We start from the raw sequence: 1,153,433 nt of genomic DNA on the forward strand, positions 1-1,153,433 counted from the left end.
ATGATATTGGGAATGTCCTGGCTGGAGACCCACAATCCCAGGATTGACTGACGTAAACGAGTTTTGACCTTTCCCCAAGACTGTGCCGACACCTGTTATAGCAAGGGATGCTCATTACAAAGTCTTACCAACCAAGGTTCGTCGAAGAAAGAAACCATACTGGGCCTCACCAGTTCACTACCACCTGAATACCTGGATTACCAAGATGTCTTTCAAAAAGAGCAAGCAAACACCCTACCTCCGCACAGACCGTATGACTGCCAAATTGATCTGGTACTTGGAGCTTAAGCTCCCTGCAGCCGGATTTATGCCCTAACAGAACAGGAAAACCAGCATCTAAAAACTTACCTCGATCAGTATCTGGCGAATGGCTTCATTCGTCCGTCCAAGTCCCCTGCATCCTTGCCCCTCTTTTTTGTGCCTAAAAAGGAGGGAGACCTGAGAACTTGCATTGACTACAAAGCACGTAACCAGATCACGGTAAAAAAATGGTACCCGTTACCGCTTATCCCCGCGCTCTTGGATCAAGTCAAAAACGCTCAGATATATACAAAACTAGATTTACGAGGGTCCTACCATCTAGTAAAAGTCAAAGAAGGAGACAAGTGGAAGACAGCCTTTTGGACGAAATATGGCCTTTATGAATATCAGGTTATGCCCTTTGGACTATGTAATGCCACGGAAGCGTTCCAATTTTTCATGAATGACGTGCTCTGCGAACTGTTGGACGTCTGCGCTCTTGTCTATATTGAGGACATTCTTATCTATTTGACCACTGTGGAGGACCACGTCAACCATGTCCAAGCAGTTTTGGAGAAACTGCGACAACACCGGCTATATGCCAAATTGGAGAAATGCTTCTTTCGTGTGACAGAGGAATAATTCCTCTGCATTATTCTCACACCACAGGGCGTACGCATGGACACACGCAAGGTAGACTCTATCCTTACCTGGCCCTCACCGAGATAGATGCTATCCTTAACTGGCCCTCACCAACATCCATAAAGGGAGTATAGAGTATAGTCGGGTTCGCCAACTTTTAGCGCCGGTTCATTCCTGGGTTCTCCTAGATAGTCCACCCAATCACCTCTTTACTACGGAAAAATAAACAATTTCATTGGTTCGCAGAGGCAGAGAAAGCCTTCCAGGAGCTAAAACAAGCATTTACCACAGCACCAATTCTATGGCATCCCCGACCAGAACTACCATACGTGGTCGAAACTGATGCTTCCAACATAACAATGGGAGCAGTCCTGTCACAACGAGACCCCAGAACAGGTCACTTGCATCCCGTGGCATTCTGGTCTCGCAAGTTTTCTGCACCTGAATTGAATTATACAATCACTGATAAAGAACTGCTAGCAACTAAGGCAGTGTTCAAAGCCTGGAGACATTATCTTCTTGGAGCTAGACATACAGTCACCGTCATCATGGATCAACGCAATCTACAATATCTGAAGACCGCTAAAGCGCAATCATCACGCCAACTCCACTGGGCTTTCTTCTTCGCGGAATACGACTTTGTCATCACCTATAGCCCTGGAGTACGCAATGGAAAAGCAGATGCCATGTCTCGCATGAGTGAGGGAGAAGAGGCATTCACTACACCAGACCCCGTGGCCATCATCCCTGAAGGACAAATCCAAGGCATGATTGCCGCAACCACCACCCTAGACAATTTAAAATCTGACCTGCAACACTTGATGAGTCCACCAGCGCAACAGGAATGGCTAGGGAAGGGAGACCGGTATACGATCGTGGACAACCTACCATACTACCAAGGACGATTGTACATCCCGGATAAGAAATTACAGAATCAAATCTTCGCAAACTATCACGATTCATTAGCAGAAGGGCATCCAGGAATAGCCAAAACCCAAGCTAATATAAAGAAGAATTACTGGTGGCCAACTTGGTGAAAGGACATTATCCAGTTCATCGCAACCTGTGGCACCTGTGCACAACACAAGTCCCAAAAACAAAGTCCTGCAGGTCTGCTACGTCCTTTAGAAGTATGCCCAGCACCTTGGCATACGCTATCAATGGATTTAATACAGACCTTCCCTCCTGGAACGGATACAATACCATCTTAGTCATCGTAGATCTGTTTTCCAAAATGGCCCACTTTATTCCCCTGAAAGGACTCCCAACTGCTTTTTCCCGAGCTACCGTGTTTTTGGAACAGATTGTCCGGCTACACAGGTTCCCATCAATATTGATATCAGACTGAGGAACTCAGTTTGTTTCTGCATTCTGGAAAAGGTGTTCTAAAATTGCCAAAATTGACCTCCGGTTATCTACAAGCCATCACCCCCAAACTGACGGCCAGACCGAACGGACTAACCAGACCCTCAAGCAATACATAAGGTGTATGCTGCAACAAACCTAGTATACCTGGAAGGACATACTTTGGTTAGCAGAATACGCATATAACAACTCCATTCACACCAGTACGGGACAAAGCCCATTCTACATAGTGTACGGTCGACATCCACGGACATACATTTTTGACCCACTCGAATCATTAGAAATGCCTGTTGTAACGACCTTACACAAAACCATCACCCAGGTTTTTAAGGAAGCAGCAGCGCATCTTGCCAGAGCCAAAGAGAAACAGAAGCAGTTTGCGGATTGACACTGAAGGGAAGCTCCAACTACCAACTCGGAGACAAGGTTTGGTCAACATCCAAAAACATCCCCCTGGAAGGACCACAGGCGTTGTGTCCCAAATATCTGGGACACTACACTATCAAGGCTGTGATCAACCCTGCGGCCATGAAATTAGAATTACTGGCCCACATGCGGATCCATCCAGAGTTTCATGTCTCCCTCCTAAAACCATTGAGACCAGGTACGCGGATCGATACTCCAAAGGATACCAAAATAATTGAAGCAGAACCAGAATACGAAGTTAAAAGGATCCTAGACTCTAAGATGGTCCGGTCCAAGTTGTACTACCTTATAGACTGGAAAGGTTCTGGAAGGGGATCAGGTGCACAAGCTGGCATACTTACGCCCCCTATTCTCCACGCAGGAGCAGTCCCGAGCAGCATCACCTATTACCACCAGTCACCACAGAGGTGCAGAGGGCGAAGTCGGACCCGAGTGACCTCACCCCGGGAGGGCTGCAACTGTGCCCCAACGCCTCCGCAGAGACCAGGTGAGCCTAACACCAGGGTTTCTCTTCTGGATTGGTGGTAATGGACAGGACTGGACACTGTGAAGGCATCAGAAAGCAGGCACAGACAACTTAGTACAGCTTGGGCTACAAACGTTTATTAAAATCAAAAGGAGGGTAGGAAAAAGCCTTAGCTTGCTCTATGCCAAGGTATGATTTCCCTCCCTAACTGAAACTAAGGATAGTGTGTGTCAGGAAGTCCAAAGTAAATGCCTGTTTGTTTCTAAAACCTATACTTGCCCTCACACCTACTTGTACATAAAGTGTAGGGATGTCAGCATCAAAATAAGTGTCCAAATGCTAGTTCAGAGCTTCTTCCAGCTCTTGGTTCAAAAGGGGTTCTCCCTTCCCCAGGATTCAGGATAGTTCACCATATCAAAAGGAGGGGTTCCCTTCCCCAAGTTTTCAAGTTTCTCAATGTTCAAAACCAACACAATTCCTTGGGATCCTTCCCAGCTTTTCAGGGTTCAGTGTCTTTCTCCAATTTCACCAATGTCACAAAGTTCAGTTTAAAATACACACGTTTTCCTTGGCTTTCAATCACAAACTTATAGATGCATTAAGTGGCTTTTCCTTTAGATGGGTGTACTCGGTTTAGGCGCAGTTGTCGGACCACACTGGCCACACATCACAGGTCACGCAACTTACACACCATACTTGCTTATTCTTTACAGTTACAATGCCACTGTTTCAGCTTCACAGTCGAATTGGCCTTATCCTTTTGCAGCTTTCTCAATACTTGTTTTACCACCATTCACTTGTTAGATTATCAAATCTTCTCAAAGCTTTTGCCACTGCTTATTCCTTCAAATTACACAATTTCTTTTATTCGTGTGGCACTTGCCAATGCTTGTTCCTTTCAGCTTAAACAGGTCACCGTTCCTTTTTATCAGGGAACTCCACTAATTGCTTTCAATTCAGTCACACTTGCTTTCTTTCAGTTCTGTATTCAAAAATAGTACAGCCACCTAAAATTCTCAGTTTACTCTCATGCTGGGAAATTGCACCCAGTTCACTGGCTTATTCACGCTTTCAAAGTTCACTGTTTCGCTGGCCCTTCCTTGGCCTTGTTAGTTTCATTTCATACCAGGTTCGGTATTCACAGAAATCCTTTCATTCATCTATTTCCGCCTTCAGAATATCCTATTTATCAATCATCTGTATTTGAAGGTGTACCGGCATTCCGACTGCTTACACGGCCCCTTGCTCACTCGCGAGTGATCCAACCTGTATAAACCATGCGGTTCGCACCACAGCATCCTGGAGTCATTCAGCCTGCTTTGACTTGCCGGGTACGCTTTCTCCGGCGTGTTGCTCTCTGTAGCTGTCGCTGTTCCCGGCTCGGCAATCCTCTATTTTAGGGTCTCCGTCACATCGGGTTAACAGAGAGGGAGCCTCCCTGACTCCAAGAGGTAGGCCAGCAAGCCCTGCCACCGGAGACCTGGAATCTCCCGCCACAATCTACTTCAGCTGCAATGACTCTGCAACTCCTTGGCGCTTCGGGGACACGTCTCCCTTCCTTCTTCTTCGGCTTCTCTTGCAGGTGTTCCACAGGTAATCTCTTTTGCCTCACCTGAGTGGGCCATTTGTACCACCCTCTAGGCCCCACGTGCAGGCAATGTTCCTCTACTGCATCCCTCTTCCTCGTCCCAGTACCAGAGTGGTGTTTGTGTATGTCTGAGTTAATAAAGGAAGGATGTATGACTCTGTGTTGTCTCTTCCTTGTCATAGTACGAGGTTGGTGTGTTTTGGGAGAGTGTTTTCTGGAATTAAAGGGAAGAGATTGGTAATACCCTATAAATGCCTGGGAGACATTCAACTCCTTATAAAAGGGAAATGGGGGATATTGTGTTTCACCCAAGAGTGCCTCATCCCCAGTCCCAAGTCTCCTGTACCTAGGTGATCCTGCCTCGCATATACACCCCCAGGATCAGGATCCGAAAGTGATGGACTTTCCCTGTGCCACCTGTGAGGAGGATACATTTGGGGAAAGAAGTGAGGACACCCTCAGATTCCTCACCACACATCAGAGACCCCTCTGGGCTGTCCTAATCCTGGTACATATTAGCCCCGGGAGCAAAAAAGTACTCCCTCCAAAAATACTTGCTCCAGTGTAGTGAGTAATCGTTCCTCGGGTTAAAGGATGTTTCGTCCATGTCTGTACTGGTCCTTATGCTGGCATGGTCAGTGGGAACCCATGGGTCTGTTCAGCCCCGGTCACTGGGATCTGTTCAACCCATGCTTGCTGTGATTGCACAGGGTCTGGGGCATATTGCAGGGTCGGGGATTGCATCTGCTGAGCTCCCAGGTTAAAATACTGTGACCGGTTTTGAAAATCTCGTGACACGTGACCCAACCTACCGCACAACCAACACTGAATTCTATAGAACCCGCCATTGTTTCTTCCCATTGAACCGGGGTACCTTTCCTCTGAACCCACCAAATGACCCACTTCCTTATGGAAATTAAATGATATTTTATTTATATCGCTCTCGTACACAAGTGCTTAAATCCTCCTCTACTCCTTGGAAACCCTCTCAATTGCCTTGGACCGGGGGCATACCCGTCCATCCAACCCTGTGTCATACCCGATTTACCCTGACCCTGTTGTCCCAATTGCCCCTGCTGTCGCTCCATGGAGTTGGTAATTACTGCCTCTTCCAAACAAATCTTCGCCAATTGTTTATGAACAATCTTGGCATCTGCCTTTTGTGCCTGTTTTATACCCTCCATTTCCTGCCTCCCTTTACAAAAATGCACAATGTGGCCAACTGTTGCCCTCCATCCCTACCACTTTATCTGAATCATGCTGAACTTCCTTGGAAAGTCCTTTCTTTAGCATGTGGTACAAAAATCCCCACATTCTTGTGCCATGCTTCTCACGTCTCTGCCCTCCACATCTTCTGAATTAACTAGATGTGTGCAGCAGGATCATCATCCAATTTCATCGTTTTGGCTAGAATTGAATTTATATCAGGTGTATCGGGATACATAATCCGCAAGGTCCCCCATACCTGCACCCTGCAATTATTCAAAGCTTTGCCATTGTGGGCATTTGTATCCAATGGAACTCCCGGATACCCTAATCTCCTCCAAAGCTCACCTGACCGCTCCACTATTAGGGCCATGAATAAGCTCTTCATGTCCCCTATGGCCCACATGACAGCAACAGTGAGTTTCTCTAATGCATAAATCCGCTTCCCCTCCCCTCCAGTGAGTGAAGGGAGCGTCATCAAGTTATTCTAGTCCATGTGTGACCACGGGACATATATGCCTTTCCCAGGCCCTTCGGGGGTAATGAAAACTGAGTTACACCTGCTTTCACTGGGGCTTCCCCCATCTCTCCTGCTACTTGCTACGGCAATGCGAGTACCCAGGCACATCTCTGTTGTTGCTACTGGAGCGGGATGCAAGGCTGGCCATCTGAGGATTAAAAACTGCAAAAATGGGGGAAATTGGCAGAAATGTCCTTCAGAAAGTCGGCAGACCAGCTTCTTCCAGGTTCCAGAAATAACAGTCAAGAGAGGGAGGCAGGAACTAGGCAGGGGCTCAAGTAGCACTGCCAAAGGGTTGCTGGTGGAAGGCCAGCCCATCAATCACTATAGGGGCCTGATGGCAAAGAGTCTAGACTACGCTTACAGGAAGTGAGAGGGAGAGCACAGGGACCTACAGTGGTCTAACCCAATTTAAACCATTATAGGGGCTGCCATGTGGGCTCACAAAAGGCCCAGGTGGTCAGAAAAGACATTTTGTGCCTGCCTCTTGGCTGATCTGAACAAAGGAGCTCCAACATACACAGAGAAGTATTTAAAAAACATGGTACTCAAATTTCTACCAAAAAGCCAATGAGTTACTAATGCAGTGATATGAGATTTGTGGCCTGACCCTCAGTCCAATCGGGTCCAGGCCTTCTTCCCACTTGCCCCAGCACCCCCTCCACCTCCTGCACTGCCCTCATGACCCATACTTGCCTGTCTGGTAGTTTGCCGCCACCTTGCACTTACCTGTTGGGCCGAAGACCTGGTATGTCCACCCATGCACTTACCTGTTGACTCCCCAATGGACACCTATGGTACTTCCTCCCCTAGGGTTCCCTAATTAGCACTTACCCACACCCCCACAGGGGACCCTAATAAGCACTGACCCCCCAGACCTCCTTTTCCTTTTCACTGCACTTGCACACTCCGAATGTCACAAGGCCTAGTAGGATCGCTGTTCGCTTCTAATTACTCATTGTCATTTTCATTATTTATTTACTCCCTGTTCCCTGCCCTTGTGGCACTTTGAAACAGGGTATTGTTGTATAAGTGCCTTATACATAACCTATAAATAAATATGGCTTGCACCCCTCATGAAACCAAGACTAAACTACAGCTGCCACCAGCTTACTCCATAAAACCAATGTAGGGTGAGAAAATCATCCTAGTGGAAAAGGTGGGATGAGTCAGAGGCACCTCTGGGACTGGGTATCTCAGGAGTGACCCATGCCATATTCCTTAAGTAAGGTTGAAAGTGTTGCAATGGCAGGCGGACTTCAGGAGAAGTCCCTCTTGCCACCCAAAGAATAAAGGGAAAAATCAAAGAGTTGATGGACCCTAAAATGTGCCCTTAGAATAGCAAAAATAGGAATGCTGTCTTAACAATAGGGAACGGGAATATTTAGTTGTGTTGCAAAAGTCTTGCAATTTGAAAATGTAGCTGCAGGACGACACAAGGATTGTTGAACCAAGTTCCTTCACAATTGTGGTCCACATGTGCAAATGAAGTGGGGCGTATATTGACGATGGGACCAGTACATATTACTCTGAGCCCAGCGAAACCTCTTCCATAGATCCGGCAGTGCTCCATTTCATAAGAAGCAGAAGAGGGTATAAAAAGTGTCATGGAGTCATTGCCACCTAAGCAAGGAATTATTTGTTGTGCATACCCGTAACTCATGTAGTACTGCTACTTTACCTGACAAGAAACTTTGGACAGAAACATCGATTTGTACAAAATCTCCATGATGTTAACACAGCTGTTCGACCTGCTTTCCCAATTTTCCCCATTCCTGCAAAAATGTTATCTGACATTCCTGCCACTGCAACACACTTTACAGTAGTGGATTTATGTTCTGCATTCTTTTTTTAAATTATTAATACCTGTGCCCCCGTCAATGAATATGTATTCACTTTTACTTATAATCCCTTATACAATTGTTTCATTTGTTTACCACAGGGGTATATGGAAAGTCTGTGAGCCTCATCATAAGTTGGGTGGAGCTGCAAAAATGTGCGGTAACGCTATTACCACTGCATTACTGCACTTTCCAACTATGAGTTGGGTGGAAAGTCGCCCAACTTTACCTCCAGCTTTGAGTTGGAGGTAAATCTGGTGAGTTTCTACCCATTTGAGGCACTATTACCGCGGTGCAAATTGTGCTGCAGTAATAGCACCCAGCATGTCGTATGGACTCTAGAAAAAATGGGGACTTACAGCCTTACCGCAACTCGGATCCCGCGCTAATAGTGCTGGACTGAGTTGCGGTAATGCTATTTGCATTGGCAGTATCCCTGTGGATTTACCGCCAGGATACCGCCCAGCTTCTGATAAGGCACCAAGAGACCAGATTTGAAAGCAAGATTTTGATTCTCTGGTGATAAAAGGGAGGGTCTGTTTTAATCCACTATGTTGATGACAGGTTTTTGGTGCCTCCACCATTGGAAGACTGCGAACAAGATTCTCTTAATTTGTTGTCAACTTTTGCTCTGAAGGAACATAGCGCCTCTAAACAAACCCCCCAATTATCAGACCCAAGACTATTATCTTGGTCATGATATCCCCCCTGGGGAGAGATGCATACTTTAAATATTGAATTGATGTAATTCTGCAAGTATCCCGACCTCAAATCTAAGAGCATATGAGAGGATTTCTTGGAATTGCTGGCTGCTGCCGCCAATGGATAACCCCTGCAGAACCTCACTCTCGATTCAACTCACGATCCCTTTGCATGGTACCTGAAATTGAAGAGGCCATTTTGAGAATCAAGCAAGAATTGTGAAAGGTTCCAGCTGTAGGTCAATTGATGTATCAGAAATCTTTCACTTTATATTGTAATGAATGTGAAGGAGGTGTTTCTCTGTATTGACTCAAATGCATGATGATGACCACCGTCCTATTTTATATTGCAGTGCAGCGTCGGAACCTTTGGTTGCTGGTTTATTATCTTGTTCACATGCTCTGATGGCAATTGCATTGTTAGTAGAGAAATATGATACTCTGGTTCAGGGCACACTGCACTGTGATGGTGAAACATGCTGCTCAGGCGCTATTTTGAAAGGAAAAAGCCAGCACATATCAAGTTCATGGTTAAATATGACAAGTTGTTGATCTGCTGCTAATAAAATGGGTGAGACAACCGTTTTATTTTAATACTGCCTCTTTGCTGCCAATTCCCTCAGATGGGAGCCACATGACTGTTAATTGGTGACCAAATTGATTTAAAGGATGCATCACTGCAAAACCCTAAAATCATTCTGTTTGTTGTTTGTTGTTTGTTGTTTATGTAATATTCTGGGTAGGATTTCCTCAGATTATGCAGTTTGTAACATGAGGTTTAGAGGCATACCAATTGGCAAATGTTCATTCTGATGAAGTTACTGAATTGATTGCTCTCACCCGTGCATGTATGCTCTCTAAGGGAAAATCTGCCATGATTTATATTGATTCCCGCTAATCCCATGGCGTGGTTCATGACGTAGTCATTTTATGGAAGAAATGTGGGTATTTGACATCTGCAAGTACTCCTATTTGAAATTATGTCTGTTTCTGCCTTGCTGGAACCTCTTTTATTACCCTCTCAGCTAGCCATAGTTAAAGGCGAAGGACTCAATGTGACCTACTCAGTGATTGCAACTGGAAATCCCTTTGCTGACAATACAGTGGGAATTGCAACCCTATGGAGCTGCTTGTCTCTAACAGTGCCCTTGTTTGTGTTTCAGTGACATGGCCATCAATTGCAATCTTTCTAGCCTGGCTGTACTGCAGGACCAAGGACCTAAGTCTGAAAAGGAACATTGGTCCAGAAAGAACCGTACGCTGGCATATGATTCTGTTTGGCACTTTCCAGATGGCCAGCTGGTAGCGCCCAGATAGATTCTCCTTTATTTTGCCAGAATGAGGCATTCTGTGGCTTAGTTGGCAAATGGGGTCATGCTTGCTGTTGTTAATAAGGATTGTTTTGTGCCATACCTACCTACAGTGGTCCAAATCTTATGTTGTAACTGTGCGTTTGGATGGTCCATAACATGGGAAAAGCTGTAAGGACTTTGTGTTGTGTACATCCAGCACCACATGACCCATTCATCAACATTCAAGTGGATTTCATGCAACTTCCTCAATATCTTTATTTTAAAAACTGCTTGCTAATAGGGGTCACATTCTCTGGTTAGTACAAGCCTACCCATGGCAAAAGGCTGACTTTGTCACAGTCGCTAAAAAGCTACTCAAAGAATGCATACCTCAACTTGGTCTTCCTGCAGTTATCGACAGTGACACAAGTACACATTTCACTGGGCAGGTGGTACGCAACATCGGCAACCCTTTAAATAATTTCCCGGCATGTTCATTGTGCATATCTGTCAGGATAGTGGGGGGGACAGAGGGGAGCTAGCGCCAGGCCATCAGGGGGCCTCTGAAACCATTGGAGCTGGAGTGATAGACCGAGCTGTTGCCTGGCTGGACACTTGTACCAACAGACTGCACTGGCCAAAGACAAAGATTCCCAAGAGATATAAGAATCCCCAAGAACCAAGATGATTTTCCCAAAATCTCAAGAGACTTGATGGATCTTGCGTGGCTTCTTGCTTTTGTAGGAAGAGGCAGCTGTAAAGTGTCAGGTCCAGCCAAGCCTGTTCCAGTCTTTGAAGATCAAGGAGCTCCCCTAAAGCTCTCTGGTTTCAATATGGGAAGACCCTGCAACAAGAAACAAAACAACCAGGGGACGAGGCAACCACAGGAAGCAAAGGCCTTACCTGTGATTTCTGGTGGGTTTGGGGTCATTCATCAGTATGGAAGCTGCAGTGAGTTCAGAACTGTGTTATATCGGCTTTGCAGCAACCTGGAAGTGAGAGGATGATCATCAGTGGGCATTCCAAGTGAGGTAACTTGATGCAATGAAAAGTAGATTATTAAAGACCTGTGCAAACTAGAGAACTGAGAACTAAAAATAGGACCACATTATGTGGCTGGTACAGACGTGATAAATCCCTCATTGAATCCCTGCCTAAAGTCTCCTCCCAGGTGGCCAGGGAAAGGCAGACGCTTCCTGACCTTGGGGGTGGTACCCTGCCAGAGGATCACCTGAGAGGAGAAAAGGCTCAGGGAGGTGAGAGCAATCCAGGAGATGAGACATGGTATTTGTCTTCTTTTAAAGGAGAAATGTTTCCAGTCCCACAACATATAATGGCTTGTAGCCAACATAACCCCTCTTTTGTATGGGTTAGCCACCTCAGTGTGGGTGAAAGTAGTCAGAATCCCTGCAAGAATAAAACAGATAAACTTCTCTCAAATTCCGGGAACTCAGACAATTAAAAAAAAATGCATTTCCAAAAGTGCAATGGAAAAAGGTTTGTAAATGGTAACCACATTTCATCTAAAAACCTATATTCCTCTTTACCAACCAGTCTGATGACTGATTAATGTAATACTCCCTTAATCAAATTCCGGGAACTCAGACAATTAAAAAAAAAATGCATTTCCAAAAGTGCAATGGAAAAAGGTTTGTAAATGGTAACCACATTTCATCTAAAAACCTATATTCCTCTTTACCAACCAGTCTGATGACTGATTAATGTAATACTCCCTTAATAAAGACTGTTGGGAAAAGAGAGTCAAATTTAAGAAGGAACCCAGTTAAGAAACCTAATTGTGTTATTTGGGACTCCAAAGCCCATAATTCTGCAGATATGCAAAGTTGTAGTGGTCAGCTAATTAGCTTAACTGACCCACACCTGAGGGAGACTTGGATGCTTAAATGGCCCCCTCCGATGCGGGCTATAGAGAAGTTGGAGAAGTTGAAGCTAGAGAAGCTGCAGAAGTCAGAGAGGCCAAAGCAGAGGAAGCAGTCATGCAGTAAGGCTGTGTCTGCAGGTGGAGGCAGGATTTCGAGAAGATGTCAGCACCACTAATGGTTCTGAGAGGGATGGTGCCTCTACTCATCCCCCTTCTGGAGGTTGTGCAGCAGAAAGTTAGTGTGTTAGAAGATGCCGAAGGATCTCCGGTGACTGGGTCACACAGGAGATTCGTAAGAGCTTGGGGAGCTCCGAGTTGGTGTGGAGGCGGAGAGACCGAATGGCCAGAAACTGTTGGTTGGGTCCAGGAGAGCCACAGAAGTTAGCGGCCAGCGAGCACAGAGCAGGACTGACTTATCCAGTGAGTTCTCCACTTGCCAGTGGTGGCACAGCGCTTGGATGCTGCTCGCGTATGCCAGGCAATCCGTGTTGCTGGCGTGTGCATGACAGAGGCTTCTCTATTGAATACCGAACTATTATAAACCCACAGACGTGGCGGTTAATGAAACATAGTAGCTGTGATGTGCCTTTTGTGAGTTTTTAGAGATCCCAACAACCCGATGGGAAATCAATATTAAGAACTAAGGCATGCAAGCAATCCCAAAGCCAAAAGAGAGCTAGACCTGGGCTATGTGAATACACCAAGCAATGCTAAACCCATAAGAGAGCTACACCTGGGCTAATTTAATTCACCAAGCGTTGCCAAAAGCCAGAAGGGAGTAATAAGAATCCCAAGGGTTGTAAGGAGCGCTACTCCTTTGTTGAAAAGAATGTGCTTAATCTAAACTAACGTTGCCAAAACCAAGGTAGCCACAGGAGAAGACAGTCTCTCTGGCTACTGTTTAACTGTTGGTGCAGAAGGGAAAGAAAGGTGGCAAACAAGCTGCCCTTCTGGAAGAAACTTTCCAGAGTGAGATGAGCATCGTTGGTACAGGGAAAGTTCTATTACCTGGAAGCTGCCAACATTTTGATACCAAGAAAAACTATTGAAGTTGTTGGTATTCTAAAGTTGAAGCTACCATTGAAGCACTTTTCTCATTTGTTGTTGAAGAAGTAGACGGGCAGGCGAGTATACCCGTATGGCAAGAAGTGATTGCCCAGAAGAAACCTAGAAAAGGATAAGCCAGGTAGTAGATGGTGCAAGTGCTGAAGAGTATTAATAATAGAGACCAACATATTGAGTTGTGACATTTGCGGAAGAGTTGTGAAAGCTGGCTGAAGAAAAGTTACAATTCTTTCTGCAGTTAAAAATTGTGGTAAACCGGATTCCAAGATGGCTGCTGGGAAGTAGGGAGGTGCGTTCCTAGGCTCTGCTCCGGCCCGAGACAATAGATGCCCTTTTGCCTAGCTCAGAGGTTGTTAGGGTACCAGAAAAGAGTGAACAGACTCCTTGGAAGTAGAAGGCACCGGCAAAGAGAACTAATCCTACCCCTTTAGTGCAGGAAGATATCGGCTCGACGGAAGGGAGACTGGGCGTCGCCCACACTGTCAATCTGGAAAAATGAATACCCTTCATTTGAATGACAGACGTAACTTGATGGCAGTGGGCCAACCGTCTTATGCACCGAATTATAGAAATCTAGACTGTTATGCTTGAGCAACAAGCGGCCATTTTAAACGTAGCAGAATCGCCATTTTGCTTGTTAACCATTGCTCATTGCTTTCTGTCTAAAAACTGCTTTGCAGCTTGCAATTCTTGCGGATTCTGCTTACTCTGCTCAACTGTTAACATTGTTGTCTGAATATGAAAGGACAAGGTCAGGGGACTGAAGAGTTTGCTGAACTCCTCATGAGCAGCCCAGAAAGGAATGCCCACGCTCCCTCTCTGTAGCCTTGGGAGGAAGCTGCAGGGCATTTAATCACTTCACAGCTGCCAGCCAGTCTCATACGATGGTAGAATATGTTAGAATAATACAGTTAAAGGCTTGAATTATGCTTCTCTTACGGCCCCCCTTCGCGAAACCCCTTAGAACGTGTCGGCTCCCAGGACACGAATAGTACCTCATAGATAGCAAAGCTTGGAATGTGGCTCTTCCCCCGTGTACAGATTGCTTCCAAGAACAGAACCACCGTGTTCTAAAAGATCCCTCTGCACTTTCTAAATTGCACATTGTTACTAGAATAGACATCGAAAGCATTATGATCGTCATACTCGTCGGATATGTCCATCGTCATCCCGAGTTCAAAGGAACTGAATACAGAGGGGTGTTGAACATGACTTTGCTGATTGTATGATATGCATTTTGTATATATGTAACTGATGTACGTAATTCACTCTCTTGTGTCCCTCGAGGTCCAGGAAACTCATGTCGCGGGGCGTGAGATCAGAATTGGCCAATTGATACTATCTTTTGCTTGCAATAAACCCTAGCATTGGGAATTTGAAAACTTGTGTCTGGCGCATCTTTTCGTGTATGGTCATTGCCTTGTTTCCATAGCACGAGGGACCCCTAGGGGCCCCTTTCAAGATGGTGCCCGAATAGGGACCCTCCCCCACTTGCCCTATCGTATACGTTGTAACGGAGTAAAGGCGGAAGAACAGCGAGGACGGGACGGTCGAGCCGGGATCAAGAAGTGTACGGGGCGCCCTGTAGAAGAGAGGAGAGATTCCTTCCGCAGATCTGCACACATCTGATCCCTGATCGACGTACCGGGCCAGAGGGCAAAGGAGGCAAGGGTCCCGAGACGAGGCAGAAGCCAGAGAAGCACAGACACGACGTGGGGAGAGGGTGCGTTAGAACAGGCGACTTGTTTTATCAGGTGAGTCATTCCCCGATTCAAAGAGAACCCTGATTTTTGGTAGAGTGTTGATTTTGCAAACTCAAACGTCCAGATAAAGTTGGCTAACCAAAGGGGAAGGTTAAAGAAACATGCCTGGAGTACTGTCCACCTTAGCGGGGCTTTTCGGCTGCGGTAGACAGTCCTTGGAATATGGCCAAAGTGCAACCCCTTGGGGAACGCCGGCTTATGATATGTATGCGAAATATGGTGTGGGTGCGATAATATTTTGTGAAATTTGGCATAGGCAAACTAGAAAGCAACCCGACCATCAGTGGCCGATTAATGGTAGTTTTGAGATGGGGAGGATAGATAACCTAGAGAGGGTGCTGATTAGAAAGAAAGCGCGACCTGCAGCTTTTGAGACCGTCAAAGATTGGAGGAGGGAAGCGATGCTCCGATTAAGGAGTAGAGAGAAGCATGGCGTAGGCATAAAACGAAGCTTGAGATAGCAGAAGAGAAGGAAGAGGAGGAGTGGACTGAGAGTCTAAGACAGGAAGGGAGACGGGACCAGATGAACATAGACAGAATATATCCGCAGCGGGAACTACACATAGCAGATGAATTCATGGAACATTTGTTAACTAACACGGGTCGAGGCCCAAAACCAGAATCAAAACCAAACACGCCAGCAGTGACTGCGCGGGCCCAACCAATAGCTCTCATACCCCCTCCCGCAGCCCGAGCACTTCCCCTCACGCAAGCGTTAACCCAAGCCCCGCCCACAGCATGAGCACTCACACAAGCGCAGACCGCGGACACAGAATTTCACAGCACCCAGCAAGGCCCTTCACAGTTGCCACCTGTGTCACTTGTCCCATCCGCACCTCCCGAAGTCGAGATTGAGACTGGGGAGGAGAGAGGCGGGGTTGAAGGAACAGGACGGGTAACTCGAAGCACGATCAGCTAAGATAGAAAGATTGAATTACGGCAAGAGGCAGAAATGTACATAGAAGGAAATGATGAGACGGCAGCATTGGCCTCATTCTATGGGTACCGAAGAGGAGACGAGAGACAGGTAGTGTTGGAATGCATGGGGGAGATTCTGGTGGGAGAGTGGAAAAAGATACTTGGGAATTTACCGCCACAGCGGTTGTTAGATTTGAATAAGTTAGCACGCAGTGAGCAAAGAGATGAGGATGTAAGAGAACATGTGCACAAACTGATTGAAGTAAAGAATGAAATGGAAGACAGATATGCTGAAATGTTTGCTATACCTGAGTATAGTAGAGAGTTTATTAAGAAAGGTAGGAAGGAGGCATCAAGGTTGAGTGTGAAAAAATCATGGCTGAGAGTTTTTCCAGGTGGTACAAAGCATTTGCCGATACCGGGACAGATAGGCGATAAACAAAGATTGCAGGTATGGGTAGGGGAAACAATGCGATGGATGTCGAACAAAAGAACGTCAGTAAAAGAAGTAAGTGAGATATGTAATGGGTACCCATTGGAGATGAGGAAGGAAGCGATGCAAACGATAGTAGGGGTGTTGCTGCAGCAGGTCATTGGATACAATAGAAGTAGAGGTAATGCACAAGGCCGGGGAAATTTGAATAATATGCACGGGGTGTCATTGGGAGTAAATCAATGTGCGTACTGTAAGGAGGAAGGACACTGGCGAGCGCAATGCCCGCACCTACAGAATAGAGGTGGGTTTGGTCAGAGAAGGCCTCATAGAGGACATTAGGGGTCGAATGGCCCAAGCAGAAGTAACATGCAGCAGCAGAGGGATATACCAATGGAGGTACTCAAACCCAATCATATGGCCAAAACCAAGCACAGCAGAACCAGACCAGACGTTTCGAATCAAAATCAGGGCGGGCAGGGCCAACAGAGAAATGATCAGAGTGGAGGACATCGAGGGGGAAATGGGAATATTTTTGATACACAACCAAACACGTATTATAGCAGTAGCGGGGACTACACATCGAAAGATGTGTTATTTTCGCGATAGGACAGCCCACGACAGGGGTCGGAACCAGTGTCTATTCCCTTGAATCAGAGAGGACCCTACATAGAAATGAAAGTCGGGAATAAGGAGCACCGTTTCCCTGTAGATACAGGGGCACAGAAGTGTTCGATAGACCACCACTTGGTTCCGGAGATACCACTGTCGGGGAGGTAGAATGTTTCTGTAGGGTTCCCAGGTACACCAATAATTAACCCCATGTCCGAAGCTGTCCCAATTACAATAGGACCATTTACGGGACAGTGTCCATTTCTTTTGACAGAGAATTGTGGAGAGAACTTGCTAGGATTAAATTTGTTGAGAAAATTGGGGGCAGTCATACATTGTACGGCAGACGGGGTGTTCCTCACGATGTGGCCTCACGATGCACCAGTGACGGAATTTATGTCAAAAGAGTTGCCAGAAGAGCTAAGTAGAGTACCAACCTGTCTGTGGGCAATGCATGATAATGATGTAGGATGCTTGAAAATAGAGCCAGCAAAAATAACTTTGAAAGAAAGTGTAACACTACCACGAATTCCCCAGTATAAGATTTCTGTTGAAGGGGAGAAGGGATTGAAAAGCATTGTTACTGACCTGGTGAGCTTGGGGGTGGTTGAGGAAATTGCAGGAAACACGTGCAATAGCCCGATTCTTCCAGTTTACAAGAAAGGAGCCAATGAAGTACCCTATCGTTTCATAATTGATCTGCGTGCATTAAACAAAGTGGTAGACCCACAATTCCATTTGGTCCCAGATGTCACAACAATACTGACAATGATACCGGCCACTGCAGAATACTTAAGTGTAGTTGATTTGAAGAACGCATTCTTTAGTATTCCAGTGGATAAAAGCAGTAGATATCTGTTCGCGTTCACTCTAGGAGGTCGATCATTCACATTCACACGCATTCCACAAGGATATACAGAAAGTCGAGCATTTACAGCAGAGCGCTAAAAGAGCAGCTAGACATGCTAGAATTACCCGAAGGTTGCGTACTCTTGCAATACATAGATGACTTGTTATTAGCTGTTGACACGAAAGAGATCTGCAAAGAAAGTACTCTATTACTCTTGACACATTTAGCGACCCATAGTCATAAGGCAAGTTTGAAGAAATTCCAGTATAATCAAAAGGAGGTGTCTTATTTGGGATACCTACTTTCGAAAGAAGGGAGAAGATTAACACCAGAACGCATAGAAAGTATTTCTAGTATGCCTATTCCAAAAACTCAAAAAGGAGTGAGAGCTGTAATAGGCATGGCCTCTTATTGTCGGCAGTGGATCAGTAATTTTGCGTTGATTGTGAAGCGATGATAAAGTTGGCTAAAAAGGATGCAGAGATGCCTTTACAGTGGGATGAGGAATGTCAGAAAGCGTTTGAGCAATTGAAAGCTGCATTGTGTGCTGCGCCAGTTTTAGGCACTTCTAACTATAAAAAGATCTTCAGACTATTTGTGAGTGAGAGTGAAGGATGTGCATTGGCAGTTTTGACACAGGAACAAGGTGGAAGAAATAGGCCGTGCGGCTATTTTTCTTGCACACTGGACCCTGTAGCGTACGCACTACCACGATGTTTGCGATCCGTCGCAGCGGCTGCTGCGTCAGTGAAACAAACGGAAGGAATGGTATTGGGGCACACTTTAATTCTGATGGTGTCACATGCTATAGACGTTCTATTAAATAGGACGCAGACGCAACACCTTACCTCAGCTAGACTGACAAGATATGAGCTCATCTTGTTTGCACCCCACATCCAAATTATGAGGTGTAGCGCATTGAATCCTGCAGAATTAATGCCACTGCCCATAGCAGAAATTGGTGACAACGAATCACCCCCCCATGATTGTTTAGTGATCACTGAAGAAGAAACAAAGGGAAGGATTGATTTGAGTGATATCCCGCAAAAAGAGCCAGATGGGGAGTTATTTTGCGATGGCTCTTGTTTTAAATTACCTGATGGCACATCAACAGCTGCATATGCAATTACTACCCTAAAGAGAGTTGTAGAGAGCAGAAGGATCCCCTACAATTCGGCACAAGCCGCCGAAATAATAGCACTGACCCGAGCCTGTGAACTCTCTGAGAATCTGAACGTAAATATTTATACTGACAGCCAGTACGCCTTTGGCGTGGTTCACAATTTTGGCCGACTTTGGGCTGAGAGGGGTTTCTTGACAACACATGGAGCCAGAATTCAGCATGGCCCTTTGATTGTGCGATTGTTGTCTGCGCTCACGTTTCCAAAACGCCTAGCTATAGTAAAGTGCGAGGCGCATAAGAAAGTAACATGCAGAGTGGGAGAGGGAAACGCGTTTGCAGACAGGATTGCGAAGCAAACAGCCACAGATTTGAGGAATAAAATGATGACAGTACAGACTGAGGAAGTACCTTGTATGATAGAGAATGGAGTTGCCACAGTCAAAGAAATGCAGGCTGAGGCCACGACCGAAGAGATTCAGGGGTGGGCCAAGGGCTCTGCTGAGTTAGATTTGGGTGGACAAGGAAACAAAGAACTGGATGTTGCCAAATTGTTACGTAACTGCAATGGTTATAATGGCGCATAGCCCTACCCACATTTACGCAAAGAAAATGGTACAGCATTTATCCACAGTATGGAAGAATGAGCACATAAAAAAGAATTCAGAAAGGCTAGTGCAGAATTGCATCACGTGCCAGCAACACAATGTAGGAAAGGGAACCGTGACTCCAGCAGGTAGTTTCGGCCCACCCTCTATGCCGTTTGAGGTGTTCCATTTTGATTTCATAGAAATGGAAAGGTGCCAGAATTACAAGTACGTGTTAGTGGTAATCTGTGCATTCAGCAAGTGGGTGGAGGCATATCCTTTAAAAGACTGTACTGCCATGTCCACAGCAAAAGTAATGCTGAAGGAGTATTTCTCCCGGTTTGGGTTGCCTTGTGTCCTGTGGTCAGACAACGGCCCCCACTTTGTGGGCGCAGTAGTGCTACAGATCTGTGCAGGTCTGCAAATAGAGAAGCGATTCCACAGTTCCAGGCATCCCAGTTCTGCCGGGCTTGTGGAGAGACGCAACGGAATCCTGAAGTCAAAGATAGCGAAAATTTGCGCTGGGAGCAAGTTGAGTTGGGTGGATGCATTACCCCTAGCGCTGTTGTGTATGCGCACGTCTGTGCAGGCTAAGACTGGGCTCTCCCCTTATGAGATTATAATGGGGAGACCAGCAAATGTATGGTGCGCACCGCAGCCTAGAAAATTATGTGAGGTTGAGCGTCCTATGTTAAGCACTTACTGTGGACTTTTAATACAAAAGTTTTGTTTGATTCATCAGCAGGTGCAGGAGGCGTTGCCGATGCGATATACAGGACCAGGACACTCACTGGAGCCTGGGAGCTGGGTGCTAATCAAGAACTTTGAACTGAAGACAGCACTGGCACCCAGGTGGCGTGGCCCCTATCAAGTACTTTTGGCAACACAGACGGCCATCCGAGTGGACGGACGTAAATCATGGATCCATGCTACCCATGCCAAAAGGTTCCCAGCGTCACTGAAAACTTTGCCTGATCCAGATGACGAGGAAAAGACAACAGTCTCTGGAACGAAAGAAACTATTGCCAGTCCAGTGCCACAGCATCAGCCTGAGCGAGAAGTGAAAGTTGAAACAAAGCGCAAACGAGAAGTGAAACTCGAAACAGAGTTTGAGGAGGCTGCCAGTAAGGGGGAAGGGCAAAAAGTGCCCCAACGTTGCTCAGCGGAAACAACATCACTGCCGAGCGACACAAACCTTGCATTACAAACACAAGCAGAAACAACGCGTGTACCCCTTTGGCGCCCACCAGTTCTCGCGAATGCACCAAAGCCAGAGAAAGAAACTACATCATTGCCACGACGCCCATCGCTACCCATCATTGTGCCACAGGCTGACACTGAGCCTGACACTGGAAATGCAAGGGCACTATTCACAGATCATACAATAGCAGGAGTGAATCGATATAATATGCGGCCTCGACAGGCAAAGTGATCTACAGATCTTTGGTGCTTTTCTTTTTGGCCTTTGGTTCTACTCACGGATGGAGTAGGAACCAGGGGCGTAGAGGAGAGAAGTGTGAGAATTGTGCAAGTCGGATAATTCAAAACTCACGGCTCCTCGGTGCGCTTATAGAGTACCTGTGTCCTAAACCATAGCGGGACAAGCTGGATGCACATGGTACTCTATCAATAAAGAACTGTTCAGAAATCGTCTGAGCAGTGGGAGAAAGAACAACTAATCTTGCTCGGGAGTGGATAAATGATCCAGGCTGTGAAAAGGCTGGGAGAATTGAACTGTGACATTTTTCGTTGAACTTTTCTGGCATCAAGAACAAGAGACATTCACGACGAACTTCGCCAGCAAGAAGACGGATGATGAAGAACAAGTCAAGACCGGTTTCAGCTGTAACGCTCACCTGATTCCCGCAGAGGCGCCGGTCTTGACTGGGTGAATGCCGTATCTTCAAAGGTGATGTGTAACACACGGTTGGTTCTTTGGGCTGGACCTCTGTGCACTGTATGTCTGACTCGAAGAGTAAGATGTCTGCAGATAGAAAATATGGAATTAATGAACTGGGGTTATTGGGTGCCTCTTCCCTTTCTCTTCTCCTGTAGAACCCCAAAGGTTAACGCCCTCACCTTAGGTAAGTGAACGCCGAGCTCTCCATCTGCCTCGGGGCAGGGTGCCGTAACCAGTTTCTTCACTGGATAAGGGTGCAGGCCTCTTGACCTCAGAGGACTGCTGTCCGTCGTTAACTGCACGAACGGTAAGTTCTGGGCACTTCAAATGTCTTAAAAGTCTTTTGTAATGATATCTCTTGTTTTGCAGGGTTCCGGCCATGGCGGATGGCGGGCTGATGAGAGTTGAGGATCGAACCCGCGTGAGGAATAGAAGCGCCTGGAAGCACGTAAGTAAGCGCTTGTAGCCTGCTTCACGATGCGCACTAACTGTCCCTTTTATCTTGCAGGTACAAGTTCGAAGCTTTAGAGAAGCTGAAGGGTGCTGGAATACCCACTGGATTCGGCGTGGGAAGGAGTAATGGCACGTGAGTAATAAAGTTGCCCAATGTCTTTAAACGCACCTTCTTTTGTCTTTCAGATGCGGGATGCAGCGCCGAAGGCCTCCGGAGCGTGCGAAGAGCTGGTAAGCTTTTTGTCTTTCAGATGCCGGAATGCAGTGCGAAGACCTCCGGAGCATGCGAAGAGTAGGTAAGCCTTTGTCTTTCAGATGCCGGAATGCAGCGCGAGGCGTTGGTGACAGCCGATGGACCAGGTAAGAGATGCGCTGCCACTGAAGACCGTAGTGCTAACCTGTTCTTTCTTTGTCTTTACAGGTGCTGCTGAAGACTGGATTCCAGGATGCTAAGCCTTTGTTCCCTTAGGCCCAGGATCAGAAGCAGAAGACACGATGAGCGTTCTGCTGCAGAGAATGCAGAATAACGCAAAGCAAGATTCATCCATCGGGTGTGGTTTAAATAGCCTCCTGTAGTGCTTAGGTGTCTCCTTCCACAGCCACGCCTAGGTAAGAAAAGAGTTCCTGCTTTCCAGAAGAGTTCCAGTGTTCTGAACCTAGGGAGTGGCTCCTGCCCCACCCAACAGGAAACGTAGTCCCAAACAGAAGAGGATCAGGGGTTCAACTGGCAGGTAAGTAAGCAGCATGGTCTGCTGCAGGTAAGTCCACCCAAGCATTATGAGCCCGGCGCTTCCAGCGCTGGGACTGGGCATCTTTATGAGCCTGGTGCCACTGGCGCCAGGACAGGGTCCAAAAGGTCCCAATTGGGACTGGCTGGCACTCGGAACCGGAGTTATGGGTCTGCTTCCAAGGGAGCCGGGCAAGTCCTGATCTTTTGGAAGCAGAGATCATGACATCAGCCTCCTCCTGCACCCCTGCTGAAAAGATAATAGATTTAGAGACTGTAAATTTAGGGAAAAAGCATGATGAGAAGAATAAGGTACTAATTTGGACATTGGTCCTATGTTTCTTAAGTATGATAGTACCAACAATAACAGCTATTACATTATGGTTCCTGGAGTACGTAATCCCATTAGAAACACTTTTGCCAAAAACAGCTACTGAAAGCCCGGTTCATGTAATCACTGGTACTTTGTCCCCAATGGAAGAAAGACATAGAGAAGGTTACGACAACAATACATTGTTGCTCATCATGAACATGACCCATGCGGTGTTAAAGAAAAAAGATTGCTGGGTTTGAGCCCATTTACCACAGCACGGTGGGAAAGGGATAGGATGGTATGCACAACCATTGCCATTGATTTATTCCTGTGAAATAACGTTAAGTGCAATGTGCTTTGGGAAATGGAACAAGAGTAATACGGGTCAGCTGGATGAGACCAATATGAATGAATTTGAGGAAGTAATCATGAGACCTGTGGGTTGTTCCATGTTCCAAAAAGCTCGCGTATTTGAACTAGAACCCGTGAGAAAGAATACACGAAAAATAACAAGACTAGATAGATTACATAGGCATAATAGACCAACCCCGCCAGCAGAAAGAGCATCAGTAATGACATTTCGGATGAGGGATGAATGGAACAAAGATGCTGTGCCCCCTGCCTATGCAGTGGATCACATCCCCAAAACTGCTCCCCTATGTCTACAGAAAAAGGGTTCCTATAAAGTAGGAACGTTTAGTAACTGCCTGAACACAGTGGTTTTAAAACATGAAATAGAACCCGTTTACGTGGGAGACCCTGTTTATTTTTTATGTGGAGAAAAAGCATATCCATGATTACCTAGGAACTGGGGAGGTACATGCTACCTAGGTCTACTGCTTCCAGGAGTGTTCCTCTTGGAGACAGCATAAGTAGCCAGAGGAACAAAAGGTAGAACTCAAAGGAGTAGTGAGGATGGAATGATAGCAATGGATATAGCCAAATCATTTATACCATTCTTGTCCCCAAACTGTCTGGAATATTACAAAAAACAATAGATTCCACAACGGATATTTTATTGAATATGACGTTAGAAGAAAAAGGAATAAGACTGATGGCACTTCAAAACAGGATGGCTCTCGATATAATATTAGTTGATCGTGGGGGAGTTTGCAAGCTCGTAAAAACGGCATGCTGTGTGTATATTGATGATTACTCCCCTACGATATTTAAAGCAATCCAGAAATGACATGTCATAAGTTCCACACTCTCTACTGATGCAGGGGGTTGGGGGATAGAATCCTGGTTATGGGGATTATTGCGGTCTTGGGGATGGAAGTTAATTTCAATACTAATGATGGTACTTGGGATATTCATAACATGTTGTTGTTGCATACAATGCTTACCAATAATATGCACTGAAATAACTGATGGATGTACTAAGGGATGTATGCACATGGTGTTGAGAGGAAAACAAACGCATGGCCAGAATAACAGAGACACTGAGGAAACAAAGATAGTAAAACAATTCATGGCGATAGACATTAATGATGGAGATGATTCAGATGCAGATACCCCAGACTCCTCCTCCGAAGAGGAGGATACAATGAATAAATAAGGCGCTTGGCACATGGCCAAAAGGAGGGTTTGTCAATCTGGAAAAATGGATACCCTTCATTTGAATGACAGACGTAACTTGATGGCCGTGGGCCAACCGTCTTATGCACCGAATTATAGAAATATAGACTGTTATGTGTTAAGTCAGGAGATATTCCTTGACAAAGTAACCTGAATCCTGACTTCAAGATTTTGAACTCGTCGTGTAGAGGACGAATTCTTTTTGTCAATGTACCCAACAGAGAGGTAGAAGAAACTCTCTGACCAGTCAATTGACCAAAAGATGAGAGGACGTCACAGGAACCAGTCAACCTGCAAAGGAACCGTACATTAGTGACAGAAGACAACTTGAATAGCAATGCTCAGACAACCCAACCTCAAGTACCTGAAAATAGACTATAGTCGACTGACTGGCAAATCAGAATGGGAAGGTGGCGTCAGAATTCTAAGGGGACAAGAATAACCAGTAACTAACCGGAAACCATACAAGGACCAAAAAGTAGAATAGAAAGAAAGGAACAGTCTTACCGGATGAGAGTTTCCAAGGAAGTCCAAACACTGAAGGAATAAATGAAGAGCAGGAGTAATCCGCAAGCAGGAGTGATCCACCTACCCACCGCCGGCACGAGGACGCCTAAACAAGAATCCGGTAAACAGCAATGTCCACCTGAAACCGACGGCACGCGGACGCCTAGTATAAAGTCTCCAGTTCCAATGGGAAACGAGGAAGTCCGTAGAAAAGTTCCAGTAGCAGCAGAATGGATGACGTAGATGGTAGCACCAGCCAAAATATTGACAAGAAAAAATCTGTGAACTGTTCCAGGAGTCGAAAACCAAGCGGGCAAAATTCGAGCAGACGTCCGTGATCCGTAACAGTTCCAAATAGCAGTTCCGAGGGTCGAGACAACAACAAGAGGGGCACACAAGCAGGAATCCAGTAGGCGGTCCGGGTCAAAACACTAAATTCAACAGGAGTAAAGTCAGATACGTAGCGGCAAGAGAAATAACAATTTCAGAAGCAGCGAGTAGCGGGGAGGCGGGGCATAAGAACGAAAACCAAAAAGTCACGTGAGGTTCTAACAATGTGTAAAGACACGTGACCTCAAGTACACAGAGTGACTGCGTTTCCATGGTAAAGCCCAGCGCTGCTTAAAGAACACAGAACGAACTGGCTGAGCAAACTTCCATGTTCTGAAGCAGCGTCTTCGTGACAAAAGCGAAGGAACCCCAGGTGAGGAAAGTAAGCGAGTAGGAAAGGAAAGATTGCCAGTATGCCTCCCTTATTTACGAATCCTGACATTATGCTTGACCAACAAGCAGCCATTTTAAACGTAGCAGAATCGCCATTTTGCTTGTTAACCATTGCTAATTGCTTTCTGTCTAAAAACTGCTTTACAGCTTGCAATTCTTGCGGATTCTGCTTACTCTGCTCAACTGTTAACATTGTTGTCTGAATATGAAAGGACAAGGTCGGCGGACTGAAGAGTTTGCTGAACTCCTCATGAGTAGCCCAGAAAGGAATGCCCACGCTCCCTCTCTGTAGCCTTGGGAGGAAGCTGCAGGGCATTTAATCACTTCACAGCTGCCAGCCAGTCTCGTACGATGGTAGAATATGTTAGAATAATACAGTTAAAGGCTTGAATTATGCTTCTCTTACGGCCCCCCTTCGCAAAACCCCTTAGAACGTGTCGGCTCCCAGGACACGAATAGTACCTCATAGATAGCAAAGCTTGGAATGTGGCTCTTCGCCGTGTACAGATTGCTTCCAAGAACAGAACCACCGTGTTCTAAAAGATCCCTCCGCACTTTCTAAATTGCACATTGTTACTAGAATAGACATCGAAAGAATTATGATCGTCATACTCGTCGGATATGTCCATCGTCATCCCGAGTTCAAAGGAACTTAATACAGAGGGGTGTTGAACATGACTTTGCTGATTGTATGATATGCATTTTGTATATATGTAACTGATGTACGTAATTCGCTCTCTTGCGTCCCTCGAGGTCTAGGAAACTCACGTCGCGGGGCGTAAGATCAGAATTGGCCAATTGATACTATCTTTTGCTTGCAATAAACCCTAGCATTGGGAATTTGAAACCTCGTGTCTGGCGCATCTTTTCGTGTATGGTCATTGCCTTGTTTCCATAGCACGAGGGACCCCTAGTGGCCCCTTTCAACACATGCGGATGGTGATTGTTCAGGACAGGTTCCTGCAGCTGTGGAAGAAAATGAGGGACGGAGTGTTGTGAAGGAAACAGAAGAGGGAACCCTGGTGCTTGTGGTGCTGCCCCGTGTGGGACGCGCACGCGGCGGAGTGACGTTGCACGTCGCCGCATGCAAGTTAAATAAACAGGGCGTTTCCGGACGTCGCAGAGCGACCGGGGAGCCCGAACTAGATAGACGTGTATCGTGTGTGGTCTGTCTAGTGTGGGGGCTCACGGGCACGCATGGGGGCCAGGACTCACCCCCAACAGTGGCGACGAGTGCAGACGGATGCCCGGGCCCGGCGGTGAAAGGCATTCCGAAAATTTTCTCCATGATACGGAAGGTTCGTGAGTGTTTCGTTTCACGCCGTGGCTGCGGACCGTACACGCGGCTGGCGGCCATTTTGTTTATGAGGCCGTGGAAATTCACCAGGCTCTGGTTTGGAGGGTGAAAGCGATCCAGGTCCAATTTTTGGATATTCTGATTGCAGGCAGCATAACCTGCATGCCCATGTCTGATTTGTATATTTTACTCCAGTTTTGGGATTCCTACGTCGAGTGAAAGCTAGGGGAAGGACCAATATGGCTGGGCCGGATTAGTCCACTCCACCATCTCAGCTTAATTTTTGGGACATCCACACCACTGTGGCCTGCAGCAAGGTGGAGACACGGCTCTTCTTTGTTCTCTTCATCATCAGGACGCTGTGGCTTCTTCTTTGTCTCCTTCATCATCACGAGGTTGGCTGCAGTGGATGCTCCTCCTCTCGTCTGGTGGCTCGTGGTTGGAAGCGATCCCAGGTGAGCTTGGGGACTAATTATCATCACCTCTCCCCCAGTTTGGACTGCCATTGTGTCTTGAGAGGGTGAGGAGGTCTGTTGGTGTGGTGCTGAGGGGCAATTGAGTTGCGGCCCCCAGGACACAAGGTGGGGGTGCCTGTGTGCTCAAGCCCATGAGTGACTCTGATGATCAGGAGGGTGGGGCCGCCGCAGCTGCTGAAGATCCTAAAGACGGTGACTAGGTGGACACGGGGCCTCAGTCAATGTCATGGCGAGGGGACACTACGATACCATGGACCCGCCACCAGTCTTGGCCACACCGAGAGCCCGCATATTTGCCTTTGTAGGGCTGGAGCCTATACCGCTGGACGGTGCATTTGTGGCGAAGGTGGAGCATGAGGGCTCGACAATCAAGGCTCGGTTCTATGTCACCCCTGTGAGTAACAACACTCTCCTGCCGCTGCAGAGGCCCTGGGGATAGTCACTTTCGCGTATTCGGTGTACTTGGAGGACATCAATGACCTGCTCGACAAGTACACTGCCCTCTTTAACGGCATTGGGATGATGACTGGTGACCCGGTCAGGCTGCATATCGACGAGTCTGTACAACCCATTGTCCTAAAGCACCGGAGGGTGCCGTTTCATCTGAGGGAGCAGGTTGACAAAGAGCTAGACAACCTGGTGAATCTGGATATTATTGAGAAAGTCGAGGGCCGAAGCCGTGAGTATCCCATATTGTTGTGGCAAGGAAACCGAAACAACCAGACTCTGTTCGTATTTGTGTGGACATGAGGCTGCCCAACAAGGCCATCAAGAGAGAGCGGCACCTCACCCCTACCATCGATGACATTATCGCCGAAGTGCAAGGGGCCCGATTTTTCTCCAAGCTAGATCTGCGAGCAGGATACCATCAAGTTTTCTTCCACCCTGAATCCCGGTACATAACCACGTTCACCACCCACCGGGGGCTGTACAGGTACAAGAGGTTGAGCTTTGGGGTGTCATCGGCTGCGGAAGTATTTCAAAACATCATACGGGGCACCCTCGCTGATCTGGAGGGTGTCCTCAACATTAGCGATGACATTCTGGTATTTGCCAAGACGGAGGTGGACCATCTGAGGAGGCTGGCAAAGACCTTTGAGAGGCTGCAGTCGCTGGACCTCACCCTTCACAGGGACAAATGTGAGTTCCTGCGCCCCTCCATTGAGTTCTTCGGGTACGTGTTCAAGGAGGGGGGGTGTCACCAGATCCAAGGAAGGTCCAGGACATTAAGAAGGCGCAGCCCCCGGAGTCGGTGTCGGACGTGAGAAGCTTCCTTGGCATGGTGACCAACTGCGGGCGCTTCATCCAAAATCTCGCCTCGAGGTCCGAGCCGCTCAGGGCGTTGACGAAGAAGGAGACAGTCTGGCATTGGGGCCCACTGGAGCAGTCGGCCTTTGAGGACATCAAGCGCGCACTAACAGTGGAAGACACCATGGCGTTCTTCGACCCGGCGCTGCCGTCAGAGATCATGGTGGACGCGAGTCCATTTGGCCTGGGGGCTGTTCTAACTCAGGTGGACCGGGATGGGAGCGTTCGCCCAGTGGCGTATGCCAGTAAGGCGCTCTCGGACACGGAGCAAAGATACTCCCAAATTGAGCGGGAGGCCCTGGCGGTCCTCTGGGGATGCAGACATTTTCGACTCTATGGGGGTCATTCCGAGGTTGGAGGTAAGGGATTACCGGCGCCTGTAAGGGCACCGATGGCGGTAATCCCTTACCTCCGTATTCCGAGTTCCCTTTGCGGGTCCCTCTTTACCTCCTGCTTTTAGCAGGAGTAAATTACGGGACCCGCAAAGTGACCTTGGAGTAAATTACGGCACCGTAATTTATGGTGCCGTAATTACCTCCTTCCCCATTCCCATTGAGCCCTATGGGGGCAGAAATGGGGATGGGGAAGGGCTATAGTGAATGGGGAATTACCGGTCCATCCAACCTTGGAATGGACCGGAAATTACTCCATTCACCATGCCGGTATTCCATGGAGTAAATAGCTCCATGGTTGCCAACCGTGGAGCTATTTACTCCATGGTGTAGTCCTAACTCGGAATGAGGGCCTATGTCTTGGGGCGTCCTGTGACCGTGGTGACTGACCACAAGCCCCTGCTTCCGATTCTGGCTGGATCATCCTCAAAGCCCCCGGCCAGGATTGAGAGATGGATGCTCGCCCTGCTCGAGTATGGAGTCACCCTGGTGTACCGGCCGGGGGCCAACAATGCAGCGGACTACCTCACCCGACATCCCGGAGTGCACAAGGGAGAGGAGTATGACACCTGTGCAGAGGAGGCCGATGACCATGTCCGGATGGTGGTGGAAGGGGCCACGCCAAATGTGATGCCCCTGTCGGAGCTGGAGGCTGCAGCGGCAGCGGATGAGTGCTTTCAGATCCTAAAGAACTCGATGCAGCACGGCTCCTGGAAATCCATCTTGGAGGCTCTGGCAGGGCGGACCCAGGAGGCCAAGACTGGACTCGAGCAGTTGTGGAAGGTGAAGGACGAGTTGTCCTTCTCGACGTCGGGCTTGCTGCTCCGAGGTGATCGCATCGTGGTCCCCCAGTGCAAGGTACAGGTGGTGATCACTCTGGCCCACCAGGGACACCAGGGTGCTGTCAAGACCAAGGCGAGGCTGCGGCTGAAAGTCTGGTTCCCGGACTTGGAAAGAAGGGTGGATGAGTTTGTGGTGGCGTGTGTGTGGTGCCAGGCGGCCTCCCCGTGCAGCGAGAGCGGACCATCGAGGCGATGCCCCGGGAGACCCTCCCATGGGAGGTCGTCCATGCGGACTTTGGGTCAACGGCCGTGGGAACCCACTTCATCGCAATTGTTGATGAGTACTCACGGTACCCGGAGGTGGAGTTCGTGGAGTCGGTGGCCTTCGAGCATGTGATCATAGCGGTGGAAAAGATATTTGCGGCCCATGGGTTCCCTGTGACTCTGTGTTCGGACAATGGATCGCCATTTCAAAGTGAGCGGTTCTCTGAGTTCATGGAGAGCTGCGGAGTCAAGCACAGGAAGATATCCCCGTTGTGGCCTTGCGCTAATGGAGACGCTGAAAGGCTGATGCGGACCCTGAATAAGACCTTCAGGATTGCTCAGGGACAAGGGCAGCCCCTCCAACGCGCCCTTTATCAATTCCTGCGGGTGTACCGCACCACTCCACATGCCTCCACCGGGGTCGCCCCTGCGGAGGCTCTGTTCAAGCGATGCCCCCGGGGTCTACTGCCTGAGGTCCGGGAGAAGGAGCCCGGGGTGATCGACACTCAGCAGGTTGAGGCCGGTAGGAGGACCAGGATTGACCAGGAGAACCTGCGAACGGGTCTTCGCCCCCAGCGGCTGGAACCGGGGGACGAGGTGCTCATTCGAAACAGACACCCCCATGGCAAGCTCTCGCTCCCCTACGAACCGGAGCCACTGGACATGGTGGCTGTGAAAGGGTCCATGGTGACGGCATCGGATGGACGATCTGCTGTCACCCGAAACGTCAGCTTCTACAAGAAGCTGGGGGACTCCCGAACTGAACCACCCCTGGACCCTGACATGGCAGAGGTGCCTGAGGACGTTGGAATCCCTGTGAGCACCCAGAGCTCTCCGGTCCGGGGAGCTGTGACTGGTGGACTTCCCGTGCGGAGGTAAGCGGGAGGTACCCCCAGAGGGCTGGGCGAGGGAAACCCGCTTATCTCAGCGAATACATGTTGGGACATGTGGAGAGTCAACCGGAGTGAGGGGATCCGGGCGGCTGACATTAAAGGGGCCTGGGCTCATCATATTGGTGTTATTTTGTGTGTGTGGTTTGCAGTGTTTAATAAAAGCAATTGTGTTTCCTCCCGAAAAAGGAGGAGTGTGGCGCTGCCCCGTGTGGGACGCGCACGCAGCAGGGTGACGTTGCACGTCGCCGCGTGCAAGTTAAATAAACGGGGCGTTCCCGGACGCCGCAGAGCGACCGGGGAGCCCGAACTAGATAGACGTGTGTCGTGTGTGGTCTGTCTAGTGTGGGGGCTCACGGACACGCATGGGGGCCAGGACTCACCCCCAACAGTGCTGTGGTCACTGATTAAGGAGACCCAGAAAGCGCTGCACGGCATAAGTGTAAAGGGTCTGTGACCGGTAAGCATTGCCTGCTTTAACTTGAAAGGCACTGCGGGAGCAGCGCGTTGACTGTATTAACTTGAAAGGCACTGCGGGAGCAGCTGACCATGTGGGGGGAGTGTAACGATCTGTGTCTCCTTCGGAGGAAAGTAAATGCCAGCTGAGAAGTTGATCGGCACAAGGGGAGTAGCATAGAACAAAATAATTTTGACACCACTCCTAATAAGGAGATATTAGTAGAACGTTCTTTTAACCAATATATATTCGGCCCGTGATTGAAGGATATTGCAGCAGATTTAGAATCCCTGTCAGGCAATTGAGAGGCCTATATAGCCTGTGTCCTTCATGGGCCCCACATTAGAACCAAGGTGGGAGGAGTGGAGTTAACACATAGTTGGTGACCAGGGAACAGCAAACCACCCCAGAATTGCAGGAGGAGGGGCCAAATGTTGCTACATGAGGGAACTTCAGCACTACCAGGGTGTGACGAGGAGCATCTAGCGCACTGAGGTTTGACAGGGACATAATTAGCTAAGAGACCGGGTGGAGAGTGTGCTGCAAGCAACAGAGATCTCTAAGTGATGCACCCTCTATCTTGATGCAGAGAACGAGACAAGGTTGATAGGCTGACTGTGTGAGAGAGAACAAGTCTAATAGCAGCAGGGGCATAAAAACCAAAATGGAGCATAAATGCTCTACTGCTCCAGAAAATAGGGGACCGGTTTGTCTTGCCAGCGGTGAAAAATATACAAAGTGGTTCTCCCCTGAATAGCTACAAGCAACTCTACTTCCTATACAGATAATACTTCCTATACAGATAATAGAGGATGATGGGTGTTCGGACGGCAGGGAAAGAAATACCGATATATGAGTGCTATAGCAACAAGGCTGGGACATGGGTATCTCACTAAGTAACGTACAGTAACCAGGAGAGCGAGACAAACACGAGCACTGAGTACCAGAGACGATAACTTCACTGATCCTAATGCCAAAAACTAAAGAGAAGAGCACTCAGGGTAAAAGGAGGCTACCACATGCTGAGCAAGAGAGTCAATTGGAAAGCTGTTGGAAACAAAGTTGGGAAACAGGAAGAGGAAACACTAAGCAAGGCGCGGCAGAAGGGGAGCCAAGGGATATCTCGGAAGAATCAACAATGGCGCTTAGCAAAGAAGACCTCAAAGATTGCTTGAGAGAAATAGAAGGGTGATTGACGGATAACTTCCAGCAGCAATTCACATTGCTACGTGAAGAATTGAGATCCTCTCTGACATGAAGTGAGAAGTGAAGGAGCTGGGTGAAAGAGTAGTAGTCAGTGAACAAGGACTGGCAGTGACATCTGAGGAAGTCCGACAAAATAGTGAATTGCTGGAACACTTGGCGAGAGTGTCACATAATTTAGAAACGCAGGCGGAAGATTTGGAGAACCGTTCAAGAAGATCTAATACTCGTATTAAAGGTATGAGTGAGGCAGTTTTGGATTCTGACCTAAAAACAACGGTGTAACAATGCTTCGGGACTTTGGTGATGGATCTCCAACCAGACGACGTTTGGATTGATTGAATTCATAGAGTAGGCCAGAGGATAAGAGAACCTGACGCTAGAACTAGAGATGTCCTGGTTGCAATGACTTTGTTTGCCTTAAAAGAAAGCATTTTTTACGGCAGCCAGAGAAGAAGGAGATGTAACTATTAATGGGACACAAGTACAATTGTTTCAAGACTTGGCTGTAGCAACACTTCAGAAGCGACGAGAAATGGGACAGGTAACGCGGGAATTGGTAGCGAAACAGATCCCGTACAAATGGACGTTCCCATTTGGGCTACTATTCACCCTGGAAGGTTTGCAACATCGTGTAACCACGAGTACGGAAGGACTGGCTTTGTTGAATGTCGAGGAAGAAGCTTGACAGGATGGGCGGAGGGCTGGACCATCTGGACAACAAGGAATGCGACGATGGAACTGATCACTGGTAACGGGGAAGAAGGGAGGACAAGGAGTGTATTTGTCGGGACCGAGAGGGAAGGGGTAGGATGGAGGAGCGGAAAAGGGGCATGAAGGAACCTCGTAAAAGTATGCATCTGGAAACAAACAAAGGGCAGGGATAACAATTTTTTCTGGCTCAAGGGAAGGCCGGAGAGCGGGGCTGGCGGAGGATGTCTTGGAATTCAAGGAAGGTGGTAGGATACTTCCCAGAGGGGGTGACCCCAGGTGTACACAGGGTCTTTGCTTGGGGGTTGTCTCCCGGGAATATCATAGGATCAGAGACCTGGGCCTGGTATGGGTTGGGGGATGTGGGGGAGTGTTGGGGAAGAGGGAGGGAGTGGTTAAAGGGGGGCAGGGGCTTCAGAGTACAAACATACGTGTTAGCAATTTTGGTAAGGGAATTCTTAGATTGGGATAGGGTATATTTCAGCATCATCTACATTCAAGGTTTTATCATACAACGTTAGAGGGTTAAATTCCCCTGTGGAGACCATATTAAAAAAAGGAAAAGGTGGATATCATTATGTTACAGGTGACTCATATCAGGAAGATGAATAGGCTAGTCGGTAAACTGCGTTTGTTCTCCAGGTTATTACAATCCAATGCAGATGGGAAAACAGTGGGGGTTCTAATAGGAATCAGAGACACATTAAGGGCATTGGTGGTGTGCTATGACACAGATAAGGAAGGTAGATATGTTTTTGTTTTGTTGCAAATGGAACATAGATTATACACGCTGGCAACGGTGTACACGCATAATATTAAACAGGGGACTTATTTACGGGCAGTGGTTAGTAAATTAGAAGATTTTGCAAGAGGGGAAATAATATTTACTGGAGATTTTAATATGGCTTGGGAACCAAAAATGAACAGGAGTGGAGGTGGAGGTAAAGGAGCGGCACAACCCTCATGTATATTAAAAAGAAGTTTTGAAAATGTAACACTGAGGGATGTTTGGCAAAATTAAGAGGGGGGATGAACAGGGATATACCTGTTTCTTACATTTATATCAATCTTTGTCAAGGATAGATTATGTTTGAGTATCAGCCAGATTGATGGGAGAAGTGAAAGGAATTGAGGTGGGATCGATAGCGTTGTTGGATCATGCCCCCTTATAGTAAAATTTGGAGAGCAGGGTCCACGAGTGGAGCTATGCGCTTGGACGTTTCCCAGAGAAGTAGTGAACGACGATGTAACGGCTGAGGAATTAAAGGTTAAAATAGAAGAGAACTTCTCGATGAACAGTAATCAGGCAGTTTCCCCAGAGGGAACATGGGATGCTTTCAAAGCAGTGATACAAGGCAAGCTTATAGCTCTTAAAGTACGGCGGGAGAGACAGAGGGCCAAGATAGAAAAAGATTTGGGGTCCCAAATACGGGACATTCAATTGGCCATAGCAACACATAGGAAGAGGGCCTTGTCCCTTAAATTAAGAGTTGAACAGCCAGTTGAATATGCTACAGACCCGGAAAGCAGAGCGTTCACTACTTTTGACTAAACAAAGATATTATGTTTGTGCTAATAAAGCGAACAAACTGCTGGCCTGCCTGTTGAAAGGGATGGAGGCGGCAAAACTGGTACAGCAAATATCACGGAGCGATGGGTCAATGGTGACTGAGACAGAGGATATAACAGAAACTTTTGCACTGTTTTATGAAGTATTATACTCGTCTAGTCACCCTGAATATCAAGGAAACAACAATATATTCAACGAATAAATATGCCCAGTATTATGAAAGAGGAACATGATAACTTAGATAGGGAAATTAGCGAGGAAGAGGGGAGGGAGGCAATAAAGGTGTTACCGACCAACAAGGCACCCAGCCCAGATGGCTTTCCGCCTATCTTTTGCAAGAAATATGCAAGCACATTGGTCCCGATATTAAAGGAATTATTTAACATGATGGGGGTCAATGGGGCAGTTACACCTACTATGTCTGAGGCGAAGGTAGTGGTGATTGGCAAACGTGGGAAAGATCAGACGAATTGTGGGTCTTATAGACGCATAGCATTGTTAAATATAGATGCCAAGTTGTTTACAAACATCTTGGCAAGTAGGCTAGCGCAGCTCCTACCAGAATTGATACATATGGATCTATCAGGGTTTATAGTGGGTAGACAGATGTCAGATAATATCAGAAGAGTCTCCCACTTAATCGAAGAGATTAATATAAAACAGGATCCTGCGGTTTTAATGTCTCTGGACACTGAAAAGGCATGTGATCGAGTAGAATGGGCTTTTTTATTTTATGTGATGGAACAGATGGGCATGGGGGGCTTCATTTATTCGGATGGTACGAGCCAACTATTAAGACCCCACGATACGGGTGGTTATTAACAAACCCCTATCTCGCTATATAAAGGTGACCAGGGAGACCTCTGCTATTTATTTGGAACCATTTCTGTGTAAAATTAGAGAGAGAAGAGATATATGTGGGATTACATTTGGGAGTGAGGAACATAAGATAGCAGCATTTGTGGAAGATATGTTGTTGGTATTGAGGGAACCGGAACAATCGATACCTGCATTGATGGCAGAGCTGGTAGAAGTGGAGAATGTTGCAGGTCTTAAAGTTAACATGGGGAAGTCAGAGCTTTTGGAATTGGGCCTATCTGAACCACAGAAGCAGATATTACCCTCGTATTCGCAATTTAAAGTGGTGGAAAGTTATATTAAGTATTTAGGGGTTGATATAACAAAGAAGGTCTCCCTCTTGTTCGATAGCAACTATCTGCAACTTTGCAAAGGGTAAAAGAAGATTAGGAAATTTGCATTGTATTCCTTTTTCCTAGGTTAGGAAGGATTGCTACTATTAAAATGGTAACCCTCCTGAGATTACTTGACACATTTCAAGCCCTACCAATTAGGGTTCCTCCCGCATATTTTAAGGTGTTGAATAAAGAAATAAGGAGATTTATGTGGCGTAATAAAACTCTGAGAGTCGCATATCGTATTCTGATGACACCCAGAGAGAGTGGGGGAATGGGTCTACCAAATTTTTAAGTATATTACAAGGCAGCACAGCTATGGGTACTTCTGGAATGGTTTGCGGCAGATAGCAGGAAGTTGTGGGTGAAAATGGATATGGCAGTAGTGTGTTACCCATTGAAAGGAGTATTGTGGCTCAATAGACAAGATAGACCTAGGAACAATCAGACCAGTCAGATTATTGCAGTCATTTTTGACATATTGGTTTATAAAGCGCCTTGGTGTAAGGCGCTTTATAAATCAATAAATACAAATAAATACAAATACATATGGGATCGTCTATTAGATAAAGATGCTTTATCTACAGGCCCTTCACCATGTACCCCCTTATTTGGGAATCCCCAATTTAAACCCGGGATGAAAATGATAATGATGTGTTATTTATATAGCGCCTTAATCCAAATAACTTTACAGAGCACATATTTGCATACAATATCACCCAACCGAAATTGGTACTCATTTATCGACCTCAGAAGGATGAAAGGCTGAGTTGGCCTTGCTGGGATTCGAACCTGCGACCTGCAGATCACGCTCAGATTGCAGCAACAAGCGCTCAACCAGCTGAGCTATGTTCGCTACGCTAAGCAATCTTCAATTCTCATCCTCCTTGACCTCTCTGCTGCTTTTGATACCTTAGATCACCCCTTACCTCTTAGTACTCTGTCCTCCTTTGGCTTCAAGGGCTCTGTCCTCAGCTGGCTCTCCTCTTACCTCTCCAATCGATCCTTTGCTGTCTCCTGGGGCGGCCACACCTCCCCCAACCTCACCTTGAACTTTGGTCTCCCCCATGGCTCTGTACTTGAACCTTTTCTTTTCTCTCTTTATACCTCCCTTCTCGTCCCCGTTATCTCTTCTTTCAGCATGTCCCATCATTTCTACGCTGATGACACCCAACTCTTTCTCTCCTTCTCTTCTTTCACTCCTGACCTCCATCACACTCTATCTTCCTGCCCGCAATCTTGGTCTCCACATTGACTCCTCCCTCTCCTCTCGTGCCTGTCGGCACCACCTCTTCAATATCCGCAAGATCCGCCCCTCCCTCACGTTCCACGCTTCTAAACTCTTAATCTCCTCCCTTATTTTCTCCCGCCTCATCTACTGCTCTTCTCTCCTCTTTGGACTCCCTGGGCCTCATTATGAGTCCGGCGGCAACGGCAACCAGCTGGTTTTTCCGGCTCTGTTACCGCCGGACTCCTATTACCATTCCGCCTCCGTGACTCCCGGAATTACCAGGGCATTTCTACCAAGGTGTCCCGGGAATTCCGGAGGCGGAATTCGGTAAATCCCCATTCCCATTGAGTCCTATAGGACTCAATGGGAATGGGGAATTGGAAACACCGGCACCATCTCGTGATGGTGCTGGTGTTTCCACGTCCGCCTGCAGGTGGAACACCACCTCCCGCCTGCAGGACTCGAGATCGGGCAGTCCAGAATTAACAGTGGCGGAGGGTTTACGCCACTGTTATTTCCAGACCGCCCAACCCGTAATGAGGCCCCCTGTCTCTCATCTGACTCCCCTAAAAACACTTGTGTATAGGCGCGTTACAAATGCCATATCATAACATATCTACCACTCCTCTATCCGCACTCTCTGTCTCCTTGGTCCCCGAGATTCCATTTCCACCTCACTCTCTCAACTTGGTTGGCTTCCCTTCCTCTCACAACAAAAATTTCACTTCCTCTGTCTGGTCTTCAAATCCCTCCATGATCTCGCCCCCCCTATCTCTCTTCCCTCCTCTCATTTTACTCTCCCTCCCGCTCTCTCTGCTCAGCTGATCTCTTCTTACTCACTGTACTCCCTGCCCCATGTGCCTTCTCACGCTTCCGTTCCTTTAATTCTTGGCCCCCCTACATTGAAACTCCTACCACTTTCTAACCGTTCCACCCCTACCTACTCATCCTTCCGCTCCTACTTGAAAGCCCTTCTTCTCCACTCCCCACCTGATTTTCCTTCCCTACCTTCTCTCCTCCCCAGTTCCCCCGTCCCCTTTCCCATTCCCTCCCTTCCTTCCCCTTCTTCTCGCTCCCACTGATCTCAAATCAGACATTTGAAACTTTCCTTACCTACCTCGTCTCCCCTCCCTTCCCCCTTCCCCTCTTCCCCTCCATCTAAGTAAATTGTTCTGCATATTGTATCACTGGTTTGTTTCATAATTATAAATATGCTTCTTTCATTATTGTTCCTTGTTGGTATACTGTAAATCGCTTTGGATTGAAGCGCTATATAAACCTAATAAACATAAACATCTCACCGGCCTATTATACGGCCTATGATACGAGGTGCATTCAAACAATGGCGGATAGGGGGATGCAAAAAGATATGGGACATTATACAGGAGGAGATATTTACTCATTTGTGGAATGTAAACAAATATTGGGACTCACGGAAAAAGATAGATTAGAGTATTACCAATTGAGACATTGGCCCTCATTAGGACTCCGGCGCTAAACCATGGTGCTATTAGCACCATGGTCCATGGCGGAGTCCGCCATGGAGAAAGGGGGAATTACCACCCCATTCCAAGGTTGGCGGGCGGTAATTTCCCCTTTCTCCATGGCCCTTCTCCATTCCCATTTTTGCCCCATAGGGCTCAATGGGAATGGGGAAGGCGGCAATTACAGTACTGCAAATTGCGGTACCATAATTGCCATCGAGGTCCCTTTGCGGGTCCCTACTTTAACGGCTGGTCCAGACCAGCCATTAGGGTCGGGAGCCGCAAAGGGACCTCGTAGTAAGGCGTTAAGGGGTTAACGGCACCGCAGCCTTTTACGGCACCGTTAACCCCTTAACGCCGGGGTCGTAATGACCCCCATTGGTTTATAGGATTAGGTGGACAAGAATTGGCAGGGAGGGAGCTTACTACATTTGAAAAGTTCATAACTACGCATTCAGGGAATAAACAAATGGTGTCAAAACTATATTGGATCCTTATGGAAGAAGATAAGGATCAGGCCTGGGGAGATATGAGTAAATGGGAAAGAACTTTGGGGATAGACCTGCCGAGAAGCTATTGGGAACATTTATGGAGGAATATTCCTAAATTAACTAGGTCTATCTAGATTAGGGAAGCATGGTACAGGGTTATGTATAAATGGCATTTTACCTCCGAATAATTGCACAAAATGTACCCAATTTCAATGGGCCACTGTTGGGAGGATGTGGAGTAAAAGGGTAATTGGTGGCATATAAGGTGGGACTGCCCAAAATTGAGATTGTTCTGGGAAGAGGTTGTAAACCAGATTAAAAAGGTGGTATCCTCTGAAATACTTTGGCCACCTAAAGAATGGATGTGTGGTTTATTTGACCCAGAGAAATGTTTGCCTACTAAAATACAAAGCAAAGCATTCATACTAATGGTAATAGGCGCTCGGCTGGTCGTGCGTGGAAACAAAAGAAACCACCAGGAATAAGAGACTGGCTGATTAAACTTTGGGGGTTCATCGCTTTAGAGTTGATGACGAATAATATTCAAGGGGAACTGGACACATTTCGAAAGGAATGGGCTGTGGTCTTGGACTTTCTTAATGGCGATTTTGTGTTGCAATGGTGTCCACATAATATAAGAATTCTGAATATTATGTAAACAAATGTATTTGTTGATGGAAGATATCTGTTAACAAGTAATATTATCTGTGCCCGGAGGGGGGATTTGGGGTAGTGGGGGTAAGGGGAATGGGACCGGGAGTATAGAGAGGGGAGAAAACATGTGTATTTGGAAAATGATAATACAAATATATTTTAAAAAAAACATTTGTGGTAAGCCATCCTGACAAAAGGACTTATTGTTACTACAAATATGTGACAGTTCTTATTCCAGGAGGAGTGATAATGTATGCCTTTCTCAAGAATGGTGGTAAATCATCATGACCAAACTATTTGTTGTTTTCACGAATGTGAGACCGTTTTTTTTCCAGGAGGAGTGAGAGCTTGTGACTTTCTTTCAAGATACTTTATTGAACCAGAGGAACTTTGTGAAATTGAGTACAAAAACGTATGAACTGTACTGGAACTTTGTGTTGAATCAGATTTCATTGTTTTTTCCTTTTCTTTGGAGGAAACCCTTGTTTGGATCTGGGGAAGGGGAGTTCGCCCAGACCACGACAAGAGACATTGATCATATTGAGAATCAGGTCATATGTTATTTAATGTTGTTGATTTGAATTGCCATATATTTCCTTTTGCTTTGATTGTTGTAGAAATGTGAGGGTAAGATATCCCATGTTTAGAGTGTTCCCTTTAGTTTGCTTTAGGGATGGAAATCCTCTTTAGGGTAGGGATAGTGAGATGTTTATTCAACCTGTTCTATTTAAATAAAATGGCAAGAGTTGAAACTTCTATACAAAGTTGTCCGCCTCACATTTCTGACCCCTCACACAGGGTCATGGCCCTGTCAAAGGGGGGCAGGGGTCAATGACCCCTCTCAACCTGGGGCAGGAGGCTCACCAGAACAAAATCCAGAGCCAGCCCTGTCTTAGATTGGGGAGTGGATGTTGGGAAGGGGGGGGTATCACTGAAAGACCCCAGGTGCCCCAAATGTCACCACTGGTACTGATCTTTATCTCCCAATACCTCCCATTACATTTTCTGACCAGTGTTCTCTTTTCCATTTTGTAACTTCAACCCCACAGTGCACCTGGGAGGAAATGGGAAATACCAGACGGGTGCCAAGAGAAATGACTCAAGAATAGCCAGGAAATAGACTTGGAATTCCCCAGCCAAACTGGAATGGGATGCCCAATACCGTCCTGATAACTCCAATGGACCCCAGGTGCATGGTGGTGCAGCAGAAAATGAGCTGGAAGGGAGGAGAGACTGCAGGGGACAGGCGAGACACAGAACCCATCCCCCAAACTGAATTGACAACAAAGGTCACCAACAATGGAGGAAAGCCACAGGGAGAGCACGTAACCTGAGCCCCGAGCTGCTATAACCCAGTCTCTGTGGAAAAGACAGGCACAGATTGGTTCCTAGAGTCAGGTTAGCATTGCAGACACTGGAAGGTGGAAGTGGAGACAGCATCAGTAGGACAACAGTATAAAAGCAGACAGAAGAAGAGGTACAGTGTGCCTTGTAGGGGTGAGGTCAGACCGAGGGACGAGGCAGAGGATGCACAAAAGAGTGCTGGAGATTTAGTGGCAGAATTTGAGCAGAATGCAGATGAGGTATTTGTGATAGAATGGTATCAGTTGTGTGGGAGTAGCACAGTATGAGGAGTGGGCTGTGTAGAAGGCGAGTGAGAGATACTAAAATAGAGAGGGGGAAGTGTAGGGGGAGTGATTGAGTGTGTATGATGGGGTGGTGGAGAGCGTGCTGGTAGACGAGAGGGAGGAGTGAAGCAGGAGGGTGGTGAGGTAGTGGTAAGTGATGGGCAGAGAGAGTCTGCTAAAGGGATGGATAGAGAGGATGGGTGTAATAGGAATAAGATTGGAGGGTGGAGGTAGATGATAGAGCGTGGGGAGTATTGTACGGATAGAGAAGGAAGTGTGAGAAGAGATGTTTGGTGCAGTAGGAGGCAGAGAGTAGGGAGAGCGCAACAGAGAAACATAGGGAGATGAAAATTAGAGCAGGGAAGGATGAGAGCAAGTGGGGCCTGGATATCTGTAAGGCACAAACTCTTACGTTGCATCACATTGGGGAACTTAGAGCAGGGTCAAACTAGATTGTTCCCAGAGGAAAACAGACACATAAGGTGCTTCCCTGTAGGCCACCATGAAATGCTTTACATGACGTTATACAGTAGGGGTTAGCAATATATAGATACCATCTTGGGATTGATGGAAGCCTAGGCTAGGGAGGGAATGGCCTAGGAGAGGGAGGGATGGCTCTTAGTGGGCCAACCGTCTTTTCCAATCTGGTACATTTCATTGACCAGATACACTTGTCTATAAATTGATCCATCTGCCTGTCCTAATACAGAATAATCTAATTGCATAATGATATACCAATCTGCTCATATTTGAACAATCTGCACTTCTTAAGTTGCTTAGAGACATACAAATCCTTGAACCTTTTTGGTGACTCTATTAGTTAAGGCCTTCTGTGACATATGATTGTGGGATCATCCAATCCCCAATACAGATGTCACCCACTACTCAGGAGGAAGATACTAAAAGTGGTGTGTATCACCTCAACAACAGCAGGCTGCGCCTTACATAGGTATGAGGAGGTGGTCGTCCCACTGAGGGGAAGGCACTGGTCAGGGCTGGTCTGCGTGACGAGGTTCCTCAAGGAACATGCATGAGAATCACCCCAAAGGGAGGCACTTGGGGAACGAGAGAGACCTGTAAAGGAGAGAGACCTGGGGAATGGTCGAGGCAGGGACCAGCAGGAAACTCCAGAAGACTGGAGGCAGCCGTGATGCCGGCCGACATCCCCAAGTCGTGGAGAGCCTCTGATGTGAAGTGGGAGCAAACAGAGTTGCGGCGAGTCCAGAACGAAGAGGACACCATGCTTGTCCTCGCAGAGGCATAGATGTCACAGGCACCATCCGAGCTCCAATTAGCAGGTGAGTGGGGCTCACGGAAACAGAAGTCACAACTGGAGCATAGGAGACAAGCAGCGAGAGCCACTGGAGGAGGAGGAAGCTGATGACTGGTGAGGGCTGGGGAAGCCACCCATAGCCCGGGGACCTCCGGGCAGGCTAGACAAGCATAGAGCAGCGCCACAGGGATAAATGCTTCAGTTACAGATGATTAAATAATACTAAGTAAATGCAAGAAAGGCAAGTGGTGCGAGGCACAGTAACTGCCAATATTGAATACCGAACTGAAAGAAAGTAGCAAATCAAGTCAAACTAAGGACTCTAACTACAGAGTTGAAGTCAAGTCTGAGAAACCATTTGTTTATTGTACAGCAAACAGATGAAACCCTAAAACCGTGCTTAAAAGACAGTAACCTACACAATTGAAAGAAGCCAAGCAGGAAGGGGGGAAAGGGTCACAAAAAGTGAAGTGTGAATAAGACCGTGTACAGCGAAACATTGAATGTATATAGAACTAGGACGCCAAGGACTGTCTCAGAGAGATTTGTTACTTTATGGAAAACTATTCAGTTTATGGTTGACATCCGTATACATTGTTTTACTTTATGTGTGAGGGCAAACACAGGTTTTGGACACAGACAGACTTTTAAGTTGAATTTACTGATGCAGACTTTCCTTAGGTAGGGCAATCCCACTTTAACATAGGGCAAGTCAGGCCTCAAACCATCCTGACATTTAAGATAATAAAAGTATTTTTGTTAAATATTGAATCTGTTGTCTGTGTTGTACTTCATGATGCCTTCACATGGTGGAGACTCCTAAATAGAAAGAAATCTCATCAGGGTTATATAAGTACTTCACAGCTGAGATTGACGGAGGCCCAACAGATGCACTGCTTATTGGAGAAGACTAGGAAAGAGCTGATACCCAAGTAAGGAAATTGCAAACTGGAATATGGTCATCTACGACAATTAGCAGACCAGAAACACTTCCAAGTGCGGTAACTTGGAATCAAAAGTTGAAGTTGTTTGTTGTTACTCAACTGCTCAAGTGGCCCAGCGGTTCAGCTGGACAATCATTCTTCATACCTCATCATTCAGTGGCAAGACAGACAGGGTCCAGAAGGTGAGATGGTAAAATGGGAAGAAGCAGTGGCAGTGTTGATCAGTGCAGGGAGAGGTAACCACTTTTACCTTCTCATTCCCGGTATCATCACAGCTAGACTAGTGAAGCTCTGTGCAAGTGAAACTGTACAGTTACATTCTACCAACCACCCTCTTCCCCAGGGGAATTCCTTAGGGTTTGTCCGCTCAGGCCCTATGTGGAATTCTGGATGGGGAATTGTGTTTTGTTCGTGTCTGCAGTGCCTAGGCTGTCCACGGACGAGTACAGATGGGCCCTTATTACAGATCATCTCCAATCTAGTAGAACAGCAAAATGCTGTAACAGAGACATCAAGAACCATGTATCCAAATGATGTAAAGAGAATGGCATTAGATGGCCCAAAGCCCTATTATTGGTTTTGTTGCATATGCAAAATAATTAGATTAAGAAGCATGGGCTGTCACCACACAAGGTTTTGGCTGGGGGCCCTATTGTAAGTGACTTCAATTTAGCAATCCCACTAAGTCAATACCTAGTCTGGAATGCCCAATGGAAGCCCTTATTTATATATTTTCATGTCAAGTTCTTAAATCTGGATGATGAACCCTTATATAACGCCCTTCTCTTTGACTCCCCCTGACCTCACTGAGCCAAGAAGTAGGTTGTTTTGCAAATTAAAAGGTTTATTGGACAAATTAAACAATATATATATCTCACTTTTATGAATAAATTAATACTTGATAGCACGCTTATGAATATGACAGTGATCAACAGTGGATAATATTACAGTAGCACAATTCTTTAATGACTTAGGAGTTGGTATAGAAAGAATAAGGTAGCCGAGAATACTTTGTATGGTTTCAATGAAAAGCAATGATGGAAAGAATGCAGCACAGAAATAAACTGATATGGTTTCAACAATAGATAAGATGATCACTTTTTCCCCTGTGACAATTCACTCCCGTCCCCTTATGCAATAGAAAGAGATGGAAAGAAGAGCACACAGTTTTCAGGAATACAATCAAATGCAGTTCAAATTCCAGTTCTCCCCAGCAAGCTTAGATAAACAGGTATGATTTTAAAACACAGGGCAAATACTTTTAAATGTGATTGCAATGAAGTAAAAAATATGCTAAAAATGATTTTAATTCCCTATGGGAGATTCAGGGTAGGTGACAGCTACTTTGAATTAGTTCAGGTCAGCACTAGCAATGATTCATGAATGATTTATCAGAGTGAAAATGAATTTCAGCAGTGGAAAGCAAGAAGCAGCTATTTTTACAAGTGGTGAATCGCAGTGCAAGTGCAAGTGGGCCAACTTGCAATTCGCTGCACTTTTTCCGAGTGCGTGAACCGCGATTACGGAAAAACTATAAGGAGTTGAGAGGTTGTTTTAGGTTTGTTGGAAAGCTGATGTTTCAAAAGATACGGACGTTTTTGTGGAGGTAGATTTTCAGAAATGAAGTCAAGATTTCAGAATGACAGATGACACTTTTGCAGCTTTGAAATCACAGAATGGACACATGATTTCTATGCAGTTCTTGACAGGTTGAAATGGTTTGAATAAGATTACTTTAAACTAAGAGATGGGTTCTGGACAGTTCTAGATACTCACTCCTAGTTTTGGAAGGGAATGGACCTCATCACAGATCTTGTCAGGTTTGGGCTGTGGTTCTCTCGCCACGGGACGGTCTCTGGCACTGGTTCTGCTCACAGCAGGGCCTCTGGTCTGTTATCGGCACTGCACGGCGGTCTGGTCTGGGTCTGGATATAGCTCTGCCTTCTCGGTCTGGATATGGTTCTGGCACCGGGTTCTAGCCAGAATCAAACAGCTCGCTCGGCTGTTGAATAGTTGAGTTAGGTTGCTGGATTCTGAGGCCTGCTGAGAAGGGTTCAGCTTTTGGGTTAGGCCCCTGCTTAAGTTTCTAGAGCTGGGGTCTAGATTCTGGTCTCTGGATCTATCTGGGTTTGAAGTCGTCCAGCAAAGTGTTGCGCAAGAAATCGATTGAAGAGTGGAAAATAAAGTCCCTATCTGGGTCTCAGCAGTCTCTTTTTATGTCTTTTGAAAGTGGGTGGGATGGCTGACTTTCTATGCCCAACCCTCTGAGGATGCTGATAGGTTAAAGGATTTACTGTGACCTGACTGGAGAACGGAGTAGTGAGTCAGAATGAGTCAGAGCGATGCTATGTTTATGGCTTGGCTGAAAGAACACTCCCCCTTGCATTTACTTAGAAAACAATTTTTCATAACCAAACATACTTCCCAGATACACAAGTTGTTGAAATTACATGTACACTTCACAAATTAATTAAGACAGGTCTCTGTTCAACCGTGCTCTTTCTAAGAGCTTGGGTTCAGAAATGACAACTTATTTGCGATTTTCTGGGGTTTTGCAATATTGGGTTCGCCCCAAACCTAACACAGAGGTACACACCCTCTCTGCGCATATGACAGTAAATTCTTAGGTTTCTAGCATAAACACAGCAGTGACAATGTTAATAATTATGGGGTTTGGTCTCAGAACATCCCACAGCGTCCAGCTTAGTCTCAAATTGTGGGTACATTTTTCATGTTAAGAATCTCCAAATTGTACATTTTTGTCCGCTTGGTGTAATTAGTTATCAGTATTCTTATAAAACATACATTTGCTCTCAATTCAGTATTCCCAATGGTTTGTCCCCGCCCCTAGAAACTTGGCTTGACTCAGAGGTCAAATGTCTTGCCTTCCCCCAGAGCAGTGTTGACAGTTCACACCCAAAATCAGCATACCCTATTCAGCTGAAGGAATCTTTTGTCCTGTTTTTCCTGCTAGCAGGGCATCAGTCCAGAGTGCCACTCTCCATCTGATTAACAGAACCATATGATTTCCTGCCTTGTTGCTGAGAAGACTAGGGGGTCGATTCATGGAAATAATGTGCGCCGAAAATTCCTGCGCAGAGGTGCCAAAACGTGTGAATCGCAGTGCAAGTGCAAGTGCGAAAATCGCAGGGAAACCAGCGCACATAGATTCATGGAAGTCCGTGCGCGAGAAAAACATTGGATGTGTGCTAAAAATGTGCGCGGCGCACAGGTCATCCGACAGCGTGCACCACGGCCACTGCGAAATCACACATAGCGCGGCGCACATCACAAAAGTAGGCGGAACACGGGGCGTAACACTCGGAATGGGGAACAACGCGTGAAAATGTGGGCGTCACGGGGGAAGTACAGGAGGCAAGTGCGCGGAACGCCCACACGCTCGCCTACAACCCGTATTCATGGAATCGAATAGGGCAAACCAGCGCATAGTCAAAGAGGCGCACAGGGCCAAACAAGTACGCCACAAGAAAGCAGGCCGTCGCACCCCTGCGACTGAAAAAAATGTGCGCCAAAATGTGCGCTAACAAAAAGCACCCATATACAGCCATGATGAATGGGCCATACAGTAGCCCTCTAGGACAAATGAGGTGCAAAGGGGTACCGACAAATACGGATACCCGCTGTGTTAAAAATAGCGTGTGCGTGTGTTCCTGGGTGCGTGGGAAGTTCCACACGCGATTGTCCTGGGTATGTGTACTTCGGGGTGCGCGGGAAGTTCCACACGCGATTAGCCTGGGTACGTGTACTACGGAGTGCGCGGGAAGTTCCACACGCGATTGGCCTGGGTACGTGTACTTCAGGGTGCGCGGGAAGTTCCACACGCGATTGGCCTGGGTACGTGTATTCCGAGGTGCGCGGGAAGATTCACACGCGATTTTCAGCAGGGTATGTGTATTTCGGTGGTGCCGTGGAATGCTACACGTGATTTGGCCATGTGGGTCCTCCCAGGTGTTCCCTCTACACCCTCCACAGCCCATGCAGGCAGCCCACACCACAGGGGACTACCCTGCACCCCTGCACATGTCCCACAGGCAACCCATCCACCATGGCCATGCCCCACATGTCACCTTGCACTACTGATCACCAACACATGTCTCCCATCACCCCCACCCCCCAGCAGTGCAGGGGCACCCTCCACCAGGCCCCCAAACATGTCCAACTCATGTCTCCCTGCACCCCCACACCCCAGCCACCAGGGGCAGCCTCCACCAGGTCCCCACACATGTCTACCACCACCCCCACCCCCCAGCCACCAGGGGCACCCTCCACCAGGCCCCCACTCATGTCTCCCACCACCCCCACCCCCCAGCAGAGCAGGGGCAGCCTCCACCAGGCCCCCACTCATGTCCAACTCATGTCTCCCTGCACCCCCAGCCCCCAGCCACCTGGGGCAGCCTCCACCAGGCCCCCACACATGTCTACCACCACCCCCACCCCCCAGCAGTGCAGGGGCACCCTCGACCAGGCCCCCCCACATGTCCCCCTGCACCCCCACCCCCCAGCCACCAGGGGCCGCCTCCACCAGGCCCCCACTCATGTCTCCCACCACCCCCACCCCCCAGGGGCAGCCTCCACCAGGCCCCCTCTCATGTCCTCCTGCACCCCCACCCCCAGCAGTGCAGGGGCAGCCTCCACGAGGCCCCCACTCATGTCTCCCACCACCCCCACCCCCCAGCCACCAGGGGCACCCTCTACCAGGCCCCCACACATGTCCCCCTGCACCCCCACCCCCCAGCAGTGCAGGGGCAGCCTCCACCAGGCCCCCACTCATGTCCCCCTGCACCCCCACCCCCGAGCCACCATGGGCAGCCTCCACCAGGCCCCCACACATGTCTACCACCACCACCACCCCCCAGCAGTGCAGGGGCAGCCTCCACCAGGCCCCCACTCATGTCCAACTCATGCCTCCCTGCACCCCCAACCCCAGCCACCAGGGGCAGCCTCCACCAGGCCCCCACACATGTCTACCACCACCCCCAGCCACCAGGGGCACCCTCCACCAGGCCCCCACTTATGTCTCCCACAACCCCCACCCCCCAGCAGTGCAGGGGCAGCCTCCACCAGGCCCCCACTCATGTCCAACTCATGTCTCCCTGCACCCCCACCCCCCAGCTACCAGGGGCAGCCTCCATCAGGCCCCCACACATGTCTACCACCACCCCCACCCCCCGGCAGTGCACGGGCAACCTCCACCAGGCCCCCACACATGTCCCCCTGCACCCCCAGCCACCAGGGGTAGCCTCCACCAGGCCCCCACTCATGTCTCCCACCACCCCCAACCCCAGCCACCAGGGGCAGCCTCCCCCAGGCCCCCACTTATGTCCCCCTGCACCCCCACACCCCAGCAGTGCAGGGGCAGTCTCCACCAGGCCCCCACTCATGTCCCCCTGCACCCCCATCCCCCAGCCACCATGGGCAGCCTCCACCAGGCCCCCACCCGTCTACCACCACCCCCACCCCCCAGCAGTGCAGGGACACCCTCCACCAGGCCCCCACACATGTCCCCCTGCACCCCCCACCCCCCAGCCACCAGGGGCACCCTCCACTAGGCCCCCACTCATGTCTCCCACCACCCCCACCCTCCAGCCACCAGGGGCAGCCTCCACCAGGCCCCCATTCATGTCCCCCTGCACCCCCACCCCCCAGCAGTGCAGAGGCAGCCTCCACCAGGCCCCCACCCATGTCCCCCTGCACCCCCACCCCCCAGCCACCATGGGCAGCATCCACCAGGCCCCCACACATCTACCACCACCCCCACCCCCCAGCAGTGCAGGGGCACCCTCCACCAGGCCCCCACACATGTCCCCCTGCACCGCACCCCCCAGCCACCATGGGCAGCATCCACCAGGCCCCCACACGTTTACCATCACCCCCACACCCCAGCAGTGCAGGGGCACCCTCCACCAGGCCCCCACACATGTCCCCCTGCACCCCACCCCCCAGCCACCAGGGGCACCCTCCACCAGGCCCCCACTCATGTCTCCCACCACCCCCACCCCCAGCCACCAGGGCCTGCCTCCACCAGGCCCCCACTCATGTCCCCCTGCACCGCCACCCCCCAGCAGTGCAGGGGCAGCCTCCACCAGGCCCCCACTCATGTCTCCCACCAGCCCCAACCCCCAGCAGTGCAGGGGCAGCCTCCACCAGGCCACCACTCATGTCCAACTCATGTCTCCCTGCGCCCCCACCCCCCAACCACCATGGGCACCCTCCACCAGGCCCCCACTCATGTCTCCCACCACCCCCACCCCCCAGCAGTGCAGGGGCAGCCTCCACCAGGCCCCCACTCATATCCAACTCATGTCTCCCTGCAACCCTATCGCCCAGCCACCAGGGGCAGCCTCCACCAGGCCCCCACACATGTCTACCACCACCCCCACCCCCCAGCAGTGCAGGGGCACCCTCCACTAGGCCCCCACACATGTCCCCCTGCACCCCCACCCCCCAGCCACCAGGGGCAGCCTCAACCAGGCCCCCACTCATGTCCCCCTGCATCCCCACCCCCCAGCCACCAGGGGCAGCCTCCACCAGGCCCACACTCATGTCTCCCACCACCCCCACCCCCCAGCCACCAGGGGCAGCCTCCACCAGGCCCCCACTCATGTCCCCCTGCACCCCCACCCCAAGCAACCAGGGGCACCCTCCACCAGGCCCCCACTCATGTCTCCCACCACCCCCACCCCCCAGCAGTGCAGGGGCACCCTCCACTAGGCCCCCACACATGTCCCCCTGCACCCCCACCCCCCACCCACCAGGGCCAGCCTCCACCAGGCCCACACTCATGTCTCCCACCACCCCCACCCCCCAGCCACCAGGGGCAGCCTCCACCAGGCCCCCACTCATGTCTCCCACCACCCCCACCACCCAGCAGTGCAGGGGCAGCCTCCACCAGGCCCCACACATGTCCCCCTGCACCCCCACCGCCCAGCCACCAGGGGCACCGTCCACCAGGCCCCCACTCATGTCTCCCTCCACCCCTTCCCCAGCCACCAGGGGCAGCCTCCACCAGGCCCCCACTCATGTCTCCCACCACCCCCACCCCCAAGCCACCAGGGGCAGCCTCCACCAGGCCCCCACTCATGTCTCCCACCACCCCCATCCCCCAGCCACCAGGGGCAGCCTCCACCAGGCCCCCACTCATGTCCCCCTGCACCCCCACCCCCCAGCAGTGCAGGGGCAGCCTCCACCAGGCCCCCACTCATGTCCCCCTGCACTCTCACCCCCCAGCCACCATGGGCAGCTTCCACCAGGCCCCCACACATGTCTACCACCACCACCAACCCCCAGCAGTGCAGGGGCAGCCTCCACCAGGCCCCCACTCATGTCCAACTCATGTCTCCCTGCGCCCTCACCCCCCAGCCACCAGGGGCAGCCTCCACCAGGCCCCCACACATGTCTACCACCACCCCCACCCCCCAGCCACCCGGGGCACCCTCCACCAGGCCCCCACTCATGTCGCCCACCACCCCCACCCCCCAGCAGTGCAGGGGCAGCCTCCACCAGGCCCCCACTCATGTCCAACTCATGTCTCCCTGCACCCCCACCCCGAGCCACCAGGGGCAGCCTCCACCGGGCCCCCACACATGTCTACCACCACCACCACCCCACAGCAGTGCAGGGGCACCCTCCACCAGGCCCCCACACATGTCCCCCTGCACCCCCACCCCCTAGCCACCAGGGGCAGCCTCCACCAGGCCCCCACTCATGTCTCCCACCACCCCCAACCCCCAGCAGTGCAGGGGCAGCCCCCACCAGGCCCCCACACATGTCCCCCTGCACCCGCACCCCCCAGCCACCAGGGGCACCCTCCACCAGGCCCCCACTCATGTCTCCCACCACCCCCACCCCCAGCCACCAGGGGCAGCCTCCACCAGGCCCCCACTCATGTCTCCCACCACCCCCACCCCCCAGCCACCAGGGGCAGCCTCTACCAGGCCCCCACTCATGTATCCCACCACCCCCACCACCCAGCAGTGCAGGGGCAGCCTCCAGCAGGCCCCCACTCATGTCTCCCACCACCCCCACCCCCCAGCCACCAGGGGCAGCCTCCACCAGGCCCCCACTCATGTCTCCCACCACCCCCACCCCCCAGCCACCAGGGGCAGCCTCTACCAGGCCCCCACTCATGTCTCCCACCACCCCCACCACCCAGCAGTGCAGGGGCAGCCTCCACCAGGCCCCGACTCATGTCTCCCACCACCCCCACCCCCCAGCCACCAGGGGCAGCCTCCACCAGGCCCCCACTCATGTCTCCCACCACCCCCACCCCCCAGCCACCAGGGGCACCCTCCACCAGGCCCCCACTCATGTCTCCCACCACCCCCACCCCCCAGCCACCAGGGCCTGCCTCCACCAGGCCCCCACTCATGTCCCCCTGCACCCCCACCCCCCAGCAGTGCAGGGGCAGCCTCCACCAGGCCCCCACTCATGTCTCCCACCAGCCCCAAACCCCAGCAGTGCAGGGGCAGCCTCCACCAGGCCACCACTCATGTCCAACTCATGTCTCCCTGCGCCCCCACCCCCCAACCACCATGGGCACCCTCCACCAGGCCCCCACTCATGTCTCCCACCACCCCCCCCCAGCAGTGCAGGGGCAGCCTCCACCAGGCCCCCACTCATATCCAACTCATGTCTCCCTGCAACCCTATCGCCCAGCCACCAGGGGCAGCCTCCACCAGGCCCCCACACATGTCTACCACCACCCCCACCCACCAGCAGTGCAGGGGCACCCTCCACTAGGCCCCCACACATGTCCCCCTGCACCCCCACCCCCCAGCCACCAGGGGCAGCCTCAACCAGGCCCCCACTCATGTCCCCCTGCATCCCCACCCCCCAGCCACCAGGGGCAGCCTCCACCAGGCCCACACTCATGTCTCCCACCACCCCACCCCCCAGCCACCAGGGGCAGCCTCCACCAGGCCCCCACTCATGTCCCCCTGCACCCCCACCCCTAGCAACCAGGGGCACCTGTTACACAGTTGCTGGTCGTGCAGAGTATGGGCTATCCCTCTGTCCCCAAGTATCAAACTGACATCCACGACAACACCTGCCAGAATGAAATTTAGGGCCAAAGGTGGTAGTCCGTGGAGTCAGGACGCGGAAACAACCGGAAGAACCCCTGGAGCACTGCAAGTGAAAGTATATCGTTATGAAATGGTACAGTGTGCAGTTACCAAAGTATAAACGTCTGAAACACTGAAATACCTGTAAGTGTTGACCCAGATAGGGGTTCTAGTGGCAAGTGGTCTGTATAGCTGTGTAGAGCGTGAGGATAATTCCTGGCAGGCAACCACCTAAGGTAGGACCGAGGTCCCAATGAAACACGTGATCCGTAGGATATACTGGAGCAGTCCGAGGTCAAAAAACAGGAGATCCAAGATTGAGGAGGGCTAAGCAAAAGCAGTCCGTAAGGCAGAGCGTAGGTCGGCAACAGCTGATCAAAGTTCCAAATCCAATGATGGCAAGACACGAAGCAATCCGTTATGGGAAAACCAGTTCGGCAGCCGAATGTATCCAAAGTTCCAAAAAGCAGACAAGGGCTAGACAAAAAGCAATCCGTAGTACAAGGCCGTGATCAAAGTAAGAGTCCTGAACAAAGCGATAGCAACACGTGATCCAAAAGAACAGCTGTGAAGCAACGCCTTCAGTAACTGGACTCCTTTTATCCGAGTTAAGGAAAACACGTGACAACGGTCACGTGACGAAAGTTACTAAAGCGTTGCCGTATTGCTAGACAACGAGTCACGTGATCCTTGCCGTGCTGTGTCGGACAGTCCTCCGTGGATGGTGTGATCTTTTGTGATGAAGGAGCCTCCAACTCACTTGCCATAAACGTGAAGGGCAATAAACTCCCGTTTTGTCAGGTATGCCATGTCGTGCCCTACAATGTGAAACCTGCTGAGGCAATAAGGCACCTCTATCGGGACGTGTGTTTTTGAGTGCTGCTTGGGATGAGAGTGTGGACGTGGAAAGGCGTGTCTTTTGTGCGGGGGGCGGTGTGACAGCACCCTCCACCAGGCCCCCACTCATGTCTCCCACCACCCCCACCCCCCAGCAGTGCAGGGGCAGCCTCCACCAGGCCCCCACTCATGTCCAACTCATGTCTCCCTTCACCCCCACCCCCCAGCCATCAGGGGCAGCCTCCACCAGGCCCCCACACATGTCTACCACCACCCCCACCCCCCAGTAGTGCAGGGGCACCCTCCACTAGGCCCCCACACATGTCCCCCTGCACCCCCACCCCCACGCACCAGGGGCAGCCTCCACCAGGCCCACACTCATGTCTCCCACCACCCCCACCCCCCAGCCACCAGGGGCAGCCTCCACCAGGCCCCCACTCATGTCTCCCACCACCCCCACCACCCAGCAGTGCAGGGGCAGCCTCCACAAGACCCCACACATGTCCCCCTGCACCCCCACCCCCCAGCCACCAGGGACACCGTCCACCAGGCCCCCACTCATGTCTCCCACCACCCCTTCCCCCAGCCACCAGGGGCAGCCTCCACCAGGCCCCCACTCATGTCTCCCACCACCCCCACCCCCCAGCAGTGCAGGGGCAGCCTCCACCAGGCCCCCACTCATGTCTCCCACCACCCCCACCCCCCAGCCACCAGGGGCAGCCTCCGCCAGGCCCCCACTCATGTCTCCCATCACCCCCACCCCCCAGCCACCAGGGGCAGCCTCCACCAGGCCCCCACTCATGTCTCCCATCACCCCCACCCCCCAGCCACCAGGGGCAGCCTCCACCAGGCCCCCACACATGTCTACCACCACCCCCACCCCCCAGCAGTGCAGGGGCACCCTCCACCAGGCCCCCACACATGTCCCCCTGCACCCCCACCCACCAGGGGCAGCCTCCACCAGGCCCCCACTCATGTCTCCCACCACCCCCAACCCCCAGCCACCAGGGGCAGCCTCCACCAGGCCCCCACTCATGTCTCCCACCACCCCCACCCCCCAGCCATCAGGGGCAGCCTCCACCAGGCCCCCACTCATGTCCCCCTGCACCCCCACCCCCCAGCAGTGCAGGGGCAGCCTCCACCAGGCCCCCACTCATGTCTCCCACCACCCCCACACCCCAGCCACCAGGGGCACCCTCCACCAGGCCCCCACACATGTCCCCCTGCACCCCCCACCCCCCAGCAGTGCAGGGGCAACCTCCACCAGGCCCCCACTCATGTCCCCCTGCATCCCACCCTCCAGCCACCATGGGCAGCTTCCACCAGGCCCCCACTCATGTCTCCCACCACCCCCACCCCCCAGCCATCAGGGGCAGCCTCCACCAGGCCCCCACTCATGTCCCCCTGCACCCCCACCCCCCAGCAGTGCAGGGGCAGCCTCCACCAGGCCCCCACTCATGTCTCCCACCACCCCCACACCCCAGCCACCAGGGGCACCCTCCACCAGGCACCCACACATGTCCCCCTGCACCACCAACCCCCAGAAGTGCAGGGGCAGCCTCCACCAGGCCCCCACTCATGTCCAACTCATGTCTCCCTGCGCCCTCACCCCCCAGCCACCAGGGGCAGCCTCCACCAGGCCCCCACTCATGTCTACCACCACCCCCACCCCCCAGCCACCCGGGGCACCCTCCACCAGGCCCCCACTCATGTCGCCCACCACCCCCACCCCCCAGCAGTGCAGGGGCAGCCTCCACCAGGCCCCCACTCATGTCCAACTCATGTCTCCCTGCACCCCCACCCCCGAGCCACCAGGGGCAGCCTCCACCGGGCCCCCACACATGTCTACCACCACCTCCACCCCACAGCAGTGCAGGGGCACCCTCCACCAGGCCCCCACACATGTCCCCCTGCACCCCCACCCCCCAGCCACCAGGGGCAGCCTCCACCAGGCCCCCACTCATGTCTCCCACCACCCCCAACCCCCAGCAGTGCAGGGGCAGCCCCCACCAGGCCCCCACACATGTCCCCCTGCACCCGCACCCCCCAGCCACCAGGGGCACCCACCAGGCCCCCACACATGTCCCCCTGCACCCCCACCCCCCAGCCACCAGGGGCAGCCTCTACCAGGCCCCCACTCATGTCTCCCACCACCCCCACCACCCAGCAGTGCAGGGGCAGCCTCCACCAGGCCCCCACTCATTTCTCCCACCACCCCCACCCCCCAGCCACCAGGGGCAGCCTCCACCAGGCCCCCACTCATGTCTCCCGCCACCCCCACCCCCCAGCCACCAGGGGCAGCCTCTACCAGGCCCCCACTCATGTATCCCACCACCCAGCAGTGCAGGGGCAGCCTCCACCAGGCCCCCACTCATGTCTCCCACCACCCCCACCCCCCAGCCACCAGGGGCAGCCTCCACCAGGCCCCCACTCATGTCTCCCACCACCCCCACCCCCCAGCCACCAGGGGCAGCCTCTACCAGGCCCCCAGTCATGTCTCCCACCACCCCCACCACCCAGCAGTGCAGGGGCAGCCTCCACCAGGCCCCCACTCATGTCTCCCACCACCCCCACCCCCCAGCCACCAGGGGCAGCCTCCACCAGGCCCCCACTCATGTCCCCCTGCACCCCCACCCCCCAGCAGTGCAGGGGCAGCCTCCACCAGGCCCCCACTCATGTCTCCCCCCACCCCCCAGCCACCAGGGGCAGCCTCCACCAGGCCCCCACTCATGTCCCCCTGCACCCCCACCCCCCAGCAGTGCAGGGGCAGCCTCCACCAGGCCCCCACTCATGTCTCCCACCACCCCCACCCCCCAGCCACCAGGGGCAGCCTCCACCAGGCCCCCACTCATGTCTCCCATCACCCCCACCCCCCAGCCACCAGGGGCAGCCTCCACCAGGCCCCCACTCATGTCTCCCATCACCCCCACCCCCCAGCCACCAGGGGCAGCCTCCACCAGGCCCCCACACATGTCTACCACCACCCCCACCCCCCAGCAGTGCAGGGGCACCCTCCACCAGGCCCCCACACATGTCCCCCTGCACCCCCACCCCCCAGCCACCAGGGGCAGCCTCCACCAGGCCCCCCTCATGTCTCCCACCACCCCCACCCCCCAGCCTCCAGGGGCAGCCTCCACCAGGCCCCCACTCATGTCTCCCACCACCCCCACCCCCCAGCCACCAGGGGCAGCCTCCACCAGGCCCCCACTCATGTCCCCCTGCACCCCCACCCCCCAGCAGTGCAGGGGCAGCCTCCACCAGGCCCCCACTCATGTCTCCCACCACCCCCACACTCCAGCCACCAGGGGCACCCTCCACCAGGCCCCCACACAGTGTCCTGTCCCCCTGCACCCCCACCCCCCAGCAGTGCAGGGGCAGCCTCCACCAGGCCCCCACTCATGTCCCCCTGCACTCCCACCCACCAGCCACAATGGGCAGCTTCCACCAGGCCCCCACACATGTCTACCACCACCACCAACCCCCAGCAGTGCAGGGGCAGCCTCCACCAGGCCCCCACTCATGTCCAACTCATGTCTCCCTGCACCCTCACCCCCCAGCCACCAGGGGCAGCCTCCACCAGGCCCCCACACATGTCTACCACCACCCCCACCCCCAGCCACCAGGGGCACCCTCCACCAGGCCCCCACTCATGTCTCCCACCACCCCCACCCACCAGCAGTGCAGGGGCAGCCTCCACCAGGCCCCCACTCATGTCCAACTCATGTCTCCCTGCACCCCCACCCCTGAGCCACCAGGGGCAGCCTCCACCGGGCCCCCACACATGTCTACCACCACCCCCACCCCACAGCAGTGCAGGGGCACCCTCCACCAGGCCCCCACACATGTCCCCCTGCACCCCCCAGCCACCAGGGGCAGCCTCCACCATGCCCCCACCCATGTCCCCCTGCACCCCCACCCCCCAGCCACCATGGGCAGCATCCACCAGGCCCCCACACGTCTACCACCACCCCCACCCCCCAGCAGTGCAGGGGCCCCCTCCACCAGGCCCCCACACATGTCCCCCTGCACCCCACCCCCCAGCCACCATGGGCAGCATCCACCAGGCCCCCACACGTCTACCACCACCCCCACCCCCAGCAGTGCAGGGGCACCCTCCACCAGGCCCCCACACATGTCCCCCTGCACCCCACCCCCCAGCCACCAGGGGCACCCTCCACCAGGCCCCCACTCATGTCTCCCACCACCCCCACCCCCCAGCCACCAGGGCCTGCCTCCACCAGGCCCCCACTCATGTCCCCCTGCACCCCCACCCCCCAGCAGTGCAGGGGCAGCCTCCACCAGGCCCCCACTCATGTCTCCCACCACCCCCACCACCCAGCAGTGCAGGGGCAGCCTCCACCATGCCCCCACTCATGTCTCCCACCACCCCCACCCCCAGCCACCAGGGGCAGCCTCCACCAGGCCCCCACTCATGTCTCCCACCACCCCCAGCCACCAGGGGCACCCTCCACCAGGCCCCCACTCATGTCTCCCACCACCCCCACCCCCCAGCCACCAGGGCCTGCCTCCACCAGGCCCCCACTCATGTCCCCCTGCACCCCCACCCCCCAGCAGTGCAGGGGCAGCCTCCACCAGGCCCCCACTCCTGTCTCCCACCAGCCCCAAACCCCAGCAGTGCAGGGGCAGCCTCCACCAGGCAACCACTCATGTCCAACTCATGTCTCCCTGCGCCCCACCCCCCAACCACCATGGGCACCCTCCACCAGGCCCCCACTCATGTCTCCCACCACCCCCACCCCCCAGCAGTGCAGGGGCAGCCTCCACCAGGCCCCCACTCATATCCAACTCATGTCTCCCTGCAACCCTATCGCCCAGCCACCAGGGGCAGCCTCCACCAGGCCCCCACACATGTCTACCACCACCCCCACCCCCCAGCAGTGCAGGGGCAACCTCCACCAGGCCCCCACTCATGTCCAACTCATGTCTTCCTGCACCCCCAGCCCCGAGCCACCAGGGGCAGCCTCCACCGGGCCCCCACACATGTCTACCACCACCCCCACCCCACAGCAGTGCAGGGGCACCCTCCACCAGGCCCCCACACATGTCTCCCACCACCCCCACCCACCAGCAGTGCAGGGGCAGCCTCCACCAGGCCCCCACTCATGTCCAACTCATGTCTCCCTGCACCCCCAGCCCCGAGCCACCAGGGGCAGCCTCCACCGGGCCCCCACACATGTCTACCACCACCCCCACCCCACAGCAGTGCAGGGGCACCCTCCACCAGGCCCCCACACATGTCCCCCTGCACCCCCCAGCCACCAGGGGCAGCCTCCACCAGGCCCCCACCCATGTCCCCCTGCACCCCTACCCCCCAGCCACCATGGGCAGCATCCACCAGGCCCCCACACGTCTACCACCACCCCCACCCCCCAGCAGTGCAGGGGCACCCTCCACCAGGCCCCCACACATGTCCCCCTGCACCCCACCCCCCAGTCACCATGGGCAGCATCCACCAGGCCCCCACACGTCTACCACCACCCCCACACCCCAGCAGTGCAGGGGCACCCTCCACCAGGCCCTCACACATGTCCCCCTGCACCCCACCCCCCAGCCACCAGGGGCACCCTCCACCAGGCCCCCACTCATGTCTCCCACCACCCCCACCCCCCAGCCACCAGGGCCTGCCTCCACCAGGCCCCCACTCATGTCCCCCTGCACCCCCACCCCCCAGCAGTGCAGGGGCAGCCTCCACCAGGCCCCCACTCATGTCTCCCACCAGCCCCAACCCCCAGCAGTGCAGGGGCAGCCTCCACCAGGCCACCACTCATGTCCAACTCATGTCTCCCTGCGCCCCCACCCCCCAACCACCATGGGCACCCTCCACCAGGCCCCCACTCATGTCTCCTACCACCCCCACCCCCCAGCAGTGCAGGGGCAGCCTCCACCAGGCCCCCACTCATATCCAACTCATGTCTCCCTGCAACCCTATCGCCCAGCCACCAGGGGCAGCCTCCACCAGGCCCCCACACATGTCTACCACCACCCCCTCCCCCCAGCAGTGCAGGGGCACCCTCCACTAGGCCCCCACACATGTCCCCCTGCACCCCCACCCCCCAGCCACCAGGGGCAGCCTCAACCAGGCCCCCACTCATGTCCCCCTGCATCCCCACCCCCCCAGCCACCAGGGGCAGCCTCCACCAGGCCCACACTCATGTCTCCCACCACCCCCACCCCCCAGCCACCAGGGGCAGCCTCCACCAGGCCCCCACTCATGTCCCCCTGCACCCCCACCCCTAGCAACCAGGGGCACCCTCCACCAGGCCCCCACTCATGTCTCCCACCACCCCCACCCCCCAGCAGTGCAGGGGCAGCCTCCACCAGGCCCCCACTCATGTCCAACTCATGTCTCCCTTCACCCCCACCCCCCAGCCATCAGGGGCAGCCTCCACCAGGCCACCACACATGTCTACCACCACCCCCACCCCCCAGCAGTGCAGGGGCACCCTCCACTAGGCCCCCACACATGTCCCCCTGCACCCCCACCCCCCACCCACCAGGGGCAGCCTCCACCAGGCCCACACTCATGTCTCCCACCACCCCCACCCCCCAGCCACCAGGGGCAGCCTCCACCAGGCCCCCACTCATGTCTCCCACCACCCCCACCACCCAGCAGTGCAGGGGCAGCCTCCACCAGGCCCCACACATGTCCCCCTGCACCCCCACCGCCCAGCCACCAGGGGCACCGTCCACCAGGCCCCCACTCATGTCTCCCACCACCCCTTCCCCCAGCCACCAGGGGCAGCCTCCACCAGGCCCCCACTCATGTCTCCCACCACCCCCACCCCCCAGCAGTGCAGGGGCATCCTCCACCAGGCCCCCACTCATGTCTCCCACCACCCCCACCCACCAGCCACCAGGGGCAGCCTCCGCCAGGCCCCCACTCATGTCTCCCATCACCCCCACCCCCCAGCCACCAGGGACAGCCTCCGCCAGGCCCCCACTCATGTCTCCCATCACCCCCACCCCCCAGCCACCAGGGGCAGCCTCCACCAGGCCCCCACACATGTCTACCACCACCCCCACCCCCCAGCAGTGCAGGGGCACCCTCCACCAGGCCCCCACACATGGCCCCCCTCACCCCCACCCCCCAGCCACCAGGGGCAGCCTCCACCAGGCCCCCACTCATGTCTCCCACCACCCCCACCCCCCAGCCACCAGGGGCAGCCTCCACCAGGCCCCCACTCATGTCTCCCACCACCCCCATCCCCCAGCCACCAGGGGCAGCCTCCACCAGGCCCCCACTCATGTCCCCCTGCACCCCCACCCCCCAGCAGTGCAGGGGCAGCCTCCACCAGGCCCCCACTCATGTCTCCCACCACCCCCACACCCCAGCCACCAGGGGCACCCTCCACCAGGCCCCCACACATGTCCCCCTGCACCCCCACCCCCCAGCAGTGCAGGGGCAGCCTCCACCAGGCCCCCACACATGTCTACCACCACCCCCACCCCCCAGCCACCATGGGCAGCTTCCACCAGGCCCCCACACATGTCTACCACCACCACCAACCCCCAGCAGTGCAGGGGCAGCCTCCACCAGGCCCCCACTCATGTCCAACTCATGTCTCCCTGCGCCCTCACCCCCCAGCCACCAGGGGCAGCCTCCACCAGGCCCCCACACATGTCTACCACCACCCCCACCCCCCAGCCACCCGGGGCACCCTCCACCAGGCCCCCACTCATGTCGCCCACCACCCCCACCCCCCAGCAGTGCAGGGGCAGCCTCCACCAGGCCCCCACTCATGTTCAACTCATGTCTCCCTGCACCCCCACCCCCGAGCCACCAGGGGCAGCCTCCACTGGGCCCCCACACATGTCTACCACCACCTCCACCCCACAGCAGTGCAGGGGCATCATCCACCAGGCCCCCACACATGTCCCCCTGCACCCCCACCCCCCAGCCACCAGGGGCAGCCTCCACCAGGCCCCCACTCATGTCTCCCACCACCCCCACCCCCAGCCACCAGGGGCAGCCTCTACCAGGCCCCCACTCATGTCTCCCACCACCCCCACCACCCAGCAGTGCAGGGGCAGCCTCCACAGGCCCCCACTCATGTCTCCCACCACCCCCACCCCCCAGCCACCAGGGGCAGCCTCCACCAGGCCCCCACTCATGTCTCCCACCACCCCCACCCCCCAGCCACCAGGGGCAGCCTCCACCATGCCCCCACTCATGTCTCCCACCACCCCCACCCCCAGCCACCAGGGGCAGCCTCCACCAGGCCCCCACTCATGTCTCCCACCACCCCCAGCCACCAGGGGCACCCTCCACCAGGCCCCCACTCATGTCTCCCACCACCCCCACCCCCCAGCCACCAGGGGCAGCCTCCACCAGGCCCCCACTCATGTCCCCCTGCACCCCCACCCCTAGCAACCAGGGGCACCCTCCACCAGGCCCCCACTCATGTCTCCCACCACCCCCACCCCCCAGCAGTGCAGGGGCAGCCTCCACCAGGCCCCCACTCATGTCCAACTCATGTCTCCCTTCACCCCCACCCCCCAGCCATCAGGGGCAGCCTCCACCAGGCCACCACACATGTCTACCACCACCCCCACCCCCCAGCAGTGCAGGGGCACCCTCCACTAGGCCCCCACACATGTCCCCCTGCACCCCCACCCCCCACCCACCAGGGGCAGCCTCCACCAGGCCCACACTCATGTCTCCCACCACCCCCACCCCCCAGCCACCAGGGGCAGCCTCCACCAGGCCCCCACTCATGTCTCCCACCACCCCCACCACCCAGCAGTGCAGGGGCAGCCTCCACCAGGCCCCACACATGTCCCCCTGCACCCCCACCGCCCAGCCACCAGGGGCACCGTCCACCAGGCCCCCACTCATGTCTCCCACCACCCCTTCCCCCAGCCACCAGGGGCAGCCTCCACCAGGCCCCCACTCATGTCTCCCACCACCCCCACCCCCCAGCAGTGCAGGGGCATCCTCCACCAGGCCCCCACTCATGTCTCCCACCACCCCCACCCACCAGCCACCAGGGGCAGCCTCCGCCAGGCCCCCACTCATGTCTCCCATCACCCCCACCCCCCAGCCACCAGGGGCAGCCTCCGCCAGGCCCCCACTCATGTCTCCCATCACCCCCACCCCCCAGCCACCAGGGGCAGCCTCCACCAGGCCCCCACACATGTCTACCACCACCCCCACCCCCCAGCAGTGCAGGGGCACCCTCCACCAGGCCCCCACACATGGCCCCCCTCACCCCCACCCCCCAGCCACCAGGGGCAGCCTCCACCAGGCCCCCACTCATGTCTCCCACCACCCCCACCCCCCAGCCACCAGGGGCAGCCTCCACCAGGCCCCCACTCATGTCTCCCACCACCCCCATCCCCCAGCCACCAGGGGCAGCCTCCACCAGGCCCCCACTCATGTCCCCCTGCACCCCCACCCCCCAGCAGTGCAGGGGCAGCCTCCACCAGGCCCCCACTCATGTCTCCCACCACCCCCACACCCCAGCCACCAGGGGCACCCTCCACCAGGCCCCCACACATGTCCCCCTGCACCCCCACCCCCCAGCAGTGCAGGGGCAGCCTCCACCAGGCCCCCACACATGTCTACCACCACCCCCACCCCCCAGCCACCATGGGCAGCTTCCACCAGGCCCCCACACATGTCTACCACCACCACCAACCCCCAGCAGTGCAGGGGCAGCCTCCACCAGGCCCCCACTCATGTCCAACTCATGTCTCCCTGCGCCCTCACCCCCCAGCCACCAGGGGCAGCCTCCACCAGGCCCCCACACATGTCTACCACCACCCCCACCCCCCAGCCACCCGGGGCACCCTCCACCAGGCCCCCACTCATGTCGCCCACCACCCCCACCCCCCAGCAGTGCAGGGGCAGCCTCCACCAGGCCCCCACTCATGTTCAACTCATGTCTCCCTGCACCCCCACCCCCGAGCCACCAGGGGCAGCCTCCACTGGGCCCCCACACATGTCTACCACCACCTCCACCCCACAGCAGTGCAGGGGCATCATCCACCAGGCCCCCACACATGTCCCCCTGCACCCCCACCCCCCAGCCACCAGGGGCAGCCTCCACCAGGCCCCCACTCATGCCTCCCACCACCCCCACCCCCAGCCACCAGGGGCAGCCTCTACCAGGCCCCCACTCATGTCTCCCACCACCCCCACCACCCAGCAGTGCAGGGGCAGCCTCCACAGGCCCCCACTCATGTCTCCCACCACCCCCACCCCCCAGCCACCAGGGGCAGCCTCCACCAGGCCCCCACTCATGTCTCCCACCACCCCCACCCCCCAGCCACCAGGGGCAGCCTCTACCAGGCCCCCACTCATGTATCCCACCACCCCCACCACCCAGCAGTGCAGGGGCAGCCTCCACCAGGCCCCCACTCATGTCTCCCACCACCCCCACCACCCAGCAGTGCAGGGGCAGCCTCCACCAGGCCCCCACTCATGTCTCCCACCACCCCCACCCCCCAGCCACCAGGGGCAGCCTCCACCAGGCCCCCACTCATGTCTCCCACCACCCCCACCCCCCAGCCACCAGGGGCACCCTCCACCAGGCCCCCACTCATGTCTCCCACCACCCCCACCCCCCAGCAGTGCAGGGGCAGCCTCCACCAGGCCCCCACTCATGTCTCCCACCAGCCCCAAACCCCAGCAGTGCAGGGGCAGCCTCCACCAGGCCACCACTCATGTCCAACTCATGTCTCCCTGCGCCCCCACCCCCCAACCACCATGGGCACCCTCCACCAGGCCCCCACTCATGTCTCCCACCACCCCCACCCCCCAGCAGTGCAGGGGCAGCCTCCACCAGGCCCCCACTCATATCCAACTCATGTCTCCCTGCAACCCTATCGCCCAGCCACCAGGGGCAGCCTCCACCAGGCCCCCACACATGTCTACCACCACCCCCACCCCCCAGCAGTGCAGGGGCACCCTCCCCTAGGCCCCCACACATGTCCCCCTGCACCCCCACCCCCCAGCCACCAGGGGCAGCCTCAACCAGGCCCCCACTCATGTCCCCCTGCATCCCCACCCCCCAGCCACCAGGGGCAGCCTCCACCAGGCCCACACTCATGTCTCCCACCACCCCCACCCCCCAGGGGCAGCCTCCACCAGGCCCCCACTCATGTCCCCCTGCACCCCCACCCCTAGCAACCAGGGGCACCCTCCACCAGGCCCCCACTCATGTCTCCCACCACCCCCACCCCCCAGCAGTGCAGGGGCAGCCTCCACCAGGCCCCCACTCATGTCCAACTCATGTCTCCCTTCACCCCCACACCCCAGCCATCAGGGGCAGCCTCCACCAGGCCCCCACACATGTCTACCACCACCCCCACCCCCCAGCAGTGCAGGGGCACCCTCCACTAGGCCCCCACACATGTCCCCCTGCACCCCCAACCCCCCACCCACCAGGGGCAGCCTCCACCAGGCCCACACTCATGTCTCCCACCACCCCCACCCCCCAGCCACCAGGGGCAGCCTCCACCAGGCCCCCACTCATGTCTCCCACCACCCCCACCACCCAGCAGTGCAGGGGCAGCCTCCACCAGGCCCCACACATGTCCCCCTGCACCCCCACCCCCCAGCCACCAGGGGCACCGTCCACCAGGCCCCCACTCATGTCTCCCACCACCCCTTCCCCCAGCCACCAGGGGCAGCCTCCACCAGGCCCCCACTCATGTCTCCCACCACCCCCACCCCCCAGCAGTGCAGGGGCAGCCTCCACCAGGCCCCCACTCATGTCTCCCACCACCCCCACCCCCCAGCCACCAGGGGCAGCCTCCGCCAGGCCCCCACTCATGTCTCCCATCACCCCCACCCCCCAGCCATCAGGGGCAGCCTCCACCAGGCCCCCACTCATGTCTCCTATCACCCCCACCCCCCAGCCACCAGGGGAAGCCTCAACCAGGCCCCCACACATGTCTACCACCACCCCCACCCCCCAGCAGTGCAGGGGCACCCTCCACCAGGCCCCCACACATGTCCCCCTGCACCCCCACCCCCCAGCCACCAGGGGCAGCCTCCACCAGGCCCCCACTCATGTCTCCCACCACCCCCACCCCCCAGCCACCAGGGGCAGCCTCCACCAGGCCCCCACTCATGTCTCCCACCACCCCCACCCCCAGCCACCAGGGGCAGCCTCCACCAGGCCCCCACTCATGTCCCCCTGCACCCCCACCCCCCAGCAGTGCAGGGGCAGCCTCCACCAGGCCCCCACTCTTGTCTCCCACCACCCCCACACCCCAGCCACCAGGGGCACCCTCCACCAGGCCCCCACACATGTCCCCCTGCACCCCCACCCCCCAGCAGTGCAGGAGCAGCCTCCACCAGGCCCCCACTCATGTCCCCCTGCACTCCCACCCCCCAGCCACCATGGGCAGCTTCCACCAGGCCCCCACACATGTCTACCACCACCAGCAACCCCCAGCAGTGCAGGGGCAGCCTCCACCAGGCCCCCACTCATGTCCAACTCATGTCTCCCTGCGCCCTCACCCCCCAGCCACCAGGGGCAGCCTCCACCAGGCCCCCACACATGTCTACCACCACCCCCACCCCCCAGCCACCCGGGGCACCCTCCACCAGGCCCCCACTCATGTCGCCCACCACCCCACCCCCCAGCAGTGCAGGGGCAGCCTCCACCAGGCCCCCACTCATGTCCAACTCATTTCTCCCTGCACCCCCACCCCCGAGCCACCAGGGGCAGCCTCCACCGGGCCCCCACACATGTCTACCACCACCTCCACCCCACAGCAGTGCAGGGGCACCCTCCACCAGGCCCCCACACATGTCCCCCTGCACCCCCACCCCCCAGCCACCAGGGGCAGCCTCCACCAGGCCCCCACTCATGTCTCCCACCACCCCCAACCCCCAGCAGTGCAGGGGCAGCCCCCACCAGGCCCCCACACATGTCCCCCTGCACCCGCACCCCCCAGCCACCAGGGGCACCCTCCACCAGGCCCCCACTCATGTCTCCCACCACCCCCACCCCCCAGCCACCAGGGGCAGCCTCTACCAGGCCCCCACTCATGTCTCCCACCAGCCCCACCACCCAGCAGTGCAGGGGCAGCCTCCACCAGGCCCCCACTCATGTCTCCCACCACCCCCACCCCCCAGCCACCAGGGGCAGCCTCCACCAGGCCCCCACTCATGTCTCCCACCACCCCCACCCCCCAGCCACCAGGGGCAGCCTCTACCAGGCCCCCACTCATGTATCCCACCACCCCCACCACCCAGCAGTGCAGGGGCAGCCTCCACCAGGCCCCCACTCATGTCTCCCACCACCCCCACCCACCAGCCACCAGGGGCAGCCTCCGCCAGGCCCCCACTCATGTCTCCCATCACCCCCACCCCCCAGCCACCAGGGGCAGCCTCCACCAGGCCCCCACTCATGTCTCCCATCGCCCCCACCCCCCAGCCACCAGGGGCAGCCTCCACCAGGCCCCCACACATGTCTACCACCACCCCCACCCCCCAGCAGTGCAGGGGCACCCTCCACCAGGCCCCCACACATGGCCCCCCTCACCCCCACCCCCCAGCCATCAGGGGCAGCCTCCACCAGGCCCCCACTCATGTCTCCCACCACCCCCACCCCCCAGCCACCAGGGGCAGCCTCCACCAGGCCCCCACTCATGTCTCCCACCACCCCCATCCCCCAGCCACCAGGGGCAGCCTCCACCAGGCCCCCACTCATGTCCCCCTGCACCCCCACCCCCCAGCAGTGCAGGGGCAGCCTCCACCAGGCCCCCACTCATGTCTCCCACCACCCCCACACCCCAGCCACCAGGGGCACCCTCCACCAGGCCCCCACACATGTCCCCCTGCACCCCCACCCCCCAGCAGTGCAGGGGCAGCCTCCATCAGGCCCCCACACATGTCTACCACCACCCCCACCCCCCAGCCACCATGGGCAGCTTCCACCAGGCCCCCACACATGTCTACCACCACCACCAACCCCCAGCAGTGCAGGGGCAGCCTCCACCAGGCCCCCACTCATGTCCAACTCATGTCTCCCTGCGCCCTCACCCCCCAGCCACCAGGGGCAGCCTCCACCAGGCCCCCACACATGTCTACCACCACCCCCACCCCCCAGCCACCCGGGGCACCCTCCACCAGGCCCCCACTCATGTCGCCCACCACCCCCACCCCCCAGCAGTGCAGGGGCAGCCTCCACCAGGCCCCCACTCATGTTCAACTCATGTCTCCCTGCACCCCCACCCCCGAGCCACCAGGGGCAGCCTCCACTGGGCCCCCACACATGTCTACCACCACCTCCACCCCACAGCAGTGCAGGGGCATCATCCACCAGGCCCCCACACATGTCCCCCTGCACCCCCACCCCCCAGCCACCAGGGGCAGCCTCCACCAGGCCCCCACTCATGTCTCCCACCACCCCCAACCCCCAGCAGTGCAGGGGCTGCCCCCACCAGGCCCCCACACATGTCCCCCTGCACCCGCACCCCCCAGCCACCAGGGGCACCCTCCACCAGGCCCCCACTCATGTCTCCCACCACCCCCACCCCCAGCCACCAGGGGCAGCCTCTACCAGGCCCCCACTCATGTCTCCCACCACCCCCACCACCCAGCAGTGCAGGGGCAGCCTCCACCAGGCCCCCACTCATGTCTCCCACCACCCCCACCCCCCAGCCACCAGGGGCAGCCTCCACCAGGCCCCCACTCATGTCTCCCACCACCCCCACCCCCCAGCCACCAGGGGCAGCCTCTACCAGGCCCCCACTCATGTATCCCACCACCCCCACCACCCAGCAGTGCAGGGGCAGCCTCCACCAGGCCCCCACTCATGTCTCCCACCACCCCCACCACCCAGCAGTGCAGGGGCAGCCTCCACCAGGCCCCCACTCATGTCTCCCACCACCCCCACCCCCCAGCCACCAGGGGCAGCCTCCACCAGGCCCCCACTCATGTCTCCCACCACCCCCACCCCCCAGCCACCAGGGGCACCCTCCACCAGGCCCCCACTCATGTCTCCCACCACCCCCACCCCCCAGCCACCAGGGCCTGCCTCCACCAGGCCCCCACTCATGTCCCCCTGCACCCCCACCCCCCAGCAGTGCAGGGGCAGCCTCCACCAGGCCCCCACTCATGTCTCCCACCAGCCCCAAACCCCAGCAGTGCAGGGGCAGCCTCCACCAGGCCACCACTCATGTCCAACTCATGTCTCCCTGCGCCCCCACCCCCCAACCACCATGGGCACCCTCCACCAGGCCCCCACTCATGTCTCCCACCACCCCCACCCCCCAGCAGTGCAGGGGCAGCCTCCACCAGGCCTCCACTCATGTCCAACTCATGTCTCCCTTCACCCCCACACCCCAGCCATCAGGGGCAGCCTCCACCAGGCCCCCACACATGTCTACCACCACCCCCACCCCCCAGCAGTGCAGGGGCACCCTCCACTAGGCCCCCACACATGTCCCCCGGCACCCCCACCCCCCACCCACCAGGGGCAGCCTCCACAGGCCCACACTCATGTCTCCCACCACCCCCACCCCCCAGCCACCAGGGGCAGCCTCCACCAGGCCCCCACTCATGTCTCCCACCACCCCCACCACCCAGCAGTGCAGGGGCAGCCTCCACCAGGCCCCACACATGTCCCCCTGCACCCCCACCCCCCAGCCACCAGGGGCACCGTCCACCAGGCCCCCACTCATGTCTCCCACCACCCCTTCCCCCAGCCACCAGGGGCAGCCTCCACCAGGCCCCCACTCATGTCTCCCACCACCCCCAACCCCCAGCAGTGCAGGGGCAGCCTCCACCAGGCCCCCACTCATGTCTCCCACCACCCCCACCCCCCCAGCCACCAGGGGCAGCCTCCGCCAGGCCCCCACTCATGTCTCCCATCACCCCCACCCCCCAGCCACCAGGGGCAGCCTCCACCAGGCCCCCACTCATGTCTCCCATCACCCCCCACCCCCCAGCCACCAGGGGCAGCCTCAACCAGGCCCCCACACATGTCTACCACCACCCCCACCCCCCAGCAGTGCAGGGGCACCCTCCACCAGGCCCCCACACATGTCCCCCTGCACCCCCACCCCCCAGCCACCAGGGGCAGCCTCCACCAGGCCCCCACTCATGTCTCCCACCACCCCCACCCCCCAGCCACCAGGGGCAGCCTCCACCAGGCCCCCACTCATGTCTCCCACCACCCCCCACCCCCCAGCCACCAGGGGCAGCCTCCACCAGGCCCCCACTCATGTCCCCCTGCACCCCCACCCCCCAGCAGTGCAGGGGCAGCCTCCACCAGGCCCCCACTCTTGTCTCCCACCACCCCCACACCCCAGCCACCAGGGGCACCCTCCACCAGGCCCCCACACATGTCCCCCTGCACCCCCACCCCCCAGCAGTGCAGGGGCAGCCTCCACCAGGCCCCCACTCATGTCCCCCTGCACTCCCACCCCCCAGCCACCATGGGCAGCTTCCACCAGGCCCCCACACATGTCTACCACCACCAGCAACCCCCAGCAGTGCAGGGGCAGCCTCCACCAGGCCCCCACTCATGTCCAACTCATGTCTCCCTGCGCCCTCACCCCCCAGCCACCAGGGGCAGCCTCCACCAGGCCCCCACACATGTCGTCCACCACCCCCACCCCCCAGCAGTGCAGGGGCAGCCTCCACCAGGCCCCCACTCATGTCCAACTCATTTCTCCCTGCACCCCCACCCCCGAGCCACCAGGGGCAGCCTCCACCGGGCCCCCACACATGTCTACCACCACCTCCACCCCACAGCAGTGCAGGGGCACCCTCCACCAGGCCCCCACACATGTCCCCCTGCACCCCCACCCCCCAGCCACCAGGGGCAGCCTCCACCAGGCCCCCACTCATGTCTCCCACCACCCCCAACCCCCAGCAGTGCAGGGGCAGCCCCCACCAGGCCCCCACACATGTCCCCCTGCACCCGCACCCCCCAGCCACCAGGGGCACCCTCCACCAGGCCCCCACTCATGTCTCCCACCACCCCCACCCCCCAGCCACCAGGGGCAGCCTCTACCAGGCCCCCACTCATGTCTCCCACCACCCCCACCACCCAGCAGTGCAGGGGCAGCCTCCACCAGGCCCCCACTCATGTCTCCCACCACCCCCACCCCCCAGCCACCAGGGGCAGCCTCCACCAGGCCCCCACTCATGTCTCCCACCAACCCCACCCCCCAGCCACCAGGGGCAGCCTCTACCAGGCCCCCACTCATGTATCCCACCACCCCCACCACCCAGCAGTGCAGGGGCAGCCTCCACCAGGCCCCCCACTCATGTCTCCCACTACCCCCACCCCCCAGCCACCAAGGGCAGCCTCCACCAGGCCCCCACTCATGTCTCCCACCACCCCCACCCCCAGCCACCAGGGGCAAGCCTCTACCAGGCCCCCACTCATGTCTCCCACCACCCCCACCACCCAGCAGTGCAGGGGCAGCCTCCACCAGGCCCCACTCATGTCTCCCACCACCCCCACCCCCCAGCCACCAGGGGCAGCCTCCACCAGGCCCCCACTCATGTCTCCCACCACCCCACCCCCCAGCCACCAGGGGCAGCCTCCACCAGGCCCCACTCATGTCCCCCTGCACCCCCACCCCCCAGCAGTGCAGGGGCAGCCTCCACCAGGCCCCACTCATGTCCTCCCTCCACCCCCAGCCACCAGGGGCAGCCTCCACCAGGCCCCCACTCATGTCCCCCTGCACCCCCACCCCCCAGCAGTGCAGGGGCAGCCTCCACCAGGCCCCCACTCATGTCTCCCACCACCCCCACCCCCCAGCCACCAGGGGCAGCCTCCACCAGGCCCCCACTCATGTCTCCCATCACCCCCACCCCCCAGCCACCAGGGGCAGCCTCCACCAGGCCCCCACTCATGTCTCCCATCACCCCCACCCCCCAGCCACCAGGGGCAGCCTCCACCAGGCCCCCACACATGTCTACCACCACCCCCACCCCCCAGCAGTGCAGGGGGACCCTCCACCAGGCCCCCACACATGTCCCCCTGCACCCCCACCCCCCAGCCACCAGGGTCAGCCTCCACCAGGCCCCCACTCATGTCTCCCACCACCCCCACCCCCAGCCTCCAGGGGCAGCCTCCACCAGGCCCCCACTTCATGTCTCCCACCACCCCCACCCCCCAGCCACCAGGGGCAGCCTCCACCAGGCCCCCACTTCCACTTATGTCCCCCCTGCACCCCCACCCCCCAGCAGTGCAGGGGCAGCCCTCCACCAGGCCCCCACTCATGTCTCCCACCACCCCCACACCCCAGCCACCAGGGGCACCCTCCACCAGGCCCCCACACAGTGTCCTGTCCCCCTGCACCCCCACCCCCCAGCAGTGCAGGGGCAGCCCCACCAGGCCCCCACTCATGTCCCCCTGCACTCCCCAGCCACCAGCCACCATGGGCAGCTTCCACCAGGCCCCCACACATGTCTACCACCACCACCAACCCCTAGCAGTGCAGGGGCAGCCTCCACCAGGCCCCCACTCATGTCCAACTCATGTCTCCCTGCACCCTCACCCCCCAGCCACCAGGGGCAGCCTCCACCAGGCCCCCACACATGTCTACCACCACCCCAACCCCCAGCCACCCAGGGGCACCCTCCACCAGGCCCCCACTCATGTCTCCCACCACCCCCACCCACCAGGAGTGCAGGGGCAGCCTCCACCAGGCCCCCACTCATGTCCAACTCATGTCTCCCTGCACCCCCACCCCCGAGCCACCAGGGGCAGCCTCCACCGGGCCCCCACACATGTCTACCACCACCCCCACCCCACAGCAGTGCAGGGGCACCCTCCACCAGGCCCCCACACATGTCCCCCTGAACCCCCACCCCCCAGCCACCAGGGCAGCCTCCACCAGGCCGCCACTCATGTCTCCCACCACCCCCACCCCCCAGCAGTGCAGGGGCAGCCCCCACCAGGCCCCCACACATGTCCCCCTGCACCCCCACCCCCCAGCGACCAGGGGCACCCTCCACCAGGCCCCACTCATGTCTCCCACCACCCCCACCCCCCAGCCACCAGGGGCAGCCTCTACCAGGCCCCCACTCATGTCTCCCACCACCCAGCAGTGCAGGGGCAGCCTCCAGCAGGCCCCCACTCATGTCTCCCACCACCCCCACCCCCCAGCCACCAGGGGCAGCCTCCACCAGGCCCCACTCATGTCTCCCACCACCCCCACCCCCTAGCCACCAGGGGCAGCCTCAACCCAGGCCCCCACTCATGTCCCCCTGCATCCCCACCCCCCAGCCACCAGGGGCAGCCTCCACCAGGCCCACACTCATGTCTCCCACCACCCCCACCCCCAGCCACCAGGGGCAGCCTCCACCAGGCCCCCACTCATGTCCCCCTGCACCCCCACCCCTAGCAACCAGGGGCACCCTCCACCAGGCCCCCACTCATGTCTCCCACCACCCCCACCCCCCAGCAGTGCAGGGGCAGCCTCCACCAGGCCCCCACTCATGTCCAACTCATGTCTCCCTTCACCCCCACCCCCCAGCCCATCAGGGGCAGCCTCCACCAGGCCCCCACACATGTCTACCACCACCCCCACCCCCACCCACCAGGGGCAGCCTCCACCAGGCCCACACTCATGTCTCCCACCACCCCCACCCCCCAGCCACCAGGGCAGCCTCCACCAGGCCCCCACTCATGTCTCCCACCACCCTCACCCCCCAGCAGTGCAGGGCAGCCTCCACCAGGCCCCCACTCATGTCCAACTCATGTCTCCCTTCACCCCCACCCCCCAGCAGTGCAGGGGCACCCTCCACTAGGCCCCCACACATGTCCCCCTGCACCCCCACCCACCACCCACCAGGGGTAGCCTCCACCAGGCCCACACTCATGTCTCCCACCACCCCCACCCCCCAGCCCACCAGGGGCAGCCTCCACCAGGCCCCCACTCATGTCTCCCACCACCCCCACCACCCAGCAGTGCAGGGGCAGCCTCCACCAGGCCCCACACATAGTCCCCCTGCACCCCACCCCCCAGCCACCAGGGGCACCGTCCACCAGGCCCCCACTCATGTCTCCCACCACCCCTTCCCCCAGCCACCAGGGGCAGCCTCCACCAGGCCCCCACTCATGTCTCCCACCACCCCCACCCCCCAGCAGTGCAGGGGCAGCCTCCACCAGGCCCCCACTCATGTCTCCCACCCACCCCCACCCCCCAGCCACCAGGGGCAGCCTCCGCCAGGCCCCCACTCATGTCTCCCATCACCCCCACCCCCCAGCCACCAGGGGCAGCCTCCACCAGGCCCCCACTCATGTCTCCCATCACCCCCACCCCCCAGCCACCAGGGGCAGCCTCCACCAGGCCCCCACACATGTCTACCACCACCCCCACCCCCCAGCAGTGCAGGGGCACCCTCCACCAGGCCCCCACACATGTCCCCCTGCACCCCCACCCCCCCAGCCACCAGGGGCAGCCTCCACCAGGCCCCCACTCATGTCTACCACCACACCCACCCCCAGCCACCAGGGGCAGCCTCCACCAGGCCCCCACTCATGTCTCCCACCACCCCCACCCCCCAGCCACCAGGGGCAGCCTCCACCAGGCCCCCACTCATGTCCCCCTGCACCCCCACCCCCCAGCAGTGCAGGGGCAGCCTCCACCAGGCCCCCACTCATGTCTCCCACCACCCCCACACCCCAGCCAGTAGGGGCACCCTCCACCAGGCCCCCACACATGTCCCCCTGCACCCCCACCCCCCAGCAGTGCAGGGGCAGCCTCCACCAGGCCCCCACTCATGTCCCCCTGCACTCCCACCCCCCAGCCACCATGGGCAGCTTCCACCAGGCCCCCACACATGTCTACCACCACCACCAACCCCCAGCAGTGCAGGGGCAGCCTCCACCAGGCCCCCACTCATGTCCAACTCATGTCTCCCTGCGCCCTCACCCCCCAGCCACCAGGGGCAGCCTCCACCAGGCCCCCACACATGTCTACCACCACCCCCACCCCCCAGCCACCCGGGGCACCCTCCACCAGGCCCCCACTCATGTCGCCCACCACCCCCACCCCCCAGCAGTGCAGGGGCAGCCTCCACCAGGCCCCCACTCATGTCCAACTCATGTCTCCCTGCACCCCCCCCCCCGAGCCACCAGGGGCAGCCTCCACCGGGCCCCCACACATGTCTACCACCACCTCCACCCCACAGCAGTGCAGGGGCACCCTCCACCAGGCCCCCACACATGTCCCCCTGCACCCCCCACCCCCCAGCCACCAGGGGCAGCCTCCACCAGGCCCCCACTCATGTCTCCCACCACCCCCAACCCCCAGCAGTGCAGGGGCAGCCCCCACCAGGCCCCCACACATGTCCCCCTGCACCCCCACCCCCCAGCCACCAGGGCACCCTCCACCAGGCCCCACTCATGTCTCCCACCACCCCCACCCCCCAGCACCAGGGGCAGCCTCAACCAGGCCCCCACTCATGTCCCCCTGCATCCCCACCCCCAGCCACCAGGGGCAGCCTCCACCAGGCCCACACTCATGTCTCCACCACCCCCACCCCCCAGCCACCAGGGGCAGCCTCCACCAGGCCCCCACTCATGTCCCCCTGCACCCCCACCCCTAGCAACCAGGGGCACCCTCCACCAGGCCCCCACTCATGTCTCCCACCACCCCCACCCCCCAGCAGTGCAGGGGCAGCCTCCACCAGGCCCCCACTCATGTCTCCCACCACCCCCACCACCCAGCAGTGCAGGGGCAGCCTCCACCAGGCCCCACACATGTCCCCCTGCACCCCCACCCCCCAGCCACCAGGGGCACCGTCCACCAGGCCCCCACTCATGTCTCCCACCACCCCTTCCCCCAGCCACCAGGGGCAGCCTCCACCAGGCCCCCACTCATGTCTCCCACCACCCCCAACCCCCAGCAGTGCAGGGGCAGCCTCCACCAGGCCCCCACCTCATGTCTCCCACCACCCCCACCCCCCAGCCACCAGGGGCAGCCTCCGCCAGGCCCCCACTCATGTCTCCCCATCACCCCCACCCCCAGCCACCAGGGGCAGCCTCCCCAGGCCCCCACTCATGTCTCCCATCACCCCCACCCCCCAGCCACCAGGGGCAGCCTCAACCAGGCCCCCACACATGTCTACCACCACCCCCACCCCCCAGCAGTGCAGGGGCACCCTCCACCAGGCCCCCACACATGTCCCCCTGCACCCCCACCCCCCAGCCACCAGGGGCAGCCTCCACCAGGCCCCCACTCATGTCCTCCCACCACCCCCACCCCCCAGCCACCAGGGGCAGCCTCCACCAGGCCCCCACTCATGTCTCCCACCACCCCCACCCCCAGCCCCCAGGGGCAGCCTCCACCAGGCCCCCACTCATGTCCCCCCTGCACCCCCACCCCCCAGCAGTGCAGGGGCAGCCTCCACCAGGCCCCCACTCTTGTCTCCCCACCACCCCACACCCCAGCCACCAGGGGCACCCTCCACCAGGCCCCCACACATGTCCCCCTGCACCCCCACCCCCCAGCAGTGCAGGGGCAGCCTCCACCAGGCCCCACTCATGTCCCCCTGCACTCCCACCCCCCAGCCACCATGGGCAGCTTCCACCAGGCCCCACACATGTCTACCACCACCAGCAACCCCCAGCAGTGCAGGGGCAGCCTCCACCAGGCCCCCATCTCATGTCCAACTCATGTCTCCCTGCGCCCTCACCCCCCAGCCACCAGGGGCAGCCTCCACCAGGCCCCCACACATGTCTACCACCACCCCCACCCTCCAGCCACCCGGGGCACCCTCCACCAGGCCCCCACTCATGTCGCCCACCACCCCCACCCCCCAGCAGTGCAGGGGCAGCCTCCACCAGCCCCCACTCATGTCCAACTCATTTCTCCCTGCACCCCCACCCCCGAGCCACCAGGGGCAGCCTCCACCGGGCCCCCACACATGTCTACCACCACCTCCACCCCACAGCAGTGCAGGGGCACCCTCCACCAGGCCCCCACACATGTCCCCCTGCACCCCCACCCCCCAGCCACCAGGGGCAGCCTCCACCAGGCCCCCACTCATGTCTCCCACCACCCCCAACCCCCAGCAGTGCAGGGGCAGCCCCCACCAGGCCCCCACACATGTCCCCCTGCACCCGCACCCCCAGCCACCAGGGGCACCCTCCACCAGGCCCCCACTCATGTCTCCCACCACCCCCACCCCCCAGCCACCAGGGGCAGCCTCTACCAGGCCCCCACTCATGTCTCCCACCACCCCCACCACCCAGCAGTGCAGGGGCAGCCTCCACCAGGCCCCCACTCATGTCTCCCACCACCCCCACCCCCCAGCCACCAGGGGCAGCCTCCACCAGGCCCCCACTCATGTCTCCCACCAACCCCACCCCCCAGCCACCAGGGGCAGCCTCTACCAGGCCCCCACTCATGTATCCCACCACCCCCACCACCCAGCAGTGCAGGGGCAGCCTCCACCAGGCCCCCACTCATGTCTCCCACTACCCCCACCCCCCAGCCACCAAGGGCAGCCTCCACCAGGCCCCCACTCATGTCTCCCACCACCCCCACCCCCCAGCCACCAGGGGCAGCCTCTACCAGGCCCCCACTCATGTCTCCCACCCGCCCACCCACCCAGCAGTGCAGGGGCAGCCTCCACCAGGCCCCCACTCATGTCTCCCACCACCCCCCACCCCCCAGCCACCAGGGGCAGCCTCCACCAGGCCCCCACTCATGTCTCCCACCACCCCCACCCCCCAGCCACCAGGGGCAGCCTCCACCAGGCCCCCACTCATGTCCCCCTCTGCACCCCCACCCCCCAGCAGTGCAGGGGCAGCCTCCACCAGGCCCCCACTCATGTCTCCCCTCCACCCCCAGCCACAGGGGCAGCCTCCACCAGGCCCCCACTCATGTCCCCCTGCACCCCCACCCCCCAGCAGTGCAGGGGCAGCCTCCACCAGGCCCCCACTCATGTCTACCCCACCACCCCCACCCCCCAGCCACCAGGGGCAGCCTCCACCAGGCCCCCACTCATGTCTCCCATCACCCCCACCCCCCAGCCACCAGGGGCAGCCTCCACCAGGCCCCCACTCATGTCTCCCATCACCCCCACCCCCCAGCCACCAGGGGCAGCCTCCACCAGGCCCCCACACATGTCTACCACCACCCCCACCCCCCAGCAGTGCAGGGGGACCCTCCACCAGGCCCCCACACATGTCCCCCTGCACCCCCACCCCCCAGCCACCAGGGTCAGCCTCCACCAGGCCCCCACTCATGTCTCCCACCACCCCCACCCCCCAGCCTCCAGGGGCAGCCTCCACCAGGCCCCCACTCATGTCTCCCACCACCCCCACCCCCCAGCCACCAGGGGCAGCCTCCACCAGGCCCCCACTTCCACTTATGTCCCCCTGCACCCCCACCCCCCAGCAGTGCAGGGGCAGCCTCCACCAGGCCCCCACTCATGTCTCCCACCACCCCCACACCCCAGCCACCAGGGGCACCCTCCACCAGGCCCCCACACAGTGTCCTGTCCCCCTGCACCCCCACCCCCCAGCAGTGCAGGGGCAGCCTCCACCAGGCCCCCACTCATGTCCCCCTGCACTCCCAGCCACCAGCCACCATGGGCAGCTTCCACCAGGCCCCCACACATGTCTACCACCACCACCAACCCCTAGCAGTGCAGGGGCAGCCTCCACCAGGCCCCCACTCATGTCCAACTCATGTCTCCCTGCACCCTCACCCCCCAGCCACCAGGGGCAGCCTCCACCAGGCCCCCACACATGTCTACCACCACCCCCACCCCCAGCCACCAGGGGCACCCTCCACCAGGCCCCCACTCATGTCTCCCACCACCCCCACCCACCAGGAGTGCAGGGGCAGCCTCCACCAGGCCCCCACTCATGTCCAACTCATGTCTCCCTGCACCCCCACCCCGAGCCACCAGGGGCAGCCTCCACCGGGCCCCCACACATGTCTACCACCACCCCCACCCCACAGCAGTGCAGGGGCACCCTCCACCAGGCCCCCACACATGTCCCCCTGAACCCCCACCCCCCAGCCACCAGGGGCAGCCTCCACCAGGCCGCCACTCATGTCTCCCACCACCCCCACCCCCCAGCAGTGCAGGGGCAGCCCCCACCAGGCCCCCACACATGTCCCCCTGCACCCCCACCCCCCAGCGACCAGGGGCACCCTCCACCAGGCCCCCACTTATGTCTCCCACCACCCAGCAGTGCAGGGGCAGCCTCCAGCAGGCCCCCACTCATGTCTCCCACCACCCCCACCCCCCAGCCACCAGGGGCAGCCTCCACCAGGCCCCCACTCATGTCTCCCACCACCCCCACCCCCTAGCCACCAGGGGCAGCCTCAACCAGGCCCCACTCATGTCCCCCTGCATCCCCACCCCCCAGCCACCAGGGGCAGCCTCCACTAGGCCCACACTCATGTCTCCCACCACCCCCACCCCCCAGCCACCAGGGGCAGCCTCCACCAGGCCCCCACTCATGTCCCCCTGCACCCCCACCCCTAGCAACCAGGGGCACCCTCCACCAGGCCCCCACTCATGTCTCCCACCACCCCCACCCCCCAGCAGTGCAGGGGCAGCCTCCACCAGGCCCCCACTCATGTCCAACTCATGTCTCCCTTCACCCCCACCCCCCAGCCATCAGGGGCAGCCTCCACCAGGCCCCCACACATGTCTACCACCACCCCCACCCCCCACCCACCAGGGGCAGCCTCCACCAGGCCCACACTCATGTCTCCCACCACCCCCACCCCCCAGCCACCAGGGGCAGCCTCCACCAGGCCCCCACTCATGTCTCCCACCACCCTCACCCCCCAGCAGTGCAGGGGCAGCCTCCACCAGGCCCCCACTCATGTCCAACTCATGTCTCCCTTCACCCCCACCCCCCAGCAGTGCAGGGGCACCCTCCACTAGGCCCCCACACATGTCCCCCTGCACCCCCACCCACCACCCACCAGGGGCAGCCTCCACCAGGCCCACACTCATGTCTCCCACCACCCCCACCCCCCAGCCACCAGGGGCAGCCTCCACCAGGCCCCCACTCATGTCTCCCACCACCCCCACCACCCAGCAGTGCAGGGGCAGCCTCCACCAGGCCCCACACATGTCCCCCTGCACCCCACCCCCCAGCCACCAGGGGCACCGTCCACCAGGCCCCCACTCATGTCTCCCACCACCCCTTCCCCCAGCCACCAGGGGCAGCCTCCACCAGGCCCCCACTCATGTCTCCCACCACCCCCACCCCCCAGCAGTGCAGGGGCAGCCTCCACCAGGCCCCCACTCATGTCTCCCACCACCCCCACCCCCCAGCCACCAGGGGCAGCCTCCGCCAGGCCCCCACTCATGTCTCCCATCACCCCCACCCCCCAGCCACCAGGGGCAGCCTCCACCAGGCCCCCACTCATGTCTCCCATCACCCCCACCCCCCAGCCACCAGGGGCAGCCTCCACCAGGCCCCCACACATGTCTACCACCACCCCCACCCCCCAGCAGTGCAGGGGCACCCTCCACCAGGCCCCCACACATGTCCCCCTGCACCCCCACCCCCCAGCCACCAGGGGCAGCCTCCACCAGGCCCCCACTCATGTCTACCACCACCCCCACCCCCCAGCCACCAGGGGCAGCCTCCACCAGGCCCCCACTCATGTCTCCCACCACCCCCACCCCCCAGCCACCAGGGGCAGCCTCCACCAGGCCCCCACTCATGTCCCCCTGCACCCCCACCCCCCAGCAGTGCAGGGGCAGCCTCCACCAGGCCCCCACTCATGTCTCCCACCACCCCCACACCCCAGCCAGTAGGGGCACCCTCCACCAGGCCCCCACACATGTCCCCCTGCACCCCCACCCCCCAGCAGTGCAGGGGCAGCCTCCACCAGGCCCCCACTCATGTCCCCCTGCACTCCCACCCCCCAGCCACCATGGGCAGCTTCCACCAGGCCCCCACACATGTCTACCACCACCACCAACCCCCAGCAGTGCAGGGGCAGCCTCCACCAGGCCCCCACTCATGTCCAACTCATGTCTCCCTGCGCCCTCACCCCCCAGCCACCAGGGGCAGCCTCCACCAGGCCCCCACACATGTCTACCACCACCCCCACCCCCCAGCCACCCGGGGCACCCTCCACCAGGCCCCCACTCATGTCGCCCACCACCCCCACCCCCCAGCAGTGCAGGGGCAGCCTCCACCAGGCCCCCACTCATGTCCAACTCATGTCTCCCTGCACCCCCACCCCCGAGCCACCAGGGGCAGCCTCCGCCGGGCCCCCACACATGTCTACCACCACCTCCACCCCACAGCAGTGCAGGGGCACCCTCCACCAGGCCCCCACACATGTCCCCCTGCACCCCCACCCCCCAGCCACCAGGGGCAGCCTCCACCAGGCCCCCACTCATGTCTCCCACCACCCCCAACCCCCAGCAGTGCAGGGGCAGCCCCCACCAGGCCCCCACACATGTCCCCCTGCACCCCCACCCCCCAGCCACCAGGGGCACCCTCCACCAGGCCCCCACTCATGTCTCCCACCACCCCCACCCCCCAGCCACCAGGGGCAGCCTCAACCAGGCCCCCACTCATGTCCCCCTGCATCCCCACCCCCCAGCCACCAGGGGCAGCCTCCACCAGGCCCACACTCATGTCTCCCACCACCCCCACCCCCCAGCCACCAGGGGCAGCCTCCACCAGGCCCCCACTCATGTCCCCCTGCACCCCCACCCCTAGCAACCAGGGGCACCCTCCACCAGGCCCCCACTCATGTCTCCCACCACCCCCACCCCCCAGCAGTGCAGGGGCAGCCTCCACCAGGCCCCCACTCATGTCCAACTCATGTCTCCCTTCACCCCCACCACCCAGCCATCAGGGGCAGCCTCCACCAGGCCCCCACACATGTCTACCACCACCCCCACCCCCCAGCAGTGCAGGGGCACCCTCCACTAGGCCCCCACACATGTCCCCCTGCACCCCCACCCCCCACCCACCAGGGGCAGCCTCCACCAGGCCCCCACACATGTCCCCCTGCACCCCCACCCCCCAGCCACCAGGGGCAGCCTCCACCAGGCCCCCACTCATGTCTCCCACCACCCCCAACCCCCAGCAGTGCAGGGGCAGCCCCCACCAGGCCCCCACACATGTCCCCCTGCACCCCCACCCCCCAGCCACCAGGGGCACCCTCCACCAGGCCCCCACTCATGTCTCCCACCACCCCCACCCCCCAGCCACCAGGGGCAGCCTCAACCAGGCCCCCACTCATGTCCCCCTGCATCCCCACCCCCCAGCCACCAGGGGCAGCCTCCACCAGGCCCACACTCATGTCTCCCACCACCCCCACCCCCCAGCCACCAGGGGCAGCCTCCACCAGGCCCCCACTCATGTCCCCCTGCACCCCCACCCCTAGCAACCAGGGGCACCCTCCACCAGGCCCCCACTCATGTCTCCCACCACCCCCACCCCCCAGCAGTGCAGGGGCAGCCTCCACCAGGCCCCCACTCATGTCCAACTCATGTCTCCCTTCACCCCCACCACCCAGCCATCAGGGGCAGCCTCCACCAGGCCCCCACACATGTCTACCACCACCCCCACCCCCCAGCAGTGCAGGGGCACCCTCCACTAGGCCCCCACACATGTCCCCCTGCACCCCCACCCCCCACCCACCAGGGGCAGCCTCCACCAGGCCCACACTCATGTCTCCCACCACCCCCACCCCCCAGCCACCAGGGGCAGCCTCCACCAGGCCCCCACTCATGTCTCCCACCACCCCCACCACCCAGCAGTGCAGGGGCAGCCTCCACCAGGCCCCACACATGTCCCCCTGCACCCCACCCCCCAGCCACCAGGGGCACCGTCCACCAGGCCCCCACTCATGTCTCCCACCACCCCTTCCCCCAGCCACCAGGGGCAGCCTCCACCAGGCCCCCACTCATGTCTCCCACCACCCCCACCCCCCAGCAGTGCAGGGGCAGCCTCCACCAGGCCCCCACTCATGTCTCCCACCACCCCCACCCCCCAGCCACCAGGGGCAGCCTCCGCCAGGCCCCCACTCATGTCTCCCATCACCCCCACCCCCCAGCCACCAGGGGCAGCCTCCACCAGGCCCCCACTCATGTCTCCCATCACCCCCACCCCCCAGCCACCAGGGGCAGCCTCCACCAGGCCCCCACACATGTCTACCACCACCCCCACCCCCCAGCAGTGCAGGGGCACCCTCTACCAGGCCCCCACACATGTCCCCCTGCACCCCCACCCCCCCAGCCACCAGGGGCAGCCTCCACCAGGCCCCCACTCATGTCTACCACCACCCCCACCCCCCAGCCACCAGGGGCAGCCTCCACCAGGCCCCCACTCATGTCTCCCACCACCCCCACCCCCCAGCCACCAGGGGCAGCCTCCACCAGGCCCCCACTCATGTCCCCCTGCACCCCCACCCCCCAGCAGTGCAGGGGCAGCCTCCACCAGGCCCCCACTCATGTCTCCCACCACCCCCACACCCCAGCCAGCAGGGGCACCCTCCACCAGGCCCCCACTCATGTCCCCCTGCACTCCCACCCCCCAGCCACCATGGGCAGCTTCCACCAGGCCCCCACACATGTCTACCACCACCACCAACCCCCAGCAGTGCAGGGGCAGCCTCCACCAGGCCCCCACTCATGTCCAACTCATGTCTCCCTGCGCCCTCACCCCCCAGCCACCAGGGGCAGCCTCCACCAGGCCCCCACACATGTCTACCACCACCCCCACCCCCCAGCCACCCGGGTCACCCTCCACCAGGCCCCCACTCATGTCGCCCACCACCCCCACCCCCCAGCAGTGCAGGGGCAGCCTCCACCAGGCCCCCACTCATGTCCAACTCATGTCTCCCTGCACCCCCACCCCCGAGCCACCAGGGGCAGCCTCCACCGGGCCCCCACACATGTCTACCACCACCTCCACCCCACAGCAGTGCAGGGGCACCCTCCACCAGGCCCCCACACATGTCCCCCTGCACCCCCACCCCCCAGCCACCAGGGGCAGCCTCCACCAGGCCCCCACTCATGTCTCCCACCACCCCCAACCCCCAGCAGTGCAGGGGCAGCCCCCACCAGGCCCCCACACATGTCCCCCTGCACCCCCACCCCCCAGCCACCAGGGGCACCCTCCACCAGGCCCCCACTCATGTCTCCCACCACCCCCACCCCCCAGCCACCAGGGGCAGCCTCAACCAGGCCCCCACTCATGTCCCCCTGCATCCCCACCCCCCAGCCACCAGGGGCAGCCTCCACCAGGCCCACACTCATGTCTCCCACCACCCCCACCCCCCAGCCACCAGGGGCAGCCTCCACCAGGCCCCCACTCATGTCTCCCACCACCCCCAACCCCCAGCAGTGCAGGGGCAGCCCCCACCAGGCCCCCACACATGTCCCCCTTCACCCCCACCCCCCAGCCACCAGGGGCACCCTCCACCAGGCCCCCACTCATGTCTCCCACCACCCCCACCCCCCAGCCACCAGGGGCAGCCTCTACCAGGCCCCCACTCATATCTCCCACCACCCCCACCACCCAGCAGTGCAGGGGCAGCCTCCACCAGGCCCCCACTGATGTCTCCCACCACCCCCACCCCCCAGCCATCAGGGGCAGCCTCCACCAGGCCCCCACTCATGTCTCCCACCACCCCCACCCCCCAGCCACCAGGGGCAGCCTCTACCAGGCCCCCACTCATGTCTCCCACCACCCCCACCACCCAGCAGTGCAGGGGCAGCCTCCACCAGGCCCCCACTCATGTCTCCCACCACCCCCACCCCCCAGCCACCAGGGGCAGCCTCCACCAGGCCCCCACTCATGTCTCCCACCACCCCCACCCCCCAGCCACCAGGGGCAGCCTCCACCAGGCCCCCACTCATGTCCCCCTGCACCCCCACCCCCCAGCAGTGCAGGGGCAGCCTCCACCAGGCCCCCACTCATGTCTCCCCCCACCCCCCAGCCACCAGGGGCAGCCTCCACCAGGCCCCCACTCATGTCCCCCTGCACCCCCACCCCCCAGCAGTGCAGGGGCAGCCTCCACCAGGCCCCCACTCATGTCTCCCACCACCCCCACCCCCCAGCCACCAGGGGCAGCCTCCACCAGGCCCCCACTCATGTCTCCCATCACCCCCACCCCCCAGCCACCAGGGGCAGCCTCCACCAGGCCCCCACTCATGTCTCCCATCACCCCCACCCCCCAGCCACCAGGGGCAGCCTCCACCAGGCCCCCACACATGTCTACCACCACCCCACCCCCCAGCAGTGCAGGGGCACCCTCCACCAGGCCCCCACACATGTCCCCCTGCACCCCCGCCCCTCAGCCACCAGGGGCAGCCTCCACCAGGCCCCCACTCATGTCTCCCACCACCCCCACCCCCCAGCAGTGCAGGGGCAGCCTCCACCAGGCCTCCACTCATGTCTCCCACCACCCCCACACCCCAGCCACCAGGGGCACCCTCCACCAGGCCCCCACACATGTCCCCCTGCACCCCCACCCCCCAGCAGTGCAGGGGCAGCCTCCACCAGGCCCCCACTCATGTCCCCCTGCACTCCCACCCACCAGCCACCATGGGCAGCTTCCACCAGGCCCCCACACATGTCTACCACCACCACCAACCCCCAGCAGTGCAGGGGCAGCCTCCACCAGGCCCCCACTCATGTCCAACTCATGTCTCCCTGCACCCTCACCCCCCAGCCACCAGGGGCAGCCTCCACCAGGCCCCCACACATGTCTACTACCACCCCCACCCCCAGCCACCAGGGGCACCCTCCACCAGGCCCCCACTCATGTCTCCCACCGCCCCCACCCCCCAGCAGTGCAGGGGCAGCCCCCACCAGGCCCCCACACATGTCCCCCTGCACCCCCACCCCCCAGCCACCAGGGGCACCCTCCACCAGGCCCCCACTCATGTCTCCCACCACCCCCACCCCCCAGCCACCAGGGGCAGCCTCTACCAGGCCCCCACTCATGTCTCCCACCACCTCCACCACCCAGCAGTGCAGGGGCAGCCTCCACCAGGCCCCCACTCATGTCTCCCACCACCCCACCCCCCAGCCACCAGGGGCATCCTCCACCAGGCCCCCACTCATGTCTCCCACCACCCCACCCGCCAGCCACCAGGGGCAGCCTCTACCAGGCCCCCACTCATGTCTCCCACCACCCAGCAGTGCAGGGGCAGCCTCCACCAGGCCCCCACTCATGTCTCCCACCACCCCCACCCCCCAGCCACCAGGGGCAGCCTCCACCAGGCCCCCACTCATGTCTCCCACCACCCCACCCCCCAGCCACCAGGGGCAGCCTCTACCAGGCCCCCACTCATGTCTCCCACCACCCCCACCACCCAGCAGTGCAGGGGCAGCCTCCACCAGGCCCCCACTCATGTCTCCCACCACCCCCACCCCCCAGCCACCAGGGGCAGCCTCCACCAGGCCCCCACTCATGTCTCCCACCACCCCCACCCCCCAGCCACAAGGGGCAGCCTCCACCAGGCCCCCACTCATGTCCCCCTGCACCCCCTCCCCCCAGCAGTGCAGGGGCAGCCTCCACCAGGCCCCCACTCATGTCTCCCCCCACCCCCCAGCCACCAGGGGCAGCCTCCACCAGGCCCCCACTCATGTCCCCCTGCACCCCCACCCCACAGCCACCAGGGGCAGCCTCCACCAGGCCCCCACTCATGTCTCCCACCACCCCCATCCCCCAGCCACCAGGGGCAGCCTCCACCAGGCCCCCACTCATGTCTCCCACCACCGCCACCCCCCAGCCACCAGGGGCAGCCTCCACCAGGCCCCCACTCATGTCCCCCTGCACCCCCACCCCGCAGCAGTGCAGGGGCAGCCTCCACCAGGCCCCCACTCATGTCTTCCACCACCCCACCTCCCAGGGGCACCCTCCACCAGGCCCCCACACATGTCCCCCTGCACCCCCCCCAGCAGTGTAGGGGCAGCTTCCACCAGGCCCCCACTCATGTCCCCCTGCACCCCCACCCCACAGCCACCAGGGGCAGCCTCCACCAGGCCCCCACTCATGTCTCCCACCACCCCCATCCCCCAGCCACCAGGGGCAGCCTCCACCAGGCCCCCACTCATGTCTCCCACCACCGCCACCCCCCAGCCACCAGGGGCAGCCTCCACCAGGCCCCCACTCATGTCCCCCTGCTCCCCCACCCCGCAGCAGTGCAGGGGCAGCCTCCACCAGGCCCCCACTCATGTCTTCCACCACCCCACCTCCCAGGGGCACCCTCCACCAGGCCCCCACACATGTCCCCCTGCACCCCACCCCGCAGCAGTGCAGGGGCAGCCTCCACCAGGCCCCCACTCATGTCTTCCACCACCCCACCTCCCAGGGGCACCCTCCACCAGGCCCCCACACATGTCCCCCTGCACCCCCCCTAGCAGTGTAGGGGCAGCTTCCACCAGGCCCCCACACATGTCCACCACCACCACCACCCCCCATTAGTGCAGGGGCAGCCTCCGCCAGGCCCCCACTCATGTCCAAATCATGTCTCCCTGCATCCGCACCCCCCAGCCACCAGGGGCAGCCTCCACCAGGCCCCCACACATGTCTACCACCACCCCCACCCCCAGCCACCAGGGGCACCCTCCACCAGGCCCCCACTCATGTCTCCCACCACCCCCACCCCCCAGCAGTGCAGGGGCAGCCTCCACCAGGCCCCCACTCATGTCCAACTCATGTCTCCCTGCACTCCCACCCCCCAGCCACCAGGGGCAGCCTCCACCAGGCCCCCACACATGTCTACCACCACCCCCACCCCCCAGCAGTGCAGGGGCACCCTCCACCAGGCCCCCACACATGTCCCCCTGCACCCCCAGCCACCAGAGGCAGCCTCCACCAGGCCCCCATTCATGTCTCCCACCACCCCCACCCCCCAGCAGTGCAGGGGCAGCCTCCACCAGGCCCCCACACATGTCCCCCTGCACCTCCACCCCCCAGCCACCAGGGGCACCGCCCACCAGGCCCCCACTCATGTCTCCCACCACCCCCACCCCCCAGCCACCAGGGACAGCCTCCACCAGGCCCCACTCATGTCTCCCACCACCCCCACCACCCAGCAGTGCAGGGGCAGCCTCCACTCATGTCTCCTGTTAGGCGGAAACCTGTGCAGTTCCCTCTGGGACCACTGCAAAAGATTTAGGACTACAGGCGTTTGGCGGTGAACCCACTTGGTAGCAGTTTGTACCACACAGATTCACTTGGTAGCTGTGGCTGAGCAGTCAGACTTCTCTCAAGAAAAGTTGAGCAGTATGTGGAGTATACAATTTAGGACAATTCTTCACAGTAAGACAAGCAAACACGCAACAAGGCTTCAGTGTAAAGATATTAAGGTATTTATTTATAACGGAACATCTATGGAAAACACTAAGGCACTACCACGGCAAACAATTCAATTACAATTACTCTACGAAGAAGAACACGATCAATCCCCCTAACAATATTTCGACAAGGCTAGGTTCTACCGGTATCACTTATTTTCAGACAGAGGTGTATACCTCAACCTAGATGGCACTCTAATATCAGTTAGGACGGGAGAGAAAAATAGGCAGGTTATGAAATCAACACAGTTCAATACTTCACGGATAAAATGCAAGGCAGGAAGGCAAGAACCACAATAGATCATAAAGTTCAGAGGCCAGGCCCACTCGGAGAGGGGCAAGGCGATATGTCCCAAAAAGTCTCTAGTGTAGATGCGTTCGAGTCTTTGTAGCAAATTGTTATCGGCAGATTGAACCAGTTCAGAACAACACGTTAGAAAAAGCTTGGAGGCGACCCAACGGAAAGGCGAGGATTAAGACACCTCACTCGAACCGATCGAAAGGGAAGCCAGGCGGACACGGTACCTTGTTGTGGGGAGACAGCTCCGGCGGGGGCAGTTGTTCCTGGTGGTGGATGCACGTCAGGTCTTTGCCAAGAGTAGAGATGATCTCGTCGTCGAAGAAAAGTGAAGTTCGGTGCACCACCAGGGAAGAGACCAGCCGCGGAGTGCTCCGTCACAAGGCACCACCTTTTGGTCGCGGTACAGGGGTAGTGGCTATCCGGTTGCCGGGGTGCTCTGCACGGGTAATTCGACCACCGGGTCCTGAGGCAAAGAAAAAGCAAAGGGGACTGGTTGTTCCCACCAGTCAGGGGAAGTGACTCTCCGGCAGGGAGATCTCCTCTGTCGTCGGGAAGTGGTGAGTCGGTTCAGCAGGGCTCCACCGGAGGTGTCGTCGTGCAGGTCGGCTCAGCGTTACCCTCGTCGGATTCTTAGATCCTGTGGCGACTTCTGAAGATCCAGTCCCAAAAGCCCTGCTTTTATGCAGAAAACCCCCATTCATTCAGCCTAGCTGTCAATCAACACATGCTAAGTGGTGAGCGGGGAGGCTCACCACTTGGGCCAATCACTCGGGAGTGCGACCGGAGTTGGCAAGGCAACTCGGTCCAGGGTGCCTAAACCCCCTCCCAAACCCCTGTGGTAACCCAGACAGAATGGCACCACTTTGGAGGGTCTCTGTCCAGAGGCCCGCCAAAAGTGGAACAAAGGGCTCAACCTTTGGTTTAGGAGTCACAGAGACGAACACAGACGCCATTTAAAAAAACCGAGTTCTGGCAGAAAATACCATCCGATAAACTTATTTAAGATAAGTAGATCGATGGTAAGTTAGAGATTAACAAGAAAAAGTATCAATCTCCAACAATGGGACGAATCCCATAGGGTTATGTCCGGGGTCGAACATAACAAGTAGTTTCCACTGCCACCAGCCAAAACTCGATGAGGGGGGACGGGACAGTGCCCCCTCGAGTAACAGATCCAGGAGTAATCGAATTACCCCTACTAGAACGTCCACAATAAGATGGTTTGTACTAGTTCTGTTAGTAAATTTAGGTCTAGTAAAGCCAATGGTGACTTTACATGCCCGGGGAGACAGTAGTCAGTCCCCGGGTATGGAGTCTATGGTGGAGGTCCGCTAGGACGCCCCAGTGTTACGGCACGTAGGGTGCGGTGTAACACACATAGAAAAACATATGAGACCCTATGGAGTAAAAGACCCCATAGAACACATTGAGATTCAAAGGAATTACACACATACATGTTCAAGAGTGGGAGGAAAAAGTGTCTCACTCTTGGCAGGATGGAAAAAACAAACTCCAGAAATCCAGCAAAGCTGCTGGGGGACTCACTAGGTTAGGAAATTCAGCCTAAACAGAGAATTCTCCCTAACATCTCCCACCACCCCCACCCCCCAGCCACCAGGGGCAGCCTCCACCAGGTCCCCACTCATGTCTCCCACCACCGCCACCCCCTAGCCACCAGGAGCAGCCTCCACCAGGCCCCCACTCATGTCCCCCTGCACCCCCACCCCACAGCAGTGCAGGGGCAGCCTCCACCAGGCCCCCACTCATGTCTCTCACCACCCCCACCCGCCAGGGGCACCCTCCACCAGGCCCCCACACATGTCCCCCTGCACCCCCACCCCCCAGCAGTGCAGGGGCAGCCTCCACCAGGCCCTCACTCATGTCCCCCTGCACCCCCAGCCACCATGGGCAGCCTCCACCAGGCCCCCACACATGTCCACCACCACCACCACCCCCCCAGCAGTGCAGGGGCAGCCTCCACCAGGCCCCCACTCATGTCCAACTCATGTCTCCCTGCACCCCCACCCCCCAGCCACCAGGGGCAGCCTCCACCAGGCCCCCACTCATGTCTACCACCACCCCCACCCCCAGCCACCAGGGGCACCCTCCACCAGGCCCCCACTCATGTCTCCCACCACCCCCACCCCTCAGCTGTGCAGGGGTAGCCTCCACCAGGCCCCCACTCATGTCCAACTCATGTCTCCCTGCACTCCCACCCCCCAGCCACCAGGGGCAGCCTCCGCCAGGCCCCCACATATGTCTACCACCACCCCCACCCCCCAGCAGTGCAGGGGCACCCTCCACCAGGCCCCCACACATGTCCCCCTCCACCCCCACCCCCCAGCCACCAGAGGCAGCCTCCACCAGGCCCCCACTCATGTCTCCCACCACCCCCACCCCCCAGCAGTGCAGGGGCAGCCTCCACCAGGCCCCCACACATGTCCCCCTGCGCCCCCACCCCCCAGCCACCATGGGCACCATCCACCAGGCCCCCACTCATGTCTCCCACCACCCCTACCCCCCAGCCATCAGGGGCAGCCTCCACCAGGCCCCACTCATGTCTCCCACCATCCCCACCCCCCCAGCAGTGCAGGGGCAGCCTCCACCAGGCCCCCACTCATGTCTCCCACCACCCCCACCCCCCAGCCACCAGGGGCAGCCTCCACCAGGCCCCCACTCATGTCTCCCATCACCCCCACCCCCAAGCCACCAGGGGAAGCCTCCACCAGGCCCCCACACATGTCTACCACCACCCCCACCCCCCAGCAGTGCAGGGGCACCCTCCACCAGGCCCCCACACATGTCCCCCTGAACCCCCACCCCCCAGCCACCAGGGGCAGCCTCCACCAGGCCCCCACTCATGTCCCCCACCACCCCCACCCCCCCAGCAGTGCAGGGGCAGCCTCCACCAGGCCCCCACCCATGTCTCCCACCACCCCCACCCCCCAGCCACCAGGGGCAGCCTCCACCAGGCCCCCACTCATGTCCCCCACCACCCCCACCCCCCAGCAGTGCAGGGGCAGCCTCCACCAGGCCCCCACTCATGTCTCCCACCACCCCCACCCCCCAGCCACCAGGGGCACCCTCCACCAGACCCCCACACATGTCCCCCTGAACCCGTACCCCCCAGCAGTGCAGGGGCAGCATCCACCAGGCCCCCACCCATGTCCCCCTGCACCCCCACCCCCCAGCCACCATGGGCACCCTCCACCAGGCCCCCACTCATGTCTCCCACCACCCCCACCCCCCAGCCACCAGGGGCAGCCTCCACCAGGCCCCCACTCATGTCCCCTATCACCCCCACCCAGGGTGCGCGGGAAGTTCCACATGCAATTGGCCTGGGTACGTGTACTATGGGGTGCGTGGGAAGTTCCACACGCGATTGGCCTGGGTACGTGTACTTCGGGGTGCGCGGAAAGTTCCACACGCGATTGGCCTGGGTACGTGTACTACGGGGTGCGCGGGAAGTTCCACACGCGATTGGCTTGGGTACGTGTACTTCGGGGTGCGCGGGAAGTTCCACACGCGATTGGCCTGGGTACGTGTACTTCGGGGTGCGCGGGAAGTTCCACACGCGATTGGCCTGGGTACGTGTACTACGGGGTGGGCGTTAAGTTCCACACGCGATTGGCCTGGGTACGTGTACTTCGTGGTGCGCTGGAATTTCCACACGCGATTGGCCTGGGTACGTGTACTACGGGGTGCGCGGGAAGTTCCACACGCGATTGGCCTGGGTACGTGTACTACGGGGTGCGCGGGAAGTTCCACACGCGATTGGCCTGGGTGCGTGTACTTTGGGGTGCGTGTGAACTTCCACACGCGACTGGGCCTGGGAGAGCGTGCTACGTGTATTCCTGGGGTGGGCGGGAAGATTCACACGTTCGCCTACGACGCGCCGAAAAATAAATGGTCCAATCCTGAAACACGTACGCCAGCATGAAGCAGGCGTACGTCGACCCGCGCAGCTTAAAAGTGCGTGCAAACAACAAACAAGCTCAGATGCCAGGATGAATATACCGTTCCTAGCAGCAGTGGCCGTGGGTTACCAAAGGAGGAGGAGGAGGATAGTGAGGGCCAGAATTTTCACTCCCAGAACCAGCCTTTTTGGGATGCCTGTGGACCAGGTGTATGGGAGGTACAGGTTTCCACCACACATAATACTGGACCTGGTCAGTGAGTGGGAGGATGACCTCACATCACCCACCCTGTGCTCCCAAGCACTCTGCCCCCTGGAGAAGGTCCTCAATGTACTGCACTTCTTGGCCACAGGATCATTTCAGCGGACAAGTGCCAAAGTGGGTGGGGTGTCACACGCCACGCAGTCACGCTGCCTACACCAGGTCTTGAACATCATCACTGCACGCCCATCAGTCCATAGGCACATATACCTGCCCAGGACACCTGCAGAAAGGCAGGCTGCCACCCTCGATTTCTATGGTGTGGCACAATTCCCAAAAATGCTAGGTGCCATTGACTGCACCCATGTGGCACTACGTCCCCTCAGGGCATCTGAGCACATCTATAGGAACCTCAAGCACTGGCATTCCATCAACGTGCAGGTAGTATGTAATGCCAAGGGAATCATCACCTCAGTATATGCTAACTATCCAGGGTCCACCCACGACAGCTTCATTTACCGAATGTCTACCCTAAGCCGGGACCTAGAAGCTGGGCGGCATGGCGATACATGGCTGCTTGGTGAGTATGAATGCCACTGCACATGCATGCATGTCAGATGCAGAGTTATGTCACTACCCCACTAATGATACCCATCACCTACTCACCAGGGGACAGTGCCTACCCTCTGAGCACCCACATGCTGACGCCAATTCGGAACCCCATCACGCCTCCAGAGGTAAGATACAACACAGCCCATATTGCAACCTGGGGCATAGTGGAGCGCACATTCGGAGTGCTCAAGTCACGCTTTCGCTCCCTTGACCGTTCTGGCGGGCAGCTGTTATATGCGCCCCCAGTAGTGTGCAGGATCATAGTGGCAGCATGTGTCCTGCACAATGTTGCAACACGCCGGGGCCTGGCTGTGGACATGGTGGTGCCCCCACATCCCCAACCACATGCACGCCTGCTGCGCATGGGAGGGGAGAGGGCACGGGGTGAGGCAGCCCGTACGCAGCTGGTGGCTAATTACTTCACATAGAAATCACACCCCAGTGGAGTGCACACAGCCCTGGCACATACCATCTGATAAACAATGATGACTCGACCTGACAATTAAGACGAACAAAGGGACAGTCAACTGTCAGAACCATAGCAGCCTGAGATTGTTCATGTGGAAGTGTCACAATGTGTGCATCCCTACCTACACAAACACCACCAATGCAGTGTCATCAAAAGACACTTCCATGCTGCAGAAATGAATACCCACTCGCAAAATACTACATGAAAACAGTGCCATGTCACCCAACCCCTCCCCGGCACGGCCACACAACACACCATGGCATGTCATGCAATGTGAGAGGAAACAAATTAATCCCCACAACATGCCCCAAGTGTCACCAGCTACAGTGTCCCTAATGGAAACATGTCCACACATGAAATGCTCACAGTAATGCAGGACCTACAACACACATTACCAAATACTTACCAAGAATACCAATCACCTACACAACCTCCAACCTACCTTAAACATGACATTACAGACTTCAAAATTTGCTAGCCTCACTACCTGATGATGCCAGCCCTCCGAACACTTCCAAGTATACAGTGTTAGCACCACGCAAGAGTGTAGGTGCACTGCTTACAACATGGACTCCAGTTTCAAGGTGGACCGCATTGTGAAGACATGAGGAATGGACCTGCAAATTAGGAGGATGAGATGGATGCAGAGGCACATATCAATACACCATGCAGTGTACAATACAACAATATGCACTATGAATGTATACACAGTATTGACTACAGACTGCCCACACATCGAATGGGAGTCCAATGTCACCATGTACGTCAATGTCACTTGAGCACACCCTTTGCAAGCCCATGGAAACGGGAAGCAGGAGGGGTGTGTGTCACAAAAACCCAAGCATCTGAACCAAATTCATGACAAGCCTGCATGTGTCCAGCCACAATGCAGCGTATGCCCACGGGAGCCACACAAGGGAACACACTGTCCCAAAAAAAAAAAAAAAAATCAAAAATGGCCATTAATGGGCCCGGGGGGGGGAGGCCACCCAGGAGGTCCGAGGACAGGGTGCACACCAAGACCCACATGTGTGGATCTTGCGAAAAAAAAAAACACCTCCATGGGCTCATGGCCTACACGGCTACCCTATTGTGGGAGTATCACTGCTGTCGCTCCCCTCACCCTATGCAGCTGCATCAGGAGGTGGTGGCACTATGGGAGGCAGCCCACGCAAAGCCTTAGTCTGTTCCTCCATGGCTGCAAGCATGCAGGTGTGATAGGTCTCGTTCTGGAGGATAAGTGTGCGGAGGTCCCCATGCAAACACTCACGGGATGCCCGGACCTCCGCCCTAGTTGCCTGCATCTCAGCTGAGAGCGTACGTGTGAGACGCTCCCGCTGCTGTTCTGTCCTTCTGTTTGTTGAAGCCTCAAGCTCAACAAGAGTCGTCCTGAGGTGAAGGAGTTCCACCCTCAGGGCTTCCCTGTGGCCCTGGAACTCTATGGAAATGGCTTCCTGCAGAGTCGCCAGTGCCGCCCGCCTGTCCCTGTCGGAAGCCAACATGTCCTCCCTGTGTGACTGGCAGATGGAGTCAGTTGCCTGCTGTAGTCGCTCCATCAGCCTTTCGGGGGGGGACAATGAAAGTGGCCACCCTATCCATGGCCTGAGCCATCATCTCTGATGATGCTGCCTGTTGGGTTGCCATACCGTATATGGATTGCTCCCATGCGGTATTGCCAGGTGGCTGACGGCCACCACGTCGGCGGGCACCACACCTGTCTGGGGCAAGGCAAACTGAGCCTTGCTGTGCCGGCACTGCCTGAGGCTGCAGGACTACATTCCCCCTCTGATCTTCTGGCCCAGGAACAGGATCAGATGTCACGGAGTGTGACCCTGCATCCGTAACCACCAAAGGCGTACCTGCCAACACTGACATCCCCATTGAGGGTTCTAACCCTGGTGCAGGTGGGTCGGACAGAACAGAATCCCTCCCAGGAACACTCACCTGCGACGGCACATAGGTCTCATCATCCGAATCGACACCTGAATACAACTCGGGGGAGGTGCAGCCAGAGACACCCCTTGAGAGCACGACCTGCAGCAGTTGTGGGTTCTCACCCACCACCACACCACGTCCCTCACTGGTGGTCAGTCGGCCCTCAGACCCCTCCTGGGTCTGCACCATCTCCACAACCCCAGCAGTATCAAGTGCGTCATCCCCTGCAAAGACATAAAAGAAAACAAATGGAAACAGGCATTAGCACTATGGAACACAATTAGGGCTGAGAGGCTAAAGAAACAGTACTTGATTGACACATGTCCCACATGACTAAAACCCTCCCATGCATGCACCGTCACTGCGTGTGAAGGGGAGGCAGATGGCACACATTGATGACACCAACATGGAAGATGAACACATTTGCTGCATGCTGCCTAGCAGTGGCATCACACATTGGTCAGTGATTGGCAGGTCTAATACACATGCCATCACACAGATGGCATGTACCCTAGCCATGAAGTGAAGAGGGAGAGGAGGTCACCAATTGTTCATTCAGTCCAGTTTGCTAATGTAATTGATTTTTTCATTGAAATGGTTCAAATGTTTAACTTGCAGCTGCCAGTCCAAAATGGTCCTATAGCACAGGGACATGTCTAAACAAATCATGTCCAGGAAACTAAGCCAGTCCACTGTACCATAGCCATGCAAGACATGTGACAATAGGACTGAGAAATCCTGAGTGAAAGTGGTGGTATGCAAACAATCTGCCTGAATAAACAGAGGTAAATAAGCAACAATGTTGTGGCAAGATGACACTCCAAGGGCAACTGGCGTGGTGTTGGGCTGGATGTCTAATGTTGGCAGAAGGGATGCTGCTATACCCAAATGCTGGTGCGCAGAATGTATAGGAAGAGGCACATGGATGACCCAAACCACTCAGGCACACACACCCTCACCTGGCACCCAAACAGAAGCCCTCCCACACACACCATGCACATGGATGACACACACATGCATGTGCACTCACCGGACAATGCCTCGTAATCTGCCAGTTCTCCCACTCCTTGGATCTGTTCCTCCGTGACGTAGGTCCCAGCAGCCTGCTCATGTGGAGTGAGTTCTATGTCGTCTGCTGGAGACCCACCTCCAGTCACTAGAGTTGCGGCATGACTTGAGGCCAGCTTATTCTTTGCCCTGCGCTTCACGTCATTCCAGCGCTTGTAGCATTCAGTAGCTGTGCGCCTCACGATTCCAAGGGCACTCAGGATGTCCGCAATGGTCTGCCAGTGTGCCTGACGTTGTGCAGGTGTGGTCTTGGATCCTGCAACAATCACCATTTCGCGGTCATGTGCGGACACATACTCTACAAGTGCATTCAGTTCGGCCTCATTGAAGCTGGGCTTCCTTGATGGGCCGGACTGTGTAGCCGTGTCTGGGGCATCAGCCTCTACTGGACGAGCACTCTTCCTCTTCCGCTTGGAAGGTGGTGGGGATCCTGAGTGTCCTACGTCGCTCTGGACACTAGGGGCAGGAGCCCCCGTGGACTCTGTACTAGGAGTATGGGATTGCACACTCAGCATGGGAGTTGGTGCAGGCATTAGCTCAAGTGTGATGGTGTCAGGGGGAATGTCAGCATGATGGACTTGGACCGACACTGTCCTGGCTGGGTGTGTGAGAGGTGGGGTAGATGGAGCCGCAGCTGCCCCTGCAGCCTCCCCAGCCTGCCTAGGCGGGGCAGCAGATGACCTAGCTGCCCCTGATCCACGTGGCCTGATGACACCAACGTTCACCGGTGCACGTGGCCTAGACCTGCTGACCTGGAAGTCAGCCACGGAGTCACCCTGTGCCAGGTCTGGTTCCACAGTGGGCTAGTCCAACAAGGGCTGAGCATGGATGGTGTCAGCCACGTTAACCTCAACCAGGGGGGGGGGCATGGGTGGCCCTGACTGCTCCTCCACACATGGGGGGCTAGGGGCACCCTGCAAGTCACGGCCACGTCCCCTACCGGATCCACCACGGCCACCACTTGGGGCTCGGCCACCTTTGCCACCCTTACGGCTTGTTCGCCTCCCAGCCATGGCACTGATGTTATTGTGCGTATGGGAGTCGATGTGAACTATTGTCCTGGGCAATTGGGGGTCAAAGGGGTTGGGTACCAGATGGTAATCGTACCCTAGTGCTCTAGCAAGGCTGTATGTCACCCCTGGGGAAAGATGACGGGTCACGCAACGCACAGGCACCCCAAAAAACGGAAGTAAGATGCACGCAACCCCTCCTAGACCACGTGTGTGGAAAAATAAACCTGCACGTAAATCGCGTGTGAACCGACAAGAAGTACAGATTTCACCCACTCGCTCTCCACGAAAAGCACGTACAAGGAAATGGCGTTCTACACGTACCTTTTATACACACGTCACAGACGCGCATACGCGATGAGGCCATTTCCACCAATTACGCGCTTTGACACTCGGACGTGTATCTCTTTTTTTTACACGCGCCATTTTCTACGGCCATGCACGTGACGTCACAGCTGCGCATGGTGGCCTTTGGGCCAATGAAATCGCATATGCGACCACACGTGGTAAAACTGCACGTCCGAGTGTCATCACGTGTAATCGGAGGGAAGTGAGCGTACAAACGATTGGCCTGGGTACGTGTATTTCTGGGGTGCGCAGGAAGTTTCACACGCGATTGGTGGAAATCCACGTGTGCTCTGTCATCACCTGTAATGAGGGAAACACCCGCACGGTCACGTCACAGACGCGCTTACGCGCTAAGGGCCTTTGGTCCAATGAAATCGCATATGCGTGCTGACGTGCGTACGCGCTAAGGGCCTTTCCTCGATTTACACGCAGACGTGCAGGATTTTCACGTGCAAAATCACTCCGTATCAAGCTGGCCACGTGTAAGCACTCGGAAGACCACGCTCCTGCCGACAAGGCTGAATTACTGCCCCCCAGAACACCGAGCACGCTCCCTCCTGCCATCTGCTGCTGCCTGACTGCCTGCTGCCCACATGCCCTGCCATTTGCTGCCTGCACACCAGCCAGGGGTGCTGTTGCTGTGACCACCCCTGCTGGAACTGAAGACTCCCGACTGGGATTCCATTGCTCCACAGCCCAGCCCCAGGACCCAGTTGCCCACCCACTCCTGCCTCTGGAGTTGTCATGTCCGGCACTGCAACATCTGGCACCACTGACAACCCCCGGCCAGAGAGGCAGAGGGGCACCAGCTTCAGTGCCAGGGAAGTTGGTGTCCTGGTGGAGCAAGTCCTGGGGCAGTATGATGCCCTCTACGGATGTGTGCGTGCCGACAAGGAAGGACGGACTCGGATCTGGACGGACATCGTGACTGCCATCAACGCGGAGGGGGTGGCAGTCCGCGACTTCCAACATGTCAAGAAGCGCTGGGAGGACTTCAGGTCCAGGACCCTGAACAAGGCCCGGCGCCTCTTGAAGGCAGCGGATGCTAAGGGGCGCCGGGGCCACTTGTCGGAAGATCAGATGAGGGTCCTGGAACGCATATCCCGAGCGCTCCATGTCCAGGTCCTTGAGAGGCAGACCCGTCTGGAGTCGAGCGGTAAGTGTACATGCATCATGATTGTAAGCTGTGCGTGTGGTGATGTGCCAGTAGTGTGCCGGTTGCACATATGTTTGTAAGGGGCCGAGTATGGGTGGGGGTGTACAGGGCCGTGCGGCTAACACATGCGAGGGCTGTCATGTGTGAGACATGGATGGTGCTTGTGTGTGTAGGCTTGCATGCCAAATGCATTTGCGTGGGCACACATGTTTGGATGAATGTGTATGTAAGTGGGCATGGTCGTGATGTCACGCATGTATGTTGTTTTCAGCAGCATGTATCAGCACTGTGTACATGTGCATGTGTGTGTATTTGACAAGGGTGCAACAGTGATGCAACATGGATGCATGTGACAGCGGGATGTGGAAGCCTGATTGGCAGATGTGACATGGATGCCCATTGGAACACTGCGACAGTTGGTTGAGGTGTACACATGCATGCAAGTGTGGTGGTGTGCGTGCATGTGTAGTGCACTCCCTGCGTTGCATGTGATGTCTGGCTCACCTTTGCCTGCTCATGCTGTTGTATGTGTATGGATGGTGCTGGCAGTTGCGATGTGGCTGTGGTACGGCTCATGTGTGCAAGTTGAAATGACATGTGTGTTGCCGATTGTGATGCCATGTCTGAGGTTTGCCAATGCCACTCATGTGCAACTGTCATGTGTGTATGTGTCCATTGTACAGTGCCCTGATGCCTGCGTTTCATTTCTCCCTGTCTGCAGCGTCAACTGATGAAGAGGGCGGAGAAGGTGCTGTGGAGCACAGCGGTGGGGATCGCACCATGAGCCGGATACGCAAGGCCTGGCTCCCCTCCCAGGTTGTGATCTCGTCGGTGAGTGAGGAGTCCGGTGCCGCGTCCCAGGCCGCAGCTGCCGGGGGGAGGTCCAAGAGGCGGAGGTCGGAGTTGGACTCCTCGGCAGCAGAAGGGGCAGCTGGGACCCCACAGGGCCCAACGGGGGAAGATGGCACGGAGTCATCCAGGTTGGTGGGGGGTTTGGTTGAGGAAGAGGCCGTGCAAGCAACAGAGACGGGGTCTGGAGGTGGGGATTCCACTGGTGCTAGTGGTGCAGTGCAGGACCAGGGACAGGAGGCAGCACAGGTCGCCGCGGAGGTGCCTGTGTGCAATCCTGTCCCTGATCCTGTCACTGCATCATCTTGCACCAGCAGGGATGCCTACGTCCAGACCCGTTTTCAGGCAGGGGATGAGCTCACGACAACTGGCCTTCCTCTGCCTGCGGACGTGGCTATCCGGGTCCGGGTTGAGCCTGTCCTGACTGGTGTGGTGTTGCGTCAACGGGCCATGCGAGGTGACCTGCAGTCTTTTCATGAGGAGACTGCACGTCATCTCGAATGGCTTGTTGACCGCGTCGGCCTACTGGGACAGGTCACCCAGGCAGGATTCCTCCGTTTGATGGGGCTTGCTCAGACCCCCTCCTCAACTGAACCCCCTATGCGCCAGTCGTCCTCCGTGCCATCTTCCCACCCATCAGTCACCTAGGTGCCCTGTGGAGCTGCCTCTGACGGTGCGGCCAGGCTGGTGGAGGAGGCATCCCTGCCACAGTCGGGAGTCGGACGTCCAGCAGGGGTGGCCACATCAACAACTGCACCCCAGCCAGCGGAGGATGTGCAGGCAGCAGGAGGCAGTGCACGGGCAGAGGCGCAGCAGCAGCAGCAACGTGGTGGGAGCCATGATGGCTCGGGGCCTTCGACATCGGAGGGGCAGGCATCGGCCGGAGGGCAGGAGGACCCAGGACAGGAAGTGTCTTCCGTGTGGCAGAGGTTGGGCCACGCCATAGATGGGGAGCGGCAGCGGGCGGAAGAGGCATGGCTCACGATGGTCAGGGTGGAGAACTCCATGCGGAGGGCACTGAGGCGTGCCGAGTGCCTCGAGGCAATCCGCAGGGAGTTTGGGGGGGAACATGTGGACGGCCTTGCGGACCCTCGGGGCCATGGAGGAGGACCGCCTCCGGGGCATTGAGCAGGAGTTCGATGATGCCCTAGCCCGGAACATCCCGAAGTGAGCCGTCGGACTAGCCCGCTGCCCTTGTAAATAGTTCTGTAGTTAGTGTTAGGTTTCCTTTGGTTTAGCATTTTTTTTGGACCTTTTGGACAATGGCCCACATTTTTGTATATAGTTTATTTTTTTAGGTAGTGTTATTAGATAGGTTTCATTTCTTCGGTTGGGATCATGGACCCTGGATTGTTTATCTGTATATAGTTGACTTTTGGATTTTCATTTTTTTTAATGATTTCCCCATGGAGCAATGGTTTTCGATTTTAATTTTCCATTGGATTAACTTTTGTGGACTGTGACTTTGGACACCTTTCGTTTGCATTATGATTTGTGGTTTTGCATTATTTCACGTACCTGCTGGTTTATTTTTAAAAAATGTCTATTATTGTTTCTTTATTTTTGATTCAATTTATGTTGCGTTTAATACATATTTTTTCTTCAAATTTCAATGTGTAGTATCATCTCATTGGTTTCATGCATATCATGATATGGGTTTTGACATTCACTGACACCCATTGGGAGTATGTGAGGGACATGTGTTCATTTGCAAACTTGCAATTGTGGTTCTATCATGTTTTTGCCATTTCTAAGTGGGTGGATGCAATACTCAGGTGGGTGTTTGGCATTTGGAGGCTGACCATAAGGGCCAGGGATCTAGATTGTGGTGACATGTTGGCTGGGGGACATGAGTGGGGGCCTGGTGGAGGCTGCCCCTGCACTGCTGGGGGGTGGGGGCGATGGGAGACATGAGTGGGGGCCTGGTGGAGGCTGCCCCTGCACTGCTGGGGGGTGGGGGTGATAGGGGACATGAGTGGGGGCCTGGTGGAGGCTGCCCCTGGTGGCTGGGGGGTGGGGGTGGTGGGAGACATGAGTGGGGGCCTGGTGGAGGCTGCCCCTGGTGGCTGGGGGGTGGGGGTAATGGGAGACATGAGTGGGGGCCTGGTGGAGGCTGCCCCTGGTGGCTGGGGTGTGGGGGTGCAGGGAGACATGAGTTGGACATGAGTGGGGGCCTGGTGGAGGCTGCCCCTGGTGGCTGGGGGGTGGGGGTGGTGGGAGACATGAGTGGGGGCCTGGTGGAGGCTGCCCCTGCACTGTTGGGGTGTGGGGGTGATGGGAGACATGAGTCGGGGCCTGGTGGAGGCTGCCCCTGGTGGCTGGGGGGTGGGGGTGCAGGGAGACATGAGTTGGACATGAGTGGGGGCCTGGTGGAGGCTGCCCCTGGTGGCTGGGGGGTGGGGGTGGTGGGAGACCTGAGTTTGGGCCTGGTGGAGGCTGCCCCTGCACTGCTGGGGGGTGGGGTGATAGGAGACATGAGCGGGGGCCTGGTGGAGGCTGCCCCTGGTGGCTGGGGGGTGGGGGTGATGGGAGACATGGGTGGGGGCCTGGTGGAGAATGCCCCTGGTGGCTGAGGGTACAGGGGGACATGCGTTGGTGGGCAGTAGTGCAAGGTGACATGTGGGTTGGCTGGGGGGCATGGCCATGGTGGATGGGGTGCCTGCAGGACATGTGCAGGGTAGGCCCCTGTGGTGTGGGCCACCTGCAGGGGCCGTGGAGGGTGTAGAGGGAACACCTGGGAGGACCCACACGTGCAATTCATGTGTGGTGCTCTCCCCGCACCCCTGTGATACACGTACCCTGATGGAATCGCGTGTGATACTTCCTGCGCACCCCTGAAATACACGTACCCTGCTGCTTTTGCGTGTGATACTTCCCGCGCACCCCTGGAATACACGTACCCTGATGGAATCGCGTGTGATACTTCCTGCGCACCCCTGAAATACACGTACCCTGCTGATTTTGCGTGTGATACTTCCCGCGTACCCCTGAAATACACGTACCCTGCTGCTTTTGCGTGTGATACTTCCCGTGCACCCCTGGAATACACGTACCCTGCTGCTTTTGCGTGTGATACTTCCCGCGCACCCCTGGAATACACGTTCCCTGATGGAATCGCGTGTGATACTTCCCGCGCACCCCTGCGATGCACGTACCCTGCTGCTTTTGCGTGTGATACTTCCCGCGCACCCCTGAAATACACGTACCCTGCTGCTTTTGCGTGTGTTACTTCCCATGCACCCCTGATGCACACGTACACAGGACAATCGCGTGTGGAACTTCCCGCGAACCACTGAAATACACGTTCCCCGCTTGGCGTTTGCTGTTTGCCAGCCCTGTGAACTGGTCCAGGGTTAGCGCAGCCCTTTGCGATTATTTGGGAATTTTGAAGGCTTTTCCTTGCGCGAGGCGTTCTTGGGGGTGTAACTGGCGCTGCTGCAGGGTCGCTGCGCCATGCTGCGCCACGGCTGGTTTAGGTGCGAAAATCCATGAATACGCTGTGCGCGGAAATCTATTTTAGCGCACGCGGCTGGCGCAGACATTCGCACGGGCACGCTGTGCGCCAGCCGCGTGCGACACTTTTGTGCGAAATTCCATGAATTACCCTGTATGTGTTAAGACTTCTCAGGGACAGCCAGCCTTTGAAGTCTCAGCTAACTCCGGGTACAGTTTAGCTTCAGAAATACAGGTCTCCTGTCGGAATTTAGATCACCAGCGGCGGTCAGTGGCAAGCACCAGTATTGCACCCATTTTTAACAGCTGCCTTACCAGTAAGCAATCCTCAAAATATACTTTGTTCAAATATGGATGCACTTCTGTGGACCTCAGATTCATGTAGATTCTTGCGGGAGAATGATGTTGACCCCCCCCCCAACAAGGAGATGTGCTCTTTTTAGTGGTTTTGGTGAGCCCTAATTTTAGCAATTTTTGACATAAAACAATGAATTCCCCACAGCTCTGGGTTGCTTTTAGCAATCAGTATTGCTATTCCCAAATGGTTTCAGGCTACTGTGTGTGTAGCCCAATGGTGGTTTTAGGCAGTGACCTCCTGTGCTCACTAATATAGGCAAAAGTGGATGGCAGCCTATTCTTCAGATTTTTACTGTGCATTTTTGGCTGGTTTTGAGCGAGCAGCATGCTTTCCAGTGGCCATTCTGATGGTTCCGCTGCCAGTAATGCACAATGATGTTGCAGGGCTTAGATGTGTGGGTTGAAACATCCCACACTATGCACATTGTCACAGCCCCTCTGTTGGCAACACAGTGTTTAGATCTATTCTTGGAATATAACCCTGTATTAAACTAATGTAAGTCACTTGTGAAGGCTGTCAGATTTCTTTATCCACAGGTCAAGGAAGCACTGCTGGATCCTGCAGCAATATTCTGCCATTCCCTTCAGCCTGGTGACTGGGTCTACTTGGTAGTGCATCAGAGAAAGTCAGTACTACAGCCACATTGGCAGGGACCGTTTCAGATCCTTTTCAACATGGACTGCCATCAAATGCGAGGGGCATTTTACGCAGAGCGAATAATGAACTGAGACGTTCCCGGAGTCCTCAGTGGCCCGGGGTCATCATCAGTGAATGCTGACACATACACAGAAGAGAAGCAGCCACAAACTGTGTCTGCTTTCCAAGGTCCTAATTCTACCATTCTAGGGAAATATCATTTCAGTCCATACCGAGGTGAGAGCAGTATTTAAGTAATTTAAAAGGAAACATACACACAGTTCTTTGCAGGTTGTAGTTAAGGTACTATGCTTTCATTTCAATAAGGTGAAGTTGACTACCAGAGAACCTGTTAAAAAGGTCATTTGCTCGAGACTCTTTTGGTTCCCTTTCTACAATCTTGCCAAAGTGTTATTCATTTTTATAATTGGTATCTGGTCTTCATACACATGTATGAGCATCTCTGACTATGCACAATGCTTCTGACCATTCTGTTCATCCATTGACATATCATGACAAAAACGACTGTTTTCTGATTCCATTTTTGTTCTTTTTCTTTCTAAGGCTGTATGCAGAATATCAATTTCTTCAAAACCTGTGGACAAAGAACAGACATTTGCACTGTATCCTTTATCCTGTAGTAAGGAAGGCATGGTTCCAAACAGTAAGACAGACACAAGTGATCACTGTTCAAGGGTGTTTCTTGAACTTCAAGCAAGCTATGATCATCAGATAATAATAACGCTGTCCTACCCGAGTCTGTCAAAAGAAAAGAGCCTATACTAATAGAGCTATTGCCAATCAGTACTTCTAAATACAAATAGTGTGGGAAACATTGTTATGCAAAAGAAAGGTGTTCAAGAAATGATATGTCAGGATATCTGAGCCATTGGCTTTCCTTCCCCATGTTATCAGCAGGGGACAAGGTGGCACACTCGAGTTTAGCACATTCTCTGGCTCCTCTAACACAAGGATGCAGTTCAAAACCTCAGGATCAGGGCCTTCTGTGCCAAAGTCTCTTTGCCATTCAAAGTTTCTTAGATCACAGGGCCTGATGTGGCCAACAAACATCAAAGTTCCTTTCTTCATAGGATTTCACATGTAGAAATGTCTCAGATGATTCACTTTTCACCCTGTGTCCACCACCGCCGGGCTCAGACCCACTTTGGCACAATGTTCTCTGGATTTTCACATATTCAGTGTCTCGGGTGGTCCACTGTCCACCCTGGGTCCCCCTCTGCCGGACTCAGACCCACTTTAACACAAAACATTCATTCAGTCTCTCTCCACTGGGCTTGGACCAATTTATCTACTTTAACACATGCTTTCTTTACTGCATCAACATTGAAGACTTTCGACTGTGTGCAGGATTTTGCTTGACCCATCGCAGGACCACTTTGATTCAAATGTACTTGTTCTCTTCTTTGTATAACCTTTTCCTCACTTTCACTTTTGCCACTTCTCAGCTGGATACCTTACAGACACCTTCAATTAAGAACATACACAGTACCGGACCGCTCTGTCAAAGGTATTGTATCTTTGTTTTAAAGTTCAATCACTCAGCAGCAGTTCAACTTTACTTGCGTCTTTTATCAACAGGTTTTTAACAATGTTCGTTCCAACCGGGGGCGTGGCCTGCACACGAATGATGTGGACGTGAACCCGCTGTGCTCCCGCAGGCGCCAAATAGATCCTGCATTAACATCCTGATTCTGGTGGATTATGAACCAACCAAGCACCTCGACCGACTCAGCAAGGAGCAGAGCGCTGCCCGACCAACGTTAAGATCTCCAACTGGATAGGCGACCGATTAATTCGATAGAACGCCGAGGGCTGGAACCCCGGCACCCAGACACCTAAAATGGCCACCACCGCCTGAGTGCAGCGTCCTTCCAGCTCTGTGAAATCGCTGCGACTTCGTGCTGCGGAAACTAGAGGAAGCATTAGAGGCTGCCCCGGACTGCCGGATCAACAGACACCCACCCACCGGAGACCCGCCGGGAATCAGAGGACATCCCCGAGGCGAACTCCCTGCCGGGGTTGCGCAAGCCGAGAGGCAGAGGGTAAAAGACCCAAACCCCTGCCAGGAGAACATTCCGACAGTGCTGGCATGCACACCTCCCCCGCACCTCCTTTGACCACATGCAGCAAGTGAGCTGGGTCCCCGTGGTGACCACAACTGCGCACCGTCTCTCCAGTGACGGCTCGGCGCGGAAGGGACTACGCAAGGAAAAGATCATCCAGCACCCGTGGAACAGGGGAAGCCAGCACTGGATCCGCTGGTGAAACTGCAGCACACGGCAAGTAAGGGCCTCCCCGCTGAACTATCCTCCTGGTTGGACCTGGTGGTGGCGTCCGTGGTGCCCGGGGCCCGGTGTCATGATGCCTACCCCCAAGGAGCCAGACCGGGCCCAGCAACCCCAGAGGCAGACATCATGTTCCCGAGGGAAGTCCCAGCGGCCCCAGGTAGGGGCCCTCTGGACTCAGTCCTGGCGCCTTTGGCGCCAGGCTCATGTTGGACAACAGTTCAGGCGCCATAGGCGCCAGGCTCATAAAGGATGACTTTGTGTTAAGAAGTGCTTGGTCTGAACTTACCTGATGCAGACCGTGCTGCAACATCCAGGCCACCTAGAGGCCTGAATGGGACTATTTTACCTATGGGACTACTTTACCACACGGGTGTGGCCAGAGGAAGAATACATACCTTAGAGGAAGAATACATACCTGGAACTACTTTGAAGGCTATTTAAGCCCCGCCCAAGCAGCAACTCACGCTTCGCGTTGTTCTGCACCTAGCAGCTGGACGCCCACCGTGTCTGCTCCTGCCTCCGGACTCCAGCCACGCCCGACAGCATCCTGGAACACCTGTAAAGGGAGAAGAGAGGAGAACAGGAGAAAGAAGAGACATTACCTGCTTAATCCGCATTCCAGAGGCATCTCGCCGACGATCCTAAAGGGAAGACATTCATTTTTAAAAGCACATCTCATAGCTCGCTGCAGCGCAGCATTCCACTCACCTTTACTAGGCGCCTTCTTGCCCATCTGCGACCATCTGGATCTTCCGCCGCATTTCAGCGCCTAAAGGAGAAAAAGACAAGAACAAAGGTGAGCTAGGGAAGAAAGGCTTAATTTCCACCATAAGAGTTACCTGTTGGGTCAATCCCTCTTCACTTCGGGTCGGCGCCGTTTCTTCGGCATTTCCGAACCCCGGCCCCTAAGGGGAAAAAGACATTAGCATTAGTGAGCGAATGCAAGGACATTAGCGGAACGCTCATCAAAGAATTACCTGATATGTATTGGGACATCTCTTCTCACTTAGGGTCGGCGCCGTATCTTCGGCATTTCCGAACCCCGGCCCCTAAGGGGAAAAAGACACAAGCATTAGTGCATTAATGCAAGAACACTAGAGGAACCACTCATCAAAAACTCACCAGAAGTTTCCTTCGACGGTTCCATTCCCTAACTCGGAATCTTCATTCAGCACCTGAAAAAGAGAAAACAGACAATGGTTATTTAAAGCTTGAACTTGCAACAGAATTCTTACGATACCTTACTGGAAAAGTCAAGCGAACTTGAACTCTCACCAATCCGAGATCCAGTGAAGTAACTGGATAACAACGCGCCCCTGCATCAGAAGCAGGATGGAGAGCTCGTCCTTTCAGACCCTAAGGTGAGACTTCACGGGGAATCACAGAGGGGTTTCGTGGAGGGTGAGAAGGGGAGTGGGAGGCCTACGCATTATCCCGCAGATTGTTAATACTCCCTTTTCACACACAGAAGGATATTTCTACGAGCCAGACAAGCCAGATTTGGGGGTCCGGTCCATTCCATCTTCCGAGTCCTGCGCATCACCCTAGAAGAGGCCACAGCAATCCAAACCAGGCCAGTGCCTCCGTGGGAGTCAGGTGAGCGTTACACCCGGCCTCAGGGGAGACGCGGAAGAGGAGACATCGGAGTTGGAGGGCAGGTCACCCCCTTCCTCGGGAAACGCATGGGAGTGGCGGGGCTCCATAAATACTGACTGGTGAAAAGAGGACTAACAAATGGCACGGGGCTCCAGCTGAAACGCCCTGTTGGGAATTACTACCACTGCCGTTGAGGAAGGGGTTTCTCCCCCAGCTGCGAACGCTTTGAGTAACATTAGGCTTGCCACAGTCTAAGGCCATACACGGCGCCTCTTTGTGCGAATCCGCGGGGTGCCGCCACCGAGACACACAACGCTACCCCATAGAAGCAGCGGCGCATACACCAGCGGACCTCCCGGGGGAAAGTAAAAGGAAGAGGAGGGATAACTATCGATCCCTGCCACCCTTGGCCCAACAAAATTGACACTACGGGCACACCCGATCCGGCTCACAGGCAACTCCATACCGGTCTAGCCACCAAGCATAAGCTTCACAACCTCCATAAAGATAGGCAAAGACAGACAAAAGAAGACTTCCACTCAGAGTAGTATGGACCAATTTGCGGTCGCCACCACTCCAGCCCTGACCGACCAACCAACACGATCAAACTTCCCCACGGGAGAATAGGTTCTCTCACTACGAGATGTGATGGTGGCCATTGCCAGTTCCCGCTCCTCAATGGAGATTAAAATGGATAGCATAGCGGTGGATGTCTCCTTCTTGCGCCACAACCTACAGAAGCTGACTTCTAGAACCGGGGAAGCGGAACACCGTATCTCTGAGGTAGAGGACAACATTACTGGGATCAACAAGCAGCTATCACAAGCCTTAAACCGCCTCAAAACCCTAGAATCAAGGGTGGACGAGGGAGAGGGAAGGTCTCGCCGCAAAAATGTGCGTATTCTCGGATTACCGGAGGGAGAAGAGGGACAATGCATGGAACTATTCCTTGAACAATGGGTTATGGACACCTACAAACCCCACTCCTTCTCAACATTTTTCTCGGTGGAAAGAGCCCATAGGATGCCCTCGGGCAAAAGGATCCCTGGTGCACCACCCCGAACAATAATCGCTCGATAACTTAACTACCGCGACAGGGATGCTCTCCTGCAGATGTCGCGCTCCGAGGGAAGATCACCCATAATGGCTCGAGAATCACAATATTCCCCGATTATACCCGAAAAGTACAGCGGGCACGACAATCGTTTGAACCGCTCAAGAAACAGCTGGCACACATGAACGTGAAATACGGCCTGCTCTTCTCGGCACAACTAAAGATTTATCATAAGGGAACCACAGTACACTTCTCTGACCCACAGGAGGCCTGGAAATGGGCAGAGGCCCATATCGAGGGAGACTGGACCACGGGACCAAGGAGACAGAAAGGAAGACCCTGAACTGGACCAAAACGGGCCTCCCCGAGGAGGTATCCAGAACTGGCGGGACAGGACGCCCCAGAACAGGCAGCGGAACAAAACGAATGATGAACAGGCTACGAGCCTTCACCTGAAGGGGAAGGCGACCTACCGCAATCCAATGATACGCCGGTCCTGGGCCTCTGGCCCCACCAAACGAAGTAACCCACCAAGAATTACTCTAACAGCTGGCGCAGGAGAAGGGACTCCGGGATGGGCTCCCCCCAGCCCTCGGTAGGTATTCCGACTCTTATTGAGCTCTACTTAAAGGTTTGGATTTTGAGCTGACTGTTAGGAAAGATTTCGTAATTGTAGGTAATTTTCCTTCCATGTGGCAACCCCTAAACTTTTTGCTGTTGTTTTTCACCTTGTTCTCGACTTTGCCAGAGAAGTGCAGCCTTCTGCCGCACTCCTCTGGGCTTTCGCTCCTTTCTTACGGGGAAACTGACATGCCCTTAAAACAGTCAGTACCGGGGAACGCTGTTTCCCGTAGTTTCTTTTATCATGTTGCGGCTTTCGTGCAACATGACACAAGAGGGCACTGTAAGGTAAGTTAAAGCTCTCTTGGGTCTCTAGCCTTCTACAGGCCCTAGATACTCGTTTAGGATTGTAACTGATCGGTGCAAGTGATTCAGGGACGGGAATGGTGGCAGCGATGATCTTTCTTGTTTTGAGCTCCTTTTGGCGTTCTAAGCACGTTACTCGCGCTTAACCCAAAATGGTGGCCTGGCTCCCAAAATGGCCAGACCACGAGGCTCCTTTGTCCTGTCCACTGACCATCTTGCTCCCTTCACCTTCCCCAGGTCGAGCCGACCCGGGGCCTTCCTTATTTGGGCATGTACTTTCCCGCGAAACACGGATGCTTTCGCGGGCTTCTACATGTCTTGTGTGTGCCTCCAGGATGTGGGCTGGGATGTCTGGTCCCAATACACATCCTGGGTGCCAGAGAGTCTAGGGTGGTGTGAATGCCTGGGACCACTGTGGTCCGTGATTGGTCCACGAATGGTGTGAGTGTTGATGAGCGGATCTCCCATTGGGTCCCCTCCGTTTTGGCGCGAAGGGAACCGTGGATAAGAGGGGGCTGGAAACACCACTACCATGTCGATCTCCTGAGTTCTCACGAACGAAGGAATACAGGAGCCAAGTATCCTGCAACCAAGAGGCTGAACCGAGGAATCGCTGGTGACCCGCTGAAGGACTTCTCCTCTGCACTGCTGTCGCCTTGTGAAACCCTTTTTACCTTTGATCGAACCAGAAGGCCTGTACTGGTACTTCGACCCTTGGAATAGCGGGAACAGCTATTCTCGGCATCTTCACCATCTCCTGCCAGTAAGCCTTCGGAAGCGTCTCTGGACCATCCAGCTGACTGACTAGCTTACACGGGAGTCTTGCTCTGTAACCGCCGCCAGGTTGTGTAGTATTTCGAGTCCTTGTCACTCTCACACGCTTCGTACACTTGGCGTTCCCAGGTCTGAAGTGAGTAGAGTACATTTGGCTCAGATACACACGGCCGCTCCATTGCCCTGCTGTGGTCACAAACTGTGCGGGTTTCTTCGATTGGGACGTCTTTTACTCAACACGACGACGAGACGTTCCCTGCTCTTCTGAACCTGCCAGCTACTGAAACTGACGCGGAGAAGCCTGGGTCTGCTTGCATGGGGGACCGGTGAGTAGCATAGCTAGGAACTGGTCGCCCTCCTGCAGGAGCCCATAGCTTTTCCCCGCTGTGTCAAAACAGCGCCCTTTTCCGTACTCGTGCTCTGCTTCTGCCCACAGTAGAGGCTGCGCTTGAGTCGCGGAACCTGTTCTTCTTCTTTTGTGCACTAAACTGAACTGCCTGACTTCCTTCGAAGAGACTCCCCTTTTGCCCGTTGGTACCAGCGTGTGCAGGTACTTTTGAGCACAAGGCTCCACTCTTCGCAGGGCACGGACTTCCTTTTAGTTAGGTGCCTCTGAAGGCGGACTGGGTCTAAGCATTATTTTGCACTGCCTGTTTTCCTTCCCTTTTAGGTGGACTACACATTTCGTGCATCTAACGCTTGAGACTTGTTGTATTTGTATGTATATTGTATTGGTATGGTATGTGTTGGTTTACTATTGTTATATTGTGATTTTCTCGCTACGGTCATTGTTTTAAAGGCCTTGGAATAAATGTGTATATATTTTTAATATAACACCTGTTTGGAGTAGTTTGTAAGTGTCCTTGCTTTGTGTGCTCATTGCGGGCTTTCAGTCACCCTCACCCTTCTTGAGACCTAGTCTTGACCGCCGCGATCGCTACCTTGATTGGTCTGGCTCGTCCAGAGGTTACCCTGTTCCAAGTAATTAGGTTGGCCTTCTGAACTTCTGCGCCACCAGGACAGAGTTCAGAAATCCGTCTTAACAAATTGGTGTACAGCGGTGGGATACGACTGAAGGTATCCAGTGTTGCACACGAACTAAGGCATTTCAGGTTATTCCAACCAGGACACGTAGTGAATTGTTGTAGTATAACTTTAAAAAGGCCATAGTCCTATCTAACAGTATGGAAACAAATACCTTGTTAACTTTAAATGCTTCCAAATCAGAAACATTAAAAAAGATGTGTGCGGAGAGAGGTGTTTCCTCTCAAGGCACGAAATTGGAAATGATCCAAAGAATCGTGGCGTGGCAAGAAGCGCAGCTTGACGCTATAACTTCTGAGGACAGTGCGGAAGGAGGTGGGGCTGCTCTCACTGGTAGAACCGACGGTTCTGCCGCTGCACTGATCCATCGCGACCACGAGGACAGGGAGGATGAGATGTCTAATGTTTCCTCTGCCAGTGCTGATGGGGAGGCTATGCTTGAATTCAAGAAGCAAGAGCTGCGGTTTAGGCAGCAGGAGCTTGAATTCAGCATAGCCAAACTAAAAATCGAATAGGCAGAAAAACAAAAAGACAGGGATCACCAGTTGGAACTGGCCAAGCTTCAGGTTGCAAATGGGTCCAAGGGTCCTGGACATGGGTCTGGGGCCTCCTCTCATCCACGGTTTCCGAAAGATCTGCTCAGTGTGTATGAAGAAAGGAATGACATTATGGACTGGCTGAATGCGTATGAGTATGCATGCGAAGTTCAACAAGTTGACAATGCTGATAAGATTGCCTGGTTACTCAGCAGACTGCCTCATTCTGGTTGTAGTGCCATTATGGAAATGTCGAAGGCTGAGCGAGCTGATTTCGCAATGTTAAAGCAAACTCTCATTTTAAAGTTTGGGAAGACTCCGGCCCAATATTTGAAACGTTTCAGAGAGTATAAGAAAAAGGAAGGTGGTACTTGGGTATCTTATGTCACTGAATCCTTGAAAAACTTAACTGGTTGGGTCGAAGGTTATAAGGTTTCTACCTTCGAAGGCATGATAAATCTTGTCATGCTGGAACACATTTTTGCATCTTCTTCCCCGGAGCTTAAGCAGCATTTGGCCGATTCGAAGGAGATAGATCCTAAGAAGCTGGCCATTGCAGCAGACTTATGGGTGTCACATCGAGTGTCCCATAAGGACAACACTCATCCTGGTAAGCAGGAGGAAGGGAAAAAGTCCAAAGATATGGAGGGTGGAGAATCTGATAAATCTTCTTCCCATAAGGGCCACAAAAAGAAAAATAAGGGTAAGACACAAGAGAACTCACAGGGTAGTGGAGGTCAGCCTCCGAAACAGAACTCTGGTTACAATAAGCCTCCCTATGTAAACAGACCCAATGGATCTTGTTTTGCTTGTGGAGCAACTGACCACGTGAAGGGGGATCCCCGGTGTAAGGTTAGACCTTTGGGGGTCCACTCCGCTAATCTGGCCTTCTCCTCCTACGAGGAAGAAGAGATTACAGGAGCATCCTTCTCCTCAGACTCATTTCCCAGCGGGATAGAGGCTGAGGTAGTTTTAGTTTCCCTGGGTTCCTGGGAGCCTAAAGTCGCAGAGGCTTATGCTAGGATTCCAGATAATACCAAGCACTACTTTAAAGACAGTGTGCTGATCAATGGAGTAGATACTCCAGCTCTTAGGGATAGTGGGTGCAGTCGCACTGTAGTGGATTCTACCTTGGTAGACTCAGAGGAAGTTGCCAGAGCTACTCTGATGCCCACTAAGTTGGCTGACGGCCCACTCCGTATGTTCCCAGTAATACCTGTAAATCTTACTTTAAATGGTACAGCAGTCAGGATTCCAGTGAGCATTCAGAGAAATGTCCCGGGAAAGGTCTTGTTAGGTAATTATCTCAGAGCTTTAGGGCTCGTAGGAGACACTGCCGGAGACCCTACACACGGTCTCAAGCACGGGCAGCATTGGCCAAGACCAATACGCCGCCCCAGCCGAAGGGGAAACCCAAGGCGAAAGGAGTCGACAAGTCAAGACGAGGGAAAGAGAATATTCCCCCGAGCTCGCCTACCACTGCGGTGGAGGAATTTGGTCAATCGCCCGGGCCTGACGAGGAGGTGGCGATGCCTGAAGTATTTGACCCCAACGATCATCCAGAACTAAAAGACTTGTTAGTTGAAGGAGGTCCTGATAGGGACGAATTCAGTAAAGGCCAACGTGAGTGCCCATCTCTGGAAGGCCTAAGGGACAGGCCTGCTCCCAGCTTGAGGGTGAACCTCCTGGGACGCATAGGATTTATTGGGAAGGTGGACTCCTGTATAGTGAGCCCACAGAGTCTACAGAAGGAGACCATAGGAGGTTGGTGGTTCCCCTTGCTGTTAGGCCCTTCCTCCTGCAGTTGGCACATGAAGTTCCCCTTGCTGGTCACCTTGGTATGAAAAGGACCAAGCAAAGGTTATGCATGCACTTCTACTGGCCCAAGATGGGGGTGCAAGTAGAAAGTCACTGCAGGAGTTGTGCCTCCTGCCAGTTGTCTGGTAAGGTTGGCGCAACAATCCAAGCTCCGTTGGTACCGCTCCCAGTTGTGGGGGTACCATTTGAAAGGGTAGGGATCGACATCATTGGTCCCCTTGACCCGCAAACATCCTCAGGCAATAGGTTTATCCTGGTGCTGGTCGACCATGCAACCAGATATCCTGAGGCCATCCCATTGAAAACTGTAACTGCCAAGTCAGTTGCAAAAGCTTTACTTGGCATATTTACTAGGGTTGGCTTCCCTAAAGAAGTTGTGTCGGATCGTGGCAGCAACTTTATGTCGAAGTATATGCAGGCTATGTGGAAAGAATGTGGGGTCACCTACAAGTTCTCTTCTGCATACCACCCCCAGACCAATGGTCTGGTGGAACCTTTCAACAGAACGTTAAAGAGCATGATTGGGGCCCTGGAGGAACCTCAGAGAAGAAAATGGGATCTTCTTTTACCATGCTTACTGTTTGCCTACCGAGAGGTACCACAGGAGGGTGTTGGCTTCAGCCCCTTCGAACTTCTGTTCGGTCATCCTGTACGGGGACCCTTAGCCATCGTCAAAGAGGGATGGGAGATGCCCACTCCCCCTGTTACTACCAACGTAGTTGATTATGTGCTAGGACTCAGAAAACGGATGGTACTTCTGATGGGCTTGGCTAGTGATAAATTGAAGGCAGGACAAGCGCTGGTGAAACATTGGTACGACCAGAAAGCTTCCCTCATCAACTTTACACCTGGTCAGCAAGTCCTGATCATGAATCCCATAAGGCCTCGAGCTTTACAAGACAAATGGTCAGGCCCTTACACAGTGGTGGAGCCCCTGGGTGAGGTTAACTATTTAGTGGACCTTGGAAGGCCTGGACAGGCTCCAAAAGTGTTTCACGTGAATAGGCTGAAGGCTTTCGTCCCAAGAGTCAAAATCGCAGCACTGCTACTGGCTTCAGATGTTGAGGAAGAGGAGTCTGAACCTCTCCCCGACCTGTTCCAAAGCGGTCCTTCAGATAGCTCCTTTGAGGGTGTCCAAGTGGCCCCTCACCTGACTTCTGATCAGCAGGCTGAGGTGAAAAGTTTGCTTAGGCAGTTTTCCCCCCTGTTTTCACAGTCGCCTGGTTTGACACCTTGGTGCAAACATAACATTGACACAGGAGACAGTGTACCTACCAAAAGTAGGGGATACAGGATGTCAGACAAAGTACGGTCTTATATTAAGACCGAGGTCAACAAGATGTTAGACCTTGGGGTGATTGAACCCTCTAGTAGTCCTTGGTCCAGCCCTGTGGTTTTGGTTCCAAAGGCAGGCACTTCTGAATTGAGGTTCTGCGTGGATTACAGGGCTCTGAATGCTGTCACCAAGACAGATGCACACCCCTTGCCTCGAACAGATGAGCTGGTGGATACTTTGGGTGCCTCCAAGTACCTCAGCATGTTTGACCTCACTGCTGGCTATTGGCAAATAGCTTTAGCAGAACATGCCAAGGAGAAGACAGCATTTTCTACTCCAGACGGCCTTTACCAATTCCGGGTAATGCCGTTCGGGTTGAAGAATGCACCTGCCACTTTCCAGAGGCTTGTGAATCATGTTTTGAATGGGTTGGACGAATTCTGTCTTGCATATCTGGACGATATAGCAGTTTTCAGTGCCACCTGGGAAGACCATGTGAAACACCTCGGGATTGTGCCTCAGGCTCTTCAGAAAGCACATTTGACCATAAAGGCTAGTAAATGCCAGATTGGACAAGGCTCAGTGGTTTACCTTGGACATGAAGTAGGTGGAGGGAGGATACAACCTCTTCCCAGTAAAGTACAAGCAGTACAAGACTGGCCTACCCCCACTACACAAACCAGAGTGAGAGCCTTCTTAGGGCTCATGGGGTATTACCGCTATTTTGTGGCAGACTATGGCACCATAGCTGCCCCTCTGACTGCCCTCACAACTCCGAAGAAACCCAAGAAGGTAACTTGGACCGACGAGTGTGAGAAGGCCTTCAATGGCTTAAAAGACTCCTTATGCCAGGCCCCTGTCCTCAGGGCCCCTGATTATCAAAGACCTTTTATCGTGCAGACGGACGCCTCTGACACTGGGATAGGAGCTGTACTATCACAAGTAGATGAGAAGGGTAAGGAACACCTTATTGGTTTTATTAGCCGCCAGCTTAAGGACAAAGAGCTCAGATGGTCCACGGTAGAGAAAGAATGTTTCTCTGTTGTGTGGGCCCTAAGGAAGCTGAGGCCCTACCTCTATGGGACCCACTTCACTGTGCAAACTGACCATAAGCCCTTAAAGTGGCTAATGAACATGAAGGGGGAGAATCCAAAGTTGCTTAGGTGGTCCATAAGTCTACAAGGCTTCGACTTCACTATTGAGCATAGGCCAGGTGTCCAACATAGCAATGCTGATGGGTTGTCCAGAATGTTTAACTGACCTGAACAAGAGACTCATCCAGGGGTGGATTAGTTCCCCCTGTCCATAGTCTGGGAGGGGCGAGTGTTAGGAAAGATTTCGTAATTGTAGGTAATTTTCCTTCCATGTGGCAACCCCTAAACTTTTTGCTGTTGTTTTTCACCTTGTTCTCGACTTTGCCAGAGAAGTGCAGCCTTCTGCCGCACTCCTCTGGGCTTTCGCTCCTTTCTTACGGGGAAACTGACATGCCCTTAAGACAGTCAGTACCGGGGAACGCTGTTTCCCGTAGTTTCTTTTATCATGTTGCGGCTTTCGTGCAACATGACACAAGAGGGCACTGTAAGCTAAGTTACAGCTCTCTTGGGTCTCTAGCCTTCTACAGGCCCTAGATACTCGTTTAGGATTGTAACTGATCGGTGCAAGTGATTCAGGGACGGGAATGGTGGCAGCGATCGTTTCTTGTGTTTTGAGCTCCTTTTGGCGTTCTAAGCGCGTTTCTCGCGCTTAACCCAAAATGGTGGCCTGGCTCCCAAAATGGCCAGACCACGAGGCTCCTTTGTCCTGTCCACTGACCGTCTTGCTCCCTTCACCTTCCCCAGGTCGAGCCGACCCGGGGCCTTCCTTATTTGGGCATGTACTTTCCCGCGAAACACGGATACTTTCGCGGGCTTCTACATGTCTTGTGTGTGCCTCCAGGATGTGGGCTGGGATGTCTGGTCCCAATACACATCCTGGGTGCCAGAGAGTCTAGGGTGGTGTGAATGCCTGGGACCACCGTGGTCCGTGATTGGTCCACGAATGGTGTGAGTGTTGATGAGCGGATCTCCCATTGGGTCCCCTCCGTGTTGGCGCGAAGGGAGCCATGGATAAGAGGGGGCTGGAAACACCACTACCATGTCGATCTCCTGAGTTCTCACGAATGAAGGAATACAGGAGCCAAGTATCCTGCAACCAAGAGGCTGAACCGAGGAATCGCTGGTGACCTGCTGAAGGACTTCTCCTCTGCACTGCTGTCGCCTTGTGAAACCCTTTTTACCTTTGATCGAACCAGAAGGCCTGTACTGGTACTTCGACTCTTGGAATAGCGGGAACAGCTATTCTCGGCATCTTCACCATCTCCTGCCAGAAAGCCTTCGGAAGCGTCTCTGGGCCATCCAGCTGACTGACCAGCTTACACGGGAGTCTTGCTCTGTAACCGCCGCCAGGTTGTGTAGTATTTCGAGTCCTTGTCACTCTCACACGCTTCGTACACTTGGCGTTCCCAGGTCTGAAGTGAGTAGTGTACATTTGGCTCAGATACACACGGCCGCTCCGTTGCCCTGCTGTGGTAACAAACGGTGTGGGTTTCTTCGATTGGGACGTCTTTTACTCAACACGACGACGAGACGTTCCCTGCTCTTCTGAACCTGCCAGCTACTGAAACTGACGCGGAGAAGCCTGGGTCTGCTTGCATCGGGGACCGGTGAGTAGCATAGCTAGGAACTGGTCGCCCTCCTGCAGGAGCCCATAGCTTTTCCCCGCTGTGTCAAAACAGCGCCCTTTTCCGTACTCACGCTCTGCTTCTGCCCACAGTAGAGGCTGCGCTTGAGTCGCGGAACCTGTTCTTCTTCTTTTGTGCACTAAACTGAACTGCCTGACTTCCTTCGAAGAGACTCCCCTTTTGCCCGTTGGCACCAGCGTGTGCAGGTACTTTTGAGCACAAGGCTCCACTCTTCGCAGGGCTCGGACTTCCTTTTAGTTAGGTGCCTCTGAAGGCGGACTGGGTCTAAGCATTATTTCGCACTGCCTGTTTTCCTTCCCTTTTAGGTGGACTACACATTTCGTGCATCTAACGCTTGAGACTTGTTGTATTTGTATATATATTGTATTGGTATGGTATTTGTTGGTTTACTATTGTTATATTGTGATTTTCTCGCTATGGTCATTGTTTTAAAGGCCTTGGAATAAATGTGTATATATTTTTAATATAACACCTGTTTGGAGTAGTTTGTAAGTGTCCTTGCTTTGTGTGCTCATTGCGGGCTTTCAGTCACCCTCACTCCTCTTGAGACCTAGTCTTGACTGCCGCGATCGCTACCTTGATTGGTCTGGGTCGTCCAGAGGTTACCCTGTTCCAAGTAATTAGGTTGGCCTTCTGAACTTCTGCGCCACCAGGACAGAGTTCAGAAATCCGTCTTAAAACTGACACCCTAAGTTTTGAGTGTCAGCAATGCTGGGACGACAGGTACTTCGAGTTGGGGTGGAGTATAGGGAGCGGGAGGGAAGGGAAAGTTTGCAGGGTTTTTTGTTGTTTCAGGGCTATCGCATGTTCATAAGATGATTTATTCACTACCCCCCACAGGGACCACCTCGTATCACTCGACACAGGAACCTCACTCCCACGACACATGTTAAAGGAATATCGCCCCTTCTTTGGGGTCACAACACCCTGAAAACCTCTAACACGCAATGTAAATGACATCTACACAAGCCCAAGCACTACCCACACAACGCTCCAGGTCTCTTAAACTGCTCACCTGGAATGTGAATGGCATGGGTTCTGGGATCAAAAGGCGCCTCATCATGCAATTCTTGAATAGACACTCCCCCGACATGGCTCTGATAACTTAGACACATCTAGCGGGTTCAAAATGTGCCTTCTTCCAGAGAACCAATTATCGGCCCGCATTCCATGCAGGGAATACAATGGGATCCAGAAGCACCCTTATTCTTATACACAAACATACCCCGTTCATTCCGCAGATGATAGAACAGGACCCCAGGGGTCGATACGTGTTCATCCTGGGAACGCTCTGGGGTGAGAAGCTGGCTATTGCTTCAATCTACTCTCCACCCGGGCTGGGACAGGAACTTCCAAGTGACCTTACCACTCTTATTGGGAAACATCGACCTGATATGTACATCCTAGGGGGAGACTTTACTGACGCAATGTGCAACAACGCTGGCCGCACCCACCTCAGGAACAGGAATCCAGACACCCCCCCAAAGTTGGCTAACTTCAAATCAGCTTTAGGCCTCCGGGATGTGTGGCTGGTACTACACCTCAGAACCAGAGAATACTCGTTCCACTCGGGAGCCCACGGCTCCATGTCTAGGTTGGACTACTTCTTCCTCCCGAACACCGACCTCTACAGGATAATGTCCGCAGAGATGCTTCCTCAAGGCATCTTGGATCATTTGCCACTGACAAGGGAACTGATTATGCAGGGTGTCCTGCCCCCCTAGAACATGGAGACTGATTAACTACTACCTTGGGTTCCCCGAGCTGATTGATCGCCTAACTGATGTGTCCAACGAATACTTCAAACTCAACAAGGACACAGTAGATAGCCCCGTGACAGTGTGGGAAGCCTACAAAACGGTGCTGAGGGGAGAGGTGATCTCCTGGACGGCAAACAAAAGGAAAGAACGGCTCCAAAAGATAGTGGAAGCCGAGGGGGAAGTGAAGACCTGGGAGAATAAACACATTCTTGATCCCACCCCTGAGACTCACGGGTCCCTTAAACGCACCCAAGAGCGCCTCTGGAATAGGGTGATGGATAACGCTAAGCAGGCCCACTGGCACTCCAGAGCAAGAATATATGAACTCAGGGACAAGGCGGGCAAAATGCTTGCCTGGCTTGAGAAAAGAGATGAGGGACAATGCCACGTAAGGGAAATAGTCACTTCACATGACAAAAGGTGCCAATCAGACGCTGAAATAGCAGAGGCCTTTGCCGAGTTCTATGCAGACCTATACCAAGGCCCAACTCTCCCGCTAGACCCATCCCTCCTAGATAACGTCACACTGCCAACCCTCTCAGCACAACAAAAGGAACAATTGGACGCTGCTCTATCGGACGCGGAAATCACAGAAGCCATAGCACAACTACAGACAGGGAAAACACCGGGTCCTAACAGATTCCCAGTAGAAACCTGGCAAAAACTAGGTGGAGACAAAATAGCGGCGCCCCCTTCATAGAATGTTCCCCCGCGCCCGTGAGCAGGGGGCCCTTCCACCAGACTTATGCAGGGCAACCATAGTAGTCATCCCCAAGCCAGATAAACCTCCTGAACAATGTGCCTCCTACAGACCCATATCTCTAATTAATAGCGAAGCCAAAGTTCTCGCCAAACTCCTAGCTAACTGGTTACAATTGGTCGCACTCACCCTGGTCCATCCGGATCAATGCGGCTTAATGCCTCACAAGTCGACCCAAATGAATCTGCGACGTCTCCATCTGGCACTAGAGCATGCTCCTATTATAGACGGACCATTGGCCCTACTGGCAATAGATTTTGAGAAGGCGTTCGACTCGATCCGATGGGACAGCCTCTAGGAAATCGTGCAGCATATGGGATTTGGGGAGACCTTTCTGGGATGGGTGCGATTGCTATACACCAACACCCAGGCAGAAGTGAAGGTAAATGGATGGTCATCCCGATCCTTCCCTCTTGGCAGGGGCACCTGACAAGGCTGCCCACTATCCCCCCTTCTCTTCGCCCTCACGATAGAGCCGCTCGCTTTGTGGCTTCGCCAGAATGCAGACTGGATAGGGTTCAGATGGCCAGAGGGATACGAAGCCTGGACATCCTTATACGCAGACGACCTCCTGGTATACCTGGGGGACCCAACGCGATCCTGCCCCAGAGTGACGCAGATGCTCATCCACTTGGGCAGGTTTAGTGGACTGCGAATCAGCTGGGGAAAATCTGTTTTCTTTCCGGCAAAAGGTGGGGGACAGGCCATCCCTCAAGATTGCCCGTACAGGGTGGAACGACAGGGCTTCCGATACCTGGGAATCTGGATATCCGAGGACCTGACGGGGTATATAAAACACAATCTCCAACCGATTACGGACCGGTTTCTTAACGATGTCAACATTGGAAACTCCTCCCCGTGACTCTTATGGGCAGAGCCGCACTTTTCAAAATGATGACCCTCTCAAGATTTCTCTACATCCTGCAAAATGCCCCGCTCAAGATCCCAAACTTGGAATTCGACCAGGTAGAGATACTCCTCAGGGAACTCATATGGGGTGGAAACCAACCACGCATCGCGTTAGCCACGCTCCAGAGGTCGATATGGGAAGGGGGGATAGGAGTACCCCGCCTCCAAACCTACTATTGGGCTTCACAATTAGCAGTGGTTAACGACCTACTCCATGGGGACCAGGATCTACCCCACATACGGGGCGAGATAGCCACCATTCACAACGTAGACCCACTTAGTCTCCTATATCAGCCCCCTCCGAGATCCTCTCAACACACAACCACAACTCACATCATTACAGTTTGGAAACAGGCACATACGTTTGTAGGATGGAAAAACAAAATTACTGCTGCACAACCCCTGTGGCAAAACAGCAATCTGACCGAAATAGAGAAGTTTGAGCCATGGCCCAAATGGGTAAGGGCGGGAATCCTGAAGGTGGGGGATATTCTTGCAGGCGGGAAATTGGCCACATTTGACACTCTGAGATCGCAATTCCAAATCCCAGGTACAGAGCGATATCACTGTATGCGAATGGCCCACGCCCTGAAAACCCACATACCAGCAGACACTATTGTACCGGAATACACTCCTATAGAACGCAACATGCTGCCCGCATATATCCCTACCAAATGCACTTCCATCCTATATAACGCTATATCATCCTTTGCAACCCCCGAATTGAACAGTCTAAAGGTGAAATGGGAAGTAGATGTGGGGGAAATGGATCCAGAGGACTGGATACAAGTGCTCATGCATCTCCGGGAGATCGCTATCTTCTCCAGGCTCCGCCTAGTACAACTGAAAATACTCCACCGAGTATATTATCTCAGGACACGCTTGTACGGCTGGAAACGAGCCCCAAATCCAAATTGTCTTCGATGTGGAGAGGAAATAGGTTCCTTCATACACATCCTATGGACATGCCCCTGGATACAGGCCTTTTGGACTGCATGCTGTAACAAACTCACTAGAGTCCTGACCCGGCCCATACCACTGGACCCAAGGGCTTTACTCCTAGGTATACCCATCTAAATAGATGTTAATAAATGGGAGAAACTGCTTCTACACACAGCAATGGGGCTGATCAAACTCAACATAGCACAGAAATGGGGAGCTCCAGAACCCCGGACGCTGGACCAATGGATAACGGAGATGGACACATGCGCCATGATAGAGCGCAGATCTAAAATGCAAGGGGCTGCCCCAACAAAGCCTCGAAAATATGGGAAAGGTGGGAAGAGGGAGTGACTTAGGACTATCTGCCACATGTGATACGAGCACAAACAATACATATAAGTACTCATGTAAAGACTCTCTGGAGATGGACAACATGTGTAATACCTTTTGATAGTGAATGAACATGATAGTCCCTGTCAGATCTCTCTGCCATCCCAATACGGCATTAGGGAATGGAAGTGCAGTATCACCAATTAAGTATAGACGCCTCCGCAATCAAAACATGCTTAAATGCAAAATAGATGTGAGCCGTAGGAAAGGAGCACTCGGCTTACCCAGAATGCAGCCTGGGGCCTGGAAGGTAGCCTGGCAACGTTGGCGTCCTCTGCACTGCAGGATGTCTCGCCCTGCTCTGACGGTATAACGCAAACGTAGTCACCTGATACATCCTTCATAAGCTCATGCCGGTGCTTCTGAACAAACTTCAGTGGTGCTACGGATTTTGCTATCCTGTTTCCTGAATTCTTTGATTCCTGTTTCCTGACCCTCATTACCTCTATCATTGCCCTCCTTGTTATGACCACGGACCGCTACTATTTTGCCTTCTGAACTTCAGATTTGCTCTCGCTGCCTATTCCCTTTCTGACCACGGACCGCTACCGTTTTGCCTTGGATTCTGATTCTGCCTGCACTGCCCGCACCCTGCCAGATCACGGACCGAATTTGGAATTGCCTTTGATTACGTTAGGTACTTTGCTGCCTGCACATTGCCAGACTTTGGACCGTCCTGAACCACTTTGGATTCTGTTTCATCTATTGCTCCACACGGAACATTGTACTGGACTTGGGTGGTGCCTTCTTTTCTGGGACTCACGAGTACACGGACTAGAGACTTTCGGGTGTACTTCCTGGGTTTGTTTTGTTCTTCTGAAATTCAACGAGGGATCTAGCCACAAATTTCTGCAGTTTCTGAACTCTATGTTACCGTCGGACAGGAGTCCAATACGGTAACACTGCTAAACCTGATATTAGGGATCTCCTAGTATTAGCTGACATTAGTTGTTGCCATAGTCAGTTGTTTATTACTCTGCTTTCTTTGTTTAGACATCAGGTGCCTGCATCATATCAACCGAATCTAACACTGCTATATCTGATTTAGCAGGTTAGTGGTACATTGTGTGTGGTATTACTGTATTGGCTTACTTGTCTAGGCATTACTGATAACCTGCCTTGTTTTCAGCTGGTGGTGTGTCCTCCTGCCTATTGTATCTCCACTTCTACGGCGCCTGGGTCATCGGTCTCCTGTCTTTCCATTAATAGACCATTCTGGTTGTATATTCTAAACAATCAGACAGATACATTATTTGGAAGACTTCCTCATCTACACGACGAGGCAACTCGCTCCATTTCAAGTATTTCATTGCTCTGACAGTCCCTATGTTGATCTTGTTTTGTTGTTTGTTGTCTTAAAACAATAAAAAATGTTTTATAAAAAAAAAACAATGTTCGTTCCGGCGCTCACCATACAATATTGCTGCTTGCAAACTTGGCTTCAACACAAACCGGTCTTGTATTCGTCTCCACTCACCGGCTGTGTTGATTTCACTGCTGCTGCTTTGTTCTTGAAGCCAAGGATGGTACCACGGCAGCTGCTGCTTCTCCCCACCTTGATTATTGATGCAAGAGGGCTCTGGGTATCTACGACACACAATGCAGGATTCTTCAGCCTGGTTTCCTGGTCTTACGCTTTCTAATCTTGAGGGCTCGTGAAAGTAACAGTTCCTTGTCAGAAAGGTCAAGGGAATTTCCCTTCTTGTGATCCCCTCCTGTCTTGCCATCTTTCTCCTCTCAACCAGCTGCCGTCTCGAAACTGCTGTTTCCTTGTGTGCTTTGCCTTGCTCAGAGTGTGCTCTCATGCTCTGCCTTTTATCCGTGCGTGGAAATTTAATGGAAGTCAAGTGTGTGTGATGGTCAGTAATTGCCTGTCCTCCCCTGACCATTGTATTGTGACACGTCAGGTATACTGCTCGGGTGTTAATCTGTTTTCTCTCGTAGCGGTCTGTCTGTGTGAAAGTGTTTGTGTTGTAAAAGGGGGGAGGGGAGAGTTCCCAAATGTCTACTAGGGAGAGTTGTCACCCAAATGCTAAATTCCCTCTACCTTAGAGCCCTACAGCTCTTTTGCTATATTTTGGGACTTTGAACTTTTCATTTTCAATGTGTTTTACTTTTGTGTTCTTTGGATATGGAGTTTTAAAACAATTCCATAAGCATCATCTTGTTCTTGTGTGTCACACAGCACCTTCAGTGCTGTGGCACAGGGATGTCTTTCAGACTTGCCTTCTCTGGGACTGACTACTGTCTCCCAGAGCATGTTAAGTTAAATTGACTTTACTAGTCTTTTTTAATTTACAGACCCAACACCCACTATCTTACTATAGAGTGCTGGAGGGGTTGCCTAGCATCACCTGAGTCTAAACAATCATGTAACAGTCAAATGTTACCCTTTTCCTCTGGAAATGGCTGGTGGCAGTGGTTTAAAACAAACTACCAGGATTTTTCCTGACCGCAAACACCGGTAGCTAAAAATCGGGTCAGCCATGTTTTTCAATATGGCGCCCCAGACCTATCTGTGAAAACAGACTCCAGGCATCTTATTTTGCCGTTTCTTTTTTGAAAGGTTCTTCTTGTGTTTATCTCTGTGCGCCAAACCAGGTTTGGTCCCTTTGTTCATCGTCCTTTGGCGGGCTTCAGTGCTGAAGCCCTCCTCTTGCGCATGAGTGTCTGGGGTGGACAGGATGTGAGGAAGGTGCCCGAAACTCCCTGTGCTTAATCTCCTAGGAGACCTGAATGCACTCTGGTGTGATTAGCCGGCTGGCTGTCCGGCGAGGACAGCCACCCTGCTGGGTGAGTGACAGCCAGGCTGGAATGAATGGGGGAAAACTGTTTAAAAGCAGGCCTCTGGGACTTGGAAAGCGGAGTCGACCACTGGAACGAAAGAACCGAAGACGAGCTGAAGGAAGACGACTGCTGCAACTCCTGGTCCAACGGTGAAGCCTTGCAGCAAATCCGAATTGCCTGAAACTCCATCGACAGAGAAGCCCTTCAAGGTTAACTTCTTCCCTTGAGTTTGGTGGGAACAACCAACTCGCAAGACACCGTCTCCAAACTGGTCCAATTATCTTCAGATTGCTGTTGAAAACTGGATAGCCAGTGAGAAGGATACCAGTTTGTGTTCTTTAAGGCACTTGCACCTTGAACCAACGTTTCACAACCAAGCTTGTGGCCTCTTCCCTGGGCAGTGCAGGAACCTCCCGATGTCCTCCTTCTTGTACCCATGACTGAAGTGCAGGAACAGCGAAATCTGCGGAACTGCCAGGAACAACTGCCTTAGCTACAGCTCTTCTTCATTTAAAAAGGTACTGTCCTTCCCTAAACCGACATCTGACTTTTCGTCTGACCAGCTCCTTCTAAAAACCGTGGCAAAGACTTAACCTTTTACTACCAGAACTGTGCATTCCTATCTAAGACTCTGAACCATTGACTTTGGCCCAGGCCTATTGAATTGTATTGCTGGTTGTAGTGAACTGAAACTATTTGCCCTACCTCTGAAAGTATTTGTGTTTTAATTCTTTTAACCTTTCTTTTTACCCCTTTTTAAAGTAACTGAAGTGCCATTTTGCTTCCACTTCAGGGGAGCTGAACTTGTTCAGGAAATGATTGGTTGTGTATTGTAGTATATTAGCTTTTGATATTGAGCTGCTCCTACTAGTGGACTGTTTTCCAACTGACTGTGTAAATAAATGTATATTCTTTTACCAAGAAACCTTGAGTAAGTGTTTGTTTGAATCACTGTGATTGCTAGTCCTTTGGGTAACCCCTTGTACTGCTCACTTTACTCTTGAGATAAGTCTGGCTGCTCAGCCATTGCTACCACTTTAGTGTGTAGTACGGGCTTGTACCAAAGGTGAAATTGCACTTGTAGTCTAAATTATGTGTAGTTTTCCCAAAGGGTACTGCATGCGATTCTGCCTAACAATATACTACCTGGTAGGATGGGGTAAAGGTGTTGTAGGGAAGGGGATACCACGTCTCACCATCCGGTGTCCCACTCTCGGAAGGCCCTCGCCCAGTTGATTCTCCCACACTTGTCCACCCCAGGAACTGGATCCAAAAGCGACAGCCGTGTCCTGGCCAACTGGATGACATATACCCGGGGACAAGTGGGTGAGACACCTTCTGGTTTCTCACTCTGTGCACTAAGAACATTTCTAAGTGAAGTGGATCTGATTTGTCAAACTGATTCTTACATGTTTTCTGAGGCTGGCATGTCTTCTTCCAGTTGGAACATGTAATACTACTTGTTATGAATCACAGGGCCCTAAGGCTCATACTTGGATAGAATGTAACAACACATTTCTACATGATACGGGGCAATATGCCTGCATTCAGAATGTCTCCAACTGTTGGGTCTGTGCCCATCTCCCACATGGCCTAGCCTCATGTTTTCCTGTGGCACCAGCTACCTTTAGCTGGGGAGACATATTTATTGATTTGAGATTGTTTTCAAGATCTAATGGCCCTACACCCTGTCCTGGCCATTATTCCAAGATGGGTTCCTCACGCCCTCTAAATTGTCTTCATCCAGGCCAGCTTCAAAAGAAACCTGATGCAATGTTTGTCTTCTAGGAAAATAGGCCTTCTCTCTTACAGTAATCATGGTTAACTGTTTATCGGTACTAGTAGGTGTAGATGTTCTCCATCTATCAGCACTAGTTTTATTATTAACAATGGTGCTTTCTCATTTGATAAAGGATTCTCTTGTGGTAACTCTGGTTATGCTAATTATAATGAGACCTATTTCATCTGTGTGATTTCAGTCTATAGTTAGTTAATTATGGATTGGGGTGGGTGTTGTTATATGGGATGTGTCCCACCCACTATCAGACACTCCTCTAAATGGCCATCACAAAGGGAGTCTGGCTGGGAAACAGTGATTGAAGGCATGGGATATTTAATGCCTGGAATAGGCATCAAGCTAAACCAAGATATGATCGTGAAGGTATTGATGCTGCTGGAGAAAGTGATGAATTGTACCTCAATTTTCCTTCAATCGATTACCCATGAACAGGTACTATTATGCACTATAGTACTGCAGAACCGAATAGCTTTACATACTAGCCTGCCCCAAGGGGATATGTTTCCTCCCTTGTTGGACCAGAATGCTGTACATTACACACGAAATATGACAACAGCCTTAGTAATCTTGTCTCCCACATTAGGGAATCTGTGGCTATATTACACGTAGAGAATATGCACACTGGGTGGACCCTTTGGTCTTGGCTGACCAGTTCGGTTGGCTCGTTAAGAGCCTCTATAATTCAGAGTTCTGGTGATTTTTGAAGTCTTTCTGGGAATTTATTGGATATATTTCTAAATGAAATGTGTTTTTAAATGTTTGGAAAAGAAGACTGTTAATACCCTGAAAGTTCATGAAAAGCTTTTACTGATGAAGACTTCCGAAGAGATGGTTGGGAAACATGCTAGTCCATTTGAGTTGGTACTCCAAAGTATTTAGAGGTGTCAAGCTAATGCAGGATTGTATAACTCCAAGTCTCGAGGGCCGGAATCCTGTTGGGTGTTCAGGATATCACTCATTCATATTTATGAGAAAAAATGTGCGTTCATTTCGAATCACCGTATTCAAATATATTTCATGAATATTATTGAGGTGTATGCTTAAAATACGACATGTTTCTGACCCTCGAGGCATGGAGTTGGACAACCCTGGGGTAGTGGCATTTAGTCTTAAAGAGGTATTCCTGTGGAGGACAAATGCATAGGTATGCAAATGATTGCCTAAAGAATGTAGATGTGAAATGTAACTGTAAATGAACTCCAACTGAAATGAGAAATGTATACCAATGAAACAAAACTAGGCCTTGTATTCAGCATTTAGGCCTAGTGTAGCTTACAGATACTCCATTTCGATTCATATGCTTGCTATCAGAATGGAGAAAAGAAATTTGGCACACTGAAGTGGTCACAAGGTAGCTTTGTGCAGTTTCAGCAAAATTGTTACATAACTTGACTTAATCTGCTAGGAGAATATATATATATATATATATATATATATATATATATATATATATATATATATATATATATATATATATATATATATATATATATATATATATATATATATATATATTACATGGCCACGGTAGTGGTCATGTAGTTATGGTTAAGTTGGTGTTTCCATAGGAAGAGCACTTTTTGGGCGGCTTATAACTCGCTCTCCCTGGACAAATCCTCACCAAACTTTGCTAAAAAAGGATTTGGGTCACTCTGAATATTTTTGCAAAGTTTGGTGAGGATTCGTCCAGGGGGGGCAAAGTTATAGGGGGGTCCCAAAACTTTTTTTTTCCAAAAGACTGAATGGGAAAAAATATTTGCTCGCGTCTACAGCCCAAACCGCTGGACGGATTTTTACCAAATTTGGACCAGGAGAAGCAGCTTGGTCCCAATTGGGTGAAAATCCATCCAGTAGTTTTTTTTAAAATGACCAAAAAGTAGGTCAAAAAAATTAGTGATATCTGTGTTCGGTCCGCGGACACACTTCCCTGTTCGCTCCGCGGACAGTGTCCTGATTGGCCAATCGGCTTGCATGTTCGTTGATTGGACGGCGTGGAGCGTGAAGCGTGTCAGATTTTCGGTAGCGCCCGCCATCTTGGATTCGCAGACGTCCGGGGACAGCGCGGTGAAATTTTGTTCAAAATTTGTATTTAGTACAGTTTGTTGGTGTGTAGGAGTGTTTGGGGAGGGTGGGAGTGTATGAGATAGGATGAAAGTTGTGTTTTATTATGTGTTAGATGTTCTTTTTGTGTTCAATTTGTCTGCGGACATCACGGGTGTTCTGAAATGTTCTAAATAAACTGAATGGGGGTGTTCTGAGGACTCAATATGTGTCCGTTTTGTTCGCAAGCAAGCTGAAACTGTTCTAAGAACACTCGCGGTGTCCTGAAATGTTCGCAAATAAACAAAATGGGGGTGTCCTGAGGACGCTGTCCGTATTGTTCGTTGTCAATTTGAATGTGTTCTAAGAACACTCGCGGTGTCCTGAAATGTTCGCAAATAAACAAGATGGTGGTGTTCTGAAGACGCTTCTAAGAACACTTGCGGTGTCCTGAAATGTTCGCAAATAAACAAAATAGGGGTGTCCTGAGGACGCTGTCTGTATTGTTCTCTGTCAAGTTGAATGTGTTCTAAGAACACTCGCGGTGTCCTGAAATGTTCGCAAATAAACAAGAAGGTGGTGTTCTGAAGACGCTTCTAAGAACACTCGCGGTGTCCTGAAATGTTTGCAAATAAACAAAATGGGGGTGTTCTGAGGACGTTTCTAAGAACACTCGCGGTGTCCGGGGAATGTTCGTAGGGGGTGTCCTGAGGATGCTGTCCGTATTGTTCTCTGTCAAGTTGAATGTGTTCTAAGAACAATCGATGTGTGTCCTGAAATTTGTGTAAATAAACAAAATGGGGGTGTCCTGAGGACGCTGTCCGTATTGTTCTCTGTCAAGTTGAATGTGTTCTAAGAGCACTTGCGGTGTCCTGTTTGTTTGTTTGTTTGTTTTATTCACTTTTTATGCACGCCAGACCCTGGGGTAGCAGGGCGCAGTGATAAGAAAATGCGAAGCTTACATGGTTACAATAATGGTCTGAAATCACAAATAATTACATAATATACAATGGTACAAGGAATGGTCAAATTGGAATTGCATAAAATATACAGTGGAGATAGATGCAAACGATTACAGTGGGATGTAGATGACAGTTCAGCTGAGGTCAGTAGAGGTTAGGAGCTGAATAACATTTTTTCTGAAACAGAGGTAGGGCAAATCCACTCTTAAGTCTTGTGGCATTGAATTCCAGGTTTTTGCAGCCTTTACAGGGAAGCTATTTCCTCTGATCATGGTGAGTCTGAAGTTAAGTATTGTCAAGCAGTTGGCGTTGACAGCTCTGGTCGGTCTGATAGATGTTCGCCTATGGAATTTGTCAATCAAGTATCTAGGGGTGGAGTTGTTAAGGGCTTTGTGGGTCAGAGATAGCATCTTGAGTTGTATTTTATTGTCAGTGGTCAGCCGTTCGTGATGGCGTCTAGCGGAGGAGATATGGGTTCTTTTATCTATACCTAATGCTGCTCTCAATTCTCAGTTATACCTAGTGCTGCTCTCAATTGCAGTAATCAATTCTGGAGAGTATTAAGGCTTTGGCCAAGATTAAGCAGCTATTATTGGAAAGGAATGGTTTACCAGCTCTTATCAATTTGCAGGTGTAAGCCGTGGAGGAGGCCAAGGATTTTACCTGTTTATCAAGTGATAAGGTGGAATCAAGATATAATCCAAGGGTTTTTACATCCTTGGACACTTGGATGATATTCCCGTCTATATTGAAGGAGGAGAATTCCTGGCCTAGTTTTTTGATATTGGCTTGGGAGCCCAGGATTATCAACTCAGTCTTATCATCGTTTAGACAGAGGCCATGAGTAGCCATCCATGCCTGGATGATATGATATACTTTGTCCACCAATTCCGTGTCCTTTTCATGATCCCTAGAAAGTGGGAGGAGGATCTGTGTATCATCTGCATAGTTAGTGTAGGTGATACCGAGATGGTCCAGATCATCAAACAGGGGCTTGGTGAAGATGTTGTATAGAGTTGGGGAGACGCAAGAGCCTTGGGGGACACCACATGAGATGGGGATGGGATCTGCCGCTGCTGAGGGAGAGAAGACTCTCATGGTTCTTTCACTCAAGAATGACTCAATCCATTTAATGGCTTCCGGGGAAAAGTGGGCGGCAGAATCCAGATGACTACAAAGGACTTTATGATCCACTAAATCGAAGGCGGCTGAGAGGTCCAGGAGTAGCAGGAGTACTGTCCTACCTTTGTCCCTCAGCTCATCGATTTGGGATTTCGAATCAATTAAGGCAGTTTCTGTTCCATGTAATGGACGGAATCCCGATTGTCTCACTCCTAAAAGGTTATGTAGTTCAAGATGTTTTTGAATTTCGTTATATACAGCTTTGTCAAGTATCTTGAGAAGAAACGGTACTGTAGTGATGGGGCGGTAATTAGTAGGGATGAGGGGGTCTAAGGTCTGCTTTTTAAGGAGGGGGAGCACCCAGGACTGTTTAAGGTTGGCCGGGATGGTGCCTGAGGCAAAGGAGGAGTTAATCAATTTGGTGATAAAGGGAGATAGTTCTCTGGCAGCGTCCTTTATTAGTTGCGCTGGGCAGATGTCACCTTTTCAATTGGAAGATTTAAGTGAAAGGATATTTTTTTCTACTTCCATGGTAGTCATTTTGGAGAAGTGGAAGGAATTGCCATGCACCAATAAATTATTGGTGTGAGGCATTTTAGGCGAGTCCTGAATTTTAAGCGTTTCTTTTTTTTGCTGAATTTTATTTTGGAGTGTGATCATTTTATTTCCTAGGGCTAGTTGGATATCTGTGCATCAGGATTTATCCTTGGTGCAGGTATCCTGTGTGGCGATAGGGGACTCGAGTTCCTTTAGGATGGAAAAGAGCTCCTGAAATGTTCGCAAATAAACAAGATGGTGGTGTTTTCAAGACGCTTCTAAGAACACTCGCGGTGTCCTGAAATGTTCGCAAATAAACAAAATGGGGGTGTTCTGAGGACGCTGTCCGTATTGTTCTCTGTCACATTGAATGTGTTCTAAGAACACTCGCGGTGTCCTGAAATGTTCGCAAATAAATAAAATGGGGGTGTTCTGAAGACATTTCTAAGAACACTAGCGGTGTCCGGGGAATGTTCGTAGGGGGTGTCCTGAGGACGCTGTCCGTATTGTTCTCTGTCAAGTTGAATGGGTTCTAAGAACACTCGCGGTGTCCTGAAATGTTCGCCAATTACACAAAATGGAGGTGTTCTGAAGACGTTGTCGAACACTCGCTGTGTCCTGAAATGTTCGCAAATATGAATGGGGGGTTGTGGCTGGCAAGTTGAATGTGTTCTAAGAACACTCGCAGTGTCTTGAAATGTTCGCAAATAAATAAAATGGGGGTGTTCTGAAGACATTTCTAAGAACACTAGCGGTGTCCGGGGAATGTTCGTAGGGGGTGTCCTGAGGACGCTGTCCGTATTGTTCTCTGTCAAGTTGAATGTGTTCTAAGAACACTCGCGGTGTCCTGAAATGTTCGCAAATACACAAAATGGGGGTGTTCTGAAGACGTTGTCAAACACTCACTGTGTCCTGAAATGTTCGCAAATATGAATGGGGGGTTGTGGCTGGCAAGTTGAATGTGTTCTAAGAACACTTGCGGGGTCCTGAAATGTTCGCAAATAAACAAAATAGGGGTGTCCTGAGGACGCTGTCCGTATTGTTCTCTGTCAAGTTGAATGTGTTCTGCGAACACTCGATGTGTCCTGAAATGTTCGCAAATATGAATGGGGGGTTGTGGCTGGCAAGTTGAATGTGTTCTAAGAACACTCGCGGTGTCCTGAAATGTTCGCAAATAAACATAATGGGGGTGTCCTGAGGATGCTGTCCGTATTGTTCTCTGTCAAGTTGAATGTGTTCTAAGAACACTCGCGGTGTCCTGAAATGTTCGCAAATAAACAAGATGGTGATGTTCTGAAGACGCTTCTAAGAACACTCGCGGTGTCCTGAAATGTTCGCAAATAAACAAAATGGGGGTGTCCTGAGGACGCTGTCCGTATTGTTCTCTGTCAAGTTTAATGTGTTCTAAGAACACTTGCGGTGTCCTGAAATGTTCGCAAATAAACAAAATGGGGGTGTTCTGAAGACGTTTCTAAGAACACTCGTGGTGTCCTGGAATGTTCGTAGGGGGTGTCCTGAAGGCGTAGTCCGTATTGTTCTCTGTCAAGTTGAATGTGTTCTAAGAACTCTTGCGTTGTTCTGAAATGTTCTTAGGGGGTGTCCTGAAGATGCTGTTCGTATTGTTCGATGGCAAGTTGAATGTGTTCTTAGAACACTCGCGGTGTTCTGAAATGTTTGCAAATAAACTAAATGGGGGTGTTCTGAGGACACTGTCCGTATTGTTCACTGGCAAGTTGAAAGTTTGCTAAGAACACTCATAATGTCCGCGGACATTAAAAGTTTCCATAGACCATAGTTGAAATGTTTGACTCTATGGATGTGATATGCTGCAGTGGTTGTGGCCAGGGCATAGAGTCTTGGGTGCATGGCCATTTGGCCATGCACCCAAGACTCTATGCCCTGGCCACAACCAGCGCAGCATATCACATTCATATTTGCTTATAACTTTGGGTGAAAAACAAATGTATAAGGAACAAAGGTATTAGATACTATGGATGTGATATGCTGTGATGGTTCTCCTTATTATTGTATATTTACTGTTTGGTCTAGTAACCGGAGTACATGTATTTCTTGTTAATTTCTGTGATAAAAAAAATAGCATGTTAGTATTAGTATTTTGTAATGACTTATTACATTGTATAATCAACATACTTTTTTTTTGGACCCTCATATTTAGTAGATTACAAATCAGAGTACTGTGCAATTTGCTCAGTTTCTGTATTTGTTGCTAAAATCATTGGGTCTGTGGGAGAAAAAAAAATCCATGTTGGATTAAAAAAAAACTTTTTCTGTTATGCTTCAGTTTATTTGTTTGTTTGTTTTCAGTGTTCACTTGTTGTTTCTGGCTAATGCTTTATACTTTGGCTTGTTGCATTTTTTTGGAGCAGTAACATATTATTTATTTGTTTGGATATTATAAAATTTTGGAGCAGTTAGATACCAATTGGCGTATTCTAACTGTCTATTTTTTTTATATATTTTAGTGGTATTGATTTATCTTTTCGGATATTGTTAAATTTTGGGACAGTTAGATACCAATTGGCGTATTCTAACTGTGTATTTTGTGGTCTAATTTAGTGGTATTCATTTATCTGATTTGTTGTTGTAGAATCTTTGAGCAGTTAGATAGCTTTTGGAGTATTCTAACAGTTTATATTTTTTTAACACAAGTTTACTTAGGGTTTAAATATAGTTTAGTTATCAAATTTTGGTTTTAAGAACATCAAATAAGCGTTTATAAGATTTGCTGGTAATCTCTGCTTTAGAGTAATGGTACTATCATTACATTCAAACCATCCACATTTCTTTTTTATATATGCAGTGTAGTGCCCTGAATTGGTTGTGGCTCCTGCGTGGTAGATTATACATATTGTTGTGAAAGTTTTCTTACCAAGTGATATTTGACCATGTGTGAATCCAGTCAGCTTGCAGTTGTTTTTGGTACCATCTGCATTGTAACATAGAAGCATTAATATTATGTATTTACTATGTGTTTGTATTACTAATGTGGAGCGATTATCTGAATTGCAGGTAGAGCATAATGGTTTGCATGTTGTACAAGTCGTTGAAATGGAATGGATTCACAATTGGGTATTGCTATATATATGAAGCGTTCATTGGGGATTTCTTCTTGTGTCACATTGTTGCAGAGAGTGCATGTATGTTTCCACATGTATGAAATCTGAAAGATTTCATTTATAGGTATGTTTTTGTTTTCCAGTACTTGTAGTAAGTACATTAGAAATTCTTGTGGATCTTCCTGTGAGTTTATAGTGAATTTCACCATTCCAGCACAGTCATCCAATTGTTGTCTTATTCCATAAACACTATACGTGTTGTCAGGATTGTTTGCTGCATTTCTGTGAAGTACTAACATTTGCAAACACAATGGGTCTGTACTGTGTAAGTAAATGTTGTCAAAAATTGGCGGTAATTGAAATAGAATAATCGTTGCTACATTTGCGTAGCAACTTACACCAACTATATTTGAGAATTTAAATGGTCCAGGTAGTTCTGTATCTAACTGCTTTTTTTGGTGTTTGTCTTCCTTCCTTAAAGAAGTACCTGGTGTACTTTCCCTAATTGATTTTTTTTTTGCTTGTGGTACTTGATGAAGTATTAGTTTCTTTTACTCTATTTGGAGGATTTGCAGTGACATCCTGTTGCATTTCTGTTTGATTTATTTTTCTTTTATAACGTTTTACTTTTTGTGGAACAGAATATGTGTCTAGGTGGGGGGTGTATAGTGAGCGAAGTCTATTGTATTCTAAAATGCAAGGAATATCAGCGTTTATTTTACTTGCATCAAAGTTGATTAGAAATAGACCGTCAAGTGTACGTAAGCGTGTTAGTGCTACGTAGCTCATGCCTTCTTTAAAGACTGTGTTACCAATATCTATCATTGCTTTGTCTAGGGTAAGACCTTGTGATTTATGAATCGTGACTTCGTATGCAAGAGTTAGAGAAAATTGTTCTCTGCGTACATACATATCTTTGAAGAGAAGGAATCTAGCTGTTGAGCGTCCTATCCTTTTTACTTCTGAAAGAGTATATTGACAAACTAAATTTTGTTGTCGCGTGGGTATGTTTGAAAGCCAACAACTGTACCCAGTGCTCCATTAACTAGTCCTTGGTCCATGTCAAGGTTACGTTTAAGCATTACTCTGCAATTTAAGGATAATTTTAATATCTTTTCTAAGCCTGCTGTGTTTGAGATTGATTTTTCTAAACTATTTAGTCTTGTTGTGGCTTGGTCACACATGGGTAGTGTCATACCATGTACATCTAGTTTGTCTGTGGCGCTAATTTCCATGATTGGTTGCATTTCTTTACTTAGCATGATTTCATTGAATTTGAAACAGCTTGCAAGAGTTGGCATTAAGGCCATACAATTGACATTTTTGTGGGCTAATTGTTCCATAACATCTGTAGCACATGCATTATCGCCATAAAGTGCATTAATGTGCCGGGTTTTCAATATTGCTTCTGCTTCTTTAGAAAGTATACCAACTCTGATACTTTTTTAAATGTTGGCATAAGTGAGATCTGCAGATTGCCGCATGTTTTCTGTTAATTCTCTGTATTGGAAATGTTGCCAAAGGTTGACATTTCCAATGCTGCCAACAGTTTTACGGCAGAGTTTGTGTCCTAATGTTTTAAAAATAGGCTCACCTTTTACTGGTGTTAATTGAAGCAGATCTCCAAAAACAATAATGTGTTTTCCTGCAAAGAGCTCTTCATAGTCTGTTTTGAGTACTTCTTGTAATCTGAGGTGAATCAAAGCTAACATCAGGTTGGAGACCATGCTCACTTCATCTATTAGTAGCATTTCAATACTCTGCGTAGTTCCATTGCAGCTTCTGCAGAAAGTTTGTAATAGTCTAATTTGTTCCGTTGTTCTACTGGTAATAGTAGTAATCGGTGTAATGTAATACCACCTATGTTGTAGGCAGCTAAACCTGTGGGGGCAGTGACAACAGCTGACAGTTTGTTGTTTGTCAATTGTTGAAGGAACTTACTAATGATTTTGATTAGGAATGTTTTGCCAGAACCAGCTTCACCACTGACGTACAGTAGTATAGGTTTATAATTATGGCAGGAACATTCTTTATTTTCATGTTTTACACCATGTGCAATTTGTTTTGTTACTTCTTGAAAAATGCTACGTTGCTCATTGTTTAGTTTTGATTGTAGTATAGTTAAGTCTTCTTTATCTTCATACTGACACATGGTGTTTTCTACTTCTATCATAGTTAATTCTGCCTCATTAATTATTAATGGTTCTCCCAGTGGTTCTTGGCTTCCTGTTACAGAAGGTTGACTAATGTCAGGAGTGTCCTTATCTAGTTGGGCTTGGAGTTCTTCTTCGTGTTGCTGTTCATTGTGCAACATTGTTTTGTACTCTGTAAAGTTTACATCAGTTATAGTGCTTTCATTTGCTTTGAAAGCATCCTCATATGAGTCATAGTTATCTAGTATTTGTTCTTCTTTTCTCCATGGTTTGAAGAGTTGTAGCAGGGACATGTAATATACTTCTTTATGTTGAGGAGTCTTTAATGACAATTTGATATGATTAATTAAATTTGGTTTAGTGAGTTTAACTAAGCTGCCTTCACAGTTTGTCACTCTATATTTACCTTTTTTTCATCAGGTTTCATATTATTTTTGTATGTGTAGTTTTGGGCTATGTGGTATAGACACATGTTTTCCAAAGTATTACTTCTGTTTGGGTAGTATGTGCCAATAAATTGTTTTTAAAAATGTCTTGGCTTTTGGAATCACGTTTGGCTATTGTTTCTATATCTTCATATGATTTTAGAACTCTTTTTCTAGATTCAGCTGGACCAAGACTTAGCCATACTATATTTTCAGATTTACCATACAATGCAGTACCAGTTAAACGATCAGCTGCTTCATATGATCCACATTCTCTATGGGTGAGCATTTTTATGCCCAAGCTGTATAATTTCTGAGACACTGTTTTATCTGATGACAGGTCATTCCAGAGGTCTTGGAGCTCTGTCTTTTCTGCTTTAGTTAAGTATGCTGTGACATATTGTGCAACTGCAGTAGAATTGTCTGCAATGTACTGCACATCTATGTTTGGATTCCATAAGTGCGCAATGATTGCATTATAATCATTGATATATTTTTCTTCTTCTTTTCTTTTTATGTAATATGTATTTTTAGGTGACTTACCTTTAACACTATGTCTAACTGAAGACATGAGGTTGTTCACTTGACCTGTATTTGTAACTGGCCTAGGGAAACCAAATCGGCATTTGGTGTAGTATTTCCCTTTGTTTTTGTATTTGCAACAACAATATTTTCCACATTTGTGTCTTTGAAATTGTAAACTTTGGGCATGATGATCACTATTTGTGGCTTCTGATGGAATTTCACAAGTGACATCTTTTTCAATAAACTGTAAAACAGTGGCATCACTGTCTTGACCAAATTTAGGAGCATCTTTAATCCATAAAAGCATGTGGGTATGTGGTGCTCCTCGGGCTTGGTATTCTTTTCTCCAAAAGAAGTGTTGCACTTCTCCAAGGGGAGGAACATTTTTTATTACAAATACAACGTAGCATAGCAATGAAGCGATGGTGAAAATATCTTGAAACATTAACAGGATCCAAAGAACAAAGTTCTCCAGGTGTTAGTATATCTATGTTTGTTTTGTTTTTATTTGATATGCGTAGAAAATCATGTAAATCTTCCCATGCATATTCTGCACAGCTCAATGTAACAAACCAAGTGGGTGGGCCAAGGTTTCTGATCATACAACGTATATCTCCATGACGTCAAAACCAGTACTCTTTAGTACCACGCATATTTGCTAATAGATTTGTAATATTTGATCGTAAAACCTCATCCTTTTGTTGCACTTTTCCTAATAATTGTGTAGCTGTCATATTTTGAAAGTGTGATCCTGATTTTAATATGTGTGCAACTCCGTAACATAAAGTTGCTGGTTCACTTTCAAACAGTAGGTGGAATATGTATTCCACATTTTGTCTAAATCTGGGATCTTCAGAATACATCCGTAATGAGCGGTATTCTGAAGCTGATATTTGAATAGGTCTATCATCATACCTTCCTCCTTTGCCAGTAGGAAAGAGTAGAGGAAAAGCACTTGCTTCTATACTTTTTTCCCATATGCTGATTGGCGGTCCTTTTGTTTGACACATTTGCTATGTTTCCAGTACATCTTCTATGGTGTCATTAGAGTGCAAAGGATGAATTGTATAATGGTCTAAAGTATTTGATATTGCAGCAGGATCTAGTAGCTCAAATTGACCAGCTTCTTGTGTTTCTTGAATTATTTCAGTTGTATCTTTCAAGTTTTCTTCAATATTAATTTCTTTGTAATATTCATTATTCTCTTTAAGATATTGGAAGGCTTGTCTAACTTTATGTAAATCTACCAGCTGTTGCCATATTCTTTTGTCTTTTGTAGGTACTCCATTTACTAATATAATTAAAGATTGCTGCATTGGACGTTGCACTCCTAGAGTATGCACATTTTCTTTTAGATCTATTGGTAAATAAACTACTTTCCACTAATGCCTTTTACCAATTCAGAGGGAGGTAATTTTGCTGTTTTTGGTTGAAGGAGTATTATTGCTTGAAATGGGTGTAATGTTTGAATTATGATGCTCTCATATAAATGAAGTTGTTGTAGGGGTTTTGGTACTGGGTATAATTCCAAATTATTTGTGATAGCACGTGAAGGAGTTTGGTTGTTGTCAAGTTTTGTAGTGCAGTAACAGCAAAGTATTAAGGGCTCAGTTATTTCGTATTTGTTTTCTGCTACAAGGTAGAGAGCTAATTCAAACCATTTAGAATCTTCATTGTCTTCTATTTTGTATGATAGTTTTACAGTTTTTGTGTTACTTTTATAAAAAGTTCTACGGCAACATACACATACATGGTTTGGTACTTCATTTTAGTATTTCGTTTTTGTATGTGTTTAGCAAAAGGTTGCCATGTGTGGTTGCCATGTGTAGAATTGTTGCTTAATTGGTTCAAAGCTATTTCATTCTGTAAATGGCTTTCACTTCCAAAATATTTTTTCTGGATATAGTCAATTTCTTCAAGTAGGTCTTTTGCTGTACCATGTAGAAGGACGTTATTTAAATTAGCTAGTGCTAAAGCAGGACTTTTAACATAGTACAGTTTATAGACTAGATTTCTTATAGTTGAATGATGTGTTGATATCCTTTTGATATCATGGAAAGTGGTTTTACAAGTAGCTCCTGTAATGGAGGCCAATGAATGTCCTTGTAGTCCTGTGTACTTGCGCACTGGACAGGTATCCATATTTTGCAGTAATTTAATTTTGATTTTGTCTTTGCTTTTTACATATTTATTGAGAAATTGGCATAAAGATTTGAAACATTGTTTGTGAATATTACACATTGACGTGCATGGCCATTTGTACACTAGACGTTCTGATTCAGTTGAATGGAGGGGTAATTCTAGGTTTTCAGGGCATATTTTTGTAAGGAGTACTTCTTGTTCCATTATGGTATTATTCACTTCTTCATAACCTCGACCACTGCTATGTATGGCAAATGTATTTGTTTGCTTTTGTTTGTACGCTTCTTCATTAAAATATGGGTCTGTGCTCGTAGTGTGATTCCATTCACCTCCGCAGATACTTAAGAAGTTCTTTCTGTTGACATTTCGGTTATTGAGAACACTTTTTTGTAATTTAGTTATGAGTTTTGTTAGTGGTTTCATTTTGTTTAACAGTAAAATAAATAACTTTCTTTTGAGAAGAATTGCACTGTCCATCAACGCTTCTAAGATTAATTTCCTATGCTAGGTTTTAAGCATTGAACGTGATTTCTCTCCTGTTTTATAATATTTTGAAGGACTTTGTGACGGTACATTATGGCTAAAATACTTTTCTTGCTATGCTTACTTTGCACTATATTATAATTTAAAGACATAGTGTTATCTGTAGTGATAGCTGATTTTCTGTTAATTGTTTTTTGGTTTGTTTTACATTTTGATAGAGGAGGCAAAGTTTTTGTACTTGAAACTTCTTGTGTTTCACTAAATGACTGTATTAGCTGTTTTGTTTCAACTTTTTCTACAAATTCTGCTAGAGATGGATGCTTATGTTGGACACTTTTATTTTCATTTGCTCTACTTCTGCGTTGCTTTCTACTGACTTGACCTTTGGTAGGCATTCTTTAGGGTCTGTTGAAAAAAATAAAGAAGGTATGGGTTGGGGTGTTCTGCAATGTATGTGTGCTGTGTGCATGAGTGTTTGAATAAGATGGTAAAGATGTATGCAATGGTGTGTGATTGTGCATTGGGAACTACAACTAGTAGGGATAGGTATTCTTGAATTTATGTGTTACTAAACTGGGGTTCAGATGACAAAAAAAAGTAAGCTAGTGGTGTGGAAAAGTACAAATAGTAAATCTAATGTATACAATTAAAACAGTTGTTTGTTCTATAATATGAAAATTGTAGCGGTTCAGTTGGATAATTTGTTTGTCCAAAAATAGGAATTTGCGGGCCATTCTAGCTGTAAATCGCTGTTTAAGACATGGAGATTTCTGGACAAAATGGTACACAATCTCTATTTTTAGGCACAGAAATAGCTTGTATTAACTCTATAGTATGTTTGAGTAATAATACAAATATTATGGTGATATTCTACTTACTTTTTTTCTTAAATTAACAGGTAACTTCTTAGTTCTTCTTTGTTCTTCGAATTCGGCTGCTTCTTTTCAGGAGACTGGTCTTCACTGCAATTGTAAAAGATTCAAATTAGTAACTTTGTATATAGCGCTGTTTTTAATTTAGATATTGATTTTTTTAATTGAAATCCTCAGCGCCTTCTTGAAAACCATTAAACTAATTTATTTACATAAGATACATTGCATCAGTTCAGTACATTTGATATGTTCTTAATGAACAAATTGTATTGAATGACTAACTGTAGCAAAAAAAATATCTTTACTATGTCTTGTGAAATTTATAATATACCAGTGAATACCACTATTTCTGTAACTAAGCTGTTCTAGGTAATAGCGCCTCAATGTCATGTCTAAATTAAAGTAATTTAGTAAATAAATAAAAAACAAAAAAATATGAAATTGTATAAGTATTTTTTTTAAAGATTTAAACATAGATTGTGCTTGCATGCAATTTTGTTTGAATATATGTAGTCTATATATTTCATTTAAAAAATGTTAGTTTAACATGATTTGAGTGTGTGTGTATGAAGAAAGTAAATAGTATAAAGTTTTATAAGTGATAGTTGATTTTAGGAAATTGAAAAAAATACAGTAAATTCATTTTACAGATTACACAAGCTAAAGGTCTGTTTGAAAATGTGTTTATCTACTGTACAGAAAATATGCATACCTGAAGTTTGTGTTCATGCATATGGATATGCATGGAGCTGCAAGTAGAAATCTTGGAGATGTGTACAGTATTTCTGGTAGATGGTGCTTGCCAATGATATGACACTTGTACTCAGAGAGATTCACAGTACATTTGCAGTGCTGATCTATGATGATGCAGTTAGATGTAGAGGTCTTGAATGTGATTGGTGCATGGGCATGTGACTTTTTAGCTACATCCAATGAGGGAATGGCAGAGAGAGTGAAGTGGAAATGGTAGAAGGACTGTTCATGTTACGATATGTCCGCGGACATGGCGGTAGATCGCGGACATCGGGAGTTACATCCGGGGATTTTTGGGTTCAGAAGTCATGCAAATGAGAATGAGTACTGAAAGGGATTGGTCAGGAAAGTTTAGTGGGTGTGTTGTGCCAGAAGAGAGTTTCTCATATACTGTTTTTGCTGAGAGAACAACAGATAGCTATGTCTGTGTGTTTTAGGAAAAAGATTGTATGGATTTTGGGAGATTCATGGATATGTTGGTTGAAGGTTCATGCAGAAAGCTGTGGAGTAGCTGTAGATCTTGGATTCCTACATGTGGAAGTACACTGGCATGGAGTACGTGGAATGAAGTGGTTGGACTTGCTACCTCTCTGTGCTACTTTGGAGACAGAGCAACATCCAGACATAATTGTAGCTCATTGTGGAGGGAACAGTTTAGGACATGTGACTGGAATTTGTTTGCAATTTGCTATGAAAGAAGGACTTGGGAAGGTTATGGACATGTTTCCTAATTCTTAAGTGATATTTTCACGGATTGCGCAGAGACAAATGTGGCTCCGTTCTTCTTCATTTGGTCCACAAATGGAAAAAGCAAGGCGCAATGTTAATAAAGCTGTTTGTGCCTTTCTAAAAGATTTTGGCATGTCTTCTTTTCACAATGAAAATATTCTGTTTCGTAGTACAAACATTTTTCGCAGAGATGGAGTCCATCTTACTTATGGTGGCAATCAGATTTTTCTGAGAAATGTACAAAATGCATTGCGACCTTTTTTGGAATTACAACATCCATTTTGAAGTAGGGGTTAAGCATTTATAATTTTTGACTTACAAACACCTCCCAAAGACTCTTTTCACAGCCACTACTTCCTCCCAGAGAAAATTGCAATGTTTGTGATAGGGTAGTAACCCAATTTTTTAAATGTTCGCGAACTGTACGCGGACTTCTAAAAAATACAAAGGGCCCTGCTTCATTTATTTTCACTTCTATTTTTTAACTGTGAAAGGCGGCTCTGAAAAGAGCCTCATTTTTTGGGATTTTTGATATTTTGTATTTTTTTGGTTTTTTATGCACGACACACTAGGAGAGGATGGGAAAGGAAGGTAAAGGGGGGGTCACCAACCACAGGGATAAGAAACGGCGAGCTGAGAGAGGAAGATGTAGAGTGGGTTTTATTTGGGTACTGAGCAGATCTTCTCGTGCTCTGAGACGATAGTCTCAAAAGCACTCCGAAGTCGCTCCCCCCTGCAGAGTACTGTGTCACAGTACATACATACAACTGTGACCCTCGAAAGGTAAAGTAAATCAGCATTCTGTATGGCCTGTGAGGCAGCTTGAGGAAGACGCTGTCCCACAGAGGTGGTCCTTGTGGTGACAGGATCAGAAACAGAGGATGAAGTAGAGGAAATCAACCTGCTACGTTCTTCGCAAGGTACAACCCTGCGAATAGCCCCAGAGTGAAATGACCTCAGGTGTCGCTTCATAGTAGTGGTCCCAAAGCTGTACTTACCGTGCTTCCCGCGACTGAGTATCATTTTGCACTCATTGCAGGTAACATGGTTCGCACAAGCCTTAGGACCATTCCCATGAATGGTAAATAACCGCCACACCCAAGACTCACACCTAGTGCGGGTAGTAGGGATTTCCTCTACCTCATTCTCATCATCCTCTTCTTCCTCCTCTGCATCCTCACTCCTGTTCCCCTCTTCAGGCCCTTGGGGAGGTGGTGGTGGTGGAGGGGGTGGGGGTGGTGCTGAAGCAGGTGCAGCACCAGGTGGCAGTTCAGCAGCCAGGGATGCCATCTCGATGATGGTGTAATCTGCAGGTGGCAGCAAAAATTCCTGTGTTCTGAAGAATAGACAGAAACACAATGAGAATAAGCTCTAGGGCGTGGTCTTTTATAGGGGTGCTTGTGCAGCCTTTTACGGCGCCGTTAACCCCTTAACGCCGGGGTCGTAATGAACCCCATTGGTTTATAGGATTCGGTGGACGAAAATTGGCAGGGAGGGAGCTTACTACATTTGAAAAGTTCATAACCACGCATTCAGGAAATAAACAAATGGTGTCAAAACTATATTGGATCCTTATGGAAGAGGATAAGGATCAGGCCTGGGGGATATGAGTAAATGGGAAAGAACTTTGGGGATAGACCTGCCGAGAAGCTATTGGGAACATTTATGGAGGAATATTCCTAAATTAACTAGGTCTATCCAGATTAGGGAAGCATGGTACAGGGTTACGTATAAATGCCATTTTACCTCCGAAAAATTGCACAAAATGTACCCAACTTCAACGGACCACTGTTGGGAGGATGTGGAGTAAAAGGGTCATTGGTGGCCTATATTGTGGGACTGCCCAAAATTGAGATTGTTCTGGGAAGAGGTTGTAAACCAGATTAAAAAGGTGGTATCCTCTGAAATACTTTGGTCACCTAAAGAATGGATGTGTGGTTTATTTGACCCAGAAAAATGTTTGCCTACTAAAATACAAAGCAAAGCATTCATACTAATGGTAATAGCTGCTCGGCTGGTCATTGCAAGTGCGTGGAAACAAAAGAAACCACCAGGAATAAGAGACCGGCTGATTAAACTATGGGGGTTCATCGCTTTAGAGTTGATGACGAATAATATTCAAGGGGAACTGGACACATTTCGAAAGGCATGGGCTGTGGTCTGGCACTTTCTAAATGGCGATTTTGTGTTGCAATGGTGTCCACACAATATAAGAATTCTGAATATTATGTAAACAAATGTATTTGTTGATGGAAGATATCTGTTAAAAATTAATATTATCTGTGCCCGGAGGTGGGAGGGGGGGGTTGGGGCAGTGGGGGTAAGGGGAATGGGACGGGGAGTATACAGGGGGGGGAGAAAACATGTGTATTTGGAAAATGATAATACAAATATATTTAAAAAAAACATTTGTGGTAAGCCATCCTGACAAAATGACTTATTGTTACTACAAATATGTGACAGTTCTTATTCCAGGAGGAGTGATAATGTATGCCTTTCTCAAGAATGGTGGTAAATCATCATGACCAAACTATTTGTTGTTTTCACGAATGTGAGACCGTTTTTATTCCAGGAGGAGTGAGAGCTTGTGACTTTCTTTCAAGGTACTTTATTGAACCAGAGGAACTTTGTGAAATTGAGTACAAGAACGTATGAACTGTACTGGAACTTTGTGTTGAATCAGAGTTCCTTGTTTTTTCCTTTCCTTTGGAGGAAACCCTTGTTTGGATCTGGGGAAGGGGAGTTCGCCCAGACCACGACAAGAGACATTGATCATATTGAGAATCAGGTCATATGTTATTTAATGTTGTTGATTAGAATTGCCATATATTTCCTTTTGCTTTGATTGTTGTAGAAATGTGAGGGTAAGATATCCCATGTTTAGAGTGTTCCCTTTAGTTTGCTTTAGGGATGGAAATCCTCTTTAGGGTAGGGATAGTGAGATGTTTATTCAACCTGTTCTATTTAAATAAAATGGCAAGAGTTGAAACTTCTATACAAAGTTGTCCGCCTCACATTTCTGATCCCTCATACGGGGTCATGGCCCTGTCAAAGGGGGGCAGGGGTCAATGACCCCTCTCAACCTGGGGCAGGAGGCCCACCAGAACTAAATCCAGAGCCAGCCCTGTCTTAGATTGGGGAGTGGATGTTGGGAAGGGGGGGGGGGGGTCACTGAAAGATCCCTGGTGCCCCAAATGTCACCACTGGTACTGATCTTTATCTCCCAATACCTGACCAGTGTTCTTTTCCATTTTGGAACTTCAACCCCACAGTGCACCTGGGAGGAAATGGGAAACACAAGACGGGTGCCAAGAGAAATGACTCAAGAATAGCCAGGAAATGGACTTGGACAGCAGAAAATGAGCTGGAAGGGAGGGGAGACTGCAGGGGACAGGCGAGACACAGAACCCATCCCCCAAACTGAATTGACAACAAAGGTCACCAACAATGGAGGAAAGCCACAGGGAGAACAAGTAACCTGAGCCCCGAGCTGCTATAACCCAGTCTCTGTGGAAAAGACGGGCACAGATTGGTTCCTAGAGTCAGGTTAGCATTGCAGGCACTGGAAGGTGGAAGTGGAGACAGCATCAGAAGGACAACAGTATAAAAGCAGACAGAAGAAGAGGTACAGTGTGCCTTGTAGGGGTGAGGTCAGACTGAGGTACGAGGCAGAGGATGGACAAAAGAGTGCTGGAGATTTAGTGGCAGAATTTGAGCAGAATGCAGATGAGGTATTTGTGAGAGAATGGTATCAGTTGTGTGGGAGTAGCACAGTATGAGGAGTGGGCTGTGTAGAAGGCGAGTGAGAGTTACTAAAATAGAGAGGGGGAAGTGTAGGGGGAAGTGATTGAGTGTGTATGATGGGGTGGTGGAGAGAGTGCTGGTAGACGAGAGGGAGGAGTGAAGCAGGAGGGTGGTGAGGTAGTGGTAAGTGATGGGCAGAGAGAGTCTGCTAAAGGGATGGATAGAGAGGATGGGTGTAATAGGAATAAGATTGGAGGGTGGAGGTAGATGATAGAACGTGGGGAGTATTGTACGGATAGAGAAGGAAGTGTCAGGATGTGTGAGAAGAGATGTTTGGTGAAGTAGGAGGCAGAGGGTAGGAAGAGCGCAACAGAGAAACATAGGGAGATGGACATTAGAGCAGGGAAGGATGAGAGCAAGTGGGGCCTGGATATCTGTAAGGCACAAACTCTTACGTCGCATCACATTGGGGAACTTAGAGCAGGGTCAAACTAGATTGTTCCCAGAGGAAGACAGACACATAAGGTGTTTCCCTGTAGGCCACCATGAAAAGCGTTAAAGGATGTTAAACAGTAGGGGTTAGCAATATATAGATACCATCTTGGGATTGATGGAAGCCTAGGCTAGGGAGGGAACGGCCCAAAGTAGATGAGAGAGAGGGATGGCCCTTAGTGGGCCAACCATCTTTTCCAATGTGGTACATTTCATTGACCAGATACACTTGTCTATAAATTGATCCATCTGCCTGTCATAATACAGAATAATCTACTTGCATAATGATATACCAATCTGCTCATATTTGAACAATCTGCACTTCTTAAGTTGCTTAGAGACATACAAATCCTTGAACCTTTTTGGTGACTCTATTAGTTAAGGCCTTCTGTGACATATGATTGTGGGATCATCCAATCCCCAATACAGATGTCACCCACTACTCAGGAGGAAGATACTAAAAGTGGTGTGTATCACCTCAACAACAGCAGGCTGCGCCTTACATGGGTATGAGGAGGTGGTTGTCCCACTGAGGGGAAGGCACTGGTCAGGGCTGGTCTGCGTGACGAGGTTCCTCAAGGAACATGCATGAGAATCACCCCAAAGGGAGGCACTTGGGGAACGGGAGAGACCTGGAAAGGAGAGACACCAGGGGAATGGTCGAGGCAGGGACCAGCAGGAAACTCCAGAAGACTGGAGGCAGCCGTGATGCCGGCCGACATCCCCAAGCGTGGAGAGCCTCTGATGTGAAGTGGGAGCAAACAGAGTTGCGGCAAGTCCAGAACGAAGAGGACACCATGCCTGTCCTCGCAGAGGCATAGACGTCACAGGCACCATACGAGCTCCAATTAGCAGGTGAGTGGGGCTCACGGAAACAGAAGTCACAACTGGAGCATAGGAGAGAAGCAGCGAGAGCCACTGGAGGAGGAAGCTTCTGACTGGTGAGGGCTGGGGAAGCCACCCAGAGCCCGGGGACCTCCGGGCAGGCTAGACAAGCATAGAGCAGCACCACAAGGATAAATGCTTCAGTTACAGATGATTCAATAATACTAAGTAAATGCAAGAAAGGCAAGTGGTGCGAGGCACAGTAACTGCCAATACTGAATACCGAACTGAAAGAAAGTAGCAAATCAAGTCAAACTAAGGACTCTAACTACAGAGTTGAAGTCAAGTCTGAGAAACCATTTGTTTATTGCACAGCAAACAGATGAAACCCTAAAACCGTGCTTAAAAGACAGTAACCTACAGACTTGAAAGAAGCCAAGCACGAAGGGGAGAAAGGGTCACAAAAAGTGAAGTGTGAATAAGGCCGTGAAATGCAGCGAAACATTGAGTGTATATAGAACAAGGACGCCAAGGACTGGCTCAGAGTGATTTGGTACTTTATGGACAACTATTCAGTTTATGGTTGACATCCCTATACATTGTTTTACTTTATGTGTGAGGGCAAACATAGGTTTTGGACACAAACAGACTTTTAAGTTGAATTTACTGACGCAGACTTTCCTTAGGTAGGGCAATTCCACCTTAACATAGGGCAAGTCAGGCCTTAAACCATCCTGACTTTTAAGATAATAAAAGTATTTTTGTTAAATATTGAATCTGTTGTCTGTGTTGTACTTCATGATGCCTTCACATGGTGGAGAATCCTAAATAGAAAGAAATGTCATCTGGGTTATATAACTACTTCACCGCTGAGATTGACAGAGGCCCAACAGATGCACTGCTTATTGGAGAAGACTAGGAAAGAGCCGATACCCAAGTAAGGAAATTGCAAACTGGAATATGGTCATCTACGACAATTAGCAGACCAGAAACACTTCCAAGTGAGGTAACTTGGAATCAAAAGTTGAACTTGTTTGTTGTTACTCAACTGCTCAAGTGGCCCAGCGGTTCAGCTGGACAATCACTCTTCACACCTCATCATTCAGTGGCAAGACCCACAGGGTCCGGAAGGTGAGATTGTAAAATGGGAAGAAGCAGTGGCAGTGTTGATCAGTGCAGGGAGAGGTAACCACTTTTACCTTCTCATTCCCGGCATCATCACAGCTAGACTAGTGAAGCTCTGTGCAAGTGAAACTGTACAGTTACATTCTACCAATCACCCTCTTCCCCAGGGGAATTCCTTAGGATTTGTCCCACTCAGGCCCTATGTGGAATTCTGGATGGGGAATTGTGTTTTTTTCTTGTCTGCAGTGCCTAGGCTGTCCACAGAAGAGTACAGATGGGCCCTCATTACAGATCATCTCCAATCTAGTAGAACAGCAAAATGCTGTAACAGAGACATCAAGAACTATTTATCCAAATGATGTAAAGAGAATGGCCTTAGATGGGCCAAAGCCCTATTATTGGTTTTGTTGCATATGCAAAATAATTAGAAGAAGAAGCATGGGCTGTCACCACACAAGGTTTTGGCTGGGGGCCCTATTGTAAGTGACTTCAATCTAGTAATCCCACTAAGTCAATGCCTAGTCTGGAATGCCCAATGGAAGCCCTTATTTATATATTTATATGTCAAGTTCTTAAATCTGGATGATGAACCCTTATATAACGCCCCTCTCTTTGAATCCCCCTGACCTCACTGAGCCAAGAAGTAGGTTGTTTTGCAAATTACAAGGTTTATTGGAAAAATTAAACAATATATATATCACACTTTTATGAATAAATTAATACTTGATAGCACGCTTATGAATATGACAGTGATCAACAGTGGATAATATTACAGTAGCACAATTCTTTAATTACTTAGGAGTTGGTATAGAAAGGATAAGGTAGCAGAGAATACTTTGTATGGTTTCAATGAAAAGGAATGATGGAAAGAATGCAGTACAGAAATAAACTGATATGGTTTCAACAATAGATAAGATGATCACTTTTTCCCCTGTGATAATTCACTCCCCCCCTTATGCAATAGAAAGAGATGGAAAGGAGAGCACACACAAATGCAGTTCAAATTCCAGTTCCCCCCAGCAAGCTTAGATAAACAGGTATGATTTTAAAACACAGGCCAAGTACTTTTAAATGTGATTGCAATTAAGTGAAAAATATGCTAAAAATGATTTTAATTCCCTATAGGAGATTCAGGGTGGTTGACAGCTACTTCGAATTAGTTCAGGTCAGCACTAGCAATGATTCATGAATGATTTATCAGAGTGAAAACGAATTTCAGCAGTGGAAAGCAAGAAGCAGCTATTTTTACAAGTGGTGAAATTGAGCCAACTTGCAATTCGCTGCACTTTTTCCGAGTGCGTGAACCGCGATTACGGAAAAACTATAAGGAGTTGAGAGGTCGTTTTAGGTTTGTTGGAAAGCTGAGGTTTCAAAAGATACAGACGTTTTTGTGGAGGTAGATTTTCAGAAATGAAGTCAAGATTTCAGAATGACAGGTGACACTTTTGCAGCTTTGAAATCACAGAATGGACACACGATTTCTATGCAGTTCTGGACAGGTTGAAATGGTTTGAATAAGAATACTTTAAACTAAGAGATGGGTTCTGGACAGATCAAGATACTCACTCCTAGTTTTGGAAGGGAATGGACCTCATCACAGATCTGGTCAGGTTTGGGCTGCGGTTCTCTCACCACGGCACGGTCTCTGGCACTGGTTCTGCTCACAGCGGGGCCTCTGGTCTGCTACCGGCACTGCACGGCGGTCTGGTCTGGGTCTGGATATAGCTCTGCTTTCTGGGTCTGGATATGGTTCTGGCACTGGGTTCTAGCCAGAATCAAACAGCTCGCCAGGCTGTTGAATAGTTGAGTTAGTTTGCTGGATTCTGAGGCCTGCTGAGAAGAGTTCAGCTTTTGGGTTAGGCCCCTGCTTAAGGTTCTAGAGCTGGGTTCTAGAGTCTGGTCTCTGGATCTATCTGGGTTTGAAGTCGTCCGGCAAAGTGCTGCGCAAGAAATCGTTTGAAGAGTGGAAAATGAAGTCCCTATCTGGGTCTCAGCAGTCTCTTTTTATGTCTTTTGAAAGTGGGTGGGAAGGCTGACTTTCTATGCCCAACCCTCTGAGGATGCTGATAGGTTAAAGGATTTACTGTGACCTGACTGGAGAACAGAGTAGTGAGTCAGAATGAGTCAGAGTGATGCTATGTTTATGGCTTGGCTGAAAGAACACTCCCCCTTGCATTTACTTAGAAAACAATTTTTCATAACCAAACATGCTTCCCAGATACACAAGTTGTTGAAATTACATGTACACTTCACAAATTAATTAAGACAGGTCTCTGTTCAACCCTGCTCTTTCTAAGAGCTTGGGTTCAGAAATGACAACTTATTCGCGATTTCCGTGGGTTTTGCAATATTGGGATCACCCCAAACCTTACACAGAGGTACACACCCCCTTTGCGCATATGACAGTAAGTTCTTAGGTTTCTAGCATAAACACAGCAGTGACAATATTAATAATTATGGGGTTTGGTCTCAGAACATCCCACAGCATCCAGCTTAGTCTCAAATTGTGGGTACATTTTTCATGTTAAGAATCTACAAATTGTACATTTTTGTCCGCTTGGTGTCATTAGTTATCAGTATTCTTATAAAACATACATTTGCTCTCAATTCAGTACACCCATTGGTTTGTCCCCGCCCCTAGAAACTTGGCTTGACTCAGAGGTCAAATGTCTTGCCTTCCCCCAGAGCAGTGTTGACAGTTCACACCCAAAATCAGCATGCCCTATTCAGCTGAAGGAATCATTTGTCCTGTTTTTCCTGCTAGCAGGGCATCAGTCCAGGGTGCCATTCTCCATCTGATTAACAGAACCATGTGATTTCCTGCCTTGTTGCTGAGAAGACTAGGTGTTAAGACTTCCCGGTGACAGCCAGCCTTTGAAGTCTCAGCTAACTCCGGGTACAGGTTAGCTTCAGAAATACAGGTCTCCTGTCGGAATTTAGATCACCAGCACCGGTCAGTGGCAAGCACCAGTATTGCACCCATTTTTAACAGCTGCCTTACCAGTAAGCAATCCTCAAAATATACTTTGTTCAAATATGGATGCACTTCTGTGGACCTCAGATTCATGTAGATTCTTGCAGGAGAATTATGTTGACCTCCCCACCCCCAACAAGGAGGTGGGCTCTTTTTAGTGATTTTGGTGAGCCCTAATTTTAGCAATTTTTGACATAAAAAAATTAATTCCCCACAGCTCTGGGTTGCTTTTAGCAATCAGTATTGCTATTCCCAAATGGTTTCAGGCTACTGTGTGTGTAGCCCAATGGTGGTTTTAGGCAGTGACCTCCTGTGCTCACTAAAATAGGCAAAATTGGGTGGCAGCCTATTCTTTAGATTTTTACTGTGCATTTTCGGCTGGTTTTGAGCGAGCAGCATGCTTTCCAGTGGCCATTCTGATGGTTCCGCTGCCAGTAATGCACAATGATGTTGCAGGGCTTAGATGTGTGGGTTGAAACATCCCACACTATGCACATTGTCACAGCCCCTCTGTTGGCAACACAGTGTTTAGATCTATTCTTGGAATATAACCCTGTATTAAACTAATGCAAGTCACTTGTGAAGGCTGTCAGATTTCTTTATCCACAGGTCAAGGAAGCACTGCTTGATCCTGCAGCAATATTCTGCCATTCCCTTCAGCCTGGTGACTGGGTCTACCTGGGAGTGCATCAGAGAAAGTCAGTACTACAGCCACATTGGCAGGGACTGTTTCAGATCCTTTTCAACATGGACTGCCATCAAATGCGAGGGGCATTTTACGCAGAGCGAATAATGAACTGAGACGTTCCCGGAGTCCTCTGCTTTGGTCACTTCTGTAGGGGGGCGGGAACAGGATCATCCGCATCCATATCTGCATCTGTAGATAGCACTACTGGCATGTGTTACATATCTTCTATGCCTGTTCAGAGCAGTACTAAGATTTTACCGCAGAGAGCTTATGTCAGTGGCCCGGGGTCATCATCAGTGAATGCTGACACATACACAGAAGAGAAGCAGCCACAAACTGTGTCTGCTTTCCAAGGTCCTACTTCTACCATTGAAGGGAGATATCATTTCAGTCCATACCGAGGTGAGAGCAGTATTTAAGTAATTTAAAAGGAAACATACAGACAGTTCTTTGCAGGTTGTATTTAAAGTACCATGCTTTCATTTAAATAAGGTGAAGTTGACAGAAATTACCAGAGAACCTGTTAAAAAGGTCATTTGCTCGAGACTCTTTTGGTTCCCTTTCTACAATCTTGCCAAAGTGTTATTCATTTTTATAATTGGCATCTGGTCTTCATACACATGTATGAGCATCTCTGACTATGCACAATGCTTCTGACCATTCTGTTCATCCATTGACATATCATGACAAAAACGACTGTTTTCTGATTCCATTTTTGTTCTTTTTCTTTCTAAGGCTGCATGCAGAATATCAATTTCTTCAAAGCCTGTGGACACAGAACAGACTTTTGAACTGTATCTTTTATCCTGTTGTAAAGAAGGCATGGTTCCAAACAGTAAGACAGACACAAGTGATCACTGTTCAAGGATGTTTCTTGAACTTCAATTGGGTTTGAAAAACACATATCTAATCCTAAATCTAAAGATGGGAGCAAGCTATGATCATCAGATAATAATAACGCTGTCCTACCCGAGTCTGTCAAAATAAAAGAGCCTATACTAATAGAGCTATTGCCAATCAGTACTTCTAAATACAAATAGTGTGGGAAACAATGTTATGCAAAAGAAAGGTGTTCAAGAAATGATATGTCAGGATATCTGAGCCATTGGCTTTCCTTCCCCATGTTATCAGCAGGGGACAAGGTGGCACACTCGAGTTTAGCACATTCTCTGGCTTCTCTAACACAAGGATGCAGTTCAAAACCTCAGGATCAGGGCCTTCTGTGCCAAAGTCTCTTTGCCATTCAAAGTTTCTTAGATCACAGGGCCTGATGTGGCCAACAAACATCAAAGTTCCTTTCTTCATAGGATTTCACGTGTAGAAATGTCTCAGGTGATTCACTTTTCACCCTGTGTCCACCACCGCCGGGCTCAAACCCACTTTGGCACAATGTTCTCTGGATTTTCACATATTCAGTGTCTCGGGTGGTCCACTGGCCACCCTGGGCCCCCCTCTGCCGGACTCAGACCCACTTTAATGCAAAACGTTCATTCAGTCTCTCTCCACTGGGCTCGGACCAATTTATCTACTTTAACACATGCTTTCCTTACTGTATCAACATTGAAGACTTTCGACTGTGTGCAGGATTTTGCTTGACCCATCGCAGGACCACTTTGATTCAAATGTACTCGTTCTATTCTTGATATAACCTTTTCCTCACTTTCACTTTTGCCACTTCTCAGCTGGATACCTTACAGACACCTTCAATTAAGAACATACACAGTACCGGACAACTCTGTCAAAGGTATCGTATCTTGGTTTTAAAGTTCAATCACTCAGCAGCAATTCAACTTTACTTGCGTCTTTTATCAACAGGTTTTTAACAATGTTAATTCCAACCGGGGGCCTGGCCTGCACGCGAACGATGTGGACGTGAGCCCGCTGAGCTCCCGCAGGCGCCAAATAGATCCTGCATTAACATCCTGATTCTGGTGGATTACGAACCAACCAAGCACCTCGACCGACTCAGCAAGGAGGAGGGCGCTGCCCGACCAACGTTAAGATCTCCATCTGGACAGGCGACTGATTAATTCGATAGAACGCTGAGGGCTGGAACCCCGGCACCCAGACACCTAAAATGGCCACCACCGCCTGAGTGCAGCGTCCTTCCAGCTCTGTGAAATCGCTGCGACTTCGTGCTGCGGAAACTAGAGGAAGCATTAGAGGCTGCCCCGGACTGCCGGATCAACAGACACCCACCCACCGGAGACCCACCAGGAATTGGAGGACGTCCCCGTGGTGAACTCCCTGCTGGGGTCGTGCAAGCCGAGAGGCAGAGGGTAAAAGACCCAAACCCCCACCGGGAGAACACTCCGACAGTGCTGGCACGCACACCTCCCCCGCACCTCCTTTGACCACACGCAGCGAGTGGGCTGGGTCCCCGTGGCGGCCACAACTGCGCACCGTCTCTCTGGCGACGGCTCGGCGCGGAAAGGACTACGCAAGGAAAAGATCATCCAGCACCCGTGGAACAGGGGAAGCCGGACTGGATCCGCTGGTGAAACTGCAGCACACGGCAAGTAAGGGCCCCCCCGCTGAACTATCCTCCTGGTTGGACCTGGTGGTGGCGTCCCTGGTGCCCGCAGCCCGGCCTCTGGGGAGACGCGGAAGAGGACACATCGGAGTTGGAGGGAAGGCCACCCCCTTCCTCAGGAAACGCATGGGAGTGGCGGGGCTCCATAAATACTGACTGGTGAAAAGAGGACTAACAAATGGCACGGGGCTCCAGCTGAAAGGCCCTGTTGGGAATTACTACCACTGCCGTTAAGGAAGGGGTTTCTCCCCCAGCTGTGAACGCTTTGAGTAACACTTAGCCTGCCACATTCTAAGGCCATACACGGCGCCTCTTTGCGCGAATCCACGGGGTGCCGCCACCGAGACACACAACGCTACCCCATAGAAGCAGCGGGGCATACACCAGCGGACCGCCCGGGGGAAAGTAAAAGGAAGAGGGAGAACTATCGATTCCTGCCACCCTTGGCCCGACAGAATTGACACTACGGGCACGCCCGATCCGGCTCACAGGCAACTCCATACCGGTCTAGCCACCAAGCATCAGCTTCACGACCTCCATAAAGATGGGCAAAGACAGACAAAAGAAGACTTCCACTCAGAGTAGTATGGACCAATTTGCGGTCGCCACCACTCCAGCCCTGACCGACCAATCAACACGATCGAACTCCCCCACCGGAGAAGAGGCTCTCTCACTACGAGATGTGATGGCGGCCATTGCCAGTTCCCGCTCCTCAATGGAGATTAAAATGGATAGCATAGCGGCGGATGTCTCCTTCTTGCGCCACGACCTACAGAAGCTGACTTCTAGAACCGGGGAAGCGGAACATCGTATCTCTGAGGTAGAGGACAACATTACTGGGATCAACAAGCAGCTATCACAAGCCTTAAACCGCCTCAAAACCCTAGAATCAAGGGAGGACGAGGGAGAGGGAAGGTCTTGCCGCAACATTGTGCGTATTCTCGGATTACTGGAGGGAGAAGAGGGACAATGCATGGAACTATTCCTTGAACAATGGCTTATGGACACCTACGAACCCCACTCCTTCTCAACAAGCCCATAGGATGCCCTCGGGCAAAAGGATCCCTGGTGCACCACCCCAAATGATAATCGCTTAACTACCGCGACAGGGATGCTCTCCTGCAGATGTCGCGCTCACGAGGGACGATCACCCATAATGGCTCGAGAACTGCAATAATCCCCGATTATACCGGAAAAGTACAGCGGGCACGACAATCATTTGAACCGCTCAAGAAACAGCTGGCACACATGAACGTGAAATACGGTCTGCTCTTCCCGGCACAACTCAAGATTTATCATAAGGGAACCACAGTACACTTCTCTGACCCACAGGAGGCCTGGAAATGGGAAGAGGCCCATATCGAGGGAGACTGGACCACGGGACCAAGGAGACAGAAAGGAAGAACTCGAACTGGACCAAGACAGGCCGCCCCAAGGAGGTATCCAGAACTGGCGGGACAGGACGCCCCGGAACAGGCAGCGGAACAAAACGAATGATGAACAGGCTACGAGCCTTCACTAGAAGGGGAAGGCGACCTACCGCAATCCAATGATACGCAGGTCCTGGGCCTCTGGCCCCACCACACGTAACCCACCAAGAATGACTCTAACAGCTGGCACAGGAGAAGGGCTCCCCCCATCCCCCGGTAGGAATTCCCACTCTTCTTGAGCTCTACTTAAAGGTTTGGATTTTGAGCTGACACCCTAAGTTTTGAGTGTCAGCAATGTTGGGACGATAGGTACTTCGAGTTGGGGTGGAGTGTAGGGAGGGGGAGGGAAGGGAAAGTTTGCAGGGTTTTTTGTTGTTTCAGGGCTATCGCATGTTCATAAGACGATTTATTCACTACCCCCCACAGGGACCACCTCGTATCACTCGACACAGGAACCTAACTCCCACAACACATGTTAAAGGAATATCGCCCCTTCTTTGGGGTCACAACACCCTGAAATCTCTAACACGCAATGTAAATGACATCTACACAAGCCCAAGCACTACCCACACAACGCTCCAGGTCTCTTAAACTGATCACCTGGAATGTGAATGGCCTGGGTTCTGGGATAAAAAAGGCGCCTCATCATGCAATTCTTGAATAGACACTCCCTCGTCATGGCTCTGATAACTGAGACACATCTAGCGGGTTCAAAATGTGCCTTCTTCCAGAGAACCAATTATCGGCCCGCATTCCATGCAGGGTATACAATGGGATCCAGAGGCACCCTTATTGTTATACACAAACGTACCCCGTTCATTCTGCAGATGATAGAACAGGACCCCAGGGGTCGATACGTGTTGATCCTGGGAACGCTCTGGGGTGAGAAGCTGGCTATTGCTTCAATCTACTCTACACCCGGGCTGGGGCAAGAACTGCTAAACGACCATACCACTCTTATTGGGAAACATCAACCTGATGTGTACATCCTAGGGGGAGACTTTACTGACGCAATGTGCAACAACACAGACCGCACCCACCTCAGGAATCCAGACACCCCCACAAAGTTGGCTAACTTCACATCGGCTTTAGGCCTCCGGGTTGTGTGGCTGGTACTACACCTCGGAACCAGAGAATACTCGTTCCACTCGGGAGCCCACGGCTCCATGTCCAGGTTGGACTACTTCTTCCTCCCGAACACCGACCTCTACAGGGTAATGTCCGCAGAGATGCTTCCTCAAGGCATCTCGGATCATTTGCCACTGACAATGGAACAGATTATGCAGGGTGTACCCCCCCCCTAGAACATGGAGACTGAATAACTGTGACAGTGTGGGAGAATAAACACATTCTTGATCCCACCCCCGAGACTCACAGGTCCCTTAAATGCGCCCAAGAGCGCCTCAGGAATAGGGTGATGGATAACGCTAAGCAGGCCCACTGGCACTCCAGAACAAGAATATATGAACTCGGGGACAAGGCGGCCAAAATGTTTGTCTGGCTTGAGAAAAGAGATGAGGGACAACGCCACATCCGGGAAATAGTCACTTCACATGACAAAAGCTATGAAATAGCGGAGGCCTTTGCCGAGTTCTATGCGAACCTATATCAAGGCCCAACTCTCCCGCTTGACCCATCCCTCCTAGATAACGTCACACTGCCAACCCTCTCAGCACAACTAAAGGAACGATTGGACGCCGCTCTATCGGACGTGGAAATCACAGAAGCCATAGCACAACTACAGACAGGGAAAACACCGGGTCCTAATGGATTCCCAGTAGAAACCTGGCAAAAACTAGGTGGAGACAAAATAGCGCCCCCCCTTCATAGAATGTTCCTCCGCGCCCGTGAGCAGGGGGCCCTTCCACCAGACTTATGCAGGGCAACCATAGTAGTAGTCTCCAAGCCAGATAAACCCCCTGAACAATGTGCCTCCTACAGACCCATATCTCTAATTAATAGCGAAGCCAAAGTTCTCGCCAAGCTCCGAGGTAACTGGTTACAATTGGTCGCACCCACCCTGGTCCACCCCGATAAATGCGGCTTTATGCCTCACAAGTCGACCCAAATGAATCTGCGACATCTCCATCTGGCACTAGAGCGCGCTCCTATTATAGATGGACCATTGGCCTTACTGGCAATAGATTTTGAGAAGGCGTTCGACTCGATCCGATGGGGCAGCCTCTGGGAAATCGTGCAGCATATGGGATTTGGGGAGACCTTTCTGGGATGGGTGCGATTGCTATACACCAACATCCAGGCAGAAGTGAAGGTAAATGGATGGTCATCCCGATCCTTCCCTCTTGGCAGCCCACTATCCCCCCTTCTCTTCGCCCTCGCGATAGAGCTGCTCGCTTTGTGGCTTCGCCAGAATGCAGACTGGATAGTCTTCAGTTGGCCGGAGGGATACGAAGACCGGACATCCCTATACGCAGACGACCTCCTGATATACCTGGGGGACCCAACGCGATCCTGCCCCAGAGTGACACAGATGCTCATCCACTTCGGCAGGTTTAGTGGACTGCGAATCAACTGTGGAAAATCTGTTTTCTTTCCGGTAAAAGGTGGGGCACAGGCCATCCCTCAAGATTGCCCATACAGGGTGGAACGACAGGGCTTCCGATACCTGGGAATCTGGATATCCGAGGACCTGACGGGGTATATAAAACAAAATCTCCAACCGATTTCGGACCGGTTTCTTAACGATGTCAACATTGGAAACTCCTCCCCCTGACTCTTATGGGCAGAGACGCACTTTTTTCAAAATGATGACCCTCCCAAGATTTCTCTACATCCTGCAAAATGCCCCGCTCAAGATCCCAAACTTGGAATTCGACCAGGTAGAGATACTCCTCAGGGAACTCATATGGGGTGGAAACCAACCACGCATCGCGTTAGCCACGCTCCAGAGGTCGATATGGGAAGGGGAGATAGGAGTACCCCGCCTCCAAACCTACTATTGGGCTTCACAATTAGCAGTGGTTAACGACCTACTCCATGGGGACCGGGATCTACCCCACATACGGGCCGAGATAGCCACCATTCACAACATAGACCCACTTAGTCTCCTATATCAGCCCCCTCCGAGATCCTCTCAACACACAACCACAACTCACATCATTACAGTTTGGAAACAGGCACATAGGTTTGTAGGATGGAAAAACTAAATTACTGCCGCACAACCCCTGTGGCAAAACAGCAACCTGACCGAAATAGAGAAGTTTGAGCCATGGCCCAAATGGGTAAGGGTGGGAATCCTGACGGTGGGGGATATTCTTGCAGGCGGGAAATTGGCCACATTTGACACTCTGCGATCGCAATTCCAAATCCCAGGTACAGAGCGATATCACTATATGCGAATGGCCCACGCCCTGAAAACCCACATACCAGCAGACACTGTACCGGAATACACTCCTATAGAACGCAACATGCTGCCTGCATATATCCCTACCAAATGCACTTCCATCCTATATAACGCTATATCATCCTTTGCAACCCCTGAATTGAACAGTCTAAAGGCGAAATGGGAAGTATATGTGGGGGAAATAGATCCAGAGGACTGGATACAAGTGCTCATGCATCTCCGGGAGATCGCTATCTCCTCCAGGCTCCGCCTGGTACAGTTGAAAATACTCCACCGAGTATATTATCTCAGGACACGCTTGTACGGCTGGAAACGAGCCCCAAATCCAAACTGTCTTCGATGTGGAGAGGAAATGGGTACCTTCATACACATCCTATGGACATGCCCCCGGATACAGGCCTTTTGGACTGCATGCTGTAACGAACTCACTAGAGTCCTGACCCGGCCCATACCACTGGACCCAAGGGCTTTACTCCTAGGTATACCCATCGAAATAGATGTTAATAAATGGGAGAAACTGCTTCTACACACAGCAATGGGGCTGATCAAACGCAACATAGCACAGAAATGGGGAGCTCCAGAACCCCCGATGCTGGACCAATGGATAACGGATATGGACACATGCGCCATGATAGAACGTAGGATCTACAATGCAAGGGGCTGCCACAACAAAGCCTCGAAAATATGGGAAAGGTGGGAAGAGGGAGTGACTTAGGACTCTCTGCCACATGTGATACGAGCACAAACAATACATTTAAGTACTCATGTAAAGACTCTCTGGAGATGGACAACATGTCTAATACCTTTTGATAGTGAATGAACATGATAGTCCCAGTCAGATCTCTCTGCCATCCCAATACGGCATTAGGGAATGGAAGTGCAGCATCACCAATTAAGTATAGACGCCTCCGCAATAAAAACATGCTTAAACGCAATATAGATGTGAGTCGTAGGAAAGGAGCACTCGGCTTACCCAGAATGCAGCCTGGTGCCTGGAAGGTAGCCTGGCAACGTTGGCGTCCTCTGCCCTGCAGGAAGTCTCGCCCTGCTCTGACGGTATAACGCAAACGTAGTCACCTGATACATCCTTCATAAGCTCATGCCGGTGCTTCTGAACAAACTTCAGTGGTGCTACGGATTTTGCTATCCTGTTTCCTGAATTCTTTGATTCCTGTTTCCTGACCCTCATTACCTCTATCATTGCCCTCCTTGTTATGACCACGGACCGCTACTATTTTGCCTTCTGAACTTCAGATTTGCTCTCGCTGCCTATTCCCTTTCTGACCACGGACCGCTACCGTTTTGCCTTGGATTCTGATTCTGCCTGCACTGCCCGCACCCTGCCAGATCACGGACCGAATTTGGAATTGCCTTTGATTACGTTAGGTACTTTGCTGCCTGCACATTGCCAGACTTTGGACAGTCCTGAACCACTTTGGATTCTGTTTCATCTATTGCTCCACACGGAACATTGTACTGGACTTGGGTGGTGCCTTTTTTTCTGGGACTCACGAGTACACGGACTAGAGACTTTCGGGTGTACTTCCTGGGTTTGTTTTGTTCTTCTGAAATTCAATGAGGGATCTAGCCAAAAATTTCTGCAGCTTCTGAACTCTGTTACCGTCGGACAGGAGTCCAATACGGTAAGACTGCTAAACCTGATATTAGGGATCTCCTAGTATTAGCTGACATTAGTTTTTGCCATAGCCAGTTGTTCATTACTCTGCTTTCTTTGTTTAGACATCAGGTGCCTGCATCATATCAACCGAATCTAACACTGCTATATCTGATTTAGCAGGTTAGTGGTACATTGTGTGTGGTATTACTATATTGGCTTACTTGTCTACGCATTACTGATAACCTGCCTTGTTTTCAGCTGGTGGTGTGTCCTCCTGCCTATCGTATCTCCACTTCTACGGTGCCTGGGTCATCGGTCTCCTGTCTTTCCATTTATAGACCATTCTGGTTGTATATTCTAAACAATCAGACAGATACATTATTTGGAAGACTTCCTCATCTACACGACGAGGCAACTCGCTCCATTTCAAGTATATCATTGCTCTGACAGTCCCTATGTTGATCTTGTTTTGTTTGTTGTCTTAAAACAATAAAAAATGTTTTATCAAAAAAAAAAACAATGTTCGTTCCGGCGCTCACCATACAATATTGCTGCTTGCAAACTTGGCTTCAACACAAACCGGTCTTGTATTTGTCTCCACTCGCCGGCTGTGTTGATTTCACTGCTGCTGCTTTGTTCTTGAAGCCAAGGACGGTACCACAGCAGCTGCTGCTTCTCCCCGCCTTGATTATTGATGCAAGAGGGCCCTGGGTATCTCCGACACACAATGCAGGATTCTTCAGCTTGGTTTCTAATCTTAAGGGCTCGTGAAAGTAACAGTTCCTTGTTAGAAAGGTCAAGGGAATTTCCCTTCTTGTGATCCCCTCCTGTCTTGCCATCTTTCTCCTCTAAACCAGCTGCTGTCTCGAAACTGCTGTTTCCTTGTGTGCTTTGCCTCGCTCAGAGTGTGCTCTCATGCTCTGCCTTTTATCCGTGTGTGGAAATTTAATGGAAGTCAAGTGTGTGTGATGGTCAGTAATTGCCTGTCCTTCCCTGACCATTGTATTGTGACATGTCAGGTATACTGCTCAGGTGTTAGTCCGTTTTCTCTTGTAGCGGTCTGTCTGTGTGAAAGGGTTTGTGTTGTAAAAGGGGGGGGGGGGAGTTCCCAAATGTCTACTAGGGAGAGTTCTCACCCAAATGCTACATTCCCTCTACCTTAGATCCCTACAGCTCTTTTGCTATATTTTGGGACTTTGAACTTTTCGTTTTCAATGTGTTTTACTTTTGTGTTCTTTGGATATGGAGTTTTAAAACAATTCCATAAGCATCATCTTTTTCTTGTGTGTCACACAGCACCTTCAGTGCTGTGGCACAGGGATGTCTTTCATACTTCCCAAGGTTTAAATGCCTTCTCTGGGACTGACTACTGTCTCCCAGAGCATGTAAAGTTAAATTGACTTTACTAGTCTTTTTAAATTTACAGACCCAGCACCCACTATCTTACTATAGAGTGCTGGAGGGGTTGCCTAGCATCCCCTAAGTCTAAACATTCATGTAACAGTCATATGTTACCCTTTTCCTCTGGAAATGGCTGGTGGAAGTGGTTTAAAACAAACTACCAGGATTTTTCCTGACCGCAAACACCGGTAGCTAAAAATCGGGTCAGCCATGTTTTTCAATATGGCGCCCCAGACCTATCTGTGAAAACAGACTCCAGCCATCTTTTTTTGTCGTTTTTTTTTTTTAAAGGTGGTTCTTGTGTTTAACTCTGCGCGCCAAACCAGGTTTGGTCCATTTGTTCGTCGTCCTTTGGCGGGCTTCAGTGCTGAAGCCCTCCTCTGGCGCATGAGTGTCTGGGGTGGACAGGATGTGAGGAAGGTGCCCGAAACTCCCTGTGCTTAGTCTCCTAGGAGACCTGAATGCACTCTGGTGTGATTGGCCGGCTGGCTGTCCGGCGAGGACAGCCACCCTGCTGGGTGAGTGACAGCCAGGCTCAAATGAATGGGGGAAAACTGTTTAAAAGCAGGCCTCTGGGACATGGAAAGCGGAGTCGACCAATGGAACGAAAGAACCGAAGACGAGCTGAAGGAAGATGACTGCTGCAACTCCGGGTCCACCAGTGAAGCCTTGCTGCAAGTCCGAATTGCCTGAAACTCCATCGACAGAGAAGCCCTTCAAGGTTAACTTCTTCCCTTGAGTTTGGTGGGAACAACCAACTCGCAAGACACCGTCTCCAAACTGGTCGAATTTTCTTCATAGTGCTGTTGAAAACCGGATAGCCAGTGAGAAGGATACCAGTTTGTGTTCTTTAAGGCACTTGCACCTTGAACCAACGTTTTGCCAAGCTTGTGGCCTCTTCCCTGGGCAGTGCAGGAACCTCCCGATGTCCTCCTTCTTGTCCCCACAACTGAAGTGCAGGAACAGCAAAATCTGCGGAACTGCCAGGAACAACTGCCTTAGCTACAGCTCTTCTTCATTTAAAAAGGTACTGTCCTTCCCTAAACCGACATCTAACTTTTCGTCTGACCAACTCCTTCTAAAAACCGTGGCAAAGACTTAACCGTTTACTACCAGAACTGTGCATTCCTATCTAAGACTCTGAACTATTGACTTTGGCCCAGGCCTATTGAGTTGTATTGCTGGTTGTAGTGAACTGAATCTATTTGCCCTACCTCTGAAAGTATTTGTGTTTTAATTCTTTTAACCTTTCTTTTTACCACTTTTTAAAGTAACTGAAGTTCCATTTTGCTCCCACTTCAGGGGAGCTGAACTTGTTCAGGAAATGGTTGGTTGTGTATTGTAGTATATTAGATTTTGATATTGAGCTGCTCCTACTAGTGGAATGTTTTCCAACTGACTGTGTAAATAAATGTATATTCTTTTACCAAGAAACCTTGAGTAAGTGTTTGTTTGAATCACTGTGATTGCTAGTCCTTTGGGTAACCCCTTGTACTGCTCACTTTACTCTTGAGATGAGTCTGGCTGCTCAGCCATTGCTACCACTTTAATGTGTAGTACGGGCTTGTACCAAAGGTGAAATTGTACTTGCACTTGTAGTCTAAATTATGTGTAGTTTTCCCAAAGGGTACTGCATGCGATTCTGCCTAACAGTATACTACCTGGTAGGATGGGGTAAAGGTGTTATAGGGAAGGGGATAACACGTCTCACCATCCGGTGTCCCACTCTCGGAAGGCCCTCGCCCAGTTGATTCTCCCACACTTGTCCACCCCAGGAACTAGATCCAAAAACGACGGCCGTGTCCTGGCCAACTGGATGACATATACCCGGGGACAAGTGGGTGAGACACCTTCTGGTTTCTCACTCTGTGCACTAAGAACATTTCTAAGTGAAGTGGATCTGATTTTTGTCAAACTGATTCTTACATGTTTTCTGATGCTGGCATGTCTTCTTCCAGTTGGAACATGTTATACTACTTGTTATGAATCACAGGGCCCTAAGGCTCATACTTGGATAGAATGTAACAACACATTTCTACATGATACGTGGCAATATGCCTGCATTCAGAATCTCTCCAACTGTTGGGTCTGTGCCCATCTCCCACATGGCCTAGCCTCATGTTTTCCTGTGGCACCAGCTACCTTTAGCAGGGGAGACATATGTATTGATTTGAGATTGTTTTCAAGATCTAATGGCCCTACACCCTGTCCTGGCCATTATTCCAAGATGGGTTCCTCACGCCCTCTAAATTGTCTTCATCCAGGCCAGCTTCAAAAGAAACCTGATGCAATGTTTGTCTTCTTGGGAAATAGGCCTTCTCTCTTACAGTAATCATAGTTAACTGTTTATTGGTACTAGTAGGTGTAGATGTTCTCCATCTATCAGCATTAGTTTTATTATTAACAATGGTGCTTTCTCATTTGATAAAGGATTCTCTTGTGGTAACTCTGGTTATGCTAATTATAATGAGACCTATTTCATCTGTGCGATTTCAGTCTATAGCTAGTTAATTATGGATTGGGGTGGATGTTGTTATATGGGATGTGTCCCACCCACTATCAGACACTCCTCTAAATGGCCATCACAAAGGGAGTCTGGCTGGGAAACAGTGATTGAAGGCATGGGATATTTAATGCCTGGAATAGGCATCAAGCTAAACCAAGATATGATCGTGAAGGTATTGATGCTGCTGGAGAAAGTGATGAATTGTACCTCAATTTTCCTTCAATCGATTACCCATGAACAGGTACTATTATGCACTATAGTACTGCAGAACCGAATAGCTTTACATACTAGCCTGCCCCAAGGGGATATGTTTCCTCCCTTGTTGGACCAGAATGCTGTACATTACACACGAAATATGACAACAGCCTTAGTAATCTTGTTTCCCACATTAGGGAATCTGTGGCTATATTACACGTAGATGTACACTGGGTGGACCCTTTGGTCTTGGCTGACCAGTTCGGTTGTCTCGTTAAGAGCCTCTATAATTCACAGAGTTCTGGTGATTTTTGAAGTCTTTCTGGGAATTTATTGGATATGTTTGTAAATGAAATGTGTTTTTAAATGTTTGGAAAAGAAGACTGTTAATACCCTGAAAGTTCATGAAAAGCTTTTACTGATGAAGACTTCTGAAGAACGAACACAACAAGAGAGGAAGGCAAAGTAACACTGTGAATTCAGAGTCGGTAGGCCGGATCCGCTTTAAGAGGATCAAAACGAAATGTGTCCAAGGTCACACGGTTGCAGTGCACAAAAGTCTTGTAACATTTCAAAAAGGAGTTGGACGAAAGAAAGGGACCAGTTAGAGGGTCAAGGCGGCCAGCCCAGTCCAGAAAGTTAAGGGGTTTTTATTACCTTGTAGCAATCTTTAGAAAGGGAGGCCTGGCGGACACGGTACCTTAAAGTGGTGAGAATACTCCAGCGGAGGCAGTTGTTCCTGGCAGTGGATGCAAGTCCGTGCTTCGTCCGGGGGAAGAGAGGATCTCGTCGAGGAGGAAGACAGGAGTCCGTTGCACTGCCAGGGAAGAAACAAGCCGCAGAGTTTCTTAGGTACAAGGAGCGGTCCTTTGATTCGCGGTCCAGTGGTAAGTGGCTATCCGGCTGCCGGGGTGCTTGGCACGAGCAATTCGACCACAAACCGGACTGGGGTGCGAAGAGAAGAAGGTAAACTGGTTGTGCCCACCAGTCAGGGGAAGAAGCTTCTCCAGCCGGGAGATCTTCTCTGTCGTCGGGAAGTGGTGAGTCGGTTCCGCAGGGCTCCACCGGTGGTGTCGTCGTGGTAGGTCGGCTCAGCTTCTCCCTCGTCGGATTCTCAGGTTCTGTGGCGACTTCTGACGTTCCAGTCCCCAAAGCCCTGCTTTTATGCAGCATACCCCCATTCACTCAGCCCAGCTGTCAATCAAACATGCTAAGTGGTGAGCCGGCTGGCTCACCACTTGGGCCAATCACACAAGAGTGCGACTTGAGTTACCAAGGTAACTCAGTCCAGGGTGCCTAAACCCCCTCCCACATCCCCTGTGGTACCCAGACAGAGTGGCACCACTTTTGGATGCTTCTGTGGAGAAGCCCGCCAAAAGGTGGAACAAAGGGCTCGACTTGGGTTGGAGTCACAGAAGAGAACATAAACGCCATTTTAGAATCGAGTCCTGGCAAAAAATACCAACCGGCGAATTAATATTAAATAAATAAACCGGCGGTATGTTCGAGGCTATATTAAATAATTAACGTTGGTAGCCTCGAACAATGGGAAAATCCCATAGGGAAATATTTGCGGTCGAATATAAAAAGTCGTATCCACTGCCACCAGCCAAAACTCGATCAGGGGGGGCGGAGACGTGCCCCCTCGACTAACAGATCCCGGGGCAATCGAATTGCCCCGACCAGTACACCCACAATATGATGGTTTGTACTGGTTTCTGTTAATAATTTGGGACTAGTAAAGCCAATGGTGACTTTACATGCCCTGGGAGACAGTAGTCAGTCCCAGGGTATGGAGTCTATGTTGGGGTGTCACTATGACACCCCTGTGTCCCTGCATGGAGGGTGCTGTGTAACACACATAGTAAAAACACATGAGACCCTATGGAGTAAAGGACCCCATAGCCCATAAAACACATTAACAGTCAAAGGAACACCATAAATCATGTCCAAGAGTGGGAGAAAAAGATTCTCACTCTTGGCAGGAGAAAAAAACAAACTCCAGAAATCCAGCAAAGCTGCTGGGGGACTCACTAGGTTAGGAAATTCAGCCTAAACAGAGAATTCTCCCTAACAACCTATGTATGTTCTTGGACAATGGCTGGGGATACCACAGCTTTGGAATTGCTTGGCAATCATATGCTGACTGTTTTTGCTCCTCCTGCAATGCTGCTATTAAAGATTTACCAAAGTAACCTCCCCTAAGATTTTAGTCCAGAGTTGGATTTCTTTCACACAGATTGTGAAGGTGATGCCCACACCTCTTACCAGAATTGCGGTTTATTTGTATCCGGATAACTAGAGCTTACTAAATAGATTTGAAGTCTACACAATTGATTAGTACAGTTAGGTCTATTTTATTGTGTTCCTTGGTGGTCAGCCATCATGTGTTTTGACCTCTCAGGGTCTTTATCAAGGCTAGAGCGAGATTAGCTGTGTGCCAATTTGCGATCTCAGAGAAAGTTTTCCTGTGGAATTTTCAGGAGACCAGATAGGCTAAAGTTTGTCGTTTGGTCTGGAGCGCCTGCTGCGGTATAGTCCGGTCCCTGAGAGGCTAAAACATGTGTCGACTGACCACCAAGGAACACATTAAAATACAATTTAGTATACTAATCAATTGTGTAGACTTCAAATCTATTTAGTAAGCACTAGGTATCTGGGTACAAACAAACCTCAATACAATAACACTTTTGATTATCTTCTTTGTACGGCATTCATACCAACTCTCATCAAACATCAGAATCTAACCTCTGATGCAAATGACAAAAAAGAACTCTTTTTATATATAGTCTTCTCCAACTATTCTTACCATTGTGAAAATATGATGAACTGTTTGGACCATATAAGTATTAGAAAGAGGCTTTCAACCACAAAAAATAACACCTATGATGTGCACAATTCCAAAGCTACTTACAAGCGCTTAGTAATAACATTGAGCAAGACAAATTGCTGGTAAAATAATTACAAAAAAGCAGTCAGTGGGGGGGGCGTGTCTAAGATGCTGGAGTGAGCAGACATCTCTGGGTCTGCTTCTGTTTCCCCTACTCCTGGTATAGATTGCAATTTATATGTGCCTCAAAATGGCATGCACTGTGTCCTCTAAGAAAAAGGGGGAGTGCTCTTGTTGATGAAAAGATCTGCTTGTGGCATTGACATCAATTTGCCAGAATTCTGGAGCCTGGAGGCCAAAGTAGGGAGGAACAGTGTAAGGGAGTTATCAGCTGCTTGGCCTTGAGACTTAGTGAGGGCACAGACAGTAGCCAACATGATCTTCGATGGTGGCAGGCAAGGAACACACCTGCTCACTAGGGAAGAAGGGGTTGAGTGGGAAATGTGAGAATCCAGTCAGACATTGGGCGATGCCACTCCATGTTGGGGGTACAGGCTGGGTCTGTAGTACTGGAGAAGATAAAGAACACAATTAAGAACTTCTTACATCTGAACTCATCAAGGGATAACACTCAAGGGATCTGGTGGTACACTTTAAAGGCTACTGTTGGTGGATTCCTGATTTCGCTATTGAAATCTTTGAAAGGCATTTGGGGCAAGACAGAAAAGTCCCTTCAGTGGGACCTGAGACATGTAGAAGAGCACTATAAACACATTCCCACAAGACAAACTCTCCACAAACACTATTATGGCTGAAATACTGCTGCTGAGAGCAAAACAATGAGCAAGGCAATAGTACTTGGCATGTACCATATGAAATAAAAGCTCACAAATCTAGGTCCCTCAGCGGTACTGTTATTGCTGCTAAAGTCACACAAAGCATGGTATTTGTATTTTATTTAGATTTCTACAGCTCCTAATGCCTAAGCGATTTACAAAATCTTCATATGGTACAATCCAAAGAAGTGGTTATAGAAAAATGTGAACACGAAAAGGAGTAAATGAAGTGATAGGCAGGAAATGACATTGATTCTATTTTGAGGAATTGGAAAGACTCATTTCACCAAGAACAGAAGCTTTTTTCTGTTGTTGAAACTTTAGTTGAAAAAACTTTACTTTGACATTGAAGAAGCTAAGAACCAAATTGAGAATGTATTACAACAATGGATTTCCTTGTTTCTTTTCTTTTATTCTTTTATTGAACATTGGAGTTGAATATATCTTGAAATCTGGGGAAGGGAAATTCACCCATGTTACCACGAGAAACAGTGAGTATCATTGTGATGTTATTATGAACTGCCATATATTTTCTTTATGTATGTGATATTTAAGAGTGAGGGTCTGATATCCTATGTTAGAGTGTTTTCCTTTAGTTTTGATAGGCAGGGAAATCCTCGTTAGAATAGGGATACTGAGGCGTTTGATAACATTTATGATTTAATAAAAATGGCGTATTTAAAATCATTCAAAACTTGTCCACCTTGCATTGCTGACCCCTCACAGAAAGGATAGTGTAATCCACCATGTCAAATGGTGCAGACAGGTCAAGCAAAATAAGCAAAGATGATGGTTTATTATAGTGAGAGGATAGAAGAGAATCTGTGACAGAAAGCAAGGCTGTTTCAGTCGAATGGAAGTGCTGGAAACTAGAGTTGGAGTAGAGGAACAAGAGAGTGGGAATTCGGAAAGGAGGACACCTGAGCGTAGACTACTATTTTGAGAATCTTAGAAATAAAAGTCAGAAGAGAGCCTGGATGGAAGTTTGATAGAATCGAAGAATCGAATAAAGGTTGATTTAGAATGGCCATAATGTTTGCATGCTGGAAATGGTGGAAAAACAGGAGCAGAATTCCTAAAGAAACTTCTCACACCTTACAAAAAGATGAGGGGATTAGTGAGGCTGATCAGACAGATTACCTAAGCATATATATTAACCCAGTATTACAGAAATTCAGAAGCAACAATTGGACTGATCCATTTACATAATAGAGGTTATTGAGGTGATTAGGAACTTTGAAAACAAAAATAAAGCATGAGCTGTGGTGGTTTAACAGCCTCATCTTATAAATTCAGTGGTTTTATAATTGTTTTGCTGCTGGTGGAGCTATTTAACTACTTCTGACAGGGGACTCTATGAAGGAGGCACTGGTGACGGTAATCCGCAAGAAGCATAAGGACTCAAAGTGTTGTTCTTTATATTGGCCCTTAGCCCTTTTAGGTCTAGATGTAAAGTTATTTACATGTATTCTAGAAAACGGGTTAGATCGAATTATGCTTTTTCTAATAGACCTGGACCAGTTGAGTTTTATTAGCCGAAGAAATATCAATTTCATAAAATGGGTGTTACTTCTAATAGGTATGCCTAACCGATCCATTCCTGGATTTGACGCTCAATGCCAAAACGGCTTTTTTTTCATCACTTTATTTATTGAGTTTTAAAATGACCACAGAACAAAGAAACAGTACATCTTAAACATCAACACAGTGGATACATCTTATAACTTAGAAAATCTTATTTCACAGTAAAATCATATTTACAGTACCTAATACTATCCACTATAACTCATCAACTATATTATGGCATTTAACAGGGTAGACTGGGGCTTTCTTGAAGCCACACATTTATTTGTGGGCTGAACATAATGGAGAAGATTATGGCAAATTATATACACCCTATCTCCAGGTTTGTGAAAAATAGAGCAATATCAGAAAAGATGGATTTTGGCTGGTGCAGCAGACAGGGTTGCCCCTGTCACTTATGTTGTTTGCACTATCCATGGCCCTGCTGGAGGACAGAATGTAGGACTGCATACATTCATGGGGAACAGGGTTAGGGATTACCAACACACAAATCAGCCTGTTTGTGGATGATAGCCTTCTGATGCCTACTGACCAAATGACTTTGTTAGAATATCATTCTGAATTAGATTAGTTTTCATAAGGTATCCATGTTTAAAATTACCACCTGCAAATCAGAGATTGTGAACCTAACAGTCCAAGAGCCTAGGGCAATCTTGTTTAAATGGGCAGAGATTTCTATTAGATATTAGAAGCTGGGCAGAGAGATCCATGAGGATAGGCAGAGAGGGAGAGAAAAAGAGAGCTAGGGGGCTATGGAAAGAGAAACCCAGGAGGTGGAGGAGAGATAACTCCAGGAGGCTGGGAAAAGAGAGGCCCAGGAGATTAGGATGAGTGCATCAGGATTATGTGGCGTACAGGCCCAGTAATTTGAAGTTAGATCTGGTTACAGAGGTGTCTAGGGAGGTGGTGGTGAGACACAATAAGGAGGAGGTGATGAGAGAGGCTAAGAATAAGGTGGTATGAGACATTGAGGAGGTGCTGAAAGCAACCATAGAGCAGGGGTAAGGAAACCATCCATAATATAGAGGTACCTAAGGAGGAGTCCAAAGAGTCAAAGATGGCTTCAATAATCTCCAGATGTCAAATGATGGCTCAAGGGTTTTATGAACCCTTTGCACAAAGATGATTTCTTCTGATCTTGGCACACTGTCAGTGGTTAATGAGTGAATGGTTTACCCTAACTGGACCCTCAACTTCCTGTGGTCTCTGTGAGGAGTCAGAAATTACAGTTGTACACAAAGTTGTCATGTTTTTGGTTAAAGACTTTTATTAACTAAAATGGGTTGGGAAAAATGCCTCCCTGACCCTGCTCTAAGGGGAATTTGCCTTCTTAAAACCAAAAAATAAGGATCTGTCCATGTCAAGATCTCTAAATCAAAACTGTCCTTGTGTCTAAACGGTCTATCGTGACCCTCACACTACAAACCAGATCATAAGGTGAAAAGGGAGATGTCTTTAACTAGGTGATTGCAAAAAGAGTTCATAAATGAAATCTAGAACAACTCTGACATAAAAGTTCTCCAGGGTAAAAGAAACTTGGTTCCAGAAGGTGATTCACTTCCCCTTGATTCTTTAACACTATGCCAATGATTCTTGGTTTAGCAGTTCTTTGTGTCTTTCTTGGCGCACAACATTCCTTAGCCTACTAGTTCCTTCTTTCAAAAGTTCCTTTTTTTGTTCAACAAACACAGACCTTTCTTGGGGCTTTCTGTAGATTTGTAACTGCCTAGTTTACCCCCATGCCAGGAATGTGCATGTACTTGTAGCTGCCTGGTTTACTCGCCTGCCAGCTCTTCTCACATTAATAGGTAAACAGTTCCTCATTTAATTCCACAATTGCATATATCTTCTTGGTTTCTGTATATCTGGTTGTTTCAACATTCGCTCTTCGTTTCCCCCAAATCTGCCTTCCATACTCTCATATATGGCTTGGGCTTGTATTTGCCATATCCCTTCTTGGCATGCAAACAATATTTTTAATGTATCTGTGTCCGTGGCTTTAAAGTTTACAAATTGTATTTGGCATGGTCGACGAAATGCCCTGGGGTCCCCAATTTGTTTGGGTAGACTCACTGGCTCTATGTGCGTCTTCGGTCCCATTCACTCTTACGTGACAAAGCTTTGCTACCCGATTTCCACTCTGGACAGCTTTCACGTCATTCTGGTTCCTCTCACAGCTTTCCATCACCACGACCGCCTTCCTTCAGGTCCCGGTAAGTGAAGCGTTGCTTTCTCCGGCTGCCGAACACCCAGGAATCTTCCCTCTATTCCAGGTGTATCTGTGACACGTCCTGCTCGTGAAATGTTTCTCCGCCTCCTTGCTGTTGGGACCCTTGGCCCCGTCGCACTGGTCTTTGCTCCCAGGGACCACACACTTCGCAGAGAGGTACGACAACTTCTTTCAAACATCAGCAGCCTCTTGCAATTGTTTTTTTCGATGTTCAAATGTCCCACGCACAGGTACATTATGAAAAATACTACCACACTCATTGAGCTTGAGGCTCTTTCCGCTCTGTATTGCTTCCTTCTTCCTCCCTTCTTCCTCCTCATCCCAGTACTTGGGTAATTTTGGGAGATAAAGTCCATTCATGATGACTGATGCATATTACTTGAAACTAACTTACAATCTTTCCAAATGATGAGCCAGTTCTGCATGGATGACAAATAGAACTAGAAAGACAGTCTTGGAGCTTTTGTCTCTTTTGTCCAGGGATGGAAGTTTGGTTAGAAAAGCTTTGGGAAAAGGTTTTCTTATTTTACCTAAAAGGGGGTACAGCTCCATGGCAATAGGCCATTCGGGTATCGATTATCAAGGGGTCTTCTTCATGGGAAAATGGGGGATACAAGGTCTCATCCAATGAAGCCATGGCATCTCCCCAGAGGCTGTCTCCTCCCATGTGATTCTCCATCATATAACCTCCCCCAGGGTCAGAGTCAGGATCAGGTAGCAGCTGCCGTCCCCTGACTACAAGGGAGGAAGTTACTGCTATGGGATCCATGATGACACCATTGGACTCATCACAGCTCCCTCCACCCTAGCCCACCAATTCCTATTCCCCAATGTAATAGCAAAGACCAGCGATGGGTTACCCGTACTTTCTAATCTAACCCAAACCTAAGGGGAGGGCCTAAAAACCAAGGTTTTCTCTATCTTACTCCCTCTAGGACTTTCTAAAGCTTCCCTAATTTACTGCTCTCTCCAAAATTGTATCAGTATGGTTCAAGTCTGTGCCTGTATTTCCCAGACTCGCCCTCCTGCTCTCTTTCTCTCCTGTCGCTAATCTTACAATGCCTCGCTCTACCTCCCAATCCCTCCTTGTATAGATACCCTCTCCCTTGACTCTCGCCACATTTCTTATTCCCCTCTCTATCTTCTCTCTCCTCTCATCTTCTGTCCCTCCAATTTTCTCACACTTCCCTTTCTCTCGCTTACCTCTCCACCAACTACTCCCTCCTTTCTCCATACTCCCTACTACATCCATTATGTCTCACCTTCCCTTCTCTACCTTCACTCTCTCTACTAATCCCCACACTCCTCTCATTCAAAACTTACTTTCATACACTCTCACAATCACAGCTTCACTCTTTTAACTTGGTACTAATGCAAGCTCATGCAACACAGAGACTCATCAGTACTTTTCCCCATCTTCCGTCATTTGCGTGGTCTCTCAGTCTACCTCCACACCTCCTGGCCTCACCAGATCACCTTCCACTCTGTCTTGCTCCTGCGGGTCTTATCTACTTGAGACGCCCTCTGCTGCCCTCTACTCCCCCCTCCATTAGTTCTATGTCACACCTGACTCTTTAGTACAATCAAAGTATGTTCTTTTCCCTGTGGTTGGATCATCACATGGCATATCTTTATAAACCCCCTCTTAGCCCTGCTGTCTTTTTGTGTGCAGCATTTCATGCAGTCTGTGGTTTGTTTAACTGCATATTTGTACAGTGATTCATTCTTACTGGGTTGTGGTAAGCTGCCTTTCCTCTGTCAATGTTGGGGCTTGATGGGTGCTGGAATCTTAAAAGCTGTATTGTGGCCAGAAGCTTCTTTCATTAGTCTGTATGGTATTGTGGATCTTCCGATCCTAAAACAAAACAAAGAGAACTGTGGATAGAAATTAAGTTGTAAGGTGATCGGCAGTGGTATATCAACATTCAAGGCACATAGGGGACTGTAGCCCTCCTTACTCCCTAATAGCCTTACCTGTGGAGTTGGATCAGCTTTGGCATCCTCCCTGGTATGGCGCCTACCCCAGGTTGGGAGGGGTGTCACCCTTCTCCATGAGCAGAACCTTATATGGTTGTGGTTGAGACTCCTATGTTACTCTGGGAATCCTGCACTGAGGTCTAGTTGTTTCCAAGAAGGCTGACACTGTGCATATGTTTCCCATAACATAACCAGAATATCTTTCAAGAGGAACCGGAGCATGTCGCATCACTTCAGGCTCCAGTGTGTGGTGAGACGTTTGTTCCTTGTTTCTGCACACTTCTTCCTGTGTCCTTGGCTTTATCCTTTCTTGCCACTGTACTATTCTGCTTCCTCCTGCTCCCACTTCTTTCCTGCTCTTGCTATGGCCGGATCCTAGGTCAGCCTGCTCCTCATCACCTCTGCTCTGTTGCTCCTCCTGCATTTTGAAGATCTGTTCTGCAGTATTACTTCATCCATTCATCTCCAGCGATGAGGATTTTTCCCTCTTGGGTTTTTCCTCGGGTTCAATCTTCCTTTAATGAGCCATCTGATGGCCTTTGTGATTCATTTATTTATTTATTGGATATTTATAAGGCGCTGGATATTCATACTGCATAGCACAGGCTTGTACTGTATAGGGATCAACCCTACCTCTTCAAGTCCTACTGTCGCCTTTAACAGTCGGTAGTGATACTACTGACAGTTTGGGACGCCAAGAAGAGATGGACCAGATTCAAAAATTAACGGACTCGGTCCAGGAACTTTCCACTGACATGAAACAGTAAAGACTAGTAAACCATACATTGCACCAAGCAGTGGCTGTTTATTAGTCCCTCACAATCAAACTTCTCAGGTTGCCCCTCCAAGAACCGCATGCTCTTGCTTTGCTCAGGAAATTATCTGAATGTAATTTACGCTCTTAATATATATAGAAACAACTTATTGAACAATGTTTTCATTGTTTTTTAGAGAAAATATCAGATCAAAATATATCACACAGTTAGTTTTAATTAAAAAGTTAGGCCGTTTTGGTACACTGGTTCAAAATCGACTATGTATTTCGGATAAAAATCTGTCTTCAGGGCTGAGCCCTTAGCAAACACTCCTTGATCAAACTGTGTCTTAGTCGCTCCTGCTTAGTGTACATGATATGCTTAATGTCACCAGCATCTTGACTCCTGCGTTTGCGGTTTAAATGGGTGGAGCCCATCTCCACAAGTATGCCATTACGACCATTGGAAGTATATTAGTCCCTAACATTGGAAGCACCATGAAGTGGTTCGGGGACTCAGTCTCAGGAGGATAGCTCAGGGGCAACACGCTCGTCTTAGAAGCAAGACGACGAGGAGCAACACAGGTTCATTCCCCGCGACCGTGCTTTAAAACCTCTGGGTCTTGTAAGGATGGCATGTTATCAACATTAAGACAGACACAAGTGACCACAGTTCAAGGGTGTTTATTGAACTTCAATTGGGTTTGAAAAAGCCTATCTAAACCTAAATCTAAAGAAGGGAACAAGCTACGACCATCAAATAATAACATATTCCTAGTGGTGTCTTATCAAAATAAAAGGGCTTATACTAATAAACCTACAGCCAATCCTTACCTCTACTTACAAATAGTGGGGGCAGCAATGTTATGCAAAAGAAAAGTGTTCAAGAAATCATACGTTAGGATATATGAGCTGTTGGCTCCCTTTCGCCATGTTTTAAGCACGGGACAAGGCGGCACACTCGAGCTTAGCACAGTCTGTTTTCTAGCATGAGCACAAAACATCAGCATCAGGGCCTTTTGTGCCCAAGTCTCTTTACCATTCAAAGTCTCTTCCTTCAGAGGGCCTGATGCAACAAACAAACAATAAAGTTCCTCTCTCAGTATTTCACAAGTACACAATCTTCTTAGGTGATTACTATTCACCCCGGAGTCAGATCCACTTTATTCTGCCAGGCTCAAATCCACTTTAACACAATCACAATGTTCTCAGGATATTCACGTATCCAATTTCTCAGGTGATTCATTGTTCACCCCGGATCCCCCTTTGCCGGGCTTTTATCCACTTTGACACAAACTTGTTCTAACCCAAAGCTTTCAATTGATCTCCCCCCGTCGGGCCCGTACCAACTTTATCTACTTTGCCATAAACTTTCTTTACTGTATCAACATCGAAAACTTTTAATTGTGCACAGGATTTGGCTTGACCCGTCACAGGACCACTTCGATTCACAATCCTTTGCCACTCTTTCACTTTTGTCCATGAGCACACACGCTGGACCACCCTATCAAAGGTATTGTAGCTTGGTTTCAAAATTCGCTCCCTCATCAGCAGTTCAACTTTACTTGCATTGGTTATAACACGCATTTCAAACAATGTTTGTTCCAGTGCTTGCCATACAATGTTGCCACTTGCAACCTTGGCTTCAACACAGACCGGTCTTGTATCGGTCTCCTCAACTCACCGGCTGTGTTGATTTCACTGATGCTGCTTTGTTGTTGGATCCAAGGACAGTACCCCGACAGCTGGCCATTCTCCCCACCTTGATTATCGATGCAGGAGGGCCCTGTGTACCTCCGACACAAAATACAGGAATTGCAATAGTTCTTTAAGCAACCAGTAACCGGGTTCTCCATTTCAGTACACAAAAGATTCTCCAAGGCCCTGGCCCATCACCTTGCTGGGGTCTATATGATATAGTAGAGGGTGAGGGGATCCTGACATCTTTTTTTAGAGGCAATGATATCGATAATTCAAAAGGATGGGGAAAACGCTAAAGAATGCTCATGTTAGAGACCTGTATCCCACCTCAATTCAGATGGGAAGATCTTGTAAAAAATCCTGGCATCACGACTTGACTACATGCTGCCCAAGTCATTTCAATTCGATGAAGTGGTGTTTATATGGAGTATACGAAAGACCCTTAATTTAACAGCTGCCCTGGGTGGGTTCCATGTTGAGCCGTGGCCCTGCTGTTATTGGATGCTGAAAATGCATTTAATTGGGTCTGCAGGCACTGTATGCAAGAGGTGCTCACTCGGGTGTGGTTTGGAGAAAGTGGATGGGGTGAACAGGGGCCCTTTATTTGGACTTTCCACAAAAGTAGTAGTGAATAGAGTGAGGTGTGATGTGTTTAGGTTGGGTTGGAGAACACAGTGGGTGTGTCTTCTCTGCCATCTGTTGTTTGATTTGGTTCTGGAGCCTCTGCCAACATAAATTCAATTGAACCCAACTATTTGGAGCTTTAAGATGGGATGGAATGAGCACAAATGATGCCTATTTGCAGATGGAATGCTACCAGTGGACCCCCTTATGTATGTACCAAAGCTTTTAGAGGAAATAGAAGTATATAGACATTTCTAAGGATTTAAAGTTAATTAAGGAAAATCCATTATTTTCCCCTTGAGGTGGGATTTGGGAGAAGGTATCATCAATCTACAGTCCTTTCGTTTCGAGATCCGAAGGGAATTGGGTATTCGGTGTACTAAATCCCTGGAGGGCATATGTGCTGCTAACTTCCCACTGTTACGTGTGAAGATCAAGGGGGACCTACAAATTTGGTCTAAACTCACCCGGTCTTGGATGGGCAGATTGAATGCTGTGAAAATTAACAACTTGCTTAGGTTGTTCCTTTTATTCCAGATGCTGCCAGTTTGAGTTTCAGATTCAGCCTCCAATGAGCTGAAGGGTGCTTGGGGGAATGTGGTATTGAGATTTCTTTGGATATGAAAGGGGGTGAGTACATCATATCAGGAACTAGTACTTCCACTGAGGAAGAGGGACGGGCTCCCGGTTTTGCTGGGCGACCTGAGGAAAAATGGGGGAAAACAGTGGGTTTGCATCGAAAAGCCAAGTCCTTGAGCCTGTGAAGTTGGGGGAATGGTTGTGGATCCTGAGGGAGAGACTACCAGGTAAAGTAAGAGAGCATCCGTTGCTTGGGGTACTATACAAAATATGGATGAAATGCAAGAACACTAGAAACGTATCCTTGTGACTCTCTGTTTTATTAGCTTCATCTGGGCTCCTCCACATAAGGATGACATTAAGGGGCCATCAGATATTTCAGAGGCAGTATGAGGGGGGCTTGAAAGATCGGGTCAGCTGTGGGATGGGGCACACTTGGTGAACGTTCTGCCTTTGGAGGAGGAATAGGGCCACTATCGCTCTTTCATTATCTCCAAATGCAGGTGGTGCTCTCTGCCTCCGAATGGGGGAGCGAATTGGATAGAGAATTGACATCATTTGAGAAGATACAAGACACACATACAGTAACAAGAATGTTTATATCGCTACTGTACAGAACACTGGTTATGTCTGAGCAGAGGCATTCCTAAGAGTGGTTTGAGGGGGCTATAGTTTTGTTTGGAGCCCCGGATACAAGCTCAGGGGCTAACTCCAAAAGGCTGGCTAGCCCCGAATCCCGACAGTCCCAACATTAGCGTAGCCCCAAATCTTTTGCAGACCTAGCAACACCCCGGTGTCTAAGTTTACTGGATTAAATGTGGCCAGGGTGAACTGGGAGAGGGATGAGGGAGAATCATTTTCAGGTGCAGTGTGGGCTTTGTTGTGTTCAAAAGCCTTCAAAACATCTCTATTCTACCACTACAAGCTCCACAGGATTATATTGATCATAGATCGAAATATGCTCCCCTTCAGCTCCAAGGTTTTCAAAAGCCTTCAAAACCTCTCTAATCTACCACTACAAGCTCCACAGGATTATATTGATCATAGATCGAAATATGCTCCCCTTCGGCTCCAAGGTTTGTTTGTTTATTTATTTATAGCGTGCGCCAGACCCGAAGGTATCCATGCACGTGTTCCCAAATATGAGCCCCCTGGACTCCTGGCACAAACGATGGAAGTGTGGTAGAATCCAAGCTTATTGGAAGGCAGTGCTAGGTGGATGTGAAAGGATGAAGGCACAACGAGGGAACTGAATCCCATGTTGATTCTCTGAGATAATAACTTCTCCTTTAGTAAATGAGGCTTAAACAGGAAGCCTCCGGTGTGGACACATAATTTGATGTCAATTTGATAGATATAGTGCTAAGGCTGTGGGCCTGGTGAATGCATTGCCAGTCACTCCCACCCATCCTTTGTTCTATTTCTGAGCCAATTGTGTAGACAGTTTCTCATAATATACCATTGTCTAAAGGATTATGGTCTAGCTATAAATGGCGTGAGTGTCTGCATTTGGGCTCAAGGCTGTCTAATCTTTCACTTGATGGGAGAAACAGGGGGCGGTTAAACTGTCGATCATTCCCACGCGCCGTCATAAGAATGGGAATGTAAAACCTAAAATCAATGTTGGGCTTTTCCTCGTGAGAGAGAAACATGACGTGGAATGAAGAAGGGTGTGGGCAGCCAATGAGGCGTCTAGTGGTGGTCCGAGGGACGTCTGGTTGAATGTTCCTGCGCCTGGGCCGAGAAAGAACAGAGAAATGCATGGGCTAAGCAATGTATGTTAATGGATATTTGTACCGTGCACTATCAACACCGGAGTGGTCCCCTGGCACTCTGGCGGCTCTGAAAAAGGGAAGGGGGTGAGTTAATGGGAATAAGCTGGAAAAGTGCAAGAGAGCAGTGATGTGCTGTTGGCAGCCTCAGCCCGGTGGGTCTGTTGGCTGGGCTTGGGGTGTTTTACAGTCGGTAGTCGTTGTGTGCTGCTGTGCGAGTCTATGGGGCTGATTCATGGAATTCTTTGCACATAAAAACGGGGATTTGTGCGCCATTCTGCCCGCAAATCCCTATTTCTTAAACAGGGATTTACGGGCAGAATGGCGCACAAATCCCCGTTTTTCGGCGCAAATAATTCCATGAATCAGCCCCTTTTTGTGGTTTGTTTTGTTGTTGCAGTGTAGTGAAATGTGTGCAGATTGTTGTGTTGTAGGCTTGTGGTTGTGTTTGGTTAGAGTTTGAGAGGTGTATGCAGAGGGGTGAAATTGTTAGTGGATCGGTTAATTGGCATTGCTGTCCTTGCAAAATGCGGAATGCGTCACCGAGACATGACAGCGCAGGATGTGACTGGCCAGGTGCACCCTGTAATCCATCTGGGTTTAGGCCAAACCACAGCACTGAAACAGCTCTACTGGACCTCAAAATCCAGATGGACGCAATTAGAGATTCAGGCAAACTATGTATCCTCCTGCTATTAGACCTTTCTGCTGCGTTTGACTTAGTGGATCACGATAAACTCTGTGCCACATTAGCAAATGACTTTAACTTCTCCACGGATGCAACTATGTGGATTAAATCCCTCCTAGCTGACAGCACATCTTGAGTCACTATAGGTAAGGAAGCAGCCGACCCCATCCCTGTCCCCATTGGAGTGCCACAAGGCTCTTGCCTTTCACCCACACTCTACAACGCATACACAAAGCTCCTCTTCTCAGCCTTAGACGATATGGGTGTCATCTACACCAACTTTGCGGAATGACACCCAGATCCTCATCCCACTCTCAGCTAATTACACCCAAGACACCTTACTCATTAACACAATCTATGCTATTATCCAAAACTGGCCCTAAATAGCCTTTGTCTCAATGATGAGAAGACCGAAATTCTGATCGTGGGCTCCCAATCTAACATTAGTGCCCTCCACCTTGACTATGCATCCATCAACATCGATGGTACCATGATACCAGTCCTGAAACAAGTAAAAACTCTAGGAGTTTACTTGGATGCTAATCTCACCCAGACTAAACACATCAATAGCCTCCCGTCCACCACATGATACACAGCGAAATTAATTGCGTTAAGCAGACACTTCCTCACCCCTGCTAACTGCGTTACTCTAGCTGGAGCGCTGATTCTCTTGCGACTTGACTATTGTAATGTTTTACTATTAGGTACTTCAAAATCTAACTTAAAAAAATGTCAATTTATACAAAATAAAGCCCTAAAAGCAGCCTTAGCCATCAGGAAATCAGACCATATATCCAAGATCAGGAAAGATCACCATTGGCTACCTATTGCAGAAAGAATCATCTTTAAAACACTGTGTATAACCTACAAATGCCATCAGGACACGACCCCTAAGTATTTAATTAAAGCCATTAAAAAAAAAGTATCCACAAGAACACCAAGGTCCAACAACCTCCGACTTCTAGAGATACCCCGTTACAAGAATACTAAAGCAGGGGACAGCAGCTTCCAATACTTAGCCCCCAAACATTGGAACTCCCTCCCCAATAGTATCAAAGAAGAGGGCTCCCTCTCAGGATTCAAAAAATCACTCAAAACATGCCTCTTTTTATTAGAAGAAAGGATAACTGTATTGAGTGGGTGTAAATATGCTCTAGTAAACTTGTGTAACTGAATATAAACATGCTTTTAATGTCTGTACTGTGCAATATGTGAATAATTGTGTGTAATATGTGAATTTTTGCTCTGCAACCACGCTGTGATACCTAGGGGTCTGGGCGTGTAACAAATGTAATAAATAAATAAATTGAAGCTCCAGTCTGGTCCAATGGGAATTGTGGTTGTGCTTGTGGGAAGGCTGTGTTGTTTTTCCTGGACCCGTTTAAAATCAACTTTCTCCGTTCTCTGATACACAATAAACGCAACGTGATTCGATGGATTATTGTATTCCAACTGCGTCATGGACATTCGCTTGAATTCCTGTGTAGTAACGTCCAATGTAGCATAAGAAAGGTGGCAGACTTTCTTTGTTATACTGTGTACAGTATTAGAAGAGAACGCCGTGTCTTTATTGTTTGGACGTGTTCACTGCAGTAGTTCAGTAGGGTGGTTTGGTTTCTTGATGGGGTGTGTGTACATAACAGGGAGATTTATTTTCACATTAAACAGACGGTGTATTGTCAACGTACTACCTTAGTGGTGTGCTTTTCTGTCAGAGTGCGCATACGTTCCCAGCATGCTATCAAAACAGGTGCTGTGCTGAATGAGTGAGTACATACCTCACTGTACTTTTCGCGCCCTCCTATGTCATTAGAGGTTTGTGTACTTGTGCTATTCAGAGGGAAGAGGACTAGTGATTGTTCTGCCTCAGTAGGACACAAGGGTGTACTTTTCCCACTCCCACGTAGTCTGCGGTGCTCATTAGAGCAGCTGGGAGGAGGCCGCGCTGGAGCTGCAATGTTTATCCGTGGGGGGGTGTTTCCCAGAGCTGAAAAGTTTTGGTGACTTTGCAACTATAATAAGGGCACGCCAGGAAATGACTGCGGCAAACGGGCAAAGTCCAGTTTGACGAGAAATCGCCGCGCCTTGTCGATGTATTCCCATCTGCAAGGGTTTATAGTGCTTGTAGAAACTACATAAAACAAGGGAACTGCTGATTAATTGCCTGCTTCCTACCAGCAGTCAATGTAATGTACAGAGGGTCCTGTGCAACGGAATACTTCGCATCATGATTCCGTGATCCTTACTAAGTAGTTGTCAAAAGGATCCTGTGTAAAGACATGAGTATAGGGTCAGGGCGTGGGTATGGGATTTGATCACTGGTAGTGAGTCTAGTGACTGGGTTTCGCATTAGGGTTACCTGTGCTGTGTGCGAGGTTAATGTGCGGAGATCCTGCGCAACGAGTACTGCTTTTATGTGATCCTTTTAATAGGGAAGCCACCTGGGGGAAGGATAGGTCTGTATTTTGAACATCCCACGCCGGGCAGCCCTGTGCACTGCTCCTTCCGCCCTCTGCTGCCTGGGCGGTGCAGGAGCCCCACAGTCAGTCAGTCACTCACTGGCAGCGAGTGGGCGGGGAGGGCTGATCCTCAGTCTCGCAGCCTGGGGTCAGATACTAGAGCCGGGAGTGGTGACGTCAGCCAGGAATGAGGGAGCTGGGCGGGGAGGGGGCCGTGTTCCGGGTCAGCCCAGATCCGCAGGAGTGAAATGAAAGGATAGTGAGTGAGGACAAAACAAGCAGGGGAGGGAGAGCGCCGCCGCCAGGAACGGGGGAGACTCGCCACTAGGAACCAGAACTGTCTCGCCAGTGTGTGGGAGCTCCCGATGCTTGGTCCCAGCCGGGGGTTACTGGGCTGGGAGGAGGTGCTGCGCCACCACCCCGCGGGAGGCTGGGGGCCGGGGACGCCGCGGCGACGCCTGCACTGCCCCGCCGGGGGCGCTCCGGGCCGCGCCGCCTGCTGCTCCGGGCCGGGGCGGGCATGTTTAACTGCATCCCACTGTGGCGGTGTAACCGTCACGTCGAGAGCATCGACAAGCGGCACTGCTCGCTGCTGGCCGTGCCCGAGGACACCTACCGCTACAGCCGCAGCCTGGAGGAGCTGCAGCTGGACGCCAACCAGCTGCGGGAGCTGCCCAAGGTGAGGGGCTGTCCGTCTGCCAGGAAGGGCCACCCTGAGGATTTACACCAGAGGAACTAGCAGTGAAGTGGCTGCTGCCTGGTGGTGGTAGTGGGATGTGCATGTGGTGGGCTCGGATTTCTGTGGGATTCTCATTGGAACCTCATATTCTAGCTAGAAATAGTTATCACCGAGGAGTGCTCACCTCATAACAGAGTGCACTCAAAAGTATCACCCCCATCCAGCATTTGCTCGCCACAACCTGACAGCTGCCCGCCTAACGCCCCCTCCCCGCCCCCCCCCCGTATTCCCGCAATAGCATTAGACTGCACGTCGCTGTCAGTGGTCGATCAATATCCGGCCCCATGCTGTAAGCTTGCTCATTTCAGGGGAGAGCCTGGGGGTGTGCGAGGGGGGGCGGGTACTTTATTTCCATGTGTCAAAAGAAGGAACTGCAATTGCATGCAACTGAAATGTATTTATTTTTGTGACAAATATTGTGTGAGGTTTTAGGTATATTTCTGAACCAATTCACTAAAAAACATATAGCAAACAGAATGTTTTGTTGTAATATATACTGTTTTCAGCGGTAGCCAATATATTCTACCGTTTGTGTTCAGATTAGACCGTAGTACAATCTGTCGCTGCTTTTCCTGTTTGGGTGTAAATTTAACTAAGCGGGTCCAATGCAGGATTGGGTTTAGCAACCCGTATTAACCACCCCTTTTTGGGTGGCGTGGGTATTGGGAGGTTGCAGGATGCATAAAATGACCACCCTCCCCCTTTTTGTTTTCTTTTTTTTTTTTACAAAGTATTTTGTGCCTGCGTGCTCGTATCCCGCACCCTGCGTACAATATGGCCAGGTTGTTTAGCACTCCCATGTTCAACGTGCATAACCGAGTTTCTTAAACCCACTTACTTCACAGGACCATACAAAGATGTGTTTATATTTATTTATTTATTGATAACATGCATAAAGCTTGTATCTTTACACATAAACATCATTATCCATATTAACATGTTTCCCTGAATTCGAACATTGCTCAACATGCATCTCATCACCAGAATATCAACAATAAAACAAATATTCATCATAAAAAAACTTTAAAACAGTGTGCCCTTAGACAATCCCATTACTACCATTAAAATCAGTTCATAAAATTTCATCATATGATAAATACCATTTAAATCATTCCCTTGCATTAAAATTTTCCATAATCTGTGTATATTTGCTACCTCAAACCCATTATTATACGCCTTCACATATCTTGTAAAACAGCAATTGGGGCACTAGAATATGTGGATGGCTGTGCTTTATTGGATAAAATTGGTGGCACCCTGCTGCGTGTGTTGTGGTTCTGGTGGGAAGGTGCCCTTCTGTCCCTGGTGAGGTTTCAACAATTGGACAAGTGGGAACCCTTATCACATGCGCTGGGTAATAGTTCAGTCCATGGTGGGTGGTTTGTGATCTTATCAAATCATAGTCTGTCTGTTTTTGAGCGGCCTATATTTATTCTTATAGCCAAGTGTTTAGACCCCTGCGCCCCACTGGTCAGTTTCCAGGATTTTAATGTATGGAATATAGTACTCGATGCATGGTCAATTTCCGAAGCTAGTGGGAGAAGCGCTCAGGATTTGTTAAGGTTGCTTGTGGGCGTTTGTGATCCTAAGTCCTTCGGAGTGGACAATCCATATTGATGATGTCCCCCTTAGTTAAACGAGTAAGGCCGGTCTGGGTTCTGGTGAGGCCGTGTCGGACCCCAGAACCCAGACGAACATTACTTGTCAGTATCCATTATGCAACTGCTTTTAGGGTGCCTTTTTTGATACTCCAGCCTGCATGATTTAACCCTTTTTATTTATTTTTGTTTTTAGTACTGCTGAATGTTGTAGCAAATTTGATGCACGTCTCCCTGCCTTCCCCAGCTTCACGGGAGGAGTGATTTATTTAGCAAACACCTTTTGTTACAAATTTGCCCCAATTCTTATGTCAAATCTATTCACTTCACAATGTAGTTTGTTTGATTAAGGGCTGCTAAAGTATTTGAGGTCTGGGGAAAAATATTTGGTGAATTCTCCCTTGCTATTTATTGCACTGCACCTGAGACACCAGGAATAGGAGACACAAAAACTAACCATTTGAGTTTGTGTGGGGAGCTTGGACATTGTGATGAGGCTCTCTGCATGCAGCTGAGCTAAGCTTAACAACTTGCTGTTGGTCCTTTGCACTTACCATTAAAACGATTTGAAAGGTAAATCTGGAGACAGGACACACTGAACATGTCGCAAAGATCATGTCATGGTCCCCTAACCTATGTCATCTTGTATATGAACCATGAGCCTCTCCTGTGCACTTTAGTCGGATGAACTATGTGCACATTGCTGCTAATGTGAGTTGCAGTATGACGAATACCCCCTGCCCTAAGCCGCCTTATTTCATGTGTGTTTTGACTTTCTCTAATGTGCAATATTCACAAAGGTAAAACTGGATAATCGTGTTTGTCTAAATAGGCATTTACTGTCTTTCAACAAATAGGCATATAGCTAGATTACATACGAATGAACCTGTTGGGCCAATTTTTTGTAATATTACTGTCTGCATAGGTCAGGTAGACTGGCTGCCCAAGGGATTCTAATTGTAGGGATGTTTGACTCTTGAGAAAAGATGCAGAGCAAGTCCATGCTCTAAAAACCACATGTTATCTGCAGCCTGCGCACAGCAGTTTGGAAACATGCACAAACGAAATTTGTAATGTTTTGCAGCCACCCAAAACCCACTGATGAGGCCTGAGATGAACAGTTCAAGTACCTCAAAATAACCTGCACTTTTTGTTTTAAATGGGGAAACTGCTTAACTGGGGGAGAAAATGAGATTTGCATTATGTCTGCTGTGTGTGTTCATTTTCTTCTACAGAAATAAGTCATTCAGATGTTGACAATATGGACTGTTGATGGGGGCTTGATAAGCCAATGCAATATGACCTGTGATGTTTTATAAAAATATGCACATTCAAAGTTGCTATTGTGATTGAAACCAACTTTAAATGGAGCCAGCACTGAATTCTGTCATGTGACAATCCTTTAAACTCATAAAGACCTCCCCTCCACCCCGAGCATACAGGATAGGAGGACAGATGAGTCCCCTTTCTATGCTAAAAAACTCTTTGAACCTGCCCACTGAAGATAAGTGTCCTTCTTCAAACAGGTTTTAAAATGATAAAAATTATTTAAATTCAGAAGAATCTGTCGTACTTCAGTTTAATCTATTAACACTATCTTACAGGCTTTCCTGAACGTAAGAGTTTAAAACTTTACAGGACTACATGTCTGGGAACTTCTCAAGTAGAGACAGAAGTAACGCCGTACAAAGGCTTTCATCAGCGAGGCCCTGAGCCATAAAGAATATATGGGCCAGAGTCCACGAGAGCAGATTTTCTGCCCTGACTAAATGGAAAATTACCATGTTTCTAGTTTTGTATCTAGGCAGAAGAACAGTGCCATATTTTTGTATTAAAGAAAAGGCCCATTTTAATTTACATTGAATTGTTTAAATCGCCTGCATCTCTGGGACCAAACCTCTTGTAGAACTCATTAGAGTGTCGAAACGTGCAGCTAAAGATTCTCTATTAGATGTTTTTTTAAATGTAGTTTTAATATGCAATTTAGGTAAATATGCAATTTGACATAACGACAGAGTGCTCGTCATATGTCCTCACGTTCGCAGTGATGAGCATGTTCGAGATGAGAACATTATTTGAACATCAATGTAGAAGTGAGTTAAAGGAACAATCTATAATTCAGAAATTATTCATGATTATAATAGGAATTGCATCAATTGATTCGTAACAGAGAGAGGAATCTGCTGACTTGATTCTTGAAGTGGTCACTTAGTTGGAATGGAATGTTTGAGAAAGTGGTAATATTTTATGCAATAAATCCCTGCGATGACCTCACATTAAATGGGAGGGAAACTGGATGTAGAAGGTATCCCATTAGACTCCCTCCTTCATTAACCCCTTAAATGCTAAACTCTATGCATGTCTATTAAAAAAGGACAAGCATACTTGTCCTCAGCACTTAAGGGGTTAATATGACCAATGACTGTAGAGGGTATGTCTACTGTGATGTCACTTTTGGAACATTGTCTAATCATATACATTGACCAATTAGATTGGGGAAGTATATGCACCTCAAAAAGGTGGACTTTTCTGTTATATAAAATGTCAAACGCAGGAGCTGGGAATCGCTCATGGACACTCTCTGGAGGGACTTACTTGCTCACTCACCGATTGATGGTGAGAAAGAAGAATTGATAACTACAGGAAGGATAAGGAATAGATTTGCTCTACCTTTGGACCCTTTGATGGATTATTGGTAGAGACTGAAAGTGAGGCCGACCAGGACTTAAAGTCCCAGGTATCATTCAGAGGAAGAGAAAGGAGATGGGATCCGTTTTTCCCCACAGCCTATTTTACTGGTTGATGCCCACCTGTTCCTAGAGGGGGAGAATTGAACGAGTGCTTAAGACGGTGCCCACCTGTCTGCGATTTAAGCCAAAACGAATCATGATGTGAATATTATCTAAAGGGGAAGTAATCTTGCGGGCAGTGTTCATATTAAGGGAATTGGAAAGTCTCTGTCCCTAGAATTTGTTAGTACTGAGGGGTGGGAAAAGATACATTAATTGTGCATTCCAAGAAGTTGGGGAACAAAATGTATGTGCTTGTGGACAAATATCTATTCTACAGATTATGTCCCATGGTGAGATCCACCTGACCCTTTTCTCTGGCGATGACATCTAGCACAGAAGAACTATTAATTGTGGTCATCTTAAGGAGTGCACACCTAGAAAAAGATAATTGAAGTTATTCCTGGGAATATAAGAAGCAGAATATTGATATCAAAGCAGGGTTCCAAAAGCGAGAGGGTGATAAACAAAAAACAATGATTTCTTTTTGCTACCCATTTCTTTCTGCTGTTTCAGGTGCCCATTGAAGGGGATATGTCAACTAATTTGTTTTCACAAATGAAAGATTTGTTCTGGGCTCTCACCATTCCTTCAATGGTGCCTGTGTGCTGTGACAGTTCACAGGATCTTGTCACTTCTCCCCAGGCTAGGGAGGTGATTCCGCTATGCAACAATCCCCCTAGGGTTGTGTGGTAAATCCTCAGAGTCCTCGCAGAAGCCCTGCCTTATCTTCTCCCAGGGAACAGCAGACGGTTTTGATCGTGACCTTGGGAGTGGTGTTCAGCGGGAGGATCACCTGGGAGGAGAAAGGGCCCAGCAGAATACGAGGATTCCGTTGAGTGAGACCAAGTGTTTGTCTTCTTCTAGGGTAGACATCTCCTCAATGTCAAAGTATATGATGGCTTGTTAGAACAATATTACTGCTCCCCAAGCTGAACATCTTAATATGGGTGAAAACATTCATAGCCCTGTAGGCATTAGCAAAATCAATGGAGACCTCTAGAGCTAGAAGCTCCCCTAACTCCCAAAGGTACAGTGAAAAGGAGTCTGTGAATAATAAGCCAAACTCTAAAAACCTATTAATTTCTCTCTAAAATCAAGTCTTGCGGTTAATCCTTCTATTGCTGTAAAGTGTTAGTGGGAACAGGAATGAGCTTGAGATCAAAAATCAAGCTATACAAACTTTGCATTAGGGACTTTAAGTCCCGTAATTCCTGAAGAACTGGGACGAGGAGGGTGAAGCTTGTTAGTGAGAATGGCCCACTTCTAAGCGAGACTTAAAAGGGCCCCCTCAGGTGCAGGCCATTAGAAAAGAGCAGAGTAGCAGTTGTAGATGGAGGAGTTGGAAGAGATCTTTGAGGATCCCACTAAATGTTTGCAAACACTGATTAACACAAGTCAGTAAAGCATTGACGAGAGCTTGGATTGGTAAGCAGGAGCATGACTTCTTGACAGCTGGTAATCCGAATATCCCCAAATTCTACATCTTAACCAAAGATCCACAAATCTTTAGGGAATCCACTAGGTCGCCCGATTGTATTGGGTACAGGTACACTGTTGGAACCTTTTATCCAAATTTGCAGACAATTACCGTAAGCCTTACGTTACAGGGATGTTATTTTGTTCAAGACACCACCGAAATTATGAACACCATTAGAAGTTCCATTTAACAACAAAAGTCAAGATTTACCAAAAGTTGAGATTATCTCACTCTACACATGCTTCCCTCAGGGTGCTACACTATCTGTGATAGAGGAGGTTCTGTTGTCCAAAAGAACAGAAGGTATTACACCGAATAGTTTCCTCTTATGGTGTGCCGAATTGACCCTCACAGAGAATTACTTATGTTTTAATAGAAAGATGTTTCATAAAACACATGGCACCGCTATGGGGTCGTCGGTGGCACCATCTGCGGCAAACTTGTATGTGGAGGCTTTCGAATTACAAGCGATATACAGTGATTCTAACCCCTTTCTTTCTAATATCAATCTATAGAGACGTTACATAGATCATATGCTCATCATTTGGGATGAGGACGAGTCATCGTTTACGCGCTTTATGGAATGGATTAATGAGCAGAACAAGTTCTTGAAATGTACCTCTGTTTCCAGTCCGTCTGAGATAAACTTCCTACATATAACAATTTGGGTTGACACAGACAGAAATATTCTACAGGTAAAACCCTTCCAAAAGCCCACAGATTTGTTCAATAGTTGTCACCCCGCCACACTAGACAACCTTCTGTTCTGTCCATTTTTACGCCTGAAAAGAAATGGCTCTGAGATTAAGACGTTTGACCCAGAAGCTAGGATTCTAAGTTCTAAATTGAGGGCAAGGGGTTACCCGAAAACCATTGTGAAGAAGGCTTTCAAGAGGTCGAGCTATAATAACCGTGAGGCCCTTCTTGAGTACAAAAACAAATTACCTGAGACTAAGGGAATTGGTTTTGTGAGTACCTTCAATCACTTATCCAACAAAGTGAATACAATTATCAGGAAAAAACGGACACATTCTAAAGGGAGGAGAGTGTCCTTTGGAACCACCACTCTGTGCTTTCAAACGTGGAGCAAACTTAAAAGATCTACTCACAAAGAACGATCTAGTAAAATCAGACCAGCAACAGATGAGTATTACAGAAACGTGGGGATTACCTAAACCAACTGGGCAAACACCTTGCGGTATGTCCCTCAACCATATGTTCACCAAAAGAATGAAGGAAGTTGATCTCGGACTGGTGAACCATGGGTCCAAAACATGAACTGCAACTCCAGCATGGTTGTATATGCCATATGGTGACCATGCATTACATTATATATAGGCATGACCGAAAGGAAGAACAAGACACAGATCTGAAAGCATAGAAGTTGCATTAAGAATAGTGTTCCGACAGCCCCATTGGTAGGTCATTTTGTCACCATGTGACACCTAAGCGACACAATGAGAATGACAGTCTTACTCCAGATTTCCCCTTTCGACACATCAGAGAAGAGTGCTAAGAAAAAACGATATGCTAAAGAACAATGGCTACTTTTAGTGTGCCACTCAGTAGAAGTAGGTTTAAATGAGATGATTGGCATAATCTATAGGTACCTGTGGGCCAATTTACATCTTGCCTTTACCATCTAGGACAGCTAATCCTGGTATCTTTGTGCATAATGTTTTTGAAATCCGTTCTTGAAACTGTATTGGATTTGGTGTCCTGCTAGTTGTTTGCGAAATAAGTACGTGGCTTGTTGTTACCAACATCATTCGAAGATGGCCACCTGTGTAGATCCAGCACCACAGAGAGAGCCAACTCGGCTGCATATGGCTGACTTGTTGTAGACATGGTCTAACGGAACACTTGCATTCTGTGATTAGGAGCACCTTGGAGTGCAGACAGGTAAGTGTGAGGCAACGGCTTCTACTACTGTTGCAGTGGTTGTGATTTAACTCAGAATGCTGGCTTCACATAATTTAGCACAATGATGCATAATGGCACAGATATTTTGTTTCCAACAGTGGTCACTTCGGAGACGCAAACGGATGCATGGATTCAGACAGTTTTGCATTCATAATGAATGGCCATTGACACCATGGACACAAGCATGCCATTTCGTTTTGTAGGGTACACCTTTAAGGCACGCTTACGTGTTTTCCTGGGCTGTGAATATCTCTGAGCCTCCTACTTCTTCCACTTCTGTTTACGGGGACTTAAACATACCTGAGCCTTGTTTTAGACATGGTATGTTATACCATTAATGATCGCTCGACTTGTTATATCATTTCTGATACAGGTCTTGGAGTACAGCAATATCTTGTTATTCCTGAGTCAGTACATACAAGCAGGAATAGTGTGAACAGTATGTTGGTCCTAGGCACATATTAATACCTGGGCACAGAGTTGTCTTCTATTGTTGACGAATATGGTTTGGTGGGTGTTCACTTTCCTCTCATAGTCCATCTTGTCACGTTCTTGCAGATTGCTGCCTATTGATTAGGCGCTTTAACTGCACTGTGGGTCTACATTCTTGGACGTTACTACAGTGAGTCTCCTTTTAAGGTATTTATTTTCTTATAGTGGTAGACTATTTTTGAATAACCGCACTAATTTGAGCTGTTTGTGTTGTTTCTATAGCCTTGAACAGAAAATTTGAATCTGAGTCCGCCAACTCTCGCCTATTTTTGCACGTAGTACCACACCGGATGGGTGTGAAGATTTTATTCGTCATGTTGGGTCCCCTGAAGAAGTTCTTTATAATATCCTGCAGCAAGTTTAAGAACGTAACATGTCGTGAAATGAAAAACCACTGTAATGTTCAACATTGTAGGAAAGTAATATATCTGTTTTAGGACCTAGGTATCCGCCAACTATAGATTTATTCTGTGAGTTGAGTATATTAGTGAACGGGAGGGTATTTCGATTACTGACCAAAGGTAAAGAGTGGGTAGCAGGATAATTGCTGCTATTCATTTTATGTATTTGACAGGTGTGTTAATTGTTAGAATATTAGGCTTTGTACTGCACAGCACATGTCACTTTATTGGCATTTTGAAAGTGCGATTTGTTTGCATTTTTATGTGTTTTTTAACAATTTTTGCTGAATAATAATGTTAGGAATTTATTGAATATAATTGTTTCTCCTTGAGTAGGGGAATATTATTAAATTGATATTGGTGTACATTGTAGGGACTGACAATGTTGTTTGAGGTCTAGAGAAACAATACACAGGTTGTTGGGATCCTCTGTTTTGTTATTACTAGGTTGTATTGGGGAATGGTCCATCCCAAACCTTGTCCCTGTGTCTTTCTTTGGTTGGCACTGGAGTTGTGATCTCTTTACGTTGCAGATACCGGAGAAGCAGATACCGGAGGAGGAAGAGGACGCGAAGACCACTGTTGAGTAGCGAGCAGTAGCCGGTCCTGAGAGTGTCTTTTGTCTCTGAAGCTTTAATTGAAAAGTTGGTTCAGCGGGAAGTGTGAGAGGGGGACGCTTGCACCCTGGAGAACTGTTTTGCAGAGCCTGTGCAGCAGAAAGCGAAGTTTGGAAAGTTTTCCTTTCCCTAAGGCTTTCTCTGGGGGCAGGCAAGCATCGCAGAGGAAGCTCTGTGTACAAGTGGCGCGTGCAGCGGCAGACTGAAACCAGCAGATTGTCGGGGCAAGAGGGGTTGCTGAAGAGCAGGACCTGTGAGCGGAGAGGGAAATGGATGTGCAAGCCTTACCCGTTTAGTGCAACAATTGATTGTAACACTGCAGCACTCCGTGTCCGCTTGTGTACTCAATACAGGGGTTTTCAGAGTGGAAAGCAATTGCGTATGAATGAACATAAGACTGAAGGCTATTTTGAATACTGAACCAGCAGCAAGACAGGGCAATACTTATAGAATGTAATGCAAACAACCATTACCCAAGCTAAAAGAAATATTATCAAGGGAATTTTGAAACCAACCTATCTTGCCGAAGTGAGAAGGGGGCAAATTGAAGTCCTAAAGTTTGTAAAGTTTATTCCATAACAAAACCTGATATAGACTCGCATTACCAGGGCAGAAGGAGAAGAAAAGCTTATCATTGGCAGTGTTTGGTTAACAAATAAGTGGGGGAACAAGTGTTAAGAAGGCTGCCCTTCTGGTACAGGCTGTTCAGAAGGAGATGAGCATAACTTGCAAATGTTTTGGAAATCACTAAAGTATACTATAGAACACCAATGAGAATGTTGCGTTCCATGAAAAGTTGCTTAAAGCTTCATGTTGTAAGAGGCACTATGAAATTATGATAAGCTGACCTTAACCACAGAAGCACTTGTTGTTTTATAAGCTACTGTAGGGCAGGGGAGTATACCCGAACAGCAAACTTTGAAGTAGTAGGCCTGGCATGGGAGTAAACCAGTTAGAAGTTGATGAAGTGGTTTTGACATGTTATCTTGACAAACTTTATTGCTGAAGGAAGAACTGTGTATATAAAGCTGCTGCAGAAGTGTTCTATGCCCTTGTAACTAAAGAGTTGTTGCTGAAACATCCCGACAGACAATTTATGTTAATGAGTTAAGAATATAGTCGTGGTTTATGCAAAGATGATTTTCTTGAGTCTTATTACAAGCAGAAGAGAAAGAACAATTCCGTGTTGGACCTTTGTGTTATCAAATTGGAGTCACAGCGAACTGTGTTGGAACTTTTGTTACAGAACAGGATTTCCTTATTGAACTGTGGAACCAATTTGTTTGAGTCTGCGGAATGGAAATTCACCCAGATCATAAGTTACTGTATGTATTAGTGTGAAGGACAGAGATCTTTTGTTAGTGTTGTAGGCAGGGAAATCTATGTCAGAGTTGGGACAGTGAGGCGTTTATCAAACCTTTTTGAGTTAATAAAATGTCATCTTTTGAAACACCTTCACAAAGTTGTCCGCCTCACATTTCGGACCCCTCGCAGTTGGCAGTCAGTGGGCCCTCACAGGGAGAGACTCCCCTCTTGGGGATAGGAACGCCAGTTTCAACCAGGAACTCCCTATATCCTCTTCTGGGGAGGTAACTATAACATCAAAGAATCAAAACCTTCCCTCCAAACCAGTCACTGTTTGCTATCGCAAAATGTTGTCTGTACTCATCACTTGTACTGTGAAGAATAATCATAATAGGAGATCCGTGAAGAATAATCAATGGTTGGCAGCCAACTACACTGAGATGACGAAGATAGGGCAAAGGGTGATGAATGCACAATGGAAAGAGACAAAGGACTGTGGGCCTATGCTGTGGAGGGCCCAACACTTTCTCATAATAACCAAGGATGGACCAATGGAAGATGATCTCGATCACGGAGCCCGGGAGATTCGAATCCAAGCTGAGGAAGCAGTTGGCGAATGCAAAGTTGCATGTTGTGGATCTGGCAGCCCGTCTGAGGGAAGAGAGAAGCATTCGGGAAGCACAAGCCCGAACGGAACATCTGAGGAAGGTCTGGAGGCGGTGGCGTGATCCAGGCAGGGTGGGCCGAGCAGTCCCTGAACCATGCCGAGGACGTAGTTGGAACTAGTCTGCAGAGCCGCTTAAGGAAGTAGGAAGAGGAGGAAGTCCGTCAGCTTGTGTCAGATGGGCAAACCTTAAGTACAAGTAAAAGGAATTAATTTATCAACCGCAGAATGATGGTTTGCTGATTCCATCCTGCTGAAATATGAACTTGGAAACCACAGGCTGGCACATGGCATAGCTTAGTCATCCAATTTACGGCCTGATTCATGGAATTATTTGCGTCTAAAACGCACATTTGCGCGCCTTCTGTTCGAAAATCCCTGTTTTGGGTATGGGGATTTTCGGGAAGAATGGTGCGCAAATGTGCGTTTTTACGCGCAAATAATTCCATGAACCGGGGTGTTTATGTACTGTGCCGTTAAAAAGAAACCTTTTTTATTAGGGTACCTACCCACTACCCTGTTCTGTCCCTTCCAGTCCTTAAATAAAATATAGCACTTTTGTCACATTTACAAGTGGGCCATGACCTATTCCTCCTGCTACTAAGCACTGTAATAATAAATGTTCTATTAATATGAAATGTAACCCCCAGAGCCAGTGTATTGGTGAATGCGGTTGTATGCAAATTGATGTTGAAATAGCTAGTAAGGTAGCTCAGCGGTTTAAGTGCTCACTGTTGGATTCTGTGTATGATCTTCAAGTTACGCATTTGAATCATAGCAAGGTCTACTCGGCCTTTTAACCATCTATGGTCTGGTCGGGTGTTGATCATTTTATGAGTGTTTTATGTAAAGTTCTTTAGCAAAAGCGCTATATGAGTAATGGATTATTATAAAGGCCTAAATGTTGCCATCAATCAGTCCAATCATAGGCTCAGAATATTGTCAGTCTTACATTAGTGTTGCTAAGTGCGACTTCTGCAGCTCTAATTGAACTTCATACATGCCTGTATAAAAATAATTTACAAAGGTTTCTTTACTTCCTTGAGATGTGTGGATCTCATTTTATTTTAGAAAGTTTGAAGCTGAATGAGACACAATTATAAATGCATGATAGTGAGATGATTTCGTTCATGTTTGTCCCGTCCCCTCACATGTCCCTTTTGTGTTTGTGTTGGTGCCCTGCTGATGCCTGCGGGTTCCCGGCACGCTATAAATAAATATGATGGCGCATTTGCACAGCTATAAACTTTATATATATATATATATATATATATATATATATATATATATATATATATATATATATATATATATATATATATATATATATATATATAATATTTCTATATCTCGGCAATGTAAGTGCCCACTGGCAACAAATATGACTCGTGGAAGGACCACTGTTCTGCCTCCCAAACAACCTGGAGGCCATGAAAAACACGAGCAATACCTACAAAATAGCTCCCATGCACATTCTTGCCCCTGAAAACTGCATTAGGAAGTAGGGTGGAGTGGTTTGGGGGGTCGGGGCACAGACCGGAATCAGGCCAGAGATCATTCAGAAATCGTGCCATTCAAGCAAGCTGCAGAGAGTTCAGGTTGTATGGCTCTCCGTGTGCATAACACTGTGGAGTAAAGTGCACAGTGGGGCCTGCCTCGTCTCTGAGGGAGGGTGGTGAGATGCGTTTAAGCAGAGTGAGTGGACAGTAGACGGATGGCACCACAAAGGTAATACCTACCTTTTGAATGTCTCGGAGCTAATGTGGATACATTCGGGAGGTAGCTGTTCCTTTAGGTGTTAACGTAGGTGTAACACAGAAGTGATTGGCTGGATAAGGTCCTTTTTAAAAAATAGGATGTCTAGGGTTTACTGGGGGATAAGTTCTCCTTGGTAAAAGAAATTCTATGTGGTGTTCCACAGGGGGCCATTATGTCACCACTACTATTAAATCTTTATCTGTTTAGCCCTCGACCATATCAAAACTTTCTTCACCCACTATGCTGATGATACTCAGCTGGTGATTGAACTGAGTGGGGACTTCTAGAAAGATAGCGATCAGCTTACCATGGTCTACACTACCGTAGAACAATGGATGGACGCTAATTGGATGGACGCTAATTGGATGTGCCTTAGTGGCAAAAAAACAGATCTTATGGTATTTGGCTCCCTTTAAACCAGAGCGAAATTACAACAACATACAGATCATTCTTGATAAAAGACACACACATGCAAGTCTTGAGGAAGGTCAAAACCCTTGGAATCGTGCTTGAAGCCTCCTTGGGGACTGAAGCTCAAGCTTGATACATTAAAAAAAGTGTGCTTACCCCCTTAGATTATCAAAAGCCATTAGGCCCTACTCTTCAGAGGACAACTGTGCCACCATTGCACGGGCGATCATATTATCACGCCTGGACTATGGCAACACACACCTTCAGGGATCTAACAAACAATGCCTCCACAGCTATTGGGTTGTTCAGAACAACGCTGTAAGGATCATTAAGCAAACAACTAGATCTCAGCATATCAGTGACTCCAGAAGGGAGCTACACTGGTTGAAAATCGAAGACAGGGTTCACTTCAAAGCCTTAACACTGGCTCGCAGATGTATCTATGGAAATGCACCAGCGTACCTAAATACCAAAATACAGCTATATGTGCACAGCAGAAAGCTAAGATCCACCAGCCAAGTCAAGATCATAGTGGCCGCACCCAAGCTTGATTGCGGGATGGGAAGATCCTTCCCAATACTAGTTGCAGGCCTGTGGAATAAACTCCCTAACCATATAAGATTGGAAGCAAACTACCTGCGATTTTGCAAATATATGAAAACCCACATTTTCAACCAACCCCACACTGCAGTTGTCCTGTTGGACTCTTGTCTGCTGTCTCGTGCCACCACGGTCTGTCTCATGTCTCCCCCCGTGTTTGTGTCTGCGCCCCGAGGCTTGCGCGCTTCCGGCGCATTATAAATGAATAAAATACTACTAAAAAACATGTAAACAGCAAACCAGGATTTGGTGATAGAGGTAGGAGAGCCAAGCAGCGCTCAAGTTATTTCGGGTCAAGTTGTTTCTTGGAGCTTGACCTTAGGTTCAAGCCATTGGCCCTTGAAACCGAGCTGAGACTAGTCCAGGGCCCACCTGCTTTAAAAAATAAAAATAATTCTGAAGAAAATCTTTGCTTGCTCATCTGGGGGCAGGCAGAAGCCCCCAGCAGAGATTCATTCTGCCAGTGTCTGTCTCCCACCCATCGTCCCCATGTGCCCTCTCACAGGCTGTGCCTACCCCTGCCTGTAGAAAGCAGGCAGCACTGCAGTGCTCACCTTCTCGTCTTCTGCATGAAAGGGGTCTTGGCATGGCCTTTAGCATGCATGGGCTTTGCTTTTGCTTTGGGATTAACACTGCAAAGCACAGCATTGGTTGGTGTGGTGTGAAGCAGGGAAGATGCCTGAAAAACCACAAAGGACTCAGGACTCTGCGCCAATGGAAATGATTTGTTTAATAGCATGGGCTGTATCAGTCCTAGCTATGTGTATAGACAATAGCCCTCCACTAGATTACGCGTTTCGGCTCACACAAAGCCTTTATCAAATCAGGGCCAAATTTAATGTGCTAATCCTTATGACTGTTGTCCGATATGCAATGATAGGGACAAATCCCAAAGACAGAGAGTTTTACCCCTCCGGTTACATTCACGTCGGCAGCTCCATAGGCCATAGGGAAGATGCCTGACCATCATTTCATGACTGGTCTTGCACTGAAATCCACTCGGAAAACTGGCGAACAATGGGGAGCCTATGCTACTCATTTATTAGAAATATGTTTAAGCAAATGCAAAATGTATATTTCAATATTTTTAAACCGCAGCTATTAATTGCACTCACATTTGATTATATAGTAATATTGCTTAGGTGTGAATATTCAAAGCCAACTTTTGACAGATGGCAACTAAAATTAAAGACTTTACGTGAAACTAAACCATTAAAATATTTTAGGTTGCCCTGTTTAGAGGTACGTGTACAATGTACCATTTTTAAATGGCCACTGTATCAGTGTCTCTTTGGGCAGACATCCCGTTACAATCACATGTTTTGGCGTGATGAAAGCTAAAAGGTGTGCGTGACCCACACAAAGGTTGTACAACTGGTGTGAGTGACTGCTGCATGGGTCTCAGCTTTCCTTACTATAAGCACACATGCACATGTTTTTCTAACAACGTTGTTTGAAGAGTGGGATACATTTTTTTGCTCAGCATTACACACCTTGGTTAAGGGGTGAACCCTGGATGTTAGCCTGGTCTGTGATTTTTGGCACGTTATCACCTGTATTTTCAGCACCAGGTCTAGTTTGTACAAATGTGTTTTTGATTGGCAAAATATTGTATTTTGGGTTTTATGCTGTCGTTTTTCTGACTTGGTCTGTGTTTGGCCCTTAGAGCCAGCCATACCCCCTGACTGCCCTCCTCATGAATTCCCTGCCTCTCCCAGCTCTGCTTGGTGAACATGCTGTTGTGTTAAAGGTCTGTTCCCCTTACATACCTATAGGATGAGGTGGGCGTGATGCTGCACTAAGTCCGCCATTAAATGCCACCAAGACTGCAGTGGAAAGGGCTTATTGCCAACCTGTCTGTCGCATAACTTTAGATGTAGACGCCTGTGTTCAGTTTGCTATATATCTGTTCATTTATTGCTGGTCTGTGGATGCGAAGGTGATTGGCCGCACTTGTCAACAAGGAGCCTATCCACGTTTTTCAAAGCATTTCATGTGATTAGAAAAGCAATTGGCATTGTTGGTTTCAAATATGGTCTCAGGTTTGTGATGCCGAGTCTGTGCTTCTCTGTAATTTCAAACAAGGTTTGCAGATGTGCTCTTGTTGTCGTAGATTAGAGAAAAATCAATATTGATGGATTGGCGTCCATGGCCGGATACAGCAGCACTTAATGAGCAGCAGCCAGCTACCAGGGGCGATATCCGCACATGTGACTCTCCAGGGAGACTCCTCGCTCATCACATGGAGTAGTAGGACCTTCGCGTGGAAGTACGCTTTTGTCCACTAAAAATGCCTCTGCTTATCCGCACAGGCGGCAATATCTTAAAATACTAATCAAAAACCTAGATTTATTACATTTATCATTAAGTATTGTGATGAATCTGGTCTATTCGTCATTTCTCCCAGAGGACAGCAACCCCCTTTTAGGTTCGGGAGGTGAGCCCACTCGGCAAGACCCTCCTCGGGGATATGGGCAAATGGGACCTCACTGGAAGTGACTACCATTCCTTCAAGGAAGCTCCCTGTCCAGAACACATTATCCGCCTACATGGGAATCGGAAATATTGTTACTTCTATTTTGGAATCTCCTGGTAATATTTCTTAGTGCTGGATCCCGCCTGAACTCCACAGTTAGAGGAACAACGCATCCCTTTTGTCTGTGATGACGTACATAACACAAGGAACTTGAAAGAAAGGAGAGAATTTTGCACAGAGGTGAGCCTCTGACGGGAAGGCGTCCTGGAGGGGTGGAGCCATGCTATACCGCAAAGCCACAGGTAGTGTGAGGAGTGAACAAATCGGTCGCAAGATGCCGGAACGCTGGCATCCTGACCGGCAAAGAAGCCATGGTCGAAATCGAAACGCAGACTGGAAAGCGACCAGTGTGTGCCTGGGCCCGTTAACTGACTCCAAAACCAGACTGCAGCGGAGAGACTGGATTCCCAAGGTATGCACGAGAACTGCATTAGATGCCAGGCATCGGAAAGGAAGCGAGCCAAAAAGGTAACGCCGTTGAGAGGGGAGACTTGTGGCATTCGAGGCTGGGAAAGCCACAAGGGTTAAGAGAGCCAGATAAACCCGAGTGGGCAGGTGCCCTGCTGAAACCAAGGTAAAGCAAGCCTATTAGAGGGCTTTGGAGAGCCCTGAAAAACCGAGTGAACCCAAACTGGCAGATACTCCACTGAGGCCCTGCTAAAGTGAGCCTGTCAGAGGACTTTGGGGCGCCTAGGAAGCATAAAACTAGAGAGAGGGAGTACCTTGTGGGTTCCAGTCTTTAAGTATAAAACCAGAACATTGTATTGTCAAGCACCAAGTCGGAAATGGTGGAAATATATTTTTTTAGAAACCTTTTTTTTAATGTATTTATTTTTTTAACCTGGAAAGGGGGAACCGTATCAAATTAAGATACGGCATACAGAACCTGAGAACCGTTTTGTGAGGAGCAGACACACTTTTAAAAACCTCTTGGGTAAAAGGAACAAAGTGATTTGACCAGGCAGAAGCTAAGGGTAGAGGTTATTCCTCCGACCTTCCTTTTTTTCACCAATAGGATTTGGACTAAAGATTATTTCATTTGGACTTTGACGCACACCCTTTACTTTTAGTTTATAAGACGGGTAACTTTGCTCATAGCGGTATGGCTTGGTGCGTGTTTTTCACTTTGAACATGACACACCTTAGTCCAATTCCTTCTTCTGATTCCCCGCGCAATACGTTAGGTGGTGGTCTGGCATGGGTCATTGGACTGAAATGGCTAATCCCTGATCTGAAATTTGCCTTGTGACAGTGATGTCAAACACTGGTGTATACGTGCATAATAATCAATCAAATCCCCTGTTGTTGGTTCTTCAGAAATGGTCACATACCTGAAATCGTATGCATTGTCACGTGTCTGGGTTCTGCTGCTTTTCTCTGTTAAGGTGGAAACCCTTTCCAATAACCCTCTGCTGCTGTCATTATCCTCTTGCAGGTATTTGCACTTTGGGGACCCGGTTCTTGGTCTCTGCCATTACTCTTGGGCGCCTCCGGCCCTTCATCTAAAAGAATGTGCCATGACAACAGGTGGCTAGTTTGCTTCTGTTTAAATTCTGTCTTTGTAACTCAGGGTAGGGGTCGACTATTTATCGTGGTTAATCCATTGCTCAGATTGAACATGTATCGCCCATTGCAAATCCGAAACTATTTTGGCTTACTGCACAAAAACCCAGACTCATTTAAAAGTGGAAAAGGTCGCTTTAATGTGACAGGCCAAACCTTACAATCAAAACGCTTAACTGGCTCCATGGCCTAACAAACTAAAGAGATATATTTGAACAATCAATTAAATAACTTAAACATTTTCATTTTCATTTTCCCCCAACAATTAAATAATTAAATAACCAATTTACTCCCTAATGATCCCTTGGATCCTACCGTCTCCTTGCCCCTTTTCCAGGCGTCCCGCTTTCTCCCAGGGACCATGCCCCTCCAGGCTCAATACCTGTTCCCCCGGGGTGACCTGCTTGTGCAAACAGCGCCACCCCCTCCTTTCCCGTGTCATTCCCCCATTGTGCTTCCCTCCCCCCACATCAAAAGGGGCCATGCCCCCGGCACCAGAAAAACCCTCCCCCGAGGAGTTCTTTCTGCCCCAACCCCCCCCCCAAATTTTTCTACCTCAAACTTTTTACCCAGTCTCCCAGCCAAGAACCCAAGTCCGCCAGGTAATGATTATTCCCATACATGGACAAATGTACCCCATCCTCTCTAAAGATAAGGAAACCCTCATATGTTATTTCCTTATGGTCCATGACCTGCACCGCCACCGAGGCACAAAATTTTACCATTTCCCTGTTTATCCCCTTCCTGGCCCGCTCTATTGCTCCCTCACTTCTTGCTCCCCTCCAAACTCTTTGCGGCAACAACTTAGTCCACACCACCACCGCTTGAGGCCACATATCCCGAACCCACACTAAGTCCCTCTTCATTTTCTTTAGCAGAGCCACCCCCATATCTCTCACCAGGTCATTCTCCCCAGCATGCAGCATCACCACCCTAGGAACCCCATAGCGTTCCCTCATCCCTGCCAATATAGGCAGCAGCTGATCCCACCGCAGGCCCCCCAAACCGTGCCATCTCACCACCACTTCCTTGTAACTGCACCCCAACTGCCTTCCAAACACCCTTTTCTCCGCCTCTTTCCCAGCCCACTTCACAATTGAATGGCCAACAATCCAAACTTCCGCCAACTCCCCCTTCTTTTGCGCAGCATCTGAAACAGAAATTACAAAAAATTACTGACAAGTCAAAAATATTACAACAACATCTTGCCCACAAAGTCCTCCTCCACCTTTCTTCAACATTCCCCTTTTCCAAAATCCCTGACGTACCCCTTGTATTTCCCTGACCTCCAACGCCCCAATCTTTTCACCTTGTCCTCCGAAAAACCCAGTCTGGTGCCCTCAGATGCTGCGCCCATCCTAAAAGAATGAGTCCCGAACTCCTCAGCCTTTTCTCCCACCGTCACCAGCGCCTTCCGCAATACCCCTAGCACCTGTGCCGCTGAAACCGGCGATCCATCCGCATGCTGAAAAACCAAGCCTGGCTTACCCCCACAGCGCTCCTTCCACACCTTGCCTGCCTGAACTGGGCATAAAACCTCGCTCCCTCGACCCAGCAGAACCCAAGAGCCCCTTCCCTTCTGATCCGTCTTGGACCTTTTAATCTTGATGTCTAAACCTTCTTCTGTAATTTGAACATCTTCCCATTGCAGTCCCCCTACCCCCCATTTTCCCCCGACCAACTCAGAAACCCTGAAGGCCCCAAAAAATAACCATGTAAAACAAGCCGCAAACAGTTCCCCTTCCCATACCGACCAGCAAACTCCCCCCACCACCTCAATCAACCTCTGCAGCAATTCCGCCGATATCGGCCTACTCTTATCCTTGTCCCTCTTACTCTCCCTTGCCCATCCTTCCAACATCCTACTCGCCATCTCCCCCCCACTTGGTTGAAAACCCCAAAACCATTTCCCGTAAAAGGCAATCCCTGCTAGCTTTCCTGCTATCGTTGCCCTTGACCAGCCCCTGTCCATGCACCTCAGAAGGAAATTCGTGACATCATCCCTCCTACGCTCTTCCGCATCCCATCTACCCTTCCAACTACAAGCACCTCCTCTAATAAAATCCTCCCAGGCCCTCCTGTATGACTTCTTAGATGCCGCGGCCAATGAACCCTCCACCAGAGCAAGCGCTCTCAGCTTCCTATCTTCCACAGCTCCTCCGGAATCTGCTGCCCCTCCTGATCTGCATCTGGAGCCAATCCACGGAATCTCTGCCATTGAAAACGAGATAATGCATCAGCGATGCCATTACCCTTCCCCGGCACATGTGTTGCCTTAAACACCACATTCCATTCCATGCAACGCAGGACAAATTCTCATCAGTCTTGCCACCCTCTGATCCCTAGCTGACTGTCTGTTCACCACATGGACCACGCATTCATTGTCGACATTGAAGTTCACCACCTTGTTTTGCATTCTCCTTCCCCCACAACTCCAATGCCACTAGTAATGGAAAAAATTCAAGAAATGCTATACTCCTCCCTTCCTTCAACCACCTCTCTGGCCACTTTTCCGCACACCATTCCCCCCCCCAAAACACTCCAAAACCACCGACCCCTGCTGCATCCGAGAGTATCTGAACTTCCCATGTCACTGGGTCTCCCTGCAACCACATTGACACTCCATTGAAACTCTCCAAGAAGCGCAGCCAAATTCTGCAATCCTCCCTCACTGCCCCCGATACTCTTATCCGATGATGTGGGCACTTTGCTCCCGCCATGGCCCTTGCCATGTTCCTGCAAAACGTCCGCCCTGGGGCCACCACCTTACATGCAAAATTCAGATGCCCAACCAATCTCTGCATCTCCACCAGCATCATTTTCTTGGCCCCCACCGCTTTCTCCAACAGTACCACCAATTTGCTCACCTTGTCGTGCGGCAAGCGTGAGGTCATGGCCACTGAATCCAGTTCAATTCCTAGAAATGTTAACACCACTGCCGGCCCTTCTGTTTTGTCTTCGGCTAATGGTACACCCAGCTCCTCCATCAATTCCTGAAACAACTTTAGCATTCTCTGCAATCCTCCCCTCTTTTTGCCCCGCTAATGAACAGAAAATCATCCAGATAGTGCAGCACACTCTCCCACCCCGAGCTGAATGAGCAAACCCACTGTAGAAAAGAGCTGAACCGTTCAAACAAAGCACAGGAAATTGCGCACCCCATTGGCAATGCTTTGTCTATGTATATGCGGTCCTCAAACTGCAAACCCAACAGCCAAAAATCCTCCGGGTGCACCGGCAATAACCTAAAAGCCTCCTTGATATCGCACTTGGCCATGAAGGCCCCTCGCCCTTCCTTCCTTATCAACCGCCTGGTCAACACTTGCATACACAACCCCACATTCTTCCGGGGCAATGAAATCATTAACTGACATACCCTCCGGCCATGCCAAATGATGAATCAGTCTGAACTCCCCCGGAGCTTTCTTGGGCACCAACCCCAATGGGGATATCACTAAGTCACCCGGCACGTCATCAAGTGGGCCCACTATCCTTCCTGTCGCTATTTCCTTGCTCAATTTTTGTCTTACCACCTCAACATTCTCTCTCGCCGACTTCAAATTTTCCGCCCACCGACGCACCCTTGGACCCTGGTAACCTAATCTGAACCCCTGACAAAACCCCTCACTCAAAATCTTAGCCCCTTCCCTATCCGGATAAAATTGCAACCATTTTTCCAACACACCCACTTTAATTGGAGTAAAAGCTTTTCCCCCCAACCCCTTTTCCTGCACCTCTCCCCCTCCCCCTGTCTCCCTGTTGGGAACACTGCGTGAGAGGGTGTTTTCCACCACACTTGCTACACTCGTGCCTGAACCTACACAGGGTCCTTGCGCAGCTATCCTTATTGTACCCCCAGCACGCTGCTGAGGACTGACCCCTGCCTCCTCCCCCGCCCCCTCATGGGCGGGGCGACCAAGAAAGGGCCGGAAAGGCACAGGCAGCCCACTTGCTGTTTGTAATGTCGGGGCAGGCGTCGTTGGGGCCATCCATTGCAGCCAGAGATCCATATCTATCTCCCCCCAGACCGCCTGACTGTCCTCTGCCATTCTCGCTCTAAATTCCTCATCATACCTTACCCAGGCAAAGCCCCCAAAGCTCGTGAAAGCCTTCCTTATTACATCCATATATTTAAGCAGGGCCACGCAACGCTCCGGGAATTTTTCGCAATACACACTGGCATAAATGATAAACGCCGACGTCCAATTCTCAATGGTCACCGGGACCCTCGGGCGTGAAGCCAGTTCCCCCTCTTCCTCCTTAGACCCCTCCTTCGCTCTCACTTCCCTGTGGAGCAATTTGAAGACATCCACAAATTCCCCCGCCTGAATCTTCTCCCTGGTCGCTGCCATCAAGTGCGCCCCCAATGGTTTTGTTATCCCCATGTATGGCAATTATTTCTCCTTTCCTTTCACTTCCACCTCCTTATCTTTACCAGCTTGCACTTCGAGCCCCAATGGCTCCACCACTTTGTCCGTTTGGACCTCCACTGAGCAAATGCTCTTTTCAACCCCCTCGGCTCCAATGGCCTGCACACCAACTTCTTTCCTTACACCTTGAAGACCAGCCCGTTCATCCCCTGTCCACCTATTTGTAACCCCTCTCTGCCATGCAGATGACCATTCCCTTTCCCGCTCACCTCTTTCCACACCTGCCACCTGCGGTCTGGCGTCCACACCGATGCTCCTCCTCTCCTTTCGTAGAGGGCTCCTACTGCGGGGACAAAACATGTCAGCACACTCACCCAGCCAATAGTTCCCTTGACCCCTTTCACCCTGTCCCCCCTGCACTTCCCTTTCCATATCCCACCTCGAACTTCTTCTCTCCTCCCCCCCTTTCCCTTTCCGCCCTGTAATCTTCCAATTCCCATTGCCCCACATATTCCTCCCATCCAACTTCATCACCCCTTAAATACCATTGCGGATGCGAGCTCATGCCCGAGTTGAGTTGATGATCTTCTTGCGAGCCCGGGGCGTCCGCCCGGCCACTCCTTTGACGTCTTCTCGGCAGGGTTGTGGAAACCCCTGCCTGGTCCTCTTCTCTCGGGCGAGGCGTTCCGTCCTCCACCCTGGAATCCTCATTGCTAGGGGCTGTGCTGCGCCCTCTAGGCTCTCCTTGCATTGACCGAGGAGAGGTCGTACTGAAACCCTCTACCTCCACCTGACCAGCGGGGGCTGCGCAGCGCCCTCCGCCCTCACTCCTATTACCGCAGGGGGCCGTTCCGCGCCCCACTCTCCCCATCTCAAATGCCGGGGACCTCTCCCTCCTTCTCCCACCTGCACTCTTCCGCAGGTATTTACCCCCTCTTCCCCTCTGCCCTAACGCGCCCCTCTGCGCCCCATCACCGCCCCCAACTTCATTCCCTTGAGCCACCTCCTTTGGAGCACTCCTAGCTTCCCTAGGGCTCTCACTCACTAACTCCCTCACTGGCTGTCCACCCGAACTCAATTCCCCCCCGGACGCCCTCCTATCTATCTCCCTCCTCATCTTCCTGCCCCTACCTTCCCAAACCTCCCCTCTCCCCGCCCCGGGGGTGCAGGCCACCACTGCCGCGAGGGCCCCATCTGCTGCCGCTCTCCGCTGCGGCCTGCCCCCACCTAGCTCCCTCTCACCTGTGACCTCCACCACCGCCCCTTCCAGCTGGGCCTTAGACGCCCTGCTGATAATTTCCAGGGCCTCCCTCAGAGCCCTAGCGTCCACCATACCCTTCTTGCCTGCTCCCTGGCCCACCATTGTGCACCAATAATCTGGATGTGCACTAAAATATGCCCTTTGACACAACTAACTAAATAAGCCCCCGAGCCAGGGACCTACCCGTGGATCACAAACCTTAACCCGAGAAAAACCCAAAAATTCACTGGCGCCCAAGGCGTTAATCTAATCTACACTTCCAATATGTTTAGTACCGACAACTTGTTCTAGGGGAAATAGAACTTTTTTTAAATTTTTTTTTATTTTAACCCTCCCTTCTACAAAAACCCTAGCCCTCAAAAAACCCTTCCCCAAAAACTAACCTAGACAAGAGAAAAAACCGGCATCAAACTGGCCCCCAATCAACTTGGGCCTATAAAGACAGTGTCACACTGCCCCCCGGTGGCTCAGAGGCCACACCGCACTTGCACAGTAAATTAACTGCTGTCCCTTTAAGGGAAATGCAGTGCCCTCTATCCCTGCCTAACGCTACCGCGTGAAAAACAAGAAGGTCCCTTTAATTGGACCGCACTTCCTCCCCCTGACCAGAAAGAGCTACCGCGTAGCTCGAGCCTGCGATGCTCCTGCCTGGGAAAACCCCCACCCACGCGCCCCTTCCCCTCTCCTTACCAGCCGCAACGGAACCCAACGGTAAGCAGGCCAGGGGTGTCTTATCTACGGCACCCCTGCTACACGTTCCCCACTACTAATAAATATGTAAAATTATGATTATATATATATATTTTTTTTAATTAAACCCGCCTACCCGCCCAGTCTACAACAATCCCCTTCCTCACCTCACTACTCGCGCACCTAGGCCCAGCTAATACCAGGGAAGGCTCGGGAGCTGGCAACAGGACAGGACAATCACCAAGTCCTAACCGTCGCCTGCCTCCCGAACCTTCCCTGAGCCCTTAAGTACCCCCCAGGGAGGCGCTCTGCACCCCCACGGCCACTCGCTGCCCGTGTGCAGCACCAAAAACTCCCCGGGGGGAAACGCTTCGGGTTCCCACCCAGGGCCCCCCTTCTCCCTGTTGAACTATGTATGGAACACATTTGCTAGCACTCATGATGTCGTTATTTATATAAGTGATATTTTTTTTTTCCTTCTAGCACTACGACTACACTAAGCTAGTAGGATAATTTTCGAAGAATAGCTAAGGTTTTTTTTAACAGAAGAGAGTGTTCAAGCGTTGAATTTACAGCATCAGAAGCGTGCCGTTATAAACTAGTCCTGCAGAATATCCGTCCCACTCCCCCACGCCGCCATCTTTTCTGGTGCTTAAGATTGGAATTGGTAAATTAGGCAAGTGGCATTATTCTGCTGGTTCTCTTGCACAACTGTTTCAATTTTGCGCGCTGTTTGTAGTTTGAAAGGGAGCAGGGGTGTCTGGAGGCTGAGGCAAAACATTTGGGGAGGCCCTTTACTATGTTTCTGCACTGGGCCAGCAGCACCGCAAACGGAAGATGCAAAAACTCACTGCGAGTTTGTGTGCAGGCTTAGATATGTTAATGAGGCTCCCTGGGTGCATCTTGCGAGATGCAAACTTGTTGGCGTTAGTCCATCGCGCTCAACATCCAAGAGATGTGTAGGGTAAATCTGCGTGATTTCAGTGTGCTCACACGCCAAAGATCATGTCTCGGTCGTCCGACATATGCCCTCTTCCACTGGTCTTTAGTGTCATGAATCGTGACCCGATCTTGAGATCTCTAGTCGGATGAGCTCTGAGCACATTGCTGCTCATGCGCGCTGTAGTATGACGTTTCCATCAAAATCGAACCCTGCCAGAAGCCTTCCTCATCATCCGACAGATCCTATAGGATGGGGAAGCGCCTGCGTGGGTCTGCCCACGCCTCCGATAATTAAGAAGAAGAAGATCCGACAGATATTTGGAGACCATGCAGTGGTAATGGTGGGCGATATAAGTAATCTTATCGTAACCTAAGATCTGTGCAGTAAAAAGAAACATTAGGATATCTACTCATCACCCGGGCCTGTCCCCTGAGTCGTTTTTCAAAACGATATATAACACTACTTATATCATCTTTACCAGTGGGCCACGGTCTAACCCTCTGGAGTCTAAGCACTGTAATAACAGGTCTTGAGTGTAACTGGCAGAGTCCAGACATTACTAAATGCTCTGGTGTGCTCACCTGAGGCGAAATTGCTGGGAAGGTAGCTCAGGGGTTCAAGTGCTCACTGCTGGGCTTTATGTGTGATCTGCAGATCACTGGTTCGAATTATGACATGCTCAACTCAACTTGAGGTAGACAAATCAATGTTCTTGTTGGTGGCTCGGTTATCATCGCTTTGCGAGTGTTTTATGTAAAGCCATTTGGTGAAAGCGCTATTTAAGTAATAGATTATTTTAATTGCCCTCATGTTACCATACATCCAAGCATAGGCTAAGAGTGTCAGACTTCAATTAGCTTTGCTTTGTAAGATTTCTGATTATTTTTCAACTGTAGCTATGCATGTACAAAAAAAGCTTTCCCAAGTGTTCATTTGTTTCCATGAGATATGTACCAATCTTTATTATATTCTGGGATGAGCCGGGGTTATTAATGCATTGCTTGTGTTGGTGTACAGAGATCTACTCTGCCTTGGATCCCTTGTTATCACCTCTTTGGTAGAGGGCTTTGGGATAGACCGTATCCCCAACACTATCTTCTTGAAAGTCCAGAGTTTAACCAAAGCAGCAGGAGAGGATTTCCCCCTCTTTCTAAAATCAAAATGTCACGGGATTGGTCCAGAACAAGCCTCCAGCAAGTGGTCCAACCCTGACTGTTCTAACAAGCACCCTTTGCCTTAGTCACTCCCAGAGTGCCTTGCCTGCAGGAAATGGGTGAGGGGTTGGAAGAGCTAGAGGTGGAGCCCCTCACTCATCCCACTTTCTCTTCCTGGCCTAACTCCTCCCTCTTCCCATGCATGCTGACTTCAATGGGACTTCAGTGTGAGAGTTGCATTTGTTAGTGCTGCTTTTCAGGCACCGGTTTGCAGGAGCTTCCGGGTGTTGGGGGGTGGTGTTAGAGTGCGAGTGGGGGTCTTATTCCTGTGCCCTGAGGAAAGGTGCTTCTCTTCCTGCACAGGGATAAAAGAGGCAGCATCCTGGCACTTGTTTCACAGAGCAACTGTGTAGAGAGGCCAGATATTCATCTCTCCTGCCAGTAATTCATCGGCCATGTCATTGCATGGCCCTACTCTCAGCACTGACACCAGTGATATCAAATTGCTGTGGCTGTATAATTATGTCCTCTTAGCTGTCACCATGCCACACTAAGTATGGCTTATATTTAAAGATGTACTTGCCACATTCTGACTGAAGACACAATTATTATAATTTAGATCAGAGGTGCAGTAGATTGAACGGTCACCTTTGCCTGAGAGACTTCGTGTCCCAGCACGTTAGGTTCAAAGTTCACATGTGCATCCCTATCATCTGCCACTACAGAGCTGAGGACACTTCTAGTATCTCTCAACAAAGAATCATGTGTTCAAAATAATTATTGCATGGTGAATATATTGACGGGGATCTGATTATGACGGGGATCTGATTAGCAGACCTCTTGATCAGCAACCAAATTGCCTGTATCATCTTGTGTTAATAAAAATAGGGTGATCCTGCACTCATGAGATGGCCATTCTGTCGCACTCCTCCCTCCCAGCCCCTACTCCTAAATAACTCCCAGACATGCCACTGCCTTCTCCCACCCTACCCATCTGATGGCCATGAACCACGTGAGAAATACCTACAAAATGACTCCTCTGGGGACTCTTCATCCTGAAAGCTGGATAAGGCAGTTGACGGCACATTGTGGGATGTACACAGATCAGAATGAGGCCAGAGATCATGAACGACATGGCATAAATTAGTTTTGCTAAATTGATTAGTTGAGATTGCCAAATAAAAGAAAAATGATTGGCAATTCAGCTTAAATGATTAGCAATTATTTGCAGTGACAGGACAGAAAGGTTAATTCTCTGCTACCCTAATGGTATCACGATTCCAAATACTCTGTTTTAAGGACTGGTCTCTGTGCACAATAGCATCCATCCTAAATAAATAAAATGAGAGGTATTGAGAAGTGTCCAAAAGCATGTCTTGCATTGTGTGTAAGATTTTCCACCCTTATTAGACGAGTCCGATTTCTAGGGTCCTATAACAAATGCAAAATCCTCCTGCAACGCCCACTTTCTCTATCGGCAGCCTTTTCACATCCAGTGCGTACCTCATTGATTTCCCCCCCCCCCCCCCGATGCTAATGTGCACCACGCCAGAGCTTGATGGATGGTGTATCTTTAAAACGGGCGCAACATGGGTTCTGTTATGGCAGTGGCAGTGCACAGCACTGGCTCAGGAGGATAGCTCGGGGGCAACGTGCTCGCTTTGGAAGCAAGACGACACAGAGCAACACGGGTTCGATCCCTGGTTCCACACTATATCAGCACCAACAGGGGGGAAAACATCCCATAGCCAGCATCATGGAGTTCCAAGGCAGCCCTGAAAAGAGCTGCCTAAATATCCTACTACTTAATCACCAGGGGTGCCAGAGGTTGATCAAGGCAGATGACATGGACAATCCTGGTACAGCAAAGCAGAAGAAACTCTAGTAGTCTGGAGGATGAACCCCAGTAAAGTTAGCCCCCTGAACCGCAGCAGAACTTCCTCTGTAATGCTTTGGTTTTCATGGTCCCTAGCACTACGAGGCATTCTGAATTTCCTGCAGGAAGGCTTTCTAAACCCTCTAACCAAACGGTAACCTGATTTTCCCTCTCAAAAAGGTCACCTTGGGGGGGGGGGGAAAGGGTGCCAATAATTGACACAAATTGTAATCCTCTGCTTTTCAGCCTAGTAACGGGTGTCTTGGGGGAACCAGTTATCCACCAACAGCGCCTTGCACCATTTGGACTTTCTGGGGACAGGTGTCCCTTGAAAGGATTGAGGTGTGTGCTTTGCGAGGTGAGATTGAGGGTCAGTACTATCTGCACAAACCTCCCGCCCCCCCACTTGTTTGAGTGAGTCTGGCTGTGTCTTGTTCTCTTTATCCAGGAGACTAAGGACAACATGAACTCCATTACGGATATCGGCACTTTCGCGGTACCTAGAACACACTGCATGATGCAAAAACTCAGTCAACTGTTTACTGCCAATTGCTTGTGGAAATTCAGGCATTTAAAACATTTAATATTAAACAAAAACACTAATGAAATAGCGAGTGAGAGTGGATAGGCTGCATGTGGAACAAATGGGATTTGACAGTTTGTTAGAAATGAGAGGTCGGTAAGGAGTGTGTAGAGGGAGAGATGGGTACAGTTTGTAAGGAAGGAAATGTCACTTTGTATTGTTAACGTGCAGTCTTTTTTTTTTGTACATTGCCGCTATGTTAGGACACCTTACTTCAGGATACCCGCTCTTTGGTCTTGAAAGCTAGTAACTGGCTGTGGAAGGAACTGAAAAGAAAGCATTATGCCAAGGCTACCCAGTGGAGTTAGTCTTTTGATACCTAACCCTGCCTTTTGAAACTGCATTTACACAAAGTGATTGCAAAAATGCAGTTCACATAGTCCCATTGTATGCTCTGCATTTAATTGGAATGCTCTCTGGCCTATGCTGTTTTTTGATTGCCACATTTCAGATGTTGCATTAAAGCCAAAATATAGTTCACATCTAGGCAATGGACACTTGTCAGGGCCGGTCCTAGACCAGTTTGCAACCCAGGCGGGAAGCCTGGTTGGCGCCCCACCCAAAATGTTGGGGGAATCGAACTTCTTTACACATTCTAATGCAAATATTCTAGTGCAGCTTCAATGTTACAATCCTTTAACTCTCCTTCACGTCTGAAACCACACACTTAAGCACTGCTGTGAGAATGAAGGGTCTCCTGCCCCTTCCATTCCAATCACTCACCTGACATGCAAGTACAAACACCCATTCGATTTCAATTGCCTAAAAATCTAGGCATACAAATGCGTGTGCTGACAAACATTTTTACATTGGTAATTGCCGGGCATTTGTTAACTGTGCAGCCACCAGCACTGTATATTGTCTGTGTCCTATTGTGTCCTTATAAAGCTCTGTTCTAACTAAACATGATGAACGGAAGAGGGGTGATTGCTGGAGTCTGCAATGTCTTAGTAAGATAAGGAGAATGGATCATTGGGTTGCATGTGTTTTGCTTAAGATTCCAGGTGTCAGATCTGTATCACTGAAGCTGATCAGGGGTATTTGGCTGGGCTTTGCTTGATTCACTCGAGTTGGGCGGTTGGGGCAGCAGGGCTATTTGGGCAGTATAACCAATGCCTCTCCCCTCCCCACACCCCCATTATCCTCACCCTCTCATATGTGTCTGACCTGGTGCTTCTCCAGTGCCTGCATGCGCCTCGGTGTGTGGCCGCGTGCAACACAATGATGGGTGCAGCTTTGTGTCTGTGTGCCCTGTGCAGTCTCTTAGCAAACACTAGCAACATGGGGAAGCCTGGCCTGTGGGCACCTTTGTGACAGATTGCAGAGTGCTCAGGAAGCGAGGACGACACAGCACACACATGTGCTTATATATTTATTTTGTGTATCACTTCTCTGCAGGGCCCTTTTAGCCTGCAGACAGTCACTAACATTCAAGTTGATTGCATTATTTTAGTGACAACATGGATGGCGAGGCTGAAACATAAATAATGGACTTCTAAAACATAGATTGTTGCTTCTGCGGTTTGCAACCCCAACCTTACCATGTTGTATTACAGTGTAATACTACATTCCAAACGCCCATTTCTCTATAGTGTTTACAGTGGTTGCACAATAGTAATATTAAAAAGAAGCTATTTTAGGTTATTTTACACTCGTAATTTTGGAAAGAAAACACTTGACGTTTATACATTGCTGTGCTTGTGCTACACCCAAAGCGTGGCAAAGAAAGGGCTTTGCATGTCTGCGTTAAAGTGTACTTAACATTATGACAATGGTGGTGTTGGAGTCAGACTGGCGCTCCCTAGATCCTGGCACCTCAGGCAGCCGCCTGATGCAAAGTCCGGCCCTGCCACTTGTCATTCGCGTATGAAGCAGCAGTTCTGTGCTGCACAGCTCCCCTAGTTCATCTTTAATTGTGCAAGAAGTTGGTATTCTTTTCTCCCTGCACAGAATGTGAAGTATTTGCACATTCTTAGTATGTGTGAAATGTACTGAGTTCCACGTTTGTCCGTATCCCATACATATTTAAACATGGGTCTGTGTTTCATTACTGCGACTCGATAGGGAACCTCCTGGTGCTGGCACTTGTTGTGGGACTGTTGCCTGTGGGCCCTCATCTGTGTTCCACAGCAGTTGTTTCCTGCGTCATTTGGTTTCCTTTATATACGACCATAGCTGTTGATGAGAATTATATTTCTGGCCGCAGGTTGGAGCCGGTCTAATCCCTTGATTAGCCATCATGCATGTTTTGAAAGTAATTCTTTTTTGCTGTGCTCCTAGTTTTGCCTGCTCCAGGGTTGACCACCCTAACTGGTTATACAGCCACTTTGGCCTTGCTAAAACAGCAAGCAGTGCTATACCTCTTCAATGCCAGGATTCTTGGCCTGAGAGGTCCGTGCAAACTGCTTCAGTCCTAAGGACAGGCACATGCCTATTGGAGCGTGCACACACTCTAACACAAAGCAGATGGCAAAAGATTGCTGAGCGATGGTTCACACAAGAACTGCAGTCATGTATTTAATGAGAGCCGGCTGCTCAGTGTATTGTACACACCGTGCAGTAGTATGTGGGAACGGAGCTCAGACTCCTTAGCACAATCATTGCAGTGTCTGTGTGCAGGTACTTGCACACAATTTCCTGTCTATGAACACCACCTGTGGAGTGTCACTGTGCTTGAATCTTTTGTCCAGAGAGCCCCAGAGTCCGCACTGGAAAGTGCTACTTTATGGTGCTTTGGGTCTCTATATCAACCGCTTTGGTGCAGGCCATTTGCTCGAGGCTCACTACATTTCGCTGCATCCCGCTTACTTTGAGCAGAGTGGAAGTGCTTTGAAGAGTTAAAAAAAACTTTCAGGCGCTTCTGTTGCAAAACGCATCAAAGCCCTGAACTCCAACTGCGTTTAAGCCTGGAAGTGGCATAGTGCAGGGAAGCGACCTAAAGAGCAGGTAGGTGTGGCTGGAGGCCCATCCATCCCACCCCTGCCATAACATGCATGGGATTAATCGCCACGGGAAACCAGGTCAGGTGGAAAAGATTAGGGCGCAAGCTTTATTGCACAAAACTATAACTCATAAGCCACGGTACATAACAAACACAGAAACAAATGTTTTGGGGGACCTGGGATCAGGTGAGCGGGGGCCCTGCTCCATCGTAGGGCCAACTTGAGGCTGATCCTTCCACCCTTTTAGCAGCTTACGACGAACAACGTCCAGCGTTCCTGCTGTGCTCTTCTCATTTATGTTGTCGCTTTGTTTTATCGTGTAATGTGCCCAGCATTCAGCTGTGCGCTACCCTTCACCCATCCTTTTATTTATGATTGCGTATTTTGCTCCTTGTCGGTTGCCCCTTTGAATTTTTCTCAGGTGGGAAGATGGATTTCTTCAGTGCACAAGGTATGTGGCTTTTGCCACTGTATTGCAGATGTGTTATTTATATAGCGCCTTTATCCAAGTGCTTTACAGAGCACATATTTGCATACAATATCACTCAATCGAAATTGGTACTCATTTATCGGCCTCGGCAGGATGAAAGGCTGAGTTGGCCTTGTCGGGACTCGAACCTGCGACCTGCAGATCACGCTCCGATCGCAGCGGCGAGTGCTCAACCCGATGAGCTATCTTACAGGCTATGTGAGGGAACTCGCCGTTCCTTCTCCTCTTTATGGGCCAAAACCGGACCGAGTGGCATCTTGGCACCTCCCTGTGTGGTGTTGGCATGCCCTGCCCCCCACACTGGCCCATGGGTTGGCCGACCTTTGCTCTTGCCGCCCAGACACAAAAAAACCTTCTGCAGGTACTTGGCACTGGCTTTGCACCCGGCCTGGGCGGCCGTGAGTCTAGTGAGTCCATTGTTGTGTACCAGGCCCTCTCCCTGCACACACTGGTGTGAAAGGGAGATGGGCATTTTGGCTTCCTGCGGATCCTCCTCTCCACCCTTTTGTCGTGGGGAGAAGGAGGCACTTCCTAACTACATGGCCACCTCTATGCTTACGTTCCTCGGCCTTCCACCTCTGCGGCCAAGGGTAAATCGTGTTGGTTCCCTGTAGAACTTTCAGACTCTGGTGGAACTTCCCAGCAGCCACACCTGCAAATGCCAGCCCTCGAGCTTAAGAAATGGGTGTTTGATCTCGGAATGCGGATGTCCCTTCACTGAAGCAATGAAGCGTCCATCTAGCAGCAAAGGCATCACACGACACGTGCCCTCCCCGCACCCAGCATGGGGTATGCACAAAGATCATGGATGAGTGGCTGTTCCCGTTCATCAGCAGGCGCTAAACAGAGAAAGACACCACCAATGCCCCTGTAATACAATTTGCTTGCCTCTGACATCTTACTAGTTCCATGACGACGCAGATTCACAAACTTGGTCTGCTATCGCCTCTACAAATGCTCTCCACTGGCAGACCTGTGTATGCTGGGCACACTGGGCACATGACCTGATGCAATGTTTCAACCCAGCCCGAGAGCCTCTGCCTCCAACCGGAAAGCTTGGAGCACAGTGCAGACAATACTGCAGCCCTACAGTAAGTGCTGCCTTCGCTCTAAAAATCATATCGCAGTTTGTGCGACATGATTGATTTAAATAAAACGCAACTTGGTGGTATTGTATTGCAAAGTGCGATGCGATACTGCTTATTTTATGCCTTGAAGGAAGAGGCAGTGCTGGGCGTTCAAGCAAACTGCATAGTGTCCAGGTGGCATGCAGGTGATAAGTAAGGGGCACAATGAGGGCTGCACTCACTCTCCTTTTGTAACCTGTCCACACCTTTCTGTGTGACTGCTGGAGGGTGATGAAAGTTGTTAATAGCTGAGTGAGTGGACACCAGTCTGATGATGGCAGCATAGCCCACAGGCTCGAAACCTGCCTCTTGCTGATCCAGTCTTGGATGGCCAGTGCATACTTGAAGCTCAACCCCTCCAAGACTGAATTCCTACTCCTCACCAACAATACTGAACACATATGGCTTCACACCCGAGCTCGCCTCCTGTGCCAGTTGCCTCAGGTTGCACATCAATGAACACATCTCCTTAAAGAAACACATGGCTAAGAAAGCTCAGACAGCTTATCTGCTCTCCCTCCTGCGGAAAGGAAAGTCAAGCTCTTTCTCCCTCTGGATAGCTTTAGATCCGCTGTTCAAGCACTGGTCCTTTCCCACCTGGATGGGGACAATTCCCTGCTGGAAGGCCTCCTGATGTCCTTCCTTGTGCCCCTGAGAAGTGTCCTACACACGGCTGCATGCCTCATCAAGGGTCTACGCAGATACGACCACATCACCCTGGCCCTCCTCGACCTTCACTGGCTCCCACTGTATGCACAAATCACCTTCACGTCTTGCTGTATCATCTGTAAGTTACCCAGCTATCTCACGGAGAAACCCTGCATTTCCAGCAGACGGCGCACTACCAGAAGCCAGGACACGTGCAGACTTGAAATCTAGTGCTGCAAAAAGGAAAGGACCAGAAAACCAGCTTTCTCTGTCTACACCCCAAGGTTATGGAACCTCCTGCCCACCAGCATCAGACTCGCCCCCCACGCTCCTACAATTCAGAAAAGAACTCTAGACCCACCTCTTCAAGTTGTCTCTTCTCGACACCTAGGCCGTCATGTCACCCCCTGACTTGCTGGATGCCGTCCGCCCCTCTCGTCCTCGCCACCCTGTACAGCTGTACCCCTCCTCTGTATGCTCCCCCCCCCCCTATTCTGTTTGTACCTCTGTAAAGCACTCTGTTGCATCTCGAAGCTAGGACCGCGCTCAATAAATACCATAATATAATAGCAGTCCCCGCCGCCCCTTAACGTGCCAGCTAAAGTACGAATACGTTCAGAGGTGGGTGTTAACGAATGCGCTAGGGTGACATGGTCCTAGCAATAAAACCCCTGCTGTACTGCTGGGAGTGAAAGGACTGGGTTGGTTTCCCTCTTAAGCTCTTCCCCCTCCTTAAATCTCTCTCTCTCTCTCGTGACGACCCTGGATAAAATAGACAACCTTAACATATTCGGGCAAAGTGGTGATTTTGGATTAAGGGCTCATGCATCATCCAAATGGTTGGGTTTGGCGAGCAGAGGAATTCAGGAATATGAAACCAAAAAGTTCTTCTCGGATAAGGCGGTGAGGTCATGGAACCGTCCTGGATTTGGGGGCAGGTTTAGAGAGGTGCTGGAGTGTCCGGGAAGAATGGGCTGAAGGGACCCTAGTGTTCGGCGGACGTGACTTGTGGGGCAGGGGGTGGGGTTCAAGAGTTGGGGAGAATAGTCCACTTTTTGGGGAAATGGTTCTAACCTCTGAAGTTTGACACAGAGGGACACTTTTGAAAGGGGCGGGTAGGCTGTGCACCGGCATTGAATTGTAGGGCACTACCTCCTTGATTATGCTGATCAAACAGTGAGCTGTACCTGGAAATAGGCATAAGAGGCAGCAGTACTGCACGGGGCATAGAGCGTAAGCTATTCTGTGGGCCGGCTAGTGCAGAGAATAGCTATGGTTCAGGCTGGTGTCGTGTGGTCTTGCAATTAGATCTGCCCTTTGGACTGACTTTCTCATGTTTGTCTTTGCTCGGTGGATGCCATGTGAACAAGTCCTTGTTTACAAAGCAAGTCTTGCTTCTACATGGGATATAAAGCTAGCTTTTCTGGAGTGGAGATGAAAAGCAGAGTATACGAGTGGCCAGCAGGTTGCGCGTGCGCTATTAAATGACCTTCAGATTCATCTTCCTCCCGGATCCCCAATGTAGGTTGTTTTCTGTAGTAAAAGAAGCGAGGTTTAAATTGTAGTTGATCCTTTTTGTTTGCTTTTATCAGTGTTGGCTCCTTACTTGGTGTGGATGGTTACCCTGCAACAATTCCCTCTGAGCAGCCCCTCGTGTGAGAGCGTGTACTCTCGGGAGGATAGCTCAAGGGCAACGTGCTCGCGTTGGAAGCAAGAAGACACGTGGCAACACAGGTTCGATCCCCGGGTCCGTGCTTAGAAACCTCTGGGTTTCAAGCGCGTTATAAATAACCTATGATATAATCATACTGCCTCTTTCCACCGAGTGTACCTCTGGTTCCGAGTTCACTTGGCGGCTCGCCCTTTCCTATAGGACCTTTCTTCCTGCGCTTTCTGAGCGCGTGACTTGGTGTTTTCGCCGGGGGCCCATATTTGTAGTATTGCAGTTACCTGCAGGCTTTCTTATGCTAGCCGCCGCCGCCGCCACTGCTGCTTGTTTGTTGAGATAGGATTATTGATCCGTGCACCACTGTGGGCGGGTGTTCCTCCTCCTGCTGCTCAGCATTTGGGAAAAGGGACCCGTCCGTCACAGGCACTTCCTTTATCAGCCCTTACTCCCTCGCCTCTGAGCCTCAACCTGTGCGTCTTGGTGTCAAAGTGTGTGGGCGGCAATGGCGGATCCTTCTTCTGTCACATTATATTCTGCTCGTCCCCTGCAAGTAAATAATGAGCAACATCACTTTCAAAAAAAAATTATGAGACATCCTCCTGAGCATTTGGAAATGCTGGCCTGGCCAGGAGACTTCTCCCATGGCTCGTTGGAAGGAGGCCGGGCCCTTTCGGATTGTTGGTGGCCACTTGCCCCTTCACTGCGTGGCTAGAAGGTTGATGGCGATTCAACGTTATTCGTTTTCAAAAACGTTTTTCTTTGGAATAGGTGGGAGGACCATTTATTTTTATTTGGTTTGCGGATCATTCTTGCTGCAGTCCTTTCCTTGCCTGCTTGCAGCCGCTCTTCGAAGAATTGGCGTGGAGGAGGCGCGCACTGATTACACTTGAATGACGCAAGTACCTGTGTGTGTGCGCCCTTTCTCGCCCCTCGTTTGTGGGGGCAGACGCGGTAGGGGTAGGAACGGTTGCGCGCTTGCATCCAGCAGGATAACCATAGCCTAGGGCCGTCAGTCGTGTCTAAAGGGCCCCCGGAATGACGCTTGCAGGGGTGCATTTTATGTCCTGCCTGCAGCTCCTCCCTGGTGGGACTCGGGCATATTGATTTCTGAAATTGGAAAGGTCTTCCCAGAACATCCCGGCTGCCAGATGCGTCTCCTTTGTGTGGATTCCAGAAAAAATGATGTTTCATCAGGACCGCAGGAAGGGGAGTCGGATTGCAGCCGCCCTCGTAAAAGCCGAGAACACGTCTTTTTTGGTGGCATTATGCTGCTGCGTGTTGAATCAAGCCGGGCGTACTATAGAATGTTTAAACAACAAAGGAAATCAAAATGATATCGTTTTTCACAGCATATGTTTTAAAGAAAGACAGCAAACCCATGCAGAGCCGCCCGAGGCATCTACAGTGTGTGCGCTGGCACTGGGCCCCCCTGCGGGTAACAGTGCCTGACTCGAATATTAGCAGCTCTCAATGTTGAGAGGGGCTGTGCTGCTTCCTTGGAAGATTGGTGCTTTGCCGAGGGACGGCAAGGTGTCGCCCCCCCCCCAAGCCACTGTGATGCTTTTAAGACCTCTCTCCCTGTGGCCCATCAGACACTGCCCGCCCCATAATTACTGCTAATCCCTTTCTTTGCTCTAGCCTAGCTTTGAAAGCAGCAGCAATATAAAAGTCATGGCTCATTTAAGAGACCATGCAAAGGGATCATTTTTATCCTAAAGCGCACACAAAGCACTCGTTATCTGCCTAAATGTACACCCTCTTCCACGAACTACATTATTTTCACATGTTCGTATTTAACAAACCATATACAAAGTCTATTTGTCAAACATTTACATACAAACGGGTAAGTAACCTTTTCTCACAATAGTCTTAAGTCTTGAAAGCACATTTTAAAAACTCAAAGGCCATGTTTCGCTTAATGCTGAATTGCATTCTGGTCTGTGTAGTCTCCCAATCAATAAGAGGAGCATAATGCCACAATTAAAAATGTTTTGCCTAACATGTGTCTATAAGGATGTATATATTTGCGTGAATACCTTACTATGGTTTGCATTCTTTTAAGTCCTATTTATAAAAGCAGAGTACTGTTCAAAGACAAAAATGGGGCTAAGGACAAACGAGGAGCAGGCAAGCAAGCAATGTTGTTTTTTAGGGCCTAAGTAGAGGATACATGTGGGTGGGCACACTTATTTCAGAGGGTGGCTGCTACCCCCGCTTGGGTATTTTTGAGTCTTGCATGCTTGCTCAGGTGTTGGGCTACAAGGATTTCACCCAGGTTCTCCATACCCACAACACCACATAAAAGTGTCATCAAAACACGTCTCTTACTGTGATTTTGTTTTCCTGGGAATATTTCACTATAGACTGTTGGGATTAAAAGGCGGTGACCTTTCACACTTTGCCAGCATAGTTTTTGGAAAATCTCACTTTAGGTCATTTTCTGCTGTTGTTTAATGCTTTTTAAATGCCAATGCTCTTTTATATGGTGCACTTTCTTCTAAGGGGAAAGGTCAATTGAATCAAACTTGTGTATTTCACTTTAATATATATACACTTACTGTGCATAAATGTACAGGTGCGAGCTTTTGATTTTTGCTATGGGGACAGAAGTCCTCACACCCAGGGATGCGAGGGAGCCGTATCCATCCCATAGTCCAAACACCACATTTTGCAGCACATTTTGCAGTAGCAATGGGGAAAAAAAGCCCTATGATTTACATGAAGATATACACATAACATCTCAGCAACTGTCACCTAACCTGCTCAGTTGCCGTTGCAACATTTTGTTAAGGGATTCCCTGTTTCCCCTCTCAATTCCTGCACCCGCCAAACAGTTGTGGCCTGCTCACCCCCTCCAATGAAGGCTCAGGGAGTACGTTGATGTGGCTCCCTTCTCACTTTGTCTGCTGCTAGAAAATAAAGCCTTGGTCCCGATATTGCCACATAGGTGAATGTTAACAGTGAATGTTAACGGTGACAAATCGTATACTGGCCATCACATTGTATTTGTCTCTTGCCTTACAAATGGCATCTTGCTTTTAATGTAACTGCCCATGATAGTTTGTATATTAGACTCATTCTGTGAAATAATTTTCTGTAATATCGCGGGTCACCATTTCTGCAAATAAGGGGGCCTGCAAATCTTATGCTGCCCAGGGCCCCACAAATCCTGGTGCTGGCCCTGAACACGTGCACCTTTTTTTAAATTTAAATGTAGAGCGTCTGCAGAGATGTTGGGCTGAGCAAGGGGGCATGCCTAGGCAAAGAGAGAACACATGTGACCCATAACTTCTTTTGGATGCCAATCCAGCCACTTTTTTTTTTTTAATCTCACAGTAAGTCTTAAATGCACTCAAAAAGTGATGTTACACAAAATACACTATCAACAATTTCTAAATAATTCACAACACTTCCTATTGACAAGTGGTCCAGGGGAAACGTGGCTCTCCGCCCTGCTGAGGCGATGCATGATAGTGAGGCCCTGTCCTCCTCCCCACTATGCCCCTCACAGGAAGCGTTAACGGGAAGCATCCCTCTATCTTACCAAGTCCAGCTGCCCCCCCACACCTCCTGGCTCCTCCACCCCCTTCCCCGGCCGGAGCCTCCGGTCGCCGTTCCCCATTCCGGCTCTGGAGTCCCCCGGAATGGGATCTGTGTCCCCATGGTCCTCCCTCACCCGCCACATGGGTGCAGACCCACAGGACCCCCCCCCCAAAGCACCTGCAAAGTTCTTTAAACAGGCCACAAAGAGTTCAGCCACGAACTGGGACAGATGCACACCATCCAAGTGAGAAGTTCCAGGGCTCCGCAATAGTCCCTTCCTGATGATGAGCAAGCACCCCAGACTGCCAGCCAACCGGACTAGTTCAATTTCCGTGCCGACCTGTTCAACGGACACGCCGGCCATTGGTGCGTTCAACAAGCCTATTAGCCTTTGGATTATAGAAAGCGGTACAGTGATTCTCAATGCCATTTACTTCCAGGTATTCCTGTGATGCCAACTGTACCCCATTGTCAGAAATGACAACATTGGGATATCCTTCTCTTAAGAACAATCTTTCCATAAAATCACAATTTTGGTAGTTTTGCTTTGCACAAATTCCACCTTTAATGCATGTCCACCATTACGATGGCAAATATGTATTCCTGCCCCAAAATCTTCATAGGCCCCATAAAGTAGTTTGCCATGCATGTTCTGGAATGTCCACATTGCCTATCTCCATCTTTTGTGTCTTTAAGGTTTTATCGCTAGCACCGCAAGGCCCACAAAAACCCACCTCATCCACCGTGATGTCCTTGCCGGGCCACCAAAAGTTAGACCTCAACCTGTGCTTAGACTCTTCCCTAAATAGCCGCCATGGGAACGCTTAACTAGTTCTTTCTGGAGCGATACTGGAGGAACCAATCTTTCACCCCTTACCAAGCCCCACTTAGAACTGCTCAACTTGTCCTTAACCTTGTAGGAGGCTGAACTGATCTTCTCTCCAGAGCGCCCCCCACACTCTGTCCTGACTATAGCCTCTTTCAGCTCCAAATCACCTTCAAGGCTTTTTAGCCACACCTCGTTGGAGAATGCACTGTCCACTGTATTCACCTGTGCAATCCGCACTGTCCACTGTATTCACCACCTGTGCAATCCATTCATCACTCACCACTTCAACCTCTGGAGGACCTGGTGTGGGAGACATTGACAAACAGCGACTGGATTACGACGTCCTGGCACAAATTTGACGAACATTTAAAACCCTGCAAAGCGGACAGCCACCTCGCTATCCTTGGTGTGGCTAACCCGGAGCCTCTTGTGGTGAACAATTGCCCCAAGGGCTTATGATTGCTTCTTGTGACATAGGGACTACCTCAGACCTCTTTTGAAATGGTTTGAAGCCCAATACATGGTTCTAAATTGAGGGGAGCTGGGAGCCATTTAGCTACTTCCTCTAGCTTAGTAGAGTCTGGTTAGCTTGAAACCACTAGCTACCAGGAGCTCCATTTGGATCCCAGGGCCAACTGTTGCCTTCCAAACATGTACATGTGACATAAGAGTATTTGAGAATGTTAATGAAGAAGAATTAGAACACATGTAATACACATTTAAACAAAAGGGTTCATACACAATGGACAAAGAGCTAAAGGAGCATCTCCGTTTGCTCCTGCTTCCCCTGCCCGACACCCAGGAACTGGGTTTTAGCTCCTGCTCATCGAATCTCTATTTCAAACCCTGCAATGGCACACCAAGTACTTGCGCTCTATAGTGGAATACCTAGATTCTGTTGTCGTAAGGCACGTGAATCAAACTCTACCTGCACCTCCACCCCTTTTTTGGAATACTAGAACAGCACCCAGATCCCGGGCGCATGCATCCACAGTAATCATAGTTTCTGCCAAGGGATCGAACCTGGGTAATGTAGGCGCATTTGCAACTTCTTGATCTTCCTCAATACCTCTTCTTTCCTCACCTCCCCCAAACAAACTCTGCCCTTACCTTTAACATGACTATTAATACAGAACACTTTGCTGAAACATTTTCAACAAATTTGGCATAGAATTCTATAAGACCCAGGAATGATCTCAATTCATCCTTATTGGGTGGCGATCTAATCTCCAAGTTGGCTTCAACCATTTCCGGGCGGATCTCCAGTCAGTTACCAGTTAATCTATGACCCAAGAATTACACTTGGTGGACCTTAAAATGGCACTTATCCTTCTTCCCCGTTAGTCCTGCCACCTCAAGCCTTCTCAAAACCTCTGGTACTCATGTTCTAGCTCAGGCTTAGCTCCCACTAGGATATCTAAACGCAGGATCTTCCTCCATGATTTTCTGAAAAACAGCAGATGCTGACACCAGGCCAAAAGGGAGTCTCTTAAATTGATATGCCCCAATGGATGTGATAAAAGCTGTGGGAGCTCTTGAAGAAGGTTTCCGATCAACCTGGTGGTAATCCGACAATGGGTCGAGTGTAGAAAACCAGTCAGCTTCCTCCATGGTAGTGAGCATTTCACTGACTTTGTGTAATGGGTGTTTGTGTACTTATATATTTAGTTTCAAGTCCATCAAATCGACACAGCCTTATCCGACCATCTGGGTGCTGGGTAACGACAATAGGAGACAACAACTCGCTACACTCTATTGCTTCTATGATCTCCTGTTCACACGGCCCACGCAGCTCCGCACCTGACTATTTCTCTCATCCTTAATGGAAGATTCCTCACCTTGTACACATGGCTTAGCGTCCTCAACCAACTGAGTTTTGTGGCAATAACCACGTAATTTACCTATTCCCTTACAGAATACGTTACTGAATCTCCTTCCCCCCTCTTACATGAATATTTCAGACTTGTCTTTATCCACCACCCTCACGTGCAACTGTTTTCCTGGATGTAATTAAAAACCAAGCTTTCCCTGATGCTTCCATCCAAGCAAACTTATCACTGTTGGCGGCCACATACACTTTGGCATAAATGCAACATCACACAAGACAAAACCCTGGATGCCAATCTTACTTCCCCATGCGCCTTGGGTTGGATGTCTGAAGTACGTAATGTGTGACACTTTCCACCCCGTATCTCCCTATATTTGTCCTCCGAAATGTTAGTGTAGGGTGAACCTGAATCCGCCAATGCTTTAATTGCAGACCCAGCCACACTAATGTCCCCCTCTGGAGGGGTATACTCGCCCTCTTCGTCACCCACTTCCCCTACAATGTGGACAATTTTGTTGGACCACTCTTGTTTATCCTCCAGCACACACTTTCCGCTTGCCTCCCCCTCAGAGACATCGCTGTTGGTTATGCACAACCTGGCAAAATGACTCTTTCTGCCACACCCCTTGCACTTTCCTCTCATAGCAGGACATTCTTTGGGATACAGAGCGTGCTTCTCAAACCCACATCTTGGGCAGTGTCCCTTGCGCACTACATGTTGGAGATCTGAACTACCGGCCCAGGTCTATTGAACTTTTTTACCGCACACGCTTTTGTCTCATCCCCTACACTATTTCCCCTCCAGTGCCCTTAACATTTGCACACTCCTTCCCGCTTTTCACATTCCCCTCTTTTAAACACTTGCTCGTAAGTTCCATTCCATAAGCTGGAAGCAAGCAAACGTGGTGCGGGAAAGGTATACTTTCTTGTCAAGGAAGCAAGGGGTTGGTGAAACAGTGGATTCATTTGTGGCTGGCTTACGGGGGCTGTTGGCATCATGTGAGTTTACCTCCCACCTCCGCCAGTTCCAAGAATTCCCAAAAATGGTGCCCACAATGCAAGGAGGAACACAACAATTTACACTCGCTGGACAAAATGAATGGCGATGGTGCCTCCAAGTACTTGGCAGGATGATGTCCCACTGCCACCTAAATGGAGAGTTGTAGAAAATATATGCAAGTTAACGTGTGTGACTAAAAATATCACTGATATTTCCATGGACTGCACAAGAATATTCTGCTTGGAGATAATCTGGCCTGTAGATCCAAAACGCTCTGCCTGTCCTGTAGGTGGCGCTGTGCATTCCCGACACAGAACGAGGGTTGAAGGTGCCTCAATGTGGATGTAGCAATGTGCACACAACCCTGCTGATGCGATGCATCCCTCCTTTTTCCAGACAGATTTCCACACGCATGACTGCAGCACTCTGGCAAACTCTGCTCACGGCCGCACTGCCATCCAATTGGCTCTCCTACAGCAGAGGACCGTAGTGGGACCTCCTTTGCTAAGATCGCTGTGATTGTAGGAAGCACTAGTGCCACTTGATGAGGGAGGAGCCCTTCCACATTGGGCTCTGATGGCTCTCTTCTCCCTCTCAATGAGTTCCGGCCCTGATTCCAGTCGGGAAATTCCTCCCACCAGGTGCACCTAGGCGCTCACCCAGCTCCTCAAGCTTGCTGAGCCCCGATCCAGGCTCCGGAGGGAGGAAGCCTTTAGCCGAATTGGCCCAAGGGCAGCCCCAACACCAGCTCGCCAGAGGTGCCCATGCACCTGTCATCTCACTGCCACTGCTACACGGCCGGATAGTGGGTCACCTCACACTTGCAGGCCACATGCAGCTAGCCACCACAAACCTATAGGTGCCACAGGCCAGGTACACTGGGGCACCCCAAGGTGGCACAGGATAGTGGGGCTAATCTCGATCCAGGTTCCGGCAGCCACTAGTCCCTTCACAATGGGGTCTTCCTATTCATATCCCATCCTAGTCGCCACAAATGCCGTAATATCAAGACTGGACCAAGTAAGTGATGAACCATATAATCATACGTTGTATTCAATGCAAGAACCTATGCCAGTCCCTCATGCTGGGTAGCTGGGGATGAGAATGACCGTTAGGGTAACGGCCAACTGTTACATCATTGGGCTCATTCCAATATAGAACGTTGGGCTGGCATCACGTGTGCGGAGAACACTAGTTACACAACCGCACATAGCTTTGCCTCTTGGTCATTGTTTGAAGCAGTCATGAATTTGATTGTTGAGCATGTTGTGAATACAAGTTGCACTAATAGAAACAGTAACCATATGGTTATGGAATCAATTCTCATTCTTGGTGCTTGCGTGTCCAAAGAATGCTGAAGTGACACCCAAATCGCCACAGCTAAGCAGCAGGACTACAGATGGCTCCTATAATCTCATCAGTGATTCTCTGGTGACCACAGTGGGCTACAGAGGACAGAAGGGGAGCATGGCACTAAAGAATGTCTATACCCACACCGAGGTCCTCTGCTGTGTACCAGGGAACTGTAAACCCTACCGCTTCAGCACAAAACTCGGCAACGCTGGATGTCATTTTAAGGCTAAGGTTCACATCTCAAGGCCTAGGAGAACAAAACATATAAATAGTCTTGCTTGTTCTAGGGTGAGGCTTTTTGTTTTGGAAGTGCCCCCTTAAAATAATTAAAAAAAAAAAAAGTTTGTCTTACAGACGAATGATCAACTTTTCACAAATCAAACCACACAGAATAACCTACAATGACATAAAATTACTATTACAATTCATTTTAATTCGGCTTCGCCTTACTTTTACAATCAACAAGATAATATTTTCTCATTCTTACTCGTCCCACCCATGTTTCCTTCTGGAAATCTCTGGAAATGCACAATGAGTGGCTTAATGCAAGGGTCCAATGGTTGCTATTGTTTGTTGCTTCTTCCTGAGTTCTCTGAAGTTTAATGTATATAGTCTCAATAGTGTGCAGGATTTTGAAAGGACCTTTTGAGGTGGCTGCCGCTGAATTCGTACACTACTGCAGTTTACCAATACTTCAAAACCCCTGACCCATAATTGTTGGCATCTGATAAATTCCCCGAGCTCCCTATATTGGCCTGTGGGGGTTGTATGCCACTAGGGATGGGGTTGTACCCGATGCGCCTCCCTGAAGTTGGACAAAGTCGTTTTTGCAATACTGGGGCTGAGCAAGATTGGATGCACAAAGTTCCAGAATGCCAATGGAACCTCATTGGTAAACCCAGAGCTAAGTGCCGGCCCCGCATCACTGAGATGTTTTGTTTCTCAGGAGTTAAGGGCAGTTGGGGAAGCCCCACAGAGAAGTATATGATTTCAAGCAAGACCGAAAGTCTGCAGTGTATCCAGACCAGAAACCAGATGCATGTAAGAATTTGTGAAAATCTGTGAGACCACAGCATCCGTGGAATGCCCACAGAATACGGAGGAAGGTTACCTGGCAGAGAACCAGGTAATAGAAAATAAGGACCTTGATAAGTGGGAGGGAGCAAGTAATGCGCACTTCAGCCAGTTCAGCACCCAGACGGTCCATGTGAGACCAACCAAGTCCAGGTCTGGTGCAGGGAGAGTGAACTGGTGAGAAACCAAGCAACCGAAGGACTGAGGCGAGACCCAACTCAAACCTGAAAATTAAGGTTGGATAGAAGACTTGGGGAGACTTCTGAACACCAAGGTCTGGCGGAACATCTCATTAGAAACCTATCTCAAATGGTATGTTGACTTAAAGTATTTGAAACCTATTTCGGAGTCTTGTCTTACTGCTTGACCTACCACAAAACGCTATATAATCTAAAGCGATAAATGCTTAATCTTCTGTATTTCATAGATATCGGAGGGAAAGGCATTTACAAACTAACTTTGTAGCTCATATTTTTTACACTACATCCTTCTTTTTTTGTGTGTAGAGTATAAAGGAAGAGCTATTGAAAAACAGCAACACACATTGAAGGAGACCAATGATGGAACTAACCCTTTCCATTTTACCAACTAGAGGTTACAAGAACTTTGTGAATATTTCTCGTTTAATTGTGGTGATGGGCATTTCCTGGTGCATTGCTTCACCCTTTTCCGATTTGCTTAAATATATTCTCATCATAATAGTGTTAAACGAGGCAGCAATGTCCAGTGTCCTCCCATTTGTAAGGTGCAAGATGGCAGTTGCCTACCTGATCAATTTCATAGTGACTACTAAACGCTTACAACATCCCTCACCCTACTCAAAAACCCATCCTTGCTTTTTAGCCATCTGCACTGAGTAATTTTACCAACCATCCTGGCCAACTGAGTTGGCTACCAACTGATTGTAAATGTCTTTTGATCTGCCAGGCACCCATCATTAAAACCTATTGATAGTCAGTGATGCCTAAAAACACGCAAGCATTCCCTATTCTGTAGCACTGATCTGGAGTCATTCCTGGTCACGATTGGTGGGAGAAGCCTACTTCTGTCTTGGACCAAGAAGTGATTTTAGGAGTAATGTTGAAATTGATCAACAAAGCGAATGAAAGACTTTCTGTTCACTCTTAGTGTCGGTGTACCTTGCTGACATGACCAAGGTGGGAAGTACAAACAAGAACATATCCAAAGCACAAATGAATAGGAGCACTTTTTCTATTTGGGTAGATAGCACCCGAGTGAAGGTTTCCCCCTGTAATGTTCCCTCAAACCACAATTAATCGAATTCTGTGTGGATAGAAAGAAGCGGCAGGGAGTCGGGGATATGAGGCAGCAAACGGAATCAAAATCCGACCTTCCCTTTGCAATGGTATAAAATGACACTTGGGATTTGACAATTATATGTGTGGTTAAATAATGATATACATATGTTTTATCACAGTATTAGGGATGTTATATCACTAGCAACTATAGGGTAAGGTATCACGAAAGGCATACAGTTCAAAAGCAATGTGAAAGTGAGAACCCCGTGCAGTCGAAAGCACACGTGGAACAGTTGCATTTACACTTTTTTTTAATCTTTAAATGTCAAAACGTATTTTTTAGAAAAACTGGTTAAATACACAGAATCGGAATGCGGTATTTAGGCTGGGGAATAGAGGCACATCACAGGGTCAACGTAGAAGTAAAAGAGTGACTCGAGCTAAAGAATTGGATGAGATTTTCAAGGTTAAAGAAATTCGGTTTTGGTGATATTATAAAGCAGTTAACATGAGAATCGGTTTGGAAAGAAAAAGGAACAAATTTTACTTAAACTAGGTTATCAAGAATAAATTGTTAAAGAAAAAGACGATACGCTCCAAGGTTAATTTTCAACTTAACCTTTTCACCCGTGTTCAGCTCCATGTGATGTGGGAATTAATTTAAAGTATTCAAAATATTGCTATGGATCTATGCAAGACAGAAATTAATGGAAGAATTGTGCCAACACTAGAAAAGCAAGGACGGGATGCACAGAGAATTCTGACCATTTTAAACAATTTACCAGGGTATGGATAGGATGATTTAAAGAGTAGGACAAAGACAAAGGGTCAAGATGGGATGGGCTATATGTTGCTATGGGATGGGGAAATGCTCACAATCCATTCTGGAGTTTAGGATTTGGGAGAGCCAACCGGGTTCTGGACTCAAAGGGCTCTGGTCGCAGCACGGCGGGCAACCCTTAAAGCAAACAGCTGGGCAAATCTGGTCACTGGATGGCAAGGGTACAGCGGGCATGCAGGTAGTGGGCAAACATCTGGTCTGGTCACAGGATACTCCCAAAATGGTACCACAGCTTTTCCCCTTTGTTATTGGAATTTTAGTGGGGTTTCTGGATCAATGGCCTTCCTGGGATAGGGTCAGCTATGCTTTGGCCTGGCAATGGAGTCTGTAATCTTGCAAAGGTGGATCTGGAATGTCTGGATACGCAGGCGCTGGAAATTCAGGAGAGTGTTGTCCCCGTGAGCTCCCACCTCTTATATCAAAGCGGGTGACATCACTGAGTTTATTGTTGGGGAAGGTCTAGCTTAGTTCTGCCCAAAGAACCGGATAGGTCAGCCCATGTTGGTCGCCTCCTCAAGGAGGGGATTCAGTTTAGGGGGTTGTTTTATGAGGTGCAAAGCCATCCTACAACCCTTTTTGCCAAAAATCCATTTGAACCTAAATCACATATTTGTACAGTTGTGGCATTTTTTTTTCAAATTACATAGGCAGATTACATATTTCACACAGAGCATAGCAGTCCAACTCTTCAATTTGTAGGACTATATTTCGTCCGTCTAATAGTATCTTACCCAAAATTCTGAGTTTATGCATGTGTATAGATTATCATAAGGCATGTGAATATTACATTTCAAAGTTGTATCATGTACACTTTCCTCAGAATATCCAATTCTCTGCCATTTCTGTCCCTGATATGCCAGTGAAGGCTACCACGTCTTAAATTAAAGCCCCCAAAATTGCATCTAGTTCGTGAAATTTTCGCATTACTGCGTTGTCCAATTTCGTAGCTAAAAAGTCTTAAAATGTATTAATAATATAGCCTTTAGAACCAGATGGCCAGCATTGCCTACCAAATAAGGGCATAGCTTACAAGGCTGGTCTGAGTTGGCTTTGAAGCTCACCAGTAGAAGTTGAGGGGAGGTGATTTTCCAAAAGTGACACGCAGGTGTCCCAGAATATCTTTTGTCAACCTGGAGCACAGACAAAAGTCTGACGAGCATGTGATATTCTGCCTTCAGGTCCATTCAAAGTTTCAAAGGGCATAATTAACATGTATGTGTCCCAGAAATCCCATGTGGCTTCTCTTGGGGCTAGGATACCCCTGTTGTCAGCACCCAAATGTCCCTTGAGCCATGGCAGAAACTCTGTTTGACTACAGTCAAAACATTTCTTTATTTTATTTTGAATCAGAAGCAAACATGTTGAAATAAAACATCACAGATATGTTTCACAGCAAAACCCCTGTTACTTTGCTAGGCAAGGACAGGGCCTTGTTCAACATAAGCCCTTTAAAACTGGTATTTTCCCTTATTTACAAAAGCACATTTTAACACGTGGTGAAGTCTGCTGGTATGTCCCCTTTCAAAAGGTTTTCTCTTTCATCTGACTTCCCAACATTGTTTTGCAGCCCTGGTCAGTTTCACTTATACAGCAATCTGTTTAAGGTCCACTGACATTGACATATGCCCTTAGAGGTAGGGTTTCTTTTGAAGCATTGATTTTTGACATTTTGTAGCCCAAAAGTCGAGCATTTTCCCATGCGGCTGAAAGTAAAGCTTCTGTTGATTTCCCAGACTTGGTCTGACAGCGCCTGCCATTCAGGAATAATGCTCTCTTCTGCTGGAGCACAATCTGAATACGGATGGGCATGGCAGGGCCTCACTGATCAAAGCAGTGTGATATTGAACAGATGAAAAGAGTGTCAGGGCAGCAACAATTTAAAATATTCCCTTTTCAATGGGACTTTTCAGCAAGCAGCAGAGCAGCGCTGCTTTTCAATTAGCTTCTTTAGTGCGCACAAGAAAATACACGGGCAACCTTTCTCTGGGTGCTCCCTGTTACAACTTGCACAATGGTACTTGGCAAAACAGTGCAGCCATCATTTTGTAGCTGCAAAATGCAGTTTTGATGCGGGGCAATGGTGTGCCAAGGAGCCAGCCGCAACCATTTTGCTGTTAACTGCTGAAGTGCAGCTTGGTTATGAATGGCAATTCTGCTGAGTGGGTCAATGCATCCCACAGCCTTCTACTCCACAAACGCCTACTCCAATCCCAACCTCGCATGTTCAGTTTGCTGTATGAATACCTGTTTGTATGGGATTGTTTGTTTGCTATGCGGACTAGGCTCTTTATGCTGGACATCTAGAATTCCTTTACTCCCTTATGGCATTCCATTCCTTGAGTCCAATTACATTAGATATGCATGCAGCTTGCCATTTTTGAGGATACTTTTTATTTGCGTACACCAAGGTAATTGTGTAATTTTTGCCAGTCTACCCAAAATGTCCTATAGGGATGCTCTTCTGATTGCTCAAAAAAGGAATCCAGCTCATGAAGTGTGTACCTTTTTCTTATTGATCCTTAATTTATTTTAAATGAAAATAGTTTCGGCAATATTTATGGTCTGGAACATAGGTATTTTAGAAATGAGACAGACCTAAATACATTGCAGGTGTATATGTGGAAATAAACCCTAGGTCTTCCTCGCTCGCTTTGTGAAACTAGCGTGCTTTTGCTTACAAAAATAGGGGCTCAAAATTGAATGTTGTTAGATTCTCCTCATTTGGCTTAAACTCTGATTATGATTGGGAAAATCATTTTAGATTAGGTCAATTACCAGCATTCATTGAAAGATTTTCTTTGGCTTATTTTAGGTCTATTAAGTTTTCACCTCATGCCCACCTTAGAGGTGGTTGGCCCTAGAAGAAAAATAACTAGAGACCATCGAGTGTTAGTTATGCCGAGAGAAAATATTTAAACACTTAATAATTAACTGCTCTTGTACTGATGAATTAAGAATGAAGTATTTTAGCAACCTCGCACATGTTGTCACTCCATTGTCACATTTATTTATGCTTTTGTTTTATGCTTGGTAGTCTGCCTTTTTTGCTTCTGGTATCAGTTACAGCTATTTGTCAACTTCAGAGAAAATTGTATGATTTTGTTTTGTTCTTGGCACTCGGGAGTATTTTACTCCTTGTTTTTTAAAGTTGAGAGTAAAATGATTTTTATGGGATTACAAAAGTAAGTCCCAATGGGAGTATGTTATAAGTATAAGCGAGGAGAAATGGGTGTTAACTGGGAAACAGAAATGTTTTTGTAATTTCTTTCTTTCCATCTAGTTATCCATGCACATTAAATGATACACGTTTACCTTTTTGTATCCGGCAGTAATAATGGTAGTTTCTTTCTGTGGGAGTTCATACAATACTGGTATAAACATATCCATGGAGATGTGTGGGTATAAGCAGGATCACAAGGCACTATGTGTCGTTTTATTTATTTATTTATTTTTATTTTTTGGGGCGTGGTGGGGGGGAATATTTTTACACCCTGGTTTTTTTTTATTTTTGGGGAGTATTTGCCAATTTTTGGAGAGTAAAAGTAATCAATACACCACTTATCTGTCGGGCTGTTTGTTTTGTAATGGACATGCACAAATCTATATATTTTAATAAAATTTTTTGGATTCATTCTATGAAATAGTTTATACAATAAACCTATTGTAACATACAAACTGTCATTTGTTCAACCTTCTCCATCTTGGTTGCATCATTGGACGGGGTCGATCACTCCTATGTCTTCAAATTCTTTCTAACCTCTTCGTCCCGGACACTGCACTTGCCTTGATGACTTTCCTCTCATTCATTGCTCATCTCCTGCAGTTGAAATATCTCTTATTGCAGCCATCTTCCATCGGGCATCCCCCAAAACTCTGTCAAGTGCCTGCCATTCTTCATCCCCTATACCTCCACTTTCAGTTTCTTCTACCAACTGCTCACTGGCACTGCCCATATTTCTTCTCCTTTGCTCTCCTCTTCCAGTGTTCAGTCATCTGTCACAATTTTCACTGCCCTTATCAGCCTTCTTGACATCCGAAACAAATCTGCCACTGTCTAACTTGCCCCTCAACTAAAACTCTTATCACAGCCGTTGTACTCTTTCTTCTGGCTACTCTTTCGTCTACCACTGTACCTCTTTGTACCCTGCAACAACATTCTAAAACATTGCTACTCTGCCAACACTACCTCCCCTGCTCTTCTTCTACATCTCCTCACCAACTTCATGTTGGCTGGCTCTCCATGCACCATAGATCTCATCTCTCTTCTATTTTGTTGATCAAGTGTATTACTTTGTGTCTCGCCTCCCCACCACTCGTGCTTCAGCTCCATTTCCCTTCTTCACTGGAACTTCTCCCAAATATTAAAATTGCCCTCTAAGGCCCTGTATTCAAATCTGCCCTTGTACTCTGTGCTCTCCCTTGAAAGTAACACTATACCCACCCTGCTCCTTAATTCCACCTCGGAAGTTCGCATCTCTTCCGCTGCTGTAATTACTATTAACGTATATATACACTAGGGCTCAAATTGGGAGACCCTGCAGGTGGACCACACGACCACCCACTTTTTCAGGAGAGGGTGGGAGGGGGTGCTAGAATCTGTACCCTTTGCAAATGCTTTTTTGTGTGTGGTTTTTTTTATTATGAAAGACAAGCTTGAATGAAATGTGCATATTTCACATTAACGTTCCGTGACGCCACTTCCCCCACTTCTACATTTTTGTTTTTTGCTATTTGTTTAGTACGCAAGCCCTGAATACACACTGTACCAGACTAGTGCTGTCAACAGTCCATGCCCCCATTTCAATCCCTCAACAGGACTTACAAATTCTGATTTGTCCCTTCTGTGAAGCACCCTGCAGCAGAATTGTTCAATTACCAATGTTGCTCAATTGTATGTGGATAGCCTAGTTTCACACAGATGGCATGAGTGCATGAACTGTGCTCAAAAGGGGAAGTGTAAGGTATAGCTCCACCCAAATCTAAATTGTGCAACACCTGCACACAAGGCACTGAGCTTGGACTAACCATTCTTAACCGTGCGTTACATTGGTTGTATCTTTCTCCCTGGAAAGCTATCAAAGAAAAAGAAACCAACTTCAGTTTAAAGGCTCAGTTGAAAGCCTATGGCGCGGCCCTGAAGGGACTGAGGGCACCAGGGCTTAATATGGCAGAGGAAAATGGAACCAGAAGCACGGGTTACTGGAAAGGTGACTCTGTAGGAAGAGGAAACGAAGAAATAAAGTGGCTCGGGGACAGGAATGGGAAGAAGTCTCCTTAACTGGGCAGTCCATGGATTCGAGGACAAAGGTGTCTTTGCACTTCCATAAGTGACATCAGAGACACCTTGAGGGCCCTCCATATGTAGGGGGTGCGCAGAGGGAGCAGCCTTGTTCTCCGCTCTCACCCCATGCAGCAGCATAGGCTTTGTTGGCTCCTGAAGATTTCAGAGGTGGATTGAACATTTGTAATTGCGGCGGAGGAAGTTTACCAGGAAAAATAAGGCATTCCGCCCCCACAGAGAACCGAAGTTGTGGCTTGCCCGGACGAGAATCGAAGCCGCGACTCGCCAGGACAGTCAGGCTGCTGGGACTGGCATGTGTCAGGTGCCACAGGGCTGTTATGCCGTGCAGCTGGCACACCGGTCCATCAACCGCCCACAGGGATCGCTGCTGCCAGTAACCAGTGCGGTCGGCACTAAGCAGCTGCGCCGTAAGTTCAATGAGGTAATGTACAAACCGGACTGCAGGGCATGCCCGGGGCAAATAGTGGTGGGACGCTTAATTGGAGCCGGCACGCGCAAGAGACACGTCCACTAGAGCAAAGGACACCCAAATGCGCAGTGGCAGTCTTGGATTGCCACAGCAACCAATATACAATTGAGTTAGTCTGGGAGACTGTAACGCTGACGGGCATATCCAGGCAGGCACACGTGGTATTGAATTGAATTTAGGGAGTTCCACATTGCTTCGAACTCAAATCGGAAGGCCACCAACTGCCATATAAGGAACATGAGTTAGATGTTAAATCAATGAGTGGAGCAAGGTAAAAAACATAGAAAGAAGGGAGAAGGAAAGGCTGAAAATCCCCAGACATTATAAAAACGCAGACAAAGGAGGTTTCAAGAAAAGTTGAATTCAGCAAGTGGCCCAAGAAGGTCCCAGGGTCGATAAGCATGGAGAATGTAGTTGAGATGGTGGATCTTCTGAGGAGGATTCGAGCAACCACCCAAGAGAAGGGAATGGACTGGCTCATGACCCAAGCCACGGCTAAAGAGTGAGCAGGACGAGATGTTGGTGCTGCAAGAGGCAAAAGGGGAAGATTCGATCCGGATACGCAGCAACAGCGGCTAAGAAAGCTGCGAGTACATCCACAAGTGGGTTGTCGGAGCCGAAGAAAAGGAAGAGTGAGATCATGTGGGAGTATTCAGAGGTGCCAGGCAGATTGAAGGCAGCGCTTAAAAGAAAGAGCACCGAGGAAGAAGTCCCTGCAGCATCCAGGAGGCCTCAAAGAGGAAGGAAGTATTTGGTGAAGGTGGCTGAAGCGAATGGTGAGAGGGGAATGCCAAAGCAGAGGCAGCGGATGAGTGCTAAAGGAAAGAAGCTGTTAGTGTCCTCAACGGCAGCAGCTGAAAAAGACGAACTAGGTGAGACGATGGCAAAATTGGTTGAACTGCATGTGGAAAAAGCACTACAAAGTTTTCACGATAAATTGCGCGTAGACAATTATGGTTTACAGGCAGGCACAAGTGGGGAAGGTATTACTACGTAGTGCTTCATGAATAGGGATGGTTAAAGCGAACAATGGCGCAGAAACGCTGGTGAAAGGCGCGCAAGACATGAAAGCAGCAAGTAGTCTGCAGCAAGAGAAGAGCGTGGTTGTTGCAGCAAGCAGTCTAAACCAAGAAGAAAGGGAAGCGGCTGTCCCATTACAGATGCGTCTCCCAGTGGAGGCTTGGGGCCTCGGGAGGAGGGGCAAGTGGACAAGCTGGCTTCAGCAGTAGGGCTCAGAAGGAACCCAGGGTATACACATATGGCTCTGAGAGCCGCAGGCCTAGTATGAAACATACCTGTGGAAATTAAAGAGAAGTTATGGAGTAAAGTGTGTATTGATCTGTTCACCTTGTTAGAGCTGGAACGGGTGGGTTTAGGTATAGTAAAAGAGGCGATGAAGGATGATGAGAGAAAAAGGCAAGAAGAGTGTGAGGAAGGAGAGCAACATAATGAATTGGCTGTTTGCATTTAGGAGGCAAATGATGGATAGATGTATGCGGGATGCTGCAGCACTGATAACATACTAGCAGCGCGGCTTTCACAGAATATAGGGGGATGCATGGTTAAGTATGACAAAGGATTTAGGCTCAAAATGCAAATGTATCCCAGCATGAATTGGGATGATGAAGACGTTTCAGGGTACATACATAACATGATATCCAAGAATGGGCACAAGGACAACGGGGGAGGAGCAGCAGCCAATTTGGAGGTAGTACTCCAGTTGGAGGGGTTGGAGCTACCACAAAAGCGATGGAGGAAGGCAGCCCTTTTGGGGCAGGGGTGGTGGCTGGCCAGAGATTATGAATCAGGAAAAAAACACAACCTGTTCTAAATTCGAGGAGGGGGATTTCATTTGGGGAGCCAGTTGCAAGTTCAAGCGCGTGTGTAGCAAATGCGTCGGAGACCATACAGCCGCCCGGGCGCGGTAACAAAAGAGAAGCAGGTTCCAAAGCAGAAAGGGGACACAAAACAACAAGAGGAGGGACCTAGGTAAATGCAGAAAGCCCCAACCCTGATCAAACTGGAAACTTGTGGCCGCTTCTTATTGCTTCTCACAACAAAATAGCAGCTCCTAAAAGACTTCTCAGATGGCTTTAGGCTACAGAGCCACAATGTTTTTAGCGGGTCGATTCCCCAGGAATTCGCAGTCTGCAAAACAGACACAGTAGAACTAAAGATTTAAAAAGCAATAGGGATGAGCAGAATGGAGGCACCATTTGATGAATTTGTGGTTTCCCCACTGTGGGTGGTGCCGAAGAACGAGGAAGGCGAATTTAGACTGATCCATCATTTGCCATACCCCAAATGAGCTTCAGTATACGGTGGGATAGATCCAGAGCAGTGTTCAGTGGGTTATACATCATTTGACGAGGGGCTTGACCTGGGGAAGCAAACACGCAGGGGAGCTCTGTTGGCCAAAGCAGACGTGGAGGCCACATTCCGACTACTGGCAGTTCATCCAGAGAACTTTAGGTTACTGGTTCTCCAACAGGACGGCTGTATTTTGGCAATTGCATGCCTATGGGCTGCTCAGTATCTTGCCATTATTTCGAGCTATTCAGCACCTTCATAGAGTGGGCTTTGAGAAAACGATACCCAGTGGCTCAACACCTAGATGATTTTCTTTGTGTGAAAGGAAGGACGCGAGGCAGCATTAAGGGAGTTTGAGGAATTGGCAAATCAGCTGGGTGTGCTGCTAGCTCATGAGAACTGTTAGGCTAACAACGAAATTGACATTCTTGGGAATTGAAATGGACTCAATTGAAGGTTAACTATAAGCTCCCTGCTTCTGTAGGTGGAGCAATTTTAAGAAGGCAGTACAGGAAAGGAGAGCAAGCAACTTTAGCAGAGCTGCAGAAATTGATGGGGCAAATTAACTTTGCAGGGCATGCCATATTTGCTAGACGGCTTGCCGCAGGATTGCGGGGCTAACGCAGGAGCTTCACCACGTGCGTTTGGGGATGGGAGCGAAGAAAGATCTGCAAGTCTGGGATATATTCCTTGAATCCTTTACTGGGGTCTCAGTATGGAGGGATCCATGGCTGTCTAGCAAAGAGATTGAGCTGTTCAGACGCTTCATGAAGTCAGGGATTTGGAGCATTTTTGGCAGGAAGCTGGTGTGCTAGCTCATTGCCGGCGGCATGGAAAGAACAGAACCTAACAGGGAACATAGCGTTCCTAGAGCGGTTTCCCCTTGCATTTAGTTTTCACATCATCTGGTAAGAGAGAATGGCTAATAAAAAGATCATGCTTCGGTGCGATAACCAAGCAGTAGAGCAGGTTGTGAATAATGGCGCAGAGAAGTGCTCAATGGTGCTTGCCTTGCTACGATTCTTAACGCTCACTTGGCTGAGGCTGAACACAGACGTTGGGGCTAGACATATAACAGGTGTACAGAACAAGGTAGCTGACGCTTTGTCTCGTTTGCAGTGGCGGAGATTCAGGCAGCTTGCACCGTGGGTAGAGGAAGAGATGACAGTAATGCGGGAGTGGCTCTGGGGGAGAGCAAAGATGTTCCAGGAACATTTGTGGAGAATTTGTTGGCCCCAGGTACGTTGCAATGTTACAAGGGTCGTTTTGACAACTTAATGACATTAATGAAGCCCAGGGGAGCAATTCAAGAGTAGGACTTTCTAGAGTTCATAAAAAAAGGCTAAGAAGAGAAGTGCTTGGCAGCAAAAAGTTTAGCAGCAGTCGTGTTTTCAGCAGGACCAGAGGAGTCGAGGATCCCACAAAAAGTGAGGTTGTAAGGGCAGACATGAAGGGATTGGGGAGGTTGGAATCAAGGGAGCCAGATCGCAGACTCCCCATTACATTCCAAGACCTGACAGAAGTGATGAGCAAGATCGCACAAGTATGCCCTGGCGATTTTGAGATCTTTTCAGAGCAGTGTTCATCTTAGCATTTTTTGGGGCCTTTAGAGTAAGTTAAATTCCTGCAACCAAAAAGGCAGGTGATGGTAATGGGGGGGGGGGGGGAGGGTTCTGAGGGAGGCTAATGTGGTGATTCAAGAATAGGAGGTTATGATATTACTGAGAAGGTCAAAGATTAGTCGGGCAGGGCAATGGGTCCCACTGCAGTGCATACGGGATGGCAGCTGCTACCCAGTGTGCTTGCTAATAACTCCGGGCTGTGATGGGCATATTGTTGAGAAGAGTAGGTAGGGACACTAAACATTACAGCACCCACTCGTTAAAAATGGGGGCAGCCACCATGACAGCAGGGTCGGGGGCGAGTGTCCAAGGAATTAAGGATATCTTGCGATGGAGATTGAGTGTCTACAGAAAATGTCAGGATTGAAGGGATAGTATTCGGAAGGTTACCTGGTTACTGCCTTGCTCTGCCCAAGTCGGTACAATAATATCAACAAACTAATGAGCAAGGTCCAGTCGATCTCTGCTGAAGAGTAACCACTGCTGCACCCTGAGTGGGTAAACCCTTGTGTGGGTGGTCACAGAATTCTCATGAAACTGTTCTTCTGCACAAAAGGGTTTTATTTTGAAGTGCAGTGGTGTAGTAATACAGTGGTATTTTTCAAAAACATAGGACATTCACATTTGAGGACATACAAAGTGTAGTACCCAAGTACGAATGATCAAGTAGTCAATATTTGAGACATCTACTTGTACAGTTTGTTCGTTCGCTATAGGTTCCTTGGGAAGGAAGCTTAGAGAATTCAGTGGAATCATAAACCAGTAGAGGAACCATAGAGTGTGGGCACAATCAAGAGTTGGACAACAACATATAATACATGTCAACACGACACTGTTTCGGACATTTTGCGTGGAGCTAGGTGAGCTCTAATGGTGTAGGCCTTCATCAGGACAGGAGTGTCTTTACGAGTGGAGGGTCCTATGGGGTCTGTAGGAGTGAAACAGACAAAGAATGTGTCAGGATGTATGTGGTCAGCAAAAGATCTAGCAGAGACAAGTTATGAGTACTATGTAAGGCGGATGCCGATGCTTACCGAATCCGAGGAGCTTAGTGGCTCAGATTAAGAGGTGGAAGGATCCACTTCTTTAGGATGCAGTCGTCATCTTGTCAACAGGCGCGGTCACGCCTGTCAGGGGATAAGGAGGTAGGATTACTAAATGGCACCCCAAGGGTGCGGTTCCTCTCTAGCCCATAGTTGGTGTGTGACTAGGGAGGTGGTGGTGTAGGTTTTAGCAGATTTGGTGAGAGTAGACCTAGTGGTGGTCCTACTAAATGCGGAGTGCACTTAAATGGGATAAAAAAGGGCTTCTGTGGAATCACAAATGCCATTTATCAAGTGCACAGAGAAATTAGTGCAAATCTGTATTTAATACAAACAATACAAACAGGCATCTAGGTAGTCACCCCACCACAGGGCCCTTTTTCTTTAACATGGCCCTAGCCTGCATTCTACACACTTGCATCAATCTGAGCCACTAAGCTCCTCAGATTTGGTAAGCACCAGCATCCGCCTTACATAGTATTCATAACTTCTCTCTGCTAGATCTTTTGCTGACCACGTACATCCTGACACGTTCTTTGTCTGTTTCGCTCCTACAGACCACATAGGACCCTCCACTCTTAAAGACACTCCTGTCCTGATGATGGCCTACACCATTAGAGCTCACCTAGCTCCATGCAAAATGGGCGAAACACTGTCGTGTTGACATGTATTGTATTATATATGTTGTTCAACTCTTGATTGTGTGTACACTCTCTGGGCCCTCTACCTGTCTATGATTCCACTGAATTCTCCAAGCTTCCTTCCCAAGGAACGTATAGAGAATGAACAAACTGTACAAGTAGATGTCTCAAATATTGACTACTTGATCATTCGTACTTGGGTACTACACTTTGTATGTCCTCAAATATGAATGTCCTATGTTTTTTAAAAATACCAGTGTATTACTACACCACTGCACTTCAAAAGAAAACCCTTTGGTGCAGAAGAACAGTTTAATGAGAATTCTGTGACTACCCACAGAAGGGGTTACCCACTCGGGGTGTAGCAGTGGTTACTCTTCATCAGAGATCGACCTGACCTTGCTCATTCGTTTGTTGATAGGATTGAAGGCATGTAGGGCACGCCAATGGTTATATCTTTTTCTCCCTGTCATAGTGGACGCCATGCGTAGCCGAAAAATAGTATGGGTGATTGGTCACTCATTCGTAGTGAGAGCAGCAGAATGGGCGGACTTCAGGAGGCATAGAAGGAAACGGGCCTTGGAAAAGACAGAGGTTTAATGGTTTCGTAAGTGAGGCATGAGGTGGGATGTACTTCAGCGCATGATGAAAAGGAAGCCCCTCCTGACATGGTGGTTAATCATCTGGGGGGATAGGGGGAAACTACCTGACCCAGATGTGCAGGGGGTGACTCAAGAAGAAAATGTGCTGCACGTTTTGGACCTTGCGCAAGGACCTGGGGGCTTGCAAATTGTTTTGGTCCAAGATGATATCTAGGTATTCTTGGACAAGGGCAACATTTTGCAGGGGGCGGGGGTGGGAGGGCTGGCTTTTTGACGATTGGGCACGGTGCTTTTAAACCTAGGGGTGCCTAAGGTATTGTGAGAAGGATGGCTTTCACCTGTCATAAATTGGCCTGGAACTCTTTTTTTTTTTTTATTTTTATTTTTTATATTTTTTTTTTTATATTTTTTTTTTTATTGAACTTGGATGATGCAAGGCTGCGAATGGAAAGCAGTACCCGACTGCCTACATTAAGGTTTCACATGGCCTTAGATTTGGTGAATAGAATTGCTTAGGATGTCTCTGTATTCCTGGTGCGCTGGCTGGATCATTTGGTTTGAATGAAGTCTTTGCCCGCACCTCTTTGATTCAGTTCTAAGCAACAGACGTTGTTCCATAATACAGCACATCTCGCCAGAGCCGGGCCACTGTTCTTCCAACGCTGGGTTAAAATTCCTAGCTCCGGCACTACCCGAGCTGCTCTAACAGTACACGTCATGGGCACAATAGAAAGCAAGCGGCACGGCTGATGCAGTCGTGATTCTGGGGTGATGTAATTGTGTCGTCGGAAGTGAGTTGTTTGTAATAGTGCCTTATTAGGGGGAGTTGTAGTCGAGGATGCTGCTGCGCCCAGCCGTGAAATCGCTGCCGGCAGCCTCTTGTTATGGAGTCTAATGATGATGAAAGCACAGCGCAGCGTGGCTTTATCCTGAGACCTATATCCCTGCACAACGCGACCAGCACAATGCAGGGCGTTCAGCTCGAGCTGCGAGGATGTGCTGTGAACAGTGCCTCCTTCATGTCACTCACTCGTGTCCCCCCTCCCCCCCACCCTCTCCTGCCTGCTGAATGCTTCCTCAGAACAGTATGGTACTGAATGACTTCTGAACAGGGGAAAGAGGACTCTCTTCATGTTAAGTGTTATCTTCTACCCTGATGGGCGACGTGAGCTTTTTGGAACACACACACACACGAGGAAGAGAGACCTGGCCTTTTATATATTTTCTTCTTTAAAAAATAGCCACAACGTTGGTAATAAACTGTGTTTTTCCTTCTTTCCCGAAGTCCTTTTTCCTCCCTCCCCGCTTACTTAATGGCACGCACGGTCTTCCGATACCAGGCAGCGGTTTGCGTAATGACGCAGTTCTCAATCCTGCATGCTGTATTTTTAGGAAAGTAAAAATATATTGCAATTTATTTTTTCCTGAAAACTAACCTAGCAGTTACTGTAAATAAAAAGTATATCAATTATGTATACCTAGTCTCCAGATCAGCAAGCACAATAGCTGAGATACTGTGTAGATGGCGCTACGCATGCCACTGCGCTAAACACACCGCCTGAGTAGTGGCATAATGTCTCGCTTTTTCCCCCTGGGGAATATTGTTTTGATTCCAAAGGGGTAACACGGGAAGGTACGTGCGTATCCTAAGTCCTGGCTGGATCTGATACAGTAACATACCAAGGTTTCTTTCCCACATCCTTGCCCACGCCACTCAGCGGATCCTCCCTCGATGCCACCCATCTCTTGCCCTAGCCATCACATAGGGTTGGGGTGATTACTTGCTCAGCCCCGTGGTTGCGTGTCAGGAGACGCCTAATGCCTGGACGCCGATAGTTCCCGAATTTACACCATGTCCTGCATCAGGCATTCAAACAATTGATGACCCAATGTAGAAAAACAAGGACAGGACATAGTAAAGGAGAGCGACTGCGACCCTGTCGTTAAAGTAGGCTTCACTATTAGTTAATTATTTACATTACAGTAAATCTATGTTTATGCAGTACTTTTTTGTCCCTTCCTTTGACCCCCGAAGATTGACGTGACCCGTTCCTGATGCCATCCTCCTTGTCAGATGTCAGTTTAACATGGTAGCATTTTCGATGTTGATCGAGATGGAAGCAGCTAGAAGTCCTTTTTTTTCTTTTTTTCTTTTTTCCTTCAATGGTCACAAGTCAGTTGAATGTAGAGGATATGTCCATTTCGAAGTTTCTGTATCTACCTTTGACAAAATGACGACTGCCCCCAGGAGCACGTGGATGGATAGTGGCTTGGCCCCCTACTTACCCCTCGCACTTTTACAAAACCAAGAGTGATCCCAATCTTAAAGATGCAAGATTATAGCAAGAATATTGTTTTAAAAAGGTACTGTATGGCTTCGTGTGAGGCCATGGTGCTGCCGTCAAACCTCCTGTGTCTCTCTCGAGACAAATAACCACTCCCAGCGGCCGATCAGACGCGGCAGGCCCCTTATTGCTGCTTTTCACTGTCTTTAAGCAGAACTTTTCCAGTAGGAGCCATTTATAAATAATGGCCCATTTATGGGGCCATTGTTTTGGACAAAATGCACATTTTTCATTTTCATCCTGAAAGCACACAGAATACATAAATTAGCTGCGTTATCTATGCTCTCATCCAGGCCAATTTTAAATGATATCACACAACAGTTTTAAAGTAACTACATTATTTTCAGATGTACATATTAAAGCACCAAAAAGCGTCTATTTTTGGTAGAATGGAATGTTTTCATCACATCATATATCAAGCACACATTTGTCAAACACAAACCGACAACCTTTTCACGCATTTCATTTTGTATAAGTCTAGAAAGTACATTTTCAAAACTCAAAGGGCATTTGTTTGCCTTTTGCTGATTTCCTTTCTGGTATTTCTAGTCTCCCAGTCAAGCTGGGGGAATAATGCCACAATTGTACACTTTTTGCCAAACCTATTTCTATAAGGATTTATATATTTGAGTGAGTACATCTTTACTATGGCATGTGTACTTTTCCTAGTCTTTTTTTTTTTATAAAGCACCCTATTGTTGAAAGCCAGACATGGAGAGGGTAGGGGGTCTGGGGGGGGGGGGTGAGGAGGGGAAATGATGATGGGGGAGTGAGTCATAAATATTTGCCCAGGATGTGGCAAGAGAGGTTTCAATCCTGGAGACTTGTGTAGTTATTTTTCTCAGATTGTAGCCATGTGCTGCTTTTCAGGGCACAAGTGGATATATGTGGGTGGTACCGCATAACGTTGTTCAGAGGGCAGATGCAACCCCTTGTGTTTTTTCTTTTGTAAGATCAGCAAGCTTGCTCAAGTATTTGGCTACCAGTATTCACCCAGCTTGTCATGTTCCCAGTGTAGACCCCCACAAGACCACATAAAACTGTCATCAAAGCATACGTCTCATACTGGCTTTTTGTTTTCCAGGGAATTTTTCACTACAGATTTCTGGGTTTAAAAGATGAGCACGTCTTATACTTTGCCAGCGTAGTTATTGGAACATTTCCTCTCAGGTTATTCTTTGGGTGTTAACTTTTTTTTTGAAAGTCCAATGCTCTTTTGTCTTGTGCACTTTCTTCTAAGGGAACGGTCAATTGAACTAAATTTGTATATTTCACTTTAAGATATGTTTACTTACTGTGCGTATATTCATGGGTGCCAGCTGTTGCTTTTCGCTATGGTGGCAAAAGATCCCACATCAAGGAAGCGAGGGAGCCGTACGCATCCCCAGGTCAAAACAGCACATTTTACAGCACATGTTGCAGCAGGAATAGGGGAAAAAAAGCAATATGATTTACAGGAAGGTATAAACCTCATCTCAGCAACAGTCTCCTAACCTGCTGAGTTGCCTTTACAGCATTCCGCTATAGGATTCCCTGCTATTCACAAACCCAGCAAACAGTTTTGGGCTGCTTACCCCCTCCAATCAAGACTCGGGAGGTACATTAATGAGACTCCCTTTTCAATTTGTAAGGAGCACCACTTGATAAACGTAGTTATATGCTTGGAGTTAGTTTTTCTTTTTTTAACACATCCTTACCTGTTGCTTCTGAAATAAAAGCACATAGCGTATTGGGACAATGTTGACCAAATATACACACGATAAAAATATTAACAATCATGAAACGTCTGCAAAAACAGAAGTTAGTTTCAGTGAGCAAAACACAATAACCGTATTTTTGCAATGGCATTCGCAGTCAGATGGTGTTTTCAAAACCAAAAATACCCTTTGCAAACAGTATTTCTTCCAATTACATCTGGGAAGAGAGGTGTTCAAGTTCCTGAATTGCACACTGGTATGAAATCCCAGCTTCTCCACTTAACCAAACTTTGTGCTCCCAGCCAAATCCTTTTATCTTGCTATTCTGTATCTGCCAACATTGTCTATTTTAAGGCAGAGGTCTTCAAATTGTGGTCCTCACCCCCCCAAAAAGGTGTTTATTTGTTTTTAAATTGAGGAAATGGGCAGGGGCGGCTCACAGGGTTGGACCCGAGCATAAAACTGTCTTGGGCACCAATGAAAAAGTGCCCGCAGTTGCAAATGGCACTTCATTCCTTTAGTGACAGACTGTTTGAATAGTACCCAAGGGGGTGTTTTCTGTTAAAGTGTAAGCAAATTGTGATATTTAAATAATATTTATTCAGCAATAATTTACTTGCTGCATAGTGAAGTAACTCATCAAACTGGCCCACATTGGCCAAAAAAGTGGCCCATTTTGACCAAAAGAAACAGGCCCATACTAGCATTTTGCATTTTTGGTTTGGGTATTGCCTTATAGGCTAGTCCGAGCCTGGTGGCTCATCCATAATGGACGAGGGGGCGTCAACCCAGAGGCCCCCCCTTACCCAGTGAAATACTGAGCACTCCCTCAGCTGCTTTTTCCAGCTGAGGGAGTGCTCCTGGGCTGGCTAAACTTTGACAGCTCAGTTCCCCCAGCCACACATGCTCACTGGGCCATGCATAACATATGATATGGCATTTATAACGCGCCTATACACAAGTGTTTCGAGGTGCGAAACATAACCTAACAAGGCTGGGGTGTTTTGCTTCGTCAGCCTTGGAAATGATGGCTGGAGAACTGCATGTCTGTATGTGTGAGGGGGGAGCTCCTGTGCCTCTTCGCACATACGGACAGAGCAGCCTGGAACAGAGGATTTTGGCACCCATGAGTAGACCACTGCACGCATGTCCAAGAACCAGCAAGCTCTTGCTTCGCGATTCCTGTTCATGATGCAGCATCTGAAGGGCTCTGGAGGAAACTTCAGGATGGGGAGAAGGTAAGTTTGTTCTTTTTTAAATTTTAAATGTGTGTGGATGCGTGTGTGCTTGTTATGAGTGAGAGTATGGTGATGGGTGCTTGTGTGAATGATTGCGATTGCTGTGTGAATGTGTTTGTTTTGGTCCGTTGAGCTGATTTTGGTGAGTGGAATTTTAAAAATGCCTTTGTTGTGCAATCCTCCTACCCACCAGTGATCGGCTCTCCTTCTGAGGTGCTGTAGAGCCCATGTGACGGGGATAGTATTTTTATTCCGGACATTTCTCATAAATGATATGTTGGGGCCAATATATCCTCATGCAATACCCCTGCTTCCCTTCTAAAATTCACGACTTTCTTCTTCTCCAAAGCCTCCCACTTGAATTGCGGTTCTTCACTATTCTGTTTCCTACACTGTCTCCATATGCCGGGAGGTAATATGCATGACGAAAAGTGGTCAGTATGCCCTAATGTTAATGGGCCTGTGCGTATAATTTTGGTAGTCTAAATATACCACTGTCAAATGAACACGGGTTCCTTGTATGGTACAACTTTATGAAAACTGATATCCTACCTCTCGCCCTAGGAAAGTAGGCTGTTCAACCAATACCTGGCACTCCTTGCCCACGGTATTGCCGCTCTCTGCCCCAACTTTCAGTGCTATGCGGATGAAGCTCATTTTCAGGCTACCTTCGGCCACCTCTTCTCCGTCCCTCATCTCTGACTGTCTTCTATCCAGGAGTGGTGTGCCACCAATGACCTCTGTCTGAATGCCAGCAAGACTGACATTCTCCTCATTGGCACACCCACTCCCTCCTTTCGTGTAGCTCTCTGGATGGCATCTCTTGGCGCTCATCCTGCTCCCACCTGCAAGGCTAAAATCCTCGGGTTCATCTTCGACTCTACGCTTTCTCTCCTCAGATGTCTGACGTTTCCAAGAAGTCACACTACCAGCTGCACCTCCTCAGAGGTATTCTTCGTTCTCTCCTCCCCCCCCCCCCCCCCCCCAGAAGCTCACTGTCTCCTCTCTAGGCTGGACTATTGAAACTTTCTAAATCTGCCTGCTTATACTCTACGCCCTCTGTAACTCATCCAGAACAGGACTGCAAGACTTGTCCTTGGCCTGAAGCCCAAGGGTCGTATCTCTCCAGGACTGAAATCTCTGCTCTGGCTTCCGGTGGCTGCGAGGATTAAGTTCAAAACCCTCTGCATCGTCCACAAGGCCTTCTGGGGCCTGGGGCTTCAACACCTTCAACTCTCTCTCTTCCAAAATATCTTCCAGCTCAAGCTCTTTGCTCATCCGCCTCCAACTCCCTCAGGATCAGTCGCTTCTCCAAGCAACGAGTTGGTGGTAGATCTCTCTCTTCGGCTGGGGCCTCCCTGAAAATTGAGGAGCACCATCTTCGGTTCCGGAAGCATCCTTTAAAACCTTCCTCTTTGCTTCTGCTTTCTCTCCCCCTCTCCCCTGCTGAAGTCCTGGCTGATACTATGACTACACTGGTTACCTGGCCACCCATCTGATCTTGGGCCCAAGCCCTGCCAGTTGCACGCCTGCACTGCCTCCCTGGCAACCCCTGCGCCTGGGAACTGTTTTCTGTATCCATACAGTTCTCCCCCCACCAGCACTTACGTCTGCACTCGCCACCAGCTGACTTTTTTCTTTTATTTATCTTATTTTTATTATCCCATGTACTGCACTTTCCCCCCCCCCCCGCACCTTTCTTCTTTCCCCTTCCCTTGCACTTGCGCAATCTGAATGAGACCTGGCCTAGTAAGATAGTTGTCTGTCTTCCCTCTGATCCCCCTCCCTTGCCTCGCCGCGCCTTGAAACAATGATGTATAGGTGTGTTTTTATAAATGCCCTCTTGAGTTTTTCAGTTTTTCTTTTTTTTGTCCTGAACCAATCTGGGGTGTGGGGGTGTTGGGGAGTGGAGGAATCACTTTTTGTGATTTTGGTGTTTTACACTCTAATCAAACTGGGTGTACCTCCTAACAGGGATGTTGGGCAGCCTCTGATAAAATGTTCAGTAACTGGGATATGGAGCTCAGCCCCTTCTTTTCTACAATTCCCCTTCACAGGGATTCAAGACCCAGATCGCTATATGTAATCTAGCCAGGAATAGAACCTGTCCCACCTCTTATTGTTCCAGCGATATAGTGCTCCTGTTCTCCCCGAGGAAATTTCCCGCTCTCTTCATGCTCAAAGGATAGTCCCCTTCCCACTAATTAGGAATATCCTGTGTTTCTCACTGATGAGGGATATGGTGCCCTTCACACTGGCAAGAAGTTTGTAGATACTTAATAATTGTTAGGGGGTCCAGGCACCTAGGACTTTTTCAGGGTCAGAAGATTGGCCAGTTGTCAATTTGTCTAGGGACTCTTAAGGCTTCTGACTTCCCCAGTCTGTTCCCTTATCAGCTTCCCTAATGTAATCCTGGAATCTGTCTCTGTCCCTCTCTACACCGCTGACTTCTGGAGGACCATCTTCCCTGTATTTGCCTTACTCTGTCTTTGTATTAGCCTTGCCAATGAAAGCTGGCATTCTCCACAATTACAATAAAATAACCAAATAAGAGACACTAATGGACACACCACAAGAGGGAATGAGACCAGGACCAATTGCCAGTGAGGTAAAAGACAAGTCTTTATAAAGTTAAAATGGGGCATGCAGAGGACTCTGCTACTAGCCCATACAACAGAAAATACACATTATATTACAAAAATACGCCATCTATAACGTGTACTATAGGGATACAGTAAGTTGAGCTCATTGGGGAAAGGGGACTGGACATTATGCTTTGTGTAGGGGTGTTGCTCCAGGATTGGTCAGCTCTGGGCTTGTAACTTCTTGGAGCACGTGGGTCAGCTGGGCTCTTCTGGGAGGGGTGCAGGGTCAGGTGATGTCCACGTTGCTGTATTTCATTCTATCTAACCCTTTTGGCCACACACGTTTTAGTATTCTACATACAGTTCAATACACAATATATATATATCATCTAACCATTTGACCTGAGCCACCAAGAGTGAGGGTACATTGCCCCAGATGCCTCATCTAACACAGTATTTCAAAAACACATGAATCGAACATCTCTCTGAATCTAAAGCAGGTGTTTTACTCTGTTAGTACAAAAAGAATATATGGCTGCTTGGGATTAATGATATGGGGGCAAACTAGAGTGGCACATGGGCCAGGGGCTTGCAACTGTTGCATCAGAGGTGTGGGGGGTTAGGGGTCTTGTGGTCTATATTTCTTTAGAAGGGGTCTGCTGGTGCAGAGGCAGGTTTGTGAAGACGGATGTTTTTTTTCCAGGACCAGGCTCCAGGCCGGTCACACACAGGGCAGTGATGCTGCAGATCAATGGCTTTACAAACCTACTTGCAGCATTTCGCCATCGTAACTCCAGGTATGGTAATGGTCATGTTTATTTATAAAACGCCTTTACAAAAGCAGTGTTTCAAAGGGCTCAAGGAGGGTGGGAACATGGGGAAAGACAACAGTCGAATCAGGGCCCTTGAAATTCTGAGATAATAGTCTGCACAGGCAGAGCAAGTGCATATAATACGATTACAGTTGAGGCACAGCAAATGGGCCTGACGACGAGACTGCAGTTTTACCAAGTGCAATTAAGGGATGAAGACAGGGGAGAGCAGACAGACAATCTTCCGGCACAGTACTTTTGGATCATGCAAGTGCACAGACGGATACAGGGAGGGGGAGTTCCAAGTTCACCCAGTCGGTGGAATCTGGTGCAAGTGCAGAGAGAGCCACTTTTGAGGGTAATTTCTCAAGTGCAGTGAGGGTGGGGCGAGTGCAGGGTCCTGAGGCAAGTGCGAGAGAGGACTGGCAGGGGTGCCCGGGACCTGTGTGACTCGGAGATGCACGAGGAGGAGGAGGAGGACCAGGAGGAGGACCAGGACCATCTCAGTCTTACTGGCGTTAAGGCAAAGGTAATTTGCCTCACACGACCTAGTAGCGAACAGACAATCAGATTTGAGCGAGCAGGAGGATGAGGCGTCTGAGAGTAGCCTGAAAGATAGTTACGTGTCATCTGCATACCACTGGAAGTTAGAGCTGAAGGTGGCAGTCGCACATTCCTAGGCAGCCATATAGACGTTGAAGAACCAGGGGGATAGATTAGATCCATGGGGATCCCCCCAGGTAGAGAGAGATATTAGAGTGAAAGGCTCTGAGTTCCACCTGGGATGGGCGGTCGGAGAGAAAGTAGAGTAGTCGTTCTAAACCTTGTTGCTAGCATAGTGCTGCTCTCAAGTGGCTCATAATCTTTTTGGCTATCTCCAATCCAGGCATTAATGTACATGATGAAAATCACATGGCTGGTGTGACTTACACGTGCATCCATGGGGATCTCTTTTGGTGGATGGGTCCCAATGATGACTCGCTATCTTTCCTTATTATTTGTTACAGTGCCTGCACTGGTCTTGATTGTCACTAGAGGCATCCTTTCAGACACCCTGTGTTGTGTATTCCACAGGTGCAGCGTGTCCCATTAGAGTTTGTTCCTCAACACTAAGGAATCTTTGAGAGTCTCCCGGATTCCATAGGGCCCGGTACAGAATTTACACCAGGGTCTCAGATCACTCTCGGGGACACAAGCATTGCCTATTCTCACAGATCTATTAATCTACGGTTGAGATGGCCGTCCTCAAAGTGCTTGTCATAATGGGCGATAGGCTTTTCAAAAGTGGCCACTGGTGTACCCTTGCCTTCTGAGTGTACGTTATCAGTGATCCGGGCAAGGCCAGGTCCTTTAGGGCGGCTGCAGCTCACATCCTATAGTGGCTCTTGTTGCATGTCCTGGTAGGCCGGCTTCCAGAGCTGCAGAGTTACCTCTAGGAATTGGGACGTGCCTTGGTCACAGATGGTGACCCACAGGTGGCTAATCTATGGTATAAAGAAACAAGTAAAATATGAAAGCTCTGCATTTTGAACATTTGTAGTAACAAACATGTATGTAAATGAGGAGATTGACTAGAAGGGTACAATGTTTGATGTTCGGAATTGAGGAGAGGGAGGGGGAGAGAGAATGGGACTGAGAGGGAGGGGAAGGCGAATGAATATATATGTATAGAATGGTGATACAAGAAATGGCTATCAGTTGATACCTTAACTGGGTTAACAAAGTCATTTACTTTGCATATTTGCAACCTGTCGTGGAATGTCACTACTTCCTCACGCAGAGGTGGAATGAAGCGTTTGAATAACGTTATAATTCACATGGCCCCTCCTGGAAATACTTTATCTGTGCCTGTCTGTGTACGTTTGCTCAGGCATGTATTTGATGTTGCACTCCCCCACACATCGCAATCCTCAAGGTCTAATTGGGACACTGTTTTAAGTGGGGAATGGGTCAGTGTAACCGAAGAGCAAGGAAAGAAGAAACCGTCCACCCTGTTAGTGCTCTCAGCCAATGCAGAAATTACAGGATTGCAGTCACAGAATCACATTTTCTATTGCTAACTAGAGGCTTGGCTGCCATTTTCAAAAGTTACACTGTAGTTTTTGGAAACCAATCAAGTGGGCATTACCCCCATCAATATGGGCTGACACCAATGTCTGCACAATTGTGCAAAATCTTTTTGCGGGCAGTAAAGGCTTCCTTTTTTTAATTTATTTTTTACAGAAGTTGAAAGAACGTTTTTGACTTTTTCTCCAGATGAGATTTAAAACTAAGTGCAGGGTCTGAAAGAAAAAACGAGGATTTAGCACCTTCTCAAAATATTGTTGAAAGAACTTTTCCTGGTATTAACTCGACATTCTCTTTGCTTTTTATGCCTTTTCTGGGATGATCAGAAATCTTCCAGTGATTACTTACTGTAAGAGGAAAACCGGACGTAAAGCATAGCTCAGTAAATTTTTTATTTAAATTAAGCAGGTGTGTTGGAGCCCCTCTACTAAGAACGAACATGGATAAAATACCCCGTTATATGTAATTTCTTCGGTATTCGGTCAAAAGACCTTTTTTAAAATCTGAAAAAAAGATAGATTTAGAAAGACTGTGCTGTGACCGCACAGAGCAGTCCTTTCTAAATCGAACTGTCATTTCCCTACCCCACACGAGTGCACGCATGTTCTGACCAGCTCTGTGAGCCCCAGTGGAGTCATCAGAGTGAGCTGAGTTTTAGTATGTTTTTATATGTATGTGGGTGCGCCTCTTGATTTTATAAGCTTTCCATCTGTTGCTTGCATGCACTGCATTCCTTGTAATAATAAGCGTTGACAACGGCAACAATTTTGGTTCTTAGATGGGCACTAGATGGGCATTTTCCAGGCACTGCTATAATTTGCCCAGGTATTACCACCATTTACCAGCTGTTGCCATTTTAAGGACCGGTACAACTGCCTGGAAACATTTTTATCCAATGCCTACACAAAAGACAAACCAGTTGCTTTGCCAATGCTTATTTTAGTCTAGAAAATCCTCTTTCGAGCTAACATTCAGTCTCACTTGAATCGCTTCCGGCTAAGGATGGCAAGCAGCAGCTATAACACAACCGGGTAGCTCGCGTCCCAAACTGATGAATCCTAAACAAGAAAAATGTTTAAGTCCACGATCTTTTTGCCAAGTTTAACTCTTTAACTTTCAGGGTGGAATTTTCTCTGTTAAACTACAGGAATATCTTTGCTCAAATCCCAGACAAAAATGACGAAAAATATATTTGCAAGTCCCTCTGTTGGGTTTCGGAGCACTTGCAAGATTCTTGGCTGAGGGCGACATCCAAAATCAAAACCATTGTAGAGTGAAGTTCGATACTTGTAGTTGCTTCCCTGTGAAGCACGCATAGTTGTGTATTCCTATTATAAACCAGATTTCGAGACTTCGAACTTCCATGCCTTCCATTTTTCTAGTCTGTGATTTCTTGAACACCTAAAACTTCTTGAGATTTTTTTTTGTTTGTAATGGGGCTGGGTGTTGTCAAATCTTTCATGTTAGGAATGTATTTCTAGGCTGTAAAGAAGATTACCTTTACATGACTGGTGTTAATCAACAATAACCCACGCATTCTCTTGGCCATGTAGTCTGACATTCCTATTGGAGATGAGCAACAATTGATCAAATCGGCAAACATGGAGTGGAACGTGAACTTGATGTAATTGGTGCTATTCATTATAACAGGAAAAACATAGCTTGTTTGCATCTTCAGAGTCCACAAGTAATCTGGTGTTTAGTTTATTTAGTGAGTACATTGTGGTTATTGGGGGGTGGGGGGTAGGGCACAATTTACTTCCTTTTAAAATAGATTTTATGATGGGCGTTTTTTTAAAGAAACGCCAGAACAAGTAATGCTGACTGTAAAAGTTGAGAATCAGTTTTACACATTTTAGAGAAGGTATAGAACTGCATAGGACTTACTGGCATTTCAACGTGTGCTTAAGTGCAGCATTCACTCGAGCGCAGCTGATGACAGAGGGTCTGCGCAGCTAGCCTTATTTTCACGCACACTGAGCACAGTAACGCTGACCAATGTTTTAGGATGATTGAGTCCATGTTAGTACCTGCCTTGCATTTCAATGTGGTCAAGGTAATCTTTGGGACAGGTCTAGGTTATGGATTCAAATGTGGACCTGATCCTGTCTGCCCGGGATGTTTTGCTTCAGGCGTGCAAGGTGCTCAACCAGCATGAGATCCTGCTTGTGAACTTATGTGGGTTTGATTTCCGAGTTCCTGAGCATGTTTCCGAAGTCTCTGGCCGTTTTGTTTTCAAGACTTGCTTTTTGGTGGTGTGGTATAAAAAATCTGGCATTTTGAGAATACTCATTGAGAAAAAAATGAGTTTAAATACTTGAATATTAAAAGTACTTAACTCTTGGCCGCTTTTGTTGGCAGAAGAGCCACTGCGACAGTCAGTTCCTCAGTGTCATTTTGTTAACAAAGGGCTTCCATTCCCAGCAGTACAATGTAATAATGTAACATATATTTCAAGTGGAGCGGCCCAAGTAGAAGCAGTGCAGACTAGTGAATCGAGTTACTCCATGCGTTTGAGTGAGCAGTATGGTACATAAGCAGTATGGTACATGTGACATTTCAGTGTATGAGGTTGTCTATTTTCACTGCCTACTAGCAGTGCGATACAGATCCAATAGTTCCTATCGGAAACTGGGTGAACTCAAGTGGTATCAAAACTTATTGTTTTGTATGAACAAAATCAATTCTCATGTGATCAGTGATGAAATGTCCACTTCTTTAGTAATGAAACCAATTTTACTGGATAAGATTTTCTTTCCAAAGAAACGTTAACACGCCAATGCATTTCAGGAAAACCATCTGAAATACAATTCGAGTTCTGTAAAGTTCAGACGAATCTTACATATATGTACCCAATATCTACAGGAACAAAAAGCATACATCTACCTCTCCCTCTTATGTACAGACCTTGTGCCACCTCTACCGTTCGTGCAGATGTGGAATAAGTGCTGCACTGAGCCTTGCTTATCCTTAAGTGTTAATATTTTTTATTTATTATACAATTGCCCAGTACACAAACACAATACGTACCAACGAAAAACAATTTCACATATATCAATAACATTTGGTTTTACATTTCCATTATAAAATGCACATTGTTCCTAAATCTATCTACAGTCCATCTGTTTTTTTTTTTAAGTCAATTCAGCTCGCATCTGTGCGAAGCTGAATTTCATTAAACAAAAACCATTAGAACCTGACGTGCATGCCTTGGGTACTACTAGTTCTACACCGAGGGGGCCATCAGGCCTGAGCATTAGCTTGGATCCCAGGGGCAGGCCACGCATTGTTCACGACATGGTGTACTATGTGCACGTCGATAATTGAGGAGAAGAGCAACTTTTGATCTGCAAAGTTCAGTCTCTTGTTGCCTGTGGTCACTCTAATTTGTACCCTATGAACTATTTTTGTTGTGTGTATCCCATGTTACGGATGTCAATGATCAGTACAGTCCCTCCAAATGATCCAATATGTATTTATTCAATGGAATTCCAACATCAGCCTACACGTGTTTCAACCAATTGAGGTCTTCTCTAGGGTGATACACATATTACAAATGACCCCTTGTATGTGTGTGTTTCTTCATATAATCCTCTATAACGGTTTGTTTAAGCACTTTTGCCTCGATAGACTCAATCAGCATTCAGCATGATGGCTTTTTATACCTGGCTAGTAGCTTGCTACTTGAAATGTGTACTGCTGCCAAGGACTGTTACTGGTGGGTAACCCCCTCCCCACACACCCTTTCTTTTGAGTGTATATTGATTAAATAATGTGAGCTCCTCCTATTATTCTGTGTTTGGTTTTATCAGGATTACTAGAAGCCTGCTTTTGCCTTAATTACCAAAAACTGATGACCCCATACTGGGGGAAATTAAATGATTTTATTTGTGTGTTGTTTATTTGGCAATTACTGCTGGTACCCTGAAAGATCATGATGGGCATGCACAGTTTATTGAGTTTAATTGAGCTTTACAGTCTGTTCGGAAGTCTGTACTGTTATGGGCATTGAAGATGGAGTTCAAGGTATGAGAAATGGCATTTATCGAGGTTTAGGGGCTCATAATTTCTTTCATGGCCTGACGGAGATGGTCCATAAAGCAAGTATAACCCCCCCACCCCCTCTCTTTTATGAGAAAGTGAAAAAGGGCATAAATGGTGGATGCAAGTAAGAATGTTATGCCCAGTGTGACGGGCAGGTTAGTTCCCACTACTTTCTGAGGGTAAAGCCCACTCCACTTTTGGGATTTACATTAAGATGGGTTTGCGGGGGCCTGTTGATGGCATTTAAATTTGCTTGGGGGTGTTATGAGGAATTGGCGGAAGGCTGACTGCAAATCTACCAAGACAGTCGCAGGTAATTGGCTGTAGGTGTGCTCTTGAGCTGTTGGAAGGCTTGGAATGTGATGATCTGCACAATCTGTGGGCTTTACCTGTTCATATAGCCCTTTTATTGTCCAATGATGAGCTTTTCCTCAACATTCTAGCAGTTACAACAGACAATGTACCGTTTGAAGTTCAGTGGTTCCTCCTAAATTGTGGGTTGTGCTTCAAGGACAGGCTGTCTTTATTTAGTTGATGTGCAGCAGCTCTTCATTCCCTCCCGCTGTGATGGGTGACCATAATCTATAGGCATTGTAGCGATGGTAACCTTCCCCTCCTGTCTTAATCACTCCCTTTCCAGTCAATTTAATCTTAGTCTTTCGAAACCATTGGTCGAGTATGTCCCAGTGGGGTGATTTTAAAGCCTCTGAGTTTCACTGCTCACGTGTGCAGTTGGAATCAATCCGATTTCTCTCCATATCTTTCGAATGTAATATTATCAACACAACTCTCATGCTACCATCTACAACTGAATTAATGTGTTGGGGCTATGGTGGAAGCTCTCATGGAGTGGAAATGATTGTTTTAATTGCCAAACCGTGTTGTAATAACGATGCTCCTTTGGGTGATGTGATAGTAATTGAAAACTACTACAAGTTGATTTACGTTCTGATTTCTCCTATTAAAGAGTTGTAAAATTCTTGATTTGCTTTCCGACTGTTGAACAACATTCTTGCAGTCCCAAACAAAACAAAGCCCTGAAATTAATCCTGCTGAAGTCCACACAAATGAAACTTGCTGTGTTACAGAAGGGCTATTCCCAAGTGCATGAGCTCCGAAGACCTGCCAGTGAATCCCATTATGATTATCCTTGGTACAGTTTTGCGATATATTGGGTGATGGGTGTGGATTCTTTCCTGTTTTTATTGTGTTCTTATGCTTGGTGGTTACTTAGTTGTGGTGCTCTAGAACACTTTCCACTGTTCTATGTTAACTGTGCCCTCTCTTGACCATTCCATATTAGTTACTCTTGGTCGGATACTGACCAGGTGGTGAGATCTTGTCTCCCGATAAAGACATGGATATATTCACCCCACTCAATCTCCAATTTGCTAACAGTTACGACTAGAAGATTCTGAATCCATTTGCTCAATGACTGGATTGTCCTACAAACAACAAATGTACTCTTAATCTTCTGGGCAGCCCCCTGAGATGCCACAAAACTTGTGTTCCCTGGGCATAACGCCACATTAATAGGATCCTAAGTAGAAATTCTTTCAACACTTCTGGATAAACCTGGACCTGTGTCTTTGGTTATATTGCCTCCAGGACGTGAAATTGGAAAACCTCACCTGATCACAATTGGATTTGTAGAGCCTGCTGATCTTCCCAGTCCATAACTCTCTATCACCTGTCCCCCAGATGGAATGTAAAGCTTGTGGAGTGATTTTTACTTTAATTGCTGTTTTATTCAAGCATAACCCAATAACACTGTGGGGTTCTTCAGATGCTTGGTTGACTTCAAATTTGACTTTGGAACCATGAATTGAATTGATATTTTATTTCGATCGCGCTCGTACAACAGGTGTTTCAGAGCGCGACAAGGCAAGGAAGCAGAACAAGGGAGAACAGAACAACGATCTTACTAGGCCCAGTGACATTGAGAATGTGCAAGGGCATGGGGAAGGGGGAGGGAAAAAGTAAAAGGAAGGGGGAGAAATGGAAAGTGTGGAGCAAAAGGAGAACATAATAAATAATAAACAAAGGTAGTGCAGCCAGCAAGTCGCAAGTGCTGAGTTCAAGGCAGCAGACATAGTAGGTCAGATAAGTGCAGGGAGAAAAAAGGAGGGGGGGAAACTGTATGGGTACCGATACAGACCTCACTGCAAGGGATGGCCCGCAGGCAGTGCAGGAGGGTGCCAGGGTGAGCAGGAACCTGGGCCCGGAGGACAGAGTGGCCAGGTGCACAGTGCCAAGAGAAAATGTATCAGCAGGGGAGGGGGGCAAAGGCAGAAGTAAAGAGGAAGATCTTGAGGTGCATTCGTAACTGGAGTTGGTTCTCCTCAAGTTTGAGTGACGGGGAGGCTGTTCCAGAGAGAGGCCTCAGCCGAAGACCGAGATTTCCCCCCAGATCGTTTCTTTGAGAAACGACTGACCCTGAGGGAGTTGGAGGTAGCGGAGCGGAGCGAAGAGCTTGAGAGGGGAGGTATTTGCGGTGGGATAGCTGAAGGTATTTGGTGGAGGGAGATGCCATATCTAGAATTGTCTAATTGTTCATCTTGCTCACCCTCATGCCACCCCATAGACACCCTTTGCCTTCTACCCGTATTGCTATTTCTACATGTTCTTGTTCCAAGTCAACCATTTTGACTTGAATTGCTTTCTTCTACACGTTCTTGTAAAATTCTGCTGTGCACCACACCACACTACACATTGGCTCTTTGCTGTGGGAAACTAGTTTGCATTTGCATTGTCCACTGCTTCCGCATTTGAAGGGAAATAACATGAAAGTAAATCTGTGATTGATTCCAACTGCGTACGTGTGAAATGCTGAGGCTTGAAACCCTCCTACGAGACCTAACCAAGGGTTTGCAAAGAACTACATTAAATTGAATTTAAAAAAATGAAAACCAATATTGCACATGTTTCAGCTTTCATTTTGATATTTCACTCTACTGGCAGGGCCCTTAGCATTGGTGTTGCCCTAAACACTTTGTTTACCCCACTCTCGCCCAGTTTACCCCACTCTCGCCCAGTCAATGCATACGCATTAGCAAGTTTTGTATCCTTGGTGGTAGCGTTTGTAGACCGTTCAAATTGTTGGAAGTAAACCTATTGCTTCCTATGTAGTGATCTTCTTTGCCAGTGGTCGAAGTATAACAAATAAAAGTAGTGGAACAATGTTCTCCCTGCCCCCTTCTCGACACTCTCAACCCCCCATCACCTGCGCTCCCCACAGACCCCATTCTCAACCCCCCCCTCAATTCAAACATCATGCCTTCCTTTTCTCCACTCCGGCCCCCACTGCTGTGTTTACAACAGTAACGAAAGAAAATACATTTAAATGATCACCATTAGTTGGTCTATGTCCCCCACAGCATGCAGGCTTAAGCTGCCGCCACTTTCCAATCACCCATGATTGGCACCTCTTAAGGGACACTCCTAGGGCTATAGCCACCCCATCCTGGCCGTTACCCGCACAGAAACTGGGCCTCAATACAACCTTGCCGGTCTAGAAACAACTGGTTCCGGACCGACAAACTACAACTCTGCTGGGCTGGTGCCCTCCCGCCTGGCAGGTCTGACCTGCCGGATGGACCAGCACCCGCCCACTGAGTTTCATGGAAGCACCGGCACAGTTATTGCCGGTGCTTCCGTGGTCCCCATTCCCATAGAGTCCTATGGGACTCTTTAGGAATGGGGAACAACATTTTAGCGGCGCCCGACTTTCTGGCTGCCCGGGTTATAATAGCCCAGTGTTATCGGCAAGTCAGGTGCTGGTAACTGTTTACGGGTCTGGTGGCTACCTGCCGGAGTTACTGGCAGACCCGTAATGAGGCCCACTGTGTCTGCAGCAATCCATAATTAATTGCAGAAGAAAGAGATCAGTGCGGAGTGGGACATTGTAACTGCTCGACAATGATCCTTGTGCCCCAGGCAGTCTATGCAGTTGAGCAGGAGCAACCCAGCACCTGCAAAATAGTGTTATGTTATATTTATTTATAGAGTGCACGAACCCCAAAGGGCATCTTGGGGCTGAGCGGAGAGGAGGAGCAACGGGAGAAAGGATAACCTAAAAGAGCAGTGTTTTAAGTGAGCATGGGAAGAAAAGATGGTCAGCAGTGGCTCGCAAAGTAAGCAGGAGTTTATTCCACGACCTTGCAGCCGCCAAAGAGAAGGCACGTCATCCTATCCTAGACAGGCTGATCCGTGGGACCAAGGGCAGAAGAGCAGACTGGGACCGGAGAACGCGTAGGGGTATATGCTTGGAGAACTTTTCCTGGAGATATTCAGCTCCCTTTTTTATAAAAGGCACAGTGAACGATGCAGAGTGACTTGACCAAAAAATCTGCTTCTCCACAGGAAGCCCATTAAGTTTTCTGAGCACAGGAGACATGTGAGTCCGTGAGGGAGGAAGAGGGACTCCTCTGGCCGCAGCATTTTGGAGCAGTTGAAGTCTGTTTGAGATGAAAAGGTTGGCCAAGATGGCGTGAATTGCAGTAGTCGACTGCACTAAGAACTAGTGCAGCGACCAACGGAGCATGCAATTGGATCGGAATGAAGGGTAGAACTTTTCTCAGTACACAAAGTTTTAAAATGGCCAGTTTTACTGACGGCCGCAACCTGATCAGCCATACATAGGGAGGAGTGTAAACCCCTAGATTTTTCACAGTAGTAGATGGAAGGGGAAACGGTCCAAGAGAGGTGGGCCAAAAGTCAGGAGTCCAGAAGGAGAGGGGGCAAGTAGTGCCCACCACAAGGTTACCATTAAGGTTAAGTGAATTTAGTGCCATCCATGCTCACAGATCCTCCAGACAACTCCTCAGCCGAGCTGCAGTGTCAAGGCGAGGTGAGGTCGAGCCGAACCAACAACTGGGTGTCATCGGCGTAGGAGTAAAATCTGAATCCGTGAAAGCGGATGAGAAGCAGGAGGCATCTAATATATGTATTAAAAAGCATGGGCGAGTGCGGATCCCTGAGCGACCCCGGAGGTAAGCCTTACCGGTTCAGAGTAGGAGGGAGGAAGGAAGACTGATTGAGAGAGGTCTGCTAAAAAGGCAGAGAACCAGTCTAGGACCTTATCAGATATCCCGGCCTCCGCCAAACAAGAGATAAGTATGGTGTGGTCAACTGTGTCGAAGGACGCGGATAAGTCCAACAACAGTACCGCTCCCACTCCGCATGGGTCCACCAGGTGAGCAAGGTTGTCGAGCACTGAATTTAGAACCAACTCCGTGCCCCTTCCTGGACGAAACCCTGATTGAAAGACGTCAAAACACCCTGGGGATTCCAAAAAGGAAGATAGCAGTGGGGAGACAAAGGCCTCCATAACCTTCATCAGCACAGGGAGAAGTGAAATGGGGCGAACGTTTTTTAAAGCATCCCCGGGTCCAGTGAAGGTTTTTTTTTAAGCAGAGTTATTACCAGAGCATGTTTCAGTGGAATGGGAATAAATCCCTCAGAAAACGAGGCATTAACTGCCGCTGTAATATGAGAGATTACTTTACCTGAGATGTCTTTAAGCAGAGTGAGAGGTATAGGGTCAGCCGGGGAGGCTGATTTGAAGCGATGAATAGCTTCTAATATATCCGATTCACAGAACGGAGGAAAAGGGGACCAAGTGGACGTGGACAACAAAGGTGGAGGGGGGGTCAAGGTAGGAGAAGATTGGCTTGCCACCACTCTAATGCCATTGCGAATTGTTTCAATCCTTTTTCAGAAAGAAAGATGACAAAGCATCGCTGAGGGCTTGGGATGGCGTAACAGCAGAGCCAGTAGTACTGGGGGTGGACAAGTTCGAATAAATCCTTGGGCTTATTGACAGCAACTTTCAACTTTTGGTTGAAGAAAGGTTTTTTGGCAGCGCTGTTCCCTTTTTGTTATGCAGACATGGTGCTACTGAAAGCACATTTGTAAGTGTTGGAGTAGCCTGCACGCCATTTCCTCTCTGCACGTCTGCAGCAGAGTTTAAGAGCTCTGAGATCATCAGAGAACCATGGCTCTGAGATGTGATTCCTTATTTTGCAGAGCCTAAGTGGGGCCAGCTGATCGGCCACAGCTAGAAAGGACTCACCCAAAGAACTAAGTGAACAGGGACTATGGGGGGTGGGGGGGTCAACTTGGCATCAAGGGAGGCAACCAAATAGTCATTGTTCACTTTGCACCAATTACCTTTATAGATGGCAGGTTTGGTCGGAGGCGGTTTAGCAGCCTGTAGCGGAGTAGAGAATGAGATTAAAAAGTGGTCAGTCCAGAGAAGAGGAGAGGGAGAAGAAACCAGAAATCTACAATGACCCACAGGATAGGATGCATGGTCTGAATTTCAGAGACCAGGTTGGGGAAATTAGTACAAAACACAGCATCTGTACCAGGAGGCCGGTAGACCAATAAGATGGTAAGCGTGGATAAAGGAGAGACAGAAATCCGGGCCAGGCAGCACTCCATTTTTAGTGCATGGGTAGGCACCGTGCATACTGTTTTATAAAGAGTTTTATGGATAATGGCCAGTCCACCTTCGGGTTGAGCTGATACCCGATCAACATGAGCCAGAGTATAATTGGGGGGGCAGAACCTGTACAATAGCGGGGCCAGATGTCTCCCTGAGCCAGGCTTCCGTAAGGAAAAGGAGATCAGGGTGGAGTCCATTAACAGTTTGTGGCAATCAAGAGCATGAGCCACTAAGGAGTCCACATTGTAAGCCTGTTACTGTGGATTTAGTCACTACAGTACGCGATTTGATAAAACCAGGAGGCCAATTAGTCTCAGCTGGGGAAAGGGTAAGCAAAGAGCTACGATCCCAGGAGACTAGTGGGGCAAGACTGTTCTTCCCATCCTGCCAAGGCCCTGCACGGATGGGCACAGACGGGCTTGCCTTAAGTGCGCTGACGGTGTATCCGCTGCGGCCGTCCGCTGCACGGGCGAGTAATAAGGCACATAAATGCCATGGGGAAGCGGGGAAGGTGGCAAAATGTCAATCAATAAACAAAGAAAGAGGACTGGAACAGATGCAACGTTCCAGTTCTCTACCACTAAGGTCGGAAGAGCACAAACATACTTTAAAAACAATTTAAACAAAGTAGCTTCATAGTAAATTTAAAACCGGCAGAAAAATAAAATTCAAGATAAAATGGCAGCAAAAGAGATCGTGAAAGAGGCAGCAGAAGTAAATATGTCAGTAAATACAAGACTTTCGAGTGGCTTTGAAACGAAGTCCACGGGGACCTCCTCACTTCTCAAGTGAGGAGGTGCAGCATGGTGTGACACTGCTGTGTTATCCGCACAGCCCAGGTTCAAAACCTCAGTAGAGGAGAAGTTAAATAAGTGTCCTTCACTGCCGTCCTGCAACTGTGCCCTAGGTTGAATGAAGTAGGGGGGAACGACGACTGATTTCCCCAAAAGTAAGGGAATGTTGTACCCTTAAGTTCCCGCCCACTTGACCTTTGTCCTTTGCAAACCAAATTCGTTCCTGCACTTTTTTAATTTCATCCCTTGATCATGCAAATATTTCTCTTGCGTTCTCATAAACTTGCATGTTTTAATGGGCACCCTCAAAGCAGCCATGTTTGCCAGATTCTCCTTTAAATTGACTTTAAGGAAAAAAATACCTTTTCGAAAACTACATTTGCTTTGTCCAAAAGGGCACTGGATTATATGCAAAGCTTTTCCAGACCGGACGACATTAACCAGGTCACCCTCATCCCCAACACTATGAAGGTTTCTGAATTCTTTGAGACCCTTGCTCTCCTACCGTTACTACCACAGTCTCATTGGCTACATGAGGCAGATAGAAATGCAGAGGCCTAGAGAAATGTTGCATGCTTGAACTATTAGTTCTGCCACCATCCAGATAGGGTGCTCAGAATGCAAAAGATGTACAGCTAGCATGCCCAGTTTTGCAAATCAAAACCTGTGTAACTGATTTGCGATCAGCTGAAGGATTCATTTTAAGAAATAATTGAAGTAAATGAGCCCAGAGAGTACTGTTAGGGTAAATTCGGGGGTCGGCAGAGCCGTATCAACGGTCCGCGGAACTCCAGCTCCCGGAAGGCCCCAACTCCTTCCAATTTCACAAAGAAGTCGAGGTCCACACATGGAGCAAAGGGTTACCACCGTTTTATTATAACAAACAAGCAGGGTTCATATACTTGGGAGCAATCCAGTTCAGGCACATCTCGCTGAATTCTGGTTCTCGGGCCGCTTTTGTGCACATGTGACGTCACAATCGGTGTCACTCAGCAAAAGTCCTTCCTCAAACCTACGCCACCCCTGAGTGGTAGGTTCAGTATAGGAACATATAGTGGGTGATATTATTGGCGGCCACTGTGGCAGGTGGTGTACTTGGATCATCCCTAAAAATTGCTACCTGAAGTGTTACATTGGAGATGCCGATGATTGGCTGAGGAGTCCCCCTGCTAGCCCCTAGCCCCTGGTGTCCTCATTGGTCAGGCCACGGGCGCCAAACCTGGGACTACCATTTGTCCCAGCCTGCAATACACCTGCTCACGGACATTGTGTATCGATAAGGTGTGACTATGTGACGGTGTGTAACAATGGGATGCCTCTAATAATGCCATGAGAGCAGTCCATTCCCAGTGCATGCTGTAGGTGGATTGTTGCAATTTGTTACGAGCTCTGCCCAAGACGTGAAACGGCTGCGTCTTCCCATCCTCCAGGCCTTAGCATCATGTCCGTTCGGCCGGGTCACGTGTGAGGCGACCGTCGGTGAAGCTGAATTACTTAATATGCCAAGCCAAAATACAAATCAAATCTGTCTCCAGCAGCCGGTCGCACCGTGGCGCGGTGGGTGAGGAATGACACTTGCAACATCGTGGCCTTGGCAGTTACAGTCCTTGTCTTGGCTATTCTGCTTGCACAGCATCTTGTGGCTTGAGGCTTCTGTGAGACGATTCTGGCTTTCTGGATTTTCCTAAGGCCTACTTTGGCTCCGACTATGTATTCACCGTAGTTGTCCATAGGTTTAGGGTTGTGTCATGGTCGGTCAGGTCCCTTGAGTGCTCCTGTCCTTCCATAGGGTTAATAGCGGGTAGCATCTGCAAGCATATACACAAGCTCTTCTGGCATCTTGCGTTTCTGCTGTGCTATAGTGAGCCTGAGTGGCAAAATAAAAAAAAATGCAGACCGTATGTACATGTCACTGTCCTCTAGGTCATAGAACTGTATGTGTGTGTTCTTCGCATGGATTGGTGTGGGAGTGTCCCGAATGTGCAGATTGCACCTGTGCTTCCTGTCTAACACAGCTATGTCGTCATGACATCTCTAACGACTTGCAGCATGGCTAGTGGAGGTGTCAGTCGATTTGGTCCATATAACCGTCTCCAGCTCGGTCTTGTTCATCTTCGTTTGCTTTGGGTAGAATTCGTACCACCGCAGGGTTGTATGGTCGGGTGACCGGGTGCCGCTCGTGATGCGTGCCTATGATGGGAGCAGTGGGGACCGGTGCAAACTCATGTGGTCGGTGGTTATTCTCTCGGGGGTACTTCTTCCAGTTGGGGGGCTCATCGGGAGGGAAGGGACATTCAGATTTTCCCTCTTCAGTACAATTGTTAAATTTGTCAGTGACCCGTCCAAAATGGTCCTAATATTTCTTGTGTACTTATCTGAGCACTATGCGCGGTGTCCATGTTCACACCAAGGTGCTCCTGGGTAATATACCTAAAGCGGTCATGTTTCTTTTTTTTTTTTTTTTTTTTTTTGTTTTTGTTTACATTGTAGGTGTCTGGTGCAAGTGTTCTGATGATGTTGTTAAGTGATAATGCAGTGTTCTACAAATAGCCCCATGAACTGATTATGGCATGGTGATGCGCTGGAGGATCCGCAGACGTTTCTCTGACAAGTAGTTTTAGAATATTTTATTAACCTTCCATCTGTAGAGATATTGACACCATGAGTCCTTCATTTTTGTATAAAATGTATTTGTTCAAATTTAGTCAGCCATTCTAGGATTTGGTTGTGTGGCGTGGGGGTTGGTGCCTGGCCTCAATAACATCCTTAGAAGCTTGCAAAACACCTGCGGCAAGGGCATAGATGCAGAGCTCTCGACTTGTTCCACGGTGGGTACTTGGATGTGCAACTTGCTCTTGATCTGGGATAACTTTAGGTGCCTATGAATGTATTGCTTTCAAGACACTTCCAGGTTTGTTTTAGTCACACGCTGCAGTCACTTTTGTAAAAGCTCAGAAAGCTTTGGTTTGGAATTTCAAAAATGCCTTTCCTTTTCAGAGTCCTCCATCTTATGGCCTGTAAAAACGGATTCTTTATTTATTGAACTTTTATATGGGGCCTATACAGCAAAGTGTTTCCAGTCGTCACAAGACTAACGGGGGAAGGGTAACCGAGGTGTATAAAAACAATAAACGGCCCTACTAGGCCTTGTGACATTCGGATAATGCAAGTGCAGCTAACAGGGAGTGCAATTCGGGGGTAGAGAGGCAGGGTGGGGGGAGGTAGGATGGACAGGGGGATGCAGGAGCGAGATGCCTCATTGATATCATATATCCTAACTGGGACATCACATTAGTGGTTAATGAGATTGATCAAACCCTTTATACACACACATAGGGAAGGCAGGGTTTCTGGGAACACCCAACTCTCATTTCCTATATCTGGGGCAGGGTTGCTCCTGGCTTTGGCCTAGGTTGAGCAGGGCCCCACACCCAACTCCCCCCTCTCCTCTTTGGCAGGGTCATGTCCCTGACCCTGTCACTGCAAGCCGTGATGACCACTGAACTTTTCGTGCTGTTTAAATATTTGTATTGGATTTGGTAGCATAACAATTCTCATTCATTTCAACATAAGACTTGTTCCCTACCATGTTGTATCCTGGCACATGTTCATGTTTCGGTCCACCAGACTGTCCTGAGATGGATATAATAGAACAATCTGCATGAGCCACATTAAGTTATTTGAAAGGAACTCATTCCAGACTGATTAACTCATAAATGTACAATTCAAAACCTGCCAAAAATTAAAAGACTAAACATTTATTCATATTTTAAATCCTAACACGATATTGATCTTATCCTTGATAGTGTTGTCAATCATGTGTTTTAATCCTAAATTGCAATGTTTTCAGGTTGGTTTGTCAAAGTATCTTTCCATTACCACATGCATGTAACTTATTAACGTACACCTATTTATCATAGATATTATCTCGCCTAACTGGGACTGGATATTACTGCATTCAATCCACTGAATCCTTTTCATAAACTTACTGCCAAAAGCAGAAAGATGACAAACCTCTTTCTCCCCAATAAAATACCAACATTATCCAAAAAACATATACTTTCATGCAAAATCCTTCATATGTCCCATTAGTTTTTCAAGATTACTTTCCCATCTGCATCCTTCAAAATATTAGTGCCTATAAATCTATTTTACTACCTGCTTATCAAATTCATATAGTCCCATGGTTTTACTGTGTATATCCTTCGAATGGTTTCAGGTGTTCCAAACACTTACTGTGAAAACGCGGTTGAAAGCTCCTGGGAGGAGGCAGACCTTCCTTCCCAACCCACCACACAGACTTAAAGAAAACCGCCTGTGGAGAGGACGAGGGCGGATGGGCAGAGGAAGCCCTTGATGGACCACCTCAGAGCAGCAAGGAAAGAGGGACATGGGGGATTCGAGACGCGCAGATAGTAATGCCCACCTTTTCGGTCCAATCTTACCTGTCTAAGCACAACAGTTTAGACAAAGGAATGTACAATGAACAGGAAGTCCTAGTCCTCCAGATAGATTTTTGTCATGAGAGTATTTTACTCCCAGTGTTTAGAATTGGAGAGTAAATCCAATTTCAAGACAGTAAAAATGTGTTTCTTCCTTCAAGAGAGTAGGAAAGTGTGACAAATATCCAAGTTGTGCATACAATTAAAACTGTTTGAAAACATTAGTGATAAAGAACTTGTCGATGCGTACTACCCAGCTTCATCTTCATTTTACTTGGACACCAAAACTTTAAGAACTACTACAGATGCCAGTTAGTTCCATCATAAATCAAGTCCCTCACTCTACTAGCCTCTCAGGTCTACTGTTGCTGTCTGGCAATACCTGCTTGACAGTCACTTCATTGTTTACTGACAGTCGCTCCTTCCCTTTGCTACTGTTTCCCCGGTCTCTCACTTTCTGATGTTCTGCCTCACTCTTGCTATGCCACGTTTTGAGGTCTGTTGCTCTGTCACTCTTCCTCTCCCATATCTGCATTCTGTTATTGCTGCTTCCCATCTACATTGTTCAGCATCGGTTGAAATAACTCCTCTTACTCTCTCATGTCATTATTCTGGCTAGATCTGTTTTTTCATTTTCTCTGTTGTGGTTGATACTCCTTTTGATTATCTTTCTTGCACTGCCTCTCATGTTATTGGACTGCCTTTCTCTAATCTGGATTTCCTATTGCCAGAGCTCCCCGTCTGCTGTTGATCTGTGTTTTTATATTTTACTGTATCTTTTTTGCTCTGCTTCTATTCCTGACGCCTATTGTGTGTCATATTATTTACATGTTTCCCTCTCTCTTATTTAGCTCATTGGTCTCTCTCTTCCTGTTCGAATTTCTGTTTTGGATTGTCTAACACATTCTTTGTTCTCGCGGCCTCTCTCCCCACCCCTCACTTTGTTCTCCTGTATTGCTTAGGTTCAGAGTTGCTCTTTCTCTCCTTTGTCTTTTGAGATAGCACTAATAAATATTGAAAAAGCTTAAAATGCCTTTTCCATCTACAAATCCAGTGCAGCTTTACCATTGGGTGCTCCTTTTTTAGATGTGTGCAAATCTTCTTTTGACCATTAGGCTGGGAATTAGAGTTAGAGTTGTCTCATCAGATGCAGTACCTGCTTGTACGCAGATGCTTTACCAGCACTGTATGCCATTACAAGTATAAGAGCCCAGATGAGATGTGTGTTCTGAGCCATTGCAAATATAGCAGCACTCATGGGATGTGCTGCTTCTGAGCCATTACAGTTATAGCAGACCTGAATTAATGAATTTGTTCTGAGCCATTACAAGTGTAGCAGCCCTGATGAGGGGATATATGTGATCACTGTGCAATTTGTATTGCGGCCACCAAAAATGGTGATTTAAAAAAAAGAAATGCGACACCCTTTTCACCCGATATATATGCAGGGGGTGCCCCTGCATACCCCTGCTATCCCCTACATTATATACTGTACCCACCCTACCACATATATGGGGTTGAAATAAAAAAGTAAACATTTTCAGTGGTCGCTGTAAAAAAGGTGCAGTAATGGTATGATCCCCATGAGAGGTGTGTTCTGAATCACTGAACACTTAGTAGTCCTTTTGATAAGTCAAAAGCGAAGTCATCTCTGTTAAAATTGAATGTTAACCTGCATCTTAAACACATACCTCTGATGCAGACGCATTAGCTCACCTATCAACAGGATTTGAACTAACAGGTTATACAATGATCTCTGCAACAGGGTTATTGACCAACTGAGCTACCTTTCCCAACAGTAATAGGCTGATAACTTGGAAATGCAAATAGGGTTAGGGCACTGGCAGTTCCACGCGAGGCTTGCCTTGCATAACTGGCTAGTCAAAATGTCTCAGCCTGTTTGCACTATCCTATGTGAGTCAGTAGCTTCATAATGAGGCTTCGAAATGTGGTAGATTTTTGGTAGTGGGACTCAGTAGTGTGACATTGGAGAAGCAGATGTTTTGAAAAACGCAAGGCAGAGTAGGAGGGATTGAAGTATGTGACAGCATTTCCATCTTCTCACACTGTCCGCCAGTGTGCATCACACCAGCTCACAAGGGTGGTGGGAAGGATCTACGTGAACATACCACATGGTTTACTGCGAGGTCGAAAATCCTGCATGGAAAACATTTTCTGTTAAAAGCAGGGGGAGACCACTCGCAGCACACATCCACCCACTTTATTAAATAATCCTCCCCAATGCCGCTCCCCATCTATTCTTTGGTGGAATTTTTTTGTTTTCCATGCAAGGTTTTCTACATCGCAGTAATGGGATTTGGGAATTTTGTAGTGAAACCGGTGGGACGAGCTTCGACACTGTTCTTGCTCAGTACTTTAGCTCGCTGCAGAAAAGTTTGTGCTTTGTCATTACAGTAGCCTTTTTTTTTAAATGCAGGTAGTGTAACAAAATATAGCCGTCCTGCTAAGAAATGTGAATAATTGGCACTGTGCCATGACATTCGTATAGCAGCTCTTCTGATAAATTAGGCTAATTTGCTATATATATATATATATCAGTCCTGTTCAAAGCTACCTGTACAATCTGTGCCACGGAAAATCTATACAGCACTGCTTCTACCTGCATCCATTATACCCGCTTGCGGTGGGCGGGTGGTCAGAAAGGGAGATAAAGTCAAGTTCAGACTACATGCCCATCTTTTTCTTGCTCACCAAGACAACAAACTATGTACAGTGCCCCTTCATGCATGCGCATGCACACGGACACATACAATCTTAAGACTAAATAAAACACATCTTCATATAGAACACCAAAATACTTTCCTACTCATGAATGCCAGACTGCTTGCTGGGAGGCTCTTCTAAAACTTTGAGACATCAAACGCAATTGATGTGCTTCTGTGATGAAAAGAAAACAAAATACGAAATGCCCATGATGTAACTGCGCTGCCTCTATTAAAGCTGAACAAAACGGAGGAAAATGAAGCAGAAATGCAGTGCTAGTTTCAGACCATTTTCATTTTACACAATTACATTGTCCTAAAGCAATGTGAAAAGAATGATCATGATACAAAATGCTTCAATAACACTGCAACCTACAAAGTGCAGGCAGTTGAACCAAGTGAACAAAACACACATTCCTTCTACATTACTCAAAGTATTATCTTGTTGTAATTATTAATAGAGGGTGTTAAAAAAGAAAATATACCAAGGAACTGTGCCAATTGCTAAAGTAAAGAGTGGATTTGCAAGCTGCTGCTGGCCAGCCTGTCTCCAGTGACCTCCAAGATGTATGGGGGTGCTGCTATAAATAGCCAGTGTAAGTTGTACGCAAAGAAGACTTAAAAGGGCTGTATTGACAAGATTTATGTGCGTAAAAAGGCCTGATACTCACCTCACCTGGAGGGCTGGGAAGTCCCAAGACCAGATGACCCATCCCCCCAAGAAAAGATCAATATGGGGGATCTGACCTGAGCGGCACGAGGAACGAGTGCTAAATGGAATGTAGAAGAAGCAGGTGACTGTTCCTCAGCGGTTTCCACAGATACAAACGATCCAAAAGATCCAATGGGTCTGTAAGGGAGACATGGTATCACAAGTATGACACGAACGCCATACATTCAATTTCGCAACCTTTATTCAATTTTTGGGGTTTGTAAAAACTGCTGCTTTTCCCTACAGCTAGGATGGGATAGCCTCTACCATCAAATAATGAAGAAAACACAGTCCTAGTCAGTCTCTGTCAAATCAACGATGGCCTATACAAAACCTAATGCCTGCCCCATCTCTTACACAAAACTTGTGTAAAGGGGAAATATGTATGCAAAGGATAATTGGTGTCAAAACATAAAGAATCCATGTTGCTGAGTCGGTGCTCCTTTCCACATTGGACAGCACAGTGTAAGGTGGTCCCCGTAAACAGGGCGCGACATGCTCAGGTTCTCAAAACAAAGGCAGTTCCAAAAACCTGGATCAAGACCTGCTTGACCTTTCACGTTAAATCATTTACTTTCACCAGTTATTTCACAGTTCCGGGACGTTCAGGATCACAAGCACAAAAGTTCAACATTCACCTTTTCACTTCCCTTTTCGTCAGGGTTGCTCATGGTCATTACACATTTTAGAGTTCATCCACTTTGTTGCTTTATAACAAAACATTTCACCTATTGCTGAGACTTTCGAGTGGGCTACTTCCTTTTGCCGGACTACTCTGCTACTCTGTATTGGTGGTTTCACAGTTACCGCTAATTAAAAGTTCCCCACAGGTCTGCCTTCCTTTGCGTCTCATCCACACTCATGCAGCCTTTAATTGTGAGATATACTGTTGCTCTTTCAATCTTTCCTCAACACACACCGGCCTTTCGTGTCGCTCGCCAACTCACCAGCTGTGTGCATTCCTTTCTTGTGTTTTCTGTTTCAATTCACGAGTCAAGGTTAATACTGCGGGCTTGGCCTTGCCTTCCCAACTCTGCCGTTCACCCAGGAGGGTCACAGGCGCCTTTGAAAGACAATGCAGTCTTCTCTGGGATTTGGTCATCTCCACGTATCTTTTCCGGCTCTTCGAAGGCAACAACCTCCTACAGGGATCTTCTAATTAAAGGCAGACCAGCGGAATTCTTTCCATCCTCCTATTTCCACACGTCCAGATCCCATCGCATCATCTACTGGTCCGGAATATGAAGTTTCCAGTATTTGTGACTCTCGTTACCATCACAGTAAATTGCAATACTTGGTAGATTGGAAGGGTTGTACTCCTGCCGACTGGACTTGGGAATCTGAGGCCGCAGTACATGCTCCCAAACTTGTAAAACAGTTCTATCTGAAACATCCAGATAAACCGGGGTGAGGGGGAACACCTCTAAAAGGGGGCATACTGTGATGATTTGTGGAATACACGAACCTTGGTATAACGGGCAAGATGTACAGCGTCCGTTTTACTCATCCAACATGGAGAATCACGTTGCGGCAAGTAACGGTACAGCAGTTGTTCCACATGAGGAAGAGGCTGTAGCCAAGCCCCCAAACTGGCGAGCAGCACTTCCGTATCCATCACCCTTGCATCGGCACGTTGCTACTCTCATTCCAGAGTCCAGCCGCGCTTCGCAGACATAAGTACGCCTTCGTGCCCGCTGCCTTTCTGCTTGAGTACTGAGTCGGCTATCCTGTGTCTGTTTCTCCGCTCTTACTTGTTGCTTGAACTCCCTTTACTGGCCGCTTTAGGCAATCATCAGAACGCGACTCTGATCCCCCGCCTTCTGTGGAATCAGAGGAGTTATTGTGTGCACGAGGCTATCCTTCATCCAGGGATATTAGGACGCAGTTCCCGGTACGATCCGTAATAGAGTCAAATTTCCTTCATTAGCATTTCTCGTGCTTTACCCGTTTTTTTCCATTCATCACAATCCTCCTTTAAGGACTCATTCATCTCTCTACACGGCCCATTGCGCCACTTCCTCCTTACCAGCACAAGCGGGGTATTAGTCTCTCAAGAGTCTCCTTCAGGTGGTAAGCTTAAGTGACATTTCATCTTGTTTAACAGGTTCAGGCTTGGGAGGGGAAAGAAGTAGTCTAATTTTCATTTCACACTTTGTTAGGCTTTGCAACTGTTCCCCCCCTGTTTTCTTCAACCCTGCCATCCAGGAACTTAACCCTCCAGTCTTCCGGGCCTGATTCAGGTGTTTTGTAGGGTAAGCCTTTTAGAAATCAACCGAGATGCTCTCTTTGGGTCTGTCACACTTATCCTTCGTGTAATTAATCCCTCTCTGTGTTTACTTGCACCTAGCACCCATAGATCTTGGAGGAGATTAGGAAGTTCAAGCAAAGGGGCTAATTATTATCCACTGGAAACATCTCCAGGGAGCGGTCTTCAGGAAACTACGCTGTCTAGCAGCCCTTCACAGGGTTTTTTCCCCGTAAGGGGTTTTCCCTGGAGGCTTCACCACGGTCGGACTCTGCAAAGTCAGATTGCGGAGGGGCTTCTAGGTAATTTCCCATTACTTCTGAAGATTAAAGAACCATCTATCCCGAAGAAGAGAGAGGTAGGAGTTTTATTCGACTGTATTGGAGTCAGAGCGCATGTAATGGTTTTTGAAATATTACAGTTATCACAACCCTTTGCTCTCGTCCCTCTGTCGGTCATTCTGCTCCAGCAGGACATGTCCAATGAGATATGTAAAGGTTGGCCTCTTTACTCTGTCGCCTTCTTCCTCGGCCCAGTATCTGTGTAGAAAAGGGGTGGGGGGAGTTGGGATGTTGGAGAATCCTATAAAATAGGATGGGTCACGGGTGCGGGAAAGGGAGGAATACCGCGTCTCGCCATTGCTTTTCTCACCCCCACTTCCGCAAGACGCCTCACCCAGGTGATCCTCCTGAACTGGTCCACCCCCAGAGTCTGGATCCAAAGGTGATGGTGGTGCCTTGGCCACCTGAAAGAGAGATCCCCAGGGACTAGTAGGAAAGACAACCTTTGGTTTCTCACAGGTCAATCCAAAGAAGCCGGAGTCCAAAGGTGAAGCGAGTCCAAGAAATAACCAGAGTACCACAACCAAGAAAGAGGTCCAAAAAAACCAATCCTATTGGAATGTCGAATCCAGAAGATAAAAGTGGAAAAAACGAAATATCAAAAACGCCACAGCCAAATGAGGGGGATCCAAGACAGTTACCAGTTAACTAATGCAGTAGTCCAGGAGCCAAAGTAAACAGGAAAAATGCAGAAGCACGAATCCGAAACACACTGCTCTCGGGTACAGAGACCACATTGTGTAGCCGAGTCTGTCGGTGAGTCGCAGGTATTTACTTCCGCAAACGATAATGCAGTGGTGTCATGACGTAAGGGACACCACACCTTCTGGAGATTGTAGTACGCGTCCATCCCAAAGTCACCATGGCAATGTTCAAGTGATGTTTATTGGCCGCTGTGTTGCTGGTGCTATGACATCCCCAAAGAATTGGGGGCCTGTTGAACAACCATCTGTTCAATTTCATTTGGCTGCAAGGCAGGCTGACCATTTGTTGGAGGCCACCCTGTCATGAAGAGGCTGGTAACCTGTCTGTTGGAATAGGGATTCTGCTCAAATGGAGGACTCCGGAGAGTGCTGTGCCTTGGAGGAGTGTATGGTTTAGTGCCTGCCGGGAGTAGTGAATGTCAGGTTGGATGCTGCCTCGCACAGCTTTTACACAGTACCTTCTTCAACTGTTTACAAGGAATTCTATGGAAAAGTGCTTTAGGCCTGCCTGTCTCGCTTCCAAATGCCATCTTAAGACACAAACTAGGGCTAACATCCTTGGAAGCACGCTATCACTGGCGTCTGCTGTTACTATACTTCAAAATGTTAGATCCTCCAAAAAATTCTATCTATACAGAATTTGCCAAAATGTTAACTCGGAACAATCCGGTAACTCGACAGACTCGGCTACACAATTCTTTTCTTGTTATGGAAGGATGCACTTATGGAAATTAATTTGTAAAGGTGTTTCACACTAAAAACAAATATTTAAAGAAAAATAAAGAAGAAAAAAATACAGTTCCTGCAGGAATTTGTGGATAAGCTCTGCTGGGTGTAAGGCAGCACAAGCTGTGGAGATGAGGGCCATTTGCATTTTTCATGGGGTTCTGGAAGAGCCCCGTCCTCAAGTTCGAATTTAAAACCTTGCTGGTGCCCTCCAGTCCATCTCTACTTGGAGCCATGGATATATTCAATTTCTTTTGTAGCTTTGTGTGCTGTGCAATCTCTGGTTCAAAAGTATGGTCTGCAACTACGTTTTGTGGTCTGTTCATCTCCCCTTCAATTTTGTTGGCTTTTGAGGTGAACACAATTATTCAACTACACTAACCTGCTGCCACCACGAACATGTGGAAAACGGCAATTCCTTCTGAATTAACACTGTACCAGATCACAATGTTGTTCCATTCAGTTACAAGTTATTTTCCTATGGAATTTGCAAACTCTAACGGTACAACCGTTCTTTCTGGAATGCTGAATGCTTTAATACATGGTCCAAGGACAGAGTAGTGGTGTTGGCATTCCGTTGAACAAAGCGAAAGGTTTTTAAATGGCGAAATACATAGTTGTAAGCTCATTCCAGTGGACTTGTGAGCTCGACGGAATCACTTGTTTGTAGCTAAATTGCATTATACCGACCCTTTCAGAATAGGTCATTTTTAAACATGTTTTTGTGTGTTCATTTATTGGAGGTGTGTGATGCAATACGAGCAAGACGTTTCGAAGCATGGTGGAGCATGGTTTATTTGCATTTAGCATAGCTCGGTTTTAGACACAAAAAGGGTTGCTTCACAACTCGTGGGCTTTTGTGGCCCGTCTTTTCCCTTTGGCAAGTGTTTTCTTCTACTTATTTCTACTTACGAGCCACTTGTATATATTATATTATATTACATTATATCACATATATTACATTATATATATTATATCAATAAGGCCTCATCACCTAATTTTAAAATGTGTTTGGGCTGGTGTTGTGCATGGCCTTCTGGGTGAGGATCCAGGTCTTACTGGATACTCGGTTCCACTGGGAGCCATTTCAGGGACTTAAGTTTCATGGATATGGCTCGTCTTTTCAACTCTTGCATCAATCTATACCAGTTTTGGGTTAGCTGTACCCGTCCCCCTAGACGTTTGGTGAGTCTCATTATGCTCTCCACTGTTATTTAATCTTTCATGTTTACTAATGTGTTTCACTTCCTTGTTCCCTCCCTTTGCCCTGTGGACGCTTTGAAACGATATTTACTTGCTGTATAGGCACCTAACAAGTGAACAATAAATAAATACATAAATACATACATACCAGTAGGCCAGCTGTTGTAGTATCAGTGCGTTGGCAAGTTTCTTTCATTGCGAGAAGTCAAGTAGGTGGGAGTCATGTTGAGGTGCACCTGAAGTTGTCTTCCACTACCTGCATTCACTGGCGATTTGAGAAGGAAGTTGAGCATTGCCACAGGCTGCTTTGCCAGCCAGTGCAGTGAGCTTCAGAGGTGGTTCAAGCTCTCGGGCCCACTGAAAAGGCAATGGTCAGCAATTATTATTGTTTTTTTTGTTTTTTACCAACTTTAAGTTTGACTCCAGATAAGTGATACATAGATGGATTTATCATGACACTTGCATACACAGTAAGTCCCTGTTTCACCAATAACGTTCCCTACCTTGACTCCTAACATTCCCTGGCCCTTTCTCGCTGTCTCAGAAACCCCATCCCCATTTTTAGCAAACCGCAAGAAATGTGCTACTAGCCGCGGCTTATATGTTTGTGCTGGATAGTTGAGGTCATAGCCCAGACCTCCGTAACTTGTGCAACACCCCTTCTTCCGTTGCGGTGACCTTCTCAGCAACTGAGATGTCTCAAATGTTAGTTCAACACAGAGGGGTGAGGTGACCCTAGGTGGTCTTCCAGGCTCTGGCAATTGTGATTCTAGCTGCTAGAAGCAGGTGAGTAATTCATTTTGCTGTTACCCTGGAATTTGGGCATGTATCTGGGACTGTGACCCCTAGCAACATCTCCTCTCGTTGTAGTGGCAGTTGAATGTGAGTAATTGTCACTATATTAGACATATATTCACCATATTTAGTCCCATAAAGCTCCAAATAGCGGACATTCCCACCACACATGAAAATGACCCTTGTGTATCACATTTGCACCAACAAGTAGGGTCCAGAGAGCGTTTAATGTTATGCAAAGTGACCGGGGGATAATACCAAGAATATGCCAATTTAAATGTGCCTTATTGATTACGCATTTAGGAGGAAGAATAGTTTCTTGACCATATGCCAATCCATGTTCGATCTCCCACTGGATGACCCAAATCTGCTTCCCATTTCGCCATGTATTTGGGCAGAAGCGTCCACATATCTACCTGTAGGATTTTATATAGTGAAGATATGTTCCTCCCTCACATGCACTCTGTAAGTGCAACCACTAGGGCCCTCTTTACTGAAGTTGCTCCTTGTTTAACCAGGGGGCTTCACTACCCAATGCCTGATTCGGGCATACATATATCTCTCTGCTTCCGATGGGCCAAAAATGTTGTTGCATTATATAGTTGAGAGGTGGTATAGCTCCCCCCTGTGACCATCGTTTAAAATCTGTATTCCGGAGCCTGGGGCAAAGTTTGGATTATGGAGAACTGAAGTGAATGGACCCATACCCACTGGGAGACCTTTATTCTTCATCGCCCTATCTCAAAGTTTTACCGTTATTTTAGTGGAGGACCAATGTAGGGGCCAGAGGTTACGCACCAGCCTAGAGATGTATGGCAAAGATCGATGGGGCAGCGGGAGCCTGGATTGTGAAAGCTCTTCCCATTTGGGCGAAGTTCCACTCCACAAGATTATATATGTGCTATCTGTGCTGCTACATAATAATTGCGTAGGTTTGGAACTCCCATCCCTCCCAGTTGCGCCTCCCCCCCATCATGGCTGCTCAGGGAATACTCGGCACCTTGCCCTGCCATATAAATTGCAAGACTTCTTTCTGTAACCTCCGTAATGGCCTTTTGTGGCGTCTCCACTGGGAGCGTAGTACAATGGTAGATACATCTTGGGAGTAGAGTCATTTGAATTTCTGTAAGCACTTATCGGTTTTGGTTCTGAAGAAGTAGACTGGCAGGTGAGTGTACCCGTAGGTAAGAAGTGATTGCCCAGAAGAAACCTGGTGAAAGGATACGCCAGGTACTTGACGGTGCAAGTACTGAAGAGTGGTACTATTTGAAAACAACATGTTGAGTTGTGAAAGCTGATTGAAGAAAAGTTACAATTCTTTCTGCTCTTATTGAAGCAGACCATCCTGACCAAACTATTTGTTGCCAAAAATGTGAAAGTATTCCTATTCCAGGAGGAGTGAGAGCTTATGACTTTGTTTAGATCTGGGGAAGGGAAGGTCGCTCAGTCCACAAGAGACACTGATCATACTGTGAACCAGATTACATGTTTATGTTGAATTGAGTAGCCATATAATAAACCCTACAGATAAGGGATGTATCGGTTACTTCCACTCCCTAGACGTAGGCAAATACTTCAAAAAAAATGAAAACGGGGGGGGTAAAAATACTCCCAAGAAAAAATAAGAAACGCCCACTTAGGACCTTGTGCCCCTGTTTTCATCCACACAGCTCCATGCATATGTTTGGACTAGTAGTGCTGGACCAGTAGTGCAAGTAGTTCCACAGAAAGAAACTGCTATTATTACTGCCCGATAACTAGAGGTAAACGTGCATCTTTTAACGTGCATGAATAACTTGGTACAAAGAAATAATTATTAGTACAAAACATTCTGTGTTCCAGTTTAATATTTTTACTCGCTTATATGATACTCCCATTGTGAATTGGACTTACTTTTTCACTCCCTAAAAAAAAAATCGCATACTCCCAACTTTAAAAAGTAGGGAGTAGAATACACATCACAATCTTTTCTGGAGCACTGCATGCGATACCTTTTTTCCTTTGATTGTTGTAGAAGTGTGAGGGTTAGATATCCCTTGATACGTGTTCCTTTTAGTTTACTTTAGGCAGGGAAATCCTTGTTGGGGTAGGGATAGGAGGCGTTCATGAAAACCTGTTCTATTTAATAAAATGGGAAACTCTTCACAAAGTTGTCTGCCTCACATTTCTGACCCCTCAGTCATCACACAGGGCCATATCAGGCAGGATTGAATCATATAAACTCCACAGCGGTTTGGGTGGGGGTGGTTGGTATGCGAATCTGGATTGATCAGACCAATGGTGTGTAGTCTGAAAATGCTCTTGTGCCTATGGCTACCTGATCTATGTACGGTACCAACTGGGTAGAAGCCAGCAATACGTCTATCGGGAAAAAGATGCGGTACACAATTGAAAAGAATGTATAGTCGTGTTCCCTGACTGTCGTAATCTCCATGTGTATATCGCCCCTTAATCGTTTATTGTCCCCAATGTTTAAACAGATTTAGCAATGTCAATGCATTTTTTAAATCTTTCGGTACCAGTGCGTGTGTTTTATCTAGGTTGGGATCTGGCACCCCTTTGATATCCCAACCTACAATCATTTGCCCTTCTCCAAATGGGGATAATTCTGACTCCAGATCATGAAGCAATTCCACTGGTCTCTCATTCGGGGCGTTAACAGATAGTAAGGTGTAAAGGGGCCCAAATGGCATACACTTAACCCCATGTACCTCCCTCCCAGGCCACGTTTTACCTCTAGCTCTGTAAATGGGCCATCTTTCGAAATAACAATGGCAGTACTCCCCCTTTTTTGAGTCACTTGACGCTATATACTGCCTTGGGAACCGTTTATTTCTGAGTCCGGTGGAGTCTTGTGGAGCCAAGTGTGTCTCTTGTAAAAATGCAACGGAACAGTTCAAATCGCCCAGTTTTTGCCAAATGTATTTTCGTTTGTTCAGTGAATTAAGGTCCTGCACATTCAGTGTCACGCAATACAGCTGCGTGAAGTGGGGCAGGCGTTGTCCACAGCATCCTGAGAGGGGGACAGAGGGGGAGGGGGTGGGGGGTGGGGGGGAGTAGGTGCGCTTCATCTTAGTGTTGACTGCTCTACTGTGCCTCAGGTGAAGACGTTACATTTTTGACAGTGGATTTGTCAGTTAGGTTGTGGTTTTAAGTTCCAAAAAAAATCAACATAAACGGGCCCAATGGCCGAATTATCTGAGAACATCATCGCTCAAACAGTCTCGGTAATCCCATGCAGCGCTCGGGTAGGTTATGCCTCGCCTGGGTCCGGGCTTCTTTTGACTCCATTGCGGGTCAGCGTTAGTTAGGGCAGGGTCGGATATCAAGTTTATTTGTGCCTTGGGGGAGCTCCCAACTTCTGTGCCTTCCCCGCCGTTGACGGAGGAGTGCTTTGAGGCTTGGGATCCCTAATTTCTGCCAGAGAGGACTGTTGCAATGGGTACTCGCTATTTGCAGTAGGCCGGAGCTCCTCCCATGAGTCTCCCACTTCTTCTATTGATGTAGCTGTATTCATATTGCCCGCTATTGTAAATTGGAGAGTTGCCTGGAAGATCCATCGATATCGAATGTTCTCATCTTGAAGGAGGGAGATCACCGGCCTGAGGGCTCTCCTTTTCTGAACTGTAGCTACTGCAAGATCCTGGTAAATTTGGAGAGCTGATTCCTGGAAAATGATTTCCGATTTCGCACTCAATGACTCAGACGTCAAGCCGTTCTACTTTTGTTGCGAGTTCAGTCATACAGTACCGTAATTCTGATTTAATAACCATCATGAATGCCTGGATGTCTTCTGTCGTGGCTAGTTGCCCTGGAGTTCCAGGGGAGTGAACTATGGCCCTCATTGTCGGTGTCTTTCTTCCTTTGTCTTGGGATGGTAATAGGGTGCCTATGTTGTAGCCCTTGGCAGTCTTTTGCTGTTTTGCCATTACTGACACCGCTGTGCCTCTGGGCTCGGGTGCCAGTTAATTTTGCCTTTTACTACCACTTTCCTGTGCTCCCCGGGCCACAGCTGGCAATGTTCCCGGTTCTACTCTCCGGTTTTGGTGCTCAGCCTCTGGCGGTAGCTTTGTTGCCGCCTAGGCTCCTGGCTGCCCTTGCTCCCTCACGACCTGGGTGGCTGATGCTATTTCCGGGGATGGCCTCCCGGACTCATGGCAGCAGCGTGTACATTTGTATTGTTTGGTTTATTTTTCCTGAGGACCAGACCCCCTCAGGAGTCCTCTTATGCATCAAAAGCTTGGGTCAGGCTCTCTGCAGATCTGTCCGTGGGGGCCCCCCGCTATTGCCCGGTAGCTGTATGGCTAGGGAAATGGAGTAAAGGGAGCAGGGGGTGGGGGGGAAACAGTCCTCGCCCGTTCAGGCAGTGCTGTTCGGTCGGTAGCTATCAGCTGGGTGCTAGTTCAACGGGTCTGTTCCTGGAAGTTCTACCGATCGTAATCTTTGGCGCCTGGCCAGTCCCACAATGTTATTTCTGAGCTTGCCTTGTGGGTGGGTGGGAGGGAGCACTCGTACTACCCTTGCTGCTGCCAACTCCCGTGCCACTATTGCAGTGCAAGGGTCACCTGGAGCTTTCCGCAATCATTCCCGCCGCCTCCCCGCTGGCATAGATGCCGTTGTATCGGGCCTCTGGCATCCCGTCTGATAGGCTGAGTAGTGTGGGTTCCCCCCTGCTCTTGTCCCTGTTGTCCTATGCCCTGGCCCAGAAATGATAAATGCATACAGTTATGTTTTCGTGGAAAAATTGGTGGCCGTAGGCCTTTTTTATTATATACAAAATTAACGCTACACACTGGTTAGGACAACTGTACAATAACCAACGCTTTTTGGGCACCTCGTGTCCAGGGGTTGGGATGCCCACCTTCCTTTAGACTCCATTTCGTTGCCCTGTGGCATCCTTTCCTGGACACGTGCCGCCACACCTGAGGGGTTGCTTGTCTGCACCGCTCAGGTCCCCCCAAAACAGTGACCCTACCGCCACCCTATTTGCAACCCTGTACCGCTAATGCTTGAAAGATGTTGTCCGAAAATCTCCCCCAGCCCTTGTTGGACAGGTGTACCCCATCCTGGTGGAACCAGTCGGGGTCGTTCTGTGATAGCCCATGTCTTATAAAATGGAGTCCTGTGCTCCTGCAGTACTTCTCTACTGCTTTGTTCAGTTTTTTCTGTGCCGTCTCAATAGCCTGCCTCTTGTGAGCCCCGTACCAGATTCTGCGGGTTATAATCTCTGACATAAAGATTTTCGTTTTACCCCAGCAGTGAGCTATCGCCCTCAGTGATTCACACATGTTGCGCATTAGCTCGCCCCGATTCGTTCTGACCAAGTCGTTCCCCCCCCCAGGTGGATGACCAAATACTCGGGAGGGTCCCTGAAACCAATCAGATCTGACAGCCTGTCGTGGATGTCCTCCCAATGCATCCCTGGGAGGCCCCACCATGAAGTTATTGTCCGTTTGAAATGCAAACCCTCTCTGTAGTCCTCGATCCACCTGTCTGCTCTTGTCACGAATGAATGGCCGACTATCCATGCTGACTTGTAGGGTGTTATTTCTGCATGGAAATGGGAAATGAATCATATCATGTTTTCTCGCACATATCTTTTGAAACATTGTGATTTCCATCCCCCAATTCTCTTTACTCCCTCTGCCCCCAGGCCACCTGCCCATGCCGATGTGGCTGCACCTATTCTGAAGGAGTGGGTCCCGAACTCTGCCTTGTCCCACCCCGCCTTTGCTATAGTTTTCTTTAGTACTGCCTGGAATTGATATCTGCTGAGGGCACTGCCGTTCCTATGTATCAATAGTTGGCCCCCTACTTCCGGGCGCACCTTGAGAAATTGTTTTGTGATGCACCTCGGGCAATGCTCTCTTTCCTTGATACAATTTAGCTCTATTGTCCGCCCCCTCCCCTCTTGCTGTTTTAGACTTCCTTAGTAGTATTGCCATTCCTTCGGCCCTTATGCAGATGTCGCTTTTTGCTAAGCCATCCCCTGCCGTTGTGTTACGCGCTACTAGCTCTCCGACCCTTAGTGCCCCATAATATGCTAATGCAAATGCTGCCCTAAACAGTTTGATCTCGTAGCTGCTGTTACATGTGCTATGCAGGAGTTTCAACATTATAGTCATCTTTGCAAAATTCAAGGGCCTCCTGCTGTCGGGTATCTTTCCTTTTAACCTTGCCCACCCCTTCATTGCGTATTTTATTCGTGAATTTGTTGTCGGGTCTGCTATCCCGGCCACCTTTGTATTGTATGATATTGCCGCCAGATGTGCTGCCGCCCAACTTTTCCTCTTTCCTTGCGAAAAATCGCTCCCCACAAATTTACATAACATTGCCACTGTGATGTCCCCGACCTTTTTTGCTCCCGTTTCTCTTAACACATTATTCACATGCTTTTTGTATTGCTCACCAGTTCTGTATGTTATGGCGTTTCTGGCCAACTTTTCGAATGTCTGCTCCTGTGGTTCCTCCTCCTCTTCTGAGCCAACCTTGTAGTTGACCGTGCTTCCTCCCATTCTTCCAGAGGTACCCATGCCTTCTTTGGCGTGGGCGTTTTTGTCCTTCTTGCATCCGGGCGCAATTCTCTGAACCTGGCCCACTGAAAGCGAGATAAGGTGTCAGCGACCACATTTGCTTCACCTGAGATATGTCTTGTCTTTAAGCTGACATTATTCGTAAGACAACTCAGGGTTATAGCCCTCATTATTTCCAGCACCAGTGGGCATGAGGCGCTCCCGTTATTTATGACATGTACTACTGCCATGTTATCCGACCATACCTTTAATTCTTTGCAGCTCAGCTCCTTTTCCCATGCGCATAGCGCTACCCATATTGGGAATATTTCCAACAATGTAATATTACTAGTCCATGTTGCTTTTTGCCATGCTTCTGGCCATTCTTCCGCACACCATTCTGTATCTAGAATTGCGCCGAAGCCGAACCCCCCCAGCTGCATCTGTGAACAATACCCTTTCGCTTTCTTCGTTTATAGGTGTGCGCCAGATTACTGAGCCATTGAAGGACTTTAAGAATTCTGCCCATACCCCCAAGTCCCTTTTTATTCCTTCCCCAATTCTTACCCTATGGTGTCCTTCTTTGGCCCCTCTTGTCCTCTGTTCTACCCTTCTCTGGAATATCTTACCTTGCGGTATGATTCTTCCTGCAAAGTTTAGTTTTCCTGCCAGTGATTGTAGCTCCTTTACGGTAGCCTTGTTTCTCCCTTTTAAGTCTTTGATTTTACTTAATAAGTCTGCTACCTTTTCTTCTGGGATCCTGCATTCCCCCATTCGTGAGTCTATTTCGATGCCTAGGAATTGTATTGTTTGTGTTGGGCCCATAGTTTTTTCTTCTGCTAATGGGAAACCCCACTCTTTCGCCAATGTTACGAATTTCTGCAGAGTATTTTGACATTGTTTGGAACCATGTGGCCCCACAAATAAAAAGTCATCCAGGTAATGTACTACCTGCGCCCCCTCACATTCTTTTGTAAGTGCCCATTGCATAAATGAGCTTACTTTCTCGAAATATGCACATGAAATGGCGCAACCCATCGGGAGGCACCTGTCCACAAAGTATTTGCCTTCCCACTGCATGCATAGCCACCTCTGAGACTCTTCTCTCACTGGTAATAGGCGGAAAGCCGACTTTGTCTTCTTTTGCCATCCATGCTCCCTTTCCTGCTTCTCTGACTATGTGTACGGCTTCTATGAAATCTGAGTAACTGACTGACACTGCCTCCTTGTTGATACCGTCATTAACTGAGGCCCCTGTTGGGTAAGATAGGTGGTGAATCAGCCTAAATTCACCTGCCTCCTTTTTTGGAACTAATCCTAGTGGTGAACATATGTACTCTTTGAATGGGGGGGAAATGTAAGGGCCTCTGATCCTCCCTAGCTCGATTTCTTTGCTGATTTTCTTGGTTACCAAATCTTTGTTTGCTAATGCTGATTTCAGATTTTTGGGCATGTTCGTAGAACCGTGCCCGTCAAACGGGATCTTAAAACCTTCTTGAAACCCTTGCCTGATCGTTTCTGCCATTTCTTGATCTGGAAACACCCGTAGCCATTTCTCCATTTTTTTTTCTATCTTCACTGGAGTGACCCCTTTCTCGCCTACCCTTTTAGTTCCGCTTCTCTGACCCCCTGTACTTATTGTATGCTGTCCTCGTGCATTTAGTGGTAATATGCTCCCCCCCACAATTCTCGCATCTGTGATTGAATTTGCATTTTTCCCCCAGCTGCATGGCACCCCTTTCTCGAAATTTCTGCATTGTCCCGGCTGTGCTCTTGGACCCCCATTATCTCCCTTGCCACCCCCTTGTGCTGTTGGTGGTATGTTGCTCTGCCAACTTCTCTGTGCCTCGTACTGCCTGCTCTGAAAATTCTGCTCGCTGGCCCTGTCGCGACTACTATCGAACCTCCTGTTGCTGTATCTGTAATCGCTCCTATAATCGTTGTACCCATACTGTCTTCTGTAATAGCTGCCTGTATTTGACTGTTCCCTGCTGTCCCATTTCTCTTTTAATACATTAAAGATGTACAGATTGTAATTCTCTTCGTCCCACCCAATATCCGGGAAACAATCCATCTCTTTCCTAAACTCATGATCATACTCTTTCCATGCATCACCCCCAAATGCTTTGTAAACTTTCAGTACACTCTGCTGATAGGTGACTAACGATGGGCCGTCCTCGGGGAATTTCTGCAAAATGATGGACGACATTATCTGGAATGCTGCTGTCCAATTGTCAAAGTTCCTTATTACTGCTGATCTTTTCATAAACCTTTTTCGTCCTCCTTTATGTCCTCTTTTGCTACATCATGGCCCCTTTTCTGTACGTCTAGCAAGGTGAATATGTCTATCAACTCTTTTCTCCATATTTTTTCTTTAACTTTGTCGCTAATATGCCAGGCTTGCGCTTTCAATGACCGCCCCTGTGCATCTTTGCCTATCGTGGGTCTCCCATACTTTGTCATATTTGTGGCTGGCTCAGTTACTGTTACTACGGCAAGCGCTGACGTTGCTATAGGGTTTGGGCTTTGGGGTAGCCCCGGTGTAGGGATGTTAGCCCCGCTGTCTGTTGGCCCCTGCCCCCATACCCCCACCTGCCCTGTCCTCTGTATTTCTTCCATTACCTATTACCCCTTTCTTTTTCACCCAGGCTCGCAGGTGGTCTCTCTTCATCATCACTACTTTCCCATTCTGATCCCGTGTTATCTTGCTCTCTTTTCTTTCCCTTTTTGGCTCTGGGCGACATACCCTGAGCCCTTATGCATTTGACATTCGCATTTAATACTTTAATCATTTTGTTAATGTTGTTATTTAATTTTACGATACCTTGTTTTGTTTTTCTGCTTTTTCTTAGGCCTCTCTGGCTCTTGCGACTCTTCCGCCACTCTTCTTGCCCTCTTCTGTCCTTGGGGTACCGCGGCTTCCTCGTCGCTGTCCGTGGAATCCTCCAGCAGCAGGGGCGACATTGCCCTAGCCCTTTCTTCCTTTTGCATCACCTCCAGGACCCATTTGGCCCCATAGTCTTTTTCCGCTTTTTTGGCCCATGCGCTGAATTCCTGTGCTCTTCTTATTTTTTCTTCCATCATTCCCAACTTTTTGCCTCTACTGGCTTTATTTTGTAGACTTTCCCTTAGTTGCTTGTTCCTCCTTTATAGTTTCACTGTTTGTCTGGCTTCCGGTGTTGCCTGTTCCGACCGTTTGTTCCAGCTTATTCTTTTCCTTTTGTTCCGGTGTTACTTGTATCCTGGGCAACGGTGCCCCACGAGCCCGCTCTCCCGGCCGTTGTTCCAGCACGTGTTGTTTGTTTACCCAAAGTTATATTTTTTTTTTCTTTTTTTTTTTTTTAACACTTTCCGAATTTTGGAGGGTTGGCGCGAACCCCCGAGCTTCCAGGTACCAGTCTCAACACTTACTGACTATTCCACCGAGACTGGCAGTATGTACTGCCGCTTTAAAGTTTATACGGCGTGTCCTTCGCCCCGCCCCCTAGGCGAGACGTTTTCTTCCGTGACCTCCGCGGGTGTAGTAGGCGCCTGCTTGAGCTCTCCGGCTCTCCTACTTGGCGACGTGTTGCCCGGCTTCTCCCGCTTCTTCCGCTGGTTACGCTGCCTGTTCTTCCCTCTGCTGCAGCGGTCTTCTTCCGTACCTCCGACTGGTTGCAGCTCCGGATTCCCAGGTACGAAGCCGTCGGTTCCGCTTCTCGCCTTCCGGGGTCCCGCTCTTCGCCGATGGATGCGCCGCCAAGTCGAGGTGGGTCTTCCTTCTTCCGCTCCTCCTCGTCCTTTGTTCTTCCCGACACTTAAGCCCGCAGAGGCGAAATTGACTGGGGAACCGAAGACACGGACTACACCTAAGCCCGCAGAGGCAAAACGTATCCTTGTCCCCCTTTTCCAGGCCCTGGGAGCTTACCCGAGTGAGGTGAGCTCCTAACCTGGTTGTGACTTGGCCCCGCTTTCTTGTGTTACTTATACCCCTTTTCCCTTTTGTTGTGCTGATTGGGGGCCGGCGCTCCTTCCTGTCCTCCCCCGCTGTTCCTTTCACTCCTGGTCTTTCCTGTTTTGGGTTTCCTTGGGAACGCCGAGGGTGGGGGCGCCGCTCTGGCTGCCCCTCCCTTTTGTTTTCCCGCCGGTTGTCTCTCCCACCCCGCGCCTAACTCCCCAGGCCCTCCATCGTGCCGCACTTCGTGCAGCACGGGGCCTGTGGCACACTTTGCCGGCACTTCTTGTTTGCTGGTACTTCGGCGCCTCTGTTCATAGAGCCGCACGCTGCTTACATCCACCTTTCCTTGACTCACTGCTGCGGCTCAATGCAGCACTCAAGGTTGGAGCGAGGACTCTATTTCAGCTGATGACCGAGTGGGGGGGTTGGTTGGGGGGCATAGAGGTTTTCTGACCTAGTTAGAACACCAGCCAGGTTGCAAGGCGATCACGCTCCCCTTCTTCAAAGTGACAGGGTGCCACTTTGTCTTCCCGCTCGGGGCCTCTCCTGTTGCCTCCCTGGATCTTCCGACACTGTGCCAGCTACATCAGCTCCAGGATGAGTCATGGACCAGTGCTTCTGGGCATTTTCAGCGGGCACAGCACAGAGGCTACTAAATGAGCGTGCTCCAAGCCACGCCCCCTCTGGTCAGCAATTCTTGAATGTTTTTTGTTCCACGTTGTCCCCATTTAGTTGTAGCCTGTTCTCTGTCATCCATTTGAATATTAGATGGATGTTTCGTGTGATGTAGTTAAATGTGACTGTCTGTGCAGGTTTCGAAATTAAGAGTGGATAAACGGGCAGAAAGCAGCTCCCGGATATCCGCCATTAATCGATGAGCAGGAGCAACTGCTAGGGTACGAGGACCTAGTACAAAGTGTTCTGCAAATCGAACGCCACATAAAATGCAAAGTATACATTTTATCCATTATCTTGAATTTTTATGCTTTAAATGTCATAGATGTGTCCTAATGGTAGTATATAGTTATTCTCAAAGGCACTAAGTTAATGCCACATAGGTATATTTTTTTGGCATCCGTTGGTTTGAAGGGCCAAATGTAGCTCCTGGTAACTGTTGGTGCCAAGCTAACCAGGCTCTTTTATGCTGCAAGCAAGAGCTAAATAGCTCCCAGCTCCACTGAATTTCGAGCCCTGCTGTGTGAAGATGAATGAGTATCTGCACAATGTCAGTGAAGCACTAAGCAGGATGCTGGGAGATGTCTAGGAGGAGTGTTGGTGGTTTCGTAGCCATGGAGACATTTCAGACCCTTTGGGTTCGCCACCGTAGAATGTAAATGGAATGACTGGGCATGCAGAACTGAACATAATGTCCAAGCAACCCACAGAAGTAATAGCAACCGTCCTAAGAATAGTTGAGCAATGTCATTGGTGAAAAACACCAGACACTTGCAGCTCCCGGTTTGATGCACCTGCAAAAGCACGATGTACTTTGGAGTGGACCTATAATGTAGGCACATGGTTCTGAAGCAATATATGCGGTTGTATACTAATTGACCTTTTCGCAATTGTCCTCGCGAGAATTGACCTAATTTAGGTCAATTAGGACATATATGGGGGTGGGGGGGGAACCCCCTGCAACCTCCCATCCAATTCCCTTTATATTTATAATCCAAAACCAACCCAATACATATATAAAATAATATAAAAGTCAATTGTGCAGAAGGTCAATTAGGACCACTATAATTAGGTGAATTGTGCAAAAGGTCAATTGTAAAAGGTAGATTTCGGTAATACCATATATGCGACAGGTTTGCACACGTTCCTTCACATGGTTATTTTCTTAAAGGAGCTGCCAGCTTTTGGTGTAGAATTAGCCTGTGGTTTTTGATTGATGGTCCAAACTAAACGCATCACGTTGCTTGCCCCTTAAACTGGCCACTTGTTCAGTCCTTGTATTCCTCACCTTTGCATGCATTGCTAATGAGGATCCATCTGGGTGCCTGCTGCCATTTACACTGGGACCCGGAGGTAGAAGGCCCAACGCATAAGCTGGGGGGAGGGAATGAATGCAGGAAGGGCCTCCTTTCTTCATGAAAGGAAAAGGGATGGACAGCCAAAAGGCACGTTTTCCATGGCACCAACGTGTGCAGGGAGGTGAAGTACAAGCAGCAAACGTAGGCAATCAGACTACCCAGCGCCCAGTCCCATAGGAGGTGGCAGGGGTAGCTAACACTTAGCTGGCAAGCTGGGGGCTCAGCCCCTTGCAACAAAAGACAAAAGGACGGCCACCAACTGGACGGGTGGTGGCCTCCGGTCACTCGGCATACAAAAAAAGAGGTGTCTTTCTGCTCTCGGGCCACTCTAGGCCTGTATCTGGAGAAGACGGAGCAAGCCCTCCACAATTTTGCCTTTCAACGTTGCACCAAGGATAGCCCACGAATGTCACGGCTCAACCCGGGGTAAAGAAAGTGGTGAGCTTTATGAAGGGCGCCAGGGATCAGCCTCGAGTTGGCCCTACGATGAAGCAGGGTTCGCACTCGCCTGATCCCATGTTCCCCAAAATGCTTTTACCATTTCTTGTTTTTTTTATTTGTTATCTCGTTTGTCTTTGAGTATCTGATATTGTAATAAAGCCGTACAGCCTAATGTTTCCACCTTACCGGTTTATGGGTCCCTCATTTTTTGTGCATGCTATATGTATATAAAGAGAGGGCGGTGGGGGGGAGGGGGGAGTTAGGTTTAGCATTTATGACCCCTGCATGCTGGCAGCACTCCCCTGCACTATGGCACTTCCAGGCGGATAACTCGGGTCAGTGGCAGGCATAAGCTGTAGTTGCACTGTTGTAGTGACTTTACACGTGTTAAAGCATCTTGCTGCTAAGGCGAAATGCTGTCGAAATGTTAAACTTGAAAGGACACCGACTACGCAAGAACGTTTTTACAAGGAATACATCCTTGTTTAGCTGGCCTGCTTAAGGAATCTGCAAAATAATTCTAAAGACTATCAGGGTGGACTGGGCAGCTGCCACCGAAAGAAGGTAACCACAAGCCACGGCCCACCTGGCCATTTGCAGCAGAGCAACATGTGTTATGTTAATGTTAGAGGATATTTGTACCACGCACTATCACCACCGGAGTGGTCCCCTGGCGCTCTGGCGGCTCTGAAAAGGGAGAAAGCGGGGGGCAGGGGGTTAGTGGGAATAAGCTGGAAAAGTGCAAGAGAGCAGTGATGTGCTGTTGGCAGCCTTAGCCCGGTGGGTCCGTCCGTTGGCTGGGCTTGAGGTGTTTTACGGTCTGCAGTCGTCGTATGCTGTTCAAGTCTGTGTGGTTTGTTTTGTTGTTGCAATGTTGTGAAGTTTGTGCGAATTGCTGTATTTAGGCTTGTGGTTGTGTGTGTTAGAGTTTGAGAGGTGTATGCGGAGGGCTGAAGTTGTTAGTGCATTATTTAGTTGGCATTGCTGTCCTTGCAATTGTGTCAAGGTGTGATGCCCGCTATCATTCGCTATTTCATCCAGGTGTGGAATTTGTCATCCCTCACAGTTTTTGGAATGAAGGGACCAACGATCAGAAAAACGCGGCCACCTTTCCAATTCTTAAACATTGAGGTTAGCGAAAGCACGTGCACGTTTCTCGGTGCTGAGCCAAGCATTGCCCATTTACTGTATTGCTGATTTGATCTCTGGGTTTTATTTTTAGAAACCTGCTGGGCGCAGCGTGCTGGAGAGTCTGAAGTTTAGGGGTGAAGTATTTCAGGTCTCAACCTCTTTCAAATACCTGCTTACAGTTGAACTACTTCGCTGTACAGGGGGCCGCAAAAAGGCATAATTTGTGGCATGTTTGGATGTATGCACGCGGCATTCTATTCATTGGTGAGCGGAGGTGGGAGGGAGCTGTACGCGTGCTGTGCCCCTGCCACGGATTGAAGTGAACTGCTACTTTAATTGCGAGATGGTGTGCGTTTCTTGGAGTTTTTGTTTTCCTTTATTTACAAATCACCCAAGAGGCAATTTTTATTAATAATAATAATTTAGAATGTGTATATAGCGCTACGAACCCTCGGGTGAGCGATGCTTTTGCACATTCCATTTTAAAAGAATGAGTGAATCGTTTTAAAGCCTAGTTAGTGCTCGCTGAACCTGTGCTATGCATAAGTCCATCCTGTCGTCATGGGCTCTTCTTGCAGCCGGGGCCAATATTCGTCATGGCTGTGTGAGGCGAGCGACATGTACCTTCTAATCTTGGTATAGTGCAGAATTTCAGCTGTTTTCACAGATAAGCAATTTGGGAAACCGCCTAAGCACGTTGCGACTAAGAAAGTCAATGTAACCGTGCGAACAACCCTGAAACCAAGCACGGAAGACAACCGCACCCATGGGCGTAATTATAGGGGTGGACAGGGGGTTTTGTAACCCCCCCACCCGCCCCCAACTATTGTGGCATGGCTTTTTGCCACCCCCCCCCCATCTTTTGGCAGGGGACGGGGGCGTCGCAATCATCAATTATGTAATTTCACAACGAGCCTGGCTGGGTTGCCCTTAAAGGCTCACGCTGTCTCATTACATAACTGATGATTGCAGGTAAGCACAGAAAAGCGGGTTTGGGGCCAGATGACCTGCACAACTCAGTACTTCACCCTGGCTGGCCCAGGGCCCTGCGTCGGCGCTGTCATCATGCTGTCAGCACCGCAGCACTTCCACATTGGTAGCATGGGTGTAATTTTAGGGGGGGGGGGGCAAGGGTGTTTGTCCCCCCAAATTTAGTGACACACCATTTTGTCCCCATTCATCCATCCAGGCTAGAAGGGGGCAGATAGCTAGTTTGTACAAATACTAGCTGATGCAGGTCACACATTGATTACAAGATGATTTTATGGTGATGCAGTTTAATCATAGATTCAGACATGTATATAAAAGCTGTACGTTCATACAGAAAGAAAAGACAATAGTTGAACCTTTAAAAACTCACTGAGGGTTAGTAGTACAAGATGTACTTGTACTACTAACCCTCACTCAGTGACCTGTGATGTCTAAAACAGTTTGCAAATGTCTTCTGTAAACCCAATGTGGGCTTACATGTGAGTTTTTAAAGGTTCAACTATTGTCTTTTCTTTCTGTACGAACCTACAGCTTGTATATATATGTCTGAATCTATGATTAAACTGAATTACCATAAAATCATCTTGTAATCAATGTGTGACCTGCATCAGCTAGTATTTGTACAAACTAGCTATCTGCCCCCTTCTAGCCTACCACTTTTACACGGTTATAAAAGAGGTAGCTGTTGACTCTTCCCCTTCTCACTAAATCGGTGAGGAGTAGCCACTCCAAAGGAAGCAGTCTGGGAAACCGGAATCAAAGGGCACACCCACTCGCAAAAGGAATAGCCTCACTGGGGTGCTGCATACTAAAAGGGCCTTTGATTCTATAGAGAAGGGAAGGGTTAGTGTAGACTGAGGGAATTCCTTATAGCTGGAGGAAGTTTCCACCAGCTTTACTCCCTCCCTCTTTCCTTCCTGTCCCCTCCACTTCCTGTAGCACAAAGCACTTTGGGTGTGATTTCGGAAGGTAAAGTCCATTTTATTCCAAGGGCAGGGATTGGACCCCTAAAGCAGGCTTGCTTTTTTGTTCAATCACCTGTAGAATTTTGCCTTTAAAAGAAGGGGTCTCTTAGTCCTTTATTCAACTCTGGGCTTCAAAAGTTCAAGAAGAATTAATTGAACCTCTGGTAGGGAAACTCTCCTTTCCAAAGCCCTCTGCCAGAGGCGAAGACAGTGTCCAATGCAGAGAGAGCTCTGCCCTCTACCCATCCCGAGGGCACATTGTGAGTGACCTGCTGCTGGAGCAAGACCTGCCTCCCTGGCAGTCACAATGATACCCAAGACCCCACCATTTTGAAGGACACCTGCAGTTGTACCAGAACACCTGCCAGCCTCCCCCATGTTTGTAAGCTAGAAATCAAGGACCCATCTCGTCCCTTGGACCGTAGCTCCAGAGTCAGGACAACAGAAGCCGTGTGTTTTCGCTGTTGAACCGTGATTAAAGCCCATTCAACCTAATTGAACCAGAAGAACCCTGTAGTGCTGTCTTTGGCACTCGTCTGATCTATGAACCATTGTTCTTTTTGAACCGGCATGCTGTCGCACTGCCCCAGCTGAGTGTTTCGTTGGTCTGGCTTGAACTTGAAGCTTATCGTTGTACTTCCAGCCTTTCGAACCGCCAGCATTTTTGTTGCTGATTTTCAAGAGTCAAATAGACCTTGGGGGATCATTTGAACTGTGAACTTTGATGCTTCACTGGAGCTGCCCGACTCAAACCACACACCCTTTCACTAGCATCTTTATCGTCGAACTTACCCTGGTGGCCCTCATGATCTGCACTTCGCAGAACGCTGCTTTGAACTGCCGTTGGAACCATCAGCATCTTAGTTGCTGATCTTTGACAGTCAAAGTATCCCTGCTTATCCAGTTCTTGCTACTTTACATTTATTCAAAATATATAACATCCCACCCCCCCCCTTACTCAAAAGGCAGGTCAGGGTTTCCGTTTTAGACTCCATTGCACCAGACTACTAGACCTAGGTATTCAAATGGATTGTACAAAAAGAAAGATTCCCTTCCATGATGTTTCTATTTAATTATCATGTAAAAGCGTATCCGTCTCACTTTCAATAGAAAACTTTTTTTTAAAACCATTGTATTTTTGGTTTTCATAACAAACGTCATACATTGAACATCTGGATATAGAAACCGAGCATATGCTACCGCTTTGTCCAAAAGAATCAGTTCCAAGTGCAACAACAAGAAAAGCAAAACAGTCAATGGTCCCCAAGTCTGGTCCGCTCCAACCGCCATGTAAGCGACTCTCACTAGGGTGATGTATGCCCGTCGCACTATTTTGTATTGTATCCATTTGAATTTGACATTTCTGGAAACCCGCTTTGTGTGTTTAAGTAGCCTAGTCCACTCACTATCTGAGAATTGCTCATCCGTGTCAGTTTCCCATTTAAATCTGAGCTCTACAGCTGTATTATCACATTCATCCCCATTTGCTGCATACAATTCTGAGACGTACCCCCCCACCCCTTCCACTAGATGTAAGAGGGCTGCTTTCATCTCATTGATGTATGGTTTCTCGGGGAACCCACCCCAGGCCTCCCTTACTCCAGCTATCAATGTGGCAAACTCTAAACATTTCAGTTAAACCAAAGGATGGACATTCTTGAAATCCTTGTACGTTATAACCCTGTCCCCCACTTACCAATCATCTATGATTCCACCCCCACCCCGTCCAAGTAGTCCAATCACCCCCCCCCTCCTTGCTCTCAACCCTTGTACGTCTCAATATGCTACAACTCTGGGGCGCAACGGTAAGAAGGGAAACCTGTTCTTCTTGCACAGTAGCCTTCCAGCACATATGAATGCCAGTATGCACAGGGGTAAGGGGCTTCCTGAGCTCCCTCTCCCACCCTCCAAGCATTTCCAGGCGTCAATGCAGTTCTTTCTCTTCATTATCCAGACTGTGCTGCAATCTTTAAGTAGCTGGGCAAACCATGTGCTGTAGGATTAATGCCCAATAGCATGCTCTAAAATTCGGTGCCCCTTCAATAGAAACTTAAACAGCGAGGGGATGAGTAGCAATCACCCTCTCCCATTGGTCTGGAACACTTGGCTTTAACAGCAGCATTCTATTCGATGGGGTGTCCAGGAAGTGACTTTACTTTATTTATTTTTTTATATGCACACCGTGATGTGTCCTTTGTTCATTGTGCAAGCACAGAAGAGCAGAGAAGGAGTCGGGGGATCTCATTATATACAGACCATAGGTACTATTTTGTTTATCTATAATTCCATTAGCACACGTGCTTATGACATATTTACTTATTTCCCAGGATGTAGTCAGTTTCTAAACCCCACCCCTCAGTACTTCGAAATAAAAGGGGCAGGATTTACTCTAATTTCCTATATAGTATAATTCCCCTCAGGATTGTTTCGCCCTTTGATTATACTCTCATGTCAATTTTTTTTGGCTTTATCACAGACTGGTAGGCACCCTCCTAAGGAATCGTTCAATTGTCCCCCCTCTAGGAACTGGTCGGCATCAGTCCGCAAAATGGGAGCAGCTTTCCTCCACAGCCTATCTGCTGTCTCTTCGAATGAAGAAGGCCTGGGGCTTTAACTCCTGCTAGGCTTCACTTACAGTCTCTGCTAATAATCCATCAATGGGTATAAAAGGAGAACAATGTACTATTTCTCATTCCTTTTATCAATTCTTCTTTCTCTCCATCATTCAATGAGTGAGCGAGTTTGTCTGCGTCTGTCCAGTGAGTGTGTTGAATCTTATATTGAACAGTAACCCCACCTTTCTGAGGTGTGTATTTTCCCCTATTCAGTTGGTCAATGCATGTGATTGGACAGTGTTCTAAAAGTGACATCTCACTAGACTTCTGCCCCCCTCCCCCCACTGCAGTCATGGGGCATATTAATGAGAGAGACATTCTGATGGTAGTAACTTCCACACACAATTTCCCTCCCATTTAATGAGATGTAATCTCTGGGATTTATTGCATTAAGTATTGCCACATTCTAAGATAATGAATTCCACACATATACCCATTTGACACATTTTCTCACAAGATTCCTCACTGGCACGAATCAATCGATGCCATTTTTATCATGATGGGACCAATGGTTGATTACTTAGATTTTGGCTTATAACTTATTGATACTTTTCTGTACAAATAATTTTTTTTTATCTCCAATTGACTGGCTCGTCCCTGCGGAGGCTATGGTATTCTGGCGTGTGCCATTTCTTTGCAACAAAATGCAAATTTGCCTAATTTGCATACTGATTGACCTCACACACATTTCATTTTTTTCTAACAACTAATAGAGCATTTCTCGCTAAACATTGCATAAGAAAAATGAACTTTTTACAAGTTTCTGTTGAATTATTGAGTAAGTAGTGAATATTAATGTAAAAAAAACATTTCTAATATATATATGTATATATTTATTTTCTTTTGTTTTTTTTTGGTCTAAATTTAGATCAGGTGAAAGGGGAAAAATGGGGCACTTTTTTAAACACTTCCTCCCTCCCCTCCTAGCCCACCCACCCCCATTCCCACGCCTGGTCATGCTCAGCAAAAGTCTGCATGGGTATTATCTAATCCTCTAAATTATGTCCAACAGCTTCAGATTTTGTGGGCAACATTGTTGCATGTAATCACTTCGAAGGTAAGCAACGATCATTCCCCAGTCTTGGCTAATCTTATGTCTTATCCCCTGTAACCCATAGGTCACATCCATTCCATTCCAGTTATCCTCCATATTTTATGTAACCATTCAATATTCGTTGAGGGTGGGGGGTGTCTTCTGCTTCCATTTTCTTGCAAGTACCAACCAGGCCGCTATCAACAGGACCATGAAAGCTTTACGCTGTGCTTACGTTGGGAGTTGGGATTCTGGATCTGATGGGCCACATAACCATTCCCTCAGAGCATATGATGGAGGTCCACTAATCACATGTTGTATCTGTCCACACACCTCGCCCACAGAACAATTTCAGCACAGGACAATCCCATCATATATGTCGCCATCACTTTTCTCTGAGCAGGCCCTCCAGCATTCCTGCGTTTATTCCCGAAAACATTGCATGCATTCTTTTGGGCGTGTACTCTCATTGCATCATGATCTTATACCAAGCATCTCTAAGTTGAATGGATCTAGTGAGCTTAGGTTCATTATCCCATAGATTTTCCCAAAAAGCTCTTGGAATCTCTTCTCTCAGAGACTTATCCGATTGTTGCATGTAAGACCAAGTATGGTCCACCTCCTCCCTTTGTAGGATAGAATATAATTGAGATACTAATTGTTTCTCCCCTGCATGTGTTGTGATTAATTTCTCAAACCGTGAGAGATCCAGAAATGCCTCTGTTTTGACTTCTTGTTTCAACCATTGCCTCAGTTGATTATATTCCATCCTTTCTCGTTCCATCAGGTGAAGTTGCTTTTTACATTCTTTAAAGGCCTTGACTCCCCTTATAAAATCATATCACCCACTTTCTTACAACCTGCCAAACGCCATCTCTTAATAGATCCGTGAACCATCCCTGGGGAAAATTGCGGGTTTTCAAACAAAGGGGTGAATGGGGAGGGACGAGTGGTCAGGTACCCTTGCCCAAGGATGTGATCCCATATATCGCATGTCACCAACAAGACAAGACTAAGTCTCCCATTCCGTGGCCTATCCTACTTTTCTAACCATAAAAGTCCCTCCAGTGAAGTAGTGGCAACTGCCCGGTCTATCCTCACCCATGATTTTGTGACCACCTCCGTGAGCTATTCCCGCAACACCCGCAATTGGGCTCCTTCATAATATTTTAAGAAATTTGGAAGGCCCAAGCCCCCCTTTCTGTCTTGGGGGCATCAACAATGTTGAGGCCAGCCTTGGTCGCTTATTCTGCAAAATAAATTCCAAGTTACTTTATTAAGTGCTTTAAAAAAAATGCACGCAGGACTTCTATAGGAAGTGTTTGAAAATGATATTATCCTCGAGGCAGTGTAATAATTTTAATTGGAGTGATCCTTCCTAGCCACCATACCTGCACAGGGGTCCATTTTTGGAGGTCTATTTTTATTTTAGCAAGTATTGCTGGGTAATTTGCATCAAAAAAGTCAGATGGTAGGCGCAAAATGTATCCCCAAATAAGTTACCATTTTCTGGGCCATTCTAAAAGGTGATATCAGCTAGAGATCCTCCGTATGCGACTCTGTGGTCCCCAATTTTAATAGTTCAGATTTAGATTGATTTACTTTCTATCCGTTCAGATTTAGATTGATTTACTTTCTATCTGGATTCCTTCTCCATATCGGAGAGCTCACTTACCAATCCAGGAAGTGAGGCACCAGGCTCTGTCAGGGTCATCAATATATCGGCAAAAGCCACCAACTTGAACTCCTCATCGACAAACCTGATACCCCTGTGTTAGTGGGTTACTCCGGATGGATATTAAAAGGGACTCTAAATAAATTTCATATAAAAGGGGCGATAGGATATCCCTGTCTTGTTCCACGGGTGATTCGCACAGTGTTTGATAGTTAAGTTAATTGAGTCACATTGAAGGATCTCTATAGTTGTCACACTCACCTGTGTCTCTGCAGGAGCGATGGACAAGACTCCCTTGACCCAGAGTCTTCACTTCCCCTGTTTCACCAGGAGTAATACTCGTCAAAGACCAGGTGTACACCCAGACCTGAATTCACCCGATTCCCTTGGGCCCTTCCCTTCCCTTCTCTTTACTGTGTGCTGTGATGCCCCCCTATGGGCTTACCTTGATCTTTAGTAGGGTGTGCACTCCATCCTGCATTTGCAGGGGCGCGATTCACTCATGTGATTGGTGCCAATGTCTGTAGGCTGAATTCAGATGCCAAACACTGTTTTATGCCTTCACAGCGAGGCCGAGAGTTGAAGGTGCCAGTTTCTTCACTGGCTAGAAAGTCCTTCTCACAAGTGAACGTTGCGCAGAGAATGTGAGTGTCCAAAATTATTGGTATTGTCTTTGTTTGCCGGTATTTTTGTGGGTGAGTAGCGCTGCGTGTAGAAGCTAGCTGCTGGTAGGTTTGCGCAGCGCCTTCAATTCGAGCGCACATGGGAATGTCTCTCCCTTTCCCTTGCAGGAGAAATTATGTAGTATTAGCGCCTCTAGTCGGGGTGGTGGTTAGGTAAGTTTGCACGGAGGCTTTTGGTAAGTATGCACTGCGTAGAGAGAGAGAGCGCAGTGAAATAGGTGTCTGCGTTATTGGGGCGAGCGCAATGAATAATGTCTCTTCTTGCTTACAGGGGTTTGTACGCTCGTGCAACTAACCTGGATTCCAGCGTCGCGGGAAGATTCGGTGAGTATGCGCAGCGTTACTGATGTGTACGTGTTAACGCTGTTCTTCTTTGTTCTTACAGGTGCCGGTGTAGAAGTCCCCTCTTCACTGGAGATATCTGCGGCATGGAGGAAGAACCAGGTAAGCAGAAGCAGGATGATCCGGGGCAGGTAAGCAGAAGCAGGATGATCCGGAGCAGGTAAGCAGAAGCAGGATGATCCAGAGCAGGTAAGCAGATGCTGGCTGATCCAGAGCACGGCAAGTGTGTTGCTGATGCAGCTCACAGTAAGCAACACGAAGCACTGGAAGGATCTTGGGTGTGGTTTACATAGCCAGCCACACCCAAACACTAGAGAGCTCATGTGTTATCATGCACTTCCTGTTTGGCAATAGGAAGTGGTAACCAGGAAGTTACTACAAACACTAGGAAGGAATGAAAGGAGGGGTTTGTTATGGTTTCTTTGTGTGCCTATGCCAGGCCTGCCAAGCCTCCACCCAGCTTGCCCCAACTACCTGCCCGATGCCCATGACAATAGTTGGCTTTCACCATGTTCAAAAACTATAGCCCAAACCCATGCCTTCCATTGCCTTCAGCAGGAAAGGCCATTCAACTCGGTCGAAGGCATCCTCGCCATTGAGAGCAAACAATACCGCTGTGATCCGCCAGATACCCACTGCCTCTATTAAGTGAGCCACTTTCCTGGTATTGTTCCAGGTTTGTCGCCCTTTAATAAAGCCTCACTGATCTGTTCCAATGAACACAGGGAGGAGGGAAGATAGCTTGGCCACCAGTACACCCATGTAGATCTTCGGGTCCAGATTTAAGAGCGCTATAGACCTATAAGATCTGCACAATGTTAAATCCTTGTTGGGCTTATCGATCGGGTCACCACCCCCTTTAGGCCAAATGTATTAAAGAGGAGCGCCAAACTAGCACTCAGTCTGCTACAGAATAATTGGTAGAAGGAAACCCATCTAGTCCCAGGGATTTATTACGTGGTAAGTTTTTATCAATTTTTTTATTTCACTGTTGCCTCCACCTCCTCACAGGCTTTTTCCAGGAGATCCCAATCAGATGGTGTAATCCTATTCAGCGCAAGACGGCTAAAAAATTCTGTCACTGCTGCATTGTCTGGGTTATCCGATGTATATAACGTTATATACAATTCCTCAAAGGAATTAATTATCCTTCCTGCGTCCGGAGCTAGAGAAGCATCCGACAGTTTATATATCCGCTATAGTGCGTTTATACCCGCTACCTCCTGTTAAGAGGCCAGCAAGATATTTTTAAAATCGAAATAGTTGTAAAGTATGCTTTTGCCGGTTTACCATGGTTGATGTTGTACTTTTACTGAACTGCGTGCTGCTAACAGGTGCTATTTGTTTGAGCAGTGCCCCAGTTAAGATTTTGAAGTTGGAGGATTTTGCTCCCTAATGATTTTAAAATCGTAGAAACATTTTTTTTTTAGGGAGTAAAACCATAAATAATCCCCAGTGGGAGCATTTTTTAAGCGAGTAAAACATGTTTTTACTTGAAAACAAATGTTTGTTATAAATATTTCTTTTGACCTGGTCATTCATGCCATCAAGATGCCTTTTAACACAAGATCTGGCAATAATAAGTTTTCCTGTTGCACTACGTGTACTACTACCATGCACATATCCATGGAGCTGTGTGGTGTAAGGCAGGGGTAGACTGGCACCTTTCCTTTTACTTAATATTTTTCTATTTTGGGAGCATTTACTGATTTACTAGGGAGTAAAAGTGTCTGATTCCCACTCCTTTGCTGTAGGGCTGTGAGTGAGTGTGGAGTGCTATACGTCACCTTTCAGCTGCTTCACAGCCCTTGCCAGCCTTGCACAAAGCAACGTGACATTTGAAAATATGACATGACATAAAACAGAACAAAACGTCATAATATAGCATGACCTTCGTGAACTTATAAGATGTAGCCTATTGTGCTTTGTGGCGGGTTGGAAGGAGGAGTCGGACACTCGGAAGATATGGTTCAGATTCTTTTAATGTAAATGATAAAAGGCCTAATTTTCAGTATCACTGGGAGTTCCCAGCCTATCTAAAGAAACTAAAGGTGCTTGTCCGTTGTCATGAAGTCCAAAAGAAAATATGTCCTCCGTCCAAACTACCCTATCTGACCCTGCCACTAACTAACTTGGATAGACCAAGGGAATGTTTTGTCTTCGCCTGGCCTCTCTAATTCATTCAATAGTCTCTTGGTTTAGAACGCCTCTCGGTGGGACAGATGGTATCTACGATCCGTTCTTCTATCTCTTCAAGAACACTTTTCTCTCTCATACTTTGTGTGGCCCGTTTTCTAGAATGTCTTCCACTGTAACGTGTCTTGATACTCTGACTGTTACTTGTACTTTCTTCCCAGGCCTTCCCGCCAGAAGTGCTTGAACAGTGTTTTCTTTCACCGTTCTCTGAACTCTCATTATACATTCTCAGTCTTATAGTGTATTTCCTTTTACTGATTGTACAAAAACTCAGCTCCTCCTCTAGGTTTTTCACTTCTTGGCTGCCTTTATTGCTTATTTGGTAACTTGTTCTGTGTAGTGAACACCAGATTCCAACTTCATACAATGACTTTCTTCCTTCTCTGGATTATTCGTTATTTGCCTACAACCCCAATCACATAATTGTATCCTTGCTTTCTCGTTCATGTGACTGGGATGAGATTTCTCCGATTGCTAATCATATCCTGCGGGCCTCCCACTTCTCCGGTCACCCAGGTATCTCTTTCTTTCTCTTTCTCTCTCTTCTGTTCTTCTTTTTTTCTGTTCTTCTCTCTTTTTTCTCTTTGTTCTCGTTTCTCTTGAAGAGGAAAAATGGGAGTGTCCCTTCCCTCAAGCCACGCCCAAACTTTGAAAGACGACTTTATGGCCAAAGAACCTCTGGCCACACGGGTTTGTACCTCTGCCCACTGCCCCGGATGCCAATGCACACCGTGACCATGCTCTACCTGCAAAACAAGGCTGCATCCCACCCAAGACATGCGGCGGGAACCAAGACGGAGCTGGGACCGATCGCATGGGCCAGCTCGACTAAACGCTTTGCAACCTAAGCTGACATCGTTGGAGATGAAATGACAACATAGCTGCAATAGACAGAAACACATGCGCACCTGGATAATTCACACACAAAGAACACGCTCAGTGCTATGACTTAGCGGACCGCGCACACTCACAGACGTGCATCGTTATTATTTTCCACATAGGTCAGCAACCGCATCTCAGAAGCGCAAGACGCCGGAACAGTTGGTGTATATGCTTGCAGAGGCTTCATGCTACTAACCCTGGTGATAAGACCATGTAGATAGACCGATGTACAAAAAAACCACACTGCGCCCCACACCACCTTGCCCTATGGACATTATGCCACAACATACATCCAAGCTTGAAGTAGGCCTCAGAACAGAGCCGACAGGCAAGAAGCAGCTCATACGGAGCTACAAGGTGCTGAGCATGCAGAACAGCCCTGGCTTGAGCCACCGCAGCCAAGGTTACAATGTTGCAATCCACATTCCGCGCACTCCGAGCCAAGGTGACACCCGCCACTGCTGCAACTACCCAAAGCAATATACAAATTAAATCCCTGTAATTCTGCCTAAGCCACGGTCTCTCAACACGTGACCAGGCTGACCTGATACGATGCCAATTCCTGAAGACTGAAGAAGCACTGGTGTCCCACGTCTGGGACCCCTCTTGCAACGAAGTTGTAACAACTCAGACACAGGCAGCGATGGGAAAGGAGCGCTCGAATGGCAGTAGCAGAACCTGTCCATTGTTTTTCACTGACACATAGTCCTACATTTTTGCCTGCCAGCACCAGGTACATCGCGGTCTGGGAACGACGATGGTCCCAGGCTTGGGGGCTCATACAATGGGGGGGGGAATAACCATTGACGACAATACCACACAACCAATCACTAACTCTCTCCATGTATAATTTTCGAAGTAACAATTTCTAGGAACGAACCAAGCGTACCACCTGATCTCTGATCCACCAATAACCCCTTCCAATATATGGTCCTATACTGAACCTACCACTCGGGGACCCAACCCGGAGTGGTAGGATCCCCGAGGGGGGGGGGGTTTGTGGAGCAGACTCACCTCCCTAGCATCGCTGGTGGGGGGAGGGTCCCACGAGGGCAGAAAGAGCGAATACCTGTGATTCGCCACAGCGTGTAACAAAATGGCCAATATGTCCTAAAGCTGTAGTTGTGTGGTATAAGTAAATGTACACATGTATGATTAGAAAAATGTGTAAAACGCTCTTAAAAACGAAAAAATGGCATTTGGTAACCAAATGGAAATTTAGATTGAAGAAGTCCAATAGGTCGTGTGTGTGTCTGTGTGTCTGTGTGTGTGTCTGTGTGTATTTTTCTTCAAATTTGACTGTATGACTGTAAGCTGTCAGGATTGCATTAAAGCCTTTTGAAACGCAAATTAACCTCCTCCAAAGCATATTCCCAGAAATGTATACTTTGCCAGTAGCAGGATAAAAGGGGAACTGGGCAGAACCTAGGCATGTAAATTCTTACAAACCTTTTCAAACCAAGGTAGCACTGCATTAAAAACTGCAGAAGCTCACATTTATTTAATTGGCTCCTGGAATTTATGAGCAGCATTGAGAAATTCATTTTTATTAATTTGTGCATTTTTGAGTTAATTTACTCAAAATATTTTCAAGTACTGCTTTCCTTCAAGGAATTATCACAGGCAGGACAAGCATGCAGCCTTCCGTTTGTTTAGTGAATGGTGAAAACCGCCAACAAGCACAGCAAAACATGCATGCACAGACCTCCACACCACAAATGCAACATTTGCCACCAACCCAGCAGCAGGGATTAACCTTTTCAGTGCAAGGTGCTATGTCATATCCTTAACAACTGAAACAAGCATGCCATACATTTCAGGGGCGATGTTCTTGTTTTTTAGCTGGTTGCTTGTTATTTAACTTCATATTTTGTAGTGTATTAAAACTTACAAACTTTCTTTTTTATCTTATTTCTTTCAGTTCTTATTTAACAATCTCTTTAGAAGTGTAATGCTCGTTGTTGTCTTTAACATAGCTTCTTGCTTTTACTCTGATAATTGGACATTTGTGTTTCCAGAAAGACCCCAAACGTATTTGAATTATAATGCTGATATTACCTCCTCATCTAGGACTTTAAATGATAATGCAATATCTTTGGTCACCGAAAAATACAATCTCGCGGTCTTGACTTAATTTCCTTACCCAGCGTGCAGCAGGGACTTGGATATATTACTTTTCATGTATTGGACTTTTAGCCCTGTTGGGTATTGTAGCGGACCAACCAAACACATAACTGATACGTATTGTAACATTTTAGTCTTGTCAGGATGGGTAATTGATGAACGCATATAGGTCCTAGGGGATTCCTATAAAGGAAAAGGATGACATGTTCGGAACAATCTAAAGAGAATGTATAGGAAAGAGAGTAAGTATGATGTCTCAGTTTTTTTTTCTCTTTCTTTGTTCTCAGTCCTTTTCTAGGCTTCTAGCACACCACATAGTTCTTGAGTGTCTCACCCAGCACACATCTTCACACCTAATATCTCCATGTAATTCTCTATATGCTTGTTGCATTCACAGGGCTGTAGACTTTTGCTGTCTTCCAGGGATTTAGTGCCAAGGCAAATGTACTTGACGGTCTCAGAGATGTAGTTCCCAGCTTACCTCCAGGGATGTAGAGCACAGTGTGCAGTTTCAGAAGTACAGTGTGCATTTCACATCTTCATAACTGGTGCCGGGTTTTTTTATACTCTGGTTTTCCCCCCTGAGCCCAGGGCCTCTTTTACTAGCGCCTTATCAGCTCTTCATGCTCGCTCCTCATTTTGCTCTGCTGGCTCCTCTTAAATGCTGCTACTATTCCTGCTCTGAGACTGATTTCCTTCTGCCTTTTTCATGCATCTGGGTCCTCCAGTTACCCATATCTTGCTTGGAATTTGGCATTCCCTATTGACACTTTTAATCTTTCTGATTGGGTTATGTGTTTCATTATGTGACCTGAATGTCCAACTCCGTGTGGCGGTTCCGCCTTTTCCTTTTGGATTCCGTCTGGATCCCCCTTGTTGATTTGTCTGCATGTTAGTTACTGATCTTCCCCGTTGCTCTCTCCCACACTCGTGGGCCCAGGTTGGTGAATGAGTGCAAGACTTAAAACACCAAACTCTAGTCTAGGATGTCGTGGTCTGCATAGGGGTTCATAAATTCGTTGTATAGGTTCGTGGATCTACTTTTATTTCATATTACTTGCAATTTATTGTTTACATCTCCTAGCATGTAAGGCAATTCATACAAAACAAATATATTCTATTTCTGACACATTTAGGTTAATTATAAGGAAGAATACATATTTGCTACATTATGTGGTGAATCTGGTCAAGTTGTCCCTTCTTGCCATAGGAGAGCCACCCCATGTGAGGCTAGGGAGGTGAACCCACTCTGCAAGACCCTCCCTGTGGGACTGGGCAAGCAGGACCTCACTGGAAGTGACTCCTATCTTGGGGACAAGGACTCCCAGTCCGAAATACATTGTTTGCCTACATCGGACTTCGAAAAACTGTTTTTTTTTTTGTCTTGTTTAACTACACCAACAAGTGTCATCCCTTACATCTCTTTGGCTTTAGGCAATGCTGGTTTTCGTCTGGGGAACAGTCAAGAACTGTGATGACGTACATAAACCCAGGAGGAACTGTGAATGGAGAGTGGACTCCTACGCAGGGAGTAGAGTGATTCCAGGGCAGAGGTGAGCCTTTGGAGAGGAGACCGCCTCAAGGGACAGAGCCACACTCGACCATGGGGCCTGCGGGAGCATGGAAGGCGAGCCAAATGCTGGCCAGATGCTGAAAGGCTGGTGTTGGGTCGACCGGGAAGCCAAGATCAGGGGAAGAGATGGAGATTGGATAGAGCCAGTTTCCTCTGGCGGTGTGACCACAAAGCCGTGGTGGGCCCAGAGCCTGGTAACCGATGCAGAGACCAGATCGTCGGGCAGAGCATGGAACCCTGAGCTCTACGCCCAAAGGACATAAGCTGCAGAGAGCACCAGAACCCGGGAAGCAAACGCTCCCAGAGAGAGATTACCAGTGAAAGGCTAGGAAAGCCAACAAGGTTAAAGGAACTTGACAAACCTGAGCAGGCAAGTGCCCCTGTGAATCAGAATGAGAACGGCATGAACACGTTGAATCCTGGTGGGGAAAGCCAACAAGGTTACATGATCCTGAGAAACCCGAGGGGGCAAGCACACTATCAGGATTGCAGTGATTGAGGGAACGAAAGTGTGCCAGAGGGCTGCAGGCCTTTGGGTAGCAGCAGAGCCACACAATTGTTTTAAAGTGCACTGTGTTGATCAGCAAAGTCTACAGGAAAGTTGTGAACTACTTTTATCATATTGATGAACTTGAATCTATAGAAAATCCATCCAAAAGGTTGGCTCAGGCAGAAGCCTAAGATGGAGACCATTGCTCCAGCCTCTCTTTTTAGTTAAGTTTTCCAAGTGGCAGGACCAGATTAGTTGGATAGCATTTTGTACTAAGGAACGTTTTTTCTTTTGACGATCACCAGAAGTTTTAGTTTCTAGGTTGGGAACTTCCCTCATAGAGAGAGGACAAATTAGGATTTTTCATTTACTTTGAACAAAGACCATTATTTATTTTTGCATTTGTATAGTGCGTGCAAGCCCTCTGGCATCAGGGTGCTCTGGAGAACAGGTTACCTGAGGCCACTTGGGCACAGAAGGTGGTTACAGGTTACATTAATGCCTTTGTTACATTGTTGCATTGGTTACATTGTTGCATATAGTCATATAAAGTATAAACAGTGAATACATATTGCTGCAACGGTCCGAAATGGTGGGAGGCCAAAGACATTCGAGTTAATTGAATAGCCAGGTTTTGAGGCCTTTACAGAAAGCCCAGCATGAGCCTTCTGATCTGAGAGTGAGTGGGAGGGAGTTCCATTGCTTGGCTGCAATGATGGGGAAGCTTGAGCCCACCTGCTTTGGCACGTTTGAAGGTGGGTTCAACTAGCCTTTGTGCATTTGGTTTTCTGACGGGCCTGGTTGACTGCGGTTTGGAAAATCTTTGAGACGGGTAGGGTGGCGCTCACTTGGAGATGCATCTATGGGTAATGGTTAGGGTCTTGAAGAGAATTATTTCCCGGATAGGGAGCCAGTGTACCTTCCTGCGGACAGCTGATGTGTTCTGTTTTGGTGATGTTGAGGGCAGCTCTTAGAGCATTATTTATCTATTTATTTATCAGTTTTTTTTAGATTTTAGGATGAGGTGCTGGCAAATGGAGCATTACAATACTCTAATCTAGCGCCCACCACAGCGCAAGCGATAGTCTGGCAGCTATCTGGCGATAGGAAGGGTCTTGAAGCGTTAAGGAGTTTTGTAGTATATGCAGCTAAAGAGACGATGACGTTGATTTGTCTGGTGAGTGTAAGAGATGCATCTAGATAGACTCCCAAGGTTTTTACTGAACATGACACTGGGATAAGGATGCCATGGATAATGAAAGTTGAGTTTTCAGGGTTCAATTTGTTCAGAGCTGTTGGGTGTCTATGATAAGGAGTTCTGTTTTGTCACCGTTCAAGCAGAGACCTTGGGAGGCTATCCATGCTTGAATGATGGTCAAGGTTGCGTTTAGTGTGGCAGCATCTTTTTAGTAGGTGTCAGTGAGGGGGAGGAGCATTTGTGTATAGTCTGCGTAATTTTGTATATGCAATGTCAAGGGAGTCAACAATTTTGGAGTATGGGGGAAACACATGAGCCTTACGATACTCCACAGTTGATGGGTGAAGTTGTGGCAACTGTAAAAGTGACACCAAAAGACGTTGAAATTTGGGATCTAGAACACCTCTCTCTGTCAATGTGTTTTTTTTTTTCCTAGTAGTTTTAGTACTAGCAGGTTATCTTAATTTGAAACTGGTGTATCAATATATTCAACTGGATATATTGGACCTTGTGGTCGCCTGAGCTTGTATCATTCAAGGTCGATTTGTAGGCAAATGACCTTCAAAGTATTGTGGGATAATGACTCGAATATGCAAGGGAAGTCCCTATCCACTACCATGGGCACATATGTGGCTGTTGCTGCTTCTTGAGTGTGAATCGGGAGCAACCATTGTCTTTACATTTATTGAATAATTCTGGGCGCATCGCCATTAGCAGGACATTTATTTTCTTAAATGCCCATATTTTTGTGCATCACTTGGGGAGGAGACGAAATCTTGTGTGGGTCCATTGTCTGCTCAGTGCAGCAATTAGGGGAATTATTTGTACTTCATAAATGTGTGCAGGTGGCACGGGGAAGGAATGAAAAATGCTCAAATTCTAAGATGATGGGCCCTGGGTGAGCGGATGGGGACCCTTCTCGTTTACACCCGAAGAAGGTCACTTACAAGCATTTTAACCACACAACCGTCAGGCTCTGCAAGTCGCATCCAAACTCGAAAGAGACACGGTTATTATGAGACATTTTTCATTCCTTCTCCACCACCCCTACACACACATTTGAGTAGGTTGTGCACCCAGTAGATACAGAGTCTACACAGGATTTTATTTTACTCCCTACGAAATAAAAAACTATAATAGTTTAAGAAGAGGCATTCCAATAGCGTTGCGAGTATTGCATTTGGTGAGGTGAAGCTTTTGGAGGAGGAAGGAAAAGGGGGCGCTCCATAACATTTGGCTCGGAGGTGACAGTCTGCGTGGTGTTTTTTTTTTTATCTTTGTGCAAGCTGCCCTTCAAGTACTTATCGTCTTTCTTGGGCCTCAATTTCAAAATAATTCAGCCAAATCCGCACTTCTTGTCTGGTTATTAGTAGAATGTAAAAGTAACATGTTCCCTCTGTTAAGAGAGTAGGTGGGTGCACAAGAATGATGGGCTGTGGGTGGTTTCCCTAGGTCCTGAGATTTAGAGTTGGTGCGAAAAAAGTGAGTCTTTAAGATTGTTTTTCGTTTTTCTTTTGCGTGCCTGTTTACTAAAACTATATTGGAGTATTAATTGCAAGCTGACTCGTTCATGAGTGGAAAGCATCATTGGAAGTTTGAAATGGGACACTGTGATCAGGTGTTGTAAGTGGGAAAAGGACAGAGCCCCTTTAAGAGGGAAGCCCATGACTATGGGAGGGAACGGGAGGCAGGAGGAAGGGGAGGAGCAAGGGAAGGAAAACGGCAGTTATGATGTAGAGAGAATAAAGGAAGGTTGAAAGGGAAATGGCTCTGCGTCTCTATGAAGTGCATGGATGACGAGTGTTTAGTGCCACCCCAACAACTGGCGACGAAGGGAAACGTCCCGCGCCGTGGAGGAAATGGTGAAGGGCCCGTGTGCCCAGCAGTAACGGGGGCCCGCGTGCCCAGCAGTGAAGGGCCTGGGCGCCCAGCAACAATGGAGGGCCCGTGTGCCCAGCAGCGACGGGGGCCCGTGTGCCCAGCAGCGACGGGGGCCGGTGTGCCCAGCAGTGAAGGGCCCGTGCGCCCAGCAACAATGGAGGGCCCGTGTGCCCAGCAGTAACGAGGGCCCATGCGCCCAGGAACAGTGGTGGGCCAGAGCGCCCTGCAATTACAAGTGGGCCTGAGTGCCCGCAGTGGGCCTGCGTGCCCAGCATCATCGGGCCTGCGAGCCCGCGCGAGCGGCAGGGCCCGTGCGCCCAAAGTGTGGTAGGGCCTGCGCGCCCAGCAGCGGAGGAGACGGTGGACCCGTGCACCCGCAGCAGAAGAAGACCCGTGAGGAGCTCCGGAGGAAGGTCCGTGAGCCCAGCAGAAGGAAGACGTTGCGGGAGCCCACCGTACATGCCCTTTTTTTCTTTTCAATCGACTCAGCAAATCGGCAAACTCGTCCAATGCGTTGTGAAGCGATCGTGCGCATTATTACTTGGTTGAGGCAGCGAACAAGCCATGCATGCAACAATAGAGGTGTCGGACTGGAGCTGTAATCTGCGCATTAAACCGGAAATACTGGTTCGGGGTGTGCCTCAGACCGAACTGTTAAGGTGCAATATTCATGAACACATTGTGGGGTGGGAGGAGTCTCATCCGGTGATGTAAAAACTTGGTGAACAACTGGGACCTGTTGTTTAAGAGAAAATATTTCATCATTTTCAGGATGTCCTTTATGGACCTCATTGCTAGTTTTCCACACACAAGCACATATATTTCAGGCACTGTTGCTTGTACTTTAAACATAACACAAAATGTGATCCTTTACGGTGGTTATGAAAGGACCGCTTTGGTCATTATTTTAATGGTTTAGTGAGCATATGTGATAAAATAATTGCTTGAGCTTTAGCAAGTAATGGCCGCTGTGGACCTTCTATGGGCACAGAGCATCGCTCTCCCCTGCGACTGTTGCAGAATGTGCACAATCCTTTGTTCAAAATGCTTTCATTTTTAGTTTGGGCTATATAAGCTGAAACTGTTGCAATGGAGTACATATGGGGAGGAACGGCTTATACGGAGGTACATAGTCTATAGGTGTTTGGCTATGAGCGCACCCATTGATTGCCCATGCTAAACCCTATGGCCATTCCCATCCATTCCTGCCTCTCACAAAACTCCTCCACATGGAAAATCTTTGAGCACGCTTTAAACAAGCTTTACCATCAGACTTTGCGTTCTAGGTACCTGCCAGGGTTTTTTCAAAGCAGTCTTCTGGGAGTTAATGACTTAATTGGTGTTGTAAACACACTGCTGGTGTAATAAACACATCTTACCAGGCCTGCCCCCAGACACTCGATTTTTCCGCCCTCTGTGTCCTTCACTGAAGTCCTGTTGAAAACAAACCTTGGCAAATCCAAAAGTTTTGGCTTGTGTACAAGTGTTCGGCATATGCCAGGCACAGCTATTAATTGCCCAGGTAATTGCATCATTGTGCACCTTCTACTGCAATGGGCAGTTAATAGCACTATGACAGTGCCTGGCAAGTACCTTTCCTATGCCTGCACAAAAGCCCAAACTGTTTAGATTTGCTGACCGATGGAAATCATGTAGATGAAACAGAACATTGATTTTCCAGACTCCCATCAGCCATGTGTAAAATCTCTTGGTTGTGTCCTCTTGTGTCTGTGAGATAGCTTGGGAAGTTGATCGTTGACTTGGATCTCTATGCCACCTGCAGTCAACTTTTTTGTTGCACACTTTTTATGTAATGTCCTGAACCAAATACAACATTTTAAAGCAATTCCAACATCCCCTAAAAATAAAAGCCCCTATTGCACCCCCCACACACATTTTAGGGAGAAATCCCGGTAATTTGTTTATAACAAAATCTGAGACTGCTTCCCAAATTAACTTAAAATACTCCTCTTCCCCGAACTAGCATTTTCTGTGATTGCCACATCTCCATATTTCATATTTGAAGTAATTGCTTTTTTTTTCTTTTACCACTTAAAATGAATCTAGTGCTGAATCTCGAATTTCCTAATGCCTTAATTTTTTTCTTAGTTTTAGATGTGCTTCTTTTTGGTTGACCGATGTACAATATGGAAATCAGAAAACGGATTTTCAGACTCTTATCAACATCTGTAAAAATCTCTTGGTTGTGTCTCTTGTATCTATGAGACAGCTTGGGAAGTTGATCGTTGACTTTGATCTCGAATATCTATATGCCATCTGCAGTCAAATGTGATCTCATTTTGATGTCATCGATGCACCGAAGGGCTGCACATTGGGGTCCTATAGTTAAGGTGTATAACTTCCAACCCCTATTGAATTTCAGGGGTTTTTGTTATGCTATAAGCCCCACCACCTGTAGTTTTGCTTTTTCGGTCAAAGTGGGCTCACACAACTTCCAATTCAAGGTACCCTCTTTTTCAATTGAATTAGCACCTTGTGTATTAACCATTGGGGTAACGGTAGTAGTGGCGCATCTTCCTTGTCAAAATATTCTCTATACCATTATCTAAACGACTGGCTCATTAAAAGGGAATCAAAAGCACTTTGCTTGCTCCATAGTCAAATGACCGTGGATTTTCTCCATCTTCTAGGTTTTTCAGTCAATGAATCCAGATCAAGTCTCGTACTTTCTCAAACTGAAACATTTAGGAGGAATTCTGGACACAAGACCTGCAATAACCTTCCCCTCTAAAGAAACGTTGCAGGCCTTGTTAGCCCAGATGCCTCCGCTATCAAGCCAGGGTTCAGATAACGGTCTGGAAGGTCTTGAAGCTGTTGGGGAGGTTGGACTCATGTATTTCCATTGTGCCTCTAGCATGCATAAACATGCACATGCTTCAACAGTGACTCACAGACCAGTGATGTCAAGTGTCTGGCGAATGGGATGATCTAGTAGGGGTGGCTCAAAGTTTGGTATGCAGTCTACAATGGTGGACAGATGTACATATGCTAAAGGGCAGCTCTTTCAACATCCCACCAGTAATGATGATTATTTTTACTACTACACTATTTGAGCGCATACCTAGCTTCAGGCAGCAATAGTGTGCTTTACAATCATAGGGCGAAGAACATGGTTAGGGAAGCAGAAAAATAAGCGAGTTGGGAGCTAACTGGGTGGGAAATCTGTCAGCAATGGATCTGGAAGCACCCAGGGGAAGAAACAGAGGGGCTTATTTATGGTAGTGAATGAGTGGAGGGCGTTTGTAGACTTGGGTGTTAAGGAGGAGCCATTCCTTTAAGGGAAGGGTCTGCAGTTCCTTATTTAGCTGTAGAAGCAAGGGGGCAACTCGGATGTTGATGTGGAGGTGGTTCCAGAGTCTTGGTGTATATACCAAGTAGGCTTGCCTTCTGGTTCTTTCCTTCCTACACCGGTGGAGTTAAAATCTGCACATGTCCTTACCTCTTGTGGATTGTAGGCATCCAGAGGTGCTGGGGTTTTCACTGAATAGCTTGGGGACTTCAGGGATACAGCAGTATTTGAAAATGATAGTCTCACTACAGATGCCTCTTGGGCCGGGTGGAGAGCCCATCGTCATAATCACCATCTAGGGCGCGTGATCACAACTTCAAGCAAAGTAACACAACGGTGATAGAGGTTTTAGCCATAGAGAAGGCACTTCACTCATTCCAGAACTACATTCACGACAAGCGTGCTTGTCAACAGAGAAAATACCACTGCTATGTATTGCATAAACAAGCAAGGGGTCATGCACTTGAGACTCCTGCCACTACTGGCACAAAGTGTGTGGCACTGGTGCACCACAAGGAATACCTTCCTTCAAGCACAAAACATGCCACGGGATCACAATTGCCTAGCGGACAGTGTAAGAGTGTTTTTCAAGATCATGAGTGAGACATGGACACAAACACGAACATATGTTTTGTGGAATGGGGCATTCCGTCAGTAGACCTGTTTGCTACAGCACAGAATACCAAATGCCCAACCTTTTGCATTTAGTTACCCATGTAAGAGGTTACTAGAAAATGCACTGCATACATTGATCCGATATTTGCTTACGCTGGTCTCGTATATTTGCTTATGCTTTTCCCCCCATCACGGCAAGATAGTGCACAAACTGACTACCCCACCTCATGAAGATTGCTGTTTAGTCAGTAAATTGTGTATTAGTTGGAGTTTCACCAGTGGCTCAACGGCAGAGTCAAATTTCATACTCTGACCTACATAAGTTGCATGGCTATCTTAAGAGGCATGAAAGCCCAACACCGGACACTGCTGCTATAATAAATGAAAGCGGTTTGTCATCTTGTGTTGAAATTCAATTGACTGCACTGCAACAAATTTATTAATAGATCTGCTGTACTTACTGGACTCCAGATTAGTTTATCATTCCATCTAAGTCCACCTTTCAGCACTGGCAGCAAATATTACTTCCCAACATATAGTCTCATGGTGTAAAGTTCCTGTTCTTAAAGCTTTAATATGGGGTGGTAAGCGTATCTACCCACCAATCTCTCTCCCTCCACACGGCTCCATACTGTGCTTCGAGGGCTCCTAAGGTCTCATTTGGAACTAATGCATAAAGCATTTCTTAAAGACCTTACTTAAGGTTGCTTTCTTATTGGCCATGACGTCTATCAGAAGAATTTGTGAATTGCAGGCTTAATCAATTAAATTCCCTTTCAATGAACAGTTTGTAAGGGTGCAGGAGTAAGAATCTTGACACAATGTTGGTGGAAGTGGTTGTCATAAACCTTTATTGATTTAACAAGTAAGGAACAGGATTTGGGGAAAGGCCGGACTGTCCCTAACCACTAAGAGAGGTTGCCCTGCCTCAACAAAAGAATACTATGGATAGCGGGATAGCCATCAAACAAAAATGTCCACCATCCTGTGTCTAAGGCGATTTACGTCCCTTACACTCTCAACCTAACTAAAAGAAAAGAGTCTTTTTAATTCCAGAAGCACACCTATCCCCGTTCTGGATGGTGACATAAAAGCACAGTTCTTCTGTAAAAGCAATGTATACAGATCAATGTTTGTGATCTCAGCCAACTTAAAGATAACGGTTTCCACTCTTCTGGGGGGGACAGGGAGGAAGGGGGCTGGGAATCGACCTGAGTTCCTGGTTCCCCTTATTCACAAAATAACGTTCTTCAAAATCTCTGGGCAATTCCTCTTCCCCAGTCCGACGCAGAAAAAATGATCCTTCCCAGTCTCTTGTCAGGCCTGGTTCACAAACCTGCTAGACCTCACTGAAGAGGTTTCCAATGGTGTATCAAGTTTGGTTTACTTGCCTGCCAGAGTTCCACAACTCACTCTCACAGGTTTTTGTGTTTTGGACTCCAGCCCACTGATTATAAATCTTCTTGTTTGGAGGTAGGTCCTCAAACAATATTCATTCCACTGTTGGGCTTTTCCCGCTTTCATTTGGGTCTCAGACCCTGTTCCTTTGTTTTGGCGGTATCCTTGTCCCTTTGTTACCGTGTGTCCACTTGGACAGACCTGGTGTACTCACCTGCCAGGTACTGTCCCACTTAGTTGCACTCTCAATGTTTGCTTCAGTTTGTTTGTCTCTTCTCTTATTCTCTTGTGTACCTCGAGACGTGTTTATCTGCTTCACACAGTTGTAATCTATTTCAGATTCTCTTTCTCAGCCCCTTGCGCTGTTCGGGATGTTCTTAGTGGGTTTATAAAGTTTGTATCTATTTGTATGCCTTCTTTTTCATCGACTTGTAATCTACGGGGTATTAGTTTGCAAAGTTAGTTTTATACTGCACAGTAGCCCTTTCGCCCCTTTGGGATTTTCGGGATGTGCTTATCAGGTTTATCAGGTTTGCAAAGTTTGTTTTATACTTCACAGGTTCCCTTTTTTACCCCCTTGGTCTTTTTTGGATGTTCTTACAAGCACCCTCAATGCCCCCCCCCCCTGACCGGTCTTGCCATTTCCCTACCTTTGGGATCTCTCTGGGCAGTCCCCGATCTCTCTGGGAGTTGGAGCATAGCTTCTCTGCTCCTACCGCGCTCGTTCTCCTTTTTGGCACCAGTGTCTCTGTTCCTGGTCACTTTTCACTGGTTTGGCTTCCTGTGTCTCTGCCATTGATCATGTCCGCCTCGCTAAGACCCACCTCCAGTATCAAGAGTCCTCTTCTACCCACCACCGACTCCAGAAGCTGTAATCCGAATGCTGTGAGCCAGGATGGCACGCCTACCCTGACGAACCCGCTGAACACTGCCAGTAGGCTAGCTTCAGCACTGTAGGTTGCAATGATGAACCCCAAACAGACCACAAAGATTTAGGTAACAATGTGAATTTTGTAAATGCCCATGACCCAAAGAAAGATTTCACACTGTAGGGTATGGCCTGCTCCCAGATTTGATGGAGCACTTACGAAGAACAGATGCTCCAAGTGGAGTAAATATGTATTATGTTCCAAAGGTGGGTGACTTATTGAGTTGGGAATGAAATGCATAACATTGCTGAGCTGGTCTAATGTGTTTACAAGAGAATCAAAGACTGTTTACTGCTGACACGATTTTCTGATTGGTCTGGAATCTTAAAGTTGAGATCTGGATGAACATATTAGCCCCAAGACCTAGAATCGCCTGAATTTCAGAATATTCACCTTGGTTAATATTTGGCAGAATGTTTAAGACGTTTCAGCCAAAGTTCGACCACATGGCAGGTTTTAACTCCTTTACAGTATAAGGCAGCATTTTATTGTTGGCGGCAGGTTTAGGAAATTTAGGGACGTGTGCATAAACCGGAGCGCAGTTAGAATGGTTAAGTAGAGAGCAGGGTAGGGAGCGGTAGCCCGTGACTGGCAGCTCAGTTAGATTTAGGGAGGCTTTTTCTTGGGCAGCACTGCTTGACTCAGTGATTTGAAGTGTGCGAACATCATCTGCTGTGAGTTTGGGTAGAAGAAATCCATTTGAGGGAGAGCACTTGGGTGAATGCAAGTCGCACGCATGACTGTTTGTGTGATCCATCTGGTGAAAATAGTAATTGTTTGTTGCAGAAGGAACAACTAGGCCTTCCTGTAAGTTCCTAAGTGCCATAACTGTCATGAACAAAGAAAGCGTGAGCAGCTTGTGTTCCCTACTAGAGCGGAGCAAGAGATCTGTGGGGGAAGCTCTTGATGCGAGCCGGAGAAGACGAGAATACCTGAGGGCAACTTGTAGGAGTCGCACTCATGTTTTGTTTTTCATGGGTTGAAGCAGACTGCCTGGTGGTGAACTCATCACATTGGGACACATCTCAAGCACCCTAATGTGGCAGGGTTGGCTGACTTTCGTGTGCTCGCTCGACTCAAGGTACCCAACTCCCATTCTACACTGCTGTCACGATAACATCAGAGACCGACAGATCTCCACCACTTTGTGGTCGGAAGAGGGAGGGACATTGCTCTGATATACATAAGACATTAAAGGAGGACACAATGTAGTTGGATAGTGGGAGGATACTGAAAATACCAGATCTCATTCTCCAACATCCCATCCAGTTATACGTCAAGCGATGATGACGACCTGGATGATCAAGACTGACTACGATCTGTCAAAGTTCATAAGAGAGCATCTGTTGCTGCTGGAAAGCAGTGATGGCGAGAAGCAGGTGGAGAATGACGCCACAGATGCAGAGGCTGTAGTAATAATAGAATCACCCCCCACAACTTTGTGCAGATTCTTCGATTAGCAACGTTCCTATCACAAATCACAAACCCCGTCACAATATTATATGGCATTCGGAATACTACCACCAGCACCATTGTGCCGAGATGAGCACGGCCTGCGAGTTGTTCGGGCACATGAAAGTCAAGTGTGGCAGTACTTCACACAGAATAAACTGCATCTGAATCTGGACACTTGCCCACTCTACCGGGATAAATTGTGCCAGGGAAGGAAGGGACAAACTTGGATACCACATCATTGCTGTCCCATATGCTGCGGCCCCTTGCTCAGACATGGGAATAAGTCCAAAGATCTGCATTGCATTGTTCCTATTCCATCAGACAAGCAGCATACAATTACCAGTCCACACAATTGCCTGTGAAAATACTGCTACTGGGTTGTTGCTTCTGAGCGTAACACCAAAATCTACCACGTGCCTCCCACCGCCCTGCAATGCATACCAGTCACCCTCCTGTCCCACTCCGGTTCAGATTGGTGTTTGCAAAAAAAAGTTTAAACCATTTCATGTTTCAGTGTACTGTGGGTCTTGTGTCTGAAATAGCAGACTTAATATAAACCAGTTTATCACTCTACAATGCATTTTCCTTATGTAATTGTATTGTAATTGGTGATTTATAACGCTCTTAATACCCAGAGGGTCTAAGCGCGGACCCAGGGATCCAACCTGTGTTGATCCGCTTTGTCTTGCTTCCACGGCGAGCGCACTGCCCCTGAGCCATCCTCCCGATCCAGAAGACGTGAAATGTGAATCATTTACTTAGAAAAATACCATCACTTATTTATTCATATTTGTAGAGGGCGCAGCAGCCCAAGGGCATCGTGACGCTTGTTACAGAAGATGATCAACACTTAGTTACATAAATGAGAAAACATACAGGCATAGCTACTGTGTATTTCAAAAAGTAGTTCATGACATGTATAAGGTACACAGTTTCATTCTAAAGAAATGACATTTAAAGTAAGTACAAAAAGTCTCTTTACATTACTTTAGCCAGTCTGCCCTGAATTTCGTTTTTGTGAATTGGCAACACACTTTTATCAGATGTTCATGTGTATACACTTTGCACATGCATTATGTGACGTGGCCAGCTTACTGGCCTTGTCAAGAGGGGACGTGAACACCTCAGTCAGGGGTGGGGACGTCGACCAATAGCCATAGACGGCTAGCCCTATCCCTGAGGATGGTGGCATCACAGAGGGCACCAATTTCTGTCCCCTCCCTTGGTGCCAGCATGCTTGTTTGCCATCCTTGTCTGCAGCCTTTCATCAAAGTACAAATAATCACCAGTGCTTTCTGTTGGTTGCAGATGCTGCCGAGCTAAAGGCTGGGAGCGGGGAAGAGAAAACCAGAGCTCCCGCTTGCCTTACATATGTGGCGAGTCATAAGGAGTCGTTGAACACATTAAGGACATGTTACCCTTCCTTAATGAAATTATAGAAAAAAGGCCTATCTTTCCCTATTACTGAAGGATCACCCTGCCTATCTCAATTAACAAAGGGTGCTTTTCTGTCTTCAGGAAGTCCAAAAGTAACTGTGCCAAGACCCAAACATAACTCTACCTGACCCTACACGACTAACTTGTATAATTCAAAAGGGGCCAAAAGAATGTCTCTTCTCTTGGCTGTCTCACTTCTTGCCTTCCTTCCCAGCGGCTTTCTCTTTTAATCTGTATCTTGTATCGTGTGGGTATTGATATTCAAATGTCTGTGTAGAATATTTGCTTCTGTAAGTTATCTTTCACAATGGTCTCTTGAGATTTTCCTTCATAAACATCTGTAGCTCTTCCCATATGCCTGTTGGCCTTGTACTCTGTAGTTTCATCTTTACTACATTTTTCTTTAGAGTGCTTTCTCTGTTATTCTACCACAGTTAGACTACTGTAACGCCTTACTACTTGCGACAAATTCTCGCTGCATAGAAGCGCTACAGATCGTACAAAATGACGCAGTACGAGTCATTTATGATATTCCCAAGAGAGACCACATCATGGTTTGCCAGGAAGGAGTTACACTGGCTTCCTGTGGCAGCTAGGATACACTTCAAGGCCGTCAGCCTGACTCATAAATGCATCTATGGTAACGCCCCAAAATACTTGAAGAAACGTATGACTCCATCAAATCTGTCAAGACGGCTTCGTTCTAGTGCCAGTGGTCAGCTTACCGTTCCTAGAGTAAAGAAAAGCAAAGACCTGGGGAGATCCTTTCCTGTATCAGTGGCACAAATTTGGAATACACTTCCTCTGCTGCTGAGGCAAGAACCAAACTGGTTGCGCTTTAGAAATATTCTGAGAAACCCACCTATTTTCTTAAAACCCCGATATGATCACCTGCTTCTCGTTGTCCTGTCTTTTCTAAAGTCTTGCTGTTGATGTAGTGCCTTGATGCCTTCGGGCTTTGGCGCTCTATAAATAAAATAAATGTCTCTTCTATTCTTGAGGGTTATTCCTCCCTAAGCTTTGTAAAACCTTATTCAAATTATAATTCCACCGTCCTGGATTCTTGATACTGGATTGTCTCTGTTGCTTCTGTTCTCTAAACAGTCTATTTTTCACAACCCTTATTAAAGTTACTCACAATGCCCTCCCTTCAGCTTCTCTGCTTGGTGTTTTCTCCCTTCCCCCAAGGGTATTTGCTTCCACTTATTATCTGTTTCACAAACCGCGTTATTCGTCATGCGCTGTATTGATTTCACATTTCTCCAATTCTGCACTTTTAATGTTTGACTTTCATACATGTGATTTTGAGAAGCTTCGCTTATCCCATTACGTTGTCCCAGTGGCCTCCCACCTTTCCTTTCTCCCCGGTACCTATTCTCACGCAGGAGAACCGCGCAGGGCTCAGCGTGCACTCTAGTATTCGGTTTCAAAGTTCACTTCTGGATTCCCCACCGTTGCATTCTCGACTCCTCTGTAGTGAGTTTCCGTCTACGGACGCAGGCAGCAGGGAGCCCTTGGTACTCTGTTCACAGGGACCCTCGCCCACTACAATGCAGTTGTGGTCACGCCACCACCTTGTACTGGTCTTAAGTTCCGTTCAGGCAAGGGCTCTCCAGTTGCTGGATTAGCCTGCTCTCCAGCGTCTCACTATGGCATTCCTCGCCTGTCCAAAAGTTGCGGGCTCCGCAACTTCTTTCTGCTCTGCAAGGTGTAATCACGCAAGGGGGATTTCCCTCTGTACCATGCTCTCTCTCCTCACAAGAGCTACTCCTCTCATTTCCTTTTCTTGTGTATAGCTGGTTGTTTCCTGCATTGTCCTTAGCCACATTTTCTTTTTTTTTTTGTAAAGCGCCTAAACCCAAAGGCATCGGGGCCCTGTTGCAAACCATTTACATCATAAATCCATTTCCTTAGGTGATACATTACCCCACCACAAACATAAATGCAGGTTATTTACAGAAACGGATCCAGTGTAGAGAGTGATACCAGGGGTCCTTTAGGCAAATAGCCATGTTTTCAAAGCCTTGCGGAAGGACCAATAGGAGTCCTCTGCTCTTAGTTCTTGGTGGGGGGAGGCGCAGGGGGATGGAATTCCAGTGGTTCACGGCCACGGTGGGGCAGCTTACCCCATCTCCTTCTGCTCTTTTCACTTTTGGCAGGGCCAGGCGATAAGCGGGGATAGACCTTACTGGTCTGGTAGTCTTGGATCTCTCAATTGTCTGAGATACTGCGGGGCAGTATTGTTTAGGCATTTGTGGATAATGGACAACGTTTTGAAAACGATCCTTTCCCGAATTGGTAGCCAGGTAGCCTTTTTCCTGGTAGCTGAGATATGGTCTAGTTTCGGAATGTTCAACGCTGCTCGGATGGCAGTGTTTTGGATTACCTGTAGTTTGTTGATGTTCTGTTTGGAAGTCCCGGCAAAGAGGACATTACAGTAATCCAATCTTGCACCAATAATTGCTCTGGTGGTAGTCAGGCAGCTCTCTGGAGTCAGGAACCATCTTGATGCATTGATTTGCTTGTCATTGATGTCCCGGAAGCAAATGACTTGGATTATTCTGAAACTTGTTGTGAGGTAGGCATCTCCTGATAGTATGCCCCCCGAAAACCCATTGCAGAATTAAGATTCCGGACTATCCCACCTCCAGGTTTACCAGGAAACTCTGCATGAAAATGTCTAACGAGTTTATGGACGAACACCTGTTTGGGTGGGTTGCGGCCCGGAGGACCAGTCGTATGGTCCTTCGAGTCAATCAGATACTGTATCGTGTTTCCCCATCGTTGAGGATCAACAGTTCTATTTACCTCCTATTCGTCCTGAGGGCCTACAGCAGGGGGCTGTAACAAATGTCTGTTACCATACTTCCTAGAAGGTCACAGGTTTCAGAAGGGACAAGTGGAACACTATATGTATCTTGAAGGTTTTAGGAAGAGCCAACATCATGGCAACCGGGTTAATCGCTTTGTCAATGGAAAAAGGACAAATTTGTTTTCCATTTTTTAGCAAAAGATGGAATCTGGATATTTCTGGTAGACTTCCTCTGATACAAAGGGGCTTCCTGACACTTTTTGTCAGCATGTTTCTTAGTTTGCTCTTGAGCGTGTTTCAGTTGTAAGGTCGCTCTTTGGAAGCCTAGACGTAAGAGTTGTACCCTGTCGCTGCTGCTGGAATATTAGAACTGCATGCCTTTTACAAAGGTATGGAGTTAGGGTTTAGGGCTGGGTGATCTATCGCGTTATGGAGATATATCAATATATTTTCAAAATCTATATAGGATGAGAAATATTGTTAACCTTGCAATATATTCTTAAATATACTACAATTTTATATTTACATTGTGTATTCTCAGAGAAAGAGGAACCCTTTATTTTTTTTAATCAATGTCTTCTAAATAAAGGTGTTTGTGACATTTCGCGTGTAGTTGATGACTTTCAACTGAGCATTTAACCCACATAAACAATAACATGATATATATTGTATATTGCCATTCAGCCCAAAAATACTGAGATATGAATTTTGGTCCATATCGCCCATCCCTAGTAGGATGGTATCCATAAGAATAAGAGAGATGAAATGGGGTGTCTGATGAGGAAGCATGATGGGAATTATAATAGACAAAGTCGGTCAATGGCAGAAGAGTTACCCAATCCTCATTTCATTCAGTAGCATAAGTGATATTGGGCCTGATTCACCCTCTCCGTTTGTCCATCACTTTCAGGATGGTAGGCAGATGAAAAGCAGAGCTAGATTCCTAACAGTTTGCTAGTTTCACTCCAAAACTGCGAGACCAACTGTGAACCCCTCTGTAATAATCGATTCTGGGTGTCGTTGAAGGCGAAAGACATTTTGCATAAAATGATGGGTGAGTTGAGCTTTGGAAGGCAACTTTGGTAGAGCAACAAAAAGAGCCGTCTCGGGAAAAGGATTCCACTATGGTTAAGATAGAGGTCTGACCTTGAACCACAGGAAGATCTGTGATTAAAATATATGGAACATCTTTTCCAGGGACCAGTAGGAATAGGTAATGGTTGCAATAGCCCCATTGTCTTTTGGTGCTGGACTTTGGACCTGGCATAGATTCCACATTCTTTAACATAATCTTTTACATCGTTAAGCCAGGTCTTCACCAAGCATAGCGTTCTACTTTCATATGGGTTTTCTCAATACTAAAATGTCCTGCCCCGAAGGAGTTATGACACCATTGGAGTAGGTTTGCCAGTGATTCTTTGGTTAGTAACCACAATCCCGATCCATGGAACAATAAGCCTTGATGTTCATGATGAAGCAGATTTTCTCTAAGGAAGGCTTTTTTCATGGAAATGGTGTAATTGATCTTTAGGTCTTTCTCATACCCCTCAAGATCTGTTTGGAGAGTCGAGCGCATTTGATTTGGAGCTACAAATGGGATTCCTGCTACCGACTTTTAGAGAGGAGGATCTTGGCTTGACAAGGCATTGGCTTTTGTATTTTGAGTGCCGGACTTGTAAGTTATATGAAAATTGAATAAAGAAAATATATTAATACATCGATTCTGCCATTATTTAATCGTTCTAGCTGTTGTGAAGGCACCATGAAGTACGACACAGACAAGAGATATCAAGTTGATCAAAAGAAAATGTATTCACTTAAATGTCCACAAGGTTGAAAGCCTAACTTCCCCTATGCTAAGGTGGGTTTACCCTACCTGGGGGAAAAAAACGAAGTAAAGTCAGAGGTCAACTTAAATCAGTCTGTCTCCATAACCTATTCTTGCCCTCACAAATGCAATAAACCAATGTGTAGGGATGTAAAAAGTCAAAAGCAAGTATTCAACCAAAAGGTTCTGAGCTTCTTCCAGCTCGCAGCCTTTCTTTCAGCTCCCTTCCCCAAGTATAAAACAGTTCCACAAAATGCCTGTTATCTTTTCCAAGTTCAAGATTATACAGTTTTGAAACAATCCTCAGGGTTCCCTTGCCCAAGTTCCAAGCGTCCCAGTTCAAAACACAAAAGAAAGAACCTTGAGGTTCTTCAAAGACAACAAAGGTAGTTTATGAAGTCTCGGGTTGCCCTTCCCCAAGGCTTGTATTTTATCACAATTCAAAACACACCATAGAAAGGGCATTGGCTGTTCCATTTGGCCTCCATGCAGGTTCACTTCCTTTCTTCATAAAAGAGGGTTACCTCCAAAATTCCATCTGATTAATTGAGTTAACTTCGCAACATGCAGTGGGTTAATATAACTTGAAAGTTCAGTTGCTTTAGAAATTCAGCAAGCAGTGGTTTTGAATCATTTCCCAATTCCATGCACTGCTAAGTTCAACATGTAGTGTTTTCTGTTTAATCATACAGTTCGGATTCACTTCGGTGTTCTTTGGGCATTGGTGTGGCTTACAATTTTGTTTTCATTCAGCCTGTTAAAGAATATTTATGCCTTTCACTATAAAAGAACTTACCAATGTTTGTAGACTTTCAAAACCGTTCTACTTTAAGATACGTGACCACTCTGATACAAAGTTTTTCCTCTGGTTTAATTTTCAACAATGGAAAAACTCTAGGACACATACTCTTCTGATGCACATAGCCACTCGGTTACTGGATACAAAGTATTACAGCATAATGGAAATGATTCACTCGCGCACCATGTTTATTTCATAGAAACTTTGTCCTCTTCAGTAGCTGTCCTCCCGTAGCAGAATACATGAATGGCAGCTTCTGCTGCCAGGGGTCCAACTTCTGCCCCTTTGACACCTGTGGGCTGTTTTCTCGGCAACGGGGGACAAGCACTCTGATGGAAAGGGACAGCCTTTACACCCGGCTCCCTTATCCACGACCAGTCTGCTCCACAGAGCTCCTGCTCCCATACCAGGATGTCTCAGACCACCTCTCCTTGCAGCCCCTAGCGCCTCTGGGTGCTGTGTACCACGGACCTTCCTATAGTAGTTCCCTCCAATGGCTTGCGCCTCTTTCAGCAAGGTTCCCAGCTGATCACGCCGGCCTCTCTGCTGCTGCTGTGTTGCTTCTTCTTCCTCCTACTTTTTATACACCTCCACCCCTCTAACAGGTTCAGTGTACAGATGGTTATTCTGTAGTCTGGACAACACTTCTCCAATATGCTGTATACGTTCTTCTAAGGAGGAAAATACCAGGATGTTGTCCAAATAGATTACCAAGAAGACTTCCAAGAGATCCCTAAAAATATTCAGTAAAAACTGGAAGGCTGCTGGGGCATTGCAGAGACCGAATGGCATTACAAGATATTCGTAATGCCCAAAGCATGCTCAAAATGCCATTTTCCATTCATCTCCATGTAATTCTCACCAGGTTATACACCCCCTTAAGATCGAGTTAAGTGTACGTGGTGCTGTGGGGAGCTTGGTCGAGAAGAACTTGAATCAAGGGCATGGAAGAGGGGGTCTGTTTTTTTATAGTGTTATCTTTACGTTTTCTATAATCTACACACTGTTAAGGCGTATGCTCTTCCATAAGCAATTTGAGCTCCTGGTTGTAATTTATTCTGGCAATCATAAGGCCTGTGAGCTGGAAGAGTGCTAGCTTCTATAGGGTGAAAGACCTCAGCAAAATCCTTATACTCGGATGGCAGATTTGCCATAGCTATACAAGAAGAAATGTTTGAAGAAACTTGGGATGCTAGTGGTATTTTCAAAATGGATTTTTGGCAACTTGGCCAACAGATTTCTATTATAACCTGGAAGTGAGGTGCTGCAATGATGTCGAGGATGATAGTTTCTTGATGTCATCCAAAGCAAATCATAGTCAAGGGCTGTGTCTGTTGGGTTATAGGTCCAGAAATCCGATCTAATCCATCCACTAAAACAATGGGTTCAGTCCGTTCCTTTTTTCTTTTTTTTTCTTTCTGTCCAGACATTCGATCTTTCCGTTAATTTGACTGGTATGATAAATTGTTGGTTATTGTGATGGTTTTGGCTTGGTACTAGTTGGGAGCCTGGATGAGTACTTATCAGCTTCTCTTTTATGGTTGCAAGCTATTAAGTTTCCTAGATTGGGTACGGGTTTCTTGGGACCATTCTGCACTAGATGGCTCGGATCCCCACAATTGAAACATAGTTTACCACAACGTCTTTGTTCCCTCTCCTCTGGCGAAACAAGCACAAGGCCACTAGTACTACTTAATGGCATAGGTTCACTATCGGGCACGTGAGCATTATTTCTTGGTCGTTGGCACATGGAGTTCTCCTCCATTTGGAACGTGTGTGCTCTCCCGTTCCTGCCATCTTTGTTCTTGGTGGACTACTATGGTCACATAGTCCTTAAAGGTGATGGGGTTGGGGGGGGATTTACGACTTGACTTTGAGCGTCTTCCATAGGAGTCTTAAAGACTACCTTAAATAGGGTCAACTGAACATCCTCCAACCAGGTTGTTAGCCAGGTTAAGTTCCGAAACTGAGTATATAGGTCATTAGATCACAACCGCTTTGACTGACATCAATTAATTTGTTTGACTGGGCCGCATATTGTTTGTTAAACGTGGACTGGAAGGCTTCAAAGAATTCTTCTAAACTGTAAAGTATGGGTCCGTTATCAACAAAAGGAGCTACCCGTGATGTAAGCCATTTTATCCAAATTTGGCAAGATAAAGGGTATCTTAGCCTGGTCCACTGCATATAATGGTGGTCGGGTAAGGAAATGTATTCTACACCGAGTGAGGAATGATTTAAATTCTTTAGGGTCACCCCCAAACTTGGTAGGCATAGGAGGTGTGGGAATATTAGGACCCATTCTAGGGGAATGCAGGGTAGCTGGGGTGAGTAAGGGATGAACCTCCCCTGACGAGGTCTGACTCCCTGATGGAACAGCCTCTGTGCCCAATGTACCCCATGGGTGTCCTACTGTCTGACTCCTGCTGGACATGGTTTCAACGTTACCTTGTAAGGCAGTTGAGGCCTGAAAAAGGACAGCGTTTTCCTGTCGCGCAGCATTAACTTAGCCTGTAATTTGTGCATGGATGAGGTAGATGGTTTGATCATAGCTTCCATGGTTTAGGATAGGTAAGGGTCTTACAATCTGTCAAAGAGGAAGAACTTAGCTTAGTCTCGGAGCCTTGTAGTCTGCAGGTCTTTATATTTTGTGGAAGTTTTCTGTGCTTATGGTGGATATTATTTTCTAGAGGAAGGGACTGTTAATCACATATCTGCTCCATAAATATGTGGAACCGTTGACTCAGTTTGGTAATGATTAAAATGATCCTGCTACTCTAATGAGGAATATGAGTGATTGTAGCAAGTTGCGTCTCAGCATGGCTAAAATGCTATGTTGGGGTGGTCAAAGTGATATTTGGTGTTTTTTTGCGGGGATATTACATGGTCTTGCTGTAGAAAACAAGATATATACACAGAGACAGTGGAGGTCCCAGGTTTTGAGCTACCTGAAATGCTGGCTATAAAAGGTGACCAATGCTGGCCATGGAAGTTCGGAGAGCTTACTTGATGCAGTTAATAATTGATGATAAAACGTCCAAGTTCTACATCACATTGGAACTGATGGTCCTCTGTTGGTAGAGAGTGTGTTGCCAATTAAGGGCAGGATAGACCCAGTGATTTTCACCTTATTCAATATTTCTCTTCCGTGGGGAAAATGATGTAATTAGCTACCATTCTTTCAGAAAATTCAGCGCTGGTTGAGAAGTTCTTGGAGAATAGGCTGTGATTAGTGGTAATCTGAAATCTAAGTATGCGTGTGTGATGGAGGAAACTTTCTGTGTGACTGGTTTGAGGGACTTGAGGTCTGCTGCAAATACTATGTATGAAAAGCTGCAACTGGAGCAGAGCTTTGGAACTCTTGATAATCAATGTAACATGGAACTCTATTGCTGTACGGCGTGGTGGTGAAAATGTCCAGACAGATGCCACCTTTATCGTCCTATTCTACTTTTTGCTTCAGCTGGTGCGATCAGTTTGAAATGGAGGGTGCCTGCTAGGCTAAGAGTTTGCTAAAATGAGCTGCAGGATTATTGGTTAAGTTGTCTTAATTGATTTAGACAGAAAGATTGCAAGGTATGGGGAAGTTGTTGTAGGCCTTACGATTTTTGGTTCTTGAGGATATCTGGCAAAAGAACCAGCACAGGATGTAAATGTAGTGGGGTACTAAAATGCTGGTTTGCATGCCACGCAATGGATTAATGGAAGGTGGGAACCCCTTGGTGTTTAAGGTGCAGGCTGATGAGGCCAAGCCACTTTGATGTGACCAAGAAGTATGCAGCAGAGGAAAGCATGCCTTTCGACGTTTGAGAGCCCATAGTAAGCCAAAATACAGCTCATGCTAGTAGGCTGCTTGAGACAAATAGAGAAGGTATGACACAACTATAAGAATTAATTCAAATTAAAACCAAGCAGTAATAATTATAATATTAGAAGGGCAGGTTCTCAGGGTGTAATGTTCCATTTTGTGTTTCCGCGTTGTAAGATGCAAGGGGTTATGGAACAGTGGTGATTGCCCCCTTAGATAGCTCTATCTATGAAATGGTGCACTGTGGAATCAAGAAATGGAAATCTCATGATGGAGGCCGAGCTGGGCTTTGCCTTTGCCTAATTAAACAGTTTTCTTACTTCTGGGATTCCATGGTGTACTCACTTGTTCACTCATATCCATGATGGTCCTTGTAGGGTACTATTTGGGGGAGACCATGAATGACCTGAATATTAGTCGCATAAACTTGGCTATGTGAATGTGTATTACAAAATTATGGGGTGTGGTAAATTTCCTACTCTATTAGGACCCGATGAGTATAATTTAAGGGACAGTTACAGTAGCATCATTAAAGTGTTATTTTTGGAGGTGTTGGTTCTTTGATGGAAACCGTTTTGGTGGCAGGTGTTTTGGGCTGTGCCGCTTTGACTCCATAGCACTGTTTAAAGGCGCACAGAAAAATGTTTCCTAGTTGTGCAGCATATGGTGGTGCTAGAGCCACCTGTGTGGCCAAAGCATTGCTAGCACAAGAAGCATGGGTGTTCAGTAGCAGGATATCGGGTTGGTTGGTTTATTTATTTGCATTTATGAAGCGCACAACAGCCCTCGGGCACCGTGGCGCTCTTACAGAAGGCTTACTTAGTTACATAAGTGCTTGCAGAAACATACATTCATACATGTTGCCCAACCCCATGTTGCAGGTGGCGTCTTGCTTAGTTACCGAAGTGCTTGCAAAGACAAACAGTTTGCCTAGCCACATGTTACAGGGCCAGCTTACAATGCAGAGTCAATATAGGTGGCACCAACATGTTGCCCAACCCCATGTTGCAGGGCGGCAGTGGCATACAAGTGCATAAAGTCAGTATAGGTGGCACAAACATGTTGCCCAACCCCATGTTGCAGGGCGGCAGCAGCATACAAATGCATAGACTGTTTTGTCCGGTGTGGCTTTGAGGAGAGGGAAAAGGGCGGGGAGGGAACAGCGGGAAGGGGTTTGGGGGGCTCACATAGCACACAGGCGACCATAGGGCGGATGTGGGGGGCACACGCAGCACACAGGCGAACATAGGGGGGGGGACTCACATAGCAACAGATGTCGAGCCCCGTGTTGCAGGGCGGCAACAGTATAAAGGTGAGCAGCGCATGAGGAAAATACACGAACATAGGCAATACAAGTTGACTAGTAAGGATGTATATGAAATGTAGTCCGGATAAAGGAATGTGTAGATGCCACTTTGAGAGGAAACATGAAGGTATATACGGCGGAGCCTATGAACAAAGTGAGCATCTTTGAAGTAAAGTCTCTCGAAGAGAGCGTTTATTTCAAAATTTAGAATCGGCTCTGTGGCTCAGACAAGCAAGCAATGCCCATTTCTCAATTGCCTCTCCCTCCCCATCTCTCTTCCCTCCCATTGCTCTTCCCCCTACCCCAATCTCTCTTCCTCGATCTCTTCCTCTCTCCTTGCCTCTCCTTAGCTAAACCTTGCAAACTCATTCCTTTTGTTATTAGAAGCAAGGCCTTTCTTATGCGTGATAGAACATTTCCTACTAAGCGACCAGGAAACAGCATTGGGGATCTTGCAAATCTCTACCCACTTCAAAATCCGTTAAAGTGAGTAACAGAATAAAGCCCCCTTTAAACATTAGTTTATACCCTGGAAGTCTGGTAGCTTGACATGCCAAAAAATGCCTTATGTCCACAGTCTAATATTCCTTATGTCACACCTAACTACGAGCTGGAAGTTTGTGACAATCTCCATAACTAACTTAGTTTATTACACAACTTCTTTTAGTGCCTTGTCTGAAAGCAAAGTGGAGTTAAATATATTTTGTTTCAGGCTTTCGTTTTTTGCTGTCTGGGACTTAGTTTTCCTTATAGGAGGTGAAAAAGAGAGCGGCAATGATCTTATTTTAGCTCAACATGGTTTTTCAGGATTTACAGTTTGTCAGATTGATGCAATGTTATATTTTACAAGTAAACTTTATCATACAGTTATATTATAACCCTTTAAACGTAAAACGTTAGAAATGTGTACCATGTAAAGCTTGGAAGATGTGTTATGAAGTGCTTAAATTGCAGAGGGGGTTAAACTCCCTGCTTCACTCTTTAGCCAAAGTGTGTGATACTCGACAAAATTTATAATCTCGCTCTGACTTAACTGCACACATTTGAGTCGTTATTTATTTATTACATTTATTACAGGCCCAGACCCTGGGGTATCACAGCGAGGTTACAGACTGCTTGGTAATAATTGGAACAGGAAAAACATTTCAAACATCTAAACGTGAACAAATATATACAGTTATGTACATCATGTAAGCGTTGGTAACGAAGGATTACAATGACCATTTATACAGGAAATGTACAGCATTATTTACAAGTTCTGGGAGTGCGACTTCATTTGTCTTGGTTAAATAACCAAGTTTTTAGCAGTTTTTTAAAGCCAAGGAAGGATTCCTCTTTTTTGATGTTGAGCAGTAGGGAGTTCCAGTGTTTAGGAGTTGGCATTGGAAACTACTACCCCCCCCCCCCCAGCTCTGGTATTTCTGTAGCGGGGAGTTGCCATAAGTAAGTGGTGGTTGGATCTTAAGGATCTAGTGAATTCTTTTTTAGCTATGGCATTGTTCAAGTAAGTGAGTGCTTTTTTATAGTGGAATTTGAAGGCGATGCATAGTGTTTTAAAGATAATTCTGACATTGATTGGCAGCCAGTGGGAATCTCTCCTTATCTTAGATATATGATCGAAATGTTTTATTCCTAATACAGCCCGTAATGCTTTATTTTGTATTAGTTGTCATTTATTGAGGTTGGTGTTGGAAGTTCAGGGAAGCAGTACGTTGCAATAGTCGAGCTTTGATAAGATCATATATAAGTGATTACATTTACAATATATGAATAATGTGGCAGATGTAATGATTTTACAGACTAAATGGTGTATACTCTGTGGCTCCTCTGTTAGAGGCCCCCAATGCTGTCACCTAGAATTGCAGTATTGTTGCATTGACCCTGCCTCAGTCTCATATCACTTGATTTCACAAGCAGTTATAGTTTCAACAGCCATTCAGTACCCAGAGATTTGTGTACAGTGGGGCGAGGGAGAGCCATGGCAGAATTTATGTGCTGCCTCTCCCACTCTGTGCTGTCTCGCTTCTCTTTATCGCTCGCTCTCTTTATCGCTCTCTTTATCGCACTCTCTCTCTGGGCTCTCTCTAGGCTCTCTCGCCTCTGGGCTCTCTCGCCTCTCTTTCTTTCTCTCTCTCGCCTCTCTATCTATCTGCCCTCTCTCTCGTTCTCTCGTTCTCTCGTTCTCTCTCTCGTTCTCTCTCTCGTTCTCTCTCTCTCTTTCTATCTCTCTGGCCTCTCTCTTTCTATCACTCTGGCCTCTCTCTTTCTCTCGCTGGCCTCTCTCTCTCTCGCTGGCCTCTCTGGCCTCTCTCTCTCTCTCTGGCCTCTCTCTCTCTCTGGCCCCTCTCTCTCTCTCTCTGGCCCCTCTCTCTCTCTCTCTGGCCCCTCTCTCTCTCTCTCTGGCCCCTCTCTCTCTCTCTCTCTGGCCTCTCTCTCTCTCTCTGGCCTCCCTCTCTCTCTCTGGCCTCTCTCTCTCTGGCCTCTCTCTGGCCTCTCTCTCTCTGGCCTCTCTCTCTCTGGCCTCTCTCTCTCTGGTCTCTCTCTCTCTGGTCTCTCTCTCTCTCTCTCTCTGGTCTCTCTCTCTCTCTCTCTCTCTCTCTCTCTCATATATTCGTGGTTCATTATGCTTTCAATTTCATCTTAATGTGTTCTAATCTTTGTAGATTGTGCCAAATGCATAGAATAAATTCATTTGGGTGTGTTTGTTTGGCATCAGTTGGCCTGGGGAGATAAAAGTAGCTCCTGGTAGCTGATGTCAAGCTAATCAGGCACTCCTAAGCTACAAGCAGGAGCTAAAAAGCCCCCAGCTCCCCTCAATGACAGGCCATGCATTTTCGCCTTGTGTGGTTACTCCCTCCTTGTCTTGCCACGCTCTCTCCTCTTACAGTCACTCTTTCCTCTTGCGCGGTCACTCTCCCTCTCTGCACACTTCATTGTGCCCTTACTCTTGAAGATATACCCCCTTGCACCCTCATAGTCTTCTCCACCTCTCCTCTTTATTCACAGACCTTACTTTTTCTGTCATCCTTCCTTTCACACGTTAGATTTTACTCTTCTCCCACTTTCAACCTTGCTTGCTCATATTTCCTCTTGCTCATTACCAATGGTACCCTCTCTGTGGCTTTCACCCTTTCTTTGTTCACCCTTCTCATTCACGTGTGCACATGCATCCCTTCTCTCATGCTTCCTTGAAAATGTGCGCTCTCCTCCTTGCACCCTCATGTCTATAAATGCAAAGAACCGCAGTAAACGCCAAAGCTATTGGCTTTGCCAATGCTGTTTTTTAGAGAAGTTATAACTCCGATTTAGGAGACAGATGGCGTTTAGGTGGATATCCCAAGGTAGACTGGAGAATGTAGTCTGTTTTTAGAATCTACTTGGCATCTTGTGTTCTATCTATTTCTATATTTATTTTTATATGGCGCTGTTCGCCCACAGGCCTCAAAGCGCTCGCAAAGATGGACACTTAGTACAGAGGAATTAGAACCGTGGAGTACTAGTATTGTGGAAAGCAAGCAGGGTTAACAATTTGTTACATTTGTCCTTCATCAAACATCCAGGTCTTGAGTTGTTTCTTGAATGTTTTACTAGACCCACAATTCTTAATTGAGAGAGGAAGGGAGTTCCAAACCAAAGGTGCCCAGAAATTAAAGTTGGTGCTACCAACTCTTTTGAGGAGTTGTCAGGGTTGAAACAAATCATAATTATTGTTAGATCTCAGATTTCTTCTAATGGTAGCTTTCTTTATCTTATCAATGAGATAGTGCAGCGCGGTGCCTGCTAGGCATTTGAAGACCAGAACTGCCCTTTTAAATTTTATCTTTTATTTGACTGGGAGCCAATGTAGCTTCCTCCTTGCTGTTGAGATCTTGGAGCGTTGGCTAAGTCCATTGACAGCCCTGACTGCTCCATTTTGAATTGTTTGCAGTTTTGTTACATTAGACTTAGAGGTGCCTATAAGTAGACTATTGCAATAGTCTAATTTGGAGTTTATTATGGCACCAGCGATCACAGCAAGATTTTGCTCAGTCAAATATGGGCACATTTGCCACAATAGATTAGTATAGAAGGCACATGTAGATTTTAGATAAGACGTGTGCCTCCTTAAAGGGAAGATGCAAGTCCATGAGGCCGCCAAGTGTTTTTACCTGATCGAATACCAAAATAGTATTATTGATTTTAAAAACTTTGGTATTGATCATCTAGTTTTTTTAGCCTTTGAGGGGTACCAGCTATCAGTAATTCGGTTTTAGCTTTATTCAAAGCTAATGAATGTCGCCATCCATTTTTGTATGGCGTGTAACACCTCCCTAAATCTTTGGGCATCCTTTTCATAGTTTCCTGATAAATCAAAGACCAACTGCGTGTCGGCGTAGTTGATAAACCTGATACCCAGTGTTTTTTAGCATGTCACAGAGCAATTTAGAGAAGATATTAAAACGCAATGGTGACAAACAAGACCCTGTTTTGTTGTCTGTGTCTAATCTGTCTTCGATTGTTGTGCCTCTTATAGAACAAAGGGTACAGAGGAGGGGGGGAGGAAGAGGCCAAACAGTGCCTAATGGCATGTAATCTTCCCGTAGGGCTGCTTGCCTTTTGTTCTGCCTCCAGGCTGCTAGTGGAAATGTGAGGAAAGATTTTAATTAGGATTTCTTTTAAAAAAATGTAATGATTTTATTAAGGATGTTTGCATTTGGAACAATGTGTATTGATGTTGGTGGGTTTGCAACCTAAAATGATCTTCTATTACAACTTGAACTATCCAAGTTCTCAATCTTTCCAAACAGTTTGCTCAATGTGTACTTCTGTGCCAGAACTCAATTTGCCAAAAACATAAAGGCGTGTGTTTGGAAAGTGGGTGTCTGTATGTCGCGTTTGGATTTTAGCTTTTGCACTACAAGCACGTGGCATGACAGATTTAATTGGTGCGTGATGTGAAAGGTCCTCACAGCTGCTCGAATGACTCATTCCTGCACCTTCTTCCCAAGTTGCAGCTGTGAGCGCCCTAACGCACATTAATAAACAGTAATGCTCTCGTTCAAGCTATTAGATCCCCAGCATGTTATCTGGGGTGTTAACAAATCTTTTTTTTAAAGTTGTGGTATGGCGCAGCGCCCTTTACACGAGCTTTAATCGGGGGCGTAGCCAGGATCATCTAAAATGTGGGGCCTGAAGCTAATGTAGATGCGCCCACCAGAGTGGCACCAACATCTGTAAATGCCCAAAAAGCGCTCCTGAATGGCCATTTATAGATTTTGGGTGGGCCTTGCCTGCTCATGCCCTACCCTGTCTACGCCTCTGGCTTTAATACTGAAAAAAAAGTTCCTTCCATGGAAAAAAGGCTGCTCTGGGCCCAGTTCCCTTTCCATGGTATTCGCCCTTGAAGGGTTAGGGTGCACTTGGTACAGAAGCCATGGTGTGGGGAAGTTAAGTCGGGTGGCAGTGGTTTGGGTGAGCTACTGGGCAATGAAAGCTTTGGGTAAGGAGGTGAAATATGGGTATGCGGGGCTGAGGGAAATGGCAGTGTAGAGGGGCGAGGTAGGAGGGGGAAATGATATTGGTGGCTGGAAAGGCATGAGGCAATACTCACCTTTCTAGACACTTGATTGGCTAATACACCTGTGATGTAGGGAGACCAGTGCTACCGTGCAAAAGGCGTCTAACTCAAAGGTGGGGGTGTGTTTGGGGGGGGGGGGCACCGGTGCTAATGTGGGGAGTCCCAAAATGGAACCATCCATACTGCGCCATTCCTTCTCTACCACAGCCCCACCCACCAATGCATGTAATTGCTTCCTGTCTTTGTTCCTCTGATATCACGTATTCTGCATACGTTGCCTCTTGAAACCATACCTATACTGCTGGATGGGGCTGTGTAGAAGTAGCATGTGTCATGATTTTATGGGTGGTGTATGTGTGCAGGCGCTATAGAAAAGCCATATTGGTTGAGCACCTCCTTGCTTGTTTAAATTTGATGTATTCAAACGAATGTTTGAATTCTTGTGCCAGATGTTTTTAGCGCCAGGCGAGTTGACGCTACAAGCATTATACCCTTCTTAATCGGTAAAAAAAACGGGTATTAATCCGTTGATTACAAAAGACGCTACAATCGGATCTATCCGTTTGAGCTTTTGTTCGATGCTTGAACTGGCGGTTCTTTTTGTGAGCCGTGTCTGGAATATCGAAATTGCTGAGTGTTCAGCTGGTTTATTGGCCCTCAGAATGCGAGCCCTGGATTTGCAATGCTGCTCCCTTGTTTTGTGCCGAGAGGAGAGGACGATAGAGGTGTCTCCGCCCCGGATTTACGGCAGATGGGAGGAACTGTGCTGGCACAGGAGCCCTGCTCAATACATCGCCAGTTCTCACATTCTTCTCCAGACTGTGTTCATGCCTTGGCTGCGCTTCGTTTTTTAAACTTCTTCTGCCAACCAGGAAGTAGGTTTGTTTCGGAGTTTACGGCTCTCCTCAAGAGTGCGGGGCCCAGGCAAATGGCAGCACGTGGCCAGTTGGTGCAGTAGAGGGCGCACAGCTGTGGAACATCCATGGGGGCATTTGGATGGATCAGGTCTGTCTTGTAGAGCAATATTTCCCTCTTGCTCCCCAAAACACTCTGCCTCTATAGATTCCCCATCCCTGCCATCTGGGCAGGGTCATCCTGATCTGCAAGTTGGTATTCTTCTCTGGTATGGCAGAGTGTGCTACCACGTGGGTCATGCACTCCTGGGGGGGGGGGGGCACAGCCGATACAAAAACCCATTTCAGCGTTTATATTTTCTCGAAACGCTTCAAACATTTTTACAAAATATATTTTCTCATGTTCGTTTTGAAGTCTCATGTGAACCTGTAATCCGAGTTGGTCTCTTTATTTGTAATCGCAGTATTAAGATAAAATGCCATTGTTCGTATCCACGCAACTTTCTTCTCGTGGAGCCTCCTCATCTGAAAACGAACAATCTCCCAAAATCTGAGCATAAGCGTTTCTGTAAAGTGCAGAGAGATGCGCCCCCCCCCACCCATCTGATGATCAGGGACGTCATATCAGCAAAACGCCACGGGTAGCGGGAGTGAGATCACATGACCCTTGACATCTGATGACCATTTGACCCCACCCCGAAGTGACGACATGGAAAGCGATAGAACACGACTTTCACCCCTTTAAGGAGTTTAGCAATTATTGTATAGAATTCCAGAAAGACAAATTGTGTTAATGATCGTTCTTATTTAGGGTCACTGCTCAAAGTGTTACACTGTGGAACCCACACTTATTTATTTTTTATTTTTTTTGAGGCCTCGCCAAAAATGCCAGCCACTCCAGAAACAATGACCCCTGGCAACTCCCCAATGACGTCCCTGCTGATTATGCTTGTTTTTCCATTGCACTGTCAACTCGGTGGGTAGTGGGGGTACGGGCCATGTACTTGATGTACTATGTTTACCTCCACTCCCACCAAGCTACATCTGGCCCACCCACTGTCAATCAGTCTGCTCAAGGTTTGACATAGTCTGTTGTATGTTCCCACCAAGTGTTGTGGTCTGCATAGATTCTGTACTTTGGGGTGGTTCTGCTGGTCCCAGCGCCCCTCTAATGTGCTCAGTTTTCTGTTTGAGACCATTCCTTGATCTATCGTAAGCTAGAGGGGAGCTGCCGGAGCATCATTTTACTCTTCTCTCCAGTTTTAGTTGGTGCGCTTTGGTAGGTGGATTATTTGATTCCCGTCAAAGGAAATCCACTAGAAATTGATGTTTCAGCCCGTTCATCTTGAAGGACAATCCCAAAGTCTGATACACACAGGCCTTGCCTTGCTTTCAGGCTTTCTACCCTTTTCGTCTATTTGAAGGGTGTTGGAGGCGGTGCACTGCCGCAACGTGGGGCTCCCTATCACAGCATTATATGTACTACTGGTTTTGAGTGAGGCTCCTTGCAAATACAGAGATGACTACTTGTTTAAACCCAGTAATGCAAAAAATACTACTTTTTTTAATTCTCATGTGTGGATCTGCCATCAGTCAAACTGCCACCTGCTGAGAGTCTCACTACTGGGTGTAGACAGGCAGAGATCAGCGTGGGAGCTGGAAAGGCGGCTGTCGAGCAAGTCCGGTGCACTCTAGGGTCTGAGGAGGCCTAGTGTCAACTGGGGTAGGACGGCCTGGTTATAGGGCAGTTACACGGCCAAACATTGTCCCAATTAAATTTCCTTGCCCTAGTACAAGCCTCATGGAAGCCTGCCTACTGCAGGCACAATGTATTCTCTAGCTCCTGGTGTAGCACTAAGCATGGGTGATAGGGATGCGCCTGTGCTGCTGGCCTGCCACTCCTAACATTAGTAATTATAATGTTTCGACAGACGCAGATGCACACACCACGTCTATTATGTCACAGATTGCATGTGACGTCCCAGCATGACCCGTCTTATGCAGATCAATGAGCCTGGTCAGCCTAGTGTGTAAAGTGAAACTAGTGTTGGGTGAAGACCGGCCCACAGCAATGAAAGAAGTGGCCCACATTGTCTAGTGGTCTCTTTTGGCCCTGCGTGAATGCTTGACCGGCCAGTTTAAGCTCGGCCACTAGCCATGTGAGCGAGTGAAGGCAGTCATATCATCCCAAGGAAGCGTCTGAGAGACCAGCAAGGTAGGGGGAGAATGCCAATTTGGGCACCTGAGGAAGAGCAGAAGGATTCTGCAGAAACTGTTCTTATTTTCTGACGCAAGTGGCATTGTTTAAGATAGATAACGCTGGTTGGGGGCTCGAAGACATGCAGCTGCGATTCTAATCTCTAGGACATATTCCAGCTCACGTTGGTCATGATTTACATTTATTTCATATTTTCTACAGGCAACTGTGACAGTCCCGCAGGACTGGGATTATGAACTGCAGTTCCACCTAGGCATGCCACGTTTTCCCACTATTTGCATGTGTGGTTGGACAGATTTATTGTTTAATCAATGGGTAAGAACGCCTTGGCACGAATGCTACCAGTGCTGTTCTCCCCTCAATCTAAAGTATAACGTTGTTGGAAGTTTACAATTGTTTTATTTGCATCTTTTACAAACTGACAAAATTGAGTAGTGTAATCTTGTTGTAATCTATGCCTGTTGTGCGCTGAAGTGTTCCAATAGGCAGCAGATAACAGCATATGTCCCCGCTGCGCCAAGCGAGGAGTACAAACTGTATTTTGTTGTACTATAGCTTCTTTTTGAGGACGCAGTCTACATTTAAGGCACTCTGCAAATAGTTATTTCTATGCTATCTGAGACTGCTCTGTTCCATTGAGTGAGGGCCGCGCTTCTGCAGCGATACTAAAGTGAGATTACCCGGGTATCCCGCTGCAGATACATTTCTGCAACTCTTATACTGTCTCCATGAGTTAGGTTTTATATGCAAGAAACAATTTAGCAACCAGCGGTGACTGAGAATTTATTCTACAACATTGTGATCCTTTGTACAAACTTTAATTCAGTGGGATTTAGTTATGTGATTGCTTTTGGTTGGATCACTCGCCATGTTTTATCCGATAATGGAATGCTTTTCTGTTATTTGCAAATTACTTGATGGTAGAATTGACATTGTAGCTCAGACCGGCTTTTCATTTTTGTCAGAACAGGATTCCTGATTGCTTTTGTTGCAGTCGCCAACAGCTGTGCATAATCGATGTAAGAAATTCACTCTGCAGGGAAGATGGACACGTTCTAATATTTAAGTCTGTAGGAAATCGAATTGCGTGTTGGTGCTAAAATTGCTTGTGCTCAGAAGGGATTTCATTTAATGTCGTTTTTTTCCTTAAGTATCTGAGGCTCATCTATTACATGGAAATTTGCTTTCTAGATGTATCCTTTCCATCGCATCACTCTCATGAAACTGCAAGTCACACGAGGTGCACCAAAGATCCACCCTCCTAAGAGGTTTCCTACAGTGGCATACCCCCTCCCCTGAACCCGATCCTCCACCCCCTCCCTCCAGGGTTTGGAGCAGTCCCGACTGCCCATGACTGTCCTGAAAGGGGTACCATCTTGACAGAATGCTGCTCCCTCATTGGATTGCTGTCCCGGTAATGGTTGCCTGCAACATGCCTGCTCCCAAGATAGTTTTGTTTCCGATGGACTGTGGCGCCAAGGACACTCTTTTCCAGGTTCAGTGCTGTCCTGAGGAACCATTTCGTAGTCTCTATCTTGTGCTCGGCCGTGGGCCTCTCGTTTGCAGTGCATTTTCTTAAAGCTCCATCACGGGTATTCATGTGCATGGTGCCTGTGGCCATCTTTTACCTGTGGGCTACTATCGACACTTTCTAGTTGGTGGGGGCAGGGCTGGGGGGCGGGGGAGTACTTATGGTTGGGGAGGGAACAGGGAGGCACTGGCCTATTTGGAAAGTTTACTTCAACGCAATAGTTTTCAAGTAATGGCATCTCCTTTCCCGTTTGGCGAAAGAGGGTGTCCGCCTGCCACTGGGTCGGGCACAGATATAATCAGTGGCAATATTTCATTACAGTTTGAAGAATAAATTTGGTGGCAGCTGCGTGCTGGTGAAATATGCACAAATGCCCACCATATATATTGCCTCACCTTGGGCTTTAGACTGTTATTTTCAGTGTCTGCTATCACTGCATTGTGGAAATATCCTAATTTTGATGGCAGCACGTTGTTAAATGTTAGACCCTTGACATTTAAGCAGGGTTTGGAAATGGTCTTGTGATAAAAAGGTGTGCTTTCAGTGTCTCTTTCCTGATGCTTCATTACCTGAACCGGCTTGTTGGTGTTCTGTAATTTAGCAGGAAAGTACATCCCTGAAGGTATCTTGTTTGTTGCAAGGCTCCTGGTTTTAGGAGACGTGCATGTTGGGGATGTTCTACTCCGTTTTATAAAATCTTATTGAAGCATCACAAATTCAACTGCTGGAGTTCCACTGCTAGTTTGGCCAAGCTGTGTCCTGGAAACCTACTTGGGGATATACTTGTCAACAATGAGAGAACCTCAGCTCAATCACCTTTCCTGGTAAATTTCACTGTACCTGGCTTCCTTCAGTGGCAGCATTTCACCAAAGTGTGCTCATGGTGACAAGCACCATTTTACAGAAAGCACTGGTAAATATTTTGTGACCAGTCCCCATGGGGCGAGTGTATTTCTTCGATGTAAACTAAGGAACTAGCCCTGTAGGTCTAGTGGAATTCCTTTAGAATTTGCATGGCCTGGTTGGTAAGCCCCCAGAAAGTGGATAGGGCTGATAAACCTGTACATTCTGTGGTGGGTCAGAAGCACAGCAACGAGGTTCAAAGAGGTTACAGATTTTTATTTAACTTAAAAGGGAAAGTAAATAACGCCCAGCTATCCCAAATCTGTCTGTTTTGTCTACCTAACCAAAACTAAATCTGCTCTGTCGCTACCTCTACCACTATTCAAAAAGGACAAAGGTACAGGAGAATTACTCCCTTCTACTGTACTCTGCTTTTCAGCAATGGATACTTTAATAGTCTCTCTTTGTATCTCCTGGTCACTACTTGAATCAGTTCAAAGTTCCAAAATAGGGTTTCCAATCTTTTCCATTTGACTTTAACCATGGGCTTTTCAGTCCTGAAATGCTTTTCCTCCCCCTCTTGGTGTAGGGCACTCTTTATGCTTTCCTGGTTTACTGTTCAGTTTCTTTCCTGGCTGGGCCAGTCAACAACACTCTTGATACACTTCTCAGTTTCCTCTCTTCCTCTTGGTATCAAAATATAAGGTTTCTTCCAACAAAGATTATCACTAGGTTTATGCTCTCCACTGTCACTGGGATGAGTATGATTATGCCAGTGATGAGTTTTTCTCCTTTATCATTACTGGGACGAATATGCTTGGACCAGTAATAAGTCACCCTTGACTTTCTCTTTACCTTCACTGTGATGAGTAGGATTCTGACACTTGTTATCTTCATACTCCCTCCCAGGTTTCCCATCGTCCCTGTTACATATTCTTCTGGGACTTAGCATCACCGTGCCTGGTTGCAGGACGGAAAATCTTCCTCTTGTCAGGACGGCTTCCTTATTCACTCTTGACTCTTTCTGTCCCTCGGCATCCGCTCTGCAGTGCTAAAGTAGCAGCGGTCTATGTGCAGTTGCCAGACTGCACAGTCCATCCCTCTAGTCTCGAGCCACCACTCATGGGGAGTTCTCTCTCCCTGGCCTCTCCTGCAGCCAGCAATGTGTGCGTCCCTCGTGTGCTAGCTGGTTGCCGTCCCAGTATGCAGAACTTCCCGGTTTCACTCGGTTCTCACCACAACGCTGGTTTGAACCTCCTGGGCTTCTGGCTGTCCCTTCTTCTCTTTTTATTACACTTTGCTGGGCCCTCCTGAGCGTAGCGATTATAGTCCTCTCCGCCTTTCTGTTGAGTGCTCTCGATCACTCGTATATTCTTCTTCCTCACAGTATTGTCAACCCTAGACAGGTGAGTGATCAGTATCTCTCCTTCACTCTTATTCTTCACAGTATTGCCCATTCCAGACAGGTGAGTTTATTATGTATTTACAGGAGGAACAATGCTCTTTTGATCACAAAAGAACGTACAATAGATGAATCAGATTTGTAGGGAAGAATTGGGCTTCTTACAATGGGGTGAGTTTGAGGGACCTTCTGACCTGGTTGTGGAGGGGAGCAAATGGAACAGTCACTGTGATAATACTTAAGTAGACATAAATAGATGAATGCTTACAAACATTGGACATGTTAAAGTGCAGGTAGGCGGTACCACCAGCTTTCCTCTGGATGCAACCATGATGGGCGAAGTGCTAGAGTGGAGGCATAGGAAGTGAGGGACAGAGGCAGGTCGAGGCGAGGGCAACCTTTTATAGTTAGCCGATAGATGAGAGCTGGGCTAAGAGGGTAACTCTGAGGCAAGGAGGCAGGCTTGTGTTACGAAAGATTTCCATGCATGGGTAATTTTCCCTCCAGTTGTGAACCCCCCAACTTTTTGCTTTTGTCTGACCATCCTAGCCTGACTTTTACCAGTGGAGCCCAGCCTTCTGCTGTACTCCGCTGGGCTTTTGCTCATCTTGTTAAGGGGAAACGGACATGCCCCTCAGACTGTCAGTACTTGGAGACTTTGTTGCCCTTAGTCTTTCACTTTGTTGCCATTTCTTGGCAACATTTTATCAGTGCACATTGTACCTTCCAGTACAGAGCGCTGGGGTATCTTTTGCATTTTGTAGGCCCTAGACACCCTCGAAGGTTTTTTATTGAATGTACAAGTGTGTCCAGGATAGAACTGGTGGCAGCAGTTAACTTTAAAGCATTTTTGACTCTCTTCAATGGTCCAAACCGTGTTTACCTCGTTTGGTCCAGGACAGTGGGCAGTGCCTAAAATGGCCCTGCCACGAGGTCCTTTGTTCTGTCCTATGGCCATTTTGGCCCTTTGCTTCCCCAGGGTGAACAGACCCGTGAAATTCGTTATTTGGTCCTGCAGACCCCTGCGCAAACCGAAGCTTTCGCGGGCTTCTGCATGCCTTGTGCTGTCTAGTTCCAATGCACATCCTGGGTGCCAGGATGTCTGGTGTGCTTGGATGACTGGGACCACAGTGGTGCGCAGTTGGTCAACGTCTGGAATGGCTGAATGTGAGCAGATCTCCTACTAGTTTCTCTTTGTTTTGGCACGACAAATATTTCAGAAAGGAGAAGGCACTCTAGACCTATTCCAGGTAGATCTTCCGAGTTGACACCGAACATAGTAAAAGAGCCAAGTATCCTGAACCAAAGAAACAGATCTGTGGAACCGCTGGTGACCCGCTGGTTTGGCACCCTGACCCAGCTGTTGTCCTGTCTGAGCCCCTGTTTCTCATCTATCACCGAAGGCCTGCAAGGGCGCTTCGACCCGTTGGAGTAGTGGAACAAACTACTCTCAGCACCTCCTGCTTAACCTGCAAACGAGCCCCTTCTGAAGTGTTCCTGGACCATCCAGTGAACTGACCAGCTTGTACAGCACCTTTGCTTTGGAATCGCTGCTGTCTCGAGTTTCGACTGTAGACTTTGGGAACCGTAAGCTCTTGGTAGAAGGCACTCTCCCACGAGTTTCGAACACCTAACCTTCCTAGGTCTGGAATTAGGAGAGTCCACCTGAACCCGAGTTTACGCGATATCCGTGTCGCCCCACTGTGGTGACGAGCTTCGTGGGTGCCTTGCTGCTGTGCCCCCGCCCTGTGCCCTAAGACTAGCTGCAGTACAACTGGCCCAATCCCTTCCTCAGAAACTGAGAAAATGCCATTGTCCCGTCACGGACTGAGGTCCTGGAACGCAGCCCCTGAAAGCTGGAGGGATGTGCAACTTCTGGACTCGAACCTGCAAGCAAACTGGACTTGACTGGTGAAGTTTGGTCCGGACTGCATCAAGGGGTCGGTGAGTACTTGCAACACTTAACGGTGGCCACTGCCGCATTTTGACTTTTACGCACGATTGTCCCACAGCAGCTACTCACCTTTTGTAAGGATAGTCTGGACTACATCCTATTCCCAATTCCTGGAAATAGATCTGCACCCTTGTGGAGACCCTCATCGAATAGTGCAACTCTATTCTTCATCACCTTACCCCTCTTCCTGAGACACTACAGCCCCTTGAAGCAACCCGTTTTGTACTTTAACGCACGATCGAGTGCTGCCGCGCTGAATGCACTTTTGAGCACAAGGCTCCACACTTCATAGGGATTGGACTGCCTGTTAGGGTTGAGACTCCTCAAGAATTGCCTAAAGTACATTTGCACTGTCTGACCCTCTTCTGTTACTGGTTGTGGATCCTTACTTGCTGAATATTCCTTTAGGCCAATAGTTACTGTGTATATGTTCCCTAGGATAGTGTTGTTAGTATTGTTAATATTGCTCTGGTTTCATCTTGTATTTCATTTAAAAGGCTGTTAAATGTATATGTATTTGATATATACACCTGACAGAGTACTTTGTGGTGTTGTTTACTGTGTGTGCGCTCATTGTGGACTTTCGATCACCCCCGTGCCTCCTGAGACCTAGTCTTCACCGCCGCCAATGCTACCTTGATTGATCTAGTTTGTTCCAAAGGTTACCCTGTTCCAAGAAACTCGGCTGGCCTTCTGAACGTCTGCCCACCAGAGGTCAGAATTCAGAAATCCATCTTAACAGCTTGTAGTTTGGTTTTGACCAAATCCATGTGCACTGTTGCTCAGATGTCCGGGGGAAGAGAATTCCATGCAGGTGGAGCAAGAAGAGCGAAGGAGCGGAAGCGAGAGGACGCATAGGGAGGGATGAGGAGCTACAAGGGTAATTGAGGAGGCAGAGTGTAGATTACGAGAAGGCTTGTAGAGTTGGATAGAGGAGGATGGATACAGTGGTGCCTTACCGTGGATAGATTTGTAAACCCGGAGAAGACATTTAAATCTGGCTTGAAGCAGCAGTTACACCCTTGGCCCTGTACTAGCATCCCTATGAAAGGAAAAGGGAGGTGCGGGAGACCCAGAGGGGACTTTGGCTAGAAGGGAGGCAGGTATTCAAGACCCTCCCGTGGCCTAATAGTTGGGGAAACCCAGATTGGCTCTTATGTACATCAGACCTACCTGAAAGCTCTGTCATGTCAGCGGATGGGTAAATCCACTGATCACCATCAAAGGGTCAAGGACCCACAACCAAAAGGAATAATAAAGGTGCAGTACATCTAATCAAGAGAACAATAACAAAGAGAATAGGAGTCCTCTTCCTTGTGGCAGTACTTGGCAGGATATTGAACTAAGTGGGCAGAGTCCAAGAAGGGAAACCCGGGTTCAGGACCTACGTTCAGAGAGAGACACAAGCCGTCTTCCTTGTTGCAGTACTTGGCAGTTTAGTGAATCAGGTCTGTCGACTCAAAGAACCTTGGTTTGAGACCCAAGCACAGTTGAAACTTTATATGGTATTGAATAGAGGATACACTGGAGAATCCAGGGGAAGGGAGCCATTCCCCCTGGGTCTAGTACGATTGGTGCATAGTAATGGGAAGTATCAGGGGGGGGGGGGAGTCATCCTCCCTGATATCAAGTGGAGGAAGTAAGAAGTATCGAGCCAGGGGGGGAAAGGATTAATTCCCCCTGGCCATTAAGCTTCCAGCCATGGGAATGGAGTCATTCCCTGGCTTTTGACTACAAAGTTTTAAAAGAACCTTTCAATCAGGCTAAGGGAGTCATTCCCCCTGGTGAAAACTGTTGAACTTCCTGAAGTGAACTGTGATCACAAACCCCGAAGAAGAGTAATTTTACTGGGCAACAAGCACGTTAGCCTTATTTATTTTAGATATAAGTATGGGGGACAGAACTAGGGATTTTGACACAGGACGGTGGCCATTTAAGTTAAACGGACATTCTTACAGATCCTTTGTAGTCTTTAGTTGAGGCAGGGAAATCCTTCCTAGAAATAAAGACAGTTAAGCCTTTTTCTTTTCAAGAAGAATACAAATATTTGCCAACCATCATGCACCTTTGTGTCTGTCCTTCTTCTGCATCCTTACAATAGGCAGAGGAAGAGATGAGTGGGCTTTTGGCAGGGAAGAAGAGCACCTCTGTTTTAGTAGAGTTTAACATCAGAGTGTGTAAAACCATCCAATATTGAATGGCAGAGAGATCGTTTGAAATTTTGATGCATTCTATTTCAGGAAAAGAGAAGACGATTGGAGTGTCGTCCGCAAAGAGTTGGTACAAGAACCCAAAAGAGGAGACTAGTCACCCAAGAGCAGAGGTGTAGAGTGTAAAGAGGAGCCGACCAGAGATAGTCTTTTGGAACACCAACTGTTAAAGTAGTGAATTGAGAGGTGTTGCTCCAGGATACCGAGAATTGGCGAGGTGCAAGGTAGAATTCAATCCAGATATAGGCTTGGTAGTGAATCCCAAGAACAGTGTTAAGGAGGTCAGTGATCAACGGTGTCAAAGGCAGCAGACCGGTCAAGGAGAATTAGGATAGAGGATACGTTGGCAGAGGAAATGAAGTTGACACATTCATGAGAGCAGTTTCCCTGGAGTGACGGGCGCAGACACCTACTTGTAGGGAGTCTTGAAGGTTGTAGATGTCTAAGAAATTGATAAGACTGTTTAACACAACCCTCTGGAGCACGTAGGAGAGACACAGGATAAAAGGTAGCAGGTAGTTTTGGGTCAGCCCCTTGCTTTTTTAGGGGAGGGATGTCCCTGGCTGTTTTGAAAACGGACAGAAAGCAAGCAGTCGAAGAACGGGTTGAAGAGTTCCGCTAGGTGAGAGGCCACTAAAGGGGCAATAAGCTTGACTAGCTGAGGAGCAAGAGGTAATGCCCCCCATGCCATAAATGCAACAACATATAAAGAAACATGTCCCTGTTATCCGTCTAAAGACAAAGCCACCGAAAATGGCTAAATTCTCAACGCCTTTGCCACTCCAGCCCACTGTCTCCCAGTAGGTTCCTCCTCCCTTGCAGATACACTCAAAAGAGCTATGCAGAACAGAGACCAGACACCCTCCCAACACACATCTATTCCCTCAGTTTTTCCAACCCACACTGAGTGGACCCCCAAACATTTCAAATTATGAAGCGCATGTCCTGCTTTGTAGATTTCAATGACGGGCACCCTGTAGAACTTGGGTCTCTTAGGGACTCCTCCCATACGGGGGCTTCTAAATACCAACCCATTGCCAAAAATCCACGTCTTGACACCTCGCAGCCCAGCACTTCAGCACAGGGCCCGCCAGCCTCCCTTTATCAAGACCCCTCTCAGGACATGTATGTTATCAATCCCTCAGGGTCTCAGGACCCCAGCTCTCTCGGAGACTAAGGAGATCAGTATAGTCAGGCCAGTACTATGATGACGACGATGACAGCATTTGTCATCCAGTCTCCTGACCACCAAGATCAGCCTGTGGCAGACTCGCCAGTATATAATTAGCTCCGATAGAACAAGCTGCTGCTAAAGGCTGCCCAAAATTTCAATATCGACACCCAGGTGGAGAAGGACTTTGTGGAGGACATTCTTGGTGACAAGAGGTCCGCTACTCCGTTCATCCCCCCCCCTTTTTTTCAGTCCATCCAGAGGCACATCCAGCCTTTCCTGCGTACGCCAATCCTCACAAGGGCGGTTAACACTCGTATTGAAAAACTATTCATGCCAGCACCTACAGACCCCCTGTACAATAGGGGTCTGCTCAAACCTGACTCGCTTGTCGTCCCCACGACTAGAAAAAGGTCTGGCACCAGATCAGCCTAATCTCCACCAGATAAGGAGAGCAAAAGGATATATACTTTCAGTAGAAGGGTCACGTCCTCAGCAGCTGATCGGGCAAGAAATGCGAATAACACCACCCTTTTAGCTAGTCCTAGCTGTCATAAATGGGACGATTCGGAACACCAAGACTAGTCTGTGAGCTACTGGCATTGTCCGTACAAGACCCTGTCACAAGGACAAGGCTGTCCTAAAAACACACCCTAGGTTTTCACCTAAATTCATTTCAAAGTTCCATGATGATCTATTGAATTTCCTACCTTCTTTCAGAATCCATCCAACTCAGCTGAAAGAAGCCTCCATACACTAGATGTACGGAGACAGTCTTGTACCACATAAACAAAACTAAAGCCCTAAGGAAAAAAAACACACCATCTCTTTTTGTTTCCATCGCACCTGGTAGAGAAGGAAATCCTATCTCAACGCAATCTCCAGATGGATAGTCAAATGCATACAACTCTGCTATTCCCTTTCCAAAAGAGCCTTACCTCCCAGGGCTCATTCTACCAGAGGTACAGGAGCTACCTTAGCCTTCATTGCAAATGTCCCCTAGACGCCATTTGCAAAGCAGCTACATGGAGTTCCATTCTTATCACACAGCATTATTGCAATGATACTCGCTCTAAAGCAGATTCAGAGATGGGACAAGTGTTGCTGAAACATCTATTTGCCGCTGTACCTTCTCACATCCCACCTCTGCCTCCAGATACTGCTCGGTAATCTATGAAGAGCATGTGATCTAAGCAGATCCACAAGCCTCAGAAGGGATACATTACCATAATCGTATTTCTGATGCTTGTAGCTGCTTAGATTCACACGCGCCTCCCCTTCTGGCATCAAAGGCGCCTAGATGTTTTCTGGTTAATTACATCTGTACTTGCGCTACACTTCATGCAACCTCATGTCAGAAACAATCAATCTGAGGGACCTAGACGCGTGAAGGACCATGGGTACAGTAGACATCACACAAGGGATAGTATTACTAACACGCCCAGTCAATGTCCTTTTGCGAGTTTAGAAAACAAATCTTGTAATACTTGACTACCACTAGATGTTGGATTATGCAGAGCATGTGAATCTAAGCAGATACAATCATCAGAATTATGATTACGGTGAGTAATGTATCCCATTATATATTTTTTATTTTTACATTTGTAAAGTGCCCAAAGCCCTTGGGCATCTAGGCGCTGTTGCAAACATGTTACTTTCTTTGCTTAATGTTACGATTACAGTTGTAGAGCATCACATAGCTTAAGGTTGTAGTTACAGTCACATTGCTTATGATATGGTGGTATTACTTCACAAAGCTTAGCATTGTTTATTCATACATTTTAAAGCTGTGCACGTAGCCCTCAGACAGCTAGGCGCTAGTTTCTGTAAGATCATGCATAGGGTTGCAAACTGCAAGTCGTTATTGAGAGTAAGACCTTGCAGAGCCGCCTGATGGTACAGGGGCTACAGCGTTAAATCGCCAGTTACAGATTAGGTAGTAGAGTGCAGGGCTTAGTGTCAAACTGGTGGTTACAGGTAGGTACACATGGTTCGTGCACTGCAGAGTGTGTCAATCCTGTGGTAACGGGTAGGTACACAGTAGTTAGTACAAAGCAGGGCTGAGAATGCCAATCCAGGGGTTTTAGGTAGGTACAAACTGGTGGTACAGCGCAGGGCTGAGTGTGTCACTCCGGTGTTTACAGGTAGGTACAAGTAAATGGTACAGAGCAGGGCAAAGAGTGACAATTCGGTCAGTTACAGATAGGTACGAGTAGGCAGTACAGATGAAGGCTGCATGTCAAATTTGTGGTTACAGGTAGGATAAAAACAGAGTACCACCACACGTGCAGGTAATTGCATAAGAGTACCTTGATCAATACAGGCACCCAGACAGGAGTTGGTTGCCCTTAAAGGAGACCTTCGACTGGCTTTTAGGAGAAGGCGAATGACCAATTTGCATGCAGTTAAGGCGAGACAAAGGCTGCAACGGAGCCTCTTGTGCGCTGTAGAAAGTCCGGCAGCCAACTTGTAAAGGAGCCGATGCTCCAGTTACGCAGCCCAAGTTGTTCAGGGCAATATTGTCAGGTCTCTCCAATAAAATTACGGCAAGGCTGATGGTCACACTGCTGGCTGCCTGGCTGATGAGCTTTCCCAGTGTGCTTCTTCCTTCGTGGAGGGGCAAAGAGTGTCTCACAGGTCCGTCTGATGCAATGCAGCGGCAGTGTTTGGAGTTCCATGCCAGAGCCACGCTGCAATATGTCTCTCCACTGCAGATCCCTCTCTAGTTAGTGGGGCGGGGGGCATAGGAGCTCTCAACACGCATCATTCTTGGCCATCGATATCTCAGTCCATAGGCGGCCGATATCTCTCACGTTTGGCCGTGGGATGTCCAGATGATTACAAATAGGGCGGCCATCGATGGGTCACCATTTACGATATTTAAGGGCGTTCAGTGATGCAGTCGCTGCATGATACGGCTTGCTTCGTTGGTGCGCCCAGGGGTGGACTGGGAACTAAAATAGGCCCTGGAAATAATGTTCAAAGTGGCCCCATATGACCCATTGTCAGCAAGCCCAATGCTTTTCCTATGAGAAAAATTGGAAATGCCACACAAGAGGCCCAGGGTGCAGAGGCCCACTGGGAAATCTCCAGTGTTTCCTATAGGCCAGTCCACCCCTGGGTTCGCTCCCTGGCGGCCTGCCATGTACACTGAAGCGCCCTTTCTTCCTCCTGGTCCTCTGCCCGGTACAGATTGAGTGATCTCACAAGTTTAGGAATGGAGAAAAGGGGACACACAGAGCTTCTAGCCCAGCGTCAGATTTTGTATCTGTCTCTCACCTCGAGGGTTCTTTGTCAACACTCTGGCCCCCGCCGATGTTCCTTTTTATATTGTGAGCCCTTGTATGAGTGAGGGGGACACCTCTTCCAGGCCAGGGGGTGTTTGCATTGCCTACGACCCCCACACCCATGAACTCTCATCGAATGATCTGGCCTGGACATTTTTGCCTGTGCGGATGTTTGAGTGCGATGCCTGCAGTACCGCCCCAGGCCTACATCGCTGACAGGGTCGCAGGATCACTCACTGCCACGTTCTCTTCCACTGGCAAAATATTAGCTCCTAGACAGTCTATTTTCCCCAGATATTTCCTGGGGGTGCGCAAATATTTCCAATTGGGGCCACTTTTGTCAGAACTCAATGAGGGGTGTAAAGAAGGGGCTCGGAACCCCTTTTTAATCTGGTGGTCCTCGAGCCCTCTCAAAAGAATACTCTGCATTCTAAATACACTTCTATTTCTTGTCAAATCTCTCAAAATCCTTAACTTTACAAAAACATATCAACATGAGGGCTAAAATACAGTCTTTATTTTCCACATGTACACTCCCCATTTACGAAATCGGAGGACTGGTGTGGCTTCCAACCTATTTCGATTAATTTACTTCAGATCTACAGATTTTGGCCTGAAGAGGTAATAAATGTCCTGTAAGAGGTATACTTTTAAGCGCCTTTGACCTTTCACATCACACATAGTTCTATCTGTGCATTTCATGATATGGGATTGCATGAGTTTTACACTTTGCACCATTTTTGTGATTAGAAAGAATTGTCAGAGCTACTATCTGTTGTGTAGGTACCTAGGCTCCCACCAGCGACAATTTGAAATTATATTCCGTCATGGGATATTTCATGACAACATTATGGTCCACGTCATTCTGTATGCCGATAGCAACTCATGGATTCCATTTTAAATAGTACTTAATTTGACAAAAGTAAGCTGCATTTAAGTTGCACAAAATGCTGTCGTTTTAAACTGCACTTTCCAATACAAAAATGCATTGGACTTCATGGAAATCAAATCTCATTTGTGTTCGATTTCATATAGAGAAAACAGTGCAGTTTGATCTTTTTAAATTTTTTGTATTGGTTAGGTTAAATAATTCAACCTTTCAATATTTATCAATCTACATCAATTATCAAATTGACATTTGTGTTTTTACATAAATTCGGAATTACAACAAATGATTAAATTACATTTTAAGTTATGAATGAAAACAAGTGTATAAGAATACACAATATCATGAAACAGATATAGTCAGAATCATGTATCGGGTACATCTATAGTAAATATGTCCTAGTTATTCAAGGTGTAGATGTAACATACATTTTGCAATTGCAATCTGGACCATTGTCAGTTTAGAATGCACTAATTCTAACCACAGCATTTCTGTTGTCATAGTCCTAAATTCCTTGAAATACAGTCTTAAGTGTTTTGGTAATTTGTCAGCTTAGGTCATTCAGTTAATAAGTGCTTTAGGTTTTCGGCTCGTTTCTTAGCACAGCCAAATGTACAGACGTCGTCATCGGGGAATAATTTTACGTTGCCTTACTAATACTTCTTTGGTTTTACAGAGGTTAAAACAAAAACACATTTTTTTTATCAGGAAATAAGTTCTCTTTATACAATTTATATTTCCTACGTGCTTCAACAGTGGCAATCCAGTCAATATGCCACAGCTTGTATTTAGCTCGATTACGATTTTCATTTAATAAGACTTTGGAGATGCCAGCTCTAGTTAATGAGCAGATCACATGGGATTTCTAATTACAGGCAAAATCGAATCAGAGTTCAGCATGTATCTCGACAATTTACCTAGAATCTTATTCGCATTTGTTGACATGAGACATTTTCTGTATAACGAATAGGCTTTCCAGTTATACATTGCGGCTAGGGATGGCAAACCAAGTTCATACTTGATCATGCACATTGGGAGGCTTTTAGGTAGTGCTTAGACACTTTTCCAGTAGATTCCTTCAATTTTAGTCCGAAGGATTCTGGTGTGTGGGTTTTGGATTCCGCACCATATAGAACAGTAGGAGTAATTTTTATAATGTAAAAGGTAATAATGGATGATTATGAAAACTTCCCGGATCTGGACTTGATTATTCTGGCTTGTGAAGAGGCCGTTTTACTTTTTACTTTGCAATTCTAATAGGTAAGGTAGATCTCATTATTGAGGTTTATACCTAAATACTTGTATTCATTCACAACTTCTAACTTCTTGCCATTTTATCCCAATTTATCTCATTTTATCGCATTCAGGAACCCACCCACAACAAAGGGAGAACCCTTGATTGGCTGGCCGACTTGAATTGCAGCACACCCTGTGCCTGGTCAGATCATCACACAATTACCTTTAACATCGAAGTCCATAACCAATGCTCTAAACAGAACATTGCTCCATCCATCAGCATGAGAAATAAAAGGGACATAACAAAGGAGAAACTGCTCCCACTTATCCTACCTCTACTAAACAATGCCTCGGTGTCGTGTGCGGACCCCACTGTCCTAGTCGATACCTTCAATCAATCTATACATAAAGCCATGAATACCATTGCCCCAATTAAACTACGGAATCCCAAACCTTCTGCACACCTTAACACGTGGTCCACGCCACACCTGAGAGGAGAACGCAAGGAGAAGAGAACTGCTGAGGCCTGCTCGAAAAGCCTTCCCTCCGATGTGAATAAGGACAGCCTTATCCTATCATCCGTCAATTACAACGGGGCAATTCTCCAAGCCAAAAAAGAGCCATATAACAAGCAAATTCTGCAAGCGGAATCTAACACCAAGGAGCTCTTCAAGATACTTAAAGAACTGGAAGCACCCTCAGCCCCACCAGACAACTGTAGCAAAGACAGCACATGGTGCACCAATATACAAAAAGCGCTCCTCAACAAAATCTCTACATTACAAACCAAAATCAATGCCAAAAATAAGTTTACTGACCGACCTTCAGCACATTATTCTCACTGGAATAACTGCCACTCTTCCTCACACCCATCAACCCTTTAATATATCGAGGCGAAAAGCTAACGAGGTAGAAAACATCATAAGTAAACTCAAACCCTCCAATTGCCAAGGTATGCTCTCTACATACGACATCCGAATTATAGGAACATGCTGCGAAATCAGTCTCCAAAGTAAGTGTTCTGGAGCCTGTGTTGACTTACTTTGTTGGTAATCCCTTTCCAAATGCTTGGATCTTAGCACTTTACACAAGTGGCAACATTGCGATCTCCACAAGAACAGTTTTGTGCATGTGCTTGGCATCAACGACCCAGTCCATAGATAATTGTACTGAAAGGCCCTAGATATATTCTGAGTTATGTCTCTCAGGTGTTAAATTATTCATGTCTCGCAGGTGCACTCTTTTTATCATGGTAGTGAGCAAGAGGCGGAAGTATTTGCATAAACTCTTTTGAGGAATGCCTCTCATGCTCTATTGAAACACTTTCTATTCTCAGTTTATTTTAGGAAAATTATCTTCGGCTCCATATTGTCTTTAAAAGGTGCAAACATTAGGAGTCTCAACCTGACATAATGCCTGCTTTTATGACCTTGTATACAATGTCACGAGCCAACTTAAATCTATGGTTTGAGACGGCTGTGAGCATGATGCAAGCGTATGTTGTATACAAATACCTGGTATCAGCGCAACTATGTTGTATAAATAACTGCTATCGGCACAATGTCTTCTAATGTACATGTTCAATTAGTCGAAAATGCAATATGTCAGGAAACGAACAGGATGCAGACAGACTTCAACAAGGAGGTTTATTATCGCCTGTGCCGTTCTGCTCACTCGCTAGACAAATTGAGGAGGCAAGTTTCCTAAGAGCCAAGCTAAATTCTGACTCCTCTGTGTAGCAAACTTTCTCAGACCGCATTACCTAACCGAAGATTTGAAAAGGTGAAGGTACCAAAATTCCATCTTCAAAATCCCTCATTGTGTACACGGGTCCAAATTTGCCTGATTGACTGCTAAAACAAAGATTGGATTTTTTGATCTTTTTAGCCTTCGTTTTGTCAGTAAAATGAAATATATAAGCCAGAACTTGTCCACACACAACAGTTTTTACTTGATTCCGTGATCCTTGCTGGAGTATTGAGAGCTGGGTAATCTGAGAGCTGATCCGGATGGGAAAAGGTCTGGGCCGATAGAAAGGAAGTAGTTATTCTTGGCCCATTTTTTACTTTTCACGTGAGTAACAATGGCACTTGCTTCACTGAATTAATACTGGACATGATGCATAGGTCTGAGAGCAGAAAATAGGTGCTTTGGAATGTGTATGAATTTAACCTAGAAGGCTTTTTGTTGTTTCATCCACAGTGACTTTATCTTATGTAATCTTTCTGCTGTTCGGGCTGACACTTCTTTCACCCTGATGGGTATTTCTATTTCTAAAAAAACAGCAAGACTGGGCAAAAAAAAATCTCTCAACACGTCATTACTCTGGCAGCGAGTCAGTTTCCCATTACCAGCAACGGCGCATCTGAGGCAGTGCAACTCCTGGATCTAGACATTAGGATGATGCTCAGTGTCACACGGGTGTAGTTATTTGGTATCTGCTCGTTTGTTCCAGATTTTCCCGAATTTATTGGGGCAACCCGTACCCGTATTCATATCTAGAACCCATTTAGACACCTTGAGGGTCTCCCTCAACCCCCACAAAACGATGATGCTCCTGTTTGCAATCATGCAGGTGTTGAAGATTAACAGTGTCTCATGTCGCAAATAGACTGTCTCTCCCCAAATCCCAAGTAACAGCTTTGGTTCCATCGGGACCGACTGTGACACAACAGCTGACCTTTTCCCTGTACCTTTCTGCCAGTAGTGCTAACTTTCAAACATACCCACATAGTGTGGTAAAACGATCCCAGGGCAGTGCAGCACCATAGACCGTTCACATCTTATGCCCCGCCCCAACCGAACAGTGCTTCCCTGATGTACTGCGTTCTATACAACAGTTGTCCATGTTGCCTGCAGCAGTATGGTTTCCCTCTTGGAGCTTTTTTTTCCATTGGCCAGTCATCTCCGTCACTAGCTCTTCTCCAACCAAGTTTTAGGAGCTAAATTGTAGAATGTCTACGACCAGCTCTGGCTGATGGTGTAACATTTTGCACTACAAGACACTCCAGAGGGCAGACGAGTTGTGTTGGAGGGAGCATAAACAGGGGCCCAAACTCCCAGGTTTGCGAGGGGAACAATAAAAGTAAAAGGACAACGTATTCAAAGCACTGTTGGAGCAGTACACTGTGGTGGAAAAACATTTCCAAATTCTAGGTTTTGGGTTGAGCAATGGAATTACAAATGCAGTGTCCATCTCTCTATATTTCTAGCGCTAACGTTATTCCTCAGGGAATGGATTCTTGAAGAGCAATATTTTTAAGGCTTGGAAGTCTTTAATCAAATTGGAGTGAGTTTGCTCATTCTGAGAAGCAGATTGCCTGTCTCTTCCTTACTACACTTTTAAGTCTGTAGGTGGGGGCAAGGGCAAATTCTCTATTGGATAAACTAGTGTGAAGCTGCCTAGGTTCCCTGCAGCCTCGGTGAAGGGAGCGTAGTTTTGAAATCCTATGGCGTCTTGTTTTCTTTTTCTCCAGAGCTCTGCTCGTCGGGCCCTCTGAGGAGATTTCCTCTCTTGTATTACTTTTTTTTTTAGATTTTCATACGCTCTCGTTGATATTTAGTACCCTCGATGGACATCCGTTGTGAATATACTTTCTCCAGTTTTCTGCCTCATTAGTTTGACGGTTACAAGTTAATGTATGTACGTTTCATACATGCTCATATTTGGATTTTGCGTATTTATCTTTTAAGTGCGTTACAGTTGTGATTGTGCTTAATTTCTCTCACTACCGCCAGTGTTGTTGAATGCATGAACTACCTATAACCTGACCCAACATTGCTTCATGGAGGGCTTCCTAATGTTTTCAAGTAGCTGGACGTACTGCATTATTGAATTTCGGGGCGTCTTAATCATCCGGTATCTCTTGTGCTTCTTTTATGCCAGTGGCTTGCCCTTCTGTTCCATGAAAGCAAGACATTGGAAGCAACGGCCTAGTGAGTCTACCCTGTAATGAAGGCAATTGTCAGAAGAAGTGCTTCCCATAGTTTCACATGATCCACCGTCTTCCCCTGTGGGGTAGGGCAGTTTTTGCCAGTGCCGTCTTTGCAACAAAAACAAGAGCCTGCAACCAACGTATGACGCCACCTTGCATTTTTGTGGGCTGTATTGGCAAGAGCATTAGGCCGTTTATTGTTCATCACATTTTACAAAAGTGTGGCAGCCCCTGTACTGAGAATGAACCTGTTCTGGGAGATGTGCCCCAATCGCAACGGGTCAAGCACGTTTCAGATCTCTGTACCCTTCAGAGTGAAGACATAGCATTGTTTTTTGTTTGCAAACTATATATTTGAAGTTTTCAGTGTCCTAGTATTTTTGAGTATTAGTGAATAGTGTGGGTTAAAAGCAATATAATGTGTCTGAGGGGTCTTGAATTGCTGAGTAAATAACTCTCAAATTGAATGTACTTTAGTCATCTGATTTTGCACTACCTGGAAGTATGTTCTTATTGTAGAATATTGTTGAATTCTATCTTATCCATTTGTTTACTCGTCAGTGTGGGGAAAATATTGCAAACGTGCTTTATTCAGGCCTGCTGCCTCTGTCATGAGGGAATTTATTTGTGGCACTGTGGCAAACTCGCAGTGCTAACAATGTATCCAGTCCCTGGTGCCCACAATTCCCCCCCCCCCCCCCTGATCCCCGGTGCGCCCCGAGAGTAGGACTGACAAAACCAGTCCTGAACGATTTCTAACCCCCCCCCCCCCCCCCCGAGCAAGCAATGACTCTGAAACTACCAGGTCCCAAAGAAGCTGGTTATTTGGGACTGCACCACCCAAGATGCAAAATCTGCAGTGCCTTGCAGGGAGTTGGAAACATTAGCACATCCAGACAGACCCCAAGTCAACAGGTACAGATCCTTAAAAGGAATAACCTAACTTATGCCAACCCTCCCACCAGCAGCAACATGTTTGAAGAACGATTTTCTTCCTCCCATGTAGCTGCAGCATTTAAGAAGAGGAAGACTGCCTTAGATTTCGCAAAGGAAAAAACGATTTCCCACAGGTGGGAACGAGTTGGAGGTTTTCCTGCCCATTGATATGGCCTTTTAACCACATCGATCCCACAAAATGAACTTCTGTGCTGGGGGAGAACCAGGGGTGAGTCATGAGCAGACCAGCAGATGAATACCAGCTTCTGCACTTGGAAACCAACTGAAAAATCCAAGAGGGCTGCAAGCCCGACTTCCTTCACCTGACTTGGAATAGCAAGCCAATTAACCAATTCAAAACTTTTTCGCAGACAGTGGTAGAACTGTCGGTGCTTCATAACGGAAGTTAAGAAACACAGACAATGTCTTTTGTGCTAAGGTGACAAGTTTGGAGAGGAAGCACGGGATGATTTTGCCGATTAAACAGGAGAGCACCAGACCAAGGGAGCACCTTGAGCTGAGTAGAGGTCCAGTGAGGGGGAGAAGGTGCCCCTTGGACTCCAAATGAGGGGTATGCTCCAGTGAGGGGGAGGAGCCCTCGCAAAACACCAGAAGAGGAGTCTGCTCCAGTGAAGGGACATGGAACCCCTTGACCTACAGAGAATGGGTGTGCTCCAGTGAGGGTCAGAAGAGCCCCTGTGCCTCAATAGAGGATGTGCCGCTGTGAGGGAGAGGTGAGGCCCTTCGACTCTAGAAGAGAGGTGTGCTCTAATGAGTGGGAGTAGAGCCCCTTAAGACCAAAAGAAAGATTCATGTTCCAGGAGAAATGAGGGGGTAAGATGTAGTAAGACAGTGAATGACCCCAGAAGAAGGGGTGATGTGTAACGGAAGAGGGAAGCTCATGGAATCCAGAAGAGGGGTGGACAAAAGTGGGGAGCGACAGAGACACTCTATATCCTTGGGCATGTATCGGTGAGCAGGGCACCACGTCCCAAAGTAAAGAACTGAGGGGGGGAAAGCCTCTTGGCCCCAAGAAGAGGGGTTTAAGTAATGTAGAGAAGAGCTCCAGTGAAGGGGAGGACTTTTTGGACACTTGACAAAGGAAGGCGGCCATAACTTCGTAGACCAGCAGAAGAAGTGCTGAAGATTGAATGGTAGAGCGACTTAAATAGGAACTTCCTGTCTGTAACTTTCTGAATGCCTTTGTCTGTCCTTCATTTATTCCCGAATTGAAGGACTGTTTCTCAAGAGGCTTTGTTACAACCACATTCTGAACAGATTCCAATGTAACACTCTTGTGCTTTACTTTTTATTAATTAAACCCTTTACATGTATTCTGTTGTCAGTAATGTTCCTTTGGCCATGTAACAAACACCAGGCTCTGACAAGGCACCACTGGCTTAGTCATTCGCACAGGGCAACACCTGGTATCCCATATATCTTGCAGGACGTGGGATTCTGGGTTGGCATGGACAAAGTGGATCTGAACGCCTTGTTTAATTCAAACATTTTTCAATCGGAGCATGCACCTTTTGCGTGTGATTTGTCCTGTTTTGCACCCAGCTACTGTTTAAATGCAGACATGAGAAGCGTTGATATTTTGCAGCAGGATCCATAAGGTGGTACAGCAGGCAGAGGGCTATGCCATGCCAGGACACTATTAGGGCCATGCATGTGATTTATGCATCAGTGTTTTGAAAAGCCACTTCGGGGTGATGTAGCATGCAACTGCTATTTCCTCATGCCTGGTTGATATGTTGGCTAGTGGAGACTAGCAAATTAACTGTTGGGCGAGCGTGCAAAGCAGCATCTTCCAAGCTCATGCATTTGCTTTCACTGTAACAATTTCATCACTGCCACAAGAATTCTTTCGGCTGGTAATTTCTGTGCGATTACTCTAAAGCTGTGCTGCTCGATTCCCATGGTTAGGCAACGTTTGTATGCAGTACCCTTTTGGGACCACTACACACAACTAGGACTACAGTTGTAAGCAAAACCAAACTTTGGTTGAAGTCTGTACTACAATTTTGGGTAGCAGAGCTGAGCAGCCAGGCTTATCTCAAGAGGGAATGTGAGCTGTAATGTTACATAGAGGTCTGCAATCACAGGTGTTCAAATAAACTTACACTCAAGATTTCTTTGTTAAATACATATTTATTTAACTGTCAGTTATAAAACATTCTTAAGAATGAGGCAATATAATCACACACAAATATACTTCAGTACTGTACACTCTAAGTTTCTGAAGCATTCAGAATACTGTGAAGGAGGAGCAAAAAGGCATAGTTTATCAGAACATATAAAGAATACAGTTATTTCTTAGGTAGTGCAGATATTTAGAGTTCACCAGAATAGTCCATTCAATAGGCTAGGCCAAAGTCAATGGGCTAAAGTCTTGGATAGGATAAAGCAGGTTTGGTAAATAAACGGAAAAGTCTCTGCAACAGTTCTTAGGAATAATTTGTAGCAAGAAGAATCTTATGTTGGGTCACACAAGCTGATTAGGCATGTGAGTTGGGAAAGTTTCAATCACTTTGGCCGCGAGAGGTAAGTACTCTCTGATTTTACAGTACCTTTTACAAATGAAGAAAAAGATGCAGCTGGTGACCTCTGTTCCTGGCAGTTCCTGCTGATCTCGTTGTTCCTGGGCCTCAGTCCTGGGGACAAGAGGGAGGACGTCCGGGGACTCCTGCACTGGGACTGGTCAAAAAGCTGGCAACTTGCAAATCTTCAATTCCGGTAGCTGTAGTCAAGCACACAAACTGGTGTCCCTCACCCTGTTTACTTGGTTTCATGCAGCACTCTGAGGAAAATACAACCAGCTCTGAGAATGGCATCCAGGTGGCTTAGTGTCGAGTTGATTGGTCCCACCAACTCAAAGGGAGAAGTCGTCCTTGTAGGGGTTCTCTGTCGAGATGAACTTAGCAATTCAGACCTGCAGCAGGGCTTCACCGGGCAAACCAACGGTCCAGGAGTTGCAGCAGCCGTCCTCTTCAAGCTCGTCTTCGGTTCTTTCGTTCCAGGTGTCAGCTCTGCCTTCCAAGCCAAGAGACTTGCCTTTTATCCAGTTTTCTCCCATTCATTCCAGCCCAGCTGCCACTCACCCAGGAGGGTGGCTGTCCTTGCTGGACATACAGCCAGCCAATCAATCCAAAGTGCACTTGGGTCTCCTAGGAGACTAAGCACAGGGAGTTTCGGGCAACTCCCTCATTTCCTGCCCACCCCAGACACTCGGGCGCCAGAGGCGGTCTTCAGTCCTGAAGTCCGCCAAAGGCGAATGAACAAAGGAACCAAACCTGGTTTGGCGTGCCGAGTAAAACTCTAGAAGGACCTGTCCACAACGAAACAGTGAAAAAAGACCAGGACCTGTTTTTACAGAGGGGGCTCAGACGCCATCTTGAAAAACATTGCTCTCGCGATTTGAAGCTACCGGTGTTCGTGGTCGGGAAAAATCATGGCAATTTGTTGTAAAACCACTGCCATTTCGAGGGGGAACGGTAGCATTTGACTGCTACATGACTATCTAGACACAGGGGATACTAAGTAACACCTCCAGCACTCTATTGTAAGATGGGGTGTGGTGGGTCTAGGAATTTAAAAAGGCTAGTAAAGTCAATTTCACTTTACTTTCTCTGGGAAACAGTAGTTTATCCCAGAGAAGGTGTTTAAACCGTGGGAAAGCCTGGAAGGCTTCCTTGTGTCACTGCACTGAGGGTGCTGTGCGACACAAATGGAAAGATGCCTATGGAGTTGTCTAAAACTCCATAACCAAAGAACACAGACAGAAACCAAACAGATTTTAAAAGTTCAAAGTCCCAAAGTTTAGCAAAGAGCTGGAGGGCTCCAAGGTGGGAGGAATTGGCACATTTATGAGAATTCTTCCCAACACCCATGGGGCTCTGCAGTGGGTAGTATTGCTAATGTGCTAGCATTACCAAACCCAGGCAAATAAATCCCGGTGTCATCGTTTACAACATGTCACCCCTTTAGCTTATACTGCAATTTCCAAAGCAGGCGACTTGGCAAACAGTTGCTTCTTTGTTTGCCACTTGAGAATTAATCGTGCATTGCACTGTGTGTATGTTACTCATCTGTTCCTACCCGCCAGAGGGCACTGCTGCATGTGTCCGTCAGGAATGACTTGTTCTGGCCCAGCTTTTCTCTCGGCGCCGCTCCGTGAAATCTCGGGCATTCGTCGGCATGCTGAGTGGGATTACTTTGATTCGGGGGGCTGAGAGCCATGTCATCGGCCGCATCCCAGACCCAGCTGTCTGGCCACTGTTGTGCGCGCGTTCCTTCTGACGCAGCCTCGCATCACGTTGCCGCTGTGCGCTGGCGCTCGTCGCCATTGTGCCAGTGGTCGTGGTACTAGGACTGTGGGCAGACAGACTAAAGGGCCGGGCTTAATGTGAGGCACGGTTATTATAGCAGCGCGTGTGCTGTCAACATGTCTACTTTATTGTTGGCTCTATCAATGCAGGCTCGTTTTCAACAGAGATGCAAATCTCCCCCTGCAATAGTAAGGCGTGGGGCTCATTTTAGAAGTAGCTATGGGCAAGCCATGCGTTTTCTGCCCAATGTATTTGTGTGCATTAGTGGTAAATATTGCTTTTTAAAGCACATTATAACATTAACCGAAGATTTAAAAGTAACATTATACAGTTTGTGGGAGGTGCTCAGCCAGGGAGCTATATAGCAAATTAGTGGAAAGGTGTGCTTCCTAAAGCACATTGGGCCGGTAACATTTGTACACTTTGTGCGCCCTCATCCATTCAGCATCCCCTGATCAAATCGGAACACTCTCATTCACGTTATGCACCCACATCCACTCTCTTCATCCACATTGTGCCCAGCCACCTGCACCATTATATGCCTCTGTGCCCTACTGTCCACGCCTCACTCCCATTATAACCCCTTCACACATGCTGCCCACTTGACTCAAACTGTGCCTGCGCAGTCCCGCTATGTGAGCTATGTGGCGTGGCCTCTTTGCCCACTCTGTTCCCACTTTACCTCGGGGCACCTTTAGACTTTAGGATCCCTTCACCCTTGGTTACACACTTTAAGCATTTTACCGTCTCTGTCCCGCCCCCCCTCCCCAGCTCCCACCCACACCCCCCCACACCCCCCCCACTCCGCCCCCCCCCCGATCCGCTTTGTGCGCTTGCTAGATGTACTGTTCTTTCTTGATAGCTTTCACGGGTGTAACTGGCCACTTTCTAATCCCCTGCAAGCAGTGGTTAGTTAAACTGTTTTATGATTGATTAATTAACTTATTTTTTTTTTAAAGTGATGCTCTGCCAAATTGCACAAAGCCAAGCAGCTACACATTTCTCTTCGTCATTTTTACAGTACAAATTGGATTACACCCACCAAATCCACTGCAGCAAATGTTTGCATGCGCTTCGCGTTTCCGTATGAATATTTCACAATTGGGTGCATTTCACTGGGTTTGTGAGTGTGCATCTGCCAGATTTCTGCTTGCGGGACAGGAATCTGGCAAAAAAAACTCGGAAAGCAGATTACAATCAGCTTGGCTTGTGGTCTTTCGCAATTTCACCTAGACCCATTACTCTGGCATTGGATAGACAGGGTAATAACAGATCGAATTGTCTTTTTTAGTTTTGGCTTAAGCTCCACCTAAATGCCCAAACAATTGCATTGGAGTACAGGTAGGAGGGAGGTGACGTGTGATGAGGAAAACCATTGTGGGTGTTTTTTTTTTTTTTTGTATCCACCCATTGACTGGGCATGGTCTTGCTAATCCATATGGCCAGTTCCACCCACCCTATGCCCCTCACACCCGCAGGATCTCTTTGATCTCCCTCTATCAAGTAGTAAAATCAAGCTTTAGCCAGCCAGTATTTTTCTAAGCGGTTTTCTGAGAGTCAATGGCTTAATTGTAACTGAAAATGGCTACTGGTGTAATAAAACAGTCTTCACCAAGTGTGCCTTTAGCTACTTGATTTATATCTGGCACTTGTACTCAGTCCTATTAAAAACAAGCAGTGACAAAGCCAACAGTTTTGTCTTGACATTTTAGATGGGCTTTTGTCAGGTACTGAAATCATATGCCCGGTAATCATTACATGTTTCAGCTGTTGTGATATTATGACAACGTGGTTCCTTTATCAGTGCCTGGCAAAGGCCTTTCCCATACCTACACAAAAGCCAAAACTGTTGGCTTTGCCAATGCTTGTTTATTGGCAGTCTTCATCAGGATGAGCGGATTCAGCCCACCTTAAAGGCTTTGTGACGAAAGTATTTAAAGCCTTCCTAAAGTTTGAAGCGATCAGTTAGTGTTACGTTTTGTGTTTCTTCATTGATCTGTTGAAGGGTTTCTTTTTGCTACTTCATTCTCCCCCTACCTCATTATCATTTCCTTGTGAGATTTATTTTTGATTGCTTCGACTGTGTACAACATAACTTTTTTTGATAATCCTGAGAATGTTTATTTTTTTAAACATTTTCATTAGCCAAGTAGGTTGAATAACTTCCTCCACCATGTGCATTCTGAGCTGTGATGGACAGGTGGAAATCTGGTGGGTAAGCGACGTGAGCAGATCTCCCAGTTGTTGCCTAAGCACCGGCCGTGCAGGAGGTGGGCAGTGCAGAGCCAGTTAGAGCTATGCTGACTGCTGTATGGTGCTGAGGTTGCAGATTTGGGCAATGGCATCTTATTGGTTTTTGCTAAGCCCAGTGATGGTTTAGCAGCAGTGAGTGGTGGCGTGAATGGATTTGGCGTAGGGGGTGGAATTTTGCAGGTGCCATCACCTTTCCCTACAACTCAGAAGTGCGCCACACTCCCCAGCTGGTCTGAGACATTAGAATTATTGCTGCCACTGGAGCCATTGCATTACCAATGTCTGAGGGGCATGCTTTGCCATGGCTGGGGCCAGTAGAGGTACTTGAGTGGATCTGTTTTTCGGAGAGGAAGGGCTAATGGGAGAATACTTACCTGACGGCTTGGTGGGAGACTGCATATGTTGAGCTTGATGAATGAATGAATGGATGGGAGACCTGCTAGAGTATATAGAAGAAGCTAGGAGGATGTGAGATTATCTGAGACGTTGGTTGAGCGCTCTATGATGCTCGGAGGGGAAGCACTGTATATTGACCTGGGTAACAGTACTGAAAGGTCCTTACCTGTATACAATGCCACCCATTATCATTTGTATATATCCTCAGAGCAGTCCACCCTTCCAAATGTGAAGATGTCCTTTAATTTCTGCAGACCTATTTGGACAAACTTAAGGATATGACCATGGTGGGTAGGTATGGGCTCGAGGGCAATGAAAAGCATTGCACTTCAGCAGTAGGAGCTCATCTAGAATGGGAAGAACAGCATTTTAAGTGCTAAATCCCTGCATGAGGCTTAGTTTGTGTACATAATTATTCTGAGCCTGCAATATTTGGCCCATCACAAGAGACCCTAAACATTAGTTTTAATCCTTTTTTACCAAGTCAGTTGAACATTCAGATTAATTCCCTTTTCCATTACCGTCTCTTGTCAGTGGAACCTGAGAGAAGGTAACTGAGTTGGGCTATCACTTTATTGGAAAAAGCAGAACCCAATACATAAGACACTTTAAGGCCACAAAGATGTAAGCCATGGACAACCAGGACCAGGAGTTGTAGTCTGGTACTGAGTGAATTGCAAGAATGTGTGATGAGAAATCCAGGAGCATGCAGCCCCGGGCAAAGAGGAGAAACCTGGAGCCGCTCTAAAACTAGAACTGTGGTGCTTTAGGAAGTGCTGCAAGACTTTCATGACTGTTGGACATATAGGTGTTAGTGCAACCATTCACAGCGGTCAATAGCTGCTCCAGTGCCCGCCCTTCGACACCACTGACCCTCCCATTGACTTAGAAAATCTGTAATAATTCTAAAAGGGTAATATTACCCAGCGTCAAGGTGAGCTGCATGGTTCAAAGTTTGTGTTCACTGGAATGGCACATCTCCTCTACAATTCAAATGCTTGCAGATGAGTTGAATTTCACAGTTGTAAAGAAAACAGTCCTTCAGAGTGAAACCCTACAGTAGTCCAGTGTTTTAGTGACTTTTATTGTTTAAAGCGCGGACCTACCTCATGAGGAGCAGAGCGCTGTAAAGAGTGTGGGTGGCCGGCATTTGGGCTGGCATCTCTTAACAGTAGCTCAGTACTGTGACGTCTGTGCGTCGGTATGTGCGTCCACTGGCATTAGCCCTTGGTCAAGTGTTGTTGAAAGATTTGCGAAATTGGGTAATTGTCGCCACTGGGGGTGGGGATAGAGTTCCAGAGGGTGGTTGCATGACAAGAAAAGGATTGTTTGCAGGTCCTCTGTGTGATTCAAGCCAATTGGTTGATTTTGCTGCACGAGGAGTGTGTGCCACCAAATATGTGGAGCTTAGCCGCTAGGTACGCTGGTGTGCTACTCATGACTGCTTTGTCGATGACACATGCAGTCTTGAACAGTATCCTGGCTTGGAGTGGAAGCCAATGTAGTTCACGTAGGATTTTGGGGGTATTGGGGAGAGGATATTCGGTCAAATTTCAGTGCTCCCGGAATAAGACTTGCTGCAGCGTGGTGGACTGCTTTTAGGGAAGCCAAGAGGGCAGTTCGGAGCCACGTCAGGAGAACATTTCCCCCATTGACAAAGTGAGCACCTGGTTGGCTGAGGGATCAGTAGGCACTATCCATGCCGTGCTGGCACAGGCAATAGACCGAAACAGTGCCTGGTGGGTGCAATTTAGCTGAAGACTTCTACTTTCCGACCATCTGTCACAGCCAAAAGACAGGAACTTGGTAGAGACAACCAGGAGATGCTAGTCTGGATTAACTGGCACAAGACTATAGGAGTGGCCACCTGTGTTGGTAGCTCACCAGCATCATTACGTGCTCACACTAGAGAGACCAACAAATTACCCCTGCAGGAAAGACTAGATGAGGTTCAGGAACCTGTCCATGCACATAGCGGCTGTGAGAGGAGTATGCACTAGAACCCTGTGGTTGATAAAGGCATCCCGAAGGAGGTCAACAGATGTAATCTGTGAGTGAGATCCAAGGCTTTGGAATCATTCAGTCTGTACATAGGCTTTTTGTATTATGGCAGAGAGACTACAAACAACTTCATAATAATTATTCGTTCTTATAGAGAATTTTGTACCAGTTTTGTGCTCTTATATTGCCTTTAAGAACTGGTATTACAAACATTTAACAGGATAGTACTCTATTTCAAACTCCAGAAGGAGGAATGGCTGAACCAACCCATGCCCCTCCCCCCACAGTTACCCGCCACCTGCGATCCAAACCTGTGACTTGCATTTCACAAACAGAAGTCAGCACAACAAGACCACCATTTTGGATGTCTAAAACTGATTTGTGGATTGGAATTCTATAACTGGGGGTGGAGTTTTCGTAGACTAGTTGTAGTATTCAAGTCATTTCAAGGGTACTAGCAGCCGTCCCCCTGAGAGTACCCGCTAGTTGTCAGCATGTCTACATCAAGCCTCCGGTTTAGCCAACGAACACAGCACACTGACCGTCAAATCTGGTATGCCAAAATCCTACCTTATCCAGTTCAGGTGATGATAAATTGTCTAAATTTGTATATATTACTATCTGTATGCATATTCAAGATCCTGTACCTAGTTTAATGACAAATAACACAACCCTGTGCCTGCATCTCGGACACATGTAAGCATCAACTGCTGTAAACTGTGTGCTCATCTTGAATTAGCCCACCACTATAAATTGTGTCCTTACCTGAACTAGCCTATTACCTCAGATTATGCGCTTATCCTGATCCTGTATATTACCACAACCAGGCGCTAGATATCAAACTAGCCATTTGCTACTTATTGAGTACACTGCTCAGTTTAGCCACCCGCTATCAGTCTAGACCGGCCCTATCTAGCTATCTATTCTAGCATGGCATCTCTAAGACATGTGACACTCACTATGGCGTCTATCCTCCCGCTATTCCACAATATAGCACAATCTAACCTCCCTCCCAACTTTTGGGACAAAACATTGCCCGCTTCACCTACAGGAACTACCCCTACCCTTCAACCAACTCTTTCAGCGGCAGAATGAATTGCCAAATTTGACACCCCACCCACACCTCTCATACCTTGCCCTACATATCTGAGAAATGCTAAACTAGGCTCCCGCTCAAACACACCTAACATCTTGAATCTATGCCCCTTGCAATCAGGAAATGCTTGACTAAGCGCCTGCTTCTGCTCGAAGCATATACCCGCCAGGACACTCTCTTTACAATTGGGGGACATCAAATCACTGCACCATTCTATACCACTATCCCACACAGTCGAACCTAACAACCCCTGCTCTGATACACCAGGCACTCGTTCCCCTGATGACTCGCCGGCTTTCGCCACCACCACACTCAAAGGTGCCCTCATCAACGCACGCTCTTTAGTGGCTCATCTCCTGACATTGCTGACGTGATCACTTCCAACAAATTGGATTTCCTCACAGTAACTGAAACCTGGCTACATCCTGCTGCCGGACCATCTCTCCAAAATTGCTGTCCCAGAAAACTCTCATCAGAACAGAAAGAAAATCTGGGATTGGGGGTGGAGTAGCCGTTATTGCTGAATTCAATTTAAATATCAGAGAAATCACCAACATGGACATACCCTCTGCCGAACTGCTATCCTTCAAACTCCGTTATCTAGCTCCCAAACCATACTCTTTCACCTTATTTACAGACTGCTAGGTGCTATCACCTCCTTTGAGGAGGACTTTTCACACCTACTGACAATAGAAAACCTAGCTCCCAAATCATTCTACTGGGTGACTTCAACCTTGGCCTACAGGACCCTAATGAGGCGAATGCCTCCCTGATTAATGACACTATCGCACAAGTAGGCCTAACACAACTCATCAACAGACTCACACATGTTAAAGGCAGAACATTGGACTGGCTCGGTGAAGTCAACTGTGACACCTCAGTGACTGACATCACACCATACGCCTGCTCAGACCACAATTTTATCACCTTTACTATACCAAAAGCCATAAGAAAACCGAACCCTCCATAGAGGCACTGCAAACTCTAGCCAGAAACAAACGCAATATTACCATTGAGAACCTGAGACCCCTAATAAAGCCGATCACCTCTGAAGTCCTTAATTCCACCAACACTGATCCCATTTCCCTAGTCGAACTCTACAACACCACACTGGAACAAGCCCCGAATCAAATGGCACCACTTAAATTAAGAAAGACTAAACCTATTGCTCATGTGAACAAATGGTTTTTGGCAGAACTAAAGGCACTGCGTAACCTCAAGAGAACAGCCGAATCCAGCTGGAGAAAAGCCCCCTCGATCACCACTAAGGAAAAATTCTCTCTGACAGCAGCCACATATAAAGCTGCTATTACGAATGCCAAAAAAGAGATTTTCAATACAAGAATGCAGAACGCCAAATCTAGCACGAAAAGAGCTTTTTTCCCATCCTAAGAGAATTGGAATCACACGTGCCCCCACTGATTGCATCAAGGACAAAACCTGGTGTAACAATATCCAACAAGCGCTCTCAAATAAAATGGCTCTCCTGCAAACTAAAATAAAATCTCAAAAAGCCTGTCTCACGACCAAAGACCATGTCAACCAGTCGCATAGCCCTCTTCACTCCGAGTGCCCCCTCTTTCACTTCTCACCAATCACTGAGGAGGAAGTAATAAACATAATCGCTAACCTAAAACTATCCAATTGCCTAGGTGACCTATGTCCTGCCCCAGTCATTAAGGATGGTGCCAGAGACCTAGCCCCCTTTATCACTTCTTTGATCAATGCCTCGTTCAAAAACGCGGTAGTCCCAAACAATCTTAAAGAGGCCTGGGTCCTACCTCTACTCAAAAAACCGAACCTAGAGCCCAACACACCCACTAATTACAGGCCCATCACAATGGTCCCCTTCCTCCTAAAAATACTAGACACAGTAGCATACCTCCAAATATGACATTTGGAAGACAACCTTCTAGGACTGTGACAATCTGGCTTTAGACTCGGGCACGGGACGGAAACGGCCCTCCTGGATCTAAAAATCCAAATGGATGAAGCTAAAGACCAGGGCAATCTGGCCATCCTGCTCCTGTTGGATCTGTCCGCAGCCTTCGACCTAGTCAAATTCTCACCAAACACGTGGCTGCGGCATTCTCCCAGGATGCCACCAATTGGATTTGGTCCTTCCTATCTGACATAACAACCAGGGTCTTCGCCCCAACTGGTGGCACCGCCGCTGACCCGGTCCCAATCCAATGTGGAGTCCCCCAAGGATCCTGCATCTCCCCCACGCTTTACAATGTCTTCACCAAGCTCCTCTTTGACCACCTTGATGACCTGGGCATTACATATACAAACTATGCTGATGACGCCCAGGTCCTCATTGCTCTCATGGGGAGTTATGACGAGGATGTTGCAAAGTTGAATGAGATCTACCTTGAAATCCAAGCATGGATGGCCACCCACGGCCTCTGCTTAAATGATGAAAAGACGGAACTGCTTATTGTCGGCTCACAGGCCCGTCTCAACAAACGTGACCCCAGATACCAATCCTTCACTATTGATGGCAAAATTATAAAAGTATCGAAAGAAGTCGAATCACTGGGGGTGTATCTTGACTCCACACTCTCTCTCAAAAAGCAAATCAACGGCACTATCTCATCTACAGCCTATACCAATAAACGTATAAATGCCTGCAAACCGTTTTTATCTACCAACCGCTGCCTCACACTTACTAGAGCCCTCATATTGTCCAAATTGGACTATTGCAACACACTGTTTCTTGGTTCCACGAACCACAATTTGAACAGACACTCCAAAATAACACCCTCCGATGCTCTCTCAATCTTCCCCGCAAGGCCCATATCTCCACATCCAGAAAGGAAGCCGCCTGGCTCCCCATCTGTGAGAGAATTTTTTTGTACCTGACGGCCCCACGATACTTTTCAGACAAATGTACGGACAGAACTCTAACAGACCAACTAGATCCCCTTACCTACACCAACTCAACATCCCGAAGTTCAACCTGAAAACGGCCGGGGGAGCTAGTTTTCCTGTACTAGCAGCGAAATGCTGGAATGCACTACCTATGACTATTAGAGCTGACACATTGTTTTCGTCGTTAAGAGCCAAAGCCAAGGAATGGCTCATAACCAAACACTGCACTTAGCTACCTTCAGCTGTTACTTTATCTAATTAATGCCACCATGTACGTCACCCTGACACCTGTATCTTAATGTATGCCATGATTGCGGCAGACCAAACTGTAACCCAGTCACGCCACAATCTACTGTGCTCCTTCTCGGATCACTGTGTAACCTGGTCCTTTTCACCATTCACTGTACTGTTTTATATTCGATTGCCCCTGTATGTGCAAAGTTTTGTAACCATTGCTGATCCTAAAGACTTGGCACCCAGTTACCCTAGGGTTCGGTTGCGCTCTACAAATAAACAAACTAAACTGCAGTTTTGAAACCTGTATTGGTTGTCCATTTGTTTATTGGATTTTATAGGCCTACAACTAAAGTGTAAAGAGATCAATACTACAAAATGACTTGCCTTCTATGAATTGTGCAGCTGTGTCAGCATGGCAAGTCGACGCAGGGAAAGAAAGGTCTTAACATTTAGAAAAATGTTGATACCAGATTCTCAGTGAGGGGCCATTTATAGGCCAAATAGTTATTTTTAAAATATCTGATGCAGCTGTTATATCCTTCCCTCCTGGAAGATCACTTAAGGACTGAAGCCCACACAAGCTAGCCTAAAATGGTGATGAATAGACCATGCATCTAGAAACCTGGGGGCTGCATTGTTCGTGGTAAGGAGATTTACATGATGATCTGTACCGTACAGAGGTGAGGCAGCTGACCACTTCAAATCCGAAGTTATTTTAACTGTGGCTTTTAAAAAAAAATAAGTTATTGCTATTTTTTATTAATAACAAGCAAACATTTCCCCCCATTCGCCACCCCCACCCCCTTCTTCTCTCTGCTCTGCGTACATTAAGTTGTGGAACAGGCCACCAAATCCTTTCAAACCAAATTCACTCCTTCTATTAAGCAATTCCCAATATACAAAGTTTTTGAGGACCATATGCTACATTATAATCGACCTTGTGTAGGTATAGTTTTCAATAGTGCTTCCCAATCCTCTTCCGGTACTTCTTCCTCAATGTAGAGTGCCAACATACTTTATAGCTTAATGAGACTTTGGGGCGTAGGGGGAAGCTAAAGGGGGTCGAACAACAAGTTGTGTTTGTTAGAGTTGATGGCTTTATCCCCTGGGTTAGATGTCACATATTTTTTCAAAGGGGGTAGGTTCTCTCACTGCCCCCTTGCGAACCGGTGGGGCTAGGATCCAGTGCATAGCTTGGAAGTATTGAAACAGACTAGTTTTCCGAATACCGAAATCCTGCTTACATTGTAAGAAAGATTTAGGGTAATTCCCCGGAAACATATCTCTAAGCCTCTCACAACCAGCATGTTTCCATTCCGTGAATGCATTGGGTTCAAGAACTGGGGGGAATGGAGGATTACAAAATATGGGGGTAAGAGGGGAAGGAAATGTTGTGAGTTTGGCACTTCTTAACTGCTGTATCCCAGACATCTTCTAGCAAGCGCGTTATCATGCTTGCATGCATATTAGGGGGGTTGATCTCGTTTAGGCAACCACAGTTTATCCCCTAGCCGCGGGCCCCCCACCTCACTCTCCATCTGTACCCACCTTTTCCCCATGCCGCGAGCGCACCAATCTTTAAGAACTCGGATTTGAGCTGCCTGGTAATATTTTTAAAGATTTGGAAGACCTAGCCCTCCCTTCTCTATAGGGGCCATTAGTGTATTTAAAGCTACCCTTGGACTTTTGTTGTTCCAGATAAATGCAGAGATTGCGCTTTGCAGCTTATGGAAAAATGCTATGGGAACCCCATAGGTAACGCCTGGAACATGTATAACACTTTGGGAAGTGTAACCATTTTTACTGCATCCATTCTTCCCAGCCACGAAATTGAGGGGACCCCCACCTTAATAATTGTGACTTGATTTCTTTCAACAAAGGGTGATGGTTGGCTTCATATAATCCCTCGATCTGAGGAGTTGAGACCGCAAGCAGTTTAATCCTGCCATGCGCCCACCCAAATTGTTTGTCCTCAATTCCTGCACCTCGCCAGAAGAGAGAGTCCTATGTAATCTGCATTTTTTTTTTTAGCAGGCTAAGCAAAGGCGGATTCCATAGGAATTCATCAGTTTTGCACCTGCATTAAAATCTCATGCGGGCATTAAACGTATATTGAGACAGGAAGGAATCACGATGGGGAGGTAAACTCTGCTTGTGTCCCTTCTCTGCCATGTAAACATTTGAGAATGATCTGGATGGTAAATGAAGACGAAAAACCATTAAGCCTTGCTTATATGACTTACTTTATTTAACCCCATATAAACTGATCTGAGTCTGTAAAACGTGTTTTGCAACTGATGTTCGGATCTTTAACAAAATTCCTATTTTTGTTTTAGCCATTCTTTCAACTTGTCCGATTAAGAAAACTTGGTCTTAGCGACAACGAAATTCAGCGCCTACCTGCAGAAATCGCTAATTTTATGCAGCTTGTGGAACTGGACGTATCTCGTAATGGTAAGTACTGGGAAGGGATAAGTCTGTCTGATGTGTAGGACAAGTGGCACTGTTTGACTGTTTCAAGGGACTTTAATTTGTACTTCCCCAATGATAGCCTCACACATGGAATTCCAAGGAAACTTTTTTGAGTTTATTTCATCCTTATTGCCCACGATATTTAAAGGATGTGATTAGGGGGACATTAACTCGGAGCAGTCGCTATGGAACAAGCTTGGCCACTTCTGTTTGGCTGTTAAGTTTCATGATTTTCTAAAGTATTTGCTTTGCCGCTTAGCACCGATAGCTGTCTGGGTGAGTGATTTTAAACTCTTCTCCAAATGGATTTCCATCAGAGGCAAACTCCCTGAATGGGTGGGTCTGGACTTGTATACTTCCTCAGAGTGTGATTTGTCAGCATGAACTAGTTCTCTCAGGGTGATTGCTTTTGCAGCCTCCCACAGCATCCCTGTGTGTTTAATTATCGGTAAATGCACATTATAACCTTGATCATCACTGATGACCTGATCACCCTGCTCCTCAGGTGATAATGCCTAGAATCTTCCAGAAGAACATAGTGAGAGATCATAAGATACAGGTGATGTTATCGTGTTGAATTGTCTGAGGAGGGGATAATTCTATAGGGAGATGAGTAAGTGATCATATGTTGTGAGAGGGAATGGTGGGTGGCAGGGAAAACCGGAAGAGGAGGAGTGTCGGTTGAAGGTCAAATGAGGGTGGATGTGAGGGCTGGATTGTAGTATGTTAAGAGAGGGGGGGCGGGGACGATAAAGTGCCAGAGACCACAGGATACGTGTGTGAGATTAGGTGGTGGCATGTGAATATATGGGGGAGATGCTGAGGGTCTGAGATGGTATTCAAGTTGTGGTAGGTCAGAAGGAGGACACAGACTAGGCAGCCTACCCATGATTTTATTAAACAATAAGATAAACCTGTCTTTCCCGATTCGATAAGGCTTCCCTAACTAGCAAAACTAACTACGGTGCTAGTCCGTCAGTGAATGTATCCCAGACTAGGAAGAACTATCCGCTGTCCAAATCTAACCTATTTGACCCTACCACTATTCTAAACAACTTAAATACCGGAGGATGTTCCTTCTCTCCTGAGATTGCTTGGCTTTCCTTTTAGTAACTCTTTGATAACTGATCTTCAAATAGTTTGTAGTTATTGCTTTTATCAGTTCATGCAGTTCAATTAGTAAGTCTTGACTTTAGGTTTTTTTCTCCTGATTTCCTTTCGATAATGGTCGATCCATCCTTCACTTGCTAGCTTTTCCAACAATTGCATTTCCTTTCGTGGTTATTTCATAACAGTTCATCTTTCTCTATTCTTTTATTCTCAACTTTGTTACTTTCAGAAAGGTTGTTTTATATTAAGTTTCCTCTTCATTTTAAAACCGTTTTAAATACTATTTTTGCATTTTGACAACATACAAAGACAACCACACCCCATCCCACCCTCCTATGCCAGAAGATCCTTCCCCATTGAACCAAGGACTGTCAACCGTTTTAACCCCTTTCACAGTATGTCCAGAATTCTCAGTTTGTGTGGGCACCATGTAGTCACTTTGAAGGTGCAACAGCGCAACCCCTAGTCTTGTTGAAAGTTTACTCGATCTCCTTGTATTGTATACATTACCCATTCCAATGCTACAAAATTCCATACATTTTGTAGCCAGTCAAATTCTGTTGGCGCCTGCCTCTGTTTCCATTTTTGTGCAATGACTAACCATGCTGCTATAAGCAGAACCCTATACCCTCTCAATTGCAGCTTACTGTACATTTTGCACTCTGGATCCCACAGGCCGCATAACCATAGCTTCGATTAAGCGTTGTCCGCCTCTTGAAATATTGTGCTCATCTGCAATTTGACCCCTTGCCAGAATGATTGATGTATCGGGCAATCCCACCAAATATGGTTCCAGCTTCCAATAGCCGCACAACCCCCTCCAACACTCTGACGAAGTATGGGGATACATAGCGTGAAGCTTCGTTGGGGGTGTAGTGACACTGGTACATTATCTTATGCCACATTTCTTGGAGTTGTATAGATAGTTAGCTTTGGTGTATTGCTCCAGAGCGTTTCCCACCTTTCTATAGATTTGGCTTCCCCAAATGTCCTTTCCCACCTCTGCATGTACCGCCATTGTGTCAGTGTTGGGCTTTCGTTAAGTAATTTATACAAAGATGATACTACTTTCCTCGTCCTGACTGGGATGTAATAAATAGCTTAACCAGTGTTAATTTGTGGGTAGCCGCCTCCTTAATAATCGGATCAGATAACCAATGGCTAAGTTGACAATAGCAGAGTCTATACTCTTCCGTGACCCCTATAGATTGTTTACAATCCTTGAATGACCTGAGCTTCTGACCTTGATACATGTCTCAAACTGTGACATCCTGCCACCCGCCATGCTCTAAACCACCCCCTTTCCATCCTTGGCGGAAACTGCGGGTTGTTAAACAATGGTGAGAACGGGGTAAGACCATTGAAAGAGCGCCTTTAGCTAACGTTGCATCCCAAATGTCAGTTGTTAGCCCAATTAATTTACTAATGTGCACATTCAATGGTCTATTTATCTTTCTTAGCCATAGGAGGCCCGATAGGGGTGTTCCCACCACTGCCCTATCTTGTATAGCCCATATTTTCTTTGTCTCCTGTTAGCCATTCACTCACCACCCAGAGTAGTGCTGCTTCGTAGTATTTGCAAAAGTGTGGGAGTCCCAATACCCCCTGATCTCTTGGCGGCGTTAGGGTATTCATAGCAATCCGGTGGTGGGGGGATAGGTGTTGTGCCATATATATGCTGAGACTATTTTATTAAGGGAGCGAAAGAAGGATTTTGGCACTAGCGTCGGGAGACCCTGGAAGTAATATAAAAGTCATGGAAGAATAACCATATTAACCGCCGTTAACCTTCCTAGCCATGAAACCGATAGAGGGCTCCATCTATGCAATTCTGCTTTTAGCTTCTGTAGCAGCTGTGGATGGTTGGCACTGTATAATTTCCCTTATGTCTTGCTGATGACAACCCCATGGTACATAATCCTCCGTGGGCACCCGTTTGATTTGATTGGGTACTCTTATCTGCCCTAGATGATCCACGTGGACCGTGAAGTTCAGAGTTTGTTTTTTGTCTATTAATCTTCAGCCTTGCCACTGTCCCATATTCTTCCAATTCCTCCATTAGCGCAGGTAATGACTTCTCCGGCTCTTCTACTGCTACCAGCATGTCATCTGCAAATGCAATAGCTTTATGATCCTTCTCCCAAGACTCTAGGTCCTGGCCACAACCACTGCAGCATAACACACCCATGCTACCAAACATTTTGACTGTGGTATGTGGGCTGCGCTTAGGGGATATATTTTGAAAAGTTTGTGTACTGTTTCATTTGTAGAGTCTGTATGTGAAGTTTTGGCTAGGCTATGCAGTTAAGATTGTAGAGTTTGTAACAAGCACTGCAGCGTAAGATACCCATGGAAGTAAACATTTTGGATTGTGGTGTATGGTTAGATGTTTGCTTGAATGGGTGTGTTATGCAGAAGTGTTTGTGAGTTCATTTATTATATACTTACTGGTAGACTTTTTTGTGGTTGTATGCAGTTTTTTCATGACATGGGTATTTGGATCAGACATTCTTTTTCGATCTGTGATAAAAGAAAAGATCATATGTTAGTGTAGGTAGTTCATAATGAGTTATTGCATAAGACATTTCTGTATTTTGTTCGACTCATCAAAATCCATGGTGGATTAAAAAAAAAAACTATGTTGTGGTACAATATATTTCTTTCATTGTTTTCAGTGTTTTCTTGTTTCTTGCTAATCTTCTATCAGTTCGGTTGTTGCAGATTTTTTGGGGCAGTTCGATACCTGTTGGCGTATTCAAACTGTTTATAGTTTTGAAAGTTTTGAAATTGAAGTTTTGTTAATGTTTATGCAGAGATTAGCTAAAGAATTTCGGTTTTAAGAATGTTAAATAAGCGTTTACAATATGTGCTGGTAATCTCTGTTTTAGAGTAGTGGTAGTATCATTACATTCAAACCATCCACATTTCTTTATGTATGCAGTGTAGTGACCTGAATTGGTTGTGGCTCCTGTGTGGTAGATTATACCTATTGTGAAGGTTTTCTTACCAAGTGATACTTATGTGTGAATCCAGTCAGCTTGCACGTGTTTTTAGTACCATCTGCATTGTAACGTAAAAGCATTACTATTACGTATTTATTATGTGTCTGTATTTGTAAGGTGGAGCGATTATCTGAATTGCAGGTAGTACATAATCTGCCATGGTTTGCATTTTGTACAAGTTGCTGTAATGGAATGGATTCACAGTTGGGTATGGATACATACACAACACGTTCATTTGAGACTTGTTCCTGTGCCACATGGCTGCAGAGTGTGCATGTATGTTTCCATATGAATGAAATCTGGAAGATTTTATGTTTTTGTTTTCCAGTACCTAGTAAGTACATTAGAAATTCTTGTGGATCTTCTTGTGAATTTCACCATTCCAGCACAGTAGTCCAATTCCTGCTTTATTCCAGCAACACTGTGTGTTGTCAGGATTGTTGGTCGCATTTCTATGAAAGATTAACATTAGCAAACACAATTGGTCTGTACTGTGTAAGTAAATGTTATCAATAATTGGTGGCAATTGGAATAGAATATTTATTGCTACATTTGCGTAGCAATTTACACCAGTTGTATTTGAAAATTTGAATGGACCTGACAGTTCTGTGTCGAAGTCATTTGTTCGAAGTGTGTGTTGCTTCTTTGAAGAAGTAGTTGAGTTACTTTGTGCAGTAGATTCTTCTTTGGTTGTGGTACTTGATGAAGTATTAGCTTCTTTTAATTTCTTTGGAGGTATTGCAGTCAGATCCTGTATCATTTCAGTCTGAAGTAGTTTTCTTTTACAACGTTTTGCGGAACAGGATACGTTTTCAGATGGGGGGGGAGGGTGTAGAGTGAACGCAATCTATTGTATTCTAGAATGCAAGGAATATCAGCATTTACTTTACTTGCATCAAAGTTGATTAGAAATAGTCCGTCAAGTGTACATAAGCGTTATAGTGCTACATAGCTCATGCCTTCTTCAAAGACTGTGCTACCAATATCTATCAATGCTTTATCTAGGGTAAGACCTTGTGATTTGTGAATGGTAACTGCGAATGCTAGAGTTAGTGAAAATTGTTCTCTGTGCACATACATGTCTTTGAAAAGGAGGAAGCACACTGTTGAGCGTCCTATCTTTTTAACTTCTGATAGTTTGTCAAAGAGAATATTGACAAACTGAATGTTGTCATGTGGGTATGTTTGAAAGCCAACAACTGTACCAAGTGCTCCATTAACTAGTCCTTGCTCCACGTCAAGGTTACGTTTAAGCATTACTCTACAGTTTAAAGATAATTTTAATATGTTCTCCAAACAAGCTGTGTTGGAGCTAGTGTTTTCTAAGGTATTTAGTCTTGTTGTGGCTTGTTGACACATGGGTAGTGTCATACCATGTATGCCCAGTTTATCTGTGGAGCAAATTTCAATTATTGGTTGCATTTCTTTTTTCAACATTGTTTCATTGAATTTTGAACAGCTTGCAAGAGTTGGCATCAAGGACATACAAGTGACATTTTTATGTGCTAATTGTTCCATGACATTCATGGCATATGAGTTATGGCCTTAGAGTGCAAGGATGTGCCTGGTTTTTAATATCGATTGTGCTTCTTGAGATAGTACACCAACTCTAATACTTATTAAAATGTTGGCGTATGTGAGGTCTGCAGACTGGCGCATGTTTTCAGTTAATTCTCTGTATTGGAAATGTTGCCAAAGGTTGACATTTCCTATGCTGCCAAGAGATTTACGGCAGTTTGTGCCCAAAGGTTTTAAAAATAGGTTCATCTTTCACTGGTGTCAATTGAAGAAGATCTCTTAAAACAATGTGTGTTGCTCCTAAGAGCTCTTCGTAGTCTTGTTTTGAGTACCTCTTGTAATCTGAGGTGAATCAAAGCCAACAATAGGTTGGAGACCATGCTCACTTCATATATTAGTAGCATTTTCATTTGTTTCAAAACTCTGCGTAGTTCCATTACAGCTTCTGTAGAAAGTTTGTAATAGTCTAATTTGTTTTGGTGTTCTACTGGAAGGAGTAGTAATCGATGTAAAGTGACACCGCCTATGTTGTAGGCAGCTAAACCCGTGGGGGCAGTTAAAACGGCTGACAGTTTGTTGTTTGTCATTTGTTGGAGGAACTTGCAGATGATTTTGATTAAGAATGTTTTGCCTGAACCAGCTTGACCATTGAGGTATAGCAGTATAGGTTTGGAGTCTTGGCAGGTAGTGTTTTTTATTTTCATGTTGAACACCATGTTCAATTTGTCTTATTTCTTGGAAAATGCTACACTGCTAATTGTTGAGTTGTGATTCCAGTACAGCAAAGTAGATTGTTCATACTGACACATGGTGTTTTCTACTTCTCTCAGCGCTAATTCTGCCTCATTTGCTTTTAGTGGCTTTCCAAGTAGTTATTGGCTTCCTGTTACAGAAGGTTGACTACTGTCGGGAGTGTCCACATCTAGTTGGGCCTGGAGTTCTTCTTCGTGTTGTTGTTCATTGTGCAAAATTGTTTTGTAGTGTGTTAAGTTTACATCTCTTATAGTACTTTCATTTGTTTTGAAAGCGTCTTCATTCTTTTCTCCATGGTTTAAAAAGTTGTAGCAGAGACATGTAATACAGTTCTTTATGTTGAGGAGTTTTTAATGACAATTTGATATGATTCATTAAGCTTTGTTTGGTAAGTTTCACTAAGCTGCCTTCACAATTTGCCACTCTGTATCTACCTTTCTTTTCATCTGGTTTTATATTATTTTTTATGTGAAGTTTTGGGCTACGTCGTAGAGACACATGGTTTCCAAAGTGGTACTTCTGTTTGGGTAGCATGTGTATAGTAAATTGTTTTTCAAAATGTCTAGGCTGTTGGAATAATTTTTGGCTATTGTTTCTATGTCATCATATGATTTGAGAACTCTTTCTACATTTAGCAGGACCAAGACTTAGCAATACTCTATTTTCAGATTTTCCATACAAGGCAGTACCGGTTGATGGTCTGCAGCTTCATAGCAGCCACATTCTCTGAGAGCATTTTTATGCCTACGGTGTACAATTTCTGTGACAGTGTTTTGTCAGATGATATGTCATCCCAGGGGTCTTGAAGGTCTGTTTTTTCTGCTTTGGTTAAGTAGGCTGTGACATATCGTGCAACTGCAGTGGAATTGTCTGCACTGTACTGCACATCTATGTTTGCATTTCATAGGAGGGCAATAATTGCATTGTAATCATTGATTTATTTTGATTCTTCTGTTCTTTTTATTTAATGTGTTTTTAGGTGATTTACCTTTGACACTATGTCTAACGGAAGAAATTAAGTTGTTTACTTGACCTGTTGTTGTAACTGGTCTAGGGAAACCAAAGCGGCATTTGGTGTAGTATTTTCCTTTGTTTTTATATTTGCGACAATATTTCCCACGTTTGTGTCTTTGAAATTGTAAAATTTGTGAATGAAGGTCAGTATGTTTTGTTTGTGAAGGAATTTCACAGGTGACATATTTTTGGATAAACTGCAAAACAGTGGCATCACTGTCCTGACCAAATTTAGGAGCATCTTTAATCCATAATAGCATGTGGATGTGTGGTGCTCCTCTTGCTTAGTATTTATTCTTTTCTCCAAAATAAGTGTTGCACTTCTCCGAGGGGAGGAACAGTCTTATTACGAATAAAGTGTAGCATAGAAAACGAAGCGATGATGGAAATATCTTGATACATTTACAGGATCTAGAGAGCCGAGTTCTCCTGGTGTTTTTATATCTGTTTGTTTTGTTTTTGTTCGCTATGCGTAGGAAATTGTGTAAATCTTCCCATGCATAGTCTGCACAACTTAATGTAACAAACCAAGTGGGTGGGCCAAGGTTTCTTATCATACAGCGTACATCTCTGTGATGTCGGAACCAGTATTCTTTTGTACCGCGCATGTTTGCCAAAATATTTGTAATACTTGACTGTAAAACCTCATCTTTTTCTTACACTTTTTGTAATAATTGCATAGCTGACATATTTTGAAAATGGGTACCTGATTTTAATGTGTGTGCAATTTAGTAGCATAGAATTGCTAGTTCACTTTCAAAGAGAAGGTGGAATATGTATTCCACGTATTGTCTGAGTCTGGGGTCGTCGGAATACATTCGTAAAGAGCGATATTCTGATGCTTTTATCTGTGTGGGTCTATCCTCATACCTTCCTCCTTTTCGAGTAGGAAAGAGTAGAGGAAAGGCCTGTGCTTCTACACTTTTTTCCCCATGTGCTGATTGGAGATCCTTTGGCTTGTTGCATTTGGTACGTTTCCAGTGCATCATCTATAGTGTCTTTAGAGTGTAACGGATGACTTATATAATGGTCTAAAATATTGGATTCTGTAGCAGGATTTAGAAGTTGAAATTGACCAGTCTTTTGTGACTCTTGAATTATTTCAATGATTTCTCTCAGGTTTTCTTCAATATTAATTTCTTTGTAGTATTCATTGTTGTTTTTTAGATATTGCAGGGGTTGTCTAACCTTATGTAAGTCCACGAGTTGTTTTTGTCTTTTGTAGCTACGTCATTACTAAGACAATTAAAGATTGATCTATTGGATGTTGCACTCCCAGAGTGTGTACATTTTCTTTAAGATCTATTGGTAAATGAACTACTTTGCCACAAATGCCTTTCACTAATTCAGAGGGAGGTAATTTTGCTGTTTTTGGTTGAAGGCGTCTTATTGCTTGAAATGGGTGCACTGTTTGAATTATGATGCTCATATAAATTGAATTTTTGCAGGGGTTTTGGAAGTGGGAATAATTCCAAGTTATTTATGATAGCACATGAAGGAGTTTGGTTGTTGTCAACTTTTGCAGTGCAGTAACTGCAAAGTATTCAGGGATCAGTAATTTCGTTTTTGTTTACTGCTATAAGGTAGAGAGCTAATTGGAACCATTTGGAATTGTCATTGTCTTCTATTTTGTACGTTATGGCTACAGTTTTTGTGCTACTTTTATAGAAAGTCCTGCGGCAACACACACATGGTTTGGTACTTCAGTGGATGTAGTTTTAAACTTTAGCATTTCTTTTTTGTATGTGTGTAATAGAAGGTTGCTATTTGTACAGTAGTTGCTAGTTTGTTTTAAAGCTATTGCATTTTGTAAGTGGCTTTCACTTCCAAAATATTTTCTCTGGATATGCTCTATTTCTTCGAGTAGTTGTTTGGCTGTACCATGTAGAAGATTATTTAAATTGGCTAGTTCTAATGCAGGACTTTTAGCATAGTAGAGTTTATGGACCAGATTTCGTATAGTTGAATGATGTGTTGATATAATTTTGATATGATGGAAGGTGCTTTAGCAAATAGGTCCTAAAATGCATGCTAATGAATGTCCTTGTAGTCCTGTGTATTTGCGCACTGGACAGGCATCCATATTTTGTAGTAGTTTTATTTTGAATTTGTCTTTGCTTGAGGAACTGGCGTAAAGATTTGAAATATTTGTTGGCAATGTTACACATTGATGTGCACGGCCATTTGTAGACTGGACGTTTTGGTTCAGTGGAATGGAGAGGTGATACTAAGTTTTCTGGGGATATTTTTGTGAGCAGAGATCCTGGTTCCATAATGGTATTAAGTTTTTCATACCCTCGTCCACTGCTATGTATGGCAATTGGGTTTTTGCTTTTGTTTATATGCTTCTTCATTGTGCTCGTGGTGTGACTCAATTCATTCCCTCATTTGCCCCCCGCAGATGTTTAAGAAGCTATTTTTGTTGATATTCTGTTTATTGAGAAGTCTTTTTTGTAGTTTTGTAGTTAGTTTTGTTAGTGGTTTCATTCTGTTTAAAACTAAAATAAATAACTTCCTTTTCAGAAGGATTGCACTGTCTATGAGAACTTCTAGGATTAATTTTCTACAGTAGGTTTTAAGGGTTATACATGATTTCTCTCCTGTTTTTGATAAGGTTCTGAAGGACTCTATGGCGGAACACTTTTTGTAAAATAATTGTTTTGGTATGGGTACTTGACACTAAATCAAGATTTATAGGTGCAGTGTTAGCAGTAGTGGAGGCTGAATTCCTGTTGATCACTTTTTGTTTCGTTTTACATTTTGATAGAGCAGGCAACGTTTCTGTCCTGGAAGCTTGTTTTGTTTCGTTTAATGACTGTATTGGCTGTTTTGTTTGAACTTTTTGTACAAAATCTGCGAGATGGATGCTTATTTTGGACACTTTTTTATTTTTATTTGCTCTACTTCTACGTTGCTTTTTGGTAGGCATTCTTTGGGGTCTGTTGGAGAAAAAAAGAAAGTGTGGGTTGGGCTGTTGTGCAGTGTTTGCGTGCTTTGTGCAGGAGTCTGCATGATGCTAAGGATGTTTGTGGAGGTGTGTGATTGTGCAATGGGCAGCTACATAAAGTTGGCAAGGCTATTCTTGTGTTTGTGTGTTACTATACTGGGCTTCAGATGACAATATAAAGTATGTAGCTGGCAAGGGGAAGCACTAATACTACATCTAATGGTAGAGGGTTAATACACGTTTGTGCTACAATAGTAAAATGCTAGTGTGTTTAACAGTTAGAACATTATGGTAGTATTGTACTTATTCTTTGGTATTGGTTTCTTCTAAGTTCTTGTTCATACGTCAGACGCTGCTGCTTTCCAGGTGAGTGGTCTTCACTGCAATTGTAAAATAAGTTAGTGGATATGTGTGTTTATAGCACTTTTGTTAATGTAGACATTGATTTATTTTGTTTTTGTAGTAGTTGTGTTCTCTGATAACTGAGCACAGTATGCACATGCACTTTCCTTTGCTTATGTGCATCCTGTATATTTTACTTAGAATCTGTTAGTTGAACATGTTTTACAAATGAGTATAATAGTAGACGTATAGAGCACACTTGGCTTTTTAACGCTATGTTATTGGATGCTGGGAGAAATAATCGTATGCATTTTTTGCTATTTTTACAGGGTAAATGGCAGAAATTGTACGGAAAAGCATGCAATGTATGCATTTGTGAAGGTGTGGGAAATCCAGCAGAAGGATTTGATGTGGAGGGAGTGGTGTTTCAGCTGGGAGCCTTTCTAATGATATTGTCTGTCTGCGTGCATGAATGAAGATGCATGTACTCATCCTGGTTGCGTGTCATTTTATAATTCACTACGAAGTTTTTTTGCACAATTATACTGTTATTTCTTCCATTAAAATGAAATGACACTTTTTTTAGATAGCTGTGTGTGTAAACAAACATTTGGAGAGCTGACAGGTTTGCAAGTGAGTGTAAACAAACATTTGGAGAGCAGACAGGTTTGCAAGTGACACTTGATCATAGCAGATGGGAGAAATGACAGTAAGATCATTTTACAGTTTATACAGGGTAAGTGGCAGTTACTGTTTATATGCATTCATAGAAGAGCTGTACATGTACTGTGTAGAAAATATTCATACCTGTAGTCTGTGTTCATGCATGTGGATGTGCATGAATCTGCAAGTAGAAATCTTGGGGAGTTGTATAGTAGTTGTTGCTGTAGGTCCTTTGCAGTCACAGCCTAATTGTACTGAGTGATCAATAGTACATCTAAAGTGCTCATCTGTCATGATGGAGTTGGATGTAGAGTTCTTGGATGTGATTGGTGGATGGTTGTGTGACTGCTTAGCAGTAGCCAATGAGGGAATGGTGCAGAGAGTGAAGTGGAAAGGGTAGAAGGGGCTGCCCCAGTGTTATGCCCTCTGTCCGCGGACAGGGCATGTCGCATACGGGACGTCTCAGCATATCTGGCATGGAAATAGGACTGTAGGGATCAGCCAATTGGATGTTGAGGTTGTGGTTTGTGTTGGAAGAGGCTGTGTAGTGAAGATGGCGGAGGTGGAGAAAGTTAGGGTGTTGGTGGTTGGAGATATGTTTGTGCATGGTTTGGAGCAGTATGCTAAATGCAGGAAGGTGGCAAACAATTTTGATGTTAAAGGAGTGGAGGTGGTGTGGAGCACTGTGCCTAGTTTCAATGTGCTGGGAATTGTACGAGTTTGTGGCGATATGGGCAGAGTAAACAGTCCACATGTAGTTTTTTTGTACTGTGGTGCTTTGCATTTGGGCTATGCCAGTGCCCTACTTTGTTGGAAGATCTGGAACACTTGGTTCAGGCAGTAATGAAAGTACTTCCAAATGCAAGGTTATTTATTCTGGTTTAGTAATATGGGACAATAGTTCTGTTTTTGTCCTCCGCAAAATATTGCTAGGTGTGCAATCAACCGAGGCATGTTTGCTTTCATGCTTGGAGCTGGTATGTTCTTTTGTAATAATGAGAACATTGATTCTGGTAATGTTGTTTATTTCAAAGAAGGTGGCATGTCTATCTTTTATGGGAATACTCCTACGTCCCGTCCCCTTTCCTCCATACTTATGGGACATTCCTCCGTCCTGTGGGATGGGACTGGACCACTTTGTAAAAGCATCAACATTTTTGCAATTTGTTTAGTCCTTTCTCTTTCTACGCGGGGTACAGCACGCAGCCGTAACCCCGCCCATCTTAGCTCCGCCCCACGCATCGCCCATCAGTACTTTTCTCCGCTCGTTTGGGACTGGACGCACTTGCATCTGCGGAAGAATTTCTTCCTTTTTTCGTACTCTCTGGCTCTCGCCAGAGATCGCGTAGTAGTCTGTCTGTCTTTTAAGCTAGACTTTCCAAATTGTTCCTCGTGTCAGCGGCGCTTCGTGAGGGCGGATCCCCATCCTCTTTGTTTAGAGTGTTTGGGTCTCGATCACCGTTGGGACTCCTGTTTCTATTGTGATTCCCTTTCTGTCCAGGCACTTCAACGTCGGTTAGAGCGGTGGGAGGAGGTGTTCCAGCGCACTCCTCCTACACATTTTCAATCCTTCATCAAAGAAAAGAAGAAACGCCCGGTAAGTACTTTACTTTTTAGAGCACCCCGGCCGGGAGACGCCTTCCCAGGGTTTTCCCGGTCCGGGAGGCGCATCGACCGCTCTGTCACCGGGGCTTGCCCTGAGGTGCCTTCTGGGCCTAAAAAGTGTACCAGAGTTTTCTCTGAGGGTCTCCGTAAGGGGCCTTTGGACACCGGAGTACACTCCGAGGCCCCTCCTGTGGGGGCTGGTTGTAGACCTAGTTCTACTGAGTTGTGGGGTACCGGAGCTTGCGCCGAGGCCTCCGTATCGGCTTCCCTCAAAAGTACTGGGGTGCGCCACGAGGCCTCGGCTGGGCTTGGTGATACTGAACGTATGTTCGAGGCCCACTGTGAAAAGGCTTCTACCGGACTCTGGTCCGAGATCCCTTGTACAGAGGCTAAGGCAACCAACAGTTCTGAGAGGACTGAGAAGGTCTTATCGGTGAAAGGTGTTTCTCACCGTTCCCGCTCTTATGGTGACGCCAGAATCTTTGAGGGGGCAAGGAGTGAGTTTTCGAACCGAAGTTCCTCCTTTACCGGCACTGCCAAGGTCCTTCCTGTGAAGGCTAGTTTGGCTATTGGTATGTCGCAGAAACATTCAAGGCCGCATAGTACCTGCTCGGCTGAGGTTCCTTGTGTAAAGGCTAAAATGAACACCCCTGATCCACCGGTGGGGACCCCTGCCTCACTTCCACACATGCCGCAGTTCCCCTCAGGTGATGGCAAAAAGGTGGCCATTTTGGGCGCTTCCCCTACAACTACGCCATCACCCTCGGGTGTAGGGATTGCTTCTGTGGGTGAACATAAGGTTCCTTGTGCGCATCCGTTTCGTCCAGTTTACGACTGGAACGCTCCGATGCCCCTTCTGCACAACATCTCGCTGCCTGTGGGTTCAGCACCCTTGATTTATGTGGACACCTCTGGGGATGGGCCTGCTTGGCAACCCTCCCCTCTGCGTCCCTGGAATTATCCCCCTCATGAGAGGCCTTCTCCGGCAGCTCCAAAGCTTTCTCCGGAGGACACTTTTTTTCGGCAAGTTTCAGGTACTCGTGCGTACCGACCCCATGAGAGAGTATTTCAATGGTCTTTTTAGGGAGATATGACCGCCTGTGCCCTCCACCTGTGCCTCCGGTGGTTCCGCCGGCGCCACCTTTGCCTACAGTACCTCCCCCCTACCCTTCCGCCATTGCCTCCGTTGTCCCCCGTGGAAAAGGCAGTGCCCGACGTGGTTCAGCAGCACCTTGACATGTTAGGTGATGCGCAGGGCGATCAGGACAGCGAAGACCAGCCCTGCTCTATTAGAGCCTTTCACGACCGGGTGCTGGATATGTGTCTATTTGATGCTCCAGTGCCCGAGGACGCGCTCCGCAGGAGGGTGTGCTTTCGGGGGCATTCACCTTTTCTCCTTCAGGGTGTACCGGCCTGTTCTTGCAGACGGACGTTTTGGGCAAGGTCCGTAGAGTCTGGGAAAAGCCACACTCTGGACTTTTCGTCAATAAGAAAATTGACGCGCGCTACAGGCTGCATTCTTCAGAAGAGGTGGCCCTAGCATCTTGTCCCCCCCCCCCCCCCTCCACTGTGGTGGCTGCGGCCACTTTACAGTCCAGGCCTGCAGCATCCTCTTCTATGATGGCTACTCGGGTCCTGGGGAAAGAGGACAAGCTCCTCGACTCCCTTGGGAGGAAGATTTTTGCTAACTCGGCCCTGCAGCTGCGGCAGGCCAATGCAGAACTGGTGTTAGCAGGGGCGAATATGAAGATGTGGAAAGGTCTGTAGGAGTTCGAGGAGTTAATTCCGGTCGAAGCTGGATGACTTTAAGGCGGGATTGTTGGAAGCCAGGGTCTTGGCCCAGGATCTGTTGGAGGCCGCGGCTCGTCACGTCGACACTTCGGCTCGTGACCTTATGGAGTGGATACCTCTCGGCAGGCTTGGTTGCACGCCACCAAGTTCTCAAAGGAGGTGCAGGACAAAGTGTTGGACCTGCCGTTTGACGGTGAGGAGCTTTTTCATTGCTCAACGGATGAAGGACAGCACCCAGACAGCCAAGTCCTTGTCCGTCCTGGTTAAAACTCCTTTTAGGACCCAGAGACTGTTGTCGCAAAGCCGGCCCTCCTCTGGTTTCAGGGGGTTTCTAGATCGGAAATACTGCAGAGTGGATACCCCTTTGGGAAATTCCGACCAGAGGCAGCAACGGACTCATTTTTTTCTCCTGCTCCTTAGCCTCCTCCTCGGGTTCAGGTGGTAACACCATCGGAAAACCTACCAAATGAGGGCTCTCTGTGCTCGCACGAGTCCCCGGTGGGAGGACGCATTGCGTCTCATTGGGAGGCGTGGCTGACCATCACCGAGGACTGGTTGCTCTTGTCAGTAGCTCGGGCGGGCTTCCGCTTACCCTTACCCCCTACCCCACACTTCAACCCTCCTTTCCAGCAGTCAGGGTCGTCCTCCCCCAAAGCCGAGGTTCAGAAGTTGCTGGACCTCAGAGCTGTGGAACCAGTTCCCCTAGGGGAGCGAGGGGAGGGCTTCTACTCCTGACTGTTTACGGTGCCCAAACCCAACCAGGCTGGCCTGCGCACCATCCTAGACCTTTCCCAGTTCAATCTTTTCCTACCCCAAGAGAAATTCAAGATGATCACGCCTGGCCAGATAAGATCCTCTTTGCAGATGGGCGATTGGCTCAACGTGGTGGGCCTTCAGGATGCGTACATGCATATTCTGATCTGGAATCCACACAGGAGATATCTCCTTTAATCTGTGGGAGAGGAGCACTTCCAGTTTCAAGTGCTTCCCTTTGGCCTCAGCTCGGCACTGCGTGTCTTTACGTAGATGTCGGTGATTGCGGCCTATCTTCGTCTGCAGGGTATCCATGTGTATCCGTATTTGGATGACTGGCTCTTACTCAGCCCTTGCCTGTTGAAAGCTGCGTGCAATCTTCAGTCTCCTTCAGTTCCTGTTCCATCTGGGGCTGTCGGTGAACTGGCGAAAATCTTCGATAACGGTCTCTCAGGACTTAATTTTCCTGGGTTTTTGCTGGAACACTATCAACTGCAGAGTTTACCTGACCAGGGACAGAATGGCGGATCTGTTGGCCATGTTTCAGATGTTTATGCAGTCAGAGAGCATGTCGGCCTGGTGGTTCCAGAGGCTTCTGGGCCTCATGGCCTCGTGTGTTTTGGCTCTACCTCTCGCTCGTCTCAAGATGAGGCGGACTCGGATGGCTCTTCGGAGCTCTTGGCGTCAGGCTGTGGATGCAGACTCTAAGTTATTATTGATTCCGGCTTCCATGAGAGCGGACCTGGAGGGGTGGTAGTCTCTCAGCAGCCTGTCGGTGGGTGCAGGGTTTCAGGACCCAGCTCCAATGGTTACGGTCATGACGGACTCATCCTTTCTGGGGTGGGGTGCAACGTATCTTCTTCAGGTCTCAGACCTTTGGTCGCCTCAGGACAAGTTTCTTCACATAAATCATCTGGAGCTTCTGGCGATTTTTGTAGCGCTCAAGGCATTCGGACCGGTCATTGCCAACAAGGTGGTCCGTATCCGCACAGACAATGTGGTGTCAATGTATTACATCAAAAAGCAAGGGGGCACCAAGTCTCCCCCTGTTGTGGACCTGTCCATCTAGATTTTGGAGTGGGCGGTTCGTCATGGTGTCTGGCTGGTAGTAGTACACATCCCGGGCCAGCTGAACATCACAGCAGATGCCCTCAGTCGATGGACAATGGTCAGCTATGAAAGGGAACTGAAGGTGGAGATCCTCTCATGGATTTTCCTGCGTTGGGGCACTCCGGAGCTGGACCTCTTCGCAATAGCGGCAAACAAGAAACTTCCTCTGTATGCCTCCAGAAATGGTCTGGCAGCCTCTCCTCTGGGGGATGCGCTCGAGATTCCTTGGCACAACATGAGGACCTGTGCTTTCCCGCCTCTGCCTCTGATTCATCGGACGATTTGCAAGTTGAAGAACACAGTAAACTGTTCTCTTCTGCTCATAGCCCTGTGGTGGCCGGCCAGGCTCTGGTTCTCAGAACTTCAACACCTGTTGGTGTGTGCACCGATCAAGCTGCCGGTGAGTCCCGATCTGCTTCACCAGGGGGATCAACAGCTGTGGCACCCCTCCCCACAATCGTTCAGCTTGGCTGCATGGTGCCTGAGTTCAGGTCCTTAGAATGTCTTAACCTGTCTGCTGATAACATGCACATTATTGAGGCAGGTAGGAAACCCTCGACAAGGTCTCAGTATAGAAGCAAATGGCTTAGGTTCTGTCATTGGTGCTTAGATAAACCGCTGGACCCAAGGGCGGCTACGATTAACACTGTGCTATCCTTCGTATCCCACCTAGCAGAGTCAGGCATTCACGTTGTCATGCAGAACTTCTCTTTCGGCGGTATCTGCCTACCTATCTAGGGACCAATGCTCTTACTCTCTGTCTAATCCAGTGGTTGAGACATTTCGCGGGTTTGAAACCCCTTTATCCCCGGGTTTGCAAACCGCACCTGGCATGGGATCTGAATGTGGTCCTTACGGCGTTGTGCCATGAACCGTTTGAACCAATGGCCACGGTGGACCTCAAGCACCTTTCGTGGAAGGTGTCTTTTTTGGTTGCCGTTACTTCAGCAAGGCGTTTGAGTGAGCTCCAAGCTTTGTCGGTGGAGCATCCCTTCTTGGTTTTCCCCAAGGATAAGGTGGTCCGACGGACAAATCCTTCTTTCCTGCCGAAGGTGGTTTCAGATTTCCATCTGAACCATTCCATCTTCCTGCCAGTCTTTTTTCCGAACCCTGCTTCAGAAGCAGAAAGGGTTCTGCATTGTTGATGTTAGAAGGGCTCTTAAATTCGATCTAGACAGAAAATATGAATTTAGGAGCTCTTCTCAACTGTTGGTAACCTTTGGTATTCCACAAGGTAAACGGGCCTCGAAGGCGACTATCTCCAGATGGATCGCTGCCTGTATTACGGAGTCTTACACTGTACAAAGGGCAAGGCAGCCGCAGTTGCCTTTCAAAAATATGTCCCCTAGGAGACCATCTCAAAGGCGGCTACTTGGGCCTCCCCATCGGCCTTTTGTAAACCGGGTCTAGACCTGAGCTCCAGATCTGATGTTCAGTTTGGCCAGGCTGTGCTGAAGAACCTTTTTCAGTAAGGGGTTGTCCACCCACCCGTAGTTCCTGCGAAGACTGCTTGGGAATCTCCCAAAAGTATGTAGGAAAGGGGACGTGATGTAGGAATATAACCAGGTTACTCACCGTAGTAACCAACTTACTCCTAGTCCATAGTCCCCTTTCCTCCATACGCCCGCCCGCCGTCCCCTCTAATAAGGTTCCTCTGTTATTGCTTAAAGGTCTCTGACCTGGCAATAGAAAAGGACTGATGGGCGATGCGCGGGGCGGAGCTAAGATGGGCGGTGTTACGGCCGCGTGCTGTACCCCATGTAGAAAGAGAGGAAGGACTAATTTTGCTACATTTTTGATGCTTTTACAAAGTGCTCCGGTCCCGTCACACATGACGGACGGAGGAATGTCCCATAAGCATGGAGGAAAGGGGACTATGGACTAGGAGTAAGGTGGTCACTATGGTGAGTAACCTGGTTAATGCCATGCTCTTTTGGAATATAAGGACTGCTTTGGAGAAGCTAATATGAAGATTTTTGGAGGAAAATAAGGGAAAAACAAAGTACAAAATAAAAGGTATTTCTGAAGCATCTTAAAAAAAACCCCAAAAAAGGCTCTTTTCAGAGCCAACCTCAAAGGGTAAATGGGGCACACTGTTTTTGATTTGTCCGCGGACATCACGGTTGTCCGCGGACATCACATATTACATACAGGGATTTTGTGGTTGAGAGGCAGGCAAATGAGACTCAGCAGAGCAAGGGATTGGTCAATAAGGTTTACTGTGTGTTTTTCCTGAGGGGAGAGCAGATAAGCTATGGCTGTGTTTCAGAAAGCAGATTGTTTGAATTTTGGGAGATTCGTGGATAAATTGGTTGGAGGTGCATGCAGGTTGCTGTGGAGTGGCTGCAGATCTTGGTTTCCCTCATGTGGAAGTGCACTGGATTGAAGTGGCTGGATTTGGTACCTCTCTGTGCTACTTTGGTGACACAGCGTCATCCAGACATTATTATTCATTGTGGAGGGAACAGTTTAGGACATGTGTCTGGAATCTCTTTGCAATTTGTAGTGAAAAGAAGGACTTGGGAAAGTCATGAACATGTATCCAAACTCCAGAGTAATTTTTTCCTGTATTGCGCAGAGACAAATGTGGCTGTGCTCTTTTTCATTTGGTCCACAAATGGGGAAAGCAAGGCGCGTTGTTAACAAGGCTGTCTGTGCCTTTTTGAGAGATGTTGGCATGTCCTCTTTTCAGAATGAAAACATTGTTTCATAGTGCACACATTTTTCACAGAGATGGAGTACATCTTAATTATGCCGGCAATCAGATTATTCTGTGTAATATACAAAATGCATTGCGACCGTTTTTGGAATTACAGGAATCCGTTTTGCAGTAGGTATTGACCATTTGAAGTTTTTGAAACACAAAAACACCACAAAAACGCTCTTTTCAGAGCCACCACTTCCTCCCAGAGAAAAGTGCAATGGTTCTGATAGGGCAGTACCCCAAAAAGAATTCAATGTCTGGACTTCAAAAAAATGCACAGGGCCCTGCACTATTTATTTGTCACTTCTATTTTTGAACTGTAAATGGCGGCTCTGAAAAGAGCCTTTTTTATTTTTTGGGTTTTTTAAACACGACACACAAGGAAAGGAGGGTAAGGAAGGGACACCAACCACAGGGATAAGAAAGGGCAATTGGAGAGAGGAAGATATAGGGTGGACCTTATTCAGGTAGGTAGCAGTCCTTCTCGTGCTCCTTGACTGCAGTCTCGAAAGCACTCCGCCTGTACATGCACGTGTCGCAATACATGCACAATATTGTGACCCTAGAAAGGTAAGGGTCAACAGCATCATGAATGGCCCGCGAGGCAGCTGGAGGGATGCGCTGTCCCACACAAGTGTCTCTTGTGGTGGCAGGAGTGGAAACAGAGGATGCTGCAGGGGAACTCAACCTACTACGTTTATCGTGAGGTACAACCTTATGAATAGCCCCACTGTGGAACAACCTTAGGTGCTGCTTCATTGATGTCGTACCATAGCTATACGAACCAGGATTGTCATGACTCAGCACCATGCGGCACTGAGTGCAGATCACCTGGTTCGCACAAGCTTTTGGCAGTCCATCACCAGTGGTAAATAAACGCTGCACCCAAGACTCAAAATGAGTGCTAGTAGTAGGGACTTCCACTACCTCATCCTCTTCATCCTCCTCATCTCTCTCCTCTGCATCCCCACACCTGTTCCCCTCTGCGGGCCCTTGGGGTGGTGGTGGTGGTGGTGGTGGTGGTGGTGGAGGGGGTGGGGGTGGTGCTGAGACAGCAGTAGGACCAGCAGCCACGGATGCCATCAGGTTAGCTGAAGCAAAAGCAGCAATAGCAGCAAAAGCAGCTCAATCTGCAGTAGTAGAAAGACAGAATGAGGATGAGCTCTGGGGTGTGGCCTTTTATAGGGGTGCAGATGTGCGCTCTGCGAACACCTGTCCCTACCGCGGACACATCGAACACCAAGAAGGGCTCAAAAAGTTCCAAAAAGTATGTAGTTCGCCAGGGACATTGTCTGGGACATGTGCAATGGTGAACTTTTGCTGGAAAATAGCTTGGATTTCTCAAAAAAGCACTTTTTAAATGTTCGTGGGCCCGGACAGTGTCCGCAAGTAAGGGCTCACGCTCGGCATGGGTGCGGTCACCAGTATTCCAGATAAGGCGAATACTAGGCCTTTTTTACGCATGAAAATCTTGTAAATACGCCAGCTTTATTATTTTCCTGGGTACTTTTACATACAGGTTTAGAGCAGAGGGCAGTGCAAAGGTCAGGTTACTTGACAGAAACCAGAAGGCTTGTTGTGATTTTTATCTACATGTATGTAATTGCAAGCCACCTATGAAACAGAATATATTTCTCTGAAGCCTTACAAAAAAATAAACTGCACACTGATAAAAGGACTGGTTTCTTTCCATTCAGCTTTAGAAGCACTGTGCATGTTTTCCTATAATTTTAGGCTTGTATAATTAATAAGATGGAAAACTAAGTTGCAATTGAGTTATGCCTTTTTCCAGTGAACGTAAACAAGTATTACACAATTGTATTTTTCAGAGTCTGGTGCTGTGTGCATAATCATGCAGAGGCAGATTATTTTTAGACTTCTAATTTAATTTACAGTCTAATTATAAAAACAGTGTTTAAAATGACTATTCAGTCTAGTTTACATCCATTCAACCTTGCAGTCAATGGGGTACATTACTATAAATGGTCAATGGCAGCAGAGTCTTTGCTCAAGAGTGAGTAATTGTCATTACACTGATCACAGGTGTTCTAGCCTCTCAAATCTTCAAGACTACAAATAAAACATCCAAAACCTGACTCTCAAAAGTGTGAGTGCTGTTCAAAAACGAATGAGTTACATTGGTAATTGAAATAGAAACTGTCCTGTCCCGGTGATAATCCCGATAGGTATTTAACTTTATGCAGCGCTTCATAAATGGTTAGTCATACATCTAGGTACTGTGATCATTATACCTCAGTTGATACTCAGTTAACCAACCTCTGAAGGATTTTAGCCAATAAGATAGCTCAGCCGGTTGAGCACTCGTTGCTGCAATCCCTACGTGATCTGTGGGTTCCGGGTTCGAACCCCGGCAAGTCCAACTCAGCCTTTCATCCCTTTGAGGTCGATAAAGGAGTACCAACTTTGGTTTGGTGGTAATTGTGCTTTATATATTCTATGTACAGCGCTTTGCCAAAAGAGCTATATAAATAACCATTTGACCACTAGATTAGAAATAGAATTTAGCATGGAGTCCTTGCCTCTCTGCACTGTTGTGTAATAACATTGGTATACCATTAGGTAGTAATAGCTCCGGGAAATTGGGACTTTCATTAAACATCAAAAGACAATTCTGCTATCGAATCTCAAACACAATACCATTTCATGTATGCTTTACTATATAATTGGCTAGGTTTTTGTGATTTCAACATTTAAATATATATAGGAGAGATCAAATGGCCAGAAATAATGAAAGGTGTATTCTGTCACATGGTAATGATTACCATACAGTTTTCTCACATGTCGGCTGGATGTCGCATACATTTTACTCTCTTGCGAAGGAGAAAAGTCATTTTTACTCTCTTAAAATGACTTTTACTCTCAAAGTTTGAAAATGGAGAGTAAAATACTCCCACCTCAAAATCTTATCTGGAGCACTGGCGGATATATACATATATATATCAAAAAACGTTGCTACAGGGACTTTATGGTTACAGGTAAAACCGAAAAACCCCAGAAATTCGTCGGGTTTGGTAAGGCATGCAACCATAACTTGCGCTACCACTGTGCACTGCAAGGACTAACACCCAGGACCTCGAGGATGATCTCATTCCCTTTTAATTAGTTGTGGCACCAGACATCTGTCGGTTGCGCAGCTATGCGTATGTCATCCTCGGTCTCCTGGTAATGCCACCCCTGTCGCCAGCCCTACCGATTCATGCGGCAGGCTACAGCATTTGAAACAGTCCTGCCGCCTACAGATTTCATGTTGCAAATGTACCGATTTATGGCTTCCTCACAACTAGCTGCCTGAGGCCCACTGGGAGCAAGGAGCAGGATGCTCCAGTGTACAGTGGGTGTGTTAAATGGCCCAATGCTTTGAGTTACGAGCTGCTTGCCCTTCCATGACCCGTGAAACTGACACACCGTCTCTGTACTTAGCACCGTGAGGTTACGTAGCAAGTTGTTCACTGTGGTTTGTACAGGTGCATAAAATATTGCACTGCACATATGAAAATCTGTAGTGAGTCTGGAAAATATGAACGCTGTTGCTGCTTGCTAACTTGCAGACAGTTAAATGTAAGCAGCAAACAACAAAATCTTTGGATCTCAAATATTATCAATGTCGGTAGCAAAGGTACTGTGGCCGCGTGCAGCTGCCTGAACTGTCTTGTTGCTATCCCTAATGAAACTGCGTGTCTCCTGATGAAAAGCATTCTTATGTGGCAAAATGTACCATGAATGCTACAGATACGGCAAATGGTGTGCCATCAAGTGACAGTACTTTTGCTTCGATGCACAGATAGCTATATTTGAAGATGTACAAATAGCAGTTTTGTGGCGTAATACATGTCATACAATATGCTGCAGAGCAATATCTGCGAGAACACATTACCTATGGTGAGACATTCAGACATATGCATCAGACGTTGGATATATACATTCGCTGTTGTATTGTACTGTTTATGGCAACCTGTAGAGTGGCCCTTTGTTCACAGGCAAGAAGAAAGGAACACAGTAGGTATTGGGACCGAGTTGCAGTGGACGGCTTTCATTCGTAATGTGTCCATGTCCCTGCCCACCCTTTGCAGTAGCTATTGCAATTACCTGCTTGCAAGATTATATACAGTGCTATAATATTTCATTGGTGACTATTTTGCAAACGTTACACTTCCAACACATTCTTGCTCACAGCACACCTAGAAGCCTTATTGCACAATCTCTTAGCTTCCACAGACCCATTTCCATGTGCGCCATTCTGCATATGGGCTGGATGTGGCATGTGGAATCCCGGAAGTAGCGCAGTGTCTGCATACCTTTCGTGCTGTGTGCGGGCGTGGCAGAATACATTTCAACCAGGACAGTGGTGGATTTCATATGTAGTGGTGGCTCTAAAAAGAGCCTTTTGTGGATTTGTTTTTTTAGATGCTTTTAAGGAAACTCTTTTTGTGGTTTTTATAGAGATTTTTATTTTTCTGCACTCTGCCCATTCTTACAGTAAGCTCTTCACCGCATCCTGTAGATGGAACAACAAAACACCATTGCCAATATTGGTCAAAGAAATCCCATTAGCATGGAATAAATCTGCATTTTTGGAATCATTGATGTCATTGCTGCTGAAGAACGTTGCAGCATCCTACAAAAAGGTATACATGCTTCCATTGATGATAACTTCTGCCCTCTCGCTATGAATAAACTGCATTAGAGTAGGTGCATACTCTTTTTAGTGGTATGGAAAAGAAAAGGATTTTCGCTTTTTACAGATTTTATTTTTTCTGTACTCCGCATTCTTACAGTAAGCTCTTCAATGCAGATTGTAGATTGAGCAACAAAATATCATTGCCAATGTTGGACAAAGAAATGCCATTGTCATGGAAGATATCGTCATTTTTAGCAGCAATGTCAGTGTTGCAGAAGAACATTCCAGAATTGCAGAAAAAAAGTTGCAATTTTTCCATTGATATACCTTCCGCCCTCTGGGTGTGAACAAACTGCATTAGAACAGTCCCACCCTCTTCTTGGCGGTATAGAGGAGAATAGAATATTTGCAGTAGGAAAAAAGCTTCACTGCTTTCATCAATCTCTTGAGTTGATGCAACACATATGAACAAGGCGCGTAACCCAAATGCTGAGCTCCGTACTGTACCACAACAACATGAAAAGGTGCGAAAGTGACCACTTCTTTGCAAAGGTCAATGACAATGCCGAAATTGCAGACATTGGCAGCGCACCACAAAGCCTCCACTCCTTCCAACCCGAAATTGCCATGCAAGTCTTTCCTGTGCATACCTGTGGAAATGTACCACAAAGGCATCACCCAGTAACTGCACTCTGCGTCTCTCCTTTTCTACCAGTCTGAGTACACGAAGTAAAGTAAGAATTTGTTGCCTCCCCTTCCTGTGAGGCGGAACCTACGCAGCTAATTGGATAATCCCCACAGTCACATTCCCATTGGCCAGCATGCTTGGAAGGGCAGAATATGGCACATGCGCTTTCTGAACTAGCGCAAGGTCCGTGCCCCAGTGAAGCAGGAGTCGTCCTTCTTCCTATTGATGCGGTTTCCTGTGACGCACACCCTGAGCACCTGATGGGACAATCCCTACAGTCCCATTTCCATAGGCCAGCATAGCGAGAAGCGTAGAATGTGGCACGTGTGGTTCCCCAAGTACAGCGAGGGCCGGGCCCGAGTGAAGCAGGAGTCCTTCTTCCTATTGCCGCACACCCTAATCACCTGATTGGACAATCCCCACAGTCCCATGTCAATTGGGAAACATGGTGGGAAGGGCAGATTGTAGCATGTGCACCTCCCAAACTACTGCAAGGGCAGCATCTCTGTAAAACTGGAGCAGTCCTTCTTCTCTTTCCACTATCTTCTCTGCAGCACTACCTCATTGGGTTACACTTAAATAGGGACATGCGCATCCACCAATCGCATCGAAGCCGCCATCATCCAACACTGTCACTCCTGTACAACACTTCAAATGTACTGCTACACATTTACAGTACAAATGTCGTGCCATTCCAAAGCACGTCCACTGCAAACGTCAGTAAAAGAATGCACGATTTCTCCATCCGCATACATCCACCTGGCCACCCAGGATGTGGCACATGTAATCCTGAAGTACAGCGGAATCCACTACCTGCTCATGATAGTGAGAAGGGTGTGGTGGGGGGCTGGGGTGGCGGAGAAGCAATATCAAGCTAGGTAGGGGTTTCAGTCTTCCATCGTAGATGTATACGTTTTTTTTTAAAGTTCTTTTTTATTTTTTTTTAACATGTGAACAAGCAACTTTTGTTTTTTCTCTTTATATGCGTTTGTTTGCCTCTCCTCACATTTTTACCACATTCTGATCAATGCTTCTTGCACAATGTAAAATAAAACAGCATTGCCAATGGCACTCAAATAAATGCCATTTCTACGGAACCAATGCATATGTTGCCACCTCATGACCTCGTAGTGGATGGAGAACATGCCAGCAGTCTGCATAAATTCACACATGCTTCTGTTTATAACACACCTTCCGACCTCTGGCTGGGGACAAATTGCACCGGCATGGGCCCATATTCCTCTTGGTGTTATGCATGAGAAAACTACCTTGGAAGTAGGAATAATCTGCGTCACTGCGTTCAGCAACCTCTTCAGTTGACGGATTAAACGTCCACACGACATGTAACCCAAATGTAGACTTCCATAGTGCACCACAACAAGGTCTAAGTTGGTGACAGGGGTCACATATCTCCAAAGCTGAACCATCCCGCCGAAACTGCCGTCACCCTGACAGCCCCAGAACGCGTCCACTCCTTCCAAACCGAAATTACCAGCAACGCCTCTTTGCACACACCTGTGCAGATGGCGCACAAAAGTATCGCCAACGATGAGCACTGTGCGTCTCCATCTCCAGCAACCTCAAGACAACCGTATTGGGAAGATATGGTACCGCCCCATCCTGTTAACCACACCCTAAACACCTAATTGCCTACTTCCCACAATTCCATTTCCATGGCCAGCATGCTCATAATGGCAGGATGTTCCACGTGCGCTTGCCCATCTACAGTGAGAGCCGTGGCCCAGTAAAGCAGACACAATACTTCTTCCCTTTGCAGTGACATTTTGCAGTGTTCCCTCATTGAATGCTGTCAAATTATCAAACACGCATGCAGCTATCACATACAAAACCTCTGCATTGCACACTATCATTTCTGTACACCACTCCATATTTACCGTTCCACTGTCGGTGCATGTACCGTTTCATTCCAAAACCCCTCCACCAGAAACCTCTGCTAACAAATGCACGATTGCAGCATCACCAAAGATCCTGCAGCGCACCCAGCACACCTTTGGCAATGCACACAACAGTGCAGCCCTTGCCCACACCCACCACACCACTATGGATACATGCATGCGGCCATATGGGCAGCTAACAATATGCACAAATGTAACATACGTACTGGCACTTCTACCCAAATCCCCCACACCATAGAACATCCATTCACGAAACCGTGTCACAATTAGCATAATCCACAAACAAACCACAGCTTGCACCACCTCTACCCACTGCCATCCACAAAGTATTGTCACTGGCAACCTAACCACAACAGCTTCACAACATTGACCCTTCTCCAAGCAGTCTGCACACAGCACACTATCCAAGCACATATAAGCAACACTTCAACCATATCCTCTTCCATACTGACAGTATACAAACACTGCACCCAGTGCCCACACTCCGTGACTTTTCACTGCACCATCTCCAACCACACATGAAAAGCTTTACCATGTTCCAACAGTGACCTCACCTGCAAAACCAAACGTACATGCATGGCAGCTCACTTCTGCTGCTCTATTGCGTCTGAAATGTGCTCCATACCCATTCCGTACAAGTCACCACCCTCTAATTGATGCAGAGTGGTATTGTGTCACTGGCAAACAAAAACAGCTTCACAACATTGGGTCAACTTCAATAAATCTGCACACAGCACACTACCCAATCACATATCAGATGCACTTCCACCGTACCCTCTTCCAAACTCACATTACATAAACACTGTACCCTGTGTCCACACTGCACAAATTCTCACTGCACCATCTCCTGCTGCACACAAAATACTGTAGCATGTTGCAACTATCACCACAACCATTGAGCGCACAATAAACGCTTTTCACTTGTAAGGCTGCAGCACGTCTACAATGTGCTCCACACCCATTCCGTACAAGTCACTACCCTCCAACTGATGCAGAGTCACAAATGCATTACTGTCGTGAGTGTGCTCAAGCCGTAGGCTCTTCATTGCATGGCCTTTGCCCATGCACCCAATAGTCTAGACCTTGAACACACCCACCAAAGCGTATTGCCACCATGCATGTCACCATGTCACCAAGTACGACAATCCACATACACACCACTGCCAACAGCACTCCTAGCCAACCTGTGCATCTCCATGGAGCTATGCAGCAAAAAAGTGGAACAGTTACCAGATAGAAAGAAACCACTGTCTCCTGCACTCCTGTGCACTTAGATTCACATACTATGGCCATATCCACTTCCATTCACAAAGTATTCTCTCACTGCCACCATACCCACATACTGTTCGCAACAATGGCCCTACTCCAACCTATCTGCATACACCACACTATGGAAGCACCACCCTCTACCGAATGCAGAGTAAGTCATGCATTGCTGCGGTGGGTGTGCTGAAGGCCTAGGCTCTTGACTGCATGCCATACGGCCTACGGCCTTAGGCCATGCACCCAATTGTCTAACCCTTCAACAGACCCACCACAACTTCATGCTCCCATGCATGCCACCATGTGTCCAACTACCGCAATCCATCCGCACCGCACAGCCGGCCGCGCTCCCACCCAATCTATGTCATGTGCAAATCACTCCCCTTCTGAAAACCGCCTGCCACCATTCACCACGGAAAGAGGTCGTCGCAAACAGGTTGCAGCACAAGCTATCGGGCCGTTACGACAGCTGCCGTCAATCACCATGGCACAATACGCACTAATACTGCAGCCACTCCGTCGTCTTCCACCTATTCACATATCTCGCATGAATCACTTTTCACTCCCCCACCCTTTCACTCCCTTCTTGCCGCTAACACATGGCGTACGGTAGATTTTCCAGACCCTTCCGCTGGCACACTCTCCTCCGATGCACCATGGCAGCGTTTCCCAAAACCCTTGACGCACAGCACGCTTTCCTCCAGCCAACCATCGGCCGTGTCCAATGTTTGCCGACATCACAGCGTTCTGCAGGCCAATGAAACTTCAGTCCGCGGATCGAACAGGGAAATGGGTCTGCGGAGCAGACCCAGATATATCAAATTTTTTGAGACGTACATTTCAGTCGTTTACAACAAAAGTACTGAACGAATTCCCACCAAACGCAAGCCCCCGCTCCTGCCAGAAATTTGGTGCAAATCCATCCAGCTGTTCGGGCTGTAGCCGTGCGCAAAGTTTTTTCCCCATTCAGTTTATGGAAAAAAAAACCTATAACTTTGCCCCCCCCTCGCACGAAACCTCACCCAACTTGGCGAAAAAATTCAGAGCCAGCGATGTACTTTTTTTGCAAAGTTTGAGGATTCCTCCAGGAGGAGCGAAGTTCTAAGCTGCCTAAAAGTGCTCATCCTATGATTTTAGCAACTTAACCATAATTACACGGCCGCTACCGTGGGCAGTGTTAAATATACACCTTGTGTAGTGGCCCTGTAGTTCTGGTTAAATTACTCAACCCATAGGAAGAGCACTTTTTAGGTGGCTCATAACTTTGCCCCTTTGCCCCCTCCCCCGAACGAATGCTTATCACTTTACATAAAAAGTATATGGCACAGTCAGATTCATTCTGTGAAGTTTGGTGAGGTTTCATCAAGGGGGGGCAAAGTTGTAGGGGGTTCCCTGAAAGTTTTTTTTTTTTTTTCCATAGACTCAAGGGAAATAAATGTTGCTCACGTCTACAGCCCAAACCGCTAGCCGGATTTACACCAAATTTGCAGCAGGAGCGGCGGCTTGGTCCCAAAAGAGTGCTTTTGTAAATTTGGTGTAAATCCGTCCAGTAGTTTTATTTAAAACAGCCCAAAAGTAGGTAAACACTTTTTTATTTTTTATATTTGGGTCCAGTCTGCGGACGGGCCTCTGATAGCTTCAGAGGTGACGTGAGGTCCGCAGACATGAGGCAAGCCCGCCGATTGGTCAATTAAAAAAAAGTGAGGTGCATCATATTTTCTGAAACGCCCACCATGTTGGATCCGTGCACAGCTGCAACTGACTGCAGGCGGATCAGTGGAGAAAAAGTCTAGAAAACACATTTTGGGTCATTCGGTTTTGGAAAGAGGGGCTGGGAAGGGTTTGGGAGTGGAAAAAAGATATGGGGCTCTTTGTATAGGTGGGAAAAGGGTGTAGTGGTGGCACGGTAGTCAGCGGACACTGCGGTAGTTGCGGACAGTCTTGGGCAGACAGCTTGAGAAGCACTTTTGGGGTTATTTGGTGAATGAAAGAGGGCTTTGTGAGGGTAGGGGAGTGGAATATAGAGGATATAGGGATGTTTTTATAGGGAAAAAATAGGGTTGGTGGTCCATTTCAATGTCTGCAGACGCCATTTGAATTGGGAGGGGGAGGTTCAGGGTGAGTTGTGTTATTTCAATATGTATTGTATGTCCTTGTTATGTATGATTTAATGATGCTGTGTTGGTTGTTGCCAGATTCTTGGGTTCATGGCCACAACCACAACAGCATAATACGGCCATGCACCCATCATACTAATGTGTATAGTATTTATAGATAGCGTAGGGGCAGTATTCAGGATTTGTAACATGGTGACATAATACAATTTAATTACTTACGATTGCTGTACTATTGAGAGTATAGGTTGAGTTTATTGTACATGGTAATGAAGGAGAAATCTTTGCTTCTTTCTCTGTGGAGAAAACACAGTATAATATGTTAGGCAGGAATGTTTAAAATGTTTCATTGCATATAATCTCACATGCTGTTTTGAGACCCTAATAATCAGTACATTCTAAGTACTATGTTTGGAACAACATTACTGTGTTCGGCACAGTTGCTGTTTCTGTTTGCTTAATCATTGGGTCCTTTGGAAAAATAATCTATACAAGATTTTTTTAAAAATGACTACATTTATGTGAGTTTAAGTTTGATAGTATGTTTAAAGTGTGCAGTACTTGATGGAATGTTTAAAGTGCACAAAGAAATGTGTTTGTTATTACAAGCAGTGTTGGAGTAAGACTAATCGTGATGGTGTATTTGCAATGAAGTGTAATGAAGAGTATTTTTGAAGTAGTTAGATACCTGTTGGCGTATTTTAAGTGTTGAAAGTTTTATAGTACTCCTACAATCCCGTCCCCTTTCCTCTATACTTGTGGAACATTCCAACCTGCGGGATGGGACCGGAGCACTTGAAAGCATCAAAAATAAAATTTTAGGTCCTCCTTTTATTTCTACACGGGGCCACCGCATGTGACGTAGCGCCACCCGCGCATCGCCCTTCAGTCCTTTTCTCCACGCGGTCTGAGTCGGAACACTTGCATCACAGGGAATATTTTTCTTTTTGTTCCCTTGTCAGTCATTCCTGCTCCGGTTCCACGGTCACCTTTCTTCCGTCTATGCCGGAGCATCTGAGATTTGTGTCCTGTTCATTGTGCAAATGTCGTTTCGCGAGGGAGGATCCCCTCTCTTTGCCTGGACTGGTTAGGCCCGGAACACTGTTGGGACTCGTGCTTCTACTGTGACTCACTCGCGATCCGGGCACACCAGTGTTGGCTTGTCAGGTGGGAGGTGTTTCAACGTGTTCCTCCACCACATTTACAGCAGTTCATTAAAGAATAAGCGACGGCCGGTAAGTTTGTTTCTTTATAGGGCACCGCAGCCAGGGGACTCTTTCCCAGGGTCTTCTGGGTCCTGGAGGGGCTCAAGCGGCTCGATTACAAGGGACCTCCCTGAGGTGTCCCAAAAGGGATCTAACCAGCGCTCCAGAGTTTCCTCTGACAGCCCCTGCAAAAGGCTGCCAAACCGGATCTTCATCCTAGGTTCCCATTTTGGGGGCATTAAGTTAGGCCCAGTACTTCTGGGGCTGTTGTGACGTGTCAGCCCCGAGGTTTCCACATCTGGAACTAAGTGTACCGAGTCTTGGCTCGAGGTCCCTGTCAAGGTGAATAAACATACCAGGGTTATCCCAGAGGTTCCTCTACTTGGGCTATATCTAAGACCAGCAAGATTGAGGGGCCCCCTTTGAGGTTTCTGGCTTAAGGGGGTGACTCTAACCCTTCCCACACTGAGACCTGTACTAGAACTGATCCTGCTGAGGGGGCAAAGAAGCTGGTTAAACACCTAAAGTCTTCAAGTACCGGCTCCGCAGAGGTTCCCTCACTTGGTGGTAATTCATCAGCAGTCTCAGAAACACTCTAGATCTGCTAGCACCGGCACTGCCGAGGTTCCTTGTCACAAGGCTAAAATGGAACAGAAATCCCCTTACTCCCCTGTGGTGACCACCGCTTCACTAACACCTGTGACGCAGTTCGCCTCGGGCGCTTACAAAATGGCGCTCCAACCCAGTGGTCCATGGCAGCCATTTTGACTACCTCTCTTACACCAATGATCACCACGACTGGTACTGAGGGGCCTGTTTCTGAGGCAGAGCAGCTTTTCCCTAGTTTTGTGGATACAAAAACCTGATCCTCCCTTTAATGGAATGGCGTGCTCGGACTCTGCTGCAGCATAGTCTCGCTCCCTCCTACATCTGTACCTTGATTTACGTGGATCCAGTTTGTGGAGGACCACCCTGGGAACCATCCTCTATGCGATCCTGGTGGTATGCCCCTTCCGAGCAGCCTCTACCCACTCTAGCGCCTAGACCTTTGTCTGAAGATGCGTTTTTTTAAGTTTCAGACGCTTATGCATTCTGATCCCATGAAGGCGTACTTTAAGGAATTATTTAAGGAAATGTATCCTAAGCCGCCTGAACCGGCCCCTGCTGCAGCAACCCCTATTCAGGTCCCAGTAGTACCACCTCCTCCACCACTTCCTGTGGGGCTGCCTCCTACACTGCCTCCACTTTCCCCTGTGGAAATAACTCCGGTTGCACAGTCAACCGTGCCCTCAGGGCCTGAGGCGCCACGTGCAGTGGATTAGCCCCAGCCTCATTGGATGAGGACCTGGTGGACCAGGACAGCGATGCCCCGCTCTTAGAACTGGATTGTGGATGTGATGGCATTTCTAGACATCCCAATACCCAAGCCCCTTGCTCCATAAGAAGGGGTACTTTCTGGAGCCTTTACTCTGTCGACACAGGAGCGTACTGACCTGTTACTTCAGAAGGACGTCCTGGCCGAGGCCGTAAGGTCTGGAAAAAACCTCATTCCAGGCAACACCTAAACAAGAAAATGCTTGCTACAAGCCACACGCGTCTGAAGACATAGCCTTGTCTGCGTGTCCACTCCCCTCATTGACAGTGGTGGCAGCAGCTACGCTCCAGTCGAAGCCAGCCTCTAACTCCTCCACTGCAGCATCTCAGATGCTTTCCAAGGAGAACAAGCTTCTTGACGCCATTGGGGGAAAAGGTATTTCCCAATTCGACTCTTCAACTTATCCTAGTGACTGTGAATGAAGGAGCTCGTCGAGTTCCAGGATTGTATTCCTCCTGATAGGAGTGGCTCATCTGATGGCAGAGTTCTGGCGCAGGATCTACTGGAGGCCGCGGTCCATCATGTCGACACCTCTGCTTGGGGCATTACAGTCGGAGTAGACCTCTCCCGCCAAGTTTGGCTGCATGCTACAAAGTTTTCGAAGGCAGTTCAGGCCGAGGTTCTTGAACTTCCCTTTGAGGGTAAGGAACTGTTCCACTCCTCCACTGATGAGGAACTTAACAAAAACAAGGCAAGCACCCAAACTGCCAAGTCCTTGTCGGTCCTTGCCAAAACACCAGCAAAGGCTCCCTATACTCGGTAGTTGGGGTCTCACATGAGGTCCTTCTCTGGTTTCGGAAGCTTTCAGGACTGCCGTGCACACCGGGCAGAGGCTCCCACTGGTGGCCATCGCCGTGATCGGCAAATGCAAGGTGGCCTTTTTTTTATCTCTCGCTCACCAGTCTCCTCTTCAGCAACGGGTGGTCTCCTTGCTGATAAACCATCTGAATGATGTATTTCATCGGTCACATGAAACTCCGGTGGAAGGACGAATTTCATCTCATCTGGAGGCGCGGCAGACCATCACAGAAGGGTTTTATCCATCGCCTAGGTGGACTTCGGCTTTCCCCTGGATCCCCACCCCCACCTCACCCTCTTCTCCAGTAGACTGGGTCGCCCTCCTTCAGAGCCGAAGTACAGAAAATTCTAGACCTCAGAGCAGTGAAACCTGTTCACTTGCGGTAGCAAGGGGAGGGGTACTACGCCCATTGGTTTACAGTGCCCAAACCCAACCAGGCTGGCCTGCACACTATCCTCGACCTCTCCAAATTCACTCTTTTTCTACCTAAAGAGAAATTAAAGATGATTACGCCCAGCCAGATATGATCCTCTCTCCGGAAGAGCGATTGGCTCAGCATAGTAGACCTTCAGGATGCTTACATGTATATTCTGATCTGGAGCCCGCATCGAAAATATCTGCGATTCTCTGTGGGAATGGAACACTTAAAGTATCGTGTGCTTCTGTTTGGTCTCAGCTCGGCACTGCGTGCCTTTACGAAGATGTCTGTCATCGCAGCATTCCTCAGACACTGCAGGGAGTTCATATATATATCCATACTTGGGCGATTGGCTCCTGCGCAGTCCTTGCCCACAGTCCACTACGGCTAATCTTCAGTCACTCCTTTAGCTCCTGTTCCATCTTGGGCTGTCGGTGAACTGGCGGAAATCGTCGATGACGGTCACTCACAACCAGATCTTTCTGGGTTTCTGTTGGGATACCGTCTGTACCAGAGGTTTCCTGACGGAGGATAGGATTGCAGACCTTTCGACCACGTGCCAGCTGTTCCTGCAGTCCTCCCACATGTCTGCTTGGTGGTTTCAGAGACTCATGGGCCTCATGGCCTCATGGCCTCTTGCATGTTGGCTCTACCTCTTGTAAGCCTGAAAATGAGGCGCACTCGGCTTGCTCTTCAGAGCTGCTGGTCACAGGCTACGGATCCAAACTCCAAGATGATTAAAGTCCCATCCTGCATGACGGCGGATCTTCAAAGGTGGTCTTCCACCAACAACCTTTCAGTGGGGACCTCCTTCTAGGAGCCCTGCCCAAAAGCAAAGGTTAAGGCAGACTCCTCCCTCCTGGGGTGGGGAGCTACAGTGTGTCAGTGTGACGCCTCAAGACAGGCAGTCCCATATCCATTACCTAGAGCTCCTGGCGGTTTTTCTGGCGCTCAAGGCTTTTCAACCCTCTTTCACCACCAGTGTGATTTGAATTTCGCACAGACAATTTTTTCAGAGGGCACCTTGATATGTTAATTCCTGGTGACCGGACATTCAATTGATATTAATGAGTCCCCAACCTTTTTTTTTTTTAAGGACTTGACCCCCTGATTAGAGTAGTTAAACCTCTGAGGATAACGTGTATAATTCAAGCGGCACATAAGCCTGGTACAAGAGCTTAATGCAGGAGAAGAAAGCGGATCCAGTTCTTTCATTGGTGTCTAGCCAAAGAGCTTGAGCCCACACAGGGTTCTATTGACAGTGTCTTGGCTTTTGTATCTGACCTTGCATCCTCTGGCATCCATGTCTTATCACGCAGGATACATTTATCCACCATTGTGACTTACCTGTCTACAGGCAGTTGCTCTTTTTCACTGGTTAATCCAGTCATCAAAAGACACTTTGCAGGTCTTCATTTTTTTCCGCCGTTTTGGGCCCCTCATCCCTACCCCCTCTGGCTGACCACACGTCCTTGCTGCTCCCGTACCTGCTGCATCTACTCAACTGTCTGAGGTCCCTGCTCTTCCTCTGCAGGGCCTCACCTCTCTCATAAGGATTCTACTGCTCTCACCCAACAGCCCTTGTACGCCCTGCTGCTGTTCTCCCAAGGATCCTGCTGCCCTAACGTGGCCACCCTTGGATGCTCCGCTGCTCCAAGCTGGCACTCCCCACTCGGTCATGCTCTAAACTGTCTGGTGCCCCCACTCCTCCTCTCCAAGGCCACCTCCTCTCCCAAGGATCCTGCTGCTCTCACCCATCTGCCCTGGACGCTCTGCTGCTACTCTCCCAAGGATCCTCAGACACTCACCCAACTGTCTGGGGCCCCCTCTACTCCTCCTCTTCAGGGCCTCACACCCTCCCAAGGACCACTCACTTACGGTCTGTGATGCTCTGCTGCCGAGTCTACCAAATCCTCCTTCTCAGGGCCTCATGCATCTCATCCTATTGCCTCATAATCTTCTCACCTCCGCGCCTTTTCCCTCAGACTACCCCTTCTCGTCCTAACCTTATTCACCTCTCCACTGTCAAGCCCTCCAACATCATTAACATTGCCCTCTGGAATGCGCGATCCATCTGCAATAAGGCCGCAGCAATTCTTGACTTGTTCTTCCGACTCAACCTCCACTTCCTCTGCATCACTGAAACTTGGATTCCCCCTTAAATTCCACTGTTCCTGCTTCTTTCCTCCTTCTCTCAGGTCTCACTCCCCTGTGGCTGCGGAGGCGGCATTGGTCTCATTTTCCACCCTAAATGTCTGTCTTCAACCCCTCCCAATCTCTCCCTACCTTCTCCTCCTCCGAATTTCTCTTCAAATCTTTCACTTGCCCTCATGCAATCTCCTTCTTAATTATGTACAGGCCTCCTGGCCCCCTCTCTTCCTTCTATGAGGACCTGTATCACCTCCTCTCTCTCATCTCTCCCTCCCCTGCTCCTCTTTCTGCCCTCTGTGATTTTAACCTTCCCCTCTCCATCTCCTCTCAATCTTCCCTTCTTCTATCTATTCTTGATTCCTATCTCTTCTCCCCCCTCCCTTCTCTCCCTACCCACTCCTCTGGCTCCACTCTCGATGTCCTCTTTCTCCTCATCTCCTATTTCTTCTCGTCCCAACAATCTCTGACCATGCCTTACTCTCCTTCTCCCTTAGCCCCTCCCTCCTCCTTGTCCACCCCCTCCTTCTCCCGTCGTGATCTCTGCAACTTCAACCCTTCTCTCTTCATGAACTCCTGCTGTTCATGCCCCCCACTTCCTGACTTTTCCACTCTTTCGGCTGATGACGCTCTCTCCACTCTGTCCTCCTCAATATCCACCAGTCTTGACCAACTCTACCCTCTTCCTTCCTTCCACCCCTCTCACAAACCTTCCCAACCATGGCTTTCCCCTCACCTTCTGTCCATGGGTCGTCTCCTCCGTCGCTGTGAACAACGTTGGCTCAAATCCCCTTCTTTGACTAATCAGTCTTCCTATTTATCATATCATTCTCTCTGACTCTTGTCTCAAATCTGCCAAGCGCTCCTACTACTCTAACCTCCTCCACTCACAAGCTTCTCACCCTGCTGCATTTTCCAGACCCTCTCGCCTTCTTTCCCCTCCTACTCGTGATCCTTCTACCAACTCGCCCCTCTCTCCCTCCGACTTTGCCAACTTTCTCTCATCTAAAATTCTCTCTCTCCGTCAAAACACCCTCATCATCCTCATCCCCCTTCCTACTCCCCTCCTCCCTCCATTATCTCCCCCACATCAGCGAGCATGTCTAACTTCTCTATCACCCCAACCTGTGTCTCCCTTCTGTTCAAAACCCCTATTGCTGCCCACTCTGATCCCCTTACCACCTCACTTATTCCTAAAATCTACCTCCTCCTCATTCCCTAGCTACCTTTTAACATGTCTCTCCTCTGCCACCTGTCCTTCATCTTTCAAACACGCCACCATCATTCCCATCCTAAAAAAACCTTCTGCTAACCCTCTTCTTGCTTCCAACTTCCGACCTATCTCGCTTCTCCCCTTCATCTCTAAGCTCCTCGAGCACCTAGCCTACTCTCACTCTAAGCCTTTGTATCCATTCACTCTCTCCTTCCCACTTCTCAATCTGGTTTCTGCCCTAAACACGCCACTGAGACTGCCCTCACCTACGTACTTAATTCTCTCCTCACTGCTCGCTACGCCAAGCAATCTTCAAATCTCATCCCCCTCAACCTGTCTGCTGCCTTTGATACTGTAGATCACCCCTTACTCCTTAGTACTCTGTCCTCCTTTAGCTTCAAAGGCTCTGTCCTCACCTGGCTCTCCTCTTACCTCTCCAATCGTACCTTTGCTGTCTCCTGGGGTGGCAATACCTCCTCCTACTTCCCCTTGGAATATGGCATCCCTCAGGGGTCTGTTCTCGGTCCTTTGCTTTTCTCTTTACACCTCCCTTCTCGCCCCGTTATCTCTTCATTCTGCATTTTTCACCATTTCTACGCTGATGACACCCAACTCTTTCTCTCCTTCTGTTCTTTCACTCACAACCTCCATCACACCCTATCATCCTCCCTTACGGCCATGAAAAACTGGAGGTCATCACATTTTCTTTCCCTCAACACTGACTAGACCAAAGTAATTTTCTTTCCTCCTAACACGTTTTTCCCCTAAACCCCCTCCTTTCATCCACTTTCCCACTTCCAATTTCCCCATCTCCACCCATGCTCACAACTTTCGTCTCTACATTGACTCTTCCCTCTCCTTCTCTAACCACATCTCTCACCTCTCGGCACCATCCTCTTCAACATCCATAAAATCTGCTCCTCCCTCATCTTCTCCCGCCTCTTCTACTGCTCTTCTCTCTGGACTCCCTGTCTCTCATCTGGCCCCCGTAAAATCCGTCTACCACTCCTCTATCCGTACTCTGTCTCCTCGGTCCTCGTGATTCTATTTCCATCTCACTCTCTCAGCTTGGCTGGCTCCCCTTCCTCTCAACTAAAATTTCAATTCCTCTGTCTGATCTTCAAATCACTCCATAAACTTGCCCCCTTCTCTCTTCTATCCTCTAATTCTACACTCCCTACCGCTCTCTCCGATTGGCCGACCTCTTCTTACTTACTGTACCCCATGTGCCTCCTCACGCTTCCGTTCCTTTGAGCTTGTGGTCCCCCTACATTGGAACACCTTACCTCTTTCTATCTGCTCCATCCCCACTTGCGCATCCTTCTGCACCCCCTTGAAAGACTTCTACTCCACTCCCCCCCTGACTTTCCTTCCCAACCTTCTCCCCTCTCCAACTCCCCTGTTCCCTTCCTATCTCCTTTCCCAACCTTCCCCTTCTCACACCCAATGATCTCAAATCAGTTATTTGTAACCTTCCTACCTACCGTCTCTCCCTTTCCCTTCTGCCTTCCCTCTCCCCCTCCACCTAAGTAAATTGTCTCACTGGTTTGCTTCATGATTGTATATATGATTCTTTCTTTATTGTACCTTGTTGTACTGTAAAGCGCTTTGCATTAAAGCGTTATATAAACCTAATAAACATAACATCCCAAATGGGATCTGAATGTGGTCCTCACCGATTTGTCATAAGCCTTTTGAACCTATGGCCACTACCGAACTCGAGTACCTTTCTTGGAAGGTGGCCTTTTTGATTGTGGTAACATCTGCAAGACGAAAAAGTGAGCTTCAAGCTATCTGTTGAACATCTGTTCCTAACTTTCCAGAAAGATAAGGTTGTTCTTGGCACTCGCCCTTCCTTCATAAAGTGGTTTCTGAATTCCATTTAAACCAGTCAATATCTTTACAGTTGTTCTTCCCGAACCTGGTCTCTGATGCCGAGAGGATTCTACACAACTTAGACATCAGACGAGCTCTGAAGTTTTACCTCGACAGAACAAGCGAACTCAGAAGCTCTTCACAACTCTGTCACGTTTGGTGACCCAAAAGGGAAACCAGCCTAGAACGCATCTATCTCCTGTTGGATAGCTTCATGTATTTCTGAAGCCTACAAGATTCAAGGCCTTCAACCACCAAAGGGCATTGATACACATCTGGTCTGGCAAAGCGGCTGCTGTTGCCTTCCAAAAATGGGTCCCTTGAGAGTCCATTGGCAACGCGGCCACATGGGCCTCCCCATTGGCTTTTTGCAGACATTACTGTCTTGACCTGAGCTCCCGGGCTCATGTCCAATTTGGCTTGGCAGTTCTTAAGAATGTGTTCCCATAAGGGACATTTCCATCCACCCGCAATACCTATGGTCAGTACTTGGGAATCTGCCACAAGTATGGAGGAAAGGGGATGGGATGTTGGCGTATGACAGTTACTCACTGAGGTGTCTTCCTTACTCCTAGTCCTTGGTCCCCTTTCCTCCATACACCTGCCCGCCTTCCCCTTTAAGAAGTTTCCTCTATTGTTAAATGGTCCTGGACGTGGTGATAGAAAAGGACGGAAGGGTGATGCGCAGGGCGGAGCTCAGGAAGGCGGGACTACAGTCCTGTGCGGTGGCCCCACGTAAAAATAAAAGAAGCACATGCAAGTTAATTTTATAATGCTTTAAAGTGCTGTGGTCCTGTCCCGAAGGGCGGAATGTCCCACAATTATGGAGGAAAAGGGGACTATGGACTAGGAGTAAGGTAGTCACTATGGTGAGTAACTTTGTCATTCTGAAGAGTATTTTATTTCAACAGTTTTCTAACTGTTGATAGTTTTACAGGTCACTGACTAAATTTAGGTTCAAGGAATATTAAGTAGGCATTTGTTAGATTTGCTACTAATCTCGGTTTTAGAGAAACGGAAGTGTCTTTGCATTCAAACCAGCCACTTCTTTTTTTTTTATGTATGTATTTTAGTGGCCTGCAGTGGTTGTGGCACCAGTGTGGTAGATTATGCCTACGGGTGTGAAGGTTTTCTTGCCAAGAGATACTTGCCCTTGTGTTAAGCTAGTAAGCTTGCAGTTGTTTTTGGTACCATCTGCATTGTACCGTAAAAGCATTAATATCAGATATTGGCTATGAGAGTTTATGTGCATGGTAGAACGATTGTTTGAATTGCAAAACGTGCATAATCTGCCATGATTTTCTTTTTGCAACAGCTGATGAAATGGATTCACAATTTGGTATAGATACATAGACAAATCATTCATTAGGGATGTGTTCGAGTAAAACATGGTTGCAGAAAGTGCATGTATGTTTCCACATGTATGGAATTTGGAAGATTTCAATTGTAGGTATGTTTTTGGTTTCCAGTGCTTTCAGTAAGTACATAAGAAATTCTTGTGGATCTTCCTGTGTGTTTGTGGTGAGACACTATAAGTGTTGGGATTAGTTTTGTCATTTCTATGAAGCATGAGAATTTGCAAACACAATTGGTCTGAGCCGTTCAAGTAAATGTTGTGGCAATTGGAACACAAGATTGATTGCTACATTTGCATAGCAATTTACACCAGTTGTGTTGGAAAATTTAAATAGACCAGAGAGTTCTGTCTGTGTCATTTGCTGGACCTCCACTTGTTTTATTTTTTTAGAAGAAATATTTCTCTTTCTATCTGCTGATGGATGTGCAGTTTTGTTTGCACTAGATATTTTTGTGGTTGTGCTGCTTGATGGAGAGGCAGTTGTTTTTAGTTTCTTTGGTGGAATTGTTGGGAGATCTCTTATATGTTCTGTTTGCATTACTTTTCTTTTTAAAACTTTACCTTTTTGAGCAACCGGGTACATATGTAGATAGGGTGTGTGGAGTGCACATAGTCTGTTGTACTCTAGGATGCAAGGAATGTGAGCCTTGACTTTGTTTGCATCTAAATTGACCAGGAATAGTCCTTCGAGTGTACGTAGACCTAAAAGTGCTACACAACTCATACCTTCTTTATAGACTTTGCTGGCAATGTCAATCAATGCATGATCAATGGTTCGACCTTGTGAATAGTGACTGCATATGCAAGAGACAGAGAATTGTTCGCTGTGTGAATACATGTCTTTGAAAAGAAGGAATTGTGCTGTTGAGCGCCCCATCATTTTAACTTTTGAATGTTTGTCAACGTGGATGTTGATAAACTGAATGTTGTCATGTGGATATGCCTGGAAGCCAACAACTGTACCAATTGCTCCATTGACCAAACCTTGCTCTACGTCAAGGTTACGTTTAAGAATTACTCTGCAGTTTAAATACACTGCTAACGTTTTCTCTAATACAGCTGTGTTGGCGATAGATTTTTCTAAGCTATTTAGTTGTACTGTTGCTTGTTGACACACGGAGTGTCATGCCAGTTTGTTTGTAAATTTATATGCAATATTGGTTGCATTTCTTTTTTTGACGTTGTCTTGTTGAATTGAATACAGCTTGTTATTGTTGACATTAAGAACATGCATTTTCCATTTTTTTGTGCTAATTGTTCCATGACATCAGGAGCAGATGTTAAGCCCATGTAGCTCATGGATAAGTCTACTATTTAAGATGGATTGTGCATCTTTAGAAAGAAGACCAGTTCTAATGCTTTTTAAAATGTTAGCATAGGTGAGGTCGGCAGACTGATGCATGTTTTGAGTTAGTTCTCTGTATTGCAACTGTTGCCAGAGATTTACATTCCCTATGATTCCAAGTGTGTTGCGGCACTGTTTGTGTCCTAAGGTTTTAAAAATAGGTTCACCTTTCACTGGTAACTGTAGGAGATCTCCACAAACAAGAACGTATTTTCCTCCAAAGAGGTGTTCGTAGTCCGTTTTTAAGACTTCTTGCAATCTGAGCTGCATTAAAGCCAACATAAGGTTGGAACCCATACTTACCTCGTTTATTAGGTGCGTTTTCATTTGTTTCAGAATTCTGCGTACTTCAGTAGCAGCTTCTGCTTATAGTTTGTAGTAATCTAATTTGTTTTGGTGTTCTACTGGAGGGAGCACGAGTCAGTGTAAAGTAACCTCCTATGTTGTAGGCAGCTAAACCTGTGGGGACTGGTACAACAGCTGAAAGGTTGTTTTTTGTTATGTTTTGTAGGAATTTGCTGAGGATTTTAATTAATGTTTTTCCAGAAGCATCTTCACCACTTGCATAGAAGAGCAGAAGTTTATAATTTTGACAGCTACAAGGTTTACTTTCATGTTTCAAACCATTTTCAATTTCTTCTGTCATTTCTAGGTAAATGGTTAGTTGCTCATCAATTCGCTGTGATTTCAAGTCTTCTGATTATTTATTTAGATACATGGTATTTTCTACTTCAGCCATGGCTATTTCTGCTTCATTTAGAATGAGTGGTTCTTGGCTTCCTGTAAGAGAAGGTTGACTGCCCTCAGGAGTGTTCATCTAGTTGTGCTTGGACAATGAACACCAACAAGAGGAAGAAGTTCAACATTTTTTTGTATTGCTTGAAATTGACATTTGCTATACTGCTTCCATTTGCATTGAATGCAGCTTTTAACGAGTCATGGTTCCCTAATAATTTTTCTTCTTTCGTTCTTGGCTTAAAAAGTTGCAGTATCTAATAATGTTCTTTATGTTGAGTTTTAAATGAAAATTCTGTATGATTAATTAGACTGGGTATGCTAAGTTTGACTAGACTTCTTTCACGTTGAGACACCAGATTTTCCAGTTCTTTCATCAGGTTTGACATTTTTGTAGGAGTAGTTTGGGGCTATGTGCTGTAGACGCATGTTTTCCAAAGCAGTACTTCTGCTTGGGTAGTATTTGTCTAATACATTTTTTTGTAAATGTCCTGTCTGTTGGGATCATTTGTAGCTGTTGTTTCTATGTCTTAGTAGGATTTCAGCACTTTTTTTCTGGATGCAGGTGGACCAAGGCTTACCCAGATTCTGTGCAGATTTGCCATATAAGGCTGTGCCTGTTAAACGGTCTGCAGTTTCGTAGCATCCCAATTCTCTATGGGAGAGCATTAGTATACCAAAGCAGTACAATTTTTGTGACCGTGTTTTGTCAGAAGATATGTCATCCCAGAGGTCTTTTAGCTCTGGTTTCTCTGCTTTGTTGAGGCTGTGACATAGCTTGCAACAGCGGTTTTATTGTCTGCAATATAGTGTATATCAATGTTTGCATTCCACAAGAGGGCAATGATTGCATTGTAATCATTGATTTACTTTCAATCTTCGTTTCTTTTAATGCTGTATGTGTTTTTAGGTGATTTGCCTTTCACAGTGTGTCTAACAGAAGTCACTAAGCTGTTTACTTGTCCTTTTGCTGAAACTGGTTTAGGGTAACCAAAGCAGCATTTGGTGTAGTATTTACCTTTTGTTTTTATATCTGCGAATGCAATATTTGCCACTCTTATGTTTTTGGAAGTGTAAAATCTGTGTACATAACTCCATTATTTGTGGTTTCTGAAGGATGTCGCAGGATATGCATTTGTGAATGAACTGCAAAACAGCGGCATCACTGTCATGACAGAACTTAGCATCTTTTAGCCACAAAAGCATGTGAATGTGTGGTGCTCTTCTGGATTAATATTATTTTCTTCAAAAGAAGTGTTCCACTTCTCTGAAGGAGGGGTACTTTTATTGCAGATGAAGTGCAGCATGGCAATAAAGCGATGGTGAATGTATCTGCATACATTTACAGGGTCAAGAGAACGGAGTTCTCCTGGTGTCTTTATGTCTATTCCTTCTTTATTTTGGTTTGCTATGCATAAGAAGTCTTGCAAGTCATCCCATGCATATTCTGCACAACTTGTGGGTGGGCCGAGGTTCCTTAGCATACAACGTACATCAGCGTGACGTCAGAACCAATATTCTTTAGTACCATGCATGTTTGCCAAGAGATTTGTGCTACTTGACTGCAAATTTTCATATTTATATTGTATCTTTTGAAGCAGTTGCGGTAGCAGACATGTTTAAAAAATGAGAGCCTGCTTTTAATGTGTGTGCAATTCCGTAACATGGAGTTGCTAGTTTACTTCAAACAGGAGGTGGAATATGTATACTACGTTTTTCCAGAGTTTGTGGTCTTCAGAATAAATTTGTAAAGAGTGATATTCTGGTGCTGTTATTTGTGTGGATCTTTCATCATGTCTTCCTCCTTTTATCTGTAGGAAAGTGTAGAGGACAAGAACATGCTTCTACACTTTTCTCCCATATGATGATAGGAGGTCCTTTGGCTTGACGCGTTTGATATGTTTCTAATACATAGTCTTTGGAGTGCAGTGGGTGAATTGTATACTGGTCCAAAATATTGGCTGCAGTAGTAGGATCTATATGTTCAAATTGGCCAGTTGGTGGTGATCTTGAATTATTTGGATGGTTTCTCTTAAGTTCTCTTCTATGTTTATATCTTTGTTGTTGTATTCATTGTTTTCTTTTATACATTGCAGTGCTTTTCTAACTTTAAGTCTACTAGTTGTTGACAAGTGTTTCTTTTGTTGATACACCATTAACTAGGATAATCAAAGATTGATCTATTGGCCGTTGCACCCAGAGTTTCTACATTTTCGTTTAAAACCGAATGGCAAATATACTACTTTTCTACAAATGCCTTTTAATAATTCAGAAGGAGGCAATTAGGCTGTTTTGGGTTGAAGGCGTATTATAGCTTGAAATGGGTGTACTGTTTGGATTATAATACTCTCATACAAATTAAGTTGGAGAGCTTTTGCAAGTGGGAATATGTCCAAGTTATTAGTGATAGCACGTGATGGCATTTGGTTATTATCAAGCTTTGTATTGCAGTATGTGCAAAGTATTGAAGGGGTCACTTATTTTGTATTTATTTTCTGTTGCAAGATATAAAGCTCATTGGAACCATTGGGATTCCTCTTTGCTCTCTATTTTGTAAGTCCTATCTACAATTTTCTGGCTCTTTTTATAAAAAGTTCTGCGACAACAGATACATACTTGGGTTGGTATTTCAGCAGATGTGTTTTTAAACTTTATTTCTTTTTTGTTCGTGTTTGTTAGAAGGTTGGTGTTTGTAAGGTTTTCACTAATGTTTTCTAGAGTTACTGAATTTTCTAAGTCATCTTCACTTCCAAAATATTTACTTTGGATGTGTTCTATTTGTTGAAGGAGTTATTTGGCTGTTGCATGTAGGAGAATGTTATTAAAATGCTGCACTTGTAAAGCAGGACATTTTGCATAGAACAGTCTTGGCAGAAGATTCTGTATAGTGGAAGGGTGCATTCCTAACAATTTGATGTGGAGGAAGGTGCTTTTGCAAGCAGTTCCCGAAAAGTAGGCTAATGAATGTCCTTGCAGTCCAGTGTAGTTGCGCACTATTAGGAGTCCATCGTTTGTAAAGTTTTTTTATTCTAATTTTGTCTTTTTCTTTCACATAGTGATTGAGGAATTGTCGTAAAGATTTGATGGATTGTTGGCGTAAGTTACACATTGAGCTACATGGCCATTTGTAGACTGGATGAATTGGTTGGGTGAAAGGTACAGTTAGTTGAAGGTTTGGGGTAGTTTTTTTCGAGAAGGGTTTTTTGTCCCATAATGTAGTTTTGTACCATTTTATATCCTCAACCATTAATATGCATGGCAATTGTTTTTTTCTGTACTTGTTTATAAGCATCTTCATTGAAATATGGTTCTGTGCTGCTTGTGTGAATCCATTCGACTTCACAGAATTTTGAAAAGGTATCTGTTACCATTGCACATTTTTAGAAGTAGTTTTAATAATCTACTGATTAATTTTGTTAGTGGTTTCATTCTGTTTGAAATTAATATAAACCATATCCTTTTCAGCAGAATTGCGCTGTCAATTAGAGCTTCGAGGATTAGTGTTCTGCGTTAACTTTTAAGGGTAGAGTGTGACTTTTCAGCTGTTTTCATAAGATTGTGAAGTACTCCATAGGGGAACATATTTTGTAAAATTTATTTCAATGTGGCTACATTGTTGGACCTAAAGTGGTAGGGTCATTAGCAGTTTGCTGCTTGTTTATACATTTCTTTTTATTTTTTGGAAGAGTGGCCCTAGTTTTAGTTTTGTTGACTGTATTAGCAGTTTTGTTTGAATATCTGCTAGAGGTCGAGGAGTATATGGCTTGCTTTTATTTTTATCTGCTCTATTTTCTTCTTTGTTTTATACAGAGTTGCTTTTTAATAGGCATTCTGTTCTGTCTGTTTGGAGGGGGGGCGAGGAAACTGTGGGTTTGAAAGTTGTGGAATATATATATATGATGTATTGTGAATCAGTGTGTGAACATGATGGCAGAGATAGAGGACTGTGATTGTGTAATGGGTTGATAGTTGTGGTTGGGAAGGTTGTAAGAGTAGCTGTGTGTGTAGATGTGTGAGGGGCTTGGATTAGTGCGCAAGAGTGGTAGTGTGAATACGTAAGGTCATTACAATGTTTTCAGGATAATAGGGGGTGTTACAATGATGGGTTTTAGGTGAGAATAAAAAGTGTACATGTTGAAGTGTAATGAGTAAGAGCAAAATAAATGTTGATTTGAAAGATTTTGTAGGCTACTATGCAGCTAAACTATACTGTACGAGTAACAGAATAATACTACAGTAATGCACTTCCATTGTAGGATGTGAGGAGTAGTTTTCTTCAGGTTGTTGTCTTCCTGGAGGTTGTCGTTTTCTGCAATTGCAAAAGAAGAAAATTAGTGGGTATATATATGGTAATGGTGAAATAATTTTTGTACGAGAAGGCATTATTTATGAATGTAGGAGGAGTTGTTGGGAAGAAGAGTTAATAACATTGGGCCTCATTACGAGTATGGCAGTTATCCTGCCAGTGCTGCAGGCGGGTTGCCACCAGATTTGTAATAATTATTTGGCACCTAGCTTCCCAGTGCCACCAGGACATTACAAGTCCCATTGGCCTGGAAAGTTAGGTGCAGGAAAATGTTGGTCACTATTCCTGTGGAGCCCCATAGGACCCCTCGTGAATGGGGACACAGGAGCACTGGCACTGTTGCTAACTGGGCCGGTGGTCCCGTGATAAGTATGCCTAAAGCGGCCGCAGCAAGAAAGTGACATTTTTATGGAATACAAAATGGAAAATGCTGAGCGTTTAAAAAGCTCTCCTTTTTGGGAGGGTGTACATGAAAGTAAAACAATTGTTTTGTGGATCTATAGCAGAACTGCGCGTTTTTAAAAAAGAAATGGGGATGGAAAATATTTGTAGAACACTTTTTGAGGCACTTGCGTGAAAGTTTGTTGTCAGTACATGCACACTTGCCAATGTAATGCATTCCAATGTGTAGTTGCTTTTTAAATGATGGTTCTTTTTTTATTATTGTGGGAGTTGTGGTTGAACTTTTTGCATTAGAAAAGGACCTCTGGAAGTCGGAGCTGATGAGCACGTACAGATTAGAAAGGGGAATATTATCAAGTATGCATGTGTGTCCAAGTTCATAAAATTGCACACTGTCATTTAAAAATGTTGCACACATCGTTTCCATTTGCTTTACTTTATTTTTTTAAATTTGTGTTGTCAATGTATACATTCATTTATTAGTTTTACTTGAAATGGTGCTGAAATAAATATTTTTAAACGATTTGCATTTTGCCATTTTTTTTCATTCCATGTACATGCCATGCTTTAGTAACTTACTTGCAGTTTTCGTTTTAACTTTGCATTGTGGGAGTTCTAGTGTAACTTTCTTAGTGGGAGAAGTGGTATTAAAAGTGACGGAATGAAAGAAAAAATAACACTTGGTAGATTATTTCTATGTATTTATAGATCGTCAAAGCCCTTAGGCATCCAGGTGCTACACAGAAGGACCGAGACAGACAGCCAAGCCAGAAATAGTGGCTTAAAAGATGAGAAATCATAAGCAAATCATCTAGTCTTCAGATGTTTCCTGAAGATAAAGTAGTTACTCTTTCCTCAGTAACTCTGGAAGCTCACTCAAGGCCTGTGCCACCCTAATAGGGAAGGAACAACCATTTCCCAATGCTCTCCTAAACCTATTAATCCCAAGAGTACATGACTCCTTAGAACACAAACTCCTTCTGAGTTTATAAATCTTCAGTTTTTCCTTAAGGTAACATGGGTAAACTCCAAATAGGCATTTATGTCTCAACGTCAGTATTTTGAACTGAACTCTAGCCACCACCGGCTGCCAACGAAGTTCTCTGTGGGCCATGTTAACAGAGTCTCTACGGGCGATGTTAACATTTATCCACGCTGCTTCATTTTGAAGTTTCTGCAATTTGTAAAAGCTTTCCTTGCTAGCTCCCCTAACAAGGAGTTGCAATAATCAAGCCGTGTTAAAATAATGGCACATACCAACTTTTCTCAATTTATCCCTTGAAATCATAGGGCAAATCTGTCTCGGGACACAAAGATAATAGTTAGAATTTGTAACTATATAGTTCAAATGAGCATCTCCATTTAGAGAAGCCTCCATAAAGGTGGCCAGTGTTTTTACTTTCACTGCCACTGGGACAAGGCCTCCGTCTATATAAAAACTGAGATATTCCTGTCCCAGCTTTTTACGGGCACACTTAGAAGTATGCATGTACTGCCGATATTAACTTTCACACAGCACTTTTCATTTAAACATGCTTTACAAATGCTTGAAATGTGGATTTCTTTTCTTTCACAAAAAAGTTAGACAGTGCTGCTGGAATAGCAAATATGCATTTTTAAGCTGTTATGAAAATGCTCATTAAAAGAAAACTTTGTCAACACACAGCGCTGTAACTGCCACTTGATGTCAGTAGGTGGGACAAAAGAGAATATGATTGACTGTTAATGTAGGCTAAGTGGCAGGAACCTTATTTATATGCATTTGTGAAAGAGTTGGAAATATAGTTTAAAAAATATAAGCATACCTGTACTTTGACTTGATAGATGCAGATGTGGTTGAATCTGCAAATAGAAGTCTTGGAGATTTTTATAGTAGTTTTTGATGCAGGTGCTTGTGAGTAACAGGAGACATGTACTCTGAGGATTTAACAGTACATATGAAGTGTTGAACTAAGAGGACAGAGTTGGGTGTTTTTGGATGTGATTGGTGGATGGGTGTGTGACTGCTTTAAAGCAGCCAATGAGGCAGTGCTACAAAGATTAAAGTGGAAAGGGAAGAAGGGCTTTGTTTGGCAAAGCAGTGAAGGATGCTCTCAAGAGCATAAATGAGGATATGACACCCTCAAATCCCTAGGGCCGCTCATCAACAAACCATTTGGGCAAAGAGGAGGCTCTACCTCTTGCCGTTTCAGAGGGCAAAACTCCCAGCGGTCTTCAAATTACAATCAAGGTGGCCGAGGTTCGTCCTGGGGTATGTCACGGGCGCAGTGCTCGCAACATGGTTTTCAAAGAGGCCAAAGAAGGTCTCGAAGTAGGGGCAGATCCTCCTCCTCCTCCTCCTCATCAAGAGGGGGCTCAATCCCCCTAAGCAATGACCACCCACTACAGGTTCTTTCCCATGCCACTCCAGTAGGAGGTCGTATTTCACACTTTACCCATGTATCGGTTGGGATCACTTCAGACAAGTGGGTACTTTCCACTGTGATAGGAGGATGCTGAATAGAACTAATCCAAACACCAACCAATCACCCGCCAAGACAAAGGCAGCCTTCACGGGAAGAACAACATGTATTGTTGGAATAGATGAAGGCGCTGCTTCTAAAGGGCACCATTGAAATCGTCCTGGCAAACCAGGTAAACAAGGGTATTTATTCAATGTACTTCCTTGTGCCAAAACTTAACAATTTGCCCTGTCCTAGACCTTCTCCCTGCAAACATCTGTGTGAAGCCACAAAACTTCTGCGTGACAACGCTGCAGGAGGTAATCCCATTGCTAAAACAGGGGGACTACATGGCAACCTTGGAAATGAAAGATGCATACTTTCATATTTCAATGTTCCTAGCGCACAGAAGGTTCTTGCGTTTCAAAATAGCAAACCAGCACTACCAATTCAAGGTGCTACCCTTCGGTATAGCCTTCACTTCAAGGGTATTCAGCAAGGTAATATTGGTAGTGGCAGCGCATCTACACAGGTAATCAATCCCAGTGTACCCTTATCTGGACGACTGGCTGATAACGGGGAATCCCCCAAATGTGCAAGCCGAACACTCAGAGTGCAATCAATCTCCTGTTCCAATTGGGATTCACAGTCAACGAAATAAAATCAAGTCTTGTTCCAAGCAAGACCAAACAGTTTGTATGTGCTGTCCTAAAAACAGAAGGTCTAATCTTGCCGTCAAATTAAAGAGTACAGAAAATACTGCTGCAAATACCTTGGTATCTGGCCGGTCACCAAAAAATCATACAAAAAGCAATGAGTTTGCTCGGCCTGATGGCATCATGCATTTTTCTGGTTCCGCACACATGGCTCCGCATGCGTCCAATGCAAGAATGGATAGCGAAACAGTGGTCTCAGGACATTCTGGTGGTGGTTTTCCTAACCCTAGTTCAAGCGCTAAGCTGGTGGACAAAGGAAAATCTGTTAAAAGGAAAACCTTTTGACAACCTGATGGTACAAGCAGTTGTCACAACAGACACATCGCTCACCGGGTGGGGAGTCCATTACCTTCACCACACAGCACATGGCCTGTGGACACACAGCACAGCCCAAAACCACAAAACTTTTTGGAACTACTAGCAGTGGTCAAAGCTCTGCAAGCTTTCCAAGTGCACTGGTCAGGTCAGTCACTGCAAGTCCTTGTGTAAAGCACCACTGCCATGTTTTACATAGACAAGCAGGAGGGCTCACACTCTCCAAGTTTGTCCAGGCTAGCACAAAAAATGTGGATGTGGACACTCATGCGGGACATGTTCCTAACATTGCAACATGTTCCAAAGGAACTCAATTCTATGGCAGACTCACTAAGCAGAGGTCCTCTACCCAAAGAGCATGAGTGGCAACTCAACAAAGTTATCCTAGACAATATCACCTCCCTATGGGGTTAACCTCCCCCTTTAGACTTGTTCGCCACAAGCCAAACCACCCAATGCCCAGACTTCGCATCCAGGTTTCCCCAACACAGGTCCAAGCGGAAACACCCTGTGGCTGCACTGCTCAGGGAAATTTGCCTATGCTTTTCTCCCGACCCCAATACTGAGCAGGTTGGTTAACAAGATGCACCAGGAACAGGTGACACTAATCCTAGTTGCTCCTATGTGTGCGACACAACCTCGGTTTCCACACAGGCCCAGACTGGCAATGTGCTATCCAATCGAACGCCTGTGCCCAACAACATGCTCGCACAGCACGGGGGAACAACGTTCCACCAACAATTCCGGTCTATGAACTTGGCAGCTTGGCTCCTGAAGTGATAGTTTGGCCATTTACAACTACCTCAAGGGTGTATGGACGTCCTCAAGGAGGCACGCTAACTAAACACCAGACACTGTTATTTCAACAAATGAAAAAGATTTGTAATATCGTGCCAGTCAAAGAGTATAAACCCGATAGAATGTACTCCATCACACATTCTCCACAACATGGTCCACTTGGTAGACTCGGGCCTACTATTAAACTCCATTAAGGTTCACCTGGTGTTTCTATCCACGTACACTGCTTCTCAAAGCAAGGTGTCCTGGTGGAAGGTGCCAGTCATTAAGGCATTTATGGACAGAGTAAAGAAACTCAACCCTTCCATCTCAAACCCACCTCCAGGGTGGCACCTAAACATGGTACTTGCAAAACTCATGGGACCCCCCCCCCCCCTTTGAGCCTATGCATAAATCCAGCCTTAAGCACCTTACATATAAGACCGCTTTTCTGGTGGCTATCACCTCCAAAAGAAGAGTCGGCGAACTACACGAGTTGTCGGTGCAAGACCCTTTCTGTGTTATCCACAAAGACAAGTTGGTACTACGAACACACCCTAGGTTTTCACTTAAGTTCATATCTAAGTTGATCGAGGAGGTCAGAAGCTTTAACCCTCCAAGCCTTTTCCTGAAAGTGGACAGAAAACTTGGTACCATCCCACATTACTTGGAAAAGTTCCCGGACCAAAGAATTAAAAACAACTTTCTCAGACTGAACATACGGGTGAAATACTGGACCAAAGAAACCAGGGCGAGAAGGCAGTAAGCCTTTGTAAGATATGTGCCACTCCGAACTTACAATCCCTCAAGCACCTGTTGCTGGAGTGCGAAGGCACATGGGCAACTAGAGTATCATCACTGGGGAGATTTGTAACCAGAGAGGAGAGCCTAGTTCAGGACGCATTTTGGGATAGACTGATCTCCGGCCAAGAAGTAATGCTAACTGCTGCAATAGTAAAAATTTTGGAGAAGTTTAATATCTTAAGGAACTATCAATAGACTAGCCATGTTCTTGAGCCCTCCAGTTAATGGGATCAGTCTACCAAGTTAATCCCAGGTTTCTGAGCTTTTATTTCACCCTTTTACTTCACCCTTTTATTTTCTGTTTTCTTAAATATGCAGGAAAAAAAATTGCTTTCTGTATGAAATCTGAACTTTTAATACTTTTCTTTTGTGAAGGTTTTCTCATAAACCAAAAACAAATAAAACAAAAAAAAAAAATCATATCTAAGTTTCATGTCGACCAATCCATCAAACTACCAGCTTTCTTTCAAAGCCCTTCAAGCTCAGCTCAGAAAAAAACTCCATAAACTAGATGTAAGGAGGGTGGTCCTTTACTATGTAAACCAGACAAGACCGCTTAGGAAAACAGGCCAACTGTTCGTCTCCATAGCGCCTGGAAGAATGCAATCTCCAAACGGATAGTGAAATGCATACAGCTCTGTTACTCTATCAAATAAAACGCTACCTTTCACACCAATAGCTCACTCTACCAAGGATACAGGAGCTACCTTGGCCTTTAGTGCAAACGTCCCTCTAGATGCCATTTGCAAAGCAGCTACGTGGAGCTCCATTCATACCTTTACTGATCACTACTGCATTGACGCACCTTCTAAAGCAGATTCGCAGGTGGGACAAGCGGTGCTAAAACATCCATTTGCTGCTGTACTGTAACGCTCACCTGATTCCCACGGAGGCGCCGACCTGTTCTGGACTGCTATGACCTCTTCTAAGGTGATGCGCAGGACTCGTAAAACGGACTGGACCGGACCCCCAAACCTCGCCTGTCTGGCCCGTAGAAGAATCCTTCTGTAGATGGAAAAGGGGATTAACTCTCTGCTGGATAATGTGTCGGATTCCCCCCCTTCCCCCTCTCACACTCCACGAACCCCCTCCGCGATTCCCCGTAGAGTCTCACCTTAGAGTCTGAAAGGACGAGCTCTCCATCCTGCTTCCGATGCAGGGGCGCGTTGATTTCCAGTTACTTCACTGGATCTCGGGTTTGGTGAGTGTTCAACTACGCTTGACTTTTCCGATATGAGGCCGTAAGTATTCAGTTGCAAAAGTTCAAGTCTTAATTGTCTGTTGTCCTTTTCTCTATTTCAGATGCAGGATGAAGAATCCACGTTGAGGAATGGATTCGCCGAAGGTAAACTCTGGTGTGTCTTTTTGATGGATGGTTCCCTTAGTGATCTTGTTTTCACCCACTAATGCGTGTGTCTTTTTCCCCCTTAGGGGCCGGGGTACAGAAGTGCCAAAGAAGCGGCGCCGACCCAAGGTGAGGAAACATTGTCCCAACAATAATCAGGTAAGTCTTAAGGTGGAAGAATCAGGCCTTCCTCAATCTGTTCCTTCGCTCACCTTTGTTTTCTCTTTTTCTCCTTAGGTGCTGAAAGGCGACGGATGGTGCCAATGGTCACTGAAGAGCCCGAGGGCGCCTCGTGAAGGTGAGTGGAACGCGGCGCTGCAGCGAGCGATGCGATGCGCTTCTAAAAATGTCTTTTCTCAGGATCGTCGGAGTGATGGTTCCGGACTCCGGATGGAGGTAGGTAAAGTTCAATTATTCACCTTTCTCTCCTTTCCTTCCTTTTCAGGTGTTCCAGGTTGCAGGCGGGCGTAGCTGGAGCCAGGATGCAGGAGCAGACACAGTGAGCGTCCAGCTGCTAGATGCAGAACAACGCGAAGCGTGAGCTGCTGTCTGGGCGTGGTTTAAATAGCCCCCAAAGTAGTTCCAGGTAAGTATTCTTCCTCAGCCACGCCCGAGTGGTAAAATAGTCCCTTTCAGACCTCAAGGAGGTCTGGATCCGGCAGCATGGTCTGCATCAGGTAAATCCATCCAAGCACTCCCATAATGAGTCTGGCGCCTATGGTGCCAGGACTGATGCCTTCTATGAGCCTGGCGCCAAAGGCGCCAGGACAATGTCCAAAGAGCCCCTATAAGGGGTTGCTGGGTCTCTCCCTGGGGACATGTCTGCTTTCGGGGACGCTGGTCCTGAACTGGCTTCCCGGGAGTAGGCATCATGACATGTACCTTCACATCCCACCCCTTCTCCAGACACTGCTTGCTAACCTATTGTCACGACCCACATCCAGAAACCCCCCTAGCAAGCCCATGGGCCAGGAGGTGTCTTGGCTCGGGTCTCCAACAAACTTAGGCATCCTTTGCCTAGGCCCTCTTGGGGCCAGTCCTGACGCCTTTGGCGCCAGGCTCATACTTAATAAAGACTTGTGTGTAGGGAACTACTTTATTTCAAGTGCCAGCCAACATGGAGGTATCCACATAGTTTGGCTCCTTGGAACCAAGCTATGCGGTAGTGTTTTGGGTGTGGTACCCTAGGAACTACTTTACCTGGACTACTTTCTTGAAGCTATTTAAACCACACCCGACTTGGATAACACGATTTGCGTTACTTTGCAATCCTGCAACGTGATGCTCATCGTGTTCAGCTGTACCCGCGAACCTCGGAAGAACAGCATCTGTAAAGAGACAAAAGGACATTGTTAACAGCAGCAGCTTACCTGTAATTTTCATCGCTAGCTGCCCACAGCTCCTGCGAACAGCATCCTAGGATCAGCGCGTCTCCCGGACCGATGGATCTGCAAAAAAGGAAGAAACAAGACATTAGACACTTTTACAACATAACGAACTGTGCCAAAAAGCTTACCTCGCAAGTCGCCCCTCGACTAGCATCGCCTCGGGATTTCATACACCGGGTGAGCACCGCGATCTATGGGAAATAAAAGACAACAGGTTAGCAAAGGCAAGGCATCATAGCGCTGCGCATAGCGCCTACTTACTTCATCATAGCGCTCTTTATACGCCATCATTTACCGGGGAGACCCAATTACGACAATGCATCATATTGGACTTCCGCGCACCTAAGGAAGAGAAAGAGACTTATTAAACCAAGAAAGGCATGCAAGAATAACAACCATATACAACAGCAATAAGACCTACCTGAAAGACTGAAAGCGGGCCGGCATCAGTGAAGTAACTAGATCGCATTCGCCCACAAAGGACAACGCGCCCCTGCCAAGAAGGCAGGACGGAGAGCACACCTGAATTAACAACAAGGTGAGGAGAGGTCCAGAGGGGCTGTGGGCATATGGGGTGGTGGGGGGCTACTTACCCCAGTTGCCCAGTCTTGAACATTGCCCACCTGTATTCCAGGCAAAACTTCCCCGCTGGTCACACCTGGGAACTGCAGAGAAGGATACCAGAGTCCCTACGGCTGGGTGGTGTCCCCGTGGATACCAGGTGAGCGTAACACCTATGCATAGCATGTGATCTAAGCAGATTCCACAAGCCTCAGAAGAGATACATTACTCACCATAATATATTTCGGATGCTTGTATCTGCATAGATTCACATGCGCCTACCCTTCCTCCCCTGTGGAGTAGGTGCATAGATGTTTTTCTCTGGCTTAATCTGCAATAATCTACTTTACACACCTGTACTCATGCTAAACTTCATGCTGCCTCATGTCAGAAACAGAACAATCTGGGGGACCTTGACTCGTAAAGGACCATGGTTACAGTAGACTTCACACTAGGGATGGTATTACTGGCACGCCCTGTCTACGTCACTTTTCGAGTTTCGAAAACAAACTGTAATACTCTGCATCTAGCACTAGATGTTGGCCTATGCATAACATGTGAATCTAAGCAGATACAAGCATCAGAAATACGATTACGGTGAATAATGTATCACATATGTTTGGGGTTGGCTCCAGCCCCATAACAGTTGATGGGCTGATATGTTAGTGCAAGGTCGGCATGCCAGTCTGGGGTGAACTGGTGATGGTGAAATCTAATCAACCCCACCCATTCGCCCTGCACAGGTTGGGGTCTGCCACTGTGCTATTGGTATAGTCAATATTGGAAGATTGCTGATGGTGCAATTCTTTAAAAAACAAAACACATGGCTATAGCAGACCCTTGCGTGCATGCCATCTGCAGACCTGTGCAATGCTGGTTGTTATCACTAGTTGTTAATAAACAAGTGTTCTAGAAATTTAAATTATCCACTTAAAGAGCAGGCCTTTTTTTAAATGTGCTCTTCCTCCAGTGCTTGTGAATCAATTTTGTGGGTTTTATACATATTAATCATTAAAGCTTAGTGATAGTAAACATTGATTCAGTACAGGAAAATACATTTTCTAGTCGCATCTGAGTTCGCTAAAAGAAAACTATGGCTTGTAATATTGCTTCTCGCAGATTATGTATGATGTGATGAATCAAGATCTTGTTGGTGGCAGTATTTCGAATCTATGCATGAGGGAGGCCGAATGCATAAATACAGCCCAAGTATTGTCCAGGCAGGAGTGGAGTATCGAGATGAGGGCAAGTACTCTTTGGGTGAAGGCTGGATATGGGGCTGTATTACTTTGCTGGGTTAGATGGATAGAGCTGATTGTCTGTCTTAGGCAGCAAGGCCGATCCCAGGGGAACTCCTCACTTGAGGGGCCTTAGCTTAGAAGAGGAGAGGTGCATGCCTCCGGATGGATTGATAATAGAGGGCACTACTAAAGCCAGAGCAGTCTTTTGTGCCCAGGTCTTTTAACTTGTTTATCAGCATTTGGTGATTGACTCCAATTGACTGTGTTAAAGGGGAGTTGTATCGATTTTTCACTGTTGCCGCTTTCACGCATGGTCATCTCGAATGCAGGGGGGGCTAAGTGACCCCACAGTGGTTGGAAGCACATTTGTTTAAGATCTGGCATGATTTGTACACAGTATTTGCTATACAGGGCACCAGAGCACTCAAGAATGTTAACTGTGGATGGAGAAACTGCATGAAAATGTGAAATGATTCTGCCTATTGTAAGACTGCTCCTTTTTATATACTGAAATCCTTAGTGGCTGTTAGATGCTGTAGCCATTCCATGATGGCCCTACCAAGAATTGCTGTGGTCACTGGTCATCCCACACTGTATTCCTCCGATGTCAACAGTATTTTAACTTGGCTCTCCTAAAGCCCTCTAGGTGCACATTGATAGTGGAATATGCTTTATTAAAACACAAATGTGTAAATTGTGGGCTAAAGAAAGCATCATTCGAATCTTCTATTGACCTACTTTAAAGTTAAAAGATCTGGATATTTAATGCATTTTTTCATAATTGTAGTCGTTGCACCCTGCGTGCTGCCTTTGAAAAAATGTGTACATGCTGAATATTTTTAGAAGAGGTGGATAAAGCAAGGGACCAAAATCATACTAAAATCCCTAGATGTTTTGTTCAGTTTCTGTACAGGATTATGCCTCATGGCAAAGTCATGTGGTGTCTGTGTGCTTGTTATGTGACGCAGTAAAGCTTAAGCCCTGCTATTGATCTCTGCATGAGCGCAGACGGGGCATACCGATGAACATCTGGGCCAGCACATGGATTCATATACTGTTTCGGAAAATCCCCAATGTTTTTGTTTAGACTGTCCTCAAGCAAGGCAGTTTATGCTGTGTCATGTTGAAACACAGTGCATCCACTTTGCCACTGATCTGTGCAAACACCTCTAAAGTGACCTATGATTGTCCTCTGTACAGTGCATTATTGCTTGCTTGTGATGAAGAGATTCATTTTTCCCTTTTAACAAATTCATTAAAGAAATGTCATGCATGAAGGCAAGTTGTTGGAAGCTGGGAATCCCAAATCTAGTTAAAAAAGGCTAATGGAGAAATTGTTTGTAGGTTTTATATATAGCAGGAACGGTGGTGAATTGGAGGATATCCAACTGCAAGTTTGATTTAAAATGGAAACACTGTGGAGTTTTGACAGTCCTCGCTTTCGGTGAAAGTTCACTTCCCTCTGGCTCCTTCACGTTTTCTAAACACCATCAATATTATAGCGGGTTGAAAGGGTACAAAAATAGTAAAATGAGAATGTAATTGGTCATTAAATGTAACAAACTAAGCATGTCACTGCCACCTAGTAGCCATTTCTGGAGCTTCACCTCCAATTCAGACCAGTGTATTGTCAGGGATCAGAAGTAGGATACAGATGCATGAATATTGGCTGCTTCATTCACTTTTACTTACAGTCAAAGAAAGAGGGGTTGGGGCAATACCTCACTAGCCCTAACACGAAGAGGGCTTTCCCTGCCTCAACAAAACTAAGGTCTCTTTGTCAGGATGTCAAAATTAAAGTCCTGTGTCCAAAACCTAATATGTCACCCACACTCTAAACTTAACAATAGGTGTAACTGGGGAAAACCTGTCTCTTGGCTGCTCCTCTGCAGCCTTTTCCAAGATTCCAAATAAAAGTTCCAAGTTCTCAAGAAAACCAGGGTGTCCCAAAGAAATGGTTCCAACAACAATTAGAGTGTTCCCCAAATAAACTTTCATACAGTTTTATGGTAGTGTTCCCTTTAACTTTTGACAGTCTCTGTGGCTTTAGGGAATGTCTTTCCTCTTTGTCCGGCTGTAGTCTGAGTAACAGCCTTGGTTTACTCTGTGTGAACCTATTGCTTGCATAGGTTCTTGTGATAGCTGGTTCTTCGTTGTGCTTCAACTTGCCTCACACAACACAATATTGGTCACTCTTAACTCTTTCTAGAGTAATTCACTATACCTGGTGTACTCGGCTGCAGTGATTCTGGGCCTAACACACAACACTCTGTGTACTGTGAGAAACCTGAAGCTGTCTCCCTAACTAGTCCCTGGGGGAAATCGGTCATCCAGGTGGCCAAGACACAGCCATCGCTATTGGGTCCATTTCATGGGGGTGTACCAGTGAGGGAGGATCTCCTGGATGGGGGCAGGGGAGGGTTGCTCGGGGAATGGAAGCGGCACACCGACGGGCGAGACGCAGTATCCCCCTTCTTCCAACACCTTTTCCCCATTCTACCATGTAGGATACTCGGACAGCCTCCCCCTTTTCCAACACAAACACTTTCACACATCACAAAAGACTACAGACTAACACCAGAGCCTTTTACCTGACATGTCTCAAAACAAGGGTCAGGCAAAGTCAGGCAATTGACCAGAATCGCACACACCCGACAGCCCTTTCCCTTCCCTCACAGGGATAAAAGGTGGAACACGAGAGCACAATGCGAACAAGGCAGACCGTACGACAAAGCGATCCAAGCACGGCAGTTCAAGAGGAGGCGAATGGCGGTGAGAACCAAAAGGGTAACGAGGAGGGAAGCAACCTTGCCCTTTCCGACCCAGACCTGTGAATCCCCAGTGGATGGAATTTTAAGACTGCGAACAATAGCCCAAGTGGGTTGCAGCAGATGTCAACGGTACATGGAGAATGCTGACGCTGATGAGCAGGACAGAGAAAGACGCATGCTACCGTGGTACTGTCCTTACTCCAGATACAAGGAAAGTCAAGCAGTTCATCTGTCAGTGAGTCAAGGGGAGAACAGACCAGAAACCGAACTGTGTTGAATGAAAGTGGCAAGTTAAGAAAAGTTCAAAGAACTGTGAACATTGAAGGAAAACCAGCTGCAGAGGGGACCGGCACCACGTGGATGCTCATTCAAGAGACTATGGTTGATCCTGCATTTGTTCGAACTACCAATACCGGAAGGCCCTTGGAGAGCTGCCAGGAAAATGTCAAAGTGGTCATACAGGGGTCTCGCAAAATCCCCTCTACAGTCGAAAGTTTTTGACCGACAAACCAGTGAAAACCTAAGGGAAGAGAATTCTGCATTATAAGAAAATAAGAGGAAAGCATTGGCAAGAGTGAACCTGATTGAGGGATGCCGATAAAACAGGGCAAAGCCTGGCATAAGACTTATACAATTCAAGATCCTGAATAAGCTACACTTTACCCCAGCAAAAATGGCAAAGTTCTATAACGCTATTTCCGATAGCTGCCCGAAATGCCGTGCCCCTGGTGCGGACTCTTTTCACATGTATTGGGCCTGTCCCCAAATAGCAGGTTTCTGGCGCACAGTGGCCATTATCCTGGACGAAATAACACAAATCCCTGCACACCTCAACCCTCCAAAATACCTGTTTGGCGACATCGGGTAGGTCCTGGAAAAAACGAGGAGACTGTTTAATGTCGCCTGCGCAGTAGCAAAGAAATGCATCCTTCAGAAATGGAAGAGCAGTCAGGCTCCGACCGCAGAACAGTTCCTCGCAGCATTGATCTATGTAAATGAATGTGAGGAAAACTATGTGGGAATGGTCCCCGGCCCATGCAAAAAAAAAGGACATCTGGGCCCTGTTAAGAGCATACCTAGACGAAACCCCACCACACATAGATAACTCAGATGGCGAAAGTGCGAATGATATAACCTGTCAAGCTGTTACCCAAATGTAATTTTGAACTGTATAGATGTGCGATGGCATTCACCTGATGTAAGAGACTGAAAAGGGACACGGGTTATCAATATGTAATATTAATTTGTACCATGTAGATGAGAACTGCAGAGAGTGTAATGTGACATGCAAACCAAAAATAAAGTTAAAAAAAACAGGGCAAAGCCTGATGTCCTGATGAACAGTGTATTGATGAAAGTGAACCCGGCAGAGGGGTGTCCACAGTGACCTGTTTAAAAATGCATTAAGATTTGTGAATGTCACAGGTGAGATTATTCTGAAATGCCGTAGTGAACCCGACGGAGGGAAACTGAGATTTGAGAGGATTCTGAGCCTGGAAGAGGGGCACCCAAGGGTGAAAACCCATCACCCGACGTACATGTGGAATGGAACTTTTGTTTTTTGTTTCGAACATATCAGGTTCTCCGAGGCATGAGGCTTTTTATTAAAAAGAGACTTAACCACCGACGATCCTGATATCTGAGAGCAGAACTGTCATCTTGTGCTTGTGTACTGTGCTAGTCCCACCTTGTTCCATGCTCAAAATGTGGGGAAGGGAGACCCCCGGCTACCACAGCCTGACTTATCATTTTTGAACACTTCTTTTTTCTTGTGAAGCTTATCCCACACACTTTCGGATTTAGAGTAAGGATTGGCAATGGTATAGGCCCTTTTATTTGACAAGACGCCACTGGGACTTCCTTTATTATATGATGGTCGTAGCTTGCTCCCATCTTAGATTTGGTTAGATTAGGAATTTTCCCAACCCACACATACAGTTTAATAAACACCCTTGAACTGTGATCAATTGTGTTTGTCTTTACTGTTGCCACCATGAGTTCCCTCGCAGTTTCTCGGTAACCCCTTGTACCTGTACTGGTTTGCCGATACGGTCTGCATGATATACGTCTTCTCAAGGTTTGTCTTTGGGTTTTCTGTAGGTTTCTCTGTCTTCCCGAATGCTGCGGTAGCTCTGCTGTTTGCTGCTCTTGGTTGCCCACGTGTGCTTCCCGGATGCTTGGTTGCTCTGCTTCGGCGGACTGGAGGTATACTCTGTAACTCCACCGACAATCAGTCTTCACCAGCTCATTTTGCTGATGGTCGTGTGACTGCAGAGTTTCTTACGCTACAGAGCTCCGTTGACTCGTCTCGAGTCAACGGCTCCTCCAATCAAATTTTTTTTTATGTGGTTTCGGAGTTACAGCAGCTGCCAAGGTCTGGTTGTCCTGCCTGGGGTCTGCCATTTCTCCCCTCAAGCTGATTCCTTTCAGGAACACTTACTATGTTCCTCCACCAATCTCCTGTTTGCGTCGGAAATCCCAAAGTAGACGGAGAGTTTGGGACTTGGTTGCGGGTGTCCCTCTGATTCTTTCTTCAACTCTCTTCAGTTGATTGATTTAGCCAACTTTTCTGCTTCTGTCTATTTCCACGAGTTGTCTGTTCAAAACGACTTCTTGGCTCCAAACCACTGCTGCGACAGCCATTGCCTAACCTCTGACTTTGTCTTTTTTTTTTTTTTTTTTTTTTTTTACTGAATGGGTTTCCTTCAAGGAACAACTAGAGTGTGGATTATAGTTCCCTTTTGTTATTCATTCATCCCTATGGGGCCTCCTCGTCCCAGTACTATTTCTGCAAGTTATTGGTGGCATGTTGCACAAGTACATGGAGCCACGTGGTATTTGGGGTTTTAGACTAGGGAACCTTTAGGTAATGCCTTAGTTTGGGGGTGGGATTCTCTTTTAATAACGGGGACTAGACCCTCTGATTCGTGACAGTATGCACCTTAATTGAAATGCATTCATTCTTGCTCCATAGATCAGTGAGATCATTAACTGAGATAATCTCCATAGAATATTATTGTACAGAGTAGAAGTGGTAAACGTAGCCCAATGTGCCAATCACTTGTAAAAACGGGGTGCTTTTCATCGGATCTGATGGAAAGTGACTATATAATCCTATCAAGGATGTCCGCTAAACTGCACTTGTGAGTCTCAATATGGGAGAAATGCATATTTTGTTGCTACATTCTTGAGCTTCCGGGGAGGGTTGGCAGAAATGGAAATCTGCATATAGCTCAATTTAAGCCTAAGCAAAAGTCCAAATATCGTCCAGTTCCATGCAGTCCAGTCTGCTTCCAGCACAGGCCCAAAGAATAGCCCAATTGCATGCAGCCCAGTCCGCTTTGATGTTACAAGTGTGTCAAACCATGACCATGAATTATCCTATAGAATGTTTGTTCTGGTTCTAAATCTATGAAAACCCAAAGTGGAATATTTTATTAACACATTATATTGTGGCATGTAGTCTTCCATTCAAAATGGGGAAAATAAATGGACACTATTAATACTCTAAACATATTTCTTAAGGATTATAGATGTGTCCAGTTGCTTCATTAAGATTTGTACAATTATCACATTATCCTGTTATGGAGCCAGAGCATGCTTTGGTTCATCAGGTTTGTATTACCGAATTGAAAGTAATCCTATGCGCGGTGATTCCAACAAAATGTGAAAGCAATTCACTTGATGAGGTCCCCTAGAACAAAAAAACTAGTTAGCCAGTCTTTCCAATTCTGGGCTATTTACTACATGCAAAAAGGTCACAGAATTTTGTTGCAAGCTGGGCGCCGTTCTTCTGAAAGGGGGCCAACAACAATGCATCCGCTACAGACACTTTGCAGATGTGTACAAAACGTCCTCAAGGAAAACCAATTCAACAGTGGTCGCTTCAATGAATGGATGGGAAGCTAGTTCTAAGGGAGTATGGATAGCGTCCTCCTGTTTACGCATTTCAGTACTTCAGTGTAGAGGGTCCACCCATACATAGAAATCCAAGCTGCGGCAGAGGAGCATAATGGCAGGATCTTGGCATACAGCATCCACCAACGAGGTAGCGTGCTTCTGTAACCACGGAATGCTGATGACATCAGTTGATATTGATATTTTATTTCTATTGCGCTCCTAGACAAGTGTTTCAGAGCACGACAAGGCAAGGGAGGGGAACAGAGGAGAACAAAACGGCGATCTTACTAGGCCCAGTGACATTGAGAACGCGCAAGTGCATGGGGGAGGGGAAAAGTGCATGGAAGGGGGGAGAAGTGGAAAATGCGAAGTAGAGGAGAAACGGATAAATAACAACAAATAATAAAGGCAACAAACAGTGGTAGTGCAGCCAGCAATTTGCAAGTGCTAGGTTTAAGGCAGCAGACAGGGTAGGTCTGATAAGTGCAGGAAGAAAAAGGGAGGGCTGTATGCATACAGATACAGACCCCCAGTGCAAGGGGTGGCCCTGAGGCAGTGCGGAAGGGTTGCATGGTGAGCAGGTACCTGGACCCGGGGGACAGAGGGTGGCCAGGTGCACGGTGCCAAGAGAGAACACATTAGCAGGGGAGAGCGGGAGCGAAGGCAGAAGGAAAAGAGGAAGTTCTGTTCCAGAGCTACCATATGGTGTTACTGGGCTCCTTTTAGGACAACCACCCCCTTTTAGGACAACCACACCTTTTTTTACGTCCTTTCATCAAAAAGCAAATTGATATTTTGCTCTTTGCTGATGATGCAGTCCTGATGAGCAAGACCCCACAGTGCTTGCAAAAAGGCCTAAATATCTTTGATGAATTGTGCAGCGATATGGACCTAGAGCTCAATACCACAAGAAAGGTTCTTGACCTTCTAAGAAAAAGCCTTACACTGGGTTAAACTTTAGAGGTACTTCTCTAGACAGTAGATTTTTACAATTATTTGGGGGTACATATCGGTGATGTCTCCTTGGAGGAACACCTAGAGAAAAGTAATCGTACACTACCCAGATATTGTGGCATAATGGTTTCTCGCAATGCTTTGGTGGTGGCGCTACTGGTCCCACTATCGAAATGTATCCTGTGCCAAGCCCATGCAACCTCAATTTATGCCGCTGAAATCTGCCGGTTTAACAACAAAAATACCTTAAAAAAAGGATCTTGAAATAGATCTACCACAGAGCCCCCCAAATCTTCCGCCCTGGTTAGAGTTTGATTTACAAGGTATTGTATATGCAGTGATTTAATGTATTGGAATAGGGCCTGCAGTAATCAACGCTTAGACCCATACCACAAATCCCTAAAAGATGTGGTTGATCACAAAGGTTCCTCAACCAGGACTGAATGAGTTATTTAGTTTGACATGGGGCAGCTTGAGAGATCTGTTGAGCCAGTCCTTGATCAGGCAGGCCCGTACTCAGTCATTTGCCTGAAATGCCTGGCTTTCAAAAACATCTCGACTTCTCAATCTGGAGACAATTTTTTCAGTCTCTCTAATATTTCTCCCCAATACATTGGAAAGCTGAATGAGAATTAGTTGGGTGTGGTTCTGCGCCAGGACAAAGAATCAATTCAAGCATATATAATCGAAATAGATTTTAATCTTTAAAAACCCACATTCCCTTCGGTACATAGGCCGTCCTAGGCTTCCTAAGCCAACATTAACTTACATTAGAAAGTGCTTGTGTTTTGCCTTTGCTTCATCTTTGCAGCTTTGGAAGCCTTTTAGGAAGTTTTATGGAAACCACAGTAATGAATGTTATAACCACTGTAATAAAATACATATTTTCTTCTGTCCGTCAGTATTTAGGGGTGTTTTGGTGCCTATACTCGGCCCAGACAGCTTGTATCAATTTTTTTGAAGCAACTCGTTTACTGATGAATCACCTGGCAAGTCAAATAAAACTATTCTAGGTATGGGCAGTCGGCAAGAAAATGTTAAACTGTTAACTAAAAGGAAATGCATTAGGCCTTTTAAATAAAAATCATTGGACGACTGCATGGAAACATGACATAGCCTGCCCATAAAGTGAATCTGAGTTTTATTTGATCACACTGTAGTCTGCATGAAGAGCCCGGGAGGATTGAGGGGAGAGTGGCCCTTTGTGATTTAGCTCGACTCTGGTTTGGCTGTCTTGTCACACGTGACGTGGAGCTGAACCAGAGATTTACTACCCATAGTGTATTTTCACGCAAATTCTGACAATGTAATAGTGGGTTAGAACTAGTGGGTTAGTACTAATCAACCAAACCACCTCTTCATCCTCTAATCTTTTAAACCAACACAACAGTACTGTAATGTCTTCTCCTTACCCAGTGCCTCATATTCCTGAGTCAGCTACACCACCATCAGCTATGATTCCATGTCCTCTCAGCCCTAGTTTGAAGGCGCGTGTGGGGTATTACGATAATCTGTGCAAAACTGTGCTTCTTCAAAGGCACAGATGTTCAGTATATCCTTGGATAGGCTTAAAGAAGTTGCCTCTTGATCTCTGACAGCTCAATGTTCCCCCTTGCTCCCATCCATGGAATCGAATACAAGACAGAGCTCTCACTAGCTAGTTTTGCAATAAGTACTCAATTTTTATTCTCCATAATTTTTTGATGGACCACAGAAAAAAAATAAAATGCAGGGCTCTTTTCTGTCTCAGCCCAGTTTTTTGACTCTTCTAGCTTCAGCTGCTGCAAAATGTAGGTTGTTCGATATACTCTGCAGAGCAGAGGCAGTCAAAAGGTCATGATACGGTCAAGAATGGCAACCTGATGGGCTAGTTCAAAAGTGAAATGAAAGTTTCTTATTTGAGTCAACGGTTGTGATGATACATTTTGGAAACCTAAGCTAAATTAATCTCTAATCCACTGTGTTCTTCTCTTATTCATCTTTACAGTGGCTTCCTTATAGATTTTCCTTTGCAGTTATTTACTCCAAGGTCTTTTGGTGGGACGCTGGTTCTATTTTCAATGCCCTAGATCTTGTTTTATGTCTGCTTGTTAGCGTCTTCCATAGTCTTCCCTTGCAAAGCACAATTACGCTTATTTGAGATGGACCTGGTCTTCAACTGCGTTGAGGTTGGCTGTTACTTGATACAAAGTGTCCCCCCCCCATAGTTTTTAACTATGAATCCTAGCTTTTTACTTGGTTTCCCAATCATCCCCAAGTGTACGGGTCCCCTCTGTGTAGCCAACCTAATCCCTTTACATAGGTTCTTGACGCTTCTCTGGGAACCAAGAAGATGAATGTCCGTGTTATAATTAGAAACATCGAGTTACTATGACCACATATAGCCGCAACAAGAGTTTTTCTCTTTACAGTTTAAATAATGTTTGTCAATTTATGATGCAGTGCTCCACTTAGCTTGTTACATCACACTTACAACAATGGGCTCTATTTTGGTTTCACTTGCTTTTCCCATAGGCTTTCTGTCCTTCACTATCGGTAACGAGCATGCCATATTTCACACTCCAATCATTAATTTCAGTGCCACTGGCCTCTCCCATTTGCACCTACCGCACTTCACTGCTCCGTGCTGCATGCGGTGGAGGTTGCCTCTCTCTGACCTCTGTTGGCTCCACTTACTCTGAACCAGGCAGCTTCTGCTCCCATTCTGGCCAGTTCTCTCTGCCCTCCCCCAGAATAGATTTCCCTCTGTGCCTTCCACTGTGCCTTAGCCTGGGTTCACGGCATGACTGTTTCGGTAAGGGCTCTAGTGACTGATCAGGATTCCTGCTTCCTCTTCCTCATGTAGAATGTTATGTTCAGGCATTACTTGCCTTTTCGTATACCCAAGCATGACAGTCTTCTCGTGATCGTGAATGAAGAAATACTTTGATGTTCATTTGTCTTCCTGCATCTCATCATACTTCAGTTTGATGGACAGTATGTTTTGCCTAGTTTACATACATGCAGTTGAAATAATGCATCCTCTACAGAACCTTTTGGCTATCCGCAAATCCCTCTGCCTTTTAGGGCATATTTTCCTAAGCATTCATGAGTTGCAGGTATTTTGGAATCCAAAGAAATAGTTACGGATCCTCAAGTAGTTGGGGGGGGGGGGGGGGGGGAGAGGAGCAACATGATGAGCCGCTCGCCCCTAGTTGCAAGTGAGCGGGGCACTTCATTGAAGTTTGTGTGGTGAAAGAATGCATCACCTCTGTTCTCATAGATGGGGTTCAGGCAGTTGTTGTGGAGGATCCATAGACCTACTTTGTGGTTGGCCAGAGTTCAAGATTTCTCTTACCCCATTCTTATATTCCACTCCCTACTCTCGTCCCAAAAATCAGATATTTGGGTCAGGAGGCAGATAACTGGCCAGTTTCCAATCTAGAAGGGATGTGTGGAGACCTGTCATCTTGGAAACCTATTTTCAATTAGGGCTCATAAAATCTTTAAAATCCTGCCTGATCTGCAGGTGGACTAAGTTAGTTTATTAATTTGACCTAAGAAATGCACTTGACCATTACCTGGTCATATTTCTGACTCATGAAAAAACATTACTAGTAATCTCAATGTGCCTTTTTAAATGTCTTCATTCTTCTGGACTTGTTAAAATGAAATTCAAGGTAGAGTGCACATAGCACAAATTCCCACATGTGAAGTTACTATTATATTTAATTTATTGCCTTTCTGTATCGCCCAGACCCAAGGGTATCATAGCGCTTGTATTGTGGAGAGAAAAGGAGAAGGAACAGAAATTGGGACAATGAAGGATAGTCCGGCCCCAGAGGATATAGATTTATTTGTAGACCGGCTATAGTAAAGCCCTAGGCACTAGTCGTATTTGTTGAACAGCCAGGTTTTCACACGCTTTTTTAACATCGGGTAGGATTGTTAGTTTCTGATGACTGCCAGTAGGGAGTTCCAGAGAGGGGTGCTGCGGCAGAGAAGCTTACGCCTCCTGCTCTGTTTTTGAAGCGCACGGGGTGAGCAAGGTAAGGTTGGTGGAGGAGCGAAGGGGGCATACGTAGAGTTTCTGGGCAATGCACTTGTTGAGGTATAGGGAGTCTTCTTTGTATATACAGTGGTGTGCAATAGTCAAAGTTTTGAAGTCAATGCAGGCTTTGATGGGCAGCCTGTGAACCAATCTCCTGGTTGCTGACATATTGTTGCATCAACATAGGCCCAATGCTGCACGCAGGACTTTATTTTGAAGAAGTTGGAGTTTGGAGAGGTTTGTTGTAGAAGTGCCCTTGAGAAGCACATTGCAGTAATCCAATTTGCTAATGATAAGAGCTTGTGCAATCGTAAGGTAATTGCTCGGTGACAGGAATTATCTACTCTGAGAGATAAAGTTGGAGCTGTGGGTGGTGAATGAAGCCAACGCATTAACATGTCTCGTCGTGGATAGTTCGGCATCCAAGTATACGCCCAAGGCTTTGACCTGCTTCCGAACAGGAATGGCAGTGCCATCAATGGCGCAGGAGCAAAATGTCTAGTCCAAGCTTTGGAGGTGGTAAGGGAGCCCACAATGAGTAGCTCGTTTTTGTAATCGTTGAGGCAGAGATTGTGAGTGCCCATCCTGTTTTGGATGATGCTATACACCTTATTTATAGCAATCGCCAGTGTGATTACCTGAGATGGGATGCGAATTTGGTTGTTGCCAGTGAAGTTAGTGTAAGTAATGCCCAGGGAGTCGAATAGCTCGTAGAGGGGCGTAGTGTAAATGTTATTCAGGGTCCGTGATGAGCAGGAGCCTTGGGGAAGACCAGGGGGGGGACTGATAGGGTTGGCTGCTGCGTCAGCGATGAAGATTCTTGAAGTGCGATCACTTAGGAAGGAGTTGACCCAAGTGGTAGCGGAAGAATGAAAGTATATTCTGCAGTGTTGGCATTATGTGAGGGTTATAATTAATAAATTACAGTTGGCCTTAGTTTGCAAAAGTGTGTTGGTTCGTGTTAGGGTTAAAATGAGAAGATGCATGATACCAAACGCAATAGACTATCAGCTGAGGCCCATGGTATTGTTAGAGTATGAATTAACAAAGAAAAGTACATCATGGTTTGTGTGTAGATTGCATTAATTTGCCCTGCCCAAGATCAATAACAAAGATCTTAGTCCTTGTACTTTTACCCAAGGAACCCTGCGAAGTGAGGGTACTATTTATTCACATAATGTCACTGCCATTCACTAGCTAAGTGCCTCAGCGGCTTGCTCAGTACGTCCTAATCCTGTCCTCTACCTTTTTGCTTATTTTCTTAATACTATTAGCCAGGTATATCTATTACTACTAATTTAACTATTGTTAGCTATTTATATTTATGTGAGGATTTGAATCTTCACTATACAAACTGTCTCAATTACATTATGGTTAGGATAAGAGCGTGCAAAACGTTTGGAGCGCTCCAAAGAACTTTACATTTTATGGTGGGCCAGCCAGATGGCGGTAGTAAATGATATGCTCCACGGAGACGGAAGCTTCCCACATATCAAAGGTCTTATCTGTAATGCCACGACCATGCCTCTAGAGCATCTGAATGGAGGCCTGAACCGCACATCACACACGGATATGGCAACGCATATAGTCAGAATATGGAAAGATACACATCAGTACCTAGGATGGGGGCGGGAAGCTAACGCTGGCACAACCCCTATGGAACAACTGCAAACTTCCCGAAATAAGAAAGCTGCCCAGATGGCCTGAGTGGGCCCAGCGAGGAATCGCCAGTATAGGAGATGTGGTTCACGAGGACAACCTGGTACCATTCGAGACATTGCATGAAAGTTCTCCCTCCCAGACAGAGAGGTACCACTATATGCAGCTGAAACACGCTTGGACGACCAACAGACACATAACACGTGACATGCCGGAAAGCTCCCCATTAGAGAGAAACATAGTTTTGGACCGGGTGGACCGGAAAGTCACCTCTACCATGTAAAATGTGATAACATCCTTTGCGACACCGGAACTAACCAGCTTGAAGGCAAAGTGGGAAGGGATGTAGGTCCCCTTCAACCGGAGGACTGGGTGGAGGCCCTGATGTACCCGTGAGAAACAACCATTTACTCTAGACTTAGACTGGTCCAACTGAAGATCCTGCACCGCACCTATTACCCAAGAGTGGCTCTCTTCCGCTGGGGCAAATCCTTGGACGTACGATGCCTACGCTGCAAAAGTGAAGAAGGTACCTTTTTCCATATTTTGTGGGAATGTAGTAGGATACAGCGACTCTGGCAGAGATGCTGTGATAAACTGTCTAGCGTTATAGGTAAAGAGATACAGAGATGCCCAAAACTCCTTCTCCTGGGGATCTCCAGTGACACTGACCTTTCCCGTTTTGAGAAATTGTTCTGGTCGACTGCGGTAGCAGTTCTCAGGCAGAACATTGCGCAACTGTGGGGATCGGAACGTACGCCAAGCTTTGAACAGTGGGTCACGGATGTGGACATATGCGCTATAATGAAACATAGAGTGTACGCGGCGAGGGGTTGCCCGCAGAAAGCGGACAAAATATGGAGAAGATGGGAAGAGGCTAGTTAAAGGACAAGAATGGCTCCACAGCCTCTGTGACTGAGAGTTGCCCCGGGAGAGTGGGGGAGATGCCTCTGCTGAGAATAGCCTATGCCACGAGGTCATCTGTTGTCAAGTTGACGGTCTGTCGGACCATGGTCCCGGAAGTTGAGTTTTTGTATGTTTTTTGTTTCTTGATTGATTGTCTCTCTCTCTCTCTCCACGTCCTATCACATATACCTGGAAATGTAGATTTTGCATATGTTCCTCTCCCCTCCAGTCCACCCCTTTCTTTCCCTTCCGCTATTGCCCCAAACTTTCCCCTCCTTCCCCACCTCCCTACCCGCTATTGCAGAGAGATGTGTAATGTTGTTTTATGTTTAAAATCAATAAAATCTTTGATTAAAAAAAAAAAAGAATTACATAAGACAATGTTTGTGGATTCTGTCTAAATGTATCCCAACCTGAAACAATCCAACATCTAATGTCCGAATGCCCGTTTTTATCCAAACTTGGGACAAAAAATTTTTTTCAATTGTTCTCGAACTATCATATAGCAACTGCTGAAGTCTTGTGGAGAGCATTATTTGACTCTCATAAAATTTCAATCAATTTAGCTAGAGTCAAATTTATGCAATCGCTTAACTTATCATGATATGCAAAACTGGAGGTTCATTCATTATAAAGTATAAATTAAAACGATTGGTTAAGAAGAGGTTTTGACTTGCAAAGACGCACAATTCAGTTGGTACTTTTCGTTCTCTCGTAGAATCGAGATAATCAAGAGTTAAAGTACAAAATACCAGATGTGAAATTCAATAATTTTATTTGAAATATTATGAGATATTTGTTAGGAAATTTAGTGTAACTATGTACATGTATGTGATTGTTTTAAAATGTATAGTTTAATTGTATCTTTTTTAACATTTCTGTTTCTTAGATCTGTGTTGCTCATTAGATGAATAAAATGTAAATAATCTGAAATAACTTTCTTTTTGTAACATGTCATATTTGAAAAGCTGTTTATTTCAGCTATAACAAATAAACAATAAAACAAAAAAGAGTGGGATCAAGTGTCTGGAAGGCACACAACCTGAGATTACAGCAGATTGTGGGGGTCATTGGATAGAAATTCCTAGATGAGGGAGCGATGGCCCTTGAAGCCCTTTTTACAAATCAAAATATAAACACTTGAACAGTTTCTGTAAGTTAGTGTTTTCTTGACGCCATTGGTCCCATAAACAATACAGTTATCAACAGTTAAGTTTCCGCTATTGGTTAGAAAATGTAAAACCATATGCATGTGAAAAGACAGTAATCACTGTAGGTGACAACAGTAGGCCTGTGGACCAGGGGGAACTGAAAGGAGAATGGTTAGTGCACATTTAATGGTAGGGGAGCATGAACCAGCAGTGGGGTCTAAACAATTTGGCCGGGCTCAAAATGTGTACTTTCCGTTGGCTAGTAGTAATTGGCTTTTGGAGTGTAAGAAATGATGTGCTGTGCAAGATGCAAGAGACTTATTATGGCTGGGTAGTTTGTACCTTATAAGTTGAAATTGTTACCCCTGAATAAAGTTTTCACAACAGCATCTACAACATGTTGAGTGAAGGGAGACATTACGCAAATGGAGCAACAGAAGAAAGACTCTGGGTCGGGCAATGGGGGTGGACCAGTGTGGGAGGCTCACCTGAATGAGCGGTCTTCGGGCAGTAGAAGTGGGACACTGGAACAGGAGACGCAGTATCCTGTTCCTTGTAACAAATTTTCCCCATCCTACTAAGTAGGATGCCTAGGAAAACAACCCCCCGCCCCTCTTTCCTGACACACTTTCTCATGGACAGTTCACTGTGAGCGACAGCAGACCAATACCAGAGCTGTAAACCTTGGTCAGGAAATTAGGGATCATTACACCCACCTGACTTCCATCACTCTTCCCCAGACGGATAAAAGGCAGAGCACGAAAGCACACTATGAGCGAGACAAAACGCACAGGGAGACAGCAGTTCCAAGATGGCAGTTTAATACAAGGAGAAACACAGCGAGACCAGAGAGGGTTGCAAGGGGGGGGGGGGGGAAGTATCATTGACCTGTAAAAACTGTTACTTTCACAAGCCTTGGAAAGTAAGAAACCGAAGACCAGGAACTAAGGCTGATCAAACCTGCGAAGTGTGTCAGAGGTACCCAAGGCTCACCCGTAGCGGAGGAGTAGCGATTGCCGCTGTGGTATTGTCCTTGGCTCCTACAACAAAGCAGCGTCTGAAAAGATGGCACAGCCGGCGAGTCGGAGAGACTGATACCAAACCAGCTTGTTTTTTGAACCAATGTTGCAAGCGGCAACATCAAGAGAATAATGTGTGAGGCGATTGGGATGAGAGATGCCAATACAATTGGAAGCCAAAAGAAGTAGTTTAACTTTATATTAATTAATTGAACTTTGGACAGCCAAGAAAAGATACCATACACAGAGTAGTTCAGCGCCACGTGGGTGCTCATTCGAAAGTCCTTGTTAGGTATCAAACTGATGCTGATTGTGAGAGAAAGAGATATTGAAGTGGTAAATCAGCAGGTCAAGCTAAATCCTGTGAGCATTCGAAAGTCTTTGATAGTTTAATGTACATCACAATTGGTCCGAGCACGGCTGAGGGAGACTAGTTGAACGAAGGAAAGGGATCCGAGCCTGGCAGAGGGGGATCCGGGGTGAACCGAGAGACGCACAAAAAAGAATTTTCTGAACCTTGTTTAGAAAGGGATCTGAGTCCAGAAGGAGATCCAACGTTGAACTTTTGTCTTGAAAAGGATCTGAGCCCGGCTGAGGGGGATCCAGGGTGAACACCTGAAATGAATACTGGAAAAAGGAAAATAATGTTTGTGTGTGTTTGGTACAGCAGGCTCTCTGCGTTGAGACTTGTGAAGTAAGAGACTTGGACACAGAAGGTCCTGAACTGGGAAAATGGACCTGTATCCTCGTGCTCAAGTGACCCGCCTTGCCCTGTGCTGAAAACATGGGGAAGGGAGGTCAACAGCCCGAGCATCCTGATGTATTCTTTTCTGAAAGTTACCACATTCTTTTTAAATTAGTGGTAAGGATTGGCAATAGGGCTTTTAGTATAGGCCCTTTTATTTTGACAAGACTCCACAAGGACTGCATTATTGTTTTTCTTATGGTCGAAGCTTGCTCCCATCTATAGATTTAGGTTTAGATAGGCGTTGATCACACACTTGTGAAAGTTCTATAAACACCCTTGAACTGCGATCACTTGTCTGTCTTACTATTGCCACCATGTATTCCTTACATGAGGCACCTTGGTAAAGCCAGAAGATTAAATAAAGGGCAAGGGGAAAACAGAGGTGGAAATGAACTGAGCATGCCTGAGGGGAAGAGTGGGCTGTGTCATTAATCCCCAGATGTTGTCACTTCTCCCCTAGGGTGAGATCTTTTCTATGAGACCAGTGAGGTGAGGCTGCTATCCGGGGGTTGTGCTCAGCGGGTGGATCTCATGGGGAGGGAAGCCCCCTATTGGATTAGTGACAATCCGGGGAGAACATAGTATCCCCATAGCCCACCTAACCCTAATCGGTCTTCGTCTCTAACCCTCTGTAACACCATCCCTAGTGCTCCTCTGTTTCCTTAAAACCGGTAAGGTAGGGAGTACTGGGATGAGGAAGAATTCAGCTGACTCACTAGGACAAGATCAGTACTGAGATGTGGAGGAGGATCAGGAGCATAGAGAGCACCTCTGTGAATCATACTGATCAGCCTAGTCTTTGTGGATTTCCTATTGGCCCAGATGTGAGGGGAAATTCAACCACCATGAGAGATCCTCCCTGGAGGAGCTGGACAATGCAGAGCCAGTGGTCGGGAGCAAAGCAAACAGACTGGATGCTTACCTGTCAGCAGAGACGCTCCAAAGAGCTTCAGTCGTCGAGCCGTGTCTGGAAGCAGAACTGGAAGCCGAAGCGCCAGCTGATCAGAAGATCTGGAGAGTGTGGTCTGCCTGGGACCCAACGCAGGAAAGCAGAAAGCTGCTGCAGAGCCGCTGCAGAACTTGAACACATGAGTAGGTCTCCAAACAGAGGCGAGAGACCTAGAAACAGTTTAGAGACCGGTGAGCAACCAGTGAAGGGTTGGGAAATCGGGCGACTTGCTGGGAACCCCAAGAGACTATACTGCAGTGGGGCACAGGTCGGGGACCTGCATCCAGTAAGGAGTCTTCTCCAAAGTGATCTTCTTTTGTGGCCATCCCTGGGAGTATGGAAGACTAGGGCTGCCCATATCAAAAGAAGCCAAAGCGGTCTTAGACCCAAAAGGGAAAGAAACCGATACTAAAGGGGCCTGGGACCTGAGAATAGGAATACTTGGCAGGATAATGAACCAGGCACAAATTCAAACAGGCCTGGGACCCGAAAACAAGACACCGGCAGGGTCTGGGACCCAAAAGAGAGAGAAGCTAAAATCACAGGTGTCTGAGACCCAACAATAAGAATACCTGGCAGGATAGTGAACCAGGTACAAACTGTTAAGGATCAGGAAAATACTAGAAGGGAGCTATACCCCCTGGTGTTTGTGGATTTTGTAAAAAGGAATCCAGGGGATAGGGTGGGTCCTTCTCTTGACACAGTGATGATGCGTATTGTTGGGAGCATTGTGGAAAAGACAGGAAGGGAGATCTATTACTCCCTGGTGTTTGTGGAATCAAGAGGAGGGGTTTCTTCTCTGGACATTGTGAAAATACGAGACTTTGTTCTACTTGCCTTATTGAACCTTCAAGCGAAGCAACCCTTTTTCAGACTTTGATTTGTATACCGTAAGAAGAAACATTTCATTTTGGATCACCCAAAAGTGAACTTGGCAATCATCCCAAAGAAAGACCTTTCTACTGAATCAAGAAGACCTACCCCTTTTCTGTAGTTGAATGTTGTGTAAGGGATGGATTTAGGTTTTTGGACAAAGGACAGTGAACTCTTTGCTTTAGACTGACATCATGACACATTCCTTGGTATTATTTGAGGCAGGGGAATTCTTTTTTAGAACTATGGTCAGACAGGGTTTTTTCTTTTTTCTTTACTACCACATTAAGTCTATAGAGAGAAATATGCCTCCTGTGTGCTTGTCTCCTCCTTCCACATCTTTACTGGTGATTGGGAGAAGCAAAAAGAAGGGATGGGGAGAAGTCGGGGAAAACCTAGCAGTGAGTGGAAGACATGAGCAGGTAGAGAAAGGGAAACACCAGAATCATTTGTTTTTTCATAATTGGTTCCTTTTGAAACACCGGCTGTGCTGTTCTTTGGGGGTTCTGCCATGTATCTCTTCCACTCTGCCTTCCCTTGCCAGTCCTGACCAGCTGGTGGACACCATCAGGTCACGTCTTCCACTATCAGGACTCCTGGATAGTGGAAGACCCCCAGATCTCCAGAAACTGCCCCGCCCCTCCCATTTGCCTCCCTCCCCTGCCTTTTACCCCTTTTCTGTCCCACCCTTCCACTCTCTCCCTTTCCCCACTTACCATTCCTCTCTGGGCCGTTTTCACTATGTTCCTTGCACAAAGGATGTTACTCGCAGGTTGTGTTGCATGCTCAACATTCATTGCACAAAGAAGAAAGCACACCAAGGCAAATATGGGGGAATGCCAGAGGGGGACAAGCAAACCATGGCATGACAAAAAGGGCCAAGGCCAGTACTTACTTGAGGGAGATCTCTCTACTGCTTAAGGCTTTGGCAACAAGGAAAGGCCAAGAGCAAGAAATGATTGGAACCGAGAGGGGAGAGCTGGAAGCGCAGAGGTGCTAAGAGCAGAATGGCCCTGGTGGCGATAGAATGGCTCCAGTTGGCACAAGAATCGGGCAGCTCAAAAGCAACACAGAAGTCTCCTAGGAGGTAGGTGCGAGTTAATTATTTATACTGCGCTTGTACACAGGTGGAGTGCTTCAAAACACTTCAAGGTGGGAAGGGAGCAAGGGAATACAGTAGTCATTCTTAGGCCTTGAAGTTTCTGAATGATAGAACAGAGAAACTGGCATACTAGGCCTGACCAGCATTTCAACCATGCTAGTGAGGGGGGAGAAGCAAAGGGGGGGGGGGGGGGGGAGAACAGGACAGACAAACCTACTAGTCCTAGTTCATTAGGTCATGCAGACGTACAAACAAAGGTGAGTAAGGAGAGGTGGGGGGTGGAAACAGACAAGTCGATTCCAGCAGGGCCCTGGGTTAAGTGCAGAGAGGTTGCCCCGCTCATGGAGCGAAAGTAGAAAGATTGAGAACAAGGCTGTTGCAATAGTCCAGAATAGAGAGAACCAGGGCTCTCGAGGTGGTGAGCCTCTGGGGAAAGTGATCAAAGGTAGAATACCTACTTCTGAGGGGGTGCAGTTGGCAATGGATCTTTTTGGAGATGTCTGAGATGTGAGACGAGAAGGAGAGAGTGGAGTCGAAGAAGACCACTAGATTCTTTGCCACATTGGTAGGTGGGGGCGCAGAGCCAAGGGAGGCCGGCAGTGGGAAAGCCGGAGCAGGGGTACCAATGAGGATGATCTGTCTTACTGGCATTCAGGCAGAGATTGTTAGCAGCACACCAAAACTGGAGGAGGAGGAGGATCATCCATGGGGGATACCACAAGTAGAGCGAGTGATTAGAGGCGAGAAAGGACCCAAATTCCACCTGGGAAGGCTAGTCGGACAGAAAGGAGGCGAGCCACGCCAGGGCCTGATCTGTGATGCCCAGGGTATCATGGAGACGGGAGATCAGGATGTTGTGGTTTACCGTATTGAAAGCAGAAGAGAAGTTGAGAAGAATGATGACCGAAGGAGAGTTAGTGATTTGAGAGCAGGTCTTCACGGGTGTTCAGAAGAGCAGTATCCGTGCCTCTAGATGCTCTAAAGCCAGACTGATGGTCCTGGGGACAACCAGCAGATTCAGTGCTGAGGGTGAGTTGAGTGATAACCAGCTTCTCCCAGAGTTTTCCCAGGAAAGGGGTGATGTTGATCGGGCGATGGTTTGCCAGAATAGAGGGGTCGTCTGAGGGTTTTTTGAGCAGAGAGTGCACAAGGGAGTGCTTGAGAGTAGAGTGGAAAACTCCAGTGGTGAAAGAGAGCTTACAGAGGTCAGCCAAGGCTGCATTGATAGTGTCAATATTGTCCTTGATGCTTTTGGAGGGGCTGTGGTCCACCCGTTTGGAAGAGGGTTTCATAGACTGGACTTGCCTAGAGATCTCATTGGGTGTGACTGAAGAGAGGGAGGAGAGAAGAGGGGGAGGGTGGGGTCGGCCGAGGGGGGTCCCAAGAGATGTTGGTGCAGAAGAGGGCTCAGAAAAGATAGCATACACAATGTCCTGTGTTTTGGTGGTGAAATATGCGGCCATGGCTGAGCAAAGGGCATGGGTGGGTGCAGTAGAGGATGCAGCTGCAGCGGTTGGACAGTTCCTTGCAGACTTTGAAAAGTGCACCCGTGTTGGATGCTGCGGTGATGCAGGTTTGAATGTAGACTCTTTTCTTGGAGGGGATGCAGAGTCTATATTGCCTTCGAAGATGGCTGCAGACTAGTTTGTCAGAGGGTGCACCTGAAGATTGCCATTTCAGTTCTGCTGCTCTTCATTTGTGTTGAAGGGCAGCCAGATCAAGAGTTGCACTTTTTGGCAGACTTCAGTCGGACCCTCATGACAAGGGCAAGAGTGTTGGAGATGGAACAGTGAAAGTTAGAGAGAGCTGTATCAGGGGTGGGAGTCAGCATCAGGAGTACGAGGAGAGTAGGTGGAGGCGAATGCAGCCACTGACCGACTTCTCATGGGTTGGATGACCTTGAAGGCAGGGGGTGGTGTAGGGTGAGCCATTGCTAAAGGAGAAGAGCATGATCAGCCCAAGAGACTGAGGTAGTGAGAGGAATACAGAGTGGGATGTATGTGGAGAGGAGAGCATCCAAGATGTGGCCAGTAGTGTGCATTGGACCAGAGGGTAGAATGGAAAGAGAAAGGGATTCACACAGGTTGCGGAAAGGTAAGAGTCCGGGGAATCCTGATGGATGTTAAGATCCCCCAGCAGGAGGAGTTTGGAAGCAGAGGCGAGAAGAGGAGAAAGGCGGCCAGGTCAGCACATTCCGAGAGGAAGCGGGAGGACTGGCCCGGCGGCCGATAGGTGGCCAGAGTAAGCGAGGCGAAGGGTGACGGAGAGAGCCTGCAGACCAGCCATTCAAAGCAGGAGTAGTCAGGAGTGGGAATAATGGAAACCGGGATCCACTCAGGAAAGATCACGCCTACTCCACCTCCTGGCCTGTTGGGCCTGGGCATGGAGAGGATCTTGTATCCATCAGGGAGAAGTGTGTCAAAACTCGTGACAGAGCTGTCCTTAAACCATGTCTTAGTAAGAGCAAGAACATCAAGGTCCAGTAGTTCAAGGAGGTGGTAGATGTCAGAGGGGTGGAGGGTTTAGTGTGTGACCACATGGAGCAGGTTGCCATTTTTGAAGGACTTACAGGGGGTGGGGGGGGTCCAGGGGACAGGGGTCCCTCCCGGAAATGGCCGTAGAAGCAGGTGTCAGGGGAGCCTGTGATCAGGAAAGTTGATAAGGCGAGGAAGGAGCCTATCAAAAAGTAAGCGGTTGGGTTGAGGCCCTTGTACCAGAATATTACCATTTTGATTGCCCGGGAGGTGGAAAGGGAAGCGAGAAGGGCCTTCCAGTGGGGTGCCACCATTTATGTGTGAGGAAGAGTACGGAGAGAGCAGAGCGGCCATATGGTGAGTGCATAGGTCAGGAGAAGGAATGACAAAGAGGATGTCGGCGAGTCTCTCTGGTGGAGGCACGGACGTAGGCGTCGGCGATAGGAAGGCCTGAGGTTGGAAGCCAGTATGTCCTTCTTGAGTTTCTTCCTGCCAGACTTAGTGAGAGGTGAAGGATAGGAGATGCAGTTAGAGAAGATGGGTGAGATAGAAGGCGCCATAGTGAGGGCCTCAGAGTGTGCTACGTGTAAAGCAGGCAGAGCAGTTGAGGTACGTGGGAGGAGGTAGGCAAGGAGACAGCAAGCGCACAGGGAGACTCAAACAGGAAGACTCAAACAGGAAAGGGAAGAAACCATGGCAAAGGGTTGAGGGGAATAGATAACAGACCAGAAAACAGAGGGCAAGTGGGGTAACCAGTCAGTGCATTCCCATGGAACAGGATATGCAAACACCTAAAAACGATTTTTTAAACGAGCCGCAGAACCAATGCAGGATGTGAACACAGCTAAATTCGATTTTACAAACTGCAGCAAAACCAATGCACGATGTGCACACAGCTGAATTAGATTTATGTGGTCAACCGGTATAGCGGTTCAACAGTACAGGGGTGTAGGCAGTGGAAGTGTAAGCAAAGGAAGGAAGAAAAGTGTTATGGCCTAGTGCTTGTAAAAATGGTTGCCTTCTGAGATAATTAATGAGATTGTCAGGAGTAACAGAGTTACAGGAGCTGCTGTAGACAAAGAGGTATGGTCCAAAGCTGGGCAGGGAGTGGCGTAAAGGGAGATTGTGGGGCAAGTAGTGAAAAGTGGACAGAGAAACTGAAGAGCAGGGCAGATGGATGAAGTGGAACAGAATGGATGTGAGGAAAATGGCAGAAGCAAGCATCGCTTTGAAAGACTAAGGGCAGTTCAGATGCTCAGTAAGAAGTCTGAGGGTGGCACAGGGAGGAGAGTGAACGCATAGGGCAGCAAAGTTGTATGGATAAGTAGGAGGCTGCTGTGAGTAGCACTAGCAAGAGACGAGTAGCTAGGTGAGAGAAAGAATTAAGGTGTTGGGTGCTTGGGACAATATAGTGATAGAGGAAAAGGAGCAGGTTAGTAGTTATGACGAGCAGGCACTAATCTTGCTATGAAGCCATCTTGAATGTGAGGTGGATGGGTATTGCCAGCAAGAGTATTTTTCACTCAGCCAACCTCCTTTTGCCAGCCTCTTGGGTGAGTCTGCCAGTCCCCTGTCCAGAAGAACATGAGGGCATTGTCACGTGATGACAATGAAGTTTGACCAATCCAGGGAATTATTCCCTTCTCCGCAAGGGGCAACCCCCCCCCCCTCCTCCTTGAGGCCAGGGAGGTGAGCCCGCTGTGCAACACCCTTCCTTGGGGTCGAGGCAAGTGGGACCTCACCGGGAGAGACTCCCCTTTATGGGACAAGGACTTAAGTTTGCGTGAGGAACCGCCCCAAAGCTCTGCACACAGTGGCGTACCTGGCACGCTCTACAATACCAGCAACTTGTAAGTACCACGACTGGGATGAAGAAATTCCTAATAGATGCCAATCTCTTCCAGACCAGGAACATGCCCCTTTAAAGCCAAATACCCAATACACTGGGGCGAGTATGTTAAATAATGTGCACTTGATGAACCACAGTGAGAGAAGAGAGAGGGAGTGAGTTGCATACGCAGGCCAGAAAGGCCCTGTGCTGCCGAACACCTGGAGGAGGCAGAGCAAGCACAAACCAGGAAGCCCATGAGTTTGAAACTCAGCCCCAGCATGAGAAACCAGCAGGGCTGGGACGCCGGAGCCACAGTATGACCCCACCGCGAGAAACCAGCAGGGAAGACGAATGGAGGAAGGTGGTGGCAAGACCACCGGAGACCTGTGGTGGACAGCCGGTTCCACAACCATCGCTGATACTACCATGCATAGAATGCCGCAGGGTGTCTGACCCTTCACTGGAAGATTGGGACACCGGAGAGAGATCTCAAGGAGGAACACGCCGGCGAAAGGAAGGCAATGACAGTCCAAGACCTGAGAGAAAGTCGGAGGAACAAGGCCCGCACGGGTGTCCTCCTTTAAAATAGAAGGTAAGTGGACGAACGTGAATAACGGGAGGCTAAGAAGGATCCTTATATCCTGCAAACCACTTGTTTCAGTAGAAGTCACGAGATACTTATCCTTGAAGCAAATAAACCTAAACTGGTAGGATACAAGAGAAAAGTAATCTTAAGCGAAAAGAACAGCTGATGACGGTACCCTGAGAAAGCCAATAGATCTTTTGTAAAAGAGATTATCAAAAGGAGAGAATATTTTGAGCATGAGTTCAGAGGAACTAGACAATTGAACCCAGTAAAGAATCAAGTGGGCCAAAGCAAGCTGAGTTGTAATTGGCAAGGAGGGACAGACTATCTGAATAATACAGTCTTCCCAAGATATGCTGGCGACAGCAACCAGAAATCTATAGCTTGTAAAACAGGGTTTGAAATTGAGATTTGATGAGCAGGAGCTAAAACCAGCTCCTGGGTGTCAGACATCACCCAGTAGGCAAGAGCCACTGCTGGGGAACCAGGAACCACGAACCACGAAGAAGCTCCTTTAACTTTGTGTTCAGTTTGCATGACAAATTGTCTTTAAATGTATATTAGATGTGTTCTAATTCTTCTCCAGCATTGGATCTTTAATGGATTCACATGCTGTGAATACTCCCCGTCGTCAGGCTGGAAAACCCTAGTTACTTTGACTAAACTTACTTTGACTGACGTTGAGTGTATAGCTCTGCCCCAGAAGCTTCCCCTCATATTTCAACCGTCTTCCGAGCTGTTTCGATTCCTTGTGTTTCTCTCCTGAGAGAAAATTACGTTTCCTCAAAATGCACCTTTTCTCCGAATTTTGTCTTCCGGTACAACGGACGTCGAAAGACCTTTGTTTCCAATGCCAACCATGGAAACTTCGGGACCTAAGAAGTCCTTTTTTAGGCCACGCAACACCTGCGGCCTAAACAATCTTTTAGGAGGGGGACAGACGCACGGAGTGTCTTTATTGCCTATACCCCAACCATTCCGCTGATGGCTGTGACATCTGCCAGGACTTCTCACAAAAGACCCTAAAGGACAGGAAGCAACGCATAAGCTGCTGGCTCAATGAAGGAACCTATCCGGCGTTTGAGGTGGGGTAGTCACGCAGTGGGAGAACAACCACTCCCTCTGACAGGAGATCTCGGTCGAGACAGAGGTCCAGATCTGGAGAGCCTGTGGCAAAGAAGCAAACAGGTGAGGCAAAATCGTCCTCTGGGCATGATAAAGCCACACAACCTTTACCTGTAAAGAAATTACCACCTAGTGGCAAAGTCTCATTCCGGGTAAAGACACTCTTCACGGGGTCCGTTGTCGAAGTCCCCGTCGGAAAAACCAAGTGAGAAGGGCTCTCACTCATCACCAAAATCCATGGACCCGTCAAGGAAATCTCCTCTGTCGACGGACAAACACCGAGCCAAATTGGCTGTGACATCCTCGACCTAGTCATTGAAAGTCAACCTCGAAGAGTGGCAAAAAACACTACTCGTCGTCGGAATCTAGACCATCCTCCTCCGGCCATTAGTAGTCATCGAGACACCCGTCATTGCCCAAATCGTCATCAAAGTCTGTTCAGACGACAACACCATCAACGACGGAATCCAGCACGACGACCGCTTCGTCGGGGGTCTACGGCTTGTCTCTCGTCGACAACTACCTTGTCGACAACCATCTCATCGACGATCAAGAAAAGTAATCTGCTGGAAAGCCTACGCACCCGGTGACCACCTCGTCAGAGTTTTCCGAGTTCAAAACAGAAGGAAATATATTGTCCTCTAAGGGTATTTTAAAAAAAACCAACTGGGACCACGCTACAGCATGACCAGGCCCCCCTCCTATGGGGTACCCAGTTATCATGCCAGAAGACATTCTGCAACACGAGATTACTTCTGATTTTGAGCCTCCACCATACGAACGTCAAGGTGTCTTTGAATTCGATCATGAAGATGGAACTTCTGATCCTCCGAACCAGCGACCATCTAGAGAGGAGAAAACATCTCTTAGGTTGCAAGTACCTACTCTGCCATCAACATCTGCAGGAATAGACAGTATGCAGACACAATACCCCCTTATAAACGCCCAAACCCAGCTTTCCATGCAGGTCCTTACTACACTGCAGTCTGTTAGGCCAGCTTGATGCCAGGCTTCCGCTTCCTCAAGCAATTCAACCTAATGGAGAACCTCAAGTTACCACTCAACAAAGGAATCCAACCTATCCCCATAGAGACCAGGGCATACTTCCTAGGATTCAAATACCTTCCTCCTAGACCTCCACGTACATTCAGTCCACATAGGAGAGACCAAGAAGAAGGGGAATTGATCACACCGACCAGGACACTGGTCCGACAGATGCAAGTTCCACCGCCTCCTCATCTTCATGGAGAGCCAACTCTTAGGACACAGATCCTGACCAAGATGTTCCGGTTAGCCCAGCTCAGCCTTCACCTCCGGACGATATCTGGGCATTTTCACTCCATGATATCTAAGGCATGCCAGGAGTTTGGTCTAATCCCAGATGAGGAGAAGAAAGATTGTTTCCTCTTCGACGATATAGGCTAACGTAGGAAGGCAGTCTTTTCCATTCTCATTCTGGATCATGTGCATGTTTGGCAGGAGGGCCTCCGTACTATGAAGCATCCTTTTACGGAGTCAGCGGTTAAGGAAAAGTTGGGGAAGAAATGTAAGGCTCCAGATACTACGCCGAAATGCCTCACTTCTCAGCCTGCTCCGGAGTCCGTTGTCTCTGCATCAGCAAGCTACAAGGCTGGAACACAGCATAAGTGTGCCACTCCGCCAGACAACGAAACCAGCAAAATCGATGCCTTTTGGAAAGAAGTTTCTCACCATTGGGATGACAACTGTTAAAGTGGCCAATGCCTTGGCAATAGTTGCTCGATATGATCGAGAGATGTGGCACTGTCTCGCTCCTTTATTGGAACACTTGCCAGAACAGCATTGGAAAGAGGCCATGATGCTGGTGGGTGAAGTAGAAGTCTTGAATCACAGCATCAACATTGCTCTAGACCTGTCTGAAACACGGTTCAGGCAGATCGGCAATGGCGTAGTCCTTAGCCACCAGGCATGGCTACATTGCATGGATTTTTTACAAGAACTACAACACAAGGTCATTGATATGCCATGTGAAGAGGAAAATCTGTTTGGAGACAAAATTGATGAGGCCCTTAAAGCCATTAAGGCTGACTTGGACACAGCTAAGTCTCTCACAGCCCTTCAAAGCAGGAGCTCCTTTCGAAGAGCAATGCAAGAGATTCTCAGTCTCCAGAGACACAAGAGCCATGGAAGACGCATATATTATTCTCAGGGCTGCAAGCGCAATTATCAATCCTCTCAGTGCAACCGAGAGGACCAAAGGAAACGAAAGTGCATATCTGCCACCACCCAGGGAGGTAGACAAAATAAGGCGCCACAGTGACTGCCGCAAGGGCAGTCGGGTGGGGGGGAATGTGGCTTTCTACCTCGATGAATCACAATCAATAAAGAGCGACAGGTGGGTGCTGGATGCAATGTAGTGCGGCCACTTGTTGGAGTCAAGCGCCCGCAAATCCGGATACCCCCTACAAAGGTATCTCACCCACATCAGAAGGTTTTACAGCACAAGATACGTCTAATGCTAAGAAAACGAGCCATCGAAAAAGTTCCTTGGTCAGCAAGAGGAAAGGGAGTATACTCCCGGTACTTCGTCAAAAAAACAGACAGGAAGTGGCACCGTATTCTGGATCTACGAAGACTAAACAAGAACATCAAAATAAAAAAAATAAAAATGGTAACTCTCCACGAGGTCATAAAAGCCGTTCAGCCCCAGGAATTCCTTGCGGCCTTAGATCTCAAAGATGCATACTTCCACGTGCCAATACATCCAAGGCACCGAATGTTCCTCTGATTCATAGTCAGCAAAAGCCATTATCAATTTCGGGTACTGCTTTTTGGTTTTGGCCTAAAATTTGCACCCAGAACGTTAACGAAGTTCCTGGCACCGATAGCAGCCTTCCTCTGGAAACGAGGCCACCACATCTACCCCCACTTGGACGATTGGCTATTTCGAGGCTCAACGTACCATCAAGCCTCATCTTATCTTAACCAAACAGATGCTGCTCCAAAGATTTGGCTTTACAATCAATTATACAAAATCCTGTACAGTTCCCCCAAGGAGTTTGGTTTTCCTGGGTGCTCAATTCCTTAGACCACAATCTGGTCAAACCTTCTGCGGAAAGAATCAGAAGATTGATAACTATAACAAACTCATTCACGCCAAACAAGCTAGTCACAGTCGCACAAACATGGCTCTTCTTGGGACCATTCCTCTTATTCCTCACTGCCGGCTACACATGCGACTAGTGCAATAGTTTCTGGCTACCAGATGGTCCCAATCCCGGGGTTCCTGGTCAGACAAAGTAACCATCTCCCTGTCTCTGTCAAATACACTGACATGGCGGAAATACCTTCCTGTCAGTCACTGAGTCACTGTTTGTCTTGTGTCCTTGTTTCTGCGCCCCGAGGCTTGAAAGCTACCGGTGCAATATAAATACTAAATGCATTTTTTTTTAAAAAACCCTTGCAACATCGCGAAAGGAATGCCACTGATGGAACCAAATTGCCATTTTACTATTGCAACCAATGCCTCCCAGGCGGGATGGGGCACTCATTTGGACAAGCACCAAGTCAAAGGCCTCTGGTCCCCCAAGTAAGCAGTCCCACACGTCAATGTACTGGAATTACGGGCAGTGCACTGGGCTCTAAAATACTTTCTTCTTCTAATCGAGAATTCGGTGGTGAGTGTCCTCACCGACAACACAACCATGATGTTCTATCTATCTAGGCAATGCGGAACGCGATCAAACACCTTGTCCAAGGAAGCACAGACCATCTGGCATTGGGCCATCCAACACAACATTCTACTTCAGATCTTCCACTTGCCGGGGATGCAGAATGAGCAAGCAGACACCCTCAGCACGGACTCCTCGCAGACACACGAGTGTCCACTGCACAGTATCCAGATAGCCAAAATGTTCTCATGGTGGGGAGGTGGGGCAGTCAACCCCCTCTGTACCCATTCGCCAGCCCCAACAAGAAGCAGTGCCAGAAAATTGCCAGCAGGATTCTGCATCCCAACTCTCAGGGGGATGCATTTTCGTTCCCTTGGAACAGCATGTTTGCTTACGCATTTCCTCTGATCAGGAAAATGATACAGATGATACACAAAGCTTGCTGCAGAATAATCTTGGTATCCCCATACTGGCCGAGGCAGGCCTGGTTCTCGGATCTCCTTCAATTGGCAGCGGTTCATCTAATTAATTTAGGATCTCATGCCGATCTTCTATCCCAGAACAACGGGATGATCTTTCATCACGACCCAGGCTCTCTCAAGTTAACACCATGGCTCCTGACCACTCCGAATTCTTACAATTTGAATATCCCTCAGGACTGCCGGCGCATTCTAGCAGCAGCTAGAGCTCCTTCTACCAACATTTCATATAGCCGAAAATGGAAAAGATTCTGTGCATGGTTTGCACAGCAGCCTACCCTAACCTGCATCCGCTAGCTAGAACACCTCATAAGATCTTTCCTTATCTGCTAAAGTTAACTACAGAAAGTCTAGCCTTCTCTTCCATCAAATCCACCGATCTCCAGGTTTTCCTCCGAAAAGAAGATAATCTCCTCTCTACAGTGACAGGCTAATCAAACACTTCTTAAAAGGCCTTTTTCGTACCTTGCCGCCAAAGAAAAGAATTTCACCTCTATGGAGCCTGAACCTGGTGCTAGCAGGGCTTATGAAGTCTCCATTTGAACCTTTGTCAGTGGCCTACATCAAATTTCTAACTTGAAAGGTGGCGTTTTTAGTGCTAAGTACGTCTTCTAGACGGGTTTTGGGGCTCCAAGCCTTTGTTGTAGACTCTTCGTATCTAAGGTTCTTGTGAGACAAAGTGCTTCTTTCCACTAATCATTATTTCATCCTTAAGGTGCCTTCAGGGTTTCATAAAAATGCTACCATAACTCTACCCACATTCTTTCAAAATGCCACTTCACCAGCAGAGACGGCTCTACACTCTCTGGATGTTAAAGGGGCACTGAAATATTATTTGGATCGCACAAAATCTTTCAGATCGACTAAGCAGCTCTTTATCGCCTTTGGTCCATCCAACAAGGAAAAATCCATATCAACACGAGGCATTTCAAGATGGGTTTCATCTACAATCTCCTTCTGCCACTCTAAGGCCAACAGGCTGTAATAATCGGCCCCCACAGCACACTCCACTAGAGCCATGGCTGCTTTGGCGGCTCCCTGTTCTGGGGTACTCATCAGACATTTGCCAAGTGGCAACATGGGCAGTGCCCCACACTTTCACCCGGCACTACTGCTTACACCAGTTTACACCACTGCTTACACCAGCAACACGCCAGTTTACACCAGCAACTGCTGTTCCAGTAAGGTAAGCCCTGCAGCTCTCGGGGGTTTTTCCTTTACATACTTAAATATGTATTCTTCTTGCATTAACGCAGACAATTGTAAAGTACCTAATCTGTGTTTGCCTGGTTTACACCTCCTAACATCTATACTGCTACAAAATCTATTCACAGTATGTAAATTCATGAAAGATCCAATGCTGGAGCAGGGAGTAGTTTCTTACCTGTAACTCCATTTCTCCAGCGTTGGTATCTTTCATGGATTCACATGCACCCTCCAGCCTTCCCACTACAGGCAAACATCCTCTTTGAGGGATATCCTCCAGCTGGAGTAGTTAAAATATGAGGGTGAAGCTGCTGGGACGGAGATATACACTCAACGTCCCATTGGTGGGCACCAGAAGGACCCACGACAACGTCGATGGGACACTCAAAGTGTGACTTTTTCCATAGGAAAATTACTAAGTCAAAGTAACCGGGGTTTCCCAGCTTGACTGGGACAGCATGTGAATCGGTGAAGGATATCCACACTGAAGAAATGAAGTTACAGTTAAAAAAACTCCCTTCTTTATCAACATTCTCAAATACTCAAAGTTAATGTCATACTTACATGTTTGGAAAGCACCAGTTGGCCATAAGAGCCAAAAGTAGCTCCTGGTTGCGATTGGTTTCAAGCTAACAGGCTCTACCATGCTATAAGCAGGAGCTAAATAGCTCCCAGGTCCCCTCAATTTCAAACCCTATAAAAGGACCCCAAAGGGGACTCCCAAGGAAAAGTGAAAACTCCAGACCACATCCTAAGAGTTACAAAGACTGATCCACGAAATCGGGGAAGACTAGTTTAGTGGATTACATATTGGTAAAGAATCCTACACCCCTGGTACTAGAAGTACCCTCAGGAGAAGGGAGTCCTTCTCCAGATAATTTAGTTTTCATAGTGGTAGGGTCAGTTTTGGGCAGCAGACATTTTCCTTTTGGACATTCCTGGCTGACTGCCAAGCACCTTGGTTATAAACCTAGGCAGGGACTGCCCATAGAGATGGGGTAAGTTAGGTCATGTACATTATTTCAATAACAACTCACCACAGAAGCCTAATCTGCAGTGCTGTGCCAGTCAAGGGACCACAGTAGATGTAATAGGGAGGGTCCGTATAGCGGCCTGCCATGATTGAAGGGTGGCCTGGACATGCCCACTGTAGTAGGGACCCGGAGGTGGGCAGGCAGCAGGAGGAACGTTCTTCAGCGATATGGGTCAGAGGAAGGCCCAGGACAGGGTGATAACTACGCAAACATTGCTAGTGAAGAACCGAAAAGGCTGCTTTGCGGACAAATTCAGAAAAAAAGGCTGCATGCAAGTTCCTGAGTCTTACAATGAGGCCGTATCCACAGTTCCAACCCATTCCAAGGGTCCACCACAGATGTAATTTGGATGGTCAATCTCACTGATGATCGTGGTGGAGGGCTGCCTGCTGTGGGCCTTTGGAGTTGACAGCGAAGAAGCCAAGCAGCAAGAGGTAAATTATTTAGCAAAAATAGTAGGTGGAGGGTCCAGGCCAGGATGGTAATCTAGCAGATGTTGAATAGGAAATGGAGCCCCGCAATAACAAATACACAAGTTCTGAATGATGGCTGGAGATGGGTGCTCGGGCCAGTTACATGTGAACAATGAAGCCTAATTTGCAGCATCATGCCAATCCACAGGATCATTGAATTTTTATCAGGGAGGCCCCATCTAAAGGGTTGCCATGATGGAAAGGCAACCTTCAATGGACCTCCGAAGTGGGAGCACCAAGTTACCCAGGCAGGAAGGGGGATTTTCTAAAGTCTCACAGGAAGGTGGTGTCATGACTGCCACTGTAGCACCAATTGACACACATTGGGTCTTTTTCATCCCCATAATCGGTACTCCAGATAACATTTTGAGATGGGAGTATTTTACTCCCTATTTTTATACTTTAAGAGTAAATGTGATTTCAAGAGAGTAAAAATTACTTTTCCCCTTTGCAAGAGAGTAAAATGTATATGACATCCTGCTGCCGTGTACAAACATTGTATGCAAATCATTACCATGTGGCAGCTTTCTGTATTGTGCCAAAATACACCTTTCATTGTTTCTTTAAGGTCTGGCCCTTTGATCTCTCCTGTATACATTTGTGTTGAAAACACAAAAACCTATTGTGTGTTTTGATATTACTACCTAATGGCATGCCAATGGATTTCCCAGCAGACAATTTCTGCCCCTTGACTTTGTCGCATTTCAGTATTGTTCCATGTGCTGTATTGTTAAGTGTGCTGGTTCCTGTCTGAGGATGTAGTCCTTGTTCAGTTCCTGCTGGAGCCGTGCAGGCTTCAATCTTGTGAGTACTGTTTCTTTGTTTGTGCCTTAGGGTACAGACACCCACTCCTGCTGCTCCTTTCCATGAGTATTTCAAGTGCGGCCCTGTAATAGTAACTAGCTCACAAGGCTAGTGTTTCCCCTGACCCAGTGGGAAACTCTTCCCCCATTCTCTGTACACCACAGTTGGGAACTTAACACGTTTTGTTTTACTTGTACTACCTGCCCCTTTTTGTTCATCGCCTTTTGTTGCCGGTCTGTAGTTATTGCCTATCCTTTCTTGTCTGCAGGATTTCTTATACTCCTGTCAATTGTGCACTTTTCTCCCTTCAACATTGTGGGTACATATCAGCCCTCAAGCCCTTGGCAGGTGGAGAGCTTAGGCCAAGGTGGTAATTGGGCAAAGGAGCCAAATCGGTAATTGTGACAAGTTAAAAACTAGTTTGGACCTTTTTGCCAGGTGTAAATTAATCTTTTTACAAATTGTATGGCTGTGTCACTTGATAACTAAGTAGTGAGGTATTACAAAGTAAGGTATTGCTGTGGTTATCTGTGCTCTGACGTCTATATTTGTAAAGGTTTCTTTGTGTTGAGGAAGGCACCATTGAAGTTGCTAAGCACAGACCCTGAATCCCAATGAAAAGTAAACTCTGTAAATGTCTTATTGGTTCATTGCCTAGCTGTGCATTTGTCGAGTTGCACTTTGGGACTAAAAGCCACCTGCCATTGCAGGAATTTTAGACTTATTACTGAAGGGTTAAATAGGTTTCCCCACATCAAGGAAGAGGTTTTATTCTAGTATCTCCACTCTTCAAAAAAAGATAGTTCCTTCTGGTATTGTTTCTCCCTCTTCAATGGGGTGCATTAATTCCGATACAGGGTCTCTCCATCGAAACAGAGAGCTGTTTTTGATACAGAGTTTCCCACTTTATGTGGGAGAGTATTTGGATACAGTTTCCGGCAACAAGGGGCAAGTCCGCCCCCAACCCCTTACCCCACCCCCACATCCCCTGTTTTAAGTTTGTATTCTTATATGGCGTCTGTCCTTTCAAGGAAATGTTGTTTCGATACTGAGAATGAGAGAGTTTATCAAGGTAGTCTCTCTTCCGGGGAACAGTTTATTCTGATAATATCCCCCTTTAAGGAGGAGAGATTATTATAATACAGAGCCCCCCATTGTCAGGGAAGAGGTTTTTCAAATAATGTACATAATCTCTGCCTTTGAGGGGAGTGTGTATTTTGATACAGCTCCACTCTGCAAAGGGAAGATTGTGTTTTGACCGTGTTTTCGGAATCTAGGTTGATAGCTGGTGAGAAGTTATTTTGATCCATAGTGCTCATCTCCAAGAGGAGAGGTTTATTCTGATAGTTTTAGCCCCTCCTCTTCAAGGGGGGGATGTTTATTTGTGACAGGGATCCTCATTCAAAGTGAGGTTTCACTCTGATGCAGTGTCTTAACCCTTCAAGGAGAACATGCTTTATGCTACTGACACCCTCCCTTGAAGAGCTCCCTGGAAAACCTAAGTTAAGAATCTCTACTTTCAAGGGAGAGTTTAATTCTGATCCTGAGTTACCACGCCCTATAAGGGAAAGAGTTTATTCCAATAGTGTCTCCCGACTCCTTCAAGGCGTTGATTTTGGGTTTTAGATTACTGACTGGACTTCTTAAAACCCTGCCTGGAAGGCAAGAGATTCTATATTAGATGCCAAATAGAGCAGAATTTAAAACAGGGCTGGTGGAATTAAGTTGGCCAATGTGGGGAAGTTTTATTTCTTGACATTTGCAAAATCCACAGATGTCAATTTGTGCCTAGGTAGCCTTTAAAACAATTAAGGTTAGACCTATCCCAATTTCGTTTCTTTGCATGGTCCTATAGCCGTAACATGCCATGAGTGGGGAAGAAATGTAGGAAAAGACCAGTGGACGAGTCCTAATTTATACATTGTGTAACATCATAAATATAGAGAGTTGATTTTTTTGAACAACTTCTTGTATGGCTTACTTTGTCATCTCATGTGCTAACTTCTCACAAAGAAAATGTTTGTGTTTTTTGTAGATATTACGGAAATCCCAGAAAGCATCTCCTTCTGTAAAGCACTCCAGGTAGCAGACTTCAGTGGAAACCCATTGACCAGGTAATGGAAAGAAGTATTTTGTGAGAAATCTGAAGGTGTCTCACCCGCTAGTCCACGGGGGATCTGTCATCCAGGTGGCCAGGACACGGCCATCATTTTTGGATCTGGTTCCTGGGGGTGGACCAGTGCAGGAAGTTCACCTGGATGAGGGGGTCTTCGGGGAGTGGAAGTGGGACACCAGATGGTGAGATGCGGTATCCCCTTCCTTGTAACACCTTTTCCCCACCCTACCAAGTAGAATACCTAGGAACTGAACTCTTCCCCGCTCCCCCTTTGCCGACACACATACTTCACTTTCTCACAGACAGTTCACCGTGATCGACAACGGACTAACACCAGAGCCGTATACCTGACACGTCCCGACACTATGGTCAGGCAATTACGGATCATTACACACACCTGATTTCCATCACACTTCCCCACACGGATAAAAGGAGGAGCATGAAAGCACACACTCCATGATGTAAAACACACGAGGAAAGAGCAGTTTCAAGATGGCAGTTTAATACAAGGAGAAAGGCGGCGAGACTGGAGAGGGTTGATAGCCTTGGAAAGTAAGAAACCGAAGACCAGGAACTAATCAGGCTGGTCAAACCTGCACAATGTGTCTGAGGTACCCAGTGCTCTCCTGCGTCGATAACCAAGGTGGGGAGGAGCGATTGATACCAAACCAGCTTGTATTTTGAATGAAGATTGCAAACAGAAACATTGTATAAAGAGAACAGCATGTGAAAGGCGTTTGGGATGAGCGGCACAAATACAATTGGAAGCCAAAGGAAGTAGGCCAAAAAAAGAGACCATACACAGTGGTCTGGCGCCACGTGGGTGCTCATTCGAAAGTGTCTGTTGAGTATCCAACAGATGCTGAGTGTGAGAGACAGAAATATGGATATCAAAGTGGTCCTGCAACGAGTCAAGCTAAACCCTGTGCAAATTCGAAAGTCTTTGATAGTTTAATGTACATCATAATTGGTCTGAGCCCGGGGGATTGGGGCCTGGGAGAGGGGGCAATCCAACGTTGAACTTTTGTTTTGAAAAGGATCTGAGCCCAGCTGAGGGGGATCCAGAGTGAACACCCAAGTTGAATACTGGTGAAAAGGAAAATAATGTTTGCGTGTTGATTTTGGTACAGCAGGCCCTCTGCATCAAGGGATTTGCAGTAAGTATAGAGATTTGGAGAAAGCAGGTCCTGAACTGGGAAAATGAAATTGTATCCTTGTGCCACAGAGGCCAGAGTGTTTCTTTTGCTCAAGTGACCCGCCTTGCCCGTGCGGAAAACGTGGGGAAGGGGAGGCCAATGACCTGAGCCCCCTGACCTATTATTTTGGGAACACTTCTTCCTTTTTCATGAACATTGCCCCTCATTATTTGTAAATTAGCGGTAAGGATTGGCAATAGTTTTTTTTTGTATAAGCCCTTTTATTTTGACAAGACTCCACTAGGACTGCATTATTATTTGATGGTTGTAGCTTGCTCCGATCTGTAGATTTAGGTTTAGATAGGCATTTCACACTCTTGTGCAAGCTCAATAAACACCCTTGAACTGTGGTCACTTGTCTGTCTTTCTGTTGATACCATGTTTGCATTACAGTGTGGACTCTTGGCAGCAGTGTTGAGGCGCCACAGATTCCCCTAGGCCAAGTGCTAAGCCTTATTACAGCCAATTTCGAGATCATATTTCTTTTTGCTTTTAAAAAAGAAAACACTAAAAGCCGCATCAACTGCATAACGGAGAATGAAAAGCGTGAAGATCTTAGATGGCCATGTTTAGTTCAGCCCCCTTCCCAAAGCATCCGCCTGCAATCTCCATGATTTGATGCTCTGCAGTTGTGTTTCGTAAAAAATGAAAAATGCCCTTTGAAGCAAGCGTAGAATGAATGTTAGCAATTAAACTGTCCTGCAAGTTGTCCTCCAAGTGAGAGTGCTGTAAATGCTTTGAAGCGTGGGATACAAAACTGATGCATGCAACTTCAATAATGGGATTGCCTTTCAACACTTAACATATCCGTCTCATCAAAACCTGTTCCTCAACAATCTTGTTCACAGTTGGAGGTAACCAAACAAGATACATGCTGCTTTTTCAGTTTACTGTTGTGCTACTGATGACATGCTCAGAGTACATGTTTTTGCAAGCTTGGGCCTGTCTACTGGAATGAATACTAATATAAAGTTCCTACTGGTGTTCTTTTCTGAAGCCCTTGTAAAAGGTCCTTTGTAGCCTAAGATGGTTATGCATTTTTGTTTCAAGGCTGGATCTACTTACCCACTCCCACACTGACCTTGAAGCCATTCTTTGCATCTTCCTCTCCTGAAACAGCAGAGACATTTACTCTCGCCTTCTCTTTTACCATCCGGTATCTAAACTCTCTTTTCACCTATCTGAATTTACTCTTCATCAATCTGCATTGCACATTCTTTTCTTGTACCTCCCTATTATTTATTGTGCATTTGTTAGGCGCTTATACTGTAAGTCAATTCTGTTTCAAAGCTCCCACAGGGCAACAGGTAGAGAACATGGGATTGAAAACAGTGAACACAGTGGAAGATAAAGACAAACCTACTATGCCCTGTGAGTATTCTGAACGTGCAAGTGCAGCGAGAAAAGGGGATGTGGGGACGGGAAAAGTGCTGCAATTGTCCATGCTTTAAAACTCAGGAAATCCAGTCCTCACTGTCCTCCCTCACCCTTCTCCCTGCTCTTCCTCTGGCCCCTCTGCAGCCACCTCTCCTCCCTCCTTCTCTGCCTTTCCCCTGTTCTCCGCTGCATTGTCCACAAGGCCTTGTGGAGCCTGGGGCCGCAATACCTTCAACTCTCTCTTCCTAAATATCTTCCTTCTCGAGCTCTTTGCTCATCCGCCTCCAACTCCCTCAGGGTCAGTCGTTTCTCCAAGCAACAAGTTGGTGGTAGATCTCTCTCTTCGGCAGGAGCCTCCCTTTGGAACAGCCTTCCTGCCTCCCTGAAACTTGAGGAGAACCATCTCCGGTTCTGGAAGCACCTCAAAACCTTCCTCTTTGCTTCTGCTTTCTCTCCCCTTCTGCCCTGCTGAATGCCTGGCTGAAACTGCACTGGTTACCTGGCCACCCTTTCTGATCTTGGGCCCAGGCCCCGCCAGTTGCACACTTGTACTGCCTCCCTGGCAACCCCTGCACCTGGGGACTGTTTTCTGTATCCCTACAGTCCCTCTACCAGCACTTATCTTGCACTTGCCACCAGCTGGCCGTTTTTATTTTATGTATCACTATCCCATGTACTGCACTTCCCCTCCCCCTTTCCCCACGCACTTTTCCATTTCCCCCTTGCGCGATCTGAATGAAACCTGGCCTAGTAAGATCGTTGTCTTGTCTTCCCTTTATTCCCCCTCCCTTGTCTCGTCTCTCCTTGAAACACTTGTGTATAGGTGCGTTATAAATGCCATATCATGTAAGCAGCAGATGAAGTGACTAGTATGGCGAGTGCTGTGCGGCTTGGAGCTGCATTGGGTAGAAGGTGCAAGCCTACAGGATTGAGGCAAGTGCTGTGAGGTAGGCAGAGACTGGGGCAATTGCGTATGGGAGGCCAGGTCCCTGCGTGATACATAAGGGCCTTGGCCACCAACCACAGCGACTTGGAGATTATCAGAGTAGGGAAGGAGGAGGTGAAGACGTTTTGAGGAGCTTCTGCAATTGGAGGAAGTCCTGCTCAAGACGAATACGAAGGGGGGAAGCTATTCCATAAGAGTGAGCCAGCTGAAGAAAGTGATCGGCCAGCGGCCCTTTGTGTAGCGAAATGCTTTACAGACAGAGTTGGTGCCAGAGGACTGCAGAGGTCTAGAGGGAGAGTATTTAGTAAGAGAAAGTTGCAGATAGTGTTGTTCTTTGTTCCTGTTCCATGTTTTGTTATTACCCTTGTATGGTCGTTTATCTCCTCTTTAACTTGAACTTGTCCATATGAGCCTGCACTCTTTATATGATGGCTGTACCTAGTCAAATTTGCTGGTTTGTGCCATAGAACGGCAGTGCCTGGACTCGAAAAGCTAAGCATGGCACATAAGAGATGATTTAAACATTCAGAGTATTCAGAGTTTCTTTATTAAATCAGTTAACACAGACAAATAAATTAGCAGGAAAATGATTGAGGCATTGCTTAAATTCTTGCCGCCTTTTCAGTGTTCTGGCAACACAGTGGGGTTAGCATAGAAAAAGGTGTCAAAAAGTGTGAGAACTTTGAAATGACTTGTCTTGGGGAATATACTGGTGTGGCATTTCAAGTGAACACACTTGGTTTTTATCTCTCGTAGCAGAAGAAAGCCAAGAAGAACATCACTGAGTCCAAGAGAACCAACAGTACAAACAATAAGGACGCTCCAAATGCGTGAAATTCCCAGGAATACCGTTTCAGCAGCAGATCCACCATCACATTAGCCACCAAGGGCCCACCTTTACTTAACTTTTTTATCTTCTGCCTGTAGCCTTCTGTTCCCTTTCTCCATGACTTTACAAGTGTGCCCTTAACGATCTAACCGTATTACCATATTACTGTATCCACTTGCTGTATAGTGCTGCCCTCTTAGTAAATTTTGGGTTACACAAGTCACAGCACATAAACATACTGCCATCTGCACTCGACATAATAATTAAAATGGATCACATTTTGAATAGCTCATTGTACCAGATTCCTCCTGTTTACAATGCCTGTAAGAATGTTACCCAATTTAATTGCACCCAATTGATTCCCTTTGGAAGTATGAAACACTGAGTCTGCCCTACCAGGACTTGAACATGTGACTATTAGTTTCACAGAGTGGAGCACTTAACTTGGTGAGCTATCTTCATGGGTGTTGGTTGTACTTGGGTACATGAGCCTGTTGCGTAGCTTCTGAATATATATTAGGCTGCACAGGTATGCAATGGCTCGTGTCTGGCCATATTAAGTTGCTCATTGCACAGGATGGCATTACCAGGGCTCTAGATTTTACTTGTATTCAATGAATGCACCTGGGCATACAAGTCTTTAGCTTGCATATGGTGGCTGCAGGGCATACAAAGCTGTATAGGGCATCCAAATGTCTTATGGTTAGCATCTAGTCCTAAGGCTGTAGCGGGCATGCTGTACTGTAGTTAACCTATTGTGCTGTAGCTAGTTTGATACCATTGCCAGTATATCCTGCTTTTATGTGAAAGAGTCTGTATCTGCTCATATGATGGGAGTACTGGGGTATGTAGGGCCAAGACTAGTGCCCGATTGATTTATAAAGCGCAAATGTAGCTGGGAAGCAATGAAGCGCTGTATAGATGGACACACCAAGGTGGCTTACAAGAAAGGGTGTGGCAGCATAGGAGTTGGCATGAATATAATCATTTGCTATTTGAATATCACTTTCACCACAACGCTGTACATAGAAAATGTTTATATACAATTATTACCCAACCAAAGTTGGTACCAATTTATTTTTGCTCGGAAGGATGAAAGGCTGAATTGGCCATCCTGGGATTTGGACCAGCGGCCTGCAGATCACAAACCGATATCGGCATTTAACACTCAACCCAGTGAGTTATCCTATGGCCTTTATGGAGAATAGAGCAAGCACGGGGGGGGGAAATGTGCTCTGGACATGGAGAATTAGGTGTGAGTCAATATCTAAAGTTCCACCCTGGCAATGTTGTGGCTTCTGATAGTGTCCTGGCTTCCGGAGATGGTGCGTTTCTCAGATAGCTAGAGTGTTGTTTTGATTATGGCTGCTTTGTAGGTGATGCAGGCTGTCTTGGGCAGCATCCTACAGTGTGTGTGCTCTTCCACACAGATTTCATAACTGCCGAAATTGGGAACCAAAGACTTATTTGTGCCGAACAGATTTCCTGGACTTGTGCTGCTGTAGGCAAGGGTATATCAGCGAGTGGTACACTAGAACCTTTAAGTTCAACAGCGTTTCAGCGTCCCAAACTGGTGCCTCTTTTGATAGCATTCATCTGTAACCATCCGGAGTACATCTACTTTTGGATGATAGTCAACGGATTACTCAGTGATTTGTACTATGCGCTGGAATGAAATGCAGACTCACATTTATGTATTCACTACATAGCAGTGGCATGCCATCTCAGAAACTATAATTGGAGAAAGATGTGTCTCATTGTATGCATTGAAAACGGAAGGGTGTAAGTTTATCCCTAAAGCGTGAATGGCTGGGGTTCAGAAATGAACAAACTGTTAGATTCTTTGTGTTGTGGAGAAGGTTGTGAACTGGTAAACATCCAGACTAGTCTAGGTGGATCAGTAAGGCTGCATGACCTTCCCTTTCCTCGACCATCATAGCAACATGCATGTGAAGGATGGAAAACCTGATGACCCAGATACTGTTGAGTCCAGATGTTTTGCCCAACTCCATGCTACACCAACAGTGGTGGGAGCACTGAGGCGTTGGGTCAGAGCTCAACCATGGGATGCCTGCAAACGAAGTCTGTTTCAAAGAGTTTAGTGGATCTATGAGAATGCTTAGTGGACATTGACCCGCAGCACATAAAATGGGTTCAAGATAATTTGACTTCCTAATACAGTTCTTTCCCATTGTTTGGAAGAATGCGAGTCGTTGCTGATGCCACCGTTTACCAACGACACAATCACTGGATGTGGTCACAATCCTTAATCCATGGCTCAGAGATCAATCAAAGGCTTTCAAACGGTTGCTCTTATAGTGCTAACATGTCAGTGTACCGCTACTTCTGAGAGCTAAGACACTAGAAGAAAGCAGAAATGCAGAATTCGCCCTGTTGAAGGACCTCATGGTCTGAAAAGCATTGGCCAAATGGCATCTTCCTCCAGAGTTGAAATAAATAATGTTTTATGATTTATATTGAATTATGAAGTAATGGACATGAGATTTGTCACCAAAATTAATATTTTGGTCATGTAATTGGATTGGCACTCGTGTCATTAGGTTGTGCAGTCTTTACTCTGGGCTCTTAGCCTAACTCTGCGTTGTATTGACCTAAGATTCACCTCACTTCTACAGCCCCACCCAAGATATGAGGCCTCAGTAAGACCCCTGATTCATCGTGTTCAAACTAGTTCCAGGTCCAGACCTCATAAAACTCTGCCAGATACTGGCTAATGTATAACTTCAAATAGGACTGTTGCATCCATTAAGTGTAGGCCTCTCCTAAAATCCATTTAGCCTAAGATCATGAGAACACCATATCGCTGTGCAAAAGCCAAATAAACTAATGTGGACAATGGAGTCCATCAGGAAGGAGCATGTGTATAGGATGTATCAACAGTTAGATCTGTTGTCCGAAGTCAACATTTCCTTGCTTCCAAATTTAATAAGAAAGTCACATATGTTGTGTTTTAATCCCAAAATGTAATCCTTAAGAATCCTAACTTTATAAGGGAATCTTTTAGAAACACGCTACTAATTGCAAATTGGAAATACAAAATATTTCTTTCACCCAACCTAAAATCCAACTGGGGCATAATGAAAAAAATGAAGATAAATAGAAAAAATATGTAGCTCTGTGAATTCATTGCACAGTACCATTCATTAATTATTCCTTCTGAACTTCACATTTAATGATCCCCATTTTATTAAGCTTGCACATCCACAGCTGCACTATTAAAAAGAAACACCTCTTCATAGTTTTAGGAGTGAGTTTACCCCTCCGTTCTAGATCACGAGAATGGTGGAAGCCACGCCTAGTCACAAGATGAGGGGAGGAGCCATGGGTTATAAAATAGCTGGCGCACAGATGGAAGTAATTCCAATATTAATTTCGAAGGGATTCTGTCCTCTGACGTATTCCTTATCTTTGATAATACGCTTCCAGCTTGCTGGCCTCGGAAATGTTTTCTGTAGAGGGCGCTGCGCGTCGACGTCCGCCAAGTCGATGTCCCTCGACGGCCACCGTATCGGTGCCGACGTCACCATGCCCATAAATAGCCACGCGCTGCGTCCGTTGCTTAGTCCCGTTTTTCCGCGCTTCGTGGGGCCTCGGAACGTCGTTGCTCAGGTCACTCAGTTCACTCAGATTAACTATCTATTTCGACTCGAATATCCCTTATCGTTCTCGATGGCTTCTTCATCAGAACCGACGACGCTGCGATCCGGCTTCAAGAAATGTCGAGACTGCGGTAAAAAAAATGTCAATAACGGATCCACACAGGGTCTGTTTATGGTGCTTGGGGTCCGAGCACCATTGTTCGGAGTGTGAGGACTGCATGTCCATGATGGTGAAAGCCTTGAAGGAGCGAAAGGGGAAGCGCGAGAGGTAAGTCAGCCAAATCCTCCTCGAAAGTTTCGTCGGCTGAGTCTAGGCATTCGTCTCCTCGCCGTCAAACATTCCCATTCTAGATCTCGAAGCGGCTCCCACCATTCGTCGAGATCTAGACACTCAAAAAAGAGACGTCAAAGGTCCCATTCCTCGTCTTCTGTGTCCCCAGAAAGTCTCCTGTCCCACCAAACGCAGTTCTCAAGCTGAGTGGGAGGAATTCAGAAAGAAAATGTTAAGCGTCTTTGAGAGCGCGGCCTCGACCCCCTCGAAGACAGCTGAGGGTGATACCCCGGGTGAAAAACGCCAAAAAATCAAAATGCTGCGAGTCGCTGCACCCGGCGAAACATTCCACCCGAGCGCCATGAGCCATTGGGCAAGAAGGCACCGTCTTCGACGCTGTCGTCGAGGATTCCTTCGACGCTGTCGTCGAAGATTCCTTCGACGCACGGATCGGCACCCTCGACGTAGTTGTCGAAGAGTTCCTCGACGCATCGGTCGATCGACTCGACACCATTGTCGACGTCGACACTGATGAAAGAGAGGACCAAGGCCACCCCACAGCCAACGGTGATTTCAAGGGCCTCCGGCACGACGCCGAGACCATTGTCGATGCCCTCGAGTAGGATCCCGATCCTCTCGAGTTCTTCGAGACCCCTTCCAGTTTTTTCGACACCGTTTTCGGCGCCTTCGAAGCCAGTTACATCGGCGTCGACGACATCGTTTTCTCGTCCAATAACGACAAGTCTGGCTCCTTCTGCCTTAGAAATGGGTTTTACTCCATTTCAGAGGTCAGAATACCCTGGACTTTCTTCAATTTATGAAGAAGGGGAAGATTCTGACCAGGAAACATTCGGATTACAGAGAACCACACTGCCTACTGCAGAGGATTTCACCTCTGAGGAAAGAAGGCTGAAGGAACTACAGGAGTCACTACATGAGGCAAGTGGGCTGGACACTTCCCCAGAAGTGGAATTTGTTAAACCAGACCCAGGGGAACATGCCGAAACACCATATAGAACCCTGATGGCAAGAATAATTGAGTTTATGGGTTGGTCTGCGCCTTCACCTGTTTTCCAACAGGATGACTTAACAGATATATTGGACAAAGGCCCACAGGAGGACCCGGTGGTCCCCTTCCATGCAGCCCTACAAAGAAAAATTGCATCTAATTGGGAAACTCCGGAAGTTATCCCTGCAGTCAATAAAAGATTGTCACCCAAGTATAGGGTAGCGGCTGCTGACCCTGAATACCTGTCGAAACACCCGACCCCAGAGAGCCTGGTGGTTCAAGCGGCAACTTCATCCAGCAGTAGGACTGCTTGCCCTACTGTCCCACAGGATAGGGATGACAAGAGGTATGACTCTATGGCAAAGAAAGTCTTCTCTGCCTGTAGAATGCCGTTGAAGTCCATCAATGCCACCTGTACGCTCGCCAGGTTCAGTCACATACTATGGGAGTGTGCTTAATCAGTGGCTGACTGCATACCCGAAGAAGAGGAAAAGGAAGCCTTCCTTAACATTATTAAAGATGGCAAAGATGCCATGTGCGAATCACTTCAAACTGGCATTGATTCCGCTGATGGTATCAGCAGGGCCATGGCGGCAAGTACAACAATCCGCAGGCATGCGTGGTTGGGAAAGTCGGGCTTTGCCCCTGATGTACAGGCCAGACTTTTGAATATGCCCTTTGACAGCTCTTCATTATTCGGGAAAAAGGCTGATGACAGTCTGGAAAAGTTGCAGACTTCTAAAGCAGCAGCAAAATCCTTAGGAGCTGCTATCCGCCAAACTCCTTTTCGCCCCTCCGGAACCTCTGGGAGAGGAAAGTCCTTTCGCTATTATTCCGCATTCGGGAAAGGCAGAGGACAGCCGGCTCAAAGAGGCCAAAGGAGATCCACCCGAGGTGGACGGGTCAAAAGTACTAAGACCGCAGCAGGTGTCTCTTTACCCTCGGCATCTGCATCAGCCGCCCCCAAACCACTCTGAGGCCTTCCCACACAATACACCTGTAGGGGGCAGGTTAACTCACCATCTGACGGAATGGCAGGCTATAACGTCAGATGCTTGGGCATTGGAGACAGTTGCCCAAGGTTACTGCCTACCCTTTCTACACATCCCTCAGAGTCATCCACCGGGGAACAGCTCTCTAAAAGTTCCAGATCCGCTCCTCTTGCAGGAAATTATAGATCTGCTAGAGAAAGATGCCATAGAACCGGTACCTGTAGCGGACAGGAACAAGGGCTGGTACTCCCCCCTACTTTCTCATACCAAAGAAGGACGGAGGACTGAGACCCATCCTGGACTTACGAGAATTGAACAAGTTCCTCAGGAAGGACAAGTTCAAGATGGTAACTCTCTCTCAGATCCTTCAGGCCCTCCAGCTCCAGGACTGGCTGATATATCTGGACCTTCAGGATGCTTATTTCCATGTGCCAATCCATCTCAAACACAGGAAATACCTGAGGTTTGCAATTGGCGACTCTCATTATCAATTTTGAGTTCTGCCATTTGGGCTGACCTCCGCCCGAGGGTCTTCACCAAGCTGATGTCGGTAGTGGCGGCGAGTCTAAGGAGGGAAGGGATCCACGTCTACCCTTACCTGGGCGATTGGCTGATAAGGGCCGTATCTTAGGAACAGGCCCAGACCCAGCTAGATTATGTCTGCCTCTTCCTTCACAGACTGGGCTTCTCCCTCAATTTAAAGAAGTCACAGATGATACCATCACAGAGACTCCAGTTCATTGGAGCGGTCCTGGGCACCTCCCTGGGAAAATCCTCGCCACCAGAGGTGAGGGCTCAAGATATTCTACAGATGGTCACCAAGTTTCAAAATGCCCAACGTCTCCCAGCCTTCGACTTTTTGAGGTTGCTAGGCCTCATGGCATCCTGCATCTTCCTTGTGCCGGAGGCTCGCCTGAGAATGAGATCTCTTCAGTGGGCACTGAGAAGTCAGTGGTCACAATTCTCAGGGAGAATGACAGATCTCCTCCGGATTCCGGACAAGGTAGCCCACGACCTTCAATGGTGGGCCTATCCAGAGAACATCTTGAAAGGAGAACGGTTTTGGCAACCATGGCCGGAGATAACAGTAGTCACAGACGCCTCGCTCACAGGGTGGGGAGCCCATGTCAACGACTTGACCATCAGTGGTCGTTGGTCTCCATCGGAGTCCAGACTACACATCAACCTATTAGAGCTGAGAGCGATCAGACTAGCGCTGAAAGCTTTCCTGCCATCAGTACAGGGGAGAAATGTCCTAATAATGACGGACAACACGGTGGCCATGCACTACCTCAACAAAAGAGGAGGCGTAGGATCACTGCCACTGTGCAGAGAGGCAATGCAGCTCTGGTTTTGGGCAATTCGGGAAGGACTCTCTATCGGCAGTCCACCTAGCTGTAGAGAAGAACTTAACAGCGGACGCTCTGAGCAGGCAGAGCACAGTCTCCCACGAGTGGGAGCTAGCTCAGGAAGTCCTTCAAGAGATCTTCGCCCTTTGGGGAACCCCTTAGGTGGATCTTCTCGCCACAAGCACCAACAGGAAGTGCGATCTGTTCTGTTCAAGGGAATTTCCCCCGAGAGGAGCTCTAGGAGATGCGTTCGTAGTGGACTGGGAGTTTCCACTCCTTTACGCGTTCCCACCAGTCCCTGTTATTCCTCAAATGATCAGGAGGTTGAGAAGATTCCGGAAAACCATGATCCTAATTGCCCCGGATTGGGCCAGGAGAACGTGGTACCCGGACCTTCTAGATATGTCCATCTGACCTCCAATCCGTCTTCCACTCAAAGAGAATCTTCTCTCGCAGAAGGGAGGTCAGGTTCTCCATCCAGACACCAGAACCCTCACCCTTCATGCTTGGCTTCTGAAAGGTTGAGGTACAAGGATTGGGATCTCCCTGATGACGTCATGGAGGTGTTGCTTTCGGCCAGAAGACCAGCAACAAAGTCTTTATACCGCTGCCGTCGGAACAAGTTTTGCAGCTGGTGTAGGGAAGAGAATATCGACCCTTTTTCATGTGGTACACCAACGGTGTTATCGTTTCTACTCTACTTGGCAAACTCAGGCCTTCAAGTTGGCACTGTAAAAGGCTATCTCGCAGCGCTTTCCATCTTCAAGCGCACTGCGGAGGAACCATCGTATTTCAAAATTCCTCTAGTGGTACAATTTCTCAAGGGTCTAACTAATGTTTACCCTCCAAAACCATTCCAGGTTCCCTTATGGGACTTAAATTTAGTCTTAAACTTCTTAATGGGCACTCCATTCGAACCTCTCCACTCTTGCGCGTTGAGATTTCTCACGCTTAAAACTGTCCTATTGGTAGGACTAACATCTGCTAGGAGGGTGAGTGAGCTACAAGCTCTACTCCTGTAAACCCCCACATACAATCTTCCACAAGGACAAAGTTGTCCTACAGGTGAAGCCTAATTTCCTCCCAAAGGTGGTTTCTGAATTTCATATTACTCAGAAAATTACCTTGCCTTCATTCTACCCTCCTCCCCATCCGGGGAAAGAGGAGCAAAGGCTACATAGGCTGGACCCTAGGCGAGCTCTCAGCTTTTACATCAGCAGAATGGCTAGGATCAGGCAGGCAGACCAACTGTTTGTAGGATACTCGGGTCACAAGTTGGGACTACCCATAACAAAACAAACCATCTCCAGGTGGATTATTTTGGCCATCCTGGAATGTTATAGACTAGCAGGGAAAAAGCCACCCCAAAATCTTAGGGCTCATTCAACCAGGGGTATCGGTCCGGGACATATGTGCGGCTGCCACATGGTCGTCCGCACATACATTCACAAAATTTTACAATCTGGATTCCTCCACTGCTCAAGAGACCAGGTTTGGCAAGGCCGTATTACATTCGGTCCATCCCTAAAGGGATACATAACACTATCACTCCCTCCTCCAATTACATGACACTGCTATGGGAGTCTATCAAAGATAAGGAATACATCGGAGGACACAATCCCTTCGAAGAACAAGTTACTTCTTACCTGGTAATGTTCTTTCGATGGGATGTTCCTCCGACGTATTCCTTATCGCCCCTCCCATCCATCCCCGCAGTGATAACTTCCCTTGTGGTTGCAGTTTACGCTCCTTCAAGGTCACTAACCAATTCAGGCATGTCTGTTCTTATGCTACAAAACGGAACTGAGCAACGGACGCAGCGCGTGGCTATTTATGGTCATGGTGACGTCGGCGCCGATACGGTGGCCGTCGAGGGACATCGACTCGGCGGACGTCGACGCGCAGTGCCCTCTACAGAAAAAATTTCCGAGGCTAGCAAGCTGGAAGCGTATTATCAAATATAAGGAATACGTCCGAGGAACATCCCGTCGAAAGAACGTTACCAGGTAAGAAGTAACTTGATCATTTTTGGTATAACTGTAAGGAGATGGCTGGGGAACTCAAACATCTGGATGACTGGTTTCCAGGCAGGCTGGAGATAGAAAAAGGAACAGAAGGCCCTTTCAGAGAGAAATGATCAGCACATATTGGAAATTAGTTTCCAGACAGCCAGCTGAAAAGGACCTTGCTGAGGCAGCAGCTCTAGATGTGATGGTCTAAACTGAGTCCCCAAAATGAGAAGCACCATTTTAAAATGTAAGTAGAGCCCTTAGATAACCCCAAATGATTATACATGGTAAAGTTCTGGGAATCGTGGAGCATGAGAATCAGGGAGGATGCTAATGTGACCATGATACAGCTGCAGTGTTAAATCTGGTGCCCTGTTCTACCAAGTGAGATGTCATTTGCTTAGAGCCCAATGCAAACTGACATTATTTGGTGAAATGTAAATGGTTTATGCTTTGGAACATTAAGCACCCTTAAAAGTAGAATCCTTGGCTCATGCCAGCATAAAGTCACATGGGTCATAATGTCCTTAGGAAATGCTATTACCTATTGTGATGATATGCACATTTGGGGATGGAGGGGAGCCTTGTTGTAAATTAGATGTTTGCGCAAAATGAATCTGCACAGAGAATTCATCCCATTCACAGAAATCATGCAAAGTGTTAAATCCCTGAAATACCTTATCCTGAAATGCAAAGGCAGACTTATCTCTAATGTGAAGGGCAAGGGTGCTTTAACATGGTACCTTTTACTGGAGAAGGGACCTGCAGCCTAAAACCTGGCAATCTAAAGGCAAATGAATAGAAGTACTATGAAAGTTGTAAACACATATAGATTGAAAACTAAACATACGTTCAATGAAAGCTGTGTACATACATTCTGAGAAAACAGCACACACTTGTTCAGAGAAGAGTGCACAATCCCAGAGTATTATTTTTCTATTCCAAACCTTTAGTAGTCGGATGCAATCTGTTTTGCCTGCATTTAAATGACCTGCCCATAACCTATAGATTCACAACCTCACATTCCAACAGGGCACAGAAGTAGAATGAATATGTACTTCTAAATGTTATTTGTTAAAGTAACTTTTCTCCCATAATATATTTGTCTTGATGCTGGAGAAAATGGTGTTTTAGAATTATTTTGAAATGGTTTTATATCAATATGTATATCTCAGAATTTTTTCTGGGTTGAGTGACCCAAACGTCTTATTTATTAGTTTTTTTAGAACACGCCTAATACCATACCCGAGTTAGGTTACGAAGCGCAGTTCTGGGATTCAAACTGCTCTTGCTCTGCATGGTGTTGCTTCCAAGACCAGCGCATTGCCCTTGTGCTACCCTCCGTTCACTGCTCCTGTGCTATCCTCCGTTCACACAGGTCTGAAGGACCTGTGTGAATATATCACTTTAAGTTTACATATATGAATTCCATTAATTTCATTTCTTCATATTTGCAACAATTTTTGCAACAATTAGTTCTTTACAAAAGTATGGATGCACATAAAAAACAGAACTATTTATTTCAGAGACGTAGGCTTTCCTAGGGTGTCCAATGTCTTTAGGTCCTAACGACCATCTCCTGGGACCAATTTCAGCCTATCTTTAAACTTCTGTTGACGGTTAATGTTTCCTGTCAATTTATGGAAAATTTCACTTCATTATGGTCTTTCTTTAGCCATGGAACCTCTTGTAGCATCTTCACAGTGGTCCTGGTGTCCCGTGTTGGCGCTTCTCATCAGAATCACGGCCACCAGGATAAGAAATTAATAGAAACCCCAGAGTCTTATCAAGTTTAGATGCTACAAAGGTTCCATAAATTGAAAGGAAACATTAACCATCTACAGAAGTTTCAAGATGGGCTGAAATTGGTCCTTGAAGATAGTTGTTTGGACCGAAATGCATCGGACACCCTAGGAAAGCCTGTGTCTCTGTGAAATAAATACTTCTGTTTTTTTATATACATCCATGCTTTTGTAAATAACTAATTGTTGCAAATATGAAGAGAATGGAATTCATATATGTAAACTTTAAGCAGTATATTCACACAGATCCTTGCAGGCGTCTGGGTCACTCAAACCAGACAGAATTCCTAGATGTACATTGTATTCCACTGTGCAAGCGGAGCCTTTTTCTGGCTACAGGACCAAATAACTTTTTAGAATAATTATACCATGTAGGACAGATCCAATGTATATCTCATTGGTGCCCACTCAATCACTCATCTCACTTGAAATATATATCGATATGTACACACACACACACTGGCCAATAAGCGGCAATGCTATCATTGAAGTATATTGTGTTGCTTAGATGGAAGCAAATTTAGTAGTGTATTTAGAAGGCCCAGAGTCTTTTAGAATATTATATGCTGTAGAATGATTATGGAAATGAATACTTGTGTAAAATAATATTGGACTCATTTAAGCAGGGGAAGATTGTTTTGCTAATTGTTTGAGTATATAACATTGTAGTGATTTCCTTAGTATAAAGCTGGACACCATCTTTGCTTAGATGTGTTTTCTTGCCCAGAATTGTGGGAATGCGATGGGACTATACATCAATTCGTTTTGCCATCCTAAGGAAACCTGTAATTTAAATATAAAGCATATCTTTCACACCCCTGAAAGCATATCTTTAGAGGTACCCTTGTTTTGTTTACTTGATTATGATTGTAGTAGGCTTTTAAACATGCAATGGAAATTGAATGTCATTTGTGCATCCACAATAAATTTTCAGAACGAAACACATTCTGCTTTCTGTTTACTTCTGAGCAAGGGGTGCTGACCTTCCATGTAGCTATCGCGGTCTCTAAAATGCTGGAAGATTGCATTGCAGTATTGAAATCCCTACTGGAGCAGAAACGAAACTGTCCAGCCACAGCATCCATCACGTCAGACCCTCTTCTTAATGTGGACATCAAGAAGCACTGTATAAATGGCATATATTGCTTTGCCTTTTTTAGTTTTTACCTCTTTGATAGTACTTGAGTACTACCCAAATGTATCAAAGCCCAATGCATTGCCAGACACGGTTGTGTAATGCAGTGGACAATGTACTCTGTTATACGCGTGCCTCAGCTGCATTCCATGGCACCTAGTCGTTAGCTGAAACTTAAGACCACTTATTTACCCGGCTGTTGCTTTCTAAGAAGCCAAGCTTGTAGTCGATATGTTATTCCCTGATGGAACCTATGTTATTCCCTGATGGAACCTATTTTTATTTCATGTAGCTCCCTTGTAAACATGAGGGCTTCTGGGCGCTAACCTGCTGGTGGCCAGCAGAGAAGCATAACTTAAAGTGACAGATTACTGTGAGAAATCAGAGGGCATTCTCACATTTAGTCCCCTTAAGCCCCCCCTTCTGCTGGTAACCAAGGGAAAGGTAAAGTTGCCAGATCCCGACCCCAGGGCTGAGTCTGTGAGGGGGAACTACCTGGAGAGAAGGTTCTTGAAGAGGGAGGGTGGGGTAGGATACCGGAGAGTGAGACATGGTATTCCCCCCACCCCCCTTCTCTAACATTGACCTACCCAACCTACTTTCAGCCTTCATGGGATATATTAAAGCACTTAATTTCCCAAAATACCACTCAAGTACTGTGATGAAGGAGGAGTCGGGAGGAATACAGACTTCCTTTGTAAAACACCACTATGGTACTGGGCTGAAGAAAATGCAAACTGAGGCACACCAGCATACTCAATGGAGATGTCCCAATAACAAGACTGGGCAAGGTCAAGCAATTGAAACTAAGTATTCCCACCTGCAACCCATGACCCAGTCACAGGTGTATAAAAAGGGAGGGAGAAAGCAGCAACAACAGTCCTAGGATTGCCAGAAGCAGACCTGCTCGTGAAGCCAGAAGAGAAGCGGAAATGAGGCGAGACTGAGTGGAGCAGTTGTGTGCTGTAGCCTAGAAAGCACCCACCCCCTGGGGACTGGGAAGGCTGTTGGTCCTGACAGTTGTGGCACCGGAGCTGGAGCTCCTTGGGACAGAGGTGAAGCAGAGGAAGGAGACCAGCTGAGGGGGCCATTCTTCCACCCATCAGGCGGAATGCTCGCCCTCCTGGGGTACTGTGATAGTGCTGTAGTGCCTGAGGGGTAGATGACAAACTCCCTAGAGACATTTCACAAAGTCTGTAGCAAGCGCAGTAGAAAGTCTTCAAAGGGGAGCCGGTGAGTGTGAGTGGCTGGAAAATCCTGTGTGATGTTATTGCGAATGCTAGAGGAAGAACTTCTAAGTGGTTTTAAAGTATAAATTGTATCTGAATGGTCGCGTTCCTTCAAAGAAGGAAAGTAATATTCTCAAAAGTCTACATGTGGAATGTCCTTCAAGTAAACTGCCCCTTTGTCAAGAAAGAAGACCTTTAGAAAAGGGGAGCTGTGAAGCCATGAAGTGTGAGCAAATAATAAGGGAACTGTGTGGCAAGTTGAAATTAAATGAACCAAAGGAGTCATTATATATGGGGAAGGGAACCCCTAAGGAAACCAGTTGAACTCTGGTTTTGAAAAGACAAGTTGAACATTGGTGTGAAATCAAAGGAGTTTGAGCTTGGGCACGGGAAGCTAGAGAAAAGCATTGGAAGAGTATGAACCCAGAGTCCTTTGAGTTCAGGAAAGTGAGCCCGGGTAAGCACAAGGAACTTTGTGAACTTGTGTAAGTGGGAGGCAGGCCAAAATGGGGTAGGTTGTGAGGGAGACCCCAGATAGGGCCACAGTTTTGGACCAAGGAGTCAACAGACCTGGTGGCGATGCGTTGTGTATGCAGACAGACTGGATCCCCCCTTTGGCAATAACAGACAGGCTGCACTGAAAAGTGAGAACCCCACGAAGGCACCAAAGTCTTTGTAGAAACCAGGAACAGATTTATTACAGGAAGAGTAGTAAACTCATTGCTAGCAGGATAAAGTTACACACTGGGCTATCTAGGCACGCCCATGTGCATGGAACCTGGGAGCCTGGGGAGAACCCTTGGAGGTGGGGGGGAGGGACACCAAGGGAGAAAGGGAAGGGGGCTGGTAGAGATGGTGAGGGGGAAAAGAGAGAGCGGCAGGTGCAGAGAGAAACACCGGGAGAGACACAGCCAGACAGAGACAGGGAGCAGAGGGGGACACCGGCAAACATGCACAGAGAGACAGACCAGTGGGAAGCAGACAGAGAGGAGAAATAGAACAGTTTTGGGAAGAGGACGAACATAAAGGGTAGACTGGACATGGGTACCTTAGATAGCAGACCTATTTGTCCTCAAAGCCTACGGTCCGCGCATACTGCCAGCAGCCAATAAAAGTGCTGTTCTCTCTCCACGGGTCTTGTATAAGGCTGTCGCTCCAACCCAGGAACACAACATTGTGGTTGCCAGGGATACTTTTTTGTGTGTGGTCTCCAGGGAAGGGGAGACCAGGCAACTGGTTTGTTTTGGTTGTTCAGGGACAAGTTTTGTTTGGTTTCTAGAGGAGATGGGATGCAGGGCTGGACATACTTTTTCAGGTATTATGTGATTCCCAGGTCAGGGGAGTTGAAATTATAGAGTGCAGGACAGGTGGGGCCCCAGGGGAGGTTAATTGTTGGGTGTGGGACACGTGGCTTTCCAGAGCCCAACCACCCCCATGATGGACACAAGTGGGACTTGTTTTGCATGGCTCAGGGTAGGACAAGTGGGTAAAAAGGTCAGGCCAAATTGTTGGCTCTGGAATTCTGGTAGCTGGGCCTTTCCCAGGGTTGGAGGAATTCCACAACCACCCCTCCCCTCGCATACTACATGTGCATGGGACAGAGGACTAGAGCCAAATGCAGAAACTCACCACAGGTGTACACACAAAATGCGCACACACGGGCAAACATGTAAGTGCTTGACAGAAAAAGGCAGCAAGCATAAACAGTTCAGCTAATATACAGTCCTGTGCAGTGCAAGGTGGAATATACATTTGGGAAACCTGAAAGTCACGTAATAAATTGGTAAAATGAAAACCCACAGCAAATAAGTGGCATATGGATTCTGTAATTTCCACAAACTAAGGTACTGTGAACTTTTGTTAAGTGAATCCTGATAAGCCTGTGAAACTTTGTGAACCTGAGTGTCTTGAACTTGGGGATGATAGCTATAGAAGAGCTCCAACGACAAGTTGTTTTACTTTTGAGCACTATTTAGTTTATTAAGATATGGACATTCCCTACACATTATTGTATAGAAGTGAGGACAAGCATAGGTGATGACACGGACTATGGGCGTAATTTTAGGGGGGACAGGGGTGTTTGTCCCCCCCAACTTTCATGCACAACATTTTGTCCCCATTCATTTGGCTTGGGCACCTTTTCTTCAGATGTCATGCCCCCCCAACTTTTTCAGCAAAGTTACTCCACTGACACGGACAGTATTTTGCTTTGGACTGACAGACTTTCCCTTCGTTTTCTTTTAGATGAGGAACAGTCCCACCTTAGAGAGAGCAGCAAGTTAGGTGTTATGCCATCCCGACCTGTAAAATAAAGGTGTTCGAACTACACTTCAGTTGTCTGTCATCTTTTGATACCATGTCTGTCTCACAGTGCATGCAGACTGAAATGCAGCGTGACTGATAATTTGAATAAATCTTAAAGCAAAATACACCTTCAGCTACTATAAATATGAGGCTGAACCCGCAACTGCAAATACAGAATGTGCGATTATTCGATTCGACTTCACATATGTGACCTGAAATGCCAATCTTGACTGATGGAAGTTTTCTTTTCCAAAATAGCAACAAGCAGGCAACATTTAATTGCAACAGGTGCAAAGCAGAATACAGACGGTGAATTATATGGATCACCCACATAGTGGTATTCTGACACCATCTTCCAAATGTTTGTGTTGAACCTGCCATCTTGTGAGGGTCTGCTAGAGCATGGGGTCTCCACTCACACATGCACCGAGTGATCGGCAATGAGCTGAATTGGATCTTTTAGCCCCCTATTAATTGAACACATTGATCCAGTCAGTGTTTTAAGTGAGCCGGGGTGGAGCCCCGGAAATCTCCAAAAACTGTTCCTGGGCAGGTGCCCTTCAGAGGCTACTTGTCGCCCATAAGCCGCCTATGCGTGCGTTTTTTCGCCGTGTACCTTCAAAGTGGCGCTGTTTGGACTCCCTATCACGTCTCCCAGAAGCACGCTGTGTGATTTCTACGTCCCCTCCCACATCCCCCATCTCTCTTCACGTGAGTTTAAGTCGCAGTAAGCGGAGAGCGAGTCGGGAGGCCATCTCGAGGGATTGCCATGTTGTTCCTCTGCCTGGATATGCAAAAAAACGGATTACCACAAGGTTCTCTACATATTTCTGTTTTTCAGCACGCAATTGCTGGTGTTCTCTACTCTTCGACCATTCGCACATCCCCAGAGTCCAGGCAGGGTGTCTGCAGTCAAGGAGCTGGATTCAAGGCAGCTCCTCCCACTGCGTAGCTCAGCTGGGCTGTGCCCTTCACACACCGAGATCGCTGCTCTGCTGCCATGTTTCGTCTAGTATTGAGGCAGACAGGCAGAAGCGAGTCCTGAAGGATTTATTGCCCCAGCTGTTGTGCACAACCATGTTCGGATCTGTTCAAATGATCCAATAATGTATTCCGTGTTCATTGTAGTTAATCCGCTTGTGCGTTCACTATGGCACAACTCGTGTAGCAGTATTGTCTTTCTCTGGGGAATGTGTAATCAAGTTGAAAATCATGGTGGCACTCAAACTGATCAGTACACTTTAGAAAATAGCTCAGTGTGTTTAGTACATGCCACAGAGATCTGTCTTAAAGTGCCATACAGTAGCTAATCATGGCATGGCCAACTCAGACCTTCCTCTGTCTGAGGTTTATATTTTTGTATATAAACATTGTTGATTGTAAACACTTATTGTGAAACAAAGCAACATACATGAATTTGCATTATGGAGACTGGATGCAATCAATACCATCTGAGACCAGGCTGTATGATTCAAAGTACATTTTTTCTGGATCTCCTAGTGTCTGGGTCACGTGGCACCCCTTTTAGGCTATGCCCAACACGATTAAAGCTACGCACACCATTTAGGCCACACACCCTTTGTTAGAGCCCCTTCCCCTCGATTGCATACACCAATTAAAACACTGGATCCAAAACTCGGAATATGCTAGAGGGGGCACACGAGTTCTCGCTTTTCATTGACTACCCTTTATTATTCTTCATGAGACTGTGCCTAGGGGACAGAAGTCCTATCTCTGTATGGTCTCCCTGACTGAGGGTTTACTTGCGACATTTTATAGTTCCCACGCGTCATTTTCCATCAATTTCTCATTTGTCTCTTAGTGTGCTTTCTTTATTGGTGTGTTCGGGTTATTCGCCCGTTCACTAGATAGTCGCCCTCCCTCTTACTTTAGCTCCCCTTCACGGCACCAGGTTTCTGCCTTTTTGCGTTGTTTGTGTTTCTTTTTTTACTGATGTTTTTGCACCGAGATAGGAATGTTGCAATTAGTTGTTTCCACCTCATAACCTGTTAGTGTTCAATAGCCCCTTTATTTTAAGGAAGTAACCTGGAACTAATGAAATGCCAACAACGTGATGTGCAGCTGGAAGCAAAGTACTGATTATGTCTAACGGCTTAAAGGAGCCTCTGGGTATGGAGTACGAGAAAAGAAGGCACTGGACTCCCGCTTAAGTGTTTGTGGATTTCCTGGACCTAGTGATTGAGGTGAAAGTAAAGTGAAGGGATGCGGGATGCATCTTTACGCATTGAAAACAATTTATGGGTTTGATGCACCGCAGATCAAAACGTTTGAGAATGTCCCTGGTGAGGTTCCTTTGTAAGCAAGGTTTTGAGAGTTTTTTTTTTTTTTTTTGGGGTAACAACTTCTTCGGCCTAGCAACCTGTTTCACTTTTGGTATATTAGTGTCGCGTATGTGTGAAAGAGTTCGGAGGAACCACGTCCCCACCTCCATGCATAAGGTTGTCACTTTCACACAAGAACTGCGCCACAAGTCCCACACGTGGAGACTAAAACATAGACCCTTGAGGTGAGATTATAACCCGAAAAATGTACGGAATCCAGACTTTATTTACCAAGGAATGAATAAGAATTGGACTTATGTGAATCTGATATGCCCTGATTTGAAAAAGGCACACGACGTGCTGAAACACGTGTCATCCAAAAGGGCTCTCCTTCGGGGGATTGGACAGAATTCTTTGAATTATAAATCAAAAGTTGGTTTCAAAGTAAAACCTGTGGCGCAGTTCTTCTGTGAAAGCAACAAACCCATCCTTTGTAAGCAACTCAACAGAATGCATTGCTCGAGAAATGACTAGCTACATACAAAATTATACTGGTGTCCTCGGAAGCCCCTCTGACTTCCATCGTTTGGTCAGTGTAGCAAGAAGAATCCGGCATTATAATACTAATAATCATTTGGTTTTTATATAGGGTTTTTATATAGCACTTTAATCTAAAGCGCTTTACATAGGACATATTTACATACATTGTTATCATTATTACTACCCAATCGAAACTGGTATTCATTTATCGACCTCGGAAGGTTGAAGGGCTGAGTTGCCTTGCAGGGATTTGAACCTTCGACCTGGAGATCGAACACAGACCACTGAGCCATCTTACTGGCTACTGCTAGGCCGATTTCCGTAAAGAACCAGGCAGATGGAAGCAATGAAAAATCAATAGAATCTGAAGGCAAAACCTTTAACATCCTCATCTTTGAATATAGAGGCTTCAAGAATACAAATACAGTTGATAGCATCTTTTATGAAAACAGATGTGGTGGGGCCAGATGGAGGACACAAACTCTGGTTAGCCATTTCACTGAGTATTTTTTTAAACCAAAAGGATAATGGCCAACTTTCCCTATACTATAAGGCGTCCCTACCTAACGGTGCTTGTCCATCGTAGTTGGACTTCACTGACAAACCGGTCCACTGTCCAAACTAGCCTGCTCGGAACCTAACACTACTATAACAGAGCAGAGTAGCGAAGAGTAGCAGTCCTGCAGTGGAGGCTCTCTATGTATACTGTTTTACTTTTGTTTTTGGTCTGTTTTCTGTGGCTGTTGCTGGAGGTAGAGCACCAGCACAAAACCTCTTCCCAACCGCATATCGGCGTAGAGTAGCGAAGAGTAGCAGTCTTGCAGTCCTTGCAGCCTGCTCTTTGCTGCCCGAGCAACACAGACTGTTCTGAAATCGTAGTCTGTTCTCTTCTACATCCTAGTGAAGCAGCAAGCATGGATTTGAACTTGCCTGCCCAGCGCACCAGGAGCCAAGCTTGCCGAATTTCAAAGTGGCGACCTTCAATTGCCTTCATCGACCAGAAACCAAGTAAGACTATTTTCGCTGTCCGAAAACATGAATGTCTCCTCTGTGTCAGTTCCAGTAAACAAAACGTACTTTACTGACATTGCAGCTCCTTTTACATCTACTGGTACGTTTTCCACAAAGCGGAATGCTCCATCACTAGTTATACACACAAACTCTGAAGCACACTACTTTGATATCCCTACTTCTGAGTCACTGCCGACGGAGACCCAGCCGATCGGTATGTGAACCTGTAAATTCTGAAGAGCGTCATGTGGAACAAGATCTATTGTCCCCCGGGGCAGTCGGGGAGGGGGGGAGGGGGGTAGGGGAGAGGAGTGTGAAGGTGGGGGTTGGCAGGGGGGGGCAAGGCAATTGTGGAAAAATCATCTTGGTTATCCATCAATCCGTGATTGCCTGTGTGCTACCCAAACGCTCGATCCTTCTTATCCACATCCTCCACCCCTATCACATCTTAAGCTAAGCCTTGAATGGCTTAGCCGAATGACATGACTTCTGGTCCCCAAGACAACAACTTGGAGTCACCAACCATAATGTATCTCCCAATTCATTGCATCAATCAGAAACCTCTGAAAGAGTGATAGAAAGTCAGCTTGCAGCAAAGATTGGGACGACTGGGGGTTTAACGACCTCCGCGCCTGGGAATCCACCCCCACCTGAAAGCTTTAACAACTCTGAAATCTCCAGGACACCAAATCCATCACCTTTGAATATACGCGCAAGCCTGGACGATTATTACATGAAATCTCATTTAGGATTCATTCCTGTAAACAAAAGAAGTGTGCAAGCCGAAGATAATGATTCGCATAGACATCCGAGCACAAGCCTGCTAAGATGTACACCGTTTTCTCCCCCACCACAGGAATTTGAGCAATCTCACAGAACTGAGAGTCTGGTCCAAAGCATCCATAGCATTATTGTTACTAAACAACACAATGAGGAGCACAATCATGTGCCCATGTCACCAATGGCTCAAAGTCCCCAAAACCCAGCTGCCTCTAAACGTCAGACTGAATAAAAAAAAAGTAGACCTTTCTGCAATTTAAGTGCCAAATAAGTCGAGTGAAAACACACAGGCACCTAGTGAACATGAAGAAATTTCAATTAATGGGGAAGAAGCCGGGAATCTGGTCTCTATAATGGTCCCACTAGCAGCCTCGAAATCGAATGGCCGCCTTTGACTACACAAGAAAATTATTCTACTATAGCCTCAACATCAACCTACCCAGCAACAAACAACTTGACAGTTACCCTTTTTAATTCTAGAAGCAAGGCATCATTGATCTTTTATATCTTCGGAGAATGAAGCTCTGACAACCTTAGAACCAAGGTTAAACGGACCTGCAACCGAAGACTTGACTGAGTTATCTTATTTATCTCGAGAAGCAAGGCGTCAACAAACTCTTATGTTTTTGCAGAATAATGCTCTGACAACCTTCGAAGCAATCTTCAATGAACTTGCAAAGATGAGTGTGCCGCCCTCATTACACCAACGCGATTCTCATATATCATCAGACTGATATTGCGGTGTAAACGTATCCACTCAGGAATCGAAAATTCATCCGACTGGTGCTGTCATTTACAAGCTGACATCAGAAACTGTGAATAAGAGTAAGGAAGAAGATCCCAAGTCCTTGAGTCATTGTTTACCTGCACCTGTGAGACAAAAATACACAGACGGGTGTCCTCCTGGCAAGATACGGTTACTGCTGGAGAGAATGCTATCAGTAGGTAATGGCCTTAGAATGAACTGCTCTAATGTGTTCAGATATTCTGAAGTTATGTGATCTGGAATCTAGCGATATGTCTGCAATCGACTTTCCGGTCCAAAATCGATTTTATTTATTTTTTATTTTATTTGCATTTTTAAAGCACGCAACTGCCCTCTGGCATGGAGGCGCGGTTACAGAAAGCTCACTTGACGTAGGTACAATATATGGACACAGTAAAAGATTGGTGACACCCATTACTCGTGTTCCAGGTTACATGGGAACAGTGACATAAATACAGTATGAGGACACAGTAAAGAGATTGGTTACAGTCCTTACTTGTGTTCCAGGTACCTGGGAGCAGCTGTCACGCTCACCTGATTCCCACGGAGGCGCAGGTCTGGCTTCGAGTGCTGATGCTTCTTCAATGGTGAAGCGCAGGACTCTGAAGATGGACAGGAAGGGCCCCTCTACTCTGGCTTTTCTGGCTCGCAGGAATATTCCCCTGTGCGTGAAAAGGGAGTATTACCTACTGATGGAATAATGCTCAAGCCTCCCACTCCCTTCCAACCCTCCACGATACCCTTCCACGATTCCCCGTGAAGTCTCACCTTAGGGTCTGGAAGGATGAGTTCTCCATTCTGCTTCTGATGTAGGGGTGCGTTGAAACCCAGTTACTTCACTGGATTGAGGTTTGATGGGAGTTCAAAATAAGCTTGACTATTCAGGTGAGGCGCTGTAAGAGTTCTGTTGCAAGTTCAAAAGTTGAAGCTTAATAATAATGTTCATTGTCTTATTGCAGCAAGCGCTAATGCTTATGTCTTTTTGTCTTTTTCCCCTTAGGGGCCGGGGTTCAGAATGCCGGAGATATGGCGCCGACCCGAAGTGAAACGTGCAGTTCCAGTAAATGACAGGTAAGTTCTGGATGAGCGTTCAGGTAATGTCTTTGCATTCGCTCATTCAATGTCTTTGTCTTTTTTCACCATAGGGGCCGGGTCCGGAATGCCAGGAAGCGGCGGGATCCGAAATGAAATGGGAATGACCCAACAGGTAAGTCTTAGAAGGAAACTGAGCCTTTCCTATTCCCTTCCTTCTCTCACCTTGTCTTCTTGTCTTTTTCTCTCTAGGCTCTGAGAAGTGGGTGCGGATTCGGATGATCGCTGCTGAAGATGGAGGCGCTCAGGAAAGGTGAGTGAAATGCAGCGCTGCAGCGATCGAAACGAAATGCTTTTAAAATGATGTCTTCCCTTTCAGGATCGTCGGTGTGATGTCTCCGTGATGCAGCTTTAGCTGGTAAGGTCTTCTTTCTCACCAATTCTCTCTCATCTCCCTTTGCAGGCGACCCAGGATGCTGACAGGCGTGGCTGAAGTCCAGATGCAGGAGCTGACACGGTGAGCGTCCAGCTGCGAGGAGCAGAACGCGAAGCGTGAGTTGCTGATCGGGCGTGGTTTAAATAGCTTTGGAAGAAGTTCCAGGTATGTATCCTTCCACCGATCAGGTATGTATCCTTCCCTGACCACACCCAGGTGGAAAGTAGTCCCACAGGTAAAGTAGTTCCATTCAGGCCTCAAGAGGGCCTGGATGTAGCAGCATGGTCTGCATCAGGTAAGTGCACATTAAAACACTTGAACACATGTCTAGCTTTATGAGCCTGGCGCCTAAGGCGCCAGGACAGGGGTCTAACATGAGCCCAAAGGGCCCCAGCTTGGGCCCGCAGGCACTTCCCTGGGGGTAATGATGCCTGTCTCTGGGGTTGCTGGGTCGGACCTGGCTCCTTGGAGGTAGGCATCATGACAGCAGCATGGCAGGTATATGGTTACTTAAATAAGGTGGTTTTCAGTGCCTTTCTGAAGGCAATGAGTGAGGTTTCTGATCTCAATTTAGGTGGCAGTGAGTTCCAAGATTTTGGTGCTAGAACTTCAAAACTCGACCCGCCTGCTGTGGATCTGTTGAAGGTGGCAATTGAGAGTTGGTGTGTGTACATGTCCCGTTTAGTATTTGCTGTCAAGTTCTCTAAGGATTTCCTTGGGGCCAACCAGTAGGATCTCCATCTTGTCCCCATTGAGACAGAGGCCGTTTGCTACTATCCAGGCCTCGATAATAGCATATGTGTCTTGTAGGGTCTTGCTCGTAGTCAACAGATAATGGGAGAAGAATTTGCTTATCATCAGCATAATTGGTGAATGTTATGCCAAATTCTTCTAGGTCGTTAAAGAGTGGTAAAGTAAATAGATTGTAGAGGGTAGGGGAGGTACAAGACCCTTGTGGTACTCCACAACTAATAGGGGAAGGAGCGGCTGATGCTTGGTCTAAGAAGACCCTCATAGCTCTGCCCTCCAAGAAGGATGTAATCCAGGTAGTGGCCTCAGTAGAGAAGTGAGGCGTGTCTTTAGGACTTTGTGGTCAACTAAGTCGAATACAGCCGACAGGTTGAGAAGTACGAGGATTGCAGATTTACCCTTGTCCATATTTCCTAGGAGTTGGTTTTTTAAGTCGAGCAAGGCTGATTTGGTGCCATGCTGCAGGCGAAAACCAGATTCTCTTTCCTAGGATGTTGTGTAGTTCAAGATAGGCTTGTATCTGTAGATATGCAGCCTTGTCCTGAATTTTCAGTAAGAATGGCACAGTTGTAATTGGCCTATTATAGTTGTTTGTAGAGTCTGGATCTAGAGTAGGCTTTTTTAGTAGTGGCCGTGAAAGGGGCACCTAGGGGACCCTGACGTCTATGGAAACAAGGCGAGTCACCACACACGATAGAGACGCCAGACACGAGGTTGTATTCCCAAAGCTAGGGTTTTATTGCAAAGAAAAAGTCTCAGTTGGCCAACTCGGTCTCACGCCCCGAGACGTGTATTTCTAAACCTCAAGGGACGCAAGAGAGTGAATTACGTACATCTGTTACATATATACAAAATGCATATCAAACAATCAGCTATGACATCTTTAACACCCCCCCTTTAATGGGTTTCTTTGAACTTGGTGTGATGATGGACATCTCCGACCACTATGACACCTTCAAACATCTATACTAGTAACAATTTGCAATTTGTGAGTGCGAAGGCATCTTTCGGTTATTAAATGGAACACAGCGCTTCTGTTCTTGGAAGCGAACTACATACGGGGGGAGTTGCATTCCGGACCTTGCTATCTATCAGGTGCTATTCGCGTCCTGGGAGCCGACATGCTCTAGCGGGCTCAGCAAAGGGGGGGCCGTAAGAAAAGCATAATTCAAGCCTTTAGCTGTATTATTCTAACATATTCTACCATATAATGAGACTGGCTGGCAGCTGTGAAATGATTAAATGCCCTGCAGCTCTGCTTCAAGGCTACATTCGGGAGGGAGCCGGGCATTCTTCCTGGCGCTGCCTATGTTTGTGTTTCAGCGAACTCTTGTTATGCTCACGGCCCTGCGGCCTTGTCCTTTTCACACACAGACAACAATGTTTCACAGTCGAGCAGTGTAAGCAGAAAATATACTGCGAAGCAATAGGAACAGAAAGCAATGAGCAATGGTTGGAAAACAAAATAGCGATTCTTGTTACATCAAAATGGCCGTTCATTGGCAAAATCGAAAACCTATATTTTGTCATATCGTGCATGAGACGGTTGGCCCACGGCCACCAAAATGCGTTTGCGGTTTCAAAGTAGAGGTATCCGTATTTCTAGACTGACAAACCCTCCTTTGGCCGTATGCCAAACGTCTCATCTATTTATTGAAACCTCCTCTAGTGATGATGAATCTGAAGTACTTATGTCTGAGTCTTGCATGCTATCGTGGACATCATTGTCTTCATCAATATCTATTGCCATCAACTCTTTTACTGCTCTCATCTCATTTGGGTCTGGGCTAGTTCGATCATGAGGTTGTTTTTTCTTTATCATATCCATGCATCCTTCCGTACATCCCTCAGCGCAAACTATGGGTAAACAATGTATACAACAACAGCACGTTAGGAACATTCCAAACACCACTACTAATATTGAGATCAACTTCCATCCCCAAGATCGTAGTATTCCCCAAAACCAAGATCCTATTCCACAGCTCCCTTCTCCAGTAGGGAGTTCAGAGCTTAGAACGTGCATTTTCTTGCTTCAAAGATCGTGGCGGAATAGTCATCGACATAAACGCAACATGCTGATCCCACTATTTTGCAAATTCCCCCACGATCAACCAGGATCACATCGAGAGCCATTCTATTTTGCAGCGTCATTAACCTGATTCCTCTTTCTTCCAACGTCATGTTAAATAATATATCTGTTGTTGTGTTTATTGTATTCTTTGGGATTCTGAACAGTTGCCTTATATTATAGGAGTTCACTATCTGCCCTAAGAATGGAATGAATGATTTCGCTACATCAGTTGCTATTAAAAAACCTTTGTCAGTCCTTTTGACTCTATTTCTGGGTAATCTGGCCATGGCTGCTGTTTCTAAGAGGAATACTCCTGGGAACAGTAGCCTTAGGTAACCTGTACCTCCCCAGTTCCTGGGCAACCAAGGGTATGCTTTCTCTCCACATATAAAATGCTTCCTTAAGAGAGGAGGGTACTGAGCCAGAGGCAAATGAAGCGTTAATGAAGGTAGTGAAGAAGGGTGCTAGTGATTCAGAGCACTCTTTGATTATGTTGGCTGGGCAGATGTTCCCTTTGCATAGTGAGGGTTTTATTTGCTTCATGATGAGTAGGACTTCAGGAATAGTTACAATTCTAAATGTAAATGGGGGAGGCGGTTTGCTGTCAGGAGGGATAGGGAGCTTGGAGTTAGATGCAGTCATTGTTGTGCGGGTGGTCTTAGGTAGGTTGTCAAAGTTAGCTGTGATATTTTTTTTTTCTGGAGTAAGTTGATTTTGTCCAGCATAGCCTTCTGGATGTTACACCATTTCTTGTCCTTGACAGTTTGATGTTTGGACGTGGGATGTACGACCAACTCATTGAAGATAGCGAACAGTTCTTTCGAGTGGGATTTAGCATTCTGACTTCTGGTGTTGTAAGCTGTGGCTTTAGCTATGGCATTTTTATATTGCTTAGCGATAAGTAGGTAGGAGTCACGAGTGGACGCTAAGGGGCAGGATTGCCATTTGTTAAGGGCGTGTCTTTTGAGTACTTGTAGGTCTAGTCGCTCTTGGTTATACCATGAGTTAGCATGGAAAGGTCTTTTTTGCTTTTTTTTTCTATAGTGGGGTGATTGACACAATCACCTCTTTAGTAGTGGTATTGTAAAGATTGACCAATTCAGTAGGGTTGTTCGAGAGGGGTGATCCTAGTGCTCAGATTTCTAGGAGCGGGAGGATTCTCTTTTGTGAGTAGTTCTTTAGATCTAGCTAAGGCAGCTGGTTGGGAAGAATTTGCGCGGAAGTCACACTTGTTGGGATGTGGAAGTGAATGAGATGGTGGTCCGTCCATGGTTGTAGGCTGTTGGAGCTAATGTCTACACCACAGTTGTGGTTGACTACCCAAACTAGTATGCGTCCTTTGGTGTGAGTGGCAGAGTTGACTTACTGGATGAATTGTAGGTCTAGGAGAGCTTTAGCGAAGGCTTTATTGTGTTTGTCTTTAGTATCCTTGAAACCAAGATTGAAATCTCCTAGGAGTATGGCTCTGTAAGGTGTAGAAGGTTAGCTTGGAAGTCCAGGAGGGGGCCTGGAGGACGGTAGAAGAGATGCATTGTCATAGTGTTAGGTGAGAAAGAGACCTTTACAGATAAGGCGTCAACGTTTTCTGATGTGGCAGATTTAGTTTGTCTAGCCTTGAGTGTTTCTTTGACTATAAGGGCCACCCCATCACCTTTGTGTGGGTCTATCATGGCGGATGGTTGATTGTGTATGTCTCTACCTCAATTCGGAAATTATACGCTCTCTAATTCTAGAGACTGCTGAGCTTTTTTGGCCTATGGAATTTGACGTCAAAGAACTCAGTATAGAAGGGACCGATCTATTTGAGGATACATTGGCAAGAAATATTTGAGTACCGGATGTCCCTATTGAATATGCAGATAACCAAAAACCTGGGTCAATGGTAGAACCAACTAACCAAAATCCGCTGGTTCGTTGGTAGAATCTGATTGGGATTTAGCTAATGAACCCGCCCGGTTAGAAATTATGATTAAACGCCAACAAGATGGGGAAATGAGAGTTCAAACTTTCAGATCCCAAACCACTGATTATTCATGATGAGCTAAACTGGGGATGGCTCGCAGGAGCGTTAAACGCAAATAAATCCCAATAACCGCTACCTTGTAAGAGACACCAATTTATCAAAGCAGGCAGCCCAAATACTAGCGGTTTCAAACATCTTTTTTACAATGACAATCCTTTCTAGGGCAAACCGACATCTTGTGCCTGCAAGAGACTTTGATAGCCACACAACCTGTGATAGACGGTCATTCAGTATTCCTAAACCCTGCGTCGAAAGGCCTAAGAGGTAGACCATCCTTTGGCCTCATGACACTGATAAGAATTGGAAAAGGCCTAACAATTGTAAATAAAAAGAATCTCAACCCGTTCATGGAGATTTTGACATTGGAAATAACACAACCACTAGACTCCAAACCTGCCTGTCTGATCATTTTGAACCTATACTGGAATCCAGTGGCGTGGAGAAAAGCTTGTTTCATAGAAACTGCTATGGCAGCCACCGATAAGAGCATAACAGAGAACGATGACCCCATGATAATGGTATGTGGCGACTTCAATATGAACTGTATCGGAAAAAGGCTCAACAATGTTGAAGTCGGGGATGGTGTGAAGTCTACCATTTGAGAGCTCTAAAGCTAAAATCTGGAATGCAGAAATAGGCGAGAGGAACTTGCATCTCTTGAATGGTCACGTCAGTGGCGATATGTCAGCTGCTCCGACATGGAAACCTGGTGATAAGGTTACAATACTAGACTACTTCTTTGTGTCTCATAGCATGGTAGCACTGGTGAAATCTGTCATCGAAATGCCCCACAGTGACCATGACCTGCTCGAGGTTCATCGATGTATGGCGACCATGAACAGTGCTGCCGTATGGGACCATAAAGTTACGCATGGGCCTGGTAGAAATGGACTTCATTTTAGACCACATGACATCGTCCAACTAACCGACAATCGCATGCTACCGAGGCACAGGACATGGATGCCAATTATGTTCCTTTGTCAGCGATTATGACACTCTTTTTTTTATTTTTATTTCATTTATCGTGCCATAGCCAACATTTGACTTTAAACACTTTTCAAGGACATTCATACAACAAGAAAAACTAAAGCCTTAAAAGGATTAAAGACATTCAACTTCCTTAATTATTAACTTAAAAAAAATGTAACGCAGACTCTAAAATATGAGAGAACAGCACCTAGAAAAAAAAGAGAAAACCGAAGGAGAAGAAGCGAACAGGAAACCACATTTCTACAGCAATAAAACTCTTTAGAGACTAAATTTAGATAAATTACTTATTTAAACACAACATTAAAAAAAACTTAAAATGGGAGAAAATAGTCTGCCCCCCCCCCCCCCTGTGGCACCCAATCGCCTTCACATCCTTCTCTCCTCCTTTCAACTTAGAGCTCTGAAGGAACTTAATTTGATTAATGAATAACAAGTTCCATTGAGAGAGCGGCCTCATGACATGAGGATAATCTCCACCAAAATTCTGTGGTATTTAACCATGACAGATGATGGACAAACCTACCAAATCTTCTTACCCTCATACTCCAAGTACCTGGAAAGTCGGATAATAAGTGTTTGGATGTCTGATTAATGGTATTATCACACTTATCACAACTCAGAAGTATTTTCCCTTCACTATCTCTTGTAGCCTGAATCTCAAGGGTCGGGAGTAGATTTAGACTAAATCTAAGAATAGCTAATCCCAGCCGCAGATCTGGAGATTTTTTTAGATAGGTAGGGAGCATTGATAATCGCTTATCAATCACTGTAAAAGAGACAGAATGCTTTGCCCTCCTCATACTATCTATGGTATCAATCCAGTCATGCTGCTTCATCTTATCCTTCACCCTGTCCGGATTACCCAGAAGAAGCTCATCCCAACCTGCTTTCGCTAATATTTCCAAGCATCTTTGCTGGAATTTAATCAAGAAACAATTTTTACCCAGTTGCAGCTCTTGCGCTACTTCCTCAAATAGTTTTTGGGAGAATCTAAAACCACTCTTGAAGTTCAGCCATTTCCATTGGAGCCATGGTCTGAGTGAGGCAAGACCTAATTCATACCTAAGGGCGACTATTGGGACAGAGTCCGGTAACCCCATGTGCGTTTCCACAGCTTACCTTCAACTGTGTCCCATTCAATATCCAAAGCTAAGCAGTTATAGTCTAAACCAAAAAGAACTATCGGAACAACTTTGCCTATATAGAATCTCACCAGAGAAAGTATCGAAAATTTACAAAATTGAGTCTTGATTTTTTTCATTTGCGCTCCCAACTTTACTATTTTTAGTTCAATTGATCGCAACAGATCGCATTTTGTTGGAAAAGAGCTTATTGTTGCTCCCAAGTATGTTAATTCCGCAACCATCTCAATTGGTAATTTGTCCAGGCTCCAAACATAGTGCTTCACTAACCTCCTTGGTTCTTTAAATCTAAGAATCTTAGACTTTAAAGGATTAATGATAAGACTATTATGCCACTCTTAAACCATTTGGTGTAAAGCCACAATTGAAACCGAAACATGCGTATGATATTGAAATGGTCCGCAGGTTGAACCACGAAATTAGAAATCTGCGTTTGGTTGGTGGAAAAAAAATGATCAAATCTATAAAAAGGTGTTGTCGACCATATAAAAACGGGTGCAGTACCACAAAGGATCTATTCCTCAAAGAGACACGGAACAAATGCTGAAGATCCTGGCCTCCAACAACTCAGGAAGTTTGTGGTGAAGACTAAACAGGCTAGATGGGAAGTAGACACCACTACAAAGTAATGCTGTCCGTGAAGACGCCTGGGTGACCTTCTTCCGCTAAGTGTACAGCCTTCCTGCAAGCGATGTGAGTCCAGAGAAACAAGATGGCAATCTACCTTGGGCACTGTCATTTAACAAAGAAGAGATTAAAAATGTTATTCAGAAAATCAGTAACTCTCGGGCACCAGGCCCTGACAGACTTTTGAATACTATGCCTGAGAAAGCCCAGGAGGAATGGGCAGGGTTTTGTATGAGTTTTTATTCAGTACAGTCTTAATAAAAAACAAATCCTAGACTCCTGGAAGACCGCTGTCATCGTTCCTATTTACAAAAAAGGCAATAGATCTGACCTGAGCAGTTTCCGCCCTATTGTGCTTTTAGATGTGCGTGGCAAACTATTTGCCACCCTGATTCTGTGCCGCATTAAAGATTGGGTCAAGAGCTTTGCTCACTATGATCAGAGGCAAACAGGATTTGTCAAGGGTGTTGGTTGTTCCTTTAACTTGTTCATTGCAAATATACTGAAATTAAGAACCGAAAGAACAAAACAAATATCATGTAGCCACTTTTGATCTGGCCCAAGAGTTTGACTGTATCGATGAGAGCATTGTTGTGGAAGAAAATGAAGATTTGGGGCTGTCAGGACAAAATCTTGGAACCCAAAAAAGCGCTGGACACAACATCATCAATTTAAAGTAAGGCTGAATCAATCAGGTCTTCCAACAAAAAAAAGTCCAGACCTTTCGAGGGTTAAAACCAGGCTGCCCACTCACAGCAGAACTATTTAACCTGTTCATTTCAGACATACAACATCCAATGTCATCTGATACTCTTTTCCACCAAAACCCCAAGGGTCGCACATGGGATGGATGCTGTACGCTGATGATCTCATTATTCTAGATCAAACTCCTGTCGGCCTACAGAGAAAATTGGACAAACTACATGCTTATACTGAGACCAATGGGTTAAAAATGAACGCCTCAAGATCAGTACTCTTAACCCTACAAATACCAATAGGGAAGAAGAAATGCCAAAGATTTCAATGGCGAATTGGGAACGAAATCGTATCAAAGGTGACTAATATGAGATACCTTCATCTGGATATAAACCTGAGCACAAGCGACTCTCGATGGATACAAGAGCTAAAATCTAAAATAAAGAACTTGGCAACTCAAGGTATCCTCATTCACAAAACAATTGTTAAGTTCTCATTATTACCACTAATCAGGTTTTACTGACAAAGTAAATCCCATTATCACCTATGGTTCCGAAGCCTCCTTTAAACTTCCAAGGTGTGTCCCTATATCAATGATAGGACAAGAATTAGGTCTGCTTTCCATCTATGCGGCTGTTGCTTGGAAGTCTCTTGCTCTCTTTGGAACTTTGTCTCTGCAAAACCGACCAAAACAGTATGAAATTATTGATTTGAAAAAAACAGCAAATCAAGACTGGATTCTAGTTCTTTGGTCCAAAACACTGCCTAGCGGTAATGGCGGGAGCCGACATAAGCTCCGACCTCCTTTTGAATGACTGTGATGCAGCAAAACAAAAGTTTGGGATTGAGACTGGATAAAAACTACAGAATCAAACGTGAAATATAACCCACATGGCTATATAATAACTGATACAAGTAAAAGGTACGTGGTCCCGAAACATCTGACCAAATTCCCAAGCCCTTACCATCAAAACTTGCTGCTACGCATCAGATTGAATCTTCTGCCAACGAACCAGGTATTGACTTCAAGAAAAATGGGCATCAGAGCCACGGATGCTTGTAGACTGTGTAAAACCCAGCCAGAAACACTAATGCATCTTGCCTTCATGTGCCAGGAGTTGATGGTCCAACAAACTAAGTTTCTAGGTGCCCTGATGGGCGAGTTTTTGAAATCAAGAAGGTGAAACTTGGTGGGCGCGATTGTGTAAAGGCGACATTAGAATGTCTCTCGCTCTAACATCTTTTATGAATGAATTGTCTAAAACGATTTTAGCAGAAAAATTAGTGAATTTCTATACTTGGCTGTTGAGCCATTCAATAAATGTCTGTTTACATTTCTTGATTTTATTTTTGTGTCATGTGATAATTGGCAAAGGTCTGTAACAGGTCTGTCCTGGGAGGATAGCTCAGCTGCAACGTGTTCGCCTTGGAAGCAAGACGACATGAAGCAACACAGGTTCGATCCCCGGGTCCGTGCTTAGAAACCTCAGTGTTTAAGTGCGTTATAAATACGTAACTAAGACTAAAAAAAAATAATAATAATAAAACAATTATGCAACTTAAAAAAACCAGACAATTCTTGTAACAGTGCCTCGATGCCCGCGGGCTGTGTGAGCGCTTTAAAAATGCTAATAAATATAAATATAAACAAACCATATGCCAAACAAAACAAACTGTAACAACAATTCAGGAGAATGGCTCCCTTCTCCTGTAGGCTAATGTTCTCAACGCCATTCAATAGGTGATTCTCAAGTAGTTCTGGGAAACTACTCTCGTTAAGTCATACAGTTCTGAAATTGCACTTTTGAAACTTGTAATCCTCTCTTGCTTTGGCCTATTCTTCTGGTTTTTAGGACCTTCCTTTTCTCAATTATTTGAATTTGTCCTTTTTTCCTCACAGGGCAGTGTTACCCAATATTTCACAGCTCTCTTGATTTTCTGAGTGTTCACCCTTTTCACAAAGCTCCCTAGTGTACATCTCAGGGCCTTTACTTTGACTTAATTTCTGTATCTTAACACTGGAACAAGTAGGAGCGTTCCAGTAATGATTCTCTTAATCTACAGTCCATCTCAACAACTCATGACTGGTTTAAGTATGATTGTTCCAGTAATGATTCTAGTCATCTCCAATCGCAACAACTCATGACGGGACAAGTAGGTTTGTTCCAGTAGTAATCCTCGTCTTAATTCAATCTTAACCTATAAATGGGACGAGTAGGAGCATTCGCATAATAACTCTGTCCCCTTCCCGGGTCACCCCCCTTCCCTGTTAACTGTTGTGTACAGGAATACCGTTACTGCGGTTCTCGTTTGTTTAGGAAACTCCTGTTCTGTCAAGTTGACCTCCTGTATTCACCATGCTTGCAGAGAAAATACAGGATGGACCCAGGCTACCCCTCTCTCTGGGTCCATCCTGTATTTTCTCTGCTGAAATCTTCATGACACAGGCCCCCTGTAACAAACAAAGAGGGTCCCTCCACCCCCTTTTTGTAAGCTTTGCCATGCTTGCAGCCACAGCTTTTGCAGCTCTTCAGCTGTCTGAACACCCAGTGTTCAGATCTGCGGTGGTCTCGGTGTTAACGGACACTGGTCCACCTCCTGTTTCTCGGTCATGGCCCCATCTGTTTCCTTCTACCAGTAAGGACGTCTTGCGTCCGAGTTGGTGCTTCTCCACCTCTGGTTCTCTCGCTGATGCTGGGCGTCAGATTTGCCTTCCAGGTTCATTTCTGTAATAGGATGTCATTTGTCCTTTGTACACGCCTACAAGCAAATTATAATCTCGTAGGCCTTCTCTCGTCTCTCCCAGTTGCCACCTCTTTCATTTATTGTGCTGCTGTGGACCTTTCCCGGCACAACATTTTAGTTCTTTCTTCCTAATTGTTGATTCTGTATTCCTCCAACTAGGTTGCTCTTCGTCTCAGTATGAGGTGGTCTTTCTCTTAAAGGGACAACCAGCATTTCTTGATTACAAAAACACATCTTGGTATGTTCTTAACATTTCTCTTGACTGAATGGTGGTACAAGTGTACCATTGGTATGGCTTCTAGGGAGTTCTTCACCAGAATGGGAGTCCTTGTTCCCAAAGGGGGAGTCTCTCCTGATGAGGTCTTGCTTGCCTCTACCCCTAGGGAGGGTATTACTGAGCGGGCTCACCTCCATAGCCTCATAGGGAAAGGCTCCCCCTTGAGGAAAAGTGACGGTTTCCTGTGAATCGTCACACAGGGCACAACTCTAACTGCAGCCTACTAGAGTACTACATCGAGACGCATAGAGTGCTTGCAGAAAGTGGTCGCTTTATAGTACAAGATTCCCCCCTAAACTTAGAATATGTTTCTGCCAGGGTGGTTTGAGGAGCATACATGTGTGCTTACAGGGGTGGGCTTTATGATGGGGAGCTGGTGGTGTTCTGCTCATGAAAAATGAGGATGAAAGAGACTTCCTTTCCCTGTTATGAATAAAGGTGTATCCACTAAAAAGGGGGCGCCTAGGAGCACCACGTTTCCTCATGGCAAGATGGAAGGCAACACATGAAGCAGCTTGGGCAGCAAGACCTCAGTCCAGTGCAGCTGCCACCAGAGTCGAGAGTGCCAGATGCCAGCTGCAATGCTTTGAATTCCTATGACAAAAGTGTTATTTCCATTTTTTTAAATATAGGACTACCAGTAATGGAATTCAAAGGGATGTGAGATGATTCACAGGCAGAATGAACTGTATGACTTGCACCTGCCAAAGGATTGAGAGAGATCTTTAAAAACGTACAATTTGTAAGATTTCCAAGACTCATGCAAAAGGAGCCTGTGATAAAATCGCATGCTTTTAGCCATTCTTCAACACAGATATCCAAAGTTCAACAGAACAAATACGTTTGTACGTGTCAACCAAGCGTTTGACATGGAAGCCGACTGGAAATTAATTCCCTGCAGTGTGGGGGTTTTCGGGTGTGAGATGCAGTTGTGCAGATAACACATGGTCCTCAAACCAGAGACTGGATGATAAGTAATTGCAGCTCCCTATGAGATTCAGCGATGGTGCTTGCCTCCACAGGCTCACACTTAATATACCCACCCCCATCCACTGGTGCAGGGGGACAGAGTTCCCTCTCATAACATAGCCGGGTACTCTCTCCACTCACATGTACCCTGGACTTGTGCTTTGGGTGCGGCGCCTCTGGCGGCTTTTAAGGTGCATGTGGCAAAGCAGTTGTTAAGGTTATACGCAAAGAATGCAGCACCGTCACCGTCTGGAGTATGTCCAGGTTTTCTCATGAGAAATGGAAATTGAGAGTACATTATTTCTGGTAATATAAAACATTTTAATAAAGACATGGATCGTACAACCGTCGAAACAATGTGGGGAGAAGCTTCATTATTTTTTAAACTTTATTTTTCGCTGACCGTTACACGTTAAATCGAGTAGCAGACAGCACATACTGAGTGAAATACAGGTGCATACAGGACAGCTTTATAACTTGTATCATTGGCATACATCAATTGCATCGACCCCAGTCTGTCGAGGCTTCTTCCTGCGTGCTAAGTAACGGTGGAATGGGGCCCATATATCTTTGGGTCTGCTGGTGGGCCCAACAAATGGGATAAAGCTCTCCTCACATTCGTTGATATACATCAAGTCTTTAATCCACGCCTGGACTGTAGGTGCCCTTTGCGCCTTCCAGTTTCTGAGGATGTTTCATTTTGCTGCAGCCCCAGCCACCATGAACAGCTGGCGTATCTTGATGGGTACTTTCCCTATATCCCCCTAGTAGGTATTTTTGTGGGGTGGCAGGAATGTGGGTATCTAGTGTATTGCTAAGAGTGGTGGCCACCTCAACCCAGAAGCGATGGATGGCTGGGCATTCCCAGTACATATGAATGGAGTTGCCGTCCGGGGTGTTGCACTTGTGGCAAAGTGCAGGCTTATTCTGGTCGAATTTTGCAATTTTCCTGGAGGTATATGATATGGCATTTCATAATGCACCTATACACAAGTGTTCATGGCGTGACGAGGCAAGGGAGGGGGAACAGAGGGAAGACGGCGAGAAAGATCTTAATAGGCCGTGTAACTTTAAGATCGCGCAAGTGCAGGGGAGGGGGAAACGGGAAGTGCTGGGGTAAGGGGGGGAGTGGACAGTGCAGTACATAGGATCAACAGTAAAAATAAATGGAATAAATACAAAGTAAAAAGTGCAGCCAGCTTGTGGCAAGTGCAGGGGTAAGTGCAGATTAAGTGTCAGGAGCTGGTGGGGACTGTAGGGATACAGAAACGGCCCCCAACTGCAGGGGTTGCCTGGGAGGCAGTGCAGGTGTGCAGCTGGTGGGGGAGGAGACCTGGGCCCGAGATCAGATAGTAGCCACCAGGTGACCAGTGCAGTTTCAGTCGGGAGTTCAGCAGGGGAAAACAGAAGCAAAGAGGAAGGTCCTGAGGTGCTTCCGGAACCGGAGATGGTTCCCCTCAAGTTTCAGGGAGGCTGTTCCAGAGGGAGTTGCGGGGTAGGTCCACTAGCTCCCTGTCCTCTGGGCACTCGAGACCCTGATTGCGAGACAAAGGTGACGCAGATGCCCTGTCCAATACAGCGGCCAAAAGCTGACCGTCGGATATGGAAAACTTATAGAACACGCCACCAACTAGTGGCGCCACACCTTCACAGCCCCCAGCAAGAGGCCACGTCCAAACGCCCTTTTAATTTCCCCTCAGCAAGACTAAGTCCAATATGATCTCTATGATCCCAATACAGACTCTGTGGAGCAGGATACGGGGCGGTAGATCATTACTATGATGTGGATGAAGAGGACGCTTACATCTCTCCCTCTCCCGATCACTTTGACCTGCCCGTGGCAGACTCACTGATGGGCAACCAACTTCAGTTTAATGATATGCTCATAAAAGCAGCAGAGCATTTCCAGATCCAAACCCAGGAAATGCAATTAGACTAATATTTCATATAGAACATATTGGGGACAAAAAAGCTTTTACCCAGTTATACCCCTTCTACAGTCAATACAAAGGAGAATTCAGCCCTCTTTAGAAACTCCAAGTCAAACGCGGGCGATAAACCCACGTATTGAGAAAATGTTCCGCCCTGCGCCCTCAGACCCACTGTACATCAGGGGCCAATTGAAACCAGATTCACTAGTAGTGACAACTACATGGAAAAGGGCAAGTATACCTCTAGCTTCCTTGGAAGCACCCCCAACAAGGAGAGCAAAAAGCTTTACACTCTCGGGAGGAAAGTGACCACCTTAGCTGCTTTTTAGACTAGAATTGCCAACAATACCACGCTGCTAGGAAGTTACCACTGCCACAAGTGGGAGGAGATTGCAACTTTAATGGCCTCAGCCCCAGAACCTCTAAAGTCACAACTGTCCCTCGCAGTAGCGGAGGAAAAGGCGGTGTGTAACTGCATCCTAAAAAAAATTACTTGGATGCCGCAGATAATGCTGGAAGAATCGTAGAAGGGATGCTCATAAAACGCCATGCATGGCTTTGCCAATCAGGATTTAAATTGGAAATGCAGGCAATACTCCTGAACATGCCTATCGAACAAAATGTCCTATTCGGAAAAGCAGTTGAGGATGCGTCAAAGTCTGCAAAGGAGGAGTCTGACACTCTTAAATCATTAGGCCAGCTCACTTTAAACCATCAGGCCAAAGAGGCGGAAACAGTTTTTGTCGCTTTCGAGGACAAAACTTGCAGAGGGGTTCCCGGATATGGCCAAAATCCGGGCCCATCCTGGGGTTCCAATCAAGGACAAACCTCTCAAGGCTTCCAAAAGGGCCAGCGTAGATCTTGTGGATGGGGAGGTCCTCCACTTCTAGATGTGGAGCAACACCTCCGAAACAATGACCACCCGCTTCAGGTGCCATCCCATGCCTCTCCAGTAGGAGGGTGTATTACACACCTCACCCACGCATGGGAGGGAATCACCTTGGACAAGTGGGTGCTATCACCCGTGGCGGGTGGTTATTGCGTGGAGTTACTTCAGTGACCCTCAAACCACCCCTGTCAAAAGTCAACCATGAAAGAGGAGCAATGCATCCTTCTCGAAGATGTCGCAACGCTGCTGCTCAAGGACGCCATCGATATCGTCCCAGCAAACCAGATAAACAAGGATATCTGTTCAACCCACTTTCTTGTGCCAAAGAAAGATCTGACAATGAGCCCAGTATTAGACCTGCTCCCTGCAAACACCTATGTTAAGTCACAAAAATTCTGCATGACAACGCTACCAGAAGTGATCCCACTGCTAAAGCGGGGGGGGACTACATGGCAACCTTGGATATGAAAGGATGCCTATTTTCATATTTCAATGTTCCCAGCGCACAGAAGATTCTTGCGTTTCACGATGGCACTACCAATTCACAGTGCTACCGTTTGGAATAGTATCTGCTCCAAAGGTATTCACCAAGGTACTGGCGGTGGTGGCAGCACACCTGCGCAGGGAGGCAATCAGTGTACCCCTACCTGAACGACTGGCTGATCACAGGGGAGTCGCCCCAAATTTGCAGGCAAAATACTGAAAGAACTATAAACGTTCTTTTCCAATTGGGCTTCTCAATAAAAGAGAAAAGCTCAAGCCTTGTACCAAACAAAACCAATAGGTTCCTAGGAGCTGTCATAAACACGGAAGAAGGGCTAGTCTTTCCATCAAAGGAAAGAATCCAAAACCTGGTACTGCAAATACCTCTGTATCAAGCAGGTCGTCAGATAAGTGTACGCAAAACTATGCGTCTGCTCGGCATGATGGCATCTTGCATTTACCTGGTCCCACACGCACGTTTGCGCATGCACCTGATGCAGGAGTGGTTGGCGAAACAGTGGTCTCATGCAAGCGGTCAGTGGTACGATCTACTCATCGTTTCGCCAACAATAGTACAAGCCCTTCGCTGGTGGACAAAGAAGAATCTGTTGAAGGGAAAACCTTTCCATGATCTGGCAGTGTAAGCGGTGGTTACAACTGACGCGTCACTCTCCAGGTGGGGGGCACATCACCTTCATCACACAGCACATGGTCTGTGGACTTGCATCACTCCACAGAACCAAATCAACCTGCTGGAACTTCTAGCGGTATTGAAGGCGCTTCAAGCATTCGAAGCACAGCTAACAAACCAGTCGGTACCGATCCTTACCGAAAGCACCACTGCATTGTTCTACATCAACAAGCAGTGGACACACATTCTCCAAATCTGTCCAAGCTAGCACAGAAATTATGGAAATGGGCACTTTCTATGGGAATGTTCCTAACTTCCCAACAAGTTCCAGGGGAACTCAACCCCCTAGCAGACTCGCTAAGCAGTTATCCCTTACCAGAAAAACACGAATGGCGACTTGACACAAGCGTTGTAGACAACATCTTCTCACAGTGGGGTTACCCCACGCTGGTCTTGCTTGCTACGAAAGAAAACTAGCAATGCCCAGACTTCGCATCCAGGTTTCCCAAACCATACTCCAAGGGGGAACGCCCTATGGTTGAGTTGGTCAGGGAAATTTGTGTACTCACCAATCCCTCCGTCACCCCCCCCCCCCCAACTCCTCTAACGAACAGGGTGGTGAACAAGATTCACAGAGAACAGATGATGTTCATCCTAGTTGCTTACATGTGGGCAAGACCACCATGGTATCCACATCTGCACAAACTGGCGATGTGCGATCCCATCAAACTCCCGTGCCAGACCAATTTGCTGACCCAGCACGGGGAATAACATTACACCCTCAACCTCACTCAATGAACTTGGCAGTGTGGCTCCTGAGGTCCTAAAGTTTCGACATATATATCTACTACAGAGGTGTATGGATATCCCCAAGGAGGCACGTAAGCCAAACACCAGACACACTTATTTTGACAAGTGGAAGAGATTTGTAATTTGGTGCCAATCTAAACAAATAAACCCCATAGAATGTACTCCATCCCACATTCTTCAGTATATGCTCCACTTGCTAGACTCTGGGTCAGTATTTAACTCTATAAAGGCTTTATCAGCTAACACCACCTCTCATAAGAAGGTATCATGGTGAAAGGTTTCCATCATTAAGGCATTTATGGAAGAAGTAAAGAGACTCCACCCTCCTATTTCAAACCCACCGCCAGGCTGGGATCTCAATATAGTACTTGCAAAGCTCCTGAGACCCCACTTTGAGCCCATGCATAAGTCATGTCTTAAACACCTCACGTATAAGACTGCCTTCTTGGTGGCTATTACATCCATAAGAAGAGTTAGTGAACTTCAAGCATTGTCAGTGCAAGACCCATTCTTTGTCATCCACAAGTACAAATTGGTTTTACGAACACACCTTAGGTTTTCACCTAAATTCATTTCCAAATTTCACATAAACCAATCTATTTAGCTACCAGCCTTTTTCCATAACCCAACAAGCTCAGCTGAGAGAACTCCATACATTAGATGTAAGGAGGGCGGTCCTTCACTATGTAAACAAGACCAAGACCGCTCAGAAAAACAGTCCAACTGTTTCTCTTTCGCACCAGGCAGAGAAGGGGACCGCATTTCCAAGAATCCCATCTCCAAATGGATAGATGCATACAGCTCTGTTACTCTTTATCAAACAAAACACTGCCTTTCACAACAAGAGCTCACTCCACAAGGGGTACAGGAGCTACTCTGGCCCTTTATCGCAAACGTCCCGCTGGATGCCATTTGCAAAGCAGCTACATGGAGCTCACTACACACTTCCACTCAGCACTACGGCATTGACACTTATTCTAAAGCAGATACACAGGTGGGACAAGCGGTTCTAAAACATCTATTTGCCGCTGGAACTTCTCAGAACCCACCACCTTCTCCTAACACTGCTGGCTAATCTATCCCTAGCATGTGACCTAAGCAGATTCCACAAGCCTCAGAAGGCATACATTACTCACCGTAATCGTATTTCTGATGCTTCGATCTGCTTAGCTTCACATGCGCCTACCCTTTCTCACCTTGGAAAGATGGTGCATAAATGTTTTTCTGAGCTTTATCTGATACATATCTGTTTTAATACACCTGTACTCGTGCTACCCTTCATGCAACCTCATGTCAGAAACAAAACAAGCTGGGGGACCTCAACACATGAAGGACCATGGGTACAGTGGACGTCACACTAGGAATAGTATTACTGGCACGCCCTGTCGACATCCCTTTTTGAGTTTCGAAAACAGTCTGTAATAGTCTGCAGCTTCCACTAGATGTTGGCCTATGCATAGCATGTGAATCTAAGCAGATACACGCCCCACAAATACGATTAGAGTGAGTAATGTATCATCTATATTTGTTTCTGCAGTATTCTTCTGCTTTCAAACTGTAAGGCACCATTAACACTATAGAAAACATAAAACAGTATCAGCAGTGCTTCTTTCAGGTTTCATTGCCTGAATATTGCCTTAGCTGTTGTCTCCATTTCATTGGACCAAGTGCCCTTCTGTTGGTTCAGTTCACTATTGAATTTGCATTTAGTGACTGATAAACTAGATCCTTTTTTGTCCTTAATTACATTGTAAGTTCTTCCCTTGAAACGTGGGCAACACACAAATTGCTACTTGTCTTTTCAGCTTTGCTTAGGAGGGGAATGAAAGAGGCGTGAATTCAATTTAATTATTCGCTCTTCAGCTTGGGACGGCTAGCCGAAGATAGCGGACTTCTCCTGGAGGCAGTAATTATAGTGTTCTTTTCTGTGTGTTGGTGCTACTGCTGCAAGGGACAACCCAATTTACTGGCTGACTGGAAATAGATCAGCACTTAGAAACCGACATAAAGACCACAGGGCCCATCAATCCACCAATTATCCCGCCCACTCGTCCGCTGCATTCCCTACTTAGTCTGTGGTCTTACCTTTGCTTTCACAATACTCGCCATATCCTTGGATTTTAATTTTTTCAGCTGCTGATAGGCATTTTCCGAAGCGTATCGCTGTTAATTGAATTCTGCAGTTGCCATTAGCCACTAATGTAAAACTTTTTGAATGGCAGAAGGGAAGGTTTTAAAACAGAGTGATGTCACCACTCTGGTTCCGAAGGACACTGTGTACCGACGAGCGCAAAACTTGAGATGTTTATACAATGACTCGAACCCATAGTTTGTAAACATCCTCTTGGCCTCCTGCTTTGTTATACCAATACAAATATGGTGTAATATTCTGTAGATGCCTACTGTATTATCATTCGTTATAGGAAAGGTACCAGAGCATTTTTATCAGGGAGAAATAATTTTCAAAGCGTATGTCTTGGTGCACGTGCTGCAGCGGTCGAAATTGGGATTGGTTGACCAGGAGCAAAAAGCAGGAGCTATTACATAGTGCGTGAGATGTTTTTGTCCATTATATATTATCCAATAGGCTTTAAATGTCTGAAAGTGTGTCTCTTTTTCTCTTTTGCATATATTCTCAAATCTACACACAGCTAATATCACATGGCTATGTTTGTATGGCTCTATTTTCAAAAACGGTTCTTAAACACAGGTAGGGATCAACCGACTTCTTGCTCTGTGAACATATAGTTTCTATATATAAAAAGAAGTCCTATATTCTATTTGGTGTCATTTAGCACTCTGCCCACAAAAGGTGGAACATCTAAATAATTATCACAAATTCTATTACTCATAAATCAAACAACTATTTTTCTTAAGACAATCATAAAAATGATCATAGTACATAAAGCACTCAGTATACTAAACACAAGTAGAAACACCATGAGTGAATAACCATGCAATAAATCTTGAGGGATCAAAATATGTGTAACCGAATAACACTTTGATTCCAGTGCCTCACGAGTTTAAGCTCATTTCTTATTGGTAAGTCTAAAAAAAAAACCCTATGACACTAAATAGAATATAGGATTTCTTTTTATATATAGAGACTGTGTTTGTATGGCACCACTTGCCTGGGGAGTCAGCAGTAGCTCCTGGTAGCAAGCTAACCAGGCTACCCTTGGCTATAACAAGGAGCTATATAGCTCCCAGCTCCTGGCAATTTCGAACACTGTGCTGCTGTGCTGCCTTAGTCGCCTACATTACTTTTTTCCACACTGGTGGAATTTGGCATAGACAAACGTGTGGACTTTTATGTTTACTGGGTGACTTTCGGTTACATGTTTTTTTCCCTACCTTTTTATGCTACTTGAACCTGGGATTTCTTGCAGGCAAGCCCTGTCTGCCATTTTCATAGGTCGAATGCGCACACTTAGCTTTGACTGTTGAGGCTCACTACTGCTGTGGTACGCTAGTCTCCATACTCGAGCAGTAGGAATATTTTGGAGCCCAGTCGTGAAGTATAAAGCCAGTAAGATGGCTTATTGGGTTCAGCACTCCCTGCTGTAACCGGTGCGAGATGTGCAGGTCGCAGGTTCAAATCATGGCAAGGCCAACTAACCATTTCATCCTTCCAAAGTCGATAAATGAGTACTAACTTTAGTTGGGTGATGGTGTATATAAATATGTTCTCTGTAAAGCGCTTTGGTAGAAGCGCTATATAAATAACATGTCATTATCATTACCCACAGCCGACAGTCATAGTGGCCTCTAGACAGAGATGAGACAAGGGATGTTTGGAGAGAGACCGTTTAACATGGACCAGACAGAGGTCAATAATCGCAGAAGAGTAAACTATTGGCAGGACTAAGTAACAAGCTGGACTGGTGAAAGTGGGGGAGTGTGTGGCGATCTTGAGTGTAAACAAAATAGGGAAGAGGAGAAATATAAGTTCTGTAGCATAGTGGGAGCAGAAGTGTAATGTAAAGGATCGGAGGAGCAAAAAAAGTCAAGATACTGTTCAAAGCAGTAGACCAGGTCAACATGGAACAGCCAATAGAAAAAGCAAAGGGAAGATTATGAATGAAGATCGTGTAAGATCTTGCTCCCCGATCATGAGCAACGCTTGAAACTTGCCGAGATATCACAAAATCATACAGCAACTGTATATTTTAGTGAACCAGCATCTCTATAGAAAAGAGTTTAAGCATGTGCCCTTGTGGGAACAGATTGAAAACATGTTTTAATGCAAAGGTACGACATTGGTGAGGTATGTAAAAGGATTCATATGAGATCCTGAACTTGAACTCGCGTTTTATACCTGGGGCCATGGAAACTAAATCTGTTGCGAGAAAGGGGGGACAGAGGAAAGCTAAGAGCATGAGAAGGAAAGGACAGAACAGACGTGAAATGAGTTTAGAACTCAAAGATCCCTCTAACTCTAGAACGAATACTGGTGACCTGGGTGGCCTACACTGAAACCAGGAACCAGCACATGCAGGCCACCGACTGAAAAGGGCCTCAAAGAACCGAGATCAGAGGTGTGTAGAAAGCGAGCAGAAGACTAGAAATGACCTCAAAGAAGGCAAGACTTGTGCAAGCATGCATAGGGCGGGAAACAGGGAATCTGGAAGGCAATGAGATCAGGCTGGAAACTGACTGAGGGCATCCAAGCTGCTTCAAGCTGAGAAACGCACTGCTAATCCAGTACAAGGATAAACCAGGAAACCAACGGCCATCAAGCGAGTTTCTGCACACGTTTGGCGCTATGCAAAAAAGGTCTGGAAAGTTAAGGACGCTAGACTCCAAGCTTAAAGGGAATATAAAGGCATGATCTTGGGTGTCTGCAGCTGATATTTGAACCAACTGCAAGCACTTGAGCTCGACTTCCTTCACTGCAAAAACCAAGATGGATTGGATTTTAATACTGTAAGTCATCAGGGCGTCATGTTAAGTCCTGGAGACGCGTCCAGCCAAGAAACATAATAGGCTAAGGTCAGAGCCAATTGCAGTCCTCAAAAGCACCAATGTTCCTTGGTTCCTGCGATGGAATGAATAAAAGGATCACAGTCCGCCATGCTGGCATTCAGATCTCAAACTGTTCCAGAATGGAGTCTTCAAGTGCATACATACCTGGTCACTTGAACAGTTTGTGCTTAACAATATGACAGGACCCAGCAGAGCCTTGCCAGCACTCCCTACTGACAAGATGAATTTGCGAAGAACGTGAAGCTAAACCGGAGTAACTTTCTGCTTTTCTCCACAGCACCCTGTGCTATTGACACTCTCCCAAATGGTTCCAGGGAAAATGTGGGTAGTTCTTTGCCAGCCTAACCACGGTTCACTGAGGTCGTTGAGATTTTCCATGCATGGATTGAAACTGGTACCTGGCATACTGTTTGCTGTTCCATGCCTTTAACAAGCAGATTCTTCTAGGCCATGTTGCAAATGCTCCAAGGCTACTTTGCCATTTCGGATACTCTTTGGCCCAATGATTTTCCTCCTTCCACCAGGGTTTGTCCCGAGGATCTAGTGCAGTTAAGGGGCTGCATAGGTCCCTGCCTACATCCAAGGACATTGCATCAGTACATTCAGTGCCAGTCTTAGACCATATGTGCAGCCATGCACCTGTGCAAGTGGAAACCAGCATTACTTGTGGGAACAATGCTGCTGGGGGGGGTGGATATGCCTGAGCCTTAGCTGTCATCTCTATAGTCTTTGTCCAAAGAAGGTCATTTGGTTGACTTTTTCTTTTCTTAATGTAGAATTTTCAGAAATGCTCTTTGTAAAACCTGTTTTGCCATCCCTAGTGGCAAGTATCGGAAACCCAGGTTTCAACAGGGCCTAGAGAATCACAGTCCATGTTCCGATCCCTGCTCTGCAAGGGACTGCCCTCTATCGGAATGCCACGTAAACCAAGCGTGGAGTGGATGTCCTCCTAATCAAATGCCCCACCCTGCCTTGTCAAGCCATCGCCTCTCCCTCCAATCTTTATTCATATTATCTGTGCCTGTGTTGCACCCCAGTCCCAAACCAGGACCAGGTGCCATCACAGCCCTGGCCAAATTCTAGGCTTGCCTAGTCATGTACGCTTATTATCTGCACCTTACAAAGGCTGTGAATCCCCTTCTGGCCAACCCTCCTTGGACAGCTGAAGGGGTTCCACAAACGGGAACCACTTCTTATCCAGCCCCTGTTGAGCTTAACAAGAATTCACTAACTACTACTTTTTATGCCGTCCAGACCTCTTATGGGATTGGCCCCTCTGATGCTGTCTGCAGACCATGTTGAGGAAATTATACCCCTCTATCAACTGTAATGAATCAGGAGTGAGACTCAGACACAAGGGCATTATGTTGATTGCTATAGACTTTTATTAGCATAAAGAATGGGTTAGAAAAATACTGATCTCTCCCTATCACTATGACGGGTTTCCCTGCCTCAATGAAACTAAGGATTTCAACTGTCTGAATGCCCAAAAGTAAAAGTGTTCCCTGTCCTGTGTCCGCAATTCTAACATGGCCCTTACATCCTGAACCTATGATAGTGTGAAAAGGGGTATAGTATCTCAAGTGAGCAATCGTGGTTCTGTCCACCGTTTCAACACAATATGCCAAGGAGAAAAGGTGCATAACAAAACAAATAATCAAAGTTCCAGAATCCCCAGGGTGGGTCCTACCTTCCCCTGAGTTTCTTAGCACAAGCACAGTTCTTTTTCCCACAGATGTATAGTTCTCCAGTCTAGGGTATGGTTCCCTTCCCCTGGATTTCGCCCACTCAAGGGGCACTCTATTGCTCCTTGCCTTCACAGTTCAATCACCATTTCTGTCCAAGGGGTATTGCTACTTTCCCCTGCAGTTTCCACATTCCCAAGAGGTTACTTCCCTCTTAATTCCACCAGTTCTCTTATGATTGGGGTGAAGATACCAGACTCTCAGTTCTCAGCGCCTGGTTCCCTTCCTTGCCAGGACCTCGCTGATTATCCGATCTCCTTTTATTTTCTCATGGGTACTGTTGTACGACTGTGTCCCTTTCAGTATGGCATTGGATCTCAGACCCTTTCTTATTCACTTTAGACTTTCTCCAGCAGTGTCCCGGGGGCCCTACTTCACTATTAGTCTCCCCAACGCCCATATAGTGTTTTCTTTCGGCATGTGGTATAACCTTGTAAGCACTCTGGCGTTCAAGTACCTATGCGTGGGATCACCGGTACTCAGCGGCAGCTTCAGTATCCTTTGCATCCCCCGACTTGGTCTGCTGTCGGGTCTAGCAAATGCCTCGCTCACCCCTTAGTCTCTGCCATGCCTCTGGATTTCTCCGGCAGCTTTCTTGGTGTCGCAGTGGCAGATCTTAGTCTTTTGGGCTTCTCGCATTGACGTTTCCAGCCTATTTCCGACTCCCCAATGCAGGCTGCTTCTTCTGGCTATTCCGACCCCATCGGAGCAGTGAGTATCACTCCATCTTGACGCTTCCTGTTTTTAAACACTGCACCACCACATGGTTTCAACAAACCACAGGTGCGTGTCCCTGGTTCCACTCTCCATATTGCTCCCCTGCTCTTCCTCATCTCAGTCTTTTTGTAAGGCGATTGGAAAATAACCTTGGAGTTCTTACTAAGTGGATGGATTTACTCTGTATTGCAATATGCCATATAGGTTGAGGAATTTAGAGCGTGTGTCATAGCCTGAGTGGAAAGAGGGATACCAGGTCACTTCTAGTGAGTTTCCTAATCTCCCTTGGGGATTACAATCTTCCTTCATCATTTGTCTCATTCCCAACCTCGTAGACTTGTTTCTGCTCAGTCTTCTGACCAAATTTTGACCATGACTGTGCTCAATTTTGTTTTTAGTTCTGTCGCCTAACTGCCTCGCACCCCTTTTCTGCTATGACTGATATGATCAGATTGCCCACCGGTCAATCCAGGACCTAGGAGCGGAGTTTCTTCAAACCAAATTTGTCCGATATATCCCGGAACGCAATCTTCGCTCCTCGACCACCAACCTTTTGATGGTTCCTAGGTACAACCGGGAAAGACTCGGTGGCATAGCTTTTTCCATCGCTGCGGCCAGGTTGTGGAACACCCTCCCACCGCCACTCAAGTCTACCTCTAACCACCTGGCTTTCAGGAAAGCCCTGAAAACAACCCTTTTTTAGCTCCCTGCCTACTATTGTTCTTCCTGCTCGGTAGCTTCCTCATCAGCGCCATGATGCCTTCGGGCGACCGTGCGCTTTATAAGTGAAGATAACATAACATAACATGATTGGTTAAACTATCCCACTCAAAGGAGCTGACCTAGTGCTCATATTTCAATTTCTGGGACGAGGGTCTCTTTTCTGTCCTCTTATGAAACTTTTTCTGCATTGAACTTTCTCGATCTATACAAGCCTGTCACGAGTCCTACCCATATGCTGAACATTCACTGGACGTCATTACCCCTCCCTTTTACTTAAAGTATCCTCTATCACCACTGCTCTGACCACTCTTTAGATTTTTCTATTCTGCTATTTCCTCTCTCATAACAGCCTCTTCTGCCATCACTGTTTGCGCCATAGCAGTGGATCGTAGTGGTGTCATAGCACTATTAGATATCTAAACGGTTTTTGACACAGTTGATAATTTGCTGCTCAATAGCCTGGAGGAAGCCGGCATCTGTGGCACCATTCTTCTGGTTTTACCATTTTCCCACAGATCATTCACACCTCCCACCCATGCTTCAGTCGTGTGACTCCTTACCTGCGGGATCCCAAATGGATCCTCAATGTCCCTTACCCTGATCCCTTCATTTGGCCCGTGTTTCTATTCTTACTCCAATGACATAACATTTTGCTTCTGTTGGACAGTGAAGATGTCTCCAGCCAATATGTTTCAATGCTTAAAAACGGTAGGTAAATGGATGTGCTGACTTGGATAAAACTCAACTCTGATAGAACTGATTTCCTGACAGTTGTCAACGGTACCAATATCTGGTATGATTAATTCTGGTACCTATTTATGGGACATTGCCCATCTCATGCCATCTGCATGAAAAATCTATGCTGCCCCACATCAATGTTTTGTCCAAGTCCTGCTTTTTGATCTCTGCTTGTTTCACAATGTTTGTGTATGTCTCTCCACCACATCGTGTGGCAGTAGTTTCAGCTTAATTTCTTTAATGGACAACTATTGCAACTTTTTATCCTTGTTCCCAGTTTTTTTGATTAAACGTCTTCATCAAATTGCGTCAGCACGCCTAATCATGCTTTATTTCCAGCGGTGGTCTGCTTTTCTTCACTACTAATTTGGAACAGCCTCCCTCTCTCTTCACTCTATCATTAATCACTCGACCCTAAGAAAAATTCCGAAAATGTGGCATTTCCCACCCTAAACCCAATCCCTCACCCAGTTTTAGCACCTTGGGACCCTAGCGGACATGCACGCTTAGCAAATCCAAATACTGTGTTTTTTTGTTTTTATTGTTGCATTTACAGTTTACAAAAAACCATACACAACAAAATACATACAAAAGAGAATAAAATACCATTCAACAAATAACATTCTAAAATCCGAAGGAAAAGAAAGCAGAAAACATATAAATACAGCAAATAAAACTTGAATTTATGTAGTATTTCCTTCCAAAACATTTTTCTTATTCAACTCCGAAATAAGAAATATAAGAAAACGATTGAAAGATAAAACCAAAGAAATAGCAGAGCCCCACATACGACACCAAAACAGATTTCTGGATACCTTTGAACAGTCAATTGTGTTATCCTTGAAAAACCTAGTTTGTTCTTTAACAAAAAATGTACACTCTACTAGCAACTGTTTCAAGGTCTCGTGGGTCTTACTTAACCCCACAGAAGCTACATGCCTTGTCCAATACAGTTAACCCCTTCTGCGTATTCATGCTGTTCCAGAGTTTAACTTTCTCAAAAACACTTAGTTGGTTTAACCTAAAACGCATACAATTCATGCGGATTACAGGACAGGGAAACTTTTGAACACATAGAGGCATGCATTCCCTCGTATGTATAAACCTAGAGTATTCCACAAAACCTGTATACGAGTCAGTACAGTCAATGTCTCAGCCCAATCGGACCTAAACTGAGTCTTTTTAATATTATAAATCCAAATACTGTATTATTCACGAGCATGTAACAAACATCTGGACCACGTCCACTCTTGGAGACTTTTCAGGTTACTTGGAACTTGAAGATGAGATTGGTCTTCCTGAGGAGTCTCCATTACTCCACCGGAACGGGAATTCTTTTTTCAGAGGATTTACTTAAGGTGTGGTCACTCCAGTGGGTTTGATTGTGCCTCAGTCGTACAATGCATGCCCCATGCATTTTCACCTTAAAATATTAACCCTGTCATTGCAGCATTAGTTTAGTCGTTTAGACTACTGCAACACACTTTATCTGGCTCAGCCTAAAGCTCTAGTTCAGCGGCTTCAACGCTTACAGAATATGGCTGCTAGGGTGGCTACTGGTTCTCCTCATGGGGCCTACATTTCACCAGTGTTGCGGTCCCTACTTTGGCTGCCAGTCAGCGCATTGTCTTTAAGTCCCTTTGCTTGGTACACCGTGCTCTGCGTGATCAAGGGGCTGAATATCTTCGCAGCAGGTTTACCCGATACTTGCCTACGCGGCTATTACGATCAGCCGCTGCTGGTTTACTTGTTCCCTCATTCTGTCGCTCCCGCGTTGGAGGATGTGCTTTCTCGGTTGCCTCAGCTCAATTATGGAATAGTCTTCCTCCCACTTTGAAAAATTACTCGAGCCATTTGCTCTTAGGAAAGCGCTAAAAACCTAACTATAAAAGTAATTCTGGCAATGCTGTTTTTTTCCCCTTTCGCTCCGTATCGCTCCTCGAGCGCCATGATACTTTCAGGTGACCGAGCGCTTAATAAATTCCCATAACATAACATAAGTTTTGAGTCTTTAATGGGGCTTGGGAGTACATTGGTCTGTGGACGTTTAGCTCCCAATTTCCTGTGACTAACGTTTCACCAACTCTTCCCAGGATGGCTCACAAATACTGAATGAGCCAACATTCTGTCGGATTATGATAACTTCTTATTGGCCCAATCAGTTCTGTTTCTCAGTTGTACTTTAGTTGCTGAGAGCTATGCATCCCCTTGTGCTGTTGGGACTGTATCTGCAAAGTTAACAAAGGAGGGCATTGGTTCTCCACCCGGCAGTGACGTGCTCACAAACACACCACATTAAACGAGCAATGCCACTGCTAGTTTCTCTGGGTATATCTCATCTCCACAACATCAGCTAACCAGATCCTTGCACTGCTGGGTTCAACTGTTCAATCTGGGGCTCCATCCACTGGATGAAATCCTCACACAGGTATCTCTGCCACTTACCAGTTAGAATCACATTGTGACAGGATCTGGGCTGGACCCTGTCAGAGAGTAACACAGACTCATCCCAACCTAGCAGGTAGCCTACCAGGGCAAAGGCCAAAGCAGGCCTGGTCTCAGGGAAGGGCTTTGGGAGTGGTGTGGAGGAAGAGTGCCCAATCCTTGATTACCCACCCTCCCCCCTCACATGCCATGCTTTGAATGAAAATGCTGGGCCCACCGTCTGTTACATGGTGCCTCCCAGTACGTGTTCTGGCCATTGCACTCTCCTTTGTATTTCCGGACTCCAAATACCAGATTACCAGGTGGTAAGATAAGCGAAACAAGTGGCGAAAGAGATGGTGCACATGGCGTGACCTGCACAACGCTACAAGGAAGCAACTCGAAGGTAAAGCAGAAAATCAAACTACTCACTACTGCGAAGATAAAACAAAACGCTAGACCTGCAGCATGCCACAGAAACAGCACACAGTTCAACCAGAACCTTGCAAGGGGAGGGGCTTAGAGTTTTTTTTTAAAGCTTTGCAGCTGTATTACGCCCCTGGGGAAATGATGACAATGGAATGGCTCACAGAATCAGGTGAACGTTGGAGCCAATGTAAGCGGGTCCACGGGTGGAGGGGTTTAGAATTAGGCAGAGAACAGTATAAAAGGGAAGTGAATGAGAGACTGGGTGTGGTTTGTATGGGTGAGGTCAGGGGTGGCGGCGGTCCAAGAGACTAGGCTGAGGAAGGATAGCGGAGTGAAATGCTGAGGAGTTTGTGCAGTGTAGATGAGGTATTGGTTGGGAGAGAGTGGTACTGTTTGTATGTTTTTACCTGTGAATGTGAGAGTCTGTGTGGGACTGTAGCAGCAGGGGAGAGGAGGTGTCGGGAGAGAGAGCCTGAACATTGGAGCGACAAAATAGAAGACAGAAGGAAGATCGAGGGAGTGAGGCGGGACAGAGATGAGAGAGTGAGTAGAAGAGAGCTTAAGGAGGTGGGAGTGGTAAGACCAAGGAGAGGAGAGAAAGGGAGCGAGTGACTGAGAGAACTGACCAGGCTTTCTGGTATAGGCACAAAAAGAAACATCGTTTCTACTGAGAAAACCTGGGGAGTCTTGGGTTAGGGAACCATTATAAGATCCCGCAGAGGGAACCAGATAGATCAGGCTTTAGCCTTTAGGCTCTCACCTGTAGCAAACTAGTCCCCTAACCTGGGGTTTAGGAATCAGGTTTAGGATGGAGGGAGCCCACGGGAGGTCTACAACATAACCAGAATTTAACAAAATATATAACTTTTAATATTGGTGAAATAAAGACTCTTGAACCATCCTTTGGAGTCTGGGGGTTTGTATTGCCATCCGTGACAACACCTAAACAAAGGATGTGTGTACTTCAGGCCTGCAAGCATCAACGCCACTAGAGATGCACCTGCAATCCCACCTCTATCCTCTCCTCTCCTCTCCTCTCAATAAGCCCCCACTTCCCGCTTTCCTTTCAGAGCCACACACACAGAATGAACGCTAAAAGGGACAGAGGGGCACTGTACAATATAACTTTGTTATATTATGTGGTATAGCATTGGCATTTACCAAGTAGCCAGGCCTTCCACTAGCCCGGAATACCATAGCAATTTGCATATGTATTGCCTTTGGGCCCTGTGACAGTAATCTGGCCTCGTCAAAGAGGAACAAGAGCACCTCAGTCAATGGCAAAAGCCAAGAGCCATTCTTCTCTAAGGGGATGGGGACAGTGGAAAAATCCCAAATTCCTTGCCACAGGTGCACCCAGAATAGGTCCTCAAAACACAAATTGTTGCTTACCTGCATCTCCATTGAGCAGACTCTCAGTGAGAAAGTGGGTGGGGCTTAGGCTGATACTTATGGTTTTTCCAATGTTGGACACACCCAGGTGGGAAGATGGGGCCTGATTGAAGAGGGACAGGAAATCAAATCCAGTGAGAGGTGGGGGGAAAAAAAGAGTGAAAGTAGGAAGTGTGGAGGCGATATCTGGAGAAGGTGAGGCATTGGCTAAGGGGTGGTATTGCAAGTGAACATGCTAGCATGGCGATTGTCGGTAGAATACCTATTGTAAGGAGTGGGTGTGAAGTGTATGGTTCAAAGTGAAAGGTGAGTGCTTGTGTAGTAGTAGTGCGGAGAAGGGGGTGCAGTAGTGCAGCAGAGGGGGGCCTAGAGGGGGGGTACAGTAGTGCAGTGGAGAGGGGTGCAGCAGTGAGGAGGAGTAGTAGTGTGAAGAAGGGTTGAATAAGATCAAAGGGTGGAAGCAAGGTTTAGAAGGAGTGAGCGACATTGAAGGTAGAGTAGAGGGAGGCGGTAAGAGATGTGGTTGGAGTTGGAAAATAGTACGAGGAGAGCGTGAGTGTGACAGATGTAAAGAGCAAATCGAGCAGGGTATCTGCAAGGCACATTCCCTGTCCCTATAGAACACTATGAGGCTCATTACGACCGTGGTGCTAAGTGTTTAACGGCGCTGTAAAAGGCTGCGGCACCGTTAAACACTTCGCGCCTTACTACGAGGTTCCTTTGCGGGACCTGACCTTAACGGCTGGTCTACACCAGCCATTAAAGTAGGGACCCGCAAAGGGACCTTGGTGCTAAGTACGGTACCGCAATTTGCGGTACCGTACGTAGCGCCTTCCCCATTCCCATAGAGCCCTATGGGGCGGGAATGGGAATGGGGAAGGGCCATGGTTCAATGGGGAATTACCGCCCCGCGAACCTTGGAATGGGGTGGTAATTCCCCATTGAACTATGGCGGACCCGTTACAACACCGGCACCAACCATGGTGCTAATAGCGCCATGGTTTAGCGCCGGTGTTGTAATGAGGGCCTATGACTGGATAGAGTAGGGGCACTTTTAGGAAGTTCCTGAGGGAGTCTAGTCAGAGAAGGCACCTTGCCTTTAGGTTCTCACAACTATTATAAGGCAGTAATGAAAGAATAGTGTTAACGTTTGCTATCTACTAACCCGGGGGAGAGGGATGCCATAGGGCCCATTGAACAAACAATAGAAACCCTCCCTTTAAATATCTGAGCCTTGGAGTGATTCCTATCCCATCTGCGACATGGCCAAGTTGTTCCCTTGACCATTCCCATCAACAGCGTTTTATTTTTAATTTGCGACTTGGCCTGGTCTGCAACTTTCTTTATGCAGACATTTTTAAGTGGCTTGGTGTACCCAGCATGATTTGGAATTTCTGTACTTTACTCTTGTTATCCCTTTTAATTATATTATGTATGCACCCTCTCAACCCTCCTTACTTGGCATTTAAAAGTTTTTCTGTCTGCTCTGGATTTAAAATGGTTTAAAACCTATGTCATTTCCTGACCTATGAAAAATTGTTCTGTGCTACGTATGCGTGTCCCCTTGGTCAGATGGTGTAAGAGCTTCTGCGATCCCACACTGACATTTATCCTTTCTCGCTAGGATCCCGAGTTTCACATCCACTGGCGGGTCGCTCTCTCCCCCTCTGATTAGAATCCCTCATCTAGTCAAAGGTGCTTAAAATATTACTTAGAATCTAATAAAATCATAGTCTTCTCCGGACATTTTTTTTAATCGGATATGTTGTATCAGATCCTGGCAGACATGCTACTAACGCCTCCATGGCCCATAGATTGTTTTGTGCGTTGTTGAATGCCATTACAAGGAGATCTCCATTCACGTGATTCGGGATGACGTAGCGTCACCTGCATTCCAGTGGAGCCCCCATCTGCAGACATTACTCTCTCGAACTCCATTTACAGAGGGTATGCTTAATTAGGTCACACTGTCAGAAAAACAGCTTTCACTGTAGTAGGGTTCACTGATGCCACTTCTCTCTGTCTCACTGTAGGCGAAGCCTGACGTTCCAGCATTGTGCTTTGGGCACCGGCTGTTTTGGTGCAGCGCTTTTGGCAGAGGTCCCTTTTCAGCGCACGTGTTGGCTGCGGCCAGCAGGGCGCAAGGACCTGCGCGCTAAAATATGTGTTTTACTTAAATAGATTGCCAACCAAAGTACGGGAAAATGCAGTGCTTCGGTCCACAATATATTTAAGCAAACAGTAGCTGCTCAATTAGGGTGACCAGATTTTCGAGACAAAAATCTGGGATGGCCAACACATAAAGTGAGTAATTCACTCACCAAACTCTCCCCTGCTTTAACCCGACATACGCCCCCCCCCCCACTCCCTGCCTCCAGCCACCATCCCACAGTATCTACATACAAATTGTGCGTTTTTGACTGTTGATAAAAGCATGTAAATAACCAGCATGATGGGCCTCATCACGAGTAGGGCGATATCCCGGCTGTGATACTGCCCAACTGTAATAGTGTTGCCGCCCACCAGTCCAGCGGTATTACCGCAGGATCACAGGTATCGGTAAATCCCCATTGGATCCAATGGGGCATTTGTTGGCACAAATACCGCGCTGTGATTCAGCCAGCGGTAATACCACTGAAAACAGGGCGCTAAATGGGATTTTCACCTCCAGAAAAAAGCTTGAGGTAAAACAGCCCATTTAGTGCCCAACTCGTGATAGGAGTAGCCCTTAAATGCGGCGATTATACCGTTACTCCTGCATTTAACGGCTACAGCCCAATTCGTGATGAGGCCCGATATATTTTAAGTATACATTTAACATTGAAATACATCATTCAATGAACTGGATTGCTATTTAGTACACTTTAATTAGAAAAAGTCAAGTAAATGATAAAGGAGCTGTTGCTCTATTTGACATAGATTGGGACGGATTTCAAAGAGCCAGTTGCTCTCACTGCGCTTGCAAATCGTCTCTGGTGCACTGTGTAGTGCTAAAAAACACGTGCTAAACCACCTTGGTCAGTGCATGTGTTAGCTGCCGTGCAGATGAAGGGTGTATCTAATTTTAATTGGTCTTCTCTGTATTGGCAGGTGCAGGTTTAAAAACAAGAAAGAGCTTTCTTCAATGGGTTTCTCTCTGGAGGTTGTTCACCTAAAAGATGAAAGGGACCCCTAGGTATGTGGTCTGGGGGTCCTTTATCGGAACGAGTTGGACCTGTGCAGATGGTGCTATGCACTAGGTCTAGTCGTTCTGTAGCCGACCGGTTTCTGTGGAGCACTGCAGGTGTGCCACATTCATCAGGGCTAGGTAGAGGGCGGCTAGATGTGTGCCCACTGTAATTCGTCTACAGCAGCGTAGTCTGCAATACTTGTAGATCACTCCCCTCTCCGTGTGGTGTAAATGCTCTCCACGGGGGAGGGGGGGGTGGTTGAGGCAGCCCGGAACCTGGAGAACCTGGAGCAAGAGTCTCGGATGGTCCATCTGCTATTTTGCCCCAACCTTTCATTGCATTTGAAATCCATGCGCTTTGAGGATCGGAGTCACTCCGTAGTTTTGAAAAGTTAGATATTGCTACTAGGTGTCTTTTCACCCAATCCTTTTTAAAACCCTGATCATGCGCCCATTTTAGAAAGATTTCTATGCCTTTTATTGTAATTAATTCTACATGGTTTAAACCAGTTGTTCTAAGAACCGTTTGCAAGCACTTACTGTACTGAGCTGTAGTGCTGCTTGCCAAGTGCTGCTTGCTCTGCCATCTTTTCTAGGAACCCCGTTCCAGGGTTCATGTTCTCTGTGGGCAGCATGCTGCTGGCACCCGTTTTTAAGGTGACTGGTTGTTGGTGTGCATCCCAGCCTTGGCCCTCGGGCGCAGGTGTTGATGCAGATTTTTCTAACTTCCCATTATCGCCCAGCATTATGCTGAGATCAATGTCATCTTTTCTTGGGCGTGAGGCGCTAGCTCCCAGAATCTTGTCCACTGAAAGCTAGATAAAGCGTCAGCAATGTTATTATCCGCTCCAGCTATGTGTCTGGCTTTGACACCAATATTTTCATGCAGTGACCGTTGTGATGGCTCGTAGTACTTTGAGCACCAAGTGACATTTGGTGGTTCTGCTGTTCAAAATTCCTACCACTGCCATGTCACACCAAACCAGGAGTTCCGTGTTAGCCAGCTGCCTGCTCCATATGTGCATGGTTAGCCAGATGGGGAATATTTCGAACAGAGTGATGGGCTTTGTCCAACCTGCTGTATGCCAAGCCTCAGGCCATTGCCCGGCCACCCACTCTGTGCCTAGTATGGCCCGAAGCCTTTGCTTCCTGCAGCATCCGTGAAAAGGACTCTTTTGCCCCCTGTGTTCAATAGCGTGCGCCAAGTGTGGCCCCGTTGAATTTTCAGAGGAAATTCCCCCATATTTTTAAATCTTGCGTCACTTCTCTGACAAGCCTGATGTTTAGGTGGGGTTTGGTGCATGTTTTGGTTTTGAACTCGAGGCTCCTTGAAAATACCTTGCCCTGTAGAATGTTCCTGGCAGCGAAATTGAGGCTGCCTGCCAATGATTGTAATTCTCTTACTGTGCCCTTGTTCTTTGCGCTTAGCTATTGTATTTTCCCTAATAGTTCAACTATTTTTGCTTTTGGGATTCTGCATAGCCCATCTATTGTGTGGATCTCTATTCCTAAAAAGGTAGTATTTGTGGATGGCTTGGTTTTTTTTTCTGGCACCAATGGGATGCCCCATTGCGCAGCCATGTTTTCTAGTTCGTTCAGTGCCCTATTGCATTCTTCAGAATTTTGTGGTCCGATCACCATAAAATCGTCCAAGTAGTGGACTACCCTGGCCCCTGGTAATTGTTTCTGAAAAGCCTATTGAAAAAAATAAGCTGAATTGTTCGAATAGTGCACAGGATATCGGGAAACCCAGGGGGAGGCATCTGTCCACGTAAAATGTTTTCTCAAAAGTGCAACCTAGCCACTGCTGTGAGCTTGGGTGGACTGGTAGTAACCTGAAAGCGGATTAAATATCCAGTTTAGCCATAAGGCCTTTCCTGCCGCAGTCCTGTATTAGCCTTAAATCCTCCTGGAACTGTGTGTAGGTGACTGCTGAATCAGTGTGCGGGATGCCGTCGTTGAGTGAGTGCCCCCTGGGATATGACAAATGGTGAATTAGCCTCATCTTGACTGGTTCTTTTCTGGGTACCAGGCCTACTGGAGAGACACTAGGTAGTTCGGGAATGGCATTCTTTCCCAGGGGCCTCCAATTCTGCCTAAATGTAGTTCTTGCTCTATTTTTTCTCTTAGAACTTTGGGGTTATCCCTAGCAGAGACCAGGATCCTGGGGATTTTCCGGGACCCTTTTCCTTTGAAAGGAATAGCGAAACCTTTTTGAAACCCCTTCTGATTGCTGAGCTGGTTATTTTGTCAGGATAGCTTGCCAATGCTTCACTAAAATTAGCTGGGTTAATGGGAGCTCTGCCTGCTGTCAAACCAAAGAGGATTGTGTTTTCATTGCTCATCTTTTTTGGTATTTTTTAGGGTAATCTGGTGCAGCTGCTTGCTGGGTGATCCCCGTTGCAGTTGGTGCAGCTATGTTTGTACTAGCACTCCCTCCCCCATGAGAATTGATTTTTTTCTCATAATTTCTGCATGGAATGGTGGATTTCACGGTGTGGTTGGCTTTAATCTGCCCTGTGGTTTTTGTCCTAGCCCCCCAAGGTTGGTTTTTCCGAAAGGGCTGCTCTTTCCTATGTTTTTCATTTTCATTATTTCTGTCTCCCCCTTGTGGGTTTTTGTTAGTCATGCTGGTTGCTTGGGCAACTTCCTCCTCTGATGGAGGTTCGGCATTCAATAGTGTGAGTCCCTGGTCGCTCTACAATAATTAGGCTGCCACCCATCAAGTTCAAAGATTATGTGCATTGGGGGGTCTAGGAAGGGAGGTACCATTTCCCAAATGTAAACTTTTTTAGAATGGTATGTTCTAATTATTTTGCATGCATTTTCGTTGTTTAGGAGCGCGATAGGTTCCTCTGCATGCTGTGACGTTTCCAACACACTGCCATGGGTGGTTCATTGTTTGATTGTGATGATTTATGCATTTTTAGTGATTTATTACATTATTGTGATTTCTCATTTTATTATAGTGATCACTTTGTGTGCACCTTGCACTTTACATAGTTTAGTACCTTCTGTTTTATTACTTTTGTTTTTCCATTTGATCTTTGTTCCTGCCAAGGAAGGGAGAAGTGTTGTAATGGAACCTTGAACGGCTTACTCATGTCCAAGGTCCCACATTCCATGTGAGTTACTGCTTGGGGTGAGAGCGGCTGGGGTTCCTGAACCAATAAACATCCTACCCACCACTTTACCTGTTGTACGGTCTTCCTTCATAAAGCTTCGTCTTGAGATAAACTTGCAAATCAGGCATTGCAGGAACAGTCCTGAGCTTCTACGACATCACACCTGTGACTGCTATGATTTTCTAGCATTGAACGGCAACTCGCATATTTCAATGCCGATTTTAGAAAAGTGATAGGATAGCAACACATGGATAAAATAGCAGGTAAATCGCTGAGATGGCTTACTATGACTTAACTAAAAAAGAACTAACCTTCCCGCCCGCAAAATAAATATATATATTGCAGCATTTGCACTATTACTAAATATCACCGTTGTAACACAAGACACTTCTATCTCGGGAAGTATTCATGGAAAAGTAAGCACGGTTTTCAGAAACCGGTGCTCCTTGAGATTAATTATCTTCTGGTTAATGTCCATGTGTTGCCACGCAACAAGTCTAGTAAATATACGGTTAGTCTCTAGGATTAGACCTTCGTCATGATGCTTCTTTATTCTGTGCAGATATTTTTGTACTGTTGTTCTCCTGCTGGTAATCTTCAGGTTTTCTGGGATGTTCTCTGAATAGATTGTGTAAAATGCAAAGTTCACTTGTATTAAGGGGCATGTATTTCGCACAGAGTTGATAATCTAAGTAAATTTGTGTGTGGCTGTTGCGGTCGTCATGGAGGAAATTCAAGCTAACCGTTATCAATATCTCCTTAGGTTGCCTAATAGCTTCCCGGAACTGCAGAACCTAACCTCGCTCTCCCTGAATGATATCTCTCTTCAAGCGCTCCCTGAAAACATTGGAAAGTAAGTGACCCGTGCTAAGTAACCAGCACGTTATTACTATCGATTTAAGAAAAACACAGTTTGGACTTTAAAAATATAAAGTTTCTGTTCTGTGACATTTTTGATGTGAAGTTAATAATCGCATGTGATTCATTGGCAGAGGTTTGTTGCCATTCTGAACATCTTTTTTCATGTTTTTAAAATATGTATTTAGATTGTACGAATGAGCCATTGGTTGGTTATTTGAGCAATTGTATGACCAATGTCTCATCAGCCATTCTGTCAAAAATGTATTTTTAGAACACTAAACTTTCTTTATGAAGTGCTCATCGCTAATTCATAATCTAGATGAAGTACATAGGGAATATAAATTAAAACGTAGCAAAATACAAAATTCAGTGCTTGGGAAATGCATGACCATTCCTAAACCGCGGTTTTCGAGGGCCTTTTTCTGAAGTACACTGTGGAGTGCAAAAAGTCCAACATAGTCCAGGAAACAACCTCAGAGCCTATAACAATAAATAGAACAATGCAGGTTTACATTCATGAAAGGTTTGTCTTTTATATTCGATATTTGGGCCATAAAAATAGTGCAAAGGGTTTTCAACAGAATAGACGCCCATTCTTCCAGTGAAAACTCAAGCCATCATCCCTTACATGGCAAGCAATCCAGATATATCTGTAGGCCACCAGATGGAAAGATAACATCCAATGCCTTAGTTTCTTTATCTTCATAGTACACCCATATTGCAATAGACATCCTAGTGATAGTATGATGGTTGGGCATTAATGCATCATTCTGGTAATCTAATGCATTAATGATTTAAGTATCTTAGTTATGAGCGTGATTTATGGAGCTCTTATGTGGCACAGTGATAGAGCCGTGTCAGTAACAAGCTGCTGGGTTAGGACAGCCTCACAGTTCAACTTTAAATCCAGCAATAATTGAATGGGGTGCAATTTAAAAAAAAAACTAAACTTCGGCCCAACTCTGAGTTTCATAAGTAGGTGCATAGAAAGCACATACCAAATGTATTTTGGTTAATCTGAAGCTTGTCCCTGGATTAAAAACTCCCAAACTCCTGAATCATAAAATGCTACTGATTTGATTTGGCCTCGTATGCACGTTACATGGGTTTAACAGGGTGGGGTAAAAATCCCCTCCCCAGCTTGAATAATTCTAGCAGATTTTCCCCCCGTAACAAGAACTAGAAATATTAAGTCTAAACGGATGCCTAGATAATTATCTGAGCCTGCGCTCTGTATCACTTTATCATTTGATTTCAGCTCACATGACTATTTAGGTTTGTAAAAACCGTAACTGGAGAATATTTCTAGAAGTTCCAGTGCATTCTTTTGTTCGTTATATGGTGGGAGAATTATTGGTAATGAGCATGGCTGTATGTGCAAGCAATACACTCTTCAGAATAATGTAAGAGGGGCATACAAACAATACCCTCATGGGGGACATCAGCCTTCAATACCCGGCAAAGGTCATTGAGCTTGTAAACGCAAGCTCATTGGCCCTCTGCCAAGCCTTAACTTCCTGAGAAGGCTCCGAGCCTCCACGGCACCTGGAGTGCTTTCTGCGACTGGCCGCCACGGAAAGGGAGAAGGGACTACGAGAGCCATTTAGTAAAACTTTTTGTTTTTTTTCTTTTTTTTTCCTTGCATTGGTTTAAATTGCTACCCTGGAGAGGGAGAATGGACTACGCGAAGCGAAGTACCTGATTGCTGGCGGCCATTTATTTTGCTTTTTTGGTCGAGAAACGGTTGCAGTGTCAGAGATGCTCCTTTAACTTTTTGTCCATTTTGTATGAACCATTGTGTTTGAATGCATATTATATTTGTTCTAATTCTTCTTTATTAACATTCTCAACTACTTGAAGTTAATGTCACATTTACATGTTTGGAAGGCACCACCAGTTGGCCCTGGGAGACAAAAGTAGATCCCGGTAGCTGTTGCTTTCAAGCTACCAGGCTCTAGTATGTTAGAAGCAGGCGCTCAATGGCTCCCAGCACCCCTAAATTTTCGAACGCTGCCATTGACAAATAGACTCGATTATGTGGCAACAAACCCCCAATATCAAGGTTGTATTCTCCGAAAGCCCCCCCCCCCCCAGAACCAGATATTCGCTACATAGGCACATTAAAACAGAAAAAGGTCTGAGCTTAACTACAACATCCAAACATAAAGTTGGTGGACAAACTAGTTCACAGTGATCCGACCAAGATGCCTGATGAGATTGAGATTCCAATCATGTGCAGAGCGGAGTGCCAAGCAGAAACCTATGCAGGACCTCAGGCAAAATCAAGCTGAATCTGGACTAAACTAGAACTCCACAGGTCAATCGTCTATTATGTAGCCACTGGCACTCGCAGGTCCACTCTGTGCACCGTCTCCCCATCCCCACAAAGGGTCACTCATACTCTCCTGAAAGCAAACACAAGAAGGTTCGCAAAACCAGGATGCCCATGTCACAATCATCACAATCTAAGAGGTGCACTGTATTGCAATGCAGAATTTTAAGGCATCTCCTAACATCTTGTTAGCCAGTACCAATATCTCATTCAATGTTGCTCGGTGTTACTGCAGCTGCCGGATGCAGCTGTAAGCACCATTGCTCCTCAGCGTGTTCAGGTCTTGTATGCACACAACCTGGATACTTTGAAATCTATTCCAAGGGGAACCTACATGAATTATACAGATTTGTAAACCTACTGTGAGACTGAAGAAAAACAAGGGGGATGGGACACAAGGCAAAAACATGCCACACTCACTGTACGATGTCCAGCACTTTGTAGGCCTAGCTCTACGCCAGTGTGACGTCCTGCTGCAGTCTGTGGATCCAAATGATGTCTGTTATGTAGCACCTTACCTTCGCTGAGAGTAATAGGAGATCTGCCTCAGTTCAGGGGCCATGTTACCACAGGTGAGCTGGAAAATATCATGTTGAAAGAACGTAGAGGGGCACTCCTTGTGTATTAACGCTCAAGTGGTATGACTACAGTTTTATGTAAATGCCATATGTTGTTACTTATGGCTTTTTTAACACTTCTGATGCATGGGGGTATAGTCTCCTGGCCCTCAGATCTTGACAAAAACTAAATACCCATACAACCCATTGTTTCCAATAGGCAACCCCTGTACACTCTAAAACAGGTGAGCTGACCATAGTACTTGACTCTGCAAATGGTGTTCCTGGCCACTGCCCTTTCCTTTTTGCTGACGGGGACCTCTTGCCGGCATGTTCTCTGCTCATTACGGGTCCCTTCCTTACCTTTTTCTTTTTGCATATCAGCCCTCTCGCAGCCCCTTCACACTTCGCACTCGCAACCAGCACCCTTTGACCCCTGGTATGGGGTGTCTGCTTTCTGCCAAAAGGGGTGACTGAAGGGCGCAATATTTCAACGGGTGCGAGACGCTATCCTTCCTGTACTCCTTGTGTACTTTCAGGCAAGGTGTTTCAACACCCCTAAGCCTAATCAACCTACCCCACTAACATAGAAGCCCTGCCAGTAAGGAAATTATGTCCATGATATCCTTTCTTTGGTAAGATTACCTTGACTTAAGAATAACACTGGCTGCAGACAAAAATGAGATGCAGACTTGCACAACTGTGAATCTGGACAATAGTATGCAATTCTGGTTGACATAACTGAGCTAACTTTTTATTTTGCCTATTGCTTAACTGTTACTGACAAATGCACACAGGTAAACAGAAAAGGAAAAAGAGGAAAACTTGCATTAGCCTGCAAAGAACACCTGCAAATAAAAACAATTATCCGCTGATCAGAAACTACAAATCACTCGTCCTTATCCTGATAGTGAACTCAAAAACAAACAAATCATTCATACTCCTCTATAGACCACCTACCTATGAGGCAATCTTCGTAGACACCTTCGTAGAAGCCATCCTGAACCGGCCCTTAAATACGATCCCTTATTAATCCTCAGGGACTTCAGCATATGGTTTGAAGAAGAGAACGCAAACTCGCAGAAATCTCTAATCAAGCAGCTTCAGACAATGAAACTACGCCATATGGTTAAAGGAGCGACACACACAGCACAACAACCTCTCGATGCAATCTTCGCCAAGAGAAAACTGATCTCAGCTGTGCCACCAATACAAATACTATGGAGCGACCACCTCATCATAGCATTTGTGATCCAACTACCAATCAAAGCACCCAAACAGCCTCAAATGCTCCCCGCGATCTGGAAAAGAAACTGGAAAACCATCAAAAGTAGTAACAGCTGGAATCCTTGAAACCACCACCCACAAACCTAGACGAAGAAGCAGACCTCATCCAGAAATGGATCACCGAAACATCTCCCCGGAAAAACCCTTCACCCCATCACAAAAGAAAGCAGTGGCAAGATGGTTTACGCTGACCTCGATACAATGAAAACAAAAACTGGAAACTAGAACGGAGGAAAAACTACGGCCTTGCTTAAAGAATAAATTATCGAAAACAAATCCGAGTTTACAAAAAGGAAATTCTCAAATCCAAAAGGAAATATGACAACTAAATCACGAAAGCCACCAACACCCAGAAAGAACTATTCAACATCGTAAATGAGATGAGAAACCCACCTGGATGCAACAACACTCCAGTTCCTTCATAAAAAAAAAACTATGCAACCACCTTGCAGACCACTTTAAAAATAAAATCACTGATTTACATCAGATCATACAAAGCAGACTAATCAACGAGACTGTGCACCATGTCCAACCTACCCTGGAATCGCAGATCAAGTTGCAAAGCTTCACCCAACTATCAGGAGAGCGATTCATCAAGATGGTGAAACATAGCAACACAGCTGGCTCCCCAATGGACCCTTGCTCACTAGATATCTATAAATCAATCCTTACACAGGGCACACCATTGGAATGCCACAGAAACCTCTTCAAGCAATCGCTCTCTACGGAGAGAATATGATGGGCTTTCAAATCTGCCTACATCAAACCATTCCAATGATACTGTCACAACTACTGGCCTTACCCATTGCACCTATGCTGGTTGAGCAGCATGCACATATGCACACATCTCAGGGCCACTCCAACCACATGGGTCCCTGAAACACCATGGGGGGGGGTCCCTGTGCCAAATTAGGGAAGAGGAGGAGTTGGGTCCAAGCATGGCGTGCCTGGTGCCACATTCATCACCCATTGGGTGGATGAGATCATCCCAGCCACTTCTCGTTCCTCCAACATGGAGGAGGACTAGTCCAAGCAGCATTGACATGCTGCAGGCCTGCTTTTTGGGGTGTGGCTGACTATAAGCCACACCCAGGCAGGGAATCATGCTGCAGGCCTGCCTTTTGGGTTTGGATGGATGTGGCTGGCTAAATAAACTACATCCAGGCAGGGAATCTCTGCTTCGTGTCATTCTGCCTTCGCAGCGTGACGCTCACCGGCATCGCTCCAGTAGCCTGCAAGGAAGAAAATAGCTGTTAGACTGACTACAGTACAAAGGACCCGACCCCCGATCCCTGCAACACTTACCTTGTGATCTCCTTTTTGAATCCAGCTCTGAAGCGCTCCGTGGCCTATTCTGCCATCGCACCTGCCTTGATCCTGTTGGGAAAAAGAAACGAGAAACAGTAAGTGAAAGCATTAGCGTGCGCAAGAAAACAGCAGCGCTAGAAGCAGCTCTGAAAGCACAAACGTAACCCATACCGAGGAGGCAACATTTTATGGATGTTGAGAGCAACGCATGCAGCAGCAGCCAAAGCACTAGCCAAAGGAAACACCACACCAGAAAGCAACGCACACAGGCATCTCGCCACGCTCACAGGGGCTGCCATAGCCCAAGGAAAACAGCACACGTGAAAGGGGCAGTGCGCACAAAAATTGCCCGAAAGAAGCAAATGCACAAGGAAGGGCAGTGCATGCGAGACAACGGACCACAGAATGGACTAAAATGGCGCACTGTGAAGCGTGCACATAGACTTTAAGAACCACGTTAAAGGACACTAATCCATGCTGCAGATGGTCTGGGTGTGATACAGAACCTACAACCAGTGACGTAACTGGTTCTACACCACTGCACCCCTGCCAAAAGAGACCGCAGGATGTAGTGCTTCTCATCTCTATAAACGAGGTGAGCGCAGCCCACAGAAGGCGGTGAACCAGGGAGGTACAGGGTGGAGGGAAGGACTCTGTCAACACTTTTCCCATAACACAGTCTTGTACCTTCAATTCTGAATTACACCTGGGGTTCCAGTTCCTCCCGGAGGGTCCCGACACAGAATCCACAAGGAAAGAAGTTTCAAGGTGTTTCTGCAGAGCTAAGGTGAGCCTAACAGGATGCAAAGCCTACCCTGAACCTCTGCCTGGGCACCATGGAAACCTCAGACACAGACCAGCTAGCCTAATTGTTAGGGGAGCTTCGAGCTGAGGTACACACGGCCCGACAGGAGACAAACGCCCTATGGAGGGAATTGGTGGTGTACAGAGACCGAACTGATGAGTTGGCTCGACAGGTGCTCCAAAGTCAAGCTAGCCAAGCCCCATTGCCGGGGAGTCACCCTCAGGCCCAGCCATCTACTGCAACGCCCCCCGTACAGGTAGTACTGCCTGGTTCAGTTCCTGTGTCTCGGGAGGATAGCTCAGTAGGCAACGTGCTCGCCTTGGAAGCAAGACGATACGGAGCACCACAGGTTCGATCCCTGGGTCCGCGCTTAGAAACCTCTGGGTATTAAGCGCGTTATAAATAACCCATCATATCATATCACCTGAATGGTTTCTAGGGGATCCCAAGAATTTTGCTATCTTTATGAATCTGTGCCACTTGCACTTCTTTTGTAGACCCAGGATGTTTCCGAACGACCAGTCCAAGGTCGCCTTTGTCCTATCTTATATGGGGTGGGGGGGGGCGGCAGCTGACTGTTCCATCCCTCTAGTGAATCGGGACGATCCTTTGTTGCAGGATCTTGGAGGGTTTCAGTGGGAACTTGAGAAGCTATTTACCCGCCACATCAGAGGACAGGCCTTGGATGACGCGCTATTGTCACTCCGACAGGGTAGTTGGGACTTGCTGATATACATAGCCACCTTCAACAGACTGGTTGCTGAGGCCAATTGGCCAGAGGATAAAAGAACTACCCTGTTCTATCAGGGCCTGCGGGGAGAATTAAGACGTACTAGCCCAAGTCGTGAATCCACCTGGCGGCTGTGCCGAGTATATGGATCTTGCAGTGCAACTAGATCAGACTTCAGGATCGAAAAACTGATTGGGCACGGGCAGAAGGGAGATCAATGTACACATGTCCCAGGGAGAACCAACCCCGTCAACCTGAAAACCAACCTGAACCTATGCAGATCAGGGGAGTACGGAGTCCACTAACCAAAGCCGAAAGAGAAAAGACAGCAGCAACTGTGCTTGTATTGTGGGAAGGCGGAGCATTTCTTGCTCAAGTGTCCTGTGAACCCCCCCCCCCCCCACCCCCCCTCGCTGCAAAACCGTAGGTGCCCTGGAAAAGGAAAACCCTGATCTTGACCCGGGAAACTCCAACGCCCGGCAAGCGTAGGGGTCCGTTTGTCGAGCGAGGAGAAGGAACCACAGACCTCGCACTTCGCCATGCCGGTGATCCTGATTCATCCACAGCCGTCTAAGATGCACACTTTAGAGGCGTATATAGACAGTGGAGCAGTAGGCAATTATATTGATCAGGACCTGGCAGTCCGGATTGGTCTTACCACGTGTCCGAAGACTGCATGCAACGTAGAATGTCACAACAGTCGACGGTACCCAGTTGTCTTCAGGACCGGTGACCCACAACTCTGACGTTGTGACACTCCTCTGCCAGAATGGCCATAGAGAATACATCACCTTTGACCAAATAAGTGCTCCACAGTTTCAGTTGATCCTGGGGATCTCTTGGTTGGAGGCCCACAACCCGCACATCGACTGGTGCGCTAGAGTGCAGACCACCTCCAGGGAGTGCAACCATACCTGCTAAACGGCTGAACAGCACCCTCCTGTGGATCATGTCCAAGCTGTCCAAAAGAAAGGGCCAATGCTAGGTTTGATGGGTGTATTACCCCCCCGCGTATCCTGACTACCAGGACGTCTTGCAAAAAGAAAAGGCAGAGACGCTGCCTCCGCATCGGACATATGACTGCCAAATCGACCTTGCCCCGAGTGCCCAGGTCCCTTGCAGCCGTATTTACACATTAACAAGAAAACCGACACCTGAAGGCTTACCTTGACCAATATTTGGTGAACGGCTTTATCCGGCCACCCAAGTCTCCAGCTGCCTCGCCCTCTTCTTCGTACCAAAGAAGGAGGGGGACCTCAGGGCCTGTATAGGCTATAGCTTGCTGAACCAGATAACGGTAAGAACAGGTACTAGTTACCACTTATTCCGGAACTCCTAGACCAGGTGAAAGACCCACAGATCTATACCAAGCTGGGCCTCAGGGGAAGCTTACCACCTGGTACGAGTAAAACATGGTGATGAATGGAAAGCAGCATTTAGAACAAAGTATGGCCTCTACGAATACCAGGTGATGCACTTTGGGCTCTGCAATGCCCCAGCCGCATTTCAAAGCTTCATGAATGATGTGTTGCGAGATCTTTTGGAAACCTGTGCTATAGTGTACATTGATGATATAATGGTATATGCCACCACAAAGCAAGAACACGTCAAACACGTACGGACTGTCCTGGATAGGTTACGGAAACACTGGCTGTATGCAAAACTAGAAACGTGCTCCTTCCACGTCACAGAAGTTGACTTTTTAGGGTTCATCCTCACCCCAGATGGTATCCGGATAGATAATCGCAAGGTGGATGCGATTTTCAAATGGCCCTCACCAACATCGGTCAAGGGAGTTCAAAGCTTCGCCAATTTTTACCCCCGTTTTATCCCTCGTTTTTCTCAAATCGTACATCCGATCACAACCTTACTGCAGAAAAATCAACATTTCATCTGGTCCATAGAAGCCGAGAAAGCCTTTCAGGGTCTAAAACACCGGTTCACATCGGCCCCAATACTGCAACACCCAAAACCAGATCTCCCATATGTGGTTGAAACGGATGCCTCCAACATCTCCATAGGAGCAGTCCTCTCACAGAAAATTCCAGAGACCGGTCAATTGCACCCGGTAGCATTGTGGTCAAAGAAACTCTCTCCCGCTCAGAGGAACTACGCCATTGCGGACAAAACTCCTTGCAATCAAAGCAGCCTTCACCTCTTTGTTTTTGCTTTGTCACCCCGAGTGGGATGGGTATGCCCAGACGTGGGTCCCGTGCCTGCTGGGCCTAGAGACCCAAGCTACTCCTCACTGATGAGCCCCAACAAGGGCGAAACATGTTTGGGGATGCTTGTGGTCTCGTGCAGAAGGGATGTGGCCTAGCAGTTCGGGCTGGACTGCCCCTTTTGGGCATATGATTTGCATATGGTCTTTCCCCTTCTGTAATGGCTTGGCAGGCGAAGAACGGTGGTCTGGAGGGTTGCCCAGAACATTGCCAGTGGTTAAGATTCATTCTAAACCTTCCAGCCATCACCTCTTTGTTTTTGCTTCAAAGAGTGGAGGCATTACCTCCTGGGGGCCAGGCATACAGTCGCAGTTATTACTGATCATCGTAACTTGCAATACTTGAGATCTGCCAAGGCGCAATCATCCCGCCAACTAAGATGGGCTCTTTTTTTGGAGAGTAAGACTGTTATTACCTACCGCCCAGGAGTGCGCAACGGAAAAGCAGATGCCCTATCCCGTTTGGGGTAAGGGGAAGACGCGTACATGGTACCAGAGCCAATCTCCATCATACCCGAAAACAAACTTCTAGGCGTAACTACAACATCTCCGCTGGATGAGTTAAAGGCCAACATTCAATGCCAGATGAGCACAGAGTACCTACAGGCTTGGACCTCGAAAGGCGCTAAACACACACATTGATGGACTACCTTTCTACGTGGGCTGCTTCAATCTCTCAACAAAAGCTCAACTAGACCAGATTATAGCTAATTACCACGACACATTGTTGGAAGGACACCCTGGGTTGACTAAGACAATGGACAAGATCAAACGAGGCTGCTGCTGGCCAACTTGGCGAAAAGATATCACCCAATTTGTACTGGCATGTGGGATCTGTGTACAGAATGAGGCTGATAAAAAGAAACATGCAGGACTTTTACATCTGCTAGCAGTCTCCCCCCCCCATGCCGTGGCATACGTTGTCCCTAGACTTCATCACAGACCTTTCCCCTTGCAACGGTCATAACACAATCCTAATCGTAGTGGACACGTTCTCGAAAATGGCTCACTTTATTCCCCTGAAAGGACTTCCCACCGCATCCACTCTGGTGAAGGTTTTCCTAGAACAGATCGTGGTTTCCCATCGGTCCTGGTGTCAGATCGCGGCAGTCAGTTTGTCTCCAAGTACTGGAAGAAGAGTTCTGATCTGGCAGAAATCGACGTACGTCAATCCACCAGCCATCATCCCCAAAGTGACGGCCAGACTGAGTGGACCAACCAGACACTTGACCAGTACTTAAGATGCCTACTCCACCAAGCAGAAGGCATATGGAAGGATATGTTATGGGTTGTGGAATATGCCTACAACCACTCGCATCATGCCACGATGGGACACACCCCGTTTTACATCTTATATGGCCGACACCCACCAACTTCCACCTTTAATATACCAGAGGAACTGGAGATGCCTGCCGTGAAAACTTTACATACAAAGGTCAGCCAGGTCCTCAAAGAAGCCACTGAGCAGCTGACACAAGCCAAGGCAAGTCATAAAAGGTTTGTGGACCAACATTGCAAAGAGGCCCCTGCGTATATAAGGTTGGAGACGCTGTGTTGCTAGCTTCGAAACATATGCCTACTAAAGGACCCAAGGCATTCCGTCCCAGATACCTAGGCCCATACACCATTGAGGTAATCATTAATCCAGTTGCTATGAAATTATCTTTACCCTCTAACATGCACATCCACCCAGTATTCCACGCATCCCTCTTTAAACCTGTCCGGCCAGACACCCGATTAAAAGCACCGCCGGTTTCGGTGATTGTAAACGACAAGCCTGAATACGAAGTTAAAGATGTATTGGACTCCAAGATAGAGAGGTCCAAGCTGTACTACCTTATCGAGTGGCAAGGGTACGGGCCACAAGACAGGTCATTGGAACCCAGTGAACATGTCCACACACCTAGTTTAGTCAAAGGATTCCACCACAATTATCCTACCAATCCTGTGGATGAGAACATCCCAGCCACTTCCTGTTCCTCCAACATGGAGGAGGACTAGTCCAAGCAGCATTGACATGCTGCAGGGCTGCTTTTTGGGTCTGGCTGGGTGTGGCTGACGAAGCTACATCCAGGCAGGGAATCTCTGCTTTACGTCATTCTGCCCTCGCAGCGTGCCTCTCACCGGCATCGCTCCAGCAGCCTGCAAGGAAGAAAACAGCCGTTAGACTGAATACAGCACAAAGGACCCGACCCACGGTCCCTGCTAAACTTACCTTGTAATCTCGTGTTTGATTCCAGCTCTGCAGCGCTCCGTGGACTATTCTGCTATCGCACCTGCCTCGATCCTGTTCGGAAAAAGAAACGAGAAACAGTAAGTGACAGCATTAGCACAGGCAGGAAAACAGCAGCTCTGAAAGCACAAACGTAACGCATACCGAGGAGGCAGCATTTTATGGATGTTGAGAGCAACACATGCAGCACAGCCAGTGCGCTAGCCAAAGGAAACACCACACCAGAAAGCAACGCACACAGGCATCTCGCCACACTCAGAGGCTGCCTTACCCCAAGGAAAACAGCACATGTGAAAGGGGCAGTGTGCACAAACATTGCCCTAAGGAAGCAAACGCACAAGGAAGGGCAGTGCATGCGAGACAACGGACCACAGAACGGACTAAAACAGTGCATGCTGAAGTGCGCACATTTACTTTAAGAACAATAAACCATGTTAAAGGACACTAATCCATGCCGCAGCAGGTCTGGGCCAGATACAGAACCTACAACCAGTGATGTAACTGGTTCTACACCACTGTGCCCCTGCCAAAAGAGACAGCAAGATGGAGTGCTTCTCATCGCTATAAACCAGATGAGTACAGCCGACAGAAGGCAGTGACCCATGGAGGCACATGGTGGAGGGAAGGGCCCTGCAACACTTTTCCCATAATGCAGTCTTGTACCTCCCTTTCAGAATCCCACCTGAGGTTCCAGTTCCTCCCGGGGGGTCCCGACACAAAATCCAGAAGGGAAGAGATTTCCAGGTGTTCCCGCAGGTGAGCGTAACAGATACATAGGGCGATGTGGAAGACCTCTCTAACTACAGACAGATATCAAACATTCTCTATCCGGCAAAACTGCTAGAGACCTATGTAGAAAACCACCAACTATTTGACCAGGCACAAGTTGGCTTCAGACCCATGAGAGGGACAGGGCTGGCACTTCTCTCCATCTGGGATGACCTAAAGACCAACGCAGATTCCAACACAAACTCTGCACTGATACTACTAGACATCCCTGCATCGTTCAACAGTGAACCACAACATTCTCACCAAGAGACTGGAAGAAATTGGGATCACTGACATTGTACTGCTCTGGATTAAATCTTTTGTATTTGAAAGAACAAACAGTATGGATAAAACAATTAAAATCCGCGCTGCAGGACGCCACCTGTGGAATACCACAAGGATCATCCTTATCCCCACTCCTCTTCAACATCTACATGACTCCACTAATCAACCTCCTCAAAAGGCACAGCCTTATCTGCTACAACTACGCAGATGACACTCAAATCATCTACAAAACTGAAGATGTACAAGAGAACACCACGCTAGTAGACTGTGTCAAAGAACGCTACGAGCGAATGGATGATCACAAACAGCCTCAAAATCAACCCGGGCAAGATTTCCAAAAAACTGGGAAGCAACCAATACATTCCATGGCCCACAGAACTATGAACAGTAACCACAGGGTTTCACTTCTGCAGGCTCAGCAGCCCCTTGGAGTGCTCCAGAGTTCCCAGTCTCATTGAGAGCCTTATCAGGTTACTGCTACCCTGCACAGTGTCCTCCCCCTCCACACAGGACAAGTAACTTGCCAGTTTGCAAGCTACTTCCTTCCAGATATGCTGGCCTTCGTGCTGGGCTCTGCCTCCACTCATCAGCGGCTACTGCTCTCCTCCTTCCTTCACAAGGGTTCCTGGTCCTGCTCGGTCCGTTCGGCAGGACTCCTGGGATCTTCAGCAGGCACCTTAGCATCTCAGCTTCCAGCCCCTCGGCACGGTCTCGTTTTGCTCTTGCACCACCTGCATCTCTCGCTCTCTCTCTCCACCGGTCTTCCACATTTTATACTCTTTCATTGATAATGGGCTGCAGGTGAAACAAGGTATTCGTAATTGCCTGACCTTGTTTAAGCCCATTATTGTGACATCCCTGACCTCTCCCTCGTCCCAGTACCAGAGTGGTGTTGGTCATAGGAAATCTGCACTGCTCTTGGTTGCCTCTTCATCTTCTCGGGACTTAAGAGGAAAATTACTGGGAATGATCCTTTGGTGACTAGTGGATCAACTTTCAGGACCAGTGGGATATACTCCACCCCAACGCCCTCTGTCACTCATACATAACCCGATCATCATGCCCAGAGAGGCTTCTCATGGTTCTCAGCTGGGAGACTGTCTTCTCAAGCAGACCTGGACATTTGGGTCACAAATCAGATCGTGACGATACTTACCTATAAGACCATGATGGCCTGGTCTCGCTATTATAGATCCAACTGATGCCACGGCAGTCGAGAGTGGTCATAGTTGACTCATAGCTGACCAACTGCTATATAACGACTTGCTAAAACAGGCAGCTCACCATTTCGGCATACAGACAGATGGGGCAACCCCTGAGGGAACTGAATTTGCAAGGACATGCTCAATGAGAAAAAAACCATTAGTCAGGCTATTCCTCTGCTTGAATCCATCAAAAAGAGGGTCTCTCCATCTCTGTCAACCCCCTTACTCACTAGGGCAGTCAACCCAATGGTGGTAAAGATCTTGAAGCCTTATTATCTGGTAGTCATTATGACTAGGAAGAGAGCTGGTGTTTTACTCTCCACCTCTAAGGCGTCCCCAAATAAGGAATGCAAATGGCTCTACACACTGGGTAAGCGTATTACTGTCTGTGGTGCATTTATGACCAGAATAGCTAACGCAAACACTGCTCCCCTGGTATAACATCACCCAGTGGGATGAGGTAATTAAACATGTACACTCCGTGCCGGAGCCTACATGATCACACCTGCTTAAGGTGGCCACAGAGGGGAAGCAAGTTTCACAAGATATTCTAAAGAATGTCCTTGATTTAGCTGACGCCTCGGGAAGAGTTATCGCAGAGGGGAACACTCCTTAACCTGTCAGTTTGACATCATTGATTGCAGTCTACTACATAATAGACTCTCCAGCTGCTAAGAAAGTGCAGCTAAATGGATCGTGTCCTTCTGGGTCCTAGAACCTCATGAGTGGCAGTTGAGATGGCTCAAGCCAAACCCACATCTATCACATGTGGTGTCCCGCAGGGCTCCTGCCCGTCTCCCTTGCTTTTTAATATTTACATTAGACCATTTCTCGATCTCCTCGACTATCTGGGTGTCCAAATTGCAAATTATGCGGATGACACCCAGATCCTATTCGAACTGTTTGGCAACTATCAGGAGGATGTTGCAACTGTGAATCATGTTTATCTTGAAATCCAAGCCTGGATGGCACACAGCTCATTAGCACTCAAATGACTCAAAAACGGAGCTGCTTATCATTAGCAAAAAACCCAACGCTCTGATTCTTTTGAGGAGGCTGGTAACATAATCTCTGTAAGCAAATCAGTGAAAACTTTGGAGTTATGTTGATGCCAATCTCTCAGTGAAAAAACTGGTATCTCTGATTCGCTCATCATGTGAACATGTAACTAAACTGCTCCACCAGATTAGGCCATACCTTTCATTAAAAAAACAGATCTCTCTTGGCAACCTCATTAATACAATTGTCTAAACGTGAGTTTAACAGTCTATTAATCAGCACGTCTCAAGGCAACTTACATTGGCTTCAAACTACTCAGAATGGAGCCGTTGGGGCTGTATTTGGTTTAGCCAGATGGGACCATGTCACTGCCTTTAGGAGGAAATTACACTGGCTTCCGGTGAAGCAGAGAATTCGACATGGCATTCTCTCTCACCTACAAATTCCAGAATTCAAATGCCACACTATCTCACTGAAGATTAGTAAGAAAAAACATCCAGCAGATTGTTACGCTACTCTGACACTCTTTAGCTCATCGAACCGCGATCTCGTCTAAGAAAACATTGGCGATTGCAGCATCGAGTTCAGTGCTCCACGTGAATGGAATGCCTTGCCCCTTAATATTAAAACAACTCAATCGGTCACAATGTTTAAGAAAAATATAAAGGCATTACGGTTCAATCTATCTTCCCTTCTGGCTCTTCTCCTTCTTTTCATTCCTCTTGTCTTGGAGCGCTCTGAGGCCTACGGGCATGTACCGCCTTATAAGAAATAAAATAAAGAGACACTCGTGGCTCAGAGACTCGGGCTTCACGCCAGAAACAGGCAACCCTCATTAATATGCCTATTGACGATGCAGTACTTGTTGGTAAAGCTGTGGATGAACAGCTGAAGAACATGAAACCATCAAAACACTGGGCCAGATTTCAAGCAGGCCTTTTGGACAGAAGTGTATTTAATATGTGCCACACTATTCATGTGCAAGGCTTCAGCAGATCAAATCAATCTGGTTCAGGAAGGTCTGGTACCTCCTTCTACAGCCCCAGTGTCAATCGTCCTACCAAAACCAGCAGTGAGGTTTTCGCTGTGGAAAAGGGCGAGGAAGGGTTGCAGCCTTTAGAGGCGCAGCAACCCCAAGTGCCAAATGGTGGACCGATTCACATTCCCTCCCATGCATCCCTAGTCGGGGGGTTGCGTAACACTCTTTGCCCAGCAAGGGGAGGGAATAACCTCAGACTGCTGCGTACTGGACACAGTGGGCAGGGATTCTCAGTAGAGTTCCTGGGGACACCCCTCCACCATCCACCTCGAGTAAGAAAAATGCCCTCAGAACATTTCAAGATTGTGCAAGAAGATATCAAAATACTACTTCAAAATGTAGTAATTAAACTGGTGCCCTTTCAGGAAGAGAATCAAGGTATTTATTCGGTGTACTTCCTTGTTCCAAGGAAAGATTTAACAATGCACCCAGTGCTGGACCTGAGCTCTGCAAACATGTATGTCATGCCCCAAAAGTTCATAACGACGCTGCAGGAGGTCATCGCTCTACTAAAAGTAGGGATCACATGGAAACATGGGGCATGAAAGGTGCATACTTTCTTAGCTCAATGTTGCCAGTACACAAAACATACCTAAGGTTCAAATTCGGAGGCAAGCACTACCAATTCAAAGTACTACCATTCAGCATTGCATCAGCAACCAGGGTGTTCACAACAGTTCTAGTAGTGGTAGCCGCCCACTTGCGAAGGCAGTCCATTCCAGTGTCCCCTTACATAGACGACTGGGTCATTACCGGGGACAAACCCCAGAAGTGTCTACAAAACATGCAACAATCGTTCTTTTGTTCCAACTGGGCTTCTCCATAAATGTAAAGAAGTCCAGTCTAGTGCTCAGCTAAGTAAAACAGTTTCCGGAGGCACTAATCAAAACAAACGACCGGCTAGTCTTCCCCTCCGAAGAGAGGGTCCAAAACATGTTTGAAAAACCTTGTAGCAGGTCGTTAGGTGATGGTACAAAAGGCAATGCGCCTGCTAGGAATGATGGCTTCCTGCATGTACCTAATGTGACAATGAGACAGCTAGGCGGCTTGATGGAAATAAAAATGGGTCTTTATTCAGACTATTTCAAAAAGGATAAAAAGAAAAGAAGCTTTAATCAAAATTTGCTGCAATGTCCTTTCCCTGTGCTTATGCTTCTTCTCTGATCCTTGCAGGGGATCTGGTAAGGACTTCTGGCAAGGCTTCTCCTCCTAGTCCTGATACGCCCACCAGCCTTCAGCAGTTCCTGATGTCCGGTCTGGTTCGATCTGCAACAAAACCAAGAATGAACACCCTCTCGCCTTCGAGTGTTGCCTTTATATAGGTGGAGTTTAACGGGCCAATCAGTGTTCACTTCCTCCTCCAGTCTATATAAACTCTTCCAAGTCCTGTCCCCTTTTCGCTTGAGGCATTGCAAGCTGTCTTCGACCTCCACCCGCTCCCTGTTCTGGTCATCTCTGACCAGGTGAGTTCTTAGTTCCTTCCTGGAAGGGTTTTGGTGGGTCTCTGGGAGTCTCGTGTTTTTGTCCTGCTCTATTATGTTGTCACAACGCTGTCTTTCATAATCTGCGGCTCCGCGGTTCTCATGTGGGTTACAACTGCCGAGTACCCGCAGGTTCCCCATGCCGCGGCAGCCTGACCTCTCCCTGCTCGCGGTTCCTTGACTTCTCTGCCGGCTGTCGGGGTCGAACGTCGGCGTCTGTTCTAATTCGCATGAGTGCGACGTTCTGACTCTCGTGTGTCTGTCCGAAGGTTCCATGTCTTTCAGACCGCCGCCAGAATCGAACGTCGGCGTCTCTGCTACTTCGCAGAAAGGCTGCGTTCCGGCTCTTTTGGGCCCGTCCTGGAGTTCCATATTACATTTCTCCGTCTGTGCTTCACCTGTATTGGATATCTCCTGACCCCACCATTCCCCAACCAGGTGGGTCTCGGGGACTCGGGCCGCTCCGTGGTATAACTGACCCTCTTGACTGTTACATACACCCCCCGAAGCATCCAGCCGATCGGGCTGGTCAGGATTTCTGGACAGGTAATCCGGAACTAATTGGAAAGCCGCTGGTCAGTGCACTGTTTCAAAACAAAATTCCTGTAGGGTCAAGAACCATCTCAATACTTGTTGGTTTGAGTCCTTGTGCGTGGCCAACCATTGGAGGGGAGCATGATCTATAAACTTTCTTCCAGCGAGGTAATATCTGAGTGTCTCAATGGCCCATTTGATAGCTAGACACTCTTTCTCAATGGTAGAATACACCACCTCATGTGGTAAGAGCTTGCGACTTATAAAGGCCACTGGCCATAGATCAGTTTCACTACCTTGTGATAGTACGACCCCTATTCCTATTCCTGATGTGTCTGATTGCACAAAAAACCTTTCTTGGAAATTGGGACACCTTAGAACAGGTTGTGTTGATATTAACTGTTTCAGCTCTGTAAAGGCTTTACAAGCTTCTTCATCTTTAAGCAGGTCGCCTTTGTAGGAAGATTTGAGAGCCTCCGTCAACGGGCTGGCAATGGAAGAAAACAAAGGTATGAAGCGCCGATAATATCCAATGAAGCCTAAAAAGGCTCTGATCTGCTTCTTATTGCTGGGCATAGGCAGTTTCCCTATTGCTTAAATTTTGTCCAACTGGGGTTGTATAACACCGTCCCCAACCAGATATCCCAGGTATCGAGTCTGATTGGCGGCCAGTAGAGTTTTCTTTGGGTTTATGTTAAGACCTGCTGATTGCAATGATTTTATTATGGATGATGGTTGACTCAGATGATCCTTCCAGTTTTTACTGTATACAACCATGTCATCCAGGTAGGCTGCACTGTATCCCTTATGAGGCGTGAGAACATGATTCATCAGTGATTGAAAAGTTGCTGGGGCTCCATGTAAACCAAATGGTAGTACTGTAAATTGATATAGACTGGAAGGGGTAGAAAAAGCAGTTTTGATTTTATCTTCAGTCCTTAACGGAATCTGCCAATAACCCTTTGTCAGATCAATGGTACTAATGTATTTAGCAGTTCCTAACTGTTCAATCAGTTCATCAATACGAGGAATGGGGTAGGCTTGGTATGTAAAGATGGAATTCAATTGTCTGTAGTCCATACAAAAGCGTATACTCCCATCCGGTTTTGGGACCAGAACAATAGGGGATGACCAGTGGCTACATGATGGTTCAATTACCCCCAGCCTCAGCATCTCCTCCACTTCTGCTTGAACTGCATTCCTTTTTGACTCAGGCAATCGGTAAGGACGGATCCTTATGGTCTGTCCTGGTTCTGTTTCAATTTTGTGTTCTGCCAAGTGTGTTCTTCCTGTGTAGAAGGAAAACACATTACTTAAAGGCTCAAGGTATTTCTTTAATTCTCTTTTCTCTTCTGTTTTGAGCTGTTTTCCCCACTGAACTGAATTGAATGCAGGTTCCTGGGTCATTCTTGTGACTACCTGTATGGCTTTGTCCGTGGTCTTCCATTCCTTCAGCAAGTTTACGTGGTAATTCTGTGTTTTTTCCTTCCGATCGGGTTGATCCACCAAGTAATTTACTGGACCTAATATTGCCTTTATTTTATATGGCCCCCTCCATTGGGCCAACATTTTGTTCTGGCTTGTGGGCAATAATACTAACACCTGGTCACCTATTTTAAACTGTCGAACTCTGGTGTTCCGATTTTAATATTGTTCTTGGGTCAACTGGGATCTTCCCAGGTTGGTTTGTGCCAGCTCCCTCATCCTAGTTAAATTATCCTGGAGTTCGATCACATAGTCTGTTAGGGTAGCAGGATCCTCTTGACCTTCCCATTCTTCTTTGGCAATATCCAGTATTGTTTTCGGTTGATGTCCAAACAATAATTCAAAGGGTGAAAAACCTGTTGAAGATTGTGGAGTATCTCTTAATACCATTAGGACCCAGGGTACTGCTCTGTCCCAATTCTTTCCGGTAGGTGCCGTTATCTTCTTAAGCATTAGCTTAATGGTCTTGTTTTAACGCTCTACTAAACTATTGGTATGTGGATGGTAAACCGACGTACGGATTTGCTTTATTTGAAGCTGTTGACATACTCTTCTCATCACTCGAGATACAAAATATCGACCTTGATCCGTGACTATTTCTGATGGTATTCCTACCCTGGCAAAGAATGGAATCAATTGGTTGCATACTTGGATGGTACTTGTTCCTCATCGGAAAAGCTTCTGGATATCTTGTAGCGTAGTCCACCACTACTAATGGATATTGGTATCCATGACTACTGGGTTCCAGTGGACCTACTATATCCATGCCAATCCTAAAAAAGGGTTCTTTGATTAATGGCATAGGTACTAATGGGGCACGTCTTGGTTTGTTTGGGTTTGATTTTTGGCATGTGGGGCATTCATGACAGTACTTTGCCACTTCCTTATAAACCCCTGGCCAGTGAAACCGCTTCAAGATTTTCTCTAGGGTTTTCTCTCTGGCCATGTGACTGCCTGTCTGGTCATCATGAGCCATCCCCAGTATAGACTTTCTGAAACTCAGGGGTACTAGAAGTTGCTCCATCTCCTGTTCATCTGGCTTTTTGGTAACCCGGTATAGAAGTCCCCGCTGTACTTTAAACCTCGGATAACTGCTTGTACTTTTTGGGTCTATCATTGCTTGCTCGAGGACATGCCTTAAAGATGGGTCAGTTAGTGTTTCGCTTCTAAAAGAAACTCTTATCTTCAGAAATCCAATCTACGAGTCCACTGAAACTCTCCACAAATCTCAGTTTCTCTTCTCTCACCTCTCTTCTGGTTTTCCTTGGTATTCTCTCACTATTCCCTTCAATATCAGTTTCTGAGAAAGGAGCTCTTCTTAACCATTCCTTTTCTCTAACACAGTCATCAAAGTTGGACAGGTCAGTCCCTATTAATACAGGAGCAGGTATATGAGGCATGATGGCTACCTCCATTGGTGTGTGAACCCCGTTAACCTCTACATTTACTTCTTTGGAAGGGTAGGACTTTACATCCCCATGCACACATTTCACCGAAATATTTTGCTTCCCCTTTTTTCCCCCAAGACACTTACTTCTGGTCTGATGGCGGTTTGCTCGCTTCCCCTGTCGACCAAGCCTTGTCGGGTACACCGTCCACTCGAACTTCCACTGTATATGGCTCTCTTCTCCTTCTAAACTCCCGGTTCTGTATACAACCAATCTCCATAGGTTCTGGTTTGTTCTTCCTTGGGCAAAATCGGGCGATATGTCCCCACTCCCCACAATCTTAACACTGGGGTTGCCTGCTGGAGATGGGCCATGTCGAACCTCTGGGATATACCTTGGTTGGCTTTACATCTCCCAAATTCGTGGGTCGAGGAAGTAAGGGTTTATTTCCTCCTTCCACAGGATTTATCCTGGCTCCACCTGCTTTTTGGTATGCTGTGGCAATGTTTATGGCTTCAGTGAGAGTGGGTCGATGGTGTTGTCGGACCCATCTTTGCATATTGCTTGGAAGTACATCCACAAACTGCTCTAACTTCACTTTGTCCATGATTTCAGGTATAGTGCAGTTGGCTGGTTTTTAACCATTTTTCGGTTAAGTCGTGTACACGATAGTACAGCTGCCTCAGAGTTTCCCCATTGCAGAGGTTGGTTTCCCGAAGTTTCTGACGATATGCCTTCTCATCCACCCCCATCCTTTCTAGGATGGTTCTTTTTATGTCCGCGTAACTTGTGTCTCCGTTTGCCGCCTGGTAAGCCCCTTGCATTGAGCCTGATATCAAAGGAGCTATGAAGTACCCCCATTTCTCCAGCGGCCACTGGGAGTTTCTAGCGACCCGTGCGAAATTCGTAAAGAAATAACCTGGATCCTCGCCGGCTTGGAATTTCTGTAGAATGTTGGAAGGGGCCGGCGTCATGCCTCTATGAGCGACCACAGCTTCTGTCACTTTCTTCAGGGCATCCTGGGAGGCAGCTTGACACTGTAGGGCTTGTTATATGGCTTGTTGAGCCGCCTGGGCTTGATGTCCCTGCACCTGCACCAGTTGTGGAAGATGTTGCTGACCTTCTGCTAAGGCCTTGATGATACTCTCCATACCGTGTTTCAGGATCCCGCCGTTGCCACCAAATTTGTGACAATGTGACAGCTAGGCGGCTTGATGGAAATAAAAATGGGTCTTTATTCAGACTATTTCAAAAAGGATAAAAAGAAAATTAGCTTTAATCAAAATTTGCTGCAATGTCCTTTCTCTGTGCTTATGCTTCTTCTCTGATCCTTGCAGGGGATCTGGTAAGGACATCTGGCAAGGCTTCTCCTCCTAGTCCTCATATGCCCACCATCCTGCAGCAGTTCCTGATGTCCGGTCTGGTTCGATCTGCAACAAAACCAAGAATGAACACCCTCTCGCCTTCGAGTGTTATCTTTATATAGGTGGAGTTTAACAGGCCAATCAGTGTTCACTTCCTCCTCCAGTCTATATAAACTCTTCCAAGCCCCGCCCCTTTTCCCTTGAGGCATTGCAAGCTGTCTTCGACCTCGACCTCCACCCGCTCCCTGTTCCAGTCATCTTTGACCAGGTGAGTTCTTAGTTCCTTCCTGGAAGGGTTTTGGTGGGTCTCTGGGAGTCTCGTTTTTTTGTCCTGCTCTATTTTGTTGTCACAACGCTGTCTTTCATAATCCGTGGTTCTCATGTGGGTTACAACTGCCGAGTACCCGCAGGTTCCCCATGACGCGGCAGCCCGGCCTCTCCCTGCTTGCGGTTCTTTGACTTCTCTGCCGGCTGTCAGGGTAAAACGTCGGCGTCTCTTCTAATTCGCATGAGTGCGACGTTCTGACTCTCGTGTGTCTGTTTGAAGGTTCCATGTCTTTCACACCGCCGCCAGAATCGAACGTCGGCGTCTCTGCTACTTCGTTCCGACTCTTTTGGGCCCGTCCTGGAGTTCCATATTACATTTCTCCGACTGTGCTTCGCCTTGTCGGGTGTCTTGACCCACGTTTGAATTATTAGGCTACAACATTTGGTGCTGTGGGCTTAGAAAATCCAAGATGGCCGAAAAGCCCACATTGCGCCAGAATCCAGGAAAACCGTGCAGTTTTTGCACACACCAAAATGGTCGCCTAACCTGCCACCCACCAGTGCGAGCGTGATGGGCCAGAAGCGCCATGAGTGAAACGTGGTGCCGAAGGAAAAACAGCAGTGCCTGTTAGCTCAGAAAGCGCTTTGAAATCACCTTTGTTTCTCTGAAATGCAAGCTAAAATTGGCTATTTTAAGCATTGCAAGATATTCAAAAATCTCACTGAACACCAGCAGACATTTGGCAGAATGTAGTCTTGTGTGCATACAAAATCTGGAAAGATGAAGAGCCCAAAGCAATGTTTATAACAAAACTGGCCGAGCTGTGGATGTCAGCAGCTGAAGTGAAATTGGACTTAAAGCCACTAAAATCGAAATGTTTAAAATAAATGAGTGACCTACTTTGAGTGTCATATAGGTTGCAACTGTTTAAATGTCATAGTTTTGAACTTAGAATCAGCGTTCTAGCTGCATGTGTAAAAATTGCAAGTTTGATTTGAATGAAGAAAAACTGGGAACAAAAGTGACATTTGGCTGAAGCCTGGTTTGGAGAGATTGAATTCTGCCCGGCAACTACTCCTGACAGGAGTTGAAACTTGTCCAGCCACTGCATTTGCCGGCCTGGCTGCCTTCTGCTGTTTCCACCAAAAGGAGATTACACCTCTCTGATTAAATCAGGGGAGGAGCACCTGGGAGCAGGCAAACAGAACAATGAGCTTTCCTTGGCTCAGGCAAATGTTAAATTGGTGTGGGGGGTCGTAAATGGCTTCCTCTTGGAAGAAACTGGGAGGAGCAGTGCCTCTGTGAGCAACCTGAGTTGGAGGAAGTGGACAAACCAGAAATTCCACCATGTGCTTTGGGAAACCACACCCCTCTGGGCCAGAGCATAATTTTAAAAAGATGGATAATTCATAGTACGGACTTGTCAAAATTATATAATTAATATCATTATTCTTGTGATTTTTCTGTGCACATTTTAAGAGGTGTTAGGACTCTGTGGTATGTCCTGGGGGGTAGTAGCGGAAAATAAGGTATTACTCCGAATGTCTGTATGTTAAAAATCTGACACTTTATCATCTGATGCCCATATTCCTTGTGCATGTTTGTGTAAATTCTGGAAAAGTTTAGAGGTTGTGTTCTTGATGAAAAGGGCAGAATTCTGTCATAAGTGGACACAACATCTTACAAAGACAGGGATCGGATGGTTTGGAGCTACAGAAAATGTTAACTGTACATATAATATTAGAAAAATGGTACATAGATAAATATGTATTTGGATCAAAAATAGATTTGTGTGCAAATTGACAAGGGGAGTGTTCTTTCTGTATGCCATAAAATTGATGCCTGATGGCACTCCATTCCTTCCCCCAATCAAGGGAGAGAGGAGAGCTTGGCCAATGATAAGTTGTGAGGGGCAGGCTTAGTTATGCCCACGCACACACCCATTTTCAAAACACATAAGAAGAGACTGCTTTGGACAGGCAAGACACTCGCTTTCCATTTTCTTGCGAAGCATTTTGCCGGACGACTTCAAGATCCAGAACTCAACTCCAGATAGATCCAGAACCAAGCCAGAACTTAAAGCAGAGAGGCCTAACCCAAACAGCTGAACTCTTCTCAGCAGGCCTCCGCATCCTTCAAACCTAACCAAACTATTCAACAGCCGGGCAAGCTGTTTGATTCTGGCCTAGAACCCTGTGCCAGTACCCAGAAAGCAGTGCTGTATCCATAATACACTTGATCCAGACCAGCAGAACCAGAGACCCAGACCAGACCGCAGTGCCGCTAGCAGACCCAGACCAGATCGCTGTGAGCAGAACCGGTACTGCGGTCTGGTCTGGGTCTCTGGTTCTGCTGGTCTGGATCAAGTGTATTATGGATACAGCACTTGATCCAGACCAGGATCTGTCCGTGGCGAGAGAACCGCAGCCAACCTGACCAGATCTTGACGGCCTATTTCAAATTCATAGTGCGAGGACTCAGCTAGAACTGTGCCAGAACCAATCTCTTAGTTTAAAATCTGATTCAAAACATTTGAACCTGTCCAGAACTGCATCATAGGAATGGTGTGTTCATTCTGTCATTTCAAAGCTGTAAAAGTGTCATTTTTTTCATTCTGAAGTTTACTTTAATTTTGAGAAACTACCTTCACAAAATCGTCCGTATTTTTGGAACCGCGTGTGTTAGGAACTAGATTTAACTTTCATTTGAAAGCTAAGATTCTAAGCTTTCCGACTTCCTATTTCTTGTAGTTATTCCGTAATCGCGCTCGACGCATTCGGAAAAATTGCAGCAAATTGAAAAATTAGCTCCTGTCAAAGATAGCCGTGTTTTGCTTGAACTGCTAAAATTCGTTTTCAACCTGCTAATCCCTCATTGAGCATTGCCAGTGTGAATTGAACTAATCCTAAATAGCTATCACCTACCCTGAACCTCCTACAGGGAATTAAAATCATTTTTAGCATATTTTTCCCTTCATTGCATACCACATTTAAAAGTACTTTTGCCTGTGTTTAAAACCATCCCTGTTTCTCTAAGCTTGCTAGGGGGGAACTGAAATTTGTATTGTATTGTGATTGTATTCCTGAAAACCGTGTGCTTTACTTCCATCTCCTTATATTGCATAGGGGGGGGAGTGAATTGCCACAAGGGGAAAAGTGAACATATTATCTCTTGTGAAACCCTATCAGTTTATTTCTGTACTGCATTCTTTCCATCATTGTTTTCCTTGAAACCATAAAAGCATTCTGTTACCTTTTCCTTCCTATACCAACTCCTACGTAATTAAATAAGCGTACAATTGTAATATTATCCATTGTGGATCACTGTCATATTCTTAACTGATATCAAATATTAATTTATTATAAAAGCGTGATATATATATATATATTGTTTAATATTTCCAATAAATCTTTTAAATTGCAAAACAAACCTAATTCTTGGCTCAGTGAGTTCAGGGGGATTCAAAGAGAGGGGCGTTATATAAGGGTTTATCATCCAGAGTATAACTTGTCATAAAATATATAAATAAGGGCTTCCCTTCGGCGTCCCAGACGAGGCACTGACTTAGTGGGTTTGCTGAATTGAAGTCATTAACAGCTTGTATTAGATATCTCCTGACCCCACCATTCCCCAACCAGGTGGATCTCGAGGTCTCGGGCCCCTCCGTGGTATAACTGACCCTCTTGACTGTAACACCTAATTTCACACGCCAGACTACACATGCGTCCAATGCAAAAGTGGCTAGCGAAACAAGAGTCGGCAGCAATCTGGTTGTGGGACGATCTAGTGGTGGTTTCACAGCCCTGGTTCAATAGCTACAGTGGTGGACCACAACCAATCTACTAAAGGGAAAGCCTTTCAACACACCAACGACCAAAGCCACTCTCAGGGTAGGGAGCTCACTTCCTCCTTCACACTGCTCAGGGGGTGTGGATACAGGCACTAACCAGAAAACATATCAACCTCCTGGAACTGCTAGCACTTCAAGCCTTCAAGACAGCGCACAAAACCATCCTGGTCATCAGACAGTACCGCAGCAATGTTTTATATAAACAAACAGGGGGGACACATTCTCCAGGGCTGTCTAAACTAGCCTAGAACATCTGGCTGTGGGCACTACCATAACAACATGTTTCTAGTGGTACAGCATGTTCCAGGGGTACTCAATTGTCTGGCAGACATACTAAGCAGGAGTACAATGCTACCCTCAGAGCATGGGTGGCACCAAAACACAGGTGCCGGACAGCGACTTCTCAAACAAACTGGGGGTTTCCAGAAATAGACCCCTTCACATCCCTGGAGAACACACAATGCCCAGATTACGCGTCCACGTTTCTCCAAAAAGGTTCCATGGGGACTGCACTTCTGATGAATTGCTCAGGGAGATTTGGATACCCCCCCACCAATACCTCTTCTCAACAAAATAGGCCACAAGCTACCCTGGCAACAAGTAACGCCGATAAAACGACCTTGTCCAGACAATCTGTTAACTTGGGACGAAGGGACAATGCTTCCCCCCATGCCCTCAGATGCTGAATTTAGCAGCTTGGCCCCTGAGGTCACAGAATTTGGGCACCTAAACATAGACCAAAGGTGCATGGTAATACTCCAAGAAGCACGTAAACCTAACACAAGACACTGCTACTTAAACAGATGGAAACGATTTGTGTTAATGTGCAAAGCACGGTCTCTCAACGCAACTGACTGTTCACCGTCTAATATTGTCCACTACCTTCTATATCTACTTGACTCAGGATTATTCTTTTACTCAAAGTGCACCTAGCGGCTGTCTCCGCTTGCACCGCTTCTCAAAGCAAAATTCAGTTGTGGTAGTTGCTGGTAGTTAAAGCCTTCATGGAGGGTGTTAAAAAAAAAACTACACCCCCAGTTTATAATCGTACTCCAGGCTGAGACCTCAATATCGTACTCACAAGGCTCATGGAGGCCCCCTTCCACGCTATGCACAAGGCCAGCCTTAAACATCTGACATACAAAACAGCCTTTCTTATAGCCATTACCTCTATCAGAAGGGTCAGTGAACTACAGGCTCTATCAGTACAAGACCCCTTTGTAACGATACTCAAAGACAAAGTGGTGCTACGCACTCTCCCACGATTTTCACCAAACCTAATCTCTAAATTTCATGTGAACCAAACTATATAGCACTTCCTGCGTTTTTCTTAAACCCAACAAATGCAACAGAAAACAACCTTCATACACTACATGTACGCAGAGCTGTCATGTTCTACCTTAAAAAAACTAAACCTATCAGAAAATGTTTTTCTTTATCTATATCCGCTGGAAGAGACACTATTCTCTAATCAGCAATTTCTGGATGGATTGTCGGCTACATCCAACTCTCTTGTTGTCTTGCTAAGAGAACATTGCCATTTAAGCCTTGCGAACACTCAGCTCGAGGCACAAGGGCAACTCTAGCCTTCATAGTAAATGTGCTCCAGATGCCATTTGCAAGCCTGCCACTTGAGTTCAGTTCACACCTTCACCCAACATTATTGTCTAGACACTTAGACAGGCATGGTATCAAGAGATAACACGGACAAGTGAAACAGTTTGAAAACCTTTATTTTCAATGGTCAGGATGGTGTAACGCCTAACTTGCCCTAACCCTGAGATGGGAATGTTCCTTAATGTTCCTTAATGGAAAGAAAACAAAGGGAAGTCGAAGTCTGTCAGTCCAAAACAAAATACTGTTTTTTTGTCAAAACCTATGCTTGTCCTCAGTTCTACCGAATAATAGAGTGAATGGGATTTGGCCAACCCAATAGTGTTCAAAGTAAAACTCATGTGACCAGGGAGCATTTCTTCAGCTGCCTTCCCACGTTTAAGTCACTCAGGATTATAAAGTTCCACAATTCACTCAGGTTTCACTTGGCAAAGAAAATTTCACCTGGCACAAAGTTCACTTCGAAAATGTTCTTTAGAATTCTCCAGGTCTCGTTTCCATGAACCCAGAAGCCCCCTAGTTCACGCTTTCTCAATGAGTCTCTGGGGCTTTCCTAGCCCAAGCTTGGACCTTCATGGTTACCTCTGTTCAACTGGCTTAATTGTATTTCCTTTAACAAAAAATGTTCAACTCCTGAAAGTTGCACTGGTTAACATCACAGTTCACTTGACTTTTTTCGGGAGCCCCTTTCTCATTCTGAACCAAGTCCTTTTAGTTTTCCCTTTATTAGATCATGCAGCTCCTTGCTTTCAATTGGGCTCCCTTGGCTGGGGTGCAGTTGTCAGAAAGCATGGTCCACCCATTACAGGTCGCACAACCGGGTATCTTGTCCTTAAGAGAGTTCTCTTTTCCTTATACTGGAGTCTCTGTGCCCAACCTGGATCAATCTCCCGCCTGGTGACCATCCAAGTGCTTTTCCAACACACTTTGTTGTCGACCCTTTTCTATATGTTTTCTGAATTTTGTTCCGACTTCCTTTCTTGCACAGCTCCCCCTTTTTAGGATGTCTATTTCCCTCACGTCACGTGTCCGCACACATCTCCCGTCTTTGCAGACATTTCCTTTCTTTACACAGTCATTCGAGAACGTGTAATCATTCACGCAACCACTCTGCCACTATGTATCCTTGTAATTCCATTTGTCAATTTCACCCGACACATCTCCAGTCTTATGCGTTTGGGCTGCAACATTGTATCTTGCTCGCTTACTTCAATACACACCGGGCTCTCACTGTGTATCACTCACTGGTGGCGTTTTCTTCATTCTTGGGTTAACGTCTTTATTATCCAAGGTGGAGGTCTTCCCCACCTGCCCCTCAGATACTCATGTGTTCCTGTTCTGGCCCAGGGGAACAAGCATTTCATTTTACCAGTGTAACGAGGGATCAGAACGCCTCTCTGCTCCCTTCTTTAGACTTCTCTTCTTTGCTGGAAGCAGGGTTTGTTAGCCATGCTTCTCATGGATGCTTCCTCACACAGGCCCTACCGTCCCTGTTTCTTCCAGCTGGTCCTGGGCAGCCACAGGTCCTCGGCTCTCCTCCCAACTCGCTCTCTTTGCTGAATGCTAGTGTTATACTCTCTTGAAGGCTTGATAAGCTGCAGGTAGGCATGATTGATTTTAGTTGCCTGACTCTGCCTGGTCTTTTTAATGGGACATGCCCTATGATGATATTGATGTGTCTCTATCTGCATCTTCTTCGTCCCAGTACCATAGTACCATAGTGTTGTACCTCATAGGAAATCTGTACTCCCCATGACTGCCTCTTCTTCGTCACAGTACTTGAGTGATACTTGGGGGTGGGGGGGTGAGGTGGGGTGTTGGGGGGGGGGGTGTCGGGGGGGAAGATGATATTGTCTTAATACATCCTATGAAGGCTGGGGTGGTTTGGATAAATCATTGTCATACCATGTTTCTAAAGGTGTCTGTAGGATATGAAAGTGGTTTTGGTGTTAACTTTCTCTTCCCCTTTTCAATGTTTGGTATGAATAGTCAAATCTTTTCCTTTTTATCACGATGTTAACAAGAGGTTGGTGGTTTTGTTTCTTTCACTCTGGTACCCTCAGTAAATGAGGTTAACTGGGGAGGAAAAGATTGGATCTCGCAGTAGTTTGTATTAGAGGAACAGGGGGTAAGTCGGTGTCAAAGTAAGAAAAAGGGTTTTGCTGCTCAGATTTTATATCCCCTTACTTTCCTTTGAGGATGTAGGTTTTGGGATCAGGCAGGACATGCATGGCAATACCCAACGACAGTAGGAGGGGAGGGTAAGATGGTGAGGTTAGAAAAGTGGAGATACTTTGTTTCACCCTTGGGCCCTGCTTTCCCAATCTCTGAGGACCGTCTACCCACGTGATCCTCCCTCGCTTGTCCACACCCAGGGTTGGGATCCAAAAGCAATGCACCCCCCTCCCCCCGGTCACCAGCTTAGAAGATCCCCGGGAAGTAGACCTTTAGGTTATTCACAACACACATTCCAATGGCGACACACAGGTGGGACAAGCAGTGTTGAAATCTTTTTGCAGCTCTACCTTTTAACAACCCACCTCCCTCTACAAGTACTCCTCGCTAATCTATGCAAAGCATGTGATTCTAAACAGATCCACAAGTCTTACAAAGGATACATTACTCACTGTAATCGTATTTCTGATGCTTTTATATGCTTAGATTCACATGCGCGCAGCCTTTTTCCCCTCTAGGAGTTGAAGTTTCTTGTGAAAAACGTTTATCTTTCACACCTCATGGTCTCTACCTACACTCCACGCTTAGACATTAAACTCCCTCTTTTCAGAAGCAAATAATCTGAGACCTCCCTGCGTGAGGGATCATGGGTGCAGGCTACATCACACTAGTTATCGTATTACAGACACGCCCTTTCGACCTCCCTTTTCGAACTTCAAAAAACGTCATGTGCAATACTCTGCAGCTTCCACTAGATGTCGGCCTATTCAAAGCATGTGAATTTAAGCAGATACAAGCATCAGAAATAAGAGTACGGTGAGTAATGTATTAAATATATGACACGGCCGTGTAGTTATGGTTAAGTTGCTAAACGCATTTCTTGGGCGGCTTATAACTTGGCCCCTCGCCGGACGAATATTCACCAAACTTCACAAACAGTATATGTCCCTCTCTGAATGATTCTGCAAAGTCTGGTGCGGTTTCGACCGGTTGGGGCAAAGTTATAGGGGGGGGGTACCAAAATATGTAGAAATTCTCAGATTCAATGTAAAAAAACATTCGCTCACACCTACAGCCCAAAAACGCTGGATGGATTTTCACCAAATTTGCGGCAGGAGCAGCTGCTTGGTCACAAAAGCGGCCTTTTGTAAATTTGGTCTAAATCCGTCCAATCGTTTTTTAAACAGCTAAAAGGTAGGTAAAAGAAATTGATATCTAGGTCCGGTGCAAAGGGTCACTTTCCTATTCGGTCCGTTGACCAATCTGGGGGTGGTGTGATGTCTGCGGACATCGTATGTGCCCACTGATTGGATGGTGAAAAGAGTGAGGTGCTTCTTATTTTTAGAAACTGCCGCCATGTTGGATCTGTGGACAGCAGCCGGTGTCCGCTGATAGCGCGGTGGGGTACATGTCTGGAAAACACATTTGGGGTTATTTGGTGGCTGAAAGGGTGGCTGGAAAGGGTTGAAGGGTTGTGGGATGGAATAAAGATGATATGGAGCTGTTTTTCTAGGTGAGAAAAGGGTGTGCTGGTGCCCTCGGGTTGCTGACAGTGCAGTAGTCTGCGGACATCGGCGTAAACACATTTAAGGTTATTTGGTATAATTGAGGACAGTGCTTATGGAATATGTATTTGTTTATACTTGGTATGGTTACTTAGTTGCATACAGTAATGCAGCTGGAATCTCTGGTTATTTTTCTCTGGTTAAAAAAAAAACATTATTTTTTTAAGCAGGATAGTTTAAAAGCTTTTATTGCATAAGATTATACGTATACATTTACTTTTTCTGACCCTCCTAAACAGTACATTCTAAGTACTATGTTTGGTACAACATTAGTGTATGATACACTGTTGTATTGACGTTAAATAAACATTGGGGAATAAAATCCATAGAGGATTAAAAAAATAAATATTACTTATGTGAGTGGAAGTGTGATGGTATGTTTGTAGTGTTTTGTGGTTAAGTGAATGTTTAAAGTAGTAATATTCATGTTGGCGTATTCTAACTAAATTAGAATTGTAGTAACAAGAATTGTGATGGCATATTTGAAGTGTATTGCAATGAAGGGTATTTTGAAGTAGTTGGGTACCTGTTTGCATATTTCGACTAGATTGACTTTAAAAAGTGCTATTGTAGTATTATGAATTTAGTTAGATACCTGTTGGCGTATTTGAACTGTTCATTGTGCTACAGTTTAGTGGGTAAATTTGGGTTGAAGGAATATTAAGTAGGCATTTGTTAGATTTGCTGGTAATCCATGTATTGGGGTAACAGAGGTCATTAATTCAAACAAACAACCTCTTTTTTGACATATGCGGTATAGTTCCCTGAGGTGGTTGTGGCACCAGTGTGGTACATTATGCCTACTGTTGTGAAGGTTTTCTTGCCAAGAGATACTTGGCTGTGTGTAAAGCTAGTGAGTTTAGTTATTTTTAGTACCATCTGCATTTTACCTTAGAAGCGTTAGTGTGACATATTGGCTATGTGAGTTTATTTGTATGCTGAAACCATTAATATGCCATGAGTTGCATTCTGGAGAAGCTGATGGAATGGATTCACAATTTGGTACGGATAGACATACAAATTGTTTATTAGGGATGTGCTGTTGTGAAACATGGTTGCAGAGTGCGCACGTATGTTTCCACGTTTATGAAATCTGGAAGATTTCATTTATAGGGATGTTTTTGGTTTCCAGTACTTAAGTACGTTAGGAATTATGGAGGATCTTCCTGTGTGTTTATGGTACAGTTTACCATTCCTGCACAGTCGTCCAATTGTTGCCTTATATCTGAGACACTTGTTAGTGCTGTCAGGATTATTTGTGGCATTTCTATGAAGGACGAGCATTTGCAACCACAACTGGTCCAAGCCGTTTAAGTAAATGGTGTGAACAATTGGTGGCAATTGGAAGAGAAGATTGATTGTTACATTTGCATAGAAATTTACTCCAGTTGTGTTGCTGAATTTAAATGGACCAGAGAGTTGTACCCCAGCATTGTTTAATGGACTTGCAGATTTTTTGTTGAAGAACGATTTGTCTATGTTCTTTGATCGACCTGCAGTTGTTTGTAGTACAGTTTTGTGGTTGTATTATTTGATGGAATAGCACTTGGCTGTTGTTTCTTTAGGGGTATTGTTGGGAGATCTGTTATAGTTTGTATTTACTTTTTAAAGGTTTTCTTTTTTGGGGTAGAGGGTACATATCTAGATAGGGGGTGTACAGTGCACATAGCCTGTTGTATTCCAGGATGCAAGGAATGTCAGCGTTGACTTTATTTGTATTAAAGTTAACCAGGAATAGACGATTGAGTGTACGGAGATGTGAAAGTGCTACGAAACTCATACCTTCTTTAAAGACTGTGCTGCCAATGTAAATAAATGCGTGATCTAGGGTTAGACCTTTGCGATTTGTGAATAGTGACAGCACATGCAAGCGACAGAGAATTGCTGTACATGCATTTGAAAAGAAGGAAACGTGCTATTGTGCGGCTAATTCTTTTAACTTCTGCAAGTTTGTCAAAGTGGATGTTGACAAACTGTTATGTGGATATTTTTAGAAGCCAACAACTGTACTAATTGCGCCATTGACTAAACCTTGTTCTACGTCAAGGTTACGTTTTTTAATGACTATGCAATTTAGACACAAAATACATTTTTTCCAATCCAGCTGTGTTGGAGATATATTTTTCTAAGCTATTTAATCGTGCTGTTGGTTGTTGACACAGGAAGTGTCAAGCTGTTCACTAGGTCGAATTGACTACAGCTTGCAAGGGTTGACATTAAGGACATGCATTTTATATTTTGTTGAGTTAATTGTTCCCTGACCTCAGGAGCAGATGTGATTGGCCCATATAGCTCATGGATTAGTCTATTTAAGATGTATTTTGCATCTTTAGTATGCAGACCAGTTCTAATGCTTTTTAAATGTTTGCATAGGTGAGGTCTGCAGACTGACGCATGTTTTGAGTTAGTTCTCTGTAGTGAAAATGTTGCCAGAGATTTACATTTCCAATGCTGCCGAGTGTGTTGCAGGATTGTTTGTGTTCTTATGTTTTGAAGATAGGTTGACCGTGTACTGGTGTTAACTGTAGGAGGTCTCAGAAAACAATAACGTGTTTTCCTCCAAACAGTTCTTTGTAGTCGGTTTTTAGGACTTCTTGCATTCTGAGGTGAATTAAAGGCCAACATGAGATTAGAAACCATGCTTGCTTCATCTATTAGGAGCACTTTCATTCGTTTCAGAATTCTGCAGAGCTTCTGCTGATAATTTGTAGTATTTTAATTTGTTTTGGTGTTCTACTGGGAGGAGCAGTAGTAGTTGTAAAGTTGCACCTCCTATGTTGTAGGCAGCTAAACCTGTGGGTGCTGTTACAACAGCCGAAAGGTTGTTGGTTAAGTTTTGTAGAAATGTGCCGATTATTTTAATTAAGAACGTTTCACCAGAGCCAGCTTCACCACCTGTGTACGGGAGCAGAGGTTTATAATTTGTACAGCTACAAGTTTTAGTTCCATGTTTAAAACTATGTTCACTTTCTTCAGTGACTTCTAGATAAATGCTGGGTTGCTCATCATTTAGTGGGCGTTCATTGTCCATAATGTATTTGGCTTGTTTGAAATTGACATTTGTTATGCTGCTTTCATTTGCTTTGAATGCAGCTACAAATGAGTCAGTCACCTAATAATTGTTCTTCTTTTCTCTGAGATATAAAAAGGTGCAGTAGGGCCATGTAATAAAGTTCTGTATTTTGCAAAGATTTAAATGTTAACTTTATATGATTAATTAGGCTGGGTTTGGTGAGTTTCACTAGACTTTCGTCGCAAGTTGAGACTGAATATTTGCCAGTTGTTTCATCTGGTGTGACCTTGTTTTTGTAGGAGTAGTTTTGGGATATGTCGTACAGGCACATGTTTTCCAAAGCAGTACTTTTGTTTGGGTAATATGTGCCAATTAAATTGTTCTTTATAATGTTCTGGCTGTTGGATTCATTTGTGGCTATTGTTTCTATCTCTTGGTAGGATTTTAGTACTCTTTTTCGGGATGAAGCTTCACCAAGGTTTAGCCAGACAAGGTGTTCAGATTTGCCATATAAGGCTGTACCTGTTAAACGGCCTGCTGCTTCGTAGCACCCGCATTCTCAATGGCAGATTATTTTTATACCGAAGCTGTACAATTTTTGTGAGTGTTTTGTCAGATGATCTGTCATCCCAGAGGTCTTTTAGCTCTGTTTTCTCAGATCTGGTGCGATAGGATGTCACATATCTTGCAATGCAGTGGATTTGTCTGCAATGTATTGTATGCCCATGTTTGCATTCCACACAATGGCAATGATTGCATTTTAATCATTGATGTACTTGGATTCTTTGTGCCTTTTTAATGTTGTATGTGTTTTTAGGGCTGTTGCCTTTTACACTGTCTAACAGAAGACATCAAGCTATTTACTTGTCCTTTTTTGCAAACTTTTCTAGGGAAGCTAAAGCGGCACTTGGTACAGTATTCACCTTTGTTTTTATATCTATGTCGGCAGTATATGCCGCACTTATGTTTTTGGAAGCATAAGATTTGTGTACATAGGTCACTATTTGGTTTCTGAAGGGATGTTGCAATAATGTATTTTTCAATAAACTATAAAACTGTGGAATTACTTTCATGGCCAAATTTGGCACTATTTATCCACAAAAGTATGTGGATGTGTGGTGCTCCTTCTGGATTGATATTCTTTTCTCTGCAAGAAGTGGTGCACTTCTCAGAGTGGAGGGGTAGTTTTATTGCAGATGAAGTGCAGCATTGCAATGAAGAGATGGCGAGTTCTCAGGTGTTTTTAAATCTATTCAATCTTCATTTTGGCTTGCACTGCGTACAAAGTCCTGCAAGTCATCCCACGCATATGCTGCAAAGCTTAAAGTAACAAACCATGCGAGTGAGCCTAGTTCCCTTAGCATACAACGTACATCAGTGTGACATCGGAACCAGTATTCTTTTGTACCACGCATGTTTGCCAAGAGATTTGTGATACTTGACTGCACAACTTCATATTTGTCTTTATTTTTTTAAGAAGTTGGGTAGCGGACATGTTAAAAAATAATTAGACTGTTTTTAATGTGTGTGCAACTTAGCAACAGAGCTGCTACGTCACTTTCGAACAGGAGGTGGCAAATGTGTTCTACATTTTGTCTAAATCTGTGGTCTTCAGAATACATTTGAAAACCGCAAAATTCTCATGCACTAATTTGTGTGTACCTTTCATCACATCTTCCTCCTTTTCCTGTAGGAAAGAGTAGAAGAAAATAACGTGCTCCTACACTTTTTTTTCCCCCTATGCTCATTGGGGATCCTTTTGGCTTGATGCATTCGATATGTTACTAATGCATCTGTCTTTGGAGTATAGTGGGTGAATTGTATACTGATCTAAAATGTTAGCTGCAGTATGTGACAAACCTGAAGGTTTCTCACATGCTAGTCCCAGGGGATCTGTCATCCAGGTGGCCAGGACACGGTCATTGATTTTGATCCATTTTCTGGGGGGGAAGGGGCACCAGTGCAGGAGGATCACCTGGATGAGGGGTCTTCGGGGAGTGGGAGTGGGGCACTGGATTGTGCGACGCAGTATCCCCTTCCCTGGAATACCTTTTCCCCATCCTACCAGGCAGGATACTTAGGAACTCAACCGCCCCCCACCTCTTTCCCGACACAAACACTTTATCACAGACAGCTCACCTTGAGCGAAAACAGACCAACACCAGAGCCGTATACCTGACATGTCCCAATACAATGATCTGGCAAGGTCAGGCAATTACTGCTCATTACACACACCTGACTTCCATCACACTTCCCCACATAGATAGAAGGCAGAGCACGAAAGTACACTGTGAGCAAAGCAAAGCACACGTTGAAACAGCAGTTCCAAGATGGTGTTTAAATGCACAGAGAAAGACGGCGAGACCAGAGAGGGTTGCAAGGAGGGAAGTGCCCTTGACCTTTTCAGACTGGTACTTTTCTAAACCTTGGAAAATAAGAAACCTAAGAATGGGGACTAAAGCTGAATAAACCTGCATTGTGTGTTGGAGGTACCCAGGACTCTCCTGCTTCGGTAACCAAGACGGGGAGGAATGATTGCCGCTGTGGTACTGTCCTTGGCTCCCACAACAAAACAGCGCCAGTAAAGGCAAACCAGCTGGTGAGTCAGAGAGACTGATACAAGACAAGCCTGCGTTGGGACCAAGGTGGCAGGCAGCAACATTGTATGAAGAAATCTAAAGAGAACTGTGTGAAAAATATATAGCGAGCGACACGAATATAATTGAAAACCAGAGGAGTGTCATGGCCACTGGTCAAGGGCCATTACCGTTATACTCCAAAGGGTCCAAATGGACCCAGTGCCAGGCTCATAAGAAAGTGTGCATAGGGCATGTGTTTCCAGGCCGGGCGTGGCCAATGGAAGGCACGTGCAGAAGTCTGTGGGAGTGGCAAGGTGGAGCCACAAGGTGGGGCTAAAGGGGTGGCTGGGGCCAGGCTATTTAAGCCAGCCCCACCCGGAAGCAGGTGCTTCGCGTTAGTCTGTGTGCAGCGTAACACTTACCGCTGTCTGAAGCTTTTACCTGTTTCCAGCTCAGCACGCTCCTCATCAGGTTCTGGAACATCTTCAGCGTGCACCTACCTGACTCCAGCTACACCATCACTCGAAGCACAGCTTACCTGGTTCCAATTCTGCATCTTCAGCGCACATTTTACCTGACTCTAGCCATACCATCGCTCGAAACGCAGCTTACCTGATTCCAACTCTGCATCTTCAGCGAGAATCTTACCTGAGTCTGCAAACCCATTGCCTACAGCGTGTAGCCTATTACCAGTTTCCCAGAGCCATTGGAGTCGGGCCGCATCCTCACCTGTTCCAGCATACACACGGATCCATCCATCTGGCACCCGCTGACAGGTCCTCGGATTGCCGCTCTCCATGAGACGCCGCCAGGTCATCCCTGCAAGAGAAAAGGAACACTCAGATTAGAAACTGCATAAACATCTTACGCTGGGCCGCACAACACACAAGCCTTGCGTACAACCTTAAAACCCTACATACCTTTGAGTGGGGACCGCTCAATTCCCCTCTGGCATCGTTTGGACCCGCTTCCAACACCGCGACACTGTGTGGCCATTTAACACCTATTGGGGAGAGAAAGACATTACGGACGATAATCATTGGGAAAATATATTGCAAAGGATACAGACAATAATCATAGTTACGAACACTTAGCTACAAAGTGGATTGGTCACAGCTGGTCTGGGCCGCCACGCACACTGACGAGTGAAGCAACTAGGTTCATCAACAGTGCCCCTACTGATGAGAAGCAGGACGGAGAGCTCATCCTTACAAAACAGGTGAGACCATATGGGAAAACGCATGCTCATCTCACTCAAACGAAGGGTTCGAGGATAGGGGGAATCTCAATTCAACCGCAGCATTCTCACTGCCTCTTACCTTCTCCCATGGGCATTGCCAGCAACCAGAGCAGTCCACACTACAGCAGCTGGGGATAAAGGCTGATCCAGGGGAGCCAGGTCCAGGGAGGGCTCTAACTGTGCTCCAACGTCCCCGCAGAGACCAGGTGAGCGTAACAAGGAGCGACATGAACTTTTGAAAGCCAAGGAAGATACGGTACAGGCAGTGGTCCGGCTCCACGTGGGTGCTCATTCGCAGATCTCTGTTAAGTATCCAACGGGTTGGCAACTGTGAAAAGGGAAATTGGAGATCGAAGTGGTCCTGCAACGGGTCAAGCTAAAAACTGTGTACATTTGAAAGTCTTCGATAGTGTAAGGCAAACTGAAATTGGTCCGAGCCCAGTTGAAGGAGACTAATTGTGTAAGGAGAAGGATCTGAGCCCAGTTGAGGAGGATCCGGGGTGAACTGTGAGTCACCCGAGAGAGAATTTTCTCTGAACATTGTAAAAAGGGGATCTGAGCCTGGCTGAGGGGGGATCCAAGATGATTCATATGAATTGAATGCATATAAGAGGGAAGGAACTTTGTGTTTTGTTTTGGTACATCAGGCCCTCTGAATCAAGAGACTTTGAAGTAAAGAGACTTGGGTACAGAAGGCCCTGATGCTGATGATGGAACTGTATCCTCATGCCAAAGAAGCCAGAGTGTGTGCTTTGCTCGAGTGAACTGCCTTGTCCTGTGCTGAAAACGTGGGGAAAGGAGGCCAGGTCTTTCTTGTTCATGAGCACTAACCCACACTATTTGTATTTAACGGTAAGGAATGGCAACATTTTTATTTTATTTATTTTTTTTTTTTTTAGTGCAGGCCTTTTTACTTTGACGAGACTTCATTAGGATTGCATTATTATTATTTGATGGTCTTATATTGCTCCCATCTGTAGATTTAGGGTTAGATAGGCATTTATCACACTATTTTTGAAATTCAGTAAACCCCCCTTGAACTGGGGAGCCCTTGTGCCTCTTACTGTTGATAACATGCCTTCCTAACAAGTAACGGGATCTACACCTTCAAATTGGCAAGTTGTTGGTGCATCTTGAATTATTTGTTTTCTTTGAGATATTGTAGGGCTTGTCTAACTTTGTTAATGTCGACCAGTTGTTGCCCAATTCTTTTGCAATTCTTTTGTTGGTACACCATTAACTAGTATAATAAAAGACTGATCTATTGGCCATTATACTCCTAGCATTTCTTTAAGATCTAATGGCAAATATACTACTTTGCCACAGATACCCTTTAGTAACTCAAATGGTGGCAATTCGGCTGTTTTTGGTCGAAGGTGTATTATAGCTTAAAATGGGTGTACTGTTTGGATTACGGTGCTCTCATACAAGTTAAGCTGTTGGAGAGCCTTTATTATTAAGTTATTAGTGATAGAAAGTGATTGCATTTGATTATCGTCAAACTTTGTGTTGCAGTACGTGCAAACCGTTGAGGGGTCAGTTATTTTGTATTTATTTTCTGCTGTTAGATATAAAGCTAGTTGGAACCATTGGGATTTCTCCTTGTCCTCTATTTTGTAGGCCATATCTACTATTTTAGTGTTCTTTTTATAAGAAGTTCTGCGGCAAAACACACACATACTTGGTCAGGTATTTCATCAGATGTGCTGTGCAATTTAGCTATTTGTTTGTATGGGTTTGTTAGAAGGTTGGTATTTTGTGAGGTTTTCGCTAATGTTTTCTGAAGTTACTGAATTTTCTAAGTCTACTAAAGTTACAAAATATATATTTTGGATGTGCTCCATTTCTCGAAGGAGTTCTTTAGCTGTTCCATGAAGGAGAATGTTATTTAAATTTTGCAGTTCTAGAGCAGGACTTTTTGCATAGTATAGTCTATGCACAAGATTACGTATAGCGGAATGGTGTATTGTTAACATTTTGAAGTGGTGAAAGGTGCTTTTGCAAGTAGTTCGAAGGCATTCATTAGCCTGCATTTTCAGAAGTCCATTGTGGCTTCGCACTGGTCAAGAATCCATGATTTGTAAAGTTTTCATTTGACTGTCTTTTAGTTTCAGAATTGTCGTAAAGATTTAATAGATTGTTGGCGTACATTAAACATTGAGCTGCATGTCCATTTCTATACTTGTGTGTGTTTGGGTGAAAGGAACATTTGGATGAAAGTTTATTGGGAAAGTTTTTTCTATAACGGTTTCTTTTGCCATAATGGGTCTCTTACCGTTACATACCCTGTTATTTTGTGTTCTTGTTTATAAGCCTCCTCATTGAAATTTGTTTCTGTGCTGCTTGTGTGAATCCATTCACCTTCACAGAAGTTTGAAATGTTATCTGTATTGACTTTGCACATGTTAGAAGTATGTTTTGTAATGTATTGATTAATTTAGTTAGTGTTTATATTGATTTTAAACAGAATGAAACAATTTTTCTTTTTAGTAGAAATGTTCTGTCAATTGGAGCTTTGAGGATTATTCTCCTGCAGTGGTTTTTAAGGGGTAGATCATGTCTTTTCAGTTGTTTTTATAAGATTGCGAAGAACGATGCAGTGGAACCTTCTTTGTCCAATTGTTCTTTTGGATTGCTTTACCGTGGCTGTGTACATTGGTAGATATGGTGTTAAGTTCATTAGTAGGTCTGCTTTTGTTTGTACATCTTTTTTTTACTTTGTTTTTGCAAGAGAGGCCTTCATTTTTTTAGTGGTGGCTAGTTTCTTTTTGTTGACTAAGGTTACTAGCCCTTTCGTTTTAATGTTTTCTATACATTGTTTTACAGGTGGATAGCTATATGGCTTTCTTTTGTTATCTGCTTTTTATTCTTTTCTACGGAGTTGCTTTTTAGTAGGCATTTCGTTGTCTGTTGGGAAAAAACAAGGTTTGGATTTCATAGTTGTGGAATGTATACGCATGTATTGTGCATGTGTGTGCTTGTAGAGATTATAGTGCTGTTTGATTGTGAAGTGGCTAAATGAGTGTGTTTGGGAAGGTTGAAGAGTAAGTCAGGAGAGGTGGGATGGGCTTGGCTTAGTGAAGAAGGGAGTGGTGGTGTGATTGAATAACTAGGGGAATTTTGAGGAAAACAGTGGGTGTTGTAATGGTGTTTGGTTGGGAATAGAAAGAATATAAATGGTGCAATATAACGAGTAAGAGTGAAATGAAAATTCAAAAAGAATACTCTAGGCAAATATATAGTGAAAGTATATACATGGTAAATTAATTTTCTTTGTAGGATATGAAGGCTATTCTTTTTTCGGCAGCTGTTTTCGGCAATCTTCTTTCCTGTGATTGTAAAAGAAAGTTAGTGGGTATATGTGGTAATGGTTAAGTACTTTTAGTAAGCGAGGTTGTTATTTATGAAGGTAGGAGGAGTTGTTGGGAGAAAGAGTTAATGGAGTTGTCTGATGGTTTGTGTAATTGGAGTGTGAGTAGTTGTGGTTTGCACCTTAGAAGGAACAGGGCAAACATAGGCGAGGGAAAGGTGCATATCTAGGTTATTTTTGTGCTGCTGATTTTAATAAAACAAGTGCTCTGTTTGTGCTGTAATCTATTTATATTGTGTTGCAGTGTTTTTGACGAATAGTGAAACGGTGGCCTAGTGGTAATGCAATGGCCGATTGCTGTTGCAGCAGTGTATTGTTGTCTTATAATAGAGGTTGGGAAAGAAGAGCACTTCAAATGCAAGGTGAAGTGTTGTATATAGATATTGGGCAGTATACAGATGTGTGAGCAGATGTAGAATGGTGGCATTTTAAGGGATGTAATGAATGAGGTTGGAAAGTGACATTTATATTAAATTAAAAATTATAATGCTGACCATTTAAAAAGACTTCTTTTTAGGAGTATTTTCATGAAAGTTAAGGCATGTGCATTTATAGGAGCTCTGTTTGTAACTTTTGTAAAAGGAAATAAAAGTAGATGGAAAAGATGTGCAGCACTTGGTGTTTGTAAGTTTAATGTGTTGGCAGTACATTCATATTTGCCAACATGATGCATTCCAATCTGTAGGTGCTTATGTAGTCGTAGTATTTTGTGTTTTGCATTCTGGGAATTGTAGTTCCACTTTTCTCATAAAACCTGGACTACAATTACCAGATTGCAGAGAAAACAGAAGTGGACAAGTACCTACATATTGGATTGCGTAGTATTAGCAAGTATGCATGTACTGCCAACACATTAAACATCCACATACTAAATGGCACTTAAAAATGTTATACAAAGATGAAGATTTTGCCTCTGCTTTTTCTTTGTTTTAGAAAAAAGATATAAATGCAGATATGCATTCTTTTACTTTTAGCAGAATGCTCCTAAAAAGAAACATTTTTGAAGGCACAGTATTTTTAAATTTTGTATTCAATATAAATGTCAAACGTTCGAAACTTCTATCCAGTCCTGTTTTTTTCTTTGCATTCTGGGGCTTGTAGTTTGAGTTTTTTTAATGGGAGAATTGGCATTATAAGTCACAGAATGCAAAATAAAAAATGAAAGCTTGATAACCCATGCCAATCTGTAGATGCTTATGTTGGCAGGTATGCATGTAGTGCTAACATATTAAACGTCCATACACCTAGTGCTACTTAAAAATGTTCTGCAGATGTTTTGCATTTGTTTTTTCATTTTTAGAAAAAAGTTACACACGGTCCTGCTATAAATGCACATGAATTTCTTTTTTTTATTTTCATCAAACTGCTCCTAAAAAGGAAAATGTTTAAATGCCCAGCATTGTACGTATTTGCTGCTTAATGTGAGCAGGTGCTGAATGCTGCAATGCATGATGGCATTTGTTAGCGCGGTTAAAAAACAGACTATGCTTATTAAGAAGCTTTTATCAGCAACCATGTATATATATTTATGAAGTTGATGGAAACATTTTTCAAAATATAAGCATACCTCTACTATGTCTTGTTAGGCGTAGATATTGAATTTGCAAATATAAATCTTGGCGCATCTCTGTAGTTTTTGAAGCAGGTGGCTGTGAATAGCAGGAGATATGTACTTTGAGAGTTAAAGAGTACATCTAAAGTGTTGACCTTAGGTGACAAGGTTACATGTAGAGTTTTTGGATGTGATTGATGGATGGATGGATGTTTGACTATTTGAAATCGGCCAATGTGGGAGTGTTCAAAGTGGAAAGGGTAAAAGGGCTGCCCTGTGCTACGGTGTCCGTGGACACCACACCTGCCATCTGGGTCTTTTAAGGATGACTGGCATGGAAAGGGAACTGCAGAGATTGTGGACATTCGTGGATGTCTGTGGACATCTGGGCATCAGCCAATCAGGTTTCCTGGGTGTGGTGTACAGGAAGAGAAGATAGCCTGAGTTTTGTTTGGTTAGTGCACTGAATATGGCTATGGTAATGGATATGTCTTTCAGACAGCAGAGTGTATGGATTCTGGAAGACTCTTGGGTCCATTGGCTGAAGGTGTATTGTGAGCACTGTGATGGTCTGAAAATCTTGGATTCAAGGAATTTCAAGTTTCATGATATGGAGTTCGAGGAATGTGGGTGGACTTCCTCCCATTTTGTGAGAATTGGTTCACTTGAAGAATCTGGAAATAATTGTAGATCACTGTGGATGCAACAGTTTGGGCTATTTTGCCGGAATATCGCAGTTTGCAATGAAGGACACATATGGACACATAAGTTGATTGAACTGTTTCGACATAAAACATTTTTTTTACCAACTAGCTCAGACAAATGTGGATGTGTTCTAATTTATTTTGTCCAATTGAAAAAGCAATACGCAATGCAAACAGTTGTATGTGCCTTTTTTGTGCGATGTTGGCATGACATCTTTTCATAATGAAAATATTAAATGTGATATCAAAAGTTTTCAAAGAGATGGCGTGCATCTAACTGATGCAGGCAATTGGATTTTTCATGAAAACGTTAAAAATGCATTGAAGCAGTTCTGTAAAGAGATCAAATATTCGTTAGAAGTTGCATTAAATAAAATGTAAAAATTGACAAAAAAAATTAGAAGCACTTTTTGTGTAAGTTACAAAAAATAATTGCATTCTGTATAATCTTTGCTAGGTTAGTACATACAATGAAATGATAAAAAAAATATAAATGTCAAAAAGAGAAAAAAAGGATTTTTGAGGGGCACTATTTTTGAACGAAAAACAATGATTTTCATTCCCTTATCCATGCCTGGAATTTTGTAGGTGTCCAATGACATTTGTGATGTCATCTTTGATGTCTTAGATGTTAGTCGTGGCAGTGCACGGTGGTGGAGCGAGTTATGGTTGCTTAGTTTACCGTAACTGGCGATTTTCTGGGAGGTTTCAGTTTTATTTGCAACTATAACGTCCCTTTAACAAATATATATATTCAATGAAAAAACATTGTTAAAGGGACGTTATGGTTAAGTTGCACTAATGAAAACCTATGACATGCAATGAAAAACCTTTGTTAAAGCAACGTTATGGTTACAAGTAAAACCGACAAACCCCAGAAATTCGCTAGTTACGGTAAGCTAAGTAACCATAACTCGCGCCACCACCGTGCACCAAGACTAACACTGAGGACATCAAAGATGACATCACAAATGTCAATGATGACATCACATATCTGGGCCACTTGTTTTTGTTCACTGACATATATAGGCCAGGTAGTTTTGTTCACTGACAGTCAGAATATTAAAATTGAAAAAGGTGCTATATATCTAGACGTTAACCTTGTTCTTTAAGTACGTTCCTTAGGGTTTGGTCTCAGCTCATGGTGCACATACATGGGGAAATGAGCAGGCCTCAAACACACAATACATTTGTATACATGAAGATAAACGTTAATGTCATTAACATTTTCTGATGATGCTGTTTCTTTCTTCCTTAGTTTAGTTTCCTTGTATGTGCCTCTGATTTATATGCATTGTGGTTCTTCAAATGTATTGTTTGTACTATCACAAGTGTTGTAAGTCTTTAATTGTTAGCTAGTTATTACATGTTTAACATTACTCAAAACTCTGATAAGGTAGCATTCCTTATTGTACCATCCAAAATTACAAGATTACAAATAGTGTAATTCTATGGTGTATGCTGCAGTCATTGCCCCATTTTTCTCCTTTTTCTGCATTTATCAGACTTACCCAGTCTGCTGCCTTAAACACAGCACTTGCCACTTGCTGGCTGCACTATCACTGTTTATTGCCCCCATTTTCTATTTATTTTTTATTTATTATTTATCTGCTCTCCTCTGCTCAGCACTTCCATGCACGTTTTCCCTTTTCCCATTCCCATGCACTTGCGCGTTCTCAATGTCACTGGGCCTAGTAATATCGTTGTTGTTGTTGTTGTTCTCCCCTGTTCCTCTCTTGCCTAGTCGCGCTCTGAACCACTTGTGTACGAGCGCGATACAAATAAAATATCTCTAATCATATGTTTATATATGATTAGATTTCTGTATTAACACTCCAATACAATGATTTTAGATGAGTACATTCTTTAATAGTTTACGTATTTCAAGATACGTCTCCCGATCACCCCTGACATCTTGCTACCAACAATATAAACACAACTCCTTGTAGGGACATTTCATCAAAATTTATTTCACATGTGATGTCATCAGTGATGATATCCATGACATTTGTGATGTTATCTTTGATGTCCTGGGTGTTCGTCTTAGCAGTGCAGGGTGGTGGCACGAGTTATGGTTGCTTAGCTTGCCATAACTGGCAAATTTCTGGGGTTTTTCGGTTTTACTTGTAACCATAACGTCCCTTTAACAAAGGTTTTTCAGTGAATTTCATGGGTTTTTACCAGTGCATGCTATTTTCCTATAACTTACTAATCTCATACGTGCCCAATATAAAAATGTTTGTGTCCAATTTACAAAGTGTCACCTTAAAACCCTGCCATTTCCCACCTTCTAAAATCATTTTGTAACACTTCTATACACTTTTTGCAAATATTTCAACTAGTTTTGCATCTGTAGACATACGAACATCTGACTTCATTGCGGACCTTCCGGACAGTGCCACATAACCATATGATGGCGCGTGACATGATGACGTGTCCGAAACCCCGCCCACACTTCACAATAGGATCTGTGCTTCGCGGGCAGTTCGGAACTGCATTTTCTACTGATGTAGGAACTTTGAACTTCAAAAGCTCCAACACCTATTCCTACTCATTATCCATTAACAATCTAGTACACAGTACATACTTTTAGCAAAACTGCTATTTATCTTAAAATGGCATCAGCTAATGCCATCCCTCCTACACAAGAGTCCCCGCCACCGCTGTAATCAAGGAGCATGAGAAACACTGCCCCCTACCTTCGAAATAAAACACGCGCAACATTTTCCCCTGTCCACCTACCCCTCCATATTCGTGTTGGGTGCCTCTTCCCTCATTTCCCTCCCCACCTTTCGTTCTTGCCTCTCCTGCCAAAAAAAAACACCCAAAAACAGTAAAAGAAATGTTCCTTTAGGAACCACCTTTCACAGTTAAACAATAGAACAAAAAAAAAACTTATAGACTCCATCTGCTTTATATTTCTCAGTAAAGTGCATAGACTCAATAAGATTTTTCAACATTTCCATTTGCATTTTGTGTTATGCTAATGGGAATATTGTGGTGTTCATCCACCGTTCCGTTGGAACAGTAGATACCGGCCCGGCAGCCATCAGCACAAGTGAATCCTCTCCAGGGATTATTTAATAAATTTGACAAGTGCAATGTTGTGTTTTTTAATGTTTTTACTGTGATGTCTGCGGACACAGTCCGCAAATCCAAGATGGCAGGCATTTCTAAAAATCTGACGCACCTCACGCTTCACTCTAACCAATCAGCGAACACATTGTGTGTCCGGGGACATGACGCAAGCCGATAATCCAATCAGTGTCATGTCCGCGGAGTGAACAGGGAGGTGTGCCCGCGGAGCGGACATAGATATCACTAATTTATTGAGACTCCCTTTTTGGTCATTTAATTTATTCTGGACTGATTTTCACCAAATTTATAAAAGCACTCTTTGGGACCAAGCCGCCGCTCCTGCCACAAATTTGGGGAAAATCCGTCCAGCGGTTTGGGCTGTAGGCGTGACAAAAATGATTTCTCCATTCAGTCTATGGGGAAAAAAAAAATGTGGGACCCCACCCTTTAACTTTGCTCCCCCTGGACCAAACCTCACCAAACTTTGCAAATAAATTCAGAGTGGGCCATATACTTTTTTTGTAAAGTCTGGTGAGGATTTGTCCAGAGGGAGCAAAGTTATAAGACGCCCAAAAAGTGCTGTTCCTATGGGTTTAGCAACTTAACCATAACTACATGGCCGCTACCGCAGGCCATGTAATGTGTGTGTGTGTGTGTGTGTGTGTGTGTGTATACATGTATATTAGTGTGTATATATTCTAAAAGATAATAGGCATTTTAAATGCATTCCTTTGATTCTATATATGCAACACCATTCTTTTCAATGAAGGTATTCCATGCCGCCTGTTGGTAAATGTGTTCATGTATTTGAACATTCTTCAAAACCTTTGCTTTTCTCCAATATGGTATTGGATAAAAGTTACTTTCACAAATAATTACTATCGACATATACATTCCACTTGGTGACCCTGTATAAGTGTGAGGTAGTGAATATATTGGCTATGTGCATGTAATTTAAATGTAGACAATGGCCAGCTTGCACACAGCTCCTACAGGTTTAGATCTAGAAAATGTTCTCAGATGAGATCTAAGATATGGCCTTTATAACGCACCTATACACAAGTGTTTCAAGGCGCGGCAAGGCAAGGGGAACAAAGGGAGGACAAACAACTATCTTACTAATGACATTGAGGTTGTGCAAGTGCAGGGGAGAGGGGAGGCGAGATGTGGAGGGGGAGGACAGTGCTTTACATGGGATCAAAACAGTAACAAGAAGTGCACCCGGCAGGTGGCAGGTGCAAGGGTAAGTGCAGACAGCAGGTGTCCAGTAAGTGCAGGTAGGGGACTCTAGGGTTACAGATACAGACCCAAGTGCAAGGGTTGCCAGGAGGCAGTTCACGTGTGCTACTGGGTGGGCAGAGACCTAGGCCCGAAATCGGAGAGTATCCAGGTGCCCAGTGCAGTATCAGCCAGGAGGTCAGCAGGTGAGAGGTAGAGAGAAGGCAGAAGCAAAGAGGAAGGTCTTGAGGTGCTTGCGGAACCAAAGATTGTTCTCCTCGTTTCAGAGAGGGAGGGAGGCTGTTCCGGAGAGAGGCCCCATCGAAAAAAAGATCTACCCCAATTCGTTGCTTGGAGAAGCATCTTACCCAGAAGGAGTTGGAGGAGCGAAGGACTCGAGTAGGAAGGTATTGATGAAGGGAGAGTTGGAGGTATTGAGGACCCAGGCCCCAGAGGGCCATGTGGACAATGCAGAGGGTCTTGAACTTAATCCTTGCAGCCACTGGGAGCCAATGAAGAGATCTCAGTGCTGGAGAGATACAATCCATGGGCTTGAGGCCAAGGACAAGTCTCGCAGTCCTGTTCTGAATGAGTTGCAGAGAGTAGAAGCTCGCAAATTTAGAAAAGAGGCTGTTGCAGTGGTCCAGCCTGGAGAGAACCAGAGCTCTAGAGAGTGAGCTTCTGGGGGAAGGAGAGGAAAGGAAGAATACCTCTGAAAAGGTGCAGGTGGTAGTTAGACTTCACACTCTTCTTTTCTCCTCACATCTCTGACGTCTCTAAGAAGTCAAAGATGACCCTGAGGTTATTAGCCTCACAGGTGGGAGCAGGAAGAGGGCCAAAGGAAGCCTGCCAGAAAGTGACAGGATTGGAGGGTGCAGGTGTGCCGATGAGGAGAATCTCTGTCTTACTGGCATTAAGGCAGAGATCATTGGCAGCACACCACTCCTGGATAGTAGACAGAGATGAGAGAAGGAGAAGAGGTGGCAGAGGGGAGCCTGAAAACGAGGTGAGTATCATGCTCATGGGACTCAAAGGAGGGGCAGATAGCGGCAATGCGGTGTGGGAGCGGTGCCAGGTATTGGTTGAAGAGCCAGGAAGAAAGGTTAGAACCCTGGGGAACAGCACAGATGGAGATAGAGATTGAGATAGAGGAAAGGAAGGACACAAATTGGACCTGACAGGGTCGATCGGATAGGAAAGGTTATCACTGAGACGGTTGAGCAGGATGGCATCATTGACCGTGTCAAAGGCAGACGAGAGATGGAGTAAGATGAGGACCGAGGGAAGATTAGAATCAAGGTTAGAGAGCAGGTCTTCACGGATGTTCAGGAGAGCGCTTTCCATGCTCTGGCTGCTCTGAAGCCAGACTGATGGTCATGGAGACAGCCAACAGATTCAGTGTGAAGATTAAGCTGGGAGATGGCCAGCTTTTACAGGAGTTTGCCCCGGAAAGGAGTGATGGAGATTGGGCGATAGTTAGCCGGGCAGGAGGGGTTGGCTGAGGGTTTCTTGAGAAGAGGGTGCACAAGAGTGCTTCAGGGGGGAAGGAGTGAATGCAGAAGTCAGCCAGGGCAGGAGCGAGGGTGTCAATGTGGTCCTTGATAGTTTTGGAGAACCTGTTTTGGCGAGACTTTGATGTCTTAGATGTTAGTCTTATCAGTGCACGGTGATCATATTTTTCTAGAAACCTGGTCAGGGGAGAACAGAGGAAAGGAAGAGAAAGGAGGACAGGTGGCCACAGTGGGGCTGGAGGTAGAGGAGCGAGTAGAGGAGAGAGTAGAGGGAGTAGGAGGAGAGGACGAGAGGGTGGACAGGATGTCTGGGCTTTAGAGATGAAATGAGAAGCTAGGGCCATGCAGAGGGCCTGAGAAGGGACAGGAGAAGTAGAGAATGCAGCAGGATTGGCCAGATCCTTGCAGATATTAGAGAGTTCGGCCGAGTTGTTAGATTCCGGAGAGACGCAGGCTTGGATGTGGGCTCCCTTCTTAGTGCGGACACATAGCCGGTATTGCCTTTGGAGCAGGCGGCAGGCAAGTTTGACAGAGGATGCACAAGATGCTAGCCATTTCTTCTTAGCCGCCTTGCACTTGCTTTTAAGGGTGACAAGGTCGAAATCCTACCAGGAGTTGCACTTGGCTTTGGGCTTCACGCGCATCCTCATGACAGGGGAAAGAACATTGAGAGTATCAGAGACAGAAGAGTGGAGCATGGAAAGGGCTGTGTCAGGATGTGAGTCGGCCAGAGGTGGAGGAGCGGGGATTTTGAAATCTGCTCTGAACACGCGTGTGTCATCTTCTCTGAATGTGTGCTGCTTTGAATAAACGTGTGCTTATAATATAGGTATATGTATAGTTTTCAATCTATTACTAATTTGTTTTGCCTTCAGCTTTCAAATTTGGGCTGGAGATGCAAACTTAAAGGTACAATTTTACAGCACACCCCCCATGTCACATTACACAGAGACCAAGTTTGTGTGTTTCAAGGTAAGGGACTGTGGGGTTTAACACTGTGGATGATTTACTGTGACTAGAACAAATTCCCTATGCTCATTTCTGTTGCACAAACATCTCATTCATGACTAGACTTTTCCAGGCTGCTTTAATGCATGATATCTCAACACACCACGTCAAGGAACCAATGACCACCCAGAAACACTACATTAAACTGCTTCTTGGAAGGAAGCCTTTTCGCATGAACGCGATCAAATTCACTTTACTTGTCAAGTTACCTTTTAACATACAACCCAGCCCACATCAACATCCAACCATCCTTAAACACTACTTGTTAGACAAGATTGTATGCAGTAACCTGTGGGAGATTGCACCAGCCTTGTCCTCTTGGCAATATTTAAACCAACCTTTGGTATAAGCATGTACTACACAAGGTGGTAGAGTGACTGAGCAGCCAGGCTTATCTCAAGAGGGGTCAATGTGAGCAGTAGGGTTGCAACATAGTTTCACAGTGACCGGTATCCAAATAAACACTTACACCCAAGATTTCTTGATTAAACAATTATTTATTAATTTAACAGTTGAATAAGCCTTCTTTAGAAAGGAGCAAATATGTAACACTTAGAATATATTTAAAATGCACACTCTCAGTTTCAATAAATCAGTAGATACCCATTTGGGATGGCACACACACTTCCTACACCCTGAGGTGACTTAAATAACTAGGACACTGTGGACATTGATGTATCACTGGTACATTTAGAGCAACACTGAGTTTGGTGTCAAAAGGATGGGGAATAAAACAATGGTTAACAAATATTCTTAAGCAGGTAAGTACTTTTGAACCCCCGAATGCAATGTAGAGTAACCTTTTCCCAGCTATACAAGTAAAGTATGTATACCTTTTTGGAGGGACAGTTAAAGCACAAAGTCGGAGGTTAGAAGAGTCTTTCAGGGACAGCCAATATCACTTGAGCAAAGTCTAGGGGAGCTGAAGCACTTCTTGAAGGTTAGTAAAATGCCTTGCACAATGTTTTAGAAATCTTTGTAGAAAATGAAATCCCTGTTGGGCCACACTCTGGTAGGCTTGTGAAGGGCAAAGCTGCAAGCAACTCTGCAACAGGCAGCCAAAATGAGTCTCAACTGAGAGCTAGCAATGCTACAAGACATGAGGCAAGTACCCCTTAGTTCATAGTACGATAGGACTGAAGAAATTGGTTCCAGCTGCCTTCTGTTCCTGTTGTAGGTCCTGCTGATCCTTTTGTTCCTGGGCCTCAGTCGTGGGGACAAGAGGGAGGACATCTGGGGACTCCTGCACTCCGGTTCGAACGTCTGCGGCAGCCGTGGGCAAACCTCAGATCAGCGGCACTTTGCGGTTTCTGCTTCTCACGAATAGCACCACTGTGGTTCTTGGATATCTTGTGGGCTTTCCTCACATCTGGGGTCCAGCATTCTGTTGAGGTGGCTCATGCTTGGTCAGTCCTGCTTCATGGGAGTCCAGAGGATCTTCCTGGAGCTCGGGTCAGATGCACTCGATTCTGGTGTTCCTCTCCCTGGCAATTGGTTCCTGCAGCAGCAATGGAAGTACAGCCAGCTCCGAGAGGATTTCCAGATGAGTTCATTTGGGGTCGATTGGTCCCACCAACCCAAGGGGAGAAGTCCTTTGCAAGGCTTATCTAGTAGTGGAGAAATGGGGGCTGCAGCAGGGCTTCACCGTTCAAACCAACGGTCCAGGAGTTGAAGCAAGCGTCTCTTCCAAGTTCTTCCTCTGATTCCTTCGTCCAGTGGTCGAGACTGCCTTCTGTCTAAAAGACTTCGCCTGTTATGCAGGTTTCCCCCATTAATTTGCAGGCTAGCTGTCACTCACACAGCAGGGTAGCTGTCCTCCCAAGTACAGACAGCCAGCCAATCACCTTTGGGTGCATTCCTGTAACCAAGGGGATTAAGCACTGGGAGTTTTGGGCACCTTTCTCACTTCCTGCCCTGCCAGACATGCTGGAGCCAGAGGCGGGCTTCGCCAGTGAATCCCGCCAAAGACAAAAACGAACAAAGGGACCAAACTTGGTTTGGCACAGAGAGTTAATATCAAGGACATTTCTCATGAGAAATGGTGAAAAAAGATGACCAGGGACATTTTGATAAAATGTGCATCCATGGGTGCGTTGCTGCAGCTGCAATTGCAGCCCGCGTTGGAAACACTCAATGGTAGTAAAAACTACACCACTGCCACCAGCCATTAATTGTAGAAAGGGGAACAAAAAAATGTTACATGAGAAACTAGACAAAGCGGACACTAAGTAACCCCTTCAGCACCCTATGGTAAGATAGTTTGTGCTGGGTCCAGAAAGTTACAAATATAAGTAAAGTCAGTTTCACTTCACTGCTCTTGGAAACAGTAGTATAACCAAGAGAAATTATTTAAACCTTTGGGAAATCTGAAACACTTCCCTGTGCCACTGCACTGAAGATGCTGTGTGTCACAATGTAAAAAGATGCCTATGGAGTTTGTCAGACTCAAACTAAAAAAAAGTGTTCAAATAAAAATTCATGAGAGTGTGGGAAAAAGGTCTCATTCTCTCCAGGGTAAAAATTAAAAGTTCTAAAGTCCAGCAAAAGGGCTGGGGTCTCTAAGGTAGAAGGGAATTGGCACATTTATGAGAATTCTCCTTAACAATACGATTGGGTAAGATTTTCATATTTGCGATAAATCTTCCTAACCTGTGTCAACCCCCGAACCTTTTGTTTGGACTTGATTATTTTGCTTGGCCCTTGGTGGAGTTATAGTTTCCTATAACCTTTGGGCTTAGTCTGGGTTGCCCCTTTGGGCTTATTTTTTGTAATTTCTCTTAACTGTACTTGGGTGCAGTACTGTTCCCAAGGGGTAGAGAGGAAGTTTCATCCCCTTTTACATTTTATATAGTGGGCCAGCACCTCTCATCTTATGTGGAGTGCTGGGAGGATACGATGTATCCCCTTTCTCACTTACCTGTAAAATTGTTGTTACAATTTCAAGTTTACTTGAATGACTGGTGGCAGTGCAACTACTTCTATGACTTTTAGTCGTCATTACTCACATGATGTTAACTCGGCCCGGTAATGCACAGAAGGGCCACCATTCTGTTAGGATAGTCGACTCCTTTCTTCGCCATTTCTCGTGTGCTTGTTTCTGAGATCTTCTCATGCCGTTCTAGGTGGAAACGACCTCTGTGGAAATGTTGTCTCTGGCGGGAATCCTTTGTATTGCCCGCCTAGTCTCCAGAGTGTTTGAAAAGGCAGGAATCGAGGGAGGAGTCAAAAATTCCACAGCTCTGTCTTTCACCTTGCCTGAAAGGAACCAAGTCCCAATGGTGGGGCTGGCTGTCCTGATTGCACAGCCAGACCGCCCCTTTTGGTAATCTGCAGGAAGAGTTTGCAGAATTTGTGGTGTAGTTCCTGATAAACGCTCTTATCCTGGAAGCTGCTGGCAAGTCGACCAGTGGAGCTGAATCCGAAGAGGAAGATGAAGAAAAGACGTCTGTAGCGATTTCCAGTGACCACAGAGCCTGCTGTGTAACTAAATCCTGATGCAACCCTTCCTTCCAGTCGACCTGGGGGTTCCTAAATACAATGACTCCTTCCCAGAGGCTGGTGAGGTCTACTTATCTCAAGAAGACATGCATTTTGAGCCATCTCACCACGTATGCTGCAAACTGCCAATACCCTCGGACCTTGACCAAGTGTACTCTCAATGTTCATGGTCTTTCGAAGTCGGAATCCGTCCGAAACGTAGGTGAACGCCTCCTGGATCTCCAGAGACACGATTGAAATCCATTTAAGTCCCGTCACCAGAATGCAGGACCGAGAGTGAAGAGAATCCGACGGGCGATATTCATTCTTCATCTGGTTGCTGTAAAAACCCATTCAACGTCCAGTTCTTTCATCTCCAGACCAAGAATCCAGGGACGGGGTCCTGTGCTGCTGCATCCTAAAGGCATCCACTCCAAAGCTCTTCTGTTCTCCTAAGGTAGTGTGTGGGCTTGGGTAATACTTACCTTATGTCTGATGTGCATCCTGTGAGGCTGAGTGGGTGATTTGTGTGGTTGGGGATTTGCCCATACCACTTGCCCAGGCCTAATGCTGGAATGCATGTAGAGAGACTTCTCTGAAGTCCCTGAACACTCTGATGCTAATACCTACTTGGTAAAGAAGCTATCCTCTGGAACTTTGACTTTCCTGCAACTGAAATCTATCCTGACCTGCCTACACCTGGCACCTAGACCACTAAGGTCCCACTTCTGCCTCTATGAAAACGCATGCTATAAACTAGGGAAGGGCTTTGTAAGATTAGGATTCTGTCTTGAAAGTATAACAAGTATAACAAGTGTAAAAGTACTTACTAAAGAAGTTAGTGTGGTAACTGAATATCTGTTAAAGAAGAAGTTACAAAGTGTCATTAAGGTTATGCTTACCTTTTGACTTACATTATGCCTCTTTGCTTTACTAACTGAATGTATCCCTCCTTCTCCAGCATGGGGTCTGGCATGGATTCACATGCTCATGAATATTCCTGTTTGTCAGGTTGGGAATCCTAGGTAAGAAAAATAAAAGCAGTATTGCTTTAAAAGCTTGAATACTGCTTTTCGCCTGATAGCCAATCACTGTAGATCGGGGTCATACTGCACCCATCCACTGACGGCTGTCTGCATGGGACCCACCCAAGGTGGCCATATTCAGATTTTTACCGCATGTTTTGGTGCAGGGAGTCCTCGAGGTTTGCTCTCTGAGCTTTCTTTGATGTGTTCAGTTTTTTCGACGGAAAATATCTGAATATCTGGTATTTTTGAAATACCGCTGACAACTAGTCAGCTCTGGTAACGGGGCTATGTTGGCAGATAAGTTTCGACATCTACACTACATGTCAACGTGGAAAGGCCTAACAAGGCCTCCTTCATGCCTCGCCATGTCAGAGGAAGGCACGAGAAGTCTCTTCAGGCTCTGCTCCCGGTGTGGCTTGAGGAACATCTACGTGGACTACAAGCACAGGAGATGTCCATACTGTCTGCATCCTGATCTTGAAGAGGACCGTTGGGACATCTGCCAAAGTTTTCCGGACAAAACCAAGAAGGCACACTACCGACGGTTGGAAGGGTTGAAGGAGGACAAGGGCCCCTGGCGTGGCTTCCGGGCACACTCATACGATTACCAGATCGAGCTGCACTCTAGAGCGCTCTCCACCTGACACCAGATCGTCCAAGGAGGTATCCCGGGAGGGCAGCAGTAAAGCCAAGCGCCAGGCAGTTTATTTGGCTAGAGACTCCTTTGATGCAGGTCCTAGTACAGGGCACACACGCTCTCCGTCGCCTTGCCTGTTTATGTTGAGCTTGCTGGCGTAAAGTCCTCGAAGCATAGTGTCTCGTCATGGGGGAAACCGAAGAAGCATTCCCGAAAGGAACCCTCTTCGAAGCTCTGTGATGCCCATACCCACGGCTTTGTCAACGACTGCAAGGCTGTCTACGGCTAGGACTAAGTCAACCAGACCACAATCCAATACTACTTTGTCATCGGCTATAGTGAGCTCATCTTCGCCAATAGCCACTCCGTCCACAGTGCCTCGTCAATTGCCACATTGTTGATTGCCTCCTCATCAACGACTGCCTTTTCGATGACCTACCTCAACAAACAAGGAAAAGTCACTGTCAAAGCTTGCAGCCAGGTTTTCCCTGCCTCCAAGGCCCACGACTGCAAGGAGACTGACTACAGCTTTGTCGACCTCTGCCACCAGTTGCCCACGGTGGATGTCTTTTCTGGGGTAGTAGGACACACAGAAAACTCAGTTGGTACTTTGGCCATTTATACTAGCTCCGCTGATGACACACATGGCATGAATGCTTGGATGCAGGTGGATACAGCCCCATCAGCATGGGTTCGTCAAGGCACACAAGACCACTGAGGCACACCAGCACTCCTCCGACTGTCCCAGGGTCCCCTCCGCAAGTTCTGAAAGATATGCCCCAGGACATCTTCACAGTGCTCAGTTCTCTGGCCATGGAGATACAGCAGCACTTACCACCTATAGCGATCCTGTCAGGGAGCATCCCCAGGTACAGTCCTCCACACAGGATTCGCTCAGCTACCTTTAGGCGACCACAGTCACCACTGCTTGTTCCAACACTGCCAGGCGATGCACAGCACACTGATATGGCAACCGACACTGGCACAACGGACACAGATGACTTTGATGAATTTGTCCCAGCCAACAGCGAGCCAGTAGGTGCAGATGATACCCCCAGATCTTCACCTCCAGATGAAGTTGGGTCATTCCATTCCATTATGGCGAGGGCATCTGCCCTGTTCAATTCGGTACCAAAGGAAGAGGAAGGCTTCTTCTACCAGAGACGAGCTTCAGCCAGGAAGACAATTGTATCGGTCCCGTTGCTAGACGAGGTATGGGAAGAGGGAGTACCCTTAATGAATTCTCCAAGCTCTGCACTGGCGAGACTGACTAGAGAAGAATACAGGGTGCCAGACTCAGACTCCAAATGTCACTGTTTGCAGCCACCCCCAGATTCAGTGGTTTCAGCCGCCACGAGCAACCGTCAGCAAATCCATCATCCGAGTCTATGGTCCCACTAGACCAAGAGGGGAAGAAACTAGATGAGTCTGGGAAGTGCATCATCTATACTGCAGCGTCGGCCATCAAGACTGTCAATGCTCTAGCCATCCTTGCCCGGTATGATGGGGAGTAGTGGTTTGAACAGGGCCCATTTGCCGGACAACAAGAGGACGGAAGCTCTTGGACTATTTCAGGAGGGGGATGTAGCCTCTGATCATGCCATTACAGTGGTGATGGATGTCACAGATTCTGGCTTCCGCTAAAAGGGGAATGGCATAGTGCACTGGCATCAAGGTTGGCTGAAAGCAACCAATTTTAGGTCTGACATTCATGCCAAGGTAGTGGATATTTCTTTCGACAGCGATTATCTCTTTCGGAAAGGAGGTGGATGAGACACAGACAGCAAGGTCCCTACGAACCCTGCAGCAGCGCCGCTCTTCTTCCTTTCTTTCCTCCAGGATTGTTTGGAAGATCTTCAAAGCAATACAGCTCCACTTCCTACTGTCAGTCTTCCAGCTGCATGGCGCAGGAATCGTACAGAGGTTGGTCCCAGGGTTTTGGCGGAGGCTCGCAGCTCTGTCGGGCGCCTGCAGGAAAATGCGCAAACAACTAAACAGGTCTGATTTGGGGCAGGGCCCGGTCCCCAACTTCCGCACCCCAGTGGGAGGCTGTCTGTAGGATTTCGTCAATGCCTAGAAAAACATCACCACCGACAAATGGGTGCTGGACGTTTTGCAGCAAGGGCACATGCTGGAATTCGAAGTTAAGTGCCCTCGTATTAGACATGTAATGAGGAAGAAACACACTGCCCAGCTGCTCCGGGAAGTGCAAGCCATGCTAGCAAAGGGTGCAATAGATCACGTCCTGCTGTGACTCTGTGGCTCCGGAGCATACTCCAATACTTTCGAGTCCGAAAGAAGTCTGGGGAGGGCTGCCATCCAATCCTGGATTTAATTTGACGCCTCAACAAATACCTAATGTCCCAAAGGTTCAGGATGGTCATGTTGCAGCAAGTGCTCGGCCAACTGAAGGAATAGGACTTCATGACAACTCTTGATCTGGAAGATGCCTACTTTCACGTCCCCATTCACCCAAAACATTGGAAATTCATTCGCTTCGTAGTTCTCGGGCATCACTACCAGTTCAAGGTGCTGCCCATGGGCCTGAAGTCAGCACCAAGGGTGTTCACGGACTGCTTGGCCCTGGTGGCAGTGCATCTACTTCTCAAGGGCAAACATGTCTACCCGTATCTAGACTGGCTCATCCAGTCACGTTCTCTGAACCCTAGCAGTGCAATACACATAGAAGACCATACAGCTGCTAACGGTGCTCAGATTCTCAATTATCCAAAATCCTGCGTAATGCCATCAAAGCAATGTCTGTTTATGGGGGCACGTCTCAACACTCTAGTGTCTCTAGCTTTCGCCTCAAAGGAGCGGATGCTGGCCATCCTGTGCATAGTCTATCCACTATCAAATCAGCAACCATTATAGTAGTCCAGTTGCTGCTGGGCATAATGTCGTCCTGGATACATCTGACCCTGTTCCGCAGGCTGCAGATGAGGCCTCTTCAGGAGTTTCTGGACTGCAGGTGGCTCCATGCAGCAGGCAATTTGACAGACAAGTTTAAGTTAAACCTGAAATTTAGGCAATCCATCTGATAGTGGGGTGTTCGGGTTCCCCATTCCGGACCACTCCCTTTCTGGTAACAATCACCGCGGATGCCTCGTAAAACTGTTGCGGGGTGGGGGGGGCCCACACGGGGCAGACCCACGCCAGAGGCCTTTGGCTGCTGGAGGAAAAGGATCTACACATCAGTGTGCTGGAACTTCAGGCTGTGTTCTGGGCCCTTAAATCATTCTTGCCTCTGCTGAAGGGTGGAGTGGTGAGGATTTTCATGGACAACACCACCACAATGTTCTATATCAGGAAGCAGCGTGTGACCCGATTCCCCTGTTCTGTCGTTGGAAGCGCAAACCCTATGACACTGGGTGATCCTTCAGAACATGTTCCTCGTACCCTTTCACCTAGCAGGCATAAAAAACACCATAGCGGATGCCGTGAGCAGGGAGGTTTGGTCCGATCATGAATGGGAGTTGCAGAAGGCCCAAGTAACCCTTCTGTTCCGCCAATGGGGTTGTCTGAAGATCGATCTAAAGCAGCGAACTCCAGATGTAAGCAGTTCGTCAGCAGGTCCCCTCAACTGGGGAGCTTGCGGGGATGCCTTCTCACTCAGATGGGAGGGTCAATTGCTGTATGCCTTTCCTCCAATCCCCCTCCCGCTACGTGTCATCAACACATTGAAGTAATGCTGCTGGAAGATGATACTAATCGCCCCAGCGTGCCCCGCTAGGTTTTGGTACCCGGACCTGCTCTGCCTATCAGTGGCGCTGGCCATCTGGCTGCCTCTTCTTCCCGACCTGCTCTACAGGGAAAGTGGAACCATCCTACATCGCAATCCGTCGTCAATGAACCTCGCGGCCTGGCTCCTGTGGCCTTGGCCACTACGAACATCCGGTGGAATGTAAAGCTGTTCTTGCCAAGGCCAGAGCACCCTCTATCGTGCTACTGTCACAAATGGAAATGCTTCACTATGTGGTGCAGGACTCTGGGCATCCCGCCACTGCATGTGTCTGCTCCTCAGCTGTTGCCAGACCTGTTTTTACTGGCAAAGTCTAGTTTGGCCCACGCCTCCATCAAGGTGCATCTGGCAGCCATTTCATGATCCACCCGTTCACCTAGGCCATCTTTAATGTCTCACAGACTGGTCAAAGAATTAATGAAAGGTTTCTTTAGGTCTTTACCTCCAGTGAAAGCTCCTGCCCCAGTATTGGAACTCAGTGTTGTCCTCACAAAGCTCATGGGACCTCCGTTTGAGCCTTTACATCATTCTCACAGTTTCTTTCATGAAAGACTGCATTCCTGGTAGCGATCACTTCCGCCAGGCAGATCGGGGAGATTCACGCTCTTTCCTGCAAAGCCCCCTACTTATCATTGCAACCTACTATGGTGGTGCTGCGCACTCACTCCTCCTTCATGCCTAAAGTTCCATCTGAGTTTCACCTTAACAAACCTTTGGTACTTCCAGTCTTCTTCCCAAATCCTGTTGCGGTTGATGAACGGTCAATGCGTACGCTGCTCGTGGCTTGTAGTTCTTTGTGGCTCGTTTGAGAGGTTGCCAGAAGACTGCTCAACTCTTTGTGAACTTCAGCCTTGCGAATTAGGGGAACGCCCTGTCCAACGTCTCCCTATCCAGGTGGCTCTCTGCCTGCATCATGCACTGATCAACCTCTGGCTGACAGTCCCCTTCCAGACCGGCTGAGCTCCCACTCCAACAGAGCCATTGCTTCTACAAGGGTTCCTCTGCTGGACATTTACATTTGCAGGCTTGCTACGTGTAGGTCGACACACACCTTCACGAGATTCTAGTGTATCAATGGGGATTGCAGGGAGGAGTCCAGAGATGGCCAAGCGGTACTGCACAACCGGTTTGCTTGAGGTGAGTCTGTTCCAGGGGTAAGTGTTTTGCCTCTGTCGAGCCTTGCCACCTCCTGTGGTTGTGCATGTGTTACTGCTGTATGAGCATGTGAATCCATGCCAGACCCATGCTACAGGTACAGCTAAATGTTGTGTTCCTTCTGAAAAGTATTAAGTATTGGTACTGTTTTATTATTCTGAACTGAATGAGTGTAAAAGCTTATGTTCTATTTCGCCTTGAGCACACCTTGTCTTTATAATAATTACAATTTTCAGATCTGTAGTGGTGTGCCGGGGAGAAAATCAACCCTGACACTGGGTTCTACTAACTAATGAGAAAACAGCAGGAGTCCACACTCTTGTGTGCAGGGGAGGGGAGAGTGCCACAAGAGTGTGGACTCCTGCTGTTTTCTCCTGAGTGTAAAAGCTTGCCAATAGGTTTTTCCCTACCTTGAAATACATTGTGTCTTAAAGTGTACCGTTGGGTTTTGCTTTGCCTGATATGCTTTATACAGATCTAAAACAGTCTTGAAGTTGATACTTGTTTTATGAGTCGCTTGAAGCCCCTCTTAAAAGAATATGGTTTGTTTATTTATTTGTATGGCACACCCGACCCAGAGGTATCTCGGCGCCTTTAACAGAGGTTACAAATATACTTTCAGCTTGGTTACAATGGAAGACAAAATACGATATGTACAGAAAAGCAGTGAACACAATTTAAACAAATTACAGTGCATTAAACAATAGAAGCCTATATACAAAAAAGCATACAAATAGTGTGGCAGAAAAGTGAAAGATACAGGCTAAGGTAGGGGAATATATACAAAATGTAGCTGTGCATGATAGCACAAATAGGTAGTCCAAGAGCAAATGCTAGCAGAGAGAGGAAAGTCTAGTATTTTGGTCTGAGCAAGGCTAGGCCTGTTCAGAAGTGTCCTTCGTAACCAGCCAGTTTATAGTGTTGCGCCTGAACAGGGAGAATGGTTGGTTGGCTCTCAGAGAGGGAGCCAAGGAGTTCCATGCGTGTGTGGCCTTGACAGGGCAACTACTTCCTCCTGTTTTTTTTAGTTTAAATCTAGGCACGACTAGACAGCATGAGTTGATAGTCCTTGTGGGGCGTGATGCAGATTTTTTCGTGATTCTGTCTGTGAGGTAGATGGGGGCAGCTTGATTAAGGCATTTATGCGTTAGGGATACCGTTTTAAGCATAATTTTGTCCTTGGTAGAGAGCCATTTGATCTGTTTTCTCAGGTGCGATATGTGCGCTCTATTTGGTGTACCATGAGCTGCTCTAAGGGCGTTGTTTTGTAGGATTTGGAATTTGTTGGTGCTGTACTTGCTCCCAAGTACAGAGAATTACAATAATCCAGTATGGAGAGGATAAGTGCTCTAGCTAGAGTTGTACAGCTGTCTTTGGACAGGAAGGGTTTAGATGCCCTGATTAGTTTACACGTGTAGGCAGTAGAGGATGCCATGGCATTAACTTGATGGTTAAATGTGAAGGTGGTGTCAAGGTAGAAACCTAGCGTTTTTACTTCTTTTAACCACTGTAACGGTATTGCCGTCTATATTGAAGGCCGTATAGTTGGAGCTCAGTTTTTTGAGGTTAGCTGTAGTTCCAAGTATTAGGAGTTTGGTCTATTCATCATTCAGGCATAGGCTGTGTTACCACCCATGCCTCAATGATGAGATATATTCTATTCACCAAGGCCAAGTCCTTGTCATAGTCTCATGTGAGAGGTATGAGGATCTGGGTGTCATCTGATAATCTGCATAGTTGGTGTAGGTGACACCCAGGTGGTCCAGATCATCAAACAAAGGCTTGGTGAATATATTATACATTGTCGGGGATACACATGAAACTTGTGGCACACCACAGGTTATCGGGATAAGATCAGCCGCTGCAATTGGCGAGAAGACTCTCATAGTCCTCTTGTTTAGAAAAGATTTAATCCAGGTGATCGCGTTTTGTGAAACGTATGCCGTAGTGGCTAAATGTTTACAAAGTACTTGATGGTCGACCAGGTCGAAAGCGGCTGAGAGATCAAGGAGTAGCAACAGGGCTGTTTTACCTTGATCTTTCAGTTCATAGATTTGTGTTTTTAAGTCCAATTAGCGCTGTCTCAGTGCTGTGACGTAGTCTAAATCCAGATTAGAGGGCACCAAAGAGGTGGTTATTCTCCAAGTACTCCTGAATTTGGATGTAGGCAATTTTGTCAAGGATTTTAAGTAAAAATGGTACCGTAGTGATTTATTGTTGGGTCCAGTGACTGTTTTTTCAGTAGAAGTAAGACCCAGGATTCCTTTAAATTACTGGGGATGATGGCAGATGTGAATGAGGAGTTAATTAATTTAGTTATAAAAGGAGCCAGGTCTCTGGCGGCATCTTTGGTTAGCTGTGCCATCTTTGGTTATCTGTGCCGGGCAGTTGTCTCCTTGGCATCTCAAAGGTTTAAGGGTTGAGATGATTTTTTTTCTACCTCATGGGTGGAGACTTGGGAGAAGTTGAAATGATGTGGAGGTTTAATGGAGGAGGCTGAGACTGTGCTATGCTGGTCTAAGTTAGGTAGGTTAGCTTTTTTGTTTGCAATCTTACTTTGTAAGAGGGATATTTTATTCATGAGGGCATTCTGAATATTCGTGCACCAAAGTTTGTCCTTCAAGCAATTGTCTGCCTCGAGTTTGACTTACCTTGAATAGCTGCTGCTCTTTTAAACTTGTACCACTGGGTTGTGCTTTCCCTGAGTTGGAGCATTTCTAAAATGGTCATAGGGTCAATTACTTTGGATTGCATTTCGTCTTAAAGTGTACTTGGGTTTAGCTTTCTCTGAATTGCTTAGAGCATTCTAAAATAGTAGTATATTCATAATTCTAGAGTAGCTTAAGATCCCTCCAGAAAGTATGAGTTACATTACTAGCTCCGAGCTGTGTTCTACAAAGTAATATCTGTTACAAGGTACGTACGTGTAACTGGGTTGGTTTATTATGTGATTTCTATAACTGAGTGTCACTGCATGACTGACTGGGTCAACTACCCTTGAATTACTGATTGTATTCTAAAAGTATATCTAGCCTGGTGTTATTCCACAAGAATAGTATATTACTATCCTGAATGTGTAACCTTAGGTTTGTCTCAACTTGACCTGCTTCTGGCTCCTCTAAATAAGGTTATACCTTGGTTTGCATACAATAGCTATTGAGTTGGTGTTTATTATTGTGTTTATATGATGGTATAGTACTTACATACTCAAGATTTATCTCGGCCTACTTGTATTTAAATAAACCTTTTATTTTGTACAATGCATAGTGTTTCAGTGTTTCTTTGGACCATATATATGCTAGAAACTGTGAACATTATCCATTTTGGACTTTTTGGTTTGAATTGTACCTTTTATCTTTAATTTGAACACGTATGAGAGTCTGAGACAATACCCTTTGCACCTTAAAGTTAGAATGTGGGGGCCAGATTAGGATTATGGACACAGGACATGCTTTGCTTTGGGCATCTTGACAAAGGACAGACCTCTTAGTTGTTTGTAGAGGTAGTGAAATGCCTCCTAGGTTAGGGACAACAGGGCATTTTCAACCCCCTTTTTAATGTGTTTAAACGTTTATAACCAAAACCATGAGTCATTTGTGTCTGCGTCTTATTCCTGGCTCCTCAAACAAAACTGATGGTATAGCCTTCCCTCAGCCCACACTACCACAAAAGGCGAATGAGGTTTATCTCTTAACTGTGCCAGTTTTATCTTTGATTGTGTTGGTTCTTGGTTTGTAAACATGTGAGGGATGAGTGGTCAATTTAGCTCTTATCCTTCTACTTCTGCAGGGCAGGATTCAAACCTGCAGAGGCTTGCTTATATGTATAAAGTTTCAACCCGAATACACACAGTTCACGGTATTTCGTCAGCACTAACTACCCACTCTCTAAATTCAATTAAAAGGATTTGGCATTGGTGGCAGTTGATAAGGTTTGCGTTTGCCTTGCTGCAAAATGTTATTTGACGTGCGCATTTTGCATTTCATACTTTAGAGGAAGGAAGCACCCTTTTGGTCATGGCAGCGAGCACGAGTCTGACATCTACACAAAACAAACTCTTTCAGGCAATGCTTTTCCCGTTCTATAAAAAGGCTTTATTTAAAGAAGACTACCTGCACTGTATTTTCCCGCACAGAAATGTTAGTTTACCATGAATATTCGGAACTGGTACAGAGCACGTGGAAACCTTAAAGTGAAAAGGGTGTCGAGATGGTTTGGGGAGGGTGATTGCCTCAAAGTCATAGTGAAGGATCAGTTTATTATGTGAACAGAGACGGTCTCCATAAGAGCCACCCTGCTGGGTTCTGGTTGGTTGAAAGGAGTCCTTGTGAAATTGAGGACTTTGCCAGCATCTGTCTAGGTCCATTTCACTGATGGCTAAATTCATTGGCTATTGTTTCAAGGGAAAAGGGGGTAGTGGAATTGGCCAATTATAAAGTAGACTATCGGACTGCAGTATATTTGGGTCTAACGTTTCTTAATGAACATTTTGCACTGGCATGGGCCGGGTCCTTTATGGAGCAACTGAGCCCCTGGATAGCATAATTGAGGTAATGAGTGGAATAACGTTAGGATCTACATTTCATACTGGCTGTCTTGGGCAGCTTAATTGAGGCGTCTACAATTATTCTGTCCGACCTTAACACAGCCTAGATGCAGTGAGCTCTATTCGGCACATAGTAATTTGAATGGGGATGTGCTGTCGTTGTTTGTATTGAGTTTAAAAAGGATACATTCAAATACAGTTATTGTCTGTTGTGATAATGCACACTGTGCTTAGCGTTTATTGTGTTAATATCATTTGAAGGAGCAGATGTACCCAAAGTGTGCTGCTGTTCGCGCTCTTGTATGCCGGGCTAGTGCAAAGAAGTGCTCAGTGGGTTTTCCTTGTGTCTAGGCCTTGCTTTAGTAAACCGCATTAGCGTCACTGCAACCACACCTCTTAATCTTGAAAAACCTGCCTAGGGTATATGTTGTGAAAACCAACACAAGCCGTCATTACAGGCGATAATGGAGCAAAATAAAACTGAGATGCCGCCGAATCTATTCTCTGCACTAAACTCCGCTCACTGAAGTTGTGCAACGCCTCGCATGCCGGTCACCATTTTGTCTTTTCCACCATGGCGCTTTTGACTCGCCCTGTTTGCTTTTGTTTTAAGGAATGCTTTCATTAGTATGTCCTAAAGTAGCCTAATTTATCAGAGATGACTAATACAAATAAGCCTCCGCCATGAGCACCTGGCTCCACTGAGCAGCGCATACTTTTCAGGTGTAATTATTCCAAGCCAAGTTCAGATTGTGTGTTTTTTTTTTTAAAAGCCTCTTTATATTTAAATGTCAGTGTCAGTCAGACATTTATCAAAGACTGTCGTAGTAATCGGCTATATTCGGAGTAGGTATTGCCTGTGGACGAAAGTTGTGTTTAAATTCTTCAGCCTTTCGACTCACTAATGTTTCTCTTATGTATGTCCATTTAAGCCATAGCGTTTGTGCTCTCCTCCGTTGCTTTTTTTTGTACACCCGCACGTTTGCTTGTCCCTTGATTCTGGATGAAATGCGCCTAAAGGGCTAATTATGAATGAATAATGAAATGTAGGTACTTTTTCACAACTAAGTGACTCGAGGTGCCGGGCATTCATTTAAGACCAGCTGCTATACCACAATCTGCTACAGCCTGACAACAATCTCATTTCAAAATGTTTTTTTTTTAACTTTATGGAACAATGGAAGGATTTGCGTACACCAAGGGACAAAAGCCAAACTGTTCAAGAGGGATGGAGCTTGAAGTCTAAATCCCCCCCCCCCCCCACCCACTACTCTTAATTGCTTGTCCGACATGTCGAATGCAGCACTTAACTTTGTTCATCAGGTAACTTGAGCCAACGTTATTAGAGACTTGATAAATGATGATAAAATCCACTATATAGGAGATTCTTTTCATAGGGAGCCAATGGAGTGATATACTGTTTTTAGATGAGCTGTTGTCTTGTGGCCGCAGATGATCCTAAAAGCGGACTTCCGTGCTAGTTCGTGTACCATAGAAGTCAGTATCTAGTTATACAAGCTTAAAAGGCAAGTTAATTAAGTTGCTGACTAGGACCGCATCGGACACTCTTTGGAATGCAATAGAACAGATGTTTTGAGTCTGCATTTCTAACTAAGACGGACCTAACAGTCGCGGCTACCAGAAAGGACATGGAGTCATTGGTATCAAACAATGCCCACGTCGTTGCACTTTATCTTTGGGGTTGAAAGACGTAGGGTAGAAATCTGGTGTGGCAGCTCAGGGAAACTGGGACACCTAGATAAATCGGCACTTTTCCTTCAGATTTGAGTTATAACCTGATATGGTGCATCCTCTGTAACCACAAAAAACAGTTAAGGATCCCAAAAAAGTCTATGCTGCCATCCAAGGTTGCATACTTTGGTGTATCATCCACATAAGAATGGCAGTCCAGGCAAAAGGATGAGGTCATGTGAAGGAGAGTGTACATGTAAAACAAAACTGCTGCGAGTGAAGAGCCTTGAGGATTGAGAGCCCTGAGGATTGACATCCAGTTTGCACAGAAGTTTACTGAGGAGACTGCTGACTTCTGATCTATTTGAAATAACTTCAACCAGCTCAAAGACAGTGTATTGCAGCAATCGCCAAAGCCCCACACCCTTCCTTAATCCCTGTTCTTCCTTTCCTCTCCTTCCCCCCAGAAGCGCACTGTCTCCAGAGCTCTGGTTCCCTCTATGCTGCACTATTGCAACAACCTCTTTCTAAATCTGCCTGCTTCTACTCTCCGCAACTTATCCAGAACAGGACTGCGAGACTTGTCCTTGGCCTCAAGCCCAGGGATTGTATTTCTCCAAGACTGAAATCTCTGCACTGGCTCCCAGTGGCTGTGAGGATTAAGTTCAAACCCCTCTGCATCGTCCACAAGGTCTTCTCGGGCTTGGGACCTCAATACCTTCAGCTCTCTCTTCCTAAATGCCTTCCTTCTTGAGCTCTTCGCTCATCCGCCTCCAACTCCCTCAGGGTCAGTCGCTTCTCGAAGCAACGAGTTGGTGGTAGATCTCTTTCCTCGGCTGGTGCCTCCCTCTGGAACAGCCTCCCTGCCACCCTTAAACTTGAGGAGAACCATCTCCGGTTCCAGAAGCACCTCAAAACCTTTCTTTGCTTCTGCTTTTTCTCCTCCTCTCCTCTGCTGACGCCCTAACTGGAACTAGAACTGCACTTGCTACCTTGACACCCGCTGATCTTGGCACCACCTGCACTGCCCACCTGGCAACCCGTGCACTTGTATCCCTACAGTCCCCCTCCCAGCCCTTGACACCTGTTGTCTGCACTTATCCATGCACTTACCACATGCTGGCTGCTACTTACTTATCATTATCTTTGCCATGTACTGCACTGCCCCAACCCCCTTCCCACACATTTGCGCGATCTGAATGACACCTGGCCTAGTAGGATCGCTGTCCGTCCTCCCTTTGTTCCCCTCCCTTGCCTTGTTGCGCCTTGAAACACCTGTGTATAGGCGCGTTATAAATGCCATATATCATACCTGGGCTCATCCAGTAACTAGGGATCTAAGGGATGTAGGCGAAACACCCTGGTGTATGTGCCTTGGTTTAGGATTGGTAGAGGGCACATGTCCCAGCACCTCCTTATGCGTAGCTATTGGTGGTTGCATTCCTAGCTGCAGGTCCATGCCTCAGTAGGTCTTGCATTTGTGGGCGGGAATTGCCCTCTTCGATTCCCGCTGCGTTGGAATGAGGTTCACCTGAGTCTGTCGTGGCTTCCATTTACCAGCGAATGTGCTGATCTCCTGTTGGGAAGGAGGAACAATCTTCACAGGCCCCCCAGCCCTTTCGCATAAAACGGAGGCCTACCAATTTACAGTAGGGGCTAGGGGAGGTTACAGAGGGGAGGGGGGGGGGTGTCACTAGAGGCCATAGTGTAGGGATAGGGGTGCATGCTTCTGCCCTGGTATACATGGGGAATCAAACGCCATATTGGAATAGAGGCCTAGTTTTGCGCTGAAGCCAGGGTGATCGGCCCAAGTCATACACACAGAAATAAAGTGTATGCAGGCAGTAATAGATTGTAGCTTGGGCATCGGCTCGGGAGGATAGCTCGGGGGCAACATGCTCGCCTTGTAAGCAAGACGACACGGAGCAACACAGGTTCGATCCCCGGGTCCGCGCTTAGAAACCTCCGGGTATTAAGCGTGTTATAAATAACCTATCATATCATAAGGTCAGAGTTGTAGAGATTCATACACTCTTCATTGTCTCATGTTGCCAACATTTTGTATCCCAGAAGTAATGCGCCCTGCAAGGCCATGATGGGCTTGAGAGCTCGCTGTGAAGCGTGATCCCACTAAAAGGAGGGCAACGAGCCTCTGACCCTTCCTGTCCCAGCTATAAGTAATAACACCCGAAAGCCCCAGTCCCAAGGCCCCCAGCATTCCAAGGTACATGTCAGTCCGAGACCACCAATCATAAAACTGTTAGACCCCCAATCGATCAGCAAAGATCTGAAAATGGATCAGCTGCCTTAACCCTAGGTCGCGTGATTTGTGCTGTGAGGTTCAAGGAGGGATAAAACAACATAGCTAAAACAAGGGTGGGGAACTTTAGTCGGGCAACAACGTGTCTGGAATCGAGCTATAATTGGTTAGAAGCAACGTCCTCCTCTTAGCCCGTGTTTTGCAGTACCAGGTGCACATCCAGTTAGAAACAGAGGCTGTAGTGTTTTTCTTCACCTAATTGCCAATCAGTGGTAGCTTCACGCTCTGACGCAAAAGGAGGAACCCACATAGACAAAGATGGACAGAAGGGGCTGGGACCAATGGCCTAGCATCCCTCATGGAGCAGGTTGCCTATGTATAGGGTCTCAACCAACCAGCCATGCCGGTTTACACGTAATATAATTTACGTCACTGATGATGCAGCGTGTCTTCATAAAGTGGTGTTCGTACTAACCTTGCCGGAACGTTCCTTGGCAGCAGAGTTCTTTGCTGGTGCACTTCTATTTTGTGGAAATAAAACTTTATTCTTCTTGCAAGAGGTGCGCTTGGTCTTTTTCCCTACTGGGTTGTATTTTTTCTGGTTTGAATGTTGAGGGGTTTCTGTTAGGGTTTGTTCTTGGTTTCTGCTGTTGCAGACAACAGATCTTATGGTCGCTGTGCAGATTGTGATCCTCGCTTGTGTCCCTGCTCCCTAAAAAGTCTGGGTGTGGTGATTGCAATATTTGTCCGCAGATCTCTGGGGAACTAGCCAAAATGCTTGGTCCAAATCTGTTTCACATTTTAAACTTAAAAGGTTAGTGTTCTTAAAAACTAGGTAGGGAGTGGGGAAAGGGATCCTGTGGGAATTCCCCATATGCCTCCTCTGTGGGTCAGCTTTACGTAGGGGTGAACTCCCCCACTCCCAGATTTCCTCTCCCAGCTCACTAATCACTCTGTCACAGGTGTCATGTAGATTTTGAAGAATAGGGTTACATTGCTGGATCTTTGGGGTACTCTACAATTGAGAGTATGGAAACATTAACGGAATTTCAGTTCTGTCATGAGGAATTAAATTATCTAGCATAGTGTGGTTCCTTTTAATCTGATGGTCTCCAGTTCTTGTAACAGAATCTTGTGGCTGATAGAATCAAATGTGGTGGTGGTGTCCAGTAGGATGAGTGTGCTTGGTAAGTTTGCATTGTGTTTCAACGTGCCTCACACACAAGAGTATAGTTTGAGATGTGATGAAATGAAAAAGCTTTATTCGGCTATCAAGCCATAAAAGAACAAGAAACAAGCAAATATACACATTAAAAGCATTTTAAAATTCATAAAACATACAGACCCACCATATCCATAATCTCATGCTTTCAACCTTATCAATTCATCATTTGGTACTAGGTACTCAAAAGCTTCCTCAGCCAAGCCTGATGCAGGACATTTGAGACCACAAACAGTATTTACACAGTCTGAGTTTCTACAGTAAGATAATGCCTCGTTTACATGCCGTATGTTCATCAGTTTGAACATGAGGAATGGGTATTGAGATCTTTGATCTTTGTAACATGTACAAAGGAACAAACAATGGACAAGAGACTCTTCCTGTGCACCACAAACATTGCATCCTGTTCCTTCATGACCATGCCAGTTTATTTTGTAAAGCACGCCACTTGTAATGTGTTGGTGCGAAGTTGTATATATAAAGGGCACGTGCTAGTTGTGGTCTAATGACATGCAAATAAGCTTTGTACCCAAAGTCCTTCTTTGTTGTCTGGTATAACCGACCTGTACCCAGCAGGTCCCTGGCTGCTTCTATGTTCCGCCTGGTTTCTGCTAGGCATACATTTTTAACCAGGGCTTTGGTATGAATAGTGATTTCTTGCAGATGACTCCAAAGGTTGCCCAGATTGAGCTGCAACAAGCCTTGTTGAACATGATTTTTCCAAGGTAACAATCTGGACCCTTCCAACGTCATCACCTGAGCAAGGACTTCTCTTTATTTTATGAGAGACAGAATGGTCCATATCCTTACCCAGTAGAGCAAGGGTTTACTGCTCATCGGGGCTATATGTGGCACAAGTAACATTCCAAGCAAAGGCTCGCTCCTGGGGCTTGCCTTGGCTACATCAAAGATTTTTACATTTATTTTCAGTGATGCTTAATACCTGAGCTCTCAAATGACCCCACATTTCTGCCCCATAAAAGGCTGAAGGGAAGAGCTTGCCGTCTATAGATTTCAAGAGCAGGTTTAATAGCTCCCCCGCCATGGGTAAACAAAAATGTTCTACTTGCCCCAGAACTTTTTTCAAGGCTCAATACTGCTTTGATCACTTGGTTCGACCATAAACAGTTCAGATCCAGTGTGGGTCTGGGCAAATGGAACCTCACTGGGAGCGTCTTCCCTCCAGGGGTTAAGGACTCCAATTCCCAAGTGGATCTCCCTATACGAGCCCGACTATTTGCTTACATCGGACTGCCCCCAAACATTATTAATGTGGATCCATATCTATTGGTAATGCTGGACAGAAGACAACCTATGAATGGAAATGACACAGCCCTGCTTCCCACGAGACAATCTATAAAAGAAAGGAAGTGGATATGTAAGGGAGAGAGAGCGATACACAGAGGAAACCCTTTGACGTTTCTACGCCCTAGAGGGGCGGGCAGAGCAGAGTGCAGCCGCAGCACCGACGTGAATGCGCAGAATATGAAAAGCCGAGCGAAGGTGCCTGGGGTCTGGCAGAGAGAGCAGTGGGAAAGCAGCTGTAACCCTGAATGCGAGTTGACCCTTGCAGGAGGTTTTGTCGCCACAAAAGAGCTGTGGTTGGTCGGACACAGTGAAGAACACCAAAAACGAAGCGGAAACGAATAACAAAGCCTACGTTTGGCAAACCTGTGTCGCAGAGAGCAGACCCGCAACGAAAGCTGGGAAACTCACGTGACAAGAAGCCGTAGCAGGTGCATCCCAATCAGAGCCACGTTGAATGAAGGTACCAGGGTGATACTGAGACGGCGGAGGGGAGGCTACAGGAATCAGATAAACACTACGAAATTGACTGTCACATTGAATATGAAAAATTGAGGAAGCAAGAAACCTGTATGTTGGGAGAACCCAGAAGGGTTGGAAAAGATAACGATTGCTAAATTTTGGCAGTCTGAGCAAAGACTATAAGCCAAGTGAAAACATTCTGAGATTCCCTTGTCAAGTTCAAAGATATTTTAAAAGGAGAAGATAACAAAAGTCCCAGGAGCCGTGGCCTCAGATACCTACTGAGGAAACCAATATTAAGAAAGTGAAATACCCAGGATTACAAGTGTTTATCCAGAAAAGGGAAAAGGGAAGAGAATATAGTCGCAGGGAGTGGGAGAAGAAGAGGAAAGTATATCTAGGGATTACAGAAAGGAAAGCCTCCACCCTATATCCAGAGCTCCAGAGGCTCATTTCTGAAAACAGGAATAGGATAAATATGCAGTATTGACTTTTGTGCTTAACAGAACTTGATAAAACCCTGAAACAAAGCCTGGAGAAAGATGGCTAAAAATCAAAATACCTGAGTTCGCCTTAAATTCAGTCGTGGGGCCTGACGGGAATAGCTTATTGGATGGAGGACATATTATTTTGTGGACTTTGACTATAGACGAGCACCTTAGTTAGTTTGGACAGAAAGGGAACATCCCCCTGTGTTGGGTGTCCGATAAGCATTCTTTATTTTTAAGATGTAAAGATCACCAAGAGTCCTTCTGGTTTGTCACACCACCCCTTTGATGTGAAAGCATTGTGCAATTAATCGTACCCCTGCTTTCTGTTATAAATTGGCATACTTGTTGACCCACTTTCTCTGGATTTCCCCGAGTCTCTGCAAACCCAGTACAAGCAGAGGGGAACAGTGTGGGCTGGTGGCATTGTATGGGAACGCTTTCAATCAATCCTATCCAATGGGAGTTCACCATGGCAGTTTTCCAATACTCGTGTGTTTGAGCAATCTGTGCCATTACCGTACGTTTACAACCATATGATGATCTCCCCTGCCCCAAATTGAGCAGTCTTAAAGCCGAGGCTGGTTGACTGTACCGTCCACCAAGTCGTGTTTTCTGTTTCGAGGTCCAGAGTATGTCTGATTAAAACAATTCTGATGCATTTCCAAATCAATGGTGAAAAACAGACCTGTGGTGAGCTGCGCAATGTGCTGTGCCCCTATTAGTAATATGCATGATGTGTACACACTTAATGCAACCATTGTCTCTAATGGAGGAAGGGCCGAATTCTGAAGTGCATAATTCCATATTCATTACTGCTTTAGTGTGTGGCTTTCACCTAACTACTCGCATAGCAAGGAGCTTGTTAATTTAAATGGCAGTCATTTCATTTTGATGATAGAAATTCAAGTAAAAAATCAAAATGAAGCTTTTTTTTTTTTAGAACTTTTCAAGAGAATTTAGTTGTAAAGCATAAATTGTCTTTTTTTTTTCTTTCTTTCAGCCTCTCTAACCTGGTGTCTTTGGAATTAAGAGAAAATCTACTAACCTACTTACCAGAGTAAGTCCTAATTTAGCTCCGTTCGACTTGGTTGCATACATGTAGCATTAAAAATGACATGCCTTATTGCTAATTTTCGCCAATGAATTGAAATACAATGTACAATTCTTGCCCTACCTAATATAAGTAATCTGTTTTAATATCACAATCCCGAGGAACTTTTGATCGCCTCACAAGCAGGGTTCAGTTCATTCAGGGTCTGTTTAAAACTCAGCAGTATTCCTTGAGGATGTCAAACAGTCACCAAGGATTTGCATATATTTTTGCGTTGTGTTAAATTCCAACTTTTCCCCCCAATATCTTTTTTAGTATTTTCTACACGTGAAAAGTCCAGAAATGTCCTTTTATTTTTTTTGTTATCCCTGGAGTGTTCTCTTTTAATGGAAATGTCCGGTGTGTGGGGGTGGAGAGGACGGGATAGGGCAACATTGGGATCCCAAAGTGGCGTTTTCTAGATCATGATAGTGTGTTCAGCCATGCATGCTAAATTGAATATTTCTCCAGTCCTACCTAACACTGCTTCTAACTTTTCAGCTAGATACTGCTTCTACTTCTTGATATTATGTATGTTTTTTTCTCTTCATTGTTTATTGTACTGGATATAGAAACCGATTTATTAGGTTATTTTTTTTTTACATGCCATTTGCATTCGTGCTGTCTCATAGATGGTGCAATCAAATCTACATTAATCCAAAGCATGTATGAACAACCAAAATTCCGGCATTTGAGCTTGGAAACGGAAACCAGAATAGTACAGTATAATCTCACCAACACGTAACTAGTATGGACATTACAAGGTGTGGTCTGGTGGCCCCGTTGAGAAAAGCTGGCTTACAAACTCTGATGCTCTTCTATCTGGGTTTACACCCATCACTTCGCTAAAATCGCGCTCTCAAATATTCAACTTTATCACCTCTGCAGATCATCAGACTTATCTATCCTTATGCTCCTTGAGCTCTATGCAGCCTTGGACACTGTTGACAACCTGTCTCTATTTTTACCCTTCTGACCTTGGTGTGACCCTACTCCGTCTCCTGGAGCATGGCAACCTCCAATCCAGTGTGTCTTCCTACCCTATACCACTCCCCCTTAGTGAACTCATCTCCTCCTTTGAATTATCGAATCACATTTTCACAGATGACCTTCAAATCAGCCCGAACTTCTTCCTGAAAATCTCTAGCTGTCTCTCAGCCACCATCATTCACCCAGTGGCCATTTGCTATATTACAAAACTCTTCCAAGGTGGAAGTCTTCCAGTCGACAATGCTCTGTCAGTACTCTACTCACCAATATCCTTGCTCCCTGACCACATCACCCGCCTCTAAAACTCACAACTTTTGGGTCCTTCCTGAGCACAACCTAAAGTTGCAGCCCTTCATCACTTATTCTTCCACCATTGTAAGCATCAAGCTGCAAAACATCAGTAATATCGGCCCTTTCTCCATCTACCACTCTGCCAAAACTCGTATCTCCACTTTCCAGGAGCAGCATCTTATAGCTGACGAAGAGCCGGGTGCACAAAGAAAGCAAGGAAAGGGGCGAGTCGGCGGGCCTGGATGTTTGCAAATGCAGTCCAGTTTCTATGGAGTAGCTTGGAAACGGCCACAAGTCCTTTAGTGGGCAGGGTAGAACTAAAACATGATATTTAACCCCTTGATTTAAGACCAGGCTGTTATCTGCATAATTGACTGCATCCCGCACAGCAATAACTTACCCAAGAGTTCTTCTGAAGATCTGGAGTGGCATTAACGTTTTTCACAAGTTACATAATACCACTTTCTTCAAATTAATATGTCAAAGTGGCTTAGCTCGGAAATATCCATCAATGAAGCTCCACTCGGCATACAGACGGCAGGGCTCTCTGAGCAGGCAAATGCACCGTCTGTTTGTGGAGCTTCTTTAGAGGCGTTCAAGATGCTGCACCTGAATTTCAGCACAACTGCAAGGTGCATGTTATGCCACGTCCTGATTTCACAACTGCGCCAAACCCATTTCTCATGAAAGGGGCTGGGAGGGCAAGGCGTGAGCAAGGTCTCGGCTCACAACACGAACCAGAGTCCGCATGGAAAGTCCTCCAAAAACGGATACTCCCAGAAAGAAAGGAGGCCAATTGGGATGAACTTGCACAGCAAGGTCACAGTTCCCAAACGAAGGAAAAACGGGCAACCAAGCACCATCTTAATAAAGATCATGCCTAGTTGGGCAATTGCAGACTATATCTATATCTATATCAGGAACTGGAGAGGTTGCAGGAGTTTACTGGACAGGCAGCAGTAATAGCAATAACCATCTTTGAACAGCACTGCCATATCTGAACATCAATACAAATAAAGAATCGCACATACTGTGTGCAGGAGAGTAATGTTCCTATTCCTGGACACGCCCATTCCGAGTGAGATGGGATCTAGTTGTATTGATGTCCAAGTGATCAATAATCTCTGTGGTTTCCACATCCTAGTCCCTCCAACATCCAGAACTTGTGCAGCAAGGGCTGCTAAACACCTTGCCTGTGTGTGTCCGCAGAGACTGATAGTTGAAGGTAAGGGGCCTCCTAAGGATCGAAGCTGTAGTGTGCGCTGCTGGAGTGAGAATTGTGGCGTGGCATTTGGGGTGTAGGGGCATGCAGTAAAGGGATCCTGAGGGAGGATGCATTACGAGGGGTGCCAGGAGAAGAGTGACGGCTGAGACGGACCTGGGAGAAGCTCTGGCTGTGCTTCTTGGGACCGTATGGAGAGCTGCACTGCGAGGTACTGTGGCAGAAGTGGAAGCCACGCTGTCTGGGAGCTCGAGCAGTGCTGCTGGCATAGTGCAATGCGCTCTGATAGACCAACAGAAAATATGACACGTCCGACATCTGTCCGAAGACTTTATCACCATCAGGATTAGATAACGTGGGAGATTTCCTACAACTAGAAAGGATGCTCTTTTCCCTAGCTAGTCTAAGCAAAATGTGCAGGGAAGGAAAGAAGTGATCTAGGGTTTTACAATCTAACCCGGATCCTGGTCTCCCTCTGGTACTCCAAACTTCCCTATCCTGAGCACTGCACATCCCTTGACAACCCCAAACACAGTCTCATAGATGTAACACCCATGCACACTTTCACAGGACGGTCTTGGGGATGTAGTGCCCTGCATGCCTCTTGACAATCCACAGCATTCTCTGGAATATAGGATCCAGCTCACTTCCAGCAGTATCACTGGTCTTAGTACTTTTCCCGGCATCTGGGCTCGCTCTGTCCTCTTGTTTCTTAGGTTCATCCACTCTTGTAGGCCTCTAAGCTCACGTAGGCCTCTCAGCTCTCAGGATCGTCAACTTATGCACCCAGCTAAGTTGTCTTTCGCTTGTTCTCTCCACTCTGTCACTGATTTGGTTAGGACTTTTATATGCCTTCCCAGGGTTACTTACATGTTGCATGCTTGGTTACACCTTTTCATGACCCCTCTGATTGGCCCCAGTAGGTGGCTGAATTCATCTGCCAGCTCTGTTGACCCTCCCCAAGGTTCAAAACTGGAGGTGACCATCTTAGAATCAGGCGGAAGTCTCTCCTCATACCCCGGACTGGTGGCTTTGTTGGTTTTAGTGGATTTAGTGTTCCTTGTTCCTCCGGCGTGCTGCCTTTTCACAAGGGTCCCATCGGGTACAGTGAAAAGAACATCCTTTCAGTAGGAAGAGAACTCCTAGTACCTATTGGTGTTTTCTCATTACACATCCAGACAAGACTTAAGTATTTGAAATTATGTCCGAGTTGTCATGTCCTGCCTATGTTCCATGGCCGGGGGGTTGGGTATGGCTATTAGAAGGAGGACTCTGCTGATGCCACTCTTGACCACCTCGTGGTGTCTCATTGCAGTGGCCCAAGAGCCTTGGTAGATGGGCTTTACTGCTCTGAAGATCTTCCTTCTGCGCCTACGGTAGGTTCAGAACCCTTCATCATACCATGCTCACCGGGGGTGGGCGGGGTGAGCGAGGAGAACTGTGCTGAGCCCAGCCATGACAACAGCCACCCATGAGCGTTAGTGCCACCTTCCCCTCAGCCCAACCCCCCCATTCTCCCCGACACTCCAACTATATAGTTTGAGATTGGGCTTGTTCCAACCCTAGAAAAAAAGGGGTTCTCCAAGTAATGGAGGCGGCCTGGGGGAATTGAACATGTACATCAAGGACACAGCTTCCATTTAAAACACAAACCCTGAAGTATTTTTCTTTTGAGTAATCAATAAATGAAGGGCGCCCAACATTTTCCCCGAAACTGCAGCTTCGCGATCCCTTTTTGTTTGTACTACTCCCCAGAAAGTGGGTGATATCGATGCAAAGGGATGGGATTACTAAGGAGTCATTGTATGGGCACACAGGCTTGCCATCTCTGCTGCCTAACGCGGGAGGATCGAACACTGTACATTCTCATCACACTGCACACTGATGCTGGAGTCGCAGGCCCTCTTCTGCTCAATCGCTTCAAGGAGCACCAGGCTTCCATGATATATGGGTGCAGGGGACGAGGCCCACCCTGAATCTTTTTTATGAAGATGCAGAAGTCAAATGAATTCTGCATGTATCCATGAGAGGACCGTTGGGGCACAACCCAAAGCGAACCCAACGCATCAAAGGAAACTTCGCTGCATGAAGTTTCACTCAGTCATTGTCGGTACACGTTTTGTTTTTGGCTGATCAGTGCAAGGTGTTTGAGGTGAGTGTATTCGCAAGTCTTTCCTTGCCCACTTCCGTTTTCCCTTAGTGCGGGAAAGGCTTTGAACACATTGGTCGAGCAGAAAATACCGCAGACAAAGCAGTCCATCTAACGGTCCTTGTTGTTCTCAAGCTCGTTTCCCAGAGGCTCTGACCATCATAGCGTCAATTACTTGTTATGAAGAATAACAGCACAGCATATCCATAACATCAGACAAAAGAAATACTGAGAAGCCATTTCATGCCTCCGCCGCTCTGTACAATGAGCAGTGAAGTTTGTGACATTTGATAACTGTCAGATTTACATGGGAATGAATCGCCACCAACGTGCATCTGTGCGGCTTCCTAACACAAAATGGTTTCTCCTCTTCAAGTATTAAGCTTAGAGTTGCTGGAAATTCCAGTCTAATTAGACATATTGGGATCCCGGATTTTGGAGAAAGGGAAGTTGTCTGCTACTTTGCGGACGAATGGAGGCATCTGGATACCTTTGCTAATGGAAATAGGTGCGTCGAAAATAAGAAAAATTGCTGTTAACTAAACTGATTGCCCGCAATTCCTCAATGACGACCAAATGATTTAAAAAAATAAATAAATGAAAATGGTATGCCCGTAAAAGCCGAATTCAGATTCCAGCTGCTATATTTTGGAGCATCACTTTTATGCTCCAAGAAAAGACAAGTAGGAAATGCAACTCCTTGAAAACTTTTGCCAAAACAGATACTGTTGTGTGGGGGGCGGCTCTTCACTAAAACAAGTACCAGAAGAATCGAAGTCTGTCTTCTGTTTCTGCCCCACCTCCTGAGCCACTGCAAAAAACGATCACTCATAGACCCGCAAGGCTGCGGACCATTACGAAATACTGTGATGGGCACCATCAGGAGATCGTCTCCAGTTAGGAGCTGAGATATGTTAGCTGGGAGGTGGAGAGTGACTCCCTCTAGGGGTACCTATAGCACCTATAGCCGAGGTATCCAGAGTCGCAGAATGCCAGCAAATGCCGGTACCTGTGGCCAGGGCAGTTTCTAGCCAACTTGGTGCCCAGGGTGAAATATCAGAATGCGCCCCGTTCCCCCTCCTCAATATGAATAAGCAATTGCTATATAAATGAAGCTGGTTTCAATACATTGTAATTCAAGTACTTTACCGAAGAATTCTAATGTGAAAACACAGCTGTTGCTGGCTAAGTAAATGTGTTTGCTGTCACCTGCTCTTAGGGAAGGCCTTGCCTGAATGCAGTTTCATACTGTCTGTATTGGCATACTGCGGTGTGACAATCCTACTGGGGTCTGAGGGCCCACTGATCACTGGCCCTGTGTTGCAGATGTTCTGTTCGTACCACCTCACTTGTATTTCGCAAGGGGCAATACTAGACTAACCATATGAAGTATTTTCTGATAGGTTATCATTCCAAGATTGACAGTCTGGTACACGCTTATTGTATTCTTTCAAAATACCTCTAAGAGTGGGAAAGGGGACAAATAGCACCAATTAGGATTCCTGTATGCTTTGCATTAAATTCCAAAGCATTTCAGGACTATAACAGTGATCAGAGATCTCTACATTTGATAAAGAAGTCTGTGCTAAAAGGATTGTATGCGTGAATCTCTAAATTCATAACCGGTGCATGGCTTGGTGCTCACATTATGGTTCACAATACTCACCCTAACATTAACATGTTTGTAACCATGAACCATACATGCTCATTTGGACAGCTTATAATTTTGGATGCTAGTATAAAATGGCTGAAAATTCAGCCACTCAAATGGGGCACAAGGGCTCTTTTGCTTTTTGTTTCTGCATTATAGATGAGGAAGCGATGGGTCTCACTGTGAGCTTGCCCAACCCCAATACAGAAACATCTTTAGGGGTTATAAATACAGACAGGACAGGATACCGTGCAAGAGAGACCCAATGAACCATGCGCAAAAAGGCTACACAGAAAGGATTGTACCTCTTACAAACATTAGCCTAACCAGTAATAAGCTGATTAAAGGATAGTTCCGGGACTTTTTTTTTATTGTCCCTACGGGTCGGCCATGTGTTTGTAAGCATAAATCGGTAGATCGTAGGAAACTTTCCTATGGACCTTACCCGACTTTTCGCCCATTATCGCACTCGAAATCAGCCTCCATTTTGTGATAATCGTATCATTTCGCCCCATCGACCTGGCTCACCTGCCTTTGCGGCACTAAATCAAATCCCCCGCCCCTGAAACAGACTTTATCAAAACATTCATATTCCCCGCCTCTATCCGTGACGTGACTGAGCTGCGTAGGCAAACGCGCCCAGGCGTCTTCTACGTGACTCCACACAGACCCCGGAAATCAACACAGATCAGCTCACAATACAGCGCACCACAATTCGGAATATGAAACTGTACTTTGAAATCAAACCGCAAGATTGTAAATGTGGTAAAGTACATTTATTTGACATCAAATGTTTAGAGAATATTCAGCGATTTGCATTTTTATTTGCTCATGTTCCAAAAAGTTCGTATTGAGGGAAGCGATGTTCGTGTGCAGTACACAGGGTGTTGGTTTACGATAAAAATAAGCTCTTCGGTCGCACTGATAATCGCATGGCTGTTCCAACAACGAGGCACTAGGCCACCACAACGGTAGGTATGTTGCATCTAACCGTTAGTACCGCATAAGGGCATACTTGTACTTGGCGATCGTCCCATAAAATGGTCAGGGTGGTAACGTTGTTCACGCGGAGAAGCAACTGGCGGCTGTAGAAGCCGTCCGCCGGTGTCTGGTACTCGTGACACAGACAGTAGTGAATGATGTACCTAAAAACATAAAAAATGAAATTAGTCTCACCATCAGATCCTTATTAAAATTATTCATTTCATAGCGAGGACAGCGCTACTGGGTGTACACAAGTGTTTAAAGGCGTGGCGAGGCATGGAGGGGGGGGGGAGTGGAGTACAAGGTAAGTAGCATAAAATAATAAATAAATAGGGCCAGCTGGTGGCAAGTGCAAGGTAAGTGCAGAACAAGTGCTGGGAAGGGGGGGGCTGTAGGATACTGAGACAGTCCCCCAGTGCAGGGGTTGACAGGGAGGCAGTGCAGGTGGAGAGTGGAAGGGCCCAGGACCGAGGTCGCAGACAGTGGACCAGTTGTAGCAGGGGAGAGGGAGAGAGAAAGCAGAAGCAAAGAGGAAGGTTTTGAGGTACTTCAGTAAAAGCAGATATTTCTCCTCAAGATAGTGCGCGGTAGAAAACAATATGCCACATAGAACGAACAAGTACAACTTAACCCGTCTTTAAAGCCACTGTATAGTAATGAAATTGCGGTATAAACTCATCAAAAGTTACTTACATTATATTTGCATTTTCCATTGTGTCTCTGTGTAGGGCAGACCCGAAACACCACTCCTTCTTTGCCGACGTTACTTCTTCTAATGAACGTGGCTCATCGTTTCGTTTCTGAAATTTTATTCATTATCTTTTCTTAGTCTTTCGGGATGGTCCCGGCCTGTCAAGGTCAAATCACAATAGAACCTTATACTGGGTCGTGGGCCGTTCCGCCACCCGAGCAAAACATCAAAGCAGCTGACCTTCACTTTGAGCGAGCACACATTTCTAGTTTGGGCCTGCAACATGAGGAGACTCGAGAGAACAGACAATCAAATTACAATCATTTAAACCGTGATGTGTATTTCTCAATGAGCTCTGCTTTAGGTGGACATGGAACAGAGGCAATGTTGGGTGGCAATGCAGTTGTCCCCTGCATAGGTTCGTTCACCACTCCATGTATGTGCCTATCGAGGACATCTACGATAAGTCTCTCAATAAACTCATATTGCATATCCTCAAACACTGGTTTGATCACCCATTGTTTACTTCTTTTAGTGAAGGCCTTATTGTAGCGAAGCGTCCCTAAAGTTCCGGTCGTCCTACTTTGTTGACGGCCAACATTATGGTTATGTGCCAAGACCGCTAGAAGAGTCCGATTTATCATGCCTTCCATGCCAAAATGCAATCTTTTGGGCCTGTACTTTAGGCACATATTGTGGAACACCTCCAAATCTCCTGTGTGGCAGAATTCCGTGAGTCCCCTCAAATCTCTTGTTATAGTTTTATCAAATACAATCTTTTCAATGGCCTTGTGAGTGGGTGATGAAGGAATCAACCACTTCTTCTTCCGTGCCTCCTCTGTGGACAAATGGCCATGTTCACATTTGTGGAAATGTTCATTTGTCGACCATCGATGTACGTTGCTACAGTGCAACATTACTGACCGCCATTTTTCCAGTAGAATTTCCAACGACCCTTCACATGTTTTTGAGCTCCACCAAAGATGGTTGCTGATTGACTTGGACCACTGTGAAATACCTTGCATATCTTTTTTTTTTCCTGCAGCCGACAATTTTTTATTGATTGTTTTTGCAAGATGCCATACGTCAAATTGGTGATTTATATTTTTGTACTCTTCTCTCATTGTCTTGGCAATTGAAACGTGTCTGTCCGTGGCTATCAGGTCGATCACCATTCCCCGCGATTGTAGTTCTTGCAATGATGCTACAAAGCCAACTTTCTCCATGGCCACTGAGGATGTACTTTGTGACACCTGCACGACCACCGAACTCACAATTTTCTTACTTTCCATGTCCTGAAAGTGGTAGGTGCAGTACTTGGCTGAAAATCCTGGGCTGTCGCACTGTCCATCACCGGCTAGCCTGAAGCGTTTGCCCGCGAATGTACTTTCCATTGACATTTTTTCCATTCTCCAAGCTTCGCTGATGGCTGGAAATAGATAATCGGTTTGGTATTTGTAGAACTGAGTTTTCGCAATGAAATGGATTCCCACAAACTGAAAGAAATACTGTAACTTTTTAAAACTTGAACCACTAAAAAGTGCGGCCGCTGCACAAAGTAGATTGCCTGCTGGCAGTTGCCCCAGCATGGGTTGTGCAGACCATGAGAAAGGATGATATTGTGTACAGGTGGCATGTATTTTAAGGTTAGTGCCTCGAATTGCACGAGTCACATTAATCAATGGCTCCCCACATACTTCCCCACCAACCCAATGCCCACATTTCATCATCATAATAATATCCATCAAACAGCTATCGAATACAATGAATTTGGCCTCTTTCCTTATACTGTCACTCTGCATCCCAGCTGGTTCGGCCTGTAACGTTGAGGACATGTCACTCGCATGAAAGGTACAATCTCTGATATCGTCTTCCGCTATGCTGAGTGATATTGATGGTGTTTCATTGTCGTCCATGTCATTCTCTTCCACTGCAACAACTGTTCCTTGTCCGGAGATGGGAGAAAAAAACAATGTCTTCAACTTTCGCGCGCTCTTATTTTTTGCGGGTGTGGATTCTGTGAATTGATCTCCGACTGCATCCAAACTACCAGGAGGACATTCACTATCAATGGCTGGTGGTGGTATAGCTCCGTTGTCAATCACTTCATATTCTTCCCATTGGCACGATGCATCTCCAGTCTCAAGTCCCTGCCAAAAGGTTTGACAAGCAACATCTCTCGTTCGCTTCACTGTCTGTGTAGATCTAGTTCTTACACCCACTCGCAACTAGAGGACAGATTAGAAAAGGGATGTTCAGTTTAAACACAACTTACAGTATTGAACTATTGACAGTGAAAGACAACATAATATAGTGAACAGGACACTAACCTTCTTTTGCTTTCTTTTCTTTGAAACTTTCTTGCCTCGAACTTCCACATCTGGACGCTGTTGCTCCGACTCGTGTGTGCATGTCTCCACTTCCTCTCGCGCTGCAACGACTATATTTTCATGATAAGCACATCCATCACTCACTGAGGCTCCATCGACTCCCTGAAACATAGAACTTTCATTAGTATGTATAATAATATTGAAAACACAAAATGTACTTGGGGACCAATACCCATACGTACATCTCAATAGCAAAACACGAATGAACGCATTGTGTAGAACATTCAAACGACAATAGTTCACGCATTGTTGATCTAGTTAGATTGAACTGTCAAGATCCATACCTCGGGCTCCGCATAGACTTCCATTGATGATATTATTGAAGATGACGCTTCAGCAACTCCCTGAAACACAGTAATTGCATTAGTATGGTTTTCTATTTTGTTTAAAAGAACATAAACTTTCTGCAGGCGTCAACGGCTCATCTAAATAGACCTGCACAAATGATCAGTTGTCTAAAATAAATAATGGATATCTAAATATGATTCGATTTGCTCGATCGTTGGAAGTGTCACCACCCAGATATCTGCATCAACTACTAGGGGTGATGTTCTTGTAGAAGAAGCTCCGTCAGCTCCCTGAAACCTAGTACTTGCGTTAATAAAGAAGGAAGTATAGCGGATGTAATCACGTCATTTGATCTCGCATGATTGATCTGTCAGTATCCATACCTCGAAATGCATAAGAACATCAAGGGACGCTGTAACTGCGGTGCACACTTCTGCAAGCTGTTGCGCCGACCCGTAACTGCATGCTCCCCCTTCTTCTTGGACTAATGCTCCATCGACTCCCTGAAACATAGGACTTTCATTAGTAATGAACACAATATTGAAAAAAGAAGACACATAGGAGGGCGACGACAGAAGGACATACCAATGGCTAAAAACGAAAGAAACATTGTGTGTAACAATCACGCTACAAGAATGCAAGATCTGATGATCTCCATCGATGGAACTGTCCGGAAACGTACCTCGAGCATCTGAGTGACATCTACGGTTGTCGTCAATGCGTTGGACTCCTCAGCATCTCCCTGAAAGACAGTACTTGCATTATTTTGGATAACAATAATTATAACTGAAAACAAAGACTAGAGGACGAGTACTGTGGTGTACCATTAGGTAAAATAATTACACGATCAATTAAAACTATTGATTTACATGCCTAAAACAAGTCAGTGTCAGAATAGCTAAGTAAGATTACCCGATAGGCGCTTGAAGTGGCTGATGACTGCAATAACGACACGGATGGAGAATCTTCCGCCTTCATATTGAGTGGATACATAAATGGGGAAATTATTGTTAGCTAATGCTACACACTACCGCAAGGCCGAGAGCTAAATCCGTAAACTTGACTCACCAGTGGAGGGATGTGGACGAATAGAGTGGGAATAGCGTTTGAGAGCAATTTTCGCCTCGCTCGCGGTGTTTTCTTCTTTATTAGCAATGATGTGGAGTACATGTCTGGGCTAAAGTGCCTGCTGCAGATGCGGTATCGATCACCCCTCTTGTCCGCAAAGACTTCTAGGACTCTACTTTCTAGCTCAGAGGCTGGATATCCGCAATATCGGACCCATTCTCTTATCTGATCTATTGTCTTAGGGAAAACATGCATTATAGTACCTTCAGATTTGTTATGGGTCTTCGAAGGGCAACCGCCAATGGAACAGGCAGGCATTATGGAAAGTTCTGAAAAGTAAAGATCAACAATTCTCTATGAATACCAATGTGTTAAAACATTAAATGACACATAAAAGGTTCAATGCAAGGTCCGTTTTGGTTCTTGGAACTATACACGTTATTCACATGCGGATAAGTATTTCAATAACTTTCAAAAAATAGAAAAAGTAATTTGACTAAACTCAGAATATGTGACTAGTTCCTTGCATGTACTGTCGTGAACGAAAAGAAAACATGGATGCAATTTGATGACTACTAGCAAATAGATATAAATTAAAAAATTGGACGCAAAATGATTATGGTACATGGACTTACCTTGACGAACAAACAGTTAGATGCAGGGATCAGAGTAGTTTCTTGTCGTAGAACAGGGAGCAGTTCACAGGTTGCAAACTGACGAGTTTGCTCAAAGTGGTCACGGAAGTTCACAGAGACGAAGAGCAGATAACCAGCACCTTCACGGGTTGACTAGCAAAGCGCAAAGAAGTTCTCATTAGAAATATGAAGTGGGTTATAAAGAATTCGAAACAGGGGTGTGTTTGTGAATGAATGACGTGTATATGTCGTGGCATTATGCGGATTGCAGGGGGGCGTCCAGCGTGAGGGGGGATGCTTGGCAGGAGACACAGGGTCTGGAGGTAGACATGGGAACAACAACCCATGCTCTATAGACCACTTTGAAGTGTACATGGTCTTTGGCACCTCTTGGCCTTTATCGCTCCCTGACAGCTCCACTTGCCAGCAGCGCAAGTACCCTGGTGCGAACTGCCTTTGATAGGGCGGGGGGTGGATCGGGGCGGTGGTCGTGCAGACAAGACACAGGAAGACTCGTGAATGGAGACACACTTATGTGGATTGCAGGGGGGCGTCCAGCGTGAGGGGGGATGCTTGGCAGGAGACACGGGGTCTGGAGGTAGACATGGGAACAACAACCCATGCTCTATAGACCACTTTGAAGTGTACATGGTCTTTGGCACCTCTTGGCCTTTATCGCTCCCTGACAGCTCCACTTGCCAGCAGCGCAAGTACCCTGGTGCGAACTGCCTTTGATAGGGCGGGGGGTGGATCGGGGCGGTGGTCGTGCAGACAAGACACAGGAAGACTCGTGAATGGAGACACACTTATGTGGATTGCAGGGGGGCGTCCAGCGTGAGGGGGGATGCTTGGCAGGAGACACGGGGTCTGGAGGTAGACATGGGAACAACAACCCATGCTCTATAGACCACTTTGAAGTGTACATGGTCTTTGGCACCTCTTGGCCTTTATCGCTCCCTGACCGCTCCACTTGCCAGCAGCGCAAGTACCCTGGTGCGAACTGCCTTTGATAGGGCGGGGGGTGGATCGGGGCGGTGGTCGTGCAGACAAGACACAGGAAGACTCGTGAATGGAGACACACTTATGTGGATTGCAGGGGGGCGTCCAGCGTGAGGGGGGATGCTTGGCAGGAGACATGGGGTCTGGAGGTAGACATGGGAACAACAACCCATGCTCTATAGACCACTTTGAAGTGTACATGGTCTTTGGCACCTCTTGGCCTTTATCGCTCCCTGACAGCTCCACTTGCCAGCACAAGTACCCTGGTGCGAACTGCCTTTGATAGGGCGGGGGGGTGGATTGGGGCGGTGGTCGTGCAGACAAGACCCGTTTGCCGCAGGGCCTCATCAAGGAGAGGCCATCTAACTGAATGTAAGAGGATGGCTGCAGGATCTACTACATGGAAGGCAGGGGGGTGAGTTTATAAATACCTCACCCTCCCAGGAGAATATATGGGGGTCATCTCTGTACCCGGTGCCCAAAAAGAGGATTTATTATGATCAACCATATTTATTATTTACCTATAACCATGTTTTGTATCAATAAAATCCAACGGCTTTTTATTGCCAACGCTTGATGCCAACCCACAAAATAATATATGTATGACTGCTGCATATATGGGTTCAACGGTTATGTGGATTGAAGGTGTGCGGCCAGCGTGAGGGAGGATGCTGGCCGGAGACATGTGGTGTGACAAGACAAGGCACTGGAAGGCTATTCAACGGAGACACACTAGATTCATTTAAAAAATCAAAACAACCATTGTTAAAATATATGTTGGGCTTTATTTTAGATTTTAATTAAACATAAATAATAAACATTACACATTGTAAAGTTGAGGTTGCAGCACATCGAGGGAAAATCCGCGGTATTGTCCACTGTCACTGGGGAAATGTTGTCTAATGGCAAGTACCGCACAGGCAGGTATTACTCTCCGAACGCGGTGTCCGAGCCTCCCGTGAAGCCACCAAGTGAAGCAACGATAGGCCACCAGCCTGTACCACCTGTGAAAAAAAAAGATGCAAACTGTATTAAACTGACAAAACTTTCTTATCAATGTCGATTCAGGTAACACATGTCATTTTTCTTAGAAAAAAATTATATCTAGAAAATGCACTATATGGAACCAATTTACATGCGTTCGAATGATATGTAAATGTAATTTTATATGTGGGAGACGACCATGAAATAGTAGTGGCATCACTGACATCACAAACAGAGTATACTTACTCGTTACTCGGATTACGCGGACGAACAGTGCCACGAAGTTCGTGCATAAGCACCATCATCATCCTCAGCACGGTCCGTGAGAGGCAAGCTTCCCTGAACTCTGGCAGCTCGGTGATGCATTGCGGACTTTGCTCGCCTTCCTGCAGACTTTGCTCGCTTTCCGAAATGTAGGCCAAGCACCCGGAATTTTCACGGCAGCAGCAGTTCTCCTCCTCAGTTGGCATTAGCTCGCACCGATTGCACGTGCACCAGGTGGAGACGCCGTCCATGCGACATGGTCCAGGCTCTTCATCCGTTGACTGGTCCTCCCAACTGCCGTCCGAATCCCCATCGTTTTCGCGTGCTTGCCTTTCCAGTAGTTCCTCCTCGGTGTACTCGGGCTCGTACATATACGGCATTATTGTGGCCATTGTGCGGTAAAGATAGTAAAATAATTTACAGAGATGGTACAGGTGTTCACACGGGCTACAAGCGGCGAAGGTAGCTGACCAGAGCACTGAAACGAGTCACAGAATACTCAAAGTAACACAGAGAGAGGAATGGAATCGAAAATCTGCTGCTGTGTGTTGTGAAACGGTCTGTTTATACTTATTGGGGAAAGAGGCGTCCTGCCATTTCCATGGCAACACGTCAATAGCTGAGGCGCAGCGATTGTTGACACGAGACGTGCTTGAAATGGGCAGTACGCGTCTGCTGATGTCAGGCTCAGGGGCGGGGGATTTGATTTAGTGCCGCAAAGGCAGGTGAGCCAGGTCGATGGGGCGAAATGATAGGATTATCACAAAATGGAGGCTGATTTCGAGTGCGATAATGGGCGAAAAGTCGGGTAAGGTCCATAGGAAAGTTTCCTACGATCTACCGATTTATGCTTACAAACACATGGCCGACCCGTAGGGACAATAAAAAAAAAGTCCCGGAACTATCCTTTAAGCGTTTTAAACAAAAACAACTTCTGATGCATGGTAAAGGGTCCACAGTTCCTCAGCCACTACCTTCTCACTATTATGCAGGCCTCGGGGGTTATTTTTGCAAAATAGATCATGCCTATGCTCTAACAGAGCTGGCATTAGCATCTTGTATTAGTGCTGTCCTGCAGCTAGTGAAAATCATGGTGTGGCAGTGTAGAAGGGGCATTTGGCCTGGTGGATGTACAATGTGAGCACCTTCTTTGATTGCTTTGTGTTTAAGTGTGGGCACAGTATGGCATGCTCGTCAGAGCCACATATACAAAACTTTCCAGTGTGCTGTTGTAAGGACATTGGACACATCAGACAAAAACAGGTATATGTGTTACATTTAGGAGAACCACACAGACAACCTGAACCAACAGGCTTGTGACTTGTGCAGCGCACACATCATTGTTTCCAACATATCACTGCATTGATTTGCCATGGACTATCATCTGCATGGTGACACACAATGAACTCTGCTTTCCTAATCACGGTGCCAAGTCACATTGAGGTGCCATCTGGTGTTTGTGCTAGGCAGAGGTTGGCTTGTTTAGAAAATTAAGACCTTTGATGCTTAGCGGATGTATTTATTGCAAGTCCCCAAGCAGCCACTAGAATACTTGAGCAAGAACATGACAGTTAACCTTCCCAGGGATGCGCCATATGTATCTAAAAAGTCATACAAAAACAAAAAAACGTGCTGGTGTGTCAAATAAAGAGACATGGAAAAAAAAGAAAATAGTTTACAACTTTTTCTGTGTGGCACGTTAATTCTCTTTGAAGAATGCATGGGTTTGGTCAGCTAACTGATACCTGTGCTGGCCTGGTAAATAAAAATGCCCCACTGTGATGCTGGAAATGCATCGGAGGGACAGGGCCTCCGTATCCTTGTCCTTTACTGCTTTTTATTGTATGTTCTGTCGTGTTTTCCGCGCAAGAGTTCATGTGGGACTCCTGGCGGTGCAGCTCTCTTTTGGTTTGGTGAACGGACCTTTGGGATACCCTTATGGCACCCATGGGTGGGGGTACAACCCTGTGCCCCTAGTGTATGTTTTTGGGCACCTGTGGGTGGCCCGCAGAGCAGGGTACGGCTGGTGGCAGCTCCATGCTGAATTTGACAGGTGCGCGGAGTATCCTTCATTTTGGCGATACCCCGCCCCTGCCATTGGGATCAGTTGATTCCTGATGGAAAACAAGATGGCCCCTGTGGCCTCTTGCTTTCTATTACCTATTACCTTGTTTTCCCAAAGTCCTGGGAAGCCCTGACTCTGTCCCTTCCCCCTGACTGGCTGTTGGGTGGAAATGCCATGTGGTGGTGTTGTGAAGGCCCGGCCAAACTAGCTGGAGCCTTCCCAGTGATGTATGTTGTGGGTACCTCCTGTGGGTGGGACCCGAGTGAATAGTGTGTGTGACGAATATGCATTCTGTGTTGTGGATGTCTAGCATCTGGTTGTTGACACAATGACTGAGACAGCCCTGCCCAAAACCGGTATGAATGCAGTTTGGAGTGTTGAATGGCTCGGTACTTGTCCCAATACACATAACTTTGAGTGGCTGGAGAGAAGTGAATGGCCTGAATACCTCGTGTGCCTGATTGGCTGCCTGCATGAATGCCCTTAGTCGTGATTGGATGTTTGCGTGTGACCCAGCGGAATGAATGGGAGATCAACAGTATATCTGGGGACCTCTCACTGCTAGGAATCGTGTTCAGAAGCTGAAGTCCACTACGACGAGTAACTGGAGTAACTGAAGCTTGACCTTGAAGCCCCGCTGGACGAGAAGAAGTGCTGTTGCTCTCCTTCACAATCTGAAAGATGCTGTCTCTCCAACGACTGACCCAGAGAGGACCTGGTAAGGCGCCTCTTCCCGAGCTACGAGGGACCATCGTGCACAGCTTATCTTTGCCAAAGCTCCTTGGTAGACAGACCTTCGATAGGCTGCCGACCCGAGACAGGGACTGCCGTGGAATCTCAAAGAGAAGCAGCCGGACTGTTGTCTGCCCCTGTCTACGACCGCCGTCGCCGACCGGAGCCGCCCTGCTCCCGTTTGCCTAAGAACTTCATTTGATCATTGGACGCTCTCGTCTGCATCGTCACCCGCTTTATCCCGCTGGAAAAGGCCTGACCGTCGACGCGCTGAGGAGCATCCGCCGGTGGGTTTCCCGCCACCTAAGGACCACAGACGCCGACGACTCGACGCCCTTGCTGGGCCACAGTTCTTAATCTCTTTGCGGTCCAGAACTATCGTCATCGAGGTGCCCCGCACGCCTCTTCCTTGCGGGACGCCAACGCTCTGTCGTCGACGAGCACTGCTAGGAACGAAGCTGCCACTTCACGGCCGTAGTTCAACCTTTTCGCCGTCGGACGTTCGATGACCCGTGACTCTTGTCTTAAAGGGAGCGCACTCAAGAAGGGCCGTCGATTCCCCGACACCGGACACCGAACGCCGAGTTCCTCGACGCCTCTCGACGATCCGTGGCTCCTGCTTTAAAGGGAGTCACTCAAGAAGGATCGGTCGACGCATCTTCGGAGAACTCTACTCCACCAGGTACATTGGGGGGGTAAAACCTTAATAGGAGGAAATAAGACTACTGTTTCAACCATCTTACGTTCCTGCCTATTTCTATTGCTGGTTTCCTCGTTATTGATTTGTGTGACATTTTAACCGTACAGTTGATGCACTTTAATGAGATTCGATAACATTGGTGGTACCACTTTAGAATGGTATATATTTATCATTGTTGACTTCCGAGTACAAAGTGCGTTATTGTGATTGTGTACATACCTTTGAATATTAATTATATAAAGACTGTTTTCAGTAATAGTGTGGACATTCCTTTGTGGGGCTTCGGGGACTACACTGTACTTAAGAATCAGCCCGCATCACCTCCTGAGAAGCTAGGCCTTGATTGCTCGTCCATTGCTACCAAATAGAGAATCTTGGCTGGGGCCCTCTGTGCCTCTCCTCTACCATATAGAGAGCAGAAGTGCAGACACCACCTACCAGTCTTTACACCCATGTTCAGTTCTTAACACTGAAATGTTAAGCACATACTGTGTGAAAACAATGGCTTGTTAAGTGAGCCATCACTTATAAATTGCCCCAATTGAAAGGCTGTTGGCACAAAGAAGGAGGGGCACCGGGTGTGTGACTCCAGAGCATCTCGCATGCTGCTTTTGTAATATGCATTCCTTTGTTTGCATATTCCAACGCATCACAGTCATTCACAAGTCGGCAGAGAGCAGCCAGCCGCACATCTCAGAGGAGCCCTCCTGAGCTATTTGGCTCTGCGCCCCGGGCACACGCTCTGCACGGGCGAAGAAACTGGGCTGCCTGTAGCAGAGGTATGCAGAGTCGCAGAATGCCAACGAAAGCCGAGAAAAGCGCCTATAGGCAAGATGCTGGAGCAGAAATCTGGAAATGCTGTCGATGTCAGAGAAAATGTGCTGTAGCAGTGCCCACCAATATTGGAAAAGGCTCAGCAAGCCGAGAAGATGAACCAGTAATGCCAATGTGAACACAAACCAGCCCATCAGTTTAAACCAATGAGTGACTGTCCGTGGGAGAATGAGAGGAAAAAAATGAGCCCGTTGCGAGGGAAGTGGAGACACCTCAGAAGAGGTGGGGGAGTGAAGGCATTCATGGGTAGAGCTGAGCAATGGGGCCTGGCTTGGCTCTAACAGCCAAACATTAGCTGCGCTGGCAAAAGATGCATACCTGTCCTTTCCTTTCATCCTCCCTCTTCAACCTCAACCCTAACACAAATGCAAAGTTTTTGTCCAAGATCACATACTTGCTGTAAAATGGGATTTGAGTCCAGTCTACATTTTAGACATTTGGCCACATATCTTTTCATATTTCTATAGGATACAAGTATGGTTACATGTATGGTGCTAAGAAAAGTGCGTACATCACATTATAACCCAACCTGGAAAATATATGAAACCTTGTTAAGCAAAAAGTGTGATTATAGCTTTATTATCCCCATCCTAAATGGAAATCTAGATGTTTTCCTTAACCATCCTTTGTTTTGCAGCTCTACTTTCAAGACTTTGACGCACAACAAAACTGCATTCAAATATCAGCTACTTGTAGTCATCGTTTCACACAGACGTGCAACTTGTTACTATGAAACATCCCTCAGCCTCTTAGCAGGCACCAGTGGGAGGAACATGCACCACCCACCTGCCCTGGATGGTCGGAGAGTCCGGAGAAGTACAAGAGGGCCGTTTGGCATGTGGAAAGGCTCCTGTATAGGCATTCATGTCCAAGATCCGAGTGACCTCCCAAACCAAAATCAAAAACTGGGTAATAGCTGGCGCTCCCATGTATCCTCGCCAGGGGTGGGGGAAATTAGACATTTTCCTGTCATGTTTCTTTAACACTAACAGAAAATGCCCCTGGCAAGCACTACTGCCTACCAAACAGTGTAGTACATCTTCTATTTCACTTGTACGTTGGGAGAGTAACATGTCTCATAAGTTATAGAGCAGTAAGCATGTTAAGCGACACTTCAGCCTGTGATGTGAGCTCTCTAAATAAATGATCAATATTAGTATTCGCTGTCAACACAGTGATCCCAATTATGACAACCAAAGAAAATATGACAAATGTAAGTAGTGATGCGTCCAGCATTGCATGTGGAAGCAGGGTTTTCTAGTTTCACAATTTGCAATTTTGTAGGTGTCAGACCACACATGCTCCCACTGCACGTTTAGTTTTGCACGAACATGCAATTCCTGGCAAGAGATACAATGATTACTGTGTTAAAGAGGACGAGTGCATGCAGTATTCTTTTTTTTTTCTTTTATATTTGAATTTATTAAAATTTTCAAAGGTATAGAAAACGACATTACACAGCAGTGTAGTTCACACCGAATGAATTACATACAATTGAAACATTTCTGTTCACTCAAAGACAAAAAAAACATACCCTTCATCCCAATACATTTCTCCCCCCACTCCCGTACCCTCCGTGGAACATTCCCTTCTTGCTCCTTTACTGATGCGCCCATTCAAAATGCGACTCCATCAGTGCACAATGTGCCCTATATAATAATCAGGCTAAAATAGGTTGTCTCTATGTGAGGACCTCCGGGTCATATCGTATGTCCTTTTTATTATACCGGATCAAAGTGTTCTCCTCAGGGGGATAGATGCAGCCTTTCATGTCTAGTCCACATTCTAAAAGTTAGTTCCTGGCATGTACTTAAAAACAAAGTCTCCCCAAAGTATATCACATTGTGCAGATTTTGCATGTAGGGTTGAGGTAATCTTCTCCATAACACAAATATTCGATGCCACATTAATCCATTCACCCTTGCTTGGTATGTTCTCAGACTTCCATTTCATAACCAGAGTGGCTCGGGCTGCCAACAGGAGATGAGCTGCCAGACCCTTGATTCTGTTCCTTTCGTCATCACATTGCTCAAACCCAAAGAGAATCAGAAAAGGGTCTGCAGACCTCTGAATGCCATCAAGATCTTCGATCCACCCCAGGACCTCGTCCCAATATACCCTGATCCTGGGGCAGCCCCACCACATGTGCCAATAATCGTGGACTCAGTGACTGAAACATTTTGGAGAGCCTAAGAGGGTCATATTGCCACCTATGAAGCAGTTTGATCACATGAAGTTTTATATTGGCTAGATATAGAAACCTAAGGAGCGGCCCTGCAATTCTTCCCCACATGATTGGGTCAACTTCTTCGTCCAAGTCTATCTCTCATCTACCCTTCAGGGGCAACGTGGAGCCTTTCCCCACATCTATCAGTACCCTATACATGGCGGATATTAGCCCTTTAATTTCTGTTCTGGACTTCAAGAGCTTCTCAAAAGGGGTAAGTTCCCTACTACATTATCTTTCCATTCATCCTTTGTCAGAGCACCCTTAATCTGAAAAAATTGGAAAACAGACAGGGGGCTCAACCCGAGGTTCTCGCTGAGTTCCTGAATTGTGATGAAAGACCCATTCTTCCAGAGCTGACCCACCCTCTCCAGTCCAGCCTCGAACCAGGATTGGAATCTGTCCAAATTGGGAATTCTTTCCCCGATGTCTTGTTCCCCTTCCCAATTGGAACCAGTGGGAGTATTCCCCTTGCATGAAGACCTAGGCTTTGGGTGTTGTATATACCGCCTGAATCCCACTGCTAAATTTCGGTCCTATTCCCACTTTGCGGAGGACTGCCATCAGAAAGCTCCATTCGACCCTGTCGAAGGCCTTCTCTGCATCGACCGACAAGAGAGCGGGGTCATTGATCAAGGTTTGGGATCCATTGAATAATTGTAGGGTCTTCCTCATAGTGTTGGCTCCCTGTGTACCCAGTATAAAACCGACCTGGTCTGCATCTATTAGATGTGGCATGAGTCTCTAGCCGGGCCGCAAGGATTCTAGTATATATTTTTGCATCTACATTTAACAGATATGGTGGGGGGGGATGTGAACCACATTGCTTAGGATCACGTCCCTCTTTAGGGATCACCGAAACTAGGACTTGGACAAAGATTTTGTGGCTTTCCCAGTGTCTAGGATCTCACTGAAGAGTTCCACCGTGAATGGAAGGAGGGGGGCAAGGAAGGTTTTATAGAATCCGGCGGTATAACCATCTTCTCCTCTGGCCTTCCCTACTGACAACCTCTTAATTGCATTTTTGACTTCTTCGGTTATCACTCTCTAATGCCTGGGATTCATCTCCTGTCAACTGTGGCATTTTAACCAAGAACAAATAATCGCTCATCCCCGATTCACTAGGTTGAGCCTCCGATCTGTATAAGGCCTCATAGAATGAAGCAAAGGCTTCAGGAATATCTGCATTCATTGCCAGTTGGGAGGATTCTGGGTCCTCTATTTCCAAGACCCTCCGTTCGGTTTGTTGGTCACGCAGCCTGGCTGCCAACAGGGCATCAGCCTTATCTCTCTTCTCATAGAACCTTTGTCTCCAAAGCTGTAATTTACGGACTATCAGTCCGTGGTCCAGAAGGTGGAGCTCTTCCCTCTTCATCTTTGCTTCCAAAATGTTATCCCCTTTCCCAGTCTCATCCCTCCTCACCGCTTCAGCTAGATGAACAATCTCATTTCTAAGTTTGTTTTCTACCAAGCTCCTTTCTGTCTTCTTGCTTGCCCCTTCCCTAATCATGACCCCCGCCAAGTTGCCTTCCCCACTTCCCACACTACTAATTTGGAAACCTCCCTGGTGTTATTCATCTTGATATATTCGACAATCTCCTTTTCCATTTCTGTCTTAAAGACTGAGTCTTTCCAGAGAGTGTATCCACAATATTGGAACCTAGTTGGGGGATCTGAAACTCAAATATTCCCTATCATCATATCACAATTTGATTTGAGTCAATTCTATTCAGGTACTGCTTTTTCTTATGGGGTTTTACTCCACACTGTTGGATTCCTGTTTTTGCTTTATCCTTCAAGGCTTTGCACATATGTTGTTTCCCAAATAAAACTTTACAATTTTATTTCGTTTCTTTGGAATGCAACCTTTATTAAAAGATTAGAGGTGTTGATCTAATATCTGTCGGCTGTAGAGGAGATTATGTAAGTCGAGAGATAAACTTCATGAAACTGTTTCATAAGTCATATTTGTTAAAAAAACATCATTTGGAGTGTATGGACCAGGAATAGTCAAAGACGACTCCCATTTCTTTTGATTCGGAGATGTATTTCTTGATGTGGACTCCGAACCAAAACGTTTTTATAAAATTTACACAATCCCTTTTCGTGTTGGGATCAGAAGTGTGGCTTGATTTGGGGATATCTCTGATCTGTCATTATTCAGGTCACATGGAAGCCGACCGGTTTCAGTGGTATTGAAGTTATTAGGACCACTTTCTTCAGGGCTAAGGACCAACACCCCTTGGTGTGTAGTCTGATTTATTCTGCTGGTAGTGGTGAATCTCTAAATTCTGAATAGGAGATTGCCCTGTGTTTGAAAGAGCAAGAAGGGAGAAAAGAAAAACAGGGGGGAGTGCCATTAGAGACATATCCCGTGAATGGCCTCATAGACATAAGAGGTCATAATGCACACATCTTACCCATTCCAGGTGAGGCAACTCCCAAATGGCAGGGTCCTGGATGCGGGTAGGTACATTATTTACAGATTCCTGAATCCGAGATGATCACACATTCCTTATTCACCTACAGAAGAAATATGTCCTTTTAAATGTAGGTGAAAAATGAAACTAGAAGGATGACTATGTTTGCATCAGAGAGCATTTAAAACACACAAGCGTTAAAAACTAGCTTTTTTCAATTAACAGGTCGACTCCTGAGGAGTTTGACCTGTGGAGCTCACAGGCCCAGTAGGGTATCCCCATGTCACGTCGCCATGAAGCAACCCCCCATTTGGTCACTGTTATTTGTAGCCCATATGGTACTAGGGATTTTACAAACTGTAGTTTCCCAAGCCAACCTTATACATGGAAGGAAAGTACGTATAGGGCAATGAGGTAGGGGTTTTATTCAGCCCGTGGTCTAATTTTACAAAAGGAGACAAACCAGGGCACGGTTCGCATCTATGGATACTGGGAACTCACTGCGTACAACACGCATCTTTTTTAAGAAAAACTGTGTGTTTTAAATAGGATCGAAATGGAAAGGAGGAACAGCTGCAAAACATCAGCAAAAGGCTAGGAAGCAGTGCATGAACAGCGTTAGCATATACATATCGGGTATCGCTTACCTCCCAGTTGGTGGGGAGTACCCCTCGAGATTCTAGCCACAGTCCGATGTTGATACACTGAACAGCGCCTAGGCTGCTGTGTATTCAATGCGTAGTCGGTCACGTGATGAACTACGTGTGGGCAATGGTGGACACTGAAAAAGGACTAAAAATGGACCGCCTGGATAGCGGCCATCTTAGTATGGAATGTTGATGACAAGAAGCGGCGGGTCTGTCTGGAAAACAGGCCGTTTTTTATTAGACACAACTCCCGCATAAGTAGCCAAATTATTTTAGCCAAAATACGGGCTAAACTCTTAAGGAACCAGACACGATGAAAACGGCTGGATCTTCAGAAAAAATAGAGAAGCTTATTTTAAGAATGACATATTTAGAAAGAACATTATTACGAAAGAGCCTTATATACCGTCCTGATGTTTTTTACAATGTGAACTCAAAAATTACAACTCGAGAGATAGCTTTCAGAGGCTAATGCCAAAAGGCCTAATGCTGGTGAGGTCTCAGTGTATAGGTCTAAATGGTGCTTCTCATGATCACAATAAATCAGGAGATTTTTATACACCAATACAGTGAGTGTGATGGTTGGGGATGTGGTTTATCTCCAGCAAAGCGGAGTATCCAGAGCGAAATCAAACTCTATATAGGTTGTAAAACAGAGGCAAAGTGTACAATAGATAGCCAGCAGTGCAGTTTGTTGCACACATACATTTAGGAAACAAATGAGGATTAGAGGGTAGCAAGTGATTGCCAACACATTGATTCATTTAGGCCTTCCACATCAGTTCTTAATCTGTATATCCACAATTGTTCACGTCTGAAAAGTAGGTTATGAATATTCCCTCCTCTTGTTGGTATCTTCACTTTCTCAAGGATTGTCCATTGCATGTCTTTGGGGCTGTGCTTTTTTTCTAAGTATTGTTCCACCATAGGGGCTCTGATCTCTTTTGTTCGTATGCAAGAGCGATGCTCCGCCAGCCTCATTCTGATTGGTCGGGTAGTCATCCCTACATATCTAAGTGCACATGGACCGGTGATCAGGTAAATAACATTTTTAGTATTGCAGTTAGTCATTTCTTTTTGTACCCATGGATGGTGCCATCCGATGTCTATGGTTTTGGTTCTCGTAGTCCCAGAGCAGGCACTGCATGACCCACATGAGGTATGTCCTGTTGGTTTTTCATAATTCCAGAGTGTCTCATGAGGCAGACTTTTTTCTTTGTAGGTTTTGACGAGGGAATCCCTCAGGTTCTTGTTTCTTTTCATGGCAAAGCGTGGAGTAGCCAAATTCAATTTCTCCACATTCAAAATTGGCCAGAGTCTTAGAACTTCCTGTTTGAGTTTGTTGGTAAGTGGCAAGAACGTAAAGTCTGCTGTAATTTTATCCTCAGAACTTTTTTGTTTAGCGTGCTGATCTAGCGTGATATCACGTGGAATGTTACGTGCCCTTTCTTGCCTGCTGGATGGTTTTTCTAGGATATCCTCTCTTTTTTAGTTTATTGGCCAAATGTTCTGATTGTCTTTCAAAATCTGTGATGTTCGAACAGTTCCTTCTGTATCTTAGAAATTGGCCGAAGGGCAGATTGTTCTTCAGGCTTGCTGGGTGGAAACTTGAGAATGTTAACAAAGAATTCCTTTCGGTGGGTTTATTGAATACCGAGGTAGGTATGATGTTGTTTTTGATTTCAAGTTGGAGATCTAAAAAATGTATCTCAAATTTGCTGTGCGTCTCGGTGAACGTCGGGTGTCTATTTCGTTCATTAAGCCAGATCATGAATCTTGTTAGTTCTGGTTCGGCCCTGAAGAAAGTGGTCCTAATAACTTCAATACCACTGAAACCGGTCGGCTTCCATGTGACCTGATTGGAATAATGACGGATCAGAGATATCCTCAAATCAAGCCACACTTCTGATCCCAACACGAAAAGGGATCGTGTAAATTTTGTAAATTTTATAAAAACTTTTTGGTTCGGAGTCCACATCAAGAAATACATCTCAGAATCAAAAGGAATAGGAGTCGTCTTTGACTATTCCTGGTCCATACACTCCGAATGATGTTTTTTAACAAATATAAGCTCTTTCCAGAGAGTTTCATTACATCGCCATCGACCCCCTTCACTAGGTCGAGTATCCCAATTGATGTCAGCCGTGACCATGTCATGGTCCGACCAGGTGATGGTACAATTTTGGATCTCGTAGTGGCATTATATAACTCTTGTGTTAAATATATGTAGTCGATCCTAGTGAAGGTATTATGAGGGGCGGAGTAAAAAGAGTACCCCTGTTAGTCTGGGTGGAGTTGCCGCCATACATCCTTCAAGCCATATATACTAAACATGTTTGCAACCTCTGTGCGCCCTCCCTCTGTTGGCTCCTTAGTGTTGGGGTTGCCCGCTTTCCTATCCAAGCCGAGGTCTGCCCATAAATTAAAATTGCCTCCCAGTAGGACGTGGCCGGTGGCTTCCAGCATGCTTTTGGGGACAGTCTTGGCCAGGAATCTAGACTGTCCTGTGTTGGGGGGAGTATATGGTGACAAATGTAATGTTCACTTTTCCTATAGTGCCTACGACGAGCAGAGCACGCACTTCTAAATCTGCTCACGTTTTGGTGGGCGTGAAGCCTAATCCTTTTGAGTATCCCCACTCCCCCCTTTCTCAGTGGTCCAGAACCCCAAAATTCTGATCCTGTTCGTACCCCTAGAAGCCTCCGCTCCTCCCCTCTAGCATATTTCATTTCTTGCAAGAGGACATCCAGTTTTGCCCTGCGGAATTCTCGGTATACCAACTATCTCTTCGGTGGAGAATTGAGACCCTTGATATTCAGTGTTCCCACCCTGAGGGGATCACCCATTCGTTGTCCTGTTTCAACCACCATCTGTTATCACACATCGGGCAACTCTGTAGCTGAAATCGGCAACCTAGCGGACTATTGCACCACCACGCGTACACCAATGTGAGCCATAGTAAGGATTCTGTTCCTGACCCCCCTCACCCCTCCACCTCCCTCTTCCCACTCCCTTCAACTCCAGTTGATGGCATCCGAGCAAGATCAGTTGGAAACATCAATCTGACGTCAGACCACCAGTGGAGACCGTTACCTCACAGTCCCTTTCCAAAGAAAAAACATTCTCTATCGTTTGAGCCCCCCTTCCTTCCTCCCTGCCCCCACATTCAAACCCAAACTATTTGGTGAAATTTCAAAAACTTTGTGTCACTCCAGCGCTTCCCCTCCATAGCGCACTTACTCTCCCCTCCGAGGGGAGCTTTTGGAAATCGGAGATTCCCCCATACCCGAGTCTGCAATGGCCTCATTTGTGGAGGATCCATCGAGCTGTCAAATCGTATCGACAAACTTTAGAAACTCCACTCAGGCATTCGTCAGACTCATTTATCTCCTTCGGGTGTGACTTTCCCTCTTCTCGATTTCCCTGATCCCTTGACCTGCCTCCTTCTTGGTCCCTGGAGTGCCCATTGCCTTCCAATCTGCCCGGCTTCTTACTGATCTCCACCTTCTCCACGCATCTCCAGAAGTTCCGAGGTGCAATTGCAGATCTCCCTTTCGGATCTCAGTCGTATTTTGTTGCCTTCGTGTTCGAAAGAGCGGGAGAAGGATATCCCCATCTATATCGAGTGCCACGTTCTTTGAGCCATTTTGTAAGGGGACTACGCATTTGCCTCAAGACCAAAGTCAGGGATGATGGATCTTGGAAAATTGTAATCTGTTCTACTCCCAAGATAATTGATCCACTAGTCTTGGCCTTCTCAAGAATTCTGGCTTTATCTTGGTATCTATGGAAATGGGCAAGGACCGATCTCAGTCCACCCGTTGTGCCATCAGCTATATGTATCCTCTCCGTTTTGGGTTCATCGATTTCCTCATCAGCGACCAGCAGCTTAATTATGTTTTGGATCGTCTTCCTGGGGTATCCTTCTGTCTCACTTTCATGTTCTGGGATGCCAAATAAGCGCAAATTGTTTCTTCTCTCCCGATTTTCCAAATCGTCCATTTTGAGTCCGAATTCTTCCTCCCTTTGCGCCATCTCTTATTTGGAGGTCCATCTGAGTTTCGAGGGTATCTATGGAGACTTGATTGTTTTCCTCGCCCTCTAATCTCTCTTCAATTTTGTCCATATGCTGTGTGATCTTCTCTATCTTTCCCCCTGTTGGCTCCCATGCTCTTTATTTAGCTTAGGAGAGCAGCAATGTCCCCTTTGGTCGCTGCCGCTTCCGTTCCTGAGGCTTCCATAACTGGTGTACCTGCGCCACCAACAGCTGGAGGGGTTGGAGAGTAGGTGAACTTGGCTAGTCTAGATTTAATGTCCATATCAGCCAAGGTGGCCGAAATGGTTCCCGACTCGCCACATCTGGAAAATTGAATAGTGGCTTGGGGAGGTCTGGTAATCCACACTACCTTCTGCTGATCGAAGGAGGGCACACGTCCCATTTCCGTGGGCCCAACCCTTCAGAAGAGAGGAGAGCTCACTTTGCTTCCACGTAGGTGACGAGTGTGGGTGCTAAAAAGCCTTGGGCTTAGTACCTTCGTCGAGGGGGTCGGTGCATGCTCTATTCCAATCAGGGTAATGTTGTGGTGGGACTACTCGGCTTGTGTCTCGTCTGTGCCTCTCTAATACGATTCCCAGACTAGACTAGGGTCGGCCCACCCAAGGTACGTCCCCTTGGCAGCGGTTCCTTGTGTGGGTGCTTGTCTATTTACAGCCCCGTGAAGGGCAGGGCTTTCTTGATGCCGTAGCGACCCTCCGTGAATCCAAAAAGTGGGAGACGGTTGATTTCACAATGATTCCAGAAGGAAATTTCAGTCTGTATTGTCCATTGGTCTCTCTGATCCTGGCATTCAGTTTGCTCAGTTCCGCAATATTTGATCCAGAGGTGTAAACTCCCCTCAAACCATGTTGAGCTGCACCCTGTCCTGGGATTCTGGGCTCAGTGATCAGTCCATAATGAGGATTCTACCTCCTCTGGCCCTCCAATTAACTAAGGCACTGGTAGCAATCTGGGTGTGCTCTGAGGTGTCTCAGGAGTGGGGCTGGGTTTGTTGACCCCAAATCGCCTCAGTTGTCAGATGTTTGGGCGCCCTCTAAAGTAATTCTGGGAGGGGAGATGGAGTAGAGCACCTGTAACCTGTGTGGGCGATGGCTCCTATTTGGTTCGCCCCCAGCCAAACCTTGAGAGCCTGTGGTGTGTATACCGGCCTTTGCCCAGATCAGTTATTTTAATTGTTCCGGTGGGAACTCCTTTGAAACATACGGGCACATGGCTCCCATGTACAGGAACTTATTGTAGGGAGTCCCCTTGGTAGACTATGAACAATGTAAGTCCACTCCCTGGTCCGTCTTGTCTTTGTTGCAAGCAGGGTTCCTAGTCCTGGAATGGCATTACAATTAAAACCTAGTGTAGCATGGGTTTATTGCTGCGTGTGCCACAAAGGAAGGCTCATGAATGCATTGTCCTTCATGTGAGCGCCGTCATAGGGGGTCTTTCCAATGCCTTGTGTCGCAAGTTTCAGATCCGTTGGGTGAACAGATGGCTTGCAGGGCTACCCCGCAATGTCCCCTCGCGCGATTCGAGGGGGGAGGGGGGGGAAGAGATCCTCTCGCGTGTCCACTCATCTGCTGGGCCTCAGATTTTGCCTCGTGTGCACACCGGGGGCGGAGCGTCGTGTGGCAGACGTCCGTGGATGACTGCTTCCACTCCGGGTGCTCCTAGGGCAGTCTGCTCCAGGGGGGATGGCAAGGGCGTCCCTCAGGGGAAGGGGGCCGCAGGGCTCACCTTACATGCTCTGGAGCACATGCGGGTTGTTAGTCCGGTGAGCTGCTCCGTTCTCTGCAGACACCACCACGCTCGTCCGCAGGAGCTGCAGGTCAGGCGCCGTGGACTCTGTGCGAGTTGAGATCAGCTGGCATGCCCCCGATTTCGTCTGTGGATCGCGCAGTTCTCTTGGTCTCATCGCAGCCTCTGCGGGAATCTTGTGCGACGTCACTCGTGCTGAAGCAGGTTTCACTTTCAGAAACCTGTGGTGCGGTCCTCTCGGTCCTTTTTTTAAAAATACGAAATCTTCACCGTTTTGGACCAGGTTTCGACTCACAGGAGGGCGTGGGGGTAGTCATCTCGCTTGACCCAATTTACCACGATAGGGGGGGTCCAGAAGCGGGGGCTCAGGCCGCCTCAAGGACCTGTGAGAGGAGAGCTCACACGGAGGCAGTGATTATCCGTGCGCCCCCTGGTGGCCAGTCCTCCGCATGCAGTATTCTTATCCGTCACTGTGTGGCAGTGTAACTTTCATTTTCTCTGTCAATGCAACAGAGCATTAGATAACTCTTGGCTCAGCTCCACTCAGGCTCTCCTTTCCAAAAAAGGCACTCGATCCGAGCCAGGCGTTTTGCTCTACCCAGGCTCAAGCCGGCTTTTGTTTCCCCACCCCATTTCATGTGGTTGCAGTAATAATAGGCGGGGAAGAGGAGGGACATGGACTGGATCCCCAGGGAGCGGCAACAGAACAGCGAAGCGAGGGAGATATCTAGTGTGCGTGCCAGACAGCAGCAGTGACTCTATGCAGCATTCAATGGGGAGGAGAGATTTAGACTGTAGTTTACGGAGAACATTGTTTCACGGAAGGGGCCATTTACGTGGGTGCACTCTAATCTTTGTGCCATTCATTACATAAGTGGTGAGAAAGACTTGGAGGAGGAGGAACCCGGTCCTAAACATTGCCACCACTGCAGCTTTGAGGATTAATGGGCGGATCCTCCCATGATGTGTTGACGTTTCTACAGATATCATGCACGTTTTGGAACTCTGCTCATGAATGGGAACCACACCCAGCATATTTGGCTCCTTAACCAGCATTCTTTCCTGCAGTAACATTTGTTTTATACCTGTTGTGTTGGAGGAACATCTTCTGAAGAAGTAAATGTCCAATGTTCACCAATACTGGATTTGGATGTATGGTAGGTGAGCTGTTTGCTGCACTCCTAGGAACAGAGTCTTTACTTGGTTGTACTGGGATATCTTGAATCTTTGTTCTAGAGGACATTTGTGGGAACATTTACTTAAATGAGAGAGCTGCTTTATCTACCCTGCTACCTCTGCACCGTGAACCAAAATGCCCTGACCCAGAAAGGGGATGCCGCGAAAGAGAGCAAGATCGTGCAACAATGGCCAACGACACACAAAGCCAACAGCACCCAGCAGAAGTAGCCTCAAATTCAGGAAACACTCCGCCTAGCACGGTTACCAGCAGAACAAACCACGCAAGAGAAAAATCCTTATCTTACACCTCAACTCGTGACAACAATGAAGCGTTGATACCTCAACAACACTAAAATCTTGGCAAATACAAATAATCCCCCAAAACTCCTGGAAAAAAGGGCGCACCCAATAAGGGGTGGGATGATTCCAACTCCCTTACCCCACACATAACGAGAACAGAGGGGCACCATCGATACCCACAACATACCAGACAAGATGACAAAGCCCTGGTAACCAACAACCCTACCATTAACCTAGCAGACGGATTCAATGAAGAAGTCATCACTGATCTTCAACCAATCGTCATCACTGGAGAAGCACCACAACAGCCATGCCATCAACCTAGTGGACCGCTTCAATGAAGAAGCACCCGTCTCTGTTCCTCATCCTAACAGCATCAATACAGAAACACCACGACGGAACTACAAACCAGAACAAGGAACCACCAATAAACAAAACCACACCAAGAGAATCCAGTGTAATTTAATACACAAGATCAATGTCCAAACATTCAACCGAAATATACGATCTCCTATCCGACGGAGGTATCGACATCCTATTTGTTACTGAAACTTGGCTAGGCGACAATTACAAGATCACCCTTAACAATGTAAAACTTCAAATGCATCCAAGCAAACAGGAAAACTGAAAAAAGGGGTGGGGGGCGAATGGCAATCATCCACGAAGAACAACTGGCTATCAAACTGGAAGCTACATTAAACATCGACAAATGCAAATCCTTGATACTACGCCTATCAGTAAACCCCAAAACAAACCTGAAATTCATTCTGATATACAGACCAACCTACTATGCAACCTTCGTAGACGCCTTCACGGAAGCAATCGTCGTTCTAGCCATCAAGCACAATCATCTGATCATCCTCAGAGATTTCAACATCTGGTTCGATGACGAAACCACAACCACACAAATCTATAACCTCCCAACTAGCAGCAATGAATCTACAACAACTAGTCAAAGGAGCAACACACTCGGAAGGGCATACACTTGATGCAATCTTCGCAAATAAAGATCTTATTACCACGGCACCCCCAATTCAAATACTTAGGAGCGACCACCTCATCATTCCATTCATAATCACAATGGCCATTACAATAAACGAGCAACAAGAAAAACCACTGATCACCATGAAAAGAAACTGGAGAACCATCAAAAATTCCAACTTAACTGAACTCCTGGAACTCAGCAAACCGCAAGCAACAATTATAGAACAAGCTGACATGGACAAAAAAGTAGCTTTACTCCACACCTGGATCGTAAAAACCCTAGATGACATCGGCAAAGAAAAACCTTTCACTCCCTCACGGAATAAAAACAATGGCAAAATCGTTCACCCCACTACTCGGCGCCATGAAAAGAAAAAAACAAAAAACTAGAATCAAAATGGAGGATCAACAACATGGTTAACAAACTGAAATTTCTGCAACAGATCCGCTCATACAAAAAGGAAATTCAAAAAAGGAAACACTACGATAACCAAATCTTTAAAACGCCAAAGACCCAAAAAGAACTCTTCAAAATCATGAATTATATTTAAAAAAAAAACACCGGGATGCAACAACACGCCAATTCCATCCATGAAACTCTGCAATGACCTAGGAGACCACTTCAAAAATAAAATCGCCATCCAACAAACCATACAAAGCACACCACACAATCACACTACTGACCCCACCTTTCCTCATGAGGAACATCCGAACAAACTTCAGAGCATTCCCGAAATGTCAGTGGAGACCTTTTTCAAACTGGTAAATCAAAGCAACAAATCGGGCTCCCCCCGAAGACACTTGCCCCCAGACATATACAAATCTATTCTCAAACGTGGAACTCCCATGGAATACCATGGGAATGTCCCCAACCTTTCGATCTCAACAGGCAAAGTACCACAGGCCTTCAAATCGGCATACATCAGGCCGCTACTCAAAGACACAGCAGGAAACTTGGAGGACTTATCCAACTACAGACCCATCTCCAATATCCCAAACGGCTAGAAATGTACATTTACAAAACTACCCAAGAATTCATAGAAGAACACTGCCTACTAGACCAGGCACAAGTTAGTTTCAGACCAATGAGAGGAACGGAATCAGCCCTCCTCTCAATATGGGATGACCTAAAAGCAAACGCAGACTCGTACAACAGTACTGCCTTGATACTTCTAGACCTATCCATAGCAATCGACACAGTCAACCACGACATTCTCATAACGAGATTAGAATCAATGGGAATAACAGACGCCACCCTACTATGGATCAAATCCTTCCATACAAACAGAACGGAAACCGTATGGATGAAACCTTTCAAGTCCAACCCAAGAGACTCCACATGCGGTGTAGTGCAAGGATCATCTTTCTCCCTGCTTTTATTCAACATCTACCAATCAAAATAATCAAAAGACACAGCCTAACCTGCTACAACTACGTCAATGACACACAATCTTCAAAATACAAGACACCCGAGAAGAAAACATAACACTAGAGAAACAGCCTTTGTGATATATTCAACTGCATGAACTTGAACTACCTCAAAATGAACCCAGGCAAAACGGAGATAATGATAGTCACAAAAAACGGACTACATCCCTTGGCCAAGAGAACTTGGTACGACCCCAGCGCCATCGTCGATTGTTCATCAGGACCCCCAGGTTTTTTTACAATCTCACTCTAGAGCCACAAGTAAATGCACTACTCAAATGCTACTTTCTCCTGCGAGCGGCAAAAAGAATCCTACCGTTCCTGTCATTTGCCAACAAAACTTACCATCATCGCTCTGGTCAATAGCCTATGCCTGGGTATGCCCAAACGACTTCTAAAAAAAAAAAAATTGCAACGCATACAAAATGCAGCAGCAAGACTCCTTGTCAAACTACCCCGAAGAGAACACATCACACCCGCGCTAAAAATACTAACTTGGCTACCAATAAAACAAGTAATTAAATTCAAATCCATGTGCATCACGCACAGAGCAATATACAACTAAGGCGCAGAATTCCTGAGAGATAAATTACGCCTACACCAGCCAACAAGAACGCTCAGATCAAGCAACGACATCCACCTGGAACTGAAACCCTACAACAGAAAAACTCTTAGGTTCCTCTTTATCTCACCAGGCACTGAAAACTTGGAATGATCTACCAAAGAATATACGGAACACAAGAAACCACCTAGTATTCAGGAAACTGCTCAAGTCCTGGCTCTTCACTGCGTAAATAGAAGACCACCCCAAAGAACGTCCACACTGCCAAAACAACAATGAATAAAGATACCGACCCCGGTTCCCACCGAACCCGAACAGAATTAAAGGAACGTGCTCCACGACATCCAAAAAAGCCATATTGAGAGATAGCCACCAGAGGAGGACACTTCAGACTGAACACATCACATAGACAGACCAAGATGGTAGCACTTAGACGACTCGCCCATAGCATCCCGGCCTGTACCACACCCGAAGTTACAGCAGACAAAATCACATAGATAGTAGGGAAAGAGGACACCACTACCCCTGCTCCGACACCCAAGGGGGAGAATGGACACTCAAACCACACTATACATAGTTCATCAGAATACAACACCATACATTGTCAATTAGAATACAACCGGGAGTGCGCCGTGCTAAAAATTCAATTGTTCTGTTGGGAGTGGGCCTCTCTCCCGCTGTCGAGGAATCTCAAATCTAGCTGTGTTTTAGGATTGTATTAAATTACTCAATTACTTCTCGGATCCGGCTGTGTAGGGTACTGTACTCAATTTCTGTTGGGCGTGGGCCTCTCGCTCTGCTCTGCAGGTCTCAAAACTAGCTGTTGCAGCACAATGCAGGATTCCTGAAATCTAGGCACTCGGCCACACTGTGATGATTAGCTGCAAAACATATAACCCACTAACCAAAAGGCTTGAGCTTTCTGCATACTTAAATCACTCAAAAAAACTCATGCTGCATGCTCTTCACCACACCGCAACACAAGCCGCAACAACACCACACGAGGTCTGACATCGCCCCGATACTCTCACTAAAGCGCAGCGCACAGTGTATACCGAGATGAAACTGCCAACAGAACACCACTCCTCTCAATATCCTACTCCCTCTTCACCCTACTAACCTATCCGGCCTTCTCTTTAGCAGATCTGCCAGAACGCCTGGGGACCAACTCCATTGGTGACGTTGTGCGGTACAAATACCTTTCAACATTTAACATGAGAATTGGGTTTAGCAAAGCGTATTTTGCAGCGCTCCCAAATTACTCGGTTCAATGCGCGAGAGAGACACCCATTCCGTTTTTCTTCTTCTTGGAATTCTGGGATTTGTCCTAAACACGGCTTTCTCATGCATGGAACATGAATCTTGTGAGTTCTACTTTTTGGGTAAACCCACGTTGCTGCAGAAATGTCTTTATTATCTATGGCAATCTTCATTACTCGAGTCCCTCGTCCCGCACTTACTAATTGTAGGCTGCCTACAATCCTCAGCAGGCACATAGTTTGTTGCTTCTCGTTTTTCCACCCATTCCTATGACTCTTAAGACGTCCCCTCCTTCCTCCTCCTCCAATTGAACATGCTGATCATGCACAAGCCAAGTGCAAATGGCTTGATGAGCCACAACCCTGGGAGGGACATAGGGATGCAAGTAAAGGGACGAGTAGGCCCTGTGGTGAGTCACGACGAGGACACACTGAGGACATGTCAAAAATGGAATTATTTAAGAATAAGGCCTAACTTTTCCTATTGTTCTGGGGTGTTTTACGTATCGAACTAAGGTGCTAGTCAGCCGTCTGTGACTGTCACAAAGAATGTGTCCATAGTCCAAAACTAACCCTAACTGACCCTAACACTATTCTAACAACAAAAGCCCGGAGAATGACTCCCTTCTCCTGGGCTTTGCTTCTTGCACATTTCTTCTTCCTGGTTCTTCTTTTGTTTCAGAAATGTTTTATTAGCATTTATAATTTAAAACATAATCCATGTCCGCTTGTAATACAACCACTGTAAGGCCTCCTTTATCGGAGGGGGCATACCCATAATCTGCAAGATGTGTAACATGGCCAACCCCCAACAAGGTCCCCCCCTCACCTTCCCACCCTTGATGGATTAATCTTCAGCGAATGGTGCAGTCTCAGTCTGATACGGCACGTCCCCATCAGCGTTGGAAGTCTGCCATCCCGATGCACTCTGAGTTACTCTTGTCCCTAGGGGCTTTCTAGCAGGCCCATCACCCGCCAACGGACAGGACAGGTGAAGTCTTTATTGCGCGTTTGTGCATAATTCAGGAACCGTCCCCACTTCTGATACTAAGACTAAGACTGGGGCTGGTTCACCATGTGGACCATCACTTTCTCAGCAGCCACTATTGCCCAAATGCGTTCCCACCAGTCTTCTTCGTTCGGGGGTCTAGCGGATCTCCAGAGACATGCTATCATAGTTCGAGCCAATACGAGCAACATTTGAAGTATCCCACGTGCAGTGTTTGCCTTTGGAGCAAAACCGACCCACCTCCAGTTATACCAGTAAACGCAGCCTAGGCTCTCTCGGGCACTCATACCCTATAATGCCACTAATTGAACCCATCACCTCTGTCCAGTACCTCCAGAGTTTTGGGAATCTAAACCATATGTGCATATATGATATGATCCTTCTGCCCCACAGCTGCTCCAGCACAGACCACTTTTACCTTGTCCTCCCATATATCTCATTCTTTTTGGTGTAAGATAACCTCTAGCCAGGAAGCGGAAGCCACACTCCACGAGTATGACACTTCTAGTGTCTTTTTAAGCCCCTCCAGAGCCTACCGCAGTCTTCTGGGGGTCATTAATACCACAGATCCTTGTGCCAGGCTTCGACATATGTCCTCATCCTCCTTCTCCGCCAGGCATCTATAGAGGTTGGAGCGCAACCCCCCACGTATGTCATAGCGAATAGCTTCTCAAAGCTTGTGAGGGGTCTGGTCGCCACCTGAAGATTTTGAGTTTGCATCGCCCAATGATGAATCTGCCAATACTGGTGTCGGTCTTTCTCCCACCCCAAAGACGCTTTGCGGCCTATCATCTTTTGGCACCCAAGGAAGGTAACGGAGGGGCTTTCCCGATATAACCACCTCAAGCTGTCTCCAGGCCTTGGTCGAGCCCGGGTCGATCCAATCCCTTAGGGCCTTAAGATGTGCCGCCCAAAATGCTGCAGTTAGGCTCATCGGGCACCTGGGGAAACTGGACCATATGTCCGCCCTGCGCAGATCATTGCACTGGTTACAGGTCAAAAATCGTATTAAATTCAAGATGGCCTGCCTGGTACATAGGAGCTTTAATGGTCTGGCGCCCGGGTACCTTGCACCAAAAGTAGGTCTCTACCACCCAACAAGAAAGCATTGTTCTGAAGACAGCCTCCTGATTTTTGTGCCTCGGGCCACAAAGGTATACAAAGGAGACTGGAGGTTTGCAGTGTTTGGATCAAAGATTTGGAACCAGTTACCCTGGGACATACGAGCTTCTCCTTCATTGGAAATCCTTAGGAAAAGATTAAAAACATTCCTATTTAAATAAGTCGTACCCCTTTCCGCATTCATTTTCCCACAGCTATCTGCGATCTAGTTAACATCTGCGCCCGAGTGCAGGTTCTCTGTTTGGTGCGCGTAAGAAATGGAAAAAAAATCAATCGAATCAGTACCCCTCTGTATATTCGGGATCGCCATACCCACTCTTGCCCTTGGCCTAAAGAGCACTGCCTTGGAAACACAGGTCTTCCTTCCCCCCTCACAAAATTCAGTATCTCCTTTAGCAAAGTCGCTGCAGTATAAGATGGGATTGCAACAGGGAGCACCTGAAAATGATACAGTAATCTGGGGAGAACATTCATCTTGATAGTTGCTATCCTCCCATACCGGGAGATTCCCTCAAAGTCCAAAATCTAAGGTCAGCTCGAATAGTTTCAAGTAAGGCATGGTAGTTGGCCAAGTAGAGGTCCTCACATCGTGGGGTGAGAAGGAGCCACAGATATTTCAGTTTCTGTGTGGCCCAGGCAAAAGGGGCTCCCCACTTCAACTCGCGGGCGGCTTCTGGCCCGTAGTTGTTGATCTCACTCTTGCTAAGGTTTACCTTAGGGCCTGACACTGGCCTAAAAGCATCAAGAACTTCTCAGCCTTGGTCAAGGTTAGGATCACGTAATCCGTGAAAAGGGTGATTTTATGAGGTTTCCTTGCCATAGGGAATGCCACAAAGAGCCCCCCACCCCTGCTTACTCGTATCGCCAGGGGCTCCAACGCAAGAGAAAACAGGGGTGAAAGGTGGCCCTTCAGTCACGTGCCCCTAGACAGTGCAAACCCCTTTGACAGAGCCCCATTGACCATCACCCGAGCAGTGGGACAGGAATATAATGCAAAGATTTCCCTTATAAAGCCCCCCATATTGGATCTTCGTAGTACCTCCTGAAGAAAGGGCCATTCCACGCTGTTAAACCCTTTCTCGGCATCTAGCCCCAAAAGTATGGCTGGGGTACCTGTGCGATGGGTCACATCTATCAGATTTACAATTTTTCAATTATCAGCTCCCTGGCGCCCCTTTACAAGCCCTGCCTGGTCCTCCGCTACCAGGAACAGGAGAACCTTCTCCAGCCTCAGTGCTAAGATATTGGCGTAAATCTTAATATCAGTGTTAAGAACAGCTATTGGTCTGTAAAACGCGTATGTTGTCAGATCTTTATTGGTCTTCACTATCAAGATGATCCTCCCCCATAGATTGCAATGAGACCCTCCGGCTGAACAACATCTAATTGAAAAGCAGGTTAGTGGATCCAGGAGCCTCGCAGAGAAGTTTTTAAAGAAGGCCAGAGGAAGGCCAAGTCCAGGAGCTGAGCCCGCCCTCATGGCAGAGATTTCCTGCAGTGTCTCTTCCTTGGTAATCCCCATTTCCAATTGGTCTCTTTGCTCTGTGGAAATACGTGGCATAGGGGAGAGATTCAAGAAACTTTCAATAGCATCAGGCATAGAGGATTCTGTTGTGTATAGCTTCTGAAAGAATGCATCAAAACACTTTAGCAAATCGGGATTGTTGCCCAGCATGTTGCCTGCATCATCCTTAATTCCCCAATTCCACCCGAGACAACCCTTTGCTTCAGTTTCCACGCAAATATCTTCCCTGCCCTGTTCCCTTCCTCAAAGTATTTTAGTTCCACCTTTTAACATTGTGGATTTCACCCTAGATGACTCCATCATATTCACTTGTCTCTGTGCTGCCTGCAAAGCTCGCAACACCTTCCACGACCCCTACTCTCGATATTCCTTCTCCTTGTCCTTAATGTCCCGTTCAACAAGAGTGGCCTGTTCTCTCCTATGGCGATTCACCCCAGCTCTCTTAGAGATATATACCCCCCTAATATATGCCTTAAAAGCATCCTGAACTTGACCCACCTGATTCAACAAAGTATTCCGCTATTGCCTCCCCAACCTCTTCCACCACAACCTTATCATTCAAGAGAACATGATTAAGCCTCCAGCCCCTGTGGATCCCGCTATCCGTAGGGAGAGTAAGATGCATGGTAACAGGGGCATGGTCAGAGAAATTGATGGTACCTATTTCAACAGAGTTGATTTTAGGAATCGGAACCGCCCCCACTCAGAAGTAGTCAATCCTCGAATAGACTCAATGAGAATGGGAAAAGGTGTAGTCCCATGCATCCACCAGGTGAGAGTCTCTCAGCTGCTCCCAATGTGCTTCTGTGGGCCTTGTAGCTCCCCAGTAAGTCCTTCTTAGATTCGTCCCAGTTGGGGTCCATAGGCAGATCGACAACACCCCACAGGATAATGTGCCCCTCCCAGAACAACAGGAGGTCCCCCAAACAGAGCTGAGAAACTCGATCTGCCCTGCGTTGGGACTATACACTATGGCTAGGGTGACTTTGGTATCTCCCAACAGCCCTTTTACAATTAGAAACCTCCCTTCTTTATCCTCTCTATTTCCGTTGGTCTGAAACGCCAGCCGCCTCCAATGAGAATACCGACTCCCCTCTTCTTAAGACGGTATGCCAAGAAAAATTGCAACAGCAACTCCCACGTTTCAAGTCTACCCACATTGCAGCTACTTAGGTGTGTCTCTTAGAGAAACCCAATGTCTATATCTACCCTCTTTAACTTGTAGAGCAATGTGCTGCGCTTTCTGGGGGAATTAAGCCCCCTTACATTATAGGTTATGCAGCAGAACCCCATCGCATTATAAGGGCTCTTTTTTTTTTTATATAAACCTCCTAATTCCATCAGACGCTGGGGCCCTGGTTTGAGCCAAGTCTATCCAGAATCATCCACGGCATTACTGGCATGTACCCATTGTGACAATGCATCAACCCCACAAACCAAACCCCAACATTTAAAACCACCAACAGAAGTCTTAGTAAATCCCCCCACTCACCAGTGTATAGAGGTGGACACATCCTTCAGAGCCTCTCCACCCATGGAAGATTCCACCCATCTACCATCCCCCGGGCTGGACACCCGCCAATATTTCCTGACATCGGGCCATGCGCTCTTTGTCCCTCCTCATTCCAAGCTCAGACCCCGGTTAGGGGGTGATTCCCAGGGCTTCTGCCCCAGGCCCACAGATGGCACCCCACCTCCTGATCCCCGCTCCGCCCCCCCCCCTCTCTCTCCTGGGCTTCTAACCCAGCGTCTCCTCCATCTTCTCTTCTCCTCCTCCTCCTCCTCCTCTGAACTGCTCAAGTAAAATACCCAGGATCCTTGCGGCCTCCTCCAGCGTGCTGCATCTCCTCTGCCTTCCCTCCCAGGTGAATATCAAGCCAAAGGGGAAAGTCCACGGTACGGGATCCGTTCCTGTTTATGCTTTCCTGTCACTGGTCTAAATGAGTAATTTTTGGAGGGGATGAGCGGCCAGGTCGTGACAAATCAAGAGTTTATGCTTCCCGTAAACAATCTCCCCCAGAACCTGGATGCTTTCAGGATTTCCTCTTTTACTGTGTAGGCATGAGATTTCATGTCGTCTCTGGGTTGGGCTCAGGGGCCCCTCCACAACTGACCCACCCTGTGCACTCTGACCATCTGAATGTGGTCCGATGGTACTGCTGAAAAGGTGTCTGCAAATAAACTTACCACCCATGGCTTCAGATTGGACCCCTTGACCCCTCCTCCAGCCCCCAGATTCTTATGTTCTCGCATCAGTGTCTATTCTGAAAATCTTCTATGGTTGACTCCTCCCATTACCTACTTGGCTCCTGTAGCTCCCCTTGCAGGTGGTGCACATCTTCATGCAGGGAATGATTGGATTCCTCAGCATTGTCAATGCAGGTGTTTATCTGTTTCATGTCCTTGGCCAGGTTATCCAGAGATTTATGTAGACCTCTGTTGCCGTGCCAACGAGGTCTGCTTCTCTTCCAGCACCACCATGCACTCCAGCAGGTGTGCTTTCGTGAGCGCCGAAGCAGCTCCTCCTCCTCCCTACTTTGCCGCTGCCATGTCTCCCTCCAGTGCCGGGGGTGCCCCTCCGATTGCTCAGCCTTTCCGGCTTGGGCCACAGGGCAGTCAATGATTTCTGCTTCTTAGAGGCTTTACGTGGCGAGCAAGCCCCCACCAGATTGCTATCCTCCTGGCCCCCCTCTCTGCTCCTTGGGACCTGAGTGCGTGCTTCTTCCTCCCCCCACCACCAAGCGCACTCGTTTTCTGGGCCGATTGAGTCCTCAGCCCAAGTGGGGGGCTCCAGATAAGGTGGGGCGTGCCTCCTACAGACCCCCAAAAAGCACCTCACAGGAACCACATCCCACTCCAGTCAGATCAGAGACTACAGCATGTCTTGGGAAGGGGTCCCCGCCCCCGGGTCAGCTAGCCACATTATCTGGAGGGGGTTCCAGGCAAGCCAATCCTGCTTTCTCCCTGCGGTGGCCTGCAAGCTGGATAAGGGTTCTGCAGGGGGCCTTGCTCTGCGCTTCTCTATCCCACTTCTTTTATAGAGCTGGGCCTCCCGGGCAGGCGTTGGCCGATCGTGAGCTCAGTGACCGGGCACCCCTCCTGCTTCCTCCACCGTGTTCCTCTGCTGTGTGCTGCTTAATGTTGTGGGCAGGGGGGGGGACCCCAATTTCTGATGCTGCACACCGATCTTTGCAAATCACTGAATATGTGCACTCCTCTCTGCCCCTCCAGCTATTCGCACATGCTTCTCCTCCCCAGGCTGGAGAGGTCTTGCATTTTGCCAGATCACCAGGCTGCACCACGTGGTTTTACGCTCACTCAGTAGTTCCATTGGCAGTCCCTCAGCGCCGCACGGCAGCACCCAGGACTAGGGGGAAATATCACAAGGGTGGCTCTGAGGTCCACACCTCTTCACGGCCGCCACTCGTTCTCTTCACGATGCTCCTTTGGGATCCACCTAAGCCCCACTGCCGACTGCTGTCTCCCCATCCGCTCCCATGGGTTCAGTGCACAATGGTCCCAGGTGCAGCCACCCCGCTCCTGCATTTCTGCCCAATGCTCACTGTGCTCAGGGGTCGTCGGGGACCTTTGCTAATGTCGTCTGTGGGAGCCTGTCAGCTCATAGGTGCTCCCCGCCCGGGGTCGGACAGAGCTTGTTTAACAAGTGGCTATCTTGGTCTCCGCCAAACCGGAAGTCCTTCCTGGTTATTCTTAATAGTTGATTTTTAAATGCTCTTTTGTGACTTCTTTAATCAGTTCATGTAATTATTTCAACATTTTAGAAGACTATTGTTCTTTAGCAAAAATTGCTTTCTTTGACCTTGTACGAATACTTTGATCTGAATTGTGTTTTGCGTAACTTTGGTTCCCAGGTTGGGATTGGCTTTTTGGTTGATAATTCACTTTTTTCCTGGATAGCCCTACTTATCTTGTACTAACTCTTCTCTTTATCTTAATTTAAAGTATTTTTCCTCTTCATAGGATTCTCCTTCTGGTTATAGTCTATAGCACTCTGCTTCTCCCCAGGCTTTTGAGTTTTAGTTTCTCTCAATATTTATTGCATTTGGTTTTCTCTCGTTATCCTCATTCCACTTTCTTACTTGCCGTATTATGCTCTTGTCGATTTGACTGGGACGATTATGAGCAGTCTCATAATGATTTCCCAGCGGCCTCCCAGATCTCCTGTTCTCCCTGTTGCCTTTGATTCTTTAGGACGTCTTTGGGGCATCTCTTTGCTCTGTTTGATGCTTTCTCTCCATCTCTCGTTACTCTGGTATCCCGTGTTCTGTGCTCTCCTACTGGACGGATTGGCAGTCCTGCGGGTATCCGACCAGTATGCAGGTTGAGTGTTTAGTAGACACTGTCCACCGCGAAGTCTGTGTGGTCATGCCACCATGATCAGCGTCTCGCTCTTTCCTTCTCAAAAGACGCTGGGCGCCCAGCGCTCTGTTTTCGGGTCCATAGCAGTTTTCAAACCTGCAGCCTCTGCAGGTTGCAGAGTCTCCTCCCCTTTCAGGTATTACGTCGCTGTGGGGCTTCCCTGGCTGACGTTCGTGTCTCTCGCCATCCGCTTGTTGTGGGGGTCTCACTCTGCTTCAGCCGCCTCGTCCCAGTTAAATAGGGATTTCCATTTAAAGTGACAGGCTCCGTTTCTTGTTGACGATAACTGTATAATAATAAATACATGAAATCCAGTAATTAAACCCAAATGTGCATCACTATTTTCATAAAGATTTTCTGGACAGTTAGTGCACACAGGTCTATATTTAAATAACATGACCCGAGGAGTGGGGGGGGGGGGCATTACTTGTCTGGTAATGCCCTCGGGGCCATAGTTAGTAACCCGACCGAAGCAAGGGCTTTAACGGAACCCGGGTCATTATCCAACCGGTAATGGCCCCCCTCCGAGGGTCATATTGCCATTGGTCCCCCAGCACGTTGTACCAGGGTAGAAATTGCAATTTTCCTCGAGTTGAGAAAACGGCGCTGCAACAGTTTGTCGACTTGAGAAAAAAAATGTCTGCTGGGGATTGGGAGAAGGGACTACATAGTGGCTAAATAATGGCTTTCCATGGGAGCCATTGAAATCAATGTAAAAAAATAAATAAAATGGCCACCAGGGAACTGGGAGAAGGGACTAAATAGTGGCCAGTCGTGGAAGGAACCCCGGAGCTGCAGCGGTGAGGGAAACTTGTCGGCCGGGTAATGCCCCGACGAAGGCCAATGGGCTTTCTTGTAACAAGCTCATTGACCCTCGCTGGGTACTAATGTGCATTAATGCCACGGATCTCCAGTTGCCTATGTTTATTGATTTAATATGCAACAGATTTTTGAGATTTATAAGGATATGTGCTATTAATAAAGTTCTTGAATGCAAGTTTTCAAGCTTGAGTAGTCTGTGGGTATTATCGGGCAATTACTATGATCATCTGTACCTCCTTCTTTAACAAAGGATGAATACAAAACAGTCAGTAACGATCTAGTTTTCCAAGATGTAGATAAAGCAACTTTAGCAGGTATGCATAGCTTCTTTAACACTTGATCTGAGCTATTTGTAATGCACATATCCCAGAGGGAACTGGGCAGGTGTACTTGTATCAGAACGCAGAATTCACATTCTGGGTGTTTTTAAGCAACAAAGATAGTACATCCAACTGACCATTTCAGTGGGAGGTGAAGTCGGAGTCTAGGGCCCATTATGGAGAGCCGTTTGTGCCCTCTTAATGAAAATTGGGAGCTGGGGATTAGTAAGTATTTGTTGGAAGAGCATAATATTAAAGACAAAGCATGGTTTCTTAAAGATAATGAATTTCTGAACCTGTAGCCAGTGTAGGATACGGTGTAAACTTGAGATGGATGACACTTCGGTAGTCTGAAGATGAGTCGGATAGCTGCATTTTGCACCTTGTGAAGGTGGTCTAGCAGTTTACACGGAATACCTGCATCCATGGAACTAACCTAGTCCAAATTGGAATTCGTAAGTGTACCCAATCTGCTGGGTGATCTTATTTGCAGGTGAAATGGAGAATTTTCTTTAGTAGCCAAAGACGGGCGGGGGAAAAAAGCTGTTATTACCACTTCATTAATATAAAGGGACTGCAAAAGATCCAACTTCCAAATTCCTGACCATGCTAGACAGGGAGGTGAGGATTCAAAAAAGAGAGGACAAGAAGGGCAGAGAAGTGATGAAAGATCTATTAAAAGTTTGGATCCCAACAACATGACTTCAGTTTTTGATGGATTCAGTTGTAATCTACATGTAAACCTCAGTCACTGCTCTCCCCGAGTGAAGTTAGTCATGACCAGCGGCTTCGACATAGAGCTGCGTGTCATTAACAGAGGAGTGGCACTGGAGATCACAATTGCGAAAAATACCCATCAAAGGTTGTAAATCCATGTTAAACTGCAAATCAGAGCAAGTCCAACCATGGGGCACCCCACAGGTCACGGAGGCCTCTGAAGATAAGACATTGCTGTGCTTGACTCAGTGCAGACTGGTGGACAAAAAGCTCCTAATTCAGGCTAACGTTTGGTCTGGTGTTACTACTGTTTTTTAGTTGTCGGAAAAGAATGTCATGATCCACGTTATCAAAGCCTGGAGATGAGCCCAACAGGATCAATAAGGACAGATGGCCATCATCTGTAGGCACAAGAATATCGGGCCAAACTGAGGCGAGGGCAGATTCAATCCCATGCTAGTGTTGCAAATCAGATTGTTGTGGATCCCAGGCGTGGTTCTGTTCTACAACCATTTGCAGTTAAGTTGTTGTTAACCCAATCTTGCCAATCCAGGCTCACCCAGCAGTTGGATGATAGTTGCTCAAAGGCGTGGGCTCTAAAGAAGCTTTCTTTAGGGAGAAATGAAAACAGTTTTGAGTGGGGCTGGGATAAAACCTTGTTGAAAGGAAAGGTTGCCCAAGTTGGATAGGACAACAGACAAACGAGGAGCTAAGTGATGGACAGAGATAGCAAGAGGTATATCTAGCTTAATCTTAATCGGTTTAAGCTAATAGGGGTAGGTCGATGTCCCTAGAAACTTCCTTAAATCCAAAACTGGAAGCTTTGAACAGTGCAAGTAACACATCCTTGTATTGGTCCGATTGTATGCCAGCTTGAAGATTGTGAGGTGTAGTATCAATCTTGGAAATAAATAACTGGTTGCTTTGTTGGCCAGTTGAATGGAAGGTGTAGCAGTTTGTGCCATACCTCTGGGATAGGCCGGCGATTTAACAGGAAAAATCTCCTAGGGCATACTGAGTGACGTATCTAAGCAGTTATGTACAAAAGAAGCCTTTGCCTTGAAAATTCCTTTTTTTGCACCCCTGTAAAGCCGTGTGTGCTTCATAAAAGGTAAATTAATTTTTGGATAGCCTCCATCATCTTTCCTTTTGTCTACCCTCTGTTAGGGTTTTTTGCGTCGTTTTGGCCCTATGGGGAAAACACTAATACTTACGTCTCCCCAGCCTCTCCCTCAAAAACAAGTAATTGGACTCCGACTAGCAGAAAACACACACATACATTATAGAACGGCTCGTTACAGGCCCTTTATTTATTCCATGTAAATATATAAACACCAATAAACCTACACATTTGAACAAACACATATATAGAAAGAAATTAGAATATAGGGAACTTCACCATTAGGGAAGAGGCAGAGGAAAACTTCATCTTGGCCACCAGCAACACTGCTTAGTCCCTAAGGAGGTGGGCAAAGGGATCACTGCATCCAATGTGGTCTGAAGCGGAGCGTCCTCCCTTTCAGCGAGATTGCATCACCCAAGGTTTCAACATCCAACTAACTTTCTCCATATAATGCTCTCTCCTTTATAGGGGCATCGCCCCGCCCCTCCCAACTGAACTCTGCTCTCGTCCGAATAGCAGATGACAAGTCGAGGGGACAGGGGGTGGAAAAATCCAGTTAGAAGTGAAAAAACCCAGCACCCCTCTCTCACATGCATTCCCAGACCTCTTATCATGCACATGCAGTGCTCTCAGGCTCCCTTCAATGGACAATACAATAACTATTCCCCGCAGTTAGCCCACTCTAATGCTTTTTCGTGACCATGCTCTGTTTTCCCTGCTACTTGCTCATTCTGTGAGGCCTGCGGAAATGAAGCCTTTATAACTGTAATGGGAGACGAGTGTTCAAAATGGCTGTGCATCAACACCATGTTATTCTGGCTGACATTTTTCACACTAGCATTACATAGGGCCCTTAAATCGGAGTACCAGGGGTGCGATGATCACCTTAGTGTAGATTTAACTATGGGTGCATGACGATGAACTGTTTTTTGGAATCCTGAAGAGCACTGATCAAAAAATTGCTTGCAAGAAGTATCTTGGATATATGGTTCAGCAAATTATTTTCATAACAATGATGGACTTTCTAGAGCTGCCGTACGTGCATATGATTAGCCCAGTAGGGGGCCGCCAGTGGGTTATAGAGCTATGGATCATCTTTATTTTCAGTGCTTGATAAATTGATTTCCTGATCTGCCTTAATTTAGTGGTGTTAAACGTAAAAAGGTAGAATCGGGCTGACATTTTAGTAATTCCTTTCGCAAAGACTATCTACTTAAAAATGAATCAAATATAGTTGGTCATGGAACAGTGCTGAACCTACTGCATCACTTGCAAATGTCACTAATTTCCATGTAAAGAAAATACAAAAGGGTAGATATTTACCTTCTGCAATGTATGTGAAGGAAACTATCGTAGGCAATTGTGAGGGGTCAGAAATGTGAGGCGGACAACTTTGTGAAGGTTTCTCAACCAATGCCATTTTTAGTAAATTAGAAGGTTGGATAAATGCCTCACTATCCCTACCCTGATGAGGATTTCCCTGCGTAAAATACACTAAGGAATTCTCTCTAACAAAGGATATCTGTCCCTCACACTAAAACATGCAATACATAAATGAGGACATAAATGGTAGTTCAACACAATGATTGAGTTTGCAATGGAATAACAGTCGCCTTATAACCTAGGTGAATTCCCCTTGCCCGGATTTAAGTGGAATTCTGCTTCACAGTTAAAGAAAAGAAGGAAAGCCTGGTTTTCAACAAAGTTCCAACAACATTCTTTGCAACTTCAACTTGTCAACAGAAAGTTCCAACACCCCAGTGATTCACCAAAGAAAATAGAAGGCTCTTCCTCGAGCAATTGTACGATGTATCCTACTTATAAAAAGAACAGCGTCTCAGTTTGTCAATGGAAACAATAATTGTCTTGGTCAGGATGATTTGCCACAAGTGATCAGTTCTAAAGAAATACAACTTCTTTGTAGCAGTTTTACATAGTTCTTCCTTCAGCACAATAAACAACATAAGTTGTCTTTGAAGCACTTCTTCAACTTACCCTTGTTTTACTTCCATGCCAGGCCTACTACCTCGGTTCACACCTGGTTTGCTCCCATGCCAGGCCTACTCCTCCAAATGTTTGCCATCTGTGTATACTCCCCTGCCCAAACAGTGCTTCACAAGAAGTGCTTTTGTGATTAAGATCAACTGACAAGAGGTTCACAATGGCTTCACAGTAGTCAACAGTTTGCAGCTTCGAAACCTTTAGCAACTCTTTACGGAAAACAAGATTCACATTGGTGCTCTTTAATACTCTTCTGTAAATAATGCTCCTCTCGAATATCCTTTTCCAGAAGGGCAGCCTTTTTGCTACTCACTTTCCCCGCTGCACAAGTAAGCAAATATTGACAAGGGTAATGTGTTATTCTGCATCTCTATTGGCTTTGGCAATCTGAGTTTATACCAGCTTTTACCACATGTTGTATAAAGTATGGGCAACAAAATTCACAACATATGGACATTTCATTAGCCCCCTTCTGCCGTTGGCAATATCTGCTGGATTGGATTTCTTTGATTTTAGTCTCTCTTGGCTTGGTCAATGCTTGTAGGTATCGGATCTTAAAAAGATCAACTCATCTGGTTGCTGGGTTTTCAACACTCACACGTTTAAAGTTAGTCATTCGGTTTTGTTCTGCAAGGCTTTCGATGCTTTTCAATAGTTAATTATTCAAAATTACTTTGAGAACCCCTTTCACTGTACGTGAGCGCTGCTTTCGTTGCTTTTCAATAGTTCGTATTCAAAATGACTTTCAAAATGACTTTCACTCATAAGTGAGTGCTGCTTACTTGCTGAACGCCTACCTTGAACACGTGTGTGGGGTAACTACCAGCCAACTTACAGCCTCCTGGGAAGGAAAGCTTCCCTCGCTTATTTGCTGATATCTGCCGAACAGTGGTCCTGGCGTCTTCCCACTCCTCCCGCTTCTGCCTGGGCTGCCTGCACGAACCACTCTCCTTCTGCTTCTTGCTCCCTCTGCTCTTCTTTATGACTTGCACCTGAGGTGGCCTTTTAAGTCACTGTCTCCCTCAGGTGTCGGTCATCTGAGTTAACAGTATGACCCCTCCTACAACATTGTACCTTTTTTAGCCCTCTTTTTCATTCCAGTACTTAGGGATTATGGGTCTTGAAGTCCCAAATGGCAAAGTTGGTTTTTCAAGTTTGATTTTTACTTTTAAACACAATTCTGTTTGTTATAATACTCTTTAAAGTAACATCACAAGGATTAGCCACCAGACTTAATTGAAAAGGGGATGGTAGTTCTTTTAAGCCATTATTCTTTACAGATTTGCTTTTGCTTTATCTTTGGGTGTTATGGAGGTCTTTAGCTGTACATGTCTCCAGGATTTTGGAGGGATTTTTATTTCACCCAAGGTCTAGGAGTTTGTGATTTTCACCCCAATTTATATATGTATCTTGTGGAACAAAAAGATTACAACAAGCCATTACATACTTTGCCATTGAGGTGACATCCAGAGGAAGTTAAATACTTTGCCTCATCCACAGAGTCCTCTCATTCCTCTGGCCCTATTCTCCTCCCAGGTTATACTCCCTCAGAACACCAACCCCAAGGTGAGGATCAGAAAGCATTTGCCTTCAACCTGGCCACCTGGGTGGAGACTTATGCAGGGATTTAGTGAGGAGTCCATAAGATTCATCACGTCACTAATGCAAAGTGCATGGGAGCCTGAGGGCTTGAAGTGCCCCCTCTTCTCTGTGGGCCCCTTTGCCTTAAATACTAAATTGCTGTTGATGCAGAGGAAATTAAAAGGCAAAGTTACCACCATGGACTATTTTTAAGGCAAAAGCCAGACATGCATTTATGACGGAAATGTGAGCTTACATTAGTTGTAATTGTTTGATGAGGAGCAAAAATACATTCCTGAAACAACTTTTAAGTCTTTTCCCAACCAGTATGAACTATGGCTTCCTATATATCCATTAATTGCAGTTAAACCCGTTATGTTCTAGCTTCAAATACACGCCTCTCCAGAACTAGTGGTGTACAAAAATGCATTGTCTGACATTCTTGAAGTGGTGTTATGCAGGTCCCCTGGTATGTTAAGAGAAGTCTGTGTGACATTGGTGAATCTGCACTCTAGATAACCCAGAAAGCAATTACATGGCCAAAGCGATACGTTTCTACTCGTTCCAGGACCAATTATTTTATTATGTAAGTTACTACAATGGTAAACGAGAATTGCTGGTACTTAACAAGTTAATTGTGTCCTCTTTGCAATATGGAAATCGACCAATTTGGTTGTAAAGATCAGTTTTTTGGATGGCTGTATGATTTCTTCCTCTCTAATTGAATGTTTTCGTATTGTCGACAGCTCAATTGCCCAGCTCCGTAGACTGGAAGAACTGGATTTAGGAAACAATGAACTGTACAACTTGGTAAGAAAGCCTTTCTATGTTTTCTGAAGCACAATGTGTAATGATGCAGAGATGTCGTTTGACCATTCTTTATCGAGTGTTCAATTAACTAAAGGAGAACGTGATGCTGGAAATTAGAACAATGAGCATTTAGGTAACCTCTGGCATTAAACCAAGTCTTACATTGCTCCAGTGACTTTGCACATACATAGGAAATATAATGGGTTTAATATTTTTCACCGCTGGAATTTTCGGTTAGCAACACAATCGGCGTCCCTTTTATTTTTCACTGCAATTGTTTGAAACAATCTGTATCCCCGTCAGAAAAAGTGAATCCCCAGTGGAAAAAACAGATCCCTTTTATATAGGTTTTTCTCCTAGACTGAGCAAAGAGTTGCTCATTACTAGGAAATAGTGATTCCCATGACATTGGATTAGTAACTATTTCAAAATAATGCTTGGTCTCTTGCCTGCGCACCTCTGCTTTCCGTTGGAGCAAATGGTCCTCGCTCACATACATCCTTGCTTTTGTTTATCCTGTGACACCTCTGTCGGCCACGCTTCATGTGCCTCTCACTTACGATAGAGCAAAGCCTGATGGTTTTTGTGAGAGCGAAACCTTGCTTATACATGCCTCAAAGCCAAACAACATGGCTACCGCACCTGTGGTTTGTAATTTCCTTTTTGTTCTGGTGTACAAAGTAACATATGTAAAGCACAGGTAAGGTGCAGTGAGATTAATGAGTACACATAATTGCCATCAAAGGCAAAAAAGGTTTCAATTAAAAGTGGGAGTGTGATAAACCATTGAACTTTGAAATCGCAAAGCCTGAAATTTTAGAGTGTGTTTGTGAATGCTTCCCATCATGCTAAAATCCAGGATCCTGCAGATCAAGGGAAAGGAGGGCATCTCAGTAAGGTCATATCTGCACTCCTAAGCGAAGATTGGCAGTAGTTGCAGAAAGGGCCCCACACTTTAGAAAACGTTGATGATGAGTCAATAAAATGGCTGCGAGTTTCTCTACAGCCTATGTTTCCCAAATGCTGCTGCTTCACAGAGCCAATTGTCGGCCCTCCAGGATTTTTTCAGAAGTGCACCAGAGTTTGCCTGATGGCGCAAAGGAGGTTAGTAATGTGGGTGGAAGAATGACCAGATAAACCATGCAGTCTGTCATTGTGTCCCCAAGAACTAGCACCAGTGGGCTCATCAGATATTGAAGACTGGTAATGTCCCCATCTTGCAGAGGATCTCCTTCCAGGAGAATTGTACACTTGGGCAGGACTACTTCATGTGGTCTAGCGTGGCAATTTCCCCATATTCACTCCAATGCAGGCGCAAATGAGAAGAAATAAAGCCATTGAGTGCATTGTCATGTAAGGATTATCTTATAAGGGTACTCTTTCGTCGTGGTGTATCTATAGCTTTTCTGTGTCCTTGACCATATGCGAGACCAGGAGTCTAGGATTAGCTGTTAAACCCTTGTTCCGTTTGGCTATAGTGCAATTTCTCATCTGGGTTAACACCCTCAAGGATGCGATATAATCTCGAAATGATCCTCCTTCCTAGGTTTTCTTTTAGGTTTCACTCTAGAGGAGTTGCTGGATTTGTTTCCCGAAACTCAAAGGATTAGAGATCCACAGGAGGATCTGGTAGTATCTGGACCTTTATTTATGATTGTAGTACTCAAACTTGAGGTGTGTGTCCTACATGTAATAGTCTAACATTGTGCCCAGACCACCTTGAGATTATTGATGAAAAAGTTTGTGGTCTAGAAGTAAATAACAGATTACTTAGGAGGGGTGAAAATGGTCCTAGTCCTGAGCTCACCCTCCATATTGTTTGTGATTTGTGCAAGTGAAATAAAGGGCTTTCTGTGTCCATTAATGTAGTTCTTTTTCTATACGAATCAGTCTCCTTAGGAAATGTAAATGCGAAAAGTAATTGATGCCTCTTGCTCCACCCCTAGGCAACCCTTGTGGTGCAGGCCTTGAAAATATGTACAATTTCTGAATCTAGTAGCTATCATCTGCATAGGATACTCAACCTCCCAGACAGTGCAGAAAGAACAAGGATCTTTTATTAACTTCTAGGCGTTTTCCCTTCCCGCATTAAGTTTATTTTTTGTAATTTGCACGGGTGTTCAATCCAACATAAAGGAGCCTAGGGATTCAGTTTATTTTCTGTTTGTGTATTCTTGCAATCCAAGCAATTTCTTGTGGGGATCCATCTGTCGAAGTCCTGATATAGTTTTTTGAATAAAGGTGGGATGTTATATTTGAGTAGATCCATGCACCTTGGAATGAGATTCATACCCAGATATTCAAGCGAGGTGTTTGTCAATTGAAAAGGATATTTATTCTTTCATGGGTTCTATAGTAGAGGCATATTCAGGATTATTTAACCTCTGAGAATTCTAAATAATTGAGAATCCTGCCACTTTCTGAAAGAGAGGGCAAGGATGTCTGCGTTTTTGAGGAGCGGGACATTGCTGGCATATATAACACAATCTTGTGCGTAAATGTTTTCCACAAGAAGGCTCTGGATATTTTGGTTTGACCTAATACACATTGCCAAAGGTTCCATTGTAAGCATGAAAATTAAAGATGGGGGACGCAGCAACAATGTCCCTAAAGTGTTATGTGGCCGGTAAAGTTCATTTTAGTGAACAAGGGTGAAAAAGTTACCAATACCAAGGAGCTGCATTTGTGGCCAGAGGCTGATGGTTTCCTCAATTTAACCCTCAATCGATCCGATCTCACGCTTTTTTGGCATCTTTTGCCCAAGTATATCTTTATTTCGAGACGTCTATTCCAGTTAAATTGATTGTTCTACGAATGTTATCATGTGAGGTCCTATGATAAGCCAGATTGATTGAGGTTTATTATTTAGGGTTAGAACATTAATCAGCCTTGTGCCCAAGATTTTGCCATAGATTTTGTTTTTTTGTTGCTGCCACATCATTTTGTGTTATTGCAGAAAACCATATAGCAAAAATGCATGATCTTTACTTGCACATTTATCACAGAAATTTCTACATTATCCATAACTGGGTCAGTGTGGACTGACCTTGAGCTTTTTATTTTTTACTGCAATTCACATTATTCCAATGTTTATTAGTGGTTGGATTCCTCGTGTAAACTAGGGTAAAGTCCCTCGTCCATGGATTCTCTTTAATTTAGTATTCTCCAGTGCTTGGTTATGGAAATGAACTGAAATATTTCCTTCCCTGCAAATGTCAAACTTAAATCATACGGGCTGATATTACTAACCAAAGTACATACAGGGAATGGTGAGGATGAGCTTCTGCTTTTTTTCTGCAAAGCACATGATGTGTCTTGAGGTGCATAATGTGTCTGTTCTGCATGTTGCTTCGATGGCACGTTTCTCAGTATCATACCTCATGTGCACAGCATGCTTTCTTCGATCTAAACCAGAAATGTTCCCATTTTGGGGCAAAAGCTCAAGTAAGTCTTAAAATCTGAAATGTGCGGGGCTCTAACTAAGTGCAATATTATAGCTAATGCTTAATTCTTTACCCCTTTCCGCTGGCCAGTATAGCCATTGCTTAATATGGTACTCGTGAAATGAATGTTTTGTCTGATGGTATTACTAATCCAGATACAACTTTTTACCCGCTGAATCATTTCACTCCAACTAAGGAGAAATCATTACCTTCTCTTTCCCAACACACCCGCTCCCCTACTTCACCAATTCCCATGGAGTTATCTTGCAAGTATATGACAACTTTTAGAGGTTCCATCAGCCCGAATTCCCACCGCTTTTCCAATCCTTAAGCGAGTACCAGGAGTAAGCAATGGGGCACTGACAACATACGTCTGTGGTCCTTCAGGAATCCTCATCTCCCGATGTCCCAGTGGATGTCCCAGTCCCAAAGATATCCTCCCCAGGCACCTGGCAGTATTTGACAGGGCTGGGGGGGAGGGGCTCACACTCCATGGGTGGGCCTGGGTGTTTGTAAAGAGCACTGAGAATGTCTGCTCCACCCTCCACTGAATTCTCAGAGGGAGTGCAATGCTTCCAGATCGGGCTGTATTCCAAAATGTGAGAACCATCGGCCAGGCTTCCTGCTCTGTGGCAAAATTAATTAACCTCTGTTGGTTATTCGGGATGTCTTGCACCTTAGCATATGCTATGTCTCTCTCATACTGCTCTGCAGAAGATGTAATGTTCAGAATCATATTTCAGTAGTCTCTTTATCATGCTGCGATCAGAGGCAATGTGCATTTCAGAAACACCTGCTTAGTCAGTTGGCCCCCGTAATAAGGCCTATTGCCTTTTCTAGCTGGCCCAATTCCTCCCCATTCAGTTGGCCACCATGGACGTTCCATGCTGCAACAAAATTTGCACCATCCCAAACCTGTCCCTCACTCGTTGCCTCCTGGTTGCAATCAATGTCCTTTACAGATTAAAATGGATAGCAGCACCTTTCAAACAATAAGGAAAATTACAAATTATCTGGAATCCTGACAAGCCTAAGTAAATATTCACTGTTCCATGTTGCATTATAACTGGTCCACTGTTCTGTTATATCATTTATGGATTGTGTTCCTTACCATAGTTGCTGTGCAGCTACATTGACAGGTCCCTGAAAAGGTAACATTCAGAGTATAAAAATAGGAATATTAAAGGAGTCTACAAACTTCATTTGAGACTGAAAACCCCTAAATGCATTATATTCTGAGCTAAGTAACACGAATTCTCTTAGTAGAATTATAATTTTGTCCAAGCTGTGTTACCTGAAAGCAGTGAGATCCTGCTGCCTATAGGTTCACAATATATGACAACAGCTAGCTCAATCAGTCTTTAGAAAAGGACTGGTAGACTGAAATTATCTATGGGGAATTTTTTCTGGGTTATCACGAATTCTCATCAATACTGTTCCCTTTGTATGACACTTAATTACTCAGATAAAGTCTAACTTTATATAAAAAATAGAGTATTAGTACAATATAATACATACCAATATTGTGAGAAAACGTTGGTCACTTTACTTCTGTGTTAAACATAGCAGCATTGGGGCTGTGGGTTTTGCCTACGGGCAGGATTAGGTAAAGTTGGGGTGGTTGTGGATAACATTTCCTGACATTTATCATTAGAGATCCAATTGGGAAGTGCATACAGCACAAGGAATCTGACACAGTACATTCAACTGCCCCAGGAATTCATCACAAATACTAATGCACTCCACAAAAACATGAGGACATGCCACTAGTCCCTCCTTGTCAAAATACAGTTGCCTGCCTTTGCTACCAAGGCCAGGTTTGCACTGCGATATGGATTGTGAAGGGATTTTATTTGTCCCTTTAACAAAGTGGCCCCGGTTTGATATCTTAAAGTAGATGTACATGGACACAGACTGCCTCCAGATTAAAAAATCTAGTATTCACTAGGTTTATCTGATGAGTTGGCGTGCCAATCCATTCCAGGTATGGTACGAACGGTGAGGGAGGTGGGAGTTGTGGTATCAACAATAAAACAGACACAAGTGACCACAGTTCAAGGGTGTTTATTGAACTTAGAAAATGGCTATCGAATCTTAAATCTACCGATGGGAGCAAGCTACGACCATGAAAAAATAACGCAATCGTCGTGGTGTCTTGTCAAATTAAAAGGGCCTACACTAATAAACCTATTGACAATCCTTACCTCTAAATACAAATAGTGTGGGAAACATTGTTGCATGAAAGAAAGAAGTGTTTAAGAAACGATATGTCAGGATGTTCAGGCCGTTAGCCTCCTTTCCCCAAGTTTTTTAGCACGGGACAGGCGGTGCACTCGAGCTTAGCACAGTCTCTAGCATGAGGGTGCAGTTCAAACATTAGCACCAGGGCCTTCTGTGCCCAAGTCTCTTTGCATTTCAAAGTCTCTTCTTTCAGAGGTCATGATGCAACAAACAATAGGTACCTTTCCTCTACGTTTTTCACACAATTTCTCAGGTGATTCGCTATCCACCTCGGGATCTCCCTCAGCCAGTCTCGGGCCCCTTTTGACACAATGTTCAACTGTTTGGGTGTATTCCTATGCACACCGGATCCCCCTCTGCCGGGCTCAGACCGACTTTCTCACTTTGTCATCAACTTGGTTGGCAGTATCAACATCAAAGACTTTCGATTGTGCACAGGATTTTACTTCACCCGTCTCAGGACTACTTTGGCGTACCGTTCCTTTGCCAATCTTTCACCTTTCTTAACTCTCAGTTGGACACCCTACAGGGACTTTTTTTGAATGAGCAGCCATGCAGTGCCGTACCACTCTAACAAGGGCATCGTATCTCGGTTTCAAAGTTCAATCACTCATCTGCTGTTAACCTTTTACTCGCGTTGGTTATCACATGTGTTTCATACACTGTTTGCTTCAGCGTTCATCATACAATGTTGCTGCTTGCAACCTTGGCTTCAACACAGATCAGTCTCCCCAACTCACCGCCTGTGTTGATTTCACTGGTGCTGCTTTGTTGTAGGAGCCAAGGACAGTACCACAGTGGCAAGCGATTCTCCCTGCCTTGACTATCGACACGGGAGAGCCCTGGATACCTCCGACATACAATGCAGGATTCTTCAGTCTTGTTTCCTGGTTTTACGCTGTCTATTCTTGAGGGTTTTTGAAAGTAACGGTTCCTCGTTGAAAAGGCCAAGGACACTTCCCTCCTTGCAATCCCCTTCTGTTTTACTGTCTTTCTCTTCTTGTTAAACTGCCATCTTGGAACTGCTGCTTCCTCATGTGCTTTGCCTTGTGTGCTCTTGTGCTCTGCCTTTTTATCCGTGTGGGGAAGTGTGATGGAAGTCGGGTGTGTATGATGGTCAGTAATTGCCTGACTCTGCCTGACCATTGTATTGGGACATTTCAGGTATACGGCTTGGGTGTTAGTCCGTTTTCTCTCATAGCGACCTGTCCATGAGAAAGTGTTTGTGTTGCGAAGGGGGGGTGGGGGGGGTTGAGTTCCTCAATATCTTACCTGGTAGGATGGGGTAAAGGTGGTATCGGAAGGGGATACTGCGTCTTGCCATCCGGTGTCCCACTCCCGGAGGACCCCTCACCCAGGAGATCCTCTCATACTGGTCCACCCCCAGGAACTGGATTCAAAAGTAATGGCTATGTCCTGGCCACCTGGATTACAGATCCCAGGGACTAGCGGGTGAGTCACCTTCAGGTGTCTCACAGAGTGGGGGCTCTTTGGGGCTGTTGGTGCAGGGCAGGAAGAACACAGTTGTCGTCTTGTAGGATCTGTTGCTTGGAGTTTCAGGTGCAGGTGGAGGCAGTTTAATGCACCCAGGTTGCAGGTGCTCTAGTACGGGTAATACATTCTGCAGGTGGATCACAATTAGCAAAAACAATGTTGGGTGTGCCGGCACGCAGCAGTGGGTCACATACAATCAGGTGCGGGCAGTATAGTCTGCAAGAGAATAATAATTAACAATGCTAATGCGGGTTGTACCAACAGGCCGGCAGTGAGGTCACATAAGATCTGATGTGGACAATACAGTCTTCACGAGAATCATAATTAACAATGCTTATGAGATTACGGCTGATCCTATAACCAACTCAGGAGGTCTTGACATCGAGAGACACAGGGACAATGAGACACACTGGCTGTAAACTGAAGGAGGAGAGGGAAACCGTAAAACATCTGGTCCTATCCTGTAAAGCACTTAGAATTTCAGGAACGTGAGCAGGACTGTGTGCCCTGATATGTGCCAATATAGGTAGTGTCATGATAGTGCAGGGGTTATGGGGACACACAGAGAAGTTCTGTAGCGCGGACCGTATGCGATGAGCGGGTCGTGGCATGGCATTAGATGTGAAGCTGCAAAGGGGGTTTGAAGGATGGGAGGGCTTAGTATGGGTGGTGTAAAGGTTAGAGAGGGAGGAGGAGGAGGAGGCCGGCCGACCAGGAGGGCTTTCGAGTTGATAGCGGGTGGCCGCTGGTGAGTCACAGGGCGTGGAGGCGATGCAAATGCGGCAGGACAGCGGCAGTCTGATGCTTGAGATCTGGCGCTCTTTTAGTATGGGCCGGTGGAACCCATCCGAACATCGGTGTAGGGTCCCGATTAACATGTGCTGGCCAGCGAGGATCTGCGTGAGAGAGGTGCTGAGAGCGGCTGCTTCTCAGTCCGACGTGGAAACCAACAATGATTGCGTGTTGCACTTGGGCTTACCGGAACTACCACAGCACCCTGTGGTTAGAATCTCCTGAAATTGAAATAAAAGGGGACCAGCTGAAAAGCCATTTACCAGAACGCTTCATTGCACATGAGGCCAACAGGACACCTCTTCCCTCAACCTATTCCACCGTCCTGATGAAGGCCCACTAATCTCCAGCTTCATTAGACAGCTTCCCTTTTTTGGTCGAAACACAGTAGTGTCAACGACCCTCTTTTCTGTACCAGTGTCCATCACCAACACTGATATTTGTGCACTGTGACTTTGTGTTGTGCTCACATGTTATCTGCAAATTGAATTCCTGAGACGTTAGTAAGGAAGAAACATGCCTAATGTTCATTCACTCCAGTCAGTATGACTGGACTGTACTTTTGTGTATTTCATACTAAGCTGTAAAAGTCAGTGTCCTTGAAGTTGTTTTTTTTTTTTTGTTGATGAATTGATGTGCATTAAAAGCACGGACACGAAGATCAGACAAGGACGCAAAAGCCCATTGAGGAACCAACATACGCCATGCAGTCTACTAAAGACAGCTCCAGCAATAAAAAGAAAAGGACTGTGTACCTTGTGAAGCCTGCCCTGGAGGAGCAAGGAACCATAGTCTGGTTCCGTGTGAGACGGGAGGTGAAGAGAACGAGACGCTGTCAAGGAGGGACAAGTGTCTCCAGTCACTCCATGGAGCAGGAACCTGTCCAGTGACTGGGAAAGGGGAAATCCGACAGGCGAAGTCAAAGCAAGGTTAAGCCACGCAGCAGAGGACGTGAGGGAGAGCTTACTGCTGCAGAGCCGCGGAGCGCAGGACACCTAACACGGAAGCAGTGCAGAAGCCCCGCTCTACTCCCAGGACAGACTGGAAACTGCAACATATCCCGAAGGTAGGGAAAGGGTCAGACCGGATGCTGGGAGACATAGTGCACCAAATAAGTTGGACGCATACCAATATCCCTGAGAGGCAGAAAGGAAGAACTAACAAACTGTAAAAGCTGGAACAAACTTTACAAAATATCCTTTGTGGAACAGTACCTGGCAGGAGAGTACACCAGGTCTGTTCAGTTGGACATTGAGTGATGCAGAGGAATAGAAGCCGCACAAACAGCACGCCAGGGTCTGGGACCCATATGAAGTCAGGCGAACCCCACAAAGGCAAATCCCACAGGTCAAGGACCCATACAAGACCAAAGTAACAAAGTAAAAGGACTGGGGCCCAGAGCAAGTCGGGGAGAGCTAGAGATGATGTAAAGGGGTCTGGGACCCACACAAAAGAGAAACAAGCTACAGAACAAGTCGGGGAGAACCCGAGACCACTAAGAGGCACCCTGGGACTCCTTCAAGAAGCTAAAAAGTGGCTGAAGAAACATTGCCAAAGGAAGATGCATTTTCTGGAATTCTAAGCATATAGTCCAGTCTTGCAGGATAGTGCACCAGGTTTAAGTCAATAGACTGTGTTGTATGTCTGCCTATGAGCTTGGTTTAGTGTTTCTATGAGCATCTGCTCAATAAGTCAGTGTACGTGTTTAAGTTGTTCACAGTATCCTTGGTTTATTAACAAACTTAGATAAGTGTTATATAAACATTCCAACCATGAATGTTGATACTGTAGTGTCAACAAACTCCGCTACGAGGCACGTGCATGTGTTTTGCTCTTGTTCTGGCTTTTTCAAGGCACAATTATTACAATTCATTCAACAACAAGAGGTCTTTTCTCTAACACTTATTTTCTAAAGTCTGTCCATCTTATCTAAACAGCATTAATTTTAGATCAACATTCTTTTCATGTTTTTATAGTTTGATGCTGAGGGGACAAGTATCTCGTGGTTCTGTCAAGGACCCATACAGAGACCAAAGAAACACAAAGTAAAAGCACTGGGCCCAGAGCAATTCTGGGAGAGCCAGAGATGATATAAAGGGCTCTGGGACCCACACAAAAGTAAAACAAGCTACAGAACAGCCCTGGGACCCATGCAAGAAGCTAAAACAAGGGGTTGAGGACCCATTGCCAAAGAAAGATACATTTTCTGGAATTCTAAGATCTATAGTCTAGTCTGGCAGGATAGTGTACCAGACTTAACACTACATTTGTGAACTGAAGAGAAGAACAAGGGGAAGGGATTCTCCCTTTTTATTTCGAAACTGTGTTTAAAGAGTCACTCATTGCGTTTTCTCATTAAGAACTGAATATTAAAAATCTGTATCCAGAACAAGAGAAGCCGTCTTCTGGATCAAGAAGTCGCATAGTTTTTTTTCCTTAATTTAGCATTTAAGGGATGGAAATAGGTTTGGAAACAGGACTGTGGACGTTTTACTTTCAAGACATCCTGACGGAGTCCTTAATGTTTCTGTTGAGGTGAGGGAACCCCTCATTGTAATAGGGAAAGATATGTTTTTCCTTTTCTCTACTTTAATATAAAATAAATCTTTTCCAAAAAACATGCCACCACTGTGTCAGACATGTACTTCTGCACCCTTAAAGTACACACAATTTCCCATTTAATCTTTTATGTTGCAGCTTCCCAGTGTTCGATTGTTGAACATGATATCAATGAACTCCAGGATCTTCTAACATATGGGAAGGATGTTCCAGTACAATTGCCAACTTGAGTTTTGGCTGACAAAGCTGGCCTCTGACTTCCAATGGCCACAGCCTTTTACAGGGCTGAAAGACACTATTGTCTTTGGAGATATCAAGTGTAAAAGTACACCTGTCAAAAACAAACACAATCAGCCTATCTGCAAACATACAACGTGCATATAACACATACAGGAGAAGCTAAAATCAAAACATACTGTCTCAAAACAGCGAGATCTTGTTTAGTTCAACAATTATTGAAGCTTTTCATATAGTTATATCTGTCATAGTCCGCGTTGCATCAGGGGTCCCCTCGTACTGAAGAGTCAGTGAACAAAACGGGCATCTTAATATACTCCCCCACTTGGACCAACTCATCTAACATACATATTTCACCATACCCTTATAAGACTAACCTTAAAAAGACTCATCCTTGAGAGTTTGCAAGGGAAATTCAGTTTCGCCAACTGTCCGGAGAACTGCGGGACCAGAAACAGAAATTGTCAGTACCACTTTAATCTAAAAAATATATATACAGAACCAGCTATATGTTGGTGCTTCTGCAAGACAGGAGTCCTCAACTAAATCATCCCTTCGGTCGTGGCATAATTGGAGAAACCAACATGCTTCGTATCTAGAATCCGATCCTACTTATGGAATGAGAGCCATTTTACAACGCAGTAAGCGTTCATGTGACCTGGGTGCAGACTTGGTCTCAAAGAGGAGGTGCTTGAAAGGCAGAAAAAGTGGCAGCTCTATTAGACTGAAATGTAGAGCATAAGCAGATGTTGCATGCAGTTGCCGATATTTACAAATTTCGTATAGAGATTTGGAATAAATTGGGCTGGCCAAATGTTGTCTTGCTTATATCGGAGACACCCACTGAATTTCATCATTAATACCCGAAATGTGAGTTTTCAACCGATATATCCATATTTGTTCTAATCTCGGCAACTGATTGACAGTACGGAAACCACACAGATCTAGTCTGATTGAATCCACAACCATCCACATGTCAAGATCTGTGCCGTTGCTGTTTGCCATTGAGAATTTCGGACCTATGTTCTCCAATTCTAGTACTGACTTTTCTAGTGGTCATGTCAATTTAGGCCTTTTGACATGGGCATAGTATCACATACACCACATTTGTAGTGTTGCAATTTGTGTGTTCAATTCCATTGAATGTTATTATGTCCCCTCTGTACTGGTGATGCAGAATTGACGCACATTACAGGTACCACATGGATAATGACCTACCATGATCTGTAATGGTAGGTTCCATGGTAGTTTCCAAAGTGTGCTTATGGTATTGGATCTTGCTGCCCGCTGGGCAGTCTAGAATGGACACCAGGTTTTCAAATATTCCTGCAGTGCTTAAGAGTGAATAATGGCATTAGGGATGTACACCCCATGCTCATGACTAGACTTCAATGTTTTTTTACAAGGTTTTTGACTTGTCTGTGTGACTACCTTTTTCTAACAAAATCACAGAAGTCTCGAGTTGGCAATTGTCCCAGAACATCCTTCCTGTGCTTTCGAAGATCCTTGGGTTCATTCATATCTTGTTGAACAAACGAGCTGCGATAAAACAAAAAACATGGGAAATTGTTGAGAGTACACACAGTGAAGTGCATGTGGTGTACAAGCTGAAACTGAAGTGCAGCTTGAGGTGTATTTAAAGGCTCCTAATTAAGATGTCATTTAAGTTTGCGCTAGCGTTTTTCTACTTTTGTGTGTTGTTTTTGGCATATGATATGGCATTTATATCACGCCTACACACAAGTGTTTCAAGGCGCGACGAGGCAAGGGAGGGGAATAAAGGGAGGACAGACCACGATCCTACTAGGCCAGGTGTCATTGGGATGGCGGAAGTAAGAACTGCCTAAGCCTAGTTGAACTTTATTTGGTTACCAAAAAGGTACCTTCCCACTTAAAATGTCCCAAGTTGTGTGCTGTAGCAAAGTTCTGTGTTTCAGGCTAGAGGATTGCGAGTTATGATGTTGACACACTGAAACGCGCTCTACCTTGACTTAGTATCTTATGAAAGAAAAAGGTTCAGTCCATATTATCAATATAAGTGGATTTAATAAAGTATCTCCACACGGAGTCAGCCGACACGTGTTTCGACCATAAGTCGTCCTCAAGGATGACATAGCAACAATAATAGAACATATATTAATTCGGATGCAATATTTGTTTATCATTTTCAGCTATTATGCCAAGTTGACTGTATTCTACTATAATGTCATTTTCATTATGCCATATGTTAGTATAAACATACTACAACGTATGTGACTTTAATAACTGTAGAGACCATGTGCATTAGGTCCTTTAAATAATTTTTCCATCTCTTATATTTTCTTCTTGCTTCCGACCTATCCCTCTTCTACAATCAACCTCAATGACCTTTGGGTATGTGACTATACATATGTATTTCATTATCTCATATTTTAATAATTTTGATTATGATCTGCAAAACTTCTCAAATTATATGTACTGTACATCTTATTCTCTACGCATCCGAATTAATATATGTTCTATTATTGTTGCTATGTCAGCCTTGAGGACGACTTATGGTCCAAACACGTGTCGGCTGACTCCGTGTGGAGATAATTTATTAAATCCACTTATATTGATAATATGGACTGAACCTTTTTGTTTCATAAGATACTAAGTCAAGGTAGAGCGCATTTCAGTGTGTCAACATCATAACTCTTAACCTTTTTTTACCGGTAACTGGTGGTGACCCGGTACATGGACACACGTCACGCAGCTCATTGTACCTAATTAAGTTCTAGTGAGCATAGCGCACAATCAAACCTTTAGCCACCCAACTTTTTCTCCAGGCTAGAGGATTGGTTCGGGGAAGCTATGGAGGGTGGGACCGCCACCCTTAAGTAGGCCATGAAGGATATATACAGGGGAACCTACAGATCCGCTAGTCCACCTCTAGCCTATTGTGATGAAACTTTGTGGCAATAAGGAATAATGTGCTTGCTATGAAAGCACGCTGTCTTTCCCAAAGTGTGATAGATGCGATGACCAGGAGAGCTAGGTGCTGCCACTCTTGCCGGGCTGTGAGGTGGAGGAGGGTTGTTCCCCTAGGCAATGCCACCATGGCTGGTTTGGGAGGAAGGGACTCGCTTCATGATGCCAAAGTATGCGCTATCAGTTTAAGGAATCTTGACATGATGGAATACCAGGCATGGTCCCATTCATCAGGCTGAAAGCCCCATTTCCCGGGTCTATATGCAATTGGGCAAGAAGGAAGCTATGAACACTTTATACAGTCCAAATAGAAGTTGTATCTGAACGCATGCTGGATCACACCTGAGGAAACCCTTTAATTGTCAGCTGTGACACACATGAAGGGGATCCATTTGGAGTCCGTAGCCCAAACACACATGGCTCTCCTCGCTCATGCACAAATATCAGATCCAAGATGGTGGTGGAATTCATCAGCTTGCCCGGCGTAGGCACGCAGGTAGGGTCAGCGGCCATACACTCTGCTGGAAAGCCACTGGGGAAACATATCAAACCAATCCTATCACCAAGAGATTAATAAAACTTGCCTAAACCTTGTAGGAGGAGGAGTGCAGACTGAGCAAGTGAGAGGCAAGAGTTTGGTCAGAGAACTGGGTGGAAGGAGAGGGAGTGCCAGTTGGGGGGAGGAGGATGAAAGTCGATTAGAGGAGGAGCCCCTACTGGAGAGTAGGGTGAAAAGATGGGGAAGAAGGGAGAAGGTGGCATGTCAGTAAGGGGAGCTAGACAAGAATGGAGTAGAATATCTGTAAGAACAGTGAGATAATGTAAGAAGAAAGGAGGAGGTTGACAAAAGAGAAATTCAGTCAGAGGTGGGAAGAGTTGGAAGAGGGCCTGTTGGGCCGAGAAAGGGCTAAGGTGGAAGAACACAGTAGGGGGCAGCCTGGACTCTGTGAAGGGCGAGCATAGGATGGAAGGAGGAATGAGCATGTGGTGGAACATCAAGGAGTTGCCGGTGAAGCACCAGGCTAGAAATGGAATGAGGGAGGCCTAATGTAGAGCATGCAATGAGAAGTCGAGGATGCGATTGAGAGCATGTTGTGGGCCATAGAGCCAGAACCCTAAGATGGGATGTGCAAAACTACTGAAGTAAAGTCAGTGAAAACCGCCTGCTTGCCCCTGCTTTGGTCATGTCCGGTTGTCTGTAAATTTTGACCTACCATGACACCCAGCATAGCTCAAGTTTCAGCTGTCAGCTCAAACCAGAGTCAAAGGGGGACTGTAATAACAAACTGCAAAATGAAGAGGAACAGCCAAGAAAGCACAATGGCACAAAGAATTGTGGGGACCATTCAGTCTCTGAGAGTTTGAGGAATTTTGTTGTGCCAGGCAGTCTGTAAGTGACCACGTACCCGGCTGTTTGGCAAGATTCAGAGAACCTTGGTGTTCTTTTCCGTTCAAAAGATATTGACTTGATCAGCCACCCAGGAGGGGAAACTGGGGAGGGGCCTGGTACCGTTAAGGTTTCTTGAGCCGGGGGTCACTCGAGAGTCAGCGACCAAGATGGTTGCCACTTTTAGAGCTCTGTTGGCGGTCTTGAGGAGGAGGAGGCCTATGCCTTCTATAGCCCAGTGAAGTTGATCCAAATAGGCTGCAGTGTTGCTGGATGCACTGCTGACCTCTTTGGAGCAGTACTGGCCGAGAGATCTGCTGCAATATTGGGTGGTGAGCCGGCAGCAGGGCACCACCCTCCCCCCCCCTCGCTTTGTAGGCGGTGAGTGTGCAGCAGGGAGCCTGGGAAAGCAGTGCTTGGAGCGGGCCCAGCATTCTATCGTTTCTAAATAGTAATCCACAGTTCTCCGGGTACCACTGATCTGTTACGGGAAGAGAGAGTGGAGCAACGGCGGATGGCCGAGCGGAGTGCCCCCGTGCTTTGAAAAAGCGAATCGGAATGGCCGCTGGGGAGGTGGCTGGACTGGTGAGCCCGTTGCCTGGATGCTCTGCTCTGCTGTGGCCGGCATTTATCGGCTAAGCGACATGATATTGAGCGGTGCTGGGATACCCAGCAGGAGTGAAAAAGACGTTGAGCAGACCGCAGGGGAGAGAACTGGCTGTCCACCGGAGAGTGATGGTGGTTCCTGGCTCCGGACTGCAGGCGGGCATGCGGACATGAAGGACTGCCAGGGCAGAGAGCCTTTCTTGGGTGTTTGCTGCAGGAGAAATTGATTTTCCTGACTGTCGGCCATGGTTGGAGGTGCGCTTACTCTGTATTAATGGGCGCAGAGGTAGGGTGGTCTAAATGAGTACTGGAGATGCTACAATGCAGGCTTACTGCAGCCATTGGATGTTTTGAATCTATATGGATGGACTGCGTGCAACTTAAGAGTGCTAACCGGTTTATTGGTGTACCTGTGTACATGACTTAAGCTGTATATTGAGATCTGGGCCCCCTCTGTTGCGGCCTGTGCTTCCGGTTGTTTGGAGGCAGTGTGATCTTTAATTGACTTGTGAGCAGCAGTGAGGTGGTGAGTGGGGAGTAGATGGATATCTGAGGCTCCAGAGAAGAGGGGGCTTTGTGGGGGTCCTCTAGTAGTTGGCAGACTCATTGAGGAGGAGCTACTCCTGCACGATTTACAGAGGGCCTGTGGGCAGCCCCATTACTGGATGGCAAAAGGTAATAAGACGTAGGGCCACTTTTTAGTTTACACAGTAGGGGGGCTGCCAATATGGTCTCCATTAGTTGAGGCTCAATGTTTCGTGACTTTTCGATAGTTTACATATGTTTCGGCCTTTTTATGTTAAATTGGGCACTATCTCTAGCGCCTTTTTCCAGTGTTTTGGCCGTCTTCAGGACACAAACATTTCTTTCAATTTTGCTATTGATTCACAGGAACCCCCCTTGGGTGTCGCTAAAGAGTGTTCCTGACAATAGCGAACGTAAGCGGATTAAGGAGGACATTGAGAATGAGAAAATACAATAATTAACCAACCAGGGAAGGCAATAATTACGGTTGGAAAATTAGCAAGGCCATATTAGAGCGCCAGGGGACCACTCCGGTGGTGATGGTGCACGTTACAAATATCCTTTAACTTTAACATATTGAAGGATCTCCATCTTATAGATGAAAAGCTTGCGACTCGCATAGAACAAAACGATATACCAACAACTAGATTGATTTGTGTTTTGTTATCTATTATCCTACACTACAATCTCTCAGAAGGATAACTTTGTAGTAGGATATAAGTCACATACTAACCCCACTTTTTGAAAACAGGATGGTGCAAATTTGTATGCAAACAGTCTTAATTGATTTTATATATATGTTTTGTGAGGATACAAATAAAATGTTTTATGTTGATACAAATTTTTGGGAGATGTTGTGAAGCACCTTATTAAAACAAAATGTTGTTGAGGCCAAAAGGTGGTACACTAACCTAAACAAATCGGACATAGAGAGGGGAAATCGGTTGCTAGTTCTACTGTGATATAGACACCATTTTGAGGAGAGCACGTGAACTGGGGCTGCGGGGGCTACAATATAAGAAGGCTAGAGTGTCATTCTATCAGGACTTCACTCGGTCGGTGCAAATGGCAAGGTTGTCTTTCCTGGCAGCAAAGTACTTACCACAAGAAAAGGGATTCAATACGCAATGCTGTACCCCTTAACGTTACGGGTGGTCCACAAAATTAATGTAATTGTTTACAATTTTTTTACAAACCCTGCCGAGGTGATTTTCTTTGTGGGATCCCTGCCTTCATCCTGAGAGGTGATACATTTTCTTGACACCCGGAGTAATTTAGAAATGTCCATGATTGATGTGCTTAAGGTGGTGGTGGTGGTGTTAGTTTTGAAGTATTGGGTCTGGAAGCTAGTTGCTAGTTGATGATGTAAGAAAATTGCTATGTATCCTATTAAGATGGGCCTTCTCCTAGGGAGAAGCTTGTGAGGGTGGGTTGGGCGTGGTCGCTGTGTCCGGTGTCCCGGATGGGCCCGCGAATAAGGAGAGTTTAAGGGGGTGTTTTGGGAAGGGGGGGGGGGATTTCACTGCACATTGACGTTAGACAATGGGATGCGGGGGAAGTATTTGGACAAGGGTTAGCAGGTGGGCAAAGGAGGGTTGGATTCCTGGGGATGGAGGGTGGTGGGGATGTTAATAGGTTCCTTGAAAAACGGTTCATGTGTTTTGCTATGTTTGATCTGAGTGCACAAAAAGGCTATGAAGATCTGCTCCACCTGAGATGTTATAGAAATGGTGAGCGGGAGACTGGTGGAGATCCCGAGTTCTGAACGCTTCTCGAGGTTGTTCATGAGTATTGTAATGTCTAGGTTCTGGAAGTGTACTGTGAATTGGAGTGCTAGGAGAAATGGTAAAGGGGCAGATGGCACGGAGTCGAGGTCCTGATCAATGTACACTGCTCCGTTGGAATGTGCAGGGCCTTAATAATTATACTAAAATGCGCAAGGTGGTGGCATATAGGGAGCATCCTGGGGCTAAGATATAGTTTCTGCAGGAAACTCATCTGAAGGGGTGCTTGAACGACAACTTCGCTAGGTCTTGGGGAGATGCTAGGTTTTACATGGCCTTTTCTTCTTACTCGCGGGGAGTGTCCCTTGTTATACACAAATCGCTAGGACTTGAGCTTCTGGAGAGGGAATGCGGTCCAGAGAGAATGTTTGTTAGAAAGTCCGGTCTGCTAGCTGGGAACCGGGTTACATTTGTTGTTAACGGGCCAAAAGTGGAGGATCCCTGATTTTATGAGGTCTTGTGGACAAAATGTATGAAGTATACAGACATGCAACTGGTGGTTGCTGGGGATTTGAACACGGTGCTCAGTACGGAGCTGGACAGATCCTCCGGGGGTCTGAGGCTGGCGTCGGCAGCAGCCAAGGCAGTTTTGGGTGGGATGACAGATTTGGGGCTGGTGGACCTTTGGAGGACCACGCATCCAGAGGAGAGGGGATAAAGATTAGTATTGCGTTACATCTAGACAGAATTGTAATACTAAATCATGTGACATCTAGACAGAATTGTGAGGATTAGCTTTGCATCACATCTAAAAAAAATAGTTTTAATACTAGCTTGCGTCACATCCAAATAGAATTGGAAAGATTAGCTTGCGTCACATGTAGACGGGATTCTGAAGGTTAGCATGAGTTGCCTCTAAATAGCGATGCCACTAACCAACCCCACTAAACAATCTCTCCCTTCTGCATACAACTCTCACACTCTACACAACCACACCTCCAAAGCACTACAAACCACACGCACTTCACTACATCGCAATAACAAAACCTAACACACACAGCCTCGCACAACAACACATCCTGACTACCAACCGAAAAGCACACCTAAGCTCAGCCAACGGTGTTAACCGAACTGAGGCTGCCAACAGCACATCACATCTCTCTTGCTCTTTTTCCTGCTCAAACTTACTAACACATCCCACCCTCCTCCCTTTTCAGATCCGCCAGAGCGCCAGGGGACAACTACGGTGGTGATAGTGCGCAGTATAAATATTCTTTAACATAACATTCTTTTTACTCCTCCTTTCACGATTCAAGCTCTCGCACAGATTACATATTGGCAAACCCGACGATGGCTTGTTGCAGTGAGTACTGTATTATCGTTCCAAAGGACACTGTCTGATGACTCCCCACTAGTGAGGCAATTCTGGTTGACTCACTTATCGATTGCTTGGCCGCGCTGGAGATTTAAGGGGCAAGCCCTCCTAGATGTGGTGTATCGAAGCAAGGTCCATCATCCTTTTTTGCAATTGATGCAGGGTCAGTGACGTCTGCCTGTACCCTCTGGGAGGTGTTTAAGGTTAATCAGTGAGGCTGTTGTATCTCAATTGAGTGCACAGTGATAAAGTGGATTCGTACGTGATTGGGAGAGTTGGAAAGTTAGCTCTGGAGGTCATGAATAGAGATGACTTTCACTGGCTCCTTGGAGGAAGCCGTACAACCTTACATTTCGTGAAGAGGCAAATAGAGAAGTGCGCTTTTTGGTGGCTTCGTAGTTGGCACAGAGATATGGGTAGGAGGGTCGGCCTGGACGGTATCTGGTGAATATGCTAAGTGGCGTCAGAGGACAGACTTATACACCTACGATTCACCGGGCCGATGGCTCCCAAGGATATACTGGCAGCATTCCGTGATTTCTATAGGAATTTGTATGCTATGACCTCCAGCGCACCCAGATGCCTTGCAGAGTTTTGTGGGTAATGCTAATTTGAAAAGGCTCAGTGATCAGGCGGTGGAAGCGTGGAGTACTCAGATGACCGTGGGCGATATTATGAAGGCTATTGGAGATCTGCTGGCGGCTAAAGCCCCGGGCGGAGTTACTGCAGAGTTCTGTAAGGAATTTGGCTCAGGGGTGTTGGAATACCTATTGCAGGCTTGGTGTGAAAGTATTGAGGTGGACTCACTTCCTCCTACAATGCGCAAAGGCATAGTAACTTTGATATTGAAACCCGAAAAAAATCCCCTGGATTGCTACTCATACAGGCCGATATATCTTATCAATGTAGACACAAAACTATTTTCCAAAATACCAGCTGACCGGTTGCTACTGTTTATTTCCTTTACAATACATACGGATCAGGTGGGTTTCATACTGAGTAGGAGCATGGCTCTCGATCTAAAAAGGCTTTTTGGAGTGATTGCGCAGCTTGATCCCTCGGTCCGGGTGGTCGGGGCGCTACTCGACATGGAAAAGGCATTCGATTCAGTCGCGTGGAATGATTTGTTTGTGGTCCTTGCAAAGATAGGCGTTCCGCCTTACTTTGTCTTGTGTGAAGAAGTTGTATTCCAGGGTCACGTCAAGAATTGGGCTATTTGGTAGACACTCCGAGAGGCCTTTGACCTTGGGAGAGGGACACGATGGGAGTGTCCACTATCCCCACTCCTTTTTGCCATAGCAATGGAGCTGCTTGCTGTGCGTCTGAGGAAGCTGCATATACATTGTGGGATAGCGATAGGGGAGGGCACACGTGAACTTCTTTTGTTGTATGCGGACGTTGGCATATTATATATTAGGGAACCTGGTACCAACATGGAACCTCTTGCTAGGGAAATTGAGGTGTTTGGGAGTATTTCGGGTTTGTTAGTAAACTTGTCTAAATTGATCCTATTTCTGCTGAAGGATGATACTCTGTGCCCCTTAGGAACAGGATGGTTTCTATGGGAACAGGACTCCGCCAAGTACCTGGGGATTAGGGTAAGTAGGTCCCGTACTCTGCTTTTTCGGGATAATTATGGGGTGTACCTGGAGGGACTTTGAGACAGGATTGACCGATGGGTGTCCCTTCCAATCACTCCGCTAGGAAGAGTAGTGATTATAAAGATGATTATCCTTCCTAAACTATTCTATTTGTTTCTCAATGTTCCGGTGTGTCTCAGTTTTTTTTTAGGGAGTTAAAATCCCTGATGGTTACATTGGTGTGGAGTCCGAAATTACCTTATATACAATTGGATACATTAATTGGACCAGGGTGGGATTGGACTGCCGGACCGTGAGCTATATTACTTAGCTGCACAAGTGTCGTTTGCATCTTATTGGATCAAAGCAGTTCCCACATGTCCGGTTAGAAAGGAGGTCAGTATCTCCATACTCTTTAGAGTTCCCTGATGTCATTGAAGATAAAAGAGAAGTGTCAGTTCAACCCAGCGGCATGTACGTTTCATGCATGGAGAAGGTTGTGTCTGAGGTTGGCAACAACTTTTTCCTATACCCCGGAACACGAGGTCTGGAGTGTCCCGTGTTTAGAGCCAACATGTGATGACAGACTTAGGGCAGAATGGTGGAGGTATGGCGTACAAACACAGTTGGATTTCTACCCAGAGGGGGTGTTTGTTGCCCGGGATCAAGTCAAGGCCAAATGGGGGACACATTTGGGGGGCGCTGCAATACTATAGGCTGGGGGAGGCATTTAAGCAATGGACGCTAGGGTTTCCGGGAGAGCCTCCTGCGTATCCCCTCTTAAAGTTCTTGGCGAATTCAGCAAACTCCAGAAGGATTGTTGCTACAATTTACAGTATGGCTTTGGGTGCTGGCTTCAGAGGGAGGCCAGCTAGCAGATCAAAATGGGAAGCAGATTTGAGGGAGGAGCTTCTGTATGCAAAATGGAAATAAATGTGCTCATACCCTAGGAAAGTGGCGATTAGCGCCTGATTTAAACTTATACAGTTTAACATTCTGCATCAGGCGTCTATGACCCAGGCTGTTCAGAGGAAGTTTGATAAGTCATGATGGGAAATGCTCCAGATGTAAGTGTGATGATGCTGATTTTTTACATATTTTGTGGAGCTTCCCGCATCTAACAACTTTCTGGAGACAGGTCACAGAAGTAACGGGGACAATGATTGGGGGTACAGTTCCGTTGAATATTCTTTGTTCGGACGGTTGCCACGTATTTCAAAGGGTGGGAGGAAGTTATTATCCAACTGTATGATATTGTCAAAACGTTGTATACTGATGCTTCCTGGTGAAATGGATAAAAGATCTTGCCTGGTGCTGTGATGTCAAACAAGTTTTGCAAGTTGCAGCCTTTAGGCCTATATACAGCTGGGACCCAGTGTGTTCTATGTTAACGTTGAGGGAGGCCGGGGACTGGAGAGTCTGGAGTGGGGAAGACATGGGTCACAATTCTGCTATGAGATTGTGAAGTAATTGGCAAACTGTACCATGGGCTACTTGGCCTCCTGCGTGATGGAACACTGTAGGAGGGATTGATTGCTTTTTGTCTGCCATGTAAAATAATTCATAAGGATGGCGTGTCACATAACTGTGCAGCCGATATCAGCTCTAACACCCTATGCCCTTGGACTGACCACCATCTACTGCACTTCATACCTTCCAAAATAGCAGGCAACCTAAACAAATGGTGCCAGCCTCTATGGCAAGGTCAAAAAAACTGCTTACCATGTACAGAATGCTCCCCTTCCTTGAAAAGTCTGCCCTGGCCCATCCCACATCTAAGGACACCACTGATATACATTAACATTTACTTGCTGCCCTTTGCCATGCATCTAAATTGACATTTCCTTTATCCCTCCCCCATCATCCCAAGATGAGTAATCTCCCAGTCTCATTGGACCGGGTCAGGCGATGGGTGTTTGCTGGTTGAGTGCAATGCTCTCGCAATTAGGCGTGGCTTCTAAGTTAGGGCCGGATAGTTCTGGTTATAGTCTATCAGAGGCGCCCAGAAGTTCATAAAGCGATGAAGAAAGCCCGCTTTGGCTGCCGTACCTTTTCGCCTATCGGTATGTCCCAAAGTTTTACCCACCAGAAGGTCATCAGGGGCCTTCCACGGATTTCCAGGTGCGTGCCACTGTAATTTTGGCCGGCAGCAGGAGTTGGGTTATCAGAGCGGTCTTCCTTCCTGTTGGGTAGGAGCCTGGAACTGGGATCCCCAAGAGGACATTTTCAGGGGCCAGTGGAATAGTCATTTGAATGATATCTTTTATTGTGGCAAAGCATTGGGACCAGAATTCCTTTACCTTAGGACACGTCCACCACATGTGGAGATAAGATCCTGGGAGGCCGCAAAGGCGCCAACAGTGTGGGTCCAATGTCTGCTGGAAGTGGTGAAGGCAGAGTGGGGGGGGTTGGAAGTACCAACGTAGAAGCAGTTTGTGGGCGCATTCCCGGTTGGTGATGCAAGGGGAGGCTGTGCGTGTTCTCAACCAGATGGCCATCCAGGTTTGGTCCTCTATAGCGTGACCCAGGTCCGCCTCCCATTGGGACATATAGGAGGGCTTGGTGAGGAAGGGGTCCTCCTGCAGTAGTTTATAGAGGGCCGAGATCTTCCCTCGGGATGGCAGGTCATTTACGGTGAGCTCCAGTGGGGCAGGGTCTTGTGTTGCTGCAGTTCGCGTCCGAGGGTGGGAACACCAGTGTCGCAGTTGGGCATAGGTGAACCTGTCTGTTTCCGCCAGCTGGAATGTTATCCTGCATTGTTCAAAGGTGCGAGGGGCGCCCCCCCCCAAAGAGATGCCCCAGTGATTCGAGACCTCCCGTCACCCAGTTCCTAAAGTTCGTTGGGCAAAGACCCGGGTAGAAGGCTGGGTTAAGAAAGATTGGGGAGAAAGTGCTTTGCGCCCCAGTTTCAGGCCCTCACCGAGTGTTTAGTGGAGCCCAACATGTTTGGCCAAGTTCGGCACAGTGTGTGGGGATGAATGGGAGAAAGCGGAGGGGGAGACAGTCTAACTGTTCGATCTCCACCCACTTCGGGTGCCCCGAAGCGATTCCCCATGCCTGGATGTGGGTGTAACGCTCACCTGATTTCCAGGGGCACGCCACTCAGCCTGTCCGGACTTCCGACCACTTCGAGCCCTTCCCTGGACTTTGCTCAACCAAGCACTGGGCATGAAACACAGGATGACCAGAGGTCAATTCCCTATTGATCTTGCTTGTCTGACCCCCCCTTCTTCCGTGGGTCCCAACCTTCCCAACCTTTCCCCGGATCTCTCCTCACCTTGTTTTTTGATGTGGGGCGCTCTCCATCCTGCCTTCGGTGCAGGGGTGCATTGGGTGATGCGGGCTGGAGGGTTAGTTGCTTCACTGGCACAGGCCCGGTGGACGGGGCTTGCTGCGACTTCAGCCCGGTCGGTAAGTGGAATGAGCCTTACGAAAGTTCTGATGGCTCTAGTCCCTTTTAATACTGTGTCTTTCTTTCCTTAGGTGGTGAAGGTCTTGTGGATGGCGACGCACTGCTGAAGTGAGTAAGAGTGCGGAGCGCAATGCTTATTGGCTTCCTTCGCACTAACCAAGGTTTGCCTTTTCCGTGTCCTTTTAGGTGCCGTAGTAACCCAGCATGGAAACAAGCTGAGGAGATGAGCGGCGGTGAGTAAGCGCGATGTGCGGCGCCTCTTAAATGTTTTTGCACTAACCTGATGTGTCTTTTCCCCTTTTTCAGATCGGCGGGATGCTCCGGAACAGAAGTTGTCCGATCGACGGAAGTTCAGTTAAGGATCAAACTCTCTTTGCAATTTCGAGAGAATTAAGTATTGATGAATGCTTACTAACGTCTTTTCTTCTATTCTTCTCCCCTCTTCGTAGGGCGCGGCGTGCCGACATGGAGATGACTCTGCCGTAGGAATCCGCAAGACTGGGAAGAGCTGGACAGAAGTTGGATGCTCTTCAAGGTGAGTATTGGTAATGATGTTCTTGTTCTTGCAGCGGCGCTGGCGCTGAAGAAAGAAGTGGGCCTCTTTAGGAGATCAGAGCACAGTGAGCGTCACGCTGCAGGCGCAGAGAAACGCAAAGCATGTTTCTCAGGCCGGGCATGGTTTAAATAGTCTGTAGGTATCCCAGGTATCCCTGGGCTGAGCCACACCCGAAAGGCTAGACTGCTCATCCAGTTCAAGGAACTGAATTGCATGGGGGGCATCCATTGGCCCATAATACATTGCAAGTCCAATGCTAAGTGGATCTCAGGACTGTGTGTGAGATTGGTGGCAAAGGCGCCAAGTCTGAGTCCAAGTAGGTCTCTGGGGAGATGGAGAGGCTCTTAGGGGCCGACTAGGTGATTGTGACTTTGCTCCAGCCTGATATGCCGGGGGGCAGGAATCGTGACAGCACCCCCCCCCCAACCCCACCAATGCCCCTCTCAAGGTGGCTCTCCCATCTGGTCCCGGCTTGTTTGGGTGGTTTTGGTGGAACCTCCTACGCAGATGAGGTGCGTGGATATACTCACAAGGTTCCCATGTTCTGTCCTGGAGACCGTACCTTTTCCAGTCCACTAGATAGTATAGTTTGGATCTGACATACTTGGAATCTAGGATATCCTTGACCTCGAATTCTGGCTCTCCTGTGATCTCTATTGGCTTTGGTGCTGGTGTTACGCGGGTCCCAGGTTGAACAGGCTTTAAGAGAGACACGTGGAACACAGGATGAATTAGCATATTAGCTGGCAAGGCTAGTTTGACAGCTACTGGATTTATCACTGAGGTGATAGTGAATGATACTGATTAATAGAAAGGAGGCAGGGTGAATCCTAGGGCACGAGGCACCTGGGTATCCATTCTGCTAATTAAAGTGGAGATTTATGTCTAGGGGTGTAACCCACCCAATCACAAAGGACCAAATAATCTGGGCCCAGGTATCTTGGACGGAAGGTTTGGGTCCCTTTTAATGGGTACATGTTTGGATGCCAGCCAGACTTTATCTCCCACTTGATAGTTAGGGGCATTGATTCAGTGTTGGTGTAAAGTAGGGCGAGAAATCCACTGACTGGCCCATAGGCCAGTGCTCACCCTCTAATACTTGTAAGACAAGATAGCTGCACCACGTGACGAATGGGGGTGCAGGATTCACTTACTCCAACACTACTCCATAAAGAGGACTCATTTTGGCAAAGGGAAGTCCGTTTAATGACAAGTATGACAAGTACATCAAACAGGGAAATAGTTGGTAATTAGCGTCCTTGCGATCGCCTGTCTCGTTCTGACTTCCTCGAACTTCAGTCGAACAGTAACCTTTATACACACAACTCGTCATCTTTGACGTCTAACTCTACAAAATTTGTCATGCAATATAATTGGTTAGGAAAGGTAACTTAAGTATAGGTGCTATATCTGTAAAATGGTTACAGAGCGTGTGGATTGGATGACTCTTATCGGGTGGGTGTCTACGCCCCTCCCTCTACATCACACTTAATAGATGTCACTATAACTACGATGTCTGATTGGTTCTACAAACTATAGGACCCTAGATTATTTGGTCCTTTGTGATTGGGTGGGTTACACCCCTAGACATAAATCTCCACTTTAATTGGCAGAATGGATACCCAGGTGCCTCGTGCCCTAGGATTCACCCTGCCTCCTTTCTATCAATCAGTATCTTTGGGCTATGTGTCAATTAGTTGGCTGGGTATGGCCTTGAAACTGTAGCCTCTTATCAGGAAAAGTTATGGCATCCTTGGGTTCTGGGTGACATCAGACGTTGGTGCCTCTTTGTGCTTGGCTCATCACGTGTCTGTTCACCATGAATTTGCTTCAGTTTCCAGTTTTTCGTGTATTTGATTCTTCTTTAGCCACGCCACCTGCCTGGGCGCCCCTTATCTTGACCTTCACGGGGCAGGCTGGTATGCTCTTAAGTTTCGATTCTCTGGAGTTGCCGCTCTCCTCCCTTCCTGGAGTTGACCTCGAATTCTCAACCATGAGCTACTTCTTGCTGAGTTTCGATTCCGCTCTTCCCATCTGGCTTTAGCTGGAATATGAATCTCGGCCTTGGTGGCCCCCTTGCAGCCTGGGCTTAGTTCTGCTTTACAAAAGGGATTCCACTAGTATAGTGTTTCATTGAGGTAGATATATATTTGGCGCATGCCGCTCTATTCTTCTACTAAGCATAGAAAGCAGTACCGTTTTCTTAGCTTCTTGCATTCCAAGCCTATTTACACGCATTAACCTGTTGGTTGCTTCCATCTTGTCTCCTAGCAATGTTTCCTTACGTTTCAACATCGTCTTTCCTGTGTCCATTATATCTATTTTCATATCTACTTGCACTGGCGTGTTATCCTTGATAGCAGTTTTCGTACATCTGCGAGTCTGTTCAGGCCCTTGTCATTTCCACTCTCCTTCTATTAAGGCTCTTTGGGTTTCTTCGTGGACCGTCTGTAGGTACTCTTCATTTCATCTCAGCGGCTGGTATGGCTGTCTGATAGGCTACCGTGCTGCCCAGGGCTGTCTGGTTATGGACGCTGCAACAGGTATGGCTCTCCTTATGTACACTGGGCAGGGTCCCAATGCAGCTCTGTTGGTTCATTTGCTCCTCATACGTCACATACCTTGGTGAGTATGTTCCTGGTACCTCTAAATGGGGGGCAGAGGTGCAGGCCATGTCTGGGACCTCCTCTACAGTCCCCCCTCTGGTCGGTTTATCAACCACTTCTTCTTCCTCCTTTGGATTAATTTTCCTTGGTTCTTCTGTATCTTGTTCATCGTCTTCAGGGGTTGTACACGATGGTGTGAATGTGTGCATCTTGGGAGTCCATATTTTTCACTCCTTTCAAACTTCCTGCTGTTTACATGTTCGTCTTTGCTCCAGGTCATTAACTGGCATTGTCCATTCGGGCTGCAGTAGACCCATTTCCCTTCATACTTTCTTTGTTTCTTTGGATATGTGAATTTTGTTCCTTCTGGCGCAAATTCACTATCTTTCACAGTCTCTTATTTCTTCGTCAGTCAGGTCTCTGGGCTTCCATCCTGGTTCGACGTCAACCATTATTTTCATCCCAATGGCTTTCTTCACAGTTTTCTGGCACTGTGTGATGATTATCTTAATAACACAAAATCCTAGCAGTATCATTGCTAGTAAGGCTCCTAGAACCTTGAATATATCTGTCATCCATTGTGGGACTCATGAGAACAGGGCTCCAAACCAGCTGTCATCGTCCACTTCATCACTTTCATCGATCATCTGGTTCTTTAGGTTTGTCAACATACTTATGGCTTCTGTTAGGGTTCTATTTTCTTCATCGTGCGATGGTTTAAATGTGCAACACGATTCTCTGATTTTTGCGCAAACACCTCCATCCATCGATGTGATCATGTCAAGTACATATCTGTTCTGGAGGGTCATCAGTCTGATTGCTCTCACTTCTTCTCTGATCGCGTTAAATCCATTTATAGTGGTGTTGATGGGTCTGCAATAACTCCCATCTGGTTATCTGCAACCATTTAGCATTCACTCCAATTTGGATATGTGGCAAGAGCATTGTGGTGAATACTGTTAAGGTGAGGCTGATAGCCTGTGTTCGTATGGGATTGCATGGAATGCCTCTTCTGATTTGGTAGAAAAGTAATTTTCTCTTTTCATCCTGGATATTAGTTCCACAGATCTCCTTTTTCTTAGATGAGCATCTACTTTCGGGAAACTGTCCAAATTCGGGTCATTTTTGGGGATCACTAGTGCGGGAACGTGGACGTTCACCAGTGTGCATATGCCTCCCCAGTTCTTTGGTAGTCTTATATATGCCTGGATCCACATGCCCCCTAATGCTCCATAATGACTGTGGTTCCTTGTGTCATTCCTGGGGCTTCAAAGATTCGTCTGCAGTTTGCATTCTCTCCCATCTTCCTCATGCCATTACTTCTGAAGCATAGTTTTGGGCTTTCCAGTGGTACTATTTGCAGGGGTCCTCCTCTGTATTCGACCCATGTTAGCAACTTTACCAATCTTGGCCATAGAGGTTTGCATAACCTTTGTGAGTTCTCTATTGCTTCCTTGCAGGCTCCGAGGACCATCCACGCTCGGCAGATTACTACTCCTTCTTCCCATCCATTTGGGGAAACCACTGTTCCCCAGATCTGCATTTGGCCTCTGTTCTTCCAGATTTGTGCCTCTCTTGCAGTTTTTCCTTGAACGTTCAGTCTCGGGTTTATTACCCATCGTGTTCCTGATCTTTTGACGTAAGGATTTTCGTATCTGATCACGTGATTCCTGGTATGTGCCCTGTTTCTTGTCTTAATGTCCTGGACGTAGCCATCTTCATCTGGGAAGTCCTTTTTGGTGGCCCATATCAGTGAGGCGTCTCTTCCCATAAATTGTCCTCTGGTGTTGCACATTGCTACGTGTGACATAGGGTGCTGTGGGAACATCAATTTCTACAGCTACAAAGATCTTGGATTTTCCCATGCTGTACGGTAGAAGTGCACAGACGAAGCATTCTCCTTCTGATTGTCTTCGTCCTACTTCCTTCATGTGTTGGTACCATATGTTGTTTCCGAGATGGGCTGTACTATCCAGGTAATCATTGAGTTCATTGTTATCTTCATGCGGGCTTCTCTTAATTCTTAGTGTTCTTCTGTAGTTTGCTATTACTATTTCCTTGAAAGCGTCTGTGCTGCTTTTCCACTCTCTGCGTCTTGGTAGAGCAGGCTTCCTTGGCTGTATCGCATTGGTAGGAGAAGGTTTTGGATTTCTTTTCCTTTCCTTTTGTAATTTTTCATAGGGGTTCTCTAACCGCCATTGGCTCGCCATCTCCCAAATGTGTGGCTGTGTCGTAGGCCTGGTGCTTGTTCCTTATGTTTGAGCTGGTGTGCTTGCTGTTATAGTCTCTGTAGTTCTATCTTCCAGCTCCTTGTGCAGTTTCTTTGCTCTAACTATGAACAGGAACAAATAATCTATCAGCATTTGGGTTTTTCTGTGAGTTCCTTTGTGGCTGCTTCTGTTCTTTTGAGGGATTTTGCTATACCCTCTCTTTCTGGCTGCTTACTTGGTTCTCCTTGGTTAACTCCACTGTTTTCTGGGGCTGGTTGTTGGGTAGGCAGTCTTTCCTTTTCTGCTGCCTTCGTTTGGGGCCCTGTAGCCATTAACACTTACCCTTGTTTGTGTGCATTCAGTGTGGGTGTGCGTGCAGTGGTCAGTGCTACATTTTCATTCATTCTGTGCTGACCCTGTCTCCAGCTTTTCCCTTCATTCGTTACCTCAGATTTGTATGAATCATTGTTAATTACATTTAATTTTAGTTTTTTTACTTCACCCTCAGGTTTTCTTGGAACTGGGATAACTATATAGGGTCTGGTTGCTTTTGTGGGACCCAGGTGTTCATCATCTGGTGGGTGCACTGAAATTGGGGTGCTTCGTGCAACGATAAAAAATGCAGTTCTGATGGTCGAGGACAGAAACACAATAATAATTACTATGCATATACAGATAATAGATTTGTAAGATAATTGGCAGCATTTTTTTCCGGGGGAGCGGGGGTGCCCCTCTGCTGGTGGTAAAACCAAGTTACTGTTCTGAGCCCCCATTTCACTTAAGTCTATTTTCAGCATTTACTCTTTTTTCTTACTCTGATCTCGTTACTCAAGAGTTCATTACTACTAAAGTGACAAGTGATTTTTCAAGTGTCCCCCCCTCTTGCCGGTGATGACGGTAGTCTCTAGGTGTGGAGTACAATTCCCTTGCTAGACTATGGAAAAAGGTTAGGCTAACATCTTTGGCACATCACATTTATCATGCATATCTATAGTAGGTAAAGTCCCAGTGTATTCCTCCAATTTGCTTTGGTTCTGAGGACATGCTGGAACCTGTTCGATGTGGAGGTATGAAAAGATGGAACTGCTAAAATTACACAAGAATAAAATGATGTAAAACTAAAAACAAAAATAAAAAATAAAAGTGAACATAAACATAAAAATAGGAAAAATAGAATAAGAAAAACAAGATGGTGGAGTTCTTGGTTCCGCTATTCTCGATCTGTCCCATGGTGGAAAGATGAAGCACTGACTTTGTGTTTCCATGATCTGTCCCACGGCGGAAAGTCTCACTGGAACCTCCTAAGGTATTCTTGCTGGAAGTTGGATAACTCCACCTGGAGCATGATGCCGTGTAGGAGCGTGCCCATGTGTGGGACGTTGGCTGGATCTCTGAGGAAGGTGACAACGTCAACTTCTGTAGGCCCTCCCACCATTTCTGGATAGTCCTGTGACCAGTCTGAACAGGACGTTGTGCGCCAGCTGGGCGTCCTCGGGTGACAGGGACATTTGTCCTGTTTTGCTGAGTTCCGATCACAAGCTTTTCTTTTGATTCGAACATTCGCTGCACTTTACTGTTGCGTGGATTACCACCAGGTAATTTAATTTAGTCCACAGTTGGTTCAATTTTGCTAAGTTCCTTGGGTCTCTGATAAAGGTGCGTGTGTCGGTGGTCCTTCCGACAAGTGCCGGGCACTTCTCTATTATTTGGAAGAACAGTGTGAATGTAAGTTCATCAATGTCTACTGGTGGGGGAAGCATTTGCGTCCTCTTCACTGTGCTCTGGCAGCTCAGCAAGAGCGTACGCGATGACCGTCAGTAGTTGCCGGATTATTTTCTTGTTGGCAGGATCTTGAATAAAGTCTGTGACACTGGTTTCTCTCCCTATAAGTGACTGATATGATATCACCATCAATTGGAAGTATGTAAGCACATCCCACACATCTCTGCTGGGGGAGACCATAAGTTCTGTAAACAAAGTCTTGACACTGGTTGCTTCAGGATGCTGTGTTACGCTCTCAGAAAATGTCTTATTCGCAGTCTATCAGAGTCTTGATTCTTTATACTACTTGAGCGATGTGATTTCAAGAGTACGTTTTATCAACTTTGTTGTGGCTTTGTATGTGTAGTTCTCTTCTTCACCCTGCAACTGTGGTGCACAGAGTGTCTGTGTTATTATTCTTTTATCACCTTTCTCTGGTCTAAGAAAATGTCTTTGTTTAAAAGCCACAATTTACAACAGAGTTCTCATGCCTTTATTTTGCTGCTCATGCGTCCTTCTTCCTCGGCATGGATCTTTTTTGCACGTGCTGAGGTTCTTCCCCATTGTCTGTCGTTTCTTCGTGGTTGGATGAAGTTGGAGGGCTCTCCCCTATGTATGGTTTAATGTCATTTATGAAAAGCCATGCCCTCCTTTCTTGAAGCTTGACAGCCTGCGGAGTGCAGTCCTCCATGATGAAAGGACCATTAAATTGTGGCTCGTCCCACCTCTTCCGTGTAAAGTTCTTTATCAGTCTAGCATCACCAGGGAAGACGAGGGGCGCACATAAACCTTGCGCGGCGTCTGTTTCAGCATTTCCTGTTGTATTTTGTACTGTGCTGCACCCTTTTCGCCGTCGCTGCAGCTGGCCTGAAATGACAGACGCTGGATGTCATACAGTTCAAGTAATCCTGCATCTCTGTCCCCATAACCTCTCTCGTTGGCTGGGCATCACATCTAGCCCTATCTCGGGGGGCAAGAGGGGTCCTCATCCTTCTGCCTGTGACTATCTCGTGTGGCGTGAGATGATGGTCGGAGCCTGGTTGGTTCCGAAGTGCATACAATGCCAGTGGTAGACAGTGCAGCCATCCCTTTTTTAATGTGAGTTTCAGCTTGGCTATCCTTTCCTTTAATAAGTCGTTGAGCCATTCACATATGCCATTCCCCTCTGGATGATACGCCGATGAGAACTTGTGCTTTATACCAAGCAACAAGCTGATCTGCTCGAACACTGAATTGACAAAGTGAGCCCCATTATCTGACCTCATTACCTCGCACACCCCCCATCTAGGGAACACTTCCCTCTCCAGAAATTTGGCAGCACAGGTAGCGTCTGGGTGTGTACAAGGACCTGCTTCTATCCATCTAGAGAATGGACACATCACCACAATGAAATAGCTGTACCCGTTGCATACTTGGATCATGTCGACGTAATCGACATGCAGATGTTGAAATGGCCTCATTACCTTTGTGTGCCCAGCGGTGAACTGCTGGCAGATAATGCAGTTCACTATGAAAAATGCAACCTGCTCTGCTAAATTCAGTGTAAACCAGTCTTCTGCGTGCGTTGCAACGAGATTTTCCTTTGTCATATGTATAGGGTAGTGTAATTGCTCCAATGCTACCTTCAGTAGGGCAACATGCATTACTGGTTTACCAGTGCTGTCTTGCCTCCACAGTCCGTCGGAGGGGTTTAAAGAACACCCTTGACGCTTCCATAAATTCTTATCCTCCTGTGGTGCCTCCCCCTGGAGCTCCATTAACTGAGTCTGCCCCATGTTACTATAGGCCTCAGGTGTGGCTCGTGCTACCATCATCCTTTCATGGGTATGTGTCACCTTCACGTCCATGATCAGTTCAGTCTTGGATGCCATACGCTTGGCTTCCGTGTCCGCTTCATGATTTTCCATGTGACGCAAAATCTGTCCATTTGGTGTGGGCGGCGCATTTCACGACCGCTATGCCCACTGTGAGTAGTAGTGCCATAATCAGCCTGTCCAATAAGGCTGCGTGTTGTACTGGCGTGCCCTCTGCTCGGAGGTAGTCCCTCCTTATCCAGCGCGCTAGTCCTGCATGCACTGTGGACGTCACATAGGCGGAGTCACTGTACACCGTTACTTATTGGTCGGCATGATTCTCAATGGCGAGTATCAATGTCAATAACTCTGCAGCCTGTGCTGAATAATGAGATGGTATTCAGTGATTGCTGCGGTCCCCATGCGGAGGCCATTAAAGGAGCTGCCACATCGCTGGTGCTCCAGGCCACGCCCGCTACAACACCACTCTTAAAGAGGTACTGCATACTGTAGCCCCGCTAGAAAAGAAAAAGCCAAGCACAACCTCCGCGCAAATTCATGGTTCACACAAGAATTCGTGGACGCCCAAACCGCTAAATGAGCAGCAATAACAGCATGGCAAACTAACCCATCCACTACCACAAGGGATACCTACCTCAGTCACTAAACACTATAAAAAGGCCATCTCTAAAGCCAAAGCCGCCACATACAACTCCAGAATTGAGAAAGCTAACTCCCAATCCAAAGAGTTATTCGCCATCTATAAGGAGCTGACCATCCCCCACACATCCACACAATCCTCAGAGAAAGACAAAACATGGTGCGACAACATCCAACATGCCGTGTTAGACAAAATCAAAACTCTCCAGAACAAAATTAAGACTCAATGTGACAAACTGTCTAAAGCCACTTCACCACCACCAAAACTCTCCAACACTTCACCAGCCACAGATAATCCACACACTATCAACACACCCAAACCCGTTGCATTCCGGAAGTCCCGTTGATCATGAAGCGCATCAAACCCTTGCTATGTAAAGGAGACACATGCCCAGCCAACTTAATCTGCGCAACAGTCCTGGCCCCATTTGTCACCACCTTCATTGATGCTTCCTTCGCTACCAGCACCGTCCCACTCTCTTAAAAAAGCCTGGATTCGGCCACTACTGAAAAAAACAACCCTTGATTCTGACTCCCCAAACAACTACCTCCCAATTACCACTGTGCCATTCCTGCTGAAAATTCTGTACAAAACCGCATACCTACAGATTCAGTCCTACCTGGAAGCTCACAACATCCTAGGTAAGAGACAATCTGGCTTCCGTCCCCGCCATGGCACAGGGACAGCCTTACTGGACTTTAAGAACCAACTGCTTGAAGCCATGGACCAAGGCAAGTCCTCACTCCTCCTACTCCTTGATCTCTCTGCGGCCTTTGACCTAGTCGACCACAAGATCTTGTGTAAACAGCTTACAGACACTGCTCACTTCTCTCAAGAAGCCACCACTTGGATCACATCCTTTCTAGATGCCCGAGCTATGAGGGCTTTCTCAGACCAAGCTTCAGCCTCTCCATCCCCACAATCTATTTACGCTCCCCCTTTTCAGTAACCTAGAAGATTTCAGCATAGCCTTTACAAACTATGCTGATGATACACAAATACTCCTCCCCCTAACAGGTGACTATGAGCAAGACCTCCATAACCTCCAAAAGATATACGCACGCATCCATGCCTGGATGGCAGCCAATGGTCTGTGTTTTAAGGGGAGAAAAAAACGAAATCCTTCTGGTAGGCCCCAAGGAATCTCCCCAAAAAAAACTTAACAAATACAACTCATTCATCATTGAGGACACTATTATCACAGCTTCTGCTGCAGTCAAAACCCTTGGTGTATAGCTTGACACCACCCTATCAATGGATAGGCAAGTCAGCGCCTTATCAGCAGCAGCACTGACTACAAAAATCATAAATGCTGTGAAACCTGACTTTTCACCAAGTAACTGCCTTAATATTGCCAGAGCTACCATCGGCGTAAAGCTGGATTACTGCAACATCCTACTCCTAGGCACATCCGCCAATAACGTCAACAGACTGCAAACTGCGTAAAGTAATGCACTCAGAGCCGCCCTCAGTATCCCTAGGAGGGAGCACATTTCCCAGGCACGGAAAGATGCCCATTGGCTCCCTATCAAAGAATGCATAACATTCAAAGCCCTCACTATCGCTCACAAATGCCTTGCCCAGACCGCACCAACATACCTCTCAGAAAGAATACACCAAGTCCCAGCCCACAGACCAAAACGCGACCAATACTCTCACCTTCTCTCAGTCCCAGCATTCAACAGAACTAAAGCTGGTGACACCAGCTTTGAAGTATTAGCCCCAAAGGCATGGAATGAGCTCCCGCTCAGCCTAAGAAACAAAAAAAATCTCACAGTATTCAGGAAGGTACTAAAAACTAAGTTATTTAACTAGACCATCACCATATTTATACTGCATTGTCTCCAACATTGTTCCCCTGTAACCTTGGAACACCCTTTTTTGTACATTGTCACTGACTTCGCTATTATCACTGCTTCTGTAACATGCCATAACCTGTTTTAATATTCTGTAACAGCGCATAGATGCCTGCGGGCTGCTGGGCGCTTTATAAATCCAAATAAATAAGTTAAATGCACTAATTGAATATTGTTGTAAACATGAACTTTTATAAGTAAAGGTTTCTTGACCCAATCTTATGTTTACCTTTTGGGCCCCACTTATTATTTTGACCCTCCAATGTATTAATCCCCACCTACATCTGCTAGAATTGGTTGTCTGACTGTGATCCATGCCCACATTGTGACACCGCTCAGAGCTCTTCTGATGTTGACAAGGTTTGGCCCAAGCAGTGTGGGGAAATATAGTGCTTGCTTTACTAATATGGGGTCCTTGACATGCATGCTTTTGGCCAATTAGACCACATTTCGTGACAGCAGCTCCAAATGTTTGTTTCTCCACGGGATGACTGCAACCTCAACAACACAAAGAATGGCACCTGGTTTGGAGAAATAAAAACATGTTTGTTATCAACTGGTTTCCCTCTTAACAGCTCCTCACTCAAGTTTGTGAGCCTCTGCGTAAGGTATCCGGGAGCGAGCATGGACCTAGAAACGCTTCCCCTGGTAGCAGCATGGCAACGGATGTGGTGACAACAAGCAATCAAAATCAAGATGGAAGCCCCAACCTTTAAACTATGCAATTACGTTGTCACTCAGTTGGAAAACAGCTGGGTTATTTATAATCCAGGGGTCTGAGAGTCAATTACAGCACCTACACAAAGCAATGCCCCAGCTGAAGATATTATCTGTAAGAGACTATTGGGTGGAGGCTCCGATTGTTGGCGTGTTGTAATCCTGGCATTTTACCCCAGTTATGTGTTATAAAATGATGCTTCAGTTTGGGAAGTGTGTGGGAGTTGGGAGGAAGAGCGAGCTGCGTGGTTGTGCAGTGAGGACTAGTCAAACAGAGAACATGGATATGTTGAGATGTACAAAGGAAGGGTGTGAAGGGTACCGTGGAGATGGAGGCCAGGAGACGTGGCAAAGCACAAAGACCAACTAAATGAGGAAGAATAGTGACGAGTCGTTTTTTGAGACCACCTAAAGGATGAAAATAAAAGCAGCAAGAGGGTAGTGACTATAACCCTAAATATGAGGAGAAGAGGAGAACCAGTTTTGCTGGCAACATAGCATATAGTTGAGCGTTGAAGAGGGGGGCAGACCAGCAGAGCATTGCAGATCCTTGTGGAGGAGAAAGGAGGTGCAGCCCGGAGAAGGGAAAAGGTGAAGGAAGATCAGGTAACAAGAAAGTTGATGAAGCACCCAAGCCAAGGTTCCGGAGACTCTCGGAGTGGTTGAGACCTTAAGTGCTGGGAGAGACTGTATCAGAGTTTGTGAGCAGTATCGACAAGCCTATGCCTTCTGTCGCTATGGCACATCAAGGTCTTGGAAAAGATTCAGCAAAGCAGGACGGTTGTCCCAAGTAGAGAAGATTCTGAGCACCAAGGGTGGTGGCGGTGTCGTCACACCACAAGGGGTACATTCTGACAATGAAAGACCAGAAATCTACCACTAGAGCAATTTAAGTGTTTCATTTTTATGTTGAATATGTGCTAGATCTTGTACTGATTTGAAGCAGACATTTCTTTCTGTCAAGGCCACCCAACACTTTTTTTTTTTTTGCTTTTGGGTTTAGGGACTTTTCCGTTCCCATTTCAAATTTAGAAAAACAAGTCCCAGAATTCCAAACATAAACGGTATGGGTTGGCCCTCTGACGCATGGGCACGGGGAGCTTGAGAGCTCTGCACATTTTTCTTCAATCATAGTTTTGAAATATTTAACTTTATTCTATCCTCCCACTTTCTTTGGATTTGACAATGAATTTCTGTTGTGTCCTTGGCTGGCGCACATAGACAGCAAACGTATGTCCCCACCTGGCACTCTTACCGAGGAGTGAAGTTTATTCACATGGCCTCTGTGGGCGTAGAGTTCATATTAAGGAGGACATAAATAAGAAAGGGTGTTCAGGAAGCAGACTTTCTTCTTCTGGCAAAACAGACTGGGTTCTAGGCCAGCTGCCAGCTCTTGGTGTGAATATTAAAGGGAATAAAAAAGTCCAGCCATTTCACTTGTCATCCAGATCTAGTCTGGTATACTAAAGCCGCTGCTGTAAGTACAGAAGTTAAATTTGAAAGTTCAAATGGGACATTACCAGTTTTGTATTTCTTCAATGTTGAGTGAATTATTTATTTTGATTTTGCATATGTTAATAATGTGTGGTCAACCTGGAAGTCCTTTTTGTATTTACTGCCTCTTTTTATTCCTAGCCAGAAACAATTGGTGAACTTTTCAATCTCAAGGACCTGTGGTTGGACGGAAATCAACTAGCAGATTTACCTCTGGTATGAAATAGATTTTATTAAGTGACCTTTCATTAACTTTCATTTTGGAAATCTATTGTGATTCATTAACGCTTTTGGAAAATAGTTGTCAACAATGTGCTAATGCTTAGCATTTTGAGTGATTGTAATGTTTTAAATTGACCAGTCGCTAAATTCTTGGGTATTAAAGATTACATTTTAAAATTACCCCCACCACATCGCTCCTTCGTTTGCCATGATAATGTTTGTATTGGTTTCTATTTATTTGATGATCAGTGGTGCCAATTTAGATCAGAAATAATCTGCAGTATCTCATTTACAGATGTCTGAGGCATTCACAGGCAAGGGTGCCTGTACAATTACACAAAGATGCGAAGGAGTGGTGAGCCAGGAAGGGATGTCATTTGGGGGTCGCCAGGGGTCGCAACTGCGAGCCCTAAGGTCTCCCTTGCTACCTCTGTGGTCTCCCTTGCTACCCCTAAAAAAAAATGTTTTTGTTTTTAATTTCTTTAAAGATTGGCATTTTTTTAAATGTAAGCTTCTGGCCTGTGGCTAGTGCCATGTGGCTGTTTGTTTCCGGAGCAGCTGGCTTTCTTGCCCAGGCCTCTTAAAACAGCACAGGGTTCCAAAAGTGTAATTCTTTGAGCAGTGACCCTAAATAAGAATGAATAGGGATAACAAATAATGCCATTCTGCAATTCTATGCAATAATTGCTAGACTCATTAAAGGTTTGTTTCAGTCACACTTCAATGGGTGATTCACTGATTCAGTCTGTTCTTAAACACCTCCACTGAAGCTTTCATTCTTCTGAGGTCGCTAAATGATTACCAACACAGGTTGGGTGATATTGTATGTATATTTGGTCTATATAAACCGCTTACGCGTAAGTGCTATATAATAGCACATCGTTCATTATCATTGTCCTTGGATGTCTGCTTGCATTCACAGTAATATGGGCCTATACACACTGATTTTAACGATATATGGTGATCCATTCTTGTATGACATGTATAATACATTATAGTGATATTGTAACCATATTTTTCGCCGTGTACTTAGGAACACTGCTATGTGATGCCACTTCCTGTTTTGTCAAGGGGGAAAGGTTGTGTTCCATTGCTTCCCGTAATCTCACTTCCGCTACCCCATGCATTTTGGTGAAATGACGTCCCTGGAGCCAGGTCATAAGGGTGTACAAAAAAAACAAAAAAAATAAAGAAATATAGCACATACACCCGGGGGAAAAACAGAGCAAACATAAAGAATATACATGCAAGAAATGTATTCTTAAATAAGTTAAAATTAACCAAATGGGGCAAGTGCTTGAAACTAAAGAGGAGTATTACATAAATATAAAAATAACATTATTTAGCGTCACTCGAGGGAGTTGATGGGTTTAGGTAAAGAAAAATGGGGTAGAGTGTAGAGGGGATCTTCCTCTTTAGAAACTGAAGTTTAAGCTGAGCTTTGAAGAGATCCGAGAGTGGGCTGGCTTTGATTGGGATGGGCAGTGGGTTCTAGTGGAGACGGTGGGGGGACGGGGGAGTACGGATAAAGAGCAGATGCCAGAGGACGCAGCGAGGCGGCATGTGACAGTGACATTTAGTGCACAGAAGGTGCCAAGGGAATGAGATAGTGGGTAAACAGATATACAATGAGGGGCACCGAGGGGCAAGACCAATGATGGCTTTGTATACTACGAGAAGGATCTTGAAAAGGAAACAGTTGTGCATGGACTTCCAATCTGCATGGAGGGGACAAGGACTAGTCACCCATGACCAAGTGTTTGCTTCCAACGATGAAGGAACAGAGTTAAATGTGGTGATCTTGGTTTTGTGAATTTGAAACTGTTTTTATTCATACCATTGGCATCTTTTGTCAAACAATTGATAAAGATGGTAGCTCATTTTCGTTGCCTATTTCAGAATAATATTGCACTGAGTTTTACAGTCAAATAAATTGATACATTGTAACAGCAGCTGTTGGCTGACAGTATCATGTGCTGAGTAATCAATTGTCTATTAGAGACTTTGTAACCGGAGCCTTGGCACCCTGCGAAGCAGTGGGAAAGATGGCTGCCGCTAGCACTCAGACGGTGCATTTTTGGGACTATTTAACATTTATTTTTACAAGTTTGTTATTATTCGACAAGGTGGCACTGAGAACGACTTCAATGTTTGCATGACCGTTGCACTTTAAAGTGCTTGGCACAAACTGATTGCTAGGAAACATCTCTGGTTTAAAAAACAACTTGCCAAAACAAACCATAGGATGTGTACTATTCTACTGCCTGGCCCACCTCCTGTAGTCTAATATACAAAAATTCATTTTTTAGGAGAAACGATAAAAAAGGTGTGCATGGTTTCAGGAAAGTAAAAACCTGAAAGTAAACGGGAAAGACAGACTAAACAAAAGAAGGAAATGGCTCAATAGAATAAACACACATGTTTTGTTGGTTAAAAAATCGAATTGATAAGCTTTTGGTGAAATAAACATGTTCTGAATGATATGGATTTCTATTAGCCTCGAACAATAGTTTCCAACTGTATCCCCAGTAGATCAACTACTGTATAATGTTCCTCCTCCTAGTCCTTTGCTAAATTGACCCTCCCTGATCACTTTGTCTGTGATCAGGACCCTACTGCATTGGTTTAGTAGCTTAAGCATCTGCCATTGACAGTACTAAATAGTGCAAAGCCATATATTGGCCAGAAATGCTAGAGCCCCCTCTGCGGAGGACAAACACTGTTTTAATAGACTTTTTTGTGGGAAATTACTGGACTGACTTCGTGGGCGAGACCCGACTAATCTGTAAATGGCTCTTACTCCTTTGGCAGGGTACAGTCAGCAAACGTGGCTGAAAGTCCCTCTTGCGTAGGAACGATGGCCTATATCAGCTGATTTGGCAGTGTTAGTTCTCAATTTAGAGGCTCCCTCATTTTTGCAAAACTACCAAAGGCTCATGTTCACGTTTGTCACACCTTTCTGTGCTACGTGTGTACGAAGTAAATACATGGCCAAAAGGCAAGCCTTTCTGTGAAATGTGACACTTACAACATAGAGGCCATTTTGCTTTCCTTTCAGATCTGTGATCATCTCGGCCACCAACATTCTCACTCAATACCCATCTGGCAATCCTCCTCAAGGCAGTCCTAGTTGGCACCAGGACCAGCCCTACCATATACACACTGGCCTACACCCATCTCCATCAACCGTACCCACATGATTTGTTGTAGGGATAATCCCTCTCACACTGACCATGTTTCTCCTGCATGTAGCAGTTTTCATGGCTTTTGGGTCATCATATCCATATAGGTAGCCCCTTAATTCCACGGAAAAATAGATACCTTATCCATCATCTGATGCTCCTTGGCTGTGCTCAGGACTGCAGTGACCTATTCCATGAATAAAGAAGGCATGTCTTGGTGAACACTCATTCCCCTTGTCAAATGCCGATCATAAACAGTTTATTATTTGAAGACTACTTTAAGGATTGGTCTGTTAGGCTATTATGGTGCTGAAAGATTTCAGGGAACACCTGGCTCATGGTGGAGTGGTTTATATCTGTCGCCATTGCCATTGCCTTGTCGCGCCTTGATACACTTGTGTCTAGGCGCATTATAAATGCCATATATCATATCATTGTAGACTCACACATTGCCTCTTTCCTGCAATGTGCCAATTTTCCACCCTCAAGTCAATAAAACAGCTGCAATAAGTATAATTTTTGTGCCGCAAAACCTTGCATTTCACGCCACAATATCTTGGAGGGTTTAATTTAGTATGATATCTTGTGAACAGCACACAATCGGAAGGAAACGTCTCTGATCATTTTGCATTTAGGGTCATAGTACATGAAGCTCGGATTTGTACAGGTTCTATGGTTTTTGGTTTCTTGTTTTTTTTTTGTTCTGATGCAGTTTGTTTTATTAAATCATGACTAGTTTGGAGAACGATTGTTTTAGATGAGCCTTCCAGTGTTGCTTTTCTGTATATTTTCTTATTAGGAACTGCAATAGTTTGCTTGGCTCAATCAATTGCTTGTCCATCCTATTCAGGCCTATACATGCCTGCCTTTAGATCGACAGTTTGGTTGGGTCCAACTAGCTTAAATTGAACGGATTGTTTCTTGGCTGTCAAACTGACATACCTGTTGGAAACCTGCTTTAGGAATGTAAATTTGCCATGCAATTGTTATTAGATCGATGTTTGCTACACAGCTCCCACTCGCCTCAACAATCGCTTAGAGGAGTTGGCAATGGCCTACTCAACCGTTCTCTCTATACCGCTCTTCCTTTTTCCCCACAATTTGCATCTTTTGAGTACCAATTTAATGAATCCTCAGCGCCCCTTTGCGCCTCTTTTCTTATTGTATACCACCCGCCTGGTGTGCTTTCTTCCTTTTGTCATCTTTCTCAATACCCTGCACCTCCTTCACATGTATCTGGTTCCTCTCTTGATCTCTTATTGTCTAGTGCCTCTCCAACTTTTTCTGTTTTCTGTAATCCTTTCCCTCTCTCTGATCATTCTTTTCTCGCTTTCTCATTTCCCTCCGCTATTCTCCTTCCACTGCATCTCCACTGACGTAACCTTAGAACTTATGACTCGGCTGTTTTCTTACCTGCCCTTACTGCTTCTCTTCCCACGCTTGATGCCTTTGCTGCTCTGTGCTGGCTTAGCCCTTTCTTTTTCAATGCTTCTTTCTCTGCTACTATTGACACACTGCACCCGGCTTGTCCTTTGTGGTCAATCTTACAAACCCCACAACTCTGGCTGACACTTGATCTTCTTTCACTACGCACTACACTTCGTCAGGCCGAATACAAGTGGAAAAAAAACACTTTCCCTCTGATTTAGCTATGCTTTCTTCTATTTGCTCGTCCTACGATTCTGCCCTGGTTGATGCTAAAAAACTCTTTAATTTAATCCTTTCCTACTCCCCTCACACTTAGTCTCTTTCAACTACTTAATCGTATACTGTCCTCCCCCTCACCTTGCCCTTGGCCTCAAGCTCTGGGATCGGATCTCTCCAGCTCCGAAATCTCTCAGTTGGCTCCCAGTGGATGCAAGGATTAAATTCAAAACCTTCTGCATTGTCCACAAGGCTTTCTGGGGTCTGGGTCCAAAATACCTTCAGCTATCCCTCCGCAAATACCTCCCCTCTCGAGCTCTTCGCTCCTCTAACTCCCTCGGGGTCAGTCGTTTTTCAAAGAAACGAGCTGGGGGGTAGATCTGTCTTCGGCTGGGACCTCCATGGAACAGCCTCCCTGCCACTCTATAACTTGAGGAGAACCATCTCAGGTTCCGGAAACACCTCCAAGACCTTCCTCTTTTCTTCTGCCTTCGCTCCCCTTCTCGCCTGCTTATCTGTTCTCTCTTGGCACCGTGCACCTGGCCACCCTCTGTCCTCCGGGCCCAGGTACCTGCTCACCCTCCCGCACTGCCTCCCGGCCACCCCTTGCACTAGGTTCTGTATCTGTAGCCATACAGCCCCCCCTTTTTCTTCCTGCACTTATCAGATCTACCCTGTCTGTTTCCTTAAATCTAGCACTTGGTAATTGCTGACTGCACTACCACTTGTTGCCTTTATTATTTATTTATTATTATTTATCTGTTTCTCCTCTGCTTCACACTTTCCACTTCTCCCCCCTTCCATGCACTTTTCCCTCCCCCTCTTGCATGCACTTGCGCGTTCTCAATGTCACTGGGCCTAGTAAGATCGCTGTTTTGTTCTCCCCTGTTCTCCTCCCTTCCCTTGTCGCGCTCTGAAACACTTGTGTACGAGCACGATAGAAATAAAATATCAATACCTGACCCTTCGGTCACTTTGACTCTTACTCTCACTTATATGGCTAACTATTTCACTGCTAAAGTGGCGCAACTGCGATCCTCTCTTCCACCTCCTGGTACTCTATCTTTGTGTAGTCTGTTTCCTCTTCCTTTTCCTTGTACAACCATCTTTCAGATACTGATACTTCGTCCTTTCTTGCTAGAGCACTGCCTACTGCTTCTTCCTTGGACCCAGTTCCATCTTCTCTCATCACTAAGATCTTTCCTCTCCTACCTCCTTATCCGACTTCTGTGATTAACATCTCTCTATTCTCTGCAACTTTCCCTGGGATCCATGCGTTTATAACAACAAAAATAACTATTTCTCATGCTTGTTAATCTGCTTAGAACCGCATGCTTTGCATATGGTCTGACATCTAGTGGTAACCGCAGAGTATTGCATCTTGTCTTTTGGGGACACAAGGGGATATCGGCATAGGTGTGTCTGTAACACTATCCCTTTCGTGACGTGTAGTGTACCCAAGATCCCACATGCGCCGAGGTCCCTCAGATTGTTTTTTTCCGCCCAGATAACTGGTCGCCCTATTGTGGAGCTCTTTCATAAGAGACCTTGTTATACCTTGTTTATCGACTTTGTCGATCATCCCCTGATAGTAACTTCGACAGTGCTTCCTGTGCTACGCCTTAGACTGCGGTGGACTTTGACGCCTAAACTCCGGCGGCGGAGCCGTCCACGTGGCCGGGCCCTCTGGCCGGCCTATACAGTAGGGAGAGTGGGGTTGGGGTGGCCATATCCTTTCAACTATGTCTCTCCTCTTTCCCCCTCTTTGCCCTCTAGGTCTGGTCATCGCCTTTATTACCTTTCTCTATGGAAAGCACACCATTTAAGTTTAGCCCCTCTTGCAGGGCCAGATACCCTTGGAAGGTCGAGCACGATAAGTGCAATAATTGTCTACCCCTTGACCACGACGAAGCGCGGTGCACGGCCTGTAGACTCCTTCAACCTAAAACGCTTAAGGAGCGCCGCGTTAAGCGGTGGGCCGTCTACGGTATGTCACATGCTGGGTCTTCTTCCCCCACCGCCGCACCTGCCGAAAGTGACAGGGGTACTAGTGATGACCAGGTATCGCTGTCATGACCCTTACCCCTGGCCCTCACTAGCAAGTCAGCCTTCCACTTAGGGCAAGGTTAAAGACCTTAAAACCTCATCCAAGACTCTCTTGGAGTCAGTCCTGGCGCTTTTGGCGCCAGGCTCATAACAATCATAAAGACCAACATTAGAATGGGACGATTTACTTGGGACTATTTAACTTGGGGAGGGGGGCGTTACAAGGAACTGAGCTATGTGGTCTAGTCTTTTGGGTGTGGCAAGTCTGGGACTACTTTACCTGGACTACTTTGGGTGTGGCAGGCCTGGGACTATTTTACCTGGACTACTTTACCTGAGACTATTTAAACCACACCCAAACAGCAGAACATGCTTCGTGTTATTCTGCTGTGGGCAGCGTAACGCTCACCGTGTCCAGTTCTTTGATGCCAGTTTACCTGAAACCAAGGACCTGCAGAGAGGGAAAGAACACTACGAAACTTACCTGGAACAGTATCCTGTCTTCAATCCATCGCCGACTTCAGTTCCACTCACCTGAAGGTAGGAACTCCATCATCCGGCACCGCATACATCCTGGAATACCATAACCTGGAAAGCGGAGAAAGAAAGACAGCATTAGTAAGCATTTACTCACGTTTCCTCCCGATCGAAGAAAGCCACACAATTTTTACCTGGGTAGTCATCTCCTGGTCAGTATCATCGCTGGAACATTACGGCGCTCGGTGAGGAACATCGTGACCTGCAAGGAGAGAAAAGACACAGGTTAGCAATATAAAAGGCGAAACAGCGTTGCGCATCGCGCATTACTCACCGGACAGCATCGCGCACACCACGCTTTCGCCTACCGGCCCATGCTCATCTTCAAACTGCATGACAACACCAAAATACCTTTCCATACCCAAAAGGAAAGAAGCAAGACATTATTATTCGAACTAAGAGGAACATAATAACTGCATATAAAGACGGTAAAGCAGCAAACCTACGGAGTCACAGAAGGCATGGATTCCCACAGGGGGGCTTGCACCAGTGAAGTAACTTGGTCGCTGCTCGCCCCCCACGTCTACGCGCCCCTGCCACGAGGAGCAGGACAGAGAATCCACCTTACAATATTAAGGTGAGGAGAAGGCCCAAGGGGGAGAAGGAGTTGAGGCCAAGGGAGGTGGGAAAAACATAGACAATCTGGTATTGAATCCAGCTCTCCTATATTGCAGACCCATCTTTAACCAGAGGCCTTACCAAGGGACCGGGAGAGGGTTCGAGAGTGCAAATCATCCAACCAGGGCTGGGTGGCGTCCCCGTGGATACCAGGTGAGCGTAACATCCGTGTCGGATGCCATTGATCTCACGGCGGACACCTCTAGGTCCACCACGCCCGTCCCCGCTAGGCCTCACGCAAGTCACGCTATGGGGAAAACACCCAGCGACAAGGGCATACAAGATTGCCACACTAAACACACAACCCCTACCCCGATTTCGACAGTACCGCAGAAACGGGCAAAAGCGCCAACAGGACTGCCGATAACGGAATCCCCTGATCTTCAAGATCAACAGCCTTCCCTGCATCTGCAGCAGTGTCTAGCGACTGGGCCTTCAAAAAATAAAGGCACTACCTCCAAACCACATTCGGCCGTCGAAGCGCTCTCAGCTGACGCTCCAACGCCCTCTAAGGCCCCGGTAGGGGAAAAATCTACCACTAGGCCTCCTAGTCATACGGCACGCCCCACGTCGCCGAACATCGCCGATAGCATCGCTAGGATTGCTTCGGCAGTGGGGCTGAAGGCTAAATACAAAACTAAGCACAAAGAGCCGGCCGCAGACACGTCGAAAGACGCACCACCACTCCCCGATGCTCAAGAGGACTACTAGGAGAGTCAGGATCCTTTGACTAGCTCTATTGGAAACAAATCTTGGCGCCATAGGGAGGAAAATAAAAATGTTCCACACTTGGACCCTTCTGGTTTATCTAAATGGACCAAAGAGAAATTTGAAGGGTGCATGGCCCGTTTGGAAAAGTTTGTCTCACTTTCAGAGGAACCTACCCCCAAGAGACCACGGGAGGACCCTCCCTTTGTGCTGGTTTCTAAACTTCCTAGGAATTTTGGGCCTTCTCAAGAACACCCAGAAGATGAGATCCAGATGGACACTTATCAGGACATTTATGATGAGGAAGAAGATACTACCTTCCTACAAGACTACACTGTGGATGACCAGGCGGATCCCACAGAAGGCTGGGAAGACACTCACCAGGTTGAGACGGAACCATGGGCACGCCCTACTCACGGCCAGGACACGGATGGCCTATTTTTGGATTCCCCTCACTGCACTCCGGCCCCCAGTGGACGATCAGATGGCATTCAATGCCATCTTAAGAAAGGCAGCAGATTATTTTAAAATCACCACCCAGGAGGCCCTACCTGAACACGATTTCGTGGAGGATATTCTTTAAGAAACCACCCCCCTCCAGCCAAGCCATACCTCTCCTGAATTCCATTAAAAGGAGATTGGCTCCTTCCCTGGTCACACCAGCCCAGACTAGGGCAGTAAATCCAAGGGTGGAGAAATAATTTTGGCCATCACCTACTGACCCTACGTATATATTAAAGGCCACGCCACCCCCGACTCCCTAGTGGTTACCACCACCCGGAAACGGACGGGAGTACCCTTTGCTACGGGAGAGGCACCTCCCGATAAGGAGTCAAAAAGATTGTATGCCTTGGGTAAGCGAATTACCACGACAGCTGCTTTTACCACGCGCATAGCAAACACTACATTGCTTGCCAGTTATGCCGATGTGCAGTGGAAACTTATACAAGATGGTCTCCAGGAGGTGCCTGAAATCGCAAGAACCAAATTACTCGCCGTCGTGGCTGAGGGCAACCAAAATGTACTAAAAAAAACTCTGGATACTGCAGAGACGGCAGTAAGTTCCCTAGGTCAGGGCACCCTGCTCAAACCGCACGCTTGGCTTAGAAACTCGGGCTTCAAGCCGGAGACCCAAGCAGCTCATATTAATAAACCTATCGAGGAGTCCAATCTCTTTGGTAAAGCAGTCGACGATGCTCTAGAGACTGCCAAAAAAGAGCACAAGACTCTTAAGACCCTGCAGCAAATCACACAAAAACCCTCCCCCCAGAGGGGAAGCGGTTCCCTCGGTCCTTTCAAGGCCAATCCCGTTCCATACAAAACGGGAAACACCTGGAACTCAGGACAAGCATCCAGCACCCCTGCCAACTATCCACCTAAGGGTCAGCGGCACGGGAAAGGCAGAGGCCCCAAATCCAGGGGAGCCACAGCCTCTGGTCAGAAATGACTTATGAATTCAGGTCCCCTCCCATGTCACCCGGGGTGCTTAACAGCTTTCCTTTCAGTATGGGAGGGGATTACATTAGACCAGTGGGTTCCAAAAAACGGTCGCACACGGGTACTGTGTGGAATTCGTCCGACCCCCACAATTCTGACCGCCCAGAGCACGACGCCTGACGCCAGACCATCTGCAAATCCTAATACAAGAAGTAGGGGCACTTCTGGGAAAGGACGCCATAGAAGCCATCCCTATTCTTCAGGTAAACAAGGGTGTTTATTCAGTGTACTTCCTTGTACCCAAAAAGGATCTCGACATGCGCCCTGTGTTAGACTTGCGACGAGAGAACAAATTTGTCAAACCTCAAGTTCCATATGGTAACCCTGCAGGAAGTAATCTCACTGTTGAAACAGGGGGATTACATGGCAACATTGGACATGAAAGGTGCAAACTTTCATATTCAGTGTTGCCAGCACACAGAAAATATCTAAGATTCATGATAGAGGACAGGCACTATCAATACAAAGTACTCCCCTTCGGCATTGCCTCTGCGCCAAGGGTGTTTACGAAGGTCCTGGCAGTAGCACACCTGCGCAGACTATCCATCCCCGTTTACCCTAACCTCGATGACTGGGTCATAACCAGAGACTCTTACGAAACGTGCCTAGTGAATACTCAGACAATAGACCTCCTGTTCAGTCTGGGATTCTCCATCAACGAAAAGAAATCCAGCTTAGACCCCAGTCAAGTGAAGCAATTTCTGGGGGCTCTGATTCGGACAAAGGACAGCCGCGTCTTCCCCTCCAACGAGAGGGTTCAGAACATGCTTTCCCAGATCCCTCAATATGTAGCCAGTCGGGAAGTGACGGTACGCAAGGCCATGCGCTTGCTAGGTATGATGGCATCATGCATTTACTTAGTGCCTCACGTGAGGTTGTGCATGCGTCCCATGTAAGAGTGGCCCAATAGCCAGTGGTGTCAGGCCAGCGGGCAATGGGAAGATCTAGTAGTTGTCTCACCAGCCCTCGTTCTCTCTGGAGTGGTGGTCGAGGGAAAACCTCTTGAAGGGGAAGACATTCACCACTCCTGCAGTAGAAGCCACTCTCACGACAGACGCATCTCTCACTGGGTAGGGGGGGCTCACCTGCTTCAGTAGGCGGCGCATGGAGTGTGGTCCCCACAAGTAGCGTCCAACCATATAAATCTGTTAGAGCTGCTAGTGGTATTCAAAGCACTGAAGGCCTTTCAGACTACAGGGGAAGACAGTCCTGGTCCTGACAGACAGCACCACAGCTATGTATTACCTAAACAAACGGGGGCACACACTCTCCAGGGCTATCCAAGTTGTCCCAGAACATTTGGGTGTGGGCTCTTAAACACAAGATGTTCCTACTGTCACAACATGTTCCAGGAGAACTCGATCTTATAGCGGATGTGCTCAGCAGAGATTTCCCACTGCCCGTAGAATACGAATGGCGTTTGCACAACGACATCATCTCCAACGTCTTTGCAGAATGGGGCTTCCCAGAGATCGACCTGTTTGCAACTCAGGAGAATGCCCAATGCCAAGACTACGCCTCCAGGTACCCCCAGAACCGCTCCAAGGGGAACAGACTCTGGATAACATGGTCAGGGAATTTTGTCTACGCTTCCCTCCCTCCCGACTCCCCTACTCAACGAGATGGTGCACAAGATTCACCAGGAACCATTTGGCCCCCATGTAGGCCCGCCAACCCTGATTTGCTCATCTAATGGAAATGTCCCTCTCCCCCTTCCTCTGTGAAACTACCCTGCCCATACAAAATGTTATCTCAGGACAGAGGGGAGACACTACAGCCATGCCCGCAAACTCTGAACTTAGCAGGCGGCTCCTGAGGTCATATAGTTTGGACACCTTCAACTCCCTCAGATGCATGGACATACTCAGGGAGGCTAGAAAACCTAACACTCATTATTGCTATTCCAGTAAGTGGAAATGCTTTGTCATCTGATGTAAAACCAAGGGCGTCGATCCCATTGACTGCTCGCCTACCCACATTGTGTTGTACCTAACTCATTTGTTAGTCAGGTTTGGTTTTTAATTCCCTAAAGGTTCATCTAGTTGCTCTATCAGCCTACACTATGTCACAACATAGTGTTGTGGTGGAAAATACCTGTTAAGGCTTTTATGAAAGGGGTTAAGAGAATTCACCCCCCCCCCCATTTCTAACCCAGCTAAATGTGGTTTTGAGCAGACTCATGGGGTCTCCATTTGAACCAATGTATTAAGCAAGTCTAAAAGACCTTACTTACAAGACGACCTTCCTAGTGGCTATCACTTCTATTAGAAGGGTTAGCGAACTACAGGCCCTTTCCGTTCTAGACCCTTTTGTTAGTCCACAGGGATAAGGTGGTTCTGCGCACTCATCCCAGATTTGCGCCTAAATTCATCTCGAAGTTGCATGTGAACCGATCATTCGAACTACCCATTTTCTTCCAGAATCTCACTAGCATGGCCGAAAGAAACCTACACACACTGAATGTGTGCAGGGCAGTCATGTTTTACCTGGAAAGAACGAAACCACTGAGGAAGACAAACCAGTTTTTCATTTCAGTGGCAGCTGGTAGAGAAGGGGATGCTGTCTCTAAATCAGCTAGGTCAAGGTTGATTGTCAAATGCGTCACACTGTTATACTCTTGCTAAGAGAGAACTGACCTTCAAGCCTAGAGTGCACTCTACTCTGGGCACTGGGGCTTCCATAGCATTCATTGCAAATGTTCCCCTTGAGTCAATTTGCAAAGCGGCAACCTGGAGAACACTATTGCCTAGACACTCATTCTAGATCTGATTCTCAGGTGGGACAAGCAGTATTAAGACATCTTTTTACTACTGTTCCTCCTCATAACTCACCTCCAACTCCGGGTACTGCTCGCTAGTCTATGCACAGCATGTGATTCTAAGCAGATTAACAAGCATCAGAAGACATGCATTACTCACCGTAATAGCATTTCTGATGATTGTATCTGCTTGGATTCACATGCGCCCACCCTGCCTCCCCACTCGGGTGGAAGGAACATAGACGTCTTACTACTTTCTCTCTTTATATACTCACTCACAATAGCCTTGAGCTCCCTCATGGCAGAAAAAATACTATCGGAGGGACCTCGGCGCGTGAGGGTTCTTGGGTACACGTATTGATAGGGGTAGTTGGTCTTCCTGCTTCTCATCTTGCCCCTCTTTGTTCGGTTTTCAATTCTTCCATTCGCACTCTTAGATTTCTCCTCAGGTCTCAATTTCCTCATCTTTACACACTCTCCGTTTATTTATAGCATTTGGTACACGCCCAAACTCGGAGGTATCCAAGCGTATGTTACATAGGATTACTTATCTGGATCCAGAGGAGATTACAATGCAAGTAGGATTAGTTACACATTTGTTGTAATACAGTCAATACAGTTCAGGAGAGAATAATGGTTACAATATTAGCTTAGACATTAACGGATGCGGCCAACCTGGTTAGAATTTTTTGAATAGCCAAGTTTTGATAAGACTCTTGAAGCAGTGGTGGGATAGCTCCATTTCTGATATGCATGGGGAGGAAGTTCCAGATCTTTGGTGCCGAAACTGGGAAGCTGGCAACCACTGCCCTGGAACTCTTGAATCTAGGGGTGTAGCGGTGTGTGCTAGAGCCTTATCTAAGGGGTCTAGTTGTCCTTTTTTGGGTAACACTGTTGTTGAGGTAGGTGGGGGAATCTTTGGTAATCCATTTGTGAGTGATAAGGGACTTGAATAGTATTCTCATTTGTCTGGGTAGCCAGTGTGCTTCTCTCCTGATATGAGACATATGGTCACTTCTTTTTAATCCAAAGGCTGCCCTTCAGGCTTTGATTTTCAGTAATTTCTGTTTGGCCAGATTAGACTTTGTAGTTCCTAGCAAGAGGCTGTTGCAGTAGTCCAACTTTGTTAATATGAGGGCTTGCGCTAGTGTGAGGCAATTTTGTGGGGTGAGAAATTGGGGGCTGAAGGCAATGAGTTTGACCATTTAAGAGGTGGAGGAGAGTGCACTAATGTGGTTGGTCATGGTGAGGTTAGAGTCAAGATGGACACCGAATGGTTTAACCTGTTTGAGTACAGGTATAGGTGTTCCATCAGTGGTGATGGTGTGGTAGTCAGGGTGTAAAGTATTTGGTCGGGTTGGGGTACCTACAATGAGGATCTGTTTTTTCATCATTAAGGCACAGACTATTAGTGCCCATCCAGTTGTGAATATTGGCATACATTTTGTTAATGGAAGCAGTCTTGTTCATAATCACCCGTAATGGGGATGAGGATCTGAGGATCCGCAAAATTGGTAAAGATCACTCCCATGGCATCCAATGCTCCAAAGAGGAGTTTGGTATAGGCATTGTATGAAGTGGGGGACAGGCAAGATCCTTGTTGGGCTCCCAGGGGTACTGGTATAGGGTTGGCAGCTTTGTCGCCAATGGATACTCTTGAGGTACGTTCCGATAGGAATTACTTGACCCATTTGGTGGCTTCTGTAGTGAAGTTGAAGTTTTTAGACAGCCCATTACAAAGCTTATCATGGTCCACCAAATCTAATGCAGCAGACTGGTCGAGGAGGATGCACCGTTTCCCTGAGTCTGTTATGGTGTCCATCTGAATTTGAAGGTCTAGTAAGGCCGTTTCTGTACTGGGCTTGGGTCGGAATCCTGATTGTCTGTCTCCTAGCAGATGCCTGCTGTCTAGATACTCTTGGACTTGGATGTAAACAATTTTGTCAACTATTTTTAGCAGCAATGGTACCGTGGTTATGGGTCGGTAGTTGGTAGGTGTAGCGGGGTCCAGAGAGGGTTTCTTCAGGAGTGGGGTTAGCCAGGCTTCTTTGATACTGGTGGGGACAGAGTTGGATGTGAAGGAGCCATTTATGAAGTTGGTAATGATGGGAGCTAGAGTTTGACTAGGCGGGCAGGGAAACTGTCTCCTTTACAATTGGAGGGTTTCAGCGTGGAAATGGTGTTCAGGACCTGGTCTTGGGAGACTGTGGAAAAGTTAAATTGAGGGACATTTGTTTCACTCCCCATTCTCTGCTCTCTTGTTTCTCAGTATGTTGATTCTCGCTCCCTCAGATCTCTTGTTAACTGTTCCTACACCTTCCTCTGCACAATCTCGCTTGTGTGCTTTCTCGCTTTTAGCTCCCAAGCTGTGGAATTCTCTTCCTCTTCACATGAGGTCTATCCCCACATACACTCTCTTCCGCTTACAACTAAAATCCCCCCTACTTTCTATCAGCTCTTAGCTGTTGGTTTTTATGTTCATTATTCATATGTAATTTGTACTGCTAATTTTGTTTGTTGCTTCCGCTAAAAACCCTAATAAATAAATACAAATACCTAGACTTGTTTTGTTTTTTGTTCATTGCAATATAGGAAATCGGAACTCTGAAAAACCTGGTGTGTTTGGACGTGTCTGAGAATAAGATCGAAAGTCTTCCAGAAGAAATCAGCGGTCTTAGTTCATTAACAGACCTGCTTGCTTCCCAGAATTTAATAGAGGTGTTACCTGATGGAATTGGTAAGTGGTTGATCTCTTTACGGGGTGGTGTTGGGACGACCAGGGTCAGTGTTTTTTCTCATTTTCTAAATATATTTCGAACCAGTTCTAATGAACGGGATTGTTAAGTCCAGACCAGTAATGTATCATTATTTGCTCCACAACAAGAATTACACTTCCTGTTAATCAGGCTGCTTGCCCGTCGTCCCCTTTTGTTTCTGTGCTCAAATGCTGCGGGACAGCACATTACCCCACGCACGTTGTAATGCATACTGCTCAACCTTTTGACTTGCCATGGTGGGTAAAATCAGATGATTCTGTTTGTGAGAGGCCAGTGAACTCCTAGGATTCGGAAAAAGGCTTGCAGCGCGTGTGTGTGATCAGACTCCACAATGGGTGAATCCCGCCTAATGCTTGTGGGTTGAGAGGTAGGAGTAATGTAAAGTGGTCTTGTATAGTGCTCTTCTGCAATTCTGTTGGCTTTGAAGCACGTGGCCCCGGAAGTAGGGTGGGGTGGGTAGTGTTGGAGGGATAAAAGGAGAGACGTGTGTGGTGGTGTTGCTTACAGGCTGGAGGCACCAGGTCCTGAGTGGCAGCATGATAAAGTGCCATAGTCTTTAAGATCACCACTAGCAGGGTCCAATGCCGCTTTACCGAAGAGTGGACCCTTTTATATGGCTATATCCACTTTCCTTGTGTGTGGAGCAAGTGCACTCAGTAATTATGCCTCTAAAGCACCAGTGACTCTCCCTCGCAGTCCTTCCCTTTTTTGGACAGGGGAAGGGCTGGCTGGCTGGCTGGCTGGCTTGTGTGGAAAGAGTAAAGAAAGCTTTTGTTAGTGGTTGGACATTTGAGAAACACGAGCAAGCATGTCTGAAGGATGGGCTAAGCGAAATTAACTTGGCGATGTAGCAGAAAGCGGGATTTAACACATAACCATGTGCAGAGAGAAAGATATGGGCGCTCGGTGAGAGCCGGTGTGATCATGCTTCATGCTGAGGAAAGAAATCACCCATGCAGGGGCCGAAGGGATAGTGGAAGGTGGGGTAGAGGGATCCCTTGGACATAGACTAATAAAGTGAGCCGTCCAATACAAACCTCAGTCTCTGAGCCATTGAGAAATGTCACTGCATACAAAGGATGGTGGGGGGGGGGACGGGAAAACCGGTCCATCAATGTTGTCCCCACACACATCACCAACTATATGGAAAAAATGTATATTGAAAATGTATGTTGGTGTGACACCGTTCTCTCGTTTGTGTGTCAATTATCTAAATCCCTAACACATTAAGGTGATTAAGAGCATCCGTTTCTGCCTGCTGAATCGGGTTTTCTTTAAAAAAAATGGCTAATTGGAGCTGTTCATGTGCCACTAGTGTAATGAAATATCTCATCCAAGTGTTCTTTAAGACCCTTGATTTATATGCAATACTGTAGCAAACAGTGTCTGCAAAGGGAGAAGACTGAACTTGTTTGTTCTAAATTTTCATAAACGATGGTTTTAATGGCAAGGTAAACGGAGCAGATGTTGATATTTGCTGAAGCAGTGTAAAGCTCGTCTTTCCGGTGAGCCCAAGGCGGTGTTTGGCGCACATTATTATTTGGTGGTTTTGAGCTGCAACAGAACTAAGATTATCTGCGGACTTTGATTCTAACTGTTGTCATGTATGTCTTCTGTACTTTCAGATAACCCGCTTGCTAACCAAAGTATTCTTTTCTATATATTCGGCTTATTATACATTTGAAATACAGCATGTAAAGAGCTAGCATTGGTGCATAATTAACATTACCTTGTGTTTGGGCACATGCTTATTCAGCCTAAACATGCAGCCATTTATAAAGATTCATCATTTTAATAAGAGAGGCTCACCTGTTTATATTGAAGAAAATGTAAAGAACAGCGGTCAGTTGTGAGTTTAGCATCCTATTTTTAAAATTCTCCAGCATTGCAACTTTCATAGATTGAATATTGTTGTCTACAATAAATCCTCTCTCTCTCAGGATGTTCCATACTCTGTAAAGTGTAAATGTTTTAACAGGGAGAAAATAGTTTGAACTTACAGTTGTGATGATTCACTAGGTGTCATCACTTCTCCCCATGGGGGGTGCCCCGCCTCATGAGGATAGGGAGGTGTGGCTGCTACCCAATATTGCTCCTAGTGGGTGGTTCAATGCGGGAGGACCTCATGAGGAAGGACTGGGGATGAAGACGACCACCTGGGTGATAGGCGGCACAACTACCCCACCCCGACTGATAAAACCACATGCTGTTGTAACATCATGTCCGTTTCCCCAACTGAGATGAAGATCATCCGAGACATAAAGATTAACCGCAGAGCAGCACGGGAGACAGCCCAGCCCAGGAAGAGGCAGCGATTGCTCCAAAGAAGCCGAAAGCTGTTGTCTGCTGGAAACGGGAAGCAGGCGGCAAAAATCCTTTGCCTGGTGATGTGGAGCTGGTCGGGAACGTGGCTGAACTCTGAGAAGCAGTGGTGCGACCTGTGAAAGGTGGACTGTACGGTCCTGCAACAGCACCTACACTGCTGGTCTGGAGAGCAGGAATGAGACACGTGGAGAAAGAGTCGTTGAGACACAGAACTCCATCGGAACACTCCCAAATGAAGCAAGGGCCTAGGAAAAACCAGCAGAACATCCGAAGGCCAGTAAAGGTAACTGGCGTAAGGCAGGAACTGCTAGGGGGATAAAGCTGTTGGAGAATGAATACAAGTTAATTGAAGATAATGACAAGAGTATTCTCCTTCGTGGCAGTACTTGGCAGGAGAGTGAACCAAGTGGGTTTATCACCAAGTGGGTTTAGCACCAGAGGGAGAAAGGCATGGGTTTGGAACCCAAGCAAGATAAGTGTCTGGGACATGAACCGGCATCAAGCAAGTATTGGAGGGTGATGCTCTCCAGAGAGTGGAAGGGGATTAGCCTGCTGGCCACCATGGAAGGGTCTGGGACCCTGACCATAACTGCAGTGGATAAGAGAGGTCCACTCGCCACCAGGGAAGGGTCTGGGAACCCTGTCCACCGTAGGATCTGGGATCCAAAGATGATTTTGGACATTGTTGAGAGCAAGTCACAAAGAAAAGGGGTACATCAACCTAGTGACACTGAGGAAATGTGCCATCAAGTAATAGGAGAAGGGAACCATTCTCCTGGTATCAATGCAGAAGTTGACATGGAGACGCCAGGGGAAGGGAGCCATTCCCCCTGGCCTTGTTGTGCATTGTGTCAAGATTTACCAGGGGAATGGAGTCATTCCCCCTTGCTTTATTGAAACATGTGCAGAACCAGACCAGGACTTGGGAGCCATTCTCTTGGAGAGAACATTGTGTAAAAACTGTTGTGAAAACTGCAAACTAGGGGAAGGGAGTCATTCCCCCTGCTTATGTTTTGACTGAACAATTTGTGAAATGCCTGTCATGCACCAGGAGAAGGAGCCACTCTCCTTAAAGAAGAAACTTTGTTAGTTACTCCTTAGTTATATAGTGAGAGGGATAGAAGTAGGTTTTTGACACATGATGTTGGATTTTCCTTCGACTCACATTCTGACCGACTCTTTTAGTATTATTTTTGAGGCAGGCAAACCCCTCTCAGAAGTTGAGGATAGTGTGGACCTCTTTTCCTTTTCCAAAATAAGTCTATAACCAAAATCATGCCACATAGTTTATAACTCTCATTATGGCCCTTTGCACCTTCCTCCCTCATTGAGCTGTCATGGAAGAGGCTGATGCCCCACCCCGGGAGCTATGGCAAATATTTCAGTGCTTTGCATACAGTGTCCAGGAGCATGACCCTTCAAAGCTTTGCTTCTTAACTCAATTTATTTCCTTTTTAAAAGGTGTTCTTTTAATTTCCACTTGACAGGATTGTCTCCTCTTCTGCAATCTTACTGCCTGTACCAGTACACTGAAGGTTATTATTTCCCTTCTCCTTTTTCCCCCCTTCCAAGCTAACGCTACACACCCCATGGCTGAGCGAGAAGGTGGTTTTGGGGGATCTCGAAGCAGGACAAATCCCAGTAACTTTTCAAGGACAGTGCTACCTCTGGAAAAAAATATATATACTCAAAGTAGCCCCTCAAAGAGAGCAGCTACTGTCTGCACTCTAACAGACAATGAAGACTTATTATCTGCCTAACACAGACCCCAACTATATCTTCTGGAGATGAATCTGCAATAGAAACCATTTCACTCCATAGGCTGTACTTGGAGGAAAGAGGCTCCTCACAAGGGGGAGTCGGGACACAAAAAATCCTCCTAAGAAGGTGAAGTCGAACTCTTGGAAGCCTGGTGTGCAACAAACCCCTGTTTATCCTGACTCTAATCCCAGGCTTGCTGTGCAATCTGATGGTGAGATAGGAGGTGAGCAGTCAACGTCTCTTAAGAGCTTGTCAACGTGAGTCATCCATGAATAGCCCTCATTGAGTACATAGTCAACAATGGCCCTGTTGATGAGTGAGAGACAGAGCATGTGCCATTGATAGACGGATCCTCTCATGCAATGCCCTTCATGGCCACCTCCTCAATGAGTGCCCCCTCCATGAGCATTTCCTTTGTCAGGCCACGGTCTGCTGTTGCATCCACAAAGCAGCCTTTGTCCAGGAGACGCTAATTGATGGGTACAAAGCTGCACCAGTCAGCAACACCATCTACTTCACAGCTGCCTTCGTCCAGTGAACCTCAGTCAACAAAATATCTCTTCTATGCGGTTCTGCTAGTCAACTGCGACTTTGGTCTTGTCAAATGACGATTGTGTTGTCAAATTTTGCTATCTGCCCTTCTTCCTGTGAATTTAACACAGTTGTCATTTGTGCGGGACTACTTCCAAGCATATTTTTGGGGACCTTCACTCATCTTTCCTCCTCTGAGGACAAAGATACACCCCTCCGCATACAGGACACACCAGTTCTGAATAGATGTGGTGACGGCACCTTTAACCCCAAACTGCTGGTATATATAAAAAGTGAGGGAGGAGTCCCGGAGGCATCGATTCCTTAAGCTCCTTGAGGGTCTCAAAGAACAGTTGCCTACATTTGCAGGCTCACCTAGGGATTCAAGCCCTTCCTATGTATGCCCGCCCCCCCCAGGTTAGAGTTCTGCCTACCAGTGAGATGTAATGGAAGATCACGAAGAAGGCAGCAATTCCTATTCTTTCCCAGGGGACTGGTGGACTTTGAAGAGACAGAGCAGGAAGGAGCCACACGATTGCATGACTAACCCAGTTAAGGATGAGTGGGATTGCACCAAAACCAAGCCCATATGACATTCCTACAAATCCCCTGAGATCATTTCATTTTTTTTGTCTGAGCTATGGCCCTCTTCAACTTAGTGGCATTCTTTTCTCTGTGGTAGGCGTGACCGTCTGATGGAAGGCATGCAGACCATCCCTGTCTTGGAGGACATTTGGGATCTGTCCAGACCCTTATACAAAGCTCTGCCATTTATGTTGCTCTGCCCTTTCAGGGGAGACCAGAAATAAAAATGTGCCGATTCCACCAAGCTTGTACCTTGGTAGGCATCTGAGACCTCACTCTGTTATCACCAGTCTGACAGATAGTCTTCTGTCTGTTATGCTTCGTCTTTGTCAGAACTTCCTGTTAAAAAGGGCCAGAAGTTGGCTATCGTTGGCCAAATGTTCTCTGCTACTGGTTCCCTGATTGTCAGGGCTGCCAACTAATTGGCCATCACCAATAGATACAAAAGGGAGATGTGATACAAAATCTCTTGGCTCTTGGTACATCTTCCTCTGGACAAACGGAAGGCAACTGAGGTTGTTTGGCATGAAGGTGCATGGTCTGCGGAACATGTCATCGACTCTGCTGTAGCTGATGCTGGCTTTAGACAGCTAGCACATGTGGATGACTTGTGCCGACAGGAATGGATGAGCTCCACTAATTTCTGCTTTTATCCAGGCCCCTTTCTTACATATCCTGTGTTGCACATGAAAGAAAAGGGACACAGCCCTTTTAATAGAAGGGACATACACCAAGGTGGGAGGAGGGCGGAAGGGGAGGGGCAAGGGAGAAGGGAGTTAGTTAAGATGTAAGATGGAATAAAGAAGGTTAACGTTGGAAGAGGCTCTGTGTGTTATTGGAGTGAATGTGCATGGACAAGTGGGTAAGAACCCCATAACAACTGGTGACGAAGCCGAGACGAACCCTCGCTCTACGGGAGCATTGGAGGGCCGGTGAGCCCAGCAGCATAGGATTACGTGGGCCTGTGCGCCCAGCATTTCGTGGGCCCGTGTGCCCGGAAAACAAGGTGGGCCCGTGCGCCCAGCAGATTACGTGGGCCTGTGCACGCAACATTTCGTGGGCGGGCCCGTGTGCCCGGCAAACAAGGTGGGCCCGTGCGCCCAGCAGATTACGCGGGCCTGTGTGCTCAGCAACATTTGTGGGCCTGCGTGCTCAGCAGCACTGGTGGGCCTGTGTGCCCAGCAAACAAGTTGGGCCCGTGCACCCTGCATCTTACGTGGGCCTGTGCGCCCAGCATTTCGTGGGCCCATGTACCCAGCAACGTTTATGAGCCTGTGTGCCCGACGGTATACGCAGGACCACGTGCCCTGCTGCTGATTGGGCCTGTGAGCCCGGCAAGAAAGGCATCTAGCACCAAGTGAGGGGCCCGTGTGCCTGACAAAACGCAGACCCTGCAGCAACGGTGCTGCAGTAATAGGAGCTTGGTGACCGCTGCTCGAAGGACGGAGCAGCCTCCTGCCACGGCGAAACGGGCCTAAGAAGACCTGCGAACGAAAGGACTGAACAGAAGAACAAACCGCCGCGGACGCATCCGCTATCAAGTAAGGAGTACCGGCACAGACTGGGGAGGATGAGAAAAACAACCGAGGATACGGACCTAGAACCCTGTGTCTCCCATTGTGTGACAGTAATAACAGTACAGGCTTACTGCCACGTCTACAAGACCCTGCGTCTCCTATTCTGTGACATAAAAAAAAATGGAAAAGAGTTAATCAACACACCATCAAAAGCATATAGCCACGAATACAAGACCCTGTGTCTCCTATTCTGTGACATCCCATTGACACACAAAAATAAAGTGGCAAAGAGTTGATCAACGCACCACTGACGACCTTGCCATCCAAGGATAACCAGAAGCTACCATTCAAAGTATACACGTGTACACTGCGCATTTCAAGCCACGGTGCCTGGGCCCCATGTCAGACACCCAGTGCTACCCACACACCATAAGAACCGTGATTACTCGGAGGTAAACCTCACGACACCACCTCATCGACAACTGAAACCAAGGAAACACCTACTCCTCATAAGGAGACCTTGTCACCAGCGCCACCATGCTCCAGACGCAGCCGACGCCAACGCCCGCCACCATTACTAGGAAGTCCCTCCTCACATGCCAGCTTAATGAGAAGGCCCATGCCATTCACGCTCAACCCACACCACAACCAGGGCCAGCGGTGGGAAGAATGGGTTGAGGAATTTGAGGAGTTTTTGGGTGCCATCGGCACACAAGAACCCCCTAACATAATAAGCATTTTCACCAACGTCGCAGGAAGAGAAATCAAAAACATCATACGCACGATTCCTCCACAAGACCGCACCACCTACCCAAAACTTCTAGAAGCCATCAACAAGAAACTTGTCATAACACCCAATCGTGACTGAGCGGTATACTTTCAATGTGCCCAACTCCCTCACGAATCAATAGGGGAATTCGTCATCTGCCTTCAAAGAAAAATCACCAAGTGCAAATTCGCCAACTTTAACGATGACGAAGCAATCAGACTGCGCATAATAGAAGGGTGCATATCCTCGATGTTCAGGAAACACCTTCTAAAAAAGCCCCTTTCCCTCAAAGAAGTACTGGACCTAGCCAGGGTATACGAAAGAATTGACGTCCAGGCCGCAGCAATTGAAAAACCAAAAAAAGAGACCTCATCGCAGCCGTAAGTCCCTACACCCTATACCCAAACCCACAGAACAGATCAACTTCCAGATACTCCTCACAATGAATGCAGAATGACCGACAATGCTACTGCTGCGGGTTTGAGTACCCTCACAGAGGAACATGCTCTGCTATTGGTCAACGATGCATACGATGCAGGCAGGAAAACCATTTTCAAGCGATGTGCAAGGAGCAGCTCCCAGAGGGGAACCTAACAGGCCAACAGACTGCCAATCGTGCACCAGACATGCACAGAGAACAACATGATCAACGTCCCGTTGAAAGAGGGGTAACATCCCCCAGGAACATCTACCAACGCCCAAACACTGTGAGAGTACTGGAAGGACTACAAATGAAACCTGACGGGAGAGATCATGAGCTCTATGACATCCGCCAATGTGACAGAGTGCAAACACCACTGTAAGAGAGAATATACGCGAGGGACCCCCTGCCGTCTCACGAGCAAGACAGTCATTTCTTACCCTTCCTGCTGGGCATAGACCCATATACTAACTCCCCGCCGGGATATCCGCAAGAGAAGAGTGAACCACCCCAATACTTTCAGGACGGATACGACAGGGAATATGTCCGACTCCTTAGCGTCGACATTGAGGACGCGCCAGCTCCCAGAGTTACTATACAGATGGGGAACGCCAAGAACCAATTTGTCATTGACACCGGAGCAACGGTAAATGTCATGAATGAAGAACTATACCATGACATTGCCACCCTCTACCCTCTGCGGAAATCCAAGACACAAATCCTCCAGTAGGGAGCGGCCCTGCCTATGACCTTAAAAGGACAGTTCCAATGTCACCTCCCACATCGCAACCTTACAGTAACCTCCACAATTCACGTCATGAAGTCCTTCTGTAGGCCGCTGCCTCCTCAGCTACCGAATGGCTAGAGCACTAACACTTATTGACTTACAATACGACCAATCCGAGGTAATAAAGGGACACCCGTCAGACCGTGGAGCCATCGTGTCAATAACTTGCCGACCCCTCACGAAATAGGATCTCAAGGCTCAATTCCCCAAACTGTTTGAAGGAGTGGGTATGCTCAAAGACTCTGTTGTCAAACTACACATTAACCCCGAGATCAAATCAGTACCACAACACCCCCGCAAGGTGGGCTTCCACCCTCAGGCGCAAGTTTCAAAAGAGATCCAACTCCTCCTCAATGATATTATCGAAAGAGCAGAAGGACCAACACCATGGGTGTCCCCTATTGCAATAGTGCCCAAGGACAATGGACGCCTACGCATATGTGTCGATATGCGCATCCCCAACACCGCAATCCAAAGAGAGAGGCACCCAGGTCCAAGCCTAGAGGACATGCTCATCAGACTGAACCAAGCAAAGCATTTCTCAAAACTAGATCTCAATCAGGACTACCACCAGCTTGTTCTAGACCCAGCCTCGAGAGCCATCACCACCTTTACGACGCACGACGGGCTGTTTGGATATAAACGACTCAACTTCGGCATATCGTCTGCCGCTGAAGTTTTTTCGAGAGACAATCAGACGCCTAATATCATCCCAAGTGAAATCTTTAAACTACAGCAACGATATTTTGATCTTCGGAAGAGACCATAAACAACACGACAGAGCTCTCACATTCGTCTGCAAGATCCTCCAAGAAGCGGGACTAACCCTGAACGGACCCAAATGTGATATCAATAAGACCAGCCTCAGATTCTTCGGCCATATATTTTTGGACAAAGGCATAAAAGACGACCCAGACAAGATAAAAGCAATAACTGATCTCCAAGCCCCCACGACAACTACAGAACTGCGCTCCTTCCTAGGGATGGTGGGATACTGTGCGTGCTACCTCCCAAACTACACCATGACCACTGACCCACTTCGAATCATCCTAAAAAAAAAGGAACAACCATTCCTCTGGGACCTGCACTGCCAGGCAGCATTCACAACCATAAAGGAGAACCTTGCCAACCACCGCGAGCTAGCATACTTCCATCCAGAGTGGCACACGATCATCACGGTGGATGCCAGCCCAGTTGGCCTCGGAGCCATCCTAGCTCAAACCAATACCACGGACAACACGAGAAATGCAGTAGTGGCTATGCCAGCCGCACCCTATCCCACACTGAGAGGGCTTATTCTCAAGCCGAGCGGGAAAGCCTCGCGGCAGTATGGGCCTGCGAAAAGTTTCACCACTTCGTAATTCGCTGGAAATTCACTCTCGTAACAGACCATCAAGCACTCTTCTCAATATTTGGAAATCCCCAAACAAAAATGCCTCCCCGAATTGAGTGCTGGGGGATAAGAATGCAAGAATGCGACTACGTGATCATCCACAAACCAGGAGGAGAGGCTAATGCAGCGGATTACCTGTTCAGACAACCACTGATGAAAAATGACGCCCTAGCACATGAGGCCGAAGAATATATCTCCTACCAGTCCACCAACGCCATGCCACCGACGATATCAGTGGCCATATTCGCAGAAAGAAGCAGAGCCGACCTGACAATCAAAGCCGCCATACGCCTCACCTGCCCCACAAATGGAGAGAGTGCCAGAAAAGAAGAAACGGAGAGGAGGGGGCTGACAAGAGTGACCTAGACCGACTCGCCAAAATTCACAGAGAACTGGTAGCCACCAATCAAGACATACTGCTGCGTGGAAGCAGACTAGTAGCTCCAAGAGACCTACGGAAGACGCTAGTAACACTAGCTTATGAGGGCCACATAGGAATCGACAATACAAAAAAGAGCCTAAGAAATCACATCTGGTTCCCCTACATGGACACTGTGGTGGAAGACATGTTGGCCCACTGCAGACCCTGCCAACTAGCAGCAAAAGGACCACCCCAGAACCCCCTACAACCAACAGCACTTCCAGAGAGGCCCTGGCAAAAGGTCGCAATGGACGTCTATGGACCTCTAGAAGAAGGATACCTGCTTGTACTCGACGAATACTCGAGGTTCGCCTTCATCAAGCAAACACCGTCAACGTCATTTTCGGACACGGCACCAATCATAGATGAAATATTCAGTGAATGGGGCATCCCCAACATCGTCAAGACAGACAATGGATCCCCGTTCCAAGTGTGCGAATTTTCCAAACTCGCAGACCACCTGGGCTTCCTTCATCAGAAGGTTACGCCACTCTGGCCTCAGGCCAACGGAATGGTGGAACGGTTTATGACCACCATTAAGTTAACCAGGCAGAAGGCCCTAGCTGAGCAAGTGCCGCAAGCACAAGTCATCTGTAGCATGCTCAGAAGTTACAGGAACACCCAGCATGATACGACGGGAAAACCACCTGCTGAACTAATGGTGAAGTACCGACCCCGAAAACGCATTCCCCAGTGGGAAGACTACACGCCAGAAGAAGATGCAGCCATAAGGGAACGAGATGCCGAAAAGAAGAAGAAAGCCAAAGAATGGGCTGGCAAAAGGAGGAAGGCAACAGACCCCCAGCTAGAAGTAGGACAAACCGTCCTAGTACGACAAATGCAAAGAAAGAAAACGGACACCCGCTACAGTCCGGAACCTCTGATCATTACGGCTCTAAAAGGACCCATGATAACCGCAACTGGAGAACCAGGAGATATCACCAGGAATGCGTTGTTTTTCAAAAGGCTGTATCTTTGTTGATTCAGAAGCACCACAGGTAGCTGCTGAGGAAACAGGAGATGAGGATGCTGCAGACCCCCCACTGGAAGCGATTGGCGAGAGCAGGGAGTCCCCAGGCAGACCCCTGTGACAAATGAGGCTGGAGGCCAAATGAGTAAGGGGAAAGAGATTTATTATACGGCCCCCGGAGATGAGGAGGGCGGTTGGGCGAATGACGCGTTCCTCCCGAGCCTGGGGAAACCGGCGTTCCTCACTCCGGGTGGAACGAAGCAAATTATGACATCACAACATCTCCTTATCTATGGGAAAGAGAGGAACGGAGAGGGGGGGGGAAACAGGGTAGGCAGGGTGGGATAAATTGATTATTTAATTTAATATGTAATCAATAGTAGATGAAGTCGTCGCTGAAGTTGCGGATAATCTTGCGATTCCTTTTCGAGAGGCCCTTGGCAGGTTTTTCTCCATTGGTATGACAGGGTTCGCTCTTTCTTGTGTGTCTGGCGCGGTAACTCTCTTCAGGAAAATGTTCGCTTTTTGATCTCACGTCATCCTGTGAATCTAGGGATGTGCTAGGTCTGTGAGTGTCGTTGGTCGTACTCTTCACGTTCTCTTGACCATCCATCATATAAATGGTTTTGTGAAGTGCTAGGTTTGCTGGTGTCGTTGGTTATTTTCACGAGGTCATCGTGAGACCATCTCCCTCCATCGTCCAGTGTGACAGACTTGTTGTGACACTGTATGATCTTTTGTGGAGATCTAAATTTTGATTCGCCCTTTAGAGTTTTCCTGGGTTCTTTGATGCATACCCAGTCTCCTTCCTGGAAGAACACCCGTTTGGTTCCGTTTCTTTTGTCGTAGTATGTTTTGTACTTCTTCTGCTTCTCCTTTATAGTTTTATGGATTTGTTCTATGTCCAATTTTTGTTCTGTGTTCATTCTCGCTTCACCGGTGTCCAAAAAGATCCATGCCGGTCTTAATTGGTTGGTTGCGGTCCTGCCCCGCATCAAGGTGAAAGGCTCTATGTTGGTGGTGGAGTGTGGCGTTGTTCTATATGCGTACAGAGCCTCCTTGAGGGTTTCTCTCCAAGGCATGGCATTGGCCGTGGCCAGTTGGATGACGCTTTTTATCAGTCTGTTCATTCTTTCTACCAACCCGTTGGACGTTGGGTGGTACAGTGACGTAGTGATGTGGTTGATCGATCTTTTGTCAAGGAATTCTTGAAATTCTGACGAAGTGAACTGGGATCCGTTGTCTGAGACTATATCCCTGGGGTCACCTTCCCTATTGAATATATCTGTTAAGAAGTCGGTGATTTTCTTTGTGGTTGTGCTGGTATCTACCACACCCCATTCGGTCCATTTGGAGGTGTAGTCGACGATCACGATGATGAATATTTTTACTTCCTCCAGGTTCTCGAAGGGACCCATGATGTCTATTGCCAGTTTTGACCATACCTGTTTGGGTGTTTCTACCGGCTGAAGTGGGGTTTTCCTTAGTACTTTCGATTTGTCACTGGAAGCACATGCGTTGCAGTTCTTTACTGTCTCTTCCGCCTCTTTCCACATGTTGGGCCACCAGTAGCTGTTCCTTATCCTGTTCTTTGTCAAACTCCTTCCCAGGTGTCCTTCATGGGCTAAATCAAGTAATTTCTTTCTGAGGGTCAGGGCTGGAATCACTCTATTTCCTCTGAAGATGTGATTTTCATTCATGGATATCTCATCTTTGAATGGGGTGAAATTTGCCAACTCCTTCCCTACACCAACCCAGTCGTTCGTTACAGCTCTTCTGATTTCCTGTTGTTCTGTGTCAGCTTTGGTGATGCGTATCCATTCGTCGGAGGGTATGGCAGAATTTACAGTGGCTATGATATCTTCTTCTTGATCCTCACTTTCGACATCTTTATTATCTTGAATGGTAGATAGTCTCGACAAACAATCTGCTACTTGATTTAGTGGACCAGGGTTGTAACAAATTTGAAGGTTGTATTGCATAATGTCTAGAAACCAACGCCTTATCCTTGGTGATATAAGGTGTGGCAATTTGGATTGTAGGATGTTGACTAAAAGTTTGTGATCAGTCTTTAGGAGGATCGGTAGACCCCATATTAAGTTCCTGAAATGTTGTAAGGCCCATTTGACAGCCAGAGCTTCTCTCTCGATGGTGGAGTAGTTCAATTCAGCACCCCTTAGTACTCTGGATGCAAATGCGATGGTTACGATGTTACCGTTCTGTTGTTGTTCCAGTACTCCACCAAGGCCAATCTTGCTGGCATCTACCGACACTATCGTTTTAGCTTTATAATCAAACATACTAAGGGCTGGAGCTTGGTTGATGTCAGACTTGAGGTTCTCAAATTCGTTCCTACATTCTGTGGACCATTCAAATCTGTTGGATTTCTTCATAAGATTTCTCATGTTTTGTGTTCTGTTGGCATAATTATTCCACGAATTTGGAGTAGTACTCCATCATTCCTAAGAAACTTTTCAATTGATCTTTGTTGTTGGGCTCAGCTAAACTCAGTATCGTGTCGAGGAGTTTTTTCTTGGGGCGGATGCCCCTGGCGTCGATGGACTGACCAAGATAGGAGACTTCATTACACTTTATATTGCATTTCTCCAGTTTGAGGGTGAGTCCACTTTTTTGAATTATCTGTAATACGCCCATTAATTTGGCGTCGTGCTCTTCTTCAGTTTTTGCTGATATGAGAATGTCATCCTGGAAACATTGTACTCCATCGAGGCCACCAAAGAGGTGTGACATGAGCCTCTGGAATACCGCTGCGGCGGAAGCAAGCCCGAATGGCATTCTGTTGAACATATATGCTCCCAAAGGTGTGACAAATGAAGTGAGGGCTTTTGAGCTGTCATCTAATGCAATTTGGTGATATGCTGAGGAGAGGTCTAAGGTGCTGAAATAGCTTGCAGGTTTCATGGTCGATAGGAGTTCGGCTATGTTAGGAAGTGGGTGTCTGTCAACCCATATATTTTTGTTTAGATCTCTCAAGTCAACACACATCCGTATGGAATTGTCCGGTTTCTTTATGAGAACGATGGGGGCAAGCCATTCAGAACTCTCTATGGGTTGTATGATGTTCTCATTGCAAAGGCGTGTGAGTTCATCCTTGAGTGCTGCTTTAGTTCCAAAGGGGATTCCACGTACTCGATGGACCACTGGGATGGCTCTTCTTTTCAATATGATTTTGTGTTGGAAACCCTTGAGCAGGCCGATATTTTTGCAAAACACTTTGGGGAATTGTTGAGCCAAGTTGGACTTGATGTCAGTGTTGCCTTTGAGCATGCTCAATATAGGAACATCTTCTCCTGGGTGGATTTTCACTTGGAGAGCCGCTTGTTCTTCCCATCCTACTACTGAGGAGCCGTTCTTGGCCACAAACAACTTGCAGTACGCTTGTCTGTCGTGAAACTTGAGTTTGACCCATGTGTACCCGATGATGTCGATGGGGGTTTTTCTGCATCCTGTGGCTCTCACAGAGGAGTTCCGTAGATCATGGACTTTGCCAGAGAGCACTTTTACAAAGGTCTCAAGATCCACCATGGTGTATGGGGACCCTGTGTCTACCATGACCTTCAAGGGTATATCGTTGACATACATGTTAACCCACGGACCGCTCCACTCTTGGAAGGAGGTCACTGTGAGGATCTGCACTTGTGGACGTGTCTGGTTGATGGACAACATGTTCTCTGACACTTGGTCGTAGTCCACTGTCTTCACAGACCCATGTTTGTTGAATGGTCGTCTGTTGGGGTTACCGGATCTTCCTGGTCTCCCTCGGATGTTACGGCAGACCTTGGCGAAATGACCCATTAAACCACATTTGTAGCATTCGACACTATTAGCAGGGCACATCTTCCCCGCGTCATGGCGTTTATACCACCCACACTTATGACAGCGCGTGGGGTTTTGATTGTCATATACTGAAACCCTCCCTCTTCTGGAGTTACTTCTGTTTCTTTGAGGTGCACTCCTCACGGCCGCTACTAAGGCCCCATCATGTTCAGATTCCGAGAAACCATCTAAGCCATCTATGGACTTCACCTCAACACTCTATTTTATGACCAGTCTCTCCTTCATGCATCAGTCCCCGAATTCCATACTTCTCACTATTTCAGTGGCTTGATCTAGTGAGGGATTCTTCGTTTGCCACAGTTTTTGTTGTATGCGGGGGTCTGCTACATTGAGTACCAACTGGTCTCTCAAATATTCATCTCCAACACCAGTGAAATCACACGTAGACATGAGCACTCTGAGGGAGGCAATGTAAGCATCAACTGGTTCACCCTTTGTCTGTTTTCGGGAAAAGAACTTGTACCTCTCCAAAACTAAGTTTGTTTTGCTGCCAAAATGTTTGGTGAGTTTTGCCAAAGCTGTGTCGAATTTCCGGTTGCCGTCACCCTCTGCATGATCTGGCTCAGGAAGTGCCCTGAATATTCTTAGACCTCCGGCCCCTATGCAGTTCAAGAGGGTCGCTTCCACGAGGTAATTACCGCCACCAATGGCTCTGAGATAAATCTGGAAGCTATCTAGCCATTGCTCCCAGGGGCATGTTGGAGTACCGGGGCAAGGAAGAAACTTGGTGGGGTGTGACACGTTCTGCATAGTTGGTTGCGGGGAGGGTGTAGTCACTCTGCCTTTCAGTAACTCCTCTTTGTGATCCCAAATGTGCTTGGTTGCAGTATTTGATGTTTAAGTCTGTTATTTGCACTAATAGTCCTGTGCACAGAGTTCTTGGAGAAAAGTGAGACTTGTTCTTCTGTGTTTAGCAATGTCTTTCTGTGCTCTGCTCACTGTTTCCTGTGACCTATGAGGCTATATGTATTTGGGGCTGCTGAAATGGTGGTTATGGCGTTTCATTAGCAACCAGGTCCCAAAATGGGATTGCGTCCATCAAAGAGGCAGAGGCTCATAGTTTGGTTATTCTCCACCCTTTGCCAGTCCAGATCTGGAATCCTGTCTATGGCAGGCTTTCTTGTCTAAGTTGAACACCCTTTTTTTTTTCTTTTCTGCCCCCTGCGGCCAGTGGGGGCACTGTGGTGCGCGACTTAATTTTTTTTTTTTTTTTTTTTTTTTGGGGCTCTTCGATCAGCTGATCAGCAGCTGAGAATCCGTGGCGCCGTTGCCGTGAAAGCCGATGTGGGCAAGATGGCGGTACGTGGGGCACGTTGTGAGGTGCTTTCCTCACATGGCCGTTGGTATAAGATCATATGATGCGCGTGGAGCGCTAAAGCTGTTATGGCCAACAAAGTTAATAAATGTGTACTTGCTGTGCCGTTCTGCGACTGTGCCGGCGGTCCCTCTCCCTTCTCACCAGGGGCTGGAGAGGGGAGGGCAGCAGGAGCGGCAATGTGGGGAGCCGCAGGGAAGCCGCAGGGCCACCTCTGATGCTGAATGCTGGCAGCAGGACGATCAGGGAAGCTCCGGGGGCCAGATGCGCAGATCACCGGAGAGGGGTTCCTCGTCACCAATGTGACAAATGAGGCTGGAGGCCAAATGAGTAAGGGGAAAGAGCTTTATTATACGGCCCCCGGAGATGAGGAGGGCGGTTGGGCGAATGACGCGTTACTCCCGAGCCTGGGGAAACCGGCGTTCCTCACTCCGGGTGGAACGAAGCAAATTATGACATCACAACAACCCCACAGAACAGTGAGGAAACCAGTGAGACTCATCGAGCAAATGTGATTCGACCTTTTATGTTAAGCGCGGGGGAGGTGTTGCACGTGAAAGAAAAGGGACACAGCCCCTTTAAGAGAAGGGACATGCACCAAGGAGGGCGGAAGGGGAGGGGCAAGGGAGAAGGGAGTTAGTTAAGATGTAAGATAGAATAAAGAAGGTTAACGTTGGAAGAGGCTCTGTGTGTTATTGGAGTGAATGTTCATGGACGAGAGGGTGGGAACCACATAACATGCTGTTGAATGGTCTTGACTTCTTTGGCAAGGTGGGGGATGACACCCTGAAGGGAATCGAGATGATATACTCATCAAAGTCCCTGAACTCCCTAAAGGAAAGGCGCTCTGTACATTAGGCCCATGGATTTTGTGTTTGTGGCTCAGGCTAATCAAAGTCTGCACAGAGGACTTGTAGATCACTTCTGTGGGGGGGCTATAGCAATGTATGTTTCCTTTTCACTTTTATTGGGGAGGGGCTACAATATCTCCCAAATGATTTCCTTTACCTACACACTTCATCAGTCTAAAAGATCACCATTTACAAAGAAAACCACGCACGTTATACTATCTTAAAAGTGATGTAAATATTGATATATATATATATATATATATATATATACACGTTTTTTGCCCCCAAATTCCATTTAAGACCCTTCTCCTGCCCCTGTATGTGCTCTGGAATGCATTTTTGTACTCGCATTGGTTGCAGATTGATGGAAGGAGATTGTTTTTGCAATGCGTAGAGTCTGCAGAAGTGAATGGGGGAAACGTTTTAACTGGTTTTACGCACTTGTCAACCTTTGAACCTTCCAGTTGGGCTGGGCTCTGCGGTACACCCAAGTGCTGAATAATTAACTCGGGTTCCTAATTTACCTTGTATAAAAGGTGTCTTTACATGTGCACTTTTATTAACGTTTGTAGAGCTCTCAAGTTTCCCAATCCCATGCGTGTGGAAGTCATCCAGTCCTGTTGTTCCCTTGTAATTCTGGGACGTGTGGTTTTCTATTCAATTTTAGCAGTTGCATCATGGTTAAGTGTAGTCAATACATGCCTTCTATATTTTAATTAAAAATAAAATAGTAAATTATTGATGTGGGTTAGGTTGCCAACCATACATGAAGCCTAGTTTCCGTTTGTTAGACAAAGAAATATCTTTGTCGAATAAACCAAAAGAAAATATAAAAGTGGCAACTGTCAAGTTAGTTTGACGAATCCAATATATATTTAACATTAGTCGGGTTGTATTTCATGTCAACAGTGTCGGTGCTGTGCACTTTTTCAGTAAATTATTTAGCCGTATTTCATGCTCCCATGAGCCTTTATTTTACTGCTTTGTTTTTTTTCCTTTCCATTTGCTACCGCTGTGTTTGGCCTTCACTTCTTGTGGACCCTGGCCCTGGCTAGTTTCGCCATTATCGCATGGTGGTACGAATTGACAGCCGCCATTCGTGATTTAGGCTAGTCCGTGAAGTAAGCAACTCTTTTACGGTGCTCGTTCGAAGAACCAAATCCATTGGCGTCTAGTAAGCACAGTAGCTGTGAGGGGATTGCCCTCCATCACACACCAGATATATTTTGTATTTTATTTGTGTAGTGCCATCGCCAAAGTGCTTTGACAAGAAACAGTTCAATGTAGTGGATTACATAATGAAGTTACATATGAAATTTGAGGCATGAATCGTAACTAATTAGTCTTTCAGGCGGAACCTGAAAAGAGAGATGGATGAGAGTTGCCAAATAAAAAGAGGTAGATTGACTAGTCTTTTGGCGCAAAAAGCAGGAAAGAGCAGAAACGAGAAGGTGCCCAGGGAGGTGGGGAATGGAGAGAAGAAACTGGATTGAGATCTTGGATAACAAGTAGGGGAGTAGAACGAGACGAGAGATAGGAGGGGAGCAGACCCTGAAGAGATTTAGACGATACTTAGAAAGGGGAATAGAAGACGAGATTTAAAGAACAGCCATTGAAGTGAATAGAGAGACAAAGAAATGGGATTACGAGGTGGAATACCAATAAGGAAACAAATAGGAGTTATGGGAAAAACGCAGGGTAGCACGCTGATAGGTGGGGGGACAAAGAAGGGAGGGACAATAGTCTAGAGAAAACAAGGGCAGAAATAAGAAGTTTGGTGGCATGAAAAGAGGGATCAGGACATGATTTCCGGATGTAAAAAGTTGATGGCGGCAAAAAAGGGCTGTAACTGAGAGGAGGAGGAGGAGGAGGAGGAGAGGGCAGAGTCAAAGATGACAACATAATTGCAGGCAGAATCAGATGGGGATAGAGGATGGGGATAGGTGAATGGATAGATTACGAAGGAAAGAAAAGGACTTTGGTTTTAGTAAAGTTAAGATGAAGATAATTGGTCGTAGTCCAGGAACGAATGGCGAGCAAACAGTTGGAGACGCAAGAAGAGAAAGTAAGAGTAGGCATTGAATGAGTGAAAGAAAGGAATATTTGCGAATCTTTCGCATAAAGGTAGTGAGAGAAACCAAACAATGCAATAGGGGGGCAGTAGTATAGTATACAGAGAGAAAAGAGGAGGACCAAGTACAGAGCTCGACATAAGCCAAACTTTAGAGGAAAGGTTGAATTAGCCCAAGAGAGTGTCATCAGAAAGATATAAGCAAAATCAATCCAGAACAGAATTCCCAAAACCTAAGCGCGAGAGAGTAGAGAGGATGACAGAATGGCCTATTGTATCAAAAGCTGCAGGTAGAGCAAGAAGGGACGAGTGCTTAACGTATCAAGCCGGTAGCCCAGAGTTAGTAACATAGAGGAGAGCTGTCTTTTGTAGAACTGTGTGGACGAAGCCAGATTGATTAACAGGATAGCGAAGCGGTTAAGATGAGCAGAGATTTGGACCTAGAGGATACACTTGAGAAGTAAGTTTAGATGTATGATATGATATAGCATTTATAATGCGCCTATACACAAGTGTTTCGAGGCGCGACGAGGCAAGGGAGGGGGAACAAGGGAAGACAGTAACAACAATCCTACTAGGCCAGGTATCATTCAGATTGCGCAAGTGCATGGGGAGGGGAAAAAGGGAAAAGTGCGTGGGGAGGGAGAGGGGAAAGTGCAGTACATGGGATAATAGATAACAAGATAAATAAAAGGCCACTGGTGGCATGTGCAAGGAAGTGCAGACATAAGTGCTAGTGGGGGACAGTGGGGATACAGAAAAACAGTCCCCAGTGCAGGGGTTGCCAGGGAGGCAGTGCAGGTCGGCAACTGGTGGGGCCTGGGCCCGAGAGTCAGAAGGGTGGCCAGGTAACCAGTGCCGTTTCAGCTAGGAATTTAGCAGGGGAGAGGGGGAGAGAAGGCAGAGGCAAAGAGGAAGGTTTTGAGGTGCTTCCGGAACTGGAGATGGTTCTCCTCAAGTTTCAGGGAGGCAGGAAGGCTGTTCCAGAGAGGGCCCACGGCTGAAGAGAGAGAAGGCCTTGTGGACAATAGAGGGTTTTGAACTCAATCCTCATAGCCACTGGGAGCCAGTGAAGAGATTTCAGTCCTGGAGAGATACGATCCCTGGGCTTGAGGCCAAGGAGAAGTCTAGCAGTCCTGTTCTGGATCAGTTGCAGAGGGCCGAGAGTAGAGGCAGGCAGATTTAGATAGAGGCTGTTACAAAAGTCCAGCTTAGAAAGAACCAGGGCTTCTTCTGGGAGAAGAAAAGGAAAGGAAGTATACCTCTGAGGAGGTGCAGCTGGTAGTGTGACTTCTTAGAGACGTGAGAGATGTGAGGAGAGAAGGAGAGTGTGGAGTCGAAGATGACTCTAGGGTTTTTTGCTGTGCAGGTGGGAGCAGGAAGAGGGCCAAGAGAGGCCGGCCAGAGAGCTGCAGGGAAGGAGGGAACGTGTGCGCCGATGAGTAGAATCTATCTTACTGGCATTAAGGCAGAGGTCATTGGTGGCACACCACTCATGGATGGCAGACAATCAGAGATGAGGGAAGGAGAGGAGGAGGCAGAGGGTAGCCTGAAAATGAGCTGGGCGTCATCCGCATAGCACTGAAAGTTGGGGCAAAGAGCGGCGAAGCGGTGGTCAAGGAGTGCCAGGTATTGGTTGAAAAGCCAGAGAGGGAGGTTAGACCCCTGGGATACACCACAGGTAGAGATAAGGATATCGAAGAGGAAGGACCCAAGTTGTAAATGGGAGTAGAGAAATTGGATGGCAGTTTGATGACAAGGAAGAGCCGACTGTTCTTTTAAGAATCGGAAGAATAGATGTGTGCTTGAATTCAGCTGGGAATATAGCAGACATTAACAGTGTTACATAGGAGTGTCAGATATGGAAGAAGAGCAAGATAGACCTTGGGTATTAATACTGATGGTACACACTTCAGCAGCAATGGGTTGAGCTTGGGTGAAATTGTGTTGCATTGGCTTCTGCCCTTCAGTAGGAGAAGAATGAGTAGAGGCTAAACCGCCCACTCAACCCTCACACTTCTGCAAACCAAGAAGCAACACAATCCTAACGATGAAACATGCACAGTTAAGTGATATACCTGCCTCGCTTTTTTGTGATAACATGGGCATGGGGAAGGCTATACTTAAGAGGGGAGTGGATGTGGGCTAGTAGCAACCCAAGAAGCAAAATATACGGTCCAAAATAAAGGAATGCCCAATCAAGTTTCTATACAAATATCTGTACGTGGGGCTTGCTCCGGTGAGGAGGATTTGACTAATTTGTAGTGTTGCTCCCCTTCTCTCTCCGGCATGTTGTACCTCACTCATCTCAACTTCTCTTTGCTCATTGCTTTTGATGCGGGGAGCAGAGGACTATTCCTCCCTCGTCTGGATTCAGCATTGTTCTTGGGCTCTGGGTCCAACACGTCCTCAGCGTGGACACACCTTCACCTCGGACTGGGTCTGCTTGGTCCTGGTCTCACTGCAGTTGCATGGCTCGTCTCCTGCTCAGTGGCACCTCTCTCCTTGTCCTCTCAAGGCATGCACCACAGTTGCTGTTAAGAGCAGCTCCGCCTCCAACTAACACACACACACATCGAAGGCTCACGTCTGTGTATTCCTTCTCCACATTTAATGCTGATTACGCTCTTATTTTTGTCCCATGACCAAGAAGGGACATGTTGGATATGATCAGCTGTCAAGTCCTCATAGTAACCAGCATTGCCTTGAGACAAATGTTTGTAGATATTTTCAAGATTGCTTTGAGTTCCCTGGTTAAATGAAACATCTTCCAGAATTCCCATGTATGCAGCTGTTGTTTTCTTTACAAGGAGTTCCGCCCAGGAAAGGGAGTCCTTGTTCCCTGGGGGGAAGTCACTCCCAGTGAGGTCCCACTTTCCCAAATCTCAAGGGAGGGTTTTGCTTAGCAGACTCACCTTCCTAGCCCAGAAGGGGGTGCATCCCCCCACCCCTGGCCCCCCTACACCCACCCCTGGGAAGAAAGGACACATACTTCAGATTGGTCACATCAGCCATCATTGGCTGGTATAGTATTCCTTTAAAAGCAGGATCTTGTGATCCTTCCCGGAGTGACGGAGGGAGGGATTGCGTGAGCCAGCCTAATTTTAGTAGGTATGCCTTTTGAGTGGGTAGAAAGGGGATTTCTTGCTTTATAGTGTTATCCAAGTCTGTGGAGAACCTTGCTGGCTGAAGTCAAGTCTTGTTTGCCTTGTTACTTAGTATGCCGTAATGTATCTGTGCTCTAGCACCTTTGGGCATTCTCATGCGCAGTATGAGATTACCATAATAAATGATCTCGGACCTAAATAACTGGGCAGACTCAAAAAATATGGCAAAACACTACTTTATTATCAGCTCAATAAAGTAGGGAAACCCGGCGAATACCAAATCCTAGTATACAAACTCTCAACTACATTTCAGTTGCACAAAGGCTTTAGACCTTGATGTATGTCGGCTACGAAGTCATTCTACGTGGCAAATGAAACCGATGGGACGCAGGGATTTGTTAGGGGATCAGATTACCTATAGTTTCTATTAGTGTTAGTAACATAATTGGCTTCCCTTTATCTGGCAAGCATGCCTGGAACAACCTCTTAACTACATATAATACAGATTACAGCAGCAGCGGATTGGCTTCTTTCAACAATGTATGCTCACCATTGGATAGGCCCTCGTGATTGGTTGGCATTCTCTCCCTACCTTAGATATTCCTCTTGTTAGCAGCATGTAAGCACAATGAAACCCAGGTGCAGAGAACGTCCGACTACTGCCCAATTAGTCCACCATTTCTCATCAGGCCTCTTCTTTATACTTGACTTTGCTTGATGTGCTTCCCTGGAACTTTCAAGGGTGTTAAGGTACATGGTTATGTTAGTCTGGGGCTTATGAATAGACCTTGTTTCCTGGTCTTATACCACATGTAAAGAGACCATGATTTTCTGCGTTTCTGCTTATACACATTTACTACTCCTCTGGTTACTTATCTACTTTGTATGTATGGTTTCTTCTTTCTCATGTTTACTTTGCTTCTTCAGTTACATCCTCATTCTTTAAGTATTCTCATAGAGTTTCAGTGGGTCATCGTGTTTTCTGTTTGACATCACTTTGCACCGATCAGATTCCCTTTACAGCTCTTTGATATCCTAGCGTTTGGAACTCTCCTGCTTCAGTTCGAGGGTACATTAGACATGGTTATCTGAGTACACAATGTCTCTCATACACTCGATGCAGCATTGGAATCATACCTGGTGTCATGCACAGTGTCTTATTCTTCATCTAATATATCGGAGGTGAGGGGGTGGGGTTCTATCAATGACGTGTATGTCTGCTTCTCTACATATCATATTAATCATAGACCCAAACGTGTTGCAAACGCTACTGGATGAAGTAAAAGGTTCTGCATTGTTTTGCCGAAACCATGACGTTGTTGTAATTTACTTCAACAGCATTAATGCGTTTTTTTAAATGGGGGGGCCAAGGGTCCGTTGTCCCCCTAGCTCTCAACACACATAAAAATGTACTCCCCTATGAAGTAAATTACAAAAAAAGTAATTATCTTTGTCGAAAGCACAGTATTCGGATGTAAACTGCTCATGTTTCTAAAATGCTGCTGACACATCACTTTTTTCTTTCCACAGGAAAGTTAAAAAAGCTGTCCATCTTGAAGGTGGATCAGAATCGGCTCATGCAGTTGACTGAAGCTGTTGGAGAGTGCGAGAGTTTAACTGAACTAATCCTTACAGAAAACCAGCTGCTGGTGAGTATTTACAGTGGTACTATGTGAGCGTGCACTATCCGTTACATCAGGTGACCCTTGCTGGTGCCCTACAGCTCCTGTTGCTTCACTGTATTTTTCCTCTTTATCGTTCTGCTACCAGGTCATGCAGTCGCCTAGGCCTCCATGCTTATGGGTAAGGAGTTGGGGGGTTCTGCAGGCTGCAACTGCCCCAACATAACACATTTAGCTGGCTTTCCACTGCAGTGCTATTCACCCCACAACCCCTTGCAAGTACATTAAACTTCTCTTCTGAAAACAGAGAAATGTGACACTGAAGTGCCTCACCTGGGTGAGTCAATGGGCCTCATTACGACCCTGGCGGTAGCTGTGCCTGTAATTGCCCATTCCAGGGCGCCGGAAAAAATTCTTCCCCACTTGATCCCCATAGGGCGCAATGGGAATGGGGAAGCCGGATGCACAGGCACCGTCCGGTGCATCCGACATGCTTTGCTCGAGGTGCAGGTACGGCCACCAGGTCAGACCTGGCGGCTGCAATGGCACCCGCGAGCAGAACTCGTAGTTTGCCGATCCAGGGACTACAGTACCGGCAAGCTTACTGGTACCATAGTTCCCGGACCAGCAAACTAGTAATGACACCAAATGTTTCCCAAAGTAACTGTGAGAAGAACAGCTATGGTAATATTTTCATGTGCAAATCCAGAATAAAACCAATAAATCCAGTTTGCTATTCAAATGTGTACCATCTCTGAAAACCGTTTTCAACTGTGTTGCCACAAAATATTATTGCTTTTTAAACCACTACATTTATGCTTCTGGGCACACACACAGTTCTTTTTGTAGAATTTGGAAATACTTGCATATATTTGCCAAAAAGTGACTGTAAGCAAGTAACCTTATCACACTGCCTGTTTTTAAAGTGTGTCTTTTAGTCTTAAATGCACAGGTGTCAAACCTGGCAGACTTCTATGGCTCAACACTACTCTTTCAGTTTATAAGTATTTGTAAGTTTGTTTGTTTGGTTTGAGATGTGTGTACTTTTAAAGCCATCTGTATAAAACCATCTCTATAAAACGGTTATGGTTGAGCCCCCCTAAATCAAAACATCAATATGTGTTTATACTAACAAGTGCTTAAAAGATGTGGTCTAGTGCTAAAATTGGAAATTGTGTTGAAACCCTATTTAAATAAAATGTGTGATCTTTCTTTATCATGGAATGTTGAGCTTTAATCTGACTACCACCCTCTATCACATAGTGCCTCCCCGTACTCCCTCTGGCCTGAATTCTCTTCCATCTCCTTCAGTACTACACCTCCCAAATTACACCTTGTCTGCACTAAGAAAACCCAAACGTGTCCTTGGAATTGGAGCCGAGAACGAAAATGCAATGGGGTTTCTCCTGCCCAACAGAGGTGAGGTACCAAAAACACCCAACCTCCCAAACCCAGGCGAGCCCCAGGCGAATGGTTGGGAGCAAAACCCGAACTGAGGGGGAGAAAGGACTACATAAGGAGAAACGTGGACATTCCCTCCAGGTAGATTTGGGAACAGAATTCCCTGCCACATGAAGGAAACCACTGTTACAAGGAGAAAGGATTGTAGGAGAAATATGGCCGTTCTCCTCAGATCGCATTGAGAACAGAACACACCGGCACACCAAGGAAGCCACAGGGATAGCGAGCCGCTTGCTGCTGCCATGCTAACTGACTGTAAAGGGGGTGGGTGTAAAGTATTTTTTTAAAGCCTCATTGTTGTGTAGACCAGACCGTGGGGAAAAGCAGACAAAGATTGGTCATTTGTGAGGTTAGCACTTAAATCATCGTGAGGGCGAGGGAGGAGTCTGCACCAGCAGGGCTGCAGTCGAAAAGTGAACAGAATGAGAGGCAGGTTGAAGGTGGTAGGAATGATGTTACGAGGTGTGGAGGTGGCCCCAGAGTCCAGACAGAGGATGGATAGTGGAGCGGAGTGTGGAAGAGTTGGTGGCAGAGTAAGAGCAGAGTGCAGGTGAGAAATTGTCGGAGAAAGTTCTATCAGTTATACATAGGGTCATTTGAGGAGGGGTTTGTGCAAAAGGTGAATATGAAAAGAGTGAAGAGGGGGGAAATTAGAGAGAGTGGTAGTGTTTGGTAGGAGGGAATGGAGAGAGTAAGGTGCTGGTGGGAGTAGTGGGGGAGTCGTTAAGTACGAGAGGGTGGGGGAAGAGGTAGTTAGAAGAGATGGGCATAGGGTGTGTGATAGGATTACGGCACAGAGGTGTAGCTCGAGGAGACTAGTGAGTAGAGGGGAAAAGAGGGGAGATGAGAGTAGATTAGTAAGGGGGAGGTGAACAGGGAACCATATCCCTGGAGGGTGAGCAAGGCACCATATCCCGGAGTAGAGGGTTGAGTAGAGCAAAGGGAATAGAGGGGAAAGGGTGGGGTGTGGAAAGAAGAGCAAGAGTGAGAGTCTGAACATCAGAGGGACAGAAAAGGGAGGGAAGATGACCGGAGGGAGTGAGACTGGATAGGAGAGAGAAACAGAGAGTAGAATAGAGAGAGTCGGGGGAAGGGAGAGAATGAGAGCAGTTGAGGGAGAAACGACCCGGGCGACTGAAGTCTGTGCACTTGACTCGTCAGTTCCTATTAAGAAACCTTGGGGAGGGTCAGGACAACGCTGGAAAATTCCCGGATTGAGTTGCTAAATAAGGCTTTTGCATTTAGGCATTCCTGGCAGGTAGAATTAGATGGGTGTCATTCATCTCTAGCTAAAAGTCTGCGGCTAGCGAAGCCTGCATTAGGGGTGTGGGGGACCAGGGGCGGTTGAGATGGGGAAACCTTTAGTGCTACTTTTGACCATTTTAAAATGAACACCCTTGAACCTCTTTTCCATGTTTAGGGCCATCTGTGAGAGCAGACAGCAAAATGCAGTAGTATTACATGTTGTCTGAAAGCAGTCCTGATCAAATATAAGAGTAAGGCGCATATATTTGTGCATTGGGGGATGAGTGAAAGGAGAGCATGATTTGCTCCTATGGAAAATGCCTATGGAGTTAACGGGTAGTGGAAACCATGAGGACTGAGGTAGTCTGTTTTATCAGGCTGAGTGACATGCCCTTACCCAAGAGGCCTCTTAGAAAAATTCAAGTTGGGAAATCTATCCAGTTACCCTTTGGGCCAGTCTGCCAAGAAAAAAAAAATGGGTGTGAGGACACTGTATCGGACACAGTCATAGGGCTTTCCTTAGTTGGTGAAATTGGTTGGAGGCGAGGGTGTTTGGAAATCGGAAGACTGATGGTCTGCCTCCTCTTCATCAGTAAGGGTGGGGGACAAGTCAGTTACTTGTCAGACAGCACAACATACATCCGACATTTCTCAACCCATTTTGGCCTATTGGGAGAACTTGCTTATTCGCAAACCTCTCGAATAACCTTATAAGCCAGTCTGTCCCAAATGGAAACCTGTAAGAGAGTACTGAGATGGAGCATTGTATCTGCTGTTGGGGTGGAGGGTTGAAGATTAAGACTTAGAAAAAGCAATAATGTCTTGCATCATCTAGGGTGGTGGGAGGGCGGCATGTAAGTGGGCTAGATTGAGATTTGGTAGAATTGAGTGACTGCCCAACAGACAAGTGCTTTCTTAGTGCTTGTAGGGTTTGGGCAGATCCAGTCATATGTTAGATCTTCCTGTATGTGATTACCCCTGCTCCACCCCGATCCACCTCTTTGAGAGTGTCCTCGCGCTCTATTTGGCATTTAGGGTGTCCTTGGAGGACAGCCACCCTGCTCTGTGAGTGACTGCTAGGCTGCGAATGAATGGGAGAAATCTGCATAAAATCTGAATTTGCCTCGACTAGAGAAGCCCTGCACAGTACGCCTTCTCCCCTTGGGTTGGTGGGACCAATCGACCCCAAGACAAACTCATCTGGAAATGCTCTCGGAACTAGCTGTACTTCCATTGCTGCTGCAGGAACAGATTGCAGGGAGAAGAACACCAGAATCAAGTGTGTTGTCTTTAATTCGGACCGAGCACCAGGAAGATCCTCCGGACTCCCGTGAAGCAGGACTGACCAAACCTAAGCCACCTCAACAGTGTGCTGGACCCCAGATGCAAGGAAAGTCCATAGGATATGTGAGAACCGCAGTGGTGCTATTCGCCAGAAGCTGAAACCGCAAAGTGCTACTGATCTGACGTTTGCCCATTGCTGACGTCCTCCCTCTTTCCCCCATGACTGAGGCCCAGGAACAACAGGATCTGCCATACTACTAGAACCGGAGCCTGCTGCAACCAATTTCTTCAGACCAAAGGTACTGTAAACTAAGTGCGACTTGCCTCTTGTCATTTAGCCTTGCTAGCTCTCAGTTGAGACTTTTCTTTATTGCTTTTGCAGAGTTGCTTGCAACTTTGCCCCTCACAAGCCTCCCTGCTTCTGGCCCAACAGTGATTTCATTTTCTACAAAAATTTCTAAAACATTGGGCAAGACTTTTTACTTACCTTCATGCAGTGCTTCAGTTCCCCTAGACTTTTGCTCAACTGACATTGGCTGTCCTGGCTCCCTGAAAGACTGTTCTAACCTCTGACTTTATACTTTAACTATCCCTCCAAAATGTCACACATTCTATAACTTGTGTAGATGTGAAAGGGTTAATTTACTTTGCATTGGGGTTTCAAAAGTACTTACCTGCTCAAGAATATTTGTTAGCCATTGTTTTGTCCCCAAACATTTTTCTTTAGACACCAAACTCAGCATTGCTCTAAATGTACCAGTGATATATAAATGTCCACATTGTCCTAGTTATTTAAGTCACCTCGGGGTGTAGGAAGTGTCTGAATGCAATCCCAAATGGGTATCTACTGATTTATTTAAACAGAGTGTGTATTTCTGAATTATATTTTAAAGTGTTACATATTTGCTCCCTTCTACGGAAGGCTTATTCAACTGACTGTTAAATTAATAAATAATTGTTTAATCAAGAAACCTTGAGAGCGTTCATTTGGATACTTGTCACTGTCAATCCCTGTGTAAAAACCTGACAGCTCACATTGACCCCTTTTGAGATGAGCCTGGCTGCTTAGTCACTCTACCAACTTGTGTAGAACATGCTTATACCGAAGGTTGGGTTAACTATTGCCAAGAGGACAAGGCTGGTGCAGTCTCCCATGGGGTACTGCATACAATCTTGACTAACACTTCTGAAGCTTGGCATCAATACTGGCTTAAATATCCTTTAGCAAGGACATATAAATGTATTCCCTTATGCCAGCCTTGAAGAATTTACTTCAACAGCAATTTCCTTGTCTGTATTCCTTGCTATTTTCAACCTCGTATGGGGGTTTAAAAAGCCCTTGTTGCTGCTGTCGGCTGTCTTTTCATTTATTGTAGACGTTGGAATGTGAAGCAAAATTGATAAGACCAAATAGGATTATCAGCACCAAAGCCCCAGGGGTTACATTAGCCCCTGAAACGATGGATAGCAGAGACCAAGGTCTGCAGCACTGATGACTGCATTCTCCATGCTAATTATTGCCAGACCACGGTCTGCGCTTGCGTTTATTCATTTTTTGTTCGCTTGTTAGGTGCTTATACAGAAAGTAAATACTGTTTCAAAGTGCCCACAAGAGGGGGGGAACAAGGGGATGAGAACAATTAAAATAAATTAAAAACATATTAAATACAGTCAGTGGGTGGGGGAGACCAATCTAAATTGCCTTGTGAGTGTTCAGAACGTGCAAGTGCAGAAGGGAGGGGGAATGGGATAGGTGCTGGGTGCACATTGGTGAGCAAAATGTGAAATGCAATGTGAGGTGTGAGCTTCGAAGGATGGATGTTGAGCCGAGGCAAGTGCTGAGGATAGACAGAAGCTGGGGCTGACTCAGTGTGGGAGGTCAGGGCTCCTAGGATGCAGAATGACCTTGAACTACAAACAAGCAACTGTAAGATTAGCAGAGCAGAGGGAGACAGAGGGAGGGAAGGAGGAAAGTCTTGAGCTTCCGTAATTTAAGAAAGTCCTGCTCAAGACAAAGAGGGACGGGGAGGATGTTCCAAAGAAGGGAGACAGCTGAGGAAAGCGATCAACCTCCTGTCCCTGTTTAGCAAAACGCTTTACACACAGAGTTGGTGCCAGAGGAGCGCTGAGGTCTAGAGGGGAAATATTTAGTAAGAGTTGCAGATAGTGTGGTCCCTGGCCCCAGACAGCCTTGTGGATGATGCAGGGGGATTTGGGGCATCCAACAATATGGCTGAACTTCTCAAATTCTTCAGGGAACTAGCCAACTATTCCACAGTATCCTCCACCCCTATTCCTTCTTAGGCCCTCTGCAACACACGCTACTCAATTCACCACCAAAACTCAGGACATCCTGAACAGCCTTGTCACTAACTTTCTCAACTCCACCCCTTTGGCCACTCACCCTTCTCCTTCCACCTTCCCCCATGTCTCACTGGAAGAAGTCACCAGAGTTGTCCGCTCCTTGAAGGTCTCTTCTAACAGGTTTCCCCTTGCTCATCCATAACCATCAAGGACAACATTAGCTCTCTTGCCCCTGCACTCGCTGAGCTCTGTAACCACTCCTTTGCAACTGGTTATTTCCCCTCCTCTCTCAAGCACTCTTGTGGGCCCCCTCCTTATAAAACCGTCAGCAGACCCTTCCTGTCCAGCCAACTAATGCCATATGTCCATCGCCCAGTTCCTGGGGAAACTGCTGGAGAATTTGGTTCTGTCTCAACTGAACTCACACACTGAACTTGTTTGTCTCCATGACCATCAATCTGGATTCATGGAAACTGCTCTTCTGAACACCCGTGAAGAAGAGGTCGCATCCCTGGATTCCCACTCGCATCCCTGGATTCCCACTCTCCTGCTGTCCTCCTCCTTCTTGATATCTCCTCTGCATTTCACATGGTCAACCACTCCATCCTCATACAAAGGCTCCACAAACCCTCGGTATCTTGGAATGGGAGCTAGACTGGCCGACCTCCATCCTAACTGACCGCTCCGCCTCATTCCCTAACTTTTGTTACATGTGCCTTAATGTGGGCCCTTTGCTTGGCACAGATAGTCTGTATTGCCTTTGGAGCAGATGGCAGGCCAGTTTGTCAGAGGGTGAACCTGAGGTTTTCCACTTCCATTCCGCAGCTCTGCACTTTCGTTTCAGGGCGACAAGTTCAGAGTCTTACCAAGTGTTGCGCTTGGAGACAGGTTTCAAGGGGATCCTCATGACTGGGACAAGAATGTTAAGGGTGTTGGTGATGGACAGGTGGAAGTTGCTGAGAGCAGTGTCAGTGGTAGAGACTAAGTTGGAGGTGCAATGGGGAAAAAGGTGGAAGTGAAAACAGCCGATACTCGTTTCATCAGGCGGATGTACGTGAACAAGGTTGGCAGGGCTTTTGGAGGAGTGGTCACAATGCCATAGGGACCCAGGTGGAAGGATACAAGAGTGGTCAGACCAAGAGAGAGGGGTGACCTGGGGAGATGAGGGAGGTCTGAGTGGATGAGGGTGTCCAGAGTGTATCCAGCAGAGTGGGTTGGACCAGAAGGGAGAATGGAGAGGGATCGAGGGGTGCAGAGGTCGATGAAGAGTGCATGCTGTGCCAGGGGAGTCCAATCGGATGTTGAAGTCACCCAGTAGGAGCCGGTTGGAGGAGGTTGAAAGTAAAGAGGAAGAGAAATCAGCCCATTCAGAGAGGAACAGGGAGGTAGCACCTGGGGACCAGTAAATGGTAGACATTGTCAGGGTGGAGGAGGGAGAGATAACCAACTTGCATACCAGGCTCTCAAAGGAAGAGTAGAGCGGAGTGGGTAGGATGGAAGAAGGACCCCACTTAAGGAAACCCGACTGCCAGCACAGTGAGGTCAAGGCTGGGAAATGTTAAAGCCGTTGGGTAGGAGGGAATCAAACAGTGACTGAGCTGGCATTGAACCATGTCTCAGTAAGAGCAAGAATGTTGCGGCCAGTGTCTTCAAGTAGGAGGCAGATGTCAGCAGAGTGTTCGTTGTCTGAGAGGGCGTCAAGAGTCGCCAGGTGGAGACGATCACTACCTTTTGAAGGTTTTCTGGGATGGAATACAGGGGCTTGGGACTTCAGTCAGAAGAGGGATACAGAGGGGGAAGCAGGGGATAGGCAGAAGGACAAAAGTTAATGACAGATGGCATGATATTATCAAAGAGGAGGTTGGCCTGAGGACCCTGATCCAGAATAGTGCCAGTGTGGTAGACATTAATGATGCAGCGTGAAGAGAAGAAGCCCGCCAAGAGGACTTCCCACTTGGTGCCACTATTAATGGGAGAGGATGTGGAAGGGGAGAGAGTAAAGATGAGAAGTCCATAGGTCTGGAGAGGGGGCCGAGAAGAGGCTATCAGTGAAGATCTCTCTGGAGGATGCACTGACACGGGTGTCTGCGATGGGAAGACCAGGATTTGCACACAGGATGTCATTTTTTTGTGCTCTTTATCGTACACGTTTTGTGACGGGGGGGATAGGTGATAGTGTAGCAGTTAGAAATGATTAGAGAGATGGTGAGTGCCATCTTAGTGGCAGAGGATAGATGCGAGAAGGGAAAAGAAAGGGGGGGGGCGGTGGGCTGCAGTGCACAGTCCTGGCCCTTACAGGCGGCCTAGTAGTTAAGAATGGCAGAAAACAAATGCACAGCAATAGGTGGGATGCAGGATTCGATTTTTTAAAAAAAATATTTTAATAAAGGAATGCACTGCAGTGCACACAATGGATGAAAGATGTGAAAGCACACGCACTTAGAACTCGCGTGCATCCGCAGGAGTTTCACTACCAGAATGTATTAGCAAAAGACAACTTTGTGAAGTGCATATCACTAACATGATAAATGGAGCAATGTACACAGTCTGCTAAACAATGCTCGAGGCTTTTTCCAACAAGTGTATGCTATCCACCCGATCACCTCCATAGAATTTGCTTCTTTTCAGGACGTGGATATCAAGATCCCGGCCCGGCACCCGGCCACCTTACATCTGCTTCTTGGAGTGTGAGCCTCATGTGTTTTGTGGGCAAGGTGCCATGCACACGATTTGCATGTAACGTCCGCGGGAGCACCACAACGTCTACCCACCTAATCTGTCCCTGCCCCTGGTGAATCTGTCTCAGCGAATAGACCAGCCCCTAGGAGGGAGCCTTAGCCAGGGCTTCATGAGAGGGAAGCCATCTCGTTGCCTCTGACTCGTCTCCCCCCCCTAAAATCTAACTTACTTAAACACGCACAATAAACACACTGATCTACATTTGCGAGTTAGTTGTCCTGAAATGTGGGGGCTACTTATCTTGGCTTATTGGTGCATTATCTGGCTAGTTATTTGTTTTGTGTGAAACTAAGACAAGGAAAATTATGCACCTAGTGGGAAGGACAGGGTCCATTCAGGCCATTTGTAGGATTTTCACCCCCTCTGCCCCCACCTCTGTCTCATTTGTGTATGCGTTGGCATCTCTGGAAGGGACAACACAGAAAATGACAATACAATGAGGGACCTCAGTTTTTGGAACTCGCGTGCTTCGGCGAGACTTTCATTACCAGAATTTATTAGCAAAAGACAACTTTGTGAAGTGCTTATCACTACCATGATAAATGGAGTAATGTTTTCAGTCTGCTAAACAATGCTTGAGGCTTTTTCCAACAAGTGTGTACTATAAACCCGATCACCTCGATGGAATCCGTTTTGGCAGAGAAGGTACAGCAATTGAAAATGATTTGTTCAGGGCCACACACTTGTGAAGTGGAAAAGCTGGGATTTCAACTCGTTCTGTTATTTAGAGCCTTGACTGACCACATATCATCTTCGCTTTTGTTAGCAAAAACGTATAATAAACCAATCTGACAAATATATACATCCTTGTAGAAATACATTTAGCAAAATTAGTAGGATTGTACTCATTCCGAGTGGGAATGTACAAGTTATAGGAATGCTAAGGAATGAAAAACGAATTCTTCTCTTGGTTCTGAAACCAAATTTGAAGACTGAAAGGAACACAACCGCCAGATTGTAATTATGCACAAATTAAATAAAATGTGAAGCGTGAATAACAGAAACCCCTTCTTTGTCTGTGACATCATAGAAATTAATTTGTTTGAAAGTATTGGAAATGGCATTTTTGTGGCTCATTTTAACTTTTGTGAGCAAAGATGTAGAATTCTGAAGTCAACTAGTGGAGATGTGTGGGGGCCTTCATGAACCAAGCTCTAATTTTAATTAGAGTACTTGCTGGCATTCTCCACTGAGAGCTGCCTTTTCAAATCTGCATAGATATTAATGGGTTTGCATGGCCCTAATGCCAGTTTTGGGGGAGTGGCCTCAAGGACACTGCATCCTATTTTTGGATGCGAGTGGAACGCTCTGAGCGGTGCACAGTTGGCCCAGGACTCCCGCCTTTCCTGGATCTAGAACTGACTGTGATAAGAATAATTTCCATGCTTTGAAAAAGAGAGTATAATTTACAGTAGAAAGCCCTACTAGTTGTAGAATCCTTTGGATTTTTTTGTACGGTTTGCCTCCAAACTTGTAACTCTCATGTCGCAAACATGTTTGTATTTTGCTAAGCACATTTCAGTATACTAAACATTTAATTTCAACAGATTTTGCCAAAGAGCATCGGAAAACTTAAGAAGCTGAACAATTTGAATGTAGATCGGAACAAATTGATGTCTTTGCCGAAAGAGGTGAGCAGCATTGCTGGTTGTCAATTCACTTTCAATTTTTGGAAGAATGTAATTTCCACAACTGTGCTTGTTATTTTTCATTTTTGATGCTTTTACAGTGTGAGGCGTATGCAATCTATTGTTATTCCCTTCTTTAAGATGGATGTGCTTCAGCTCAAATGCTAAAATGTTTCATCTTATACAGAGAACACTATTTCAAGGAATTGTGAGCGACTCCCTCTCTATTCAAATACAGTCGTTGAATGTAGTGCCTTCCTGAAAGAAATGGAGGCAATCTCATGTTTTACCTACCTATAAATTAAAAGAAAATTACCCAATGTTCACCACACTTGGGAAAATAGATGCCCATAATGTTGGAGCCTGTGGCCTGCGATGTTATCAACCATCAGACCGTTTTTCTCCCAGTTTTCGTAAAAGCATTTGCTCCAGTTCTCAGGATTTCAAAGCATGTCCGTTTTTTCTCGAGGTGCCCGTTTGCTAAATGCTCAACTTGAATCATTATTTCAAAAAATCGGAGCATATGATTTGTTTGTTCAGTTATGGGCTATGAATTCATTTGGCCTTTTATTGACAAGGTGCTGTATTGGCCTTTTTACTCCTATGTTCTGTCCCCTTTCCTCCATACTGCATAGGCGGCCCTCGCTAGGGATGGGAGACGGAACCTTTTTCACCAGAAAAAACCTTCTTCCGCTTTAAATTTAGTGGGGCGCGGGGGCGCAGCCTTGGCAGCATGCGCTCCGCTGACTCTGCCCACCGGCACCACTCCTCAGCAGGGGCGTTGCTATGGGGGGGCTCAGGGGGCTGTAGCCCCTGATCTTTTGGTTGAAGCCCCGGATAGAATCTCAGGAGCTACAGCCAAAAGACTAGCTAGCCCCCAGTCCCAACAGTTCCAACATCAGCTTAGCCCCGGGTCTTTTCCAGACCTAGCAACTCCCCTGCTCCTCAGTCCCCTTTTCCACGTCAACGGGAATGGGCCGATTTCACCAGCGCTCCTGGGTTTGGCTCCGAGCTTGGAATACCATGCACTCTTCCACGGATATTTTCTTCTGTCTTATTGTCTATCTTCTTTTTTTATCAATCAGGTACTCTGTCCTCTGGCCCCACACTTTTCCACGGCGCATGTCGATGTCGGCGGGCTTCAGCAGGTGTCCAGCCTGTGAAGGGCTCTTCCTACGTCCGACCCCCTCGCTTTTTGCCTCCGCTGTCTTGCTCACGACGACGGCTGGGAGGGTTGTACAGCATGCGACGTACTTACACCGCACACTTTGAAGAACAGGTTAGCTCGGTGGAGGGATATCTTCGAGAGGTTGCCTCCAGACTCTTTCGAGTCTATTTCAGTTACTGACCGCTAGGACGAGGGGTCATTATATCCTTCCGGTGACAGTGCTGAGGGAGCGCAAGGTTCTTTTACTGGGTACACACCAGAGGGGCTTTGCCCTAGTAACTGTCAGATGGCCGAGGGGGGCGCCTACACGCAGCACTACCAGCGATCCTACCAAGGGTAAGACGCCTACCAGGCCCGTCCTGAGTTGCAGGGTAGGTCTCATGCTCCAACACCAAGAATACTGGAGGGGGCCGGGCCCTGCGAGCCAAGCACCACGACTTTGGCACGTGGCACGCAGCTCGACAAGATGGCCGCTGTGCCAGTTAAGATGGCCGCTCGTCCGATACCGCCCCTAAGTGCGGAACAGGTGGGTAAACAAGTTACAAGGTTGGACTGGTGTCAACCAGGTAGGTGGTCTACAACTTATCCGTCAGCATTGCAGGGTAGATTTACCCCGCAACCAGCAAGACAGAGTATGCACTGGCACCAGCAGCTGCCCGCTACCTCGTCAACATCACCTGCCACCCCACTGCCCTGTGAGTGTAAGGCAAAGTCTGTATGCAGTACCCTCTGGGACCACTATCCACAACTCTGACGACAGGTATAGGAAACCCAACCATTGGTATAAGCTTGTACTACCCAGTTTTGGTAGCATGTTGAGCTTCCAGGCTTATCTCAAGAGGGGTCAATGTGAGCTGTAGTGGAGTTACACAAAGGTTCACAGTTACAAGTAGTCAAATAAACTCTTACACTCAAGGTTTCTTGCATAAACAATTATTAATTTATTTATCAGTCAGTTAGAATAAGCCTTCTTCAGAAGCGAGCAATATAATAGTAACACACAAATACACTTCAATACTGTACACTCTTAGTTTCTAAATCAGTAAAGTCCCTTTTGGGATGGCCCATAGACGCAACGTACACCCACGGGTGACTTGAATAACCAGGGTGATGGGGATATTACTATCTTACTGTTGGCATTTAGAATACTCTTAGTAGTCGGTAAAGGCAAAGGTTATTAGAACAAGAGACCACAAATATTCTTAAGCAGGCAAATACTTTTGGCTCCCTCAAGAAGAGTCATACAATTGAAGAGGCTAAGCCAAAGTCTTCTATAGGATGAAGCACTTCTGGTAAGTAAATGGAAAAGTCGTTGCACAAGTTCTTAGGAGTCTTTGATGAAAAGAAGAATCAAATGTAGGGCCACAAGATGATTAGACTTGTGAGTTGTAGAAGTTGCAAGCACTCTACAGTAAGACGTAAGTTCTCTCAGACTTTTTACAGTACCTTAGAAATGAAGAAAAAGATGCAGCGGATGAATTCTGTTCCTGTGCTGCTCTGCAGATCTCACTGTTCCTGGACCTCAGTCATGGGGACAAGAGGGAGGACATCGGGGGACTCCTGCAATGCACTGGAACGGTCAAAACTTTCAACCGGCAAACTTCACTTTCAGTGGCTGTTCAGTGTTTTCCGTCTACCACAAATGGCAACACCGCGGTTCCTGCCTGCCGAGATGGACTTTCCTTGCTTCTGGGGTCCCGCACTCTGTTGAGGGGGCTCAGGCTTGGTCAGTCCTACTTCCTGGGAGTCCGGAGGATCTTCCTGAAGATTTAGGCCAGCTTAAAAGCCACACACAAATCTGGTGTTCCACTCCCTGGCTATACGGTTCCAGCAGCAACTCTGGATATTCGACCAGCTCAGAGATGGATGCCCAGGTGGCTTACTTTGGAGTTGATTGGTTCCACCAACTCAAGGGGAGAAGTCGTCCATGCAGGGGCTTTCTCTGTCTGTGAACTTGGCAAAATGAACAAAGAGACCAAACCTCAATCTCAAGAAGGACCTTTCCACAAAGAAATGGCAAAAAAAGACCGGGGCCATTTTGACAAAAATGGCACCCTTGGGTGCTTTACTGTAGCTGCAAACGCAGCCCGCGGTAAATGCACACCAAGGTAGTTAAAACGAAACCACTGCCACCAGCCATTCAGTGAGGAAAGGGTAACATAACAATGTTACATGAGAAGCAAGACAAAGGGGATACTAAGTAACCCCTCCAGCACTCTATTGTAAGATAGGGGGTGCTGCAACTGGAAAGTTACAATGGTAAGTAAAGTAAATTTCACTTTACTGCTCTTGGAAACAGGAGTTTATCCCAGAGAATGTATATAAACCTTTGTGAACTCTGAAAGACTTCCCTGTGCCACTGCACTGAAGGTGCAGTGTGACACAGTGTAAAAGATGATGTCTATGGAAGACTCCACGACCAAAAAAACAGTGTTCAAAATCACAATAAAATGCATGAGAGAGTGGGGGGGAAAGGGTGACACTCTTCCCAGGTTAAACAAATCAAGTCCTCAAAATCCAGCAAAGTTGCTAGGGGTCTCTAAGGTGGAGGGAATTAGCACATTTCTGAGAATTCTCCATAACAGTGAGGACACATTTTTTTTTAAAGTTCCTTACTCTTATGAGATCTCCTCAGATGGTTGCCATCCTTCGGGATGTGATCAGGGACATGCTCCCTCCACCTGCACCTATAGTCATTCCTTCTGTGGCTCCAGCGCTGCAGGCCCCAGTGCAGCCCCTGCAGCTCCTTAGATTCTGGCTCCCCTGCCTCCCACAGTTCAAGCGGTTCCACACCAGCCTATGCAGTAGTCTCCAGCGCCGATTTCCACACCACAACCCTCGGTGCCCAGCGCTCCTCCACCCGCTCCGGACCAGCCGGACACACTGATGGACACGGACGAAGAGGACCCCAACACGCCGACGTCAGCCAAGGCCTTCCATGAACGGCTCACAGTTTGGCGGAGTATTTGAGGCCTCAGCCTTGTGGTACCAGCATTTACTGGGTAGCAGCGGTCCTACTGGCCGTCCCCCACACAAGACTCAAGATGAGATTACAGCTGCACTTCGTAGCCTCATGGAATCAGGAGCGGGGCTCCCAAGCGGAGCTTGTTGTCATTATTCCTTCTCTCCACCTGGACCTCATCTGGTGGTCCAGGGATGGCAACCTGCGGACTGGCAGGCCTTTCCAGCAGGCGCCCCCTCAGGTCACCATCTCCCCTGACTCCTCCCTGGAAGGCTGGGGGGGGCTAAGCTGGACAACGACAGTGTCTGTGGAGTCTGGTCCCTGCAGGAGCAGCAATCGATTATCAACTGGCTTGAGCTGAAGGCTATCTGGCTAGCTCTCAAGGCTTTCCCGCTCGTTGGGGGCAAGGGCATCCTCATCCAGATGGACAACTCCACCAGCATGTATTCTGTCAACAAGCAGGGTGGCACTAGGTCCCCTCTGCTGTACAGCCCAGTGGTCAGCATGTGGGAATGGGCCCTGGCGAACATCTACCTGACTGCAGCCCACCTCCCTGGGGAGTCCAACCTGGAAATGGACAGGCTCAGCAGGCTGAAAGCGGACAATTACGAATGGCAATTGGACGATCAGGTCCTGCTCGAGGTCTTCAGCAGATGGGGCATCCTCAGGTGGACCTATTTGCCTCTTGGTTCAACAGGAAGTGCCAGCAGTTTGCGTCCTGGCAGGGGCAAGGCCCCGGCTCCCTCTGCGACGCATTCCAGATACAGTGGAATGGCATGACAGCTTATTCATTCCCTCCCACACCTCTGATCCACCGGGTGATCTGCAAGATAAGAGAATCGTGTCACCTCTGCATCATTCTGATAGCTCTGTGGTGGCTAGCAAGACTGTGGTTCTCGGAGCTCCTCAGCCTCTCGAACAGGCCACTCATTCACCTGCCACTGGGCCCAGCTCACCACCTCTTGCAGCAGGGGGGCACGGTCATCCAACCCGCTCCACAGAAATTAGCCCTTGCAGCGTGGTTCTTGAACAGGTCATACTGAAGCTTCTGAGCCTGTCTCATGCTAACCTGGACATCATTCAGGATGCTAGGAGCAGAGCTACTAGGAGCCGGTACAAGAGTACATAGACCAGGTTCTGTCACTGGGTGGACTCTAAGGAGATCGACCACCTTACTTGCACATTGGAAGATGTGCTCTCATTCTCTGCACACCTCGCTCACTCAGGGGTGCAAATAGATTCCTGCCGCATCTACTTGGCCGCACCTACTTGCCAGCTAAAGGGACCTACAGGAATTCTGAGGTGAAGGTCTCCTCCTCCAACCCAGTGGTTAAGGGGCATCTGACGGGCCTCACCAGGCTCTACCTGCCCACCAAGAAGCCACACCCCATGTGGGATCTCAATGTAGTGTTGGGGGCCCTGGCGCACAAACCTTTTGAACTAATGGCGTCGCGTCTGTGGACATCAGGTTGGTCATAATCAAAACAGCTTTGTTGGTGGATCTCACCTCTGCCTGCAGAGTTGGAGAGATCCAGGCTCTGGTGGCATCACAACCCTATACTACTTTTCACAAAGATAAGGTGGTCCTGAGAACGTCCCTTGCATTCCTACCTAAGGTAGTCTCTGCTTTCCATCTAAACGAGGCGATGGTTATACCTACGTTTTTTGCCGATCCGAAGGACGATGTTCAGAGGGTCTTACGCTGTCTGGATGTCAGACACGCTCTGAAATTCTATCTGGACTGGACCATGAGCTTCCGCAAGTCGGACGCTCTGTCACCTGGGGGGGGTCAAGGCCTGGTTATCATGCATCCAAGGCCTCTGTAGCAAGGTGGATGGTTTCAGTCATCAAGGAGGCCTATGAGGCAGCACAAACCACTTCCAGCTAACATGCACGCCCACGCTGTAGGTGCCAAGGCCATGGCTGTCGCATTCCAGCATCAGGTCCCATGGTGGGTCATCAGCAGGGTTGTCACCTGGGCCACCCCTTCAGCTTTCTGTTAGCACTACTGTTTGGACGCCGGCTCTAAATCAGATGCAGATTTCGGACAGGCGGTTCTAAGAAACATGTTCGCTTAAGGAGGGTCACCTCTCCAGCCTGGGGCTACTTTCAGTTGTAATCGCCCATGCAGTATGGAGGAAAGGGGACGGGCCATAGGAGTAATTAATAGTTACTCACAGTAATGACTAACGTACTCCTAGTCCATAGTCCCCTTTCCTCCATACGTCCCACCATCCTGCCCCCTAATAATACTGGTGTCATTAGGCAATGATGATATTGTTGACGCGTCAATGGGGACTGAGGAGTGGAGCTAGTGGGTGGAGTCAGGGGAGCGCCTGCTCCCAGGGCTGCGCCCCTGCACGCCTCAAAATTTAAAGGGGAAGACTGTTTTTTCTGGTGAAAAAGGTTCCGACTCCCGTCCCTAGCGAGGGACGCCCATGCAGTATGGAGGAAAGGGGACGGGACGTAGGAGTAAAAGGCCAATAAAGCACCTTCTCAAAAAAGGGCCAACTGAATTCATAGCCCATAACTGCACAAATAAATCATACGCTCCGACATGCAGTATGGAGGAAAGGGGACTATGGACTAGGAGTACATTAGTCACTACGGTGAGTAACTACTCATTTCTCGTTCTTGGGAATTCATTTTTTTTCCCTTTTTAAAAAATAACTCTGGGTTCACCCCTTAATTCCTGCCCACCCACGTCCTTGCCCCTTAACTCCCCCATTTTGTATCCCACCACTATTCCTATTCTCCCTTTTTGCTTTTTTTAATGCCCTCCCGAAGTACTCATATTTTCTTTCCTAACTCGTTTTCTTGATTCTCTGCGGTGGGATTGAAATGGTGGCTTCTTAATGGATTTTTCGAATTGTGTGGTGTGGCTACTGGTGAGGGAGTTCTAGGCTTGTGTGTGGGGGTGGTTTAAGGGGAATGAGGAATTGCGTTTTAACATTGAGGGCCTGTTTAGTTTAGGGAACTTTAGCTCTGGGTTCCAGAGACCAGGGAATCTGCTAGTTGGGAGGAGTGGCAGGGGGTGCGGGTTACAACATAGTGCTAGTCCTATATGCAACCATTCCCTTCTTAGTTTTCTTATACTTAATTGAATGTGTAGCCATATTTCTGATGTTTGTTAATCTGCTTAGAATCACATGCTATGCATAGGTCCGACATCCAGTGGTCACTGCGGAGTATTGCATTTTGTTTTTCGTAGTCGAAAAGGGGACGTCGACAAGGCGTGTCTGTAACACTATCCCTATAGTGACGTGCGTCGTACCCACAATCCCTCACGCGTCGAGGTCCCTCAGATTGTTTTTTTCCGCCCAGCTTCTGGTCGCCTTACGCGGAGCTCCTAGAGAGACATTGCAAAATATTTACTACGGACCTCGGTCCTTAATTATACTTATTATATTCTTAAAGATCCCTCCACTCGACGTTAGCTGTGAAGCTGTTTCTCCGCCCAACAGGTTTTCGACGGAGGGGAAGAGACTGAGGGGATCCTTCGGCGCTGCCGACCACGTGGCCTGGCCTCGACGGCCAACATACAGTAGGGAGAGTGGGGGTTCGAACTTTTATCTTCTCTTTGAGAATGTCTTTCTTTCTCCCCTATCTTTCCCTTGGGGTTGTTATCACCAGTTATTATTGCCTCAGCTATGGAGAGGACACCTTTTAAGTTTTGTTCACGCTGCAGGGGCAAATACACTTGGAAGGATAAACACAAGCTCTGTAATCGTTGCTTGCCCCTCGATCATAAGGAGGACAGCTGCGCGGCCTGTAAGCTCTTGAAACCAAGAACTCTTAAAGAACGGAAAGTTAAGAGGTGGGCGGACTACGCTATGTCGAAGTCAGTTTCCTCACCCGCCGCCGCTGTTACAGAAAGTGACGAGGAGGGTGATAACTCGACGTCCGTTACGGAAGTCATTAACCCCCAGAAGGAGCGCTCGCGCTCCTCGACGTCCGCCCCCGGCCCACGCCCTGCTTATGGGGATGAACACCCCGGCGACAAGGACGCACATAGACCCCGTAGGCCTAAGCACACAACCCACGGCTATTCTTCGTCGAAGACGAAGGATCCATCAGTGCCGAAGGGGACGCAGGGAACTCCGGCGTCTACCTCAGACCGTAAGGGTCTCAAGCCCCACCCGCAAACGCAGCGGCGACCAGCGATTGGGCTTTCATCAAACACGGGCGCTACCTCAAAAACATCCGACGTATAGCTCCATAGAGCGGCCGTCGAGAAACAACGCGTAACGCAGGCAGCGTCGATACCAGAGCCCTCTACCGACAAACTCGTTGTCGAGAGCCTGGCGAGAATTGTTTCCGAAGACAAACGTAAGCGGACGACGAAACAGACGTCGAATACCGCACCAAAAGCTATAGAAACGCCGAAAAAGCACAAGAGTAGCCAAGAACTGCCCCCTTCATCTAAGGGCACTTCTGAACTACCGTAGCGCTTTTCTGAGGGCGAGGGAAACCTTTCGTCGACGTTGTGGGAGCGTTCTAAGCGTTTGGAAGGCGAAAACACTGATTTCCCCCCTCTAGACTATTCAGGGGTCCCCCATGAGACCCTTGAAAGACTCCATTCTTGTATGGAAAAAATGGAAAGGTTTTTGGGAAGCCAAAACCCACCCACACACAAAAGACCAGGAGAATGGCCCCAGGATGACCCTAGGGTCAAGATCCCTAGACTGTTTCCCCTTTCTACAGACGTATATAACCTCACTGAAGAGGAGCAATACCTCCAAGAAGATGATGAGGAGGGGTTGGGTGGAGAGGAAGAACATGAGGAAGAGGGGTTTGAAGAAGATCCTTACACTAGTGCAGGAGTTTTTGAAGAAGATACAGCCACCTCGCAGCCCTGGCAATCCCCATCAGTGCAGCCTTGGCAATCCCCATCTGTGCACTCAGACCCTGATGCCTTTCACCCTTCTCCTCCCAAGGATTCACCTACTGGAAACACCTCTCCCATAGATGACCAACCTTCCCTTAATGCACTATTGCGCAAGGCAGCAGCGCATTTTGAAATAGACACAGGGGAAACTCTTCCTGACATAGACTTTGTAGAAAAAGTTATTAAAGAAAAAGCCCCTGTTAGTCAGTCTATTCCGCTCCTGGCTTCCATAAAGAGAGGAATAACTCCTTCCCTTTCCAATCCTGCATTAGTCAGAGGGGTCAACCCTCGGATAGAAAAGCTCTTCAGCCCTTCGTCCTCTGACCCCTTGTACATCAAAGGACATTCTATTCCGGACTCCCTTGTAGTTACTAATACAAGAAAAAGAGCGGGGGTACCACTATCCACTAGTGAGGCACCACTTGACAAAGAGGGCAAGAAGCTCTATGCACTTGGGAAGAGAATCACGACCTCCGCAGCCTTCTCAACTAGGATTGCGAATAACAATTCCCTACTAGCTAGCTACGCAGATGCACAGTGGAGCAAGCTGCGCAGCGAAGCAGAGGACGCACCAGAACCCCTGCGTTCACACCTGTTAGATTTCATCTCAGAGGGAACTCTTGTAAACCAGGGCATCGTAAAGAACTCCTTAGATGCCGCAGAGACGGCTGGCCGTTCCCTGGTTCAGGGAATACTTCTCAAACGCCATGTCTGGCTGCGCAATTCAGGATTTAAGCCGGAAACCCAGGCTTCCCTGATAAATAAGCCCATAGAACAAACACACCTGTTTGGGAAAGCAGTTGATGAGGCCCTAGAACATGCGAAGAAGGAATTTGATACCATCAAGACTCTTGACCAAATTTCTAGGCCCCCTAACAGACGCGGCTCTGGCAATAGACCCTCCTTTCGTGGCCAACGCCAGCAAAACCAATAGCAATTTTACTCTGCTACCAACTGGCCCTCTAACCAGGGTAACAACCAATTCAGTCAAAGAGGCCAACGCCGTGGGAAAGGAAGGGGTCGCGGCTCCAGCCCCAAAGGTTCCACGACCAATACCAACAAATGACCCGAAGATTCGGGTCCCCTCCCATGCATCACCGGTCGGGGGCCGGCTAACATCGTTCCTATCAGCATGGGAGGAAATATCGTCAGACCGCTGGGTTTTATCCACCATAGCCCACGGATACTGCATCGAATTCAACGGTTCCCCGAAGTACAGACCCCCACGGAACCGACGCATGACACCGGAACACCTCACCATTCTTCTTCAAGAAATAGAAGAGCTACTGAAAAAAGAAGCTATAGAGGCTGTCCCCCTATCTCAGGTAACAGAAGGTATTTATTCAGTGTACTTCCTTGTACCCAAAAAGGACTTAACCATGCGCCCTGTATTAGATCTGCGCCCAGCGAACAGGTTTGTCAAACCCCAAAAGTTTCGTATGGTGACCTTGCAGGAAGTAATCCCACTGTTATCACAAGGGGATTACATGACAACACTAGACATGAAAGATGCATACTTTCATATTTTAATGTTGCCAGCGCACAGAAAATACCTCAGGTTCAAGATAGAGAACAAGCACTACCAGTTCAGAGTACTACCCTTCGGGATAGCATCTGCACCAAGGGTATTCACGAAAGTACTGGCAGTGGCAGCGGCCCACCTATGCAGGTTATCCATCCCGGTATACCCTTACCTCGACGACTGGCTCATAACAGGGGATTCTTACGAAACATGCTTCTCCAATACCCAAAAGACCGTAGACCTTTTGTCCCAACTGGGCTTCTCCATCAACGAAAAGAAGTCCAGCTTAGACCCCAGCCAAGTCAAACAATTCCTAGGGGCTCTAACTCAAAAGACGGCCTCGTCTTCCCCTCCAACGAGAGGGTCCAAAACATGCTGTTTCAGATCCCCCATTATGTGGCAGGTCGAGAGGTGACGGTACGCAAGGCAATGCGCTTGCTAGGGATGATGGCGTCATGTATTTATTTGGTACCTCACGCGTGCCTGCGCATGCGCCCAATGCAAGAGTGGCTCTACAGCCAGTGGTGTCAGGCCAGCGGACAATGGGACAATCTAGTGGTGGTCTCGCAGGCCTTGGTTCTCTCGCTACGGTGGTGGACAAAAGAAAACCTGTTATTAGGGAAGACTTTTGCCACACCCGCAGTGGAAGCCACTCTAACCACAGACGCATCCCTCACAGGATGTGGGGCTCACCTATCCCATCAGACTGCTCACGGAGCGTGGACTCCAAGCTTAGCATCCAAGCATATAAACCTGCTGGAACTACTAGCGGTGTTCAAAGCACTGAAAGCCTTTCAGGAACACCTACAAGGAAAGACAGTGATGGTCCTCACAGACAGCACCACAGCCATGTACTACCTCAACAAGCAAGGGGGCACTCACTCTCCAGGACTGTCCAAGCTGTCCCAGAATATATGGAAGTGGGCTCTCAAACACAACATGTTCCTACTATCACAACATGTACCAGGGGAACTCAATCTGCTAGCAGACAAACTCAGCAGAGACTTCCCCCTGCCCGAAGAGTACGAATGGCAATTGCACGAAGACATCGTCTTAGACGTCTTCACGCAATGGGGATTCCCGGAAATAGACCTGTTCGCAACTATGGAGAACTCACAATGCCAAAGTTACGCCTCCAGGTACCCCCAGAACCAGTCCAAGGGGAACGGTCTGTCGATTCAATGGTCAGGGAAATTTGTTTACGCCTTTCCCCCGACTCCCCTTCTCAACAAAGTGGTGCACAAGATGCACCAAGAGCAGGCTACCATGATACTAGTGGCCCCAATGTGGGCCCGGCAGCCATGGTTCGCTCACTTGATGGAGATGTCCCTATCTCCCCCAATGAAACTTCCCTGCCCGTACAACATGCTGTCACAGGACAAGGGCAGGACTCTGCATCCATGCCCTCAGACCATGAACTTAGCAGCCTGGCTCCTGAGATCATAGAATTTGGACATCTACAGCTCCCACAGAGATGTATGGACATCCTCAGGGAAGCCAGAAAACCTAATACTCGCCACTGCTATTCTAGCAAGTGGAAAAGATTTGTCATCTGGTATACAGGTAAGAGCATCAACCCGTTTGAATGCTCTCCCACTAACATTGTTCTGTACTTGACCCATTTACTGGATTCAGGTCTAGTCTTCAATTCCATTAAATTCCACCTAGCGGCACTTTCTGCATACACCACTTCCCAACTTAAAGTGTCGTGGTGGAAGATACCAGTTATCAAGGCCTTCATGGAGGGGGTAAAAAGAATACACCCTCCGATAGCTAACCCAGCTCCCGGATGGGACTTAAATGTGGTACTTTCTAGACTCGTGGGCCCTCCTTTCGAACCCAGGCACAAGGCAACTCTTAAAGACCTCACTCTTAAGACTGCTTTCCTAATAGCTATCACCTCCATTAGGAGAGTAAGTGAACTACAGGCTCTTTCTGTACTAGACCCCATCGTAACAGTTCACAAGGATAAGGTGGTTCTACGCGCACACCCAAGGTTTGCACCAAAATTCATCTCGAAATTTCATGTAAACCAGTCAACAGAACTACCAACGTTCTTTCAAAACCCTTCCAGCTTGGGAGAAAAAAGTCTGCATACACTAGATGTACGCAGAGCCGTCATGTTCTACATGGAAAGAACCAGACCACTGAGAAAGACTAATCAGTTCTTTGTCTCGGTGGCAGCAGGAAGAGAAGGAGATGCTGTTTCAAAGTCCACTATATCTAGATGGATTGTTCAATGCATCACTCCCTGTTTCTCTCTTGCTAAGAGAGAACTACCCTTCAAGCCAAGAGCACATTCCACTCGAGGCACTGGGGCTTCCATAGCGCTCATTGCAAATGTTCCCCTTGAGTCCATCTGCAAAGCGGCTACCTGGAGTTCTGTGCACACCTTTACAAAACACTACTGTCTAGATGCACACTCTAGATCTGACTTCCAGGTGGGACAGGCAGTATTAAGACATCTTTTCTCTACTGTTCCTTCTCTTAACCCACCGCCAACTCCGGGTACTGCTCGCTAATCTATGCACAGCATGTGATTCTAAGCAGATTAACAAACATCAGAAGAGAATGCATTACTTACCGTAAAAGCATTTCTGATGGTTGTATCTGCTTAGATTCACATGCGCCCACCCTTCCTCCCCGCTCGGATGGAAGGAACATAGACATCCCTTTCTATATTTCTCTCTCTTTTCTGTACTCACTCACGTCTAGAAGGCTCCCTCAGGGCAGAAAAATACAAACAGAGGGACCTCGACGCGTGAGGGATTGTGGGTATGACGCACGTCACTATAGGGATAGTGTTACAGACACGCCTTGTCGACGTCCCCTTTTCGACTACAAAAAATAAAATACAATACTCCGCAGTGACCACTGGATGTCGGACCTATGCACAGCATGTGAATCTAAGCAGATACAACCATCAGAAATGCTTTTACGGTAAGTAATGCATTCTCATTAGCCTTATATGCAAGCTTTAAACACCTCATGGCATGCTTCATTTTCCGCTGACATTAGATGTTTCAGGTAGAGCCCTTTCTCACTGTGTCACTAATATTTGTTCACCATATCCTGAGACCTAGCCTTTTGTTTACTACACATGATTTGTGTTACTGCATAGTAGCTCAGTATGTTAAGCTTGCCTGTTGTAAATCTCTATACCCTAACTTCCCATCTGAAATACAGCTTTCTGTACCTTGTAAATGCTGGAAAGCGGGCAAGGTTCCTGGCATGCTTTTTGTAAACTGCAATATGGGTAGAAACAGGAAACCTACTACAAATGCAGGCCCTTTTTCAGAACAACTTTTATTTTTATTACTCCCAAAAATGTACGGGTATGGTTTAAATCGTCCTTTAAAAAATGTATGCCAACGAAAATGAATCTCTTCTAAGAGTTTCAACCGTGTTGCCACCCCGATCATGTTGGTCAACATATTCACAAACACCATAAAATCTCAGTTGTGCTGCGGTATGCTTTTGTTTCACATAATGTCTTGGCACTGAAATTCATATTTTCCATTCCTATGTAACTCTTCTGTTCACCAACAGGAGTATTTACAGTTCTTGTGGTCTTATTTATTGATTGATTTAGTTAATTTTTTTTTATAGCGAGTTTGGTTTCTAAGCACAGAACCACTGTTGCTCTGCGTGGTATTGGTTCCAAGACCAGCACGTTACCCCTGTGCTATCCGCTGTTCACATTGTAGATCAGCACATGTAGGCACCAAATGCATGTCCTGTTCCTTCGAGGCTCCAGTGAACATGGGCTAAAGCGGGAGAGGAAGAGAGCTGATATAAATTGGCCTTTTTCCCGTGGCAGAAACCACTCTCCAGGATCACACAATAAAGCAATTGAAGAGCATGGTGACCGTAGAAATATTTTCCCAGATAGTCACTGTCGCAATAGCTGTTTTTCCAGTAAATAATGTATTGGTGTTTCACATAGATTTAAGAAACCATCATACAAAAGTAACATTAATCATGATTCGGTTTCATAATTAATACCCCATCATTCATTATTACTTATTATTTGGATTTATAGAGGTTATCGGATAACGCCTACATCCAGGATCATAGTTCATATTAGTGTTATAAGTACTTGTGGCCAAGTCCAATACAGGAAACTGACCAGAAGACATGGTTCTAACTTAGAAGTTTTATTAAGGGGAAGAGTTATCCCCACAACTATGAAGATGGGTTTCCCTACGCTTCAAAAAAGAACATACTGGTGCTCATCAGGATATATTACAAATACGTATTCCTCCGTCCGAACATAATCTACCCTAGTATGAGACTCTAGCATTCATAACAAAAGAAACCTAAACTTTGCCTAGAAAAACATTACTCCCCCCCCCCCTTGCATCCCCAGTGCCCCACCTTTTTTTTCTTGGCTCATGTTGATTGGTTCCTGGCGCCCACACAACTATGTCTTTGGTTCACTATTTCAGGCATCATCCTGCTGTTAGAGTTCAAATTAAATCCTTTATCCTTTCTCTCGTTCTAGAAAAGGGGATTCCAGAACCCCTCAAATGTCCTTGTCCGTTCAGAGTTTGTTCCACAATTGGAGTAACGGTATCCAGCATTATTAACAAAGGGTTAATAACGAAAGACATTTTTAACTAACCCAAAATATTGAAAAACACAGAATTTATCATAAAAATATGTATGGGGGCTGATGGAAAGGAGAAAAACGAGTGGGGAGGGGTTTGGGGTGGGATTATAAACCTAGGGAAGCGGGGAGCTTGGGGGCTGGGCCCCCAAATAAAAAAAATTGTTTGCCATTTTTTCGATATTTTCGATTTATTAATGTTTTCGTTAAGTTTTTCATTTCAAATCACAGGTATCCGGAGTAACTGGTCCTGTAAACATTCTACTTGCTTAGTGCAATAGGCTCTGCACCTATCTTTCAGACTCTCCTGGGTTATTGTATCCCTTAATCTGGTGTTGGACTTCTGGCTCATCAACCTGTCTCAGCTTGACACTGTTCTCACCCCCCCCCCCCCTGTGGGGTTACCATCTTTCTCAGCCATGTGTGACCTATCCGGCCTCTCAGACTGTCTGGGATTCTCGTTGCTTTCACTGCTTCGTGTGAGCTATCTTGTGGCTCAGCCCGGCGTGGGCTACTTGGCCTCTTAGGCCATCTGGATTTTCATATTTCTCACCCTCTTGAGGGGGGTATTTTGGTGCCTTATCACCCTCCTCTCGCTCCTCTTGTTCAGCCGCGTGCCTTGTTCTCAGTGACTGTGCTCCTCAGGGGGGTTGGTTGGGTGAATGAGGGGGGGCATTTTCTTAGTTTGCTGCTGAACCACAGTGCCAACGTCTTTGTCCTCGGGTCTTCCGCTTTGGTTCCTTTCTGCAACCCACTAGAATTTGGCATTGGAGCTGCTGAGCCGCCGGTATACCACTTCTGCAGTAGCTCGGTCTCTCACTTGTTCGGTGGCCCTGAGCTTCTCGTGTTTTCAGCCTTTCTGGACTCTGCAGTATTCAGCGGGCTCTGGGGTTCCTCTGCCCACTACCAGACTGTATGGCCCTGCCTCCAGGATCAGACCTCTCTCCTCGGCACTCCAGCGCAGACCTCTGTGTAGCGTCCTCAAGCTGGCTCGCTCTCTCTCTGCATGAAGCTCAGCTCTCTTATGTTCCTCTCTCACACTCCTATATGAGCCTTCTACCTTGCCTCCCAATTATCTCCCAAACTTCATACTCCTAAACAGGTCATCGGTATTGTCAACAGATATTGTCATTCACTTTCTCTGCATCGTTTCCAAGTATTGCCCTTTGTATCTTGCCCTCTATGCAGTAGTGCAAGAATGCCACATGCACTCACTGATGCTGTGCTTTGCGTACCTTTTATAAGTCCCGCAAGAGCACTGGACAGTATTTTTGTTCCAAAATCAGCTGTTTACTGAGAGATTTTTTCAGGATCTTGCGATCTACATTGATGACTGATATCTGCCTATAATTTGTGTACCTTGTCTGGTCTCTCCCAGGGAAGGAGAGGAGCAACTGAAAACATTCTAGGTCATATTCATTTGTAGAGACTTTTATTCAAGGTGCTTTTTTACAAGTAGTAAAAAATTAATCGTACAATTAATTTGAAAGCAAATTCAAAACCCAATGAACTACGCACAACTAGCGCAAAAAAAGTTAACAAATCAAGCAAACACCTGTTGTGGCAATTGATGCAAGTCCTATACTCAATCACGCCATCAAAAACTCATTCACATTCATAATATGGAAAGTTGGATCTCACGGTCCACCCATTGCAAGTCACGCAACCGACACACCTAACTTGCTTTTTCTTCACCTGCACGTTGCCACTGTTTTACAGTGGGGTTTGGTTCCGACTCATTTCACATCCTCTTGATGCTTTACCAATTACTAATTTGCCACTATTCACATGTTGCACTTTCTGATACTCTTGTGGCTCTTGCCAATGCTTGTTCTCTCAAACAGTCAGTTCTGTTATATTCGTATTGCTCTGGTCAATGCTTGTTTGCTCAAAACACAGTTCCTTTGTATTCATATGGTTCTGGCCAATGCTTGTTCTTTCAAAATGCACAGTTTTTGATATTCATGAGTTTCCACAAATCTGCTTTCATTCAGTATTCAAAATGCTTACTTTCATTTGTATGAATATTAAAGTGCTTGTTTCTACTTGAAATGTCATTTGCATTTACTTTGCTTCCATTTATCGGGATATGGCTCTCAAGTTAACCCGATCTTCTCTCCCTGCCTGGTTAAGACTTTTCTACTTTCTGCTATTTCATTATACATGCCACCTCCAAAATGCCCCAGGGTCCCTCTGGCACTTGACGGAACTAATCGGGCTCTTCTGGCACCTCTACCTTTTCTCGCGGTGGACCTTAGCAACGGCTACGGTGAAGTCTGCTTGGCTTTTACTTCCTTTGGCTTCCTCTGGCTTTTGCGGTCTCCACTTCTTCCAGCGTCTCGGCTAGGCGTTCTGGTAAGCCTCGTTTGGCTTGCGCGCACCTGCGAACACCCCAGAGCTTCTCTGCTCTCGGCGTCCTCCCAGCCTGCTGCTTTCTTGCCGTGACTCTTGTTGGCAAGCCTCCTTGCTCCACCACACCAGCATTCGCTCTTCCCTCTGCACGACTTCCCAGGGAGGTGTGGACCTTTCCCATCCACAGCCAAAGCGGGCACCGACCTGCTTCTCCTCCTTCCTGCATCGTAGGTATCTAAACATCCCGCTGAGCTGATTGGCTCTCTGACTACTAGACCGCACATTGTTGGTTCTAGAGTCTTTTGCCTCCTTTTTGTTGCCTCTTCCTTGTCCCAGTACCAAGTGGTGTATGTAAGAGTTAATGTGAATGGGTATATTGGGGCCTGACCTACAGTAGCCCGCAAAGGTCTGGGGGATTGAGAGGACATTTGAAGAGGGAAAAGTGGGATACCATGACTCATCCAAGGGTACCTCATTTCCTCTCCCCAAGTCTCCTTCATAGAGTTAGTCCTCCCTCGCATATCCACTCTCCGGGTCATGATCTGATGGCGATGGCTTTTCCTTGCCACTGGGGGGGTGGATATATTGGTGAAAGAAGTAAGGAGGCCCACAGATGCCTAACATCATGCCCTTTTGCCTTCACCCTGAATGGCTACTAAAGATGGCTAGCACCTAAAGATGGCCATGCCACAAGGTTATTCACTTGTTCTGGTTATTCACTTGTTCTTTGGCTATATTGTTCTTTGGCCTTCTTCCTACCTTCTCACTTCGGGATGCCTTATGTGGAATGCCCTTTCAGGGGGAAAGCTGTGGCTTTTGGGAGTTAAAGGGCAGTTTGTGTGTGTGGCCAGAGGAGGGGCTTGGGCTCTCTAGTCTCAATCCACATCCCTGGTGCCTGAATGTCTGTTGCTGGGCAGAGGTTGGGGCAAGTGAGTATCGATGATTGAATAGCCACTGCCTGTTTGAATGGTGCAGATCCTTACCATTGGTGGCCTGGGGCATGCTTCCAGCCCAAATCCTGGCTAAAAGGAGGACTCCTGCAGCTATTCAATTTGTCATTGTTAGGGAGAATTCTCAGAAATGTGCTAATTCCCTCCATCTTGGACACCCCTGGCACTTTTGCTGGATTTTGAGGACTTGATTTTTTTAACGTGGAGAGTGTGAGACCCTTTTTTCCCACTCTCTCGTATTTTAATGTGAATTTTACCTATGTTTCTTTTGGTTGTGGAGTCTGACGAACTCCATAGCCAACATCCTTTACATTGTCACACAGCACCTTCGGTGAAGTGGCACAGGGACGTCTTCCAGATTTCCCAAAGGTTTAACTACCTTCTCTGGGATAAACTACTGTTTCCCAGAGCATTAAAGTGAAATTGACTTTACTTACCATTGTAACTTTCTAGACCCAGCACACCCTATCGTACAATAGAGTGCTCGAGGGGTTACCTAGTATCCCCTTTGTGTAGTTTCTCATGTAACATTTTTTATGTTACCCTTTTTGCACTGAATGGCTGGTGGCAGTGGTTTCGTTTGAACTAACATGGTGTGCGTTTACCGCAGGCTGCGTTCACAGCTGCTGTAAAGCAACCACGGGAGCCATCTTTGTCAAAAAGGCACCCAGTCTTCTTTTTTCGCCATTTCTTTGTGGAACGGTCCTTCTAGAGATTTTCTCTGCGCGCCAAACCAGGTTTGGTCTCTTTGTTCATTTCGCCTTTGGTGGGATTGAAGAGTGAAGCCCGCCTCTGGCTCCTTAGTGTCTGGGCTAGGCAAAAAGTGAGGGAGGTGCCCAAATCTCCCTGTGCTTAGTCTCCTAGAAGACCCAAATGCACTCTGATGATTGGCCGGCTGACTGTCCGGCAAGGACAGCCACCCTGCTGGGTGATTGACAGCTAGGTTGGAATGAATGGGAGAGAAGTGAATAAAAGTAGTCTTTTAACTTGGAAGGCAGAGTCGACCACTAGACGATGGAACCGAAGAAGAGCATGAAGAGGACGCCTGCTGCAACTTCTCGACCGTTGGTTTGCCCGGTGAAGCCCTGCTGCAGTGCCGAAATGCCAAATTTGCATCAACAGAGAAGCTCCTGCAAGGACGACTTCTCCCTTTTTGAGTTGGTGGGACCAATCAACTCCAAAGTAAGCCACCTGGACATCCATCTCGGAGCTGGTTGTATTTCCACAGGGTTGCTGCTGGAAACCGTATAGCCAGGGAGAGGAACACCAGATTGTGTGTGTTGCTTTTAAGCTGGCATAGATCTTTTGGAAGATCCTCCGGACTCCCAAGAAGCAGGACTGACCCAGCCTGAGCCCCCTCAACAGAGTGCAGGACCCCGGAAGCAAGGAAAGTCCATCTTGACAGCCAGGAACTGCTGTGTTGCAATTTGCAGTAGACGCGGTGAGCTGACATACTAAAGAGCCACTGAAAGTGAAGTTTGCCGGTTGGAGGCCCAGGAACAGTGAGATCTGCAGAGCTGCACAGCAACAGAAGTCATCTGCTGCATCTTTTCTTCATCTTTAAAGGTACTGTAAAAAGTCTGAGAGAACTTACCTCTTACTGTAGAGTGCTTGCCACCTCTGCAACTCACAAGTCTAATCAGCTTGTTGCCCTACATTTGATTCTTCTTTTCATCAAAGACTCCTAAGAACATGTTTAAAGACTTTTCCATTTACTTACCAGAAGTGCTTCATCCTATCCAAGACGTTTGCCCATTGACTTTGGCTTAGCCTGTTGAACTGAATGACTCATCTAGGAAAATCTAAAGGTACTTGTCTGCGCATGAATATTTGTGGTCTCTTGTTCTAATAGCCTTAGCCTTTTACAAATTTTTAAAGTATTATAAATGCCAACAGTAAGATATGAATGTCCCCAGCACCCTAGTTATTATAGTCACATGTGGGTGTAGGTTGTGTCTGTGGGCCATCCCAAAAGGGTATTTACTGATTTAGAAACTCAAGAGTGTACAGTATTGACATATATTTTTGTTACTATTCTATCGCAAGAAGGCTTTATAACTGACTGATGCATACATTCATAATTGTTTATGCAAGAAACCTTGAGTGTAAGAGTTTATTTGAATACTTGTCACTGTGAATCTCTCTAACTCCCCTACAGCTCACATTGATCCCTCTTGAGATAAGCCTGGCTACTCGACCACACTACCAACCTGTGTAGTACAGACTTATACCAAAGGTTGGGTTCCTATTGCCAGGAGGCCAGGGTTGTTGTAGTGCACCCAAAGGGTATTGCATACAATCTTGCCTAACACCCACCCCCCTCCTATCTACTCTTCTCATCTACCATAGTATTCAGACAAACCTCAGCCTGTCGTCTTCCTCCCTCATCCCCTACAAATACATCCCTAAAATCTGATGCAGTTTCTCCAAGGATCCCCTACCTCTTCTACCCCACTCTCCCATGCCAACTACACAATACCTGTTCCCCGACCTAACTTGTGATCACTTTAATTTGGGGTGTGGTGTGCACTATCCCTTGGCAATGTCTGTCTGCATCACTGTTCACTTACACTCATTTGTCTCCACAACATCACTTATGCCATCTACGAAAAACAGAATTCCCCTTTTTGAGGGGTCAGAAATGAGTGACACAAAGTTGTAGGGTTACATTTGCCATGTTTATCACACAAAATGGCCGGGTGGTATAAAGGCCCATCTGTCACTATCCTAATGAGAATGTCCCTCCTTATGAAACTAAAACTATAGCAGGTTGACCTTGTTCCCAAATTATATCCGACACTAACATACACAAAAAAATCCTAGGATAAATGTCTCTGGTTCTAACTTAACAAATATAAGAGTGTGAACGTTGAAATAGAGAATCGCAAAAAAAGTAATCCTTATGTTCAGGGGTTGGCTCCCTTCCCATCAACCAATTCAGGAAGCCTATTGGATATATGATGTTCCGACAGTGTTCTGAAAAGGTCTCTTTCACAACTTTAGGGATATTTTGTTGCAAAAGGTCCTAACTCCCAGCAGGCCTACAGTTGCCTGCAATCTTTAGGTTATTGGCCAAGTACGTTTTTTGCTAGATAATTGCCTTGCGGTCATGTAGCCCATCTTGTAGCAGATGGGCTCATCTAACGCGAGTCAGTGTGGGCTTGCTAAAATAGTGGAAATCTGATCGTACTAGGGTTACAAGTATATATTGGTGCTGTATGTTCGGGTGGACTTAAACTAGGGCTTTTCTGGTGCCTGTGAGTTGTTTGGTGTCATGGTGATGACCTGGCATGACTTGCTTATGCCTGACCATTGGATACATCTTTATGAAGCCCGGAGACGGAAGTAGTAGAAGTAGCCACCTTTTGCTCACTGCGTTTTCAAAAGTAAAGAAGGGAAGAGACTGGTTAATCCGTAAAAGTACTCGAGATTTATTGAAAAAGGATACCAAGCCCTTGATTTGAATTCAGCATTGTTGATCAGAAAAGTGGGAGTACAATGTCACATTGCATTTAAGTCACTAGACCAGCATTCGATTATTCGGTGACCAGCCTTTCTTTGATGTGACGGGCAACGCCTTGTATGGGGGTGGCGTGGTTGCAGGCTGCCACCACCTTTACTCAGGCTAAACGAATGTGGGTGGAGTTGAGAAGCTTGATGACAATGCTGTAATAACCGTACAGTTGTGAAAGCGATTGTCTGATTGAAGACACAGTTTATTATGCTGTGTTCCCACAGCGCGGGATGGTGTCGTCCTCTGTCACCAGGGACATGTCTAGCCACAGATTGTGCAACAGGGGGCGCTGGTGAGATTACTGGTGATACTGGTTCCGCCAGTGCGTGGTCGCTAGCGTCAGGTAAGGATCGGAGCTTTCATTTCTCTGCTTGCTGAAATGCAAAGGGTGTGAAGTCGCTGGCATTGTAAACATCACTGCTACTGAGCATTTCTGATGCACCAAGCACATAAATGAAATTGAAAAGGTATAGGCTAAGGTTCTTTCACAACGCAAAATAGGTTTTCATAAAGGAGCTTCTTATGGGGCACTTGTAAATGTCAGGGGCGTTGCTAGGGGGGCGGTAAGGGGGCTATAGCCCCTGATCTTTTGGTTGTAGCCCCGGATAGAATCTCAGGAGCTACAGCCAAGACTAGCTAGCCTCCAGTCCCAACAGTTCCGACATCAGCATAGCCCGGGTCTTTTCCAGACCTAGCACCTCCCCTGGTAAATGTCATCATAAAACGTAGACATTTTTTGCAGTGTTGAGGCTGTTTCCTGTGTCGGCTTTTTTTGTGTTCAATGCAACTGATTGGAGAAAATTGTTAAGTTATTAATATATTTTTAAGCTCAAAATGTATAAACTATAAACCGGCAATATCACAACTCTGCCTTTTCCCTTCTGATTTGATATAGATTGGTGGGTGCTGTGGTCTTAACGTTCTTTGTTTGCGTGACAACCGCTTAACTCGGATACCCTCAGAAATGTCACAAGCTGCTGAACTTCATGTGTTAGATGTTGCTGGAAATAGGTGAGCTTTTATTTTACATCAACCGTTAATAAGTCAAAACATCTGGTTTCTGATTAACTTAAAATGTTTACAAGTAGCTACAGTTCTTTTTGTTCTCACACATGTCTGATAGCATCGGAAACCTGTACAAGCTGGTTACTGTTGCCCACGTGTTGCAGCTCAAATCTTGCCTGGACATCCTCATGACAAAAAGCTGATTTCAATAGCCTTGGTGTTCATTGCTGTTTGGCTCTGATTTGGAGGGGAACGTCCAGTAACGGATTTTAAGTTGCAACTAGGGGGAAGTTCCATGTTCTTTTTTTGTATGTGCCTTAACAGAATTAAAATCATAACAAATGGTAAATGTGTTTGTCTAGGGTGTCTCACAACTATTTCATCATGGTTTTTGAAGTCGGGTATTTTGGACCTTGCATTTTTCAAGATGGGAGTAAAATGATTTCTTAGGTTGTAAAAAGGTGTAATGCCCATTCCCAAAGAACGTACTTTTTAGGGAAGTAACACTGTGCTCATAAACACTAAAACAGATCATCTTTGATGGTCCAGACTTTGTAACTAGTAAGTCATGTGTATTTAGACACGTATACCTTTAAGGTCTTCAAGTCTGAAGTGATATTAGAGCTCCTTTTTTTGTTCAAATTTTTTAGGTTTTTTTGTGGGGAATATTTGCTTGTTCTCGGGGCGTAAAAAGTGGCAGATACACTGCTTATCTATCTAGCCGAGGGCTTTGGGGCAGGAGGAATAGGCGATTTCCTACCACTAAGATTCACCCTCACTACTGCATCTTAAAAAAAGATTTTTTTTATGGCATTTATAAACATTACCTGTATCCATTGCTACCCTTAACAACACCCCGAATCCCACAATGAACCCAGTACTTTCTACCGATAGTCTTTTGAGCTACCTCTGCACATTTCTGAGATCTCACAATATGTTTTGTTCACGGGACTTCGTCCGTTTGCTCATCCTTGAATTGGAGCCCCGTGCGTGTCGTCGTGGGTGTATTTTCCCTGTGTCCATTTAGAGTTTCTAATTTTCTGAGGCAGTTGAGGTGTTTTCCTGTGCCTCCTGGGACTGTCATCACATGGTTTATAAACAGACGCCATATGTCTCTTATTATGGCTCGGTTATTCGTTAGGGCACGGTTTTGTTTCAGCTTCATTACAGTATAGAATATCAGCCCTCCATTGCTCCATCTTTGGAGATTGTGTCCCCCGCCCCCACACCATTGCTACCCATCTCTTAGCTAACAGCAGAAGCATCCCAATCAATTTCCTCAGTCCTTTAGGAAAGAGTGTTCTTTTGTACCCCAGCAGTGCCACCAACGGATTCAGTTCCAACCTGTCTCCTATTATTTCTCCCAGTGTGTCGAAGAAGGTGTAGACTGTGGGTATTCCCATGCTGCATGCAGAAAGTTCACTCTAGTGTTATGACATTTTACACAGCCCTTACGGGTTTCTGGAAAGAAACTCTGGAGTTGGTCAGGTGTATAATAAAATTGGTGCAGGTATTTAAAGTGGTTTAATTTTGAAATGTGCCTTGAGAGTCACTTTCCGCATTCTCTCGCAACAATACTTCTGCCTCGCCCGATATCTCACACCCCAGTGATAGTTACCGTTTTTCCCTGGAAGATGCCGTTGGTTCCACCCTAGCATTGATACACATGGCGTATATAGCTGAGACCACACTACTATCATACCAGCCGGATCACTTTATCTAGTATGTCGGCCACCTCCGGTTGTTTAGGGAAGGTTGGGAATATTTGCCTTATGGTATTTCTCAGTGTGTAGTATGTAAACACATCTAGGGCGTTGAGTACCCCTCTTGCTCTAAGATCCTCTAACGTTATGTATATTCTACCAGGGAAGAGATCCCTGTAACAGGTTATCTGTAATCGTTTTATAAGAGTGACATAACTCTGTTCACCCGTTTCACCCGTTCCACCTCCACATGTGCTCTATCTCCCCGCTCCCCAAACCAGTAGTGAAGGAAGTTGGCTTTGGCCGCTTTCTAGTAGGTTTCAAACTCTGGTAGAGCTGGGCCCCCACCCCATGCATTGGCGCCGTCAGTATGTCCCATGATATCCTGGCCTGTTTCCCTGCCCAGATAAACATTTGTGTTGCTGATCGTAGTTCCCAGAAATAATCTCCAGGTAATATCAACGGGACATTGAGGAAAATGTACAGGATCCGAGGTAATATTTTAATCATACCTATTCTGCGGTAGATGTTGAGGAGCAGGTTCCCCCACCAGACCATTGTGGAGCAAGCTTGCTCTAGTACCTTGTGGTAGTTATGTTTGTATAGGTTAACTGCATCCCGGGTGATATTGACCCCTAGTTATTGGGTCTGTTCCATATGCCTTTGAAACCCTCACTCGTCCACATAATGGTCCACCTTTCCCATAAGAGGAAATGGCACTGAATTGGTTTTGTTCACCCTGAGCCCCGAGAAGTTACTGAACAGAAGGACATCATGCATAACTGGATCTAGTTTGTGCGTGGGATCAGTGATAAACAATACCATGTGGTCGGCACAGAGAGAGAGAACCACTCTGTGTTTGTATAACTGAATTCCCCTGTGTAGGTGACTCTCCCTTATCTTTTTCACCTGCGGCTTTATCACCAGCACGAATAACAGTGGCAACAAAGGACAGCCCTGTCATGTGCCTCTCTCCAGTTTTATGTTCGATCTGAATTGCCCATTTACCCTTATTTTAGCTATTGGTAGTGAGTATAACAGTGACACCGAATGGTTCCCCCAATCCCATCCTACGCAGTACCGTGATCAGGAAGGGCCATTCCACCAAATCGAATGCCTTAGTGGCATCCATTAAGGCTGCTATTACAGGGTCCTCCTGTTGCACCGCAGCCATCAGTCCAAGCATCCTCTGTATGCCATGTGAGGTCGATCGCCCCGGTACAAAACCTGCTTGATCTGCCCTTACCATCTTTTGCATCAAGGGTGCTAACCTGGATGCCAATATTTTGGCCAGGATTTTATTATCTAGGTTGATGACGGAAATGGGTCTGTATGTCGAACAGTCATGAGGGGCTTTACCCGGTTTGAGGAGCACCACCACCACTGCCTCCCGGAGAGACTCCGGTAAACGACCGGCTCTGATGAAAAATCTGCAGTAGATACAGGGAGAGTTTCTCAGCATACTGCTTGTAGACTCTGCCGTGAAACCATCAGGTCCGGAGGATTTCCTTGACATAAATGTGACCTCTTGGGATGCTATTTCATTGGATATCTTCAGATGTACTCTTACGTCCTATCCCCTTTCCTCCATACTGCATGGGTGTCCCTTCGAAGGGACGGGAGACGGAACCTTTTTCACCAGAAAAATCCTTCTTCGCCTTTAAATTTAGAGGTGCGCAGGGGTGCGGCCCTGGGAGCATGGGCTACCCTGTCTCTGCCCACGAGCACCACTCCAGTCCCCTTTTCCTCATTGACGGTAACAGGCCGATTTCACCAGTGCTCCTGATTTTGGCTTCGGCCATATAATACCACATGTTCTTCACTGAATTCTTCTATCTTTTTGTCTTCTCTTTGTCATTCAGGTACTCGGTCCTTCGGCGTCACGCTCCTCCCTGGCGCATGTCGACATCAGCGGGCTTCAGTAGGTGTCCATCCTGCGAGGGGCTCTTCCCTATGTCTGTCCCTCATGCTCTTTGCCTCCACTGCCTTGGCCCTGACCATGGCTGGCAAGATTGTACTGCGTGTGACGCACTGACTCCATGCGCACTGAAGAACGAGCTAGCTAGGTGGAGGGGGCGCTTCAATAGATCGCCTCCAGAGGACTTGAAAAACCTCATCAAGCAGAGATCGAGGCCCAATGGAGGGCCGCTATTTTCCATGGCACCCTGTAAGGGCGAATCCTTCCCGAGGAAACGCCCAAGCGGGAGGAACCTCTTGGGTTTTGGTACCAGCACGTGCACTGGGGCTAGTCGGCTACCGGCCTCACACTGAGGGTTCATCGGATTCTTCCGGAATCAGTGCTGAGGGACCGCAAGGTTCTTTTACCGGGTGTACACCCGAGGGGCAATGTTAGGAAACATTTCATTTTATATGTAATTTTCCTTCCAGTTGTGTAACCCCCTAACTTTTTGCTGCTGTTTGAACACCTTAGTCTGACTTTGCCAGAGGAGCAAAGCCTTCTGCTGCACTCCTCTGGGCTTTCACACACTTTTTATGGGGAAACTGACATGCCCTTAAGACAGTCAGTACTGGGAGACTTTGTTTCCCTTCGTCCTTTTCCAATGTTGCAACTTTTCTGCAACATGTAACAAGTGCACAATGTACCTTACAGTACAGTGCACTTGAGTCTCATAGTAATTTCCAAAGACCTTAGATACTCTCGAAGGACTTTTGAGGAGATGTGAAGATGTTTCATGGACAGGGCTTGTGGCAGCTTATCTTTTCATGTAATTTTAACCCTTTCTTGCCATTTAAACCATGATTACCGCGTTTGGCACAAATAGGTGGCCTGGCTCCAAAATGGCCATGCCAAAAGGTTTGTCCTGTCCTTTGTCCATCTTGCCCCTTTGCCTTCCCCAGGTCGAGCCGACCCGGGTCAGTCCTTATTTGGTCATGCAGTTTCCTGAGAAACGCCAAGCTTTCGCAGGCTTCCGCATGCCTTGCGTGTGTGCCTCCAGGATGTGGGCTAGGGTGTCTGTCCCAAATACACATCCTGGGTGCCAGAGATTCTGGAGTGCTGGGAATGCCTGGGACCACAGTGGTCCATGATTGGTCCACGTATGGAGTGTGTGTTTGTGAGCAGATCTCCCATTGGGTCCTCTTCGTTTTGGCTCAAAGGAGACTCTGGATAAGAGGAGGCCCCCGACACCCATACCATGTCGATCTCTAGAGTTCGCACTGAACGAAGGATATGATCCAAGTATCCTGAAACTAAGAAGCCGAGGCGAGGTACCGCTGGTGAACTGCTGGAAGGTTAGGCACCCTGAGCCTGCTGTCGTCCCGTGGGACACCGCTGTATCTGGTCATACTAGAAGGTCTGGGAAGACGCTTTGACCCATTAGGATAGTGAAACCAACTATTCTCGGCAGCTTCAACATGCAAGTAAGCCTTCTCGGAAGTGTCCCTCGGATAACCAGTGGGCTGACCAGCTTACACATGACCTTTGCTCTGACTCCGCCGTGGTTTCGAGGAGGCCCTCGAAACTTGGTATACTGCTAGCTCTGTGTCCACGGCACCATCACACCGAATTTCAAACACTTGGCATTCCCAGGTCTGAAGTGAGACAAGTGCGCCGGGACCAGAGTAAACACAGTTACCGTGTTGCCCAGCCGCGGCAACGATCTTTGCAGGTGCGCTGCATTCGTGACCCTCTTGCCCCGGAAGCATGCTGCAGTGAAACTGGCCTGATCCATCCATCAGGAGCAGAGAAATCTCCACTGTCCCATTTGGGAATCATCGCTGTATCTTCAGAACTGAAAGCCGCAGAGACATCCTTTTTGTCGCATTTGAACCTGCAACCACAGTGGACTCAACTGGCGACGTTTGGTCTGGCGTGCGCTTGGGGCCGGTGAGTAACCCTAACCGGTGGCACCTAGTGCCTCATCCATTTTTACGCACAAGTGGCCCCTGTGGTCCCTCTCCTTTCCACTGCTAGTGCAAACTAGCAAACTATTCCCGAACCTTGGAATCACCTCTGCCTTCAAGTGGAGGCCCTCCTCGAATAGTGGGAATCTAGTCTTCGCCTCACCCACCTTCCTGAGCTGCTAGAGACCCCGTTTTGCCAATTGGAACAACTGCATGCACCTGCAATGTGTGTACTATTGAGCGTAACGCTACTCTCTTTTTAGGGTTTGGACTGCCTCTTAGATGCGTTTGATGTTCAAGTGGACTAAAGACTATCTGCACTGCCTATTTTCCTTCCCCTCTAGGTTGTGAACATATTACGTGCCTTTAACCCTTTAGACCCCAATGGTCTTGTATACATCTTGTATTGATTGTGTTGGTTTGATAGTATTGCTGTGATTCTTTTACTGTGTTTGAGTTATAAAGGCATTGTAATAAATGTGTTTATATTTTTCATATATATACCTGTCTGGGAGTAATTTGTAAGTGTTGCTCTGTGTGCTCATTGAGGTCCTTCAGTCACCCTCAACCCTCCTGAGACTTAGTCTTGACCGCAGACTATAGCTATCTTGATTGGTCTGGCTTGTCCAGCGGTTACCCTGTTCCCAGAAACTAGGCTGGCCTTCTGAACATCTGCCCACCAAGTCAGAGTTCAGAAATCCGTCTTAACAGGCAAGGCCCTAGTACCGGCTCAATCTAGAAGGGGCGCCAACACGCAGCACTACCAGCCAAGGGCAATCCGCCTTCCAGGCCTAGACCGTAGGTGCAGGGTAGGCCTCATGCTCCACTACCAAGAGTATTGGAGGAGGCTGGGCCCAGGGAGCCATGTACCACGACTGACATGTGGCACGCATCTCGACAGAATGGCCGCTGTACCAGACAACATGGCCGCTCGTCCGATGCCACTCCTAGGAACAGAGCATGCAGGCAAACGAGTTTCAAGGTGGGACTGGTGTCAACCAGGTACGTGGCCTACAGTGTATCCATCAGAAGCAAAGGGCAGGTTTCCCCTGCTACCTAGACAGTGTGAACTCCAGCCCCAGCAGCCCCCAGCCACTCTGTCAACATCTCCTGCCACCTTCCTTCCGGAACTTCCGGTGTAGCACCAGGCACGCTTCAATGCTGGTGTAGGAGAATCCAGGCTGGTAGCGCAGGACATCATGGAGTTCACCGTGGCCCACATTGATACCTCTTGCCGGGCCATCTGCATCGCCGCTGACATGAGAAGGACAGCCTCGATTCGGGCCACTAAGTTTAACCCTGAGGTCCAGGATCGCATATTGGACCTTCCGTTTGAGGGTAGTGACCTCTTCCACTCTACCACCGACGAGGAATTGGATTAAAAGAACAGCTTGCAAACTGCGAAGTCTTTACCCTGACTAAGGCCACGCCCAAAGCATACAACCAGTTGCATCAACACTCAACAAGGGGTGGGGATTTTTCAGGTTATGGGGATTTTAGGAACAGAGGTCGAGACAACCTGACAGCTCGCCGAGTCAGTACCAGAGCAAACAACAAAAAGCGAGGGGGAGCAAGGGCTTCTTCCAGTCCCGCTCCTCAGCAGCAACCTCAGGCGGTAAAAAGGCCTTTCTGGTCCACGCGTCTCCAGTGGGTGGCAGACTTGCCACTCGCGTGCATTCCTGGTGCCAGAACTTTGCGAACCCCTGGATCCTCTCGGTAATATCCAGTCGATCCCGCCTACCGAAGCCTCCCTCTCCTCCCTCCCCTCCACTCTCACATATTGGGATGGCAACTCTGTTGGCGGAGATCCACTGCTTGGCTCTCGATGAGCGACCGGTAGAAGTACCAGCCTCCCAGAGAGGATTAGTCTTCTATTCCAGGATTTTTGCCATGGAAAAGAAGAACCAGGTTGGCCTGAGAGTTGTGTTGGACCTATCCACCCTCAACCTCTCCCTCCCTCTTCAGAGATTCAAGATGGTTATGCAAGCGCTCATTGCAGAGACACTAGATAAGGGAGACTCTATGTGCTCCCTGGATCTGAAGAACACGTACCTACACGTCCCGATTTGGCAGCCTCATTGCTCCTTCCTACGCTTCGGGCTCATGGGCTGTCATTTTCAGTACAAGATGCTACCCTTTGGCCTCAACTCAGCCCCCAGGGTATTTACGTATTTACCAGACTCGTAAATGCAGTGGTAGCTTTCCTCGGGACCCAGGGCTACCATGTCTACCCATATGTGGATGACTGGCTCATCAGGACGAGATCCCCGGAGGGGGTTACCCACTCCTCCTCCTCCATGCTTATGAACACACTCCACGACCTGGGGTTTACTCTCAACCTCAAGAAGTCTCAGCTGCAGCCCATGCAGAGCCTCCCCTTCATGGGCCTCATCTGGGATACGCGCTCGGAGAAGGTATTTCCCTTGGAGGGCAAGATTACGGCCATCAAGAGAGCCACTACAGACTTCCTTACCAGGGCAGTGACCTCAGCTTGGTGGTATCAACACCTACTCGGTAACATGGCAGTGGTCCTCCTTGTCGTGCCACACACAAGGCTCTGGATGAGGAGATTACAGCTGCACTTCACAGCCTCATGGAATCAGGAGAAGGGCTCCCAAGCAGAGCTGGTCAGCATATCGTCTTCTCTCCACTCGGACCTCACGTGGTGGTCCAGGGACTGCAACCTGCAGACGGGCAAGACCTCCAGGCAGCCATCCCCGCAGGTCACCATTACTACGAACTCTTCCCTAGATGGGCTGGGGAGCACCTCTGGACAGCCACAGCGTCCACAGAGTCTGCACCTGGCAGGAGCAGGATTCTCACATCAACTGGCTGGAGCTCAGGGCCATTTGGCTGGCCCTCAGAGCCTTCCTTGTACTATGTCAACAAGCAGGGTGTACCAGGTCCCCTCCGCTGTGCATCCTAGCGGTCAGCATGTGGGAATGGGCCCTGGATAACATGTACCTCACGGCCATCCACCTCCCGGGGGAGGCCAACTTGGAAGCACACAGGCTCAGCAGGCTGGGAGCAGACAATTACGAATGGCAATTAAACAAACAGGTGCTGCAGGTGGTCTTCAGCGCATGGGGCCATCCTCAGGTGGATCTATTTGCCTCCTGGAAGAACAGGAAGTGCCATAAATTCGGGTCTTGGCAGGGGCTGGGCTCCGGCTCCCTGGGAAACGCACTGCAGATTCAATGGGAACGCATGACAGCATATGCCGTTACTCCCACACCCCTTATACCCAGGCTACTCTGCCAGATGAAGGAAGCTTGTCACCTCAGCATCATCTTGATAGCTCCTTGGTGGCCAGCGAGACCGTTCTCCAAACTTCTCAGAATCACGGACAGACCACCCATTCACCTTCTGCTGGGTCAGGCACCTCTCCTGTCCCAGCAGGGGTGAGGCAGGGTCCACCACCCTGCGCCTCAGAAGTTAGCCCTTGCAGCATGGTTCCTGAGCATATCACGGGCTAACCTGGAAATAATTCAGGGCGCCAGGAGCAAGGCTACCAGGAGCCAATATAAAAGCAAATGGAGCAGGTTCTGTCACTGGGCGGACTCTAAGGAGATCGACCCCCTTACGGGCACGCTGGACCATGTGCTCGCCTTCTCGGCGCACCTCGTGCACTCAGGCGTTCAGGCGTGCAGCCATAGGGGCCTACAGAAATTCGGAGGAGGAGGTGTTCTCCTCCAACCCAATTGTCAACATCTGGTGGGATTGTCCAGGCTTTACCCGCCTATTAAGAAGCCCCACCCCGTATGGGACTGACGTCAATGTGGTGTTGGGCGTCTTGGCGCACAAACCATTCGAGCCAATGGTGTCAGCGGATATCAGTATGGTCACCATTAAGACTGCTTTGCTGGTGGGACTTACCTCTGCTCGCAGAGTCGGTGAGATCCAGGCTCTGGTGGCCTCAGAACGTTACACCACTTTTCACAGGGATTCGGTGGTCCTGCGGACTCACCCTGCGTTCCTACCTAAGGTACCCTCCGCCTTCCATCTAAACCAGGAAATAGAGGCTCTGAGAGTCTTGCACTGTCTGGATGTCAGACGCGCTCTGAAATTCTATCTGGGCAGGACCAAGGGCTTCCGCAAGTCGGACGCATGTTGCGTCATCTTTGGGGGCTCCAGACCCGATTATCAGGTATCCAAGGCTTCTATTGCACGGTGGATGGTTGCAGCCATCAAAGAGGCCTATGAGGGGCAGCACAAGCTACTTCCAGCCAACATGCACGCTCATGCGGTCAGAGCCAAGGCCTCGGCCATTGCCTTCCAGTGGCAGGTTCCGTGGCAAGTGATAAGCAGGGGGGCTACCTTGGGCACCCCTTCAGCTTTCTGTAAGCATTACTGTTTGGACGCCGGCTTTAAATCTGAGGCGGCCTTCGGACAGGCGGTTCCAAGCAACTTATTTGCTTAAGAAGGGTCTCCTCTCCACCCTGGGACTACATTCAGTTGTAATTGCCCATGCAGTATGGAGGAAAGGGGACGGGCATGCAAGAGTAATTGAGTTACTTACCCAAGTGACTAACTCACTATTAGTCTTTATTTCTCTTTCCTCCATACGTCCCACCATCCCCTGCCCCTAATAATTCTGGTATCATTAGGCAATATTAAATATTGTTGACACATCAATGGGGACTTAGGAGTGGCCCCCGGTGGCGGAGTCAGGGTAGTGCACGCTAACCGGGCCGCACCATCACGCGCCTCTAAATTTAAAGAAGGTTTTTGCTGGTGAAAAAGGTTCCGTCTTCCGTCCCTTGGAAGAAAAGCCCATGCAGTATGTAGGAAAGGGGACTAAGAGCGTTAGTCACTACGGTGAGTAACTCCTAATTTTCTTGATCTCCACTAGTGTCAGCGCGGGTGCCCGGGACTGTAGTACCCTTATGTGGGCCTCTGTATTAGCCAGCTCCCCCTTTATCTGTTTCAGTATCCCAGACACCATTGATATGCATTACCCTCTCATTACACAATTAAAGCTTTCCCACGGAGCCCTTGCCGACCCCCACCGATCCTTCATTGATCTAAAAATACATGTCCATTTCCCCAGACGGGCCCTCCTGAAACAGTACATCCATCAGCCCTTCACTCTTGAATCCCCAGGGAGCCCTTTCCTTCCCTCTGCCCTTTCACTCCACAGTTCTTAACTTCGGGGTCTGATCTGATAGTGTGCACCCTAGGATGTTAACTCCTGTGTCTGTACCCATCAGTGTGTGAGAAACCAGGATGAAATCCAACCGGGATGCCGAATTGTGGACAGATGAGTGGTATGTATACCCATATGCTGCTTGGTTTCTAATTCTCCACACACTGTGAATTTCCCATGTTAGGCACATACCCTTAAGTTTATTGTTCGCTTTGGGTGCCTGCTGGTGCCCCCTGAGCCCCCGTGCGGCCCTGGGCTGGGTCCAAGACCATGTTGAAGTCACCTGCGGGTGTGAATCTTCCTAGCTGGATGTCCATCCACTCCAGTGCCTCTGTATTGTCCTGATTTGTTCCTTCCTTCCTTCCTTCCTTCCTTCCTTCCTTCCTTCCTTCCTTCCTTCCTTCCTTCCTTCCTTCCTTCCTTCCTTCCTTCCTTCCTTCCTTCCTTCCTTCCTTCCTTCCTTCCTTCCTTCCTTCCTTCCTTCCTTCCTTCCTTCCTTCCTTCCTTCCTTCCTTCCTTCCTTCCTTCCTTCCTTCCTTCCTTCCTTCCTTCCTTCCTTCCTTCCTTCCTTCCTTCCTTCCTTCCTTCCTTCCTTCCTTCCTTCCTTCCTTCCTTCCTTCCTTCCTTCCTTCCTTCCTTCCTTCCTTCCTTCCTTCCTCATGAGGGGTTGCTAGGTGCCCAGCCATTCACCAGACCCCCGTTACAACAGCATACGTTCCCCGGCTAACATCAAGTTCTATTTCCCAACACATTGCCTAGAGAACAACTGGTTGGAACCTATTACATTATTTGCGTATAATCTGTTGTTTCTCTGTTGTCTGGGGTTCCTTGGTAGTTGTTCCAGGAAAGCATTGGCCTCGTCTGGAGTATGGAAAAAGAGTACTCGGCCCTTGTGTTCAATCCGTAGTTTAGCGGGAACATCGTGGCATACTGTATGCCTCTCTCCCGTAAAAGTTTCTTCACATACACATATATTCTCTGAGAGACGTGTACCTTTTCTGAGAAATCCAGAAAAAGTTCGACCGTGCCCCCTTTGTATGACAGAGGTCCATTTTCCTTTGCTTTGCAGAATGCAAGATCCCTATCTCGATAGTTAAGCATACAGGTCATAATGGAGCGCGAAGGGGCCCCAGGTATCAGCCTTTTCCTGCTATTTGCTCTTTCCACTATGAATACCCCTGAAAATTCTTCAGCGCCCAGTGCCTCCTTCAGGATCTCCTCGACCAGAGGCTCTATACATTTCTGCTCCACAGATTCCAGCACTCCTATTATCCTCAGGTTGTTCCTCCTGGATCTAGATTCAAGGTCGTCCTGCTTGTCGTCTAGTTCTTTCAGTGCTTGTCTCACTTGTGTCATTTCCCTGGATGTGGAAGAGGATTCATCCTCGACCACCGAGACGTGACCTTCCACTTCGTCTAATCTCTCCCCATGTTTATCTAGACGGACCTGCATGTGGTCCACTTTGCTTGTTAAGGTGTCCATTTTCCCATCCAACGATTGTATGCTGTTCTGCAGCTGGTTAAACATTTCCTTGATATCTCAGAATGCCTCAGAGGTGTTGTGTTCTGTGGGTTGGGTGCTCCCGCTTGGCAAATAGTCCATGGTTCTATGATTCTTGGAGTGAGAGGGGGGGTCAAATTGTAGTTTGGATTGTTGCTTCCCTGGGCAGGGTATGTTGTTGTTTCAAAGGTAATGCTGTGTGTTAGTGGGGTCAAAATTCCCCAGAGCAGTCGATTGGCTTCCCACACTGTGCCTCCTGTCGTTGGCCTGGCTTCCAGGCACCCCCCCCCTCTGTTAGTCACCATCCAACTGTGCCTTAACATCTACCTTGTATTATGTTTCTGGTGTGTCTTACCACCCCGCTGCCTCTCCCCGTTTCCTGATGTAACCCTTCTCCTTATTGCTGGCTCCTTGCATCCTTATTCCACCCTCTAAGGTATATATGGTGGTGTGCCCTCTTGTGTTGGCACTTTTTCTCTGAGGAGGGAGTGAAGAGGCAGTGGTTACGGGCAAGATGTCTGCAGGTTAGCCTGTTTGTTGGGGCCCAGCTCACATTCAGTACCCCAATGTGATTGAGAGGTCATCTGAGATCAGGGTTCTTCCCTGCAGCCCCCCTGTATCACTCCTTGTTCTGTATTTCATGGGTGGAAGGAGGGCGACTCAAATTATAGCTGCAGGTGTCTGACAGTTTGTGGCTGGGCCTCGACATATCCCTGGGGCAGGCACATACATTGTGTGGGTGCCTGGTGATTTCACTGCCTGTTGCGAGTGGTAGCCAGGTCTGTGTCAGTTGAACATGTTCATGCCTCACTCATCCAGGCCCCCCCCCTGCTGGTTCAGCCTGGTTGAGTTGGGTCTGCTCTGGTGTCTCTCACCTCCTGCCTGAATTTGTCTATGTCCCACAGCCTCTAGGAGTTTCCTGGATCGTAGACTCACCTCCTGGGGTTTGTCTGCCGATGTCCGGGCGGTATGGTGAGGCGCTCCTATCTGTGACAAAATATATCCTCGTTCCGATGCCCCCCCAGTCGCCCATCAAGGGGTGAAGTCAATTGTAGCTAACCAGGGGCGGCGGCGGCCCTCTTCTGACCGTGCGGGACCTGCTTTCAGCCAATGCGCTCCGGGTAATTGGCAGAGTACCGGGTGCACCCTCCTTTGGTCTCCGCCGAGTCCATGAGAGCTGGCGCCTTATGGGGAGATTGCCCCAGCCTTTGGAGTCAGGCCGATGCACCACTTTCGGTGGTTGTTGCCACCCGTCTGCTGGGGAGCAACCTCCCTGATGGTCAACTCTGCTGGGCGTTCTGTGGATATGGCCTAGCCGTCTGTGAACTGTTCCGGTGCTTGTCCTGTTCCCTAGGTTGCTAGTCTGCCATCGGGCTGCAGGCCCCTGCACTGTCTTTGTTGATGCCACTCGTTGCATCCCAGATCTTTCACCTGCAACAGCGTGGATATGCCCCAGAGGTTCTGGACAGTCGCTTGTATGTGCTCCGACCCGCTGGATTGTGGCCCACAGCTCCCCACCAGACCCGCGGCTGGGCTGGACCTTGTGTTCCTCCTAGGGCCCTCTTCTTCGCTGCCGAGGTCGCCTTGCGGATGGGCCTCCAGCGTTCTCGTCTATATCGCAGCTTCCCAGCATGTAATCATCTCCAAATTTCACCCAGTTACGGGTGGGACTCTCGCATGCCTTGTCACCGTTTACAAGGGGTTCAGTCAGCCGGGGAGTGTCGGGGTTGTTTTCCGGATCAATGAGGTACCGTGGAGATCATGGGCTTGCAGCCATCTTGGCTGGGCACTCTAGTGCCCTCCAACACTCACTACTGCATCTTACATCTTCCTCATTCTTTTATCTTGCCATTCAACATTAACTTCAATATCACAATGTATTCAGTGTCTCTTATCTACTTTTCCACTAATCACTCACATCCATGCCATGTCCCCTTCACATGAATCAACTTCTACTGGCAACAATACTCTTATTTCTGAAAGAGATTTGATTGTATGGAATAATCTGGTTACATAGTTTATAAGGCTCCAACATCTGATCTTACTCATTTGTAATGGAAGAGCAGAAATTGAAAACTATCTGCAAAGTATGAAGATAAATTACTAACGTATGAGCTTGTATATACAAAAAAACTAATCTGCGATTTTTGTTTCTTTTAAAATTAGGCTACTGCATCTACCTCTCTCACTGACGATGTTGAAATTAAAGGCACTGTGGTTGTCGGACAACCAGTCTCAGCCTTTGCTCACCTTCCAGACTGACACAGACCCTGAAACGGGAGAAAAGATTTTAACATGCGTTTTACTTCCTCAACTGCCTTCTGAGCCAAATGGTCAAGGTAACACTTTTTCCTTCGTTTTGCTGTTGCACAGATAAGTAATGAAATAAGATTAGACATGAGAGAAAATGCAATGCCAAAAAGGACACAGCAGAAACTCGTAGGCTATTTGAGCACACAGACCGTTAGAGGGGACAAACATATGGCATTGGCTGGAAAGTCGAGAGTAGTGGAGAACATTTGGAGGGGAATGCTGCTGGTCTTTGCTGGAGCAATTCCAAAATGCTTTCACGTCCAGTAGATTTTCCTTCTCGTCTGATTTATTTTGATATCGGTTTCCATTGACCCTTCGCCTCTTGTAGCTCCATTAGTGAATTATGTGCTCCATTAGTGAATTATGTGTATTAATTTAAAATAATATTCAAATAGGGCAGAGTTTATGGTAATATTCCAGGTGGAGTTTTCTCCCGAGTTGTTGATACATCTGGGCTTACATCTCTTTAGCTTTCTGGGCCTAGTCCAATCTTTGCTTTATATCTGCTTGCTCCAGATTGAAAGCCCTCACTTTTATTTTGGAGACCCCAAGCATTTCTTGCAGATCACTCACCATATAGTACAATGTTCTATACTATAAGATGCATTCTTGCCTTTGGATGAGCCATCCTCCTTCAGGATGTAATCTGTGCTTCACTTGGCTACTGTTGTCTGAATCTGACCATCTCGCCAGGTGCTGTTGTGAACAGAAAGATTTTTACGCAAACTGAGTGGGAAATGTTCTCTAAGGGTGAGATTTGCAAATACTCCTACGTACTGTCCCCTTTCCTCCATTTTATATGGGCGTCCCTCGCTAGGCACAGGAACCAAACCTTTTTCACCAGAAAAATAACACTTTCCCTTTAAATGTATACGCACGCGGCCCTGGGAGTATGCGTTCCCCTTACCCCGCCCACCAGTGATACACCTCAGTCCTCTTTTCCGCGTTGACGGGAGAGGACCGCTTTCACCAGCGGTCCTGGGTGAGGCCCGCAGCCTCATAATTCCATGCAATTTCCTTAATCTTTTGCTTTTTTTCAACTTTTTGTTTTGGGAACACTGTCCACCGGTGCCCTAACCTGTCCCCAGCGCTTCTTGGCCCCTGCTCGCTTTAGCAGGTTCCTGCCGTGCAATGGTTCCTTGCCCACATCAGATCCCCACACGTTCTGCTTCTGGTGCCTTGGGGGAAGAGCAGGATGGAAAGGCTGCTCAGCGTGCAACGTTCACACCCCAGTCCCTCAGAAACCGGCTTACACGGTGGAGAGAGTTATTCTGCAGAACTCCACCAGAGAGCATTAAGGAATACGTACTCAGAAAGACCAAGAAGGTAGACCTACTCTTCTCAAAAGCACCCTGCAGGGGGCGATTTCTTCCTGTAGAAGCCTGTTGATGGGAGGAGTCGGAACCTCGCACCAGCAGGACGGACACTGAGGCTCTTGTAGCTACCGGATTAACGGCTAAAGGGTCTAAAGGCCCTACTGGTTCTGCCGCTGAGGAGCTTACTGGTTCTGGTTGTGGGTGCGATTTCTCGCCGTCGCCAAAACCAGTACAAAAGGGACCCTATAAAAACTCAAACAGAAAAGAGTTGAGTAAACATTGCTTTATTAACACACAAGCATTCGCGAATGGGCCACAAGTTCAACCGTCTCGCAAAGCAAGTCGTCAAAGTGCCGCCCTTTGCCCTGCACATCGTGGTCCTTTTATACCCATCTGTTTTACATTGTCATACATTGCTGCACATAGATTATGTCCACCACAAGGCGGTTCCTCCCAGTCATGACTTTGCATCAACGGTCAACAGTTCAACATCTGCTATTGTGGTTTCCTGTTATCTGTTATTCGCTCTCTTTCGTGCCCCTCTGTGTCCTTATCTCTGTTCACGAGGCTGTGCTTACTCATTCCTTCCCCACCCGTAATCTGCAGATAGTTTTAGCAGGCTCAACATGCTTCGACATACAGTGACCAAACACAATTCTTCTGTTAAAAACAAGTTCTTGCCAGGTCAGCAGGTCTTAAATGCCGCTGTATAAAGAGAAGGCCTCTTCTTTTAACAAAAGGGTACATTCTTTTAACACATATGGTGATTAGTACAAACTCCAAGTGTGAGCACAACATTACATATGTATGCGTACCTTCAATCCACCCTTTGCTCACACTTGAGCATCAATTTAGGCATTTCTTTCCTCTTACCTTCTGTGTTTGAGGAGCATACACTTATCCGTTCAGGGACTAAACCAGCATACACGGGTGTAGACATATGGCTCAGTATACAGTATATATCAGTTGCAACCTAGCGATATAGCAATATCCCCTATTTAAAGCACCAGTGTCCTTATTACTCTAATAGTGGTAGGTCTCACTGAAAACCTTCATCCGATCTGTCCCACGTCTCGTAGTGCCTGTCCCAGGAGGGGAACGCCGAAGGCCCTTCAGGCTACAAGCCCGTCGTCTTCAGTAAGGCACAATTCTGCTAAAACCAACAAGAGAGTCCAAATGTTCATCTCCCTAATGATCAAAGTTCAAAACAGTGTCCTTACACGTTGCTTGGCACATACACGTCACGGGATCGGAGACGATGGGCACACCTACTAATGGCGTCTGGCAGTACTGTTGCAACCTGGGGTTGGTTGGTTCCCTTTTCTGGATTCACGTGGTACCAGTGCGATTTGCCATCAACTTTTACCGCAGTTTGTGTTGCGAGGAGCACCTGAAACGGGCCCCTCCATCTGGGTTGCAGTCCGCTGGTGCGATCGAAGGCTTTTATAACAACCCAGTCACCGGGCTGCACGTCGTGACCTTCTCCTATCAGAGGAGATGGAGCTACTGCGTTCACCTGTGCATTAATAGAAATCAGTCTATTAGTTAACCCAATACAGTACTGTTGTAATGCAGGCCATGCTTGCTCAGACAATCTCTTAGGTGATATGGGGGTCCCAATACTTGGTGGGCGCCCCATAACAATTTCGAAAGGAGATAAACCATGTGTACGCTTAGGCATAGTACGCATACTCAATAATGCAATAGGCAATGCATCCGGCCATTTCAGTCCCGTTTCAGCACAAGCCTTTGCCAGTTTGTTCTTCAGTACACCACCTCAAAAGGGCAGGTGGGTAACTTACTGTGGCCCGCCGGGGCCGGTACACCTTTCCCCACATTATATAAAACACATATTTCACATTGTTTTGCCCATTGGCGACAATACATTCCCAATCTTTTGTTGTACCACACAGTACTTAAAACTTCTTCCATAGTTCTTGCGTTAACGTATGTTGGACCATGAGCCACGCTCACTATCACAGGTAAGTATGCGTCAGGTAGTACCCAGGTGTTCGTTTTGGTATGTGCCCATAGCCCATCTACCGTCTCCTCATATTGATCATCCTTGTGCCAAGATAATCTTTCTTCAATGGTTGCATCTGCTTGGATTTCCTTTACGCGCTCCTTCGTCCCTTCCATAGTCACATCCCTCCCCACTATGAGCTGTCGGGCTTCCCACCGAGTGTCCCTTGTGGCAACTAGTTTAGCCATCTGGTCAGCCAAAGAATTTCCCTGCGTGACATAATCCAGTGTTTTTTTATGCGCTGAGCACTTCACTACGGCCACCATTTTGGGCAGCGTAAGGGCTTGCAATAATTCAGCAATCAATCGGGCATGTTTAATAGTATCACCTTGGGAGGTTAAAAACCCACGCTCTCCCCAGAGTTTACCAAAACTGGAAACCACCCCATGAGCGTAGGCTGAATCAGTATAAATTGTCACTTTCATACCGCTGCTTAACACTAATGCTCTCGTTAGCGCAATTAATTCTGCTGCCTGGGCCGATTTTTCACACACTTTCCCACTCTCAATCAACCGTTCCCCTGTAGTTACTGCATACCCTGCTGTTGTCTCCCCATTTGGCAGTTTGAAACAGGAACCATCACAGAATAATATACCCTCAATATCAACCAGCGGGGTGTCTTGCAGGTCTGCTCTACCCTTAGTGTGTTCTTCCATTTGGATCACACAATCATGCCTAATGTCACCAGGTGAGGTGGGCAAAGGAAGCAGTGTCGCTGGATTCAAAGTGTTACACCGTTCAATTTTTACATTACTGGCAAACAGGATCATCTCATACTGTGTGAGTCTAGCTGTAGTCAAATGCTGTGTATGCACTCTATTCAGAAGAACATCTACCGTATGTGGAACCTTTACTGTTACTTCACTCCCTAGGATGATACCTGCACTTTGTTTTAGGGCTGTCGCTGCTGCAGCTACTGCTCTCATGCATGGGGGTAGGCCTCGAGTTACTGAGTCCAGAGTGCTAGAAAAATATGCACATGGTCTCTGTTTACCCCCTTGTTCCTGTGTCAAGACTGACACAGCGCAACCTTCCTGTTCATCAACAAAAAGGCAAAATCTCTTAGTATAATCAGGTGTGCCTGTTTCCAGCTCCCGTGTCTACCAGACATCTCAAGTTTCGGTGGGGGCCGATCCTAATAGAGGCATAAGGCCCCCTTTGGTCTATAGGAACCTGCACCACTCCCGCTATCTCATTCCGGCATCCTCAGGACATATCGCTTGTGTTATCCTGAAAATCATTGATATAGTATACCCCTTCTCCACATTCTTCACCCTGGCATACACCTTGTACTTGTGTCGTTTGTTGTGGCTGATACAGTAGATTGGGGGGAGGCGGGGCCGGCCAGGGAACATCCCCTCTTGCTTGTCCGTCAAAGGCATTGGGTTGAGGGGGTTTAAACATTCTATTGTCTTGGTTGCCGTACCCACCAGTCCTATTTCCTGGGGCAAATGTTGTCTGTGAAGGGGGCCGTACGCCCCTTCCTCTCCCACCACTCTGGGGACACTGGGATTTCCAGTGTCCGGGTCTCTTGCAGAAGGCACATACATCTTGGGGTAGCCCATCCCTCCTCCCATATAGCGCACCTCCTTGCACTGTACCTCTTCCTGTCCCTTGGCCCCCTATCATGTTGCTACTATAGCCCTGTGACGGGCCGTTATAATTGTAGTTATACCTGCCTTGGGCCCTTGATGCAACTGTTGCATCAACACTTTGGTTTTTAGATCCTTCTCTTGTCGTGCCTTTTGTTGTCCCTTCACTCTTTCCCCTCTTTCGTAATACCTAGCCATTTCGAGGAGATCCCGGGGGTTCCTAGTCATCCATGTACTTTCTGCCCTCCTAATGTTCTCCTGAATTGGCCCGTGGAGCCCCTCTACAAAGTTTGTGGCAAAGTACCGTTGGCCCGTTTCAGACCCTATCTCTAGCCCACTGTGCGCTTTGAATGCTGCTTCATAACGCAGAAAGTACTGTGCTACTTCCTCACTTGCACCCTGTATCACAGCGGACAGTTTCTCCACATTCACATCAAATGGGGGTAACACCTTTTCTAGAGCCCTCAGGACTGCCATGCCATGCCCCCTTAGGGGTTCAGGATATTCCTCATGCAGTTTTCTATTTTTGCTCGCATCCATTACATCTTTCCATTTTATTGTTTCATTGTCTTTGGCACGAAAGGGGGTCCATATTTCTTCTGGGACAATGGCTAACAATATGTTATCTACATCCTCTACGGTAAATAACCCTGGTCTGAATAACTTTCCTACTTCTTTGTAGAATCCTGCCGGGTCTATACGGGGGTCGGGGATGGACTTGGTGATATGCATTAATTCAATTCGGGATAAAGGGACATACACATAGGTGCGCATCATGTTACCAGTGGCTGCCTCTATGGTGGGTTGGCACTCTCTCATTAGCATTAATAGTAACTTTTCCATGTCTGTTTGTTCACTTACAAGGGCCTGCGCTGGTGGCGAAACAGAGGATTGATGACTAAGAGCTTTCTCTTTTATTTTTTTTATAATCTTTTAATAGTTTCTCCACCTTAGCCATCCTCCATTCTTCCGCCCCTGAATCATCCACTCTTATATTAGATAGCAGTTTCTTATCCAATTCCGTCCTAATCCTATTCCACTGGGACACATATCTAGGCTCCTTTTCCTCTTCTATATCATCCACCCTAATAAGAAGATATTTAATTATGTTTACTTGTATAGGCCAGCCAAGGCCCTCCATCAGACTCACCAGGGTGGACATGGACTGCGAGTGTATGGATGCTATCATACGATTAGCTACGTTTTGGCCCGCCTGGTCTGCATCTTTGAGTTTAGCCTCTCTTTCCCTCACCTCTCTTTCCCATGCCCTCTTTTCCTTCTCCCATTCAACACCGCCCCTTATGACTTCTGCTATTATGTCGGACATACATCCCCATAACTGAACACTGGACGCAGTCACTGGTAGTAACGCGACAGCGTCTTGATATGCTGAGGGCAGATCCGCAGTACTCTGTCCTCTCAATTTACAGTTACCCTCATGAAAGGTATATAAAGTTTAGTGGCCACTGTCCTAAATTCCAAAGGTGTCAAACGCCCCAATTGGTCCCGTATGCTGTCATTGAGGGGTGTGCCATACAGCCCGGTCATAAGGATTTGCAAGTCTCCATCTCTATCCTTTTCTACAGTAGTCGTTCTCCTATGGTCTATCAACCTATCTGGGTCTCCATACTTCATTGGGAATTCCACCCTTTCACCCTCACTGTCTGCCGGTGGAGCTGTAGCTCCTGGAAACAATAATTCAGTCGTTGTTTGTTCTGCTTCTAGCCCTATCACATCTTCATATCGAGGCACCGGCACGGCAGGATACATACCCCCACTGTTCTTAATCATCATATGTCTATCCAACTGATCTAGCCTCTCACCCTTCTCTTTTATCTCTAGATCATGTAATTTTTGATTTACCGTTCTCTTCTGCTCCTTTGCTTTTTGTTTATTCTGAGCATTGCGCCTGCGCATTGCTTCTACCCTCCATAGTCGTATAGCCTCAAACTGTGCGGGTCTGACCCGTCTTTTTACTAATTCTATTTCTACTTTGGATATGCGGTCCACATCAAAGGACCCGGTGTCTGGCCATTTATGCTCAATCAAATCTTTTGTGTATTCGGACCATTCTTTTAAGAACAATGTTGAATTCAATCCATGTTTAATCAACATATCAAATGCAGGGGTTCCTTCAAGAGGGGCATAGTGTCTCTTGCCTATACCACTCTTGCTGGAAGCCGCTTGACCCATTTTGTTGGTATACCACAATTGCCTAAAAACACTCACCTTTCCCAAATGTGCATTAATAGGCTAACATTAACAGTACATCCTCCTGACATATATCACCATACCAATATCAATACATCACCATTTCATCATTATTATTCCATAGACGGACATACCACTGTCCTCTTCATAAACCCTAAAGAGTTATTTCCTTATTCCATCATGCATCCGTCCATACCACTTATCTTAAGGGTCCCGCCAGAGTGTTCCGGACCCGAAGGGCGACAGCCTGCTGTTCCACCGCCAACGGAGCCGGAAAAACAAGGATGACGCGTTGGTTGCAATCAAAGGTGCGGATTCAGTTGTTGGGGCCCCGTGATCAATTCCTTCTCCGGTTCCGCCGCGGCGTTCCTCACCCAGTGACGGACTGTCGCTCCTTCGCGTCCCACTTCTGACACCAAAATTGTGGGTGCGATTTCTCGCCGTCGCCAAAACCAGTACAAAAGGGACCCTATAAAAACTCAAACAGAAAAGAGTTGAGTAAACATTGCTTTATTAACACACAAGCATTCGCGAATGGGCCACAAGTTCAACCGTCTCGCAAAGCAAGTCGTCAAAGTGCCGCCCTTTGCCCTGCACATCGTGGTCCTTTTATACCCATCTGTTTTACATTGTCATACATTGCTGCACATAGATTATGTCCACCACAAGGCGGTTCCTCCCAGTCATGACTTTGCATCAACGGTCAACAGTTCAACATCTGCTATTGTGGTTTCCTGTTATCTGTTATTCGCTCTCTTTCGTGCCCCTCTGTGTCCTTATCTCTGTTCACGAGGCTGTGCTTACTCATTCCTTCCCCACCCGTAATCTGCAGATAGTTTTAGCAGGCTCAACATGCTTCGACATACAGTGACCAAACACAATTCTTCTGTTAAAAACAAGTTCTTGCCAGGTCAGCAGGTCTTAAATGCCGCTGTATAAAGAGAAGGCCTCTTCTTTTAACAAAAGGGTACATTCTTTTAACACATATGGTGATTAGTACAAACTCCAAGTGTGAGCACAACATTACATATGTATGCGTACCTTCATGGTACTGGGACACATCCAGAGGGGCTTGGCTCTGTTACCGGGCGCACGCCTGAGGGGGCGCCTGCACGCAGTGCAGACAGCACAACCAGCCCCATGGCGAGGGCCAACAGCCTACCAGCCCCAAGCCCCATGTGCAGGGTGGGCCAGAGCTGATGTGTTCAGGCATGCAGGCCGAGCCCAGACCCGCGTCATCTACGGTACCATGTGCGGAAGGCACGGACAAGATGGCAGCACATGCAGACAAGATGGTGGCCAGGCTGGATCCCCAAAGGCAGGAAACAATCTGACCAGGGCAGAAGGCCATCAACGGGGCGAAACGCAAAGGCGCAAGCCTATGGCCAGGGTGGATTTTACGACTCCGGTCACATGGACCACTTCATACCAGACCCTAACAGGGGAAGCACAGTACCACAAAGGTATGTGCTCGCAAGGTGGAGGGCAGACAACAGGCCTTTACTCTGCCGCAGCCGGCGCCGAAGTAGGAACGCTTCCAGCCCACATGTTACAATTGTTTCTTTCAACGTTTTTGACCCTGATGTGGTCTCCGCAGATGGGTAAACATTCTTAAAGGCATCATTCAGGAGATGCTGCCACCCGCACTGCCACCTCAGCTGGTGCCGGCACAGCCTGTGCCTCCACCCCCACCTTGCTGGTAGTTCCAGTCACTGCGCCTACACCTACACCTCCAGTTCCAGTGCCTGGGCCAACTCCAGTGGCAGACCGAACGCCTGCGGTCCCAGGGGTCTCTTCTACCGCGGGTGACCAGCAAGATACTGATGAGGAGCAGGACACGCCTTCTTCGAGGACATTTCATGATCGAATTGTTGGCCTTGCTGAATACATGGGCATCCCTCAGCCCCAGAAAGAGCTGCCAGAGTCCGGGGTACTGGCAGAAGTACTCGCCATCAGGGCAGAATCCGGATCTGGCATCCTGTTGCAGAAGGACGTGGAGGCTCTGGCGAACAAGGGTTGGCTCAATCCCCACTCCACTTGGTCAATAAATAAAAGGCTGGATCCAAAATTCAGGCAGGTGGAGGGCGACACTGCTCTTGTCAGTTTCCCCCAGCCACTGTTGTCAGTCATTGCGGCAGTGTGTATGGATGCCAAGCCTCAGACCTCTACCACGAGCACATCAACTTCCGCACTGGGAAGCTCGCAGACGGCCAAATCCCTGGCCATTTTCAACCAAGCAGCCAGCCAAAACCTTCACACAGTGCCACTCTTGCTCAAACTGAGGACGGTCCTTTGGCGGTTTCAGGGGTTTCCGGGACCACTGAGCAAGGCCACAGACAAGTCGCCCAGCCAACATAGGCAAACCACCCAAAGTCTTCCCACAAGGGCTTTTTTCAGTCCCCCTCCCAGTCATCTGCCTCCGACCCAAAGAAGCAATGGCGCCTCGTTTCAGATCCACAGCACCCTAGTCGGGGGGCAGGTTGCCCCTGCACAGTCTAGCTTGGCTCTCGAGTTTTACAGAATCATGGGTGATTTTGGTAGCCTCCTTGGGCTTCTGGATCCCCTACCATCCCCCCACCCCCTCCAACCCCTAACAGCTCGGTACTCCTTCACTCTTAGCAGAGATGCAATCCCTTGTGGAGAGTGTGGTGGAGGAGGAGGTTCCTCTCCCTCAGCAGGGGCAGGGCTTTTACTCCTGCATCTTTGCCATTCACAAAAAGAATCAGGTGGACCTGCGAGTGGTCCTAGATTTGTCCTTCCTGAATCTGTACCTACCTTTGCAGAGTTCAAAGTTGTGACGCCAGCTCTTAAAGCAGAGGCGCTGTGTGGGGGGTGGGGGCGAAGGAGGACAGGGCGTGCTCCCTGGATCTGAAGGGTGCATATTTACACGTCCCATGGTGCAGCCTCATCGGTCCTTCCTCAGTTTCCGGGGTTATGGATTTGCACTTTCAATTCAAGTTGTTGCCATTCAGCCTGAACTCCGTGCAGAGGGTCTTCACAAGACTGATGGTGGTGGCCCTGCTCAGCTTGGAGGGCCTCCATATATACCCTTACCTCTACGACTGGTTTGTCAGAGGGGGGGGGGGTCTCCTATGCAGGCTGGCCCTCAGCATCTGGGAGTGGGCGATTTGTGCGGGACATCTGGATCTCAGTGGTGCATCTTCTGGGAGAATCGAACCGGGAGGCAGACGCTCAGTTGGTTGTGCTCCGGCGACTGAGTGGCAACTGAACAAGTAAGTCCTTTTAGACATTTTCAGCAGGTGGGGTCACCCAGTCACAGACCTGTTTGTGACAGAGAGCAACCGGACTGGGTGTTCTGGAGGGGAGGGCACAGTCCCTTCGGGGACACGCTTCAGATTCCCTGGGACGGGATGTGGGCGTTTGCATTTCCTCCTACCCCTCTCATCCACAACGTTGTTTGCAAGATCAGGCAGATCCAGTGTCTGCTTCTCATTCTCATAGCGCCTCAGTGGCCGGCCAGGCCATGGTTCTAAGACCTTTCGACAGTTGTCCATCCAACCAGAAATTCCTCTCTAGCTGGGGGAAGGGCCTGCTACTGCGCAGCAGGGGGGGGGGGGGCTTCACCCCTGCCCGGAGAGGCTAGCCCTATCAGACTGGTACCCGATCAGGTGACTCTGCAACATCTCCGGCTGTCTCAGGGCAACCTGGAAATTGTCCAGGGATCAGGGAGTCAGGCTACTCGAAAGCAGTACAAAAGCAAAAGGACCAGGTTCTGCTTCTGGTACAAGGAAAAAGGAGTGGACCAGCTATCTTGCACACTGGACCAGGTGTTCTCTTTCTCAGCGTATCTAGCCAGGTCTAGGCGGACACCTACCGGACCTATCCAGCAGCCATTGGCGCATACAGGAACTCGGACAAGTTTACCTTCTCTCTGGCCAACCCAGTAGTGAAGTGGCATCTAGTGGGGTTAACCAGGCTGTACCCGCCTGTCAGACGCCCTCATCCAGTCTGGGATCTCAATGTTGTTCTTGGCACCCTTGCACACAAACCATTCGAGACCATGGCCACTGTGGACATCAAATTGGCCACACTCAAGACAGCGCTACTAGTGGGGATTACTTCAGCTTCCAGAGTTAGCAAGATTCAGTCTCTGCTGGCTTCCGGACCCTACACTGTTTCATCGGGACATTTCGTGCTCCACACCCCCCCCCGTTCCTAACAAAGGTGGTATCCTCCTTCCACATTAACGAAGAAATTGTGCTCCCCACTTTCTCTCCAAACCCCAAGGAAGACGCCAAGGAGGCTTTTCACTGTTAGCACGTCAGAAGAACACTGACATTCTGTCTTGACAAAAGCAAGGACTTTTGCAAGACAGACGCCTTATTTGTCGAATTTTGCAGGTCAAGGCCTGGACAGCAAGCATCCAAAGCTTCAATAGCTAGATGGATGACTGCAGCCATCCAGGAGGCATACAAGGCTCAGCACAATGAATCACCAAGGGGCATGCACGGTCACACCATCAGGGCCAAGGCAGCAACTGTTGTTTTTTAGCGTCGCGTACCGTGGCAAATGATTAGCAGGGCGGCGACATGGGCCACTCCATCGGCATTCTGCAAGAACTACTGTCTGCATACCAGTGCCTGGGCTGATGCAGCATTTGGCTAAGCTGTCCTTCATAATCAGTTTGCCTAGAGGGTCAAGCTCTCCTCCAAGGGCTGTTATATCAGTTGTAGTCGCCCATACAGAATGGAGGAAAGGGGACGGGACGTAGAAGTAATTGTTACTCACCGGAGTGACTAATGTACTCCTAGACCATAGTGCCCTTTCCGCCATACGTCCCACCCACCTTCCCCCTAAAATAGAGCAGCAAGTTTGAGCAGTTTAATACAGCCGGCACGTCAAAGGGAACTGATGTGTGGTGCCGGTGGGCGGGGATAGGGGAGCACATGCTCTCAGAGCTGCACCCCCGCGCGCCTATAAATTTGAACGGAAAGCATTGTTTTTCTGGTAAGAAAGGTTCAGTTCCCGTACCTAGCTAGGGCAATTAGTCATACTTCATCTTTCTGTGCAGACTAGCCAAGTTTTACATATTAGGCTTTTGAAGGTGCACATGCATCTCTCTTGGGCTTTTGTCTCTTTGATTAATCGTTGTCCGTCTTGGGCTTGGAGAATCTTTCAGATAGAATGTGTGTGGTTTTCCTGGGATTTGTGAGTCCTGGTCAGCAGGAATAAAGTTCTGATATTCCTGCTGACTTTTTTCCTGCTTAACAGAAATAGTTCTCCTTGTGAACGAGAAGGAGGAGTATTAACTCTTTTCTTTTGTGATTTGATAATTGACCTGGTATAGCTGGCTATTACTTGTTTGCTTTAGCCCTTGAAAAATCTCTCCCCTTCTTATCGTTGGGCAAGGTTACTAGTTAACTTTGAGGCTGAGGATGCCAATGGAAATTTCAAAGGTGGACCTTGCAGTTTCCCTAGGTTTCCTGGTCATTTGTTTGTCCTTAGGTAAATGTAGTTGGTCTTCCGTGTATCGCTTATCTGCCCTTTGGTGTATGGCTGATAAGAACCCAAAAACATTTCCAGCAGCTGCTCAAGATTTTTGGCCTCTGAATGTTTTTTCTTTTTTTTTGTTGGGTCCATTGGAAACTTGTCTTGCTGCCCCCATTATTTATCTTCACAATTTTGTTTGATAGGAGCACTTCATTTTTTAGTTGTAACGTATTGCTCATTCTCTGCACTGGTTTTCAACCGATGTGCCACAGTCTACTTTCTGAATTGCTTTCTGGTCACGTTTTGGAGATGCACCAAGTTCTTCCAATGTTTTCTTTGTGTTATGTGCACCCCTAGTGGAGGTCCTATGAATGCCCATCTTTCTTCTTAGTAGGTGGTTGCTGAGTTGATTTTTGCATTCGTAATTTGAGGTATGTACATCAGCATCCCTGGCCCGAATGCCTTGACAGGGGTGGCAAATCCTTTATTTGTGGTTTCTGTATGGGTTGCTTTGTGTTTAAGGGATACTTTACTGGTGTTGCTATCGAGTCATTTGCAAGTACAGGAAAGTTTGGAATCAAAAGAGATTCATTAACATTTTCTAGAATTTAACGAGTCTCAATTGTGGAACCAATATAATGACTTTAGGATTGGACCTACTTATTTGTATGCAGTTCATGTTGTCGAAAGCTTTGGTGTTTGAAGTTCATTAATTGATAAGGCCAACAGGAAACCATCATTAACATAGAGTAAAATGTGTTGTAATGGATTGTGTCATCCCAAGGATTCTTCATTTTTAGCATATTTCTCCTTGTTTAGATGATTTCGGAAACTTTCAACAGCAGGGGCGCTATGTGGTATTGACATAGAGGTCCCTCCATCCTCTTCATCTTTGAGACCGGACATGTCTGTGTCGGTTTATGTAGTTCGTGCTGCACCACTAACCTCAGTTTCTTTCAGTACGCTTCTCTGAACTATTCTTCAGACGTCAGTTTTATCTGATGTACTCTATAAAAATCGACTTTCTAGCTAGAATGTCAGTGCCAAAACCATCCGGCTTTAAAGTATGCTAGGATTGCAATGCCAAAATGCTGCTGATGGAACCTCACAAGATATGCCTCTGGGGCATTAGTAAGGGCCACAATGTAGCTGACTGTGACTCGTGCCAATTGGGGACACCAAGGGCATTGAAAGAGAGATAATTGAAGTTAGCTCTCAGGTGCTCGGCATCCATGTTGCTCAGCACCATCCCATCGAAATGAAAATAGTCCAAGGGTAGAGGCTCTGAGTCGACCAAAATGTCCCTGCAGAGACTTGAACACAAATATGTCACATGGAAGTGTGACTCTGACCATTCCTCTTTGTCTTCCTCAAAAAAGAGGAGGCGGCACAGACATTCATAAACTGACACCTCTGCTGACAAACCAGCATGTTTTCCATAAAAAATCTTTCCCTGCAGAAAAATGGGAGGAGTTCTGTCTCAAACTGATGGAAACCTTTGACAAAGCAGCCTCCCTGGTCTCCACCTGGGAGCCAAAGAAGGATAAAGGTGGCAGGGTATCAGAGAAATACTCACCCGCGCACCAAAGAGCACAGGCATGAAGTCGAACGGCTTCAGCATCATTGAACACTGCAATGCCTTTGTTTTTCGATGTACGATCAACTTCTTCAGAGGGCCCATCAACGTTGATCCCTGATCCGACCTGGGCTACGAGAAGCGTCCCAAGTCGAGAAATCATCTTTGATGAGGAGGGAGACCAAATACCCTTTGGCTTTGAGGCATTCAGATCCTCGAGCACTTGGTAATAAATTGTTTCAGAGGAAGACCGGAGAGCAGAGCCTCTGACATAAAAGATAACGCAAACTCGGCACCTCCGCAGAGGTTGATTTAGCACAGCCTCAATTTTACATACATCTCAGTGCTTCCTACAGGAAGATCAATGCTAAGGTGTTGGAAGTCCTTGGGTGGATCCCCTGTAAAAAACATAGAGTATGATTTAACAGACATTTTGGACAAAGGCCTTCCTTCTAGTTCATGGCAAATTTAAGGACCCACTTTTATCGGTTTGGAAGGAACTCTGATCAGTGCCAGCCATACATAAGGACTTGGTAAGGAAATGTACACCTACATCCACAGACCAGACTTCTTATCAAATCAACCCAACCCTTAGAACCTTGTGGCGCAAGCCAGCATGTCTGGAATGAAAAAAAGTACTTACCAATCCCTGCCTCCGGAAAGGGATGCCAGAAGGTAGGATGTCCTTTCCCAAAAAGGTTTTTCCTAGGGCAGCATGCCCTTTTAAAGGCTATTAATGCAGCATTCACCTTAGCCAAGTATACCCTGACTTTATGGGCAGTGATTTCAAAGGGGACAGAACACATCCCAGAAGGGAAAATGACAGTTTAAAAAATATCCTAACTGATGGGAAGGAGGCAATGTATCAGGCATGTGGGAACAAGCTCAGTGTCGCAAACATGTCAAGCTTCCCACCAGATGTTCAGGCATGAATTCTAGACGTGCCCTTTGACGTCGGAAATCTTTTTGGTCATAAGGCGGATGATAGCCTAGAGAAACTTCGGGCATCAAAACCTGCAATGAAATCCTTGGGGGCAACCATGTGCATCTAAGAGCTGAAAGGGCAGGCCCTTCTGCTTTTTCAGCTCCTTTTGCTAGAAAGGCAAAGGGCAACCCTGTGGAAGACTGGGAAAAATTACATTTGTGATGGGTCATGCCACAAGGGCACTACCTCCGTTTTCTCCCAAGGCCCTCCACATTACCCCCCCACCTACTCATTATTTTCAGGATCCAGATGCCCGTCAACAGCAAGAGATTGTTTCCCTGCTGGCGAAAGGTGCATTAGAAATGGTGCCTCAAGCGCAAATGAGCCAGGGATGGTACTCCCTTTACTTCCTGGTACCAGAAAGGGCAGGTGCTGGACTAGAGGCTTTTCAACAAATTCTTCAGGAAGAACAAATTTGAGATCGTAAGACGCTTGCAGATCCATCAGCCCCTAGAGTTCCTGGATTGGTTGGGGTCATTTGACTTCCAGGATGCTTACTTTCACATGCCTATAAATCACAAGCGCAGGAAGTACCTGAGGTTCATAGTTGGCAGTTCTCAGTACAAGTTTTGGGTTCTGCCTTTTGGGCTCACCACCACCACCACAAATTATCAGTGGTTGTGAAGGAGAGGGGATTCACATCTTCCCTTATTTGGACGATTGGCTGATCAGAGCCCACTCTGGAGCAAGCACAAACACCACAACTACACCTGCCACATCTTACACAAACTGGGTTTCTCCCTCAAATTCAAGAAGCCCCAAGTTATATCCTCCCAAGCTCTCCCAGTCATAGGAGTGATCCTGGACTACTTCTCGAGGAAGACTTTTCAGCTGGAGGTAGTAGCTTTGTGCATTCAGCAGATATCACGTATTTCCAGAACTCCCACACATTGCTGCCACTGGATTTAGCATGGTTGCTTGGTCTCATGGCAGCCTGCATTTTCCCGGTGACAGTGAGGTCACTTTAGTGGGACCTCAAATCTCAGTGGTCAGTTCTCGGGCAGTACGACAACCTCTGTGTCCAGATCAGGGCCACACAGGATCTACTTTGCTGGGCCTGCATAGAGAACTTGATGGCGGGAAAACCTTTTTCTCAACCATGATGGGAGGCAATTATTTCATTTTATTTCGTCAATTGTATAGCACCGTACACAATTGGTATGGTCCCAACACACTGTAGGTCGAGAGCCCTTGGAGGGTCCTAAGTATCAGAAAAGTGCTATTATGCAAGTGTGCCTAATGACCATTAAAGTTATGAGGGCTTGACTGAATCGCCTTCTACTTGCCACCCGTATCTAATTGGCATGTGTATTAGTGGAGGGATGTACACTGCGGAAATAAGCTGGAAGGTGCGTGTAAGAGGATAGTCATTTGTGTAGCTACAGTTAACATTTTTGTCATGAAAGGTAGTTAAATTCTTATGACAGAAGTGATATACAAAGTGTAATTCGAGTTGTATGTGAAAGCATATGCGTGCTGGAGTGTGGACAACACCTGCATTCCCTGTAGTGGAACACATTCTTCAATTCCCTCGAAACCATAGTATAGTCGCCTTCCTAGACGTGACCAAGTGCTGCACCCTGGTCAACTGCCCAACCCTTCCAAGGGCTATACAATGGCGATCACAGGAGCTCCTCTGGTGCAAAGGCACAATCTGTGCAATACAAGGCTTCCCTCACAAAATCCTTTGCGAGCAACACTCAGATCGTCATCCTGAATTATTCCAAGTGCGTCACAAAGGCTAACGGCACAAGTCTTCGAAGTGTACCATGTTGGCTGCCCTTACGGATATTCACAGAGCAAAACCTTGGCTACACTTATAAATTGTTTAAGAGCACAAGTAATGGCCACCTTTCTAATGATGTGGTTCAACACGTTGGCCACCCTCACAAATGCCTCTAGTGCAATACATAGCGCCCCCAAAATACATCTAAAGGCAATGCATTTCACGTCCCAGAATCCATATAAGTGCAACAAATTTCCTGCATGCCCCAAAATACCTCATGTGCAAAACATCTGCTTTCCAACATTCATCTATCAGTCCATCTAAGGAGTGCAGCAGGTAATCTACACAATGTTCTGATTTGAAGGTAGCAATGAAGAAGTGGCAGAGTTTTAATTGAGCACAGTAATGGCTCAGTTCACCGCCCGTACCACCATAACTTAGTTGTTGCTTCAGGGTGCGATGTCAGGCGTCTATGGTTGAACAGTGGAAAACGGGGATGGGAGCTGCCCAGGGCTTCTGAAATGCAGGTGTTCCGGTCACGTGAGGGGACGCGGACCAATGAGAAGCAAATGGGCGGTAGGAGGTAGTGGGGTGGGAGGGACAGGGAATGGATGAAGGTGGATAGCAGAGGGCAGAGGGAAAGCACTCTGAGGATACTGCCAGGACAAAAGCACAGGGAGACTGGACTGCCTTAGCCAATTGCCACAGGGTGGATGGGGTGGGGTGGGGTGGGGGGGCAGGAAGATAGCCAGAAACAAAGGACTACTACAATACTACACAAAGCCAGGAAACCCTACTTGCAGATCAGCTCAAAAAATGGATTGCAGAACAAACACCCCTCTAGAAACGACCAACCAGGCCAAAAAAACAGATTGGACTCTCAAAAATCCTCTCTCCTTAATTATGTTTACAGATGCCTCCTGGAAGGGTGTGGGCGCACACTCGAACCAGCTGACAGTGAGCAAGTCTTCCCTGACAGAGACCAAACTTCATAGACCTATTGAAGCTGAGAGCTGACTGCAGAGCAGCAGAATGGAAGTGGCAGACCTCAGGCTCACCCTTTGACAAACTGGCCTGTCGACTTCTCCAAAGGCAATACCAACTCTCCATTCGGTCAAAGCAAACAGCTTGCATCCAGGTTTGCGTTTTTGGTGCATCCTACAACTTGCCGGAAATCAACATCTGTAAGGAACTAGCCAACTCATCCGCAGTATCCATCTCGCCTCTTACCTCTCAGGCCATCTGCATGCACGGGCCACACACTTCACTGCAAAAACTCAGGACATCCTGAGCACTCTTCCTTTTCCATCTGCCCTCCTCCCATCCCCCAGCCACCTATGGCCTCCCATCCTCCCTCTGCCTCTCTCCTCCTTCTCATCGATCACATCCGATGAGGTCACCAGAGCTGTCTCCCCCTGATCTTCCAGGACATTTAAGGACAATATCGGCTCTTTCCCTTGCACCTGCTGATTTCTGCAATCACTCTCTTGCTACTGGTTCTTTCACGGCTTCCATCAAGCACTCTTGTGTGCCCACTTTTGAAAAATCATTCTGCCGACCCCCGCATATCTGGCTAACTGCAGCCCCATCTCTATCACCCCGTCCTTTGGGAAACTCTTGGAGAAGCTGGTCTTCCCCCAGCTGACCCAGCATACTAAGCTTGTTGGTGGCCTATACAACCATCAATCTGGATTCCAAGCATTTAGAGGCACAGAAACTGCTCTCCGGAACACCCACGAAGAACTGATTGCATATCTTGACTCTAACTCTCCAGCTGTTCTCATTCTACTTGAGCTCTCCTCTGCATTTCATACGGTCAACCACTCCATCCTCATAAAAGGGCTCCATGATTCCCTTGGTATCTCTGAATGGGCACCGGACTGGCTGTCCTCCTTCCTCACTACCTGTCCCACCAATGTTATCCTTGAATCTTCCCCTCTCCCACCTCTATCGATGCCTCCGGGCTGATGCGCTCTCTATAAATGTTATCAAATAAATATATTTCTGAGGCTTGTGGAATCTGCTTAGATCACATGCTGTGCATAGGCCGACATCTAGTGGAAGCTGCGGAGTATTACAGTTTGTTTTTCGAAACTCGAAAATTTGGCGTCGACACAGGGCGTGCCAGTAATACTATCCCTAGTGTGACGTCCACTGTACCCATGATCCCTCACACATCTAGGACCCTCAGATTGTTTTTTTCCGCCATGCTGGTTGGAAGCACTGAGCGGAGTTCTCTGACTTAGTCAGATTTTACTAATAATGTTATATATTTCCCCGTTTATTCCACCTCCACGTCGAGTCTCCGAACATCGACGCTGGATCGGAGAAAATTCAACCGTCGGACTACAGCAACGTATTTGGGCCTCGGAAGGCCTCTGGACTCGGCCCTCCAAGTAGGGAGAGTGGGGGGTGGCACATATCCGACACTCTGTTTAATATAGGTACATTACTTATATTCCTTCACTCCCAGCCCGCTGCCATAGGGTGCGTATGGAGGGTACCCCCTTTCAATTTTGCCACAAGTGCAACTGCAAGTATCCTTGGGTCCACACACGCCACATGTAACCTCTGCTTGCCGGGGGACCACCCCAAGGCGAATTGCAGAGCGTGCAGTTGGTTTAAACCAAAGACCCTTAAGGACCGTTCGACAAAGCGTTGGGCCCACCACGCCAGGCGACAAGAGGCATGTCCGCGGAGGGTGCCTTCAGCGATGGCAGCGACGCCGTACTTTCGGACGGCGAGGGCAATGTGGCGTCGATGACAGCCAAGCGCAAGTCCCCGACCTCGGAAGATTGTCCGGCAGGGCAGCTATGGGGAAGACCCCGGGCGACACGAGCGCTACCCACACCACTTCCAGCAAACAGAAGTCCAACCGAGACTCGACGCGCACGTCGAGTTCTGGGCAAGAGGCACGTAGAGAACGGTCCACCGAGTCGGTGTCCTCTGGGCGTTCGCGTTCGAGATCGCCTCATGACACAAAGCAACACTCCACTGTTGCTAAAAGTGCCTCGCTCCCCTTAGTGACTGAGGTTCGGTCGTCTGAGGACGACGCCGACCTCTACCCCCAAGCTGCACTCCAGGAGTAGGCGTCTGCAGACAGCGGCAAGGCTGCTACCGAATCCCTTACACTCTCCAGAGACAGGGACTCTACCCCTGAATTTCGACGCCAGGCATCGAAAAGCTCTGATAGGGCCCAAAAGTCGGGGAAGCACTCTTCCACCCACGGGGAGGCGGGAAAACAGCGAAGTAAGCAGTCCCAGCCTACTTCCTCTCCTAAACATTCTACTCCACCTAAACAGACAGACAAGTCTCGGACCCCTGTCCTTAAGGCCCCTGTTCAGGCCAGTAGGTTTAGCCAGGACAAATCTCGATCTGTTGTCCCTAAGACCCCTGTTCAAACCAGTATGTCTAGTCAGGATAAAACGGAGAAAGCACTCCAGGAAAGAGTTATTCCCAGTTCAAAGGAATGGTCCAGTGAGGACATAGACAGAGTAATGTCAAGGATGTCATCATTGGCAGATTTCTATGCCAAGAACCCGGAACACTTTCTCTCTTATACACCAGAAGGGTCAACTCCCTCAGGCTCAAAGGATCCAATACCCCCAAGTAGGAAGTTCCGGGGTGAAGCACCAACTCTAGCTTCAAACCCCTTCTATATACAGCCCTGTTCTCAATACCAGGAAGATCCATCCTTTGTTGAGGATCCAGACGTGGGCATGTTCGAAGAACAAACTGGGAAGGCTATTATGGGGATGATGAGGACCAAGAGGAGGAGGAGGAGGAAGAGGACGACCCAGATACATACAGGGTAGATTCCCCAGTAGAGAAAGAGCCCGCGGTTACCGACTCCCCGGTTGACAACCAACCTCTCCTGAATGAGGTCCTGTCCAGAGCGGCACAGCACTTCCACATTGACACTCAAGGTGCTCAAGAAGAGAGGGACTTAGCAGAGGAACTGGTGGGAGAGAGGAGACCTGTTGCTCAGGCCATCCCTATCCTTACGTCAATACAAAGAAGGATAGACCCTTCCCTTGTTAACCCCAATCTCACTAGGGCAGTAAACCCCAGAATTGAAAAGCTTTTCAGGGCAGCCCAGTCTGACCCACTATACATAAGGGGACATCTCAAACCGGACTCCCTGGTTGTTACAAACACCCGTAAGAGGGCGGGAACACCCTTGTCATCGTCCGAAGCTCCCCCCGACGAGGAGAGCAAGAAGATTTATGGCGTGGGCAGGAAAGTAGCCTCCACTTCCGCCTACCAGGCAAGGATTGAAAACTCCACCACCCTGCTGGCTAGTTACAACGGCCATCAATGGGAAGAAGTCGCGGCTCTCATAGACTCCACCCCAGAACGCTTAAAAAGCCAATTGGCACGTGTTTCGGCCGAAGTGAGAGCCGTATCAGGTTGCATTTTAAAATTAACCTTTGATGCCGCGGATAACGCCGGCAGATTAATTGCTGAAAGCATGGTCATCAAGAGGCATGCTTGGCTACGGCAGTCTGGTTTCAAGGCCGAGACCCAAGCATCATTGATAGATAAGCCGGTGGAGCCGGATCTATTGTTTGGAAAGGCAGTCGAGGACGCACTAAAGAATGCCAAGGACGAGTACGAGACACTCAAGTCCCTAGGGCAACTAACCAACAAACCCCCTAACCAGAGAGGGAATGGCAATTTTTGTCAGCCTCGCGGACAACACTCCCAAAGAGGCTCAAACTATTCCCAAGGCCAGTGTACTACATGGAACACTAACCATGTAGTCAGCAGTCTACCCAGAATTATGGCAGGGGTAACAAGAGGTCGTGGTAGGGGTAGAGGCAGTCCCAATAAAGGAGGGGGCACGCCTCCACCAAAACAGTGACGCTCCGTTCAGGGTCCCTTCTCACGCATCCCCAGTAGGGGGACGCATTTCCATCTTCACCCAAGCTTGGGAAGGGATCACATCAGACAGATGGGTGCTGTCCACAGTGTCCACAGGATACTGCATAGAACTCCTAGAGCGTCCCCGAAACCACCCTCCACGACAAAGAATACACTCCTTAGACCACCAGAAGATCCTACTCGAAGAGATCGAAATTCTTCTTGCAAAGGACGCGATAGAACTCGTCCCGGGACACCAGGTAAACAAGGGTATTTATTCAACTTACTTCCTTGTGCCAAAAAAAGATTTGACAATGCGCCCAGTATTGGACTTACGGCCTGCAAACAAGTATGTCAAGCCCCAAAAATTTCGCATGACTTCTCTCCAAGAGGTAATTCCCCTCCTAAAAAAGGGGGATTACATGGCGACATTGGATATGAAAGATGCCTATTTTCATATTTCCATGTTCCCAGCGCACAGAAAATATCTGCGCTTCAAGGTGGACAGTCAGCACTACCAGTTCAAGGTACTGCCCTTCGGGATAGCCTCGGCTCCAAGGGTATTCACCAAGGTACTGGCGGTGGCGGCGGCACACCTACGCAGGGAGGCAATCCCAGTGTACCCTTATCTGGACGACTGGCTCATCACGGGGGAGACCCCAGTAATTTGCAGGACAAACATTCAAAGAACTATTGACCTCCTCTTCGAATTGGGCTTCTCCATAAACGAGAAAAAATCAAGTCTGGTGCCCAGCACCTCCAAGCAGTTCCTAGGAGCTGTTCTAAATACTCAAGAGGGGTTGGCTTTTCCTTCAGAGGAAAGAATTCGGAATATACTACTGCAAATTCTGCAATATCAAACCGGTCGCCAGATAACAGTACGCAAAGCAATGCGTTTGCTGGGCGTGGCGGCGTCATGTATTTACCTGGTCCCCCACGCGCGCCTGCGCATGCGTCCCATGCAAGAATGGTTGGCGAAACTGTGGTCTCAGGCAAGTGGTCAGTGGGACGATCTAGTGGTCGTTTCGCCAACACTTGTACAAAGCCTCCACTGGTGGACAAGAGACAATCTATCCAAGGGGAAACCCTTTTTACGATCCTGAGATACAGGCGGTAGTCACGACGGACGCGTGCCTGACAGGATGGGGAGCTAATCATCTCCACCACACAGCTCAGGGTCTCTGGTCTCACACAGTGGCCAAGAATCGCATCAACCTGCTAGAGCTTCTGGCAGTTTTCAGAGCACTTCAAGCGTTCGAGCTCCACCTATTGGACCTGTCGGTGCAGATCCGGACGGACAGCACGACAGCCATGTTCTACCTGAACAAACAAGGAGGGACTCATTCTCCAAATCTGTCCAGACTTGCCCAGAAAATTTGGATATGGGCACTCAGACAGAACATCTGTCATCTCAACATGTTCCAGGGGTTTCTCAATTCTCTAGCGGACGATTTGAGCAGAGATCCCCTTCCGGAGGAACACAAATGGTGTCTACACAGAGATATCGTAGAAGATCTCTTCCCTCAGTGGGGTTTCCCCACTATAGACGTTTTCGCCACAAGCGAAAACAGACAGTGCCCAGGATACGCATCAGGGTTTCCCCAACCAGACTCCCTGGGGAACGCCCTGTGGATGAACTGGTCAGGGATGTTTGCGTACGCTTTTCCACCAACTCCTTATCAGGAAGGTGGTGAACAAGATGAACAGAGTCAATGACGCTCATCCTAGTTGCTCCCATGTGGGCGAGACAACCGTGGTTTCCACACCTATGCAGACTCTCGGTGTGCGATCCCATCAAACTCCCGGGCTGGTACAACCTTTTGTCCCAGCACCAAGGTCAGAAGGTGCATCCTCAACCCAACTCCATGAACCTAGCAGCATGGCTCCTGAGGTCATAGAGTTTGGACATCTCAATTTATCACAGAGGTGTATGGACATCCTAAAAGAGTCTAGGAAACCGAACACGAGGCATTGCTACTTCGACAAATGGAAGAGATTCGTTATCTGGTGCCAGTATAAACAAATCAACCCAGTTGATTGCACTCCTTCCACAATCGTGACATACATGCTCCACCTGCTGGACGCAGGGTTGGTTTTCAACTCACTAAAGCTACACCTGGCAGCACTGTCAGCGTACAACACCTCACATAGCAAGGTGTTGTGGTGGAAGGTACCCGTGGTTAAAGCCTTCATGGAGTGAGTAAAGAGACTTCATCCTCCTATATCTAACCCACCACCAGGATGGGACCTGAACGTGGTGCTATCTAAACTCATGGGCCCCCCATTCGAGCCCATGCATAAGACAAGTCTCAAACACCTGACCTATAAGACTGCCTTCTTAGTAGCCATTACATCCATAAGAAGGGTCAGTGAAATTCAGGCTCTGTCAGTGCAGGATCCTTTCTTTACCATTCATAAGGATAAGCTGGTTTTACGGACACACCCTAGGTTCTCACCTAGGTTTACTTCCAAATTCCATGTAAACCAGTCCATCGAGCTTCCGGCTTTCTTCCAAAACCCACAAAGCTCGGCTGAGGTTAAACTACACACCCTAGATGTGCATAGGGCGGTCCTTTACTACGTAAACAAGACCAGACCGCTTAGGAAAACAGATCAACTGTTTGTCTCGGTAGCCACAGGCAAAGAAGGAGATTGCGTCTCTAAGGGTGCCATCTCCAAGTAGATTGTCAACTGTATCCAGTTGTGTTACTCTCTTTCTGACAAAACTTTGCCTTTTACGCCCAGAGCCCACTCGACAAGAGGCATTGGGGCCACTCTGGCTTTCATTGCAAATGTTCCCCTTGACACCATTTGCAAAGCAGCTACTTGGAGCTCTATCCACTCCTTTACTCAGCACTACTGCATTGACACCCATTCCAAGACAGATACTCAAGTGGGACAAGCGGTTCTAAGACATTTATTTGCTCATGACCCTTCTCAAATCCCACCGCCTTCTAACACTGCTCGCTAATCTATGCACAGCATGTGATCCAAGCAGATTCCATAAGCCTCAGAAGGGATACATTACTCACCGTAATCGTATTTCAAGGGGATTGGGTCCTCCGACGTATTCCATACCTATGACAGGTAATGTCCACAGCTGTGCTGCTCCGGAAAATCTTTGGCGTCTGCGTCCTGCATCGATGACGTCGATGCGCCGTCCCCGAGGACCTCCTCCCACGGCCGACGTCACCCGATGTGATAAGTAGGACGCACGACGCCCATAGCCTCAGTTCCGTTTTTTCCACAAACGTGTTCGCTTCGTGAATCTCAGTACGCCTCGACTCGTTGGAGTTACTGTTTTCTTTCTCGGTTCATTGAACCTGTTCGGTTTGTTTGTGGCGATGTCTTTCTCATCTTCGACCCCGCGTCCGGGCTTCAAGAACTTCGGGGACTGTGGGTCCAAGATGTCAGTCACTGACTCGCACGACGCCTGCCTGTGGTGCCTCGGGGAGGCCCACGATACGGACGACTGTCGACTGCCAGTCGCTCACTGCGAAGGCCTTGCGAGAACGCAAGAAGAAACTGTCGGTAGGTCAGTGTCTAAGCCCTGGAAGTCGAGGTCTGCGGGGCTTTCGACCCATGACTCGAGGGGTGACTCTCCGCGTCGTCGTCGGAAGTCCGGTGGGTCTCCTTCCAGGAATCGGCCTCGCCACTCCTCCGCCTCTTCTAGGCATTCCAGGAAGCGCCGGCATAGGTCGCCTTCCCCGTCCTCTTCCGAGGACTCCGCCCATCGGCGGGTCGCTTATCCCTCCATGCAAGCGACACCGGAGGAATGGGCTTCCTTTGGGAAGCAGATGCTAGCGATTCTGGAATCGCAGGGCACCGGTCCGTCCACGCCTCCGAGTGGGGTTGGTCTGCACCGGTCGAGAGACACCGCCCGTACTCCTTCGGGCACGGGTGGTCGGCATGGCTCGCGGGAAGGTCCTGCTCGGACAAGGGTAGCCGTTCTCGCCATTCCCCTTCCAGGTCCCGGTCCTCGACGCACTCGAGACATCATGATCCTGTGCCGTCTTCAAAGAAGACGTCAACGCCTGTGGCGCCGAGGTCGTCAGCGATTTCTCTCGAGGTACCGTCTTCGAGGGGTTCGTCGGCGCCCAGGTTGTCGAGAGATACGCTTGGAGCTCCGGCTTCGAGGACTGTCGATGCCGCCGATACTGGAGGCGTTGCAGCTGCCGTCAACGCCGATTCGCTCGATGTCGACGCCTTTTCTGTCGACGCCGGCGCCGACTCGTTCAGCGCCCTCGATGCTTTTCGAGGCGATGGTGTTGGAGGGGCCTCGTGGCACGGGGTTTGCCCCTAAAAAGGCTGTGGCTAAGATCCGGCACTGCTTTGGTCCACAGAGGTATTCCTCTTCCCGCCTGGAGTACATTTCAGAGGGTGATGAAGGCTCTGATGGCGGCCTGGTTCCGGTTACGGTTCCAGATGACCTTATCTCGGGCCATAGTCAGTTTGATGACTTGAGGCAGTCACTTCATGATGCCAGTGGACTGGACACCTCTCCGGAGGTGGAGTTTTGTCGGCTGGAGCCTGGCACTCATGCCGATTCATCATATCGGCGCCTTATGTCTCGGGTTACCGAGTACTTGGGTTGGTCAGCTCCCCCAGGGGAGTTTGTTCCGGATGATCTTACGGACATCCTGATCTCGGTCCACCCACTGACCCGGTTTTGCCTTTTCATATGGCTTTGCAGAGAAGGGTGGCGGCGGCTTGGACTGCTCCGGAGAGTCTCCCGGCAGTGGGCAAGTCTTTGTCGCGAAAATACTGTCCAGTCAGTAGCGACCCCTGTTACTTGTATAGGCACCCCACCCTGGAGAGTTTGGTGGTGCAGGCGGCTACGGCCCCAGCAAAGCAGGCGTCGTATCCTACCATCCCTCCGGATAGGGACGAGAAACGTTTTGACGGCTGGGCGACGAAAGTGTTTTCTTCTGGGGGTATGGCGCTTCTGGCGGCCAACTCCATATGTGCCTTGTCTCGTTTCACTCACACTCTGTGGAACTGTGTTGCATTAGCGGCTGATCATATTCCTGAAGGGGACGAACGGGATGGTTTCCTTGCTATGGTTCAGGATGGCAAGGATGCCATGTGTGAGGCCGTTCAGTCGGGTTTGGACTTGGCGGATTGTGTCAGCCGGTCCATGGCGGCGAGCACCGTAATGCGCAGGTTTGCGTGGTTGAGGAAGTCTGGATTCGCTCCTGATGTGCAGTCCCGGCTCCTCAACATGCCCTTTGACGGTGAACACCGTTTTGGCAGCAAGGCTGACGAGAGCCTTGAGAGGTTACAGACCTCGAAAGCTACAGCGAAGTCGTTGGGCGCTGCAGTTCGCCAACCTCCGCCTTTTCGTCCTAGGGGACAGCAATGGAGGGGAGGTTCCTTTCGCTATTACTCGTCCTTCAGTAAAGCGAGAGGAGCTAGCAGTCAAAGAGGCCATCGTAAGAGTGCCAGAGGTGGAAACGAAGGTACTCGAGGTGCCAAGGCCGCACGGGCAGTTGCCTCTTTGCCCTCAGGCAACGCCGCAGCTGCTACCATTCAGCCATGAGGCCAGATCCCATGGTTCGCCGGTTGGGAGAAGGCTGGCGCAGCATCTTGTAGAGTGGCAAGCCATTACTTCAGATGTGTGGGTTCTGTAGATCATAACCCACGGCTACTGTCTTCCTTTTCGGCAGAGGCCTCAAGACAATCCACAAGGGAACCTAACTTTGAAGAGTCCGGATCCGCTCCTTGCACAGGAAATTCAAGCCCTGCTGGAGAAAGGCGCCATAGAACTGGTGCCTGTAGCGGAGAGGAACAAGGGATGGTATTCCCCTTATTTTTTGATTTCAAAGAAAGAAGTGGGATTGAGACCCATCATGGACTTGCGCGGTTTGAACAAACTCCTCAGGAAGGACAAGTTCAAGATGGTGACTCTTTCTCAAGTCCTCCAGACCCTTCAACTTCAGGACTGGTTGGTGTCTCTCGACCTCAAGGATGCTTACTTCCATGTGCCGATCCATCCCAAGCACAAGAAGTACCTGAGGTTCGCGGTTGGTGACTCGCACTTTCAGTTTCGGGTCCTGCCGTTCGGATTGACCTCCGCCCCGAGGATTTTCACCAAGCTCATGGTGGTGGTGGCAGCGCATCTCAGGAAAGGGGGGGGATTCACATCTACCCCTACCTGGACGACTGGTTGATCAGGGGAAGCTCTCCCGAGCAAGTCCTGGATCATCTGTCCGTCGCCTGCCACTCCCTTCACAGGCTGGGCTTCTCCCTCAATTTAAAGAAGTCCCGTTTGACACCAATGCAGCGGCTCCAGTACATCGGAGCAGTGCTCGACACGTCCCTGGGGCAGTGTTTTCCTCCTCAGGTGAGGGCTCTTCACATTCAGCAGATGGTGCACAAGTTTCAACTTGCCCAGACTCTCCCAGCGTCCGAGTTCTTGAGACTGCTCGGCCTCATGGCATCCTGCATTCTTCTGGTGCCAGAGGCTTGTCTGCGGATGCGATCTTTGCAGTGGGCGCTCAAGCTCCAATGGTCTTAGTCCTCCGGCAGGCTGTCGGACCCTGTTCAGGTGCCGCCCTCGGTAGCCCGGGACCTTCTGTGGTGGGCCGTCGAGGGCAATCTGATGAAGGGTGCCCCATTTTGGCTGCCCTGGCCGGAGGTGACGATCGTGACGGATGCATCCCTCACGGAACAGGGAGCTCATGCCAACGAGCTGACGGTCAGCGGTCGTTAGTCTCCGTCGGATTCCAGACTCCATATCAATCTGTTGGAGCCGAGGGCCGTCAGGCTAGCCCTGAAGGCTTTTCTGCCAACTGTGCGCGGGAAGAGTGTCCTGATTCTGACGGACAACACGGTGGCCATGCACTACCTCAACAAAAAGGTTGGGGTTAGGGTCACTTCCTCTGTGCAGGGAGGTGATGCAGCTCGAGTTCTGGGCCATCCAGCAGGGAGTTTCGATCTCGGCAGTTCATCTGGCCGGAGACGACAACGAGACGGCGGACGCTCTGAGCAGGCAGAGCACGATCTCTCACGAGTGGGAGCTGGCTCAGGAGATTCTCCTGGAGATCTTCGCCCTTTGGGGGACCCCTCAAGTGGATCTCTTCGACTCCAGTGACAACCGGAAGTGCGAAAGGTTTTGCTCGTGGGAATTTCCTCCAAAAGGAGCCTTTGGAGACGCGTTCGTGGTGGAGTGGTCATTCCCACTGCTGTACGCGTTTCCTCCAGTCCCCGTCATCCCGCAAGTGTTGCAGAGGTTACGGAGGTTCGGTTCCCGGATGATCCTCATTGCTCTGGCATGGGCTCGGAGGACGTGGTACCCGGACCTTCTAGACTTGTCCATCTGCCCTCCACGTTGTCTTCCCTACCGAGACGATCTGCTCTCACGGGAGGGGGGGTCAGGTTCTCCATCCAGAGGTCAGATCCCTCAATCTTCACGCTTGGCTTCTGAAAGGTTGAGGTATAAGGATTGGGACCTCCCTGAAGACGTGATGGGGGAGTTGCTCTCGGCCGGCAACTAAGTCTCTGTACCGTTGCCGTTGGAGAAAGATCTGCGACTGGTGCAGAGTTCAGAATGTGGATCCTTTTGAATGCGACATTCCCATGGTTTTGTCTTTTTTGCTTTCTTTGGCCCACAGGGGCTTGCAAGTGGGGACCATTAAAGGTTACCTGGCGGCGCTGTCCATATTTAAGCGCTCATCTGAAGAGTGTTCCTATTTTAAGATTCCTTTAATTTCGCAGTTTCTGAAAGGGCTCACTATTATGTTCCCTCCGTCACCTTTTTTGGTGCCAGGTTGGAATTTGAACCTTGTTCTTAAGTTTCTTATGGGTGCTCCGTTTGAGCCTTTACATTCTTGCCCTTTGAGGCTGTTAACTCTGAATACTGTGTTTTTGGTTGCGGTTACTTCCGCTCGCAGAGGGAGTGAGTTACAGGCACTTTCAGTTAGGCCACCCTTCACTGTGCTTCATAAGGACAGGGTTGTCCTTAGAGTTCGTCCTTTTCTTCCGAAGGTGGTTTCGGAATTTCATTTGAGCCAGAAGGTTGTTCTTCCGGCGTTCTATCCTCCTCCACATCCTGGTAAGGAAGAGGAGAGGCTCCATAGGCTTGATCCTAGGAGAGCGTTGAGCTTTTATATCTCGTGCATGTCCCGGGTCAGAGTGGACGATCAACTTTTCATTGGTTACGCTGGAAAGCGTTTGGGACAAGCTGTGACGAAACAGACTTTGTCTCGTTGGATTGTTTTAGCTATCTCCGAATGTTACCGCTTGGCGGGTAAGGGCCCTCCGGCTGGCTTGCGGGCCCATTCTACCAGAGGAGTGGCTGCGTCTACTGTCCTGCAGAGGGGAGTTCCTATTCGTCACATCTGTGATGCAGCCACCTGGGCTTCAGTACATACTTTTGTACGTCACTATTCCCTTGATTCCATCAGGGGGCAAGATCTGGGCTTTGGCAAGGCAGTTCTCTATTCCGCAATTTCCCACCTCCTTGCTTGGTACTGCTTTGGGAGTCTGTCATAGATATGGAATACGTCGGAGGACCCAATCCCCTCGAAGAACAAGTTACTTTCTTACCTGGTAACGTTCTTTCGATGGGATGGTCCGACGACGTATTCCATATCGCTCCCTCCCTGCCTTCCCCGCTGCAGAATTTCTTTTGCGATTGCAGGTTGCGTTCCGCAAGGCCTTGTTTGTCTGACTGGCAGAAAACTGGTGGCACACGTTCTGGGAAAAAACTATAACTGAGGCTATGGGCGTCGTGCGTCCTACTTATCACATCGGGTGATGTCGGCCGTCGGAGGAGGTCCTCGGGGACGGCGCATCGACGTCATCGACGCAGGATGCAGACGCCAAAGATTTTCCGAAGCAGCACAGCTGTGGACATTACCTGTCATAGATATGGAATACGTCGTCGGACCATCCCATCGAAAGAACGTTACCAGGTAAGAAAGTAACTTGTTCTTCTGATGCTTGTATCTGCTTAGATTCACATGCGACCCACCCTTCCTCCCCTCTGAGAGAAGGCGCATGGATGCTTGTAGTCTTATCTTATCTATCTTCTATCTGCTTGGATCATATGTACTCGCGCTACTCCTCATGCTACCTCATGTCAGGAAAAATACAATCTGAGGGTCCTACACGCGTGAGGGAGCATGGGTACAGTGGACGTCACACTAGGGATAGTATTACTGGCACGCCCTGTGTCGACGCCCAATTTTTGAGTTTTGAAAAACAAACTGTAATACTCTGCAGCTTCCACTAGATGTCGGCCTATGCACAGCATGTGGATCTAAGCAGATACAAGCATCAGAAATACGATTACGGTGAGTAATGTATCCCATATAGCCACATGTGGCATTACCCATGGCTCCAACCTTTCCCCCTGGCTCCTTAACATCTATCTTGCTCCACTTTTACGCCTAATTTCCACTTTCTTCCCTAACTTCCACTCTTATGCAGATGACGCACCACTTTGAACTTCCTTCTGATCCTATCCTGATTTCCTCCATCATTCTTCACTGCCTATCTGCCATCCCGTCCTGGTGTGCCTCCAATGTTCTCTGCCTCAACAGCAGCAAGACTGAGATCCTTCCCATTGAGACGACTGCTCCCTCTTTCTTCTCTTCACTCTGGCTACCCTGTATGACTCTTCGTCTTCTCCTTCAGCTTAAGCTAGAAATCTTGGCGTCATCTTCGACTCCTCTTTCCTTCCTCCCTCACATCCGGGACCTTTTGTATTTATTTATTTCATTTGTTGCATGCCCAGACCCTTGGATATCATGGAGAGGTTACAGACAGTTTATAATTTGCTCGTACAATGTTACAATAATACAAATAGAATGACATTTGGCCAAGTGGCTCTAGAAACAGAATAGTTATAGTTTTAGTAAACAAAGTAGTTCATGGGAAGACCTGCATGGTTCGATATGATGTGAGCCTATAATGGCTAGACGCAGGTAGGATGTCCGAGTCCCTCAGTATTGGTTGAACAACCAAGTTGTCAACGCTTTTTTGAAGCTCACAATGGTTTCCTTATTTTTAATTCTGAGTGGTAGGGAGTTCCAATGGGTAGGGGTGAGGTCTCTGAAACTACTCACTCCTGCTTTGGTACTTTTGTGATGCAGGATTTCTAATAGTTCCTTGTTGTTTGATCTGAGTGCTCTATTAGTTGTTTTTTTCTTTATAGCATTATTGAGGTAGCTGGGGGCTTTGTTTGTGAGGCATTTATATACAACAGATTTTTTTAAATGATGCTGGCTTTGATGGGCAGCCAATGGTTTTCCCGCCTAATGCTGGAGATGTGGTCTGATATCTTTATACCTAGTGCTGCTCTAAGTGCTTTATTCTGCAGCAGTTGTAATTTACTTGTATTGGTATTAGAGGTTCCTAGTAGGACGTTAGAGTAGTCGAGCTTATTTAATATCAAAGCTCTGGGTAGCGTTATGCAATTGGAAGGTGTAAGGAATTGGCGGCTTAGGGCAATGAGATTGGCTGTGTATGCTGTGGAGGATGCGAGGGCTGAGATCTGTTTACTCTCGGTGAGATTTGCAACTAGATGGACATCAAGAGTTTTAACTTGCTTGAGTACTGGTATCAAGGTACCGTCAATATTGATATCTGTGTAATCAGGATGAAGTGTACCTATTCTAGATTGGGATCCTACAATGGGAACCTCCGCCTTCTCATCATGAAGACCGAGGCTGTTCATTGCCATCCAGTTTTGAATGATGGCGTAGATTTTGTCTATATGGTCTTGGTATCCCGGGCGTAGTACGCAGTGATGGGAATAAGGATCTGGGTGTCATCTACAAAATTTGTGTAGATGACATCCATATCGTCTAGTGCTGAGAATAGGAGTTTGGTATAGGCATTAGAGGGTAGGGGAGCAGCATGATTCTTGGGGTACTCAGATGGGGACCGCTATGGGATCAGCCGCATGTTTACCAATGGCGACACTGGAAGTGCGTTCAGCTAGAAATGATTTGATCCAGAGAGTGGCATTATTGGAGAAGCTGAAGTCTTTAGCTAGTGTCTCACAAAGTCTGTTGTGGTATACAAGGTCAAACGCTGCTGATAGATGCAGCAGTATGGCCATTTTTCCTGAGTCTCTGATGGTGTCTATTTGGATTTTCAGGTCAGTAAGAGCGGTTTCGGTGCTGTGATTGGGCATGAACCCGGATTGTCTAGCTCCTAGGAGTTTATTCTGTTCGAGATGGGTTTGTATTTGGGTATATGCTATTTTATCAATAATTTTGAGAAGGAAAGGGGCCGTGGTTATGGGCCTGTAGTTGGTTGGAATAAGGTGGTCCAGCGTGGGCTTTTTTAATAATGGTGTGACCCAAGCTTCTTTTATTTTATTTTTAAATGTTTTTATTGGCATTTGTATTAAACATAGTAGCATAGGACATGATTCACCAATGTTTTGCATGTACAGTATACCATATAAACATAAACAAACATTTAACCAACAAGTCTTTGTGTATTATTCTATTAGTCCGTGTTTTCTGCAGGTGTTTTGGTAGGGTGCGTCAGCGCCACTCTTTTTGGGGGATGGGCTACTTGATCAGCCACCTAGTAATGGCGTTTGTACTTTGGGCCGCTTAGGGCCTGAGTCATAGTCCCATGTTTTCACAGGGGTTTATAGTCAGGTGAGTGAAACATGTCCCATATTAGCACCTTCCAGGCTTTGTATGTTGGGCTTGCTTTTCCCCCAGCTCTGGAGACCCCTTCACCCCACAACCTGGTCTTAGCATTCGTCCAGTGCTCCAACACATTGTACCACTTTTCATATCTTTTCATATCTTGGTCCTCCCGAGGATTTCCACACCATTGCAATAGACCTCTTTGCCATGAACCAAGCTTCTTTAATACTGGCTGGGACCAAGTTGTAATTGAAGGATGCTTTAACAAAGTTGGTAATGATAGGGGTAAGGGTGGGGGCACATAGTTTGACTAAGTGTGCGGGGAAATTATCCCCTTTGCAATTAGATGCTTTCAATTTAGCTATAGTGTTGAGCACTACTTCTTGGGAGACTGATGAAAAGTGGAAGGTTGGGGTGTTGCATACTATGGGACTGGAGGTTGAATCAGTCATGTTATGTTTTTCTGCTAATATTCTTTTTCCCAAGAAGGCCCACTTTCAAGTCCACCTCATCAAAGGAATCCTTCCTTTCCTCACTTTACCACAGAAGCTCAATGTCTCTAGAGCTCTGGTACTCTCTAGGCTGGACTACTGCAACAGCCTCTTATTTAATCTACCCTCCTCCTCAATACGTCCCCTCCAACTTATCCAGAATAGGGCTGTGAGACTTATCTTTGGCCTCAAGCCCAGGGATCACATCTCTCATCCCTAAATTCTCTCCACTTGCTCCTGGTTGCTGCAAGGATTAAATTCAAATCCCTCTATCATCCATGAAGCTGTCAGGGGCCGGGGACCACTCTATCTAAAACTGTACATCACCAAATACTCTCCCTCCAGATCTTTACGTTCTTCTGGCGCCAACTCTGTGTTGTCAAGCGTTTCTCCTAACAGCAATCTGGTGGCCGATCTTTCCTCGGCAGGTACCCTCCTCTGGAACAGCCTCCGCCTTCCTCTGCGTCTTGAGCCGTATCTCCTCAATTGCCAGAGGTTCCTCAAGACTTACCTTTTCACCTCCTCCTTCCCCCTCTGCCTCCCTTGCTAAACCCCACAGTCACTGAGATTGATAACGAGGGCCCTTGTGTCCTTCTGGGTCCTGGCCTTCTACCCCCAATTGCCTGCAGCCTCCGCCCACTCCCACTCCCAGCACTTGCCTTTGTGCCCTCTGACCTTCTCTGTCTCACAGGCCTGCACTTATTGTACTGGCAGCTGACCACTTTACCAAGTGGTCCCTGCCAGACACTTAACAGTTGCCTGCAACTTACTCCCTAGCACTTCCCTGCGTGGATCTCCTAGCACTTACCCCCCTCCCTCATCCCTTCTCTCTCTCTGCACTTGCACGTTCTAAATGTTCACAAGGCCTAGTAGGACCGCCTCTTTCTTTCTCTTCATTGCCATTATGTTTGTTTTTTGGCCCATGTTCCCTCCTAATGCTCTGTGGGTGCTTTGAAACGCAACTTACTTGATGTATAAGCACCTTACAAATGCACAATAAATAAAATGAATAAACTAAGAGCTATTAGACTGGCATTCAGAGCTTTTTGTTGCCTTTGTTACAAGGGATGAATGGCCTGATCATGACTGACATCACAGTGGGAATGCACTACCTCAATAAGAGATATAGGTTCACTCCCACTGTACACAGAGACAAATAAGCTCTACCTTTGGGCATTAAAGAACAAAATCTCCTTACCAGTAGTTCATTTAATGGGGAGGGAAATTACACAGCGGATAACTTGCGCAGGCAGGACTCAGTCTCCCACGAGTGGGAACTGTCATGAATTTCTTTTAAAGAACTTCAACCTCTGGGGAACCTCCAGTTCCAACAGTAGGTGCACATTGTTCGACTCCAGGGAATTTTCCCCCAAGTGGAACATTTATGGTGGACTGGAACTTTCCACTTCTTTACACGTTCCCCCTCGTCCCATTCATGAAGTTGTTGGGAGGTTGAGGAGCTTCAGGATAACCATGATCCTGATGGTTCTGGATTGGGCCAGGATGAAGTGGAACCCGGACCTTCTGGTCATGACCCTGTGCCCTTCACATGGTCTTCTGTGGAAGGTAGACTTATTCTCGTTAGAGGGAGGCCTAGGATTCCACCTGGCATCAACATGCTCAACCTTCATTCCTAGCTACTGAGAGGTTAACTCACAGAGACTGGGATCTCCCAGAAGACGTTATTGAGTTGTTGCTATTGCCCACTCCTGGTTTCAGAAACGTTTCAACTGGTGACCGTGCCAAGGAAGTAAATCCTTACCTGTGTAATAGAGCTACAGCGCTAGCTTTCCTTTTACATCTTTTCCAGCAGGAATTACATGTGGCTACAGTGAAAGGATGCTTTGCTGTGCCCTAGATCGTCCTGAGGAAGGTGTGTACCTCACGAGGCCAATTGTGATACAATTTCTAAAAGGACTTGTCAGTACCTTCCCAACCCCTTTTGCGGTGCTAAACTGGAACCTAAATCTCGTATTGATTTACTTGGAGCACCCTTCCAGCTAATACATCCCTGTCTGCTCAGGCTCCTCACATGGAAACCACAATTTTGTTGTGATTGCATTAGCACACTGAGCACGCGAATGCCAGTCCCTTTCATTTAAACCTTCCTTCAGCCTCTTCAATTGATAAGGGCATGCTCTCAGGATACATCCTGCCTTCCTTCGTAAGGTGGTATCAGAGTTTTACTGTACTCAAATAATTTACTTACCAGTCTTCTACCCTCTCGCTCACCCTTCTAAAGAGGAAGAGAGGTTGAATCTTAGGAGGGCCTTAAGCTTTTATATTTCCAGAGCAAGTCCTTCCAGTACGGAGGACTAACGTTTTGTCTGATACACCAGCACTATGTTAGGGGAAGGAATGACCAAACAAACACTATCGAAATGGAAACGGTTGTGCATCTCAAAGTTGCACTATGGGAAGACTTCCCAGCCACCCAAGTGCTCCATTTGTCATGTCTCAATGTGTTCTTCATTACTCTTTCAAAAAACACTACTGTCTAGAGCTTGTGAAATAACATTGAACACTTTTGACCAAAAACTCATAGATAGCCGGCATTTGAAGAGAAGATGACAAAGGGTACCAATATGCCCTACGTATTATCTTGCACAATGTTAGCCTGGCGTTGGCATTCCTTAGAACCCCACCCACCCCTCCAGTACCTCTATCCATTCATCCGGGATTGCAGCCCTGAGGTCTCTTCCGGTTCTGGGTTGTCTGTTGGTATAGCAGGTATTTCACTGATATTGCCTTTCTCGCGCCAACATAATTCTTCAAATAGGTGCACTGAGAGGAAGGCAGATTGGGGGGTGGGGGGGAATTGTGGTGTCACAAGCACATCTGCCGGCATTGTCTCAGTTGCAGATATTTCCAGAAGTCCCATCTGGGAAGGTTGAAACTAATGATTCCATGATGCCTTCTTTGACACACTGCTGTAAATATCTCCGGCCCTGCGCATCCCAATCTTTCCAGAGGAACGTCCCTTTGTCTGTGAAGAAATGGCTCTTGAGCCAAAAAAGGGCTTTGCGTAAGGCCTGTGCTAATCTCTGGCTATTGTGGATGGCAGTCCAAATCAGCCTAGTGTTGAGTAATATGCCATTACTTCACAGGACCGGACGCTGCTGATGAAGAAAGTTGATCGTCGTGAAAGGCGCAGGGAGGCATCTTTCATGGTGGACCCACAGTGGCTGTTCAGGTTCTTCTCGATTGATTCTGACCAGCTGAGCCAGTTTAGCAGCCCAGTTGTAATATGGCGCATCGGACATCATTCAGGCTGCCCATGGATAATGGTCTCAAGAGCATTTTAATTCTAATTCTTGCCTTGCCACCCCACCAAAGGAATTGCTGCAGGGACTTATTGAGGTGAGTAAAGTACTTTTGAGGTATCATTGTAGGAAGCATTGGCAATAAGTATTAGAGCTGGGGCGGAGATACTATTTTGTAGAGGGAGACTCTTCCCATGAGAGACATCGGGAGAGCAGACCAAGCTCTCATATCACCTACTATGATATGGCATTTATAACGCGCCTGTACACAAGTGTTTCTAGGAGCCACAGGAAATGGGAGGGAAGACCAATGGAGGACAAGACAAACTATATTAATAGGCAGTTTGTCATTTAGATTGTGCAAGTGCGACACAAGAGGTATCAAGGGGTGGGGAAGTGCAAGGTATAGGGTAGGGGGAAAGTGCGATCATGGCAGCAGGCTAAGAGTAAGTGCAGCTCGACTGGGTATGTGCAAGGAAGCAGGGGCTGTAGGGGTTAGTTACAGCCCCTAAGTGCGAGGTAAGCCAGGAGGCAGTGCAAAGAGGACTGGTCAAGGAGGAGCCTGTTACATAGTGAGACTGAGGGTACCAAGCAACCAGTAAGTTAGCGAGGAATCAAGAGAGAGAAGGCAGAGGAGAAAAGGAAGGTCTTGAGCCGCTTCTAAAACTTCATGTGGTTCAGCTTAAGTCTGAGAGGGGCAGAGGGGCCATTCCAGAGGGAGATGCCTGCGAGAGAGATATACCCCTCACTCTCTGCTTGGAGAAGCGTCTGACCCTCAGAGAGTTGGAGGTAGCTGAGTGAAGAGCTCTAGAAGGAAGGTATTCCGACATTGGATGTAGTGTGGGCCCTGACCCCAGAAAGTCGTGTGGGTGATGCAGAGGGTCTTGAACATGATGCTTGCAGCCACCGGGAGCCAGTGGAGGGATTTCGGGGCTGGAGAGATGCAACCCCTAGACTTGAGGCTAAGGATAAGTCTCATAGTCCTGCTCTGGATTAGTTGCAGTGGGGCGAAGAGTAGAGTTGGACAGATTGACGAAGAGGCTGTTGTAGTCAATCCTGGAGTGAACCAGAGCACTGGAGACAGTGAGCTTCTGGGGGAAAGTGAGAAAATGTAGAACACCTCTGAGGAGGAAAAGCTGGAAGTGGGCCTTCTTGGCAAGGTCTGTGATGTGACGAGAGAAGGAGAGTGAGAGTTTGACGATGACACCAAGGTTTTTTGCCTCCCAGAAAGGAAAGGGTAGAGGGCCAAAGGAGGGCGGCCAGAGTGTGAGAAGGAAAGCGGGAGCAAGGGTCCCAATGAGAAGGATCTCTATCTTACTGGCATTGAGGCAGAGATTGTTGGAGGCAGACCAAGCCTGAATCGCGGATATGAGCGAGGGAGGAGAGGAGGCTGGGGGAAGCCTGAAAGAGAGCAGTGTTTCATCCACAGAACACTGAAAGTTAGAAGAGAAGGTGGAAATCGGGTGGGCCAAAAGGGCCATATCGACATTATAGAGCCAGGGTGAGAGGACAGAGCTCTGTGGTACACCACATGTGGAGAGAGAGAGGTGGTGGAGAGAAAGGACCCAAGTTGGACCTGGGATGGTCACTCCAGTAGGGAGGTCTGCCACGCCATGGGCCTGATCCGCGATGCTCACATTCTCACAGAGACGATTGATCATAGTGGCATGATTGATCGGGTCAAAAGCAGAGGAAAGGTCAAGGAGGATGAGGACAGAGGGAGAGTTGAAGTCAAAATTAGAGAGCATACCTTCACGGGTGTTCAGGAGAGCAGTTTCCATGCCGCTGGCTGCTCTAAAGCCACACTGATCATCATGGAGACAACCAACAGATTCAGTGAGGAGAGTAAGCTGGGAGATGGCCAAATTATTTTTCCAGGTGCTTGCCCAGGAAAGGAGTGATAGAAATTGGGCGATGGTTAGCTGGACAGGTAGAATCAGCAGTAGGCTTTTTAAGGAGGGGGTGCACAAGAGTGCTTGACGAGTGCTTGACGAGAGAGGGGAAAGATCCAGTGGCAAGAAAGTGATTGCAGAAATCGGCCAAGGCTGGGGCGAGGATGGCAATGTTGTCCTTGATGTTTCTGAAAGAGCAGGCGAGCACCTGTTTGGACAACCTTTAATAGATCGGACTTTTCTAGAAACATTATCAGGTGTTATCAGAGAGAAGGAGGAAAAAGGAAGAGGAGAGGGAGAGTGAGAAGGAGAGGGAGAGGTGGCTGAAGGGGGCCTGGGAGAGGAAAGTAAGGACAAGATGTCCTGAGTTTTAGTGGTGAAATGCCATACAGAGGGCCTGGGAATGAACAGGAGAGGTGGAGACTGCAGTAGGATTGACCAGCTCCTTGCAGATTTTAAAGAGTTTGGCTGTGTTAGAGGCAGCAGAGATGCTGTTTTGAATATGGGCCCTCTTCTTGGAGAGGACAGAATCTGTATTGCCTTTGGAGCAGGCAGCATGCCAGCTTGTCAGAGGATGCGCCCAAAGCTCTGCACTTCCTCTCAGCCACCCTGCACTTGCATTTCAGGGTGGCGAGGTCGGCGTTGCGCTTGGAGGTAGGCTTCAGACGGATTCTCATGACAGGGGCAAGGATGTCCAAAGTGTTGGTGATAGAAAGATGCAGGTTAGAGTGGGCTGTGTCAGAGTCCGCCTCCGGAGTAGGAGGAGCAGAGAAAGTAGAGGCAAAGGCATCCAGTTGACACTCGCTTCCTGGGCCGAATGACTGCGAAGGAAGGTGGCAGTGCTGGGGTGGACTTTGACTGGGGGACAAGAAGTCTCAGGTGGAAGGAGAGCAGAAAGAGGTTAGTGCAAGAGAGGAGAGCTGAGGGATTAGAGAGAGGGATGTCTGAGGAGATGAGAACATCCAAGGTGTGTCCAGAGTGTGTCGGCCTGGAGGGTAGAATGGATAAGGGAGAGTGTTGCACAGGTTGCAGAAGAGTCCAAAAGCGGGATTAGAAGCATCCAGGTGGATGATTGAGATATCAGAGTAGGAGAAGTTGAGAGGTAGAGGCAAGGATATGCCCGCCATCTTTACATGTTACTAGTGTGAGAAGCCTGAAGGTGTCTCACCCGCTAGTCCTTGGGGGAATCGGTCATCCAGGTGGCCAGGACACAGCCTTCGTTGTTGGATCCAGTTCCTGGGGGTGGATCAGTGAGGGAGGATCACCTGGAAAAGGGGTTGTTGGGAGTGGAAATGTGACACCGGATGGTGAGACGTGGTATCCCCTTCCTTTTCCCCATCCTACCGGGTTGGATACCTAGGAACTCACCGCCCCACTTTCCCATGACAGCTCACTGTAAGTGACAACCTACTAACATTAGAGCTGTATACCTGACATGTTCCAATATAATGGTCGGCCAATTACGGATCATTACACACACCGACTTCCATCACACTTCCCAACATGGATAAAAGGGGGAACATGAAAGCACTCTCTGAGCGAGGCAAAACACACAAAGAAACAGCAGCTCCAAGACTGCAGTTTAATACGAGGAGAAAGACGGTGAGATCGGAGTGGGGTGCAAGGAGGGAAGCGCCCTCGATCTGTAAAGACCGTTACTTTCGTGAACCTTGTAAATTAAGAAACCTAAGAACTAAAGCTGCTCAAACCTGCACAGTGTGTCGGAAGTAGCCAGGGCTCTTCTGCATCGATAATCAAAGCGGGGAGGAGCAATTACCGCTGTGGTACTGTCCTTGGCTCCTACAACAAAGCTGTATCAGTAAAGACAGCACAGCCAGTGAGTCGGAGAGACTGATGCCAAACCAGCCTGTGTTTTGAACCAAGGTTGCAAGCGGCAACATTGTACGAAGATATGTAAAGCAAACAGTGTGAGACGAGCGACACAAATATAATTGGAAACCAAAGGAGTGACCAAACTTTGGGAGGCCAAGAAAGTATACCGTAGACAGTGGTCCGGCGCCACGTGGGTGTTCATTCAATGTCTGTTAGGTAGCCAACTGATGCAAAGTAGGAGAAAAGAGAATCTTGACATCGAAGTGGTCCTGCAAAACTCTGTGCACATTCGAAAGTCTTTGATGGTTCAATGTATACTGCAATTAGTCCGAGCCCGGCTAAAGGGGATCTGGAGTGAACCATGAGTCACCCAAGAAAGAATATTCTCTGAACATTGTAATAAGGGGATCTGAGCCCAGCTGAGGGGGTTCCAGGGTGAATACCCAAATTGTATACTGTTAAAAGAAAATCATTTTTGCATCTTGTTTTATTACATCAGGCCCTCAGTCAAGAGACTTTTAAGAAGTAAAGAGACATGGACACAGAAGGTCCTGATGCTGGTAATGGAACTGTATCCTCGTGCCGCAGAAGCCAGAGTGTGTGCTTTGCTCGAGTGAACCACCCTGTGCTGGAAAACATGGGGCAGGGAGGCCAACAAATCAAACATCCTCGCATATTATTTTCTGAACACTTCTTTGTTTTTCATGAACACTTCCGCACACTGTTTGTAAATTAGCGGTAAGGATTGCCAATCTTTTTTTTTTTGTTTGTCCTTTTATTTTGAAAAGACTCCACTAGGACTGTATTATTATTACTATTATTTGATGGCCGTAGCTTGCTTAGATAGGTGTTTTTCACACCCTTGGAAAGGTCAATAAAACCCCCTTGAACGGTGGCCATTTGTGTCTGTCTTACTGTTGATACCATGCCTTCCTTACACTATTCATCATGCATTCATGTATGTTTGTGATCTTGATCCCTAAATATGTGAAGGAGGTGGTTCTCTTAATGTTTGGTGCACATTCTAGGTGTAGGTGGTTTGCTCTGAGGTGCAACTGCAAAACTTCTGTTTTGCCTCAGTTAATCTTGTAGTTTGAGAGCAAGCCGTATTCTGTAGTGGCCTCCAAAATGAATCAATAAGCCCTGTGCTGTTGGGGCATTACCGCTTCAGGTAATGCCCCGATGCCCATTTGCTTGGGTCTTTATGCATTTATGCAGACCCTGGGGTAATGCCCCCCCCAAGCGAGGGGCTTGTTGCTATTAGTACCCATGCCTATTGGACCGGGATACCAATAGTTGTGAAACACCGTCAGCATTTCAAAACTGAAGAGAAGAAAATAAAAAACAAGATGGCCGTCATGGAACAGGGAGAAGAGACTAGACCTAGTCCCTTCTTTCAATGGCAGCAATTCGCAGAGCTTTGGGGGTGTGCTGTTCCCGCCGCGGGACAAGGCTGCACTAGGTAAGTCGGGGCAGAGGGGTATGCGAAAAGGGTATGCTAAAAAGGAGGGGTGGAGATGGGGACACGCGGCACAGGGAAGCACTTACCCGTGTACCCTGCGGTGGGGGGGAGATGGTGGCCTCCTACTCTGATGCACTCGGGGTGGGGGGGTAGTCGTCCTGAATTTCGTCATTGGCTGGGACACATCAGCCATGCCCGGGTCAGGTACTAATGTGTTAGGTCTGTTTCCAAGCAAGTTAGTGTCAACCACATATAACAGCAGCTTGCTTGCTTTCCCCTTTACCGCATGGGAACACTGGTGATTAGGGGGTGAGATCACAAACACTTTTTACTCCACCAGTAACGCATCCTGCTTGTAATCTAGTGCATTTGACATACTCATCCTTCCCAAATAAACAACACAAGAGGAATGTGCAGAATAGAGTGCCTATAGATATAAGCATTCTCAGTTCTGGACAACAACGCATAAAGCTTATAGTTGTCCTATTATGCAACTTCAGGGGGACACACTATTGGGGAAGGCGTGTCGAGAATATTTTCCAAATTAGATGCATTTAGGAACAAATTAAGTGTAAGATTTAAAATATATATATATGTGTATATATATATTATTTTTAATCAAACATTTGACAATATGCTCTTGCAGGAATACCAAGATTCCAGCCCTCCAAACTGCTAGAAAATGCTACAGTGTACACAATAAGTGGTGTGCAGTCTGAGACTTTTGTGAGCAGAGCATTCTCGTTACCTAATGGCTCCTACATTATTCAGTTCAATACGACATGATGTGGTGTGCCTGTATTAATACCCAGCATGATGATGGTTTCCAATGTGGTCACAAGCTGTGCAATCATTCACAACCTACAGTGCATGGTGAGCCACTATAACTACAATGGCCAGAAGCCAAGCACGGGCATCACCAATTAACCACTGCTCTCACTGAGATTGACGCACCGGAAGAACTTCAAAATCAGCAAAACTGACTCCCCGCATGAAGCTGCGAAGTAGGCAATATATCGTGCCAGATCAGTTGAAAGCACACATGCCTGGTTAGATGGCATGAACCATTCTCTACATTTCCACCATGTCCGAAATCCCGTGCGTTCTGGGAACTGTCACAGGCTGGCAAACTCACCCAGTCTTCAACAAAGGAGCTAGAGTAATTGACTTTTTGTTAAGACTGGGCACTGCCATTTTAGCTTGGTTTCACTTAATTGTAGCCGGAGTAATCCTAACTTTGACGATTTGTCTCTTCAGACTGGCAAATTAAAGCATTCATCCATGGCGAACAGCAGAACATCAAAAACAACAAGGCATTTCTGCTAATAGCTGTACTAGCATATTTTCAGCGGTATTAGACCATTCTTTCCTTCTGTACTCCAGAAAGCAATATACAGTGAGAATAGACTGAACTTTATTCTGCTCAACTTGTTTTGGCAAACACTTGCTAAGGGTTATCCGAGTACAAAGACACCATTCACACCAGGAATAATTATCCTTTGCTCTTCAACAAGTTCCATAGTTCCCCTTTTAGGTCTGCTGCAAAGCACAGTGCCAGAAGTGTGTGTCACTGATCCTGGGACTGAACTGCTGCAAAGAAGACATCGGTGCCCACGTCTACATGGAAATGGAACAAGTCCACCAGGCTCACATGAGAGAATACTCAGATTAACCATCACAGCCGTCCTTATCAGCTGGTTGCTGACAAATTAAATTCTACGAATAGCCCCCTTTCTACAAAGCAGAACATACCTCTAACGTCTCCTCATAGTTTGTCTGCTCCATCATCAATGTCTCCGCCATTTTGACTCTCCTACAAACATGCAATTGGACAATCATCTGATTATCTAGAAAAGAGACGTTGTTCTTGGTTTCAACACGTGTTTTACTCACCACCAACCTTAACCCAGTTACTTTGTTCATCTTTCTGTTCAAGGTTCTGAAATAGAAACATTCTTGCTTGGATTCTGAACTAGAAATACTCCTGTGTTTCCGAACTAAAGACACTCCTGCGTATTTTGCTGGGTAGCTGATGGAAGACCGTAACACTGTTCTACTGCATGGCAAAAATCCTTTCTCTTAGGTATCTCAATTTAACAGATCAAAACAGATTATACAGTTAGTGTCATGTTTCACCATCGATGGCACGGTCATGAATATTATAAGGACATATGTGAACTGGTCACAAGCTAAGCAGAAGCTAGTATTTGTATTAGGTTACCATATGTTGCATACATACACACATTCTACAGTAGTTTGCAAATAAATATATATTTGACCACATTTGAAAGTGCTATTTTGTTTAATACGCATTTACCATCTACAATGCATTCACTCACATTAACACAGGTACAGGTCCGAAGCCTGAAAAATGGCATCCACTTAATAACCATAAAATGTGCATTTCCATTAGTATTTGTTTTCTTAATTAACACGTACAGAGGTTGCAAGGCCTTTTTTCTCAGCAGTTGTCACTTTTAAAATTTGATACAATTCATGCAAGTTTTGTTTGATAAACAAGATATGATTTTAAGTTAAACAATCCAATCATGGACTAGAGTTGTGCTAAATATCAACTGTGAATGTGCTTCAGATTGCATCCCTAAAACAGGAGCCTTCCAATTTGAACATGAAATACAACAGACGTCCCACAAGGGATAGTATCACAGACACGCCCAGTCAACTTCCCTTTTTGAACTTCGAAAACAATACTGTGTACATACCACTAGATGGTGGTCTGTGCAAAGCATGTGAATCTAAGCAGATACAAGCATAAGAAATACTATTACGGTAAGTAATTTGTGCCATACTTTTAACCAGAGGACATGTCCTCATATACTGTAATGATGTGCTGCATTTGCTTGGGTAACTAGCAATACACTATTCTAAGCATAACTGAAAGTAATTTAGATTTTTAGCCATTTGAAAAGTCAACTGCATGTGGAGAATAGACTAGGCCATCACATGTGCAAATTAAACCATTTGTTTACTTTAATCTCGTGCTCAAAAGGTCAGCAGGTATTGTTTTCTTTTTAACCCTGCTTTCAATGGAAATCATTTCGTTTTTTAAATTACCCGCTTTGTTAAACTATAGAGCACAGCTGGATGGTAAATGGGAAGAGAATGAGATTGGAGGCACAGTGTCAATCACTGTCAATTATCATAGAGCTCCTTTAAAATCTTTCTAACATGATTCATGTAGAGCAAAATTGGAAGAACTACTGGACAGTCAGCAGATGGTGCCAAAGTCTACACATATATAGATATTTCACCTGCTCCGTGGGTCTAAATTATTAACATTTTGCAAATCGTTCCAAATTCTTATTTTATTATTCTTTCCATTCTTTGGAAGTTTTAACTTAATTTTGAATATATATTTTCTTTTGCATGGTCTGAAATTGAAGAGTGGCCATGAAGTGTTTTTGTGAGGGTTTGCTCTTTATGCTCACTGATGTTTAGAGAAACACTGACCTTGTAGTGTGTTTCAAGTCTGGACATAGTACATTTCAAAAACCTTGTTCCTCTTTGTACTTCTGGCCAGCATAAGTGGACCTAAATATGAATTGGTGGATGTAAGAGAGTACCCCTATCAGAGGATTGCTATTATTTAGTCTGTATTTTTATTCAAGGCTTTAGCTTGTATTTAGGTTATTGACCTTAGAAACCGGGGGACTTTGATAGTTGTTTTGTACCTTCCATTTAATGGTTTACAGTGGCTGAAATAGCATCACATGACTGTCGCCCCTTTCCCCGCAGCATAGTTGCAATTATATCTTTTAGTTTTGTGCTGTGCCATATTTTTAGATGGCTTTAGACATTGTTGATTGTCTGTAGGATTTAGATTCTTAGAAGTGAACAGAGTAGAGTAGGATGGTTGGTGTAGCATAATCCAATACGCTGTTCATATCTGGGATTGATTGTCCGTTTATGCTTTTAGTAACACTCCTATACCTTTGTTAAAATCGAGGGCATGTATATAAATGCTAAATAAAAGGATGAAAGCATTTTCTGGTTTTATTTCAGGAGTATAAATAGAAATTTTATTGCAAGTGTAAAATGTTGATTTTGTGAAGAGTGTAGGGACGAATAAGGACATTTAATGTGAAATATTTAAACACACAAGGGTAATAAGAGTTGGTTCCTTGACATACGAAGGGTAGCCCACAACAATTTTGCTGACTAATTGCTATACAGATCTGCCAGAGTGCCAGGAACCCATGCATGTGGCAACAGTGTGCATTATGAGAACCTTTAACATAACTAATAGTAAACCTGCCAGGCGCTCAAGGATAGAGATTTCTCTTGCCATAAAGCAAAGAGTGCTAACTCTCTCTCTCGAGCCCTGTGTTGGGTATGATGCAAAACATGCTAACATGCACGTAGGGCAGTCTTGCTGCCCTCTTGGGTGCAAAAATTAGGCTCTAGAAAGTGAGGTACGTCATGTGTGGGTCTCCTCTGTTTCAAGGGGGAAATAAATAGTTTTTTCAAAAGTGTCTGTGATTTTTCTTCTGTTGTCATACACGGTCCTGGGGATGAATGCTTACGCATATTAGTGCATGAAACATATGCTGCAGACTGTGGGATACTTGCCTGACTATGTAGGCATACCATAGCATAATGGGTTCACCGAATTCCTAAAAAACAAAGAATGTGCATTTTAAAAAAGCTCCCTGGCCAGTGCTGCCCACTTGTGCAGTCAGTGCCTAAATTGAGGACCCGATCCTCCTTCCCCACCCTATCCACTCAGATGCACTATGTACACTCACTTTGGGGCTAAAAGGTGCATTATGTTGCCTGCACCAAGGCTGGCTGGTGGCAGACGTTTCATTCAAAGCTGTCTGCTCTCTGCTGGGTGTATAGACTGCATGTTACAAGGAGTTATGAGCTTTATCTGGCACTGTTCAAATGCTTCCCTGCTCAGATGTGTGGTACAGTGTGGACACTGCCCGAGCTCTTAAAGTCCGGATGCACCCTACTTTTGACTGTTTGCTTTGCAGGATGAGGAGAGGTAGGGGGCAGAGAAAGAGGCCCAGGAATTTCAGACACCAAAACAAACGCACAGTGCTCGATTTGGTGTCTGATGCAAGGAGCTAGGGTGCAGCCTCGGGCGAGCTACCAGTAGCTCACGGTTTACTGATAGGAGACTCTCGATCTAGACACCGTCCAGTCAGGATGCATTTTATGGAGATTTCAGTTTTATGCCTCATCCCCTCTCCTAGCGAGATTTGCAGCACTTTTTGCTGGATTTATGGACCTTTTTCTTTAAATCCCGAATGAGTGGAGCCTTTTTCCACTCATTCATTCTTGTGCGCTTTCTTTTTGCATCTATTCTTTGTATTCTACCTGTTATATGGAGTCTGTCTGCGCCAGAGCTCTTAAGGACATCTGCATTTTTCTATTGCAGCACACAGCTCATTATGGGCAGTGTTGCTGGGGACCCCTGGGGTCCTCCTTTAAGATTCGTTGTCTATATCCTCAAATAACTACAGTTCGTGAGATAGATAGCTACTTAGTATCTCTCCCAAAACTCTGTAGTCTGAGAGATTGGCACACACCATATTATGCGGAGTGCCACAGGCATACCTAGTATATCTCCCTTCTCTCTGCTCCTGTGACTTTTTAGTCGCATAGACAATCTCCTAGTTTTGGCTGGTGGCAGTGGACATGTTCTACCAACTATTGTGTACGTTTTGTACCGCAGGCTATGTCGATTGGCCTCGGTAGTGCACAATAGGGGCAACCAGGTACCAACTTGGGGCCTCACTTCTTTTTTCGCCATTAATAGCGTGGTGGTTGTTTGTTAGCCCTTCTACCATTCTAGGAGGGGGAGGTCAGTTTGTGTGTTTTGCCTTTGGCGGGAACCCTTGGGTGTCCTCACCTAGGCTCCAGAGTGTGTGGCAGGCAGGAAGTGGGGGGGAGGAGTTTTCCAACCCCCCTGTCCTTGGTCTGAGAGTGCCTGAATAGGACCAGCTCCAACAGAGGGACTGGCTGTCCTGATTGGACAGCCAACCGCCCCTTTCTGTAAAATGCTGAGAGAGATTGCAGAGGAGCGTGTACTGGAACTGTATAAAAGGTTATGCTTCTGTAGTGAAAAGCATGTCGACCACAGGAAGCTGAAGTAACACGGTGAAGCGACCACTGCCGTCCTGACCCCGTTTTCTGTGCAACAGAGAAACTTTAAAGAGGACGATTCCTTCCCTTTGGCTGGAGGGAACAACCAGTCCCAAGACTAACTTTGAATTCAGCCCTCTCCCGAGGTCCTAACAGTTTCCAGTGCTGCGGAAACCCCAATACCAGGAGACCTGCTGCCCATTCCAAGTGCTTTGTCGTGGAAAGGCTGAATCCATCCAAATGTTTGCTGAGCCCTCAAGGACACTCCAGACATCCGATCGAACTCACCCAGAAACCCTCATCAAAGCGTGGCACTGCAGAAAGCGAAGATGATTGACTGGGTGATCCGCAACCTTTGTTGGTGCTGCAGAAAAGCACCAAAACCGCAGGGTGAACCAAGAAGTTGAAAGTCGTGCCCCAGGTCCTCCCTCGACGCTGCTGCTGAAAGTCCCCGTCAGGTATCCTGCCTTCAGTCAGCAGACCAAGGAATCCAGAGGTCGGGTCAAGAGCTGCAACATAGTGGAGCATTCAGCACATAAAACATATTCTAACCTAAAGTACTGTGGGGAAAAAGGTATTGCTTACCTGATTCCAAAAAAAATGCTTCAGAGCGTTGGCGTGCACGTAGAGGTGTTCTGGGAAACCCCCTCTTACCTCCAGCCCAAGCCGATGCTTGTGCACCTTCAAGTGCTATTTAGGGTCTCCATCGTTGGTTATTAACTTGCTGTTTCTAAAAGACTAGAGATTTGAATAAATCAACAGGAACTCTTCATATTCTGCTGCTTGTCAAGCAGGGGGGGGGCTGACGGCGCTATAGCCCAGGTCTTTTGGTTGTAGCCCTGAATAGAAGATTTGGGGATACACCCAAAAGGCTAGCTATCCCGAGTCCCAACAATCCCAATATTAGCATAGCCCTGGATCTTTTCCAGACCTAGCAACACCCCTGTTGTCAAGACTTGAACCCCCTCCGAACTTCCTTTATCTAGGGTTGCATTTTTGGGCTTAAAACTTGCTGTGCAAAGAAACCCTCTAGAACCTTGGACCAGACTGTTTAACTATTGTCCTTCCTTTGAGTTACTTTCTTGTATGTGTTTGCAGAATAAATGTTTTACCGTAAATCTGCTAAGGACCACATGTGCACGTAATTACCAATAATAAAATGGCATTCTTTTCCCTTGCTAACATTACAACAAATGTAACTGCGAACAAACAGAAGTGAGTGTCCTTCGAAGTTTATTCTAACATATTCAAAGTGTTCTAGTGTAAACATATGATGTATTTAAAGTGGTTCTGGTTTAAATATAATAAATATATAATTGTATATAAATTATAAGTGGAAGTGCTTCTTTGATGTACATGTCTAACTGGGTTTAGTGTACTTACCCACAGCTCACATCTTCCTCTTAAGATAAGCCTGATGGCTATGCCTCTCTACCAAGACCCTGAGTTAGTACAGACTGATAGTAAAAGTTGGGGATCTACAAACCAATGAGATAGCTTACTAAAGTCTTACTATCAGGAGGACTTTATGAAAACTCCCCTACCAACGCCTGCTTTTGTAGAGTGGTATAACACTCTCCCCTGCTCCTTCTAAAATGGTGCTGCTATGGGAGTCTGTCTAAGATGAGAATCCATGGGAGGATGCAATCCATTAGAAGAACAGATTACTTGCCTTTGTTAATGCCGTTTCTGGTGGATGTTACACCCAAGAATAAGTTGGCACCCTCCCATCCTGCCCCTCAAAGAGCTCTATCCATCTTTCTCTCTCACTGAAAATTAATTCTCCAATGTGGCTGAGCATGAGATAAACAAACGATTGGACTGAGGTCATGGTGCAAGTTATGTATACCAATGTCACATCCGGCCTAGAGGATGAAGAACATCTAGGGACCTCTTTGCCAAATAGCGCGATGCGCTCCTTGCAGTCGAAGTTTCAAGTATTTGCTAAAGCAGGAGAAATGAATAAAATATGAAGAATCCGTTGGCGGAACATCCATAAGAAAGAACATTACAGAAGGAAAGTAATTTGTTTTTCGGGTCTTTGGGCAGAGTTCCTTGGCTCTCCAGAAAAGAGGCCGCACAGGAAACACTGGCCACAGATAACTGCCAACAGAAGAGGAGGGTGCAATAGAGGCAAGCAGGCTGCGATGATGGGGGAGAAGAGTGCAAGAAGGGCGAGCAGGTACATTTTCCGAGAAGAGGGAGACATGCAGACTGACATGTGGGGGAGGTTGTGGCAAGGTTGGTGGGAAGGTGGGGCAGTTTGGTGGGGGAGGTGTGTGAGGCCCCCGCCTCTGACGATAGGGGCACGTATGCCTATCCATGGCCTATTGAGGCTACTTCGAAGCAGCCAAACAGAAGCATCTTTTTATCGGCGCAACCTCAAATGGGTGACCAATATGTTATGTTTTTGGAATTTTTACAATGCCCCACTTGCATTTTCATGGTTTCCAGGCACTCCCCTGGATCTGTAATGGAAAACCAGGATGATGTATGGTTAGTAGACTACTTAACTGTTGGTGCTTGTAGATCCAGGAGCAACTGGCATCTGTGAGGGTTTGTTTTCTAGGTGGATTATGATTTGTACCATTGAGGGGTTTGGTTTCCAGATGGGAGACTTATGGTTTGGGGGGCAGATCGGGGTGTTTTTGCTTATGGGCGGGTTTACAAGTTGGTGACGTGTAGAATTGTGACTATATTGCTGTGGGTTGAGGGTTTTGTTTCCGTTTTGTGCTGGCCAATTGGTGAGCATGTGTCTGGTGAGGGTGGATGAAACGGGAGGATGTTAGTTGCTTGTTTTCTTTCTGCATTGTTTGCAAGCAAAATATTTTGTGTCTGGATTTCATGTTGAACTTGGCGATGGGGACTTTTTTGGGTGAGATCAAGGTCATGTTTCAAAGAATATGGGATTATATTTCGTATTAAACTGCTGAGCAATATGCTGGTTCTAGTGCGTTTTGGATTGTTTAATTTGGGAATTCCTACATATTAGACATAGAACATTGGTCTCTTCAGGTTGTTGATTTTTTTACATCTTGTACTGATGGTGATGGGCATACTTTTTTTTAAACGTTTTGGTCCCAGGAGGCACTCGTGTTTCATGATGGTGCTAGTTCAAAATAGTTTTAACAGTTGCCCTTTATTTCCCTACCTAACAATGTTATGAGATTTCAGAATTTCCTTGATGATGGGTATCCGCTGACAGCATAGTTTTTATTTTCCACAGTAGATTTCTGTCGATCAGCTTGAAGGAAGATGAACAGTCATAGCCTGTTCCCTTTTTGATCAATGTATTTGCTATAATATGTTGTAGTGCAAATCTTTGGTGCCCCTTGGAGTCCACTTGCTTAAATCCTCCCTTAAATTCTGGAATCAGTGTTTTGTCTCCCACCCACGCCTGTAGAAGTTTGAGGAGGATTGTTATGCAAATCGTGTCCTGTGTCAATTAGGCTGATAAGACTTTGGATTCATCTTTCTTGTCTGATGCTTCTTTTGCCAAAGAATGAGAAAGTAGAAGCTAAAGGACACGCACCAACCAGTTGGAGTGGGATGTAAAGATGTTTGGGAGTAGATTGAGGCCCATAGTTTTATCGTTGCCCAGTTCAGCTATAGACAGTTCGGTTTTGCTGGAAACCCCTCACTTGCTTGATTTTTCTGGTGCTGCATATTTATATGTTTATTGGTGGAAAAGTTTTCTGTGATCTTTTCTGGTTGGGGGCCTTGCCCCTAGTTGTTAATAAAAAATAAAAAAAAAATCGAATTTTCTCTCAATGCATCTTAGTATTTTGTTTCCTGATGTTGGGATACTTGCTGTGGTGACAAATGTTGCCATGTCCATACATTTATATTTTTTCCTGGTGGTCCTTTAAAGTTCCTCTCATGTTCTCATTATTGCCTTTAGTGGCATTTCCTGTTTGATTGATTTAATGGATTCTGGATTATTCCTGATTGTTAGGGCCACTTTTGTTTCCTTCTTGTAAAACATCTGTCAAACCTTTGTTGCATGTCCTCCAGATGTCCATAACTTGTACTCTCAAAGGGATGGAACATCTGGAGTTGGTGTGGTTAACAAACCTTCCTTGAACACCGTGCCTTTCTGTATTCATGTCTTATATTCAGTTGTGCTTGCTTATCTGAGTGGATTTTCCATTTCAGCCGAGTTCAAAAATTCTGATAGGTCTACTTTCATGACACAATCTACCGAAACCTTCTTCTGTTCATTATCTTGGTCTCCTGTCAGACACAGTTGAGTTTTAGAATAACAAACACTGAGGTTGACTGCTACCAACTTGGAAGTGGTATGAGGATGTCGTTCGTCAGAGATCCAGCTCTTTCTTTGCAGAAGGAGAGACCCGTTTGTGAATTCCTTGCAACAGTGTAGACTGCCGATACCATGTTGGTGCTTGCACAGCAATTCAATAACTCTTCTTTTGGCCTGTTAGTCAGCAAGTATATGCCGTTACGTTATGGTCCTTATTGCCGAACACTGTTCTAGATGGGGCTTGTTATTGCCTCTCCAGGATCTTTATTTGGCATTTGGGTCCCTCGCTATCATGGTGGATCGATGCTGCAGATGTTCTTTTCTTTGCCTAATAGTTTCTAGCAGCATGACCAAACTCTTTGGATTTGAGCACTAGTCATCTATGTGTAGAGCTCTACACATTGAATTATCCATCCTTGTGATTTTTGCTGCTTGCGGTACTGTTTTGTAGAATGATTGCTGTGAACAAGTTAAGGAATGGATAAACAAAATGGAGACCTCCCGAATGTCTTCCTGCTGCATTATTGGTTGGATGAGTTGTGTTCTTTTGGATCTAGAGAACCAGTAAGTCAGGCCTATTGGAGAAAGATCAAGCTGTGTTCTGCAAACAAAGAAGCTTTGAAAATCTGGATCACTCCTCTCTTTTTGGCCAGGCTTGCCATGTTCCATTATATTTCTTTGGGGTATCAAAGTATTCCTTTTCTAACCATGAGTTGCTAGGTTGCAACACCATCTTTTTAAAAAAAAAATCAGTAGTTTTCTCTTCCTCCAAGGGGGTTTTACCTTAGATTTGTGTTTCTAGTTGTGTACTGTTTGTCCCTGAATGTTGCTGTTTGTGTATGCATAATATTGCCCCAGCTGTTGATCCATAGCCTTGCATACCTTCCCTTTCCTCTTGCTTGCCATCTCTTGTATCTGTGTGCATTTGTTGAAGTCTTTTTTTGCTTTTGATCCAATGTTTTATGTTCTCTTGATGTGACTTGTGTACGGTATCTAGGTTCCACCTTCTGGAATTCTTTTGCGCTGCTTGCATTCATGTAACGTGACTGAGCCATTTGCTGTTTGAGATATGTTTGCTGTGCCGACGTAGTGTGAGCTACATGTTTCATCTTTGGGGTCAGATTGATAAACCTTTTAAGAGAACTACAATAGTAAAGTGGGAAGCTGTTAGTTGTGAGTAGACTTATAGCTTTATAATAAAATTAAAACAATCTGTGCTCAATTACTCTCTTGTATTTAGGTGCCAAATCAGAGGTTAGCATCAAACACACGTGAGGATACTTTTATAGCTCAACCATTTTCTGTGATCATAATCCATTTATAAAGCACTCTATGTACTCTGCCAAACGTAGAATTATTTTGCATGATGGTTTTAAAAGTCTTGTGTCAAAGAAATTGTGTTTTGATCACAGCGACACAAGGTGTCCCCAACGCTATAAATAGGTGTTTAAAAAAACACCTAAATAAATAAATCCCAAGCTCGATCAGACATACCAGTGGTCATCTACGTAGGCAAACAGTGTCTTGCGATTTATGAACAAATTTAAACCCTCTAAAAAGTTGCTGGTCTTCCCAGGTATTAATATAGTTTTGTCTGTAGACAGCAGTACCTTGGTGGGGACTGTCACAAGCCTACAAGGTGAACATTATCAGCAGTAGTTAAGCGGGATAGAACAATAGTTTGGAGAAGTATTTTAGTATACACACAGGCCAGAAGATGCTGAATCTTCTTAATGTTAGAGGTGAAACGGCAAGATTGAACAATAGCAATTTGAGCTTGGAGAGAAAAGGAAGAGTCCAAGATAAAGCCAAGATTATGTGCTTGATGACCGACTGGAAGCTCAAGAGGAGCAAAAGAAATGGACAAAGGAGAAGACCTAGACAAAGAAGCAGGAAGAACCAGATTTCTGTTTTTCAGGATGAAAGCAGAGAAACCAAGAAGACACCCATCAGTTAACGGCAGTGAGACCAGAAGGTGTTCATGAATAGTCATTGAAAGAAGAGGAGATAAAGGTTTTTTATCGCCAGCATACAAATGCACTTCAAATCCAAAGTCAAGAACGAAAGTAGCCAAAGGAGAAGTGTAGAGGGAAATTAAAAGGACCTAGGACAGAACCCTGTGGAAGACCATAAGAAAGAGTGTTTGACTAAGAAGGAGACCCCTTTCAAGAGACTCTGAATGAGCCATCAGACACATAAAAAACATTGGAGGTCAGTGTCAGAAAACCCTAAGGATTAAAGTGTAGAAATAAGTGTTGAATGGTCCAACATGCCAAAGGCTGCACCTGAGATGAAGCAGAACAAGAATAGAATAGAATAGATTACTGACATGCATGAAGTTTTGAAACATAAATAAGAGCAGTTTCAGTGTTAAAACCAGAATGAAAACCAGATTGGTAGACGGGCAAAGGTTATAGAAGTTAAGATAGGAGGTAAATGTGTAGCTAATTATTCACTCAATCAATTTTAAAAGGTAAGAATTTTTAAGATGAGGAACTACAGTGGCAGCTTGAAGGAAAAGGGAAAATAACCACAGGTCAAAGAGGAATTAAAAAGTTAAGATGGAGACAAACACAGGAAGAATAGATTTAATAAGAGGGTAGGAAGATTGGAGTAGCAGTATGATGAGACAGGTATAGGTAACTGTCAGTCTGTGGAATAGAACTAAGCGAAAAGAGGACAATCAAAATGGGATCAGTGGTAGACTCAGAAAGATCCTCAACCAAAGCAGAAGAATCGTAGGGGGGGGGTCCAGTAAGGAAAGACTTAACTTCTAGCCTATCACCATGATTGTTCACTTCGGATGTTTTCTCTACATGGGCCAACCAGGGTCAGAGGGAGGAGGCTTCACCCCGGCCCGCCATCTTCAGATTACTTACCAATGTCTTGTGTATGGGAGTCTGCATACTGTTTTTCTGTTTTCTCTTTCCCAGGATCAAATCTTTTCCTGCAAGTTTAAATTTCACCTCATTCGGAGCAGAATGTAATGTTTTAGGGGTAGAACTACACAATGTTCAATGATCGACTTATTTTTTCCATATGTCCTGTTTTCATTACACATTCGGTTTTCTGATCCAAATATGAGGGTCACTGAACCTTTTCACAAATTAAAACCTTAGTATAACGAACACATCCCTGTGTTTTTAAGCATCACAAAGGTTTCCTCTGATCATTGAGCCAAGCAAATGACTGCCCTTGCTGACTGTCAATGGGTCTGTCTTGAGTGACATGGACTAGAGGAGGAAACGTTTAGCCAGCATTGTGTGTAGATCTGACCTTGTAAATGTGGAGCGTGTCTTTTATTACTTAACCTGACTAACACCGCAGGATAAACAAGTCTTACCATGTATATTTGCCAAAGCTGTGGCAGCAAAAAGTAGATGATGTAACATTTTCACAGTATGTTCTTCTGAGCTGTCTGAACGACAGTACTTCAAAAGCACTCACCCTTCCAGCACAAGTGCACTTGTTGCAAATGTTTTTTGGCAAAAAAGTCATGCTTTGATGGCTATGCGTGGCCAAAACATGTTTTAAAGAGCTCCTAACCTAAGGCAATTTCTCAAAATAATCTTTGGGTACTGATGCATATTTTTTTGCCCAAATGTTTCACATAACTGTGTTTCTGCAGCATGTGCCTTATGTTATCAGAACTGCAATGCATCTATAGCAAATGGACTGAGTGGGTCGGAATCCATTTTGAATTCACTTTTTGGTCAAAAGAAGTGATCGGTCAGTGCTCTTGAAATATTTTTAAGAATGTGCTTCCGGTTTGATGTCCGAGCATGTTTTTTAAATGGCTTAAAACTTACTGCCGTTCCTAAAAGTGACTCGTGCACGGATATTTTTAGCCACAAACATGATGTAACCTTGCTTTTGTAGGAGTGTGCCTTTTCCAATCAGAACTGCGATGCATCCAAAACAAACTAGGCTCACAAATACATAGGCTGAAAAACGACACTTCATCGATTTTTGCCAAATGTCACTATTTAGAGCATGTTTTGGGATTGTGCTACATTTTGGGCCAAAGAAAATAAAAATGTCTCAAAACATACTAGAATGCATCGTGCCTGCCACCATAAAAGAAAAGACACTTATAAGGCAGAGTAGACACCGGTGCTCTAAAAGATAACATTCCAAAACTCTACCTGAATTTAAAATGTAGCTCTGGCTCCTGCAAAATGCACCTATCTTTTTCCTAGTTTGTATTACTTTTAGGTAGAAAAAAGGTAAATTGGTATTTTGCTTGGTTTATATAGGATACATCGATAGCTTTCACAGATGTTTAGAGTCAATGTATCACTTTTCAGTAACTGTTTCGGTGACCTCAATTAAAGGATTGTTAGGATTAATAGGAAGAATACCATAGTCCAGTGTTATGAGGTGTACACGGTCCAAGACAAACACTGCATCAATTCCCAAACCATCAAAATCCCAGTTTTACAGATATTGCCACACACATCCTAATCTAGCACCCTTCAGAGTTATCATGTCGGTCATTTAGCCTGTGGCATGCAGTGCAGGCATTAAGGGTTTTTCACTTTCAGTGACCTGCCCTTGAGGTATCACAAAGGTCATAACTTTTTGTTTGTGCCTGGACTGTAACAGGCTGCACAGTCACCTTGTATTTACATACAAACTGAAGTTCAGTGATAAGAAATTCTGAAGTCCATGAGCACAAAACCTCTGTGCAAGCTATTGCTTGCAAGCAGAGCGAAAGGTAATGGTGGTAAACACTTGCTCATATAACAAAAAGTCAGATGTTGTACTAAATAAAGGCACGCGGAATCATCATTGAATTTAATTTTTACACAGATACTTCGATGCTTGCATGTCTCCCACAGGTCAAGCCAGAGAGAGTTTTCATAAAAATTCGATTCTAAAACCTGTATTTTTAAGATGTTTCAGTTTGCCCTGTTGTCTATCTCGAAAAAAGCCACTGTCAGACTTGCATATTTCCACAGGGATGATGGGATAGAATGATACTGCCGTTTTGGATCTCCCGAATGCCTTGAACACAGCTGTTCAAAGGGAAAATGCAGTTGGTAAAGATACAGATGTCACCAATCATTCAAATTGCAAAGCAGCGTTTCTTCTTATTAAAATGAATTCGAGGGGATTGGGTCCTCTGACGTATTCCATATCTATGACAGTAATCACCACAGCTGTGCTGCTTTGGAAAATCATTCGGCGTCTGCGTCCTGCATCGATGTCGATACGCTGCCCTCGAGGACCTCCTCTAAAGGCCAACGTCACTGGATGTTATAAGTAGGACGCACGACGCCCGTAGCTTCAGTTCCGTTTTTTCCATGAACGTGTTCGCTTCAGAGATCTCAGCGCGCCTTGACTCTTTGGAGTTTCTGTTCTTTCGGTTCTTTGAACCTGTTCGTTTGTGAGACGTTTTCGAGATGTCTTCCTCTTCTTCCACCCTGCGTCTGGTCTTCAAGAAGTGTGGGGACTGCGGGTCCAAGATGTCGGTGACGGACTCGCACAATGCCTGCCTCTGGTGCCTCAGGGAGGCCCATGACACGGATGATTGTGTCGACTGCCAGTCGCTTACGTCCAAAGCCTTGCGGCAGCGGAAGAAGAAACTGTCGGTCGGTAAGGTGTCCAAGCCCCGGAAGTCGAGATCCACGGGGCTTTCGACGGATGATTCGAGGGGTGACTCTCGGCATCGTCGTTGGAAGTCCAGTGGGTCTCGGTCCCGGAGTGGGTCCCGCCACCCCTCTCCCACTTTGAGGCACTCTCGGAAGCGCCGTCATCGGTCGCCTTCCTCGTCCGAGGACTCCGCCCTTCGGCGGGTCGCTTTTCCCACCAAGCATGCGACTCCGGAGGAAGGGGCTTCCTTCGGTAAGAAAATGCTAGCGATTCTTGAATCGCAGGGCACTGGTCCGTCCGCGCCTCCGAGTGGGGTCGGGCGTGATCGGACTAGAGACACCGCTCGTATGCCTTCGGGCTCGGGTGGTCGGCACGATTCACGGGAACGGTCCCGCTCGGACAAGGGGAATCGTTCTAGTCATGCCCATTCCAGGTCCCGGTCCTTGGTGCGCTCGAGACCGTGTGTACCTGTGATTTCTTCAAAAAAGACGTCGACGTCGGTGGCGCGGAGGTCTTCGAGGGACTCTCTCGAGGCTCCGCCTCCAAGGAAGTCGTCAACGCCATCGGCGCCCAGGCTGTTGAAGGACACGCTCGGGGCTCCGCCCTCGAGGCCTGTGTCAGCGCTGTCGGAGCCGCATTCGGCATCAACGCAGATTCACTCGACGCCTTTCGAGGCTGTTTCGACGGGGGTACGGTGGAATCCCCTAGAAAGGCTCTGGCCAAGGCCAAGCATGGCTTTGTTCCCCATTCTGTGCCCACTTTCCACCATCTTGAGTACATTTCTGAGGTGGATGAGGGCTCTGAAGAGGCCATGGTTCCTGATATGGTGCCAGATGAGATTCTCTCGGGACATAGTCAGATTGAGGACCTGCGTCAGTCCCTGCACGACGCCAGTGGTCTGGACACCTCTCCGGAGGTGGAGTTTTGTAGTCCTGAGCCTGGCACCCATGCCGACTCCTTGTATCGGCACCTTATGTCTAGGGTCACCGAGTACTTGGGGTGGTCTGCTCCCCCAGGGGATTTTCTTCAGGATGACCTCACAGATATCCTCGACCAAGGTCCACCAACCGACCCGGTACTGCCGTTCCATATGGCTCTACAGAGGAGGAGGGTGGCGGCGGCTTGGACTGCTCCGGAGAGTCTCCCGGCAGTGGGCAAGTCTTTGCCACGAAAATACTGCCCAGCCAGTAGCGACCCCTGCTATTTGACCAAGCACCCCACTCCGGAGAGTTTGGTGGTGCAGGCGGCTATGGCCCCAGCAAAGCAGGCGTTGTATCCTACCATCCCTCTTGATAGGGACGACGAGCGTTTTTATGGTTGGGCGAAGAAAGTGTTTTCTTCAGGGGTTATGTCTCTTCAGGCTGCCAACTCCGTATGTGCCTTGTCATGTTTCACGCACACTCTGTGGAACTGTTTCCTTAGCGGCTGAACCTATTCCCGAAGGGGACCAACGGGATGGTTTTCTTGCTATGCTCCAGGATGGCAAGGATGCCATGTGTGAGGCCGTTCAGTCGGGTTTGGACATGGCAGATTGCTTCAGCCGGTCCATGGCGGCAAGCACCTTAATACACAGGTTTGTGTGGTTGCGGAAGTCGGGGTTTGCTCCTGATGTGCAGGCCCGGCTCCTCCACATGCCCTTTGATGGTGTCCATCTTTTTGGCAGCAAGGCTGACGAGAGCCTTGAGAGGTTGCAGACCTCCAAAGCTGCAGCGAGGTCGTTGGGCGCTGCAGTTCACCAACCTCCGCCTTTTCGTCCTAGGGGACAGCAATGGAGGGGGGGTTCCTTTCGTTATTACTCATCCTTTGGTAAAGCGAGAGGAGCTGCCAGTCAACCACTGGAGTGCCAGAGGTGGAAAGCAAGGTACTCGAGGTGCAACGCCGCAGCCACTTCAGCTCAGTAATGAGGCCTTGTCCCATGGTTCGCCAGTTGGGGGAAGGCTGGCGCTGCATCTTGTCGAATGGCGTGCCATTACTTCAGATGTGTGGGTTCTGGAGATCGTAGCTCATGGCTACTGTCTTCCCTTTCGGCAGAGGCCTCACCACAATCCACCGGGGAATCTCTCGTTGAAGAGTCCAAATCCGCTCCTTGTGCAGGAGGTTCAAGCCCTGCTAGAGAAAGGCGCCATAGAACTGGTGCCTGTAGCGGAGAGGAACAAGGGATGGTATTCCCCTTATTTTTTGATTTCCAAGAAAGACGGGGGATTGAGACCCATCATGGACTTGCGCGGTTTGAACCAACTCCTCAGGAAGGACATGTTCAAGATGGTTACTCTTTAAGTCCTCCAGGCCCTTCAACTTCAGGACTGGTTGGTGTCTCTCGACCTCAAGGACGATTATTTTCATGTGCCGATCCATCCAAAGCACAAGAAGTACCTGAGGTTTGTGGTTGGCAACTCACACTTTCAGTTTCGGGTCCTGCCGTTCGGATTGACCTCCGCCCCGAGGGTCTTCACCAAGCTCATGGTAGTGGTGGCAGCGCATCTCAGGAAAGGGGGGATTCATGTCTACCCCTACCTGGACGATTGGTTGATCAGGGCGCACTCTCCCGAGCAAGTCCTGGATCATCTGTCCGTCACCTGCCACTCCCTCCACAAACTGGGTTTCTCCCTCAACTTAAAGAAGTCCCACTTGACGCCAACTCAGAGGCTCCAGTACATCGGAGCAGTGCTCGACACATCCCTGGGGCAGTGTTTTCCTCCCCAGGTGAGGGCTCCTCACATTCAGCAGATGGTGCTAAAGTTTCAACATGCCCAGAGTCTCCCTGCATTCGAGTTCTTGAGATTGCTTGGCCTCATGGCATCCTGCATTCTTCTGGTGCCAGAGGCCAGGTTGCGGATGAGATCTTTGCAATGGGCACTCAAGCAACAGTGGTCTCAGTCCTCTGGCAGGATGTCGGACCCCGTTCAGGTGCCGCCGTCGGTCACCCAGGACCTTGTGTGGTGGGCCGTCAAAGGCAATCTGATGAAGGGGGCTCCATTTTGGCTACCATGGCCGGAGGTCACGATCGTGACGGACGCATCCCTGACGGGATGGGGAGCTCATGCCAACGAGTTGACAGTCAGCGGTCGTTAGTCTCCGTCAGAGTCCAGACTCCATATCCATCTGTTGGAGCTGAGGGCCGTCAGGCTTGCACTGAAGGCTTTTCTGCCGACTGTGCGAGGAAAGAATATCCTGATGGACAACACAGTGGCCATGCACTACCTCAACAAAAAGGGGTGGGGCAGGGTCACTTCCTCTGTGTAGGGAGGCGATGCAGCTCTGGTTCTGGGCAATCCAGCAGGAAGTTTCGATCTCGGCAGTTCATCTGGCCGGAGACGAAAACGAGACGGCGGACGCTCTGAGCAGGCAGAGCGCGATCTCTCATGAGTGGGAGTTGGCTCAGGAGATTCTCCTGGAGATCTTCGCCCTTTGGGGGACCCCTCAAGTGGATCTCTTCACCTCCAGTGTCAACCGGAAGTGCGAAAGGTTCTGTTGCGGGAATTTCCTCCAAGAGGAACCTTGGGAGACACGTTCGTGGTGGAGTGGTCATTCCCACTGCTGTATGCGTTTCCTCCAGTCCCCGTCATCCTGCAAGTGTTTCAGAGGTTATGGAGGTTCAGTTCCCAGATGATCCTCATTGCTCCGGCATGGGCCCGGAGGATGTGGTACCCGGCGATGTCCATGTTTAAGCGCTCGTCGGAAGAGTGTTCTCATTTTAAAATCCCTTTAATTTCTCAGTTTCTGAAAGGGCTCACTAATGTGTTCCTTCCTTCACCTTTCCAGGTGCCCGGTTGGGATTTTAACCTTGTCCTCAAGTTTCTGATGGGTGCTCCGTTTGAGCCTTTGCCTTCTTGCCTTTTGAGACTGTTAACTCTTAAAACTGTATTTTTGGTTGCGGTCACTTCCGCTCGCAGAGTGAGTTACAGGCACTTTCAGTTAAACCACCCTTCACTGTATTTCATAAGGACAGGGTTGTCCTTAGAGTTCGTCCTTCCTTTCTTCCGAAGGTGGTGTCAGAATTTCATTTAGGCCAGAAGGTTATTCTTCCGGCATTTTACCCTCCTCATCCTGGTAAGGAAGAGGAGAGGCTCCATAGGCTGGATCCTAGGAGAGCTTTAAGCTTTTATATTTCGCGCATGTCCCGGGTCAGAGTGGACGATCAACTCTTTATTGGCTACCCTGGAAGGTGTTTGGGACAGGCGGTTACTAAGCAGACTTTGTCTTGCTCGATTATCCTGGCAATTTCTGAATGTTACCGCTTGGCGGGTAAGGACCCGCCGGTCGGCTTGCGGGCCCATTCTACCAGCGGTATGGCTGCCTCTACTGCCCTACAGAGGGGTGTTCCTATTCGTAACATCTGTGATGCAGCCACCTGGGCTTCAGGCCATACTTTTGTACGTCACTACTCCCTCGATTCTATCCGTGGGCAGGATCTGCCCTTTGGCAAGGCGGTCCTTTACTCCGCAATTTGATTGGGCATTCTAAATTTCTGTATTCTAAATTCTTTTCCCACCTCCTTGCGTTGGTACTGCTTTGGGAGTCTGTCATAGATATGGAAGAAGTCGGAGGACCCAATCCCCTCGAAGAACAAGTTACTCTCTTACCTGGTAACGTTCTTTCGATGGGATGGTCCAACGACGTATTCCATATCGCTCCCTCCCTGCCTTCCCCGCTACAGAATTTCTTATGCGATTGCAGCTTACATCCCTGCAAGGCTTTGTGTGGTCAGACTGGCAGAAGACTGGTGCGACACGTTCTGGGAAAAAACTACAACTGAGGCTACGGGCGTTGTGCGTCCTACTTATAACATCCAGTGATGTCGGCTGTCGGAGGAGGTCCTCGAGGGCGGCGTATCGACGTCCTCGACGCAGGATGCAGACGGCGAAAGATTTTGCGAAGCAGCACAGCTGTGGTGATTACATGTCATAGATATGGAATACGTCGTCAGACCATCCCATCGAAAGAACGTTACCAGGTAAGAAAGTAACTTGTTCTTCTCTTCCGATTTGTTGGAACCCGTCACCAAACTATTGCAGTCGTTGGTAACATCAGTTGAAAGAAATGGTGAAAAATCTTGAGTCTCACCCTTGCTCACTGCAGGCACTGCTGCCCTCTAATGCAGAGAAAGGATGGCTTACATTTTCTGGGTTGGGCAGAAGTATTTTTTAAATTTTTTTATTTACTATGACTAGCAGTAGTACAAACACAAATCGGCTGTCATAGGCCTAAAACAAACATAATGGAGTACAGTACAGAAATGGTAAACACATCAATGTATCGAGCATTATGGAAACAAATCGAGCTTTTTAAACCAAATTCAGCAAATCTCACCCCCAACTTAAACGAATCCATTCACTCCTATAAAATGGCTACCACTTTAATAGAGCTTTCACCATGATGCACTGGGGCAGCAATATGTTTTTTAAAATTTGAATTGCGTGCTTTTTCAAAGCTAACTAGTGACTTAACGCTTTTGTGTGTTGATATTAAGTCCTAATTTAAGATTCAGTTGAGCTTTGATTCTTTATCGCAAATATGGAACTTAATTGTACAATACACAATGTTATTGGACGATAATCTGGCAGAACATTCTGAATCACTTTTTTGGGTTACCGGTAACAGTGCCTACTCGCTCTAATAGGTGGGTAAGGAGGCCGAATACAGTTCAGCCGCGACAGTGTAGAATAGGCGAGAAGCAGCCTTGGAAAGGAATTCTTATTAGTGATTCTATAAATTACTCCGTGATTACGAAGGGAACCTCTTTGAGTTCTGCCAAACGAGTTCTAGAAAGGATAAGACTTTAACGAAAATATATAAGAAGCCGAGGCTTAAGCCAGGGACAGGTTCTAGTGACATTAGATATTTTTGCCATGCCAGGAGCAGGTGCTCATTTAGACTTTGCTCACTTCAAACAAAATGGGAACTTTGCGTGAAAAAAAGATTGCAAGTGAGGTTAATGGCACACTAATGGATTCCTTCCTCCTATGGAATCCTCATCTCTGGTATCCTATCCACAGCATAGCTGTTCTTCTGAAACTTTTCTGCTGCCAGTGGGCGAAGCACAGCTCCACTTCGGCTCCGTCAGCCTCTACGCACCCCGCGCCAGCCACGCCGTCGGGCTAGTCTATATTGAGGCACTGTGACTTTAGTTCCTTTTTTCTGCGCACTCTGCTATTTGGGAACACACTGAGCTTTTGAGAATTTTTCTCTGCACCTTGCCTACTCCGACAAAGGCCTCTGGCTTCAAACCATGTGCAGATTGCAGCCGACAGATGTCGGTCTCGGATCCGCACCAGATTTGTCTCTACTGATTAAGCGAGGATCAAGACACCCAGGATTTGGGTCGTGCCAGTCCATGACACGAAGGCCCTTTCGGAAAGGGTGGCGGAGATCTTCACATTTGTCCACTAGGTGAAGAGTGAGGATTTGCGGTCTTGTTCAAAGGTTGCACCGCACTCCTGGAAATGGAGTAGTCAAGTTTGAGAACTCTAAAGACATCACTACAAAAGTTGATGGAAATGACTGGTCTTGGTTGCCATCTGTTCCCTAATCAGTACCCTAAAAGAGATCTGATGAAAGCCAAAGGATTCTTACATTCCGATCATGCCGTTTCTGAGGTTTTAGTAGTTTTATAACTATCATCCATTCTTTAAGTGTTTTAGGAAACATGACTTTATATGCGTACAAGTATGGTAGAGAAAGGAGATATGTTTTGATGGATAGTGTATGCTCCTTAAAAGGGCTATTAAGGGGCCTATGGGTCAGCCTAAATGAGGTATATTGTTTGCTATTTAAACAGTCTTTAGATGCCTTTGATTATAGTTTGTTAGCTTGTCCAAGTTATTACAGCCTAATAGCAATGTAAAAGGACAAGTTTGGGAAGAATATCCCTCGGATTCGGAACAGGTCATGATTAATGGCAGGGTTTGTGAAGATATTCCATGTGGTTGCATTTGGTTTTCTGGTTTTTATAAAGCAATTTTGGATTATATTTTTATCTCTGCAGCTAGTTTTATACATGCACGGATACTCTACAAACCGAGACTAGTGATCATGTCTTTTTAAGCACAGTTTTCAGCCATCCTTGAATGAGGGCCAGTTGAGGATATTGTTTTATGTCGAGGTGGTGGGCTGGAATCTAATTACGGTAAACATTGTTTGGTTTGCTGCTTTTACAAAGAAAAGCGAACATCCTGGAAGAAAGTCAAACATCCTGGAAGAAAGGCAGTGGGATCTATGGAGGTTTGTTACTTCATGCGACAAAATGTGTTTGTCACTGTTGTTTTCCAAAACCATACAAGCTTTGAATTCCACCAATTTGAATCCGGTTAACCAACCTGCGAATCAAACTCCAACTTGGGCCGTTATGCAATGTAAGAAGTCCCTTCGTAGGGAGGTTGAGTCTCCAATCTGTGCATCGGATGTCATGGCGTGCATATAAACCAGGCCATCATTAAATAGAGACAAAAATGTAAACATTGTCTGAAAGTCTGCAAAACTACAATGGTGACATACACAAATGCAGTAAAATCCTGCAGGTTTTATAATTCAAGGTTTCTAGGAAGTTTTGGAATCGGTCGACGATAACGGATATTTTGCATCCCTAGAAACATATCTTATTGCCGAATGGAGATGGATATCCCACGTTCATCAGGTCTTTGGTTCCATTTCTAGGGCTGATCAGTCCATTAGTCAGGCTGTCGAAGGGTCAGTAGAGACAAGTTATAAACGGACCATAAAATCCTACAAACTAACAATCTTTAATGCTAATGCCAAAAAGTGTAATGAAAGAATCCAAGCAAAATCCCATTCGAAAGAAATATTTACCATTTTACAGTAGCTAAATAAATGCCCCAGTAAGGTGCCAGGAACAAGAGAGCGATGCATGGTGTCAAGCGAATCATGATGGCTTCATTAGCAAAACCGAAAAACATCAGCAGGCCATCAGAGAAACAGTTGAACATTCTCACTAATGATGCCATAACAACTAAGCCTGTAGTTCATCACGTTCAAATCCATCCCGGAGCTTTCTCCTTTGAAAGGGTATCGGAGTTGGAAGTTCTAGAGATTATTCACAACCTAAATCCATCCTCATGCAAATGAGATGTTTTTCCTGCTAAGCTCTTTAAGGATTTTGCAGAGACTCTAGTACCTTGGGTTGCCCATTTTGTGACCCAGTCCTTCGATAAATTCCATGTCCCAGGAAACATTAAAGAAGCATGTGTAACTCCACTTATCAAACAAGACCATCTTGATCATTCAGACCCAGGTAATTTCAGGCCCATTACTAATGTGCCATTTCTGCTACAAATAATTGCCAAGATTGCATAGCTAGAGTATCAGAAATTTGCAGAAAATAATATTCTTGCGTATGAACAATCAGGTTTTCGTGCCAATCGTGGCACAGAGACAGCTCTTTTATATCTTCAGACAAATATTGCCTCTTATTGAAAAAGGGCACCCAGCTCTACTTTTGTTGCTGGATCTTTCCTCTGCGTTTGAGCTGATCAATCATGATCTTCTTGCTGAAAGACTAATAACAGTTGGTAGATGCTCTCCTTCTGCAGCATACTGGTTTAAGTCCTTTCTGGGACCCAGAATGGCGGCAGTAGTTAAGGGGAATTTCACCTCCCTAAAAACGTTGCTGCTCTGTGGAGCCCCTCAGGGTTACTGCTTGTCACCCCCTACTTTTTAACATTTTCTCTAAACTATTATGCAACATGCTACTAACCCTGGGTGTCAGGTTTACAAAGTATGCCGATGACACCCAGTTGGTGTTCACGGTGTCAGGAGACTATGAAAAGGATGCCCAAAGAGTAAGGGGGGCGTTATATGCCTTTACAAAAGTGGATGGCAACCAATTCATTAGCTCTCAATGACACTAACACAGAACTACTGATAGTTGGCACTTCACAGAGATTTAAAAAACTAGATGATCAATAACAAAGCTTCAAAATCAATGACAATATCCCAGTATCTGATCACGTAAAAACCCTGGGTATTTTCATGGACTCATCTATTCTTTAGGCATGCATCATATTTAAAATCCATGTGTGCTTTTTATTCCAATTTAGTATGGCAAATCGGCCCATATCTGCCCAAGCACAACCTTGCTGTGATTGTCGTTGCCATAATAAACTCCAAATTAGACTATTGCAATAGTCTACTAATGGGCACTTCGAAATCTAATATAACAAAAATGCTAACTATTCAGAATGGAGCCGTCAGGGCTGTTAATGGCCTCAGCCAACGCTCTAAGATCTCAACTTGTCTCGAGAGGTTAGCTCAGGGGAAACATCTCGCCTTGGTAGCAAGACAACATGGAGCAACACATGGTCGATCCCCGGGTCCGTGCTTAGCAACCTCTGGGTATTAAGCACATTATAAATAACCTAGCATATCATAACAGCTAGGAGGAAACTACACTCGCTCCCGGTTGAACAAAGAATAACATTTAAAGGGACAGTTCTGGCTTTTAAATGCCTAGCTGGTACTGAGCTAAACTATTTTATTGATAAAATAAAGAAAGCTCCCATCAGAATAAACTTGCTATCTAATAATAACCATGATTTGCATCAACCCCGACAACTTCTTAAAAGGGTTGGTAGTACTAACTTAAATTTCTGGGCCCCCATGGTTTGGAACTCTCTGCCTCATTCAATAAAAACAGTGAATCCATCAACACATTTAAGAAGCAACTTAAGACCTGGTTGTTTGATGAAGTAACAGTGTAACCAACTATTTATCTCTGCTTGCCTCCCTGGAAATTTAGTATTCTGCCGTTCTCTTGTCTCTCTTGTATTAGTGTCTGTCTTTTCTGAGCGCTCTGAAGCCTCCGGCCGAATGGTGGTATATAAAAATATAGATAGGTTGCCACAGAATTTTTTTCAAAAGAAGGTATTAGCACTCTAATTCGTAATTTAGAAATTCTAGCGCTCCTGGTCCTGAGAAGCTGACAAATGAGTTAACCAAAAACTACCCTGTAACGTGGATGGAAATACTGTATACTGTCTGTGGGAATATTTTGCAGGAAAGTATTTTTACATCAACATAGACATCTTCGCTTGTGATCCCTGTGATGACTACTTTATACGAGGGAGCCCCTTCCCATGAGGGCAAGGAGGTGAGGCCGATACCTGATATTTCCCCTGGGGGTGGTGATCAGCGGTAGGATCTAATTGTGAAGGGATAACCCCATTGACTGGTGACCACTTGGGAAAACACATGACCCTTTTACCCCCCTCCCAACCTCCCTCTAAATCTATCCTTCTTTACCCGTAACTCCCATGTGTTGTTGCAGTGCATCTCAGTTAACAATTACGGAGACGAGGAGGAAGCTGCAAGTAATGATGATCACCAAGTGAATGACAGCACACCTTCTAGCTTTTGCTAGTAAGTCTATTGGTACAAGTTCATTCAAAGGCAGAGGGACTGCAGCAAAATGGCGTCTTTGTTCTGGGTCTGGCGTGGACCGCGAGAGGCTGCAGGTACGCAGAGGCCGGACAGAGAAATCAGTGCGTCCCATGGAGAAGTGCTCTCAGAAGAGGCTTGCCAACCGGGAAGCAGTCAGAAGAAAAGGCAAGCCGTCTGCTGCAGAGCGAAGCCGCGAGAGTGCAGGAAGATGGATGCCGAGCAGCGGAAGAAGCACAGAGAAGCCCGACGATAAAGCTGGAAAGCACCGGAGGCCACAGAAAGAGCTGGGAGACCCGCAAGCAACCAGAGAAGGGTGGCCCAAACCCTAAAGGTCACAGGGTGGCTGATCCCAAGGTTGGGGAGAATCAAAGGGAGCAAGGGGCAAAAGACATGAGACATTAAAGTGGGAGAGGAACCACAGGAAAGGGGTCTGGGACCCATTTTTGAAAATTCCACAACTAGTTACCGAGAAAACAAACTTTTCCTATTTAAGAACCAACACAGAGTAAACCAAGGCTGTGGATTACAGAGAAAGAGAACTGTGGACCCATACAATTAAGGAGTGGGGCTGGGGGTGTTCTGGGACCCATATTGGGGGAACAGGCCTTGGGGCATCACAAAAGGGAATAGAAGTTTTGTGGGTGCAAGAAAGTATGACCGACCTTGGCAGGAGAGTGAACCAGGATTGTGGTTGAGAGAAGAAGAAAGCTGGACACCTAATAAAATGTTCGGGTTCTGGGACACACACAGGGGGCGGGGGGTTGGGAAATACCACAAGGCATAAAAACAAAGATCTCATACACAAGGGAACACCACAAGACCTTGGCAGGGAAGTAAACCAAGGCTGTGGTTGAAAGAAGAACAAGTGAACCCCCTTGGCAGGAGAGTTCACCAAGGAAGGCGTGCTTAGGAAGGGATATGAGTTCCATTCATACAAGACAGAATAATTGAGGCACAGATACAGTGGAAAGACCATCTAAATTCTTGTCTTTGTTGAACCTTTGCTGATTACCATATGCTGAAAGACTCTTGGGAAAGGGAGACAACAGTTGAGTCTTGGTGAACTTTTGTTTGTTTTTCTGCACCTTTTGGAACTTTTGTGTTTGGCTGACAAGATTGGACTGTAGGTTGGCAGTCAAGAGACAATTTCCCCTTGCACATTATTCGAAGTATAGCTTGTGAGGGACAGGGTAGGTTTTGGACAGAGGACGGCAAACTTTACTTTGGAAATTCTGACACTGACTGTTTCATGAGTTTGTTTTGTTGAGGTAAGGAAACCCCTCCTAGAGTTAGGGCTAGTTAGGCTTTCCTCTAACTCCCCCATTTTACTTTATTATAAACGTCTTTGCCAATCAACATGCCACCCTTGTCGGTCTAACTCCTAGGTCCCTACACTCCGGTGACTGTTCTGATTCTAATATCATCTGATCGCCCTCACAAATAATAAAAGGGAGATCATTATATCTCTCGTTGAAAAGGAAATTGTAATTTGGCCTAAAGCAAATATACTGCCTAAATATCAATTGGGTTTCAGGAAGGGCCTGGGGATGGAATTTGTGGGGTTTCATTTGAATGCTTTGAAACATAAAGCTTTATGCCCAAATGGCACTCCTTTGTAATTGCTGTATTTAGGTCATACTGCAGCTATTGATACTGTGGATCTTAAGGTGTCTGTCTTGCTTCATGATGCCTTCACACAACGTATTCAAAGTTCAAACAAAAATGTATTTATTGACTCAAATGTCAGGATGGTTGAAGGCCTAACTTGCCCTATCCTAAGGTTGTATTTCCCTACCTAAAGAAACTAAGGAAAGTCGGAATAAAAACGTTCAGCTTAAGTGTGTATCCAAAACCTATACTTGCCCTCACAACTAAAGGTAAACAATGTATAGGGATGTCAGCAATAAAAGAAATAGTGTTCCAAAGGAAGTTCTGAGCTTCTTCCAGCTCCTCTTGTACAAGTTAAAAATAGTTGCACAAAAGTCTCAAAATTCCCTTTCCCAAGTTCAAGGGATATGCACAAAACCTTGGGGTTCCCTTCCCTAAAACCATGGGGGTCCCCGTTCCCAGGTTCAAGACAGTTCCCCTTGTGCTCACTCTTTCAATATTCCAAAATAGCTACAGGCCTCCTTTATACTCTTTTCGGTTTCTTAACAGTTCAATCAGATTGCTTTCTCCTGTTTCACTCAGATCGTGGAACCAGGAACCCTAGGCTGTCTAGCCCACACAGGTTCTTTTGTATGTGTACCTGTGTTATGGTTCGCATTCACTAGGCCTCTATTTGCTAGCCTCTTGACTTTGCCCCAATCTTCTCTCCTTGGACAGTCTTTTGGCCTAGTTACAATGTATTTTCATGTATAGTACACTTTGTGGTGGTTTTTTTCCTTCACCACCTTACTTTCATGTTCTTTGGCAATCTTCCATAGTTGCTTTCTTTTATGCTTTTTACGACTCGTGTATTGCTTTCAATATGCCATATTTGAATTTCACACATACTTGTCATCAAGACACATCTTTGCCAAAAGCCCTTCTTTAGTTTGGTATTAAATTGTGATTTTTTTTTTTTGTTTTTTTTTCCACTGTGCCGCTTGCATATTATATTGTCCTTGTACTTCCCTCTCAACCCGTTTGAGTTTATTTCAGTGGGCACAGGCTTTCCCATTCATTCTGCATCTAATTCGGCTTTCTCATACAGCCCCAGGAGTGCCCCGGTTCGAGTGCTCTTCCCACTGCACTCACTGGTCCCTGGCGTCTCCTCTGGGCAGCTGTGCTTTTGATTTCGGCTCTGCCGACGTGTGCTTTCGCATGTGAGCACTGCTTGCATTTCACTTTCTTCTCGGATAGCGCCGGCAGCTCCTCTGTTGCTCCGCAGACATTTACGGTCACCTTACTTTTGTGTCTGTTGCTCTAGCTGCGGACCTCCAACAAATGAGCCTTCCCACCTGTGACCTTATTTTATTTACTTTGAGCATTAGTAAAGCGCTTTATACAACAAAATTGGGTTTCAAAGCGCCACAAGGCTAAATGGGACGGGAACAGGGGAAATAATATCAATTGCAGAAAGAGTAAGTATACAGTGGTGGTCCTAATAGGCCTTGTGGCATTCGGACGTGCAAGTGCAATTGAGAAATGCAGGGGATGGGGAAGAGCCATCCAGACAAGGGCTGGAGGAGGGCCCGGGAGGGAAGTGCTATGGGGAGCTAAGGAGGGGAGCCTCGGGCTTAGTGCTAGTGCGTTGACTCTCAAGGGTGGGAGGTGGAGCCACTAGGCAGGGGCCCGCATGGCAGGACAGTGTAGGGGGGGGTGCTGGTATTGACTGGGAGAAAGGGCCTGGGATCCTGTGTGATTCATGTGGAGCAGGCCTCTGGTCACAGCGCAGTGATGTGATTAGCAGTTAAGGGAAAGAGGTAGAGAAGAGCAGAGTTTTGAACAGTTTCTGGAACTTAAGGAGGTCCGGCCCAAGTCTAAGGGCCTTTTGGCAGCCCGCCTGGCCCTTCGCTCGACAGCTTACTTGGGTCGTCTACTGGCGTCCTGGCTCTCCTGCAGGACCCACAACGACTGTATCCTCGCGCACAGGATTCCCTGCTGGTCTTTCCTTCTGGTCTCCTTCCTTTTTATTCACCTGCAACTGCCTGACAGGTTGCAGGCATGAGTCCCAAATTGCAATATCCTGGTTACAATTAGTGGAGCAGTTGAGAAATGCCTTACCTTTACAATACTCTGCAGGCCTCTTCCTTGTCTCGGTACTAGAGTGGTGAAATGCCCTACTAGTGTTCACTACTGCTAATCTCCTCTTCCTCGTCCCAGTACCATAATGGGTTGAATGAGGGGAATTGATGGAAAATGATTTACAATAGCCCATGAAGGCTGAGGTTGATCAGAAGGGAAAGGGGGATGCCCTGTCTCGCCTGTGGATATCCTTACCAAGGACCCTCCACCCAGGTGATCCTCCCTCGCTTCTCCACCCACAGGGTTAGGATCCAAAAACTATGGCCTTTCCCTGGCCACCTGAAAAGGTGATCCAAGGGGAGTAGATGTGAGGATACCCTCAGGTTTCTCGCAGGTGTTGTAGTCTAGACTGGATAATTGAGTTATCCCGCTTGGCCTTCTGAAATGACTGATCTTGTTTCATAAAGACACAGTGATGTATTTAAGGCTAGATAATGAGGGCTGCTGTTCTCATCCCCTCTCAACTATGATGGGCTTCAGGGGTGCGTCCTGGCCCCCTGTTTGTTTAACTTGTACATATATTTATACACAATAAAGATGGTACACTGTAATTATCCACCTTGATTTGAAAAGTCTGAGAACTTGGCTGGCATTCACAGATGACATAATGTTTTTCAATCAAATTATGGTGGGACTGAAGTATAATTTGAGAGGTGCGGAAATATTCCACCAACATTTATTTTAAATTGAATACTTCTAAATCCTTTTATGTGATTCATCACCGCGGTTCCTGTTGAAAAAGAGGGATTGTTGGAAGCTGAATAATACTGTACTGGAATATAGAAGACAGGCACATTATCTTAGTTTTGTTATTAACTCGCTTTCGAGAAAAATCCTGATGATGTAATGGAGACTACAGTTTGTCCTTTCGTTGCCAAAATAAAGGAATTTAATCATGATTATGGGCTTTTACTAAACATCCTCTAATTCTGCTCTATTTATCAAAAGGTAGTAACCACTATCCTTTATGGTTATGCAATTAAATTTGAGGTTTCTAAAAATATGAGCAGATTCAAGGGCTGAGCTAAGACCTTTTTATTTACTTAGCTTACGCTAAGGAGAATTGTCTTGTACATCAGGATCAAGTATGGGGGTCGAACAGAATTTTCTCAATAGTAAATGAAGTGAGCAGTAATAAGCCCTTGGGCTTTTTGGTCAATTTTATAAGGGAATGCAAAACATATTTGCAAGAAAAACATATTGGTCAGACTAGTTGTTCAGTGCAGGCTAAAGCAGGACCTTTCTGATGAGAGGTCCGTAAAAAAGCTTTACAATGGCAATATTTAGGAGTATTTCTTCACAAAACATTTGTTGACAGGATGGGGTAAAGGATTTCTGAAGTTTAGAACAATGGAACCTTGTATATTGAAGTTCCTCTGTGAAGGCTGTGCTAACCTTTTCTATGATATTTAATTTTAATTCATTACAGACTTTAGATGTTTTGGGAGCGAAGACCAGCATGAAAAAAGATTTGAGAATGTCACTTGTGTAGGCAGGTTGATACAATGAAGAGTTTGTCACATCTTTACATCATGTCTGCTACTCCGTTGTAAATGATTTCAATCCGGCACACATCCAAGTCAACGCCTAGCATGTAATGCACAACTGAAATCCTTATTTATTTTTGTTTGAAAGTTCTTTATTCTGAACAATATACCACTCACATCATGCCCCTCTCCTGGAACCTCCCCGGTCACGCTGAACCAGGAATCAGGCTGGTTTGCAAAGTTAAAATATTTATGTATTTACAATTTAATCACACCATGTTTTAATGGGTACACAATAATCACCAATGGGGTGATGTAACACTGAATAATCTCTTTAATACACAAGGAGTAATAGTGAGCAAAACAATTCAGCACAGAAATAATATTTTTGTGTGGGTGTTCAGATCAGATGGCACTGTGGTTCAAGGCTCCCCCCTGCGCACCCCACAAGCCCCCAATAGGCAATGTAAAGAGATGGGAGGAGAGAACAGGTTTTCAGGAATTGCAGAATTCAACAGAATATCAATCCAACTTTCCCCCTTTCAAACACAAGAGAATAACGGAATTGACTGCCAAACTGTCAGTATGGCTTTTATCTCAGAATGGACTGGGTAAAAACACCAAATATGGTCAAAATTGCTGAAATTGTTATAAATTCTTATGGGAGCACAAACAATGATTTAATACCAAGAAACAATTTGAAATCTTAACCTTCAAGTCGGAAGCAACCAAAAGCGGTTTTACACGTGTAAGAATTTCCCTAAACGGGAATTCGTGGCTAACTTTTCACTGCGCAATAATTGTGCTAAGGGGAGAATCGTAGGGTTTTAGATGCAATTAATAAAGCTGTGGATGTTAGCTACAAGTAGAAGTTGAGATTTTGTTTCTAACACAACAACTGAAGAAGTTATGGACGTTTTAGTGGAGGTCGTTTTTTCTATATAGGCGCAAGAATGGAAAACAGGAATGCACTTTTAAAATGACAAATGGGTTGCTTACACTAGAGGACGACTATGAACAAAACGAATACCCCACAGGAACGCAGCCACTTCTTGATCAGAATGACTACCTATCGAGGACTCGCCTTCTTCAGATGAGAAAAAATCAGCGCAAAGATAGTTTTAGCAATACTAGTACAGGAGGAAGATAGGATGGATTGGATAGAGAGTTCAGACAATTCAAAAATACTCCCAACAACACAGGTTCTGAATACAAGATAGGATGGGTTTAAGATGGGGATTAACTAAGCAAGGTACATATGCTAGTTACTCAGTTCTATCTATAGATACTGCTTATATATGTTTTTAAATGGAACCGTCAGGATTCTGGTCCGTCAAGATTCTGGTCAGCGAATTGGGTGTGGTTCTAGGACGGACGGATGGGCACATCGGATTGGATCTGCAATCAGCAAGGCGCTCTGGTCACAGCATGGCACAGGACTGGACAGGATCTGCAATGCACTCTGGTCACAGCACGGCACAGGACTGGATGAGATCTGCCCTTCTTGGTTCTGATAATAATTATTTCAGCAGGCAAGCAGTACAGTGCAGCCCGGCTGTATTTTGATGCTTCCCCTTAGGTTTGTGGGGTTCTGGAATTTGAGGCCTAGCTGAAAATGGTTCAGCTATGCAATGGGTTTCTGCTTTGCCAAGTTTCTGGAGTCCGGAGCAAGGAAGATGTAGAGTTCAGCAGCAGGGTGCTCCGCCAGTATCAGGATAGTGCATGAATCTGTCTGTATTTTTGAGTGGTGAGCTGTCTCTATTTATGCTATGAACAGATGTCATAAAGGGGGTGTGTGTGCTGGTTTACCCTAAACTCGCCCCTTTGACATGTGATTCGGTCAGAGTCTCCTCTCTGCCTTGATAGGAGGAGAGGAACAGTGGGTCATCTTTATGGTGTGATTTTATGAGGCAGAGAATCCACCTCTAGCTCCTTGAACACCAAATCTACTTTTGGTCCCATACATATTTACACATGTGCAGCCTCTATAAGAATCACATATACAGATTACATATTTTATATAGCAGCTATCCCTCAAGACCCCATAGCTGTGGGATCTTGTCTCAGCTTTTCACAGAATTTTGCCCTTTTCATCGGGAACACAATGTCCAATTCTTAATCAAATTTTTACAAGTGTGCGCATTTAACATGGGCATAAGTGTGTAAAGTTTCGTACTTCTAGCAGAAATACATTTTGTATAAAATCACATTTCCTGCCATTTCTTTCCAGAACATGTCCATGATTTTGCCACCTCTTAAAACGTTCAGCCAAAATTTAGATTCACAATTCTGTTTTCATATTTTTCACAATTTTAAACAGTAAGTTATCTGTATTTTTAAACGGTGTTCTTTGTCCTTGTTAAGCAGCAAATGGTTGTTTTAGCTCCACCCATTGGTCTCTCCCTGGAAGCCCAGGAGCCATCCCCCTTGTTTGCTCCTTGCAGAGGCCATTTACGACTGTCCTCACACCTCACATTTCCTTAGCAGCAGCTGTTCATTGTTCCTCATGCCTCTGTAGACCAGGTTCTTTCCACACCCTATAATTATCACTTTGGTGTGATTTCCTGCTGGAAGGAAAGGCCTTCCTTCTGTGAGGAAACCTGATATTCTATTTTGGTAGCTTTAGCCAGGCTTGATTTAATTGTTAATTCTGTTGCATTTTTCCTTAGCTTAAAACAAACTTGTGATTTCAAAATAGCAGCTAGAATTCTCATTCAAGATTTTAAAACATGGGATCCAAACAATTACAACATAGGTTACTCTCAGTAACAGGCCTCTTAGATTGCAAACATTTGATTTCAGTTTATACATGTTTAAAGTTTAATCAGGCAGGCTCCTGACAGCTTTCATTCAGGTGGCCCAGGGTACTGCACCCAGAGATTTTTGACAGACAGGCCACTTTTGCTGTAGAAATCCTTTTATGCTTTCAGCTTTTCAGGACCTTGCAAGTTCACAATGATTTCTTAGGCTAATTGAATTGTAGCACCCAGCAAGAATTTTGGATGTTTGAGGGTGTTTTGTACCGGCATTCTGCAGTTTCAGCACCAAAGAAAAAGGGATTTAAAGCAAGATTTTGGGTTTTCATTTAGCAACACTGCTTTTTCCTTCTGTACTCCATTTTCACTTGTTGTGGAGCCCAGTGACATATTTCAGGAGTGAGATCTCTGTTCCACTACTGGCAACATGCGTGACAGTTTGGGCAACCATCTTTTTGTGTGTTGCAAAGCGCAATTTTCAGGCGTTTTTGGCGCGCACAAGGGTTTTGCAGCCATTTTGCTATTTCTGGCACCCTCATTACACAGTGCTGCAGCATAGCATAGCAGAGCAGAAGCGGGTTAAAACATCCCACACCCTGATTTGCAGAAGTTGTATTTTGAACTATTAGCTTTTAATGCAATGTTCTTGAATATGAATGAATATTGGGTGCATAGGATTGCAGGCAAGACAATGTTGCTGAATTTAGCTCCTTAAAAATTACCCTCATCAGTTCTTATCTTGATATTGTGAAATTATATAGTTATAATTTTCATTTTATTTGCAAGTCCTGTAAGGTTTGATATAAACCAATTCACTGCCAACCTAAAATAATGTTTGTTTGCTGATTTATATGCTGTGTTTAAGCTTGTAAAACATATCCCAATTAATGCATTGATGTGACATAAATCTAATTTGATATACAGCTGAATAGCAATTGTCTATTTCTATTACAATAAAACTATGCTGATTTGTTACCACATTTTCTATTTTGTTTGCCCATCACAGAAAACTTACCACGGTGTGGAGGATTTGAGAGTTTGGTAAATGACATGACTGACGACACCTGGAACGACCGTGCAGTAAACAGGATCAGTGCAATTCGCTTTTTAGAAGATGAAAAAGACGATGAGGATGATGACACGGTAAAACCCTATTCATAAGAATCAGTGTTTGCATTTGGGCAATATATAAGGGGTATCTGTGTAGTCCATTGAACATTTGCCAACAAGACCTTTCAAGTACAACATGTGGCTCAAAATCAACAATTTTTAATTTCTATATCAATTTTATTGTGCCTGCTTGACCCCATAAAAGGGCAATCTCTTAACCTGTACAGTACAAATATTGTGAAAGGCATAATGGAGGTTCTGTAAGAAAGAAAATGGGGATCTGTTGTCTTCAATATAACATTTGTTACAAACTAGTTTAGGTTACAATGCACGTCTCTACGGTGGTTCTGGAATATGGCCCTCGTATAAAAGTGTAGGAGACAGCAGTGCATTCTCCAATCTGGGGCTGAACTGGTGTGCAACAAGTTGGTATGTACTCAATTACCCTTCGACTTCCTGTACTTTGATAAAAGGTACTGGTGCATCATCCCATGCTAACTCTTGCTGGTTTCTTTCACTGGAAACGTCATAGGGCAATGTAGGACTTGCAGTTGCACTTGGCTTGGTCAGGCTGAATAGATTCATGCTGTGATGAGCCTTCTTGTTCTCCGCTTTAGAGCTGTGGAGCGAGATGGATAAGGTGGCCAGAGACTTGTAATTTTAACCATATATGACCGGTTTTGCTTAGTGGCAATAAAGTTCACGGGGGAAATGGGGAAAAGTAGTGGGAGAAAAGAGGTTAATGTGATGTTATACATGGGTCCTTCATAACCCCTCACAGTCTGTACTTCTGGCCCATTTCAGGAGCTCAAGGACCGGATCCCACTTGCTAATGGTTTACCTTCTCTGACTGTTCTTCATTTTGGATATATATATATATATATTAGCTGTCTTCAGCCACTGGGGTGCACCAGGAGACTGAGTCAGATCCTCCCGATATCCATGCATGCCTGCAATGCCCTGAGATGTCATGGTGTAAGCATATACGAGGGCATTGGCACTCCATTACCTTAGTTCCTTTTTTCTGTGCACTTAGTCAAGTTTCTGAGCAGCACACTATCATTTTATTTCTACTAATTGTATCATGCCAAAACGCAAGGTGGGCTTCCATCCCTGTATGGCCTGCTCACTGACCCTAAATGTTGTCTTTACTAGCTGGCAAAGGAGCAAGATATTGAAGATGGCAGTTTGTTCCACTCCAGGGATGGCAAGGCCCTCTGTGATCATATGGGTAAATTGCACTCACTCCAAATCCACTGCTTCAGAGCCCCTGTTTAAGAAGTCTCATGTTCGGAGGAGACTGTGTTGGAACACTGCTCAAGGGATGACAAAAATGGATTCCAGCTCACATAAAGGTGACTGAAAAGAGACGACCAGCTTCACAAGAGGTCTCACTACCCCAGCACATTTTCTGCAATCTATTCTTCTGCCTCATACTCCACAAAGAATTGTTGCTCCTTTTGAAAGGATGAAGAATCTGGAGAATCCCCACTCTTTACCATACAGTTCCCCTCTCACTCTTCTAAACCAGAGCAGTGGGGGGCAAATCGGGCAAGAGATGTTCGGCACTTTTGCTAGTGCCCCAGCGACGGTGACTTTGGTTCTGATATCAGAGCAAAGGAGACAAACTGGCAGAAGGCCCTCTTCTAACTGTAACTGCATGTCTGCTGGCTCAGTTCAAGCACTGACACCTGAGACTGCTCCCCTCGAGCATGGGTCAACTGCACCTTTGGGCACCATAGCCCCAGGACCAGTATCCTCCGCTTCGGTGCCAGACTGCCCTGACATCTCACTGATGCTTATTCCTGCTCCGAGAACCCAATCTTTTTGCAACTTTCCGATGAGCATTTGTGCGCTTGAACCATTGGATTTGAGAGGTTTGGATAATTTCGCACAAGAATTCTACCTCCGATTTGGCTTCCGAATGCTAGTGCTCTAGACACCTCCCCTGTACTGTACTTCATGCAGGCCTCTGCATATGATAAACCAAATTCCTTTTAACATTGAACCATTGATGTCATTGCTTCCCTGAGCCTGCCTGTCCCGCCAAAGCCAGTGGCACAATTTGACATTACATTCTTACTGGACCAGGGTCCCCCAAAAGAGTCTTCTACCTTTTAACTTGGCAGTTAGCTACCACAGTGTTGTCCGTGTGATGTTAACTGGCCTCCTCACTGTCTGTGGACCTTCACCTTTCAAAGAAGCATCGTCCAGCACCCATGGGTTTAGGTTTCCTGTACTTGTACCCAGAGTCGAGTATTTTAGGCCTTACCTTGGGCTAGATGTCAGCCATGTATCAATACTTGCTTCCCTGAATTGTAAGGATACAGGAGAGGGAGAGGCTGACACGAGGGTTACCTTTTCCACAAATATTGACATTTTAAAGAAAAACCCATCTGGCCCCATCACTTTGAGGGGTTTCCCTGCCTCAACCAAAACTAAAAACTGTCAGAATGTCCGTCAAATAAATAGTGACCGTCCTGTGTCCAAACCTATCTCTAGCCCTTACACTCTCAAAACTAAGGGGATCTAATGACACAAAAGGTGTTTGACCAGGGGAATTACTCCCTTCTCCTGGTGGATGCTGAAAGTTCTTTTTGACAATCGTCCAAAAAGTGCTTCAGGCACAGGGAATGACGTCCTTCCTCTGACATCGATATGTGCTGCCACAAAAGTTCACCCAAAATCTATAGATCCTGATCCAGGAAAATTACTCCCTTCTCCTGGATTGGGTATGGACTTCCACGTCCTTTCATGGACCAGGGATCTCTTCTTCCGATGCCCTCAAGTTCCCCAGTTATTTTAGATTGTCATTCAATACAGTTTGACATTCCTTCCAATTATAGGCAAACTTCCATTCTTTCTCATTGGTTTTCTTTGTCTGGCTTCCAGACCCTTAAACACTTCCTTTGTCGGGGTCACAGACCCGTTTAAGCCCTTTCTTAGGACCAAGGGGAAATAGCTCTCTTCCTCTGCTCTCTGATTCCCCATGTATGTTACACAGTCATTCAATAGGGTTTGCCATTCCTTCCAAGTGTAGGCAAACTGCCACTCTTTCTCATTGGTATTCTCTTTGTCTGGATTTCAGACCCATTTCACACTTCCTTCGTCTGGGTCCCAGACCCTTCTATTGTGTTTAGCGGGCTTTGTCTCCCCACTGATTTGAGGAAGATTTTCTCCTTGACTCAGTTCTTTATTGTTGGGGTCCGTGACCCTTGTCTGGGGATGAGTGGTTTTGGGTTTGTCACGAATACGAGGAAGCGTTCCTAGGATGCATATTTTGTACACTTAATTTCCCTAATGTTGGTGTCCTCGACCCTCCTCTTAAGAGTAGTGGGCTTATGCCTGCCACCACGATGAGGATGGTCTCCTCTGTTGCTTATCTGAACTTGGTTGGGTCCCCTGACCCTTCCCTGGTGGTCAGTAGAAATATTGGTACAGCCACTCGAACAAGGAAGAAGAGCTGTGCTACACGTTGGGATTTTTGGGGGTCTCCTGTGCATTGTTGTTACCAAGGAGCTGAGGGGAGTTGGCTGTAGCCTGCTTTACTTGCACAGCCGCGTCCCCTACGGGTCTTCCGCACCTCCAGTTACCTTGATTTGGGTGTAGGTGCATTGCTGGGGCTTCCAGGGACAGTGGTTCTTTAGCTTGCTTCTGCTGGCTCTTCAGGCTGCCTTCTGCTGTCGAATCAGACAGCTTTCCGCTGCTTGCTTTCCCTCTGGCTGGTTGCACAGGCCTGCTTCCTGCAGACCTGCTCAGATGCTCACACGGCTGATTGCCAGTGCCCTCTGCTCTCTCCTTCCTCGTGTCTGCTAAACAAGTTAGAAACGCGCACGTCGGATAAACTCTGCACTCAAAGCGTATCCTGGCTGGGTTTGACCCATCTTCAGTTTTTATACAATGTAGCAAGGTCTCATTTGACCCATTGTGTAAGTCCCCTTTCTCTCTTTTGATCTCAATCCTCATGCCCCCGCCGGGCCACCTCATACCATTATATCTATAATTGGTTATCTTCATGGTTCCCATGTTGTTCTTCGTCATGGTACTTGTGGTCGCAGTGAGGTCTTGTGTATTAAAATGGGTATTACAATGGGTGCATGGGTCTATCTAAAAAGAGGTTACTAGAGGAAAGAGGAGCAAGAGTATTTGCGATGGTGTTTACCGGGCCATGCCCCAGGGGGCCACCCTTATCCCCAGCAGGGGAGTTCCTCCCCATGAGGTCATCCTGCATTAAATCATCTTTAGGGGGAATATTGGATAGTGGCCCACCTCCCTAGCCTCTTGGGAAAGGTCTCCTTCCTGGGCAGAAGCGATGACACCTAGTGACTCGTCACAGAAGGGAAAGAAAGAATTTGGTTGCTTTTGACAGAATAAATGTTTGATTCTACCAGCTTGGGCTTGTGGCCAGTGAACACCACCTGTGCCCTAGCTAAATACACCCACTGTTTGTGGTGTGTGATTTCTGTGACAACATTGCGATTCCCCATGCCTGAGTTATGCTTCCATGGTTAATGACTGGAAGGAAGCATCTTGTTATATCCTCCAGTTGGGTCTGGACACGACCGACTGTGTGACGAGAGTAATGAGTTTGAGCTCTGTCAATCGGACATTCATGGATGTGATGATCTGTTTTTGTCCCTAATTTCCAGGCAAAATTCTTAAATATACACTGACAGTCGCAAACTCTTGGAGCAAAAGGCAGATGATTCTGTGGAGAGGTACCAAGCTATCTCTTGGGTTAACCTTCAAAAAGCCTACCTGCACTACTTTCAAAGGTTGTTCATTTCAGTCTTTTCCTCTTTCACCCACTGTGGCGAAGTCCCCCAGCAAGCAAGGTCTGCAGCATTTTCCCATCCAAGGAAGAGGCAGAGGAGCACAGAGCTGGAGTGGCCTCTGTTTCCGTGCCCTCTGCCACCCAGGCCCAAAGCTCCAGTGAATTGGAATTTTACCTTTCCTACACCAGTTGTGTGTATGCTTGGCAATGCACATTTCTAACGGCTGGGCCTTATGGAATGTCCTGCAAGGATGTATTGCCTCCCATTCTTGCTCTGTCTAGATGCCTGCCTGTTGGGTGAAGTGTGTCAACTTCTTGTGAAATGGGCCATCGTACTGGTGCCTTTTGTGTATTGGAAAGGGTTGGTACTCTACATTGTCTGGTAGCAAAGAATGACTGCTGCCTCTGTCCTGCCTTTCATTTGAGGCTTCTGAATGTGTACTGATAAAGGACAAGTTCATGATGGTCACCTTGGCCCAGATATTCCTGGCCCTGGAGTTGCAGAACTGGCTGGTTTCATTGGACGTTCAAGCACAAGTAGGCATCATGGGATTGATCTGCTGGTGGAACTATCGGAGGTTCATATTGGGAGCACCCATTTCCAGTTTAAGGTCCTGCCCATTGGGCTGTCCTCTGTTTTGACGGTCATTCAGCAGTGGTGGCTGCATTTCTCAGAAGGGACAAAGTTTACGTATTTCCCTATCTGGACAGTTGTCCTGCATCCCAGATATGGTGTCCACCCACTGTTATGAATCTGAGGTATTCATCTCTTCTCCCCAGGGGGGAACCACCCCTTTTGAGGCTAGGCGGGTTAGCCTGCTCCACAAGACTCTCCCTAGGGGGTATGGGTAAGTGGGACCTAAATGGGAGTTACTCGACCATTTGGGGGACAATGATTACTTTTTCGACGAGGACCTCCCTATGCCCATATGGATCTGACTTTGTAAAGAATAATCTGTCATCCTTATGTTGGACTACTGACAATCTGGAAACAAAACAGCAATGCAGAGAAAAAGTAAATGTCTCTTTAAATATAGACGTTCATATAACTGGGATGAGTGAATCTTACGAGAGAGAACTGGATATGCAGGAGAAGCCCCCAGATGTGTTGATGCTTTGCAGAAGCAGAGCAGAATGAAGCTGCGGGACCTGCGACTTTAGGCGAGGTGAGAAGCCCCGGTGAGACGCTGGAACTCTGGGGAGTACAACAACGGGAGAGCCGGTGCTGGTACGGAATCTGCAACCTATACAAGGTGGTAGTGTGACCACATCGACAGCATGGTGGGCTAAAGGCCCAGGCAACAACACAGCAACCCCAGGTGTTGGAAGCATTGTCTGCTCTCTACTGGCCGCATATGCAGATTTTCTTCCAGAATCAAGAACTCAAGTACAAGAGAGTGTGCCGGAACAAGTGATTACATTGCAGGCACCGACAAGTGCCACAGAGGAACCAAGTACCTGAGTGTGTGCCAAGCCCCAGTAGGACCTGCTACAGTGAAGCGATAGACTGAGTCACAAAAGGGAGAAGCAGAATACCCGAAGGCATGCAGAGCCCTGCAACCTTTTTTCTACAAGGAAAAAAGTACTGGGGCGAGTGTGAGAGGCCAAGAGGCCTCCAAAACAAAGTCGTAGGAGGGAAATGATTCTCGAAATTGTGACTTGGAAAGTCAGTAAATAAACATTGGAGAAGTGATAAAGCCATACAGAGTGTGACAAACAACAATGGTTGGCAAATGGATAAAAAGTGGGATGAAACAGCCTGGGAAGAAGTGGGACATCTCCAGAGAAGGAGACTTGAAGAGCTGAGGCTGTCAAGGGAACAGGGCCTTAAGATACAATATAGTGTCAAGAAACCCAGAGAATGGGAACTAGTGATTTGAAAAAGACCAAACTAAATAGTGGAAACATTGAACCATAAGGATATATGCAGTATCTTATTGAAAGCAAGAGAGTGGAGAAATATCCCAATAAATGCTATCGTAAAGCTGGGAAGGCGGATTGTACCAAACCCATAAGCATATGGGAAGAGCTACATATCCAGGGACTAACAGACAAAATAACTTTGGAAAATCAATATAGAAAAAAGTAATTTGTACCTTTTTACCAAATAAAGAGATAAGATGCAAATAGAAAGAGGAAGCCGCTTTGAAGGATGGCCAGGAGAAGAGACATTCATTTTGCCTATATTTGAGTTATTCTTATTAGTGGTAGGGTCCGGTAGATTTAGGTTTGGGCCTGCAGACTATATTATTTTTGACTCCCTGACATTAGAAGAGCACATTTTAGTTTAGATTGCTAGGGTGATCTCTCTCAAGTAGTAGGGAGAGATAGGCCTTTACCATATGATTTAATGAAAAACCAAAGTAACATGTCCTTGTGTCGGACTCCTTCATCTGACCCGCCACACTACATGCATCACAACTGCAGTCTACTACAGTCTTGGCTTCTCTATGAAGTCCTGGATGAGCCCATCTCAGTCCCTCCGTTTCACTGGGGAAGTTCTGGACACTGGCTTGGGCAGGGCCTTCTCCCTTGCTCTTTCCGTATGACCCCCTTACTCTCAGCAAACCATGGTCACGGACGCCTTGTTGAATGAAAGTCTCTGGCGCTCACACGGACAATCTGAGGGTAAAGGGGCTGGGGTTGTTGCATGGGAACATATCTCTATTGGAATTGCGGCCCACTGGACTGGCTCTGGTTGCATTTCTTCGCTCCTTAAAGGCCATGTGTGTCCTGATCCTGACATACAATACTGTGGTTATGCATTACCTCAACAAACAAGGTGGTATGCTTGTTGCTGCCTTTCTGCATGTAAGCAATAAAGCAGTGTTTCTGGGATCTGAAGAATGTATTGTCTGTGTGAGCTGCACATCTGGCTGGCACAGAGAACGTGATGTGGGAGACTGAAGTCTTCCTGCTCAGATATCCTCGGGTCAGATATGACCCATTAAGTTGATCTTTGACTCAAGTTCAACAGTGAGTGCAGGTTGTTCTTTGCCAGGGGATTTTCCCAAGGGCAGGCTTCTGGGGGACACATTCATTGCTCAGTGGAACTTGACTCTCTTGTGTTACTGCCGATTCCCGTCATTGTGCAGAAGAACAGGGCCACCATGATCCTGATTGATTCAAACTGGACCAGTAGAATCTAGTACCTGGAATTTCTGCACATGTCCATCTGTCCTCCTTGGTGCCTTCCCATTAAGGTGGACCTGCTTTCCCAGTCGGCGGCTGGGTTCTCTGTCCAAACCTCTGCATCCTCAGCCTTCATGCTTGGCTGCTGAGATGCTAAAGTATGCAAAGTGTAGGATTTGTAGGATGACATCCTGTATGAACCCTTCTCCTCTAGAAAGCCTGCTATCAATTCTATCTATTTAGGTGGCATACATTTGTGTCTTGGTGCAGCGACACAGATTTGGGTCCCTTGTTTGTCCTACCTCCACTGTTCCGGACTTCATGCTTTTGGGGGTCATCTGGGCATGCAGATCACACTGTGAAGGGTTACTTGGCTGCTATTGCGTTCTTTAAGAGGTTGCCTGAATAAGGTTCATTTTCACTGACTTCACGGTTATGCAGTTCTTGCAGGCACTGGGTAACCAGTTTTTCACATGTTTGTTTTTCTGACATGTTACTTAAATCTTTTATTTACCTTGTTGATGGCAGCTCATACTCTTATGTCCTGTCCCTTTTCCTCCATACTGCGTGGGCTTCCCTTCCAAGGGACAGGAGACGGAACCTTATTCACCCGAAAAAAAAAACGTCTTCCCCTTTAAATTTAGAGGCGCGCGGGGTTTTGTGGCCCAAGGAGCATGCACTGCCCTGACTTTGCCCTCTGGCTCAACACCTCAGTCCCCTTTTCTGCGTCGACTGGAACCGGCCGAATTCACCAGCGCTCCTGGGTTTGGCTTCGGCCATGTAATTCCACGTGCGGACACTTCTTCTTTGTCTTTTTTGTCTGTCTTATCATTCAGGTACTTGGTCCTAGAGTGTCACGCTCCTCCCCGGCACATGCCGACTTCCACAGGGTTCAGTAGGTGTCGATCCTGCAACTGGCTCTTCCCTACTTCAGACCCCTACGCCGTCTGTCTACGTTGCCTTGGCCCAGACCACGGTTGGCAAGCTTGTACAGCATGCAACGCCCTGTCATCGAAATCGCTGAAGAACAGACTATCCAGGTGGAGGGAGCTCTTCTAGAAGTCGCCTCCAGAGGACCTCAAGAACTTGGTGAAACATTGAGCCAGGCCTAAGGTAGGGCCTCTATTTTCCATTGCACCCCGCAAGGGATACTCCTGCCCAAGGACTCCCCTGCACGGGAGGGACCGCTCAGGTCCTTGTACTAGCACACGCACAGAGTCTGCTCCAGCGAACGGCCTACCGGCCGAGGGATTCTTGGATCCTCCCAGTGACCGCGCTGAGGGACCGGAAGGTTCTTGGACCGCGTCTCCACCCGAGGGGCTCTGCCCTTTTTTTGCAGCATTATGTCGGAGGGGCCATGCCCTAGTACCAGCAATATTGTCGAGGGGATGCCTAAACGCAACTCTACCGGCCCACGGCCGAGGGTTCCGCACCAACCGGGCCTAGGCCCAAGGAGCAGGGTAGGCCTTGCGATCCACACTCAAGAGTCTTGGAGGAGGCTGGGCCCAGCGGGCCGAGCAACACGATGCAGGCACGTGGCAGGCAGCTCAACAAAATGGCCACTGTGCCAGACATCGGCACCCGTCCAACGCCATTGCAGGAGTTCGGCGAAGAACGAGCGTCAAGGTGGGACTGGCCTCACCCAGGTACGTGGCTTAGTCTATCCTTCATTTGCGCAGGGCAGGATCCCACTGTATCCTTACGGCCAGGGTATGCAGCGGCTCCATCAGCCTCCTGCTACCTCATCGGTACCCCCTTCCACCTCTCCGACCTGTGAAGAGGGGTTCTTCGAGAGATTCCTCAGGCTCATAAAGTCACCTCGGATGGGGGTTATCCTCAGGGGTGGAGTACCTGAGCCTACCCCAATCCGAGGTTGAGCAGCCGGCAGAGGGGGTTCTGGCTGAAGTCCTCACACGATGCCGCTCTGCCAAAACGGGAATTCCACTGCAGACCGATGTAGTCTCCCTGGCCAAAAAGGGTTGGTTCAGGACCCACTCTGTCCAGCTGGTCAATTGATGCCTGGACGCCAAGTACAGGCAGATGGAGGGGGGGGGGGAGATACACTCTTGCTATCGGCCCATCCTCAGTCAAACTCCTCGATGATTGCTGCGGCATCACTATACTCCAAGCCTCAGTCGTCCTAAGCTGCCTCCTCGATGACGCTGCTAGGCAAGGAGGAGAAGATCTTTGAGGCGTACGGGAAGAAGCTGTATTCCAACACGTCCTTGCATCTTTGTCAGCACAATGCCAACACCATGCTGGTTGCCGCTAACCAGAGGTTATGGTGGGAAATTGCAGACGTCCTCCCGGAACTCCCTAAGCAGGGCCAATCCCGTTTGAAGGCAGGGCTGGGTGAGGCCAAGCTGGTGTTGCAGGACCTCATGGAAACCACTGTGGTCCATATTGACACCTCTGGCATGCCATCTGTATCGCCACGGACATGAGAAGGACAGCCTGGCTCCGGGCAACGAAATTCAACCCGGACGTCCAGTAACGCATACTAGATCTGCCATTCGAGAGTGGGGGGCCCTCTTCCACTCCACCATGGACGAGGAGCTGGCCAAAAAGAAAAACAGCTCGCAAACGGCCAAGTCTTTATCCATCTTGACAAAGACCACACCAGAGACACCAAAGTCGTACACCAAGTCACAGCAGCGCTCCGACAGGGGACGTACGTATGGAGGGTTCTGTGGCTTCCAGGAACGGAGATCCAGGCAACCTGACAGCCCAGTGTCTCAAAACCGCCACAAGCAACAAAAAGGGGGTGGGGGAGTAAGTGCTTTTTCCAGTCCCCCTCCTCCACGACAGCCTCAGAGGGAAAGAAGGCATGACACGCCCCTCCTGGGTCCATGTGTCTCCAGTGGGGGCAGACTTGCTCTTCATGTGCATTTCTGGCGCCAGAGTTTCAGGGACCCCTGGGTCCTCTCTGTAGTATCCATGGGTACTGCCTACCCATCCCAGCCTCTCCTCCCTCCTCCCCTCCACTCCCTCAGGTTGGGACAGCAACTCTTCTGGCAGAGATCCAGATCCGGTCACTTGTAGAGAGCCAGGCAGTGGAGGAAGTCCCAGCCTCCCAGCGAGGCTTAGGCTTTTACTCCAGGATTTTTGTCATTCATAAGAAGCAGCAGGTGGGCCTGAGAGTTGTGCTGGACCTTTCCACCCTCAACCTCTCCTTACCTCTACAAAAATTAGAGGTGGTTACGCCAGCCTTTATAGCGGAAACATTGTGCAAGGGAGACTGGATGTGCTCCCTGGATCTGAAGGACGCGTACCTACACGTCCTGATTTGGCAGCTCCATCGTTCTTTCCTGTGATTCAGGATCATCGGCTACCCTTTCCAATACAAGGTCCTCCCTTTTGGCCTCAACTCGGCCCCCTAGGGTCTTTACCAGGCTCATGAATATTGTAGCTGCCCTCCTCAGAGCGCATGGCCGCCACATCTACCCATACCTCGACGACTGGCTCGTCAGGGCTACTTCTCCGGAAGCGGTTCACCACTCTTCCCATGCCCTTTGGAACACACTGCACGATCTGGGCTTCTTGCTCAATCTCAAGAAGTTGCAGCTGCATCCCATGCAGACTGACATTCTTGGCCCTCATCTGGGACACGTGCTCCGAGAAGGTATTTCCGTCACAGGACAAGATCTCGGCCATCAAGAGGGCCACCTCCCACTTGCTCAGCAGAGAGGTGACCTTGGCATGGTGGTACCAACTGCTCCTGGGTCTCTTGGCGGCTGTCATATTAGCTGTCCTACACACGAGATTGAGGATGAGGAGGATTCAGCTGCACTTCGCAGCCTCATGGAACCAGGAGTGGGGCTCTCAATCTGAGAGCATCAACGTTCCTCCATCTCTTCACCCGGACCCAACATGGTGGTCCAGGGACTGCAACCTACGGACGGGCAAGCCTTTTCGGCCACCTACCGCGCAGGTCACCATCGCCACAGACTCCTCGCTCGAGGGCTGGGGAGCCACCTTGGACAATCTCTCGGTCCACAGCACCTGGACTCGACAGGAGCAGGAATACCACATCAATTGGTTAGAGCTGAATGCCATCTGACTAGCGCTCAGAGCATTCCTACCACTTCTCAGGGGCAGAGTTGTCCTCATCCAGACAGACAACTTGACCAGCATGTACTACATCAACCAGCAGGGAGGCACCAGATCCCCTCCTTTGTGCAGACTGGCAGTCAGCATGTGGAAGTGGGCCCTGGAAAACTACATCTACCTCACGGCAGTCCACCTCCCGGGGGAATCCAACCTGGAGGTGGACAGACTCAGCAGGTTGGGAGCGGACAATTACGAGTGGCAGCTAAACAACCTCGTTATTCAGGAGATCTTCAACAGGTGGGGTCATCCCCAGGTAGATCTCCTTGCCACCTGGCACAACAAGAAGTGCCCTCAGTTCGCCTCCTGGCAGGGACAGGGCCCCGGCTCCCTGGGCGATGCATTTCGGCTTCAGTGGAACAGCATGACAGCTTACGCCTTCCCGCCCAGTCTGCTGATTCACAGAGTGATTTGCAAGATCAAGGAGTCTTGCCAGCTCAACATCATTCTAATAGCTCCATGGTGGCTGGCCAGGCCATGGTTCTTGGAGATGCCACCGATTCACCTTCCGACGGGCCCAGCACATCTGCTGGTGCAGCAGGGGGGCAGGGTCATCCACCCTGTGCCACAGAAACTAGCCCTCACAGCGTGGTTCCTGAGCAGGTAACACTAAGGCATCTCAGGCTAATCTGGAAATCATACAGGGCGCAAGGAGCAAGGCTACCAGGGCCCAGCATAAAAGTTAATGGACCAGGTTCTGCCACTGGGCAGACTCCAAGGATATCGACCCCCTGGCATGTACTCTGGAAGACGTGCTCTCCTTCTTGGTGCACCTCGCCCACTTTAGCGTACAGGTGGACAACTGCCGCACAGCCATTGGGGCTTACAGGAACTCAGAGGAGGGGCGTCTACTCCTCCAATCCGATTGTCAAGAAATATTTGATGGGGCTCGCAAGGCTCTACCCGCCCATCAAGAGGCCACACCCCGTGTGAAACCTAAACATAGTCTTGGGCGCCCTGGTGCACAAAGCATTTGAGCCAATGGCGTCCGCGGACATCAGGCTGGTTACCATTAAGACGGCCTTACTAGTAGGCCTCAGCTCGGCTCACAGAGTCGGCGAAATCCAGGTGCTGATCGCCTCAGAACCATATACTACCTTTCACAGGGAGAAGGTAGTCCTGCGGACACATCCAGCATTTCTGCCTAAGATGCCGTCTGCTTTCCATTTTAACGAGGAAATCGTCCTTCCTACATTTTTTGCCAATCCTAAGGACGAGGCACAGAGAGTTCTGCACTGCCTGGATGACAGGCGTGCCCTGAAATTCTACCTTGACAGGAACAAGGGCTTCTGCAAATCAGACGCCCTGTTTGTCACTTTTGGAGGTGCAAGACAAGGCCAGAAGGCCTCCATATCCCGCTGGATGGTCTCAGCCATCAAAGAAGCATACGAGGCTCCGCCTAAGCCGCTTCCGGGGAACATGCACACCCACGCAGTCAGGGCCAAGGCAATGGCCATCGCATTCCAGCGCCATGTCCCTTGGCAAGTCATAAGCAGGACGACCACTTGGGACACTCCCTCTGCTTTCTGCAAGCATTACTGTTTGGATGCCAGCTGTAGATCTGATGCGTCTTTCGGACAGTCGGTTCTCAGGAGAATTTAAGGAGGGTCTCCTCTCCACCCTGGGGCTACATTCAGTTGTAATCGCCCATGCAGTGTGAAGGAAAGGGGACGGGACGTAAGAGTAATTATAAGTTAAGTTACTCACCGTAGTGACTAGTCCTTAGTACCCTTCCCTCCATACGTCCCACCATCCTCCCCCCTAATACTGGTGTCATTAGGCAGTGTTACATCTATTGTCGACGCGTCAATGGGGACTGAGGTGTGGCGCCGGAGGGCGGAATCAGGGCAGCGCATGCTCGCAGGCCCGCACCCCCCCCCGTGCGCACCTAAATTTAAAGGGGAAGAAGGTTTTTTTCTGGTGAAAAAGGTTCCGTCTCCCATCCCTCGGAAGGGACGCCCATGCAGTATGGAAGAAAGGGGACTAAGGACTACGTTGATCACTACGGTGAGTAATTTATCATTTTTGATTCACTTAATTGTTAATGTTTAAAATTACTCACCATTAAGGTGATCTTGCACCATCCTGCCCTTCATGATGGGTAGCTCTTCCAGCTCATACTTTTCTGCGGTACCTTAGTGCTAGAGAAGAAGCCGGAACTGAGGCCATGGGGCACCAATCACCACATTTATACTGCCGCTGACAAGTCTGGTGTCATGGGCACTCATTAAATTATGGTTAAGCTTGTCCGGAACTGCATGACGCCTACTGGTGCCTGAAAAAGTATCCTAAAACATCTAGTCCACCAAGATGTAGATCTAAAATGAGTAATCTGTGGAAGGAAGGACTAATCCATCACAAAGATCGTTTTTGAAAGATGCTTTGTGTTCTTCCCTAGCAGCATCCAAGGATAGCTACAGCAGCTTGCCAAATAGCCACTCAGTAAAAAAAATACCAAAATCCAAATCTTTTATTGGTTAAGCATCCAATAAAGGTGCACTGTTCATATGTCATCTGCCACGATACCGGTGGCGAGTTCTGAAAATTAGAAAATGTGTTTAGTGAACCATTTGTTTTTGAAAATTAATTAATCTGCATGCAACCTCAAGCTCACTGGTGCCAAAATAACCTTTGAGCATATGCATATAAACAATTAGCAAAGTACAGCCTCCAAACTGCGATTATAAACTAACTCCCATGCTGAAAGGGACCACTAAACCTACCTCCAAATCTCCCTCGGACCTTTTTGCTTAATTGCCTGAATACCAGTATAGATGATTCAGGTTGCTAAAAGCGGGTGATTTGGGATGCCCTGTGGCCACGTCTGCATTTTGTGACCTCAATCAACCTTTCTTGATGTTGACGACAAGGGTAGTTTTCTTCTGGCATCAAAGGAAGCTGAGACTGCTCAGGAAAAAGCAATAGTATCTAAAAAATGTTTTTAAGAAAGTTGCACCCACCTGCACCATGTCATTCAAAAGTGTGCAGATGCTATTGTGGCCATGCATATGCTTGTGGGCTGATAAATGTCTGCTTAGTTGCAGTTTCTGTTAAGTCTAAGGTCAGGTTCTTGCCCAGGGATCTTAATCACCATTAGAGAGCGTGGGCAGTGGAAGCAGGAGCGATTTTCCATTTAGTATAGCAGATTTTTAAATTCATGCATTTGTTTTAAATTGTGTGGTATGCAGCAATTTACATTGTGTCCACAAAACAGATTTCCAATATATATCTTTTTCATTTTTTGTCTTGTTTAATAGGGTACGCTTTTGAGAAAAGCCACGCCTCACCCCGGAGAGTTAAAGACGATGAAAAAAACAGTGGAGAATTTACGAAACGATCTAAATGCTGCTAAAGGACTGGATTCTAACAAGAACGAGGTCAATAATGCCCTTGACAGAGTGACCACGTCTGTGTAGACCTTACCTCTACGTCCTACCTCCTGTGTCTTCCCTGGTGTCGAAACCTTAACTCTCATCCGGAGCCCTCGTATTCTGCCCTTAAGTCTTTAACCAGAACATGATTCACCCTCCCTTTGTATCCCTTGTTGGAAGGTGCTGCTCCTGGAAGAAAGTGCCTTAATTTCAGCCAGTCATTGCACCCATAATTTTAAGAGTGTACATTGGACATACTGTTTTATCTGTTGTGCGTTGTAATGCGAAGGGTGCGCTACTGTATAGATATTAGAGTGCCAAATCTTTGATTTTCACACAAAGGATGTGACTTTTTCAAGTTGGGATATTTTTAGCCAGATATTTTTGGACATACCACTGGCAAATAATCTAGTTTTATGTGAATTTTTTTTTTTTTTACTCTTTGGCAGCTCAAATGGTGTAAATTTTTCAATTTTGTATAGGACTTTCATAACAGAATGGTATTTCATTTTTTAATTTTATCATAACGGTACAGATTGATGTATTTGTGGCATGGGAAGTTTGAAAGTATTCATTTGTCTGTGTGCTACCCGGTTGTGCCTTAATTATTGTGTGTCAAGCAGATCATGAGTGGCAGCTTTGTGCAGTAAGACGAGGTAATAACTGAGGGGCCTTTTTAGATGTATGTACAGTTTTAATGATCTAGTGTCTGGTTTTAAACTATTTCATTCAAGGAAAATGTCATTGCATTTTTTTAGCTTCACTTTATTTTGATTTTAGCTGCATATGCATTTTACTCGTTTTATTTCAGTATATAAATTGCCAAAGTCCGTAATATTTTTTGACACGTTACTGTATTGTCCTCCTAACCTCACAATGAAATCAGAAACACTAATCAAGTTTGTACTTTGGTGACGTAGTTACGGTAAACTTCCACCATCTCTCAAAAACCACTGCTTATCATTCAACGAACTGGATCTGCCTGAGCAGGCCAGTGCACCTTTACACAGTGGTAGCGTAACGTGATGCACAGAATAGTCTATAAAATGTGCTTTAAAGGTTTTATATTTATTTAAAACCACAATAAACTGAACATTACAAAATCATTTTGAGCATTTCTTTTACCGTGAAACTGGTTGTTATAGATTATGTGAGCACAACAGCCAAGACTGTTTTGAAGAGTTTGAAAGAAAAGGTCTTTATCCCAAACCTTTTGGTTTACTGTATATGTGTTTTGTACTTGTTTCCAAATTACAAAGCTAAGATTCGATCAAACGCCCACCTCAGTCAACTATTTTATGTGCTTGTACATGAGTTCGGAAGGAAAAAATCACTCCGACATGCCATAGGCACATTTTACAAAGTACTTGTACATTTGATTACGATTGGTCAAGCTGCTTTCAAGATTTGGGATTTGGGACTGGCAAACCTAATATTTCTTTTATTTTGTGTGACTTTATTAACCCATTTCTCAAGGAATTTCAGTAATATTCTGCCTATAAGACCCGTGATCGCAATTGTGAAAAAGGTTTTAGAGGTTTGTGTTAGACGTTTCAGGCTTCTTTGAGAAACCTTGTGTGAGTGTGCCAATTTGTATATGAGCAATAGCCCTTCAATGAGACCTTCCTTAAACATTATCCTGATCCTTTCTGTGTTTGGTACACATCATGCTATCCAACAATTCTATATTGAACTTAACTGGCACAGCACTTTCTTCATCAACCTTCTACCTAGTGGGTTATTCCGGCTTCGGCCACATAATCATGTCTACCTATTTGAGCACCATTACAGAATGGCCTGCCGTAAGGCTGTGTGCTAGTAGCTTCCCCTTTTCCCACTATGCTACTGCACTGTTTTTTTCCTGGCATATGTTTGTGTGTGATGCTCAACCTTTTCCTCCATGGCCCTCTGTATCAAACAGCAGCTAGCTAGTCAAGCCACTAAGACATTGCTATGTGCCTTTTGCTCAAAGGTAAAACCACACACCTCCACTCATTCCCACAACACCAATTGGTCATTACATATCCTTTACACAGATGTTTTCTCCTTCCTGGTGTCACACTCTGTTAGTCAAATGCTTCCTTGCAGCTGCCCAGACTCTTCATTATCACCACCAACTAATTCCACTCCATTCCAATTCAGTTTGTTTTTTAGATCCATGCCATATGCGTATTATTAATCCTGCTTGTACGTCCCGTCCCCTTTCTTCCCTATCCCTGAGCTGAGTAATTCCATGCTGCTGGAAGCAGGGCCTTGAGCTTGAAGCCAGCATTATCAAAGAAAAAAGTTAAGACACCAATGTGCATACGCTGTTCCCTGCTTGGGATCCTCTGCTGTGCACGCATGCACCAGAACAGCCAGTAATTTTCTCCACAGCTGGGTAACCAGGAGTGTCACAAGCATTTCACTGCTGTATCAGTTTCTTTTCAAACACGTTTACTATTTATTTTACTACTTATGACAACTGACAAAGGTCATTGGGAGTGTGTGTTTTGTCAGACATCTCGTTAGTAGTGATGTGATGCACCTTTGTGTCAAGCATTTTCATTGATGCTCTATCGGTGGGAGGACTTTTATTCGCTGCTACCGCCCAGAATTCAGTCCTTGTGTTGAATAAAAACATGTGTGCCTCTCATTTTTTGGTCTCCTCAGAGGCTTCCCTTGTGATGACTCATTGACCCAGGAGGGATCTACTGGACCTGATCCTCTTCTAGACCTAGCTTTGCTTGGAGGGTCTTCAGACATGTAGGGATGAGGGTTTCTTAGGGTGGATTCTCCTCATTTGGGCGAGGCCAATCTGAGTATGCTTGGGCAATTAAGGTGTGGCCTTCAAACCTGGGCTTGGCCAATCTTCCATTAAGCTGGGCCGTTTAAGGTCAATTACATTTCTTATTTGCCTTTAGTCCAGGCTGATTTGTATACCATCTCCGGTCAAACAGAATCTCTCCTGGTGGGCCTGTACACCAAAAATCACAAATGGAGTCTCGTTTGTGCAGAGGTATCCTAGGGGATCTCCAACACAGATTCTTTTATCTGGGAAAGGTGACCATGATTGGCCATCTGCAAGTACACGACCTTTGGGGTCCAGAGGATAAAAAAGCATATACGCTTGCTAGAGTTTAAGCCAATCTTCCTATCCCTCCATGCTCCATTCCTTCTCTTTGTGATAGGAGGGTTCTGATGCTAATGGACAACTCTACAGTGATGTTTTACACAAACAAGCAGGCGAAGTAGAGAGATTCCCCAGTATGCAGACTGGCCAGGAGTTGTGGTACTGGGCTTTACAGCAGGCCATTCCTCTAACAGTGTCATAACTAGCGAGACAACTCAATGTATTTGACTCTGCAGGTACACGTATGGAGCCAGTGAGTGGGGGGCCCCCATTTGCTATGACAGATCATATATTCTGTCTCTGTGGGTTTCCCTTGATGAGCTCTTCTCCAATCAGAACAGTAAGTGCTCGCAAGCATCATGGAATGATTCAGGAAAGGGTTCGCTGGGAGATGCCTTCCATCTCAGATGGGAGCTCCCGTTACTGTATGCAGTCCCCACTCTTCCTCTGATTCAGAGGCTGATACACAAGCTACGCTGCAGCAACAGGGTCACAATGGTTTTATTAGCTTCGGCTTAACCAAAGAGGCTTCCGTTTTGAGACCTTCTTGATCTGTCTGCTCAACGTCATCAGCTGTCCCCACTGATGTAATTTATTTCAATTGAATTTGGAAGTAAGAGCCGTTTATCTCTAGTCTCTGTCCTCAGCAGCATGGCTCCCGAAGACTTGGTGGATGGATATCTGAGACTAATGCAGTGGAACATGAGTGTTTTTGATGCAGCTCAGAGATTATCCTCTAGCTTGCACTACTGAAGCAAATGACCCATGTTGTGCTACTGATGCATGAATGATATCAACTTTTTCTGATCAGCTGGATGAAGGCATGAAGTCCGACTCCTGTAGCAATTGGTACTTTTCCAAGAGTTGGGGTGATTTTTCTTTGTCAAATTCTGTCAGTAAGGATGACTGAAGCTTTTTCTATGTCGGGCAACCATATCCATGTTGGGATCTGAACATGATGCTTTCAGCTCTGAAGCACAAGCTATTCGAGCCTGTGGCCTTAGCAGATTAAAGCCTTCGCTCCTGGAAGACTGCCTTTCTTCTAGCCGTCACTACAACAAGGCGAATCGGTACTCTTAAAACCCTCTGTGCAGGTCGTCCCTTCCTCCTTCCTTTTTAATAAAGACCTGGTCCTTTCCTCTTATCTTTGTTTTATGTAAACAAAAATTGTTTTAGACTTCAATATCAATCAGGAATACTCCTTGGATCTCTGTTCCAGTCCCCCATTGGATCCAGAGTGGGTTTTACGTAGCTCAAATTCTACCTTCAAAGAGGGAAAGTGCTAAATGCATCAGAAAACCCTTCTGTAACTTAAGGGAGAATTTCCCCTGGTTCTAAAGCAACCTTCAAAAGGGCCTCATGCACACGTGGCGAGAGTAAAGGATTTCCAGAGACCTGTCTCGCTGGAGGACATCTGCCAGATACAATATGGGCTTGGCCCCCCACATCATCTGCAATTTTTACTCTCTAGACACGAGCTCGAGGTCAGATGCTCACTTCAGACAGGCTGTCCTCTACAACATCTTTGTCTGAAGTGATCTTTTTCTGTTTGTTGCCTTCCTCTTTAATGTCGCCTGCCCCTCTGCCAAGTGTAATGGTTGCTTTTTCTTTTGAATCCCCCTGAAGTGTGGAAGAAAGGGAACGAGACATTGTAGTAGAGGAACCATTACCCACTGTAAGGACTCTTGTACTTCTATGTTGGTCCCCTTTTCTCTGTGGCCGACGCCCCACCCCTTTGACAGTAATGTGACAGTAACTCACATATGCCGTAAATAGATCTGTCTGGTGGGACCCACACATGTGTAGGAGAATCCGGATGCAGTGTTTCGCATCATGATCAGTTCCTGTACCCTAAATTACCCAGACATATGGAGGTAAGAGGACTAAAGACTAGTAGTATATTGGTCACTGTAGTGAGTAACACTTTCTATTTCCCACAATTCGCTTCCATAAAAATAATGAAAGCTAGTTCAAAAACATTCTAATCGGCAGCAAATCCCACCAGTTTATATTCTGTCCTCTTAAATGACTGACTAGTAAATCTGATACATTAGCCATGTACAACAAGAACACACAGTATAATCAAATTAACAATTGCCCATAAGCAATTTAAACAGCATTTTCTTTTAAAGCCATGTTACCTAATGATTTCATTTTTCACCTGTGTTAATAATTCTTTTGGAAACCTAATCCAGAAAAGTGCCCAGGCTTAAAGTCCATTGTTTGCTCAATGAGGAGAGCATATAAAATAATGCTACTCTCACTTGACAAAACCATAACCTTTCAAGGCTTGGAGCAGATATGTCTCCTGATATCCCTTAAATCTCTCAGCACACAATAAGGAGCAAAGGGGTTTATACCCATATCACAGGCCACCCAGGGCTAATTCATTGTCGGTACACATTTCTGTCACAGTGGCAGACGAGTGGAAGAGCACCATATTGATCAAGCTGTGGAGTCCGGCATTTGCTATTCCTCTAATAAAGGGATCAGTACAATATTCCAGCTAAGGTTCATAACCTACGTTGGTCACCAGGGGAAGATGCATCTTGACAGTAGCTGAATCTTGGATAGTTAGCATAGCAGAAGTCAGGCTGGTCCTTAGAGTCTGTGATGCTCCTGTAACAGCTTTTTCAATATTGTGACTGTTAGTAAAGAAATGTGAGTAACCCAAATCCTGTAATGTAGTGTTTTCATTAACCATGGGATCTGCTTGCTTACCCTTCCTTCTATTATGTTATTGATAATTCTTTTGTTAAGTGGTCAGTAGATTGAGCCACTCTTAATACCCATAAAACCACAGGGGTCAGTCTCGGACCCTGTTTTACTTGGTCATTCCTAATTGAATGTAGGGGAGTTAATGGGTGGTTGAATTAGGGAATGCCCTTTCATAGTTTATTTCATCACAACTTTCCTAACCAAAAGTGCTGTCTGCTATCTGACGCAGAGTTCTGGCCTTAAAGACTTCCCAAAACTGCTCTGTTTGTACTCCCAATAGCGCCTTAATGAATTGAAAAGGGCCTCATCAAACCAAGCCGACATTTTGTTCAAATGTCCTTTCCAATTACCTCTGGACCGGAGGCCTACACAATCCTAGGCATCTCCCAAAATCAGCTTGGTTCCCATAACGCAGATGTGCTTTGTTGGTATTTTCCTTGTATAGATTTGCTAAATATATCGGCATCTCCCATTTATATCCTGTTTAATACTGCACACCTCAGTAGTCGCCCTAGACTATTCGGACAGCGTTCGGATCTGTTTGCATAATGCTGTTTGTTGAACCTTTTGCTTGAACCTATAAAAAATCTGCAATTGCGACACTGTTCCATGTGCAACTTTTCAGATTTCCATTTTCATGGGGCAATCCCAGTGAACTGGGATCTCCCAATACATAGGATCCTTCTGCTGCCCACCTTGGAGAATCAAGGATTGGCAACCAAGGTGTACTACCCCTCCAAGCAAGCATTTCTCCATGGCTCCTGACTTCCCAACATGCCCCTACTGGTTGTAGCAGCGTTTTTTTCTCTTGTAGTATCTTGCGTTTACTGACCCTCGGCTGGTCCTCTGTATTGACTCTCCTTTCCTTTCATTGACGTCTGGTTCATCCTCTCCTGACTCTTTACTCGGATCACTATCGACAGACAAGGTATATGGTTGTTTCCTTTCCAATGATGAACTTCTGTGAACTTTGGTGCATGGATTTGGTGCTCCCTTTTAGACTGATTACATTACACTATGGATTTTGGTGAACTGTGTGCCTTCCCCAAGACTCTGGATTCCTATGAACATTTCTTGTACTAATCATGCCACTCTGCCCTGGATCCCTGTGAGACCCTGTTCCTGACACTCTTACTTAAACCAGGGGTCTGCTGCTTCTTTCTCTGGCCATCTCTGTCCCTGGCCTTGTAGGGATGAGTTGTTCAGGTCCCCAGTCAGACCTGAACCAACGTGCGTCCTATTGTATTAACAATGACAAAGACCGGAGTCCAGTTAATAGGGAATGCACTAGTTCAAGCCAGAAGGGGGTTCTGCATTTTACCTTCTGCATAATTGTTCTAACTTGATTCTGTCCTTTTTTCCTTCCCACAGGTCGGGCGTGAACCCGGACCATGTTCTTCCTGGTCTTTCACTTTCCTATAGGTGCCTTCTAAGTTGGGGCGACTGAATTAAGGGGAAGAATTTCCACCCACCTGAGGAGTCCACCTCAGATAAGCCCTCAGCATACCGCTTACCTGATAGTTTGAGAAGCCACATAGCCTCTCTCGAGTGGTGGAATGGAATCTGTGGCCATTGTCTTTGCAGGATATAATAGCCTTGAGCACTGACATTGAGTCGGCCCATGCTGCCCTTAATCGGAACATTTACTTAATTCAGGTTTGATGACACCCATTGCCCCCTGATGCTGAATTCAATCACCAGGGAGCTTCTGCCTCTGGGCAGGCTGCACAAGCAGGGCATGACCTGGTGCCTATGTTGCCATTGTCTCTTCCTTCACTGTCCCCATTGGTTCCCCCCAGAAAGGTTCCCTGATGCCACAACTAAGGCTGCCTTTGCTCTCTCCTGTTCTGGAAAGAACCAAGGCAGCCTTAGTTTCACCCAGGTTGGGGGCAACATAAGCCTATTTAGTAGTCATGGCCGCAACCTGGGCCATTTTTCTCCCTAGATGTAATTGATCTTCTTTGCTCGGTTTTACAGGTTTAAGCTTGCATGGCAAAGCTTAAGGGAGGAACATTGGATTTTGTTTTCTGTCTCATTTAGAGACCCTAAGGGATGCTCCCCTTTGCCGAACCCATGCAAATTGTGTGTGCGCATCCTCCCCTAACACAAGAAGAGATGGGTGATGGGATTAGAATGTATGTTTCTGATGCTTGTGAATCTGCTTGGAATCACATGCTGTGCATTTAATCCAGCATCTAGTGGTAATCACGGATATTGCATCTTTTTTTTCGAAGTTCGAAAAGTGACATTGACCTGGGCATTTCAATAACACCTACTGTGGTGTGTTGTGTACCGATGATCCCTCGCGTGTTGAGGTCCCCCAGATAGTTTTTTTCCACCATACTGGTCCCTCGCGTAATGCAGAGCTTGTAGCGTTTTACAAATATATTGCTAGTGTATTATTTCGGCGACTGTTCCCTTCAACCATCTGAAGACTTTCCTGGACTTCGACGACTGGCTGCGGCCTTCACCATCGGGCTTGACAGTAGGGAGAGGGGAGAGTCTTCTTCCCCACATTCTTCTTCATTAGAGAATGATTTTTGTTTTCCTTCCTTTTTCTTTTCCTTGTCTAGCTGCTCCTTTCTTTAGATTCAGTAATGGAGAGAACTCCTTTTAAATTCTGTCCTTTCTGTAACAGGAAGTTCCCTTGGAAGGACACTCGCAAGGAGTGTAACAACTGTTTGCCTCGTGACCACGACGAGCAGCATTGCAAGGCCTGCCGACTCTTTAAGCCCAAGACGCTTAAAGAATGGCACAGTAAGCGGTGGGCAGCCTACACCATGCAGTCCTATTCCCTTTCTCCCACCGGCACTGTCACATCGGACACAGAAAAATCTAGCAGCCACGGCTCCAGTTCGGATGCCGAAGACATTGTAGTGGAGTCTTCAGGCGCGTGCGTGGCCAGCCCTACTAGGCATGCCAAACGCACTGCTACGGGCATGCCACCCATTGGCGACAGGGGCACGTGAACTCACACCAAGGCTCAGCACAAAACACATGGGCGTTTCTCGACAGTTCCATCTAAGAACTGGGTGCACCTACAGGTACGTTGAAACCTCTTCCACCATATCTCAGTCCTTACAAGGTCACATAATTCCTGTTCAAGAGCGGGTAATTTTTCCACTCCCTGAAACTACAAATACAGAGACTTGGACAAGAGAAAGGTCTGAGAGTGCATGGAGAAGGTGTCTGAGTTTCTTTCTCAAACAGGTTCCCTAAAAGATATCTTCCTTGAGATGAGGACCCTAGGCCATTGAAGTCACCTAGATCTCGGCCCCCAGTTCAAGATGATCAATATGATCAAGATGAGGACTTATATTATGTCCCACACCAGGGAGATGGATCCCCGGATCCTACTTACCAGGACCCAGACATATGGCTGAATGTTGCCGATGACCAAGGGCCTTGGCCTACAACCCTCACTCGTGTGGCAGAGCCAGACGATATTTTTGCAGATGCCACACTTGCTGTGCAGCCTCGAGACTCTGCCCCTATTGATGACCAGCTGCTATTTGATCTTCTTAAAAAAAGCAGCAGAACCTTTTAAAATGCACACTGAGGAGGCTGTGCCTGACTCTGACTTTGTGGAGGATAACCTTTTTTTTATTTGTATTTGTTTTTATTATTATTGTTCTGACAATACAGTAGCATGGTTACTTAACAATTCAATAACACCCTCCCACCCACCCTCCCTCCTTCCCAACTGTCCAGACCATAACGTTCTGTACCACCAGTTTCATGCACTATGGTTATTGTGAGTCATTCGAGTCGTCACTTGAGGAGCCAACTGCCCTAGGGCTAAACAGCGTCACTGTTGGTGCCACCCATTGGAGTAGGTCATCCGAAGTGTCCAGTCTTTGTTGGCTTTGGGCAGTTTCCCAGACAGCCGTTTCGGCAGTCGACCATTTGCGAAGGTCTTCCCACTACGTTGATAAACACGGGGCCTGGAGGTGTTTCCAGCTCATGGCGATGCGTCTTTTTGCGAGTATATACATTAGGTCTTTAAGTCTATTTAATGGCTTATTCTTTTTGTTTCTAGGATATCTTCCAAGGATACATGCTTTTGGCGTGTGCACCTCTAGGGTAATATCAGCCTCGGCCACCTTGGCTTTGAATTGTGTCAAGAAGGTCTGTATGGCGGGGCATCCCCAGAACATTTGAGTCATCCCTGCCTGGGGTTCTTTGCATTTAGGGCATCCAGTGGCCTCTGCCCCGCTGAATCTCGAGATGTCTGGAGTGAGGTACGCTCTATTCATGATGTAAAATTGTATGAGTTGTGGAGGATAACCTTAAAGAGAAAATCAGTGAGTCAATCGATTCCTCTGCTTAATTCTATAAAGAAGCGAATTGCCCCTTCAAAGGGATTGTGTCCTCTGCCGTATTCCACATCTGCCCGTTGTGTCCCACAGCTGTGCACTTCGGAAACTTTTAAGCAGAGGGCGTCCTGCGTCGATGGAGTTGATCCCATGTCCCTCGAGGGCCTCCGTCGGTGGTCGACGTCACCGGATGTTATATATAGGACGCACAGCGCCTGTTGCCTCAGTTCCGTTTTTTCCAACAGCGAACGTGTTAGCTTTGTGAAACTCAGCGCGCCTCATGGATTCTTCGAAACTCTTATGATGTCAATTTCTAAGACCCCTCCCACTTCAAGGTCCAGGTTTAAGACTTGCCGGGACTGCAAGTCCAAGATGTTGTTGACCGACCCGCACCGTATTTGCTTATGGTGCCTGGGTGAGTCGCACGACTCTGACTGCTCCAAATGCCAGTCTCTTACAGCCAAGGCCTTGCGTGAAAGGAAGTGGAAGCTCTGTGCAGGTAAGCAATCGAAAAAGTCCTGTAAGACCATATCGAAGTCTAGGGTTTCCACTCACGACTCGAGGGGTGACTCTCCGCGTGGGGGGGGGAAGCTCGAGGTTCTCGGTCCCAGAGTGGTTCCCGCCATTACTCATCTTCACGGCACTCTCGGAAGCGCCACCACCGGTGGCCTTCCCCGTCCACTTCAAAGGATGGTGCCATGCATACGGTTGCCTGTCCCACAAAGTCCTCGACACCGAAGGAGTGGACGGCGTTTAAAGAACAAATGATGGTGATTTTTCAGTCGCAAGGTACGGTTCCTGTTGCACCTTCTCACGAAGCCGGCCGAGAACGCTCTCGATCCGTGGCTCGAACGGCTTCGGGCTCAGGCTCGCATCGTGACTTGCACCGGGAGCCCTCGAGATGCTGTGCGGACAAGAGCAGTCACAAGAGCTGTGCGTCCATGTCTCAGTCCTCGTCCCCAGCGAGACCGGTGCAGCCTGTGGAGCTACCGACACCGGCATCGACTCGTTCGGGGCCTGTCCAGTCTGACTCAGACGATGCTGTTCCATCCTATCAGCCCACACCTTTAGTGGCGTCGATGCTGAAGCTCTCGGCGTCAATTCCATCGGGGCGGATTCCGGCATCGATGCCTTCGGCGGTCTCAACATCTATGTTCTCGATGCCCTCTGCGTCGAGGCTCTCTGCGCCTTCAGCATTTTTTGGGCGCACTGTGTCCGAGGAGTTTCCTGGGGCTTTCTCTACATCTGGGAGGCCGGTATTAGGTGCCAGGCCCTCTTCTGTCGCTGTGGCTGGGTTTTCCGAGCCTTTGCCTGACACTTTTGAAGAGGAGGAAAGATCAGACATTGAATACCCTGTTACTCAGGATGATGCTCCGGGATTGTTGGGTGATAGTCCACTGGAGGAGTTGCGGCAGTCCCTGCATGATGCCAGAGGCCTGGATACTTCTCCGGAAGTTGTTTGGAAGGCCTGAGCTGGGGGCTCATGCAGACTCTTCCTATAGGCGGCTCATGTCTAGGGTTTGTGAATACCTGGGGTGGTCCAGTCCTCCTGAGGATTTTGTTCAGGATGACCTTACTGACCTCTTGGACAAAGGTCCACCCCCCTGCAAAAAAGGGTGTCATCGTCTTGGCAGGCAAATCGCTTCTGGCGGTCAATAAGAATTTGGCGAAAAAGTACCGACCATCTGTTAGTGACCCCAGCAATTTGTCTACTCACCCAACTCCTGAGAGTTTGGTGGTTCAGGCGGCTACGACCACCTCGAGGCAGCAGGCGTACCCTACCGTCCCTCCGGCTAGGGACGACAAGCGCTTCGACGGATGGGCTCAGAAGATCTTTTCGTCATGAAGCATGGCACTGAAAGCGGCCAACTCCACATGTTCCCTGGCAAGATTTACACACACTCTGTGGACCTGTTTCTTACGCAGCTGAGCATATTCCCGATGGGGAGAAAAGGGATGGCTTCCTAGTCATCATGCGTGACGTCAAGGATGCTATGTGTGAATCTCCTGAGTCGGGGTTGGACACGGCAGACTGTCAGCCTGTCCATGGCTGCGAGCACCGTACTACGCAGGTTTGTGTGGTTGCGGAAGTCGGAGTTTGCTCCTGATGTGCAATCCCGTCTTCTGAACATGCCCTTTGATGGTGGTCATTTGTTTGGCATGCAAGGCTGACGAGAGCCTTGAGAGGTTGCAGACCTCCAAAGCTGCAGCAAAGTCTTTGAGCGCTGCAGTACGTTAACCTCTGCCTTTTCATCCTAGGGGACAGCAATGGAGGGGTGGTTCCTTTCGTTTCTACTCCTCCTTTTGTAGATCGAGGGGCGCTGCCATTCAAAGGGGCCACCATAAGAGTACCCGTGGTGGAAAACAGGGTACTCGAGGTGCGAAAGCCGCTTGGGCCGTTGCCTCTTTGCCATCAGCAACTGCCGCAATCGCGTCAACTCAGTCATTAGGCCATGTCCCATGGTTCACCGGTTGGGGCCAGACTTGCGCAGCATCTTGGAGAATGGCGTGCCATTACTTCGGATGTGTGGGTTCTGGATATCCTAGCCCACGGCTACTGCCGTCCCTTCCTTCAGCGGCCTCACGACAATCCACCGGGGAAGCTCTCTTTGAAGCGTCCAGATCCGCTCCTTGCGCAGGAAATCCTATCCCTGATGGAGAAAGGCGCCATAGAACTGGTGCCTGTAGCAGAGTGGAACAAGGGATGGTATTCCCCTTATTTTTTGATCCCAAAGAAAGACTGGTGATTGAGACCCATCATGGACATGCGTTGGTTGAACAAGCTTCTCAGGAACGACAGGTTCAAGATGGTCACTCTTTCTCAAGTCCTCCAGGCCCTTCAACTTCAGGATTGGTTGGTGTCTCTGGACCTCAAGAATGCTTACTTTCATGTGCCGATTCATCCCAAGCACAGGCCATTCGGATTGACCTCCGCCCAGAGGGTCTTCACCAAGTTGATAGTGGTGGTGGCAGCGTACTTCAGGAGAGGGGGGATTCAGGTCTACCCCTACCTGTATGATTGGTTGATCAGGGCGCGTTCTCCCCCGCAAGCCCTGGATCATCTGTCCGTCACCTGCTATTCCCTTCACAAGCTGGTCTTCTCCCTGAATTTAAAGAAGTTGCATTTGACACCTTCGCAGCGGCTCCAATGCATCGGAGCAGTGCTCGACACGTCCCTGGGGGGCAGTGTTCGCCTCCCCAGGTGAGGGCTCATCACATTCTGCAGATGGTGGACAAGTTAAGGTTGCTCTGCTTCATGGCATCCTGCATTTATCTGGTGCCAGAGGCCAGACTGCGGATGAGATCTCTACAGTGGGCTCTGAAGATGCCGGAGAACTGCGACCACTGCAAGATGTCTGATCCCGTTAAGATTCTGATCTTGGTCGCTCAGGATCTTCTATGGTGTGCCGACAAAGGGAATCTGATGAAGGGGGAACCGTTTTGGCAGCCATGGCCAAAGGTGACGATCGTGATGGATGCCTCCCTCACCGGATGGGGGTGCTCATGCCAACGAGTTGACAGCCAGCAGCCGCTGGTCTCTGTCGGAGTCCAGACTCCACATCAGTCTGTTAGAGCTGAGAGCCATCAGGCTGGCCCTGAAGGCTTTTCTGCCGTCTGTGCAGGGGAAGACTGTCCCGATTATGATGGACAACACAGTGGCCATGCATTACCTCAATGAAAAGGGGGGGGGTCACTCCCGTTCCGCAGGGAGGCAATGCAGCTCTGGTTCTGGGCCATCCAACAGGAAATTTCGATCTCAGCAGTTCATCTGGCCGGAGATGAAAACGCGGCGGCGGACGCTCTGAGCAGGCACAGCATGGTCTCATGAGTGGGAGTTGGCTCAGGAAGTCCTTTTGGAGATCTTTTCCCTTTTCGGGAACCCCACAAATGGATCTCTTTGCAACCTGTGTCAACCGGAAGTGCGAGAGGTTCTGCTTGCAGGAAATTCCACCATTACTCAGGTGTTGCAGAGGTTGCAGAGGTTCGGATCCTGAATGATCCTCATTGCTCCGGATTGGGCCAGGAGAGCATGGTACCCGGAACTTCTCGACATGTCCATCTGCCCTCCACGGCGTCTTCCCTACCGAGATGATCTGCTCTCACGGGAGGGGGGTCAGGTTCGCCATCCAGAGGTCAGGTCGCTCAACCTTCACGCTTGGTATCTGAAAGGTTGAGATACAAGGATTGGGACCTCCCAGGTGACGTGATGGAGGTGTTGCTTTCGGTCATGCGGCCTGCAACAAAAACCCTGTACCGTTGGCAGAAGTTCTGCGACTGGTGCAGGGGTTAGAATGTGGATACTTTGAAATGTTAGTTTACCAAAGACTTGACTGCAGCTTCAAGAACATTTTTGCACCTAAGCTCTTGGTCCTGTACCACTGACTCTGGCTCAGGCCTATTGACTCTGGCTGATTTGTTAGATCTGCTCTCACTTGATTGATTCTCAATGAGAAATGTGTTGATGCACCTGAATCTTCTAAACCCCTCTTCCTTCCTACTGTTTTAACTTGTGGAGTGCCATTTTGCTCAGTTTTCATTCACTTATCTTTCTGCTAGAGTTTTACTGTGCATTACTTGTTCACAAAACTTCAGGGAAGTGTTGCTAGGGGGTGTCTGAAGATATTTCGGTTTAACTTGTGCTTTCCCTCCCTTTTGTCAAATTGCTAGAGTGCCATTTATAGTTGGTTTTCACTGTGCCATTTTGTTCAGTTTTCACTCTACCTCAAACTTGTCTACAATTGAATAGGGAGTTGTATATACTTTTCCTTGACTGAACTTAACTTGCTTTATCAACTGTGATTCATGTGTTGAACTAGATGTGTGTAAAATAAATGGATATTCTCTTTTTGATACAAAGCTTTGGTCAGTGTTTCCTTGTTCCATAGTGCTGTGATACCTATTGTGTAAACCCTGAACACTGCTCATCTCCCTCTTGAGATAAGTCGACTGCTTAGCCACAGCTACCAACTAATTCTTTGTGGTACAGACTGATACCAAAGGGGATTTTTATTGCTCTCACCTGTAGTCCTAATCCTGGGTAGTGCTCCCTGAGGGAACTGCACAGAGTTCTGCCTAACGCACGTCACACTAGGCATAGTGTTATAGACACGCCACGGTCAACGTCCCTTTTTTGAACTTTGAAAAAAGCTGCAATACTCTGCGATTAACACTAGATGTCTGACTATATGCACAGCAGGTAAATCGAAGCAGATAAAAGCACCAGAAATACAATTATGGTAAGTAATGTATGTCATATACTGTGGGAAACCTGGGCATTATATCTGACTTGGACATTACATCTGGACTTGTCCACAGAGACCTCCTAGGTCTTTGGGAAACTTCAGGAGCCGTCCTTTACACCAGCAGCATGGGAAGGCACTCTGGAGGAAATCTCAGTATGTTCTATCCTGCCTACCACATCACATTTGACCATCTGGATTTCCTTCGAGACACCCCGTAAAAGAAATCCTGTCCCTTTGTGATACAATAGGCTTACGGGTGTGGCAGTTTAGGATAAGGTCACAGACACTCATTCTCCATATCACTGATGATTTTATGAAATGAAAGAAAAATGTCTATCTTTCCCTGTGCTATGGGATTCCCTACATAACCAATCCAACTAAGGTGCTTGTCAGTCAGTGAGAGTCCAAATTAGAATTTGTCCAACGTCCAAATTAACCTGTCCTAACCCTACCACTATTATAACAACTAAAAACCAGGAGAAGGTCTCCCTTCTCCTCAGTGGCATAACACAAAATGTGGGGCCCCCCTCCGAGCCATGCTGAGGGCCCCCCCAACTCGACAAATCACGGGTTGCGCCACACTCTGGGGCGGCCTAGATTGTCACGCTTGCGCAATACACACAAACGTACTGCTGAAGGGGTATTCCACACACTGCACTAGGAGAAAGGTATAAATGTGTTTTAATGCAATATACATCACGCTTTCTGAGAAAAATTGGCTATAAAGCCACAATGTTTGCAATTGTTTTGTAGGGTAACACCAATCCAATACCTGCAAGTCACCAACAGTGCACAGAAACATTAATGCTTTGCTATTAAGAATGCCATGCCACAAATAAAACATGTTCAACTGGCTGCACAATGTAGACCAGTGTAGACACGTAATAACATTACAGTAAAGCATGCCAGGCCACATTTAGACATACCTAGACTGGTTGCAACAAAATGCCAGTCAAAGCAATAACACTCATCAAGAAGAGAGCACACATTAAAGCCGGCGTCTCAGCGGCCTCTAACAACCCGGCTCAACTCTTTAAAATCTGCAAGGAACTGGTCAATCCTGTTGCGGTCTCTACCTCTCCTGTTCCCTCCAAGGCCCTCTGTACGGCTCTGGCCTCTCAGTTCTCTGCTAAATCTCAGGATATCATGTCCTCTATCTCCTCTTCCTCTCTCGGCCCCCTTTGGCTCTCTCTACCTCTCCTCCTCCTTTCTCCTCTTTATCTCAGACAACACCTGATGAGGTTTCTAGACAAGTCTGATCTATGCAAGCGTTGTCCAAACAGGTGCTCCCCTGCTCTTCTAGAACCATCAAGGACCATATTGACACCCTTGCTCCAGCATTGGCCAATTTCTATAATCACTCTTTAGCCACTGGAATGTTCCCCTCTTCCCTTAAGCACTCCCTTGTGCACCCACTCCTCAAGAAACAGTCTGCTGATCCTACCTGCCTGGCAAACTATTGCCCAATCTCCATCACCCCTTTCTTGGGCAAACTCTTGGAAAAGCTTGCCATTTCCCATCTTACGCTCCACACTGAATCTGTTGATTGTCTCCATGACCATCAGTCTGGTTTCAGAGCTGCCAGAGGCACGGAAACTGGTCTCCTGAACACCTTTGAAGATCTGCTCCCTAACCTTGATTCCAGCATTCCTTCTTTCCTCACCCTCCTTCTTTCCTCTGCTATCGAACCGGTAAACCACCCCATCCTGATCAATCGACTCTGTGAGAACCTGGGCATCATGAATCAGGCCGTGGAGTGACTGACCTCCTTCCTCTTGGACCGTCCCCCCACCCCTCCCAGGTCCAACCTGGTCCCATTCTCTCTACCACCTCTCTCTACCTGTGGCGTTCCCCAGGGCTCTATACTCTCACCCTGGTTTTTCAACCTCTACTTCACCCTTTTGGCCCAGCTGATGTCTACCTTCTCCTCTAACTTTCAGTGTTATGCAGAGGACTTGGCTTTCCTTCAGGCTCCCGACAGCCTCCTCTCCTCCCTTGCTCATTCCTGACTGTCTAGCCGCGATTCAGAATTGGTGTGCCTCCATCAATCTCTGGCTTAATGCCAGTAAGACGGAGATCCTTCTCATTGGGACCCCAGCACGTGCTTTCCCTCTCTCACTCTGGCTGTCCTCCCTGGGCCCTCTTCCTTAGCCTTCCTGCGATGCAAAAAAGAGCCCTGGTTCTCTCTAGGCTGGACTACTGCAACAGCCTCTTTCTCAATCTGCCTTCTTCTACTCTGTCATCTGCAACTAATTCAGAACAGGACTGCAAGACTTATCCTTGGCCTCAAGCCCAGGGATCGAATCTCTCCAGGCCTGAAATCTCTCTACTGGCTCCCAGTGGCTGCAAGGATCAAGTTCAAGACCCTTTACATTGTCCACAAGGTTTTCTGGTTCCGGTGCTCACATTACACCCAATGCTCTCTTCCAAAATACCTTCCTTCTCGAGCCTTTGCCCAGCTACCTCCAACTCTCTAAGGGTTAGACACTTCTCCAGGCAGAGAATGGAGGGTAGATCTCTCTCCTCTGCTGGTGTCTCCCTCTGGAATAGCCTCCCTTCCCCTTCAAACTTGAGCCAAATCATCTGAAGTTTCGAAAGCCGCTCAAAACATTTTCTCCTCTGCTTTCTCTCTCTCCCTCCCCTGCTGACCTACCAGTCTGCTGTACTGACCGGTTGCTTGGATACCCTCCGAGTCTCTCTGAGCCAGGCTCTTTCTTGATCAGTCACCCTTGCACTATCTCCATGCCTACCATGCACTTTTGGCTTTAACTGTAACCCTTCAGCCCCTTGTTCTCCTTGCACTACCCATAGCTGTTACTCAGAGCATTGCAGCCCTGTTTTCCCCTCCCCCTCTCTTCACTTCCCCCTCCCTTTCTCCTTGCACTTCTCGTTCTCACAATGACACAAGGCCTAGTGAGATTGTTTGTCTTGTCCTCCCTCTATCTTCCCTCCCTTGTCTTGTTGCGCATAGAAATACTTGTGTACAAGTGCGTTATAAATTACTTAGCATATTATTTTACCACGGATGCCAAGAAAAATATTCAATGCTGCAGTAAGAAATGGCTAGACTGGCAGCACCCAAAAAAATAACAATCTAGCCAGGTAATTACGATTAGCAGGACTGCATTATCAGAAATTCCCAGTTAAAAGAAAGTCATACCAAACTGAGGAATGACTAGACTGGCTGCAACAAAATGCCTCTCTAGTCACTAATACCACATATCATGCCTACTTAGCCTGGACATGGACAACCATTATGACTTATCGCACAATCCTGCCCCCCCACGCATCCCCTCTTCCCCCCCACCCCAACCTCCAAAATCAGCTCCTTGGCCAAGAATTACCTCCACGTCCCTCTTCCTTTTCCCAGAGCTTACGTATGAGGCTCCTAGACAGAACAGGACACAAGTTAAACAGCACCTGGTTTTTGCTGTTAATGAGGGCCCTGCAATTACCAACGTAAAGCATGTCACTGTTAGTACCTGCATTCAAATGCCAAATATTTTAGGCAATTGGGTTTAGTACCTGCATGTTAGGGGAGTGATTGGAAGGGTAGAGAGGGAGTAGGAGACTTAAAGGAAAGAGTTAACTGCGTGTAACATTAAAGATGCACTAGAATAGTCTCATTAAAATGCGTAAAGAAGTTAGATGCCCCTACACAAATAAGTTTGCCCCTCCCCACCGCCCGTGAAGTTAGCACCTCTCCCAACACTTTGTCAAGGGTTTTGACCCATGTTGAATCAATAGACTGGGTAGATGTGGGGATGAGCTGTCGCCGCCCATTATTCTATCCCAGAACAAACTAAATCAATAGACTGGGTGGATGTGTGGATGAGCTATCGCCGCCCACATTCACGCCAGAATCCAGGAGAACTGTGCAATTGGCACAAGACCGCTCCAAAGATACAACCTTCTTGTGGGGGGTTCCACATCACCACTCTACTGTAAGGATGCCATCAAAACAATGTTAAGCAAGGGTCCTATTCTATCAAGCAAAAGACCACTCTATTGAAATGCAGTAATTCAAGACAGATCCCAAAAATGGATGCAGTACCGACAAATTCCACAAGGCGGCGCTAGCGGTCTAAACTCTGACAGGAGAACTGGCTGACAAAGGGACCTGAGTCAACTGGACTTCAAAGCCTGTTGGTCAATTAAAAAATCTTAGCCACCTGCTGTTCCCAGAGGCCAAGAGGCTGAGAACTCAACACCCCAGAGACTCACAACAGGAAGCAGGATATCACATGGCCCTTCTGAGTGAGCGGGAGGGGGTTTCCCCTTCAGCCTGGAGGAGAGAGACAATAGCCCCATTCAGTTGAATGGGGTATGTTAATTTTGAGTGTTTCCTGTCAACAGCCCTCTGCCAGCAAGGAGAGACATGTGATCACTGACCCACCCAGACTTCTGGAGGCGGACCCAAACACTTTGGGGAGTTGAATTGCAACAAATATAGATTTATAGAAACATTGATAACTTATTGTAACCAAATGACAGGAATGTACAACTTTGAGATTCTTAGTATGAAAAATGCCCTCACGATTTGAGTCCAAACTCCAATTTCTACGGTGTTCTAGGACAAAACCACGCTATTTATCAATATTCCAGACACTGTGTTTAAGCTAGAGACATGGAAAGTTACTGGGATATATGTGGAAGGGGGGTGTACCTTTGTATAATTTTTGATGAAATCCCATATTGCAAAACCAGTCAAAAAGCGCAAAATGTTGTCATTTTTTAATGCAAGCCCCCAGGAAGATCAGAGGCGGAAAAGCATGGACCATAAGGAATATATAATGTGTACATATAATTTCAACAAATTGTTTATCTAGGAAATATGTATTTGGATCAGAAATAGATTTGTGGGGAAATTGATAAGGGGTGGATCCTCTGACCATAAACCTACCTCATCACTCTGACTCACAACTCAGTTCCCCCAATCAAGGGAAAGAGGAAAACTGGGCCAATGATAAGTTGAGAGGGTTGGGCATGCAGAATGTGCCAACCCACCCACTTCCAAAACACATAAAAAGAGACTGTGGGGACAGCTAGAGACATTCATTTTCCATTTCTGCGGAACATTTTGACGGCCGACATCCCATCCAGACAGAGACCAGAACCAGGGACCCATAGACTACAGAACTTTGAACCTAGAAGGCCCACTGCAAGCAAAAGTATTCTCAGCAGGCCTTCAGAATCCAGCAAACCTAACCAAACTATTCAACAGCCGGGCGAGCTGTTTGAATTCTTTGCCAAGAACTTTTGCCAGAACCGGTAGCAGTATCCAGGAGCCGTGCTGTGTCCAGAGAAAGCAGAACCCGATCAAGAGAACTTTGGCGAGTACCAGAGACCAGACCAGAGATCCAGAGAACCACAGGCTGCTGTATCCAGAGAGCTGACCCAGATCGCTGTGAAGTACCAAGACCAGAACCGGAGTCCAGTCCAAAACCTGACCAGATCCGGGCGAGGCCCATTCCTGTCCAAAATATATTGTGAGTACCGCCAGAACTGTGCAAAACCCAATCTATTAGTTTAAAATAATCTAATTCAACTATTTTAACTTAATTAGAACTGCCTCCTAGAAAGCTGTCATCTGTCATTCTAAAGCTGCAGAACTGTCACCTGTCATTTTAAAGCTGAAAGCTGTCAACTGTCATTCTGAAACTGATTCATTTCTGAAAAACTACCTTCACAAAATCGTCTGTATCTCTAGAACCGTTTGTCCTAGGAACGTGGTTTAACTTTCAACCTACTCCCTATACTTTTTCCGCAATCTCGATTTACGCACTCGCGAAATTTACCGCGATTTGCGATTTGGCTCAATTTCTCCACTTGTCAAAATAGCAGCTCCATTCTTTCCTTTGTTAAAATCCGTTTGCAACCTGGTAATAACTCATAGAGCATTGCTAAAGTGAGCCTGAACTAATACCAACGAGCATCTCTCACTCACCCTGAATCTCTAGAGGGAATTAAAATCAGTTAGCACATTTTCCCATCCATTGCCATCACATTAAAATCATTTTGGGCCTGTGTTTCAAACATCTACCTGTTTCCTCTAAGCTTGCTGGGGGGGAACTGAATTTCGTATTGTATTTGATTGCATTCCTGAGAACTGTGTGCTCCTCTTTCCATCTCCTTCCATTTCTTACATTGCATAGGGGGGGTGAATTGCCAGAGAAAAAGTGATTATCTTATCTTTTGCTAAAATCATATGAAGTATTTCTGTACTGCATTTTATTCCTCATTGCTTTTCCCTTGAAACAATAAAAGTATTTTTGCTACCTTATCCATTCTATACTAACTCCTCATTGATTGTAAAGAAGTGTGCTAGTGCCAGATTACCCATTGTTGATCAACATTATATCCATACGTGTGATATCAATTATTAATTTATTATAAGTGTGATATATATCTTGTTAATGTTTCAAATAAACCTTTTAATTTGCAAAACAAACCTACTTCTTGGCTCAGTGGGGTCAGGGGGATTCTAAGAGGGGGGTGTTATACAAGGGTTGTCATCCAGAGTACTAAACTGGACATAAAAATACATCAATAAGGGTTTTCCTCAGCATCCCAGACTAGGCATTGACTTAGCTGTAGTGTTGATTGAATATCACTTACAACTTGAAGGGTTAGCCCACCGAAATGTAGGTTTCGTTGTGTCCCTGTACACAAGCACACACCATTCACCATATACACACCCAGCCGTCCATACATTTAAGTGTGCACCCTTTCACCCTACAGGCACACTCGGGCAGTCACCCATACATTTAAGTGTGCACCCTTTCACAATACATGCACACCCAGGTAACCACCCATACATTAAAGTGTGCACCCTTTCACCATACACTTAGACATGCACACAGCATGGAGTTGAGGGGAGCTCTATTACTACAACAAGAAATTGGGGCTCATTACGGGTCTGGCGGTAACTGTGCCGGTGCTACTGGTGGGTTGCCGCCGGACCCGTAAATTACTGGCACCTGACTTCCTGGTGCCACCGGGCTATTCCAAGTCCGGCGGCCAGGAAATCGGGCGCCGGTATTTTCGGTAATCCATAGGACTCCATGGGAATAGGGACACAGAAGCACCGGTGCCGTTGTTAACGGCGCCGGTCCTTCCGTGACGGTCTACCTACCGTGGCCGCTGTGCTTGGCAGAGTAAGACCTGTCGGGCATGGCGGCCCCAGCAGGTAGAACTGTAATATGCTGGTCCGGAAACAACGGTGCCGGTAAGCTTACCAGCACTGTTGTTTCCGGACTGGCATGGTCAGAATGAGCCGCATTGTTTCTTTTTAAAGTCACTCTAACTTCATTAAGAAATGATTCAGTTAAGGATCGAACCATAACGGAAATAATTCCTTTATGAAGGCATATGACTTCAAAAATAAACTATTTCTCCAGCAGGGTCTTGATCCACCCGGCAAAGGCCTCTATCGAGGTTGTCGCAGCGGCCCTGGCAAAGCCGGCAGAGACTATTCCGTGAAGACCCCGGTGGAAAAAGAGGGGGTGGGGCAGTGGCCATTACGGACTCAGATTCAGCATCTGAGGAGGATCTGTTGGAAACAGTGAAAGGCCTCAACGAGAGGTTCGAGAAGGTTCGATCCCAGGGGAAGGATCCTGCTGATGTGATCGAAGATAGCGACGACGAGGGCCCAGTGGAGCAGCCATCCCGCCCGTCGCAGCCATTGCCCGAGCCCCAGGATAGCTCTGCGGCCATTTTGTTGGCGATCCAATCCTTATGTACTGAGATAAGGACATGGTTACCACGGACCCCGACGGAGGATCCAGAACCTGGACCGTCGGGAAGCCCTCCGAACAAGCGGAGGAGAATCCATCCCGCACCGCCCTTCGTACCCACGAGGCCTGTGGACCCCTCGCCGGACCCTCGGCATGATACGGCGACGGATACAGTGACTGGATGGACGACGACGGTGACGATGATACAACAGACATTCCTTCATCACCCCCCCCCCCCTCGGGCCTCTCCGCCTGACGAAATTGGCTCTTTCCACGCCATGATAGCCACGGCATCCAAGCTCTTCAAGCTCTGCCCTGAGGAACAGAAAAAGGAAGGCTTTCTTTACCAACGACGGGAGGCCAAGAGAAAGGCGGTCCTCGCTGTACCGTTGCTCGATGACATCTGGGACGAAGGGCTGGCTATCCTGAAGAACCCTTCCACGACACCCGCCAAGAGGGATGGGTACAAGAAGTACCGGGTCCCCGATGCCACCCCCTTGTGCCTCAGGGCCCAGCCTACGGCAGATTCTGTCGTCTCGGCAGCGGCCAAGAAGAAAGCGGTGGGTGCGGCGGCTTCAACTTCCACTTCCCCGCCGGAGAGCGAAGGCAAGAAGTTGGACTCCATGGGACGACGATTAAGGTGGCCAATGCCTTAGCGATTGTGGCCCATTACGACAGGGAGCTCTGGTTCAAGATAGCTCCCCTGCTAGACTTCCTACCGGACGACAAGAGGGCAGAGACCCTACAGATTCTGCAGGAAGGTGAGGTGGCATTGGATCACGCCATTACGGTGGCAACGGACATTGCCGATACCGGATTTCGCCAGCTGGGCAATGGGGTTTGTCTTCAACGATGAGGATGGCTCAAGGCTACGGACTTTCACCAGGACGTCCAGACCAGAGTGTTGGATATGCCGTTCGACGGCAACAACCTGTTTGGGAAGACTGTGGATGAGTCCCTCCAGGCCCTAGGAGTCCTTCAGCAACGGCGGCCCTTTCGGAGTTCTGGAGGTAGACAGGGAGCCTCGAAAGGATCCAGCAGTGGCTCTTCTACGTACTGCCAGGTGTCCCGCTCCTCGTCCCAGGAGGCCTACAGAGGCCGCGGCAAGCAAGGAGGGTCTTGCCGCCGTCGTCAAGGAGGCCAAGGTGGCAAGGCCTCTTCCAAGCAGGGCTGAACCGGCCGTAGCGTCGGGCCCCCACCGAAGCACCCCGGTGGGAGGCCGGCTGACGAAGTTCCTCAGCGTGTGGGAGTCCATCTCCACCGACCGTTGGGTGCTGGACACCATGGCCCGCGACACTCGCTAGAATTTCAAAATAAGTGTCCTCACATTCCTCCCGTGGCCAGGAAGGAGAATCACGTCCCTCAACTGCTGTTGGAGGTAAGGGCGATGCTCAAGAAAGGTGCCATCGAGCTCGTCCCCAAGAGGCTCCGGGGCATACTCAAGGTACTTCCTCGTCAGAAAGAAGACAGGCGGTTGGCGTCCCATCCTGGACCTGCGTCGGTTAAACAAGTACATCAAGGCACAGAAATTCAGGATGGTCACCCTCCAGCATGTGCTGGGACAGCTGGAGGAGGGCGACTTCCTATCGTCTTTGGACCTGGAGGATGCTTACTTCCACATCCCCATTCTAAAAGGACACAAAGTTCCTCAGATTCGTAGTCCAGGGGTGTCGCTACCAATTCAGAGCCCCTGCCATTCAGATTAAAGTCGGCACCCAGGGTGGTCACCAAGTGCCTCGCTCCAGTGGCGGCGCGGCTGCACCTGCAGGGGATCCACGTCTACCCCTACCTGGACGAATGACTAATCCGTGCAAGGTCTAGAGAACTCGCCGTCGAACACACAGCGAGGACCGTCTGCCTGCTCACGGAACTGGGATACGCCACCAACTACCCCAAATCCCACCTGGTTCCGTCGCAGGTAGCACTGTTTCTAGGAGCGAAGCTCGATACAGTGGAGCGATTGGCATCTCCGTCGAAAGAAAGGACGAAGGCCATTTTGGGCAAGGTGCAGCGCCTGTTAGCCTTGGATGTGGCCAGGGTAAGGTCCATCAAGTCCCTCCTTGGGATGATGTCCTCATGCATCTACCTTGTGCTCCTTTGCAGACTTCGGATGCGTCCGCTACAAGAGCTCCTCTACGCCCGCTGGATTCCAGCGGTGGGCAGCTTCGAAGACAGGATCCCGCTCGACGAGGAGTTCCGTCGGGCGATTCTATGGTGGGGTACCCGTGCGCACCTCACGGCAGGCACAGACTTTCAGACCCCGGCGTATCAGGAGACGGTGATGACGGACGCCTCCCTGGAGGGATGGGGGGCCCACAGCGGAGATCTCCACGCAAGAGGCCTCTGGCTCCCGGAGGAGAGGTCTCTCCACATCAACATCCTGGAGCTACGAGCCGTGTTCTGGGTGCTCAAATCGTTCCTTCCGTCCCTCAAGGACAAAGTGGTGAGGATCTTCACCGACAACACCACCACGATGTTCTACATCCGGAAGCAGGGAGGCACCAGATCCCCAGCCCTATCCAAGGAGGCCCAGGATCTGTGGCACTGGGCCGTCGCCCAGGGGATGTTTCTGGTTCCCTTCCACTTGGCAGGAATAAAAAACACCATCGCCGACTCACTCAGCAGGGAGCTGCGCACGTGCCACGAGTGGGAACTACGCCAGGACCAGGTGGATCGGCTCTTTCAACGATGGGGCAAACCCCAGATCGACCTGTTCACGACGGCGATGAACTCCAAGTGCCAGAGATTCGCCAGCAGGTTCACACAGCCGAGGAGCATGGGTGATGCTTTCTCGTTCCCTTGGGACGGCCTGTTCCTGTACACGTTCCCTCAGTTGCCGTTGCTGTTCCGTCTCATCAACCAGCTCAAGAGGTCCAGGTGCAGGATGATCCTCGTCGCACCGGCGTGGCCGAGACAGATCTGGTTCCCGGACCTTCTGGACTTGTCAACGTCCCCACCTATCAAGCTGGCGACGGACACGGATCTTCTCTCCAGAGAAGGAGGCGCCATTCTTCACCACGACCCGGAGTCGCTGAACTTGCAGGTTAGGCTCCTGCAGCACTAGAGTTTGGAGGATACGATATCCCGGCTGACTGCAGAGAGGTTCTTGCAAAAGCCAGGGCGTCCTCAACTCTCAAGTGCTATGGACATTAGTGGAAGAGGTTCTCTGTCTGGTGCCGCGCACAGAAGATTAACCCTCTGTGGATTACGGCCCCTCAAGTATTGCCGTACCTACTGTCGCTGGCCAAAGCTGGATTGGCTCACGCCTCCATCAAGATACATCTGGCTGCCATCTCCCGATACACCAGAACTACAGGACGGGCGTCCTTGTGGTCTCATCGCTTGGTGAAGGAATTTATGAAGGGACTACTCCGATCACTCCCGCCAGTGAAGGCCCCTGCCCCGGCATGGGAGCTGAACGTGGTGCTGACCAGGCTCATGAGGGGCCCCATTCGAGCCTATGCATTCGGCGCTGATGAAGTTCCTGTCGTGGACGACGGCATTTCTCGTGGCCATCACCTCCGCACGACGAGTGTGAGAGATCCAGGCCCTATCTTACAAGCCTCCATGCTTGACTTTTTACGACACGAGGGTGGTGCCGAGGACGCACCCCTCCTTTATGCCCAAGGTGCCGTCGGACTTCCACCTCAACGAGCCCTTGGTGTTTCCAGTTTTCTTCCCGTCGCCTTTGTTGCAGGCCGAGAGGACACTGCACTCGCTGGACGTAGCTAGAGCGCTGAAGTTCTACGTGGACCGCACAAAGTTTTCGGAAGACATCACAGCTGTTTGTGAACTTTGGACCTGTGAATCAAGGGAAGGCTCTCTCGAAGGCTTCCATTTCCAGATGGCTCTCCGGCTGCATCATGCACTGTCACCAGTTGGCAAACCGACCGCTGCCCGGCCGTCCGAGAGCCCATTCGACCAGAGCGATCCCTGCTACCACGGCGTTCCTGTCTGGTGTGCCCCTGCTGGACATCTGCAGGGATGCTACGTGGAGGTCGACGCACACCTTCACAAGATTCTACTGCGTCCATCGGGACTCCAGGGAGGAGTCCAGGGTCGGCCAAGAAGTGCTGCGCAACCTGTTCGCTTAAGGTGAGCCTGGTGAGGAGGTAAGAGATGCTTAATGTTGAGTTGTTGTATTGCTTAATGTTGAGCCTGTTGCTACCTCCCGTGTTTGTGCATGTGTATACTGCTATGTATTCTTATATTCATGAGCATGTGAATCCATGCCAGACCCCATGCTGGAGAAGGAACAAGTTACTTACCTGTAACTGTTGTTCTCCAGCATGGGTCTGGCATGGATTCACATGCGAACCCACCCTCCTTCCCCTCTGCGCCTCTTCACTTGGTCATACTGCCACTTTACGTGCTACCAAATCTGAGGATGGCTGCGAGGTGAAGGGGCTTAGGGAGAGGGCAGTCATTGGCTGGGGCAGTATGACCCAGAGATCAGTGATTGGTTACTACTAAGAAAGACAGATCAGAAACGAAACTGATACTTTTTTGTTTCTTTACCGAGGATTCCCAGCCTGACGACGGGGAATATTCATGAACATGTGAATCCATGCCAGACCCATGCTGGAGAACAACAGTTACAGGTAAGTAACTTGTTCCTTATTTTTGAAGTCATACCACCCACCCCATGACATGGAGGCCTCCAGCCTAGGGTCTTCCATGTCATAGGATTGGGGGAGCCCTTGGACTTCAAAAAGAAAATTTCTTTTGGTAGTCACTCTGCCTTCATAAAGCAATTATTTTTTTACTTTTTTTATTAAGTGGGGCCCCTTCCCAGGACATGTGCTGGTGGGCCCCCTGCACCGCGTGGGCACCTTTTACGCCTGTATACTGGAGTTTCCAGACAGTCCGTTTCAGTTCAGCAGTGGATCCTTAAGCCGCTGCAGGTAACTGTTTTGATCAGTTCATATTGATCATTTATAGTTTGGTTCAAATGTTGATTTTTCTCTCTCATGTAGTTATTCTCCTTTTCTGTTTTGTTCTTCCCTTAACTTATCTCGTTTGTGTTAATCCTTCTGTTCTTCCAAAGTAACATAATCCGCTGTTTAGGGATATCTGACATTTAACATACAGTTCACAATTTCTTGTTCCCTTTTGGATTTGACACTTTTCCTCTTTCTAATTTATCTTCAACTTTTCCTCTCTTCAGATACATCTTCTTTAGTTAGACCTTCTTGGTCTGATGGTAATTTATGCTGGACAATTCTCAGTGTGGGGTTCATTCCCTCTGTTATCTTGACTGGGATGAGTATCAGTACCTCAATAATGATTTTCAATCACTTCATTAAAGATTAATGCTTTATCTCGATTATGACGAGTATAAACGTTCCAATAATTGCCTTTTACTTCATTCAAAAGCAATGCTTTGTCTTGGTTACGACAAATATTCAAATAATTATTCTCTTTCACTTCATTCCATCTTAATATCGACTGTGACTAGTATGAGCACCCAGATAATGATTTGTGGCCCGCCACGTAGGTATTCTGTTTTCTCCGCTACCTGCTGTATTCAGGAATAACGTCACCAGGTTTGTTTTGGCTGGTACTTTCTCTCTGGTTCGTTAGAATGCCTTCCAGTGATTTCTCGGTTGCATTTCATTCACTTCACTATCCATGCAATCTCTCCAGCTTCGTGCTGGCCGGTAGCTAGAACCTCAAGTTAGGCAGAGCGGTATAAGTGTTATTTTTGGTACCCCATAGCTCACAACACTTTCGTTGTGGTTACGCCACCAGTCGATTCCTCTTTGGGATAAGGATGCCTTGTGTCTGCATTTGTTTCTCTCACTTCTCTGGTTCCCTCACATCGGGTATTCAATTCAGTATTTTCCTCTTTCTCGACCATGGACGCCATGCGTCCTATCTCGTTTATGTACAATCCAGCAAATTTGTGTCTCGCGTGCTTCCTCTGTCTTTCCAGCCTACTCCCCTTCTCTTTAAGACAGTCATGGGACTCAACAGGCTGAATCTCATATTCCTTCTCTGTTTGTTTTACATTCTCTATTCTGCCATAGATCTTCCTCATCTTAGTAAAAAGGTTTTTTTTCTTTTAAAGCGGTGGTCAAAGCCACTAGACCACAGTAACACATTTTTGTGGTTTCTTCCCACTTTTCTTTCCTGGAAGTGCCTGAAGATGTATTACTAGGAGGTTTCTTTGGGATTTCTTTACTGGAACAGGCGTCCTTGTTCCCAAAGGGGGAGTCTTTCCTGGTGAGGTCCCACTTGCCTGAACTCCTAGGGAGGGTTTTACAGAGTGCGATCTCCCCCCCAGCTTCACGGGGGGGGGGGGATCCCTTTTAGGGAGATGGGACGAATTCCTGAGTTTCCGCACAGGGGCATGATTACCAATGTCCATAACATGCCCACATCGAAGAAGCCAGTGCCTCAACCGGTGCAGTCTGTGGATGGCACATCATACCCGGGCCTGTTCAATGACAAACCAGCCCCTTTGGTCCTCGGGGATAACAATGGGATTGTGTTTGATCTGATGACTACGCCACATTTTGGTGTGATCCTGGGTATCCCCTGGTTGAAATTATATAACCATGGTATCGATTGGGACGTCTGTGTTCTTTGGAGGTGAGACCAATCCTAGCCATCTCACAGCCATGTATGGCATGGGTGCTCTTGAGAAGGGATTTCCACAGTAATTACACAGACATATTGGATAAGACAAAGCCAAGCAACTGCCTCCCCTTCATCCTTACGAATGCTCTATTGATCTCGTCAAAGGAGCGGATTTACCATGCTGTGCTCCCGAACACACAACAAAGATCTTTCTCTTCATGAGTACTTTGATTCTGCACTAAAAGAAGGTTTTGTAAGCCCTTTGTTCCCAGCTGCTTGCCTACCATGCACTCAACAAAATCGAAACAGGCATCCGATACCTCGGATATCAGTACTCCTTGAGCAGCTCTGCTCGGCCACTATTGTCACTTAGCTGTAGTATCTCCGAAGTGCGAACAACCCGGTCCGTATGAGGCAAGGAAGTGAAATGAAGATAGCATTTCATACAAAATACAGCCTTTTCAATTACCTAGTCATGCCGTTTGCGCATTGCAATGTCCCAGTGATCTCCAGCATTTTATGAATGATGTATTCCATAACATCCTAGATGTACTCGTTCTAGTCTATCTGGATGGCATCCTTATTTTCTCACCATCTATGCATCCGCTTATCCAACATGTCAGGGTGGCCTTGCAAAGGTTATGGGACCATTCCTTGTATGCGAAAACTGAGAAATGCCTCTTTCATGTGGGCCATGTTGAGTTCCTTGGTTACGACCTCTTCTGCTGGTGTCCAGATGTGCAATACCAAGGTCCATGCAGTCTTGGATTGTCCACCTCCTGCCTCCCTGAGAACATTGCAAAGATTCCTAGGGTTCACAATCTATTTCAGGGGATTCATACAGGGGTTTTCTACTGTCGTTTTACCCCTGACTAGCTTTTCCAAGACCAGTGATTGCTACACATGATCAAGTAAAGCTCAATAAAATACATGTTTTGATGCCTTAAAACAGGCATTTACCACTGGCCCAGTACTGCAGCACCCTAATTCAGACCTCGCGTATATCGTGGAAATAGAGTAGTACATTACCATCCAGATATGGGACATGGGAAGGTCGATGCCCTATCCTGATTTAAGGGGACTGACCATCCTTTGTTACATACGACTTCCATATTCTGCTGAACATTTCATTTGAGTAGCTACCCCTTCACTATCCGTGACTAAAGACATCAAACAATGGGTACAGGAGCATTCATCAGAAGTGACAATCTGAATCCTGGGATAAAGGATGGACCCCCCTTTGTACCTGGTCTTTTATTAATGCTCACTACAGAGACTCGAAAGGAGGCACTGCATATATGACATGGCTCTGGGTCTGCATGTTATCTGTGGAAACCTAAAACCTGGGAGCGCCTTAGTCAGTGTTGTGTGGGGCGTCACATGATATGGGACATTCATTAATGCATGTTCATGTGCGCTCCCTGTGCAGAAGGCAAGTGATAACCAGGTACGCTTTCAGGATTACTAAGACACCATAAGTGTAATGGTAGACGTATGCTCAAAGATTACCCATTTCATTCCCTGTGTTGTCATTCCTACCTCAGCCACCTTTTTTTGCATAACATGTTCTGGCTACATGGCCTCCCATCTGTTATAGATTAATGTAGTTTACTATGGTTCTGGAGAGTTCTCAGGGTAAAAGTAGGCATAGAGTTTGGCTGATGTCTGCTTACCATCCACAAACCAAGGGCCAACCCGAGAGGGTGAACCAAGGACATGTGCAACATAGCAGAATTTGCATATAACAATACAGTCCACTCCGCCTCAGGAGTTGTGCCTTTTCTAGCAGTGTTTGAATGACATCCCTGTATGCTATATATGGATTCCCCTCTCGCTACTGCAGTTCCTGCCGTTGAGGATGCCATAGAACAACTGCTGCAAACACATAGACCTCTGTCAGCACTTATTGTTGGCACAGTTGAGCACCAAGAAGATTGCTGACCGCCATAGTCAACAGGCACCCCACACATCCAATTGGGGGGGAGGGCTTAGTTTGGCTGTCTTCCAAACACCTGCGCATATCCAGGTGTAGGAATTAAATGTTTGCATTTTGTTGGACCTTTTAAAATCTTGCCGGTCTTTAACCCAGCTTGTTTGTTTATTATATATAATGCGCTTCAGACCCAGGGGTATCGGGGCGCAGCAGTTATAAGAATGTGCGAAGTTTAGTTACAAGAACATAGTATAAGATCACTTACTTACAAACCATAATTACAGAAAGGGTATATATATATAGGTAATTGAAGATAATACAGGATAAACAGATATTTACAAATATTACAGGCAGTGTTTAGAAAGTTATGGTTACCATCGTGGGTAGCCAGAGGAGGGTCGCAGAGGGAGATGCATTTCAAGACAGAATGTGTTACATACCATTAAAAAAGGGCATTGCTAGTTGCCCTGCAGGATTCTGTGTCATGCGATTTAGTGGTCATTAGACATCCGCCATAGGATTATGTTGGTTCTAAAGTTATGGTAGGATTGGTCTGTTCTCAGTGTAGAAAGCAAGGAGTTCCATAGTTTGGCCGCTTTCACGGGGAAGCTGTTACCACCAATCGTAGAAAGGTTAAATCTGGGGATGGATAGACAATCCTTATTTGCTGATCTGGATGGTTTTAGGGAGGACTGTTTGTGGAATCTCTCAGAAAGATAGATGGGGCAGCTTTATTAAGGGATTTGTGGATGAGTGACAGTTTTTAAGAGGATTTTATCATTAGTTGGGAGCCAGTTGTTCTGACGACTGCTCTCGGAAATATGGTCTCTTCTGGAAATGCCTAATGCCGCTTTAAGGGCATTATTCTGAAGGGTTTGGATTCTTCTAACGGTGGATTTTGTAGAACCTAGGTAAAGGGTGTTGCAGTAGTCCAGGCGGGACAGGATGAGGGATCTGGCCAGGATGATGCACTTGCTATTAGAAAGAAATGGTTTACCAGTTCTAATGAGTTTACATGTATAAGCCGTAGTGGACGCTAGTGAGTTAACCTGTTTGGCAAAGGAGAGGGTAGAGTCGAGATGAAAACCTAGTGTTTTTACCTCCTGTGCTACTTTAATGTGGTTGCCATCAATTATGAATGAGGAATAGTCAGGTCAAGTTATTAGGGGTGCCCACTGGATGATGAGTTCTGTTTTATCATTCAGGCATAGACTGTATCTAGCCATCCATGCCTGGATGATGATGTGCACTCTCTTCACCAAGGCCAAATCCTTGTCATAATCCCCTGAAAGTTGGAGGAGGATCAGGGTATCATCTGCATAGTTGGTATAGGTGATACAGAGATGGTCCAGATCATAGAAAATGGGCTTGGTGAAAATGTTGTACAGTGTGGGCGAGACACAGGACCCCTGTGGCACGCCGCAGGTGATGGGTATGGGGTCTGCCGCTGCTAAGGGCGAGAAAACCATTGTTCTGCCACTTAGGAAGGATCTGATCCAAGTTATGGCGTCCTTAGAGAAGTGTGCTGCAGTGTCAAGATGGTTGCATAGTATTGTATGATCCACCAAGTCAAATGCAGCTGAGAGGTCTAGGAAGAGGAGTAGGGCTGATTTGCCATTGTCCTTAAGCTCATTGACTTGAGTTTTCAGATCGATGAGGGCCATCTCCGTTCCATGTTGTGGACAGAAGCCTGATTGTCTGGATCCTAGTAGGTGGTGTGATTGCAGATACTTTTGTATTTGCATATAGGCCACCTTGTCCAAGATCTTTAGCAGAAAGGGCACTTGCAGGTTCCCTCAAAGTGTCCTATCCACCCTGAATTCCATGTGTCCCAACTCAACGTGTCCTCCCTCCACTAGACTGCTAACCAGGCTGTCACCTATTCCAGTTCAAGATGGACAGGAGGAGTTTGAATTAAAGATGATTTAGGATTTATGTTTTTGGTCTGTAGTGTTGCAGTACCTTATCGACTGTAAGGACTATGGGCCAGAAGAATGCTCATGGAAACAGTCTGCACATGTGCATGCAACCTGTCTCCACTCCAGTTTTCATTGGTTGCATGCTTTGTGCCCCTGTGTATGGCTTGCCTTGTGAAGGGGTCTTTCATAGCACAATCCCCACCAACTGGGGCGTCCTTATCCTGTTGCCTACCTTGGAGGATCAAGTATTGGCAACCAAGGTGGACTACACCTCCCAGAGGCCGTGCAGCAATTTCTGTCATGAGACCCATACACGCTGCCGCCACCACCCCTCCACAAATGCAGAAGTAAAACCAGCCTTCCTCCACAGCGCTTGGCTTATCAACATGCCCCTGGCGGTTGTAGCAGTTTGTTTTCTGCTACTGCATTCTATGTTTATTGACCAGCTTCCCCTTCTCCGGATTGACTGTCCTTCTCCTGCATTGACGTCTTGCTCATTCTCTCCTGGCTCTGGATTCGTATCACTATTGCTGTGCAAGTTATAGAGTGATTTCCTTTGGATTGTTGTACTTTTGTGAACTTTGGTTCATGGGCTTGGCTTTACCTCTTGGACTGAATGTGTTCCTACGGAGTTTGGTGAAATGTTTATCTGCCCCAAGAGACTGGATTCCTATGAACACATGTTGTGCTGATAATGCCACTGTGCCCTGCACCCCTGTGAGACTCTATGCCTGACACTCCTCTGGATGAAACCTGGGTCCACTGGTTCTTTCTCTGGCTCTCTCTCCCCCTGGCCTTGTGGGGTGAGCCATGCAGGTGCCTTGTCAGTCTCGAACCACCTTGCTTCCTATAGATTTAAAGAAGGCGAAGACCCAAGCTCCAGATAATGGGGAACACACTATGGGACTTCAACTCAACAGAACTCAACTTGCAGTACTGTGCTACTGTTAAAAGATGCCAACCCAAATGCTAGCTACCCACACTCGGTGCAGTGCTCTACTGCACCTGAACTAGGTCTACACTTTTAAGAATAAAATAAATAGGGGAGAGGGGTTTCTGCATTTTACCTCTACACAATTGTTCTAACTTGATTCTGTTAGTTTTCCTTCTCACAGCTGTGAGTCAACCCGCTCCATGTGCCTCCTGGTCGTCCAATGAATGCACTCAACAACAGATTCCTTCTAGCATGGGGCGGCTGCATTTCGGGAGGAATAGTTACTGCCAACAGGTGACTACAGCAGAAAAGCCCTGAGTGGATGTCTTATCCGACATCCACCTAGAGGTTCCCTTTTAGATGACAGCATGGCTAATTATAGCCCACTGCTCATTCCTCGCTATGGTATTCAGTTCACATACTTTTTCCTCCAGACCTTCCTCTTTCCTAACCCCAAACTTTCTTTGTGGATCCCTGCTTCTCGCTCTGCTATTAAAGCCAACAAGCCGAGTGGGGCCTAGCTTTTTGTTGCATACATTGATAAGAAGTCCATGGCAAAAAAACCTCTCCTATGTTGCTTAACCCACAAACTGAAGTGCTTATGTTAAAAGCTGCTGCCAGAAAAGCTATCGGAAGTGGCTGTAAATCAGTGGTTGAAGTGTACGAAAAGTAGTGGAACTATGTTCCCTGCTGGCCTGCTCCCACTCCCCACAAATCCCATCACCACACCCTTCCAACACGCAAAACAAACCACATACCTGGGTCGCGCCTTTGCCCCATTCCACCCCACCACTGTATAAAGGCTGAAACACTGTGGAAAAAGAATATACAAAATGCATTTTAAACGGTCGTCATTACCCTTATGCATTGTCTCACACAGCATGCAGCTTTAGGCACCCTCCCCTTATTAATCACTTACCATTTGCACCTCATAAACGTTTGTGCCTCTGCAACAGCCTCTTTCTAAATCTGCCTACTTCTACTCTCTGCCCACTACAACTCATCCATAACGGAACCACAAGACTTATCCTTGACCTCAAGCGCAGGGACTGCATTTCTCTGGCGCTGAAATCCCTCCACTGGCTCCTCGTGGCTGCTAGGATCAAGTTCAAGGCCCTCTGCATTGTCAACTAGGCTTTCTGGGACTGGGGCCCGCACTATCTACAACGCTCTCTTCCTAAATACTCTCCTTCTAGAGCCCTCCACTCAGCCTCCTCCAACTCTCCGCAGGTGAACCATTTTTCCAAGCAGTGATTTGGAGGTATATCTTAATCCTATGCAGGTGTCTCCCTCTGGAACAGCCTCCCCGCCTCTCTCCGCCTTGAGCTAGAACTTCCTAAGTTCCGGAAAATCCTCAAGACATTCCTTTTCTCCTTATCTTCCTTCTTCCTCTTTCCCACGCTAACCTCCCCTCTTCCTCTACAACCTCACTCCTCCATCTCTCCCCTAACTCTGCTCAGTTTTTGCTGACTGGTCACCTGGCTCACCTATAGAGCCGCACAGGTCCCAGGCTCCCCCACCAGTCTTTGCACATGCCTCCGGGCCTCTGCACTATGCCCAGAACTACTGCACGTTCAGTTTGCATTCCGTGAGAGGGGTAACCCCTACTGCACTTCATCATACGTCCTTGAGAGAGGTAATATCTCTGCACTTAACCCAGGGCCCTGCTGGACTGGGCACACTTGTTTCCCCCCCCCTCCCTTGCACTTCTGTTTAACCACCGGCATGACCTGAATTACTAGGCCTAGTAAATTCTGTCCTGGCACCTTTGTCTCCCCTACCTAATCTGGCTGTGCCTGTTACACTTCATGCACTAGGTGAAATGCCATCCAGCCGAGTACGCTATTTACCTTTTGTTAGATCATTCGGAAACTCAAGGACTAAGAATGACTACTGTTTTTTCCCTTGCTCCCTTCCCGCCTTGAAGTGCTTTGAAGCACTATACTTGTGTACAAGCGCTGTACAAGTAAACAATTACAATTAAGGGGCATGCTAAAGATTAAATCCCCATCACACCTAGCCATTAACTGGATGCACAGCTGTGCCTGAAAAGAGGACGGCAATCCAGCAGTTCTACGTTGGCTCACTGTGTTGTGAAGTTGGAGCTGAACCAGCAGGTCCCATGCTCTAATCCCCTGTAGGGAGAAAGCAAAGAACACGCACGATATGCTGTACCTCTGGCAGCGTGACCCCCGAGACCGTGCACTCAAGTTGAAGTTTCACCTTCATCCTGCACTTTTATTTTCAAACGAAACAATTACGGAATGGTTTCCTTTTAAAATAAAAGTATAGGAATGGCGAAACTGTATTTAAAAAAAGTAGAGGTGCACCGCCACCTCCCACTATGACCGCTGCAATAAGGAGATTAACAATTTGCAAAATCCCATACCTGTACGAATAAAGGCCCTCGATAACCAACTTCTCCTGTGGCAGAGACTGATGTGCTGACAGAAATGTATTCTGTGCCACTTACAACTCTTTACTAACTATACCCCAAATTACAATGCCTTATATCTGCACCCCATTCTAAGGTAGCCTACGCTTCCATCAAAACCAAATCAATCCAGATTCCACCAACTAAACATGAACAATTGATAAACTCTTAACACTTACTTGAGAAAGGGGGACCGGTTACAACGTGTTTTCTTGTACACATCCACACTGATGAATTGGCTGAAAAGTTTGCTTATAACAAATCACAAGACCATTATAATTTGTGCAATAAATGACCACATTTTCAACACAAATCGTATTTAGTCTTTTAGGGAATCTTTTAGTAACGTTATCGAAGGTAATTTGGGAAATCTTTAAGGCCATGCACCTCCCGCTGCTGCCTTTTTTCCCAAATACAATTTTCCATCCTATGTAGCTTTGTCTTCACTAAATAGACTTTTCTCTTATGGATTTTCTTCATATCTTCTTCATATTTGGCACTGTAAGTAAGATGGCCAAACATATAAACAAGTGGTTATAATTAAAGAGCAGGAAAAACGTTCTACCTCCAAATTTAATTAATGGATGGTCTGGGTTCATGAAAAGGACAGACCTGATTTATATCTATCTACAGCATTTCTTGTATTGGGCGTGTAGTTCTATCTACAGCATTGCTTATATTGGGCGTGTAGTTGTATCTACAGCATTGCTTGTATTGGGTGTGTAGTTATATCTACTGCATTGCTTGTATTGGGCGTGTAGTTATATCTACAACATTGCTTATATCGGGCGTGTAGTTATATCTACAGCATTGCTTATATTGGGCGTGTAGTTATATATACAGCTTTGCTTATATTGGGCGTGTAGTTATATCTACAGCATAGTTGGCTGCTTGGGATACTAAGTGCTTAACCGCTCCCTGCAGCAACTCTGTGATTTACCATGTTATGAATATTTAGTATGGGATGGCTTTGCAGTCTCCTTACCCATGCGCCAGTATTTTCCCAAAGAAGAATATGTAGCAATAAAATTATCAATTTATTAGGTTGTCATTCATAGGTGGCACTCTAGCACCACGGATTAACCAAACCTGTTGGCATAGGAATGTAGATGAATGGTGATGTCTAGATGCCCAGAGAAAAATATCATGCCATGGTAAAAAAGCTAGACTGGCTGACCCAAATGCCACTCTAGCCAAGTAATAAAGAATATCAAACTTGGTTCAAAGCCGAGGTCCACACTTAAGTGGGTGCTAATTGTGCTCTGCCTGTGCAGAACTGTTGGAATGGGCACACAGACCTCCACTGTGTTTCGAAACCATGGAAACTGTAACCATACCCCAGATCACGGTAGCCATTTCATAATGGTACTTTAACCATCAAAAATGTAACCCTGTGCTCTTCGCTTTTAAAAAGTAATCATGGCTGACTTCCAACTGGTGTACATGTACACTTAAGCTATGCATCGCGAGGCCAGCAGGTTTGGGAACTGCCGGATAAAGCGTTGTGTCACTTAGTTTTATCAGACCTCGGATTGCTCATTCAAAATACATTGTTAAAGCAGGAAAGTAAATATTGCTTCCATTTTTAATTAGGGGCCGTGTGCAAACCACATCGTTGTGAACACGTCAGTGAGGTGTCTCGGAATAGAGTTCGATATTTAGAAACGCAACCAGGTTCCGACTGGGACAAGAAATGGGCCCGGACACCGAAAAAAGTGGCCCACCCCTTGCCTCAAAAAAAGTGGCCCTCAAACCATCATCCATGAATCACATCAATTCACAAGTTTACGGTCATGATGGGGGTGGGGGGCCTGGTCTTGTGCTGTGTGCCATGCTGCTGCAGAGCTTCTGGTTGCATGTGGGTAGTAACATGGCGGCAGTATGTGCTACAAGCACATTTTGAGTTGTTTGCGTGGTGGGTGGGGCTTTAAGAATGTAGATGTTTGGGTATTTACCCAACTATTGATTGACTGCACATAGGCATGCTAATCCCCATTGCCATTATCACCCAGTTCCTGCCCCTCCCCACCCTACACACTGCCTCATGGGATCTCTTTGAGCGTGCTTTAATCAAGTGTTAACCGCAAACATTGCACTCAAAGGGCCTGCCAGTGTTTTTTCAAAGCAGTCTTCTGAGAGTTATTGATAGGGCAAATTTCCTTGACTACTATCCCCTCACCCTAAATAAGCGATCCACCAGCGCTTGCTAGGGATAGAAAACCAATTGGGCTTAGCTAGACCTGTTGGAGGACAAGCTTAAGTGAGGCTACATGAAGGGTAAAAATGTGAAATAATTGTGAATTGTGTACACCTGTGATTTCATGGTGTGATGCAGCTTACCTGGAGGCCATCTCACTGACTGAATGCCTGGTCTGCAGAGTCTCCAGCTGGTCCAACCACTAATCCAGCTCTTCCGAGGTCTTCACGGCCAGGGAAATAACATTGGGAATGTCTGCACCGAAAAGCACCAGATAAGGGCTCTATGAAAGTAATGAAACCCCAGGGAAATTATGAATGGTTGCTGTATTACTTCAAAACAGTGCAGCTTTTACAACCCGTTCAGACACAGGACTGTGGAAGGCGGAGGAAAACACAGGACCGGAGGGAAGCTGGTGGGATGCGCTCCAGTAGCTAAGTTTCCGACTTTATCACCTGAAGGCCTGAGCTTCTGCACCTCCCTGCATTGTGCAACTAAGCAAATGTAACAATCTGTTTTCCCCCGGTTGCTTTATCTGCTGAAAATGGGACAGCTTAAAAGCTGCTTTTCCCTGAGAATTAAGTGGCATGTTAAAAAAAAAAAACAAAATAGTAAGCACTTTGTTCCGCCTGGAGGCAGCTGTGTGTTGAACAAGATTCCCCCCCCTCACTCGCTAGTCAGGCCATGGTATTTACAGCTAATCACTGGGAGGGAGCCCACCCAGAGCCCACCCAGCCCTGCTGCTCCCTCCCAGTGTTTTGCTGCTGGGGGCATGGTGTCGTGGGCCGGCGGGGCCGCAAAGGATCTGTAAGTTATTTAACTTACAGATCCTTTGCAACGTTCCAGCGATGGCGAGGCCCTGGGGGCCGGAGTCCGTCCCAGGCATGGGCTTCAGGAACCGGGCCCTAGGGCCTCATCATGATTTCGGCCCGGCCATGTGCCGAATGGCCGATGGGTCGATCCGACCCTGAACGCAACCATCATCTCCCCTGTGGGTTTCTGTAACTCTCGCCTGGTATCCACGTGGACGTTACTTAGCCTATTATGACCTCTTATGACCTCGAACCCTTCCTTGGAGGCTATTCAACTGGAGACTGGGCCTTGTTTTCTTGGATAGTGTGCTCTCCGTCCTGCTTTTAGCACAGGGGCGCGTTGATTGATGCGGGCTTGTTGCTGCCTAGTTACTTCACTGTCAAGAGTCCGACAGGTAAGTATAATGAGTCTTTTGAACTGTTCTCTAACTTCATTCCTTTCCTTCCTTAGATGATGGCGGCGTGCTGCTGAGATGAGTAGCGCTGAAGGTGAGTGAGAGCACGATGCGCAATGCACCCCTTTCGTATTTGCATTGAACAGCGTTCTTTTTCTGTGTCTTTTAGGTGCTGCAACGTTTTCAGTGTGGATGCCGGTTATGAAGAAAAAATGCGGTGGTTAAGCGCGGTATGCAGCACCTCTAGATGTTTCCACGCTAACCTGGAGTGTCTTTTCCCTCTTTCAGATGGATTAGAAGTTCTGGAGACAGAGTTCCCCCAGAGCGGCTGGGATTCAGGTAAGCGTTTGAAGCTCGTACAGTATTTAAAAATAAGCGAAGATTTGCAGAATGCTTACTAATGCCTTTTTTCTGTTCTTTTCTATTTTCCTTAGGAAGCGGCGTGCCGGGATGGGAATGACACCGCCGAAGATGCCCGCAGAACAGGAGGAGCGATGAATGATGGGCAGAAGCGCTGCAAGGTAAGGCTGTTCCTAACGGTGTTCTTGTTCTTGCAGGAGCTGAGCGCAGAAGAAAGATGCAGGCCTACTGGAGACCGATCCGAACAGGTGAGTGTCACGCTGCAGGTGCAGAAAATGCAAAGCATGTTTCTTAGCCTGGGCGTACCTTAAATAGTCTCTGGGTATCCCAGGTGTCTCTGGGCTAAACCACACCCAAAAGACTAGACTGCACATGCAGTTCTGGGACCTGAAATATGTGGGGGCATCTATCTTGTCCCCATCAATGCACTACAAGTCCAATCCCCAATGGTATCCTATGGGTGTGAGTGAGTCTGGTGCCACAAGCGCCAAGTCTGACTCCAAGTGGGTCTTTGGAGGGATGGAGAGGCCCTTGAGGGCCGTGTAGGTGATTGTGGCCTGGCTCCAGCCTGACATCTTGGAGGGCTGGGGACATGAGGGGCAGGAATCATGACAGTTTCTGATGCGTGCGTGTAAGAGATATGAACGCTGTTCTGGTGCTGTAAAATGGTAAGGCGCCTTAAGAGCCCAGTACATTAAAGGAGAGTTCCGGGACTTTTTTTTTATTGTCCCTACGGGTCGGCCATGTGTTTGTAAGCATAAATCGGTAGATCGTAGGAAACTTTCCTATGGACCTTACCCGACTTTTCGCCCCTTATCGCACTCGAAATCAGCCTCCATTTTGTGATAATCCTATCATTCCGCCGCATCGACCTGGCTCACCTGCCTTTGCGGCACTAAATCAATTCCCCCGCCCCTGAGCCTGACATCAGCAGACGCGTACTGCCCATTTCAATCACGTCTCGTGTCAACAATCGCTGCGCCTCAGCTATTGACGTGTTGCCATGGAAATGGCAGGACGCCTCTTTCCCCAATAAGTATAAACAGACCGTTTCACAACATACAGCAGCAGATTTTCGATTCCATTCCTCTCTCTGTGTTACTTTGAGTATTCTGTGACTCGTTTCAGTGCTCTGGTCAGCTACCTTCGCCGCTTGTAGCCCGTGTGAACAGATACCAGTACCACCGCTATAAATTATTTTACTATCTTTACCGCACAATGGCCACAATAATGCCGTATATGTACGAGCCCGAGTACACCGAGGAAGAACTACTGGAAAGGCAAGCACGCGAAAACGATGGGGATTCGGACGGCAGTTGGGAGGACCAGTCAACGGATGAAGAGCCTGGACCATGTCGCATGGACGGCGTCTCCACCTGGTGCACGTGCAATCGGTGCGAGCTAATGCCAACTGAGGAGGAGAACTGCTGCTGCCGTGAAAATTCCGGGTGCTTGGCCTACATTTCGGAAAGCGAGCAAAGTCAGCAGGAAGGCGAGCAAAGTCCGCAATGCATCACCGAGCTGCCAGAGTTCAGGGAAGCCTGCCTCTCACGGACAGTGTTGAGGATGATGATGGTGCTTATGCACGAACTTCGTGGCACTGTTCGTCCGCGTAATCCGAGTAACGAGTAAGTATACTCTGTTTGTGATGTCAGTGATGCCACCACTATTTCATGGTCGTCTCCCACATATAAAATTACATTTACATATCATTGGAACGCATGTAAATTGGTTCCATATAGTGCATTTTCTAGATATAATTTTTTTCTAAGAAAAATGACATGTGTTACCTGAATCGACATTGATAAGAAAGTTTGGTCAGTTTAATACAGTTTGCATCTTTTTTTTTCACAGGTGGTACAGGCTGGTGGCCTATCGTTGCTTCACTTGGTGGCTTCACGGGAGGCTCGGACACCGCGTTCGGAGAGTAATACCTGCCTGTGCGGTACTTGCCATTAGACAACATTTCCCCAGTGACAGTGGACAATACCGCGGATTTTCCCTCGATGTGCTGCAACCTCAACTTTACAATGTGTAATGTTTATTATTTATGTTTAATTAAAATCTAAAATAAAGCCCAACATATATTTTAACAATGGTTGTTTTGATTTTTTAAATGAATCTAGTGTATATTCTCCTGGGAGGGTGAGGTATTTATAAACTCACCCCCCTGCCTTCCATGTAGTAGATCCTGCAGCCATCCTCTTACATTCAGTTAGATGGCCTCTCCTTGGTGAGGCCCTGCGGCAAACGGGTCTTGTCTGCACGACCACCGCCCCGATCCACCCCCCGCCTTATCAAAGGCAGTTCGCACCGGGGTACTTGAGCTGCTGGCAAGTGGAGCTGTCAGGGAGCGATAAAGGCCAAGAGGTGCCAAAGACCATGTACACTTCAAAGTGGTCTATAGAGCATGGGTTTGTTGTTCCCATGTCTACCTCCAGACCCCGTGTCTCCTGCCAAGCATCCCCCTCACGCTGGACGGCCCCCTGCAATCCACATAAGTGTGTCTCCATTCACGAGTCTTCCTGTGTCTTGTCTGCACGACCACCGCCCCGATCCACCCCCCGCCCTATCAAAGGCAGTTCGCACCGGGGTACTTGAGCTGCTGGCAAGTGGAGCTGTCAGGGAGCGATAAAGGCCAAGAGGTGCCAAAGACCATGTACACTTCAAAGTGGTCTATAGAGCATGGGTTTGTTGTTCCCATGTCTACCTCCAGACCCCGTGTCTCCTGCCAAGCATCCCCCTCACGCTGGACGGCCCCCTGCAATCCACATAATGCCACGACATATACACGTCATTCATTCACAAACACACCCCTGGTTCGAATTCTTTATAACCCACCTCATATTTCTAATGAGAACTTCTTTGCGCTTTGCTAGTCAACCCGTGAAGGTGCTGGTTATCTGCTCTTCGTCTCTGTGAACTTCGGTGACCACTTTGAGCAAACTCGTCAGTTTGCAACCTGTGAACTGCTCCCTGTTCTACGACAAGAAACTACTCTGATCCCTGCATCTAACTGTTTGTTCGTCAAGGTAAGTCCATGTACCATAATCATTTTGCGTCCAATTTTTTAATTTATATCTATTTGCTAGTAGTCATCAAATTGCATCCATGTTTTCTTTTCGTTCACGACAGTACATGCAAGGAACTAGTCACATGTTCTGAGTTTAGTCAAATTACTTTTTCTATTTTTTGAAAGTTATTGAAATACTTATCCGCATGTGAATAACGTGTATAGTTCCAAGAACCAAAACGGACCTTGCATTGAACCTTTTATGTGTCATTTACTGTTTTAACACATTGGTATTCATAGAGAATTGTTGATCTTTACTTTTCAGAACTTTCCATAATGCCTGCCTGTTCCATTGGCGGTTGCCCTTCGAAGACCCATAACAAATCTGAAGGTACTATAATGCATGTTTTCCCTAAGACAATAGATCAGATAAGAGAATGGGTCCGATATTGCGGATATCCAGCCTCTGAGCTAGAAAGTAGAGTCCTAGAAGTCTTTGCGGACAAGAGGGGTGATCGATACCGCATCTGCAGCAGGCACTTTAGCCCAGACATGTACTCCACATCATTGCTAATAAAGAAGAAAACACCGCGAGCGAGGCGAAAATTGCTCTCAACCGCTATTCCCACTCTATTCGTCCACATCCCTCCACTGGTGAGTCAAGTTTACGTATTTATCTCTCGGCCTTGCGGTAGTGTGTAGCATTAGCTAACAATAATTTCCCCATTTATGTATCCACTCAATATGAAGGCGGAATATTCTCCATCCGTGTCGTTATTGCAGTCATCAGCCACTTCAAGCGCCTATCGGGTAATCTTACTTAGCTATTCTGACACTGACTTGTTTTAGGCATGTAAATCAATAGTTTTAATTGATCGTGTAATTATTTTACCTAATGGTACACCCTTGTACTCGTCCTCTAGTCTTTGTTTTCAGTTATAATTATTGTTATCCAAAATAATGCAAGTACTGTCTTTCAGGGAGATGCTGAGGAGTCCAACGCATTGACGACAACCGTAGATGTCACTCAGATGCTCGAGGTACGTTTCCGGACAGTTCCATCGATGGAGATCATCAGATCTTGCATTCTTGTAGCGTGATTGTTACACACAATGTTTCTTTCGTTTTTAGCCATTGATATGTCCTTCTGTCGTCGCCCTCCTATTTGTCTTCTTTTTTCAATATTGTGTTCATTACTAATGAAAGTCCTATGTTTCAGGGAGTCGATGGAGCATTAGTCCAAGTAGAAGGGGGAGCATGCAGTTACGGGTCGGCGCAACAGCTTGCAGAAGTGTGCACCGCAGTTACATCGTCCCTTGATGTTCTTATGCATTTCGAGGTATGGATACTGACAGTTCGATAAAGCGAAATCATATGACGTGATTACATCCGCTATACTTCCTTCTTTATTAACGCAAGTACTATGTTTCAGGGAGATGACGGAGCTTCTTCTACAAGAACATCACCCCTAGTAGTTGATGCAGATCTCTGGGTGGTGACACTTCCAACGATCGAGCAAATCGAATCATATTTACATATCCATTATTTATTTTAGACAACTGATCATTTGTGCAGGTCTATTTAGATGAGCCGTTGACGCCTGCTCAAAGTTTATGTTCTTTTTAACAAAATAGAAAAGCATACTAATGCAATTACTGTGTTTCAGGGAGTTGCTGAAGCGTCATCTTCAATAATATCATCAATGGAAGTCTATGCGGAGCCCGAGGTATGGATCTTGACAGTTCAATCTAACTAGATCAACAATGCGTGAACTATTGTCGTTTGAATGTTCTACACAATGCGTTCATTCGTGTTTTGCTATTGAGATGTACGTATGGGTATTGGTCCCCAAGTACATTTTGTGTTTTCAATATTATTATACATACTAATGAAAGTTCTATGTTTCAGGGAGTCGATGGAGCCTCAGTGAGTGATGGATGTGCTTATCATGAAAATATAGTCGTTGCAGCGCGAGAGGAAGTGGAGACATGCACACACGAGTCGGAGCAACAGCGTCCAGATGTTGAAGTTCGAGGCAAGAAAGTTTCAAAGAAAAGAAAGCAAAAGAAGGTTAGTGTCCTGTTCACTATATTATGTTGTCTTTCACTGTCAATAGTTCAATACTGTAAGTTGTGTTTAAACTGAACATCCCTTTTCTAATCTGTCCTCTAGTTGCGAGTGGGTGTAAGAACTAAATCTACACAGACAGTGAAGCGAACGAGAGATGTTGCTTGTCAAACCTTTTGGCAGGGACTTGAGACTGGAGATGCATCGTGCCAATGGGAAGAATATGAAGTGATTGACAACGGAGCTATACCACCACCAGCCATTGATAGTGAATGTCCTCCTGGTAGTTTGGATGCAGTCGGAGATCAATTCACAGAATCCACACCCGCAAAAAATAAGAGCGCGCGAAAGTTGAAGACATTGTTTTTTTCTCCCATCTCCGGACAAGGAACAGATGTTGCAATGGAAGAGAATGACGTGGACGACAATGAAACACCATCAATATCACTCAGCATAGCGGAAGACGATATCAGAGATTGTACCTTTCATGCGAGTGACATGTCCTCAACGTTACAGGCCGAACCAGCTGGGATGCAGAGTGAAAGTATAAGGAAAGAGGCCAAATTCATTGTATTCGATAGCTGTTTGATGGATATTATTATGATGATGAAATGTGGGCATTCGGTTGGTGGGGAAGTATGTGGGGAGCCATTGATTAATGTGACTCGTGCAATTCGAGGCACTAACCTTAAAATACATGCCACCTGTACACAATATCATCCGTTCGCATGGTCTGCACAACCCATGCTGGGGCAACTGCCAGCAGGCAATCTACTTTGTGCAGCGGCCGCACTTTTTAGTGGTTCAAGTTTTAAAAAGTTACAGTATTTCTTTCAGTTTGTGGGAATCCATTTCATTGCGAAAAGTCAGTTCTACAAATACCAAACCGATTATCTATTTCCAGCCATCAGCGAAGCTTGGAGAATGGAAAAAATGTCAATGGAAAGTACATTCGCGGGCAAACGCTTCAGGCTAGCCGGTGATGGACAGTGCGACAGCCCAGGATTTTCAGCCAAGTACTGCACCTACCACTTTCAGGACATGGAAAGTAAGAAAATTGTGAGTTCGGTGGTCGTGCAGGTGTCACAAAGTACATCCTCAGTGGCCATGGAGAAAGTTGGCTTTGTAGCATCATTGCAAGAACTACAATCGCGGGGAATGGTGATCGACCTGATAGCCACGGACAGACACGTTTCAATTGCCAAGACAATGAGAGAACAGTACAAAAATATAAATCACCAATTTGACGTTTGGCATCTTGCAAAATCAATCAATAAAAAATTGTCTGCTGCAGGTAAAAAAAAAGAATTGCAAGGTATTTCACAGTGGTCCAAGTCAATCAGCAACCATCTTTGGTGGAGCTCAAAAACATGTGAAGGGTCGTTGGAAATTCTACTGGAAAAATGGCGGTCAGTAATGTTGCACTGTAGCAACGTACATCGATGGTCGACAAATGAGCATTTCCACAAATGTGAACATGGCCATTTGTCCACAGAGGAGGCACGGAAGAAGAAGTGGTTGATTCCTTCATCACCCACTCACAAAGCCATTGAAAAGATTGTATTTGATAAAACTATAACAAAAGCTTTGAGGGGACTCACGGAATTCTGCCACACAGGAGATTTGGAGGTGTTCCACAATATGTGCCTCAAGTACAGGCCCAAAAGATTGCATTTTGGCATGGAAGGCATGATAAATCGGACTCTTTTAGCGGTCTTGGCACATAACCATAATGTTGGCCGTCAACAAAGTAGGACGACCGGAACTTTAGGGACGCTTCGCTACAATAAGGCCTTCACTAAAAGAAGTAAACAATGGGTGATCAAACCAGTGTTTGAGGATATGCAATATGAGTTTATTGAGAGACTTATCGTAGATGTCCTCGATAGGCACATACATGGAGTGGTGAACGAACCTATGCAGGGGACAACTGCATTGCCACCCAACATTGCCTCTGTTCCATGTCCACCTAAAGCAGAGCTCATTGAGAAATACACATCACGGTTTAAATGATTGTAATTTGATTGTCTGTTCTCTCGAGTCTCCTCATGTTGCAGGCCCATTGCAATTAAACCAAACAGTAATATAAATCATTTTTACAAAAATTATAGAATGTTTCCGTATTGCAAAAACATGGCCGACCCATAGGGACAATAAAAAAAAAGGCACGCAGACAAGATGTCCCTAAAACTAACTGCAGCTAACTAGAAATGTGTGCTCGCTCAAAGTGAAGGTCAGCTGCTTTGATGTTTTGCTCGGGTGGCGGAACGGCCCACGACCCAATATAAGGTTCTATTGTGATTTGACCTTGACAGGCCGGGACCATCCTGAAAGACTAAGAAAAGATAATGAATAAAATTTCAGAAACGAAACGATGAGCCACGTTCATTAGAAGAAGTAACGTCGGCAAAGAAGGAGTGGTGTTTCGGGTCTGCCCTACACAGAGACACAATGGAAAATGCAAATATAATGTAAGTAACTTTTGATGAGTTTATACCGCAATTTCATTACTATACAGTGGCTTTAAAGACGGGTTCAGTTGTACTTGTTCGTTCTATGTGGCATATTGTTTTCTACCGCGCACTATCTTGAGGAGAAACATCTGCTTTTACTGAAGCACCTCAAAACCTTCCTCTTTGCTTCTGCTTTCTCTCTCCCTCTCCCCTGCTACAACTGGTCCACTGTCTGCGACCTCAGTCCTGGGCCCTTCCACTCTCCACCTGCACTCCCCCCCCCCTCCATGCCTCGCCACGCCTTTAAACACTTGTGTACACCCAGTAGCGCTGTCCTCGCTATGAAATGAATAATTTTAATAAGGATCTGATGGTGAGACTAATTTCATTTTTTATGTTTTTAGGTACATCATTCACTACTGTCTGTGTCACGAGTACCAGACACCGGCGGACGGCTTCTACAGCCGCCAGTTGCTTCTCCGCGTGAACAACGTTACCACCCTGACCATTTTATGGGACGATCGCCAAGTACAAGTATGCCCTTACGCGGTACTAACGGTTAGATGCAACATACCTACCATTGTGGTGGCCTAGTGCCTCGTTGTTGGAACAGCCATGCGATTATCAGTGCGACAGAAGAGCTTATTTTTATCGTAAACCAACACCCTGTGTACTGCACACGAACATCGCTTCCCTCAAGACGAACTAATTTGGATCGAGAGCAAAGAAAAATGCAAATCGCTGAATATTCTCTAAACATTTGATGTCCAATAAACGTACTTTGCCAAATGTACAATCTTGCCGTTTGCTTTTAAACCACGGTTTCACATTCCGAATTGTGGTGCTGTATTGTGAGATGCTCTAAGACCCTGTGTACAGCAAAGGACCATCGCGTTCCTCAATACGAACTTTTTGGAACATGAGCAAATAAAAATGCAAATCGCTGAATATTCTCTAAACATTTGATGTCAAATAAATATACTTTACCACATTTACAATCTTGCGGTTTGATTTCAAAGTACAGTTTCATATTCCGAATTGTGGTGCGCTGTATTGTGAGCTGATCTGTGTTGATTTCCGGGGTCTGTGTGGAGTCGCGTAGAAGACGCCTGGGCGCGTTTGCCTACGCAGCACAGTCACGTCACGGATAGAGGCGGGGAATATGAATGTTTTGATAAAGTCTGTTTCAGGGGCGGGGGATTTGATTTAGTGCCGCAAAGGCAGGTGAGCCAGGTCGATGCGGCGGAATGATAGGATTATCACAAAATGGAGGCTGATTTCGAGTGCGATAAGGGGCGAAAAGTCGGGTAAGGTCCATAGGAAAGTTTCCTACGATCTACCGATTTATGCTTACAAACACATGGCCGACCCGTAGGGACAATAAAAAAAAAGTCCCGGAACTCTCCTTTAAGACCTGCATCATGCCAAGTCAGATGCTGCTGCTGACTGGTCAGCGCCTTGCCTATGTTTAGCTACAGGCAGAATATAGAATCTGACGCATTGCCAATGCTAACATTTGCCCTTACATAGTTGCATTGCTTTCCAGGTGCCAAATGGCATACGGTAACCCTTACACATAGATCTCTCACATGCATGTCAACAGTGCTTTAAGTGGCATAAGAAATCTGGGGGGTCTAATGAGTCGTGATGCAATATTTGGGGACAGGACCGTTGTGTGTTGCCTTGTCTCAAATCCCAAGTAGCTAATACATGTTTCAAAGAGGAGTGGCCTGTGGAATTAAAGGAGTGACTTAACGCAGCCAATCGAGTTTGCATATTTGCAATGAAAAGGCACAAATTCTGGTTTATAAGACGTATTTAAATATGGTTAATGTGTGTAAAAATACTGACCAGAAAAAATATATTCAAATACGAAACAGAACATTAAATAAATAGGTGTCAGTACAATATGCAATCCCACAGTTCCAATGAAATAAATCAATTATTCGTACATACCAGTTAAAGGCATTCTAATTATAATACTTTGTGTAAAATCAATGTATTCTCTTCTAATTTCCCTTTCCTGTTTGAGAAGTACCTAATTTAAAATGTCTTTAACTGATGTGATTCTAAACTTTACTGAAGGTGACATCTACTGGCAAAGAGCAGTATTGTCCCTCCTATGTTTTAAAAATTTGATAAGGGAGGTCCGTTCGGAGAGCCCTGACTCAACGGCAATATTTGGAGACTGCTAGGGCTTTGTCCCGGCCCACTTAAACCCCTGCATGTCTACCTCATACATGTTACTAAAGGGAACATGTGTTTTCCGGAGATGCTCATCCGGTCTTGACTTTTTCGTTTTGTCTCTTAGGTGTTGGTGTGAATGACCAGATTGAATAAAAGTAGGTACTCGCCCACTGTGGGTACCATTTGGCTTTCACCCACCCATTGACTATTCCTGTTGAAACTACGCACATGGGGTCCTTGAAGAGCATTCATTTTTTAGTTTTGGTATAAGCCTCAACAATTACATTCGAGTACAGCTAGGAGAGATGGCATGTGAGGAGGGGCACAGTTGGTAGGTGTTTGGTTTTTTACGCACTAATTGACTGCTTATGGCCATTCTAATTCCTATAGTCATTTCTGCCCAGTGCTGACCCCTCCCTGCCCAAAGCACATCCCCTGGGATTCATGAGCTATCTTTAACAAGCCGTTATATCAAATTTTAGCCTGCCAGCATTATTTCTAAGCAATCTGCTGCGAGTTTATGGATTAATTAATTGCAGCCATGATACATGTGCTGGTGTAATACAAATGTCTTCACCAAGTGTGCCTTAAACCCCTTGATTTAGATATGTTCCTTGCACTGAAGTCTGGTTAGAAAAAAGCATGACAAAGCCAACACTATCATCTAATTTTTTCAGACTACTCACTCCTGACTTGGGGCAGGACGTGAGCTGTAAAGTGATGTGATTTCAGTTGACTTCTGAAAGGCAGCTTCCCACCTTAAGATGTGCTGATCCAGACAAGGCTTCCTGTTGCACAAACATGTTCTGATTTGTGATTGCCTTTGAGCAGCTTGAAACCAGACGCGCCCATTGCATACCATCATTACATTGTATTGAGTTGAATGCATTCTTCACATCTACCCGTGTATTAAGTGACCATTGCTTTGTTTCTCAATAATTCGGCTCTATCGCATGAAATATCCAAATGCCTTGTTCATTCATGACCTTGTTAAGAAAAGCCACGATATAGGGTTTCCCAAGTGAATTATTCTTTTGTAACCAGGGTTTGCTGATGTGCTTACTGGGACATGTTCACAGTGGCGGCTTTTGAAAGGCAAATACTTCCGCGTCCTTGATTTTTGCATAGTTGGATACAGATGTGTTTCTGCGTGTTGCATGCCCCATTCCTAGTTTTGTCTAAGCCTATGCACACGGGGCTGCTTTTTGATTGTCTACACGTTATATATCCCTGCATTTCCCATTACCTTTCCTGAAATATTTACAGTGACTCCTTGAATTTTCCGTTTGCCCTGTTTTAGAAACTGGAGTGGTGAGCTTGAATGGAAAAGTAGTTGGGGGCAAATGACAATAAACCATGCATCATTGGTTTGCAAATGGAGACAAATCGAAATGCTTTCTTGAAGTGCGTTTGATGTCACTGATATGTTTGATTTTCCGGACGTGGGAGGGGGGCAGGAATCGTTTTTCTCGTGGCCATGCTTGAGAAGTCCTGTTTCTGCTTTGAATTCTGGGACTTGTAGTTTTGTAAATTTCAAACGGGAAAGAAAAAACTATGTCCCAGGATCCAAAGGGAAAAACAGGACTGGATAGCCTTCTCACGCACTCACTCACTTCTCACGGTTAACAATATAGCCTTAGTCTAAAGGCTATTATAGTTGAATAAAAACGATTGCACATCACATTATCATAGCCATATAATAGATTTGCTTGTATATATGACTAATTCGGTATGCAGTAATTTTGTCAAATGGATAATAACGAACAACACATTTAGCAAAACATTTGAAACGAAAAAATATCGAATTTTTAAATATATATATATATGGGGTCAGGTAAGTGGTTAAAACGGGTGGGGGGAGTTGGGGGTGGGATTATAAATGAAGGGAAACTGGGTTATGGGGGAGGGAAGCCTCAAAACAAAAAAAAAACTATTTGGTATTTGTTTTCGTTAAAAATGTTTGCATAGAAATGTTCATTATTTTGTATTCGTTAAAATCACATGTAACCGAATAATTCTTGTGTGCAATACTGTCTGTTAAAAAGATCATGTGTTTTAGATTAACCAATAGAATTTTGTATTGTTTTAGTAGGCACTGATTATAGGGTGTATTTTTAAACAGTGTATGTTTTTTATATGAATATTATACATTGTTTACTATCTTGAGGAAGTGACAGAGAGCAAATGAAATGTTTTCATACTGTGGTCCCCCGTCTCTGTTTCACAGCACTGGGTCCCCACATTGTATGGTCTTCTCAGGCATAGCCAGGGGAAACTCGATGGCTCTGGAATCGCATGTTTAAAAAGTAGCATAATAATGACATAGAACTCGGGGTTATGATTCAGAAAACGTTTTTAAGTTTTGGCAATAAGGAGGCAATTTAAGTGTTGCCTATAAACTGCAACTATTGGCTTGGGGAGAGGGATGGGATATGAAAGGGGACACGCATGTAATGGGTATTGCTTGTATTTTCATCCTCTCATTGGCCACCTGTCTTGGGCTGGTGTCTGCGTTTTCTCCTGCAGCCCACCAGCAGACTGAGTGGGGTGAGACTGCCACCTATAGTGTGTTATTTCTGGTGTAGAGAGTGAAATGCCACACAACGGCAAGAACTCACCACTTTAGACCCAGAGCAGCAAAGTTTACTTTTGTCCATTAATCGACAGAAAAAAAAGCAAACATAACATGAACAGTGTAGTAGGCAGGGGCGTTGCTAGAGGGGGACTAAGAGGGCTATAGCCCCTGATCTTTTGGCTGTAGCCCCGGATAGAATCTCAGGAGCTACAGCCAAAAGGCTAGCTAGCCCCCAGTCCCAGCAGTTCCGACATCCACTTAGCCCCAGGTCTTTTCCAGACCTAGCAACTCCCCTGGTAGTAGGCAATGCCGGCAATGTTAGGTGAAAGGGAAGTGAAAATGAGGTAGATTAAATGCATGAAATAAAAAAATCAAGCGGTCTTGCGGTTCTCCTTGCTGTCACCTTGACACTGCAAGCTCACGCTCCTGCTCTGTCTTTCAGCTGTGGTGTCTCACCCAGATGACCAGTACACCTCTAAGTCTACCAGGAAAAGCCCTTCGCGATCTCTGACTGCGCCCTCCTCGATGATCACTCTCAGCACAGGTGTGGCAGCTCGAAAACGGGCGCTCCTGGTGATCTGTGGGATTTCCATCTAATTTTGGTTGTCACTCACTCTTATACCTTTCTTTCCCTTTCATCTGCAGCTGTGCAATGCGTAGACACGTCTCTGAACGCAGAGCACTCTAACTGGTATTTCGTTCAGATGCCCTCTAGCGATGCCCAGAAAGCAAATATGTAAACCAGCCTGGCTCGACTTTGTATTCTATCATCACTGTGCAGCGCAGAGGTGGATACTTAGGTGGTTTTCTAAAAGGTTCCCAGGGCTGTGAATCTCAAGCACACAAATACTGTTTCACTCGTCTTTTTGCTTCTTGCATGAAGCAGCTCTTTCCCCACGTGTGTTGGGGAGGAGCTAGTGCCTTCCTGCACCCCCCAAGAGCTTTACAATTAGGAAAGACTTCTCTAAGCACCAGAGCACTGAGAAATCTTTTTCCATGCAAAAATAATCACACACAGGCGTGGCCAAGCACTAAATGAAGATGGTATTTAAATATAAGGTGTAAATAACCATTAGCTGAACACATTTGTAAAATGTTAAATTGTATTTAGTTTTTCTCAAAGCACAGTAAAGAGCAGTAGGCTCTGTGCCAAAAGGAATGTGGCCTGCGCTAAAAATGGATCGCGTTGCAGGCAGTGTTGTCACTGAGGCTGGCTCTGGCAGAGCACACTAAGTGGTTGAGCAGCTTTTTCCTGTCCATCACAAGCCCATGCAGACTAAGAATAGGGGAGTGTACATGCTCATGCACACAATGAAACATTAAGGGAAAATAAGGTTTTAAAGGGAGAATTACTGGACCAGATAAAATATCAGTATATTGAGTGAAGTGTGGAGAGCATGGCGGGAAAGTGTGTTTTATATAAATGTTCCTAATATAGCAGAATGATGATAAACAGGAGCTCGAATGTATTCTTGCATAGGCAGCAGTACAATAAGTAGTATGTCCTAAATGGAAACCCGGCCATGCAAGAAGGAAGACTGCAGCATCCCTTGTAAGGAAATGACAGTTTTGGATGAGCCATTCCAGTATCCTAAGTATACAGTATATAAGGCTCCTCCTTGGCACCAGTCTGCAGGAGCCAGCCACGGAAGAGGGACAAAATGCTGGTTGGGGAGCAGAGTTCTTTGCCCACCCATCCTCATTTGTGTACAGATTAAACTTGTTATCCTTGCAAGATAAAGACTCTTGGCCTTAATTCCCTAGAGGGGTGAACTGTAATCTGGTGTGAGTGTGATTAGGGGTACCCGTATACTTAAGGGGTACCCGTATACTTAAGGGGTACCCCTGTAAGTTGGGCTCCCTTTCACATAACAGGTTCAGGCCACTACACCAACAGTAGACCTGCTAGTCTCTTTGACCAATCTCACCCCTACCTGCCCCTTCTCATCTAAAACACCATTCCCAGCCTCAACATTTTGGGGGCGGCTGAATGGCAGTTTTGAAAACTGTTAGTGAGACAGGACATTAAACCTATAGTGCTATTGATCCATAGGAAAATACTTTGTCCATAATGCCGGTGACGATAGAATAACAAAACATTTTTATGCTGGCTCTGCCAATTCATGCCAGTATCCCCATGCAAGAACATACTCCTGTTGGCTTTGCCTTAATGCTAGTAAAAAAAGTCATGCCACAGAAAGAAAACATATCCTTGCTGTCTACACAAATCCCGACTCCCCATATAAGAACTCTCATGTTGTATTTGCTCCCTAATGGTAATAAAAAATGTGATGCCACAGTAAATAAACATTGCCTTGCAGGATGTACGAATTCCCCCACCCCAATGTTAAGAACACTTATGTTGCCTTTCACCTTAACACCAGTAATAAACTGCAATGCCACAGAAAGAAACCATGTTCTTGCTGGCAAGCCGGTAAAATAGCTCAGCAGGCTGCGTGCTCGCTGTTGCAATCTTGAGTGTGATGTGCAGGTTCAAATCCTGGCAAGGCCAACTCAGCCTTTCATACTTCAATGTTCGATAAATGAGTGCAAACTTCAGTTGGGTGATGCATTTTATGTAGGTATGTTCTCTGTACAGCACTTTGGCGAAAGTGCTATATAAATAACATATTATCATTACACAAATCCCCCCCATATAAGAGCACTTAGATTGCACTCTTGTTATATTCCCCCAAGTAAGAATATTTATGTTCCCTTTCACCTTAACACCAGTAAAGAAAAATAAGGAAACTTGTCCTCCCCATCTAAGAACACTCATGTTGGCTTTGCCCTTAATGTGAGTAAAACATTCCATGCCACAGTAAGACCCATACAGGCCAGCTCATACAGGCCAGGCCCACTGTAGTACCCCGCCCCATCACATAACACTCAAGTTGCCTTTCCTTTGCCCAAAACGGCAGTAAAACATGCCACGCACTTGTCAAAAATGTCCATGCTCCAATGCCCCAATGCCCCTCCCCAGGCCCCAGCTTGCATACACACACACACACAGATATAGACACATTCACCCACCAGTCATGCACCCACACCGCTGATTTGTCATTCCCATGAGCACCCAGAACATTTACACTGTGCTCTTACACCCATCTACACCATTCACAATGCATTCATTCATGTGTGTGCACTTGCAGACACCTCCTAGCATACAAACATACACCCACTTACACACTCACTGGCATGCATACATGCGTGCATACGCACATATGCAGTTTTTTTAGTTAATGCTAATGTAAAAGCTGAGCCAGCAAATACGCCTTTAGCTACAACAAAGGGGAGGTGGGGGCATGGGTCTACTGATCTCCCCATGGCAGGCTTTTGTCCTCAGCCTGTACGTTACCTTCAATGACTGTTTTCTCACCCCGGAGAGCAGTGTATTTGCTTACTTAAAAGAAATTAAGTACACCAATCTCTGAGGTCAGAAATGTCACAGGTTCTTGCTGGCCGAACGTCACAGCAGAGTGATGCCTGCTGCTTCGAATTGGGGAGGAGGGGATTTAGCCCACCCAAGCCCATGCCAGGCGCCGCTCATGACCCTTCCCCAATAGCTCTTTGATCCACCGCTCTGTGCTTTCAAGGGACATTATTGTGTTATTTCTCCTGGTGTAATAATAATGTCTCAATAAAGTGTGTCTTCAGGTACTTGATTTATAATCTGTTCCTTGGGCTGAGTTTCTATCACTAACAAGCATTTATTTTATAGATATTAAATAGGCATTTGCCAGCAACTGTCATAATATTCTGAGAGAGTACAATATTGCAGGGCCTGGAAAATTCCCTTTTCTTGGCTACATGGAAGCCAAAACTTTTGCCTTTGCCAATGCTTGCTTGAAGTTATGGACTGATCAGCTTTTTCACCAATGTTGCTCCCGATTTCTGTTGGCATGTGCGATCTTCCTCCCAGTGCTTTAAGTGGGGTAAGAAATTGAGGGGGGGGGCTTCGTTTGGGGGTGTGGCTTCCATTGTGGGCGTACCCTAAAAGTGCACAAATCATAGTAAGGTGCACAAACAAATATACAAATGTATGTGAGCATTTATATATTTGTATGCATACTACTATGGTCTGTGTATTTTTAAGCCATCTTTTATAAACAGAAATATGTTACAAATGTCAATGTTTATAAAAGGTGGCTTGAAATTGCACAGTTATGCACACTTGTGAGCTTACCTTACTATGGTTTGTGTACTTTCCAAGCTACCTTTTATAAACATTTTTAACATATTTCTATGTTCATAAAAGATGGCTTGAAACCCAAGGTGGCTTTGTCCGTCGACAAAGCTTTATAAAAGATGCCTTGAATTGTGTAGGTTTCAAGCCGTCTTTTATAAACCTAGAAATATTTCTACGTTTATAAAAGACGGCTTGAAACGTACGCAATTCAAGGCATCTTTTATAAAGCTTTGCCGATGGAGAAAGGCACCTCAGGCTCAGTGATCTCTGCTCAGAGCAGATAGAGCACTGAGCCTGAGGCGCCTTTCACCCTCCGCAAACCGGTGGGCTCCGTGACCTGGGGAGGGCAAACGAAGTGACAGTAACTTCTTCTGATGACCCTGTTGAGGGGTCATCAGAGGAAGTTACAATGACTGACAGAAGTGCCAGCCAGCCTCAGCAAAGCTGACATGCTTGACAGACATGACGACAGGTGCATCTCCCGTCGCGGCTGCGGCGGGATAATGTGTCCCGCCAATGTTGTGTGGAACCGGGGGGCCCCGTCAGGGCCCTGGCACAGCCCCACTTTCTGGAGACTGCTGGGGCCCGGCCCCAGCCTACTTAAAGCACTGCTTCTTCCCCCTGTTGTGGCGGGCCTGGGGATTGTGGCCTCATCCACTGCTCTTACACCCCAGACTCTTCCCAGCTGCTTCACTCCCCCTAATCTCGATCTGCCTTTCTGGGATGTGCGGCCTGTTGTCGGTTTTCCCCTGTCGGCCTACCTTTTTGGTTGCTCCTTGGAATACTGCTGTCTTGCAGCTTTCCTCTGATTGTGTTGAGGAAAGAAAAATTCCATAGCAGTGAAGTTTTGATGAGCAGTTGTTTGAAACCGGAGTACGTGTTGTGGTATTCGCTTCGCCTGCTTCATTGGTAAACCTTTACCCCTTTTTGGCTTGAATAACTGGAAAGGTGTACTTTACTATATTCAAGTGTGAATCATCAGCTACCATCGTTCATACATGTGCGACTTGCCGAGTTGCACGTTGAGGAACCAAACGATGACTAATAACCTGCATATTTCTGATGAGGATCCTTTGGCGGCAATTTGTCTGCTGCCTCCTCCATCCCCGGAGACGCTGCATTTTGCTTCTCCCTTGTGTGAACAGTTGGTTAATGGTGGCGTTGTGGGTAGCCCCTTAACATGTACTGAATGTGAAACTACCACTAACGCGCCCAGCTCTACAGCACTTGGTGCAGTGGAACCAAGCGGTTGTTTGAGCATTGCGGCAAAGAAAATGAGTTCAGTGAAATCTCGATGAAAATCGCAGCCTTTTTTCCAATTGTTAATCGGGCTGGGTTAAAGCCCCAAAAGGGGTCGTTGGCTGTGAAGTGCCTCAACACAAGCCCCCAGAACTTGATTAAACATGTTGAAAGCTCCATGGAGGTGGCAAGAATGTAGTCCTGTTACTCCAGTCTGGCCCCGAGGTGACTTCGGACCAGGTGGGTTGTCTTATTGATCGGACAGTCGATTCCTGCTCACAGAGCTGTCATGATTCTCTGCCTGATTTGGGGAACTTGTATATTCCAGATTTGACTCCTCCTTCTCATCCATTGGCTTGGTCTCCAACTGTGCTTTTCAGTCATTTTCCTGCCGCCTCGACCAAGACGCTTAATGAAGGGCAAGTTCAGGCGGCACTGTCACTAGTTGAGATTAACCAAGTACTTGGCTCTCTCTATGCAGGCCTTATAAAGCGGAGGGATGGGTAAACACCATACTTTTGGAATCTCTACTCTCCAGGTTTGATAATATTAAGCTGCCAATGAATTTTTATTTAATCAGTTTCTCCTCAAACCTGCTTCTGTAGGGGCTCCTTACACAGCTACTACACCATCAAAACATCTTGTCTGGGATTCTGTGAGCTGAGATCACAGCCTCAAGGAGTAGGGAGCAGGAAGCTCAAACAAAGTTGTCCCAGCCAATTGTTGATGGCAAAAACCCTCAGGTGTAGGTTAATTCCACTGATCCTGTTGACATATCTCAGGCGTCTAGTTAAACTCCAGCCGTCTTGACTGATTTCCCTGTGTTGCCATTGTCTTCCACAACTTCTACTGCCTCTTTTAAGAATGAACACCCCCTCCACCCCCCAGGTGCACACGCAGAGTTCTAACCCTCCATTTGCTTTATCCTTAGAGGCTCGAGGGGGAAGGCCCCTTCTGAAGGCACGAGATAAGAGGGGTCCACTTAGGAAGACAAGGAAAAATCGGCCAGTCTTGAAGAGAACAAACTCAGCCTTTGATGCAATTTTTGCGATCCTTTAAGCAACCAACGGTTCAAGCTGCACTAGCTCTCAAAAAGAAAGACTTGCAGAGTGTTGCCCAGCAGGATGTGGTTTTTGGTGATGACTTGACTACCCAGGATGTAATTCCCTCTAAATCGAAGGCAATCAAACAATTTGCTTGGGTAACAGACACGTCTTTGGCAGTCCCTTTGATTCAGCATAGGGGACCGAGTAATCTAAAGGTTGGGCCTTCAGTAACAATCAACGCGGCAGTACTGGCAAAGGATGTTGACAATTTGCGGAAGCCTGCTCAGGACTATAGGTCCAGCTAAGTCGGACCCTGGGAGGATCGCTTGGAGAACTCTAACATCAGGGCCAATTTTGGTGGGGTTGTGTCATCTGATCGCTACCCCTTAGGCCCATGAGCCGTATTGCCTTCGATTAAATATGCTAAGGGTCCTGCCCAGGAACTTGCAACACCAGCCCATTCATTTAGGCTTCTGCTGGAATCTGTTCACCCAGATAACACATATTTGACTCTCAATTGCTCTAACATTCTTCCTTTAATTTCTGAGGTACCCAGCTTGGCGGGGATCTCATTGAGTGGTCTTCAGCAAGTTGATTTCCTATGGTGTGTTTAGGACTGACAGTTATGTTATTTACTTTCAATCTAAATTGGTATATGGTTTTGTTTTACAAGAACATCGTTCTCTCCAGGTATTTGGTTTTGATCTGTTTCCCTATGTTGAAAGGTTCGAATGGCCTAGCCGCAGTCACCTCGATTATTAGCAGAGTACACTTGGGCCCCTCAGAAACTCCCAGCCACAAGAACAGAAGACTCAGCCATGGGGCATAGTTACTGTTGTTTATTAGCAAATAAACATAACAAGGATCACAACAGAAAAACAAGTTTCACCTAGAGCTTTCAGCTTCTAAGCATGTGTCACCTGGTTTTATTCTGGTGTGACATCACAAACCCAGCTTCCCTCCTGGAAACCTATCAGACATTTGCATTTGTCAATTGGGGGTAAGTTATATATAAAGAATGTTTAGGTTTTCTTCATAATTGGTCCTGCTCAATTGTCTCTGTGATAACCTGGGAGTCACAGATCAGGCTCTGGCCAGGCTGACCTCGTTCCTCTCGGATCGACCCTCCCAGGTCCAACTTGGATCCTTCCTTTCCTCTATCTCCCTCTCTACCTGTGGTGTCCCCCAGGGGTCTAACCTCTCTCACTGGCTTTTCAAACAATACCTGGCACCTCTCACCCACCGAATTGCCACGCTCTGCTCCAACTTTCAGTGCTATGCGGATGACACTTCTCTCATTTTCAGGCTCCCCTCTGCCACCTCTTCTCCTTCTCTAAACTCTGTCTGTCTGCCTGCTATCCAGGAGTGGTGTGCCACCAACAATCTCTGCCTTAATGCCAGTAAGACAGATTATCCTCATTGGCACACCTGCAACCTCCTTTCCGGTCACCCTCTGGCCGGCCTCCCTTGGCCCTCTTCCTGCTCCCACCTGTGAGGCTAAGAACCTCAGGGGTCATCTCTGGCTTCACACCCTCCTTTTCTACTCACATCTCTAAGAAGTCAAACTACCCCCTGCACCGCCTCAGAGATATTCTTCTTTCCTCTCCTTTCCCCAGAAGCTTACTGTCTCTAGAGCTCTGGTTCTCTCTAGGCTGGACTACTACAACAGCCTCTTTCTAAATCTGCCAGCTTCTACTCTCCGAAACTCATCCAGAACAGGACTGTGAGACTTGTCCTTGGCCTCAAGCCCAGGGATCGTATCTCTCCAGCACTGAAATCTCTGCATTGGCTTCCAGTGGCTGCAAGGATTAACTTCAAGACCCTCTGCATTGTCTCCAAGACCCTCTGGGGCCTGGGTCCTCAATATCTTCAACTCTCTCTTCGCAAATACCTTCCTACTCAAGCACTTCACTACAACTGCTCCAACTCCCTCAGGGTCAGTTGCTTCTCCAAGCAACGAGTTGTTGGTAGATCTCTTTCTTCTCCTGGAGCCTCCCTCGAACAGCCTCTCTGAAAACTTGAGGTGAACCATCTCTGGTTCTGGAAGCACCTCAAGACCTTCCTCTTTGCTTCTGCCTTCTCTCTTCCTCTCCCCTGCTGATTTCCTGTCTGATTCTGCACTGGTCACCTGGCTACCCGGCCCAGGTCCCTACCCACCCAGTTGCACACCCGCACTGCCTCCCGGCAACCTTTCCACTTGGGTCTGTAGCTGTAACTCCACAGTCCCCCTAACTGCACTTTTGGACACCTGCTGTCTGCACTTACCCTTGCACCTGCCACCTGCTGGCCCCACTTCTTGTTATGGTTTTGATCCCATGTACAGCAGTGCCCCATCCTCCCTCCCTTACACTTGTGCAATCTCAATGTCACTTGGCCTAGTAAGATCGTTCTCTGTCCTCCCTCTGTTCGCCCTTCCTTGTCTCAACACACCCTGAAACATCTGTGTATAAGTGCGTTACAAATGCCATAGCATAACATAACCAGTGGCTCCTCCGAGGACTACCTCTACTATCACCCGTCTAAAATGTTGCAAGGTCGAGAAAGACCATTGGCCCTTGCAACAAATGATATCTCCATGTGAAAGGTGAATTTGGATTGGGCACAATGTGTCCTCCCAGCCCTAGGACCCAAGACAATTTTTAAATTTTTTTTTTTATTACTTGTATATAATCAAAAATAGATTTTTACAAGAGCAAATTCCACTCACAGTAAATCTCGTTGACAGTATAGTTAGTATGGACCGCAGTCTCGAGGTTATGTAGGCGAGAAACCGACATCCGTGCTCGCTTTTGTCCTTTCCATTGCCAGTTCCAGAAGTTTAGTGGCTTCCGTGTGCCATCGAGTCTTTTCGCCTGTAATAAGGCGGTTCCACCAGATGTCTTCATTGCCCGCAAATGAGGTTACTATCAGAGGACTGAAATAGGCAATTCTGGCTTGGTGCAGGGTGAGGCAGCGCATCAGCAGGTGTCTTACAGATTCAGTCTCTTCAGGATTTTGGCAGGGTCTGCAGGTTTTTTCATTTGATCTTGCTCTCATCGCTAGAATTTCTTGCGTCGGTAGAGCGTTCAGACCGGCTTTCAAAAAGGTTCTCATCAGAGATTTACTGGGGTATCTTTTACAGTATGCCATTGGTTCTTTCAGCTTGTTTATGTTCATGGGGAGATCGACTAAAAGTTTTTTAGAGGTTGCTTTATCAATAGTGGTGATCCAGTCCCAACATTCCAATTTTGTTTTAATCCTGGTCGGATTATTCCTCAGTTCTTCTTCGGTACAGGATATCATCTGCAGTTTCTGTTTTTGTTCCGTGGCCCACTGGTTCAAAGAGTGGTTGGTGCCTTTTTCAATCTCTTCAGCTATCATGTGGTAGATTTTCAGACTATCTGGATGGATGACTTTCCTATATAGCTGTAGAGTACTGTGGTCCACCACTGCTTTCAGGGATACGAGGCCGAGTTATCGTCTAATCGGCGCTACCGCTGTAGAGTTAGGTAGCCCTAGCACTGCTCTCCAAATGAGACATTTGAGTTTTTGCCAGAGTTGAGAAGGAATTGAAGGTGTAGCATCCATGCCATAAGTCAGGGAAGGAATAATGTTTGCCTTGTAGAAACTGATCGCTGGTTGAAGTGAAAATTTGCCATATTTTCGATCAACTGCTCTTAGTTGTGCGGCTAGATTCTTTGCCTTGGCCCAAAGGATAGCTTGCATGTTCCGGGATTTCTTGGTGGTGTCCAGTTGCACTCCGAGATATTTAAATGAGTCAACCGCTTCGATTTGTGTCTCATTGAGGTGCCATTGAATGCGGTCTTTCTTTTTGCTACCTGGTTTTTGCAAGATCATTATTATTGTTTTAGCTTTGTTGATCTCGAGGTTATTTTCGGTGATGTAAGTAGAAAGATTATCGAGTCGACGTTGCAGACCGACCTGAGTAAGGTCAAGTAAAATCAGGTCGTCCGCATACAGAAGTCTCGGAACCCTTGTAGAGCCTATTTTTGGTGGGGAAGGACCTTATCTTTTCTTGGGTGTCTTTGAAATCTCTGTGAAAGGATATAAATAGGGCAGGTGCCAGAGGGCAACCTTGCTTCACTCCACGGAAGGTCGGTATAGAGTTTGAAATTAGACCTTGATTGTTTAGACTGACCTTTATGCTGGTATTGGCGTGGAGACTGATTATGGGTTCCAAAATGCTTTCTGGGCAATGCCATGTCCTAAGTTTAGACCACAGTTTTGACCTGTCCACTCTGTCGAAAGCTTGGGACAATTTTCTAACTGAATGTACCTCTTCAAGGTAATGAGAAAAAACATGGAGGTGCGAAGCGTTCCCTAATGTTGCTATTCTCTGATGACCCAAGCCAGTGAGTGCCGTCAGTTAACGAATCTTAGGCAACGGTTCCATGTCATTTCATCGCCTGCTTTTTCATCCCCAGGCTTTTAAACGTGCACATTCCATCGAATGTGCTCATTGTTTTTTTTTTTTTGGGGGGTCACTGCCAAACCCCCCACCCACACTTATGTTTTGCTATTGCCCACCCGCCCAAACCCTTATTTGCCCCCCCGCCCAAACCCTTATTTGCCCCCCCCTTAAAAATTGGATGAGCACATTCGATGTAATGTGCACGTTTAAACGCCTGGGGATGAAAAAGCAGGCGATGAAAGGACGTCGTACCATAGGCAACACTTGGATCTTCTCTCTGGTTCTCTGAGAACAGTTGTCTCCATCTGGGTCACTTGTGTTGAGACCACGAAATGAAGCCCCTCGTCTGCAATTCTGAGGATTTTAGCCTAAATTTCTTCAGGTGGCTCACTATCTCGGTAGCTGGCATTTTCCTGTTTCCATTTTGTCCTTTGCTGGCTGTCCTGTTTCTGCTCGCTTCGAGCTGCAGCGATCATGTCAGATTGTCTGTGCAGTCAGAATCTCTTGCCTTTCTTTTTTGTTTCAGAGGCATATAACTTCTATAGTATTCATTATGGCTTCTCCGTGTTAGTAACAGTCAAGCATGTGCAAGCTAGATATATGAATTCTTTGCATCTTGCGGGTTCAGCTTTGGAAAAAGATATGAATATAGAGATATGTATGAGTGTTCGTCCTCTGCCTAAGTGGGTCATAAACAAGTGCTTTGTGGCTATATGAAATACACTAGTGCAGGTCTGTGTAGCTTCATGAAGGGATGAATATGTGCTTCACGTATAAGTGGGGCTACGTTGTGATGTCATTGGCACCATTGGTTTCTAGTTTCCTAGTCAGTCGACCTAATCAATTGATTACAATTACATGTCGTCCAAATCATCATTTGGGTATGGTCTACATGGTTTTTAAGAGAGTATTGCTTTTCACACCTGCGATACATCGATGATTGCAGTGATGGGCCTAAGAGTCGGGCACATCTATCGTTTCGCTGTCTGTTTCGAGAGTCGTGCGGTGGTATGAGGATCAGATTTGGCCCCTCATCTACAGGTTGCCATCAGATGCCACCCCCAATTGGCCTGAGAGTGTAAAGATTCCAGGGGATGAAATTCAAACCCTTCAGTTGAAGATGAGGGCTTCAGAGGAAAGTGGTGATTGGTCCGTACTGCTGAGTGTGATGAATCACTGATAAGGCACTAGCTTTACTCTTTCCATTAGAGGAAAAACAATCATTATCCATTTATTCCTGGAACACTCGTGGCCACACACATTTGTTTAAAAATCTTTCGGTGGGAACCCATATTGGGTTGCACACAACAGTGTGTCTTCAGGAAACCTGGTTGAAAAGTCCTCCATCATTCAATGGTTTTGTTTTGACTTTTCAGGGCACGAGGCGACAAGGATTGCCCGTTTGGGGGCCTGTTACCACATGCCAAATTGGGGGAAGGACCTTTGTGTTAAATCACCTATGGTTTCTTATTTTGGTGCTGTAATCAAACATGTTCAAATCTCAGCAAGCTCAAATATAGAGATTCTAATTATTAACTTGTACTGGCACAAGGGTATGTCTGGGCTGACTGCAATTTTGGAGTACTTAGCTGAAACTATCAATAAATGGCGAGAAGAAAGGAGGTAATGTTGTTCTGCTGAACTCCGACTGCATTAATGTAACACCTCGCAATGTTCAGGATCCACCTGGTGTCGGGACTGCTAACAAACTCCAGAATGGGAGTTTATGGCTGGCCACCTTAGAGGGCTAGGTTTATTTGTTTTAAATGGTACAGTTCAGGGGGCCATCCCATGCTGCCCCACTTGGTTCAATGGGACTCTGTTTTCCACCATCGATCAACTCTTTGCAGGCTGGTGGCTTTATACAAACTGCACTAGCTTGGTAATAACACCTACACCCTTTAGTGACCATTCTATGTTAGTGGCACACTTTGCCTTTGGCTTGAAAAATTATAATTTGGGCCTATGTGATTTACTGACTAACCCGGCAAGAAATACAATCTCTTGAAATTTGGTTTCAGCAGCAAGGGTGAATTCCTCACTTAAGAAGTTAGTGTATTCAACTACTCCAGAATGGCAATATCTTTCTTTTGAGGGCTTCGTTGGAGTGTTAATCAATTCAAATTGTAGTATGGGGACTACTTGGAAACAAAAAAAAAACAAATACTCTCCTGTCTATAACCCGGAAGTTGTTTCCAAAACACGAGATCTGAGAAGTTCAATTCGGTTACTCGGCAGGCAATCTGACCTCTCCTTGGTTCAAAGGATTAGTGCTATTAAGGTGCTACAACAAACCTATCACTACTGGCTTGGGCAGAGCTGTGCCAAAAGGCACCAGTCTGACGCCAAAGCCATGTTTTCAATCCTTGTTAATAAAAATACCAGGGCTTTCTAGGGTTTAATGAATGTCGATTCCTCCCAGCAGTGTAATCAACTAAATGCTGTAGCATTGTCTAACTGGGTTTCCCACTTTCTTGACCGGTTTCCTCGACCACTTGGGGAGTTGCTTATCTTTTCCCTGATTTGCTGGATAGAATATACTATGGAATCAGTTTTGTTTGACAAGGAGCGGGTGCTTGAAGTTATAAAGGGGATAAGTAGTTCTCATGCCCCATGCCCCAACCAGTTGTCCAACTTTCTCTTTAAACAAGAACCCGGAGGCTTGGGCATAGACTTTGTCTACCCTCTTTGAAAGTATCCTTAATTCCAAACTCTTTCCTCCCTCTTAGTCTAATGCCTTCATAGTCCCAATTTTTAAAAAGGGTATAAGATCGAACCCTACCAACTACAGACCAATTGCGATACTGGTTGCGGACATTAAGGCATTCTCATCAATACTTCTGCTTCATCTTGAGCAATGGACAATTGGGGCAGGAAGGTTAGAGAAATGGCAGGTTGGGATTAGGCAGAAAATGGGTACATCTTTGTGAAATGCATACAACTGTTGACATGGGAGGGCAGTTTATATGGTATTGATCAATCCGAGTGCCGCCTTTGATGCGGTTGATCGATAACTTCTATGGTCTAAACTGTGGACATGGGGCAATCCACCAGGCCTATTCAGGCTGATTATTTGCCTCTGTAATATACAAGTCCGTCTTGGTCAGGCAGGTCAGCCTTCATGCCAAATTTCCACCTTTTGTGGCATCAGGCAGGTGTGTGTTTTGGCCCGCTACCTGTTTTATTTATATTTGGCTGATCTGGGTGACCACTTGAAATCAGCAACTGTTCTGTCTCCAAAATTACTTACTTGAGACCATTTTGGTTGGCTTATGTCGACGATGTACTCATTTTTGACTGCACTCCAATGGGATTGCAGCGTTTGATTAACACACTCTCACCGTGTTTGTCAATAATCATTCTCTGCAAATCCACACATAAAAAACTAAAATCCTGTAATGTTCACAGGGTAGGAAAATGAGCACCTTCCATTTGAGTCTGGGATCTGAGGCGGTGAGGAGGGTAAACTCACTAGTATATTTGGGGTTATTGCATTCCGCTAAACCTTCTATTGGTAGTCTTTTGAAATGGCTAAGGAACCGTGCCTTGGCCTTATCTGAACACTTATCAAGGATGGATTCAAGTTATGGTAAATTATCTCTTCTCCCATGTATTAAATATTATGAAGAGCAAATTGTTCCAAAGATTCCTTACGGAATGGATGTGTATTTCTATCTACCTTGGACTATCTGCCCATTCTTGAGGGATGAATTTGGAGGAGGATTTTGCATCTCCGTAACTCCATCCCTATATGCTCCATAAGATATGAGCTGGGATTGGTATCCCTTAGGGCTGGAGCCCAATAGAGATTTTTCTCTTCTAAGAAAGTTTGTCTCCACTAGAGGGTTTACTGTTTGTTGATTGTAAGCTGATGATTCTGGAGGTCCAGGGGAGTACATGGTTGCTTGAGAAATGCAGGTTTTGCTATGATATCTTAACAGCAATGGGCTGTTCTATGTGTGATTTGATGAACAATGCATCCAAGGTTAACAAGTCTCTTTTCCTTTGTGATTGGATTGGAACTATTGAACAAATGCACACGTACTCTTCCCTGAGTCTCCTTCGGTTTGATCACAAGAAGCTTGGAACTTTAGGCCCTTATCTTGCTATAAATCCGGCTAGGACTGTTAGGACCTTATTTTTGACTGCATCTGGGCCGCACTAACCAAATTCTGATGAGATATGGCTTGCTGAAGATGGACCAGGCAGTTTGTCGTTTTTGTAAGGTCGAGAACCAGCTCGAGTGCTTGGAGCATTTAATTTTGTATTTTCCTGCTGTGTGTGGCCTTAGAGATGAGCATTTAAAAACATGTTCAGAACTTTTTGAGCTTGGAAATGAGGAATGAATTTGGTCGACTTGTTTGGCAGGTCGTACTACTTCAACTGTTCTTGCAGTGACACATTTCTTTAAATCATTGAATCTAGAAGACTCACAATTATGAATTGTGAGAAATGTATGTATTTGCCTGTGATATAATGCTTTTGGAAACTTGATGATTGTTTATATTGCGCCGGAGCCCGCAGGCATTAGGGCGCAAACAAAAAATCTGAAAAAAACACAGTATCAACATATTACGATCTAAACAAGCAGCAGTGTTTAAAGATTTGTTTATGGTTGTATATTTTTTCTATTCTTATTTTTCTCCATGTATTTGATTTTTAAAATTTCAACTTTCCTCTTGTGCTAGTATATATTTTCTTTTCTTAACTTTTTTTTCTCTTTCTCTAGTCGTATATCTTCTTGTTTTAAATTTGTTAAAGGTTGAGTTTTCTTAACCATATAACAATACAATAAAGGTTTTAAAAAAAAGTCCTGATCCCCTCTTTCGGGAGCACACTGCAAATACACCCATGTAAGGCACAGGCACCCTCGCAGTACTCATGCACCAACACACATCACATGCTCCCACACCTCGTTCATATACCATGCACTCATACCCATCCGGCCACACACGGCATACATGCCCACCCACTGCACACGAAGATATAGTGGATCACACAGGAGGACAGGCACCAGGTACTCACTGGAAATGCAGTATTTTTATGTTGAAAATCAAAGAAAAATGCATATGTGCCCTTTGACTACGTCATTCACTGCATAATGATCTTTATACAGAGGAACTCGCCGAAACCCTTTCAATGCAGCCAAAACACTGAATCAGTAACTGGTCCCTGAAAACACCGAAAAACTGGTGCTTGGGAAGGGTTTAGCGTGACTGTCCTTTTCCGTTTCTGGTTAAAATGTTAAAAAGCTCCGTATGGCTCGTACAACTTTGACGCAGTACACAATGGGTATCGAGTCATGTTAACCATGCATAAAACATTGATCCAAAAGATCCACCCAAAAATATATTGCTTTCCTCCAACATCGATGCAAATAAGGTTGGTTTGAATGAACGTTGTTTAGAGAAATTACATCATTGAAAAAGAGAGGGGAAGGAAAGGGAGGTTCAATAGTGTTAAAACAAGTTTTATTTGTATAATGGTATTTTTTGTAGTCACTTCCATTTAAGGAGAGATGGGGAGGGTGTGGGGGTGTCCTATCTGCCCCTGAAAAGCATCCTATTGAAATACTTGAAACACATGTCTTATAAACAGACTGTGTTGTAAACAAATTTGTTGGTTGGCTGAATAGCCATTTTTTATCTGCTTTGCTACTCCAAAAGCTTCCACTAGATGGTAGTATGTGACCATCGAATAATACTTAGACCAACAATTCTAACATTTCTTGATATTTTTACCGAAAGGACAGATGTAAATGCAGAGTACCAAATGAGTATTGAGTATTCAAGTTTTTTTTAAAATATATAAAGTATGACGGTCCCCACCTGTTTAGACTTTGCTACTGTTTCTCCTTCCCATTGTGGGCTATGTGATGTTTTTCACCTTTTATTTTCATATAGTTAATACATAACCTTTGACATGATCAAAAATAAGCAATAATCAAAATACACAATAACATAAAAATCATAGATACAGACATTACACCGTCTTATAAAAGTTTTAAAAAAAATATCCAACCCATACAAAAGTAATAAAAAAACCTTAATGTCTATTAAGCAAGTGTCAAGCATTTTTTATAAAATCGATCACTGCAAAAACTATCGAGGAGGAGGCCCCTATTAAACAGTTCTCCCCACAAAATTCGCAATCGATGGAGGCTGTAAGAGAGACACATTTCTTAAAAGATGCTGTGAAGAGCAGGGCAGAATCAGGGACGTCATTTCACCAAAATGCCAGGGGTAGCGGAAGTGACATCACACGGCCCTTGATCTCTGATGAAATCACAGGAAGTGATGTCATTTGGCCACACCCGAAGTGATATTGCGGGAAGCGATGGAATGCGACATTTCATCCCTTGACAAAACAGAACGTGGCATCACATAGCATTGTTCCTAAGTACACTATGAAAAATGTGGTTACGATATCACTATAATGTGATCTACATTTCATAGAAGAATGGATCACTATATGTGTCATTAAAGTGAATGCAAGCAGACGTCCATGGCCAAATGATAATGATGTGCTATTATATAGCACTTACACTTAAGCGCTTTATATAGAAAAAATATACATACAATATCTGAGTTGCAGTGTTTAAGAACAGACTAATTCAGTGACTTACTGGTATTTCTATTCTTTCTTATTTAGGGTCACTGCTGAAAGTTTTAGGCTTGTGGATCCCGGTTATTTTAAGAGGTCTGAACAAGAAAGCCAGCCACTCCAGAAACAAAGAGCCACATGGCGCTGGCCACAGCCCAGGAGCTTGCATTAAAAAAAAAACGTTTAAAAATCATTTTTATTTAGGGGTAGCAAGGGAGACCGCAGGGGTCGCAGTTGCGACCCCTGGCGATCCCTAAATGACGTCCTTGGACAGAATGCGAGCAAATGTTTTAAAGTTTCCAATTCCTTTCCATTCTCGCATAATCTACAGAATGCCTTGTCCAAAGTCCTATATCTGACTAATGTTTGTTTAGTGTGGCACAGCATCCATTGAAATCTTAAAAAGGAGATACGTACATATCGTTTCGGACAGAAGGGGATATGGGATGCCAGCAGCGCACTTTTTTATGATGAAACTGAAGATGTGACAGAGATTCATAGCCCTGAAAGCGTTCAAGAGTTCTGATCCAATCGGCTCCAAGCAATGCGCATTTAGTGCTACTCAAACTGTACAACGGATCCGAAAAATCCATCCCTGTCAGTAAATCACAGCAAAGAGGAAAGATTCCTCGACAGTAGGTCACCATTCTTAATGGCAGTTAAATCAAGGACCAAAGACCCGCTTGAACGACAAATAATTTCTGGATAGAAAGACCCAATCTTCCAGTGAGCCAGACCTACCAATGATTTAATCCAATCTTGTATTGACAGGCACAGAATTCGGAAGTCTCAAGACTCGACGCAAAAGCATCCCCTCCAATGTAGGCAGTCGATCCAACACCCCAAGTCAATCACCTCTATGCCATACAGAATCTTTGGGACAATGTCACCCATGTAGAATGTCAATATAGGAACCATAGAAAACCTTCCACACTTAGCATCAGCCATACACAATTGGTTGCTTGGTGCCAAAACCTTGCTTATCATCCATTCTTTAGCCTGAGATTTGTGGGGCTTGGATAACATTGGAAACCTTAGATATATATGAAGCTGTTAACCCTTTGTAAGGCATCTGACGATATACGCCTACGAAAATGGGTCCATTTCCTTTTTTGCCGTACATTGTATTACCTTTGTTTTTTCCGAGTTTAGTTTCAAAGAATTAATAGTAGCGTAACTGGTAAATTCATTAATTAGCCTCTCTCGGCCCTTCCGTGTACAATCAAATTGAAGGAAGTCATCCGCGTAATCTAACCTTACGCATTTGAGATCACTGTTTCGGGGAGGCAAAGGCAGCGGCTCCAGATAGTCACCAACATCTGCAACATATAGATTGAAAAGACAGGGGGCTAAAATGCACCCCTGTCTAACCCCCACCCTCGTTGGTATCTTCCAGGATCATGCCCCTTTCTAGTGTAACTTGACTTGGATGTTTGAATGAGCATAAAGACCCATTACATATCGAAGCAGGCCGGCTGGAATACCCCAGTCCTTCAGTTTATTCCACAGACGCCCCCGGTCGACAGCATCAAATGCTGCTGAGAAGTACCCCGAGGCAACATAGACGGACTCATGTTGTTTAGACCAGTCAACATTCTGTAAGCTTTTTAGGATGAATCCATTAAGTGATGTTCCATAATTACTCCTAAGCCTGGTTTGCCATTTTTCAAAACTCCCTACTTCCCTTTCCCAACTTTCTGGATACAACAATAACAAAGCTGCAAACGCCTTGCTATCCGCATCCAAAAATCGAGATAGGTCGGTAGTTTTCTGGCTCTGAACGGGATCCCTTCTTGTAAATCGGAACCACATAGGTGCTTCTCCAGAATCCAGGAAAATGTAATGTTTCGGCTACTTCCCCCAGGAGTAAACTCCAAATAGTGGCCCATACAGCTGGATTGTTTTGAAACAAGACATTTGTCAATTTGTTAGGGCCCAGCACCCCCGAAATACTAATTTCCCCCAAGCATATTTTCAGTGGTGCCACGATCAACTATTAATTTCGAATTATCACTTCTTTTCAGTGATCCTTCACAGAAAACTTGGGCCAAATTAATCTGAGAGGCATACACCTCAAAATGCTGACACCCCCTATACTCTGAAAATGCATTAAGCTGAATCTCTGCCTGAGGATTGGTCAAGTCATTGATGAGTTTCCAGAATGCTGACACATTAGTTTCTTAATAGGCCAATCGGTCTCTCTGAATCCCCCTGTACCACATTGGCACAATGCCACTTTAGCCAATCTGTATTTATTTGTTTAACCTTATTGATTTCAACATTTACTGATATTGGATCCAGCCCTCCCCTCAACCTTATTCTTCTTATCTGCGCTCTCATTCCCTAGTGCCAAGTCCTCGGCATGGACACGCCTCCGCACTTTACACCTAGACAATTCCGGCCCTTTACACAATGCAGAATTTAGAGTATCCTCAATAAATCCCCCCAAATTGTTTACAGTAAATGTCAAGTTTTTCCAATCAAGGGTAGTACTTTTGAAACACGATTCTAAGATGTCATTTATACTCCATGCATTGCTAGGATTCCATGCAATTCTATTTCTAGCAGCATTCACCAGAAGCCCAGTTATTGCACATGACTCACCTTTTGGAATAGTCCTGTTTAACACAGGAATAAAAGGGTTGTGGTTGCTCATGGCTGATTCGACAATCTCCAAACTTGTTCATCTGTTTAAAAGCCATTCTCCCACAAAAATAGCCAATTCTTGATTACAGGCTTCCTCTATGCCAGGTGTGACGACTCAATGTCCTCTGGCACTGCTCCATTCAGCATCGAAAGACCCAAGCATTAGGCTAGTCACCCACCATCACACATCAGAGGCTTTAGAGTTCTTACTTTGAGTCGCTGAGGTGTCACGGGTTTAAAGATACAGTACACTCCAGACCAGGACTCTTTCCACTGGCCAAGGATGTGGCGATCAACAAAAACGCTTTCAAGTTTATTTATTTCAGATTCAGCTTTGAGATGGCAGCCAACCCGTCTCACACCCCCCTTGACGTACACTCCGTGTCGCAATGGACCATGAACCAGGCCAGTGTGTAATAATGACAGTTATTTATTTTAAAATTCCAATGAAAACCGAACAGATTCAATGTAGGGCAGCAATCATCAGTGTGCTGATAATAACGCAGCAAAATGATAGGATACCCTTAAAGGAGAGTTCCGGGACTTTTTTTTTATTGTCCCTACGGGTCGGCCATGTGTTTGTAAGCATAAATCGGTAGATCGTAGGAAACTTTCCTATGGACCTTACCCGACTTTTCGCCCCTTATCGCACTCGAAATCAGCCTCCATTTTGTGATAATCCTATCATTCCGCCGCATCGACCTGGCTCACCTGCCTTTGCGGCACTAAATCAAATCCCCCGCCCCTGAAACAGACTTTATCAAAACATTCATATTCCCCGCCTCTATCCGTGACGTGACTGTGCTGCGTAGGCAAACGCGCCCAGGCGTCTTCTACGCGACTCCACACAGACCCCGGAAATCAACACAGATCAGCTCACAATACAGCGCGCCACAATTCGGAATATGAAACTGTACTTTGAAATCAAACCGCAAGATTGTACATTTGGCAAAGTACGTTTATTGGACATCAAATGTTTAGAGAATATTCAGCGATTTGCATTTTTATTTGCTCACGTTCCAAAAAGTTCGTATTGAGGAACGCGATGGTCCTTTGCTGTACACAGGGTCTTAGAGCATCTCACAATACAGCGCCACAATTCGGAATGTGAAACCGTGGTTTAAAAGCAAACGGCAAGATTGTACATTTGGCAAAGTACGTTTATTGGACATCAAATGTTTAGAGAATATTCAGCGATTTGCATTTTTCTTTGCTCTCGATCCAAATTAGTTCGTCTTGAGGGAAGCGATGTTCGTGTGCAGTACACAGGGTGTTGGTTTACGATAAAAATAAGCTCTTCGGTCGCACTGATAATCGCATGGCTGTTCCAACAACGAGGCACTAGGCCACCACAACGGTAGGTATGTTGCATCTAACCGTTAGTACCGCATAAGGGCATACTTGTACTTGGCGATCGTCCCATAAAATGGTCAGGGTGGTAACGTTGTTCACGCGGAGAAGCAACTGGCGGCTGTAGAAGCCGTCCGCCGGTGTCTGGTACTCGTGACACAGACAGTAGTGAATGATGTACCTAAAAACATAAAAAATGAAATTAGTCTCACCATCAGATCCTTATTAAAATTATTCATTTCATAGCGAGGACAGCGCTACTGGGTGTACACAAGTGTTTAAAGGCGTGGCGAGGCATGGAGGGGGGGGGGAGTGCAGGTGGAGAGTGGAAGGGCCCAGGACTGAGGTCGCAGACAGTGGACCAGTTGTAGCAGGGGAGAGGGAGAGAGAAAGCAGAAGCAAAGAGGAAGGTTTTGAGGTGCTTCAGTAAAAGCAGATGTTTCTCCTCAAGATAGTGCGCGGTAGAAAACAATATGCCACATAGAACGAACAAGTACAACTGAACCCGTCTTTAAAGCCACTGTATAGTAATGAAATTGCGGTATAAACTCATCAAAAGTTACTTACATTATATTTGCATTTTCCATTGTGTCTCTGTGTAGGGCAGACCCGAAACACCACTCCTTCTTTGCCGACGTTACTTCTTCTAATGAACGTGGCTCATCGTTTCGTTTCTGAAATTTTATTCATTATCTTTTCTTAGTCTTTCAGGATGGTCCCGGCCTGTCAAGGTCAAATCACAATAGAACCTTATATTGGGTCGTGGGCCGTTCCGCCACCCGAGCAAAACATCAAAGCAGCTGACCTTCACTTTGAGCGAGCACACATTTCTAGTTAGCTGCAGTTAGTTTTAGGGACATCTTGTCTGCGTGCCTTTTTTTTTATTGTCCCTATGGGTCGGCCATGTTTTTGCAATACGGAAACATTCTATAATTTTTGTAAAAATGATTTATATTACTGTTTGGTTTAATTGCAATGGGCCTGCAACATGAGGAGACTCGAGAGAACAGACAATCAAATTACAATCATTTAAACCGTGATGTGTATTTCTCAATGAGCTCTGCTTTAGGTGGACATGGAACAGAGGCAATGTTGGGTGGCAATGCAGTTGTCCCCTGCATAGGTTCGTTCACCACTCCATGTATGTGCCTATCGAGGACATCTACGATAAGTCTCTCAATAAACTCATATTGCATATCCTCAAACACTGGTTTGATCACCCATTGTTTACTTCTTTTAGTGAAGGCCTTATTGTAGCGAAGCGTCCCTAAAGTTCCGGTCGTCCTACTTTGTTGACGGCCAACATTATGGTTATGTGCCAAGACCGCTAGAAGAGTCCGATTTTTCATGCCTTCCATGCCAAAATGCAATCTTTTGGGCCTGTACTTTAGGCACATATTGTGGAACACCTCCAAATCTCCTGTGTGGCAGAATTCCGTGAGTCCCCTCAAATCTCTTGTTATAGTTTTATCAAATACAATCTTTTCAATGGCCTTGTGAGTGGGTGATGAAGGAATCAACCACTTCTTCTTCCGTGCCTCCTCTGTGGACAAATGGCCATGTTCACATTTGTGGAAATGCTCATTTGTCGACCATCGATGTACGTTGCTACAGTGCAACATTACTGACCGCCATTTTTCCAGTAGAATTTCCAACGACCCTTCACATGTTTTTGAGCTCCACCAAAGATGGTTGCTGATTGACTTGGACCACTGTGAAATACCTTGCATATCTTTTTTTTTTCCTGCAGCCGACAATTTTTTATTGATTGTTTTTGCAAGATGCCATACGTCAAATTGGTGATTTATATTTTTGTACTCTTCTCTCATTGTCTTGGCAATTGAAACGTGTCTGTCCGTGGCTATCAGGTCGATCACCATTCCCCGCGATTGTAGTTCTTGCAATGATGCTACAAAGCCAACTTTCTCCATGGCCACTGAGGATGTACTTTGTGACACCTGCACGACCACCGAACTCACAATTTTCTTACTTTCCATGTCCTGAAAGTGGTAGGTGCAGTACTTGGCTGAAAATCCTGGGCTGTCGCACTGTCCATCACCGGCTAGCCTGAAGCGTTTGCCCGCGAATGTACTTTCCATTGACATTTTTTCCATTCTCCAAGCTTCGCTGATGGCTGGAAATAGATAATCGGTTTGGTATTTGTAGAACTGACTTTTCGCAATGAAATGGATTCCCACAAACTGAAAGAAATACTGTAACTTTTTAAAACTTGAACCACTAAAAAGTGCGGCCGCTGCACAAAGTAGATTGCCTGCTGGCAGTTGCCCCAGCATGGGTTGTGCAGACCATGCGAACGGATGATATTGTGTACAGGTGGCATGTATTTTAAGGTTAGTGCCTCGAATTGCACGAGTCACATTAATCAATGGCTCCCCACATACTTCCCCACCAACCGAATGCCCACATTTCATCATCATAATAATATCCATCAAACAGCTATCGAATACAATGAATTTGGCCTCTTTCCTTATACTGTCACTCTGCATCCCAGCTGGTTCGGCCTGTAACGTTGAGGACATGTCACTCGCATGAAAGGTACAATCTCTGATATCGTCTTCCGCTATGCTGAGTGATATTGATGGTGTTTCATTGTCGTCCACGTCATTCTCTTCCATTGCAACATCTGTTCCTTGTCCGGAGATGGGAGAAAAAAACAATGTCTTCAACTTTCGCGCGCTCTTATTTTTTGCGGGTGTGGATTCTGTGAATTGATCTCCGACTGCATCCAAACTACCAGGAGGACATTCACTATCAATGGCTGGTGGTGGTATAGCTCCGTTGTCAATCACTTCATATTCTTCCCATTGGCACGATGCATCTCCAGTCTCAAGTCCCTGCCAAAAGGTTTGACAAGCAACATCTCTCGTTCGCTTCACTGTCTGTGTAGATTTAGTTCTTACACCCACTCGCAACTAGAGGACAGATTAGAAAAGGGATGTTCAGTTTAAACACAACTTACAGTATTGAACTATTGACAGTGAAAGACAACATAATATAGTGAACAGGACACTAACCTTCTTTTGCTTTCTTTTCTTTGAAACTTTCTTGCCTCGAACTTCAACATCTGGACGCTGTTGCTCCGACTCGTGTGTGCATGTCTCCACTTCCTCTCGCGCTGCAACGACTATATTTTCATGATAAGCACATCCATCACTCACTGAGGCTCCATCGACTCCCTGAAACATAGAACTTTCATTAGTATGTATAATAATATTGAAAACACAAAATGTACTTGGGGACCAATACCCATACGTACATCTCAATAGCAAAACACGAATGAACGCATTGTGTAGAACATTCAAACGACAATAGTTCACGCATTGTTGATCTAGTTAGATTGAACTGTCAAGATCCATACCTCGGGCTCCGCATAGACTTCCATTGATGATATTATTGAAGATGACGCTTCAGCAACTCCCTGAAACACAGTAATTGCATTAGTATGCTTTTCTATTTTGTTAAAAAGAACATAAACTTTGAGCAGGCGTCAACGGCTCATCTAAATAGACCTGCACAAATGATCAGTTGTCTAAAATAAATAATGGATATGTAAATATGATTCGATTTGCTCGATCGTTGGAAGTGTCACCACCCAGAGATCTGCATCAACTACTAGGGGTGATGTTCTTGTAGAAGAAGCTCCGTCATCTCCCTGAAACATAGTACTTGCGTTAATAAAGAAGGAAGTATAGCGGATGTAATCACGTCATATGATTTCGCTTGATCGAACTGTCAGTATCCGTACCTCGAAATGCATAAGAACATCAAGGGACGATGTAACTGCGGTGCACACTTCTGCAAGCTGTTGCGCCGACCCGTAACTGCATGCTCCCCCTTCTACTTGGACTAATGCTCCATCGACTCCCTGAAACATAGGACTTTCATTAGTAATGAACACAATATTGAAAAAAGAAGACAAATAGGAGGGCGACGACAGAAGGACATATCAATGGCTAAAAACGAAAGAAACATTGTGTGTAACAATCACGCTACAAGAATGCAAGATCTGATGATCTCCATCGATGGAACTGTCCGGAAACGTACCTCGAGCATCTGAGTGACATCTACGGTTGTCGTCAATGCGTTGGACTCCTCAGCATCTCCCTGAAAGACAGTACTTGCATTATTTTGGATAACAATAATTATAACTGAAAACAAAGACTAGAGGACGAGTACAAGGGTGTACCATTAGGTAAAATAATTACACGATCAATTAAAACTATTGATTTACATGCCTAAAACAAGTCAGTGTCAGAATAGCTAAGTAAGATTACCCGATAGGCGCTTGAAGTGGCTGATGACTGCAATAACGACACGGATGGAGAATATTCCGCCTTCATATTGAGTGGATACATAAATGGGGAAATTATTGTTAGCTAATGCTACACACTACCGCAAGGCCGAGAGATAAATACGTAAACTTGACTCACCAGTGGAGGGATGTGGACGAATAGAGTGGGAATAGCGGTTGAGAGCAATTTTCGCCTCGCTCGCGGTGTTTTCTTCTTTATTAGCAATGATGTGGAGTACATGTCTGGGCTAAAGTGCCTGCTGCAGATGCGGTATCGATCACCCCTCTTGTCCGCAAAGACTTCTAGGACTCTACTTTCTAGCTCAGAGGCTGGATATCCGCAATATCGGACCCATTCTCTTATCTGATCTATTGTCTTAGGGAAAACATGCATTATAGTACCTTCAGATTTGTTATGGGTCTTCGAAGGGCAACCGCCAATGGAACAGGCAGGCATTATGGAAAGTTCTGAAAAGTAAAGATCAACAATTCTCTATGAATACCAATGTGTTAAAACAGTAAATGACACATAAAAGGTTCAATGCAAGGTCCGTTTTGGTTCTTGGAACTATACACGTTATTCACATGCGGATAAGTATTTCAATAACTTTCAAAAAATAGAAAAAGTAATTTGACTAAACTCAGAACATGTGACTAGTTCCTTGCATGTACTGTCGTGAACGAAAAGAAAACATGGATGCAATTTGATGACTACTAGCAAATAGATATAAATTAAAAAATTGGACGCAAAATGATTATGGTACATGGACTTACCTTGACGAACAAACAGTTAGATGCAGGGATCAGAGTAGTTTCTTGTCGTAGAACAGGGAGCAGTTCACAGGTTGCAAACTGACGAGTTTGCTCAAAGTGGTCACGGAAGTTCACAGAGACGAAGAGCAGATAACCAGCACCTTCACGGGTTGACTAGCAAAGCGCAAAGAAGTTCTCATTAGAAATATGAGGTGGGTTATAAAGAATTCGAACCAGGGGTGTGTTTGTGAATGAATGACGTGTATATGTCGTGGCATTATGTGGATTGCAGGGGGCCGTCCAGCGTGAGGGGGATGCTTGGCAGGAGACACGGGGTCTGGAGGTAGACATGGGAACAACAAACCCATGCTCTATAGACCACTTTGAAGTGTACATGGTCTTTGGCACCTCTTGGCCTTTATCGCTCCCTGACAGCTCCACTTGCCAGCAGCTCAAGTACCCCGGTGCGAACTGCCTTTGATAGGGCGGGGGGTGGATCGGGGCGGTGGTCGTGCAGACAAGACACAGGAAGACTCGTGAATGGAGACACACTTATGTGGATTGCAGGGGGCCGTCCAGCGTGAGGGGGATGCTTGGCAGGAGACACGGGGTCTGGAGGTAGACATGGGAACAACAAACCCATGCTCTATAGACCACTTTGAAGTGTACATGGTCTTTGGCACCTCTTGGCCTTTATCGCTCCCTGACAGCTCCACTTGCCAGCAGCTCAAGTACCCCGGTGCGAACTGCCTTTGATAAGGCGGGGGGTGGATCGGGGCGGTGGTCGTGCAGACAAGACCCGTTTGCCGCAGGGCCTCACCAAGGAGAGGCCATCTAACTGAATGTAAGAGGATGGCTGCAGGATCTACTACATGGAAGGCAGGGGGGTGAGTTTATAAATACCTCACCCTCCCAGGAGAATATACACTAGATTCATTTAAAAAATCAAAACAACCATTGTTAAAATATATGTTGGGCTTTATTTTAGATTTTAATTAAACATAAATAATAAACATTACACATTGTAAAGTTGAGGTTGCAGCACATCGAGGGAAAATCCGCGGTATTGTCCACTGTCACTGGGGAAATGTTGTCTAATGGCAAGTACCGCACAGGCAGGTATTACTCTCCGAACGCGGTGTCCGAGCCTCCCGTGAAGCCACCAAGTGAAGCAACGATAGGCCACCAGCCTGTACCACCTGTGAAAAAAAAAGATGCAAACTGTATTAAACTGACCAAACTTTCTTATCAATGTCGATTCAGGTAACACATGTCATTTTCCTTAGAAAAAAATTATATCTAGAAAATGCACTATATGGAACCAATTTACATGCGTTCCAATGATATGTAAATGTAATTTTATATGTGGGAGACGACCATGAAATAGTGGTGGCATCACTGACATCACAAACAGAGTATACTTACTCGTTACTCGGATTACGCGGACGAACAGTGCCACGAAGTTCGTGCATAAGCACCATCATCATCCTCAACACTGTCCGTGAGAGGCAGGCTTCCCTGAACTCTGGCAGCTCGGTGATGCATTGCGGACTTTGCTCGCCTTCCTGCTGACTTTGCTCGCTTTCCGAAATGTAGGCCAAGCACCCGGAATTTTCACGGCAGCAGCAGTTCTCCTCCTCAGTTGGCATTAGCTCGCACCGATTGCACGTGCACCAGGTGGAGACGCCGTCCATGCGACATGGTCCAGGCTCTTCATCCGTTGACTGGTCCTCCCAACTGCCGTCCGAATCCCCATCGTTTTCGCGTGCTTGCCTTTCCAGTAGTTCTTCCTCGGTGTACTCGGGCTCGTACATATACGGCATTATTGTGGCCATTGTGCGGTAAAGATAGTAAAATAATTTATAGCGGTGGTACTGGTATCTGTTCACACGGGCTACAAGCGGCGAAGGTAGCTGACCAGAGCACTGAAACGAGTCACAGAATACTCAAAGTAACACAGAGAGAGGAATGGAATCGAAAATCTGCTGCTGTATGTTGTGAAACGGTCTGTTTATACTTATTGGGGAAAGAGGCGTCCTGCCATTTCCATGGCAACACGTCAATAGCTGAGGCGCAGCGATTGTTGACACGAGACGTGCTTGAAATGGGCAGTACGCGTCTGCTGATGTCAGGCTCAGGGGCGGGGGATTTGATTTAGTGCCGCAAAGGCAGGTGAGCCAGGTCGATGCGGCGGAATGATAGGATTATCACAAAATGGAGGCTGATTTCGAGTGCGATAAGGGGCGAAAAGTCGGGTAAGGTCCATAGGAAAGTTTCCTACGATCTACCGATTTATGCTTACAAACACATGGCCGACCCGTAGGGACAATAAAAAAAAAGTCCCGGAACTCTCCTTTAATTTAACTTTCTAACATCAGACACATCAATACAAAAATGAATGAAAGGAAGATTACCTTTTGGGTAATACTTTTAAATGGCACAACTGTTATGCATTCCCCCTGCAACACTCCCTCAAACCCCTGTTAACCAAGTTTTGTGTGGGCGGAGAGGAGTAGCAAGGAGTCGGGTACAGTAGGCAAAAATCAGAATGAAAATGAGCAGAATTAATGAATGGTTATTTTACATATGCGATTGAATGGATAGACAGGAATTTGTGTGGCTGAGCTAAAGAAGCACGAAAACATACAAGCTACAAGGCAAGGTATTAAACAACATGCATACATGTGGGAAAATCGACTTTGGGACGGAAACAGTGCAGCGAGAACCACACGTGTCAAAATTGCAATTTCTTAGTTTTCACAGGTTTAAAACAAGCAAACAGCTTCAGAAATGAGCTAAACAGACAGACTCGAAAATCGGTTTTACTGATGAGGTACCAAGGCATGTCACAGGTATGATACAAAAGTGAACGTGTGACTCTTGATGGGTGACAGTATGGGATTCTTTATAGGGAAGGAAAATCAGATTTTAAAAGGGAAACACTTTCACGGGCAAACTCGATTTTGTTAGCAAAATGATTGGTTCTATTGGAACTATATTTTAGTGGCTATATATTTAAAGAAAGACATGGTACTCAGAGGTTAATTTGCAAAGTTATCCTATTCACGCCGCATTAATCTCTATGGGAAATTAATTTATTTAAAATAGTACTAAGGACCTAAACAACGGACTGAAATGATTTGGAAAGAATTACGCTAACGCATGGAGACTAACACGGATTCTTCTAAGGACAGGATACACAGAGGGTTCATACAATTTAAGAATTTACTAGGGTATTTATAGGATTTTTATGGGGTTGGAGAGAATACAAGGTAACAGAACAGTGTATGCAGCTTTTTGGTTACTGGGGAAGGTAATACTTACAAAACACACTTGAATTGGGTACTGTGGACAGCTAACCGGGTCTCTGGACAGTGGGACAAGGATCTGGTCTCCTTTAAGGGACCAGCAGGGCAACCGGGATCTGGTCACAGTGGACAGTGGGGTGTATCAGATGGGCAAAGACAGGTCCGGTCACTGGATTCACACAAAGGGGTCCGCAGCCTTTTCTCCTTTCTCCCTGAATTATTGGCATTTTTATAGGGTTTAATTCTGGATAAGTGGTTCTGCCTGGATAGGAGGTTCTGCCTGGATATGGATCAGCTACCTCTAGCCTGCCTCTGGAGTTTTGCATGGTGAATGTGGAATGTTGAATGTCTCGATCTCTGGATTTTGGTTGTTCTGAATTTTGAATCAATTGACTCTCTATGCTTCCTCCTTTTATAAGCAGGATGACATCAGAGGATTTTTACTATGTGGGCGGAAATAACCTGGACCTACTTCTAAGATGGGATAGGTCAGGCTGTGGATATCGCCACCTACCTCCGAGCTGATTGGACTGAAGGAAGTGACCGCCCCTTAAGTGTATGCATTTTATGACCCTTTTTGTTCCACAAGCCACATTTTTCACAAATGGAGTTATGGAATACAACTTCATATTTTCAATACTGCCCAACTCGTTATGAGGCCCAATGACTTTTATTCATAATAAAATAAGGTGGTGTTGGAGGAAAACATAACTAGCTCTACCCTCTAAGAGGGAATTCCCTGCCTCAAAAAAACGAGCTACTGAAACAGTGGCAGAATGTCCAAAGTAAAGTATGCCGTCCTGTGTCCAAATCCCATTCTATCCCTCACAAGCTAAACTCAACAAAAGGTGAAAAGGGAAATGTCTTTTGGCGTCCAACCTGCTGCCCGGCTTTGCAGTTCCAAATAAAAGTTCAAAAACGGCATAGAAAAGCAAACACAAATTCCACAAGGCTTGGGGTTGTTTTACTTTTCCCAGAGCCTTCCCATTGTTAAAGTGTTTTTCTTGGTGAGCAGACCCACCTCCCAGGGCTGCGATAATGTAAAATAGCATGGTTCTCTCTCCAAAGCTGTGCTGCGATTTTTCCTCTCACTTGCTGTGGGTCCCAGACCCTATTCACTATTCGCCTCTTCTTGGCCCACACTCTTTCCAAGAAGGGTACGCACCATTCTTCAATTCTCATGCGTTTTCAGTTTCACCCACAGTCTTGGTTTACTCTCCTGCCAAGGTCTGAGTGTTAGAGGAACATATGAACTTAGTATTCCTCTTGAATATGGTTTGGGGAGCACTTCCTAAACCTGAGTCCCAGACCCTTTTCACGTTCTCACTCCCAGTGTTTCTTTTATCCAATCTCTTTATTTCACAGCCCAGGTTTACTCTCATGCCAAGGTCTCTGACTGTCCCTTACATTTGCAAAGTTTGCATTCTCTGCTGTTACTGTTCGGGGTGTGTATTTCTGCGATGGGTCCCAGACCCTCTCCATTATTTGTCTCTGCCCCAGTAATTATTCTTCCTTCACTTTGCTTTGTGCCTCATATGCTTTTTGGGTCTCCCCAATCTTTAGACTAGCCAACCTTGTACCTTTAGGGTCTTGGTTGCATCTCCCCAGTTGTTTGTGGGTCTCCAAGGATTTGTGGAAGCATCTCTGGCTCATCAGGACCATCCGCGTTCCCCCCCATCGTGTCTCTCCTGCAGTTTTCCATTGATTTGGAGTAGGGTGGCAGCCCCGGTAACCGGCAGGCAAGTTTCCTCTTCTCTGGTTTTCCACCTGCGTTGTTGGTCCTCCACAGATGTTCTTTCGTCCTGCGCACCATCAGCCTCTAACTGCTTTCATTCTGTGCAGCCCATACAAAGTGCTCGGTCCACACCTATCTGAGATTAAGGACTCCGTTGTTCTCTTCCCTCTCTGCCTTCGAATGACAGCTGACCGATCACGTTATCACAAAGGCTAGAGCATATGCCTTCCTTCCTTTTAGTAATCTTCTTTACTCATGCTCTCTTCCTTGTGCCAGTACTGTCATTGGATGTCATGCAGGTGACTTTCTCTTCAGTAGTCTCTACGGAGGAGGTATTACAGTAGTACATTGTGGCACTTGGTGAAAGGGTAAGAGAAGGGTTTTGATGGAAGGTGAGAGGGTCAAAAATGTACTGCGTTCTCCCTATGTGGTCACTGCTCCCAATGAGGTCCTTCCTCCCCATGTGATGCTCCCGCTGAGTACCACCCCCAGCGGGACATTCGGGTAGCAGCTTCATCACTGGGGCCTCATGGGGAGAGGGGCTTCCCCATCTAAAGCAGTGCCGATGCCTCAGAATTTCACATACCCTTTCCGTTAGGGTTTCCGTTCTTTCCTCTAGCTTTTTACAAGTAGGTTTAAGGAAAGTACTCCAATTCCATATTGGTGCACTTGTTGAGAATTCTTCTTCCCAGGTTTCTACGCGAGAATACCGGGTATCTGGTTTATTATTCATTTCTTTTATAATCTCAAATGTTGGGAAATCAGTCCCGATAATAGTTTCCTCTGGTAGACCTGGAATGAACGGGGAGTCCATCCAGGTCTTTCAGCTTCTGTTAATGACTGTGGGGGCCCTATGATACCTGTCATGGTCACCATGAACACAAGTGACTTTAATGGGTGTACCCTGTTTAAGATTGTTTGTGTCAATCAAGTCCCTTGTGTGTGTGTGTGTGTGTGTGTGTGTGTGTGTGTGTGTGTGGCGCGCTCCTTGAGGTCGCTATGAGTTCTGGATAGAATGTTGGTATGTGATGTGACCATTGGGAGTTGAGCGAGATGGGAGTGTGTCTTCAAGGGGTGTGGGAAGCCTGGTGTCTGGCGTCCTGTCTTGCGTTCTGTTCCTACTACTTGAACCTGTTGGGCACTGAACCAAGGACGATAAAGTGTGTACTTACCACAGTGGACGCTTCAGCCCCCATTTTATCACTGGCTAGGAGTTTGGTGAAAGGACGGCACGGGTGTCATCGCTGCTGTGGGGGGTGCAAGTGGTACCGCACACCGCCCCCCGTTTGCTTCCCACAACCCAGGACTAAAGGCAGAAGTTGGCCGGTGGGTAGCCAGCTTTGAGGAAAGGCAGCCATGCAACTGTGCGGCTGCCAGGACAAAGTTGGTCCGTTGCCGGCATTGAGGAGAGGCGCCCAGGTCAAGGAAGAACTGCTGGCCAAGTAAGGTGAAACGGCGACCTAGTAAAAGGTGCGGCCGTCGGAAAACAGAGAGGGGCCAAGTTGCTGAAGCGCAGTGTTTGTGTTTCACATCTGTGTGGATATGGATTTGACCCAGTGAGACCTGAAGTCGGCAAGGTATGGCCTAGAAGGGGGATGCGTGCATGCCGGCGCACAGTCCATGGAGACCCTGTGACTCCTTAGGCACGCAGCAGGGAAATAGAGGCGTGAGCACCATGAAGGGGTGTGACGCTCCTGAAGCGTCAGTTTTGCTTCCTGATCGGGGGCACACACTGAGGTACACTGACCATACAAATGTTTATAAGGCACAGTGCCTGCAGCAGGTGACATCAGCGATGGTGAAGGAAACTGCACCCGATGAAGGGCTTGACCGTTGGTGTGCCTGTGGCCGTTGCCCTGTACATTGCGCGGTAGAGGTGATGCCGTGGGGGATCTTGTGTTCTGACAGCCGGTCTAGTCGGAGAGGTGTCGTGAGGTTTTTGTACAGTGGTGCCCCATGGGGGGTGATGATTGTCATGATTGGAGGGATTTGGACCACTCTCTGGGGTGGGTTGAAGATCTAGGAGGGTGCAATGTTTAAATTGACTTTAGGGAGGTAGGTGTTTTTCGGGCTTGTGGTTATTGTATGTTTGTGTTTTGTTCGTGGCCCATTAGCTTGTGGGTTAGGACCTCCAGCCCCTGGGTGGGGTATTAGTCGTGGGGCAGCCGTTGTCATTGTTTCATGGAGTGTATATGTTGTGGCCGCATGTGTTCGGTTCCGTGTCTTTTATTAATTACTTTGATTGTATTTATCGGTTTCTGGGTTAGGGGTCTGGACCTGAACTTGGGTTGCCAAGTTAGGAGTATGACTGTCGGCACATTCAGGGTTCATCGAGAAGGGAACTATTTGGTAAACCTGGCGAGGTTCCTATGGTAAAAAAGGCATGGGGCAAGTAAGTGTCCATTTTGGGAAGTCAATGTCGCTTTTGGCACATTACACGGTTTCAAAAGGAGCCGGGGAGCGGTTAACTACAAGTTACGTGGTTCCAAAAGGAGCCGGGGAGCGTTAACAAGTGGCAGAGGTTTCAAGTCGCCACTGGTGATGGAACATTAGTGGAGTTCCTGTAGGGTCGTCGAACACTAAGTACAGTGTTTTTCTTACGGTTTAATGGTGGACATGCGGGTGGAATTAATGTCGGGGGAATTCTGGCCGTGTGTGTCAGGGGGGTTTGTACCCATATTTAAATCAATTTTTAGGATCTGTTTGCATTCATCTTTTCATGAATAGTGTTGGTGCGTTGATGAATGTTGTTACCTGTTTGGCGTGGAAGGAAGTGTACGGCATGGTGGGGTCCGTTGCAGTGCCAGTATTAATTGGGGCATGTTTTCGTCCAGTAAGCTGTGTTATGATGTTGTATGTGGTCTTATTGCATTCTGGAGTGCGGCATACAGGCCAGCGTGTTTGTCAGAGCCCCTGGGTGGCTGGTGAGTTTTATCACTCAATTTGTTCTGGTTTTTACTTTTGGGTGTCCCTTTGGTCATGTCATCGGGATGGTCGTGGGGACGGTTGTGTTTTGGTCATCGGTTTCCCTTGTGACCATTGGGAGTTGAGCGTTGGGGGATATCGGAGTGTGGCTTCAAGGGGTGTGGGGAGCTCGGTGTTTAGTGTCCTGTCTTGTGTCCTGTTCCTACTACGTGAACCTTTTGGGCACTGAACCAAGGACAATAAAGTGTGTACTTGCCACAGTGGACGCTTCAGCCCCCATTTTATCATCCCTCCTCACTGCTGTTCGTTTATTCCCTGAAACCTCCAGAGCTGATACTCTGACTCTGTTGATGGTAACCGGTTAATGGGTTTTGAAAGGGACCGTTGGACAGGCAAAACTACTGGTAACTTCAACTAAAGGGTCTGACTGAGTTCCTGGATCACCGCACTCTTCACCCGCCAAACACCCTATCTCTATTCTATTCGAGGGACACTGACTGGCTAAATGACCCTTCTCTCCACAAGAGAAACATATAGCGCTAAAAGCTCGAGGTTTTGAGTTCTCTTGATTTTAATGGTCCTTTATCTCATATCATTGGGCCTATTTTCTCCTCTTTCTGTGGTTCTCGGGCTCCTACCTTATTGTTTTTGGGAAATCCCTCAATACTTTACTCTCTCCCCGGAATCTTTAATTTGGGGAAAAAGAAGTTTGGGGTCCTGATTTTATTTTGTTTCTTCCCATCATCTGCCTTGTGTGTTGGCTTTGGCATGATTCTGAGCTACCTCTACTGCTAAAGCCATAGTAGGTTTGCTCATCTGAAGGATGGGCCTTTGAAGATAAATGGGCAAACTATTCACAAGATGTTCCAGGGTCAAGGTCTCCAATACCTCTGGGAGAGATTTTTTTCTTATCCAGAGGGATAAGTTATTCGTCAATCTAGCTCCCAATTAGGTTGAACCCATGTGCTTTCCCTGGGTTCAACCTAATCTCTCATAGCTTGTTCCGATGTAAATGTTCTGTTTGCCCCACTCTAAGTAGTAGAGTCTGCTTAATTTCATCATGTGTTGTAACCCCTAGTGGGTTAAGGGTTTAATATGATGTTTGTAGATCACCCTTTAATAATGGTGCTAAATAACGGGTCTTTAGCTCATCTCCCGAGTGAAACTGTTGGGCCAGTCATTCAAAGTTCACCAGGAAATTTCCCAAATCCTCCCATCCCCTGTAGGGTTATAGGATTCCATGAAGAAATACGGGTCTTTGCTGGGCTGCCACTATTCTAGCAATACTGTCCTGGAATTGGGCTTCTGCTTCCAATTGGTGGGACACAGGGCATTCCAGCAGAGCCTCCAAGGTACACATGTTGGCTCTTGAAGGATAAAGGACTTCTAAGTCTGTAGTTAAATCTAGTGGTGTTGGGTTTTCTTCTACTGGAGAACCGCTAGAGGAGGGGAAAAAGATGGGTGACTCAAAAAGGAAAATGTCCTCTTCAAACCTCTGGGTCTCTTCCTCACACTCCAAGGTCGTGTCGGGTTGGGCTAGGGCAATTCCCCTCGATCTTCCAACCTTTTCTTCGGAACTAGTCCAACCACCAGTAGGGGGAGTATGTCTTGATCTAGATTTTCCCAAGCTCGGTGTTAGCCCCATACTCGCTGTAGGGGAAGGTCTTTAGTGGGTTTTATCATTAATCTTAGTTTTTGGTTGGGCCCTATTGCGTAGTCAGAAAATCGAGTCCCATCAACTATCAGCCTTTCTTTGTACAGGAGTTTTTGTTGACATATGGGGACCTTCCACTTTGTGAGAAGGGATTGTTTGATGGTAATAACTGGTTCAGTTGGGGAAACCTTCAAGGCCTTGTCTTCCTCTTTATTATTCCTAATGGTGATTAACCTAGAGAAAGGACAAAAATATTTTTCATTCTTGTCTAATTCCGATTTTCTATCATCTTGGGGTCCCCGGTTAGCATCAACCAGGTAAGTATCCCACCAATGACACAATATGTGAGGATCTAGGAGTAAGAGATGGACACAGGGTTGGCATGTTGATTGACTTGGACTTTTCTTCACAATAAAATAAGGGGGGTTGGAGGAAAACATAACCAACCCTGCCTCTAAGAGGGGTTTCTGTGCCTCAAAAAAACTAGTGAATTAAACCGCCAGTGTCAGAATGTCCTAAGTAAAGTACACCACCCTGTGACCAAATCCTAATCTATCCCTCACAAGCTTAACTCAACAAAAGGTGAAAAGGGAAATGTCTTTTGGCAGCCAACCTGCCCCCCACCTTTGCATTTCCAGATGAAACTTCAAAAATGGTGTAGAAAGGCAAACATAAGTTCCACAAGGCTTGGGGTTGATTCCCTTTCCCCAGAGCCTTTCCTATGTTATACAAAGTGAGTGTATTGGTGAGCAGACCCGCCTCCCAGGGCTGCAACAATGTAATATAGCCTGCTACTCTCTCCCAAGTTGTGCTGTGATTTTTCTTTTCTTTGACTTGCTGTGGGTCCCAGACCCTATTCTCTATTGTCCTCTCATTGGTCCACACTCGTGCCAAGCGAGGGTGCGCACTGGTCTTCCATTCTCAGTCTGGTCTCTCTGTTTTCAGTTTCGCCCACAGCTTTGGTTTACTCCCCTGCCAAGGCAGAAGTGTTACTGGCAAATATGAACTTAATATTGCTCTTGAATATGGTTTGGAGTGCAATTGCCAAACCTGGGACCCAGACCCACTTAACATGCTCACTCCCCTCTGTGTTCCACAGCCCTGGTTTACTCTCCTGCCAGGGTCTGTGGCTGTCGGTTGTTTCTGCAAAGTTCATAATTCCCCCTGTTATAGGTTGGGGTATGCCTTTCTGATATGGGTCCCAGACCCCCTTCACTTGGTCGTTTACAATGGTCTCAAAGTTCGTAATTCCCCCTGTTCTAGGTTGAGGTATGCTTTTCTGATATGGGTCTCAGACCCTCTGTACTTGGTCGTTTGCAATGGTATTGTGCTTTAACCTCCCTTCGATCCACAGCCTTGGTTTACTCTCCTGCCAAGGTCTGTGACTGTCCCTTATGTTTGCAAAGTTTATATTCCCTGCTGTTCTTGTTCATGGTATGTATTTCTGCAATTTGCCCCGGACCACCTCCACTAGATCTCTTTGCTCCGGTGAGTATTCTTCCTTCACTTCGTACCCCATATGCTCTCTGGGTGTCCCCAACCTTTAGACAAGTCACCCATGTACCTGTAGGGCCTTGGCCATGTCTCTCCAATTGTTTGCCGGCCTCGCTGGAGTTGTGGTGGCTTGTAGTGCTCAGCAGGACCTTTTGTGGTCTCCTAGATGTCTCTCCTGCAGTTTCCCATTTATTTTGAGTCAGTGTAGCAGCCCCGGTAACTGTAACTGGCAGATCATTCTCCTCTTGTACGGTTTGCCAACTGCGTTGTCAGTCCTCCCCTGGTATGCCTTCCTCCTGCGCTTTGTCAGCCTCTCTCTGCTTTTGCTCTGCGCAGCCCATGCAAAGTGCTCGGTCCGCACCGAACTGAGTTAGAAGACTCCATTGTTCTCTTACCTCTCTGCCTTTGAATGACAGCTGACCAATCATGTTGTCACATAGGCTAGAGAGTATGCCTTTATTCCTGTTAGTAATCTTCATTTCTCGCGCTCTTCCTCGTCCCAGTACTGCCATTGGATGTCATGTAAGTGTCTTTCTCTTCAGTGGTCTCTACTAAAGAGGTATTACAGTAGCACATTGTGGCACTTGGTGGTGAGTTAAGAGAAGGGTTTTGAGGGAAGGTGTGAGGGTGAAAGGGGTACTGCGTTCTCCCTGTGTTGTCACTACTCTCAATGCGGTCCTCCCCATTAGATCCTCCTGCTGAGTACCACCCCCAGGGGGACTTTTAGGTATCGGACTCACCACACTGGCCTCATGGGGTGGGGGCATCCCCATATAAAGCAGTCTCTATACCTCTGGATTTGTCACAACAGTAGAGCTAGGTCTTTGACTCTTTGGGTGTGGATTCTCACGTTGGATTGAAAGGTAAGGGCAATCCTGAACATTCATGGGTGGGAAGCAACAGCATTCCTAGGAGCTCCACAGTGCAGGCAGCTTTATAACACATGAAGTGGTACATACTGTTTCCATCAATGCTGTTTGTGCCATAGTCCAAAATACCAAACACTCCAAGAGTAAAACTGAGCAATGGGTTGGGGTTTCAGCACAACATAGGCTCTGGGTCTTGCCAGCTTGTGTTTATGGGTCTTTGGTAACTGAGTAGGTTGGAATGTACAATATATAGGAACATTTTGAGATTTGATGCTTTGCTTTTGTTTGAGGTACTGTTTCAAAGTAAAAGTCCTTACTTGTATTTAAAATCTAATTCATGTAAAGGTTACTTAGAAACGTAACTATTATGCATTGTGTGGCATCCTTTGCAGTTGGTTCTCCTGGTAGTACTGATTATGCAGCTGAATTTCATCAAAGACACTTGATGCACCCAGCAGGGATGCCATTTGGCTGCTTTGCACTGTGCAGAATCTGTAAAGATGGCTGAATGGAAATCTTGACAGGACATCTTCTTTATAGCTGTGAAACCATGTTTACCTTTGGCACAGAATTTTTGTTACATCATCCTTAGATTTGGGTGTCCTTTCACAGTTTTCTGGATGCATTTGCACATTTAGATTTACTCTTTGCCATTTTAACTTCTGTACGATCTCTTTATGCTTGCACTTTTGGGAAGCCACAGACAAACTAAATGTGGTTCCGGCAAAGGAAAGTAGTGCTAGCTTCTGAACATCATTAGTGCTCATCTGTGGGAACTCTGTGCTTCACCTAAGCATATGCATGCGTTTACTATTATAAAATGATGCATCCTTTTTAACCTTTACTTTTCTGAAGGGAAAACACTAATTGTTCCAATGGTTTAAAAATGCATGTCATGTGTATTTGAACATAAAATTGATTGCTTAACACAGTGTATGTGTGTGTTGATTAGAAAGAACTCCAATGATAATGGGGAGTGGCACAAATAAAACCAATGACGTTCTGGCTGTTTTGCATATTAAAGGGCATTTTGAGAACATAAGAATTATGAAAGAGCTCTATATCTGTAATGTATGGCAGAATCACTAAATACCTAATGCACACTGGGTGTGGTACCCATCCTTTAAAAAAAAAAAACATTTTTTAACAGAATTCACCTTAACATGTAAATATCAAGCATAAATATAGGTTTGGCCAGCAAATACTTCAGGTGTCAGAGTAGAATGACTGTTAACAGCTCGAAATTGTTCATGCATTATTGCTCAGTCAGAAATAAAGTTAGCTTTATATTTAAAAAAATAAAAACCTGTACATTGAAAATAAATTGCCATAAAATGCGACTCCTCTGGCATTCTGCCGCCTTAGGCCAGGGCTTAGTCGGCCTTGTTGTAAATAAGTCTCCTCACTGCCAGGGTGCACTTTCCAAGTCCAGAAGGATAAGCTAATTTAGAACCATGGACAGTGGATGTCTACTTGACTTCATGGGTATGCCGTTCCAGTGGAGGATCGACAACAGTTTGATGGAGAAAGAGTGCACTCAGGTGGGAGAAAGAGGCTGTGACATTCTTCAGTGTGAAGGATGTTCGGGGGGGGGTTGTAGTGGGAAATCCAGTTCACCAGATTGCAGTGGCAGGGGGAAGTCATTGGGGAATTTGAAGAACTGTTGATAGTACTTTGACAGCCATCTTGTGTGTAGGTGTTAAAAAGGTGGAAGAGGATCTGGGGAGGTTATGGAGGGTGTGAGTAGCAAATATTAGTACTTATTTTGGTGGAGCGGAGGGTAGGCAGAGGAGCAGGTTAGAGCAGTAGGCAAGATGACCAAGCACAAGGACAGAGATTGAACATTTTTGTGCAGCGATATATAAGGTGGGGAGCAATTGTCTGGATGGTTAAGTGGTTCATCCTCACTGATGTGGCAGTCTAGGTGTTGAACTTAGGGAGCTTGAGGTGTCTGTTGAAGAAGGCCTGAGTTTGTGAGCCTTGGGGTAAGGTATGAGGAGATGGAGGCAGGGCAGTAGATTACTTTGGTGTTGGAGTAATTGAGCATGAGAAACCGAAGATCCCTCCAATGACTGATGGTAGACTGAGATAGAGGGAGAAAGTCAGATATGCAGGACAATAGTTCTGGGTGAAGGAGAGAAAGCAGAAGATGATTTGGGTGTCATCAGCAAATGAGCGGTAGGCGAAGCCGAAGGTGGTGCTATGTTCGCTGAGGTGTGAAATGGGAAGAGAAGCGGCCCTAGGGCAGAGCTTAGAGGGGCTACTGCTGGCAGTGTTGGTTGCAGTTGAGGTTTCAGAGTTCCACAAGATGGAAGAAGGAGGGTTTGATGGATTCCATAAATTCAATTCAGTGTTAGGTCTTGGGTGCCTAAGTTAAAGAAAGCGAGGTGGAGACAGGAGAGGAGAGGAGGACTCTGAAGATAGGCCCAGAAGAAAGAGAATGAAGGAGTTGAAAGTGGTGAGCAAAGTGAGGCAGATGAGAACGTGCATCAGCACTTTCTCAGTGTGAGTGTTTGCTTCAAAAACCAGACTGGAGTGGTGGGGGGTTTGCATAAAGTCCTTTGTCTGAAGATACATTGTGATTCTGTTGAATAGAAGACATTCTAGGATTGTGTAGTAGTGATAAAGAATTACAGGCCAATGATTGAGTTAGGTGCTTTGGCCAGTAGAGGGTGTTTTGAGGATCGGAAGGTAACAAGTAGAGTAGATCCAAGTAGCGAGAGGGGCGTTGAAGCGGATAGGGAGGTGGAGGAGAAATTGGTGGAAGGTCTTTGATAGACTGAGGGCAATGGTCAGTAGGAGGATAAGATGGATTGTCTGCTCTGAGGTTGAGTGCAGCACAGCAGGAGCGGTTTTGGGGAGGACTGTATGTTGGATGCAGGACAGCATGATGTGAAGAAAGAGGTAGAAGGGTGGCTTAAGTGTTGTCAAGGTCTCCCTGATTGTTGAGGTTTGGGAGGAGAATTAAAGTGCAGAAGCGTTGAAAGAGGAACAGACCAGCAGAATGTGGTAGAGAAAGGGGTTATTGTGGTATGATTTAGCTGTCAAGGGCTGAGGTCAGGGCAGACACGGATCATTTCTAGGATGTAAGGTGATAAGGCTAGCAAGACTTCTGTCAGCGACACAGGTGAAACCATATGATTGTCAGGAGGCCTATGTAAGACACACAGAAGTGCAACTTGGGAAACGGTGTTGGTAAACCTTTTTATGGATATTTGTATTTCCACCAAACTGGGTAAATGGTCAGCCAAAACTCAAGTCTCCCACACTGGGTGTAATAGCATCTCACCTCCCTGTGGTGTTAAGTATTTCCCACGGGTTCCCAAACTCTCATCTCCATCATAGTTTCCCAAGTAGGAATAGTCTCTCGGTCAATTAGAATGTCCCTTGTACCAGCTGTTCCTACCACTCAGGACAGGGATGGGTTTAGGATCGGCACTTCTGCTGGTTGGTATTTCACTTTCCCTTAACTCTGATTCTCTTTCTCCCGCTTGTCTCTGTGAATGCTCTCCAGACACCATACACCAGACTACTTCTGGTCTGCTGCCTCTGCTGGGGTATTGCCCCACTCACCCCTCTTTCTGCCTGCCATGGGTCAACCTGGCATCCTCGGGCCTTTCTACTCATTCTGACAACGGGGTTGCCCTGTTTATGTCTCGGTTCCTGTTCCTTCTGCTAGCTCCAGCCACCTCCTCAAATGCTACCACCTCCTCAACAATTGTTACAAACTCATTAGTTGTTACCAACTCTTCCACCAATATTTTTACCCCATCTCCTCATCCTGTCACGGGAGGATAGCTCAGCGGCAATGTGCTCGCCTTGGACGCAAAACGACACGGAGCAACACAGGTTCGATTCCCGGGTCCGCACTTAGAAACCTTTGGGTATTAAGCGCGTTATAAATAACCTATCATATCATAATATCACCTGATATGCAATTATCTACCCCTCTATTCTCCAGAACATCCCAATTGTTCCTCCTATGGCTCCAAATCACTGTCTCACGGCTAACCACAACCTTCAACAACTCTTACTGTCTGACTGGAGTAGGGGCCTTTTCTAGTTTTTCCTCCTTTGGCTGGGTTGGTCTTCTTGTGGGGGCCTGCACCTGTGGCTGGCAATTTGGTGAGATCTGTGATTGGCTGCCCTCCCTTTGTGAACCCGAGGCTGCTTTGCGCTGATGGGGTTGGCCTATCCACAACCTTGATTTTCAGTTGCCTTCCCTACCCCTCCCCTATGCTGAGCTCATTGGTGTTTCCAGCATGTGTTCAGAAAGCTAGCAACACACTGGGTAAGCTTTTGTACCACTTTTTCACTGAGCATACATTGAACTAGCAGCATTGAGTCCTCTGCGAAACTCTTACAGCGGATAAATCGCGCAAAAACTCCTGCACAGAATTCTCAGCTTTTGGGATGTCACAAACACATAACATAGGCACTGAGTCGGATTACAGCGGAGACCAGCCATTGTGCACTTTCTTGGTCATTCTGATCTGGGCCACCATTGAAACCCACGAGGCTTCGCCGTTCCAAGATGGCCGCCTGCACTTTTTGTCTTGCCTCAGAGCTCTAACTAGCTCCCAGGACTCATCCAGGACCTGCCTCCACGTGTGATTGGCTGCCAGGGATTATATCCTGCCAATCCCTTGCATGCAGGCAATAAGCCGGCACACACCCTAAGGCACCTCCTGTCCCAAGCCTGTCCACAGCCGTACACGCCGTTGGCCAGCCACTATGCCTATGAACTGATAAACCTGCAAGAATAGACCCAGCGTCACTGAACACTTGTAAAGGTACCTCTAATATGCAGAACATTACTTTCTACCTTGCTTAGCTTTGTTACTGAACCGGACTGTGGAACCTTGCACTGTTAAAACCTTATCATGCTTATTGTTACGTGTGCCGTAAAACTCTGTGTGCATTAACCCAGGCTTTTATTGCTAAACTTGATTGTTTATGATTCATTGTTATGCATCACCCTCTCTAGCTAACTTTAATTAGCCCACTGCCGCTCTTAGAAACAGCAGCTGCCATTCACCTCCACCCATGTACTTAGTGGCACACGCCCATAACTGGGGCCACAAACAATTGCCTACCTAATATGCTTAAGGCCCTGCAAAATTAGCATTGCAGTATTTACATAGATACTTATGTATGCACATTTGCCTGTACACACAGTAACCTTAGTCGTTCATAATCGTGCTGGCGTTACGGGAATATCTATTGCACTCGCATACGTGTACCACTCTCACTCTTGAGTGACCATCCGGCACCCCCTCTCCACAGATCGATTTATGCCATTACACTGTACGCTCATCACATCATGGCATAAATAGCGCTGCCTACTATCAAGAAGTCACCAAGCTTTGTTTTGTTTGTAGGTACTTACGACTGCATCACTTAAATTGCCTTTACATACAATCTTCTGTTTAGGTTTAGCCACTTTCTTAGCTGGCCACATTTCTATTGCATAGCCTTAAATGTGTACCCATCACCACCTGCTGCACTAGCCTAGCCTTTTGCCTACTACTTTCAAGCTGTACTAGCCTGCCTTAGGCTTACTGTTGGTATTTTGACCTACAAATATGCAGTTTGAAATATGTACTCATTACCACCTGCTGTACTTGCCTAGCCCATTGCCCTCAAGTCTTGTGCCACTCAAACATACATCGGCCACTGCCGGTTAACTTCCTGCCAGTTCCACAGCTATCCAGCTACTGACTAGTCAACCCTAACCAAGCCTCGACTATGTATGCCATTGACATTCACCCTTTACATTAAGGCCCAGCTACTGTATGGAACAAGATAACTGCTGTAATTGTAATTTGTGACCTACCTGAGACCCCTTGGTCGCCTGCCACTGCATTTTGTTACTTACCTGAGACCCTTTGGTCGGTTCAGTGAAGTCTCCCAGCACTACGTGCCCCTCTGTCACAGCCCACTGTTAGCTATTGCAAGTCCTAAGAATACCTAATGCCTAATGTCAGCTACTGTGAACCTGCCTACTTGAAATAACTAACCGCTAGACTTGTGCGCCCATTGGAAACAGCCCATCGCCTGACACTGAGCTGTGCTCTTAACTTAGTACACCTGTCACTAACCCATGCTCCTTGCCAAACCCACGCTAAACTACCTTGCTCTCCACTACTACCCACTACGATGTGCCTTAATAAGACCCAGATAGCATCTCTCATGTGCCTTACCATATTCAGCACTGCCATCATTAAGTCCTCCCATGAATACGAACCGTGTCCCACCATGGACAGAAACAACAGACTTCGAGCTAGACTACCCCGCCTTTATGAGCCCATATGTCATAGCAACAAGGCCTCTAGCCCCTATCATACACCTACCTCATGGTACAATAAGCCATATCCCAAGCTAACTATACCCTGCAACTATACTACACAGCCCAAACTAATTCTAATAAAAACCCTAAACACACCTAATGTAACCATACTATCTAGTGCACTGATCAATGCCAGGTCCTTAGTGGCCCACGCCACTGAAATAGCAGACACTCTATCATCTGACAACCTTGACCTCTTGGCAGTCACTGAATCATGGCTGCACGAAGCTGCAGGTCCAGCACTCTCTCTAGCTATCCCCGAAAATTGCCAACTAATTAGAATGGATAGACCCAACAGCAAAGGAGGGGGCTTAGCTATTATAGCTAAAGCCAACCTTGCTATCAGAATACAAGCCTCATCTCCTCTCAAATCATGCAAACTCCTCATAGACAAACTGCCCATCTCCAACTACCACACACTAACTATCTTCCTAATATACAGGCCACCTGGCGCCATTGGGACGTTCGAAGAAGATCTATCCAGTCTCCTAGCCAATAACACTAAAGACTTATCGCAAATCCTATTACTAGGCAACCTTAACCTAGGATTTAATGACCCAGATGACAAACCAGCCCAATCTATAGCCACTATGTTAGCTGAACATGGCTTAAACCAAAAAGTTGTCACCCCAAATCACAACAAAGGAAGGACCTTGGATTGGGTCGCTACCCTGAACTGTGATACCGTTATTACCAAAATCACCCCTCAACATTTGACAGACCACTACCTCATCAACTTTACCTTAACTCTGAATACACCAACTACCAAACAGAAAATCATAGCACCCTCCCTACCCACTAGAGCTAAAAAAACATAACTCCAGACTACCTCCTACCATTGCTACTACGTACTATCAATGCTCTTCCAAACAACCAGCATCCTGAGCTCCTAGTAGAAAGTTACAATAATGCTATGAAAACAGCATTAGACACCATTGCCCCTCTAAAACTTCAAAAAAGTAAACATCAAGCTCACCTAAATACTTGGTTCACCCCACATCTAAAAGAATTAAGAATGCAAAAAAGGAAACTAGAGTCTAAGTGGCGCCAACTCACCCAGCCTCAACCCCTTATAATTCAAAAATATTTCCATCCTGGAAACTGAAAAGATCATCGCCTCCCTCAAACCATCCGATTGTAAGAGAGACAGTTGCCCAGCCAAGACCTAGCCCCCTTCATACCCAAACTGATCAATGCCTTCTTCTCCTCCAACACCATCCCAAGTAACCTAAAAGAGTCATGGGTCCTACCCCTCCTCAAAAAGCAAACTCTAGACCCCGCCATTCCCACTAACTATAGACCCATCACCACAGTACCATTTCTCCACAAGATAATAGACAGAGTAGGATACTTGCAAATCCAGCAGTATCTCGGAACTAACCAACTCTTAGGCACCCGCCAATCAGGAGGCAGACCGCAGCACGGCACAGCAACTTCCTTAATTGATCTTAAAGTACAGATTGATGAACTCAATGACAAGGGAAATACCGCCATGCTACTCCTCCTTGATCTGTCAGCGGCCTTTGATTTGGTGAATCAAGCAGTGCTGTGCAAACACCTGGCATCGGCTGCCCACTTTTCAAATGAGGCTATAGCCTGGATACAATCATTTTTGGATAACCGCACAATGAGTCTTCTCAACATTGGCATCAGCAGACCCTATCAAAATAACATGCGGTGTACCCCAAGGCTCTTGCATCTCGCCAACTCTATACAATATGTTTACCAAGCTCCTATTTGACAAATTGGACAGACTGGGTGTCACCTACACAAATTATGCGGACGACAACCAGATCCTCATTCCCCTTTCGGGCAATTTCGACACAGATATGGCCTTGGTAAATAAAATATATCTCATCATTCAGGCATGGATGGCCACACATGGACTATGCCTGAATGATGATAAAACTGAAATCCTACTCCTCGGATGCACTGCCATCTTAAAAGAACGTAGCCCCGACTACACAGCATTTAACATTGATGGCAATGTAATCACAGTCTCTAAAACAGTAAAAACACTAGGTTTTCACCTTCACTCAGCCCTAACACTAAAGAAACAAGTTAACTCCCTAGCATCCTCCCCAGTTTACAACTGCAAGCTCATTAGGGCAAGCAGAGCCTTCCTCACCCAAGCCAGCTGTATCATCATTGCCAATGCCCTAATACTCTCCAAACTTTATTATTGCAATGCTCTGTATTTGCGAGCTAACAAATACATCATTGACAAAATCCAAACATTACAAAACAACGCCCTTAGAACTGCCCTTAACTTACCCTCCAAAAACACATTTCTAACACTAGAAGAAAACACAAATGGCTCAAAATCTGCAACAGAATTTCACTTAAGACAGCATCACTCACCTTAATAATAATAATAATAATAATAATAATAATAATAATAATAATAATAATAATAATGAATGGACCTTCAAATGTCTTAATGATGCAGCCCCCCCTTACCTGGTAGCAAGAATTGCGAGAAAAACCTCCATTCGCCCCACCAGAACCGCCAACTCCTATTGCCTTCAGATACCCAAATTTAGACTAAAAAAACAAGCCGCAGTAGTTTCCCAGTTAAGGCGGCCCAATACTGGAATGCCCTCCCCCTTGACATCAGAATAGACCAGTCCTACTACAGCTTTAGGCGAAATATACTCTCATGGCTACACTCCAATGACCCCCAAGATTAACCATGGGCCAATCCTTATCTGACTGTACACATGTATATTGTTTAACTGACTTATTGTGATGTCTAGTATATGTTTATAGTCGACTTTAACATGTAACTGATGTAATGTATATGTTTATACTGTGCCTTGTAACTTAGTTTTTAAGTAATCTTGTTTTCCTGTTCTCTGTAGCGCCCTGTTACCTTTGGGTTTGGCGCGCCATATAAAATCAATAAACAAACAAACAAACATAGTATCTGCAGAAACGTACAGTACCGTGTGGGTCCTGCAGACTCCCAGAGAAGAATCCTTTGATATACTGAGGGAAATAATAACCATATGCTAAACACTTGCTATCTTCAAGTTCTTAAAGGGAAAGCCGCCTTTTCTAATGTTAGACATTTGAGTCTGCTCCAGGAGAGCTCTGAGCTTCTATAGTGATTCTGCACAGTCTCCACAGGGATTTTGGGAGGGACAAAGTGGTCAGAACTGCACTGCTGTCCGAGGGCAAAGGTGTGCATTTAGTCTGAATTCCTCAGATTGAACTTAGGTGTTGCATTGTGATTGTCCCTTGCCATGTGGCGTGACCAACATGGTGGTGAGCAGGTGATCCTCCCCATACCACCACCGGCCCAACAGTCACTTCCCCCGGGCTGGCACCCTGCCCTCTGAGTCACCACGGGGCCTAACTGGACATGACTGGGACATTTCTGCTGCACTTTACATTCTGTTTTAAATGACCTGAATTTAGCAGGCACTTCATTATCTGCCTAGTGGCAGTAGAGTACTTCTTTAATTTCTTTCCCGACACGCATCACTTGGGCGTCACTTACCCATGTTACTCCCTGCACAGCATTTATGTGCCGGAGGGGGCATCTGCTCAGCGTACGCATGTAGTGGGCGTGCAGAAGGCGTGCTAATGGCAAGCCAGTCTGTGCCGGTCCGTAACCCGTACAGGCCTTGGGCCTTAACTGCATGTCAGCTTGTGGACAGTGCCGCTTTTGTCCTCTGAGCCTGCTGCTACTTCTTGGAAGCGCTATACTCATAGTGAGCTGCTGCTTTTGGCTCCTCTTGATGTGGGCTGCCCATTCGGGGTTCTCTAATCACCTATTCTGGACCTGGAACTTCAGACTCCGATGACTGGGTTTGGAACGGGTGGCAAGATAGAAGATGCTCATTGAGCTCTTTCCCTGAGCCGTACTCAACCTCCAACTTCTCTGGCTGGGTTTCTGATAAATGCGAAATCCGCCATAGCGCATCATGATTACATTTTTTATCCTTCTCCCGATCTCCTGTGTATGACAGACATGTGGCTTGTGGCTTCATCTGACCCAGATATGGTGCAGATTCTGCCTTCTAAATATAGCATCTTACACCTGGATACAGTCCCCCTATGATAGTGGGTGGTCTAGTCCGCATTGTGTTGGAATCTCTTAATTGTTCTGTAGTTCCCATGGTGCATAAATTGCCCAGTTAACTTTACCTTGTTAGATTTCAACCTTCACCTAATGTTTCTATACACATTTTGTTAGTTTATCGTCCCCCAACTCATTCCCCAGATAACTTTGCTTGTGAGTTTGCCCAAATTAGTTGCAGATCTGACACTAAATCACCCACAATGTATATTTATGGGTGATTTTGATATGTGGCCTAATAATCCTATGGATTGCCATGCCAAGAATGTAACTGCTTTTAGCTGATTCTTAACTCTATTTACGCAATTATCTTCCTACTCACTGTATGGGGGAAATACACTGGATTTGATTTTCTCCAAGAAAAGCTTGACAGTCACTTTTACGCCTCTCCTTGTCCTTTGGTCAGATCATTTTTTACTTCTCTATATCTTCTCTGTCTCCTCCCCAGGGACCTCAGAAATGTTCTCAATTTTGACATCAGTTTGGTAGTTTCAGTCAGGCCTCTATAGCAAATCACTTGTTATCTTGTACCTCATGTTTTGTTGTGAAAGACCAGCAAGAGCCCTGTACAGCGCCTGGTAACACGATGTCTAGTATGGCTGATGCTTTGGCCCCTGTTCAATTCTTGGTCAGCCGGGCTCAAATGCCAGCTCCCAGGTTTTCATCTGATCGCAGGACACCCGAACAAGTCTTTCGCTGTGATTACCCTCATGCCAAGTTGGTTTACAAGCTCGCTCCAGTTTTATGCAGAACACATTGTGGCAGCCTCCTGTTGCTCTGCTGAATTATTTTGAGTGGCTAAGGAGCTTTCTGCCCCTCCTCCTGTATCTGATGCTTCACGTACGCAAGTGTGATGTGACAATACTAGTACTTTTTTATTTGTAAAGATTCATAAGTTTCAACAGTCTATTTTGGCTGGCAACCAATGTCCTCCAAACGATTTGAAAATGGCACAGTCTCTTACTGTGAGGGATTCTGATAGTCTGAGTTGCACCAGATACTGATGAAGTTGGTTTGGCTTCCTTATCCAAACTTAAATCAGCATCCACTGTGGACCCAATTCCCTTTTGTTATTCAGGCCCTCCCTGTACATACTATCCCTGCGTTTATGGCTGCACTTCATTACTCCCTAACTACTGGTGTGATTCCCACCCCTCTAAAACATGCTGTGGATGTGCCACTCCTGAAAAAGGCTCATTTGAATCCTCATCCCATTTCCCTTCATACGGTTCTTATGAAATTGATGGAAGCTATTGTTACTCCTCAATTTTCTAATTTTCTTGAACCCTAGCATCTTCATCCTTTGCAAACCGGTTTTAGACCACTCATAGGTACTGAATCAGTGATGATTTCCATTCTGGATGATCTTGCTCTGCTTCAAGACTACAGTGAGGTTGGAGTTTTGATTTTCCTAGACCTCTGTGCGGCCTTTGATACTATTGACCATGAGATTCTTCTGCACTGTTTGGAGCAGGCTGGTATTTCTGGATGTCCGCTTATGTGATTTTTTTTTTACCTTTCTTTTGGACAGTTTTCAAACAGTGTCTCTTCCTCCCTTTAAATCTGCTCTGGTGGTGTTTTCATGTGGTGTTCGCCACAGTTCTGCTCTGTCTCCTCTCCTTTTTAATTTGTATTTGCGATCTTTCACTGACCTTATAGCAGAGCATAGGGTGCATTTTTCGACCTATGCAGATGACATGCACCTTTTTTCTGTCTTAATTTCCCAGCGACTGACCCTCCATCCAAATTGCGAAATTGTTCGTCTTCCATTGGTGACTGTATGGCTTTGGAACTGGTTAAAGTTGAATGAAAACAAAACTGAGATTTATGTGGTGGGCTCTTCCAATTCTAGCTCATCTTGGAGTGCTGAGTACTGTCCAGCCTCTCTGGGACTCTGCCCTAACCCGCTGTATCAGCTAAGAGTCTGTGGATTTAACTCCTTCCTTGTGGTTACATAGAAGCTCAGATCGCCTCTGTCTGCCATGTAGAAACTAAAGGTACTGAGGAGGATTTGCATTTTCTCCTTGCTGAGTCTTGTGTCAAGGTGGTGACCTCTTCCATTATGGGGTCCCTGGATTATTGCAACAGGATCCACTTGGTCAACCATCCTTTCTGCTCCAACGTTTGCAGATTTCATAAAACTCAGCAGCTCAACTGGCCTTGGGGGCGTTGGGGGCTTTGGGGGGGGCTTGAGACTTCTTCACTATTGTGGGCTCTACTTTGCCAGCTGCACTGGCTTCCTGTGAAGAGCTGGGTTGAGTCTAAGACACTTTGTATCATGCACTGTGCCATTTACAACACTGGTGCTAATTATCTCTGCTCTAAAATGACCTTCTACAGACCTGCCAGAATCCTTCCTTCACAAATTCTGTCGAGAATTCTAAGCTATCGCAGGGTTCGGGCAGGAAGATGTTCTTTTTCAGTCCTGGCCTCCCACACCGTGGAGTTCTCTTCCTGTCCATTTTTTAGATACAGTAGAGCAGCTTTGATTCTGTAAGCTTTTGAAAACTCATCTTTTTTAAGCTTGGGTGCCCCTTGACACTACCAAATTTCTAGCGCCTAGATGCTTTTTGGCCTTAGATTGCATTTATAAATTCTATACCATACCGCCTTGGTGGTTCCCAGAACAAGGCAGGGGACATCATTCCACAGTCTTCATCTGTTCGAATGTAGTGATCCAGGGCTTGGGGCGGGGATAAGAGAGAGTCTAGTACAAACAAGGTAGTGATGGTACAAAGGAGTGACTAGGTCATAGTTGAAGTCAAGCAAAGCCTGTACGATAAAGGGTACTTGGGGAATCGGAGGCCTAAGAGGGGACCACATGTAATCTATATAGAAACAGGCCAGATTCAAATTTGGATATGCTGATAGGGGAGGGCTTTCACATGGCTAGATGAGGTGGAACATCACTGTCTAACAGGAAGAGGATTGGCCAGATGGAAAGGGATTGATTGTAGGGTTTGTGAGGGTTGAGGGAAGGAAGACAAGTTATAGTGCAGATATGTCTTTATGGGAGGGTAAAAGAGGCACTTGTCATGGGCACCCACTTTGGAGGGGGCCACCAAAAAGCTGCCTGGTCTAAAGAAGTCAGTTTCCCATTGTTCACCAGACCTAAATAGAACATCAGGACATTTTATGGGGTGCTGCTGAGACTCTAAACCAATTGCCTGTCTGCTGTTGCCATGTACATTCTGCTCTTATCAATTCATCCTGTATACATAGTTTGTGTGGGAATTATATGGATCACGTTAGATAGCCAAAGTTAAAATGCATATTGATACATTTGAGTGCCACAAATGGTTAAGCCGTTAGCTCATTGTGTTAAGCACTCACTGCAGAGATCTGTGTTCATATTCAATTTTACAATGGCAAATTCCATCAAGGCTGACACAACCTTTCCTGTGTCTGAAGTTGATAAACATACATGTATATGTACTTTGCTTTGTAGCACAAAAGATGCTATTATCGGCAATTTACTTGCACCAGATAGCGGTTGCTATAAAATCTAATATAGCATCAGTATGGTGAAGGCCTAAAAATCAGTCCCTTGAGAAGTGGGTTTGTAAAACCCAGTGATGAGCATGGTGTTAGTCAGGAGAGGTGGTTAGTTATCCAAATTCGCAACTTTGGAACCAAAGTGTTCATGCTTCTATCCTGGCTTTTCCAGCAGACGATACACTGATCCTGGTCAAATCATGGTATATTACTTACATTACTGTGCTGTCCCCTGCGAAAAGGATTGGCTTCTCAGATGCTGGTGGCATGGTTTAGCCCATATCCTGTTCTTTCTTTTTATGAAGGACATTTGAGTGAAGGGGGTTCTAAACAGACTAGAGCAGACCAGCTATTGCAGGCCTCTCTGGTAAGTATATTATAAGGTCTGCTCATTGGACACAAAAAACTGTTTGCTTTTTTGTGAAATTCAAAGGTTTTTCTGTACGTTTAAAAATAACGATTTCGCAAGCCTGTGTTTTGGACTTATTTAAAGCTTTAAAATGGAAAAGAGCAACCCAGATGAAATCTGTTCAATCTCATCAATGCCTGCTAGTATTTATGTGCTTCCCTTGATGAGGGAGACAATGAAGCTAGAATCATTCCCATTTTGCATAATACACTTCTATAACATTTTAAAAATGTACATGTTTAGTTATGTGATTAACGTACTTTCCAAGTGTGTTCTATAAAATAGGATTATTTTTGTTTATGCTAAAAACTGGAAAAGTAAACGCTAAAGTGCAGAAACTGGAGAGTGTGCACACATCCCAGCTTCAACTCTTAACCAATGTGTGATCCTGGGCATCTCATTTAATCTTGTATTGTCTAACGTGTCAAAACTGCCAGCCTCTAACCTTTTCCAAATTGTTGCCTTTCATAGTGATTTCGTCCTCAGGGTATGATCTTCAAAAAAAGCCTCACTCATGATTCCACTGGATATAATGTTACTTTCTCTCTAATAATACTAAGCATTGATATATTGTACACCGCAACAACTTGTTTTTTTGCTCTATAATGGCAAGGCAACTTGAAAACCATCTCCCCCTCTCTAGATACAACACCTGCCTGGCATCTTCAAATCTTCATCCACCGCCTTGGATCTTGTCATAGTTAGCTTCCAATTGGTCTCCTGTTTTCATGCTTGAGCATTTTTGCATTCTGTGAGGCACCTAATCTGAGTCGGATGTCTATTCTGTATTATGTGCACCTTTTTCATGCGGTCCTCCATTAATACTCCAGGCTGTATACTTCCTGGTGGATGGTATTGATGTAAAGGGTCCTCTATCTACGCTAGAACACAAGTACCTTTGTCGTGGACTGCTAATGTTGGCCTTGAAATGCTACTTGTATATCATTTGGATTACAGTAAGAATTAAGAGAGGCGAAAGGGATTATCCATCATTATTTTGATAGCTGTGAGGCAGCACATCAAGCTATGTGTTGTGTTCAGGACGCGGGGTGGCATGACCAGACATTCTGTATCCCTTAATTCATTTGGTTTACAAGTACGGGTCCCGGGTCCCAAAATTGTGTCAGTCATGTTTGGGTAGGTTGCAAATCTAAGCATGGGTTGGGAAAAAGTCTAGTTCAATACAGGGCAGTGAAGAGGATAGGAAGATTTAAGTCTACCATTATCACAATTGGGCCTCAGTGGGTGAGGAGGTGGGGAGAACATGAAGAAAGAATGAGTTGTGTGGGTTAGGGGCCAGTTGATGCAAAGGAGAGTGGGTGTTTTTTGTGTGCAAATAAGTGGACAGCATTGTGCTCCAAGTATGAGTGCAGACATTTGGATGGAGGAAGAGGGGCAGACCGTCAGATTTTGTGGTTTATGAGGCTGGCTTCTCCGCCTCATCTGGCCAGACAAGGGGAGTTTGGGATGGTGGCATCGGCAGTTTGGACAGCAGCATGCATGGCAGTGTCCTGGGAGGAGATCTGGGTTTCAGTGAGGGCCATGGTTTATTTCAAGGGTAGGGATTTGTGATATATGTCAAATTAGCCTGGAAACAGGGAGGATGTCTTGCAGAGAGTTTGGAAATTCCAGGGCCTGAGAATAAGGTTGATTGGGACAGCAGGAACAGAATGAGGAGAGGAGAGACTCCAAAGGAGAGCCAGTGGGATAGAGGAGTTTGCTCAATCTAACACAGTACCACCTGCATCACTGTGGCTGTGGAATTTCTGAGCAAATCAAAGGCTATGAGTGGGGATGGAGTGGTGGTCGGCGAGGAGCTGGTGTGTAAAATCTGCATAAGGAGGAGGGGGTATAGGGCAGAGTGTGAAATTGGAGATGTCATGGGGAATTTGAGCCAAGATGAGTCGGTAAGGCTTCTTGGCTAGTAGTGACCAATACAATTAATAAAGGTCAAGTTTGATGAGGCATCTAGTAGGTGGAGGTTGGTGTAGCCAGTTTGGGAGGGCTGGATGGAGGAAAGTGTTTTATGCATGGTGATGCAGGTCCAAGTACCTGGGTGGTTTGGATGGCTGTCATTTTGTGTGCAGGGGACGGAGGTTGTGTGATGAAATCACTATGGCTCTGCGGGAGTACAGGGATGCATAGTGGCTAAACTGCCTCCACTACTAAACCAGCAGTGATCCCAATAATTTACCACTAGCTGGCCAGACTTTTATTTATTGTTTTTATTTGTGCTTACTGTTATCCTATGTATTGCACTGCCCCTGCCCCGTTTCCCCCGCACTTCTCCCCCCTGCACTTGTGCGATCTCAATGTCACCTGGCCTAGTAAGATCGTTGTCTCTTTCTTCCCTTTGCTCCCCCTCCCTTGCCTCATTGTGCCTTGAAACACTTGTGTATATGCGCATTAAAATGCTATATCATAAAGTCGAAACAGGCACAACTCAAAAAGGTACACCTTCACCTTGCATGGTGACTGAGAGCAGTCTGTATCTTCAAGGGGTGTGGGAGGTGATAACAGGAGCAACCCAAACAGTAATAGTACAAGAGTCCCAAATACGAGTGTGTTCAATTGAGGTTCTATGAAAATATAGATATTTATGTAAACAATAAAGATGCAAATAAACTAAAAACACAAGAAAAAGTCCACCCCTGTAAAGAAATGTAGCACATTCAAGCTTTTGTAGAATAGCTTTCTGGGTAGATGAGCAGGAGTGTTCAGCACTCAACTGGCACAATGTCGGTGTTCAAGAAGAAGTCCTTCTCTACCTTATTCTTATAAGGCAGTAGTCCCAAATGTGGACCAGGTGGACAGGGCCACTTCACAGTAGTTTATTTATGTCTTGGAGTTGGGTGCTGGTCAGCCTCGTGCCAGGCATCTATAGGCTTTCCTGCAGTCGAGCAGGTGTTGAGACGATTGGATCCAGCAGTGAGTCGCGTTGAGAGAAGGGTGGGCGGTGTGAATAGTTGGTGTACAAGGTGATGTGGTTTGATAGGTCCCAACAGGTTCAAGTTGGTGATCGAGTCAGCAAGTGACATGATAGCTTCCAGTGGTCCTTGTCAGTGGTCAGGCCGGGTTTCTGGTGGATTGAGGGGGGCTTATCCACAGTGATGAGCCGGCACTTGAGTCAAGGCAGACGTGACGTTCCAGATGACTTGAAGATGCAAGGTAACAGTTTGAAGTTAGTGGAGTGCCAAACACAACGTTGCAGGATTTGTGTGAGCTCAAATGGTGTCAAACACGTTTGAAGTTGTCAAGCAGTACTCTAGCTGCTCTTGGACTTGTTGGTTTGTGCTGGGTCTCAATCCAGCGGCTTCCAGGACAAGAAGTCCTTCGCTGTGCCCTACCAGTCCAGGAAGTTAGCCTGGCAACTACAGGGGTTCTTCCATCTCCTGTGTGGAGTCTGCTTCCAGTGCATCTAGCAGAGTGGCAGGCCATAGTCCACAGCATGGCACCCCTACAGTGCACAGGGAATGTTTAGGAGACTGTGTTTCCCTCTGCCTTGGATGCGTTTTGTCTTCACCTATATGTCAGAGGACCCTATAATGGGCTGAACGTCCTTCCTGGTGTCCAGTGATGAATCAGTTAACTCTACCTTGGCAGAAAATTACATAAAGGCTACCATGTACCAGTAGAAATACAGACATACATATATTAATAGTCGAGTCATGCAACAACAGCATACAAAAAGTAAATAATTACATTTTACAAGGACAAATTAGACAACATAACACAATATAAAAGACCACGTAATGGTCAGCTAGTATTAAGAAGTCATTCATTGTCCAATGACTCTGTGGTGCTGCTCAACCTAGACGTCAATACACATTAGTCCTTTCACATCTGGGATCTGCTCACAGAGCTGACACTGCTGTGATATACGATTATTTGCTGTCAGTAGAGGGGTTGCAGCCAGGCACCTTACTGCATGCACTGTAATTTTGCCATGCAGCATTTTGAAAGGGGGATCTGATTATCATACCTCTCTTTTGGAAACCGAACTAACTGCATCCTTGTGTTTTAGTAAAAATCATACCTTGACCTTCAGCACATTATGCAAAAAGGGATTAAAATCATTAATAAATCTTTAGTGATAATTGCTTGACCCTAAAAGAGGGTACTCCCAAAGTAGCGAGCATCTGTCCTCCCCACCCCTCTTGGCCTGCATAAAGGAAGCGTTGTGGAAAGGTCAGCAAGGATAGGAGTATGCAAAATGAAACACCTAATGGGGCCAAGACATGAGACCTGCAGGAATTCAGTAACCAATCACAGATAATAACCCTCATGAGAATTTGAGAACCTATTCTGTGCTGAAAATCCAACATGTTGCTGGGAACTCTTGGAAATTTCGCGAGAGCTGGGAATTCCAAGGAATCACCTGGGGCTGTATCAAACCGCATCCCTCTACCACTCATGCCAGACGTTTTTAAGTCTCCTTACTTGAGACCCCCGATTTTGCGGTTCATTTGACCCTGATCCCTATAGCAGTTCTGTGTTGTATACTCTGCCTGAAGAAAAGCTAAAGAAAAGGGCAGTTAACAGACTACTTTGTCACCAGATTTCTACTTGGATCCATCTTCCCACCTGTAAGTGAAGAACAACAGTTATTAGACTACCACGTATCACCACAGCACAAGCACAAGACACTTCCTTGGCATTCCCTTACTGCAACTCCCAGGCAGATTAATGACCAGGGTTGGTGTGGGTCACATCCTTGGTCCATCATGGCCTGAATCAATGCATAGAAACTTGTTTGAACTCAATCTATATATTCTATGCTGTTAAAGAAACATCCCGCTACTGCAGAATGAACTCATTCCTCCTAAGGGCTGCTCCAGTGCTGCACTCCATTCTACCCAGCAATCCCACCACTTCCTGCACACAGGTTTTTGACACTCTCTGGGGCTGAGCAGGAACACTAAGGGCCAAGAACAGATTCCACACTAAAAATATCCTGTTTCTGTTTTCCCAGTGCCAATCCCAACATCTTGGAAGGTAGCTTAGGAAGTCCATTCCAGATGCACAGTCAGCATCTCTCCCTCCCCTCCCCTCCCCAGCTTACACCACTCGACTGTCTCCCCATCAGCCGCAGGTAAAAGGACGGGTGCCTGGAGAAAGGCATCACTCCAGCCCCAAGGCAGAATCCACCCAGCCCTGCATAGCACCCTTGGAAACGGCCTGGCTCGGGTAAAATGGGACAGTGAAGGGACACTAACAATCACGTGATGATGGCTGACATGCTAGCACTATCGGTGTCTTGCATCACCAGAGTGATCATGCGTTGGTTGTTACAACTCACCAGTGTCAAACGAGGGTGCTTGTTTATATTAAATAAAGCATTCGCTTTCAGATTGAAGTCGGAACGTGATGACGTTCTCCGACACTTTGCATAGGGAAATGGAGCTGGACATACAGTTCTCCACTAAATCGCCATTCAATCCTGTATAAAAAGCAAGGGCGATACCACTGCTGCAATGAATACGACCAATATTCTCACCACAGGTTACATCTGTTTTTGAGTGGCAGAAAGTACAGAAGTCTGAATTTGTAGTAGTTTTATACCCCTCATCATAAAAGGAAAGTCCTCAATATAGTTAGCCTCTGAATCTATCCTGACTGATGAGATAACTTTGAATGAAATTGATTTTTAGCAAAGGATATATGCTTTGCGCTGCAATACATTAATATGGAAGAAACTGGCGCTGGATTCAACTGGGGGGTAGGCTCTCTGTCTGTAGTACCGAAGTGTACTGCCATCCTAACCCTTTACTCGATTATTCCCAACAGCACACCACCTTTCTTCACTATGCTGATTGACCGCACTGGCTTGTGCAGGATCAGGCCTGCTCTGCGCATACATGCTGTTTTTTCCTCCGGATTCACTAGTGGAAAGCTGTAGCTTCTGAGCATTTCATCTGCACACAACAAATCAATATGGTTCGATTGGAGAATAACACCTCAACCTCCATTTTGTGTGAAAATATGGCTCAACCCTGCCTCATAGACCAATGGGACTCCCTCCTGACACATGAATTGTCCGTCATGCACCATAACAATTTCGAAAACTCATTGTGATGGAGTTGCTCTAATCTTCAAAAGTGACTTAATCTGTAGATAGCTTTTATTTTGTTGTTTAAAGTGCAGAGCTTGCTCGAGAGTAGCGGCGCGCTGTACAGAGTGTGGGTAGCCAGCATTTGGATTGGCATCTTTTAACAGTAGCGCAGTACTGTGCGGCGATATGTGTCTCCATTGGAATTAGTTATTGATCAAGTGCTGTTGAAAGAGCCATGTTTTGAGCGATTTGCGAAATTGGATAATTGTGGAGGCATTCCGAGCCAACACCGGGATCAAGTTCCAGAGAAAGCTTGTTTGCAGGTCCTCTTTTGGATGAGTTTTGATTCAAGATGGTTGGTCGATTTGTTGTGCAAGGAGCATGTGCCACCAGATATGTGGAGCTTTGCCGCCAGGTACGCAGGTGTGATACTCGTAACTGCTTTCTAGATGATGCATGCAGTCTTGAACAGTATCCTGGCTTGGAGTGGAAGCCAATGTAGTTTGCGTAGGATGAGGGTAATTCGGTCAAATATCCATTTTCTGTAATAAGATGTGCTGCAGTGTAGGAACTGCTTTTAGGGGAGCCCAGTGAGCCAATGTGTGAGACCGCCAGGGCCTGTACTACTGTCTGGATGTTTTGCTGCAGGATGAATGGTTTAATTTTTCGAAGAGTAGGGAATCTAAGCCAGGCTATTTGGGCCTTCTTGGCTATGTGTTTCCTGAAGGACAGGCTTCCGTCAATGGTGAAGCTTAAGGAATTTTCTGAGTTTGAGAGTTGTGGATCAGATACTGCTAGGTGCATGTCATGGAGCCATTGTTGGACAAGTTGTTTTTTAGCGGGCGGATGGATGAGGACGAATTCATTCTTGGATGAGTTTAGTTTGAGGTAGGCGGTCGACATCCAGGTATGGATAATGGCTAGATAATTGCAGAGACGAATTATGTCCTGCACGCTATTTACTCTCATGTACAACTGAGTATCGTCCACGTATTGGTAGATGGCTATATTGGGATCTTTGAGCAGAGTGCCCAGAGACTCCATGTAAAGGTTCAAAATGATTGAGGAGAAGATGGAGCCTTGAGGGACTCTGCAGGAGACCTGAAGTTGGTTAATACGCAAAAAGTTAATCTTGACAGCCTGGTGTCTGCCTGAGCATTAGGCAGTAAACCAATTCAGGACACTGCCGGAGAATCCCATCTTGTCAGCAAGCAGCGAGATAAGGATGTGGTGGTCGACTGTATGAAATGCAGCTGAGTGGTCATGAAGGATGAGGAGGCATGAGTCGCCCTTATCCATGATTTGAAAGGCATCATCCACCACCTGGATAGTGGCTGTCTCAATTCTACCCTGGGGCGGAACCCTGACTGATAGTCATTTAGGAGGTGGAGTTGTTTGATTCTAATGAGTCGTTGTGTAGCAACACATTTTTCCAAGATTTTACCAATAAAGAGGAGGTTCGTAATGGGCCTGTGGTTGGCCAGGTCGTCTGGGTATAGGGTTGTTTTTTTCAAAAGAGGTTGTCTGAGACGAGTCTTGAGGGTGTCCGGGAATAACCCTTTTGTGAGGGAGGCATTGATGATGCTGAGGAGCTCATTGAAGCCCGGGCTGGTACATTTTTTAATGATGGAGGCTGGGTTTATATCATCAGAGTAAAAAATAGGTTTGCGGGAGGAAATAATTTTTAGGAGATCTCGGGGGAGAAAGAAGAGAGGATTTTGTCCAGGGGGGCACTGTGCATGCTGGGGCGCAGGGGATGCAAATGCTGTGAGATGTTGATTCAATGGTCTCTCTGCTTTTGTCTATTTTTTTCAATAAAAATGTGTTGATTCTGTCGCGTTTTCCTGAGTTGTTGGTACCTCAGGATTGGGTGAGGGTTCAGTACACTGCTTTACTATTTCAAAGAGGGCTTTGTTCCTGTTGGAGACTTCCGCAATGGTGGTGGAGTAGTAAGCAGCTTTGGCCTTGGTAATCAGAATCCTACAGCTTGCGCTGAGGGATTTGAGGTTGGTGAGGTCTCCCGGGTTATAGTTTTTGAGCCACCATTTCTCTAGGGCTCGGATTCAGTGTTTGTTGGAGGCTAGTTCTGTGTTGTACAATGGGGCGGATAATTTGGTCATAACCCGGCTGGATTTTAGGGGGCATGAGTGTCCACCAAATTTATAGCAGAGTTGCTGAATAATTCCAGGAGGTCCGAGGAATTCCCTATGGTGGGGAAGTCTGCAAATATGACCAGAAAGCGGTGTTGAGTGAGGGGGCACTTAGCCTGAACTTTGTGGGCTGTAGTCAAGTGGATGATTGGTAATGGGATGGCAGTGTGGTTAGACCAGACAAGTAGGATAGGGTCTGCATAGGTGATCCAGGGGGATGGTGTGAAGACTAAGTCTAGGGAGTTGCCTTTGTTGTGCGTTGGGTAGAGCACATTTTGCTTAAGGGCCATGGAAGCAGACAGTGTGAAAAGCGTGCTGCAAGTGTTGTTGTCAGCATGGGACATGGGATGTTAAAATGACAGAAGAAAACATTATTAGAATGTGCTAATTTGGCAGAGGAAAGGACGTTGGAGATGTCACTCCTGTGATGTGGTCTGTAGATGAGGTAGAAGATGATGGATTCCTTGTGCGATAGAGGGAACTGGCAGGTGAGTTGTTCAAATGAGCTTGTTCTGGTAGAAGGGATGATGGAGCATGGCCAATCGCCCATGTGGATGATAGCCACTCCACCTCCTACCCTTCCTGGCCACTCTGCATGTTGGTTACAGTAGCCTTGGGGTAGAAGGACATCGAAAACATGGGGAAGCATGGGATAAAAAGGTTGTTGTAAGAGATGAGGTCATCCCTCTGCAGTGTGAGCGACTGCTGAGCGAGCATTGATCAACATGAGAGGGTGTGTGCATGTGGTCCGTGGGTGTTAGTTGGGGGCAAGGGCGATATTGATAAGGTTCGTTAGGGTAGATTGCCAGGGCTGCACAGGGCACTTGGGGCTGTGGAGGGAGGACACACATGGTGACGTCTTCTGGTGAGTAGCAGTAGTAGCCATTACTTTGCAGGTGAAATACACGATAGCAGGTCCTTGTCCCCATCAGGCCTGAACAGGCACACACAGCTCAGGTTCTTGTCTTCTGCTGTCCTTTGCGGAGGACACGAGCGATGAGGACACCTAAGGACGACTGATAAATCAATGATGTGTGCCTGGAGCTGGCCCAGAATCATTACATAGAGGCTTGGAAGACACAGAAACTGGTGGTGAGCGGAGCAACTGAGTGGCAGGGCCTGCTCACACAACCATCAGCCTACTCAATGCTGCCCACTTTCAGAAGTTCTACATTCGTTGCTACCCTCCATAAAACTATAAACTCTTTGGGGAGCAATGACACCATCACCCAATAAATGGAAAGCATAGAAAAGATCTTCTTGGGAGATTTCAACCTCCACTGGGACGACCACCCAGATGATCAAGTAGCTTTACTTTCAACATCCCTTAATGACAGTGATCTCATTCAACATTGCATTAAACCTACCCAAATGACAGTGATCTCATTCAACATTGCATGAAACCTACCCAAAAGAAAGGGGCAATTTTGGTCTCATGATGTTAAGATACCGCTGCATCCCGCCAGTGTACCTCCCCCAATTAAAAGGGAGTAATGAGACTCACGTATTCACTTTGTAATCCCATTGGAATGGTCAAAAGGATTTTGTCAACAATAATCCTAACATTTGCTTCAAAGATACAAAGAATCTGGACTTATTGAACATTGACTGGCATCCCAACTAGCCTACCTAAAGAAAGTGGTGATGTTTACATTGTTTTATCTGATTACTAAAATATGGTATCAGAAATCATGAGTGAATTTGCATCCACATCCAAACAAGAAAAAAAGCTCCATCAGCTTCTCAGTTTTCAGATGATTCTTCTAAACAGGGAAAATAGCTGCACACAATTGAAAGATGGAAACAATCTTTCTGACAAAGAAACCTACACACAGTAAGGGTAGCCAAAAATAGTTATACAATAACATCCCTTCCAAATCTCATCCCAAAGCCCAAGTTGACTTTGCAAAACACAGACCAAAGAATGTTTATTAGATGTCCACCTTGCTGCTGTCACATTCCATTCCCCTCTTATGAATAATGTCTTAATTTTGCAGAAAAATACACAACGGTCAACTCGAGATTTTAACCAATGATTCAGTCATCTCCTTTAACATACTTGCCAGCAAAACTTAATGTTGTTGGCATAATTTATGCTTTGACTTAAGAATGCCTTAAAACAACCTCCAACACAAATACTTTCTATCCTATCGCTTGACTTTCTTTGCTTGCAAAGCCATTAGAAATCTGCTTTAAAGCTCAACTGAATATTGCCCCATCTCCGAACAACTTGTTGGGAGAAAATCAATCTGCCTTCAGACCAGAGTACAGCATAGAAACCACAACTCTCCAAGCTTTGTGCGACACACTTCTGATTGTTGGGCATTGGAGACTTTAATTTAATCTCCTGATCCCTTTGCAACTTTATGCAGCTTTTGATACTTGATCATTGGACTTTTCTTCATTCTATGAAATAAAGGAACCACCCAAAAATGGCTTGTATCATTCCATCAGGACTATACCCTGTCAATAAAATGTGGACATGTAATCTATCCTCTGATGCCTTCTCCTTACTGAGTCCCCAGGGGATTGATTCTTTCACCCTTGCTGTTAAACAATTACATGCAGACCATGGGTTATCTAATTTAAGACAGGGAATGATCAATCCACCATTAAGCTTAAGATACTTCATGTTACCTTAAGGTAACTTGGGAGCAGTCATTTGACATCTCCCTGGCGCTTTAGGGAAATTAATCATCGGATGACACACCATTGTCTCATGCTTTATCCCCATCAAGGAATTCATGTTTGACTTTTTCTGTTCTTGCAATCTCTCCTACCTAAGTCACCAGCACCAAACCGCTTGACCTTATCAAGGTGCAAACACTTCATCTTGACTTTCACATCAAAAAGAAGGTCACAGTTGCCCACTTAAACCTCTGAGTACTGAGGAACATTAGATTTCTTTCTCATGAGTCCACATGTACTCTTGTGCAAGCCTCAATGATCTCCAGACTGGATTATGGGAATTCCCTTCTAGAATGCCTTCCAAAGTGCAGACTGTCTCCCTTAAAGGCTGTTGAACATCCGCTGGTCACTTAATCTCAGGCACTCGTTGATTTGAACAAATCACCTCATTCGATTGACTTCCAATAGAAGCTTGATGTATGTTGAGACTGGCTGCGTGACATAAAAGGTCACCTGTCTGAATTCTCTGAAATCCCCGACTAACAAACTCACTTTTGCACAAAGCAGTAAAGTAGCAAATTAGCAAAGAAGTCGGTTTCCTGGAAAATTCCAATTTAAAAAAACCCAGAAAACTGTACATCACGCCTTTTCCAATGGTCCCCCATGGATCTGAAACTCTGTACCCAATGACCTTCAACTGGCCCTGTCTTGCCTTCCCTCCAATAAGAACTCCAGACTCTGTGATTCAAGAAATACCTCACACACAAAATGGCAATGTTGTGGCCCTTGGTGTTGTGCTGGCTTCCGAAGTTGGTAAGTTTCTTGCCAGGTAGAGTGGCATTTTGGTCAAGATTGATTTACAGGTAATGCAGGCAGCCTTGAACATGAGTGCCTGAAGGGATAGCAAGTGCAGCTCCTTGATTGTAGGGGTGATGCCATTTTCTTAGTGCTGTGGTGAGGTGTGCTTGAGCAAGCTGGATGGGTTTTAAAGGGACCAGAGTGGCATTCCGTATTTCTGTGAGCAGGGAGTTGCCACCATCCTGGTGGAAGATCTCCAGGGCTTGAACAACTGTTATAAAGCCTGGGGGAAGGATGAAGGGCTTGACATTGTGGAGAAGTGCAAGTTTGTACTATGCTGCTTGAGAATTCTTGGCGAACTGTGTTTTGAATAAAATGTCAGTCAATAGTAAAGCAGAGATTTTGTACTGGGTGAAAGTTGAGGTGTGAATCTATCAAGATGAGCGATTGGTAGACTTTTCAACATTAGACATAGTGGAGACCTCCTTTAAAGGAGACTACTGTTCCCAGTGTAATGGCCAGATCAGGGGTAAAAAGCTCTGCTTCTGGGCCCATTGCAGATTGCATTTCCCCTTTGTTGGGTGCCACATCTAAGTCTTTGGATGGTTCAATTTCACAATATTGATTCCCTACAACCTCCTACCTACCTTTCGGGACAAGAAATACATAGGGTTACGCAGAAGGTCTATTTATAAATAAATAGAACTATTGAATCAATTTAAATATAAACAAACTATGCATCTATAAAATTCCAACTTCAATGAAGAATGATGAATACATTAGTGGCATCACTTTTCTATGCAACATTTACTTGAATAGACATTTGTAAACAGACACATGACCATCTATATATTTGACTTGCCCTGATCACTCATCGACTGTGGATTGAAAAATGAATGAAGATTCAGGATAAGCTTTTAGTTGATAAAACAAAATTGAATCCGAATATCCCTACCTACCTATATCTCTCTACTTTCCCTTTATTGAAAATAGATACCTGCCCCCTTACTCAATGTACATGTTTGAATGTCAAACAGCAGTCTAGAAAACTGAATTGAAATACCTGCTACTTGATAGTCCTGAATGTCAATTGATTGCAAAGACAAAAATGTCTATTTAACATGCATGTTTGCTAGATTCCCCTCAATGGTGCTTCTATTGCATTACTATGTAAAACTATAACTTTCTCATTTTCAATGGGCAACTTAAAGGCAGGAAAATGGGTAGCGCTTAATTACCCTTTCGTCTTATCGTTCATTATTATTAACAGGATTCCGCTTGGTGATGTAACCAGAAATTACTTCAATTACCTTATTTTTCTAGGGCTGCACACAGTGAGATATCCTTTTGACTCCCAGAATACTTTGTTTTTGATCATTACAAAGAGGATGAGGAGGCTGGGGATCTCTCAGTACACACCGTAGGCCCTATTCTATCAAAAGCACAACACATTCATGTTTAAAATATGTGCTCATTTCTCCGTATGTCTAGTCAATTTACATACATCACCCCTTCAGTACTTTCACTAATTAAAAGGGCTGGGATTTATTCTATTGTTCCCCTCAGAATAATTTCCCCTTTATATTTTACTTACATAGGAATTTCCTTCGACTGCCTTACAGATCAGGTGAGGACCCTCTTAAGGACTGGTTCAATTCTCCCCCACTAGGAATGATTGGTATCAGTCAGCAAGATGGGGTCTTTCCCTCCACTGCCTTGTCTTCCCCTTTATGTATTGGGCCTGTGGTCATTTCCACTGAAGAAGGCCTGCGACTTAAAATCCTGGTAGGCCTCTCTTGCAGAGTACGAATGTTAATCCAAAATGGTTTAAAAGGAAAGCAATCTCCTTTCTGTTGTGGCTGGTTCTGCTTTCTTTCCTTCTTTCAGTCTGTCAGTCAGTCCATCCTAGTCTGTGAGTGAGCAAGTGAGTGTTTTCATCGGAATCTAAGGATTCAGACCTTTATGGATCAGAAACAACTCCCTTCAGAGGTGTGTATGATTTATCTAATCTAATTGGTCAGTGTATGTGAATGGACAGTGTTCCAAACTTGACATCACACTAAACCATTCCCTGCATACTCATTGGGCCAAACTGGTGAGGCCTCTGCACTTCCAATTTTCCTTGATTGCGGTGCCCCTCAGGGATCCTGTTTAGCTCCCACCCTCTCCAACATCTATACTCGGCCCCTGTTTGATCTTATTGACCACAACAGTGTGAGCTACATAAATCATGCTGAATGCACCGCGATAATGCCACAATTATCTAGTGACTATGACAAAGACTCCCTGGCTATCTATCAAGTCTATTCTGGAATTCAGGCCTGGATGGCTGCCAACTCTCTTGCACTGAACAACAGGAAGACTGAGCTGCTAATGCTTGATACTAAACAACGCATTAAGAAGATAAATGCCCGCTACTGCTTGACTGCACCATTGAAGTAGCTGTCAGAGTGAAGCTATTAAGATTCATCTTGGGCTCTGAAATTTCTATGAACCCTCATATTAACCAGCTTAGATCCTCGTATGCCTACATTCTTAGATTACTCAGACATGTCATACCTTACCTCTCTGACATCAACTGCTGTCTTCTAGCTATGACAATTGTGGGTTCAAAGGTGGATTACTGTAACAACCTGACAAGCCAACTTTCATAAATTACAAGTTATTCAGAACAGCGCAGTTTGTATTGTTTGTAATCTTGCTTGCAAGGACCACGCTACTCGTACCAGGCAGTCACTACACTGGCTTACAGTCCAGGCAGGTGTTAAACACAAGATTCTAACTTTGACACATAAGTGCCTCCAAGGCTATGGCCCTGCATATCTGGCCAGTTGTATCAAACAGTCTATTCCAAGGAGATTTCTCTGCTCCAATTACTTTGTTCAGCTGGACATCAGTCGCTTTAAGTTGTAGCGTCCGGAAACTCTGTGTTTGATTTTGCTGCCCCAACTTTCTGGAGCAGTCTTTCCCTTTTCCTCTGCTTCATTCCTTCCACTTCATAATTCAAAAAAGTCCTTGAGACCTAGTTATTTGCTTCTGGCTAGACTCCTATCTGCTTCCTGGTCTGACATTGTTTGATAACCTTTCCATTTTTGCTGACGATTTCTCTTTATTCTATCTTCTTACTCTCTTTAGACCTCTGAGGCCCATGGGTGTGTGGTGCCATTATAGATAACAATAATAATTAATGAAAAGGGCAGTCTGATGGGAGTAACTGCTAAGCCAGTATAACTCCCATTTGATGTCATCTTGGAGATTTCTACATTAAACCATTGTAATATTCTGAAACACCATGTTACTCACGTGTGATCATGTTGCTAATCAGTTCAGATTGCTCCCGCTCAGGCAAATCAAATAATGCTAGCCTGATCTCAGCACAACATGTGATGTATGTGTTACAAATTGTGGCTTTTTACACATTGATACTTTTATACAAACATCTTTTTTTTATATTAGATTAATGGCCTCACTGGCACAGACGCTAAGATAGATGCATCCTTGGCACACACTGCTTCTGTGCAAAAATAACCACATTCACCTAATTTACATAATTAACCTAATGTGAAAAAATATAGTTTTACATCCTGAAATATTTTAAAACAAATTAAGTCCCCAGGACTTTTCCTTCAAACGTTACAAGCAATATTTTAATTCCAAATGTAAAATTCACAAATACATTTATTTTCTTATTTGCAAAATATGAAATGGCATCTCCAGTTCCTCTACAATTAGGAGGTAGGGTGGGCACTGCTTGAATTTCCAAATTTTTGGCTAATTTTACATTTAATTGTGGGGGCTCACCCTTGAGCCTAGGCACTAGGTTTTAAACAATATCCATACAGTAGGGCTGGACAACTTCCATCCCTGGATGAGCTCACTCCCTTCGTTGGGTTTCAATTAACTTTCATCAATGATTTATATTTCCTTCATTAGTTATGTTCTCCAATAACAATTCACCATTCTTGATATGATATTTCAGATATTTATATTTATTCCTGGCCAATCAGTGTTCCAAAATTATTGCCAATGCATTTCGGACCTCCGTCCATCATCAGGGCTATCAACACTATTATTTGCAAATAGTGACATTCCCATTATTATAATCCATTCCCAATTATTCAACATTGAGTCAAATTCGTAAAGAAAAATACATTACACATACCAGGTTAAGGTTGTGTTCCGTCATGGCGTTCAAACAATGTAACAAATACAAGAAATACAAAGACATCCATTATAGATCATTGTTAAGCATCATTTTCTAATGTGAATTCATAATATTCCAATAGGTTTCTACCTGTTTGGCTTTTAGTCCCCAGAGTATACATTCACCTCTGTTGCAAGTATCCTTATCTAGCGCGTGCTCTGTAAATCAAATGTTCATATTCATTATTCCCATATGTTTAGGTCTCCATCCTCCTATACCTCTGCGTTTGATCCTACTTCACTGTGCTTACCTCTATACCGCTCCGCTCTTCGAATGCGCCAGCCGTCCAAAAAAAGCTGCCACCGTTAGTGATTTATTTATTGAGCATTTGTAAGGCAACAGAATTGTGTTTTCAAGCGCCTTCCAGCATCTGCCAGTTTCTGTGTCAGAAAACACACCTCTAAAGGTGTAAAGTGTTTCCTTTTGGAAAGGCCTGGCTGATTAAAAGATCAGATTATTTGAGAGGTGATTTCTACAGACCAAATTAATTGCATGTTTAGAGTTATTATCTCAGGATCAGAAAATGGGGGCATTTATTTTGCTTAAGAGGTCTGAATCATAAGGTAAATCGTAAAGGTTTATGGTGAGCTTCAAAGCCAGTGTTCACACTTTTCTTATGGGAAAGAAGGCCATCCCTCTTTTTCTTGCTGTGTTGTTGTTAGTGGGGGAGGTGAAGGGAGGAAGGAATGCCATTTGACAGTACAGACCCAAAGCAGATTTCAGTCACAGATGCAGCTTTTACAGTTATTTTCATGTCCCCTTGCTTTTACATTTCCACAAAACATGGCAAAACTATACATTTCTATGCAATCAACCTCCTGTCAATATTTTAATTGTGGGTTTCTGTAGGTCTTATAATGCGGATTCTTAATCCTGTAAGAAAATAAAATGAAACACCATCAGGCCTCTTGTTTTTGGTTCATCTGTGAAATGCTGTGCTTTTGATCTTTTGAGCTTCTTCTCTTTGGCTTGGTTACTTTGAAAATCATAGAGATTAAACCTGCCCCATTCCCGTTTGGTTGTTTTGAGGTTGAAGTACATCCTCATACCTTCAGCAGACTTCTCCAGATTGTGTTCGGCATATGCAAAGCCATGCTGTAGATGCTTCCTCAAATTATCAATATATTGATGAGTCGATGAGTTGTTTATCAAAGTCTGCTTCTGAGTTTGGTAAAGCAGAAGTTGAGGTAATACCATTTGTTATCCAATCAAAAAATTAAATGGAGACATCTTGGTGTCAGAAGAAGATGTAGATCTGAGTGCCATGTGGACAAGTGGCAATCAGATGTTCCAACTTGGTCCAGAATCAATCACAAACTTCTTCAAGATACTAAGAATTGTTTTGTTGTATCTCTCCAGACCCCGCTTGAGGTTAGGCAGTGGGCGATGTGGAGTTTTCTTTTCACTCCTAAGATTTCCCACATTTTAGTCATCACCTCACTGGTAAAATGACTTCCTCTGTCAGATTATTTTCTTTGAGGAAGACTGAAGCAAGCTAAGATATGGCTGAACATAAAAGTGGCAGCTGTCTCTGCCTTATAATTTGGGGCTGGAAGGCACTCATTCCACTTCTCGAAGAGGCATATCATCATCATTATTGTATTTATTTCCTTTGGAGGAATGAGTGACTGGTCCAATGAAGTTTAGTTAAGAGTCAAACCATGGTAACGTCATTCCTCTTTTTTTGTAGAGGAGCTGTGTCTGTTGGAGAACTCGTTTGGAATTGAGCACACACGAGACATCCCTTAAAATATGTACTGAGATTCTGGCCCTTGTGTGGCTAGTAAGCAATCTCTTGCAGTAGCTCTAGAGTCTTTTTGAAATCTTCTATGGCTGCATCATGAGCATGGCTTAACATCAGACTTTGGAATGAGCAAGGTACCACTCATTGTGCATATCCAGATTCAGGTTCCCCCCAACAATCCGTCTCAAATCTTGAACTTTTGTCTGAAATGTCAACATAATGCAGAGGTCTTCCTTTCATAATATTTGCCAATAATGGGATCCTCCTTTTGAGCAGTGATCAAGTTTGCATCAGGAGCATCTCTAATCCACTGAGCAGTTGATAGTGATCTCTGTCTTAATGCCAGTAAGAATGAGATCCTTCTCATTGGGACCCATGCTTCCCTCCCACTCTCTGGCCGCCCTCCTTGCATCCCCTACACACACCATTGTGTGAGAAAAAAACCTTGGTGTCATCTTTGACTCCTCTTTCTCCTTCTCCCCTCACACCACGGACCTTGCCGAAAAGTCCCAGTTGCAGCTTTACCTCCTCAGAGGCATTCTCCCATTCCTTAGTTTTCACCAGAATCTCAATGTCTCCACAGCTCTGGTTCTCTCTAGACTGGGCTGCTGTAACAGCCCCTTCCTCGATCTGCCACTTTCCTCTCTTTGCCCCTTTCAGCTAATCCAGAATAGGACTCCAAGAGTTATCGTTGGCCTCAAGCCCAGGGACCACATCTCTCCAGCCCTAAAATATCTCCACTGGCTCCCAGTGGCTGCAAGGATCAAATTCAAGACCCTCTGCATCATCCACAAGGCTTTCTGGGGCTTGGGACCTGGCTACATCCAACTCTCGCTCCCTAAATACCTCCCTGCTAGAGCCCTTCGGTCCTCTAGCTCCAACTCTCTGCAGATCATTTTTCCAAGCAGAGAGTGGGGTGTAGATATCTCTCTTTGGCAGCTGCCTCCCTCTGGAATGACGTCCTTGCCCCTCTCGGGCTTGAGTTGGACCTCCTTAAGTTCCATAAACTCCTCAAGACACTGCTCTTCTCTACATCCTTCTCTCTCGCCCACCCTTGCTAATGCCCCATCTGCCGCTGCAACTGGCGGTCTGGTCCCTTTTGATTCTTACAGGGCACCAGGCCCTCCTTGACCAATCTATACCAAAACCCCCCCAAACCAGCAATGCCCTTCTGGACCCCCTTCCCTGACTAGCCGGGTGGGTTGGGCATTCCTCCTGAGACTGGTCCACCCCCCATCCTTGCACCTAGGTGGTGGTCCACCCGCTACATCCCCTGGTACTTGTCCTCTGGGCTTCCTACAGCACCTGCCTAGCCCCTTGGTCCTTTCTTGCTTCTCCGCCTCCCGCATGCATTTGTATGCCCTCCTGACTTCACTTATCACCACTCCCCACTATTGCATTTCTTGTTACTTGGACGATCCGAATGTCACAAGGCCTGGTAGGACCGTTATTGTTGTTTATCTCCCCTGTTCATCCTCCCCCTTTTTTGTCTTGTGGTGTCATGAAACACTATTTTGTTGTATAGTGTGCCTATAAATATTCAATAAATTAATTAAATAGTTCACTGTCCGTACGAGTCTGGGATCTGGTTACTGCCAGGACCTCGACTTCTCTCAGGCGGTTTTTCACATCTATGAAATCCCTCTGTAGAGCTCCTGTTTTGGCCACTGGTCAGCCAAATCGCTTCCAGTGTTCAAGACCTCCACCTTGCAATGGCATTTGAACTTTTTCCAGTAGATGGCCATTTCATATGGGTTACCAGATCAGCAATCGTGTGGATCAATCTACCATGCTTTAACGGTTTATGTTTTGCACAAAACATTCCTCTGTTTTCCAATTAATTGGGTGTTCCAGAAACCCATTTTGCACATCATCAGAATCAGTGATAATCACCAGTTCTGTGAGTTGAAGTTTACAGCAGTAAGAACAGCTTGATAAATTGTCATCAGCTCTGACACCTGAGAAGGGGCGGTTCCTCAAAAGGGGCCGAAACACCCGGCGTCGACCACATATTGTATAATACATCCTTCTTTGAAGCGTAATTGAAAAAGGGGAAATTCAACTGCAGGCATAGGTATGCATACAGAAACCACTGTTAGAACTGGTAGTTTAATCAATCTGTCACGAAAATTGTGACTCTGATGTACCAACCAAGCGGTTCATATTTTGGGTTCTGTCTGTATACTCTTACCAACTTGTATGAATAGAATAATTATTAAAAAGAATCGCTGCATCGCATGTATAGCACTTTAATGCACTAAACCCCACTTTTTTGCACTTATGCACTTCAATGAGTAGGCTCTCCGTTGGAAGATTTCTAAATGTGCTGCTATTTGTTTTTTAAGTGTTCTGTTTGAAATCTGTACACCACACAGTGGTGTGGTATTTTTTTTTTTAAACTTATTTTTGATGACAGAGGCATACAGCATGCACACACATCAGAGCATTATACATAAACCTGGTACAGTATGCAGAAAAACACCAAAACATATAAGCAGGAGTAGACTGACAGCAATTGAGCAACAACATATCACGGAGCAGCAAGTTACCACATAGTTAATGGAAAAGCTAGGAGGGCTCATCCACCGATGAAGTGTCATTTAGGCTATTTAAGTAGCTATTGAAGGGAGACCATATGTTTTGAGGACGGGAACATGCCGGGAGCATACCCAGGAATTCCTCCTCACAGTTCTGGGACCACTTGAGTAAGTTTAACCATTTCTGGAATACAGGGGGAATAGGGTTCTTCCAGCTTTGTAGGATACATTTCTTGGCCACTACACAGCCCACATTCAGGAACTTAACAATGTATTTAGCCCCCCCAGACTGCCATACCCCAAACAGAACCCCCAATGGATCGGGGTCCACCACAGTGTCAGTGATCGCAGACAATGTCTCTATGACTTTCCTCCAGAATGTGGCCAGTTCCGGGCAGTTCCAAAACATGTGCAGATGATCAGCCCCTTCCGCGCCGCAGCGGGGGCAGAGCCGGGGATCAGAACGAGCAAACCTCGAGACTCTACATGGAGTGTAATACAGCCTGTTGAGCAATTTATAGTGTATGGTGCGGTAGCGGAAGTTTAGGGACACCCTACTAGTATGAGAACATATTTTCTCCCACTGTTGATCAGTGAGATCCAACTCCAGCTCGGAGGCCCAATCATCCCGAGCCCTGGACGGAAGGGGAGAAGCAGCAGACATGAGAGGTTTATACAACAAAGAAACCACCCCACGGGCACCACCCGAATTGGCAATATAGGCAATCCCAGGAGAGTCCAGGGGTTCATCAGGGAAGACAGGCCATGCATTCCTGAAAGCGGCGCGCAGTCTGTAGTACTGCATAAGCTCCAGAACGGAACCAGAATGTCCCGGCCTCCACGTCTGTGGTGTTATAAATTGCCCCTCTGGATAGAAATCAGTAAGGGCGCGGTATCCCAGAGCCTCCCAGCGTCGGGCCAGGGTGATGTCATGTGTGGGTTCCAGCCCAGGAAAGTTCCAGGCAGGAAGCCATTTGTAGTACGGGCATTGTTCATCCCAAGTTTTAAACATCCGGCCCCAAGCCTGTATCGTGGTCTGGACCGGGTCAATAGGCGAGTCAGGTTCATACTGTCGGTTTAGAACCAAAGACATTACATTAATGTCTGCTACTGCCAGTACCTCCAGTTTGACGTGGGGACGTGGTGGGGGCCCAGGGTACCAATAGAATGCAAACTGTGCCTGTGATGCAGACCAATATCGCAGCAAGTCCGGAGCTGTGAAGCCCCCTTTATCATAGGGTAGTGACATGTCTGATCACTTTTTACGCACCGCGCCAGAGTGCCATAGGAATTGAGCGAGCAATTTGTGCAGGTTCATGAAGTAGCTCCTGCCTGGCCAGACTGGGACATTACTGAAAATATATAGCAACTTGGGAAGTAGAATCATTTTTACCAGCGAGAGTCTCCCGGCTAGTGATAGTGGAAGTGTACGCCAGCGCGCTATTTTGTCCTGCGCCTGCTCTGCAGCAGCCCAATAGTTATCTGCTAGTAGCAAACCTTTGGACAGGGACACCTGGACTCCCAAGTACTTGATCCCGTTCGGGGACCAACATAGCGGATACTCGGTGGTGGGTTGTATCGTGGAGCTAGTAAGGGGGAATAGCTCCGACTTAGTGTCATTTATAGTGAACCCACAGTATGTACCTATGCGGGTGATGTCGCGTAAGATTGGGTCCAGATGAACAGCTGGGTCTCTTATGAAAAGTAATACATTGTCCGCATAGAGTGAGATAATCTCAGGGGAGTCTTTCAGCCGCACCCCTTTGCGCGCATGCCGCTCCATGACAAAGTCGGCCATGGGTTCTATTGCCAGGGCGAACAATATTGGGGAGAAAGGGCATCCCTGCCGAGTACCTCTGAAGAGGGGGAACAGACCGGACATCTGGGAGTTAACTCAAACCCTGGCCACCGGAGAAGTGTACAGCAGCCTAATATATGCTATCATTTTAGGCCCTATGCCCATAGTTTCCAAAACCAACCAAATATATTTCCAAGACACCATGTCAAACGCCTTCTGGGCATCTAGCGTGACCGCGACGGCACTCGCACCCTGGTCAATGTGCGACATGACATTAAGCAGCCTTCTGATGTGGGAGGTTGATCTCCCAGGTACAAAGCCTGACTGGTCGTAGTGCACCATATACGACATGACCGGGAGGAAGCGGTTAGCAATCACTTTGGCAAAGATTTTGGTGTCCAAATTCATTAGCGAGAGGGGCCTGTAAGATCCACACTCGTCAGTGAGTTTGCCAGGTTTAAGCAAGACCGTAATGATGGCTTCACGCAGCGATGGGGGAAGGGTGCCCAGTTGGAGTGACTCATTCCAAACCTCTAGCAATTTAGGGGCCAGAATGGTAACGTGCTCTTGATAAAACTCAGCTGTTAGCCCGTCAGGACCAGGTGCTTTCCCTTTGGGGAATTTGGATATAGCCTCGACTATTTCATCCAGCAGGATGGGGGAATCCAATTGGTCCCTGGTTGCGTGGGAAACAATGGTCGTTGGGATCTGCCAGTGTTGTGGTATTTATGTGATGATTTACGAATTGTGTAATGGTTGTTTGTTGAATTTTATATTTGCAATAGATACCTGTTGTGAATACAATTTTTTTTTATGAGAAACAAACATTTGAGGTATTGTGCAGCATTTGTTCCATATCTGCACAACCGCCACAGTTTTGGCTGAGTGGTCTTCACAGTAGAGGGAAGGTTAGCCTAACACTTGCTCACTTTTCTTCATTCAATGAAGTGACCAGTGCCATTCTGGCAGACATAACTGGCACTCCTCTTCAGATTTATGGGATGGTGTGTTTGGGTCCAGAGAACCTGTTCATGCAATCAAAGGGGACAACCTCAGAAGGAAATGGTCTCCCGGTAAACAGAGTGTGTCCTCTCGAGCCACACCAATCACCAGATGTTTCACCCAATTTTGATCTCCATATCCGCAATCCCATTGATGGAAATGTCCTTTCAGTTGATGTTTTGGAGTTCTCCTAGAGGGATTTTATTACTATCCCCCACCCCTTCAAGAGTTCAGTTGGTGAAAGTTTGTTTTGAAATCCAGGTCGCCTGTAGCCCTGTCTCTACCCGAGTTAATAAATCACTCTGACCTTGTATCTGAACAGGACTATAGAACTTAACTTCTTTACACTGTAAGCATGAATTTTCTTGATGTGATTTTTTTTTCTTGAACTTGACTTTGGGTCGCCTCCGTGTACGCGCACGCCCCTTAAGTGTATGCATTTTATGACCCTTTTTGTTCCACAAGCCACATTTTTCACAAATGGAGTTATGGAATACAACTTCAGATTTTCAATACTGCCCAACTCATTATGAGGCCCAATGACTTTTATTCATAATAAAATAAGGTGGTGTTGGAGGAAAACATAACTAGCTCTACCCTCTAAGAGGGAATTCCCTGCCTCAAAAAAACTAGCTACTGAAACAGTGGCAGAATGTCCAAAGTAAAGTATGCCGTCCTGTGTCCAAATCCCATTCTATCCCTCACAAGCTAAACTCAACAAAAGGTGAAAAGGGAAATGTCTTTTGGCGTCCAACCTGCTGCCCGGCTTTGCAGTTCCAAATAAAAGTTCAAAAACGGCATAGAAAAGCAAACACAAATTCCACAAGGCTTGGGGTTGTTTTACTTTTCCCAGAGCCTTCCCATTGTTAGAAAGTGTTTTTCTTGGTGAGCAGACCAACCTCCCAGGGCTGCGATAATGTAAAATAGCATGGTTCTCTCTCCAAAGCTGTGCTGCGATTTTTCCTCTCACTTGCTGTGGGTCCCAGACCCTATTCACTATTCGCCTCTTCTTGGCCCACACTCTTTCCAAGAAGGGTCCGCACCATTCTTTAATTCTCATGCGTTTTCAGTTTCACCCAGAGTCTTGGTTTACTCTCCTGCCAAGGTCTGAGTGTTAGAGGAACATATGAACTTAGTATTCCTCTTGAATATGGTTTGGGGAGCACTTCCTAAACCTGAGTCCCAGACCCTTTTCACGTTCTCACTCCCAGTGTTTCTTTTATCCAATCTCTTTATTTCACAGCCCAGGTTTACTCTCATGCCAAGGTCTCTGACTGTCCCTTACATTTGCAAAGTTTGTATTCTCTGCTGTTAGTGTTCGGGATGTGTATTTCTGCGATGGGTCGCAGACCCTCTCCATTAGTTGTCTCAGCCCCAGTAATTATTCTTCCTTCACTTTGCTTTGTGCCTCATATGCTTTTTGGGTCTCCCCAATCTTTAGACTAGCCAACCTTGTACCTTTAGGGTCTTGGTTGTGTCTCCCCAGTTGTTTGTGGGTCTCCAAGGATTTGTGGCAGCATCTCTGGCTCATCAGGACCATCCGCGTTCCCCCCCATCGTGTCTCTCCTGCAGTTTTCCATTGATTTGGAGTAGGGTAGCAGCCCCGGTAACCGGCAGGCAAGTTTCCTCTTCTCTGGTTTTCCACCTGCGTTGTTGGTCCTCCACAGATGTTCTTTCCTCCTGCGCACCATCAGCCTCTATCTGCTTTCATTCTGTGCAGCCCATACAAAGTGCTCGGTCCACACCTATCTGAGATTAAGGACTCCATTGTTCTCTTCCCTTTCTGCCTTCGAATGACAGCTGACCGATCACGTTATCACAAAGGCTAGAGCATATGCCTTCCTTCCTTTTAGTAATCTTCTTTACTCATGCTCTCTTCCTTGTGCCAGTGCTGTCATTGGATGTCATGCAGGTGTCTTTCTCTTCAGTAGTCTCTACGGAGGAGGTATTACAGTAGTACATTGTGGCACTTGGTGAAAGGGTAAGAGAAGGGTTTTGATGGAAGGTGAGAGGGTCAAAAATGTACTGCGTTCTCCCTATGTGGTCACTGCTCCCAATGAGGTCCTTCCTTCCCATGTGATCCTCCCGCTGAGAACCACCCCCAGCGGGACATTCGGGTAGCAGCTTCATCACTGTGGCCTCATGGGGAGAGGGGCTTCCCCATCTAAAGCAGTGCCGATACCTCAGAATTTCACATACCCTTTCCGTTAGGGTTTCCGTTCTTTCCTCTAGCTTTTTACAAGTAGGTTTAAGGAAAGTACTCCAATTCCATATTGGTGCACTTGTTGAGAATTCTTCTTCTTCCCAGGTTTCTACGCGAGAATACCGGGTATCTGGTTTATTATTCATTTCTTTTATAATCTCAAATGTTGGGAAATCGGTCCCGATAATAGTTTCCTCTGGTAGACCTGGAATGAACGGGGAGTCCATCCAGGTCTTTCAGCTTCTGTTAATGACTGTGGGGGCCCTATGATACCTGTCCTGGTCACCATGAACACAAGTGACTTTAATGGGTGTATCCTGTTTAAGATTGTTTGTGTCAATCAAGTCCCTTGTCATGATGGTGTGTGTGTGTGTGTGTGTGGCTCCTTGAGGTCGCTATGGGTTCTGGATAGAATGTTGGTATGTGATGTGACCATTGGGAGTTGAGCGAGATGGGAGTGTGTCTTCAAGGGGTGTGGGAAGCCTGGTGTCTGGCGTCCTGTTCCTACTACTTGAACCTGTTGGGCACTGAACCAAGGACAATAAAGTGTGTACTTACCACAGTGGACGCTTCAGCCCCCATTTTATCACTGGCTAGGAGTTTGGTCAAAGGACGGCACGGGTGTCATCGCTGCTGTGGGGGGTGCAAGTGGTACCGCACACCGCCCCCCGTTTGCTTCCCACAACCCAGGACTAAAGGCAGAAGTTGGCCGGTGGGTAGCCAGCATTGAGGAGAGGCAGCCATGCAACTGTGCGGCTGCCAGGACAAAGCTGGTCCGTTGCCGGCATTGAGGAGAGGCGCCCAGGTCAAGGAAGAACTGCTGGCCAAGTAAGGTGAAACAGCGACCTAGTAAAAGGTGCGGCCGTCGGAAAACAGAGAGGGGCCAAGTTGCTGAAGCGCAGTGTTTGTGTTTCACATCTGTGTGGATATGGATTTGACCCAGTGAGACCTGGGAGTTGAAGTTGGCAAGGTATGGCCTAGAAGGGGGATGCGTGCATGCCGGCGCACAGTCCATGGAGACCCTGTGACTCCTTAGGCACGCAGCAGGGAAATAGAGGGTGAGCACCATGAAGGGGTGTGACGCTCCTGAAGCGTCAGTTTTGCTTCCTGATCGGGGGCACACACTGAGGTACACTGACAATACAAATGTTTATAAGGCACAGTGCCTGCAGCAGGTGACATCAGCGATGGTGAAGGAAACTGCACCCGATGAAGGGCTTGACCGTTGGTGTGCCTGTGGCCGTTGCCCTGTACATTGCGCGGTGGAGGTGATGCCGTGGGGGATCTTGTGTTCTGACAGCCGGTCTAGTCGGAGAGGTGTCCATGCTGGTTTGAATCGTGAGGTTTTTGTACAGTGGTGCCCCACGGGGGGTGATGATTGTCATGATTGGAGCGATTTGGACCACGCTCTGGGGTGGGTTGAAGATCTAGGAGGGTGCAATGTTTAAATTGACTTTAGGGAGGTAGGTGTTTTTCGGGCTTGTAGTTATTGTATGTTTGTGTTTTGTTCGTGGCCCATTAGCTTGTGGGTTAGGACCTCCAGCCCCTGGGTGGGGTATTAGTCGTGGGGCAGCCGTTGTCATTGTTTCATGGAGTGTATATGTTGTGGCCGCATGTGTTCGGTTCCGTGTCTTTTATTAATTACTTTGATTGTATTTATCGGTTTCTGGGTTAGGGGTCTGGACCTGAACTGTGGGTCAGGGTTGCCAAGTTAGGAGTATGACTGTCAGCACATTCAGGGTTCATCGAGAAGGGAACTATTTGGTAAACCTGGCGAGGTTCCTATGGTAAAAAAGGCATGGGGCAAGTAAGTTTCCATTTTGGGAAGTCAATGTCGCTTTCGGCATATTACACGGTTTCAAAAGGAGCCGGGGAGCGGTTAACTACAAGTTACGTGGTTCCAAAAGGAGCCGGGGAGCGTTAACAAGTGGCAGAGGTTTCAAGTCGCCACTGGTGATGGAACATTAGTGGAGTTCCTGTAGGGTCGTCGAACACTAAGTACAGTGTTTTTCTTACGGTTTAATGGTGGACATGCGGGTGGAATTAATGTCAGGGGAATTCTGGCCATGTGTGTCAGGGGGGTTTGTACCCATATTTAAATCAATTTTTGGGATCTGTTTGCATTCATCTTTTCATGAATAGTGTTGGTGCGTTGATGAATGTTGTTACCTGTTTGGCGTGGAAGGAAGTGTGCGGCATGGTGGGGTCCGTTGCAGTGCCAGTATTAATTGGGGCATGTTTTCGTCCAGTAAGCTGTGTTATGATGTTGTATGTGGTCTTATTGCATTCTGGAGTGCGGCATACAGAACAGGGGGGTGGCCAGCGTGTTTGTCAGAGCCCCTGGGTGGCTGGTGAGTTTTGTCACTCAATTTGTTCTGGTTTTTACTTTTGGGTGTCCCTTTGGTCATGTCATCGGGATGGTCGTGGGGACGGTTGCGTTTTGGTCATCGGTTTCCCTTGTGACCATTGGGAGTTGAGCGTTGGGGGAGATCGGAGTGTGGCTTCAAGGGGTGTGGGGAGCTCGGTGTTTAGTGTCCTGTCTTGTGTCCTGTTCCTACTACGTGAACCTTTTGGGCACTGAACCAAGGACAATAAAGTGTGTACTTGCCACAGTGGACGCTTCAGCCCCCATTTTATCATCCCTCCTCACTGCTGTTCGTTTATTCCCTGAAACCTCCAGAGCTGATACTCTGACTCTGTTGATGGTAACCGGTTAATGGGTTTTGAAAGGGACCGTTGGGCAGGCAAAACTACTGGTAACTTCAACTAAAGGGTCTGACTGAGTTCCTGGATCACCGCACTCTTCACCCGCCAAACACCCTATCTCTATTCTATTCGAGGGACACTGACTGGCTAAATGACCCTTCTCTCCACAAGAGAAACATATAGCGCTAAAAGCTCAAGGTTTTGAGTTCTCTTGATTTCAATGGTCCTTTATCTCATATCATTGGGCCTATTTTCTCCTCTTTCTCTGGTTCTCGGGCTCCTACCTTATTGTTTTTGGGAAATCCCTCAATACTTTACTCTCTCCCCGGAATCTTTAATTTGGGGAAAAAGAAGTTTGGGGTCCTGATTTTATTTTGTTTCTTCCCATCATCTGCCTTGTGTGTTGGCTTTGGCATGATTCTGAGCTACCTCTACTGCTAAAGCCATAGTAGGTTTGCTCATCTGAAGGATGGGCCTTTGAAGATAAATGGGCAAACTATTCACAAGATGTTCCAGGGTCAAGGTCTCCAATACCTCTGGGAGAGATTTTTTTCTTATCCAGAGGGATAAGTTATTCGTCAATCTAGCTCCCAATTAGGTTGAACCCATGTGTTTTCCCTGGGTTCAACCTAATCTCTCATAGCTTGTTCCGATGTAAATGTTCTGTTTGCCCCACTCTAAGTAGTAGAGTCTGCTTAATTTCATCATGTGTTGTAACCCCTAGTGGGTTAAGGGTTTAATATGATGTTTGTAGATCACCCTTTAATAATGGTGCTAAATAACGGGTCTTTAGCTCATCTCCCGAGTGAAACTGTTGGGCCAGTCATTCAAAGTTCACCAGGAAATTTCCCAAATCCTCCCATCCCCTGTAGGGTTATAGGATTCCATGAGGAAATACGGGTCTTTGCTGGGCTGCCACTATTCTAGCAATACTGTCCTGGAATTGGGCTTCTGCTTCCAATTGGTGGGACACAGGGCATTCCAGCAGAGCCTCCAAGGTACACATGTTGGCTCTTGAAGGATAAAGGACTTCTAAGTCTGTAGTTAAATCTAGTGGTGTTGGGTTTTCTTCTACTGGAGAACCGCTAGAGGAGGGGAAAAAGATGGGTGACTCAAAAAGGAAAATGTCCTCTTCAAACCTCTGGGTCTCTTCCTCACACTCCAAGGTCGTGTCGGGTTGGGCTAGGGCAATTCCCCTCGATCTTCCAACCTTTTCTTCGGAACTAGTCCAACCACCAGTAGGGGGAGTATGTCTTGATCTAGATTTTCCCAAGCTCGGTGTTAGCCCCATACTCGCTGTAGGGGAAGGTCTTTAGTGGGTTTTATCATTAATCTTAGTTTTTGGTTGGGCCCTATTGCGTAGTCAGAAAATCGAGTCCCATCAACTATCAGCCTTTCTTTGTACAGGAGTTTTTGTTGACATATGGGGACCTTCCACTTTGTGAGAAGGGATTGTTTGATGGTAATAACTGGTTCAGTTGGGGAAACCTTCAAGGCCTTGTCTTCCTCTTTATTATTCCTAATGGTGATTAACCTAGAGAAAGGACAAAAATATTTTTCATTCTTGTCTAATTCCGATTTTCTATCATCTTGGGGTCCCCGGTTAGCATCAACCAGGTAAGTATCCCACCAATGACACAATATGTGAGGATCTAGGAGTAAGAGATGGACACAGGGTTGGCATGTTGATTGACTTGGACTTTTCTTCACAATAAAATAAGGGGGGTTGGAGGAAAACATAACCAACCCTGCCTCTAAGAGGGGTTTCTGTGCCTCAAAAAAACTAGTGAATTAAACCGCCAGTGTCAGAATGTCCTAAGTAAAGTACACCACCCTGTGACCAAATCCTAATCTATCCCTCACAAGCTTAACTCAACAAAAGGTGAAAAGGGAAATGTCTTTTGGCAGCCAACCTGCCCCCCACCTTTGCATTTCCAGATGAAACTTCAAAAATGGTGTAGAAAGGCAAACATAAGTTCCACAAGGCTTGGGGTTGATTCCCTTTCCCCAGAGCCTTTCCTATGTTATACAAAGTGAGTGTATTGGTGAGCAGACCCGCCTCCCAGGGCTGCAACAATGTAATATAGCCTGCTACTCTCTCCCAAGTTGTGCTGTGATTTTTCTTTTCTTTGACTTGCTGTGGGTCCCAGACCCTATTCTCTATTGTCCTCTCATTGGTCCACACTCGTGCCAAGCGAGGGTGCGCACTGGTCTTCCATTCTCAGTCTGGTCTCTCTGTTTTCAGTTTCGCCCACAGCTTTGGTTTACTCCCCTGCCAAGGCAGAAGTGTTACTGGCAAATATGAACTTAATATTGCTCTTGAATATGGTTTGGAGTGCAATTGCCAAACCTGGGACCCAGACCCACTTAACATGCTCACTCCCCTCTGTGTTCCACAGCCCTGGTTTACTCTCCTGCCAGGGTCTGTGGCTGTCGGTTGTTTCTGCAAAGTTCATAATTCCCCCTGTTATAGGTTGGGGTATGCCTTTCTGATATGGGTCCCAGACCCCCTTCACTTGGTCGTTTACAATGGTCTCAAAGTTCGTAATTCCCCCTGTTCTAGGTTGAGGTATGCTTTTCTGATATGGGTCTCAGACCCTCTGTACTTGGTCGTTTGCAATGGTATTGTGCTTTAACCTCCCTTCGATCCACAGCCTTGGTTTACTCTCCTGCCAAGGTCTGTGACTGTCCCTTATGTTTGCAAAGTTTATATTCCCTGCTGTTCTTGTTCATGGTATGTATTTCTGCAATTTGCCCCGGACCACCTCCACTAGATCTCTTTGCTCCGGTGAGTATTCTTCCTTCACTTCGTACCCCATATGCTCTCTGGGTGTCCCCAACCTATAGACAAGTCACCCATGTACCTGTAGGGCCTTGGCCATGTCTCTCCAATTGTTTGCCGGCCTCGCTGGAGTTGTGGTGGCTTGTAGTGCTCAGCAGGACCTTTTGTGGTCTCCTAGATGTCTCTCCTGCAGTTTCCCATTTATTTTGAGTCAGTGTAGCAGCCCCGGTAACTGTAACTGGCAGATCATTCTCCTCTTGTACGGTTTGCCAACTGCGTTGTCAGTCCTCCCCTGGTATGCCTTCCTCCTGCGCTTTGTCAGCCTCTCTCTGCTTTTGCTCTGCGCAGCCCATGCAAAGTGCTCGGTCCGCACCGAACTGAGTTAGAAGACTCCATTGTTCTCTTACCTCTCTGCCTTTGAATGACAGCTGACCAATCATGTTGTCACATAGGCTAGAGAGTATGCCTTTATTCCTGTTAGTAATCTTCATTTCTCGCGCTCTTCCTCGTCCCAGTACTGCCATTGGATGTCATGTAAGTGTCTTTCTCTTCAGTGGTCTCTACTAAAGAGGTATTACAGTAGCACATTGTGGCACTTGGTGGTGAGTTAAGAGAAGGGTTTTGAGGGAAGGTGTGAGGGTGAAAGGGGTACTGCGTTCTCCCTGTGTTGTCACTACTCTCAATGCGGTCCTCCCCATTAGATCCTCCTGCTGAGTACCACCCCCAGGGGGACTTTTAGGTATCGGACTCACCACACTGGCCTCATGGGGTGGGGGCATCCCCATATAAAGCAGTCTCTATACCTCTGGATTTGTCACAACAGTAGAGCTAGGTCTTTGACTCTTTGGGTGTGGATTCTCACGTTGGATTGAAAGGTAAGGGCAATCCTGAACATTCATGGGTGGGAAGCAACAGCATTCCTAGGAGCTCCACAGTGCAGGCAGCTTTATAACACATGAAGTGGTACATACTGTTTCCATCAATGCTGTTTGTGCCATAGTCCAAAATACCAAACACTCCAAGAGTAAAACTGAGCAATGGGTTGGGGTTTCAGCACAACATAGGCTCTGGGTCTTGCCAGCTTGTGTTTATGGGTCTTTGGTAACTGAGTAGGTTGGAATGTACAATATATAGGAACATTTTGAGATTTGATGCTTTGCTTTTGTTTGAGGTACTGTTTCAAAGTAAAAGTCCTTACTTGTATTTAAAATCTAATTCATGTAAAGGTTACTTAGAAACGTAACTATTATGCATTGTGTGGCATCCTTTGCAGTTGGTTCTCCTGGTAGTACTGATTATGCAGCTGAATTTCATCAAAGACACTTGATGCACCCAGCAGGGATGCCATTTGGCTGCTTTGCACTGTGCAGCATCTGTAAAGATGGCTGAATGGAAATCTTGACAGGACATCTTCTTTATAGCTGTGAAACCATGTTTACCTTTGGCACAGAATTTTTGTTACATCATCCTTAGATTTGGGTGTCCTTTCACAGTTTTCTGGATGCATTTGCACATTTAGATTTACTCTTTGCCATTTTAACTTCTGTACGATCTCTTTATGCTTGCACTTTTGGGAAGCCACAGACAAACTAAATGTGGTTCCGGCAAAGGAAAGTAGTGCTAGCTTCTGAACATCATTAATGCTCATCTGTGGGAACTCTGTGCTTCACCTAAGCATATGCATGCGTTTACTATTATAAAATGATGCATCCTTTTTAACCTTTACTTTTCTGAAGGGAAAACACTAATTGTTCCAATGGTTTAAAAATGCATGTCATGTGTATTTGAACATAAAATTGATTGCTTAACACAGTGTATGTGTGTGTTGATTAGAAAGAACTCCAATGATAATGGGGAGTGGCACAAATAAAACCAATGACGTTCTGGCTGTTTTGCATATTAAAGGGCATTTTGAGAACATAAGAATTATGAAAGAGCTCTATATCTGTAATGTATGGCAGAATCACTAAATACCTAATGCACACTGGGTGTGGTACCCATCCTTTAAAAAAAAAAAACATTTTTTAACAGAATTCACCTTAACATGTAAATATCAAGCATAAATATAGGTTTGGCCAGCAAATACTTCAGGTGTCAGAGTAGAATGACTGTTAACAGCTCGAAATTGTTCATGCATTATTGCTCAGTCAGAAATAAAGTTAGCTTTATATTTAAAAAAATAAAAACCTGTACATTGAAAATAAATTGCCATAAAATGCGACTCCTCTGGCATTCTGCCGCCTTAGGCCAGGGCTTAGTCGGCCTTGTTGTAAATAAGTCTCCTCACTGCCAGGGTGCACTTTCCAAGTCCAGAAGGATAAGCTAATTTAGAACCATGGACAGTGGATGTCTACTTGACTTCATGGGTATGCCGTTCCAGTGGAGGATCGACAACAGTTTGATGGAGAAAGAGTGCACTCAGGTGGGAGAAAGAGGCTGTGACATTCTTCAGTGTGAAGGATGTTCGGGGGGTGGTTGTAGTGGGAAATCCAGTTCACCAGATTGCAGTGGCAGGGGGAAGTCATTGGGGAATTTGAAGAACTGTTGATAGTACTTTGACAGCCATCTTGTGTGTAGGTGTTAAAAAGGTGGAAGAGGATCTGGGGAGGTTATGGAGGGTGTGAGTAGCAAATATTAGTACTTATTTTGGTGGAGCGGAGGGTAGGCAGAGGAGCAGGTTAGAGCAGTAGGCAAGATGACCAAGCACAAGGACAGAGATTGAACATTTTTGTGCAGCGATATATAAGGTGGGGAGCAATTGTCTGGATGGTTAAGTGGTTCATCCTCACTGATGTGGCAGTCTAGGTGTTGAACTTAGGGAGCTTGAGGTGTCTGTTGAAGAAGGCCTGAGTTTGTGAGCCTTGGGGTAAGGTATGAGGAGATGGAGGCAGGGCAGTAGATTACTTTGGTGTTGGAGTAATTGAGCATGAGAAACCGAAGATCCCTCCAATGACTGATGGTAGACTGAGATAGAGGGAGAAAGTCAGATATGCAGGACAATAGTTCTGGGTGAAGGAGAGAAAGCAGAAGATGATTTGGGTGTCATCAGCAAATGAGCGGTAGGCGAAGCCGAAGGTGGTGCTATGTTCGCTGAGGTGTGAAATGGGAAGAGAAGCGGCCCTAGGGCAGAGCTTAGAGGGGCTACTGCTGGCAGTGTTGGTTGCAGTTGAGGTTTCAGAGTTCCACAAGATGGAAGAAGGAGGGTTTGATGGATTCCATAAATTCAATTCAGTGTTAGGTCTTGGGTGCCTAAGTTAAAGAAAGCGAGGTGGAGACAGGAGAGGAGAGGAGGACTCTGAAGATAGGCCCAGAAGAAAGAGAATGAAGGAGTTGAAAGTGGTGAGCAAAGTGAGGCAGATGAGAACGTGCATCAGCACTTTCTCAGTGTGAGTGTTTGCTTCAAAAACCAGACTGGAGTGGTGGGGGGTTTGCATAAAGTCCTTTGTCTGAAGATACATTGTGATTCTGTTGAATAGAAGACATTCTAGGATTGTGTAGTAGTGATAAAGAATTACAGGCCAATGATTGAGTGAGGTGCTTTGGCCAGTAGAGGGTGTTTTGAGGATCGGAAGGTAACAAGTAGAGTAGATCCAAGTAGCGAGAGGGGCGTTGAAGCGGATAGGGAGGTGGAGGAGAAATTGGTGGAAGGTCTTTGATAGACTGAGGGCAATGGTCAGTAGGAGGATAAGATGGATTGTCTGCTCTGAGGTTGAGTGCAGCACAGCAGGAGCGGTTTTGGGGAGGACTGTATGTTGGATGCAGGACAGCATGATGTGAAGAAAGAGGTAGAAGGGGTGGCTTAAGTGTTGTCAAGGTCTCCCTGATTGTTGAGGTTTGGGAGGAGAATTAAAGTGCAGAAGCGTTGAAAGAGGAACAGACCAGCAGAATGTGGTAGAGAAAGGGGTTATTGTGGTATGATTTAGCTGTCAAGGGCTGAGGTCAGGGCAGACACGGATCATTTCTAGGATGTAAGGTGATAAGGCTAGCAAGACTTCTGTCAGCGACACAGGTGAAACCATATGATTGTCAGGAGGCCTATGTAAGACACACAGAAGTGCAACTTGGGAAACGGTGTTGGTAAACCTTTTTATGGATATTTGTATTTCCACCAAACTGGGTAAATGGTCAGCCAAAACTCAAGTCTCCCACACTGGGTGTAATAGCATCTCACCTCCCTGTGGTGTTAAGTATTTCCCACGGGTTCCCAAACTCTCATCTCCATCATAGTTTCCCAAGTAGGAATAGTCTCTCGGTCAATTAGAATGTCCCTTGTACCAGCTGTTCCTACCACTCAGGACAGGGATGGGTTTAGGATCGGCACTTCTGCTGGTTGGTATTTCACTTTCCCTTAACTCTGATTCTCTTTCTCCCGCTTGTCTCTGTGAATGCTCTCCAGACACCATACACCAGACTACTTCTGGTCTGCTGCCTCTGCTGGGGTATTGCCCCACTCACCCCTCTTTCTGCCTGCCATGGGTCAACCTGGCATCCTCGGGCCTTTCTACTCATTCTGACAACGGGGTTGCCCTGTTTATGTCTCGGTTCCTGTTCCTTCTGCTAGCTCCAGCCACCTCCTCAAATGCTACCACCTCCTCAACAATTGTTACAAACTCATTAGTTGTTACCAACTCTTCCACCAATATTTTTACCCCATCTCCTCATCCTGTCACGGGAGGATAGCTCAGCGGCAATGTGCTCGCCTTGGACGCAAAACGACACGGAGCAACACAGGTTCGATTCCCGGGTCCGCACTTAGAAACCTTTGGGTATTAAGCGCGTTATAAATAACCTATCATATCATAATATCACCTGATATGCAATTATCTACCCCTCTATTCTCCAGAACATCCCAATTGTTCCTCCTATGGCTCCAAATCACTGTCTCACGGCTAACCACAACCTTCAACAACTCTTACTGTCTGACTGGAGTAGGGGCCTTTTCTAGTTTTTCCTCCTTTGGCTGGGTTGGTCTTCCTGTGGGGGCCTGCACCTGTGGCTGGCAATTTGGTGAGATCTGTGATTGGCTGCCCTCCCTTTGTGAACCCGAGGCTGCTTTGCGCTGATGGGGTTGGCCTATCCACAACCTTGATTTTCAGTTGCCTTCCCTACCCCTCCCCTATGCTGAGCTCATTGGTGTTTCCAGCATGTGTTCAGAAAGCTAGCAACACACTGGGTAAGCTTTTGTACCACTTTTTCACTGAGCATACATTGAACTAGCAGCATTGAGTCCTCTGCGAAACTCTTACAGCGGATAAATTGCGCAAAAACTCCTGCACAGAATTCTCAGCTTTTGGGATGTCACAAACACATAACATAGGCACTGAGTCGGATTACAGCGGAGACCAGCCATTGTGCACTTTCTTGGTCATTCTGATCTGGGCCACCATTGAAACCCACGAGGCTTCGCCGTTCCAAGATGGCCGCCTGCACTTTTTGTCTTGCCTCAGAGCTCTAACTAGCTCCCAGGACTCATCCAGGACCTGCCTCCACGTGTGATTGGCTGCCAGGGATTATATCCTGCCAATCCCTTGCATGCAGGCAATAAGCCGGCACACACCCTAAGGCACCTCCTGTCCCAAGCCTGTCCACAGCCGTACACGCCGTTGGCCAGCCACTATGCCTATGAACTGATAAACCTGCAAGAATAGACCCAGCGTCACTGAACACTTGTAAAGGTACCTCTAATATGCAGAACATTACTTTCTACCTTGCTTAGCTTTGTTACTGAACCGGACTGTGGAACCTTGCACTGTTAAAACCTTATCATGCTTATTGTTACATGTGCCGTAAAACTCTGTGTGCATTAACCCAGGCTTTTATTGCTAAACTTGATTGTTTATGATTCATTGTTATGCATCACCCTCTCTAGCTAACTTTAATTAGCCCACTGCCGCTCTTAGAAACAGCAGCTGCCATTCACCTCCACCCATGTACTTAGTGGCACACGCCCATAACTGGGGCCACAAACAATTGCCTACCTAATATGCTTAAGGCCCTGCAAAATTAGCATTGCAGTATTTACATAGATACTTATGTATGCACATTTGCCTGTACACACAGTAACCTTAGTCGTTCATAATCGTGCTGGCGTTACGGGAATATCTATTGCACTCGCATACGTGTACCACTCTCACTCTTGAGTGACCATCCGGCACCCCCTCTCCACAGATCGATTTATGCCATTACACTGTACGCTCATCACATCATGGCATAAATAGCGCTGCCTACTATCAAGAAGTCACCAAGCTTTGTTTTGTTTGTAGGTACTTACGACTGCATCACTTAAATTGCCTTTACATACAATCTTCTGTTTAGGTTTAGCCACTTTCTTAGCTGGCCACATTTCTATTGCATAGCCTTAAATGTGTACCCATGACCACCTGCTGCACTAGCCTAGCCTTTTGCCTACTACTTTCAAGCTGTACTAGCCTGCCTTAGGCTTACTGTTGGTATTTTGACCTACAAATATGCAGTTTGAAATATGTACTCATTACCACCTGCTGTACTTGCCTAGCCCATTGCCCTCAAGTCTTGTGCCACTCAAACATACATCGGCCACTGCCGGTTAACTTCCTGCCAGTTCCACAGCTATCCAGCTACTGACTAGTCAACCCTAACCAAGCCTCGACTATGTATGCCATTGACATTCACCCTTTACATTAAGGCCCAGCTACTGTATGGAACAAGATAACTGCTGTAATTGTAATTTGTGACCTACCTGAGACCCCTTGGTCGCCTGCCACTGCATTTTGTTACTTACCTGAGACCCTTTGGTCGGTTCAGTGAAGTCTCCCAGCACTACGTGCCCCTCTGTCACAGCCCACTGTTAGCTATTGCAAGTCCTAAGAATACCTAATGCCTAATGTCAGCTACTGTGAACCTGCCTACTTGAAATAACTAACCGCTAGACTTGTGCGCCCATTGGAAACAGCCCATCGCCTGACACTGAGCTGTGCTCTTAACTTAGTACACCTGTCACTAACCCATGCTCCTTGCCAAACCCACGCTAAACTACCTTGCTCTCCACTACTACCCACTACGATGTGCCTTAATAAGACCCAGATAGCATCTCTCCTGTGCCTTACCATATTCAGCACTGCCATCATTAAGTCCTCCCATGAATACGAACCATGTCCCACCATGGACAGAAACAACAGACTTCGAGCTAGACTACCCCGCCTTTATGAGCCCATATGTCATAGCAACAAGGCCTCTAGCCCCTATCATACACCTACCTCATGGTACAATAAGCCATATCCCAAGCTAACTATACCCTGCAACTATACTACACAGCCCAAACTAATTCTAATAAAAACCCTAAACACACCTAATGTAACCATACTATCTAGTGCACTGATCAATGCCAGGTCCTTAGTGGCCCACGCCACTGAAATAGCAGACACTCTATCATCTGACAACCTTGACCTCTTGGCAGTCACTGAATCATGGCTGCACGAAGCTGCAGGTCCAGCACTCTCTCTAGCTATCCCCGAAAATTGCCAACTAATTAGAATGGATAGACCCAACAGCAAAGGAGGGGGCTTAGCTATTATAGCTAAAGCCAACCTTGCTATCAGAATACAAGCCTCATCTCCTCTCAAATCATGCAAACTCCTCATAGACAAACTGCCCATCTCCAACTACCACACACTAACTATCTTCCTAATATACAGGCCACCTGGCGCCATTGGGACGTTCGAAGAAGATCTATCCAGTCTCCTAGCCAATAACACTAAAGACTTATCGCAAATCCTATTACTAGGCAACCTTAACCTAGGATTTAATGACCCAGATGACAAACCAGCCCAATCTATAGCCACTATGTTAGCTGAACATGGCTTAAACCAAAAAGTTGTCACCCCAAATCACAACAAAGGAAGGACCTTGGATTGGGTCGCTACCCTGAACTGTGATACCGTTATTACCAAAATCACCCCTCAACATTTGACAGACCACTACCTCATCAACTTTACCTTAACTCTGAATACACCAACTACCAAACAGAAAATCATAGCACCCTCCCTACCCACTAGAGCTAAAAAAACATAACTCCAGACTACCTCCTACCATTGCTACTACGTACTATCAATGCTCTTCCAAACAACCAGCATCCTGAGCTCCTAGTAGAAAGTTACAATAATGCTATGAAAACAGCATTAGACACCATTGCCCCTCTAAAACTTCAAAAAAGTAAACATCAAGCTCACCTAAATACTTGGTTCACCCCACATCTAAAAGAATTAAGAATGCAAAAAAGGAAACTAGAGTCTAAGTGGCGCCAACTCACCCAGCCTCAACCCCTTATAATTCAAAAATATTTCCATCCTGGAAACTGAAAAGATCATCGCCTCCCTCAAACCATCCGATTGTAAGAGAGACAGTTGCCCAGCCAAGACCTAGCCCCCTTCATACCCAAACTGATCAATGCCTTCTTCTCCTCCAACACCATCCCAAGTAACCTAAAAGAGTCATGGGTCCTACCCCTCCTCAAAAAGCAAACTCTAGACCCCGCCATTCCCACTAACTATAGACCCATCACCACGGTACCATTTCTCCACAAGATAATAGACAGAGTAGGATACTTGCAAATCCAGCAGTATCTCGGAACTAACCAACTCTTAGGCACCCGCCAATCAGGAGGCAGACCGCAGCACGGCACAGCAACTTCCTTAATTGATCTTAAAGTACAGATTGATGAACTCAATGACAAGGGAAATACCGCCATGCTACTCCTCCTTGATCTGTCAGCGGCCTTTGATTTGGTGAATCAAGCAGTGCTGTGCAAACACCTGGCATCGGCTGCCCACTTTTCAAATGAGGCTATAGCCTGGATACAATCATTTTTGGATAACCGCACAATGAGTCTTCTCAACATTGGCATCAGCAGACCCTATCAAAATAACATGCGGTGTACCCCAAGGCTCTTGCATCTCGCCAACTCTATACAATATGTTTACCAAGCTCCTATTTGACAAATTGGACAGACTGGGTGTCACCTACACAAATTATGCGGACGACAACCAGATCCTCATTCCCCTTTCGGGCAATTTCGACACAGATATGGCCTTGGTAAATAAAATATATCTCATCATTCAGGCATGGATGGCCACACATGGACTATGCCTGAATGATGATAAAACTGAAATCCTACTCCTCGGATGCACTGCCATCTTAAAAGAACGTAGCCCCGACTACACAGCATTTAACATTGATGGCAATGTAATCACAGTCTCTAAAACAGTAAAAACACTAGGTTTTCACCTTCACTCAGCCCTAACACTAAAGAAACAAGTTAACTCCCTAGCATCCTCCCCAGTTTACAACTGCAAGCTCATTAGGGCAAGCAGAGCCTTCCTCACCCAAGCCAGCTGTATCATCATTGCCAATGCCCTAATACTCTCCAAACTTTATTATTGCAATGCTCTGTATTTGCGAGCTAACAAATACATCATTGACAAAATCCAAACATTACAAAACAACGCCCTTAGAACTGCCCTTAACTTACCCTCCAAAAACACATTTCTAACACTAGAAGAAAACACAAATGGCTCAAAATCTGCAACAGAATTTCACTTAAGACAGCATCACTCACCTTAATAATAATAATAATAATAATAATAATAATAATAATAATAATGAATGGACCTTCAAATGTCTTAATGATGCAGCCCCCCCTTACCTGGTAGCAAGAATTGCGAGAAAAACCTCCATTCGCCCCACCAGAACCGCCAACTCCTATTGCCTTCAGATACCCAAATTTAGACTAAAAAAACAAGCCGCAGTAGTTTCCCAGTTAAGGCGGCCCAATACTGGAATGCCCTCCCCCTTGACATCAGAATAGACCAGTCCTACTACAGCTTTAGGCGAAATATACTCTCATGGCTACACTCCAATGACCCCCAAGATTAACCATGGGCCAATCCTTATCTGACTGTACACATGTATATTGTTTAACTGACTTATTGTGATGTCTAGTATATGTTTATAGTCGACTTTAACATGTAACTGATGTAATGTATATGTTTATACTGTGCCTTGTAACTTAGTTTTTAAGTAATCTTGTTTTCCTGTTCTCTGTAGCGCCCTGTTACCTTTGGGTTTGGCGCGCCATATAAAATCAATAAACAAACAAACAAACATAGTATCTGCAGAAACGTGGAGTACCGTGTGGGTCCTGCAGACTCCCAGAGAAGAATCCTTTGATATACTGAGGGAAATAATAACCATATGCTAAACACTTGCTATCTTCAAGTTCTTAAAGGGAAAGCCGCCTTTTCTAATGTTACACATTTGAGTCTGCTCCAGGAGAGCTCTGAGCTTCTATAGTGATTCTGCACAGTCTCCACAGGGATTTTGGGAGGGACAAAGTGGTCAGAACTGCACTGCTGTCCGAGGGCAAAGGTGTGCATTTAGTCTGAATTCCTCAGATTGAACTTAGGTGTTGCATTGTGATTGTCCCTTGCCATGTGGCGTGACCAACATGGTGGTGACCAGGTGATCCTCCCCATACCACCACCGGCCCAACAGTCACTTCCCCCGGGCTGGCACCCTGCCCTCTGAGTCACCACGGGGCCTAACTGGACATGACTGGGACATTTCTGCTGCACTTTACATTCTGTTTTAAATGACCTGAATTTAGCAGGCACTTCATTATCTGCCTAGTGGCAGTAGAGTACTTCTTTAATTTCTTTCCCGACACGCATCACTGGGCGTCACTTACCCATGTTACTCCCTGCACAGCATTTATGTGCCGGAGGGGGCATCTGCTCAGCGTACGCATGTAGTGGGCGTGCAGAAGGCGTGCTAATGGCAAGCCAGTCTGTGCCGGTCCGTAACCCGTACAGGCCTTGGGCCTTAACTGCATGTCAGCTTGTGGACAGTGCCGCTTTTGTCCTCTGAGCCTGCTGCTACTTCTTGGAAGCGCTATACTCATAGTGAGCTGCTGCTTTTGGCTCCTCTTGATGTGGGCTGCCCATTCGGGGTTCTCTAATCACCTATTCTGGACCTGGAACTTCAGACTCCGATGACTGGGTTTGGAACGGGTGGCAAGATAGAAGATGCTCATTGAGCTCTTTCCCTGAGCCGTACTCAACCTCCAACTTCTCTGGCTGGGTTTCTGATAAATGCGAAATCTGCCATAGCGCATCATGATTACATTTTTTATCCTTCTCCCGATCTCCTGTGTATGACAGACATGTGGCTTGTGGCTTCATCTGACCCAGATATGGTGCAGATTCTGCCTTCTAAATATAGCATCTTACACCTGGATACAGTCCCCCTATGATAGTGGGTGGTCTAGTCCGCATTGTGTTGGAATCTCTTAATTGTTCTGTAGTTCCCATGGTGCATAAATTGCCCAGTTAACTTTACCTTGTTAGATTTCAACCTTCACCTAATGTTTCTATACACATTTTGTTAGTTTATCGTCCCCCAACTCATTCCCCAGATAACTTTGCTTGTGAGTTTGCCCAAATTAGTTGCAGATCTGACACTAAATCACCCACAATGTATATTTATGGGTGATTTTGATATGTGGCCTAATAATCCTATGGATTGCCATGCCAAGAATGTAACTGCTTTTAGCTGATTCTTAACTCTATTTACGCAATTATCTTCCTAATCACTGTATGGGGGAAATACACTGGATTTGATTTTCTCCAAGAAAAGCTTGACAGTCACTTTTACGCCTCTCCTTGTCCTTTGGTCAGATCATTTTTTACTTCTCTATATCTTCTCTGTCTCCTCCCCAGGGACCTCAGAAATGTTCTCAATTTTGACATCAGTTTGGTAGTTTCAGTCAGGCCTCTATAGCAAATCACTTGTTATCTTGTACCTCATGTTTTGTTGTGAAAGACCAGCAAGAGCCCTGTACAGCGCCTGGTAACACAATGTCTAGTATGGCTGATGCTTTGGCCCCTGTTCAATTCTTGGTCAGCCGGGCTCAAATGCCAGCTCCCAGGTTTTCATCTGATCGCAGGACACCCGAACAAGTCTTTCGCTGTGATTACCCTCATGCCAAGTTGGTTTACAAGCTCGCTCCAGTTTTATGCAGAACACATTGTGGCAGCCTCCTGTTGCTCTGCTGAATTATTTTGAGTGGCTAAGGAGCTTTCTGCCCCTCCTCCTGTATCTGATGCTTCACGTACGCAAGTGTGATGTGACAATACTAGTACTTTTTTATTTGTAAAGATTCATAAGTTTCAACAGTCTATTTTGGCTGGCAACCAATGTCCTCCAAACGATTTGAAAATGGCACAGTCTCTTACTGTGAGGGATTCTGATAGTCTGAGTTGCACCAGATACTGATGAAGTTGGTTTGGCTTCCTTATCCAAACTTAAATCAGCATCCACTGTGGACCCAATTCCCTTTTGTTATTCAGGCCCTCCCTGTACATACTATCCCTGCGTTTATGGCTGCACTTCATTACTCCCTAACTACTGGTGTGATTCCCACCCCTCTAAAACATGCTGTGGATGTGCCACTCCTGAAAAAGGCTCATTTGAATCCTCATCCCATTTCCCTTCATACGGTTCTTATGAAATTGATGGAAGCTATTGTTACTCCTCAATTTTCTAATTTTCTTGAACCCTAGCATCTTCATCCTTTGCAAACCGGTTTTAGACCACTCATAGGTACTGAATCAGTGATGATTTCCATTCTGGATGATCTTGCTCTGCTTCAAGACTACAGTGAGGTTGGAGTTTTGATTTTCCTAGACCTCTGTGCGGCCTTTGATACTATTGACCATGAGATTCTTCTGCACTGTTTGGAGCAGGCTGGTATTTCTGGATGTCCGCTTATGTGATTTTTTTTTTACCTTTCTTTTGGACAGTTTTCAAACAGTGTCTCTTCCTCCCTTTAAATCTGCTCTGGTGGTGTTTTCATGTGGTGTTCGCCACAGTTCTGCTCTGTCTCCTCTCCTTTTTAATTTGTATTTGCGATCTTTCACTGACCTTATAGCAGAACATAGGGTGCATTTTTCGACCTATGCAGATGACATGCACCTTTTTTCTGTCTTAATTTCCCAGCGACTGACCCTCCATCCAAATTGCGAAATTGTTCGTCTTCCATTGGTGACTGTATGGCTTTGGAACTGGTTAAAGTTGAATGAAAACAAAACTGAGATTTATGTGGTGGGCTCTTCCAATTCTAGCTCATCTTGGAGTGCTGAGTACTGTCCAGCCTCTCTGGGACTCTGCCCTAACCCGCTGTATCAGCTAAGAGTCTGTGGATTTAACTCCTTCCTTGTGGTTACATAGAAGCTCAGATCGCCTCTGTCTGCCATGTAGAAACTAAAGGTACTGAGGAGGATTTGCATTTTCTCCTTGCTGAGTCTTGTGTCAAGGTGGTGACCTCTTCCATTATGGGGTCCCTGGATTATTGCAACAGGATACACTTGGTCAACCATCCTTTCTGCTCCAACGTTTGCAGATTTCATAAAACTCAGCAGCTCAACTGGCCTTGGGGGCGTTGGGGGCTTTGGGGGGGGCTTGAGACTTCTTCACTATTGTGGGCTCTACTTTGCCAGCTGCACTGGCTTCCTGTGAAGAGCTGGGTTGAGTCTAAGACACTTTGTATCATGCACTGTGCCATTTACAACACTGGTGCTAATTATCTCTGCTCTAAAATGACCTTCTACAGACCTGCCAGAATCCTTCCTTCACAAATTCTGTCGAGAATTCTAAGCTATCACAGGGTTCGGGCAAGAAGATGTTCTTTTTCAGTCCTGGCCTCCCACTCCGTGGAGTTCTCTTCCTGTCCATTTTTTAGATACAGTAGAGCAGCTTTGATTCTGTAAGCTTTTGAAAACTCATCTTTTTTAAGCTTGGGTGCCCCTTGACACTACCAAATTTCTAGAGCCTAGATGCTTTTTGGTCTTAGATTGCATTTATAAATTCTATACCATACCGCCTTGGTGGTTCCCAGAACAAGGCAGGGGACATCATTCCACAGTCTTCATCTGTTTGAGTGTAGTGATCCAGGGCTTGGGGCGGGGATAAGAGAGAGTCTAGTACAAACAAGGTAGTGATGGTACAAAGGAGTGACTAGGTCATAGTTGAAGTCAAGCAAAGCCTGTACGATAAAGGGTACCTGGGGAATCGGAGGCCTAAGAGGGGACCACATGTAATCTATATAGAAACAGGCCAGATTTAAATTTGGATATGCTGATAGGGGAGGGCTTTCACATGGCTAGATGAGGCGGAACATCAATGTCTAACAGGAAGAGGATTGGCCAGATGGAAAGGGATTGATTGTAGGGTTTGTGAGGGTTGAGGGAAGGAAGACAAGTTATAGTGCAGATATGTCTTTATGGGAGGGTAAAAGAGGCACTTGTCATGGGCACCCACTTTGGAGGGGGCCACCAAAAAGCTGCCTGGTCTAAAGAAGTCAGTTTCCCATTGTTCACCAGACCTAAATAGAACATCAGGACATTTTATGGGGTGCTGCTGAGAGTCTAAACCAATTGCCTGTCTGCTGTTGCCATGTACATTCTGCTCTTATCAATTCATCCTGTATACATAGTTTGTGTGGGAATTATATGGATCACGTTAGATAGCCAAAGTTAAAATGCATATTGATACATTTGAGTGCCACAAATGGTTAAGCCGTTAGCTCATTGTGTTAAGCACTCACTGCAGAGATCTGTGTTCATATTCAATTTTACAATGGCAAATTCCATCAAGGCTGACACAACCTTTCCTGTGTCTGAAGTTGATAAACATACATGTATATGTACTTTGCTTTGTAGCACAAAAGATGCTATTATCGGCAATTTACTTGCACCAGATAGCGGTTGCTATAAAATCTAATATAGCATCAGTATGGTGAAGGCCTAAAAATCAGTCCCTTGAGAAGTGGGTTTGTAAAACCCAGTGATGAGCATAGTGTTAGTCAGGAGAGGTGGTTAGTTATCCAAATTCGCAACTTTGGAACCAAAGTGTTCATGCTTCTATCCTGGCTTTTCCAGCAGACGATACACTGATCCTGGTCAAATCATGGTATATTACTTACATTTCTGTGCTGTCCCCTGCGAAAAGGATTGGCTTCTCAGATGCTGGTGGCATGGTTTAGCCCATATCCTGTTCTTTCTTTTTATGAAGGACATTTGAGTGAAAGGGGTTCTAAACAGACTAGAGCAGACCAGCTATTGCAGGCCTCTCTGGTAAGTATATTATAAGGTCTGCTCATTGGACACAAAAAACGGTTTGCTTTTTTGTGAAATTCAAAGGTTTTTCTGTACGTTTAAAAATAACGATTTCGCAAGCCTGTGTTTTGGACTTATTTAAAGCTTTAAAATGGAAAAGAGCAACCCAGATGAAATCTGTTCAATCTCATCAATGCCTGCTAGTATTTATGTGCTTCCCTTGATGAGGGAGACAATGAAGCTAGAATCATTCCCATTTTGCATAATACACTTCTATAACATTTAAAAAATGTACATGTTTAGTTATGTGATTAACGTACTTTCCAAGTGTGTTCTATAAAATAGGATTATTTTTGTTTATGCTAAAAACTGGAAAAGTAAACGCTAAAGTGCAGAAACTGTAGAGTGTGCACACATCCCAGCTTCAACTCTTAACCAATGTGTGATCCTGGGCATCTCATTTAATCTTGTATTGTCTAACGTGTCAAAACTGCCAGCCTCTAACCTTTTCCAAATTGTTGCCTTTCATAATGATTTCGTCCTCAGGGTATGATCTTCAAAAAAAGCCTCACTCATGATTCCACTGGATATAATGTTACTTTCTCTCTAATAATACTAAGCATTGATATATTGTACACCGCAACAACTTGTTTTTTTGCTTATAATGGCAAGGCAACTTGAAAACCATCTCCCCCTCTCTAGATACAACACCTGCCTGGCATCTTCAAATCTTCATCCACCGCCTTGGATCTTGTCATAGTTAGCTTCCAATTGGTCTCCTGTTTTCATGCTTGAGCATTTTTGCATTCTGTGAGGCACCTAATCTGAGTCAGATGTCTATTCTGTATTATGTGCACCTTTTTCATGCGGTCCTCCATTAATACTCCAGGCTGTATACTTCCTGGTGGATGGTATTGATGTAAAGTGTCCTCTATCTACTCTAGAACACAAGTACCTTTCTCGTGGACTGCTAATGTTGGCCTTGAAATGCTACTTGTATATCATTTGGATTACAGTAAGAATTAAGAGAGGCGAAAGGATTATCCATCGTTATTTTGATAGCTGTGAGGCAGCACATCAAGCTATGTGTTGTGTTCAGGACGCGGGGTGGCATGACCAGACATTCTGTATCCCTTAATTCATTTGGTTTACAAGTACGGGTCCCGGGTCCCAAAATTGTGTCAGTCATGTTTGGGTAGGTTGCAAATCTAAGCATGGGTTGGGAAAAAGTCTAGTTCAATACAGGGCAGTGAAGAGGATAGGAAGATTTAAGTCTACCATTATCACAATTGGGCCTCAGTGGGTGAGGAGGTGGGGAGAACATGAAGAAAGAATGAGTTGTGTGGGTTAGGGGCCAGTTGATGCAAAGGAGAGTGGGTGTTTTTTGTGTGCAAATAAGTGGACAGCATTGTGCTCCAAGTATGAGTGCAGACATTTGGATGGAGGAAGAGGGGCAGACCGTCAGATTTTGTGGTTTGAGGCTGGCTTCTCCGCCTCATCTGGCCAGACAAGGGGAGTATGGGATGGTGGCATCGGCAGTTTGGACAGCAGCATGCATGGCAGTGTCCTGGGAGGAGATCTGGGTTTCAGTGAGGGCCATGGTTTATTTCAAGGGTAGGGATTTGTGATATATGTCAAATTAGCCTGGAAACAGGGAGGATGTCTTGCAGAGAGTTTGGAAATTCCAGGGCCTGAGAATAAGGTTGATTGGGACAGCAGGAACAGAATGAGGAGAGGAGAGACTCCAAAGGAGAGCCAGTGGGATAGAGGAGTATGCTCAATCTAACACCATACCACCTGCATCACTGTGGCTGTGGAATTTCTGAGCAAATCAAAGGCTATGAGTGGGGATGGAGTGGTGGTCGGCGAGGAGCTGGTGTGTAAAATCTGCATAAGGAGGAGGGGGTATAGGGCAGAGTGTGAAATTGGAGATGTCATGGGGAATTTGAGCCAAGATGAGTCGGTAAGGCTTCTTGGCTAGTAGTGACCAATACAATTAATAAAGGTCAAGTTTGATGAGGCATCTAGTAGGTCGAGGTTGGTAGCCAGTTTGGGAGGGCTGGATGGAGGAAAGGGTTTTATGCATGGTGATGCAGGTCCAAGTACCTGGGTGGTTTGGATGGCTGTCATTTTGTGTGCAGGGGACGGAGGTTGTGTGATGAAATCACTATGGCTCTGCTGGAGTACAGGGATGCATAGTGGCTAAACAGCCTCCACTACTAAACCAGCAGTGATCCCAATAATTTACCACTAGCTGGCCACACTTTTATTTATTGTTTTTATTTGTGCTTACTGTTATCCTATGTATTGCACTGCCCCTGCCCCGTTTCCCCCGCACTTTCTCCCCCCTGCACTTGCGCGATCTCAATGTCACCTGGCCTAGTAAGATCGTTGTCTCTTTCTTCCCTCTGCTCCCCCTCCCTTGCCTCGTCGTGCCTTGAAACACTTGTGTATATGCGCATTAAAATGCTATATCATAAAGTCGAAACAGGCACAACTCAAAAAGGTACACCTTCACCTTGCATGGTGACTGAGAGCAGTATGTATCTTTAAGGGGTGTGGGAGGTGATAACAGGAGCAACCCAAACAGTAATAGTACAAGAGTCCCAAATACGAGAGTGTTCAATTGAGGTTCTATGAAAATATAGATATTTATGTAAACAATAAAGATGCAAATAACAAACTAAAAACACAAGAAAAAGTCCACCCCTGTAAAGAAATGTAGCACATTCAAGCTTTTGTAGAATAGCTTTCTGGGTAGATGAGCAGGAGTGTTCAGCACTCAACTGGCACAATGTCAGTGTTCAAGAAGGTGTCTTTTAAGAAGTCCTTCTCTACCTTATTCTTATAAGGCAGTAGTCCCAAATGTGGACCAGGTGGACAGGGCCACTTCACAGTAGTTTATTTATGTCTTGGAGTTGGGTGCTGGTCAGCCTCGTGCCAGGCATCTATAGGCTTTCCTGCAGTCGAGCAGGTGTTGAGACGATTGGATCCAGCAGTGAGTCGCGTGGAGAGAAGGGTGGGCGGTGTGAATAGTTGGTGTACAAGGTGATGTGGTTTGATAGGTCCCAACAGGTTCAAGTTGGTGATCGAGTCAGCAAGTGACATGATAGCTTCCAGTGGTCCTTGTCAGTGGTCAGGCCTGGTTTCTGGTGGATTGAGGGGGGCTTATCCACAGTGGTGAGCCGGCACTTGAGTCAAGGCAGACGTGACGTTCCAGATGACTTGAAGATGCAAAGTAACAGTTTGAAGTTAGTGGAGTGCCAAACACAACGTTGCAGGATTTGTGTGAGCTCAAATGGTGTCAAACACGTTTGAAGTTGTCAAGCAGGACTCTAGCTGCTCTTGGACTTGTTGGTTTGTGCTGGGTCTCAATCCAGCGGCTTCCAGGACAAGAAGTCCTTCGCTGTGCCCTACCAGTCCAGGAAGTTAGCCTGGCAACTACAGGGGTTCTTCCATCTCCTGTGTGGAGTCTGCTTCCAGTGCATCTAGCAGAGTGGCAGGCCATAGTCCACAGCATGTCACCCCTACAGTGCACAGGGAATGTTTAGGAGACTGTTTCCCTCTGCCTTAGATGCGTTTTGTCTTCACCTATAAGTCAGAGGACCCTATAATGGGCTGAACGTCCTTCCTGGTGTCCAGTGATGAATCAGTTAACTCTACCTTGGCAGAAAATTACATAAAGGCTACCATGTACCAGTAGAAATGCAGACATACATATATTAATAGTCGAGTCATGCAACAACAGCATACAAAAAGTAAATAATTACATTTTACAAGGACAAATTAGACAACATAACACAATATAAAAGACCACGTAATGGTCAGCTAGTATTAAGAAGTAATTCATTGTCCAATGAATCTGTGGTGCTGCTCAACCTAGACGTCAATACACAGTCCTTTCACATCTGGGATCTGCTCACAGAGCTGACACTGCTGCGATATACGATTATTTGCTGTCAGTAGAGGGGTTGCAGCCAGGCAACTTACTGCATGCACTGTAATTTTGCCATGCAGCATTTTGAAAGGGGGATCTGATTATCATACCTCTCTTTTGGAAACCGAACTAACTGCATCCTTGTGTTTTAGTAAAAATCATACCTTGACCTTCAGCACATTATGCAAAAAGGGATTAAAATCATTAACAAATCTTTAGTGATAATTGCTTGACCCTAAAAGAGGGTACTCCCAAAGTAGCGAGCATCTGTCCTCCCCACCCCTCTTGGCCTGCATAAAGGAAGCGTTGTGGAAAGGTCAGCAAGGATAGGAGTATGCAAAATGAAACACCTAATGGGGCCAAGACGTGAGACCTGCAGGAATTCAGTAACCAATCACAGATAATAACCCTCATGAGAATTTGAGAACCTATTCTGTGCTGAAAATCCAACATGTTGCTGGGAACTCTTGGAAATTTCGCGAGAGCTGGGAATTCCAAGGAATCACCTGGGGCTGTATCAAACCGCGTCCCTCTACCACACATGCCAGACGTTTTTAAGTCTCCTTACTTGAGACCCCCGATTTCGCGGTTCATTTGACCCTGATCCCTATAGCAGTTCTGTGTTGTATACTCTGCCTGAAGAAAAGCTGAAGAAAAGGGCAGTTAACAGACTACTTTGTCACCAGATTTCTACTTGGATCCATCTTCCCACCTGTAAGTGAAGAACAACAGTTATTAGACTACCACGTATCACCACAGCACAAGCACAAGACACTTCCTTGGCATTCCCTTACTGCAACTCCCAGGCAGATTAATGACCAGGGTTGGTGTGGGTCACATCCTTGGTCCATCATGGCCTGAATCAACGCATAGAAACTTGTTTGAACTCAATCTATATATTCTATGCTGTTAAAGAAACATCCCTCTACTGCAGAATGAACTCATTCCTCCTAAGGGCTGCTCCAGTGCTGCACTCCATTCTACCCAGCAATCCCACCACTTCCTGCACACAGGCTTTTGACACTCTCTGGGGCAGAGCAGGAACACTAAGGGCCAAGAACAGATTCCACACTAAAAATATCCTGTTTCTGTTTTCCCAGTGCCAATCCCAACATCTTGGAAGGTAGCTTAGGAAGTCCATTCCAGATGCACAGTCAGCATCTCCCCCTCCCCTCCCCAACTTACACCACTCGACTGTCTCCCCATCAGCCGCAGGTAAAAGGACGGGTGCCTGGAGAAAGGCATCACTCCAGCCCCAAGGCAGAATCCTCCCAGCCCTGCATAGCACCCTTGGAAACGGCCTGGCTCGGGTAAGATGGGACAGTGAAGGGACACTAACAATCACGTGATGATGGCTGACATGCTAGCACTATCGGTGTCTTGCATCACCAGAGTGATCATGCGTTGGTTGTTACAACTCACCAGTGTCAAACGAGGGTGCTTGTTTATATTAAATAAAGCATTCGCTTTCAGATTGAAGTCGGAACGTGATGACGTTCTCCGACACTTTGCATAGGGAAATGGAGCTGGACATACAGTTCTCCACTAAATCGCCATTCAATCCTGTATAAAAAGCAAGGGCGATACCACTTCTGCAATGAATACGACCAATATTCTCACCACAGGTTACATCTGTCTATGAGTGGCAGAAAGTACAGAAGTCTGAATTTGTAGTAGTTTTATACCCCTCATCATAAAAGGAAAGTCCTCAATATAGTTAGCCTCTGAATCTATCCTGACTGATGAGATAACTTTGAATGAAATTGATTTTTAGCAAAGGATATATGCTTTGCGCTGCAATACATTAATATGGAAGAAACTGGAGCTGGATTCAACTGGGAGGTAGGCTCTCTGTCTGTAGTACTGAAGTGTACTGCCATCCTAACCCTTTACTCGATTATTCCCAACAGCACACAACCTTTCTTCACTATGCTGATTGACCCCACTGGCTTGTGCAGGATCAGGCCTGCTCTGCGCATACATGCTGTTTTTTCCTCCGGATTCACTAGTGGAAAGCTGTAGCTTCTGAGCATTTCATCTGCACACAACAAATCAATATGGTTCGATTGGAGAATAACACCTCAACCTCCATTTTGTGTGAAAATATGGCTCAACCCTGCCTCATAGACCAATGGGACTCCCTCATGACACATGAATTGTCCGTCATGCACCATAACAATTTCGAAAACTCATTGTGATGGAGTTGCTCTAATCTTCAAAAGTGACTTAATCTGTAGATAGCTTTTATTTTGTTGTTTAAAGTGCAGAGCTTGCTCAAGAGTAGCGGCGCGCTGTACAGAGTGTGGGTAGCCAGCATTTGGATTGGCATCTTTTAACAGTAGCGCAGTACTGTGCGGCGGTATGTGTCTCCATTGGAATTAGTCATTGATCAAGTGCTGTTGAAAGAGCCATGTTTTGAGCGATTTGCGAAATTGGATAATTGTGGAGGCATTCCGAGCCAACACTGGGATCAAGTTCCAGAGAAAGCTTGTCTGCAGGTCCTCTTTTGGATGAGTTTTGATTCAAGATGGTTGGTCGATTTGTTGTGCAAGGAGCATGTGCCACCAGATATGTGGAGATTTGCCGCCAGGTACGCAGGTGTGATACTCGTAACTGCTTTCTAGATGATACATGCAGTCTTGAACAGTATCCTGGCTTGGAGTGGAAGCCAATGTAGTTTGCGTAGGATGAGGGTAATTCGGTCAAATATCCATTTTCTGTAATAAGATGTGCTGCAGTGTAGGAACTGCTTTTAGGGGAGCCCAGTGAGCCAATGTGTGAGACCGCCAGGGCCTGTACTACTGTCTGGATGTTTTGCTGCAGGATGAATGGTTTAATTTTTCGAAGAGTAGGGAATCTAAGCCAGGCTATTTGGGCCTTCTTGGCTATGTGTTTCCTGAAGGACAGGCTTCTGTCAATGGTGAAGCTTAAGGAATTTTCTGAGTTTGAGAGTTGTGGATCAGATACTGCTAGGTGCATGTCATGGAGCCATTGTTGGACAAGTTGTTTTTTAGTGGGCGGATGGATGATGACAAATTAATTCTTGGATGGGTTTAGTTTGAGGTAGGCGGTCGACATCCAGGTCTGGATAATGGCTAGATAATTGCAGAGACGAATTATGTCCTGCGCGCTATTTACTCTCATGTACAACTGAGTATCGTCCACGTATTGGTAGATGGCTATATTGGGATCTTTGAGCAGAGTGCCCAGAGACTCGATGTAAAGGTTCAAAATGATTGGGGAGAAGATGGAGACTTGAGGGACTCTGCAGGAGACCTGAAGTGGGTTAATACGCAAAAAGTTAATCTTGACAGCCTGGTGTCTGCCTGAGCATTAGGCAGTAAACCAATTCAGGACACTGCCGGAGAATCCCATCTTGTCAGCAAGCAGCGAGAGAAGGATGTGGTGGTCGACTGTATCAAATGCAGCTGAGTGGTCATGAAGGATGAGGAGGCATGAGTCGCCCTTATCCATGATTTGAAAGGCATCATCCACCACCTGGATGGTGGCTGTCACAATTCTACACTGGGGGCGGAACCCTGACTGATATTCATTTAGGAGGTGGAGTTGTTTGATTCTAATGAGTCGTTGTGTAGCAACACATTTTTCCAAGATTTTACCAATAAAGAGGAGGTTCGTAATGGGCCTGTGGTTGGCCAGGTCGTCTGGGTATAGGGTTGTTTTTTTCAAAAGAGGTTGTATGAGACGAGTCTTGAGGGTGTCCGGGAATAACCCTTTTGTGAGGGAGGCATTGATGATGCTGAGGAGCTCATTGAAGCCCGGGCTGGTACATTTTTTAATGATGGAGGCTGGGTTTATATCATCAGAGTAAGAAATAGGTTTGCGGGAGGAAATAATTTTTAGGAGATCTGGGGGAGAAAGAACAGAGGATTTTCTCCAGGGGGGCACTGTGCATGCTGGGGCGCAGGGGATGCAAATGCTGTGAGATGTTGATTCAATGGTCTCTCTGCTTTTGTCTATTTTTTCAATAAAAATGTTTTGATTCTGTCGCGTTTTCCTGAGTTGTTGGTACCTCAGGGTTGGGTGAGGGTTCAGTACACTGCTTTACTATTTCAAAGAGGGCTTTGTTCCTGTTGGAGACTTCCGCAATGGTGCAGGAGTAGTAAGCAGCTTCGGCCTTGGTAATCAGAATCCTACAGCTTGCGCTGAGGGATTTGAGGTTGGTGAGGTCTCCCGGGTTATAGTTTTTGAGCCACCATTTCTCTAGGGCTCGGATTCAGTGTTTGTTGGAGGCTAGTTCTGTGTTGTACAATGGGGCGGATAGTTTGGTCATAACCCGGCTGGATTTTAGGGGGCATGAGTGTCCACCAAATTTATAGCAGAGTTGCTGAATAATTCCAGGAGGTCCGAGGAATTCCCTATGGTGAGGAAGTCTCCAAATATGACCAGAAAGCGGTGTTGAGTGAGGGGGCACTTAGCCTGAACTTTGTGGGCTTTAGTCAAGTGGATGATTGGTAATGGGATGGCAGTGTGGTCAGACCAGACAAGTAGGATAGGGTCTGCATAGGTGATCCAGGGGGATGGTGTGAAGACTACGTCTAGGGAGTTGCCTTTGTTTTGCGTTGGGTAGAGCACATTTTGCTTAAGGGCCATGGAAGCAGACAGTGTGAAAAGCGTGCTGCAAGTGTTGTTGTCAGCATGGGACATGGGATGTTAAAATGACAGAAGAAAACATTATTAGAATGTGCTAATTTGGCAGAGGAAAGGACGTTGGAGATGTCACTCCTGTGATGTGGTCTGTAGATGAGGTAGAAGATGATGGATTCCTTGTGCGATAGAGGGAACTGGCAGGTGAGTTGTTCAAAGGAGCTTGTTCTGGGAGAAGGGATGATGGAGCATAGCCAATCGCCCATATGGATGATAGCCACTCCACCTCCTACCCTTCCTGGCCACTCTGCATGTTGGTTACAGTAGCCTTGGGGTAGGAGGACATCGAAAACATGGGGAAGCATGGGATAAAAAGGTTGTTGTAAGAGATGAGGTCATCCCTCTGCAGTGTGAGCGACTGCTGAGCGAGCATTGATCAACATGAGAGGGTGTGTGCATGTGGTCCGTGGGTGTTAGTTGGGGGCAAGGGCGATATTGATAAGGTTCGTTAGGGTAGATTGCCAGGGCTGCACAGGGCACTTGGGGCTGTGGAGGGAGGACACACATGGTGACGTCTTCTGGTGAGTAGCAGTAGTAGCCATTACTTTGCAGGTGAAATACACGATAGCAGGTCCTTGTCCCCATCAGGCCTGAACAGGCACACACAGCTCAGGTTCTTGTCTTCTGCTGTCCTTTGCGGAGGACACGAGCGATGAGGACACCTAAGGATGACTGATAAATCAATGATGTGTGCCTGGAGCTGGCCCAGAATCATTACATAGAGGCTTGGAAGACACAAAAACTGGTGGTGAGCGGAGCAACTGAGTGGCAGGGCCTGCTCACACAACCATCAGCCTACTCAATGCTGCCCACTTTCAGAAGTTCTACATTCGTTGCTACCCTCCATAAGACTATAAACTCTTTGGGGAGCAATGACACCATCACCCAATAAATGGAAAGAATAGAAAAGATCTTCTTGGGAGATTTCAACCTCCACTGGGACGACCACCCAGATGATCAAGTAGCTTTACTTTCAACATCCCTTAATGACAGTGATCTCATTCAACATTGCATTAAACCTACCAAAAAGACATTGCTTGAAACCTACCCAAATGACAGTGATCTCATTCAACATTGCATGAAACCTACCCAAAAGAAAGGGGAAATTTTGGTCTCATGATGTTAAGATACCGCTGCATCCCGCCAGTGTACCTCACCCAATTAAAAGGGAGTAATGAGACTCACGTATTCACTTTGTAATCCCATTTGAAAGGTCAAAAGGATTTTGTCAACAAATAATCCTAACATTTGCTTCAAAGATACAAACAATCTGGACTTATTGAACATTGACTGGCATTCCAACTAGCCTACCTAAAGAAAGTGGTGATGTTTTATCTGATTACTAAAATATGGTATCAGAAATCATGAGTGAATTTGCATCCACATCCAAACAAGAAAAAAAGCTCCATCAGCTTCTCAGTTTTCAGATGATTCTTCTAAACAGGGAAAATAGCTGCACACAATTGAAAGATGGAAACAATCTTTCTGACAAAGAAACCTACACACAGTAAGGGTAGCCAAAAATAGTTATATAATATCCCTTCCAAATCTCATCTCAAAGCCCAAGTTGACTTTGCAAAACACAGACCAAAGAATGTTTATTAGATGTCCACCTTGCTGCTGTCACATTCCATTCCCCTCTTATGAACAATGTCTTAATTTTGCAGAAAAATACACAACGGTCAACTCGAGATTTTAACCAATGATTGTCATCTCCTTTAACATACTTGCCAGCAAAACTTAATGTTGCTGGCATAATTTATGCTTTGACTTAAGAATGCCTTAAAACAACCTCCAACACAAATACTTTCTATCCTATCGCTTGACTTTCTTTGCTTGCAAAGCCATTAGAAATCTGCTTTAAAGCTCAACTGAATATTGCCCCATCTCCGAACAACTTGTTGGGAGAAAATCAATCTGCCTTCAGACCAGAGTGCAGCATAGAAACCACAACTCTCCAAGCTTTGTGCGACACACTTCTGATTGTTGGGCATTGGAGACTTTAATTTAATCTCCTGATCCCTTTGCAACTTTATGCAGCTTTTGATACTTGATCATTGGACTTTTCTTCATTCTATGAAATGTAAGTTGGGAAATAAAGGAACCACCCAAAAATGGCTTGTATCATTCCATCAGGACTATACCCTGTCAATAAAATGTGGACATGTAATCTATCCTCTGATGCCTTCTCCTTACGGAGTCCCCAGGGGATTGATCCTTTCACCCTTGCTGTTAAACAATTACATGCAGACCATGGGTTATCTAATTTAAAACAGGGAATGATCAATCCACCATTAAGCTTAAGATACTTCATGTTACCTTAAGGTAACTTGGGAGCAGTCATTTGACATCTCCCTGGCGCTTTAGGGAAATTAATCATCGGATGACCCACCATTGTCTCATGCTTTATCCCCATCAAGGAATTCATGTTTGACTTTTTCTGTTCTTGCAATCTCTCCTACCTAAGTCACCAGCACCAAACCACTTGACCTTATCAAGGTGCAAACACCTCATCTTGACTTTCACATCAAAAAGAAGGTCACAGTTGCCCACTTAAACCTCTGAGTACTGAGGAACATTAGATTTCTTTCTCATGATTCCACATGTACTCTTGTGCAAGCCTCAATGATCTCCAGACTGGATTATGGGAATTCCCTTCTAGAATGCCTTCCAAAGTGCTGACTGTCTCCCTTAAAGGCTGTTGAACATCCGCTGATCACTTAATCTCAGGCACTCGTTGATTTGAACAAATCACCTCATTCGATTGACTTCCAATAGAAGCTTGATGTATGTTGAGACTGGCTGCGTGACATAAAAGGTCACCTGTCTGAATTCTCTGAAATCCCCGACTAACAAACTCACTTTTGCACAAAGCAGTAAAGTAGCAAATTAGCAAAGAAGTCGGTTTCCTGGAAAATTCCAATTTAAAAAACCCAGAAAACTGTACATCACGCCTTTTCCAATGGTCCCCCATGGATCTGAAACTCTGTACCCAATGACCTTCAACTGGCCCTGTCTTGCCTTCCCTCCAATAAGAACTCCAGACTCTCTGATTCAAGAAATACCTCACACACAAAATGGCAATGTTGTGGCCCTTGGTGTTGTGCTGGCTTCCGAAGTTGGTAAGTTTCTTGCCAGGTAGAGTGGTATTTTGGTCAAGATTGATTTACAGGTAATGCAGGCAGCCTTGAACATGAGTGCCTGAAGGGATAGCAAGTGCAGCTCCTTGATTGTAGGGGTGATGCCATTTTCTTAGTGCTGTGGTGAGGTGTGCTTGAGCAAGCTGGATGGGTTTTAAAGAGACCAGAGTGGCATTCCGTATTTCTGTGAGCAGGGAGTTGCCACCATCCTGGTGGAAGATCTCCAGGGCTTGAACAGCTGTTATAAAGCCTGGGGGAAGGATGAAGGGCTTGACATTGTGGAGAAGTGCAAGTTGGTACTATGCTGCTTGAGAATTCTTGGCGAACTGTGTTTTGAATAAAATGTCAGTCAATAGTAAAGCAGAGATTTTGTACTGGGTGAAAGTTGAGGTTTGAATCTATCAAGATGAGCGATTGGTAGACTTTTCAACATTAGACATAGTGGAGAACTCCTTTAAAGGAGACTACTGTTCCCAGTGTAATGGCCAGATCAGGGGTAAAAAGCTCTGCTTCTGGGCCCATTGCACCTTGCATTTCCCCTTTGTTGGGTTCCACATCTAAGTCTTTGGATGGTTCAATTTCACAATATTGATTCCCTACAACCTCCTACCTACCTTTCGGGACAAGAAATACATAGGGTTACGCAGAAGGTCGATTTATAAATAAATAGAACTATTGAATCAATTTAAATATAAACAAACTATGCATCTATAAAATTCCAACTTCAATGAAGAAAGATGAATACATTAGTGGCATCACTTTTCTATGCAACATTTACTTGAATAGACATTTGTAAACAGACACATGACCATCTATATATTTGACTTGCCCTGATCACTCATCGACTGTGGATTGAAAAATGAATGAAGATTCAGGATAAGCTTTTAGTTGATAAAACAAAATTGAATCCGAATATCCCTACCTACCTATATCTCTCTACTTTCCCTTTATTGAAAATAGATACCTGCCCCCTTACTCAATGTACATGTTTGAATGTCAAACAGCAGTCTAGAAAACTCAATTGAAATACCTGCTACTTGATATTCCTGAATGTCAATTGATTGCAAAGACAAAAATGTCTATTTAACATGCATGTTTGCTAGATTCCCCTCAATGGTGCTTCTATTGCATTACTATGTAAAACTATAACTTTCTCATTTTCAATGGGCAACTTAAAGGCAGGAAAATGGGTAGCGCTTAATTACCCTTTCGTCTTAAGCTGTTCATTATTATTAACAGGATTCCGCTTGGTGATGTAACCAGAAATTACTTCAATTACCTTATTTTTCTAGGTATGCACACAGTGAGATATCCTTTTGACTCCCAGAATACTTTGTTTTTGATCATTACAAAGAGGATGAGGAGGCTGGGGATCTCTCAGTACACACCGTAGGCCCTATTCTATCAAAAGCACAACACATTCATGTTTAAAATATGTGCTCATTTCTCCGTATGTCTAGTCAATTTACATACATCACCTCCTCAGTACTTTCACTAATTAAAAGGGCTGGGATTTATTCTATTGTTCCCCTCAGAATAATTTCCCCTTTATATTTTACTTACATAGGAATTTCCTTCGACTGCCTTACAGATCAGGTGAGGACCCTCTTAAGGACTGGTTCAATTCTCCCCCACTAGGAATAATAGATATCAGTCAGCAAGATGGGGTCTTTCCCTCCACTGCCTTGTCTTCCCCTTTATGTATTGGGCCTGTGGTCATTTCCACTGAAGAAGGCCTGCGACTTAAAATCCTGGTAGGCCTCTCTTGCAGAGTACGAATGTTAATCCAAAATGGTTTAAAAGGAAAGCCATCTCCTTTCTGTTGTGGCTGGTTCTGCTTTCTTTCCTTCTTTCAGTCTGTCAGTCAGTCCATCCTAGTCTGTGAGTGAGCAAGTGAGTGTTTTCATCGGAATCTAAGGATTCAGACCTTTATGGATCAGAAACAACTCCCTTCAGAGGTGTGTATGATTTATCTAATCTAATTGGTCAGTGTATGTGAATGGACAGTTTCCAAACTTGACATCACACTAAACCATTCCCTGCATACTCATTGGGCCAAAGTCATTGCTGGTGAGGCCTCTGCACTTCCAATTTTCCTTGATTGCGGTGCCCCTCAGGGATCCTGTTTAGCTCCCACCCTCTCCAACATCTATACTCGGCCCCTGTTTGATTTTATTGACCACAACAGTGTGAGCTACATAAATCATGCTGAATGCACCGCGATAATGCCACAATTATCTAGTGACTATGACAAAGACTCCCTGGCTATCTATCAAGTCTATTCTGGAATTCAGGCCTGGATGGCTGCCAACTCTCTTGCACTGAAACACAGGAAGACTGAGCTGCTAATGCTTGATACTAAACAACGCATTAAGAAGATAAATGCCCGCTACTGCTTGACTGCACCATTGAAGTAGCTGTCAGAGTGAAGCTATTAAGATTCATCTTGGGCTCTGAAATTTCTATGAACTCTCATATTAACCAGCTTAGATCCTCGTATGCCTACTTTCTTAGATTACTCAGACATGTCATACCTTACCTCTCTGACATCAACTGCTGTCTTCTAGCTATGACAATTGTGGGTTCAAAGGTGGATTACTGTAACAATCTGACAAGCCAACTTTCATAAATTACAAGTTATTCAGAACAGCGCAGTTTGTATTGTTTGTAATCTTGCTTGCAAGGACCACGCTACTCGTGCCAGGCAGTCACTACACTGGCTTACAGTCCAGGCAGGTGTTAAACACAATATTCTAACTTTGACACATAAGTGCCTCCAAGGCTATGGCCCTGCATATCTGGCCAGTTGTATCAAACAGTCTATTCCAAGGAGATTTCTCTGCTCCAATTACTTTTTTCAGCTGGACATCAGTCGCTTTAAGTTGTAGCGTCCGGAAACTCTGTGTTTGATTTTGCTGCCCCAACTTTCTGGAGCAGTCTTTCCCTTTTCCTCTGCTTCATTCCTTCCACTTAATGCTTCAATAAAGTCCTTGAGACCTAGGTATTTGCTTCTGGCTAGACTCCTATATGCTTCCTGGTCTGACATTGTTTGATAACCTTTCCATTTTTGCTGACGATTTCTCTTTATTCTATCTTCTTACTCTCTTTAGACCTCTGAGGCCCATGGGTGTGTGGTGCCATTATAGATAATAATAATAATTAATGAAAAGGGCAGTCTGATGGGAGTAACTGCTAAGCCAGTATAACTCCCATTTGATGTCATCTTGGAGATTTCTACATTAAACCATTGTAATATTCTGAAACACCATGTTACTCACGTGTGATCATGTTGCTAATCAGTTCAGATTGCTCCCGCTCAGGCAAATCAAATAATGCTAGCCTGATCTCAGCACAACATGTGATGTATGTGTTACAAATTGTGGCTTTTTACACATTGATACTTTTATACAAACATCTTTTTTTTATATTAGATTAATGGCCTCACTGGCACAGACGCTAAGATAGATGCATCCTTGGCGCACACTGCTCCTGTGCAAAAATAACCACATTCACCTAATTTACATAATTAACCTAATGTGAAAAAATATAGTTTTACATCCTGAAATATTTTAAAACAAATTAAGTCCCCAGGACTTTTCCTTCAAACGTTACAAGCAATATTTTAATTCCAAATGTAAAATTCACAAATACATTTATTTTCTTATTTGCAAAATATGAAATGGCATCTCCAGTTCCTCTACAATTAGGAGGTAGGGTGGGCACTGCTTGAATTTCCAAATTTTTCGCTAATTTTACATTTAATTGTGGGGGCTCACCCTTGAGCCTAGGCACTAGGTTTTAAACAATATCCATACAGTAGGGCTGGACAACTTCCATCCCTGGATGAGCTCACTCCCCTCGTTGGGTTTCAATTAACTTTCATCAATGATTTATATTTCCTTCATTAGTTATGTTCTCCAATAACAATTCACCATTCTTTATATGATATTTCAGATATTTATATTTATTCCTGGCCAATCATTGTTCCAAAATGATTGCCAATGCATTTCGGACCTCCGTCCATCATCAGGGCTATCAACACTATTATTTGCAAATAGTGACATTCCCATTATTATAATCCATTCCCAATTATTCACCATTGAGTGAAATTCGTAAAGAAAAATACATTACACATACCAGGTTAAGGTTGTGTTCCGTCATGGCGTTCAAAAAATGTAACAAATACAAGAAATACAAAGACATCCATTATAGATCATTGTTAAGCATCATTTTCTAATGTGAATTCATAATATTCCAATAGGTTTCTACCTGTTTGGCTTTTAGTCCCCAGAGTATACATTCACCTCTGTTGCAAGTATCCTTATCTAGCGCGTGCTCTGTAAATCAAATGTTCATATTCATTATTCCCATATGTTTAGGTCTCCATCCTCCTATACCTCTGCGTTTGATCCTACTTCACTGTGCTTACCTCTATACCGCTCCGCTCTTCGAATGCGCCAGCCGTCCAAAAAAAGCTGCCACCGTTAGTGATTTATTTATTGAGCATTTGTTAGGCAACAGAATTGTGTTTTCAAGCGCCTTCCAGCATCTGCCAGTTTCTGTGTCAGAAAACACACCTCTAAAGGTGTAAAGTGTTTCCTTTTGGAAAGGCCTGGCTGATTAAAAGATCAGATTATTTGAGAGGTGATTTCTACAGACCAAATTAATTGCATGTTTAGAGTTATTATCCCAGGATCAGAGACTGATGGAGTTGTAAATGGGGGGCATTTATTTTGCTTAAGAGGTCTGAATCATAAGGTAAATCGTAAAGGTTTATGGTGAGCTTCAAAGCCAGTGTTCACACTTTTCTTATGGGAAAGAAGGCCATCCCTCTTTTTCTTGCTGTGTTGTTGTTAGTCGGGGAAGTGAGGGGAGGAAGGAATGCCATTTGACAGTACAGACCCAAAGCAGATTTCAGTCACAGATGCAGCTTTTACAGTTATTTTCATGTCGCCAAAACATGGCAAAACTATACATTTCTTTGCAATCAACCTCCTGTCAATATTTTAATTGTGGGTTTCTGTAGGTCTTATAATGCGGATTCTTAATCCAGTAAGAAAATAAAATGAAACAACATGCTGTAGATGCTTCCTCAAATTATCAATATATTGATGAGTCGATGAGTTGTTTATCAAAGTCTGCTTCTGAGTTTGGTAAAGCAGAAGTTGAAGTAATACCATTTGTTATCCAGTCAAAAAATTAAATGGAGACATCTTGGTGTCAGAAGAAGATGTAGATCTGAGTGCCATGAGGACAAGTGGCAATCAGATGTTCCAACTTGGTCCAGAATCAATCACAAACTTCTTCAAGATACTAAGAATTGTTTTGTTGTATCTCCCCAGACCCCGCTTGAGGTTAGGCAGTGGGCGATGTGGAGTTTTCTTTTCACTCCTAAGATTTCCCACATTTTAGTCATCACCTCACTGGTAAAATGACTTCCTCTGTCAGATTATTTTCTTTGAGGAAGACTGAAGCAAGCTAAGATATGGCTGAACATAAAAGTGACAGCTGTCTCTGCCTTATAATTTGGGGCTGGAAGGCACTCATTCCACTTCTCGAAGAGGCATATCATCATCATTATTGTATTTGTTTCCTTTGGAGGAATGAGTGACTGGTCCAATGAAGTTTAGTTAAGAGTCAAACCATGGTAACGTCATTCCTCTTTTTTTGTAGAGGAGCTGTGTCTGTTGGAGAACTCGTTTGGAATTGAGCACACACGAGACATCCCTTAAAATATGTACTGAGATTCTGGCCCTTGTGTGGCTAGTAAGCAATCTCTTGCAGTAGCTCTAGAGTCTTTTTGAAATCTTCTATGGCTGCATCATGAGCATGGCTTAACATCAGACTTTGGAATGAGCAAGGTACCACTCATTGTGCAAAACCAGATTCAGGTTCCCCCCAACAATCCGTCTCAAATCTTGAACTTTTGTCTGAAATGTCAACATAATGCAGAGGTCTTCCTTTCATAATATTTGCCAATAATGGGATCCTCCTTTTGAGCAGTGATCAAGTTTGCATCAGGAGCATCTCTAATCCACTGAGCAGTTGATAGTGATCTCTGTCATAATGCCAGTAAGAATGAGATCCTTCTCATTGGGACCCATGCTTCCCTCCCACTCTCTGGCCGCCCTCCTTGCATCCCCTACACACACCATTGTGTGAGGCAAAAAACCTTGGTGTCATCTTTGACTCCTCTTTCTCCTTCTCCCCTCACACCACAGACCTTGCCGAAAAGTCCCAGTTGCAGCTTTACCTCCTCAGAGGCATTCTCCCATTCCTTAGTTTTCACCAGAATCTCAATGTCTCCACAGCTCTGGTTCTCTCTAGACTGGGCTGCTGTAACAGCCCCTTCCTCGATCTGCCACTTTCCTCTCTTTACCCCTTTCAGCTAATCCAGAATAGGACTCCAAGAGTTATCGTTGGCCTCAAGCCCAGGGACCACATCTCTCCAGCCCTAAAATATCTCCACTGGCTCCCAGTGGCTGCAAGGATCAAATTCAAGACCCTGTGCATCATCCACAAGGCTTTCTGGGGCTTGGGACCTGGCTACATCCAACTCTCGCTCCCTAAATACCTCCCTGCTAGAGCCCTTCGGTCCTCTAGCTCCAACTCTCTGCAGATCATTTTTCCAAGCAGAGAGTGGGGTGTAGATATCTCTCTTTGGCAGCTGCCTCCCTCTGGAATGACGTCCTTGCCCCTCTCAGGCTTGAGTTGGACCTCCTTAAGTTCCATAAACTCCTCAAGACACTGCTCTTCTCTACATCCTTCTCTCTCGCCCACCCTTGCTAATGCCCCATATGCCGCTGCAACTGGCGGTCTGGTCCCTTTTGATTCTTACAGGGCACCAGGCCCTCCTTGACCAATCTATACCAAAACCCCCCCAAACCAGCAGCGCCCTTCTGGGCCCCCTTCCCTGACTAGCCGGGTGGGTTGGGCATTCCTCCTGAGACTGGTCCACCTCCCATCCTTGCACCTAGGTGGTGGTCCACCCGCTACATCCCCTGGTACTTGTCCTCTGGGCTTCCTACAGCACCTGCCTAGCCCCTGGGTCCTTTCTTGCTTCTCCGCCTCCCGCATGCATTTGTATGCCCTCCCGACTTCACTTATCACCACTCCCCACTATTGCATTTCTTGTTACTTGGACGATCCGAATGTCACAAGGCCTGGTAGGACCGTTATTGTTGTTTATCTCCCCTGTTCATCCTCCCCCTTTTTTGTCTTGTGGTGCCTTGAAACACTATTTTGTTGTATAGTGTGCCTATAAATATTCAATTAATTAAATAGTTCACTGTCCGAACGAGTCTGGGATCTGGTTACTGCCAGGACCTCGACTTCTCTCAGGCGTTTTTTCACATCTATGAAATCCCTCTGTAGAGCTCCTGTTTTGGCCACTGGTCAGCCAAATCGCTGCCAGTGTTCAAGACCTCCATCTTGCAATGGCATTTGAACTTTTTCCAGTAGATGGCCATTTCATATGGGTTACCAGATCAGCAATCGTGTGGATCAATCTACCATGCTTTAACGGTTTATGTTTTGCACAAAGCATTCCTCTGTTTTCCAATTAATCGGGTGTTCCAGAAACCCATTTTGCACATCATCAGAATCAGTGATAATCACCAGTTCTGTGAGTTGAAGTTTACAGCAGTAAGAACAGCTTGATAAATTGTCATCAGCTCTGACACCTGAGAAGGGGCGGTTCCTCAAAAGGGGCTGAAACACCCGGCGTCGACCACATATTGTATAATACATCCTTCTTTGAAGCGTAATTGAAAAAGGGGAAATTCAACTGCAGGCATAGGTATGCATACAGAAACCACTGTTAGAACTGGTAGTTTAATCAATCTGTCACGAAAATTGTGACTCTGATGTACCAACCAAGCGGTTCATATTTTGGGTTCTGTCTGTATACTCTTACCAACTTAAGAATCGCTGCATCGCATGTATAGCACTTTAATGCACTAAACCCCACTTTTTTGCACTTATGCACTTCAATGAGTAGGCTCTCCGTTGGAAGATTTCTAAATATGCTGCTATTTGTTTTTTAAGTGTTCTGTTTGAAATCTGTACACCACACAGTGGTGTGGTATTTTTTTTTTTTAACTTATTTTTGATGACAGAGGCATACAGCATGCACACACATCAGAGCATTATACATAAACCTGGTACAGTATGCAGAAAAACACCAAAACATATAAGCAGGAGTAGACTGACAGAAATTGAGCAACAACATATCACGGAGCAGCAAGTTACCAAATAGTTAATGGAAAAGCTAGGAGGGCTCATCCACCGATGACGTGTCATTTAGGCTATTTAAGTAGCTATTGAAGGGAGACCATATGTTTTGAGGACGGGAACATGCCGGGAGCATACCCAGGAATTCCTCCTCACAGTTCTGGGACCACGTGAGTAAGTTTAACCATTTCTGGAATATAGGGGGAATAGGGTTCTTCCAGCTTTGTAGGATACATTTCTTGGCCACTACACAGCCCACATTCAGGAACTTAACAATGTATTTAGCCCCCCCAGACTGCCATACCCCAAACAGAACCCCCAATGGATCGGGGTCCACCACAGTGTCAGTGATCGCAGACAATGTCTCTATGACTTTCCTCCAGAATGTGGCCAGTTCCGGGCAGTTCCAAAACATGTGCAGATGATCAGCCCCTTCCGCGCCGCAGCGGGGGCAGAGCCGGGGATCAGAACGAGCAAACCTTGAGACTCTACATGGAGTGTAATACAGCCTGTTGAGCAATTTATAGTGTATGGTGCGGTAGCGGAAGTTTAGGGACACCCTACTAGTATGAGAACATATTTTCTCCCACTGTTGATCAGTGAGATCCAACTCCAGCTCGGAGGCCCAATCATCCCGAGCCCTGGACGGAAGGGGAGAAGCAGCAGACATGAGAGGTTTATACAACGAAGAAACCACCCCACGGGCACCACCCGAATTGGCAATATAGGCAATCCCAGGAGAGTCCAGGGGTTCATCAGGGAAGACAGGCCATGCATTCCTGAAAGCGGTGCGCAGTCTGTAGTACTGCATAAGCTCCAGAACGGAACCAGAATGTCCCGGTCTCCACGTCTGTGGTGTTATAAATTGCCCCTATGGATAGAAATCAGTAGGGCGCGGTATCCCAGAGCCTCCCAGCGTCGGGCCAGGGTGATGTCATGTGTGGGTTCCAGCCCAGGAAAGTTCCAGGCAGGAAGCCATTTGTAGTACGGGCATTGTTCGTCCCAAGTTTTAAACATCCGGCCCCAAGCCTGTATCGTGGTCTGGACCGGGTCAATAGGCGAGTCAGGTTCATACTGTCGGTTTAGAACCAAAGACATTACATTAATGTCTGCTACTGCCAGTACCTCCAGTTTGACGTGGGGACGTGGTGGGGGCCCAGGGTACCAATAGGATGCGAACTGTGCCTGTGATGCAGACCAATATCGCAGCAAGTCCGGAGCTGTGAAGCCCCCTCTATCATAGGGTAGTGACATGTCTGATCACTTTTTACGCACCACGCCAGAGTGCCATAGGAATTGAGCGAGCAATTTGTGCAGGTTCATGAAGTAGCTCCTGCCCGGCCAGACTGGAACATTACTGAAAATATATAGCAACTTGGGAAGTAGAATCATTTTTACCAGCGAGAGTCTCCCGGCTAGTGATAGTGGAAGTGTACGCCAGCGCGCTATTTTGTCCTGCGCCTGCTCTGCAGCAGCCCAATAGTTATCTGCTAGTAGCAAACCTTTGGACAGGGACACCTGGACTCCCAAGTACTTGATCCCGTTCGGGGACCTACATAGCGGATACTCGGTGGTGGGTTGTATCGTGGAGCTAGTAAGGGGGAATAGCTCCGACTTAGTGTCATTTATAGTGAACCCAGAGTATGTACCTATGCGGGTGATGTCGCGTAAGATTGGGTCCAGATGAACAGCTGGGTCTCTTATGAAAAGTAATACATTGTCCGCATAGAGTGAGATAATCTCAGGGGAGTCTTTCAGCCGCACCCCTTTGCGCGCATGCCGCTCCATGACAAAGTCGGCCATGGGTTCTATTGCCAGGGCGAACAATATTGGGGAGAAAGGGCATCCCTGCCGAGTACCTCTGAAGAGGGGGAACAGACCGGACATCTGGGAGTTAACTCGAACCCTGGCCACCGGAGAAGTGTACAGCAGCCTAATATATGCTATCATTTTAGGCCCTATTCCCATAGTTTCCAAAATCAACCAAATATATTTCCAAGACACCATGTGAAACGCCTTCTGGGCAACTAGCGTGACCGCAACGGCACTCGCACCCTGGTCAATGTGCGACATGACATTAAGCAGCCTTCTGATATTGTGGGAGGTTGATCTCCCAGGTACAAAGCCTGACTGGTCGTAGTGCACCATATACGACATGACCGGGAGGAAGCGGTTAGCAATCACTTTGGCAAAGATTTTGGTGTCCAAATTCATTAGCGAGAGGGGCCTGTAAGATCCACACTCGTCAGTGAGTTTGCCAGGTTTAAGCAAGACCGTAATGATGGCTTCACGCAGCGATGGGGGAAGGGTGCCCAGTTGGAGTGACTCGTTCCAAACCTCTAGCAATTTAGGGGCCAGAATGGTAACGTGCTCTTGATAAAACTCAGCTGTTAGCCCGTCAGGACCAGGTGCTTTCCCTATGGGGAATTTGGATATAGCCTCGATTATTTCATCCAGCAGGATGGGGGAATCCAATTGGTCCCTGGTTGCGTGGGAAACAATGGTCGTTGGGATCTGCCAGTGTTGTGGTATTTATGTGATGATTTACGAATTGTGTAATGGTTGTTTGTTGAATTTTACATTTGCAATAGATACCTGTTGTGAATACAATTTTTTTTATGAGAAACAAACATTTGAGGTATTGTGCAGCATTTGTTCCATATCTGCACAACCGCCACAGTTTTGGCTGAGTGGTCTTCACAGTAGAGGGAAGGTTAGCCTAACACTTGCTCACTTTTCTTCATTCAATGAAGTGACCAGTGCCATTCTGGCAGACATAACTGGCACTCCTCTTCAGATTTATGGGATGGTGTGTTTGGGTCCAGAGAACCTGTTCATGCAATCAAAGGGGACAACCTCAGAAGGAAATGGTCTCCCGGTAAACAGAGTGTGTCCTCTCGAGCCACACCAATCACCAGATGTTTCACCCAATTTTGATCTCCATATCCGCAATCCCATTGATGGAAATGTCCTTTCAGTTGATGTTTTGGAGTTCTCCCAGAGGGATTTTATTACTATCCCCCACCCCTTCAAGAGTTCAGTTGGTGAAAGTTTGTTTTGAAATCCAGGTCGCCTGTAGCCCTGTCTCTACCCAAGTTAATAAATCACTCTGACCTTGTATCTGAACAGGACTATAGAACTTAACTTCTTTACACTGTAAGCATGAATTTTCTTGATGTGATTTTTTTTTCTTGAACTTGACTTTGGGTCGCCTCTGTGTACGCGCACTCCTTTAAGATAATTTTCATGTGAGTTGGCTTGGGAACCTTTTGGAATAAACATGCACTTGGAGATAAAATATGGAGTAGGTGTATCGCTCCGTACCACAGACTCTTTACTGTCTTCTCTTTTCAAAGGACTGGCTTTCATGTCTAGAGATTTCTTCACACATCTCTGTCTCGTTATCTATGCTATCAGATTCAGGGTCCTATATTTTGACCCACTTTTCTTTAGGAGTTGTCACACCATCTCTGGAAGAGAAAACTTTCCTTTCGGGATTTTCCGTGTTCTCGGCTTTTTCAATGTTAGCTCATTTATTTTTATTTTCTTGGAATTTTACTATTTTTCCGTGTTCTTTTGGGACTAATTCCCAGCGGAAAGAGTTGTCGCTACTAGTTTCTGGCATTTATTTATTTCAGGGGTCTTTTTATTGATCAGAAAGGAAGCTCCACGACTTGGAATATATTTTCCTACATATCCCCTTTTTCCTCTCCCACATGGATCCTATTATTTGAATTGTTTGCCTCTTGTCATGTCCCCCGGGACACCTGACCTGGGCAGTAGGCATTTTGGAGAATGCGAGCAGTATGAGGGTTCTGTTGGGCCCTCAACATCTGTCCAATGTTCTTTGTCAATTGCTTGACTTGGTGCTAAAGTAGAGAGATATTTTCTCCACCCTCAATTATAGTGAGTTCTTTGGTCATATCTTTATTGTTCACTGGAAGGTTAACTATCTCTCCTAGCAAGGCAACTCGGGTATTATTGAACATTACTGCTGTAACTTTAATTTTTGGGTCTCCACTACCCTTGATTCTGGGCTCGGTTGTCCTGCAATCTATGACTAGAAGGAGGGAAGCTGTTTTGGAAATTTGGATTATGAGGGTAAGTATTTTGGAAATGTAGGAAGGAGTATAGGTTTTCTTCTCTGTGTGAAATTCTGATTAGAAATTGCCAAGGGACTTGTTCCTTGATTTTGATTTCCCCCTCTGTTGCGGGGGATTGCATCTGTAGCCCACGATGGGTCGAGAACCCATGTACCGTAGATTTGTACTGGTGTCGAATTGGTCTGTACTTTGAAACACAGTTTGAGCATTGCTCAATTAGGACTGGGCAGGGGGAATCATCTGTTGGTCATTCTGCTTGGTACTAAGAGAAGCATTCTTCAATGCTCCCGTCCCCAGATCCAAAGAAGGAGCACACTTCATTTTTACGGTTGTAGACGTTTTGAGAGTTTTGGGGTTATTCTTGTTTTCTGTATGCTTTTTGATCTTGTAGCTTGTGAAATCACCCATTTGAGACTTTGAGAATCATCACTATCTGTCGCTAATTGTGTGACCATACATTTTGGAAGAGTGTGTAAAAATGTGGTAACAAACTCCTTACTATTATTATTTACCTGCCGAGATGTCTTTGCAAATGCTCGCGTCAACTCTTGGGGAAATTCACTTGGAGATTGGTCCTAGACACATACTATTTTGTATGCAGCATTAGATGCATGTTTAATAAGAACTTTGGGACACTAATAACTGCTCAGTGCTTTAGCAGAGTAACTGCAAAAACCTGACTCGGATCAACATTCTATGGTATTGTGTTCTTGTGACTTGTGCCAGTGTTTCTAACTGAATATTCGCAAAAATGTACAATACATGTGAAGATAGGTAGTACAACTTAGTATTGCAGAAGAAACAAATGTGCATGAGAGATGACTGCACGCGTGAATGTTGATGCAAGTCACGTTCAAGTTTGAACACTTGCAAAGAGCAGATACAACAGAAAACAAACCTTTACCACTTCCCCTTGCTATCCATAACTCCTCCTTCACACTCTACTGCGTATTCTTATTTCCCCCTGCCCATCCAAACCAAGTTCCCTACAGCTTTTCCCTCTGTTGGGCTCACAGGTCAATCAGTCAACATATGTCAACATAAGTCCTGAGCTTCAGGTATTCCTTTTGATCTCTTAATTCTACCAACATATTGCAGTTACAGCAAGACAGACATCTGTTTGACCTCACAGTCACAAAGCCTGGATCTCAGCCTGAATGGTGTCTAGCTGGCTTGGTCTGATCCAGGAGAAAATGGAGCAGGTTTTGCTAACATTAAGCAGAAATCCCACCTCACACTGCCCTTCCCCCCGAAAGTTTGGAAAACATCCCATTGCAATTTCAGGTTAAATGCTTAGATATATTTGATAAAGGTCTGCTCCTTTCATAAGGGATGCTATTTTAATAATCATCTGGCTACATGGGATTTTCCCCTTAAACAGCTTATAAGAAATGGTGCCAGGGTGGTCGCCAAATGGCTTCCACAGGAGCATTGGCACCATCCATGAGGCAGAGGCACAGGACTTGGAAATATCTGAAGTTGTTTTCTGGGGAAAAAGCACTTATTTTACCCAAGAGGGAAAGTTGCTACAAAACACGTTTGTATCTCCCTTACTATATGCTCCTTGAAGGAGAGGTGTCTGTCGATGTAGAACTCAAGGTACTTGCCACAGGTGGTCAGCTGGTGTGTGAAGCCCTGGAGACTTATAGCAGAAAGTCAGGTCTGGATGTCAGGGTGTTCAATGTGGTTGGTCAGCAGTAGGAATTTGGTCTTGGATGGGTTGAGCTTCAGGTAAGCACTGCACTGCCAAGACTGGATCAATGTGAGGCATGCCTTGAGCATGTGGATGTATTCAATGGAGGATATCTTGAAGTAGAGTTGCAGGTCATTTGTGTTTTGGTGGATAAGGATGCTGTGTAGAGTCAGGGTGGTTGAAGGTCAAGGTTGAAGGTCAAGGTTGAGAGGGTGGATCCTTGCGGGGCTCCACAGGTGATTGGTAGAGTTGGTGATCTGGAGGACTCCATTTGGACACATTTGTGCTGGTTAACATGGAAGAATTTGAACCAGCTGATTCCCATGCAGTGAAGTAGAATGCTGTGTCTGGTGAGTGTCTGGTTTCTACTGTGTTGAATGCTGCTCAGAGATCAAGGAGAAGCAGGAGGCAAGGATGGTCATCATCAAGAATTTTAAGGGCATTGTCAAGCACCTTGATAGTAGCAGTTTCAGTGCTGCACCTTGTTCTGAAACCAGATTGGTGGGAATGAAGGAGGTTGTTGGCTTCATTGTGTTGGAGAAGTTGCGAGGCTACTGCTTTCTTAAGGATCTTATTTAGAAAGGGGAAGATGGGTGATGGGGCGGTAGTTGTTGAAGCTATCAGGGTCCAGGGTTGGTTTCTGGAACGGGTGGATTTGTCCAGTCTTTAGGTTTGAGGGGAAGGAAACTTGAGGTAGGGAGCTGTTTATGGTTGTCTGGTAAGGGAGGAGTGCTTCGGTCAGAAGAGTCTTAAGTACAGAGGCAGGGAGAGTGTCATTTGGCCGTGAGGAGTGCTAGGATGCCAGTGAGGTCTTCCATAGTGATTGTCTTATAAGTTATCCAGGTAGTTGTTGTTTTGAGAGATAGGATGTGTAGTGTGCTGCCATTGTGGCATTGGTGTCTATATAAGCACAATAAAACATTTCCTAACTCCGCCAGACCACGGTTCAAGTTCTAGTAATATCTAGAATGTATAATGACAGCGATATCCTGACAGGAGGACCAGCTTCTACCTTGGCCTTGCTGAAAACTGTTTTCTTTATGGCTGCTCGCTTTGTGATGCAGACATGCACATTCAATCACATAACTTCCATTTTGTGTGCTGTGTAACCCACAAGCAATGATCCTGTCACCCTATGTGCTTCACCAAAAGGCACATCTATTTCGAGGGCCTAATATCTTAATGCATTTTCAAAAGTATTTCAAATGCTTTTCTTTAAACTTGTCTTTCCAGCATTACAATAACATTGATTTCAGTTGCTCTCTAATTAGAGCACTGAACCTTATATTCTGTATTAACTGCGTAGTTTAAATTTTCTGATTTTTAAAAATGTTTTAATTGTACTTAATTATTATACAAACGCTGTTGGTTGTGTTTGTATCTTGATTTGTGCAGTGATGTACTCTCAAAAGACCTGCTTTTGTTTTACACCTCTGAACACTCCAGCTAGAGATGTTTAAATATTTTAGATAATAAACCAAGAAGGGTAGTACAAATTGTAAAATAATCCAAATGCCTAAAGTTAGCATAAATCACAAACCAGGTTATTTATAAAATAGAATATTTGAAACTTGAAGCATTGTATAAAAAGGGACCACGATACGGAAGGCTATTTTATGACCTACAGTAAACGTTTTGAGAGTTCAACATGCTTTGTGATTTTGTGAAAAGTCAGAGACATTTCCTCCGCTGACTGCAAGGTATATATGCTAATTTGCATGTGTTGTAAAGCACTGTGAGGCCGCCTCACAGCACTCGGATGGGTATAGCAAACAACATTGACTTCAGGGCTGACAAACAATTATGATGTGATGGGAATGATGCAACAAACAGTAATTTGTGCACACAGACAATTGAGTAATTTACAGGACTATTCAATTCAATTACAGGATGAGAATAGTGAGAAATCGATTTCACTATGGGGAGAGTATTTACAGGTTAAATGACGCAAGGACAGGTGCTATATGTATCATTTAGAGACAATATCAACGTAATAGTGACAGGCACACAATTGCTGAAACCTAACATTCATTTACATAAAAGTTAACGAATGAGTAGCGAGAAAAGACAAAAGGAGTAACCAGGAACGTGTAATATAGATGGGCTCCAAGTTATTTCTAGGCTAAATGGTGCAAAGAAAAATGCAACATGCATCAGTCACAGCACATATCAAAGAATAATGACAGACACAAAACTGCCTAAGAACTGTGCAACAATGTACAGTTAAATTAGAGAAAGCCGAGCAAGGGGAATATGCAGTAGCATGTTCGAGGTAGGGATAACTATAAAAGAGATTACAGATGGCAGTATTGGAAGGTGTAATCAGATGGGAGGGAGAAAGAGTCAGGTCAGGTGGGGTCCAAAGCAAATCCCTTCTGGGGTTTGTGGAAAGCAGACTCTAATAGGTGGGCCTTGGGTTTATAGTGGTAGCAAGCGTGAGAGAACGTGCTCCTCATTTTCACTGGGAGACTGGTCCAAAGCAGTGTCATCGTGTGTGGTTCGGAGGTACTTGGATTTACAGGGCAAAGTACCGGGATGCTGATCTCAAATGTCTGCTTTGGGTATCGCTCTTGATTAGAGAACTGAGGTAAAATGGCCTTTTGTTATCTAGGCTCTTGCTGATTATGACAGGGGGTTTGCAAATGAAATTCTTTCCCAGTGGGTCCATTTCAATGTTTTGGGGCATTTGGAATTGGGGCCCCTTGATTTGAGTGTGTTAAGAACTCTTGCCACCTTGGTCTTAAAGAGCAGCAGCTTTCAAAAAGATTCCTTTTAATGAATTCCCTTGTAAGATCCAAGTAAACAGTGCTGCAATAATCTAATCTCGAGGGTGCAAATGACTGGACAGCAATCGTGTTCTGTGATGGGGTTAGGGAGGTAAAGATGTTCTGTATCAGATGAAGCTGGAAGAGTGGTTTCTTTTGCTGTCAAGTTCATTTGATTGGTAAAGGATTGATCACCGTCGGAACAATATCCCAAGATTTCTGGCTTTTAAGGGGAGGGTGAGGGAGAGACCCTAGGAGTCAAACCATTGAAAAGGGAGGCAGGTTGGGGGTGGGGCTAACCAAAGGGGGTAACCAAAGCAAATCATTGTTTTTGAAGGGTTGAGAAAGAGATTATTTTTGATTGTTCTATTTGGAATCTTCTGAAGGAAGGCAGCAATCTGATAATTGTCCATATGTACTGTATGAGTGCTGAATGAAATCAGAAAGTCACCTCGATATATCTGGATGTGGGGAGTGAAATAGTTAATGCTTGTACGCCACCTTTCTGCACGGCTGCCATGTAACCATGGCAGGCAGCGTTTACAATAGATTCCTATGAAATCCCCCGGTTTTTGCTGGTGTAAAAAGCAAGCACACTCCATAGGAATCCACAGCCTTTGCCCCAGCATTAAAATACACGTTGGAGCAAATGCCTGGAGTATTTGTACAGCAGAGAGGTGCACCTCCTCTCTGCCATACAAATAAATGAAAAAGAGCGGTGACGTAAACAAACTGTGTAAAAGCCTTACCATCGCTTTTACGCATTTTGTTTACATTACAGATCATTTAAAATGGTCTTTTTAAAAATCTTTTTAGTGTTGATAACTAGCCCGTTTGGAGTATATGCTATGTTAAATGTATTGAGTTGGAGCTGTAAGCCTTTTGGTTTTTTCATGAGCACAGCAGTGCCTGCCAAGAGAATTGCCTGTTTCCCACTATCTGCTGAGTTCTCGTCTGAGCTTGCGGATGTACTGCCCTTACACTTGGGATGGATCTACTCACACTGGCGGCGGTGGACCTAAGATGGTTCTGCAACACCGGTGGTAGACACTGGTGCAGGCACGGATGGCGGGATACCGCGACGCTGGTGTAACCCATGTCAGCCGCCATATTAATGGTACAGTGTGGAGGTATGCCGTCTCACGACTACACATGCACAGTGTGGGATGTGACTCACATTGCCTTGGAAACGTGCCTGAGGGCACAGAGACTCATTTCCAGGCTGACAGGCTATTTACCCTGCCAGCTGGAGTAAGAAGGAGTGTCTTAACGCTCCCAGAGTCTTCATGACCTGGTGCTCACTGGACTTGCCTAGATCCGGTCTCCTACCCCTTCTCCTCTTCCCCGGCTGTGCCCTTTTCATGTGCCTTGATGCCTGCTCCTCTTGGGCACCTTTGCCTGCAGTCTGTCTGGGTTCATCTTGTACCCTGACCTTGTCTGCTTCTTTCCACATTCGTCTCTGGGCTGTATTGACCCACTTTTGCTCTGCCATGCGGCATCCCTCGTTTCTGATGGTGCCAGAAATATCAAAATGGCTGCAAAACCCTTATGCGCGCCAAAACCGCTGAAAATCGCGCTTTGCAACACAAAAAGATGGCTGCCAAATCTACCATGCATGTTGTCAGTGGTGGAACAGAGATCTCGCTCCTGAAACATGTCACTGGGCTTAACAACAAGTGAAAATGGAGCACAGAGGGAAAAGCAGTGCTATGCTGAAAGAAATCCAAAATCTTGCTTTTAGATCTGTTTTTCTTGGTTGCTGAAATTGCAGAATGCCAGTACAAAACACCCTCAAACACCCAAAATTCTTGCTGGGTGTTACAATTCATTTAGTTCAAGAAATCATTGTGATATTACAATGTCCTGGAAAGCTGAATTTGTCAAAGAAACATCCACAGCAAAAGTTGCCTGCCCATGGAATCTGTCAAAATCTGGGCGCAGTACCCGCGGTTGCCTGAATGACAGCTGTCAGAAGCCCGCCTGATTAACCTTAAAAATGTATTAGCTGAAAGCAAATGTTTGCAATGCAAATGTGTAATTGTTTAATCCCATGGTTTAGAATCGGGAATAAGAATTCTAGCTGCTATTTTGAAATCCCAAGTTTGGTTAAGCAAAGAAAAAAATGCAACAGAAATAACAATACATTTAAGCCGGCTGAGCTGCAAGAACTTGAAAGGCAGGTTTCTTCCCAGAAGGAGGACACTTCCCCTCAGCTGAAACTTACAGGGAGGTGCCAATTGCTGGGGAGCCAGAAGGAGATAATGGACTTTCTCCAGCTCAAGGGAATGCCAATTGTGATGGGTTGTAAAATGGCCTGGGCCCAGGAGGAACTGGGAGGAGACTGCTTCTGAACTGCAGAGAGAAAGAAGGAGGCTGAGACAAACAACCATTTGTTGCTTAACAAGGACCAAAGACACATTTTAAAAGGACTGATAATTTGCTGTGTAAAGTTGTTAAAAACACAAAAACAACAGCATTGTTAATGTAAATATTGGCTGCACATTTTAAAAGGTGCCAGAACTCTGTGACATGTTCTAGGAAGAAACAGCGGAAAATGTAATATTACACAAAATGTATTTTTGATAGAAGCATGAAACTTCATACACTTAGGCCCATGTTCAGCGCGCACATTTGTAAAAGTTTTCTGATAAACTGGCCATTGTGTTCCTGATAAAAAGGGCAACATTCGGTAGAAAGCAGACACAAGATCCTACAGCGACAGGTTTTTTGTGGAGTACCAGCTACTCAAAATATGTGATCTATATATGTGATTGTTATAGAGGTTGCATATGTGTGAATATGTATTGTGTCAAAAGTAGATTTTGTGTTCAAGAGGCTGGGGGTGGACTCTAGGCCTCGTAAAACCAAAAAGATGACACACTGTTTTTCTCCTCCTATCCAGCAAGAGAGGAGACCCTGACCAAGCGCCTGCAAAAGGGGCGTGCTTAGGATAAACCAGCACACACACCCCTTTATCATAAGCATAAATAGAGACAGCTCACCCACTAACCAATTGCTGGCACAGCACCCTGGAGCAGAACCATCCATCTTCCTTGCTCCAGACTCCAGAAATTTGGCAAAGCAGAAAGGCCCATTCCATTAGTTGAACCATTTTCAACTAGGCCTTAAATTCTAGAACCAGAATCCCACCACAAAAGGGGAACATCAAACAAACAGCCGGGCTGTGCTGTACTGCTGCCTGCTTAAATAATTATCCTTCGAACCAAGAGGTCCAATCCAGTCCTGTGCCGAGCTGTGACCAGAGCCATTGCTGACCTGATCCAGTCCTGTGCCATGCTGTGAACAGACCCAGTCAGTCAGAACCAGATTCCCTTTCCAGACCAGAAATCTTGACGGACCAGAATCCTGACGGGTCCGTGTAGAAAAACATCTAGTGAGTATCTATAGATAGGACTGTGTCACTAACATATGTACTGTCCATAGTTAATCCCTATCTTAAACCCATCCTCTCTTGTATTAAGAACCGGTAGTGTTAGGAGTATTTTTGAATTGTCAGAACTTTTCTTGCGCTAAGTTTCTCTCATTTGTTTTCTAAAATCATAAGTCATTAGTGTTGTGAGTGTTGTGTTGTGAGTAAATAAATTGAATCCCAGAAAGAAAGTGAATATCCACCATGTGAAGGGTCCCTGACCAAGACTGTGGAGATTCTCTTTTTCTATGGTCATAATCTAGTGTAAGAAAATCCATTTTGTCTTTTAAAAGTGCATTCCTGTTTTCCCATTCTTGCGCCTATCTGAAAAAAATGACCTCCACTAAAACGTCCATAACTTCCTCAATATTTGTGCTAGAAACATAATCTGCATGTAGCTAACATCCTCAGCTTTCCATAGAACCTAAAACCGCATTCCAAATCCATATAGTTCTCCCGTTATAACGATTACCGTGTGCTGAAAAGTTTGCCGCAAATTTTCATTTAGGGAATTTCTGACACGTGTTAAACCGCTTTTGATTGCTTCCGTCCTTAATTTTAAGATTTCACATTGTTCCTTAGTATCAAATCATTGCTAGTGTTTGTGTGCAACCATCTAAAGCGGCTCCCATAAGACTTAAAACAATTTTAGCAACTTAGCCCATATTTATTGTTTTTACACATTCCATTCTCAGATAACTGTAAAAACCATTTTGACAGTTTGCCAATCAATTCTGTTTTTCTCTTGCGTTGCTGGGGGGAAATTGGGATTGATATTTTGTTTGAATTCTTCCATTCCTGAATACCTGCTCTCTCTCCTCTCTTTACATTGCCTGTTGAGGGGTGTGCAGGGGGAAATAGTAACCACACTGCTATTTGATTTGAACACACACACAAAAGTATTATTTCCGTGCTGAATTGTTTTGCTCACTATTGCTCCTTGTGCATTAAAGAGATTGCTTTGTGTTATATCACCCCATTGGTGATTATTGTATAACCATTAAACATAGTGTGATTAATCTGTAACTACATAAATAAATATTTTAACTTTGCAAACCAGCCTGATTCCTGGTTCCGTGTGACCGGGGGGGGTTCCAGGAGAGGGGTGTGATATGAGTGGTACATCATTCAGAATAAAAGAACTTTTAGACACAAATAAATAAGGATTTCAGTTGTGCATTCCCCACTAGGCGTTGACTTAGGTGAAGTGCCGGATTGAAATCACTTATAGGTCATTCCAGGTGACTTCCTCCACCTGGCCCTGGGGGTATGCTCGCCAACCTCAGGTCTTGCCCTGGCCAGTGGTCGAAGTGTACGAAAAGAAGTGGTGGAACTATGTTACCTACTGGCATGCAACGCTCCCCACAAATCCCATCGCCACACACTCTCCCACGCACAGAACAAACCTCAAACTGCTGCTAGGGGAACGCTCAGTCCAGTGCACTGAAAGTCAACGTTTCAGCTTCTGCCTACACATTTATTTTGAAATGAAACCATTCCGGAACGTTTTTTTTTTTTAAATAAAAGTATAGGAACTGTAAAACTGAATTATAAGAAGTATAGGAGCACGGCTTCCAACCGCTCCCGCCCACTTCGACCACTGGCCCTGGCCATTTGGCCCAGGTGCCTGCTCGCCAGCCTCACGCCCTGTCCTGTCCACCTGGGCCTCAACATACATGCTCCGGATCCTGCCCTGTTTACCTGGCCCATCTGCTGTGTTCGACCTCCTTGCAATGTCTCCAAACCACACAAATCAGGGAATGGGATAACGTGGTGCGGTAAGTGGTCTACAAATACTTACACATTTCACCACATGTGGGGGATCTCGGAACTACATTCCCGGCATCCACTTGCAGCATCATTGTCTCCTTCCCGGCACCAGCATCAACATTCAACCTCATTCTGGAGCAGCCTGGCTGAATATCCGGTAGGCGGCAGAGGCAGGACGCCATGCTTGACAATCTGCCTCTAAATTAGGGATGTCTTATTATGTCGTTGATGTTAAGTAAGCAAATGCTGAGGTGCCGAGATGCCCCCTTCCTTGACTCCTTTGACTGTGGGAAATGGGCTAGTTTTCTCGCCTCACAGGCCACCGACATTATCCGTATATAGAGGCTGACCTAGTACAACCAAGACCGGGAACACCACCATTCTTGTCAGGGTATCGCAGTGCTGCGCTAGGTATACTGTGTCGATATGTCCAAACAGCATGCAGATAATATTAATAATAATAATAATAATAAAATATCACCTGTTTTACTTCAATATATCTGTATCGCTTGTATTAGTTAAACATTCTGTTTGTGCCCTTCGACATTAATAGATATATATGTATTCACACCCAAACTGAATTATATATAAACTGAAAAATAGATTTATTTCATTTAAATTTCACAAGTGTAGTTCACATCATGGAACATATATGCAGCTCACTCCTGCTTTCACTGTTACTGTTATACACACACACACACGCGCGCACACGCTTCAATATTGCCACAGAGTTGTAAACAATCACTAGTCTCAAACCTTCTTCCGAACTCACTAAATTCCAGTCTAGAAGTGCACATCAACACTCGGACCCACAATTGATACCACCAATATTCTAATGCAAAAAGTTCAAATGTAGAAGCATGTGGGGGTGTCACCCCCATGTCCACCCTCAGGCACCCCAGGAATTACTTCAGTCTTTTCTTCATATTGTATTTGGAGAAGATATGCAAAAGCCAGTCTCCGTTCAAAGCTGTTCATCAAACTATCTGTTCAATGGCAGAACCTCAAGTTTAATGCTACACAGCCTCCTACTTTGTGTTTACTAGGCACTGCTTTTCTTAACTCTCATGTCTGAGGCAGAGATATTTGACAACCTTTAAGGTCTCTGGAGTGTTCCCTTGGGCTAGTGATGGTCATGAGTGTTCTGCTACTGGTAAGCTTGAGCGAATGCTGTGGGCCTCCCATGAATGCAAATTCTGACTGGCTGATGGATGGATGGAGCGGTGTGTGCTCTACACTTAATGAACTACACTATAACTACAAGAAAAAACTGCACTGGAGCTCATGTTCATTATGGCGTAGAGTACAACTCATACGTACAAAGGGTATGTGTCATCTTTTTGCACATGATTTGTACTCTGTTATATTATCCCTCCTTTCATTCATTTGTACGGTCCAGAATATCCGTTTCCGCCACCCCATCATCTCCACCATACAAATACACCAGCATGTATGCCAGCATGAAGGGTATGGTATGGATTGCTATGGAATCTGCCTACTTCTTAAACCAACAAAACGCAGGCAGATCAAACAGGATCCCACTGAAAACACTGCGTCCATACGTAAATGCAGGCAGTGTTTACGCAATTTGCACTGTAAATTACAAAAGGGAGACATAAAGGGGATTTTGCCACATTTTCCACCCTCCTTTTACAAAACACAGTGCAAATGACGAATTGTGGCCGAATGGGACTTGTTTGCACCGAAGTGTAAAAGTTACCGGTCTTCTCCGGCAATTTACGTGGACCTGGAACACAGGGTCCAATCTGATCTTGCCTTGTAACTAGTTCCAATGTATTTCTTCCATTAAGAAACTTAATTTCTGAGTCCAAGTGCAATTGCTTCCTCTTTAAATGGCGTCTTCTTCTTCTTGACAATCCACTCCTGTTCTGCCCGCCAACCTAACAAATTCCATTCCGCTGCTCTCCATGTGCTGTCTTACGTTGTCTCTTGTCCAACCCCGCCCTTCACCACCATAAACTCCATTACTGAACATCACGTCCTTCCTCACATTGTCAGAATTTAGAAATGCTCTGAAAAGCACCTCCCCTCCTCTCTTGATGGTGCACCTGAACGCATCTGGTATTCCTCTCTGGCCACTCCCCTCCTCGTCCACGCCAGTACGTAGCTGAATGTACTACATGGCAATCCTCTATTGTTTACTCTACATCAGGGCCTCCACCCTGTGGCTCTCCAGTTGTGCTGGACTATGACTTCCAAGATCACTAACCACTGGCTATGCTTGATAGGGCTTCGATATTTTATCATCGGGCACAAAACATACATACAATAACATCAATAAAACATTTCATATAAATAACCAAAATAGATACATTAAAATATTGGGTTTCACTCTGACAGGCGAGTTTATCAAAGGGCCTAACTACAATGTTAATTTTAAAGGTCATATTGCTCTTGTTCCAAGTTCAGATTGGATCAACAGGGTCGCCTTTCTGCGTGGATTAACACCTATAAAGGATTGAAACAAGGATGTATTTTAGCACTAATGTCATTCAATCTCTATCTTTGCGACCTGGGGTATACGCTTGAAGACAGCTTGGCCATTCCTCCTAAGATTGGCTCTACGGTATTACAGTGGCTTGGATGGGTTCCATGTAATAATGTCTCCACAAAAATATTGCCGAAAAATGGCCGTTTGTTGTGGGGACATTATTGCATTTTTTTGGCTGCCCCTATCACCATATATATGGTCACCCATATAATATCGCCGTAACCTTTTCCCGGGCGATATTATGTACGGCGACCATATATATGGGGATAATATTACCTGATATCCTTGGATGCGGACGACTCGGTTATTCTCGACCTTACTCTAGGTGGTTTGCAAGTTTCACTGAACAATCTGAAGAGGTATTCTGACCTTAATTCATTAGTGGTGAACACCAATAAAACAAAAGTAACGGCATTCAATCTGTCAAGAAAATCCCCTCATAGGGTGCGCTGGGAACTTGACGGGGTCTATGTGGAAGAGGTGTATATCTACAAATATCCAGGCATTCACCTGAACTGCAAACTACGAGGAACCATGCACCCGGACCAAATCCGATCCTGAGTATTACTTACAGTGGGACATATTGTGGCCTTTGCTAATTTTTATTTTTTTATTTTTATTTATTGAACTTTACACAGTTAAAACTGAGTTTTGTCAACGAAAACAGTAAACAGTAGCAGATCCGACCAGGACAAAACTCTTCAGAGATCTACAGAAGTAGAGAAGAGAGAAGAAAAGGCATAAGAGACGACTTCCTTTTTGTCATTCCGCTATTGTTGAGGCCAATGAGGAGGTGGTTTCCACGAACTCATTGGCATTAGTCTGCGTGATTTTTGTAAAGACTAAATCGATCAGTTTAGACAGTGCTTGAGACCATTTGGTACTCTCCCCGGAAATTAGTCTATTCCATATGTCGTTTTTCTGCAAAAACCATAGTCTCTCAGACAAAGGGAGTAGATAGACGTTTCTTATGTCATTAATGGCGATGCAATCCATTATCAGATGTTTTAGTGTTTCAGTTGTATTTGGGTTTTTACAGAGACAACAGAGTGTTACAGAACCCTGATTTCTGAGCGCCAATATCTCTCTGGTTAGTAGCAGGTTAAAACGGGCTCTCATAATCACGTTTCTCAGTTTTTTTTCCGGAAATTTTGCACAGTAATTTAGGGGTTTTTTCAGCTTGTTGAAAGAGGGTGGTAGATGACTCAATAGTTTGTTGTTAGTTGCCTGCTCTATTGTGGTAATCCAATCCATGTCTTCCATTTTAGTTTTGATACGGTCTGGGTTTTCCTTTAGCTCCGTTGGGGAACATTTGATCATTTCAAGATCTTCTAGTCTCCTGTTAACCCAGTTTTTTAGTGCGAAACAGTTGCCGGTGGAAGTTTCTGCGTGAATGATGTTCAAAATCGGTAAAGTGTCCGCAGAGATGATTTTTCTATATAAGCGCATCGCACTTTGGTTTACCGAGGATGTTAAAGAAACCAGTCCTAGCTCCCTTCTGATGGCAGCTATTGCAGTAGACTTGGGGAGACCCAGCAACGTTTTCCACACATATCCTTCCAATTTGGTCCAGATTTGCGGAGGAAGATATAACGAAGCTTCTGCTCCATACGTCAGGGATGGGACTACTTTCGTTTTATAGAACAGGATGGCTGGTAACAAGGAGAACTTTCTGAACTTACGGTCAATCGCCCTTATTTGAGCCGTTAGGGATTTTACTTTTGCCCACAGTTGAGTTTGAAGACTAAGGTCTGTTTTAGAAGTGTCCAGTTGTGTCCCCAAGTATTTAAAGTTGGTGACCACTTCGATATGTTCATTATCCAGATAGATATTGGGCTTAGAGGTTCCCTTTGCCTTCAGTTTCTCCAATACCAAGATTTTTGTTTTGGATTTATTTATTTCTAACAAGTTGTCCTCCATGTAGTTTTGTAGGTTAGATAGTTTGCGTTGGAGACCCACTTTGGTTTGATCGATGATAGTAATATCGTCCGCGTACAGTAGACGAGGGATCTTGACTTTCCCAATTTTTGGAGGGAACGCTCGGATCTTTGTTTCAGAGTGCTGATAGTCGCCTAGAAAGGCGATAAACAGCGCTGGCGTGAACGGGCAGCCCTGCTTCACTCCTCTTTTCACAGGTATTTCTTCTGACAGATCACCTTGTTGATTGAGTCTTACTCTCATCTTTATATCCGTGTTAAGTGCCAAAATGGGCTCCAATATTTTCATCTGGCATTTCCAGCTTTGCAGCTTTGCCCATAGCCTAGATCTGTCGATCTTGTCAAAGGCTTTCGAGAGGTCTACGAAAGCCAGGTAGACTGTGGGTGCTCCTTCTTTCACTTTGGCTTTCAAGATGTTCAAAGTGAAAAGGTTGATGGTCGTGGAACCATGTTTCTGAAAGCCCGTTTGGAAGTGGTCATTGGCCTCGCTGTTTTTCTCCCAGATCCGAAAGTGGGCCAAAAGGCGAGTGGCATATAATTTGCTCAGGATATCTAGCAACGCTATTGGTCTGTAGCTAGCCAGGTCCTGCCTTGGTCCTTTTTTGTAAATTGGAACAATGACGGTTCTTTGCCAGGATTCTGGGATCTTCTTCGTTCGGCCACAAATGTCAAAGATGTTGCTGATTACCGCTGCCCATTTAGGGGGGGAGATCTTTAAGTCTACATTGGTCAGACCATCGGGACCTGGGGCTCTGGAGGTTTTTAGTTTTCTAATAGCCGTTTCAATGTCTTCCGGATTTGATAGGTCGACCCAAACAGTGTCTGGGAATGATGTAACCCCATTCGAGTTATCTGGGGGGCTTTTGAATTGGGTCGTATAGTATTGAATCCAGGTTTCCTCTGGGACTGCATTTGTAAAAGTCGAACTCTTGGCCCAGTTGTTGTCTTTTATCAATGACCAGAGTTGACTAGATTTTTTTGATTGTAGTGCGGCCATCATCTGTTCGGCGTCATTTTGATAGCGACTGGCCCTGTTCTGTTTAAGCCAGGTTTTATACTTTTTTGCTTCCAGTTGCCAACTAGTCCAGTCTTCTGTATTGTTTGTTTTCTTCGCACATCTTAGTAATCTGCGGACAATCTGTCTTTTTTGTACCAGCTCTTTATTATAGGTGTGCATGTTATTTGTTATCTTCTTTGTTCCGTTTGAACTTTTCTTGTGAAAGGGAAGTAATAGCGGCAAGTAATTAGGTCTTTCCTCAGTGTCTTTATTGCCGATTTTGTTGTGATTTAACTCCCAAGAACTTTTAATTTTGTCAATATCGCGTTCAGTCAGTCTGAGTCGCGTTTGTTGTATATTTACTTCTGTCCCCCAGTCGTATGTTTTAGGTTTAATATGGGGAACGACCCAGTCAGATCTCAATAAATTGTGGTCACTGTTCACAGTTTTCTGGACTTGGAAGCTTTTTAAATCTTGGATGAGGCCAGACGACACAAAAATGTGGTCTAATGTTGCTTTGGAGCCCATGCGTTCCCATGTTGGAATATTATTTTGGGAGGGAAAAAGCGTCACCACGTTTTGAATGTGTCGCGATGTCATGACCTTATTCCATGCCTTTCCTCTTTTAGAGGCGGCGTCTTCCCACTGTCGCTGCAATTTAGAGCGAGCTCGATCCTTCGTTACTTGAATGCATTTAGCATTAAAGTCGCCACAGATTATGATTTCAATTTTTTCAAATTCTGCATATAGGTGATCGATCACCATAGTCATATTATCACAGAAAGTTTTGATGGACATTCTTTGTGGATTCCAGTAGCAGTTGAGTATTGCTACAGTCTTTTGGAAAACATTTTCCATCTTGGCCTTTCTCTGGGTGTGGGAAGTCCGCGTTACCAGTGTTTCGTAAGATTGTTTCCAGATTTTGGGTTCTGTTAGACCCGAGCTAGATTTTATGGCAGTTAACAGTCCTGATGACGGTCGGCCGAGTAGGCCTTTTACTGCCGGAGAGATTGCGACCGAGAACCCATCCAGACTTGGTTGTATTGAGAGCCACGTTTCTTGTAAACATAGTATGTCAAATTGATTTAAATTGACGTCTCCTGCCATTGTCAGATGCATATGGCCTCTCGTGTTCCAAGAGGCAAGAGAAAAAGAGGTCGCTGTGGGGTGGTCGAGTGTTGTATCTTTGGAGTTGTTTTCACGGACCCCCACCTTCGATGATTGCTATTTTACTTGTTTTTTTGTCCATCTTGATGAGATCCAGTTCCACGGTCCCATTCTTTGCGATTCTGGCTCTCCTTTTTCTGTGGAGGATTGAAGGGTGTGTCTGTCCTCCCCCGAGGCTTTCTTGTTGTGGTTGATTCGCGGAGGGGTGGGAGTTTCTTGTTCTTTTAACCTTTTTTGTGGTTGTCCGGAGTGCCCCATTTTATCTTTTATGTTCTTATAACCTGTTAGGTGAGTCCTTGTTCTTTCTTTAATTGGTGATTGGTCTCTTCGATCTCTGTCTAGAAGTCTTCGATGTTCAAGATATGCTCGAGAGTTTTGCGAGCGGGGAGTTTTCTGGGCCCAGTTTCGATTTTCAAATCGGGATCTGAGGGGATACTGGCTGTTTCGTGATTGTCTCTTGTCCTCCTCGATGTCTCGGCTGTATGAGCTACTTTTTATTTCCCACAAGTGAAACCCCATTTGGTGCAGATCTTGATATGCTGATTCGTTGATATATGCAACGATCTCTGCTTTTAGGTGAATAAAGGCTTTTGCTTTTTTTTCCCTGTGATAGGGTTCCACTAATATCAGATCATCCGAAGTAATTCTTTTCAACGTTTTAACTTTCTTTATGATTTGTAGTATTGTCGATCTATTTAAGATGAGTGAGTATCTATCTGGTCGAATTTTTCCAGTTTAAAGACTCAAATTATCTTATTTGGTTTTGTTGAAATGTTTTCCCGGTCATTAATTTCTTCCCAATCGGTTTGTCGATTAGGAGTTCTCTGCGTCTCCTCTTTTCTCTTTCTCGATGTCTGTGGGCTGGTTCTTAATCTGAGCGCCTGACTATAAGTCATTGGTTCATTTGGTCTTTGGTACAGGTTCTCGGAGGATGCTCTGGTCTCCCTTTTGTTGGGACTCCCATCCGTCGCTTTCACAATGCGGGAAGTGGTATCAGCCTTGCTTGTCCGTTTCTTTATTTGGACCTCTTTTATAGGTGAGTCCGATATTATATTTGAACCATCCTCAGAATAGGTGGAGATGTTCATTACCTCTGCACATTGTAGGAACTCTTCCATTGTTTTCGGTGATCTTGGGGAGCCCGTTATGGTTTCTCGGCTTTTGGTCTCTTGTTGTGATTTCGTGGGGTTCCTTATCGACCATTCGGTGATCATTTCCATCGCAGTCGGAGTTTGCTTTTGTGAATTGGATTTCATATTTCTCAGCTCTTTTTCAGGTAACTGCGGTTTTGTTGGTATAGCCCCATTGGGCCCTTGTTTCTGGTTTTTTGGATTTAAGAGCAACATGATGGGTTCATGGTTTTTATGGAGATCTCCCCTTTCACCCAACACGGTAGCAGTATTCGATAGTGGAGTCTCAAGGTGTTTATTTAGCATTTCAAGCTTTTCGATCTTTCTTTCCAGGGCTTCAATTTTTTTTTCCCAATGTATTTTTTGGTTCTCAACTTCCTGTGAAATCCCTGGGTTTGTTCCCTTTTTTGTGAACAGGGTACATGCGGGCTCGCTTAATGGTGATCTCGTGTTCCGTTTAGAATCAAAGGTGTTATCCAGATTAGGTATTTTTTGATTTATTGGCAAGAGGCGAGTCTCTATGAGGGTAAGTTTGTCCATCACATTCGATAAAATTGTCGTATTGTTTTGTACATTTTCCTTAATTGCTTCGTATAGTTTGCAGAAAGGTGCTAGAACTACGGTCATGGCTGACATAGTCACAATCATATCCGGCTTCTTATTGGGCGAGTCCTTTTGTAGTGAGGCTGCAATTTCACTAAGGCGTCTCTTTTTTGGGGGGGTGAGCAATTTTTCCGATCTTTTTGGCGATGTTCGGAGTTCCAGTGCGGGACTTGACCCAGTGGCCCCCAGCGGTCTGTCTGGAGTTCCTCCTTTTCTAAAAGACGCCCTCTCATTCTCATAGATTTTGCTATCAAAACCCTGCCGCGCTTGTTTGACGTTTGGATGGTCCTTTTCTTGGATCTTTGTTAGTTGGGGCTTAGTCCAGGCCCATCTATCTTCTTTATTTTGGGGATCTAACAGTGTTACGTCCATTGGCTTATTTGGAGATTTCACTTCCCTGACCTCCTCATCCTGTCCTTCTTCTTGGATTATTGTCTCTTCAATGCTCGCGGGTCTTTTCCTCGGAGGACTTATAGATCGTGTACTGTCCAACCTAATTATGTTTGGGACACTAGTAGTCCTTGCTTGATTCTTCGGGATGATTATTTCAATTAGGTTTTCAAGGTCCGGACCGGGTGCTTTTCTTACTGACGGAGCCCTGTGAGGTTGAGATTGTTCCACAAGCCCGTTCTTGTCTGTCGGCCCTATATCTAGTTCCGTTCTTCTTTGTTTTTGAGAATCAGCCACGATTTCAAGCATTTCTGCATCCGAGATCTCGGTCTCTATACTCGGTTTTCTTTTAGGTTGCTGAGTAAGAAAAACTTTTAGTAGATGGGACGAAGGTGGATTATAGCGGCCTCGTGGCCGTCGTCCTGGTTTTTTGAGCTCTTTCCTTGGTGTCAGTTGCCCCTGTTGGGTCAGCTTAGCTGGTTTCTCATCTCCCCTTTTTTTTTGATTTTGGAGACCTGGGTTAGAAGTGGTGTTCACTTTAGGTCTCTCTTTAGTTTTCGCCGTTCCTCCTAGTAATTTTTCCTGTTCCGCGTCAGTTTCTTTATTGGAGCCCTCCGACTCCTCGTCCGTTGAGATATTACTCTCAACGTCCTCTTTGTCTGATTCCGAGATCTTCTCTATGTTATTAGCATTTGGCAGTACTTTTTGTTCGATTTCTATCTCGGTGAAGTCACAGATGGTAACACTGGCATTATCCCCCAGCTTGAGGTTATTAGTTCTTTGTTCGTCCTCGTGGAACATTGCTTGGATATGCATAGTGTTAGTTGAACCCAGTATCTTGTCTGATATGGTTGCTGAGTTAGTTGCCATTACCCCTCTCACTTTGGGGCACGGGACATCTTTTTGGTTTGAGTCTGTGTGTAAAAAAATGTCAGTTCGTTCAACCCCAGGCTCCTGACCCTGTCCCAGTCCCTGTGATAGTTCTGAATGCCTTTGCCCTGTTGCCTGTTGCCCTCCCATTCCCTGCTCCCGCGCACTCGAGGGCTGCAGGTCATTGGGCTGGCAACTTGCCGGGAGGTGAGTCTGATCGCGTAGGGCTGGTAGAATTAAATTTGCAGTATTTACCGAACCCAGTGACTCAGATGGGATGAGTGGGGTGCAAATGTCCTTCTCTCCCCCTGCGATTGTAATGTCGCAGTTTTAGCGCCAAACAGGGTCTGATTAGCATTGGGGGAAAGGTAGCCCCTGATGGAATGCATCCCCCCCCCCAGTCCTTTCAGTAGGGAGGCTGACTTACTTCTCCTGCGTGTTGCACCGCCTGGCTCAATGGGTGCGATGGAAGCCGTCATAGTTTTTTGCCTTCTCCTCCCCTCCGTGTCGGCGTTTGCTGGACGCACCTCCGGTTCCATTGGAGTGCGTTTACTGCGCGTTTGCAGCGGACTGCGGCAGACTGCCACACACCTCAGCCACACAGCTCCGCTACACCGCTCCGCGGTATGGTGTGAAAGAAATGCTACTTCCTGGAGCACAACGACGTGGACAGCTCTGCTCTGCCTGGAACTGCCACACACCTCAGCCACACAGCTCCGCTACACCGCTCCGTGGTATGGTGTGAAAGAAATGCTACTTCCTGGAGCACAAAGACGTGGACAGCTCTGCTCTGCCTGGAACTGCCACACACCTCAGCCACCTTTGCTAATAAAGGCGGGGGTATTCCATCGCAACCCTCATACAGCTTTATCAGACAAAGAGCAATTCTGTCATTTTGTATGGGGATGTAATTTGGGCTCTGACAAATTTGGAGGAGGTAGCTAAACTTGAACGTAAAATCCTGAAGACATTATTAAGACGGCCTCCATATACATCTCTTGAAATGGTTTCTTTGGAATTGAACATCTTGCCTATTATTCAAAAGGTTCAGTTAGGATGTGCAACCACCCTCTGGAAATTGGCCAGGGCTCCTGGCCTGACTCTACAGGCTATGATATACGACGTGTATACAACTAGATCCCAGTTAATGCCAAATAGCCATATTGTTAAGTTTGTGGACATGGTTAGTAGACCGGTCCCAGGAGACTTTCCAGGTACAACATTAGGACAATTTAAATCCAAGATGAGATATCCTCTGGCTGACTTTGCTAGGGAGCAATCGATCATTAACCTAGCAACCCATAGTCATGCCACAAAATTCATCTGTAACATTCAGGAGCTGGTACCTACCTATGTTTATCAATTTATCGGAAATTTCCTAGAAATAAAATTTAACACGGCCCGTACACGCGATATGGAAGGGGCCTGGATTCAGAACATTAGGGAACACCTGCATGCCGTCTGTGCGGTGTGAACCAGAAGCAGACTCTGAAACACTTGTTAGCACAATGTGAATCCCTGCAAATATGGAGGTGCTTAGCACTTAAGCAGGCATTTGGGCTTTGTTCATGAGCGGGGAACATGAAGCATGTATTATCTATTTTGTTTTATTCTGGAAGAAGGTCATTGACATATTGTAAGAATCATTTATTATATGGATTTTAATGATGTTTAATATGTGCCACCTTGCTGGGAGATGATAATTATGCTGATTTGTATGTATTTGTTATTTTTGGGTCAGTGGACTTGGAAAGGTGAAAAGTTTGCAAAAGAAAAACAGAATCACAGTAAATAAATAAAGTACAATAGTCTATATTGTTGGTATAAAGCTCAAAATACAAGAAAGTGTTCAACAGTTTGGCAGCTTGACTTACAATGGGCCCATTTATATGTGCCTTTCTTATCCCAGTTGTTCGTATTATACGCCAATGGTAGCTTTCCAAAACGCAATCTGGTAAAACATAAATAGAAGCGCATACATTTACGCCTGGAAGACCCCAGGTAGGGCTTGAGTCGAGGTTAGCTTGATTTCCCAGTAAGCTGAGGGTGTGGTGGAATTTGACATTTTTATCATGATGGCATGTTTCCTTTCTTTAAGCAGGTTTGCTGTGATTGGCTTCACATTAACTTGTTCGCTACATTAGTCCATAGGCCAGGTTGCTCAATAGCTTGAACTGTCTCTTCAATATGTTTGAGCCAGCACAGTGAGCAGAGCACCCCACTTCTTGTTCAGGGCCTTTACATCATTGCACAGGCGCACTGGATAGGGTGCCCGGGTTGGTGTTGCGTCGCTAAAAAGATCCACAGGGAGCCTGTCGGGGGCCTGGAGTTGTATTTCTTTTTAGAACTTCTGTTTCTGAGCGCTTCCTTCAATGTCAATTTCAGAGGTTCCTTAACATTCGCCTCTGCAGAATATTCTGCTAATCCCTCCTTGTCAAATTGGGTCACTGAAGCGATCATACCGCGAGAATTCTGGAATACATCCCTGTGCTAAATTATCATTCGCCCCTGCGGCATTTGATATTCATTTCCAAAATTTCACATTATCGTTTTCTTTTTTTTTTACTGCTTCCGTTATTTCTTCCCACAGGCTTGGCTGTCAGTTCTGTTTTGTTTGGTAGTAATTAGCCTTTTATACTGAAGCTTGGCTTGATTCAATGCTGTTCGCATCCTTTTTGCAAGTTAGAAGATGCTTTTTGACACAGATTTCTTTATGGTATTTTTATTTTGTATAATTTTCACTGGTTTAGACAAAAGGGGCAGGATTGGATTGCCAAGAACAGCATACGACTTCAGTATCTCATTGTGTGAGGGAGTGGGATCTATCTTGGCAGCTTCTGTTCGAATTTTTTTATAGGTTTGACACTATCTTTGTCGATGTTATCCTATTTAATTGTGCACCTTGCTTGGCCAGGGACGCAAATTACGGCATTCTTTTCAATAATGCTCATTACGAGTTTGGCATTGCGGGGAAAAAGGTGGAAGTAATACTGTTTGCCTCAATTTTTCCCGCACTGCCAAACTACAAATTTGCCAGTTATACCGCCGCAGGGTATTACCAGATGATTATACCGGCGCCTGTATACCAGTGATTTTTAAGGTAAAGTGGAGGAGTTACCTCCAGCCTCAAGCTGAAGGTAACTCCTCCACTTTAACTGTAAAAATCGCTGGCATTACCATGCAGTAATACCAGCAAAAATCCCCAAGGTAGTCCTATGGACTCCATAAAATGGGGATTTACACCAGCAAACTGCCACTTGTAATCAGGTGGTATTACTGCCAGAGGTAATACCTCCAGTGGTAATACCGCATGACCAAGGGCCATATTGATAATTTCATTTGCTGGTATTCTGGTGGATTTAGCACTGGAATACCGGCATATTCATAATGACCCCGAATGTCACTTGTCTGTGTGTTTATTAAAAGGTATAGGGCCTCATTCCGAGTTCAGCAGTGTGGCCAAAAATGGTGGTAATGCAGTGGTAACAGAGTTACCACTGCATTTCCGCTGCACTACTACATTACTGCACCGCCAAACTATAAGAGTTAATTCCTGTGCTTTATCACCAAAAAACAGCCAAATCAGTGGAAATTACCACTGGCAGTAATTCTGACAAAATCCAATAACACCACACCACTTACCACCACTTTTAATCCAGATGTAATTTTTCCGCACCATGTTTTTGTAATGGTATATCTGGTTGGTGGTATTTCAGTGGATTTACTGCCAAAATACCACCAAACTTCTAATGAGTCCCATAAACTATTAATCTCAGGGATAAAGGGTGGTGGCTGCTTTCGGGTCTTATAATGACCTCAAATTCTTAATTATGATGTAGTCTATGTGACTATTCTGGTTGCCATTAACGCAGATTGTCTTGGATGGACGGTCTCCCTCCGCTCCCTCATTACACGCTAAGTGATAGCAAAAGGCGCGCATTATCAATGGAGTTCTAATAGTGTCTTTTAGCCTGTGCCTATTAGCCTGTGAAGTTATTAAAACAGGGGTATCCCAAGCCATGTCTTCGTCATCTAAAACTCTGCTAGTCGCGGCAAGGGATTCAAATTGAACATTCAAGTCACCTGTCATAACCTAGCGGGTTGCTGATGGATGCTTGCCTTTCCAGTACTTTATGCTCGCTCGAATTTGATGTGAAATATCTGGAGATCAGGGCTTCCACTCTCTATTGTTTCTCGTAAAATGTCTAGTGTGGACTCCATCCACGTTGCTAATGCTCCACTTGGTCTGCCTCCCCATCCCTTCATTGGGACATCTAAGTTTGCATACTCTTGTAGAGTTAAGTATCGCACCATCTATAATGTTCAGTGTTTTTAAGCAAAGCTGCAATGTTCCAGGACAGTAGAGGCATCTTGGGGACGGGATCACCCACAACAACTTGAGCAAGGGGCCAGTGCTGGCCTTGAGGTGCACCCAAGGTCAACCGATCGATTCAAGACCTGAGTCACTATTCAGCTCTCTAGTGTCCTTGCTGCCAAAGTTGTCCCGTGCATTCTGTATCAATTGATACTGTACTTGTACTGGGGCTATGATTATCAATGTATTATGAGCAGCTGGTGGGGGTACGCAGTCATTTCAATATTGAGAGTAGGGGAGGATAAGATCTACCAATAACAACCCTTCAGCAAGATAGTTTTCAGCCAGTACTAATCAAATGTAATCTTTCGTGGGGTAATTCCAAGCGGGTGAACGCGAGCAGTCTACGATGTCTTCTCTTATGATTGCATAGCAGCCTCGCTTATGTCTACTCCAATGTATGGATTTATTCCTTAGTGCCTTTTTTGTTTCTTTGATTTCAGCATCTAGTTTGAGGACATTTATCAAGTACGCCACTTTTCCTGAAAAGGTGTTACTGCCTAGGTGTTTGTTCCCCCCGCCATCTCAATTTCGAGGTTTCACTGGTGACCACAGTGCTTCTAGCGGCCTCCCTATTCCCATTGCACGACACTACAGTAATTCAGCATGTTAAAATATTGAGGGATGTTTAGTGCTGGGTGCGATTAATTGCTTGTGGGGCACCCTTAGTCTGAATCCCCAAACCAGCTGAATGAAACTGTAAGAGGATTCAATTCAACACTACAGCTAAGTCAACGCCTAGTCTAGAATACTGAATGAAAACCCTTATTGATATATCCTTATGTCCAGTTCATGCGTTCTGGATGACTACCCCTATATAACACCCCTCTCTTGGAATCCCCCTGACCCCGCTGAGCCAAGAAGTAGTTCTGTTTTGCAAGTTTAAAAGGTTTATTTGATAATTTAAACAATAGATATATATATCACACTTTATAATAAATTAATAATTGAATATCACACTTAATCTGAGCAGTAATCAATAATGGATAGTCCGGCACTAGCACACTTCTTTATAATCAATGATGAGTGGTTATAAGATGGATAAGATAGCAACAATACTTTGATGGTTTCAAATGGATGCAATGTGGAATGAAATGCAGTACAGAAAATAACTTGATAGGATTTCAGCAAAAGACAATGTAATCACTTTCTTGGACAATTCACCCCCCCTTTTATGCAATGCAAGGAAATGGAAGGAAAGCACACAGTTCTCAGAAATGCAATCAAATGTAATTCAGTTCACCCCAGCAAGCTTAGACTACAGAAGTTTGAAACACAGGCCCAAAATGCTTTTATATGTGCTGGCAATGAAGTGAAAAATATGCTAAAATGCTTTTAATTCCCTCTAGAGGTTCAGGGTGAGTGGTATCAAGTTAATATTAGTCCAGGCTCACTCTAGCAATGATTCAGGGATGGTTCTTAAGAGGCAAACAAATTTTTAGCAAGGAAAGCAAGGAAGCTGCTGTTTTCACACGTGGAGAAATTTGCGATTGCGGCAAAAGTATAGGGAATAGGAATGCGGTTCTAGGTTCGTTGAAAAGCCAAGATTCCCAGCTTTCAGAGGAAAGTTACTACAAGTCTCTAAGACAAACGGTCACGGAGATATGAGCGATATGGTAAAGGTCGTTTTTCAGATTTGAAACTTTAAAAGTTCAAAGTGACAAGTGACAGCAGCTAGAAATGACAGGTGACAGCTTTGCAAATGACAGGTGACAGTTAGGAGACAGTTCTGGTTAGATTAAAATAGATTGAATTATATTATTTTAACTAAGAGATTGGTTCTGCACAGTTCTGCTAGGTACTCACAATATATTTAGAAATAGAATGGGCCTCGCCACGGATCTGGTCAGGTTTTCTTCACTCGCCACGGACGGTCTCTGCGCACAGCGTCTGGGTCAGCTCTCTAGTTCTGCGAACAGCGGTCTGGGTCAGCTCTGCTCTGCCTCTGGTTCTGGATACTGCTCTGCTTTCTCTGGGTACAGCACTGCTTCTGGATCTTTCTGCACAGCTTTCTCTGGACCCAGCGCTGATCTGCACGGCTCCTGGATGCTGCTATCGCTATTAGGTTTGCTGGATGCTGAGGCCCACTGAGAAGAGTTCTCAGTTTGTGGGTTTAGGCCCTTGCTTTGAGTTCTGAATCAAGTTCTTTGGAGTTTTAAAGTCTAAGTGTGGAATCTAGTATCTTCTGGATGTTGTGTGGTCCGGCAGAGCGCGTTGCAGCAAATGGAATTGACTGTCCCTATCTGTCCTGACTGTCTGCTTTTATGTGTTTTGAAAATGGGTGTGTGTGCAGCATCACTAGCCAGCCCCTCTCTCAACTGCCCATTGGCACAATACTCCCCTCTCCCATGATTGGGGAAGGAACTGTGAGTCAGAGTGATGCTGTAGGTTTTATGGGTCAGAGGATCCTCCCCTGGTCAGTTTGCCCACAAAATCTATATTTGATCAAAATGCACACTTCATAGATACACAGTGGTTTGAAATTACATGCATCCATCAAGCATTTACTGATGGTAGCCCCTGTTCAAACTCTGCTCTTCCTGGGGGCTTGCATTCAGAAATGGCAATATTTTGTGCTTTTTAGTGGTTTTGCAACATCAGATTTTTCTCCAGATTTGTACACATGTACACGGCCTGTCCATACATACTCCAGTAAATTAACATGTCTCTAGCTTAAACACAGAGTCTGTAGTATACATAAATAGCAGGGTTTTGCCCCAGAACATAACACAAATTGGAGTTTTAGGCTTGAATTGAAGGTACAAATTAAGGCTCTCAAAGTTATACATTTCTGTCATTTGATTACAAAGAGTTATCAGTGTTTCTGTAAAATATATATTTTGCTTTCAATTCAGTTCTCAGAGTGTTGGAGTCCGCCTCCAAGACTTGGGTGGGTCAGTCACATGTGTCTTCTGGCAGGCAGGCCTTTGTTGACAGGAAACAGTCAAAATCAACATATCCTATTCAATTGCAAGAGCCTATTGTGTGGTCTCCAGGAGGCTCCCAGCCAGTCTGCCTTCTATCAATCAAGAGGTCATGTGAGATTCTAACTCCTGGTGTGAATTTCTGGAGGTGAGAGGGTTTCCCAGGCTTCAGGCCTCTGGGAACAGCAGGTGGCTAATTTTTAATTAAAATGCAGCCTTTGAAGTCAGCTGAGTCAAATCCCTTTGTCAGCAACTGCACTCAGTTCTCCTGTCATAGTTTAGACTGCTAGCACCGCCTTGAGGATTTTGTTGGTACTGCATGCAATTTTGGGATCTTTCTTGGATTAATGCATTCTAAACAGGAATGGTTCTTACATGGTAGTAAATAATCCTTGCTTAACATTGTTTTGATGGGGCTCCTTACAGTAAGATGGTTATGTGGAACCCCACAAAAGGGTTGAATCTTTAAAGTGGTCCAATGAGTCACGATTTCAGCAACTTTTTGACATCAGTAACAGTGGATTTTGTTAACAAAGATCTTTCTTTACACTGGTGGGTGGCAAGTTAGGTAACCATTTTGGTGTGCGCACAAACTGCGTGGTTCTCCTGGATTCTGGCGCACTTGTGGGCTTTTTGGCCATATTGGATTTTCTAAGCCCACAGCACCAAAGGTTGCAGCATGATAGCTCAAACGTGGGTCAGGACACCCAACAAATCCCCCCACGTGACTGCCCTTTGAATTTGAGTCGATGGGGAGTCGGGTGCACAAGGGTTTTGACCCACGCACTGGTCTGTCCGCATAATCTTCTTCCAATTCTGCAAATGGCACAGTTCAGCATCTTTTCCTCCATCCGGTACTGATCGATCGGTTCTCCTCGCCGGTCCTGATGGGAATATTGGGCGGTACCCCGGGCCCCTTGGGTCTCTGCTCCCGGTCTCCGGATCATCCTCCTTGGCCAGTCTCAAGGTTTTCTTTCTCCTAGGACGACAAAGGAAGAGCGGCAATACCTATTCATAGACATTTTTCCCCCACCATTGATATAGTGGGGTGGCATATAAATTTATAGTCAAAACATATGGACATGCACATTTCTTTTTGCATTCAAAAACGAAAACACCCACATTGAGAAACTCAGAATTTGATAGGCGATATGGAGGATATTTTAAGTTAGAACTGAATTAATCTGAGACAGTACCCTCTAGGATTCCAGAGGATTCCTCCAGTTGTTGCAGAGTGTGCCTGGGATGGCAACACTTCAACTGGTTAATGTGGACCCACTTGTCTTCCCCCTCTGCCAAACCGCCTTTGGGGATGCGGCTCTTGTAGGCCACAGGGAAGATTTTGTCTATAATCTCAAAGGGTCCCTTCCATGTAGGCAAACATTTTCGCTGTTTGGCCTGGTTCCTTTGGAAATTGTATAGATAGACCCGGTCCCCCACATGATATTCCTTCCAGGAAGTCGTCAGGTCATAGTGGGTCTTCATGCTATCAGCTGATCTTTCTAGATTCCGCTGAGCATAAGCAAAAGCATGTTGAAGGTGTTTCCTTAAATTCTCCACATACTCGTGAGTTGTGGAGGCATTTATTAGGGTCTGCTCTTGGGTCCTGTAGAGCAAATGCTGAGGAAGCACCATCTTGCGCCCAGTCATCAACTCAAATGGTGACATTTTGGTTGCAGATGAAGGGGTAGATCTGATGGCCATTAGGACCAGAGGTAATCGGATATCCCAACTTGGCCCAGAATCTGCCACAAACTTCTTTAATATGCTCACAATGGTTCGGTTATATCTCTCTACTGCCCCAGAAGAAGCTGGCCGGTAAGCAATATGCAACTTCCTTTTGACCCCCAGTATCTCCCACATCTTTGTCATTACTTCACTAGTGAAGTGGCTACCCCTGTCTGACTCAATCCTGTGAGGTAGACCGAAACGGGAAAGGATGTGGTTAATCATCAGGGCAGCTGCAGTTTCTGCTTTGCAATTTGGGGCTGGGAGACATTCCACCCACTTGGTAAACAAGCATGTCACAGTCAACATGTACTTATTCCCCCTAGCAGAGCGAATCACGGGGCCTACAAAGTCGATTTGTAAATCTGACCATGGCAGGGTCATCCCCCTCTTTTGGAGAGGCGCACGGTGTGTGAGGGATGATGGCTGAAATTGTGCACACACAAGACACCCCTTCAAGTATTGGTCAAGGTCCTGCCCCATGTGTGGCCAGTATGCAACCTCTCTTAAGATTTCCAGTGTTGTGTGAAACCCCCTATGACCAGCGGTGGCCGCATCATGGGCGTGACTTAACATCAGGCTTCGGAATGAGGTAGGAACCACCCACTGATCGTGGCCAGCTTTGGATTTCCTTACCAGCAAACCGTCTTGGATCCGGAACATTTTTGGACATTTCATCAACACCCTTAGGTCCTTTTTCCCAATGTAATCGGTATCCGTCAGGGGAAAGTTCTCAGGGTCCTCAAGGTGCTGGTAAAACTTACCAATAATTGGATCCCCCTTCTGAGCGGTAATCAAATCAGCATCAGGGGTCTCCTTACTCCATTGTGCAATTGAAAGGTCGTTGTGAGCATTTGTCTGGGACCTAGTGATAGCAGTGACCTGGATTTCCCCCAACAGGGACTCAATCTCAATTAGATCCCCTTGGATGGCCCCGGTTTTGGCCAGCTGATCAGCTAAGTCATTTCCAGTTTTGTCTGGTCCCTCTACTTTGGAATGACCCTTGATCTTTTTCCAATAGATGGTCATCTCATTCGAGGTGACCAGATCATCAATGTTTTGGATCAACTTCCCATGTTTCAAGGGTTTGTTATTAGCACATAACATGCCTCTGGTTTTCCAATTAACCAGGTGCTCCACGAACCCGTTCCGTACATAATCCGAATCTGTGATTATGACCAGTTCGTGGAGTTGATGCTGGACAGCAGTGAGGATTGCCTGATGCACAGCCATCAATTCTGCCACCTGACTACTTCGGGGACCAATTTTGTATCCAGCAGAGGGTTCTGGGAACTCCTTCACTCATGCATTCCCTACGCCGGCCACCAGTTCTTTCTCCCCGTTGTTGTCAACATGGTAAGAGCATCCATCCACATAGACAGTGGGCATTCCCTCACACTTGTCCTCTTCAAAGACTTTGTAGGGGGAATTAAGGTATGCCTCCATGTTGTCCTTTATTTTTAGACTTTCGTCCTCGAGACAGTTTTCTCTGGCACAATCATGCAAGTCAGCCAGACCTTGCGCGAGGGGACTCTTCTTGTTTTGGCCATATCTGACCTCCACAGGAAAGCCTTGCATTGACAGAATCCAGGAAGCAATTCGGGAATTACTCACATTTCCGGCCCGGATTCTATCACTTTGGAGATATTGCAGAGGCTGGTGTGGAGTCTCCACTATGATGTGTTCCCCCTGGATAAACGGGCGGTAATTCTTCAATGCCCACACCGTTGCCAGGAGTGCCGTCTCACAATCGTTGAATTTTTCCTCCACAGAGGATAAAGTTTTGCTCGCATAGGAGATTACTTTATTGACCTTGTCATGCTTTTGGTATAATACTTCTGTCAAGCACGTATTAGATAACCCTGTCTCCAGGAAGAACTCCTTGTTTCTGACAGGGTAAGCTAGGTAAGGCGCTTGTGAGAGGCTTCTCTTGAGTTGTTTTACCGCCTCGGCTTGTTCTGGACCCCATTCCCACTTGACCCCCCCCTTCAGGAGATGAATCAGGGGTCTGGTGATCTCTGCGTAGCCCTCAATGAACTTTCTGCTGTAATTAGTCAGTCCAAGGAGGCTCCTTAGTTCCCGCAGAGTTGTGGGGTCTTTCAGTTTCTGGAGTGCTTCCACCTTCTTTTCCTGGGGACAGACACCCTGAGGAGTAATCCCATGCCCCAAGAAATTAACACGGGTTCTACACCACTGTGCTTTCTGAAAGGAAAGTTTTGCTCCGGCGGCCCTCAACTGGGTCAGAACATAACGGATCTCCGCTATGTGTTCCTCCACAGATGAACTTTTGATGAGGACATCATCTACATAAGCCAGGTTACCCCTTGCACCCAGGTCGGGCATGGCCTTATGTAGGAAAATGTTGAATTCATTGCCGGAGTTGAGGTATCCGAAGGGAGTCCGGGTCCATGTGTACTGCTGGCCCCCAAAGGTAAAAGCCAGCTTGTATTGGTCCTCCCTACTGACAGGCACAGTCCAGTATCCATTGGTCAGGTCTATTGCAGTGAATACCTGTGACCCCTGGATCTGGGCCAGCCCTTGGTCAATGTAGGGCAGAGGCCATCGCGAAGTATGGACCCGTTTGTTGAGCACCCTGAGGTCGGCGCAGAGTCTCCACTGGCCGTTTGGCTTCAATATTCCCAGCACCGGATTATTGAAGGTGCTGTGAACTGGACGGATTATTCCCCGGGACTCAAGGTTCTTAATTATTTCAGTAAGGGACTCCATGGATGCGAGAGGCAAACGATATTGCCTCACAAACACTGGAGTCATGCCAGGGTCCGTGGGGATTGTTGTTGTGTGGATGTCGGTGCGGCCACAGTCATATGAGTCTACCGCAAAGAGATCTTGGAAATCCAAGAAAACTTGTTTCAACTTTTGCTTTTGTTCCAGAGTCACACAGGCATCAGCTAGGTTGACTCTCTCTTCCACCATCTGCCTGAAGCCTGGAAAGACTTCTGGTTTGGCTATCTCCGCGGCCTCCTCCAGCTGGGTGGAGAAGTCCCTGGTCAGATTGCTGATTTGGACCGGAGGCTTCAGGTGGGAAAGGCAGCCCTCATGAACCTGGAAAATCACCTCATCCCTCCTGAAGTCACAAGTCACATCTTCCTTACCATAGGGGCAGGAAGTGTACACCAGGAAGTTCCCCCCATGCCGGGTAAAAATCCTGTCTGGTGTTGTATTGTCCTCACTGTCACTGTCAACGCAGTCCTTGGGGATTGGCCCTAACAGTTCATTACTGCGGCTAGAGTAATACTCTTCAAGTCGCTGTTATCCACCTCTATTAGAATGGTGTCATGTTCTATGTTGACTAATGGAGTTGGGTTTACCCCCAACCCTTGCTGTTGGAGAGAAGCGTTTAGATGTATGTAAGCATCAGGGTTTTTCAAATGTTGTCCACTTTTAGCTTTCACTTCCAGGGAGAATTGTCAGGTCCTTTCTGGGATGGTGACTTCCTCTTTGATCTGAATTTCAACTGCATAAGGTAGCAATTGAGCTGACCTAAATGCTTTTTCTGGATCATCAAAGCCCATGGGATTATCCGCTAATCGGGACCAAGCTTTGAAGTTTATTAGGTCCAAACTAATGGCAAAGCGATTGAGAATGTCACTGCCTAAGTAAAAAGCGGCAGTGACATCTCGCACGACCCAACAATTGTGGACTATGCTCTTGTTGCCAATGGAGATTTTGAGCATACACCTGCTTGGCAGGAGATGTTTGGAATTGGGTGCTTCCAGGTCCATTTCCCATTTGTCTATTAATTAATTAATTAATTAATTATTAGGCTTTTATATAGCGCTACAAACCCTCAGGTATCTGAGCGCTGCTTATTATTACCCACGGTGTGTGGTGCTCATTTATCGACCTCGGAAGGATGAAAGGCTGAGTTTGGCCCCGCCGGGATTCGAACCTGCGTTAACAGGCTTTGCACGGGTGTCAAAGCGGGCGCTCTACTCGCTGTGCCACTTGACCGGCTTAAACAAAAATCTGACCAAGTAGAATTTCACTTCCAGAACAACCAGATTCCAGACGTGACAGTAATAGCAGTAGGACAACAGACTGGTGGTGGGGGGTCCTCTCTATTTGTGAAAATCAACCTTCCTTCCAGTTTAAGGTGGTATTCCACACACGTCTATCAGTTTGAATGTGGGAATGGCTGGATCTTTTGGGAGTTGGCGGTACATGGCTTCGCTGATGAAGCTCTTACCGTTGTTCACACACACTCGAGCGAGAACAGAGTCCTTGCCATCATTTAACTGAACAGGGATGAACAACTGCTCTCCAATTTGCTGAATATCAGCCAGGCTCTGAGCTGATTTCACATCTTTCTGGACCATAGGAGTGGGAGTTTCTGATTGTGGATTGGTAAAGAATTTCAGGGTGTTTCCTTCCAGTGTGGAATACCACCTTAAACTGGAAGGAAGGTTGATTTTCACAAATAGAGAGGACCCCCCACCACCAGTCTGTTGTCCTACTGCTATTACTGTCACGTCTGGAATCTGGTTGTTCTGGAAGTGAAATTCTACTTGGTCAGATTTTTGTTCAACCATGTGGCATGTGCCGTTTAAACTAACATGGTTGACACTCTGTTTTAATTTTATGGGTCGGCTAGTCTGGGTCCAGAGGACCTTGTTTACGCAATCTATTAGGGGTGACAACCTTCTCAGGAGGTCATTCCCTAGTAAACAAGGGGTGCCCTCTGGAGTCACTACTATGACTGGGTGTTTCAACTTGTGTCGCCCAATTTTAATGTCCAAGTCTGCAGTCCCCTCAACGGGAATTTCCTTCCCGTCAAAGTTCTGCAGTTGTCCAGGAAGAGAGGTGAGAGGAATTTGGTAATTCTCTCCCCTTCCTGCATTCAGTTCATCAAAGGCCCTTCTGGACAGAAGGGTAGCTTGAGATCCAGTGTCCACCAGTGCCAGAATTGTACCCTGCCCCTGTACTTGTACCGGGGCATAGTATCTTCCCTCCTTCTCCTCAAGGGGGCACAGATAATGCACATTTTTGGACAACTGGTGGGCTAACTTTCTGGTTTTGGACATCGCTAGCGAAGAGATTTGGACAGAATTCTGTGGAGAGCTTTGGGAATCTGAAAGAAAAAGTTGGCAACTGGAGATCAGAGCCATTGTGGGTTCCCCTGGCTCCGGTTCCGGGCCGCCCCCCCCTTTTTGGAGGCAGTCACCAGGATGGGTTTGAAGCAGGGGATTTTCGTATTGTGGGTTCTGGGATGAGATGATGGGCGGCGGTAGCTCAGTCTCCATATCTCCCCAGTCTGGATTGGAATCCCTTGGGGCCCATTTTTCCTTGGGAGGAGTTCCCCCATCTCTGAAGGAGAAGATCCTTTTCCCAGGATCTTCTGAGGATCCCTCTCCCTCAAATTGGAATATCTGTACCTCCTCCTCAAACTGAGTCCGTTTGGGTCTTTTGTTTCTCCTACCCGCCCTCTGCTCCTTAGGAGGCAGACTTTCAGGGGCAAGAGATTTTGTTTCCGGTTCCTGGGTTTCCAGGGGCTGTTTACAAGTGAGGAAGGAAGCTTCCTCCAAGGCTTTACACCCCCCTTCCCTTTGTGCCTCCTCCCTGGGAACCGGTGAGTTATCGGGGTGCTGCCCCCGTCATTGTTCTGGAGCACCAGGTCCAGAGTTGGGTGCGTTCTGCGCTGGCATGCCGATCTGAGGGTTCTGCTGAGCCCTCAGTGTGTGACCCAGATCCCGCGCCATGTTTTGAACCTGGCGCTCTAACTGGGAAACCCGCTCAGGCTGATACGGGGCCCTGTTTTCTCCCCTGGGCTGATCCCGGGAAGGGTAGCTATCCCTTCTTTGGTAGTACCCCTGGTTGGGAAGATTTGGATACCCCTCCACCCTTGGCCTCCCCTCTCCCGGATTCGGTTGTCTGGGCTCAGGGAATTGGGGAAAGAAGGGTGGAGGATTTTGGGGCTGGAAGTTGGGTGGATACCTGGGGAAGAAATTCTGCCCAGGGTTTGGTGAGTTTCTGCCCTCCTGTGAGAAGTTGGGAGGGAAGTTCTCTGGGTTAGGTGCTTGGCTGGATCCCCCCCCTTGGGCTGGAGGAGTCCACACATAACCCAGGATGGGTCTGTTTCCCTTGTACCGGGGGCTTACATAATCAGGAGAGCGAGGGACCCCATTTGTGGGGCTACCTCCCTGGCTCCCTGTCTGTGACTGGCCCGAGGACCTTCTGGGCCTAGCATTATTAGGTGCAGGTAGGTTTTTAGGCCCCCCCATCTCCAACTCTAAAACGGGGGTGACCTTTACCTCTGCCACCTTGGCAGCAGCAGGGGTGTTGTTGGCTTTGGGGTTTTTGGGCGCATTATTTTTATTTTCTATTGGCTTCTGCACCTCATAGATCCGTGTCGCCTTTTCAATGACCCAGTCTAAAGATCTTTTCTCGTGAAAATCCCTCACAAGCTGGGTCATTATGTATTTGGGCAAGGCATGGAAAAACGTATTAATAAATTCTCTGCTATCCGTGCGCCCCCTTCTTGTGGTCTGTGCAAGAGCACGCTTTAACTCCTGCACAAATTCTTGTGTGGCCTGATCCTCCCCACATTGTAAATTGTAGGCTGCCTTGCGAGCCTCTTGAGGATTTCTATGAGTAGAACAATGTTTCAAGATGGCCGCCTTATAGGTGGACCATCTTAAATGATTTTGGTCCTCCAGCCCCGCAAAGAAACTGGAGTATTCCGGGGAGAAGGTCCACTTTACATATTGAATACAGCTTTGGCTGTCCTTCAAATGGAAAGTCTCCATCATTTGCTCAAACAACTCTAAGTGCTCCCAAACAGAATACTTGGCGTTCTTATGATAAGGCGTGATGACGCTCCTGATTGCCTTAATCTGCTTTGAGGGGTCCTTAAGCAAGGCCCTTTTTGTCTTATTGGCCCTTTTGGTCCGAGTAACCCTGGTCCGTTCATCTTCTGACTCAGAGGCACTGCTCCCAGAGGTTCCCGTCTGTTCTTCCAGGTTTTCCCGGATTCTGCGAGCCTGGGAATGGCTGGCAGAATGTGGGGACCTGGTCTCCTGTGTCCTGTACCGCTCAGAGGAGTCTTCAGATCCCTCCTTGCTGCCAGGATTTGATGGGTACCCCCCCACTGACCTAACTGGGCAGAGGTTTTCAGGATGCCCTTAATGGGCCTACTCTCCTGGGGTTCCCCATCAAATTGCACTGTGCTTGGGTGCCCATACCCGGATGCCCGCCCCTCCATTCCTGGGTGGTACTGGCCTATGAGCCCCATGCTTCTGGCTGGATAGTAATCTGCCATCCCTGTGGCCCTGTGCTCATGTGCGCCAGGGGACATGGGGGTGGCAGAGTCCAGGGACTGAGAGAGATAAAGGCCTCTGGTACTAGGGCTCCTGGGGTTATGCTCAGGAGTTTCTCTTTCCCAGCGAACCTCATCTCTATCCGCCCCTGCTCCCTGTTGCAATGCAAGAGCCTGAGCCTTCAGTTCCTCAGTTAAGGCCTTACTAGACTCTATCAGTCTCTCCTGTATCGCTACCTGTTGTTGGAGTCTATCATTGTGCTGGCAGAGAGCCTCATTCTCTCTCTGTGCCTCCTGATTGGTCCTGGAGCACTGGGACAGTCTTTGCTGCAGGAGGGTTACCTCCTGAGCTGTGTCCCTATTGGCCTGCTCCTTTCTTGCCAGAGCATCCTCCACCCTCCTGGTGTGTTCTAACAAGTTCTGGTGTTCTTTTTGGAGGTCACCCAGCCCCTGGAGGGCCAAGTGATTTTCTTCTGTTTTTCTTTTTAAATGGCAGACTTCCTGGCCTAAGGTATCCCTTTCCTGACTAAGAGCCTGCATCTGTGCCGCCAGGTCGTCCCTTTGCCTTTGGAAGGCACCAGCTTTCTGGCGCTCCTGGTCAAACTCTGCCTGGGTATGCAGGTCTTTCAAAATCAGTTTATTGCTCTCTGCCTTCTCCCTATCTAGGTGGCTTTGCAGGGTGACTACCTGCTCAGCACATGCCCTATTGAAGTCTAACTGTTGCTCCAGCTTTTTCTGGCTCTGCAGTAGGGAGTCCAAACCTTCTTGGTACTCCTTCTGCAAGGCCAGAAATCTGGTATCCTGCTCAGCCTTTTCCTGTTGCAGGATGTCCATATCCCTCTTTATTTTAATGATGTGCTGTCTACTCTCATTTTCTGACTCCTGGCTCCCCTGCAGCCTCTGCTCAGAAGAGACCAGGTCAGATTGGACCTTCTCTAACGCCATCTGTCGCTTATTCGCCAGATCTTGGCTTTCAGTACATTTATCCTGCATGTCTCCCATATATAGGTACAGGTATGCCGCTATCCTAACCATCTTGTCTTGTTCATCCTTAGCTTTAGGAGCCATGTATAGTTCACTCAGGGCCACATGTAAGGGACCCTGATCTCTCCATATATCTGACCCCGTTTCCGTGACCTGTTGCGTGATGGCCTGCAACCAGACCATGCCGTCCTGGTGAGTCCACTCACCTCTCACAAATAACTTATGTAAGAAGTGCTCTCTGGCTATTTTCATGTCTACTAAGGTCGTCATTCTGGAATTTGAGTTCCTTCCTGACTTACAGAAGTTTGTATTTTATTTTTGCAAAACAGACCTTTTCCTTAGAGCGTTCCTTTGAGGAGTGCTTTACAGCGTAATACAGCGTGGTGATCCGACCGGATATGTGTATCTGGTCAGCTGGCACACTGTATTAATCTGCACAAGTGATAGATCTAATCCGGAATCCCCGGCTACGAGCCCCCAATTTGTAAGAGGATTCAATTCAACACTACAGCTAAGTCAACGCCTAGTCTAGAATACTGAATGAAAACCCTTATTGATATATCCTTATGTCCAGTTCATGCGTTCTGGATGACTACCCCTATATAACACCCCTCTCTTGGAATCCCCCTGACCCCGCTGAGCCAAGAAGTAGTTCTGTTTTGCAAGTTTAAAAGGTTTATTTGATAATTTAAACAATAGATATATATATCACACTTTATAATAAATTAATAATTGAATATCACACTTAATCTGAGCAGTAATCAATAATGGATAGTCCGGCACTAGCACACTTCTTTATAATCAATGATGAGTGGTTATAGGATGGATAAGATAGCAACAATACTTTGATGGTTTCAAATGGATGCAATGTGGAATGAAATACAGTACAGAAAATAACTTGATAGGATTTCAGCAAAAGACAATGTAATCACTTTCTTGGACAATTCACCCCCCCCCCTTTTATGCAATGCAAGGAAATGGAAGGAAAGCACACAGTTCTCAGAAATGCAATCAAATGTAATTCAGTTCACCCCAGCAAGCTTAGACTACAGAAGTTTGAAACACAGGCCCAAAATGCTTTTATATGTGCTGGCAATGAAGGGAAAAATATGCTAAAATGCTTTTAATTCCCTCTAGAGGTTCAGGGTGAGGGGTATCAAGTTAATATTAGTCCAGGCTCACTCTAGCAATGATTCAGGGATGGTTCTTAAGAGGCAAACAAATTTTTAGCAAGGAAAGCAAGGAAGCTGCTGTTTTCACACGTGGAGAAATTTGCAAATCGCTGTAAAATTCGCGAGTGCGTTTTTCGCGATTGCGGCAAAAGTATAGGGATTTGAAACTTTAAAAGTTCAAAGTGACAAGTGACAGCTAGCAGCTAGAAATGACAGGTGACAGCTTTGCAAATGACAGGTGACAGTTCTGGTTAGATTAAAATAGATTGAATTATATTATTTTAACTAAGAGATTGGTTCTGCACAGTTCTGCTAGGTACTCACAATATATTTAGAAATAGAATGGGCCTCGCCACGGATCTGGTCAGGTTTTCTTCAGTCGCCACGGACGGTCTCTGCGCACAGCGTCTGGGTCAGCTCTCTAGTTCTGCGAACAGCGGTCTGGGTCAGCTCTGCTCTGCCTCTGGTTCTGGATACTGCTCTGCTTTCTCTGGGTACAGCACTGCTTCTGGATCTTTCTGCACAGCTTTCTCTGGACCCAGCGCTGATCTGCACGGCTCCTGGATGCTGCTATCGCTATTAGGTTTGCTGGATGCTGAGGCCCACTGAGAAGAGTTCTCATTTTGTGGGTTTAGGCCCTTGCTTTGAGTTCTGAATCAAGTTCTTTGGAGTTTTAAAGTCTAAGTGTGGAATCTAGTATCTTCTGGATGTTGTGTGGTCCGGCAGAGCGCGTTGCAGCAAATGGAATTGACTGTCCCTATCTGTCCTGACTGTCTGCTTTTATGTGTTTTGAAAATGGGTGTGTGTGCAGCATCACTAGCCAGCCCCTCTCTCAACTGCCCATTGGCCCAATTCTCCCCTCTCCCATGATTGGGGAAGGAACTGTGAGTCAGAGTGATGCTGTAGGTTTTATGGGTCAGAGGATCCTCCCCTGGTCAGTTTGCCCACAAAATCTATATTTGATCAAAATGCACACTTCATAGATACACAGTGGTTTGAAATTACATGCATCCATCATGCATTTACAGATGGTAGCCCCTGTTCAAACTCTGCTCTTCCTGGGGGCTTGCATTCAGAAATGGCAATATTTTGTGCTTTTTAGTGGTTTTGCAACATCAGATTTTTCTCCAGATTTGTACACATGTACACGGCCTGTCCATACATACTCCAGTAAATTAACATGTCTCTAGCTTAAACACAGAGTCTGTAGTATACATAAATAGCAGGCTTTTGCCCCAGAACATCACACAAATTGGAGTTTGGGCTTGAATTGAAGGTACATTTTTTAAATTAAGGCTCTCAAAGTTATACATTTCTGTCATTTGATTACAAAGAGTTATCAGTGTTTCTGTAAAATATATATTTTGCTTTCAATTCAGTTCTCAGAGTGTTGGAGTCTGCCTCCAAGACTTGGGTGGGTCAGTCACATGTGTCTTCTGGCAGGCAGGCCTTTGTTGACAGGAAACAGTCAAAATCAACATATCCTATTCAATTGCAAGAGCCTATTGTGTGGTCTCCAGGAGGCTCCCAGCCAGTCTGCCTTCTATCAATCAAGAGGTCATGTGCGATTCTAACTCCTGGTGTGAATCTCTGGAGGTGAGAGGGTTTCCCAGGCTTCAGGCCTCTGGGAACAGCAGGTGGCTAATTTTTAATTAAAATGCAGCCTTTGAAGTCAGCTGAGTCAAATCCCTTTGTCAGCAACTGCACTCAGTTCTCCTGTCAGAGTTTAGACCGCTAGCGCCGCCTTGAGGATTTTGTTGGTACTGCATGCAATTTTGGGATCTTTCTTGGATTAATGCATTCTAAACAGGAATGGTTCTTACATGGTAGTAAATAATTCTTGCTTAACATTGTTTTGATGGGGCTCCTTACAGTAAGATGGTTATGTGGAACCCCACAAAAGGGTTGAATCTTTAAAGTGGTCCAATGAGTCACGATTTCAGCAACTTTTTGACATCAGTAACAGTGGATTTTGTTAACAAAGATCTTTCTTTACACTGGTGGGTGGCAAGTTAGGTAACCATTTTGGTGTGCGCACAAACTGCGTGGTTCTCCTGGATTCTGGCGCACTTGTGGGCTTTTTGGCCATCTTGGATTTTCTAAGCCCACAGCACCAAATGTTGCAGCATGATAGCTCAAACGTGGGTCAGGACACCCAACAAAACGACAGCGAAGGTAGTCCTGGAAAGGTAGTGTGCCTTCTACGCGAGGCAAGGCCGCAAGTTCAAGATCCATTGAGCAGATAATACCGTTGTTCCTTGGTACTAGTGCATAGCACACACAATTGCTTGAGGGGCACGCTTAGTCCGACTCTCCTCCCCTTGCTCCTACTCAAATAACCTGAAAAAAGTTCCAGAAGCGACCACAGTAATGTTAGTCGTCGTTGCTGGGATTTTCCTGTGTCCAGCTGCCCCCATGCTGGTAGACACGTGCCTGTGCTCCAACAATAGCCCTTTGATCATACACCCAGTGCTTTAAGTGGACTGGGGACAGCTGGGGCTGAGCCCCAGAAGTCTTCAAAACGTGGGGCTGAGCCGGGACACATTATCCTGCCACGTCCGCAGCCGCGACGGGAGATGCGCCCGCCATTGAGTGGCTGGCACTTCTGTCAGTCACTGTAACTTCCTCTGGTGGCCCCTCGAGCGGGGGGTTATCAGAGGAAGTTATTGTCCTTTTGTTTCTCCTCCCCAAGTCACAGAGGCGTCCTTACCCATCGGCGAACATGGGGACTGCGTGACATATTTCGAGTATTATAAAAGATGAATTGAAAAGTACACAATTCAAGCCATTTGTAAAGCTTTGCCGATGGACAAAGACGCCTTTGTCGTAGTCAAAGCTTTATAAAAGTTGGATTGAATTGTGTACTTTTCAAGCCATCTTTTATAAACCTAGAAATATGTTATATATTTCTGTTTAAAAAAGAAGGCCTGAAAAGTGCACTAACCATAGTAACGCACGCAAACAAATATATAAGTGTAACCATTTATATATTTATGTGCGCACCTTACTATGGTTTGTGTACTTTGCACACCATCTTGCATACACATAATATAGAACATATTTCTACATTTTCAAAAGATGGTTTGCGAGGTACAGCAACCATAGTAAGGTGCGCACATAAATTTACAACTGCCGTGTTATGTGCGCACCTTACTATGGTTTGTGTACTTTTCTAGCCATCTTTTATAAACATAGACATATGCGACATATGTCTATATTTATAAAAGATGGCTTGCAAAGTACACAAACCATAGTAAGGTACACATGCAAATATATTGCACCTTACTATGGTTTGTGAACTTTTCAGGCCACGGCCATCATGCAAGCCACGCTCACAAAAGAGCCCCCCCCCCATCAATTTCTTACCCCTCTTGAAGCCCTGAATACACCTCGTGGGTTACTGGAGTAAAACACGTGTGTGGGGAGAGCCAGTATAACACGTGTCCGAGTGTAAAGAATGGCGCAGCATGACGTGACCGTTGAATAAAATGCCCTGAGTCGGTGCTAGTAGGTGCTGTGGAGGTATATTCATTCTCACCGTCTGGTTGAACTATTTGTCCTCCACAAGGGTAGAGGGTTCCAGGCGTTCACATCCCTAACAGCGTTGCCCTCTGATGCGTTTGGCTTTGCCGCAAGAGTGGCTTGGTGCGGCTTATGCCTGCAAGCATCCTCTGTCTCCAGCAGGGGGCGGGGCAGCAGCCACTAACAGCGTCGCTCTTGGATGAGTCGGGATGGGAGATAAAGTCCAAAACAGCTAGAGAGCCAAGGGTTGCAGACTCCTGCCCTAGGTTGCTTGTTATGTGTGTGCACGTTTCATCTGCCCAAATGCACACCTACTAGCAGGGGCGTTGCTAGGGGGAGGCTAAGGGGGCTATAGCCCCTGATCTTTTGGTTTTAGCCCCGGATAGAATCCCAGGAGCTACAGCCAAAAGACTAGCTAGCCCCCAGTCCCAACAGTTCCGACATCAGCTTAGCCCCGGGTCTTTTCCAGACCTAGCAACTCCCCTGCCTACTAGAGTTGTTGATACGTTTGTCACTACGGGACTATTGCAAAGCCCGCACTCATGTGTTTGCCTGGTCATTCATACGCACTCACATGCACGGCGTTTTATGGAGAATCGTACGGAGATCTCAATACATAATTTGTATGACAACAGTTTTTCAATCCGATTTTATTTTACATTTCAGCTTTAACTGCTTGCCAGTGTTTGGGGTGCTGCATTGAAACTCATGGGATGTCGGCCAGTTTTAGTGCTTGTGTGAAAAGTCATTTCGACAAACGAAGAAAAAAAGACGACACTACAATTATTTTTTGTAATTAAGTATGCATCAGTATAAACATATTTAAAACACTACAATGATGCAATCTAAAGCACATGGTTTTAGTTCATAAAAGTGACGCCGAACATCATATCAGACAATGGCATACAAGGTAATGCGCTCGGACCCAGAATGCAATACACCAGCTCATTAAACTAAATGAGACTCGTTAAAGTTGGACTGTTTACTCCAACTACCTCGCTCCCATATCATTTGCATAATAAACGTGACAGTACATAGGATAATGGCGGCAACAACAAACAATCTAATTAACTGTGTAAAGTGCATAGCTCTCAACCATTTATGTCGCAAAAGCGGGTGAAAACACCCGATTTTACTTTTGGCGGGTGAGAGGCCCATTGAAATGAATGGGCGTGCATGAGGTTTGGCGGGTGAGTCCGCTGTTTACAAGGCGGGTGACACCCGCCAAAAGCGTGTGAGTTGGGAGCTATGAAAGTGCTCCGATGTATCCGAAAAGATCGGGATTCGGTCTGCTAGAAAAAAATCCATCTATGCTGCACAGTTTACTTTTCACTCCCTCACTCAGTTCCCAGCCTTTATTCTGAAATTCTCCATGGCCCAATATGCAGTCTCTACATTGAGCAGATCAAGACGAAACACGCATTGACAAAGCCATCAGTTTCGACCATGGCTAGAAACTCCAGCAGGGCAACCTTCCTCAATGACCTCTCACACACACATTTTCAGAGACTGCGTCCAACTGAAAGGGTCCACCGTGTTTCCCCCCGTACTTGAGACATTGCAGTGATTCATTGCCTTCCCAACATCATTCATGAACCGTGTGCATCTGCATAGCCACATTCTGAATCCTCCAGTACACTACTAAGGGACCTCCTCTTAAATGGTATGTCCAACCTTCCTCACGGTAGTGAAGTGGAAAGCACCAGGTAAAAAGATGCAGAGTTGTAAATCACTACCCCTGATTAAAAATAGCTGCCACACAAGCATTGGGGCAAAGGAATGCTTGGTAATATAGTCAATGGTTAATGTGTGCCAGTGATTTCTTGCTGGTGCTTGCGGCACTGCCCCCCGGGGCATATTTATAAGCACTGGTACTTGTTTCCGAGCTGTGTAGCTATATGCTAGTGAGGTTCACATGACTGGGGAGGAGTGTTTGGCTGCAAGCAGCTTGCTAAAGTTCTGTGGCTTCGGCAGATAGGCTGCGTTTGGACAGGCAACACACTTATACCTCCACACAAGGTCAAAGCACCAGGGGTGGCTCACCCATAAAGGGCAGTAGGGATCCGCAAACCCCTACTTCTCCAGCATGGGGTCTGGCATGGATTCACATGCTCATGAATATTCCTTCTTGTCAGGCTGGGAATCCTCTGTAAAATAACACAGTTTCGCTTTAGCCTGAAAACTGCATTTCTACTCTAACTAATCACTGTGTTTTGGGTCATTCTGCCCCATCCAATGACGGTCGTCTCCCTAAGCTGCACCCTTGGTGGCCATCTTCAGATTTTTACCGCACATTTCAGTGCTGGGCGTCCTCTCATCTTGCTCTTCGAGCTTTTTTGATATTTTGAGCTTTTTCCAATCAAATGTAGTGTTTTGACAGACTTTGTTCCATTGTCGACCGAGGGTCAACTACTGGCAGTGGAGACCCGTTGTCAGCAAAGATCATCTTTCATCGTGGCTCTTCTCTTCAAAGTTTTCAGAAGGTTTGTACCTCGACAATGTCGGAGGAGAAGAGGAGTCTCCTCAAGCTCTGTGCCAAGTGTGGACTACGTCAACGATCGGCACCTCAAGTGTCTATATTGCCTAAATCCAGACCATGATGAGGAGGGATGCAAGATTTGTTGTGGATTTCTGTCGAAGATGAAGAAGGACTGTAACCACAGATTAGCAGCGTGGCTCAAGTTGGGGAATGCCTCTAACTCGGCCTCCAGGCACAGTCATGCCTTGTCCATGAACGGCCATTTCCACGAGCGTGCCCCCTCAGAAAAGAGGTTGAGATCCTTTGAGGATGCCTCTGCCCAGAGGATCCAAAAGAAGGCTAAGCACCACTCTACGGATCGGATCCTGGATCCTACCAGGGTCGCTGCGACCATGGGACCCAGTTCGGGAAGGACCTGTTCCCCATCTCCATCTCTGTCTACGATGAGCCTGCCAATGGGGGGTACCTTTTGTGAGGAAAGTCCCCGACCCCTTCGAAGCAGCTTTCCTTTTCCAAGAACAAGGGTGTGAAGGAGAGGCCCAAGTCTCCATCAACAATGGCTCCGTCATCAAAGGCCTCATCTTTGTCAATGACCGTTTCGTCAACTAAGACGTCTGTTCCGCCAATGGTTGCCCTGTCGATGACCAGGGCCCCACCAATGAGCTCATCAACGTCCATCCCATCGACGGCCCGGTCGTTGGGCCTGTTGAAGACGTTGTCAACGACCATCGTTACTTCTGCTACGGGAGAGTCCATTACGACTATGGTGTCTGCAGTGAAGACGAAGGCTACACCACAGGTAACTTTGCCTCCATGTCCTCCAGCAGGCACGGCCGCTCCGACTAAGACTACTGGGTATGCCCCTATGCGAGACCAGGACCCCATTGTTGCCTCGTTTCCTAAAGATACAGGGAGGTTGACAGAGCTGCTGCCGCCAAAGGATTTTCTCCCTAGAGCGGGGAAGGTGTCCCATTCGAGTCTGAAGAAGATCCTCATGAATCTACACTAGCTCTGACGACCACTTGCCCGAAGATTACTATTCGGATCATGAAGGAGGACTCAGCCTCATATCCCATGAGGGATCCCTGAGTGGGAGGAGCTGGATCTGTCAGTTGAACCACGCTTTAGTCCAGAACCAATGCCTGTGGTCCCAGTTACACCTCAGCCAGGACCAAAGGGATGGGTCATTGGACATTCGGACGACCCTCCACAACTTGGTGTCAGAGATACAGCAGAGGCTGGCAGCTGCCCCAGTTCCTGGGCCAGTCAATAGTCATCCGAGGTCTCCAGTGAGGAGTCTTCCTGGACTGAGCCCTACAAGGTCAAGGTGCCCATCTAGCCCTACGAGCTGAAATGGTAGCCAAGTCCCTCAGGGCCAAAACACTGACTGGCGATGCCGCAACCAGCACCAATCTGGATGGACACTATGGCAAAGCATAAGGATCAGCATGAGGACTATCTGTTGGCTGATGGTGAGCCACTGGGCGCTTTTGAGCCCGCTAGCTCCTCGCCCCCTGATGAAGTGGGTTACTGTCATACCATGCTGTCTAGGACCTTCACTCTTTTCAACTTGGTCCTGGAGGAGAAGAAGAAGAGGCTCCTTTTCCAACGCCGGGAGTCTTCACGGAAGACGGTCATGTCAATCCCTCTGCTGGACGATGTTTGAGAGGAAGGTTTGGAACTGATGAATACACTGAATACCGCTCCTCCCAATAGAGAGAGGCTGGAGAAGAAGTACAGGGTCCCAGACTCAGCCCCCAGGTGTTTGAGATCGCAGCCTTCTCCAGAATCCATGGTGTCTGCCGTCGACAGGAAGCGCTTGGCAACCCATCATCCTCATCCATGGTGCCTCCGATCCAGGAGGGAACGAAGCTAAATGATGTGGGGAAGCGCATCATTTACACCTTGGCTTCCACCATTGTTAAGACGGATTTCTGAACTCTGTCCTGGTGGCGCAGAAGTTCAGAAGGCCAACCTAATTACTTGGAACAGGGTAACCTCTGGATGAGCCAGACCAATCAAGGTAGCGATCGCGGCGGTCAAGACTAGGTCTCAAGAGGGGTGAGGGTAACTGAAAGCCCGCAATGAGCACACAAAGCAAGATCACTTACAAACTACTCCAAACAGTTGTTATATTAAAAATATATACACATTTATTTCAAGGCCTTTAAAACAATGACCGTAGCGAGAAAATCACAATATAACGATAGTAAACCAACACATACCATATCAACACAATATATATACAAATACAACAAGTCTCAAGCGTTATATGCACGAAATGTGTAGTCCACCTAAAAGGGAGGGAAAACAGGCAGTGCACAATAATGCTTAGACCCAGTTCACCTTCAGAGGCACCTAACTAGATGGAAGTCCGAGCCCTGCAAAGAGTGGAGCCTTGTGCTCAAAAGTACCTGCACGCGCTGGTGCCAACGGGCAAAAGGAGAAGCTCTTCGAGGGAAATCAGGCAGTTCAGCTTAGTGCATAACAGAAGAAGAACAAGTTCCGCGACTCAAGTGCAGCCTCCACAGTGGGCAGAAGCAGAGCGCGAGTACGGAAAAGGGGTGCTGTTTGACACAGCGGGGAAAAGCAATGGGCTCCTGCAGGAGGGCGACCAGATCCTAGCTATGCTACTCACCGGTCCCCGATGCAAGCAGACCCAGGCTTCTCCGCGTCAGTTTCAGCAGCTGGCAGGTTCAGAAGAGCAGGGAACGCCTCGTCGTCGTGTTGAGTAAAAAGACGTCCCAATCGAAGAAACCCGCACAGTTTGTTACCACAGCAGGGCAACCGAGCGGCCGTGTGTATCTGAGCCAAATGTACACTACTCACTTCAGACCTGGGAACGCCAAGTGTACGAAGCGTGTGAGAGTGACAAGGACTCGAAATACTACACAACCTGGCGGCGGTTACAGAGCAAAACTCCCGTGTAAGCTGGTCAGTCAGCTGGATGGCCCAGAGATGCTTCCGAAGGCTTACTGGCAGGAGATGGTGAAGATGCCGAGAATAGCTGTTCCCGCTATTCCAAGGGTCGAAGTACCAGTACAGGCCTTCTGGTTCGATCAAAGGTGAAAAGGGTTTCACAAGACGACAGCAGTGCAGAGGAGAAGTCCTTCAGCGGGTCACCAGCGATTCCTCGGTTCAGCCTCTTGGTTGCAGGATACTTGGCTCCTGTATTCCTTCGTTCGTGAGAACTCAGGAGATCAACATGGTAGTGGTGTTTCCAGCCCCCTCTTATCCACGGTTCCCTTCGCGCCAAAACGGAGGGGACCCAATGGGAGATCTGCTCATCAACACTCACACCATTCGTGGACCAATCACGGACCACAGTGGTCCCAGTCATTCACACCACCCTAGACTCTCTGGCACCCAGGATGCGTATTGGGACCAGACATCCCAGCCCACATCCTGGAGGCACACACAAGACATGTAGAAGCCCACGAAAGCATCCGTGTTTCGCGGGAAAGTCATGCCCAAATAAGGAAGGCCCCGGGTTGGCTCGACCTGGGGAAGGTGAAGGGAGCAAGACGGTCAGCGGACAGGACAAAGGAGCCTCGTGGTCTGGCCATTTTGGGAGCCAGGCCACCATTTTGAGTTAAGCGCGAGAAACGCGCTTGGAACGCCAAAAGGAGCTCAAAACACAAGAAACGATCGCTGCCACCATTCCCGTCCCTGAATCACTTGCACCGATCAGATACAATCCTAAACGAGTATCTAGGGCCTGTAGAAGGCTAGAGACCCAAGAGAGCTGTAACTTAGCTTACAGTGCCCTCTTGTGTCATGTTGCACGAAAGCCGCAACATGATAAAAGAAACTACGGGAAACAGCGTTCCCCGGTACTGACTGTCTTAAGGGCATGTCAGTTTCCCCGTAAGAAAGGACCGAAAGCCCAGAGGAGTACGGCAGAAGGCTGCACTTCTCTGGCAAAGTCGAGAACAAGGTGAAAAACAACAGCAAAAAGTTTAGGGGTTGCCACATGGAAGGAAAATTACCTACAATTACGAAATCTTTCCTAACAACCATCAAGGCTGCCAAAGCCCTGGCACTCCTGACTCACAATGACCAGGAACTTTGGTACAAGTTGAGGCGAATCCTGGACTTCCTGACAGACAACAAGAAGGCTGATGCCCTGGCCCTATTCCAGGAGGGCGAAATGGCCTTGCACCATTCCATCACAGTGGTATTGTATATTGCAGACTCTGACTTCTGCCAGATGGGCTACGGGGGGCCCTTTGGTGCCAAGGTTGGCTAAAGGCTATGGACTTCAGAGCAGACGTGCAGTCCAAGGCGGTGGACATGCCTTTCAATGGGGACAATTGGTTTGCAAAGGCTGTGGATGAGACACTCCAATCGATTAAGACTAACACAGAGACGGTATGATTCCTTGGCACACTGATGCAAAGGAAATCATCATCCTTTTGTTCCTCAAGGGGGAAGTCAGGTAGGTCCTCTAAGTGGTACTCTGCACCCTATCGCCAGCCGTCCCGATATACCAGCCAGGAGGCCTACAGAGGGAACACACAAGCTTTCGGCAGCAGAGGTCAGCATCGCAGACGCCCAAGCAGGCCTGAACCAGCCTTGGATCTGGGCCCCCACTTTGGAAACCCCAGTGGGCAGTCAGCTAACAGAATTTGTTGACAATTGGAAGACCATCAGCATGGACAGATGGGTGCTGGATGTTCTCCATCAGGTGCACACCTTGGATTCCAACACAGATGTCCTTGCATTCCTCCGGTGGAGCGTCAAGAACTACACATGGCCCAGCTGCTTCAGGAGGTTCAGGCCATGTTAAGAAAGAGGGTGATAAAGCCCACCCCCATTGCCTCCGGGGCTCCGGAGTCGACTCCAGAAACGTTCTGGTATGGAGGAAGTCAGGAGGATGGCGGCCGATCATAGACTTAAGGAGCCTCAACAAGTATTTGAAACCCCAGTTCAGAATGGTCATGTTGCAGCACTTGCTTGCCCAAAAGGAGGAAGGGGATTTTCTGGTAACCATGGACGTGGAGGACGCCTACTTTCATGTACCTATTCACCCAAAGAATCGGAAGTTACTACTGTTTGTGGTCCAGTGTCAGCACTATCAGTTCAAGGCTCTATGCTTCGGCCTGAAGTCAGCGCCAAGGGTGTTCATGAAATACTTTGCTCCAGTTGCCGTGCAACTACGCCCCACATATGCTCATATCTGGATGACTGGCTGACCCAGCACACTGCAGAGACAATATGCCTGATGACAGAGCTCAGATTCTCCATCAACTATCTGAAGTCTTGCATGGAGCCATAGCAGAGCGCTCTGTTTCTGGGTGTCCTTCTCAAAACAGTTGCATGCCTGGCTTTGCCATTGGAGGAGAGGGTGACAGCCATCCTAAGGAAGGTGCAGCACCCGCCGTCGGCGACAACCACAGCAATGCAAGCCATCAAGTTTCTGCTGGGCATGATGTACTCCTCCATCCACCTCGTCCTCTTCTGCAGGCTCCAAATGAGGCCTCTTCAGGAGTTCCTGGATGCGCGTTGGCCGCAGGTCACGGCACTTAGACGCACAAGATCGCCCTCAACCAAGGGTTCCATCAAGCTCTATGATGGTGGGGATTGTGCCCACATCTCACTTAAGTTGGCCCTTTCCAGATACCACCGTGCCAAGTCAAAGCCACCACAGACGGCTCCCTGGAAGGGTGGAGGTCTCACACCGGACAGTCGCACTCCAGGGTCCTTTGGTGTCAGAGGAGAAGGACCTCTGCATCAACATCCTGGAGCTCTGGGCTGTCTTCTGGGTCATCAAGTCTTTCCTACCTCAGCTGCGTGGGAAGGTGATGCACACTTTTTCCGGACAACACCACCACCATGTTCTTCATCCAGAAGCAAGGTGGGACTTGCTCTCCTGTGCTTTCCCTGGAAGCCCAGGCTCTGTGGCATTGGGCCATTCTTCAGGACATGTTCCTTGTCCCCTTTCACCTGGCGGACATCAAGAACACCATCACAGATTCTCTCAGCAGGGAGCTTCGATCTTGCCACGAATGGGAGCTGCATCAGGCACAATTATCCTGTCTCTTCAGCAAGGGGGGTCGACTCCAATCGGCCTCTTCATTGGCTGCCAATTCCAAGTGCCAGAGGTTGGCCAGAAGGAAGCCTTCCTGTTACCGTGGGAGGGGATCTTCATGTAGACCTTCCCTCCGATCCTGCTCCTGATCAACACACTCAGACATTTTCATGGCATGATGATACTCATTGCTTTGCCGTGGCCATGGCAGATCTGGTACCAGGACTTGCTCTATCTGTGAGTGGCACTGTCCATTCGGCTGCCTGCTCTCTCCGATCTTCTCTCAAGATAAAACTGAATGATTCTGCACCACAACCCAGTGTCGCTGAGCCTCACGGACTGGCTCCTGAAACCCTAGATTTTCGGGAAATGCTCTACTGCTGGAATGCAAGAAAATCCTGGCCAAGGCCAGAGCTTCATCTACGGTGTCTTGCTTTGACCACAAATGGAAATGATTAATGGTGTGGTGCAGGATTTAGATTCAGGCGCTCTCATGTAAGCAACCATGTTTGTCTTTCTATGCTATGAAGGTGGCACTACAGACCCATCCCACCTTTATGCCAAAGGTCCCCTCAGAGTTCCATCTCAACAAGCCTTTGGGTCTATGAACATTTGAATCCATGCCAAACCCATGCTGGAGAACATGAGTTATAGGTAAGTAACTTGTTCCTTTCCAGGACCCCTTGGGTCCTAAAAACTAGCCTAGCAACATAAATAAATACATGTTTTAATTTGCATTATATAATGTAGTCTTTGCATTTTCAAAGAATGTAAACAGATTTAGATTTTTGGCAAATGCAAAGACTCGAAAGTGCTGTACATGGGTTAGGGCCGGAGGCTGTCTGCACTCTTGGCTGTCTCATGCACAGAACTCTGAAAGGCATTGGGTAGACCTTACTTGACGTTACCACTTTTATTGATTTGAATTACTTCTGGAAAACCAACCCATTCATTCAGGTATGGACAATAAGGTCTAACTCTATAATTTCCAGTGGAATCAAACTAAGGAGAAGAAGAATATTCCTTCTTTGATGAGATCCTTTAGAATTATAGATACTATCTGTACTGCTACCTATAGAATTGAAATACCAAAGGGGACATATTTAAGAGGTGGTTATATCAGTCAGTTGGAAAGTGGTCATCCCTGACCATCTTTGAGAGGGACTGAGGAAGCAGTTGAAACTGTGATGGAGGGGGATTCTGTGGAGACATAAGGATGTAAATATGAAAAAATAGATACAAGTTTGTTGCAACCGTTAAAGAGATTCAAATTTTATTTGAAAAGCAATCCATTAACAATTTTAAAAAGGGCAAAGTAAAAAGAAAAAAAACACAACACAAAGACATAGTAGAGCCAGCACTGCAAACCAATTATAAAATACATTCAGCGGATTTAAAGAGGCATGGATAAAAGCCCTGCGCGACTATCTTACAATTCTCCTTCTATACATTTCTTTATAAGCAAACTTAATAAAAATAAGTGCATCAGATAAAAAAGGCATTCTTATTAATCATAAAGAACTCATAGCCCCTGCACATTGTCCTTAATAAAATGTGGCGTTAAGCCACTGTTTCCTTAGATAAATAAAAAACCTGCACACTGTAAAAAAATGAACTATGTTTTACACACGCTCCAAGCCGCAGGGCAAATCGTCACCAGCCCCAGCCATGGAGGTCTGGCTCTGTGTGGTATGATATTTATCCATGCCCAGCAAATATATACGGCTCTCAGGTACGTTTAGCCTTACAATTGCAGGGGTGTATTTTGGGAGTACACGGATGGGAGGATAACATTTTAACGAGGCTGCTAGGCAATTCTTTTCTTAAAGGCACCCAATTCCATCTCGGCTGCTCTTTATTTGTACCTTTTCCCTTGCTCTTCATTCTGACCACATTATGTTATTTTACAGTATCACAGATGAGAAAGGAAATAGATTGAATTTGCCAATTATTTAGCCTTGAAAAGGACCTCAATGGATCAAAACACGTGTTGGCTAGGGCAATACATTGGCAGCATAGGGAAATAATTTGGTAATGGCTTTGGCAATGACCTGGAAGTGTATTACATGTATTTAATGTGAAGATCATTACTGCTATTGTTTTAAGAACCTGGCTATTATTATTATTATTATTATTATTACGAACAGAATATTTGTTAATTGACATGCACAGTGGTGACCTTTTTACATTTTACTAATGTTAAGGTTTGGGGCCTAACCTTTTTGGCATGTTCACACTCAGCAAATCCCATTGAGATATACAACCCAGGTGCAGCGTGTCTGATTCTGCCCACTTGTCTCATTTTGGATTTTATATTATGCACAGCAAAATCAAGTGTGTGTTTAATTTGAAAAGCACTGTTCTTTAAATGCACCATTTCTCAAAGAAAGTGTCAGGTTTAGCACTCACCTGAGGTTTGGTGCGTGATGGGGAATTAGTGATGGTACAGGTCCTGCGTTTCTGACAAAAGCGGGAGCCCTGAAGACGGGGGCAATTCTTTTTGGACACCAACCTGCCATAAAAGGCAGTAAAGCAGGCTGGGTGATGTCAGAAGAGAACCTCAAGGCCATGAGGAAAACCAACAAGGGGAAAATACTTTGGAAGGCGAGTCGTGTCAAGACCCAGTTGATGGAGGACAAAACAACCAAAGAACAGGACGAGGAGGAGCAGGGAATCGGGAAAGGAGAGGAAACCACAGATGATTTTCAGAGAGTAAGGGGACTAGGACGACAATAGGTTCAAGATCCAGGAGACGGGAGGAGGGAAACTAGGGAAAGGCAGTGTGCTTGCTAGGGGAACAATACCTAAGCATTGCAACGCAAGGCTTTGCCATCATCCAGGACTGAAGTAACTGGTGGCGTGGGATCCAGCAGCGCCGAAGCAATGTAGCATTGGGAGAACGCACTGCTATCTTGGATGCGGGATGTACATGACCACGTAGTCCAAGCTGGGTGCATTCTTGGAGGAGGAAGTGCTGTAGTTAGTTGCAGTGATCTGCTGATCGCTTGAAACATTGTCATAGTGATCAGTCATGGGCACCGTGATTCATGACAGTATGCCCTCTCCCCTAGCGCGACACACCTGGCTTCCCTGGGTGGAGATGATGAAAACGTTTTAGCAATGCAGGTGCACAAATATGTAAAAAAGGCTCCCATGAGCCAGTTACAGGGAGAATATCCCTTCCAGTTGACGAGGTATTGGAGCCAACTTCAACAATATCGGGAGTCACAAATGCCTGCAAATTCATACTCAGGTTCTTGGTTGATAAAGAAAAGTAATGGTGGAGCTCATTTTCCAGAAGCTGGTGGATTGAATGGTTTCAATAGAGACATGTGTAACATGTGATGCATTATTTTCTATGATGCGGGCAGGTGAAGTTGACAGGTCACTGGATTGATCTTTTGAAGAATGCAAAAAGGTCCGAAATAACAACTTAGATGGACACAGATGTTTTGGCAGGTATTTGGACGAAAGTCAGACTTGATCATCAACCGTCTTGGTGGCATTCTGAGCGCTTTCTAGGTTTTCTGCTGTTGATGTATGCACTTTATGTAGGTTGGTAATCTATTGCTCCACCGAGGGAATGGCACTTGCTTCTGTAAGAACACTGGGAAACACATTGGTATGAAACCCATAGGCTCTAAAAGAAGGGCTTTGGTTGGTTGAGAGATGAGTGGTGTTATAGGAACATTCTGCCACTGGTAATGAAGTGGTCCAATCATCTTGAACCTGGGTAGAAAAACAGTGGATAAATTGTTCTGGCGTCTGATTGACTCTTTCAGTGATTCCATTGCTTTGTGGCTGGTAGCCCGAGGATGGGCTCTCTTGATTCTAATAATGTGGCAAACAGTAGCCCGAAATTTTGAAACATGTTCAACTCCACAATCAGAGATTATGGTCTCAGAAAGGCCGTGTAATTTGAATATATTGAAAAGAAGACTTTGTTCATTTCTGAAGCAGTGGGTATCTTATGCAATGAGAAAAAATGTGCCATCTTGGTGAACATGTTGACTGTGACCATCATTGTGGTACATGGCCTAGACGGTGACAGTTTCACAAAGTCTGTTGTGATTATTTGCCACAGTATCGTAGGAGATGGCTTATTTTTGGGTCTCTTAGTTTTAGCGCAGATAAATCAGGACCTGATAAGGGGCGGTCATTACGAGTTTGGATGCAGCCATGGCACTATAAGTGCCATGGCTGCATCCAAACTCATGTCCGGGTCCGGGTTCTCGGAATGGGGACTTACCAGGTCATTCCAACCTTGGAGGACCCGGTAAATCCCCATTCTGAAAACCATTCCCCATTCCCATTTGAGCCCCCATAGGTTTCAATGGGAATGGGGAAGGAGCTAATAACGGGCCCGCAAATAGCGGGCCCATTATTAGCCCCCTGATCCCTTAGCGGCTCCCGCTAAGGGCGCCTGGTAAAAGCAGCCGGCCTTAATGGGACCCGCTAAGGGACCTCGGAATGCAGCGGTAGGGGGTTAACGGCACCGGCATCCTTGCCAGTGCCATTAACCCCCTACCGCCATACCGCCATACTCGTAATGAGCCCCATGGTCTTTGATGACAGATGTCATAGTGGGCCACCACAAATGTCTTAGGACAGTTCTTAAAGTTGCTGTAATGCCTCTATGTCCTGCAGGTAAGGAATCGTGGCAGAGATGGAGCATGCTATTTAGTAGCTTTGAGGTAGGCAAAAATAAACGTTGTTCCTTAAAAAGGAATCCAGTTTTTGTTGCAGTTTCCAGGGATTAGAGGTGTTAAGGTCACGCCAGACCCAACACACACTGGTTTCATGCTGTATATGATTGAAGAGGGTATCTATGTGAAAGATAAAGGACTTATTCTGCAAAACAGTGCTGTAGGTCATAGGAGGTAAGTTCAGATCGTTTTATCTACGATAATGGGCATCTGCAATTACATTATCATTTCCAATGATGTAGGTTAGGTGGTACTGGTATTGGGCAAAGAAGAAAGTCCAGTGGGCTTGTCTGCTGTTCCTACATTCTAAAGATTGTAGCACTGTCAAACATCGGTGGTCAGTATTTATTTCTATCGGAGTTGAGTATCCAATTAACAGATGGCAAAAAGGGGGGTATAAACTTCCTGTGAAAATTGGCTAATCCAAGGAAGCATTGGAGTTGTTTCACTGACGCAGAAGAAGGCCAGTCCAGAATAGCAGGCACTTTTTGGGAGTCCATCGATATCCCAGATTTGGAAAAAACAGCCCAAATAACAGACTGAGCTCTGATCGATGCGTCATTTTGCTGGTTTGACCAGTAACTGGGTTTGATTCAATCTAGCTGGTGAAGACTTGACATGCATGGTTTTTATGTTCAGAGGGGTTGCAGGATTAGATCAAGATGTCGTCAAGGTAGACTATGATGAAGTGAAAGAGGATATCCAAATCAAAAGATGCATTCATAAACCTTTGGAAGATGGCCGAGGGCGTTCATCAAGCCAAAAGGCATAGCAAGGTGCTCATAGCACCTGAATGAACTGGTGAGCCCATCTGAGGTCCAGTTTTGAAAATACCACTGCCCCATGTAACCCCTCCAAAGATGAGTGGTATGGGATACCTATTCTTAAGCATTGCTTAATTTACACCGTGATGTTCGGAAAGATTTCCATTTATAGTAACTTTCCCTCCATTTCTCTGGACCCACACACATTTTGCTTTTAATTTTTGATGCTGACCTGATCTTTATGCAATGCAATGAAGCCTTCTCCTTCCCATCACTGACGTTTGCTCGTTGTTTTGGGGAAACTGACACATCTTAGTCTTGCGAATTTGTTGCCACTTTTTGGTAACAGTTAATCTTTGCGCAAAGTACCTTACAGTACCGCGCAATGGGCCTATTATGTTTTATGGCACTAGACTCCTTTTAAGGAATGTTTGGTGGTTGTGCAATCTGCCTTGGAACAGACTGGTGGCACACATTTGCCACAAGGTATTTTGTCTGTTCCCATGGCCATTTTGCCTCTTGACCTTCCCCCTAGACTTGCAGGTCTGGGACATCATTATTTGGGCATGTTGTTGACCGCAAAAGCTGTTTCTTTCACGGGTTCCTGCAGCTCACGTGTGTAGGCACCCAGGAAGTGGGCTGCGACTGTTGGGTCCCAATCCACATTACTGATGGTAGGGTGTCTGGTGTGCATGAGAGAATGAAGACCCCGGTGGTCCCTGATTGGATCACTGCTGGTGTGCTTGGATGAGGAAGATCTTCTCATTGGTGAGCCGGGTGCAAGCACTCGCCTGACTTTGGATATGTGGAGGGGCCTTGCATCCAATCTAACAGATCAGCAACAGATTCAAATGGATCTGAAGATGGAACCAAAAGAGGCAAGCAGAACAAAGGACGATCCTGAGATGCACTGAAAAGGGCTGGCACCCGAATCCCATTGTTGTCCCAGTCGAGCCCTGCTTTGAGCTTGATCTCAAGAAGATCTGTCAAGGTGCTTCGAGCCATTGGAGTGGTGGGACTAATAATTCTCAATTCCTCCTGGTAACCCTGCAAGTAAGCCTTCTCGGAAGTGTCCCTGGGCCACCAGTGGACTGACCAGCTGAAACATTGGGTACCGTGCAGGAGCATTACAGTTTTGAGTTTTGACCCAAGAATGTAGGCAATCCTAGCTTATCCTCCAAAGCTTCCTCCTACCTAATGTCATTGTCCCAGCACCTTTGGGCTATGAGATAGGAGGCTGTGTCATATCACGAGAATTAGATGCTCCTGCGTCACTGTGCAACAGTGACGGTCGCTGAAGGTAATTTTCCTGCGTTCCTTCCTGTGCCCTGAGACCTACTGCATCAGTGTTTTCTTTGTCTTCATCTGAGTCAAGAGTAGCTGTTCCTGTCCCATAATGGACCTTTGTCCGCACCCACAGTGCCTGTGCATCAGGAAGCCGACCCGCGGGAGGGAAATCAAACCTGTGATGATGACCCCTAGACCTGCCAAGTTTGGACCAAAACGGAGCTAAGGGCGGTGAGTAGAGAAGTCACTGACCAGTGGCCCTTTGTTCATCCAAACGCATTTATGCATTCAAGGTTATTTTGGCCTTCCTTTTAGCTACGGTAGTATTGCTCCCTAAAGCCCTCAGAAAGTCTTTGTTCATAGTAGCAGAACCTCCCTTGACTTTTGGAATCCATTTAACCCCTTCAGAATTCTTCCCCTAACGTTTCCCTGCATCCTCATAAGTACTTTGTGAACTTTATGCACGATCGGGTGCTTTTACGCGTGCATCGAACATTGAGCACAAGGCTCCATTCATTTTAGGGCTGGACTTTCAAGTTGAAGGCTGTCTGTGCTATAAAAGTTATTCGCCTTTTTGATTTGCAGGTATTGATGGAGTTCTTAACTTTATCGCACTGACTCCAGTGATTGTATTTATGTTACATGGTGTGTTGCTTTTGTGGTATTTTACTATTACCTTTCATGATTCATTTGTGTTGTTATTGTGCCTATAATAAATAGTATGTTTTTAGTATACGACTGTGTCATTGTAATTCTTGGTGTTTCACTGTGTGTGCTCATTAGAGACCTCTTATAACTCTCACTCTTCCTGAGACTTAGCCTTTAACGCTCTCCAAGCTAACGTGAATTGGTCTGGCTATCTTCCCAGAAGTGGTCCCCTGTTCCAATAACAAAGGTGGCCTCCTAAACATCTGTCCACCAGGCCAGAGTTTAGAAATCCGTTTTAAAACATGGTAGTCCAGGCATGCATCTTTTTTTGGAACAAAAAACAGAGAGGGTCCCATGGGAGACTTGGAATGTCTAATGAGCACGTTCTCCAGATTAAATATCCAGGCATTCTTAAAGAGCTGTTTTTTTCAGTGAAAAAAGGATGAACATTCTAGCAAACGAGATGATTGCATTGGGAAGCATATCAATTGAGCTGTCTGCAGTCCTCACGCCTATGTGGGTTTAGTTTATTTACCAAAGATTTGGAAAATACACTACAAAAGTCCTGGTATTCCTGGGGTAGCTGTTGTACATTAGATAAGGGCACTCGGGTGTCCTGCAAGTTTTCTGTGGTTTGTTTGATCTCAACATGGGATGATCCTAAGGCACAGTAGTGCACACAAAATTCCGACCTTTGAAATAATGTCCCGGTAGACCAATTGATGTAGGCGTTGTGACGTTGTAACCAAGGAATGCCTAGGATGATACCTTCCATGGCCTGGATCATATCTTTAGGGCATCGTGGAATCTTGTGACTCCGGGCACATGAGCTAGCCATAAACAGCCCTGCTGCTCCACACTCCACAAGGGCTAATGCTGACAGTAGTTATCCATTGGCCAGAATTCTTGTTACTTGTAGAACCACTATGGACATTTGGCAAAGGTTGGCCAAGGACAAAGGCTTTCTGGCGATTCCAATGCCCTCCCGGTTCCTTGCTCCTTCTTGGAACGGGAGGCAGTGTTTCCTGGTCTCCAAGGGGATACTATTGGACATTCCCTTAGAGCCTTTGGGACAGCCAATGGCTTCTTTCTTCAGGGCTTGAGGAACCACAGGCTGCACCCTGGGAGCCTGTCTTGTGGGAAGTACCCGATTGTTGTATTTTTCAGACCGTCTTTCCTGTAATCTGAAGTCTATTTGTAACACTAAGGAGACCAAGGCTCCAAAGGTTACAGGTCGAGGGACGCGAGTCAGCTTAACCTTTAGGTCTTCGCTCAGGCCCCTGAGATACAATGAAAAACAAGTTTCTTCAAGTCAGCCTGTCTCCTTAGTCAACTGTCTAAATTTCATGGTATCGCAAAGGTCTGAAATTAGGGATCCGATTTTTGGCTATCGGATACATAGAGCAAAGGCCTTAAAGGTGAAATGGATGGTGCCCAAGTCCAGGAACTCTTTCAATAATTTAGAAGATCCATCGTATTTATCCAAGGCAATGCCAAGCAAAGGATCTTCTTGTGTTAAGACATGACAAGTCAACACCATCTGCTTTAGGCCATCATTTTCAGCCTTAAGGGACTGGACCTCAGATGTTAATTCCTGCATGGCCTGGATGAGATCTTGCATGGGGTCCATGGTTATGGGATCTCCTTGGCGTTGCCACCTGTCGGGTTTAGGGCTCATCTGAGGTTTGGTACTTGGTGGAGAGTCAGCAATGGTACTGGTCTGGTGTTTCTGATGAAAGCGGGACTCCTTAAGACAGAGGCGATTCTCTCCGGACCATCCTGCATAAAAAGCAGACAAGCAGGCTCTGTGATGTCTCCAGGCAATGGGGAAAAAACCCCCAACAAGTTAAAAAACCTCTGGAAGGCGAGCAGTGTCAGGACCCGGTTGAGGATGAAAAAACACAAGAAAGGGTCAAAAAGGAGCAGGGAATTAGGAAAGAAGAGAAAACCAAGGAAGCGAAACAGAGCGTAAGGGGACCAGGAGGAAAATGTTTCCACAAGTCAGGGGACAGGAGCAGGAAACTAGGAAAATGAGGGAAGCCATCATTCACGACTGAAGTAGCTGGTGGTGTGGGATCCAGCAGCGCTGCTGCAATGTAGCATCGGGGAACATGCCACCATCTTGGATGAGTCACAGATGGGTACACGTAGTCCAGGCTGGGCGCCATGTTGGAGGAGCAAGCACTGTAGTTAGTTGCATGATCCATGTGATCTGCAGTGGTCATTTCCAACATTGCCAAATTGACCAGTTGCGTGCACAGGCATTCATGACAGAAAGACCCCATGTGTTCAGAAAACTTTGAGAGAGAATGTTTATTTTGAAACCACACAGATCTGTTAAAGCTCATTTACTATAGAGGGGTTTGGGTGACTTAGCGGCCCTGCTGCAGATTGGATTGAATGCAGAGGCCAATCCCAAAGCAGGACCAGATTACCTGAGAGAGATTTTGAAGCAGGCGCACAGACAGAGTGAAGAAGAAGAGTTTACCTGAAAGAGTTGCCTGAGCCTAGTCAGTCCACTAATTTTGCAGATGACACCCAAATCCTCATACCTATTTCAGGAGACTACGACCAAGACACACTACCATGAACAAAATATACTCCATCATCCAAAACTGGATGGTGCTAAATAGCCTCTGTCTCAACAATGAGAAGACAGAAGTTCTCTTTGTGGGATCACCAACTAAAATAGTGGCCCTTCACTCAGACTACTCCTCTATCAACATTGACGGCACCTTGATCCCTGTTCTCAAGCAAGTGAAAACACTAGGCATATACCTAGATGCCAATCTCACAATGACTAAACATATCAGTACGCTCGCATCTTCCACGGCTTACACATCGTAACGTATAGCCTTAAGTCGACAATTCCTGACCCCAACCAACTGCCTCACCCTGGCCAGAGCTTTGGTATTATCCAAGTTGGACTATTGCAACGTATTACAACTAGGGATTTCCAATACCAACCTTAGTAAACTGCAACTTACGCAGAGTAAAGCCCTAAGGGCAGCACTAGGGTTAAAAAAACGCAACCACATCTCCAAGATCTGGAAGGATGCACACTGGCTGCCCGTCAAAGCTAGAATTATCTTTAAAACCCTCTGCATCACGCATAAATGTATTGCCAAAAAAGCCCCAATCTAGCTCAACAATGTCCTACAGAAAAAAGAAAACGTTAGAACACTGAGATCTAATAACAGTCAACATTTAGCGTCACCCAGCTACAACTACTCCAGAGCAGGAGGCAGCAGCTTCCATGTCTTAGCCCTCAAACACTGGAACTCCCTCCCACTTAGCATCAAAAAAGAGACGTCCTTCCCCGGCTTCAAAAAGCAACTGAAAACATGGTTGTACAACCAATACGAGTTCATCGCTAATTCATACTAGTGTAACCTACACCTAAACTGTATTTTAGCTTTGTTAAGTTCTTCTGATTGTATAAATTTCCTGTATGCTCCTTTTCTCAAATGTAAACAATGTTTCTTAGCCTACATTATATGTATTACCAATCACCAAGATGTCTGTCACCACACCGTAATACCCCAGGGTCTGGGCGTGTAACTAATGAAATAAATAAATACATACCTTTCCTGTGTTCAAAAGCCAGATAAAAAGTGAGCTAACATGGCAAGATTATTTAGACATTTTCCTGCGAAATAATTAAATCCCATTTTCAAGTATTTTGGGAGCGTCGTTTAAACGTTATGTCAGTGAAAAGGGAACAAAGAGCAGCGTGCGTGTGTGATTTACAATGAAACCAGAAACTTTAGGGAGCATCATCGCATTCGGACATTCTTATGCCATGAGGGATTGCTGCAAGCTTTAGACATCTCAAAGTGAACGTGGAACAGCAGGTTCTAGGAGTCCTGTCTGCCACAGCCAATAACGCCCTTATAATATCTTCCTTAGTGAACACAATGAACTTGAGAGTTACGGGGATGACCCATATTCCTTAAAAGTAGTAGTAGTATTAATGTATTTAAGATTTCTTCATTAAAATTAATCTTAATACAGGTAATACATTAAAACCCACTGACCAATAGAAACCACTGACAAAAACCAGCATTAGATAACAATGAGCCTCCTTTCATTACGTAAGCCTACAAGAAACCCTTTTTTTTCCAGAGCTTCTCGGATTAAAGTTACTTCATCATACTCCGGCTCATTAGTCTCAGCCAGAGTTTACATTGAAGGGTGTTCTTTGTGCAGCTTAATAGAAAGTGTTAGATATCCTCCCTTATTCCTATGCTACAATCGCTGCGACCATCCACACTTTCATTTTTCCCACTTCTAACTGCTGTTCCTAAACTTAATTTAGCCAGAGAGCTGCTGTTTCCCATGCAGTGGGGTCATACTAGTTGCTAAATAGGCTTTATGTATAAGTATCACTTTGAATACACAAAGATAGCAAACTCATTTTGGGGCATTATTCTAATCTTCCATCTGCCACGCTCAATCTGCTGTCCTGTATATTTTCCCTTTTAATTTCCTTTTTAAAGTGCATCCATCCTCATGGTATATTGGGTAAACTCCACATAGCTTCCAATTTACTCAATGACATAGACAATTGTAAACCCCTTTAACATTATTTTCCAAGAGCCTGTAGTAAAATAGTTACACTCTTCATATTTACTGTGTCTTTCATAAGGGTTTTCATATGCATAGAGTAGGGTCTACATTTATACTTGACTATCAATTGAACATACCCCCATTTCCAAATGTAAACCACAAGGTGAAGTACTTTTTCGAAACCCTTAAAATGAAACTGAGACACTTATTTTGAACTGCTTCTAAATCACTGATTTCAAACCAGAGTTTAACGATTTTCATGACTATACTCCTCTTGGTATTGGGTCTATTAATGCTGTATCATCATCATACATCAATGACCTGTATTTTATTTCATGCAGCTTTGGGGAGCAAACCTACTGCTACAGCAGCATCTAAATCTGACGGGTATAAAATAAATAATAAAGGAGCCAATGAGTAACCCTGTCTCACACCTTTATTATTTTTAATCTCAAAGCCTCCCGGCATTCCCAAATTTTACAATTCGATCCATAGTTCTCTATCAATAGAAACAAGTACTTGGCTCAAATCTAAAAGAAAACACATTTAGATATCTGATGACCTTTAAAGAATTACTCTCCAAAGTGGCAGCAATAACATCTATTATATAAACATCTGCCTGGGTCAATGTTTCCTTTCCATCCATTGGCCATTGAAGGGTGAGGATATATTCTTAACCTCGTATAGAGCAAACTTTCATCTTTGCAAAATCAATAACGTTCGAGCATTACTAGAGATCCGTAATTCCATTGGTAAAGTGTAGTGAACACACTCTGGCCTATTGATGTCCTCAATTTTAGTCACATTGTTCCCTCCCTTTCTCTCGCTCTCTGTATATATATATTTTCAAGGAAAAACTTTAGTTGCAGGGAAGATGAGAACCCCTGAAATTCAGCTAAAGACACCTTAACTTCGCACCCCCTGTTTGAGCAGTCTATGACCACAATGATGACATCACACATCACATCACTGATTACATTACAAAAGTAACATTAAGTCTGGCCTTCAGCCATGGCCAGTGTGCATGGCCAAATATCTTTTAACACATGAATGGGTACTAGTCATGGCCTTCAGTTATGGACAGTGATCACAACCTTCACTCACGTGCACTGAATATTTTAAAACACTAACAGGCTACCAAACATTGATTTTGGCCTTTACCAGTGGATACAGCTTTCAACTGTGCCCACTGTATATTACATACACTGATCAGGCACTAGCCAAGGACTTTAGCAAAATACTGGCCACAATATTTGGCTGTGCCCATTATATGTTCTAACATATAAATGGGCCATTAGCCATGGATTTTGACCTTGAGCAGTTTGTACATCTTTTGGCCATGTCCAATGTATAGTTTTAAATTATAAAATAAAATAAGCGAAGGCCTTCAGCCGTGCCCACTGTATATTATTATATTAGAGGGTAAAGAGGCGGCCGCTGGCATAAGACTGCTGGGGAGGAGAGGAGGGGCTTCCCCCCTACTCTGGTGACTAAAGCAGCAGCGGCTCTGGTTGACACCTGGGCGGCCCAGGTGAGATCTCAAGGCGGAGTGGGATGAGGAGTGAACCCGAGGGGAGTTGTGGCCTCCAGTCATACCAGGAAGGAGACATCCAGCGATCCCGACTCCGCAGACCCACTCGGAAACGGCGCCATCGTTGTCGGAACAGATGATGAGGAGGGAGAGAGTGCTGCAAGGAAGCCCCACCCGGTGTTCCCTAGGAGGTTGTGCCTGATGTGGATCCAGCCTGGGACCAGCTGTACAGCAAGGCATCAGCACAAGCTTATGTTAAAAATCACATATAAGCCAAGAGGGACCCTCCGGAGCTGCAACGCGAGCCCAAGCCAGTATAAGGACTGCACACCTCGGAAGAAACTCAGAAAGCACTGATACAGGGAGGAAAGCACTGATACAGGGAGGGTTCACCCCCTTAGCACCCTGACCAGATTACAGCACAGTGAGAAGGGGAGTCGGGACCCAAGGAGGTTGCAGTACTGTAGGCCATACAATATCTGCATGGAGTGCAGTGGCAAGGTTTGGAAGCACAGCAGGGGGCAGGAGGAAATACATTTTTATTTTAATTGTTTTTATTTTATAAACATACTAGCCGGTCAGATAGCTCGCTTTATCCGTGCAGAGCCTGCCGACACAGGTTTGAATCTCGGCAGGGCCAAACTCATCCTTTCATCCTTCCGAGGCCGATAAATGAGCACCACACCCCGTGGATATTAATAAGCAGCGCTCAGATGCCTGAGGGTTCGTAGCGCTATATATATATATACACAAATTATTATTATTATACAACACTAACCAGCCACTAGCTATATCCTTCGACCGTGCCCACTGTATATTATATACCCTAACCAGCCACTAGCCATGGTCTTCAACACAAAACTTGCCAGTGGCCACGGCCTTTGGCTGTGCCGAATGTATATTCTAACATATGGCCATTCGCCATGGCCACTGACTACAGCTTCAACGTTGCCCACTGTATATTTTAAAAGGATGTACATAAAAATACCGAAAGAGAAAAGTGCATGATGCAAAAAACCGAAATGAATTTGTTCGTAAAGTACAATAATTTTGTATTGCCAAATTAATGTTATTATTACATATGCGGGCATAAACACTGTTAAATTATAAGTTAAAAGTGAAGTTACCGCACAGAATTAATGACATAAAAGAAGAGGTACATTACTCGTTCTTGTATGATGTACTCCCGTGTCTCCCTGCAATGCCAGTTCCCTTCACTTACGTGGATGGGAACCGGTGCTGCGGGTCTTTTTTCATAATTATTTTTGTTTTGCTTTATTTGTCTGCCCACCCAAAAGCGGGGGACATCACCGCAACTCCAAATCCTATTATAACAAACAAGGGAGTGGGGGACACAATTACTTATTATTATGCAATTACTGCAGGGCATGGATTCTCGATTTTTATTTTAAAATGTTTTTATTAGCATTTATGATGTACAATAACTAATCAGTTTCGGGGGGACAGTCTTTCTCTAAACTGGTGGGGCCAGTTCACGGGGTACATTGAGGGCCGCAGGGATCCAGAGGTCCACAGTCTGCTATGTCTATTGTGGCAAGGTGCATCTCTCCTGCATTACTGTGTTTGTTCAGGCCCATTCCACTCACGGGGATTTGTAGTTCGACGTCTGAAACATGTCCCACACCAGTGTTTTCCAGGCTTCATATGTTGGGCTCGTTTCTTCCCCCACTCTTGTCACACCTTCGCCCCAAACCCTAGTTTCAGCCCCCGTCCAGTGCTAAAGTTCCCCATGCCATCTGGCGTATTGCAGGCCCCTAGGTTTTTTCCAAGCCATTGCTATGCCCTCTTGGCTAGCACACATACCATGTCCATGAATTTGCTAACGCTCGGTTATCTCCCAGCGGGCATATTTTCGGTGTCCACTCATATCTAATTTCCCCTGCCCTACTGCCCTACTGCATTCTTGTTCTATCCTATGCCAGAAGCTGCGTATCTTGGAACACCCCCAGAACATGTGTATCATGTCTGCCCCTTCCGACTTGCACCAAGGGCATATCGGGTCTGTAGCGCCGCAGAACTTAACTATTCTGCTAGGTGTCAAATACATTTTGTAGAGTACATTCAATTGAATCAATCTAAACCTGGCATTTCTGGACCTGTTCTGGGGGTATTTCAGTATCCTTTCCCACTCTATCTCCGTTATGGTGGCCCCCAAATCCACTTCCCAACCCTGCTTCATCGCACCACTCTTAGGGTTTGGTCTGTCTGCCAGTTGGTCATAGATTCTAGACACCGGTTTCCACCCCTCCACCAGGTTGTGTAGCAACATCAGGTGCCGCTTCTGACTTCTCCAGCCAGCCCTTCCGAACCTTTCTTGCCACACTCTTGATCCTCTGGTAGCAAAGAAAGTGGCCACTCTCTCTGTGCATCATGGAGTCAAATTCTCTGAAGGATCCTCCCTCATACACATCACCCCAAGTGTAGATGCCATGACTTACCCATTGCCTGGTTCTTGCAAGGTCTGCTCTAGTTGCACATATATCTGCCACTATTGAGTTATCAGGTGAGTAAGGGTGGGTTTGTCCTGTTAGTTTCAAAACTCTGCCCCAGACCTTCCTACCCAGCTGCACTATCATCGGGGCCATCCCGAGACATGTCATTGGTATTCATAGCACTTCTTTTAGGCGCACAGGCACGATTAGTTGTTTGAGTATTCTCATCTCCGAGGTAGCCTCATCGGCAGCCACATGGCCAAAAAACTTACTTGTGCGGCTAGGAAGTGTCTCTCGCGGTCCGGTAGTTGGACTCCACCTCCTGTGTATGGCAGTGTAAGTGTACTCAGGGATAAGCTGTGCCTGGTCGTGCCCCATAGTAGTTCTCTCAGCAGTTTCCCCAGTAGGTGAAAGAAGGAGGCTGGTATTTAGTAATGGACATTATGGAAAAAATACAGAAACCTTGGGAGAACTATCATTTTGACAACAGCCACCTTGCCCATAACTGATAGCGGCAGCCTATCCAAAAACTTTATGGAGTTCCTCAACCCTTGTATTGCTAACATCGTGTTGCCCCCATGCATCTGTTCCGGTGTGTGCCAGATATTCACCCCCAAATATATGAACATGTGCCTTTGCCACCGGAGCCCAACCTATGGGAGGTTCTCTTCACTTTCTTTTGCCAGTGCCGCTAGCGGCAATATGCATGATTCTTCGGTACTGAAGTGGATCCCGGACACCCACATGAAGTTCTGCAACACTTCCAGGGTCACCTGTACATTGAGGTGCGGATCTCTTTGGTAGAGCAGTATGTCATCCGCATATAGAGACACTACATGATACTCCTCTCCCCCCCAACCCTGATACCCGCATCGAAGAGCTGCTTCCTGAAATATATATCCACTGGTTCCAGGCACAGAATGTGGAGCATTGGTGACAGTGGGCAGCCCTGTCTGGTACCCCTCTGAATATCCCATAACTCCGACACCACCCTCCCAGTTTTCGCTCTAGCTACTGGTGCTTTTTATAAACGTTCGCCCAGCCCAAAGTGTCTCAGTGTAGCGACCAACCACTCCCAATATATGAAATCAAACGCTTTTATAGCATCTAAGGAAACCACTGCATACTTTTCTTGTGCATCTGACGTCTGTGCAATAATATATTGCAACCTTCTTAAGTTTCCACGTTGTACTCCTGCCCGGCACAAACTCATTCTGGTCCCCATGCACAATGTATCTAATCACCTTCGACAGCCTCTTGGCCAGTATGGTTGTGAGTATTTTGATGTAGTAATTTAACATATCTCACGGTCTGTATGAGCCGCACTCTTCGGCGGCTTCCCTGGTTTTGGGATTGGAACAACCAGCGTTTCCTGCATACTTCTCGGTAGTATCCCTGTGTCATACGCTTCCTTAAACACTTTGTGTAGGACCGGTGCTAGTTCCGAGCAGTACGTTTTGTGGAACTCTGGTGGTAGTCCATAGCTCCCCGGAGTTTTGCAAGTGGCCAGCGATTCTATCGCTTCTCTCACCTCCTCAACTGTTACTTCTGCACCCAGCATTTCACATTGGGTAGCGTCTTTCGAGGGCAGCCCAATCTCATCCAGTGTGTCTTGTATGGTACCCTGGGGGTTCTGCTGTTCATGGTGGTGTAGTTGGGAATAACATTTCTTGAACGCTTCATTTATTGCCAATTGCATAGTGCATGCCATACCCGTTTCGTCTCTGATTGGTGTGATCAGGTGTTTCGGGTTTTCCTTCTTTCACAGCCATGACATCAGCCTACCTGGCTTACCACCCTCTGCGTGGGCCCTAGTGGTCTTGGCCATGTAGTCGAACTTTGTTAACCTGACCCAGGCATTCTGGGATTCTTCTCTAGCCCTAGCTAATTCCATGTCGGTCTTTCTGGTGTTTTGGGTGCTGGCCTCTAGTTGTTGGATCAACCCCTCTCCCCTTTCCAGCTCGCCCCTGAGCAATTTCCTTATACCACCACCCTGGCAATGACTTCACCCCTAACCACCACCTTCATGGCCTCCAATAATGTGTCCCAGCCCTTTACGCTCCCCACATTAGTGTTTTTGTACTCCTCAATACTGGATCTAAGTTCCTCCCTAAAAGCGCAGTCTGTGAGGGCGTCCACTGGCATACGCCACAGCGCTATAGGCGTTCTAGGTCCCTTCATCTTCCATTCCATAATTAATGGTGAGTGGTCTGAGATTGATCTACCCAGGTAGGATGTCAGAACTATTTGAGGTAAGTGCATTCTATTGATTAGTAGGTAATCAATTCTGGTGTATAACCCGTGAGGGGATGAGTAATAAGAGAATTCTCTTTCCTCAGGGTGCATTATATACCTCTGCTAAATCAAGATTTTTAATAGTTTTGTTTAAGGTGGATGGAGTCTGAGTTATCCTGTGTGGTGGCGGCTGGACCTGTCCAGTGTAGGATCGTGAACACAATTAAAATCCGCACCCCATATGAAGAAGCATCCCTGATATTCAGCTAACTTTGCACTCATCCTAGTGATATATGCTGCAGTTCCGCAGTTAGGCAGATATGAGTTAACTATACAGATTTCCAAATGATCTATGCTCCCCCTTAGTATCAAGTATCTCCCTTCCGGATCCACCTCTTTAGTCAGAAGCCGGAAGGGCACAGCTTCGCTTATCCATGTGTACACCCCGTGGGCATATCTGAAGTAGGTGGCCCCGAACTCCTGGCCCCCCCAATGGTTTAGCACTGTGTTGTTGCCTTCAGCGGTGAGGTGGGTTTCTTGTAACAGGGCAATGGAGACCTTCTTTCTTCTCAGGCATGATTTAATTCTATTTCTACACATCTATGTGCCCATCCCTCTGACATTCCATGTCATCAATTTTATGTCAGCCGCCATTTTTGCTTAATGTGGTCCCCATGCGTCCTGCCCCCCTTTCCAGCTCCGACCGTCCCCCAGCCCCATCACTCTGAATTCTCCTGGATTCACCCTTTCCCTCAACAGGCGCTCCCCCTACATAGTACTGAGTTTTCTATGAAGACCATGTAATATTCCAAGAAACAAACTGAACTCCATTGCCTGCTCCCAAAATGCACAGGCGAATGATAACGTTTATCTAAGAACATATAACTGCACTCAGCAGCCGCTCTCAACTTGCAGCACTCGATCGCCCTCGCACCATCTCGGCCCATCCGGGTTGTCTGGTGTAAGTCTGTGCTGTGTCAGCAACGGGCCGGCACCTGACAGTTTGTGGGGTAGGTCTTTGCTCTGGCCGAGCACCCGGTACCCCCTCCCGCCGATATTCTAAAACCTGTTTTGCAATTAAAGTTCGTGCTCAGCCCTTACCCAAGTTACACTGTATCCTACTTGGTCAGTGAGTGAGCCACCCCCCCCCCCCTTCATGTTCCTTCCAACCTGGTGTTGCTCAAGTGACTTGTTCTTCTGCCTGATCTAGGTTGTTGTGTTCCATCCGCATTGTGGCTGCTGGCGTCTCCAGGAACACCAGTTTCACCTTGTAAATAATTTTGATCCTGGGTGGGTACATCAGCATGTACTTGAGATCCAATTGTCTGAGCCTCGCTTTAACTGGTACAAAAGAGTTTTTTGCCCGTTACACCGCTGGTGTATAGTCCGGGTATGTAGCAATGTTGGAGTTATCTTGGCGGATCTCCCCACCTTCTCTGGAATATCTTAGGATAGCTTCCCTATCTCGGAAGTTGAGGATTTTTGCTATCATGGGGCGGGGGTAGGAGCCCAGAGGCGGTTTCTTTTGTAAGGACCCGAGGGCCCTCTCCACCACGGAGCCCTGTGAGAGGTTGCCTGCCCCAATTTCCTGTAGTATTAAGTTTTTGATGAAATCCGTGGGGTTCGAGCCCTCTGGAATTCCCAGCAGGCACACGTTGTTGCACTGAGCATGGCCCTCAGCGTCTACTGCTCTGACTTCAAGCGCTGTGTTTCTTCTTTCCAGCTCCGATAGTCTCTTCTCAAGGTCATTGGTGGTGTCCATCATTACTTTCAGGTCCTTTTCTGTGTTTGTGAGCCTTTCCGTGAGATTGCGGATGTCTTGCCTCATTACTTGCATTACTTGTATGTCGGACTTGACTTCCTCAAAGTCTCCTTGGTTCCAGCTTCCTTTTCAGGTTGTACAGGCTGTGCTGTTGTTTTGTTCTGCGGTTGTGCTTTGGGCGTGGCAGCATTGAAAGAATCCATGATTGTAGCTTTCTGTTTGTTTTTCCCTTTGGTCAGAGACATGCTGTTGTGCCCCGCAATTTGGCCTCTCTCAGCCGTAGACTAGCTCTCTGTATGCCACCTAGGCTTTGCAGCAACTGCAGTTGCCTGCCTTGGTAAGGCTCCGGTCCGTTGGTGCTTGTGCGCTATGGGCACTGTCCTCAGAGCCGCTTTAGCAGCTCAGGTGTGGGGACCCACTTTATGTTGCGCCAACACAGCATTAGAGGGTGGCGTCTCGTTGTCAACATTTTGGTGTGTATTGCTGCACTGTCTGTCTATTTGTGGGCTAGGTTACAACAGAGTTTTCAATGTGGTTGCGGCACTGCCCAGCGGTTTCAATGCCAGGATTGCTTGTTCAGTGGGTCGGCAGGGGGAGTGGTGGTTTATATTAGCCCCTGGTGTGCTGCTGCATGGAACCCACATGTGCGGCCCCGATGCCTTAGGCTCTGATATGTGCTACTCCTTACAGCACTGTGTTGCAGCCCGCAGCTCACTGTGGGCACCCCAACCCGCTCGGCAGCCTGCCTCTGTTGGTGGAGTTGGCAATAACCAACTCTGTTTGATCTGCCTGATGATGTTAGTGGATCTCTACTAAGTGCCTCCCTCGCTGCTGCTCACCTTGTAATCAAGTGCCTCTTCTGGTCTGCCGTTGCACCTTCTTAGTTGGCCCTGAGTCGTGGCCTTTCAGAGTGCCCTCTGCAAGCTGTTCCTTCCTGCCAACACCCAAACTCTGTCCGTGCGTCCTTCCGTTCTTCTCCGGACTCGTGTCTCAGGCGCTTCAGCTCCTGATTCCCCGGAGGACGGTTCCCAGGCACCGTCTTCTCAGAGGGTTTCACCTCCTTGCGTCGCTCCGTTCTGTTGCAGGCGCCTCTGCGTTCTCCCCACAGCAGCCAGGTAGAGCGATTACAGCCCCCGCTCCTACCTCCGGCTGCTGTGCTTCCTTCTCCGCGTGACCGTAGGTCGGGTGATCACGGCCTGTGTAGCGGCAGCTCCGGTGCAGCCAGTCTCCTCCACAGCTCACCCGTTCTGGACAGTAGATTGACTTTGGTCGGTCGGCGCTTCGATATTTATGGTCTTGTCACCGCCCCCGGCCCGTATAGGTGCACCGCACTGTCAGCCTCAGATCTTTCCGGTGCGTAATGCGATGCCCGTCACAGCTGCCATCTTAGGGGCATGGGGATCTCCAATTCACAGCGCTCGTTCTCCTTTCCAGCCTTATCAATTTTCATAAAGTTGCGAGCAAGTGTTCGGGGCTCGCCTCTCACATTTGCTGTTGTGGGTGATTCATCGCAGCATAAAGTAAAACATTGCAGAAAAGGATGATATGCAGGATCTCGGCGGGAGCTACGGTCAGGCACACCCTCACTCCATGAACCTAGTCCATACCCCCCATGGATTCTCGATTACATAGCATATATAAGGCCACCTTTACAGGGCCTCAAAGAAACACAAAAGACTAACAATAAAATTGCATGGACTGAAGAGATGTTGCAAAATGTTGACGGACTTAAAAAAGTGATCTCGCCTGCCACCTGTCTTGGCAATCTCAGCCTACAGACAGGAATTTTACTTGTTCTCACATTCTAATGGCCAGCTTATGACTGCCGTGCTGACACAGAAAAGCACAATGGGCCACAAGCCACTGGCCTATTACAGTGGCACGTTAGACTCAGTGATGCAGGGGCAGTTTGCTTGTGAACAGGCTCTCGCAACTGCAGCATTTGCTATTGAAAAATGTTCTTTTACACCCCTCTATCGATCACTAAGATCAGAATGCAAGTCTATCATGCCTTCAGGAATGGGTCACGGGGTTTGTGCAATGAAGTGCAGGCTGGTATCTGAATTATAGCTCAAAACTAAGGTGAAGGACCTTGGGAGTTGCTGATCTGTTCTGGAACGAGTAAAGGGTCTGAGTTAGTATGTCCTTGGTTCTCCCCTGAGCCCATCCCTGTATCTGCCACGTGCCTTGTTACAATCGTAAGAATAATATTGTGTTCCAGAGTAGCTAATTAATTGTTAGTTCAGCTCACCATGGATGAACAGCCCAGCAGCACCCACGTGAACAGAGATGGACAGATGAAGATTGACCAATGGCCTGGCTCCCATATGGAGCAGGCCCTACATCTATAGGCCTCCGCCAGTCAATGTTATAGAATTGTAATGTATAGTATGACATCATTAGTGATGTTTTTTGTGCTTGTAATCTACTGCACATGCCAATGGACCAAAGAACGTTCCATGGCAGCAGAGTTCTTTGCTGGTACATTCCTATTTTTGTAGAAATAAATAAGTGTTATCCTTGCAAGAGTGTCTTGGACCTTTTTCCCTAGTGGGGTTTATTTTTTCTGGTGTGACCATGCAGGGGTGTGCCTTAATTCCCCCACCATAGATTATTGGCAGTTGAGTGGCTGCCTGGGCGAAGAGTGATGAACAAGTGAGTGCTGAGGTGACGGCAAACTACAAAAGTGCATTACACTTCCCCTTGGGTGGCCACCAGACATCAAAACAGTTAAGTGATACCGTTGGTGGAACGGGATGGAAGGTATGGGCATGGTGGTCAGCATGTGGGGGGTGGCAAAGGGGAGGGAGAATAGGAACAGAGCGACCTTGCGAGGGGGGAGGCCTTCAGCAGACTTCTGTCTGCAGCATTGCTCTTAACAATGTGAATTCGCACATGGATCTGACAACATGCTTATGGTAGGTATTACTATGCTGGGGCTCCCCTTTGAGCCCAAAATCTCAGCAAATAGGTGTGTTAGCAATTGTTTGTTAGCATTCGTATTCCAGTGAAAGCATTGCTTGAAGACGCATATGATTTAGTGTTCTTCAGCTTCCAAGAATGTCTTTAATTTCTCCATCCTTTGTTGGCATATTAAGATCTTACTTTTTCCCTCCAAAGCAAGTTGCATGTCCCCTTGCTCTTCCCTGGCTTCGGCTATCTGTTTTTCTTGATTACGTCACATACCTGATTTACACTGAATACTTCCAGATGTTGCATTGTTCCCAACACATTACCTATTAGCATTTTTTGAGATGCAACATCCTTCTGTTCTATCTTTGTAGGCAATCGATACACCATTTGCTTATTACGTCCAAAGTAGCGTGGAACTTTTTTCTTCTATTTTCTCCTTCTTTCTGCCTTTACTTATTCATTTCGTACAACCTCTATCCTTTTCTCATGTTTCCAGATCATGTCTATCAGTAAATTGAGACTCTTTTCTAGATGAATCTGATCTTATCTTCTTTCCTCCCGAAGGAACATAGTGAGTGAGTTAGGCCATGCAGTCCCAGTAGATCGTATATGACTTTGCTTTTTCGGGTTAGGAATTTCTGAAATGGGTCCCTCTGACAATACATTCCCCTGGCTACCTTCTCAAACCACTCCTCACTAGCTGGGGCACACCCGCATATCCCCATCTCATTTAATGGTGCAGTAAAAACTCGGCAGTAATAGAATGAATGTCAATTTTGCCGCACCATCTTACTCCAAGTTTGAAGAAAAGATTGAGAAAACCCCTCCAGAATTTGGCTGGAGGTATTTCCTCCACTTTACCACAAAACATTTAGGAATTACCTCTGTCGGAATTACAACTGGTTGTAATTGCTCGAAACCCTAATGGAGTCCTATGGAATGCCATAATTAAGCAATAAGCCCCGAGCTGAGGGGGTATTACCGCTTCAGGTAATACCTTGTAGCCCATAGCGCCCCCCCAGAGACTTTGGGCCTCATCACGAGTTGGGCGCTAACCCCGGCGGTATTCCCACTGGGGCTATTAGCCCTACCGCCAAACCCCCCGGCGCTATTAGCGCCGGATCACGGGTTTGTCAAAACGGTAAGTCCCCATTCTCCATTGGGCCCAATGGGGAATGTTCGGCGCTATTACCGCCGACACTAGTACCGCCGGCAGTAATAGCACCGAAAATCGGCAACATTGCGGCAGACTTGCCCCCAGCTCAGAGCTGGGGGAAAATCCACCAAGCCTGTGATTTGGCTAAACCATCAATGCGGCAGTAATAGCGTTACCGCCACATTTAAGGGTTACCGCCAAACTCGTGGTGAGGCCCTTTGTATCCTGTTCCATGACAGCCATTTTATTTTTATTTTTTCATTTGTGAGATGCTCCGGCGTTTAGCAACTGAAAAAATAAAAATAAAATGGCCACCATGGAACAGGATACGAAGTACGTTATCCCTTTCCATGGCGGCCATTGAAAAGAATAAAAAAAAGTAAATAAGATGGCCACCATGGAAAGGGAGAAGGGACTCCCTTCTCCCTTTCCATGGTGGCCATTAACAAAAAAGGAAAACAAAATAGCCACCATCGCCATGGAACAGAGAAGGGACGACACACAGTTCTTTCTTCCGTTCCATGCCGGCCACTCCCGGGAGGGACACGGTGGCAACCGGAGCCTTGTCAAGATGGGAAGGACCCGGCGAGGGCCGATCAAATCGTTTGTAACAATCTGATTGGCCCTCACCTCGTACTAATGGGAAATAACACGAACTCAGAATCTGGAAGATTTTCTTCCAGTTCCTAGATATTAATCTCATGGCAACGGGTGCTACCACTGGTAGTTCAACTAAATTGAAACATATAATTAAACAAAAACTTTTGCTACGAGTGCACCAAACATGTCTTTTTGCATACTACAGAGTTGTTTTTGAATGGATGATACTCCACAGAATTAATGATAACTTCAGACAGTAGAGTATTACACTCACGCATAACTGATAAAATGAGGAAAACACGAGACAGAGCGGTGATGGAATCTTGTCCAGAGTTTTGAGCTCGATCCCCAGCGCGTGGGCCTTTAAAAATAAATACACTTTGGGAATGCGTGTCACTGGTAAACATTCCTTTATTTAGATTGAAATAAAGCCCAACATGTAATTTGCACTTGCTCAGTGGCATTGTATGAGACACCGGCTTTACGCTGTTACTGTGAAACCCCAATTTGAACAGACCTGATATTGGCACGAGCAGGCTAAACACCAGTTGGCCGGGTACATGTTTTACATTTGAATAGATTCATATTTAGCACTCAGCCTGAATTCAAGTGTTTATTTAGGTGTGTTGATGCACATGCTGGGCATCCATTTGGGTCTTTGTGCAATGCCAATGCTGATATAGGTCTGAGTGTAGAGTTCCTCAAATGTTGATTACTGGCTCAATGCGTGCCATGTTAGATTCCACGAATATGATGGAAATAGGCAACATTGCTGAGGGTAAAACCGATGTTTTTTAACAATTGACAGTCATTATTTCTGTACTTATAGCTAGATACTGAAAATATGCCTAACACTTTTGCATGCATTCATTATTCGAACTATTCCACAAACGGGACTACATAGTTCATGCCAGGCTACACCAGCTTAATGACTATTGTGCTCATGTTGTTTTGTGCCTTCACAGAATTCCAGATGGCTGCTAGGGTCTAATGGCTCTAGTCATGCCTGGAGTCTTCCAGTCTTTCGGCTACTGGGTAAAGAAAACTTCACAGCGGTTCCGCTGCGTGAACCAAACTCAAACAATGACAAGAGGATGGAAGGGAGAGTCAGCCCTGAACAGGAAGCAGAGGAAATGGAGGTTCATTTTGATGAAGTAAGGACAATTGTATTTTTACAACTAGGACCCTGAATACTAACAATATCTATATGCCAAAAGAGACACTTTATATGAAAGATGTGCTTCAGGAAGCCCTTACGATAACCACTGTTAAAGGAGGTTTTGCATATTTGCACCCGGGGTAGGGCGCTCAGCTATTCAGGTGGCTGGAACAGTGGGCAAGAATACACCATGTACCGCCCGCTATTTCCAGCCACCCGTGGCCCTTTTGGGTGGCGCCATCTTGATTGTGGGAAGGTGTTAGGGAGAATTCTCATACATGGCTAATATCCCTTACCTAATGAGTCCCTTAGCAGCTTTGCTGGATTTCTAGGATTTATTTCTTTCACTTGGTAAGAGTGTGAGCCTTTTTCCCACTCTTACATGTGTTTTGCTGTGTGTGTTGTTACCATTTTTGTGATCATGGTCTCTGGAGCCTCACCTACTCCATGAGCACCATTTGTGTGTGTGTGTTACACAGCACCTTCAGTGCAGTAACACAGGGTTGTCTTTTAGACTTCCCTCTGACTCAATTTTTCTGGGACTGACTACTGTCTCCCAGAAACATGTAAAGTTGCCATTAACTTTATGTAGTCTCTTCAAACTACAGACCCAGTACACCCCATTTTACGTGGGGTATTGGAAAGGGTTAAATCCTATCCCTTTTCGTCTGTGTCTTGTAGGGAAGTTTTTCGCTCCCTTTACATTAAGACTTGGCTGGTGGCAGTGGTAACTACCCTAACTTTTCCACCGCGGTTATATTATATAACCATGGTATTGCTTTAGGCTATTATATTAGCCTCGAACATGAACCCGCTTGACCAAATACATTTTATTTTGGCTCCGGCTGGGTTAGTCGCCATGTCTTTTTGTTAAAATCTTTCTCGTGTTCTTCTCTGCGCGCCAAACCGGGGATGATTCCTTTGTTCGCTGTCTTTTCACGGGTTTCTGCACAGAACCCCTCCTTTAGGCGTCTGAAAGTCTGGGTAGGCAGGATGTGAGGGAGGGGTCTTTGCACCCCTGCCATGGGTTCCCTTGGTAACCCAAGTCGCACTCTTGTCTGATTGGCTAAGGAAACTGGCCTTGCCAGGCCAGCCACCCTGCTGTGTGATTGACAGCCAGGCTGTATGAATGGGGTAAAACTGCATAAAAAGCAGGTCTCTTGGACTGGAAAGGCAGAGTCGCCACTGGAACGCAAGAACCAACGAGGAGCTGACTGAAGAGGACCCCTTAAATGACTGAACCACCCGGTGAAGCCCTGCTGCAGATCAGAATCGTCAGAATCCGCCGACAGAGAAGATCCTCCAGGAAACTTCTTCCCTTGAGCTGGTGGGACCAACCAGTTTGCCCAAACTGCAAGCCAGGACCCCTCTTCTGGTGGAATCCACTGTACAGAGCTACAGTGGGCCGGATAGCCAGGAAGGTCGGATCTTGATTGGGTTATACGGAGCGCACCTTTTATTCGTTGCTTTGCTCCCCTGCTGGTTTCTTCCTTGGGTAGTGCAGGACTCTCCAGTCTTCCTACTTCTGATCAGATCGACAGTCGCTTCAGGAACCGTGAGCCTGCAGGAACTACAAGGAACGTCCACCTCAGCTACAGCTTCCTCTCCGTTTTAAGGTACTGTGCAAACCCAGTTGCTCGTTTCGTTCAGCCGCAGGGGAAGTGTGTGAAACCTTTCTCCAATCTGAGGGCTTGTCCTTCTCTTCTTTTTAAACTAACATTGCTACCAACCAACCTCGTCCAAAATCCGTGGCACAAACTTTACCGTGAACTACCCTGAACCGTGTGATCTTGAGCCAAAGACTTTTGTCCGATTGACTTTGGCCCTAAGCCTTTTCTATCTGATCTCCTCACTGAAGTTCCTCTTGTTCAACTGCCCTGAATACTTACCTGTTGGTTTGATCTAATTTCTAATAACTTTTGTCTTTCCCTCCCTTTTAAATTTCTGGAGTGCCATTTTGCTCCCATTTCATTTTGTGAGCTTAACTTGTCTGGGATTTAAGGGAAGTGGTGTGGTGTATTGAGAGTGTGATTTTTAAACTGCTTATAATGGTGTAATGTTATACAACTGCAGAGTGAAATAAATGTATATTCTTTTACTTGAAAACCTCGAGTCAGTGTTTGCCTGACTCATAGTAACTGCTGTCATTTGTGTAACTATTTGATGCTGCTCACTTACTCTTGAGATAAGTCTGGCTGCTCCGCTACTGCTACCACTTTAACAGTGTAGTACAGGCTTTTATCAAAGGTACATCTGTACTGTCACCTGTAGTCTTAATTGTGTGTGGTGTTCCCAAAGGGTACTGCATATAATTCGGCCTAACAGGAGGCAAAAGGGAGCTTTTCCTTGTTGCCTCCCCACTTTCCTCCTCTCCCTCCCCCCACATACCCGCTGGACCAAAGCTTTGTGCTCCGGTCTCTTCACTCCACCCACGGCCGCCAAAGGAATGGAAAACGGACTAGGTGCCTTTTCCTATGCTAGAACGCCATCTTTTTTCTTTTTTTGGGGGAGAATGAGCTCTCGCAATACGTGAGGGGCCCATCTCCCGAAAAACACTGCAGCTTTGCCAATGGCTATCACCCCCTTGTGTGGGGACATGGCCAGTAAAGTCTCACAGCCCTCCCCAAGTCCCTTTCTTTGCTCAGACCTGCCTAGGCTTGGGCTGGTGGGCCATTACCGGCCATGGCCCACCACCTGAAGCATGGGTAGTTGCCATATAATCCCTATTTCAAGATGTTATGTTATGTTACTTGGCATTTATATAGCGCCTTATGTATCATTGCTATGACTTCAAAGCGCTGGTAGGTTGAACGTCCTCGGGTACCGTAGTTCAAGTTAGTAGAGACAAAGAGTGTTGTATGGTGCGTGGGTTCACCGGATAGGTGTGCAGCTGGTGTGGGGGCATAATGTGTAAAGAAGTGAAAAAATGCAATCAGATATTCTAAAATCAAAAATCCAATTTGCGATTTATGAAGCCACAGAATTTTATTAGGGTCATGCTTCATTTTCGTTGTTAAGTTTTAGAACCACAGAGGTTCCTTCACCAGGATACCAGCCTGAGGGGAAGAGGCCTACTCTATGTGGTGAGTTTACCTGCGTAAGCTGGAACGCCTATAATAACTTGTTCTATGGGCAGAAACCTGTGCTGGAGGAGCTCAATCATGCTTTATATAGAACGCAGGCTTTGGAAAATGCTTCCTTAAAAGCTGGGGAAAATACCTAATTTTTAGACTTTTAAAAGAAACTAAAAACTTGCCTCTTCTCAAAATTTACCATACATCTTTATTTATCCATGTATACGTACCCTTACCCAGAAAAAGAGCCAAGAGGCCACTTAGGGCGGTAGAGCGTTCTATAAAACCCAGCACATCACATAGCAAAACATCATAGCTCCCTGTCCATTTGCCTAACAGTCTGGCCCTGCCCATAAGATCACTCCAGTCCACAATGGCAGGCAAGTCTCCTGTGAGCAAGCCCAAGCTGGAGCTATACAGTCAATTACCTTCCGAATTTAAATTGAAGAATTCATTAAAAGGTCTAACAATGCCATCACTATTATTACTTTGACCTTTATGTCTGTTCTGATCAATTGCTGCCTCTACGCTGGGCAAATTGCTGCAGCCTGGCCTTCTCTATTAACCCTGAGAGCACACTTTCAAGTCTTGTAAAACCTTAATGGCTTCCATTCATATGCAAAATTACTTTAAACTGTGAAAGTTTATCCTAGACCTTTCTGCACCACCTCTTTGATACACAGTTATTTCTGTAATAATCATGATATTCGAGTTTTGTTTAATAAAAAAGGCAATCAATCAGCACTAAGTCTGTTGCATAGACATCTTACCAACACATTACACATTGAACCCATTGTATTCCCTTTCCTCGGAAGTTAACATGTATATGTCATAGCTTTAATTTCTTCTGTTTGCAATACACAAGTGTAGTACTGCTGACAGCCTCCTTCTGAATGAAGCAGATATGGAAAAAAGATATGGAAAAAGAATTGCCGGATTTTCCTCTGCATCTGGCCCTTCTCCTGGCAGCGGCACATGAGTCGTTTCAGAACCATACGTGAACTTCTCATGCACTCTGTGGCAATCATGATTATGGTGCCTGCGTTTTAGTAGGAAACTAACCAATTGAGCCTGCAATCCAGTGGAGCGATGATGGGCACCATGTTTGCTATGGCGGCTGCAACTGGAGATCTCTTCCACGCACGTGCATGCACAGTGGTAAGATCCTCTTGGTCTCACCACATGCACACAGTGGATTGCACAGATACCAGAGCAAATCCTGAGTTTACATGCCTTTTACTACACACATGCAGGTTATTGCTTCATCTGTGTTATCCATGTAGAGTGACAGATCAAAATCCCTAAGAAGAGTCAGACGGATTGGGCATGCTATCGGTCATACTCTTCCCAGTGATGCAAATAGGCCCATTTAAATGAGGCCCTACGTTTTCTTATGTTAGGCCACATACCTCGGTAAACGTTATCTCCTAGTAATTTAGCCTATGAGCTTCTTTATAAAAGGTGTCAAATAGAATGATCGTTTCTAGCAGGTTTTCATAGGATGGCCCCTGGTATCCCTTCTATTCACTCTCTGTGCAGCGTGTGCAGTGGCATCCCCAGCTTGGTCGCCCTCCTGGTTGCCAATAATAGACACTTTACATGTTTTGAGGAAATGGAACATCATTTTAATATTTGCAAGAGCCAGCTTGCAGAAAATCCAGTGTCAGCAGTGAGCACTGTTAGGCACGATTGTATGCAGTACCTTTTGGGTGACTACAACAACCCTGACCTCCTGGCAATAGAAACCCAACCTTTGGTATAAGTCTGCACTACGCAGGTTGGTAGCGTGTGGAGAAGCCAGGCTTATCTCAAGAGGGGTCAATGCGAGCGGTAGGGGAGTTACACAGAGATTCACAGTGACAAGTATTCAAATAAACTCTTACACACAAGGTTTCTTGATAAAACAATTATTAATTTATCAGTCAGTTAGAATAAGCCTTCTTCAGAGGGGAGCAATATGAAACACCACACAAATATACTTCAAAAATACACACTCATAGTTATCTAAATCAGCAAATACCCATTTGGGATGACACAAAGGCACTACCTACACCCTCAGGTGAATTCAAAGCTAGGGTGCTGTTGACATTAATATATCACTGTTGCATTTAGAATATTCTTAGGAGTGGTGTTAAAGAGAAGAGAGTTCAGAATGTAACAAGTATTCACACAGTTATTCTCAAGCAGGTAAGTACTTTCAATACAACCCCTCCAATGCAAAGTCAGCTAACCGTTTCCTGGAAGGAAGGCACAACACATGGGCAGAAGAGAGAAGAGTCATTCAGGGAGCCTAGGCCAGCCAATGCTAAATTAGCAAAAGACAAGGTGAACTGAAGCGCTTCTTGTAAGTAAGAAGAAAGTATTTTCCAATGTTTAAAAAGTCGTCATAGAATAGAAGCAATCAAAGTAGGGCCACACGCTGATTAGGCTTGTGAAGCAAGGAAGCTGCAAGCAACTCTACACATGCAACCAAGCAAATCTCCAATGAGGACAAGTGGCTACAAAACAAGAGGTAAGTTCTCTTAGACTTTACAGTACCTTTAGGTTGAAGAACAACTGCCGTACATGACTTCTGTTCCTGTGCAGCTCTGCAGATCTCGTTGTTCCTGGGCCTTAGTCGTGGAGATAAGAGGGAGGACTTCTAGGGACTCCTGCACTGCAATGGGATGGTCAGCGCTCGCAACTGGCAAACTTCAAACAAATGGCTGTTTGGTGTTTCCGCTCCTCGCGTCTACTGCAAATGGCAACACCGCGGTTCCTGGCTGTCGAGCTGGGATTTCCTTGCTTCTGGGGTACCGCACTCTGTTGAGGGGGCTCAGGCTCTGTCAGTCCTGCTTCCTGGCAGTACAGAGGATCTTCCTGGAGCTCTTGGCCAGCTTAAAAGCAATGCACACAAACTGGTGTTCCTCTCCCTGGCTATCCAGTTTCAGCAGTGACTGCAGTGGATACTCGACCAGTGCTGAGAGGATGTCCTGGTGGCTTACTTTGGAGTTGATTGCTCCCACCTACTCAAAGGGAGAAGTCGTCCTTGCAGGAGCTTCTCTGTCGATACAAATGTGGAGTTTCAGCACAGCAACAGGGCTTCACCGGGCTAACCAACGGTCCAGGAGTTGCAGCTGGCGTCCACGTCAAGTTTTTCTTGGGATTCCTTTGTCCAGTGGTCGACTCTGCCTTCCAAGCCAAAAAGCCTCGCCTTTTATGCAGCCTGCTCTCATTGATTCCAGCCGAGCTGTCATTCACCCAGCAGCGTGGTTGTCCTTGCCGGACAGTCAGCTGGACAATTACCTAAGAGTGCATTCCTGTCTCCTAGGAGACTAAGCACAGGGAGTTTCAGGCGCATCCCTCGCTTCCTGCCCCTGGCAGACACCCTGGAGCCAGAGGCGGGTTTCACTTGTGAAGCCCGCCAAAGACAAAATGAACAAAGGGACTAACCTGGTTTGGCATGCTGAGTAAATCTCAAGAAGGACCTTTCCACAAAGAAATGGCAAAAAAGAAAACCGGGGCAGTTTTGACAAAAATGACACCCATGGGTGCTTCGCCGTGGCTGCAAACACAGCCCGAGGTAAAATCCCATAATGGTAGTAAAAAGTAAACCACTGCCACCAGCCATTCAGTGAGGAAAGGGTAACATAAAAATGTTATATGAGAAGCTAGACAAAGAGGATACTAAGGGGGTCATTGCGAGTTTGGAGGTAGCCATGGTGCTATTAGCGCCATGGCTGCCAACTCGGGTCCGGGTTCCTTGATTGGGAATTTACCGGGTCATTCCAACCTTGGAGGACCCGGTAAGTCCCCATTCAAAATACCCATCGCCATCCCCATTCCTATTCGACCCCCCATAGGGCTCAATGGGAATGGGGAGGGAGCTAATAACGGGCCCATTAATAACAGGCCCGTTATTAGCTCTCTGGTCCTTTAGTGGGTCCCGCTAAGGGCGGCTGGTTTTACCGGGACCCGCTAAATGACCTCTGAATGCGGCAGTAAGGGGTAAACGGCACCAGCATCCTTACCAGCTCCGTTAACCCCTTACCACCGCACTCAGAATGAGGCTCTAAGTACCCCTCCAGCACCCTATTGTAAGATAGTGTGTGCTGTGTCTAGAAAGTTACAAATGTAAGTAAAGTCAATTTCACTTCACTGCTCTGGGGAAAACGTAGTTCATCCCAGAGAAGGTATTTAAACCTTTGGCAAATCTGAAAGACTTCCCTGTGGCACTGCACTGATGGTGCTGTGTGACACAATGTAAAAGATGATGCTCATGGAGTCTGTCAGATTCCACAACCAAAAGAAACACTGTAAGTGATTTCAATCCGGCACACACCCAAGTCAAAGCTCAGCATGTAGTGCACAACTGAAATCCTTATTTATTTTTGTCTAAAAGTTCAATATTCTGAACGATATACCACTCATATTAGACCCTTCTCCTGGAATCCCCCCGGTCACACTGAACCAAGAATCAGGTTGGTTTGCAAAGGTAAATATGTATTTATGTATTCAAGATGTAATCATAATATGTTTTAATAGATAAACAACAATCACCAATGGGGTGACAGAACACTGGATAATATCTTTAGTACACTAGGAATAGGTAATAAGCAAAACAAATGCAGCACAGAAAACAATACTTTTGTGTTGGTTCAAATCAGATAGCACTGTGGTTAGCAGTCCCCGCTGCAATACCCCTCAACCCCCCAAAAGGCAATGTAAAGAGATAGGAGGAGAGAGCAGATATTCAGGAATGGCACCAATCAAACAGAATATCAATCGCACTTTCCCCCAGCAAACACAAAAGAAAAACGGAATTGACTGTCCAGCTGTCAGAATGGCTTTTAAAATTGTCTTTAGAATTGACTGGGCAAAAACACCAAATGTGATAAAAAAAACACTTAAATTGCTCTAAATTCTTATGGGAGCCGCTTTGAATAGTTGCACACCAACACAAGCAATGATGTAGTCCAAAGAACAAATTTGAAATCTTAAAATCCAAGTTGCAAGCAGTTTAGTGCTGTTTTACACATGTAAAATCTTTCAAATCTTTAAATTTGCGGCAAACTTTTCACTGTGCGATATTCGCGATAACGGAAGAATCACACTGGGTTCTATGGATAGCTATGGATGTTGGCTACAAGTAGGAGTTGAAATTGTGTTTCTATCACAAAAACTGAGGGAGTTATGGAGGTTTTATTAAAGGTTGTTTTTTCGAGATAGGTGCGAGAATGGAAAACGGGAATGCACTTGGAATTGACAGATAGGTTTTCTTATGCTATATTAAAGACTACCAAAAAGTAGAATGCCATACAGGAAGGTCATTCACGGCCGCTCATAACAGTTCAGGTGTGATACTCTGCTTTCTGTTTGGTTTGGGAATTACTTTCTTAATCAATCAATAGGAAGTTAGGGTTTAGGAACACATATGAGAGAAGAGTCCGTGCAAAGCTAGTTCTAACAATACTGGTTCTAGATGAAAGATAGGATGGGTATAAGCTAGGGACACGACTATGCAAAGTATATATGCTATGGGACACAATTCTTCCTATTTATACTCACTGGATACGTTTTTAAATGGGACCATCAGCTCTGGTCAGGATTGGGTCTGGTCTAGGAAAACAGCACATCAGGCATGGGACTGGATCCTGTAGGCCGGTCACCGGATTGGCACAGGATCTGCTCTCCTGGTTTGTGGGTATTTGGATCAGCTGCATGGCAAGTTCCTCAGTCAAGCCTAGTGGTGGCAAGCCAGAGAATCTCTGGATACTGGTTCAAAAGGCCTTCTCACACCACACAGCGCTTTACTGAGTGGAGAGAATAAATTTTAGGATTTGGGACCTTGCTGGAAATCAATAGTCTCTATTGCTGGCAAGAGATTTGGCATCTGGATCTGGAAGAATATTTAAAGCTGGTTGTAGAAAGCTGGATCAGAGTGCTTCGCCGGAATCAGGAAGGTGGCTGGATCAGTGAGTCCCTATGTGCTCTCAGCTGTCTCTATTTATGCCTTAAAAAAATGACATCACAAAGGGGTGTATGGGCTGGCTAAGCTAAACCTGCCCCTGTGAAAGTTGATTAGGTCAGAGTGTACTCTCTGCCTTGATAGGAGGAGAGAAACAGATTGTCATCTTTATGGTGTACTTTTATGATACTGCGAATCCACCCCTAGCCACTGGAACACAGTCTAATTTTGGCAAAATACATATTTACACATGTGCAACCTCTATAAAAATCGCATACACAGATTGCATATTTTACGTAGCAGCTATTCCTCAAACACCCATAACTGTGGGATATTGTCTCCGCTTCCTACAGAATTTTGCTCTTTTCACTATGAACACACGCTCCGATTTTTCTGCAAATTTCCACAAGTGTGCGGGTTTAACATAGGGATATGCATGTAGATTTTCACAATTCTAACAGTAATACATTTTGTGTAAAATCACATATCTTGCCATTCCTGTCCAGAACATGTCACACAGTTCTGCCGCCTCTTCACATGTGCAGCCAGAAATTAAATGAACAACTCTGTCATTTTTATATTTTTCACCATTTTGAGTAGCAAGTTACAAGTCTTTTAAAAATTGTTCTTTGTTCATGTTAGCAACAGATGGTTGCTTGGCTCCGCCTCTTTTTGTCTCCCTGCAGTCCAGGAGTATGCTCCTCCTTGTTTGTTCCTTTCAGAGGCCATTTACGACCCGCTCACACTTCCAATTTCCTGTGCTGCAGCTTGGTCATTGTTCCTTTGCTCTCTGTAGACCAGATTCTGTCCTACCGTGCAATTCACACCTCCCTGTAAGTTTCTGCTGAGGGGATGGCCCTCCGTCTGGGAAGAAACCAGCTTTCCCATTTTCTTTCAACTTCAGCCAAGCTAATTACTTCTTAAACTTAACAAAACCCACATTTGTTGAATCACATACAAATACATTTGTTCCTTGGCCTTACAATCTGTGGAATAAACTAAAATCGGTATTCCTTTTTGGCAACAATCCTGTTTATGTTTGCCAATTCAGCAGACTTTTGGATTTTAGGTAATTTTAAAGCTGCCTTAGTACTCCTCTGACAGCTGTCATTCAGGTCGCCCCGGGTTCTGCACCCAGATTTTGGTACAGAGGCTGTCAGTTTCCAGACTTTGTATGTTTCACAATGTTTCATTTGATACATGAAATTTATCACCAGGCAAGGTTGTAAATGTGTTAGGACACCTACCTGTGCAGGGCAGCATAGGGTTCCTATGGGGCGGATTCGTTCCTGGCGGTTGTATCCCCGTCTCAGGGTCTGGAAACAATGCACCTTCCTGGGCACGCTCTCCCTGGATGTGCCATCTCTCCTGTGCAGGACGGGACGCAGGCGCCGTTAGCGCGAGTCATTGAGAGACGAACTTGTGTTCCAAGCCTTGTTCTCGCGGCGGCCCCGGTTCCAAGCATGCGTTGAACTTGCTTGCACATCAAGCCTCGTTTTTGTGCCGGATTGCTATTTTAGCAGTCCGGGGACTCGCTGCGTCTCAACGCCGTTTTGCTTTTTCCTTCCGCTTCGCTCCTTGCCTTCAGTATTCTTGTTCTGCCTCATTCCTTCCCGCTCCTTGTTCCTGTGCCTGCCCTTGGGGTAGGGTTGTCCCTTCTTGGTCCTTCCTTGTGCTGGTCCCTGCCCTGTCCTGTAGCTTCCTTGCTGGGTCTTGCCTTGTTCCTGTTGCCCTCCTTGCATTCTACCCAGTCCTGGCTGACCTGCCTTCAGTATGTTCCTTCCCGGCCCCTTCCTACTTCCTTGATTTCCCTCCTGCTCAGTGCCTTTTGCCTACTTGGGTACCGGGGTCGGTGGATCATCTGCTGCCGTACTGTTGTGAAGATCTTCACCTGAAGTCCTGCCTGTACAGCTGCCTTGGATCTCACGTTTGCTCTTTGCTGGTTTACATCACAGACCTTCCCTATCAGTCTTTGCACTGTTCTGGCGCCACGTTAAAATAAGGGAAATGTCATCCGTGGCATCAGGAGCTGGTCCCTGTTCAATCCTGAGTTACCAGGATGGAGCCGGGGCTGGTTCTTTGCACCGCATCCCTTCGTTCAGCCTACTACTTCATTGCCTGCTTCCAGTCTACGACTTCTACGATCCGGCTACCCCAGTACGCAAGACTCTTGGAGACTCAGGTACGTAACGTCCATGGGACACACAGCTTAACAGAATGTTGAAAAGTATTGTGTTATAGGCATTTTGGAGTTTTTGGCAACAAAACACATGACAATTGTAGGCACATTTTGGTTTGACTTGCAAAGTGCTGCTTTTCTGTCTGCACTCTGTTTGCTGGTCATGGAGCCCACTGGCACCTTTCCTGCAGGGTGTGCTCTATTCCCCGCACATGCACCATGGGTGGCAGGTTGTGCATCCCTCTTTTTGTGTGCTGAAGCACATGGTTTTTTTAGGTTTTTGGCGCACACAAGGGTTTTGCCGCTATTGTTGCTGTTTCTTTCCCCATAACTGGCAGGGGGATGCCGCATAGCATAGCGGGTCAATATAATCCCACAACACAGAGTACAAAATCACATTAAAACATATTGAGAGAGGGGGAAAAAGCGTCTCACCCTCTCCAGGTAAAGAAATCAAGTCCTCAAGTAGAGGGAATTAGCACATTTCTGAGAATTCTCCCTAACAAGCACCATCGTACTGGCTCCACATCGTCCAAACACATCCAAGTGAGTTTAACAATTCCAGATTAGCAATCAGCATCCACTTCTTATCAATTATTTTTTCATGGATTTGATTTCATGTTATTTACATAGCGCTACATGGCCCACTCGGATCTCGGCACTGAAGATTTCCTTGAGCCACTTAATGAGAGGAATAGCTAAAAAAAGGGATTGTTTTTATCTTTTGTAGAAAGGTGATAAAATGCTTAATACCACATATTCCAGAATCTTGCACCAAAACCTCGAAAAAGTGGCCCATGACTTTAGAGCTTTATTTTTATAGAGAAATGAAGACCCTCTGTTTCTTCAGTTTAGATACCTCTGCCTGGCTGATCCTATTTGATGTATTCTCATAGGTAAGCCCTGCAAGGCTTTCTAGATCAATGTGAAAGCTTTGAAGGAATGTTATGAATTCTTCATGAGCCCAGTGAATTTGCTTCAGAACAGGTGGAATGTGGGCTCACCTAGAAATGTTCATTCCTTCTCAGGAAGTTATAGTCTGGAGAACTTGAAAACTATTTGCAATGTTGTAGTTGACCTAAGTAGAGGAAACATACCCTTTTATCCTCATGTTAAATTTGACAGGTGGTAACGTCCCATTAACCCAGAAATCCCACCCTACCAGAAGTCCTACCCCGGTAGTGACATCATGGGGGTGATCTGGAAGTACTGCTCACTGGAAGGCCTATCCCGGAAGTGACGTCATGGCTCTCCCCCTGAAGTCCTGCCCTGCCAGAAGCCCTATCCAGGATGTGACACACTGGGGACACCCGGAAGTCCGACCCCGCCAAAAGTCCCACCGCAGAAGTGGCATTAAGGGTGCCATCCGGTGCTCCCTTCACCCAGTTGTGGGTAAGTGACATCAGCATTTTGACCAAATAGTGAACTGTGTAAAGCCTTGTGCGGGTCGCTCCTGACAAAGGTTCATGAGGTGACATCATAATGCATAAATGCTGTACATGTTGTTTTTGACACCCCGCAGGTATGCCCCCAAGACCCGGAAGTGTGTCATAGGGCCCATAGTGTGCCAGAGCGCTATGGAGATGATGCAGGCATTAGCATGTGATGCTTTTTTTGGGGGGAGGTGTGATTAAGGAAGTACACTTTTTGACCCTGAAATGGGTTATGGTGCAGCATGGCACTGTGGAGTTGATGCAGGTGTGGTGCCACCCATGTGAGTGTGGTGCAGGGTATATATACAGAAGGACCGCCGGAGAGAGGTATACAGCGCTCTTGAAGACTGAGGAAGCCTGCTTGCACAAGGCCAACGATACCTTGAATCATGAAGCACTAGAGCTACTACTCTAAGCATACCTCATGGGGCGATGACCTGAACAACATTGAAAACTACTACAGCCCGAAAACAGCCCCTGTAGCTGAGGAGGAATTGCAACACCATGTTGGTAGTTCTATGGATTATGAGGTTGATCTCAGTCAGTGGCTTTTTAGGATGAAGCTTAATGCTACGACGCCATCTGTTTCCCCTATCAAAGCTGCTGCATAATGCTGTGATGATATAGATGCCTTTTTAACCAATGCAGACTACACAGATGCAGACTACATTGATATGTATGAGTCTATAAAGACTCTCAAATCACCCTTGCATATGTAACGGGGCATTCTGGATGAGCTGGTTCCAGAGGCTGTCCCCAGCCCCTGAAGCATGTCCTGATGGAGACAAGCTTTTTATGGATGCCGTTAATGTTGTGGAGGTGGACTCGGATTGTCTTGACCTGTGCAATTTGGTATGTAGGAAAGTGTATGGTTGTCTGTGTGAACTATGGGGAAAAACATGCATTCAATAGTTAAACTTCATTCTTTTTTGAATTGCAAAAAACAGTAGATCAAGAGTCCGCCTCTGAGAGTCAGCAGTCTTCATCAACACTGTCAATATTTATTGCATATGCTGTTAAAAAATTATCAAAAGTCCAGCAACCAAAAGCTGTAATAAGTCTAAGAAATGTGTCTGCTTAAAACACTTTGAAAGTTCTGATGACAAAGAAGAGGAAACTATGACCCTTTTGGAGTCTTTAACTGTTCAGGCTTTTGCAGCCTGTGTAGTGAAAACATGCTTGAAATGTGAGTATTACCGTTGGTGTTATGGGCATAAATGCAATGACCCGCAACAGGATGCTCATGAATGCCTACAACCGAAATAGCACGCTAGAGCAATACAGCGGATATGTTTTATGTTGAATACGTATAAAGTTATGCAAATGCTTAAAGCGATCTACAAAGGCATGAGCAATGCGCGTACATTCCTGGAAATACACGATTGTCCCAATCCAAGAGAAAATACTGATCTTTACAGGTCGCCCGCCCTGTGGTTTTTAGAAAGTGGGTAGCACGATTAATGCAAAAAGATGTTTGTGACCATACCTTTTTAGAAAGATCCATAAGGAGTGCCAGATATGGCGAATATTGTTTTATAGAAAAAGAAGGTGCAATAAACTCACACCTTATATGTGTACATTTGTTTCTAGGACAGAACTTCTGAAGGTCAATCAATGCTTGTGGAACGTAAACTAAAGCCAGGACATGCATGTGTGGAAAAACTGTTTTACACTATGCTGAAAGAGAGAATATCTGAAATTGCCCCAAATACCTTGAAATATCTACGAGTATCTACACCCCCATGCAATCGTCCTTGTAAAAGTGTAATGTGTATCTTTAACATGTGTACCAACACTAGACTGCCAGTATTGGACCAATACTGGCATCTGTACAAATCAGAGAAAAAAAGGCGTTTTGTTTAAAATCACAAACATTTTGTATTTGGCCATGTACACAACTCTAGGGTTTAGTTATAAGGGTGCATTTCTGACAAGAACCAAAGATATTTACAGGGGGTCTGCTGTAACTGTTCTTGTGTACAAAAGCAGCTACCATCAGATCATTTTGCCTGCGATCTAGTGAATAGGTCTGCATAACCCCCAACCGAGAATGTTTCTCAGACATTTTATATCCAAAGTAGCAGTAGTGGTGCCCACACATCACGGCTTCAGGATGTTGCAGCTGTGTTCTATTATAAAGTGTTAAGTGTGCAATATGTTTAACATAGTCCAATATTGTGCCTCTGTATATGGTGTGGCTTTGGAAGTACCCCAGGCCATCAAATATTGTTATTGCACCATTGTCTATAAACATCCCTATCCAGTGGGTGCCTTCCTGATCCTGGGGATCTGTGTTCACCACAAGTCTGAAGGTTATCACATGAATACACACCCCAGAATGTTTTCTTAGCATGGTTGTCTTTACTCAGGAAACATTTGATCTGGAGCAGATGTCCATCCCATATAATACAGCACCTGGCGTTGATTTTTGATTTCTATGACAGAGTCAGTTAGAGCCAAAATGATAAGATTAACAGCGTTTGGTAAATTTGAAGCAAAACGTACCTCGATTCGTAGATTACCATTCCTAATCAGATTATAATGGCCGAATGATGCATTATCAGTCTCAAATCATAGGCCAACAGCTTGTAACCCCCATCATAGGCGTTGCACGGTATCACAACGCCTTTATCACGTAAGTGTTTACCACTGATGGAGACTAGACCCCAATACTCCCTAATAGTATTTTTGTGTTCAAAACTGGGGCTATAGACTTTGTACGGTAGAACAACCCCGTCCCTAAAAAGAGCGGTGTAGTTAATGTTGTAATGTTTAAAATTAAAAGGGTTGCTGGCGTAATCTCCAGAAAAAGCAGCGTTGTCCACAACCCCAATGATAATTATTTTAGGTAGCTGCCCCAAGAACAAGTTATCTTGACTGGCGACATGGCTACCAGGGGGTACACTGAAGGTGTTCAAGGATGTCCTTTCCACAGGGTATTTTAATTTAGATACTTGTAGAGCATCAGTGTGAGCTAATCTGACAGTGGGGGACACATTGACCCTCTTAAAAAATAATCTTGCCGATACTATTACCAGTTTATAGGCTTCTGCGTCATTGCTGTTAAGGCCGAAGGCATCTTTATTTTGAGAGAGTTTGATTTTCAGATCAACGCTGTTTACCATACATTTCTCATGGAAGAATAGATCGGAGTGCAGACATCCTAGTAAATCAAAATGTTTGCTCCATCTTGCATACGCCGCTCTATTCAGAAACCCTGTGTTAGACCCATCTAGAGCATAATCGTCCATATGCCCTGCTGATTCCTTATTAAAAAAAGTGCGTGTCCAAAGCATCATTGCTATAGTTCAGAATGCTTTCTATGTACGCTCTATAGGCATACATGTTGTCACTCTGGGTAATCAGGCGGTCGTCTAGAGTGATGTCAAGCTGATTAAAAAGAGTGGCCACTGAATAGGCAATTGGGGCTACTTTAGCAGCGGCTGTAATAGCCTGTCCCGTTGGCTTTTGTTATTTTACAGGTCAAGTAAAGTAGAGTCATTCAGATCCAGGTACATTTCCATTGAAGCTGAAATGAGAAACCCTATGGGCGTTAGAGGAGATAGTGCAGCAAGGGGTGCAACTTCCATGGAAAAACAGTTTTTTGTGCCCGTCTGTGTTGGTGGTATGGCCAACAGGTCTAGTTCAGATTTGACACATTCTCCAGAGACACAATGATGAAGGCCATCTCTTAGAAAATATTGATGCTGGGGCTGTTTTTATTTCTCTTGTTCAGTCTGTTCTTCCGAGTGGGTTTTCGCTTCTGAACGGCTTCGAGGTTGATCTTTGTTTTTTATGCAGCTTTGGAGGCCCTCATCTGTGTGATGCTCTCCTTTTCCTTTTTGCTGGAGCTTTACCCAAGTAAATCAGGCCTGAACTGTACTGGGTTGGTTTGTTGAAACGATTTGCGATGGCGGTTGTTGCACTTGTCACCACATCCTTAGCAATATTTGTAGCTGCAGTTTTCACATGCAGTTTGGCTAATTCAAACCCTTTTCACAGGAAGGGTAGAGCCCTGTGAAAGAGAATTTGAAAATACTCCCAAATCCCACTCCATACATAACGGGCACGCCTTAGAAATAGGGTTGAACACCATCGTTGGATTTGCCTACAGTGATAATCCCTATAGATGTCCGGCTCCCCATAGTTCTTCATGGATACAATGTTTTAGTAGTCTTTCTCTCTCCTCGAGCACATGTGCAGTTTCACTAGGACCTTCCCGTATTTAAATGAGACCATTTCCCCCTGATTGTTCCTTATCTGTACATTGATGGTCTCAAAATGGCACTTAGAAATGGGGATATTATCAGGTTTAATGCACTGGATATTACCTATACTGCTTTTTTCACCTTTGACTTGGGGGGTTCTCATTAGGGGGGTGAGTCTGGGTGTAATGGTACTGAGAAAAATGTGTTATTCAAGTCTATGACCATGAACCATGCTGCTTCTGCCGGAATGTTTCACAAAATTGTCCCCTGGATTTGAAACCAAGGGATACTCTGCTTCTACAATGTGGTTTAGAGGCCTTAAGTCCAGGATAAAATGCCACAACCGTCCCTTTGATTTTTTTGACTAGGTACACTGCAATGTTGCAAGGGGACTCTGATGGCACTAGGATGCCTCGCTCCACTAGTGTAGTAATAGTTTCATAAATGCTCTCATCTGCTTCTTTTGAGAATGGATACTGTTTTACTCTCAGTAGAATTGCTCCTGGTTTCAGCTTTAGCTTCACTCTCTAAGTGGCTTTCAGAATCCCCACATCATAGGGACTTGTGATCCATAGGAGGCTGGGTACCTTGGCCAGATCCTCCTCGCAGAAGGACGGTGGTGCTTCCAGCGCCATTGTCATCTGCTGTGGTACCTCTCTGTAATGTATTTTCACCCAATACGTGACACTGATTTCGAACACCATTTTGCTCTCTGACCTTTCGTCCCTGAATAGTTCTTTGTCTGTCACTGTGGTTATTCAGCACCCTTCTGACACTGCATTCGCTGCTCGCCATGGTCGCCCTGTATCATCCATCCCATGTACTGATGTCCAATCGTCTCTCACAACCACTGCCTCAATCTCTATTGGCACCATTGTTCCCTCTTCCTCGTCCAATGGCATCTTGGGTCTGAATAGATATTTGTTTGGAACACGCCACCTTTTCCCTGCAATCGATGGGAGCCATGCAATAGCAAGGTCAGTCCTGTACTGGAATATCTCCTCGTCCACTGACACCCCCCTCTGTATCTTCCGCCCACAATAGGCCTGAATGATCTCTCTTACATTGAGCATGTGTATTCCTGGTGTGGAGCACACTATCTCCTTGTCTGTGAATGAAATTATCATGGTCAATCTGCTCATAATGTCTCATCCCAGTATATTTACAGGTGTCTGCCGAGAGTAAAGTAAAGGCAGTGATAAATCATGTTCTCCTATAGAAAGAGAGATATCGTCTATGAAAAGAACCACTTTCCAAGCACCAAAGAATCCTTGAGTATTCATGGCATCGCCTGAGAATCTAAATGTTTCCACCCGAATGCAGAACCTAGTCGCCCTTGTACCTACAAGAAAGGAAAAAGTCTTGTCACCTATCGCCACCCCTATGCGAGGTTCCTATGCAGAGTTGGGTGTTATTGACAGGATGGAACACATCAAGTTCACCTGTGGGCTGCACTATTGAGGGTATAAGAACATCCCATTCCCTGAAAAGGGGTTGTTCCCCACCATGGTGACCCCTCACAGTTTTCTGATGGGGACCATTGCCAGGGAGTCCATGTGTGACACTGTGCCTTTGTTCTGCTTTATGCTGTCTTGTATCTGTGGAAATTGCTGTGTGTTTCCTTGGATCTGTTGTGCTTGTAAATACTATGGTATTGGTGCTTGCATCTGTGGTGTCTGTCTCATGGGCTGAGGTGCTTGCTGGTGCGAAACCTGTATCTGCTCTTGCTGTATCTGTGGTTGGTCCTGTGTATAAAAGTCACCCTGGTCACTCTGACATGTCTGCTGTGTTAGGCAGAATCACATGCAGTACCCTTTGGGAACACTACATACAATTGAGACTACAAGTGTTACTACAATTTCACCTTTGGTACAAGCCTGTACTACACAGTTATAGTGGTAGCAGTAGCTGAGCAGCCAGACTTATCTCAAGTAAAGTGAGCAGTACAAGAGGTTACACAAAGGGGCAACAATCACAGTCGTTTAAACAAACACTTACTCAAGGTTTCTTGGTAAAAGAATATGCATTTATTTACACAGTCCGTTGGAAAACATTCCACTAGTAAGAGCAGCTCAATATCACCATCTAATATACAACCAATCAATTTCTGAACAAGTTCAGCTCCCCTGAAGTGGGAGCAAAATGGTACTTCAGTTACTTTAAAAAGCGGTAAAAAGACAAGGTTAAAATAATTAAAACACAAGTTACTTTCAGAGGTAGGGAAAATAATTTCAGTTCACTACAACCAGCAATTCAATTCAATAGGCCTGGGCCAAAGTCAATGGTTCAGAGTCTTGGATAGGACAGCACAGTTCTGGAAGTAAAGTCTTTGCCATGGTTTTTAGAAGTAGTTGGTCAGATGAAAAGTTATAAGTCGGTTTAGGGAAGGCCACACCTTCAAAGTTGGGAAAGTTTCACAAACTTTCACCGTTGCAGGACGGATTTCTTGACCGCACTTGCACAGTACCTTTTAAATGAAGAAGAGCTGTAGCTGAGGCAGTTGTTCCTGGCAGCTCCTGCAGATCTCGCTGTTCCTGAGCTTCAGTCGTGGGGACAAGAAGGACGACGTCGGGAGGTTCCTGCACTGCCCAGGGAAGAGGCCACAAGCTTGGAAAAATGTCGGTTTAAGGTGTGAGTGCCTTAAAGACCACAAACTGGTATCCTTCTCACTGGCTATCCGGTTTTCAACAGCACTCTGAAGAAAATTCGACCCGTATAGAGACGGTGTCCAGGTGACTTGCGACTTGATTGTTCCCAACAAACTCAAGGGAAGAAGTTAACCTTGAAGGGCTTCTATGTCGATGGAGTTTCTAGGAAGGCTCTCACCTGGGTTTGGATAGTAAGGGTGGCCCAGTTTTGTACAGTTTGTACATTGCTAGGCAATGGCCTGATTTCACCTCCTCCTACCTCATGTCCAAGGTAGACCACTTTACTCTGACCAATTTGACACTTACTGCCTTTATGGTAAGATGGGCCTACTCAAGAGCCTGCAAAACATATCATAAGTGGTCAACATGTTCTTTCCAAGTAGGGCTGAACATTGCAATGTCATCCAAGTATGCCATGCAGAAGTCCTCCATCCCATTCAGAACCTGGTTAACCATCCTTTGGAATGTTGCAGGTGCATTCCTTAGTCCAAAAGGCTATACCTTAAACTGGTAGAGGCCTGCTGGGGTTGAGAATGCAGTTTTCTCCTTGGCATGGTCTGTCAGTGCTATTTGCCAATAGCCTCAAGTGAGATCACATGTACTGAGGTACTCGGCTGAACCAAGCTTGTCCACCAGTTCATCTGTCCTTGGTAAAGGATGGGCATCAGTCTTAGTGACTGCATTCAGAGCTCTATAGTCCACACAGAATCTCAACTCCTTGGATCCTGCCTTTTGCACTAGTACAACTGGACTAAACCATGGGCTGGTAGAGGGCTCTATTACCCTGAGATCAAGCATCTTGTTGACCTCTTCCTTTATGTGGGTTGTTACATGATCCGACATCCTGTAACCTCTGCTTTTAACAGGTAAACAGTCACCAGTGAGAATATCATGCTGGCCCCAAGAGGTCAAGCCCGGTGATAAGTGAAAACAGGGAGGCAAACTGACTTAACAGAAACTTGCACTCCTCCTGTTGTTCGGGTGTCAAATTAGAAGGGAGATTGACTCCTTCTATCTTCTCATCTAAAGGCTGTCCTCTGAGTAGGTCAGGTAGAGGTACACTCTCCTCCTCCTCTTGATCTGGAGGTAGAAGCAAAGCTCCTACTTCTGGTCTTGCGACATAAGCTTTTGTACAGTTGGTGTGAAAGACTTTGGGAGCCTCCTTGGGATTGCCAAAGTCCACCAGATTGTTGACCTCTCCAAGTTTGCCCACAACCTTGAAGGGTCCTATCCACTTGTCCTGTAAGGCCCTCTGCCTTGTAGGAACCATAACTAGAACTTGCTGGTCTTGAGTAAACTCAACCATGTTGGCCTTCTGGTCATGCCAATGCTGCACCAGAGCCTGACCTGCTTTCAAGTTATCTGATGCTTCTGCCATCAGGTGTGACATTCTCCTCAGGAGACCTATCACATAGTGACTCTCACTGGCTTAGGGGAAGGAGCACACTCCAACCCCTCCTTAATCAGGGCCAAGGGGCCGCTAACTGGATGGCCATAGAGAAGCTCAAAGAGACTAAATCCAACTCCCTCCTGAGGGACTTCTTTCTAAGCAAACAGAAGGCATGGCAGTAGAAGGTCAGACCTTCTTCTAAGGTGTTCTTCTAAAGCACCTATCATGCTCTTCATTGTACAGTTAAACCTCTCTACCAATCCATTTGTCTGTGAATGGTAGGCAGTTGAGAACTTGTAAGTTACTCCACAGTTCTTCCACATGGCCTGCATGTAGTGGGACATAAAATTGTATCCCCTGTCAGAGATAACTTCCTTAGGAAAACCTACCCTGGTAAAATTACCAAGTAGGGCCTTAGCCACAGCCTGAGCCGTAACAGTCCTCATAGGTATTGCTTAATGATATCTAGTAGCATGGTCTACTACAACCAGGAAATACCTGTTTCCTGAAGAGGTTGGAGGGTCTAAGGGACCAACACGGTCAATTCCTACCCCCTCAAAAGGAACTCCCACCACTGGGAGACATTCTTGGCTTCACTCTTGCCAGATGTCTGACGATGGAGTTTCAGGCAATTCGGACCTTCAGCAGGGCTTCACCGGTAGATCAGGAGTTGCAGCAGTCGTCTTCCTTCAGCTCGTCTTCGTTTCTTTCGTTCCAGTGGTTGACTCTGCTTTCCAAGTCCCAGAGGCCTGCTTTTAAACAGTTTCCCCCCCCATTCATTCCAGCCTAGGTGTCACTCACCCAGCAGGGTGGCTGTCCTTGCCGGACAGCCAGCTGATAATCACACCAGAGTACATTCAGTTCTGCTAGGAGCCTAAGCACAGGGAGTTTCGGGCACCTGCCTCACATCCTGTCCACCCCAGACACTCAGGTGCCAGAGGAGAGTTTCAGCACCGAAGTCTGCCAAAGGCCAACGAACAAAGGGACCAAACCTGATTTGGCGCGCATAGTTAAACACAAGAAGTACCTTTCCTAAAAGAAATGGTGAAAAAAGTTGACTGGATTCTGTTTTTACAGATAGGTCTTGGCCGTGATATTGAAAAACATGGCTGCCCCGATTTTTAGCTACCGGTGTTCGCGGTTGGGAAAAAAGCATGGTAGTTTGTTCTAAACCACTGCCACCAGCCATTTCAAGAGGGTAACATTTGACTGTTACATGAGTGTTTAGACTCAGGGAATGCTAGGCAACCCCTCCAGCACTCTATAGGAAGATAGTGTGTGCTGGGTCTGTAAATTTAATAAGACTAGTAAAGCCAATTTAACTTTACATGCTCTGGGAGACAGTAGTCAGTCCCAGAGAAGGTATTTAAACCTTGGGAAGCCTGAAAGACATTCCTGTGCCACTGCACTGAAGGTGCTGTGTGACACACAAGAAAAAGATGATGCCTGTGGAGTTGTTTTAAAACTCCATATCCAAAGAACACAAAAGTAAACCACACATCAAAATACATGAAAGAGTGGGAAAAAAAGGCTCACACTCTTTCCGGGTAAAAATTAAAATCCTAGAAATCCAGCAAAGTTGCTGGGGGTCTCAAAAGGTAAGGGAAATTAGCACATTCTTGAGAATTCTCCCTAACATGCTGGTATTGCGTTCACAAATTCTGCTGCATCCCCCCGCTTCTGCAAACTCTTGAAATGTGTCCCACCTGCCCACACGCCCAGCACTGTGGTGTCTCTTTCCCTTGTCCTTGGAAAACCCCCTGCAAAATCCCCTGGGCCTTGCTGTCCATGTCCCCGAAACCCTCCTGGGAAGCCCCCTTGGTTGTGTATCTGTGGCCCAAACCCATGTCCTCTGGATGGCCCCCCCTCTCCCTCGAAACCCTTGCTGTGTGTTCCTCCACCCCATGAACCCTCCCCCCATGGGTGGGGGGGTGAACTGCTGCTGCTGCTCTGTCCCTTGTGTGTTCACGCTGGTTAGTACCTCCCCTTCCATTGTGTACTTCAATTGTTTTTTCTGTACTAGATTTGCTTCATCTATCTTCCTCTCCTCCGCCTTTTTTTTAAGCTTCTCTTGCCGTAGCCTACAATTGTGAATGATCGTGAGCTGTATTTCCAGCCAAGCTTTTGCTTCCATGCCTATTAACTTTCTTAGCTGCTTCTGTACTGGTTCTGGCAATCCCTTTAATAAAGTTTGGTAAAATACTGCTATTGCTTTATCCCACAGTTCTCGCATTTCATGTTGCCAATGCTCTTGGATCTCCTGAATATACTGTAAGGGGTCTTCACCTTCTTCCATTTTACTTAGTGCTCGCCATACGGCAGCTCTGTAGTTTGCAAATGGTGAACAATCGTGCACTGTGTTTTGGGTTGTCACTCTGCAGAACCCCACCCTCTTCCATACATCATCATCAGCATTCCAAAGGATCACCACTAGCAGTTCCTTTATGTCTCCCACTACTGTCTGTCCCCCGTCATTCCTTCCATTTCATAAATCCATTTCCCAGCACCCACGCTCAACAATGGTAGCCTACATCTCACATTTTCCTTGTCAGTGTGTTTCCACGGTATATACTGAGCTCGCCCCTCCCTTTTCTAGCATGGGAAACTGTGTAAACCCAACCTCCCTAAGCAAGCTTCTAGTCAGTCTGACATGTCTGTCTGCATCTCTAATGCCCGTGTATACGTCTATCGGTTTTGGTATGGGTACTCGGACACTGTCATCATGTTCTCCTGTTACCCTTTCTCTTGAGCATCCTATAGCTGTTTCCCCTCTTCCTTCATCCTGGGAGGTCTCTAAGCCTCTCCACATATGTTGTTACGTCATTGAGGGTACATAAATTGTCCATCAACCATGGTGTCCGCCCGTCCATGCTGCCTCCTCCTCCTCCTCCTGTACCTATCCCATTCTCCCATGTCACCCTCTTATCTGTCTCTGTGGATTGGAGCCTTTGCAGCTCCCCCCTCTCGGCCCT

General features: G+C 46.7%; 1 protein-coding gene across 1 annotated transcript; it reads left to right on the forward strand.

The window, feature by feature from the left end:
- The first annotated feature begins 184,839 nt into the window (after window positions 1-184,839).
- On the forward strand, window positions 184,840-879,466 carry LRRC1 (leucine rich repeat containing 1). The gene is made up of 14 exons (XM_069606135.1): window positions 184,840-185,318; window positions 376,848-376,965; window positions 469,441-469,519; window positions 533,682-533,771; window positions 607,563-607,619; window positions 658,745-658,808; window positions 696,928-697,002; window positions 712,591-712,735; window positions 736,988-737,106; window positions 747,660-747,743; window positions 770,601-770,716; window positions 785,090-785,262; window positions 862,873-863,009; window positions 878,247-879,466. The coding sequence occupies exons 1-14, from the start codon at window positions 185,160-185,162 to the stop codon at window positions 878,403-878,405; spliced, it is 1,575 nt and encodes a 524-aa protein (XP_069462236.1). The 5' UTR covers window positions 184,840-185,159; the 3' UTR covers window positions 878,406-879,466.
- Window positions 879,467-1,153,433: the final 273,967 nt, after the last annotated feature.

The sequence above is a fragment of the Ambystoma mexicanum genome, chromosome 4p (assembly GCF_040938575.1).
Source record: "Ambystoma mexicanum isolate Mex_15411 chromosome 4p, UKY_AmexF1_1, whole genome shotgun sequence".
NCBI lineage: Eukaryota > Metazoa > Chordata > Amphibia > Caudata > Ambystomatidae > Ambystoma > Ambystoma mexicanum.

What these genes read in the sequence shown, in the direction of transcription:
- LRRC1 (XM_069606135.1), top strand. Translation starts at nt 185,160, where the DNA reads ATGTTTAACTGCATCCCACTGTGGCGGTGTAACCGTCACGTCGAGAGC. An exon ending in CTACTAACCTACTTACCAGA is followed by an intron (nt 607,620 to 658,744) that starts GTAAGTCCTAAT and finishes TATTGTCGACAG; the next exon opens with CTCAATTGCCCAGCTCCGTA. An exon ending in ACGATGAGGATGATGACACG is followed by an intron (nt 863,010 to 878,246) that starts GTAAAACCCTAT and finishes CTTGTTTAATAG; the next exon opens with GGTACGCTTTTGAGAAAAGC.